This window comes from Harmonia axyridis, chromosome 3, assembly GCF_914767665.1.
Source record: "Harmonia axyridis chromosome 3, icHarAxyr1.1, whole genome shotgun sequence".
Classification (NCBI taxonomy): domain Eukaryota; kingdom Metazoa; phylum Arthropoda; class Insecta; order Coleoptera; family Coccinellidae; genus Harmonia; species Harmonia axyridis.
In genome coordinates, this window is record NC_059503.1 from 1,691,402 (window position 1) to 2,844,834 (window position 1,153,433).

At 37.8% G+C, this 1,153,433-nt stretch overlaps 30 protein-coding genes and 1 pseudogene across 48 annotated transcripts in view; 15 read left to right on the forward strand and 16 right to left on the reverse strand.

The window, feature by feature from the left end:
- Positions 1-4,118: 4,118 nt before the first annotated feature.
- LOC123676330 (homeobox protein B-H1-like) lies at positions 4,119-48,717 on the reverse strand. Its single transcript, XM_045612178.1, has 3 exons — positions 48,244-48,717; positions 26,660-26,879; positions 4,119-5,013 (listed from the first exon to the last, which is right to left on the reverse strand). Exons 1-3 carry the CDS (start codon positions 48,467-48,469, stop codon positions 4,572-4,574), a joined length of 888 nt encoding a protein of 295 aa, XP_045468134.1. The 5' UTR covers positions 48,470-48,717; the 3' UTR covers positions 4,119-4,571.
- Positions 48,718-76,028: 27,311 nt separating this feature from the next.
- LOC123676339 (GILT-like protein 1) lies at positions 76,029-77,183 on the reverse strand. Its single transcript, XM_045612190.1, has 4 exons — positions 77,047-77,183; positions 76,835-76,972; positions 76,504-76,680; positions 76,029-76,351 (listed from the first exon to the last, which is right to left on the reverse strand). The coding sequence occupies exons 1-4, from the start codon at positions 77,104-77,106 to the stop codon at positions 76,112-76,114; spliced, it is 615 nt and encodes a 204-aa protein (XP_045468146.1). The 5' UTR covers positions 77,107-77,183; the 3' UTR covers positions 76,029-76,111.
- A 39,157-nt stretch (positions 77,184-116,340) lies between these two features.
- LOC123676231 (solute carrier family 22 member 1-like) lies at positions 116,341-124,194 on the forward strand. Of its 2 annotated transcripts, none has more exons than XM_045612010.1 (8): positions 116,341-116,870; positions 121,704-121,929; positions 121,985-122,091; positions 122,378-122,532; positions 122,734-122,848; positions 122,984-123,483; positions 123,738-123,919; positions 123,973-124,194. In XM_045612010.1, exons 1-8 carry the CDS (start codon positions 116,716-116,718, stop codon positions 124,132-124,134), a joined length of 1,602 nt encoding a protein of 533 aa, XP_045467966.1. In that variant the 5' UTR covers positions 116,341-116,715; the 3' UTR covers positions 124,135-124,194. The 2 variants fall into 2 exon arrangements, with proteins under 2 accessions (XP_045467966.1, XP_045467965.1); XM_045612009.1 differs by lacking the exon at positions 116,341-116,870 and adding an exon at positions 120,171-120,671.
- Positions 124,195-124,933: 739 nt separating this feature from the next.
- On the forward strand, positions 124,934-127,342 carry LOC123676363. Its single transcript, XM_045612225.1, has 5 exons — positions 124,934-125,549; positions 126,517-126,616; positions 126,771-126,860; positions 126,915-127,070; positions 127,123-127,342. The coding sequence occupies exons 1-5, from the start codon at positions 125,035-125,037 to the stop codon at positions 127,180-127,182; spliced, it is 921 nt and encodes a 306-aa protein (XP_045468181.1). The 5' UTR covers positions 124,934-125,034; the 3' UTR covers positions 127,183-127,342.
- Positions 127,275-129,077, reverse strand: LOC123676362 (dihydroorotate dehydrogenase (quinone), mitochondrial). The gene is made up of 6 exons (XM_045612224.1): positions 128,825-129,077; positions 128,565-128,771; positions 128,312-128,511; positions 128,069-128,260; positions 127,586-127,935; positions 127,275-127,530 (listed from the first exon to the last, which is right to left on the reverse strand). Exons 1-6 carry the CDS (start codon positions 128,837-128,839, stop codon positions 127,340-127,342), a joined length of 1,155 nt encoding a protein of 384 aa, XP_045468180.1. The 5' UTR covers positions 128,840-129,077; the 3' UTR covers positions 127,275-127,339.
- A 304-nt stretch (positions 129,078-129,381) lies between these two features.
- LOC123676138 (periodic tryptophan protein 2 homolog) lies at positions 129,382-136,875 on the forward strand. The gene is made up of 14 exons (XM_045611862.1): positions 129,382-129,493; positions 129,548-129,660; positions 129,715-129,938; positions 129,996-130,348; positions 130,451-130,709; positions 130,771-130,938; positions 131,132-131,384; positions 131,535-131,709; positions 131,843-132,153; positions 132,236-132,383; positions 134,771-135,092; positions 135,149-135,223; positions 136,313-136,526; positions 136,614-136,875. Exons 1-14 carry the CDS (start codon positions 129,476-129,478, stop codon positions 136,747-136,749), a joined length of 2,769 nt encoding a protein of 922 aa, XP_045467818.1. The 5' UTR covers positions 129,382-129,475; the 3' UTR covers positions 136,750-136,875.
- Positions 136,876-138,558: 1,683 nt separating this feature from the next.
- On the forward strand, positions 138,559-184,053 carry LOC123676981 (spectrin alpha chain, non-erythrocytic 1). Of its 2 annotated transcripts, XM_045613349.1 has the most exons (32): positions 138,559-138,658; positions 163,183-163,358; positions 167,672-167,956; positions 168,010-168,396; positions 168,997-169,449; positions 169,533-170,063; positions 170,122-170,341; positions 170,395-170,619; positions 170,674-171,217; positions 171,275-171,524; positions 171,577-172,247; positions 172,302-172,539; positions 172,619-172,758; positions 172,871-173,064; positions 173,174-173,493; positions 173,547-173,984; positions 174,056-174,274; positions 174,329-174,625; positions 174,690-174,835; positions 175,445-175,501; positions 175,656-175,938; positions 176,026-176,329; positions 176,386-176,565; positions 176,628-179,413; positions 179,590-179,820; positions 179,974-180,369; positions 180,513-180,865; positions 180,925-181,396; positions 181,474-181,873; positions 183,029-183,417; positions 183,504-183,642; positions 183,705-184,053. In XM_045613349.1, exons 1-32 carry the CDS (start codon positions 138,574-138,576, stop codon positions 183,845-183,847), a joined length of 11,952 nt encoding a protein of 3,983 aa, XP_045469305.1. In that variant the 5' UTR covers positions 138,559-138,573; the 3' UTR covers positions 183,848-184,053. The 2 variants fall into 2 exon arrangements, with proteins under 2 accessions (XP_045469305.1, XP_045469306.1); XM_045613350.1 differs by lacking the exon at positions 175,445-175,501.
- Positions 138,664-141,141, reverse strand: LOC123676983 (dehydrogenase/reductase SDR family member 13-like). Its single transcript, XM_045613353.1, has 4 exons — positions 140,840-141,141; positions 140,121-140,444; positions 139,698-140,047; positions 138,664-138,942 (listed from the first exon to the last, which is right to left on the reverse strand). Exons 1-4 carry the CDS (start codon positions 140,979-140,981, stop codon positions 138,751-138,753), a joined length of 1,008 nt encoding a protein of 335 aa, XP_045469309.1. The 5' UTR covers positions 140,982-141,141; the 3' UTR covers positions 138,664-138,750.
- Positions 184,054-184,226: 173 nt separating the features above from the next.
- On the reverse strand, positions 184,227-185,222 carry LOC123676985 (tRNA N(3)-methylcytidine methyltransferase METTL6). Its single transcript, XM_045613355.1, has 2 exons — positions 184,514-185,222; positions 184,227-184,460 (listed from the first exon to the last, which is right to left on the reverse strand). Exons 1-2 carry the CDS (start codon positions 185,152-185,154, stop codon positions 184,301-184,303), a joined length of 801 nt encoding a protein of 266 aa, XP_045469311.1. The 5' UTR covers positions 185,155-185,222; the 3' UTR covers positions 184,227-184,300.
- Positions 185,223-187,102: 1,880 nt separating this feature from the next.
- LOC123676982 (semaphorin-2A) lies at positions 187,103-792,714 on the reverse strand. Of its 2 annotated transcripts, XM_045613352.1 has the most exons (14): positions 792,318-792,714; positions 608,575-608,705; positions 340,762-340,849; positions 291,642-291,693; positions 248,098-248,160; positions 221,572-221,679; positions 213,399-213,669; positions 196,970-197,200; positions 194,246-194,504; positions 193,964-194,118; positions 193,624-193,900; positions 191,379-191,570; positions 191,075-191,318; positions 187,103-189,539 (listed from the first exon to the last, which is right to left on the reverse strand). In XM_045613352.1, exons 2-14 carry the CDS (start codon positions 608,678-608,680, stop codon positions 189,468-189,470), a joined length of 2,118 nt encoding a protein of 705 aa, XP_045469308.1. In that variant the 5' UTR covers positions 608,681-608,705; positions 792,318-792,714; the 3' UTR covers positions 187,103-189,467. The 2 variants fall into 2 exon arrangements, with proteins under 2 accessions (XP_045469308.1, XP_045469307.1); XM_045613351.1 differs by lacking the exons at positions 608,575-608,705; positions 792,318-792,714 and adding an exon at positions 493,780-494,314.
- On the forward strand, positions 553,778-554,329 carry LOC123676987 (cytochrome c oxidase subunit NDUFA4-like). Its single transcript, XM_045613357.1, has 3 exons — positions 553,778-553,888; positions 553,951-554,088; positions 554,188-554,329. Exons 1-3 carry the CDS (start codon positions 553,850-553,852, stop codon positions 554,239-554,241), a joined length of 231 nt encoding a protein of 76 aa, XP_045469313.1. The 5' UTR covers positions 553,778-553,849; the 3' UTR covers positions 554,242-554,329.
- Positions 592,104-593,374, forward strand: LOC123676984 (metaxin-1-like). Its single transcript, XM_045613354.1, has one exon. It carries the CDS (start codon positions 592,198-592,200, stop codon positions 593,083-593,085), a length of 888 nt encoding a protein of 295 aa, XP_045469310.1. The 5' UTR covers positions 592,104-592,197; the 3' UTR covers positions 593,086-593,374.
- On the forward strand, positions 642,410-652,181 carry LOC123677075 (annotated as a pseudogene).
- On the forward strand, positions 765,879-766,903 carry LOC123676986. The gene has a single exon (XM_045613356.1). The coding sequence runs from the start codon at positions 766,006-766,008 to the stop codon at positions 766,762-766,764; it is 759 nt and encodes a 252-aa protein (XP_045469312.1). The 5' UTR covers positions 765,879-766,005; the 3' UTR covers positions 766,765-766,903.
- Positions 792,715-796,253: 3,539 nt separating the features above from the next.
- On the forward strand, positions 796,254-797,821 carry LOC123676989 (coatomer subunit epsilon). Its single transcript, XM_045613359.1, has 4 exons — positions 796,254-796,460; positions 796,514-796,966; positions 797,019-797,243; positions 797,603-797,821. The coding sequence occupies exons 1-4, from the start codon at positions 796,359-796,361 to the stop codon at positions 797,738-797,740; spliced, it is 918 nt and encodes a 305-aa protein (XP_045469315.1). The 5' UTR covers positions 796,254-796,358; the 3' UTR covers positions 797,741-797,821.
- Positions 797,755-801,336, reverse strand: LOC123676990. Its single transcript, XM_045613360.1, has 4 exons — positions 801,187-801,336; positions 799,230-799,551; positions 798,148-798,364; positions 797,755-797,973 (listed from the first exon to the last, which is right to left on the reverse strand). Coding segments are annotated over exons 1-4 (681 nt in total). The 5' UTR covers positions 801,188-801,336; the 3' UTR covers positions 797,755-797,832.
- Positions 799,696-801,135, reverse strand: LOC123676988 (tubulin delta chain-like). The gene has a single exon (XM_045613358.1). It carries the CDS (start codon positions 801,025-801,027, stop codon positions 799,798-799,800), a length of 1,230 nt encoding a protein of 409 aa, XP_045469314.1. The 5' UTR covers positions 801,028-801,135; the 3' UTR covers positions 799,696-799,797.
- A 565-nt stretch (positions 801,337-801,901) lies between the features above and the next one.
- On the reverse strand, positions 801,902-804,253 carry LOC123676991 (protein arginine N-methyltransferase 5). Its single transcript, XM_045613361.1, has one exon. It carries the CDS (start codon positions 804,051-804,053, stop codon positions 802,170-802,172), a length of 1,884 nt encoding a protein of 627 aa, XP_045469317.1. The 5' UTR covers positions 804,054-804,253; the 3' UTR covers positions 801,902-802,169.
- Positions 804,254-804,767: 514 nt separating this feature from the next.
- LOC123676992 (leucine-rich repeat-containing protein 38) lies at positions 804,768-808,040 on the reverse strand. The gene is made up of 2 exons (XM_045613362.1): positions 807,808-808,040; positions 804,768-806,237 (listed from the first exon to the last, which is right to left on the reverse strand). The coding sequence occupies exon 2, from the start codon at positions 806,234-806,236 to the stop codon at positions 805,088-805,090; it is 1,149 nt and encodes a 382-aa protein (XP_045469318.1). The 5' UTR covers position 806,237; positions 807,808-808,040; the 3' UTR covers positions 804,768-805,087.
- A 2,097-nt stretch (positions 808,041-810,137) lies between these two features.
- LOC123676993 (cubilin) lies at positions 810,138-879,921 on the forward strand. Of its 4 annotated transcripts, XM_045613366.1 has the most exons (16): positions 813,933-814,313; positions 843,610-843,705; positions 858,185-858,362; positions 865,182-865,208; positions 869,944-870,155; positions 871,013-871,220; positions 871,881-872,089; positions 872,388-872,616; positions 872,901-873,097; positions 873,180-873,408; positions 873,465-873,650; positions 874,006-874,223; positions 874,333-874,462; positions 874,581-874,762; positions 875,133-875,260; positions 875,653-875,790. In XM_045613366.1, the coding sequence occupies exons 2-15, from the start codon at positions 843,618-843,620 to the stop codon at positions 875,222-875,224; spliced, it is 2,385 nt and encodes a 794-aa protein (XP_045469322.1). In that variant the 5' UTR covers positions 813,933-814,313; positions 843,610-843,617; the 3' UTR covers positions 875,225-875,260; positions 875,653-875,790. The 4 variants fall into 4 exon arrangements, with proteins under 4 accessions (XP_045469320.1, XP_045469322.1, XP_045469319.1 ...); XM_045613364.1 differs by lacking the exons at positions 813,933-814,313; positions 875,133-875,260 and adding an exon at positions 810,138-810,265 and having other exon boundaries at positions 875,653-879,921; XM_045613363.1 differs by lacking the exon at positions 875,133-875,260 and having other exon boundaries at positions 813,935-814,313; positions 875,653-879,921.
- A 6,905-nt stretch (positions 879,922-886,826) lies between these two features.
- On the forward strand, positions 886,827-925,543 carry LOC123676994 (ankyrin repeat and death domain-containing protein 1A-like). 3 transcript variants are annotated; one of them, XM_045613367.1, is made up of 12 exons: positions 886,827-886,975; positions 910,826-911,155; positions 913,783-913,881; positions 915,223-915,321; positions 915,403-915,606; positions 915,681-915,878; positions 919,261-919,359; positions 919,884-919,982; positions 922,711-922,905; positions 922,958-923,210; positions 924,781-924,909; positions 924,971-925,543. In XM_045613367.1, the coding sequence occupies exons 2-12, from the start codon at positions 910,931-910,933 to the stop codon at positions 925,054-925,056; spliced, it is 1,686 nt and encodes a 561-aa protein (XP_045469323.1). In that variant the 5' UTR covers positions 886,827-886,975; positions 910,826-910,930; the 3' UTR covers positions 925,057-925,543. The 3 variants fall into 3 exon arrangements, with proteins under 3 accessions (XP_045469323.1, XP_045469325.1, XP_045469324.1); XM_045613368.1 differs by lacking the exon at positions 886,827-886,975 and adding an exon at positions 908,817-908,984; XM_045613369.1 differs by lacking the exon at positions 915,223-915,321.
- On the reverse strand, positions 897,522-904,042 carry LOC123676996 (regucalcin-like). Of its 3 annotated transcripts, none has more exons than XM_045613371.1 (6): positions 903,883-904,042; positions 901,148-901,329; positions 898,709-898,918; positions 898,235-898,447; positions 897,889-898,004; positions 897,522-897,831 (listed from the first exon to the last, which is right to left on the reverse strand). In XM_045613371.1, exons 1-6 carry the CDS (start codon positions 903,897-903,899, stop codon positions 897,601-897,603), a joined length of 969 nt encoding a protein of 322 aa, XP_045469327.1. In that variant the 5' UTR covers positions 903,900-904,042; the 3' UTR covers positions 897,522-897,600. The 3 variants fall into 3 exon arrangements, with proteins under 3 accessions (XP_045469327.1, XP_045469326.1, XP_045469328.1); XM_045613370.1 differs by lacking the exon at positions 903,883-904,042 and adding an exon at positions 901,756-901,987; XM_045613372.1 differs by lacking the exon at positions 903,883-904,042 and adding an exon at positions 901,499-901,659.
- Positions 925,544-925,587: 44 nt separating the features above from the next.
- Positions 925,588-935,147, reverse strand: LOC123676997 (neuroendocrine convertase 1-like). The gene is made up of 12 exons (XM_045613373.1): positions 934,817-935,147; positions 930,330-930,431; positions 929,996-930,184; positions 929,789-929,935; positions 928,650-928,815; positions 928,080-928,252; positions 927,817-928,029; positions 927,612-927,712; positions 927,316-927,531; positions 926,247-926,413; positions 926,054-926,187; positions 925,588-925,716 (listed from the first exon to the last, which is right to left on the reverse strand). The coding sequence occupies exons 1-12, from the start codon at positions 934,958-934,960 to the stop codon at positions 925,603-925,605; spliced, it is 1,866 nt and encodes a 621-aa protein (XP_045469329.1). The 5' UTR covers positions 934,961-935,147; the 3' UTR covers positions 925,588-925,602.
- A 392-nt stretch (positions 935,148-935,539) lies between these two features.
- Positions 935,540-937,381, reverse strand: LOC123677000 (mitochondrial mRNA pseudouridine synthase Trub2). The gene is made up of 5 exons (XM_045613377.1): positions 937,161-937,381; positions 936,791-936,982; positions 936,519-936,735; positions 936,329-936,465; positions 935,540-935,975 (listed from the first exon to the last, which is right to left on the reverse strand). Exons 1-5 carry the CDS (start codon positions 937,279-937,281, stop codon positions 935,716-935,718), a joined length of 927 nt encoding a protein of 308 aa, XP_045469333.1. The 5' UTR covers positions 937,282-937,381; the 3' UTR covers positions 935,540-935,715.
- On the forward strand, positions 936,978-983,737 carry LOC123677001 (sex-regulated protein janus-A-like). Of its 2 annotated transcripts, none has more exons than XM_045613378.1 (4): positions 936,978-937,130; positions 937,464-937,655; positions 981,968-982,113; positions 983,565-983,737. In XM_045613378.1, exons 2-4 carry the CDS (start codon positions 937,475-937,477, stop codon positions 983,655-983,657), a joined length of 420 nt encoding a protein of 139 aa, XP_045469334.1. In that variant the 5' UTR covers positions 936,978-937,130; positions 937,464-937,474; the 3' UTR covers positions 983,658-983,737. The 2 variants fall into 2 exon arrangements, with proteins under 2 accessions (XP_045469334.1, XP_045469335.1); XM_045613379.1 differs by lacking the exon at positions 983,565-983,737 and adding an exon at positions 983,227-983,393.
- Positions 937,878-1,027,018, reverse strand: LOC123676998 (beta-arrestin-2-like). 3 transcript variants are annotated; one of them, XM_045613376.1, is made up of 10 exons: positions 1,026,833-1,027,018; positions 1,007,976-1,008,103; positions 1,006,288-1,006,338; positions 987,263-987,427; positions 986,301-986,421; positions 970,264-970,411; positions 966,963-967,265; positions 963,386-963,591; positions 953,984-954,214; positions 937,878-940,165 (listed from the first exon to the last, which is right to left on the reverse strand). In XM_045613376.1, exons 2-10 carry the CDS (start codon positions 1,008,023-1,008,025, stop codon positions 939,695-939,697), a joined length of 1,746 nt encoding a protein of 581 aa, XP_045469332.1. In that variant the 5' UTR covers positions 1,008,026-1,008,103; positions 1,026,833-1,027,018; the 3' UTR covers positions 937,878-939,694. The 3 variants fall into 3 exon arrangements, with proteins under 3 accessions (XP_045469332.1, XP_045469330.1, XP_045469331.1); XM_045613374.1 differs by having other exon boundaries at positions 987,263-987,442; XM_045613375.1 differs by lacking the exon at positions 1,026,833-1,027,018 and adding an exon at positions 1,008,773-1,008,921 and having other exon boundaries at positions 987,263-987,442.
- A 2,820-nt stretch (positions 1,027,019-1,029,838) lies between these two features.
- LOC123677002 (protein vav) lies at positions 1,029,839-1,038,872 on the reverse strand. 4 transcript variants are annotated; one of them, XM_045613383.1, is made up of 15 exons: positions 1,038,481-1,038,872; positions 1,037,847-1,038,108; positions 1,036,912-1,037,087; positions 1,036,791-1,036,856; positions 1,034,577-1,034,679; positions 1,034,055-1,034,213; positions 1,033,800-1,034,000; positions 1,033,232-1,033,351; positions 1,032,689-1,032,970; positions 1,031,501-1,031,703; positions 1,031,263-1,031,438; positions 1,030,778-1,031,027; positions 1,030,346-1,030,495; positions 1,030,116-1,030,293; positions 1,029,839-1,030,035 (listed from the first exon to the last, which is right to left on the reverse strand). In XM_045613383.1, exons 2-15 carry the CDS (start codon positions 1,038,078-1,038,080, stop codon positions 1,029,979-1,029,981), a joined length of 2,355 nt encoding a protein of 784 aa, XP_045469339.1. In that variant the 5' UTR covers positions 1,038,081-1,038,108; positions 1,038,481-1,038,872; the 3' UTR covers positions 1,029,839-1,029,978. The 4 variants fall into 4 exon arrangements, with proteins under 4 accessions (XP_045469339.1, XP_045469340.1, XP_045469338.1 ...); XM_045613384.1 differs by having other exon boundaries at positions 1,030,778-1,031,006; positions 1,038,481-1,038,871; XM_045613382.1 differs by lacking the exon at positions 1,034,577-1,034,679 and adding an exon at positions 1,034,988-1,035,126 and having other exon boundaries at positions 1,030,778-1,031,006; positions 1,038,481-1,038,871.
- A 2,904-nt stretch (positions 1,038,873-1,041,776) lies between these two features.
- On the forward strand, positions 1,041,777-1,066,658 carry LOC123677003 (E3 ubiquitin-protein ligase UBR4). The gene is made up of 28 exons (XM_045613385.1): positions 1,041,777-1,042,245; positions 1,042,348-1,042,445; positions 1,042,606-1,042,845; positions 1,042,906-1,043,093; positions 1,043,146-1,043,327; positions 1,043,381-1,043,792; positions 1,044,443-1,044,655; positions 1,046,130-1,046,621; positions 1,046,946-1,047,233; positions 1,047,561-1,048,282; positions 1,048,468-1,048,751; positions 1,049,023-1,049,450; positions 1,049,513-1,056,075; positions 1,056,184-1,056,945; positions 1,057,010-1,057,229; positions 1,057,293-1,057,415; positions 1,057,511-1,058,236; positions 1,058,320-1,058,694; positions 1,060,530-1,060,947; positions 1,061,022-1,061,401; positions 1,061,533-1,061,712; positions 1,061,776-1,062,000; positions 1,062,134-1,062,904; positions 1,063,021-1,063,376; positions 1,064,635-1,064,841; positions 1,065,801-1,066,116; positions 1,066,213-1,066,372; positions 1,066,430-1,066,658. Exons 1-28 carry the CDS (start codon positions 1,042,124-1,042,126, stop codon positions 1,066,492-1,066,494), a joined length of 15,516 nt encoding a protein of 5,171 aa, XP_045469341.1. The 5' UTR covers positions 1,041,777-1,042,123; the 3' UTR covers positions 1,066,495-1,066,658.
- A 1,101-nt stretch (positions 1,066,659-1,067,759) lies between these two features.
- LOC123677005 (F-box/LRR-repeat protein 6) lies at positions 1,067,760-1,074,705 on the reverse strand. Its single transcript, XM_045613389.1, has 11 exons — positions 1,074,502-1,074,705; positions 1,073,636-1,074,008; positions 1,073,229-1,073,560; positions 1,072,848-1,073,095; positions 1,072,233-1,072,390; positions 1,072,005-1,072,174; positions 1,071,567-1,071,692; positions 1,071,338-1,071,505; positions 1,071,064-1,071,283; positions 1,069,623-1,069,782; positions 1,067,760-1,069,567 (listed from the first exon to the last, which is right to left on the reverse strand). Exons 2-11 carry the CDS (start codon positions 1,073,922-1,073,924, stop codon positions 1,069,315-1,069,317), a joined length of 2,124 nt encoding a protein of 707 aa, XP_045469345.1. The 5' UTR covers positions 1,073,925-1,074,008; positions 1,074,502-1,074,705; the 3' UTR covers positions 1,067,760-1,069,314.
- An 818-nt stretch (positions 1,074,706-1,075,523) lies between these two features.
- LOC123677004 lies at positions 1,075,524-1,138,869 on the forward strand. Of its 3 annotated transcripts, none has more exons than XM_045613386.1 (7): positions 1,075,524-1,075,678; positions 1,083,960-1,084,456; positions 1,104,159-1,104,335; positions 1,105,827-1,108,480; positions 1,132,115-1,132,901; positions 1,135,983-1,136,105; positions 1,136,439-1,138,869. In XM_045613386.1, the coding sequence occupies exons 2-7, from the start codon at positions 1,084,312-1,084,314 to the stop codon at positions 1,137,485-1,137,487; spliced, it is 4,935 nt and encodes a 1,644-aa protein (XP_045469342.1). In that variant the 5' UTR covers positions 1,075,524-1,075,678; positions 1,083,960-1,084,311; the 3' UTR covers positions 1,137,488-1,138,869. The 3 variants fall into 3 exon arrangements, with proteins under 3 accessions (XP_045469342.1, XP_045469343.1, XP_045469344.1); XM_045613387.1 differs by lacking the exon at positions 1,075,524-1,075,678 and adding an exon at positions 1,077,265-1,077,488; XM_045613388.1 differs by lacking the exons at positions 1,075,524-1,075,678; positions 1,083,960-1,084,456 and adding an exon at positions 1,090,875-1,091,071.
- Positions 1,138,870-1,151,938: 13,069 nt separating this feature from the next.
- The window catches only part of LOC123677009, a 2,132-nt gene continuing 637 nt past the window's right edge, over positions 1,151,939-1,153,433 (forward strand). The window contains exons 1-3 of the mRNA XM_045613399.1: positions 1,151,939-1,152,996; positions 1,153,054-1,153,155; positions 1,153,245-1,153,382. Of these exons, the coding sequence (XP_045469355.1) occupies positions 1,152,123-1,152,996; positions 1,153,054-1,153,155; positions 1,153,245-1,153,382 (1,114 nt within the window). The 5' untranslated portion in view covers positions 1,151,939-1,152,122. The remainder of the gene's footprint in view (positions 1,152,997-1,153,053; positions 1,153,156-1,153,244; positions 1,153,383-1,153,433) is intronic.

Genomic DNA, 1,153,433 nt, shown 5'->3' on the forward strand with positions numbered 1-1,153,433 from the left:
TGACTGTTTGGTGCGCTTTATGGGCTGGTGGAATCATTGGTCCGTACTTTTTCAAAAACGATGATGGCCAGAACGTAACAGTCAATGGTGATCGGTATAGAGCCATGATTACTAATTTTTTCATTCCTGAATTGAACAACCATGATGTCCAGGAGCTGTGGTTCCAACAAGACGGCGCAACATGTCACACAGCTCGTGCCACAATCGATTTATTGAAAGACACGTTTGGTGAGCGCCTAATTTCACGTTTTGGACCTGCGAATTGGCCTCCAAGATCTTTTGATTTAACACCGCTAGACTACTTTCTGTGGGGCTATGTGAAGTCATTGGTCTATGCGGATAAGCCACAAACCCTTGACCATTTGGAATACAACATGCGCCGTGTTATTGCCGATATAGGGCTACAAATGTTGGAAAAAGTCATCGAAAATTGGACGTCCAGATTGGACTACATCCGAGCCAGCCGTGGCGGTCATATGCCAGAAATCATAATTAAAATGTTATGCCACAAGATTATGTTGCGGATAAATAAAATTCACGTCAATCGAATAATCCATCGTTGTTTTATTGCAATTTAAAGTTCTATAGCTCTTAAAAAACACCTTTTATCTTGCCTCATCGAGAGATAACAGCCCAGGAAAAATGATCAATTTTTTTTCGCAAATATGTGCAAGTGTTTTTCATGAATAGTTATTGTAGATGTAACAGACTATTTCTCCCGAAATTCAACTAAATTTGATATGGCACGAAATCGTAGAGGAAAACAAATCAGATCAATTAATCAAGAATTAATTCAAACAAGAGACAGATATTGATTTACCATGAAAAAATTCCAAATGAACTTCATGAACCGACATCTAAATCACATTTTCTTCATTTCAACTGCAACGTCTGTTATGAACTGAAAGAAGGCTTCTGGTCAGTCATAGAAGTTAATAAGCCCGAAGCTCCACATGTGTTTGATTGATGACAAAGTGCGTGATGATTTGAACACAAATACTAATTAGTGTGAAAGTAATATAATACAGCCGGTTTACCGATTGTGCTCTTGCGTGTGAAAGATTTGCTGCCATGTACTTATCAGGTAGCCGGTTGAAAATTAACACTAATCAGATTTCGCATAGACGGGTTTTAGTCAGCTATAAATGCTGCCATATAATGGGTTTATATCTGATTACATCAAGAGGTGGCATGCTACGCACCATACGTTATAACTCAGGCTGAAAAATCGATTATTTTTTCATTGTGTGTTTGCATCTCAAGGACCTCAAATAAATAAACGAAACTCATCTCACAAGAGAACAATTCGAAAATTGAAATCTGGATACTTGCTCTGAGATTCAAAAGCTTCCCTTTTCATTAACATCACTGAAATGTTGAAAAAATCATTTTATAAGAGCCCTTTATAGTTATAGTATATCCAAAGTCACTTGAACTAGTCCATAAAAACGCTTGGCCATAGATGTCCTTTTGAAGTAGATACCGCGGTCCGCCAATTTCCTGGGTTTATTTGAGAATATTGTTAGGCAATAAATTCATTGGCCCCAAAGGAATTTCTGGAAACATGGACAACCCTTGTATAATCGAAATATTCAGCTTCCTCCATGTGACTTGGGATATACTATACATATACTTACAAATTTTCAAAAAGATCATGGTTTCAGTGAGACAGCCAATTCTGTAAAGGTAACTAATCAAGTTTTCTATTCAGTGACATTTTTCGAATTGTATACTTGAATATCCAAAGATCTAAACTGAAGTGAAATTATATCATCTCTGATCGATAGCTTTATGCAACCCTAATATAAAGGGTGTTTTTTTAGAGCTATAGAACTTAAAATTGCAATGAAACAACGATGGATTATTCGATTGACATGAATTTTATTTATCCGCAAGATAATCTTGTGGCATTACATTTTAAATATTATTTCTGGCATATGACAGCCACGGCTGGCTCGGATGTAGTCCAATCTGGACGTTCAATTTTCGATTACCTTTTCCAACATTTGTGGCCGTATATCGGCAATTACACGGCGAATGTTGTCTTCCAAATGGTCAAGGGTTTGTGGCTTATCCGCATAGACTAATGACTTTACATAGCCTCACAGAAAGTAGTCTAGTAGTGTTAAATCACAAGATCTTGGAGGCCAATTCACATGTCCAAAACGTGAAATTAGGCGGTCACCAAACGTGTCTTTCAATAAATCGATTGTGGCACGAGCTGTGTGACATGTTGCGCCGTCTTGTTGGAACCACAGCTCCTGGACATCATGGTTGTTCAATTCAGGAATGAAAAAGTTAGTAATCATGGCTCTATACCGATCACCATTGACTGTAACGTTATGGCCATCATCGTTTTTGAAGAAGTACGGACCAATGATTCCACCAGCCCATAAAGCGCACCAAACAGTCAGTTTTTCTGGATGTAACGGTGTTTCGACATACACTTGATGAGGATTAGCTTCACTCCAAATGCGGCAGTTTTGTTTGTTGACGTAGCCATTCAACCAGAAGTGCGCTTCATCGCTAAACAAAATAAAATGGACGTAGTGCGCGAAACGTATTCCGCACAGAACCATTATTTTCGAAATGAAATTGCACTATTTGAAAGCGTTGTTCAGGCGTGAGTATATTCCTGATGAATTGCCAAACCAAACTGAGAATATATCGTTTAACAGCTGTTAAATCGGTCGCCATCTCGAACAGTAATGCCAACTTAAAGTTATATACCTCGAAAAAAAAACACCCTATAGTATAGAAACTAAATTTTTTCTAAATCTTATTCAAGATCTTTTTCATATAAGCCTGTGTTATCGACATCCATTGAAATCGTTTATTTGACGTTCAGGTTCAGTAAGGAATCAACTTCACAGTCTTCTACCCACGACAAGATTTATAGTAATCATAAGAAAATCCAGTGGCACTTAACAAGAAAGCACAGATGGATTGAACACCAACGTGAAGTGTCGGTGGCTTCTAGGAGTCCATGAAAAGAAGAAAGAACGTCAACTTATCTCTCGATTAAAGCCAGTAGAGCTACGCATGAATGCCCAATAAGCAACTTAGAAGCCTGGTCAAGATTTCCTTCTTGTGTAATTATCACGAGAGGAGCTTTATACATCGATAATGAAGGCTTATTATTTACCGACCTTACAGATGACTCAGAGATATTTTACAGGATCGGACCGTCCAGGTAAACACAACTCCCAAAATATTGGGAGGAAAACTATACATCTATTGAAAATATTGTTTTGTAGTAGATATTTTATGTTTTTTTTTTCACCAAAATACATGGATATAGTTTTGATTTTACCAAATCTATCGAGAAGAGCTGTGACCTCATATTTGATTCATTATCCATGATGATACCTATGGAATATCCTAATCCATCTTAATTTCCATTTCTATTTTCCATTTTTATTTTGAAGTATAAAAAAAGATCTTTTTATTGACATGAGCTTCCAAAAAAAAATTTGTAAACTAAATGAACAAAATTTAGTGAAAATATTAGCTAAATAATATATTTATTATGTTAGTTTTGAAAGCCAATGACTAGAGCGTCAAAATTGAAATTATTCATGAAATTAGGAAGTTTAAAACTTGTGAAATAGCATATTCGCAAAGTGTATCGAAATTTTCAATACGACTATTATTGATATTGAAATAATACATGTATAAGAATACCAAATTTGAAGTGTTTGCGATCAACTACTTCCATAAAAAGTGTATCAGATTATGAGCTTTTTTCTCCAAAAAAAAAATTTCAAGATGAGTAGAACTAAATATTGAGTTCATGTATAATTCTACAAAATATTTCGTGGTTTTCAAAAATATACATAATTCATACTTACCTGAAAGTAAAGGCTTCAATATACATATTCTCAAATCCAGCCCTGTTCATTTCCAATAGTTTGACTCGTTTCGAAGATTAAATTATGAGAATTTAATAATCACTTACCTCGATTCGAAGAGATCTTATATGCCGCCATATCTTGTTATGTTCTTAGTGCCAATTAATAAAGCAAGAACTTTTGTATATCAATTTCCTTCTCCTCTTTCACAAGCTATATACGCTGTCGTAATGTGAATGGTTTAGTGGGTAGATTGAAAAGCATTAGTCAAGAATAAAAACTTAAATGTCCTTTATTTTATCAACTAATATTAACATGTATAAAGCTCACCGAGCCACGAGTAAGTATATTGCACAAAACAATGCATTGTCTTACCCTTTAAAAGAAACATTTACATCTCTCAAAGACATCCATAATATAATACTACAGATGATCTCAACAGTCACTTGATGTGTATATTACATAAAGCTGCTCTTTTCACTAAGTACCAAATCGTCCATCAGGATAACTATATCTATACGACACTTACAAGCGCAATAAATTAACAAATTTAGCTATAATACACGGTATATCACAATATGTACTAAGTATCCGGACTTAGACTACATAGTGGAAGCATCTTCAGCTGTTGCTGTTGTGACTCCAGTCAGCTTCTAAATCTGTACATTTTTATCTAGGAGGCTTCCACCATGCAGTCTTAAAGTACAACTTAAGGTCTTTTTACACGTGGATGGTGTCTTCGTCATCAGAGGGCGATCTCCTCCCGTTGGTACCTGGTGATCCAGGATCTAAAGGGGTGTCAGGACTCGGCGACCTCGGGGATGGTCCATCTGAAGTCGGGTTGCTATAGTAGCTGGATAGGGTGCTCAAGGAGCTACTGGCTGCTAAGGAACCAAGATGGGCGCTTGGTCCAGGCATTCCCAGCCCCATCGTGGGCGGGTAGAGTCGGTATGGCAATGGTTTTTGCAACGTTGCAGCCGCTGCAGCTGCAGCTTGTCTGTAGTAGAGGTCGGCAGCGCTTGGAGGGGCGGTTGGTCCAGCAGTTTGTGGAGGGTACCAGCATCCGTAGGCTGGAGCACCGTATAGCCTCTGGAAGGCTGCGTAGTTGCCAGCTTCAGCTAGGAGTTCAAGGCCTACTGCTGTCTGTCGTTTCCACTTTGTTCTGGAAAGAAAAAATATTTTAGGAAAAAGGTTTCATTGTAGATTTTTTCTGTTCACTGTTTATATTAAAGAATTAACTTAATATCGATTTATTCGATTGGTTCGATCATAAAATCATTTGAAAGAAAATATCAACATGCTTTCGAGGTTCTACACTGCGCAAAAAAATTAACGCACATTCTGAAAATCTCAATTTTAATGAAAGTTAACTCTACATTGGCTTTATAACTTATTTTTTATGTTCTCTCGGGAAGGTTTTGAACGAAACAAGACACATTAAATGGAAGGAAAATTCAGGATTTCACCGAATCTTATGTGAAAGAAGAGGAATAATAATAACTTTCAAAATACTGGAATGATGATAAGTGATTCAATACTTGGTATTTCCATCCCTTGCGTTAATTACAGCTCGGCAACGACGGTTCATACTCAAAATGAGTGATCTTAAAATGTTCTGATCTAATCCTTCCCAGATTTCTCTGAGTTGGATTCCTAAGTTATTAAGAGTAGCTGGATGATTTTCTGAACTTCTCAGCCTTCTATTGAGGTTGTCCCGAACCTGCTCAATCGGATTGAGATCTGGATCTGGTCTTCGGACATTCATACCTGTCTCCCTGAATCGCTGCAAAATTCTGGACACACTTGTATGAGAAACTCCAAACCTTTCCGCAATTCTTGTATATGTCCACCCTTCTTCTCGCAAAACTACCGCTTGGGCACATTCCTCTTGGGTCAAATTGCGTGTTTCGCGTTGCATAGCGATCGAGTGTAGAAAATAAAACGAAAGAAAAACTATTGATCACTAGAATTGATCGAGAACAACTGATTTCAGAATGGAGCCAATACATTGAAAATCTAAAAATCTCATCTTTTTTATTCCTGCTGGGAAAAAACATCTGTATTGAAGAAAAACGTTGAAAGTGGATAACATATGCATGCATAATTCTGATAAAAATAATTATCATTGAGAACACCTTCAGTTGTTGAATGAATTTGAGATTTCCATAATGTGCGTTAATTTTTTTGCGCAGTGTAAAAGGAGAAATGCTTACGTTTTAAAAGTTGATAGACAAAATAATGGAGAATAAATCATAGAAATAGAATATAAAAGCCGTTGATCATTTTCTATTGATAGTTGTGGCAACAAACGGAGCGAATATCCTTTATTCTTCTGACATTTAAACAGTTTCACTTTCTACCGGTCAATCAAAGAAAAAACTCGAATCACAAAAGAGATTTTCTACCATTATATCTGCCAATTATCAGATACCCATCCTTTGTGTTACAGAAACCAAAAGTGATATTAATGCGAGAGACACTCAAAACTTTCGCATGGTCCATAATGACGAAACAGGATCATTCAAAAGGTGATGATCTGAATTAATGGAGGAATCGATTCCGACTTGTGTGTGTGTGAGAAGAAAGTTATATAAATGTCAAGAGGTATAATTGGACACGTATCCCCGCATATCAAATGGATGAATATAGATGACAATGAGAACCTCCATGTCTAATAATTAATTGCAAACAACCGCAGGGTCAACCAACCGTCTCAATCGTTGAAAAAGGAAAATATCGAGATCCATTCAGCAGCATGCAGGGCAATCCGAGATGGAATTCAAGCATGAGTGAGTCGTGAAAATCATTAAAGTCGAGTTTTGATTTATGAGATCGTATTTGGAAGTATAATTTATTTCGAGTGGGTTGCGCAAAAGGGTGGGTTCGGGGTGCAACCGCTACAAAGTGGTTGTTAATTGTGGTAGCGTGCTGATACCCTCCAAGACTACTGTGCATGCGCATCGCCAAAATCGTTTGATGAGAATTGAGCTTTTGTTTTTGCTATTTCGTCTTTATTTTTTGAAGGAATGGCCTCAAACTATAAGGTTCGACTCGATGAAGACGAATCCGTTCTCAAATTCAATTCTCTCGTCCGTAAACACGATAACTTTCTAACAGAAAAACCGTTCTGCAAATTTAGCTGTTCAAAATTATGTTTTCAGATTTGTTTCAAAAGTGCTTATTCGATCGAGATAAAAATTTGCATTTGCATGAAGAATGACAGTTTTGATGCTCGTACGAAATTTAATGACGATCGCGTCATTAGAAACAGACAAAAATCAAGAAGAATTAGTAATTTTTTTAGAACCACAAAACTGACGAAGTTGAGATTCTGAAATATCAGTTTTAAGCTCTATGCGAAATTTCGATCCACTTTCATTTTGCAAGTGAATTTAAAACAACAATTTTACACTTTGTTCAAAATTTCATGTTAACCGCGTCAGGATCTAAGACACATGAGACATCTTATAGATTTGTCGCCTAACCTATTGCGGGTTTTTGTAACTGTAAGAGCAGCTCTGTGAAATTGTCTTTCAACAGAAAGGAGCTGAACATGCTGGCGTTGATTAAAATTATTGGGCATTTTGGCCAAGTTTGGAAAGATATTTCTGAAACTACCAAAATCTACCAATAGATTTTATAGAAATATGAGAAAACTACTAATAAAGTCACACTGGCGAATGCTTCATTTTCTCGGCTCTCGAGGAAACCCCTTATTTAGTCTAAGCGCACACAAGATTGCAGAAATATATACCGTGCGACGCGTACATATCAAGCTCAAGTAATATCAAGTAGCTTGATATGAAGTCAAGCAATAAATATTTAAACTCAAGTCAAATCAAGCTGAAGTATGTAATTTTTCACGAGCTTGATTTTCTAGTCAAGTAGTTGGTTAAAATGTCAAGCTACTTGGCTTGATGAATCATTAATTAAAACACATTTATAATATTCCTACTTCTGTGTCTCCTGAAGCCATTCAAATCTAACGTTCTAAAAAAGGGGTTTTCAGTTAGAGGTAGAGAATGTCAAATGTGTAAATAATTCTCGCTTATTATACACCTAGATATCTGAGCAATGGATCCTTTTTTCTGGCAACCGGCACCGTAGACTCTTCTAGGAAATCACCAATTATATGTAAATTATGACATCACGATAAATTCCGAATTTAATCAGGACATGTACCGACAATAAGACACGAGTCACAGGCTGTCATTAAAAACCATTTAAGACGTATCATTCGTGTCTAGTGTTCGGATGATCAACGAACCACTTATTAGCGTTCATTCGTATTTATACTATTCATAGTAGGACTTTCAATTCGAACCATTATTTTTTTCGACGTCCACACATTTACATAATTATATTCGTTTCGCTTTTATGGTCAATGCCAAAATCATTTTTGGCCGTAATTGCTGTTTATCCAGTTGTAGGAGTCTGAGATTCGGCAATGTGAAGGCTGGGATGCAGGCTTTTGTAACTCCAAAACCATTCGTCCCAATACCTCACGATTTAGAATCATCATTATATAGTTTTTCGAACAAAATCCGTTCATCCGGCAACTCTATCAGTGTGTTTTTATCCTTACACTCATCCCTGTGTTACGCCCATGTCTGCCGGCTTGTCGGAATTGATTTTCTAATCTTTTGTTTTTCGATCTCGATGACTAGCGAAATGGCAGATCAATTTGAGCTGTGGGAAAAGATCTAACGCTCTGTTTTTCCACCTATTCGCCCATAAAAGAACCAGCCAATAATCTCCGAGTTGAAAGTAAAAACCCGAATCATCTCATGTTGGAAAATAAATAGATTCTTGACGTCGTATGCTTCGGCAATCGAAGGCAACAAAAGCTTGATCTCATGCCTGCTTAAACGCTATTGGATACATTGGTTATGGTACTTCTTACCACGTCTCACAAAGTAAATAACTTACAGGAGTCTTTAGGACGGCGATTGTTTTTGTCTAAGGCGGCGTCCACTGTGTAAATATTTTCGATTAAAATACAAATATTACCGCTCGAGCGCCTTCGGTAAAAAATGAGACCATTACAGTCTTTCATGGCGGCTTTTTGGTCGATCCAAGAGGTCCATTCTGGACGATGAACAGTTTTTTCGGTATATTATTTTCAATGATGGAACTTTGAAATAATTTGTGGGCAATTCTTAACACCTATGGAAATTTACTTAATGATGGTTGATGTGGAAGAATTTCAAAATTAAGCTACGATTATTGAATTCAAGCCACAAAAAAGTTTCATGAATGTAGATTATCAGATGTTATAAATGGTTTTCCAATGGTAGGTTTCATTTTGAATAGCCCACTATCTGGGCAACCTTCACTTTTGAAACTGTTATGTTTTGACATTTGACGAATAAAAACTACGCTCACTATGAATGGAACGATACATGCTTTAGCAACAAATCGAAATCGTTAAAATCCACTACAAAAATACCAAAATTAAACCTCATATTGAAAGACCCTATAGATACGAAAAAATTACGAAGAATGAAAAAAATTTAAAATCATCAAAGACTCTTTTGGAAATTCCTCAAACTGCCAGTGATATAGGTACAGCAAAAAAATGTTGGTGGAAAAATGGGACCCAGTTCCAGAAAAAAAAATCATATAAAATCCTTGAAGCGTATTATTTTGGCTAAATTTCAGGTGATCCTGACAAATTCAGATGCTATGACGAAAAAAACTTCGGGAACTAAACAGCCAGTATAGCAAGATATTAAATTAAGGATGATGGTATTATACTCCGATTTCAACAGCGTTGGAACATCCAACACACAAAGGTGCAGCCTCCAAAAGAAATCGCCAAAGTTTCACCTGAACCATTTACACCATCTCCTCTCAATCCGGTATACCAACATAATGGCAGCAATAACAATTAACGATGCTTTTAACGTCATTAGCGCTAAATTGGATGATGTTTTTTTCAACGCATCGCTCGTCGATGTAATTTAGAGTTCATTAAGTTGAAAGATTCCAGTACAAAAGTGTGAAATATTTGTCTTGTTCAATTTGGTTGATGGGAGATGAGATATATAGAATGAAAATTTCACATTTGAAGTGTACAGGCTGTGTCAGGATACCTTTTGTGCGAAATCTCAGGTGGAATAATTCAGACAACTTCTGTTCTTCCAGTTTATATAATTTATTGTGATTTTTAAGGTCGAATCTGAACGGAGTATTTTTACGAGGACACTCTGTAGGATATTTAGCATCTGAATGGCAGCGCGTGGGTGCCCAATGATGCTGCAAGGAGGTAAAAGATGCCTATTACTACCACTTCTGATACAGACATACATACTGAATACATTAAAAACCGACTACAAGAATGTGTAGGAAAATACATAAAGATAACATTGTAGTGGATACGTCATTACACAACGAAGATGCATTAAAGAGAGGAATAGGTATATGTTCGAATGAATTTTTGATAGGTACTCCGCAAATTTCAATCACTTGAACATTTTCAAGAATTATCAATTGAAAACTTTATTTCCGTGCAATTTCTGTATTGTTTCATTCGATTATGAGGTACCGAGTATTCCAAAACGTGAATTAAAATATTTTCATCATGATTACAATCTGACAAATCCGATAGTCCGTGCACAGCCTTATCCGGCTGGTGGACGAACAGCTCTGTCAGTGATTTTAATTGGCGATGCAAATATTGGGTTTCTCTAGATGCCATGTCTTCAGTACGCGGAATGAAATGTATCTTCATTATAGTGCTCCAAATATAGCCATCCGTAAGATTGGTACTGAAGGAACATATAATTATTTTAATTCAGTTCAATTTCCTTGATTAGTGACTGGACGCACATGGATTGATCCTGTATAACTGGTAGATGGGAATGGAATTGACAAATCGCGGTATTAGCTATATAGACGAGATATGCCAAATCAATTTCATCAGAAATAAAATGGAATGATTTCAGAGAGTTTATTTTCGAAGCGAGCTACTTCATGACTTATTATCCCTGTTATTAACCTCTGAAAATTGAGGTTTTCAGAGGATAATCGAAAAAGGATAGTAAATACAACAAAATATGCTAGTTATTATGACATTTACTTATCACAATCGAACGGAACTAGAGCCATATATAAGCAATGCAAAATTAGAGTCCAAATTGGTAACTTGATGGCAAAAACTTCCAATTTGGTTTGTCGATCTAGACATTCCACAAATGATATGCAACCGTATTTTGCATAAAGACATATAGGTCTTAAGGCTTTTGAAGTTCAGTTAGCATATGAACCCAAGCCAGTCGATCACCAGCAACGTAATTGGGTCCTTGAAATGCATCAAAATGATCAGGATTTTCATCGAGAAATCATCTTCAGTGAAAAGGCCTATTTTTACCTAGGATGCTACATTAATAAGCAGAATTGTTGCATTTGGGGCTCGAAAAATACAAGAATGATTGTTGAGGAGCCTCTCCACCCTCAAAATGTCACTGTTTGGTGCGATTTTTGGACTGGTGGTGAGATTCTACCTTATTTATTTGAAAATGATGCTGGTGCAACTAGATCCTGAGATTGAACACCTTTAGACTTTTTTCTTTAGGGTCAGGAGAAAGAAAGATAAAGTGTCTAGAATCTACAATTCACAGGTTAGACATTCTTAATGGATCACAAAACGATCAGAAATGAATGTTTCGATGACCCAAATTGTATAACAAATTCCATTCTGCTAATTCAACGGCAGCGTCGTAATTTTTTATACCCACGAGTACCAATTTGTCGAAAGTGTGCGCTAGTTCCAGAACGTGTATGGACAAGAAACCGTTTTAGCAAGGCACTGGCCACTAAACATCGATTACACGTGAAACAGGAGGTAATTAGAATATAAAAAAAAATATCCGTTATAGGCGGACAGTCACAAAAGAAGCGATGTGGAACCCCATTGGAAGTGGTTTTAGGCATTCCAAAGTACATTAGTGACAGTAAAAACCTGCAAATGCTCTAATGCGGTTATAATACATGTGTATGTGGTAATATGACATGAAATTACACACATTAAAATATATTAGCGTATTGTCGTTATTCCTAAAGGGTCGTTCCCATTTATTACACTTCACTACGTCTCTTAGGCCCATTGTGAACCGCAGGTATGGCGTGTAGTAATTTGTCAACTACCCAGAGATTTATTATGTGAATTTGCGATCGACTTCAATGACTGAGAGAGGACAGAAGTGCTCTAGTTTTTGTTGCTGAGATACCCTCTTAATGGATTCTTGTTTTCTCCGATCATTTCAACTGGTTCTGCATCGTATCGTTTTTCATTTAGGCAAAGGTGAACGCTAATATATACAGGGTGGGAATGTCACCAGCAACGACAGGAATTAATTGAACTTGAACCATCAATGAAGCGAGTAACTTTGTAGTCGAATGCAATATTGGCATCCCTCTTCTCATTTGAAATACATATGAAATAAGTTGAGTGATTAATTGAAAATTTCCTCCTGGTAGTACAAAATAGGGTTTCACGGCTTGGCTTGATTTTCAAGCTCAGTATTTATTTATCAAGTACTTGAATCATATCAAGCTCCTTGATTTTTAGCAGTTTTATTGTGTTTTGTCTCATCACACTTTCATTTATTAAACTTATTTCATAAAAAAACCGAAAATATATATCATAACTGTAAGAGCAGCTCTAGAAAATTGTCTTTCAACAGGAGCTGAAGATGCTGGCGTTGATAAAAAATCCTTGGTCATTTTGGCCAAGTTTGGAATGTTATTTCTGAAACTACCAAAATCTACCAACAGATTTCATAGAAATGTGAGAAAACTACTAATAAAGTCACACTGGCGAAAGATTCAGTCTCTCGGCGCTCGAGGGATCTCCTTATTTGGTATAAGCGCGCACGAGATTGCAGATATGCGTGCATATCAAGTTCAAGTAATATTAAGTAGCTTGATATCAAGTCAAGCAATAAATAACTAATATCAAGTCAAGTCAAGCTTAGGTATGTTATTATTCACGAGCTCGACTTTCAAGTCAAGTAGTTGGTTAAAATGTCAAGCTATACCTGGCTTGATGAATTCCTAGTACAAAATATGACAGAAAATCAACAGAAAAAGGTTGCCAACGAAATTTCTCTTTTCCCTTTTTTTTTTATTTTTTATAAGTATATTGATGAAGTCCAAATTTCGTGGTTAGGTTAGATGGCAAAAGTAGTTGTATTTTCTTTATCCCTGAATTTCCTATCGCGATAGTATTTGTGTTATTTGGTTCTCAGAATCCATTTTCGAATAGCTTTTACGTTTTGTCAAAGTTTATCACAAATAGTCAAACTTATAATGCCGTTGAAACAACTGACGATGTTTAACGCCTCGTATGAAGTTCAGAGTCATTTTTCCCATCAATATAAGCTGTCTCCGTTTGCGGAACGAATTGACAGACCCCAAAAACAATCAATCTGTCCGATTTTCGGGTGATTTCTGGAATAACCACCAGGCCAGACTGTCTAGATGCTGACGCCACCATGAAATCATCGTAACTAATTCAAAAATCAAATAATGATGCAGCAAAACTACAGTCCGATTTTTCAACGTCCCAAACAGGGTTTTAATAACCTCAAATCAATACCGGCCGTGCAGAGAGGGATAGAGAGAGAGAGCTTAATATCCCCGAAAGTGCTGCTTCATCCTCCTAAAGTGTGTCGGAAGTTCCAAATTGGTTGTTTTTAAAAATCGCCCGAAATTAAAATCCGTCATTTGGCTAATTGATGCTTTTGCGGTGTGTTCAGACCACGTCGGCTTCGTGGAGGTAGAAAAAAGGAATTCGGACCTGGATCTCTCTCTATCTTATTAAAAGTCGATCACCCAGCCAGGACCTACCCTGTTTTCGGAAATATGTAGATTCTGAGGAAATGCTAGTCTGTGATTTGGGTCAGATTGAAGGTCGATTGAGATTTCGTTAATGATACGTTGGCATCTTCAGAGTTTTCTGGAAGGACGTTTTTTGTATGCTTCTAGGAAGTATCCGTGATATCTGTGATGTTTCGTGCAAAATTTGCATGTTTCCAGTTGGCGGAAATCGTCAGAATTTTATGGCGATATGATATACCGCCATTTCGAAGAGTTATACCATTTGAATTTCTGTTCTCTTAAAAATTGGAAAAAAAATATATGAAAAGAATCTTCATGCAAAAATTCCGGTGAAAATAGTAAGTTTTTCTGATCTGAATCACAGAATATTTCTTGAGAACGAACCCGCTGTTCTATTTTTTCAATGTGTAAATTCTCCTCAGCCAAGGATATTAAATCCTAGACGTGAAATTAAAGAAAAAAACATTCCGTTTAACAACTATGCGTTATAGTGTCGAGAGACATTTCAGGAATGCTGTATGTAGACACGCTATATAATATTCTAATATGCAAATTAATGAAGATAATGATATATTTCTTAAACGTGTATCTAGTGCAACCTGTTGTAATGACAGCTCTTGATACTATCGGTCAATGTAAATAGATCCTAGAACATTTATAGTTAACAATTACCATGAAATCACATGGTTCAGTATTGAGACAGGTATTTCTGATGTCGCCACTATAAAAGGTTTTGAAAATAATAATACCTCGGTAATATACTGGGTAAATGTTCGATTATTCCAAATTATAACTGAGGAAACCAAACGAAAAAAAATTGATAGACATCGGAGCAAATTGGAATAGTTATTTATAATACAAGTGCAGAAGCCATTGATATTCTTCTACGAGTGCAAAATTCAAAAACGAGCCACGAAGTGGCGAGTTTTTGAATGAACGAGTGGTAGAATGAGCCTTCTGTAAGAGTATTATACATTATTTTCTCTAATTAATTGGATTTTTATTGAAATCAATGAAATATTTCCATAAATATCATTTAGTGATTTTTGCATTGAAAGATGTTGGTTGGCAGAACTGATTTCTTTAAGGGAAATAATGAACGATGAATTGACAAATAAAGCCGTGGCGGAAAGTTCGGAGTACCAACATATAATAATAAAATATAACCATGAAAACTGTGCGTTTCTGATATATTCTCGCACGATTTTGTTCTACAAGATGTGGAAGAATGAACGGAATAACCACAGAATTAGAGAAATATATATAAAGTATCGAGAGTGGTACCAAACCATATTTTATCGATAGAAGACAATTTGTAGAGGGTTTCACAATAAGATTTTAATATTGAAAATCGAGTATATTTTAAGAAAATCATTTTAACGAGAAAGTATGGAAAATGATATCATCCAAATGGCCACTACTGCTACGGTTGTAGCACTATACCCTTTTTTTTGAAGTTGAAAAATGTTAGTTGGTAGATTTGTTTTCTGAATCACAAATTTGATAGTTAACAGATAGATCCGTGACAGGAGACTTCTGAGTACCAACATATAATAATGAAATATAACCATGAAATCTGTGTGAAATTGAAATATTACCGGTAAGGTTATTGGTTATTTTAGTTTGAAGGATTAGGAGAGTATTTCAGTACAAATATTTATAAAAACTTTTTTATTTATTTTTCAACATAGACAAACATTCAAAATTTGATTTTTTCTCATTAAATTTCGACAAATAAATAACGTAAAATTAAAATTCGCCACTCTTCGTACAACTGACAATATTGTAGTGGGCGTCGATTGGCACTTAACCGTAATGAGAATCCTCGCAAAGACCGATGCCCCAACACAATGGAGTCTCTTCAAACAACAGGCCGACTCGAAAGATCGACGCTAAGTATCCCCTTCAGAGCGTCCTTTCATCCCCCCATCGGCACTGCTAGATTAAACACAACCGCGTACCGCCCACCCTATTACTGCATGACTGTCACTTTACAGGAGAGAGCTAATCTACTTATAATAACTCGGTAAATGCGGTGTCTACCTAAACGCAAAGCAGGCCTCGATCTGTGACGCCACCACCAATTTTTTTTACGCTTTCCCCCCCTCGTCTATGTCCGTGACAGTTTGAGCGTTTTCTTCTGTGATCGGCGTGTGACGTTTGTCCGTTTATCGTATTTGTAGTCTTGAGCGATGGTTAAATGAGGGTTTAATTTGAGGTATTCTTGATGGAAGCTGCGTTTTGCTACATCGCTGATTTCTCTCGTTGTCGCTCTTGTGGAAAATGTGGGATACGGTCGGGGTATCCGGAAAAGTGGACCGCACACGCGGTATACGTCTTTTTCTTCTTCCTTTATTTCTGGTCTTTTAGATAATTGGAGAAATTTTACTTCGAGAATTATTTATTTGGGTGCAAAAAGTCTGCTGGTGCCATATCAGGGCAATTCGGTGGACGTTCAATCAGATTCGTTGAATTTCTGCCTAGGAGTTATTTTGCGTAATCGTGGCCAATAGAAAAGTACCCGGAATAGTTTCAATCGTCCCAAAGAAAAATTCTGGCTGTTGCAGGAAGTTGAAATTGACCAAAACAAATACGAATATTACAAAAGAGTAGATAATCCCAACAGCCCAATTGAAATTTTATTATTCTACATAAATAAGAAAATATTCCCAATATTTTCTTATTTATTGAATAACAATGGATGATAACCAAGTAATAATTATTCTACATAGTTGCCTTCGAGGGCGATACAGCGATTATAGCGATCTTCCAACTTTTCGATACCATTTTTGCAGTACGATTTGTCTTTCGCTTCGAAATAGGCCTCAGTTTCGGCGATTACTTCTTCATTTGCGCTAAATTTCTTTCCACCGAGCATTCTTTTGAGGTCTGCGTCTGAGAACAGAAAAAAGTCGCATTGTCACATATCGGCGCAAAAATTCAAGTTTATTGCACTTAAACAGCTTCAAACACTGCTCAGAATCATTAACACGTTGTTGCTTTTGATCGAACCAGACCATGAAACATAAATCCATGTTTAGTGCAGGCCATCTACAATTCACGGGATCTTTTCAGAATTACCAATTTCATACTGATTCGACAATTGACAATTTTAGTGTTTTGTTTTGTAGTTTAGATTCGTCTAAAAATATTTTTTTGTTAAATAAGCTCTTTTGGCATCTCAAATCTTTACATGGACTAAGAATGAGAAAGCCTAAATATAAATGCGGGCAAGTGCCTAAAAAAATTAACAGGCTGACGTGCAATAATTACACAATTAATACCTTTCACACAAAACTGATAATTGCAGTCCGCAAAAACATTTTTCTTCCCCCCTCCTCAAATCAAAAGAACAAAGTAAAGCCCTCAAGCTGAAGTGTCTGAAATCATTCAGTCACCTAATTGTTGATGAAAAGTGCTGATGAAGCATGCAGGCGCCGGTAAACAATTATAGCGGGGTAATGGCGTCTGTATACCTTCTACCTCACCCATCTTCCGAAAGGAGCAGACGCTAAATTGTCAATATAATATCTCGAGATCATTATAACTAGCTACGAAGAATATCAATCCCTATCTTGTACAATATTAAGCAGCTACCGTGGGGCTACCGCGATCAGATTAAAGACTTCGATATCCGACCAAACCAGAATTCTTTGGGCCTGAAAGGTCATCACATTTATTTCTCCTCATCTTGTATCATTACTTTCAGTTTCGATGAAAAGTTTGGTACACACTATGCGTCCAATTCTCAAGAATCCATCAGAGATTCAATATCTGCTACTCTGTAAGAAAATTAAAAATTACAGCGTTGTGTGCATCAAAATTTTTTTTATTGGAGTGAAAATAAATTATAATTTTAAGCCAACTTGGTTATGGTATCAGAATCGTAAAAAATGTTCGTTTTAGCATTACTTGAGATATTCTTTACCAATATAGTAAGGTTTGTTTCACTGGTTACTAGACCAAATACGTCTGTAAGTGATTTTACCGACGTCTTAATTACTTATAGTGGTCCCTATATTGATTCATTCAATTCTAAAAAATCTGAAAATAGAAAATGAGAAATTCTCCTTATAGATTCATTAAGAAAAGTTTCCTAGCCTTGTTATTTCACAATTAGCCACCGAAATCTTGTGATTTAGCACCTTAAGACTTTTTTCTTTGCCTATGCCAATGATCCACGATCGATTCAAAACCTGAAAGATGTGGAATTAGTGAAGTTATCGAGAATATCCAGCCGAAAATATGTGCATTGGTCGTTTTCCATGACCAATGGTCATTTATTTCGATTCACAGAGTCAAGTAATATCAGACAATCACAACTGAGCAAGTCTTATATAAACTAGCTATGTTTTTCTAGCCCTCATATGTAAGAATTTCAAGAAATATGCCATTTTATATTATTTCTTCAACAGATATTATATAAAAATCGCAAAACTCACAAGAGATAAACTGACGAAACGGAAATCTAAAGCAAATAAAATAACTAGATACAGTTATTCCAACTGGGCTAAAAAAACATAATGAAAATCCCTGCAAATTGGCTTTTTAAACGATCACTTCACACTAATTTTCTTGATGAAGTATATAATACGATATCGGGGGCACATGTTCTTCGTCAAATAGAAAAAATGACTATAATTTCCCACCGATTGTGTCGATGTGAAAATCCAAAACAGTCGCCTCCAGCTCCTCATTGTTCTATTCAAAGATTAGACACAAAACATTGATTATGTGATCTGAGTTGCGCTTCCTGTCTAGCGTTATTCAATCCCAAGCGGTGTATAATTTGAAAAAGTCAGATAATTATCAAAAGATTAGTTCATTAAAGTGGCCTATTCAGACGATAAGTGCATAATAATTCACACTTCATGTACAATTTGAAAGGTCTTGCACTGGTCGGTAGGTTTGTCGTAGATTTTTCGAAACGATAAGTGGCAAGTTTTATATATTTCCGGACTTGGCGATGCACACAAAGATAGGGGGTATATCATGGCCTGGAAATTTAACACTATACTTATTCAAATAAGGGCTGCACCAGCAATGCAGCTGCCCGGCGTTTGTTGCCGCCACTGTAATTCTAGGTTATGGAATTTTTCGTCAACGAATTATTACTTTTGAACGTGAAGTGGAGCATGGGAACACGGAAGGCATGCTATAGCTACCGAATTTTAGCACATAAAAATCATTACTACGATATAATGAATCAACTTTAGAAATATTACGGCCCTCCATCCAGATGCTGACCTTGATCAAATCAGAAAATCGCATTTTTTTTAAGTGCAATAGATATGAAACTAAATTTCTTTCAGCAAAATTCGTTTCCGATATTTTAAAGAAATTAAGTGGGCTGTATATTATATACCTTCCCCAAAATCCTGAATGAAACGATCGATGTTTTTCCATTCATAAATAAATTTCCTATGTTGAATTAAGATAAACTTTTTCGGCATTTCGACAGTTCTACCTGTTCCTCCTCTGGCCCGAGGCTGGGCTTTATTGGCAATTTCAGAAATTTATTGCCTATCGGTTATTTATAAGGTGATAATTTGATCTTATCTGTCGACAAAACTCCTGAGGGTCCTTGTTTGAAGACGATACTCGTGTTTATCATGAATGAAACCCACTACGAGCCTGTGGCTTTGAACAACTCTTTCTGATTGTCAATGGGTTCTTAGATCGGGATCAGTTTTTGGGATCACAAATTTTTTACTTATTGTAGAATTCTTGTTTCAAATGGAGAGAAACTCAAGTAGTGCACCAAAGAGAAAGTTTCTATAAAGTTCTATAGCTCTAAAAAAACACCCTTTATGAAGACTTCAAGTGAAGCAATAGGCATAACTTTTCTTGTAATACTTTTTTGGTTAGTTATCGTTTGTCTGTTCGTGAACATGAAGCTGCCAGCTTGTTTATCTAGCTAGCGTGGCTTGCATGCGCCTAATAGTCCCATGAACTGATTAACAATCAATTAGCCGAATTAAATTTATCAAAGTCCTCCCTCTAGTTCTTTTTCCAAATGCATCGCTAGCGTGTTTAGAACTACTAACCTGCTAGAGGGGTTAGTGTAGTGGCGCAATTGAAAGGCCACTTGGAAAACGTTTAAGACCGGCCTTATCTCAGATAAATAATGTATGTTAAACTACCCTTAAGTGCTGGCAAATTGTTCCAGAAACCTTCGACCTGTTTCCCGACACCATGCGAAATACTAATTTATTCAAATGTCACACACGTCAACCTGGTACCGGCAATTTCCGTTTTATTGCTCGGACGGCTGAAAAAAATCACTGTTTCCCTCGTTCCCGACAGTTTTATGACGAATAATATACAACCGGCTTTTATGTCTTAATTTTTGCTACGCCTTTCCGATTTTCGCGGTTGTAAAAGTGTTTTTCTGCGTTTTCGGAGCTTTTCCAACCGTGGAAATTGATTGCGAGAGGTTTGCATGAAGAGATCGTCATCTTCGAAAACTTATGTGCATGTTTCTAGTGTCTGAAAATGTTTTTTTCTTCAGACCATACGATATCTGTCGAGTACATATCTTCAGAGCTCCAATTTTCGAAATACTGAAAAATTTGAAACCCTTAAAATCTTCTTGTGAAAGGTGTTTTTTTTAGAGCTATAGAACTTTAAATTGCAATCAAACAACGATGGATTTTTCGATTGACATGAATTTTATTTATCCGCAAGATAATCTTGTGGCATTATATTTTAAATATGATTTCTGGCATATGACCGCCACGGCTGGCTCGGATGTAGTCCAATCTGGACGTCCAATTTTCGATGACTTTTTCCAACATTTGTGGCCGTATATCGGCAATAACACGGCGAATGTTGTCTTCCAAATGGTCAAGGGTTTGTGGCTTATCCGCATAGACCAATGACTTTACATAGCCCCACAGAAAGTAGTCTAGCGGTGTTAAATCAAAAATTAAAAAAAAGTAAAAAAAAAATTATATCAATAAAATAAATTTGACAAGGCGTCAATTGGGATGATACCAGCAAAATTCGCCACAAAGCAGGCGAACACCGAAATCATCAGTTGGAAAATACGCAACAGGAAGTGTTTGGCAAATAATCGCGTAACTAAAATCCTGTTTCCTGCAATATCAGGCCCTTCTGGTTTCGCATCGACTGAAAACTCTGGGCGCTAAACAATACAGTCGGTCTAATAGCAGTGTTATATTCGCACAATGATATATTATGCCGCATTATTCATTTATGTAATGTGGAATTAGTCACAGTCAGGTAAATAACTTAATTGTTCCTCTCTTCATATTCAACTGCTGTTATCGTTCCATCTATTCGACCTTTGTGCGTGTCTGTATGACATTTTACCAACCGAAATGAATCGCTGTTATGGTTGTTAAGCGTTTCCTTTGGATTATTGGCTCGTTTTCCTGGTAATTGTGGTGTGCATTCCCTGAATATTCGAGCAGAATGATTTGATACGTTAATCAGTGATGGTTAGTCCTCAAACCAGTCCTGTATGGCGAATACAACTCAATATAACCTCGATTGGATGGAAAAATATCACCCTATATAACGGATGTTTTTTTTCGAGGTATATAACTTTAAGTTGGCAGTACTGTCCAAAATGGCGACCGATTTAACAGCTGTCAAGTGATTTATTCTCAGTTTGGTTTGGCAATTCATCATGAATAGACTCACGCCTGAACAACGCCTGCAAATAGTGCAATTTTATTTCGAACATAATGGTTCTGTGCGGAATACGTAACGCGCACTACGTCCATTTTATTTTGTTTAGCGATGAAGCGATCTTCTGGTTGAATGGCTACGTCAACAAACAAAACTGACACTTTTGGAGTGAAGCTAATCCTCAAGTGTATGTCGAAACACCGTTACATCCAGAAAAACTGAGTGTTTGGTGCGCTTTATGAGCTGGTGGAATCATTGGTCCGTACTTCTTCAAAAACGATGATGGCCAGAGAGTTACAGTCAATGGTGATCGGTATAGAGCCATGATAACTAACTTTTTCATTCCTGAATTGAACAACCAAGATGTCCAGGAGCTGTGGTTCCTACAAGACGGCGCAACATGTCACACAGCTCATGCCACAATCGATTTATTGAAAGACACGTTTGGTGACCGACTAATTTCACGTTTTGAACCTATGAATTGGCCTCCAAGATCTTGTGATTCGACACCGCTAGACTACTTTCTGTGGGGCTATGTAAAGACATTGGTCTATGTGGATAGGCCACAAACCCCTCGACCATTTGGAAGACAAGATTCGCCGTGTTATTGCCGATATACGGCCACAAATGTTGGAAAAAGTCATCGAAAATTGGACGTCCAGATTGGACTACATCAGAGTCAGCCGTGGCGATCATATGCCAGAAATCATATTCAAAATGTAATGCCACAAGATTATCTTGCGGATAAATAAAATTCATGTCAATCGAATAATCCATCGTTGTTTTATTTCAATTTAAAGTTCTATAGCTCTAAAAAAACACCCTTTACTTCACATTGAATCTAATATAATTTCTGTTAAAACCCGAGGAGACAACAATCGAAATCGATGCTGAAATTGAGTTCTTCAGATCCTAGGAACTTGAATCATCAATAATCACATATATTATATCTGAGAATTCCAATGACTTCAAATGATCAAGGATTCATGGAATTATATTCCATCATTTTATTATTGAACGACAGTCCTATTAGATATGATAATGGATACTATAGATCCCATTAAATTGACCATTTGCATTCATTTCGTCATGTTATTGTGTATCTTAAGACCTCAGGTTTATATCTGACTCGTGAAAATTTAGATTTTCGGGGATTTCTGAATCCGAACAAGGTTTGAATAATTTATCTTCAAATTCTTGAGGAAATATTTGGAAAAAATTATTTTTTCAATAATCAGCATAAACAACTACATTTTGGCCTCTAAGAATGATCGAAACTTCAAAATTTATATTTCGATTCCTTCTTCAGACAATTGACATCGATTTCGATCCTTTAAATGTTAATTAAATTGTCGAAGCGAACTAATCATAATCGAATTCAACATTCCTTGTTAAACCGACAAATGTTCCGACCACCTGTCACATTCTGCATCCAGTAAATCATTCTGGAAAAGTTTCTTTACCGAATCAATTAATTGCTTTGAAAAGTGCCCATATTTTTCACTTGTTCTATTAGCATACGATATGTAAAATGGATTAATTAAATGTAATGAATGCTATTCGAGTTTTGAAACCATTATTCATGTGCACATAATATGAAACTGTGTGATAAATTTTAGAATAATTGAATGATTGCAGGATTCTTATGATGGCAATGACGTTCGATCTCATTTCAAATACTTCTTGCTTGTTCGGTTTTAATAAGTAGCAATGATTCTCGATAAATTGCTGTTTTACATGTTTATTTAAATGTTGGGTGTGTCGACAGCATTTGAAAGTGTAGCTGGGATAATAATGAATTACTTATAGCACAACTTTTTCATCAGAAAAACGGTCACGCCCTTTTTTTACCGATGAGACTGTATTTTTTCAAAATCCGCATTGAAAACAACGACATAATTGTTGTTTATTAGATTGGTATTTTTAGTTTTTTATGAATGACAAATTGTACGACATTTGTCTTGTTAGAAATCATGAATTCGTGTATTTTATAGTCATAATTCTAGTTACGTTTTTTCTTTAATTGACAAGCGTAAGCCTAAATGCTATTTCTCCGCCCCAATGCAATTCACTGATTAAAGTTCGATGTTTTAAATACAATAATCAGCAGTATAGGCTGGCCGATCAATTTTATCACTTCAAGTTTCCAATTTGAGCAATGAATTTTATCGATATCGATAATTATAAACGATCATGACCAAAACGGACTTGGGCTAACGATAATTGGACATGAATTAACAGCAGACGTAATGTTTGTAATGATTTCAATTCGTCAGTGACAATTTGGAATAATTTCATCATTATTTTGTCGATGTTCCAGCGAAATCGATGTATGAATAAAACTGCTTTCGCATATGGGTTGATCGATTTTCAACATTTTCAAGTTACTACAGATGTGACCTTCTAAATTTCGAATTTTTACGAATATGAAAAATGACAAGGAGCACTGACGTTCTTTCATCAAGTGTGCCTTTGGAAATCACGGAATATAGATATGTGCTTTCTAAAAACGCAATTGACGCATGGATGAAGAATCGCACAAATGCTCCTGACTAGGGATTCACGGCTTGGCTCGATTTTCAAACTACACTGCGCAAAAAAATTAACGCACATTCTGAAAATCTCAATTTTGATGAAAGTTAATTCGACATTGACTTTATAACTTATTTTTTATGTTCTCTCGGGAATGTTTTGAACGAAACAAGACACATAAAATGGAAGAAAAATTCAGGATTTCACCGAATCTTATGTGAAAGAAGAGAAATAAACAATTTTCAAAATACTGGAATGCTGATAAGTGATTTAATACTTGGTATTTTCACCCCTTGCGTTAATTACAGCTCGACAACGACGGTTCATACTCAAAATGAGTGATCTTAAAATGTTCTGATCTAATCCTTCCCAGATTTCTCCGAGTTGGATTCCTAAGTCATTAAGAGTAGCTGGATGATTTTCTGAACTTCTCAGCATTCTATTGAGGTTGTCCCACACCTGCTCAACCGGATTGAGATCTCGACTTCTTGCTGGCCATTCCATTCGAGAGACTTCAACCTCTTCAAGGTACTCCTGAACAATGCGCGCACGATGGGGTCTGGCATTATCGTCCATAAAAATGAAATTTTCACCAATGTATGGGGCAAATGGCACTACATGCTCTTCAAGAATGTTCCTTATATACCTATCAGCATTCATAACTCCATTATCAACGACCACTAGGTCTGTGCGAGCAGTCAAAGATATTCCACCCCATACTATAATCGATCCTCCCCCGAAATTCAGATATTCATTGCCAAGCAATAAATATCTGAAATTAAGTCAATACAAGCTCAAGTATGTAATTTTTCACGAGCTTGATTTTCAAGTCGAGTAGTTATTCAAAATATCAAGCTACTTGGCTTGATGAATCCCTATTATGGATCCCCCCCTTGATCAAGAAAATGCTTCGACTCCAGCTAAAGCTATGTTGCCGCGCTTTTTATAATCAAAGTCATAGATACTTCCTTGCGAGGTACGTGAAAATAAAATGTATCTAAATTGGAAATTCATCATGAAATGTTAGATTTCTATCACTCAAAAAAAGTCAAAAAAGAAGCAAGAGTTTTTAAATTGTCACCAACCATATCGATTAAAACCTCCCTTGGCGAATGCGTAAGGCCTCTCGCAGAAATTAGAATATGCATTTGTGGAAATTAAGCTAGGCAAACAGGCTGCAATTACCTCGCAAAACCAGCTGAAATATGTGCGCTGGCACAATAAATGACAGGAAAATGCTGCGAGTAGCTGGCATGCTTGGAAATGAGGTGTGTTGGTAATTACATAAGGTTGCGTGGCGTGAAACTTGAGATGGAATTAGCATACGAAAATGGATTGTATTGCCAAAGCAAATAGGGAAGTATGGGCTCTAAAGGTTCACTATAAATCATATGTAGCAGGGGCGGTCCGAGGGATCTTCGTAAAATCGCAAGGAGTAGCAAAATACACTACGCAAAAAAATTAACGCACATTATGGAAATCTCAAATTCATTCTACAACTGAAGGTGTTCTCAATGATAATTATTTTTATCAGAATTATGCATGCATAAGTTATCCACTTTCAACGTTTTTCTTCAATACAGATGTTTTTTCCCAGCAGGAATAAAAAAAAGATGAAATTATCAGATTTTGAATGTATTGGCTCCATTCTGAAATCAGTTGTTCTCGATCAATTCTAGTGATCAATAGTTTTTCTTTTGTTTGATTTTCTACACTGGATCGCTATGCAACGCGAAACACGCAATTTGACCCAAGAAGAATGTGCCCAAGCGGTAGTTTTGCGAGAAGAAGGGTGGACATACTCAAGAATTGCAGAAAGGTTTGGAGTTTCCCATACAAGTGTGTCCTGAATGTTGCAGCGATTCAGGGGGACAGGTATGAATGTCCGAAGACCAGGACAGGGTAGACCACGGGTAACAACTGCCATTCAAGAAAGTTACTTGAGAGTTTCTTCGTTGAGACAACGGTTTGCAACCGCTCGCCTCCTTCAAAATCAGCTTGAGCAAACTCATGGGGTGCAAATTAGCACTCAGACAATAAGAAATCGCCTCAGAGAATATGATTTAAGGCCTCGTGTCGCGGCAAGAGGCCCAGCTCTTACCCCAGTCCATCGAAGGGCGCGTTTGGATTTTGCGACAGAGCATATCCAGCTAGACTAGTTTGTTACACCTATCCTGGGACATCCAGTATAAAGCGAACCCTATAGCGAGTCATTTTCCAGTCTTCATAGGTTTTCTCGTAGTCCGCCACTGGCCGTATCCGGCATAAATCACAACTTGTGCATGCCAACTCCAGTTTGGACCGGGAATTACCGAACGGCCGAGATCGCTATCTCCACCCCTTCGTTTAGAGAAATTTGTTTGAAGTCGCTTAACATCGAGCCGCCATTTTAGCGAAGCCCGAAATCACGAAATTCTTCGTTCTGGCGTTAACCTATCGCCGGTCATGAAATATACAAGTTTTAATAAAGGAACAGTTTACTTTATCACGCTAAAACATGTTGCGACGATAAGAGAGACTTGCACGCAGACATGATGTATGCTCCCCGTAACACCCCATAATATTAGTTCAAATTAATTGGTCTGATAGTTATGCAAGCACGGCATATTTTCTCCAGAAGCTTTAGAGTTGCTACAAATCGTTTTTCCAACTATTACCCGCAAGATTTCACACTCCTTTTCGCTATTTAATAATAAATTGGGAAAATGATCGAACCAAAGATGCGCCCCTGTGGATCACCTATTCTAACCCACCAGATATTCGTTAAAGATGCTTACCTTCTGTTTTGGTACCACGTCTTGACCTGCGTATCTGTAAGGCTGAGTTTCGCTGCCAGTTCCATTCTGTCTTGAACGCTCAGGTATTTTTGTCTCTCGAAACTTTTTTCTAATGTCTGTAACTGTAGATCTGTGAACGCCGTCCGTGCTTTCCTCTGTTTTTTACTCAGGCTTCCGTTTGAGCTTTTTGATGAGTTGAGCGAGTCTTCTCCTAATTGTCCTGCAGAAAAATATATCGAGTTAGTAATGTATTCCAGATGTTTTTTTTTATTTGGTCTTCTCCAACAGAGTTTCTTGAGGATGTTGTCTAGGTAGGAGAGCATTCTATGGGTGAAATTGGGAATAATCTAAATGCGAGTATGTATTGATAAAGACGAGTTAGTTTCACTACTCATAACTCAAAAACGCAACTGGAATTTTTATTATGTTAACTTTTAGCAATAAGTACCTCAATATCAGCAGAGGAAATGTGAACTTTCAAAATTCTAGCTGAAACGTCCATGATAGAGATGTTTGTTCTACAGACTATGACCTAAGCTAAAAAGTAATGACAATTTGACGCGTTTTCAAGTGAAATACAAAATAAACTAGGACAATGTTGGATTCATACTACATAGAATAAAAACTATATCTTCCCGGATTGGTGGACCAAAAGCCATCCCCAATTCCATCCAGGAATACACACAAGACACTCGAACAGTGTGAACCCATCTTTCGTCCCCAATTACCCCCTCGAAAATCCCCCCCACCCCTGCAATCCCTCCTCTATCGATCGGCCGACCGAAGCTAAACGCTGATTTATAGCTGAATGGGGTAAAACAGTTGTAAAAGGCATTGTCTGGATCCCGGAATTGATCCTTCGGCCATTGTTTCAGGAGTCCCGACGGCGACTCCGGGCATTAAGGGGAAGGGAAGAAGCCCCGGAAGTAGCCGCCAATCGGGACGGGCCGTCGAGGGGTGGGGGTAAACCGACACCCCCACCAGACGGGAATCTGGAGCTAGGTGCCGACTAGACGCTGATGCTGTGCTGGAAACGCGAGAGGGGTTGGAAATTGTGCAGGAAAGATCAGGGAAATCTTCCTGGTTTTCGTTTTAGGGATTCGCCCAGCGTTTTTCGGTATAAAGCTATCATTATCCTATTTTATTTTACGTTTTTGGTTGTCCTTTCAAGAGGGTGTCAAAACGTCATGGATTCATTGATGATCTCCCTTAGAAATAACTTCATCCAGTTCATTTAAAACAATTAAAACTGCAGAACAAGTACATTGTGTAGCTAGTAGTAAAAGCGATAATTTTCCGGAGGACAGCTTGTAGGCAGGAAGTGTGATTACATCAATTGGAAAATTTCACCATCTTTGGCAAATTTTCTCAATTATTGTTTCCGTCGGTGATCTGAAACAATTTTGGTCCATGCAGAGGAAGATTTAACTTCTTTAAAGAGACATGGAGGATGCATCTCCTCAACGGTTGCCAAAGGATACATTGAGGAATCTTTCAGGTAATATAGGGTGTTTTTTTTCGATGTATATAACTTTAAGTTGGCATTTCTGTTCAAGATGGCGACCGATTTAACAGCTGTCAAATGATTTATTCTCAGTTTGGTTTGGCAATTCATCATGAATAGACTCACGCCTGAACAATGTTTGCAAATAGTGCAAAATGAGATTGCCTTTGTTCCCGATTTTCATAAGCGAATTTTGTTCAGCGATGAAGCGCACTTCTGGTTGTGTGGCTACGTCAACAAACAAAACTGACGCATTTGGAGTGAAGCTAATCCTCAAGTGTATGTCGAAACACCGTTACACCCAGAAAAACTGACTGTTTGGTGCGCTTTATGGGCTGGTGGAATCATTGGTCCGTACTTCTTCAAAAACGATGATGGCCAGAACGTTACAGTCAATGGTGATCGGTATAGAACCATGATTACAATTTTTTTCATTCCTGAATTGAACAACCATGATGTCCAGGAGCTGTGGTTCCAACAAGACGGCGCAACATGTCACACAGCTCATGCCATAATCGATTTATTGAAAGACACGTTTGGTGACCGCCTAATTTCACGTTTTGGACCTGTGAATTGGCCTCCAAGATCTTGTGATTTAACACCGCTAGACTACTTTCTGTGGGGCTATGTAAAGTCATTGGTCTATGCGTATAAGCCACAAACCCTTGACCATTTGGAAGACAACATTCGCCGTGTTATTGCCGATATACGGCACAAATGTTGGAAAAAGTCATCGATAATTGGACGTTGCAATTTAAATTTCTATAGCTCTAAAAAAACCCTTTATGTAATGGATAAATTTAGAGTGGCTAGCGAGAAAGAGAATGAAGATTCAGGTAGAGCCATACTATGTCAAACTGATGACCGCAAATTCTCATAACATCTGAAAATTCACTTATCGTGACGTCTAGTGTTTCACCATGTGGTGATCAGTTTCACTATTTCCGAAGTCTTAAGAGTTTTCTCATTTTTCAATGCTTTCCAGTCGAGAAATCCAGCATTTCGTTTCAAACCAAATGAGAAAAGGTCAAAGGTACGCCAACAAGTTCGAATCGCCAAAGATCTATGAACTCTTCTCTGTAATTAGATCAATTTCTTCCGATTGAATCCCTGTTATATCTACAACGAACAATTTCGAGTAGGTATCTCTCTCGAAAGAATGATCAATCATAATTGGCCAGCACCGTGGAAAAAGCCGCTTCCATAACAATGCAGAATGAAATCGAAAATTATTAGCTGATAGATGAACAGATCCATCCTTGTCATTGCTAACCGATTGTGATGGGGAAGTGAAATCTAATTAAACCGATTGAAAATGGGATAATCTGAAGAGGAAACCGTAGTACACTACGATCAACCGTTAGCCAATTAATAAAAGTAATACTTACAACAAATTGAAGTATTAAGAAATAAACAATAATGAGGGGAACTGTTATGGTTTATTATACGTGAACAATGTACAATGTATCGTTAGAAAAATGGCAGCGAAGTAATGAATGTGAGATTAACAAGTACGTAAATGAGCTGCTCTTATTCTAATTAACAGAAAAAGGAAGCAATAAGGTGGATAATTATTTATAACACCAACATCGATTAAGTCTTCACTGGCTCTTCTTTTCAATCGGTTGTGGTTTATTTCATCATTAAAAATGTTTTCAAAGTTCAATTCTCTCTGGTACAAATTTGAATGTTTGTCCTAAAAGTGTGACAAATTGTTTATTTCACAGTTGTCGAATGGGCTTTCATCTAAAATTATTTTTTATTGCATTGGGATTTAACAGAAAAGGCCTGAACCACCCAGGGATTACCTTTTGGAAGCTGATACACCGAAATACCTGTATAGCCCACTTAAATCGGCATTTATTAAAAGAAGAAATATTGCTTTGTTTCTCTTCAACAGGCCGCAAAAATACCGAAAAATTTCTGGTAATAAATCATTTGTGTGTACTTATTCAAATAGTGGGTAATAATTTTATTTACAACCATTTCACAGTTCTTTTGAAGACAATTTTGGCACGGTTAACCACAAAAGGGTTGCCGGTGTACTTGTTGACTCTTTCAGCAAGACAAATTATCCTACGATGACAATTCTTTACGGGTCAGGTGAATTATTGGTTTCAAACTTCCTCGAACACGTCTAAAGGTAGCTAGGTAGAATATTGAAGAGCCGCTGTGGATTTGGCAAGAAACTTTTCAAACCATACTTTCATTTTTATTCTTTGAAATAAAGGATTCACGGCTTGGCTTGATATTGAAGCTATTCGGCTTGAGCTTGACTTGAAATAAACCTAAGTTCAAGTCAAGTAGTAGTCTTTCAATGTCAGGTTATTGATAATGGACTAGTTTTCATTTTTTTGTTAAGGATTAATTCTGAAAATTTAAGTAAAATGAAACAAAAATGTGGAAGAATCATTGAAATATCTCTAGAAATGAAAAAGTTATGGGACTTTGAAGTTCCGCTCGGAAGAATAATTTCATAGTCTAGTGTGTGACGTCACGCCACTTACACGAGGCGACTGGTATTCGCAGAGTGCTTACGAATTCATTGTTGTACAATCACTTGAGCCGTTCGTGTCGTGTTTTGTTCGTTACACGATGGCTGAAATGAAAAAAAAATCCTACAAATATTGTATTGTGCCTATGTGTGCAAGCACGACAATTAAAAACCCCAATAAATTGTTTTTTCATGTACCAAATGACATGAATCAAAGGAAGAAGTGGTGCAAATTAATGAGGCGTGACTTAATTGGACCTAAAACTACTTCATATGTATGTGTGTGAAGATCATTTTGATGTAAGTACCTATCAGTACTAGCTGTCTATTTCTGATAATAAAAATACTAAGGTGTAAGTTGGTTTGAAATAAGTTATTGAATAAAAATAACTTTGTCCTCTCACGAAGCCTTCTTCCATTATGGTGACATAAAAACAAAACTCGAGTTAAAACTACACTGTACAACTACAAACGGCGCGAGAGCCTTGGCGCGGCTAAGTATTTAAAAGTAATTTATGGTGTAGCGATCACAGGCAAGTGACGTGACGTCACAGACGAGTTGGAGACCAAAGACCAATTAATCTATTTCTCAGTCATTTATTGATGGATTTTCAAAATTTTTTCACTGATTTATTAGTTTTGCTCCATATTTTAATTCTATCGTGTCAAATATAGTATTATCAACATCACTAAACTAGTCCATTCTATAATTGTTGAAATTCTTCACCGAACTAAAGATTCATTATCCTTAAAAATAAGACAATAATTGGAAACCGATAAAAGCTGAGATTATCGTCGGACAAACCCAACAAAAGAACACTATCCGATCCCTTTGAGGAAATGTTTAACATCCTGGAATAGGCTAGTCCGGGTACACTCCGGGACTTGACAAATTCCCATGGGAAGGGAACAGGTCGACCCCTCGACAGAAGGTCGTTCCAAACCCAACAAACTTAGCCACTTTACGAAACCCAATGCGTCTCACGTTTCCGTCGCTTGAAACATTTCGCCATCAGGACGACGTCAGTCCCGCAGGACTTTACACACAGATTTTTTTTTTCGTCGCCGAGGCAGGAACAACTATTAAGAGGGAGGAAAACCGTTCCTTTATACCTTTTCGAGTCCGCTAAATGTCTTTCTGGCAAAAAGGCTGATGGATAACATAGCAATTTCACATGTTTAGGTGGAACGCTCCCGGCGGGGACATCAAAGGAAGGACATTTATTGAGACGTTGCCGTATATACGGACGCTCGCTTGAGTTCTGATCACTTCCGTATATAGTATATACTCCGTATATTGTATATACGCACTGCTTAACGCTTCTATAAGAATTTTATCAGTGGAACTAATAGATCTACACCTAGAAGTGAAGGGTGTTTTTTTAGAGCTATAGAACTTTAAATTGCAATAAAACAACGATGGATTATTCGATTGACATGAATTTTATTTATCCGCAAGATAATCTTGTGGCATTACATTTTAAATATGATTTCTGGCATATGACCGCCCCGGCTGGATCGGATGTAGTCCAATCTGGACGTCCAATTTTCGATGACTTTTTCCAACATTTGTGGCCGTATATCGGCAATAACACGGCGAATGTTGTCTTCCAAATGGTCAAGGATTTGTGGCTTATCCGCAGAGACCAATGACTTTACATAGCCCCACAGAAAGTAGTCTAGCGGTGTTAAATCACAAGATCTTGAAGGCCAATTCACAGGTCCAAAACGTGAAATTAGGCGGTCACCAAACATGTCTTTCAATAAATCGATTGTGGCACGAGCTGTGTGACATGTTGCGCCGTCTTGTTGCAACCACAGCTCCTGGACATCATGGTTGTTCAATTCAGGAATGAAAAAGTTAGTAATCATGGCTCTATACCGATCACCATTGACTGTAACGTTCTGGCCATCATCGTTTTTGAAGAAGTACGGACCAATGATTCCACCAGCCCATAAAGCGCACCAAACAGTCAGTTTTCCTGGATGTAACGGTGTTTCGACATATACTTGAGGATTAGCTTCACTCCAAATGCGACAGTTTTGTTTGTTGACGTAGCCATTCAACCAGAAGTGCGCTTCATCGCTAAACAAAATAAAATGGACGTAGTGCGCGATACGTATTCCGCACAGAACCATTATTTTCGAAATAAAATTGCACTATTTGCAAGCGTTGTTCAGCCGTGAGTCTATTCATGATAAATTGCCAAACCAAACTGAGAATAAATCACTTGACAGCTGTTAAATCGGTCGCCATCTTGAACAGAAATGCCAACTTTAAGTTATTTACCTCGAAAAAACAACCGTTAGAAACCTGTAGGCAAAAGCCGACTAAAGTGATCAAAATCTGAAATAATATCTGAGAAGATTATGGCATCCGTACTTTGTGACATGCATGGTATATAACATAACTTTGGATCGATTGAATGCAGAAATTCAAAAAAAGTCTTCAAATGCAAAAAAAATGCCACAATCAATGAGTCAAATTGAACGAATTGAGTTTCCAACAGCTTGACCACCCATCTTATTCTCCAGATCTGACCCCCAGTGATTCTTGCAGACCCCAAAAAATACCCAAGGAAAAGAAATTTGGCTCCAATGAAGAAGTGATTACCAGGTTTGAAAGCAAATACGAATCTTTCCACAGAAAAAATACTGAAAAGGTAGAGCAGCATTGGAGTACATGTATCAATCTTGAAGGTGACTTTGTTGACGAATAAAGTGAAATTTGTGTTTTTACTGGCTGGGCCCGTAACTTATTGAGTGACGCGGTGATTTCGTTCAGAATTGTTGCCCATGGCAACTTGTTGGTTATCCCTGACAATATTCTCGGTTCTTCCGGACTGGCACCTCAATGAGCGATTTGTATGTAAATGGCCCCATCGTAAAACGCTATCTTTACGATTTGAAGAAGTTCTCAGTTATATATTAATCGGGTTATATATATATCACACACAGGAAGGACTGTGTTAGGAAGAGATTCGTCTCGTGTATAGATAATTTACATGCAAATGTCCAGCTGATAAGGGCTTATCTTTACAACGGGCGATTTGGAGGATTTGATTTTCTGAATTTTAATCGGGAATCAATAACAATAAAAATCGACAAGGTAACGCGTCACGCTTATCGATCGGAATCGATTGATGAATGAATCAGATGAGATTATTTTGAAGTTTTACACCTCAATTATAGCATGCCTCCAGAGTTTACGGCTTTTTTTTCATTCATGGTTATGCCACGCTTTTTATTGGTTTTCAATTTTATGGGTTTTCAATGAGGTGAAAATGAACTGTAAATAGCGCTGAACATGGGATTGAGAAAAATTCTTCCAATATTTGAACTGAAGAAATTTTTGACTCCAATTAAAATAATTAGTGGAAGTAGAAATCAAACGGTTTTTTCATGAATACCGAATACGCTACAAATTCTTCATAAAATTTTTTTTTCCCTATAAATACAAATGACGCTCAAAAATTCACTACTCCATCTACAACTTTTGTGTTCATGAACAATATTTTTCAACGATACTATTTCATAACTAATTTTTTCTAATTCTGTGGCAAATCCATTTATTCTTCCATACCTTGTATGAATTGGGACACCCTATACAACAAAATCGTGCAAGAATATCTCGGTTTCAAACAGATTTCATGGTTATATTTCATTATTATATAATGGTACTAGGAATTTTTCTCTCAAGGATATATCTATTATATGCCAAATTCGTGATACAGAAAACAGTTTTGCCAACCAACATTTTTCTATGCAAAAATCACTGAACGATATTCAGGACAATATTCAATTGATTTCAATGAAAATTGTGTAACATACTCATTCAGAACGCTGATTCTAACACTCGTTCATTCAAATTTTGAACTCGTAGAAAAGTATCAATGCCTTCTGCACTTTTATTAGAAATAACTATTCCCTGGTGATTTTTAAGCACAAATAAAGGGTGTTTTTTTCGAGGTATATAACTTTAAGTTGGTATTACTGTTCAAGATGACGACCGATTTAACAGGTGTCAAGTGATTTATTCTCAGTTTGGTTTGGCAATTCATCATGAATAGACTCACGCCTGAACAAAGCTTGCAAATAGTGCAATTTTATTTCGAAAATAATGGTTCTGTGCGGAATACGTATCGCGTACTACGTCCATTAGCGATGAAGCGCACTTCTGGTTGAATGGCTACGTCTCGGGCTACGTCAACAAATAAAACTGCCGCATTTGGAGTGAAGCTAATCCTCAAGTGTATGTCGAAACACCGTTACAACCATGATGTCCAGGAGCTGTGGTTCCATCAAGACGGTGCAACATGTCACACAGCTCGTGCCACAATCGATTCATTGAAAGACACGTTTGGACCTGTTAATTGGCCTCCAAGATCTTGTGATTTAACACCGCTAGACTACTTTCTGTGGGGCTATGTAAAGTCATTGGTCTATGCGGATAAGCCACAAACCCTTGACCATTTGAAAGACAACATTCGCCGTGTTATTGCCGATATACGGCCAGAAATGTTGGAAAAAGTCATCGAAAATTGGACGTCCAGATTGGACTACATCCGAGCCAGCCGTGGCGGTCATATGCCAGAAATCATATTCAAAATGTAATGCCACAAGATTATCTTGCGGATAAATGAAATTCATGTCAATCGAATAATCCATCGTTGTTTTGTTGCAATTTAAAGTTCTATAGCTCTAAAAAAAACACCCTTTATTACCATAATAATCCCCTAAATCAGCTCAATTGAGGAATGACGCTCTCAAGTCCCCAGATAAAAGAGCAGATAATAATTGAAAGACCCCGAGATAAAAAAAAATCAGTCCCGTAGGAGGCTTACAGCGACTTTTCCGGTGGTCCACAGACTGAACCCTTGTACCTTCAACTTGAGCGTACCCTCTTATCTAACCTATCCGTGTTTATCTCAAATCAATTTAAAATTAAATCCGTGTAAGAGATAGCAGCGCGTTATTTTATATGAATTTCGCCTATCTGAACGTTTCTTATCGCACTGTTTATTTCAATTAAGTATTTTGCGTTGTAGTCGTCGCCCACAGAGTTGTCGTAATTCTATTTTGTTATGTCGACAAATAAGTGTTACGACCAATCGGTATTTAGCATTCTTGTCGGTTTCGCAGATAAACTGAAATTTATTGCTGTTGGTGTTGATGTAGCTGATATTGAGGGTGTGGACCTCTCAGTTCTGTATCTACGGAGGAAGGATTGGCGTTTTATGAAGATTGTAACTCGAGGGAATAGGAATAGAAGGAGAAATTGCTTTTCGAGAGGGCAAACAAGGAAATCATATTTGAAATGTGTCGAATTGAACTTGTGATTGGTAAATTTTTGGTCCATTAATTTTAAAGAGGAACTTTCGAAATTGTACAAGAAAAACATTCAAATTGGAAAAAAAGATGTGTGAGTTGAAACTGAAATATTAAGTAGTTTCCTTCGAATATTTTCATTTGAGGCCATTTCCTGATCAAAATTCAAAAAATCAGACTTGAAAACGAAATGATTCTAAATATGGAATCCGATATTTTCCTAGTCGAATTTATAATAAGCAGAATATTTATTATTTTCTGTATCTACCTGCTGAAATCCAAGGTTTGGCAACTTTTGCTCTCCTAGTGTCATCGGTTGTTTCACGTCGTTTGGCGCGCTTGTAGTTTGTTTTCTGAATTTCTGATATATTTGGGTATTTATTTCAATATATTTTGAGTTAATACGAAACGTTGATTCACTATGGGACATAAGAAGTGCGTTCTTTGTGGAGAAACTCGCGAATTGAATGAAATATCGTAACACTGATATGTTTTCACTTCCGCGCGCTTCATGTCAAATTTGATAGTTCATGTTGGGGACAAAATTTGCTTACTGAGAATGACATATGCTCTCTCTGTCTATCTATTGCTTGTTGGATCTTTACCAAAAGGTATATACAAATATAAAAAAATATTTGAAATATTCGAATATAGAGTACACATTTTGTGATGAAGAAAGGTATTACAATAACTGCAGATCATTGATGTAAGTACAAGGTGTGGCCTCATGGTTTCAAAGTTGGCCCAGTGCCAAGCATTGGTAAGTTTTTTATATCTGACACCTGGTATTTGTTTGAATGTAACTTAACTCATAAGAAATAATTACTCAAACTGTTATAACTATTAAAATTCCAAATGGAAAAAAAAACAGACTTCTGAGGCGTCTTCAGAGCGAAAAAACTCAATAATCTCACTATTAAGCGATATTATGTTGTTTAAAACATTTAACGCGCTTTCAAACATTCATCTCATTGAACAATCAACTCGATTTTCACTCCAACTGTCGAAGAAGCCTGAGGATAATCCCCGTCTACGTCCGAAACGTTGCCTGAGGATTTAAACTCTCGAATAATCCGAAAATTGACCTCTATCAACACAGGGGGGGATATGGAAACGTATAGAGGCGATTAAAAAATTATTAATCTGTACATGAGTGTAACGTTTCAATTCGATCGCATTGAAAAAAAAAACCCTTCAACTTAATTCTCGCACCCAAATATTTTAATTGGAGGGCTGGTAGAGTGTTGTGTGTGAAATTGACTTTTAAAATCGGTAACACGGCAAACGGTCTAAGGAGATTAAAATCCGGATAGAATTCACAAGGAGAGCGAGGTAAGAGAGTCTAATCCGATCAGAGTTGACACTATTGTCAGTTGACAGTGTCACTACCGGTTTTTGTGTATGTGTATATGCGAGAGATCCATTTATCCGTCAAATGGATAGGGTATTTGAATATAGCAGCTTGCCTCTGGTGATGTGAGATGTCATCTGGGATTGCTTTTGGACCTTTCAACATGTGTGGATGTTTAGGAGGATTGAACACTTAACATTTAATTATGTATCTTCGATTAGCTTTGAGTACCTAATGCATTTTCTAGTAAGCTTCAGGTGTTCTGGAAGGAATGTGCTATAGGGACTTGAAGTTTTCAGCAAGGATTCAAATCTGAAATATCTTGATTAAGTTCGTAAATGTGTGAAATCTGGTTCCGGTGTCATACCAATTTGAAATTTTGTTTTCTCAATAATTGAATTCATAATATGCATAATAGTGAATTTTTGGTTCCTTACATAGAGTAATAAACTTAGATAGAGGGAGTATACGCAATTTTCACTTGTCCCCAACATGGTTAGATTACGTTGTCGGATTGTGATATATTTTCAAAACCACAATTTTACTATATCGTTATGAATCTATATTATATTAAATGAAATATATTTATTTGAGGATTCCTGATTAAATATGCAAATTTGAATATTTGGAATCCGATATTTTACCTAAATGTCGAATTCATAATTGGCAGAAAATTAATTATTTTCTGTATCTACCTGCTGAAATCCAAGGTTTGGCAACTTTTGCTCTCCCAGTGTCATCGGTTGTTTCACGTCGTTTGGTGCGCTTGAAGTTTGTTTTCTGAATTTCTGATATATTCAAGTATTAATTTCAATATATTTTTAGTTGAAATGAAACGTTGATTCACTATGGGACATAAGAAGCACATTCTTCATGGAGATACTCGCGAATTGAGTGAAATATCGTATCACTGATATGTTTTCATTTCCGCGCGCTTCATGTCAAATTTGGGGACAAAATTTGCTTACTGAAAATGACATATCCTCTCTCTATCTATGTGTATTACTCTGAGGTTCTCTAAGGACATTGTCCAAAAGGCAATAAAAGACTTTGTCTTGACATGATGTCTTGAATCATGTCATTTTATATTTTCATGGCATGACACAGACTGTGAAGTTTTGACTGAATTTAGGAATTTGAAAGAAAAAACAAGATGCGAAATTACATGATTACGAATTTGAAGAACTGGTCAAAGCTCCTGACTACACATATGTGCTTCTTTTTGTTGATGTTTGGGATTATGTGGAAGCCCACAAGTCTGGTGTAGATGGCGAAAATCCAATAGAAAACCAAACAATTTAGGACATTTAACAAGCCCCTTTGAAAAGCGAAAGACTCATTATCGACAAAACCAAATGGCCAAAATCGTCTTCGTCAACAAAGCACGACTTCGAAAAGTATAGAAGGAAAACGGAAGTTCGCCATAACCAAACACAATAGGCCGAATCAATATCGTTTTAACTGGCAAAGCTCAGCTCCTTTGTTGGCCATTGACGTTAATCCTTCATTTTCAATACAAATTCTATTAAAGTCAGGCTTTACAAAACATTCACACCCTTTCCCTAACTTTTCAGCGAGGTAGGCGTTGAAGTGGAGTCAATGCGGATCTCGCTTCATTTGTTACCCGGTTCAGACTTAATCAAAATTGATTAATTAACTTCATACAGGGGGTTAGAATTGCTCTTTAAGTGCCTGTAAATAGGGAATCAATTTTGATCGGAGGAGATGCTTATTAAGACCTGGGCATTGATTAGTTTTCTCAATAATTAAAAGTGGGTTGAAGTGAAAAATTGATTTTCATTCATTAGAAGATAAAGCTACGCTTCGACCTACAATTTATAGAGTTCTCAAAGAGAAGAAAGAGTCGAGAAATCAGCCCTAAATGTATGAAGTACAAGTAGCTTGACATTTCAACCAACTACTTGACTTGAAAATCAAGTCAAGCTCAAGCCAAGTAGCTCGAAAATCAAGCCAGGCCGCGAATCTCTAGTTTCATATAAATGTAAAAATTACGCTGATGAGTCACCTCCTGGCAAATTTCTCGAGATTAATTTCTATTAGAAAAACTATGTAAAGATGACAAGGCGATAAACTCATCGTGCACATTCTTCCTTCAGATACATCTCGAAACCGTCTGCTTCAAGCTCGCTGCTGAAATACTCTTGGCGTTTTTCTCTTAGAATATGTGTGTATAGGAGTTTAATTGCCTGGTAAAAGAGCAGCGTGCTAATTACATCCTGTTACCTTGTAGGTACTGGTTTTTATGGCTAGCCAGTATTTCATTACCTTCAAATAAATGCAGATTTAAAAGTCATTAGGCGCTGCAACTGTGCCGGTCAGATGACAACTCGCCTTATTATGTTAAGATGGGCCGGTTGATCGCATAAATTTGCCGGCGTTCCGGTTCTCCAGAATCGACACGGTTGGTTCACGAATTTCACTTGCGAAAAGAAGTACTTGAAATAATATTAGTGTAGTGTCATATAAATAAAAAAATTATGAAATGAGAAGAAACCTTGCAAAAAACGCTTTTATTTATTAAACTTATTGTATAAAAGGACCGAAAATATCAACTCATAATAAGAAATAAAGTTTCTCTTATTGAGGAACCTCCACGCTTTGTTTGATTTCATAAGTTTCTATCCAGGATCTAAGACACATGAGGCATCTTATAGATTTGTCGCCTAAACTATTGCGGGTTTTTGTAACTGTAAAAGAGCAGCTCTGGGAAATTGTCTTTCTACAGGAGCTGAAGGTGCTGGCGTTGATAAAAGATCCTTGGCCATTTTGGCCAAGTTTAGGAAGATATTTCTAAAAACTACCAAAATCCACCAATAGGTGGATACTACAAATACTACTAAAGTCACACTGGCGAATGCTTCAGTCTCTCGGCGTTCGAGGAATCCCCTTATTTAGTCTAAGCGCGCACGAGATTGCAGAAATATCTATATACCGTGCGACGCGTGTGCATATCAAGCTCTAGTAATATCAAGTAGCTTGATATCAAGTCAAGCAATATATATATATATATCTAAAATCAAGTCAAGTGAAGCTCAAGTATGTAATTTTTCACGAGCTTGATTTTCAATTCGCGTGGTTGGTTAAAATGTCAAGCTACTTGGCTTGATGAATCCCTAAACTAATAGACTCAGAAATCGCTGTCCTTGTCTCTTCTTCAGGTGATTGTTAGGTTTGAAAATCAATTTGAATTCTATACACCTTACAAAGCCTGTAGAGTAAAAAATCTTTATTCTTTCTGTACCGCATAATCGAAAATCATTTCAGTACTAATGCTGACGCAGCCATCTACATCTACGCACACCTACTTGGAAAATACCGAGAAGCATTTAAACTAGATTAGAGACGATTGGGAAAATGTTGGCACAATTGTATACAACGTCTTTGTATTTGCATACTTTGCACGCAAACAACTCATAAACTGAATGCCTCATTAGGGGGAGGGGTTGTTTTGAGGGGTTATGAGGATACTGATGTAGTGTGCTATCAAGTAGGCACTGCCCACACTTATTAAAAACGGTATAACTTTGACTGATAACTGCCGTTGAAAGATACATATAGGGTGGTGATCCACCTAAAAGAGTTAGCCGAATATTTATCTATGAATATGTCTTTTGGTTTATTATTCTCAATTATAAAACAAGGGGTTTCATTTTGAGATAAAAAAAACGAGTATATTTCAAGAGAAATCAATGGATATTTTTTTCATTTATTTTGAATCGATTGTGGATGATTGGCATAGACCTTATCTACCAGAAAAAAAGTCTACAGGTGTTAAATCATAAGATCTCGGTGGCCAGTTGTGATAACCCCTTCAAGAAACTTTTCTTAACGAATTGTGATTGTTCCGTTCTTAGTTGGAACTGGAATTGACATAGATCATTTGAATTATCACAGATGAAACCTGTTGACTGAAATTTTATAGTCCATTTCGACATCAACTATATTAGATAAAGAACTAGCTTGCGAAACCAGCTCATCTAAATATAATTGAGCAGCTCGATCTTCCCATTTGACGTCTTAATAACACTTTGCCACTTTTCAATTTCAATCATCATAATAAATGTTCAATTATTAACGAAGCACTTTCTTTCTTCTTCGCTGAATCGTAGAAATTTCTAAATTCATTATTATTTCCTCGTATTTATGTAATAATCGCGTGCAAACCTGATGTTCAGGAAGCTTACACTCTTACTCAGTATGTAAGAACATTTCTTTGATGTGATTGTGAGACTGATGAATTAAACATGAATTTTCTTACGGCCGTGCTCCAGATTATAAAACAGTTGGAATGGAGAAATGTCAATTTTATTCAGTGTTCATCTGGAGGAAGTCTCTAGTTACAATATTTTCACACAAAAATTTTTTTAGAACGCATTATAAATGCGGAATTTTAAAATAGCAATTAACGTAAATATTTGTAAATTCATGAATTGGTTGCTGTAAGTTGGCAGCATTATTATAAGGAAGATGTAACTTCGAATTTGAATAAACTGCCAGGAGCGTACACCTTTTTTCTTGGGGGGAATGGTAATCGCAAAAAAAATTTCTTCCAGTTTTTTATAAACTGCGCGAAGATGAGCAAAAAATCAAGCGTAGTATTTCTACTATTAAGTACTGCTAAGGATTCACGTCTTGGCTTGATTTTCAAGCTACTTGGCTTGAGCTAGACTTGATTTAAAGTCAAGCTACTTGATTTTCAGCAGTTTTATTGTGTAGTGCCATATTAATGAAAAAAGGATGAAATGAGAAGGAAGCTTGCCAAAAACACTTTTGTTTATCAAACTTTATGTATAGAAGAACCGAAAAAATCTACTTTTTTGAAATAGACACAAAAATTAAATCACTATAAATCATAACTAAATAAAAAAGAAATAAAGTTTCTTAATATTGAAAAACTCCTAGGCTTTATTTGATTTCATGATTACCATCCAGGATCTAAGACACATGAGGCATCTTATAGATTTTTCGTCTAACATATTGCGGGTTTTTGTAACTCTAAGAGCAGCTCTAGAAAATTGTCTTTCAACAGGAGCTGAAGATGCTGACATTGATAAAATATTTTTTGCCATTGTGGTCAAGTTTGGAAAGATATTTCTGAAACTATCAAAATCTACCAATATATTTCATAGGAATGTGAGAAAACTACTAATAAAGTCACACTGGCCAATACTTCAGTCTCTCGGCACTCGAGTAATCCCCTTATTTAGTCTAAGCGCACCCGAGATTGCAAAAATATATGCCGTGCGACGCGTGCATATCAAGCTCAAATAATATCAAGTAGCTTGATATCAAGTCAAGCAATAAATATCTAAAATCAAGTCAAGTCAAGCTCGAGTACGTAATTTTCCACGAGCTTGATTTTCAAGTCAGGTAGTTGGTTAAAATATCAAGCTACTTTGCTTGATGAATCCCTAGTTACTGCCTAAACTAGTTGGTAAAATGTTGAATATAAGAAGAGTGAAATTGTATTGAATTAAAAAAATTGTTTGACTTTTGAAAAATAGATTACTTAATATAGAAACTGTTCTCCAATACCACATATAAGAAACAATAGACCGACAATACCGCCTAATCAATCGTCGATTTAACAGCTAATGATCTCGAGTAGAAAGTTATCAAACACGACAAACAATAAAGGCCCGGCTACACGTAGATAAAAATCAATTTCCACTGGACACATACGCGTAAATATTGAATGAGGGAGCTGTAAACACGTTGTTTGTGTTAGATGAATTACCGAAACCGTACAACCCACAGAAAACAACGTCCGAGCCCTTATGTAAGGTTCCGTTAAAGGTAACATTCGCGTGTCATGATATACCATTATAACCGAATCAAATATTTACCCTCATAATGGTGGTCTTTTACTCGATGTTGATCGAAATCATCGCGAACAGCTTTAATCGAATGCTGAATAACTCATGAACTCATGATTTGTGGTTGTTTTCTACCTGATATTTTATGTGGGCCTTTGGGGAATAAAGCAATCAGAGAAATCATTTTGATTTTTTTTTAGATATTTTATCTAACTTAATTATACCTACATACAAACATTGGGCTGAGGATTATTTGATTTTTATCTTTATCATTATCTCATTTTTTTATTTAGGGATTCATCAAGCCAAGTAGCTTGACATTTCAACCAACTACTTGACTTGAAAATAAAGCTCGTGAAAAATTATATACTTGAGCTTGACTTGACTTGATTTTAGATATTTATTGCTTGATTTGATATCAAGCTACTTGATATTACTTGAGTTTGATATGCACGCGTCGTACGGCATATATTTCTGCAATCTCGTGTGCGCTTAGACTTAATAAGGGGATTCCTCGAGTGCCGAGAGACTGAAGCATTCGCCTGTGTGACTTTATTAGTAGTTTTCTCACATTTCTATGAAATCTATGAGTAGATTTTGGTAGTTTCAGAAATATCTTTCCAAACTTGGCCAAGGATTTCTTATGAACGCCAGCATCTTCAGCTCCTGTTGAAAAACAATTTTCCAGAGCTGTGTGTTAGGCGACAGATCTATAAGATGTCTCATGTTTCTTAGATCCTGGATGAAAAATAATGAAATCAAACAAAGCCTGTAGGTTTCTCAATATTAAGAAACTTAATTTTTTTATTATTTTTCATTTTGTTAGGATTTATAGGGATTTAATTATATTTCTATTTCCAAAAAGTTGATAGTTTTGGTTCTTTTATACAATAAATTGAATGAATAAAAGTGTTTTTTGCAAGATTTCTTCTCATTTCATTAATTAAAAACTACGAAATATAAAATAGCAGAATTAGAAAATGATACGATATGAAAATTCCGAGTGAAATGATTCTTTATTTCATCATCAAACTTTTCTTCATTATATTCTACAAAATGTTGATTACATAGATTTTCCTTATTATTTCAACGAAAATCGATGAAATTCCGCCAGTGATATCAACTATAATTATTATCATAGTATCGAATCTTTTTTTTACTGTTATTTATCTCATTGTTGTATTTTTTTTAGCTTTTTCATTATCAACATATGAACAATAACGTATTTATTCGTTCTTTTCATCCTTACAATTTCAAACGAAATTAAGTCTGCTCGTTAAAAACAATCGTTTTCTCGTGAAAACCCCCCTTTAGACCGAACCGTAAATTCAGCCATTTGGAATCTCCGAAAAAACCTAGATATTCTCTAATTACATGATAAATTACGGCGATAGCTGTTTTTTGTGGCCCACACGAGCTGCTCAGAATGGAACAAAAGTAATTGTTACAATTCCCTAGGCTCTAATAGCGTAATACCGTGTCCAGCGCAAATAATTTAAATTGTTCAACTTCCGTGTAAAAGAGCTTATTATTTTTTCGTTAATTACACACACACAGGTTCTCTCTCTATGCCTCGGCCAAATGAAATCTGGAAATGGCTACATCGACATGCTTTACGCTAATGACGTTAACGACCTGTCAAGAGCTTTTGTACCGCTACTCGCAAATTTTAAGTTTATTGAAACCTTGAGCGTGCCCTAACTGCCATTGTGTTTTTTTTTTCTATGCAGAATATTCGACATGTCCAATAAAAGTTTATTGTTCTACTTTCGTTATTGTTTCTTTTTATGTATCATGAAATATCTGAACTCGTTTCCCAATTTTGAATGCAGAATTTAGATCACGGGTCCTTAATATTTTTCAAATGGAAAAAAGCCTCTATGCATGAAAATTCTCTCATTAGAAGGGCACAGAGCTTAGAAGAGTTTTTTAGATAATATTTTCATTTTCTTTTTTGATGAAAAAGCTGAATTTTCGCATATATTAATTTTTTTAATTACCTACCTTATGTCACACAAAATTTTAGCAAGATCTAGCAAAAAATTTCTGAGATATCTATAATGTGAGTTATTCAAACTATGTAATTTTCCTGATGAATTATGGACTTTGGAATGCCTCTTGTTTCTTAGGAGCTCCAATTTCCATACCTAGCATATTTACAGTATCTAGCAGTTGCTAGATACTGTAAATATACTAGATACCTATGGAAATTTCAATCAGGTGCGTCTGGGAGGTTCAAGGGGGAATTTTAAAACAAATTGCTCATACCTCAAATCTTACAATTCTGGGGCGACGTTTCTATGCATAATGAGAAATTTTAAAATATTTTTTAATCGAAAAAGAGAGGAGAGGAGAACGTTTTTTCTTTTGAAAAATGCATTAATTTATCGAAATAACGCATCGAAAAATTTGATCTGAAAAAGAGAGGAGTATGTTTTTTTCATTGAATGGTTTGTCGAAAAAGCGCCTCGAAATTTTTTCATACTGAAGTAGCAAAATTCGTTGAAAACTTTAGCCATAAAATTCCCAGTTTGAGGCGCACCTGACTAAAATTATTCAAGTATGTTCATAGTAGTAGTGAAAACTCCTAAATTCTAAATAAAAGATATTTGAACTTTTTCAAAATATTCGATCCTAGAACTTATTCTGAGAAACCCTGTATACCTACTTAAAATAATTGAAATAATAGTCTGAAGATATCGGCGTAACTCACCTCAACAGCTCAAATTTTTTATGTATGTCACTATTTTTTTAATTTTGCTTTTACTGAACAATTTTAACTCTTATTTTTGTAGTGAATTTCACTAATTTCAAAGCAATGTTGAAGCGCGTATCGTTCTATTTTCAGTAATAGCATAGTTTTTACTTGTTAAATGTCAAAAGATGATTTCTTTCCAGTTAGCGGGCTACTCAAAATGAAACCTGTTATTATAAAACCTTATATTGAACTATTAAAACCTTATATTTAACTGCCTTTCAACAGACTCCTTTTGAACAAAATCAAGAGAATCAATATTCAATACCATCCAAACAGATCGATTACATAGCCAACATCCTCCATTCCAATAACACGAAATTGTCTATGGGTGATGAACCTGCCGGTATCGACGGTCATTCCATAGCTCTTCCTGATGCCGTAAAACGCCAATTTTCGAGCCAATAAAGACGGAGAGCTCATGAATAAAATGATTGGTGCGGTTATATTCAATCTGCGCGCCATTAAACCTAAGGATAATCCCTGCAGAACCCATAAACCATGAAATTTCCCATGCTCTTCAAAACATCGAATCGCTTTGGTAATTACAGAGGAGGGATCGATCTTCAATAGTACTAATGGGCGCAAACAAAGAAGAAAATTTGAATAACAGCGTTTGCAACTAATACGATATTCGTGATAACAGGCAGTTTTCCTCGACTCGGAGTGTATTAGGAAATTTACATACAGAGTTGGATTGTTCACCGTCATTTCTTGTAATAGAGCCCCTCAATTATCATCCGGTGCAGGTTAGAGCCATTGTGATGGGTTCCCACACGCTATGTCTTCAACCGTGATTTTTTTCCTGGTCAAACATAACGCTTTTTGGGTTCCAACGTTTTATTTACGAGATCGATTACCATTGCAGATGGTTCTGTTGTTGATGTAGAAGAGGCCAATTAATGATGTTCTTTTGGCGGAAATAATTGTTAATTTGGTCTTTATTGGGTCTACATAAGAAAGTAACGCCTGGGATTAAATTATACCATTTCCGTTTAGAACTGTTTGGGTGCAAAGAAGTGTGAGAGGAATATTTAGCTGAATTCAGATTTTATCTTTCGTTTTAGATGCGTTGAGATTTCTACTTATCGAGGTGTTGGTTTTTAATGGTTTTATTGGTATTGTTGCTTTGTTTTCTCTTCATATCCTCTCATCAGTTTCAATAGCTACTCATTTTTTTTTCGAAATCACAAATTTACACTTTCATATTTTCGTGATGGACCAATAGTGTTTTTAGAAAATCAATCTCAAATTTCTACTGGAAATATTCAGATTTCAGATAAATTTTGATGGATGAAACCAAACAATCAATTAAAAAAATAGATTATAATTCCCGGAAATATAAGATAAAATCATTGAAACGATAGGTATTCTGTAGGCAGACAGCCTTTACCAACAATTTAGTAATCTGATTGATCTTGAGGAGTGCTTTATACGTTTTGCAAAAAGGAGTGATTGGCATCTTCGAAAGATGTTGCTTGCTGCTAGCTTAAGCGTAAAATAGGTATGCTAATTTAATGGAGGTTATATTTTTTTCCAAATCAAACGATTTTGTAGGTTCTTTAGTAGAAATAGTAAAGAAAGTTCAAAGTTGTTTAAAAAAATAATAAAAAACAAAAGATATAGAAGTTTGATAGTCAATCTTATGCTTTGATTTTGGGAACTGTTATGAAGAGAAGCTACAGAAAATGTTCGAAGAGTAACAGCCAATGTGAAACGATACGAAACAATGTCAAATGAATTATTTTCGAATGATCTGAAGAATATGCAACAAGAAGTTATCACCATAACAATCAATGTACGGAAAACAGAATTTGGTGATGAAAGTATGTTATAATTATTTTCCTAAGCTGTGTTATTCAATACCTTGTGATTTATTTCTTTAGGGATGTGTTAAGTTACAAGTTTATGCTGATAATCCAACAACAACTGAGCAATTAAGAATCAGCCTTTAAGGTACTATTGATGAAATACAGTCAAATTTATATGAAGAATTGCGTTGATAATTTTGTCAACGCGTTGACAAGTCGTGGTGGTCATTTGAATTATATTATTTCCCACACATAGAGGCAAAATGCCACCTTTCAAATGAAAAAATATCTCATTGAATAAATCATATGTTTCTAACAGCATTTCAAACGCTGCATGGAGACCAAAAGGTTCAACCAGTTCATTTTGAATTCTTGCAAACTCTTCTTAAACTTTGCCCTGAAGACAAACAAGAACATCTGATAGAATAATTCGGTAAGAAGAAAAAATAAATTCTGAAGCATTTATCTCTTCCCAAAGGCTCAAAATAGACCATGCACCCTTACCGTTAGAGCAGATGCTGGAGGTGTCCGGATGTCCAGAACTATCTGTATCGCTGTCCCCATGGTTAGGATTGGAGTGCAGCGACAGATCCCTAGGTCCGGGACTCGGCGATCTACCCCTCAGTATAGCACCACCATCCGAAGAACCGTTCAGAATGTCTGTTATCATAAAACGTGACCTTGTCGTTGCCGTCTGCGACATAGCGCGCGTCTCGTCTTGTACGGTCATACCAGCCACCGAACCTGGCACCTTCTCGCTAACACCCAACACTTTGGACAAGAGACAAGACGGTCAGAGCTCTCAAGCGCACCAATAAGTCCCACAGGTCACAAACAGATCGTCCAATAACGCAGAGTTCAAGCGCGACAACGAATAACACAACGCATAGGTTGCCGGATGAACGCATACGCTGTAACGCTTGTCGCTGTGGCCTTCCTATCGAGCCCGCTAGACGTTAACTTGTAAACTAACCTAAAAGGCCCGTCGCACGTAGGAGCGCGGGCTGTAAATCAGCCATATTGACTGCCCCACCACCGCGGCTCTCCCCTCCAGGCCCTCGATGCCAATCGCCGGTGCGGAACGGTAATTGGTTGTCCAATGGTGTAAAGATTTCGGGCGAGGCGTTGTTCGGGTACTCAGTAACGCTTATTTTATGGGCTGGACTCCGAGCCAGATTTCGCCCGATATACTCTGTTAGAAAACAATTTCGTCCAGCGACTTCTCCTCATTGGTTATATAATGGGGTATCTTTCATCTGAATAATACCTGCTCTTACCGCCTTGTTTCCAACCTATTAGTTTTCTCATTAGTTTCCCTCGTAGCGAAATGAATTCCATATTTATTGAGTGCCGAGCTGCTCGGTGTAGCCTTATCTTTCATCTTTTCCGGCTGATTGTAGAATAGGTCGATTGTTTGGAAACGTTGCTTTTTCGGAGTCCTTTGTGGTGGTAGGAGGCGATTTGTTCTGATGGGCTTCAATGGGTCTGATGACCTCCTGTAAGACCCTTGCGATGGTATCGGGTATATTGTGTTTGTTCTGATTTTGGTGATTATCAGTTTGGTCTAATTAGGATTGAAACTACCTCATGGGCAATAAGATAGATGACCTTTGAAATTTTGTTGATTATTTCTGATAATTGATGTCTAGATTAAATCAGAATATTAGATATACCTATATGTCAGTGGTTGCTTGTCTTATGAGGCAGGTGAACCAGTGCCTCACCAAATGATTTGAAGGCGGCTTCTAAAAATAGATTTGAGGCATGCCTCTATCCGAAGTTGTCCCTTTGAGGATGCTAAAGAGAAACTGCAATTATTCTGCACTATTCGGGAAGCGAGAAATCGGGTTAGTTTTCGCTTTGTTGTGATTTGTTTAGTCTCTTGTAAGTTTTTCTCCGTGTTAGTGTGAACATTTTTCGATAAAATTTTTCAATTTGTTAATCGACTCAATTACAACCAGAAGGCTTAGTGATTTTGTAAGTAATTCTCTTTAAAAATCAGAAACATTTCTCCAGTCGTTTCTATGATAATTATAGGTAATTGAAGAAGTGAAGGGACCTTTTCCAGATCTGAGTACCTAAATGTCTTGTTACTATGGGTATGGTAGAAAAATCAAATCGAAAAGTACTACTGGCTTATACTGACAGTATAACTTTGAATAAATTGTTTTGGTTGCCGTGCATTTGCATTATTCAACTTTGACACAAATGATAAAATAGTTATAGAGGGTGGCTTTTTGAATTTAATGTATAATTTCATCTGATTTGCCATAGTTTTTACGAGTTTCTTGAAATCATGCATATGAAATATGTGTACCGACATGATATTTCACGACAACTCTTCATCAATTCTTGTAGTTATTATCAATTCCACATAATTTCAAATTAGAAGGTGGTCACACGAAAAAACCTAGTCGCACCAGTCGTACCTAATTCCAAAACCATAATTTATATTCAAATTTCCACATTTTTCGTTGCGTAAACCTTCAAAACTTCACCCGACCATGTAGGTGGTAATTATTGAAATTTATGTAACCCTAAACGACGTTCAGATAGCTCGAGGACGAATTCAAATTCACGAATTCGAAAAAATACCATTTCGATGGTAATTAGTCTCATTAACCGACTAAACTGAATACGATATTTCCGAATATGAATGGGCACATTAACAATAGAACAAACGGGTACCTACGGGTCGTTTTTAAGTAACAGAAAATTCGTCAAATTGATGCTTACGATATTCTAATTTTCGGTGAGCCTCAGGGATGCGTTATTGTCCCGAAAATTTTCGGTTCGCTACGAAAATTCATTTATTTGGGTGGAATTATCTCGGCGACCATCTGCAAAAAGTTTATAATAGGGATTTTTTTACTTTCGCGTTTTTCTAATGGAATAATTCCACGAAAACGAGCTATGGCTGAGTCACGGTTCGTAAACTCCACTAATTGAGGCATTTAATTCCGAACCTTTGTTATATAAACACAATATTGCCTAATTTTTATGAATATGATCCATTCTAGTCGGTCTGGATGCTTATCTAGTAGATAATTAAAACATGCTAAAGTGTCATACTTCTGTTGATTTAGAATTGTAATTAAAAAACGGGAAATATTTATACAACCGGCTCTTTCGAATCGGTTATGTATATTCAACACGTACTATAAAGCGTAATTGTTTATAGACGGAAGCTTATTATGAAACAGAAACAATGGCCGAGAGCTTGTTTTTCACTTTTAATAACTCTTTGCACTTGAGAGATCCACTTAGATAATTAATTGGCAGTAAAACAAAATGAATGGGTTGTTGATAAATTAATGTGAAAATATCCCGTGAAGACAATTGCTTGATTTTCTAGAAGTTTTTGGGCTCGTTATTCACAACAATTTTCTTTTATAATTGGTTTCATATATCGTTGAAACTTGTAATAACCTATTAGTTGCGTATGTCTTCGAGTCTTGATGCAATCTCAATTATAGTAGAATAAGTCTAGAAATTAGCTAGACAATGTCCAGTCAAACTACATCCAGGTTCTTTTAATGAAGAAATCCAGATCCCTATGATGTCAACCAACAATGGAAATTATGGATGAACAATAACAATGTAGTTCTTAGTTAAAAATTAGTCTTAGGCAAATTCACTTAAAATTTGTCTTGTCCAAATTACACAACATACAGTGACTTTTTGTGTATGTAATGGTCTATCAGCAGTTACATGAGGATTTTTCATTGCCCCATATGCGACAATTTCGCTTGTTTACATAGCCAACGAGTGAAAAATGTGCTTCGTCGCTGAAGAAAATTTGATGAGAAAAATTTTTATCCAAACGTTGCTGTTCAAGCACCCAATCAGCATATTTTCTACACATTTCATGGTCAACTGGCTTTATTTCTTGGTCACCTGGCTTTATTTCTTGGGTCAACTGAACCTTATAGGGGTGGAGATGCAAAAACCGCTACAGCGTGCCGTAAAAGAGGTCCAAATGTTGTGCGCGCCGTGTAATGGATAAACTTGGATCTACAGAAGCACATAAAAGATTCATATCAATAAACGGCTCACCTTTACTGAACATATGACTCTTCGGATGACAGTTATGTTGACATATGTCAACAACAGCAGGGCTGTTAAATCCGGAACGCGACATGGATAACCAAGTTCCTCAAAATGGATAATTCATAAAGAAAATCATTGACGTCAACTGAAAGAAGGAATCATCACAATATGACTCAGATTACAAAGGTTGGGTGCAAGGGAGATGTTCAAAACTAAAATTATAGAATAAACAGTGAACAAAATTTTCAGAGAACCTCCTGATAAAACAGCTATAAAACTGATTAAAAAATCCGATTCTTCTTTTTCCTGTACGATGATTCAGATGATATTTATCTCGAATCAATTCATTTCTCTTCCCTCGCATTGGTTATATTCTCGAAGAATGGGGACAGAGATTCAGCTGAGTACTATAAAAATTATGTTCCGATAAAAAGCTCGATATCCCTGTCATTATAGAACAGGAAATCCTCAATGGCTTATTTTCCCACTACGTGTAGCATTGTCATGAGTGTTTTCTTATCTCCGGATCAGCAATTTGGTGTCACCCCATATTTCGAATGGTAATTAAGTTGAAATACGAATTATGATGACCAGAATGGATAATACTCCTTGTTTCTCGAAAGAGGGGGGTGCTTTGGTATCAGATCAGATGGATCAATAGCAATCAGAATGATTTATTGTTGACCGTTATCAATTCAGTGATTTTGGAGAAGCCTTTTTTCAAATATATCATTTTTGATAGAAAAAAATTGCATGATTTGAATTATAAGAAGTAGGAGGTCTTTTTGATTTTTTTCAGAGTTCTCAAAAACATGATCTTTAATTCATTAATTGATTTAAACAGATGGTTTTGTTTTCTAACGGGTGTTTTTTTCGAGTTATATAACTTTAAGTGGGCATTACTGTTCAAGATGGCTACCGATTCAACAGCTGTCAAGTGATTTATTCCCAGTTTGGTTTGGCAATTTATCATGAATAGACTCACGCCTGAACAACGCTTGCAAATAGTGCAATTTCATTTCGAAAATAATGATTCTGTGCGGAATACGTATCGCGCACTACGTCCATTTTATTTTGTTTAGCGATGAAGCGCACTTCTGGTTGAATGGCTACGTCAACAAACAAAACTGCCGCATTTGGAGTGAAGCTAATCCTCAAGTGTATGTCGAAACACCGTTACATCCAGAAAAACTGACTGGTGCGCTTTATGGGCTGATGGAATCATTGGTCCGTACTTCTTCAAAAACGATGATGGCCAGAACGTTACAGTCAATGGTGATCGGTATAGAGCCATGATTACTAACTTTTTCATTCCTGAACTGAACAACCATGATGTCCAGGAGCTGTGGTTCCAACAAGACGGCGCAACATGTCACACAGTTCGTGCCACAATCGATTTATTGAAATACACGTTTGGTGACCGCCTAATTTCACGTTTTGGACCTGTGAATTGGCCTCCAAGATCTTGTGATTTAACACCGCTGGACTACTTCTGTTGGGCTATGTAAAGTCATTGGTCTATGCGGATAAGCCACAAACCCTTGACCATTTGGAAGACAACATTCGCCGTGTTATTGCCGATATACGGTCACAAATGTTGTAAAAAGTAATCGAAAATTGGACGTCCAGATTGGACTACATCCGAGCCAGCCGTGGCGGTCATATGCGAGAAATCATATTTAAAATGTAATGCCACAAGATTATCTTGCGGATAAATAAAATTCATGTCAATCGAATAATCCATCGTTGTTTTATTGCAATTCAAAGTTCTATAGCTCTAAAAAAAAACACCCTTTATAAAATGAACGCCACGATACCTTCCGCAATACAAGTGAGAAGCTATTCATACCAAAAATAAACATCGAATATATAAGTGCTCATTTTGGCCAACTACCAGGCGAAAGTCTAGATAGGGCAAGATTTATCAGACACTTCACCCTACAGTTTTGGGGGCCACTTCGTATATGTGTGTGTGTTCGGTTAACGTGGAGATCTAGATAAGGCCACTGCAGAGGAAACCGTGCTCTGTGAACCGGCTAGTCAGTGTTTAGTCTATCGTGCCGGGAAGAAGAAGATAAAATCTCAACGGGTAGAATTGAAACACAACTGTCGTGTAGAACCGCACCACAGGGTGATTTCCTTAATTGTTTCACAGGTTATCCAAATTGACTCTGACCAATTCTGGTTTTTTCAGGAATAAATGAAAGCGGGATATGTGTCGAAAGATTTTGTTGATTTTGAAGCAAGAGTTCAATTTTTTTATATAAACATGCTGGCTTTATGAATACCTCAACCTTATTATCGTCGTGAGTACTCTAAAGAAAACTGACAGATCTGATCGACATGTGTGGACACCTTTAAGAAATAATTTTTTCGTTTGAGGCCTTTTTTGGCTCGAAATTCTAAAATTCGTTTGAGATTGCTAAACTATATAATACTGGAATATGTAAAAAGTTTCTCACTTTGTCAGTTTATTCCTTTTCGTATTCTTCTTTCAAAAAGGAGGAGACATGTTGAGTTTCGATGACGTATTTTCTTTCTTCCCATACTCTCTCCAAAATAAAATCCCAACAGAAAATGATCAGTCACAATTCAAGACTTCTGCTCCAATATAATACAAATATCAATCAGCTCTCACTTCTGAAAATAATAAATAGTTATAATAATTTTTTCAAAACTCAATCATCAAAAATTCATGAAGATAAACTTGCTTTTCGCCGAAAAAAACTTAAATATTTACCTAGAAATGGGCCACAGTGAATTCTGTGCTTTTAGGATGCGCACAGATATGAAATTTGACAATTAATTAATTCTATTGCAATTTTTATACAGATTTAATCCAAATGATCAACAATTCGAGTTAAATTTTCTAATTTCATATAGTAGGTATAGAATAACCATGAAAGTAGGCAATAATATAAATCAACAAAATTTAAAATCTTATTCTACATTCCCAAGCTATTTTTACCTCAAAAATAAGAGAGAAAAGTAACCGAAAAATATAATAAGAACAAATTATGACACGAGTGATATGACAAGAATCAGTAATACTTACATTTTTGTTCGAAAATCCTCTTCAAATTACCATAATTACAAGCAATAACTCAGATATATTGTCATTCGAAACTGAAACACCATGAAGTGAAACGAAAATCAGCTCGGATATCAAACTTCTAGATCACTTCAAATTTCAACTAGCGAAAACAGCATCTGATCAGGAGATGCGCGAAAGGGTCGAAAATAAAATACCTCCAAGGCACTCTGATAAACAGGTGGCAAATTCGAATGTAATTTTCTTCAACGTGTATCTCATCTCGAATGATTCATCGTTCGGGAATTATTAACATACAAATGGATAATATTTGGAAAGAATAGTTATTTATAATACAAGTGCAGAAGGCATTGATATTCTTCCACGAGTTCAAAATTCAAAAACGAGCCACGAAGTGGCGAGTTTTGGAATGAACGAGTGGTAGAATGAGCCTTCTGTACGAGTATTATACATTATTTTCTCTAATTCATTGCATTTTCATTGAAATTAATGAAATATTTCCATAAATATATTTTAGTGATTTTTGCATTGAAAAATATTGGTTGGCAGAACTGATTTCTTCAAGGCAAATTGATGAATTGACAGATAAAGCCGTGGCGGAAAGTTCGGAGTACCAACATAGAATAATAAAATATAACCATGAAAACTGTGCGTTTCTGATATATTCTCGCACGATTTTGTTCTACAAGATGTGGAAGAATGAACGGAATAACCACAGAATTAGAGAAAAGGCACTTTTCACATGAGTTAGGAACAATATTTTTCCTAATAGCGTAAATGAAACACTTTCCCGGAGAGTTTTCTTGATACCGACTGACGTTATAAGAAATTATATTTTTGTGCGCTCAGCCGCATAGAGAAACGTTTGGATTTTATGATTGGCGCATAGAGACATGCCAAAATTTTATGATTTATGCGATTCTTTAATAATTGATTAAAAATATTAGGAAATAGTTATTTATAATACAAGTGCAGAAGGCATTGATATTCTTCCACGAGTTCAAAATTCAATTGAAAGAACGAGTGGTAGAATGATCCTTCTGTATACGAGTATTATACATTATTTTCTCTAATTCATTGCATTTTTATTGAAATTAATGAAATATTTCCATAAATATCATTTAGTGATTTTCGCATTGAAAAATATTGGTTGGCAGAACTGATTTCTTTAAGGCAAATTGATGAATTGACAGATAAAGCCCTGGCGGAAAGTTCGGGGTACCAACATATAACAATAAAATATAACCATGAAAACTGTGCGTTTCTGATATATTCTCGCACGATTTTGTTCTACAAGATGTGGAAGAATGAACGGAATAACCACAGAATTAGAGAAAATATTGTTCCTAACTCATGTGGAAAGTGCCTTTTCTTTCCAAATATTATCCATTTGTATGTTTATAGTTCCCGAACGATGAATCATCGAGATGAGACACATGTTGAAGTTATTGCTTGTAATTATGGAAATTTGAAGAGGATTTTCGAACAAAAATGTAAGTAAGTATTACTGATTCTTGTCATATCACTCGTGTCATTATTTGATCTTATTTTATTTTTCGGTTACTTTTCTCTCTTATTTTTGAGTTGAAAAAAGCTTGGGAATGTCGAATATGAATGTTCATTCTGTTGATTTATATTATTGCCTTCTTTCATGGTTATTTAACAGTACCTATACTATATGAAATTAGAAAATCTTACTCGAATAATTTATATTAAATCTGTATAATCTAAGTATATATAAAACCGCTTGCACATATACGTCAAACTTTAAACGTAAAATCACAGCCCAAACGGGACCATCTAGAGCAAAAATGACAAGAATAAGACCCCCCTCAAAATCGTCTGGAGATCCCGGGAAAAATCCCAAACCTTCGATTCTCCCCGCGGTTTTCGAGTATACGGGGTGTTTCGGATCATTTTGACATTTCAAGTCCCATATTTCTGTGGTATCTGTGGACAATTTGGCTGTCAGTGTCATGTTAATAATAAATATTCCATTTCGATATATGAAAGTTCTTGAAAAAGTTTGCAGTTTCCAAAATTGTTATTCAATATTTAAATAAATGCCGACAGATAAAATGCAAAGTTTTCGGCGAATCGAAAATTCGATAGATATTTGTCAAAATTTGGAAATGAACATTGATATCATCGAATGCATTTTCCTCAATTCAGGTTTGTTTTAAGTGTTTGTATCATTCAATTGGATATGAATGTTACTTTATTTCAGGAATTTTTCGTTTATTTTCCACAAACTATAAAACTACATTCTCTTTTGTGAGAATTTGAATCTATTGCGACAGAAGATGGAACTACAAAAGAGAACAGAAGCTTCATCTGATCATGTATTAAACAGATAGAAAAACTCCTTATAGATAATTCACAATTGGCTTTATTACTGGAAAAAGAGCCAAGTTAGTCAGATGACATTCAAAAATTTCCATGTGTTTTTGGAATATCTAAAATATACACTTTTACGACTGAAGAGTGCAAAAATATAAGTTACCTATCAGTTTTTGAAAAATTTGAGTGCAGTGCTGTTGAATTTATAATGAAGAAATCAAATCGTTGTGAAATCTTTCATACGAATAATTTCAACCATATATACCCTGTTATATTATCATAATATTATTTGTCGTTCAACTGAAACCTTGGAAATTAAGAGACTCTCAAACTTATAACCTGATTTCTCAAAAAGGTTCTACCTAGATATTAAATTTGCTTATGAGGTAACATAAGCCATGGGTATTCGAAAGGCAAGTCTATTCATTCTGTCTCTTTTCAGGTTGTTCATTTATAGCTATACTATATACATATATAAAATCAGTTCAAATTTTTCACTTGAATTACTAGTCAAAATGTTACAACAGAAATAAAATTTGAAGGATCATTCAGTATATGAAGAATTTTGACATGGCAGTTACTTTCGAAATTGGTATAAATTTTCCAGCAATTCAATGTAGGTATAAAATACTTTATACTTGCATCTTGAAATGAATTTTGCACTTTTTCAGTGTTCAATAATGAGATAATTATTAAATTGACTCAAGAGATTAACAGAGTATGCTTTATCAGGATTAGTTAATACTGCTAAAGACGTTAATAAACCTATTAATTTCTTATATGGTTCATCATTACAACTCTCTTTTGTTGAATCAAATTTCAATTAAGTTTTCAAAGGAGTTTTCATATGTTTACAATTAGACATGCTGAATTATTGCAATACATACTTGAAGAATATAAACAATTACTATACTACCTTTTTCATAATTTCTAGTGATATTCATCCCTAAACATTTTTAGCTTTCCCTGAATTCTTTATGATGAAATTATCACTTAAATACTCTATCAGATATATTCATTCAGAATTAACATTTGTTAAAACAAAAAAGTCAACCACGTACAATGCAACAACAGTTAGCAAGTTATTTTTTGATTTTATGTGAATACAATGCTCAATTGTTGATCTTTTTTAACTAATATCTGTCAAAATTTCATTTACTATATATATTTCCCTGTTCAATTTACTTCTGAGTGAAACCCAGAGCTACAAGCTTGCTCTATAACGTAACGAACCATCACGATTAAGCTTTAATTCAGCTGTCCTCCACTGAATCAGAATTATCTAGTGAAATTTCTATATCATCTCTTATCTATGATAACTACATCTCGACTGGTATTAATGAAATTGTTACCTGTATCCCTTTGATCATTCACCAGAACCCACAAAAATCATTTTTGTCCATATACCTTCAAGAAATATGGAACAGAAAAGTATGCAAAATTCATCGATACAATTTTCAGACTTTAAAAACGCCTTAGTTCTTCAGGAATGTCCAATTGGTCTTTCAATATTATAAATTATGGAAAATAACCTACTATTAACCAAATTTTTAGATTTCAAAAGGTGTCCTTCCTTGTATTTCTTAATAAATTATGAAATAGAAGAATAATTTGTTGCTCAACTGAAAAAAGTATTGATGAACCTCGGAAATGAGGGACTTCTAATAACCTGATTTCTCAAAGATGTTACTGATATGATTACGATTGCTTGTGAGGCAACATTAGCCATGGGTTTTTGAAAGGTAGATCTATTCATTCTTCCCCTTTTTAGTTTATTATAGCTATACTGAATATTCCTAAAACAAAATTTCACTGTAGGTCTTTTCATAGATCTTATCGAATGATTATGTAAATTCAATATTTGTCAAAACTGAAAATAAACATTGAATGCAGTTTCTTTTTCAGGTAGTATTTCTATTGACTGATAATAACTCTCACATTTTGATTATGCATTTTTCCCAAATTTTTCAAAGAAGAAAGGAATTGCCATTTCTAGAGAAATGAGAATTTCAGATTTCAAAATGTCTAATTACTACTTCAAATATATATACACCCTATATAATTGTTGATCAAATATTGTGTATTTCTTTACAAATTAGTTAATAATTTGAAGCTTTAATCTCAATTTTCAGACTTGAATTGGTCCAACATCTCTAGATACTTCTAATTGATATTCGACAAATAAATATCCTGTATAATTATTCATCCAAACGAAAATAATCCATCTTCTGAAAAGAAAAACAATGTTTACTATATAGAATTAATTTTAATAATGATTCAAAAGTGATGAAATTTTGCAGACTTACTTATTTTGGATCTTAGATCACGAATCCCCTTTCATAAATTCCTTAATCCAGCTAGTTTTTTTTTTATTTGGGAAATTGGCCTAATGAAGGTGAGGTTATCCACATTAATAGCTAGTTTTCTTGTATTTTATTAACTGATTCTCGTAAGAAATGATTAATTAATCATATTTCAAGCTTTCCCTGAAATAAAAATGCCTTTTTTTCGTCAAAATCGATGGTTTTATCCATTGTTTATATATGGCGGCGGCCATCATGTTTAATACGTAAAGTCTGTCAGATGCAGCGTTGCCAGGTCGACAAGCCTAAAATATCGTACCGCGTGTTTAAAATCATCGTATTTTATCGTACATATTATCGTATCCCACTGATTTTTATCGTACACATTCGAAATAAAGGAAATTTTTGCGAGAATATGACAATTTGTGGAAAAGGATGAAAAAACAAGCAATGTATAATGTATCGATTAAGTAATATATTTTTTATTTAGACAAAACGGTTAATGAATAATTAATTAATTATCAGACAAGATCAGAGAACCTGTATTTTCCTATTCACAGATTGTCGGTATTTTCACTTTATTCAGAATACACCTTATTCTAATGTCTCTTATGGTTAAATTTTACTTTATGAATAGGATAGATAGTAGAGATGCGTACAGATTCGAAAATAAAACAAGAAATTTTTTAAGGAAATCGTGAAAGAATGGATCGAATTTTACTTATAACATCGTGAAAATTGTTTCTGTTATTTTTGTGTTTTTTTTTTTTTTAAATTACTCATTTTCATACAAGTTCTTTTCCCAAATAACTTAGAATATTGCAAAAAACATGCAATCGTCGACAAAGATGTAAAGGAAACCGAATAAACAATACCCAAATACAAAATTCTTTGAATATGGGTGTTCGAGGTACTAGATACGTTTCGAAATTGAATCTGAAATACTAATGAAAAATAATAATAAAAAAAATGAAAAATTTTTCGGAAATAATTCAAGGATCCTATTATTTAATGATACCTATACATATACTTAGGGTTGAAGTTTGTAAGTACGATTTCAAGTAACAAATTTATTTTGATAATTATATTTGACTTCAATAGTCTTTCTGAATTAAAATTAATGAATTTATTTAACATGCATTGTCATGTATTTCTTTTTCATATTAATTCAATTAAATATCTCTAGTGTGCTTTTTTGCAGATACGCCCTTTTCAATTGAAATAGCAGTATATTTTTGATGGTCTTTGTTATGTGCTTTCAACAATTGAACATTTGCTCCCATATCCACATATTATAAAATAATATGAATCTAAATACTTGAATTGATTGGAAATACGAAGAAATATCTTCGTAAAAATTCTCTATGAAATAAGGGTCATCAAAAAAACGATTTTGTTGTGTGAAATGAATATATTCAAATCTGAAATATTCAGCCACTCAAATATGTCAATGAAATACCTGTTACAAACAATTTTTTTTCACTAAATAGAATACCAAATATGAGATAATGGTATATTTTCAACTGAAGTTTGAACACCATCTGTTTTTAATGAGGCACCTACCCTTCGGATATTCCATGATTCTTTGTATTTATTTTCAACCGACAGCCAGAAAAGAAATTTTATGATTTTATTATGTTTAAGTAGGTTCGTTCTTCTAGATCCACGTAGAACGTAGAACCCCAATGAACTATGAATTGATTCATCGGAACATTCTAAAGTCTAGACTTTCCCAACCGTTTCGGTTAGATTTTTTAAAACTACTAAAATCTACCAAATGATTTCTTCCTACTAAAAACTTCATGAAAATGCGAAAAATATACTAAAAAAGAAAATTTCTACTAAATCTGGCCATACTCAGTTTAATTATATTTTTAGTATCTATGGAAATTTCAACTCAAATGATAGGTACACTGAAATGATCGTACAAAACGCTATTATCGTACATGCGGTATCGTACATAGTACCGATCAGCAAATTATCGTACAAAACGATAATTATCGTACGAACGGCAACGCTGGTCAGATGCGAAATAATCTGCAACGTTGCCTGTATGCCAGATCTTCTTGATGGGATCGGTTTTTTACTTGGTGGAAATTCATATTAATAGATTGTTTGAGATTATGACGTATTATAAAACTGTATGGAAACTCATAATTTTCGCACAGCTATTCGAGCAGAAAATTCGGCAAGTTTATTTTCGAAATGAATAAATGGTAGTTCATATGGTGTTATTCTGGTTTTTTCGATATTGACATCGAATTCAGTATAGTCCTCCTGAACATATACAGGGACATTGATGATGACGAGGACGCTGTGATTACAAGGTTTTCAAGGGGTTCACAGACCAAATTAGATTTTGTGTTATACTTGCCAATTGTCTTCTTTTTTTTTCATATGAAACAATAGATTTACTATTTTTTTTTTAATTTCTACCTGAATGGCTAAAACCGTGATAAGTAAATAAATATATTATAATATAACAAATACATAAGCGTACACATTTTTTGAGGCTTTATTGTAAAACACTGGTTATACATTTATGATTCGAAATATTGCCCATCGCTGGTCACTATACTTTCTCACATCTTTCGGGCAGCGTACGAATTGAAAAAACTGGTCATCTTTTGAAGCGATCCACGAATCGATCCAAGTTTTTAATTCTTCATAAGATAGGAAGTGCTGGTCAGCCAGGCTGTGTGCTATTGATCGAAACAAGTGATAATCCGAGGAAGCAACGTCTGGAGAATACGTCAGGTGGGGTAGGAATTCCCATTTCAACTCTTTCAAGTATATCTTGACTTTCGCAACATGGAGTCGAGCATTGTCATGCAATAGAATCCATTCATCTACTCTCTCGTCGTATTGCGGCGGTTTGTCTCTCAATGCTCAACACAAACGCATTGATTGCGTTCGATAACGATCGCCTGTGATCGTTTCAGTCGGTTTTAACAACTCATAATACACTACACCGAGCTGGCCCCACCAAATACTGAGCATGACCTTAGAACCGAGAATATTCGGTTTAGCCGTCGACGTGGAAGCATGGCCGGGATATCCACATGATCTTATGTGCTTGGGACTATCGTAATGAACCCGTTTTTCGTCTCCAGTCCCAATCCGATGCAGAAATTCCTTCCGTCTTTGCCTCGAAAGCAGCTGTTCACAAACAAACAAACTCCGTTCAAACACCTCCCGGCTTCAACTCGTACGGCACCCACTTTTCTTGTTTCTGAATCATTCCTATGACTTTCAGGCGTTTTGAAATGGCTTGTAGGCTTAATGATCCTGTCAATTATTGTTGCGTTTGAAATGAGTCTTGATCAAGTATTGCCTCCAATTCTGCATCTTCAAAAACCTTCTCTCTTCCACCGCGATGCTGGTCTTCGACATCAAAATCACCATTCTTGAAGCGTTGAAACCACTCTCGGCACGTTCTTTCACTAATAGCGGCCTCACCATAGGTATTTGAGAGCATTCGATGAGCCTCAGCCGCAGATTTATTCATATTTCAGTAGAAAATTAAAACCTCCCTCAAATGACGAGAATTTGACTCGTAAGCTGACATGGATAATCGTGAATAACTTTATGATGCAGACACAAATCGACTAACATGTCGATGGCGTTATGTTCACAAATAACTAAACTTATTGTATGACATCTACGATATATTTATTTCGACTATCACTTACCGTTACAGCCAGCTATTGCCCAACGGCAGGAGCAAAGTTGTAGGCCTAAATCTAATATTTCGGAATATGACATTGTTCAGCTAAAATATTTTCGAAGTTCAGGCGCTTCCGGTTATATAAGAATTAAAAAATTTTTTTTTTCATTTTATGTCTCAGATATTATCGAGATTTCCATTCTCAATTACTCTTTGCTAAAATTATTGTGTTAGTCCTCATAGTTTTCAAAATATCAAGGAAAAACCGTAAAAAAGAGAGAATTTCCTTAGTCACAATTACCTGAATTATTTTTACTGTGAATATCCTATGCCTATGTCAATTCACTTTCTCAAACTAAAATGATGTTGGAACATCGTGCATATCTTGAATTTGAGAAATATCATCACAGGGTGCCAAAAATTGTAAACAAAATTTGATCATAACTTTCGATTTTCAAATCAGAACCCTATTTTTTTGTGATTTCGCTGGATTCTACGGTAAAAAATAAGGGTAGTGTCCAAACGTGATTATGCTCTCAAATTCAATAATTCAAGAGTTATTTGAGATTTTATGAATTTATGTTATACGTAGGGTCAATTTTATTCGATCTGTTTCCAGACAGACTAGCAATAATACTCTATGACCATAGAAATTTAAATATCTAATTACTTTACATGTGACAGGTATTTTCATTATCAAAGCTTCACTAATTTGATTTCACGAATTGTATTTCCGATATTCAAATGACAAAATTCTGGATATACTTTTCTCTAATTATGTGGCAAATCAGTTCTTTCCGGCACATTTTGTGGAACAAAATAGACTGGAACGGATTTATCTATTATTTGTCAAATTTGTGATACAGAAAACTGTTCTACCAACCAACATTTTTCAATGCAAAAATCACTAATAGATATTTATGGAAATTTCCGTCAATTTCAATAAAAAGGCAGTGAATTCGGGAACATAATGTTTAAAACTCGTACAGAAGGCTCATTCTACCACTCGGTCATTTTGAACTCTTGGAAGAATAACAATAAGTTCTGCACTTGTATTATAAATATCTTATTCCATATTCACGATGAATGCATTAGAATTATTGGTAGAACTCATCAAATTTTAAATCAGAAATTTCCTCATCTTCTTGAAAGGATGTTGCATACTTCATGAATATCCATTATACTGGATGGAGTACCTACCTAGAAGAAAAAAACCTCTACCTACCAAATGAAATAAAATCATGCAGGACTCCTGTGTGCCAATTCTATTGATATGAAAAAGCGGTAGAATACATTTTATGAATTCAGGAAAAAATCAGCGTGGTGATGAAAAGGGAGTAACAGAAAGTTTGAAACATCCTTCCGAATTATCTTCTCGTCAATTGGTGATAAATGTGGATATTTCTGATTGAATGCTCGACAAGTTCTCGAAACAATTCTGTTACATTCACCGTGGATATGGAATAGATCCAGAATTTCATTATTTGAATAACGGGGATTCATATCGTCAAATTATAATCTACTAGATTCAATAATGAGTACACCTGTCACTTTGAAATAATTGAATATTTGAAACGCACTCTAGAAACAGATTGAATGAAATTGACCCTACGTATAACATAAATTCATAAAATCTGGAATAACTCTTGAATTATTGAATTTGAGAGCATAATCATGTTTGAACACTACCCTTATTTTTACCGTAGAATTCAACGAAATCACAAAAAAATAGGGTTCTGTTTTGAAAATCGAAAGTTATGATCAAATTTTGTTCACAATTTTTAGCACAATATTTGAAACACCCTGTGATGATATTTTTCAAATTCAAGATATGCACGATATTCCAACATCATTCTAGTTTGTGAAAATGAATTGAGTACACGCATACGATATTCACAGTGAAAATAATTCACGTGATAGTGACTATGGAAATTCTCTCTTTTTTACGTTTTTTTCTTAATATTTTGAAAACTATGAGAACTAACGCAATAATTTTAGCAAAGAGTATTTGAGAATGGAAATCTTGATAATATCTGAAACATAAAATGAAAACAAATATTTTTTTCGAAGAATTTTTTTTTAATTCTTGTATAACCGGAAGTGCCAGAACTTCTAAAATATTTTAGCTGAATAGGGCATCATGAACAATGTCATATTCTGAATTTTCAGATTTCAAATCGGCCCCGTTCTCCAGAAACGTCTAATAGGCCTTCGAACTTGGAACACCCTGTATAAATATTCATATAAATATCTAAATATAAATATTTTTGAGAGGTTAAGCTCGATATCGGTGTAATCTGGGATTTGGTACCATAGAAAAACTCGAAACCCTTAACGGCGAACCCCCTCAAACTTAAGGCTAGGACCGCCCTTGATTTGTCGTCATGGAAAGTTATTTGCATCAAATATTTTCATGTGAGCAAGGGCGAAATGGTATGTTCTAGGAAAAAAGTCATATAGAATTCTACCCTAGAATCAGCATAGGATACCGAGTGAATCGTCTAAAATCAGCTAACGATACAAGGTTTCCGAAAAAAATCTTTTATTTTCTAGAGGGATACCCAGTGAAGGATCTACCGGCATAGTGACGGGGTCCAAGGGGCGGAGCCCCTTCGGCGAGCAGAGCGAGTAATTGCAATAGAATTCATCTCCGAATGTTGTCAGATTTCATATCTGTGCGCATCCTATTGAAAGCACAGAATTCATTGTGGCCCATTTCTTGGCAAATATTAAAGTTTTTTCGGCGAATAGCAAGTAGGTATTTCTTCATGAATTTTGATGATTGAGTTTCGAAAAAAAAAATTATAACTATTTATTATTTTCAGAAGTAAGAGCTGATGGATATTTGTATTATATTGGAGCAAAAGTCTTGAATTGTGACTGATCATTTTCTGTTGGGATTTTATTTTTGAGAGAGTATGGGAAGAAAGAAAATACGTCATCGAAACTCAACATGTCTCCTCCTTTTTGAAAAAAGAATACGGAAAGGAATAAAATGACAAAGTAAGAAACTTTTAACATATTCCAGTATTATATAGGTTAGCAATCTCAAACGAATTTTAGAATTTCCAGCCGAAAAAGGCCTCAAACGAAAAAATCATTTCTTAAAGGTGTCCACACCTGTCGATCAGAACTGTCAGTTTTTTTTTCAGAGTACTCACGACGATAATAAGGTTGAGGTATTCATAAGGCCAGCATGTTTATATCGAAAAATTGAACTCTTGCTTCAAAATCCACAAAATCTTTCGACATATATCTCGCTTTCATTCATGGCTTTTTTCGCACAAATTTGGAAAAGTACTTCTTTCCAAATGACAAGTTTTATGATTTTAGAGGAACCACAACCATAGAAAATGCAATAACTCGATTTTGACACAAAATGGCCCAAATATCTGCAAATATTTATGCGATTGGTTTAAAACTTTGCACATATAACTACAGTTATTCATCAAAGATTTATGCAAAATTTCATAACCGCAGTTGAATCACAACCATAGAAAATGCAATTAATTGTGTTGATGTATGAGTTATTGGATTTTATGAGCAAAATTCAAAATTTTTCGAATTTGTTGCCTCCAGGTCAAGGTCAAGCAAGGTCGTTGTCCCCCAAAAAGACGACAAACCCCCCCGTTGGAGAGACGGCCGAGAAAGACGGTTCTTAAACCGCATTTATTAACGCGCATTACGCGTCGTAATTACCGTTTAGATGCTAATTCAGCAAGCAACAGAATTCCCAAGATCATGAAGTAGCAAGTTGAGAATATCCCAAGACAATGGGTACTCAGGCACAGTTAAATACAGACATTTTACACTCTGGTGAGCAAGACATCTCCCGCTTGTTATGTTCAGCATTTGTATTGTAAATAATGAAACTCTTTGTTTGCGCGAAGACGTGCTCGTGAATTATGCTCTATTTTATAATATTTAGCTTAGTGTATTAAGTGCTCCGTAAATCAGGTTCAAAATGGCGACTCTTGCTACAGTTAATCCCAGAGGAATCTCTCTTTGATTCATGGGATATATAGAGGGTGGTCCCAAATATACTGCTCCGCTGATATTGTGAATTTGCGGGTTTATACAGGACGACTGTTTTGATTTTTCTAAGTGGGGTAAACCCACCCATGAGTCAACTCTAGTTACGCCACTGCTTATATCTCCTGAAATATTCATCACAGACCCCTCAAATAACGTTTTTCGAAGATCAAGTTATGATCTGAAACATAATGAGGTTTCAAGTCCATATCTTGAGTCTAGAAGAGGAGACAGCCTCGAGAAAATTATCGAAATATTTTCCAAAATTCCAGAGTATAACCAATAATTTCCGGAATAATGTACTAATGTTTAGTGAGTTATTTTTGTAGTAAATTTTCACAATTTTTACACATTCAATAGGTAGTAGATGAATCACCTGACCACAACATGGGTAACCAAGTATTTATTTCCTCTCACCAACTTCATCCACCTAAAGGGTGTTTTTTTAAAAGCTAAAGAACTTTAAATTACAATAAAACAACGATGGATTATTCGATTGATATGAATTTTATTTATCCGAGAGATAATCTTGTGGCATTACATTATAAATATGATTTCTGGCATATGACCGCCATGGCTGGCTCGGATATAGTCCAATCTGAACGTCCAATTTTCGATGACTTTTTCCAACATTTGTGGCCGCATATCTTCAATAACACGGCGAATGTTGTCTTCGAAATGGTCAAGGGTTTGTGGCTTATCCACATAGACCAATGACTTTACATAGCCCTACAGAAAGTAGTCTAGCGGTGTTAAATCACAAGATCTTGGAGGCCAATTCACAGGTCCAAAACGTGAAATTAGGCGGTCACCAAATATGTCTTTCAATAAATCGATTGTGGCACGAGCTGTGTGACATGTTGCGCCGTCTTGTTGGAACCACAGCTCCAGGACATCATGGTTGTTCAATTCAGGAATGAAAAAGTTGGTAATCATGGTTCTATACCGATCACCATTGACTGTAACGTACTGGTCATCATCGTTTTTGAAGAAGTACGGACCAATGATTCCACCAGCCCATAAAGCGCATCAAACTGTCAGTTTTTCTGGATGTAACGATGTTTCGACATACACTTGAGGACTAGCTTCACTCCAAATGCGGCAGTTTTGTTTGTTGACGTAGCCATTCAACCAGTAGAGCGCTACATCGCTAAATAAAATATGTAAAATGGAAGTAGTGCGCGATACGTATTCCGCACAGAACCATTATTTTCGAAATAAAATTGCACTATTTGCAAGCGTTGTTCAGGCGTGAGTCTATCCATGATGAATTGCCAAACCGAACTGAGAATAAATCACTTGACAGCTGTTAAATCGGTCACCATCTTGAACAGTAATGCCAACTTAAAGTTATATACCTAGAGAAAAAAAAACCAGTTACTAATATTTAGTGAGTAATTTTTTTGTAAATTTTCACAACTTTTACTCATTCAGTAGGTAGTAGATAAACTACCGGACCAAAATATGGATAACCCAGTATTTTTTTCCTCTTACCAACTTCATCCACCTATAAGCATAGGATGAGTGATAGCCTTCTTATGGCAAAGTTTCCTTTCCAAAACTTCTTGACAAGATTAATTTCCTCAAAGATGATTATTTAACAAGGATCATAGCTTCCGAAACAAGATAATAATTGAGTTCTAGTAAATGCGTGGAATCCACCAAAGAAAACTCTAAAGCAACTATGTATCTTCAAGAAATGTTATATTACGACCTGGAGATACACAAATAATAGCACAGTTTGGCTTGCAGGCTTGGAGCAATCCACAATAAGAGGACCATTAAAGCGAAAGCGATTAAGCAGCGACTAATTTTCGTGAGCTTTCAGGAGTTTTACGAAATTACACACTTGAACGACATACGTATAAGCTACTGTACATACACCCTGTCATTTTCGGGACTTGAGGACACCGTTCAATCCGTCCCGTACGCACCAATCAAAAACGAAAATATACTTATCGCATTAAACCTAATGTCATTATAATTGATACGTTCCACGGAGAACGAAAAATTTTAATTCACGAAGAACTGGCTTGGAGAATTAGGTAAAAACGGGGACTGGTGGGTAATTTACATTCTGCTCCTTAATGGAAAGCCACTAATTTCCTTCTGGTCTTACCTGGCTTTGAAAGAGTGGAAAAACTAAGTTATAATTACGTATCGCATGCTTGGTCCGTATTTTCAATTATGTAGTTTTTCGTATTTAAACAAAAGTTATATGGTTTTGCCATAGAGGCTTTGTGGGGATTCTTGGTAATGGATATAGAGAGACCTTGAGACGTTATGAGTTTTTTTATATGGAGATTTTTTCTATTCTGTGAACCCAAAAAGTATCAACTCTTCATTAACAAATGTCGAACCTTGAAAAATCCCATATAATGAAAAAATTATCAAATATTGGACTCCTTCAGAACCACATCATTTCAAATATAAATTCATGTGAATATTAATAAGTTTTGTCGAGATTTTTTATTGTTTCATTCTCCTTGAAATATATTCCGATAACCTGCCCCCAAGGAACTTTCAATTTTTGGTTTAGGTAGAATATTAGGTTGGGAAAAAGAAATATCGTATTGTCTGCTTTATTTTAATGCTCCATAAAAAGTATTACAATCATCAAATTCAGTCATATATGTCTCAGAAGCCCTTTTCCTATTGGCAGAAAACTCGAACAATTTTCAACTATTGGTAATCACTTGGTTGCATCAGGACTATAGGGTGGATTCTTTCCGAGATTCCAGAGTTTCTGGTATGTGGCTTGATATTATCCTGATGACGATTCCCTCCAGGATGTTATATAATCTGGAAGAAAATTTCATTATCTTTCAGAACATCTTATGATTAGGGATTCACGGCTTGACTTGATTTTCAAGCTACTCGGCTTGAGCTTGACTTGATCTCAAGTCAAGTAGTAGTTTTTCAATTTCAAGTCAAGTATTTATTTATCAAGTACTTGAAACATATCAAGCTACTCGATTTTTAGCAGTTTTATTGTGTAGTATCACAAAATAAAAAAATGATGAAATGAGAAGGAACCTTGTAAAAAACACTTTTATTTATTATACGTATTGTATAAGATCCGAAAATATCAAATTTTTCGAAATAGAAATATGAAATAAATAACTATGAATCATAACAAAATGAAAAATAATGAAAAATGAAGATTTTTAATATTAAGACACCTCCAGGCTTTGTTTCCATCCAGGCTCTAAGACACATGAGGCATCTTATAAAGGGTGTTTTTTTAGAGCTATAGAACTTAAAATTGCAATAAAGCAACGATGGATTATTCGATTGACATGAATATTATTCATCCCCAAGATAATCTTGTGGCAGGCTTTGTTTCCATCCAGGCTCTAAGACACATGAGGCATCTTATAAAGGGTTTTTTTCAGAGCTATAGAACTTTAAATTGCAATAAAACAACGATGGATTATTCGATTGACATGAATTTTATTCATCCGCAAGATAATCTTGTGGCATTACATTTTAAATATGATTTCTGGCATATGACCGCCACAGCTGGCTCGGATGTAGTCCAATCTGGACGTCCAATTTTCAATGACTTTTTCCAACATTTGTGGCCGTATATCGGCAATAACACGCCGAATGTTGTCTTCCAAATGGTCAAGGGTTTGTGGCTTATCCGCATAGACCAATGACTTAACATATGCCCACAGAAAGTAGTCTAGCGGTGTTAAATCACAAGATCATGGAGGCCAATTCACAGGTCCAAAACGTGAAATTAGGCGGTCACCAAACGTGTCTTTCAATAAATCGATTGTTGCACGAGCTGTGTGACATGTTGCGCCGTCTTGTTAGAGCCACAGCTCCTGGACATCATGGTTGTTCAATTCAGGAATGAAAAAATTAGTAATCATGGCTCTATACCGATCATCACTGACTGTAACGTTCTGGCCATCATCGTTTTTGAAGAAGTACGGACCAATGGTTCCACCAGCCCATAAAGCTCACCAAACAGTTAGTTTTTTTGGATGTAACAGTGTTTCGACATACACTTGAGGATAAGCTCCACTCCAAATGCAGCAGTTTTGTTTGTTGACCATTCAACCAGAAGTGCGCTTCATCGCTAATGGACGTAGTGCGCGATACGTACTGCGAATTCGCAGTAAAATTGCACTATTTGCAATAGTTGTTTAGGCGTGAATCTATTTATGATGAATTGCCAAACCAAACTGAGAATAAATCACTTAACAGCTGTTAAATCGGTCGCCATCTTGAACAGTAATACCAACTTAAATTTATATACCTCGAAAAAAAACACCCGTTACATATAAACCATTGAATTGTATTAAGTAAGAAACTTATTTCTAGTAAATTTACACCAACCTTCTCACATTATCCTCTAGGAATTTCCGCCAAACTGATCGCTTACTTCCTCAGAAAAACCAACAATTTCCCAAGCAATCATGAATTTTTTATCACCTCACCGTCGTCGCCCCATCTGCGACGACTATCGGGCGACGTCACAAATAGATTGATGATGTCCAGAAGCACCGAAACCGTTCCGGCGCTCGCATCGATGCAGCTCTTATCATAATGCGCGTTGACAGGAAGATACGATCGCCAATTTCGGGCAAATTAGGGCTCGGACGGAACCAATGAACCGTCACTGTTTCCCCGACGTGGAAACTCCCCTTTATGGGTTTTTTATTGCGATATTTCATAGCTCCGAAAACGAGACAGTTAACTTGATTGAAACGGGAAGTTCAAACAGAATTTTTCGGGTTTTGTGGCTTTGGGTAGCATGAGGGGGAAATAGGGATGTAGAGAATAGAGGGAGGCTCAACTATTTACAGGCGTTTTGTTGAAATAGTTTTGATTTTTTTGACTGAAAAGTCTGGATCTGTTTCTGATCATAGTTATGGTTCCTTCGGGGTAGATATATTTTCGAAAATTGATTGAAATATGAAATAATTCATAAATAAAATCAATAAAGACCATTTTGCATTTTTGCGTTTAAATCTGCCAAAAAATGACAACATAAGAATTTTATTTAATGCTTTGTCTAGAATTGAAGTTGAATATCGTAAGTACCTCAGAGAAATAAACATAGATAGAGAAAGCATATGTCATTTCCAGTGAGCAAATTTTGTCCACAACATGAAGTATCAAATTTGCGCGCGGTAATGAAAACATATCAGTGATACGATATTTCACTCAATTCGAGAGTTTCTCCACAAAGAAAGCACTTCTTATGTCCCATAGTGAATCAACGTTTCATATCATCAAAATATATTGAAATAAAGACCTAAATATTTCAGAAATTCAGAAAACAAACTTCAAGCGCGCCAAACGATGTGAAACAACCGATGACATTAGGAGAGCAAAAGTTGCCAAACCTTGGATTTCACCAGGTAGATACAGAAAATAATAAATATTCTGCATATTATAAATTCGACTGTTAGGAAAAATATCGGATTTCAAATATTCGAATTTGCATGTTTAATCGGGAGTCACTCAAATAAATATATTTTATTCTATATAATATACGTTCATAATGATATAGTGAAATTGTGGAATTTGAAAATATATCACAATCCGACAACGTAATCTAACCATGTTGGGGACATGTAAAAATTGCGTATACTCCCTCTATCTATGTTTATTACTCTATGGTAAGAACCATTCATCCTAGGATTTCAATATAGAAAAAATATCTCTATATTCTCTAATTTATCTTATTCTCTCTAATTTCAACTGAAATTCCATAAGTGTCACTTATGTAACTGGGTGGAACATTTCCCCTGAAGTCAATGTGGACCTTTAGAATATATTGTCCTTTTATAGTTCTTCTTTATTTATTATTATGGGGGACATAACATCAAAGCAAATGAAAAAAATTTGTTTCTAATAATAAATCAGTTCCAAATTCATAAAACCGTATGAATATATATAGATATATAATTTCAATTTCAATCTTTTGATAATTTCCAATATTGAATTTTTCTTTTATTCATTGTCAGGTATTATTTTGCTTTATTGCTACTGATTTCGGATGATTCAGCACCTACACCTTCCAAACTGCCACTTGTACCCTCTTCGCGATTCAAACAGAATAGAATTTTAGGAGAAAGTCAAACCTTATCTTTTAAAAGGGAATAACAGCAAGTGACTGCACAGTTCAAAAAGAAATGAGTAATATTTCTTCTTACAAATCATTTTTATGGGATGTTTTACATAATTCCTATGAAAAAAATCTACATTGAGTATTTCAAAATTTTCAATTTGCGAATGGAAAAAAAATTATAATTTTGGAAACTCTTTGTTCTTCGCAAAATATTGATGAATTGGTATCCCTACAAAGCACTGATGTATTCTGAAATATTCGTGAAAAAATCCCACAAAAAATCATTACGAATGAGGCAAAACTCGTATTATGTGAAAATGTTTAAAAAGACTCGTACAGTGAAACCTTTCGATGAAAGTTGGAACTATTGTAATATTCCTTACGTCTACTGATCATTCGATCTTCTGACAACACCGCACATAATTTTTGTCCCTACTCCTCAAAATTCTGACATTGTAGCGAAATGAGAGAGCAAGCAGCGCTCAAAAAGTGAATAACCGAAAAGGAATATAAAATCCGGCAGATATGTAAGATCGAAGTGGCGGATGGAAACCGTTGTTTACCCGGAAAGAAAAACCGACGCGTCGCTTTCCTGCACATAAAAGAGGGGCGAATGTAGCCGGCATTGTCTCAATCCGAACTTAATGGAGAGTATATTCAATCACTTGGGGCCTCCGCGGAAGCATGCAAGCAGGCTGGGAGAAGCAACTGAAACGTACCTAATGTAATGTAAAGTGTAGCGAATAAAAGAGAATAAAGGGCTCGTTTGATAAACGAGCCTGCAAAGAATTCATTTACAGCTAATTTTGACGGCGACGAGCCCCCATTGTCGGCTGGATTCTCTTTTAGTATGTGGAGTCGTTAGCTAAGTAACGCGGGAAATTAAGAGGGTTTCTTTCACTGCCGCCGGAAACAATACATATACGCATTTATCTTCCGGGCCTTCTACGTCGACACATTCGTCTTGCTCCCTACCCCGCCGGAGAAAATCGGGCACTGGAGAAATTTTTCCTCGTCCTGACTCCTCCTCTTTGGGGAGCGATAAGTCAGATTTTTCGGAAAGAGGAAACGTTAATATGTTGTTGGAGGGGATTTTCTGAAAGTTCACATTGATTTTGGGGAATCTTGCAATCACATAGGTGACACTTATGGTCTCAAAGTGACACTATTTGCTTTAGTAGAGTATAATGGTCATGGTAATCCCAAAGACTAATAATAGCGGATGTTTTTTTTAGAGCTATAGAACTTTAAATTGCAATAAAACAACAATGGATTACTCGATTGCCATCATGAATTTCATTTATCCGCAAGATAATCTTGTGGCATTACATCCTAAATATGATTTCTGGCATATGACCGCCACGGCTGGCTCGGATGTAGTCCAATCTGGACGTCCAATTTTCGATGACTTTTTCCAACATTTGTGGCCGTATATCGGCAATAACACGGCGAATGTTGTCTTCCAAATGGTCAAGGGTTTGTGGCTGATCCGCATAGACCAATGACTTTACATAGTCCCACAGAAAGCAGTCTAGCGGTTTCAAATCACAAGATCTTGGAGGCCAATTCACAGGTCCAAAACGTGAAAATAGGCGGTCACCAAACGTGTCTTTCAATAAATCGATCGTGGCACGAGCTGTGTGACATGTTGCGCCGTTTTGTTGGAACCACAGCTCCTAGACATCATAGTTGTTCAATTCAAGAATGAAACAGTTAGTAATCATGGCTCTATACCGATCACTATTGACTGTAACGTTCTGGCCATCATCGTTTTTGAAGAAATTCGGACCAATGATTCCACCAGCCCATAAAGCGCACCAAATAGTCAGTTTTTCTGGATGTAACGGTGTTTCGACATACACTTGAGGATTAGCTTCACTCCAAATGCGGCAGATTTGTTTGTTGACGTAGCCATTCAACCATAAGTGCGCTTCATCGCTAAACAAAATAAAATGGACGTAGTGCGCGATACTTATTCCGCACAGAACCATTATTTTCGAAATAAAATTGCACTATTTGCAAGCGTTTTTCAGGCGTGAGTCTATTCATGATGAATTGCCAAACCAAACTGAAAATAAATCAATTGACAGCTGTTAAATCGGTCGCCATCTTGAACAGTAATGCCAACTTAAAGTTATATACCTCTAAAAAAAACACCCTATATAACTTCACGATTTCCATCCTCAAGATCCTTAAATCGATTGAATAGCATTGGCATTGAAAAGAGTCTAAAGGTGTTAAATCACACGATATCGGTGGCCAATTGCGATCCCCCTCTTCCAGAAATAACACTACCCAGGAAACTTTTCTTGCAAAATTTTTGGTTGTTTGTAAGGCAGGTAGTACAGTTTGGTTGAAAATAAAAGTCGTCCACATCAATAACTTTCAACTCTGTCCATAAAAAATCATTAATCATATCAGATCGATGAAGAATCAACAAACCTGGATTGTCAACACTACGTGCTGCAACAGCAATATTCTCAGCTTCAAAAGTGACAGCTGCCCCTACAAAGTGCTATTAAAAATGAAACCTCTTTTGGAACAGCCTTTGGATATAAGGAACATTAATAACAATACGTTGGTTATGGCGAAGCATGTCTTAAACACTGGTTATAATTTTTTTTACACATTGGTAAAGGATGAAACAGAACAATTTCAGACGATGGTGGAGAGGAGCTACTATGTTGCCTTAGCTACACTGTGCATTGTCCATTTTCTCTTGCTCTATTCTATTCACACAGCGCTTTAAATTTTTCTATTCTGTATAAGTAACTAAAGATAAAAAATTTGACACGTTTATTTTTCTTCAATAAGAAGATATTTTATATAGTTAATCTTCAACATATGCTAGGTTTTTGACCGATTATCATGGAACAAGTAGTCTTAACGAAGTCATTCAGAGCCAAATCACATAACCGACCATCGAAGGTATCGTTGTACACTATAGTTGGAACTTGTTTCAAGCGAGGTGCCAATCGACGTGTTTTTTGTCCCATTTTGGCCATTAGCTCGTCTCCTCTGCCATTTTCGAAGCATTCCATTATTGCTGCCCAGTCGAAAGAGTTCCTATCGGCACACTAGAACAATTCCAAAAAATAAGTTAAATGAATAATAATAACTAGAGAAGACCCAAACGGAAGGCCAATAGTCTGCTCGTCTACCTTGTTTGAAGACGCTTGCCTACAGACAAGTGCAGGGTCTTCCATTTGTATTTGATTTGGACACTCACATCTTCAATTCCTCTCGTATGTCCTGGGTAACCCAAGGACAAAACACAAGTAATGAAATCTACATTTTTGTCCTGACTTCTGCCTTCCTCCAGAGCACAAACTTGGAATTTGTTGGATTTGCACTCATCTTTGCCATTTTTACATTGAATCTGCCATTTTCCATTTACACGAGTATGCTGCAAAAATTATTCAAATAAAAGTGGCTTACGTGGTTGCTAACCTTATGGAAAAGACCAGAAGAGATGCAATGGTTCAGAAATAAAAGGAGCTATAACAGCTCTGTAAGTATCCAAAAATGTGAGGTTTATATTTCCTCAAATATTTACTCACATTAGATCTACCATAAGGAATCCATTCTACCTGGATGTAATCCTTCAATACCTTGTAATAGGGATGGAATTTATTCCTTACGAAATTAATACTATGAGGACACATGGTCTCATAGTAAACAGCAACTTTAACTCGACTCTACAACAAACAAATCAAGACACTCTTCTAAAATGTAATGGAATAGATACTATTGACTCACATGCACAACTCACCAAAGAGGTATCAATTTTGATGATAATAATAAATGCGAGTAGATATTTTGCACTCTTCATTTCTTGTCCCAAACTTTTTCACAGATTCAATCAGTATGTCTTACAAACTACTGGAAAAGTATCATGAAACTTTTATCTTTGAACAATTTAAACCAAAGGAATCGCAGAAAGTGCTGATATAATATGAGTAGGTACATGATATCCACTTATGAGTTATCGTACTAATTGGACTTTTTTTCAATACAATAACCTCAGGAATGATACAGAACAAAAAAGAATGAAGCTAATAATATTCGTACGTTTAACTGAATTGTTCGAAGAAATGAATAAACCTCAAATTAGATTGAATTTGCATGGTCTTCGTCCAGAACATTCCCCTAAGAATTAGGGCTGATTAAAGTGGAAAAATTGTGGTTTACTGATTAAGATATTCTTAATAATCAAAGAAGGTGAAAAATTTCACAAGCAGGTATGATCATAAGTTTCAACATGAACTTCATGAAAAGAAATTTCATAACTACATAAATGTTAATGGTGGGGAATAAAACCAAAGGAAGGACCATTCTAGATATGAAAACAAAATCGAGTGCGGTTAACTACACAGCACGTGTCGACCTTGTGCTATGCTTCATTTACAATGCACTCCATCACAACCCCTATTGAATGGACAAATCACATTTTGGATTTATACGTATTTCAGTGTAATTTATGTATTCGCCGCAGTAACCGGATATGCTTATATTTCAGCGCTGGAAAACAAGATGAAGGTCCCAATCTATGAATAGCAAGCAGTTATCTTATTCAGGGTTTCGGTTGATTTGATTTTTTTTTGTATGGACAATATAGAACCAATACGCAAATACATATAGTCATGATATTCTATTATTCTGAAAAATACCGCAAATTCTAGGATTATTTGACCATCTTATAACATATTCGAAAATTCCCATTTTCAACTCAAGTGGAGCCAGAATTTCGAGTTGAAATAGATTATAGTGAGTATCATCTTATTTAGGTATTAAATTGAACTTTGATAGTTGAACTTGCAAAAATGATGATTATACATTCAATCCCATAATTTGACGATATGTAACAAAAGGGTGACCAACTAGCTCATTCAGAGGGAAGCAGAAGGAGCATGCTCAAAATTAGAGAAGTTGAAAATTCCAGGTAATTTGAATACCTGGCCACCTTTTTCACAAATTACTTACCACATACTAACGTGTGTTTTCTTTCGAGGTATATAACTTTGAGTTGGCATTACTGTTCAAGATGGCGACCGATTTAACAGCTGTTAAATGATTTATTCTCAGTTTGGTTTGGCAATTCATCATGAATAAACTCACGCCTGAACAACGCTTGCAAATACTGCAATTTTATTTCGAAAATATTTTCGTGCGGGTTACGTATCGCGCACTACGTCCATTTCATTTTGTTTAGCGATGAAGCGCACTTCTGGTTGAATGGCTACGTCAACAAACAAAACTGCCGCATTTGGAGTGAAGCTCTAGTGTATGTCGAAACACCGTTACATCCAGAAAAACTGACTGTTTGGTGTGCTTTATGGGCTGGTGGAATCATTGGTCCGTACTTCTTCAAAAACGATGATGGCCAGAACGTTACAGTCAATGGTGATCGATATAGAGCCATGATTACTAACTTTTTCATTCCTGAATTGAACAACCATGATGTCCAGGAGCTGTGGTTCCAACAAAACGGCGCAACATGTCACACAGCTCGTGCCACAATCGATTTATTGAAAGACACGTTTGATGACCGCCTAATTTCACGTTTTGACCTCCAAGATCTTGTGATTTAACACCGCTAGACTACTTTCTGTGGGGCTATGAAAAGTCATTGGTCTATGCGGATAAGCCACAAACCCTTGACCATTTGGACGACAACATTCGCCGTGTTATTGCCGATATACGGCCACAAATGTTGGAAAAAGTCATCGAAAATTGGACGTCCAGATTGGACTACATCCGAGCCAGCCGTGACGGTCATATGCCAGATCTTTTTTAAAATGTAATGCCACAAGATTATCTTGCGGATAAATAAAATTCATGTCAATCGAATAATCCATGGTTGTTTTATTGCAATTTAAAGTTCTATAGTTTTTAAAAAAACACCCTTTAGTTCCAGTATAACTACCTATACCTAGTTTTTCGACTTTTCGACCAATTTTACGCGCTTAGCAACAAATTTTCGAGAAAAATTTTTTTTTTTAATTTTGAACTTGCCATAATTTATATTTCGGAACACCAACGTTTCGCAAAGTATTATTTCCGATGACAAATAAGTTATGTTATCGAAAAATTCAAATTAACCTACAAACACTCGCATTCCAGTATTCCACCCCTTCTCATTCTTCCAAAACCACTTCCTCCGCCAAATCTCCAGAGTCTGCGATATCGACAGTCACGTGACCCGTCGATATTTCACGGAAAAATCGCAGCGGACGAGGTAATTTGTCAGAGCATGAATAATTCCAAGAGAGAGACTTGCTCGGCCACTAAAAGGTCTCTATCAGTGTTCAGCGATTGTAACCGAAACTTCTATCCTCATGTGGCCTGGGCTTTCGCATTCTCAGCTCGCTTTACCCTGTTTACAACCCCCCTGCCACCCCCCTGCGACCCCCTTACCCGATACGCCTGATGTGACCTCAGCAAACCCATCCCTTATATCTGCCTTAAATTTGCCCTAAAAGCTCTATCAATTTTTCAATATTGCTCCGAAAAGTTTCAAGCAGATAGGATACTCTCAGGACGGCATATTTTATGTAGATTCGCTTTCCATGTATGGTGGAATCTTCTTTCAGCTTGGACGGGGTGGTTTTAGGTCTATTTCAGTCTGTTCTAGAGGGAAGAAATGGAAGCTCAAGGATATTTTTTTTGGAAGCTAAGTTTGTTCTTCTAATATTCGAATATTACAATAATAAAACATAGGGGTAGATTTATTTTCCAGCAGCATGCCTCTCCGATTGCAGCTTCACTAAATATCATTACTATTAAAATTATTTTCTGCATGAATCACCTTTAGGGTATTGGCTGCCAAGAGAACAACATGCGTCATTGATTGTGTTGGCGAGTATGTAAAGGGCAATCTCATTTTGGGCCCATTCGACGAATCTACGCCTTATCTACTATTCTATTCATCAGGAATTGCCAAACCAAACTGAGAATGAATCACTTGGCAGCTGTCAAATCGGTCGCCATCTTGAACAGTAATGCCAACTTAAAATGATATACCTCGAAAAAAAACACCCTTCACTTGGTTTGAGCTTGACTTGTTTTGAAGTCAAGTCCAATTTTCGAAAATGTCGATTAAATCATAGACATTGTCGAGCCCGATCATCATGTTAGCACATTTGCATAAGTTGGTCTCAAGATGAAGCTCTATGTATGGGTATCACACGAGTTAACGCAAAAAAACTCATGGGCCGAATTTCCATCTGCGAATCACTGCTGAATGGCAACAAAATCGACCCATTTTTGAAACGGTTGGTGACTGGTGATGAAAAGTGGATCACTTACGACAACGTCAAGCGAAAACGGTCATAATTGAAAAGCGATGAGCCGGCGGAAACGGTGGCCAAGCTAGGATTGACGGCCAGGAAGGTTTTGCTCTGAGTTTGGTGGGATTGGCAGGGAATCATCTACTATGGGCTGCTTCCCTAAGGCACAATTGTTAACTCGGAACTGTAGGAACTGTACTGTCAACAATTGGACTGCCTGAAGGAAGCAATCTTCCAGAAGTGGTCAGTTTATTCGCGTTGAGGAATGGATAAATCTGGATCTTCTTCAACTTTTCAAGACATTAGTAACAGATCCAGTCTTTTCGAATTTTTTCACTGTGTTACCAATCGTAGGCTGAGATGGACGATTATATCGAACATAATCTGCTCATACTGCATGCACGAAACGTACCACAGAATTATTATTTTTGTAATAAGTTTTCATGATTTTCATACGTTCATCAATAGATTAAATATTCCATATTTTTGAATGGTTAACCTCCTACTGAACGTATTACGCTTTGAAGGACAGTTTTGTTTGATATCTAATTATTAATATTTGTGTGAATGAACGAATTGTTTGGTCGATTTGATTTTTTCATCTTGGGAGATTGAAATCAGGCTCACAACTACTGCGCTCGGGAATAATCAAGTGTAGTTGAAAATGCTATATCTTTGAACCTATATCATTAGTTCACCTCGCAGTTTTCTCAAAACACTGAGCCAACGGTTGCCTATGACAATAAAAAAAAAAAAATTGCAGACGACGTGTTTACCTCGCGTCTTCCCAAAATGATAAGTCGAGGAGACGTAAATGGGTATTTACCAAGAAGCTAGTCGGGTAGCCAGCTAATGTCATATCCCCGCAGCCAAAGACATTTCGGCCGAAATGCCCACTGACATTAATATTGCCCAATTTGAGGTTCGGGGGTGTATTAAAAGTGTAATTTGACACAATCACAAATGACATGGTCTGGGACCATCTCGCTAATATCATTTAATTTGAAGCATATGTTTAGCTGACCTCGATGGCTGAAGGTACACGGAGTAATAACTGCCAGTGGCGGTCCACGTTGTAAACCTAGAGAGAATTTATTTCAACGAAAAAAGTTCAAAGGTGTTGATTCACAAAATCTTGGTTTGTGATTGTGTGTTTATACCTTTTTTTCAATCGATATGATTACGTAGATCACGAAAATGCTTGAAGTTGGGCGATTGAAACATTATTTCAGAAATTATTGGTTATAAACTGAAATTTTGAAAAATATTTATATAATTTTCTCGAGGCTGCCTTTTCTTCTGGACTCAAGAAACGGACTGAAAACCTGTTTCAGATCATGACTCGATATGCGAAAAACTTTTTTATTTGAGGGGTCTGTAAGTAATATTTTAGATGATAAAACGATTCTAGTGAGGAAATTCAATTTTGACTGATTTTTCCAAAATTTCGAATTCAGTTTTCTCTCAAACTATGAGTTTTACGAAAAATCGGTGAATGATGTGGATATATCGACGATCTCTCATTATCCAAATTCTGTTCTCACCCAAAAATTTTTATGACGAAAATATTTACTCAAATACGCAATACCTAGACCCTAAAAAATCAAAAAAAGTAAAAGTTCTTTCATGGAGAGTTTACACCCTCTTTTCAATCGATATGATTACATAGATCACGAAAATGCTTGAAGTTGGGCGATTAAAACATTATTGCAGAAATTATTGCTTATAAACTGAAATTTTGAGACAAAATTAGATAATTTTTCTCAAGGCTGCCTTTTCTTCTGGACTCAAGATACGGGGACTGGAAACCTCGTCATGGTTTAGATCGAAGCTCGATATTAAAAAAACAATTTTATTTGAGGGTTCTCTAAAAAATATTTTAGGAGATATAACGAATCTTGTATAGAAATTCAATTTTTACGCTTTTTTTCCTAAACTCCGAGTTAAGTATTCTCTTAAACTGTGAGGACTACAGAGAATCGTCTACATCAATATTGCTCAATTTTAACAATTTCAATGTGTTGTTGAACTTGTATCGTTCCGTTTTCAGTAATGGCGTAGTTTGTACTTGTCAAACGTCAAATGATGATTACTGTTCTGATAACTATTCAAAATAAAATCCTCATACAAAAACCCTTTATATACCAACAATTATTTCATAAATGTTACAAAGCCTTATAATAATACTAGTATTATGTGGAAATCATCAATCGCTGTCAATTGCAATTATCTGAAAAATATTTTTGGGGAAGTCCCACTTCATACCAATTTTTTATCGACAAAATTATTGTCGTGAATCTTCGACCCTACTTCGACCTTATTTCGCCGTCACTGTCCTAAGAAACGAGTAATAACCACGTTCCTTTGTTCGGAATGATATTCTTGCATCAATCAGGGACATACTAAGTGACTATTAGTGACCCAACAAAATGATATAAAATTATTCCACTCAAAGAAACAAAACCGCAAAAAATGTCTCTGATACCATCTTAAATTATTACCTGAAACTGGCGCCCTTCTTAACCGATTATTCTCCAACTGTGGCTTTTACTTTGTCAGTTCCAACTTTTAATAATAGACGGTAGGAAATTACTCCCTTCTTATTTCTTTGTTTCAGCCTAGTGACGAAAAGTTTTAGCGACCGGCATGTGGTTCTCACGAGAAATTGCCTTCATTTGACTATAAAAAATAAGTATAGTATCCTGCAGTAGGTCGAGTGCGGGAGTTACAGAATGCTCTGTTAGGTAGGTGGTCTTTTTTCGACAATTTTAGAGTTGATGAACGAGCAAAGCAATTGTGGACTCTTTGGCCAGTTTTTCACATGTGAATGATGAATGGTTGGGGACTCTTCGAGGGTGACAGATAGATGACAGAGTTCCAGCTACGTAGACTAGCTCAAAAGGTGTTGCAATAGGAAGGCATGATTTTAATTGAACTCTCTTTCGTATTTGTCTTGATGACACATTGATTATGTTAAGATGGATCGGTTGAATGAAGAATGTTATCGTGCTATTATTAACAGTTTTTTCCTCTAGTTGTCATATCACCAGCACTTCGTTTGACAATCTTATCACCCAGTTCGGTGACAAGAATTGGACTGCACCCTCTTTCGATTTTATTCTTCTGGGCTAAGTTGAAGGGTTCATTCATTTTGATTTCACACATTCAGGTTGAACGAAGCTTTAAAAAACGTAATAATTGTTTTGTAATGATGTCTTTTCAACTCTATAATATACTCTTCATTTTCTTTCTCAACCCGCATTGATCCACTCCTGGACATAAGTCCCTCTCAAACATTTTCAAGCTTCCTTATCTTTTGCCACGATCACCCAATTTTTTGGAGCCAACTTCTTTATCGTCAACCCATTATTTCTGAGGACGCCCTACACTTGTTTTCGTTTGTCTGGTTTTCCATACGGTTGTTCTATAAGCCCATCTGTTTCGAGTCATTCCAGCCACATCATGACCATCCCAATTCTACCTCATCTCATCCACCTCCAAAATTATGTCTCTATAACCTTGGCCTGCTTCCCTATATTTTCGTTCTTAATTTTTTTACGTAAGGAGATACCCAACAAGCGGTTCTTTGAGTCGTTTTGAGTTTATATTTACGGAAGTTTCAGTCAAATTCATTGTTTCTAGAGCATAAGTTTGCACAGGTAGTATGCATGTCAGCATGTGTTATATACTTCTGTTCTTGCTTCTGTGTCCTTATCTACCATAATTCGCTCATGGCAACCTTAACCACCTTGATATTTTCACATGTTGGTTGTCCTTTCTGAGCTTTATGGTATGACCAAGATATAACTACATGGATGATATCAAAGAATAACAGACAACATAAATAACCACCTGGAGATGGTTGAATGCTTGATTGTGCTAACAAAGAGAAAGCCAACTTGCTAGCAGGATAAAACTTCTAAGAACTCTTCGAGAAATACACGTAGCTAAAGAATTTTATTCTGAGACACCCTATAAATGTTTCGAATGTTCCACCAATTCGAAACCATCACCATCAATTCCAAAGTACCTTTTAAGCCATAACAGTAAATAACAACTTCTAGGTGTTCATCGAAAAAAGCATCAGATCCACCACAACGTACGTCCTCAAATATGGACGATCACAAATTGAAATTCAACAAATACTTTTTTCCCAAGTTAAGTGCGGTATCTCTTCCAACCATCAGGAACCTATACCAAACCCCAACCCATTCTATCGATATTAAATCAAATTCAACATGGAAAAAACTACCATTTCAATTCGCTCTTCTTACACTAAAAATTATACCGGTGGTTTTTCACGTAAAACCTCAGCACATACCCACAGCCACTCGAATTCATTTCTCGAAAGAGAGATATCCACCTCTGCGGTCTGTACCGGGATGCACGAATAATAAAATCCATTCTTAAACAAACAATTTAAGGCACGGTAGACGATTCTTAACCGATATCTAATAGCTGGCCGTTTTTGCCGCGCGCATTGGACACGGTTGGGCCCGGCCACGTAACTCTGCGGCTTTCCGAACGTTCACGGAGGCCTTTAATTCCTCCATTATTATACGATTACCATTGTTTGTTTTTCCAGTGCAATTCTCGAAAAAGCCATTACGCCGGAGTAAATCCAATAACAACGAAGGGGCAATTGTGGCGCGACGTTCCTATAAAAACGCATGGATTTGAAATGAACAATGAGAACGGACTATACCATTCCGATATTTATTCGTTGCGATGGTCGTTATTGCCTAGATTTGTTTTTCTGTGACGGTGTATCGGGGTTTGGGATCTGTGCGCGCTGTTCTAGGGTGGGGGTAGGGATTCATTGATTTGCTTAGTTTTCAAGCTACTTGGCTTGAGCTAAGGGTGTTTTTTAGAGCTATAGAACTTTAAATTTCAATAAAACAACGATGGATTATTCGATTGACATGAATTTTATTTATCCGCAAGATAATCTTGTGGCATTACATTTTAAATATGATTTCTGGCATATGACCGCCACGGCTGGCTCGGATGTAGTCCAATCTGGACGTCCAATTTTCGATGACTTTTTCCAACATTTGTGGCCGTATATCGGCAATAACACTGCGAATGTTGTCTTCCAAATTGTCAAGGGTTTGTGGCTTATCCGCATAGACCAATGACTTTACATAGCCCCACAGAAAGTAGTCTAGCGGTGCTAAATCACAAGATCTTGGAGGCCAATTCACAGGTCCAAAACGTGAAATTAGGCGGTCACCAAACGTGTCTTTCAATAAATCGATTGTGGCACGAGCTGTGTGACATGTTGCGTCGTCTTGTTGGAACCACAGCTCCTGGACACCATGGTTGTTCAATTCAGGAATGAAAAAGTTAGTAATCATGGCTCTATACCGATCACCATTGACTGTAACGTTGTGGCCATCATCGTTTTTGAAGAAGTACGGACCAATGATTCCACCAGCCTATAAAGCGCACCAAACAGTCAGTTTTTCTGGATATAACGGTGTTTCGACATACACTTGAGGATTAGCTTCACTCCAAATGCGGCAGTTTTGTTTGTTGACGTAGGCATTCAACCAGAAGTGCGCTTCATCGCTAAAAAATAAAATGGACGTAGTGCGCGATACGTATTCCGCAGAGAACCATTATTTTCGAAATAAATTTGCACTATTTGCAAGCGTTGTTCAGGCGTGAGTCTATTCATGATGAATTACCAAACCAAACTGAGAATAAATCACTTGACAGCTGTTAAGCCATCTTGAACAGTAATGCCAACTTGAAGTTATATACCTCGAAAAAACACCCGTTAGTTGGTTGAAATGTCAAGCTACTTGGCTTGATGAATCCCTACTCACCCTGTATATTAAAAACGGTAAATTTCAAGCATTTGAAGCTTCGAACAAGCTTGGGTTCATTCATTCCATCCATGAAAAAACAAATGTTTGATCATTTACACTTTTTTGGTGCAACCTGTGTAGTTCCAAACAATTTCAGAATGAATGAAAATAAAGCGAAACATTTCAAGCATTGATTGAAAATTGAAAAAGCATAAATATTTAAGTAATGCATTTCATGGCACATTACCCTTTCCAAAACGTCCAGACAATATTTCCCTAATGTTCCTCAAATGGAAAATTAACACTTAACACCGAAGAATTGCATTCAGTTTCAGCGTTTTACTGCTAAAAGATTCTATTAGAATTTAAGTACCCAACACCCTCATTTCCTCTCTCTAAACAGATTTAAACTACCGGAAAATAGACGCCAAACCTTCTTACCAGTCCCAATATCACAAACCCAACGAGTAGGTGCGAATCAACTGCGCCATACAATTCAAAGTAACGATGCAAGGCAACACCAATTTACACCTGTAATTGTTTGAATAATAAAAATGTTAATACGAGCCAACTTCCATGTCGGTAAGTTTAAATAGCTCATTACAGACCTGCAGAGATGGCTGGGAGATCGTTCTAGTCGTTGCCGAGCTACGTGGATGTTGATAAATCGGCATCGAATTGATGTCTATATCGATCAAGAAAGGAAGAAACAACCACTGGCGCCTTTGATGCTGTTCGATTTGGTTTGATCGACCGATACCTCTTCGTACGTGGGTCTAGATGTCCGGTTTTTATCTTATGTCAAAGATAACAGAGGAAGATTAGGGGGGCATTTGTTGAAGATGACACTTGGATGGTCCGGTCGGTTTGGACACACGCAGGCAATTTTAAAATTTTGGCTGGGTGTAGACTTGGATTTTAACTGAGGTATTTCGAAAATTATTTGTGATATTCTACTGAAATTTAATGGCAACATGTAGGATATTATACAATTATTTATGCGGTAATTCAGCTTTAGATTACTTTATCAGCAAGTACATAATACAGGTGTTTTTTTCGAGGTATATAACTTTAAGTTGGCATTACTGTTCAAGATGGCGACCGATTTAACAGCTGTTAAATGATTTATTTTCAGTTTGGTTTGGCAATTCATCTTGAACAGACTCATGTCTGAACAACGCTTGCAAATAGTGCAATTTTATTTCTAAAATAATGGTTCTGTGCGGAATACATACCGCGCACTACGTCCATTAGCGATGAAGCGCATTTCTGGTTAAATGGCTACGTCAACAAACAAAACTGCCGCATTTGGAGTGAAGCTAATCCTCAAGTGTATGTCGAAACACCGGTACATCCAGAAAAACTGACTGTTTGGTGCGCTTTATGGGCTGGTGGAATCATTGGTCCGTGCTTCTTAAAAAACGATGATGGCCAGAACGTTACAGTCAATGCTGATCGGTATAGAGCCATGGTTACTAACTTTTTCATTCCTGAATTGAACAACCATGATGTCCAGGAGCTGTGGTTCCAACAAGACGGCGCAACATGTCACACAGCTCGTGCCACAATCGATTTATTGAAAGACACGTTTGGTGACTGCCTAATTTCACGTTTTGGACCGATGAATTGGCTTCCAAGATCTTGTTATTTAACACCTCTGGACTACTTCCTATGGGGCTATGTAAAGTCATATGCGGATAAGCCACAAACCCTTGACCATTTGGAAGACAACATTCGCCGTGTTATTGCCGATATACGGCCACAAATGTTGGAAAAAGTCATCGAAAAATGGACGTCCAGATTGGACTGCATCCGAGCCAGCCGTGGCGGTCATATTCCAGAAATCATATTTAAAATGTAATGCCATAAGATTATCTTGCGGATAAATAAAATTCATGTCAATCGAATAATCCATCGTTGTTTTATTGCAATTTAAAGTTCTATAGCTCTAAAAAAAACACCCTTTATTAGTAAAATTCAGTTTGTCTCATTTTGCAATTTTTTTGCATTATGCGTGGTTTCATATGAATATGATTTTATGGGTTATAATCAGCATTTAGTAGATCGTCGTTTTTAATTGACACAACAATTATACCATAACATTATACAATGAAATTCATGCACAGGTACTTAACTTCGTACAACAAACGAAGCAAACGTTTAAAAAGTAGTATTTCCGCTGAACTATGTTCGTTTATCTGAAATGTATTCAGTGAGCAGGTAATGTATGCACCAGTTAAAAATACAAAATTGCCGTAATAGGAACAATTTACAGCTAATCGTCGGGGGGATCTTAATCAAGAATTATTATTAAATTTAATGAGCTCGCTGCCTTTTCAATGTAATTTCCATTAATTCAGAATGCAAGGACTGCATGCTTTCGAGTCCCTCTTATTGTGCTAGTTGGTCTTTGTTTGTCGAACTGGTTTACGAACTTTTTATTGTTGTTGGTCAACGAGAAAGAACGGATTTGAAGGGAAGTCCACCTGGAAAAACTCGGAAAATTAAATTACATTTCAATCATCAAATTATAGCCGCAGACGTATTGTGGTAATTGGTTTTCTAGTATAATGTATAGGGTCTTCACAAATGGTTTATATTTGACGCTGGAAGATACGGTCATTGGACGTTCAAGGCTAAAATTCAAAGTATTCTTAATTAATAAACGGTCACCCTTTTTTGTGGTTTTGAAGGTAAACGTAAATAGAGCACACTGTAGTGTCACATAAATATTTTTTTTCGGGAGAAGAAACAATAGAAAAATGATTGAATGCAAAAACAGTTTTATATATTAAACTTATTGTATAAAAGAACCGAAAATTTTAACTTTTTTGAAAGAGAAACATGAATTAAATCACTATAAATCATAACAAAATGAAAATAATACAAAAATAAAGTTTCTCAATATTGAGAAACCTCCGGGCTTTGTTTGATTTCATATTTTTCCATCCAGGATCTAAGACACATGAGGCATCTTATAGATTTGTCGCCTAACCTATTGCGGGTTTTTATAACTGTAAGACCAGCTCTGTCTTTCAACAGGAGCTGAAGATGCTGTCGTTGATAAAAAACCCTTGGCCATTTTGGCTGAGTTTGGAAACATATTTCTGAAACTTACAAAATCTACCAATAGCATTCATAGAAATGTGAGAAAACCACTAATAAAGTCACACTGGCGAATGCTTCAGTGTCTCGGCGCTCGAGGAAGCCCCTTATTTAGTCTAAGCGCGCACGAGAATGCAGAAATATATGACGTGCAACGCGTGCATATCAAACTCAAGTAATATCAAGAAGCTTGATATCAAGTGAAGCAATAAATATCTAAAATCAAGTCAAGTCAAGTCAAGTATGTAATTTTTCACAAGCTTCATTTTCAAGGCAAGAAGTTGGTTAAAATGTCCATTTACTCCGCTTAATGAATCCCTAACATCAATATGCATCTCAGGAATGTTAACCAAGCGTTTCCCGGGTGGATTCTCCCAAGAAACCCGAATCCAAATCAAAAAATCACTCATAATGAATTCCCCGCGAACAGGTAGTCGAGTGGCGGAATCGAATACCATGTAATAAAACCCCTAAACTGCCAGTGATGAATTTAAATAGAAAATAATGTGTATAATGAAAACAGACGAAAAGTCCGTAGCCAAAAACCCTGCGGTCAGAAGGTCCCGGATCCTCCGTCATTAAAATCGAATAAGCCGAGTAGTTTACTACGCCTTTTTTCATTGATAAATAGGTCGAAAAAGTCGGTTTTCTGAATGAATTGTCGCTTAGCGGGCCCCAGATTTCGGGATTTTGGGAGACCGGTAATTTGCTGCGGCCGTGGGCGATGTCGTTGTCAAATAACAGGTAACACTCTTCGGTTTCCGGTCGGCCAGAAGAAGAAATCGATTTCGGGGCAGACAGATGCAAGCGTTGTCGCCGATAGTGGACTTGATGGTGCGTTTTAGGCCGAATTGATGTAATTATACATTTGCGAATTGCGGCGGCGGTTTCTTTTTCTGGGAATGAGCCCTAAAAGGTTGTAGGAGTTATTCCGAGAGTCATCTAGGATGATTGCTCTCTCTGAAACGGAGGATAAATGTAATCGCAATTAGGCTCAATCGACTTCGCAGAGTGCAGCTGCTTAAGCTTACGAATTATAGGCGGGAGACTTTTTGGGAGCGATTACGATGACAACACCTTTTCGATTCCAGTTTTAATTTGGGTGGATGAAATTGGAGATTCGGCTTGTGAAAAAACAAAACGCCAACAAAGAGGGGAACATGGAATACTTGGATCTGGTGATAAAAGGTGTAAGGTACAAGGTAGAATATCAGTTGACTAAAAAAACTGGTTAGGCCATTCATCAAAGCTACAAGTTGCCAATTGCAAATACCATGAGAAAATCTTTTTCATTAGAGTTTTAACTTGGGTCACTTCAAAATTGACTATTCGTTTTCTAAAATATAGGAAAGACTAATATCTGCCATTCGAGACAGAAAAATGGATGGAATACTCAATTCTTGTATTAAAAGTATAAGCTAATTTGGTTCATAACAAGGCAGAAGATCAGTGGCAACATTCTTTAACTCTTTGGGACACTTCAAAATTGAAGATTCACCTTGTAGGTTGTAGATTTAGGGTCGGCTTCATTGCACCATGACCTTATGGTCTATAAGGTCCCATCAGATCTGTTCTATTCATTTGTCGTCGTAGTCTACAGCTCGTCCTCCAGTTCCAGAGTTCTAATGAACTCCAGTATCTGGGATGGCTTCAAGGAGGTTCCTTCCACAGTGTTACAAGTTTCTTATCCAAAACTACTAGTAATGGTGAGACTCTTGATATGGTTTGGTCACTCATTTAAGAAAACCTTAGTTTAGTGCCATTTCAAAGGCTATAGTTGCTAATAGCAATATTTTGAATCACTATACAGAGTAGAAGATGCAATTGAACACCTTGTGAAAAACAAATGAACTACAAAACGCTAACAAGAAGAGAAAAATGCACTCGGTTGAGAGGCAGAAGATATGAGTTACTTATGGCCGGTATTATAAAGGATAACCGACAGTTCAACCATTGCCTCAACTACCAAGTTCCTTTCTAGAAATACGGAATTTAATAGTTGACGCAAGGCTCAACTATCGGTTATCCTTTTATAATACCGGCCCCAAGATTCTTAATAGAATTTCAAAATATAAAGTAGGAGTGTGAGGACCACATAACTCATAGCTGAATCACCTATTTAGATGGTTTAGCCACTTCTTTACGAAAATCATTCGTGCCGAAAATTCAGAAGCTGCAGTTGCCAACTTATTCGCCAGATGAGACATTGCAATAGTCAAATAAAGGCGTTATGAGACAAATTAAGGTGGTTCTACTCTTTCAGAACTTCTAACATTTTGAGGCATGAAAAATTTTTCAGGCTTAAAGCGATTAGGACTCTAGACATCCAGGTGTTGAGTGAGATCACCAACAATTCTCATCATCAACTAGCAGAGAAAATAGATCAGTTTTCTCCGAAATGTCAGTAGTAGATACAGCAGATGGTCATTCAAACGATCATCATCATTCTTGGTATTTCCATTGTCTGAAGCGCAGAATACCTCCACGTCTCCTCACCGTTATACACTCCCCAGCCAGAAAAAACCCTCGAAAAAGATTAGATCACTCAATTACTCCGCATCCACTCCGAAAAAAAAAACCTCTAATGGCGCCATTTAAACGTACATACTCCGCAATTACCGGACTAATAATCGAAGTAAACGAATCGCGGTTGGCGTGGTACAATTAAACGAATGAAAATGGCCGATGTCCAACGTAATGGGAACCCAATTTTCCGACAGCAATCTCAATAAGTATCAATCGAGAATTAATCATACAGTACAGTCGTGCAGTGGGATATCTGTACGATCTTCGAGATATAATAACTCGTCCTGAAATATGAATTAAACACAGCGTTCAGTTGTGCTTTTACTTATCTCATTCCAACTATAACTTTAATGTCCATTTCTCGCAGTCGGCCAGCGCGTTTGAGCCCTTGGGGCCGCATCAGCGTCGGCGTGGGTCAGCTTGGCCGGCTGGCCCAGCTGAAGCTAGCCTCTTATTTTGTCATTACAAGTATATAGCTGAAATTATACAGTCCATAGGTATTGTAGGATTGCCATTGGTCCCGGTTGATCGTTAGGTACCCTGTCCGGCCAATTATTGCATAAAACGTGGTTGGAGAGGGCTATTTATTGTCTTTAATGGCACATCGTGAAATACTATTTTGTTAGACGCGACTCCCATGGGAACTACGATTAGACTTAAATGACATTTTAATTTTCGTATTTATTGTGGTCGGTTCGATTTTCGATTCGCCCGTGCTAAGGCTGGTTCTGAGAGAAAGGATCAGATTTTTTATCGTTTTGATAGGTCACAACTCCTTATGAGGCATGATTATTATTTTTTATTTCTGCAACCAAGGATTGATAATCTTCAGATTTACCAACAGAGGTTTAGCTATATCTATAAATCATTCTCTGCTTTCCAAAAAGCTGAAAATTAGTAATTTGATATAAATTTCTGGGACACCAACTTTGAAAAGAACATCAAAATAATTTCAGTTCGGGGTTTCAACTTAATATGAAAATAACGCAAATCTCTTCAAAAATGCTAATAAGGGGTGTTTTTTTTAGAGCTATAGAACTTTAAATTGCAATAAAACAATGACGGATTATTCGATTGACATGAATTTTATTTATCCGCAAGATAATCTTGTGGCATTACATTTTAAATATGATTTCTGGCATATGACCGCCACGGCTGGCTCGGATGTAGTCCAATCTGGACGTCCAATTTTCGATGACTTTTTTCAACATTTGTGGCCGTATATCGGCAATAACACGGCGAATGTTGTCTTCCAAATGGTCAAGTGTTTGTGGTTTATCCGCGTAGACCAATGACTTTACATAGCCCCACAGAAAGTAGTCTAGCGGTGTTAAATCACAAGATCTTGGAGGACAATTCACAGGTCCAAAACGTGAAATTAGGCGGTCACCAAACGTGTCTTTCAATAAATAGATTGTGGCACGAGCTGTGTGACATGTTGCGCCGTCTTGTTGGAACCACAGCTCCTGGACATCATGGTTGTTCAATTCAGGAATGAAAAAGTTAGTAATCATGGCTCTATACCGATCACCATTGACTGCAACGTTCTGGCCATCATCGTTTTTGAAGAAGTACGGACCAATGATTCCACCAGCCCATAAAGCGCACCAAACAGTCAGTTTTTCTTTATGTAACGGTGTTTCGACATACACTTGAGGATTAGCTTCACTCCAAATGCTGCAGTTTTGTTTGTTGACGTAGCTATTCAACCAGAAGTGCGCTTCATTGCTAATGGACGTAGTGCGAGATACGTATTCCGCACAGAACCATTATTTTCGAAATAAAATTGCACTATTTGCAAGCGTTCTTCAGGCGTGAGTCTATTCATGATTAATTGCCAAACCAAACTGAAAATAAATCACTTGACAGCTGTTAAATCGGTCGCCATCTTGAACAGTAATGCCAACTTAAAGTTACATACCTCGAAAAAAAAAACAGCCTATATAACGTAAATCTCTTCAAAGGCTAATATAATTATGGGAGTCTTTTGGAATTATATTTGTTTTCATTTTCTTCATATCATCAAAATCGATTATACCATTGCAACAAAAGTCAAATTTCTGGCAGGACAGCATCTACAAGCTCCACTGAATCAAAACAACCTTCAAATTTTTTCTCGAGTTTTTTTTTGCTTAGGAGCTTTATGTCAGAACGACTTCAACCCTTTAAGAAGGTCTGAGGTACACCTTCGTGCACCTCAAAGTGCGCCAATTGCAAGTGTGGTTATCCGTACTGATCTGACCGGAAACGCTGCTGCCGGAAGCGGTGAGAAAAATGCCATTTTGTACGCTAGTTGATTCCGCTTTCGTGACGGCCAAAGCTGCCCAAACCATTATTGCAAGCAAAGTACACGCTACCTCACGTTAACCGCCTTTTTAAACTTCTAATCTCAACGTTGATTTATAGCTTAATGTTGTACGAAGAGCTGCTTCTTCTACTGATGATCCTGTTGTGATGCTGGGCATCACAATTTAGAGGAGATGGAACCACGATGATTTCTGATCAGGGATCAGTTGTTTTTTGTATTCATACTCAATTATAATAGATTGAAGAGCTTTTTTTGTGAATTTCAACACTTATTCCAAGACGGACAATGTCGATGGTTATTGTTATATATAAGGCAATAAACCTAAATTTTTTCGTGATAATGGTTGAAACATGGCTCCATCATTTCACTCCGGAGTCCAATCGACAGTCAGCTGAGTGGACTGCATACGATACGATGAACCGAATCCAAAGCGAGGAAATGCACAACAGTCAGCTGGCTAGGTTATGGCATCAGTATTCTGGGATGCGCAAGGTATAACATTCATTGATTACCTCCAAAAGGCTAAACCATCAAAAGCGATATTTATTTAGCGTTTTTGGATCGTTTAAAGGAAGAAATCGTTAAAAAACGGCCTCTTTTGAGGAAAAAGGAGGTGCTGTTTCATCAAGACAATGCACCTTGTCACAAATCAATGGAAACATTGGCAAAATTGCATGAATTGGGCTTCGACTTGCTTCTGCATCTACCGTATTCACCAGATCTGACCCCCAGCGTCTTTTTCCTGTTCTCAGGACTCAAAAGAATGCTCGCTGGAAAGAAATTTAGCGCCAATGAAGAAGTAATCGCCTAAACTGAGGCCTATTTTGAAGCGAAAGACAAATCGTACAAACAAAAATGGTTTAGAAAAGTTGGAAGATCGCTGTATCACCCTCGAAGGCAACTATGATGAATGATAAAATGGTATTTTGCCAAAAAAAATGTGTTTTACTAGGTAGACCAGGGACTTTTCAATTGGCCTGTTATGATTAGTCAAAGTTTGTCATAGAGCTTGTAGAACACCCTGAATAATTCACAAATGCCGATTTCAAAACCCAATAAATTTCGCAATACTTTGTTTCCGAGAACCATGTCTTTGATAAAAAAAATTGATGCTGAAAATAATTTCAATAAAAATAAAAACATTTTCCCGAGTTTCGGAAATTGTTGTGCCCTCCTCGTACAGCTGCAACCCAGGTAATTAAGCGTTAAAACCCATCCCACATTATTCACGAAAGCAAAGCAGCTAATTAAGATGCTGAGATAGCAATTACATTAGTTACCGCACATACTCAAGACTTTTCGTTAACAATAAAACTAATAGCCGCGATAAGCAAATTAAATCGCTATACGAGCAGCACCAAACACCGTTCTTCTTCAACACAATCCCATCCGATGGTTCCTTTCAGATAAGGTGTCCATACTCGTTAAGCCCATTGTGAACTGAAGACAGTGCACAATGGGATGATCACCCGGTATTATTGGCCAGAAACGTAGCATGACTAAATGAACGGAAGTTTTTCATTTCGAAAACCGCACTGGATCTTACAAACTACACACTTATTTGCTATTTCCTGTTGATAATGACCGTGTCCGGTAAGGTAGTTCTCAACCTTTAACACCGTGAATTCGATTAATGTAACGTACGAGAAATTTACAACAAGGTTGTGATCAATCTTCTACCTGTTGGTGGGTTTGTTTTTGTGTCTATTTCCAAGTTGTTTTTCGCTTCTTTTAGGCTGGACACGAAATTTGCCGGATTTGAGTACCCTCGTTTTTTTCTCTGATCCTGAACGAAGTGCAAACTCAAATCAGAACTTCTCAGGAGATGATAATGTAACAAAATTGAAAATAACGTGTTCATGTCCTTGTAATTTTTTCAAATTTGATAGAACCTTAAAATGATTTGGTTAATATGATGATTGATGAAACATGAATGTCCAGTAAGAATAGGGATTCACGGCTTGGCTTGATTTTCAAGCTACTTGGCTTGAGCTTGACTTGATTTCAAGTCTGGCTCAAGTCAAATAGTAGTTTGTCAATCTCAAGTCGAGTCAAGTTTTCATTTATCAAGTACTTGAATCATATCAAGCTACTTGATTTTTAGTAGTTTCATTGCGCAGTGTCATATCAATAAAAAAATTATGAAATGAGAAGGAACCTTGGAAAGAACACTTCTATTCATTGAATTTATTTTATAAAAGAACCTAAAATATCAACTTTTTTAGAATGGAAACATACATTAAATCAATATAAGTCATAACAAAATGAAAAATAATAAAAAAAAAAAAATTTCTTAATATTGAGAAACCTGCAGGCTTTGTTTGATTTCATAATTTTCTATCCAGGATCTAAGACATATGAGGCATCTTATAGATTTGTCGCCCAACCTATTGCGGGTTTTTGTAACTTTAAGAGCAGCTCTGGAAAATTGTCTTACAACAGGAGCTGAAGATGCTGGAGTTGATAAAAATACTTGGCCATTTTGGCCAAGTTTGGAAAGATATTTCTGAAACTACCAAAATCTACCAATAAATTTCATAGAAATGTGAGAAAACTACTAACAAAGTCATACTGGCGAATGCTTTAGTTCAGGATCTAAGATATAGAGGCATCTTAGAGATTTGTCGCCTAACCTATTGCTGGTTTTTGTAACTGTTAGAACAGCTCTTGAAAATGGTCTTTCTACAGGAGATGAAGATGTTGGCGTTTATAAAAATCCTTGGCCATTTTGGCCAAGTTTGGAAAGATATTTCTGAAACTCCCAAAATCTACCAATAGATTTCATAGAAATGTGAGAAAACTACTAACAAAGTCATACTGACGAATCCTTCAGTCTCTCGGCGCTCAAGGAATCCCCTTATTTAGTCTAAACACGCACGAGATTACAGAAATATATGCCGTGCGGCGAGTGCATATCAAGCTCAAATAATATCAAGTCAAGCAATAAATATCTAAAATCAAGTCAAGCCAAGCTCAAGTATGTAATTTTTCACGAGGTCGATTTTCAAGTCAAGTAGTTGGTTAAATTGTCCAGCTACTTGGCTTGAAGAATCCCTAAGTAAGAATGAGCTCTTTTCGATATTTTCTCATCTCTCATTGAATATTCATCCGCTATAGCTATCAATCGAAAACTTCCATCATTGTTATTTCAAATAATAGGCAGTAATACCATCATCACGATATTGGAGACTCAATTTTATACAAACTAAATGAGAAATTATATAACGACCTCATCATTTTACTTATTGAGAAATCCCCTCGTAGAGTTATGCCCGTTTATAATTATTGTAGTCTGCTATATTGTTCTCCGCCATTTAATTTAATAATGTTTTCTGCTCTGATAAATCTCAAATTTCAATAGTTCCATCTAACACTTTCACTCTTACATCCTATATGTCTTATATTCTTTTTAATTGATGCTCTATTGTTGATCTGAGACGATGCTTCTTTGATTTCCTGTTTCGTTAAGTAGCCAATTTTGAAATGCTTACCATCCAATTAATAATGATTACATGTATCGTTAAGACTTGAATGATTAAGATATTTCATTTATCAGTACATCATATCTCGCATTCTCATCAATATTCATATTAAAAATCAAATTGAATATTAATGAATGAAAATTTAAAAAAATTTTTGTAGTAATTCGAGATTGCTGATACAAACACTGCGTTTTCATCTCGATAGATGGCATTACATTCTACGCAACACTACTTCTATTATGCAGTCGTAATATATGTAATCATCAGAGTAAAGATTAATGGAAAAATATATAAATTTTTTTAGTATTATTGTCGAATAGAGAATTTTAAACCTCGAAGTCTAAAAATCCTTTCAGGATGACTTTCAATTTGGAAGCTCTGAATATTTGGTTTGGAATTCGGTACAAATATTCCATGATATGGATTGCTATCATCATTAATACATCGTCACATTCTCATGTACTTCGATTACTGGATTCATCATCACATAATCATGAGAGCAATAGAGATTACATAATGAAATTAAACATATATAACTCCGAGCAATTTACTCTAATGAAAGAATTTATGTTTCCCATTTTTTGCAATTTTGAAATACCCCGAGTTAATTATAATATGGCTCATTATATTAACTAATTATATTTTCATAATGTATAAATGCGTGCATGTTTGTGCTGAATTAAGTGGAAGTTCAGAGTTATTATGCTATTATTCTTCACCTCATCGTATATACATTCAGACTTATCAGCGTAAGAAAGAGTTGGTTTCACGCTACTAAATACCGCAAGGATCTTTGTTGATCGTAATCGACCCAATATTATGTTAATTTTAATGCGGAAAGGATTCCTGGCTATACGAGGGTCATACGAGAAGACTATTTGCTCTATTATTGTTATATTGGCAATTACTAACATTTTTTATTTTACCGTCCTCTGTCGAATGAATTCGAAGATTGAATAAAATACTCTTCTATTCAAGCAAAATATTGTACTATTCATTAATGTTATAGAGAAGACATTAAAGAATTGTATTTACATGGGTGTTTCATTTTGATATTAAAAAAAAAGGTGTTCATTTCATTGCGAAGAAAAAGGCATATACCTTCGTAATTCTCATATTCTAAAAGTTATAGCTATGTAACAAATAAAGGGTGTTTTTTTTCGAGGTATATAACTTTAAGTTGGCATTACTGTTCAATATGGCGACCGATTTAACAGCTGTCAAGTGATTTATTCTCAGTTTGATTTGGCAATTCATCATGAATAGACTCACGCCTGAACAACGCTTGCAAATAGTGCCATTTCATTTCGAAAATAATGGTTCTGTGCGGAATACGTATCGCGCACTGCGTCCATTTTATTTTGTTTAGCGATGAAGCGCACTTCTGGTTGAGTGACTACGTCAACAAACAAAACTGCCGCATTTGGAGGAAAGCTAATCCTCAAGTGTATATCGAAACACTGTTACATCCAGAAAAACTGACTGTTTGTTGCGCTTTATGGGCTGGTGGAATCATTGGTCCGTACTTCTTCAAAAACGATGATGGCCAGAACGTTACAGTCAATGGTGATCGGTATAGAGCTATGATTACTAACTTTTTCATTCCTGAATTGGACAACCATGATGTCCAGGAGCTATGGTTCCAACAAGACGGCGCAACATGTCACACAGCTCGTGCCACAATCAATTTATTAAAAGACACTTTTGGTGACCGCCTAATTTCACGTTTTGGACCTGTGAATTGGCCTCCAAGATCTTGTGATTTAACACCGCTAGACTACGTTCTGTGGGGCTATGTAAAGTCATTGGTCTATGCGGATAAGCCACAAACCCTTGACCATTTGGAAGACAACATTCGCCGTGTTATTGCCAATATACGGCCACAAATGTTGGAAAAAGTCATCGAAAATTGGACGTCCAGATTGGACTACATCCGAGCCAGCCGTGGCGGTCATATGCCAGAAATCATATTTGAAATGTAATGCCACAAGATTATCTTGCGGATAAATAAAATTCATGTCAATCGAAATATCCATCGTAGTTTTATTGCAATTTAAAGTTCTATAGCTCTAAAAAAAACACCCTTTATCACCAGTCTAGTTGATTACATTTCATCGTCTATAATATAGATCTCAGTAGTAAATAGTTCTAATTCCTGAGTTTCCAATAACATAGCAGGAAATTTATGGTCATTAAGAGACATTTTCAACTAATTCATTAATAACCCCAATTCAAAAACCAAAAAATATGAATGAATGCGTTCCCCGAGTTCTGAACAATTTTTCCACTGCAACTCCCCAGCCCACTAATGATAACTTCGGAATTGTTTTGAGAATAAAACCAACAACAATACCGCAAATTGCAGGTAATTACGGCCTCACATCTGAAACATTTCCAATTAGATTCGTAATTTTTAGAGGCAATCTCAATTATGACTTTCCGATTTCAATCAAGAAATTACGTGACCCATTATTGTATTAATGAATTCCTCCATGTATAAGGTTGCACTTCCATAATTGTACATTGATATTGTACAAACGAAGGTTACTTACACGAATTATCGTCTTTTAGTTAGTATCGATTACGCTATCATTTGTTGTTGTGAATCAACCGATCGTCCTGTAGTTGATATTCTGTTGATTTTGTGTATTTCGAACAAGATTCCATCTCTATGTCTAATTTATCTATTAAATTTTAGTGTGCTATGAAAAAAGTATCGATATGAGTGCAAAATTGCACTTTATTTTTCGATTTTTCTGGATTTTCGATAGACATGGCCATGTCGCTATTTTCTTGTGAAAAGGACTATTCTTTTCCTTTTTTTTAGAAGAAGCTTTACAACGATTTCTTGGTCTGCGGTTTGTTCATAAGGGAAATATCTGAAAAAGGCAGAAAAATTGAGGCAAATTCGGATGTCAATTCCTAGTAGTTTCTCCATCTTACGTATTTCAAGGATTATATTAGAGCAATACTGAACTGAGAACTAATTATATTCTAAAATGAAATAAATAATAGCTGTATTTAATTTGTTCGCACTTTTTTCTGATCTACATAGGAAATAAATAGCAAACAGGTATTATGTTTAACCGACCTTGAAAACCACTAATTTATATACACATGCGTATACATAAAAGCTAACAGGTTTTCAACACCCTGAAAAAAATCCTTGCGCTCTTAAATACATGATTTAAAGGAGAGAAACCAACGTTTATTATCAATAATTACTGTATTTCCCACCTAATCTGTCGATAAAAATTAATGATAGTCCGTACTATTCGGAATTATTCTAAATAGGCCGATCGAAAAAATTATCTTCGATTTAGAAGTCGATGAGAGGCACCGTTGCAACACCGCAAAATAGCCGAAAACCATTAGAGCATTCTTCCAACACACTCTAGACGTAATTAAATACGAACAGGCCATTTAATGCCATTATGTAAGAAAAATTGTGGGTTAACATAAGCTCGAGGAAAAGTAATAGTCGAAGGCATCAGACCGAGATCGAAGAGCATCTGAATTATTGCTAATAACGTTATTAATAGTGGAGAAAGTGTTCGATAGCAAAATCCATCTATGGACAATCGGATTCTAGAGGATAATTAGCTTCAGTTCCTGATTTGGGAGATGGATTAGAGATTCCCGGAAATTGAAAACGCATTTTAGTTCCTGCGATCGTCTTCGACGATAAGTCTTCTAGATTAACGAGGAAATGGATAGTTAAAGTAATGGACGTAACGGAAAAAAGGTTCAGTAAGCACTAAGATCATTAAAATGAGAATGTTGAGAAAAATTTCAAAGTTTATGGTCACATTCATGATGCAGAAGTTTTAGGATAGGTAGAGTGAAAGGTGTTGGGTTGGTTCGATAGTCTTATTCCTGTTACGAATAGGTATCCGAACATACAAAATTCTTCCTATATCTATTTTTGTATTTTCATAGTAATGTTGCGGTTTGTACCATTATCAAACATGAGTTGAACTCTGTATGGAACGTCCTTCTCTTTCTGTCTAGCCGATTTAAATTTAAATACAACTTCATTTTTGAAAGATACCTACTTCAATCAATACATGCGTCGGCAACTGCTGAGGATTTCTCTTTGAAGATTTTTTTTCCACTGATAATAATATTTCGAGGCAAAAATATGGAAATACCAAAAAAATTATTAATACAACTGTCACTATCGCTTAATACGTGACCAAATCAGTTAAAAATGGAGAAGCTACATGGGATACGTCATTTCAGATCCCTTGTCCAACGCCTAGTTCCATTTTGTTTGTTTTGTTTTGTTTTGATGTTGCCCTCGGCTTGGCCCACCTCATTTTACCAATTTTTCTGCCTCTTGAAAGTAATGTTATAGCATGTCAAGTTGAAACAAAAGTTCAAATTAAACGAGGTGACACTGAGTACACTTTTGAGGTCATCCTCAGAGCAATAAGCATAGGTAGAGGAAGTATACCTATGTCATTTTCAGTAAGCAAATTTTGTCCTCAACATGAACTATCAAATTTGACATGAAGCGCGCGGAAATGAAAGCATACCAGTGATACGATATTTCACCCAATTCGCGAGTTTCTCCACAAAGAACGCACTTCTTATGTCCCATAGTGAATCAACGTTTCTTATTAACTCAAAATATATTCAAATAAATACCTAAATATATCCGAAATTCAGACAACAAACTTCAACCGATGACACTAGGAGAGCAAAAGTTACCCAACCTTGGATTTCAGCAGGTAGATACAGACAATAATAGATATTCTGAATATTCTAAATTCGACAATTAGGAAAAATATCGGATTCCAAATATTCAGATTGGCATATTTAATCAGGAATCACTGAAATAAATATATTTCTCTATTTCAGTATCGTAATGAGTTCATTGCAGTTCTAAAAACAGTGCTGTAAAGAACTCATTACAGCATCGTTTTCAGTTATATTTTTCGTTTTGTGGTTGTCTCTACTGCCTTCTAATCCTATCAAATTTCAACAAACGTCAATAATTGTCAACATAATATATAATTTGGATATAGTGGAATGATTTGCAGCATTATTTGCAATTCCTCTTAATTTTGGTGGTGTTATATCGATTTCGTCAAACATAATTCATGGATTTAATGCGTAATTTTAAATTATTTAAAAATTCTAAACTTACGACTCAAATTCAAATTCCGTAATCTGTCAATTTTCGTAACAGACACACCAACTGCCAAGATACAAAACAAAAGTCACTAGGATGTTTAATTTGAATTTTTTATTGAATTTCAACAATATTTCACAAAGCTTGATTGAAATAGAGAAAATATCGTCTAATACTCGTTGCAGAAAGCAATTCCAACACTCTTGCGTTCGAAAACTCGCTCCTTCCTCGCTCGTTTTCGAATTTTGCATTCGTGTTGGAATAGGAGCCCATTCTGCAACTTGTTTTAGAATATACTATTCATTCAATATAATATACATTCATAACGACATAGTAAAATTGTGGATTTGAAAATAGATCAAAATCCGACAACGTAATCCAACCATGTTGGGGACATGTAAAAATTGCGTATACTCCCAATGTCTATGTTTATTACCCTATGAGGTCATCAAACACCGCAAGACCTCTTTAACTAATACAATGAGAAAGTCATTCTTAAAAAGTATATCTACCAGTTATCTTATTCTCTTACGAAACCCATTCAAATTCCTTCGGGAAAAACACCAAATCAACATCGTGAATCATCCCTAAACCCCCTTCCCCCGCAAATTTGTCACATTTAGCGCAAGATCTATTCCATACAGCCCTGCAGTGATGAAAAGCAGTTAATAATAGTGTGAAATATGATCGGAATCCATAAATAAATAAGTAGAGACGTAATGAATTGGGGAGAGCTGTTGTCGCAGTTGCCTGGGGAAAGTGATGGAGATCGGAACCTCTGGACCGGAAGCGTTAACTTTGCGTTATTAGCTCTGTATTAGCGCACCCCAAGAGACGTCGCTTTTCCTCCCCTACAACGTCCAAACTACCCCACGGAAAGTTGCCATCCGTTATGTCGTCAGGAATTTTATTCGCTTGTTTTTGCGGAGGTTGATCTCGTTTTTCGCCTGAGGTGGCTGTGGAAAATTATTTTGGGGTTATTTTCTCATAGAGTAAGTTAAATCGAAAAATCAAGTTTTTGCAGTTATTTTTTGTTAATCAGAAGTTTTATTTCGCTGACGTCACCGTGGGCGTACGAAAAAAAAAACATTTTTGGTTTGGCAGTCAATCCACAAAAATGAGCTTGTAGTCAATTTCAGAATTATAATGTTTTTTCTATTCCAAAAATAAAATTAGTGCTACGATTATATGTGTCGATTTTGTATTTCATTTTCAAAGTTTCAAAACAGGTTACCACAAAAAGTAACGGGTGTTTTTTTTCGAGGTATATAACTTTAAGTTGGCATAACTGTTCGAGATGGCGACCTATTTAACAGCTGTCAAGTGATTTATTCTCAGTTTGGTTTGTCAATTCATCATGAATAGACTCACGCCTGAACAACGCTTGCAAATAGTGCAATTTCATTTCGAAAATAATGGTTCTGTGCGGAATACATACCGCGAACTACGTCCGTTTTATTTTATTTAGCGATAAAGCGCACTTCTGATTGGATGGCTACGTCAACAAACAAAACTGCCGCGTTTGGAGTGAAGCTAATCCTCAAGTGTATGTCGAAACACCGTTACATCCAGAAAAACTGACTGTTTGGTGCGCTTTATGGGCTGGTGGAATCATTGGTCCGTACTTCTTCAAAAACGATGATGGCCAGAACGTTACAATCAATGGTGATCGGTATAGAGCCATGATTACTAACTTTTTCATTCCTGCATTGAACAACCATGATGTCCAGGAGCTGTGGTTCCAACAACATGTCACACAGCTCGTGCCACAATCGATTTATTGAAAGACACGTTTGGTGACCGCCTAATTTCACGTTTTGGACTTGTGAATTGGCCTCCAAGATCTTGTGATTTAACACCGCTAGACTACTTTCTGTGGGGCTATGTGAAGTCATTGGTCTATGCGGATAAGCCACAAACCCTTGACCATTTGGAAGACAACATTCGCCGTGTGATTGCCGATATACGGCCACAAATGTTGGAAAAATTAATCGAAAATTGGACGTCCAGATTGGACTACATCCGAGCCAGCCGTGGCGGTCATATGCCAGAAATCATATTTAAAATGTAATGCCACAAGATTATCTTGCGGATAAATAAAATTCATGTCAATCGAATAATCCATCGTTGTTTTATCGCAATTTAAAGTTCTATAGCTCTAAAAAAATCACCCTTTAGTTTTACAATCTTCCTAATTTGCGTTTTTATTTTCTCTATACAAGTTGAAGAAATGAGCGAAGAAAATGGTACACCACTGATATATTTAAAACGATAAATTGCTCGTATGAAAGTATACCTTCCTTTTCGCAACGAAATAAACATCCATCAATATTTTTTCAAATATACTCGTATTCTCTCATTTTCAATATGAAATCTCTCATTGTGAAACCCTTTATTTCGAGTACGATCCTGTCTTTCCGGTCCCTCTGCAGTTGTCGTGTTCCTCTATTCCCTCGAATAAATAAGTTGATCGATCGTCTCGAATTATCTATACATGCATTTTGTCGATTGTCTGTTCTTAAATGAAATCCCATTAAGTCCTTAATTTGTCTCCTGTTACCATCGGTCCTTTATCTTATCTCAAAGAGAGAGGAGAGCGGAATAGATTTCCCTCATTTGAATCTAGACACGACAAAACCTATACAATTAGGCTCTAAATGGCCATTTTACATCTAATGTTTAATCGATTACAAGCCTTTGGGGGTGGCAGGACCAGAAAATTCACTCTGATCATTTGTCTAGGAAGTGTGGGTAGATCTGTGGCTGTTTTAATTGATGGATGCTAGGTGATTTAGGTGACTTTGACTTATGGTGGCGAGAAGAGATGATGCTAGATATTAATTCATTCATCTGCCTGTTTGATATCAATGAGTTAGGAAGAAACTTGTTAGAATTCATACAGATGGTAGATTTGGAAGAGTATATCAAGTGTCAAGAACGGTAAGCATGTTTTAACTGTTGTTTGTTAAAGAACGTCGTTATACGCTCAAACTCAAACATAACAAAAATTAAAAACTAATTCTACAATAAACAGGGTGAGTCAATTATGCTCGATCGGTCGCTAACTCTTGTAAATTTTGGGCTAGGAGAAGGATTCAAATTTTCACGGAATCGGCAGCACTCAGCGCATAAGACTCTACACACTGGTCCGAAAGTAGTTAAACACGATACCACTCTGTTTTTTTTTCAAATGGGAATGCCCAATTTGTGAAGGGTGTTTTTTTTTAGAGCTATATAACTTTAAATTGCAATAAAACAACTATGGATTATTCGATTGACAGGAATTTTATTTATCCGCAAGATAATCTTGTGGCATTACATTTTAAATATGATTTCTGGCATATGACCGCCACGGCTGGCTCGGATGTAGTCCAATCTGGAAGTCCAATTTTCGATGACTTTTTCCAACATCTGCGGCCGTATATCGGCAATAACACGACGAATGTTGTCTTCCAAATGGTCAAGGGTATGTGGCTTATCCGCATAGACCAATGACTTTACATAGCCCCACAAAAAGTAGTCTAGCGGTGTTAAATCACAAGATCTTGAAGGCCAATTCACAGGTGAAATTAGGGGGTCACCAAACGTGTCTTTCAATAAATCGATTGTGGCACGAGCTGTGTGACATGTTGCGCCGTCTTGTTGGAACCACAGCTCCTGGACATCATGGTTGTTCAATTCAGGAATGAAAAAATTAGTAATCATGGCTCTATACCGATCACCATTGACTGTAACGTTCTGGCCTCATCGTTTTTGAAGAAGTACGGATTCCACCAGCCCATAAAGCGCACCAAACAGTCAGTTTTTCTGGATGTAACGGTGTTTCGACATACACTTGAGGATTAGCTTCACTCCAAATTCAGGCGTGAGTCTATTCATGATGAATTGCCAAACCAAACTGAAAATAAATCACTTGACAGCTGTTAAATCGGTCGCCATCTTGAACAGTAATGCCAACTTAAAGTTATATACCTCGAAAAAGACACCCTATATATCATACTCATAATCTCTATGAAAAACTGATTTCGAAATACCCCACTTATCATCATTTATCTATGCTATACCTACTTTTTGACGTAGACCACTTTTCTCGAAAAATTTCATGGTTATAATGGTTAAAACTGAAGATCCTATCTGGAAAACCGTTCTAGATATCTGTAAGATATATTTATTATTGAATTCTCGTAAAATTTTCAAGTCTCCTGCAAATTTACGGATCACTCTATAAGTGGTCCAAAAGACACTACAATTTTTAAAAAATGAGCATTACAAAATGTCAATTAGTCATTGTTTTTCAAATGGCATTGCTGAATTTCCAGGAATTCAAGAAAAAATATATCGTAAAGTTATCTTGAACAATTTTTCGAGATATTATCTTTAGTTTTAACCATTATAACCATAACATTTTATGAAAAAAGTGAGCTACGTCAAAGAGTAGCAAACATAAATGATATAACAAGTGGAGTCTTTCGAAATCATTCATGGAGATTATGAGTAAAATTTGCGTATTCCCATCTGGAAACAAAAACAGAGTATTATCGTGTTTCACCACTTTCGGATCAGCCTCTAGAGTCAAAAATAATTTAAGTTTATGCGCTGAGTTGCGATTCCGTCAAAATTTGAATAATTCTCTCAGTCCAAAATTTACTGATCGAGCCCTATTGACTCACCCAGTATAATTACAAAATATGAAGAGGAATTAATAAATAAAATAAAATCAAAAAAAATTATTAAACTTGATAGTTTTATATCGACCGGTCGATCTTCAAATTGGGATATAAATTGTGTGGCTCACTGTGTATACCATTCTTCAAACAGTAGAGGTGATTATCCGAACCATCCAATTTACCAGTTTATAATAATCTACAAAAACGCCATTAGCAATTCAATTCTATAATCGTTCTCCAACTACTCCGAACAAATGGGTTTCTTCTTCGCTTAACCACGAAGAAGTCCAGATTTATTTGCGGTCAATTCCGTTATTATCCGTTCAAAATTAGAGATTCGTCTATGGTCAAGACCACGGAACCAAGAAATCATGTTGATTTTGTATCGATGTTGTTTTTGTAACTTGTTTCTGGTTGAAGTTCGTGTAAAAAGTGTAGGATAAGGAGAAAGTAATGAACTATCCGTAATCTTATAAGAATTGGATGCTTTTTGTCACAAATGTTTTCGATTGATTTAGCTGATTCTTATAACTGTGAAATGGAAGTATTTTCTTTATTGAAAATTTGGTGTTGAATGAAGAATTGGTTTTTATGTTAGCAAGAATCTATATAGTTAGTGGAAAACGATATCTGCCCAAAAGCCACCATGGCTACGCAGAAGTAATGGGTGTTTTTTTTCGAGGTATATAACTTTAAGTTGGCATAATATATAACTGTTCAAGATGGGGACCGATTTAACAGCTGTCAAGTGATTTATTCTCAATTTGGTTTTGCAATTCATCATGAAAAGACTGACGCCTGAACAACGCTTGCAAATAGTGCAATGGGCCCAAAATGAGATTGCCGTTGTTCCCGATTTTCATAAGCGAATTTTGTTTAGCGAGGAAGCGCACTTCTGGTTGAATGGCTACGTCAACAAATGAAGCTGCCGCATTTGGAGTGAAGCTAATCCTCAAGTGTATGTCGAAACACCGTTACATCCAGAAAAACTGACTGTTTGGTGCGCTTTCTGGGCTGGTGGAATCATTGGTCCGTACTTCTTCAAAAACGATGATGGCCAGAACGTTACAGTCAATGGTGATCGGTATAGAGCCATGATTACTAACTTTTTCATTCCTGAATTGAACAACCATGATGTCCAGGAGCTGTGGTTCCAACAAGACGGCGCAACATGTCACACAGCTCGTGCCATAATCGATTTATTGAAAGACACGTTTGGTGACCGCCTAATTTCACATTTTGGACCTATGAATTGGCCTCCAAGATCTTGTGAATTAACACCGCTAGACTACTCTCTGTGGGGCTATGTGAAGTCATTGGTCTATGCGGATAAGCCACAAACCCTTGACCATTTGGAAGACAACATTCGCCGTGTGATTGCCGATATACGGCCACAAATGTTGGAAAAATTAATCGAAAATTGGACGTCCAGATTGGACTACATCCGAGCCAGCCGTGGCGGTCATATGCCAGAAATCATATTTAAAATGTAATGCCACAAGATTATCTTGCGGATAAATAAAATTCATGTCAATCGAATAATCCATCGTTGTTTTATTGCAATTTTAAAGTTCTATATCTCTAAAAAAAACACCGTTTACATTGTTAATTTGACTTTTTGACGCTTGCGACCAAAATTAATATTTTTACTAGGTATTTCAGTCTACGATTTAGATGAAAAAGTGGACATATGATTTGATTTGATTTGATATTGGTCTTTCATACACTCAGGGCCAATTTAAGTATCAACTGAGGTCGACAATTTTTTGATGCATGTGACAAAATATTGAAATTCTTCTGCGGCGTAAAAATTGATAGAACCATCAAGTTTTTCTCTCTCCAAAAGGGGTCCTCTTCAGAGGGTTTCCGCTTCCGATTGATCTGACTATCCTTCCACATATCGAATAAGCCCCGTTCACACGAGAGCCCGTCACGGTCGGTCGGCCGCAAGGGGGGGCCCTTTGGAGGCGCGCAGATATTGAAAAAATGCAATTTCGGGCCTTGGCCCTTTTTCCTGATATTCAAACTGGAAATTTAGTCGACAGTTGACACAAAGTGCGGGGAAATTGGTTCTCGGATTGTGGAAATGTTTTAGTATGTAAATTGGTGTCGCAAGGAGGCCCTGATCGGTCCCAGACCATGAATAACAATTGACGGCGCGTTCGCTCGCCTCCCCGCCATCGCGAGGGCGGTTTTTGCCCGCGCCATATCCGCCGATTCGTTAGGGTTCCATCCACGTTCCGGCTGCCACCTCGCAAATGGCAATCATCGCATCCAGTCCGGGTTGTCTCCGAGCGTGAAATCAAAATGATTTGATCTGCGACATCCCGAAATTATATCATTTGTTTTTGGTTATTGGTTTCAAGGATTGGTGAGTTGTTGAAGCAGTAGTCCTTATGGCAGGAGATCTCCTTTACGTACTTTTTTGAAATAATATCATGTCGTTTTTCAATTTTAAGTTGAATGTCATAAGTGACACTTATGTGTTGCATTTCGTTCTAGACAAAATGGATCCAATGGTTTCGGTTAACTCAGGAATTTGAGTCAGAAAATAGACCAGACCTCGGACTAAATTAAGTTGAGCTGTGATATCCATAGATTGTGTTTGAGTGTTCTTAACAGATCAATTGAAAAGTCCCCGGTCTACCATAGTAAAACACATTTTTTTGTCAAAATTCGATATTTCGATACCATTTTTATAGTACGATTTGTCTTTCGCTTCAAAATAGACCTCAGTTTCGGCGATTACTTCTTCATTGGCGCTAAATTTCTTTCCAGCGAGCATTCTTTTGAGGTCTGAGAACAGGAAAAAGTCGCTGGGGGCCAGATCTGGCGAATAAGGTAGATGTAGAAGCAATTCGAAGCCCAATTCATGCAATTTTGCCATTGTTTTCATTGATTTGTGACATTGTCTTGATGAAACAGCTCCTTTTTTTCCTCAAAAGGGGCCGTTTTTTAACGATTGCATTCTTTAAACGATCCAATAACGCTATATAATAATAGCCGTTGATGGTCTGGACCTTTTGGAGGTAATCAATGAATACTTTGCGCATCCCAGAATACTGATGTCATAACTATGCCAGCTGACAGTTGTGTTTTTCCTCGCTTTGGATTCGGTTCATTGTGTGCAGTCCACTCAGCTGACTGTCGATTGGACTCCGGAGTGAAATGATGGAGCCATGTTTCATCCATTGTCACATATCGACATATCGACACAGGTTTATTGCACTTAAACAGCTTCAAACACTGCTCGGAATCATCAACACGTTGTTGCTTTTGATCGATTGTGAGCTCGCGCGGCACCCATATTGCACACAGCTTTCTCATGTACAAATATTCGTGAATGATATGATGTACACGTTCAGATGATATCTTCACAATGTCTGCTATCTCGATCAACTTCACTTTAAGGTCATTCAAAATTATTTTGTGAACTTTTTTGATTTTTTCGTCCGTGACAGCCTCATTTGGGCGTCCACTGCGATCGCCGTCTTCGGTGCTCATTTCATCACATTTAAACTCAGCATACCAATCAATGATGGTTGATTTTCCTTATGCAGACCCTGGAAACTCTTCATCAAGCCAAGATTTTGCTTCAACTGTCTTTTTTCTCTTCTAAAAGCAATATTTTATCAGTACACGAAATTCTTATTCTGAATTCAGAGCAGCCGCGCTCAAAATTTAAATAACTACATAAGGTGATTGCTAACCTCCGATGTGGAGAGAAGAAGATTCTGAAATACATTCCTTTACTGAAATTTACCTTTGATTTTTCGAATTATAGAATTGGACAATATATAGTTTTAGTTATTTCCGTAATAAAGTTATCTAGTTGATTGGGGTGAAAAACATCAATATTGAAATATAGAGTAACCAAATTTTCTGGAAAGTCTCTAATTCAGAATTTTTCCATACTTAATCAGTAAAAATCATTCAACCCGATACTCTCCTGAAATAATAAGATATTTTATTTATAATTGCGGCACGTTTCTTGGCCCAACCCAGTGGGGTGTAGCTCCAAGTGGAGCATATTGCACCACTAATCCCTCAAACACTCGACTAAGCTCACAGTTGCAATCAAGGGCGCGTGCGATCATCTCGAGAGCTCACAGATCTGGATCGGTCTCCCATGCTTTGTGCGGGGGTCGAGAGGTCCAAGGGTGCCCAAGTGGCACTTAATTCCGCTTTTATTGCGGCCAACCGGCCACACTCCATTAGTTATTGTGTTCGGGCAAAAGTTAACCACTAAATTATGACGATACAGCACAATAGTGGTGCTCCAAAACGAATCGGGGAATGTTCTATTACAGTCTCCATTGTGTGTTGGCTGCGTCCGTTGCTCTAACTGACGAACAAATTGCTAGACAATGGATATACGTCGATAATGAATGCGTTCTGGGAACGGGAATTGCAGGCTGCTAACAACAGGATACTTCTTGGCTTGAAACAAGTCTAATATAGGGTTTCATTTTGATACTGAAAATAAAAGAGCATATTTCATGAAAAATCGATGGATTCATTCAATTGTGACATTAAAGAGAAAAAAAGAATATTGATGAAAGGGTCAATTCGCCACTATGGTTGTTTAGCTCCATATTCTTTTCTTGAAAACTTTCGTGGTCATTTAGCATATTTGCATGTACTTGATAACGTAAATAATTTCATCTTCAAGGTTTTGAATCAATTGTGAAAGTTGTTGCAAGCAACAGCAACATTTGTATACATGATAAAGCTGTGCGCAAAATGGGTGTCGCGCGAGCTACAATCGATCAAAATCAACAACGTGTTAATAATTCTGAGCAGTGTTTGAAGTTGTTTGAGTGCAATAAATCTGAATTTTTGCGTCGATATGTGACAATGGATGAAACATGGCTCCATCATTTCACTCCGGAGTCCAATCGACAGTCAGCTGAGTGAACTGCACACGATGAACCGAATCCAAAGCGGGGAAAAACACAACAGTCAGCTGACAAGGTAATGGCATCAGTATTCTGGGATGCACAAGGTATAATATTCATTGATTACTTCTAAAAGGGCCAGACCATCAACAGCGATTATTATATAGCGTAATTGGGTCGTTTAAAGGATGAAATCGTTAAAAAACGGCTCCATTTGAAGAAAAAGGGTGCTGTTTCATCAAGACAATGCGCCGTGTCACAAATCAATGAAAACAATGGCAAATTGCATGAATTGGGCTTCGAATTGCTTCTGCATCCACCGTATTTGCCAGATCTGGACCCCAGCGACTTTTTCCTGTTCTCAGACCTCAAAAAATGCTCGCTGGAAAGGTATTCAGAACCAATGAAGAAGTATTCGCATAAACTAAGGCCTATTTAAAAGCGAAAGACAAATCGTAACACAAAAGTGGTATCGAAAAGTTGGAAGATCGTTATAATCGCTGTATCGCACTCGAAGGCAACTAGGTATGTTGAATAATAAAATCGAATTTCAACATAATGGAGCCATTGATAGTATTGATACACCATTACAGTAGAGCAACTACACCAAAGGCAAAGTTGCCTGCTTTGCCACTTTTTGAACACTTGGAATCACTAGGATGATGTTTATTTTTATTTTTTTCAATTTTTATAAATAATATGTAATATAAAAATGTATGTAACTGGCTGGAAGACTGCGTTCGATAGCCATTTGATTTACATGATCAATAAATTTAGTTTCTCTCTCTCTCTCTCTCTTCTCTCTCTTTCTCTAAAATCGAATTTTGCCAAAAAAATTTGTTTCATTGTGGTAGAACGGGGACTTTCCAATTGGACTGTTATATTCTGAAATAAATTTTTCCTTTTCTGAATTTTCCTATTCTGAATAACAACTTCTATTTATGAATTACAATTTTGATCTTCTGAAATTCAATTTGCTTTTCTTCATTATTTAGGACATTTCAGGCTTTTTGAATTACAATTCCGGTAAGGGTTGTCATCAAATTTGATTTTACTATAAATAACTGTAACTATTTATGTGACTGACAAAGCGATCTTTCAAATATGATACATCAGAAACTTCTTCCTTCAATTCGCGCATTCATTTAAATGCAATAAGAGAGGGATGAATAGAAATAGTGCTAATGCCAAAAAAGTGAATAAGCCATTCTATCAAACCCCCGTAGTCTGTTTGCCCTTGGCCAAATACGGAACTATTTGTGATGTTAATAAACTGAATCCGATTTCGATTCGGACGTAATGTACTGTTAATATTAGCACAAAAGGGGGTTCTCCGACTCACTAGATTATCGGGCGACACAATAAAGCTCGACAAATGGCCACTAAAATAAAATCACGCTTCCTCGGTCTGCGAATGTGGAGGAGAAAGAGATTATTGAGACGAATTTAGTTGGTAATAAGGGTGGTTTTGATTCGATTTGAGTGGACGAACATTTGGACGAATTATTTCGTCATGATGATGATAATTTTATAATTACTGATATTACAATTATTCGAAACGTAATGGGTTTCGAACAGGCTCCTTCTTGGTTTCTTATATTCAAAAAAATTATATAAAACTTCTTAAATCTCTATAAAATTGTTTAAATTTTTGTTGGCTTTATGTGATGAATTCTCAGATGTAGATAGATTTCAAGAAGAGCTCAAATAGATGATACTAACGAGTTTATCATTTATTAGATCACAATGAAGAAATAGTTAATATTGATAGGTACGCCGTAGTAATAAAACACTACTTATATTATTAATTGATGAATCCTTCAAAATTGCAAATATCTCGGTGTTGAGATCTTCTAGGTAAGAACTGATTGCATAGGAAATTCTCCATGACAACAAATATTGTTGTAAATCAGACCATAAACTCTCTTAATAAAATTTCTTAACCGGATTTTTTGAGACCCAATGGTGCCATCTAGGAAGAGTAGCTCGAACCCGGTAATGGTAAAGAGGTACTCATCACAGGATTCTATACGTGTTAAGCCGCGGAAAAAATTAGTCTAGTGAAATGCGAGTAGATGGCTTGTAGCCAAATTCCCTACTGATTGGAATTTTTGATTTTTTCTGAAAAACTGGCAAAATTCGAGTGTCACCAAATCCTTATACAGCCTTGATCATAATTCATGCGTTATTTGAGATGTTTGCAGGTCGTAGATGCTGAGTTAGGCTTCGATTGATAGCAGAAAAGCTCTTCTATATATTTAGAGCACAATTTTTTTTTTTTTTGCCAAATTGGGAATATCTGACTTTTGAGCTATGTTAGGAGGAAACTGATTGCAGGTTACAATTCAGCATGGAGAATTATTCATGAGATCCGATTTTGAAGCTGATCCGACAACATTTCTGAACCAAAATTAATCCCACAAAATTCGAAATATCTCGAGTTTGGGATCTTCTAGCGAGGAACTGACTGCAAATGGGGATTCAGTATAGAATATTCTCAATGACATCTAATTTTGAAGTCGAACCGAAACCAAAACTGTTTTGGTTTTTCTAAAAAAATCGACCGATCGAATTTGAACTTTTTATGGTGAATTCAATGGGTTTCAATAATGTCGATTCCGAATTGGTCATCGATTGGAATCAGAAAAATTTGTCTACATGTCTAAAGCACTATTTTTCTACAATATTTTCTATATCTCAGCTGTAATGGGTGGTGGGAAGAAACCGATGGTAGATTAGTGCTCAGAATCTAAAATTCTGCATTTGTCAGATGTTGAAGGTCCTTCGGGGCCAATTTTTTTTTCAAAAAATCCCACAAAATGCTGGATATCTCAGTTCACGGTGCTTATAGGAATTAGCTGATTGCAAATCAGTATTATGCGACGAGATTTCCTCATGATATCACCCAGATCTGGCTAAAAAATTTCCTAGTAAAATTTTCCTAATCGGATATTTTTTTGAAACACAATAGTGTCATCTAGGAGGAGTAGCTCAAACCCGGCAATGGTGAGGAGGTACACATTACAGGATTCTATAAGTGTTAGGCCGCGGAAATTATTAGTTCAGTAAAATGCGGATAGATGGCTTGTAGTCAAATTCCCTACTGATTTTAATTTTTGATTTTTTCCGAGAAACTGGCAAAATTCGAAGGTCACCAGTTCTGTATGAAGACTAGATCATTATTCACTCGTTAATTGAGGTTAATAGATTGTATAGATGCCGAATTAGGGTTCGGTTTTTAGCAAAAGAGAATTAGTTCTTCATATAAGCACAATTTTTTTGCGAAATTGGGAATATCTCAGCTTTGAGGAGTTTTAGGAAGAAACCGATGATAGGTTGAAATATATGGAAAAACCTGAAATGCGATATGCGAAGTGAACCATACATATTTTGATTCTTGACAATTCAGGAAATAATTTGATGGATGCGTAAAAATGTGAAACAAATTAAACGTATCGTATTATTCAATTTGTAAACCTTGTAGAATAGAAGGCAATTAGAGCCAGTTTTGTAAATAAACCTACTAATGAAATGCCCTTCTTGAAATTTCAGTGGTTGCCGATGTAGCATAATTTCTAGCTACTTACCACACGAATATATCAAAAAACATTCATGATTCATTCATGAAATGGATTAAAATATCAAACTCTGAAGTCGAGCGTAAGAATTTACTTACCAGTGTGTTATCTAAAAAAACTACAAATATGTCATAAATTAATATATTCGACATTTATTTAGCCATATCTAATATATTCGACATTTATTTATGTTCTAGATAAGGAAACTAGAGAATAAAATCTTCATATGATAAAACTAATCGCCACTTCCAACAGTCTAGTCTGGTGACAAGCTGTACGGCAGAGCGGATCGCGTGTGTTCCCTTTATCGACGTCAAATTCTCAGAAAAGATTTTCTCGCTAGAAAAACCTGTAGATTAGTGAAGAATTACTTAAGTGGGACCAATTACAAAGCGTAATAGTAATCAGTAATAACAATGAGGTGCTAAAACGGTGTGTACTCTACATAATCAATAAAGATTTTCCTGGCTTGCGCGTTAGTTTGCACCTGAGAATTACATATATGAAAAATGAGCGAATTCAGATGACCATGTCATTAAAAAAAAGTATGAGCAAATCAACCTGACGTTTTCGTTAGTCCATTAAATCTGCGCTATCAGACGATTTTTTTGTCGACGAATATCTACAGGTGGTTGGCAATGAAAGAGACTGACAGTTTGAGTGACATTTTGGATGAGATTGGTGTATTTGGAAAATTGCAGATTTTGGCCTTCTCCTTGGTTTGCTTAAATGTTCTCTTCAACTCTGCAGCTCATGTAGCTTACGTTTTTACCACTTTGGAAACTGACTATAGGTAAGCTACAAGTGCAAACATCTTCTGATAAAATGCTTCGAAAAATTCTTGATATTCATCTTACTTTTCAAATTTAATAGCACGAAACACTGAAGTGAATTTTTGAAAATTTGATGATCAATTTTGGAATCTGTGACACTTATTCAAATAAATTTGATTTAATTTCCCTTCAGGACAACAGATATTGGAGCATTAATTAACTTTATATTTATAATAACCCTACAGAAAAAAATCCATAGCGGTTGAATCAGAACTGCTGAAATTTCTGGATCTTCGGAAAATGATCCCTCGTGATTTTAAGGACAGTTTAAGGAGCGAATGATGAAGGAGCATATATGCTCCTTCATCATAGTACCATACACTCATTACCATTTTATTCAAAACAAATCTAAGCTTTTCTGGCTTTCAATCAATTCAACAAAATGGCGAATGGAATTTATTCTTAGTATTCTACTAAAAAAAAATTGACCTATATTTTAATCTCAAGTAGAGATTATCAATTTTTTTATCTACACATTTCTATCCTCGACATTTCGTTTCGAACGCAAATGGAAATATTTTTAAAGAATTCTATAGACGAGACTTTCAACAAATTTCGTGTTAATCTCAAGGTTTGCTTTTGAGATAATGATATTGCACATGGAAAGGATAGAGATAGTGGTTCATTGGTCAGACACAATGACTATTTTCTCTTATCTTGTAGGAAACATTGTATTTTATCGTAGACCCAGGTGAACTAAAGCGAGATTAGAGAGGAATGTGAGATGAAATTAGATCAGAAGCAATTTAACAATAGAAATTTCCTGAAACAATTGAATAATCTTTTTGAAACACATAAAAATAAGTCTAAGTTGATGGAGTGATCAGAGGTGTACTTGAAATAGTGAAAAAAATTTGATACTTTTGAAGGTTCATTCTAACCAAGGATATATCAATTCGATATGATGTCTGTATTTTGGAATTTTGAGCCGGGGATGGTCTCAAATGGTTCAACTCACATTCTCGCAGTTAATACCGTAACTTTCGAACGGAGAATCTAGAAACTCTAAATTTTAAAGGTTTGGATACAATTTGGTAATGAAAAAGAATAATTTTAAGATTCATGCAAAATTTCATGTTGAACACGTCACCAGAACCATAGAGAACCCAAGTGAAATATTGAAAAAAATTTGATCATTTTAAATGAAGGATGATTTTGTCATTGTCACTTTTCATTTTCCTTTGTGATTGTTGACAATGATAGATTCAGAAAAGATTGGGCATCTGAAAAATTTTCAACCTTTTAGGTGGAAACGTTTCAAAATTATAATGAAAGGTTTTCCAATAAAAGGTTTTATTTTGAATAGCACGCTATCTGGTCAGCTGTCACTTTTTAAGCTGTCATCTTTTGACATTTGACAGGTCAACACTACGCCATTACTAAGAATGGAACGATATAATCTCCAACAATGCACTGAAATTGTTAAAATACACCACAAAAATGGTGAAAATTTTGCAAATCACAGTTCGAGAAACTAAAGTCCTTTAAGGTCGTCGTTGAGCAACTTCTTGGTCAGCAAAAGTAAAATTGGTGAACAATTTGGGCTATACGCTCTATTAGTGATGACGTCACACACCGCCATTTTAGTTCTCCTGTCAGTGTTCGGAATCCAAACAAACAAATTGTCATTCAAATTAGTATGTTGTCGTTGAAGAAATTGGCCTATTTTGATAAATAAGATTATTTAAGGAACGATTTTACTATTAATTGATAGACAGAAGGCACGAGATTAATGCCAGTAAGTTCGAACTTAAAGTTCAACTAATAAACACGGCTTTTTACAAAATCTGGGGAATGATACAGGATTCAAACTTACTGGTATTAATCTTGTTCCTTCTGTCTATCAATTAATACTGAAATCGTTCCTCAAATACTTTTATTTATGAAAATAAGCCAATTCATTCAACGACACCGTACTAATTTGAATGACAATTTATTTGTTTGGATTCCGAACAGGAGAATCAAAAATGGCACACTAATAGAGCGTATTGAAATAAGTTTAGTAATTTGAATAATCGAAAACGTGTGCGTCGCTGCCACCATGGGCTGGTGTTGTGATCAGATCTCACTTATTCGAAAAAATGAGGCTGGTGAAAATGTTACAGTGAATGGATTGCGCTACCGAGCAATGGATAATTATTTTTTATGGCAGGTATTGAAAAATGTTGATGAGAACGACGTTTACCTATTTTCAACAACGTTTCAGAGTTAAACACAATTGGCCACCGAGATCTTGTGATTTAATACCTTCAGACTTTTTTCTTTACGGTTACGAAAAAGCCTTTAGTCCGGGAGCCAGTAACAAATATACATGACCAAGTTCCTCTCAAACGGTAATTAGTAGAATGCATCAGGTAATAGTAATAAAAAGCCTCGTGAACGTCAGCTGCGACTCTGCTGGGGGGGAGAGCGGTGGCAGCCCCCCAAACACGAAGAAAAAAAAATAAATTCAGTCATTTCCTCCCAACTGAAAATTTGTCAAATTGTAGCTAACCCAATATCTAGACGAAAAAATACAATCAGCTGGTGCCTCAAACATGAAAAAAAAATTTTTTTCAATGACAGCTCTGACAGCGACTCTGATAATGAATCAGAGAGTGCCACACTCGCGAGAAAAGGACTTTCTCCACATGTTGCACAATAATATTTAGTTACTTCCACTTTCTGATTCAGTATCAGAGTCGCTGTCAGAGCTGTCATTGAAAATATAATTTTTTTTTCATGTTTGAGGCACCAGCTGACGTATAATCCACCATGCTATAGCCAGCTGATTGTATTTTTTCGTCTAGATATTGGGTTAGCTACAATTTGACAAATTTTCAGTTGGGAGGAAATTACTGAATGTATTTTTTTTTCTTCGCGTTTGGGGGTCTGCCGCCGCTCTCCCCCCAGCAAAGTCGCAGCTGACGTTCACGAGGCTTTTTATTACTATTATCTGATGCATCTCACCAAGTATCTATCGAGAGGAAATAATCAACCAAATTTGCACCTGGCTCCCGGACTACTTGGAGTAGAATCCACTATTAAAATCGCACTCCTAATTTGTGAACACCATGTAAAAATATTGACCCAACCGAAGTGATGTTTGCAACAAAATATCATTTACAAATGACCACCTTTCGAAATAAAAAAAATATTTGTTCAGAAATCGTTCAAACTAATCACCTAGTAATTTCAGAAAAACACTAAACGTTATCTAAAACTAATCTAGTGCAGAAAGACTCCAAACAATGAGTTCCCACTATCAGTATCGATCTGTTGTGCTCGCCAATTGACACCGTAGCTAACAATGGTCTTACGAAAACCGGGACTTTGTACCCAAGACCCATAGAAAGGTCAACAATTCCCAGTTGATCTGGTCGTACTTGCTATCGGCAAAATTGCAATTTCGGATAGGGTGCTCCCTCTTCTTTTCTTTCCATACTCTCGAGTCGGTATACCTTCCGGTGTCTAGCTTTTCCAAAAGATATAGTCGTTTCCTGACTTTGTCCGGCAGTCGTGTAACTTTCACATAGACCCAGTTAAGTTCGAAAATAAATTCACGCGGCGCGTCAAATCCATCAGATGGACAGAGAAAAAAATGAGAGGGACGAACTGTTGCAAAAAAAGATGGACTACGACGTCCTAGACAAGATCTTGGACGGTATAGGGAACTTGGGAAGTGAACAGGTGAAAGCTATCTTCTTGGTTGGCGTGTGCATGGTGCTGTACTCCGCAACACACGTGGCCTACGTTTTTACTGCCATGGATCTAGACGTCAGGTAACTTTTTTTTTGAGGTTAGGTGATTTGACACTTTTCGAGTCAAGCCGTTTAAAAATACATCCGCCAGTAGTGGATGTAAACAAATCTTTCGTCATTGAATTGTAGGAATGCGAATCTGTTGTTATCTGTATAATATAAATCTTGATAGGTCTGATAAAATGCAACGACGTTAATTATTCGATTTACCTTGATCCGAATGAAAGTAACTTTATTATAATCAATCCTTTTTTCAAGTATGTTGTATGGAATACCAGTGGCGGAGTAAGGTTTGGGAACGCTGAAAAATACGAAATATGAAAATTGAATTGCATAATGTTATGGATGTACTTTCACAAATTACTTTGTATTCTTCGTATCAAATATGTTTAGAGAATGGCAAAAATTCAAAAAACAGCATTCAAAATTTCGATAACTTTTGGAAAAAATAATAGTTATTTGACAAATTTTTCGCAATGGTTCCGCAGTTATAGAGGGTGTTTTTTTTAGAGCTATAGAACTTCTTGTTGGTACCACAGCTCCTGGACATCATGGTTGTTCAATTCAGGAATGAAAAAGTTAGTAATCATGGCTCTATACCGATCACCATTGACTGTAACGTTCTGGCCATCATCGTTTTTGAAGAAGTACGGACCAATGATTCCACCAGCCCATAAAGCGCACCAAACAGTCAGTTTTTTTGGATGTAACGGTGTTTCGACATACACTTGAGGATTAGCTTCACTCCAAATGCGGCAGTTTTGTTTGTTGACGTAGCCATTCAACCAGAAGTGCGCTTCATCGCTAATGGACGTAGTGCGCGATACGTATTCCGCACAGAACCATTATTTTCGAAATAAAATTGCACTATTTGCAAGCGTTATTCAGACGTGAGTCTATTCATGATGAATTGGCAAACCAAACTGAGAATAAATCACTTGACAGCTGTTAAATCGGTCGCCATTTGAACAGTAATGCCAACTTAAAGTTATATACTTCGAAAAAAAACACCCGTTACCTTATTCAATATAGAGTAACCACGTTAATTTCTAGATGTCTGGTACCACAATGCGAGGAGTCCAGTCCAGGGTACAACTCTTGGTGGGTATCGAACGCCATACCTTTCGACAGCGACGATAATCCAGAAAGATGTAGTATGTATCTGCCCCTGAACTCAAGCAGCGCGTCCAACTGCACTGCCAACGCTTTCGACAGAAACCACACCGTCAAATGCAGTTCCTACTTCTTCAAGAACGACGAACACTATCTAGGAAGAGAAGTAGGATAGTCATCAGCTAAACTTGAATGGCTCCTTTATTTCGACCCTTTTTCAGTTCAACCTGCTCTGTAGCGACAACAAATGGAAACTAACCCTCGTTGGAACTTTGAATACGATAGGAATGTTCTTCGGATTGCTGATAACTGGTGTTATATCAGACAAGTAAGTACGTCCTTATGAATTATGTGTTTGCAATCAATGCAAGAGAAAGAAAATAAATAGGAGGGGACTGTTGAAATTAATATATTTTATTTTTTGGGAGATATGAATCGAGTCCAATATTTGACTGGTAATATTAGGTTAGATTCTCACTTATAAACTCTACCCAGTCGATTTTTTATGTGGCCAGAATGAAAAGATCAATGTAGAACATAGAGCCCAATATTTCTGTTACTTATTTCAAAATTTTCTGTTACTTATCTCCCCGTATTTGATCATTTTAAACCAGATACGGCAGAAAATTTGTACTTTTGGTAGGAATATCGACGTGTGGAGTGGTTGGAGTGATTAAAGCCTTCTCGCCTACCTTTGAGTGGTTCTGCTTCTTCGAGTTCCTGGAAGCTGTCCTTGCAGCTGGTAGTTATGGATGTGGTTTCATCTTAGGTGAGAAAGAACTATGTACTACACTATGCAAATTTTTTGACAGTAGCTTTATTTACATATACAAAACCAAATGGTAGATGTATGCCAGTTGTTCATAGAAGATATAAAAACCTACCAAATAAAAAACAGATCGCAAATAACTACAGCAAAAAACTTATTTCTTTTCGTAGTACTCTCTCTTTCAAATGGTTGAGTTTGCAGGTGTTGAGCTGGTTACTCCAAAGTTGAGGGTACTAACAGGCTGTATATCCTGTTGCTGTTACGCTCTTGGTGAGGTCCTCATTGCAGCTGTGTCATGGGCAGTGATGGATTGGAGGTGAGCAAAAGATTTCCATACATCCTTTCATCCCAGTTTTCTTGAATCTTTGTTATGATAGCTCAGCTCTTGTGGGCTTTACTCAGCAAAAAAAACCAGTTACGACTCGTATAGATTTTATTACTTCATTTCCAGAATGATCTTGTACCTGGTATACGGTCCGTCCATCCTAGTGATCTTCATGTGGTGGTCAATTCCCGAATCCATAAGATGGTATCTGAGCAAAGGCCGCATCGAAGAACCTAAGAGAATCTTGAGGAGCTTCGCCGAGGCCAACGGCAAGCAGATTTCCGAAGAATCGTTGGACAAGCTCAAGCTCATCCTCAAAGAACAGCAGGAACTACACGAATCGGTAACTTTCGTGGACCTGCTCAAGTCCACGCCTCTATTTCTGAGGTTCCTGAATTGCAGCTTCTGTTGGATAACCTGCGCCTTCTTGTTTTACGGCATGACGTTGAACTCGGTGACGTTGTCGTCCAACAGCTACCTAGACTTCATCTACATCTCCCTGACTGAGATACCTGCCTACTGCTCTGCAGTTTTTATAGCTGATAGGATAGGGAGGAGGTACTCCATGGCTCTGTCCTATGGTCTGACTGCCGTTTCTTGCTTTGCCTTCATATTCGTCAGCAAAGGTGAGTACTTATGTAAGGGTTTTCCAATAAGATGTTTTATATTGAACAGCCCGCTATCTAGGCAGTTGTGACTTTTGAAGCTGTCAACTTTTGACATTTGACAAGTGAAAACTACGTCATCACAGAAAATGGAGCGATACATGCTTCAAACACGCATTGAAATTGTTAAAATGGACTCTCCACATAGATTTTATTGTAATTTCAGGTTATACATTGGTGGGATGGCTTTAAAATCTTGTTAATCCCCGTTTCAGATATTGTTTGGCTCAGAATCATCATCTATTGCATGGGTAAATTTGGAGCGACTTCAGCCTTTATACTCATATACGTCGTAGCCAGTGAAATATTTCCAACATCTCTAAGACATACGATGATGGGAGTTTGCTCCATGGTTGGCAGGTTTGGTTCTGTTGCCAGTCCGCAAATTCCTTTACTTGTAAGTCTATCAGGTAACTTTTATTTTTGTAACTAACGAATTTTTTTCGACAGGGTGACATATGGAAGCCCCTTCCTCTTCTGCTGTTCACATCTCTGGCAGCTGTGTCTGCTTTTACGTCACTTTTCTTCCCTGAAACCCTTAATATGAAGCTTCCTGATACGATAAAAGAAGCCGAGCGTATAGGTAAAAACTCAACGGATAACAATAAATGAGAAGTATTATTCGATACCGCCGATGAAATTGTAGATAAAATATATATTTTTTTATTTGTATTTGCTTGATTTCAAGAGGAGTTCCCTGTCCATGGGTATTATTTTATGATTCGTTCATTCTGGAAAAGTAAAAGACCGGTAGAAGCAAAATTTTCAATCGAAATAACATGTTACCTCTATAATCATCGAAAATAAACATTGAAAAGGAATAATAAACATAGTGAAAACTCGAGTAATCGATCTTTTTCGTCCCAAAAATTGTAAAGTAAATAGACCAAAACCATTCATTTTCTTAATGCAAATTGGGAATTTTCCTACGAAATTTTATCAGTATTGTTGTCGAACAATTTTCTGGTTTTCAGTGAAAATGAAGAAAACGGAAGAAAAACCGAAGGCTTTTGAACATTTATTATCAATTTATCGGATAATCGTTATCACCTATCCCAAACCATTCTTCGAAATCAATTATTTCATGTTGACAAGGTTTTATATATTTACAATAATGTTAGGTTTTTTTTCGTGTCTTGGATTAGCATTCCATTTCATTGAAATATCAGGAGCAGGTAAAATAAACTATCTATTTGTGTATCTGCCAATAAGAAATCTCTTAAAAAAACTTATGTAGAAGAAAATTGTTAATATATCCGAAAAAGTGTCTTCACAATGGCCATTTGAAATTTAAGAAAAGTCATTTTTAGCAGAGCAGTGAGGCAATGAAGACATTTGTTCAGCATCGCGAGTTCTGCAACAATTCGAGCACCAAAAGCCAATTTTACTTTGATGCGTCATATCTTAATATATCGAGATGTTATAATCTGAAAGACTCTGTGTATCCTCCGTTTTTTAGGGCCTCAATACAGAAACGAACAGATAAATGACATAAACGCTGCATTACAAGTAATGATAGCTGCAGGCTACTTCACAACACTATTCCTAGTTGCCGATAAAATGTTCAGTTTCTTCAGAGCACTACAGCACAACACACCAGTCGACATAGACCACGTGATCAAGAAGTTCGAAAGGTTGTCCCTATGGTACTACAGAACCACTCTGTTCATGTGTTTCGTTTACGGCTTGGACAACACCATCAAAGATTCCAATTGTGCCCTAAAAGACGTGGTAGAGGAAGGCTGGACCTTGGTTTGTGGTACCCAATTGCCTGAGCTGTTTCCAGTTCGGCTGGGTGGCTTCCTCAAGGTCTGTTTGAAGACAATCGACTGGTTTACGTTGATGTGGATGTTCCCTAGCGCGTTAGCCATTCCGGCCTTTGGTCTTGGAAGTATCGATATGATTGTTGGTAGGGTCAGACATCTGAAGAGGATGCTTGCTAGGGTCAAGTTTCAAGGAGAAACTAATGTGGAGTTGGCTAGGAGCCAATTGAGGAACTGCATTAAGTACTTCATTGAGATTAAAAGGTATAGCTTTTACCTCCTTATGTCGAGTAAAGAATTTTAAAAGGCTCTTCAAAAAATCTCCTAGTCCTTCGGTTTTAAAAAATCAGCAGTCTATAGTATAGAGTGTTTTTATTCGAGGTATATAACTTTAAGTTGGCATTACTGTTCAAGATGGCGACCGATTTAACAGCTGTCAAGTGATTTATTCTCAGTTTGGTTTGGCAATTCATCATAAATAGACTCACGCCTGAACAACGCTTGCAAATAGTGCAATTTTATTTCTAAAATAATGGTTCTGTGCGTAATACGTATCGCGCACTACGTCCATTTTATTTTGTTTAGCGATGAAGCGCACTTCTGTTTGAATGGCTACGTCAACAAACAAAACTGCCGCATTTGGAGTGAAGCTAATCCTCAAGTGTATGTCAAAACACCGTTACATCCAGAAAAACTGACTGTTTGGTGCGCTTTATGGGCTGGTGGAATCATTGGTCCGTACTTCTTCAAAAACGATGATTGCCAGAACGCTACAGTCAATGGTGATCGGCATAGAGCCATGATTACTAACTTTTTCATTCCTGAATTGAACAACCCTGATGTCCAGGAGCTGTGGTTCCAACAAGACGGCGCAACATGTTACACAGCTCGTGCCACAATTGATTTATTGAAAGACACGTTTGGTGATCGCCTATTTTCACGTTTTGTACCTGTGAATTGGCCTCCAAGATCTTGTGATTTAACACCGCTAGACTACTTTCTGTGGGGCTATGTAAGGTCATTGGTCTATGCGGATAAGCCACAAACCCTTGTCCATTTGGAAGACACCATTCGCCGTGTCATTGCCGATATACGGCCACAAATGTTGGAAAAAATCATCGAAAAAACACCCTTTACAATGAGAATTCTCTTTGTCTTTCAAGTTATTTAACACCCTTTAGATTACATGAAGGTAATTCCAAGTGATTTCAACAAAAAATTCCTTTTTTAGTCTTGTCAACAATATGAATAGCTCTGTCAGTTTATTGTTTCTACCACAATACACCGTGATGAGTACCATATTGGCCTTACTGGAGTATCAAATGATTGTTGTAAGTTTGATTAAACATAACAATATTTTTATGAAGGTTTGTGGGATTCCCCAGGGATATGTTCTGTGTTACACATTCTTCATCAAGATGTGAATGAGGTTTTTTTTTGGAGTATTCCTGAGGTATAGTGTTTTTGAATACAATTATTTTTCAGCAATTCAGTGCAGCAACAGTTATAAGGTTTGCAGGTTGGGTATTAATGGAAATCATGATATGCATTAAGGGACAAACTTTGTTGGATGAGGTGAACTGGTGAATTCAATACAAATAGTATAAATTTGCACAATTTGTATTTCAGAGTTTAGATTTGGCTCAGTGCGTCTATGATATGGAATGGTATGAGATGCCCAGGGAATTGAGGAGTATGTACAAGATTTTTCATATGTCAGTACAGAAACCATTACATTTCCAAGCTAAACCTTTTACCTCATTGGATACTAAATTCCTCATGAACGTAAATACATATAGCGCCTCACAAAGCAATTTTTGAGAAAATTATATTTTAGGTGTTGAAAAGCTCGTATTCTTTGATGATGTTTTTCCGCACATGGTCTGATGAAATATGAATTTTAAGCCCCAAAATGAAACAATGAATGATATATGACTAGATATAAGACAGCAATTATCAGACATTGGTATCACAACAGAAACACAAAAAAATAACAAATTCATGATAATCCCAGTTTGGTTTTTTTACACTTCAACATAAATAAAGTTTATGAATCAGCTTGATTTTCCAACAGCTTCCCCAATAGTTTTGAACCCATCCTCCGCTAATAACTTGTCGAGACTCTTCTTGATTTCAGTAACTAAAGTGGGACCTTCATAAACTAAAGCAGTGTAAACTTGTACAACAACTGCGCCAGCTTTTATTTTTTCATAGGCATCTTCACCTGTACATATACCACCCACACCTATAAAATCAAGCCGTTGAAAAGATAAAAACTACCAAATTATTTTGTTACAAACCGATTATTGGTATTCCATTAGTTAATTTGTACATATCGGCTATCATTTTTGTTGATAGCTCTTTAAGTGGTTTTCCACTCAATCCCCCAGTTTGCTGAGCTTCTTCCTTACAGTTTAAACTGTTCGGTCTAGAGATTGTCGTGTTCGATATAATTAGACCATCGACCTGACATTCTTTTTTATTAATGACATCAGCTACGTCTTTTCTTTCTTCAAAACTCAAATCGGGTGCCAGTTTCAAAAGCAAAGCCGGTCTGTTTGGAACACTTTTAGCGGCTTGGACTACAGGAACTAAGAGATCGTACAACTCCTTTTTACCTTGCATATTCCTCAATCCTGGAGTATTAGGACTGTAACAGTTTTTTGAATCCTCTAAAAGTTCCATGATTGATGATATTCATAAAAATGATTGAATGCAATTCTAACAAGCTACCATAGCTTGAAGGAAGTTATGAAATGTAGGAGTAAAAATTGATAACCAACCTGCTTATATTTATAACCAGATAATTCGCTACAGGACCAAACCTTATAATTCCCTTAACATAATCACCAATGGGGTCTGGTGAAGTTTTATTTTTACCTAAATTTATTCCTATTATTCCATTATAATTACTTTCTCTTAATTCATAGATTCTCTTGAGAACTATCTCATGACCATCGCTATTGAAACCATATCTGAAAATTTTCACATTTTTTATGTGTTTACTATATTACCCTAGGACAAACCTATTTATAACAGCTTCATCCTTTTTCAAACGAAATACTCTTGGTTTTTCATTTCCATCTTGTGGTAAAGGAGTCACTGAACCTATTTCCACAAATCCAAATCCCATATCATTAAGACCAAGGACAGCTTCTGCATTCTTGTCATAACCCGCAGCTATCCCAACAGGATTATTGAATAAACTTCCAAATGCTTGAACTTTCTAAGAATACAGTAATGACATTCTAGATTCTCATAAAAGAAAAATATACCTACCAATGAATCTGGATCATTATATTTGCTTCTTGGCAATAACCTATACTTATTTATAATAACAGAAAATTGGTGAGCTTGCTCTGGATCTAAGAGATGAACTATAGGCATAACGTAAGTTTTGTAAAATTTTGTATCTTCTTTGTAAATGCATATTGCAGAGAAAGCTCCAAAGCTAAGTCCACACAACTTGACCATTTGCTTAAGTTTCTGTAATAGCACAACTGATAATAAAAATACAACTGTGAATTATATCTAATTACGTTTGAGAAAGACATGTTGTAAAGATAGATATCGTTTCAGATAAGAAATTAAAGATATCTGAAAAGTGTCTTAAGAAAACATCAGTTTTATGATTTTTTATGAGTCATTAATTGATGATGAAGTTCTAATTGAAAAGCTACAATTGATAATGAAGAATTTCTTCTGAAGAAATTCTTATTTTTTTCATCAAACAGGTAATCAAAGATAAAATTGACACCAAAAATTGCACAATCTTTAATTAATATATTAGGTTATGTTTATCTACATAGAAGAAATGTGGTTAGAAACCATCGACTATAGTTTCACATTTCTTCTTCTTAACTAATTTATACTAAAAAGTAAAAATATTCTCATAGCTTATTTACATATTTTAATTTTATAAATATTTCAAATACTGTTTTTTTCCTCCTTAAACAATGTACTTATTGTTTTCCGATCAATGGCCGAAAACATAAATGCAAAACTCGCATCAAAGACGGTAAGTAAGAAAATTTAATACTCTTTTATGACAGTGAAAGTTATCCACTTCTATGATAGTCATTCAAATTTTTATTGAGGTTAAGATGCATCTTAATTGAGGTTAAAAGGATCTATTCTTTCACGTTTGTTGATATTTTTGAATTTATGTACCTATTTTGTGATAATTTAGAATGAGGTTCTCATACAAGGTACTATAAAAACAAAAAAATTAAATTCTTATGTTAATCTTCTATCATTTTCAGTTCAGCAACCTGCTGGGGAGAGCTTATACAAGAGGCAATCTCGTATTCACACCTGATGGAAACTCGCTGATTAGTCTGGTATCGAATAAAATCAAAATTTATGATGTGAGAAAGTGAGTGTCTAGTGCAAATTATTTTTCTTAAACTAATACTTGTTTCCTTTTCAGTTATAAAGTGGTCACTTTACCAATAGAGAGCAGATTCAATTATGTTTGTATGGATTTAAGTCCCAATGGTTGTACCTTGATAGCTATCAATGAAGAAGGTGAAGCTCATATGATAAGTTTAATCTCATTGACAGTTGTTCATAGCTATCGTTTCAAAGGAAAAGTTAGGTGTGTGAAGTTTAGTCCAGATGGAAAACATTTCGCTGTATGCAAAGAAAACAATGGTGAGTTTAGTTTATCTAACATTCACTATTATTATCTAAATACTTTTTTTTTTTCAGTTTTCGTGTTCAAAGCTCCTGGTCAGTTCTCAGGTCAATACAATCCATTCGTCATGGAGCGTGTTTTTCACACAGCTACTGATGAAACCACTTGTTTGAGTTGGTCGTCAGATTCTCGTTTATTGGCAGTTGGTGCCAAAGATATGACTGTGAGAGTTCATGCGATGGAAAAATACTCCAATTTCCAAATTACAGCTGTAAGAAATCATACAGATAGCATTGTTGGTTGTTTCTTTGAAAAGGACACTTATGACCTAACAACACTGAGTAAAAATGGTCAAATGTGCATTTGGGAATGCAATTTGAACCCTGAAGATTTGATACCACAAACAAAAACTTCAAAGACAAAAAAGGTAGGCTTTAAACTGACATATTTCTGTCCATTATGTGAAATAATCTACCACTAACTTCCATAGAAATTTTCAATTCGTTACATTTGTCATCACTTTTTTCAGAAAAAAGAAGAGGAAGAAGAAGACAGTATAGATGAAGTTAGAGCAATAGAAAGATCAGAATCCGATATTGCCAAAGCTCTCAGAAAACGTAATGAAGAAAGCAATGAATTAGATAACGATGACAAAGTTAAAACTTCAGATAAATTTTTTTATAAAAAATTAGACAGACATTATTTGGCCGATGAACCCAGAAAAAACGATAGAGAAGTGATATTATCGTCAGTAGATTATAATGTAAACATAAAAATCTTAATAGTAGGTAAGGAAACTTTTTCTTTTTCTATTTGTTCGATGGAGTTTTCAATATTGTTTAATTTCAGGTTTCTCGAATGGATCTTTTTACATGTACGAAATGCCTCATGTAAGTTTAATAAGTAATTTCAATGTATCCAATTCAAGAATATCTACTATGTCTTTCAATGGAACTGGTGACTGGATTGCTTTAGGGTGTTCCCTATTAGGAGAGCTTATCGTTTGGGAATGGCAGAGTGAGTTTTAACTATTAAGTTTGGTATATAGTATACAGTGTTTATTTCTTTTCAATTATTAATCATAACAAAACGTACAAATGACTAAAAACTAAAAAATAGTTTGGGAAATCTAAAAGAATTAAAAAAGTTTGAAAAGTTTTCCACTAAAAACTACCTCTAAAAAAAACTCTAACAATTTGTTCTTCTCAAGGTGAAAATTTCATACTGAAACAACAAAGTCACGGCACTAGCACATCGTGTGTCTCCTACTCATTGGATGGTAAGTGGATAGCCAGTGGTGGAGAAGATGGGCTGATGAAACTATGGGACGTTACTTCCGGATACTGTTACAAGGCCTTCAATGACCATTCGAGTGCTGTATCAGCTATAGCTTTTTGTGGGAATAAGAAATTCATCGTGACTGCATCTCTGGATGGTACTGTGCGAGCATATAATTTGGCAAGGTAAGTTTTAGTTTGTTTTCTAATAACAAAAGCAATATTATTCGTTTTTGTATTTTTTCCACTGGAAAGTTTAGGTCCAACTATCTGGGAAGTTTACAATTTGCTATGGTTTCACCTTTTTGTGATATTGTCATTGTTTTTTATTTTTAGCTATGTCAACTTCAGAACTTTTGCCGGCACCAGACCAGTACAATTTGCGTGTGTTGCTGTTGATTGTAGCGGAGAATTTGTAGCAGCTGGTGCTCAAGACGTTTTTGAAATACACTTATGGTCAGTTAAAACAGGCAAACTGGTGGAAATATTGAGTGGACATCAAGGACCAGTTGTAAGTATTTTTTTAAGGCTCATTCGAACAAATCAAACATCCAAAAAATTGATTTAGCCATTCTTATAAATTGTGTAACAACCCTAAATTGCTAGTTTATCCATTTTTCTTAATTTTCACATTTATTTTTCAGGGCAGTCTGGCCTTCTCCCCTCTCATAACCAGCACGACACTGGTCTCCACCTCTTGGGATAAAACGTTGAGGATTTGGGAAGCTATCGAGAAAGGTTCAGCTAATGAGAGCATTGAATTGACGTCAGATGGCATGTGCATCGTTTTCAATCCAAAAGGACACGAAGTAGCTGTGGCCACCTTGAACGGCCAGATACACTTCTTCGATGTGAAGACATCATCGCAGACGGGTACGATTGATGGCAGACTCGATCTTGGTAGTGGCAGGTCCGAGACTGACTTGATTACTGCGAAGAAATCGTTGGAAGCAAAGTAAGTTGCTATTATTATAATGATATGGCTATATTTTAGCGTTTTTTTGGTTGAAAATATTGATTTTGGTTTATTTTTCCAGGGCGTTCACAACCTTATGCTATTCTGCAGATGGAGAGTATATTTTGGCAGGTGGACAATCGAAAAACATCTGTATTTATCACATAAAGGAGAGGTTATTGGTGAAAAAGATCGAAATCACTCAGAATCGATCTCTTGATGCTGTAGATGTGAGTATTTTTAAAGTTGTCAATATACAGGGTGATTCACCGGGATGGCCTATTAGACGTTTATGGAAAACTAATCATAATTTCGAGCTGAAAATTTGCATATTGTGGTTTGAGACAATGATCTTTCTCCCTATAATATTTTCAGATCTCTACAACTTTCGGTTATACCGGAAACAGACTTCTACTTCCTCATTTCAAATGGCACACCCAGTATATTATTGCATCATTAGAAAGCTTTTTTGATGGCAATAGGCCATACCTTGGGAAAAATTCAACGGTTCATGAGTTATTGGGATTCTTATGAAAAAAAAGGTGGCGATTCATTTTTTTGAATATTTCAGCAGAAAAAGCTTTTTTCGAAAAATTTTTTTTCTTTTTCGATTCCGCAAATACGTAGTATTATAAGACTGTTTTCTGCTTGGACCAAAAATGTACAGGGTGTTTATAAGAGGATCATGAACTTGGACAACTCAAATTCATCAAAACTCAAGATTTTCAAATTAGAACCTATATTTTTTATAAAAGTTTAATGAGTCTTCTAGATGAAGGATATTTAATATAAATCAAATAATTTGACAACTTTGTGTCTAATCCTTCACAATAATATATCTGTATGATATATTCAGTTTATTTTTGTCTTGGAATATATTCCAATTCTAAAAATGACAAATTTAATAATCAACCAAAAGAAAAATTCAAAATGACTAAAACTGTACAAATGGAGTAAACGGTTAATAAATTGAACAACTAAATTAACATAAAGACAGACGTACGTTTCGGAATTTTTGTATTTAATAATACAATTTTTCCTCATCAGTGCCTTATAGTTCAACGGAATTATTAAAGTTTGTAAATTTAATAATTCCGTTGAACTATAAGGCACTGATGAGGAAAAATTGTATTATTAAATACAAAAATTCCGAAACGTACGTCTGTCTTTATGTTAATTTAGTTGTTCAATTTATTAACCGTTTACTCAATTTGTACAGTTTTAGTCATTTTGAATTTTTCTTTTGGTTGATTATTAAATTTGTCATTTTTAGAATTGGAATATATTCCAAGACAAAAATAAACTGAATATATCATACAGATATATTATTGTGAAGGATTAGACACAAAGTTGTCAAATTATTTGATCTATATTTTTTATTATTTCAGTCGATACTAAGTACAAAAATAGTTGTGATTACTCAAGTAAACCCTATACCTAAAATGAATACTTCAAGAGTTATCAGGGAAGAACTTCAAATGAGGAAAAACCGCTATTTATAACTGTGGAATAACTGTCTGTTACTTCCGTAAAACACAGAAAGAAATTAAATTCGATGTTTGGATAACTAAATTTTACATTTCATGAACTTTAATTAATTTTTCGTTGGGATTGTTGAGAAATCCATAAACCAATACAATTTTCAATTACGAATAATTCATTGCAATTCTTGACATGTCAAATTTAGTTATGAAAACATCGAATTTCAGTTTCTTTTTGTGTTTTTCGGAAATCGCAGACTAATCCACACAGTATAGCGGTTTTTCCTCATTTAAAGTTCTTCCTCGATAACTCTTAAAGTGTTCATTTTAGGTATAGGGTTTGCTTAAGTAACCCCCACTATTTTTGGACGTAGTATCGACTGAAATAATGAAAAATATAGGTTCTAATTTGAAAATCTTGAGTTTTGATGAATTTTAGTTGTCCAAGTTCATGATCCTCTTATAAACACCCTGTACATGTTTGGTCCTAACCGCAAACATAAAAATTATAATACGTATTTGCGGAATCGAAAAAAAAATTTTTTTGGAAAAAGCTCTTTCTGCGGTAATATTAAATAAAATGTGAGTCCCTATCGCCACCATTTTTTTCATAAGAATCCCAATAACTCATGAACCGTTGAATTTTTTCCAAGGAATGGCATATTGCCGAAATTGCCATCAAAAAAGCTATCTAATGATGCAATAATATACTGGGTGTGCCATTTGAAATAAGGCAGTAGTAGTCTGTTTCCGGTATAACCGGAAGTTGTAGAGATCTATAAATATTTTAGGAAGAAAGATCATTGCCTCAAACCACAATATGCAAATTTTCAGCTCAAAATTATGATTAGTTTTCCATAAACGTCTAATAGGCCATCCCGGTGAATCACCCTGTATAGAATTTTATATATTCAGATGAACAAAAAGTATTTACACTTTTTTGGTACTTGACTTGTAGATTTTTTGATTGCTTATTTTTGCTGATGTATTTAGTAACTTTTAATTTCTGAATATGAAAACATCGTTATCAAAACGTTCATAAAACTTTTGTAAATATTTCATGAATTAGAGTCAAATATTCTATCCATTGCTTGAACTCGAAAAACTTAATATTCAAATGCATATTTTTCCCATAGGATTTCATAAACCGTAGAAAAATGACCGAATTCGGCAATTTGGCCCTTGTGGAGGGAAGGGAAGAGAGGGTAGGTGGCCACGTGGCTATCAAGTTGCCCGGCGTAAGAAAAGGAGATTTGGCAGCCAGGGTGCACAAGCCGGAAGTGAGGGTTTACTCCCTTCAGTTCTCACCATCGAGTCAGCAATGGGCAGCAGCCACCACAGAAGGCATATTGATCTATTCGCTCAATATGGGCATGGTCTTCGACCCTTGGGACCTACAAATTGGCATTACACCGGCTGCTGTGAAAAAATCTCTCTCGGCGGAGGAGTACTCGCAGGGTATGTTCTTTTCTAGGCAAGTTATGATGTGTGTTGTTATTTGTTTCTTTTTTCAGCTTTAACGATGTCCATAAGGTTGAACGAGCCCAAATTGATCAATGAGGTGATTGAGAGTATCCCCGTTAAAGATGGTGAGTTTGTTTTACGTTTCGCATTGATAAACGGCTAAATAACAGGTGTTTTTTTTCGTGGTATATAACTTTAAGTTGGCATTACTGTTCAAGATGGCGACCGATTTATTCTCAGTTTGGTTTGGCAATTCATCAAGAATAGACTCACGCCTGATCAACGCTTGCAAATAGTGCAATTTTATTTCGAAAATAATGGTACTGTCCGGAATACGTATCGCGCACTACGTCCATTTTATTTTGTTTAGCGATGAAGCGCACTTCTGGTTGAATGGCCACGTCAACAAACAAAACTGCCGCATTTGGAGTGAAGCTAATCCTCAAGTGTATGTCGAAACACCGTTACATCCAGAAAAACTGACTGTTTGGTGCGCTTTATGGGCTGGTGGAATCATTGGTCCGTACTTCTTCAAAAAGATGATGGCCAGAACGTTACAGTCAATGGTGATCGGTATAGAGCCATGATTACTAACTTTTTCATTCCTGAATTGAACAACCATGATGTCCAGGAGCTGTGGTTCCAACAAGACGGCGCAACATGTCGCACAGCTCGTGCCACAATCGATTTATTGAAAGACACGTTTGGTGACCGCCTAATTTCACGTTTTGGACCTGTGAATTGGCCTCCAAGATCTTGTGATTTAACACCGCTAGACTACTTTCTGTGGAGCTATGTAAAGTCATTGGTCTATGCGGATAAGCCACAAACCCTTGACCATTTGGAAGACAACATTCGCCGTGTTATTGCCGATATACGGCCACAAATGTTGGAAAAAGTCATCGAAAATTGGACGTCCAGATTGGACTACATCCAAGCCAGCCGTGGCGGTCAAGTGCCAGAAATCATATTTAAAATGTAATGCCACAAGATTATCTTGCGGATAAATAAAATTCATGCCAATCGAATAATCCATCGTTGTTTTATTGCAATTTAAAGTTCTATAGCTCTAAAAAAACACCCATTACTTGAGCTTTGACCCGCTTTCTTTAGTTCTGTGGCAAATCTGTTGATTTTGCCATGCTTTGTAGAACAAAGTCGTGCGGAATATCTCAGTTTCACACAGGATTTAATGAATTAATGAATTTTTTCAGTTGATTTGACTGTTGGAAGTTTGAACCTACAATATGTAGAAAAGTTGGTGATTATATTAGCCGAACTTATGGAAAAGTCTAATCATTTGGAATTTTATTTGGTTTGGACTAAATCAGTCGTACGAAGGTTACCTGTACAAAAGGACAAAGCAATACCAGCACTAGTGGCACTTGAAAAAATTGTTCAGAGAAGATATAGAGAATTGTCTAAAATGTAAGTTTTTTACTTTATTTCAAGCATTATAATTTTACTAATATTATTTTCTGAAATTTTGCACATTTATAACTTCCAATTTTTCAGTAATGATTACAATGTACATACATCGAAGATAGCACTCAAGTTAATAGAATTAGCTGAGAAAAATTCTAAAGTTCGAGAAGTACCAGAGGATGCAAGCGACTCAGACTATGAAGATTTAATGGAGGTTGATTATTGAACATGTTCATTTGTTAGAGTTTCTTGTTGATTTTCATCTTTGTGTATATAGAATATAAAGTCAATTTTTGTAAAATATTTATAAGGACCTCTTGTGTCGAATATAAAATAAAAACCATACATTACATTTGAAATTTTTTTTAATCATTTGCCAAAAATAAAGTTCAATATGGCGGCGGTTGGCATAAAGGTAATATTGTTTTTAATATGATTTCGTCTACATATTTGAGTTGTATTTTGAATGTATGCTCAAACTAAAAAAATAGTCTATACATGCAAAATTTGTTGTGCCAACCGACGCCATTTAAAAGTCACGCCATCTGCCTCCTTAGTGAAGAAAACTGTAAGTTAAAGTTCTGCCATCTGTGGTATAAGAAGGAGAATACCTTACAGGTGTCTGTACCTGGTTTCCCCTTATTCTCATCTCTTTCTATCCGATGGGGATTCAGCGGTCCAGAAGGAGATAACAACAGGACAACAACATTCCAGATCAGCCGCGTCTTTTCGATTAGATTTTGCGGAAAACGAACCTTCCCGTCAGTTAACCGATGGACACCTGTTGAGTGCTTGATTGTCGAGTTGTTTTACCATGCTCTATTAATATTAAAAGTTGAACGTGCTGGTTTTGGTGATTTGTTGAAATTTTATAGAGGAATTATGTGAACTGAACTGCTGCCAATTAAACATTTACTGGAGAACTCGGGTTGTTAATTCGAAATTGAACTGTTGTTTTTTTGTCCGTTGTGAACTGACCTAGTCTTGGATTAGCAGAATAAAAAAAAATTTCTTTGGGTGAGTGAATGGAATCGGTATTATAGGTGAAAGGGCGGTGTTTTTATGTTTATGTTCTACGAGACTTTTAGTTTCGCAGTTCTTCACGCCTGTAAACAACCACGAAGTCATCTTCATATACTGACCTACTATGATCGAGAAATAAGATAAAATTCACAAGATCATCCAAAGATACCTCATAAACACAAGGAGGTTTTTAAATTCTAGAATAAACCTAGAACGATGATCTTGTCCATCCGGTGATAATGAGACATACGTCTTCATCTCTTTAATTAGGAAGTTGTGGTTAATTCATCTTAGCGGTTTGTTGATCCATTGATGATGTCACACGAGTTATTTGACAACCCAGACTTTTACGAGTTCAAATAAATCACCTTGTTAAAATTCAATGAGACATCCTTTCAAATGCAAATCTGATAATTCTTGTGTTGAATTTTTTAAATTTATTTGTGAAAGTTTACGTTGATCTGTGAGATCTACAAACTTTTGTCATATGGTCAAAATAATTTTTGTCTGGTGAGCGATAATTGTTTTTATTGATATGAAATTGCCACTTTTTCCCTGAATTTAAAAATTTGGCCGATATTTTCCTTTTAAGTAACTGAAAGTAGGGAATTAGTATTATTAAAAATTGTAAAGGCCTTATTTTGTATCCCGTTTGATAAGTTTTCGTTTTTGCTGTTTATTTTTAGGCCCTACATACGAACCTTATCGTCTTAGGTGTGAGGAAAATCCACTGGCATTCTAATTGTCGGGCATTTGTCCAATAATCCGATTACAGGAGTTTTTTTACCTACTAGAATCCTTACGATGTTAGAGTCGCTTTGTGTTTTCTTTCCTTAATCAGTGCCGTAATTGGAACGATGTTTATATTTGATAAATATCATTCCTTTTCTTATCAAGGTATCTTCCTGCTGCTGCAAACAATAATCGTGATATTTTATATTTTGCATGATCGTTAAAAGGTCTGAACAGTTGGTGCTATAAAATTATTGTGTTTTGAAAGAGGTTTTTTAAAGTGTTGTTTCGACCCATGTCCAAGTTCAAGGCTACTCACATGATGTACAGTATTGTCGAAAAAGATGACGGCACCTTTGATCTTATAGGATCAGATAACGGCAAGTTGACAATGTTACTTTACATTTAATCGAAACTTTCCTTAGTTACAAAAAGTTTTGTGTTACAATTTTCTCGGTATTTTCAAATGTCGTCATAATTTTTCTTCTTGACTTAGTTTGACGATTGCTTCAGTCTTTTTCCAAAGTTCGTAGCAGAATCTTGGATCGTCGAGTATGGAAGGCTTTACAAAAGGCCGACAACGGAAGTAATTCTGTCCTGTTACATTCTCGATATTTTTACTTGAAGCTAGATGGAAGAGTGTTTGGGCACCTCCGAAATTATCCTGAAATCATATTCATTAAATTAGCAGGAAATCCGATAGGAAGCAATATTTTTTAATTGTACACATTGTGAGAAAAACTTGTAAGTAACTAGGTCATTAGCGATAAGATGAATGGACTCGGAACAGATCCTTGCGGACTTCCCTAATTTCCAATAACCAATAATAACAAATGATTCGATCTAATAAATTAGTCAATTTGAGCTATCAGAAATAGAATATAGTCAAGTATCGAATTGGCCAATTAATTATTTACCGAGAAAAATACCCACGCTGTGGATTGAATAGTTTTTGGAATGTTCGTTTGGATCAGCTGACATCAATTTAATAACATTTGCCTTGTTTATTTTTTAATTGTAGCGGATTTTGGGTTCACACAATTATTTTGTCACCTATTTCGAATTGAATTGATCTGTACGATGAAGAATTATCACTCTAAAATTCTACTTTTTTTTCACCAACGAATACTGGTATTATTTCATCAATAATGAAGATATAGTTGTTCCAGAACCACATAATTAACCAGATTTGACCCCGTGTGACTGTTTCTATTTTTTTATTCTTTTCAAATCAATAAAATTCATGAAAGAATTCCGCCGTTAGAAACTCATTTCAAACATAAAGAAAACATTGCAAATTCTAACCTAACAAGTCAAACGTCAAGAAGGGTCAGCTGTTCAAACCAAATAAATTCACACTTCATTGAGATCAAAGCATTATCACCAGATGAATTGTTCGAGAACTAAGTTACTACCTACCTCTCCGATAAAATAGAGCATCAACCTGAAGATCCTAAGCATTCTCACTATCTTCATGTACCACACTTCGAAATCATGACCAGATAAAAAAAGTTCAGTGAATACTGCCCCAGGATCTGCCGAATTAACTCGTATGCCATATTTTCCAAGTTTATCAGCAAACTCCTGAGCCGAGAAAATGTTGCACAACTTGGAGTTGCAGTAAAGTTCCAAGCTCTTGCCCACGTCTTCCACATTGAATTCCAAAGGGTTCAGTTCTTCTGTCAGATTTTTCAACGTCAGATTTGACTGGAAAGCCTGGATGGAGCTCGCAAACAGCACTCTAGCTTTCTTCGTGGCTTTTAGAGAGTCTGAAAAACAGGAAAACATAAAATCGGGGGTCCACAAGGGTCCAAACTTGTCCCCTGGCGATTCTCCACTTACCGACTAAAAGGTGAGTCAAGAGAAAAGGACCGAAAAAATTGATCTGCATCACTTTGTTCAGGTTGTCCGTGGTAACCTTCGTTTTGCTGATCCCAATACCTGCATTGTTGATGAGTATATCCACTTTGCCTTCTTCGTGGTTAACCTCCTTGGCGAAGTCCCTTATGGAACTGAAGGAAGAGAGGTCTAGGTGTTTCCATGTCACGTTTGAGTTTCCCGTATCTTCTTTTATTTGTTTTGTGGATTCTTCGGAATTTTGAACGTCTGCTATAATAACTTTGCAACCTCTGGAAGCTAGCAGAGTTGAGACGGCGTAGCCTATTCCTGAAGAATTAGTAAGGTTAGGTTGGCAACAAAAGAAGTTGAAGAACACACAATAATATATAAATTTATTACAACAATTTTTAGGGTTAGGTTATGAGTTGATCAAAATTTTATAAAAATTCAACTATTGAAAAAAATGAGTGATGTACTGGACCTCTATGTCGTCTTTTAGTGATTTAGTGTACCAATAATGAGATGATGGACTTTCTTTCGTGGCATCTTATCTCAAGCCGCTGTTCCAAACTTGTTCAATGGGTGAAAGATCGGGAAATCTAGGGGGCCATTGCAACAAATCGACTTCTGACTATTTTGGTCGTGAATTATCTTGTTGTATTAATTTTTTTTACGTGAGTTAGCAGGTATATGTATTTTATTGCAATGATGTGAATTCTCACCTGAATTGCCTCCAGTTACAACTGCTGTTTTTCCTACAAGACAAGATACACTATCCGATCGGCCGTCACGAAATATAAGTTTAAAGAGCCACTGCACAAGAATTCTGATTAAATATATGGATTTGCATATTCGTCTGATCATTGTGATTGTTTTTGCATTTGGATGTCCCGCTTTTAAAACACTTCTACCTTCGACTGTTCATTCCTTGAAATGTTTGGAATATAATTATGCTTTTTGTTAACTAAGTAACTATTGAAGGATTTTGTGTGTATAGTTTTATGTTCGACATCGGACGCTGAACGATTGTTCAAATGAAAAAATTACTGTACCGGAAATGTTTATGACATATTTGTTTATGATTTATCGGGAGAAATCGTAGATTTTTGATGTGTACGAGGTGAGCTGGAAAATTTGTTCGGTAAAAGACATTTTAGAAAATACAAGTTCTATAAAAGTTAGAGATATTGGATCTCCAATTATAACCTACTTGGCACCTCGTAGCTCAGATTTTTTAAGAACGATGTATGTTCATACTTTAGTTCTTAATTCTACCTTCATTAGATGATATAATTCAACGTCTATTAGAGTATGTTGCAGAAAAAGACCTAAGTATATACCTATATTCTTTGATTCGTTATGGAATGAAGGCGAAGGAATTTTTCCGATGAACTTTCTATCTATATTCTTATTCAGTTCAATGTAATTTAGGGATTGCTACAAGAAAAAACATGACGTCCATTATTTTATGACGAATCAATTCATATGAAGGCTGAAGCGACATATTTTCCGTCTGAGTGTGATTTTATAAAACAAAAGCCTTTCAGAGTTTATCGCAAAAAAATGCCATATTATTTACATTCTATAATTCATCATAGAATATTTAGGTGAAAGCGTTTTTTTGCTACTAACTTTTTCGTTTCGATGTGCCTTGTTGAATTTATATTCATTGACGAATAGTAAATGCAAACCTAGTCAGTTGTGAGATAAAAAATGATTAATCAGATCGAAGTTATCAAGCTCGTAAAAAATAAAGATCAAAAGAGGCGAATGTTGGTGTAATAAAATACCCTTCCAAAGAGTGGAATTAAAAACTGCTATACAAGATCGAGATATCAAGAACACAGATAGGAAAGGTTATTTTATATGCTCTTAAACCGTGACAACCAAGTCAGCTTTAAATAATTTATACATATTAGATTACACAACAATGCGCAGAATGATGCCTTTAAATATGGCAAAGTGACACTGTGGTTATACATAAATACATAGTATTATAACTGCGGAGTATTTTTCTAGAGAATGCTGTGGTTATTGCAGAGTTGTATCATCGATGTGTCTGGATATTTTCATTTGATATTCCTGTTTTAATATTTTTGAATTCGTTAGGCGATAGAACATTTTGATTTTTTTTAAGGTTTATCTAGGTTTTTGACCATGGATTTTTTAGATTGCTATCGTACATATGGAACCCTGAAAATTTGCAAATTATTCAATTTCGACTCTTTTTTTTTAATGTGATAATAACAATGTTAATTACGTACACAGTTTTTTAATGCAGATTTATTATCGAAAATAACATAAAATTGATATCTCTCTCAATCTTTGAACTACCTAATTAAGGATTAATTAAAACGACTTAGTTATGATTTATTTCATTGTTGTTACTTACTTGTATGCAAACAGAGATATCGATTGTTATAAAGTGATCCTTCTCAGTTTTTTTTAGTAGGAATTTTGTTCCACAATGTGTGTTTTAGGTAATTTGAAACAGATCCTTTCATGATTTTGTGCCGAAATATAATGGCATGTATATAAAAAGGAAAATTGAACCATTCAAGCAGAAATTCAATATTTCAATTTTTTTTTTATTTCTTCGAGAAATTGTCCCAAAAAAGTGATAGATGACATATTTCATAGATGAACAAAATAATAACATCAGGATCAAAAAATGATAGAAAACCATTGAAGGGTTCTGTGGCCGACGAATTCGATAAATGTTATTCTATTTAGTTAAAAAACCTTGAAAATATCACGATAACAATATTTTCGTTCATTCTTCCATCTTTATATAGGGTGTTTTTTTTCGAGGTATAAAACTTTAAGTTGGCATTACTGTTCAAGATGGCGACCGATTTAACAGCTGTCAAGTGATTTATTCTCAGTTTGGTTTGGCAATTCATCATGTATAGACTCACGCCTGAACAACGCTTGCAAATAGTGTAATTTTATTTCGAAAATAATCGTTCTGTGCGGAATACGTATCGCGCACTACGTCCATTTTATTTTGTTTAGCGATGAAGCGCACTTCTGGTTGAATGGCTACGTCAACAAACAAAACTGCCGCATTTGGATTGAAGCTAATCCTCAAGTGTATGTCGAAACACCGTTACATCCAGAAAAACTGACTGTTTGGTGCGCTTTATGGGCTGATGGAATCATTGGTCCGTACTTCTTAAAAAACGATGATGGCCAGAATGTTACAGTCAATGGTGATCGGTATAGAGCCATGATTACTAACTTTTTCATTCCTGAATTGAACAACCATGATGTCCAGGAGCTGTGGTTCCAACAAGACGGCGCAACATGTCGCACAGCTCGTGCCACAATCGATTTATTGAAAGACACGTTTGGTGACCGCCTAATTTCACGTTTTGGACCTGTGAATTGGCCTCCAAGATCTTGTGATTTAACACAGCTAGATTACTTTCTGTGGGGCTATGTAAAGTCATTGGTCTATGCGGATAAGCCACAAACCATTGACCATTCGGAAGACAACATTCGCCGTGTTATTGCCGATATACGGCCACAAATGTTGGAAAAAGTCATCGAAAATTGGACGTCCAGATTGGACTACATCCGAGCTAGCCGTGGCGGTAATATGCCAGAAATCATATTCAAAATGTAATGCCACAAGATTATCTTGCGGATAAATAAAATTCATGTCAATCGAATAATCCATCGTTGTTTTATTGCAATTTAAAGTTCTATAGCTTTAAAAAAACACCCTTTATGATATAATTCAATGTCAATGTCTTTGCCAGGGAATTTTTCCACTTAGATTTAATTTAATTCATAGAATATACATTCTATGATTATCATAGAATTCTTCCATCATAGAATGTCACGGACAAAGCCTTTTTTGCGACCAACTTTTCCGTTTGGATGTGTCTTGTTGAATTCATTTGATTCAACGTATTTCTGGTCAAAAAAACAACATTGAAGCTGAACTAGGTCCTTAAGTTACTGAAAAGGGAATCATTAGTTTTCCATACTGCAACAATAATTAAAAATTGGAAGTAGGTAACTGATGATCAACAAGAAGGAACTGAAGGTGTCTTGAAACGAAATAAGATGAAAAGTCTGAACAACAAATATTAAACACAAAAGGTAGAGGAAGTGAAATACTTCTGTGGACCACTATACCTCTGTTGATTGCTCGCATACCGAGTCTTGCATACTTCTGCGTCACCTCCAATGTTCCTCCAGAGCCAAATAGGTGAATGATTGCATTCAATTTCCGGAAGAACAGACGTTCTCGGTCCTACCGTAATCCGATACCAAGCCACGAGGAAGCGTGCGGTAGAACAGGGAACAAGAAGAGAGGACGAGAGAAAAAAAAGGTTGGAAAGCAGCTCGCACAGCTGTGGGGCCCAGACCCGGCATCTACACAAGACCGAGAGACCCCGTTACCGGCGTTGATGGCGACCAGAAATGCCTCGGGTCCAGCCCATCGAAGGTCGGAATTCTTCCGATATGTTATCCGAGCACAGGGCAGGATCTAGGTGGGATGATTCTTGGTCTTCTGCGTTTCGCGAAAAGTAGAGATGGTTTGAGATCTACGTGTAATTTAATTCAAAAAAATACTCTTCCTGGCATTCATAAACGGGTTATCCACCCACACATTGACCCTGTTCAGAGCTGCTTAATCACGAATTCAATAAAAAAAAAATCAAACGTACAATAACAATGTCACTCGTAAGTCATATTCTGATTGACAGGAAAGTTCAATTTCTCTGCCTCACTGGCAGTCTTATTCTTCCTTTTTCCTCCGCCATGGAAAAATAAATTAGTTACCCAAAACAATATCAAAATATTCCTATTCAAACATCATTTTAATTAATTAAGTAAAGTTTGTCAGTTCGTTCATAAAAATTGGAGCCATGGAATCCGGGAGTCTGTTCGAATGCTGATGGTTCAATTCATATATTCTATATTCCTATTTGAAAGGTTTCAGTAAAAAGAAAAAGGTCAGTGGATTTATTTCAAGATTGTATTTTGCTCTTAAACTATAGACAGAACCCCAATGAAGATTTCTGTGGCCAGCAAATTCATTTAACCTATTCAGCACTAGGTTTTTCGTTACGAGTAAAAAAAATGAAAATATCACAATCTTATCATTCATTCTTCCATCTTTAGAGTAAGTCGCAAAAAAATGCCTGAGTGTTTATATTCTATAATTCGTTATAGAATGAAGGCTAAGGCATTTTTTTGCGACGAACTTTCCTTCCAGATATTTATTCAAGTCAATGTATTTTAGATTTCGCTACAAGAAATATATTTAACGTTCATATTTAAGACGAATCACAGGATATGGAGACTTAGGCGACATATTTCCAGGCTGTATGTGACTGGTATATTATAATAAAACGTCTTTCAGAGTTTGTCGCAAAAAAACGCCATAATATTTACATTCTATGATTGCTCACAGAATTCTATGATCAATCATAGAATAGATAAAGCCTAGGATAAAGCGTTTTTTTGCGACGAACTTTTGCGTTTTGATGTGTCTTGTTGAATTCATATGCAAAACTAGTCAGTTGTGAGATAATGTTTTGAAGATTGAAACGAAATTTTTTGGAAAAAATGCATGAATAAGAAGTTGAATAAACGCGTTAAAGCACCTGTTTGTTTTTCAGAAAGAAATATGTTTTTACTGGTTAGATTCGGGACGTATTTATTTAGTGCAGTGTTAATTTCTCAAATATTGATCTTTGTCTTTCTTGTTAGTCATATCATTCTCACAGAAGTGAAATGAAATATTCCCATGAATTTGAGAGCATTTTGGAAAAATTACACAAATTTTATTATTTAGTCTTTAAAAAAGTCTTGTGTTCATGGCCGATAGACCTCACAAACTTTGTGTGAAGTTGTCTAAAATTCACAATACCTCTTTGCATCTAAGATTCTCAATTTGAAAATGCCATGATATGCCAGAGATTTTTATCGATAACGCAAAACCAGAAATAAAGGAAAAAGTCGTCTAGATTTTTTTATAAGCATTTTCGCGCATAAGCGGTCCTTATTATGTAAGAACACGAAAGAAGGTCACGTTTGACGACTATTAAAAACCAAACCTATCCAACCAGTCAGGAATGAAGTCAGAACGTAAGAAGGAAGCCTCGGGCCAAATGCGACTGGGACGCCTCTGAAGACAGGGTGGGACCGGGCTCTATTTTAGGAATTGTTGGAATGCACCGAGACTCGACAATCATCGTCTAAGAATGTGGAGAATTGTATCAAAGACAAATATACTCAGACAGTTTTAAGAAGATTAATCCTGGCCTAATCACTAAAAATTATGATGTGATCGAAACAAGGTTCCTCTCGACAATCTGCAACAATTATAAAGTTCTCTTTCCTCGAACCCTTTCCATTTTTCACGATGTTTCGTTTGATATTAAATTGTTTTTCGTGGTTTTTTTTCGATGTTTTAATAGTTATGTATTTGCTACTCCAGAGGATACAAATCCTTAAAATCAGAGACCATTCGTTACTATATTTTCTCCAACTGCAATTCCATAAGTGTCATTTATGTGATTGAGTGAAAAATTTTCCAAATATGGAATATAGGACTTTTTTTCTTAAAATTATCCAAGGAATCTCTCATTTTCTTTGTACCCTCAATTTAGGAACATCCTGTATAAATCGCACAAAATGTAATAGCTTTATTCTGTATTTACAACTGCAATTCCATAAGTGTCACTTATGAGATCGAATAGAAAAGTTTCCAAAATCACTGTGGACTTTTAGAATACCCTCGAGAATATCTCCCCAAATTAAGGAACATCCTGTATATTATTTATCCTGTATATTATTTATAACGGGTGTTTTTTTCGAGGTATATAACTTTATATGTAAGTTAGCATTGCTGTTCAAGATGGCGACCGATTTAACAGCCTTCAAGTGATTTATTCTCAGTTTGGTTTGGCAATTCATCATGAATAGACTCACGTCTAAACAACGCTTGCAAATAGTGCAACTTTATTTCGAAAATAATGGTTCTGTGCGGAATACGTATCGCGCACTACGTCCATTTTATTTTGTTTAGCGATGAAGCGCACTTCTGGTTGAATGGCTACGTCAACAAACAAAACTGCCGCATTTGGAGTGAAGCTAATCCTTAAGTGTATGTCGAAACACCGTTACATCCAGAAAAACTGACTGTTTGGCTTTATGGGTTGGTGGAATCATTGGTCCGTACTTCTTCAAAAAAAAAATGGCCAGAACGTTACAGTCAATGGTGATCGATATAGAGCCATGATTACTAACTTTTTCATTCCTGAATTGAACAACCATGATGTCCAGGAGCTGTGGTTCCAACAAGACGGCGCAACATTTATTGAAAGACACGTTTGGTGACAGCCTAATTTCACGTTTTGGACCTGTGAATTGGCCTCCAAGATCGTGTGATTCAACACCGCTAGACTACTTTCTGTGGAGCTATGTAAAGTCATTGGTCGATGCGGATAAGCCACAAACCCTTGACCATTTGGAAGACAACATTCGCCGTGTTATTGCCTATATACGGCCACAAATGTTGGAAAAAGTCATCGAAAATTGGACCTCCAGATTGGACTACATCCGAGGCAGCCGTGGCGGTCATATGCCATAAATCATATTTAAAATGTAATGCCACAAGATTATCTTGCGGATAAATAAAATTCATGTCAATCGAATAATCCATCGTTGTTTTATTGCAATTTAAAGTTCTATAGCTCTAAGAAAACACCCTTCATAACGAGTGGCATTTCTACCATTTCAAATTTGTCATCTAAAACTTTCATATTTAAAAGTCCTGTATAATACCTATTCATTACAGGTCATCGCACCTGAGATACCATTTCCACCTGTCGACTGATAAATCACGTGGCTCGTTGTTGTTTCAACAATTCAGCGAGACGTCTGACATTTCGAATGGAAAAACTCGGCATATCGTACATTCTGGAAAACGACGTTATCCAACCCGAGCTATTGACCACTCGGTCGAACACATAAACTGGTCAAGAAAGCGACCATAGGTTATGGCACTTATGTAAAATGTCGAGATACGAAAGATTGCAACCTGCATCCAATTCCGCAAGTGTGAACACACTCGGGACATTTGGGTGTATGGGTCTAAAGGTTCCACACACTACCGGTCAAGCCTCACCTTATGAATTATTCTTACAAAGGGTTTTCCGCCATTGACGCGACACTTTATTTTCATTTTATATTTTTTCGACACAGTATCATTAGGCTCCTTTAGATCTACATTCTCAAATTGTTTGGAAATACACAGGGCTAACCAAAAAATGTAAATGACCAGCCATATGTTTTTTCTCAGGGAACATCTTGTTTCTATTGAATTTTCACATTGCATAGAATAAATGAATTAAAGTTTGTTGTTGCTCAAACTTGCCGTTTTTGAGATATTTCGATTTTTCCGAGGATTTTTCTAAAAACCTAATAACTTCGGAATGAATGAATTTATTTGGATAAAATTTTGAAAGTGAATACTAGAAGAACGAAGGTGAGTTCTGATTTATTGATAATCATTGAGAATTCTACTGAGTGTTCGAAATGAGACAATTAATAGATGACTCATTCAAACGTTAATATTGGGCTGATTCAAAAGGGACACCCTGTTTTTTATTCGGTGGCAATTTTTATGATGTCATTATGGTTTTCTTCGTCCATTATATTTATAATGATAACAGGCAAATCGATGCCGAAAACATATCAAAAAAAGGAAAAGGAAAAATATATGTTTGGTCACACTTTTTGGTGCACTCTGTGGATTCCCAAACAAAACTGATGGAACATAATGATACTGTTTCGCAAACAAAATTTCAATAGAGCGTTGCGTCAATTGTGGAGCATCCTGTATTTATGATAGAAGCTATGCTGATACCGAGAGAAACCTTTTGAAACGCTTCAGAAACTTATATTCGAACACCCTTCAAAATAAAAAAAAATCCAGTGAATTTCCCGCTATAAATATCGTTGTATGTTGTATATATTTATTTAGTAGGTTGGTGAACCTTACATGCATTGCAGACACGTATTCTGTGCTATATCACTTGTTAGGTTAGGATTTACGGCATTTTTTTCGTTGATTTAGTTTTGAAATGAAAAAAATTGTGTCAATGGAATAATTTGTATTGAATTTTATAAATGAAATTCTTGTTTTTGTGCATTGAACATTTTCATGGTTACCGTCATAAAAAGGTCTATTAACAAGTCTCAAGTGGTCAAAGTCAATTTTTTGAGCATGTAAACTGGTTTTCTTCTAAGCTTGAATGGACGATTAGTGAAACATTAAAAAAAATTATTACCTATAATGATCATGAATCATTATTGCAGCATTATTTAGAAAAACGAATTGAATTTAATACTCCCATTGAAAATTACCTTCATTTTGTTAAGCTTTGTTACTCATATTAACCTCAAACTGATCATTAATCAGAGTTCGCATTAAATCAAAAACCACTCGATTTGTCACATCCTCTTGATATTCACCCCTTTATCAATTTACGAGTGTCTTTAAAGCGCTTGCACATCGGAGGTGCCAATGTTTTCAAGGCTCACTTATAAATAATATCATTAATAAACTATTATTTATGACATAACAAACAACTGATACTCAAAATTTGGATAGTTTTGAGTAACAGAGCCTTTTTACTTCCCTCTACCGTCTTATCCATCGATATTGTTGTATGTACCAAAAAATGTCGATCCACAAATACATCCTTGGGGAAGTCCAACCTCCGGTAGCCTCGACGTCGAATATTTCGTCTTATAATTGGCCGGTAGTATGTGCTGCGGCTCTGGAACCGGTGAAACGAATCTTTGTTTGGCTGTTATCGACCACGAGAGAATGTATAACAAAACTGGATGCTGAATGGAGCACAAAGAGACGGTAACATTAATTGCTCCTGGCAAATTGAATGGCACCATTGATTCCATCGGCGCGTTTGTTATTCAGATGCATTTCTACACGGTTTCGTTATCGATGTGTGTATTATAAATATAAAGGCTGTGATTTCGGTTGTATTCCTATCGAGCCGAGAATGCACATAACATTTTGGTGTTTTACAGAGGCGCACCAGTAAATTCTGAACCGTATTCAAGACTTTTTGTTCATTATATTGGATAATTGCGATATTTTCATCAATTGTAAATTTTTGACGTTTTTGAGGAATAAAAGTTGTCCTAATTCAAGAATGAAGTCGAAGAACTCAATATCTTTAAAACCGATGACATTCTTGCGAAAACGGTATCGGAATGTTTTTCGACAAATCAGCTAAAAAAACTTTCAAAAAATATAGGGTGTCCCATTTAAAAAGCACTGACTCTCCTCTATGTCTCTATAAAACGGTACAGCATTTCTATAATCTGTTGTTATGAGTATTATTGCACTTAAACAGCTTCAAACACTGCTCAGAATCATTAACACGTTGTTGCTTTTGATCGATTGTGAGCTCGCGCGGCACCAATTTGTCACACAGCTTTCTCATGCACAAATATTCGCGAATGATTCAATGTACACGTTCAGATGATATCTTCACAATGTCTGCCATCTCGATCAACTTCACTTTACTTTCATTCAGAATAATTATGTGAACTTTTTTGATTTTTTCGTCGGTGACAGCCTCTTTTGGGCGTCCACTGCGTTCGCCGTCTTCGGTGCTCATTTCACCACGTTTAAACTTAGCATACTAATCAATGATGGTTGATTTTCCTGGTGCAGACCCCGGAAACTCTTCATTAATCCAAGATTTTGTTTCAACTGTGTTTTTTCCCTTCAAAAAGCAATATTTTATCAGCACACGAAATTCTTTTTTCCATCTTTTTTCAAATAACAAAAGTAGCTACACTCACAACGCAACATCTCACAAACTACTAACGGTCGGACTACTGTCAAATTTTGACACGTATCGTTTGAAGGTTGGTACTAACTGAAATTCATATGGATTTAATACTAGCACCGCCATCTGTGCATCAGACCGGGGGCTTTTCAATTGGCCTAATATATTATTTAAACCTTAAAAAAACGTTTTAGAACAGAAACCAAGATATAGCGAAATAATTGTAACAGTATTTTTTCAAAAACGCAATTAAGCAAGATATTCACTATGTCATTTCTGATATGTTATAATTTTGAAAAAAATATTGGGGTTCTGGAAGATTTTTTCTTAAGTTTTACTGTTCTTGAAATGCATTCAATGGGCAACGAATTTGGTACACCCCATACACGCACTGGCAGAATTGAAGTTGACCTCGAATTATTCGTTAGTGATTCGAACCCAATCACTCGAGAACAAAAATTCGAAAATTATAGAGATTTGGACAAAGTCCGCTGTTGCCTTAAAAAAACACAAAAATCCACCCTGTATACCGACCACGAACACAACAATTCGCCAAGTAAAAGTTATCATTCCTCTTCTAATCGCCAGATACCTATTCAATTTCCGAATCGGATCAATCCAAATATCCATTGTTCCAATTTATCTGGAAATATCTTGCCCAGATGACGAAAGCCGGCGGAAATCGCCAAAAGCGGTGACACAAAGTTTCGGCCAATTCTATAAACGGAACGTACACATCCGGGGAAGAAGAAGAAGAAGTCGGAGGGAACCCCAACGGTAGTTTATTATTAAAACGGCACACAGGATCTGAACTGGTTAGAAACAATAAACTGGGGTGGGACTGGAAAGGAATCTTGGGGAGCTCCTTTTTGTGGTAATTGGTAACTAGATGCACGCGTCGTCGTACGGTTGATGTTCGCAGGGGTTCTGTGGCGTGGTGGTAGTGATCAGATGGAGCTCTATTTGCATTTCGTCAAAAATGAGGCATGTAAGTAGATTTTTCGTTGATTAGAGGAGTTTTGCATATCTACGAGGAAGAGTGTTAGTGGGGTCGCACCTTTAGCGATTTTGTGTCTTTAGGTACTTTCGATTGGAAAATTGACGTGAAATCGAGAGCTTTTCGTTGCACATTTTAATTAGAAGAAATTTATCCTGATAATGTATATCTTAAAAAGAATTACGTATGCACAATATAGTGGTCGGCCATTCAGATACTGGCCCATAGAATACTGATTATAGGGTGGGTAAACATATTTTATTTTTTTGCGAGAAGCTATAAGTCTCGAATTTTGAATAATGATTTTCAACTGTAGTAACAGGCCAATTTAAAGTCTCCGGTCTACCATAGTAAAACACATTTTTTTTGGCAAAATTCGATTTTATTATTCAACATAGTTGCCTTCGAGGGTTAATCAGCGATTATAGCGATCTTCCAACTTTTCGATACCATTTTTTTTGTACGAATTGTCATTCGCTTCAAAATAGGACTCAGTTTCGACGATACTTCTTCATTGGCGCTGAATTTCTTTCCTGCAGCGAGCACTCTTTTGAGGTCTGAGAACAGGAAAAAGTCGCTGGAGACCAGATCTGGCGAATACGGTGGATGCAGAAGCAATTCGAAGCACAATTCATGCAATTTTGCCATTGTTTTCATTGATTTGTGACACGGCGCATTGTCTTGATGAAACAGCACCTTTTTTTCTTCAAATGGGGCCGTTTTTTAACGATTCCATCCTTTAAACGATCCAATAACGCTTTATAATAATCGCTATTGATGGTCTGACCCCTTTTGGAGGTAATCAAGGAATATTATACTTTGCGCATCCCAGAATACTGATATCATAACCTTGCCAGCTGACTGTTGTGTTTTTCCTCGCTTTGGATTCGGTTCATCGTATGCAGTCCACTCAGCTGACTGTCGATTGGACTCCGGAGTGAAATGATGGAGGCATATTTCATCCATTGTCACATATCGACGCAAAAATTCAGGTTTTTTGCACTTAAACAGCTTCAAACACTGCTAAGAATCATTAACACGTTGTTGCTTTCGATCGATTGTGATTTAATATTAACTCCGCCATCTGTGAATCAGACCGGGGACTTTTCAATTGGCCTTATTTTATGTTCACATAAATTTAGAAAATCAAATGGTTCCTGAGATATTTATTTTCCTGACAATTTTTGTCTGTAATTATACTTTTTTTCACGAAATTTTAATTGTTACTTTATATTTACACGCAAAATTTCAATTCAGTAGGGATCTGTTGTCACAGAACTACTGGGTTTTTCTTCTGTTATTCTGCTTGACCTTACATCTGAATTCGAAATTCAAATATGATTAAATCCGCACTTTTAAAATTGTGAATTTTTGCTTATCCGAACGAATTCAACCACGGCATTCAAAGTCCAATTCTAGAATGAAAATCGAATGATACACGATTCAATAACGCAATGAAACCTCTTCATTTCATAATTTCAACTTGAAATTCATGAGTGTCATCTATGTGAATGTTACCACCTGAAACTTAAAATTTCTGAGAATTGTTTAACGATCTCTCTTGATAAGGAGCCCAAATTTAATCTCTCGCAATCTTCCAAGAAAATCACTCCCGAAAAGGTCGTCATTTTCGCCGATCGAAAATACCCACGTGACTCATTCAGTAACTAGTGAGCTCGTTTCATCCGGTAATAAATTCCGTAGACGTCGCGAGAAAACAGTGACGGTGCGTGAAAAAATTCGGATCGCCTTCCGACCGCAACGTGTAATGCCTATATCTGCCGCAAGAACTCGCCATTGTCGCATTCCAAAATCACACACCGCACATAATAAAATATCGGAGCACCGATTCATTCCAATAACAGTACTTGTCCATTTAATCGGCCGATACGCCGCCCCTGGCCTCCATTCAAACTCACGTCTCTTCGGGCGCTATCGAGATAATCGCACCGGATGGACTTTGCCGATGGATTCTGTTTGAAAACCCACGCAAGATCCAGGGGAAATAAGTTAGGTGTGTCTAGTACGAAATTTTGCTTCAACCTGCACCGAAAACTATCGGCCCTACAGAATGAACTATAGGCCCTATAGACTAGACTATAGGCTGTAGGGACAATTGGTTATACAGATCAGACTATTTTCCATCCATATGAACCTTGAGATTATTGGACTCTTAAGTTTGGAATATTACCCTCACATACTAAACTATCGGCTCTACAGAATGTACTGTAGGCCGTACATATTGAACTATAGGCCCTATAGGCTGTAGCGATAATTGGTTATACAGATCAGACTATTTTCCATATAAACGTTGAAATTATTGGACTTTAAAGTCTGGAATATTACATACCGAACTATGGACCTTTTATCAAAAGTATCAATCTACCAGAGGACTATCGGCTGTATATTCTATATGATCGACCTACAGAAAATCAGCCGTATAGACAATTCTATAAGTAGAATTTTTGGAGATTATGGCACAATTAGCAATAGACAAATCTATCGACGCTATGGGCTAAGTTATCCGAAGTACATATTAGGCTTTCAAAAACCATTAGGCTGTATAAGATGGACTATAGGCTGCAGAAATTTTAGCTTCTACAAATTGGACTGTTATCAGCCTAACAGATTTGACTATCATTTTTAAAAACTGGATTATAGTCCGTACATATGGGACTATAAGCCTTACAGACTAATTATAGGCCTCACAGACTATCGGCCGTGGAGACTGAAATTTTATAAATATGCGCGATAGACCGTACTATTGAACTATAGGCCCTATAGACTAAATTATACTGGATGGGCTATTGTTTATAGAGATCGTATCAATTTCCATATATGGAATATCTTGGAATTATTGGCCTTTAAAGTCTGGAAAGTAAACCTCACATAATACTATCATAAGTATTAATTGTCCAGAGGACTATCGGTTGTATATTTTTTATTGTCGACTTATAGACTAGAATATTAGCCGTACAGACAATTGCTCTCCGACCTGCAGATTAGGGTTTCGAAAACCATCAGCAGTACTGACAGTATCGACTCTATACAATAATGAACTATAGGCTGTATAAGATGGACTATAGGCAGCAAACGTTTTTAGTTTTCACAGATTGGACTCTTTGTCGTGCAGGCTATCACCCTTACAGACTGGACTATCCTCTTCACATATTGGATTATACTCCATACAGATGGGACTATAGGCCCCACAAATAAGACTATTGGCTGTAGAGACTAAATTGTAGGTAGTTGGCTTTTTTGGCATTCAGAATGTTCGTGTAGATGTTTGCAAATTCCAGACAGCGCCCTCTGCACAAAATCCCGGATTAGGGAAAGGAGAGAACGGTTTAAATCGCAGATTGCCACGGCACGTTCAGTTCTTATTTCTATGGAACGTGCAAAACATGTCGCATTCCTCTAGAAGGCGTTGTACATGTAGTCACGACTTTGGTGTCGTTCATTCAATTAACGTTTTCGTGCTCTACGATCGGTTGGAACACTTGGCATGTTGGTAAACACTTATTGCTCAATGCTGGATGGGATATTTACGAGTACAGGCGAAAATATAGGAAAAAAAAATTTTTTTTAGTCTTACTTCAGAGTTTTCCGAAGATAGGAGAATCATTGTGATCACTTTTGAGTATAAGAAGAAAATTTAAGAAAAGAAGAGCCTAATCTTTTCAGTGCACAAAAAAAAAGAAAGCAAGCCTAAATTATACCAGGTTACTTTCAGGAAAACTATGTAACTAAAAAACAGAGACCTCTCTATGACTAAAGCTTGAATGCTAAAATTATCACGATTAAGGAAGTTTCGAACACAATGAACATTTTTCGAGAGAATTTCCATCAGTGGTTATGGTTATAGTTATTCCTCTCCAGTGGATATGATGAATACTGTTTTTTTCTCAGTGATATGAAGAAACTGCATCATATATTCATTGAAACCCGCTGTGAATTTCACACAGAGGTTTATTGTTTATGTTACTACTATTGCATCATCACCAATAAACTTGTTTAAAACATTCTAATACGTAATATTTTCCCATGTTGGGGTCAGAAAATATTACTGGATTAATACTTTCGAAGGCAGTATATCTTTTCAACTCCTTCCATGGAACATTTTCAGAACTGATGTACTCTAATGAATACTAAGGTTATGTGAGGTTATGTCTAACCAAACGGAAATCTAATCAATGCCGTTCGATCCATGTCTAATAACAATTTTCTTGTGTTAAACGGCTATTTAACGTAGTCAAATGAGCTCTTTAACGATTCCTTACTAGCGTGTAACATTTATGAATCTGAGAAAGTGAAAGTCATCTTTAAACAAGCTGCGTTATCACGTCAAACCGTTCAGAATATATAGGTAATTCCTTGAAAGGCATTTCAAATATGTCTTCATCTGTGCTGGCGAAAAATCGAAGGGAGTGTTGTTTGATTTATGTTAAGGTATCTGTGGAGTTCGTTTTACGTTCTAAAAGCAAATAGGTGGGTACTTTCTCTGATGGCTGTGTGGAGCCAACAATGACACATTGGGAATTCAATAAATTTAGTTTGCTTCGTATTGGTATTCACTGAAACAAATGTAGCAGGAACATCGCATTTCTAAAGGGTGCTTTTTTAGAACTTTAAATTGCAATAAAACAACGATGGATTATTCGATTGACATGAATTTTATTTATCCGCAAGATAATCTTGTGGCATTACATTTTAAATATGATTTCTGGCATATGACCGCCACGGCTGGCTCGGATGTAGTCCAATCTGGACGTCCAATTTTCGATGACTTTTTCCAACATTTGTGGCCGTATATCGGCAATAACACGGCGAATGTTGTCTTCCAAATGGTCAAGGGGTTGTGGCTTATCCGCATAGACCAATGACTTTTCATAGCCCCACAGAAAGTAGTCTAGCGGTGTTGAATCACAAGATCTTGGAGGCCAATTCACAGGTCCAAAACGTGAAATTAGGCGGTCACCAAACGTGTCTTTCAATAAATCGATTGTGGCACGAGCTGTGTGACATGTTGCGCCGTCTTGTTGGAACCACAGCTCCTGGACATCATGATTGTTCAATTCAAGAATGAAAAAGTTAGTAATCATGGCTCTATACCTATCACCATTGACTGTAACGTTCCGGCCATCATCATTTCTGAAGAAGTACGGACCAATGATTCCACCAGCCCATAAAGCGCACCAAACAGTCAGTTTTTCTGGATGTAACGGTGTTTCGACATACACTTGAGGATTAGCTTCACTCCAAATGCGGCAGTGTTGTTTGTTGACGTAGCCATTCAACCAGAAGTGCGCTTCATCGCTAATGGACGTAGTGCGCGATACGTATTCCGCACAGAACCATTATTTTCGAAATAAAATTGCACTATTTACAAGCGTTGCTCAGGCATGAGTCTATTCATGATGAATTGCCAAACCAAACTGAGAATAAATCACTTGACAGCTGTTGAATCGGTCGCCATCTCGAACAGTAATGCCAACTTAAAGTTATATACCTCGAAAAAAACACCCTATATATAAACTTTTGACTTCTTAGGATTAAGTATTAGGAAGAAATTAATGTATTCAAAGCAAGGGAAAAAATTATTGGATCATACATGAACGAACTTTTATGTCTCGATATTCAGTACACTATTTTGAAGAAAAGAAGTTTATTGAGAAGTTTTACTTCTAATTGTTCCCGAATATACGGTGGTAGCCGTGTGTTTTACTAAGCTTCTCAATTTAGAAGTCAATAATGTGGCGTCTATCTTCAACCTTCACCATTCACGTAGAAAACCTCAAGATGCAGAATCAGTTCACATGGATCTAGAGGAATGTTTGAATTGCAGGGCACAAGGTCAACGGGCTTATTAGCAGCCTTATATAGAGTGAAATCACATCTTACATAAGATGGCAATAATGCTCGTGAGAAATCTGCGATGTTTTTCTTAATGGGTATTCCAAGAAACTGATTATTGCCCGAACACAACTACTTTCATTTAGTCTACTTCCTTAAGAAACTCTTTTTATAGGACCGAGATTCATTTCCAACTTTCCGAACGCGTCTCTCTGCATTTCCACGAATGTTCTATGGTCGCATAAATAACCCAGTTTTGAAGTTTCTCAAATCTATGAACATTTAGATTGATCTGTGTTTCTTCGGTTGTTGCCAAAGAGTCATAGCGATTCTGTGACCGAAGGTTTTTGCATTTCCATGAATGTTGACCTAGTTTTCAATGATTATTTCTATGTTTGTTTGCATAGAATCTTAGATTTCTGTGAAGTTCCATACGAATATTTCTGTGCTCAATCATCGAGTAGCATTTAAGTACATTCCAAATTTTATTATGTGTTTATCCACGATCTAACGCCTTGTGATCATCCGAGACTAATGATTCATGGACCGAACAAGGACTGATGTGTTCCGAAATGACCTGGAAACCGCGCCGGCTGAGCACAGAAATGACGAAACCGAAAAATCACTTCTTGTCGAACAATGGCCGCCATTGTTGGCAGAAACACATTAATACGGAATTGTTCTGCAACATAGTTTCAGCAGGATCGTATGAAATTCGACCTGGCCGCGTTCAATACAACTGCGGGCTAATTATCACGCATGAGGAGGTGGACAATGATTATTGCCGGTCTGTGGAGCGGAAGACGAGGTTCTGTGAACCCTGTCTTCTTATTTCGTAGGTCGAAATGACGCAGAAGTAGGTGCGTCTTTGGGTAGGTCAAAGGGGACGCGTCAGCTGTCATGCTTAAGGTTATGTTTGTGATTTTTATCATTTTTTGCGATGTGGTTCTAGGAAAAATGAGAGGGGGGAGAAGTATTGGTGAATTACTAATTTTTTTGCTGAAAATTATCACAGATGATTAGCTTACACTCGCTGATGAGTAGGTCCACCGAAGGACATTTAAAAATATTCTCGTTTCCAGTAGGTCTCCTGTTATCTTATCATTACTGTTTACAATGAAAGAATAACACTCGACAAGCCCAAAACCGATAATTTCGTGGAAAAAAATCCTCGATTTTATGTACCACTTACTCATACACATGAGTATCGACGCTACTTGGGTGGATTGGTCATTTCCCTAAATAGATCTAATAATTTCCCGATGCACGTACAATCAGATCAGGCCAACCAATAATGTTGACTAATAGGTAATTTACCTTCGTGCATCTGTCATCAACGATCACTGAACAAACATTGATGCGATAAGAATTCACAAGTCATATGATAAAGTAACGTGTGATCATTGAATTCAGTTTTTGATTTATACGGTCGAAATTTCGTGTTTGTGATTTGTTTTTTTTTTGTTGCTCGAATTGTGATGAAACGTTCTGGAGATAGAGAAAGATACAGCTATGAATATGATGGTATGTAATTGAAGAAACTTTACGATCTCAAACATAGATAAAGAGCACATTGAAGATTTTACGAGAATGTTTATAAGCATTGAATCCAGCAAATGCTTGTCCTTCTAGAGTTTCGGCTTTCATTTTGGTGGTACAATCAATTTTGGAAAGATCATCACAATTTTGATTCTAATGGCTCCCATTTTTGAATAGGTTTATATCATGGTTATTCCTAGTTGAAATCTTAGAATGTCTATAAAACATCGTACCCTTTTCATAGTCTCTTTTATTCAATTTTCCAATTATTATCGTCGTAGATTATGATTTATAATAAGATCTCACAAATCTGATTCATCAAAACTCATACGCTAATAGATCCTAATCCATTCGCTTGCGTTACTGTTTCACATAAGATGAAATAAGAAAAACGTGAGCGCCGGAATAGACCCTTGCGGAACTCCCCCTGAGAAGAAAACATAAGTGGAATTCTCGCCTGCAATGGTTCAAATGTCAAATTGGAGACACTCTCTAGATTCGAATATCGATAAATGGGAGTATGCATTTCAATAAGTACCTATTTGCCATGACACTGGACACGTATGTAACAGTACCCAGTAATTTGTTGTAGGTGTATGCACGGTAAACACCCACAATGACAGCTTTGAGCGTTAAAAATGACTCATGTTCTCAAGAAACAATTACATGCATATGTACTCATCGCGCCTTTTGCCTTGCTAGCTAAACAATTCTTTAACCAAGCCGACCGTTTCATTTGCATTTTCTCTGTTCCCATTTTCAACGTTCGCAGTCAATTAAAACCAATAACAATGTGCAAATTATGTTTATAAATAATTCCAGCTCGTAAAATACCGTGCAGGCCGACTGGGTACTATACAGAATGTCCACAACTCGATTTTTATTGAAAACAACTGCAAGTTTTCGTGCTTGTTATTTTGATTTCATATTTGGATGTAAACATATTTGCTGAAGATCTTTATATAGGGCGTTCCCAAATTTGGGATTCAAAGGAAAATGAGAGATTCCTCTGATCATTTCAAAGAAAAAAGCCTTATAAACATGAGGTAAAGCTTTAATTTTTATGCCTCACATTATTTCAGCTTTTTCAACAAGTATTTGAAATAGAAACCAAAACTACCAAATTTGCCTTGCTACTTGCTATTAAGTTTATCAATTATACAATTCCTATTAAGATATTTTGTTCAACACAGCAAATTTGGTAGAAATATAAAATGGGAAAAAAAGTTTCTCATTGAAAAATCAATGTTGGGACTTGTTCACAAAAAACTGAACACCCTGTGTGGATGAAAATCTTTTTATTACAAAGTGTCCAAGCAATAAGGTAATAATTTGCTAGGTTAGTACTTGTCTCGAAGTAATTTACGTTTTTTCGCATCATATGAATTTATGAGCATATTTATCTATTTCTGCGTAGTGCATGAAGATTATGGGGTATAAACTAGAACCCTGTGGGAACTCGTTTTCATAGAATCTCATTACTTCTTTTACATTTCAATACTTAAAATCTCTATGTACATGTACACAGCCTTCTGAACAAAATAAAATTCTATGATTCCATCTTATCGAAAAAAAACAATCCTCAAGTATTTTGAAAAATGAAAGAAAGTATAATAGAATTGGATAACATTTAATTGTTCAGGTATCGAAATGCTAAACCCTTATCTTTACTGATAAAGCTACACGACAAAGTCCTTTTGTTTCACGAGATGAAAAACGAGAGAATAAAGCAATAAAATCGAAATTAAAATCAGTGACGCGAATCAGAATAAAGTAAGAGCCGATCTTTTAATTTTACGGACAATAAAAAACATTGATAAAATGGCAACCTAGAAGCTCGTTGAATGGGATAATAGCAGAAGCAGTTTCTGATGTGAGAAAGTTGCAACGGCATATCAAGCCAACTGAGGCTATTATTTTTCATCAATGTCTGTAATTTTCTGGAATCAGTTGCAAAATATGTGATGAAACCAATGTTCATGCAAAATTTCGCCCGCTCGTCAATAATGAAACTGATGGAAAAATTTGAGCTGTCGGGACAAGTTAGTGATATGAGGAATCGAAACCGTGTGCGTCGCAAGGAATATTCTCGGTTTTTTTTAATATCAAAACGAAACCGCTCATTTGACCCATTAGGTTTATTAAACCACAAGGACCTTGAAATTTCAATCCCAACGTTCGAAGATTTTCATCGTGAAATTCTAACGTACGCCACTGCCCATTCCGATGAAAATAACAATGATCAAAGTATTCATTTATTTCGCAATGTGCCAACAGTTTTATCGATATGATTGATGTGGTCCAGCAAACTGACATTGTTGTGGGTGTTTTGCAGAAGTCGAAGGAAAGTATATGGCGCGAGCATTCGAACTATCGTCGATAATACGCCTAAGACAATAGGACCTAAAATCCGGAACAAAACAATGTTGTAATAAATGATCCGCAAATAAAATTATAGCAATCGTACGGTCAGTGATCTCTTGTCCTCATTTGAACGAATTACACCTATCATTAATCGGTTATTTATTTCGTTTGACTCCATCTGTTGGAAGGTATAAAAGGACATATTTTATTGTCATCCTATATGGATGAGTTCTGAGAAGTGTGGAACTGAATTCGTTCCAGGTTTTTTTTTAAAGATGAGTTTTTGGAATGAATTATTTATTATTATTATTACTATTGATCTGTTCGGATTTCGTAGAATTTAATGAATGAATAAACACACTGTGAATATTACACAATTTTTATTATTATTCGATTACTGTCAATATTCAGTATTAGATTTTTTTGCGAGAAAAAAACGCTGAAAATATCATTCTTTTTATTCATTGTTCCATCTTTATTTGATATAATTGAATGTCTTATAGAATAAGTCGCAAAAAAATGCCTTAATGTTTATATTCTATGATTCGTTATAGAATTGATACCAAGACATTTTTTTTTTGCCACAATCTTTCCATCCAGATAATTATTATTTAATGCAATGTCTTTTAGAAATTGCTACTAAAAAAATACTCGACGTTCATTTTTTATCACGAATCAAAAAATATGAAGACTGAGACAGTATGAATTCCTTCTGAAGATAATATTTTGATACAACTTCTTTTAAAGTTTGTCGCGAAAAAATGCCATATTCTTTACATTATATGTTTCATCCTTGAATGTTGAGGACAAAGCGTTTTTTTGCGAAAAACTTTTTTTGTGATACGTCTTGTGGAATTCATATTCAATGACAAATCCTAAAATATAAATGCAAAGTAAAAAACTGTTTGTAAAATATCTAACGGTTGATCGACTCACTCTAAACATAAATGACATAAGAAATTATAAACGGTGTTGCCGTTGTTATAACCATTTCAAATTGTCCAGTCCTATTAAAAACCACAAAAAATGCTAGTTATTTCTAGGAGCAATTTATGGCGTCTAAAATATTATTAAATTTCAACTTCGTACAAATTGCTATTGTAAGAATATAATTCACATTCCAATGTAATTCTCGGAAAATCCAGGGCAGCATCAGTTTTCCAGTTTGGCATGAAATGACGAAATAATAGATATAGATTTTGAAAATATAGAGGTTCAAAGAAGCTTTTCAATAATAACCTGAAAATGCGAAAAAAATTCCACCATCACATTCTTATCAAGACATAAAAATCCATCAATGAAAAAACCGCCCACGCGTGCCGCCTCTGACCAGTCTCCTTGTACAATAACAAACGGAAACAAACAAAATAACTAGCTCACTTTCGATATCAGTAATAATCTTAATCCATCAGTGATCGCTTCAAACTAAATCTAATTTTTTTTCTCTCTCTCAATTTTACAGTCGGTCGAGTGCAGTATGGTTTTAGATTCCAGAACCGTAGTCCTGAAAGAACCAACATGACGCAACGGGATGAGGTGCAAAAATTCGAGCAGGGCCGTATCAAGTTCCTGCAGGAGGAACGGCTTCACATACAGAAGAAGACGTTCACGAAATGGATGAACTGTTTCCTGCAAAAGGTAAGATTAACTGCCATAACATTTTCCGCTCAAATGACATACTTTTTTCATACTATTTTTTTACCATCAACAAGACCAGCGTTTGTCGGGGTCAGCATTTGGATGAGTGCACGGTTTCTAGTGAAATGTGTAATAATGAAAATACAACGTCTCTTTGACAAATTGAACAAAAATTTCATAATATAGGGTTTTTTTTTCGAGGTATATAACTTTAAGTTGGCATTACTGTTCAAAATGGCGACCGATTTAACAGCTGTCAAGTGATTTATTCTCAGTTTGGATTGGCAATTCATCATGAATAGACTCACGCCTGAACATGCAATTTTATTTCGAAAATAATGGTTCTGTGCGGAATACGTATCGCGCACTACGTCCATTTTATTTTGTTTAGCGATGAAGCGCACTTCTGGTTGAATGGCTACGTCAACAAACAAAACTGCCGCATTTGGAGTGAAGCTGATCCTCGAGTGTATGTCGAAACACCGTTACATCCAGAAAAACTGACTGTTTGGTGCTCTTTATGGGCTGGTGGAATCATTGGTCCGTACTTCTTCAAGAACGATGATGGCCAGAAAGTTTCAGTCAATGGTGATAGGTATAGAGTCATGAATCATGATTTCTAATTTTTTCATTCCTGAATTGAACAACCATTATGTCTAGGAGCTGTGGTTTCATCAAGACGTCGCAACATGTCACCCAGCTCGTGCCACAATCGATTTATTGAAAGACACGTTTGGTGACCGCCTAATTTCACGTTTTGGACCTGTGAATTGGCCTCCAAGATCTTGTGATTCCGCTAGACTACTTTCTGTGGGGCTATGTAAAGTCATTGTTCTATGCGGATAAGCCACAAACCCTTGACCATTTGGAAGACAACATTTGCCGTGTTATTGCCGATATACGGCCACAAATGTTGGAAAAAGTCATCGAAAATTGGACGTCCAGATTGGACTACATCCGAGCCAGCCGTGGCGGTCATATGCCAGAAATCATATTTAAAATGATTATCTTGCGGATAAATGAAATTCATGTCAATCGAATAATCCATCGTTGTTTTATTGCAATTTAAAGTTCTATAACTCTAAAAAAACACCTTTTATAACCATGAAATATGTATGAAACTGAGATATTCCCGCACATGAAGTTAGACTCTATCGAGTCAAAAAAACAAAATTGAGAAGGGCCATATCTACGGAACCCATAGTCGGATTTTGCCCATTAATGGACGGACAGAATTGAATTTAAACACGACTTAATGAAACGATTTTTATTGTTGGAGATCAATTCTGACGAAATGATACCTACACCCTCTGTTCGGGGAACAAGCAGCACCCAAGAAAACAGTTTATTATTAAATGTATTTATCCATTTAACTGCAATGCTATGGTATAAATATGGCCACAAGATAATTGCCACTGTATCATCCAGATTCAAACCCTTGCGATTTCTCATCGAATGAATAGATTGTCTATTTTAGGCATCATCGTAATACCTAATCCGGATAAAACCTAATGAATCTTCGATATCAACATATTGACTTGGCTCGATAGTCTAACGATGAGCTATCTGAGTCCTCGATATCTTATCTTAATCCTTTTGTAGCCAGTCGAGAACATAATGCCTCGTCTCATATGATGAATTCCTTTCTTATCGTTGCAAATCGTTCATGTATCAATAAATTGTTGATACAACAAGTTGAACTCTGCTTTCGGTAGATGCTTCCAACAGTTAATGCATTGTTATAAAGTTAATTGACAGATAGATCATAAATTATGAACTGTTTTCTCTAACGTCAGTACAAATTGAGTATTCTCTACTTCGTTATCGATGTTTTTCAAACCATATACAGAATATTCATTTTCTGTGAGTTTCACAAATCATTCCTGTTCATAAAGGGTGTTTTTTTTTAGAGCTATAGAACTTTAAATTGCAATAAAACAACGATGGATTATTCGATTGTCATGAATTTTATTTATCCGCAAGATAATCTTGTGGCATTACATTTTAAATATGATTTCTGGCATATGACCGCCACGGCTGGCTCGGATGTAGTCCAATCTGGACGTCCAATTTTCGATGACTTTTTCCAACATTTGTGGCCGTATATCGGCAATAACACGGCGAATGTTGTCTTTCAAATGGTCAAGGGTTTGTGGCTTATCCGCATAGACCAATGACTTTACATAGCCCCACAGAAAGTAGTCTAGCGGTGTTAAATCACAAGATCTTGGAGGCTAATTCACAGGTCCAAAACGTGAAATTAGGCGGTCACCAAACGTGTCTTTCAATAAATCGATTGTGGCACGAGCTGTGTGACATGTTGCGTCGTCTTGTTGGAACCACAGCTCCTGGACGTCATGGTTGTTCAATTCAGGAATGAAAAGTTAGTACTCATGGCTCTAAATCGATCACCATTGACTGTAACGTTCTGGCCATCATCGTTTTCGAAGAAGTACGGACCAATGATTCCACCAGCCCATAAAGCGCACCAAACAGTCTGTTTTTCTGGATGTAACGGTGTTTCGACATACACTTGAGGATTAGCTTCACTCCAAATGCGGCAGTTTTGTTTGTTGACGTAGCCATTCAACCAGAAGTGCGCTTCATCGCTAAACAAAATAAAATGGTCGTAGTGCGCGATACGTATTCCGCACAGAACCATTATTTTCGAAATAAAATTGCACTATTTGCAAGCGTTGTTCAGGCGTGAGTCTATTCATGATGAATTGCCAAACCAAACTGAGAGTAAATCACTTGACAGCTGTCAAATCGGTCGCCATCTTGAACAGTAATGCCAACTTAAAGTTATATACCTCGAAAAAAAAACACCCGTTAGAATAGAATATGTATTCAGTTCTGAATATGACCTATACAAGTCGGTAATAGAATTTTTAATTATTCCAGCACTCAATTTTACAACGAAGATTTTAAATTTCAATTAGTTCTTTGACGATTCCTAATAGTTTGATACTAGTTCTAATTCCACAAACCTGTTTTGCGATCATCAAAACCCAACCATTCGAAGGTCGTTTCTGCCAATTCTAATCCACACAATAAGGTCAATTAAGGTAGACAGCGTACAAATTGATTTTCGTTTGTTTTACTTAATGGAAAGTAACAGTTTCCGATTTCTGTAATTGGATATTCCCCAGACGTATCTGAGTTATACTTACGTTGAATTTTTTCATACAAACAACACCTGTCTAGCGTGTAATATTACTGTAGGAAAAAGACATGGCAATCGTGGGAAAGAAGATGGAATAAAAGCAAGAAACAATTCTACTTTCCGTTCATGAATGGCTTCCCTATAGTATTAACGCTACTCCGAACGTACAGCGAGACTTTTTAGAATCATTAGATCTCTGATAACCGACACCATAAACGATTTTTTCAAGCGGAGAACGGTCTAGGAACTCGAATAGTTCATTGAGATGGTAATATGTAATTTTTAATAATTTACCAGCATTCCATCAGTTTTATAATATTGTTATATGCAATATTGAGTTCGCGCATGATCGAGGCAGCCAAAACAGATGAAATTCATCTGGGAAAACCTACTACGTATTCCCAATAACCATATCAATTTTCATCAATATTGGACTAGTAGAACACAAGATATCGAAATCCCAGTAATTTCACATTTGGGCCTGTCCAACCCCTATCCTTCTTCTGGAGAAGCTGAATTTTGTATGGGACCATCTTCGAACCAAACAGAATACCCATACCAAATTCCATTACAATCTGATAAGAATTGTAGTAGTTAAGACTGTTTAAAGGATTTGCGGACACACAGACAGACTTTGACTTGTCAATCTATACACGACAAATTTGTTCAGAAAGGTTTGCAATTTACTTTGCGAGCGAAAAAATTGAAATGGTGACCAAAGCTTTCTTTACCTTTGGTAGAATCGAAAGCAATTTCCAAACTCTTATCGAATTTTGATTATCATAGACTCATCTGGCTTATTATCTTCAAGTTTTTTATTTAGTCTCTATTTATATCGCGCCTGAAATTGATAAATTATTATAACTTGTAATACAGAGTGATTCAATTCAATTAATCTTCTTTGAACAAGACTTTCCTTCAGAAGCGAGCATCATAAATCAATAATGGAAGTGTGTCAGGAGCTTGCTTGTTCCTCAACCTATTCAGACCTGCTAATCAAGGGACATGCGAATTAGCTTGTTCTTCGCGCAATTATCTCTCCCAAACAGCTTTTATAGGTTGTAGACTGATAATTTATTGTTCATTGAGTGATTCCATCATATCCGCTTCTATTTATGAGGTTTACTTCATAAAAGACTTTTTTCAGGCCCGCATGGAGGTCAACGACCTCTTCGTAGATCTAGCGGACGGAAGAAAACTGTTGAAGCTTCTGGAAATCATATCGGGAGAAAAATTGGGAAAGCCCAACAATGGAAGGATGCGAGTACACAAAATCGAGAACGTCAACAAGAGTCTGGCGTTCTTGCACACAAAAGTTAGGTTAGAGAGCATAGGAGCCGAGGACATAGTTGACGGCAACCCTAGGTTGATCTTAGGGTTGGTCTGGACCATAATTCTCAGGTTCCAGATCCAGGAGATAGAGATAGATGTCGTGAGTAGACTTAATCTCAACTGTTAACTTTTTCTACCCTTATGGTTTTCCAGGACGAAGATAACGAGAGCTCCGAAAAGAAATCAGCCAAAGATGCCCTCCTGTTGTGGGCCCAAAGAAAAACACACGGTTACCCCGGTGTCAACATTAACGATTTTTCTTCTTCTTGGAGGAGCGGTCTCGGTTTTAACGCCCTCATACACAACCACAGGCCGGACCTGTTCGATTACAACGAGCTGGTACAAAACAAGAATATAGACAACTTAAATCATGCCTTCGACGTGGCCAACAATGAGCTTGGTATACCTAGGTTGCTGGACGCTGAAGACATAGACACGTCTAGACCAGATGAGAAGAGTATAATGACATATGTAGCATCGTACTACCACACATTTGCCAGGATGAAGAATGAAGAGAAGAGCGGAAGAAGAATTGCTAAGGTGAGTAAAGATTATTGAAACTTGGAGATTCATTTTGATAAAGGAGCGTCAATAAGAAACAATAGCTTGAGTATCATAAAAGAGTTGCATTTGGTTCCAAGGCTTTCTCTATGCATTGCTAAGACACTTCATTGATACTACCAGGTGTTCTAGAGACACCAAGTATAATTAGAAGAATTTGTCATTATCTCCCGAATGTTCCAAATACTTCTTATCCAGAAATTATCGTTGGAATTCTCTAGCTAATTGGAAAGAATGCATTTTCTTAGTAAGAGTCAGTTAGTGTCAAATATTAGTGAGAAAGGTTTCCTGGTATAACAAATATGAATTTTAATGGTTTGAGGACTTTTCTAGTACGAGTGTTCAACACTTTCTTGGATTTTGGAAGGAACAGTGAAAAATGCATCCAAAAACATGTCAACCTTCTTCAGAAAGTAAGAAATCTGGTTTTGTCTCATAACTTATTGAGACCTAAATATTCAGTTCGAGAAAAGATTTTCTGTCACAAACCAGTGATATTATTATATTATTACAAACAAATTTTTTCTCTCGACCATTCCTCTAAAGTAACAAAACCTAACCTAACCTCAAATTTCGCAGATCATAAACCAAATGGTAGACTCCGACAAGAACAAAGTAAGATACGAGAAGATGACGACCGACCTACTGGAATGGATACACGAGAAAATCACACAGCTGGAGAACAGGGAATTTCCGAACTCACTGGAAGGCATCCAGATCTTACTGTTGGCCTTCGGAAAGTACAGGACACAAGAAAAACCCCCAAAGTACAAGGAGCGTAGCGAGATCGAAGCTCTGTACTTCACTATCAACATGCAGCTGAAGGAACTGAGACAGCCCAGTTACATCCCACCAGACGGCAAACTGGTACAAGACATCGAGAGGACTTGGCAAACTTTAGAGACTTCCGAACACAAACGAGAGGTGGCGCTAAGGACAGAGCTACGGAGGCAGGAGAGGCTGGAACAACTCTGTTTCAAGTTCGAAAGGAAAGTCATACTCAGGGAGGGATACCTGAAGGAGATGATACAGGTTGGTTTCATTTACGATATTTCTTTTTGTCTCGTTGTTCACGTTCTCATAGTCGTAACTGGGTTAAATAATATAATTTTCAGGTGTTATCCGAGCCAAGATACGGCTCCAACTTGGGCCAAGTGGACGCCACGAACAAAAAGCACGAAGCTATAATAGCGGACATCATGTCCAGAGAAAGCAGGGTACACGATCTTGCCCAAATGTGCGACGAACTGATCAAGGAGAACTACAGAGATTCCGAAAAAGTCAAGGACAAACACCAGAAGATAAAAGAACAGTGGGACACATTGATGGCACTTCTGGACAAACATAAGAAGAACCTCAACAGGATGGGGCAGATCATGTCCTTGCTCAGAGAAATCGACACCACGATGGTGGGGATGCAGCAGCTGAAATCCGACTTGAGCACGCTCGATACGGGTGTCCACTTGATAGCGGTGGAGGAGCTTCAACAAAGACACGCCCTCCAAGAGCTTCAACTTACATCCTTCGGTGACAGTGTGAAAAAGCTGCAAAGGCTAGGCGATCAAGTACAAGTGGATAACGCAAAGGAAAAAGAATTAGTTAAGAATAAATTAGAGAGGCTGCAAGCAGCTTACAAAGAATTACAAGTGAGTTAACGTCTCCTCTCCTTCTTATAATAATTCATATTCTTGCTTTGATTTTTAGGAGGTTAGTGCTCACCGTAAAGCAATATTGGATGAGGCTAGGAACTTTTATCAGTTCCTACAAGATCAAGGGGATGCTGAGGCGTGGTTGATCGAGAAACAGCGAATCTGCCAAGCTGGTATAACAGCCAAAGACTTGAGAGGAGTCTTAGCCTTACAGCAGAAACATAAAGTATTGATAGATGAGATCAAAGCAAGAAAAACCAAAATCGATCAATTAGGTAAGCTATCTTTCCAACATCTTTTATAAATTTAGCTAACCTCAATTCTTCAGGTTCAACCGGAAAACAGCTCTTGGTACAAAACCATCCAAGGTCTCCAGAGATCCAACAGCACATGGACAAGATGAAACAAGAGTGGGCTGTACTGGAAGAATTGGTAGATAAACGTTCTAAACAGCTACAAGATGCTGTTGAAACCTACCAGTTCTACGCAGATGCCAATGAAGCTGACTCTTGGTTGAATGAAAAAACGTCTCTTGTTGCTTCCAGCGATTACGGTATGTAAAATTAACATTGCCAATTACAAGTTTTAAAAATGTTCATTTTTTTAGGATCCGATGAACCTAGTGCACAAGCACTACTGTCCAGACATAAGGACTTGGAAGGGGAGATCAACGCTTACAGTGGAGACGTTCAAAGTCTCAATACTCAAGCAGAAAGGTTAATCGCTTCTGGTATATCACATCTAGATCTGACATCAGAGAACCAACCAGAGGAACCAATCGAGGAAACTGTATACGAAACGAGGATGGTTCCTATGGAGGTGTACGAAGATGAACCTGTAGAGAGGATAGAGTACAAGACGGTGCTTGAGGAAAGAAAAGTACCTCAAGTACGCGCCTTGTATCCCTTCAACGACCATGGTCTCACCATGGTCAAAGGTGAGGTTATGTTCCTCCTGAACAAGAGCAATCCAGACTGGTGGTGTGTGAGAAAAGCGGACGGCACCGACGGTTTTGCCCCCGCCAATTATGTCGCCGAGATTGAGCCTAGGATCATTCAGATACCGCTGAAGAAAGCAGAGACTGTAAAAACCATACAGAGGGTCAAAAAGACCAAAATGGTGAATCAAAAAGTACCTGTCAAAGTATTTAAGTGAGTGTTTATACGCCCTTTTATGAGGAACAATACTAATTACTCGATTTTTTACAGGCAAAGGAAGCAGCCAAAAAGTAAAGTGGATGATAGTGTAAGTGTACCTAAGAGACAGAAAAAAATAAATGATACTTACGACGACCTGAAGAAGATGGCAGCTACAAGGCATGCTCTTTTGGAAGATTCTATGCGATTGTTCAAATTCTACAAAGAATGCGACGATTTTGAGAGGTGGATGAAGGATAAAGAGAAGTTCCTTGGCGAAGAACCAGACGGTAATGTGGAACAAGCCAAGAGGAAATATGAGGTAAGTCCAAATCATCTCCAACTTTTCGGTGGACTCACTTGAGATTTTACAGAAATTTGTGACCGACTTATCGGCCAGCAGCAACCGTATGGATGAATTGGGAGAAGCGGTTAAAGAATTCGAGAGCATGAACCATTCCCAGATCGACAAGGTCAAAGCTAGACATCGTCAGATACAGGGGGCATGGAAAAGACTCAACCAGCTGAAGACCCAGAAGGAGAGAAGTTTGGCTGGCGCCAGCAGCGTAGAACTGTTCCAGAAGCTGTGCGAGGAGGCTAAAGACTGGATGATGGAGAAGATGGAACAGCTCAAGATAGACATTTTGGGACACGACTTGAAGACTGTCCAAGCGTTGCAAAGGAAACATGATAACTTAGAGCGTGAGCTAAATCCTTTGGAGGAAAAAGTCAGCAAGGTCATCCTTTTGGCGAATTCCGTAAAAACTGCTTATCCAAACGAAAAAGGAAACGTTATGGAGAAGCAGAAGGAGATAGAGGATCTGTGGCAGAAAGTCAAAGACAAGGCATTGGAGCGAAGAGCTCGGTTGGAAGATGCAGTCGGTTTGCAGATCTTCGACAACAGCTGCAAGGATCTCTTGAATTGGGTGGCAGATGTCAAGAATGAAATCAACGCGGAGAACACTGTTAGAGACGTACAAACTGCTGAAAACTTACTGAAACACCATAAAGACTTGGAAAAGGAGATTTTGTCCAAAAATGATGAGTAAGTATCTCGATTGAAAACCTTATTAGGTTCAACAGGAGGATTTGGTTACAGATTCAAACAGTTGGCCGACTTGGGAAGGAAGCTCTGCAAGTCCAACAACAACAAAGAAGACATCCAGGGCAAAGTGCAGAGGCTCGAGGAAGAACAAGCTGCTTTGATGCGAGGTTGGAAAGAAAAGTTGCACTGGATCGAACAGTGTCTTCAATTGCAGAACTTCAACAAGGAGGCTGATAATATAGACGCTGCTACGTCTGCTCACTTCAATTTCCTGGAATATCCAGACCACGGGGTTGGTAATTCTATAATTTTAACAGCGTTGTTTTGATGTTTTTCATTTCCTTTTATTTTTTTTATTTGTTTCATTTTAGAGCTCTTTGGACGAGGTTGAAGCTTTGCAAAAGCAACATAGAGCTTTTACTAATACTTTATTCGCTCAAGACGATCGTATTAATGCTTTTAACAAAAGAGCAGACCTCTTGATCGCGGATCAACATTATGAGAGCGCAGCGTAAGTTTTATTTCTCACTTTAGTTTTTTTTCTTCGCCTTCGTTTAAATCTGGCCTGGTTTGGAAATATTACGTTGTGAGTTTGATGGTTTTAAAATTGCATTATTTCATAGGATCGACGAAAAAAGAAACAACGTTTTGGAACGAAGGGCAGCTGTCAAAGAGCTTAGCCAACAGAAATGGAAAAAATTGGAGGCTTGTAAGAATTACCGTGAGTTCTGCGCAGAAGTTGAAGACTTGAGGGCTTGGATGGCTGATAAGTCCAAAACTGCTTCAGATGAGAGCTACAGAGACCTCGCAAACCTAGGTATCTTCATCTATCCTTAATTACACATACATTGCTAACTTCTTTCGAGAAATTTATTTTGCTCTAAGTGTGCTTCTTGAAATATATCCTAATCTAAAAATTTTTCCAGAACGTAAACTGCAAAAACACGAGGCCTTCGAGAGAGAACTGAGAGCCAACGAAGGCCAACTCAGAACAGTTAACAATCTAGGACAAGCTCTGATATCCGAAAACAGCACCTGGAAAGACGAGGTTGCCAAAACTCTCAGCGAACTGAACAGCGAATGGCAAGACCTGGTAGGGTTGTCCTTGAAAAAAGGGCGGTGCTTAAGGCAGGCCGTCAACCAGCACGCCTACAACTCCTCGGTCGACGACGTGAAGACCAAACTGGACGAGATAGAGGATCATTTGAATAGTCAGAACTTGGGAAATGATTTAAGATCTTGCAAGGTACTTTTTTATCTTTTCTCATCTCGGTATCGACTAAAATTGAAATATTCTAGGATCTTTTGCGACGTCATGAGGATCTGGTCACCGAGTTGGGTCAATGTGCTAACAGGGTCGACGATCTTGTTAAACAGAGCGGTGAAATGAACGAGGATGGACACTTCGACTCTGCCGCTATCGGAAACAATGCTCTGGCGCTTCAGAAACGTCTGTATGATCTGGACCAACCTGCCAAGCAACGCAGGGCTAAGCTAGAGAAGTCCTTGCAGTACTACAAGTTTTGGTTCGACTTGGACACGCAGCTTCAGTGGATCAAAGACCATCTTCCCTTGGCTTCTTCGGATACCTTGGGGCAGAACTTGCATCAAGCACAGAACCTTCATAAGAAACACAAGAAGCTGGAAGCAGAGATTCAAGGTCACCAGCCTGACATCGACAAGACTTTGGACATTGGGAAGGAGCTGATCAAGCAAGAACATCCGGAGAAAGTTCAAGTGAGTTTTACACTACTGAACTTCCAAATCTACAAACCTGTACAAATTCTATATCATATTTATTTCAATAGATTGAAAAGCTGAGCAACGATCTCATTGATGCTTGGACTGATTTGAATAAAAAAGCTGCAGTTAGGGCTCAAAATCTCGAACAATCCCTGAAAGCCCAACAATTTTATTTTGAAGCCAGTGAAGTAGAATCCTGGTTAAATGAGAAATCAGATGTTTTGGCCAGTACTGATTATGGTAGAGATAGGGATTCAGCTACGAAGCTTTTGACCAAACACAAGGTATCAAATTGTGAATATTTTTTGTCTGAATGAGATTGCAGATAGTTTTTACAGGTTTTACAATTGGAACTTGACACTTACAAGAACATAATAGCAGAAATGGGACGAGGCGTTCAGGAACTAACCAAAGTAAATCATCCCGAATCCAAGACCATAACGGAGAGGCAGTCCAGTCTGGAACATCTTGTCAGATCTTTGCAGAGGAAAGCCGCTTTACGGCAACACCGCCTCATGGAATCGTTGTTCAGACATGAGTACTTCTTGGAATCTGAAGAATTAGAGGATTGGATCATGGAGAATCTGCAACAGGCATCCTCCGAAGATTATGGTCAGGATTATGAGCATTTGATTGTGAGTAGATTGTTTTAAAATCATCTATATCAGTTAACCTCACTTAACGACTATTCACTTATAGGTTTTGAGGAACAAATTCGACGATTTCAAGTTGCGCATTGAGTCTGGGGCTGAGAGATTCAGACAGTGCGAAGCTTTAGCTCAAAAACTAATAGCCAATCAGAGTTCCTACATTAATGACATCAACGCCAAACAAGAGCAGTTAGTGTGAGTATATTGAATAATTATTTTTCTGAGAGTCATTGGTTTGCACTTTTTGCATGGTTTCCGTTTAATTTCTTCTTTCCTGTTTTATTTGAACTAAGTTTGTGTCTAAATTATGGTGATTAAATAAAATAATTGTTTTGACTAACATAATTTTTGGTATTCAATTTGTTTTTCTGGAAGGATGATATGTTTATAGAATTATCACACAGGTAGTGTGTAGTCAAGAAAAACAATTACTTGAATTCAGGAACTTGTTCGAATTCGTAATTAAGCAATTTTTTATAATTTGTCTTGTGTGAAAATTACATAGTTGAAGTTTTGGAGATAACACACTTTATCAATGTACTTTATATACACAAAATTTCAATGGAATTTATTATATTAAAATTTAATTCCAAAAAAAACAAGCGTGCAAAAGCTAGGGATCTTCTTGAGTTTAATTGTTCTCAATACGTTGAAGGATTACTTGATGCTTCAAGGTGATCGATTTGAAATATAATTTCTTCATTCTTTCTCTGTCGGATGATAATAATAAATGACACTCTTTTCATTCATATCCACACTTTTTAGAATTTTGTGGTAATTTGCATGTGGTGTTGGTTTTTTTAGCACAGAAACACCCTCTGAAATGTATGACGAGGTGATGGAAAGGCATGATTTAGTGAGGTAATATTTTAATTTTTTATTGTGTTGTGTTGTATGTGTTTTAACCTCAATCTAAAAACATCTGGTTGTGAATATTCGTATATTCAAAAACTTCGAATACTACAACTTTACTGTTGTTTCTGGAGAATAACCTAACATAATCATGAAATTTCAGTGAATCATGGGAAAGGTTACACGATCAGATCAACAACCGTGAAGTACGCTTGCAGGCAGCTGGAGAAATACATCGTTTCCATAGAGACGTCGCAGATGCTCTCCAAAGGATCCAAGAGAAGAACGCTTCTCTTGGCACTGAGCTAGGAAGAGACCTTAACTCAGCCTTAGCCTTGTTGAGAAAGCACGAGAAATTCGAAAATGAGCTAGTTGCTCTTGAGGCTCAACTACAGCTGTTGGTTGAAGATGCTTCCAGACTACAGAAGGTGTATCCAAGCAACAAGGTAAGAATTGAATATTGTACCTCAGGGTTTGGGAGTTTTTTGCTTCCGAGAAGGAAGAAAAAGGTTTTTATCTTTATCTGTTTTCAGCCAAATATCCAGCAGAAACAAGAATTGGTGGTGGACGCTTGGAACAAGCTGAAACAAAAGGACGACGCCAGACATGATCAACTCCAGGCAAGCGTCGATCTGCAGAGATTCTTTAAGCAAGTCAGAGATCTGACCAACTGGGCAATCGGCCTCCGTCTTGCCATATCAGCCGAAGAGAACGCTAGAAGCATAGCACGGGCACAAGTCTTGAAAAGTGAACATGACGCCCTGAAGAGCGAGATAGAAGCAAGGGAAAAGAGTTTCCATGAAGTGGCCGAAAACTTGACAGCCATGGAGCAGACAGGTATGTGTTCTATTCAGTCTTCGAGAACAACTTACTGAAGTTTTTATTTGTTTTAGGACACTATGCGGCTGCAGAGGCTGTGGAAAAGTATAAAAATCTGGTGGAAGAAGGCCAGAAGTTACACAACGCTTGGCTTTTGAAGAAAATTTACCTAGATCAGTTGTACGATCTCCATCTCTTCTACAGAGAAACAAAACTCATCGAAGATGCAACCAACGCTCAAGAAGCTGCACTAGGTTAGTCCCCACTTAAAATAAACCGAATTAAATATAGGTTACTGTTTTATCTCTTCTTGCAGGTATTTTAGACCTTGGAGAGACAGTGGAAGAAGTCGCTAACCAGCTGAAGAAACACGAGGAGTTCGAGAAAGTGATCTACCACCAAGACGAAAAACTGGACATTCTGTATCAGTCAGGACACAAACTAGTGTCCCAGAACCACTTCGATTCCCCATCAATATCAGCGAAGTTGGATGAAATCAAAGAAAAACGACGAAGAGTCTACCAGCTTTGCTTGGAGAGAAAAATACTGTTAGATAATGCACTTCTTTATGCAGAATTCAACAGAGATATAACAGAGATCCAAATGTGGATAACTGAAAAACAGAAAAAATTGGAGACACAAATCAAAGCCAGCGATGTCCATAATCTGGAGGATAAGATTAAAATGTTGCAGAAACATCAGGCTTTACAGGCCGAGGTTACTGCTAATGAAATAAGAATAGTGGAAATCAAACAGAAGGGAGAGAAGTTGCTCAATTTAAAACATTCTGCCTCTAACGACATCAAAATGAAACTGAGAAATCTGCAAGAGTCTTGGAATGAACTGTTAAGAGAGGTGCAGTTCCGAGGTAAAGGTTTAGAAGAAGCCCAAGATATCCTGGAGTTCAACAACCAGTTGGATAAGATAGAGACCTGGATCAGAGATAAAGAAGTTATGGTTCAGGCTGGAGACACTGGAAGAGATTATGAACATTGCCAAGCTCTTCAACGTAAACTAGATGACGTTGACAGCGATATGAGGGTCGACGATTCGAAAGTCAAACTCATTTACTCCTTGGCCAATAAACTCGAGAGGCAAGGCCATAAGGGCGTCCAAGAAAGGAAAGACAACTTCATCAAAAAATGGCAAGATCTGCAAGGAGCTCTTGTGTCCTACAGAAACAAACTTGCAGGAGCTGCGGAGATTCATCTTTTCAACAGAGATGTCATGGATACTATTGATAGGATAGACGAGAAACGCAAGGCTCTGCAGAATGAAGAAGTTGGTCGTGATTTGGTATCTGTCCAAGCTCTGCAAAGGAAACAGGAAGCCTTAGAAACGGAGATCAAGGCCGTAGAGAAGAAGTTGGATGAACACGGTACCAATGCCATCTTGTTGAGTGACAAGTATCACGACGCTATCGAAGAAATACAGGAGAGAATGGATAACTTGCACCAGCACTGGACCGATCTGCTCGAAGCTAACAGCAAAAGGAAAGAAACCTTGCACAATTCTTACTCTTTGCAGAAGTTCTTATCTGAAGTTAAGGATTTGGAGGTTTGGGCCGGCGATATAATATACCGAATGGAGGCCAGACAAAAACCGGAAAATATAGCCGAAGCTGAGACCCAAATTGAGTTTCACAACGAGCTTAAAGCGGAAATCAACGGAAGGAACGAGGTCTTCAATAAACTGATCGATGTGGGAGAGAGATCCAAAGAGTCGGAAATTAGAGGAGAAACGGAAAAACTCAAAGAAACCCAGAAGAGGGTGTTCGAAGCCTGGAACCACCACAAGCGGGAGATCACCTACGATTACGACCTACAAGACTTCAAGGATCAAATCAATCAAATTAAGAATTGGTTGGCGAGCAAAGAGGCTTTCTTAAACAACGATGACGTTGGAGACACTCCAAGCGCTGTCGAAGCTTTGATCAGGAAACACCAGGACTTCACAAAGATGCTTGAGCAACAGTTGGTGAGAGTGGATGATCTGGAAGTTGTCTCCAAGAAATTAGCCGACCAAGAAAGGAACCAAAACAACCAGGAAGTATCGAAGAGGATGGACGCTATCCTAGATAGAAAAAATAAACTTTTACAAATGACGGAAGCCAGGAGACTTAAACTGGATGAATCCAGAGCCCTTCAGAAGTTCCTGAAGAACGTATGCAGCGTGGAGATCTGGTTGAATCAGAAGCTTCAGATAGCGGCAGATGAAAGTTATAGGGAACCACATAACTTACAAAGTAAAATACAGAAGCATTCTACGTTCGAGGCAGAGGTTATGGCAAGCGATGAAAGGGTTCAAAGTGTAATAGACGAAGGACAAGAGTTAATACATTCAGAACACTATGCCAAAGATGAGATAGCTGTAAGGTTGGAAGAAATCGAGGAAGATTGGAAGAGACTGTTGGAACTAACGCAGATCAAACGTGAAAAGCTGAACGAGGCCTATCAAGCACTCCTCTTCATCAGATCCATCGAAGAGTTTGAGGTTTGGCTGAGCGAAGTCGAGGCTCAAGTCACCTCTAACGATGTAGGAAATGACTTAGCTTCAGTCAACAATATACTAAAACGTCACCTAGCATTGGAAAATGATTACCAACAGCACATAGAAAACTGCGAGAGCATCAACGAGATGGCAGAACAGTTCTCAAAGAGCAATAACTTCATGAAGCGCGAGATTGAAGAGAGAGCGCAACACGCCATAACCAGGTTCCACCAGCTAAAGTCTCCCCTGCAGGCCAAGAAAGATCTGGCCGAATCCTGCCTGATGCTGCAGCAGTTCACCAGCGAGATAGACGAGGAGTTGCAGTGGTTGAGCGATAGAGAGCCGCTGGCAGCATCTTTGGACCTGGGTACCAGTTTGACCGCGGTTCAGAGCTTGCAGAAAAAGCATCAGACACTGGAGGTAGAGCTGAACTCAAGGGAGCACATCGTGAAAGGTTTGATGGACAGAGCGGCCAACATGACAAGATCAGGTCATGAGTTCTCCAGTGATATCAATGAGAAGGTAGAGGAATTGGAGAGTAGATTCGCGATGGTTAGGGATATGGCCAGTATAAGAAGGTTAAGGTTGCAGGATGCCCTTGAGTCCCAACTGGTGAGTTTATTTCTTTATTTGGTGGGCAAAAATTCATGACTTTTCTCTTGTTAGGTTAGGTTATGACTTTTCTCTTGTTAGGTTAGCAAAAAATTTCACCTTTGGCAATGGCAAAGTTGAGATACTTGGAGTAACGTGCGTTTAACAATTTCTATTTGTCTTTTTTTTTTTTCAAGTTTTATGAGGAGAGTTCAGAGGCCGAGGCCTGGATTCATGACAGGCTGCCAGCTCTGGCAACAAGTGAGGTAGGTAGGGATGAGATTTCCACTCAGATGCTGCAAAGGAAGTTGGATATAATAGCTGCCGAAGTAAAAGCTTACCAGGAAACCATTGACAAATTATCCCAGAGATGTAGTGATCTTGTGGAAAGAGAGCACTACGATGCAGACAACATTAAAAAAAGAGAGGTATGTAAAAATTTTAGATCTAAAACCATAATGGATTACCAAGTGCAACGTATTCTATTGCTGTTTTTGCTTAGCCTTAAGCTTCAGTAAACCTTTTACCACTTTTCGACAACGTAATAGAAATACTTATTAGAGTTTTCAACCTTTTTCTAGGAACAAATAACGAACGAGTTCAAGAAGTTGCGTCAGCTGGTGGCTCAGAGAGAGGTTTCCCTTTCTGAAGCCCTACAGTATTTCGGGTTCCTCCAGGAATGCACCGAACTCCAAGAATGGATTAAAGACCAGATGACCAAATCCGATTCCGAAGAGTATGGAGTTGACGTTGAACATGTGGAACTACTAATTCAAGCCTTCGACACTTTCCACGCCAGCATAATGAACAGCGAGGCTAGGCTCCAGTCTTGTTTAGTCAGCGGAAACGCTCTGATAGAGGCCAAATGCAGCTACAGTGCCAAGATCCAAGAGAAAATGACTGAGGTCCAGACCCAATGGGAGGATCTTTTGGAGCTGGTTAACGTTCGAAAGGAAGCTTTGGCTGGAGCAAAACAGGTGAGAATGAAGAAAATTAACTTCAAAACAACAGGTGAAATAATTTCAAGAACTTCAATTCCTTTTGTCTTTCAAGGGCGAGATTGTTTGAACTACTCTACAGAAAAATAATCATTAACCATTTTTCCTTTTTTCAACAATAGGTCCATATGTTTGATAGAACTGCAGAAGAAATAATATCTTGGATACACGAGAAAGAAGCTGACTTATCCTATGATACCTATGGTCAAGACTTGGAGAGTATTCAAGATTTGCTGAGAAAACATCAGGCTTTCGAAAGTGAGCTGAAAGTTATCAAGGACAAAGTAGAATTTATAGAGCAAGAGGCCAAGAAGCTTATCGAGGAATTCCCAGATACCAAAGAGCACATTGACGACAAGAGGGAAGATACGGTGAAAGCTTACGAGTACCTTGTTGTGTGTGCAGAGAGAAGGAAAGATAACTTACAGCAATCAGAACAATCCCAAGTTTACATAGACCAATACCAAGACCTACTGTGAGTAACAATAAATGCTCTCATTTCTAAATTATTCTCTAAACTGTTTGGGTTTTCAGGGCTTGGATCAATGAGATGCTGGCGAGGGTTACAGCTCCTGAACTTCCTCAAGAAGTGCTGGAGGCGGAGTTACTTGTGGAGAAACACAGCGAGTTGAAGGTGGAGATCGACGCCAAAGATAAGGAGATGAGAAAATTCTACGAGACCGGCGAAGACTACATAAAAGAAAACCATTTCATGGCTCAAGACATCGCCGACAAAATCGAAATCCTGAAACTTCGATTTTCCCTGCTTTTAGGGACTTGGGAGAAGCGAAAGGTCATCTATGATCAGAACCTGGACGCTCAGCTGTTCAAGAGGGAGGCGTCCGTTTTGGAGAATTGGCTAATTATGAGGGAGGACGCTCTCAAAGACGAGAAATTGGGAGATAACATCTTACAAGTGGAAGATCTCATCAGGAAGCATTGCGACTTTGAGGAGACGATCAAAGCTCAAGAGGAGAAATTCTCGGCTCTCAAGAGAAAGACTATGGTAGGTGACTCTATTATTCACTTGTTTTTCCCACTATTTTTCGAATACGTTTGAAAAAACCCGGTGTAATTTTTCAGATAGAAGAGGCGTTTGCGCAACAGCTCAGGCTAGAAGAGCTGGCCAGGAAGGCCGAAAAGGAACGTCTAGAACAGGAAAAACTGGACATGCGCAAACGACAAGAGATGCAGAGGATCGCTGAGTCGCGTAGAATAGACGAAGGACGCCCCACTCCGACAATCACCATGAACGGCGTCAAACAGAATGATATACCGCCCGCCGCAGAAGATAATAAGGCCCCGGGTACGTCCCTGAGGAAGACCAATTCCGTCGCCCACTTGTTCGACAGGGACCGAGTTAGGAAGATAGGCGACAGTTCGATAAAGAGAGCCGAAAGCATGAAGACCCCTCCAAACAAGCCTATAAAGAGGACCCCATCTTTTGCGACACGCAGAAGGGGTTCCTTCAGATCGAGACCAGGTAAGGAATCGATCTTTCGAATACACTGATTCCGGAAGTTGAATAGACTATTGTACACTGCGCAAAAAAATTAACGCACATTCTGAAAATCTCAATTTTAATGAAAGTTAACTCTACATTGACTTTATAACTTATTTTTTATGTTCTCTCGGGAAGGTTTTGAACGAAACAAGACACATTAAATGGAAGACAAATTCAGGATTTCACCGAATCTTATGTGAAAGAAGAAAAATAAACAATTTTCAAAATACTGGAATGCTGATAAGTGATTTAGTACTTGGTATTTCCACCCCTTGCGTTAATTACAGCTCAGCAACGACGGTTCATACTCAAAATGAGTGATCTTAAAATGTTCTGATCTAATCCTTCCCAGATTTCTCTGAGTTGGATTCCTAAGTCATTAAGAGTAGCTGGAAGATTTTATGAACTTCTCAGCCTTCTATTGAGGTTGTCCCAAACCTGCTCAATCGGATTGAAATCTGGACTTCTTGCTGGCCATTCCATTCGAGAGACTTCAACCTCTTCAAGGTACTCCTGAACGATGCGCGCACGATTGGGACTGGCATTATCGTCCATAAAAATGAAATTTGCACCAATGTATGGGGCAAATGGCACTACATGCTCTTCAAGAATGTTCCTTATATACCTATCAGCATTCATAGCTCCATTATCAACGACCACTAAGTCTGTGCGAGCAGTCAAAGATATTCCACCCCATACCATAATCGATCCTCCCCCAAAACCAGTAGTATTCAGGAAATTGCACTGAGCATATCTTTCATGTGGACGTCTGTATACAAGGGAACGTCGATCACAATGGTAGAGGCAGAATCTAGACTCATCTGTGAAGAGAACTCTTTCCCAATCATCCTCTTCCCAATGGATATGCTCTCTCGCAAAATCCAAACGCGCCCTTCGATGGGCTGGGGTAAGAGCTGGGCCTCTTGCCGCGACACGAGGCCTTAAATCATATTCTCTGAGGCGATTTCTTATTGTCTGAGTGCTAATTTGCACCCCATGAGTTCACCTTCAGTTATAGAATGAATTTGAGATTTCCATAATGTGCGTTAATTTTTTTGCAAAGTGTAGTTGCATGAGCGTCAAGTTAAGTAACATTAGCAAAATTCAAACATTACATTTTCATGATGTTTTCAGGAAACGATGCAGCTTTGCCGCCTGTCGAAGCAGAAAGTTTCTTGGATCGGAAGCAAATATTGTCGCCTAATGGTAAAAGGGCCACAAATCGTACCTGGAAAAATTCTTACACAGTACTGTGCGGCCAGCTGATGTGCTTTTTCAAAAATAAGGAAGATTTCGCTGCTAGTAAAGCTTGTTGTCCTCCAATCAACATTCACAATGCCAAATGTACAGTAGCTGATGATTATCAAAAGAGAAAAAACACGTTTAGGTTGCAAGTCAACGATGGGTCAGAATTGTTATTCTCTACAAACTCTGAAGGGGATATGTTGGATTGGATCAATAAAATTGTGTTCAGAGCAAGATTGCCGCCTAGTCAGCAATTGCTCAATTTCGATATTGTCAAGGTGAGTTGAGCAATATTGATTTGTTATTCAACTAATTTATTAATTTTTGAGGTTTTTCATCACTAATTTTTTTTTTAATCTTGCAGGATACTAACGACTATGAGATGAGTTCACAGTCAAGTCGAACGTCAAGTCCTGAAGTAACAGAGTCAATTGTTGAACTGAGAAACCCCAATATTCAGAATGGCAGCTCTTCATCGAATTCAAGCAATCGACATTCATTGGGTAGGTTCAATATTCTTTCATTCATGATCGATCAATAATTGAACAATAACTTCCAATTTCAGATGAATACAACATGCCAACAAGACAGGAATGGAACAATTCAGCTAACAGTCGGCCAAATACGTTATCAGGAGAGCCTCCGAAAGTATCCCACAGGATATGGGATCTGTTATTGAAGAAGAAGCGACATACGTCCCAAATGTGAATGCCAAGTCTTTACGATTTATCGTAAATTTGAACCTTTGAGTATTAAGTTGTTATGGTTATGAAATATTGTTTATAGTGTAGTTTTTTATTGTATATAATTGATGGTTATTATAAATTATAGTGAACCAAATTGAAGATTTCCAAATCATTTTTGTATTTGTAATTGATTCAATGACATTAAAGTTTATAATTTTTTTCCTTGTATCCTCATTTTTTTATTTTTATTTTCACCCCAAGTATTAATAATAATTTAATTTCCACAATTATTGCAAGCATACACATATATGACAATGAAAGGAAAACACGTCAAGTAATACATAGAAATCATCTATCAAAGTATTCTTTCGAATTGAGAGGCTGACTTCATTAATTCATGGTAGGTTTAAATTATTTTATTAATAAAAAAAATTGGTTGACATTATAGGTTTTTTATTCTAGAAGAAACCTAATATCATCTTGGTTTCATAACTTTCGATTGAATGAATATCCTCGGAACATCAATATTTTCCTTTATGTTTATTGTCCTACGATGAACATAACAGTTACTTATAATTTGGAATCCAACGTTTGTGAAAATATCCTCTATATATTCTGGGGCAAAATAGAAGCTCCTGTAAAATGATCCTTTTTAGTTCAAGGAAGCTTTCATGTTTTCGTTACATACCTTGTTCCATCTTGTCTCATGTAGAAATTGTTAGCTATTTTATGACCTGCCTTAAATCTAATTTGGGCCATGTCATAAAGTCCATAATCTCTGAATAAAAGCACACCTCCTGGTTTTAAAAGTTCAAAAATATTTCTAATTGTTGATATAAACTTATCTGGGTGTATAGCAGATAATACAAATATTAAAGTTACAATATCAATCTCATTTTTGCCAATCTCTTGGTGAACATCATCAGTAGTTATATCACATTGAAAAATTTTCATAGTATTTACATTATAGAGTTGATTTTTCTTCACAAACTCAACGGCTCTTGGTGATAGATCACAAGCATAAATATATGAAAACAAATTCTCTTCCACTAAAGGAAATATAAAATTTCCTACACCGCATCCTACCTCGAAAATCACTCGTTTCTCTTCATCGTCCTTTTCATTTAATAGTTCTTTGAATTCCCGAGTTGTCCAATGTCGATCTTTGAAAAATCTCTCTTCGTTCCTTTTGTAGAACAAATCCCAGTATTTTTTAGCATTCTTTTCTAAATCATTAGCTTTGTAATCAGGGACTAATCTGGAATTTTGTTGTTCCAATTTACTCTTTTCGTCGTCAGAGAGTGATTTTGGTATAAATGTGTAGTCCATTCTGTTATGATATTTTTAAGATAACAGTAAAAATAAATAAAACAAAACTAGGTTAGGAAAGAGTGACAGATTCGAATACTCTTCTTCGGTCGGTATCGTTCGCAATCGTGAAATTTAAATTTCGCGCCATAACACTGTTTTGATAGAACAATTGATTAATAATTAACAACTTATTATTTGGCAAAGGTAGTGTGGGTACTGTACTGTATCGAGCTGTAGATTCTGGGTTGTTTTAGCTGTTATCTAGCCTCGGATTTTCATTTCAGTATATTTGAAGTTTTTTTCGTTTTCTGAACACATTGAGAGAGGAATAGTTGAGGAAGAGGAAGTGTCATTCAATTAAAATGGCATTTCTGAAATTAATGAAATTTTAGGTTACAAACTTAAAACTATGAATTGACCCAAAGGACAATATTTGAAAATAAATAATGCCAGCATCATTGCTCAACACAATTAGAAGTTGGAAAAAAAGTGCTTTCAGTGATAAACAAATTATTTCACAATTCATAACCAGGGCCACTCATTCACATGATTTTGATAGTAGGTACTCAGAAAATTGAAAAAATAACGTTCTTGCAATTACCACCTTAACTGTAGGTAAACATTTTACATTTGAGCTATTGGATTTTCAGTTTGAAAGAAATAACAATTCAGAATGAAGTGATTCAAGTGAAAAGTGGAAATTTCGTATACACCATTCAAAGTTATCAAATTCTTCAATTGGAATTCAAAATTTTGGAATCTTGGATTATTTTATTAACTCTTCAATAGTCACAGTGAAATCCTAAAGTTGCGAAGTATCAGATGGATGCTAATATGAATTAAAAGTCCTGTCTATAAAAAGGAACAATTGAGAAATGGAAATTTTACTACTGTGAAATATTGATCTAAAATTTAATACCTAGGAATACTTACAGCATTGGTCACTTGAATACAAATGAGTCTTTAGTCTTACTAAAGAATCACTTTGCTACATACAATATAGGTATTGATCTTGTTCTACAAACTTGCCTCGCCAAACACTGTTCTTGGCTCAATAGCCATTCATTTAATTATAGGTAAAGATGGTTCTTGGATACTTCAATTAGAATTAATTTTTTCTGTTTGAAAAACATATTTGAAATTCCTTCGAAGCAACTGGAAGATTAATATTTCAAATCTGCTGCAACATAGGTTATCTCAAGTACAGGGGTTGACGTTAGGAGAAGGGTTATTGTTTTCCATTGTGCATCTGAGGGTATACATTTGCAATTTATTCCAAGCGACTGAAAGATTTTGATTTCAAATCTGATGAATGTACAAATATAACTCTTCCATTCATGTTGATAATTTTACTTTATATGTATATAAATATTCTCACATGAGTGGCACTTATGACATTTGACTTTTGAATGAAATAACGAATTTAGGATAACAATTTGAATACATGAAAGCAGAAAAAATTTCCAGTAATGTGTCTTCTGCCATTCATTATCTTTCTTTCTCTTCCTCAATGAATAGATAATTTCAGTATTAGAAGTTTGCTCTAGGTATAGGGGACCTTGTCATATCTTTCTGTATAGCCAAGTACAATTATGCTAACCTTAGAGAACTTCTCATCTTCAACAATGATCCGCGGTTGAGAGGTCACACTTTCAAATTGAAAAAGGAGAAGTTTGCCACAAGACAGAGACAATATTTTTTGTTCAACCGTATATTCGAGACATGGAATGGCTTACCTGGTGATGTAGTGAATTCTGACTCAGTGAATAGTTTTAAAAACAAAATAGACAGTTGCTTATTTGGTTAATTTGTTTCTATGCATATAATAATTGTTTTTTTTTTCTCTGCATGCATTCAGTCAGCTTATTGATTTCTTTGGTTTTTAGGCTTACATAGGACTTAGACCTCAGCCTTCATTTATATGTAATAATAATAATAATAATAAGAAATCAAATGAAAACTCATATTTTCTTCATAATCTTTATTGATAATATCCAAGAGAGCAATTAGCGACTTAACTATTACAATTTACAGGGATGATCTCACTATATCAACTAATCTTCACTGCAATATATTTACAATAAATCGTAAATAATCAGTAGTTTTGGGAACATACCATCGATACAGTTGATGATTATAAAAATTTGAAATCACTAGAATTGTCAACAATTTCTGATCTCTATAGAACTATGAGGCTAAGAAAAATAAAAACTAAAAGCTACAACTACATAGTTTATCTTAAGTCCAGGGGCTGACGTTAGGAGAAGGGTTATCGTTCACCATAGCACACCTGAGGGTTAAATACATCTATAAAAATTCAATAAAACTCCTATTGGTTTAATCGTTTACTTCAACAACGTCAACCTGTATCCTCCAAACGTCAGGGTCTGTTATAAAATTCAGTAATATGAAAAAATTACTTCATAGAAGTCATCATTTGGATTTCACCTCCGAATCCTCTACATTTTAAATTCGTAACAATAGCTTTGCCTAAATAATGAACGATAATGTGGAGCGTAAAACAATTAAGCTTCCGAAATTATTGCAGGATTTAGGATATGTACTCTGTTTCATACAAAAACCCAATTCTTAATCTAAAAATGTGAATAACTTAAAACTAAGACAGTCTGTAAATGCTGTGATTGCTTGTCAACAATCTGCAAACATGGAGAATACAATAAATGCGATATACAAAACTACTTACTCCAACAACATTCATAAAACAAAGCTTAACATTTTCAGTATGACGAGTTTTCTTCTGAAAGTATTCTGTTTATTGTTCATTCATGTAAAGATGTATTTTATTCAGTTATAAGTACTTAGGATTGATATAGTTAATTTTCACTAACTTTACATAGGTATTTACAGGGTTAATTGAATTAGAATAAATTAAACCATAGTCGAACAGCTCATGACAAAAATAATATGAAAATACTTTCCGTATTCCATTAAGGGGGCTATCACTCTAAGAGAAGCAAAAAATTTCAACAGATGTAATAGGAAAAATTAAAATAAATTCAAGTCAAAAGCACCCCAATGGAGAATCTTCTTCAACTAAATAAAAACATGTGAGAATAAAACGATAAATAAGAATTGTGCGTTAAGTGAACAACCATGTTCTATTGATGTGATAATTTTGAAGTAATTTTTCATTACTACGGTATTGCTATATTCATTTTATTGGAAAATTTTCCTTGTGCTTTCCTTTTTTTTTGAATTGATATAATTGCAGCTGCAAAGTGGACAGAAAACTTGTATCCATATTTTCAGCAGAGTGATTGTCTTCAACCATAATGAACAACTACAAACTATGTTTTGGAGAAAAAACGAGGAATCAGCTTAGATTTAAGAATTTTCGAAACGCTCTGACAGAAACCTATAGTTTAACAAAAGTTACAAAATGAATTAGGTACAATTCTTCCAATGTTAAACATATGTACATTTTTTTATTTATATTTATATATATTTTAGAAGGACCAACATCTCACAAGCAAAGAGTATTGCTTCAATACGCGATGAATCTACGAGTTTAAATATACAATTTCATGACTAAAACGCAGGAGATATACTAGATTACATCGAAATAGTTAAAAAAAATCAAAACTTATGCTTAGTCATAAAATCGGAATTTACAATTTGAAAATATAAATCGAAGAGATATACAGAAAAAGTTCACCCACTTGGTCCGAAATATGAGGCTGATTTTACACATCGAAACAAAAAAATCAATTTTCGTGAAAATTACAATACAATACACGCATATCACAGTCCTACAATGTTCAAAATTATTCAGTTTTTCCAATGCGATGTGGCATCGTTTTGTTTTTCTGTAAATAGTTGTTTTTCGAAATACATGTTTACTAGCTAAGACGAAGTAAGTTTTATATTACAGACATTTCGCATGTCGGTGGAGATTTTCGAGATTTCAAAAGGAAATTTAGAGTTGAGAAGCAGTCTGAATAAGGCCTTGTTGGGAGTTAGGTTGAGCTTTTTGAGCTTGACTTCTATTATTTCCGATCGATGATTCACCTGCTGAAATCTCGACGTTACCCCCACCGATTAATACGTTCACGTGAAAAAATATTTCATCATAAAAATCATTACTTTCTTGGAGAATGGATAAACGACACAAGCGCTAGATTTTCACCAGTTGAGCGTCATTAAAATACACTTTAAAATTCGTCCCAAGCCGCCAGATGGCGTTACATATCTGTTTTTGTCCACACGCAACATCACAGTGTCACACCACTAGTCTAGACGAAAAGAACGCGGGTCCAGTATAGGGGGATGCCTAGAAACGTCAAGGCTAGCGGCCCATGCTGTACGAGCTATCACACTAGTGGCCTGTAAATCTCATTTGGGTGGTTGTTTTGGTTGCTGTCGTTCTGCCTCGAGGCACATTGCTGAAAAAGAATAAATCTTTAAGATCCAAAAGTCCATACTTTACTGTGCGCTTGTTCCAGTGGAACATGCACCAAATAACTGTAATTTTAGAGTTCCACTCACTATTGGAGGAATTCTATGAATAACAGAATATTTTTCGGAGAAAGCATATTTTTATTACTAATTTTTTGATTATTTGCAGGGAGGACCCAAGAAATACCAAAATGCAAGAAGGACCAAAAATATGGAATTTCGTGGTGTGCCGAGGTCCTGGCAAGAATATGCAGCATTAACTTTCAAAATATGTTGAATAAATATCTTGATGGAAAGATCGTCGCAAGAAATGCATTGAAATTCATTATAATGGGTGTTTTTTTCGAGTTATATAACTTTAAGTTGGCATTACTGTTCAAGATGGCGACCGATTTAACAGCTGTCAAGTGATTTATTCTCAGTTTGGTTTGGCAATTCATCTTGAATAGACTCACGCCTGAACAACGCTTGCAAATAGTGCAATGTTATTTCCAAAATAATGGTTCTGTGCGGAATACGTATCGCGCACTACGTCCATTTTATTTTGTTTAGCGATTAAGTGCACTTCTGGTTGAATGGCTACGTCAACGAACAAAACTGCCACATTTGGAGTGAAGCTAATCCTCAAGTGTATGTCGAAACACCGTTACATCCAGAAAAACTGACTGTTTGGTGCGCTTTATGGGTTGATGGAATCATTGGTCCGTACTTCTTCAAAAACGATGATGGCCAGAACGTTAGAGTTAATGGTGATCGGTATAAAGCCATGATTACTAACTTTTTCATTCCTGAATTGAACAACCATGATGTCCAGGAGCTGTGGTTCCAACAAGACGGCACAACATGTCACACAGCTCGTGCCACAATCGATTTATTGAAAGACACGTTTGGTGACCGCCTAATTTCACGTTTTGGACCTGTGAATTGGCCTCCAAGATCTTGTGATTTAACACCGCTAGACTACTTTCTGTGGGGCTATGTGAAGTCATTGGTCTATGCGGATAAGCCACAAACCCTTGACCGTTTGGAAGACAACATTCGCCGTGTTATTGCTGATATACTGCCACAAATGTTGAAAAAAGTCATTGAAAATTGGACGTCCAGATTGGACTACATCCGAGCCACCCGTGGCGGTCATATGCCAGAAATCATATTTAAAATGTAATGCCACAAGATTATTTTGCGGATAAGTAAAATTCATGTCAATCGAATAATCCATCGTTGTTTTATTGCAATTTAAAGTTCTATAGCTCTAAAAAAAACACACTCTATAATGAACCATAGAATATAAACATTTAGGCATTTTTCTGCGACTTACTCTATAACTCTATACAAGAAGTTGAATTGTATCATATATTTTCAAAATGTGATCAATATCAGAAACTTTGAGCTTGTGTGAGTAAACCGGTTGTGTTATGTGTAGGTTTTGTTACTGTGTCCCGTCGCCACTTCAGATTTTAAATTGCACCACTCCTATATCGAAAATTTCAAGCATGCATTTATTATTTTAATTCATACTTACAGCTTGCTTCCTTTCCCAAGTCTTCATGGCCGACTTGTACTTTTCGAATTCATGACACCAATCCGAGTAGATCTTCTGGTAATCGTTGGTCTTCGCCGGTGGAGCGCACCTATGCGCATCCACTGTTACATTGTAGGAACACAACAACGAAGCGCCCATAGAACAATCGTAACGACCAGCGTCCGCCTCTGTGACCGCGATGATGACCAATCCCCTTTCTGACGTTTCTATGTATTTCTCTGGCCTGAAAAGTGAGGTTCTGTTAGTTTCCATCGAACAACTCGCGGTTCTTCTTCTTCCTTACCTGAACTGGATCTTGTAACGACCTTTGTCCTTGGAGTAATGATACCAAGTTATAGTTTGAGAAGACAAGACTGTCGGCATCTTCAGGAAACATCCCAGGTGAAGGCTCTGACCCCACGTGACGATCATCTTCTTCTTCACTACGCTGGTGTCGCAGACGTCAACCGTGCTATTGGAAACGTCCTGCAGGAGACTGGATGGAGAAATGAAGAAACTTATTTAATCATAAAGTTCTATAAGGAAAGTTCGAGGAATGTAGGCTTTCTCCGAATTGCCCCGAGTTATTGATATCGGTAAATTTCAATCTGCGACATGCATAAAATTGGAAAATTGTAAAAACAGTACGAGAGTGGAAAGCGACGCTGATATGAGTGAGCGTCAAAACCACTCATGAGAATCAATCTCGAAGATATTTATTCACAAATGCTTGTATATATGCCGAATTTCAATATACAGCGAATATTATTCCAACAAAACCGAAAGGAGGATGACAGGGGCGGGGATTCCACATAGGGGAGGGCACAAACTAGGATTCGGATGAAAATATATTGAGTTCCACTCCAATCGAAGTGCTCCATGGAAAACCAAAATAGACTACACCGAATTTACAAACAAGTATTATTAGTAAAATTCAATTTCGATTTGGAAGAGTTTTATTTGATTGAGAGCCTTCATTCGGAATCAAGAATTGATGGAAATTTTCACATAATTGAAAGTTAACTGCAAATGGAATGGATCCTCTAACAAACTGAAATTTCATTTGTTTTAATTGATGGAAGTTGAGTGATTACCCCATTCCATCCAAAAATAAGTAATGGTGGATGGTAATTGAACTATATCGACAATTTTTCAACATTTAACCAATATATCTCTACATGCTTAACAATTGAAATTAAATAATTTCCAAACTGGCGTTTGATTTCATTTGTTGGAGTAGATGGTAACTGTATGTTTCCATGCAAAACAAATTAAAAATTTCCAGTTATTTTTTTTTTTTTGAAAATTCAATATAATTGGCTGCTTTTAAGCTCCTCACTGAGTTTGATTTTATCCACTTATTTTGAATTAATGAAAATTGATTATTTTTCGCTTCCTCTTGAAAATGAAACCATTAAAAAAAGTAAAATTTGAATGATTTTCCAATATTTGAAGAATTCTTCACATACTTGACACCAATGGAATTCAACTTCAAATCGAAAACAGTCCAATTAATTTTATGTGATATAGCTTGATTAATAAGAATTTGAAATAAATGCCATATTCCAAATTTAAACTAAAACTAACTACTAAAATCATTAAGTTTCATTTATTTTTCAACTTTTTATGTGAAGCTTCACATAAATAACACTTACGACGGTATTTTTAACCAAGATTGACATTTTTGTTTTCTCATTTTTAAAATAAGGAGCTTTTTATTTCCGCCTGACTGTCGAAAGAAAAAAAAGTAATTTCCCATTTAGTGACTTCTTTTAAAAAAGTATTTCTCGAAATAATTCGTTGCCTGACGAGTCGACGCTGTCTTAGTTCGGGGTAAAGTTCCACCTCGCCCGGCCCATCTCCTGCCATCTATTTGCATACCGATATATGCCGAATAAACACTGTGGATGTCTCAGCACGGCTGAGAGCACCAGATTTCCGTTTGGTCTAAATAAACGTTTGTTGATTCCGAAGCGCCCACAGCTACGGAACCCCCGTGGCGCCCTCTCGATCGGCAAATAAAATTTGATGTATTCGGATTGAAAATCGGGATGTAGGGGATGAAGGGTTCTTCCGGCGAAAAACGAAAAGATAAAGCACACCGCGAAGAGTAATAATCAGCGTTTTTCATTTTTTTTCTTCCTCACACAGACATATTAACTCCATTTCTGAATGGAATTATTCATTTTGCAGGATTTTTACTGAAATAACACATAAGTGACACTTATGACAATTTTCTTTGAAATTGAGATATTGGTTTTTTCTAACTTGGATACGGTAAAACATATTGAAATCGATGTAAATTGATGGATTTTATCTTTGTATTTGAGGAATAGAAAGAATAGCTACAAAAATTCGGAATAATTCATTTGTTATGGCAATAAAGAATTATTATTATTATTATTATTATTTTAGAGTTTTTGTTGAAATCACACATAAATGACACTTATGGCATTTTTCTTTGATATTGAGTTATAAGGTTTTTTCTAACTCGGATATGGTAAAACGTAAAATGCTATTCTTTGAAAAATAACTGTAGTTATGCTTACCCAGGAGAGTAGGGTTTGCAGACATTCGAATCCTTGTCCCATCCGCAATAAGGATCGTGGACGCATCTCAAGCAATTATCGTATCTCCTGTTGCACATCACCAGATCGACCTGTTTTATCCTCATATCAGACGCTACGTAGATAGCTTTATGTTCCTTGCTGATCTCCATCACCTGTATGGCTTCACCAGGGGTAACATCGAAAACATCCAGAAGGATGGAGGAGGTATCACCATCTTCTTTCTGCCATTCCACAATCTTGTGGACACGTCCATCGTCTACAAAAAGGATAATATCAATTGAAGACACGAACATTTAGAAAGGGGAAAGTTTGCACTTACTTGTTCCTGCGTAGTAGACGGTGTAGTCCAAAACTGCACCTCCAATATCTACAGGTACCTTGTCAACTACCAACTTGGTGAAAATGATGTCTCTCTTGAAGAAGACGGGTTTTTCATGCTCGTGTTGAACGGCAGAGTCCATCAGTGGATGGGATCTGTAAAAATAATTACAATCAATGAGAAACGAGTCAACATCCCAACGAGCAACTCAAAAAATTAGAGTTGAGCAAAAAAAAATATATAAAATGACCTCATACGGTACCTTGGGGTAGCCCAACTCACCTTATGAAATTCAGTACTGAATCCGGCAAAGTTTCTGTATTGTTGACGCAAGTTCCAGGTCTTGGTTCTGGCACACGACCAGAGAGAACAGGTAACCAAGCCGAGGATGAAGAGGCTTGTTCTTTGAACTTTCCAGCAAAGGCTGCGTGGATGTCGCTCAACGTAAAAGAACATATGGCTGATCCCATCAGGCCGTTGGTTGAGGTTGTGAAGGTGCCATAGAACTTATTGTTGTCGCCAGGAACTCTGTAGATGCTCTCTGGAAAAAGAAAATAGGATTATGTTATGGTGAAGAGATGTTTGTCTGGAATCTTCTCATTTTGATTTTGGAAGTAGCTTCTGGAAGATGGCTGAAGCACTCCTAAATGATTGGAATGTCGAAGCATGATTTTTGAGCAAGTATGAATGTGTTATCATCTGGAATGCGGTTTCTCCAAAGAATTCAGAAAAGCTTCTAGTGAAATCCTTTTTAGGCTTCCATGATATCAAAACTATGTTTACGAAGTTGAAATTTCAATCAAGGAAATGGAAAGAAGTCACACGTCCCACGCAGTATTCAATCATCCCATTTTGCGTCAATGATTCTATTCGGCATCCCCTTCACTTTGATGTCATTTCCAAGCTAGCGCTTCTAGAAAGTTTGGATAGCCTAAATAGAAATTGGTCGCTGCTTCGGCCTGCTCCTATTTCTTGTGAAATTCCAGTAACATATTATGGTCATTGGATGGACATCTTGTTACCACTTTATCGAACTTATGCAAACTACTCTGACGTACACGATAAATTGCATGTATGACGCCAGTGGTTAAATTCAACTTGGCAAATTAGACGTATTGCGATGAAGTTCTGGAGAAGTTCGATGCTATACAGCTCTCACTGTAGGAGAGACTGTATTCTTTGAAAATACCAACTAATGTGTATTTATTTTTATTATTGGTTTGTCTATCTTGAACAGCTGACATACATTCAACATTTGCTTAGGTTGGTTAGGCATTGCAGAGTTTTTTTGTAGATTAAAGACTGAATTTTTATGTCTTTTACATTTCCCAGATGAAAATATCGAAGCAATATAAGATAATTATTTAGTACATAACTACGCTGCGCAAAAAAAATAACGCACATTCTGAAAATCTCAATTTTAATTAAAACAAACTCTACATTGACTTTATAACTTATTTTTTATGTTCTCTCGGGAAGGTTTTGAACGAAACAAGACACATTAAATGGAAGAAAAATTCAGGATTTCACCGAATCTTATGTGAAAGAAGAGAAATAAACAATTTTCAAAATACTGGAATGCTGATAAGTGATTTAATACTTGGTATTTCCATCCTTGCGTTAATTACAGCTCGGCAACCTAGGTTCATACTCAAAATGAGTGATATTAAAATGTTCTGATCTAATCCTTCCCAGATTTCTCTGAGTTGGATTCCTAAGTCATTAAGAGTAGCTGGATGATTTTCTGAACTTCTCAGCCTTCTATTGAGGTTGTCCCAAACCTGCTCAATCGGATTGAGATCTGGACTTCTTACTGGCCATTCCATTCGAGAGACTTCAACCTCTTCAAGGTACTCCTGAACGATGCGCGCACGTTAGGGTCTGGCATTATCGTCCATAAAAATGAAATTTTCACCAATGTATGGGGCAAATGGCACTACATGCTCTTCAAGAATGTTCCTTATATACCTATCAGCATTCATAGTTCCATTATCAACGACCACTAGGTCTGTGCGAGCAGTCAAAGATATTCCACCCCATACCATCATCGATCCTCCCCCGAAACCAGTAGTATTCAGGAAATTGCACTGAGCATATCTTTCATGTGGACGTCTGTATACAAGGGAACGTCGATCACAATGGTAGAGGCAGAATCTAGACTCATCTGTGAAGAGAACTCTTTCCAATCAGCCTCTTCCCAGTGAATATGCTCTCTCGCAAAATCCAAACGCGCCCTTCGATGGGCCAGGGTAAGAGCTGGGCCTCTTGCCGCGACACGAGGCCTTAAATCATATTCTCTGAGGCGATTTCTTATTGTCTGAGTGCTAATTTGCACCCTATGAGTTTGTTCAAGCTGATTTTGAAGGAGGCGAGCGGTTGCAAACCGTTGTCTCAACAAAGAAACTCTCAAGTAACGTTCTTAAATGGCAGTTGTTACCCGCGGTCTACCCTGTCCTGGTCTTCGGACATTCATACCTATCTCCCTGAATCGCTGCAACATTCTGGACACACTTGTATGGGAAACTCCAAACCTTTCAGCAATTCTTGAGTATGTCCACCCTTCTTCTCGCAAAATTACCGCTTGGGCACATTCCTCTTGGGTCAAATTCCGTGTTTCGCGTTGCATAGCGATCGAGTGTAAAAAAATCAAACGAAAGAAAAACTATTGATCACTAGAATTGATCGAGAACAACTGATTTCAGAATGGAGCCAATACATTCAAAATCTGATAATATCATCTTTTTTTATTCCTGATGGGAAAAAACATCTGTATTGAAGAAAAACGTTGAAAGTGGATAAGATATGCATGCATAATTCTGATAAAAATGATTATCATTGAGAACACCTTCAGTTATAGAATAAATTTGAGATTTCCATAATGTGCGTTAATTTTTTCGCGCAGTGTACTTTGAAAGTTGAAATAACATAAATAAATTTAAATTTACTGAATCAAGTAGATTTTGTATGAAAAAGCTGGATAGGTCGAATAATATGAGATCTACTTACGTATTTCGTTGAAGTAGAAGGGAAACTCTCCAGGGATGGAGCAGTTGAGCCTGGCTTTGAGGTAGGTCGCCCAATTCTGCGACAGGATGTTCTTACCACCGGTATCTCTCTTGCACACTCTGGCAACTCTGGAATAGACGCTTTTTCCACAGTTGATGTATTCTACAGCCGTTTCACGGAAAAAGAAGAGGACATAATCACCGATGTCAAAAGATCCAACGAAGTTCGGCTCTGGAAAAGAAACATTACATATGAAGATGAAAAGTACGGAAAAAGATAAACGGAACAAACTTTTATGGTCGGGAATTTACATAAATACGCTCCATGCTAGTTTTTCTGGTACTCGACCACGATAAAACATACGAGGAATCGTATAAACTAGGATTTTTAAGGGCGGTAATACCGGAATCTAATCGTCGAATAAAAGTGTGTTGATTTCCGGGAAAGAAACACACTAAACATGCGATAATATCCGGAAGACTTTCGAAGTTTTACACAGCCATGAAGGTTATTTGATGGAGACACTTAATATTGGATTGGAGTAATTGCATGGGATATTATCGATAAAAAATTTCAGAGACCTTGAGTGACCTTTTGTTCCAGAGTCTGCTGAAGGTACTGATATGGTTTTCTTAATCAAAAATTTATAGCCATCAAAAGTTTAAGTATAATTGAAATAACTCAAATATTTCAGTTGGTATCATAGATAATCATTTGGTTTCATATAGGGTGTTTTTTTTCAAGGTATATAATTTTAAGTAGGCATTACTGTTCGAGATGGCAACCGATTTAACAGCTGTCAAGTGATTTATTCTCAGTTTGGTTTGGCAGTTCATCACGAATAGACTCACGCCTGAACAACGCTTGCAAATAGTGCAATTTCATTTCGAAAATAATGGTTCTGTGCGGAATACTTATCGCGCACTACCTCTATTAGCGATGAAGCGCACTTCTGGTTGAATGGCTACGTCAACAAATAAAACTGCCGCATTTGGAGTGAAGCTAATCCTCAAGTGTATGTCGCAACACCGTTACATCCAGAAAAACTGACTGTTTGGTGCGCTTTATGGGCTGGTGGAATCATTGGTCCGTAATTCTTCAAAAACGATGATGGCCAGAACGTTACAGTCAATGGTGATCGGTATAGAGCCATGATTACTAACTTTTTTATTCCTGAATTGAACAACCATGATGTCCAGGAGCTGTGATTCCAACAAGACGGCGCAACATGTCACACAGCTCGTGCCACAATCGATTTATTGAAATACACGTTTTCGTTTCACGTTTGGTGACCGCCTAATTTCACGTTTTGGACCTGTGAATTGGCCTCCAAGATCTTGTGATTTAACACCGCTGGACTACTTCCTATGGTGCTATGTGAAGTCATTGGTCTATGCGGATAAGCCACAAACCCTTGACCATTTGGAAGACAACATTCGCCGTGTTATTGCCGATATACGGCTACAAATGTTGGAAAAAGTCATCGGAAATTGGACGTCCAGATTGGACTAAATCCGAGCCAGCCGTGGCGGTCATATGCCAAAAATGATATTTAAAATGTAATGCCACAAGATTATCTTGCGGATAAATAAAATTCATTTGAATCGAATAATCCATCGTTGTTTCATTGCAATTTAAAGTTCTATAGCTTCAAAAAAAAGCACCCTATATAAAGTGCAAAATTCTTGGGATAATTTGGCCTAGTTTGATACTTCTCATTTCCAGAAATGCATTATTTGGATACAACTTCCAAACGAATTTTCTCCGGGTGTTGGTTGGAAGGAGACCCGTACAAATGAGCTTTTTGTCAGGCCGGGGGCAAGAATTGGGAGGTAGTTACGGAGTCGAGCCCTAAGGAGGTCCCCGGGGCGAAATCCACCCCGCCCAGACGTGAGTAACAGGCGTCGGAGCGATGAAAACGGCGTTTCTCTGAAATTTGCACACTTATGTTTTAATTTTACGTGTCATTAAGCGTTTTGGTTTCTGAGAACGGCTCCGAACTTCGGTACGTCCAATTCGTGGCATGGAACTTAATTAACCCTCATAGGTTATGAATTGCCCCTGGAAGATCCTATCGGAGGCTGGCTGAAAGGTTTTCGTTGGATTTCGTCTTTGTTACAGGAAGAAGCTTGTTCAGCACACATCCTTCTTTAATTCGAATACTTATACTTTATCATATATCTTGTTTCGTTTTTTAGATAATTGGAATTTAATGATTTTGTGTAGTGAATTTTAGTAAATATGAATTTTTCAAAATTTTATCCCCTGAGTTTTCTTTCTTGTGCTATTATAAAGGTTTATAATTGTGAATAATTATAAGTTATATCTAATTTTTACGAAAAAAATCGACAAAACACATTGCTAAGTAATATTTCAACAAAAATCATAAGTGCTGGTGATAACAAGAATCCGAGTCGAAGAGGAGGATTTTTACATCTTCATGAATGCTTTTTGTTGAGAAAATATCAATTTGCTTTGTTTTTTTTTCGAATACCTCACAGGAAAAATAAAATGCTCGAATGATATTTGACAGACTATTTCATGAGACCATAATTACTTGTTTTCAAAGATATTGTAATCTTTCATGACAATAGCTGTCAATTTTTGCCGCGGGTAAATTCTCAGAGTAATAAACATAGTTAGAGGGAGCATAATAATATGTCATTTTCAGCAAGCAAATGTTGTCGCCAACATGGACTATTAAATTTGACATGAAGCGCGCGGAAATAAAAACATATCAGTGATACGATATTTCACTCTATTCGCGAGTTTCTCCATGAAGAACGCACTTCTTATGTCCCATTGTGAATCAACGTTTCATATTAACTCAAAATATATTGAAATAAACACCTTAATATATCAGAAATTCAGAAAACAAACTTCAAGCGCGCCAAACGACGTGAAACAACAGATAACACTAGGAGAGCAAAGTTGCCAAACCTTGGATTTCAGCAGGTAGATACAGAAAATAATAAATATTCTGCTTATCATAAATTTGACAATTAGGAGAAATATCAAATTCCAAATATTCAAATTTGCATATTTAATGAGGAATCACTCAAATAAATATATTTCATTCAATATAATATACATTCATAACGATATAGTAAAATTGTGGATTAGAAAATATATCAAAATCCGACAACGTAATCTAACCATGTTGGGGACATGTGAACATTGCGTATACTTCCTCTATCTATGTTTATTTTTCTATAAATAAACTCAAAAAAAAAAACTGCTGATAGGTGTTGTCATACAGTTTTCCCATCTAAATTTTCATTAGAATAATTTGAGCATCCGCCATTTTGCAACACATATTCCACCCCCAACTCTAAAATACAATTTTAATTGAAATTAAATATTATTTATAGCTTCCATAGAGTGTTTTATTTTAGGTATGAAATAATTTTCAAGAATGAGTTTACTCCTCTCTTAGATTGATGAAACATAAGCAAAAAAAACTACCTTTATTTCTAATTTTCTCTTCCATTAGTTGTTGTCATATCTACAACCCCTATTTGACTCGAAATTTGCAAATTACTCACATAATAGCACCATATTCTATTGAGAAAACTCTCAAAGTGATCTTGTTTGTTTTGCCAACAGGGGTACGAGATGCGCCAAATTTAATACCCCCCACCAGTTTTTTGCCGTCATCTCTTATGCCACGTACATACATCACGTTCGGCCCAATTAAGTCGTAAACTCTCGACGTGGAGGACGGGCTTAATTTCGCGCAACTAGACGGTTGCAGGTGTCGGCGATTTCTCCGCTTTCTCCTTTATCAGTCGGCCGGAATGATTCAATGATATTGCAACCGGGGGTTGCGTAGGTGCTTGAGAGTGATATACGGATTTTTCTAATATTGGGGGAGCCAGGGTACCTAGCTAATGCCCGTTCGGCGGACTGGAAGAAATTGAATCAATTCGTTGGAGGAGGGGAGAGAAAGCGGCATTTCAAGATATCGTGATTTTAGACGTTTCGGAAGGTGATTCAGGTTGGGAGTGCATTGCTCTTTAATCTTAATGATTATGGTGGAAATAAAGGAAATAATTTCGAGAGAAGCTGTGGTGCGAGTCGGAGAATCTGCCAGCTTGGTCATATGCCTATTTATAGTCTACAGAATTTAGTTCAGTTAAACTCCTACCAGACAACTGGGTAGGTCATAGACACATTTCCTATATCACAGAGAGGTTCTGAGGCAATGAAAGGAGTTTGTACTCCTTTATTGGCAAGTGTGATGGCCTATTCATTTCCTTCGATTCCTTGGTGACCGAAAACCCAGACTAAGCAGACCATGTTATTCTTGCCAATTTTATTAAGTTTTCTTAGGCACTCCAAAGTAGGCTTGGTTAATCGATCGTCTAGAGGTATGATTCGATTACCTTGCCTTTCGTCTTTTTCTCCGTGAGTTTGTTAGATTTGTAATAATTAAACTCTTTTGAATTATTTACATCTATTTACAAAGCCACAATTATACAGTACAAACTCAGTATTGAGAAGATCCTTATAACGTCCTGATTACAAGTTTCTCACTACGGTACTGAATTTCGTCTTTAACTCGAGTGTTAATTACTCGAAACGTCTTCGATTATCACATCTTCGTCGTACCTCAAGTTTTCGGTCGTCTCGTCTCTAACTTGTTCGCGACTCGTCTTTATCTAGTCCGCGAACCGTCTTTTCGTCTTACGTTTTAAGTTGACCGACCGAACTTGACTCGTCTTAGACTTGCCTTGAACTCTACCCGTCATCGACTTAACTTGAACTGTCTCTCCGCCCTGTCTCGAATATCGACCTCCCTTCTTTCGGCTTGACCACACCCTTAGGGAAAGTACCATCCCCTAGTCAAATAAGAGCTTTGCCGTACCGCCCACAAAGATCTTCGCGGATTCCTCGAAATCGAATATTCTCGAAGGACTAGAACCTGATACACAGATGTGACACATCTGGTACGACTGTATTGTCTTCGAACTTTCACAACCCCCCAGTAAATCTCTTCAAGATTTACAACTCTTGACATATCTTCGACACCTCGAAGAATAACACATCCTTTTTACATTATATGTACAATAACAATTCGTTCCCTGTAAATTCATTGAAAGTGTCATGCCCTCGATACTTGAAGAAACTAATAGGTCTCCAAGCATCCGGTTGACCATCTCAATTATTTACAGGGAACAATAACTGGATCCTACACCAATACCATCTTAGAATCGATGGTAAGTGAGCTCAATGCTTAGATTGCTGCGTGACTGTCAGAATGTATAGCTATACTAGTATAACATTCCTGATAGTGTCTTACTAGATTCCTTTCCACAAATCTTTCGATTGCAAGTATCTCTGCCTGAAAGATACCAGCACCAGTCACTATTTATGTACCGACACCAAGAGTTACACCCACTTGATCTGAAACTTTTTGGGGGTTTCGAGAATCTAAAGCAATAAGAATTAAGGAGAAAGAGCAACCTCAATGCTTTGGCATTGAGCCACTTGGCAAAATAGCTATTGGTTTGTCATACACACACACACATTTGTCTCATTATTGATGGAAGACTTCCATGTTAATAAACATCGATAAGAAATGATCCCTTTTAGGTGTATCACTGAGTAAGTTATATTCACCACAACTTCCTACAAATTTGTTATTTGTACGATAACTTGGCCACTTTCAGGTCGAGTACGTCTCTAACATCTGTAAGACGAATGCCACCACAATTCCATCTCGATGTTCCACCTTGATTGGCAAGAAACTTGCCTCATTACCGTCGCAAAATACCTGCACATACACTCGAAAACTTGCACAACATCGCATACGATCCTCAGATCCTCTCAAATTGAGCGCGTCTTCGTATCAATAACCTGGGGCTTCGTATTCCATATTAAGTCCCGGACCGGAACTCAAACAAATGGAAACTAGACGCTCAAAGGTGTTCTTATGGCGACGTCCGAAAGCCCGTACTAATTATCGTTTCGGGAGATACGTTATTAAGCCGGCCCCACACGTTCGTCTCGTGTTCCCTCCTTGACAACGCCGACACTATTCCGTTGGTAACACTGCTTTGACGAGAGAGAGTGGGTGGCTTCTAATGAGGTTTTTCTTTTGGTAGTTGGCGAAATTGGAGGGCAGAGGGACCGCGATTAGAGTGGACTACTTTCATTTGTTGTGTAGTGTCGTGTTTCACTGGATTAAAAGTGATGAGACTGTATAGAGAATATACGGATATTATATTTCACGAATATCTGTTAGCTCAAAATTTTTTGAGGTGAAAATATTAGTTTGAATCTGAGAATCGTATCTACACTTTTTCCGATAAGAAGTTTGACTTTGATATCAAAAAAAGGAGTATATTTTAACAGACATCAATGGGTGGTAATTTTATTGTAAAGGGGAAGGTTTTTCATTAATGATGGTAACGATATCAGCCAAATGGCTGCCAGTATCATATCTCTTCCATGACCAATTCGTACATTTGAGGCTCTATGTCCTCGACAACTTCACGAATTCCTTCTTTAAGGTCTTGTATTGATTGTGCAGCATTGATGTATACCTTAGTTTTCACGTGGCACCGAAGAATCTTACTTGTGTGTCACTGCTTGACTTCCGTTGACCACTTCGATGATCTTGGCATCATAGTGTCCAATGATTTGAGCTAACCTCACCAAGTAATGGATGTAGCAGCTAAGGCCGGAAAGATGACCTTCAAGACTCAGAGATCTTTTAGGAGTTACAGCCGGTGTGGTGATCATCTCTCAGGAGAGATAGATCAACTTCTCCTCGAGTCTGTACAGTGTTGGAATACAAGACCACGCTCGTTTGAGTCTACTGAATCTGCAAACCTTTGGGGATCGACGAGAAAGAAGCTCTGCATGGGATTTTTGGTGCAAATATGGATGACAAGCAGCGCCCAACTACGTGGTTGGTGCTTTCAAACTGGCAAAGGAGTATTTTAGGACTACACAGCGTCAAACGTTCCAACAGAGTTTTCACCGGATGGAATGGGATGCCACCAAGTGTTGTTGGTGCAAATTTGGTGAATTTCTTCCAAAACCGACTCGGATCATGTTCGAGGACAGAATGGTCCTAGCTTCTTTATTAAGTGACTGTGAATATGTGAGGGTTTCTTAACTATTTCTAGTAGTTTATGAATTCCATTTTATTTTGTAATTTTGAGTTTATTCGCCTCTTCTCTTATCGTAGTTCATAAGAACTCAACGGTCAAAGGTTCTTAGTTCTTAGTTTGTTGAGTTAACGCTAACCCATCAATTTTTCAACAGACCAATTCAAAAAAACTTTTCAAGCTAGTAACAGCATCCACTTTTTCATAAAAACGGACCTAACGTGCAACGCCCGAACACAATTCCCATTACGTGTAGAGTCATTAAACCCTTTGAAAAATTACACGTCATTTCGGCTCGTAATTTGGCGTTTTAAAGTCCCGAGCGTCGGTGGCGCCATCTGCTTAGGTAAGTCTCGGACTTTTCCCCTAAAAACCGAAACTTGCACCGTTATTCCGCCAATTTACATCTATATTAGCCCGCGAAGAGACCGAGAAGAACGGTTGTAATGTATACGTAACCTGGCCCCTCTACTTATAACTCCACATTGTATTACTTATTTGCAATTTGTTTGGGCGGCAGAGCGTCCCATAAAAATGCTAATAAGGGCGTCGAATTAAGCTGCGTCGGATAGAATTAAGCGGGTCGCCGTAAACGGCAACGTCAATTGAATTTTTTTTACGACGCAGATGCAAGACGGTTTAGCCAGGTTTTATAGAGGGCGTTTTCTTAGGGGGGTTCTTCTTGTTTGAGATCATTCTGTGGTTTGGATCGAACATTTGATTATAGTGAATAGTTTTAAAAGAGTGTGATTTGAGAAGCAAAGGTTTTTCTGCATTTTTTTCTGTTCCAATGTTTTTATATGAATCTTTGTATCGTTATTATGGCTATTTTTTGATTTAATGGAGGAAAATTCATATGGTTCATATAGTATACAATCGAAATTGTGCTTATGAGTATCTTGAAATTGAGAAATTATTAAAATGCACCATAAACGTTTTAAGAAATTATTTTTGCGACACTTTTCTTAAAACTGAACACAAAACTGCACCCAGAAGATAGTTTTAAAATATGCCTACCAACTTATTAAAAGTGAGTTGTAAGAATAGTAGGTAAGGAATTCATTCAATTATATTTTAAGGTATTTTTTGATGAACACCAAGCTATACATTCAGTTTTGTTCATTGTTGTGGTGGCAGGGCCGGATTAAACTCTTTTCCGCCCCTAGGCCAAAAACAATTTGCCGCCCCTATGAGTAAAGAGAATTTTAAAAATTCAAATTTTTTAAATACGTGATTTTCGCAGAAGTTGATAAAGACAATTTTTTATCTGGAAATAAAACAATCTAATGTTTCAGAGTTATATTTCATAGTAAAAAATTACAGCTTTCATAATCAAACTAATAATGGTTTTCTTCTTGCCTTCTTTTCCGCAAATTGTTGCAACACAGCTTCGAAGTCTAATTTTTTCAACAATTCAGCTTCAATGCACAAAACGGCCAGAGAATTCAAACGCTCTTGAGACATGCTAGATCGCAAATAGGATAAAATTCGCTTCAATGCTGATAACGACCTCTCTGCTGAACAGTTCGTTGCAAAAGTGCATAAAAACATTCTAATTGTAATATCGATGTAGGGAAACACTTGCACTAAGCTTTTATCACTTCTAATGAAGGTACTCATCTCGTGTAGAGTTTTTGGAGGTTGTTCTAACTGTGCTAAGTAGGATTTGAAGTGCAAACATTCATCGTGGAGTTTTTCATCTAAATCCTGAGGAAAACTAGAGATGAGATTAGTAACCGCTACTCCTAATTCTTCAGAACTAATCGATTGCAGTTTTAATAAAAAGGAGAATTTCGCAGCAAAACCCTTGTAGCAATTTTTACGTTGATTCAATTCTCTTGTTAGATAGTCAATTATAACAAGATAAACCCCTACTCTGAAGTTTTCCCTCCCACTCAAAGCAGTATGTCCCACTCGAGTTTCATCAGCAGGAACAGTTCTTGTTGTGGCTCTTCTTTCTTCACTTCGATATTTCTCAAATCCAGAATTGATCTTCGCTCTCTCCTCAAATCGATCGAATTGATCTCTTAATCCTAAGATATAATCAACCAATGACTCATAATACAAAACTACTTCATCTATACCAATGCCAACTTTCTGTATTGCTTCGCTCACTTTATCAAATCTTTCCAAAATTGGACTCCATACAGCGAACATTATTGCGGTTTCCAGAGATGTTAGCTTGATTTTCAATCCTTTTGCTTCACTCCCAGTCTTAGACCTGTCCCGCTCATCAATTTCACTCAAAGCTGCGACAACTTCTTTCCAATTTTGGTTCATGCTGTTGCAAGCTTCATATCTCGCCGACCAGTGAGTTGTAGATAATCGTTTCACTGAAGGGCCAGTCAGATGTTTCATTAGTATCCCCCAGCGAGCAGTCGAGATTGAGAAGAAAACGTAAATATCCTGAAGAAGTGAAAAAAAATCCCGAGATGCCTTACACGATCCAGCAGCGTGTTCTCCGACGAGGTTCAGCGAATGAGCCGCGCATGGGATCCAATATGCCAAAGGAGAGATTTCTTTTATTTTTGCTTGCAGTCCATTATATATTCCTGACATATTTGCCGCATTGTCATAGGATTGACCTCTACAATTCACAAAATTGAAATTATGCTCCTCCATCATCTTAATAACAGCGTTATAAAGGTCTTCAGCCTTGTGTCCCGGATTTGGTATAAATCCTGTGAGTAAAATTACCTAAGTTAGTACCAAATTATTCAATGAGCTCATAAAGATAACTATTATTCACCCTAGTAAATATCAGTAATTATGTGTGAGTAGAATACTATATTTTATCCACGACTTCCTGGGTAAAATTCGAATTAATCTGCATTTTCAAAAATTAGAGTAGTTTCCAAAGCGATGACAACATTTTCTGCGTTCGCACTGAAAATTGCAAGCTCAAAATGAAGTTCAAAATTTTCACGTGACATCGATTCCATCAGTAGCCTTTTTTTTACCGCGCTGATAGCTTGGTGGTTGATCTTACTGTCAGTCAGTCTATCACGATGCTGATAAGTTATTCACTGCTATAAGTCATATGTGCATATTATAGAATAGTCGTGGACAAGAACAATTACATTGCATAAATCAATTCACATTTTTATGTCAAAATTATTATAATATGTAATGAATTTGTTATTTCAAACGTTTCGATCATTAATCGCTCTTACTAATAAACTGGAATTGATAAAATAGCTACACTTAAAAACATTTTTTGAAAGTAACATCATTTCAGTATTGGTAAATGAGAAAACATTAAGAAAAAAATACAACTTTTCTCAATCTTACCTAAAAATCTTTTCACTGGTTTTCCGTCTTCTTTATTATAGCGAGTAATAAAAGCCAGTTGATCGGTATGCGTTATATCTGGTGTGGAGTCTACGCTTATTGAATAGTATTTGGCTTCTGTAACTTTCTGATCAATTGATTTTAGAACTTCTGTAGCCATAATTTGGATAATTTCTTCACAAATCGATGATGACAAGTAAGAGACGTTCCCTCTGCCTTGATTTCCGTGCTTTTCAATGTGATCAGCAAGAAAAGGGTCAAATTCAGCTAGAAATTCTAATAGCATCATAAAATTGCCATTATGTAGACTACCAAATACTTCTGTCGAACCCCTGAATGAAAGTCCTCTTGATGCCAATGCCTTGATCGCTGCAACAACTCTCTTTAAAACTTCTCTCCAGTACTGTACTTCCCGCTTGTATTCTTTAACATGAAGTGCATCTACCTGGCCAGCTGCTTTTTGCCTTTGGAGTAAAATTAGGACACAATTTTTGTGATTCTGTGAATTCTCGTGCTGTTCAATAGTAATAGGATTTTTCCAATCATTAAATCCGGTAGATGCAAATGGACCTTTTCCATTGAATAAACGGCATGGCAGACAGTAGAGACGTCCTGTGCTGGCAGAGTAAATCAAGAAATCGCGAGTGTGAGTCTCGGCATTTTTCAATCGGGTTTTAAACAATCCTTTCGAACAATATCGAACGCGATCATTGTAATTCCTTCTTGAAGCTTCAAAATCTAATAAATCAATATTTTGTTTAATTCCACGATTGATAAAATTCTGCCTCAACTCCTCTGTTATTTCATCCCACAGAGCTGGATCATCACTGAAGTTATCTGAACTGCCGCTAATTTCTGGAAAAGCTTTTTTCGGATTTTCACAAGATTCCACTTGTTCCGGAATCTCCATAATGCTTTCAGCTTTGTTTGATGTGTTGTTACCACTTGTTGAAGGTTGATCGAATTCTTGTTGAATTTCACTCAGCTCTGTCGAGTCCACTTTTTGTTTTTTATCACCTTTTTGTAAAAAGGTGTCAATCTTGGGAATCTTCTTCACCAGTTCCTCATTTTTTTCTGATCTTTCCTTTGCTCGTTTTCTATATTCACAACCACTTTCACGTTTTCTTGACATTGCGAAAAAAAGAATGAACAAGTAGATCTGAAGATAAGTTCCCACAAAATTTATTTATACTAAAAATTGCACTAGCAATGTTTAAAAATGACTGGCGACAACTCTATAGTGGTTAGTTCTCGATTCTGAGTGTATTGCATGGACGGAAAAATAGGACTGACGAGCTGCCAGTGCCGATTCCGAAATTCACGCAAAAAATTTAACTAGTTACTTGCATCCATTGAAAATAATACCTACTAGGGCAACTCATCAAACGTGCCGCATTCATATTTTAAATATTATGCCAGTCCTCTGATTTCCCTGACAGTAATCCGTGTTTTATTAGTAGCAATTACAATTTACGATAGGATAGGTTTTCCACGTTCTCTTTGATGCGCTTAACCGCCGACAGTGCCGACTGCTGTTCGGTTTTAGGGCGGCTCCTTCGATTTTCAGATTACCGAGGGGTGTGAAAAATGCAACAATATTTCTATCTTCCATTCAAAAGAATTATACATCGGTAATGAAAAAATGTGCGAAATTTTCGAGGATGGCTATTTCTACATTTTCGTAGAGGAGTTAAAGAATTTTTTTTTATTCACCGAAAAATTTGCCGCCCCTAAAATTGTGCCGCCCCTAGGCCATGGCCTATGTTGGCCTAGGCGGTAATAGGGCACTGTGTGGTGGATTGCGGATCTTTATCAAGTTCCCTTATTAGAGGACATATAACGGGTATTTTTTTCGAGGTATATAACTTTAAGTTGGCATTACTGTTCAAGATGGCGACCGATTTAACAGCTGTCAAGTGTTTTATTCTCAGTTTGGTTTGGCAATTCATGATGAATAGACTCACGCCTGAACAACGCTTGCAAATAGTGCAATTTTATTTCGAAAATAATGGTTCTGTGCGGAATACGTATCGCGCACTACGTCCATTTCATTTTGTTTATCGATGAAGCGCACTTTTGGTTGAATGGCTATGTCAACAAACGGAACTGCCGCATTTAGAGTGAAGCTAATCCTCAAGTGTATGTCGAAACACCGTTACATCCAGAAAAACTGACTGTTTGGTGCGCTTTATGGGCTGGTGGAATCATTGGTCCGTACTTCTTCAAAAACGATGATGGCCAGAACGTTACAGTCAATGGTGTACGGTATAGAGCCATGATTACTAACTTTTTCATTCCTGAATTGAACAATCATGATGTCCAGGAGCTGTGGTTCCAACAAGACGGCGCAACATGTCACACAGCTCGTGCCACAATCGATTTATTGAAAGACACGTTTGGTGACCGCCTAATTTCACGTTTTGGACCTGTGAATTGGTCTCCAAGATCTTGTGATTTAACACCGCTAGACTACTTTCTGTGGGGCTATGTAGAGTCATTGGTCTATGCGGATAAGCCACAAACCCTTGACCATTTGAAAGACAACATTCGCCGTGTTATTGCCGATATACGGCCACAAATGTTGGAAAAAGTAATCGAAAATTGGACGTCCAGATTGGACTACATCCGAGCCAGTCGTGGATGTCATATGCCAGAAATCATATTCAATATGTAATGCCACAAGATTATCTTGCGGATAAATTAAATTTATATCAATTGAATAATCCATCGTTGTTTTATTGCAATTTAAAGTTCTATAGCTCTAAAAAAACACCAGAACGGGATGTGATTAAAAGGTCCCCAAAGGTAGTTCGGCATTCGAAAGTAGGTGAAAATTGTAATTTTGATATGAAATCCTGGAATTTCGGTGTTTTAACGTCACATGAGTTAGAATTCAATATAGTCGTCCATAAAGCTAGTATTAGGCAGGGCATATATTTATCAGGATGGGTGACAGATCTAAACACAATCTATAGGTACATTCTAGTAAGATCCACACGATCTTATCACAGATCATACAAAGAAGCATGTTCTATGGTGCAACGACCGAAAAGCACGAAAACCACTCTAGCTGGGCGATCAAACAGACACCTGCAAAGCTCGGTAACAGCTCCAGCCATCTACCGCACGTTGTAGAAAATCCGCTAATCACACCAGCTCGTTGATGTTTATCGTCTGAATCCCGAAACACTCAGCGTTGAAAATTGAATTTCTAAATTTCGCTGCGTTCCATTTAGCCGGGAGCTGGATGGGGGTAGGTACAATGTACCACTTTGTGCGGGAAAACGCCCGCGTAAACGCCCGCCGCCCGCTAACACTTAATACGCGACTTAATTCATAATGCGCCATTAAAATATGGGGTTTCGCTTGTTCAAGACGTTTGGCGGCATTAAAAGTTGAGTTTTACGGGTACGATCGTAAAGATGTTTACGATAATGTTGCCTGCGCGCGAGAGAAAAGTCCTGACGTTTTTCGGAATTTAATTTAGGACCACCGGCGCGGGTTTCGACCCTCTTCCCTGCAGGGAGGCGCTGGATTTAAGGGATCAATTAGTTTCCTATGAATTATGAACGATGTCTATCCCTGATTGAAGTCGCTTTAGAGACTCTGGTGGGTCTCAGACGTTTTAACGCAAGGGGAAAGTTTTTATCTATTAATATGGTGGCACAACTGATGAGAGCATCTAACAACTTAAATTACATTGATCTTCTATAATTATTACATTTGAACATGTTCATTTTTAATTGAAATCTCAAACTCATCTTCAATGTTGATGCATGCTTATTTTGAATCCCGAAATCTCTCATATAAAATAATAATTTGACAGCAGAACAACTTTTGTAAACTAATAATTCCATGGCGTTCTATGATCGGTAGCCAACATAATGTCTGCCACCTATATTGGACATCGATTGTCTCATAAACTCTGAGAAAATATATTGAAGTTTACTGTTAGAGAATATTATGTTTTAGTGGCTGTTTGCTAGCCCCATAGATGGCGTTTAAGGCTGCACAATTTTCAGAAGAACGTTTCGCTTAGGATAACCAGGTTCCGTTAAGGTGCATATGGCAGGTATCACGAAGTGGCCATATTGATGATTTCATCAGTGTTTCCGGGATGAAACATCGCAATCCTCTATGAGAGCGAGAACTGTATTCGTCATCATTTTCAGAAGACGTAATTAACCTTGAGTTTATTATTTTTCTCTAATGAAATTTTCTGGTGTTTTGATAGGTATTCTGCTCTCCGGGACTGAAAAAAACTCTAATACACTGAAAATATCACTTGACAGCTGTTAATTCGGTCGCCATCTTGAACAGTAATGCCAACTTAAAGTTATATACCTCGAAAAAAAACACCCGTTATTTCAATTGAATTCCTATAATTCCGGTTTTCTCGAAGACTGAAAGTATCGATTTCGTTCTATTTGCACAAATATCATAATTGGTTTCAGTTTGCTGTAGCAATATGGGTCCTTCTTCGCAACCCTCCGATACAACCTAGTATATTTCTCTGTCCTCTCATCTAATATGTTGACTTAAACGAATTGCATCGATACGACAGTGTTTTCTGTGATTCCACCCCAGCGATCCCAAGAAATATTAAATTATACTTGGTGATCTCGTGCATTTGCGGAAACGCCAAACAGCCAATCATCAAATGGACGAGTTTCCGAGGAAGAACTCTGTAAATAACCTCCCCCCATAGACAAGGAGCCATACGTCACATCATAACCGCAGAATTTTCATTTATGGACCCTTCCGCCGGAACCGTATTCTATGCATCCGTTCGGTCATAGAATGTCCGGTTCATTGGCAGTTTATTTTTACGATGATGGCCTCCGGCTCACTTCATTACCCTCGGCGGACTGGAACGTAATGATTCCGACTGGACCGATATGAAATTCCGAAGGAAGCCCGTTAACTTATTCGCCATTGACGGCTTTTCCAAATGGACCGGAAAAATTCGAAGCAATCGGCGACGATGGAGCGATTCCTTCCACGCTCTGGCGCCCCGGGCGTTCACTGAACACTTGTCGGATGCCCGGAGTGAAAGGAAATCGGGAGAATGAATCGATAAATACTCGAACGATAGCCGCGTAAATTCTGTGGATGCGTCATCGGATTTGACGTCTGACAGATGTCATCTTGAAACCATAGAAACGATGATGAATGATATTATAACTCAAGTCTTCTAAAGAATCGACTTAATTCCATGATTTTTATAAGTATTTGAATAACTTTTTTATCGTGGTGCATACATTTATTTCTATCCAGCTTCTAACGAGGAAAGTTTTGAAAAAAAATCCAACATAAAGAACCGAATTTCTCAATCTGGTTTCAGTGTTCAAGTTGAATAATGATTTGTCAATGAACAAAGTTCACCTGGTTATTTTTTCCCAATAATCTGCATAAAGGTGACCGAGTTATCTCTGGCCAAATAATATATATTCTAAGAGATGGATGCTTATTCCATTGTGAGGATGAAGAAATGTCATTAACGATGTAAAGGGTGTTTTTTTTTTAGAGCTATAGAACTTTAAATTGCAATAAAACAACGATGGATTATTCGATTGACATGAATTTTATTTATTCGCAAGATAATCTTGTGGCATTACAAACATTCGCCGTGTTATTGCCGATATACGGCCACAAATGTTGGAAAAAGTCATCGAAAATTGGACGTCCAGATTGGAGTACATCCGAGCCAGCCGTGGCGGTCATATGCCGGAAATCATATTTAAAATGTAATGCCACAAGATTATCTTGCGGATAAATAAAATTCATGTCAATCGAATAATCCATCGTTGTTTCATTGCAATTTAAAGTTCTATAGCTCTAAAAAAAACACCCTTTATAACGAAGCAAATACCTAGAGTCTTCGACACTACACCGAATTCATCGAAATTCTTTACTCATTGAAATATAAAGACGATTCTGTCAAATCTGACATATGTCAGCTTTCATCTTGAAACCACAGAATAATAATTCTTCTATCTACAACGGTCTCCGATACTCACTGTCTAGCCATTTGGAGTCGTATTTGATTGTTCTCTTGAAGCTGAACTCCTTCCTGCCGGTGGTGAGGTTGTGAAGGTCAGTCCTGAAGATTACCGTGTCGGCCTTTGTGAATTCGGCGTTGGTTCCGGAGTAGAGTCCGGGGAGATCTCCGGGATTTCCGTGTTCTACCCAGACAGCGGTGGAGTTGTCGGCAGGGTCGTAGGGGCATTTCGCTATACCTAAACCTATGCCGGGGACGAAGAAGTTGCGTCCGATGTGCGTCAAGTTGGCCTGAAAAAAAAATTATGTACCTATTATATCCATTGTATTTGTACTACGGTTTTCAACTAATTCAGATATTCTTTGACATATAAATTACTCCACCATCTTGATTCAAGAAGTTGAACATAATACAGAGAACCAACAATTTTTCAACCAAATTCTGACCACTTGAAAAATTGCAACGTTGCCACTTGCATGTAAAAATACCTAAATTCCACTACAACCAAATTTGTTAGAAATTCGAATACAATCATTTTATTTATTTTCAACTCGCGTCATTTTTGAATATCGCGTAGCACCGCTCCCGAATTATTCCCGTCCTATTATCCAAATTGAAAACGGACCTTATTTATCCGGCCACGGGATACGGGCCCTCCGCCTTGAATACATATCTCTTATTCATGCTAAAGAAAAACCCCAACGATCTGCATGGCTCCGAGAGCTCAGAAAACGGCCCCCACGTTTCGAAGGGTCGCCGCCCCCCTCCTCTCGAATAAAACCGACGGCGGGCGTCGCGAATAGCCGCATATTTTGCGCGAATTTTTCCGCACGTGCTTTGCGTACAAAGCGTGTTATGTTGCCGGTCCAACAAAAAACGGTGTTTAGGGAAGTGACTACTTCCGATGGGGTTATGGGCCGAAGAGACTAATGGCCCGGATGATACAGAGAGGGCGTTTGTTGTTAAACGAATTTTTTAGATGATTAAAAATGGCAACCCTTTTTACGCGTTCTTGCGTCAATCAGAATCATTATATCTCCTAAAACATTGGTCCCAGACCCCTCGAACGTTTTTTAAAGATCGAGTCCTGATCTGAAACATAGTGAGATTTCAAGTGCGTAGCACACGTCCAGGAGAAGTGGCAGCTTCGGGAATATCAACAATTTTTCTTTTTGAAAATTTTAGATTATTCCCTACTTATATTTTACTAAAGGATGAACTGATCGCGCAATTGCAAGCAGTTTCGTGATCTACATAGTCGAATCAATCAATAAAATGATACAATACTTCCATGAAGGAACTTTTATTTTTTTTCAATTTTCTGAATTTTACGAAAATTTTTCAAGTGAGATCGAATTTCGGCTTATTAGAGATCGCCAATTCTGGCACCGCTCACCGATTCTTCGTAGAGCTCACGGTTTTGAGGAAATTTGAACTCGAAATTTGGGAAAAATTGAATTTGTCTCGAAAAATCGATATATATCCTGAATTATTCGTCACAGACCCCTCAAATGAAAACGTTTTCAAACATCAAGTTGCCATCTAAGACATACCGAGGTTTCAAGGGCGTAGCTTACGTTCAGGAGAAGTTGCAGCCTCGGGAATATTATCAATTTTTTTCTCGTAAATTTCAGTTTTTTACCTCTGAATTCTGAAATAATGTACTGATCACCCAACTGCAAGCATTTTCGTGATCTACATAGTCGAATCAACCAATAAAATGATACAATACTTCCATGAAGGAACTTTTATTTTTTTTTCAATTTTCTAAGGGTTAGGTATAGAAAGTTCCACGGAAATTTTTCGACAAAAAATGTTTAGGTGAGTTCGAAATTCGGCTAATTAATGATCCTCAATTTTAACATCGCTTACTGATCTCAAATTTTCATTGTAAAGCCTGAAAATCGAGGCATTAAGTTCTCATTCGCCCACACTGTATACATATATCAACAAAAAAAAGAGTGCTAAATGCAAGAACTTCTTTTATATCACAATGAAAAGGTGATAAAACCATTCATATGTGTCCTACACTTAAATATTTTAGAGCAGCACTTTGCAAACCTTAAGATGAGAAAGAAATACATTTTAATTTGAAGAAACAAAAAAGTCAAAATAATAAACCAACTAATTTTAATCATCCTTCAAGAAGAGAAGCAAACAAATCTTGACAACCCCAGCTGTAAATGAGAAACCCAGCGAAGAATTCACCTCGGAACAGAATCGAAGAAAAAAAACAACAGAATTCCTCGAACTCCCGTCTCTGAAAGAGACATCCACAGATAGGTCCCAAAGGTACACAAGGTTGAATTAAGCCGCATTAATTAATAGCTGCATTATTCAAGAGCAGAGGTTGGAAGTCAACCGCACACACGGATGTGGCTTGGTGCAAACGCTTCGCTTCCTTTCTCCGTTAACGATCGACGATTTCAATCGCGTGGTTTGAATTCTGCATGAACACACGTCAGATTCTTCTCAAACGGTTCTTTCGCACCGATAAACAGCCCTCTGTCTTCTTTCTCTGCTGTACACAAGAGATCCCGTTACCTTGCCGATGACAACGTATGAGAATCCGATTGGATTCCTGGTTAAATTGGAGAATGTGGCACATAATAAGACGTGTTCCAACGGGGTTGTACAAATATTAAACGTCGCTCAGCAAACAGCAACCGTAACTTCTATTGCTCCACTGGGTTTTCGAGCAGACTCGTTAAGGGCATCTTTTAGACTCTCTATCTCACGTTTACCTCGCGGATAGGTCCCAGATATGACACTTTGGGGTATTTAAGTTCACCTCGTTCCTTTGGAAATGATGAGCTATTACCTAAAAGAGCCCTGGGAAGATGAAGATGAGTGAATGCATCTAAAAGGTGGCAATAATTGAATTGCTTGCATATCCACCATTTGTGCTATCATTGCATTGGTTATTTCATGACAATTAATTTAAAATATTGATTTAGATTTTCCTAAGATTCAATTCAGAGAGGTTCTCTTTCCCACAGAATTTGCACTGGTCGTTTTCTGCTACACCCATTCTCATGAGGTGTTTACTGAGGCTACAAAGCCCTGTAAGGAATCCAGTGAGGAGGTGTTCTTGCTACAGATCCAGATATTTCTTGGATCTCAAATTTATTGGGATTGATTCAATCCAGGAAGATTCTGCCAGTGTTTCTCTTCTCCTGAAACTCTTATACCAATAATACCACAGAAGGGTTCCAGGTCTTCGAGGGATATTGTTCACCTTTTCTAGTGGTGGTGTTTTGGCTTCTTCGTTTCCTTTGATTCCTGAATGTTCGGGAAACCAGGCTAAAAAGAGCTTGTTATTCTGCCTACTTTGTTCAGTTTCCTAAGGCACTCCAATACCCTCTTAGAATCGATTAAATGTGAGCTCAGTGCTTTGATTGCAGTCTAACTATCAAAATGTATCGCCGCTATATTACATTTCTGACAGTTTCTTCAATGTGATATAGTGAAACATTCAAAATTGATTTTAATCTTCTCAAATTTGAATCGACGGTGTATAGATTTCGTGTTATTTGCACACCAGCATTGAAAATTCCCCTGAGCTCAAGCGACGCAGCACTTATTTCATTGTGGTAACTGACTAAAAATATGTATTCTTATTTATTTACACCTGGCATCGATATTTGATGACTCCTACTACTTTAATGAATTACCTATCACTATTGGTTTGCTACCTAAATAATCGTGCAATGTGTGATTCTCTTGGAAGAATTTTGAAATTTAGATCTATCTAATAGCGTTGTTCCTGATAGTCCAAATTAAGGAAAATTAACAAAATATGAGATAGTTATCAAAGGGACTTTTCAAGCCAGCCCTGAACGTCTCGACGCCAAGGAAAACATAACCTCCGTTCGCGGTATCGAGATAAGGACCATCCTAGGGGTATTGCGGGTCCTGGAACGCAGCCCGTACCCCAGCACAGCGCGAAGGAGGCTCTGCGTGGAAGCGATTAAAGATTCATACCCACATTACCGAGCCTGGGCCCAAGAAAACGGTGATATTGATTTCGCATTTATGCTGATGGGTGTATTCTGACTCCGGTGTTTACGAGCAACGGTGGAAAATTGTTTTTCTTGCTCGATCGCTGCGTTGCGAATCTCATACTGTAATATGCATGAATATGGGGGGAGGAAGACGTTGCGGTTTCCCCTATGACGAGCAAGAATATATTCGAATGGGGAGGTGAAATGAAGTGGTGGAAAGATATAACGTTTCATTTTATAAGTCCCGCTTCTATACCACATATTCAATTTGACTGACCATGGTTTTCACCGATTTGTGAAATGAATCGTTTGAATAATACTTAGTAAGACATTGATTTGATTGCAAATCATTTTTTCCCTTTGAAATGTCATTAGTTTTTGTCAAGTGACATACAGATTAGTGCTGAAGCTGGCAAGTTGTTCATGTTATTCTGTGAAATTCAATATTATCCTAACTATGGTTGAATACATGGATAATTATGAATGACCACTATTCATTGTTTCAAAATGTAACGGGTGTTTTTTTCGAGGTATATAACTTTAAGTTGGCATTACTGTTCAAGATGGCGACCGATTTAACAGCTGTCAAGTGTTTTATTCCCAGTTTGGTTTGGCAATTCATCATGAATAGACTCACGCCTGAACAACGCTTGCAAATAGTGCAATTTTATTTCGAAAATAATGGTTCTGCGCGGAATACTTATCGCGCACTACGTCCATTAGCGATAAAGCGCACTTCTGCCGCATTTGGAGTGAAGCTTATCCTCAAGTGTATGTCGAAACACCGTTATATCCAGAAAAACTGACTGTTTGGTGCGCTTTATGGGCTGGTGGAATCATTGATCCGTACTTCTTCAAAAACGATGATGGCCAGAACGTTACAGTCGATGATGATCGGTATAGAGCCATGATTACTAACTTTTTCATTCCCGAATTGAACAACCATGATGTCCAAGAGCTGTGGTTCCAACAAGACGGCGCAAGATGTCACACAGCTCATGCCACAATCGATTTATTGAAAGACACGTTTGGTGACCGCCTAATTTCACGTTTTGGACCTGTGAATTGGCCTCCAAGATCTTGTGATTTAACACCGCTAGACTATTTTATGTGGGGCTATGTGAAGTCATTGGTCTATACGGATAAGCCACAAACCCTTGACCATTTGGAAGACAACATTCGCCGTGTTATTGCGGATATACGGCCACAAATGTTGGAGTAAGTAATCGAAAATTGGACGTCCAGATTGGACTACATCCGAGCCAGCCGTGGCATTTATATGCCAGAAATCATATTTAAAATGTAATGCCGCAAGATTATCTTGCGAATGAATAAAATTCATGTCAATCGAATAATTCATCGTTGTTTCATTGCAATTTGAAGTTCTATAGCTCTAAAAAAACACCCTTTACATAATAAGGATCTATTTGTTACTGACAAATGAATCGCACACTTTTATGATTATATTTGCAGTCGGCAGCATCGCAATCATTTCGCAAGAAAATTAATCAAGAATAACTCGGTCAGAGTAACGAATTCCCTTCTGCCAGGATACGTTTTACGTCTTGGACACTTCCCAGAACTCCAAAGAACTATTACATACTCGGGCGACCTGGCATCCTACAGATATTCGGTATTAAGACTGGCACAGCCAAGAACTTCCGGTCGGATGCACCCTGGGAAAGTTACTTCCGGAGATGCAATCCCTTCGGCTGGCCATAAATTTCGTCAGACTCCGTTGATTAGGCAAACAGCTAGCCCCAGCAAGCGAGATAACTATCTCTCACAATTGAATGCGTTAATTTGTGTATGTGTATGTGTTCTGATTCAGACATGGAGTCAGCATGATACGTGCACAGATCCTTGGGCACGTGCAGATGAACGGTATAGTTCTAGGTCTGCATTATCGATTTGATGGATTCGATGAGTTTCCCTTTGAAATATACGAGCCGGAGGGTCTAACAGATGACAGAGTATGGGACAAAGCTCGATAACAGGGAATTGTCAACAACCAAGGGAATAAAAAGATAACGAGATAGAATTACAATACTATTTAGACTTATAAAAGTGAATATAATTGTTTCAACCAACAAATTCACACTGAAACTTACAGCACAAGAAGAAAGAGGAGAAGGAGACAGGTATGAATGTCCGAAGACCAGGACAGGATACACCACGGGTAACAACTGCCATTCAAGAACGTTACTTGAGAGTTTCTTCTTCGTTGAGACAACGGTTTGCAACCGCTCGCCTCCTTCAGAATCAGCTTGAGCAAACTCATGGGGTGCAAATTAGCACTCAGACAATAAGAAATCGCCTCAGAAAATATGATTTAAGGCCTCGTGTTGCGGCAAGAGGCTCAGCTCTTATCCCAGCCCATCGAAGGGCGCGTTTGTATTCTGCGAGAGAGCATATCCATTGGGAAGAGGTTGATTGGGAAGAATTCTCTTCACAGATGAGTCTAGCTCTACCAACGTGATCGACGTTCCCTTGTATACAGACATCCACATGAAAGATATGCTCAGTGCATTTTCCTGAATACTACTGGTTTCGGGAGAGGATCGATTATGGTATGGGGTGGAATATCTTTGACTGCTCGCACAGACCTAGTGGTCGTTGATAATGAAGCTATGAATGCTGAAAGGTATATAAGGAACATTCTTTTAAGAGCATGTAGTGCCATTTGCCCCATACATTGGTGAAAATTTCATTTTTATGGACGATAATGCCAGACCCCATCGTGCGCGCATCGTTCAGGAGTACCTTGAAGAGGTTGAAGTCTCTCGAATGGAATGGCCAGCAAGAAGTCCAGATCTCAATCCGATTGAGCAGGTTTGGGACAACCTCAATAGAAGGCTGAGAAGTTCAGAAAATCATCCAGCTACTCTTAATGACTTAGGAATCCAACTCAGAGAATCTGGGAAGGATTAGATCAGAACATTTTAAGATCATTCATTTTGAGTATGAACCGTCGTTGCCGAGCTGTAATTAACGCAAGGAGTGGAAATACCAAGTATTAAATCACTTATCAGCATTCCAGTATTTTGAAAATTGTTTTTTTCTCTTTTTTCACATAAGATTCGGTGAAATCCTGAATTTTTCTTCCATTTAATGTGTCTTGTTTCGTTCAAAACCTTCCCGAGAGAACATGAAAAATAAGTTATAAAGTCAATGTAGAGTTAACTTTCATTAAACTTGAGATTTTCAGAATGTGCGTTAATTTTTTTGCGCAGTGTAGAAGCCATATGACTCAGAAAGATAGAAAACAATTGATAAGAACTGCCGAAATCACAATGTTTAGCAGAATATTAGGATGCCCATTGAAAGATCGTAACGTTACTCGAAAATACGTGAGGAACATGGAGTACGCAACATCGTAAGACGGTGACAGGCTAAGACCAAAAGTAAAAGGAAGAAGATCAACATAAAGACGTCATTTTGCATACTTCATCATCTCAAATACTACGAATGAGATTTAGCCAATAAATGGGAGAAATTACCCATTTTCAGTGGTTCGAACACTGCCCGTCGTCGCTGCAGCGCCTTGTAAACCATCGAGGCTAATGTTTAGAGGTCAAGTACCTATAAATTCCCAACAAGGTGATAATTCACAGAAACCCGGCCCTCCACAATGTTATATTGGGCCCCATATCTCGTAGTACCGTCCCAAAACAAACATTCCTGTTATTGTTACCGTCCACAATCGAATCTAATTCCCTTCAATAGACCCGCGCTCCGCGTCCCAATGCCGGTAATGCAGGTCCCTTCGAACTATACGACAATGTCATAACTTGACATTATTACTTCGTCCTCCATTGTTTTCGCGCGCATTTGGCCCCCATTGATTTACGGCAATGTGCGTCTCGACCCTTGCCGTAATGATAATTCGATGACGCCACGCGTAATTAATGTACAGGTTGTTACCAGGTAGGATTAATTAATCACGATTAGCAGCTGATCTTGAAGTCTCTCTCTCTGCCCTGATTGGGGATCGGTACGATTGTGTTGGTGCACCTGAGCAGAGAGGCTGGGTTTGACAGTTGAATGCTGGTTAGATATTCAATTAATTTCGGAGTGATGTTTGATTCGCTGCTGTCACTTGTCATTGGAGACAGATGAACTTCAGGAATTGAGGCATTACAAATGTTGTTGTTTGAAGGGAGATAATATTAAGGGAAATTTACTTACATTTACTACCCAGTCTTTGGGATTGTGAGCATTGGTTCCACAAATATACAGCCTCTTTCCATCTCCCATCGATTGAATGACCCTGATGTGGTTTCGACAGTCAAAATGCTGTAAAGAAATATAAATAATTAGTACATTCAGTAATACATAAATATTGAAGATCATATGCCGAGAAAACTAGTGGATAATCAATAAAAATGAGTTTCTCTAAGTCTGTGGTTATTCCGTTCATTCTTCCACATCTTGTAGAACAAAATCGTGCGAGAATATATCATTCTAATTTTGTCAATAATTGAGGTGTGCGTTCAGAACTCAGAGTAATAAATATAGATAGAGGGAGCATATGTTAGGATTGACAACTTTTGCTCTCCTAGTATCATCGGTTGTTTCACGTCGTTTAGCGCGCTTGAAGTTTGTTTTCTGAATTTCTGATATATTTGGATATTTAAATCAATATATTTCGAGTTAATATGAGTTGACACACTATGGGACATAAAAAGTGCTTTCTTTGTGGAGAAACTCGCGAATTGAGTGAAATTTCGTATCACTGATATGTTTTTATTTCCGCGCGCTTCATGTCAAATTTGATAGTTCATGTTGGCGACAAAATTTGCTTACTGAAAATGACGTGCATCATATTGCTATCGTTCAAAAAATGGTTTGGGATGATGATTAAAATTTTAATAAGGAATTTTCCTAAATAATCAATTGTGTTATTGTTCGTACTCCTTTTTCCTTATTATAAATCGAACTTCACGACCTACCAAATTCCTCACTTGTTCCTTCGACATCCTGAACTCCGTCGATTATCTCCCGGAAAAACCGGAACGAAAACGGCCAGTTTTTCCGATTCTGGACAAATGGGGAACGTTACAAGCATCTAGATACCGGTTTCCGATTCCCGCGGGTCGCGGTAGGCTTCTTGCCCGGAAAATACCGGAAAAAGTTGCGTGTCCCGCAGGCACAAAAAGTCCGATCGTTGAATCGCGTCCGGTCGATCCCTAGGGATCGTGATTTCATAGGGATTGGAGGTATCCCGGACGATTGACTGTTGAGAAAGTTGGATGAGAAGCTGATACTCCGGGGAACGAGATCCGGAGTTTTACGGCTTGTCATCATGTGGCTACATTATCGGTCGATTTGTTGGATGATGAACCCCACGAGAGGAACTCTGGAAGATTCTGGAGTTTTTCTTCCACTTTCACCTCGATCCTACAAATGCGATAATAATAACAAGGAGTTGAAACGGAATTGTCTGTTATTTCTGGAAATATTCAATCTTTCATTTAATTATCACAAATCACTGGAAATTGTTTATTATGTTTTTATCTCCTGAATTCAAAGAAATCGTTGATGATTAATTCATTTGAAGAAGATCGAGTCAAATACTTTGTTGTTTTATTCGATGCTTCAGAAACCGCTGTGAACCTAATGTTGGTATAGACTCCCTTTATTTATGTTTAATACTCTTTGGTTCAACATCAGATAATAATACAGCCTTCGGATCAGCTATGTTGATGAAAAATTCTCTGGTTTCTGGATTTGTAAAAATTTCTGGAAAATGCCGTATTTTCTCTTTCTTTTCTTTTCTTTCTTCTTTTTTTAAATTTTCAATTTTTTCAGGAATTTTTCATATATTTAGGGAGTTTTTCCGCTATTGGAGACGGTAATAAATCCACCAAATCAAAGATCATATAAATCAGTCCAGCCTATTATGATTTATGAATGATGTAACTGTCGACTGCAGTTTATGAACTTCAAAGGCATGTGCATTGAAATTTACGTTCATCATCAACCTACCAATATGCCAAACGACAAAACACAACAATATTTACGAAGAGCATATTTAAAAAAATATATTTCACATCCGGTGCAGTATTTAACCCCATTGACAGCGTTTATGCGCCTCCTAATCCCAAATAACGCTCGAAGCAATATGACAAATGGTGTGCAGCTGAGGCCAGTCATCCTAAATCCTCGACTGGCGACCCAGATATGCCAAAGTCCTCAGCCACAATTAATTACCCGACTAATCATCGTGGACAGGCGATCTTTCCATTCTTGGAACGTCGGTCGGTCGACTACCGAGTCATGCGAGTCGATAATTACGGCTTAAAAATCAAACCCCCTCTCTCCCCGATTCGAAATCGCATCCATCAGGATCACGTGACAACCGGAATCGAATTAAAACCCGGTCGTTTTCGGCCGATTCCTTCGATACGTATTTCCTGACGACCCGTCGGGTATTATGTCTCGAAAAGTTGAGACATGACGTAATTGGCGGTTGCAGAAACATAGGCCGAATCACGCACCCCAACGATGATGGATTGCCCGACGTTCAACGTCGTTTTTCTGTCGACGATCGTAAGAAAATTGGTGCTCCCTCCAGACAAAATGATAACGACATCAGAATTCGAATTAAAAACAACAATATTCGAATTAACGCCTACCAAATTCTAATCAACGAAATCAAAACTCAAATAAACGAGAAAAGTTCCAATTAATAATCAAAAAACTCCAATTAACGACTTCAAAGTTGGAATAAACGAAATCAAACTCTGAGTAAACGACAACAAAATTCGAATGAACGACAACATAATTCGAATCAACGACAACATAATCCGAATCAACGACAACATAATCCGAATAAACGACAAAAATACTCCTATTAATGACTGCAAGTTTTCGAATTAACGACAACATAATTAGAATTAACGACAACAAAACTCCAATTAACGACTCCAAAGTTGGAATGTACTATCATAAATCAAACTCTGAGTAAACGACAACAAAATTCGAATGAACGACAACATAATTCGAATCAACGACAACATAATCCGAATAAACGGTTTTAGAATGAACGACAACATAAATAGAATCAACGACAACAAAACTCCAATTAACGACTTCTAAGTTGGAATGAACGAAATCAAACTCTGAGTAAACGACAACAAAATTCGAATGAACGACAACAAAACTCCTATTAACGACAGCAAGTTTTCAAATGAACGACAACATAATTCGTATTAACAACAAAACTCCAATCAATGACTGCAAAGGTTGAATTAACGAAATCAATATTTGAATCAACGACAACCAAATTGGAATGAACGACATCAAAATTCGAATGAACGAAATCAAAATGTGAATCAACGACCCAGATTTCAAATCTGATGGAGGAGAACGGTTGCACATTGGCGCCTTCAACCAGATTGTACTAACGACAGTGAAAATCGTAATGAAGCGATACTCAGCGATGGTACATTGCCACTTTTCCATTTCAATACGGAGCTGGATGCTGGAGCAGACGTTCAATTGTCGCCGATTTCAAGACTAACAGAAGATGTGGGAGTGAATCTCTTGCCCTGTGAAATTGATAGCTCTCGGTTATTTCTCCATTTCCATCTTTTAATTAACTGCGACGTGATTCCCGGTTCCAGAGCTCTCCCGCTCCCGAAATTATGGAACAGGACGTACCGGCTGATAATTGGCTTATCTGTCGCGCTTTTTCTTCCAGCTTGGACGTTTATTGATGTTGGAAATCATTTTTATTTGGCGGATAGGGGCTCACGTACGCCGCTGTACTCGTATAGTTCGACCAGATAAGTTCCCGTTGAACAAATTGCTTCATTTTCGGTTTTATCATTTCGAAAAATAAATCTCCGGTGTCCGGCGGAGGAATGATCGATTTTCCTCGAAATTTTCCGTGGGAAATTGTATTATTTGAATTGAAATGAGTTTTTGCGGGCGGTTTTTCTTGTTTCAGCTGAAAAAAGAAATTCCGAAACTTCGTGGAATCCTCTTCATCATCACGCAAAGAGATAATTCATTAGAGGTTCTTTGATTTCGCTACGTCAAGTGGAAAGAGAAATAATAATTCAGAATATTCTCTAGAATTGCTCCAATGTGAATTCTGCAACATCTTTCTCAGAAAATGGAGCAGATCCATCTTTGAAATGAGAAAAGGTTGAAGTTGAACTTTATGTTTTCATTTCATTCGGATTTAGAGGAAAACAAGCATGATAAACTTAAAAAAATTACAGCAGATAATCAATAAATCTTCGAAAATCAGATATAAGATTTTCATGGTCTTTGATCGATGGATTTGTCTCAATATCAAAAAGCAAAATAGCTGTCGAAATATTGAAAAAATAGAACGTAGAACACACTGTATAATTGACAAATGTAACAACACCAAAGAACAATGCTTTCAATAGTAACTTATATTAATGACTGTTCACATCTTGATTGCTCAGAATAGTAAAGATTATCCAGGATAAAGTTTTGTATTGTTCAACAATGGAGAACAAATGAGAGTTTTCAGGGGCTTCTTGCGTTAAAACTAGCCTGAAGAAAAAATTGTGCGTATTGAACTCCTTGTTTGGAATAACTTGGACTATATATCAAAAATTCAGCCAATAAAGATTGAGTTATCCTTTGTTCAAGAATGCGAATTGGAATTAAATTGGTGAAGATTCCAAGTCCTAATTTCCAGAGGAATAACATCTGGCACTAGTCTTCAATAAATGGAAAATTAAGGCTGAATTTCCCGTTTCCGACTTTTTGTCAGAGATTGAAAGAAAAACAGCAATCTCGATCTATTAAATAACCTTAAATCGACTTCTCGATGAATCCCCGGATGTAACACAGTTATGACCTATCCTAAACCAAATATTTTTCTTCCATCACGCCGCCACCAGTCTCCAGGCCTTCTGCGATCGTTCCGCCGGAGAAAAACCCAGTTTTCCCGACGTCCGGATGAAAACCAAACCATACCGGAGGTTAATTTCGCCAAGTAAGAGGCAGGAAGTGCAGTTCGGCTTGTTTTAACCGAACCCGACGATCAAACGTTAGCAGAATAAATTTCTGCCCAGTGCGCTGTTTTGTCGGTCGATGCGAAAGGGTCTGGCCAGTGTAAACTCTAGCCATAGTTGGAATTGGAAAATCGTCTGAAAGTCCGTGTTGACTGGAACTTCTTCATTTGTTCAGACGTGCCTTAATTCGATTGGAGTTAAGACCGGAAGTTGAGACGGGACAAACTAAACTGTTTTCACGGCTTTAGGGATTTTGGGAGCGGTAAAGCAATCCGACCAATTTGTTTTATTCCCTCAGAAATGCCATTTCGAATGGAACCTTATGTTACTTTGAGATATTTTCTCTTTCAGGGGGAGAAAATTATGTTAAAAATCAGAAGATTAGGAAATGTAGTTTCCATTACAATATTCCAACCTGATTCCATATATTTGGGAATTGTAATGGTTGCAACATGGCGAATGAACCGAATGAAGTAAGACTTTCTTGAGACTAAATGGCGAAGGCGCCGGGTAGCCTTCGCGATGCACATGTTTTTTCATGTATTATGTAGACGTAGATCTAGATGTAGAATTAGTTGTAGATGTAGAATTAGTTGTAGATGTAAAATTAGTTGTAGATGTAGAATTAGTTGTAGATGTAGAATTAGATGTAAAGGGTGTTTTTTTTAGAGCTATAGAACTTTAAATTGCAATAAAACAACGATGGACTATTCGATTGACATGAATTTTATTTATCCGCAAGATAATCTTGTGGCAGTACAGTTTTAATATGATTTCCGGCATATGACCGCCACAGCTGGCTCGGATGTAGTCCAATCTGGACGTCCAATTTTCGAAGACTTTTCCCAACATTTGTGGCCGTATATCGGCAATAACACGGCGAAGGTTGTCTTCCAAATGGTCAAAGGTTTGTGGCTTATCCGCATAGATCAATGACTTTAGATAGCCCCACAGAAAGTGGTCTAGCGGTGTTAAATCACAAGATCTTGGAGGCCAATTCACAGGTCCAAAACGTGAAATTAGGCGGTCACCAAACGTGTCTTTCAATAAATCGATTGTGGCACGAGCTGTGTGACATGTTGCGCCGTCTTGTTGGAACCACAGCTCCTGGCCATCATGGTTGTTCAATTCAGGAATGAAAAAGTTAGTTATCATGGCTCTATGCCGATCACCATTGACTGTAAGGTTCTGACCATCACCAGCCAATAAAGTGCACCAAACAGTCAGTTTTTCTGGATGTAACGGTGTTTCGACATACACTTGAGGATTAGGTTCACTCCAAATGCGGAAGCTTTGTTTGTTGACGTAGCCATTCAACCAGAAGTGCACTTCATCGCTAAACAAAATGAAATGGACGTAGTGCGCGACACGTATTCTGCACAGAACCATTATTTTCGAGATAAAATTGCACTATTTGCAAGCGTTGTTCAGGCGTGAGTCTATTCATGATGAATTGCCAAACCAAACTGAGAATAAATCACTTGACAGCTGTTAAATCAGTCGCCATCTTGAACAGTAATGCTAACTTGAAGTTATATACCTCGAAAAAAAACACCCGTTAGATGTGGATGTAAATATAGATGTAGATATAGATGTAGATATAGATGTAGATATAGATGTAGATGTAGATGTAGATATAGATGTAGATATAGATGTAGATATAGATGTAGATATAGATGTAGATATAGATATAGATGTAGATATAGATGTAGATATAGATGTAGATATAGATATAGATGTAGATGTAGATATAGATGTAGATGTGGATGTAAATATAGATGTAGATATAGATGTAGATATAGATGTAGATATAGATGTAGATATAGATGTAGATATAGATGTAGATATAGATGTAGATATAGATGTAGATATAGATATAGATGTAGATATAGATGTAGATATAGATGTAGATATAGATGTAGATATAGATATAGATGTAGATGTAGATATAGATGTAGATATAGATGTAGATATAGATGTAGATATAGATATAGATGTAGATATAGATGTAGATATAGATATAGATGTAGATCTAGATGTAGATGTAGAGATAGAGACATACATAGAGACAGAGATAGTGATGGAGATAGAGATAGAGTCTTCCATCAAGTCATAATACAGTAGAGCCCATAACAAACCAAAACTCTATTTGCCAGTTTGAAAAAATTCATTCAATAATATTTGACGGAACCGTACCGCATACGTGCCGGATCCGACACTTGCAGTGAAATAACACGAACAGGTCGCCTCCACGGTCAATATCCGAATAGGACAAGCGTGTTCGGGGCCTAATTCAGCGATGAAATTGAAAACAACTCCCGATTACGACGGCATGTTTCGAAATATGGGCTTTTAATTGTCCGATGATCACGTGACAAGCCGATCCGGTTATCGCGCTACGCGTTTTCCGAGTGGCCCGCTGCCGCATTACTGGCCTTTTTCTGGGTTAATTGCCAACGGGTGTCCGTTGCATATTGTATCACGGGTCGGCATGAAACACGATTTCAGGTGTATCAAAGTGAATAAATTTCCGAGCGGAGAGAAGAGAGGCGCATATTCGTCCGTTTAAATATTCGGATGGTTTGGGCTATCGTGTTTTAGTTGGAAATTGCGAAATGGTGGAGGCGCCGGTCATTTCGGGTCAATATGATTTGGTGTTGGATTCGAAATTGAATAGAGATTATAGGAGTATTATCGATTATCGTATATGTTTCTTTACTCACCAGAATTCACAATTCTTCCGGCTTTATTTTTAAGCATATAGGAAATCAACGTTTTTCATAATATATGCTTGAACAACATGCCAACGTAAAGTTATATACCTCGAAAAAAAACACCCGTTATAAGCCTTTTCGAAATTCTTTAGTCTGGCTCGTTTTCTGCAGATTGTTGTATGGGTTTCAATGTATAGCGTAAGAGAATGATCAGCGACTCGATTACTGCCTCATGCAGAGGAGAAGTGTAATGTTTTGAAAATAGAAAGGAATAATTCAAACAAAAATGTCTTTTTTTGTCTGTTGCTGGGCAATGAACTTTTGCCAGTCTAGACCCTCAAAATCTACAACTGGTTTTTCATACAGAGAAAGATGTCATCGAATTCATTAACCTCAGTAATGAAGATAGGCTGAAACACTCTTTCTTCAACCATTTATTAACTTCTAACTTCTTCATACACATCAAAGCTTTTTCTGAATTTCTCTAAAATGCTTCGACAACAGTTCGAGTATCGGATATCTGTTCTCGGGAAAATAATCTCTCGGAAAGACTCGCAATATCCCAGAGCTAAATCTGCAAGTCCGCGTAGGCCACTCTTGATCTGGCTAGGTCGCGTAATCATCCAGAAATCCCGATTACAATCCGAACATACCGCAAACTCCCCTCCTTCCACCCGGTAGGAATTCCAAATTGCCATAGATTAAACGATTATTGTGTGTCCTATCTTTGATCTACGACGGTTGGTTTCAATTATTCAGGGATTTCTGGATTTGCTGCAAAGATCGCTAATTGTTGCTGCGGTCCTGATACTCGACAGAGCCAAAGGAATTTCTGATTTCGATTGTCGACCCAGCTCGGGAACGTCTAGAGGTTGTCTTGGTTTTGGAAAACGTTTATTTGCACGACGATGGACAATTTGGAGGAATATGTTGAACCCTCAGAGTAATAAACATAGATGGAGGGAGCATATGTCATTTTCAGTAGGCAAATTTTGTCCCCAACATAAACTTTCAAATTTAACATGAAGCGCGCGGAAATGAAGATATATCAGTGAAACGATATTTCACTCAATTCGCACGTTTCTCCACAAAGAACGCTTTTCTTATGTTCCATAGTGAATCAACGTTTCATATCAACTCAAAATATATTGAGATGAATACCTAAATATATCAGAAAATAAACTTCAAGCGCACCAAACGACGTGAAACATCCGATCATACTAGGAGAGCAAAAGTTGCCAAACCTTGAATTTCAGCAGATAGCTACAGAAAATAATGAATATTCTGCTTATTATAAATTCGACAATTAGGAAAAATATGGGATTCCAAATATTCAAATTTGCATATTTAATCGGGAATCACTCAAATGAATATATTTCATTTAATATAATATACATTCATAACGATAAAGTAAAATTGTGGATTTGAAAATATATCACAATCCGACAACGTAATCTAACCATGTTGGGGACATGTGAAAATTGCGTATACTCTATCTATGTTTGTTGCTCTATGGTTGAACCCGTATTGTTTTTTCAATGCTAAAATCGTATTCTGAGAGAACATTAATTGCAACTTGAGGTCACTAAAAAGTGCAAGATTTAAATATTACAAGAATCTTCCAAATTTCGTCGAAATAAAGTACTTTACAAGAACTTTTTTCTAATAATTTTTGTACGATCTTTTTTATAAATATTTTTAAAATACTTCAATGCTTTGTAGAGATACCATGTCATCAATTCTTTTGCAAAAAACGAAAAGTTACCAAAATTATAATTCTTTTTATTCGCAAATTAACGATATTTAAATACTACAATGTATGTACATACATTAAGAAAATTTTGTGAAACCCTCATTGAATCGGTGATTTGTAAGAAGAAATATCTCAAATTTCGTTTCGAACTGAGTAGCCTCGTGGTGGTATTCCCTCTTAACTCTCAAGGCAATATATCCAATATCTGCTGCTGAGTACAAGCTTAAAGAGAATAAATATCGTACGAAACACTGAAGACTAATATTTTTTCACCCTCAAAGAGATCGTTACAATCTCGTAAAATGGAGGCACCAGAACTGGGGGGGAGTTTTCCATGAAACGAGCGTAAACGAGCTCAGCGGTACGTTGCGGCATTTTCTCGGCACTCTCAACATTAATTTGCTCTTTGCTGCGATTTCAATCTGGAGTGCAGCGCCTAATGCATTCCGGCACACATGATGGCGCTTCAGCCGCAACTGTGTGAGCACTCTGTTGCAAATCATGCAAATTTATTCGCACCAGTTCATTTCCAGAGTGGAAAGCCAGACCGGGCCATTCGGCGTGAATCGCTGGGAATCGCTGCTTGATTTGGCGTAAGACCGAAAGCACTCCCGTTTGGCGGAAGGAGGAGGATCGAGCGCTCCAAGATTGGCAATGGAGCAGGGACAGGGAGAGATCAATGCGGTTCATAGATTTTTCACGAGTCTGATTTTTCATATGGATCCATGGATTCTTACCGAATAGTATACCACGTCACTCAATAAGTGACAATCCTGGCGCAAAGGTGGCACCGACAGTGCCGTACCATTTTTTTTTTTGGATTGTCAAGCTTCAAAACATGCGTGTCAACATTTTGGAATATAAAGTTGAGTTTGGATAGAGATATTGAATGTTGAGTACAGGGTGGTCAAATTTCGATGTTTTAGCACTACAACTTTCAAATTGGAGGAGATATATAAAATCTGATACTCCATTCTCGTTCCCTTTTTCTGTCAGTTTTAGTCAGTTATGACACCTTCAGTTAGTCATTTATAAAAGACTAGGAAAGTGGTCATTTAAATATAGGATGTTTTTTCGAGGTATATAACTTTAAGTTGGCATTACTGTTCAAGATGGCGACCGATTTAACAGTCAATGGTGATCGGTATAGAGCCATGATTACTAACTTTTTCATTCCTGAGTTGAACAACCATGATGACCAGGAGCTGTGGTTCCAACAAGACGGCGCAACATGTCACACAGCTCGTGCCACAATCGATTTATTGAAAGACAGGTTTGGTGACCGCCTAATATCACGTTTTGGACCTGTGAATTGGCCTCCAAGATCTTGTGATTTAACACCGCTAGACTACTTTCTACGGGGCTATGTAAAGTCATTGGTCTATGCGGATGAGACACAAACCCTTGACCATTTGGAAGACAACATTCGCCGAGTTATTGCCGATATACGGCCACAAATGTTGGAAAAAGTCATCGAAAATTGGACGTCCAGATTGGACTACATCCGAGCCAGCCGTGACGATCATATGCCAGAAATCATATTTAAAATCTAATGCCACAAGATTATCTTGCGGATAAGTAAAATTCAGGTCAATCGAATAATCCATTGTGGTTTTATGGCAATTTAAAGTTTTATAGCTCCAAAAAAAACACTCTTTACATGACGAAGAAGAAAAGTTCCCACACCGAGCCTTGAAGAACATCGTTAGCATCGAGAAATGTTCTTGATAAATATGAATAGATCGAACATTCTTCCTGGGCTCAAGAGTCAAGAGTGCCATTTGAAATATGGCTCTCCTTAATCACTGAGCTGAACGATATAGATTTTTTGAACTCGGCCGGCTCATATCTACTGTAACCGAAGCCAGCATCCAACCGTTAAACCCAAAAGATACCTCTCCCAAAAAGACAAAAAAAAACACCAAAAACAGCTAGTTAAGATAGGAGACCGGAAATAAAACGAACCTAATCGTGAAACCCTCCAGTCTTATCTAGTAATACGCGACTGACAAAAATAGAGGAGCCACGTCATAAGGGAATTACATTAAAACCTCGCGTACGAGAACCTAGAGAGAAACTGGAAATATAAAAATCCAATCCTCCAGGCGAGAGATTAATTTTAAGAGAGCTCCTTCTTCGACCTTAGGGCAGGTCCTCACGTACCCGGTCGAGAGAGAAAGAGGGGTGTGAGGAGGCAGGGAGGGTGTTAAATCGTAAGTTTGTTTGTTCGATGGTCATTTCGTAATTTATATATTTGCAGGGGATTAGATTTACGACCGAAAGCGGTTACGGATGGCCAGGTGATGTGGGAGACCCCTTCGAGTTCTTGTGTGTTCTTGAGGGTGTTTTTGTGTCGGGGGATGCAGGAAGAGGAAGAGGAAGCTGCGTAGTCGGTCAAAAAACTGCTCTGAATTTGTTTATTTTCTCGAATGGGAAAACCTAGACACTTGAAATTGTTTTGATAGATTTTCTCGAATGCCAAAATGAATAAAATTGGGTAAAATACGACTAGGATTTCGAAATTTCATATGCTTATTGATTGAATTAAAAAAGACGAAGGTCATGGTACAAAATCATGGTCCCATGATCTTTGAAACACTTTTTATTCCATGAATCCAAGCCTTTGGCTACTATCATAGCATTTTCCTCAGGGGTCTGCGATTTCTCTATAACAAACTGCCAATAAGTTTCAGCAAAAATTGAATTGCTCACCAAGAAAGGTCATGGTAATTTCGAAGACCAATAATATAACAGCCAACATGGTTTTAGAGGACCAGTGTCCTCTCGAACAAAATCAGATACGAGGCGTGTATTTAAAGTAAGGTCTCCAAAGCCATTGTATCGCCGCAAGTAGTGCTAGATGAAATCCGGCAACACTGTTGTATACGATAGGTCCCCCTTCACCAATCGACACCTGGTGGAGCTCATTAGGACGCTCAGTCTTGACGAAGCAGCCATTTGCAATGGAAGTGCCAGTTGTCGCTCCCGCCAGGTGCGAGTAACGTTCAGTCATTAAATTGGCCGAAAAACTCCAAGATGTGTGCAGTAGAGACTCTATTCATTCAATTTTGGTGAATAACCTGCAATACCGAAAATTGTCAGCCAGGTGGGTCCCGAAAATGCACAAAGTCAAACGTGTCCAATGTGCCCAAGACTTTCTCGCCACTTTTGAAGAGGAAGGGGAAGCATTTCTTGATTCAATCGTCACAGGATATGAAACATGGGCTCATTATTACACACCGGAAATTTGCGAACTATGAAGAAGTTCATAAAGCGGTCATTCCGGCGGGATCGTGGTTCGAGGAGGAAGCTCATCGAAGTGAATGGCGTTTACGTAGAAAAATAGCTTAGATTTCAAGCTTTACAGCAATGTACAAAACTTAGTAAATAAATGTTATTTAATGTGAAAAAAATAAATACACGCCTCGTACTTGGAATGCTCGATAACTGACAGTATAGACCCATTCATCAAAATGAGATTGTGATTCGAGTATGGTAGGATCAGCAATTGAGCTTTTTTTTATGGGATGAAAGGTTTGACAGGAAAGTAGGGAACACTGAGGCGAATCCAAGGATTTGAAATTTGGTACTTTCGCAGATTCTTTGGACAGATAAAGTGTCGAATGAGAGGGTGCAGATAGAGAGCTAATAACATCCATTAAAAGGCGGAAAACTGCCTACTTCAGACACATATTGAAGGATGATCAGTTTCAATTGCCCCAGTTGATCATAAAGGACAAAATAGAATAAAAAAAACGACGACCAAGAAGGTGACATCACTCCTGGACGAAAAAGTTAACAGACTAAGCTGAGATGAATGGCCAAACGTAGGGCCACACCACCCAAAAGAGGGACGAAATTGACATGGTTGTGGCCAATGTTCACTAGAAGAGGCACTGAAAGGAAAAGAAGAAAAATACCCAACTATTCCACAAGAATAGATCACAGTAGATCGAAATTTAGTCTGTAAATGAAAAATAATCACAATAAGATGCTGCATGTCAGCTTTCCTTCGACTAAAGGCCTTTCTCATGTCCGTTTCACCCATCTGAAAGACTTTCTCCAGACTTCCAAGCACTTTCTCCCAATTAGCCGAAAATCCGACTTTGAACCCTTCCAAAAATCACCGACCTCTCGAATATCGAATGCCCAAACTCATAACGATCCTACTTAATAGAAATTTCCGCGATTTCCCTTTCCCTAATTGCTGGAATCCTTTCGCGACGTTCCCGAAAGCTACTTTCCATTTCTATTAAGGCCCGTCTCCACTGTCGTCATCCAGATATCCGATGTTATTGTGTCGGGCAGGAAGGAGAAGTCAAATAACGAAGAAGACTGGGACCATTAAGGTAATTAAAGCCGAAATCTGACTATTACCGAAGAGCGCACTCTACCGTTAACTTGTTTAACTATGTGCTCGCTAATGGGGCGCGAAAATTCTCAGGTTGGAGGAAGATGGCGGGGGCGCAAATTCGATGCGACATTGTTTCTGCGGGGGTGGTAATAAGTTGGGTTTAAAGCGGTCCGAAATTCTTTTAGGCGAGGTTTAAATTTCAGATAATGGCAGTCCACCCCTTAACGTCGAATTTATTCAGGCGATTGGATGGGAAATATTCAAAATAGGTCTGAATTGCCCTTTGAATATTTTATAATGAGTTTAGGTAATTTACGAGATAAAGGTAATAATGAAACTGTATAAAATGCAGATTTTTTCTTATGCCGAGGGTCAGAATAACCTAAGGCTGAACCTATAGTGCATACAATCCTTTAACGTCTGATTACGGCCAACTTCAGAAGGTGTAACAAACCACAAGGAACTGCCTACATTGGTTGTGGCTTTCCGATCACTCCCGATATCTTCCGACATCGAAAGGAGAAACAATAAAGATTCCATAGACGACAGTGTGGTTATTTTAAAATGGGTTTACTCTGACATTCTCGTTTGTATTGTTAGTTCGAGTGAACTATTAAAATATCAAACAGTATTGGTTTTGCTAGGACCAGTTTTTGAGACATAAAGGGTAATAACGGGTATTTTTTTCGAGGTATATAACTTTAAGTTGGCATTACTGTTCAAGATGGCGACCGATTTAACAGCTGTCAAGTGATTTATTTTCAGTTTGGTTTGGCAATTCATCATGAATGGACTCACGCCTGAACAATGCTTGCAAATAGTGCAATTTTATTTCGAAAATAATGGTTCTGTGCGGAATACGTATCGCGCACTACGTCCATTTTATTTTGTTTAGCGATGAAGCGCACTTCTGGTTGAATAACTACGTCAACAAACAAAAGTGCCCCATTTGTAGTGAAGCTAATGCTCAAGTGTATGTCGAAACACCGTAACATCCAGAAAAACTGACTGTTTGGTGCGCTCTATGGGCTGGTGGAATCATTGGTCCGTACTTCTTCAAAAACGATGATGGCCAGAACGTTACAGTCAATGGTGATCGGTAAAGAGCCATGATTACTAACTTTTTCATTCCTGAATTGAACAACCATGATGTTCAGGAGCTGTGGTTCCAACAAGACGGCGCAACATGTCACACAGCTCGTGCCACAATCGATTTATTGAACGACACGTATGGTGACCGTCTAATTTCACGTTTTGGACCTGTGAATTGGCCTCCAAGATCTTGTGATTTAACACCGCTAGACTACTTTCTGTGGGGCTATGTAAAGTCATTGGTCTATGCGGATAAGCCACAAACCCTTAATCATTTGGAAGACAACATTCGCCGTGTTATTGCCGATATACGGCCACAAATGTTGGAAAAAGTCATCGAAAATTGGACGTCTAGATTGCACTACATCCGAGCCAGCCGTGGCGGTCATACGCCAGAAATCAAATTCAAAATGTAATGCCACAAGATTATCTTGCGGATAAATAAAATTCATGTCAATCGAATAATCCATCGTTGTTTTATTGCAATTTAAAGTTCTATAGCTCTAAAAAAAACACCCTCTATATTGAGAGGGGCAACCGTTATTAAAAAGTTGTCAAAAAGTTTTATACAATGAAAATTTCATACTGAGTAACGGTAAGACACTTTTACTCAAGTTGGCTTCTACTTATTGTTATTTTGTCATTTTACATTGTACAGTGTGTCCCAAATCCGATGCTAACGTCAGTGCTCTCCTCTTTTTTTCTGTGATATGTTCAACCTGTTCACCTCGCATACATACATCGCCCGAAAAAATTAATTCGATAAAATCTGCGCAACTCTAGTCCTGTTGTTAATTGCCAACAAACGGTTATCGGTGAAAGGTGAAACACACCCGTATGAGCTTCACCAACCGACATATTCAATTTGAAATGGTAAAAACTCACGCTCGGCATGTTTCAGCATGACGATAACCGAATCAGGACCATGTCGACCGATGCGATAACCCTGTTATCGTCTACTGACGAAAACACGCCGGCACGGACGGACGAACAGACGCGCGTTTGGGTTTCACGCGTCCCTTCACGCGAAAAACGGCACGTGAAAATGCCGCTTTACGCTGGGTAACTGGGTAACTTTGTGCGTTATCCAGATTCGTTTAGGGACAGGAAAAATATCCGCAGGTCGGTGAAACTTTGGGAAATAGAATCTTTATTGTTTTAAAGGGTGTTTTTTTAGAGCTATAGAACTTCAAATTGCAATAAAACAACGATGGATTATTCGATTGACATGAATTTCATTTATCCGCAAGATAATCTTGTGGCATTACATTTTAAATATGATTTCTGGCATATGACCGCCACGGCTGGCTCGGATGTGGTCCAATCTGGACGTCCAATTTTCGATGACTTTTTCCTACATTTGTGGCCACATATCGGCAATAACACGGCGTATGTTGTATACCAAATGTTTGTGGCTTATCCGCATAGACCAATGACTTTACATAGCCCCACAGAAAGAAGTCTAGCGGTGTTAAATCACAAGATCTTGGAGGCCAATTCACAGGTCCAAAACGTGAAATTAGGTGGTCACCAAACGTGTCCTTCAATAAATCGATTGTGGCACGAGCTGTGTGACATGTTGCGCCGTCGTGTTGGAACCACAGCTCCTGGACATCATGGTTGTTCAATTCAGGAATGAAAAAGTTAGTAATCATGGCTCTATACCGATCACCATTGACTGTAACGTTCTGACCATCATCGTTTTTGAAGAAGTACGGCCAATGATTCCACCAGTCCATAAAGCGCACCAAACAGTCAGTTTTTCTGGATGTAACGGTGTTTCGACATACACTTGAGGATAAACTTCACTCCAAATGCGGCAGTTTTCTTTGTTGACGTAGCCATTCAACCAGAAGTGCGCTTCATCGCTATACAAAATAAAATGCACAGAACCATTATTTTCGAAATAAAATTGCACTATTTGCAAGCGTTGTTTAGGCGTGAGTCTATTCATGATGAATTGCCAAACCAAACTAATAATAAATCACTTGACAGCTGTTAAATCGGTAGCCAGCTTGAACAGTAATGCCAACTTAAAGTTATATACCTCGAAAAAAAACACCCGTTATCAAATAAAAATTTCGAATTGCATTCAAACTGAATGCCAACAGTAGCAAATAGTTCGATCATCTCCCCAAGTTCAGCACTCAAAAAACAAAGAGTCGTATACGACTTCAAAAAACCTCCATTATGCAGATTCGAACCCGCAACAAGCAACCTCAGTCGACCCGAAATAAAAAAAAAGCGTAAAATATCTGAGCGCACAGAAGAGGAATCAGACGACGTGGCGAAATAACCTAAAAGTTATTTCGGAAGTGACGAAAAACGGAGAGAATCTATTGAATCGAGTACAGGCGACGAGCTCAACAAAATAACCATGAATATTTAATGAAGCCGATAGTGAGAAAAGTTTCCCTTTGAGCGGCCATTTCGACCGGGGTCGTTAGGAGTGGGAGAGACTCGGTTCGAATGTAATTCCTCATTAAAAATTCCACTTGGCGAAAATTCTCAATCTACTAATTACTCGGAGATATCGTTAGGAGCCGATGTGGAGGGGGTTGGAGAAACGGTAATTGCCGACTGGGATTTTTCCTGCGAGAAAACTCCTCGACTGGTGAGATCGTTCGATTTGTGGAGATCGCGGAAAACTGGTAAAAGGATTTTCTTCGCGTTTTTCAGACTGAAATTTTTGGATGTTATGCTTCGGGCAGATTATTGAAGCTTATGCTTCAATAATCTGAAGGCAAAAAACCGTGAGCTCTACGAAGAATCGGTGAGCGGTGCCGAAACTGAAGATCTCTGATTAGTCGTATTTCGATCTCACCTGAAAAATTTTTTGTCGAAAAATTTTGGTAAAATTTTCCCTTGGAAAATAGAAAAAAATAAAAGTTGCTCCATGGGAATATTATATCATTTTATTGATTGATTCGACTATGTTGATCACAAAAATGCGTGTAGTTGGGCGATCAGTACATTATTTCAGAAAGTATACGTAAAAATTGATAACATACGAAAATGTTTCTTCTTCGAAGTGAGGTCTCAATTGAAATTAAAAACTCTCTTGAAATGCACAATACTCAAGAAATAGGGGGAAATTGTAGCTTTGAAATACCTCTGAGGATACCTTAGTATGAACAACTCTCCCATAACCTAACTTAACCTAACCTAACCTTTTTGAACTCCTTGCACCATTTTGAACCATCGAATATTGTTCGAGGGGTGGGGTAACCGGTACCAGGGACGCCAAAGCAGCTGAAATAAAAGAGGTAAGCCTCTCGAACAAAGAGTCATCTACGCCATAGCTCCATAAACAGCGGGGATCCCTCGAAAAGCACCGTAAAAAGTCCATTGTTAATTGGCAAATGGCGGAGAGTAGCTGAACAAGTGCATAAGCGCCGTTTGAGGAAACTGCGGAGCGGAGGTAAGTGGTTTCAGAATGCTCACCGACAATCCTACCGCGGGCCAATTCAGACGTACCAACGATACCTTACAATTTTCGAGATTTAATACTTCAATATTTCCGCGACGCCGACACTCTGAAATCTAGTCGGGTCTTTACGAGTCTGAGGCGCGGTGTTGCCTTGCTTCGTGTTCTCATGAGAGAACAACGGATTTTGCGTTTGAAAAATTTAAGATGTGTGTAAGTGTAAATTAACACCATAGAATAATGAACATAGATAGAGAGATTATACGTAATTTTCACATGGTTAGATTACGTTGTCGAATTGTGATCCATTTTCAAATCCACAATTTTACTCTATCGTAATGAATGTATATTATATTGAATGAAATATATTTATTTGAGTGATTCCCGATTAAATATGCAAATTTGAATATTTGGAATCCGATATTTTTCCTTATTGTCGGATTTATAATAAGCGAAATATTTATTATTTTCTGTATCTACCAGCTGAAATCCAAGGTTTGGCAACTTTAGCTCTCCTAGTGTCATCGGTTGTTTCCCGTCGTTTGGCGCGCTTGAAGTTTGTTTTCGGAATTTCTGATATATTTAGGTATTCATTTCAATATATTTTGAGTTGATATGAAACGTTGATTCACTATGGGACATAAGAAGTGCGCTCTTTGCATGCGCAACTCGCGAATTGAGTGAAATATCGTATCACTGATATGTTTTCATTTCCGCGCGCTTCATGTCAAATTTGATAGTTCATGTTGGGGACAAAATTTTCTCACTGAAAATGACATATGCTCCCTGTATCTATGTTTATTACTAGGTTATACCTTTCAGTCTTAGAAAGATTAACGCTTCAAAAGCCTTCAGGAAGTTTTGAATTTTTTTATCAAATCAGTGATCATTTGAGAAAAATTTAAGAAAAATTCATGAATGACATTATTCAGGTAATCGACTCACTATTCATCGTATTGTAGACTAATTCTATTGAATTTTTTCACAATACAAGAGTACCAGTATCAAGTACTGATCCGTAATTAGCACTACTTTCAAATTTATCTACAATACGACGAATAGTGACTAAAGAAAAACGTCCTCGAGATTTTCCCAAATTTCTCTCACTATTCACAATGGAATCTGGCTGTTAAGAGTTGGATAAATAACGTAGTTCAAGATAGAGAGACATGTTCAGGAGTGGACGAATACAATTTGAAAAGAAAGGAAAAGAAACATTCAAAAATGAGTACTAATTCTGATAAACGATTCAACTCTTTCTGAACTCTGTTGGAGCGTCTCTCTCTCCATGATTAAATGACAACCTACAGAACACAAATGACATAAGAAATGTCAAAAAATAATACACAGCGTATCATTACAATTGGATAACTCCTAACTATTCCATTCGAGTGAATATTGAAAAGTTCGAATCTTATGTCACTTTAATAGGTATCAGTCTGGCAACGCCGCTTCCCCAGGTATTTAAGGGCGCTCTCGCAACGAGCGCTTTGTCTCGCGTATTGATAAGCATAATTCCCGTGTTTTTACGACTTTGCGCCGCGACGGAACAAACTGCCGGCAGTTTTCCATCAACTTCGGGAATTGTTAAATTTCGGATTAAATGTTTATGACGTCGTACGGGCTACGTGACGTTTTATTGCGCGTCCCGCCCCGCTATCTCGGCCGTTCGGGCTGACAAGTCGCGACCATCTCGGCCCGGAATTGCAGCTCTTGACGAGATTCTGAATTTCATACAAGACGTCGAGGCGCACGTGACGCCTCGGGGGATTTCATTTGGTTTTTAACGAGAGGTCGGGGAGTTTGGAGAGGGAGGGGGTGCATGAGGCAGACGAGCTATGGAGGATCTATCCGGCTCGAAGGACCAGACAAGATTTCGACTATAAATTGCGTTGATGTGACGAAATAATAATAATATATTCATTTGACTTTAGAGTAAGTTTTATTTTGAATAGCCCGCTGTCAGTTTTGGAGCTGTCATATTTTGATATTTGACAAGTGAAACTTACGTCATTACTAGAAATGAAACGATATACTCTTCAACAAAGCAGTGAAACTGTTGAAATTAACTACAAAAATGGTAAAAATTCTGCAGTCACAGTTTGCAAAACTGATGTGCTGTTGGGATAAATTTGTGATGTGAAGAATCGAAGTTGGGAAATCCAGTTCAAGAAGAAAAATAAAATATCCGAATCCATCATCTTGAATCGCCACATTTCTCAAAGAAACTGTGTTACCTGACTCCCCTTAAAACAGGCATTTTTTTTGGTGAATATATGCAAATGTTAGATCTTTCAATGGAGAAAGTTATCCCCGGAAAGGGAAACTCATGTCAAATAATAGTCGAACACGGTGCTAATCAACCAGACTCTTGCCAATAGATCCTAAAAACCCATCCCGGTCAAAAAGCCACCATTCATCAACCCCAAACAAACGACGCGCCAAAACCCAAGGGTCAAAACCGAGGTGCTTTACCCGATTACCAAGATCTGCTCACAACCGCACCCCCCTTTCCTTCTACACAGACCCCCTCCACTCCCTCCGGTCCCCGCGATCAGTCATAGCCGCCGTCGACCAATCGAACCCCGATTTGCATATTCCCGCAACCCAAAATATTGTTATTTGCTAATTCCCATTTGGAGTGAAGAGTGCGAAGTCCAAATTGAAATTAATTTAACTCCTGCCGCGAGCTCATTTGGTAGTCAAATCAGACGTCATCCGTCGAGGGGCGGCTGGAACAATGGAATGGTTCGCAGGAAGGCTGGTTGTTCTCCTGCTTCCCTAATTCCCGGAAACTGCGAGTCGGATGACGCTACTTTCGGGAGTGCGTGGGCTTTGTTTGAGGACCGCTTCGTTAGGAGTGTTGAAGTTGGCCTTCTGGAGTTGATGTGGAAGATGTTGGGATGATTGGGAGAGGGTAGTTTGAAATTCGGGTATTATAAGGAATTCTGTTAATTGAAAGATTATGGAACTGAACTCTGGAGTATTTATCATAATACAAGATCGAACCTTATGACTTTGAAGCTACAGCAAATGTTCTTCTTACAGAAGATCTCGAAACTGTGGGCTTATTATTATTACTCACTGAATAATGGAGTCATTGCAGCTCTGTAAGCCTTCCGGGAACTGCGAACAATTTGATATTTTGTTCTTAATCCAACCTAATCATACAAACCCAGGGAGTCTGTCGATACGTTTAATGAAACCGACGACATCCTTAAAAGCCTTTGCTATTACATCATGAGTATCCAGAACTGACTTTCCTCTGTGAGTTGTTCTTAGACCAGTCAGCCCCTACTTCCTTTCTACAGAGTCTGCAGATCTCATCTGCTGACTTACCCATTCGGTACAGAAGGTATTTGCACCGACAGTGTCCTGTCTGCAGTCCCACCATTAACCGAAGCTCAGCTCGTGGTAGCTTCAGCAGCTTCCTGGTACAGGTCGATGAAAAAACCACAAATGTCTTTGCCTGAGCAAGACCTGGAGTGTTCCTCCAGAGGGTTTTTCTATTGTCCTACTCCCATTGTTGAACCCAACTGTAGCTAAGAGGTACTGTATTGGCCGATGACACTGCAATGTTTGTTCTACGAGGGTTTGAACCAAGATATTTTGAAACAGAAAGCCGATGCTGACATTAGAAGGTTCCAACTATAAACAAACTCAACCTAAATTAGAAAATTGTTTTTTTTAATATTGTGAATTTCAGCCCAAATTGCTGAATAAGTCAAAGAGTAAGGACAATAAGACTTGCATTTTTGAACATGCCATCCAGAGCTTCATAGATATTCCTGCTCCGCCACATAGAAAAAAAGACAACCACTGAATACCAGTGACATCCACCTGTCGACTTACAATACTTGCATCCCCCTCCCAAACTCCCACATCATACCGACACAGCCCCCTTCCTGATTGACCCACATTACGAACAGACCTCACGCCATAAATGTTGCCACTCTATTCAAAAGCGTATCGCAAATGTATTCGAAGGGCCATTGTAGTCGCATTCGGGATTGGATGGGTTTCGACGTCCACTTCTGCTAATTCAAACGTTGAAACACGGACGGACGGACACGCGATGCACCATGGTTCCATTTGGAAACGCATCCTAGGCTGCTAAGAGAGCAAACAGTGACGCTGTCTCGGAGATGGAGTTGATTCAGTGATCTATCATAGCTCTTCTTGCGTATGGTTTTGTTGAAAGACTTGTTTGTTTGTGTCGAAACCTAAAATTGTTATACGGGATTTCCAAAGACAGTATTAATTTTTACCCAGATACTAGAACTGCCATATTTAAGTCACTTACACCTTTGTGGATCAATACTTTCCTTCGATCGAATGAAAGTGACAAGAAAAGTAGACCTTAGGAATGGAATTCTTGTAATGTCTTCAATAAAAGTCTAATCGTTGATCCTTAAGAGAAAGTACCAGATTTCAATAGTCCTGGAGAAGTTATGTGTACTTTAAATCGACTAAGGACTGGTCATGGTCGTTGTAATGGTATGCTCTTGAAATGGCAGTATATTGAAAGCTCACTATGTGACTGTGGCGTAAAAGAAACCATTGACCACTTGGTGAATAGTTGTCCACTTTACAAATTCCATAGTGGTTTCTAAGCTACCTATTCAGTTTCAGATTCTTTTTCAGAATAGGTCGCTAAGTTTAAATCAATATACATAATGAAAACTAATATTTATTACTCCTTTTAGGTTCTTTTCTTTTTTGTTTTCAGATTCAATTATAAAGTAGTCAACGGTTGGTGAAGAGAGAGGATGGAGAAGATTTTGTTAGGTTGAAGAAGGTACCCTTTCTAATATAAATATGTCAGCTTATTATTTGAACAAATACACAAACCAATCACTACACCTATATGGAGAGACAGAATACTTGCTGAGGTTTTTTCTGTGCTCCTGTATTATACTTTGAAATGTATGATGCTCCGTTCACGTAATCTCTGCTTATATTGAGATTTATCCAAACTATGCTGCATTGTTTGAAGTTAACGATGTTTTGTATTTCTTATGAGTGCATCAAATTCACAAAAGACTTTTGAATGGAATGACAGCATCCAGTTCCTCACAGCAAGGACGCAGTAATGCTACTAGACCTAACCTAACAATTCAACTGTCATCCAACTGTCATAATCAGGCGTGCGAACCTCAAAAACGCGGTCTTGTCACTTGTTGTCCAGTGTAGTAGAACGGGAGGGGTTGGTAAAAGGCAGACGCGCCAACCCCCCCACTTTCGGTCATAATTTAAAATGCAATTTTTACGGGGCTACGTGACGCGACGTGCGGCGAAGTTTCCGCGCGTCGCCGTTTTAGCATGCGGGGCGCGCGCGTCCGCCGTTTTTGCGTCGAATAACAACTAAACAAGATGGCGATTCGCGAAATCGAAATTCGGAAGTGGCTGCGGGAATATCAATATTGGCGCGCTGTGGAGGTGAAGGCGTGTAATTGCGTTGGGGCTTGGGAATATTTTATGGTGAATCGGATTTTCTATAGGTTTTTGGAATTCGAATGAGGCGAAGAACGGGCTGAACGAACGTTCCGCACGGTAGCGAGGCAATTCCGGTTTAATCTTCATGAGATTCGTTAGCGTTATCTATAGTTTTACTTAGGCCGTTCGAAAGGAAGAAGAAGAAAATCGCTTGACCAGTTGGACACGCACCGATCCCGCTAATCGTTTTATGGGCTCTTAGGGGAATGTAGGAACGAAAAGTGTAAATAAACCATCATTCACCTTAGGGAAATTGAAACGAAGGCCATAAAAATTCATGTAAAGACTAGGAAATCATTAAATTCAGATAACGTAAACCTACAGAATTGTTGATGAGTCAGACTAAATTCGTTCTGTGTGTATCTAATAGTTTGGACTTTTTTGTATTAGTTTTTTATATTTGTGTTTATTGAACTTTGAAAGTGCATCAAAATAACCGATAATTTTGCATGACAGCGTGTTGTCATGAAAATGACCGAATGCAGTTTTTCAAAGAAAACACGCTGGAATGCGAAATTATCCGGTCATTTTGATGCACGAGTGTAATTCGGGAGAATATTTCCCGAATAAACTGTTACATAACTTGTCAAACTGATTTAAATTTAATTGCCATAGATTCGAACTGTGTAAGATGCATAGAAACTATGCATCTATGAACAGAACAATTATCGCAGTGCTGTTTCGCTTCCAACAATGCAATTATCGATGTAATTTTCGATAATTGTTCTCCATATACATTGAATTTTTGACAGGAGGGAAATATTCGAGGACATACAGCTGGAAATGCGCGAATTGGTCATGGAAAATTTTATCAAAAGGATAAGGTGCTGCAACCATAGCAGTGTCGCCCAATTGGTCATATGGCATACCTTCCCCTTTACAATGAAATAAGCATCCATTGATTTCTCTTAAAATATACTCGTTTTTTTTCAAGATCAAAATGAAATCTCTTATTAGTAAAGTTTTACAGTTTTAAATTTTTGGAATTTTCATTTTGATTTCGAAATGCATGACTTCTGGTTCAAATCCTGCCGCATGTTATTCATTGATTTGTTTTTCATTTATAATTATTTTGTTTTTTTGTCGCGTTTTAAAACGTTTTGCAGCGAAAAAAGGAATAATAAAGCATAGTGTGAAATTTGCAAATGTTTCTACACTATGATTAATTATATCAGTATGGCTTGTATCTCTTCTAATTTTCACGTTGCTGGAGGTGAATTTTCATATTTTCCTTTCATTTAATATCAAAATAAAAACTCTCATTGGAAACCCCTTTATAATCAAATTATCCATATGGATCGACTGAGAATTCGACTAGAAAACTTTCTGAAATTTCCTACCTTCAACTGTCACGTATCAACCTGTTATTTCCGGTCGGAACAATTCGATTGCGATTCCGTCCAGGTCGACAATAACCTCCGACACCCCTCATCTTCCGTTTACGCCTCGCACACGACACGTACACCGTGTCTCCGACAATTCCCGACCTTTGCGCTGAAGACGTCGTCTCCGTTCGACCGAAACGTCCCGCATACTGTATTATTCCATTACCGCGACCCTTAATCGCGTTACAAACCGCAGAGGACCACCTGGGGCCCGCCCGACGGAGACGATGTCGACCCGTTAATATTTTATGGGCGGCTAAGGTTAAATCCGGTCGCTGCGAGACAGTACACTGCACCGGAAAAAAGCTATGAGATAGTTTTGTTGTTTATTTTAGCCAATATTTCATTTTGGGAGTTTAAGTTTGAGTATTATTGACAAAATTTCGTTTTGAGTGTCAATTCTGACGTTTTTCACGATGTTTCAGAGAATTCCATGGAGAAATAAACATAGATAGAGGGGGTATACGCGATTTTTACATGTCCCCAACATGGTTAGATTACGTTGTCGGATTGTGATATATTTTCAAATCTACAATTTTACTATATCGTTATGAATGTATATTATATTAGATGAGATATATTTATTTGAGTGATTCCCGATTAAATATGCAAATTTTAATATTTGGAATGCGATATTTCACCTATTTGTCGAATTTATAATAAGCAGAATATTTATTATTTTCTGTATCTACCTGCTGAAATCCAAGGTTTGGCAGCTTTTGCTCTCCTAGTGTCATCGGTTGTTTCACGTTGTTTGGAGCGCTTGAAAATTGTTTTCCGCATTTTTGATATATTTAGATATTTATTTCAATACATTTTGAGTTGATGTGAAACGTTGATTCACTATGGGACATAAGAAGTGCGTTCTTTGTGGAGAAACTCGCGAATTGAGTGAAATATCGTATCACTGATATGTTTGCATTCCCGCGCACTTTATGTCAAATTTGATAGTTCATGTTGAGGACAAAATTTTCTTTTATTTAATGGATTCGGTCCTTACTTGGCGGAAATTCATTATAAATAAAATAAAACGAAGTAATTTCCACTATATTATATTAATATAGTGGAAATTACTTCGTTTTATTTTATTCAAAATTTTCTTACTGAAAATAACATATGCTCCCTCTATCTATGTTTATTACTCTAAGGAGAATTCACAATTACCTCATCAGTAAACGTAGATAAAAGCACTTTTACTCCTGCTCACAGACGGAGGTAAAAGTAACGTCTGAATTTACAGAAATCAATTAATTGAATTTTGGAACATTTACAACTATAATTATCAACCATTATTTGGATACAATTCATTAAGAATTTTATGTTTCTCTAGATTAATTCCCTTATTTATAAGGGCAGATCAAAAAAGCCGACAGAAAGTTATTTGAAAAACGGTTTGAATAAATTATTTTGGAAAAAGTTTTATTAAGTTCAGTAGGTATTTTGTGTTGAAGTTGATAGTTGCCTCATCAGTTGCTTATAAAAGTGACTTACCTCTGATTTTCCTTTGGACACACATTGCGCTACATTTGTAGGTTCCAAATTCAGTGCGTCCCTCTGAAAAAAAAAACAAAAAATTAATCAATCATCAAAGTAGAAATGAAGGAAAGAATAAGGGAAACACTCTTACATTCATGCGAAGGACTATATAGGTATATGTGGTCTCTAAGAGGGCAATTGACTCATGAATGACTAGCATTCGAAAGCTCTTGACTTCACCTCAGTGCTTTCCTTATTTTTTTTCGATATTGTGCTTAAATTTTTTATGGTTCTGACGCAGTTATTAACAAGAAGAAGTTCGAAGCTTAAACTTCGTGGTCTTCCAGTTTTCGAAATAGGCGCTATCGAGGTTACATGACATAAAGAAATTGAATAAGAGTACCTTCCTTCAATACAATTTCATTTATCACTCAGTTTGAAACAATTTTGTTCAAAACACGACAAAGCATTCTAATTTGGTATTATTTATCCTTTTTCTACAGGAAACCAACGCACATTCCACAAAGAAATATCTCTCTATCATGATTCGAATTTTGTATCAGAATATTTCAGCCGAAATTGGGGTGATCATCGCTACCTGACCCTGCCAGCGTCGACGAAATTCTTTTCGATATTCTATTTGAATTTTCTGTGGCTCAGATGAAGTAATCAGCTTGAAATTTTACATTCAGCTTGATATCATTACCCGCAATCTCAACTTCTTCAGTTTTGAGTTCACAGAAATAATGATTAATTTTTTTCGATACTTAGTATTCTTCCATTTTCTCCAATTCTGGTTCAGCGATTGACGTGAAATTTCTTATTCCTCATCCTAGTGCGAATGTTCATCTCGATCAAATTCAAAATTTGCAAAATTGGGTCAACGAGCGCCCAAAAAAAGAACGCATTCAAAAACTCCACTATCGACAAATATCGATAGACAAAACAAACTAAAATCGCCGATTTCGCCGTCGACGCATTCAAACATAAAATTTTCCGCGATTCCCGCGGAGCGAATTCGAAACCATGAATTTCCCGTGTATCGACGTCTGTCACATGCGTTTTTCATTACGCACGTAATCCCGTATGAATATTGATGCGCGTCCGGCATGTTGCGGAACAATATTACCGCCACAAACAGATCAGAATACCTCATCATCATGAATAATATCAAACCGAGTTCATCAGGCACGTTGACTAATATATGAAAACATTTTAATCGAATTCAATAACCGAGCGCCATCGTTAATTTTCCATTTTGATGGGACGGCCAACTAGGCCTGTCGCGGCTGTCTCGCAATCGACAAACCCACAACGATATCGGGATGGATTCAGTCCTATTATTCCCATTGAATAATCGACAACGCTCGAGAAAATTTGAATCCAACCATTCAATATTTTTCAAACACAAATGAATGCCTAACATACGGCGTCAGTTTCATCAATTGATTTTGTCTCCAACATGAACTATCAAATTTGACATGAAGCGCGCGGAAATGAAAACATATCAGTTATACGATATTTCACTCAATTCGCGAGTTTCTCCACAAAGATGCACTTCTTATGTCCCATAGTGAATCAACATTTCATATTAACTCAAAATATATTGAGATTAATACATAAATATATCAGAAATTCAAAAAACGAACACCAAGCGCGCCAAACGACGTTAAACAACCGATGACACTAGGAGAACAAAAGTTGCCAAACCTTGGATTTCAGCAGGTAGATACAGAAAATAATGAAAATTCTGCTTATTATAAATTCGACAATTAGGAAAAATATCGGATTCCAAATATTCAAATTTGCATATTTCATCGGGAATCACTCAAATAAATATATTTCATTCAATATAACATACATTCATAACGATATAGTAAAATTGTGGATTTGAAAATATATCACAATCCGACAACGTAATCTAACCATGTTGGGGACATGTAAAAATTGCGTATACTCCCTCTATCTATGTTTATTACTCTATGGTACCTACATATACCGGTGAACTGTCGGTCTAGAACTGTCGATTAGAATGACATTCAAGCTCATTATGATATTATAAAATTCCCTACAATTTTCATTTCGATTATTTTTGAGGCTCATTCGCTTTATCATATTGCCAATAAGGGGGCCTTATTGGTGACAATTTCTCCCTGAAATTGAAGCAGGGATTTCACTACCCGTCCCTGACAGCCTTTTCCCGATTCTGATCCCGATCTCCCTGTCACTGCCTCAGCATAGCATTGTGTATTCAAGACCCGATCTTTAGCGTCCGATATACTGCTCAGTTAGAGTTAGTTCCTATCAAAGTTACGAAATTTTGTTCAAATCTTTCTTGTATTTGCTCTTCATTTTCTTTAATGTTGCTGCCGGTTTAATTTTCTTATATACATAAAGCAAGCAGACGAACGATTGGTTTCTCGCATCTTTATTGAAATATACGGACTCGGAAGTGTTTTACAAAAGTATATATGGTTTGAACTTCTCTATTATTTCTGTATTCTTTTTTCCCTCAGCTCTGCAGATGTCTTCATATCAGTTTACACCTTCTGAAATTCCTGGGCCGACGAAGATTTTAACTTGAACTGTAGAAAATGCAAGAGATATATTGATCAAAAATTGGGAATGCACTGACACGGTATAGTGCAGAGAGGGCAAACGGGCATCCGTATATAAGCATATATATTGCGTATATTGCTAAGTAAACGTGGATGCCATAGAGTTATTCATTCAAAAATATGAAAATAGCATTATTTATATTGTTATTATTATTATTTATGAATGAACTGCCGCCTTTGTGGGGGAATCGCTGGATGTTTATATTATAGGGGTAATCGGTTATTTTTGATCCAGCATAGTATCAACGACAGATGCTTGGTATCGACCGCGCCCGGGCGTATTTCGTCTCTGCGGGCGCGTAGCGTCGGAATACAGGGGTTCCTTTGTTCCCTGACGTTGATTGCCCATTGATCTCGTCCCGACATTATTGCCCGATAAATTCTCCACGCGTTCCCCGGTTTATGCGTTATTGCGATATTTCAGGTGCGATCATTTCGCCAGATTTACGACCAATTAAAATTCAACTTCTACAATCGCAGTTGTCGTTTCTGCGTATAACCGGGGCCCCCCTTGATTCTCGCAGTCAGGGGGCAGAGAAAGCCTGATGGATCGATCACCGAAAAAATATTGTTCAGGATTTTTGATCCATTGTTACCACGAAAAATCAAATAGCTGATCAAATAGTTGTTCTAGCATATCTGTTGAAGTAATAGGCGAAAGAAACCCGCCTACAACCTTGGTAGGCATCTTCAGGGCTTCCTGAACGTCGCAGATTTCAACTGTACCCTTTCCCAAACTATTCCAAACCCCAGTCCTGGTCAAACCCGAGCTAATACACCTGCAATTTACACGTGTGCACCTCTCACCTCCCGTATCGGATTTATATCGTCCCATAAAACGCGAAGCCCTGCCAATAGATGGAACGAGTTGCCGTATACGACCCGTACGTATTACGCGACAGTAAATAACGTCATAACTCCGTAATAAAGGGGCCTTAGCCCGGGACCGGCGGTCATAACCGATGACGACAGTGCCGATGTGAAGATACTAAAACGATTTTGATGGGTTCCGGTCACGGACCGTGGTACACTATTTTTTCTTTCCGGTTTAATGCGGCGTTCCACGTTCTCGGCGATAAACAGCGAACAGACACGACGATTACGTGATTATCAATTGTGTTGATTGGCTGTAAATGCGTCGTAAGCTTTTGGGGGTGTGTCACGCGGGTGTTTTATGGGTTGTCGATTAATTTTCTTATGTTCGTCAGGTCGGAACTTGTAACGAGGATGCGGACGCTTATATGTCGTATTGGTGGGGTTAGAATGGTTCCATTCGGATTGTTTTTCTATGAAATATGTTGTTCTTGTGTTTTCTTGCAGGAGTTGAGGAAATATAAAAGATCATCTTGGATCGGGGACTCCATTAGAAATCGTCACCTGGGGGTTGCGAATTTATGGTCTGTTGTGACCCCATCAAAGTTGTTCTCGTTATTAGTCGCCGTAGTCTACAGCTCGCCCTTCAATTACAGAGTTCTAGGATGGCTTCTTGAAGGTTACTTCCTCACTTCTGCAATCTTATCCAGAGCATTTTTGTGATGGCGAGGCATTTTGTCACCTGGTGATCCGGAGTTCCTTCCTCCTCTCCGCAGAATCTGCACTCGTCGTTTTCCTTTGGAGAAATTATCATGAGGTTCTTCCTGAGGCAACAATTCCTTGTGAGGAATCCAGTGAGAAGGTGTAGCATATTCTTGCTAAGATCCAGATACTTCTTAGATCTCGCAGCATCAAAAGTTTCCAAGAAACTTTTTGGAATTATCCAAATCCAGGAAGATTCCGCCAGAGTGTTTCTCCTTCAGTTTTTTTCTTCTACTGAAACTCTCTGTTGTAGGTACATTTGCCAATACCATTGAAAAATTGTGGTCTAATGAAAGGTTTTTGTGTTCATTTTCTGGCGTGTTGGTCTCTTCTTTTTATTCAATTCAACCCAGACTCAACAGACCTTGTTATTCTTGCCTATTTTATTGAGTTTTCTTCAGAATTTCAATACCATGTGAGGGAACGAAAAACAAGGCACTGAGGAAGGCTAGTTGCTTGAATGACACAATATGGAAAAACAAATAGGTACGAATATGTAAAGCTGTCGTAAGACCTATAATGACATACCCAGCAGAAACTCGGCTAAATACAGCAACAACCAGAAAAGTCTTGGAGGTCAGATAAATAGAGATCTTAGGAAGGATCACTGGAAAAATTTCACTAGATAGAGAACGAAGTGACAACATAAGACGAACATATGCGAGCTCAATGCTTTGATTACAGCCTGACTATCAGAATGTTTCTTACTAGTTCTATTTCCATATATCTCTCAATTGCAAGTATATCAGCCTGAAAGATACTTGGACAACGGCCTAACGATAGTGAGCATCTGGTGCTAGCCTCGAATATTGCAGCGCCAGTCCTAGTCGTGGTTTTGATTCTAAAAGATAGAGGTGGTGGGACTGCTGACGGGGCACTGTCGGTATAAACATCATTTGTACCGTATGGAAAAGTCAGCAGATGAGATTTGCAGGCTCTGTGGATCGGAAGCAGAAGGCCAAAAGCGTTTTTCATCCCAAAGTGATCACATAACTTACTCCACCCTTGGGAGATTCTGAAGAAATATCGATAAAAACGATAGAAATACGTAACTATTGAATTGAGAACGTAAAACGCTAAGAAATAAAATATTTTACGCTTACTTTCAACTTGATGATTTCAGCGTTATAAAATCTAAATGTAGAACTGCGAAGAACATTCCCTATATTCTTTTCTCCGAATCCTTCTGAAACCATGCATAACAACCACCTTCTCCCATAAATTCATAGTTGGAACAACCGCGAATAGCGGAACAGAACAAAATAACCGTTACAGATAACGGCTCGTTCTTCTCCCTCATGTATTCCCATCGCTTTAACAAGTGCCAGAACGAGGCAAATTGACGTAGGACGTAACTCCGTCTGATGCAGACAAGGTCGATTATCTTCAGGAAGAACTACTACCCCTACTGGCGGCGCAATTTTACACTTCGCCCCGGCAAAACGGAAACCGCGAAATATGTACTTTCCAACTAATTTGCGGAATGTTCTACGGGCTGAATTCACGCCCTTTCCCCCAGGTGTATTACTCTTTTCTTAATAAGAGCGACTTTTTGCCCGGCATTCCCCAAGACGTACATCAAGGTCGGCGTGCATTATTTAAGCGGGGAGCTCGAAAGCCCGAAACGTTGCCGTAATGGGGAGACTGCGAGGCGTTGCCGTAATGGCAAGACCGCTCGCGCGAATTTGATACAAGTTTTACAATTACCGGGGCAAGTTTGGTAGTTAGCGTTACGCGGATAGGGGCAATATCTTTGCCGCAGATTTGCCTCGTTCGTTTGTGTTTCGCCCGGTAGGTACTGAGGTTTTTCCGACTGGGGAATGGGGAATTGTCGATGTTTTCGTGTGTGGTAACGCTGATTTATTGTTTGAAAAGCGGGAAATGAAATTCCTTGAGTGGATTATTTCGGTTTACATTTTATTTAGTTTCAGAGTAATAAATATAGGTAGAGGCAGCAGTGGGCAAATTTTGTCCCCAACATGAACTATCAAATTTGACATGAAGCGCGCGGGAATGAAAACATATCAGCGATACGATATTTCACTTAATTCTCGAGTTTCTCCACAAAGAACGCACTTCTTATGTCACATAGTGAATCAACGTTTCATATCAACTCAAAATATATTGAGATAAATAACTAAATATATCAGAAATTCAGAAACAAACTTCAAGCGCGCCAATAGACGTGAAACAACCGATGACACAACAAAAGTTGCCAAACCTTGGATTTCAGCATGTAGATACAGAAAAAGATAAATATTCTGCTTATTATAAATTCGACGATTAGGAAAAATATCGGATTCCAAATATTCATATTTGCATATTTAATCGGGAAACGCTAAAATAAATATATTTCATTCAATATTATATACAATAAGAAAAAGAAGTACGATTTCCAAGTGTGTAATATCATACGATAATAATTATCTATCTGGTTAATGTATCAACGAAAATGCCATCAACATAACCATTGTCAAACAGAAGAACAGAAACAATGGTTAGGTTGATGGTATTTTTGTTGATACATTAACCAGATAGATAATTAATATCGTATGATATTACACACTTGGAAATCGTACTTTTTTTCTTTTTGTATTTTCATTATTCATTACCAAGTGCAGGTGTTTGCCAATTATATATTATTTATAATATTATATACATTCATAACGATATAGTAAAATTGTGTATTTGAAAATATATCACAATCCGACGACGTAATCTAACCATATTGGGGACATGTAAAAATTGCGTATAATCCCTCTATTTCTGTTTATTATTCTATGATTGTATCAAACTTCTCTCTTTATATTTTATATTCTACACTTTTTTTATTGATTTCAATCGCTTCAATCAGTTGTTCTTGAACGACGCACTCTGTTTCAATTTTTCACATCACTAACTTGACGCAACAGATCAAATTTTTCCACCAGTTGCACTATTGCCGACCGATGACTTTAATTTTACCAACTGTGACTACAAAATGTATTTTTATAGTGAAATTCAACATTTTCAGTACGTTGTTGAAGCGTGTATCGTTTCATTTTCAGAAACGACGTAGTTTTTACTTGTTAAATGTCAAAAGATGACAACTTCAAAAGTGACAGTTGTCCTGATAGCGAATCATTTTGGAAAGCCCTCTAGTAGATCGACCATATTTATAATTCAAACCAGAAATAATCTACCCACGCTCTCCAATACATCGATAAGTGGAGTTCGAAAAAAGCTCATGTAGATACATGTTTGTACCGGCAGAATGTTTTCCCAACGTGTCGAAGTCTCATCGCCCGAAAGCACATCTTTTTGTTTGCTCTCATCGGGCTACGAAAGAGAGTACATAGGTACATACAACGTAGCTGCGCGTCGACATACAGATAAACGACGATCAAAGCCGTCGAATCCCGTTCGACGCCTGTACGCTTTAAAATTCATGCAAAAATGAATGAAATATGACTTTAATCCGATGGACCCGGATTGCACCGATTCCCGTTCTGTGAAAATCTGGAATTGAAATTTTCGGTTGTCGATTCCATGAATATTTCAGATCATTATGCACACACCTACGTTCGAAATGATCGTCGGTTGAAAAAGTCCGTTCGTCGAAAAAGGATTTGATTCGTGAATGGCCCTAGAAGTTGTTTGTACAACTCAAAGACCTTTTAAAACGATGCTTACTGACTTCAGCTAATTCTTAAGTGGTTTTGTTTTACTTCCGCTTTTGAGGATGCTTGATTATGTGAGTTGTCTTCTAATACGTTGTCTTAAGAGCCAAATTCTCGTCATTTGCGGGAGGTTTTAATTTTCTGCTTCAATATGAAACAAATCTGCGGCTGAGGCTCATCGAATGCTCTCAAATACCTATGGAGAGGCCGCTATTAGTGAAAGAACGTGCCGATAGTGGTTAAAACGCTTCAAGAGCGGTGTTTTTGACGTCGAAAATCAGCAAGGCGGTGGAAGAGAGAGGGTTTTCGAAGATGCAGAGTTGGAGGCATTACTCGATCAAGACTAGTGTCAGCGCAACAAAAATTCGCAAAATCATTGGGAGTGACGCAACAAGCCATTTCAAAACGCCTGAAAGTCATGGAAATGATTCAAAAAGAAGGAAATTAGGTGCCATACGAGTTGAAGCCGAGTGATGTAGAAAGGCGTTTGTTTGCTAGTTGCTGCTTGCAAGGCAAAGACGAAAGGGATTTCTGCATCGCATTGTGACTGAAGAGGAAAAATGGTTTCATTGCGATAATCACAAGCGCAGAAAATCAAGGGAATAGTCTGGCCATGCTTCCACGTCGACGACCAAACCGAATATGCAGGGTTCCAAGGTCATGCACAGTATTTGGTGGGACCAGCTCGGCGTAGTGTATTATGATTTGTTAAAATCGACTGGAATCACAAGCAATCACGTGATTCGTATGCTGCCCGAAAGATGGGGTAAAAAGTAGCCAGCGATGGACAATACTTTGAATCTTGAATGTAAAACCATTTTTTCACAATAAAACCTCGAATTTCGGAAGAGAACGGCGGACGAAAAGTTGTACGCCTATGTAAATTATATGAAAACTCCATGAAAATCGGTGATTCGTAAAAAGAAATATCTCTGATTTCGTTCTGAATAAAATAGTCACGTGGTGGTGCTCCCTTTTTAATTCCTTGAATAATCGGTGTGGGGAGTTAGTTATTATTTTTCCTCATTCGGTATTCTCAACCAAACCTTCAAACCATCCGCTGTTCCAACGGCTTGAGATATTCCCTAAAGGAACGAAGAGAACCTTTTTTTTTCAAAACGGCGCTCGCTATCGTTCCCGTCCCGATCTATCGAAGTCCCGAATTCCCGAATCCCTCCCGTCTAGATGAAAATACCCGAGACGTACCTCCCACCTATACCCTCGAATCCTTTGTGCGAGGCATTGCAGTACGAAACGAAGGTAATACCCGGACTCTTCTGCCTCTTACCGAAAATCGCGTAATACGATTTCACGGCAAATATTCCCCGCTTACCGAAATGTCTTAGCATCAAAAGAACGAACCCGCCGCGCCGTGTCTCTCTCCTTCGGCGGACTTCAAAGCGAGCCGCCGAACAGAAACGCATAGCTCGGATCCATCTATGTCAACAATAATTCGGGCTGAAATTGAAATTGCAGGTATTTTTGTTTGCGTTACTGTTGCTTATGAGGCCCTTTCATACCTTTACATTCCGGGGACGTTTATTTGTTCCGGAAATTCTGCGCTGTTTCCGTAGAATAAGCTCGGCGGTTATTACTTTCTCAGACTTGCATCTTCTGCCGGTTCAACTGCTTAACATGCGCGCCTTTCGCAAAAACTGCCGTTTTCCTTTGTCTGATTACTTTGTTTCAATTGTTCCCGGGAGATGAAGTTGACAGGGATTCTGAGTTGCAATTTGAACAGACCTGGAGGAGAATTTTGTTCTTGAAGTGGCTGTAATTCCTGGGATAACAGCGGCTTATTCCTTCATTCGGCGGAATAATAAAAGTTTGGATGTATAAAAGGAGAGATTATCTTTTTAGGAATGTATTGTTGTTGGTTGACATCAGTCCATTTGAAAATTTAAATATCAGATTTTCCAACAGAGAGTATGTGTGGAAAGTATTCGAACTGATAAATTCCGCAGTAATTCACATTAATTTGGTAGGAAAGGTCATGCTGTAGGAGATATTCCTGGAGTAAGATTTAAGGTAGTAAAAGTTGCCAATGTTTCCTTGTTGGCTTTATATAGAGAGAAGAAAGAAAGACCAAGGTCTTAAATTAAGTATTGTATTTTAATAAAATGCATGTATAAAAAAAAATCCAATAAAAATTATATAAAAAGGTTTAGATAACCGGATTTTTTGTCAATCTATTTCCTCATTTCCAATATCTTACTAATCAATGTTTACATTACTGTTTTCGGATCTAATTTTTTTTTTCAGAGTCCATTATTCTTTAGAGATGACGAAACGCCATCTCAGGAATCGATATTCTCTCTCATCTGAGCGACAACAACAATTTGTACAGCATGACAACTATTCAGGCCGGTCCTAAATTAGTCGAAGCAATAAAAGTTGTCTTAGCGCCCGGATTCCTGAGTAATTCGAGAAGTAGGGGGATTGAAGGTGCTCCGTCTCAAATTAAGGGACCTATATTGCGCACGGGTATATTTTTTTAATTAGACAGGCCCCGTTTGAGCCCCCTAAGGCACTTTGGCGAGAGTAACTGCCGGCCCTAAAACATATCTCTCCGGGACAAAATTTAAAACTTTGCCAACCCTTTACGAGCAATAAAGGAGCGAGCACCTCTGTAAACTCGGTCGCGTTTTAAATAGACCCCCCTTCTCCCCCCCCACCTCCTCTCATTTCCTCCCCACTCCATTACGACGCGGTGACGTCGGAAAAGGCATTAAAAGTTTATGGAAAAATTGCGTCGGCTTTTTTATGATCGTCTGTTTTTATCGGTAATCGATGCGAATTTGCCGACAAGTTGTGTCGTTATTCTTCGTTTCATTATTCTTTATCGCGAATTGATTTGGTATTTAATTTCGTTTTATGATCGGTTTTGTTTTGGATGATACTTTTTTGGGAAATTGCAGTCACAGTTCGCAAAACTTCTATTTTTTTTTTCAAATTATAACTTCGACAATTCATAAAGCGAATGAAATCACTGTAGGATCCAGTTATTGTTCCCTGTAAATAATTGAGATGGTCAACAGGATGCTTGGAGACCTATTAGTTTCTTCAAGTGTCGAGGGCATGACAGTTTCAATGAATTTACAGGAAACGAATTGTTATTGTACATATAATGTAAAAAAGAAGTGTTAATTCTTCGGGCTGTCGAAGATGTGCCATGTCGGTTGTAAAACTTGAGAGATTTACTGGGGTTAGGAAAGTTCGAGAACAAGACGGTTGTACCAAATGTGTCACATCTGTGTATCAGGTTCTAGTCCTTCGAGATTATTTGATTTCCAGGAATCCGCGAAGAGCTTTGTGGGCGGTACGTCAAAACTCTTATTGGACTAGGAGATGGTACTTTCCCTAAGGGTGTGGTCAAGCCGGAAGTAGGGAAGGATATTCAGAGTAGACGGGGTAAGTTGCGGTCGGTAGACAAAGAAGTTCGAGTCGAGAGTCAGTTCAATTAAGTCAAAGACGAGTAAAGTTCAAGTTCGGTCTAAGTCGAAGTAAGAGAGTTCTGTCGGTTGAAACTTAAGACGTAAGACGAAAAGACGGTTCGCGGACTAGATCAAGACGAGTCGCGAACAAGTTAGAGACGAGACGTCCGAAAACTTAAAGTACGACGAAGACGTAACGAGTTTAAGACGAAATTCAGTACCGTAGTGAGAAACTTGTAATTAAGACGTAATTAGGATCTTCTCAATACTGAGTTTGTACTGTATTAGTGTGGCTTTGTAAATAGATGTTTATAATTCAAAAGAGTTTAATTATTACTTAAACCGAACAAAGTCACGGAAAAGAAGTGGAGAGGCTAGGTAATCGAATCATACCTCTAGACGATCGATTAATCAAGCCTACATTACTATAGACAAATTCTAAATTGCAATTGGGTCTCAAAATGTCAGCTTGCCATCATTCGATAAAACCTCGTTCTCCATGTGGATTGAAGATAGGCCGAATTTTTTTTTCAGTCAGCGTAGCCTGAAAAATTCTTCCACTCAATTATCCTTCTAAATTAAAAAAATTAGCCTGTTAACTTCATTCGGCCTTCTTATCCAAATTCCTCAGCCAAAACTGAACTTCACAGAGAAAGAGCTCATCAACATTTCAGATTTTTTTCGCCGACAACACTTTGGGCAAATGAAAGGCCCCCACTCGAGCTTCGGCCCACTCGGCGGGCAACTCAAACAAGAATCACCGTCCTCGCCGCTGCGAGCAAACACTCCAACTTATATCAAAGCAAGCGCGCGCCATAATACCGAACCGGAAAAAAATTCAGTTTCATTACCGAAATGAATCGGCCGTTATTCGAGTGCCGAATTGGCCTCTTGATTCTGAATAATAAAATAAACAACCGAGACGAGAAAGGGGGGGGGGGGCAGTTGCTATCGTCCGCGCGGAGGGCCTTCGAGTGGAAGAAGAAGAACGGAGGGAGATGCGTCGAATTGTATACCGTGGTCCCCTTATTTATTTTCACGGGGTAACCTGCCCGGTGGAATTAACGAGTGTGAGGAGGGGTGGCCCCTTTTTAATTACTTGAGGCGATGGCTGGTGCAGATAGGGTGAGTCAGGGTGGGGGAGGAATTTGGGTTTTGATAACGCTGATCGTGTAAAAAAAATTAATTAATACCTACTTTGCTCGAATGAAAGAAGTACAAAAACTGTCTGAATGAAATTGTTACACGCGATGTTTTCTTATTTTATTCTAGCTGCCCGCCTTTGCTTCGCACGGTCTGTCAGACAACCCAAAATACATACTTTGAAGTATCAAACTATACTCTACAATTGATCGCTCGGTCGGTGGCCTTTTTTCTTTTCTGTATGATTTTTTTGAGAATATTTTGTTGTATAAACCTTCTCATGACCGTAATGAACACAACAAAAAAAGAATAATCCATTGGTGCAGCCGTTTGGACGTGATTCTGTTACATAACCAACTACTTGACTCGAAAATCAAGCTCATGAAAAATTTCATAGGTACTTGAGCTCGACTTGACTTGAATTCAGATATTTATAGCTTGACTTGATATCAAGTTACTTGATATGCACGCGTGGCACGGCTTATATTTCTGCAATCTCGTGCGCGCTCAGACTAAATAAGGTGATTCCTCGAGCGCCGAGAGACTGAAGCATTCGCCAGTGTGACTTTATTAGTAGTTTTCTCACATTTCTATGAAATCTATTGGTAGTTTCAGAAATATCTTTCCAAACTTGTCCAAGATAGCCAACGAATTTTTATCAACGCCAGCATCTTCAGCTCCTGTTGAAAGACGATTTTCTTACAGTTACAAAAACCCGTAATAGGTTAGGCAACAAATCTATAAGATGCCTCATGTGTCTAAGATCCTGGATGGAAAATTAAGAAATCAAACAAAGCCTGGAAGTTTCTCAATATTAAGAAACTTAATTTTTTTATTATTTTTGATTTCGTTATGATTTGTAGTGATTCAATTTGTTTCTATTTGAAAGAAGTTGATATTTTCGGTTCTTTTATACATTAAGTTTACTGAATAAAAGTGTTTTTTGCAAGGTTCCTTTTCATTTCATCATTTTTTATTGATGAGATACTACACAATAAAACTGCTAAAAATCAAGGAGCTTGATATAATTCAAGTACTTGATAAATAAATACTTGACAAGCCAAGTACCTTGAAAATCAAGCCAAGCCGTGGATTTCTAGTAATAAGTCAAAAGTGCATGTTAGCTTCCCACATCAACGTTTCACCTCCAGGAAAACCTGCGAATTTTCCGACCCATTTTCCCGAATTTCCTTCCGCCCAAATCTGCATATGTTAAACGCGGGCGATTTTGCCGATATCCACAGCCGCATTCTTCCGAAACGTTAGTTCGGTTAGAGAGACGGCGGAGGGCCGAATTTCCACGCGATTTTTCCCGGACGATTTGACCCGCCATAATTAACGATTAAACAGCCGTGGGGCAGTTTTGGACCGACGCTAATTTGCATAGCGCTCTCATCCGCACACATGTGTATGTATGAAACAATAACGCATGATTCCTGCGCTGCCCGGGGCAACTGCAACAAACGGCCGATTAATTAATCAAACGCAAAATTACCACTTGTAATGCCCAATCTGGCCGCGGGTCCGGAAAAAAGTATACGTTCGATCAGGGGGGCTTCTTTAGGGCGGAGATATTCTCCTCTTGTCTGCCATCGCTTTGATGGTTGAGATTGAATATTTTTAGCGGTTTCCTTTGATCTTCGGCCGTTTCGCCGACAACTCATGAAAATGACAGAGACGTAATTTTTTCGCATTTTAAAATCAGTTTCGGTAACAATAGAAAGGACTACAGATCAAAGAGCTAGTTATCCGCCTATTATTCCTTACAGTCAACCAAAAATGTGAAGGGTTTTGCAATAAAACGTTTCTTTTGAATATTATTAAAAGAGTAGGGTAAATGTAGGCAATGGGAATCAGTAGGCAATGGTAATCACCCCAAAATAACAAAAATCGAGCGCGAACCACCGATGCCAACATAACTAAACGATAGCTATACGCCATTCCTGTTCGCAGCCGGTAATTCACTCAGTTCGAGCGATGCGTAGGAGTGAGACGGGTGTGAGAAGGTTTCGTGTTATTTTCATCTAATTTTTCGAGTTGATAAATCCGAAGGTAAGTCACAAAATAATAAATATTTATTTCTGTACATGCAAAGTGTAACAGTCGTAGCATTTTAGTGTCCAATTCAACAGCTATATTGTTGTTATAACCTATATTATATTTGCCAGGGTTCTTTCCCCCGCTTTTTGCCTATGTAGGTAATCGGAATCGGGTGATCCCAATTACCTACATAGTGATCCCCATTGCCCACACTACTTAATCTCGGTAAAACAGTATGATTTTTTGTTTTTAGATGCCGAAAGTACGTCCTAGAACGACTAATAAAGCTAACTGGACTATGGAGGACCTGCAAAGGGCTATAAAGCTCATCGTCGAACAAAATTATTCTATAAGAAATGCCGCGAAGACCATGAATATTCCATTTGCCAGTCTTTACAAGAGGTACAAAAAAAAATTTGATAAGGCACCTCGTCTCGGCCGTCAAACTGTCTTCACTCCTGAAATGGAGAAAGAATTCGCGGACATAATCAAGAAAATGGCCAACATATTCTACGGCTGCACCCCAAATCAAATAAAAAGAGCAGCGTTTGAATACGCTGAAGCCCTAAATCTGAAACACGATTTTAATAAGAGTACAAGATTGGCTGGTCGAGTTTGGTTTGAGGGATTCATTGCCAGAAATAATATTTCTGTAAGGAAGCCCGAAGCTACTAGCATCAATAGAGTTACAGCCTTTAACAAGACTGAAGTTGGACGATTCTACAATCTGCTAGAGGAACTAATGGAGAAGTACAAATTTTTGGCTAAAAATATTTACAATTGTGATGAAACCGGCATCTCTACCGTCCAAGAGCCTGAAAGAGTATTAACTGCAACGGGACAAAAGCGAGTAGGGTCCATAACAAGTTGGGAGAGGGGTAAGAATATCACTATGCTCTGCGCTATGAGTGCTGGAGGTGGATATGTCCCGCCGATGTTCATTTTTCCCCGAAAGAGGATGACCCCGACTCTTGAAAAGAATGGACCAACAGGAGCAATATACAAATGTTCGGACAATGGATGGATAAATGAAGAACTTTTCCTTCAATGGCTCAAACATTTTACCCAGTACGCCAAACCTTCTGCAGAAGAGCCGATACTATTAATACTGGACAATCATGCTAGCCACAGTTCACTGGCCATCTTTGAGTATTGTAAGGAAAACTATGTCCATATGCTATCTCTTCCACCCCATACCTCTCATCGCATGCAGCCATTAGATGTGTCCTTTTTTGGTCCATTCAAAGCTGCATATAGAAGAGAATGCGATTTATTCATGAAGAGCCAACTTTTACAAAGAATAACACCCTATGATGTTGCTTCGTTGGTCAAAAAAGCGTTCTCTAATGTTGCCTCCATGAGTAAGGCCGAAGCAGGATTCAAAGCAACGGGCATATTTCCGATAAATTCCAATGTTTTTTCAGATGAAGACTTTATAGCAGCTGAAGTCCTACAGTCAGAGCCAATCGTTGTTCAAGATCTTGCTGACTCTATTTTAGGATCGCCTTCTGTTGGTGCTGTTGCCTCCGTATCATCCATAACAGCTACTATCGAGCTAGAACAAAATAGTCCTATTCCAAGTACATCCACATATTGTCCCACTACATCTGAACGAGTGACTACACGGTTGTCTCAATTTGATATACCATCAACATCTAAGGATCTGACAAGTGTTCAAAATTTCATTCAAATGCCTAAGAAAGTAACAGTTGCCAAGAAAAGACAAGGAAGACAAAAACAGCACGCAACGATTTTAACATCTACACCTATCAAAGACGCCCTAGTTGAAAAAGAAAATAAAAAGAAGGCCAAAGCTTTGAAAACTCAAGGAAAAGGAAAAGGAATAGGGAAGAAAAGCAAGCCACAGGAGATCCGTCGTGAGAAGGTAAAGAAGAAAATACTGCAGGACTCCAATGATACTTCGATGTCAGACGTGAATACGGATGAGTTATGCCAGGATGACGAAAACGATGATACAGAAGATGCAAGCAACTTGTGTCTTGTATGTGGTGAATTTGGACGAAACAATGAAACATGGTACCGATGCACTTCTTGTGGGCACTGGGCTCATGCCGATTGTACTGGATGGGACTCTGCGTACAATTATGTGTGTGATATGTGTTGATCACCATTGTCCACATGCTGATCACCATTGCCAACCGGTGTTGACAATTGTGATCAAACTGATATTTTTTTAAATTTTATATTGTACCAAAACTAATAAGCCAAAGTGATTAAAGTTGATCTCAGTTGATAGTATAGTAAGTAAAGTTTATAATAAGAACAGAGCAATAAATAGTTGATTCATATATTTGATTTTATTTTCATTTTCGCTTAAGTGATCCCCATTACCTACATTTACCCTATCTTTGGATACTCAATGGATGTTTATTGCTTTGTTACGTTGCTTATATCGACGTCTTGTTGAAAATAAAAGTCTTCCACATCAATATCTTTCAATTTTCTCCATACAAAATCCAGTTCGTTTAAGCTTAGTCTTAAAGGGTATTTAGCTGGTACAAACTTTAATATGTGAGTCCTTATATGTATATATATATATTTTCCAAGAAATAGTTCTTCAGATGTATCTCTCCCTTCTTTTCTCCCTCCCTCTTCCTCTTTCCCGCTCCTCGTCCAGTATTCAGTCAGGAGTTATTTAAATTTTTGTTATGATTTGTTTTATATATGTATATATAGAACTTGAAAAACTCGAACTGTTATATCATTAAGTTGTAGACTTTTCTGTAAAGGTTGGCAGGAAGATATCGCTTTGCGATATGCTCGCCTTTTGCACTTTTTTTAACAAACTATTGTACAACCTTTTATGCAATAAAGAGTTCTAATAATAATAAAAATCATTAATCATAGCTCGGTAGCACCGAAAACAGTTGAATTAGCCTCATTTTCGAATAAATAAGGTCCAGGTACACCACCAGTCCAAAAACAGCACCAAAAAGTGTACATGTTGAGGATGGAGAGGCTTTTCAACATTCATTCTAAGATTTTCGAGAACCAAAGGCGACAATTCTACTTATTAACTTTGCATCGAGGTGAAAATGGGCCTCATCAATGGAGATGCTCTTCAAGGACCCAATTTGGAAATCTCTTATATTCATCAACTATTGTAACATAGCCATAAAAAAACCAATCCTGTCTATTGCAACAAGACCCATGTTGATGATAAATTCTCTGGTTAATGGAATTATCAAAATATCCGAAAAACATCAAACTCCATCTATATTCTCCTTATTCTTCATTTCAAATTTATGTTCGTGGGTTTTTTGTCATTTTGTTTGCTTTTTTGGTATTCAGTACCAAAACAATTCCAACAAATCAAATATTATAAATATGTATATGCCCATCTGTTCTTGAGTTGTAAATACTTTAACCAACCAGTTTGATATCTAGTGCTGCTCTGGAGGCATATATTAAATTTTCAGACTCTCCTAATGAAGAAGGAGGAAAACATATCTTTTTGGAAAAACCACCTAAAACCTTAAATTGGTTTTTCGTCTTCCGTTAGCCTTGTTAAACGCAGTCGACAAGGTGTAGTTAGTCCCGGAAAATACCGTAATATCCTGGAAGGAAAATCTCTCTCCCAGATGCGATTTGAGATCCGCAGCATTATCAACTGGGATTTTTCTTGTTTGCTTTCAATTTGCGATGTCTCCGGGAATACTGGGAGCTTGTGAGGTTACGACGGTGCAATTTCACGTGGATAATTCGTTATTTCCGAGCTCAGATGCTTTCATTAACAGTGTAAATATTCGACTCGCACCCTGTAATCCACCTCCTCATCGGAACTCCCGTTACAAGGAGGGGAGAGGGGATTGTAGCGTGTCGTTCTCCTCTTCGTTCAGACGAAAATTTGTACAGTAATACGGTAGTACAGTATTTTTCGGGAATATCGTTTTGAAATCATCATTCAACCTTTCTACAAATAATATTATAAGTAGGTATTTACGACGATATTATTGATATAACTTCCGTTAAATAATTTTGAAATTTTCAATAGGAGATACGTCAGGTTTCTCAAAGACCGTTTTTAAACCTCAGTATAACCCTGTTTTAACGTGACTGAAGTAAACTGATATAATCAATAGATTCTTATGGGATATGCTGTCGATGTCTATAGGTAGTTATAAGTATATTATTATCATTATGCAAGACATCCCCGAAATAGATCATATATCTATTTATTACATCAAATATTTACATCCCCTAAATTCCCTCCAAACTCTCCCCATCCTCTTCTTCTTGAAATACAATGACTTGGGGGGTTTATGCAGATAAGAAGAACATCCCACCAATTCTCACAAGCCTCGAGCGGAAAAGAACAGAGTAAGAGTAGAGTTTATGTTTTCCCGAAGTCGCGCGACGCCTCCTGTTGTTTGTTCAATTTTCTTTTGCGGATGTTACAGTTCTCCGATGTCTCTGGGAGGTCGTGAATTTACCCGTTTTACGTTTGGCCACTGGAGGCCCAGGGAACAGTCGATGTATCTGCAACCTTGTGGGATTCGAGACTGCAACAAGGAAAAAGTTTATCTGAGCTCGAATTGAGGAAGGTATACACGCTCCTGGGCTTTATTTTATAGGGTTGGGTAGTGCTGCTTGATGGATGTTGATGGACTTGAGGTGTGCTCAGCAGGGACCTGGAAGAACTAGGGTTTATCTCCGGTCTTATGGTTACGATACGTTGTACTTGATGATTTAAAAATGATGAGAGACTATCTATTCGCATGAGATGGGAGATAAGCTAGGTCGGTTTTTTAGATTTATCCATAGAGTAATAAACATAGATTGAGGGGTAGGTATATGCAATTTTTACGTGTCCCCAACATGGTTAGATTACGTTGTCGGATTGTGATATATTATCAAATTCACAATTTTACTATATCGTTATGAATGTATATTATATTGAATGAAATATATTTATTTGAGTGATTCCCGTTGAATATGCAAATTTGAATATTTGGAATCCGATATTTTTCCTAATTGTCGAATTTATAATAAGCAGGATATTTATTATTTTCTGTATCTACCTGCTGAAATCCAAGGTTTGGCAACTTTTGCTCTCGTAGTCTCATCGATGGTTTCACGTCGTTTGGCGCGCTTGAAGTTTGTTTTCTGAATTTCTGATATATTTAGGTATTTATTTCAATATACTTTGAGTTAATATGAAACGTTGATTCACTATGGGACATAAGAAGTGCGTTCTTTGTGGAGAAACCCGCGAATTGAGTGAAATATCCTATCACTGATATGTTTTCATTTCCGCACGCCTCATGTCAAATTTGATAGTTCATGTTGGGGACAAAATTTGCTCACTGAAAATAACATAAGCTCCCTTTATCTATGTTTATTACTGAGGTGAAAGTTAAACAATATTGGTTAACATTAAAATATCTGACAAAATACAAGAAGTTACAACTAAGGCTATGCTCGTATGTCATGTTACTTTGCAGGTTAATTGATTACTTGTTTTTTGTTTTAGTTCATGAATACAAATTAGAATTCAATCTCCCAACTTCACGTCATTGCTTTTCTGATTGATAAATTCCTCATATTCGAGGATCCCACTTGATTTGCCAACCGTATAATCGAAAAATATCGTGTCGTCGGCAAAATCAAGCGTTCCCAAATGCAATCGACCGGTAACATGGCGTGGTTCGGAGCAAAAATACCGAAACCATTTTATCCCTGTAATTGATGGGCATAAACTCCAATTATTCGAAATGAAAATACATTATTTCTGCTCAATGTACACGGAAATTCGTTTGATATATACCTCATCAAGTGGAATATGCAATTATTCCATCGATTCGAGTAGCGTGTTCTCGACAGGTCCTCAAAAATGATATATAAATTCGATATGGTGGATATTTTAACAATCACACGGTCGGCCATGTTATCGGTGGAATTTTATGGGGGCTATCAGGATGTTACGTTAATTTGACATCTGTGGGTACGCTCAAGAGGAGTAGGCTCAACTGATGAGAAACTGTTTACCCTTTGCCGACAAAGACCTTTGGAATTCACTCCAACGAAGGTAGAAGAGCACTAGCATAATACATCAAGATAATACTTCACAGAAAGCAGGAATGAGTTACTATTCCAAAAAAATTTGACAAGCACTGGACCTGAAGACCATTTTGTCTCTTAATTCAACAATAAGAGACATTTAGGCAACTCGATAGCAAAAACTGCAAATTTTTAGAGGATTAACTAACCAAAAACTGTCTCTGTCCAACGCTGCTTATGTACTGGGTTATCCATGTCGTGCAATTTTCATATCATCGATTCTAAGATGGTATTGGAGTGCCAAAGAAAACAATGAAATAGACAAGAAAAATAAGGTCTGTTTGGATTTTGCGAGAGAGCATATCCATTGGGAAGAGGCTGATTGGGAAAGAGTTCTCTTCACAGATGAGACTAGATTCTGCCTCTACCATTGTGATCGACGTTCCCTTGTATACAGACGTCCACATGAAAGATATGCTCAGTGCAATTTCCTGAATACTACTGGTTTCGGGGGAGGATCGATTATGGTATGGGGTGGAATATCTTTGACTGCTCGCACAGACCTAGTGGTCGTTGCTATGGAGCTATGAATGCTGATAGGTATATAAGGAACATTCTTGAAGAGCATGTAGTGCCATTTGCCCCATATATTGGTGAAAATTTCATTTTTATGGACGATAATGCCAGACCCCATCATGCGCGCATCGTTCAGGCGTACCTTGAAGAGGTTGAAGTCTCTCGAATGGAATGGCCAGCAAGAAGTCCAGATCTCATTCCGATTGAGCAGTTTTGGGACAACGTCAATAGAAGGCTGAGAAGTTCAGAAAATCATCCAGCTACTCTTAATGATTTAGGAATCCAACTCAGAGAAATCTGGGAAGGATTAGATCAGAACATTTTAAGATCACTCATTTTGAGTATGAACTTCGTTGCCGAGCTGTGATTAACGCAAGGGGTAGAAATACCAAGCATTAAATCACTTATCAGCATTCCAGTATTTTGAAAATTGTTTATTTCTCTTCTTCCACATAAGATTCGGTGAAATCCTGAATTTTTCTTCCATTTAATGTGTCTTGTTTCGTTCAAAACCTTCCCGAGAGAACATAAAAAATAAGTTATAAAGTCAATGTACTTTCATTAAAATTGAGATTTTCAGAATGTGCGTTAATTTTTTTGCGCAGTGTTTATCACAATCCGACAACGTAATCTAACCATGTTGGGGACATGTAAAAATTGCGTATACTCCCTTTATCTATGTTTATTACTTTATGGAACTCACTGAAACTGATAATACTTTCACATAAACGTCACTTTTGACTTATCAGTGATAAGGTAGAGATTCTCGTATCCCATCAACAAAAGAAAACCCTAAGTAACGTAAGATCCCTCCACTCCAAACCCCCAAAACTCCGGGATGGAGGACAGATCGCCACGCGCTGAGATACATCAGCGGAATAGTTATTACCTCCTCTGCCCCCCTCCCCCGAAAGCAATCGGCCCAAACCTACGTAAATCTGACGTGTCTCGAACTAATTAAAGTAGTTAATTTCGTTTCCGGAACGAATGGCGACCATTATTCGTCTGGTTCCGGTAGCGTTGGGGCATTACTCCGGTCCCCGGAGGGAAACGGAAACGGCACACCTAGAGGGGGGGTCGAGAGGGGTCCAGGTGAAGGAGGGAATTGCCTCGGATGCGTCCCCGTTTCTCTCATTTCTGGTCGTCAATCCGACGTGGAGTTTGGGCTTAACGCGTTTATTTCAGACTGGGAATGGAGGTTGGTCGAGGAGGTTTGGATCAAACAGGACAACCTGGATTTGCATCTTCAATTTAACAACTATTCAATGGGTTTGGACCTCACTTGATTGCAATTCATTATAAAATGAAATAAAAAAATAGTATGTTCTAAAACAAGTTGCAGAATAGGCTCCTATTCCAACACGAATGCGAAATTCTAAAACGAGCGACGAAGGAGCGAGTTTTCAAACGCATGAGTGTTGGAATTGCCTTCTGCAACGAGTATTAGACGATATTTTCTCTATTTCAGTCAAGTTTTGTGAAATATTGTCGAAATTCAATGAAAAATTCAGATTATATATCCTAGCGTCTTTGTATTGTATCTTGGCAGTTGGTGTGACTGTTACGAAAATTGACAGATTACGGAATTTGAATATAAATCGTACGTTTCGAATTTTGAAATAACTTACAATTACGCATTAAATTCGTGAATTATGACTGACAAAATCGATTTAACACCACCAGAATTAAGAAAAATTGCGAAAAATGTTTTGCAAATCATTTCACTCTATCCAACTTATATTATATTGACAATTATTGACGTTTGTTGAAATTTGATAGGATTGGAAGTATAGACACCTACAGAACGAAAAATATAACTGAAAATGATGCTGTATTGAATTCATTACAGTACTGTTTTTCATACTGTAATGAACTCATTACGATACTGGAATAGAGAAATGATTCTTATTTTTCTGAGGATTACCAGAGAGTTGTTTGAATTTTTTTTCGAAACCGATTGCAGATGCGACAAAACTACAACACCCCAAAAAATGAAGTAATGGGCCAAAGTTTATTTTCACATTTTTCTAAACTACTATTGGCCCACCAAAAAAAAAGGTCTGGAGAAGAAATAACACCCTGTAGATTTGCATGCAGAATTTGCATATCACATGTTGAAAACCTTGAGTTGAAATATCTATGCCAAATTTGAGTTAAATATCATGTGAAGGGAAAAAAACTATGGGAAAAAACTTTTTTCTGAAAATAATTCGAGCAATCAGTCATTTTCGTTTCTACCTCCAATTTTGGAACAGACTGTATAGTTTCAGACCAGTCTGTTGTGATAAAAGGTTTTCTATGAGGAAATAATGACCTAAATGACGAATTCACAGTGTCTTTTTGTTGAAATGGCTCCCGAGAGCCCTGTGGCGACTTCCGGTCAAGAAACCAACGACCGCCAACAAAAAAAAAAACGATTCGAAAAGGCAACGATATATACCGCATCGACAAAAATTGGCAATAAAGCCTCGAATAACCCACTCGATACAGAATGCAAATTTAACGACCGTAGCAAATCGAAAAAAAAAAGATAACGATGTGTCAGCGGGGGTAGGGTTATTATTATTCAATCGTTACTCCCGCCCGCCGAATGTAAATATAAACTGTAACTATAGATTTTTATTTGCGCGACGCTGTATCAAGGCGCTTTATTGCGAAACCCGTGCTTCAGTTTGATAAAGTGCCGACTTGCTCTCTGTAAATTCAGGTTCGGAGGTTCTTTATGTATGAGAGAAGGAGGACGGAGAGAAATATGAGGATTTCAAATGAAAATATTGTTGCTAACGTTCTCGATCTATTCGTTTGCGGTTCTTTCGCAAGATTTGAAAAGTCATAATGACAACTATGAATATGTCAACGTTATTAGACAGTTTCCGTCGACCGCCACGTTTCGACGACTTTATTCAACCAATCGCAATTGTAGCAGTGGCGTAGCTCCGCCCAGCTACGGGTGGCTAGAATTGCGATTGGTTAGATTGAAGTCGACGAAACGTGGCGGTCTACGCAAACTGTCCTAAGAAAACGTACCTTTATCCTTTATGTAAGGAGAATCCACAAGGCTCAGATAGTATAGATTTGGAGTTTTCACGTCCTTGAAGGGTTAGGATCATCGAAATGTGGTCAATTTAGACTTCATCAAAATAAGTTCATTCAGTCGAATGAAGATCATTATTTCGAGTACAGAGAATATTATAAATTAACAGAAACACTAAGTTAAATGTATAGAAATTAAAAAACACATAAACACTAAAAACGATATATAATAAAATAGCAGTCACTGTCAGAACAAACTAGTGAATGAATAATAATTATTTAAAGATCCAGTTACTAACCTCTGATGAATAATTTGATCATGAGTTTAGGTACTTATTTACCAATCTGTAGCGAAGATTAATAAAGATTTGATTTACTGGTATAATCATCACAAAAAAGTAGGACTACAAGAAAACGCCTGCGGACCCATGTTTATAGAACATTTTTTTCCTAAAATAATAATAATAATAACGTTTATTCATTTGTAAAGAGAAAAAATACATTTTTATACCATCATAGATTGAATAAACTCAAACTATCGAAAAGTGTTGAACACTTGTTTCGAGATAAGTAAAATAAGACAAAAAAAAAAAGAAATACACAAATGAAAGGTAGGCAACATTAAGTAATTGTAAATAATCAAGCAATCTCCCATTCTCCTTAAATTTAGGAACACCCTGTATAAGCTATATATATTGTGTTTTTTATTGAAAATAATTAACCAAAATGCATTTCTAAAGTTGCAGTTATCCCTTGATAAATCTACAAATTCATAACAGGACGGTCACCCATTTTAACAAACATTTCCGGGTACTTTTTAGATGAATTTGTATCGAGACGGATCGAAAAACGTGAATTGATCATTAAAATCATAAATTTCTTGATTGAAAATAATGAATTGCTAAAATTCTCTTTCTCCCAAATGCCCGCCAGCTTTGATCGGGCTGAATATCCGGATGACCAAGCTCCCGACTACCGGATTCTTCAGTTTCAATTAATATCGAATGATTATTATTTGTTCGGCCGTTCTCAATTCGATGGAAACGCATTATTAATATCGAGATTTACATTCAATGAATATAATTTCCACAAATTATTTCATGCCTAATGGGCAATAATCCTATATGAAAGCTGAATTAATAGAAAATTGACGCAACAAGTCCAAGAAGAATCGGAATTCATTTGATTGCATTCTGATGGAAAACCTCGCATATTGGAATTTAGCGGTTTACGATGAAAAAAAAACGTTTATGGTAAATTTCGGAACGCTCTCTATGACCGCTTTCCTGTCGATCCTCTTCCAATTAAGGGCCTCGACGAAAATATTAATCCGGCCAGCTTACAGTTGATGATTTGCGATTGGCTGAATTGACTCGAAATTTATGGAGACGTTTATGATACATTTGATTTGATGGAATGAAGTTTGCAGGCATGAAATCCAATGTGTATTATGAACTTTTTAGTGCTTTATTCGTAACTACTCGTATTTGCAGTTTCGTTTTTTTGTAGAGTTGGCAATTTCATACATTTATTATTTCAACTCGTGGCGCTCTGAAGGTTTCCATAATAAACTCTGATTTATGGTTATTGCTTTATTGTTGGAAATTTTCTGAAAGATGTTTTTATATGTCGAATTCAGGCAGGTATAAGGTACCTACATATCGAGAGAATTCGAAATTCCAGAAATGAATAAAACATAAAACAACAATTGCTCTTTTTTTAGCTCATTCTTTATTCTCAGCTCTTGAAATCTGTTGAGGTTCTCTCTACGCTTTATAAACAAACTCCAAGCGTTTTCCTTCGGAATATATTTTCACGGTTGAGTGGTCAGAATTTGACTACAGATTTTGTATCACAGTTTAGACACGGATCGTTTCAGGTAATTTTCTTACGTTACATCTGAAGAGCTTATTCGTTCAATCAAGATTCAAGAAATGTATGTTTTGAATTTAATTTTGGAAAAAATTATGAGAATAATGGACGAATGACAAAAATGAAAATCACTATGGTGAACAACAAAAAATTATTGCCGATAAAAAATATTTTTGTCCCTACTGTATTCGAGTAAATCAAAGTTGAACAAAAACATAGGTAGCTCAATTGAAAAGTTGCAAAAATTATCAGTCAACTAGAGCCTTGTTTAAGTTGGAGTTCAAGCTAATTCAATTTCTAAATGGTAATAATTATTACTTGCTTACAAATAGGATAACAAAGAAGAAACATCTAATAAGCAACAAATTTAACTTGAATGAACAGAACCTCATACAACAAACAGAAAAGAGAAAACGTTGCAAAAAAAAAGCAAAAAACATTACATACACAAAAAAACTCCACACTTAGTTTTTTCGTCGGCTTTCATTCAGACGAAATCTATTGCTTAAAATTTTAAAATTAAATGCGCTCTGTACTGGAGGTAAGATTGTTCCAATATCTTCATCCTTCGAAAAGTCTAGGGTAGCAAAATTTGGTAAAGAGTTTCAACAAAGATATCATTCCTGCTAAATTTTGTCTTGATATTGTTATCAGTTAATGTGTAAAATGAATAAAATTGACGAATTTTTCTTTCTTTATTTTTGGCTAAAAAATCCACCCACAAAGTAAAGACATCTATTTATGAATCACACTGTATAATTTATTCAAAAAATGCTGATCTCTATTTAGTTCATTTCTAAATAACAATAATTATCGTCAGAATTAATCAGGGTGAGAAGCGTAGGCCCTGTTCCTTAGAACAAGCGCGCAAAAGCAATTTGAAGAGAATAGCTCGGATATAGCATATTCGAACTCGTCCATCAGTCGATCAAACATCCCAATCGACCCAGTTTATCCGGTAATCGAGAACCGGAGACCGAAAAAGGACGTTCCGGCGTGTCTCCTTTCATTCAATATAGCGTCGGATGGTCAATATTTACCGAAAAACAAAATCTGATGAGGACGCCACGTCTAAAAGCATTCGAGACGGTGAAAATACAGGATTACTTTCGGGTTCCTGGGCTGAAACACGGGCTGAACGTTAAATTTCCAACCCCCGGAAAGCTTTTATCGCCGACCTAACGTCATCAGGAATAAAAGGACGCTTTCAATATTCGTGTTAACAATCTAATGACTCGACACAGAGGGTCGTCCGCTGGAAGAATATTATCTCTAACGATAAAACTTCAAATCGTTCCAGGAAAAACATGCCGAATATTATCATTTCATTATTGGAAATATGAAATTCTAAACCCATTGAAATGGAGGTAATAACCCAGCTGAAGCTTCTCACAATGGTAGAGGCAGAATCTAGACTCATCTGTGAAGAGAACTCTTTCCCAATCAGCCTCTTTCCAATGGATTATGCTCTCTCGCAAAATTCTAGAGCGCCCTTCGATGGGCTGGGGTAAGAGCTGGGCCTCTTGCCGCGACACGAGGGCTTAAATCATATTCTCTGAGTTTGCTCAAGCTGATTTTGAAGGAGGCGAGCGTTTGCAAACCGTTGTCTCAACGAAGAAACTCTCAAGAAACGTTCTTGAATGGCAGTTGTTACCCGTGATCTACCCTGTCCTGGTCTTCGGACATTCATACCTGTCTCCCTGAATCGCTGCAACATTCTGGACAAACTTATATGGGAAACACCAAACCTTTCTGCAATTCTTGTGTATGTCCACCCTTATTCTCGCAAAACTACCGCTTGGGCACATTCCTCTTGGGTCAAATTGCGTGTTTCGCGTTGCATAGCGATCCAGTGTAGAAAATCAAACGAAAGAAAAACTATTGATCACTAGAATTGATCGAGAACAACTGATTTCAGAATGGAGCCAATACATTCAAAATCTGATAATCTCATCTTTATTTATTCCTGCTGGGAAAAAACATCTGTATTGAAGAAATACGTTGAAAGTGGATAACATATGCATGCATAATTCTGATAAAAATAATTATCATTGAGAACGCCTTCAGTTGTAGAATAAATTTGAGATTTCCATAATGTGCGTTAATTTTTTTGCGCAGTGTATTTTAAAACAACTATCGCAGAGGATGACATTGTTCTTGGAGGCTTCAAATGAGCATGTTTTTAGAATTATATTACTTCGAATTCTGGAAGAATCTCCCAAAGGCTGTAATTTCTGGAATCGTCACCGTAAAGAGATTGGTTCTTATTTTAGATACACTTTGGAATCAACACACTCGAATATCAATCCTGATAATGTAAGGACATAGAGTCGGCAATCTCGAATATACGAGAATTTTGGGGTGAGGGGACCTTCCACCCCATGTATTTTTAATCTTCGATATTTGCACGTGGGTGTAGATTGCTACGAGTTTTTTTTCTGTTCTGTGTATGTGAGGGAGGTGAATGACGGCTTGTATTGATCTGGGTGTAAATATACTCACATATAAATATTTTAGAAGGAATGGACGAGACTTTGCTAAACTATTGTTTTCACATTTTTGAAATCACTAAAACATCACATAGATGGAAAATTCAGGAAAGGAATTTGAAGGACTTAGATATTCGTGTGTATGACCTGCGATTTTTGAAGATGATAAAATTTGTATTAGAGAATCAGCAAATGGAATTTCTTGTGCCAAAGCACAAACTCTCTCAGCGTTCCTTCAAATGCTACTTTAGAGATTCAGATAATGCGATGATGAATTGAAGAAACCCATGAGGTATCAAAGAAGGTATTACGATGAAATTAATTTTCTTTCGGAAATTTCTGATGACTCTATTTTCTCCAAATCACCCCAATTTTCCATACAAATAGAAAACCTTAAGGAACCTTTCAACTGGCGAAAAATCCAAACGTCCCAGTCGAAATCACCTCTTAAATCCAGGCGTACCAATCGTCACGTTTCTGTCTCTCCTTCCTCGTCGACCTCATCAGGTTCGACTCCGGAGAAAAAGTCCCTAATCAGATGAATCGAGTTCCAGGGCAAAGTGAACGCCGTCACAGAGCAAACATCAACATTAATATACCCAAAGGTGGAAGGCAAAGACCCCATCCGAGCGTACTAACTACCAACGGCTTCATCCGATCCGAGATCAAAGAGGCGCCCCGGAAAATTGAATTTTCCGTCCCTGGATTTCGATTAAAGCAACTATTTTTGCTCGGTAACGTGGCCCGGAGCCGTTCCCGAAATCTTAACCCGGTTTTCTCCGGTATTCCGGAGCTGTGTCGCGTTCCACGGGATTGACGGAAGTGACGCTGCTGATTTGGGACCTATTTCCTGGAAATTATGGAAGAAGAAGAAATACCTTGTCTTTGTAAGGAATATCACCTAGGCGAAGCATCGAGAGGAGAGGATTTTGCAGGAGTTAAGAGATTTTTTGCTACTGAGCAGCGTGAAGAGAAGGAACGCATCAGAAGACGCTTGGGAACAGGGGAGCAGCTCACAGTAGATAATTCTCTGCCAATCCCACCAAACACACAGCAAAATCTCCTGGTCGTCAATCCTAGATTGGTCACCATTTCAGCCGTCTCACAACGTATCAACCACGACCGTTTTTGCTTGACGTTGTCGTAATGCCAAAAATCATATTTGGTATATGCCAAAAATCATATTTAAAATGTAATGCCACAAGATTATCTTGCGGATAAATGAAATTCATGTCAATCGAATAATCCATCGTTGTTTTATTGCAATTTAAAGTTCAATATCTCTAAAAAAACACCCTTTACATTGAACGTAGTAACAGATGCAAACTCATATCACACACGATTACATATGAAATGTATTGATAAATGATTAAATGCAGTGCTAACTAGAAGAAGTAAACCTTTAATTTTTTTGATAAACCTACTTCGAAACCCAAAGTTTTCAATTCTCCCCTAACCTGTTGTTTCAACATGCATTTCAAAGCAAAAAACGTATAGCGATCATTCCAGTCTGCCAACTCGACCTGGATGAAGACCTGCCCCATCCAGACTCTCCAACTGCATAATCTGCATAGTTAAGCGGTCGCGCTGCAGTCCGTAACAGAAGGAGGGTTTAATTTTCGGGGTCCTCAACGCTCTTTCGGCTTTTCAACCGTTCCAAAACGTCACAGACAGTCGGGGATAGCCGTTCGGATGGTAAATCGAGCCGGTCCGATTCCAAGAGGCCGGTTGGTGACAGGCAGATAATTGAATGCGGTAGAAGAGTTGCATACGCGGTGCAATCGGTGCGGCTGCGGTCGACGGGAAGGAGACGAGGAAGAGGCCCATGATATTGCGCATACGCGCATATTGATAGAATTTTTGAAGAGCATGGTTCATTTTGAATAATTCATAATAAAAAAGCTACAGTCCATTTCTAGTTGCTAATGCAAATGATTTGTTCGACTTATTTTTGTCTCAAATAGCAGAATAACAAGTACAAAAACATCGAATAAATTCACAAAAAAAAATGTATATAAAAGAGAATAAAGGATATGAACATTTTTCGGAAAATTCTGGAAAATTGTTTGAAATTCCAACAGAAAATGAAAAAATATCACATCAATACATTTTTCTTCAGTGTGAGATGCATCGGGCCGCGAGGCGTAATCACGGAAAATCCGGGAAACCCACGTGACGAAGTTTTTCCTTTGACTGCGCCTCCGTCGAGTTACTTCGGAAATTGGCAGGGGTGTAGAGAAGGAGGGAGCGATATCTGAATATCTGTCGACTGTCTGATATGGCTTTTCGCGTGTCAAAGGAAAATCCGATAAGATTGCTCTTGCCTTGTACGGATCAAAGTTATGAAGGATCCCTGTATGGAGGATCTTCTCGCATGGCTTTGTCGAAAAATGAGCACACATGTTTCAATTCGTTTTTCTGTTGTGTTGATTATATTCAGAAAATAGGAAATTTTTTAAAATAAACACTGTCACATTTTTCTCTGAAATGGAATTCGAAAACCTGCGTGTTTATTGAATTTTTTTTCATCACTATGTCAGCTTTTGTTTAGTTCCTTCAGAACACTATTGAAAATTCCCAGCTCTTACCCCAGCCCATCGAAGGACGCGTTTGGATTTTGCGAGAGAGCATATCCATTGGGAAGAGGCTGATTGGGAAAGAGTTTTCTTCACAGATGAGTCTAGATTCTGCCTCTACCATTGTGATCGACGTTCCCTTGTATACAGACGTCCACATGAAAGATATGCTCAGTGCAATTTCCTGAATACTACTGGTTTCGGGGAAGGATCGATTATGGTATGGGGTGGAATATCTTTGACTGCTCGCACAGACCTAGTAGTCGTTGATAATGGAGCTATGAAAGCTATGAATGCGGTATATAAGGAACATTCTTGAAGAGCATGTAGTGCCATTTGTCCCATACATTGGTGAAAATTTCATTTTTATGGACGATAATGCCAGCCCCAACGTGCGCGCATCGTTCAGGAGTACCTTGAAGAGGTTGAAGTCTCTCGAATGGAATTGCCAGCAAGAAGTCCAGATCTCAATCTGATTGAGCAGGTTTGGGACAACCTCAATAGAAGGCTGAGAAGTTCAGAAAATCATCCAGCTACTCTTAATGACTTAGGAATCCAACTCAGAGAAATCTGGGAAGGATTAGATCAGAACATTTTAAGATCACTCATTTTGAGTATGAACCGTCGTTGCAGAGCTGTAATTAACGCAAGGGGTGGAAATACCAAGTAAAAAATCACTTATCAGCATTCCAGTATTTTGAAAATTGTTTATTTCTCTTCTTTCACATAAGATTCGGTGAAATCCTGAATTTTTCTTCCATTTAATGTGTCTTGTTTCGTTCAAAACCTTCCCGAGAGAACATAAAAAATAAGTTATAAAGTCAATGTAGAGTTAACTTTCATTAAAATTGAGATTTTCAGAATGTGCGTTAATTTTTTTGCGCAGTGTACAAAGAAAACAATAGCGAAAAGATCGACTGAAAGGGGTATAACTATTTTTTCTTTCGTGACTATTTCGGCCATTGTACTGATACCGCAAGCTGAGTGGTAAAATAATAATATTTACAGCCAGTTTGTAATGTTCCTCTATCTGATTTGGAAATAAAATAATTTTAGAAATAATATTTTTTTTCAAATTCCTTCTCCTCTTTGATGTGTCCGCAAAGGAAGGGATTCTTGAACTCTTCAAAGAAAACCCGCCCCCACCCCTAAATGACGGCAACTAATATCGCAACATCGAAGACATCGGCCGCTGTTTAACCAGACAAGACAGACGTCGGATATTGCGTACAAAGTCACCCTCTAAGCCTCCCAGGACGAACTTTTTCCACTTTTTCCCCTCAATACCGAGTAAATACGACTCGTAGGAGGAATTTCTTTGCGCAATTAGTGTCTAAACATTGACATTCTGATGTCGGACACCGAGAGAGGAATATTGAGTGGGTTTGGAAGTTCTAATTTGCGATGGCGGAGAGGAAAGAGGGGTTGGTTTATTGGAGTTGTCGGTCTTCGCCTGGAGATGTTAGGCTGGGATGTCGCAGACTTCTGATTTGGATTTGTGAGGAGAAGAAAAACTGGAAGGAGTTGAAGAGATTGATTTTTATGTTGTGGTAACCTGAAGATGAACGGGGTTGGGCACGAAACGTCTACTAATGAAAGATTTTGATCTATAAACATAAAAATTTCTGATGGAAAATGATTAGTGGCATATTGCATTCCATCTTGCATATAAAAGTGGAGAGTCTAGATTAGAGTATATAAAAATATTAGACTTCGAAAATTTTGATCGAAATTGAGTCGAATTTTCAAGACAAATGTGTTTTTAGTATTTAGACCTCGTACTTATTCAGTGTAGTATATACTTCATTATCTAGGCGACGCGTTGCCTCATCAGAGTAATAAACATAGATAGAGGGAGCATATTTCATTTTCAGTAAGCAAATTTTGTCCCCAACATGAACTATCAAATTTCACATGAAGCGCGCGGAAATCAAAACATATCAGTATTACAGTATTTCACTCAATTCACGAGTTTCTCCACGAAGAACGCACTCCTTATGTCTTACAGTGAATCAACGTTTCATATCAACTCAAAATATATTGAAATAAATACCTAAATATATCAGAAATTCAGAAAACAAACTTCAAGCGCGCCAAACGACGTGATACGACCGATGACACTAGGAGAGCAAAAGTTACCAAACCTTGGATTTCAACAGGTAGATACAGAAAATGATAAATATTCTGCTTAATATGAATTCGGCAATTAGGAAAAATATCGGATTCCAATATTCGAATTAGCATATTTAATCGGGAATCACTAAAATAAATATATTTCATTTAATATAATATACATTCATAACGATATAGTAAAATTGTGGATTTGAAAATATATCACAATCCGACAACTTAATCTAACCATGTTGGGGACATGTAAAAATTGGGTATACTACCACTATCTATGTTTATTACTCTATGGTTCAAATAACCAAATATATTCAAAACGAAAATACCGAAGAATGTTGGAAAATTTCAACCAAATTCAAATGGCATTAAGGGACAGTGGACCTGCAGAATTCGTTCCCAAAATTTAGCACAAAATTTTCGAAATTAGGACCTATACCTGTTCTTCACCACACAGGTAATGCGTAAAATAGGTGCTTATAACCTCTGCTTAGGATATTCTCAACAAGCAACAACCCTATGAGAATAAAAATAAAATACCTACTTCTAGTTCTAAAATAAATTACGAACGGAAAATTTACCATACGATTTTCAAATTGTTGAGGTATTGCAGAATCTTTTAAACATTCGACAATTTTGGCAATTCCACATTTAATGATAAAATAGAAACAAAGCGATTTGACTTCCTCATAATTGAAATTATTCATTTTAATTAGAATTTGGAAGTAATTGATTTCCCTGAATGAACTTACTACCTACAATCATTGTTCTGAGTACTCACCGATAGGTTTATTTCTTGAATAGAAATATTTTTTCGTCATTATGAACGTCAATTCATTATTTTCTTGGAACTTCGTTATCTTTTATTTCCATCATCACTGCTAACAATTCACTGATGATATCATAAATCTATAACAGAGGTAATATATAATACCATCCACGCTATTCAATAGAATAAAACAAAATTTCAAATATACCTTGTATGAAAAATTGGCATGAAATACCTCGAAAATAACAATCTCGACCAAATATTGATTGATTCACGTGAATCTCGTATTTTAGCAAGTCAGTCTCATAGACTACTTCAATAATTCATTTCACCAACAATCATCGATTGGTAGGCGGGGCTTTGGAATTTCTTCAATCTATGATCAAGAGTAGGTAACTCGAATATTGGAAATCCATACAAACTCTGGTTGAATTTCTGTGCTTTCTCATAGAATGACACAACGATCAAATCGAAGTACGAAATACAGGTTTCTGTAAACAAATTGCTAAATCGCAATAGATTTCAATAAAATCTCTGAAATTTTCTGTGTCCATGCCCTTGAAAATATCAAAATCTGACTGGGAGCTTTTTAGTCCACAGATTCTCATATTGAATTTGATTCAACGGAAATTGGACAAAGTTCCTAGGTATCACAAGAATTTTACGAAATATTTCAACTAAAGTGTGTATCATTGGTGAATGTAGATATGGCTACCTGAAATAAAATCCAGATTTCATAAAAAAAAATGAAACAGGGAGATTTTCCTTCTGCCATGATGATATAATCTTTGTTGTAGTAAGAATTTGGAGGAAATTTTTTCTTTGAATGAACTTCTGTTCATTTCTTGTTCTGAGCACTCACTAATGGATTTTTTCTGGCAATAAATTAGAATAAAATTTTTTTTTTGATCGATAGTTTTTCCTTCATTTTTGATTTTTTTTCATCTGAATCTCAAAAAAAAAACAAAACGCCTTAACAATCCTGATAACCTCGCCAAAATTCCAAAATCGCAAACATCACTATTTCACCCGAAATTCGAACCGAATGGAAAAACCATCCCAGGCTCTTCTTAACGAGAAAATCTTCAAGTACCGTTCAGGATTACAGGGCACGTCTCGACGTCGATGATTAGACGTGAGGGGGGCGACCGTAGGAACGCTTTCATCCCTAGTTCGTATTCCGGAGCCGGCGAAGTTAGAAACTGATTTTCAAAACAAACCGATGTGTAACGATACAGAAGTTAGGCGGAATGAGGTCAGCGAAAAAATTCGATCCCTTGGGCCAAAGAAAGGGAAAGGAGAACCGGAATTTTGCACGTGTTGAATTGTGTCCGGAATCGACAATTCACGATATGACATGTCTTTGGAATAGTAGCGCTATTTTGGGAAATATCGCTATCTTAAGTTTGATACGACAAAGAAAAGCAGATTCTCGGAGTGCATAATTTTTTTTCCCATGCGAAATTCTAATTGAATTTAATCATAGAGTGCTTTATCTTAGGCAGACATATCAACATTCACCAATTATACATTTTAGGTGAAACATATCAACATTTTGGAAAATTCTTAAGATACCTACCTGGGATCTGTGTCCAATCTTCGTTGAATCAAATTCAAGATGGGAAGCTAAAAAAGCCCCCAGTCAGATTTTAATATGTTTCAAGGGCTTAGACACCAAAAATTCCAGACATCTTTTTCGAATCTATTGCAATCTAGCAATTTGTTTACAGAAAACTGTATTTCATACTTCGATTTGATCGTTGTGTCATTCTATGAGAAAGCACAGAAATTCAACCAGAGTTTGTATGGATTTCCAATATTCGAGTTACCTACTCTTGATCATAGATTGGAGTAATTCCAAAGCCCCGCCTACCAATCGATGATTGTTGGTGAAATGAATTATTGAAGTAGTCTATGAGACTGACTTGCAAAAATACGAGATTCACCTGAATCAATCAATATTTGGTCGAGATTGTTATTTCCGAGGTATTTCATGCGAATTTTTCATACAAGGTATATTTGAAATTTTGTTTTATTCTATTGAATGGCGTTGATGGTATTATATATGATCTCTATTCCAGATTTATGATATTATCAGTGAGTTGCTAGCAGTGATGATGGAAATAAAAGATAAGGAGGTCCAAGAAAATAATGAATTGAAAGGAATTGACGTTCATAATGACGAAAAGCTCTTTCTATTCAAGAAATAAACCTATCGGTGAGTACTCAGAAGAATAATTGTAGGTAGTAAAATCAATCAGGGAAATCAATTACTTCCAAATTCTAATTGAAATAAATAATTTCAATCATGAGGAAGTCAAATCTCTTTGTTTCTATTTAATCATTAAATGTGGAATTGCTAAAATTGTCGAATCGGAGGCATGTTTAAAGGCATCTGCAATAACTCAACAGTTTGAAAATGGTATGGTAAATTTTCCATTCGTAATTCTTTTTTTATTCTTATAGGGTTGTTGCTTGTTGATAAGATCCTAAGCAGAAGTAATACTCGCCTATTCTACGCATTCCGTTTGTAGTAGTGAAAAGGTACAGGTCCAAATTTCGAAAATTTTGTGCTAAATTTTAGGAACGAATTATGCAGGTCCACAATACAATACCATCAATTTTCTAACATTCTTCGGTATTTTCGTTATGAATATATTTGTTCATTTGAACCATAGAGCATTAAACATAAATAGAGGGAGTATACGCAATCTTTTACATGTTCCCAACATGGTTAGATTAAGTTGTCGGATTGTGATATATTTTCAAATCCACAATTTTACCATATCGTTATGAATGTATATTATATTGAATCAAATATATTTATTTGAGTGATTCCCAATTAGAAATGAAAATTTCATGTTGGGGACAAAATTTGCTCATTCAAAATGACATAATGTGCTCTCTCTATCTATGTTTATTACTCTGATATTTGAATATATGTTCATTTGAATTTAAAATAAACATGTATTTATCTATGGGGAAATTTTCAAGCGGCTTTGTTTCTCATTAAGAAATATTAGTCTTTCTAAACAGAAAATTTCGACGTTGCCACGTTTCTCGAAAATTGAGTAATATCAGAAATTTCAATGATTTTTTGGAGTTTTTTGTTCTAAATATGAATATCATAAGGGATATACCGACTTTCTGATCTATTTCAAATGACAATCCACTTGAAAGGTAGATCCTCTCATTGGTTCATGTTTTTGTGCATTTTTCCATTTTGTTGATATTATTTTCATGATGTTTACTTAAGTATTTTTTCTTTTACTGCAATTTGTTTCTTCACTTTGTATTTTAATCAAAAAGAGTTAGTGTAGGTATAAAATAAACATGATTTCAAGTCTTCCTCGATATAGATACAATCCTTAAGAAATTCAAATATCGCTTTTCATTCTCGACAATGTTACTCTTCGAAACAAAGTTTGTAGGTAATCTTTCGAGATTGGGTCACTATACGTTCGCTTGAAGAATCCGGCCGGTATCTCAAAAATCTGCAGTTATGGCGACCGAATTATAACTTGAGGTTACTGCACGTCGTCCACTGAAAGTTTGCGCTTTAATTGGAATTCCGGAGGCCTTTGTGTATCGACGAAGTGAAATATGGGCCTCGATACAGCGCAATTATTGGTATTTATTTACGGGAAGTCACCCTCTGGGTCCAGTCTGATATTTATGTCGTGCCCTATTCTCCCGATTGCGCTGATATCAATTGAACTTATTGGGAACGTTGCAATAACGGTGATTTGCGGCCGGCCGCAGGAGTTGCAGGAATGCTGCAACTCCTGCTGCCGCAGAAATCGATAGAGACGGATACGTCTTCTTCTTCCAAGCCTTCGATAAATTTCGGTGTCGCATCCGTATCTCCTCCTTTGGCTGTTTCGCCATCTCTTTTGTGGTCTTATCGCACGGAGGAGGACGGTGACAATTCTATGGACGCGACGGAGCTCTGTGGTGTTCACGTCCTCGGAGTTCTTATCGGTCGCGGCGTACTTAATCTGGCGTATGTGATTTATGTAACGGTTTCCGGTGACTGTACAGGGTGGTCGACGGATCCACTGGCAAACTTAACACTTCAAGAAGGAACACCACCACGTGGCATTCTCCTGAAATGTCAATATTAGCCTAGAGAAGGAGGTGTTGCTAGAACGGTTGAATGAGCAGTAAAAGTTAGGAATATTACAATAATTCCAACATTCGTCGGAAGAAAGTACTATACGAGTCTTTTCATAAATTCCCAAAAAATTTGAGTTTTGTCTCTTTTGTACTTAATGATTTTTTTCAAGAGTATTTCTAAAATATTTCATTCAGAAACAAGGAAATTGGGTGCCTTACGAATTGAAGCCGAGAGATGTTGAACGGCGTTTGTTTGCTTGTGAACAGCTGCTTACTAGGCAAAGGGATTTCTGCATCGCTTTGTGATATCATTGCTTTTTAGGCATACCATATCATCAATTCTTTTGCGAAAAACGAAAAGATACCAAAATTTTTTTTTTCATTCTCAAAATGAAAATATTGAAACACTACAATGTAGATTATTATTTGAAGAAATCATTTGAAAAAAAACCATAATAATCGGCGATTTCTAAGAAGGAAATTCTTTAATTTCGTTTTGAAATGAGCAGTCACTTGGTGGTGTTCTCTCTTAACAAAATACCTAATATTAGGGGGTTGGGTGGTATAGTATAGCCATCTCCTTTTGTTTCCCTCAATTCTGCACATTAAATTGTTATTCACGCAAGATTTCAAAGGGTTTTTCATAAGAAATAATAAAACGAATGCATTTTCCGAGAAGAGGCTACCTAACCTAGATGTCCATATTCTATGGCCACCTCCGAAGCGTCCACAGAAAACAGAGAGAGGGTGTGTTCCGTCAGGGTGTAAATTCCGATGGCTAGAACGTCGAGTTCCGGTTCTCGACCGTTATGGAGTGGAACATCTGGATCAGAATCCGAATATTATCCCGGTTCCGGGTTGTTAGGGCGGGCAATACCTCCGGAATAATGGCGGACGTCTTTGTTTGTTTGTTATGTTCGAAGGGGGGAACGTTCCGAACTATTTCCATTGTCAACCGAAAGTCCCGGGACTTTAAACCGATCCCCTTGTGCGATATTGTCCCGAATTTACGTGTTTCAATCAGCGATTCTGTGCACTTACCCGCTTCTGTGTTCCGCCGCCACTATCCGGCGCAAAGTTCGCGCCCAGACCGCTAGGGTCGAAAGTTACGGGTCTAATATTGTTAGTAGTTGGAGAGGGGGCGGTCCAGGAGATAATTCGCGGTCCAAATAATTTCCTCTGGGGGATGAAATTTTTGCGTTACCGCAGGGCGACGTTGCCGACTTCGCCCTAATGGAAATTTTGATTTTAGCCCGACGTTTGCGGTCATAAACAAAGAGGATGGCGACCGCCGAGTTTCAACTTCTAACTAACCGAAGTGACTGTTACTGTTTTAGTATTTATGTAGCATTTGAACATTCGGAACTTTGTTATAATGGGAGATATTTCATGCGGAGAAATGTCAGGATTGAGTTATACTTTCGTGCAGTCTCTTCTATGGTCTGTGCCATAGATTGTTTGGGGTTAAACTTTGACGTTTGCTTTTGTACTGACGGAAATTGAGGAAGTTGAACAGTTGACGAATTATTATAATCATAACCTTCATTTTTGCCACATTCAACAAAACCATAGAATACATTCTGAAGATATAGCAAAAAAGAAATTTGAAAGAAGGAACCAAACCTTGTTTATAACAGGTGTTTTTTTCGAGGAATATAACTTTAAATTGGCATTACTGTTCAAGATGGCTACCGATTCAACAGCTGTCAAGTGATTTATTCTCAGTTTGGTTGGGCAATTCATCATGAATAGACTCACGCCTGAACAACGCTTGCAAATAGTGCAATTTTATTTCGAAAATAATGATTCTGTGCGGAATACGTATCGCGCACTACGTCCATTTTATCGTCGACAAAATCGTCCATCAGAGCAGTTGAATGGCTACATCAACAAACAAAACTGCCGCATTTGGAGCGAAGCTAATCCTCAAGTGCATGTCGAAACACCGTTACATCCAGAAAAACTGACTGTTTGGTGCGCTTTATGGGATGGTGCAATCATTGGTATAGACTATAGAGCCATGATTACTAACTTTTTCATTCCTGAATTGGACAACCATGATGTCCAGGAGCTGTGGTTCCAACAAGACGGCGCAATATGTCACACAGCTCGTGCCACAATCGATTTATTGAAAGACACGTTTGTCGACCACCTAATTACACGTTTTGGATCTGTGAATTGGGCTCCAAGATCTTGGGATTTAACACCGCTAGACTACTTTCTGTGTGGCTATGTCATTGGTCTATGCGGATAAGCCACAAACCCCTGACCATTTGGAAGACAACATTCGCCGTGTTATTGCCGATATACGGCCACAAATGTTGGAAAAAGTCATCGGAAATTGAACGTCCAGATTGGACTACATCCGAGCCAGCCGTGGCGGTCATATGCCAGAAATCATACTTAAAATATAATGCCACAAGATTATCTTGCGGATAAATAAAATTCATGTCAATCGAATAATCCATCGTTGTTTTATTGCAATTTAAAGTTCTATAGCTCTAAAAAAACACCCTTTATCTGTAGTTTTCGAATTTTGAGCCAGGACAGATCACAAACGATAAGATTGGACTCATTGATGACGAATCAATAATCAAATTCAATTCTGTCGGTCTGTCCGATTGGGATCGAAACTAGAACCTTGAAAGTTTCAGGGCCTTTTGAAATTTTTCATTTTATTTTTGGACAATTAATAATTATTCGTGTTCTCTTGATATTTTGTAATTGAAGTATATTAAGGGATGAACATATTTCGGAGATCTTTTTTCTATCAATCCAGATTTGCCAACCATTATAATTTCATCTAGAGTACCGATTTTCCCACAGTTTTCCCTAAAAAAATTCATGAGAACTCGTGGTCACCCCAACCAATGATTCCCAAATCGAATTCGCATGTTTTAGGGGGTGACTTAACACCCCCTGTATTGAAACCCGAATCCTACGAAGTTGCATTACTGTTGAAAAATAGAAAAAGGCGTTTAATAGAAAATTGTTTGTAGGGCATCGATACTCTCTCCTCATACATTTTTGATGTGTAAGCAGCAGATGGAATAGGGGTTGCGGTTTATGAATCATTCAAGCAGGGTGAACACCGTTCTTTCCTCTGTTATTATCCGGATAGAACTTGAGATTATAAAGCGTTGTCGAAAAAAAATATTGGAAAAAAGTACTGACGTGTATTCGAAAACCTAAGCGCACTTGTTCATTCGTCTTTTGACGCTGGAAGCACTGACGTGGTCTCAAGAACCACAGCATGCTTGTCTGTTTTTCGTTTAAACTGATTATTACTATGAATAATTGAAGCTAGGCGTATGATAAAACAGATAGAAACGAGCGTGCCCAATGGTAAAGCTCGAAAAATTTTATATTTTATAACGTTAACTACCTACTATATCTTTGAATTTTGGGGATTATAGCTAAACAAGAGATATTGTATGAATTTTAGACTGGGATGAAATTTTTTAAGGATAGCCTCTTGAAAATATTTTATAGTATCAAACTCTATAATATCGTTTTATTGAAAAAAAAATTGAGCTGTTGCGACAAGTTAGTGATGTGAAGAATTGAAACCGTGTTCATCGATCAGTATTGATTGAGATTTTTCATTTTCAGTAGGATCATCATAATTAAGCATTATTCTTCAAAGAGTGTGAAATTCGCATTGTTTTCAAACAAAAATCGCCAACAATGTAGTATTTTCAACGCCAACTGAAACTTCTGCAATATTCTAACTCCTCCCTGAATTATTTCACTCAATTTACATAACCGAGCCAATCCACTCATATATTCAACGTTAATCTCGCGAAATCATAACCTAAAAAAAAAGATGGCCACCCCCGATTTCCGCATATCCGGATTCAAAACCCTTGATACGGCTAGACAATGGAAAAAAACACGAAAAACGTTGGCGTCATCAATATGTAGATCCTTAGGGGATCCCAGCAAGGGATTTTACGTAATCATATGTTATGGAAGTGGTGATAAATGGTCTTTCATGGATTGGCGCTTCAGCCAGCGGGTCACGAGCAAAAAATGATTATATTATTCAAGTGTTTTGAGCGGCGCTTCATACCGGGGGATTACAACCCTGGATTGCTGAGAGGATTCTGTAAGATATTGGGAGAATCGATGAATTCTTGATGGGCACAGAAGTGTTCTAAATCGTAATGCATTTTGATTTATCATTTTGTATAATAAGGCATTGAAACGTGGAATTCCATCGCTAGAAGTTATAAAAATCAAAATTTGATCAATTATAAAGGTTGTTCCACCACTGACGCAACGGTTAAGATCTGAAATTTTTGCTTTTTTTTTCGAAACAGTATCTTTAGGCTTCATTAGAGCTACATTCTCATATTGTTTAATTTTGCGAACTGTCATTGCAAAATTTTTACCATATGTTTTTAGTGAAATTCATCAATTTCAATTCTTTGCAGAAGCCTGTATCGTAACATTTTTAGTATTTGCGTTTCTACTTGTTCCAAAGTGACAGCTGGAAGACCCTAATTTTTGATAATAGCGTAGGTATTACTTATCTACTTTCAGAAGTGACAGAGATAAAAACGGACTATTCAAAATTGAACCTCTTTTTGAAAAACTTTCAGATGAGATGCAGCAAATTTGTATCAGAAATTGGCCAACAAACCTCAAAATATCATTCATCTGAGTTTTTTTATCGCTGAATTTGCCGCACTCGCCAAAGAGGCTTCGCTCCTTGGACCCCATTGGTATAGATCCGCCACTGGGTAAAGTCGAGTTTATACCATTTTATAATTAAAAAATCAAAATATTTTCAAACGAAATCATATTCAACTGACGAAAAATTTCGATTTCCCAAATTTAGACGCTACTCTAACTTCAGAAAGTTTAACTATCACGTGATACCTTGTTACACGTCTAAGCCACCTCAGCCATCTCCGAAACTTCATCAACCAACCCCTCTCATCCACCCCTAGCGCGTATTTTCCCATTATTAGTTCTTCTTTTACGACTCTCCGAAACTACCGCCGCCACATCTCTTTATATGACGTACCTTTACGCATAGACGTCATATCTCCCTGACGAGACCATATCGGCCACCATAATACATGATAAATACCTCGGTTTATGTCTCCTGCTACATGAAAAGCGAGCAGGAATATACCTCCCCTTTCGTGTCGTCGAATTACGGTCGCCCTCTTGATTATAAGTTATGGAAATGCCACTATTACTTTTTATTAATTCTTTCTCTGTTCTTCGCCAGAAACGGATGTTGTATCACGCGAAATTGCGCTGAAAAATGGATGGAAACGTTAGGATTTTACTGGCGGCGTTTTGCATATTTCCAGATATTTTCGGGAAAAAAAATTTCATATATTCGACATCGAGTGTACCGGTATAGACCTCTTTTAAAGACGCAGTCTTATAGCTCATTCTGTCTTTTTGGAAAATTTGATAGATTAGGCGAAACGCACGAATGTAAGTATGCAGTCAATCAACTTATCGATATCGATGGGAATAAAAGGAAATACTCACCTCACAGCTTGAAGCGTTGATGTTGCTGAGATTCAATCGGAAAACACGTCCCCTGAAAAAAAACAAAGTTTACAATACGAACTAAAACATATTTGTGTCGTTTTGAAACATTCAGCATCATTGGGCTACAAAGTATGATAGTTAAAATTCTACTCTTCATATCATCCTTGCTGTAGATTATCAACTAGGCATACCAAAATTATGAGTGACTCTGAAAATCTCATAATACCATTTTAAACATACCGTCTGATTAAATAATTTTAAAAGCAAAAAAAAAGCACACTATTAAAAGCAAAGTTCTAGCTCAAATTCAATTGGAGTTATGAATTCCTCTCTGCTGAATGATGATATTTTTTCTTAAATAAAGACGTAGAGGTAAGAACGCTTTGCCAGTAGTTTCTTGGTCATTTGAGAAGGAGTTTTCCATTGAAAAATCATTGGATAACGAGCAGCATTCAAGATAGGAGGAGATAATAAACCATTCTGAAAAATTCGATGTGTATTTAGCATGAAATAAGATAAAAATGATCTTAAATTCCCCAATAATTATTGCCCAATAGACCTTTAAGACTAAATCAAGAAACATTTCAACCGTTCGTGTCAGATATTCAAGGAGCACCTCGTCCTCCTCATCCCACATCCCTGCTGCATTCACCATCCCGCATCACGTGACCCCGGGTACTATCGGAAGAGCCAATCTCGGGCGAGCGGAACACCTACACGGATATTGCGTGATCGGGTCTTCGAGAGAGAAGAGCAGGCATAACATTAGCACGCGAAACGCGGGCGTCGTTAGCCTAATGCCCCTTCTAATGGCAATTGTCTGGAAGTGCAAACGGGCGCATATTCCTTAACGATGATAACTCCATTATCACGCTCTTCCCAGATAAGCCGACTTTCCACAGGTATGTGTGCAACGCAGCTGCAGGCTAGTTTGGATACAGTCAGGATAAGCTGCTGCTAATTCGAGGCTAATGAGGTCTGAACCGAACGATCGGATGCAGTTATATCGAAGATGGGAAGTTGGAGGAGACTTGGGAGAGCCAGGAAGGAAAGGGTCCCGAAGGACGGAAGGTGTCGGAGTTCGAGAGTAGTGAGGTTATTTGTCCGCTGGGTGGCGCTCCGCAGTAATTCATAGTGACTAGCGTCTGCCAGCATTCAATAAGGTGCCTGCTATTTCGTTTTGTTTGTCATCTTGGGTAGAGTTATGCGGTACTGATGATCTATGTCTAATAAGGGTGAAACCGGTATATCGCTACTTTCCCTTGATGACAAACATTCTCCTTGGGTTACTTTCTATTTAGATTCCTACGTAATAACGTGGAAATCTTCTGTTTGACAATGGTTATGTGGATGGCATATTTGCCGAAACATTTACCTGATAAGTAATATCTTTTGATATTTATATACACGTGGAAATCGTACTTTTTCCTTCATTCGAGATGCTGGTTTAACCACTGGGTTCCAATTTGGATATATCTCTCCATCGTTGTCAGCCTAACATATAGTTTTTACGCTAGATGAACAATTCATCATCATCATCATCAGCTTTTTTTGGTCATTCTTGGTTCTCCATGTCCTAATCTCTTAAGTTTTCAGCAGATTTGTCTTTTCCGTTTGAATATTTAAGGAAAATTTTGCGAAAGACATGCAACTTTTTTTCTGTAATGCGAGTGAATTTTTTTTTAGTTTAAGAGTTGGTTTCTAACATACTAAAATATCAAATCCGCATCTTGCTCCTCCATAAGATGACAGGGATGTATAGGGTGGTTTTTTTTCGAGGTATATAACTTTAAGTTGGCATTTCTGTTCAAGATGGCGACCGATTTAACAGCCGTCAAGTGATTTATTCTCAGTTTGGTTTGGCAATTCATCATGAATAGACTCACGCCTGAACAACGCTTGCAAATAGTGTAATTTTATTTAGAAAATAATGGTTCTGTGCGGAATACGTATCGCGCACTACGTCCATTTAATTTTGTTTTGCGATGAAGCGCACTTCTGGTTGAATGGCTACGTAAACAAACAAAACTGCCGCATTTGGAGTGAAGCTAATCCTCAAGTTTATGTCGAAACACCGCTACATCCAGAAAAACTGACTGTTTGATGCGCTTTATGGGCTGGTGGAATCATTGGTCCTTACTTCTTCAAAAACGATGATGGCCAGAACGTTAGAGTCAATGGTGATCGGTATAGAGCCATGATTACTAACTTTTTTTGAATTGAATAATCATGATGTCCAAGAGCTGTGGTTCCAACAAGACGGCGCAAAATGTCACACAGCTCGTGCCACAATCGATTTATTGAAAGACACGTTTGGGGACCGCCTAATTTCACGTTTTGGACCTGTCAATTGGCCTCCACGATCTTGTGATTTAACACCGCTAGACTACTTTCTGAGGGGCAATGTAAAGTCATTGGTCTATGCGGATAAGCCACAAACCCTTGACCATTTGGAAGATAACATTCGCCGTATTCCTGCCGATACACGGCCACAAATGTTGGAAAAAGTCATCGAAAATTGGACGAAAATTAGAAGCCAGCCGTGGCGGTCATATGCCAGAAATTATATTTGAAATGTAATTCCACAAGATTACCTTGCGGATAAATAAAATCCAATGCAATCGAATAATCCATCGTTGTTTTATTGCAATTTGAAGTTTTATAGCTTAAAAAAAAACACCCTTTATTATTGAATTCCACAACAAAATGTAAGTCTCAAAAACTTTTCCAAACTCTGGGTGATCCAATATAGCATGTAATGCTAACCCTTGGGCAAAGACTCATACGGTAAAATTCCCGATTTTTCCACTACATCCCACCTCCACTAGGCCTGGAAAAGGTCCGCTCTAAAAAAAAGGGTCATCGCACATTTACAAACCAAATCCGTTCGTCCGACACAGTTTTCCTTTTTCGCAGCTCCGATAGCTCTGAATAAAACATGAGACTACGGCAAGTGTTATCTCTTTCGTTAGCATTTTTCATGAATTAGTAGGTTATCCAGTGTGTATTCTTCTGGACGCAAGCGAGAGGAACTTTTTTCTGTCTTGTATCTCTTATTCGTTCGCCGTCTCTAACGATTTCTGTTGCGGAGAAACGTTCATTAGGAAGGGATATTGAAGATGGTTTGGTTTTATTTCCAATAAAGGCGTTTGAGATCTACGTGATTCTTCCAAAAGGAAAAAAAAATTTTGGTTTCATTCTCTTTACTTATTCCTCATAGTTTATTTGTCTGATGAAAGCATAAGACTATAAAATGCTCATGAAATCATTTAAGTGGCAGTTTTATAATCAGGATTATTAACTTCCTGAGAGTGGTTCTAAGGCCAGTCAACCCCAGGCATTAGCATGCCAACTCTTCAGGTGTTTTTAGTTTGTACCTCCATTCACAGAGCTTGTGAATCTCATCTGCTGACTTACTCATGTGGTACAAAAATGTTTGTACAAACTGTGGCCAGTCAGCAGTCCCACATTTACCCGAAGCTTAGCTCGTAGCTCCATCAAAATCTTTCTGGTATCGGTCGGTGAAAGCACCACTAATTTCTTTGCTTGAGCAAGACAAGGAGTGTTCCTTCAGAGGGTTAGCTATTGTCCAGCTCCCATTGATGGACCGCTGACTCATCTTGGTCTTGGCCTCAGAGCCAACAGGTCTTAACCTTGAAGATTTTTCTTCAATTTCATCAACTCTCTAATTTTCTTCATTACCTCATTGCCAAAGTAGTGTTACTTTATTGCCTCTGGCAGTTGCTTTATGCCAGTCCTATGTAAGCAGAGACTCCTGGATACTGTTTCAATCATCTGATATAAATAAAACTCTAGAAAGCTATTGAGTACAAAACCACGTAAGTTTCTGGTATAAAATGAAGCTAGAGAAAAACTCCTTGGTAAATTTATTGGACGGAAGCTGAAACCTACGCATTATTTCGGAATAATTTCAATAGAAAATAAAGAATAGAAGAGTGAAGATGTTTCTTATTGTCAATATCATGCAAGAGCCATCGACCATCAGTAAGAATTAAATTTATCTTGAAAATTAATATGAATTTCCTTTATTCTCAAATTGTATGAACATGTGGTGGTTAAGCTAGTGTTCCACAATCGCTTGAGACAAATTTCATGTGATCTATTTAATGATATTTAAATTAGATAGATTCTAGAGTTCCGGGTCTTAGTAGGTGTAGCAATCTTCAAGATAGAAACCTCAAATTAGACGTGAGAGCTAGTTTCAGGCATTCGACATTAAGGACCTCCCTTGTACCTTTTCCAGTCTGGAGAAATAATCGCCAAGGCTCCAGATAACAGAGTAAGATACCCAGTATCATTCCGCCGCCAAAATGCCCTCCCCGCGTCAACGTCTTCGCGTTAATTAAAGTCCAGGAGAGTAGTTCTGCTCAGAATTAACCTATTAATTCCCTTTCGTTAATTTAACGATCTCTTGATGGCTGAACATCTCGGGCTTAATGAGCCCGAAATCATTTATAAATGATCGGGGGGATCTACCTCTTCCACTAATTGGAACTTGATGCCGACTTGGTACTTGAGGTTTGGTTCTGGGGGATATTCGGTTTCGATGAAAAGCCCGAAATTACGGGGAGGTTGAACACCTGCCCTTAAATATTGATGGTTGTGCGGTGAGTTATCGGATTCGGTTCTGCACAGTATCACTTTGCAGTTTGCGAACTGATAGTGGGGCCCTATTGTTTCTAAGAACGGCGTAATTTATACGGTAACTCCTCTTGGAATGCTGGCGTTGTGTGTATCAGGTTTGGGTGGGTTTGGATATCAAAATACAGGGTGGTACAGTGAGGTGTTTAGCTTGGAAACATTCCTTGAGAAGCTGCAATTCGAGAAGCAGGAAAGGGTGAGATTATGTCGGTAGAGAAATACCGTTTTCAGTAGACATAATGCAGTGGTCAGGCGATAATTGCAGCTTGGTTGTGAATTGCTGAAAGTGGAAAAAGCGTCGAGGCTATCCAGAAGTGCTGATAAAGTATTGCTTTTCGAAGGAAAAAAACCAGTTGAAGCAAAATCTTGGCTTGATGAAGAGTTTCCGGGGTCTGCACCAGGAAAATCAACCATCATTGATTGGTATGCTAAGTTTAAACGTGGGGAAATAGCACCGAATAGTCACCGACGAAAAATTCAAAGAAGTTAAAAAAAAAATTTTGAATGACCGTAAAATGAAGTTGATCGAGTTAGTAGACATTGTGAAGATATCATCTGATTGTGTACATCATATATCATTCAGGAATATGTGTACATGAGAAAGCTGTGTGCAAAATGGGTGACGCGCGAGCTCACAATCGATCAAAAGCAACAACGTGTTATATTTATTTATTTATGAATGCACCAAAATAACTACACCATAAATATTTCCCGTCACTTATGCAACGATATGCTCGTTTTTATGTGGAAAGATGGATTTTTTTTAGATTTACGACAAATCGGTGAGTGGTGTGGAAATGAACGATTTCTCATTAGTTAAATTCCGGTCTCACCCAAAAATTTTCGAGTCCAACATTTTCGAATACGCAATACCTATACCTTAAAAAATCAAAAAAAGTAAAAGTTCTTTTATGGGGAGTTTATACCAGTTTTTCAATTGATATGATTACGTAGATCACTAAAATGCTTGAAGTTGGGCGATTAGTACATTATTTCAGAAATAATTGGTTACTAACTCAACTTTTAGAAAAAATTTCGATAATTTTCTCGAGGCTGTCTCTTCTTCTGGACTCAAGATACGGACTTGAAACCACATGATGTTTCAGATCATAACTCGATCTCCGAAAAACGTTTTTATTCGAGGGGTATGTAACAAATATTTTAGGAGATATAAAGATTCTTGTAAAGAAATGCAATTTCTACTGTTTCGAGTTTAGTGTTTTCTCAAATTTAAGGTCTACGGCAAATCGGTGAGCGGTGAAAGATTAAACCGAATACTTGATGCGGTTTCAACCGCATGCGGTCGATGCGTTTTCCAATCAATCGAACATCCTTAACAACCTTTCCTGATGCAAATCCTCCCCCAATCGCGTGAGTTCCTTCGATCAAGAACAATATCCTATACTCCAGCTTCTACCCCTGCTGCCGCCAGGTGCGGTTTCCATGAAACAACCGACAATTCGACAGATAAACTTTGGCGGTTCGGGGACGCCATCGACCCGACGGGATTGTCGAAGACGCAGGGCTTGGACCGCAACAGGGATTATCCCGGAAACCGATTTAATTAATAATGACGTTGCGCTCCCTGGATCTCGTAACGCGATACAAAGGGTCTGTCGGAGTATGAGAATCAGTCAAAGGGGATGAACAACGTATCGGTTCCCACGTATGGATATAAATCTGGCGCAGATCCTCTGTGAAGGTTGACGGAACGGTTTTGGTTGTTGTTTGGGAGACGGATCTGTCTTTTGGGCGTTGTTTTAAGCTGCGGCGTACGTAGAACTTCTTCCGGTGTTGAGATTGTCGAAGAAGTTACCGGATTTCTAGGGTAGTTTCACACCGGAGTGTTATTATAAAGATTTCTCGTCTTTCTATATGAGTGAAGGTACGTTATTATTAAGAATAGATCATTCAAAAATAAATTTGAAAGTTCATAGAAAAATTCAACATTAGTTCCTTATGTGTTCATTTACTTTTTTGAATATTCATTGATCTACAATATGTAATCAACTTTGCAACGATTTCGCACGCTTCAATTCACGTTACGCTACTGCAGTTTTCAAAGACGCGGTAATTTATCAATTCATCGTATGCGATTGTTCGGGATGCAGATGCGCGTATCTAGAGAAGGAAACAGGGAGAATTCTCTGAAAGATTTTCAATAATTATCGGGACTTCATGAAAGATATGTACTTTGTTTCAGATTTTGTATATTTCAATTTTTTTAAATTTGTAAAAACCTGGGTCGGAATTTTGTTGCCAAATAAGCCAAACCACCCCTAGAAATCAATCTAGAGTCTCATGGGCAATTGTAACGTTACAACTTCGTTCTCGAGTGAAGATTCCAATAAGTTATTTTGGTTCTAAGGAGGTCAAATAATTATTCATTTGACCTTTATAAATCAATATTTTGATTAGTCATCATCAACCAGGAGATAAAATTAATTAATCGAAAATTGTTACTTCAATTGTAAATTAATGATTTTCTTATCCATTTCACAGAAGAGGAATATCTATAACTATACCTGTTGGAATCGCTACCTATGTAAAATTTGCCAGAGATACTTTCTTTTCAGTTAGCCTAAAGTTTCTACTATGAGACACTGATAAGGATTGATTGTATAAAAACGATTCTGTATCTATGTTCAATAAAGTTGGCCAATTTATTAGCCATTCACTCAGTTTGTACAGTTTTGGATGATTAATTTTTCTTTTGATTGGCTTCAATATTTTCTCAGTTGGAATTGTATTTTTAGACGAAAAATTATATGTGTTAGTGAAGGTTTTGGCACAATGCTGTCTTCATTTCGATATTTATAAATGCACAGGAAAAGCATTCACTTTCAACTAAAGTTCAAAAATCCGGATTTCTGTTTCGTACGAATTCCGACGTCGGCACATAAAACACACGCCCCCATCTTCCCGTAGGAGATACCGCCGGCTAGGAACGCCAGTGAGTTACGGTCCGGGCGGCGATAAATAAACGAAGGGTTGTTTATGAATTTAAACGTGGCGGCGTTCCAGCTCGTGCGAAAACCGCCCCCACCCCCGTTTTTGTTTCCTGGCACGTGTGTCGACCGTTTCCAATCGTTATTTCCGCATGGACGGTCCCTTTGAGGATGTCCCGATTGCGGCGTATCGGCGATGCCTTGAAGGTGGCGACATCTATCGCAGGATAGAGGTCTGAAAGGGGAGCACACACCGGGTGATTCATGTGGACCGGTCGTTGAAGCGTGGAAAATGGGCAATCTTGCGATCTGTGGTCGGGTGGTGAGAGATAAGTTTTCCGCGGTATTATTTATCGTTTTTTTTTGTGTGTTTGTGTTAGATTTTATGAAGGGAAGGTAGCTGTAGAGATGTGATTTGATGGGAGATTAACCTGAAGGGTTACTGTAAGACACACAGCACAAATATACTTCGATACTAGTCTAAAACTGACCTTTTCTTTGTGAGAATTTCAACCCAGGAAGAGTCCGCCAGCGAGTTTTTTTTTTGGTTCTTTCCTTCTCCTGAAGCTCTTCCTTAAAGGTAAATTTACCAAACAGGCCAATTGAAAAGTCATTTTTAAAACACATTTTTTTGGCAAAATTCGATTTCATTATTTGACACAGTTGCCTTCGAGGGCGATACCATTTTTGTAGTACGATTTGCCATTCGCTACAAAATAGGCCTCAGTTTCGGCGATAACTTCTTCATTGACGCTAAATTTCTATCCAGCGAGCATTCTTTTGAGGTCTGAGAACAGGAAAAAGTCGCTGGGGACCAGATCTGGCGAATACGTAGGATGCAGAGGCAATTCGAAGCCCAATTCATGCAATTTTGCTATTTTTTTCATTGAGTCGTGACACGGCGCATTGTCTTGATGAAACAGCACCATTTTTTCTTAAAATAGGGCTTTTTTTTAACGATTTCATCATTCAAACGATCCAATAACGCTATATAATAATCGTTCTTGATTGTCTGGCCCTTTTGGAGGTAATCAATGAATTTTATACCTTGCGCATCCTAGAATACTAATGGCATAACCTTGCCAGCTCACTGTTGTATTTTTCCTCGCTTTGGATTCGGTTCATCGTGTGCAGTCCACTCAGCTGACTGTCGATTGGACTCCGGAGTGGAATGATGGAGCCATGTTTCATCTATTGTCACATATCGACGCAAAAATTCAGGTTTATTGCACTTAAACAGCTTCAAACGCTGCTCAGAATCATGAACTATTATTATTATATCATTATTAATTATGTGAGCAATTACTGCCATTACATTCTAACCGCCAATCTATTCCAGTTCAAACGAGATCACGTTTGTTTTCGATACACCCGAAAAAACATAATCTCCCGAATCCCGAAAAAGATTCGATTACCGCCGTTTTCCAATCAAAGAGCGGACTCTCCGCCCGAACACAGTAATCGAATCCTCGTCGAACAGACGTTCCCGGGACTTCCGGATCTCGAATGGCCATAGTAGTCGATAATCCAATTCCGTAAAGTCCCGGAATCGAATTACACATTCGCAGATCCCATCTCAGTCGACTCAAATACGTGGGAGGCTGCATCGACGTATCGAATTCGGCACAGGACCTAGGACTGCATCGGAAATCTTGTTACGACTCGATCGCATAGAGATTCTGGTCCTCTAGTCACGAAAAAATGTTATTACCGCCAGAGACTTCATGTTTCCGGTTAAGACATTGTACGTCTTTAAGGTGCGGTCGACTGTGACACATAAAAGATGGCCCTGGATAGATACGTGACTGCCAGCGAAGATAACCTAATTTCCCGTTAAATGCAAGTGGATTCGATAAGATCATTCCAGGAAGTGGAATGATCCTTGGGATTCGGAGGATCTGGTCCGAAAGTCAACTGAGGATTTGTCGGCAAAAGAAGTAAAGAATTATACATTTTGCAGGGGAAGGAATGGGCATCAAAATGAATGAAATAAACAAAATTTTTGGACTGTAGTCGCGAACCTCACCCATATGCGAAACTGGAATTGGATGGAGTTGAGATTGGAAAGGTCCACAAATTTACATACTTAGGAACTATCATATCGGACCAACTAGATCCAGACGCAGAATTGCAATGGTCAAAACAACCTTCCTAAAGACGAAATCATTTCTTTGCAACCACCATCTGGATTTAGAAATTAGACAAAGGATGATCAAGTGTTGTTTGGTCTGTACTGTTGTATGGAGTGGAGGCGTAGATGCTTAAGATATAAACAACCAATCGCATAGAGTCGCTGGAAATGTGGATACATAGGCGAATGTTGAAAATACTGTGGACAGCACATATTACAAACGAAGAAGTACTGAGGAGAGACAATAAAAACAGGGAACTATTCAGGACTATCAAACGTAGAAAGATTGCTTATTTGGGTCATATATTGAGAGGTGGTCGATATCGTATTCTACAACTCATTCTCAAGGGAAAAATAGAAGGACGACGAGGTGTAGGCCGAAAACAGATGTCTTGGCTGAGGAACATACGAGTCTGGACAGACATTCGAAATGCAGGTCAACTTTTCCATATGGCAGAAGATCGAGAAGCCTTTGCTATGATGATCGCCAACGTCGGATAACACCGATATGGCACATAAAGAAGAAGAAGTTCTTGTACATATTCCAAATCTTCATCTTCAGTTTAAATCAATAGTTTTGAATAACAGAATAGCAAAAGTAGGCATCTTTACTCTCTGTATGGTCATTGTACTCTCAAAATATGCAACCTCATTTATTTCCATCCAGAGCTGCAAGAAAACAATTCCTGGAAAATTAGGATGTTCATCTAGCAATCTTGACACATTCGCCTGATGAACAACCGCTTTCAACACGACCAGAACGTAAACATCAAAGAAGCCGCCGTCGGCGTATCAAAGTTAACAACGTCCTCAGTCACATCTTGGCGATATTTATGCACTCTACCGGCAGATCATTGGCTCTGGCTCTCTCAACGCGCGAAAAGAATAAGCCAGACGATTTATTCCTCCATATTTATCTGCAGTTACCGCCCGTACGTCTTGCAGAAAGCCGGATCCAATCCTTTACCCGTCGTTTGTATAATACGGGCCGTCTTGTCGGAAGAGTAACACGTTTTCTTCGACTTGCAGACGTCGAATGAACGCTCCCCGGTTATTAGAGACACCTGCAGGGATTTCCCGGAGATTTGTTTCGATTTCCGGCAGTTTTTGATGGGCGGGGGTTGAGAAGAATGGGAACGTACCTGTTCGTTGCATGTGGAGCGTTCCTGGCGTGAAATACGGGTCTTGTTTTTTTTTTGTTTTCTTTTTGTGCGAGATGGGGAGGAGGAGAAGGAGTTTCGAGGACTTTTATGGAGTAAAAGGCTGCGTATGAGGGTGAATTTATGGGGTTTTGTTGTTGGAGAGGGTTGGTGGAACATCTGAAAGAAGATGAATATCCAGGCTGGCAAATCTGAGATTCTGGTTCAAAATCTCTTTAGATGTGGGTATTGTTGTGTGAAGCCACCAATAGAATCTGAATAGCGATGATGATCATCCCCAAAAATAGGTTTAATTGAAAAAAAAAAAGAAATATATTTTAAGAAAAATCAATGGATGTTTATTTAATTATAGAAAGAAAATTATGCCATTAATGTCAGCCAAATGCAGAGCCACATATCTACTTGTCAAAAGTGAAAAGATGAGAGCTTCAAAATCAACAGCTGCCAAGATAACCGGCTATTCATTGAAATGTATCTGATGAGATCAGCCTTGTCAAATCAATAGATCAAGTACCTTTTTACTCCATGTTGAAAATCTGTTCCACCCAAATTTGGTGCACAAGGAGCTCCTTGTATTTTTCATTTTACTATTTGAAGACTATTCAGCAGTATTAGACTCTCTTCTCATGTGGAATCGATAAGATTTATGTACGACCTTCCCTAGCCCTGTATATATCGAATATATCAGCAAGTTTCCATAGATATGTAGTAAAATAACAAGACTTTGTTGGGCACAACATCAAGTCATTTATGGTCTCAATTTTATCTGAGCCAATTCACTTTTTCAAGGAGATGCTCAAAGTGTGGGCACCTCGAATAGAAGTGAGCTTCCTACATTTAATTCCTCTCAATAGTCTTTTTCGAGACCAGTATACTAAGTCAACCTAAAGGAATAATCTCAATTGAAAAAGCGAAAGATACGTTAACATCAAACGACTCCCAAACTCATCAAGAAGAGCTTGATTTCCAACCGATACGATATATACGCTGTATATACAGTGGTACACCCATGCGTACTCCGAACTCTTCCGCGTCCGCCTCCCGTATATCGACAGCTGAAGCCTGAAGGTCTGGCCCGCCGACAGCTCTTTTGCATGACGAACTCCCAAACCCCGATTGACGGACAGCTCGGTTTAATAATGCATCCGAAACCGACCGACGGGTCCATATCGAGCCCGTGTCACAGAGACGTAACAAATGTATACCGTGTTACGGCGCGTCGTACCGTGGCCCTGATTCCTCGTCAATCAGAGTCTAGAGCCGAGTCCCGCAAAAAGCAATCACGATTATGAATGGCTGTCATGAAAACTATTGTGTCTGTTGTACGGCATCGGCGTATCTCTCATCGTTGCTCTCGTTCTCAGACACGAGAATTGGTTTTCGACTCCGTATTTCATATTGTAGATTAGTTCTTTGATGTCGATGTAGGGGTGGGGGGTTTGCCTATTAATTTTATCGGCCCCGGTCGGTGAAGGGTGGAGATCAAACGTCTTTTCGATGCGATTGCCTTTCGATATCTGGTGGGAAGCGGGGTGGGAGGGGTATTAGGTTGGATGCTGGATTTAACGTGACCAAGTGTAGTAATATGAGAGCTTTATTGATATTTATAAGCACTTCAAATAGCAAATGAAATTTTTCTAAAAATAACAAAAATTTTTCGTTAATATTATTTTAGAATATTGAGGACTGAGTCCGCAAATTTCAACGATACACTAGGATGTTGACCTGCATGGTCCGATTCAGCCTTTTTGCACTTTCAAATAACTGAACCTGCTTTTCTCTCAAACTTTTGTGTATTCTATTATCAAGAATGATGTTAAAATATTTTAAATAATATTCGCATTCTCGAAAGTGATCTGAATGGATTGGATTTGGTATTTGGATTTTATTATTTCTTTTGGAATATATTGAGTGTGCAACTCTGCTTCCGCCGTTTGCGGTGGGTTTCATTTTCAGCTTTAATATGAAGAAATTTGCGACTGAGGCCCATCGAATACTCTCAAATACCTATGGTGAGGCCGTTAAGAGTGAAAGAACGTGCCTAGAGTGGTTTCAACGCTTCAAGAACGGTGATTTTGACGTCGAAGACCAGCATGGCGGTGGAAGAGAGAAGGTTATGGAAGATGCAGAATTGGAGGTATTACTTGATCAAGACTCCTGTCAAACGCAATAAGAATTGGCGGGATTATTAGGAGTGACGCAACAAGCCATTTCGAAACGCCTGAAAATCATAAAAATGATTCAGAAAAAAGGGAATTGGGTGCCGTACGAAAAATAAATTGTGTTAGCCCGGATTCTAGCGTTACAAAGCAAAAAGTGAATAAAGTTTTAGTCCTTCCCCAATTACCTGAGTCAGTCAGTTCCCAAAGAAACCGTAAGATTTAAAGCGTTTTTTACAAATTCCTCTACCAGCATCCGATCCCGAACATAAAAATCTGGACACTAATCCTCCGCCACTGGCCTCCAACACGTCCCACCCAGAATGCGGGTGAGCGTTCCAAATTATCCCTAATATAAAGATGCTATCCAGATAGCGTCGATCCTTACTTTGATTGATTGGACATGTTTACTGCTTCCACTAGATTGTCAAGAATATACGGCAGTCCGAATCGGGAATCTTGTTCCTTATCGTCTGGAAGACAGTGGGGCTCCTCGATATTTCCTCCAGGCAATTTCGCCAGGGTTGTCGCAAATATCAGGACGATTGTCCTGGCTTTTAGCGGGGCTATCTGTGGGGAGATCTGTGTGATTTGCGACCATTTTGGGAGGAGTTTCGGCAGTTCTGAGATGATATTTTTACGTTGTTTTTTTTTGTCAGTTTCTGTTTGCGCAATATGCACCATAAATCTGAAATATCTTCCCATTCGCATGGGCGAGCAGAAGCTCCTGACGTCTTTTATCCTCATTTTTTTTCTTCGCGCCGCCACTGGTCGGGGTGGCAATTCGTACGAACCCCAGTCGTGCAGATTGCCGTTTCCATTTTCCGGAGAGGCGCCGGAGAAGTTTCCTCGGTGAAAATACACACGCCCGACAGAGAGAGAAAAACGCTTAATAGGATTAGATTTTTATGGACAATGTCATCTGTTCCTTTGTGTTTACAACTCCAATTCCGTATGTGCGAAGTAAATATGTTACAGGTCGGTCCTTCTGTCGGAATTTATGTTTTTACGACGCCTTGCAGTTTGTTTTCGCAGTTCTAGGGGCGGAATTCACCCTAACCGGTCCGAAGCAATTCGTTGGTTTATTATTTTCAATGATAAACTTTCGAGTTTCTTGTTCTGGTGCTGGCAGAAGCAAGAATTGGCCTCTTGGAAGACTCCCAGCTTGAAAATCGAATGGAAATAACTCTTTAAATAATTTGGCTTTGAAAAACATTTGGCTTAAGCCAAAAAAGTGACTATACAATGGCTAAAAAAGCTCATAAATAATCTAATTAGGGATTGGGTAATAGGGCATAGAGGTATTGAAGGGAATATTTCCCTCCTGTCAAAAATTCTATGTATCTGGAGAACAATTATCGAAAATTACAGCGATAATTGCATTGTAGGAAGCGAAACTGCACTGCGATAATTGTTCTGTTCATAGATGCTTAGTTTCTATGCATCTAACACAGTTCGAATCTATGGCAATTCCATTCTAAATCAGTTTGACAGGTAATGTAACAGTTTATTCGGGAAATATTCCCCCGAATTACACTCGTGCATCAAAATTACCGGATAATTTCGCATTCCAGCGTGTTTTCTTTGAAAAACTGCATTCGGTCATTTTCATTTTTGGAGAAAGAGCCCTCCACCTTCGGTGTCGGGCTCTTTCTCCAAAAATGAAAATGAACTCATGCAGTTTTTATGACAACACGCTGTCATGCAAAATTATCGGTAATTTTGATGCACTTGTGCAATTACCTACGATAAGCCCATGAACAATAAATGACCTGAATCCTTTTGAGCTTGCAAAAACAAAACTAAAAACAAAAAGCTTAAAAAAAAGGCCAATACTCCTAGACCACCTGAACGACCACCTATAAGAAGGTATGAAAGCTGGTCTTCATCATCCCAACTCCGCCTGGAAAACCATTGATGGAAATACAGGACCTTAGTCCTAACGTAAGAAGAAGAAAAGAAGAAGAAGAAAACACCACAGGTTAGTTCACTAAAAGGAAATTGAAATGAGTTCCAGAAAAAGAAACTACAGGAAACCAAAAAGTGTAATATTGGACCAAAATATTTTTTCACATATTCCTAAACAACCAGAAGTTCTAGAGGAAAGGAGCTGACGATTTTGGGTTAATTTCGTTTAAATGAATTATAAGATTTTCATTTCCATTTAATCTCGACTAGGATGAACTGCCATCGGCTAGAATCAGATCGGCTCTATAATTCCTATGTATGTCACCCAATTTCCAACTTTCAGGGTTATCAACGATGCGTATTCAGCGACCAGCAAATGGAAAACTCGTTTCGACGTTCCGTAACGGCGATCAAAGGAAAATACACCTGGAAAATCAAAACGATCGAATATACGACGATTCCAAACCGATGGAAAGCTCTCGATAACCTTTCACAAAAAGGCCGAACGAATAACGTCGAGGGAAAACTCCATTTTCCATCACCGTCCGGCGGCTATATCCAACTCATCCGGTCGAAAACTGATGACCGTTTACGATTTGTTTTGTAGTTGCAAACGATACGCAAATGATGTAAATCGCGTCGCTTCGTTTTCAAAAGACGCGACCGACCGGAAGTAATGCTCGGAAAATGACGCTAGAGGGCGACACGTGTTAGTATGTTCTTCCAGCTGCACGCGTAAATGAAGCTTTTAGTTTGGGATGGGGAATCCTCAATGATGAATATCTCCATTGATTGTTTTTGCGATTTGTTGTATCTGCTCAAACATAAAAGGAGCAAGCCTAAGAATAGCATTGGTGTTCTTAGATAGCTATGTAGATAGTATCAAACAGAACTGTCATCCAAAGCGTCATATATTTAGTTGAGGGTTAGCCATTCGACAATAAAGATCGCTGATTTATTGCTGAACTCACTACAAGAAGTTTGATACTATAGTAAGTACGTTTCGTGTAATTCAAATCATCTAGAAAACCAAGACTGTCGATTAGATCGGACGTTCAATACACCATAGCGTGAGTAGTCTTGAGAAAACTGATGAATTCGACACTGATGGGCAGGTGAGTGAATCATAAACATAATTTGAATATCCATTATCAGTAGATGGCGACAACATCAACTACATAATTATTTAATCCAGTGTAGTACGTCCTGTCGAACACTATAAGCTCTTCTCCCTCATTGATTTCGGGACGTCAGGGTCATGTCTAGCAACTGGCCGATTAGCAAAATTCAATTTGTATATCCCTCGGTCGCCATTTTGTGAGATATAATGTTACCCACCTTTTACTTAGGTGTGAAAATTGGTGTAGCGTAACGAATCACCACAAAATCCCGTGTCAGGTGACTGAAACATGTAAAGCGTCGTCGGTTTGTAATTACCGATCGATTTGTTGGAGACCAGCTGGCGTTCTTACTATGGTGTAATGACCCAATGTTGTGTGTACTTAGTTGGGGCTAAGGAGATTGGATTTGATATTTTTCACTCCTTGATTTACAAGAAGACAGGATTGATGCATACTTTAAGATCGACAGGGGATAAAAATAGACCCTTGTGGAATTAAAATATATAACCTTGATATTTCGTGAATTCGATATGGTGATTTGATTTATTGGGTCCTGTTGCAGTGAACTATTCTTTTAAGTCTTACCAAGCTGCATCAAGTAGTCGTCAACTTACCTGAAACAAAAAAAATATAAATTAGATTTATAAGAAGTATTGAGTTTTGAATTCAAGCATATCATTTGGATATTTATATGTTTATAGAATACCCTTCAAAGCTAAAGGGCCTTTGGTCTGAGATATTTGCAATTGATGAATGCTTAATTGATATATTATCATCATCTATTTCATAAGCTGGCATGCTCTCTATAACAATTTGATACTATTATAACGGGTGTTTTTTTCGAGGTATATAACTTTAAGTTGGCATTACTGTTCAAGATGGCGACCGATTTAACAGCTGTCAAGTGATTGATTCTCAGTTTGGTTTGGCAATTCATCATGAATAGACTCGCGCCTGAACGAAGCTTGCAAATAGTGAAATTTTATTCGAAAATAATGGTTCTGTGCGGAATACGTATCGCGCACTACGTCCATTTTATTTTGTTTAGCGATGAAGCGCACTTCTGGTTGAATGACTACGTCAACAAACAAAACTGCCGCATTTGGAGGTAAGCTAATCCTCAAGTGTATGTCGAAACACCGTTATCATCTAGAAAAACTGACTGTTTGGTGCGCTTTATGTGCTGGTGGAATCATCAACGTTACAGTCAATGGTGATCGGTATAGAGCCATGATTACTAACTTTTTCATTCCTGAATTGAACAACCATGATGTCCAGGAGCTGTGGTTCCAACAAGACGGCGCAACATGTCACACAGCTCGTGCCACAATCGATTTATTGAAAGACACTTTTGGTGACCGTAATTTCATGTTTTGGAACTGTGAATTGGCCTCCAAGATCTTGTGATTTAACACCGCTAGACTACTTTCTGTGGGGCTATGTAAAGTCATTGGTCTATGCGGATAAGCCACAAACCCTTGACCATTTGGAAGACAACATTCGCCGTGTTATTGCCGATATACGGCCACAAATGTTGGAAAAAGTCATCGAAAATTGGACGTCCAGATTGGACTACATCCGAGCCAGCCGTGGCGGTCATATGTCAGAAATCATATTTAAAATGTAATGCCACAAGATTATCTTGCGAGTGAATAAAATTCATGTCAACCGAATAATCCATCGTTGTTTTATTGCAATTTGAAGTTCTATAGCTCTAAAAAAACACCCTTTACAACATAATTGTTGTCAGCTTTTTTTAATTGAACAAAGAGAGAGCATATAAACGCAACGTATGCAGGATAACTTTTTTTTTCTCCTATCAACTAACTGCAACTGAACGCTTTCAATCCGATCAAATCAACCCCATACCGGGTGGTGAAAAACACCACTTACGAGTGGGTGTTAAATTAACAGGACGATTCCGTTTTCCGACATTGTTTTTCCAGAATGTCTCGTCACCGGAGTGCCCTAATCTTCAGATTAGCCCCGCTCCTAATATAATTGTCTGCGTAAATAAAAGTGGCCACGCGGCGTGAAATATGAGTCTGGACTGGAATCGTCCCTACCCCGTGTTTTCCCGGTTTTTGGGCACCCCTTGGATCGTCCACGACGCTAATGTCCGACGTGCTCGAACTAACTCACTACTGATATGAAACTAATGATGCACTTTTTGGCTTCTCCGATAACTGATGATTGATGGCGGTCGGAGATAGAAACGTTGGGATGGGAGGCGGGGACCAGGGCCGGAACAGGGGAAATTTTTCTGGAAAAACTGCGAATTCCAATATGAGGTTTCATTTTGAATAGTCCTATATCTGGGCAGCTGTTACTGTTGAAGTAATCATCTTTGGACATTTGATAAGTTAAAACCATGCCATTACTCAAAATGGAAAGATACACGCTTCAGAGATTGTTAAATTCACTACAAAAATGGTGAAAATTTTGCAGTCAAAGTACGCAAAACTAAAACACTTTTTGGTCGTCGAGAAACACCTTCTCGGCCAGCAATAGTGAAACCGGCGAAAAAATTTCAGCTGTTGGGACAAGTTAGTGATGTGGAGAATTGAAACCGTGTGCGTCACTCGAAATCAACTGAGAATATTGCTTCTGTAGCCCGTAATCTTGGAACATTTGTTGGGAGATATTATGAAACCTGCGCATCCGCCATTTCGTGACAGTTATATTGAATTCCTTAGAAATTATTTACGAAAATAGATAGATATCGTTGAAAATGACACAGTGCGTGCTATCGTAACAAATTTTATTGAATTTATTTTTTCTTGAGATCGTAACAACGGGTGAAAGTACACGGACATAGAGAGCAAAAATCTAGAAGCGACACATCTTTTTTCTAATGCTTAAACTGTAGGAAAACGTATTGCATTTGTGAACGGAAAATATGTAGACACTAGACATCAAAGATCTCTGGTATTTAACACGAATTAACTATAAAATCTTTTTTCGACTGTTTCTCGCCTATTTTCAATTCACGAAATCAACTTCTACTTGCTCTGTCGAGCATACTAGCATCAACCGACGCATCTCATAGGGTACAATCTTAAAATACTCGAGAATCTTTACTTTGCGACGCGTTGCAGAAGGAAGAAAGAAGGACGTTTACAGAATCAATTTTATACTAGAATCCTCTAAGAAAAATCGGAAAATTTCTAAAGAATAGTTAAGAAACACATACTTAAAATGTGGAGTTAACACAGAAACTGATAGGGGAAACTTGATCCTAATCCCACCCTGGATAGAACATCGTTCTTCGAATAAACGGTCGAATGATGCTCCTCACAAGGTTTAATAATCCGTGCGTTCAACTGTGATTCCGTGGGGAGAAATATTTTTTTTTACTTCTCCACATCTCGATGTAACAGAGGCCGAAATCGAAATAGAGGGAATATGAACGTTTGTTTTGATTCTAATAAGAATTTTGAATCAAAATATGTCTAACGATACTGGTTGAATTATTTAGAGAAATAACTTGGTCCATTGATGGTTTTATCATCATTTTTTTAAATTTGATTATATATTTTTTTCATAAGTTTCTCGTTCTCAATTCCCTACAAATATATTCACTAGGAGGATGGAAAATAAAATAATTGTGCACACTAAGATTGAATTTGTTACTGTCTTAAAGTTATTTGTTCTAAAATTGAATAAATTGGCAATAGTTGGCGAAATTACAATTTATATTGAAATACTAGATTTACAGAATCGAAGAATCATCCTCTTCTAGCTCCATCATCCTTTGTACCCCTGAAATGGCTCATCTGCCTTAGTCCATTGCAACACCAACATATGTTGGGATAGATATCCCCCAGCTTACATAATTAAAGAGCAATCCACCCAGTCGATATCAGTGCCATCTCTTCGGCGACGTATCAATTAACCAAGCAGTCCTGCTGATCACGTCCGAAGGACCAGGCCCCCGAGGTATAAGCCGTCCGAACCGCTCTGTCGCTACTAGTTATAAACTCGGCTCTATGAGGCCCAGGGGCCCGGAGTTTGGGGCCTCCGGACACCCCACACCCGGTCCATAATTTACCTTCCCCCTTCCACTCACTAACTTCTCATTTATAGCAGTGCCATTTATTAGAAACATGATTTTCCATTAAAGTATTGAGGCATGTGATGACGTTCCCACGAGTATACCGGGGGATTTGGGAGGTCGCAGGTTCAGTCCCGGATTCGCGCGTTCCGTCCCTGGGAAAATTCTCACCTCGACGATCCGAGTTTGGCTCGGACGTCTCCATTAAAAGTTTTCGATCTTTGGATGGACGAGATTGGTAGTTCGTGTATTGTCATTAATTAAAATTTGTTAGGTTCGAGTTTGGCGCTTCTCCTGATGAACTTCCGGTTTCAAACTCGGGACAATGGATTCTGGAGAGAGGGGGTATTTTTGCCGGATGATTTTTGTGTTTGTAGGGAGTTTTATGCAATTAGGATCAAGAACTTCTGGAGAAACCCATGGTGGGGTCAGTTCTTTATTTAAGAATATTCCATTGGATTGTTTTAGTCTCTACTTGACGAAAATTCGCCTATTTGTATGTGTTCCTTACTACAATGCTCATGTCAGATATATAATTATGCTTTTAAGGTGAAAGACTTATTAGATTTTTAATTGAAATGTTTCCAAAAAATTCTGAACCCGCTTTTGATTAGAAATCTATCGAAACTCAAACGATATAGCTAAATTAAATATTTTGTTAGTGGGGTGATAGGACCTTACTTTTTCCAAAATGCGGCTGGTGCAACTCTCATGTTGTATAATATGGGGGTATCTTTATAACGGGTGATTTTTTTTCGAGGTATATAACTTTAAGTTGGCATTACTGTTCGAGATGGCGACCGATTCAACAGCTGTCAAGGGATTTAATCTCAGTTTGGTTTGGCAATTCATCATGAATATACTCACGCCTGAACAACGCTTGCAAATAGTGCAATTTTATTTCGAAAATAATGGTTCTGTGCGGAATACGTATCGCGCACTACGTCCATTTTATTTTGTTTAGCGATGAAGCGCAAAAAAAAACACCCTTTATTTATAATATTTCTTTACTAAAATGAGTTTGTCGAAGTTACAGGTGTAATATTGCACCATCATCAGAAAGTGATACAGTTATATCTATTCCTTTTGGAATATAAACTGTAATTTTCCTATACTAGTTTCAGGATCATAAAATCATACTTCAGAGGTGCACCCACACGATTTTTTTTTCAAGTGAATCCCAGAAGGGTAGTAAATTCCACTCGAAAATTTTCGGAAAACTTTTGTATATATATTTGAAACGTAACACCCTCTTTTTTTTCATAAATAACGGCTTGATGGTGACCATCCGAGGCTAATATGTCGCCAGAATGAGAATATGCTGGCCCCAGTGGACATCGTGTGTATTTACACCCCTCTCATATTTGAGGGATGAGACTGGATTAATTAATCTGGCGAAAAAACAATTGTCCACATTACCATTCTCGTAAATTTACATTTTTGTTGATTGATAAATACGAAAGCTTCCACGTCTGCAAAGCAAATATCTGTCGAGCTTAATTTGGTGTTCAGTGTTTTATTCAACGTAATTTTTCATGAATCTTCAATTTTAGTCAATTGTATTATTCATTATTTTCGAAACATTTCCGAATCACAAATTGAAATATATAATCTGGATATTTGGATAGAGTGCGAGATTCGATTCCACGACAAATCAAACACCGTTTTGAATCGAAAGCATTTTATGATGTGTATCTCATTGAATTCAATCTTTACAATGACAACTGGTACAATCAGCCTTAATACCCTTCCCTGAAACTTGATAGTTCTTCATTCAAAAATTGAAAATCGACATCTGTCGTTCACAGGGCAGACAGTAACTAACAAAGAACCGAAAAGCCACTTTAAACTAAACCTTGAATCGTATTCATCATCTATTCAAACGCATTTAATCTAATTTCGATCGGATTAGTGCCCCGAGGAAAAAAATAATGAGTATGATTCATAGATCTCCTCAAGGGTTTAATATCCTAATCATTTCTATTCATCTAGAAGGTCGCCCTGTCAAAACAGTGCACCCTTCTTAGTCCTTTTTATCCTTGCTTAACAAGGTCTGCGTGTATTGTGCCTTGGAACAGTGCCACGTGTTACCCTGTGAAATATGCTATCAAATTATGAAGATGTATGGTCTAGATAGGAATTGCATCGGGCTCAGTTGAATTCGAGTTAGAACGAGGATTCTAGATATTAAAACTTCATTTAATTAGGTTTTCTCTGTTTCATTATCGTAATGAGTTCATTACAGTAATAAAAACAGTGCTGTAATGAACTCATTATTTGGATATAGTGAAATATTTAAAAACCAAAGAGTAATAAACATAGATATAGGCAGTATATGCAATGTCTCCAACATGGTTATATTACGTTGTCGGATCGTGATATAACGGGTGTTTTTTTTCGAGGTATATAACTTCGAGTTGGTATTACTGTTCAAGATGGTGACCGATTTAACAGCTGTCAAGTGATTTATTCTCAGTTTGGTTTGGAAATTCATCATGAATAGACTCACGTCTGACCAACTCTTGCAAATCGTGCAATTTCATTTCGAAAATAATGGTTCTGTGCGGAATACGTATCGCGCACTACGTCCATTTTATCGTCGACAAAATCGTCCATCAGAGCTACGTCAACAAACAAAACTGCCGCATTTGGTGTGAAGTTAATCCTCAAGTGTATGTCGAAACACCGTTACATCCAGAGAAACTGACTGTTTGGTGCGCTTTATGGGCTGGTGGAATCATTGGTCCGTACTTCTTCGAAAATGTAATGGCCAGAACGTTACAGCCAATGGTGATCGGTATAGAGCCATGATTACTAACTTATTCATTCCTGAATTGAACAACCATGATGTCCAGGAGCTATGGTTCCAACAAGACGGCACAACATGTCACACAGCTCGTGGCACAATCGATTTATTGAAAGACACGTTTGGTGACCGCCTAATTTCACGTTTTGGATCTGTCAATTGGCCTTCAAGATCTTGTGATTTAACACTACTTTCTGAGGGGCTATGTAGAGTCATTGGTCTATGCGGATAAGCCACAAACCTTTGACCATTAGGGAGACAATATTCGCCGTGTTATTGCCGATATACGGCCACAAATGTTGGAAAAAGTCATCGAAAATTGGACGTCCAGATTGGACTACATCCGAGCCAGCCGTGGCGGTCATATGCCAGAAATCATATTTAAAATGTAATGCCACAAGATTATCTTGCGGATAAATAAAATTTATGTCAATCGAATAATTCATCTTTGTTTTATTGCAATTTAAAGTTCTATAGCTCTAAAAGAAACACCCTTTATAAACAAGAGTTCAGGAGTCCTCGAAGTTTTTGTCTCTAGCTCCTAAAGTTCTCGCTATGTTCTCACTCAGTACATTTTTTCTGGATGAGAAAACAATACGATATCATTACTTTTCGACCAATTTACGTAATGTACATAATATTCGTTGCAATCGCTATTACAGACTGAAATAATGTACTCGCTATCTACACGCTCGATTGAAAATCACCAATAATACGCGTAGAACTTGAATCTTATCAGTCGACATCTCCCCTCTCCCTTCCCTCCCTGCCCCCCCGTGCATTCCCATCGAAACAATCACCCCGAAAATGGATATTCAATTGTTTTTTACGTCATAAAAGCGCCATCAGCCGACTCGTTTCTTGATTCTTATCGTCGTCTGTGTTCGGTAGCGTGCAGTAAGGGGGACCGATGATGCAAGTACGGTCTGACGATGTGGAGCCGGAGTTTCGTGACTGGCCGGATTTCGGGCATTGTTTTCGGCTTTAGCCGCAGTCACGGAACGTTTTCACGATTCCCTTTGTCCGGGAAATTATCTTGTCCGAAGGGAAAATCGCAATTATTTCGTTTTTCCGACTCGCGACGCTGACACCGTGTGCGGTCGAAGAAGTCTATCGTGATATAGAGTTATGGACTGGAATTGTTTCGTTTTCTATGATCGACATGAAGACTTTTTATTTTTTAATCGAAAGGTCGAATTAATACATGAATTTGAATATGTTTTTTAATGATAAATAATCGAATCACGATAAAAGAATTATTTTTTCTCTCTTTCAGCATTGTTTTCAGTTATATTTTTTGTTTTGTAGTGTCTAGTCTGACTTCTAATCCTATCAAATTTCAACACGCATCAATTGTCAATATATTATAATTCGGATATAGTGAAATGATTTGCAACATAATTCGCAATTTTTCCTAATTCTGGTGGTGTTAAATCGATTTTGTCAGACATAATTCACAAATTTAATGAGTTATCATAAATTATTCAAATTCCGTAATCTGTCAATTTTCGTAACAGTCACAGCAACCCGCCTTCAATAAAGAATAGTATATTCTAAAACAAGCTCTCCTATTCGAATAGAAGAGCTTGTTTTAGAATATACTATTCTTTATTGAAGACCTTCTATAGGCTGAGAGCAAATGTTAAACTTCTGTTTGCAATTCGCCTCATTTTTTTTCACCTTAAACAACAAGATCATCACCCATCTTTTTCCCCCAAGTCATCGCTTCCGGGTTCATAGAATTTCGGTCACGTCCTACAGTTTCTCGATGCACGACGTCGTCCGGCAAGAATACGAGTCGGGTACAGGGTGTCCAATTACAATACGGCCGCTAAGGCAATTAGCGTCGTTACGGTCCTTCCTGGTTTCTAATTACTTACACGTACGACCCTGGACGGTCCTTGCATCATCCCCGACTTGCAGAAGTTTTTTTTTTCGCCAGTCGAGCGTTCGGTCTCTAAATACGTTAGCGGCTGGGGGAAAAATACCGGAAGAAACGAACCAACAAGGCCGAAGACGAGGGAAGAATAAGAATAAAGGTGGGCGGCACACGCCATTCTGTGATCCGAGGCGACACGAAGGGAGATCTTTGATCTCCTGGAGAATAAGTTGGTCGAGTTTGCAGAGAATGGCAAATAAAATGAACACTGATATTAATACGGAAAAATGATTATACAGATTATACACCCTGGTGACAAATGTATTGTATCTTTGCAGTTGCTGTGACTGTTACGAAAATTGACAGATTACGGAATTTGAATATGAATCGTACGTTTTGAATTTTGAAATAATTTATGATAACGCATTAAATTTGTGAATTATGTCTGACAAAATCGATTTAACACCACCAGAATTAGGAAAAATTGCGAATTATGTTGCAAATCATTTCACTATATCCAAATTATATTATATTGACAATTATTGAGGTTTGTTGAAATTTGATAGGATTGAAAGTCAGTATAGACAACCAAAAAACGAAAAATATAACTGAAAACGATGCGGTAATGAGTTTATCTACAGCACTGTTTTTAGGCTCTTGAGCGCTCGTAATTCTAAATTAATATCTATGGTTCTGATGACACAAAAAAGAGTGAAAGCTAAATAATTTGAATGATTTTTTCAAGATTTTTCAATTCTTATATGGAAAAAATGATAAAAAAAATCTTCATGGTCATGAGGTGAAGACAACCCTTTCTCCCTTCAGAAAAACTCCCATTCCTATGAAGTTGTCAAAGTTTCCCGATCCCGAGTTACTTCCGAATTCCCTTCCCGAAACATTCCCCCATCTGGCTCCGGTCCAATCTCCTTCAGTGACGTAATCACACTCTCCAAGCTGCGACCCACTTTCCTCCGGGGAAAAACCTCCATAACTCCTCCAGATGCTCCCCGCCGTAGCCGGCTAATTTTCGTATAATTAACCACGAAAAATTCTCCGGACAAATGCATATTTCATAGCCGCTCCCTCCGTCCCTTGTCCCCTGTAATTTAATTTGGAGTCGCTCTTTTCCCTTTTTTTCTCTGTGGCATTCCTAACCTCACGAATTAATAATCAGCCTGGCGGCAAAGGATGAGATGAGAGTGATTTATGGATGTCCGCGAGGTCGAGGAGATATCAGCGACATCTCTTAAGGAAGACAACAAGCTCGGAATGGATGATCATTCAAGTTCGAAAAGGAGGTTTGGAGATTCTGGACGCTGGCGTAGAATGTGTACTCAGTAGGCATCATGCAGTGGTCAGAAGAGCGTGTGGAGATGTTTTTCAAAAAGGAGGATAGCGCCGATATGTTGAATTGGGTTGAATCGTCAGTGAAAACCAGAGATCTAAAGTCGAAAAACAATATGAAAAAAGATAAGTTGAACATAGGCGATGGAATCTGCAGATCCTGAACTGAAAGTTAGAGGGGCAAACTTAGACCTTTCTATGTACTCCTACAAGAAATATAGCAAAAAAGAGAGTGTGAAACACAGAGATGCTAACAATAACGCTCTGTAGTATGGATTATTTATCTTCATGACAAGAAAACAAACGAAATCTTTGGAAAAGATACAAAAAACCCTTGAAGCTCAGAAGAAGGCTTTTATTAGATCTGAAGACTTTTTGGAGAGACTCAACATTCCATTGCTAACCATACAGCTCTTCAGAACATATACCATTATGATTTTTTGTTGTATAACCTGCTTAACAAATCCCAAGACAGTCTCTTCCATATTGGAAAATCAGACAGCATCCATTGGAGCCTGGTTTGCACAGAAGTAAGCTAATTGGGCTGGCCAGAACTGGATATTAGCCCAGTAGGTCTTCAGTTGTTTTCATGTCCAATTCGTCCAAGTTCGTAGAATCTATCTATCGATAAGCCAAATCGCTGCATAGATGATATCATGTTTGCGGTGTTGTGTACACTTTTGAGTAATGAAAAAATCTTGATTCTTGAAATCAGAGAGACAATTGCATCTCAGTGTGTATATACGATTCGATATTGAACTTTTTATTGGCTCTTTTAGTAAACATTGGTGGAATTTATGGGAAATTCGCCCCTCCTTTTGGCAGTGTGAACTATCCTTTGGACATTCATCTATGTCCAGTAACTTATATTCTTCATCCACATTTCAAATGCTTTGATCCGCTTCAGAGATACCATCTTGTTTATCCAGGTTTCCATTCTATATAAAAATCCAAAGATGCGTTACTTAAAAGTCTTTTCACTCGCTGCAATATTGAACAAGCAATAAGAACAGCATCGCTTGGTTTGTATATCCTTCTTCACTGAGGAGGTTTGGAAGGCTATAAGGCAGGAACCACTGATTAGCTCTATTTGGAGAGAGAGAAATACAGAAAATTCTCCAAGAGACAGCACATCAAGACATGTCAATTATTAACGAATATAACTTGACAATTTTCGCAAAAAATGTTGTAGGAAACCTGTCTCCAGAGATGACGAAGTCGCAGAACCGTCACACTCATCAAATTTGCCAGAGATCCAACGCAACCAACTACGTGTATGTGTGTCGACCGAACGTGCAACCTCCCAGAGATCTTCCAAGATGTCATAACCCGACGCAGCGTCCTATTTATGCCCCGCTTAACTCGATTAAGCATTATCTTGAGCGGGCGAAGGGGGCCTAAGACGGCTCCCGGAGCGAAAACCTATAATACGGGATAATTCAATTAATTTACGAGGAACATTTCCATTCCTAACTATCACGACATCGCCCCAAGCATTAAGCCTATCTGGTTTATCGCATTATAACCCTTTCCAGGGCCGGGTACGAACACGATGTCGCGCAGTGGAGATGAACGCGTGGACATTTTTCTGCCGGTTATGGAATTAATCAGGGAAACTCGCATCCCGCCCGCTTTTCATTGGGAAAATCACGGAACAAGAGGGGGAGGTAAGGGTGAGGCCCCGCGAACCGGCTAATTCGATTGGTTTCGTTTCACCTAGTAGCGAGAAGATGATTCAGGAGGAATAAAGATTTGCTCATGCTCTGGAGAAAATTGATTAGCAAGTTTATTGATTAATGATGACAATACCAGCTTATCAGAGCGAAAAAACTCAAGAGAACCTTGGAAAAACCAACCGTAGGTTTCATACAAGGCAATGAGTGTTTGAACACCACCATTCATATCAAGTTGAGAAGATACTTGCAGTAATGAGTGCTTATCCTGACCAGATGTCATTTGCCAGTTCAAAACGAAACTACATCACAACTCCGTAGGTTCCTAGATGGGCCTATGATCTTTGTTGTGGATATATTTTGATTTTGGATTAATTTAAAGTGAAATGAACGAACTAACAGAATGCACTTCTTGCCCAAACTTCTTTAGACCCTTGAGATCTATCATGACACCCTTGCTGTATATGTATGTGTTCTCAAGAATATGTTCTTGAGGTTGATGGACTTGGAATCACTTGCTGTTATCTGCTGTGGCGTAATGCTAAGAAAATTCTAGTTGAGTGTCTAGATAAGACAAAAAAAGGACTCTGCTATATTCAGCTGGAGAGAGTAGTATTAAAAGGAAGCTGATGCATTTGCAAACAAAATTTGCTGACCCTGAACCCTGCTGTCCAACAAAACAGCAGTTCAGAAGTGGAAATTCAGGACTAAAAGATGCCTTTAGAGGAAGAATATACTTGGATTTGAGCAAGCAAAGATAGTCCTGTAATTTTCTCCTTCCTGCACGAAGAATGCTTTCTATATATGGTCTTGTCGGCAGATGAATTTTGGAGTCTGTAAACTGGAAATAGCTGGACACATATCGTGCAACTACAGAAAACCAAGTCAGTCCAAGAAGTACACTTCTGAGTAATCGACAGATAAATTCTGAAGAAATAATAGCCAGGCTCCTCTGGACTTTGTCAGATGTTCCACAATGGTAGAAGATCTCAATAGGAATTATTGAGTAGGGTAGAGAACAAAAAAAAAAACGAAACCAATTGATTGCAACTCTCTAGCTTATGGACCATTCGACCCCTATATTCAATCCAGTCTAGAAATGCATAGACAGCACAAAATTGATTGACCTTTAGCAATAAGTATTGATGAAGAGTGAATTTTGAAACCATACATCATTTTCATCATTTTTTGCCTAGAAAACTATTTGAAATTTTCCCTGTTCGACGGAGGCTGAACCACAACCAATAAATAACCACAGACGTTCGGATTTCTCCAGGAAGGACCTTCTACCCCCTCCTCTGCGCCCGCTAACTGGCAAAACCGAAGACAAAACCGAAGCCTCCAATCGAGCGTGAAACATATTTTAATACACCCCGACTTCCTGCACCGACGACAGGCTCCGGGACCGGAAATGGCGTCGGTTTTCCATGGACACACCCGGGAAATTGAAAATCGAGACGAACGTGCACTGGGTTTTCCGCTTCCCCCGCCGGAATTCTTCACCGTGACTTATGACCATCGTAAAGTTGTCATGGTTCCTGATGAACATCTGAGAAATTGGCATCATGCGACGCTTCCGGGAGGATCCTTGTTTTTGCGCCAGATTGGGCACATATTCCTATATCAGGAAGCGGGAAAATCGTCTCGGTAGTATGGCCGAGGTTTCCGAGTCTGTTGGACCTCTGAGGTCATTATTCATCCATTGAGGACATATACAAATGGTCTGAGTTCAATTGAATAATTGTAGCATTTTCCGATGTAGACTTGTAAATCAACGAATAATGGTATCTTTTTAAACCATATGCACTATTACTTACTGTATATGTATAGTCCAAACAAAGTCCCTTGATCAAAATTTGAGACCATAAAGCATCTCAAATACCTATACTGAGGCCGCTATTAGTGAAAAAAACGTACCGAGATTGATTTCAACGCTTCAAGAACGGTGATTTTGACGTCGAAGACCAGCATGACGGTGGAAGAGAGAAGGTTTTCGAAGATGCAGAATTGGAGGCATTACTTGATCAAGGCTTGTATAAAGCGCAACAAGATTTGGCATGATCATTGGGAGTGACGCAACAAGCCATTTCAAAACGACTGAAAGTCATGGGAATGATTCAGAAACAAGGAAATTGGGTGCCGTACGAGTTGAAGCCGAGAGATGTTGAACGGCGTTTGTTTGCTCGTGGACAGCTGCTTGCGAGGCAAAGACGGAAGGGATTTCTGCATCGCATTGTGAGTGGAAACGAAGAATGGGTTTATTAAAATAATCCCAAGCGCAGAAACCATGTGGATATTCCAGCCATGCTTCCATATCGACGGCCAAACCGAATATTCACGGTTTCATAGTCATGCTGAATATTTATTGCGACCAGCTCGACGTAGTGTATTTTGAGCTGTTAAAATTGACAAAAACGATCACAGGCGATCCTTATCGAACGCAATTGATGCGTTTGAACCGAGCGTTGAAAGACAAATGGTAAAAAACAACGAGAGACATGAGAAAGTGATTTTACAGCATGACAATGCTCGACCCCATGTTGCAAAAGTGGTCAAGACATACTTGGAAACGTTGAAATGGGAAGTCCTACTGTACCCGCCGTATTCTCCTCACGTTGCCCCCTCGGATTATCACTTGTTTCGATTAATGACACACGGCCTGGCTTGTCAGCACTTCCGGTCTTATGAAGAAGTAAAATAATTGGATCGATTCGTGGATCGCTTGTGAAGATGATCAGTTTTTTCAACGCAGGTTTCGTACGCTGTTCGAAAGATGGGAGAAAGTAGTGGCCAGCGGTGGACAATACTTTGAATCATATATGATTCACTAGAGTTCTACGATAAAACCTCGAATTTCGGAAAAAAAATTGCGGAAATAAAGTTGTAAGCCTATGTGAAATATAGTGAATAACTCCAGATTTTATCTCTATTTTCATTCATTCTCACAAAAATACTTCCAATCTGAAAAACCCTCCCTAGTGAAAGGCGAAAAATAACCAAAAAAAAAACCAGAGACGGAAGTCCTGTTTTACGATCTCCCAGCATCTTACGTCTTATCTCCTCATCCTCCTCCGCACGCATGCCTAATTTATTTCATGTTTGACGCTTGAGATTTATAAGCGTCGGCGTCGTTTTTTCGTTCCCCTGTCCCCACACACACAAACTTGTTTAATACTGATGATTAAAGACCGAGAGATTCATGGTGTTCATCAAAGTTATGAAAGAATAAAGTCTCAATTATGCCCTACCGAAAAAGAAAGCGGGAGCGGCAATCATTCAACCTCCTAGACCGCAGTTCCCGTAATCGCTCATCCGAGAAGGACTTTTTCCATTTCCAACGTTCCTTCTGCCGGCAGCGCCAGGAAGCAGATACTTTGTTATTATTAGGAATAAATGACGATTTCTGGGGAAGAACCAGAGTTCGGTTTCTTGTCGGACGACGTTCACCGATGTCCCATTTCCGAAAAAATGATGTTGTTTACTTCCGGACGGCAACAGAAGGGTATTTATGGGAGTTTGTGTGTTTGTTGTTCGGATGTATCGACTTGTTCCGACTGGGAAATCTTTTTTCCAGTCTTGATTTATTCTCCGAGAAGCGTGGATCATACTGGGTGGTTGAGTTTTTCTTAGAATGACTCATTTCAAGATCTTCTGTGATCCGCTGACTCTTCATATTCTTTAGGGTGTTTTTTTTCGAGGTATATAACTTTGAGTTGGCATTACTGTTCAAGATGGCGACCGATTTAACAACGGTCAAGAGATTTATTCTCAGTTTGGTAGAATGGCTACGTCAACAAACAAAACTGCCGCATTTGGAGTAAAGCTAATTCTCAAGTGTATGTCGAAACACCGTTACATCCAGAAAAACTGACTGTTTGGTGCGCTTTATGGGCTGGTGGAATCATTGGTCCGTACTTCTTCAAAAACGATGATGGCCAGAACGTTACAGTCAATGGTGATCGGTATAGAGCCATGATTACTAACTTTTTCATTCCTGAATTGAACAACCATGATGTCCAGGAGCTGTGATTCCAACAAGACGGCGCAACATGTTACACAGCTCGTGCCCCAATCGATTTATTGAAAGACACGTTTGGTGACCGCCTAATTTCACGTTTTGGACCTGTGAATTGGCCTCCAAGATCTTGTGATTTAACACCGCTAGACTACTTTCTGTGGGGCTATGTAAAGTCATTGGTCTATGCGGATAAGCCACAAACCCTTGACCATTTGGAAGACAACATTCGCCGTGTTATTGCCGATATACGGCCACAAATGTTGGAAAAAGTCATCGAAAATTGGACGTCCAGATTGGACTACATCCGAGCCAGCCGTAGCGGTCATAGACCAGAAATCATATTTAAAATGTAATGCCACAAGATTATCTTGCGGATAAATAAAATTCATGTCAATCGAATAATCCATCGTAGTTTCATTGCAATTTAAAGTTCTATAGCTCTAAAAAAAAACACCCTTTAGTATCCGAACCTCCTAAACAGCATCCCTATAGGACCAAACTCACCGATTCCGAAACGAATTCAAATGTGAAAGTTTCAACCACACCTCGACGACCTCTTTAGAGTTTTGTTACCTATCCGAGTGTATCAGCCGCTATCCCAGCAGAAGGACCATCATTCTGGAAGATATCGCCTCTACGCGATTTTAACGAGCGATCCCTTCGAGCGTTGTATCGCGGAAAATGGCGGATTTTTACGTATCGGTCACGTGCTAGTCCCGTCGTCGGAAGGGTTGCCAACAAAACGGTGCGACAAAGGGTGGACAGGGGCGAACAGGCAGTTCTTCCGGCCGCAAAGCATCAATCAGGTGACGCTGGGCGTCGGATTTTATTGGGGTTAGGTACGGAGCGTTTACTGCGTAATTTTGTCGTGTCATCAGGCTGTATTAGGGTGGTTGAAAAGGGTTAAGAGAGGTGGACGAGAGTTTCGATCGATGTTAGTGTTGGGAAATTTGGTGAATGGCTGTTGGGGTTTTTTGGGGTTATTCGGGGTGATGCTTAATGGACAATTTTTTTTTGTATTACGAAGTTTTTTAAATAATTCATCAAATCGACCAAAATCTCCTAACTTTACTTCAATGTAATCACACAATTATCACAATCCGACAACTTAATCTACTCATGTTGGGGACATGTAAAAATTGCGTATACTCGCTCTATCTATGTTTATTACTATATGATCTCCGTTCTTTATTAGAATGAAAATATACTATTTATTAAAATGGCTTACATTTTTTGACTTCATTCAATAATCCAACAACCTGTATTTGAGAATAGTTATTTATAATACAAGTGCAGAAGGCATTGATATTCTTCCACGAGTTCAAAATTCAAAAACGAGCCACGAAGTGGCGAGTTTTGGAATGAACGAGTGGTAGAATGAACCTTCTGTACGAGTATTATACATTATTTTCTCTAATTCATTGCATTTTCATTGAAATTAATGAAATATTTCCATAAATATAATTTAGTGATTTTTGCATTGAAAAATGTTGGTTGGCAGAACTGATTTCTTTGAGGCAAATTGATGAATTGACAGATAAAGCCGTGGCGGAAAGTTCGGAGTACCAACATAGAATAATAAAATATAACCATGAAAACTGTGCGTTTCTGATATATTCTCGCACGATTTTGTTCTACAAGATGTGGAAGAATGAACGGAATAACCACAGAATTAGAGAAATATTTTGGTAAAATAGCGAATTTTTCGAACTAATTTTCAGCCAATTAGAATTCATCCATTACAAATTCCAATCAATACGGACCCAATCCCGAACACCCCACTTGACAGATGAGTGCACGATGGGCCGATCTCTTTTTGTTCTTTCTCCCCTTCGTCTGGGCTGAAGTCGTCCTCTGTTTGGACCAGAGGCGCGAAAAATTTACGATATGGCACGCATCTTTTGTTTTAATCGGGGTCCATTGTCCCTTCCCCCATGTGTTTTTACCACCAGCTCTCCTTATGAGGCATTCAAGGGCGCTTTTGTTCGACGCCTTTTGAAAATTCGACACCTCGATCGCAGGATAGGCGGTACGCTGCTGTTTTGTTTTCAGTTGTTCTTAATTTATGTCCCTTCGTTAGGGGTTTTTTCAAGGGTTTAGAGAATGGCGGTATTTGGGGGTTAATGAAGGGGAGAGAGAAATTATGGTTGATTGGAATGGAAGTCAAAACATTGAATCGTGTGACTTTTATAAGCGTAAGAATTCCTCAAAAACTAATTGAGGCATCACACTAGAACTGCCAGATTGAAGTTAATGTAATAAAAGTGACAAGGAAATTTTGCGTTCGGAATGGAGTTCTTGTTAAGTCTTCATCAAAACTTTAATCGTTGATCCTTCAGAGAAAGTTCCAGGTTTCAATCTTCCTAGGAAAATTTAGTGTCCTTTAAATCGACTTTAGGTCATGGTCCTTGCAACAGTATGCTGTTCAAATGGCATTCTATTGAGTCTACAACATGAGTGTGGTGTAGAAGAAACCATTGACCACTTGGTAGGAAAGTATACATTTCCTCTGCCAACACCGAGATTTATCTACACGTGCTTTATTGTTTGAAGATAAACATTTTTTGTATCGCTCTTTTTCAAAACAACTATATTTTCTAATAGACAATTTATTTTCATTTAAGCTTGAATTTCCTGATATTCAATGCATAATTGGAATATCAGAAGTGGGGGAAAAATAAACTATTCATGAAATTCGTCGTGTTTCATATTGAATTTTATCCACATAATTGTGAGAATAACCGAATGAATTTCTGTCAACCTGCTCTGATATGCCGGAGCCATAGTCGTTGAAAATCGCAATGAAGGGGTGCCAACGCCCGAAAAAGGGGATAATCAAATCATAAAAAGGTAATTCGGACGGTCGTTGGACTAATATATTCCGCATAAGTTGGTGCCAGGATTATGGCTACTGGGATAATAACCATTTTCGGGGATTATTCAATTTTTGTCGAGATCCAGACACATCAAACGGCTAAATTTATAATCTGTTTTCATCACGCGAGACCCTTTCAGAATTGGATCAGATGGCGATGACCACAACTAAAAATATCTATGGTTCCATATCTGCTATATCATGTTGTTTTGATCAGAATATTATAGTTTGATATTTTTTAGATTCGCTGCCAGAATGATCGAAAGAGGTTTCTTTAGTTTGGAAAATAGCAATAAGCACTACGGAGCAGAATCTCAATAATAGGAGCGCTAGAATAAGAATTGCCATTGGAGGATAAACCAAAACATTCTCAAGAAAAAACTTCCTCTGTCCAACGCTTCCACGATCTGAGTTTCCATTTATTGGTGACTGAATCCCTTTGGTCCAGGATATACAGACTCTGAAAAATGGACCTTGAAACAGCTGAACACAAGGTGTGCAAATGTCCACAACTGATCAGCATAAAAAGGAAACTTCTAGGCAGGCCAGGTAAAGGGCAAACTTTAACATCCTGTTTCTTTTAAACAAAGCTTTTGCGGGAACATATTCATAGTACATTTTCTTCTTAAAATGATCTGTTATTTTCTTTTATGCCTCCAATTTAGGAACATCCTGTATAACCAAACTCCCTTTCTGAATTCCACAGTTCAACAGTTGATAAAGTTCCAAAGTAGATGTTCATATATGAAATTGGGTACAATAACCCTGAAACAATAACAGAACCTTGCGGATTCTCCTTTTCCAAGAACTAACCTTCATGACTTAGGGGTCAAACTCAAGTGACAAAAAATCCCCTTTCGAAGAGCTAATCAAGTTCTCCAAAAATCCAGGAGGCACACACTGCACAATATCATCATCATCATCAAACGACGAAGGCATTGAATGAGATTTCCAAAGAGACACTTCCCAAAAATCCAACAAGATCTGTGCGGAAACTGCTCTTAGGCCCCCCTAGAGCGCAGTACTTTTATTATTCATATCTGGCGAAACCATACGACAATCCTAAGGCCATAATTCGCCCAGAGGCGTCGAAATCCACATTCACTTTTACGGATGCACATTCTTCACGATGAATTTTTGATTTTATTACGGCAATATCGAGTGGGGGAGAGACCTAAATCGTTCTTTAATAACCCCCAGTGTCTCGAAACAACCGTTGGACTTTCGCCCGGGCTTGCCTACGACCTCGCCACTTCATTCGTTAATATTAAAATTTTTTCTCATATAGAAAGGGTTTATTATATAATAATTTTTTTATAACGTCTCGGGGACCTCTCCGGTTTTACGAGAAACCATAAAGCGGGATATGTGCACTGCCAAACAAGATATTAACTCTTCTTTATGGGTGGTGGGGTATGTTGGATTTTTGGAACATTCCCAGATTCCAAGGTCGGGATGGGTCGTTCAAAATTCGCCTTTCGAAGGTGATAGTGTCTACTTCATCTACTTAAGATGTTGTACGACGTGTGTATCTTGCCAAAATTATTGAGTTGCGTGCGATGATTCTTTTCATACTGAAAATTTACACCACCTTCTTTTTTTCGGGAAAATTATCTCATTTCTGAAATCTTCCTGAGCTCACTCAAGTCGACTTAAAGGTACTAAAGAGAGCTATAGAACTTTAAATTGCAATAAAACAACGATGGATTATTCGATTGACATGAATTTTATTTATCCGCAAGATAATCTTGTGGCATTACATTTTAAATATGATTTCTGGCATATGACCGCCACGGCTGGCTCGGATGTAGTCCAATCTGGACGTCCAATTTTCGATGACTTTTTCCAACATTTGTGGCCGTATATTGGCAATAACACGGCGAATGTTGTCTTCCAAATGGTCTAGGATTTGCGGCTTATCCGTATAGACCAATGACTTTACATAGCCCTACAGAAAGTAATCTAGCGGTGTTAATTCACAAGATCTTGGAGGCCAATTCACAGGTCCAAAACGTGAAATTAGGCGGTCACCAAACGTGTCTTTCAATAAATCGATCGTGGTACGAGCCGTGTGACATGTTGCGCCGTCTTGTTGGAACCAAAGCTCCTGGACATCATGGTTGTTCAATTCAGGAATGAAAAAGTTGGTAATCATGGCTCTATACCGATCACCATTGACTGTAACGTTCTGGCCATCATCGTTTTTGAAGAAGTACGGACCAATGATTCCACCAGGCCATAAAGCGCACCAAACAGTCAGTTTTTCTGGATGTAACTGTGTTTCGACATATACTTGAGTATTAGCTTCACTCCAAATGCGGCAGAAGTGCGCTTCATCGCTAATGGACGTAGTGCGCGATACGTATTCCGCACAGCACCATAATTTTCGAAATGAAATTGCACTATTTGCAAGCGTTGTTCAGGCGTGAGTTTATTCATGATGAATTGCCAAACCAAACTGAGAATAAATCACTCGGCAGCTGTTAAATCTGTAGCCATTTTGAACAGTAATGCCAACTTAAAGTTATATACCTCGAAAAAAACACCCTATATATGCAGAACGAAGTTGCACTTGCGGCTAGCCGTAACTGAACCGCTGACCGCAAAGCGGCTAACCGCAAAGTGTGAAGTTACCTTTAATCCTTCGCGAATCAGTCTCAAATTGTCCACAACAAGCTTTTCACCATCAGAAGGTATTACATCAAGCCTCCGCACCTAGGATATCGTCTTGTTCTATCGTACAAGCTTGATACCATGAAATTCCCGCGTTCACCCCTTCTGTTCCTCCAAAACCAATTTCCTCCTCTCCGGTTCATTATTATCTGATGCGAGGCGAGCCCCCCACGCCATAAAATTCCGGGGGCTAGGGGTAAAAACCCATCTCCCCCGGCGAGTAAACGAAAACAAAACGTGTTAACCTTAAGCCTCCCAGGTAGTTACAAGAAGGTAAATATTTAATACGTCGGTATAATAAGGTATCAGGAGAGAGCGAACGGGGTGCTAGACACCGCCTAAGCCTCCCCTCCATCTGATAAAACACCGTTTGATATTCATACCCCGCATTGATTTTTACTGGGAAGGGGGCTTTATCAAGATTTATGTCAAGACGTAGGAAATGAGAAAATCTCGCGTAGAGGGGAGGCTGTCTCCGTTGTTTGTAATAAAATCAAGTTTTCCGATGCGATCTAGAGGAGACGGATCGTCTTAGACGCGATAGCATCTTGTCGCAAGAGGATGAGTCTGCAGGGTGGTGCTAACTATATCTCTCCTCTTTCAAAATACGATAAAAATTGGACATTCGATAGATATTTCATACGAGTAAATCTGGCAACGTCTTGAATTATTCGTCACAGTCCCCTTAGATAAGAACGTTTTTCAAACATCAAGTTCCGATCTAAAACATAGTGAGGTTTCAAGAGCGTAGCTTACGTCCAGGAGAAGTTGCAGCTTCGGAAATATTATCCATTTTTCTTCTCGAAAATTTCAGATTTTTATGAACTAATCGCCCTACTGCAAGCATTTTCGTGATCTTCATAGTCGAATCAATCAATAAAATGATACAATATTCCTATGAAGGAACTTTTATTTTTTTTCAATTTTCTGAGGGTTAGGTAAAAAGGATTACAAAAATTTTTCGACAAAAATTTTCAGGCAAAATTTGGCTAATCAGAGATCGTCAATTCTGGCACCGCTCACCGATTCTCCGTAGAGCTCACGGTTTTGAGGAAATTTGAACTCGAAATTTGGGAAAAAATTGAATTTGCCTCGAAAAATCGTTATATCACCTGAACTATTCGTCACAGACCCCTCAAATAAAAACGTTTTCAAACATCAAGTTGCCATCTAAGACATACTGAGGTTTCAAGGGCGTAGCTAACGTTCATAAGAAGTTGCAGCCTCGGGATTATTATCAATTTTCTTCTCGAAAATTTCAGATTTTTACCTCTAATTTCTGAAATAATGTACTGATCACCCAACTGCAAGCATTTTGATGATCTTCATAGTCAAATCAATCAATAAAATGATACAATATTCCCATGAAGGAACTTTCAATTTCTTTCAATTTTCTAAGGGTTAGATATGGAAAATTTCACGCCAATTTTTCGACAAAAAATTTTTCAGGTGAGATCGAAATTCGACTTATCAGAGATCTTCATTTCTGGCACAGCTCACCGATTCTTCGTAGAGCTCACGGTTTTGAGGAAATTTGAACTCGAAATTTAGAAAAAAATTGAGTTGCATCGAAAAATCGTTATATTCCCTGAATTATTCGTCACAGAAACGCTGAAATGAAAACGTTTTTCAAACATCAAGTTGCGAAGACATACTGAGGTTTCAAGGGCGTAACTTACGCCCCGGAGAAGTTGCAGCCTCGGGGATATTATCCACTTTTTTTCGAAAATTTCAGACTTTTACCTCTAATTTCTGAAATAATGTACTGATCACCCAACTGCAAGCATTTTCGTGAACTTCATAGTCAAATCAATCAATAAAATGATACAATATTCCCATGAAGGAACTTTTATTTTTTTTCAATTTTCAAAGGGCAGACAGATTTCAAATGCTCTGAAAAATTCTGAAGCACACAAATATCATTCGATAGATGCATTATTAATATATAAACATATTGAACAGAACTTCCTACAAAATACCGAAAAACTTCCCGATCAAAGTATATGAACTCATGACAACTCAAACGCAATTAGCTAAGCTAGATATGCACGAATCGAAAAGATTATTATAGGTACAACAACATTGTAAATAGAGAAGAATCGAACTTCATTTTATGAGTCGGGTAATCATCTCTTAATTTGTGTCTATGGAAAATCCTCCATCATCATTAAACATCGATTAAACAATGATTAGACCGGTCCCAATGGAAAACGGGATTCCATTTTGACGAATAGAGCTTTGGACAGACGAGAAAATCAATAACGTCACATGACGATTTTTCCCATAACCGGATCGGAAGGGCTCAACAGAAATTTTCAATTTTCCGAAGCAGTTATCCGAAATAGTTTGCGAGATATCGGAAAATCACATTAACGTTGGTTTTTGCAACCATCGATTTCGACCAATCATTGAATTCCATCGGATCCGATGCATAGAATGCGCCCGTGAAATAATTCATCAATATACTTTGGATATTCACCATGAATTTTTTATCAGTTTTAGATTTTGTCAGTCGGATGGGTTTTTGATGTAGGTACGATTCGGCAAAAAATATAGTGCGGTGATTTAATTTTTTTCACAGAGTGAAATATCGGATTTAAATATGATTGGATTTGTTAGTTTTTAGCGATCCTGTTGAAATTAAAAGGCTTTCTATTGGCTCGTAAATTATATGCATTGATTTGATTCGATTCCAGCGGAGATAATAAATATGAAAAGTGCTTGCACAATATAATTTTTCCATTTTTCGATCATAGAGCAAAAACGTGGCTGAATTTTGAGCGGATGTTTGTTGGTTTCCATTATTTCGCAAAAATATAATAACAGAAATATGGTAATTGGATATTATACAGGGTGTCCCGTCAAGACCACGTCAAACCGGGGAAGAATGTATGTAGATCAAAGGATAACCCACCTGCTATGACAAAATTTTCATTATAAAAGTCTTACTGTTTTCGAGATATTTTGTTTTTTGGAAAATAATGAATTTTTGCCCCTTTCAATAGTTTCCTCCTTACGGTTGCTACAATTTCACACCTTTTTGTTTAATTTTTTCAGTAAAATATTGCTGAGGAATGATTTCAACGTTTACATTAAAAACATACTCCGAACATTTTAAAGGGGGGCTATGAGAAATATTTTTATTGGAAATTTTGGTAGAGGATTATTTTGTTCATGAAGTTTAGCCCATTGTAGTGGAACCAAAATGTACCGAGCTACTGCTGCACATTACACCAATAAATTGTCTATTTTATAGTGATTTCAAAAAGGTATCACACAAGTCATTTGTTATTAAAAAAAAAATATGGCTGTTTTTATCCAAATGGGTACGTTTCTGACAAAATCAAGTTTGTCAAATCTGTTAAGAAATCTTCGATGTTGCATTACATGGCAACAATGGCAATTGTTTACGTGCGAAAATATTACTCGCATAATTATTCACCTAAACGAAATTCAATTGTGCCGTCAAATTTTGCGAAAACATCATGCAGATCCAGATAGTATATTTCCTTTTGGCTCAATAAGTCCCGGCCCTAACAAGTAAATAAAAACACAGTTTTTCTTGAATAGTCGACTCAATTCGTCAACATATTCACCTTCAATAGTACTCCAACGTTATGCTAACATTTCTTTTCTTCAGAAAGATTCTTCTCTTTTTGCGTCAGGCGATACTGTGAAAAAACTGATTGACATATCATCATTTCCTGCGGAAAATGGACTATTTTGAATTTCCTGCAAACACGACACCGTTTTTCAAACCTACTTCTTCTTTCTTACAGCCTCCATTCGAAAACTGCAACGTTGCCACGTATATCAAAAAATCCCGGACCCCACAATTTTTCATCCTGCGAATTTCCTGCTGAGCTAGGGGGGTCAGACGGCAGGGTCCTGCTGCATAATCGAAATTACCGAGATGGCAGGACGAATAGCGCGGTAGTGCAGGTGTATGCTCGGAATTCGCAAGTAATTAATTTCGGATCGGATATGTGCATCCAAGAGGGCGACCAGCGGCGGGGAGGGGGGGCCAGTTGCAGATAATGGATGCGCCCTGGGAGAAAATATAAATTCCGAGCGGGCAATAATAATGGAGTGGCCGGTTGGCTATGGGATCGAGCAGGCGACGGGATTCGGTTTTGGGATTGTGTGGCTTTAATAAATTCCGGATAGCGCTGACCACGTGGTATTGCCCGGGAATGATGATTATTATGCATAAAGGACGCGTCGCCGGAGCTGCCATGGAGGGGGTATGGAAGCGTCCGGTCAAATTGAAACAGCGCCGCAGGAGTTTTCTGCAGGAATATCAGAGAGTACATTCGGATATTCGTGGAATTCCTGAGTTATATACAATACATCAAAATTGATTCAGTAAATTATATTAATTTATTTTGATTAATATATTTTATTTCGACGCTAGTTTCCGGCTTTGTGTATACTTTGTCTGAACGATGAACAGATGGATTTATTATTCGTTCTTCTGTTTGCACCACAGAGTAATGAAGATTGATAGAGGGAGTGGTTTCGCATTCAAACGAGATTCAAAGTATGTGGATCATAATAGGTATATCCTTGAGGAGCACTTATTGTGACCCAGAGCACAAATAAGCTCCAAGAAAATGTCGAATCCCAAGAAAATCTCAAAATTCCTAATTCTTCGACAATTTCGATAGAGTTGGCAACGTCGCAATTTTCTCATGTGAACAACTATTCTTTCTCTATAAGATGGATCAAAGCAGATTGAAATATGGCTGCTAAAGCCTGAACCATAGAGTGATAAACATTGACAGAGAGAGTATACGCAATTTTTAACTGTACCCCAACATGGTTAGATTACGTTGTCAGATTGTGGTATATTTTCAAATCCACAATTTTACTGTATCATTATGAATGTATATTATATTGAATGAAATATATTTATTTCAGTGATTCCAGATTAAATATGCAAATTTGAATATTTGGAATCCGATATTTGTCCAAATTGTCGAATTTATAATAAGCAGAATATTTATTATTTTCTGTATCTACCTGCTGAAATCCAAGGTTTGGCAACTTTTGCTCTCCTAGTGTCATCTGTTGTTTCACGTCATTTGGCGCGCTTGAAGTTTGTTTTCTGAATTTCTGATATATTCAGGTATTCATTTCGATATCTTTTGAGTTGATATGAAACGTTGATTCACTATGGGACAAAAGAAGTGCGTTCTTTGTGGAGAAACTCGCGAATTAAGTGAAATATCGTATCACTGATATATTTCCATCTCCGCGCGCTTCATGTCAAATTTGACAGTTCATGTTGGGGACAAAATTTGCTTACCGAAAATGACATATGCTCTCTCTATCCATGTTTAATACTCTGAGGCTAGCATACATGCCAGTTTCTATGTTTATCAACACTACTATTTACTTAGATATGATAGCCTCAGGATCGATCTCAGTCCAACCGGAAACGAACAACAACCTGGCCAATCCCTCACACATATCCGGCCAAATCACGGTATACATAATCGTCAACATCCTCCCGTTCCTAATTAAAGATAAACGAAGATGATATCGATATGGCGGCTCTTGCTAATCTGGAACAGGCCGACCAGGATAATGACGTAACTGGATCTAATTTAATGCGGTCCGGCGGCATCGGAGCATGCCTTGGATTAACGCCAGATATCCTGATTACATTCGCATGTAGTAATGACCCTTCAAGGCAACGTCGGCTGCAGTGCAAACTGCGCCTAATTGAATATCGCGCGTCGTCCGGAATTTTACATCTGGCCCAGTTGGGTGATGGTCAAGCGGTGCGGTCGGTCGTTAAAGGCGCGTTCCCACGTGAGTCACTGGGGGGTCGGTGACGAATGGGCGTCGTAAACATGCATTAGGAGGCTGTGGTGTGTGTGTGTGGTTTGGATCCCATGGAGCGTTGAAGTTTAAGCACATTTCGGGGAAGGTTGCTAAGAGGAAATTCTAGAAGCAAAGCTACATTTCAACTATGTGACAATAGGGTCACGTGTCGCGTTGAGAATCGAGTAAACAGTACTACCAACAATATATCTGGATAGTGTAGATATCTAATGCGAGGAACATAGATGAAATTACATCAGCTAAATCAAGAAAGACTATGATGTAGTCATTTGGACCATCCTCTTTCCAACATCGCTTTGAAGAATGGGGAGAACATGTAGGCCTGTTCGAAATGATTCAGTCTAGATTGACCGAAGTAGCTTCAATATCAAGCCAAGCCGTGAACCTTCTCTAGAGCATTGTAATAATCGAGAAGATTATACAACCTAACACTCACATTTGACAACACCACTAGTGTTTCCTACCTTGTGATATTCTCTGCATCTCTTTTAATTTTTCAGGCATCTAATGACGATATCTATAAATTGAGCTTGCTGGTCAGGGTATAGTACCTCTATGTGCAAATGTGCCGCTCAGGAAAAGTTCTATTCAAAAATTGCAGTTCTGAGAGAAAAAACTACTAGAAGAGCAAAAGTATTGATTTTGCCAGCTGATACCTAACAAAAATGATTGAGGAAAAGGCAAAAAAAGATTGCATATTTGATCCATGCCAGATAGGCTTGAGCTCTTAGGAGACTAGTAGAATCTTCTTTCGTGATGCGTAGACTAAGTGTGCGTCAATCTTCAATGTCTGTATGAGCAAAATTGCTGAATTATATATGTGAAATCCCTTTGAAAATAATTTCGTTATTAGCCAGAATAATCTACTATATTTCTGGAAAAATATTTGATGAATTCCATTTCAAGAGCTGATTCCATATTTACCAATAAAAGGAAAAAGTGAATGGAGACCGCGAGCATATAAAAGTAGAGGAAGACCACCTACACGCTGGATGGACGACATCAAAAGAATGTCCAATACCTGGATTCAGACAGCACAAAACACAGGGAAATAAAATGGAATTGGAGGGATCTATGTCCAACAGTGGACGCAAAAAGTTGTATGATGAAAAACTCTTTGATGAAAATACTAAACCATAAGGTTTTTTTTCTCTGTAGCATCACCCCTTCGGCCACAAGAAAAAACTAGATGCACAGTGATGTGCTACGCCTACAGCACCTTCTAACAGGCTTTTTTTCTTTGGTCACTACCACCTCAGGCAGTAATCAGCCTTCCTTAAGACAACGATCCCACGCATCACAACAAATGCTTACATTCTCTCGAGGCTTTCCTACCCTTCGGAAAAGTGCGAATCGCAGTAGCAGGGCTAATGAAAAGCGACCCACCCTCGTTTTCCGCTCCTGCATCCCAACAACGTTTTCGACAGACCACAAAGGAAACCGGCCCGAGGGAAAACCTTCGCACTTGCGTTTTTCCTCACCGAGCCACTGCCCGGGCCTAATTCGGCCTTTTTGTGCGTCGCCGGCGAGCCGGAAACCCGTGGAAAAGTTTCGACGGCCAGCGTCGGTCCGGTGCACGTCGAAAGTGCAGTGGCGCGTCGATGAAAGGGGTCGGTGTTGCGTGTCCGCGCTCATTCGATATTTCTCAATCGGTGCCAGGCCGATGAAGCCTGAAATCGCAGTGGGGGAAATAATTGATTTTAATGGGGGTGTTATTGGAAAATTCGCGGGGAAATATTGTTGGGAGTCTGCAATTAGGCGACACGTACCGCAGAGAAGATTTTAGAGATGTTGTGATATTTTCTGCTGCCACTTTGTATGAGTTAACATTTCATTAAATGGAGGAGCACAATTTTAGGAGATGCAAAAATAAAAGTTGACGCTTGAATGCTCGACAAAGCAAAAAGAGTCGATTTCGCCTGTGAATGCCTCACTAAACTGACCCAGGACAATGTTAAAACTATTATAAGGCAGATGGGCATGTGTTGACATTAGTGAAAAGACCCTTTGCCAAGATGAGCGTTAATTCTAATAGTGTGCAACAGCTACTCCATTATTAAAAAAAAAACATTCACAATATACCAACCAGTCCGTTTTAAACTACAACAGCTAAAAAGACCAAGAAAAATCTGGGGAATAGAGACTGTACTACAAAATCAACAGCAAGAGAGGTCTAGGCAGTAGAAAATGTCATTGCTTAGGAAAGCCCAGACATCTGACGAATATGTTAGCTAAGAGAGGGCTAGGCAAAAGAAAAATATGTTTGCTTCCTTATCTAAAGTTCTGACATATTCTTGAATTAATTTGGTGTTTACCCGTTGAACCAATTCCAACTCCTTCCCAGTCATCTTACTTTTCTGCATTTGATGTAGCACGTTCTGGAGGAAACATTTCTATGCATTTTAATTATGTGATCGATGAATTTTAACGTTGTCTTTTGGTTTTCCTATCATGTTAAGAATCTCTGCGTTGAAGATCTTGCAAAGTCTATGAAATTCAAAGCATTCAAGTACTACACCAATGATTTTGTATTTTGTACTTAGGATTCAGAAGTACATTTGTATTTGAAGGTTTTGAGGTGGGTAAGAGATAAATCTTTCCAGAAATTATTTTCTACTGAGAACAGACAATTTAAGAATCTCTCTATTATAAATAGAATTATTCGTTATCATTACGCCCAAGTACAAGTTAGATCGTTCTTTAATATATTTTACATATTCTGATATTTTGCTTTTTAAAGAAAATTTCGAACAGAAGTTGTTAACAAGCCTAACGTATTGATATAAATTAAATATTTTCATGTTGTTGATTTGATTGATTCGTTTCTAAATTTTTACATACTAATTTTTGTATTCGCTGTTTTTCTTTTTTCATATCTTGTTTTGATTTCTTTCATTTTTATATTTTATACTCATTTTTTGCAATCTCAATTTATGTTGAAGGCACTTTTTTGTATTCTGTGTTATTTTCATAAATTTCGAACGCCGATCAATGCACAATCAATAAAGCATCCCCTGACTCTTCCAAATCCAAGATGACATAACCTACACGAAAGTTGATGAAGCCTCTTCGCTCAACCCTCCAACCCGCCAGAAAAAAAAATTAATGAACACCTGGCCGCACCCTCGGAAACCTCTTTCTGCACCGAGAGGCGCAATTTTAATATCGTTAACGTTGTCAAATCCCGTCCCGGACTTCAAAGGGTCGACATGCTATGTGCCCGGAATGCGGGGGAGACGTGTGGCAAATACGACGCCACCGTCGAGAGGTCCGGAGTCTATCGGCGAGTCCGATCACGCGTCGCCTGGGTAAGCAAGACAACACCGCTAATTGCGTTTGCCGGTCCGGAGGCCAAAGCTTTGCTTCTTTGTGACCCGACAGGTGCAACGGGCTCCTGGGGAACCGAAGGGGGGCCTTGTAAAATGACAAAGCTCTCTGATGGACGTTGAAATGAACTTCCAACCGGCGTCTTCTAGAAGTCAATTCGTATTTCTACTTATTCGCTTTAAAATCGTAACTTTATATCTTGGTGGTTCTTCATATCAACTGAGGTACCCCAAGGCACTCATCTGGGCCCTGAACAGTTTTAGAGTTGTCAAGGTGATCAAGGTGTTTTCTTGTTCAGTCTCCTGTTTAAAGATGTTTACGAATTGATAAATTTACTCGAAGAAATTCAAGAAGGAATATAAAGCTTTCTCTTGCTTTGGTAAGCTTCTTCTTTTTATTCTTTTTCAGCCGTTATTCATTCGCTTTTCGACATAGGCCTGCTTCAGATTTTTCCACTCTGTTCTATTATGTACCACTTAATTCCATTCATTGCCAACCTGATCTTTGATATCGTCTCTTCTCTGCGGTTTTCCCACATTACTGTTGTCTGGGTCACCAGTATGTCAGTTTAATCTTCCATTTGTTAGAGTCTTACGCACCACGTGTCCTACCTATTGTCATTTCAGATCTTCAACACGCTAGACATCATCTACAACTTTATTGTTCGTCGGATTTCCTTATTTTTCATTTTGTTTCTCAGAAATCGATTTGAGAAAACGAGTTTTTGACACCTTTAGATTGCCAGTGGCCACATATGGCCTTGAGACAATGGCACCAATGAAAAAACCAACGGACAGATTGAGGGTAATTCAAAAACAATGAAACGAGCTTTGGTAAACTCTTAAGCACAAATGATGAACTCAGCAACAAATGACAAAGGTTAAGTTGGGCGAGTCTGCCTTTGGTTTTCAAACTTAATGCAGAGTCTGCGCCAATATAAATCTAAGATGAATAGATGTTACCAAATGTAAAATAATAAATAGCCACTATATATCGTTAAGAACCAATTCTTTTATGTCATCTCCCAATCCCTTCTAGCATCAATGCATCAATAATTCACCTTCCCCAAAATCTAACCTCAACCTAATCGATACTCCCTCGAAATAAAGATAATCACCACTCCAGCCAGATCCGAAGACATCCCGGTTAGCCAGACGAGAGGGGCTTTCCCCATTCCCCGCCAAACTTTTCCCCATTATCTCTCATAGAGCAGGAATAACGGCCCGACGTCCCAAAGGACCCCGCCGATCCTCCCGGTTGAAAAACGCCGCGGTTCTCGCGTTAACCTCCGAACTAACTTTAATTAGAACAGACTCCCGGATTTTTTCCCGGACTCGGTCCTGAAGGACGCTTTAAATTTTCATCGGCGAACTTCTCGCCCGCAGGTTACGGGCCCTGGCCGATGCCGCAGCCTGCGCGCCCTCTAGGAATTATTGAGCGTATGAAAAATGCACCGGGTCTCTGCGGAAATTCGCGCTGAATGTTTGAACGGCACGCGGAAGTCCGAGGGGCAATTACAGGTTGTCTTTCGGCTGTTTGACAGTCCGGAGTTTGGGTTGTCGAAGATGGAAGTTGGCTAGGAATATAGAGACCGAGATGTTCGATTTCTGTCGCTGTTTTATTAATACTGTTAACTGATGTCGGACAGTTGTCGATGTGTAAGTGCATAGGAAGAGCCTGAGGAGATGTTCAATAAGGCAGAAGTGATAGGAAGGTAGATTTGCATTCGGAGATTCTGTTCGCTTCTTCTCATTTATTATAGTTGAGACCAGAATTCAGCGTACTTTGGTGCAAAGCATATTTGCTAAAAATCAAGGAATTGTCCCACCCCGTTATGGGGTTGAAGTTGCGGGAATGGAATAGTTATTTATAATACAAGTGCAGAAGGCATTGATATTCTTCCACGAGTTCAAAATTCAAAAACGAGCCACGAAGTGGCGAGTTTTGGAATGAACGAGTGGTAGAATGAGCCTTCTGTACGAGTATTATACATTATTTTCTCTAATTCATTGCATTTTCATTGAAATTAATGAAATATTTCCATAAATATATTTTAGTGATTTTTGCATTGAAAGATGTTAGTTGGCAGAACTGATTCATTTAAGGCAAATTGATGAATTGACAGATAAAGCCGTGGCAGAAAGTTCGGAGTACCAACATAGAATAATAAAATATAACCATGAAAACTGTGCGTTTCTGATATATTCTCGCACGATTTTGTTCTACAAGATGTGGAAGAATGAACGGAATAACCACAGAATTAGAGAAAAAAAATTTTTTGTCCACATGAGAAAATTGCGACGTTGCCAAGTCTATCGAAATTGTGGATAAATCAGGAATTTTGAGATTTTCTTGGAATTCAACTTTTTCTTGGAGCTTGTTAGTGCTCTGGGTCACAATAAGTACTCCTTGAGGATTTACTGATTACGATCTACATACTTCAAATGCGAAATCACTCAAAAGCGGAGTCATGAGAAATCCTTGAACAATTTAAACATTCCTAACCTAAAATTCTGATCAAAAACTTACATTGCTCCAACGTATAAGGAATCCCTCTTGACGTCCAAATGGAAGGTCCGGTAGTACAGCTGGCCACAGGCGAACTCTCTGACATGATCTGCAAAGAAAGACAATAGAGATTAATACCAGATAAATTCGTAACGAATTTGGCGTTCCCCAGTTGCATTTCCCGAGCTCCAGTTTCGAGCCAAGGGAAAAGGCAACGATCGCGTCTAATTGACGCAGTGCTGTTGTTGTTTCCTTATCTGCATAATAATACAGGTCAGACAGCTTGGAAAGTCATGCGATTCTTTGATCCATTTAGTTCAGCACAAATTAGACCGTGTGTATCATGTTATCTGTGGCGGCTAACACGTAGATTCGTGCATTGGGGGAAGTACACAAACAGAATTAGAATTGCTATGAGCGTAGTGACCAATTTTTTTTTATACAGCGTTTTTTCTTGGAAACAAGGACGTTATAATTTCGTCTAACTATTTGTTTTTTATGGTAAGGAAAATAACAGGAATGTACAGAATGGATCAATATGATCAAATAGAGTGTTTTGTTTTTCTTAAGGCTCAATCAGAGAAATGCAACATAGGCTTAGTTTATTTGATACCTGGGTATTTCGAAACAAGGGTAGTGGTTTAAGAAATCTTAGGTTGAAAAACTTTTTTTGTTATAGTTTTGTTGTAGATTATGCCAATTGCATTAGATTTAGATTAAATTCAGATTTATGGGGGGTTTCATTGCACCACGATCTATTCTGCCCCCATTACAGCTATTATTTCCATTAGTCGTTGTAGTCTACAGCTCGCCCTACAGATACAAAGTTCTAATGAACTCCAGTATCTTGGATGGCTTCAAGGAGGTTACTTGCTAGCTTCTACAAGTCTCTTATTCAAAGCATTTTCTGCGTTGGCTAACGATGGCGAGGCATTCCGTCACCGGGTGATCCAGAATTTCTTCCTCCTTCCCACAGAATCTGCACTCGTTTTTTTTTTGCTAGACTCATTCTCATGAAGAGCTTCCAGAAGCGACAATACTCTATTAGGAATCTAGTGAGGAGGTGTAGCATATTCTTGCTAAGATCTAGATACTTCTTACATCTTCCATTAATGTAATGATCCAACCCAGGAAGATTCCACCAGAGTTTTTCTCTTACAGTTTTTTCTTTCTCCTGAAACTCTTTCTTGTAGGTACATCCACCTATACCACAGAAGACTCTGGGCCAATGAAAGGAGTTTGTGCTCCTATTCTGGCAACTCTGTTAGATTTTTATATCCCCTTAATTCCTGAGTGACCAGGAATCCAGACTAAACAGATCTAGTTCTTCTTATCTATTTCATTGTCAGAATGTATCGCTATGTCACTTTTCTGATATTGCTCTACAAGGTTCATTTCCACACATCGTAAATCAGATTACTTGTCAAATTAATTTATTATTTCAGAAGTTCTAAAAAGTGAACTGAATTTCTTGAGTTCGATATTTCGGTAACTACAAGAGCTACACGAAAATGGCAAACAGAGTTGATGTCTACATTTTTTCATTCATTTGAGTTATGGATTGAGATGCAAAGGTCCCCTGAGAATTATGAAAAATTTCTCTAGTAGAATCACGTGAAACGCTCTATTAGTGATGACGTCACACACTGCCATTTTAGTTCTCCTGTCAGTGTTCGGAATCCAAACAAATAAATTGTCATTCAAATTAGTACGGTGTCGTTGAAGAAATTGGCTTATTTTGATAGATAAGATTACTTGAGGAACGATTTTACTATTAATTGATAGACAAAAGGCACGAGATTAATGCCAGTAAGTTCGAACTTGAAGTTCAACTAATAAACACGGCTTTTTACAAAATCTGGGGAATGATACAGGATTCAAACTTACTGGTATTAACCTCGTTCCTTCTGTCTATCAATCAATACTGAAATCGTTCCTCAAATACTCTTATTTATGAAAATAAGCCAATTCCTTCAACGACACCGTACTAATTTGAATGACAATTTATTTGTTTGGATTCCGAACACTGACAGGAGAACCAAAAATGGCGTCGTGTGACGTCACACTAATAGAGCGTATAGTAACCTAACTAGATTCAAATCACCGACATCTTAACCATAACTTGATCCAATTCCTCTCTGAACCTGATCCTGATTTCATTGAGAAAATACCCCACAAGAAGCCTCGAGCCACAAAAAACTCTAAGACCACGCAGGTCGTTCGGGTTAGATTAATCCTCTTAACAAATCGTGTCCAACGACATCCTGCACTTTTTCTCATCTCACCGATTTCCAGCTATTGTTCGACGGCATCGACAAGAAACCGTAATTGTGCCCTTCAGACTGTAACAAATTGTCATTATTGCACCAATTATTTATCGAGCTACGAGTTTTTGCATGTCTCATTATTGCCCCCCGGCCGTTTGTTTACATTTCTCATAATACGTCGTTATAGTTCCATTTTTAATCAATGCCGTCGTCGTAACGAGGACACGAACGCCGTTTTAGGACGTGGCTTTTTTTTTCTCTCACAACCGTCAATTTCACGATGCGATAAGGGCTTCTGGGCTAACAAGGGTCGATAGATTTTTGTTGGTCGTTAGCTGGGTTATTATGGGTTTTTAATGATTGGCTACGTGCTCTTAATGCCACTGTTTCTTTTGAAAAATTGAAGAAAGGTATAATTGAAATTCGGTTTGGTACTAAGCGGGGCGAAACCGTTGACTTATTAATGACAGCTGAAGGAAGTACAATGACTTGAGCGTGGGTTTCGAGGGTACAAGTATTGAAGAGGAAATGGGAGGATCTATGAGTGCAACATAGATCGACAACTATCTAGCATGGTTAAAAAATATATACAACTACATATAGATCATTTTGGTCTGGTTGGTTTGAAAGCACCTGAAAAAAATGTGCCTTCAAACCAAGACAACATAGATCGACAACTATCTAGCATGGTTAAAAAATATATACAACTACATATAGATCATTTTGGTCTGGTTGGTTTGAAAGCACCTGAAAAAAATGTGCCTTCAAACCAAGACATCTACTAGATCAAGAAACAACTTGTACAAGACTGTAATACACTTGCTAGAAAGAGTTATAAACACCTTTTAGTGGTTCGAAATACACTGCTCAAAAGAATTAAGGCACATTATGGAAATCTCAAATTTATTCTACAACTGAAGGTGTTCTCAATGATAATTATTTTTATCAGAGTTATGCATGCATATATTATCCACTTTCAACGTTTTTCTTCAATACAGATATTTTTCCCAGCAGGAATAAAAAAATATGAGATTCTCAGATTTTGAATGTATTGGCTCCATTCTGAAATCAGTTGTTCTCGATCAATTCTAGTGATTAATAGTTTTTCTTTCGTTTTATTTTCTACACTCGATCGCTATGCAACGCGAAATACGCAATTTGACCCAAGAAGAATGTGCCCAAGCGGTAGTTTTGCGAGAAGAAGGGTGGACAAACACAAGAATTGCAGAAAGGTTTGGAGTTTCTCATACAAGTGTGTCCAGAATGTTGCAGCGATTCAGGGACACAGGTATGAATGTCCGAAGACCAGGACAGGGTAGACCACTGCCATTCAAGAACGTTACTTGAGAGTTTCTTCGTTGAGACAACGGTTTGCAACCGCTCGCCTCCTTCAAAATCAGCTTGAGCAAACTCATGGGGTGCAAATTAGCACTAAGACAATTAGAAATCGCCTCAGAGAATATGATTTAAGGCCTCGTGTCGCGGCAAGAGGCCCAGCTCTTACCCCAGCCCATCGAAGGGCGCGTTTGGATTTTGCGAGAGAGCATATCCATTGGGAAGAGGCTGATTGGGAAAGAGTGCTCTGAGCATATCTTTCATGTGGACGACGGAAAACAAGGGAACGTCGATCACAATGGTAGAGGTAGAATCTAAACTCATCTGTGAAGAGAACTCTTTCGCAATCAGCCTCTTCCCAATGGATATGCTCTTTCGCAAAATCCAAACGCGATCGAGTGTAGAAAATCAAACGAAAGAAAAACTTTTGATCACTAGAATTGATCGAAAACAACTGATTTCAGAATGGAGCCAATACATTCAAAATCTGATAATCTCATCTTTTTTTATTCCTGCTGGGAAAAAACATCTGTATTAAAGAAAAACGTTGAAAGTGGATAACATATGCATCCATAATTCTGATAAGAATAGTTATCATTGAGAACACCTTCAGTTGTAGAATAAATTTGAGATTTCCATAATGTGCGTTAATTTTTTTGCGCAGTGTATATCAAAATGAAACCTCTTATTGGAAATAACTCGTTTTCGTCAAAAACGCAACAATAATCTTCTCAATCTCGAAAATTCAATCACCTTATCAACCCAAACCGAAAATTGATAACCAGCAAACAAACTAAGCCCTCAATCTTGTCGGCATATAGCAGAGAACAAAGAAAACCGCCTACACAACAACTGAGCAACGGTATAAGCGATCCCTCCAAAGTGTGCTCATCTACGTGTGTGTACCCATATTAAACACATTCGACACTCTTCACCGAGTATATTGACACGGAATTACGAGACAGATCAGACCCTCCAAACCAACCTGAGCCTCCCATACGGCTGATAATGCGTAGACACGTCTTTGAAGGTCTCCTGTAACATCATCGGGAAGCTCTCGAAACATTATTCCAAGAGTTTGTAACAAAGCCGCGAACCGTACGTCACTGCCGATGTATCGGCTGCAATCAAAGTTCCCACAGCAAAGGCTGGGAGAGGTTATGACAATGAAATTGCATTATCTTAATCTGTTTTCAATATCGAACAATTTCGAACTGTTCTGTGTCACTGATCCATTAGAGATAATTACAGGGGGAGCGAATTCGGCAGATTGGGGAAACTTGAGGGTGTGTTTTCTGTTCGAAACTCAGGAAAGTTCCCTAGGAAGACGAAGTTTATCTCAAGAGTAATAGGAATCTTTTTCTCTGTGGATTTGATAGTTATCATTAGTTTATATTACCCAATATCAAGTATTATGAGATATTGATTTATTATCGTGGATTGTGACAGAAAAACTTATTCAGCAATTATTTGCTCTTACTTAAATTAATTTTTTTACATTCATGCAAAAGGCAAAACTTTATTGAACTATATTTAGTGGAAAAAGAAGTTCTTTATTGCACTAGTGCAATAAAGTTTTTATTGCAATCATCTGTCATTCTACTTCAACGTGCTGTCATCATGACAAACAAATATTTCAGCCTGAAGGAAATAAATGTACAGTTACCAAGTACTAGTACGTTTACAGCAGTAACAAATCAAGAAGTGGATTTAAAAACTACTTCACTACGAAATATTCATATTGAAAATTGCACCAATTGTTCATTCACTTTCATTGCTTTTTGCATGAACGTAGAAAAAATGTGTATGCAACTCGTGCAAAAATTGTTTATTGCACTTGTTGCATAAATAACTATTTCCATTTCTAATAACGGGTGTTTTTTTTCAAGGTATATAACTTTGGTAAAATGCTATTCCTCCGTAACAAGCACACTCATGCAAGGATTAAAAAAAAAAAAATGATGCAACTGCTATATTTAAAAAGTGAAAATCTGTCTTTTTAACATGGTGACCAAAATTCACCGTGATGAAGGTCAAGACAGAGGACGTCGAAGAGTCAATCCCCATTCAATTAAAACGCTCTACGTCCAGCCCGACCTCAACTCCACACAACCCTTTTTTTTCGGTCTCGATGGCGAGTAACCACGCGACGCTTTATCAAGTTTTCGCATGTCATACACGTGACGATCATTATTCATCATGTAAAGTAACAACTATATCGCTTTTTGCCTCTTAACTGGCCTGGAATTAATGCGTCTTTTTACGCACTGTCGTCTCGTGAACGTACACGACATTATTCATGCATTTCCCAGACTGCTACGTATCTTCCAGGAAATAACGAGTTTGCGGGTGAGCGGTCTTGTGAATTGCAAATTCGTAACGGTGCAGGATGTGTGTATGTGTTCGTTGGAATTAAAAAATAACGACCACTTCTGAGACGGGTGAGAGGCTGCGGACCTAAGATATCCTCGAGGAGTGTCACAGGGTTGGCCGATGAGTAATTGTTCGACCTGGTTTCGCAGGATTGAGGTTTCTTGCGAGAGACAATCATTCATTTGAGTTTGTCCGGAGGTTAACCTCATTTCGAGTGTTGTGCATTGAATTCTTCAGCAATTTCACCAGATTATCTACAGGGTCCTGGAACAGTGGTGGTGTTTACCTTGTCTTTATTTTTAGAACAGAAAAAACAAACCTAAATATTGCAATTCTATGTTACGCCGATGACGCTATGCTAGTTGAGAAAAATGACGAAGATCTCCATAGATTGCTGTATCACCTTAATGGTTTATTCAAGTCTCTCAACATGGTCATTTGTGCATCCAAAACAAAAGGTTGACAACATCTACCAATCAAGAGCAAACTTGTTGTCGAAGATAAATCAATACAACAAGAAATGAACTTTGAATACCTGGGCATAGAGCTCTCTGGATATGGTGATGTTGATTCGGAAGTAGAATGTACTGAAGATGGCTGGTTGCTTGAATGACACAATATCCACATATTGAAACTAAGGCGCGAATATATATAAAATTGTCGTTAGACCTGTAATAACAAACACAGCAGTAACCTGGCCAGATACAGCAACAACCAAAATAGTCTTGGAGGTTGGAAAAATCAAGATCTTACTAAGAATCACTAGAAAAACTCTACTGGAGAGAGAACGAAGTGACAACAAAAGAGGAACATGTAAAGTGGATAACATCAACAATTGGGTACCAGATAGAAAGAAAGGGTCAAATGAGCACATAAATCGAATAGACCAAAAAACAATGGTACCTACATGGTAATCACCTATTGGGAAAAGATGTATAGAAAGGCCACAAGAAAGATGGAGCGATGATATCAGCGTCAATCAGAACTAGGGCAAGTTGTAAAGAATAAACAGGCACTTGTGCCTATAGTTGAGATAAAAGAAAAAGAACACTTGAAGTTAGTGCTCATGTCTTGTTGACGCTTTCAAGAATTCATTATCGACAATAACAAACTGAAAGCCGCACATAGAATCGAAAACCCTTTCCACCATAGACCCTCCTCCGGACCATAACTCTTCTTCTTCCTCTTCGGCCTCAGCAAATGGACCGGACACTCCAGCCATCTTGGCCGGCGGATGGAGAGAGCGTTCTCATTGTTTTTCCGAGTGGCCGATGCCAAAAAGGAAACTCCAGACTCCGCGGTCCATTCATCCGGAATTTATACGGCCGACTTAATATATCAGGAGTCGGGATTACTCCCTCTTTCTCCAGGAAATTTTATAGTTTTTATGCTCCGCCGACCTCGTCGCGGAGAAATATGCGAGATCCTCCTTTTCATCGGCGGTAATAAAATCGCGGAACGGGAACAACGGGATCTTAGCCATGGCCGGGAGTTGATTTGACGTCTTATTGCCCAACCGACTGAAAAATTTCGCGAGGAACGGTCCCCGGATGGATTGGTGCCAAGTTGGGAAAAACAAGAATTAAGTGCCGCTCGATCGAATCAAAGTTCAGAGGGAATAACTCTTTTATTATCGGGCCCAATCGGCGGAGCGAGATTGGCACAGGGTTCTGGATAGGAAGTAAAATTTACTCCGGTATGTGAATTATAGGGTGGAAGAGCAGATTGTTTTCGATTGGGGATTTAATTTTGGCTGTTATTTCGTTGGAATCGTCTTTCGTTCTTTCATTCGCGAATACAAAATATTAACTTTCTTCCATGTGGATTATTCTTCTTCAAAAAAATTTTATATCATTTCAGGAATTAGAAGTAAGAATCTGAAATTTTCGAGAAAAAAATTGATAATATTCCTGAGGCTGCAACTTCTCCTGAACGTAAGTTACGCCCTTGAAACCTCGGTATGTTATAGATGGCAACTTGATGTTTGAAAAAGTTTTTATTTGAGGGGTCTGTGACGAATAATTCAGGAGATATAACGATTTTTCGAGGCAAATTCAATTTTTTCCCAAAATCGAGTTCAAATTTCCTCAAAACCGTGAGCTCTACGAAGAATCGGTTGGCGGTGTCAGAATTGACGATCTGTAATCAGCCGAATTTCGAGCTCACCCAAAAAAATTTTTGTCGAGAAATTTTACAAAAATTTTCAATATGAAAAATTGGAAGCTCCTACATGGGAAGTTTATACCATTCTTCCAATTGATACGATGACGTACATCGCGAAAATGGCTGCAGATAACGTAGTCCATTATTTCAGGATATATAGGCTATAAACTGAAATTTTCAAAAAAATGTTGATAACATACTCGAGGCTGTCAATTCTCCTTGAGGCCAGATACGGACTTGAAACCTCAATATGTTTTAGATCAAAGCTCGATCTATAAGAGACGTATGTGGTTATGACCAATATTTCGGGAGATATAACGGTTTTTGTGTAGAAATTCAATTTTTACCGTTTTTTTCTAAATTTCGAGTTCTAAATTCTCACAAACTGTGAGTTCTACGAATAATTGATAAACTCACCCGAAAATTTTAGTTCGAAAAATTTCACTAAAATTTTCAATACCTATTGACGATTGATGCGATGACGGAGATTACGAAAAAGGCACAGCGATTACGAAAAACGATATTGTTAATGCACCTCACTTGACCTATTCTGCGCCTTTACTCGAAATGAGGCTGAGGCTCGAACGAATTCCATCCTTTCAAACATGGCTGCCAACACGTTCCGAAAACGGTTCACCTTATTCGAAAATCGGGTATAAGCCAATTCCGCCTAGTCTGAATTTCCAAGCGTATTTCTTTCGAAACTACCCTTTTACCATGTCAATCAAATCAACGTCCTCGGCAAGTCCAGCTACCTAATTGAAGCTAGCCGCGTCCAGCAGGCGTATCATGCACGTTTCGTGCGCCAAGGGTTCCGGATAAACCACCGACGACATGCAAAGCTGTCGGTCGTCCGTACTTGATATGTAGAAAAAACTTAACACACAAAGAACCGAGTTTTACACAACATAAACAGCAGTTTAGACTTGGCACGCTATCGGGGTAATGAGGCGTGTGCTTATGGCCAACAGACCCTTTCGACGTTTTTTCCAAGCCCTTCAGAAGGCGACACAGATACGCCTCTGAGTTGGAAAGGTTCGGCCTGAATATGAAAAAGTTGATTAGTTGTAGGTGAAGGGTTTATTAAAAAGTAGTTTCAACTGAGTTTTTCAGATTAAATGCCTCTGAGATTTCATTATATGATATATAAAACATAATTGTCGGTTCTGGTCGATAGATGGCACCTCACGTTACACACTACCGACAAGTTTCACTTTATCGACAATTTGGCATATCTGTACGAGCCTTTTGCTTCATAGATGCCAATTTCAAATGGTTCTATATATTTTTGCTTTTGTAGTTTTCTAGTGTAATAATTAATTAATAAAAGCTAATTGCTATGATTTTCTTGAAAGTATATGAATAAAATTAAACTCAAAAACTAACAATCTCAGGAATGATTATTGTTGCTGTGCTTATCTCCTAAAAATTATCATTGATCGTTAAAATATGCCTACCCCCTCTGATACTTATTCAAGATATTTTAGATATTTGATAAATTGATCCGCTAATTCGAAATCCAGCTGAAAGTGTTACAGAAAACAATCACTTTTTTCGTTTCAGATGCGTGAACCTCATTCGATCAATAATGACCAAATTTCGCCAACAAATCCTGCGGGAATTCTCTGAATCGATTCAGCAGGACGTTAAAAGCGGAAAACCGCTTGAATTCTAAGGAACCCCAGATGCAGACTCATTCGAAATTGTAAAAGCTTTGGTGCCGTACAATGTATAACAACGACTTTTATGAGAGCTCTTTGCATATCGACAAGATTGAGATGTTAACCTGAGCTTGGATTTCCATATCATAACTTTTTCTAATACTTCGATTTGGATCCTTCGATTTCATAGAAGTATCTGGGATACATCCATAGAAATACGAATTGAAGCTATGCTTTGAGAAATGAAATGTTCGAAGGTGTAAGATGAAATGCATTTCATAATAAAGGGTGTGTTTTTTAGAGCTGTAGAACTTTAAATTGCAATAAAACAACGATGGATTATTCGATTGACATGAATTTTATTTATCTGCAAGATAATCTTGTGGCATTACATTTTAAATATGATTTCTGGCATATGACCGCCACGGCTGGCTCGGATGTAGTCCAATCTGGACGTCTAATTTTCGATTTATTTTTCCAACATTTGTGGCCGTATATCGGCAATAACACGGCGAATGTTGTCTTCCTAATGGCCAAGGGTTTGTGGCTTATAAGCATAGACCAATGACTTTACATAGCCCCACAGAAAGTAGTCTAGCGGTGTTGAATCACAAGATCTTGGAGGCCAATTCACAGGTCCAAAACGTGAAATTAGTCGGTCACCAAACGTGTCTTTCAATAAATCGATTGTGGCACGAGCTGTGTGACATGTTGCGCCGTCTTGTTGGAACCACAGCTCCTGGACATCATGGTTGTTCAATTCAGGAATGAAAAAGTTAGTAATCATGGCTCTATACCGATCACCATTGACTGTAACTTTCTGGCCATCATCGTTTTTCGAGAAGTACGGGCCAATGATTTCACCAGCCCATAAAGCGCACCAAACAGTCAGTTTTTCTGGATGTAACGGTGTTTCGACATAAACTTGAGGATTACCTTCACTTAAAACGCGACAGTTTTGGTTTTTGACATAGCCATTCAATCAGAAGTGTGCTTCATCGCTAATGGACGTAGTGCGCGCATTCCGCACAGAACCATTACTTTCGAAATAAAATTGCGCTTTTTGCAAGCTTTGTTCAGGCATGAGTCTATTCATGATGAATTGCCAAACCAAACTGAGAATGAATCACTTGACAGCTGTTAAATCGGTCGCCATCTTGAACAGTAATGGCAACTTAAAGTTATATACCTCGAAAAAAAACACCCTATTTATTTTGAAATTCAAACTATTCTGTCGACAGTATCCCCAAAAATATATTGTTTTCATGGTATATTTGAAGCTTCTTGCGGAATTTCCTGAAAGAATACGCTCGCAAAAGCTGTTTACCGAACCAATCCAAGCAGAGATGAACATCCCGCCCCATTGAAACATCTCCGAGAAGACGAAACTCCGAATTGTTGTAGCGTATTTTTTCCGGATCCCGACTCAATCACTCGCCGAAGAAATAATCAGGACGGCCGATCGTACGGCAAAGAAAACAGGCGATTGAATCGAGAGGCCCGCGTTCGATCCCCCTAACACAATCCCGGCAGATCGATGGCCATCAGACGTCGTTTTTGCCGGGGCGATGAAGTGCCGAGGAACGGCGTGTTCTCGGCCGGTAGTCCGGACGGTTTTTCCAACGGGCACATAAAGATACAAATTGGATAAGCGCGCTCGCAAAAGCCGAAACGACCCGCCGGACCGTGGGATTCGAATCGGATGTTTTCTATGCCGCCGCGATCTGGAGACGATAGAGAGGATCGTTCTTACACTATGTTGCCGTTTATACATTTTCGACGGGAGATCTACCGATTTTGGCAGAATCTTCGTAACTAACGAATGTCGAGTCGAAGATGGTTTAAGCATAGGAGGAAAAACACAACAGTCAGCTGGCAAGGTTATGAAATCAGTATTCAGGGATGCGCAAGGTATAATATTCATTGATTACCTCCAAAAGGGTCAGACCATCAACAGCGATTATTATATAGCGTTATTGCATCGTTTTAAAGATGAAATCGTTGAAAAACGGCACCATTTGAAGTGAAAAAAGGTTGTTGTTGAATCATATTCTCTGAGGCGATTTCTTATTGTCTGAGTGCTAATTTGCACCCCATGAGTTTGCTCAAGCTGATTTTGAAGGAGGCGAGCGGTTGCAAACCGTTGTCTCAACGAAGAAACTCTCAAGTAACGTTCTTGAATGTCAGTTGTTACCCGTGGTCTACCCTGTCCTGGTCTTCGGACATTCATACCTGCCTCCCCGAATCGCTGCAACATTCTGGACACACTTGTATGGGAAACTCCAAACCTTTCTGCAATTCTTGTGTATGTCCACCCTTCTTCTCGCAAAACTACCGCTTGGGCACATTCCTCTTGGGTTAAATTGCGTGTTTCGGGTTGCATATCGATCGAGTGTAGAAAATATAACGAAAGAAAAACTATTGATCACTAGAATTGATCGAGAACAACTGATTTCAGAATGGAGCCAATACATTCAAAATCTGATAATCTCATCTTTTTTTATTCCTGCTGGGAAAAAACATCTGTATTGAAGAAAAACGTTGAAAGTGGATAACATATGCATGCATAATTCTGATAAAAATAATTAACATTGAGAACACCTTGAGTTGTAGAATAAATTTGAGATTTCCATAATGTGCGTTAATGTTTTTGTTTTTAGGCTGTACCTGATCTAACGCCTTTTCTTTAGAACTTCTCTTGCATGTTCCATTAATTATTTCCACTCAAGAACCAGTTCATTATTTCCAATTCAGTGAAAAAAAATATTGGTTGAAATTGATCCCTTTCCTACCATCATCGATATCAGTTTGGCAACATTGGCCGTCGGACCGGAAACAGGAAAAGTTCGTAGACGGCGTACGGTTCTTGGGGCGAGTTTCGGATAGTTCTGTTTTTCGGGTTTTCGAACTTTACAGTCGCTACTTCCTGTTTGGTATTCGCGTGGACAGTTCTGAATCGCGACCAGAGTTAGCTGAATGGGGATTTTTGCGATAGTTTTGCGTTTATTGGTTTGGAGTTTGAAAGGGGGGGCACTTTCGTCGGGATACGTTTCCTGTTTCAGATTTGCATCCGTTGGGAAGTTTTAGATGGTGGCTCGTTTTTGAAGGAGTGGTTTTTCGTTCGTTGGTTTTGGACAATTCTGCGTTCGAACTTTCGAGCAGTGATGGCATAATGATGAATCTCTATTAAGTCTGAAGCTTTTTTCAGAGAGGTTTATAAGTTTCTAGATTTTAATTAACCATCAACATGATAATAATTCAAAATAAAATCGTTTAAAATGTTTTCTATCCAGAATATCCTAGACTTCAGGAATGATCTCTTAAAAGATTGAATCTTGGAGAGACCTAGACATAGTTACCAATTCGATACAAAAACCTCTGTACCTAAGTGGTTTAGTAAAATACCTTCTTCCTTCTTCAATATTAGATTTTCAATGGTTTTACCTTTCACTCATGTCTTGACTAATAAGATACCTACCTACATCATACTTGACTGAGGCTGGACCTATATTGGATTTATATTCTCCCAATTCGATCTGTTATCGATGTTACAAAACATTATTTGTTTATTTCATTTTGATGAGGAAGCATTTGAGGACCTACGTTCATTTTTCTGGAAATAATGTCAAAAAGCACTTGTTGAAATTACCTGACGTTAGTCTAGAACATCCTGTAACGAAAATTCACCCCATATGTTATAACTTCAGACGTCGGTAGACATCGACATTAATCTGAAGCTATCAGCTCGAAGAACCGGAACTAATGTAATCAGCATCATCTGAACATTGTGGTTTGTTTCCTTTTGCGAAATCGAAATAGGATTTAATCGGATTGGATCCTACCAAATACTCATATTACAGTAGGAGAGCAGTGAGCAATAACGAGAATAGTGGTTCAGTGCAATGTACACAATGGTTAATCAATTCATCGCGTATATTTGTTTGATTCTCGATCTCAAAGCTTTGGTATTTGTATATTGCGTCAAGAGCTTTCCTCGACTGTATAAGTTGTCATTTACGGGCCTAATAAAGGGTGTTTTTTTTAGAGCTATAGAACTTTAAATTGCAATAAAACAAAAATGGATTATTCGATTGACATGAATTTTATTTATCCGCAAGATAATCTTGTGGCATTACATTTTGAATATGATTTCGGATGTAGTCCAATCTGGACGTCCAATTTTCGATGACTTTTTCAAACATTTGTGGCCATATATCGGCAATAACACGGCGAATGTTGTCTTCCAAATGGTCAAGGGTTTGTGGCTTATCCGCATAGACCAATGACTTTACATAGCCCCACAGAAAGTAGTCTAGCGGTGTTGAATCACAAGATCTTGGAGGCCATTTCACAGGTCCAAAACGTGAAATTAGGCGGTCACCAAACGTGTCTTTCAATAAATTGATTGTGGCACGAGCTGTGTGACATGTTGCGCCGTCTTGTTGGAACCACAGCTTCTGGACATCAAGATTGTTCAATTCAGGAATGAAAAAGTTAGTAATCATGGCTCTATATCGATCATCATTGACTGTAATGTTCTGGCCATCATCGTTTTTGAAGAAGTACGGACCAATGATTCCACCAGCCCATAAAGCGCACCAAACAGTCAGTTTTTCTGGATGTAATGGTGTTTCGTCATACACTTGAGGATTAGCTTCACTCCAAATGCGGCAGTTTTGTTTGTTGACGTAGTCATTCAACCAGAAGTGTGCTTCATCGCTAAACAAAATAAAATGGACGTAGTGCGCGATACGTATTCCGCACAGAACCATTATTTTCGAAATAAAATTGCACAATTTGCAAGCATTGTTCAGGCGTGAGTCTATTCATGATGAATTGCCAAACCAAACTGAGAATAAATCACTTCACAGCTGTTAAATCGGTCGCCATCTTGTAATGCCAACTTAAAGTTATATACCTCGAAAAAAAACACCCGTTATTTTAGTACCAGTTACAAGGTTAATCCGCCTTTGTCAAATTAAATATTATCCGTACATCCCACACTTCGTCATTAGCCTTAGGGCCCCTAATTCACAAACAACATAATACGGCTCATCTCTTCACGAGCGTTTCGGAATGACACACGAGTGACACTCACTCGCGGCGTCAGTAAAACTCGGCGCGTTATCTGCCTAAAACCGTAATCCGCCTCAGCGAAAGCGGCAATCCTAAGGCCGCTTTATCTCGGACAAGAGCCGAGATACTACCTCCTGTTGAACCTTTCGCAATTAATCTACACGTCGTAAACGGGCCTTAATCCGCGCGCCAAACGGAGAAATATAATGAAATAATCGTGTAATTAAAAGAGTCGATAAGTCTAGCCGCCGAATGCTACACCAAATTACATTACTGCCTTGTTTCGTGTCGATCGCGACACGCGAATGGGAGAGAATCGTATACGTGAAAAAGCCAACTCCGCGTCGGTATCTCCGCATATACGGGAGGAAGGTTGTTTCATGTTGCACGCCAGGTTTTACGCCCGTTCTCCGGCTCCCGATAGTATACGAAATGTCCTCAAATTGCGGGGTAGCGGCCGTCAATAACGCCCTAGATAATGCCGGTGGAATATTGACGGAATGGTTGTTTCTGATAACTTCATCCGTGCGTTGTTGTAAACATGTGGGATTGGTGTACTATAGAGGGCGTTGCAAGGAAGGGTGTAAACGGTGAACTCCGAAAAAATGCTTGTTTTATTACTTATTTTTTTTATTATTTAGCAACTTGGATTCTGCCGTTTTGCAATAACTGGCTGTAGCGGTAAATGGTAGTCGAAATAAAAAGATCGTAGATGTCATACCTCAAGCTTAGGTATTTGTAAACATAACGCCATCGAAATATTAGTCGATTTGTGTTTGTATCATAAAGTTGTTCTCGATTAAGCATGTTAGCGAACTATCCAAATTCTCGTCATTTGCGGGAGGTTTCAATTTAAAGAAATCTGAGACTGAGGTTCATTGAATGCTCTCAAATATCAATGGTGAGGTCGCTATTGATGAAAGAACGTGCCGAGACTGGCTTCAACGCTTCAAGAACGGCGATTTTTACGTCGAAGACCAGAATGGCGTTGGAAGATTGAAGGTTTTCGAAGATACAGAATTGGAGGCATAACTTGATCAAGACTCGTGTCAAACGCAACAAGAATTGGCAGGATAATTGGGGGTGACGCAACAAGGCATTTAAAAACGCCTGAAGTCATGAGAATCATTCAGAAACAAGGAAATTGGGTGCCATACGAATTGAAGCCGAGAGATGTTGAACGGCGTTTGTTTGTTTATGAACAGCTGCTTGCAAGGCAAAGACGGAAGGAATTTCTGCATCGCATTGTGACTGGAGATGAAAAATGGGTTCATTACGATAATCCCGAGCGCAGAAAATCATGAAAGTAGTGGCCAGCGATGGAAATCACAGCTTACTTATTGGATTTTCCTGAGGATTACTAGAGAACTCATATGGAAAGTCAGTCCTGGTTAATCACAAGGTGACAGCCGAGGTCCTGAGGATGTCGTTGGCTTCGTTAACAGTATCGGCGACCTCCTTGGGTTTGTAGGAATTGGTGGGGTAAAGAACGAAAGATCCATGTGGTCGTTCACGGAAGCCACTACTCAAATTCATAATAATAAAAAAAAATTGAAATTCTTCCACAACCCCTTCATTATTACAAAAATAGCGTATCGATAATCCAATGGTATCATGAAAGTCGTTACAGCCTGTCGATACTGATATTTCCAACATTCTTTACCCCACTTTTAAAATAAGCATAGACTTTCTAACCCAGTTCTTCAAATATATATTATTAAAAAAAAAACTCCAAGGGGGCCTTGACTTCCCAACCTATTTTCCCAGAGCACACCTCCAGATCCAAGTGGTGATATATTATCCCTGCAAAACAACGTTTAACCAAGTGGGCAGAAGTATCGTTCTCCAAACCACCATAAATCATTTTTCCGCAAATAGTCAGTTTCAAAAGAGAAAACTGTATGATTAACGTGCGGGGGGCGTCTCCCCACCCCCTCCATCTGTCATCGACGTTCCACGTAAGGCCTGAGTCACCCCCTCCCGCCCTGTCCGAAAAATTCCGTATAATTAGATAGCTGAGGTAGTAAAAGTTTGGGTCGAAGGAAAGAAAACAATAGTTCGAACACGGCACATCGCATGACTCCGCGATCCGCGCCCTCTATATTTAGAGAGCTGTTACCAAACTTGCTCGTATACTTTTCTATCATCAATATTTTAATAGACTCCCTTGTTTCTGACACCGTGCAGGACCGTAACCGGGGTTTCTTACATCCAGGACGATTTTCGAGATGGGGATCTTCAGGGTTCTTTTCGGGGACTCATTTCTTCTGGACGTAGGAAGATCCAACTATAACACTATTATTCCAATAAATTCGAGTTCGCAGTTTACGAAAATATCATCAGATGCGAGATCAATCTATTATTCTAGAAGTTGTGACACGTCAACTGAAATTTTCGAAAAAATTTTGATCATTTTCGCAAGGCCGTCATTTCTTGCGAGACCTATATGTACTTTAAATTTCAGTATGTTATAGATCAACTTCTAATTTTCAAAAAACGTTAGTATTTGATGGGTCTGTGACAGAATATGTACTTTAAATTTCAGTATGTTATAGATCAACTCCTTATCTTCAAAAAACGGGGTCTGTCATCTTTAGTTTCGAAGATATAACGTTTCTTGTGAAAATTCAATCTTCACCATATTTTCCAAATTTCAAATTCGATATTTCGAAAACTGAAAGGGCTTAAAGAAACTCTCATCGGCGTTAGATTGGATCTTCAATCAATGTAACGGGTGTTTTTTTTCGAGGTATATAACTTTAAGTTGGCATTACTGTTCAAGATGGCGACCGATTTAACAGCAAGTGATTTATTCTCAGTTTTGGTTTGGCAATTCATCATGAATAGACTCATGCCTGAACAACGCTTGCAAATAGTGCAATTTTATTTCGAAAATAATAGTTCTGTGCGAAATACGTATCGCGCACTACGTCCATTTTATTTTATTTAGCGATGAAGCTCACTTCTGGTTAAATGGCTAGGTCAACGAACAAAACGACCGCATTTGGAGTGAAGCTAATCCTCAAGTGTATGTCGAAACACCGTTACATCCAGAAAAACTGACTGTTTGGTGCGTTTTATGGGCTGGTGGAATCATTGGTCCGTACTTCTTTAAAAACGATGATGACCAGAACGTTACAGTCAATGGTGATCGGTATAGAGCCATAATTGCTAACTTTTTGATTTCTGAATTGAACAACCATGATGTCCAGGAGCTGTGTTTCCAACAAGACGGCGCAACATGTCACACAGCTCGTGCCACAATCGATTTATTGAAAGACACGTTTGGTGACCGCCTAATTCCACGTTTTGGACCTGTGAATTGGCCTCCAAGATCTTGTGATTTAACACCGCTAGACTACTTTCTGTGGGGCTATGTAAATTCATTGGTCTATGCGGATAAGCCACAAACCCTTGACCATTTGGAAGACAACATTCGCCGTGTAATTGCCGATATACGGCCACAAATGTTGAGAAAAGTCATGGAAAATTGGACGTCCAGATTGGACTACATCCGAGCCAGCCGTGGCGGTCATATGCCAGAAATCATATTTAAAATGTAATGCCAGAAGATTATCTTGCGGATAAATAAAATTCATGTCAATCGAATAATCCATCGTTGTTTTATTGCAATTTAAAATTCTATAGCTCTAAAAAAACACCCTTTATAAAGGTTTGAAGAAATCAAGATTGGAAACCTTCTCGACACCTGAAGAAACACAAAAAAACAACAAAAAACCAACTCGTATCCCTCGAGGCATCAGTCCTTTCGATCCGAGCAACCGAAGACGTGCAGAACAAGCTTCCGTTGTCACCCGAGTCGCGGCAACCACACATCGGATATCCGACTCGAAGGACCAAGTCGTATTTTCCGAGAGTGCCTGTAAATATTTTACCAGCTCCCGGCTAATAATAAATAACGCTCCTTCCCACTGCCCCCCCACCCCTGGCGTCAAGACAGAAAGAATTAGGGGAATTATATATGGCCCCGGTTTCTTCCCCCATCCCTTCAAGTATTGTTATGACTCCACGAGAACGAACTTAATCTTGTCTAATGCGTTTCGCACGCTACGTCGATCTGTCTTATTAAGTTCTCCGTCGAAGATCAAAACTTGCCATGATTTACGAGCTCGTATGTGATATCGTTGCCGTCATTAATCTGGGTTGTACCCACCTGATTTCTGGGGCACGCATAGTGTTAATCTCTTACGAAAGGGGTGGATCTGTTTCTTGGACGTGGGTTAAGGGTTGGGAAGGAAGTTTGTTTTTCCGTTTGGGTGTGAATTGAGTTTGGTGGGGGTAGGTTTTTCGATACGGTTCGATTTTTTGATTGGTTATTGGTCTTCTACTCGTATAATCAAGCATTGTTTTAACGCCATCTGTAAATAATAACCGCTATGACAAGAGTTCAACAACATAACTCTTTCATGAAATTTTCCATGATCAACTAGCACATAAGTGTTAAATCACAAGATCCTGGTGACCAATAGTGCAAACCGAAATTGATGAAGAAATTTTGCTCATTTTCATCAATCTGTCATTTCCAAGTAAAGTAATATGTGCATCTGATATCACAGTATGTAATAGATCAACTCTTGAACTATAAAAAATGTTTATCGAAAGGTGCGTGACCTAAGTTTCAACAATATAACGTTTCTTGTAACGGGTGTTTTTTTTCGAGGTATATGACTTTAAATTGGCATTACTGTTCAAGATGGCAACCGATTTAACAGCTGTCAAGTGATTTATTCTCAGTTTGGTTTGGCAATTCATCATTAATAGACTCACTTCTGAACAACGCTTGCAAAAAGTGCAATTTTATTTCGAAAATAATGGTTCTGGTCGAAATACGTATCGCGCACTACGTCCATTTTATTTTGTTTAGCGAGGAAGCGCACTTCTGGTTGAATGGCTACGTCAACAAACAAAACTGCCGCATTTGGGGTGAAGCTAATCCTCAAGTGTATGTCGAAACACTGTAACATCCAGAAAAACTGACTGTTTGGTGCGCTTTATGGGCTGGTGGAATCTGGTCCGTACTTCTTCAAAAACGATGATGACCAGAACGTTACAGTCAATGGTGATTGGTATAGAGCCATGATTACTAACCTTTTCATTCCTGGATTGAATAACCATGATGTCCAGGAGCTGTGGTTTCAACAATGTCACACAGCTCGTGCCACAATCTATTTATTGAAAGACACGTTTGGTGACCGCATAATTTCACATTTTGGACCTGTGAATTGGCCTCCAAGATCTTGTGATTTAACACCGCTAGACTACTTTCTGTCGGGCTATGTAAAGTCATTGGTCTATGCGGATAAGCCACAAACCCTTGACCATTTGGAAGACAACATTCGCCGTGTTATTGCCGATATACGGTCACAAATGTTGGAAAAAGTCATCAAAAATTGGACGTCCAGATGGGACTACATCCGAGCCAGCCGTGGCGGTTATATGCCAGAAATTATATTTAAAATGTAATGCCACAAGATTATCTTGAGGATAAATAAAATTAATGTCAATCGAATAATCTATCGTTGTTTTATTGCAATTGAAAGTTCTATAGTTTTAAAAAAACACCCTTTACAATCTCTTCCAATTTTGGAAGACAATATTTTGAAAGCGAATGAGTCATTTCTCCCAAAAATCCTAGAAATAATCATGAATCCCTAATTGGAATTTCACCGTTTGCCCTATGGCCACTCTATTCGAGTGGACGCCCAGCCACATGGTCACGCAAAAAGTCCCTTATAGCTACATAACTAAAACACCTACTTAGCCATTAAACCGTGAGGGTGTCTAAGTCCTCTGGAGCGCCACGATATTGTTATTAATAGAACGACCCTCCGAGGAGCTATTTGTTGAAGTAATGGCCTGGGATGAAAAAACTTCTTGATTTATGTATTTGGGCGGGTTGGGTTGAAAGAGTGTCGTTCAACACGACCGAGGCTCATTTCCTCTGGCCCGTAGAAGGATGGCAAACTGGAAAATTCAATATAGGAGGGAAAATCTTCTCTCAATGCACTTCAGTCAAATTCTTGAATTCAACAAATAAATTGAGGAAGAAGAAAGATGTTAATTTAAAGGGTGTTTTTTTAGAGCTATCGAACTTTAAATTGCAATAAAACAACGATGGATTATTGGATTGACATGAATTTTATTTATCAGCAAGATAATCCTGTGGTATTACATTTTAAATATGATTTCTGGCATATGACCGCCACGGCTGGCTCGGATGTAGTCCAATCTGGACGTCCAATTTTCGATTACTTTTTTCAACATTTGTGGCCGTATACCGGCAATAACACGGCGAATGTTGTCTTCCAAATGTTCAAGGGTTTGTGGCTTATCCGCATAGACCAATGGCTTTACATAGCCTCACAGAAAGTAGTCTAGCGGTGTTAAATCACAAGATTTTAGAGACCAATTCACAGGTCCAAAACGTGAAATTAGGCGGTCACCAAACGTTTCTTTCAATAAATCGATTGTGGCACGAGCTGTGTAACATGTTGCGCCGTCTTGTTGGAACCACAGCTCCTGGACATTATGTCCAGGCTCTATACCGATCACCATTGACTGTAACGTTTGGCCATCATCCTTTTTGAAGAAATACGGACCAATGATTCCACCAGCCCATAAAGCGCACCAACAGTCAGTTTTTCTGGATGTAACGGTGTATCGAAATACACTTGAGGACTAGCTTCACTCCAAATGCGGCAGTTTTGTTTGTTGACGTAGCCATTCAACCAGAAGTGCGCTTCATCTCTAAACAAAATAAAATGGATATAGTGCGCGATACGTATTCCGCACAGAACTATTATTTTTGTTTTCAAGCTTTGTTCAGGCGTGAGTCTATTCATGATGAATTGCCAAACCAAACTGAGAATGAATCACTTGACAGCTGTTAAATCGGTTGCCATCTTGAATAGTAATGCCAACTTAAAGTTATATACCTCGAAAAAAAAACACCCGTTACCTACTACCCAATAAGTTACCTTCTTACTCTCAGTATCAACTTTCCTAAATCCGATATTTCCATCATTTCGTCCAGAATGCCGAAAACCTAGAAGTGTAGTTACTCTGTCTGCTCAAAAGAGGGAGTTATGGTTGTCATGCCACATTTTACTTTGGCTCCGGTGGATTTAAAGGGGTCGCCACGTTGCAGCAGAGTGACCTCTCCACAATGGTGTGAGAGATCGCTGGATTGCTCAACTGAAGACTCCACCAGAGATCTCGGGACGGAACACAGCAATCTCCTGGTAGAGGGCGCACCTACGTAAATTTGGGTTGAGAAAGACTCACCAAAGTAGGAACAAATCGTATCCATACTTGGAGTGTCTAAAAGGATTTTAGTCTGCGTATCGTCAACGAAAAAGGTCCCGTTAAAATGAGAATCTACAAATCCCCAATTATTCAGGTGAGGCATCTGCTTTCATAATTGAATTTTCCATCACACTTTGTACACTATTGGGGACAAACTCGCATCATCGTTGACAATTCAAAATCCAAAACTAACGCAGTCACCACAGTCCAATTTGACCCATCCCAAACATTGAAGCAATAACGATTATGATTGAATAACAACGACCAAAACCGAACATCAGTACTAACGAAAATTGCCATCAAATTATGGATTTATGTTTAATTAGTAGCGTCATTCGGTTCATTACTGTTAGGCTATCAGCCGTTGGTTTTACATGAACTGACAATTTAAATAAAGGAAATTATTAGTTTGTTTTGAAAAGTGCAGCAATGTGAAAATTGGGGTTTTAGATTCGATACGGCAGTATATAGAGAAAATTGCATCACATATTTTGAGAGGAAACACCACTACGAGACAGTTCAGTTCTAAATGGAATCAGAGATATTTCTTCATATAAATCACCTTTCGTGGAAAGTGGGAACTATTGTATTATTCCTAATTTCTACTGATCATTCAACCGTTCTGACAACAACACACATATTTTTATCTCTTCTCCTCTGGGATAATATTGACAGATCACCAAAATGTCACGTGGTGGTGTTTCCTCTCAACCTAATAATTCTCAATTCGAACCGATAACTTCCTACAGAAGAACCTCCCTTCGATGACACACGCAATTCAGTTGGACTCGTGCGATATTTTCCATTTAGCCATATTACAACCCTGCCAACATATTATTCCGCCAGGGAAATCTTGAATTTTCCGCTGCGAAATCAAATTGAATCCAATTTTCAGTTAGGCCGAATTTCGTCAAGTCTCCAGCGACCGATAAATCCGAAATTTAATTCGTAACATCCCTCTGTCGTCCCATTGCGTGCTCACCCCTAACAGTGCATCTCCTCAGATTTGGAAAACATGTCTAGATGAGCGAAAATTAGGAAGGATGACCTTCCCTTCATCTAATATTAGGTGGGTTTTTGGAGGGCTACTTCTGAGGCGTTGTGCACTTTATCATTTCGATGGAAGAAAGGCCATTACACGCGTATTGGTCATAAATTATGATGATGTTTGGGGGTATCATGGATAGTTGGTTTGCCTTTGCGTGTACCACGTACTACCACCCCTTAAATTCACCTGATTTCATCAAGATAAAATGAACGGAAAATGTATATTATTTCATAAATATTCTTTATATTTGTTATGAGTGTGTTTTTGATTTATTTTATTGTCTGTAAAAAAATTTCTTTTAGATATCTTTATGTCACGTACAGGTTATAGAATCATTTATGTATCTCAACAGTTTTTTACGTTTGGATGGAAGTAAGAGCTTTAGTTTTTATGATTAAGATTGTGTTTTTCATTTCTACTATTGTTTGCTTGAAATCTCTTTTAAACATCTTCATTGTCACGTACAGATTATAGAATCATTTATGGTATCTCAATAATTTTCTACGTTTAGATTGGAAGTAAGAGCTTTATTTTTTATTCATGTTAAATTGTAATAACCTTTTCATTGTACTGTATTGTACATTGTTCTGGTGTTACCATGCTACTGATAACTTTCTTCGAAGGACACAATGTTGGTTCTAGCCAGAAATCATCTTGAAACTAAAAGTAAGCGAGACCAAACGACTGCTGATAAATAGCAGTCAGTCACATCCCCTCCACTCCCTAATTAAATGTACTATGGAGGGTTATTTATACTAGGACTCCAGATCAACAGGGCGCAACGCCATATCGAATGAACCAACAACATCCCTTCCACAACTGTGAATAATTTAGCGCCGCTTATGGGAGTTTGTCGAGCCAATAAAACAACAATCTATTTAATGGTGCAATTTGTTTAGAATCCCGTTCCATTTGAAATTTTATATTTTCTCATATTCCTCGTCCGCTCCGGGACACGTCTGAGCCCTGTGCGCGCTCAGTTGTTTGGAGTATTGACTGAATTCAATTTTTTTTATTGATTACTCAAAATTCACCAAGCTGCTTTATGAGAATATATGTCGTTGAAAATAACTTTCGTTATACATTTGCATTATCATTTCTTATTTTGGATTGGCTTTTAGAAACTTTATCTCTACAGAAAATCGATAATTAAAATTGATTAACTAAATTCTCAATTTACGCCTTCATTTCAATAAATTATGAAAGCCTAGTTTCAGTATGCATAGATAAATATGTACTTATATCAGTAAACCTCTCGATGTAGATTCCGGTACCGGAGCATAAAGATGTCCGGAAGAGGAGAACAGGGCGGAAACCGAAAACCGACATGATCCTTATGTCGAACATTGGCCAGAGGCGGTCGGTGAAACCCTGTTAACAAGATCGTGTACATGAAGACCCTCGTTCCATATACACAGTCTGCCTCCGGTCTTGACACGATTATAACCAATATTGAGATGTATCGCAGATAACCTAGATGCCAGTCCAGCTTCCAACCCTGTTTCCCCCGAAGTAGAGTTAGAAATGGAGTAATTTTCAGTGTTATTAGGACAATTGAAGAGAATTCAAGAGGTAAGATTTGGAAGAATTACTATTTTGCTTGGTGCGAATTTTCGTATCTACTACAGGAAAGAAAGAACCTAAGCTCAGGATCTGTATTATATTTAGAATCTGTCATATTCTCATATTTTGTCTGCTTCTTCTCTTACTGAAGGAAGCACCCGGTTTTATTTATGCATATACTGAATGATTCATTGAGAGGGTGACCAAACTCTGAATTGTAGATTCCAAGCCTCAAACTTGTTGGTTTCCGAGATACCTTGGGGAATATGGATTTTGATCTCCAAAAGAAAAGCCGCTTTATCATCAGCTATAAATATGGATCTGCTGGCTTTCCGTTCAAATCAGCAGATAATAAAAACACCTTCATATCCGGCTCGAAGGACCAAACTCTCCCAAGGTCCATCTGCCCCTTCTCCAAAAGAAACTTCCAGCCAGTTCCGCAAGCTGACGAATTCTGTGCTCCAAGTAGCGCCAAACTCAAACATCATAAACGAATTATTTCAGCCTCGGAGAAACAACGGATTTATATACTTTTGCCGTTGTTGCCGAGATGACAAACAAAGAGTTGCATTATTTTTGGCCGACTGCTCCGCTTTCTGAGCCCGCTACCCAAGTTTTCTTTGTGGAGACGTCGGCATATAATGCCGCGAACGAAGGAGGGGGCAATAAAAATTTGCCAGACAATAAGTTCGGAAATGTACATTCCAGAAACAATGCCGTCCCAAGAAAACTTGCCCAATCTGTCTGCAAAAACTTGGGAAGTTTGTTTGTTGACTTGGCTTGTGCGATGTTGGAACACAAAAGTGAGAAAGGGAACTTGGGAGATTTCGCTTCACGGTAGGTCGGATGAGCTGAAAGGCGAAATAAGGGAGGGGGGGAACGCACAGACCTGAAGGGTTTTCCTATATGCTTTCAAGATTGAGTAGATTTAAAAATATTAGAATTTTTTCATTTTCTTCATCATAATCGACTAATATGGGGCTATTATGGCACTTAGAATAATAAACATAGATAAAGGAAGCATATGTCATTTCCAGTAAGCAAATTTTGTCCCCAAATGGAACATCAAAATTGACATGAAGCGCGCGGAGATGAAATCATATCAGTGATACGATATTTCACTCAATTCGCAAGTTTCTCTTCAAAGAACACACTTCTTATGTCTCATAGTGCATCAACGTTTCATACTAACTCAAAATATATTGAAATAAATACCTAAATATATCAGAAATTCAGAAAACAAACTTCAAGCGCACCAGACGACGTAAAACAACCGATGACACTAGGAGAGCAAAAGTTGTCAAACCTTGGATTTCAGCAGGTAGATACAGAAAATAATAAATATTCTGTATACTATAAATTCGGCAATTATGAAAAATATCGAATTCCAAATATTCAAATTTGCATATTTAATTGAGAGTCACTCAAATAAATATATTTCATTCAATTTAATATACATTCATAACGATATAGTAAAATTGTGGATTTGAAAATATATCTCAATCCGACAACGTAATCTAACTATGTTGGGGACATGTGAAAATTGCGTATACTCACTCCATCTATGTTTTTTACTCAATGTCATAAATGATAGATGTGCGTAGTTTCAACCAATGAAAGTAATCAAATCGGCACCAGGATGGAACGTGGACTATTTTAGCCAATAGAAACAATCACATCGACACATTCTGATTCCAGAGACCGAAATGAAATATGTACCACCCTTTTTCAATCGAAATATGCTGGATTCCTTAAAGAGGCTTTGAATTTAGTATACCTGGTAAAAGCTATAAATATAAATATCGACAAACTCCTTTCAGCCCTTCCTGTTAACTCGACGCAACATGTGCCTTGAAAACGACATTTCCGAAATGGTTACAGGGTAATCTAAAATTCATAAGACATAAAGGAGAACATAATTTTTAAACTCGAAATAATTACATCGATTCCCCCTGATGGTCGTTACCGAACAAGTTGACGACAAACTTACATCCTTATTCAAATAATTACACAAATGATAGGTCGTCAAACAAAACTCATGCGACCCGGCTCCCTATACATCTAGATTCCGATATTACCGATAATATTCTAACCCAGTCGATAATGCCGTTTTGATGAGGTAAGTTAATGGACGAGTGAGGGAGGGCATTAATGTCTATCGCCAATAAGTTTGTGGAACGCACCGGCCTTCCCCGAAAAAAACTAATAACAATTATACGATACATCGGAGACTATAATGCGGCGATTTTATCGACATGTTTCAATTTCGTGAAAGCGCCAGGGGGCTGGGGAAAATTATGGGGCATTAACGAGGATGAACCAACGCCCAAGCGGAATTTCTAGCTGGATGTTCACCTCGACACACCGCTCTGAAATTACCTTTAGACTCGCTATAATCTGACATGAAAAAACTCGTATACATGTTATTTTTCACGAAATTTCGCATGAACTTTAAAATCTTTATAATAGATTACAATAACTCAATTAACTGGCTAAATAATATGTCATGAAAATAGAGACTTACGTCATTTCTTCGATCTCGAAGCAAATCAATTTGTTTTCAGAATTTTGTGTCCGAATTGTTATCAGATCATAAAAACTCAAAAGTTTTTTCCAAGTTCCAGAATCAGGGAGCGGAGAATTTATTGTCTTACCACCCCTTCTGAATGAGTTCCAACTAGCAAGTTGATTGTCTGAGGAAATAGTATGTGTCGGTTTGGTTACTTTCATTGCTCGAAATAGTACACGTGCTGCCGCGTGGCAATTTGGTCGCTCTTATTGATGAGAGTTGTGAAATTGGAAGAACTGAACCTTTGTTGTGCAGTTCGTCTAATGTTGAATGGAAATTCCCAGTTTTATTTAAGTGTTTTACTCGTCTTGGCATTCAATGGCGCAGCATTCACAACAAACAGAAAACCTCAACGACCCCTAACCTCACGAACGAATTTATACCCCTCTGTACCTCCGGCACTATCGTAAAACCTTCAATCGAATAGGAACTCCGCCGCCAGATGTCGCCGCGGCCGTAAATCTGACGTTAGAGTTCTCGTCTCGTAACCGGATGCCGGGGTTTGAACGATCCCTCAAAATTCCATAAATACCGTCGGTTCGGCGAATGGAATTGTCGCGTTCTGCGATTCGATGGACGGTTTGGTGGCTTTATTAGCAGGCAGCTCGTAAATATAAAACTGAAATCAGTCCTGCTTAATTAGATTTCACGGGCGGTCGGCGCAGACTGTACCCGATATTTTGGGGGTTGATTATAAACCGGCGATGCGGATACGGGTTGGGAATCGACACCTGAGCGGCGGATGAAACGTGGGAGGATTCGATTACTTCGGTATCCGGATCGTGATGCGAAGGTACCGGATTTAAATTTGAATTCATATGTAGATAGATTGGATTTATTTGGTACAAGGATACAACGAAGAAGAAGAGAAAAATAATCAGGATAATAGTCGGTATTGAAACATATGAATTTCAGAGTTCTTCAAAGTTTCTTTACCTTAAAAACTCTTTTTGGAGGTTTGTCTTCAAAAACGTTTGCTTCTGCCGTTTTTTCCAAAGTTTGAGGCTTCATTGCAAACAACTAGTTGGGTAGGAAGTTCTATTTCCAAGTATATCTTGAACACTTTCGCAACATGTGGTCGAGCATTGTCATGCTGTAAAATCCTCGGTTAAATCACTTCATCATGTGGCCGTTTGTCTGTGCATGCTCGGCTAAATGGAATAACTGCGTTCTATAAGGAGCGCCTGTGATTATTTCAGTCGGTTTTAACAACTTATCATACACTACGCCAAGCTAATTCCACCAAATACTAAACATGACCTTGGAACCGTGAATATTGGTTTGGCCGTCGACGCGGAAGCATGTCCGGGATATCCCCATGATTTTCTGCGCTTGGGATTATCGTAATGAACCCATTTTTCGTCTCCAGTTACAATGCGATGCAGAAATCCCTTTCGTCTTTGCCTTGCAAGCAGCTGTTCTTCGACGTTTGACGTCGAAATCATCGTTTTTAATCGTTGAAACCACTCTCGGTACGTTCTTTCACTAATAGCGGCCTCGCCATAAGTATTTGAGAGAATTCGATGAGCCTCAGCAGCAAATTTCTCAATATTGAAGCAGAAAATTAAAACCTCCCACAAATGACGAGAATTTGGCTCGTAAGCTGACATGTTTAATCGAGAATAACTGATGATAAAGCAGATACAAATCGACCAATATTTCGATAGCGTTATGTTCAGAAATACCTTATACAATAGTTTAAAAAGTTCGCATATCGAGTGTTCTAGAGAAGATGTAAGTTCTAAAATGTTACACCTGTTCTATCAAGTTCTTACATCAAACAACCAAACCACCTCACCTATCGATCACTTCCCTTCCCATCCTCACCTCATCACAGATTTATCCCTGTTAATGAGACCTATCCCTCCGGGAACAGAGTCACATCACCTCCTGCAGCATCCAACCGACACATACCCAATGAATCTTCCGCTACACCGCTCTAGTTTATGGATGTACCAAACGTAAATATTTTATACACAATAAATCGCGAACCGACGTAGTCAGATGGGGGTATCGTGCTGGCCGTCTCCCGGGGGAGCTCTGGAACCGGCTCCCTGAGGTGTCACTCCGACACTACGTACCTGGACGGTGGATCCCCCAGTTTGAAGGGGGTGCGATGACCTTCCCCGTCGAGTATTGATGGCGGGACTTGGGTTGTTGGATGCTGGAGAGCGGAGGGATAGCTATCGGAGAAGGTTTGTAGGATGCTTCTAGAAGGCTAAGCTTAGATGAAGGAATTTGCAATCTGTATTGAATTTAGAAACGGTACAAAGCGAAACATTGCTTTAAAGTGGCTCAAAATAAGGGAGAATTGTGACAGAAATGACGAAATTTATAACGACTGGAAACTGTCAGTTGTCAGTATGATGTGTCAAAACTCACAGCAGATGATAGATAAATTACGAAATCTCATCAAGTGCCAGGAACATTATGTTTTATTCCCAAGTGTCTAGTGGTCTTCTTTTCTTGAAATAGTGATAACAGAAGAGATCATGAAGAGGTTGATAAGTGGTGTTTTTTTTTCGAGGTATATAACTATAAGTTGGCATTACTGTTCAAGATGGCGACCGATTTAACAGCTGTCAAGTGATTTATTCTCAGTTTGGTTTGGCAATTCATCATGAATAGACTCACGCCTGAACAATGCTTGCAAATAGTGCAATTTTATTTCGAAAATAATGGTTCTGTGCGGAATACGTATCGCGCACTACATTTTATTTTGTTTAGCGATGAAGCGCACTTCTGGTTGAATGGCTACGTCAACTAACAAAACTGCCGCATTTGGAGTAAAGCTAATCCTCAAGTGTATGTCGAAACACCGTTACATCCAGAAAAACTGACTGTTTGGTGCGCTTTATGGGCTGGTGGAATCATTGGTCCGCACTTCTTCAAAAACTATGATGGCCAGAACGTTACAGTCAATGGTGATCGGTATAGAGCCATGATTACTAATTTTTTCATTCCTGAATTGAACAACCATGATGTGTAAGAGCTGTGGTTCCAACAAGACGGCGCAACATGTCACACAGCTCGTGCCACAATCGATTTATAGAAAGACACGTTTTGGACCTGTGAATTGGCCTCCAAGATTTTGTGATTTCTGTGGGGCTATGTAAAGCCATTGGTCTATGCGGATAAGCCACAAATCCTTGACCATTTGGAAGACAACGTTCGCCGTGTTATTGCCGATATACGGCCACAAATGTTGGAAAAAGTCATCGAAAATTGAACGTCCAGATTGGACTACATCTGAGCCAGCCGTGACGGTCATATGCCAGAAATCATTTTTAAAATGTAATGCCACAAGATTATCTTGCGGATAAATAGAATTCATGTCAATCGAATACTCCATCGTTGTTTCATTGCATTTTAAAGTTCTATAGCTCTAAAATAAACACCCTTCATTTCATTCAAGAGAATATAATTGAAATATTAACAATGGCGATGAAATATCGCAAAAGCAAAAATACAACATAAATTTAACGTAAACCAGATGAATCTTGGTCCCTCTTAAAAAACCCTGGCCGTTCATTGCCTACTCTTTTTTCTTGAAAGCTGCCGTCATCATTAATTGTCAAGGAAAAATTTGTTGGAAGTAAATGCAAATCTGTAGATCGGTAGACGCAGGTGATCTTCTAGAAAATTATATACTGTTTTGAAGATTGAATAGTAATTTGACTACTATCTAGAGGCAAAATAGGATTAACATACCAAGGAATCATTGAGAAGGTAGACCATTCGAAACTCTTCCATGGAGTGTTTACATCGAAACAAATGCCAAATAAAAATTGTTCACACCTAAAGCCATTCAAATATTTTGAGAGGGTTGCCACCATGATATCGTTAGTATTAGGAAACTTCTACTTTTGGCTGGACTGTTCCAACTCTTTCTTCATGAGGCTAAAAATATGATGAACCAGATTAGGAAAATGATTTTTTTTACAGAAACGTTTCAACATGCCCTCAAAGAAGCTGAGAAGCCCCCCAATTATCACGATCAACCCAGACCTCCAGCATTCCTCTGCTCGTAGACCTGGGGGCTGGAGCAGATTCGATTAGGGAGTCCCATAAATCCAGACGTTCCTGACGAGGGTTCCGTCTTGATTCGACGCTTGACGTCTAGGTAGCGGGAATTATTAATAAGCAGGGATCTGATTGGGGTAGATAGCCTGTCACGCACCCTGATGCCAGGTCGGACGTGGGCATAAACCGATATACGTCGACTTCCCCCGGGGGACGTTCCAGCCGGTGGGACGGGAATAATAAAAATACTTTACGTTTACAAAGGTTCGCTAGACTTTAAGAGAGGTGGTGAGTCACCATTGTGCGCTGAGTGACGTGGGAGACAAAAAACCCAGTTATAATGAATTTATTACAACTTTTTTTTTAGAGTCCATAAAATTTGGATCAGTTATTGAAGAAAACCCTTCGAAAAAGTTCAAAAATCAAACAAAATTAATAATGTGCTGAGTCTCTACAATGTCTCATACACTCAGAAACACTGGACATTATCTTTCATCCCAGGCTACTTGTAAAGGGAGTTTTCGTTAGAGATATTTTAAATTGCAATAAAACAACGATGGATTATTCGATCGACATGAATTTTATTTATCCGCAAGATAATCTTGTGGCATTATATTTTGAATATTATTTCTGGCATACGACCGCCACGGCTGGCTCGGATGTAGTCCAATCGGGACGTCCAATTTTCGATGACTTTTTCCAACATTTGTGGCCGTATATCGGCAATAACATGGCGAATGTTGTCTTCCAAATGGTCAAGGGTTTGTGGCTTATCCGCATAGACCAATGACTTTACATAGCCCCACAGAAAGTAGTCTAGCGGTGCTAAATCACAAGATCTTGGAGGCCAATTCACAGGTCCAAAACGTGAAATTAGGCGGTCACCAAACGTGTCTTTCAATAAATCGATTGTGGCACCAGCTGTGTGACATGTTGCGCCGTCTTGTTGGAACCCCAGCTCCTGGACATCATGGTTGTTCAATTCAGGAATGAAAAAGTTAGTAATCATGCCTGATCACCATTGACTGTAACGTTCTGGCCATTATCGTTTTTGAAGAAGTACGGACCAATGATTCCACCAGCCCATAAAGCGCACCAAACAGTCAGTTTTTCTGAATGTAACGGTGTTTCAACATACATTTGAGGATAAGCTTCACTCCAAATGCGGCAGTTTTGTTTGTTGACGTAGCAATTCAACCAGAAGTGTGCTTCATCGCCAAACAAAATAAAAGGGACGTAGTGCGCGATACGTATTCCGCACAGAATCATTATTTTCGAAATAAAATTGCACTATTTGCAAGCGTTGTTCAGACGTGAGTCTATTCATGATGAATTGCAAAACCAAACTGAGAATAAATCACTTGACAGCTGTTAAATCGGTCGCCATGTTGAACAGTAATGCCAACTTAAAGTTATATACCTCGAAAAAAAACACCCGTTACTACGGATTGGGGAAATTAGTATCAAAACTCATTATTAAGTTACTAACCTGAGAAATTAAACTGTTTTGTTAAACTACCAGTGGTCCACCAAAAAAAAAGTTCTTGTGAAAAGAATCGTGTACTGTTTCAGAAAAAAGATGTAGATTGGCATTCAAAATTAGCATATGATATGATGGAAACTTTAAATTAGAATATCTATGCCTAATTTAACTTGAATTTGTTGTGATAGGAACAAAGAGTTTGCGGATACATGACTTTACTTGTTAAAATGATCCGAGAAATCTATAATTTCCGTTTGTACTACCAATTTAGGAACACCCTGTATAAAATGAGTAGTTTGAATATTCGTCTTTGTAGCTTTCACACAAAGACCTGAAAAACTCTATGAACAACAGAATGTCTCTCCAATCTACCCGAGCTGAACCGGATTAATCCGGGTAGATTTAACGAAGGACAACCGAACGGAACCCCTAAATCCAGAATATTAATATTTCCTCCGGCGACGACACCTGCGAAAAATACTCCGCCTTCGGGGGAAATTACCGAATGACCCCCCTCCCGGACTGCATTTTGCAGCTGTTTAATATAAATCTTTGAAATTGGAAAGGAGTATCGTTCCTCCTCCCCTACACCCGGAACATTTAATTCCTGTCTCGGATTTACGACACCGGAGCGCGGGTAGCTCGTATATAAACTCCGGTTGAAATTGGATGTCTCCCGGATTTCGGCAGTTATCGAGATACCCGGAATTGGTCGACGGGAAGATGACGGTGTTTGCAATCGCAGATGGCCATGATCTTGGAGAAGGAGGAGATTAATACCATCTGTCGATCTAGGAGAATTCCAGAAGATTCCGGGAGGAAAAATATTTACAATTTGAATGGAATTATTGCCATTTTTTCTATACTTGTCTTTCAGGATTGAGTTCGTAATTGTTCAAAATTTCGGCAAAATCCAACAGTCCAAAAAAAGAATTTTTCTCTTGAAATTATCCAAGGAATCTCTGATTCTCCTTCGAACCTTCAACTTAGGAACATCCTGTATACATAACAAAATTGAGTGGAATCTGACATATGTGTAACCTCTACCTGTTAGCAGAGGACATTTTAGTTCTAGAAGACTCACGAAGAACTTGTGGCGATATTTAGTTTAATTTCTGTCCGGATATTAAAAAACTTGTAGACGCAAATCACGTGGTCTTTCTGTCACATCTGGTTCTTCACAACAGCGATGCATACCTGAAACAAAAAAACCAGATGAGTTTGTTGCAAGACGAACGCTGAAAATGAAAACAAAACATCAGTTGTTAAACAAGATTGATCCTCTCAATCTCAAATTTATGCGGAGGAATCCCTCTACAAGAGTCCCAGACTGTTGACGTCTCAAATGAATTTAGATTAAACTCGAGCAACAAGATTAAAGACGCAGAAGTCCCTGGCCAAATCTGTACCTTGCGCTCCCTCATGAATCACGTCAAGTGGCCCAGACACTAATAGACCTCCTTATGCCAGAAGCAAACGTTTCCCAAACCCGTCTTAACCCGCCCTTACCGACGTCGAATGTTGAAGTGACAGGTCCCGTTCCCGAGGAACTTGAGTTATGAGCGGGCAGGAACAACTTGGGGATAGTTGAGGAATTCCAGGCCATTGTCTCGACCACGCTAGTTAGGAAACATTGACAACTCCCCGGGCATCCTTGCTGCGGCACGTTGTATCCTGTCAAACGCTGTAGTTCAAGGGTCGTGACTAGCGTTATCAAGTCCTTGAGTGAGCCACCAAGTTCGGCATAGTTCATGAGCCATCCCCGTCGGAGCAAAACTTTTCTATTAAGTATCGTCAAGCCGCCTCACATATCTCCAATTTCATTATTTCGTGCCGTTGGTTTGGCAGACGTGTATTTGTTCGCTGGAAATAGCGATTACGTTTCACTCAACATTTTGTAGAAGGAATTTTCAGGAGAAATATTCTCCAGATGAAAAGTACTTCTTGCATAGGCGAGTATAATGACTACCTTCTTCAGAAAAAAAAACAAGCATATCCAGAAAAATTACCCTTTTCAGAAAAAGGTAGACTTATCCAGAAAAAATGACATTTCTCAGAAAAAGGAAGCTACACCAAAACAGATAAAATTTCTTATCCCTGGATGTCATGATTGCCAGGCATATTATAATACTGCTTCTCTGAATAAAGACGTTATTGATTTTATTTAGAAATTTAATTTTTCCAGCAAAAAAGGTATATACACTTATTATCTTATACAGAGTTTTCATTGGAAAACCCTAGATTAAAGTAACTTTTTCAGATGAAAATACTTTCATCAGAGAATAGTATTGTTTTCAGGAAAAAAGTATTGTTTTGAGAAAGTATTACTCTAAGAAAACAAAGGATTATTTTCAGAAAAAAAGTATTTTTAGAAGAGAAGAAATGTAATGAGAAAAGAACTATTGTTTCAAGGAAGGAAGTATTGTTTACAGAAAACAAATATTTCTACTTCTTGCATAGGCGAAAACTATAAATACCTTTTCCAGAAAAAACAAACATATCCAGAAAAATCACTCTTGTCAGAAAAAAGTCGGCTTATCCAGGAAATATTACCTTTTCCAAAAAAAGAATGCCACTCCAGAATTGAACACCTATTCCAGAAAAAATTACTATATTCAGGAAATTAATTTTTACAGCAAAGCAAAGTACATATTTATTATCTTTTACAGGGTTTTCATTGAAAAACCCTTGATTAAAGTAAGTTATTCAGAAAAACACAATACTTTCGTCAGAAAATAGTATTGTTTTCAGAAAAAAGTTTTTGGAGAAGTATTGTTTGAAAAAATAATTGTTTTGAAAAGTATTGTTTGAAAAAAGTATTGTTTTGAAAAGTATTGCTTGAAAAAAGTATTGTTCCAAGAGAAAAAAGTATTGTTCTGCGAAAAAAGTATTTTCATAAGGAAAAAAGTATTGTTTTCAGAAGAAAAAATTTCTCTAGGAAAAAGTACCTTCCTCAAATGAATAACCTTTTTCACCGCAGAAAATATGCGTTAGGAGCAAGAATATATTCGTCCAACATTAGCTCCCCATCAAATAGCATCATAATTCCCCAAAGATCCTCCCCATTATTCAAAGAAACCAGCCATAGGTTCCTTCCATTTCGAGGGCCGCTGATCCGTTAAGAATGGAAAAAATATTCTCCATTTGACGCCAGCTCGTCTCTTAAGCCCCCCCGGTGCATGCTCAGGGGGTGTTAAGGCAGGACACACACCTTATCATACCGCCTCTGGGGAAATAACAGGAGGATTTAAATTCCTATCTTTTGCCCTACCAGATATGTTAAGAGTGCAACGGAACGATTGGGGTTGGCCTGTTGTTATTTCAAAGTTCGATAGTTTTCGAATCCCGGCATCAGAGCTCGAACGCTGTATGGGGTAACTTTGCGGCAAAGTTGGAAGAATTGGGGGGTTGATAGGGAGGAATTGAGGAATCTGCTATTGATTGCGGGGTTGGGAATTTCAAAGCGAGTGTTGAATAAGTTGTCGTGTTTCGCGAAATCGTTGTTTGATGTTCGGAGTTGAATTGAGAGGAAAATTGAGGCACAGATTTAGCTGAAATCATTGCGAATATCTACAAATCTGTGGAAATATAAAACTGATGATCTGGCCCAATCAATGAATATTATACCTTGCGCATCCCAGAATAGTGATGCCATAACCTTGCCAGCTGACTGTTGTGTTTTTCCTCGCTTTGGATTCGGTTCATCGTGTGCAGTCCACTCAGTTAGATTGGACTCCGGAGTGAAATGATGGAGCCATGTTTCATCCATTGTCACAAATCGACGCTAAAATTAATCTTTATCGAACTCAAACAGCTTCAAACACTGCTCAGGCTCATTAACACGTTGTTGCTTTTGATCGATTGTGAGCTCGCGTGGCACCCATTTCGCACACAGCTTTCTCATGGGCAAATATTGGTGAATGATATGATATACACGTTCAGATGACATCTTCACAATGTCTGCTATCTCGATCAACTTCACTTTACGGTCATTCAAAATTATTTTGTGAACTTTTATGATTTTTTTCGTCGGTGACAGCTTCTTCTGGGCGTCCACTGCGTTCGCCGTCTTCGGTGATCATTTCACCACGTTTAAACTTAGCATACCAATCAATGATGGTTGAATCTCCTGGTACAGACCCCGGAAACTCTTTATCAAGCCAAGATTTTGCTTCAACTGTATTCTTCCCTTAAAAGAGCATTATTTTATTAGCACACAATATTTTTTTCCATCTTTTTCAAATAACAAAAGTAGCTATACTGACAACGCAATATCTCACAAACTAATGGTCAGACTGCTGTCAAATTTTGACACGTTTCGTTAGAAGATTGGAACAAACTTAAATTCATATGGACCAGTGGCTTTTCAATTGGCCTAAAATATACAGTTCTGGAGGGTCTTCAATTGGCGAATGAATGAACAAGCGCTTAAAAACTCCCGACTTTTTTCTCCCCATGTAGTTTTAACGCTTGGAAAGACCCTCACGTCGAGATATTCAAATGTTCGCAGGAAACATATCCGCGCCATTTTATTAGTACATTTCCATGTTGGCGTAGTTATATAACGGCGACAATATTTTCCATTTTACTTTCCCTTTCTGTGCGGTCCTTTACGAGCCAGGCGTTCCTGAGGGAGTCGCGAGATGGAGTTTACATATATATATTTATCGTCTAAGAAGGTTTGGGAATTCCTGTGTGTTTGATCCCGAGCCGTATCTCCTAATATTCCTTTTGCGCCAACACGACAACGCCATTTGGAATGTTCGGTAATTTCGGGGGATTTCCGGGTGCACTAGCAAGGGTAGCACGCAGGAGGGGTGCCGCTCGGAGACTGTATCCAGAGATGAGGGACCACATCTCGAGAGGCAAAATGATCCAGCAGATTTTATGTTCAAATTTCATCACTTGAGAAACTGTTTGTAAGCATTTTGAAGAATTTAGAGAATAAGAAAAGGAAGAAGAAATTCACAATGTACAATATGATTTTTTTTGTAACACAGGTATAAAACTGGAAAAAGGAGAGTTCGACGTGATGACCAATTGAGTTAGTAGAGTGTTCAAGAATGTTTCCAAGTGCTGTACCACAATAAAGTTCTCGTCTGTCATCCATCAGACGCGAAACTCCAAAAAACATCGGTCCGAAGTAAATCCAAATGTGTTTTTGTTTTCTGCATTGTATTCTGCGTGAAGATCAGTTCGATGTGAGAGACTTTCTGCTTATTTTTAGCTTGTTAATGTCATATTATAGCATATCTCTATTGCAGAAGAATGAGAAATAAAATTGCCCTATTCGAGATTAGATTCCATGCATTTTTGTTACATTTGCCAAACGATATGTAGGACTATGAACGATAAATAAAATCAACCCACTCTCAAAATATAATGGCACTTTGTTTGTGTTTGTTTTAACAACTGTAACGTCATTGACTCTGATTCACGATGAAAATCACATGACTAAAGTGACTCCTTCGATATATCGCCATAAGTTTCGAATAGTAAAAGATCTCGCAGTAGGTCAACGACCAATCAATAAGAAACTTGATTGGAAGGTGCCGAGACCCTTAAACAACCCCCGAACTAATAATGGTTTCCAATAAACTTCCGATCCACATGTCACAGTGCCAATCAACCATTATTACCCTCATATCTGATTATTATTTGTCGACATGAGAATTCAACCGCGTGCACTGGGTTCATAGCCCCCGAAAACCCGCCTCTGCGTGACGTCGAATTCTCTATTCCCAATTTCTAAAACAATAATTACTTGCGGTAATCTCTACTCTTTCCACCCCCCTCCACTGCCTGGAATATGACTCGGGGTCTTAATATCGGATCTACTCAAGGAATATTAACGTTATCAGTTGGAGAAATTAATTCCTTTTGGCGGAGCTTTTGCAGAGGGTGGGGGTTGTTTAGAGGACGCGGGGACGTCTCCGGGCGGGGGAGGAGGAGGGAACGTCAATCTTGGATGTCGGAACGTTGTTTGGCTATCCGGAAATGGGATTTCCAAATAATCATTACGCCGTTTGGAGATGGATCCAGAGATGTTCAATGCTGTTTCAATATTGGTTCGAAAAGCCTTGGGCAAGATGGCGAAGCTGCATCTAACTAGGGGTGAAGATGGAAGGTTTTCCATAGAGGGGAAATTTTGATTCAAGTGATATGCCTGCTCACTGATTAAATTTAATGAAAATTGAATGTAGCTGCGAGTTAGCTGGTTGAGCATTGATCTCACTTATCATCGATTCTAAAATGGTATTGCAGTGCCGAAGAAAACTCAACGAAATAGGAAGAATAACAAGCTCTTTTTAGCCTGGGTTCCAGGTCATTGGAGAATTGGAGGAAATGAAGATGCTAACACATTTTTTGGCACTGCGATATCTAAGATATATCTGGATCTTATAAAGAATACTACATCTTCTAAGTGGATTCCTTGCTGCCTCAGAAAGCACTCTATGAGAAGGGTCTAGCAGATAACGACGAATGGAGATTCTGTGTGAAAGAGGAAGAAACTCCGAATCACCTGATGACAGAATGTCTCACCATCACTAGCTAACGCAAAATCTGCTTTGAACAAGAAACTTGTAGAAGTGAGGAAGTAAGCTCCGTGAAGCTGTCATAGATATTGGAGTTCATTGGAACTTTGAAACTGGAATGTGAGCTGTAGATCACGTAATGGCAAAACTAGCTCTGATGGTCGGCACAATAGACCATAAGATCGTAGTGCAATGGCTGTATTATCTTTTGACGACCCTGGTAGGGCCTCTGCGATCCGTCGATCCATGGATGTGTCACTGCGCCATTTCTTCTCTTGTTGGCAGTCGGACTGGGAGACGTCTGACTCAGGTCGTTGTACCTTCGACTGGATCCCCTCTGTTCATTTTATTTCCAACAACCCTTGGTTCCGCCCAAGTTTCCCTCTGGCCTGTTTTATTTCAGGCCATGGTCCCTTCAAAGGTAATCTGTTCAGGCTGGGTCTGGTCGAAGAGGAACATTGTCCATGTGGTCGCCCACAGTTCAGCGACCACATCCTTAGAAACTGTCCCTTGTTTAGTGACCTCAGGGTCATTTACGGTCTATATATTCTCGAGTCGCCGGATCTCATAATGGCCGATTTCTTTGCATCTCGGAATAATTTTGGCCCTTTATCAGCATTCGCGGCTGACGCTATATGTCGTCTCAACTTCTGGCATTCGGCCTAATCTGCATTCTTCCCCGGACAGCAATAATGTGAATGCGCCTAAGCGTAGTGATGAGCACTGCTCACGAACTACATTTTGCACTGCTGAGAGTATAGAGAGAATATAGTATTATCTATAGTAACGAAAGTGGGAGAACAACACCTAATATAAAGTGTTTCTTAAATTCACTCTAAAGAACGACTTCCTTATCTGCTCATGAATGAATCCTAATTCCCTGATTATAAAAACGAAATTACAATAAACATCCCTGTATACCGAAAAAAAACTATTCCCGAACTCCTCGAAACGAACGTGAATTTGAATAAACCCCCACCCCTCTATCCTAAAAGCGCGAGATCTCCTGCAGGTATTCCGGGAATATGGAACCGGGTCCCTTTGACGTTTCACGTCAAAGCCTCCTCGATGTCTCCCATCGACGAAAAAAACGGCTGGGATCGTTGAAAATGCAACAGCGATTACGTCTCCTGCTGTTCGGAACCGCATAATCCTGTTTTCTAGCCCGTTTGATCCCGTCATTTTGCCAATTTCGTCCCGACAGGACTCCGGGTTCCGGGTATCAAAGGCGTTCTTTAATATTTCATGTCCCTTCGCGCGAAAAATGTAAGGATGCGCGCGTGCGCTCCGATGGAATAATTTTGACGGGATGTTTTCGCAATTTGCTTTGTGCGCTCGTCGTTTTTCGAGCTTTCCACCGGGCAAATTGAAAACGAAAGCCGATTTTTCCGGGCCGCTTCCCGAGTTTGCGGAATAAGTGGCGGGTACGCCTGAGTTGGTTTGGTTTATTAGGGATTTTTCGATGCTTGTCTTTCGTATAAATTCGAATGTAGATCTTGACGTGTGTGATTCCTTTAGTTTATGATGTATGTGGAGCTTTATCTTTAGAAAAGTAGATCAGGAGGTTTTAGGAGTATTCTACAGGAAAAAAAGGGTGTTTTTTTAGAGCTACAGAATTTTAAATTGTAATAAAACGACGATGGATTATTCGATTGACATGAATTTTATTTATCCGCAAGATAATCTTGTGACATTATATTTTGAATATGATTTCTGACATATGATGTAGTCTCGGATGTAGTCCGATCTGGACTTCCAATTTTCGATGACTTTTTCCAACATTTGTGGCCGTATATCGGCAATAACACGGCGAATGTTGTCTTCCAAATGGTCAAGGGTTTGTGGCTTATCCGCATAGACCAGTGATTCTACATAGCCCCACAGAAAGTAGTCTAGCGGTGTTAAATCACAAGATCTTGGAGGCCAATTCACTGGTCCAAAATGTGCAATTAGGCGGTCTCTCAATAAATCGATTGTGGCACGAACTGTGTGTCATGTTGCTCCGTCTTGTTGGAACCACAGCTCCTGAACATCATGGTTGTTCAATTCAGGAATGAAAAAGTTAATAATCATGGCTCTATATCGATCACCATCGACTGTAACGTTCTGGCCATCATCGTTTTTGAAGAAGTATGGACCAATGATACCACCAGCCCATAAAGCTCCAAACACCAAACAGTCAGTTTTTCTGGATGTAACGGTGTTTCGACATACACATGAGGATTAGCTTTACTCCGAATGCGGCAGTTTTGTTTGTTGACGTAGCCATTCAACCAGAAGTGCGCTTCATCGCAAAACAAAATAAAATGGACGTAGTGCGCGATACGTATTCCGCACAGAACCATTATTTTCGAAATAAAATTGCACTATTTGCAAGCGTTGTTCAGGCGTGAGTCTATTCATAATGAATTGACAAACCAAACTGAGAACAAATCACTTGACAGCTGTTAAATCGGTCGCCATCTTGAACAGTAATGCCAACTTAAAGTTATATACCTCGAAAAAAAACACCCGTTATATAGAAGAATGGATAAGAAAAAATTTCATATCTTGACCATAGTCAAATTGAACGAATTGCGCTTGACCACCAAATTGTTTGAAATGTAGGTGAAATTTAGGATCATAAAATGCATAGCAGGACAAAAGTGGCACGATAGGACGAAACATGGAATAATTGATAACATGAAAAGAACCTATGGATCTCAAATAAGATTTATGATGAATGATTAAAAAGCACCGAAAAAGACTGTCATCAACTGCAGAGAATAAAGTACACTTTTGGTACGCAACTGGAGTAGAAAAGGATAATTTCCTTGCTCACTTGAAAAGTTAGATCAAATTCCCACTTAAAAAAAACTACGCAATCTGTTTTCACAGATGATATCAAAGTCAAACAACCAAAATTTCCCTTCTTCATTTGGGGGAAAACTGTAGCGAGAAAAGACTCGACTATCGATCCTCTAGAGCGGTAACTGAATTCGAACCAACAATTTAGGGGTGATATTTGAACGACGCAGCGCTTCAGCTATTCGAGTTATATCATTATTTCATTCCATTGTACATCAGTATCCATTGTAAGTGTTCATTATTAATATTCAGTCTTCGTCGAATTGAAACGTTTCCATCCAGAGCAGAAATACTCTTATATTATAATTCGAAGACGTACAGCTGCATTCTCACTCCCTGGTGTCTCTTCCAGGGTAGGCCGGAAGGTGCAGGGGGTTGAGATATGCAATATTTCCGGGAATTCGAAATTAAATTTCTTGTCTTTCACGGTTGAGACGTCCCAGTAGGTCTTGAAGTGTTTAATTTCGACTCGGTTTGGTGGCTGCCGAGGCTGAGATTGCATCGTGCTCTCTACGAATGCTGGGATCTTATTAGGTCGTAGTTCTTCGAACGCACGTCGCCTTATTGAGACGCTTTGATTTTATCGTTGGCTGGGCCCGAACATGAGATTCCCGTCGAAAATATGGGTTCTCTGGGTATTAAAAAGATTTTCGTCTGCCTGTTTCAAGCCAGAGGGAGATATTGTTCGACCTAGAAGCTTTTCAGTTCAGGATATTAGACTCTGGAGAATTCAAGGTCACAAACAGATTGTGACACGTGCATTCAAAACCATTGCCTTAAACGAGGATCTCTACATCCCTGCGAAGTGACCCCTGTCTCCTACAAACCGAAAAACTGGCTGTCTATACTTTCGCTCAGGAGTATATCAAAAGAAACCTCAAAAGGGTGTATATTTACATCACTATGGACAGCTAGGTCATACTGAGGTCCCTGGAATCATATAGCCAGGTTTCTCTACTGACATGGGAGTGACGTAATACCATAAAGCAACTTGCCAAAGGCAATGAAGTACCTCTATTATGGGAACCGGGGTATTGGAGTATAGAAGTAAATGAAAAAGTCGATGAACTTGCAAAAAGGACATCAAGATTGATACCTGTTGGTCCTGAGCCCTTCTGTGGGCTTGGAAATTACCAATACAAGACAATTGAAGAGGGGCAATAGGAGAACCCTCTGGATTAATACTCCAATTGGCCAGGCAAAGAAATTTGTGGTGCATTCATCGACCTATACCAGAAAGCTCCTGAAGCTGAATGGTGGGACTGCTGACAGGATACTGTCGTTGGAAATACCTTTTGTACCGCATGGTTGAGTCACTAACTCAGATGGGAAAGACAGTTCTGGATAAATACCCTTATAGCATATGGGAAAACAAGGGATCATGACGGATGGTCGACAGGGCAAGTATGAGTTGATATCACCTGTCGACGCTTTATGGAAGTAGGTGAGGAATAGGCGAAGAGACCCCTGGAAGTTTCTCTTCGTGCATCGCATGAAGATTGACATTAAAGCGACATATCGTGAAAAGAGCTCCAAAGGCTTTGTCATCTGATCCACCTGGTATAGACCAACGATACAATCTTCTTTTGCCTGTTCTCCAGTCATTTCCAAGAGGAAGAGACTCGAATTTGTTCTGTCGTACATCTCTTCTTCTCAATTAGGGCAAGTCTATCTGATGACTCCCAGATGGGAAAATATTTCAATAGCTTGAGAATAATTTACCAAGCGCGAAGCATCTACTAAGTGTACGGTAACCTTCAAAGACGTGGAATGGGCATCCAAAAATTTTTTATCTCATCTTTAATTCGTGGTGATTGAGATAATGAAGAGAAAACAGGTCTACCAACGGTATATCTCCGAACAGCCACAAATCATAACAGGAAAAAAAATTCAGCTCAATTCCAACACGATGAAGAAGGAAAGCTGTTAACAATTTCGCAAATCCGACCTTGTCGGGGCGTACATTCTGTATGCGTGCCGTGATACAGATTTGGTCTCGGCCTTTTAACATTCCTGAAAGTTCCCTATTATCGCGAAATTCGTGTAACTTAATAACGGGTCAACGCGGCCCGTTCCATGTGTAGAATCGAGGAGAGAGGGAGAGTAGGAGGAGGGGGAGGAGGAAAAAGCGCCGCCGTTTGAAAACCGAACCGGTCATTACAGGAGCCACCCCCCCGGCGCCACCCTCCAACTTCTCCCTTTTAATAAGGTTGTAGATATAATGAGGGAATTCAGCGTGCGTGTTTCGCTTTATTCCTCGGCTTTTTTCTCACATGATTGTTTCGACATGGAAAAGCCGTAACCGAATCTCGCTGATACTGCTAAAGTATTGCGAAATTGGAGCCACAGCGGCTGTTAACATTTTTGCGGGTGGTGCAACTGGAGGAGAGAACGAATGTATTGAGGAAAACATGTTTTGTTATTTTTTTTTTTTTTTGATTAAATATTGCCGTAACTGTATTTTTGCTAGTTCCTGGCTTCTCAGCATCAAATAATAAAAAACACAAAACAAATAATATGTAAAACGATTATCAAACAACAAATAATCAAAATATTACCATTCATGCACAATATATAGGAAATAGGATCTTCATCAGCACCAGTTCTATGTGATTTGAATCATAATAGCTTCATATTTTGTTGAGAATAATGGTAAACTGATGAAGGTCCACAATGATATCTTCATCAAGGCCCATTACAAAATTATAACAATAATACTCCATTAAAGAATTTAAGATGAGCTGATCACTCTTTTGAATGTAGATTTTTACAGATACCCAACATGAAGAAAATGGCGAGAGCCATGCATTTCATGAAGCTAAATTGATATCGAAAACTTGCAATGCAAAATGAGAACTTCGATGACAAAAGCAAACAAGCACCATTCGAATAGCTGCATTACCGAGGAATGAAGAAAATGAGTCGTGGGGTCTACTGGACATCATGGAACATGTTCATGAGCAAAAAGAAAACGTACGAACATACTTCAGAAACAAAGCAAGTATGTCAGAGGTTTACCAAACATTGGGTGAAGCAGACGAATCCACACCTCTGCAACTGAACAGCAGCATGTTTCATACAACCACCAGACTTCCTAGAAAAACAGTAAAAAGGGCCTCTATATGGAAGACAACGTGATGAACCAGAATCATGTCGACATTGCAGCTTACGTTAAGTGAAATGTATCCGGAAAAATCTGTCGATTTACTCTATAACGAAGGTCAGACTATCTATAATACAAACTTGACTAGAGATCTTGTTTGGTTCATTTAACAAGAGCGTAAAATGGTCACACAAGGCAAGCGTGAACTTTTCAATTTAAGTTATATTCCAAGCAAGATATAATTCGATTTCGCGGTTAATCATACTTACCATTAAACAACTACACTATTGAACGCATAAACTTAATTTTCGACAATAAGTATGTCATCGTGAAAACAATACCTTTAGTTTTTGAAGATGACAATATCGCTGTGGCTTCGATATCATGAGAATTATCTCACTTTCCCGATAAGTGAGGGAGCGAACTTCTCACTCTGACCCTATAGGTGTATATGAAAATAAAATGGGACCCAGAACACTAACTTGTGGAACCCCAAAAATTTTTTTTTACATTTTCCATATTCAACTGTTTGATAAGTCAGTATATGCTGTACAATTGACCTGATTGGTACCGATTCCGAGTAGAACCGTGCCACCGACCCGTAGGAACCGGGTCAGGACCCGAATCAGTCGTAAATTCCGGATTTAATTCGCGCGCGCGCCCGGAAGGCGTACCAACATATTTAACTCGCGAAATCCATTAAAGAGTCCCAAGTTTCTGGTTATCTTCTCGGCGATCCCGTCGAGATTCTTCCGGACCATAAGACACCGATTCCCTTTCAGCCGCCCGCTCGCGCCCGGGCGTTCGCAAATTAGGCATGCCGCGGGCGCTAAAGTTCGCGTCTGTCGTGTCGCCGTCGCACATATAAATGAGGGGGGAGATGTGAAGAGGGGGTGGTGCGCCCGTTGGAGTAGACGTTGCTGCCTCTTTTTTTTTCGGGGGAAGTTGTAGTTTCGAAGAAGTCGACTAGTTTATGTATGGCCTCTCCTCATTGTTGCGAGGCAGGCCGGGATGGAGACGGATATGAATTGGATGTGTTTGCGTTCGACTCATTTTAGCCCACTCGATGGAGAACACCGGCATGTTTGCTCGGAAGTGGGTATCGACCTTTAGATACCGATAATTGATTTTTGTCGGAGTGGGTGGGCACCTTTAGATCCACATTTTGGGTACAAGCGATTCTTTTCTCTGAAATCTAATACCTAGTTGACCATTTTATGGTCAGAAGAACGCTTTGATAGAATTCAATTTTTGATTAATGTGTGCAATCGTAATCTAATCTATAGAATTTTTCACTTTCGTTCGAATTTATATTTATGTTACTTTTTCAGAGAATATCTGCAAATAACAGAATTTTTTCGAACAAATCAGTCTGTTCTCGGAAAGATGTGGTTTAAGGAACAGAGTTTATTAGAAAAAATGTGAATTTTTGGATAACTCATTTCAGCGATAAAAAATATACGAGCAATGAAATCTGAGTCCGATATGACATCTATATTCCACAAAACAAATTGAGCTGCTCACATCATCTGAGCAACTATGCTCAGCTTCCAATTCTTCATTTTCAATTAATTGCAGTGTTTGGGATGGTTTCTGAAAGGTTACATTCCCACTTCTATATAGCAACAAATGCTTTCGTATCTGACAGTTGATTGGGTGTCTTCTTAAAAATGTTGGGTGAAATTTCATTTTGTTGGCTTCTTTGGATTGTACTTCTTTCATTGCTTTCTTCCTGAGGTATTTTTTGCGAATTGGAGATTCTATCTCCATACTCAAAGACTTGGAGATCTACCACCCCTTCGTAACGTACAGATTCCAGGTCTCATCCGTAACCGGATCTCCTTCAGTCATCTCGTGACAGATACCCCTGAGATTCCAGTTTGTCCAGACCACATGGCGTGGCCTTTTAAAGAACTCCGATATTCCCGTCACGTATAGGGAGTTATCAAACTAAAAATATGAAACCCACCCGGAGTGCTACGGTGGCTCCCCCCATACCCGATATCTCTCCTCCATTACCGTTCCGAATCTTCCTAATGGACTCTAAATGGGGACGAATCATATAACACCGCTCTACCCCCTCTTTCCCTTTCCTTTTCGGGGGGAACCCGGGATCCTTCTCGATATTCAATTAAAAATAAACTATTAAGATCTCGGGTTACTGGATCCGGACGAGCATCTCGACGGAGGGCGTTGATAAAGGGACGCGTCGGATGACGCTTCAATCGGCTGAGGTGTAGGTAGGGGTTTTTTGCATAGCATTCGATGGGTCGAAGGTTGGTTTTGTGTGTTTAAGGGTGACTGATAGGAAAGCTAGGGGTTGAGTTCATTAATGGCAAGATATGTTTGATGGTTTTGGATATCAATAATTGGGAAAATATATTCGATTGAGTATGTCTATCAAAAAATTACGGATCCAAAGTTGTAGTAATTCATTGCTACAAATAAAAGAGAATAAAAGAACCGACAACCAGGAGAATGACAAGAACAATTGAAATGATTTTTGAGTAGTATTAAAGGTGTAACACTCAGATACCATGTGAGGAGTTCAGACATGAGGGAGGAACTAGAGGTAAAGGACATTGTAAGATGGGTAAGAGTACGCAGGATGTTCTGGAGAGACCATGTGGAGAGAATGCCAGCAAAAAGCCTGGCAGAAACGCAGAATCCAAGTGTACGAAGACCTTTGGGACGTCCTCCGAAGCGATGGAAAGAAATATGGAGCTAAATATCACAGGAGACAGAATAATAACATGAAGAATGAAGAAGAAGAACTCAATTCTGTGAAGAGCAGAAAGAAACTGTTAATCACCTGGTCACAACATGCAAAGCGAGGCAAAAAATGCTTGTAACGGGTGTTTTTTTTCGAGGTATATAAGTTGGCATTACTGTTCAAGATGGATACCGATTTAACAGCTGTCAAGTGACTTATTCTCAGTTGCGTTTGGCAATCCATCATGAATAGTCTCACGTCTAAACAACCCTTGCAAATATTGCAATTTTTCACCATCAACACCTTAGTTAGTGCTAAGCTACAAGATCTTTTACAGATCTTAAGCTTAATCCTTCCATAACCTACAAATCCTATCGATTTCGACCTTGTTTAGATTAACCTTGCCACCCCCGGAAGGGTCCCCCAGAAAGAAAAGAAGGGTTATCAGACATACCAATGTCGCACAATCTCGGCACAAAGAAGGGCGCTTTTTCCTGTCAGAGATATCCACTCGATTCTATCCCGTATCTCGTTTCGTTTCCTACGATGTTGGAGAGACGCTGGAAAAAGGTTTTCAATTAGAGTATGGGCGCAGAGATCGCAGACAAAAACCCAACACCGGCAAAAAACAATGGTTCCATCCGCAGAAATGAGAGAAAGTATAGATGTCGGTCGACGTAGATAAGCGAGTAGAGCGAATTCATTGTGACGCCTTTGTAATAGAGAGATTAGGTTAGGATTGAGAGCCCTGCACAGATCGGGAGTGGGGCGCGCTTTGGAGGCAGTCAGGGCTGGGTTGGAGGTTTTTCTTGGGTTATCTGATTGGAGCCTTGGGAAGAATGAAGATGCTTCCACAAAAAAAAATATCCAGAAATCCCCGATGCCAGTTATAACAAGAATTAAATTTTTGACAGGTTAGTTTTTCAGTCGGAGGGTTAAATCTTGTGATTGCTCTTTCGTGTATCATCTCCCCTGTAAGGAATGGTGTACCTTGGTACACTATTCAGGTCAATGTGGTTGAGTTTTTGAACGAATTTCAATTAAAAAGACTGCATCACTTTCTTTTCTAAATTAGTGCATGAAGTTTTCTGAGTCTCAATCTGACATAAGTCTTGTAGTTAAACGTTTCTGTGGTTTAGAATGTGCTTACTACTTTGTTCAAAAAGTTCTCTTATTTCTACATTTTGTCTTACATTCTATAACATTGGAGCTCATGAACAATCCAAAGCTCTTCTTGTTGATAAGTTTGTTTTTATTGTTGATTCTTCGATCACACCTGGGGGCTACAAAATGCTTTGCCAACAAGTTCCTGAAATATTGTTTTGGACTGTTTTATGTGAGCGACCCTCATATATAGGTACATAAGAGTTACTTAACCAGAGTAAATGATTTCTGGATTTTTCCTAGGAAAAGTACTTCCACATCTATCTTCCTCGAAAAATCATGGGCCAAAGAGAATTGCAGCGTGATATAAAAGACAAGATACAGCGTTTACTATCCAGATCGACTAAAGTGATGGTTCGAAGGATTAACGTCAAAAGAAGACAGTAACTTCCCCAATCCCGATCCCAATGTTTCCCAGCATGAAACCAAATATTGACGTTCCCCACTAGCAAAAATCCCTAGTTCCTCTCTGCACGACTCCGACGAAGGCCGCAGCTCCCCCTCCCGATTCTGCTGCGCTCGATCAAAGATAAGAAAATGAAACAAAGCTAATGAATCAATTTTCCTCGGGACCGGGGAGGATTTCGGGGAGGAAATATGACAAAAGGGCATCTCTTAACTCTGGAATTCTCATCAAGAACTAATGAAACTTCTGAAGTTCGTATTACTTCTAATTATCCGGAAAAATGTTTTCCGAACGAGGTCTCCGGGTTCAGGTATTACGCTATGGTGTTCCCGAAGGAACGGAGGTCGGCTGAGAAATTATTTATGCGAAAACAAGCGCTGCTCAGGATGACGGAAGCTGATGAGGATTCATCCAATCATCTTCGGCTACCGCATTCAGAAGGTTTTTCCGGTTTGACGTCAAGATTAATCTGGATAAGAGAAAAGCATTTTTTCCTGTTGGGTAAATGGAAAGTATAGCGCGGAAAAAAGTAATTAGGATGTAGATTTCTTTGGGTTACTTTTGCTTTCACTAGCTATGAGATTTGACAAGGATGCTAGTAAGGGAGTTTCAAAAAGAGGTCAACAGTTGAAGGTATATTGATGAATATTTTTTGTGATGCCTTAGAACGTAAAGACCAGAGCTCCACCTTGGTGAGTTTATCCTGTTAACAAATGAAAAGACGAAGCAATAAAGAAGGAACCAATTCGAGTAAATTTTCCGCCAACTACTACTAATTTCCAATTAAAAAGTTTGGGAAGTACTAAATGACAGTAATATCTGCCGAATAATGAAAGCTGTATGCATTATCGTGAATCAAAAACGTGAAATGTTTCGCAATAACTCCTTTAGGTTTTTATGATTTGATATTAACGTCACGCGAACGGGGTTTTGCCATTGGTTTTATGGTTTATTTGATCAAACCCTTGAAATAGCTTTAGGAAATAGGAATTCTAAACGTCTCTGAAGTTCAAATTTACTGCCAGACTAGCGCAGAAAGTTGATATCGTATGAATCATTTCAACTTTTTCCTTTTTTACAAAATAAAGGGTTTTTAAATAAGAAATTTGATTTCCTAGAACCAAAATTATGCGAGTGACCTTTCGACACTATTCCATAGATAATCCTTTTTGAATTCGTAGGTCAAATTCTGAATCGTATGAAAATTCAAAGAACGTTGAACATTCGAGCATGAACTTTCATCCAGATCCTCTCACAATTGAATCTGCAACAAAAAGCCTAAGCCTCCAATCGTTTTTTAAAATCGGTTAAATTTTTTTCACGAAATTCGTCGATTAACATCATCGCCAATTCATCGACAAAAAGGCGGATTGCAGCGATATACCGTCGAATATTCATTTTTATCACGTATTCAAATATGCACGGTTCAATGAATAGCCATCATTTCGTGATTGACCGTTGTTCAAATATTCATGCATGCCACGGTCTGCAGGTAATTATTTGCGGGGATATTGCAGCGTGTGCGCTTTTCAGTCCCGTCCGCAGTCCTGCCAGGCCATTACGGCCTGTTTACGGAACGATAACAGCCGATTTCACGACCGACAACCGTGACGATACTGAAAACGCGAATTTTCAGTAATGGTGTGGGTACCGACCTTTAGTTATAAGCTCTATGTTAATCTAGTCGTGGGTCCCTACCTTTAGGTTTCGACTCAAAAAAAAGAAAACCACTAAAGAGGTATTATTTATCTCGTCGTGCATCCCTACCTTTAGATTTAGACTTCCATAAATACCTCGAAAGAGGTATCGAATTATTCATGTACATGGGTTGCAAAGAAGGCTCTTCAAATTCACAACTGACGAAAGCAGAAAGGATGGAACGAATCCGCAGACTCCCAAATCAGCCCGCGTATGACGTGGAGGGGGTTTTTTGTTCCCTCCAACATGCACATTGTTATTATTTCGTTTCATCAAGATCTAATGCGTTGGCTTCGGAGAGCTTTCAGCCTAAGCCAAGGATTGGGTATTCACAAGGGTAACTTGTCTTCTTGTAAACGGCTTTCGCGTATTATTTTTCCACCCTGTTTCTCTATTTTCATTTTTCGTACGTAGATCAAGGTATCTGACCGACTTAGGGTTTTTCATCCCTCTTGCGTAGGAGTTATATGTATGTGGAGATATACCCCGTTATCGGATATTTCCATTTGAGACTGTTTCATCTCATATTTTTTTCGCGCGTTGATGCTTTTGGGGGTTCAGGGCTGTTTGAATGCTCTCATCTGACATTCAAAATCCAGAATACAACATCTCTTGGTTCAGAAAACAAAGTCTAATATTCATCTCTGTTTTCCCATTTGATATTTTGTCGAGATATATTTTGTTGTACCTTCATAGAGTAAAAACAATACCAGAAGGTACTCTTGAAGTTTTATTTACATTTATTGAAAATTTTTAATGTTGATTGTGTTCGAAATTTGGAACCAAAATAATAGTTCAATACTACTGGGACTAACCCACAATAACAAGGACTCAAACAAGTATTGAATTAAAACGAATAATAATAATCCGCATAATATAAAAAAATCAATGAAAGATATAATATCTGGATAGATTCCCTTCTGGAAAACACTAACGACTATTTGATATCCTGTTGTCACAACAAGTGTCCACCCATCTATTCCTGGATGATTTATACGCTTTCGTTCGCCCCTCTTTTTCCACGGTTGTATATTTCAATGAGTCCCTATTCGAGATTTGGGAATAATATAGAGATGCTGGTCACGAAGCTTCCCCAAAATACGTCTGGATGACGACGGAAATTGTTGCTTGTATTCGATCTTTCGGAAAGAAAGATTTGTCCCATCTGTTGATTCCGGTATTCCCTTCTCATGGGGAATTGAAATTGTGGGACAAAAAGCAATAAGACATTATGTCTGTGTCTAACCGAAATTGTCGTCATAATACTTAATATAAATGTATCTGCATTAGTGTAACAATCGTGGTACTTGTGCATACAACTTTCTTATTGATAGGGTTCTCAAAAAGATAGAAAAATAGAATATCTTTCCCCTACCCTAATTAGTATGCAGTTACAATGATACCATTGCGCAGGCATACAACTTAGAGAATAAGAAAAGGAAGGAGAAATTCACGGTGTACAATATGATTTTGTTCTTGTAACCCAGGTATAAAACTGGGAAAATGGAAGTTCAAGATTAGTTATTTCCAGAACTCCAAGAAACTGAAGGATTGCTGAAGCAAGAGACATAAGAGATCAGGTGAAAGAGTTGTATGACATTTGTTCGACAGTCTCACAGCTTGAGAATGAGATTTGGAGCACCCTCATAGCAGCAACAATGCTATTGCTAAATCTAATCTGCTTATGCCGAATCTTCGGCATCTGGTGTCGCGCCGAGAAGAGTCCTTTTCCTCATAACGCGATTAGTTCAAAGGCCCAAACAAACACCCCCAAAATCTCGAACAGCACCCCCCTCGACTCCGATGATGAAAGAAATAATCCGGGACTACGGGGGTAACGTGTTGATGGCGCCCATCTCGAGACGGCTTTGAGACCGAAGAAGTTTGCCGAAGACAAACGCCTTAATGAATTCATTATCCGACGAATCTATTTCATTAGGGACTCTTCTAATTATTCAATAAAACTTTTGTAATTGCTCTCACATTGAATTTGTTCAATTAATTCGCTCTGCGCCATTATCTTAGTGAAGACGACGGGCGGCATCTCTGGAGGAAATGGACTTTTCTCTCGAACAGTTTTGGCTTCGTCTGGATCCACTTGGTGACGCGATTCTGCAAGATTCGCTGCGGAAACGCCGGATGCAGACTTTACAGACCGAGCCTTCAACGATGATTATTTTTCATGAATTGTTTCAGAGGGTGAGGGGACGCTGTATTATCGTTACTTTACAATCCGTTTTGCTTCCGGGTTAAAAAGCGTTCCTTCCAAGAGAAACATGTTACAATATTTGAATAAGTTCTATTTTGACAAACTCAAAGTCGAGTTGACAGCGAACAGAACCACTGAATTTCCTAAAATTAAATTCCATTTATCGATATAAGTTTCTCCTTGGGTTGAAATAATTGAATCAATGGATAATATTATATTTATTTTCATTCTTTCATACCCCAAATTTTCACTCCTAAATCCTACACTATCTCTTGAACCTCCTATCAGCCTCACTACAAAATACCAACAGGAAAATCCCCGGGCCAATGCACTCCGAAGATTGAGACCTCCGTCTCGCCCCGCTGCAGCGGCTTCCATAAATCGGGACGCCATCGAAAAAGGATTAATCCACGGCAGACTTGACGCGAAACTCCCCCACATATATCACCGTCTAGTATTTCATCCGGCGACGTTTTCAGAGCCGAGGATAAATTCCGGAAGATCGCCTCCTGGTGGCTGGCTTATTCAGAAACGTGTACCTCCAACAGCTGGAGAAATATATATGAGAATATACGCCACCTGCTCGATCCGTGAAGGCGTTGACTCAATATATCTCCGGCGGGGGCGGTGGAGATGTTGTTGCAGAAAAACTGGGGAGACTTAGTTGGGATAAATCTTCGGTGATGTTCTGGACCTAATTTTTTTGGAAGAGAGGGTTCAAACGAAATTTTTACTACCAAGTACTTCACTCTGGATAGAAAAATGAAGTAGCGTTTTGCTAATTCGGCTCTGAAACTTACTAATGTCTTATTATTTTAAGTAACTTTACAAGACTTCAAACTCATTCTCAATTATAAGATGCTTCGTATATTTTTTATCTTTAGTTTCAACTCTAGAAGTTCCTTCCTCTTTTCTACTACTCATTCTTATTGTTTCTGGGTATATCCAAAAGCTTTATGTCGAACTAAATTAATTCTGAACCACTAAGTGAGACTTATAAATTTTTGATAAGCTCGAAGTGTTTATGAATACTTGCTTCAAGCTTTTTCAAAGATTCTATCATATTTTTCTAAGGGTAAAGGTTCTGTTTCTATCTTTCGATCTATTTTGGTATGTACCATGCTCTGTTGAATGAGTAACTATCTGAAAATGTTCAATATAAGTACAAGTTGCCAACATACTTCCGGAGTAGAAAGAAATACTCAGAGGTTAAAATCTTCCAATGATTAAATGCTGATACTTGCTTGATGAAATCTAGGTTCTGCTTCCCTAGAAGAAAACCCTCAGTTGAATTGCTTATTTTTCGAATATTAAGGCCGGAAAAAAGACAATTCCCTATCTTGCCCACATCGACAACAACCTCAAAGATCCGACGGAAAGATTCATTATTTTTTTCAGCTTCGAAGCCGTCGCTAATAACCTTCATCACCTGGACGAAAACACCCATCACAGAAACGCCCATGGGTAAAACGAAACAATGCCATCAAGATAGACGAGCATCAACTTTCGCAGACTGGCGTCAGATCACAGAGGTGGAAGTTTTAATTTCCGCCCGAGATAAATTGAAATGATAAGGAGGAGATTTGCGGCCGATATTCAACTGTTCCACCAGCCGAAAGCGATCCTAGTGGTCCACTAGATGGCGCTGGACCACCGAGATCGTTTAAAATTCGTTACAAGTTCTTGAAACATTGATTTTGGTGGATAGTCGATTGATTGAAAGTTTATGGGTCTTGCTGAACCAGAGTTGTCTCAGCTAGGCCTAACTTTGGGTCTCTTTTTCAGGATATGAGGGGGTATTTTGCGATTACCAATTCGTGGGTGCTGTGACAAAGCCTTCAAGAACCTTAAATGGCAACACAGAGGTCGAATGAGAGATAATTTTTAAGGTTTTCTTAATTGCATCCGTAAACATGTTAAAACATAGCTGTTTGTCGTTCGTTTCAGTATGATGGCCACATTTCAAGCTCGATATGTGTGTTGTAATAACTACTGAGTTGGTATCCAGTAGTTCTTCAACGCAGCCTGTACATATTTCAGCTAACAGGATCCTATAATCCTCAGTATTTAAATATTCATAATATCAATCATACCCTTATCATAAAGAGGATCAAACGAGCTTCTTGAACCCCAATAATCTCCAGCAGTGAAAATCAATCAAGATCCCTTCGATAAAAACCTTTCTTATCTCGATTCGAGCATCATTAAGAGTCGATATTTCGATATATCGGTGTATCACGCGTGTGTTCCCAGCATGACTGATGGTTCTACAGATAACCACGTGGCGATAGCAGCCTACTCTGTTACACTACTGCAATCCGTTCAACAGCGCCTCATACAACTCTTCTACCCTCTGTTCTACGGCTTGGACCATACCGTACAGCCATTATTCAAGGCTGTCATGCTGGGGATTATAATTATGACGAAGACGATTGATTCGTTCCTTGCCATTTGCGAAAATAAAAGAAAGGAATGCAGATAGGTAATTATCATCTGATGGCGGTAAAGCCAGGAACTAATTTACTTCGTCTTTATATTGCATGGAAATGATGGATGGACTGAGAGTTCATGGGAATTGTAGACAGTGGTGAAAGGTGGATCGGATGATTTGTTTTCTTTCGTTGCCATTGTGAAGCAAGTCTCTTTTTAGTTGGAAAGACTTTAGTTGATTAGATATCTCGAGATTCGATCACAAAATATCGCCAGTATGAAGAAAATGATCATAGCGGACTGTTCTCTATAAATGGAGGTGAAGTTTCAAATGAAATGTTGGTTTTTATGCTTACCGCTCAATTTGAAATGACATCTTCTGCCATCACCAACAGCTAGCCCCGGGCCTGACACCCCTCAACCCTTTACCGGAACAAATCGTCCCAAAACTTTCCATTTCCAATAGATCCGAACAGGGGACCATCAAAGGATTCCGCGCCGCCAACCAAACCACCCCCCTCCACCTCCTAAGGGGGCGTTCGGCCGCGAGGTGCCATAACACACGTAATCACTATCGGCCTCCAAGACAATCACGGTTTCTGGAGTTAATTAACTGCCATCTTGTCATGTTTATCGGGGGTGAGGAGGAGCGGGGAGGATGGGCCTTAGCATTAGATGTCGGCGGTTTATAGCTTGTCATTAGCATGCTCTGCGAGAGTCTCGTCTCGGTTGGTTGCCGTGTGCGCGACCCTTTATGCCTAGCACGGACGGAAGAGACCTCCCTTCTCGGGTATCTTGGGTTTCGTATGTGTTCGGGACGAGACTAAAATATCGTAGGAGATCTAAGTATATGCTCAGTTCAAGCAGATGAGCTTCTTACGGGAGGTAAACCTTAGGGATTGTGAGAAAATGGTGACGTCCTGCATCTCATGACCTTGTGTTTACAGTCTAATCGGACTAGGTTTATTCTTCTCATTTCCAAGGCTTATTTAATTCATTGCATGTAAATCAGTACTTGTTAGATAGCTTCAATGATGATTAATGAGCTATATTTGATAATCTATTATTGTAAACAAAGGTATATTGTGTAGTGTAACATTCAGAGCTAGAATGCAGTTGAAGTATTGTTCAACTGCATCCTAGCCTGAATGGAAACAATATTCTTTCAAATAAAACGTTTTCTGCAAGTTAAGAAATGATCTATAACATACTAAAATATCTCGTCTTATGAGCAGATGACAGCTTCATGAAAATGTAAAAATTTTTCTGAACAATTTCAGTTTACGCAAGATCTTATAAAGAAATGGACTGATCTTAGAGTTTATAGTATTTTCGTAATCCTTCAAATCAAATTAATGCATAGGAGTTTTTAACATTTGGCAGACTCGTACAGCCGCAAATGAGCGAATTGTTCATGGAAAATTTCATGAAAAAGATATGGTGCTGCCACCATATCTGTGGCGGCCATTTGGCTCATATTCTTTTTGCATCGTAAGTGGCATACCTTCCTCTTTACAATGAAAAAAAACATCTATTGATTTACCTTGAATTATACTAGTTTTTTTATATCCAAATAAAATGTCTTATTGGATAGCTGTTCAGGAGTAAGTCCAGATACCCACGTGGTTAAGGCGAAATGGGAGAAATATCAAGAGATGCAACACGTCTCGAAGGAGAATATTTTTTTTGGATTCTAAAAAAATTCTACAAAGTGAAATGCAAAAATTTCAGGTGGGCTGTAAATTTTTTTAGTTCTCGCATGATTCCAAATATTTATTATTTTTTATAATAAAAATTGAAATGCCGAAAAATACTTCAATTTATGTGGAAATAAGGAAAACAACAATTCTTCAAGTATCGAACAAGCGTTGGCATGACAACATTTTCCGATTTACCATACCAATCTCCCATCCAGTAGGCTGGTATCGGCCGTCGCATTTCCGTTAAGCCCCGTTCAAACTCCTCCTACCCCCTACCCTCGTCCGTTTATATGAAAATCACGACTCGAACACTCCAAACACCCTTGTAGCCTGAATATAAATAACGCAGTCGATGGTAGTAAAACACTGTCACTTATCTGACGGCGTATTTTCTGATCTGCGTCTCTCTCCCCCTCCTCCTACAATCCCCAAACCCCTCTTCCGACACTTCTGGCAGATCATTAACTGGGTAAGTGATTCTTCTTAGCGTCTTAGATAAGTCCTGGGTTGATGGAATTGAGTTTTGGCGTTGGGGTGCAAGCCGGGGGATAAGGGTGGGAATAGACGTCCAGATGGACCGTATAACGGTCGGAGAATGATCTGCTTAGGTATTCATGAGGGTTTTGGGTTGTTTGGCGGATCCGTTTAATCACCAGGGTGGCGCGTTAGTTTAGAGGCGTTTCTTCTTCAGGTGGCGTATTGGGCTTTTATGGGTTTTTGGGGTGGTTTCTTGGTTATTCATGTGGTCGAACTTTCTGTGGTTTCCAATATGCTTTTAACATTATGAAATTTTTGAACCTCGGAGTTGGGGTAGAAGAACTCTTTGTTAAGATAAGGAAAATTCATAATCAATATGATTGGAAAACGTGGTATGTTTTCTCAACAGTTGTGAAAAAATTTAGGGAGTGATTCATTGCTGAAAAAGAGGATGGCGTAACTCTTTTTGAACCCCCTCTGCCTAGTTACAACCCTCTGAAAATGGCGCTCGAAAAGTAATTTTTAATTTGTTAAGTTAATAATTTTTTTGTTACATTTATTTTATATTTGTACCACTTCTCATGAAAATATCACTTTGACATCCGCCTATAGGAAAAATAGGGTCGAAAATAAGTCCAGCCTCTACAACAATCTCGATTTTTTTCTCAGTAACCGCGAATTTTACAACTAGAGGGTGTTTTTTTTAGAGCTATAGAACTTTAACTTGCAATAAAACAACGATGGATTATTCGATTGACATGAATTTTATTTATCCGCAAGATAATCTTGTGGCATTACATTTTAAATATGATTTCTGGCCACCACGGCTGGCTCGGATGTAGTCCAATCTGGACGTCCAATTCTCGATGACGTTTTTGAAGAAGTACGGACCAATGATTCCACCAGCCCATAAAGCGCACCGAACAGTCAGTTTTTCTGGATGTACCGGTGTTTCGACATACACTTGAGGATTAGCTTCACTCCAAATGCGGCAGTTTTGTTTGTTGACGTAGCCATTCAACCAGAAGTGCGCTTCATCACTAAACAAAATAAAATGGACGTAGTGCACGATACGTATTCCGCACAGCATCATTATTTTCGAAACAAAATTGCACTATTTGCAAGCGTTGTTCAGGCGTCAGTCTATTTATGATGAATTGCCAAACCAAACTGAGAATAAATCACTTGACAGCTGTTAAATCGGTCGCCGTCTTGAACAGTAATGCCAACTTAAAGTTAAATACCTAGAAAAAAAACACCTGTTACAAGGGACCTCATTTTTTGAGAATGGTTCGGAAAAAAATCAATCTATCTGTTAAAAAAATCAACAATTCTTAAGGATTATTATTTTAGGAGATACAGCAGCTCAAATTAGAGCAAAATTCTCGAAAATTTGCCAAAATAGTTGATTTGGTCATAAACTACTGGTCGCAGGAAATAACTAATCACATATTCGTGATCTACCAGCTCGAATCTATCACCAAGCAAACTCTGATAAAGATCATATGAAATATGGTTTACCAATCCTGTTTTTCGAAGGGGTTGAGAAAATTACATATTTTTCGAATATACAAAGGTTTGTGTAGCTAATACAAAAAAAAATAAAATTCTCGATAGACAATAGTGGCACAAAACCAAAAACAATATACTGAGTAGTCCCGAATTTCTAGGAGCGAACGAAGCATAATGTCACAACTACTGGAAGATTTTTTTTTCCGTATTCGTCAATATGCTCATCAATCCAAACCAATCCTGTGTGTCAGCCTTTAGACGGAGGGAAGCTCTCAGCGCTAAAGGGAGAGATGCGATCTCGCGATCGGCTTGTATGCATAGCGAAATCCAGGCAATCCTGCCAGTCTACGAAATGTCACGACTTCGGCATTTCACGGCGTCTTCTACGTCTGAAAAACGACGCAGCCCGGTTCACTTATAGATCAGGAAATTGGTTAAATTTGGGGATTGTTTTAGCGGGGGATCCCGGGATAGAGCCGCAGTTTACGTGATTCTTCGAAGTGGAGGTAGGCACATGTAGTCCTTCCCAAGGATTTTTCTGGATAGTTTGGCTCAATACGGCGGTTTCGCGTGCTTGAATTTACAGAGTGAGTTTTGAGTATGGAACGCCTTAGCTCGTGAACAGATCGCACGTTTTTTCATAGATTTCAGTCTGTGAGGATCTTAGAGTAATAAATATAGATAGAGGACGTTTGCTCCTTCTATCTATGTGTATTACTTTTCCGGAATAATATTGAACCTCGTTATATGAAATGGATCACTTCCAATAACTTTTTTCTTTCGAATTTTTTAAGAAGTACGGAATATTTCTCCTGAAGTGCCCTACACCTAAATGCATTGAGTTATACCTACACTCGTACCTACATTTTCTTCATGTTCCATTCTTAAATATCATACTTCTTCAAAAACGATGATGGCCAGAACGTTACAGTCAATGGTGATCGGTATAGAGCCATGATTACTAACTTTTTCATCCTGGAATTGAACAACCATGATGTCCAGGAGCTGTGGTTCCAACAAGACGACGCTACATGTCACACAGCTCGTGCCACAATCGATTTATTGAAGGACACGTTTGGTGACCGCCTAATTTCACGTTTTGGACCTGTTAATTAGTACAAGATCTTGTGATTTAACACCGCTAGACTACTTTCTGTGGGGCTATGTAAAGTCATTGGTCTAGTCGGATAAGCCACAAACCCTTGACCATTTTTTGGAAGACAACATTCGCCGTGTTATTGCCGATATACGGCCACAAATGTTGGAAAAAGTCATCGAAAATTGGACGTCCAGATTGGACTACATCCGAGCCAGCTGTGGCGGTCATATGCCAGAAATCATATTTAAAATGTAATGCCACAAGATTATCTTGCGGAATAATAAAATTCATGTCAATCGAATAATCCATCGTTGTTTTATTGCAATTTAAAGTTCTATAGCTCTTAAAAAAACACCCTTCATAAAATAATATGGAATCCATAATCAATAATTGCTTGGTTATTTGGCACTTGGTCGTTCATACGTCATAAGTGACGTCACCGATAATATATTGGGTGAAATGGCGATTTAAAGGCCTAACCAATTTCAGAGGATGTTAAAACATTCATCAAACAGCCTCTTTCTTCCATCACTTCCAGTTTACTTCAGAGAAATTTCCCAACTACTCCGGACATCACTTGAACGAACTTCCGTTTGAGCTCAAAGGGTCAAACGTACATCCACACGATTTCCCGGATTTTCCGCCCAAAAAATATCAAACGAACGAAATCAGAACAGGAGAACACTTCTCTCCTACTTCCTTGGACCTCCCTTCCCATTCACTGATTCAATACCGGCAAGGGGAAGGAAAAAAAGGAAGGAGAACGCATAAAAATAAATAAAATTTGTCAGCTAAGATGATTCCGAGGGTTTAACGGCGATATCGCGTTGTGGAAACTAGCTGACCCGTGTCCCCTGCGCCCAAATTGAATTCCAAACTTCAAAACGGAAATTCTGTCCGGTGCCGAGAAGGGTGGGGGGGAGAGGCCTTACATTTTTGACTTCGTTATCCGGTCCGACGGACCAGAGACTTGGGGGAGGATAAGAGGACAATTTACGTCTTCCAGGAAGATCGGCTTGGACGCCTGAGGCAGGACAGGACCAGCACCGATTCCTCTCGTAAATGCGAACATAAACTTAATTTTTAAAAATGAAGGCAACCACGTCAGGAAGGAGAGACAAAATTAATGTGCGGTGTTGCCAGAATGATTGAATGATTTCACACCGCTAGACTACTTTCTGTGGGGCTATGTGAAGTCATTGGTCTATGCGGATAAGCCACAAACCCTTGATCATTTGGAAGACAACATTCGCCGTGTTATTGCCGATATACGGCCACAAATGTTGGAAAAGGTCATCGAAAATTGGACGTCCAGATTGGACTACATCCGAGCAGCCGTGGCGGTCATATGCCAGAAATCATATACAAAATGTAATGCCACAAGATTATCTTGGGGATAAAGAAAATTCATGTCAATCGAATATTCCATCGTTGTTTTATTGCAATTTAAAGTTCTATAGCTCTAAAAAAACACTCCTGACAACTATTCCAATACAAAATATCATTTGACAGATGTTCTTATCTGTCTGTTATCTTCTTTTTCTATTTCTTCTTTTTTTTTCGGTATGAATCTGTTCAGACTCTCATTTTGACTTCAGGAATAAGACCAAAGAAAGTCGAAAGAATAATCTCCTGAGTTTAAAACTGAGCCCATTGAATGAATTCCTCGAGTGCGGACCTGTTTCTCGGCGTATATTCAATTTCTCTCGCGCTCCCGACTTTCAAACACGTAAATTCCGAAGGAATGTCAGGGGGTAGGAGGAAAAGGATCCCTTTTCTTTTATTTCCCGCTCTTTACCGTTTCATTTTATTACCTTCAGTTCGAAGATTTCGATTAAAATGCATATGTAAGCCTTGTTATCGCCGGCGTAGAGGCAAAGAGGTCTTAAGGCCGGCTCTCTGAGGATATCTGTGCGAAAACTTCGAGCGTCGCGGCGTTGACGACGCCGTTCCATTCACTTTTGCCCCTTTCGAGTTGGTTTTATCTCGTGAAACGGATTGGACGGCGATCGATGAGGCCAGTTCGGTTTGATGTTGGGATAAAGGAATTGGGGGATTTTCGGCACGGTTTTATTTAGTTTCTGTTTATTGGGTTCCGTTACAAATCTTCGGATTCTCTCGAGAATTTTATTGATTATACTCTCAGAAATGATTTCCTCACTTTCTGGAGCTCAGCAAATTTATATGGCGATAGAATGAATAAACAACAACATACAGAAAAGTCTCCTTCACAATTGAAATCAAATGTAGTGACTCTGTCTGCCCAAGAGGTGGCGTTGTGGGCTTCGCGCATTTCTCTAGTGCGGCCCCGGTAGGTTTATAGGGGCTGCCGTGGTGCAGCAGAGTCACCCGTACAAAATAAAGTGGAAAGGTGTATTTGGCAAAGATTACTGGGTTGCCAGTAATCCTACCAGTGATCTAGGGATGAAACACCGCAGGGAGAGAAAGAGCCTTCAAATACCTTCAAATTTTACTCGAGAAATTGTCGGCAGACGTAGAATACAATAAATTTTTGAACTATAGAAATCCACGTAGCGTGGTGACTCTATATTTCAATTGCGACGTTTTCAAACCATTTATTCAATGTTGAAAGAAAAATTTCATTTTTTTTCCATATTGAGAAGTTTAGGAGCAGTAATTAAGCTAGCAGAATCCGATATTTATCTGAAAATTGGAAAACAGCAAATTTTTCAATAGGATAATAAATGAAACTGAAATTGAGCAAAAAAAATCTGAAGTGGTTTTGCTAGATTTACTGGGAGAATTATTTAGATTTGACAGCCAGTTAACAATCTTTTGAAACAATTTTAGGCGCAAAATTCGAATATTACCAGTATTTGCTGAAATAATCACAATACTCTCAATATCACTCTGCATTTCTGTTTACCGAGTACAAAATTGCTGTAATACAAAATTAAAGCAAAATACCGGTTGAAAGTCTCGTGGCCGCCTTTTTCCCAAATTCTCCCTCGTTCCCTATTCTCGTGACCACCTCCCTAGCTCACCCCTTTATGGGGCCGCACGTGCCCGGAAAAAAACCTCCTAAGGAGTCATCAAATTGGAGTTTGGGGCTTTCTTTAGTCGGCAACGTTCAGCGAAAACGGCCGTTGCGGTAATGGCCGAGCCCGCACAACGGTAAGAAGAAGAATAAGGGTGGCCAAAGTGGCGGCAATAACTCCGGTCGCGCGGGATTGATACCTGGCCCAATTTGCCCCCGGAACGTGCTCTCGGCACGCTCGGACGGACGATAAATTCAGCCCGGCTCGCGCTTCTTGCCTCACCTGGATCAATTGCAATTAGGAAGCTGGGAGAGTGGTCCAGAGTGCTCTGAGCGGTATATAATACCGTAATGAATTAGGATGGCTGCCGGTGGATTGATGAGAGCGGCGCTGGCTCCCTCTATGTGAAGTCGGCCACTTTTCATCTTCGTGATGGAAGGCGGCTTTTAGACGTTGCGACGGTTGCTGCGAAAGAGGAGGTTGTGTTTCCGGGTATAAGGACAATAGGACTGATGTTCTTTCTGACTCGATTCTCATGTGAACGACCTAGGCTATTGGGATTTGGCCATAAGGGTATAAGACTCCAGATAATAAAAATAAATTACTTCTTAACTAACGGGTGTTTTTTTTTCGAGGTATATAACTTTAAGTGGGCATTACTCTTCAAGATGGCAACCGATTTAACACCTGTCAAGTGATTTATTCTCAGTTTGGTTCGACAATTCATCATGAATAGACTCACGCCTGAAAAGCGCTTGCAAATAGTGCAATTTTATTTCGAAAATAATGGTTCTGTGCGGAATACGTATCCCGATTTTCATAACCGAATTTTGTTTAGCGATGAAGCGCACTTCTGGTTGAATGGCTACGTCAACAAACAAAACTGCCGCATCTGGAGTGAAGCAAATCCTCAAGTGTATGTCGAAACACCGTTACATCCAGAAACTGACTGTTTGGTGCGCTTTATGGGCTGGTGGAATCATTGGTCTGTACTTCTTCAAAAACGATGATGGCCAGAACGTTACAGTCAATGGTGATCGGTATAGAGCCATGATTACTAACTTTTCCATTCCTGAATTGAACAACCATGATGTCCAGGAGCTGTGGTTCCAACAAGAAGGCGCAACATGTCACACAGCTCGTGCCACGATCGATTTATTGAAAGACACGTTTGGTGACCGCCTAATTTCAGGTTTTGGACATGTGAATTGGCCTCCAAGATCTTGTGATTTAACACCGCTAGACTACTTTCTGTGGGGCTATGTGAAGTCATTGGTCTATGCGGATAAGCCGCAAACCCTTGACCATTTGGAAGACAACATTCGCCGTGTTATTGCCGATATACGGCCACAAATGTTGGAAAAAGTCATCGAAAATTGGAGGTCCAGATTGGACTACATCCGAGCCAGCCGTGGCGTTCATATGCCAGAAATCATATTTAAAATGTAATGCCACAAGATTATCTTGCGGATAAATAAAATTCATGTCAATTGAATAATCCATCGTTGTTTTATTGCAGTTTAAAGTTCTATAGCGCTAAAGAAACACCCTTTATTTGAGTTCTGAATGAACCGGATTGGTTCTTTGGAAGGCCTAATCCGCCAAATGATTTCGAAGCTGCATTAACAAATGGAACTTACTCACCATCGCCTAATCACATACTATGGAGTTTTTGAAATGGAAGCTTACCTGAAAAAAAAATCGAAATTAGTTGAATTCAAGTATTCTTAATAGAAAAAGTCGAATGCTGAACAATTTTTTCAGACCAATATTCATAAAATTATAAAATTTTATTCGATTTAAATTGTAATCCTAGTTCGGAGTATAATCCTATGATCGTTATCCCACATAATATCTGTCAAACTGATGTAAATCTTTAATCTGCGAATGATATCGATTATTATCAAATTCCCAGAACTCTGGAAGTTTAATAGAGAATATTCTAGAAATATTCATGAACTTAGTCAACTCGTCTTCTTGAGTTGAAATTGATATATCTTGAACAAAATGAGAAATTCTTCAAAAGAAACGTCGATTGATGTTTTCGAATACTGTTGGATTATCCCTATTGTTTTTTGATTCATAAAGTCAACAGGTACACCAGAAGCACCTAGAATTGCCCGAATCGTAATGCTACATCAAATTACCACATCCAATACTCAATTAACATTCAATCCTTCGAAAACAGCCATCGTTGTGCACTGATTACACCTCGGGATGAGTAGAGCTGATGTCATCTGCATGCCGCAGTACTTCATATCTTTCAATAACCCGTCTCTTGAATAGGGCACACGTTTGAGAGAGGAGGGCTGCGATAACTCCCCATGCTATATGTGTACGTTTTGTGTGTATGTGTCTGTGGATATAAAAGGGGTGATCCCCTGTACAATTTCCCAGTTATCGCATCAGATAGATAATTTCCTGCTTCTGATTTGGATGTTGGACGTCCTTTTAATTCGATTAACACACACACACGAGGATAGATTCGCGCTGTGTTTGGTTTGCAAGACTGATTTTATCGATTGGAGGTCGGTAGGTTTTTGATTGAACAATGTTTTTATGCTACTTGGAAAGAGACCTTAGATTTCAATGAATGAGGAAAGTCTTCACTGAAGAATATTCAACAGACTGTATCTTTTCACTTCAGCTGAATTTGGTGAACTGGTCAATTAAAAAGATTCAATTGATGAGAGCACCATCACTAGTTTAATTTGGATTTTCAATACACGTGTTCCCAACTAGTGACAATATAGTTATTCGTTTTACTAGGCAGCAAAGTAGTAGATTGACTGCCGCGAGATTCAGCTAAGGCAGTCAATCTACTTTGTTGCCGAGTTGAATATATGAATTTTTCTTCGATTGTTTATAATGATACATGTAGGATATTGTTATTGTAAATTATTACAATTACCACAATTTCTTTATTTTTCCTGCAGTGATGACTTACAACGAAATTTGATAAAAATCACAATTGTTGGAATGGTTGGTTGCTATGGAAATGTATATGTCCATGATAATTATAGATTGAAACCTTATGAAAAATCTGACAGGTTTTTGGGAAAATATCAGATATATTTACATTATGGGCAGTGATAGCGACTCAGAAGTACTTACTCCTCAAGAAATAAAGAAGGTGCTAAAAAATATTGATTGTCAGAAAATGAGAAATGTTTTATTCGCATTGAGAATAATCACTTAGCTGCCTAGGCAGGAAAAGTAACACTTTGCTGATTTATATGTGTGTGCAAAATCAATATTTGCTGTTAATTGGAAAAAAAAATATTTTTTTCAATTTTTAGGTCTTTTCTATGAAAAAAGTTTGATCGATACATAGGTATAGTATGAATGAGTTCTTGCGGTATAAAAATAACGAATTTTTCTTTCAAACTTACATCTACTACCACCAGATTGATAAAAACAAATACATTGGACACATCTTTCCCCCCTATCGGCAAACATCAAAACGATAACATCAAACGCGGAAACCGCCCCGATCGCCCAGCTACAACCCCCAGCAGCAGCAGGAGGAGATTGTATAAAAATAATCCGAATACCTCATTCCGTTTAACCAAATATTGGTCTGTTTGGGCCGAGATTAACCCTCGCCAGACGTCAGGAAAATCTCCCCTGCGAAGTAGCCCCCGTCCGAGGCCATAAAAAAGACGTAGGACCGCGCGGGGACGTCGGACCAAAAATCAATTATTCCGAAAGCAATTGCGGAGGCTGCATTTGGACCGGATTCGTTCTGGCAGGGAGGGGGTGAAGGTCAGAGGGTCGCGTCTGTTGTTTCGGCGATTAGAAACATCGGGCATTCGTCGAATTATCGGTAGTATGGACAGATGTAATCGAATCGCAGAGGTCGCACTGATCGCCGCAGATTCGAAGGATCGAAGGATGACCATTTGAGTTGAGGAAATGATCTCGCAGGTTTCAATACACTCTATTAGTGTGACGTCACACACCGCCATTTTTGGTTTTCCTGTCAGTGTTCGGAATCCAAACAAATAAATTGTCATTCCAATTAGTATGGTGTCGTTGAAGGCTTATTTCCATAAAGAGTATTTGAGGATCGATTTCAGTATTAATTGATAGACACAAGAAACGAGGTTAATACCAGTAAGTTTGAATCCTGTATCATTCCCCAGATTTTGTAAAAAGCCGTGTTTATTAGTTGAACTTCAAGTTCGAACTTAATGGCATTAATCTCGATCCTTCTGTCTATCAATTAATAGTTCCTTAAATAATCTTATTTATCAAAATAAGCCAATTGCTTCAACGACAACGCAATTAATGCGTTTGAGCCGAACTTTGAAAGACAAACGGCTAGCTATGGACAATGCTTTGGATCATAAATGTATTACCAGATTTTCACAATAAAGCCTCGACTTTCGGTAAAAAAACGGCAGAAGCAAAGTTGTAATGGTTTTGAAGTAGAAAAATTATGAAAATACCAGAGATTCAATCAATCAATTCTAGAGTAGACTCAATACGTTGATAGATACAAGAAACTCATACCTATGATTTTAACTCGCTTGATGATTCCAAATGGCTCTCAACTGCCAAAAATCCCAACTTGTCGAACAAGCAAATCAGACCCTCCGAAGTATTAAAAAAAATCATAATTACCATACCAAAATCTAAATCCGCACACACCGAACCGCTACAAAGGTCCACCCTTTCTCCCTAATTCCAAAGCACGAGAACCGAGAAGATAATCCACCCCCTAGAACGGCAGTCGATTCGTAAAATTGACCGGGACAAAGGAGAATTGAACGCGCGCGAGAAGCCGAAACAGCCGGCGATAACTTTAAATTGCGACAATTCCAAGATGCACAATGCCCCATTACGAAAGTTCCCGTATGTCGGGGATGGCAGTCAACAATCGAGAACGGCGAAACGGCCGAAGACTTTGAACCGTACGTCGTTGCATGACAAAGGAGTAATAATATTCGCGGAAAAGTTGGCGGGATAGGCGTTTACGGAGTTTCGCGGTCGGTAATAGTTTCCTACTCCGTCTGGAATGGATTATCGAACCTCTGAGCTTAGGGGAATGCCAAAGTAGTGGTGAATCGTACCGGAAGAGCTCCTAGTTTCAAGAGAGAAAGGCCTTCAAGCCGTTATGCCAGGGAAATATAACAGTTCCGAAAGTTCGGTACTAAGAAAAAAGTGGTATGACACTGGAGGTAGCGTCTGTGCGCCAGGCCTGGGCCTAATTGAGTTTCTTCAATTTCGATATCTCTAAATTTATACGTCAGATTTCATTAACATTTTTTTTGTTCAAGAATTAATCCATCAAGTTAGTTTACCAGAAATTTGACTGCCCTATCTACCAGGGAATAAGGAGCAGTTTTTTTCTGAAGTTTTTAGGTTATTCACTGGAGGGGTCGAAGAAAGACCTAGATGCAAAATGTACGAATTTTTGGTATTGTGTCAAATTCCTAACAAAGAAGAAAAGCACACAGGAAAGAGTGTGCAAAAAACCTCTCTTACCAATCCCCGCTTTCTTTTTCCCGTCCCCAAATTCGATATATTTCCAATAGAAACTTTGGGCGAAACGACGCGAGCAACTTTTCAGTTTCGAGAATTCCTCAGTCCCAAAGGTCATGGGTCGTAATCGAATCAAAATATAATCATAAAGTTTCCATATGCCGTTTCGTTGTTCCCGACGTCGCTCTGCGAAGAAAAAAACAATCTAACGCTCCTAACTCGATATAAAAGTTGTCGAAACTGGGAATTGTCGGTGCGCCCGCCAGACTGATTGGGTTAAGGGGAATTTACATATTTCGGAATTTCCTCGAGCCGAGCAGGCCATCGGAGAGGATTAGCGTGGGAGGAAGTTTCACGGGGAATTTTCGTGTTGTTAGGTTGTTCTTCTTCCTGCTCGGTGTCTGTGGTCGATGATGCGCAACGACTGATACATTATATCGAAGGGTCCAACGAAAACTTAACACCTCGATTTTCCGACTTGGTTAGAATTATGTTCTTTCTGAAAAATTTCCTCAACCCTTGCCATTTATATATTACATAACATTACATACTAACAATCGATTCTGGGATGAGTGGTTCCTCGTTGCGGAGATTCTTCAGTTTTCATGGTGGCTTAGTATTTGGAGCATCGGAATAGTTATTCGGAGGTTGCGGGTTCGAGTTCCGCTCGAGGCGGTACTTTTCCAGAATTGAAAAATTGCCTGAATGCCGTGAAATTAATTTTATATATTAACGACAGGCGTTAAAACCATTATTCACATAATTATTAATTTTTTTCAATCAACCAAAATGAAACCTGAAAAAGTCACAGTATTGGCGAAATAATTGTCATAAACATAAGACTATTCGTGGAAATCAGTAAAACAAATCAATAAATAAATCGATATTTACAGAGCGCAAAAAAATACGGAAACTCATACGTCCACACAAAATTCCTCACAAATGAACTATCAGCCTCAGCTATTATTTTGCTGCCTAGAAAAACAAATAACTATTCTTAGTCGACTGTGATTATAATCACATTGATATCCAATGGGAAGACACAATCAACCCAGCAGTTTCAGTCGTTAATTGGATTATGAAATCGGCAGGAATATTCACAAAAAATGCTACGTTGCCAAACCTAAATAAAAATCATGGAATCTCGATACGGCAACGTCGCAAGAAACCCATCAACTCCTATTCAATCCCATTCAATTCAATCAGGACTAAATATCCCGATGAACCGTCGCCATCTTTACGCCCCGGGCGTCCTCGACAACCAAAAAATAGCCACCCCATCCATCAATTGTTGCTCCGGGCCGGGACATCTGTCGCATTTCTCACCTCGTCTAGGCCGCGTCGCCACGGTGCGGTTTCCCGTCAACGATGTAGTGATTTGTAGCCGGGAGATTAGGATGTGCATACAATGGGGATCCTATCTTGCCGAACACGTCCGGATCCTCGCAGCTCAATCACCGCCTCGCCGACCAGAAGATTACGTCCGAAGGATATCGGATAGATGGACGTGGATTGCCCCATTGACGTTTACACGACCCCTGCGAAGATACAAGGGCTTAGCAGGACGAGCCGTTTTGTCCGGAGGATGGGGAGAGCACCTGGATACGGATAGATGGAGGAGAGGACGCGGCGTTGCCGGAGTGGCATTTGGGGATTTTCGGTTAGAACCGGCATCGTCGCAGAGTAATGGCAATTGAGGCTACTGTTGTGTTTTTTATAGAAATCTTATATCGAATATATTTATATTATGGATAGTAATAGCGACTTAGATTTACTTTCTCCTCCAGAAGGTGGCAAAAATATTGATTGTCAAAAAATGTCGAATGTTTTATTCGCATTGAGAATAATCACTTTGCGGCCTCGGTGGGACAATAGTTACTTTGCTGCCTAGGCAGGAAAAGTAATACTTTGCTGATTGATATGTGTCTGCAATATTATATTGTGCAATAAGTGAGGAAAGACCAACTTTTCTCGCGAGTGTAGAAGTTTGTGGCACGAGCCTGAAAGGCGAGTGCCGCAAACACATGAACGAGAAAAGGACTTTCTCTAATTCTGTGGTTATTCCGTTCATTCTTCCACATCTTGTAGAACAAAATCGTGCGAGAATATATCAGAAACGCACAGTTTTCATGGTTATATTTTATTATTCTATGTTGGCACTCCGAACTTTCCGCGACGGCTTTATCTGTCAATTCATCAATTTGCCTTAAAGGAATTAGTTCTGCCAACCAACATTTTTCAATGCAAAAATCACTAAATTATATTTATGGAAATATTTCATTAATTTCAATGAAAATGCAATGAATTAGAGAAAATAATGTATAATCCTCGTACAAAAGGCTCATTCTACCACTCGTTCATTCCAAAACTCGCCACTTCGTGGCTCGTTTTTGAATTTTGAACTCGTGGAAAATTACCAATGCCTTCTGCACTTGTATTATAAATAACTATTCTCCACATGTTGCAAACTATACTTAGCCTACAACTGCATAAATTTCATTCATTCAAGTAATGGACTTGATTCAAAACAAAATGGCCTTCGTTGACAGTATGTGCTAATTTATTGCAGTTCCATAGAAACGACTCAAAAGCCCAATTTCATTGGTCTACCAAGCGAGGTGTGGGCAAAGTGCCGTGAGAAATAATATTTCTCACAGTATGAGCAATACCTACATAGTTTTTAAATTGAGTAAGCTATGAAGAATACGCTACTTTTCATAGCAGTTCTGGAAAAATCAATATTCGCTGTCAATCGAAGAAACAACCATTGTTTTGTCGCTCACCTAAATTGTCCTTTTTCTGTACGGTTCGAACATTTCCCGCGCGATCATAGAAAATAATACGCTAAACCGCCGCAATACGTCGATAATCCGCTTCAAAACGGCTTTAACGAATCCACAGAGCCGCAATTATCGACGCCCGGGCGTGTAATTCGAAATTTAAATATTTCGGAAATTGGTCATCGGACGGGCGTTATATATATTAATTCACGCCCGAAAATATCGAAAAACCGGCTCGGCCTGCACGCAATCCGATTAAAAACCAATAAACGATGACGTAATCCCGTCTGAATTACGACCGGCCAGGGGCGGGCGGCAGGGATTGATTATTACAAAATATAAAATGTGTCGCACGACCGCTTCGTGCGGAAATGAGCGGTAAATATGGCGGAAAAAAGGCTCTATAAATGTAAATGTTGCGACCTGTTCAATTTCAGGGTCGGACGGTTCGGAGAGGATATGGGCGTTATGGAAAAATTGACGGACTAGGCGACAGCCGCCCATCCTTCTCTCGGATTGAAATCGTTCGACAATTTCCGTCTAGAATTTTGTGTTAACGTATGAGTTTTCGTATTTTTTTGCGCTCTGTAATTATCGATTTATTTATTGATTTTGTTTTACTGATTTAGAAATACGCCCATCTTTGCTTCTCCAATCCCTCTGACTAGAGCATTAGGTACTAAAGGACAAAAATTAGTCACATTATTTTTAGATTGAAAAAGAAAGCTATATAAGGAATAGGTGAGTGAAGCATTCATAATTACAAAATCCTGCGTACAAGAGTACGGTTGTTTCAGCTTTCCTCTCTTGGTAATCTTAAAGACACGCAGATGTAGATACATAGTGATGCTAACTTGGCTGACTTTCAGCCGCAGCAATTAATCTACTACTTTGCTGCCTAGTAAAACAAATAACTACTGTTCAGGATGGCCTGGAATGCATTTTGCTAGCGGAAAAATTGAAATCGAAGCAGTAAGTTGTCTCTGCCTTCAGTTGACTCGAATTTCTAATTAGAGCTCATGTGCTAGAGATTCAAAGCCGACAGAAATTTTAATACTTCCTCAGCTGCAGACTTCATAGGTATAAAAGTTGCAGAGTTCTGCATATTTCAAATCTTCACATTCTTCAGTTGATGTTGAGAAATCGTATCATAAAAACCAACACATTCGAAGCTTAATCTCAGAAACCGTTGGGTGTCCACTATATCGATCATCCCTTCCACTAAGCCTCACAACCCGAACCCCCTAAAGACACCCCCTGCCTTATTCACCCCCTCCCTTCCCCCGAGACGCCACCATTCGGCAAATCACTTCCAATATTTGTCCGTGTCGCGATTCAATTACGTCATTATAAATTCGGTCCCTGTGCGTCGATACGAAGCCGTCGCATCTGTCATAATAATTATGCCGCCAGATGCGTGGAGGGGGCCGCGGGGGGCTGACGTCGCGACGCTGGGGTGCGATCGTTTATACGCCGCGACGTCCTCTCCGACGATTTTCGGAGCGAGCGCGTGCCCGAGGGACGTTGATTTTGCGGGACGGAGTCTGCTGCTGGACCCCATCGATCATTCTTCGAGATGGGACTGTTGAATGTAACCCTTTTTGGTTTGTTGTTACCCCTATGTTTTGCGTGAGGGACCGGACAGATTTGTGGGGTAATTTTCAGTAGGAATTCTTTTTGGGTGATGTGCTGTTTGGTTATTAGTTCACTGGTGATGAAATTGTGGTCGAACTCGATTAGTTTTGTCTATTTAGGAATACAGTAGCTTTAGAAAAGAAAGACTGGCAGAAAATAATCATTTTCAGGGTAATGGGTAAAAAGGCGACTTTTGGAGACATCATCATAATTATCTCTTCTGCCTCCATTTTATTTTGTTTAGCGATGAAGCGCACTTCTGATTGAATGGCTACGTCAACAAACAAAACTGCCGCATTTGGAGTGAAGCTAACCCTCAAGTGTATGTCGAAACACCGTTACATCCAGAAAAACTGACTGTTTGGTGCGCTTTATGGGCTGGTGGAATCATTGGTCCGTACTCCTTCAAAAACGATGATGGCCAGAACGTTACATTCAATGGTGATCGGTATAGAGCCATGATTACCAACTTTTTCATTCCTGAATCGAACAACCATGATGTCTAGGAGCTGTGGTTCCAACAAGACGGCGCAACATGTCACACAGCTCGTTCCACAATCGATTTATTGAAAGACACGTTTGGTGACCGCCTAATTTCAGGTTTTGGACCTGTGAATTGGCCTCCAAGATCTTGTGATTTAAAACAGCTAGACTACTTTCTGTGGGGCTATGTAATGTCATTGGTCTATGCGGATAAGCGCCACAAACCCTTGACCATTTGGAAGACAACATTCGCCGTGTTATTGTCGATTTACGGTCACAAATGTTGGAAAAAGTCATCGAAAATTGGACGTCCAGATTGGACTACATCCGAGCCAGCCGTGGCGGTCATATGCCAGAAATCATATTTAAAATGTAATGCCACAAGATTATCTTGCGGATAAATAAAATTCATGTCAATCGAATAATCTATCGTTGTTTTATTGCAATTCAAAGGTCTATAGCTCTAAAAAAAACACCCTTTATGTTGATTATACTGAGGTACCTCCAATTCAAGAACACCCTGCAATGAGTTCAGAAGGAGTGACAGCCACGTCAGGACTAACCGCATAGTGTGTGGACACCCTTAATCACTCCCGATCGAAAAAAACGAACGAAAACCGGCAGATCGTCGATTGCTCCGAATGGCAGTCGAAAAATCGGATCAAACCGTCGCTCGCGGCATGGCCCATTGTCTCGCGGTCCGCTCGCGCGACTGATCCATTTTGGCGGGCGTTAAATCAGACGTAAAATGGGCGAATGTCGCCGTACCTCGGGCGGCATTGTTCCGTTTTGGTCGACGATTTTTCCGCGAATGGAAATCGCCCTTGTTTCGGTTAATGTCCGGGTCGTGAATGCGGCGTGCCCATTGTTCCGGCCACAATGGCGGCCTCGGAGGCCTTTTTTTCCAGGTTGGGCGCCACGATTAGCGCTGTGAGGGGGAAATTCGAAATCTGCATGAGTTGCGAGCACGAGAACGTGATGACAGAATAGGAAAAATTTCGAAAAAGGTATGTTTGAGCGAGCTTTATTAGAACTTTCATAAGTACCGGTATATGCCGCTTCAGACTGAAGAAATCTGTAATTTGCCTTCTGTTTTGATATATTTGGTCACAATGTCCGTTATTTTCGAAAATTGAGCCGGAAATGGTTTCCAACAAAATTCGAGAAGAATATCGACAAAAATTACCCAATAAGTATATATGTGACTGCAAAACCAATTGGGTTTGATTTCTTTTGTGTATGGAATAACTATGTACTAATTCTTGAGAAATTTCATGTTGAACGCCTAATCATGAACCACTGAACTTTCAGGAATAATAAAAATTATACCTTTCAGTTGCAACCTCAGAGCAATAAACATAGATAGAGGGAGCATATTATGTCATTTTCAGTGAACAAATTTTGTCCCCAACATGAACTATCAAATTAGTCATGAAGCGCGCGGAAATGGAAACATATCAGTGATACGATATTTCACTCAATTCGCGAGTTACTTCACGAAGAACGCACTTCTTATATCCCATAGTGAATCAACGTTTTATATGAACTCAAAATATATTGAAATAAATACCTAAATATATCAGAAATTCTGAACACAAACGTCAAGCGCGCCAAACGACCGATGACACTAGGAGAGCAAAAGAGTTCTAACCTTGGATTTCAGCAGGTAGATACAGAAAATCATGAATATTCTGCTTATTATAAATTCGACAATTAGAAAAAATATCGGATTCGAAATATTCAAATTTGCATATTTAATCGGGAATCGCTCAATGAAATATATTTCATTCAATATAATATACATTCATAATGATATAGTAAAATTGTGGATTTGAAAATATATCACAATCCGACAACGTAACCTAACCATGTTCAGGACATATAAAAATTGCGTATATTGCCTCTATCTATGTTTGTCATTTAATGATTGCAATGTTTCTTACTGTGGAAGAAATGATCATCAAAAAGTATTCAATTTTATGCCACTGTTAAAGTATTCCCAATTACTTTTACTATTCTTCTTCGTTTTGAGAAAATAATTAAATGAAATTGATAAAAATAATTAAGATAAACAATTTTGGTATGTGATAAGCGTTTGTAATGATCGAGAAGAACTGTGAGTGGAGGAGCATCAGCATCTGGGTGAACGACACTAACCTTGAACGAATAAACAACGTCCACATACTGAAATCAATCATTGCCAGCCCACCTGAAAACTTCCGATCCTTCCACAATTCTCAACAAAATCCAACCGTCCCCATATCCCAACAACGAACGCCTCGATCCTATCTCCGATAAATTCCAGAAACAGAAATGATTCCGTCCCCAAATTCCATTCTCTCGAATAACCAACGCATTCTTCGTTCCAAAGAATCCTCCAATACCTATACGACAGTCCGGACTACCATCAATTTCCGCGCTCTCAACATCGTTGTAGAAATCCGACACACCTGAATTCGACGTAGAGCTCGCGGAGATAGCGAGCGAGACGACCTACCAACAAATTTCCCGGAGTTGCGATGGACCTTTGCCTCAGCGAGACGTTGTAAATCAGTGCAGCAGTCGCTGTGTTACGCTGATAAGGAGAAAGGATGGATTTCTGGTCCTTACGTGCTTCGGGGAGGACAAATTCACTGAGAGTTGCTCCTGACGTGTTCAGGGAATGCAGATCAAGCTATTCGTTAGATAGATATTCCACCCAAAAGCTTTTTGTGGTATAGACAAACGTACCTACATGAAAAAGTTTCAGGAGAAGGAAAACACCGGAAGAGAAACACTTCTTGGGTTGGATCAATCGAAAAAGTGTTTTTGAAACTTGACACTACGAGATCCAAGAAGTATCTGGATCTTAGCAAGGATTTGCTGCGCTTCTTTACTCGATTCTTCACATAATCGCCTCAGAATTCGCTTCATGGGAATGGGTCTAGCAGAAAAGGACGATTGCTGATTCTGTGAGGAGGAGAAAGAAACTCCGGATCACCTGGTGACGAATGCCTCGCCATCACCAGCCAACGCAAAATATGCATTGAACAAGAAACTTGTAAAAGTGAGGAAGAACCCTTCTTCAAGCCATCCCAAAAAACTCTGAAACTGGAAGGCGAGCTGTAGAACACGTATGGGCTAGAATAGCTCTGATGGAGGGCACAATAGACAACTAGGTCGCAGTGCAACGTAACCTCGAAAGTAACACCCTTATATCTAATCTAATCTCCAAGAATTGGTAACTTAATGAAACACAAAGTAGGTATTTAGTTTTCCAAAATAAAAATGAAGACTTCTTTTGAGGGATCAACTTTCGAATTCTGAGCAGTTGGTTAGGAAAATGAGGTAGTTTTTCATTAAGATTCGATGTGTTTTGGACAGGACCTAACACTCGTAAGAAAGAAAGTGCGTAATTTCTTTCTGATATTCAACAAAGAGAAGTCGACTGAGGTCATTACCTTGAGCATACCTATTCTTCCCGAAGATGCAAACTAGACTGACACAATTTTTGCAAAGTTTGTAGAGTTCATCCAAGCGTACCTTGAATCATCTGCAAACTTATGACATCACAGCCCAGCATCTACATTCGCTCAGAAATATGCAAAACGATATCCATTCGACCAAAACAACGTAACGCGAATCAGTCATGCCTAGATATCCTTGTTTGATCGTTTGACCGCCCTACATCTCTAGACTGGCAGCTTCATGCATCCTCGCTTCAGCTAATACCCTATTTGTAAGCATCTCAACACACAGCTGATTATTGTTTACCATCCACGCTTCAGTAAATACCGCTCTCGTCTATAATTCGTGCGCATCGAACATGACGTATTGATTTTGGCTTCATTCCGCCAGATTGAACTTGAAGACTCTCCTACGTACTTTGTGGGATATCCAGCCACCTGCATGGTGGCGAAGTTTGGATATGAAATGATCTCGAGGTTTTCTTGTTTTCTCTTCGCATGTTGGTTTACTTTTGGCTCTTATTAATTGATATTGGAAATCAATTTATAGTAGCAAGCCCATTCTAAGGAAAAAGGTATATATTTTGGGAAATTTAAAAAGAAAATTATGTATAACTATTCAGTTAGATTAGTGATAGGGTCCTTGAACAAACTCTATAAATAGAGCTATTAGGCAAAGATGAAGAAAAGATTCTTGAAAATGCACCATTGAACAACATATTGATATTCAATAGGTACAAGCTATTTAAATTTACACTATTTTATTATGTCAATAACAATTGTTTCGCTACAGTAGTAGAGTCTATCTAATAGAATCATTGTTGTGATAGATTAAGAAAACCTCAGAGTAATATACATAGATAGACAGAGCATATGTCATTTTCAGTGAGCAAATTTTGTCTCCAACATGGTCGTTGCAACATCAGTAAGCTCTGCAAATGGCATTCTAATGAAAGCATTAGTCTTCTTGAATAATACGTTGCAATGTTTGATGTCCCGTTCAGATTTTCTTTGCTAATACTGATATTTATCTGTATATGCTTTATTATTTGAAGAAGACAAAAGCATAAATACTGTAAAAATATATTGCTTGATTCATTATCTCCATAATAATTCAAATTTAATCGAATTGAATCTCAATAGATTGTTGTAAAATGGTTACACAAAGATTGAATCGAAATGCAGTCAACTCAAGTGCGTTATTCAATGATTTTTCCCTATAAGTTGAGGGAATATTGAATTATAGGAAAAGAATCTGCATTCTTGCCGCATTTACAGGTTCCTTCCTTAACCGTCATCATTTATGTGAGCTCACTGTCAGTTTTCGACCACAGAACTTCATCATTATTCTTGCTTCCGTTGGTCTCAGCAATCGTCGATGATTTAGGCAGCTCTACTGCAGCCGGAAACGAAGGTTGACCCATTTTTCCTCTTCGGCAGTGCCCCTGGATATGTTAAATCGCGGTACTAACGGCCGATTCAGCGCAACTTATTCCGCCTACTCATTGCGGAGTCACCGGAAGCGAATAGATCCGGAGGTCCATTTCCATAAATCACCCTTTCGCCAAACGCCGTCGGCCCCAGAAGAGGGCAGAGCAGGTCGCATCCCGGCTGATTGATATGCCCAAGAACTCCGGGATTAGCATATTATTGAGGCGCAGAAATCAGACGGTGGAGGCGCGAGCGAGAAAAAATTCCAGAGGTTATTGAATAAGTCTCGAGAGTTGCCAGAGTTGCCCCGTTGATTAGAGCTTTCCCTCTTTGCCGAAGGTCGACGTGTTCGTGAATGGGAGAATGGTGGGAAATGAGTTTTCCGGGAGGAGGTGTTTCGTGAATGGGCACAATACCGTTTTTCAGAATTTTAGGGATAGACGGTTGGTTGTTTGAGTCTTTATTGCTCTTCGAAGAAAATTGTCGATTGTTTCCTTCAGATTTGGCGGCCAAAGTACCGAAAGTATTCACATTCTATAAGACTGTAACATTAGCTTCAGCCATTGGAGAAATTTCATCCAAAATTTGCCAAATTATTCTTAGAGACTATTTATAGACAATCACACTGTAGTCGCCTAAAGAGTCTTGGCTGTCTGTTCTTTTCATAGAGTAATAAACTTGGATACAGGGGGTATACGCAATTTGTACATGTCCCCAAAATATCATATCACTGATATATTTTCATCTCCGCGCGCTTCATGTCAATTTTCAGTTCAAAGTCTAAAATTGCTGTAATTTGGACGAATTTATTGACTATTCTTACACAAGTCCGACAAAATACAGTCTCATTAATTTAAGAACATTCCACTAACATGAGAACCAATGCCACAAATAGCAATTAAAGACATCTTCAAAAAATCATAATGATCACTGCAAAGCCTCGAGGTTCGAAGAAGCGATGAACCTACTTTTTACAGAGGAGTATGCTGTAAAAAAAAGATATTTCCATGAGTCTCGAGTGACCCTCAAACTACAAACTTTAATGCGTTTGAAATTAGACACTATTATGTACCTTCGAGGCGTTTCCTCTCACTTCTTAGGATGAAGATTGATTAGAATTAATTACACCCGGTAGTGGCACGGAATTCAGTCTCCTAGCGTCAAAGTTGGCGCTGGCAATCGCAATTACGGTTCTGTGTACGCTGGGTCATTAGCCCGATTTAATGGAAGAAATCAGATGGGTTATTTTGGGACGGATTGGGTGTGAAGTTCGGAGACAATGGGTATAGAGGGCTCCTTCAGCTGGAGGATGCATTAGGAATACCAGAGAACTTCGTCTGGAGATGAAGATAGATAGAGCTTCATTAGTTTGATTTATCTCGTCAACGGGGATTTGGAAGTGAGATCTAATCATACCGAGTGAAGGTGCTCAAGGAATATTGAGCGAAAAGTATCTGAAAGTTTTATTTAATTTGAATTAACCCGTCTTTTAAGTATTTTCCAATCCAATGTTAAAGTCTACTTAGTTTGTTGCAATAGTATTCAATTGTAGCAACTTGTGGCCTCACCAACAAAAGGCAGAAAACTCGACGATGTCAAAACAAAACCCTGGCTTTAGAATATGGTGATTAGCTTAAATTGAAAGAGGAAAAGTTCTTAGAGAAATTGGAGTAGGGATTCATGGCTAGGCTTGAGCTTCACTTGATTTCAACCCATTCTGTAGACGAGAATCTTGTATCAGTGAAGATGCAACCTCATGGAAACCATTTTTGATGCTGGAGTTCATTAGAAATCTGGAAATGGAAGGCGAGATGTGTAAGGTGCAGTGATGAGAGCAACAAAGCACCTTGAAATCACGATGCAATGTAGATAACTCTGGACTAATTCGTCTGGACTTCCTAAAGATTCGTGTTTTTTTAAACGTCCTACCCAAAAAAGTTGCCGTACAAATATCTAGAACTGACCAACTTAAGAATCAAAATTTTAACCAAGTCTGCTCTAAATCCCCTAAAAATGATGATTATTTAGACAATCAGTTCTTTCATTGAATCTAAACTAGGCAGAATCTTCTGATATGCAATATTCTCCAGCTCTAGTAAGACAAGCCGAAAACTCATATCAATCTCAAATAAATCATTGCTCCTTTTTGTAATTTGTGTATCAAAAAAATAATCAATAATACTTTTTATGCAACCAACGCTATTCATTTTATCCTGTGCCCATCAAGAAAATTGTGAATATCCTCATTCCTCATGACGTGTCCGAGAGTTCAGCGGTTCCCAACATCCTAAACTATTTGATGTTTGTTCGGGACCAGCCAACTTGACAGGAACATTACGCAGACAAGTTTCATCCTTCCCATAGTCAGTTTACCGTTTATACCTAAGTTTACACTTTGCGCCGTTAAATTTATAGGAAATTATCGTGGCCCAGCAAACAATGGAACAAGTTCATCCGGCGAGGTAAACAATTGAATAAGCGGCTCACAAAGCCGCATCGTCGAGCTATTCTTTCCGCTTTGGTCGATGCATAGAAAAAGCGCCGTTCTTCTTCTTCCTCCCTGCGGAATTAATATCTAACCTTTGTCGTTCGGTTGGACGGAAAATGGCGTTTTGTAAGCCGTTCATCGATCCGCCTTCAACCCTTTACAGGTCCCACATCGGATGTGCGGAACATAGAGTTTCCTTCGCGGTCGCCATCTGTCACGGTGTTGCGGTCTGTCGGACTGTGTGTCCGTGAGTTTCGGTGGACCACGAGATCGTAAATTTCAGCTAGACCGTGAAGGACGTCCTAATTCGCACCTTGTTTTGCAGGGAGAGGTGGGGGAGAAAGTTTTAGGGTTCGGAGTTCTGTTAAGGCGAGATCACATAGAATAAAAATGTTCGTTGGCAACTTACCTTGAGTTCTAGCAAAACTTGGTGAGTCCCAAAACCCAATTATTATCATTTGATTCTATGTTGATTGAAGCTAGGGTATTGCAGTGTGAAAGAAGATCAATGGGATATGAAAGAAAGCAGATTTCTATTAATGTATCAAATACACTGTGTCCATAAAGTATGGAACAAATTCATTTTTAGCTGAACACACCATTTTAAGAAATAATCCTGAAACACTGTCGATTTTTTATTTCAATTTACCGTATTTTAAAATGATAATCTGATATACAGGGTGAATTACTTTCTAGTAATGACATAACCGTCATTTTTCTTGAATGGAACACCCCCATTTTGTCTTAATTTTCCGATTACTCTAGCTGAGCTGATTCAAAATATGTATCACATGTTGATTCCAATTGGTACAGGGTGGATAAAAATACAATAGTTTTGTGTGTGCTCCTAAAATAACGCATAACATTCTCTATTAGTTAAATTAACAATATTATTAAAAATACTTATTGTCTAGCGGCAATTGGTTCGAATGTACCTCCCTGTAGTTTGTTACATTTTTAGATTAATAAAAATGAGCTGTTTCCAAACATGTTTGATACTTGTGGTTGAGCAGACAGAATATGAAAGAAATTATTTCTTATTTTCATACATTTTTGTTGATCTAAAAATGTAACAAACTACAGGGTGTAACATTCAAACTAATAGCCGCTAGACAATAAGTTTCTTTGATAATATTGTTAATTTAACTAATAAAAGTATTTTTTGCAAGTTTTCTTTTCATTTCATCATTTTTTCATTGAAGTGACACTACGCAATAAAACTGCTAAAATTCAAGTTGCTCAAGCCAAGTAGCTTGAAAATCAAGCCAAGCCGTGAATCCCTACTTGCAAACTAACGGGCTTGAATTTTGGTATAGTGTAAATAATGAGGAAATCATATTCATAAGGCTTTGTTGGTGAGTGAAATGGTAAAGGTCTTGTGATATTACAAGAGACTAGAAGAGTTCATAGAAATAAGTGACAGTTATAGCAAGAAACACCGTCGTTCTACCTTTCAACTTGATAAAGATTTGAAAACGTTTCACCCCCTAAAATTAAATGTTGGGGAATGCGTAAAACAACTGAGTTTATGTCACACAATGATAACTGAAAAGTTTCAAATGGAGCTCCGAGTTTTATCAAACCCAGTTCCGGCAGCAATTCTATTCATACCTCAACGTCGAATTCGACCAGCACAATTTGGGATGAAACGACAAAACGAATGGTCCTGAAGAAACTGGGTTAATTCAGACGGATGGTACCCTGCTTGATTTTTAGACATCTCGAGTCCCAACAACAGATGGAAATTAATAGGAGGAGGAGAGGAACAATCCACACGGATCGTATTCCAGCAAAGACAATGGCCACCATAAATTCATTTAGCCCTTCACGCTTCGTATGTCAACAGCCGCACGAACTTTCTTGGATACCGTAGTTGTTGTTCAAGTTCCCACAGTCATGTGGACTCGAAGTTCAATGGTACAAACAACCTGTCTCTTTCTCTCTCTCACGTTCGCTCTGTGGTTTCGAAGATGGAGTGGAATCGTATCTACAATTAAGTGTTCATTATTACGATGAAGAGATCATGAGGAGTTGTTGCATGACGTAAATGTTTCGTCAATTTGTGGCTAGATATTTAGACACTTTTTTTTTTGGCAAAATTCGATTTCATTATTCAACATAGTTGCCTTCGAGAGCGATACAGCGATTATAGCAATCTTCCAACTTTGCGATACCATTTTTGTAGTACGATTTGTCTTTCGCTTCAAAAACGGCCTCAGTTCCGGCGATTACTCCTTCATTGGCGCTCAATTTCTTTCCAGCGAGCATTCCTTTGAGGTCTGAGAACAGGAAAAAGCCGCTGAAGGGCCAGATCTGGCGAATACTGCAGAAGAAATTCGAAGCTCAATTCATGCAAGCTTGACATTGTTTTCATTGATTTGTGACAAGGCGCATTGTCTTGGTAAAACAGTACAATTTTTTTCTTCAAATGGGGCCCTTTTTTGGCGACTTTATACTTTAAACGATACAAATTTGCATTCCAGAATGCTGATGCCATAACCTTGCCAGTTGACTGTTGTGTTTTTCCTCGCTTTGGATTCGGTTCATCGTGTGCAGTCCACTCAGATGACTGTCGATTGGACTCCGGAGTAAAATAATGGAGCCATGTTTCATTTATTGTCACATATCGATGCGAAAATTCAGTTTTATACACTTAAACAGCTTCAAACACTGCTCAGAATCTTTGACACGTTGTTGCTTTTGATAGATTGTGAGCTCGCGCGGCACCCATTTTGCACACAGCTCTCTCATGTGCAAATATTCGTTAATGATATGATGACATCTTCACAATGTCTGCTATCTCGATCAACTTCACTTTACGGTCATTCAAAGTTACTTTGTGAACTATTTCGATTTTTTTCGTCGGTGACAGCCTCTTTTGGGCGTCCACTGAGTTCACCGTCTTCGGTGCTTATTTCACCAAGTTTAAATTTAGCATACCAATAAGTGATGGTTGATTTTCCAGATGCAGACCCCAAAAACTCTTCATCAAGACAAGATTTAGCTTGTCTGTATTATTTCCCTTCAAAAAGCAATATTTTATCAGCACTCGAAGTTCTTTTTTTCCATCTTTTTCCAAATTACAAAAGTAGCTACACTCACAACGCAATCTCACAAATGAATCGACGGACTGCTGTCAAGTAATGACAGATATCGTTTGAAGGTTGGTACTAACTAAAAATCATATGGATTTAATACTAGCACTGCCATTTGTCCACCAGAACGGGGACTTTTCAATTGGCCTATAAGCACCATAGTTCTCGTTGATTCTCTGTTTTTGTTTGCTGAAAGGTTTTTTCTTTCAATGCCTTGTAAATGGCTTTGGAGAAAATCTCTGTTTCAAAGAATAATCCTTCCAGAGCTTTTATCAGACTAAGAACAAGTTTCAGAAACAGTTGAAATTAATTCAACAATTACAAATCAAGAAGTGGCATAAAAAAAATAAAATCTCTCAAAATAAAATCATGCTTTTTTTGGCTATGGTACAATCTCTTCAATGATCTTACAGTTACCACTGTAGGCCTAAAGTTATCCACCCCACTCATCTTCAACCCTTAGATACGACTCCAATAACCACCACAGTTATGTTAAGCAGATGCCTCAAAATCGACCACCAATTCAGGCAATCTCCTATACATCCCCCACAGGTCCGACTAGCCTCCTTCGGATCAAGACATGCAAACAAAACTCACCTCAGCCTCTGCCAATTTACAAGGCAGCCCCTTGCAGACGGCAACCGTAACTGGCCGTTCCCGAACCCTCAAAAGCCATCAGGACAAATACCGGTCATCGACAATGGGGTGTTTTATACCCTCCTGAAAACGGAAGGATCGTAAAACTCGTGTAGGGTTCGACGAGCTGACCGTGCCTATCCCTGAACATGGGAAGGGGTAGGTTTAATTTCGACGGTTTTCTGGAAAACATGACCTAAACGGAGTTTGAGAGATTGGAGTTTGTGCTGGAGATTTAGGAGATATAAGAAGGGATGAGTCTGGAGACTTTAGGGTAATAATATTTAGTATAATTTCCTTCCTTATTGGAAGAGTCAACGTTGAAATACTGAACGTTAAACATTCACATAAAGGTATCATTTGTAAAACACACCTATTCAGAAGAGATCTGAGGAAATATTCTAGATAAGGAGATAAGAGAACTATTCTGGCGGAATCTCCCATGATCACAAAATTTATTGGCTCGATGAATCCCTAAGTTGGAGTAACAATATAAAAATTAATTGTATGTGGTAAATATATATTCTTTTGAGAAAGAGCAATAGAAACAAATTTCATGTGACTTTCATTAGATTGAAGTAATATAATAATCCATAATGGTTTTTTAGGCAGTTCATACCAAGATGTCATGACTGTTTACGAAGAAGAGGCGGAAGTATATGTGATAGCACTGGTAACCTATTTAAAAGTGTGGATCTAATAGTTTCACTGATTATTATCATAGAAACGCTTAGCTTTTAATCATTTTTATGGATATGACAACTATTAAAGCAAAAACAACAACAGCAGCAACAACGGCCAAGGGATGTGGTACGATCTGGCTACAAACTCTCAGACAAAATATAGAAGAAATAAGGGTTACACCATAGAGTATCACCAACTGAAATATTTCTGAAATATAAAGAACATTCCCAAATTGAAACGTAAAATATAAAGTTTATGTCGAAGAAATTCATAGCGCTATATTACCTAAAAATACAACTCCTTACTTTGTGTCTGGTGCAGTTCGAACGAATCCCTGAACGCGGCGCAAAAATTAAATAATTCTCCATCTCTCCCACTCTTCAGAAGTTCCCGAACGAAAGTGACCCATCACGGATTACTTGGAGCAGAGTGGATCGGACGCTCCGAAATACTCGAACGGTTTCTACGACCGCTTCCGGCCCATAAAGATCCGGAAGAACATACCCAAAGCGGCGTATCGGGAAATAAAATCGATCCTACCCCTCACCCTTCGTATTTCCAATTTAGTTTCTCCGTTTTCCAGTCATTTATTGGGCCGCTTTGCCCACCTACGGGCCTCCGGATCAGAGATGGAGTGAGACAGTCTCACTCACACAATAATTAGGTCTTAATGAACTGATCGAATATTTTCAATGTGAAGCAATTGTATTTGAGCATACAAGAGTTATACATACACAGTGTCCGTAAAGTACAGAACAAATTCATTTTTAGCTAAACAGACCATTTTAAGAAATAATCCTGAAACACGTCGATTTTTGATTTTAATTTACGTATTTTGAAATAATAATCTAATATACAGACTGAATTACTTTCGAGTAATGACGTCACCGTCATTTTTCTTGAATGGAACACCCCCATTTTGTCTCAATTTTCTGAATACTCAAGCTGAGCTGATTCCAAAAATGTATCACATGTTGATTCGAATTGGTACAGGGCGGACAAAAATACAATAGTTTTGTGTTGCTTATAAAGTAACGCGTAACATTCTTTCTCTATTTCAGTATCCTAATGAGTTCATTACAGTTCTAGGAACAGTGCTGTAATGGACTCATTACAGCATCGTTTTCAGTTATATTTTTCGTTTTGTGGTTGTCTCCACTACTTTTCAATCCTATCAAATCTCAACAAACGTCAATAATTGTCAATGTCAATGTATATAATAATGTATAATTCAGATATAGTCAAATGATTTGCAACATTATTCGCAATTTCTCTCAACTCTGGTGGTGTTAAATCGATTTCGTCAGACATAATTTATGAATTCAATGCGTAATTTTAAATTATTTAAAAATACGAAACGTACGATTCAAATTCAAATTCCGTAATCTTTCAATTTTCGTCACAGTCACACCAACTGCCAAGATACAATACAAAAGTCACTAGGATGTATAATTTGAATTTTTCATTGAATTTCGACAATATTCCACAAAGCTTGACTGAAATAGAGAAAATATCGTCTTATACTCGTTGCAGAAGGCAATTCCAACACTCTTGCGTTTGAAAATTCGCTCGTTTTCGAATTTCGCATTCGTGTTGGAATAGGAGCTCATTCTGCAACTTGTTTTAGAATAAACTATTATTCATTAAACTTATTGTATAAAAAAACCAAAAATATCAACTTTTTTGAAATATAAACATAAATTAAATCACTAAAAAAAAAATTATAAAAAAAATAAAGACTTTTAATATTGAGAAACCTCCAGGGTTTGTTTGACTTCATAATTTTCCATCCAGGATCTAAAACACATGAGGCATCTTTTAGATTTGTCGCCTAACCTTTTGCGCGTTTTTGTAACTGTAAGAGCAGCTCTGGAAAATTGTCTTTTAACAGGAGCTGAAGATGCTGGCTTCGATAAAAAATCCTTGGCCACTTTGGCCAAGCTTGGAAAGATATTTCTGAAACTACCAAAATCTACCGATAGATTTCATCTCGGATTTCATAGTAATGTGAGAAAACTACTAATAAAGTCACACTGGCGAATGCTTCAGTCTCTAGGCGCTCGAAGAATCCTCTCATTTAGTCTAGGCGCGCACGAGATTGCAGAAATATATGCCGTACAAGGGTGTTGCAATTTGGTGGAACATTAACAGATATTTAGATCCATTTCACGAGAAAACATTGGTTCCAAGACTGATCCCTGAAGAACACCGATCCTCTCACATCAATGCTAAAAATGACAATTAATTCAAGTCGAAGTCGTTGTTGAATGTCCACGTGATTATGCCGAAGGAAACGCTCGGCAATCCAGGTCCGTATTTTGCTGAAAAATTAAACGCGCCAAAGGGATGTAATTGCGTTGAAGAGACAGCTCGAATTGGTAATTACATTCGGGGTAGATATGAACCCGGGTCCCAGGTATAATATTCTCAATTAGACCGGGGTCCAGGTCTGCGAGGGTGTCGCCCACGGCCCGCGCTCGTCCGCCCGTGACGTTTGATTCGATTATTCGAATTAAGGACCTGAAAGTCGCAATTAACCTCTTTTGAGATGGCGTTTCCCTGTCGAATTTTTTTCGTCGCTTTGCCGAGAGACAAATGGATGCTAATGGGGGAATGAAGGGGGTTTGTTAGCGATATGGACGACGTTTAAAGAAGGGGGGTTGGACCATCTGCGCTCTGCTGTAACGCTTACAAAATTACTGACGATACGGGATGAATGGTGACAGCTTTAAGTTTGTAACAGTTCCAAAAATTAACTGAATTGTCGTTCTAATCACGTATTTATTCGACTTGAAATGGCTGATGCTACAGTTATATTGAAATAGGAGAGTTTCTGTATTACTGACTTGATTCATCAATATTACGGCGAAAAAAATGTGCGTCTCGAAAACAAGAAGTAACCCAATAGGAAGAATTGTCAAAGAACATTCAAACTGTGGAGAATTTCATTGAATGTTGTATACAAAAATATAGTTCTCAAAGACGTTATTTCAAATCCGCTCCTTCTGTCTATCAATTATTAATTGATAGACAGAAGGAGCGAGATCAATGCCAGTAAGTTCGAACTTAAAGTTCAACTAATAAACACGGCTTTTTACAAAACCTGAGGAATGATACAGGATTCAAACTTACTGGTATTAACCTCGTTCCTTCTGTCTATCAATTAATACTGAAATAGTTCCTCAAATTCAATTCTTCCTTAATCGTTCCTTAAATAATCTTATTCATCAAAATAAGCCAATTTCTTCAACGACAACGTACTAATTTGAATGACAATTTGTTTGTTTGGATTCCGAACACTGACAGGAGAACTAATATGGCGGTGTGTGACGTCATCACTAATAGAGCGTATTTCCCGAAGACGATTGAATGTTTAATGCCATAGAACTTACTCTTACTCGACGATCTTTATCTTACTTTTCCTTAGCCCCTTTTAGGATTGAAACTCACCTGAAACAAAACAGAATTCAATCAGTTTTTGATTTTAAAATACTAAAAACAGTATATTTGCAACACACTTGAGCAAAACGTTAGCTAGATACCTGACATTCAGTATGAAAATTGATTACTTCATCAATCATTAGTTACAAATCTTACTCCTAACAATCTAAATTCTAATGGAGGTGATAATATTCTCGCTTTCAAAGCTTCCATGAGTTCTCCACTGAATACGTATGCTGAAAATTTACTTTCATTGATTCTCAATCAATATTTCACGTAATAATGAAAATTTCATGTCATTAATATGATGTTTTTATAGTATCATATGAGTAAGGTACTTTTCACATTCCATCAAATATTTATATTATTTGTCTATAAAACCAACAAAACAAATGTAATATTCTCTGTTATACTGCTCTGAGTCTATCAACGAGCTGTAATTTACAACGAGTGAAATTACAGTATTTTTCCAATGTGGACTGGAATACATCGATTTCATATTTAATAGTCGATCAGATACGGAATATCCTCCAAAGTATTTTCCACAATTTTTTAACATCAGTTCGAAAATATACCTGCAAATTCCGTATTCAGTCGACTTTGTCATCATTTTATTATATTTGGCCTAGATTCGAAACCCAGGTAATACTTATCAATTTTCTCTTGCCTTTATAGAAATTGAAACAATAAGCTGTAATTTCCCCGAAAAAAATCACTTCCAATTCCTTCAAATCTACGCAAATTAGAGATGTCGCCACCAATGACAGGCTGTCGATCCCTGATCAATATTGCAACAATACCGAAAAAAAAGGGTCCTTCACGGAAAAGGTAGATGACGCCCCCTAGTGTTGAAATATTGAAACGGTTCTTTCCGGAAAAAAAAGTGGGAGGATCGGGAAAATTTAATTAAGGAATAATTGGACGAGAACGTCGTGTGGGAAAAATATAGCCGAATTAAATATTCAGAGGGGGGGAAATTTATACAGGGCAATTAGGGTTGACGTACGTTTCGATGTTTGCTTCCACGTACACAGGAGTAATGGACAATCTGATTTGGTCGACACCGAAAAAATGTTTGATTGTAACGCGGCGCCAAATGATGCATTCCATTTTTCCGTATAATTCTTCATAAATTCTATCTTTCTGGTGATTCATGGATACGTATGAGTTTCCATTTTGGTGGCGTTGATTTTTCTGTGATGAATTTGGATACGCAAATAAAAAACCGTTTGGCTATCATTTCGGTTTGAAAAAAACTTTAGAGCAGAGTACGAAGTTGAAAAACTGATCATCTTTTGAAGCGATCCACGAATCGATCAAATTATTTACTTCTTCATAACACCTTAAGTGCTGGTGTTTTTCAATGCTCGGCTCGAACGCATTATTTTAATTATTGTTTTAAATACTCATAATACACTACGCCAAGCCGGTCATACCAAACACTGAGCATTACCTTGAAACCGTGAATATTTGGTTTGGCCGTCGACGTGGAAGGATGGCCGGGATATCCCCATGATTTTCTGCGCTAGGGGTTATCGTAATGGATGAGCGTATACGGCAACATTCGCCGTGTTATTGCCGATATACGGCCACAAATGTTGGAAAAAGTCATCGAAAATTGGACGTCCATATTGGACTACATACGAGCCAGCCGTTGCGGTCATATGCCAGAAATCATAATTAAAATGTAATGTCACAAGATTATCTTGCGGATAAATAAAATTCATGTCGATCGAATAATCCATCGTTGTTTTATTGCAATTTAAAGTTATATAGCTCTAAAAAAAACACCCTTTATTTTTATTCAAAGTTCACAAGATCTCAAAAACACAACCATTATATGGTTTTAATTACTTTTGGTCTTTCAGCACTTGTTCTAGGTGGATTCCACGTCTAGTAAAGTCTCATAAGTGTCACCTATGTGGATTTAAAAACGAGAATAAACATAGTCTTGGCGAAGCGGTTGAAGAGTATGATCTGAAAAGAATATTTCCGGAACAAAGCTTCTAGCTAAGTATTTCTTCTGTTCTTGTGACTCTATTTTTAAAGATTAATAGAAAATTGTCAGAACGGATTGACATAATATAATCCACCATCTGCAATGATTGCCAACTATGTTTATTCGACTTGCGTCAAATGTAAAACAACAAAAATACGCGATCACGCGAAAACTTCGAATTCGTTGCCAGTTTGAAATACGAAAAAAAAGGGCAAGCCGAGAACATTTCCTCGCCTATCGAAAACAACGTTCAGACACCGCGAAAACAGCTGGTTCTCGCGATTACGCCCGGGCGACAAGCAGAACCGACGATAGCGGGCGTCGGCAAGTGTTAATTCCGATAAAAGTGTAAATTGCGCCGCAACGCCATAAACATCGGCAGACGCCGTGGGTGCGTGCCGAAAGGCCGTTACGGAACGCGGCCAGAAATATTATTGCGGCCGAAAATGGTTTATAAGCGACTCCGGCTTACGCGTGTGCCCCGCGAATGGCCCCGGACCACGCACCCAATCGCAGAGAAGAAGTAACATCGTCCCATGGCATGCCACCACACGCGCGTCTCGCGCGACGCGACAAACGCGAACGATCCGTCCGTCTGATGGTTATTTGTGGGTGGGGGGTGCGATTTGTTGCATGATAAGGGTAAATTGGCGATACGCGGATGTCAACACGGTGTGGTACGAAGCTTTGTTTGAGGGTGTCCCCGCTTATTGGCTCGTTCGTTCCGGGAATGGTTTTATTGATGGCATTTTGTGACTACAACGCAACCCCCTCAAGAATATAAAATAATAATAGGTAGATAATGGTTAAACGTCTGTGTATCAACATATTAAACTAATTTATTTTGTTTGTCGTGTTGTGTTAGGATTTGTTTTCCAACGTGACAACGTCGCATATCCCCCGTCACTGTTACTCCTACCACCTAAGAAATTTTAGGGGTTGCTCACGCACCCGGATATGTGACTGAACATACCTCTCGCAGTACTCGTTGAAAAGTTGTAAGTGTAACCAGCCTAACGTCCACGAATCGAAATTAAGGAATAAACTAGCTGTAAATTTTAACCTGTGTTTTATATCTACTCATCACGTAACGCGAATAGTTGTCTTGTTTCCGAAGAGAATTAATTGACAACAGAACCCTAAACACACGGCATTCAGACAATTATTCAATTCTGGAAGAAGAATTCACGATAATAAAGAGATACTACTGAAGAACAACTTCAACCATGACTACGATACTAGAAATAAACAACTTCATTATACAATACCATCGTATAACAGTATCACAGTTGAACGTTGATCATATATGGCTATAAAGATTTTCAACAAGCTGCCATTCAAAATGAAGGAATTAAACCGAAGAAAACTAAAAAGTGTGCTAAGGCATAAGGCATACTACACGATACCTGAATGATAATTTTTTAGATATATAAAATTTGTTGTCTTAAATTATTCATTTATTTGTTGTTTGTTTGACTGATATTTCCTTTTGATGCATTTTTTAATTTGTATATATTTTTTTATGTCTTAAACAAAATTGTACCTGACTCCCCATGAAATTTTCGGTGGGTTAAAAATTTGTTCATACTTGTAATTTCTATTTTATTGAAAATGAATAAATGAATATGAATAGAACCGTGGCGGTCTACAGAAACTGTCCGAAAAAACCGTACCTTAAAAAGAACAAAGTGCTCTAGCTTAGCTTAGAACTAAGCGATCAGATTTATTTTTTTTAAGTGAATTTTCACAATTTAGAAGTTGTTCTGGCAATTGACATTCTAAACAGTCAACCCATAGACAACTACCATCGAACTTCAGCTGAAAAAAAACCCTGTTTCTATCATTAACTTCAAGAATATCCCCCTCTATCCAGTAAACCCACAACATCCCCATCATCAACTTACCACAAAATTCTAGACAAATTATTACCAACCCCTCAACCACCTGAACATCTCCATCCCCACTCTAAAAATCCCATAATCACCTGCGGAAACCCGCCTTCAAGCCACGTGAAGAAACCCAAAACAATGCCACCAACCCCTCTAGGGAGTTCACCCCCTAAATTCACCCCAACTGCAGGTGAACAATGGAGAATTAGTCCGAGAACCGCTTTTAATTGTTGAGCCTTTCAGCGCGATCGAGATATCCTCATCTTCCAGAAATAAATAACCAGATGAAGCCTTTACCGCAATCAACTGCTCCTTTAATCTGTTGGGCGTTTATTAATAAGGAAAATTCCACTCGAGGCGCAGCGTGGAACAAGAATAATTAATGTCTGGAAGCGGCTCTATACATCGATTATAAATCATTGAATTAATACGGCCAACAAGAAAGCGCCTATACCCTGGCAGGCCTCCAAGACGCCGTCAGCAATACTAGGCGACTCTATTGTTCTTTCCAGGTGCAGAGGGGGGTGGCTGCGTCGCGGTGCGTTCAATTTTGATGAGGAGAAGGTGAATCGACGCCAGAATCGACGGTTTCGCGAAACAGGCTCTTGGCATAACTTCGCCTCGATGGACAACGTGAGTTGTTTACGTGATGTGCAGAAATGCCTTCAAGACTGAATCCTAAATTGTCAGGGTTGGTAGTGAGGTACCAACGGCAGTTAATGCTGTCCTCCAAGAAATTTTCACCAATCAGGGAAATACACTATTTCAAGCTTCTACGTAGGGATTCATCAAGACAAGTAGCTTGACATTTTAACCAACTACTTGACTTGAAAATCAAGCTCGTGAAAAATTACATACATACTTGAGCTTGACTTGACTTGATTTTAGATATTTATTACTTGACTTCACATCAAGCTGCTTGATGATACTTGAGCTTGATATGCACGCGTCGCACAACATATATTTCTGCAATCTCATGCGCGCTTAGACTAAATAAGGAGATTCTTCGAACGCCGAGAGACTGAAGCATTCGCCAATGTGACTATATTAATAGTTTTCTCACATTTCTATGAAATCTATTGATAGATTTTGGTAGTTTCCGAAATATCTTTCCAAATTTGGCCAAAATGGCCAAGGATTTTTTATCAATGCCAGCAACTTCAGCTCCTGTTGATAGACAATTTTCCAGAGATGCTTTTACACTTACAAAAACCCGCAATAGGTTAGGCGACAAATCTGTAAGATGCCTCATGTGTCTTAGATCCTGGATGGAAAATTATGAAATCAAACAAAGCCTGGTGGATTTTCATTCTTCATTTTTTTTATTATTTTTTATTTTGTTATGATTTACAATAATAATAATAATTCTTTATTGCCATTACAAAGTTTCACATCGGTTATTACATTTATAGTGATTCAATTTTTGTTTTCATTTCAAAAAAGTTGATATTTTCTTTTATACAATGAGTTCAAGGAATAGAAGTGTTTTTTTCGAGGTTCCTTCTCATTTCATCATTTTGTAATTGATGTGACACTAGAAAATAAAACTTGATGACTTGATTTCAAGTCAAGCTCTAGCCAAGTAGCTTGAAAATCAAATCAAGCCGTGAATCCCTACTTCTACTTCACAATATATATTAAAAGATTCCAAATAGTTCAATTAACACACCCTAAAAATAACTACTCTCCCAACAAATTTCGCAATCAACCTAACCGAATCAAGTCTGAACGGTGTTCCCCAGAGCCCTGATCTTGGACACACACAATACCCCAATCATACTCTAGATTCAAATCCAAATCATTCCCGGCAACATTTCACGCCGTGTTGCCATCCTAATTCGATTATCATCCGTATACTGCCCCTAATTTCCATCACAAAAACCCAATCTTCACGCCCTGCTGGAAAAATACCCTTCGCGAGGAGACACAAAGGGTCCGGAGGCCATTCGCTCGAAGATTTTTCCGCAAGGGTTGTGCCTACTCGCTCTGTCGACCATCCGTCCCCCTTACCTCCCTACATTCCCCGGCACAGAGATCGCGTTGTTGCCATTAACGGCTTAAATTATAAAAATACACCGGGACGTCTCTGGGGTGTTCGTTCGTTAGCCCTGTCTGGGGGTTGGGACATCCTCGGAAATGGATCAACGGTTGGAATCAATCGCTAGTGCCATTGTTTTGGTTCAAGAAAGGACTTGGGTGTTTTGTGTATAGAATACACGAGGCGTGCTAATTGGCAACGTCGAAGCGACGTGACAAGTGGTACGTGAAATTGAAAAGTGAATAAAATTCGAATCAGTCAGCTTTGAAACGACTCCGTATGGTGGTTCTGTTTGTCGGGAGGGTGGCTTTATACAGTCTATTCTGTCGCAGAAACATTGATTACAAGCCCAGAATCGAATTGAATGAACATTATGAGATCATATGTTTGTTGAACAGGGGAATTGTGAAGATAGCGTCATGATAAGAAGATGGAAAGACGAAAACATGAAAATGTGGGGTAAACAGAACAAAAAGATAGACCAAAGAATGAATGAAAAGTCAAAGAAAGTTTAAAGGTATCATCAAACTAGAAAACATGTCATAATATCTTTGAAGATGTGGTTTTAAGCAAACTGAAGAAACTGGAGTAGAATACAACGTTTCTCACGTAACTTAGATGTATAGCCTCGTATATAGCAAACCGAATTGAATGAACATTATGAGATCATATGTTTGTTGAACAGAGGAATTGTAAAGAAAGCCTCATGATGAGAAGATGGATAGAAGACAACATAAAAAATATGTAGTACAAAGACAATAAGATCGAAGACTAGACCAATAAATTGAAAGATAAAAGCTATAATCAAACTTGTGAGATGTGGTTTTCAACTGAACATAGTGGACTAAAATACAAAGTATTGTAGCTATATAGCAGCAACTATGTACACTCTGTAACAAACTGTTCCCCTGAACACGAAAAAAGAAAGTTCTCAAACGATCCTGGTTTGACTATAGACTCAGCAAGAGATCCCAAGTCGTGTAAGTCCATCCATTACCATCCTGCACTCAGGAAACACGATATCCAAACGAACACCTCTTCAAGGAGTCATTCACCCCCTTTTCGTAGAATTCATAACTACCCCACGAGCGTAAACGTAGCTTTTATACCTTCAATGATTATAATTGCCACTGATTATCTACGACGGGGGCTTAGGGAAACTATCCAACCCCTAAATAATTCATAAGACGGTAGGGATCCTGCGGGGGCAGCGTTTATCCTCACCCACTTCACGGATTTTAAAACCGTGAGCGTTAGGGGCGGCGCACACCACGATGGTACGGAGATATTTATCGAAGGTCCGGATGCAGCTTAACGGTCTCACCAGCCACCTACGATTGTACGATACGGTCGGTAAGGGTCCGACCGAATTGTTTTTATGTGGCCGAGTGGATCATTCGAGGAAAGATGTGGATTCTCACCTGGAGCGCTGAGGAAGTCGTAGACGAGATGGATGAACAGAGAAATGGTGTGGTTGTGGGCTCTTTGGGGTATAAGCGTGGAGGTGAAATTGCTGCTGGAGGGTTCGTTTATCGATTATGGGCAGTCTTTTGTGGGATTATAAGGGAACTGGCGACTATGCAGCTTCGACGCGGTTTCTCTGTTCTCTTTTCGGTTGCATCCATGTGAAGTGAAATGGAGTTAAACAAGGATTCATTGAATGGTATTTCAAGATTTCTGGAGATTGAATTGATATTCTAGATATCTCAACTTCCAACAGTTTAGATTCGAACTGGATCCATTCAGATTTAAAAAATGTCATAAGTGTCACTTATGTGTATTATTGTTAAATTACGATCTGAATATTCTCAGTTACGTTGTTAACTTCTTGATGACACAAAGGAACAAAGTGAAAAACATACATATAAAAAGGAAAATTTACCATCTTCTATTCGATTTTCTTGTCATCCAAGTTGAATATTTTATTCCATACAGGGTGGAGACTAAACTAAATCAACGTCTTTTCTCACCAATTTGGGGGAGCAATACCTTTTCCACCTCTACGTTATCTAGAAAACAAACCGTAGGTTTCCACACCAGGAAAACTCCAGGGGATGTTCCCGAATTATCATATTCCACCCCACGTTTACACGCACAAAACAAATCAAATAAATATGTCGGATGGGGGGGTTAGAAATTCTACTCTAGCATGGGGTCTCGCCTAGCTTACTACCCTCGGACTACCCCTGCGAAAGCCAATGATAGGTTTTTTGTCTGCAAGAAAAACTACCCATATTACTATTGAATCTGAAGTGGTTCGGAATATGTTTAGGAACCAGCGCCCTCTACACAAGTGGGCGGATGACATCTGCCGACCTAATCCCACAAATTGATTCGGAAACGAATAAATCATGTATTTATTGTATTTGTGGAACAGTGGCGGAAACGAGATTTCGGGGAGAGTGCAGCCAGTGACGTATAATAGTAATTTATATCGGTTTCGTATGGTGTCTCATGTTGTGGTTGAGGGATGGAAATATTGAAAAACGTAATAAAGTGTTTTTCCCCTCCAAAGGATCCATTTGGACGAATTACATGGTTGCTCAACATATTCAGTATTCATACCATTGATGTCAGTGTACTTGCAGTCCTCCCTCTGTTGGACATTGTTAATTTTCATAAACAAGGTGTTTCACAAATATCTGCCTCAAAGATTCTAGAACGTAAAGTAAATACATCGAAATGTGTAAAAGGTTGTGAAAATGTTTCAAATCTTCAGTACCTATTGAGATGTTCTCTAGGAATATAACAGAAAATTAAAAATGCCAGAGCAAATTTTTGTATTCCTATCATATATAAAATTTTAATATAACCAAAGAGTGATAAACATATATAGACGGAGTATACGCAATTCTTACATGTCTCCAACATGGTTAGATTACGTTGTCGGATTGTGATAAATTTCAAATTTTCAAATCCACAATTTTACTATATCGTTATAAATGTATATTATATTGAATGAAATATATTTATTTAAGTGATTCTCAATTAATTATGCGAATTTGAATAATATTTGAAACTCGATATTTTTCCTAATTGTCGAATTTATAGTATGCAGAATATTTATTTTTTTCTGTATGTACCTGCTGAAATTCAAGGTTTGGCAAATATTGTTCTCCTATGAATCATCCGTTGTTTCACGTCGTTTGGCGTGCTTGAAGTTTGTTTTCTGAATTTCTGATATATTTAGATATTCATTTTGATATATTTTGAGTTAATATGAAACGTTGATTCACTATGGAACATAAGAAGTACGTTCTTCTTGGAAAAACTCGCGAATATAGTGAATCATCGTATCACTGATATGTTTTCATTTCCGCGCGCTTCTTGTCAAATTTGATAGTTGATGTTGGGGACAAAATTCGCCTACTGAAAATGACATATGCTCCCTATATCTATGTTTATTACTCTAGAATATAACAATTTCAATTCTGTCGTTTCCATTGAATAGGAGCAATAGCGAAGGGCCCAAAAGATCGAGGTTGGAATCGAAGGAGACATTAGTCACGTGATTGTTAACAATGGTTCAACTCTGGCGGTGCGTGCCGATATTCTAATGAATATTTTGTTTATTTTCGGAAAGAATTATTATCCCATAAAACTTTGCTGTATTTGTAAGTTTTATGCTCTATATTATCTTGATAGTCATAAACTGAGTCGTGAAACCTACTCGGTGGGCCATAAAACGGGATCTTAATTAGACCGATGGCGAATTTCGAAATTGAAATTTCGTCGGAAACCGAGGATATCGGGACCTTTTTCTGTTTTATTGACGAATACGAAATTTATTCGTTTCCTTCATGAATTTTTTGCGGGGGTTAGGAGGCCAGCGGTTGAAGGTCCTAGATGAATAATCAAAATGGGGTGTGCCGAATTCGATAATAATTTCGAATCAAATCTTGCGCACGGAACACAAATTTTATGTTCACTGATAAGTCTTACTGGTGGGTGACCTAGTTATGATTTCACCAACATGCCTGGCATTCAGTCTTATATCGAAATTGAAATATTTTCTATGAAATATCGTTGTAACACCATTCCAAACTTAATTATGTGTCACAGACCCCTTCAAACATCAAGTTCCAATCTAAAACATACTGAGGTTTCAAGGGCGTAACTCAGGTCCTGAAGAAGTTGCAGCCTCGGGAATATTATCCATTTTTTCCCCGAAACTTTCAGATTTTTACCTATAACTCCTGAAATAATGTACTAATCGCCCAATTGCAAGCATTTTCGTGATCTACATAATCGAATAAATCAATAAAATGATACTATATGACCATAAAGGAATTTTTATTTTTTTTTTCAATTTTCTATGGAAAATTTTACGAAAATTTTTCGATAAAAAATTTTTCAGGTGTGATCGAAATTCGGCTAATCAGAGATCGTCAATTCTGGCACCACTCACCGATTCTTCGTAGAGCTCACGGTTTTGAGGAAATTTGAACTCTAAATTTGGGAAATAATTGAATTTCCCTTCAAATATTGTTATATCTCCTGAACTATTCGTCACATCACCTCAAATGAAAACGTTTATCACACATCAAGTTGCGGTCTAAGACATACTGAGGTTTCAAGGGCGTAGCTTACGTCCAGGAGAAGTTGCAGCGTCGGGAATATTATCATTTTTTTTACCTCGAAAATTTCAGATTTTTACCTCTAATTTCTAAAATAAAGTACTGATCACCCAACTGCAAGCATTTTCGTGATCTACATAGTCGAATCAACCGATAAAATGATACAATATTTCCATGAGGGAACTTTTATTTTTTTTAATTTTCTAAGGGTTAGGTATTTTGCGCGGACCTCACGGTTTTGAAGATATTTGAACTCGAAATTTGGGAGAAAATTGAATTTCCCTACAAAAATAGTTTTATCTCCTGAATTATCCGTCACAGACCCCTCAAATAAAACGTTTTTCAAACATCAAGTTGCGTTCTAAGACATACTGAGGTTTCAAGGGTGTAGCTTCGGTCCAGGAGAAGTTGCAGCCTCGTGAATAATATCAATTTTCAGATTTTCACCTATTACATTATTATAATAAATAATGCGTTATTGAAGAGTGTTTCTTTCCATTTTTAGTAATGGGGTAGTTTCACCCGTCAAATGTTAAAAGATGATAGCTTCAAAAGTGGCAGCTGCCCAGATTGCGGGATATTGAAAATATAACCTCTTATTGGAAAGCCCTTCAGTTTTATCCAGGAAAGTTATCAAAATCTTTATTTATTCTACAAGATAACAACTACGAAAAAAGCTATTCCTTTTCCAAACCAACACTTCAAATACATCTGTAATCAGCTCCTGAGTTCGATTTCAAACGACCCAAAAGCAATTCCCCAAAAAAACTCAAAAACAAACCGCCAAACGGACAAAAACCCTCGTACACTTCTCCCAACCAGCAATAATTTAGTCGATTGCTTCGAGAGACGCAAAAAAGCGAAGTTAGCATCAAAGCATCGCGTCGACAGCGTTCCAACAAAAACCCTTTTTTTCTTCCGACGGTATTCCGCCGAGAGAAAACAGAATATTTCTCCGACGACGTGCAAAAACGACGCCTCTCGGAACCTTGGGACGGACTGCGTAAAACAATTCCGACACCCTTAAAACCTGAGGAGCCGACTCGATATTTGTAATTACTCCGTGAGCGCAAAGGTTAGATGCCATTACGAAAAAGAGATGAGCTCGTTTCTTGTCGGATCTGACCCACTTTGCATTGGGCGTTCCGTTCGCAGGCTGGCTACGCTTTGGGAAAAGAACAATATATCTACTCCTAATAAACATTCTAAACAACTACTTGACTTGAAAATCAAGCTCGTGAAAAATTACATACTTGAGCTTGAGTGGACTTGATTTCAGATATTTATTACTTGATTTGACATCAAGCTACTTGATGATACTTGAGCTTGATATGCACGCGTCGCACAAAATATATGGCTAATAAGCTACTTGGCTTGATGAATCCCTAGTTCTATGGCTGATTACTCGCAGAAGGGGAGACAGCGTTCAATGAATTGAAAAAATACGACGAAATGCGTGTTGAAATGGAAGATAAGATAATTTTCTCTGGCCCGTCTCCTTCAATTTTCATCAGATACAGGGTGGTGTATCCACAGAGACTATAAACAATTTACAATCTTCATCTTCTCACCTCCCTCCTCGTCATCCCTTTCGGTTTACACTCATCCCTTATCAACCATGATCTTTTACGATACCATAATGGCTTGCGTGGTCACAAAAAAACAATTCCGAGTGGTCATAACACTACGTTATACCCGATTGTTCCACGCTTTGTGATACATAATGGGTAGGTTCAGTGTTGTCGGCGATAAAATTTGTCATAATCTTGGTGAAGGCGTAAAATTTGGTGATCATTAATATGACCAGATGATGATCGTGAAAGGGGAGTAACTGAACTTGGTGTCATGAAAAGTGCAGGGTCAATGAGGGGTGGGTATATTTGAGCAATCTGTTAGAAGGGGGGAATATGTAAGAAGGCATATCAAACCCATCAGACTCGATAAAAATTCCATTAAAGTAATGTTAGGAGACGAAGAAAAACAGCTTAATTAAACCACAAATTAATTTCAAACGTTATTTTTTCGTTCAACTCCGATTCACTCGTTACTTTCGGAACAAAAGTAAAAGATCCAAAATGAAATGAATTCTGCAGTAGTGGTATTGTTGTTCTGTATTCATCGAATAGTTCTGAGGCAAATAATGCAAGGGGTTGGAGATTTCAATCCCTTATAAGTGCAGTACAGGGTTGGAAAAATTTCATGAGTGCTTCAACAAGGTTATCATTTTTGCCAAATTTCGTCCAGATGATATTGTCAGATCACAGGAAAAAATATCAAAATTGTTTAAACTTGTTTTTTTGCTATTTTTGAATTTTTCTCTGAATATAACGGGTGTTTTTTTTCGAGGTATATAACTTTAAGTTGGCATTACTGTTCAAGATGGCAACCGATTTGACAGCTGTCAAGTGATTTATTCACAGTTTGGTTTGGCAATTCATCTTCAATAGACTCACGCCTGAACAACGCTTGCAAATAGTGCAATACTTGGCTTGATGAATCCCCAGTTGGCATCCATCATAATCCCCCCTAACGTTGGTTATGATCACCGACGATCCATCCGTCATCACCTAGCCTCAAACCGAAACCATCTTTCTATGAACCTCGCGATCAGGCTGGGAACACCGAGACATAAACATTCGAGAAGTTCCAGCGAAGACCATAAATACCTGAATGCGTCCAATTACGTAAAAGAGGCTCTAATGTCGACCACTTCAACAACACAGTACCAATCCGGACGCCGCTGTATCAATTCTACACGTTAGAGCCTGAAAAATGGACCTGCAACGGTCACTAGGTATGAATGGCTGACGTAAAATATTTCACACAGACGATGGCCGCTTGCAATTTGCGGGATTTTAATAAAGGTCGACACCGGTCACAGGATAGAGGAGGCAGAGGCGAAGCTTCGGACTTTACCCTGCTCGGAATTGATGTTGTGGTTGTTCTATTGGATGTGGTTGGGTCTACACGAAGGCTAAGCCTCTGAAATTATAACTCAGTTATGCAGTAGTGCGGGTAAGAAATTATCTGGCAGATGAACACTCTAGAATCGTACGGTTTTAGCTACGAACTATCCCAAACTCTTGGACATGAGACAGGAATATGTTGTGGTAGCTACGTTAGTGGCTACAAGAAGCATCGGAAGAGATTGAGGCAGGTATTGTCAGCACTACAGGAAGATATGCAGAAGATGGGGAAAGTTTTTAACTTTCAGTTCAGCTTATCGAAATATATTTCAGTAAGCGTTGAAGTTCTTTTGATGTATGAATACCAGACTTCGAAGGTCTTTGCCATCTGATCCATCTGACGCATATCAACAATACTCCCTTCTACGGACTTGAAACCTTACAATGTTTAAGATCGTAATTCAATCTTCAAAAAACGTTTTTGTTTGAATTTCTTCGAATTTCTTGTGTATCAGTTCTCAATTTCAATTTATGGTGCACTGTCTGTAAGTGAAATATCCGTGATAAATAAACCATAGATGAAGGTTGAAAGAAGCGAACACAGCATCGAATTTTGCTTACATTCCCTTTGTGCCTTGAAGTTCGGACCGTCTTTTTCCAGATTTATATTTTCGTCAGTACCCCGCAGAGAGACCATGGCTTTACGTGCAGCCACGGAGGAGATCTGACCGATAAAGCCGCGTTTACATGCTCGGCAAAGAGGAATTATGCATAATAAAATGGGGTTTCCGTGTATTTAAATGATCATAATATGTATATAAGAACGGCATGAACGGACCGTTTGCAAACCAACCGTTCTGTATCTAATTCAACCTGTGTCCAGATAATGTTTAATCTGGCAATTTGATAAATCGACGGCGTGAGGGCGTGTTACTCAAATATTTACACGGGTAAACTAGACCGACAGGGCGTTTGAAAAATGGTCCGAATGTCACTGATTAGATCCACAAGTTGGAACACAGAAATAATTTCAGATGATCGAACAAACACAATAATTTTTGTGGATAGTTCTATGTAGGGATTCACGGCTTGGCTTGATTTTCAAGCTATATAAGGCATCTTATAGATTTATCGCCTAACTTATTGCAGGGTTTTATAACTATAAGAGAAACTCTGGAAAATTGTCTTTCAACAGGAGTTGAAGCTGCTGTCGTTGATGAAAAAATCCTTGGCTATTTTGGCCAAGTTTCGAAAGACATTTCTGAAACTACTAAAATCTACCAATAGATTTCATAGAAATGGGAGAAAACTACTAATAAAGTCACACTAGCGAATGCTTCAGTCTCTCGGCACTCGAGGAATCCCCTTTTTTTGTCTAAACGCGCACGAGATTGCAGAAATATATACCATGCGACTTTATTAGTGGTTTCCTCATATTTTTATCGGTAGTTTCAGAAACATCTTTCCAAACTTGGCCAAAATGTCCAAGGATTTTTTATCAACGCCAGCATCTTCAGCTCCTGTTGAAAGACGATTTTCCAGAGCTGCTCTTACAGGTACAAAAATCCGCAACAGGTGAGGCGACAAATCTATACGATACCTCATGTGTCTTAGATATTGGATGAAAAATTATTAAATCCAACAAAGCCTGGAGGTTTCTCAATATTGTGGAGCGTTAGTTTTTCAATATTTTTTATTTTGTTATGATGTGACTTAATTCATGTTTCGATTTCAAAAAAGTTGATATTTTAGGTTCATTCATACAATAAGTTCAATAAATAAAAATATTTTTGCAAGGTTCCTTCTCATTTCATCATGTTTTTATTAATGTGACACTACACAATCAAACTGCTAAAAATCAAGTAGCTTGATATGATTCAAATACTTGATAAATAAATGCTTGACTTGAAGCTACTACTAGCTTGAAAATCACGCCAAGCCGTGAGTCCCTAATCTCAACTTAAAAAACAAAAACACTATTGATTTTCCTGCTCACTAGATGGCGCATAAGACTAGATTACTCTAAAACAGATGGCATTTTTCCCTTGGAAAGTCTTGACAAGACTGAACTAGTAATCAAGACTTACTCCCTCTACGATCTCTAGATCGCTTTTTTGTTACGTACACCAGAGATCCAGTTCAAAGTGTGCGCCCACCCCTAATTGAAAAACGAGTACACAAGCGAGGTTTTTCACAATTTCTGAACATTGTCTACCTCATGAACCCCCGGCATCCTTTCTTTACATCGCCGAATCAACGGAGTGAGGCGGACGGCCGAAAAAAAAACGTATCTCATCGTGGAAAATCCAGCGAGGCGTGAAATGGCCCGGGCGTTTTTCTAAACGGGCGCGGAAGTGGCGAACGCGCCCCATTCATTAGGGCCGGCCATTTTTGTAACGCGAAATTCTAATGAATAAGGGCGGGAGATACGTATTAACCCCCCTAAATCTTGGTTTACAGCCCGGTTTACCGATTTTCACTTACCCTTCGGGGAGATGTATGGCCGGCTGAGTAAAAGCTCGCTTAATGCTCCCTTGAAACTGCCCCCGGGCGAGAACGGCGGGGTCATTCTGGGAACTTTACAATCTCCGGGATCATTGACGATTAAATTATTCAAAATTTCATGAATAACGTCTGAGGGAGTGCAAGCGGCGGCGTCGTGACGGAAGAATTATTGAGCAAATCTTAGTCGGCTGCTAAGAACCGCTTTTCTGTTGATAATACTTCACCTTTATGAATCATAGTAATTTTCAGGGTACAGCGGGCTTAATTTGTTGCCAGATGGAATTGACTTGATTTCAAGTCAACCTCAGTTTAAAAATAATATGTATGTAGTAGTTAATTGCTACAACCAAATTATATGCTCAGTTTCTCACGAAGCAGGTTGAATGGGTAAGGAAATTTGGTGAAATAATTGCATGAATAAGAAGTAAGGAACAAAAAGAAAAGAACTGAAGTGAGAACAGGAAAAAATCACCGTCTCTCACTTCAGTTTTTTTCCCACGTCTGTTGTTTTCTCAAGTCTGTTTTGGTCTCATATCAGTTCTTTTCTCACGCCAGTTCTGGTCAGACGTCAGTTCATTTCTCACGTACCGACGTGAGAAATGAACTGACGATGTGCCAGATCAAAATGAAAATTTTGGTGAGAAAACAACTGACGTGAGAAATTAACTGACGTGAGATATAAACCGTTTATTTCTCACGTCAGTTCATTTCTCACGCCAGTTAATTTCTCACGTCAGTTGTTTTCTCACCAAAATTTTTATTTTGATCTGGCACATAAAAACCAGCAAAACTCACCGAATTTCCGATATTCCTTCTTCTCAGCTAAGAACCCTTTTTTCCTCAATCCCGCAAAACCGTACCGCTTTCCCTTCCTCTTCCTTGGACCGTAAATATTTTCCCGTCGCATCAACTTGTCCGCCAGTCTCGGAGAACAACCGCAATCATCATTAGCCGTCGAATTACCGATCTCCGGCTTCTGCACGAACAACCGTCGCCCGCGCGAATTAACGGGCGGATTAATCGAAGCACGCCCCCTCCCCCCAACGCCCGGTCGCGCCCGCTTAAAGGCAGACGCCCGTTCGAACCCAAAACGGCGTAGACAATATTCGTAATTAAATTGTCCCGTTCATTTTCCGGGATTTCCCGGTCTAATTATGCCCCTCGCGGCACGGTGCAGTTTGAGCAGGTTTTATACGGCCCTGCTCAATCGCTCGTTTTACCGCACTAGTGCGATAATTTCATCAGAATGTATTTATGGGGTCTTTTTTGTTCTAAGATTTATTTGACCTTTTTTTCTGGAGTCTTTGCTATATTTTATCGAATATGAAGATTGGTAATCTTATTTTACCGATAGGGGGCAATTGTTACCACCAAATAATGGTTTTAACGTATGTGTTAATATATAAAATAATTTTCACGGCGTTCAGATAATTTTTCAACTCTGGAAAAAATACCTCCTCGAGCGGGACTCGAACCCGTAACCTCCGAATAACTAGTCCGATGCCCCAATCACTAAGCCACCGAGGAAGCTAAAGATTCCCTACAATGAGGAACCACTACTCCTAATTGTTAATTGTCTGAGATCGGTACATCTTAACATTCGTTGTGCTCATAGTTTTTTCTATACAATGCCATCATTTTTCTGCGATTTTAGAAAAGTTGCTTCCATTGTCAAGCAGTTGAGTGCAAAGAGAGATACAAGGAACAACATTTTTTCTAGAAGCGCATGAAATAAATTGAAACTCAAATGTTTGATTAATTATTCATTTACACATGAATGATAGACGTTATTCTGCATATCGTTACCATAATTAACTCATTATTGGCGTAAATTAGTCGTTCGGTGCATAGATATATGACAGAATTTAATTTCTCTAATTCTGTGACAAATCCGTTCATTCTGTCATACCTTGTAGAACAAAATTGTGTGCGGATATCTCAATTTCAGACATATTTCATGGTTAATATTTCATCATTATGTTGGTTCTCGGAACTTACCTGTCGCGGATTTATCTATCAGCTGTCAAATTAGTGAAACAGAAAACAGTTCCGCCAACCAACATACTCCAATGCAAAAGGCACTAAACGATATATTTTAAGAACATCGAAATTTTCTGTGAAAAGGTATATTAGTTACCTCAACCTCCAGTAAAATAAAGTGTCGTTGGGTTAGAATTCGTTTCCTAAGATTTCTTACTCTCGGGAGAGTCATCGTTATTTCTCAAGAATTGAACATTTCCACTCACCTGCAACAAAAAAGAAAATATTAGAAAATAATTCTTCACATCAACTAATGAAAATTATATCATATAACATTCGTCTAGTTAGCTCAGAAAAGCATTATTTTTCCTATTCAAACGAAAATATCCAAGTCCCTCTGCACTTTATTGCTGCGAAACAATCATAAAAAGTAAACGTTCACATTTTTCATCGACACATCAACCAGGTATTGCAACACATTGGAAAGCGACAAAATAAGAACCCTTCATTCCTATCGACATAAAATATATGCATCTATTTTGCTCGTTGGAGAACATGAAACACGATTCACGTCAAGTTAAAGCACCCTGAGGGATTCCTCGCGGTTTTCAAAAGTACCATCCAATATCCAAGAACTTTAACAGTATGCAACATCATCGATATTAGGCTGACATATGCAATGTAGCTAGTCTAGAAGTGTTTCGACTGAAATTTGATCAACTCATACGTTGGTATCGAGGTTTGTATGGTGATTCTAGTAATCGTAAAACTAGAATACACGTTTTGTATTACCCTCACAATGTGAATACAAATGAATTTTTCCTCTGGAAAAGCTGGCTTCTTCTGTTTGTCAATTTCTTCTCATTTTGTTGGGTTTATTGGGTCTTTGTTTCGTTGAAATAGTATCGTTTGTTCATCTGATGTTTTTTTAATTAATTTTAATTTAATTAATTCCAATTAGTTGTGTTTTGTTTTTCTCATAATATGACGTTCCGTTCAATATTCTCTGTGTCATCAGCCTCAGTTCTTTCTAAAGTTCTAGTTGTTCTAGTGTTGGTATGTTTCCGAATAATGAGAATTGCAAGCACCAAATTCATCATATCCAAATTGTTACAAAACCAGAGCGATAACCCTCTCTCGTTAATGATATCGATGGAAACAGTCGTCACCGAGACTACATATACCGAAATTGTAACGATTCACGAACAAGAAAAAACAGACCTTTGGGTCTATAAATAAAACTGGAACGGTTGGCTTATTCTGGATAATACTTGCGGAATTTAAACTGACTTAATGGTTTTTTAATGAGGGACGGAGTGAATCGAAGAGTCAGGCCGTAATGAAAATATCCAAAAAGGTTCAGTGTAAACAATGGTCGCCAACGTAGCGTCATTAACCCAAATACTGACCAGGGTTTTATCGCTTGGGCTTGTTTCGTACGCACGTAGGCTGGAAATACGATCTTTGCTCGTGGTTTAGAGGTTATCAGAATCTGGGATTCTGTCAAGATGCAGTTAAAAATAATTTTAAAAAATTAATAAAAAATGTAAGATGAAATACAAGGTGAGCTTTGTGACCGCTCAAGTAAGGATAAAAGACATCTGTGTGATGTTGGAATATTATATTGGAAGTCACCCTCGTACTTTCAATTTCGAGGTACAGGGGGTTTGCGAAAATTTTCAGAAATTTCAAACGGCTCTAATTTATGAAGTGGACAACCGACTTTGATGATATTTGGTATGATTAATGATATTAGAGAGTCGAGTTTGTAACAGAATTCTTAATAGAATTCCAGGTCCGCGATCAGGACCTTCGTTTTTTCTGAAGGATATAGAAAGCAACACTCGTGTTACCGTTGAAAAATACCCGAATACCGATATCGAGAGAGCAGAAAAATGCTTCCAGATTGATCCATCAAATCGGATGACACAAATTTTCATGGTAATTTTTTCACCACATGAACGCAAGTCGGTCACTTTTTCGCTCATTTTCTAGTGAACATGGTTATTCCCATTTAGCCTGTGATTTTTCAATTTTGATCAGGATGGAATAAATAATGACAGAAAGAAGCATCTTTAGCAGCCGAAAAATTACTTTGTTCCGATAGAGAAACAATCAATAATAGATTCCTTACTATTCTGAACGAAAACTTCTACGGGTCTACCATGATTTTTTAAGGGAATATTTCCTGCAACTTCTAGGTTATATCCCCCAACGAGGAGTCATGTTCCAATATAATAACACACCATCACATATCTCATTCCAAGTCAGGAATAATTTGGATAAGTTGGACAAATGGCATGGTCACCTAGATCTCCTGACCTAACTCCTCTTGGCTGTTTTCTATCGAGTAATATTGTGTATGAGGAACCAATCAATAACAGAGAACAACTCATCTCACGAATAATATGACAAACTCCACTCCATCGACTTCTAAACACACAAATGTCCACACGTGTCGTTTCGATTAAATCGCCTCGACAAGAAAAAATATCATCAAAAAAATGGAGTCGGTAATGGAAATCCACAGTAACGAGTATGTTCTGTATCTCCATTTGCCGCAGAGCGAATATAACGAATCAATCATACCGCTAGATCTCTAATGGTTTAATTCAATATTCTGAAATGCGAGTTTCAATAAATAATGAAATCAGCCGCGACTTCCCAGAATAACTCGGCATTACTGAATGAAAAATCCATCATTCGGAAAAAAAAGAGTATAATGTAAACGTGTGCGATGGTTTGACGTTCGATCTCTATTAAGGCATATAAACCCTGTAGGATCTTCATTTAACTTGCAAAAATCGAACTGAAAAATGAATAGAACGAAAATTCCATCAATCAATTTGAAATTCCAGTTGTCTGGGTCGCATTTGCTGTCGCGGGAAAATGAATATGTTTCATATTACGTCGACTACGATTTCCCACCGGCCCGAGAGATAAAACCGTTTCGAAAATTTCGTTCGATGCGAATGCATCTTTGTAATGAAATGCAATTCAACACGCATATGACAACATTGCTTATTCCATGACGTTCAACCTTCCTTTAAAAATGAGGGAAGCACTGACGTGAAGTCAAGAGATTTTGAAAGTTCGTTCGTTCATGTGCCTGTTCCTTTTTTTGCGACTACCGTAATGTCCGCTTTTCTGATGGTATATAATGGAATGAAGCACTGAAACAGCGACGTTATTCTTCGAAAAATAATTAAATTTAAAGAGTTTATTTCAGTTTCTTTCCGAAAGAATATGATTTATTTGTTATGTTGTATTTCCTTTCATTAATTTTTATTTTTGTTTTTTTCTTCATTTTTATTTTGTTATGGGTTGAGTGGAGTAGCCTTGGCTAGACTTCGCCCCTAGAATTTGCCAAATAAAGACTATTATTTATCATTATTATCATTATTCTAGATAGCTAGTTTTTTTTGGAGGTAAAAACAAGCAGACTGAGATCTTTCTTAATTATTAAGTCAGTGCATGGCACTTTTACTCGTTGACTCCTTGTGATTATCGGTGCGGGTTTAGGGGGGCGTTCACGTTCATACGCCTTGGTTGCCGGTTTCAGGGTTGGTCACCGGCCAGTGATAATGCCAATTTTGGTCTTTTAATTTTTGAATATTCGTCTATGTCATAATTGAGGGCTTCTTCTAACGTGGGGTTAGGGTGATCTTCTATTTTCTGTAGAATTTTTGAATTCCGGAGTCGGATTTTAGTACTTATCCTGCTAATCTGGAGATCACTCCTTATGTTTTTATTCCTGATGAACCAGGGGGCATTGGTTATCTGTCTTAGGATCTTGCTCTGCATCACCTCTAGGGTATTGAGGTGGGTCTTTGCGGTTTGTCCCCAAACCGTGGAGCTGTATAACATCACTGGGAGAATTGTTGATTTATATAGCCTAAGTTTGTTGCTTAGGCTGAGTTTACTGGAGCGAGCTAGTAGGGGGTACATTTGACATTTCCTTGTGATCACTTTTTCCTTAACTTGGTTGATGTGGTCTTTCCAAGTTAGCTTCCTGTCAAATGTAACCCCTAAGTATTTAACTTGGTTTTTCCACGGAATGCTCTCGCCATTCACCTCGATTTCTTCGGTGGGAAGTGTTGCTTTCCTGCTGAAGACTATCGCTTGTGTCTTTTCAGCATTAACTTTAATCTTCCACTTGGCCATCCATTCAAGGATGGTGTCAGTGGCTCGTTGTAAATAGCGCACTCCGAGGTTGACATTCCTGGAATGTGCTAGTACTCCGGTGTCGTCCGCGAAGGTGAACACTTTGGTGTCGTTGGCGAGATCCGTGGGAATGTCTGCCGTGTAGATGTTATACAGTTTAGGAGAAACCACTCCTCCTTGGGGTACTCCAGCTGTGATGTGGGTTCGTAATGATAAGCAAGATCCTATCCTAACTTGAAATGTTCTGTGTTTGAGGTAGTTCCCAATTAATTTGACTATTGATTTGTTAATGCCCAACTGGTTCATCTTGAATGTTAGTCCTTCGTGCCACATTTTATCGAATGCCTTTGAGACATCGAAAAATGCGGCCGTGTTGTAGTGCTTCCTGTTGATGTTCAGGATTAAGTTTTCCGTTAACCTAAGAGCCTGAAGTTCAGTTGAGTGACCAGCCCTGAACCCGTATTGTTCTGGGGGGATAATGTTGTTCTCGTCCAGTTCTTCTTGGAGCCTTATGAGGATGACTTTTTCGACTAGTTTGCCTAGTGTGCACAATAGGCTTATTGGTCGATGGCTCTGGGGAAATAGAGGGTTATCACCTTTCTTCGGGATCATAATAACCGTAGCGTTTTTCCATGTTACTGGAAAGTATTTCTCTCTGAGAATGGCGTTTGTTATATTAACCATTTGAGCTAATATGTTGTCCGGTAGATGCTTGATGTGGTTATTATTGATCCCGTCCTCGCCAGGTGATGACTTCTTCTTTAACCATTTGATGATATCTTTGAGCTCCTCGATGGTGGTGGTTCGGATTGCTTCAGAGGTTTCCTCTCCCATTATCCTCCTGGCGCTACTTTCCACCATACCTTCGAAGGCAACGTCATCCTCAGGGGATTGATTCGGAGAAAACTGGAGTTCAAGTTTCTCCGCGAACACATCAGCTTTTTCTTGATCCGTGTAGACCAAACCTTGCGGACCGTGGATGGGGGGTGATCGATTGCCTCTGGTCTTCAGGGTCTTATTGAGGCGCCATAGGGGTTTGTAGTGGGCGTCGTGATCACTACATTCTTCGTTTATGTCTTCTAGAAGTGCTTGCCACTTTTGGTTCCTGTATTTCTGGATCTCTTCCTTGACTTTATTTCCGAGTCTGTTAGCTTCCCTCTTATCATTGGGGTCGAGGGTCCGTTGAGCTGTTCGTCGTGCACGGTTCTTCAGTCTTATCAGCGTCCTTATTTCAAGAGGTAGTTTATTGATTGTTGATGCAGATTGGGGTATAGTAGTTGTAGCTTTTTCTATGGCTTTTTTAATTTCAAGAGTGACCGCTTGAACTTCATCATCTATATCAGAACTGGAACTTAACATTGTGGGTGGTCTCGTGGAATTCATTAGTGTTCGGGTGAAGATTTCCCAGCTAAACTTGTTCGCAAGTCGAGGTTGGGGAATATCGTGCCATTCGTTCAGCTGAAGTATGATAGGGTTGTGATCTGAGGTGAGAACAGTTTCAGTGTGTACACTGTAGTTGTATCGGATGTTCTTAAGTATGAACACGTCCAATATGTCTGGAGTTCCGTGGCCGAAGAAGGTTGGCTGGTCGGGTCCAACTACAGTGTAGTTGTTCTTCAATGCGTTTGAAGAAAGCGTTCGTCCTCTCGGGGTGTTAAGCCGGCTGTTCCATGCTGTACTCTTGGCGTTCAGATCACCTCCTAGAATTACTTCGTTCGGAGTAGCAAGAATTTGGTCCAGGTCATCAGGCAGTAGGGCTTTACATGGGGAGTTGTACACTGCAACGACTGTTAAAGTCCTGTTGTCGGCCATGGTGATGTTAACGGCAGCATTCTCTAGGTTAACCGTGTTGAAGTTACTCGTCCGAACGTGCTCGATAGATTTGTTAACAAGCACGGCAACGCCACCGTTTCTGCCTGTTAGACGGTCACTTCTGTAGATGATGAAGTTCGGGATAACTAGGTGGTCCTGAGGTTTGAGGAAAGTTTCGCTGATAAGCACGACGTCGAATTTTTCTTCGGAAATGTAGTCTCCGAGTTCCAGATTTTTATTAAGCAAGGAGTTGGCATTCCAGGCTAGCACTTTTAGGCAATTTGGTCTCCTAATTTTGAAGACGACTCGCAATCTGGGTAAGAAGTAGTGTCACTTGTGACAGCATTTCTGTTAGTTGTGGCTCTTTTTGCTGTTTTGGCGTAGTTGGTTTGGGTGTGTTGACTTCATTCAACACGACAGAGCGATAGGAAACTCCTTCAGTGGTTTTTCTTGAATTGAAAAACCTTCTTTCTTCTGTTTTTTTCGGATGTTGGTTATTTCCGGGGTAAGCTTTGCAGCCACGGAAATTTGCCGGGTGACTTAATGCGCAGTTGGCACATTTAGCCGGAGTGGTCCTAGGTTTAGGGCATTCTATTGAGAAGTGGTCTTCTCCGCATTTCACGCATCTTTGTTGCAGCCTACAGGTGGACTGAGTGTGCCCGTAATTTTGGCACCTGTGACACTGTCTGTGGCCTTGTTTGGTTCTCTGAGTCTCGACTTTCACTCTGAAGTAACCCAGAAATTCTAGGTTGTAGATCTTTTTGCTGTCATCATTTTTAGGGAGCTTTACCAGCCAGAGAGGATAAGTAATCTTTTTCCCTTGTTCTTTCCGGTACATCTGTGTCACCTCGAGAACGTCAAATCCTTGTTCTGACAACTTGGATTTTATTGACTGTTCATTGTCGTGTGAGGGAACTCCGCGAATTACTACTCTAAGGATCTTGTCTTCATGGAGTGGGAATGTAAAGAACTGCTGATTGTGTTCTTCCAGTCCTTTTGTCAATTTCCTGTGGTCATCAGGGGTCGCGGTGTATATGTGGAGACCTTTGGAGTTCTCCTTGGCTGACGTTATTTTAACGTTCATCTGCTTTGCCATCTTGTCAATGGACGGGAACGATGCCGTGTTGATCACTTTTATTGGTGGAACACGTATTTTTTTGGGAGTTTCCTGAGAGATTGTCTCGGTTTTCTCTTTCAGGGGGGGGAAATCAATTTTCGAATTGCGCCTTTTCTTCCCGGTTGTTTGTGCGTCTTGATTCATAGATGGCGCTGTAGTGCCGCCATCTTTTTCGGAAGAACCTTGGGGGGCGTGGGCGTTGTCGTCCTCAGAGTCCATGATGACATCATCAGAATCGGCCAGGTTTTCGAATCTATTTTTTGTACTGATGGACACTTCCTCAGTAGTTTTTACCTGCATTTTCTTTCGTTTATTTTTCCTTGAAACGTCGTCCATTGGAATACCTAGCTTCTCTCCAAGCTTTATGAATAATATCATAAGTGTGTCGGAGTCTGTAGCAAAGTAATCCAGGATTGATTCGACCTCTTTTGCTGTCGGCTTCACCGGGCCACCGTTTGCTGGAGTACCCATGTTGAGTCTAGTCACGGCTGTACAAAATTCCGTCGACTTCCTAACAATATCCCTAATTTTAAAGCGTGATTCTAATGAGAACCCGCTCTTGCGAGCGTTTCACTCCTAGTCTACTCTTTTGTCTGGCGATCACACGTCTACTACACAGAACACTTAAAACATTAAAAATCACAACAGAAAACTTACCAGAGGACTTGGATAATTCTCTGGAAAACTCACTATTCTCACTAGACTCGTTGTAGTTACTTCACTCACTACTCTGACTCTCACTACTTCACCTACTCCTACTTGTACTCAAAACAAGCAGAAATTCAACGCAGAATTATCTCTGGGTCCACAGTTCACGGAAGCCTTACACTTACGTGCATAGAATGCTAAAACCCCACAATTATGCGCAGAATGCAAAAACAACCGGGCAGATTTACAGCCTACTCAGACCAAGATCCGATAGAGGCATAATGAAGATGTGCCAAGTCGAGTTCACGCATGCATTGAGATGTTTGAGGTTTTTTTTCGATGCGGTTGGTAGCGTGGAAGATGAGCGTGACGAGTCCTGAAGATTTATCTAAGACGAAGCGATCCAACAGCCGCGCATATCTGACGATCTACGCTGGAATCCCACACCGAATGATTTAATATACGACCGGATTCTGTGCGGCTTGCACGAAGCAGATCCGAGAAAGATGCATCGATGATGATAATGATAATTCACTCGTATTTCAGCTATTACAAGAATAGATATACGTTGAAAGTATAAATAATCATTTGCAGACATGCAAATTCATCTTGGGAACAATAACATTTATTTAGCGTTGATGAAGTGCATTTATAAGTTTTTTCCAACATATTAAGTATCTCTGCGCGTCCAAGACGTATCTTCTTGTTTTTCTGGTGCTATAGACCACCATCTTTCCTTGCGTAGCGTGATTGTAGCGCTAGCCAATAATATTAGGGGTCCCTATACAGACACCTGTGGAACGCCTATATCTATATCATGTTCTTCAGAAATTGACTCAGTTATTTTCACGTACAATATCCAAAGGAGTCAACATAAGTCCCCAGAACTGCAACTTTCTGAGTAGGAAGCTGAGTAGAATCTAAACAATAAAAAGCTCTGGACAGATTGAAGAAAAATGCAGCCCATTTCTGCACATTTTTCATTGGAACTTTGGAAATAGAGACAGCCTGTTTACTTTTATGGGTTCAATAAAAAACTCACAAGAAATTGGCATTAAGCAGTTTCAATTGTACACAAGAAGGAAATCCCATATTTCCTTGCGTAGCGTGCTAGTGGCGTTAGCAAATAATAATAAGGGTCCCTATACAGACCTCTGTGGAACGCCTATTTCTAAACTATGTTCTTCAGAAACTGACTCAGTTATCTTCATGAACAATCTTCAACCAACTTAGTCATCATAGGTCCCCAGAACTGCAACTTTCTGAGTAAGAAGCTCAGTAGAATCTAGACTGTCAAAAAGCTCTGGATAAATTGGAAAATAATGCTCCCAGTTTTCAAGATTCTTTATTACAACTTTGAAAAAAGAGATAAATAAAGAAAAAGAAGAAGGATTTGCAAGGCATCTAATAGTCAAAGTATCAAAGTTAGCTGGAAAAGGTGTTTTTTAGTGGTGAAAGCATAAATACTGAGAGCCCAAAAGAAGCGATTCCCGCTTTCGCACACCCTGTATACGGATCCAAATGTTGACTCAGCCAGCAGCTCCTCCTCCTGGGCCTCTCGAAGGCCAGATAGTTCTGTAAATACGTTGATAAATTGCAGTATCGCACTATCTGAGCAAACACAACTTTGTGCCTCAGCTGAACGCTAAACAATCGAGACCCCCGTGAGCAAATAAAGCTCAGAGCAAATTAATATAACGGCCGTAGGATGAAACAGCGGCGCCACCGATCGTTCCAAGAAGTTACACAACGCGAGGGGGGAAGAAGACTTAGGAGTTGATCAAGGTGCAAGAAGTTACAACTGCGTAGTCGGCAAATATCTCGTTTTGGCCGTGTTTGTTTTCAGTTCGATAAAAGTGAGTCAGGGAATGAAGTCATATCTGGAGAATTGTGTTTTATGGGAGATAAGCTTAATGTACACAATTGGAAGGATGACATAACAATGTTATGTCTCCTTCGAAGACAATCTTTACCAAAAGTACATCAAGATCCTTGAAATAACCGCACTCTCTTTCACGAAATTCGTATTTAGTTCTAAAACAGCTTCGTTTTCTTATCTTGAGAAACTACAGAGGATCCTAATATAATGTTGGAAACGTGGTATGTCAAGATATATCATCAATTTGTTAGAAAAAAACAACGTATTCTCCTCTTTCCTCCTTTCTCTGGTGTTAGCATCACACTTGTGGTTTCATTTTTCACTTTGTCTCTGATAGTATTTTATGCAGAGTAATAATTGTAATTATTAATCATTATTTGAAGGTTAAAAGCGCCGATGAAGTGGTTTGGTTTTCATTTTGGCTCAAGGTATTCACGGCTTGACTTGATATTCAAGCTACTTGACTCGATATTGTAGCTACTCGACTCTCAACATATCAAAACCTCTGCGCGTCCAAGATGTATCTTCTTGCTTTTCTGGTGTCATAGATCAGCATCTTTCATTGCGTAGCGTGATTGTGGCGCTAAAAAATAATAGTAGGGGTCTCTATACAGATTCCTGTGGAACGCCTATATCTATATCATGTTCTTCAGAAACCGACTCACTGATTTTCACGTACATTCTCCAAAAGAGTCAACATAGGCCCCCAGAAATGGAACTTTTTGAGTAGGAAGCTGAGTAGAATCTAAACTATCAAAAGCTCTGGACAGATTGAAGAAAAATTCAGCCAATTTCTGAAGATTTTTTATTGGAACTTTGGAACGTATGTAGTTAGTGTCACCATGGAAAGTTATCGAACAAACTGTGAAACTCATGAAGAAATAATAACCCTCCTCACAAAGCACTTAGACGTTGCCACGTTGATCGAAAAAGCAGAAAATTCAAGAAAGTTGTGAATCTAGTCCATCTTTGGATTACCGAAACATTTTTGTACAAACGGCTTCCGGGTTCATGGATCGATACTGTTGAATTTCTCACGGAAGCAGCCGTTGTTCTCGAACGTGACCCCTCCTCCCACACGAGCGTATGTAATCAGTGGGGTGGCTACCACTGGTCATATGCCCATTTGATCCGGCGTTATTAAACATATGTCTGGCCCCCCGGATCGCCCTACCTAATCCTGTGTAATTAAGTGCTTATGTATAATAGGAAGCGGGGAAAGTATCATATCCAGTGTAGTGCCGCACGCGGCACTCTTTGTACCTAACGTCCTGTAGAGGCCGTAGAAAATACCTTGTTAATTTCATATTGTGTGCTGTTGCTCTGATGTTCAGATTGTTGATAAGGGTGGTTTTGGAAACAACCGAACAAATATTGTTCCTTAGCTGAAAAGTGCTTCGCTTCTTCAACTGAATATGAAAGGAGACCATAATATATCGTTTATCTATAGTTTATGTCACACAGCTCGTGCCAGAATCGATTTATTGAAAGACACGTTTGGTGACCGCCTAATTTCACGTTTTGGACCTGTGAATTGGCCTCCAAGATCTTGTGATTTAACACCGCTAGACTACTTTCTGTGGGGCTATGTAAAGTCATTGGTCTATGCGGATAAGCCACAAACCCTTGACCATTTGGAAGACAACATTCGCCGTATTATTGCCGATATACGGTCACAAATGTTGGAAAAAGTCATCGAAAATTGGACGTCCAGATTGGACTACATCCGAGCCAACCGTGGCGGTCATATGCCAGAAATCATATTTAAAATGTAATGCCACAAGATTATCTTGCGGATAAATGAAATTCATGTCAATCGAATAATCCATCGTTGGTTTATTGCAATTTAAAGTTCTATAGCTCTAAAAAAAACACCCTTTATAATGTTTGATGCTTTTTCAGCATGGTAGCCGATAAATCTTTTGCTTTAGGCGCCAAAATTATTCGCGTCGGCCTTGGATATACCTACTGCAAGAAAAATTGAGTCAATTTGAATTTTCTTCGAAGGTTCATTCCATGAATCATTTGATAGGTCGATTAAAACTTGGACATAACTTTTGATTTAAAAATCTAACCTAACCTACACTCGAAACGATCTCAAAAGGCTGATTATGAATTTCAAACCAGTTATTCCAGCAAGTATCACAGGCCCTACAATTTCCAACGGACCCATTACCATCGAATTTGATTATTCATTGCAGCACCGTCGACGTCGGCATGCCCATGGAAGGCATCGCGACGCCTCGCCGCCCCCTTATCAAACCGCCATCGCTGCGTTATTATACGATTCGGAAAACGAGCTAGACAATATGCAATCAGCGCTTGGGAAATGTGATTGAATTTGTAAATGATGCATACGATTTTCAGTTATTCATGCGAGGAAAACTGCTCCGTCGACCGGTTATTGAGCGAATAAACGGCCGATTTCAGCGGGCAATTGCATCGCGACGAGGCCGACGTCGTTGTTCTGGATTGGCCCGTGAATAGTGCACAACAGTTTTTGGGTAATGTTGGCCCGAGAACTATTCGAAACAAATGCATAATATATTTTTTCCTACAACTGCTATGAAAAGTAGCGTATTCTTCATTGCTTATTCAATTTCAAAACTATGTATTGCTCATACTGTGGGGAATATTATTCCCCACGGCACTTTGCCCACACCTCACTTGGTAGACCAATGAAATTGGGCTTTTGAGTCGTTTCTATGGAAACGCAATAAATTAGCGCATACTGTCAACGAATGCCATTTTGATTTGAATCAAGTCCATTACTTGAATTATAAAATTTTGTGCAGTTGTATGAAAAGTATAGTGTGCAACATGTGGAGAAATTCCTTTTCTCGCTCGTCTGTTTGCGGCACTCGTCTTTCAGGCTCGTGCCACAAACTTCCACACTCGCGAGAAAAGTTCCCCACTTGTTGCACAATATACTATTTTAATATAACATGAAATACTGAACGCGTCTATCTAGTCGGAAATTTCGATCCATGAATTTTGAAAGTTGGAAACTAAGGAATCAAATTCTGAACTATACTTATTTACTTTGTACTTGTACTTGTGCATACTACTCTCTCATTCATAGGGTTCTCAGAAAGATACAATAGAGAATATCTTTCCTCTACCTTGATTAGTACGCAGGTACCATGATACCATACATACAACTTAGAGAATAAGAAAAGGAAGAAGAATACAATATGATTTTATGTTTGTAAATCAGGTATGACACTGGAAAAGGAGAGTCCAGAGAAGTTAGTTACAAGGGTATGACCAGTTGAGTTTGTAGTGTTCAAAGATGTTTCTCAGTGTTATACCACAATAAAGTTCTCGTGTGTCGTCCTTCAGTGTTTTAATAATCCCCTCGAAAACGAAATACCCTGAACTATTATTGAGGGATGAAGCTAAATTTGTGAATAAGTGAAAAAAATAGGGATGGAAACTAGTTTAGCAGAATACAGAAATGATATTCCTATGTTTGTTCTCTCGAAGCAAGCCAATAATTCCATGTGATAGAGGAACACGCAGGCTGAAATTTTCAGGAGCTTAAAAAAAAAGAAGATATCCCAAAACACCAAAAAGCTTGAAGTCTCTACGTCTCATTTTCCATCAACAGCCATCAATCGAATTACTCATCATCACCAGTTATTCAACCCATTCCAAATCCCTATCTAAAGCACACAAGGTTGCCCACACATTAAACAACGATTACACGCCAACAAAAAAAACAAGAGTCATCCTCCTTCAACCTCAACTCAAGCCCCAATGTGTACACTTCATCTCCTATCTATATGTTGCCCGATTTCAATACGTTGTTTAGTGTCTGCGATAACATTTATCGTCTTCGGTCTGCTCCCTCCGTTTGTTGTTTCTGATAACAATCCGGCTATGTTTGTGTATACGCTTCGGAAACCTACCGATTTTTCACGAGACAGAAACCCGCACCTCTGCAATTATTAACCGATAGTTTACGAGTTGTAGCAAGACGACCCGATGCTTATCTGCACTGTCATAAGCGAGGAGTGGAGTGACCCAAGGGGCGATTTACGGCCCCGGCCGATCCGATCAGTATCTCGATTCGCAATTAATCTGCTTGTTACTCGACGAGTCCTCTCGTACGCTTTGTCGCGGGTCTATTGAGTTGGATTATTGAGATTTGCAGATAGCGTTTGGTTGTTGATTGCCTGTTTTGTCTTTTGTTGCCGCGATGGAGAGGAGGTATGGAAGAGTTTCGATTTACCGCATGAAATCGCAGTTTGCGGCTGTAAAAAATGAGTTTTGTTTATAGGCATCATGAATTCCCATTTGTTTTTTAGATCTACATTTTTGAATTATTTGAAACGATAGCGTTGATGCCAAACAATGTTGTGAATGTATATGATATAACCATAGAGTGATAAACATGGATAGAGGGAGTATACGCAATTTTACATGTCCCCAACATGGTTAGATTACGTTGTCGGATTGTGATAAATTTTCAAATCCACAATTTTACTATATCGTTATGAATGTATATTATATTGAATGAAATATTTTTTTTGAGTGATTCCCGATTAAATATACAAATTTGAATATTTGGAATCCGATATTTTTCCTAATTGTTGAATTAATAATAAGCACAATATTTATTATTTTTTGTATATACCTGCTGAAATCCAAGGTTTGGCAGCATTTGCTCTCCTAGTGTCATCGGTTGTTTCACGTCATTTGGCGCGCTTGAAGTTTGTTTTCTGAATTTGTGATATATTTAGGTATTTATTTCCAGTTGAGTTGATATGAAACGTTGATTCACAATGGAACATAATTAGTGCGTTATTTGCTTAAAGAAGTACGGACCAATGATTCCACCAGCCCATAAAGCGCACAAAACAGTCATTTCTTCTGAATGTAACCATTCAACCAGAAGTGCGCTTCATCGCTAAACAAAATGAAAATCGGGAACAACGGCAATCTCATTTTGGGCCCATTCGACGAATCTACGCCTTACTTGATGATCGTTTGGCTTCAATTCTTGCACGAGTTGGATTTTGTAAGCACGCAAACCAAGATCCTTCCGCAAAATCTTCCATAAAGTGGATGGACACAGATCCAATTCCTGTGCTCCATGGAGGATAGACTCTTTCGGGTCTTCCTCAATGCTACGCTCTACAGCAGCAATAGCTTCTTCTGTACGCACTGTACGGCGTCTCTGGGAATGCGAGTTATCAGTAAGAGTAAAGGTGGTGCGAAAACGTTCCATGGTCAATCGAATTAACTGCTCTGATGGATGATTTTGTCGACGATAAAATGGACGTAGTGCGTAATACGTATTCCGCACAGAACCATCATTTTCGAAATGAAATTGCACTATTTGCAAGCGTTGTTCAGGCGCGAGTCTATTCATGATGAATTGCCAAACCAAACTGAGAATAAATCACTCGACAGTTGTTGAATCGGTCGTCATTTTGAACAGTAATGCCAACTGAAAGTTATATACCTCGAAAAAAAACACCGTTTACCATATAAATAAGTAGGTTTCTTCAAATTTTAGTGAATAAATTGACGAATCACTGTATAACACTTCCGCTTCACTCAAATGTCCTCTAAATCACTCCAGCAAAAAAACCTCACTCATCAGCAGATTTCCACAACAACAGTACGCATTACCCTCGACAACAAGACAGCAGTCAGCATCCCACAAACCGAGGGTCATTACGACGCCATAACGACCACCCTCCAACAAAAAAGTACCATAAAAACAAAGGCCGACACGACGAAACGGTAAACGCCAAAAAAACAGCGTAGCTTTTATTCATGAGACCCTCTACACGGGAAATAATACGAATATCGTCGCGAGCGTTACCGTCCTAGGCGTCCGCTGCACCGGGAAACGGCGTTAATAAAATGGCATCTCAGTTCAGAAACCACTTAGTTTATTAAAATTGTCCGTGAAATTAGTATGGCGATTCGGAGCCGGTTCATTAAAATTTCCTTTTAACGCGCTCCGAAATTGAGTGATAAATCTGTCTGCGCCGAGATGACTGCCTTAATTTGGGACGATTATGACGGTATATTACGGTGAAATATTTGTTTTTCGGGCTGAGGGGGGCATGATCGGGAGGGGGAAGGGAGAAGGGATGATGCATCGTGTTCATTTAGTCGAGTTTAAAAGCGAGATCCGTCAAATTTATGATAATTCGCGGAGGGGTGTCTTATTTGGCGTTTGGTTGTTCAATCGCTGCGAAAGGGATGTTTTTGCATTAGTTACTGCACAGGGTGGGCCAAATTGAACACTTTTGAATGGAAAGTCCTATTTCTTCACTAGATAGACAAAAACGTATGTCGGTTTGAGGGTCAGTTCTACGTCGTCGGTACTGGTGGGAGAGTTTGGAATAACTCTGCATGCCCGAGAGGTGGCGTTGCTGGCTTCACATCACTCTCTAGCGAGGAATCGGTGGATTCATAAAGAATCCCTGAATTTGTGCAGACTCACCTCTCCACGATGGTATGAGAGGCTGTGTTTTGGGCAGAGATCGCTGGATAGCCTTACTGATGAGTCCACCAGCGATCTGGGGACGAAACACCGCAATTCCTGCAGAGAAGGCGCACCTGCTTATTCTGTCTCGAGAAAGCCTCGCCAAAGGATAATCCTCCTTCAGTTATGTATGTTTAGCGGATGTTCTATCAAGACTGAAGATCTGGACTTGAGAACTTGCAAATAAATAGGTCGATTATGAAATGAGGCACTTAAAAACAACTTTCTCCACTCGAGTAGGTTTGACGAACTTTCAATCCAGACCAAACATATCGATCTGATACTACCGGAAGTAGAGCAGAGATCTGCAAATCCATAGTTCTGATCGAAAGTCGCCGGTTCGTGGAAAAGCCTCTCAAGGAAGACATTTCTCTCGAAGTGATTCTGGAAGTTGGACTCAATTACTATCATGAATTTGTGACAGATTAAAACATATTCTCCTGTTTGAGGATTAGTCTTTTGAGATTGCTCAACATTAATTTCACATAAATATGCGAAAAAGTTTAGATAATCCAAACCTTTTATCAAGTTATGAGAAGCGAACTGTATTGGCTGAACTGACGATGACGTCAATTTGAAGTTAACACGTGTGGAAATTGCATTTCCGTTCCTTTACAATTGCACGTTTTTCTTCTTTTATAATTCGAAAATACCGACTCGATAGAAATGGCACTCGAAACTCTCGTTATAGAATACATATTTAAAAAATTGATGAAATAAAAAATTTAAACCTCTAAATTCCAAAAATTACCAAGTCTCGAATCCTCTGATTTCCTTCTTCGGCAGAACCCGGCAACAGCGCCAACGTGTGTGCTGTTCCAGCAGCGCCCTCTGGGATCGGTTCGGTATGATTGATGGCCAACCTAGCTGGTAATCTTGACGAACAATGGGGACGATGGTTTTGTCATATTTGTTTCTTAATTGAGGGAATTAAGTACGTTCCCGTTACCGTTGATGAAGGTTTTGTCCCGAATTATTCGAAATGGCACAAACAGGGAGCTTATTAAGTTGGCTGGCGCGATACGTCATGGCTGGAGAGCTGAAGCCACTCGGTTGGGAAGGTTGGAATTGAGGTGGATTAGATTAGTTTGTTCGATTTAGTGTATCACGTAATTAGAATTCGTGTAGGAAGCAAGCGAATGCGGAATTGTGAATGTTTTTTTAATCTCAACATGATACAGGTAACGGAGAAAAAGAGGGGAACTGAAAAGTTGACAGATGACATGAGTTTTATGACATTCAGTTGATAGACAGTTTTGTTATAATGCTTTTATTGACCCAAAATTGAATTTCTATGAAATGGTTTTTGAGATTGAAATATTAGGCCAAATTTGACAATTTTATTACTGAACTATTCTCTTTTGTATTGAGAACATTTGAATTTGTCCCATTCGGCTATAATCGGCTTCAACAAAGTTCACAAATTTTAGAATTGTTTTATCAAATCAGTGATCAGTTATGAATGCTTAGAGAAATTGAGTCGATTGAATAATGTCGTACATGAATTCTTCTTTAATTTCTCTTAGTATTCACAAATGAGCACCGATTTTGATAAAACAATTTAACAATAAATTATTAAACGTTGTTGAAGCGTCTTTCTTTCAATCATTTAATAACATAACCTAATGAGCACGAATGACATAATAAATGTCAAAAAATAATAAACAGCGTTGCCAATACAACCATTTCAAACCCTCAACAATGGTAATCTTCCACTTCACCACATCCCCGCATAAAATATGCGTGTTAAACTCGAACCAGCAATCTTCCAACCCGTTCGGAGGTTGCAGCACAAATCCCCATTTTTCTCCGAACCCAAACCGGAAACGGAGGCCGGGAAACGGCTGTCGTGCCCCGAAATGAGCAACCCCCAACGGGCAGCCAAACGGACAAAAACAAATCGTCGATCAGGCAGGTCAGGGCACGTTGGGGGCGGTGATGAATAAACTACCGATGTGTTAATGCCGACCTAATGGAAGTCGGTTGAAATATATCGCGAATGAAGCTAACAAATCCCGTACAATCCACCGGCGGTCGAGAGAGAGTTCCGGGTCCCATTGTTCCGGAGGTACAGTCCCCTACAAAAGGTGTCGCGATAGAGGAGGGGGCAATTTGGTTTGTATCCGTCACTCGATTATGTTGACTGCAAAGTTTAATGGGTCACCAACAACATTTCATGGAGTTTTTGATACACAAATAATGATACTTTTATGAATTCGAAAAATAATCATCATTAAGAAGATCACACTATAGAGGGTGTTCCTAAATTGAATGTACAAAGGGAAATCAAAGATTCCTTGGATAATTTGAAGAAAAAAGAACCATAAACAATAGCCCGCAAAAGCTTTGTTTTCGGGATGCAGGGTGTTTCTGGATGTCCTACTTTTGTAACTATTTTAAAGAGTATTCTTCGCTACATATTGTGTAAAAGAAACAGAACTTATGATTGATTTATTCAACACAGCTCACTAACTGGATATCAATAATAATTTGGATTTTCCTGATGATTACTACAGAATTGTTTGAAATTTTCTTCTCAAAATCGGTAGCAGATACAACCAAACTACAAGAAACGTTTAGTACTGGAAAGAAGCAAGAACTGTTCCAGACAAAATATCACTCTGTAGATTTGTATTCAAAATTAGCATATCACATGATGAAAGCTTTAAATTGGAATAACTATGACAAATTTAAGTTGAATATCTTTTTGCAGGGAAGGTGCTATGAGAAAAAAACACTCTCGAAAACAAACCGTTTCCGGCTCGGTTTCCGGCCTAGGTTTATAGGACTTTTTGTCTTGAAATTATTCGAGCAATCTATTATTTTCGTTTGTCCCCCAATGTAGGAACACCCTGTATACCTTCCCCTCCCTATCTCCCTTATCCGCTTAAAACCCTCCTTTCATCCCAAAACAACTGAGCGAAAGCAGGTGTTAATTTGTTCGTTCCGAAGCGAATTCCAAACTCTCTTTCTCTCTCTATCCTCTCGGCCACCATCTCCTCAGCGTCGATGGACCTCCCGCGAGTACCCTGGGGCGACCGCACAATGAAGATATCTCCTCGACCACTCCTCGGCGGCAACGTGATATCCTTGTAATTTCGTCCGAGAACAAAAAAAAGAACACGATTCGTCCGAGACGTGGTTTCCATCTTTCCCGTGGTCTGTGAAGGCGTTAATTCTGGAGAAATATCTTCCTCCTTAATTGCTTGCGAATTTTATGGCTCATTCTGCAACGGATAGTTCGTTTCGTAGATTCAACGTTTTCCATTTTAGGTGGAGTACCCCAAGGTGACGTACTAGGGCTAACAATATCAATATCTGATGATATTACATTATGGTAATTATATTTCCAAAGTCTATAGATGAATAAAACAAAATTCGCAACACAGAAGTCTTTTCACAATTTTCTTGAACCAAGAAAACATGATAAATTTACAAATAAAAAAAATTTCAACCATGTTTCTTTATTATATTATACCAAAAATATTTTGAAAAGATATTGCCACCTCTCCTCTTGGGATTAAATATAATTCAAGAACATTCTTAAAACCAATCTGATGTTCAGTAGGTTACTTAAATATCGAAAGATGATGAGTCAAGAGTTAATAAGAAAACTTTTAGACAGTTGTTTCGGCAGTTGTATGCATGTATCCACAAGCAGTTATTCAAATTACAGAATGAGAATCTATAGCGAAACAATTATTAGTTATCTAATAAAATGTGAGAACAGAATGATCGTTATTCAATATAACTGAGTTTCCGTTCGAAGTGGGGTACCCCAAGGTGACGTTCTAAGGCCAACAAAATCCCTACCTGCCTCTATAACGCGACAATGAAAGAAAATGAGAAGTGTAATCCCCGACTAAACTCTGTCCCCGTCAATAAAATCCAATTCTTACCATCGAGCACGGATATGAAGAAAATCAATCTTCCAACAACGTAGGAAAAAACCTGGAGCGGCGGTCTGCGTCGAGAAGAGAATCGATGGAAAGTCGGGCCCGGGATGGCGAAAACTATTAATTGAAAAACTTTCTTTTAATGCAGTTTGTTTACCCAACAATCCTAAGTAACTGCGATTTCGGTATTACTTTCTGTCGAATGACTCGAAAGTTATATTTGAAATGTCGACTTTTTCGAGTATTTAGCCGTTCGAGGGAGGATCTTGCAGAGTGTCGGTCTGGACGATTAGATGCAGAATTAACTTCTGGCGCGGAGTTGCGATGCTGATGCTTGGAAATACGTTTCCTTGTCTTTGTCGTTTTGGACGTCTTTTCTAATAGCGGGGATTTCCACATTATTCCAATTCTAAAGTGAATATTTTAGTCTCCTTTGCAATTTTTTGGTTGTTCTCAGGGCACAAAATGCGAAGGCTTTTCCAATATGAGGTTTCATTTTCAATAGACCGCTATGTGGGCAGCTGTTACTTTTGAAGCTGCCATTTTTTTTAAACTTGATGAGTAAGAACTACGCCATTACTAGGAAGAATTTGAGCTGTTGGGACAAATTAGTGATGTGAAGAATCGAAACCGTGTGCGTCGCTCAAGAATAACTGAGAATATTGCTGCTGTTGCCCGTAGTGTTGACGAAAACCTAGATTTGTTGATCTTGGGAATTAGGCATTCAACAAAATATATCACACCGTTTTTTGCCTGAAGACTTAGGCATATTGGCTTAGTTCAGTTAATACAAGAACTCAAGCCGGTAGAGCATCTTCTCTGATTAGGTCTTTGAAAAGCATCAAATTTCAATCGAAAATTCATCTTCAGCGATAAGGCTTATTTTCAACTCGGAGGTTACGTTAATGGGCAATATTTGGGGCTCGGAAAATCCAAGTATGATTATTGAAAATCATCTCCATCCTAAACCGGTCACTGCTTGGTGAGATGTTTGAGCTGGTGGTTTGATTGGACATTATTTATTTGAAAATGAGTCTTATGCTCCTGTTAGGGTTAATGGATTGCGCTACCGCAGATATGATTAATGATTTTTCATGAAATTATTGAAAACATGGAAATTCTCTGAATGAAATATCTCACAGAATTCAAATGGTTATTATTCCAACTCGTTCAAAATTTTTTAAAATAAATAAAGAAAAATAAATTCGAAGTTAACTTATTTTAATTAGAACTATCACTTCATATAGTTATGAGCTGGTCTTTTAAATCACCCCTTATATTTGGAGAAGTATAGGTGCATGAATTGAAAGTTATCAAAAACTTTAAATTATAGCAAACAATATCCAAAGAATTAACCAAAATCGTGAAAAGATATGAGGATACTGAATTACATAATTCTTTTAGCAAAGTTCTTTCTTTTTGAGCAGTATTGTCAATTAGTTAACAAGCTACTAACTTCTAAAATATGAACGATAGATATCCCAAAAGTCTGCCTCAGCTTTTCAAACCATTCAAATAACTAAAGGTACATCACCAACAACCACCAAAATTACCCATCAAAAGACACCAACAAAAGTAACAAATATGTTCACCCTTGCGACAACAGAGGTAGCAGACCACCTGGCCGCCGTCCCTTAGACCCTAAACCCCTGAATTTCACAAAAGAATGAGACGCAGATATATCAGCATTTCGCCGAAGCGTGAAATCGACCGATGTCAGTTCGAAACGAGTTCGAGCCGTAATTAAGAACGACGAACACCGGTAAAAAGTTGATTTAGTGCAACGGTACGCCGGACGGAGAACTGCAGGTGCGTCGTAATGCAGAAACGCCCCGTGGGGGCATCTCATGCAAGTGAAATGCCATCGACGCTCTCTCAGATCCAGACTGATTTATGCGAGGATAATCCGAGATACGCTGATCAGGCGAAATGGAAAATGGAATGCTAAAATCGGATCTTTATCGTGCACGTTGCGTTTCCGACACGTTGCGTTTCCGACACGTAGCGTTGCCACAGCTGCCTAACGCCCTAACTGCGTGATTGCCATAAGACTTTGGGTGTAGTTCAGGGAGTGGTCTTCATTTCGGAAAAGTATGAAACTGATTAACACCCAGTTGCAGGAAAGTTCATTAATAATTACTGCCACATTAAAATTTTAATCCGCCATTAAATGGTAGCCCACGTACTGAGGGATTAAAATTTTATTATTGGCATTAAATTTCAATGAACTTTCATCATGCAACTGGATTCATCAAGACAAGATGCTTGACATTTTAACCAACTACTTGACTTGAAAATCAAGCTCATGAAAAATTACATACTCCAAATTAACCTGACTTGATTCTAGATCTTTATTGCTTGACTTGATATCAAACTACTTGATATTACTTGAGCTTGATATGAACGCGTCGCACGGCATATATTTCTGCAATCTCGTGCGCGCTTAGACTAAATAAGGGGATTCCTCGAGCTCCGAGAGACTGAAGCATTTGCCAGTGTGACTTTATTAGTAGTTTTCTCACATTTCTATTGAATATATTGGTAATTTTTGGTAGTTTCAGAAATATCACTCCAAACTTGGCCAAAATGGCCAAGGATTTTTTATCGACGCCATCATCTTCAGCTCCTGTTGAAAGACAATTTTCCAGAGCTGCTCTTACAGTTACAAAAACCCGCAATAGGTTAGGCCACGAATCTTTAAGACGCCTCATACGTCTTAGATCCTGGATGAAACATTATGAAATCAAACAAAGCCTGGATGTTCCTCAATATTAAAAAACTGTATTTTGTTATTATTTATCATTTTGTTATGATTTATACTGATTTAATTTATGTTTCTATTTAAAGGAATTTGATTTTTCCTTCCCATTTCATCATTTTTCTATTGATCTGACACTACACAATAAAACTGCCAAAAATCGAGTAGATTCTATTATTTTCTATGATTCTGATGATGCAAGCAACACAAAATTCAGCATAAAGATGAAGATTGTTATTTTAAGTCTACACGCAGAATCTCATCCCAATCAGATTTGCGGTCACGAAAATATTGGATATTGATTTTCCAATATTCTTCTTGAATTTTCTATTGGAATTGATATGAAATATCAATTCCAATTGTAATTTTACACCCAAATGCAAATCTGCACTCTCCAAATCAACAGCAAAACTTGCGATAAATTATCGTACTAAACTTATACCATCAAATCCTAATCAAACCTATAAATAGTCATAAATCCAGTGAACATTAGACACTGAGCTCATGCTGAAACTGACTGATAAATCCCTGAACAAACACACGGATTGAAAAGATTTAATACCCCCCCTCCACGTTTAGATAAGCGGAATATTGTCGGGATTATCGCGTCATTTAAGGATCTCCCAGCGTGTGGCGCCCCTTAGTTGGCACCCTCGCGGAAGGGTTGAGCTGTACGTTTGCTTATTCAACCCGCGATTCAAGAAGGGTTCACCGCAACTACAAAAGCCTGCGAAGTATGTGGATTATCAAATGGAGACACTCGATTACGTCTGATTAGGATCTCGCTTCTGTTAGCGTGGAGTTATTCCAGAAAAACTTGAGCCGTTTTACGTAAAATGTGAAATTTAGTCGTATACATCCAGCTAGTATTTTCAGCAAAGTTGAATATCTTAAGAGGAAACATCACCACGTAAATGTTCAGTTCACAACGAAATTTTTTTTTCTTACAAATCATCGATTTGTAACCTATCTTCTGCGAAAGTTGAAACTATTTTAAAATTCCTAACTACTAATCAGTCAATCGTTTTGGCAAGACCACACATTATTTTTGTGCCTCCACCTCTGGTGAAATATTGACAGATCACCATTGGAGGTGTTCTCTTTTGAAAAGTATGAACTAGATCCTGATTAAATTTGCAACGATTTTGGACGCTTCAATTCATTTTACGCTACTGGAATTCTCAAAGACGCGGTAAATTGTCCATTCGTCGTGTGCGATTGGTCGCCGATGAAGCGCCAACGGATGCGCGTATCTAGAGAAAAAAAAACAGAGAGAATTTTCTGACAGATTTTCAATAATTATCGAGACTTCAGGAAAGATAAGTACCTTGTTTTAGATTTCAGACATCACTAGTTTAATTTAATTTAGAATTTAATTTATCGGCAGTGGACTTAGTGGGCGTCTAGTACTATTTTCGGAAAATATTTCCTCTCAATAATGAGGTAACATTTAAGGGTATAAAATTGCTAGCTAAGTCGTTGCAGAATAAAGTTTTGGAATATTTCCCCTTCGATGCTATTCCCATATTCTCCGTTTTTTGGGGTTGATTTCACGACGAATCAGAAGCGATTCACCCCACGGACAAGATAATAAGACCGAAAAACTCCGTACGGAACATAAAACCAACACTCATTACACAAATTTTCTGTGCGAGAAACCCGACACCGAGCCCTACCCTTAATGACCGGTCTGTAAAACATAAAACCTTCCCAATAAAATTCCAACTCCCCCTTAATTACCCGAAAACGACGACGTATTTGAATACGCTCGGACAAGGGATTCAGGGAGGGGGAAGAACGAAGCGAAAACAAAACTACGCGAAAAAAAATTGACAAAAAAGTCAACACGAGAACTCTACACGGCGAACAATGGCGTATTTAAGTAGGTATACTCGAAGATAAAATGCGCAGTCATTGTAATTAATACTGCTTTTAAGCTGCACCTTTTTGTTTCAGATTTCATCTAGATCGCCGAGGCATAAGTAATAACAAGGGGAACAGGGCCGAAGTGAGGGGAGAGCTAATTCCAGGTTTCGCGGAAAATTGCCCCTTTCAATTTTGTGTTTTTCTTCTGAAAAGCCTCAATCATTGGTTTTTAGTCGCCTTGTTAACTCAATCATAATGATTTATTTTTTCTATTCCATTCGGGTTTCATCAATAATAATAAGTTGTCTTCTTCTGACGAAGATTTTGTTTATTTAGTCCTTTATTTCGACGAATATTCCACTTTTCATTAGATATTAAAATGATTTTCTTCTATAATTCAAAATATCTTATTTTAACTTTCTTTATATCCATCGATCCTTTGCTATTGTCTATTTTATTTTTGCTATGTGTCATTTATTTCTTTCTTTCTTAAATTTTAATATTCATGTTCCTCAATCTTAAATCAGAAAACCCTCAATATGTTTCAGGCATTGCATGTAATGATTTATTGAGACGCATATCAAATGCTTTCATACTTTCTCTCTCCAATGTCTGCACTATTTCAATTCTTGAATTATAAATGGATGTTAAATTGATTTGATGTATGATGTTCCAAAATAACGTTAAGCTATTGTAGGATGGCATAATGCAACAGAGTTGCGATAGTCAATTTTAACTTTACAATGAAGGGACCATTAAAAAAAATTGTATAATTTGATGAGGCAAAAAGATTGAGACGTATTTTTCTGGTAACGATTCTAATCAGCCTCTGTCCACAGCTCATTCCATCTATCACTGTGCTCTGACAGTTGTACAGCTTCAGGTTTGCAGTCAACACCAGTCATCAATCAAATCTCTGGAATATGAACCAAATCCGGATCTGCATCAACGGAACAATGACAGGGTGGTTTTGTGACGTCACGAAAATGAACCGTGGACTATCGATTGCAGCATTTCCGAAAACAACTGATAGTATCTGCGTTATTTGCCTTACGTTGGGCCATTCGGCGTAATTGAAGTGCATTGTTTACAAGATGGGAAATTATCCTGTTGGCCAATGGAAAATTTCGTTGACCAGGCAGATATGCGGAGCTCCAGAATGATTTTCAATACTCACCCCCTTGTTTACAGCAAAACATGTATATTGAGAGCATACAGTTGAAATGAAGAGAAAAACTCACCTGAAACAAAAAAAAATATATTAATGAAAAAATTTTCTTCTATTGCAACTGCAATAGTTTTATGTGTGACGGGACAATAAGAATTTTTCTGAAGTATTGAACAATATTATTTGTAGTATATTCAAGAATACTTGTTTGTGTTCTTCTGTCAATTGTAAAAATTATTATGCATAATAGTCTGGCTTTGATAGTTAAAATGTGCCAACCGTCTCTGATATTTATCTCAACAGTGAAATACGCCTCCTCGGCACCTGTTTTCCTTCAACCACAGCAGCAACCCGAATAGACATCCACAAGAAGTCTGACATCAATCATTCCATTAAAATCCAATCCAAAATCCTTCAAAGCCCAGCCTACTAGTGACGTAAACCAGACATAAAGACTGCAAGGTGTAAGGCAGCAGTTACTAAAATAGACTCTCTCTTAGTTCCATTGCCACGTTTAGGGTCGCTTTACACGAGGATGCTTTCAAAATTCCCGATTTATCACCCGAACAACGTGGCGAGTTGAGGGACATTATCTATGGGTTCATACTCCACTGGCCACGCAGCCAAATTTTACCACGGCTTTGATCTTTGTGAACCTGTGAAGGCGCAGAGATGAATCATGGAGTATACATATTTGGAAATGTACCGGGCACCTACATATAGGGTTGCCAGATGTATATGAGAAAAAAACCGGACAATTTTTATTTTTTATTAGTTCATATTACAAATTACAAAATATAAGAAAAAATTAAGAAAAGCTTACAGTCTACTTCTTCATATACTTAGCATTTGATGAGACTGCTTTCAACAAAGATTTATTGCTTGAGATGGCATCCTTAAATTCCGTGCAACTAGCATTTATATTGAAATAAACACACAATTCACTTTTTACAGTGTTGACGTCGAGACGATTTCTTTCGTCAGTCCATAGATTTCCCATAACGCTAAAGATTCGTTCCACAAAAGCGTTGGACACAGGAATACTGCAGACAAACTGCACAATTTTCAGTAAATTTGGTGCATCTGCTTTTTTGAAAAAATTGCACCACATATAAATGGAATTGCCTTCAAGTGAAGGAAAAACTCTTTGAAGGACAGTCAATTCTTCGTAAATATGTTCTGGAGGAGTTTGTTGTTTCCATGGCGAGATTGACCATAGTTCGAGTAGTTGGTCCAGCGTGGGTAACCTTCCGCACTCGATATCCAAATAACTAAAAATTTTATAATTCAGATTATCAAATTGGTACCACTTCTCTATATAATCTAGCGTTCTTTTGTAAACATTTGTTGCGTTTTTGATGAATTCTTCCACTTCGTGATCTGAAAGATAGCCTTTTCTCAATGCCATATGCACTTTCATTCCGAAATATTTGTCACTTATTTTCTTTGAAATTGTGTCTCGAAATTTAACCATTATATTATGGAGATTGAATGCTGCTGTGGAATGTTTCTCTAACATCAGAATAATTTCTTGAAAGGAAGCCATAAAGTTATGCGTAAAATACAAATATAGCTCATTATAAGTAGGATTAGCTTCTGTTGAAATGGCGTTTTCTTGGTCTGATAAAATGGCCCAAAGTGCTGCTGGACAATTATCAGAACCTTGTTCTAAGAAGTACCTTTTCAATGGCCCCCATGATGAGAGCATTCTATCAAGAGCTTTGAATAAACTGAGCCACCTTGTAGGAACGTGACGAATAACTTCTCTGTATTCGCTTTCGAAGTAATCAAAACACTGCTTCAACTCTTCTCGTTTTTTCGCGGAACAAGAGAACTCTGCAAATACTTTCATTACTATATTTTCGACATCAACAGGCATTACTTTCAATGCATTTTTTGCGCAGTTGTGAAATATATGGTCATTGCAATGAGCAGCAATTAAGTCGTTATTTTCCTCGGATTTCAATTTTTGAAAAACGGATTTATTGACTCCGAAATTTACAGAAGCGTTGTCCGCACCATAAGCAGTCACTCTGCTCCATGTAAGATGTGATTTTTCAATAACTTCACATAAATGTTTTTTGATAGATAATGAATCTTCGAAAGAATCTTCGTAAAAATCCAAGATTTTATGACAAATTCCGTTCTTTGGGGAAAAATATTGAATAGCTACTGGAAAGTACTTTCTATTTCCTCTATTTGAGGCATCAGTAGCGACGGAAAAGGGAACTTCATCTTTCAAATCTTCCTGCACCAGTTCCATTGAATATGGTAATAAAACTTGGTTGACCAAAGCCGTACATTTAGTGCGTCCTCCTGTCATTTGCTTCACGATATTTGAATCGTTAATTATTTGTCTTAACACTTTAAACGAACAATCTTGGGCAACATAAGAAATATGATGCTTGATACTGTGGTAAACCGTAGTTAATTCGGCAATAGCTACTTTCTCACTTTGCGCGCTTTCTTTAGGTACAAAGAAGGACTTCAATTGCTGAGACATAGCTACAGCACTTTCACAATCTTTGTGTTTCTTTGAAGAAGAGTGATGGGTTAATGCTTTTAAGCCATCGTAAGCCACAGTGAACTTAATTTTACAAACTTTGCAATAGACTTTTGTATTGTTTTCTTCACATTTTTTTAACCAGGAAAAACGAGATTCCCAGTCAATATTATAGTGGCAAACTCTTCTTACTTTCTTAGGAGGAGTTGCTCTGCTAGTAGATGGTACCTCATCTTCCATTTTGACACACAAACAGGAAAGCAACAAAATAATAAAGGTAATAATCCAGATTACAACGTGACTCCACACGAAACTAAACAGCGACGGAACAGAGCATGCGCGATTGAGAGATACGACTGATGCGAGACGGCGCGAAATACGGGAGTCCTAGGACTTTAGGAGTAGGGGAGGTGACATGCGCAATATCTATCTACGTAACTACAACAATACTGTTGGTTGTCACGCGGTTGCGCTAGATATTGCGCGGTCGCGCCAGATATTGCGCGAAATTTAAAAACCGGACAATCTTCTGTCCGGTTCACCCAGATTTTTTCGACCGGACAAACATGGAAAAAACCGGACTGTCCGGTCGAAAACCGGACATCTGGCAACCCTACCTACATATACGAAATAAATCAACTAGCAGCAAAGGGGAAACTTTGAACTGCAAGGATTGAATACATTTAAGGGTATCAGCGTTTAAACAAGTTTGAGTTATTCGAGCTTTGAGCATTCACTGGGTTTTCAAAGTGGGAGGCAGTTATCATAGTTTCAGAAAACAAATTTTCAGTTTGATATAGGAATTTCTAGAGATATCAAACTGGAAAGAATCATGGATATTGGAGGAACATCACACATTCAATTAAAATATATTATAGTTTAACATGAAGTTTTGATAACAGGATTATCACCTTCTCGTGTGACACAAAATTTATAACCTCTGCAGAAATGCTATATAGCCATGTCTACCTACACACTAAGCGCGTTAGAGAAGCCCCTGTTGAAAGCATCAAACCGTGCATGGAAAGAACTTGTAGCGTCGAATTGAAGCTGTCTACGTAACGTTATACCTTCGTTGCAGAGGTCGAGTCCAATAAATTTCGATCTAAGGTTACATGACGTGTTGCTTAAAAAGACGTTGATCTCTTGGAAAGCAGCTTTATTTATGAGGCGTTCACAAGAATTTTGTTATCACAGTACAAACAACAAAAGAGGCAGTAAATTGACTTCCTTATGAAAGCTTGTCAATTATCTAGCGCACGTCAAGAAGTGTTGAGTTGGATTCGAAAGTTTTTCTTTGAAAGCTCTGCTGTCATCTTCGTGAAAACGTGTATGTATGTGAACACTTTCTTGTTCCTTTTCTATTAGGTATTTGCAGACATAACGCCATCAAAATATTAGTCGATTTGTGTCGGCATCATAAACTTATTCTCGAATGAACATGTCAGCATACAAGCCAAATTCTCGTTATTTGCTTTAATATGAAGAAATCTGCGCTGGGGCTCATCGAATGCTCTCAAATACCTATGGTGAGGCTGATTTTAGTGAGAGAACGTGCCGAGAGTGGTTTCAACGCTTCAAGAACGGTGATTTTGATGTCGAAGACCATGGCAGTGGAAGAGAGGTTTGGGAAGATGCAGATCGAAAATTGGACGTCCAGATTGGACTACATCCGAGCCAGCCGTGGCGGTCATATGCCAAAAATCATATTTGAAATGTAATGCCACAAGATTATCTTGCGGATAAATAAAATTCATGTCAATCGAATAATCCATCGTTGTTTTATTGTAACACCCTTTATCTATGTATGTCATTTATTTAATAATTTATTTATTTATTTATTTATTTATTTATTTGTCATGTGTTAAAATCAGAATTGAACGAGCTCGTATGCTCCGACATTAAAATGTCTAATAAAGCTGGCAAGCCCAAGAAAGGATTGAACCTTGACCTTCCCCAAGGCCAGCCCGAACGCACAACCTCCTCCCTCCAAACACAGAGGGGGCTGCATATTAATCACCGTACCAAGGCGCGCTATATAAACAGGAAAAAAATGAACCCGGCGAAGCGTCAGATCGTTCCAAATTAGTTCGAAAACATCGTTTTATTCGTCGCCCATGTGATTAATGAATCCGACCGTCGAAGATTTTATATGGCGGAGTTGCCAGTCACCTTGCTTATTAGAATACGACCAAGGATGGTGGGGGGTTTTTGGAGGGGGGAGGGGCGTTATGTAGCGAAATGTGTAATTAACATTTTGATTAATGAGGGGACAATGTGCATGACATTTTGTAATTGTGCCCAGGGATCGGGTGTCATTTCCGGAAAGGGGTGGTTGAGGTGGTAAGAGGGGTTAGGTGTCGTCGCCTGGTGATGAAGACATCGATTTATCACTTTTTGAAGGTTCGATCGTGTCATCGTCGTTTTTGCGAGGATTGATGGAGATTGGTAATCAGCAAATTGTCTTCTGTATGGATTAATCTATTTTAAATATGGCGGTGAAACGTTTTGGAGGCTTTTTCAATCATTACACGATGTCATATGTCATTGTTGATGATAGGTGAAGCAATATATAGGAAAGCTTTCATGGAAGAATATAGTTCAGCACAGAATAACCCATTTGAAAAATGAAGGTGTAAAGCGGAAAATTTTAGCAGAAGTTGTATGGCACAAGGGAGTCTATTGGAAAATAGAAGGAACTACCAACCAACTTGACATCAAGGAAACAAGATGATGGTGTTCAAGAACACAATACCTGCTCTTGAAGTCCGCAATGAAGAAAAATTCTGTTAACTAACAGCCAAACCTTTTCATATTGAAAATCGAATTGAAAAATCTGCTACAGCCTAGAAATAGAACCTCTTGACCTTTTGGGCATTTTTAAATGATTATTATTATCACTATTGAATCGGGATCGTTGCGGCTTGATTAACCTTCCTATTGCGAATTGCGACCACATTGTTCTTTCGCTCTTAACCCTACCCATTCATACAAATCCAAGTAGGCCGATGATACAACATCCTCAGGAGACTTGACTGTTTTCTCAGGAGTTTCTAGGATTGAATTTTCCACATGAGTGGTTCTCAGGCAAGCCAACCCCGGACATTTGCACACCATGTGTTCAGCTGTTTCTACTTCCGTTCCACAGAGCCTGCAAATTTCATCTGCTCACTTTCCCGTGCGTTATAAAAGATATTTGCACCAACAGTGGCCTGGCTGCAGTCCCACTTCACCCGAAGCACAACTCGTGGCAGCTTTATAAGTTTTCAGGTATAGGTCAATGAAAACATCACAAATTTCTTTGCCTGAGAAATACCAGGAGTATTCATCTAGCTAGAGAGGTATTCTATTTCCAACTTCCATTCACGGATCTTTGCCTTATAATGGTTTTGTCCAAGCCACCAAAAAGTCTCAGGATCAACAAGTTTATCGGCTTTATTATTTCCTTCAATACCACAATACCTATTTGTAAATATTAAAAATAAAGATCTACCAGTAGGTGTAGCTTCTGCGATGATTCCTACAACATTGGTCCACTACATTAGGCAAATTAGAGTATTGTTCACTCCTGGACATGCCGTCCTATCCTGTGCCGTCTGAAACCACCTGTTCCCTGCTTGCTTCTTTCTATCATCAAGTGTCTATCTTTTGTGATCTATATGCGCCTCGCTTTGACATTCTTGGTCGCCAGTGACACAGTCTATTCGTCCCAACTGAAATACGCAAATTGTTCCAAGATTCCAAGAGTGATTACATCATTTCATCCACCTGCAGAATGGTAAGCAAAATAAAGAAAAATCAAGGAAGGCTCATCATAGCTCCATCGTCACGACGAATAACCAAAACCACTCAAACCACCTACAGAAACACAACACCTTCCAAAACCACCTAAAAACACTCTCCAAAATAATCGCCTTCCCTCTCCCGGCTTAAGCCGCGTTCGCACGTGAGGTGCGGTTGCCGCAACCGCGAAATCTCCCTACCGTCTCTAGAATCCAGCGGCGTCGGCGGGTCGCATCTGGTCTACGCGAGTTCTCCCGAAATTATCGCAGAGAGAAAGCGAGGCGGCGGAACGATAATGGCCGAAAGGTTGGTTAACCCTTAAGCTTTATTGCAGGAAGTGCCCGGGTATTAGGCAAGGGATTACGGCCCGTCGGTAGGGGTCAGAGGAAGGTCTGCGGCCTGGAGAGGCGGCGTTGACGACGACGGTATGGCCGGATCGGCCAAGATTAAGTCGGGTGTTTTATGAATGATAAATGTTGGACTTTAGGCATCTGCGATCCCGCTGGAAACGCTGCTGATGGAAGGCGTTGCTGCAGGTGCGGCATTCGCATCGTGAGATCAAGTTGGCGGTTTGGTTCGATTTCCATAATCGTCTTTTGAGGTTATCGGCGTCTTCCGATGAATGTGTGAAAGCCGCCTAAACAATCGTATAGGTATTGGCATAAAAATAGGCTTAATTTGAGCATCAGGCGTTTTTTACTCAGATGAGTTACGGGACTGAAATTTGCACAAATTATAGACCTAATCCTCAATTACATATGTGTCGAATTTTTGTTTCTTTCTATGTTTTCTGGAAGTCACAGTGAGGAATTGCGGTTTTTCCTCATTTAAGATTCTTCCTCGATAACTCTTGAAGTATTCATTTAAGGCATAGGCTTGCTGAAGTAACCCTCACCTATTTTGTTCGTAGAATTGATGGAAATAATAAAAAATTTAGGTTCTTATTTGAAAATCATGAGTTTTGATGAATTTGAATTGTCCAAGTTCTTGATCTTCTTAAGAACACCCTGTACATTTTTGGTCCAAACCGCAAGCAGTCCTGAAATACTCCGTTTTTGCAGAATCGAAAAAGAAATAACTGTTTTCCAAATGAGCTCTTTCTGCCAACATATTTAAGAAAATGTGAGTCCTCATCGCCACCATCTCGGCCACCATTTTTTCAATATAATCCCATTAACTCATGAACTGTTCAGTTTTTACTCAAGGTATGGCATATTGCCAAAATTGTCATCAAAAAAGCTATCCAATGATGCAATAATATACTGGGTGTGCCATTAGAAATAAGGAAGTATTTGTCTGTTTCCGGTATAACCGGAAGTTGTAGAGATCTGAAAATATTTTAAGGAGAAAGATCATTGTCTCAAACCCCAATATGCAAATTTTCAGTTTAAAATTATCATCAATTTTCCATAAACGTCTAATAGGCCATCCCGCTGAATCACCCTGTATTATATTCCCTTGATGAAATTTGCTAGACAGGCGTATATAGGTACCTTTAGCGATATTTTTCACATAAGTGGCACTTATGACAAGTCAACATTTCAAAACTCAAACATCAAAGTGGTTAAAAACGCACGGTAGTAGAAAAACTAAATTCCTTCGTACTCTGAGGCATCGTGAAGTTATCTCTAACTCATCCCACCCCACCAGAGTTCTTGGGAAGAAAGCGCATCGGGAATCTCCTGATCGTCAAAGCAAAATAATGCCGCCGACAAAAACCTCACCGTCCGCTTCGGCAGTTGAGTAATGGACTCCGTTCCGAGTTCCCAGAACAAAGTAACAAACACACATATACCTCTTCGATTGTTGCAGCGGCCGGCATTCCGATCTCGCTCGAACGAACTGGTCGTTTTTTCATTCGACCGGATTCTGTACCGAAGACGTCTCCGAAAAAGGAGATAAATTACAATTAAGGGATGCGCAGCACTCTGAGACCAAAGGATTCGCGCCTTATGTCTTACGGTCGACATGACGGGTCAAGAATGCGTCTTAAATGAGAGTGTTGATGAGCTTTGATGTCGATTTTAGGAGTAAGTGAAGACCGGACGCCAAAAGTGTTGTTGTTTGTAACGGGTGTTTTTTTTTTCGAGGTACATATAACTTTAAGCTGGCAGTACTGTTCAAGATGGCGACCAATTTAACAGCTGTCAAGTGATTTATTCTCAGTTTGGTTTGGCAATTCATCATGAACAGACTCACGCCTGAGCAACGCTTGAAAATAGTGTAATTTTATTTCGAAAATGATGGTACTGTGCGGAATACGTATCGCGCACAACGTCCATTTTATTTGGTTTAGCGATGAAGCGCACTTCTGATTGAATGGCTACGTCAACAAACAAAACTGCCGCTTTGGAGTGAAGCTAATCTTCAAGTGTATGTCGAAACACCGTTACATCCAGAAAAACTGACTGTTTGGTGGGCTTTATGGGTTGGTGGAATCATTGGTCCGTACTTCTTCAAAAACGATGATGGCCAAAACGTAACAGTCAATGGTGATCGGTATAGAGCCATGATTACTAACTTTTTCATTCCCGAATTGAACAACCATGATGTCCAGGAGTTGTGGTTCCAACAATATGGCGTAACATGTCGCACAGCTCGTGCCACAATCGATTTATTGAAAGACTCGTTTGGTGACTGACCGCCTAATTTCACGTTTTGAACCTGTGAATTGGCCTCCAAGATCTTGTGATTTAACACCGCTAGACTACTTTCTGTGAGGCTATGTACAGTCATTGGTCTATGCGGATAAGCCACAATCCCTTGACCATTTGGAAGATAACATTCGCCGTGTTATTGCCGATATACGGCCACAAATGTTGGAAAAGGTCATCGAAAATTGGACGTCCAGATTGGACTACATCCGAGCCAGCCGTGGCGGTCATATGCCAGAAATCATATTTAGAATGTAATGCCACAAGATTATCTTGCGGATAAATAAAATTCATGTCAATCGAATAATCCATCGTTGTTTTATTGCAATTTAAAGTTCTATAGCTCTAAAAAAACAAACTTTATGAAGACATTGAACTCAATCGAATAAGATTAGCGAATAATCCAAATATTGATTCAACCGGTCAGAAAACCAAATTCCCTTTGTAGATTCACTTTTTATCTTTTATCTTAGGCGAAGTCCTGACCTGGGTGCCTGTGTCAGCTCGGTCTAGCGCCCATTGACGAGGAAACTCAAAAGGTCGGACATGACGGAACAACAAAGACCCGGAAGATGCATAAATGCGATAGAAGTTCGATGTCGAACGATTATTATGATTCTCTTCGATTCGAATCGGGAATCTTCGATACTCGCGATATTCTCTCCTTATTCTACATCGCGTCGTTCATGGAATAAATCTACCGATGAAATGCCGAAATTCGTCTTGACAAAGGGATTGAACCCTTTTCAACTGTATTAGGAGTAAACCGTTCAGAAATGATTCTCATAAAAACTATTCTTCATAAAAGTTAATGAATACGATGTTCCACATAGGCAGAATTTTAGATGAGTCATCTTAGTAAATATAGGACATTAAGCTATTCAAACCCAGAAAAAAGTCGAGTAGACAGCATTCCTTTTCTAGTATATCGGCATATTTCTTGGAGATTAAAAAGTATTTATTTTACCATTAGGTAGGCATTTCATTATGATTCCTTTGAGAATATTTTCGTCCACTTGATCTTTCCAGAATATATTTTCACAAAAATGAGGACAACACGTGAACAATTTCGATGAGGAACGATAGTAAGGCGAACCAAATTATTTATTGAAAATTACAAAATCATAGCCCACTGTTTCTATAGGGTGTTTTTTTCGAGGTATATAACTTTATATGTTCGAGATGGCGACCGATTTAACAGCTGTCAAGTGATTTATTCTGAGTTTGGTTTGGAAATTCATCATGAATAGACTCACGCCTGAACAACGCTTGCAAATAGTGCAATTTTATTTCGAAAATAATGGTTCTGTGCGGGTTACGTATCCCGATTCTCATAAGGGAATTTTGTTTAGCGATGTAGCGCACTTCTGGTTGAATGGCTACGTCAAAAAATAAAACTGCCGCATTTGGAGTGAAGCTAATCCTCAAGTGTATGTCGAAACACCGTTACATCCAGAAAAACTGACTGTTTGCTGCGCTTTATGGGCTGGTGGAATCATTGGTCCGTACTTTTTCAAAAACGATGATGACCAGAACGTTATAGTAAATGGTGATCGGTATAGAGCCATGATTACTAACTTTTTCATTCTTGAATTGAACAACCATGATGTTCAGGAGCTGTAGCGCAATATGTTGTGCCACAGTCGATTTATTGAAAAACACGTTTGGTGACCGCCTAATCTCACGTTTTGGACCTGTGAATTGGCCTTCAAGATCTTGTGATTTAACACCGCTAGACTACTTTCTGTGGGGCTATGTAAAGTCATTGGTCTATGCGGATAAGCCACAAACCCTTGACCACTTGGAAGACAACATTCGCCTTGTTATTGCCGATATACGGCCACAAATGTTGGAAAAAGTCATCTAAAATTGGACGTCCAGATTGGACTACATCCGAGCCAGCCGTGGCGGTCATATGCCAGAAATCATATTTAAAATGTAATGCCACAAGAGTATCTTCCGGATAAATAAAATTCATGTCAATCAAATAATCCATCGTTGTTTCATTGCAATTTGAAGTTCTATAGCTCTAAAAAAACACCCTTTATGAATCAAGCGTGCAAAAATTGAAATTAAGCATCACATACATAATTTATGCCAATGTACCTAAAGAAAGGACGGACAAATAGCACAGAAAAGACATCGATCATAGTAATTTATCATGGACCCATTAAGGAGAGTTTATTTTAGTATTTGGACATCAATGACCTGGGAGTGTTTGCTCAGTCGTTATGTATTCTTGAAGGAAATTGATCAGGAAGAATTTCCATCTAAAATTCAACGAATTCGATCGCTGCTTGCATGAAAACCGCAAAGAACTTTCGAACAATTGTAATGATAATTTTTCATTCCCGTTTGTTTTATTGAACTAAAATATTGAATTGTTTGATATTGCATCACCCCAATATGATCCGTTTATAGAAAATGGGTAATTTCACAAAAATCGTTCAAAAGACGATTCTACAAGTTTTCGAAAGTCCACAAATTATTCACTGATATTTATAGAGAAATGGATATTTTTAAATCGCATACAGTGAAGTCGTTCGAATATCTAAACAAAGGAATGTCATCAACGAATATATTTCTGTTTTCTTTATTGATTTTATTATTTTCTTTTGCGGAGATCATTTCAAGGTAATACGATGCCATAAACTATGTTTACAGAGACATTTTAATAGAATGAATGATTATGTTCAAACGTAGCATATTTCATTGTAGAAAATGTCGAAATTCAAAGCTAAATTTAACATTTTTCTTTGGCAAAGAATGGACTGTATATGGCTATCCTTCTAAAAATTCCAATCTACGGCGATATCAAAAAATTGGACACTTATTATTCCAAAATAACATTTCAAGTAATTCCACCATTATTCCCTCGATTATTCCATTCTCCTCAATGGAAAAGTTTAAACATAACATTGTCCTAACTTTTCCCATCTTACCATGTACACAAAAGTCACGTGTCTCGCTCGTTTCATGTTAGCACTTTGCTACAACCCGAGCTGAATCTTTCATTTCATAAAAATTAAAGACAGTGGAAGAACTTCAAACAGTTTACTGAAGCTATCAAAACCGTTTAGCAGTCATCAGCTGCACGCTGTTTGAAGAAGATACTTCGATCGTTGGGTAAACAAAGCTCCAACCAAGATACGACTAGACGTCGACATTATTGATGATTTTCATGAGAATAATACTATCATTGAAGGCATTATTACGCCATTACATTAGATTGTCGCGTGACTTTGTGGAAATCCGAGCATCTTTGCGTTCATATCTGGCTTTTATGAATAATATCGACGTAATTATGGCTCGAACCTAGACTAGGTAGATTTTATTCACATACTCGTTCACATATGTCATTAGAAAGCTTCGATTCCTGCGGTACATTATACTATTACACTCTACAGACTGTACTTTTGAGGAAAACGCTTCACATATCAATGTTCATACATTTGGGATGTTGTTATGTTCTTCAGGAGTGACATTTCATAAGAATTAATTTGACGACACTGAAATTGGGTGCCAGAAAATATTTATTTGCGATATTTGGATCACTTTTTCGAAAAATTGTTTTAAATGACTTAAATTTGCAATGTCTATTTTTTAAAGAAAATGAATATGTTTAGAGATTAGATTAGATAATGAGATTATGAGTCGTCAGAGCCTCTTTGTGCATAATTAATAAAAATTTAGTTATACTGTCAAACAATCTATTGATAATAATAAACCGGTATATCGCTATCCTCCCTTGATGACATGCATTCTCCTTGGGTTACTTTCGATTATGATTCCTACGTAATGGCGTGGAGACTTTCTGTCTGACAATGGTTGTGTTGATGGCAGTTTCCTATTGCTGATACATTAACCAGATAAATAATTAATACCACATGATGATATTACTCGTTTGGAAATTGTACTAAATATTGTACTCAGTTTTATTTTCTATTGTAGCCTGATCAATGCCTTACTTCAAAGGTTGATTACGCTTCGTCCAATGAAGTTTTTCAATGTAGGTATGTCAGAAATTATAACGCTACTCAGAGAGTGGGTGTAAACATTATCCTACATGTTTCGTAAATAAGAATTTAATCTACTGAGTGTAGGTGGCGCACCATTAGTTTCAAAATAGAAATATATCCACTGATAGTGGGTAATTTGGCATGGTGACTTTCAATAATTCATGGATATCCGATGTCGATCTTCCTATTGTTTTATTCCAAAAATAAACGTACGCAAACGAGGCGATATAAAGAAATTATTTCCCCCGTTATTTTCTATCAGGCTGTCCGACATCGATCGAAACAGGGTCATGGTTAGCACTGTTATCCACGTGAGAAGTGAACATTTTCAATTGGCATAGAGAATTTTGAAAATAAAATAGCAATCAAAAAACTGAATTTTAAACAGCTAGGCAAAATGCGATTTTACCCAACGAGGCATCAGTGATGACACAAGAAAGAATAATTGTAATCAAGTGCCATATAGAAAAACTTTAGTTTTCATTTGTCGATTCAGCCAAATTTGTTTTCTAAATATTCGAATCGTAGCAATCTTACTAAAGTAAGACTTAATAAGGTAAGAGTTGTTTAAAATTCCACACATAATTGTCCAAACGTGGCTCACACTGCTCAAAAAAGGTACGAATTTGCCATGAGTGTCGCCAATCTTCGGTAGAGGAGGCACTAAAAGGAGAAGTTTCTCTATTGTTTAAGTTAGCTATCAACTAATGGTAAATGAACATGCTTATATTTAGTATGCCCATCTCCTTGCTCAATCTTCACCATCACCAGGATAATTACCTTTTTTTTCTTAGATAAAAACCATTGTGTTTTTTCCTTATGAATTACCTCAAAAGATCATCAGCCTTTAATTTAATATTAATAGCAGAAGAGCAATTGTAGGAAACGATGATCGTAAACGCTTCAACGTAAATCATTTTAACAAAATCATAAAATAAACTCTCTTAATCCTTCCTCGAACAAGACCATAACATATAAAATCTATGATACGTCCACAAAGTAATTCCCATCATTAGCATTACGACGCAAGTCGTTGCATGCAACAAGACTGCTGTCGCCACTGTCATGATACATCCCGATAGAGCACGTTATTAGTCATGATGGATAATTGTTTCTTTCAAAGGGGGGGAGACACTGTTTTAAATTTAAACGGGGCAGCAGCTGTCTTTCCAAGCAACGGGAATAGCACACCATGGTCTGGAATTGCGTTCGCCGCCTCGGGCAGTAAAACCAGAGTAGGCTTTGGACGGTATCCCTGGGTGGCTGCTGCTAAAAACTTTGACGTGAGCTGCAGAACGAAACATTCTTAACTGGGGAAGAAGTTTCAGTATAAGGAGGCAATAAAAACGGATAAAATCGGAAAGCTGATCCTTTTTCCTGCGATATCCGAGAACTTTTATGGTCCATCTCATCTCATCAATTAATCTCTTCCACAGGAGGGCTACACAAGGTTCACTCAGCCCCCCAGAATTCGGCAGGAGGCCATGATTTTACTTCGTTTCATGGTGAACTTCGAGAGAGCATCAAACACAGTAAAACCAAATGTCATAACTTTAAGAAATACTGATACTTATACGGTAGTGGCTATCTTTTCCATCCAATCAACATTTATGAGTATGAGATTATGATTAATGTAGATATGCACTAATTCGTCAAATAACGTCTATTGCGCTTCTAGTCCTCACTTGGCAACAGCGCCTAGTCTTCCTCTTTGCGAGTCAAATATCAGGAAGGTCTACAAAATCAATAATTAACGTGTTTCAATACGACTGTAAAGTTTTTCTTCTCAAACGTATAACTTCGAACAAGGTCGAGAACTCGTCTAGAATATAAATAACTCAATTCAACCGATTGAACTGGTCTACTAATGATCACATTATATCCATAACTCTTGTAATTGGCGTTACCTGCGTAATTAGGATAAACACCGAACGACCTACAATTATCCACTTTTCTCAGGGTCTCACCTGGGTGTACATTTCGGACCATCGAATCAGGTAATTTATGAGACATAAATATCTCAATCCTAGGTACAAAGAATTTCAGAAAAAGGCTTCGGCGCAAAAATGTTTTGAAGAATCGGTCAATTTTGAAGTAGGTACTGACTAGAGACAAAGCGTAATGATGATGATCCCAGGTAATTTTTTTTGCACTTGTTCAACGCGTATCATTTATCTGGAAAAGCTGATTTTTGAATAGGACCGTCTACGACCCAAATCCTTATCGAATATTATTAGAATCGAATAAGAATTGTAGAAATTGAGGTTGCTACAAGGATTTGCGGACATACAGACAGAAAAGAAATCAAAATTGTTCAGAATAGCATGAAAAGCATTATGCTAAGGGAAATTTTGAAATCGAGAACATTTGCACATCCTAAAAGTGATAACACAGGTTCCTCTGCCTTCGGTGAACTGATTAGGTTCTGTTAGCTCAACGGTAAAGTTAACATAACCCATAATATTTCTTAAAAAAAGGTAATTCAGAAATTCTGCAGTGGGTTCAAACGCGAGCCTAAAATTATACTGCATCATCAGCTTGTCCATGAAAAATCGATAAGATTGTTGGTTATGCCAGCTTAAGGTTAAGCGGGAGGTTCAGCTAGCAGAACCCGAGATTTCAATTGAAGAGCAAAACATTTTTCCGAAAGGTAATAAATTACCCTAAAATTATGGCAGAGAAAAAAAACCGAAAAGCTGTCCCTTTAGTAAAGAATCTTCAATTCTCGTGCAACTATCAACAAAACATCATAAAACACCGGCAACGATCTTTAGATGTCACAACTAGATGGAATCTCGAGAACGCCCTCTCGATTGTTGCTCGAACAAAAAGCCCGGCCGGCAGTGTCAGATGTAAACAGACGCTTATTTACGGGAAAATCCATCGAGCTGAGTCATCCACCACCTCCGGTACCGAAATAAGCAATAAACTCGATTCCTTCACCGTCCAACAATTCCTACGACACCTGTAACTGAACCGTCTGCTCCTTCGGACTAGAAGGGAAAGGCGATAGTGCATAAACAACGTCAAACTGTTGATACGGCAACGATACGACGTCGTTTTTCATGCTCGCCCTCCCCGATAGATTAGCCCGTCGACATATGTAAGCCATTTCTCGCAGGAAACATAAATAAAATATCCTACGACTCTGTGCTCGGCCGCCAGGGGCATGGTCCTCCACAGAGGATTGGATTCTTTCAGCGTTATCGACTCGGGTGTGCAGACTTATAAAGTTAGCAGAACCACTTGCACAAAAATCAATGAAATTTTATTGTCGAAGACTTTAGACTTCACAAAATAATAATTTCTTGGTTTTTGCAGAAATTTCGCTATTTCGGCAACAGCGCATGTAGGCAATGATCCTTTTTTTCAATCGAAAAGTTTTAATTTTGCTCTGCCAGAGGGACAAGTGTTGCTATGTCAACGATAAATTACTTTTCCGTCCGCCGAAGGGAAAAAGTGTCGCCTAGCAATGATCACTATAACTATCAACTATTAGACTTTATATCTGTCGAAATTAATTCAGCATGACAACCGTAACTAGGTACATTTTTTATTGATCAATCAATTATAACGATCGTTAGTATGAATCTTTTGGAAGTTGGATCTCTAGATTTTTATGAATTTCAAAACGTTTTAACAATGTTGTCGAATTTCTAAAATATCAGCAGAAAATAGGAAAGTCGTTGAAATGTATAAATAAATCATGGTTTTTGATTGTTTCATGTTAGATTCATAATTTATATAAAAAAATTAGAAGAGCTACAAATTTAGTTCTTTCACGACAAATTGTCGACAATTATTGGAAAAGGTTTCTACTAACTTTATAGGGTTCATAAAATATCCTACGACTCTGTGCTCGGGCGTCTGGGACTTGGTCCTCCGCAGAGGATTGGATTCTTTGGGCATTATTATCGACTCGTATGTGCAACTCGGTGCACGGTATCGAATTGCTATCAACATTGCACCACGCTGTCGGGTTGGTTCCGGCGTTTCAGACATTCTGTTCGGGTAAGTGGACACCGGTGTAATTTTGTGAAAGAAAATAGTGTTTGGGAGAACGGCGTAGACGGAAAAGGGTTGGGAGATCGCCGAGAAGTTAGTTTAGCTCGATTCTCACTTATATTCGGTGCAGCGAGTTGAAGGAATAGGGTAGAATATGCAGCAAATAGCTTTTCTCTATTTCAGTACCTTAATGAGTTCATTACAGTAGATACAAAAAACAGTGCTGTAATGAAGTCATTACAGTTATATTTTTTGTTTTGTGGTTGTCTCTACTGACTTCCAATCCTATCAAATTTCGACAAACGCCAATAATTGTCAATATAATATAATTCGTATAAAGTGAAATGATTTGCAACATTATTCGCAATTTCTCTTAATTCTGGTGGTGTTGAATCGATTTCGTCAGACATAATTAACGAATTTAATGCGTATTTGTGAATTATTTCCTAATTCGAAACGTACCATTCCTCGTACCATTCATATTCAAATTCCGTAATCTGTCCATTTTCGTAACAGTCACACCAACTGCCAAGATACAATACAAAAGTCATTAGTATATATAATCTGAATTTTTCATTGAATTTCGACAATATTCCACAAAACTTGACTGAAATAGAGAAAATATCGTTTAATACTCGTTGCAGAAGGCAATTCCAACATTCATGCGTTCGAAAACTCGCTCCTTCGTTCCTCGTTTCAGAATTTCACATTCGTGTTGGAATAGGAGTTCATTCTGCAACTTGTTTCAGAATATATTATTAGAGCTCTCGATCATTGAACAGATTCGTAACAAAATTTCGCTCAGAAGCTCTTTACTCCACACCAGTGCTTTCCTCAGAGAGACCCATACAAAAGCACAAGTTCACTCCAATGAATGACAAGAATTCGAATAAGGACTTAATAATATGCTAGAAGATTCTCCAAAGCTTTTTACAAAAATATCTACAAAAGTAGAAAAAAAAATTATAACTCGAAGATGATAAACCTGAAAAGTACTAGCGCCGCGTACAGAATACAAATCCGAACAAAAACGAGCAACTTTCTACCTCGAGAACGACTATGAGTACAAGAAGTATCCCCATCATAAAGCCATTAAAACCTGAGGCTACGTCCGTTGTATCTCGTGTCGTAGATTACGATCATAACGTTCAAATTTATTCGGCATCCCATCCTACGAAAACCCATCATTACGTGTCTTCTCTCTCGGCGGCCGACGATGAAGCCATTACCATCGGCGAGAGAAGGAAGAAAATATAATTAACAGTCTCGGAACACGGGTCAGGTAGAATTCAAATGAGCGGTTTCGACAACAGACGCACTAGACGAACAGTCCTAGCAAATTAAGAAATTAAACGAACGTAGTGGAGAATAATAACCTGTCCGATTCCAGTTTTCGCTCAATTTGTTAGGAGGACGCGTCGTAGACGTCTGTCTGAACGGTGGCAGTTGTTCAGTGCTGCCAACAACATCGCTGATCATTCTTGTTTCGATTAATCTCGCTGAAACGAATATTCATTAGGGGACTCGATTAGTCGTCTGCTGATGAATATGGATGAATCACATGGAGATAAATAACTTGTAATTGAGCAAAACCTTTTACGAGTTCTAGAAAAGCAGACGCACGAAGACAGTTGCTTGTTCCAAGTTTTTCAGCTGCCAATCGAAGCAATCTACTCTGAAAGGCTCAATTTCATCATGATTTATACTTCAGATACTAAATTCAAAAAACCTAGTGGTATATTCTGTCTGATGAATTCATCTTTTAATCTTCAGAACCCTACTGGGTGTTTCGTAATGACAAAAGTTTAAAATCTGAGTTGAATATTGCATTTCAAATGAATTCTAGAAATTGACACCGAAACGAAAGCATAATATCAACATGAAATATAAAAAATAATATAGCAGAAAAAGTGGACCTTTACAGGGAATTCGCAACATTTTATTGAATAAATTTCTTCAGATATGTTAGAATATTCCACTGAAGTAAACATTATGTCAGAACCTGCCTGTGCCAAATTTTTGAAATACAAAATGAAATCCGATTTTATATTCGGAAGCCTGTTCGGAGAAATCAGCTACTTCGGGAATATGTGTTCGAATAGTTGAAAGCTTTTTAAACCAATTTATTGTTATGCTAGAGAAATAGAATTACAATGTGCAGGTTTCTTTGTAAATCCGAGTGTATACCTCACCAGATTTTTATAGAAAAGAGGGACATTTTATATTTTCAATACAAATATTCTTCAAATAATTCAAAACACTATATCTTGTTGGTGACGAGTAAATCAATTCACACAGAAGATTGGTAACGTTCATTTTCCATTCAACGGGTTTTCTCTGTTCATTTAATGCTGAATCAGCCGATTAAGCGTATCTTGATCGCTTTCAGTGGCAAGACAGTAATGTTGATGTAGTTAATGCTTCATCTGAATACGTCATTTACATTCGCATCCTTGATTCGACGATATACAGCCATTCTTCATTTGTGTTTTAGTTATCATCTCATAGTTCTTTGATACTAGGTATAAAAGACTCAGTAAAACTAGTTTGAACTTTTTACTTTTTCAGGGTTAAAGATCACATGCAGTCACAACATAGGTGTTCCAATAATGACGGTAACATCATAGGTAGCAAAAATATTTTAGTTACTAATGTACTAATGTAACATTGAAAAGGAATGCTTTGAAGTTAAAGGTTTTCACTGCAATAAGTTACTAATAATTGGGTTTCATGAATTTCATCGTGCGTGTATATCAACAAACGTGAAAAATACGCATGATTTTCTATCGACTTTATTGGAAAACCTATCACTGGGGAAAGGTAAACAACAAGCGTTAGCACTAATGTATTCGTGATAACAAATCGAACTATCGGACTTCGTCCATCAATCTACAAGCATCCATTGTGTTATTCCTCTACGATTCCAAGAACTACCCAACGATACCACAAATTCCCACAAAGAATGCCATCCAAACGAACCTCTGTGATGTCGAACATGGTGATTTCCGGTACCTGAACAGCACGGCTGTTCCTGGTACATCGTCCAACTGTTCTCGAAATCAGCATTAACCCTGCCCCAGAACTCAGCCTGCACAAACACAGACACCACAAACAGAACTTTCAGAACATGTGCTCTCGACTCGGGCATTTTGGCTGCACGTGGTAACAAGCTCCTGGTAACGCGACAAATTCTATCAGGCACAAAGTTTGCACAAGGTTCACCGACAAATGTAAATATCCAATTAAGCCGGGTTCAGGTGAAAATTCGAAGGCAATTCCTCCGGCAAACAGCTTTCCGGCCGGCAATCACGGCCAACTGAACGAACGCAAAACGTAAAAAAATCACGATATTCCGTGGACGATCATAGATCAACAATCCCTCAAACTGCGGCTTCGTCGAAATCCAGCGTTGCTACGATTCATAAATGGCATTGTTTACGAAATATCACGAGATTCTCGAAAGCACGCGCCGTACCCTCAGCTCACGGAGGGTCAAAACGAACTGCCTGATTTCGAAGCGGAGTGCAAGAATAACTACACCGCGGGTCGACGGCGTGCGGCTTCGGGTGGGTTCGGCGGCGGTCGGGCAGGCACGACGAATCGCAGCTATCCGATGCGAGGGACCAGCGGATGACGGGATAGTGAAGATCTCGTTTTCGGTGATTTAGAAGGCAGGTAAACGAAACGTCGAAAGATAGACGTTTACGTTGAGTCACCCGTGAAAGGGTACGGTGTTTTGGAGTGACGATTCCTTGAATAACTGCCAGAAGTGGTGAATCGTTCGAATGACATGTGTTGGGGTTTTGGTTGATGAAGTGGAAATAGGTTTTTTTTTATTCTGTATCCGGACTGTAGCACTACGTTTATACTACATGTTCACATAGTTGTTTTGGGAGTTGTATGTGTAATTTTTTAATTTTTGCAGCTATTCAATACAATAATACGGAATATGCACACCGATTTACGGATATAGTTAAATTGAAATTCGAAAAAACCATTACTAACAAACTTTGCCTCAAGTCAAATCTTGCCTCAAGGAGAATTGACAACCTCGAGAATATTACTAAAATTTTCTTTGAAAATTTCAGTGTTCAGCATATAAATCCTGAAATAATGGACTAATCGGTTAACTGCAGCCTTTTTCGCGATCTACGTCATCGTATAAATTGGAAGAATGGTATAAACTTCCAATGTAGGAACTTTTAATTTTTCGTTTTTTTTTCAAGGATTAGGTATTGAAAATTTTCGGGTGAGTACGAAATTCGGCTCTTTGGGGATGGTTTATTCAAACATCGCTCACTCATTGACCGTAGAGCTGACAGATTATAAGGATTTTCAACTCGAAATTTGGAAAAAAAAAACCGTAAAAATTGAATTTCTACACAAAAACCGTAATATCTACTGAAAATCTAGAAAATCTAGAAAAACTGAAAAGAAAGAATACTGAACAAAAAAGTGACGATATAGTAAAAAATGAAGAAAAAACGTCTTAAAAAGTTATGAAAGCTTCCAATATTATGATAATAAAAACTTCTCTAACTTTCATATGAAATTCGGTAAAATTATGTATCAAAATAGAAAGAGGAATAAAATTTAATAATTTAATAAATATTAGTCATAACTCACTTAATTGAAAACGTTTTTTATTGATCGAGATGTGATCTAAAACATATTGAAGTTTCAAGTCCGTATCTTGTCTCAAGGAGAATTGACAGATTCGAGAATATTGCTAAAATTTTCTCACAAAATTTCAGTTTACAGCCTATAAATCCTGAAATAATGAACTGATCGGTTAACTGCAGCCTTTTTTGCGATCTACGTCATCGTATAAATTGGAAGAATGGTATAAACTTCCAATGTAGGAACTTTTAATTTTTCGTTTTTTTTCTAAGGGTTAGGTATTGAAAATTTTCGTGAAATTTTTCGGATAAAAAATTTTCGGATGAGTATGAAATTCGCCTCATTGGGGATGGTTTATTCTAACATTGATCACAGTTAATGAGAATTTTGAACTCGAAATTTGGGAAAAAACCGTAAAAATTGAATTTCTACACAAAAAACATAATAAGTCATTCTATTTATAGTTGGATGATGACCAGCACATCTAATTCTCTACAAGAATACAGCCTTGGTAGTTCCTCAAAGACCCACACTAACGGCAAGAATTCCACTAATGGTCCTCAGTAATGAATTCTCGGGCCAAATCCATCTGCAAGCGTCTTGACGCCTCTGCGAAACAGCCGCCACCACGACGTCTGAGTGATATTGACGCGAAACACTCAAGCAACTCCATTCATCTGGTCCAGAGTAATCGCACAAGTCAACGATAGGCCATTTGGCGGGACGCAAGCGGGGCTAAAGACAAACAAAGAGCGCGGAGGTCAGCGGCTGCGAAGCAGGAAATAAGGTCCTTTTTCGTTGAACGCGATAAGGGCCTAGGAAAGGCCGGAAAGGCGCCTTTGCTAATGCACCGTTCGAACGGACGGTGGCCGGAGACAAACAAAGGGTTTTTGGTGGAAAAAGTTGCGGTGGCGATTGAGAATATCAATTTCACGATCGGAGGTTTACGAGATTTTGGAGCTGTGGGAGATGTTGGAGTTTGGGGGAATGTTTGCATTTTTGGGGTGTTGTTCCAGGGATTATGGTGACGAAATTGTGGCAATTTTCGAATTGGTCAGCTGTCTATGAGTTTGAGAATCCGATCATATAATCTAAATTCGTGTAAAAACTTATTTTAGTTAATTCTGTTGCACTTCCTTTCATTCTGGCATACGTTTGCTGAACAAAATCGTACGGAATATCTCTGTTATTTATGCTAATATTCCATCCATTCCAATAAATTTTCAGTGAATTAGAAAAAATAATATATCATACTCGAATAGAAGGCTCATTCTAACAATCGTTCATTGAAAAACTCGCCCCTTCGTTCCTCGTTCTTGAATTTTGAACTGATGGGAGAATATCAATGTCTCTATATTATGAATAATATGTTTGAATAAGTATCAGCTCATGAAAATTCTATACAGAATAATTTTCACAGGAAATGCCTACTAATTTTATCAAAGTTATATAAATTAAGAAAAAATAAAGTTATTTGAAAATAAGTTTCTAAATTCTCTACGAAAAATTCTATGTTGTTATATCTCCTAACATATCGACCACAGCCCCCTGGAATGCAATCTTTTTAACAGATAGAGCTTTTATCTGAAACATATCGAAGTTTCAAGTTCGTATTTTGCCGCTAGGAAAGGTAGCCTCGAGAAAATTATGATTTTTTTTGTAAATTTCAGTTTATAATTTATAATTTCTGAAATAAAGATCAATCTCTGAACTGGAAACTTTTTCGTAATCTACGTTATCGACTCCATCGATATGATGGTATCACATTTTATGGAAATTTCAACTAGAAATTTTGAAAAAATCAGTAAAATTTTGATCTCTACAAGAATCGTTATAACTCCTCGAATATTGGTGAAAGACACCTGAAATATAAACGTTTCTTATAGACCAAGCTCTCACCTAAAACATATTGAGATTTCAAGTCTATACCTTGCCTCAAGAAGAGGTGGTAGCCTAGAGAAAATGATCAATTTTTTTTTTTTAATTTCAGCCTAAAGGACTAATCGCACAACTACGAGTATTTTTGTGATCTACGTTATCGAATCGTATACGAATCGAAATACGTTGGGAACTTTTAATTTTCCTCAAAAAAATTTTTTTCAAGGTTCCAGGTATGGAAAATTCGAGCATAATTGTTCGATATGAAAATTTTCGAGTGAGTTCGAAATTCGGCTAATTGGAGATCGTTCATTCTAGCACCACTAACACTTAAATATTCTTTCTGTGAAGTTGAAAACTTTTCAGTCAATTTTGAGTACAATAATTCGAATTCCATCACAGAAAACAAGAACGAAAAATTCCGATGAACTTAATGTTTTTCCGAACCATCCCAAATCTCGAATATCTCCAACAATCTCAACCAAAAAGCGGCGAATCCCAGAAAAGCCATCGAATCGCGTTCGCGTACACGTCCTCCAATTTCCCCTAATACGTCCTCGGAAAATCGCCCGATTTTCCGACCTCCGTCTGGCTGAATCGTCTATCCCAAAAATAACCGTAACACTCGCGTCTGGATCGAAATGAAGTCGGGCCCTCCAAAGGGCTTTTTAGGCGGGCGGCGAGAGCAAAGTGTGAAGGAACGCGTGGAAGAGCCTCCTTTGATGGAACTGTAAGTAATTTGGCGCCCGGGTTGGCTCGCGCCACGGGCCGGATCGAAACCGCCCGCTCAGGATTTCATTTCACGGCCGCCTACACCGCCCGGGCGGGGGAGGATTCCAGTCTGGCGGATTTGGGGGGCGAGCGATGGATTTCGGGAGCTTTGAAGAATTCCGACATCCATAAGTGTCATCTATGTGAACGGGATTTGGTGAAAACTGATTGTTGACAATATTGGTTTATTATATTGAACCCCGAGACCTGTGGAATCTCTAGAAGAATGTTCTCCCCAAATTTCAAAGGTTCTTGGATGTGTGGAATAGAAAAAAAAACACAAAACATATCTTTACTATCATACGAACATTTTGCATAAAATTTGGGACAATAATTCATTTTCATATAAATAGCAGGTTCTTCATGGAGTGCAGCTTTGGCCTTGGTTTTTTCTGCTGCTGAATACTGTTGTTCAATTTGGTTCAATAGTGCCCATGTTTATAAGTTTGATGCACAGCTTAACCATTTTATGAGAATTATCAGTGGAACTGAAAGATCTACAATTTTACATTGGTTACCAGTGCTATCACATATACTCTTTCCCCTTTTTTTATACAGGTTGCAGTCAAGAAATCTTGGGATAAATTTCATTCCTATTCGATGATAATTGTATCTTACCTCCCAGATACTTGAACTGCCAGATTAATGTCACCTAAACCTTTATAGATTAGTTCTTTCTTTCAATCTAATGAAAGTGACAAGGAAATTTGACTTTCGGAATAGAATTCTTATAATGTCTTCAATAAAAATCTAATCGTTGATCCTTCATATGAAGTTCCAGGTTTCAATCTTCCTAGGAAAATTTGAAGTAATTTAAATGGACTTAGGACTGGCCATTGTTGTTGCAGTGGAATGCTCTTCAAATGGCATTCTATCGAAAGCCACCATGTTAGTGTGGTGTAGAAGAAACTATTGACCACTTGGTGAATAGTTGTTCAATTTATAAATTTCATGGTGATTTTCAAGACAAAGTTTTTGCTGAGGTTTCTATCTGTGCTCTTGTATCATACGTTGATGGTATGATGCCCCAGCTTATACCGATATTAAATTTATCTACACATGCTTTGTTATTTGAAGTTGAACAATTCTTTGTATTGCTTTTTCTCGAGAGAAAATATATGAAGTTCGTTTTTGAAAATAGTTTGCTGTTAGTTCCCAGAAGAGCTCTAAGACAAAACCTCATGCAAACTAAATTGCACCACATTCGACAAATTATTATTTTGTGCCATAGAACACTTAGAATTCCTGCATCAATGTTGTCCCAAACAATGTCTCTCCAACTTCGAGTTACGACATACTCATCTAACAAGCCATTATTATTCAACGACTAAATCACAAAGGAAACTAAATCACGACGGCCAACCAAACTACGTACATAAAGGCAACAACAGAAGTGCCATGTGTCTCCTGGCCTCGAAAGTAGGCATCCAACAAGACAGTGTCGAAAAAGTTGGGATTTAATATCCCAAACTCCGGTCATAAATATTCAGCAGGCCAAAGGAACTCGACCGGCAAAATCTGCCCTAATTGAATCCAACTTTGAGACGCAAAGATGGCAGCTATTAAAATTACAAATAGGCCAAAGGGTGGCAGCTTTCTCTGCTCTATCAGATCGGGATGTAAACAGAAAGGCGGGATAACGTGGCAGTCTTGGCGGGATGCAGCATAACAATGCTCAAATGCTGAAGCATGACACTCTCTTCTGAGCCGGTTAGCTTATTGCTGGTTCGAAATGTTTTTTTCGAGGTATATAACTTTAAGTTGGCATTACTGTTCAAGATGGCGACCGACTTAACAGCTATCAAGTGATTTATTTTCAGTTTGGTTTGGCAATTCATCATGAATAGACTCACGCCTGAACAAAGCTTGCAAATAGTGCAATTTCATTTCGAAAATAATGGTTCTGTGCGGAATACGTATCGCGCACTACGTCCATTTTATTTTGTTTAGCGATGAAGCGCACTTCTGCCGCGTTTGGAGTGAAGCATATCCTCGAGTGTATGTCGAAACACCGTTACATCCAGAAAAACTGACTGTTTGGTGCGCTTTATGGGCTGGTGGAATTATTGGTCCGTACTTCTTCAAAAACGATCATGGCCAGAACGTTACAGTCAATAGTGATAGGTATAGAGCCATGATTACTAACTTTTTCATTCTTGAATTGAACAACCATGATGTCCAGGAGCTGTGGTTCCAACAAGACGGCGCAACATGTCACACAGCTCGTGCCACAATCGATTTATTGAAAGACACGTTTGGTGACCGCCTAATTTCACGTTTTGGACCTGTGAATTGGTTTCCAAGATCTTGTGATTTAACACCGCTAGACTACTTTCTGTGAGGCTATGTAAAGTCATTGGTCTATGCGGATAAGTCACAAACCCTTGACCATTTGGAAGTCAACATTCGCCGTGTAATTGCCGATATACGGCCACAAATCTTGGAAAAATTAATCGAAAATTGGACGTCCAGATTGGACTACATCCGAGACAGCCGTGGCGGTCATATGCCAGAAATCATATTTAAAATGTAATGTCACAAGATTATCTTGCGGATAAATAAAATTCCTGTCAATCGAATAATCCATCGTTGTTTTATTGCAATTTGAAGTTCTATAGCTCTAAAAAAAACACCCTTCACATTACTTGCTTTCTTTGAATTGCTATCAGAAATATTTTATGTTTGGCGAGACGTTCTCGAGTTACGAGGTGCACTCTCTTCCAGGTATTTGGTGTTTCATCCCGATATCGCTGGTCGACTCTTCAGTTAGGCTATATCCCGCGATCTCTGCCTAAGACACACCTAAGACCTCGTGGAGAGGTGACCCTGTAACGTTGCAACGACCCTTCAAATCCGCCGGGGCTGAAGTATTGTGGTCCTGAAATATATCAACGTGAATCCGGACACTCTGTATATCATATGTTAACCCAACGTCCCCATTACAATGAAACTTTCAATCCATTTTTCTCATAAATGACACTTATGCCGAAAGTATCTTATTAATCAGCAACAACCTCGAATTTTCCAAGCTCGGAAAATTTCTAGATAAAGTCGGTTTCCCCCAGCAATCAACGGGAAACATCCTGGATCTTCGTATCTCACGCCAGGATTCAATTAAAACCTTCTCCCCGGAGTCCTCGAACCGGCCAAAAAAAAAAAAAAAGAGAAATAATACCCGGTTTAAAAATGCGTTAGCACCGGTTAACTCGAGAACAATTTATGCTGGTGTATTCGCATCGGGATAAACGGCAGGCGACGGAATTACCATTATCGATCCGGTCCCCGGAGTGAGATTCCGGCCCGATGGAAAATTGAAATATAGTTCTACATATTTATAGAGCGGGCCTGGGGCCTTGGTGTGGGGAACCCTCGTCTAACAGACGTCTGGAGAGGATGTACCGGCTGTGTAGATGATTCGTATTTTAGTTTCGCCATACCGGTTTGTATTAGCTCCCACCCCTAGATCGTATTCAAATGAAGTTTTCTTGTTTGACGGTTGTAGCTGCTTCGATATGATGGAAAGCATGAAACGATTCTGGACTTTTCTTTATAAAGTAACTATAGGGTTTATACACTTTTTCTAAGCAGAAAATGTAGAGAGAGTAACACTCTGAATTAATATATGTAAAGTCTAATTGAAAAGTCTCCGGTCTACCATACTAAAACCCATTTTTTGGCGAAATTTGATGTTATTATTCAACATAGTTGCCTTCGAGGGCGATACAGCGATTATAGCGATCTTCCATCTTTTCGATGCCATTTTTGTAGTACCTACCATTTGTCTTTCACTTCAAAATAGGCCTTAGTTTCGGCGATTATTTCTTCATTGCCGCTAAATTTCTTTCCAGCGAGCATTCTTTTGAAGTCTGAGAACAGTAAAAGTCGCTGGGGGCCAGATCTGGCGAATACGGTGAATGCAGAAGCAATTCGAAGCCCAATTCATGCAATTTTGCCATTGTTTTCATTGATTTGTGATACGGCGCATTGTCTTGATGAAACTCCACCTTTTTTTCTTCGATTGGGGCCGTTTTAAACGATTTCATCCGTTAAACGATCCAATAACGCTATATAATAATCGCTGTTGATGGGCTGGCCCTTTTGGAGGTAATCAATGAATGTTATACCTTGCGCATCCCAGAATACTGATGCCATAACCTTGCCAGCTGACTGTTGTGTTTTTCCTCGTTTTGAATTCGGTTCATCGTGTGCATTCCACTCAGCTGACTGTCGATTGAACTTCGGAGTGAAATGATGGAGCCATGTTTCATCCATTGTCACATATCGACGAAAAAATTCAGGTTTGTTGCAAACACAGCCCAGAATCATTAACACGTTGTTGCTTTTGATCGTTTGTGAGTTCTCGCGGCACCCATTTTGCACACAGCTTTCTCATGTACAAATATTCGTGAATTATATGATTTAAACGTTCAGATGATATCTTCACAATGTCTGCTATCTCGATTAACTTCAGTTCATTACAAATTATTTTGTAATTTTTTTTTATTTTTCGTCGGTGACAGCCTCTTTTGGGCGTCCACTGCGTTCGCCGTCTTCGATGCTCATTTCACCAGGTTTAAACTTAGCATACCAATCAATGATGGTTGATTTTCCTGGTGCAGACCCCGGAAACTCTTCATCAAGCCAAGATTTTGCTTCAACTGTATTTTTCACTTCGAAAAGCAATATTTTATCAGCACACGAAATTTTTTTTCATCTTCTTTCAAATAACAAAAGTAGCTACATAACGCTATATCTCACGAACTAATGGTCGCACTGCTCTCAAATTTTGACAAGTATCGTTTGAAGGTTGGTACTAACTAAAAATCATATGGATTTAATACTAGCACAGCCATCTGTGCATCAGACCGGGGACTTTTCAATTGGCCTAATACAGGCCTTCACTGGATGTCATTATTGATTTAGTAATAAATCTGCTTGGATTTTTCCTTGAATTAAAATGTTTCTCATTTACACTATTTGCTTTTCTATGGTAAGTTTCTTTAGATTCAAATATTCGGTAGAAAGAGGAGAATGGCAGCTCCAAAAAGTCATAGGAACTCTTTGACCTACTTTGAACTACAATTTCTCACCCCTTCAAGCCATTGCAATCCCTTCAAATATTCATTCAGCTCGCCCATAAACAAAGTCCCGCGAAAAGCAGACTTTCCCCATTCCACAGAAAGTATCTCATTCCGAACTGAAAGTTTGTAGCCTTCGATCAACCCTCCAACAAATCCCCCCACCCCGTAAATACCCATCATAAAGACAATTCCGAAATCCGCGACCTCCATCTTCGCGATCCCCCCTTTTCCCCAAACTTTCCAGGCTACCACGCGAGCATTTCCCTTTACTGCCGGAAACTACCCGGAAAAGTCGTTCGTTCCGATCCCGGACTCACGCCGCCGCCGCATAAAATCAAGCAGGCCCCCGTAAAAAGCGACGATGATTGAAAGAGCCCGTTGCCCAATTTTTTTTCTCGTGCACCGGTCGGTCTGTCGGTCCGTTCGAGCAGCCCCATTTCGGGTCGTAAAATTAGGTAATCTGATTTCATTATGATTGCTCGCTTGATTTAGTAGCTATAAAGTTTATCGGGGGACGAGTACGAGTTACCTATCGGAGAGGCTAAAAAGCAGAGTGATTGAATTTCGCGAGCAGGTAATGGTGGCAGTAAAAATCGACGTGGGGTCACCTACAGGTTTGTTGGCTAGACGGACGGCTGACATGTTGAGGTCATCGAGGGTCGTGTGGTAGCTGTACAGCTGTACAGGGTTCGATGCTCGAGAACTATAAGATTTAGAGAAAAATCTTCAAGGACTTATTTTTCGATTAATATATATGTAGTGATACTGCATGCCCGAGAGGTGGCGTTGCAGGCTTCGCGTCATTCTCTAGTAAGGTATCGGTGGGTTCATAAAGAATCCCCGAATTTGTGCAGAGTTACCTCTTCATGATGGTGTGAGAGGGTGTGTCTTCGGCAGAGATCGCTTGATAGCTCAACTGATTAGTCCACTAGGGATCTCGGGACGGAACACCGTACTATATCAATCTCTTCTTTTCTATGTATTGTAGAGTGTCCACTCCCATCCTCTTTATTATCTCTGCTACTCTATCCCCCCTGGTCAAGCCACTGCATCTCCTCGAGTATTCCATTTCCGTAATATTTTTTCGAAATAATAAGATATCAGAAAACAGATCATATCTCGATTCGTTCTCGAGTTATAGTTATGTTACCGCCTTATTCACTGAAACTGATGTAGAAAAAAATTCACTATTTGGAGTGAATTTCATGCATCACTCTTGAGGGTAACTTTGTTGATGAATGAAGTCGAATTTTTGAAAAAAATTGTGTTTTTACTTGTTAGACCTGAACACAATTTCATCGATTTAAAAATTCGCAAAACACAGTTTCGATTAATTGAAAATGAAGCAGTGTAAACCAAATAAAGAACAAATGACACTCAAACTTTGCCTGAGTATAAAATACAACTGTAATAACATTGCGATATTAAAAATTTCAACTTTCAAATTCAAACCTTTTCAATCATTTCCTAGCGGACATCACTGTTGATAGAATATCAATAATAAATTCCTGATATTTTCTTGACAAACTATATCCAATTACTTCCGGGAAATAATAAGTCAGTCCTGATGCACATCAAATATTTCTGGGAACTTGTTTAGTTATCAACAAACTCGCGAATAATAAACTTTACTGATTAATTCCCAGAATAAACCCTATCATCACGTTGGTGAAAAACAGCAGACTATCAAAAAAAACTGCATCCAACCCCGTTTCCAGGTAACCCAACGTTCCTCCCATCCGAGCGACACCCACCCCTCGGCAATCTGTGCAGCAGCACACGTATATAGACCTAAGGTCCGTCGGAGATTTGTTGCCCAATAATCACCCCTAGCTCAACAATAATTAGCCGGCCTGACCTACATTCAGACAGAGTGCCAATCGCGTAAGCGCCGTCGGCCATCCGACTCTCTTAAGGGGCCACTACATTCATCGAACAGACATTAATCTAATCAGCCGGGTCTAATTCCGTGCCCCTTATCAATAATTCAATAACGCACGGACAGGGGTGGCACACGGGGACGCCACTGTAGCAGTAGACCCGCGAGGATTGATACTAAATTCTACTTGGGCTGTTCACGAAGGAACTAAATCGGTAGAGGGGAACTGAGACAGTCAAACTGGAAACTAGTTCGTAAGTTCTCTCGTACTAGTGTAGTAAACGATTGATAATAAATTCTACTTGGGCTATTCACGTAGGAACTAGTTTGGTAGAGGGGAACTGAGACAGTCAAACTGGGAACTAGTTCGTAAGTTCTCTCGTAATAGTGTAGTCAACAATTGATACTAAATTCTACTTGGGTGTTCACGAAGGAAATAGTTCGGTAGAAGGGAACTAAGAGAGTCCAACTGGGAACTTACGACATTTTCATGAATTTTTCACAATTTGAAGAACTATATGATCACTTCTTGAATATTGAAGTGGTAGAATGTAGAAATGACAATTGCTGCAATCAACTGATATCAAAACAGAATATTTGAATATTGTCTCGAAAATTGTGAAAATAATTCCACCAATCAGAACTAAGGTCGCAAAAATATTTCTGCTCAGTAGATAATATCGCAGAAATCATAATCTCAATTTTCAGATTCCACTCAGACCCAGTTCATCGAATTTGGAACAGACTGTATAATAATAATAATAATAATAATAATATTTATTGATCTCAAAAATTATTCACAACATCAAAATCAATGCAAACGAATAAAATAGAGACAAGTCATAAAAGAGCTTATTTTCTACAAAATGAAATAAACTCATCAACTGAATAAGGTTCACAATCCAAAATAAAATTGTAAATGCGCCTTCTAAACAAGGATATATCTTCAACAACCTGTAATTGCTTAGGAAGCAAATTAAATAAACGCATGGCCATATAAAGTGGTAATGTGAACTACTTCCAAATTTGGGAAACTGCGTCGAAAAACTGGCCTGATATTTAAAGGAACTACCGAGCTAGTTTGGGGAACTAACAAACTATTCATGTCTTCCAGTTCCCTTAGTTGGAGAACTGACGACCTTCATAAGAGAACCAGTTCGCTAAGTGGCAGAAAGTTGAATCTATAGCACCGCTCAACCCAACAGACAGATTATGCAGGGACGCCCCTGTACGCCGTCGGGTACGCAGTAGTCCGAATGCGCCAATCGACGGGAAATTGATCGAGCGGATGATTTACATATGTTATTGGGACTGCCGGCCCGGAGACATACAGCTGTGATTAATCCGTTCAAAGTGCGGACTGTGATGCTTGCCTAGTGCATTTTCTGATAAAGGGGAAGGTGAGGGTGTACGCCTGAAACCGCTAACGATCGAAGCTGGGGCTTGCAGGACAGCAAGTTGCAGCAGACGATCGAAACAAGGGAAGAAAATAGTATTCACAGCTAAAATTCATCTGGAATAAATACAGTTAGATAGAACTGTGATTATTTCCATCGGTTTCAACAACTTATAAAACACTACACCTAGCTGGTCCCACCAAATACTGAGCATGACCTTGGAACTGTGAATATTCGGTTTGGCCGTCGACGGGGAAGCATGGCCCAGATATACCTATGATTTTCGGCGCTTGGGATTATCGTAATGAACCCATTTTCCACTCGTATCACAATGCGATGCTCAATCCCTTCCATTTTTGCCTCGCAAGAAGTTGTTCAGCTAACAGCTAACAAACGCCGTTCAACATTTCAGGGCTTCAACTCGTATGGCACCCAATTTCCTAGTTTCTGAATCATTCCCATGACCTTCAGGAAATTTGAAATGGTTTGTTGCGTCTCTCCCAATGATCCTGCCAATCCTTGTTGCGTTTTACACGAGTCTTGATCAAGTAATCCCTCCAATTCTGCATCTTCAATAACCTTCTCTCTTCCACCGCTATGCTGGTCTTCGACGTTAAAATCACGTTATTTCACTAATAGCGGCCCTGCCATAGGTATTTGAGAGCATTTGATGAGCCTCAGCCGCGGATTTTTCCATATTAAAGCAAAATATTAAAACCTCCCGCAAATGAGGAGAATTTGGCTCGTAAGCTAACATGTTTAATCGAGAATCAACTTTATGATGCACACACAAATCGACTAATATTTCGATGGCGTTATGTTAACAAATACCTAAGCTTATTGTATGACGTCTTCGACTACCACCCACCATTACAGCCATCCATTGCAAAACTGTGGAAGTAAAGTTGTACTACTAATATTTGATGCAGCCAGGAAATATAAAACCCATCTAACACTATTTTTATTTGTCGAAGTATTTTCCGCTGAAACATTGTAACCGGAAACCGTGGCATGTCCCTTATCGGATCCGCCGTAATCGACTACCGGCGCCGATAAGGACCGGATCGATTCCAATTTTTCCGAATGCTCGAACCACTCCACAGAGTGTGCATTAAATGCATGCATAGATCATTAGTACTCGAATAATACCCGGTATTCGCGACCAATCCCACAACCGTGGTTCGTGATCTCCAAAGCCGGCTCCGTTTTTCTCCTCGGTGCGTGCAGACCATCGGCTCGCAATTACGACGATTCCGGGGTTCGAACCCGCGTTTTTCAGGAAGTCACGGAATCGTAATATTTATAATTATTGTACGTTTTCAATTCATGCGCCCGTGCGAAATGGAAATGCGATGTTTTGTGTGCCGTTGTCCCCGTCGAAGGGGGCGTTGTAATGGCCGATAATGACGGTGGAAATGAGGGAAATTCTCCGATTGTGTTCAACAGTTGATGTTGTTTTTTTTGTGGCCGCCGGTGGAAATTTGTCGGTTTCCGAGAATTTCGAGTTTTTCGTTGGGTTAGGTCGTATTTGGGTAGCGGGAGCGTAGAACTCACGTGATTTGTAACAATAGTAATAATAAAGAAAGCATTCAAAACTTCACAATAATATGCAGGGTGTTCTACAAGCTCAGTAACAAACTTTGACAGAGGATAACTGGACTGATTCTGAACATACGTGCTATAAACATGGTTCCGATTCCTTTATGTTTTCACAAACAATAATATAACGGGTGTTTTTTTTCGAGGTATAAAACTTAAGTTGGCATTACTGTTCAAGATGGCGACCGATTCAACAGAAGTCAAGTGATTTATTCTCAGTTTGGTTTGCCAATTCATCATGAATACACTCACACCTGAACAACGCTTGCAAATAGTGCAATTTCATTTCGAAAATAATGGTTCTGTGCGGAATACGTATCGCGCACTACGTCCATTTTATTTTGTTCAGCGATGAAGCGCACTTCTGGTTGAATGGCTAGATCAACAAACAAAACTGCCGCATTTGGAGTGAAGCTAATCCTCAAGTGTATGTCGAAACACCGTTACATGCAGAAAAACTGACTGTTTGGTGCGCTTTATGGGCTGGTGGATCATTGGTCCGTACTTCTTCAAAAACGATGATGGCCAGAACGTTACTGTCAATGGTGATCGGTATAGAGCCATGATTACTAACTTTTTCATTCCTGAATTGAACAACCATGATGTCCAGGAGCTGTGGTTCCAAAAAGACGGCGCAACATGTCACACAGCTCGTGCCACAATCGATTTATTGAAAGACACGTTTGGTGACCGCCTAATTTCACATTTTGGACCTGTGAATTGGCTTCCAAGATCTTGTGATTTAACACCGCTAGACTACTTCCTGTGGGGCACTGTCGGTGCGAATACCTTTTGTACCGCATATGTAAGTCAGTAAATGAGATCTGCTGACTCTGTGGAAAGCAGGTAGAAACAGCAGAACACATCAAATGCCCGGAGCTAACTGGCCTAACAACCACTCATATGAGAAAGTCAGTTCTGGATAGTCACGAAGTAATAGCCAAGGCTTTTAAGGATGTCATTTCGATGACCTCCCTGAGTTTGTATAAATAGGTACGGTTAAGAACAAAAGATCAACTTGGTCGCAGTTCCCGGCAGGCTAACAGAACCCTAACGATCATCATTCAGTGAAAAATAATAATAATGGGCTCAGAAGCATCTGCTCAGAGTTTATTATGCATCTCTTTCCTACCACATTGAATGCAAACTAGTGTTCACTAGTGTGAAATTATCGTTTCTTCATCTGAGACCTAAAAGGTGAGCAAAAGAGAACAAACTGGGGGTTAACTCTCCCTTTTCTCCAAGCGTGAACTCTCAACTTCCACCTACTTCCATCTCCCTTTCCTCTCAAGAACCACCGATATACAATACATCTCGGAGTTTCCGATACCACCTATCTAATCATCCCCCAATACCTCCCAGCCTCCCGGTCCTAGGGGACCTTCTCCCACAATAGATCCGGCCGCGTTTGACGCCCTGAACCCTGCTAGGAAAAGTAGGTAACGCAATTCACGGCCATTATCGTCTTCTCAGACGTCTCGACTCATTTCCCAAGAACATCTAAGAGGCGCGCCCTCTACAAAGCGATAATATTATCGAGTTAAATTTGCATTCGGTTGGTCTTTGTCGAAGAACTCGGCGTTCCCTTCGGTATGCGGGAAGCCGCCCGGGGCACGTTGCGCCTTGTTGCCGACACCGTACGCCGTCACCTGACACCCTCTAATTATGTATTTTGCAGCGCGTCACTAGACATGTTGTTTGCCTACCTTCGTAGAGGGGGAGAGGGTTGAGAATGTGGGTTCGCAAAAAACGACGCTGGAATTTTGGTGTATTTGGGCGCTTGGTGTGATTGAATCGAAGGAATTTAGTATATACCTAGGAGCACTGGCTACAACCGAGAGGACTAAAAGTGATAATTAAAAAAAAATTCCTCAAGTTCCTGATTTTTCGATAAACGTGACAACACCGCTTCTTTTTCGAGAAGGATTTCAAGTTTTTCATGATTTGACCTGAAATTGCCTGCAAAATTATGCATATATCATATGTTCTAAATATTCAGAAATATCGAATCCGATTTTCGGAAAATCTGTAAAAATCACTTATATCAATATCCAGTGACTTTGTATGACCTCAGAGGAGCACCCAGGTATCTTCTGCGTGTCAAATTGAATGCTTCAAAATTGGGCATTTGGTTCTCTACAAGAATTAAGAATAAAGTCATAAATAGATGAAAAAACGAGAAGAATATTGGAAAATAAATACCCAATATCAGTTTCTGTTCTAGTCTATTAAAAATGAAAATTTCAATATTCTTACAGAATTGTATTCAAATTGCTTCATCAGAACCATAGAAATTATCGAAAAACCAAAATGAGTAGAAACATTATAGCTCCTCTCTTTATAATGGGTGTTTTTTAGAGGTATATAACTTCAAGTTGGCATTACTGTTCAAGATGACGACCAATTTAACAGCTGTCAAGTGATTTATTCTCAGTTTGGTTTGGCAATTCATCTTGAATGGACTCAAGCCTGAACAATGCTTGCAAATAGTGCAATTTCATTTCGAAAATAATGGTTCTGTGCGGAATACGTATCGCGCACTACGACCATTTTATTTTGTTGAACGATGAAGCGCACTTCTGGTTGAATGGATACGTCAACAAACAAAACTGCCGCATTTGGAGTGGAACTAATCCTCAAGTGTATGTCGAAACACCGTTACATCCAGAAAAACTGACTGTTTGGTGCGCTTTATGGGCTGGTGGAATCCGTACTTCTTCAAAAACGATTATGGCCAGAACGTTACAGTCAATGGTGATCGGTATAGAGCCCTAATTACTAACTTCTTCATTCCTGAATTGAACAACCATGATTTCCAGGAGCTGTGGTTTCAACAAGACGGCGCAACATGTCACACAGCTCGTGCCACAATCGATTTATTGAAAGACACGTTTGGTGACCGCCTAATTTCACGTTTTGGACCTGTGAATTGGTCTCCAAGATCTTGTGATTCAACACCGCTAGACTTCTTTCTGTGGGGCTATGTAAAGTCATTGGTCTATGCGGATAAGCCACAAACCCTTGACCATTTGGAAGACAACATTCGCCGTGCTATTGCCGATATACGGCCACAAATATTGGAAAAAGTCATCGAAAATTGGACGTCCAGATTGGACTACATCCGAGCCAGCCGTGGCAGTCATATGCCAGAAATCATATTTAAAATGTAATGCCACAAGATTATCTGGCGGATAAATAAAATTCATGTCAATCGAATAATCCATCGTTGTTTTATTGCAATTTAAAGTTCTATAGATCTAAAAAAAACACCCTTCAAAAAAGAAACACAAGAAATTAAGCAGATTTGTGGGTTTGATCCAATCATTCCCAAAACTTTCAGTCCTGATTAGCACACCCCGAAAAAACCATCAAAAACTCCGATACGGTCAGTCCGACCAACAAGCCGTAACGCAAGTCCCTCGCATAATTCCCCCCCGGTATGCACCCCTTTACCGCCTAATTTTTGGATGTGCCGCAAACTTTTCCTCCACGCCGAAATCAATTTCGGGGCCCCCCTTTGCCGCGCTCTGCCCGTCTGGAGGGACAGCGCGCGAATTTACATATTTATTCACACTCTTGCGGCTTAAATGAAACAAACGAGGCCTCGGATGCCGCGCTGCGGTCCTCCCCGAAAAGCGGGCTCTTTTTCAATCAGATTAGGCTCGATTCAAATTAGCCTTTGAAGTCGTCAATTGCCATGCAAATTTCGCGAGTCTTTGTCCTGTCGACGACGCCGCTGTCGTCCTTTTTGGCGAACGACGACGCCATAAAAAATATGGAGTGGGGATCTGGGATGTAGTCGTGCAGATACTCAACAATTTTTGTCTTCTTGGTGCGAGGAAATTTGTAACACTTGGCGGTGAAGAATAATAACATTATAAAGGGTTTTCCTATATAAGGTTTCACATCTGTCACTTTTGAAGCTGTTATCTTTTGACATTTGACAAGTACAAACTATTCCATTACTAAAAAAATATAAAGATTAGGGATCCAACAACGCAGTCAAATTGTTAAAATTCACTACAAAAATGGTAAAATTCTGCTGTCACAGTTCCCAAAACTAAAGCATTGAAGTTCCAAAAATTGCCCTGGAAAGTTGAAAAATATAGGTAAAACTTTTTCAAGAAAAGTTGTATCTTCGAAAATAAAAGTCACATTGATTTCTCTCAAAGTATAGGTATATTACACGTTTTTTCATCTTTCAAACGGAACCTACTGTTGAAAAACCCTTCAGTATTGATCCTCTATACAGAAGGAACTCAAATTTGCGACAAAAAAGTTGTATTTAATTGATAGATCCAAATTAATCATTTCGATATTCAATTTGAATTGGAATATTGATATTCAGGTAATCCTAAAATTGGCTATAACGCAGCAGAAATGTAACTTTCGCTTCCATTCCCAAATTCACAACGTATCCAGCGAAATTGGATATTTTCAGATGGCCCTCTACGTCTTAATGGCTTCATTGAACGTAACATTTCCTTTTTGTGACCTGTTCGCGTCTGAGTGCTGAAATTTCTAATGCGGGGAATCTCAAAGGACATGAACGCTGCGGTGTTGAACTCATATTTAGGGACCGAGATCTCGAGAGGTTCGGAATTGAGGAATTGAATTATGCAACCGTATAAGAATCGTTGACAGGCAAGAGCATTTGTGAAAACGATGAGTTTCTGCTTAAATTTGCAGTCCTGCGTGAAATGTGAAATATTACTACCACTTCCGACACATTTTGAAATTTGATTTCATTATACAGGGTGTTTCTGAATTGGAGGTACGAACAAAAATTTTATGTCATTTCAATGAAGAAGTCCTAAAAACCTGCAAACGTTTTTTTTCGAAATATAAGATGTTAATGTTTGTTTTATTTAAAGCACTTTCCCACCACAAGATATTCAACTTCAAATTTGCATACATATTCCAAATTGAAGATTTCATCATGTGATATGCTAAATTTGATTGCAAATTTACAGGGTGATATTTTTTCTGGAACATTGGTCACTATTTTCGTCAAGAATTTTTTTTTGGTGGATCACTAGTAGTTTAGTAAAATGGAAAAAAAAAATTGATTCAGTACTACACTTTTTGGTTTCTTGTGGTATTGTCGTTCTGCTACCAATTTCGAGAAAAAAATTCAAACAATTCTCCAATAATCCTCTGGAAAATCCAAATCATTATAAAGATCCAGTCAGTGAGTTGTGAGGAATAAATTAGTTATGAGTTTTGGTACTTATTTACCCGATCTGTAGCGGAGATTAACAAATGATAAACTGGTATAATCACCACAAAAAAAAACACCCTGTATCTCTAAAACAAAGCGTTTGTATCTCTCATTTTCTACTGAATACCCAATTTCACAAAATCTCAGAAAAAAAAAGATTATTTCTCGAAGGTGCCTACTGACCTACTGGCAACCTGTCGATTTGAAGAAGATTTTCTGTTTTTTTTTTATTAAGGGGGAATCCTCATGGACGAACTACTAATGGAAGATTAAACAGTGTGTGACTCATTTGAAGAACAAGATCTACCCACTAAATCTAACCTTGTTTTTGATTCTGATCCAAGGTAGGTAAATTGGCGACAGATGAGGTTGCCTGTAATTTTCTGAACTTTCAGAAAGAATACACTGGCTGTACGGATCTTTTGGAGTTTGAGTAGTACAGTACACCACTCACTGACGGTCATCAAAAAATTCGATTTAGACTACAAGTATTGGACGCTTGAATCTGGTAGAAGAATCGTGGTAGTCGATTTTCTGACTAATCCCTTGGGGTATTTTTGAATGTAGTCAATGTTGCATAAGTTGTTGTTTTATCAGATGAATTTTCAAGTACAAAAGGCGAAAAACCAAACCATCAGTAGGTTAAAACTAACCCGCCTCAAGACCATCCAACAAAAAAGAAAAAAACGACGTGTATATACCTACCAGCGGAAGACTCTTGTATCAGACAAGGCTTATTACTTTTTTCTGCTCCGTTCCCGACACAGAATCGACTCCGTCGAGTAGAAAGAACGATGTACCGAATAATTACTTATATATCGGGGAATTTTTCAATTACTTTTTTCGTCTTTCTCCCACCGAATTTATGGCTCCACGTCTGCGGCAAATATTGCGGCTCTATTAAGTTTACGCCCTGGTGAACAGTAAAGACGCGAAGGTCGATTCGGTTTGGTATTTATTGCTAAATTGCGGGCTTTATTGAAAGAGCGTTTCTTGTGGCGGGTTTTCCTGGAATAAGCGCGAAGAACGTTCGCATTACGTCGGGAACAATTTTCGGGTTCGAGCGGGAACGATCCTGTAGGATGACGCGGGTGTAACAAGTTCGCAGTCGAAATTAATCGTATTTAGCGGGAAAACGAGCGCAAATTTTGTATTAGCGTTCACTTGAGGCTCTTCTGGCGAAATTAAATCCAGGACCTACAATTGAACGAATGTTGGGTAGGAGTTCGAATTTTCCATGCTTTTCTTGTAGTTGCGAAGAGCGAGTATGTGAAGCAAATGAGGATACATCGACAATGACACCCTTTATAATTGGCAAAATGTATTCGCGTCCCAACATTCATTTAAGCTTACAAACAATTTCTGCTTCATATGTATGATATAATAATATAATAAGTATTTGAAGTTTGTTTTCTGAATTTCTGATATATTTAGGTATTTATTTCAATATGTTTTGAGTTAATATGAAACGTTAATTCACTACGGGACATAAGAAGTGCGTTCTTTGTGGAGAAACTCGCAAATTGAGTGAAATATCGTATCACTTATATGTTTTCATTTCCGCGCGCTTCATGTCAAATTTGATAGTTCATGATGTGGACAAAATTTGCTTACTGAAAATGACATCTGCTCCTCTATCTACGTTTATTACTCTGAGCGATTGGATGACGATTTTTTCTATCGAATATTGAATTAATAATTTTAATAACTTTTAGTACTCTTGATTTTCTTGCGCAGTATAACTTTGAGACGATGCGATATGAATTAGCATTGTCATATGAAAAATCGGAACCAGTATTTTGTTAATCCGATAGAAAAATTACAATTGAACCGAAGCCTGCTACAAACGGACAGTCTACGGTTTCTGTGCACAAAGAGCACAGACTGCAATTGTCAACCCCAACAACATATCTACTACTCCAAATATCAGTCCGTGCGATGGCTAATGTGCCTTGACATTGATCGATTGAAAAGTGATTAGAAAATTAGGCGGAAAACATCACAAACGGAGCGACAGCTCCTGCTGCACGAACGAACGAAATGAAAAATTCTCGGCGAGTAAATTTCCTGTTCCATGCTTCACGTACTACACTGGATGAAAATAATTGGTCGAAAATGTTATCAATATGAATTTTGTTGTTCACAATGGTTTTGCATTACTCCTGGAATCAGCTGAAGATTTGTGATTTCAATAATTGAAAAAAAAATAGTTACCGATAGATTTGAAATTTGAAAATCCGTTACAAAATATTAAAACAATGTTCATGCGAGATTTTGTGAGTATCTTAAGAGAATGAGGAAAACTTTTTTGTATAATTGTGAATATTTCACTGAAATTCTGTGTGTATCTTGGAATATAGGTAGAAGGAACGGAGAGTGAATATTTGTGCTCGATCCCGAATACAAGACAGATGGAAGTTTAGTGTCGCCAATCACAATCGAGCTTGCCGATTGTGTGTGCTAGCTATAAGTGTGGAGAATCATGATTTGATTGTTGAATGCTTTATCAAGAATCCTTTTTTCATAACTCCACAATAACTACATCATTAAACTCGTAAAAACATTGACCCTTTTGAAGCACGAAAGAATTTTAATGAATAAATCACATTGTAAACTATTTTTGAGAATCAATTTATAATTTCGAAATTTATTTATTTATTTATTTTATTTCCACACCAACACCATGATACATAAAAAATGCAGAATGCAAAAAATTCGTTACTTAACCTAAGAAAAAAATAAATTCCTCAGGATTTCCAAGCAGTCAAAAAATATATCTACATCATTATCCATAAGAAACCCATTATATACAATCATCATTTTGTTTTTCAGGAGAACAACCTCCTGGTTTAACAAGTTAAAACTCTTTATTTTTCATCCTCAAATTCTATTTGGGAACTTTGAAATTAATAAAATCATTAAAATTACAGTTTTGATTGGTAATGATTTTGAATAGAAATATCACTGCTTATACCTTCTCCTTTTCTCTAATGTGTACATACCGAAACCTTGTAACATGGATATATATGATTTTCATAAAGGGATATACATGCTATTTCCTTCGATGTAAGTATCTCAGGAATCTTTTTTGAACTCTCTCAATTTTATTGATATTAGTGATTGTCATTAATCAAATTTCATCTGAAAGATCGATAGCATCTGAAAGTAGATCGATTTAAATGCATATTTTGAAGAACCAAGCAGAGAATTCAAAAGATTCAAAATCGTTGACGTTTTTTGTAACCTCATTCGTCCACCCCCATGCGTCTCGCCATAACCAAATTACGCCAAAACATTCTATATTCATGGGGCGAAGCAACTTTTCATTTTCCGTGCCCATTCCGATAATTACATTTTTCAAATTGATATTCCCACCCCCAGGCCAAAACTAAAAACATGCAGATGGCAGGCGGGTAGATCTTTCGTCTCCCTGCCCTCTTCGAGTTATAGGATTATTTCCTCCTTCCTAATTTACTTATATCAACTTTGTAATATTCCTCTTTGGAAGAGGGGTCACTTAGCCCTTCTTCCCCTATCGTACCTTGGGGCTCTTATTGAGGACCGGATGGAATTTCATGAATATCTTCTGGCCAAGATGAGTTGGCGAACTCTTCGAGTTCCTACCCTGGAAATTGTTGACATGACAACGCTGGTTTTTCATTGCCCGGGGATTGACCGAGGGAATGTTTGTCCTGAAGAGTTTCTCGGTGGCGATAGTGAAGTTGACAGCTGTATACCGGGTGTTTCAGAATAAGATAAACATATGTCCTAAAAATTCCAACTTTTGAGCCACTATAAAATTTGGTTATTTCTCTATATTTCTTTCAATTTCAGTGTTGAAATTCATTATCTACTGAAATAATTTAATTCAATTTAATGCTATCGATTTTTTTTGTCGGGAGTCCTTTATTTGATGAAAATATGTTTGGATTTTGAATTGCCAATTAATGATAAAGGATTAGAAGAACTTTTTTTGGGGAAGGCCAGTGGTGTGAATTTTTTTTTTCAATTAAGCTAGTTCATATCCTGATTATTATACAATAGCGTTATTGGATCCTTTAAAAGAAGAAATCTTTAGAAAACAGCCCCATTTGAAGAAAAAAAGGTGCTGTTTCATCAAGACAATGCGCCGTGTCACAAATCAATGAAAGCAATGACTACATTTCATGAATTGGCCTTCGAATTGCTTCTACATCCACCGTATTCGCCAGATCTGACCTCCAGCGACTTTTTCTCAGATCTCAAAAGAATGCTCGCTGGAAAGAAATTCAGCGCCAATGAAGAAGTAGTCGCCTATTTTGAAGCGAAAGACAAATCGTACTACAAAAATGATATCGAAAAGATCACTGTATCACCCTCGAAAGCGAACATTGCCAAAAAAATGTGTTTTACAAAGGTACACCGGGGATTTCAATTGGCCTATTACCTATAAGAGAGAGTTTCAGGAGAAGGAAAAACCGAAAGAGAAGCATTCTGGCAGAATCTTCCTGGGTGGGATAATTCCAAAAAGTTTCTTCGAAACTTTCATATAACTTTGATACTGCGAGAAGAAGTATATGTATTTCAGCAAAAATATGCTACACCTTCTCACTGATTTTGAATTCGGAATTGCATTTTCATGCTTTCTTGTATGTTTTTTCCATGTCATTAAAATATTCTAAAACAATTTGATACTGTGCAATCAGAGGGACGACAAAATTTATTTTGTTCCATGGCGTGCCAATTCTTGCTGCGCCACTGGTTAAGAACATTTATTAATTGACACTTTTCATCCTTAAATCACCTTTTGGATTCACAACCTTAAGCAAAAAAATCTCATTCGGAAACAACCGTTATAATGCATCAAATGAAGTAACCTAAAAAAATATTCTCTCCTTCGCTAACCAGCAGCCTCCTAGATCTTCAACTTTAGCGACCAAGGGCGCAATTGGATCCGGCCTGCCGTAACCGGAACAGCCACCCCGTCGCCATTAATCATTGTTCAGGAGTAAAACTTTAAGAACATTTCGCGAGTTTATTTGATTGTTTTCAATTCATCACGGTCGCGGACGAGGGGTGGGGGCGACAATAACCAGGAAAGGTCGTTTCCTCGGCCACTTCCCGCAGTTGAAAAATATCAAAAAGTGTAATTTATGATCCGGGGGGCGCAGACCCGGATTTTTAATCGCCGGGGACCCGGATTGACGTTAAGATCCGGATTCTTAATTATTTCTGTCCTTCTGTTCACCGCCCGAGGCTCCGGATTTTTCTATTTTTTTGATATATATCCGGGTTTTCTTGCGGCCAGATTTTCTGCGGAAAATTATTGCCAGTTAGGGGGAAAGTTTGAGTTGGGGGGAAAAGTTTCAATTTACGTTCGATGGACGAGCGTTCAGTTGATCCGACTTTCACTGCGTCGCAGTTTTTTCCACTTTCGTTTCTTTCTCCAACTTGAAGATTTTTCCAAATGAATCTTGTTTCTATTTGGCAATGTACACTATTTGCGTTACTATTAGGTTAACACCTGCTGGACCTGACACTTTCTGTGGGATAAGAAAAGACCAATATAAAGCTGCGGTCTAGCTATGGGAGTTGAACAGTAGGACAATCCACTGGACTAACACTCCTAGACTTGTTCAGGCAAAGAAATTCGTGAAGATTTCAGCTACCTACGCCAAAAAGCTCCTGAAGCTGTCACGAGCCGAGCTTCGGGTGATGGTGGGACTGCTGACGGGGCACTGTCGGTACAAACATCATTTGTACCGCATGGGAAAGTCAGCAGACGAGATTTGCAGGCTCTGTGGATCGGAAGCAGAAACAGCCGAACACTTGATATGCAAGTGTCTGGAGCTGGCTGGCCTAAGAACCATTCACATGGGTAAGCCGGTTCTGGATACCAGAGAGGTAAAGGCCGAGGCCCCTAAGGAGGTTGTCAATTTTATTAACGTCGTTGACGACCTCCCTGGGTTTCTATGAATGACTAGGGTAGTGAACAAAAGATCTGCATGGTCGCAGTTCCCGGAAGGCTTACCGAACCAAAACGACCCCAGTTCAAATAATAATAATACTATCTACTATATTGGGGTTATCTTGCACAGCGACCTTAGACCTATTGTGTCATCCATCAGTGCTGTTATCATCACTGCACCTTCTTCAGGTCGCCTTCTAATTTCAGAGTTTTAATGAATTCCACTGTCTGAGATGGCTTCAAGGAGGTTAAATCTTCACACCTACAAATTTTTTGTCCTGAGAGTTTTTTGTGTTGGCTTGCAATGATAGAGCATACTGTGATCAGGTAATCAGGATTTTTTGTATCCTCTTCACAGATTCTGCACTCGTAAGATTATGAGAATACGACAATCATATTAGATGCTTCCCGAGGCAAAAAAAACTTACCGGAAAGTAGGGAGCACCTCATTAGAATGAGTCTAGCAGAAAACGATCAGTGCAGATTCTGTGAGGAGGATGGTGAACTCCAGATCATCTGGTGACGGACTTCCTAGCCATCGATAGACAACTCAAAAAATGCTTTAGACCAATAAAAAGAGAGAAATTCACCTCCTTGAAGCCATCCTAGATACTGGAGTTCATTGGAACTCTGCAATGGAAGGGGAAAGCTGTGGAATTCAATGACAAATGGGGAGAACAGCTCTGATGAAAGCACAATAGACCATAAAGTCGTGGTGCAATATATCTTAGAATCTATAACGTTGAGATCTCGGATAATAATGAATAGAAATTATCGCTCCGCTGCTTTTCTGCACAATTATTTGAGGTAAAATAGGCTCAACGTTCTCGTAAACTCATCCAGCTAGAATTGGTTCTATCAAAACTACAACTACAACGTAAAACATAGAATAATGAAAGCACATATCCCCTTTTACTTGAGCAATAATATAAACCCTAAAATTTTCAAAGTGTAGCAGGATAATCACACAAATACTACTTGCGGCATAACTCCCATTAGTCTAACTCGTATTTCGAGTGCAGCTCCACCGGTTTCTTCCTCCATCCATCGTAGGCGGCCCCTTTGAGGTAGCTCCAGAGGCGCAATCGTCCAAATTAGATATTTCATAGAAATGCACGGAACCCTTTGAGACGATCATTCGATAAACGCTCGGAAATAAAGAGATCGCCGCCCTCTTGTACACAAAACGATGTATCTCCCTGTAATTAAGTTAACTTTGTGCCTTGTTAGAAGGGAACAAAGTTGTTGATTAATAGATCGGTTCAAGACTGCGTCGCGGCGCTCTGTGTTTGCATCAGCCGATTATAACTGTTCTAGTCGTTTTCAAGGCTCAAAGCGAACCTTTCGGGCTCTACCGGAAAACTCTCCCGGCTGGAATTACAGGATAATATTTGTGTAACGCTGTTGTTTCCATGAGTTTCACATTGTGATAATTTCTTCCTAGAGGTTGACGTTTTGCTAAAGATGGCTGTAGCGGTAGGTGGTTGTTGAAATAAATAGATCATAGATGCCGTACGATAGGCTTAGGTATTTGTAAACATAACGCCATCGAAGTACACTGCGCAAAAAAATTAACGCACATTATGGAAATCTCAGATTTATTCTACAACTGAAGGAGTTCTCAATGATAATTATGCATGCATATGTGATCTACTTTCAACGTTTCTCTTCAATACAGATGTTTTTTCCCAGCAGGAATAAAAAAAGATGGGATTATCAGATTTTGAATGTATTGGCTCCATTCTGAAATCAGTTGTTATCGATCAATTCTAGTGATCAATAGTTTTTCTTTCGTTTGATTCCTTCTTCTCGTAAAACTACCGCTTGGGCACATTCCTCTTGGGTCAAATTGCGTGTTTCGCGTTGCATAGAATACTCGATCGCTATGCAACGCGAAACACGCAATTTGACCCAAGAGGAATGTGCCCAAGCGGTAGTTTTACGAGAAGAAGGGTGGACATACACAAGAATTGCAGAAAGGTTTGGAGTTTCCCATACAAGTGTGTCCAGAATATTGCAGCGATTCAGGGAGACAGGTATGAATGTCCGAAGACCAGGACAGGGTAGACCACGGGTAACAACTGCCATTCAAGAACGTTACTTGAGAGTTTCTTCGTTGAGACAACGGTTTGCAACCGCTCGCCTCTTTCAAAATCAGCTTGAGCAAACTCATGGGGTGCAAATTAGCACTCAAACAATAAGAAATCGTCTCAGAGAATATGATTTAAGGCCTCGTGTCGCGGCAAGAGGCCCAGCTCCTACTCCAACCCATCGAAGGGGTTAAGGGGTTAGGACCAGCAAGGCGGTGGAAGAGAGGAGGTTCTCGAAGATGCAGAACTAGAGGTATTACTTGATCAAGACTCGTGTAAAACTTTACAAGAATTGGCAGGAACATTGGGAGTGACGCAAAAGCCATTTCAAAACGTGAAAGTCATGAAAAGTATTCAGAAACAAGGAAATTGGGTGCCACACGAGTTGAAGCCGAGTGTTTGTTGAAACGGTGTTTGTTTGCCTGTGAACAGCTACTTGCAAGGCAAAGACAGAAGGGATTTCTGCATCGCATTGTTACTGCAGTCACAAATTCTTTCAGAAATTGAGTAACAGTCTTTTGTGCTTGAATTATCATGTTGATAGGAAAAAAACACAACATTCCTGGTAAAAACGTGGAATCACATCAAAATCAACTTTCCCCATGCACCAACAATGCAAATACTGAAAAACCAACCCCATTTCCAAAGTAGACATTTTCTCCACCCCCCAAAAATGCACCGGTCAACGATGAATAGGTGGAAAATGAGGGGACGGACTGCAATCTCCGATGACAAACGTTTCGGAACGCATACGAATCGTCAGGGTCCGTCTGATTAGCCGTAGCAGGGCTGGCGATCCAGTCGTGGTCAAACAAGGGTCCCGGCAATTTTCCGGGATGAAAAAAAAGTGGAAATCTGGACGGCGTCCGCACGACCGCTCCCGGGCGTCCTCCAGATTTTTCCGACGCGGGCAATGGCGCGTGAAACGAACACAAGACCACACTCACGACTCCTGCGAGGGAGAGGGGGGATGAAATGCCACGTGAGAAGGAGACAGTGATGGAGGGCCGATCCGAGGAGAATTAGCTCTTCTGGTGCTTTCTGAGCGCTTGTTCTCTCCAGTTTACGCTCTGAAACTCTAATTGAAGTTTTGAAGTAACTACTAGAATACCCCATAGTTTCTTCATAAGTACATAGGCGTTTGACTTCACTTCCGCCGTTTTTTTCGAAATTCGAGGCTTTATTGTGAAATACTGGTTAAACATCTTTTGAAGCGATCCACAAATCGATTATCGTAATGAACTAATTTTTCGTCTCCAGTCACAATGCGATGTAGAAATCCCTTCCGTCTTTGCCTTGCAAGCAGCTGTTCACAAGCAAACAAACGCCGTTCAAAATATCTCGGCTTCAACACGTAGGGCACCCAATTTCCTTGTTTCTGAATCATTCTCATGACTTTCAGGCATTTTGATAAGGCTTATTGCGTCACTCCCAATGATTCTGCCAATTTCTGTTGCGTTTCACAATAGTCTTGATCAAGTAATGCCACCAATTTTGCATCTTCGAAAACCTTCTCTCTTCCACTGCCATGCTGGTCTTCGACGTCAAAATCACGTTCTTGAAGCGTTGAAACCACTCTCAACACGTTTTTTCACTAATAGCGGCCTCACCATAGGTATTTGAGAGCATTCGATGAGCTTCAGCTGCAGATTTCTTCATATTCACGCAAAAAATTAAAACTGACCGCAGATGACGAGAATTTGACTCACAAGCTGACATATTTAATCGAGAATAACTTGATGATGCAGACACAAATCGACTTATATTTCGATGGCGTTATGTTTGCAAATACCTAATCTTATTGTAGGTATGACACCTACGATATATTCATTTCGACTATCACTTACATCTATTGCAAAACGGCGGAAGCAAAGTTGTTCACTTATAGTTTATGGAAAATAAGAAGGTACTTCATTCGGAAAAAAAATTTAATTCTGTATGGTGGGACTGAATGGTGGACAATTATCCTGAAAATTCCACAATTGATTCATTCAATCAATCACGAATATCTCCTTTATCGATACGAGTTTCGTAGAAATTGCCTGATGAAAACATTAATTTCATTTCCATGAAAAAATAAATGGAGGAAACATTTCCAACACCTGTTTGAACAGAGAGAGAGCCCGAACAAAAAAAAAAATAAAGGAAAATCTATTAGAAAATTTCGGCCATTAACGCGTGAGGTGCGGGTCGCCGAACCGATCTCCCGGTTTTTCATTTGGCGCCATAAATTTCCCGTCGCCACTAATTGGAAAAATGATTTACGTCGTCCGAAAATGAAAGTGTAAGTCGGAAAATCGACGGTGAAAAGTTTCATAGGTATTGCGTTCACGTACGCGTACGTTTTCGGTATTTGGTTGGGACCGGTAGGGAAGGGGGGTTTCAACTGAAGATTTTCCCGATTTCCCGGCCGAAAAAGCCTCCACGGAACTTTTCCCGTCGGAAGTTCCGGTCTCGGGAAAGCTTTACTTGAGGAGGGGTCTGGAGAAAAGGCGTCTGGATGAGAACGACTCGGACGAAATGAATGTAGCTACATAATATACGGGGTGTTTCATAATAAGATGATGATCTTTGAGGGTGTGGATTTAAAAAGAAAAGTTTCTATGAATTATTGATTTAATTATTCACCCTGTTCACTTTTTTACTATAAATGTATATTCTAAACCACATAATTTTCAAGCTATAGGATGCTGAGGTATAAGGTAACGGGTGTTTTTTTTCGAGGTATATAACTTTAAGTTGGCAATACTATTCGATATGGCGACCAATTCAACAGCTGTCAAGTGATTTAATCTCAGTTTGGTTTGGCAATTCATTAAGAATAGACTCACGCCTGAACAACGCTTGCGAATAGTGCTATTTTATTTCGAAAATAATGGTTCTGTGCGGAATACGTATCGCGCACTACGTCCATTTTATTTTGTTTAGCGATGAAGCGCACTTCTGGTGGAATGGCTACGTCAACAAACAAAACTGCCGCATTTGGAGTGAAGCTTATCCTCAAGTGTATGTCGAAACACCGTTACATCCAGAAAAACTGACTGTTTGGTGCGCTTTATGGGCTTTTTAATTCCTTAATTGAACAACCACGATGTCCAGGAGCTGTGGTTCCAACAAGACGGCGCAACATGTCACACAGCTCGTGCCACAATCGATTTGTTGAAAGACACGTTTGGTGACCGCCTAATTTCACGTTTTGGACCTGTGAATTGGCCTCCAAGATCTTGTGATTTAACACCGCTAGACTACTTTCTGTGGGGCTATGTAAAGTCATTGGTCTATGCGGATAAGCCACAAACCCTTGACCATTTGGAAGACAACATTCGCCGTGTTATTGCCGATATACGGCCAAAAATGTTGGAAAAAGTCAGCGAAAATTGAACGTCCAGATCGGACTACATCCGAGCCAGCCGTGGCGGTCATATGCCAGAAATCATATTCAAAATGTAATGCCACAATATTATCTTGCGGATAAATGAAATGCATGTCAATGGAATAATCCATCGTTGTTTTATTGCAATTTAAAGTTCTATAGCTCTAAAAAAACACCCTTTACTTCCTCATCTCAAATGGCTCAGAACACAGAACGATATCCATCGCTTACCTATTTGAAATAATATAGGCTTATTACTTTGGTGCAGCGTCGTAAAGGTCCAAAATCAACGCTATCAACTTTGTTTTCGAGCATCTACCGAACGTTAAACTAAAATCCCCCCTTCCCGAACGTTCCTGGAGGTCAATTTCGACGTATAAGATGTCTAAATCTCTCCCCGAGCACACCATATGTTCCTGAAAACATCCCATAAATTTATGATTTATCATTATGACGCTGAGCATTTCCTGCAACTTCAGATTTATAACCGACGCCCTCGTAAATAAGCCTCGTAACGTCCAATAACAATAGATCTGAGTCTGGAGAGGGCTGATGTTTACTTCGAATCAATTTCCAAGTTTGCCAACTTGAGACTACATCAAACTTTACTCCTACGGTGATGTATGCTCCGGTCTGATCTAATGCAAGTCATACGATATGGCCGAGATGCGCTATTGAGAGAGGACAAAACGAGGAAACGAGATCGCAGCGGGCCATGTTTCACGATGATGTCCTCTTAAAAGGATCCTTTATTCAATTCACTCTTTTCCTTAAATTATACCTTTTTTAAATTCCACGTTGAATTTCAATTTCATATCATGAAATTTGTCGGAGAAAAATGATAAAAAATGAGATAACACTCAATCTAAAAAAAAATAACTTGAATAAAGAAGAACAAACACCACAAATATACTAACTAACAAAGAAACTGCAACGCCCAGAAGGAGCTGTCTAAATTTCAATTTTTTTTGGTAGAACATAGATAGTATAGTGAGAAGTATATAATAATGATTGAATTTAAAAAAAAAATCGTGAAGGTTTTTTCATGTGAACAATTTTTGTCACTCAAATATTGTATTCGTTTGCTGCAAGTTTTTTAAATTTTACAACAGCTGTTCGTGGAGATCCAAAGTCGATGTTTAGTTGTTGTTAAAATGCCTAGAGCACGTGCTAAGTGAATTTGAATGAAGTCGAATTATTGGTATATGGGAGGCGGGGTTGTCATTTCTAGAAATCGCTAATCGTACGAACAGAAATCCAACTACTGTTATGAGATATTGTCAAGTTCAAGATCGACGTTTAAAACGCATGGTTAGGACTGTTAGGGAGAACAAGGCCATCCTGTTATTGTCCGAACGGTTTACCGTTTACTCCTTGCTATACTATCTATGTCCACCAAAAAAAAATACTTCAAAATATTAGCAGAGCTTAGAACTTCTTCTTGAGAGAATCAGAGTAGGTACTCACCTAGAATGAAAAAAAAAGGGATTATAAATTGAAGTTTCCATCAGTATCTCATACTCATACTCATACTCGTTTATTTCCCTCAAAACTTTACAGGGTAGGTCAATAAAATGTAAGACAAAGTATACCTACAGATGTCCTGAACATTAGTACACACGTTAATAACATTTAAACACATATATCATAAATATATAATACATATACAAAATTGACTAGTGAATATAATGACTAGAATTGATGGTTCATGAATTCTTCTATGGAATAGAAGACATTTTCAATAAGTAAGTTTTTCACAAGCCTTTTAAAGGTCGCTCCACGAAGTGATGTCATGTGATCGGGAAGTTTATTGTACATCTTAACACCATTGAAGATGTACGTATTTTGTGTTCTATTAAGGCGGTGGCTGGGAATCACAATTTTGTTTCTGGATCGCGTAAGGTGGTCATGTACATTTGAGTGTTTCGGGAGTTTTCTTCCATGAACGTAGAGGAGACACTCGAGCATGTAGCAGCATGGGGCGGTAAGTACTTTGTATTTTTTGAACAGCGATCTGCAACTTGTCATTTGATTAACTCCAGCTATCAATCTTATCGTTTTCTTCTGTTTCAGAAAGACCCTGAGTGCATCCGACGACGCACCCCACAGGATAATACCATAGGTCATTCGTCCATGGAACTGAGCGTGATAGGTGAGGAGTGCTTCGTTTTCTGTGAGCATATTTTTTATTTGTCTTATTGCAAATAATGATGTGGAAAGCCTTTTACACAATTCAGTCACATGATCAGTCCAAGTCAAATTTCCACTGATGCACATCCCGAGCAAAGAAATACTCTCTTTATTATGGCTTTTGGTTGTTATTACTAGCCTTTGTGTTTTATCAGGATTCACCTTCAAGTTGTTTCCATTGAACCATTCAACAGCTTCCTGAACAGATTTTTCAGCTTTTTGCTGGAGTTTTCTATTATTTTGTGCTCTATTCAAAAAGGATGTATCATCAGCGAAAATGATCCTCTCATCCGCGGCAACGTTATATATCATATCGTCTATATATACTAAAAACAATATCGGACCCAATATAGACCCCTGGGGCACACCAGTAGCAATGCATCTCCTTGAAGATTTCTTTCCACTAATATCTACTATCTGATATCTATTTTGCAGATATGATCGAAAAAGTTCGAATGCTGGGCCTCTGATGCCGATATACTCCAGTTTAGATAGTAGTTTTTCATGGTTGACGCAATCGAAAGCCTTCGTCAAGTCCATACAAGTTAGTATTGCCTCCTCTGAATCGTCCAACGATTGCAAGACGAATTCAATTATCTCCACCAGAGCAGAGGTAGTAGACCTACTCCCCCTAAATCCATGCTGATGATCACTCAGTAGCGAATGATTCTCCAAGAATGAGACCAATCTAGATTTTATGAGGGACTCAAATATCTTTGACATTGCTGGCAACAGTGATATTGGTCTATAATTGTGGCACAGTTCTTGGTCTCCTTTTTTATAAACTGGTATAACCCTTGCCAACTTCATCTCATCTGGAAAATAACCCTCTTGAAAGCAGGAATTAATGAGTTCAGATAGAGGATCTGCTAGGTAGTCAATCACTTCCTTCAGTAAACTTACTGAGAAACCATATATATCCCTTGATGTTTTCTTCTTCATTTCAGACACGGCTCTTTTGACCTCCTCGGGTGTAGTCGGAGTTAGAAAAAATGATTTGGGATTTCTGATTATTTTCCTCTTCAAAAAGTCATCGCTCGTTTTTGGGACACTGTCTTGTCTACCCAATTTTTCTGATATTGTTGAAAAATATATACTGAAATCTTCCTCTGACAGTAATTTGGCGTTGTTTGTTCTTGTTTTGCCTTTTATTTTAGAATTTATGATTTTCCAGATTGCACGATTTTTATTGCTGGACTCATTCAAAATCTGTGTATTTTCAGTTTTTATTGTATTTTCAATTAGTTGTGTCAGTTGATGTTTCAATTTCATGTATAACTTTTTCGTGGTTTCATTCCTTTCAACTGAAAAAATTGTGTGCGCTGCATCTACTTTTTTCTTTTGTTCTATTATCTCCGGTCTTTCCCAATATTTCTTTGGGGGCACTCTTCTTATTTTTATTCTTTTTTCAGGGAAGCACTGGTTGAATGCATCAGTTACTACCTTATGAAAACCATTACACGATAACGGAGCCGACATATTTTTGATGAATTCCCAGTCTACGTTCTTCAATCGCTCTCGAAAATGGTAAGTGTTATTTTCATTCATAATTCGAATGAACTCATATTTTTCTTTTTCAAGGATTTCCGTCGTCTGTAATTCCAATCTTTGTGCCAGATGATCTGAAAGATGGTGATTCACCGTGATTGCTTGATATGTTGAAGACTTCATATTCGTGAAAAAATTGTCGATACAGCTGCTCGATCTCAGTGTTACACGTGATGCCTCCTTGAATACAATATGTAATCCAAATGATATGAGCAATTCTTGCAGTTTTAATTTCGCATTATTCATTTCATCGAAGTTAATATTGAAATCTCCTGCGATTATAACATTTTGATGGGGATTATTGAAGACAATATTCAAGGCTGTTTCTAAACGTTGCATGAACAAGTCATAATCCCCCTGAGGAGGCCTATAGATACACATATAATTTGTTTTTGTGGTTTTTTCTAGAACGCCACAAATTTCTATATTCTTTTCGATGGACAGTTCATTTATTTCTGTCATCGCTCTGCCAAGAAAGTCTTTTCTTGTAAGTATCAGACTTCCACCATGTATGAAGTCCTCGCGGCAAAAAGCACTCGCCACATTATAGTTCGGAATGTTCACAGCTTTGAGCTCATCAATGGTCATCCAGTGCTCGGTCACACAGGCCACTCTATAGTCTTCAGTATTCAATACGAAATCCATTGCGTCAAGTTTATTTCTGAGGCATTGTATGTTTAAGTTCAATATTGCATTGCAGTTTTGATCACTCTGGATCTCTACCCTCCCAGCTAGGTTCCTATAGTTTTTGACTACTCTGTTCTCGGAGAAAAAACTTGAAACGTTTCACAACCACACCCACAGGCCAGTTTTCCGGTTTATATAAATCTTCAATAAGGGATAAGTCAGCTCCAACCTTGAATGATGAACTTTTAGATCCGTCTCGTTTCGGTAGTTTTTCAATTATGAAATTTCTTCCAGTAAAACATTCTTTCAGGTGTTTAAGAATTTGCGACTCCGCCACATTTTCACTTACACGTCCTACATAGACCCAGGCACGTCGTGGAGCCCCCGAGAAGGAGGAAAGTTTGTCACCCGTTCCAGTCACCTCATTTTTTTTATCTTTTAAGCTTGCTTTACGTCCAGGTTTATTTTTCTGTAAGCTTTTGTTTTCTTTGTTTGAATTTTTTTCTTCCTTTGGTTTACTTCTTTTTGAGTAGATTTCTGTTAAATTTGAAGTTTTCTTCTCATCAGACTTATAATTGTTCTCATTAGATGTCGCCGTCTTTAGTTCAAAATTCTCCGTGGTGTTTGGCGCAACAGGGTCATCATTTTCTTTGTGATGAAGAGATCTGTTGTTAGACTCTTTACAGATTGGACTTACAGGTGGTGTTTTATGCCAGTTTTCATCTATTTTTTCCAATAGGGATGTATACTTTTTCAAAACTTTAATCTTATCCTGAAGTTCTTCTATTAATATTGTTTTTTCATTTATAATCCTGTTTAGATATATCACATCTTTATCATCATTCTCACCTTGTTGTGACGGTTCAAGTAAGTCAATGCAGTGTTCGGAATAATCCCCGTTGTTTAAGAGATTCTGTTTAGAAATAGATTGTTCAAAACAGTGTTCATTGATTTCTGATAGTCTTGTCTTTAGCTTCTGTATTTCCTGATCCTTTTCCTCGAGTTTTGTCTGTTTTGAGGTTATGTCATCACAACAAAAGATTTTTCCATCACTATTTACATAAATTCCACAAACTCTTAGCAAGCAACTCGGGTGATAAGTCTTCTGACATTTCGAACAAGTCACATAATTTTTAACTTCCTTTGTACATTTGTTGCACAATTTTTCTAAACACTCTGTTGTACGTGGCGCCATTTTATTTGACATACATGTCAACTTTCTTAATTCTATAATTTTCAAAATAGTGGTGTGTGTTAATTTTGTGACGGCTTCTCATAAAGCCCACATAGCAACAATAATAAAACACAGCACTCAGTGGCCTAGAGGCTAAGACTGTGTTCTCACTCACCGAGATGCAACAAGGTCCCGGGTTCGAGTCCCGGCGGCTCCCGAAAATAATAAATTCCCCAAGCGTCTGTGACACGGCACACACAATTATACCAAAGTCACACTGATGAGTCCGGTGTGTGTGCCAGGGACGAAACGCATAAGTAGGCATACGTGAAATCCTACAATTTTACAAATTTCGGATAACTTTATTTCCGAATTCTAGAAATTCATCATTGGATTCAGGAAAACCATATAATTCGAAAGACATAGAAAAACGCAGATACGAAAATAACCAAACTCATTACCAAATCAACCACACAACAGAACAAAATTCCGAAATAATTTCAACAACGTTCCAATGACAACAATTTATATTCATTTCCAAGTTCTATTCAGACACCGATGCCCGAAAATTTCAAACAGACAATTCCAGCTCGGTGCGGATTTAAAACAGAGCCTCAATCAGCTGAAAAGCACATCTAATCAGCATTTGGAATTAAAAAGTTACGCTGAATTGGGAACGGCTAGGCAACGACTATAATAATTTACGTATTTTTGCGCGATTTGTTTAGTTCCCGATGAAACGGTTTGCATGTAAAACAAACTCGTTTATTCGGAGCCTGACAGCCGAATATCTGGCACTGTTTCGAAAGCCTTTGACCAGTCAATCACATTTTATAGAAAATGACGTTTATTGCAGAGTGATTTTTGGACTAAAATAAAAATGGCGTTTTCGGTATCGTTTTTTGGCGGTGTGGATATGAAAGTAACAGATTGATAGGTTGATAATATGTTTGGAATATATCAAAAAACGCTGCGGGTTTTATACAATTTATTTTCTCTTTGTCATAGTTATAACGCAACCCAATGGAAAAATCTGAAAATGAATATGGATTTTCAAGCGTTCAGCGGAATATTCTACATCTAGCTGAAATTGGTTTTATTTATTTATTAGTTATAGTGTGTTTCGTGAAAATGATGAATGTCAAGTTGAAAGTTTTTGCCTGTTTGTTCAAATTTCGTGTTCAGATCATCTGCATCATGAAGTTATTCTTGATTAATCATGTCAGATTACGAACCAAATTCTCGTCATTGACGGGAGGGTTTAATTTTCTGTTTCATTATGATGAAATCTGCGGCTGAGGCTCATCGAATGCTTTCAGACACCTAAAGTGAGGCCGCTATTAGTGAAAAAACGTGCCGAGTGGTTGCAACGCTTCAAGAACGGTGAATTTGACGTCGAAGGCCAGCATGGCGGTGATAGAGAGAAGGTTTTCGAAGATGCAGATTTGGAGGTATAACTTGATTAAGACTCGTGTCAAACGCAACAAGAATTGGCAGGATCATTGGGAGTGACGCAACAAGGAATTTCAAAACGCCTGAAAGTCATGGAAATGATTCAGAAACAAGGAAATTGGCTGCCGTACGAGTTGAAAGCGAGATATGTTGAACGGCGTTTGTTTTCTTGTGAACACCTGCTTGCAAGGCAAAGACGAAAGGGATCGCATTTGACTGAAGACGAAAACTGGGTTCATTAGGATAATCCCAAGCGTAGATAATCATGGTGATATCCCAGCCATGCTTCCTCGTCGACGGCCAAACCGAATATTCATGGTTCCGATAACATGGTCAGTCCCACCAAATAGTGGAACCAGCTCAGCTTAGTATATTATGAGTTGCTAAAACCGACTGAAACAATCGAAGGTGATCGTTATCGAACGTAGGTAATGTAGCCAAGCATTGAAAGACAAATGGCCACAATACAATGAGAGATATCATAATAATGATTTTGCAGCATGACAATGCTTGAGCCCATGTTGATCATGTCAAGACCTACTTGGAAACGATGAAATGGGAAGCCCTTCCCCCTGTTATATTCTCTAGACGTTGCTCCCTCGGACAATGACTTGTTTCGATCAATGGCACACGTCCTCGCTGAGTACCACTTCCGGTCTTATGAAGAGGTAAAAAATTGAATCGATTCGTGGATCGCTTCAAAAGATGACCATTTTTTGAAATGTGAGATTCGTACGCTGCCCGAAAGATGGGAGAAACTTGTGGACAGCGATGGACAATACTTTGAATCATAAATATTAAACCAGTTTCTCACAATAAAAAGCCTCGAATTTCGGAAAAAACGGTGGAAGCAAAGTTGTAAGCCTATGTACACCGATAATTGATGAGATACATTACATCAGATAAATCTGGCAATAGGGCAACAAATTCTCGAGTTAAATTCCATCAAATCACCTCCCATAGTTCCCAATCAAACCAACTCCAATTCAATCAGACGAACCAATAAAAAATCCCATAATTCCTATAACGAGTATCTTCATCTGAAGCCGAGTAGAAACTCGTAAAAACCAAGTTTTCAAGCTCCGCCGCCTTTGCTCTCGCTCTTCCCGAAACCGATAGATGTTTGCTCAATCAACCACTTAGCACGGATCTGTAATTAAAAACAACCCCTCCACTCCCCCTCCCCCCGAGCCGTGTCGCTGATTGATTCGATCTTTTTAAAAATACATTTTCCCCAGACGCAGTCGATTTCTCAAACGGTCTAATATCGCTTGTCCAATAAAACCGAGTTGGCGTCTTGGCGAACAAATCGCTCGATCCAGATTTAATTTACAACGTTTGAGCGATTCCAGAGGAAACGGAGGGGCGGTAGAGGGGACGAGGTGGATAAGGAAGGGACGGAGGAAATATTGGCCGATGTGCGGGACCCCGGGTGATGCGATTATCGGTACATCGAACGGTCTGAGACAGAGACGTATGTCGTATGTTATTATCAGTGTGGGGTTGGTTCTTTTCCCCCCTAGGTTAAGGAGGATGAGAGTAAAGACTTTTGGTACATTAGTCTTGGGGAATTGGTTATTCGAATCACTGTACAGGCTGTACTGGACTTAGAGGTCGATAAATGTTTCTCGAGAGAGTAGCAATCATTCAAAAATGCAACGCTTGAGATGGATATTATTTTATTTTTGTCGTTACTAAAGCAACAAACTTGTGTCAAACTTTTAGCTGCAAGGGTATATTAAACAACTTCATCGTATAACAATATTTTCAATTTAAGGCAACATTTCGATTATGAGGTAAATTCAAAGACGTTTTTCTTGTGAACAGACCACTGGATCACAGAAATAGAATAGTATTTCTGCTAGTATAGAACTTTGAGTTTTCGAAATACTGCATGATGTGAAATATCCCCTTGCAGCCCCAGTTCGAGAAAAACCTGATAGAGATTTTGATAGTATATTCATAGAATCTTGTATTTTGAGCTGCTAAGTAACAAAAAGTATTTCAAATTTCATGATTTTACTGCGTTATTTTTATAAAAATGAATAAAATCCATTTTAAGGATAGTGGAATCTCTCACCAGATTAATTTAAAAAAACTTTCTCTGCAAATTTCAGACTGTATTTATAGTTTCTTCCTATCTGAGAATTATCCTAAAAATTGAGGTATTCCTAATGTGAGGTTAGATAGTATATAACGAATATATGTCAGTTGTAGGATCTGTCTATTATTTTAGAAATAACGATGACTAATATGAAAATTTTGAAGAAATTTTGTTCATTTTCACCTTTCATCTCTAAAGGAGTCAAGATACGAAGTTGAAATTTCAGTAAGTTGAAGATTGATTTCTACTCAACGAAAAATGTTTGTTTTTGAGGGGTCTGTGAACAATATCTTTGAAGATATAACTCATCTTGTAGAGGTCCAACTTTCACAAATTTTTTCTCAACTTTCCAGACCAAATTTCTAAAACAACCAGGGCTAAGTGGAAACGGCATTGAATTCTATGATTGGCCAAATTCCGATATTAGTATGAAAATCGAAGATCGAAAAATTTTCCGCAAATTTTCAATGCATTTACCTTGAATTTTTTTGTCGAAAAATTAAAAGTTCGAACATGGAACTATAATACCGATTAATTTATTGATTCGATATCATAGAATTCGATAATACTATCAGTTTTGAGATCATAGTGTTAATTCAGAAGTTATAGCGTGTGAACTGAAATTTTCCAAAAATTTTTTATAATTTTTTCGAGGCTGTCATCTCCACATGAAGGAAGGGATATCTTCCAAATTTGAGTATGTTGTAGATAGGTTCTTCAGTTACAAAAAATGCTTATTTGAGGGGTCTGTGACCAATATTTTTGGAGATATTACTTTTCTTGTAGAGGTCCAATTTTTGCCAATTTTTTCCAACTTTCAAAACTATAAGGGCTTTGTGGAAACAGTGAACAGCATTGAAATCTAAGTTTTTGGATTGACCAAATTCAGATATTCGCAGATATTAGAGTTATTGGAAAACTCTTCATAAGGACAGTAAAATTAATTGTAAAATGTGGGATTTTTTTTTTCGTTAACCTGAGATATCTTTCCATAAAGTGTACCAATCCACTTCGAAACTGTACCCATCGCAACTCTTCCCTTATCTTCCAGTAAATCTGGAACCGGCCAATAGGAACGCGCAGCCCGGCGAAATTAACGAATTTCAAGGGGTTGCAGCTTTCCGAAGATATTTAGTGCAACATAATTTAAATACAAACGTTCCTTTCAAGGCGATAAAAAGCGTTTATTGTACCGTTAAAACGAAAACGGGTCCGCTCTGCTCTGGAAGTGATGAATGCGTTACTTCTTTTCATTATCTCGGGACCGGGCTTTTTTTAATTGCATTTTCAGTTTTTCAATGAGCTCCTTATTGGGCGAGAATTGCCCTCTAGCCGGGAGTTTAACAAGTTGGAAAAGCTGCCCCGGTTTTTTTTCTTCTCTCTCCGGCAAACTATAATGGGCGATTTCGCGAGCGGAAAAATCGCCGGGATATGGAAAAGTTAGACGGGCGTGCTGAGTAGTCTTTGATGACTCGGTGTTGAGATTAGTTCTTTATTTTCTTAGGTTTTTTTCGGACTTGTTCCTTTTTCGGAGTTGATTGAGCACAAAATCGACCTTTTGTTACTTTGTCTTTTTGGAGAAACTCTTTCATGATTTAAACGCGAGGAGTTGCATTCCCCGGATTGAATGGTGCATTGAAAAAAAATGAGAAAAGCTCTGACAGGTTGTCAGGAGCTTTAAGGCACCGAAACGAATTAATTATAATATTTCGTGGCTACCAGACAATTTATTAAACCCAGAAAAAATACCTCCTCGAGCAGGATTCGAACCCGAAACCTCCGAATCATTAGTCCAGCGCTTTCAACAATTGAGCCACTGAGGAAATTGAAAGTTGCTCGATATGCGGTTGAAACTTTCAAATTTCTTCGGTGGCTCAGTTGGTGAAAGCGCTGGACTAATGATTCGAAGGTTGCGGGTTCGAGACCCGCTCGAGGAAGTACCTTTTCCGGAATTGAAAAATTGTCTGTTAGCCATCAAATATTATGCTTTTATATGAATTATTCGAAATATAACGGGTACACCATAATCAGAAACGGAACTTTACATACTCTCCAGGTAACAGGTTTTTTTTTTTTCGAGGTATATAACTTTAAGTTGACATTACTGTTCAAGATGGCGACCGATTTAACAGCTGTCAAGTGATTTATTCTCAGTTTGGTTTGGCAATTCATCATGAATAGACTCACGCCTGAACAACGCTTGCAAATAGTGCAATTTCATTCCGAAAGTAATGGTTCTGTACGGAATACGTATCGCGCACTACGTCAATTTTATTTTGTTTATGGATGAAGCGCACTTCTGGTTGAATGACTACGTCAACAAACAAAACTGCCGCATTCGGAGTGGAGCTAATCCTCAAGTGTATGTCGAAACACCGTTAAATTCAGAAAAACTGACTCTTTGGTGCGCTTTATGGGCTGGTGGAATCATTGGTCCGTACTTCTTCAAAAACGATGATGGCCAGAACGTTAAAGTCAATGGTGATCGGTATAGAGCCATGATTACTAACTTCTTCATTCCTGAATTAAACAACCATGATGTCCAGGAGCTGTGGTTCCAACAAGACGGCGCAACATGTCACACAGCTCTTGCCACAATCGATTTATTGAAAGACACGTTTGGTGACCGCCTAATTTCACGTTTTGGACCTGTGATTTGGCCTCCAAGATCTTGTGATTTAACACCGCTAGACTACTCTCTGTGGGGCTATGTAAAGTCATTGGTCTATGCGGATAAGCCACAAACCCTTGACCATTTGGAAGACAACATTCGCCGTGTTATTGCCGATATACGGCCACAAATGTTGGAAAAAGTCATCGTAAATTGGACGTCCAGATTGGACTACATCAGAGCCAGCCGTGGCGGTCATATGCCAGAAATCATATTAAAAATGTAATGTCACAAGATTATCATGCGGATAAATAAAATTCATATCAATCGAATAATCCATCGTTGTTTTATTGCAATTTAAAGTTCTATAGCTCTAAAAAAAACACCCTTTATATACTCTGATCTATCACATCTTCTGAGGTCTCTAAGGGTGCAATTCACGCAAGATCCTTATTTTATTAGTACAATTCACTGTAAATCAAGGCATGAAAGATCACTTCACGAACGAAAAAAAAAGACATTCAATCCAATAAATTTTTTTTTTTTTTTGATGCCGAGAGTGCAACTGTTGAGCAACGCTTATATTCATAAAATCGGAAGGCACTCCCAGTATGAAACTGGAGCATCCAAGCGGCATTACGAAGCTCGTAACTCAGTCCCGACGAACGACCCGAGAAAACTTCCCAAAGCTATGGCTTTTCATCTGCAAAAACATCATCAGCAGCAGTAATCCGGATGCATGCACCAGTGTAGAGCGGAGCCATGAGCATTATCGGAGCGGCATCAATTTTATAGGTTACTGCCGGCTAGAGAACGTCGTTAATGCAGTCGACCGAATTCGCGAAACTTTTATTTGTCGCTCGGCAGTTATTGCAACTTAATTGATATTTTTGCTGTTGCAATAACGGACAACGAGAATTTTTAGCGGCGATCGTCGCTTATCCCGGAATGGGTTTTGTAGTTTATTGTTTGGTAGTAATGCATTATTGTTCTACATGAACGGTCCAACGATGGATGTAGACTGTACTAAACTTTGTGAAATGTATCCCCGCTTTGTATGAGGAAAGCACTTGGCCTTTTTCTGGATGATATTCCTCATTCCGATTATATTTTTACTAAATCTGAGAGTAAGCATCCTATTCCATCCCATTCCATTTGTGATTTATTCTGCTGAGCTATCAGAAGCCTCGTACTCACTAGCAAGCTCACAGTTTTTCGGTGAAAACACAGATCTATGGATGAAGAAGAGATTAACACACTGAGAGAAAGTTGCTGCAACCACATAAAATACGTTTACTCATTCATTGAATGGCATAACTTGGAGCTAAGTTGAGGCTATCAATTCCTTGTCGTCGAATACCCCTTGTCTTGCTGCCAAAAACCCTAGTAATCTGTTTATGTATTCAAGAGTTCTTTAACAAAAACATTAAGATCTCGTTTCATCCCCTTAGATTTAAATTTGAATTCAAGGAGGATTAGATTGACCAGCGATCTTTTGGTCCTTTGTGCCCTCATAAGATCTGTTTTCGTCTACAGCACGCCCTCCAGTTCTGGGTGTTAACTAAAACTAGTCTCTTGTCCAAAGACTGTTTTGCATTGGCTAGTAATGATCATTCCATCACCAAGAGGTCCGGAATTTCTTCCTCCTCCCTGTAGAATCTACACTCGTCGTCCAGACTCATTCTCATGTGGTGGTTCCTGAGGCGGCAAAGCCCTGTAAGGAATCCAATGAGGAGTTGTAGAATTATGTTGCTAAATCCAGATAATTTTGGAATGATCCAACCCTAGAAGATTCCACTGCGTATCTCTTTTGGTTAATCATTCTCCTGAAACTCTTTCTTGTTGGTACATTAACCTATACCACAGAAAGGCACTGGCATTATGGTGGCCTTTTTCTGGACGATATTCTTATTTCCCATTAAATTCTTACTAAATCTGAGAGTGAGCATCGTATTCCATCCCATTCCATTTGTGATTTATTCTGCTGAGCTATCACAAGCCTCGTAATCACTAGCAAGCTGACAGTTTTTTGGTGAAAACAAAGGTCTATGAATGAGAACGAGATGAACAAACTGAGAGAAAGTTGCTGCAACCACATAAGCTATGTTTACTCATTCATTGAATTGTATAACTTGGAGCTGAGTTGAGGCTATCAATTCCTAGTGGTCGAGTACCCCCTGTCTTGCTGTCAAAAACCCTAGCAATCTGTGTATGTGTTCAAGAGTTCTTTAACAAAAACATTAATAGGCTCGTTTCATCCCCTAAGATTTGAATTTGAATTCAAGGAGGATTCAATTGACCAGTGATCTTATGGTCCTTTGTGTTCCATAAGATCTGTTTTCGCTATTAATCGTCGTAGTCTATAGCACGCCCTCCAGTTCCAGAGTTCTATTGAACTTCAGTATCTGGAATGGCTTCAAGGTGTTAACTTAGACAAGTCTCTTGTCCAAAGAATGTTTTGCATTGGCTAGTAATGGTCATTCCATCACCAATTGGTCCGGAATTTCTTCCTCCTCCCTGTAGAATCTACACTCGTCGTTTTCGTCCAGACTCAGCCTCATGTGGTGCTTCCTGAGGCGTCAAAGCCCTGTAGGGAATCCAATGAGGAATTGTAGAAATATGTTGCTAAATACAGATAATTTTGAAATGATCCAACCCTAGAAGATTCTACTAGCGTATTCTTTTAGTTTATCATTCTCCTGAAACTCTTTCCTGTTGGTACATTTACCAACCAATTACAGGTGTTTGTGCTACTTTTTTGACAAGTGTGTTGGCATCTTCATTTCTTTTGATTCTCAAGTGAGCAGAAACTCAGACTAAACAGTAATAAAATATCATGAATTCACATATTTTCATATTCCTCTATTCCAGTTATCTTGAAAGGCCGAAGATTGGAACCGCAAACTACGACTAGCTTGTTCCTCTTATCTGAACCCCGAATCACTCCGACTAACAAACACACAAACACAATATCCATCGCAGCATGAATGCACCTTGGTCACAAATTATGTCGCTGGCAATTACTATTCATCCGCAGATAATCTACTTGCAATTAATTAATTTTCCAATAAGTCCCGAACATCGAATCCAGGCTGCTCCGGACGATACATCATACCGGGGCGCAGTAATTAGTGTCTAATCGACGAACACGCCATCTAGTCGCTACTTCGAGAAACGAATTCGATAATTAGTGGTTGCATTCTGTGGAAAGTAAATCTTAGACTTGAGTAAATCTTGTGATTCATTTCCTTTTAACACCAGTTATCGACCAAACGATTATTTTAAGCACATTTATTCCATGCGATAAGACCAATATTCGGTAGAAATGTTCAATGTTTTTTATCCTGACTCTCCTGGATCAGACCCTCTCCTGGTCTTGACATATTTCTGGGATAGACTTGTTTGAATTTAAAAGCTTAAGTAGTAAATAGAGCTAGTTTTTAGATAAGATTGAAGATGGATTAGCTGGAAAGTAGTAATTCAGAACTGCTAACAGTTCGATCTTTCATTCTATACCCTACTAAACATCTTCCAAGGTGATCTTCTAAGATATTGGCAAATCTGACTGCATCCAGAATAGCTTTGGGTATCACTTTAGGAGAATTTAGAACTGGCTTTTTTAGAATTTGTTTCTCGACATTTTCAAAGTATGTTTTCAGTTTTCACAGAGTATACAAATTGTTGGCAGACCCTTACAGTACATAAGGTACTTATACAGATAGTGCCCCAGCAGCTACCCAAAAAATTTCAAACTTGGCTTGTGGAAGCGTTTTCATTCAGGTCAGAAAAAATTTCACATCTTCACTTTTTTGCAAGTTCTATTGTATTTCTCCAGAGGCATTTCTTATTCTTCAGTTCCTCTCACTGAACAGCAGCCTATGATGTTCTAATCGAAGACCACAGAAGGGTTCAGTTCACCGGCATGCTCAATAACTTCATACCTGTAAGCCATAGCATTCAAATCGGAGTCCACCTTCTTAGATCTAACCCGATCTTTTATGGCACATCCTAGATCTGAAAAGAGGTTGGATCATATGATTCCGAGTTCGTCAGTGTTATCCAGCTATCCTACTCTTACCTCACACTAAATCAGATAAAGCGTTTAATTTTTCATATTGAAACAAGTCTGCCATAACGTTTCAAATACATCACCCCTGTCAGAAGTCCCTGTAGTGAAGAATACTGCCGGTAAAGCACGAATAGATTTTCGAAAAGCAGTCAGTCTCCGCTTACACGAAGGCTCAATAGACAGTCTGAAGGACGTATATGGAAAATCCAGGGCTCGACTTGCAAATATAACCCGACAATAAACCCTTCCTGAAAGATTGAAATCGTTCCTTCCGCAACAAAGACGTACGTGCATCATCCCGGTGACATTACAAAAGGAAAAGAAGGCTGAGCCGTCAACCGTCGCGACGCCTTTCATACGGCCTAGAACCTAGAAAATAGTAATCATTTCCTCATAGTGCCTAGAGAGTGAGACGCCATCTCCGAGGTAAAAGCTGTTCCTTGTATATTTCATGAGACAATTTATCTGAAACTAAGTCGTAAAATATTCAAGGTGGTTTTATGCCCCGCTTGCCGCGACGCTGACGGTGATTTTTTGCCGCTCACCGGCAAACCCGGAGCGTATATTTGATTTCTAACAGGTTTCGTATAGCTGGGATAATTTTTATGGGCAGTCCGAAGTCGCTTCTCATCTCGGATTGAATTACTCCAGGTGACCCGTTGGAATTAGGTTGGAGATCACGGTTTTCCGAACTGCGCTTCGAAGAGTCTCCGGACAAAACCTGTGTCGGTGTTACATCTTGCTTGAGCGGTTTTATGTGTTTGAGGTTCTAACATAGATGAGAAAAATCGATCTCGTTCGGAATTTCTGCCAGTGTTAGACATGAAACACTTGACGTGATAGACATTGCTTGAAGTGGGACAGAATGCAGTGCCTGCTTCTAAAAAAACTCAGAAAGGCCTTTAGACTGACAGGTGGCTTACTGAAATAGATTGCAGCTAAAGGTTAATAAGCTAGAAGGTAGTTATAGAGAATTTCCACCAGCTCAATCTTTCGTTGAGGAAACTGCCTAAGCTTCCTATTTTAGATTCCACATATTTTTCTTTGTGAAAGTCCAATTCTTTTTCTCCAGAAGGATTTCTTACTCTTGAGCTCCTCTCACTGAACAGGAGACCTGTGGTGATCTCATCGAAGCCCCCAGAAAAGGCTTGCTCATCACTTCCAATAACTGTAAGCCCTAGCATTCAAATCAGAGTCCTCTCTGCCATATCATTTATGGTATAACAACTATACTAGATGAGAGAAAATCGATCTCGTTCGGAATTTCTGTTGGTCTTCAACATACAACACTCAATATAATAGACATGGCATAAAGTAGCACAGACTGCAGTACTTTCTTCCAAAAGACTAAAAGGCCTTAGTACAGAGCTCAAGTGAGTCCTATTAGGTCGAAAGAATAATGGCATCTTCAGTAGTCACCATGATGTAGTCAGAAAGCTTTGTTATGGAGACATCATTTGAAAAATATTGATGCGTTATGACTTTTTCATAGGGCTCAAATCTGTCCTGCGTGGAAATAATTATAGTGTCTTTATTTGGCAAATTCTACTGTCTTCCAATTATATTCCAGAATCTTCATCTTCTCCAAGATCTTCACCTGTAGTTTTACAAGATGATCCTAGAACTTCCATTGAGCTCCGAACATTGAGCGAAACTGAGATGCTTGTCCAATTCTAGCAGCTGTTTTCTTTGGAGTTTATATATGAACTAGGTATTAAGATGAACTAATGGGGGTGCTTTGTTTTGAACAAAAACCGAGACTCACCTGCTGGAACCATTCATTATCAAATCCCTTAAAAACTTTGACGAACAAGACTCTTCCTCTTAGAAATTCTTCCGAAACTCCCGCAGTCCAGAAAGTCCGTATCCTGCACCCCAAATTCCCTCAGCCCCTTTTAATTACACGGCCCCCGAACATACTGCAACATCAGACTGCATGCACGTCCTGATTACGCGGTCATAACGCTACTCATGGCTACATTTCTAATCTAGCCCTGCTCTCCACTAATTATGACGGAAAACTTCGAATTAATTAATTGCATAATGAAACCAGGACCATCTACCTCCTCCAATTATGGCGAGGCGTCGTTGCGCCACTCTGAGCGTCGGTTCTTTCGCGTGGTGCTTAACACCTGGAGAGGGCCGTCGAGTGAAGCGTCTCGACGCTTTTTCGGTGTTGTGTACTGTCACGAGTGTTGGCTTGGGTGGTTTGAGAGGGGAGATCCTAGGGCAAACTATGAGATCTAGGATGCTCTGTATCCAGTTCTTGGATACCCCAGGTCATTAGTTCGCTTTTTCCTCAGTTTATCAACTTCTATTATTCGTCTATTGTGGAAAAGCTGGGAAAGGATGAAACATTTGATCCAGGCAGTACATAGTACAGAAAAACCACAACATTATGGGAACTAAAAGAACTGAGAGGACTTCAAAGACGTTTCTAGTTCAGACATAGAGCTAACGATCGATGAACTGTCACTTATGGTGAATTTCATTACATACTTTCAGTTCAGATCTTCAGATTGAGAAGCGGTCTAAAAATTTCACTAATTACAAAGCAGAGAACTGTTTCAACAATTCCGATGTTCCATAATGGTTATATTTCCATCAAATGATATCCAGAACGTAAAAAGTAGAACTGTTGATCTCATCCTCCACTCACCTGTGATCTTATTCGATCCATACTAAAGGCTCGGCCTGACATAGAAGGAACAATCTAGGAAAAACTGACGTTGCAGATCGTCAGTTAACGAACTAACGGGTGTTTTTTTTTCGAGGTATATAACTTTAAGTTGGCATTACTGTTCAAGATGGAGACCGATTCAACAGCTGTCAAGTGATTTATTCTCAGTTTGGTTTGGCAATTCATCATGAATAGACTGACGCCTAAACAACGCTTGCAAATAGTGCAATTTCATTTCGAAAATAATGGTTCTGTGCGGAATACGTATCGCGCACTACGTCTATTTCATTTTGTTTAGCGATGAAGCGCACTTCTGATTGAATGGCTACGTCAACAAACAAAACTGCCGCATTTGGAGTTAAGCTAATCCTCAAGTGTATGTCGAAACACCGTTACATCCAGAAAAACTGACTGTTTGGTGCGATTTATGGGCTGGTGGAATCATTGGTCCGTACTTCTTCAAGAACGATGATCGCCAGAACGTTACAGTCAATGGTGATCGGTATAGAGTCATGATTCCTAACTTTTTCATTCCTGAATTGAACAACCATGATGTCCAGGAGCTGTGGTTCCAACAAGACGGCGCAACATGTCACACAGCTCGTGCCACAATCGATTTCTTGAAAGACACGTTTGGTGACCGCCTAATTCCACGTTTTGGACCTGTGAATTGGCCTCCAAGATCTTGTGATTTAACACCGCTAGACTATCTTCTGTGGGGCTATGTAAAGTCATTGGTCTATGCGGATAAGCCACAAACCCTTGACCATTTGGAAGACAGCATTCGCCGTGTTATTGCCGATATACGGCAACAAATGTTGGAAAAAGTCATTCAAAATGTAATGCCACAAGATTATCTTGTGGTTTAATAAAATTCAATGTCAATCGAATAATCCATCGTTATTTTATTGCAATTTAAAGTTCTACAGCTCTAAAAAAACACCCTTTACTTACTTATTTAGCTAATAATATACTTTTTGAGTCAATTTTGAAATCACAAAGTGAGTAACTGGTTTGTGCTAGAAATCACTTTTATTTTGATCGCTCCAGTTCGTGATTAACCTCGTCTATTTCCACCCTTCTGCGAGTGGATCTGTATCGCAGACTTCTTTAGGACGGACGCATAAACGTTGTTTTTGAAAGGAGCGAAGGGAGACCTTGGTTTGGTTCAAAAGCGCGAATTCAATGGACGAGTGACGTCTCTGCACGTACACTCGCGAAGTGCCTGTCAAAACAGCGGAAGAGGAGATAGGTGTTAAACGTCAGGGTCTTGAATGGCTCTTTCGGAGACGCTTGACGTGAGAAGCTTGTGAGGTGCACAATGCGGAGGGTAAACAGGAAGCGTATTCCCGTTTTTGGATGGTGGCACTCGTGATGAACTGGTCGCTTTTTTGTGAATGCTGATGGCGGTTTTGTTCGTCTTAATGAAATTATACACCTCTGTAATGCGCTGAATGAAAGCAGGAGACTTTGAGTCTGACACTTATGAGAACATTAGCAGTTTGTGTTTACGGTAAAAGCAAGTATAATGACCTTCCTTTATGACAAATTAAAAATAATAAATTTTCAAAAAGTGAAAAACATCCTAGGATATCGAAAACTGTTGTTGATAGTGACTTACGTTATTTTGAGACGTTATTGTTACTTATGTTCCATAGGTTGTTTTGTATATCTGTATGCGAAGGCTTTGCTTTTTCTTTGATTCCACGTTGTCGAAGTTTGCCACTAAATACTTATACCTTGCTATGGCTATTGATTGAATATTTCTGTCATTTCCCAAACGATAACAGGAATATATTAGTTCATCTGCTCATTTAATGTTAATTTGAGGGAAGTACTCAAAGGTTCAAAGTGACGCTAATTGCTATCATTCCAAACTAACGTTGTTACATAGAAACTCAATTTGCTTTGGTATTAGCCAATTCAGATTTGATGGATTGCCTAACCCAATAATAGAAAGTAAATGATAGTTACTCTATTTCCACTTCTGAATTATATGAATAACCTCTGTTGCGTTACATAGTAGCTTCTTCAGATTTTACATTTTGAATAGCTGTTATTCACGTATCAACAGACCACAATTATTCTTGTTTTATTGTATTGCCAAATAATTCTACCTCATAATGGAGAACCAGATTATTGAAGGTGACAAAAAAAAAGATGGAAAAAGTTTACACAAATAAATCAGTAGCATAAAAAAGAACAAATAAAGGGGAAGAAGAAGTAAAAATGAACGACATAGAAGAGAAAAATATGAGAGTGAAGGAAGAAGTTGAAAAAAACGAAAACGAACAAGACGAAAAATAAGAAGGGAAACAATTTCCAAGAGTTTCAATTGAAAGAGCCCTAAAGTTTAGTATTCCTAACAGTTTCATCATACATCAGCTGAATAACAGCGAAACATGTCAGAACCAGCACAGGTGCCTTCATATCAGCAAGAGAGATTTCATTCGGTTAACAATTTTCCCACCGCCAACTTTTCCGGACTGGTCCGGTGAAATCGCGCTCAAACACAACGGCGCTTTCGAGCGTGTGTACAACGTTGAAAATTCGTTATTAAGCTATCCGGCCCGGGGACGGAGAGATGTTATATCTGAATTAAACGAGTATGACAGTTAAATTTCCTTCGCATTTCCCATTTCCAGTCCCCGTAATGCATTTATCGCGAACAGTCCGGGCGCGAAACAGCCCGATAATGGCGGATGTGTGTATGTGTACACCCCCGACCACGTTTATGCACACTGCAGACGATTTTATTGATCTTCACTGTAGATTGTGTAAATAAATTCCAAAATACTAAAAAGTAGTAAAGGAAAAAAGTGTTCCTTTCAATCTCAAGAATCTACTGTTCAAATATATGTAAAGGGGTTTTTTTTCGAGGTATATATCTTTAAGTTGGCATTACTATTCAAGATGGCGACCGATTTAACAGCTGTCAAGTGATTTATTCTCAGTTTGGTTTGGCAATTCATCATGAATAGACTCAAGCCTAAACAACGCTTGCAAATAGTGCAATTTTATTTCGAAAATAATGGTTGTGTGCGGAATACGTATTTTATTTTGTTTAGCGATGAAGCGCACTTCTGGTTGAATGGCTACGTCAACAAACAAAACTGCCGCATTTGGAGTGAAGCTAGTTCTCGAGTGTATGTCGAAACACCGTTACATTCAGAAAAACTGACTCTTTGGTGCGCTTTATGGGCTGGTGGAATCATTGGTCCGTACTTCTTCAAAACCGTTGATGGCCAGAACTTTACAGTCAATGGTGATCGGTATAGAGCCATGATTACTAACTTTTTCATTCCTGAATTGAACAACCATAATGCCCAGGAGCTGTGGTTCCAACAAGACGGCGCAACATGTCACACAGCTCATGCCACAATCGATTTATTGAAAGACATGTTTGGTGACCGCCTAATTTCACGTTTTGGACCTGTGATTGGTCTCCAAGATCTTGTGATTTAACACCGCTAGACTACTTTCTTTGAGGCTATGTAAAGTCTTTGGTCTATGCGGATAAGCCACAAACCCTTGACCATTTGAAAGACAACATTCGCCGTGTTATTGCTGATATACGGCCACAAATGTTGGAAAAAGTCATCGAAAATTGGACGTTCAGATTGGACTACATCCGAGCCAGCCGTGGCGGTCATATGCCAGAAATCATATTTAAACTGTAATGCCACAAGATTATCTTGCGGATAAATAAAATTCATGTCAATCGAATAATCCATCGTTATTTTATTGAAATTTAAAGTTCTATAGCTCTAAAAAAAACATCCTTCACAAGTCAAAGACTCGCCCTGTATACCAAAACTTATAATTAATTTATTCATTACAACTTACTAACTGGATTTTGGTAATAATGAGGACTACTAGAGAATTGTTTGAAAATGTTCCCTCGAAATCAGTAGCAGATACGATAGAACTACAAAAAACCAAAAGGTGTAGTACTGGACCAAAGTTACTTCTTACATTTTTCTAAACTACCAGTGGTCCACTAAAAAAAAAGTTCTGGAGGATGGAAGTCGGCACTGTCCCAGAAAAAATATCACCCTGTAGATTTGCATTCTAAAGTAGCATATTAAATGATGAAATCTCTGAATTTCAATATCTACATATGCCGAGTTTAAGGTCAATATCTTGAGAAGAAAAGGTGATATGAGAAAAAGAATACACTTTAACTTCCTTCATCTCGAAAACACAGCGTTTCCGGGCCCATCTTTGTAGGAATTTTTTTCTTGAAATGATCCAAAGAATCTGTCTCTTTTGTTTGTTCCTTCAATTTGGGAACATACTGATTATTAGCATTCAATGAAGATCGTTTCTCAAATGCTATAGGGTTGTTTTTAAACGTGGCTTTCCGCTTTATCTATTCCGTCTGAAAAATAATCCGGACGCTGACGTTTCAGCGGCAGACTCTGGCTTTCCATTTTTCAGTTTTTCCAACGCGATAAGGGGTTAAGCCTGAATTAATATTCAACTTGAGAGTTACCGTCAATATGCCATAAATCGTGTCCATTTTTCATCTAAACGGACAGTTATTCTGTCGTCGAATGGAAGTGTCAAATCTGCTGGGTACACACGCTACGGACGCTCGTATCGATCTGGTAGAAAACTGGGGAAAACCTCATAAAAAGTTTTTTATTTTAAACATGGAGAAGCGTATTTTGACCACCTTCGATAAATTTAATTAGTGAAATGGGTGTAAGTTTGAATTTTTCTCCCTCACGGATGAGGATTTTTGGATTTTTTGGATACTTGTTATCTGCAGAACTTCACAGTGAATGTTCCACAAAAATTTCCACCTTTTTGAAGTTATTTTCCAAACAATTTTTTCGCATAGTTAGTTTAAACTCATAGATAAAGCATTTGTGGTCAAAATCTATTCGGTCAGTCGTAAACACGATGAATTTGAAGAAATAAGAAATAATATTTATCGTTTGATAGTCTGCCTACTAGGCAGCAAAGTAGTAGATTGACTGCCGCGGCTGATAGTTCATAGCCGAGCGAAGCGAGTCTAGGAATTCAGCTGAGGCAGTTTTATGGAAAAATATCGAATATATTTATACTATCGACAGTGATAGCGACTTAGATGTATTTACTCCTCCAGAAATAAGGAAGGTATCCAAATATGTTGAATGTTTTATTCCCCTTGAGAAAAATCATTTTGCTGCATAGGCTGCGAAGTAAGAACTTTCCTGCCTAGTTAGGAAAAGTAATGCTCTGCTGATTGATATGTGTCTACAAAATTTATATATCCTGTCAATAGGAGAAAAACAATATTTTTCTACAACTGCTATGAAAAGTAGCGTATTCTTTATATCTTACTAAATTTCAAACTATGTATTGCTCAGACTGTGGGAAATATTATTTCTCACGGCACTTTGCCCTCACCTCGCTTGGTAGACCAATGAAATTGGGCTTTTGCGTCGTTTCTGTGGAAACACAATCAATTAGCACATACTGTCAACGATTTAAATCAAGTCCATTACTTGAATTATTGAAATTTGTGCAGTTGTAGGAAAAGTATAGTGTGCAACATGTGGAGAAAGTGCTTTTCTTGCTCGTGTGTTTGCGGCACTCGTCTTTCAGGCTCGTGCCACAAACTTCCACACTCGCGAGAAAAGTTGGACTTTCCCCACTTGTTGCACAATATACTATTCTCAAAGAATAAGCAATACATAGTTTCGAAAATCAGTCAGCTATATGAAATGCAGCTTACTCTTCATAGCAGTTGAAGAATCTAATATTTTTTTATATTTTAATGGATTATCAGTTTGATACTCAATAAACAAAACATAATGAAAAAACCACATCTCGCATTAAAATCTTAAAACTCACAATGTGATTTGTCTCTTCAACTTAATCAGAGAAATTCGTCAAACTTTCACTTAACCAGAGATCAAAAACTTCTTACTCAATGTCAGTGTTTTTCTGATTTCTTGTTCCTACTGAAGAGTTATATCTACACGTCCTTCTTCCATAAGTATTCCTGAAAATATTCAAACAAGTTTTACACCTTTTTCATTTCTCTTTTTTCGGCAAACATCAAAACGGTTAAAGTTATCTGATGGAATCTGCTGCATTCGGAACAATAACTCCATCAATTCAGACACCAGAGATTAAAACAGACCAGTCTGGTTGAATGGAGACAGCGAAAGGCCAGCAAAAACCCATTTCGACTTCATATTATGCAGATTTATCGCGGGTAATCTCTCTGACAGTGTCATGACAGAGTGTCATACCACCTCTAGTGCCGAATGCGGTTTGCTGAAAAGTTTCAGAGCTTGCTGCTAAACCTGTCACCTGTCTGCGACAGCATCCGTTAATGGAGCTGCAGTCGCCGAGTTACGGGAACTTTTTCTCTTTCGATGTTGATACACTAGCGGAGTTGTTTGCTGGGATGATTTGGTTTTTTTTCCGCCGGTTGCGACTGGGTTTTGAATGTTCGGCCTTTCAAAAATTATTACTAGTTTATTTTTTGAAAAGTAATTGAATATAAAGGGTGTTTTTTTAGAGCCATAGAACTTTAAATTGCAATAAAACAACGATGGATTATTCGATAGACATGAATTTTATTTATCCGCAAGATAATCTTGTGGCAATACATTTTGAATATGATTTCTGGCATATGACCGCCACGGCTGGCTCGGATGTAGTCCAATTTGGACGTCCAATTTTCGATGACTTTTTCCAAAATTGCGTTCTTTGTGGAGAAACTCGCGAATTGACTGAAATATCGTATCATGATATTTCGTCATTTCAAAAAGAGAAGCGAGCTGATCACATCATTAGAACCATTGAGATTTCAAGAAGAATATTTGAAACTTCGCGTCTAACTATACATTTTCAAGCTGCGTGCAATAGCGCAGTCAAAATGACAAAAAAATTCAAGGAGATCATCGGAAAGAAATGAAAAACTCTGACATTGATTCAGAAGCTTTTGGGCGTTTCTGAAAACTCCAAAGAACTAATTGGCGCATGAGTGAACGAACGCTTAAAAAATCCTGATTTCACTCCAGTGCTTTCCTGATATTTTTGTTGATTCTTGTTTTCAGTATTGCAATCACTGCATAATTATCTGAAAAATCTGTGGTATGACCTATTTTTGAGAGGGGTTCCAGAACGCGGTCCAGAATAACGATATAATTTTGGGGTGATACATCTTCGGCCCGTACGAGGACGTTTATTTGTTTAATTAATTCCGAAACGTTAGGTTTCCTAGGATCCGAACCGGTGAACCGAAACTGGGCCAAGTGCGAGTTTGGGCCCAGATAATACAAAATATATTACTTCTCTCGCGAACGTACGGTCGCGGGCGAAGACAGGCAAACGGGGTAAATCGACCTGAAGGAAAGGCGTTCAACGTAGGAGGTGGTTTCTTGCGGTTTCGTAGAAAGCCGGTTGGCTGAGTTGAATTTAAGTTTCGCATTGTTGGGAGAAGTTATTTCTCGTTGATTTTGGGGTATATGGGGGTGCTTATACCTGAAACTTCGGAAAATGTTGAGATTAGTGTATGTTAAGTATGTTTGACCTGCATGTGAAGGTGTAGGTTTGTTTGCTGGATGGATTTGATCCGATGAAAGGGCTTGAGAATATATTCTTGTGAAATTTCAGCATATTTCAAATATCTGAACCACTTTAGCCCCCAAATCTCCAGCAATGTTGATTAATGAATTATTTCTACGTTTGTCTGCTATTCAAAATAACTTACCTTAATTACTAATATTATCCAGTGATACCTGCCTTTTACACCTATACCCTTTCGAAAGAAATTGTGCATATACCGATGACAAGATTATGTTTCTATGACGATACCTCGTACAGCTGCCCTACCGAACGCAGTATATAGATCTGAATAATCGTGATAAATTCAAATCGTCTACTTCCTACGTGCCAATTACAGGATGGCCCCGGTAAATAACCTTACGGGCAAGGGAATAAAACGAGAGCCGGAAAATAATCTGTTCACTTATATTTAGGTGGCGTACCGATGTCCCCTGTGAGTTTACGACTTTACGCGGGGGTGGCACGTTAAAAGGGTTCATCCGGCGATCAACCCCCCTGAGAAAATGTAGTACAAAAACGTGCCTGTTTTTAATGTTATGGAAAGCCAGGTCCGCTCCAAAATCTGGGATTTTAATTAAATGAACTCGATGGGGAAAGTGGATCTTCCTCGGGATGGTCTAGATCAGATACGGAGGAAAGAAATTTCTTGAGATTTGGGGCCATAGAGTAATAAACATAGATAGAGGGAGTATACGCAATTTTTACATGTCCCCAACATGGTTAGATTACGTTGTCGGATTGTGATATAATTTCAAATCCACAATTTTACTATATCGTTATGAATGGATATAATATTAGAATAATAGAATAGAATAGAATAGAGTTTATTCAAATATTACATTGATTGTTTAAACTCTGGGAAAAACTGTGAGTTATTTATAATAGCTGTTTACAGTTGTTTCAAATAAATTTCACTCTAACTAAAACAAATTTATAAAATACCAAAATAAAAATCTTGTTCTGTCCCAGCTTCCTCTCCTGGTCACGCCGTTTTATATATTTCGTCTTCATCGGGTTCATTGAATGAAATATATTTATTTGAGTGATTCCCGATTAAATTTGTAAATTTGAATATTTGGAATCCGATATTTTTCCTAATTGTCGAATTTATAATAAGCAGAATATTTATTACTTTCTGTATATACCTGCTGAAATCCAAGGTTTGGCAACTTTTGCTCCCCTAATGTCATTGGTTGTTTCACGTCGTTTGGCGCGCTTGAAGTTCGTTTTTTGAATTTTTGATATATTTAGGTATTTAGTTCACTACATTTTGAGATAATATGAAAAGTTGATTCACTATGGGAAAAATCACTAGTTACTAGTATCACAAAAAGACCCAAATTTCTTTCATATACTATATTTGAGAGATTTCCGAATCAAAATAATTCATCACCCCACCAATAAAAACGCACTGTGAAAGATGTTATTTCAGTAAAGTGATTTTAGAGTATTTCTCCTTCAGTCCAAAATTTTTTATTTCCAAGGATGCTTTTGATTCCTTTAAGAATTTTCATCTATTTTTTGTTAGTTCATCAGGAATAAACATCTTATATATTGTCGTTTTTCAGTGTTGGCTGTTTAGGATTTCTAGTTACTAGCTTAAGAATAATGGGCTTTTGTTTTTTTTCTATATTGTGTCTTCTAACCTTGTAACATGCCGATATATTCTCGTTTGATATCGTTATTAACATCAGATGAATTCAATTTTCTTCAGACTCTTGAAAATTGAGATACTAGAGACAAAAGGACAATCTCTTGAAGTGGTCTCTTTCATGATTACTTCCAAATACTTTCTTGATGAAATGTGAAACCCAATTCCTTACTTCCATTAGTTCTGAAAACGCATTGTCTTCGTTGGCAAGACCTGTACACAGAAAGCAATACCAGCCTTCTAGAACGACTGTCTCCAGATCTGTCGCCACCCAAAGCTTATCGCAGATCTAGCCCAACAAACGCCCTTCCTTATTAATGAACTTCCCGACTTAGATTTATTAAACCACCTTCGAAAAACAAAGAAAATTACATGTTCCATTTGAGCAGAGCTCGTCTAGTCGTCCAAAACAAAAGAACCCCGACGTTTTCGGTTTCTCTTCCCAGTCATTTTGTCTGTCGAAAAACTCCACGATTTTTTCACCCATCCGATGTCCTTGAAACCACCCCCACCCCTGAAACAATCCATTTTCCGATCGCTGTCCGATGTATCTGAGGGGTGTGGGGTAATGTTCGGTCATTTTTTCCGTGGCACCGTGAAAGGTCAGATATTCTATTAGGGCTGCTTGAAGGGTGGTCTTTTCAGGTTCCAAATGTCAGATTTGGGGCGGAAAAATGAATTGTTGGGGTTGCAGCTTTTGAACTGTGTTGACCTTCTTGTGTGTTTTTAAGTTTAGCAGGTCGGTGATGGGAAAGTTTTGATTAGATTGTGTAATGATGGTTTGCTGACCTTTTCTGTCCTATATTGTTATTTCTTGAGGCTGCTGATGAGTTTGGCTCTTATGTTTTTCCTCAAGAACTTATGAAACAATTTTCGTAAGTAATTGCACAAGTGCATCAAAATTACCGATAATTTTGCATGGCAGCGTGTTGTCATAAAAACTGAATGAGTTCAATTTCATATGACCGAATGCAGTTTTCAAAAGAAAACATGCTGGAATGCGAAATTATCCGGTCATTTTGATGCACGAGTGTAATTCGAGGGAATATTTCCCGAATAAACTGTTACATCACTTGTAAAACTGATGTAGAATGGAATTGCCATAGATTCGAACTCTGTAAGATGCGTAGAAACTATGCATCTGTGAACAGAACAATTATCGCAGTGCTGTTTCGCTTCCTACAATGCAATTATCGCTGTAATTTTCGATAATTGTTCTCCAGATACATAGAATTTTTGACAGGAGGGAAATATTCGCTGTAATTTTCGATAATTGTTCTCCACATACATAGAATTTTTGACAGGAGGGAAATATTCACAAAAATTTATCATTTCTACACTGTCAAAATATGAAAAAATTCGTAAAACCTACTCTCTATGAATTTAAGTTGAGTAATGATCCGAACAATCAATGAACACCTATTATTCTCACCATGGAAACCTTTGACACAATCGTTTAATTTAAAATTTTTTTGTGGTTGACTTGACATTCAGCAAAATAATCAATCGAGAGAAATGAGAAAATCCATATCGTTTTTAAGAAGAAACTACTCGGTAAGTACTGATTGGCGTTTTTAAGATTGATTTCGATAAAAAAAATTGAATTTTGATTCAAGCTCATCCCCCTCTTATTAATTGTGGGAGGGGGAGTAGCAGCAGCCACAGCTTTCGGTGTGAGGGTTGCTATGTATCATCCAGAGGTGTATTGGAGGAAAGAGAGTACCAGAAATTATGAGAAGAATCCCTACAAAAAGGTAACGGTGAAATTATGTTAACCTCTGCGTGATATCCATTATGAACTTACGTTATAGGTAAAAAAAAAGATAATAATAACTTGAACGTTTTGTTTTTAGCTCTGGTGGTACCTTGAGAAACCTATAGACGAACCTGCTGATGTATCTCTATAAATTTTCAACATTGAGTTCGAATACGACCTGTTCGTTGAAACATAAAATTTCTATTGTCAATTAGTTTTTCCATTAAAGTCAATTTTTTCAAATGAAATAGTTATTTCCTGAACCTATCGTTATATTGAATATATTTTAATTAATTTGCAAGAAACAAAACTACACATTGCTATCAATTGTTTCTCAAAGATAATTGCTAATATAAATATCTAATTTTATATTCAATTAAGTTAAGTTAACATCCTGAAGTTGATGCTAAACATCTTTTCGTACAAAACCTCTCAGTCATATAACGAATAACATATTTTATTATAGAGCCTGAAATAAACAACAGCCAAAGATAAAATTCTATCAGCAATAAAATATTTCTAATTTGGAATCATTCCAAAGTTACAGGACGTACGGCGATAAAATCAAGTTGACAACCATCAACTGGTTCAGCAAGATTCAACTCTTTCATACCTTATAACAACTTCAATCAGAACACGGATCAATTCTTTTTTTATCGGTTTACATTGTACAAACGCCCACTTTGTAGTGTGGGTAGTGGCTCTGAAGAATGGTAGAAATGTTGTTCTGCTCTGCGGCTAGATACACATATGCTTCTTCTATTTCGAATATCTTATCTACCAATAGCGATTCTACCAATAACTTGAAGTTGGTCAGAGCTGGTTCCAGGGGAAGTCTTGATAGAATTATTTAACACTTAAATTTGTTCCTAATTTCTAAGTCTCAAGAATCTTTTGATATATTTTGTAGGCTGAAGGAGACAGAATATGTTTTATGAAGAGATTGAGCCAATTTTAATGGACGATTTTGTTCAATAGCCTAATTACGTTTGGCGCTCAACTGGAAAAGGCTCTAGCCTTCCAGGTACATAGAAGGCAGAGGATACCTTCATACTTTCCGGATGACACTTTTTCGATTTCAATAAAATTAGGCATGACTGTTCAATTAGGGCTCTAGATGGTCCCATATAAAATTGACTTGAAATTTGAATTACTTAATTACAGGATTGTGATGACCTGATGAAACTGGAACTAAAGAAATGATCATCAAAGCCCGAAACTCGGAAAAATAGTTATAAAAAAAATTTAATCTAAATATCAAATATTAGTATAGCGTCCTTTCTCTGCCCCAAAAAACCGGTTCAATTTTTCCTACAAACATTCCGACGAGAGTTTGAATCAACAACCCGGCCAGTTAACGTTTAATCCAAGTATTTCTCACGTACAAAATAAATACCATAGACTAGAATTATTCACGGTATTTCCCGAGAAAGAATCATCGACCCAAGCCCGTCTCTGTATAATGAGATAATACATAATTAATAGCATCTCTAATTCAACAACCTTATTCAATTAATTCAATCTTCCCATCTCTTTGTTTATGAAAGGCCTGGCCTGCAAGAAGAGATAAATTAAACGATTCGTATCCACTTTAACCATTGATATTTCAGCTTTTAGACCGGGCTGTATCTGCTCGTAAAACTGTGCAATTTAGATAATATGAGATGAGTCGGAGGAGCCAGTCAGATGTGTATTTTAGGGATATTTTCGTTTCCTCTCCCTGATAGGTTCAACGAATTAATCTTTAGCTTCTTCCGTATTGTGAATCAGGAAGATTCATTCTGTTCTGAGATTATGTATAAGAAGTTTCCTTTATGCCGAACTTGCGTTGCAGTATTTCAATGGATAATTAGATCTTGAACTCGGTTCTTGGAGGTATAGTTTGAAGGTCTTTGTACTCGGTTGGATTCTATTATGGTTTTTGTCAGATAGGTTTGAGGAGAAGCGGTGGAAACTTCAGCTGCACGAAATATCTGAACATGCCGACTTTAGATCATTGAAGATTTCTTAGAATCCCGGGAAGAACAGTTAAGCCATCAAGTCTTTGATGTGAATTTGCGGTGTATAAAACTATTGTTAACGATTCAGAAGACTTGCACACGCTAACCTAAATACTCCTAAAATTGCATCAGTCAAAGTAAAGGGTGTTTTTTTCGAGGTATATAACTTTAAGTTGGCATTACTGATCAAGATGGCGACCGATTCAACAGCTGTCAAGTGATTTATTCTCAGTTTGGTTTGGCAATTCATAATGAATAGACTCACGCCTGAACAACGCTCGCAAATAGTGCAATTTTCTTTCGAAAATAATGGTTCTGTGCGGAATACGTATCGCGCACTACGTCCATTAGCGATGAAGCTACTGGTTGAATGGCTACGTCAACAAACAAAACTGCCGCATTTGGAGTGAAGCTGATCCTTAAGTGTATGTCGAAACACCGTTAGATCCAGAAAAACTGACTGTTTGGTGCGCTTTATGGGCTGGTGGAATCATTGGTCCGTACTTCTTCAAAAACGATGATGGCCAGAACGTTACAAACAATGGTGATCGGTATAGAGCCATGATTACTAACTTTTTTATTCCTGAATTGAACAACCATGATGTCCAGGAGCTGTGGTTCCAACAAGACGGCGCAACATGTCACACAGCTCGTGCCACAATCGATTTATTGAAAGACACGTTTGGTGACCGCCTAATTTCACGTTTTGGACCTGTGAATTGGCCTCCAAGATCTTGTGATTTAACACCGCTTGACTACTTTCTGTGGGGCTATGTAGAGTCATTGGTCTATGCGGATAAGCCACAAACCCTTGACCATTTGGAAGACAACATTCGCCGTGTTATTGCCGATATACGGCCACAAATGTTGGAAAAAGTCATCGAAAATTGGACGTCCAGATTGGACTACATCCGATCCAGCCGTGGTGGTCATATGCCAGAAAAAAAACACCCTTCACAAAGAAATTCACTCAAATTTTAGGTTACGAAAGAAACATCGTGTGCCAAAGAGCTGAAAATGTTACAGTATTCATGAGGATGAACCAAGTTAGAGCCCAAAGAGATTATATTTGAAATGAGAGAAAATAATAAGCGATTGTTTAAAATTTTCATGTTTCTCATTTGTATCCAGAAATTCGGTCCTCGTGGGACCAAATTTATTTCAAGGCGAAAAGCCGCAGAAGAAAATGAAGAAATCAAGCAAAGTGACAATGACAAACCTCCGTGTTTTCCCCTCAACAGTCAAACTAAATCAACCAAACCGCGTCCCGAAAAAAAAATCAAGAAAATATTCAATCAGCGACGCACGGCCGAACCTGCAAATGAAAATGATTTCTCCCGCGACGTCCGCCGTCGACTAAAATCAATCGTACCGACGCGCCGGAAAAGCGGGTCCAATTTCCCGCGAGGAAAAGACAATATCTGTCAAGGCGTCCCCGGACGCGCCTAACAATTTTTTTCATAGGAATTTAAATGCGAGATTTCAATTACGCGCGCCGTAATTTTCCTTCTAATTCGGCGCCCGGAAAATTATCATTTTCATTTTTCCATTCAACGCACGAACCAATGCGTGAAATTCTCATTGTCCGCCGCTGGCGTCCTTGAGAAAATTTGCGGTTGGCGGGGTGGGGAGAGTCGTCGTTCCGAGTTTTCCGCATGCAATCAGGCCCGGAAAAAGGGAATCTGGGATGGACCGGACGCCCACCGAAGAGGAAGATTCCCGGGGAAAAATGCTGCGAGTTTCGCACAATGGTTTTTTTTGTTTTCGCTTTATTTTTTAACGCCGTTCGTGATTATTTTGCGGGTTGTGTCGTATGGTTATGGAAACGTACTAAGGTTCATTTCAGATTAGTTTTTTGTCCGAAATATGAAAATTTGGAATTGTTGGAGAAAAATTTCCCTAAAACTGAAGAAATCCAAAAATCAAATGAAAAAGTTTTTCCATTTTCATATAATATATTCGGAAAACCTGTTAATATCGTTTTCCATTTTCTCTTATCGCAATTAGCTATGTTAGATATTATTTTTCTATAATTCTGTGGCTATTCCGTTCATTCTTCCACATCTTGTAGAACAAAATCATGCGAGAATATATCAGAAACGCACAGTTTTCATGGTTATATTTTATTATTATGTGTTGGTACTCCGAACTTTCCGCCACGGCTTTATCTGTCAATTCATTAATTTGCCTTGAAGAAATCAGTTCTGTCAACCAACATTTTTCAATGCAAAAATCACTAAACGATATTTATGGAAATATTTCATTAATTTCAATAAAAATGCAACAAATTAGAGAAAATAATGTGAAGGGTGTTTTTTTAGAGCTATAGAACTTTAAATTGCAATGAAACTACGATGGATTATTCGATTGACATGAATTTTATTTATCCGCAAGATAATCTTGTGGCATTACATTTTGAATATGATTTCTGGCATATGAGCGCCACGGCTGGCTCGGATGTAGTCCCATCTGGACGTCCAATTTTCAATGACTTTTTCCAACATTTGTGGCCGTATATCGGCAATAACACGGCGAATGTTGTCTTCCAAATGGTCAAGGGTTTGTGGCTTATCCGCATAGACCAATGACTTTACATAGCCCCACAGAAAGTAGTCTAGCGGTGTTGAATCACAAGATGTTGGAGGCCAATTCACAGGTCCAAAACGTGTAATTAGGCGGTCACCAAACGTGTCTTTCATTAAATCGATTCTGGCACGAGCTGTGTGACATGTTGCGCCGTCTTGTTGGAACCACAGCTCCTGGACATCATTGTTGTTCAATTCAGGAATGAAAAAGTTAGTAATCATTGCTCTATACCGATCACCATTGACTGTAACGTTCTGGCCATCATCGTTTTTGAAGGAGTACGGACCAATGATTCCACCAGCCCATAAAGCGCACCAAACAGTCAGTTTTTATGGATGTAACGGTGTTTCGACATAGACTTGAGGATTAGCTTCACTCCAAATGCGGCAGTTTTGTTTGTTGACGTAGCCATTCAACCAGAAGTGCGCCTCATCGCTAAACAAAATAAAATGGACGTAGTGCGCGATACGTATTCCGCACAGAACCATTATTTTCTAAATAAAATTGCACCATTTGCAAACGTTGTTCAGGCGTGAGTCTATTCATGATGAATTGCCAAACCAAACTGAGAATAAATCACTCGACAGCTGTCAAATCGGTCGCCATCTTGAACAGAAATGCCAACTTACACTTATATACCTCGAAAAAAACACCCGTTATATTCGTGAAGCATAGATATCGGTTAAGTATCGAATTGAATTTATATTTTATAGTTGTGTTAGTGTGAATGTGTAGTCAATCGATTCCTTATTAGTTTCCAGAAACTTAATTTGGCCCTCATGTTTCTCCAACCATAACGGAGCTTGAATGAAATACAAAAGGCTAAAAAATTTGCAGTTAGGACGTGTACGACAAATCAGACCAAAGTCTAAGCAAGAAAGTCTGAAAATCCCAAACCAGGAAAAGTTAAGTAGCAAAAACTCAAATACAAGCTTCGAACTGGAACCGATAGAAGGCGCTCCACTCGCTACGAGTAATTCCCACATCTCCGTCTAACTGACAGACCCTCAAAATAAAAAATTCCCTCGGTCCGATATCCACTCCTTGCGAGACTGAATCAAAGGCCGAGATCCGGAACATTTAACAGAACGAATCGTCTTATGATTTTCAGGCTCATTGTTCTCCTCCCTCTTCCACGTCTCGAGAACTGACAGCCAACGGCGGAACTAATGACTTTATTATGAAGTTTCAGGAAACAAAACGAAAAAAGCTGGCTACGGAATCGTTTCGTCACGACCGGCGAGTGCAAGATGAAGAATAAGTCCCGGTTCGTTCTCGGTCGGTAATTACAGGGCGCTGTAATGGAGTGCCCTGGACCGGATGCTGGGAGACGTGCCGCGTTGAACGTTATGACTCTGGCTGATTAGAAGGAATTATTCGGTCCAGAACCAGCGTTTGCAAGCGCTCTCGATCTAGAGTTTTTTTTGTTGATTCTGATAATGACAGTATTAACATCTTGATTGTCCCATTAATGACCTAGAGATATTCGCCATCTGAAGAACGTTTATCTTAATAGCCTATCCAGCACGAGCTCTACGTGGCTGAAATTCGATATATATTGGGTGACCCTCACCAAAAGGCAAAACCTCAACAAACACATCTTTGTGTAGTCTTTGCAATTCGAATTGTATTGTATAGGGTGTTTTTTTTCGAGGTATATAACTTTAAGTTGGCATTACTGTTCAAGATGGCGACCGATTTAACAGTTGTCAAGTGATTTATTCTCAGTTTGGTTTGGCAATTCATCATGAATAGACTCACGCCTGAACAACGTTTGCAAATAGTACAATTTTATTTCGAAAATAATGGTTCTGTGGGGAATACGTATCACGCACTACGTCCATTAGCGATGAAGCGCATTTCTGGTTGAATGGCTACGTCAACAAACAAAACTGCCGCATTTGGAGTGAAGCTAATCCTCAAGTGTATGTCGAAACACCGTTACATCCAGAAAAACTGACTGTTTGGTGCGCTTTATGGGCTGGTGGAATCATTGGTCCGTACTTCTTCAAAAACGATGATGGCCAGAACGTTACATTCAATGGTGATCGATATAGAGCCATGATTACTAACTTTTTCATTCCTGAATTGAACAACCATGATGTCCAGGAGCTGTGGTTTCAACAAGACGGCGCAACATGTCACACAGCTCGTGCCACAATCGATTTATTGAAAGACACGTTTGGTGACCGCCTAATTTCACGTTTTGGACCTGTGAATTGGCCTCCAAGATCTTGTGATTTAACACCGCTAGACTACTTTCTGTGGTGCTATGTAAAGTCATTGGTCTATGCGGATAAGCCACAAACCCTTGACCATTTGGAAGACAACATTCGCCGTGTTATTGCCGATATACGGCCACAAATGTTGAAAAAAGTCATCGAAAATTGGACTTCCAGATTGGACTACATCTCTGATCTCTTAATTTCAAAGAGTTTTCTTAACACACAAATCAACACCAAACATGAATTTCTAAGCAACAACAACTGGCTTAACCAGTAGAAACACATTTTCCTTGAAAATTCCATTTTATTAGCCGCCTTCAAGAGATATGTGTACTCTAACGCTTCTCTAACAATAACGAATGTGATGAAGTGATTTTTTTGTAGTGAACAAAAAAAAAAGAATTACAGTGGATTTTATTTCTCCCACCTGAGTCTTCCACTGTTCTAGCCAATCAGAGCAAACCCCTCATTAATGAAAATCACATGAACTCAATCTATATCAGTTCAATTATGGATTTTCATCAAGTATCCGCCATAGAGCCTGGTCGGATTGAATCCGACAAATCCCTTTTCTCGATGGTTCAACAATTACTAACGGCATTGCCTGTGTGCAGGGGTAAACTTGCCCCGGAGCGCGCTATCTGGGGATGAGAGGGAAAATTATGGGATTTCAATCGCAAGGGGTGATAATTCCACCCTCGTGTCATACCCGTGGATGGGATGTTCTAAGTGGCCTTTCTGATACATCGGATTTTTGTACGACAGATAGAGTTGTCACATGATAATTGCATTTGTAAAAGGCATGAGGGGGGGATAAAGTCAATCATCGGTATCTGCACTAATGCATCCTAAGAAGAAATCGATAGAAGGGTTCCGTAGGAAGATTTAGTAGTTTAAAGCATCCCTTTGTGTCTAAATCCTCATAAGAATTCTCAGAAGGATCTGAAGCATCTGAGAAAAACGATAAGATAGATTGAAAATTGTAAAGACGATTGTTGTTGGCATTGTTCAAATAAAATTTAGACACTTCAACGACAACTATCAGAACTATCGTAGCTCAGAGTGATAAATATAGATAGAGGGAGCATATGTCATTTTCAGTAAGCAAATTTTTTCCCAACATGAACTATCAAATTTGACATGAAGCGCGCGGAAATGAAAACATATCAGTGATACGATATTTCACTCAATTCGCGAGTTTCTCCACGAATAACGCACTTCTTATGTCCCATAGTGAATCAACATTTCATATCAACTCAAAATATATTGAAATAAATACCTAAATATATCAGAAATTCAGTAAACAAACTTCAATCGCGCCAAACGACGTGGAGAACCAATGACACTAGGAGCAAAAGTAGCCAAACCTTAGATTTCAGCAGGTAGATACAGAAAATAATAAATATTCTGCTTATTATAAATTCAACAATCAGAAAAAATATCGGATTCCAAATATTCAAATTAGCATATTCAATCGGGAATCACTCAAATAAATATATTTCATTCAATATAATATACATTCATAACGATATAGTAAAATTGTGGATTTGTAGATATATCACAATCTGACAACGTACTCTAAACATGTTGGGCACATGTAAAAATTGCGTATACTCCCTCTATCTATGTTTATTACTCTATGACTCCAACCACCGTTCCTCCAATTTCCATGTCGATGAAATCGCGACAACTAATTAGGACTCAATCCATTGTTATCGTGAAACAATAGCAAAGTACCGCGGGAGAAGAGGCCGCGAGCGACACAGCTGTCCTGGAACGGTTCCAGAAACCGCCCCCTCAGAACCGGAACCGATCCTGCCGAGAATAAGCCGTTCGTCGGTTCGGGAACACGGCCCTGATTTATATCCCGCATATATTTTCGCGATGCAGACCGCGAAGTGTGTGGCTATAATTGCTGCACTGCGGGACGGGCACGCCTTAGCCTGTCGTATGTGTCCTCGGGAAATTCGACTCGGTGGTTTCTCGCTTTCGTTGCGGAGCGTCCATAGAAAATTTGATATCTTATTCTATGGGCAACGGTTGGAACATAGAGTGTCTTCTAGAGGAGTCTTTCTGTCAAATCAGTAATAGAGATGGTGCAATAAAACCCCCTATATCAAGGCTGACAATGGATGATGTCAGTTTACGACTGGTCTTATGAAGAAGTGAAAAATTGTATTGGAGCATGGATCGCTTCAAAAGATGACCAGTTTTTTCAAGATGGGATAAAGTAGTGGCCAGCAATGGACAATACTTTGCTTCATAAATGAGAAACGTGCTGTCATCGAAAATAAGGTGTTCTAGATAGTGATGGGCCAGTCTATCACTACTGACCTCGATAACAGCACGTTTCACTTTAGTCAACTCTTGATCTAGATGTTTGCCAGGCCGATATTTTTGTTCAAGTCACTACAGAAAGGTAACTAGTCAATTATTACTTTTTTTTCTGATCGAACCAATATTGAGCTATATCGCCTTAGTTACCATGTGTCATAACACACTCATATTTCCCAAGGGAAATATGAAACGTCAGTTCATATTTCCCTAGGGAAATATGAAACTATTTCTTTATTTAGTAACAAAATGGAAACTGCAATTGTTGAAATTTCCACTAAAAGTATTTCCACCAGATACAAAGGAAGAAGAAATATCTTGTTCATAATTATTCGACGACGAGACTACAGTTTTCTTGAGAACATTCCTTGCAGCAGCAGTCTCGGACGATTCTCCCAAAACGGTCTTCAAAGATTGTGATGCTGCAGATGGCTCACCCTCCACACCTGCTATCATCTTCGCTACCTTATTTTTGTGCAGCATACTGTCCGCCAGATAGCCTTCTGCAACAGACGAACTTTTCCAACCACCATGTCTCTTGAGTGTTGTCATTGAGGCTCCCGCATCGGCAACCAATGTCGCGGATGTTCGTCTTCCACAATGACCTGTATAGGTTTTCGGATTATCTAAACCCAACCATTCAGCAACCTTACTCGGAATTTTTCCGAAGGTATTTTTGCCGACAGGCTGAAGAGTACACTTCTTATTCCTATAAGCTACGAAGAACCTAAGAACGCCTTGCGGGCGCAACGCTGAATACTCCCTCACCAAACGAGCAGCACCCAGATCTTCTTCATCAATTATAGTGAATATTCTGTTTATATCATTCTTAGTCTTTGAGACTTTGATTATGATTACCGAACCACGATCTTCGATATCTGAAGATAGCATATTCACCAACTCTCGTGTTCTGCAGGCGCCAAAGATTTCCATTATTAAAACAACCTTCAAAATTATGAATGTAAAAATCTTATCAACAGAGGAAATCAAAATGAAACTTTTACCTTATACATCAAAAAAACGTCATTAGGAGCTTCACTCAAGAATGTCTTGAGCTGCTCCCGGGACAACACTGATGATTTTTTAGGAACGTATCCTTTATTTTTGTTCTTAACAAATGCTTCGACTTCATCGAATAATTTGACATCAGTTTTTTCCTTCAAATGTAGCATTGATCTTAACATCGATAGTTTCGGCCATAACGTGTTTGGAGAATATTTCTGGGACTGGGGATCGAATGAATTAATCATACATCAAGAATAACAAGAATCAGAGCAACATACCAAATCTTGGAAATATGCTAACAAAATACTATCGCTCACACCGTCCACCAATTTTTTTCTTTTCCACTCCTGAAAGCATTCGTACTCTTTACTGTAGGCAGCTTGAGATTTGGCTGGAACCAAAGATTCACGGGCCTTTGCCGCTTGAGTTTCGACGTAGTTCGACATTTTTTCATTAATTTTATTTTTGACAAGACGTCAAAATGAAACCAGTCAACCAAGATTCTCAGAAACATGGCCCATAGCAACGTTAAAAATTTAATTATTACAAAAATATACAATCTAATAATAATTTTTCCTTATCAGATTGTTTCAATCAGAAAAAAACTATTGATTACACCACGGGAAATATGAATACATTTCCCTCGGTTGTCTATACATCCCTCGGGCTCCGCCCTCGGGATGTAACTTTGACAACCTCGGGAAATATACTATTCATATTTCCCTAGTTGTAATAATAGCTATATTGCGTAATGATCAAAGGAAGGAAAAACGATTTAAGGTTGAAGAACAAAATTCTCTTACCCATATGATTACATGAATACATACTAGTAATCGTATTCTTTTTAATTGTGATCTTACAAATACTGTGTAATCTCTTATACTTACATTTCAGTAAATTCCATAAAAGATTAAGTTTTTGTGGATCAGTAGCTTACGGATAGAATTGAGAAAGTCTTGAAGGCAGGACTGTCGATTAGATCGGACGGTTTCCTCTCATCACGTGTGTTTAACGCACGTTCGGACCATACTGAAAATCTCAACCTGACTAGCACCTTTTAATATCTAGAAATATTTGGGTGTCCAATGATTAGTTTTCGTTTCGGATTTTGAGGCAAATCTGAAGCGAAATTGGCTAAAATTGATTTTTACTCCCAGAATGCTCAAGGCAGAGGTGGATCACTGCAAATGTTACCACATAGAACTTAATCTTGACACACGAGAGTTTATAGACATATTCCGCTCTTTTACCTTAAAGACAACATAATTTTAAGGCTTCTTCAAGGGCGTAGGACAAAGCAGCATAGTCTCCCACCCAAGACACAGCCTACTAAGTCGAATTGACTCAACGCGATTAAAAAAAAGGTGGGTTAATCCAGAATTAAGAGACGAACAGCTGATACCGCTCCACAAATCAGAATTCCCCTCTCGGAAATTGCATTCTTGAGCCTCAAAGGTTCGCGTTTTAGCCGCAAAAAACGAAATACATCCCATCTCCATTGGACGTCTTCGTTCGCCAAGCCCCCTGCTGTATCTAACTGCTCTTTAAACACAGTAATAAACTTTAACACCACGCAGCGAAATGATTTATCAGCGCCATTGACGTCGTCCAAAAAGCACTACTACAAGCTTGCAAATGTCAGGCAATTAGAATTTCCTCTCTCGGAGTTGTTCTGAATGGGATCCCTCCCGTTTTTTTCCCCGACTCTTTGAAGTTTGCATGAACTTCTCCAAGATTCATGGATTATGCTCGGGCATTTTCAGTCGAGTATTTACATTGATTTATTCTGCACTTGTACGGAGTTTAACTGTTCGGTGAGACGCAATAAATAATGATTATGCTGATGGAAATAATAGACTTGAAGGCTGTTTGGTGGAGTCCTACTTCGTACGAAGATAATCTGCTTTGTATCTGGAGTGTATGCAGATATTTCAACGCTGTTTTATGAACATGGTTTCGTATGTTCTTCTGAAGATCGTTTAGATATATGTACACCGGAAACCTACATTTTACTAGTATAATACGCAGATGAACTTTGGAAGCTGATAAATTTCAATTTGGAGAATCTGTTATGTGAAATGAAAATCTAGCTCAAAGGAATAGTTACGAAAAAATTTGAATGCTCTCTAATATTTATAGGGACCTAAAAGAGGATATTCATAATACGCATACATTTCAGAATAGCAATCAATACTATATATTTAAAATGTAAGATTTCATTATTGGTTCAACCATTCTTTTCTAAACATCAGTTTGACGGCACTAAAAATTTTTTATACAGGCTGATCCCGATTAACGTTAGGAAATTTTGAGAGGTTAACCTGACTCTATTTTAAGCAAAAAAGTTTCCATGAACGTAGGTATATGATTGCGCCCTTACGAGAATACAGAGTCTTCTTCTTCAGGTGTCATCTCCTTAGAAGGTTGGCTATCAAAATGGTTACCTTCATATTCGACACTGCAGCTCCCAACAGAACTTGTACCATTCTCTTAAGTTGTTTAACCCGGAGATTCTTCTTCTTCCGATGTTTTTTCTTCCCTGTATCACTATCTGCAATAAGGTATATATCTCCCCTATCAGCGCATGACTCAGATACTGCAACATTCCAATCTTCACCTTTTTCAGTATTTCTTCCTCTTTACCCATTCTTTTGAGAACTTTTGTATTTGGTACTTTGTCTATCCACCTTATCTTGGGGATTCTTCAGGTTTTTGAATTCAAATAAAAATCATCAACTATGTCTTCAGAAAGATCTAGGTATGCTCCTTCCTTTGAAAAATTGAGAGGCATTGAAAATTTCAGTGATTGTTCACTAGCTATGAAGGTGTTAAGATATACATATGTATGTGATCAAATATCTAGGAATATTTGGTTATTGTATATTATTGATGAAACCTCATTTGGTTCTTGAATTTGACTGAGAATACAAGTAAGATATAATTATATATTCAATATAGCATTGCCTGCGTTGGTTAACTTACTGTAAAGACACACAATCATTCTTTTTTTTTATGCTCTGGTTCCCACGAAAGGAGATATCCTGTAATGTTCAGAGAACATCGTGAGAACCAAGGGAAAGAAGGTAGGAATTGGTGTTCTTTTTGAATTTATGAAGGTTATATGCCTCGGGGAACACCTCCCTAGGCAATGTGTTCCAGAGCCTTGCTGTTCGTTGGATGAACGAGTCTTCGAAAAGAGATGTTCTGCAGGTCTCCAACACGACCACAAAGGGGTGTGAAGACTTGAAGAACTTGACGGGTCAACCTCGAAGAGACTGCCAAAGGAGGAACGATTGTTGATATTTCAGAAGAGCATCGCCCATGAAAATATCTATAAAATAGAGACAGATCGCTAACTTTTCTACGGTGTTCCACTCTTTTAATGATAGTATAGTTTGAAACAACAGTGGTTATACTTCCTTCTTTGAATTATAATAATCTCACACCCTGAGCATAGTTTCGCAGGAATTTTGCAGGAAGAAAGTGGCGCTCTTTTCATAAATGGTAAGCCGGTGATACTGAAGCCTCAGCAACTCTATGTGATAATACCAAAAGATACAAGAGGGATGTAATTTTCGTGGAATGTAGAGTTCTCTTAACCGAAACAACCGTCATCTCCAACCATAACCCTGGTTGTATCCCTCATCTTCCTATCTCCAAAACGACTTCCAACCGACTCCAAGGCCCTTCGAGTCAATACAGCGCTAATGCATCTGCAAACCGAATTAAAATCAGCGTTTGGCGAGATTAATAACTGAAGACGTTACCATGTCACCGTTAAATCCCGGTTGAACTGCTATGTCGGCCCTGATTCGCCAACAATTTGGGCGCTAATGAAACGCAAGACACTGGCTGAGGCGCTCGTAATGCGCTTTTAGTGCACGCTCAGTCTCAGACTGGAGGAGATAATCGAGTCTGAGTCGAGATTTTGAGGTCGTGTTCAATACGCGACGGATTTGGAGGCGTTTTACAATCGGGTTTGATTGTGTTGCAAGCCTGATCCAGAGTGCTTATGCAGGAATGGAGGAAGATTCGAACGAAATGTGACGGATATGAGTCCTTATCTATTAGTGTTTGGCGTTGAGCAGTTATGTAGGTTTGATTGCTCTGAAACAGTATGGATCGCTGAATACCGTAAAAATTTCCTTCTGAAATCTCCCAAGAATGCCTGCTTTCTTGGAGCTATTTCAGGCAACAAAATACGCTCTTCCAGTTTCTGAGCCAAAGCTATCCAACGGACTTTTACTGACTGTTTCGGTCCGGCAAAGTTACTTTACGTTCTAGATCCTCAAAATTTATTCAATGATGATACTGTAGTGACTCTGTATGCCCGAGAGGTGGCGTAGCTGGCTTCACGACATTCTCTAGGGAGGCATCGGTGGGTTCATAAAAAATCCGCGAATTTGTGTTGTCACCTCTCCACGATGGTGTGAGAGGCTGTTGTCTTGGGCTGATATCGCTGGTTAGCCCAACTGATGAGTCCATCAGCGATCTCGGGACAAAAAACCGTGATCCCTAGAAAAAGAGAGAGCGCAACTACGTTATTTTGCTCAAATACAAATACAGTTTTCTCTTCTACAATTCCTCGAATATTTTATCAGTTATGTTCATTTTATTTTTAAAAGATTCCTCAATATATCCTTCGGCAAAAGTTGAGGATTTCCATGATCCATGTGATGCGCTGTTTCCACAAAGTAATAATCCTAGACCAAGGGAGCATACATAATTTTCAGTGAGCGAATTTTGTCCCCAACATGAACTATCAAATTTGACCTAAGGAAGAAAATGAAAACACATATCAGTGATACGATATTTCACTTAATTCGCGGGTTTATCTATAAAGAACACTTTTTTGCAATAAAACAACGAAGGATTATTCGATTGACATGAATTTTATTTATCCGCAAGATAATCTTATCCGCATAGACCAATGACTTCACATAGCCCCACAGAAAGTAGTCTAGCGGTGTTGAATCACAAGATCTTGTAGGCCAATTCACAGGTCCAAAACGTGAAATTAGGCGGTCACCAAACGTGTCTTTCAATAAATCGATTGTGACACGAGCTGTGTGACATGTTGCGCCGTCTTGTTGGAACCACAGCTCCTGGACATCATGGTTGTTCAATTCAGGAATGAAAAAAATTGTAATCATGGCTCTATACCGATCACCATTGACTGTAACGTTCTGGCCATCATCGTTTTTGAAGAAGTACGGACCAATGACTTCACCAGCCCATAAAGTGCAACAAACAGTCAGTTTTTCTGGATGTAACGGTGTTTCGACCTACATTTGAGGATTAGCTTCACTCCAAATGCGGCAGTTTTGTTTATTGACGTAGCCATTCAACCAGAAGTGCGCTTCATCGCTTAACAAAATAAAATGGACGTAGTGCGCGATACGTATTCCGCACAGAACCATTATTTTCAAATTGAAATTGCACTATTTGCAAGCGTTGTTCAGGCGTGAGTCTATTCATGATGAATTGCCAAACCAAACTGAGAATAAATCACTTGACAGCTGTTAAATCGGTCGCCATCTTGAACAGTAATGCCAACTTAAAGTTATATACCTCGAAAAATAACACCCGTTATAAGGCTTTGAGATATAATCCAAAAGCATTCAATGAATATTGCCCGTTAATCAATCAATCAATTGAGTTATTCAGAACCTGAAACTAACCTGCAAATTACGAGTCTTCAGCTAATTCCGTTCTGGAGTTTTCCTGCTGGTACACAATTGTTTTTATTTCAAACGTCGATGTTGACTACCAGATGCTCAGGATGAAAAAAATACTAGCGAAATGACAATAGACTTTCTTACTACGATCATACGCCGCCCCTGTTAATACCCCTCACAAAGTATCAACCTCCGAAGAATCGAACCTCATGAAATTCAAACGATCTTCCCCGCTCCGAGAATCGCAAGAAGACAATTAAAACCTCTCTCTCGGAACGCGAAAGAATCCGGTCGGCCGGGCGAACAATTGCACGTCTCGGGCCTAAAATCTTCCTTTGTTTTTGCCCCCCTTTGGCGTCTGGATTTCGGGGAGTTAATGCCCTCGCCGCTGCGACGGCACTAAACCGAGAACGGATCGTGATCTTCCATGTTATTTTATACTCGATTCTTCTAAGCCCTTCATATTTCGTCCGTATTGGCGGAAGGACTAAATATTTGATCTTCCCTTATTTATAACTGTTGGGCTCTCTGGTGTTTTTTTCGGTTTATATCGATGTTGCGTTGTTTTTCTTCGGGAAGATTTAACGGTTTCACTTCCGGGAGATAGGAAGTGTGCTAGATCTTCTGGTTTTATTGGCTTTCGGGAATGGGAGGACGCTTCGGGATAGGGGCAGTTGTGGCACTTAAGGAAGGGATAGGTTATTATTCGACTGGATTTCAGTTTGTGTGTGACGATTGTTTTCGAGAATGATTTTATCACCGTTCGTTATTTTTGAAAAAATCATGAGGCTATTATTATTAATTAAATTCATGAAAATAAACATTAGAATTCTTCGTTTTAACATGAGTGAACGCAAAAATCCTCATGGACTGAATTTCCATCTCTCAATCGCAATCGCAACAAAATCGACCCATTTCTGAATCGTTGGTGAGTCTGGTGACGAGGAGTGGATTACTTACGACAACGTCAAGCAAAAACGGTCGTGGTCAAAACGCGGTGAGCCGAAGAAGCGATGGTCAAGCTAGAATTGATGGCCAGGAAGGTTTTGCTGTGTGTTTGGAGGGATATCTACTATGAGCTGCCTGGAATAACTGTTAACTCGGAACTGTACTGTCAGCATTTGGATCGTTTGATCCATCAATCGCCAAACAATCGCTCAGAAGCGGCCAGCTGTGGCCAATAGTAAGGAAATTGAGTTCCATCAGGACAACTTCAATCACACTCTTCGGTAATGACTCGCCAGAGTTTGATCGGGAGGCTGTTAGGCTTCCATCTTATAGTCCGGACCAGAAACCAAGTGATTACCATCTGTCCATGTCCTGGCGAGCAATTTGGTTGGTGAAAAATTTGTTTCAACAGCCTCTTGTGAAGATCGACTGTCTCAATAATGATAATACCTTTAAAATGACTCATATTTGACCTAAATCATATAATTCTAACAATGGTAATTAAAGCCTTGTTTTCCAAGGAAAAAGTAATGGATTTCTTTTTTAATACACCTTATATGTTCAGCATTCATCAAATTCGAAAAATAATGGGCTACAAGGAAAATCCTCAGCGCTAGTGCATGCAGCATAATAGAAGAGTTTACATTGAATGAAAATACACATGCACATTCAAGTAGAAACAACTGTTTTCAATTTGGAGTTACAACAAGTTGAAAAGTAGATTCTCTACATCGTATTTCTGCACACGCCGGATATTTCCTCCAGCGAGGAAATACCTGGCAAATAGCCTAAAACCGCCCCAACTACCCCCCTACCCCCTCGGAACGCATCCATCGCCGTTCCACGTCTGAATTTGAAAAGCTAATGGATCGGAATAACAACAGTTCTCATGCAGATTCATCGGCGACGGAGCGTTACGCCAAAAGCCGTGCAGATATTCATCCAGGACCATCCATCTTCGACCCCCGAAGGGCGAAAAATGAATAATTCCCCGGCAAAACCGACCAGAGAGATCGAGAAAAAACTCCACCCCCTTCTCCCTCTCTTTCCCTAGCAGTTATTAGGGTTTCCAGATCTCCGAATCTTCTCTTCTGACGTCGTGTGACGTACTTGACGTGCTAAGTGGGTTCAACATGATGCCGAGCAGATTATCTCGATGGATTCGTACATATTTCTCTGGGGAGATTGTGAAGATACGGCAGGTTGATGTGGATGGATGTAAATCCTGGAGATGTTCTTTTAGGAAAGTGTCTGGTGGAAAAACTTGCAGATTGGAAGATTGTAGGAGGTTATTCGGGGAGTTGTTTTTCTCTAAGTCTGTGGGTAATTTGGTCATTCTGTCACATCTTGTAGAACAAAATCGTGCGAGAATATCTCAGATTCGCACAGATAGTTAGAATTCGATATTTTCGCTAATTGTCGAATTTATAGTAGGAAGTGAGTATGTATCTACCTGATGAAAGCTTTGGCACCATACGTTATTATTCAGATCCGGTCATCGGTTGTTTCAAGTGGTTCAAAAGTTTTCTGATAATTTTTGGTATTTCAATATTTTAACTAAAGAGTGTTTTTTTTCGAGGTATATAACTTTAACTTGGCATTACTGTTCAATATGGCGATCGATTTAACAGTTGTCAAATGATTTATTCTCAGTTTGGTTTGGCAATTCGTCACGAATAGACTCACGCCTGAAGAACGCTTGCAAATAGTGCAATTTCATTTCGAAAATAATGGTTCTGTGCGGAATACGTATCGCGCACTACATCCATTTTATTTTGTTTAGCGATGAAGCGCACTTCTGGTTGAATGGCTACATCAATAAACAAAACTGCCGCATTTGGAGTGAAGCTAATCCTCAAGTGTATGTCAAAACACCGTTACATCCAGAAAAACTGACTGTTTGGTACGCTTTATGGGCTGGTGGAATCATTCTTCAAAAACGATGATGGCCAGAACGTTAGAGTCAATGGTGATCGGTATAGAGATCGGTGTGAGAATATCTCAGTTTCACACAAATTTGGAAAAGCGCGCAGAATCTCTTGAATCGAAATCATGAACTGACCTGAACAAAACTAACAGGAATAGTTTCGAACCGCTATGCCTTTGCGTCCGAAAAAAAAATCTCTTCAAACCAGCGACTCCAGGGCCGAACCTATTTGCGGCAGACCGGATTTCGCCCAATTCCCTCCCGTTGAAATATTCATCGCAGGGTTCAGAGGGGACGGGTCCCCGAAAGTCCATCTCACCTTTTTAAAGCGAGCTTCGACAGCGTAAATGGCGGTGCTCTTAGTGTTCGACTCCACCGGCAGCGAATCGGACACCGACTGAATTTTTCAGAAGCTTTTAGATTTCACTTAACGGGCAATACCATTCTTTCATCTCGGTAATTGGATTAAGCAATTAATGTTGTTGGGTCGCCTGTACGATCCGCCATTTTGAAGAGGTGGACGCCGACGAGATGTTCTCCTCTTTTTTTTCGAACACGTCAGCACCTGAGTGGATGAATAGATTAGGGTGGAGTGGATTTCAGAAGCGTTCTAATTTTGTTATCGTCATTTGGAATTTTACGATAAAGTAATGTGCTGAGTACATGTCATAGTTACAGGAGAGAACAAGACTTTTTTTCTTTTAGGGATTTCAGAATCAAATAAGGGCGTTTCATCGCACCACGACCTTGAGGTCTATTGTGCCCCCATCAGAGCTCTGTTCTCGCCATTTATCTTCGTAGTCTACAGCTTGCTCTCCAGTTCAAGAGTTCGAATGAACTTCAGCATCTGGAAGGGCTTCAGAGTTATCCTCATTTCTACAAGTCTCTCTTGTACTAAAGGGTGTTTTTTTAGAGCTATAGAACTTTAAATTGCAATAAAACAACGATGAATTATTCGATTGACATTAATTTTATTTGTCTGCAAGATAATCTTGTGGCATTACATTTTAAATATGATTTCTGGCATATGACCGCCACGGCTGGCTTGGATGTAGTGCAATCTGGACGTCCAATTTTCGATTGCATTTTCCAACATTTGTGGCCGTATATCGGCAATAACACGGCGAATGTTGTCTTCCAGATGGTCAAGGGTTTGTGGCTCATCCGCATAGACCAATGACTTTACATAGCCCCACAGATAGTAGTCTAGCGGTGTTAAATCACAAGGTCTTGGAGGCCAATTCACAGGTCCAAAACGTGAAATTAGGGGGTCACCAAACGTGTCTTTCAATAAATCGATTGTGGCTCGAGCTGTGTGACATGTTGCGCCGTCTTGTTGGAACCACAGCTCCTGGACATCATGGTTGTTCAATTCAGGAATGGAAAAAATTGTAATCATGTCTCTATACCGATTACAATTGACTGTAACGTTCTGGCCATCATCGTTTTTGAAGAAGTACGGACCAATAATTCCACCGGCCCATAAAGCGCACCAAACAGTCAGTTTTTCTGGACGTAACGCTGTTTCGACATACACTTGAGGATTAGCTTCGCTCCAAATGCGTCACCCGTTATTTCCTGGGGCGAGAAGGTGCTTTTCAATGACTCAAAAGTGAAAGCTATGATTATATATTTTCACCATTTTTGTAGTGAATTTTAACAAATTCATGGCGTTGTTGTAGTATTTATCGTTCCATTTTTAGTAATGGCATAGTTGTCAAATGTCAAACGACGAAACCTTGAAAAATAAAAGCTGCCCAGATATAGAGATATCGAAAATGAAACCTTTTATTGGAAAACCCTCTATATCGTTTGTAGTTACAAAAAACTAATCGACTGAATTACTAGCTAGATATGTCAGAGCCATGAGGTATTGGAAAATATCCCGTTGACTCATTTGATCCAAGTTATCCAATAAACGAACGTAATTCAAACTTATGAACTCTAATTAGAGTGCCATCAAATTGAATGAGATCGCTCAATGATTATTAAGCTTGAAGTTGGCCGATTCACGTGATGTGCACTCAGTTTGGTACAAAACGGAATGCGACATGACATTTTCCGAATAATTCAGTTTGTTCAAAAATTCTTCAGTCCATTAAATATTAATTTGAGTACGTGGATTCATCATATACATAGCAATGCGATGAAATTTATCAATCACGTCGTGAATAAATGAAATATAGTTAATTTATTTTGAAACACGTGGAATCTACGAGAAAATATTAAATAAATGAATTCCAAAAATACCAGAAATTATACATTTTCATGATAACCATAGCGTTTTTTTCACGATTCCATTTTTCTCTCTGATTTGATCACAGATGGCTCTCTTGATTTGAATTTGGATTTTCCGTGTGAACGACCTTCAATCATTCACATGAAAATTTTATTGTATGTTGTCCAAATTTTCGTTGAAACAATGAAAATGTTTTGCGCATTAAGAAAGACGGCCTGGCGGTGATTTTTACTAGATTCCAAATGATCTTCTTTGAAATGATACATTCTTTTCTCTATTTCAGTATCGTAATGAGTTCATTACAGTTCTAAAAACAGTGCTGTATTGAACTCATTACAGCATTGTTTTCAGTTATATTTTTCGTTTTGTGATTATCTACACAGACGTCAGACTTCCAATTCTATCAAAATTCAACACACGTCAATTATTGTCAATATTATATGAGTAATTTGGTTTTGGTGAAATGATTTGCGATATTATTCGCTATTTCTCTTAATTCTGTTGGTGTTAAATCGATTTCGTCAGACATTATTCACGAACTCAATGCGTAATTAAAAATTATTTCAAAATTCGAAACGTACTATTCAAATTGAAATTCCGTAATCGGTCAATTTTCGTAAAAGTCACACCAACTGCCAAGATACAATACAAATGTCACTAGGATATATGATCTGAATTTTTCATTGAATTTCGACAATATTTCACTAAATTAGACTGAAATAGAGAAAATATCGTGTAATACTCGTTGCAGAAGGCAATATCGCATTCGTGTTGGAATAGGAGCCCATTCTGCAACTTGTTTAATAATATACTATTCAATTAATAAAAGGCATTTCGAAACCAAAATAATAGTGAGAAATTTTAGGATTTGCAATAAAAAAGAAGGGTCCCTATTTGAACTTTTAAAATTGACCCCTTCACTCTAAAGATGTTCTCTTTTCCGAGGGGGAATTTAATGGAAGATGTTCTTGCAAAAGTGAAAATATTTTTCCATAAGACGATCTCCTTTTCGAAATATCTGACTGATTCAACTTGAAAAGGTAACCCGGTATAGTAGGACAATTCAACATTTCTGTCTTCTCTTATTAAAACATTACAAGTGAAGTAGAAGGAGAAAATATTGAATGGTTTCCTTTACTGCATTCTGTTTATTGTACCTTCGAATGAAGAAATGTATGCTAACAGAGATTTTACATTAACAATCTGAATCCAAATAAGACAGCAAAGACGTCACGTCCATTGCTTGGCTCTAAGAGGAATGTAAGCGATTCTCGAGACTCCCAACCGCTCGGAGATCACTTCAGAACCACCTGTGTACGGTTATTTCTGCGGAAACACGGGGAAGAATGATAGAAAAGCATCAAAACCACCTCTTTGATCCCGTTCACGCCCCAATTCCCAAACGATTATATGTTTACTGTGCGGACATTTTATATACACTCGAGATTCTCGGATGAATGCGAAAGGTAGATGAAAGGAGAACTGGGGCAGGCAGAAGGAATCATCCTCTTTTACAATTCATGTTTGAAATTTCCATTCCCCGAGCACCCGAAGGTGTATATTGGGAGTAACAGGGCGAAAACCAGGCATCTCGTCTAGTTTCCTTTTCTTTTCGGAGAGAGGATATGTTTTGGGACGAGGAGAGCCAACAGAAAGGTTTTTTGATAAATTTGGTATGGATTGGATAGAAACTGAGGATTTCCAATATTACTTGACTAAATTCTTGTCCACAGAATTTTTAATCATGTTTTGCTCTGGAGTTCCAGAGTTCTTATGAACTACACCTATCTGGGATGGCTTCAGGGAGGCTACTTCATCACTTTCACAAGTCTCTTGTCCAAAGAATTTTTTGCGTTGGAGCGATGTTGATGCATTCTGTCACCAGGTGAGCCCGAGTTTCTTCCTTTTTACTGCAGAATCTGTACTCGACGTGTTTCACTAGGCAGCAAAGTAGTAAATTGACTGCCTTGGCTGAATTCCTAGCCGAGCGTAGCGAGACTATGTACTATCAGCCGCGTCTGTCAATCTATTGAAAAAAAATAACAATTCTCACAATATGAGCTTGTGGGTTGTGGTCCTTATACTGTGACAAATAAAATAAGGGGAAAACACTTATTCAATTTATTTCAACCCAGTAACCCACTAAGAATGTATGAAGAAGATGATATTAAGATCATATCGATTTTAAGGTCGCTGGCCACTTGGGTCGTTGCGGCTCGGTCGCAGGTACTTTTTCGCTGGTCTCGGGAACAGAGTTGTTGTCGGTGCAAGTGTTGCACATATGTTGTAGTTGTAGACTGGACTGAACTCAATTGAATTATTCGCCCATATATGCCGATTTTTATGGGCATTCAGGCCATTTTCTATTCGACCGTTAGCAAAGCCTTCCTACAGATCCCTTAGGGGTGTGGCTTTGATAATTCTCAGTTTGTACACCGAATTCTTCCGTTAATAGGATTTCCGTTCGAAATTCAACTATCGGACTATATTTTCGAGGGAATCGATAGATACCCTACAAGCTTGATACTAGGTTTTGAAATTCAGTGAGTTAAGAAGAATTCGCTACTTTTCATATCAGTTGTAGGCAATATTATGCGTTCTTATTATGATTTGATATTTTGTCGTTATCGAAAATTTCGTATTTTGGTTGAGTGGTATCAAATCTCCAATAAGGCTAATTTCACTCCCCATCAACTCCCATTTGATAAGATTCATCGGTTGAAATCAATTTCCGCAATTCAATACCTGTCCAAACGTTCAAAACTTGCAATTTTCATTTTCCATCAACCCCCTTCCCCCGTCGGGGACGAAACAACCCCCAACCCCCAACAAATCGAAGCGTTCCGCCTCCCAGCGGTGGTCATTATCCAGCATCGGACCGGGGCGCTAGAAAAACCGGGTCTTTATCGGAATACGGCAGGAAATTCAATTAAATACGCAAATTAAATGTCAGTCTCATTCATCGGACGCCTTGATGAAGTGTGTACTCCTCAGATGGCGATGTAGTCGGGTTTTTATTGGGCCCCCGCGACCCTTGCAACCTTCCGCCAGGCCCGGGCAGAAAGAGAGGAATGAAAAACGATTTTTTTTCCTGCTAATAAAACTCGATCCTTATGCAAATGTAATTGAACGATAAAAGGGAATAAATGGGATCCGATGAATGATTCAAGTCGGAGAAGGTAATGATATGCGCGAGCTGGATCGGATGATCCTTAAGGACGGGCCTGGATAGTTGAGCATCCTGGAAACCGTCATTTTTAGGTTTAACTCAAACTAACCACTTTGCAACCACAAAATAGTCGATGTGACTCATACACTAACCACAAATTTGTGGCCAAACACAATTTTGTGGGCCATGTATACACAATGTTGGATTTTTTCCCTATTGGTTCGTTTTCTTTAACAAGCCGACCATAACTTTGTGATTGATAGTAAAACACATTTTTTTGGCAAAATTCGTTTTTATTATTCAACATAATTGCCTTCCAGGGCGATACAGCGATTATAGCGATCTTCCAACTTTTAGATACCATTTTTGTAGTACGATTTGTCTTTCGCTTCAAAAAAGGCCTCAGTTTCGGCAATTACTTCTTCATTGGCGCTAAATTTCTTTCCAGCGGGCATTTTTTGTGGTTTGAGAACATGACAAAATCGCTGGGGGCTAGATCTGTCGAATACGGTGGATGCAGAAGCAATTCGAAAACCAATTCATGCAATTTTGCCATTGTTTTCATTGATTTGTGACATGGCGCATTTTCTTGATGAAATAGCATCTTTTTTTTCAAATGGGGCCGTTTTTTAACGATTTCATCCTTTAAACGACCCAATAACGATATATAATAATCGCTGTTGATGGTCTGGCCCTTTTGGAGGTTCTCAATGGATATTATACCTTGTGCATCCCAGAATACTGATGCCATAACCTTGCCAGCGGACTGTTGTGTTTTTCCTCGCTTTGGATTCGGTTCATCGTGTGCAGACCAATCAGCTGACTGTCGATTGGACTCCGGAGTGAAATGATGGAGCCATATTTCATCCATTGCCACATATCGACGCATATCCTCTAAATATCATGAAGAACTGGCAGTTTTAAAAACGAGTGTACTCTATCGAAACTGACAGAATCATCTCAAATTATGTTTTATTGAATTCAAATTCAAATGAGGTCGATCGGAAAATAATAGCACAAAGTATTGTCATGGTAAGAAATACTCCATTTTTCTCTCAAGCTGGCGACGATTAGATCTGATATTGAGCTATTAAAAAGCACAAAATCTCGCACTATTACTGTTACACCCTCTTAAAATTGTACAGTCATCACATTCTTCCATAGTTATGATGTTTTATCCGGTCTTCAACTTGTGATCGTAGTTCTGAAAATCCCTCTATTATAATTCAATTCATTCCTTCTAAAACTTAGAGTACCTCTCCTTCACCCCCACCTCGACCCCTACCCCCTCCATTTCTCGCGAAATAACCGAATTCCGCTGCTAATACACAATTCTCCGAATCCATTTCAATTCCCATTCAACTTTTATTATCCGCTCAGATCGCTGCGTGAAAACTTGAGAGAATGAGACCATATTTCAAATCTTCCGCATAATGAACTCAGTTTTCAGCCCCTTGAAACGCTTTCCTCGAACTCATCCAAGTCTCGGGGAGATTTCGGCAGCGTCAATTAACCGGGAAGTTTAGGAAAGGTTGCGGGGGTTGTAAATCTAGTTTCATCTCGTGAACAAACTGGCAACTTCAGGTGTAAGAGTTGTGTCAACTCTGGAAGCGTTTACAATATGTTGGGTCTTTTAATGTCAACTTGGAGTAGAATTCAACGATATAGTGTTTCTTCCATGACAGTTGGTTGTCTAAATTTAAGGTGCCTGCACACGTACAGTTTCACACCTGTCGATCCAGAACGGTCGATTTGATCTGACGATGAAAGTTTGATATTCGCTGCACACCATACCGATTTGAACTCGAAATTTGGGAAAAAATTGAATTTGCCTCGAAAAATCGTTATATCTCCTGAATTTTTCGTCACAGACCCCTCGAATAAATACTTTTTCAAACATCAAGTTGCCATCTAAAACATACTGGGGTTTCAAGGGCGTAGCTCACGTTCAGGAGAAGTTGCAGCCTCGGGAATATAATCAATTTTCTTCTCGAAAATTTCAGATTTTTACCTCTAATTTCTGAAATAATGTACTGATCGCCCAACTGCAGGCAAGTTAGAACTCACGCATGTTTAGAGAACGTTTTAGATCCAGATTGAAGGTCTTGACTCAATCACAGCGTGATAATTCTAGGAAAAACTTATGCTATGCAAATCGACAATTCTGATCGACAGGTCGCCGGTACGTGGGATGGTAAAAAATCCGAAACATAATGCGAAGATGTGAAGAAATTGATACCAACGTCCTTAGATACGCACCCCTCTGAAATTGGAACCCCTTCATCTCTTATGAATAATTGTCTTAGAATCGCCTCAAGTATTCTCTTCTACATGTTGTTCTCTCCTTCCAACGATAATCTCCAATTTAGAAAATCTATTTCATGAGTAAATCTACCGTGCTATATTGTTATCCATCTCCAAAAGCACAGTGCGATCTCACACCCATGATCGTGGATTGGATGCAATTCAATATTCATCATGCGCAACATCCAAGGAAACATCTGCATCTGTCTGAAGGAAGATATCCGTTAGCCTTCCCAGAGAGGCAGCAAACCGGAAACGAAGTACATATTTCCGCATCTCTGGGACGACGCGAACAAATCACAACAATATCAAATCACGAGGGGCCATAAAATCCGCCATATATCCTTCGGATTCGATGGTTTATTACCGCCATCATACTTTCACGCCAACGCCTACTTCGATTTGCGATCTTGAGACTCTGGATGCTGTCTCAGCGCCATAAAATGTTTAGGAGAGGTGGGAGTCGAATGAGAAATTTAAGGTAATGAGGATGACGGCTTTAGTGGGGAATAGGACTGCTCCATCTTCATTATTGAAATTATTCGAGGGTGCTTCTTTCACATAACTGACACTTGTGGCTTGGAATTAGCATCATATACTTCTAAAGATCAGTTGTCTTACCTCATGTATATCTTCCAGGAGAGTATTGTTCTTATATTTCTGTATGTTTCTACTCATCGTGGTTCATCTCTGTAGCCACTAAACTAAACACTCTTCATTTGCATTCTCAATGAACCTAATTTTATTTTCAGCTGATTATTTGTCACCAGCTAATTGTATCCTGAATGGTTTGTTCCACAAAGATTATTTCTGATCCCACCGAAAATTTCAACTCTCTCATATATGGGTCGGATGCACAAGAGTGTAATGGACTAGTTCTAATTTTTTTGTTAAGGATTAATTCTAAAAATTTAAGTAAAATGAAACAAAAATGTGGAAGAATCATTGGAATATGAACTGAAAGTTATGGGACTTTGAAGTTGCGCTTGGAAAAATAATTTCATAGTTTAGTGTGTGACGTCACGCCACTTACACGAGGTGACTGGTATTCGCAGAGTTCTTACGAATTCATTGGTGTACAATCACTTGTGCCGTTCGTGTCGTGTTTTGTTCGTTACACGATGGCTGAAATAAAAAATTTTCCTACAAGTATTGTATTGTGCCTATGTGTGCAAGCACGACAATTAAAAACCCCCAATAAATTGTTTTTTCATGTACCAAATTACATGAATCAAAGGAAGAAGTGGTGCAAATTAATGAGGCGTGACTTAATTGGACCTAAAGCTACTTCATATGGGTGTGAAGATCATTTTGATGTAAGTACCTATCAGTACTAGCTTTTCTGATAATTAAAATACTAAGGTGTAAGTTGGTTTGAAATAAGTTATTGAGTAAAAATAACTTTGTCCTTTCACGAAGCCTTCTTCCATTATGGTGACATAAAAACAAAACTCGAGTTAAAACTACACTGTACAAACTACAACTACAAGCCTTGGCGCGGCTAAGTATTCAAACCTAATTTATGGTGTAGCGATCACAGGCAAGTGGCGTGACGTCACAGACGAGTCGGAGACCAAAGACGTTCCGCGCTAAAATACATAAATTTAAATAATCTATTTCTCAGTCATTTATTGATGGATTTTCAAAATTTTTTCACTGATTTATCAGTTTTGCTCTATATTTTAATTCTATCGTGTCAAATATAGTATTATCAACATCACTAAACTAGTCCATTCTTGTAGAATCAATATCTTAAGTTCTACCGATCAGATTTCGATGAAATTGATTGAAATAAAATGTGAGTATTCAGTTTGGGACGAAGAGAGATTGTATTATAGCCATTTGCTAGCCAATAATGTATAATTTGCAGCGTACATCTTCACCCAAACCCTCTTAGAAACCAATTCCATCCCCACCCCCAAAACTGGCGGCAGACCAACCAACTCCAATCCTCACTTTCAATCAACAGACCTAATCATTGAATAAAACCCGTCTTCCACGTCCCTTCTAATCCTTCGAGGGCCACTCTGTGATAATATTTTGCCGGCGGTTTCGAGACGAAGAACCGAATCAAATGCAGATTTGTCCCAATCAACGCTCCACGTCGGCTGATCCTCCAACCACTCCACAAATAGAGCATCGTACGGAGGAGGGTGGGTGCAGCGACCGAGAGGTTAGGTATACACCGGATGCTCTGCTCTCGGGAGCAAATATTAATCATTGTGATTCTAATGAAATTCAAACTGGACAAAGGGAAATCGAGTAGATGTACATATATCTTTCGGTTATTGTTAATCCGGATTGGATGGGAATGGAGGGGAGGGTCCAGCTCGGGATGACTACGGTTATTCACGATCTTCGGACGTCGCTTGGTGAACTCCCGATGTTGTTCGATGCGCTTTTGTATCGTATTTCCACCCAAATAATGACTGTGATTTTTTCCTGTTTTTAGGAGGAGTGGAGTAGGTATGTTTAATGAATTTCAAGAATTTCAGTGCGTTTTTGAAGAGTGTATCGTTCAATGTTTTTAATCGCACAGTTTTTTACTTCTCCAAGATCAAAAGATGACAGCTTCAAAGGTAACAGCTGCCCAGATAACGGGATATTCAAAATGAAACCTCTTATTGGAAAACCCTTTAAATAACTGCTTCAGCAAGTTGGTTAGCTCAGGTTGTTAGGTCTTCATTCTAAGAGAACTTCTTCTTAATTTTTTTTATCAACCTTTCCTTATCCACTTCTGGATGTTAGCACCCTTCATGTTTCTCTATACTGTTATGTTCTGAAGCAGTTCCTAAGAGAACTATTATTCGAATATTCGAAATTATCATCGTTGAGACTAGGCGGTTGAAGTACTTGTTTGAAATATCATAGTGCATTAGTCACTATAAATTTTCTCCTGAAGAATTCATGAATGTTATTTGGGGGCCAGCAAGATTAATCAAACCAACCTCTAGTGGGAAATCAGTTATCAGTAAAACCAACATATATTCTCCCAATTCCCTGTTCTACCCACTGTGCCGATTCGAACGTTATCAACTAAATCAAATCATAAACGTCCCAACGTTACAGGAATGTCGAAGCATAGAATAACGTCACAAGCCTGTGCATAACCTCATCGATCTATCAGCGTTGCCATAACAAACGTAGCTAGCGAGAGCAAAACAAACACTGGATAAATAACACCCCATCAACTTATAATAACTTGTCAAATAAAGTTCACTATCCAATTATCTGCAAACAGGTTAGGCCGATTGAAAACGCCTATCAGTACATTGTCAGGATTTTAAGTGGTTTTGAGCTTGGTTTGTGCTTCGAGAGAGATGGTTTCCATTATTAATTTTTGAGAGTGGTAGAAAAATGTTATACGTCAAGTAAAAGCAACTAAGAACTGTCAGTGGTGGCTCCTCACTCATTTGTACACGTGGGCATCATTATGGTTTGGGATGAACTCCATTTTTTCTGCATCTCAAGAGAAATATCTTGTTGTTGATTGATATAGTATGTATGCTTTATACACTTACTGATTTACTATTGGTCACATAATCTTCGACATGGAGTTCTTCAATCACCAATCTTATTGTGACGGTATATGGTATTGGCATGGTCATTCATTTCAAAGTAGGGATCAAAGACAATGGAAGAATCTACGAGGAGTAGAGGAGGCATGGATTTGTTTTAATAATAACAAAATTTGAAAAAACAAACAATTTAGGAAGGATTTTTTTTTTAAAGCTAGAAGCCTCAAGGTGATATAATAGCAACGTTTTGTGGAATTGTCGAATCTTTTGGTTAATTTAACATCCAGTCGATGGAAAAGATGAGCATTGGAACTATCTCACATCTCCAAAATATCATTCTTATTGTCTGCAGCACCTCCAGAGATACTCTCAACGAAACCACCCCCACTTGGGGGAGCCCAGAACCGGCAGAAAAAGCCCGTCTATGCAGATCCTGCGAATTCTCGGAATATTCATGTCACGTGGGCGCTTCTGTGACCCTTCATCATCTTTTCCCCCTTTATACGCAAGTATCTGCGTGCAGGATACGTTTTACCGTTATTTTTCTGTCGTTTTAGAGTAATGTCCTGAACTTTGAACGTCTCTCTACATGATTTCATACTTACGTGTATCTCGAGAGGAAAGCAAAAAGGGAAGCATCCACTCCCTTCCAACTTGTTGGAATATATTTTGAATCTTTCGGACGGGTATGTGACTTCCTCTGGATATACAGGTTGGACCTGATATTCCGAGGCACCTGCTCTAGAACGCAGTCTGAATTTTGATTCGTATTCGAGAGCTAAAAGACACAGGCAGGATAGTGAAACTGAAGACATTACAGACATTTGACGAAGTGAAGGACCTCACCGTAAATCCGTGAGAGCTGAAATTTTCATGGAACCGTTCACCTCCCATATTGGATATCCATATAAAATTTCTTCAAAATCAGACCGGTAGAACGTAAGATATTGAACGGATTTTCTCGTTAGTGGTACGAACTGGAAGAGCTAAAATCCGTAGTAGACCACAAACGACTCAAACATGCCTTAAAATTAATTTCATTTGTTAAACGGATCATTCCATGTAATTCAGAAACACTCAGTAAACACTACAGCGCCTCCCGCATCTCGTCTCATTAAAAAGACCGACAGCGTATATCAAAGGTCCATCGGAACTGGAAACATTTCTCTCGCAGATCGCAGGATGGCCTTCAGTCCATTTCGGTCTATGCCGAACACGCCGCCACACCCCGAATTCAATTTCCTGACTCTTCTTTGTCTATTATTCCATCTCCTCCGTTACAGCACGAACTGCAGCATTCGATTCGACAGCTCTACGGCGCTAATTTGACCCGTTTCGGCTAAACTATTTTGCATATTCGATTATGAACGCTCAGCGGCGGTACCAGATTAGACTTCCGTCCCCTACGTTCAATGGCGATGTGTGCAATTCGAAAAGGCTTCCAGGAAATCAGTTACGGTGACGGTTCCCTATGGAAAATAGCGGTTGTTCCATGTTTATGAAGGCTGCGAAAGTTATGGGAGTTATATTCACCTAGAGTTGTCAACTCTACAGTCATTTTTCAGTTCAGGCTTTGCGAAAATCAGAGATGGATGTCACAAGAGGATATTAAGCAACAAAATTTTTTTTTGAAGATGTTAGGAAATTCAAGATGTTTAAAACACTGGTCTTTCTGTCAGAGTCGTTTTGAGATTTTGGCGAGATGTCCTCGAGTCAATTTAATGTGGGTTCGTCCCGAGATCGCTAGTGGACTCTTCAGTTAGGCAATCCAGCGATCTCGGCCTATGACCCCCTTTCACACAATCGTGGAGAGGTGACTCTGCTGGAACGCGGTAAGCCCGCCGGGGCAGTAGTATAGTATGACGCGACGCCCATAACGCAACCTTTCGGGCAGACAGAGTAACTACATGGTTAAATCAACAATAAACTGATAGAACTATAATTATTTCGACTTCTGACAAATGAAAATTTTAAAATGATGAATGGAATACATAGGGCTTTCATATCTAAAGATGTTGGAGTTTTTTCGAGAAAATATTCGTTTTCTCCTAATACTACAGACAGAGAATCGAAAGCATCAATGGTATCTTTAGTGAGATAGTCTTTTATAAATTCTGGATTTTCTTCCATAGGAAATATTGACTCGATAAGATTTTCAGCACTCTGTTTTCGTTGATTGGTGTAAAAATAGTTGAATGGAATACATAGGGCTTTCATATGCCACGGAATAATCAACTCTTCACTATTCCTCTTGTCTATCCACATAATGAATTACAAAAGTGGTTTTATTTTCTCGTTTACCATAGAGGAGATAGCCAACGTTCTACTACATTGGTTTCTAGTCAATCCAAAATCTACATTGTAGTTCTTCATACGCAGATGCTGTGCTATATCTTGATGACTTCTAATAGTTTCATTCCCATCAACTAAACTCGGAGTAGAAAACAATGCACACACTCTGTAAGAGCTAGAAAGTCTTATATCACAAGGCACTTTAGCCATTCTGGTGTAGAGTATTGATTGGATACATTCCGGATCGAGAGAAACCAGTCCATAATCACCTGGCACAACATTAAGTTTAAATTTTGCACTTGGACATTTTAGTTGTTTTGTGCCGAAATTACTGAACTCATATAGATATCAGGATTTATGACATCTTAGGTAGCTCGCACTAAGATGAATTGAAGAATGATACTGCCACTCGAGTGATCAAATATTGGATAGATCGGCGATTTTTTTATCAGATGATAGCTGCACTCATTCTGAATTTTTTTTTCATGAGCTTAGGCCCGATTCAATTTCGTTTAGAGTTAAATAATTTGAAAAAAGAATGTTCTTGTTGAACTCAGAACTCAGAACCATGTTTGAACTATAGAAGATTGATACAAAATATCAACCTTCCGAGACAATCAACAATAAGCATACTAGTGCCACTCCCTTCAGCAGAGTAGATATTCTTCATTAAGATGGAACCTCCTGTCGAAGCACCCAACCTCAATACTAACCCTCATCCCCGTTTTCTTGAGCGAGGAAAAATCTTAGGTCATAGGTCTTATTCAAATTTTATTTCTCCGAGTATCATTTGGGGTCGGTTCACCAGGCAAAAGAGTACGGGCGAGCTGTAATACATCAAATTTGAAGGATTTAGGGGTTCGCAATTCAAATTAGTTATTATTCTTTCTCGGAGAGTCGCTGGGAAAAGAAGCGAGGAGTATCGACTGTTGTTGAATTTCCGGATTTGCATTCCAGCTAAGGAGATAACGTAAATACGTAGCGACTTTGATGACGAGAAAATTAGGAGGATTGTTATTCGGTCTTTGCTTGCAGTTCCTCTCGGGTTTTATCATTAGAAAGAGGGCCGAGGCAGAAAGCCATTTTTATTCGTTTCCGGATGGAAGAATGTTGGCGGATGTAGAATGCAGTATTTAAAATTCAATTTTAGATGCGGTGACTTTCCGCAGTCGATTTTAACCTATAAGATTTTCAATTTTTGCGCGCTTGTTCTATATTTCCGTTCACATTTATCTAAAAAGCGAATTTCTGGGAGGAAATGGTCTTGTAGTGACTATACATGCCCTAGAGGTGGCGTTGCTGGCTTCGCATCACTCTCTAGCGAGGAATCCATGAATTTGTGCAGAGTCACCTCTCCCCGATAGTGTGAAAGGGGCTGTCTTGGGCAGAGATTGTTGGATAACCTAATTAATGAGTCCACCAGCGATCTAGAGACGAAACGCCCTATACCACCTTGTGAGAGGGTGCACCTACACAAACTTGGCTCGAGAAAGCCTCTGTTGAGTAACCACCCTTGAAATTTTTTTGTGGAATTATGAGAAGGATCGTTTTTATACCGATAATCCCCAAACTATTAAGGATCTGAAAACCAACATCCGTCAAGTTATGAGGTGAGGTATTTCCCGGAATGTGCCTACTTGTCATCGAACGTTACCTCTCAAGAATCGACACCTGTAAAATTTCATGTGGAGGACATTTAAATGATGTACCTATTCCACATAGAAGGTGTTTTTTTTAGAGCTAAAGAACTTTAAATTGCAATAAAACAACGATGGATTATTCGATTGACATGAATTTTATTTATCCGCAAGATAATCTTGTGGCATTACATTTTAAATATGATTTCTGGCATATGACCGCCACGGCTGGCTCGGATGTAGTCCAATCTGGACGTCCAATTTTCGACGACTTTTTCCAACATTTGTGGCAGTATATCGGCAATAACACGGTGAATGTTGTCTTCCAAATGGTCAAGGGTTTGTGGCTTATCCGCATAGACCAATGACTTCACATAGCCCCACAGAAAGTAGTCTAGCGGTGTTAAATCACAAGATCTTGGAGACCAATTCACAGGTCCAAAACGTGAAATTAGGCGGTCACCAAACGTGTCTTTCATTAAATCGATTGTGGCACGAGCTGTGTGACATGTTGCGCCGTCTTGTTGGAACGACAGCTCCTGGACATCATGGTTGCTCAATTCAGGCATGAAAAAGTTAGTAATCATGGCTCTATACCGATCACCATTGACTGTAACGTTCTGGCCATCATCGTTTTTGAAGAAGTACGGACCAATGATTCCACCAGCCTGTAAAGCGCACCAGTCAGTTTTTCTGGATGTAACGGTGTTTCGACATACACTTGAGGATCAGCTTCATTCCAACTGCGGCAGTTTTGTTTGTTGACGTAGCCATTCAACCAGAAGAGGGCTTCATCGCTAAACAAAATAAAATGGACGTAGTGCGCGATACTTATTCCGCACAGAACCATTATTTTCGAAATAAAATTGCACTATTTGCAAGCGTTGTTCAGGCGTGAGTCTATCCAAGATGAATTGCCAAACCAAACTGAGAATAAACCACCTGTCAGCTGTTGAATCGGTCGCCATCTCGAACAGTAATGCCAACTTAAAGTTATATACCTCGAAAAAACACACCCGTTATTTCCCGGAATGTGCCTGCTTGTCATCGAACATTACCTCACATGAATCGAGTCCTGTATGATTTCATGTGGAGGACATTTAAATGATGTACCTAATCCACACATACTGGTAAGATGCAAGCATTATATTAAAATAAAAATTTGATTGTTATTCCTCATAAGAGTGCGTTTTATTTAAGTTCACTTATGGAACCAGAAAATGAATAATCCTTTATAAGAAAAAAATATGCAAGTTCCTCATTTCCAGATTCGTTCATCCCCAACAAAACCGGAAGTCCTTCCGAACCACCCCTAGCTCCTTCTGATAAATCACCCCCACCCCATCTGTAATGTGGACACCGTGATTCATCAGCCTAATTGAATAACCAACTAGACTGCAAACATGTGTAACGAAACAGCGAACAGGCGAGCAGGCTTGTTAATCAAATTTCTCCAGATATTGCATCTTGAGGGTCAGAATTATGCAGTAAATCGCAACTAAGTTTAATATCGGGGCAAATGCACCCTAATTCCCCGACAACACGATGCTATTAGTAATATTGCTACCCCCTGAAGACATGCTCTGCCACACCTTGCGTCCTAAAATTACCATGCGGGGTTTCAAGATTTCATTTTGTACAGACGACATCGGGAAAATAATAATGTTATGGCTTTGCGAGGACAAAACACTTAATTAAATCTGTATCGAGGCACCCTGAGGGGTCGCCAGACTGGAATACTTGGGGTAAACGGTCGTTTGACTCACGTCAATAGAGTGGTGGAGTGGCGTTGGAGCCTCCTTGGATCTGGAAAGGGTTTGATACTCATAAGTAATTCGCGATATTGTTGAAGCTAATGGATTCACAAAGAAGGTTGAGTGTGGGGTTGTTGATTGCGCTGAAATAGAGCAATCAATAGGAGTTTTTGCACGATGCAGCTTTCTGAATTACTTGAAGTATCTTTTTCCAAATTGGTAACACTTATTTACCGGTTGCCATAAACCAAAAGCGTCGATAAAGCATTTTGCGGATTCCAAAATTACTTACTGTGGTCACATAATGATATATTCAATTGTATAGCAAGTAATAACAGACGGAAAAAAACCAGCTGGGCTTGTCAGCAGATGCAATTTGGTTCTGAAAATCTGATAGGAAACAGCTGACCACATACTATGTTAATATTCAGAAATAGCTAGTCTTAGAAGCCAGTTCTAATTCATAAAGATGTGATAGCTACTGCTGATATTGGCGTTGACATTGTTAAGCAGGGTGTACAGCCGAATATTAAACTGTCCACAGTTATGAAGGCTGTTTTTGGACAACCGTTCATACATACAATCTATTTTAGCTATAATATTTCCAAGTACTTGAGTATTACAATAATGGAGAGTAGGTATTTTCTCATCCGAAAGTTGTTTTCAACATGTCAAGAAAGAACTTATTTAGTTATTCCAAAAAAATTTTTGGGAACTTGCCATAAGAACCTAGCAGACATATGAAATAACATAAAGTCAGAAATTACATTCTAAATAAGAAAACTCGGGGCTTCTAACCCCCCCCGATTATAAATTCATTAGACGCAAAACGATCTCGCTAATTCAGCCTTATTGTCATACAAATCCTCCACCCTTCTCGCTGAAGAAGCTAAATAACAAAGAAAACTCTCTCAGATTGAGATAATAAACAATTCACCCTTCCGAAAACATCTGACGTACTCGAAAATAATGCAGTTAACCCTCTGAACTCGAACCCCTGGCGTTTGCCGTCCTGAGAAATAGACAAACTTAATTATAACGATTAATGTTGCCGGAGTCAACTCTTGTGATATGACTTTATGGACAAACATTCATATCTTGCCGTATTGTGTCACTCTTTGATAAAGAGTAATACCCCCTGTTAGAGGGAAAATGGGAATTTATCACGTCAAACGCGCGAAACAGGTACTACGCGCCCCCTCGCGACGGCAAGAATTCATTTCCATTAGGGTGTTTTGAACAGCATTTCGGCCTGTCTAATTTTGGCACAAATATTCCAACCAAAATTTCGGAGAGGAACTCTCCGAAAGTGAAATTGGTCCATTTTTTAATGCTGTTATGAATGCCGAAGTTGTCTCTAGATGAGGCGATCAGCTGTCCATCATACTGAGGATGTACCAATAAATCCGAAACCATTGTCTGCAGATTTATTGTTTGTTACATTTTCATCCCCTATCCGAATTATTGGCAAACACACTAAAGAGCTGTAATACGTTATAAAAATTTCATTTCAGTTTTCAAATGACCCATTTGGTTCCAAAGGGTTTTCCAAAGTAGGTCTTACAATCTTGATCCTACAAATTTGTGATTACGAGTCATTACTTTTCAGCACTCAAATTTTGAAAAATTTATATTCACAGAAATAAAATATCTACAAAATTTGTTATCATAAGTTCTTGTTATTATTTATTATCAGTAATTGCAGCAGTTATCACCTCGTTTAAGAATAACTCTACACTAGTTAATTTGCAATTACAAGTTGACTCCCTTCAAATATAAATTGATCTATCTTAACATCTTCTTGAAAAAAATTTAAAAGATTCATTAGGTAAAAATACTGAAGTATTTAATCTAAACGAATTAGTAGTATCATTCTGTCATCTAGCAGCTGTAGCTTCGACCATCAGAACCCATTTCAAATTAGTCTCATTTAGAATGTAAACGAGAAAACTTATATGTGCATTTCGGCTGAATTCTAATATTACCGCATGTTTTCCCAGTTGAAACATCATAGCAGTTCTCATTAGCAATATTTCGTGTAATTATCTTTCCTGGGAGCACTACCAGATTCCGACGCAATGGTAATGTACAAATAAATACCATTAAATATTCACCCTTTCAAAGGGTTCACGTGTTCTGGCGAATAATGAGAGGAAGCGCCATCAATCCGGCCTTCTCCTACCTGTTACTTAATGATCCACCCTCGTAAAAGTAATTATCAGCGAAACATGGTATTCCTCTCAATTATACCAAATCATAACGGGAAGAAAGATTCTATTGTTAATATCAATTTGAAATAGTTTCGAAAATAAAACTTTTTTCTAATCTCAAACGCCATTTCATTACGTTATTGATCTGGAACGCTCCCCCAGCGACTTGCGCTGTCATACCACTCCGGCCAACTTCACTTCGAATCCAGCCGTCATGTGAACTAACCTAAGATTTCCTGATATCAATCTGAATTCAGTAATTTCGGCACAAATCTACTAAAATGGCTAACGAAACTGCAAAATTTAAACTTAATGTTGTGCCAGGTGATTATGGACTGGTTTCTCTCGATCCGGAATGTATCCAATCAATACTCTACACGAGAATGGCTAAAGTGCCTTGTGATATAAGACTTTCTAGCTCTTACAGAGTGTGTGCATTGTTTTCTACTCCGAGTTTAGTTGATGGGAATGAAACTATTAGAAGTCATCAAGATATAGCACAGCATCTGCGTATGAAGAACTACAATGTAGATTTTGGATTGACTAGAAACCAATGTAGTAGAACGTTGGCTATCTCCTCTATGGTAAACGAGAAAATAAAACCGCTTTTGGAATTCATTATGTGGATAGACAAGAGGAATAGTGAAGAGTTGATTATTCCTTGGCATATGAAAGCCCTATGTATTCCATTCAACTATTTTTACACCAATCAACGAAAACAGAGTGCTGAAAACCTTATCGAATCAATATTTCCTATGGAAGAAAATCCAGAAGTTATAAAAGACTATCTCACTAAAGCTGCCATTGATGGTTTCAGTTCTCTGTCTGTAGTATTAGGAGGAAACGAATATTTTTTCGAAAAAACTCCAACATCTTTAGATATCCTAGTATATTCCTATTTAGCACCGTTCCTGAAACTACCATTCCTAGCTGTAGATATTGGAAATATGGTGAGAAATATGTGGCCTAGCTTGGAAAAATTTGTGAAAAGAATAGATGCGAAGTATATCCCCGATATCATAGACAATCCTAGAAATTTAGTTCAAATAGAAAGAAATATGGACAACGGTGATGATGTGTCGATATCGGCTATAATTATATTATCGGTTAGTGCAGTTAGTCTTGTGATGACATTTATTATTCAGAAAGGATTCTTCAGGTGGAGATGAACAGTGTTTTTTTTGTAGTAATTTTTTTACCTCATGGTTGTTTGTTAATTGATTTGTTTTTATTTGATAGTCATGAATTAGAGAGATATTTAAATCCTCGATAGTTTTTGATAAAAATCAATTGCGGCAACTGTTTTTTCAATAAACCTTCTTGTTTATTAAATGTCTTTAATTCCACCATAGGAAAATATCAAGGATTCTACACTATTCGAAATTCCCAGTTGTATTAAAATTTTTCAAATAATTATTGCTTTTTTGAATACTCAAATTAAGAAATCAAATTTTATTTCCTGTTTAGCAAAAACAGCTTCACATTGAATTTGATTTTGATCTACTATTGTACTTTTGAACTGGTGAATTTGATAGTCATTGTCAATAATGAATTACAGATAAATAATTTGATAAGCTAGAAATATTTATTTGAAGATTGACTCAATTTATATTATTTGTAACTAATTGGTAGAAATGAATGATTTATAAGTATAATGATATATTTTCAATGAAAAACCCTATTATGAAAGATAAAACAATTATCTACCATATAATAACTGAAATAGTGCAAGTTATTGGCATGAAACACTCGATCTTTGGGATGTTGAAAATAACTCAACTGGGTTACAGTCCTGTTATATATAGGTATATCCTTCTGAGAAAGAGCAATATAAATTGTTAATTTTAAACAATGAATCATACTCGGAATCATATGTGTCGATGATTCTCAGTATTAGCAGAAGAATTTTCTATTTGAATTTTTTTTTTTATTATCTTTTGATTTACAATAAAATACAGATTTTTCAAAGTGGGTATTCAAAATTCATAGGGATATTTATCAAAAATGCAATTTGACGCAATGTGCAATGTTGCGTCAGTGATATATGGAAGTGTAATAAGTATAAGTAATAAAAATAAGTAAGTATAAGTATAAAAAATCAAATATTAATGTACAGGGTGTCCTAAATCTGATGCGCACTGAGAGCATCTTGAGGACTATTAAAGGACTTCAATCTTCAAGGACCCCGTTCTCTTTTTTTTATAATGAGGATCAGATTGTAAATACCTTGCCTAATTCTTGAGTCACAGAAATTTCTATGATCTGTTATAAGTATTTTGTATCATATTTACTATAAAAATTACAGAAAAAAAACATTTAAGAATTTTTCGAATATCTCGAACAGAAATCAAGATTATAGTGAAATATTTTTTCTGAAACGCCCTGCAACTTTTTTATTTATATATTTAAGATCTGATTTCTGATATCTAAGTCTTCTCGAGATGCTCTCTGAGCATCGAATTTGGGACACTGTATATCGTTTTTAAAATCCTGATCTGTGAGAATGTTTCTAAATAGGACAGAATAGTTTTTTATAATGTCAAATACTTCATATACTATCTATATTTTCTCAGATTGGTCAGCAGATAATTCGAATGCCGCCAAGTTTAATTATTAGGGTTCTGGAGGGTGCTGTACATCCTCAACACCCTTGAGTTGCAACCCTTGACGACATGATACCAGCTACATTTGTACCTCTCGAACAGATATGGACTGACGACTGCTTAAGCTGATCATCAGAAAGTAATAACCATGAAGATAACCCTGAATTTATGGCTTCACTTCATTACGACGTAAATTAAAAGTACCCTTGCATCCAGTAGGCGGTCCTGGTTCGGATGTAATCCCTGTTCCCGGTGATTTGCGATTGGGATTTCTGGAGAGGTTTCATCCCTATTATTGCCACTTCAGGGCGGATATGAATAACACTTTCTATGGGGGTTTCTTTACCGTCGAAGTCGTGGTGTATTTATGATGTACCTAGCAGTTATGAGTTGGTTTATTACTGTTGGCAATTTCTCTTGGATGTTGATGGAACCATTAGGGAGAGAAGTTCTGTTTTCGTGTTTGGCAGAACTCTCCAAGAGCATAAATAATATCGTTTTTATACGTCTCTATAATGAACAGATTAACACTGAACTTGATTTTTATACAGTCTGTGGGGAAAATACTTGGAAATTATCATTTCGGCGGAGGACCTACACTATATTTGTTTTATATATATCTAATAAACTTGTGTGTGCTTTAGCATCATCTTGCTTGGATCGGAAGCACTCAAAGTACTACTCTGAATTCGTAGGAACTCGGGGCATATCTTAGGGACCAATTAATTCCTAGGTTCGACGAACATTGTACAAAAAATCGCCCTTTGCCAACTTTTCTACAAACAATTACTTGAATAACTGCTCATTTATTCTCACAGAATCAACTAACACAGATGAAACCATATGGAAAACAAGTTATTAATGAAAAACACAGAACTGAAAACCAGTTTTAAAGTAATACTTTCGACAAGTTTCTAATTAAATAATTGTAAATCGCTATAGACGCTTCACAGAGACTGAAATAAGGTATGAAATACATTCCAAGGAAATTTAGATTGAGGAAAATTAGTTTCAAAGTGAAAAAGACTGATGCGGAAATTCAGAACTATATGCAACTATTTCTCCATGACAACTTGGGTGTCAGGGACATGAGGGACATCTCTTAGGGACAAATCAATCCTCAGACTCGATGAACATTTCATGAAATCCCTTTTTGGATAATTTTACTACGACTTTTGAAGCTGCAAACATTCGTTCCTGCATAACAGGTATAAGTGGGAATTCAGACAGCAGGCAGCAGCTGCAAACTTGCTGGGATCCTTGAGGTATTCCTTGATTGTCTCAGCTTCCTTGAATTCAACATCCGTAGCAGCAGCAATGACAAGAAAGGGCTGTTTCAAAAAAGAGAAGACTGGGTTGAAAATTTAGAAATAGGTATTTCTCCTTGACACCTTGGGTGTATTGGAACTTGGGGACAAATTATTCCCTAAGCCTGATGATTCGACTAAATTCGCTCTTGGCGAACTTTTACACGGTTTTTCGAATACGCAAACTTATGATTCAATAACTGCATAACACTGAAGTGTAAATTCCTACTATTTCATTGAAGTCTTTTTTTAAACTTCTTGGAAAGGTCTTTTCCAAAGAGAACATGACTAATGTTGGAATTCTGAACTAGGTATTTCTCCTTGGGTGGAACCCAGGGACGTATCTTAGGGACAAACCAATCCCCAAGCCGGGCGATGAACATTCCACAAAATCCGCTCTTTTGGCGAACTTTTGTACGGTTTTCGAAGCCGCAAACTTCTAATTGAATAACTGCACATTCATTCCGGCATAATCACCGAACAGAGAGAGACTAGACTGGAAGGTATGAAACACATTTGCTTCGTCGGATTAATTACTAATTCAAAATAGAGCGCGGTTTCCGTTTTCCGGAACGAAAACAAAACAATTATGAATATTTATGTGTGGAAAGTTTTAAATGAGTTATGAAACTACGAGAGAGGGGTCCGGTGTCGCTCTAAAAACCATAAATCGCGATGGCCGAAGTGCAGGTCAGCATTAAAAAGCGCACACATACACACACACTCGCACACGATTTAGTCAGTCGGCGTATATATCACGGTTACCAAATTGGATTTCGGGCGTCCATAAATAAAGCCCGTTTTTCGAAACTTGCACGAAGAGAGAGAGAGGGATGGGGAGAGAGACACTCCGAGCGCTCTGGGACACAATAACAATACATTTCATTTTTGATAGAATTAATTCCTGTATACTGTCCGGCAAGGGGATGTTTCATATGACCATTGTTGGGGATAATATGGGACGAGAAAAAAACGCTGACATCGCCTTTTCACTTACGGCGCCGCCATTTCTGTCCTTTTCGATACGGCCGAATCGCTCTGGCAGGTTTTGGCTCGACAATACGGCCATGTATGGAGCAATGGCTGAAAATTTGTACCGTTGTGATTGTATTGTGATGGGTATTGGATTTCATGGAAATCCATTGTTACGACCAATAGCTCAGTAGAATTGAAGAGAAAATGAGGACTGTATTCGCGTGAATTCGATAATGATATTAAATAATATGTGCCGCCAAAAGTGATGACTCACCGTTTTAGGAAAACCCTGTATATGTCATCATTTCACTTACTACTAGAGACTGAACTTTCATCATTTTGGTATGACGACAAAAAGCAATTAGACATAATACCTGTGTCTAGCCGACTTTGTAGTCACGATACTCAATATAAATGTATCTGCATTAGTGTAACAATGGTCTTTCGTGGTACTTGTGCATACAACTTTCTCATTCTTAAGGTTCTCAGAAAGATACAATAAAGAATATCTTTCCCCTACCCTAATTAGTGTACAGGTACCATGATACCATTGCGCATTGCGCAGGCATACAACTTAGAGAATAAGAAAAGGAAGAAGAAATTCACGGTGTAGAATATGATTTCATGTAACCCTAGTAAAAATCTGGGAAAAAGAGAGTTCAGTGGAGTAAGTGACTAGGTGATGACGAGTTGAGTTAGTAGAGTGTTCAAGGGTGTTTCCAAGTGCTGTACCACAATAATGTTCGCATCTGTCGTCCATCAGTGTTTTAATAATCCCCTCCAACGTGATACCCCAGAATGGGAATTTACTAAATTTGTTTTATCGACTTGGCTAGGTTCTCCACTTCCAAAGATGTTATAGGATGAAAGAATTTGTTAACAATTCCCAAATGAGACAAAGTATAAATGTTGTGGTTGAATTATTCAAGAATATTATTATTAGAATTATTAAAATGCAAAAAAGGTGTTTTTTTTTCGAGGTATATAACTTTAAGTTGGTATTTCTGTTCGAGATGGCGATCGATTTAACTGCTGTCAAGTGATTTATTCTCAGTTTGGTTTGGCAATTCATCTTGAATAGACTCACGCCTGAACAACGCTAGCAAATAGTGCAATTTTATTTCGAAAATAATGGTTCTGTGCGGAATACGTATCGCGCGAATTTTGTTCAGCGATGAAGCGCACTTCTGGTTGAATGGCTACGTCAACAAACTAAACTGCCGCATTTGGAGTGAAGCTTATCCTCAAGTGTATGTCGAAACACCGTTACATATAGAAAAACTAACTGTTTGGTGCGGTTTATGGGCTGGTGGAATCATTGGTCCGTACTTCTTCAAAAACGATGATGGCCAGGACGTTACAGTCAATGGTGATCGGTATAGAGCCATGTTTACTAACTTTTTCATTCCTGAATTGAACAACAATGATGTCCAGGAGCTATGGTTCCAACAAGACGGCGCAACATGTCACACAGCTCGTTCCACAATCGATTTATTGAAAGATACGTTTGGTGACCGCCTAATTTCACGTTTTGGACCTGTGAATTGGCCTCCAAGATCTTGTGATTTAACACCGCTAGACTACTTTCTGTGGGGCAATGTGAAGTCATTGGTCTTTGCGGATAAGCCAGAAACCCTTGACAACATTCGCCGTGTTATTGCCGATATACGGCCACAAATGTTGGAAAAAGTCATCGAAAATTGGACGTCCAGATTGGACTACATCCGAGCCAGCCGTGGCGGTCATATGCCAGAAATCATATTCAAAATGTAATGCCACAAGATTATCTTGCGGATAAATAAAATTCATGTCAATCGAATAATCCATCGTTGTTTTATTGCAATTTAAAGTTCTATAGCTCTACAAAAAACACCCTTTACATCCTGTGGTGATTCTTCTACTTGGCACTCTTTAAATTTCCTCAATTTTTCTGTTATATCCTTTAATTTTGCCATATTATCTTGGCATCATATTCTTTCTATGTTTTCCTATATCCTTCTGAACACAGCAGTCCTTGCTTATCAAAGACATATTAAACAGTAGTTTTCTCTTTTGCTCTGAAGTCATTGCTTTGTTATAATTCCTTACGAATAACAAAGTAACTTCCGTGCTAGGAAATAAAGTAGGTACATTATGACGTCTCCTCCACCGCGTGGTGAGTCGTTCTCAAATCGTCAAACCCCCTCCAAATTAACCCCCGGATAATACGGCAGCAAATATCGCGAATCCACCCCGCACAGAAACCAACCCTTATCCTTCTCCCGACCCAAATCTTCCCAGTTAATTGGAGTCGATCTCTGGAGACCCAGAGTCTCAGCTGGCTTCATCCGATTCCCGTCTTTACTTTCGTTGCAAAATTGATAAGATCAAAACTATGGCGACGTCCTAGCCATCTCGCGACGCTGCCGGAGATAATAGATACAAGCAAGGCCCATTATAAACAAAGAAGCGGAATCATGTTCGCGCAATCTTATCCTGTAATTAGGAGATGGGAGAGTGTCTCCCGATGCCTCCTCTCCCGAATTAGCCCGGGAGGAGGCCGGTTGCGCGTCGTTTGTTTTAATAACGGCATAAAATTCTGTCGTTATGTCACCCACTTGCGAGACTCTAATGGATGTCGAAAGTTTTGCGAGTGGAATTTGGGCATTCATAATCGGCGTGGACGGTTTGAGGATCTTGTTATGTGGAAAGCAGGCTTCATCTCATGTTTAAAAGTGTATTTTGATGTTGAAGAACATCGTAGTTTGTTGACGAGAGCCTACTGAATCAGCTGCATTGCAATCTAACTAAAATTCCTAGGTTCACCAAGATTAGACAACATCTCACAACATAATTCAATGATCTTATTCTGTTAGTGGCTCTTCAAGAGAAAATTGGTGACAACCATGGCAAATCGGTCACTCTTCTGGGTGGTGTGAATCAACGTTTGGGCATTCATCCCTGTCCAGTCTCTGATAATCGTCATCCAGGAGTGTCGTCTCTTTCTTGGTCTTCATTTTGTAACGTTACAATTGCCCATGAGACTCTAAAGACTAATTTCTAGGGTTAGTTTGGCTTATTTGGAAACAAAACTCCTACCCAGGTTTTTACAAATTTAATAAAATTGAAATATACAAAGATCGATCCTTTTCACTCTAAATAAACAATGAAATAAAAACTTAACTTAAATCGGTTTTAATAAATTACTCTGCTATTAGGATGGAACCTCTTCTTCAAATTATTTTCAGCCTTCTGAACACCAGATCTTATCAGGAAGCTATAGTACTCCAATCCCCATTCAACGAAGTTGATGTGATAATGCCTGGTATTATGCAGCTATTCTTTCAGATTCAGGAACTAAAGTGGTTTAACATACGTACTATTCCAAATGCTGTATCTCAAGGAAGTACTTCTTGATATTTTTCAATCCCAAGAAAGGTTTCTGTTGTTTCAATTCCACGGGAGGTGCGAGAATCCCGACACAATTCTCGCCGATAAATTAGATTCCAAATCTCAAATAAAATTAATAATGACTGAAATCTAAATCTTAGGTACGTATCCTTGCTGAAGTCTCGACAACTATTGAAAATCTCCCAGAAGATTCTCTCTAGATCCGCGCATCCGCGCTCCGATCAATGGTACACGATCAACTGACAAATTACCGCGTCTTCGAAAATTCCAGTAGCGTAACATGGACCGAAGCGTGCAAAATCGTTGCAATTTTCTCTTTATTTTACCCTTAAAGAGGAGCAACTACCATTTATCGCCCTTCCACACGTGCCAAAGAAGGCCGTCTTTTGCCTTTTCATTGATTTTGATAACTCAATAATAATAAAAGCTGCAATTCTTGGAATGTTTGTCTGAAAACAAGTTGAAATAATATGGTTCTAAAACCACGACAGGGTCTGTCGCTGGAGTGTTTGAGGCTGGCACCAAATGCTCACTATTGTTAGGCCACTGTCCAAGTGACTTTCAGGCAGATATAAAGATGTGTGAGCTCACATATCATCAATTCTAGGATGGTATTGGAGTGCCGAAGGAAACTCAATGAAAAAGGCAAGAATAACAAGGTCCGTTTAGTCTGGATTCCCAGTCATTCAGGAATTGAAGGCAATGAAGAGCCCAACACACTTTTCAGAAAAGTAGCACAAACTACTTTCATTGGCTCAGAGCCTTCAATTAGTGATGGGTAAACCGACAAGAGTTTCAGGAGAAGGAAAAAAGCTCCTTGACAGTATCTTCCTGAGTTGGATCATTTCAAAAAGCTTCTATGAAACTTTGACACTGCGAGATCTAAGAAGTATCTCGATCCTAGCAAGAATAAAATTCCTCACTGGATTCCTCACAGGGCATTGCTGCCTCAGAAAATACCTCATGAGAATGAGTGTAACAGAAAACGAAGGGTTCGTATTCTGTAGAGAAAAAAAAAGGAAGTGCAGATCAGCTGGTGCCACGCCATTGCAAGTCAACGCAAAAGATGCTTTGGACTAGAGACTTGTAGAAGGGGGGAACAGACTTCCCAGAAAAGTAGCACAAACTCCTTCCATTGACCCAGAACCTTCAATTGGCGAAGGTCAACCTACAAGAGTTTCAGGAGAAGAAAAAACGCACTCTGACACAATCCTCCTGAGTTGAATCATTCCAAAAAGCTTCTTTGAAACTTTGAAAAAGTATCTGGATCCTAGCAAGAATATACTACACTTCCTCACTGGATTCCTTACAGGACATTGCTGCCTCAGGCAATATCTCATGAGAAGGAGTGTAGCAAAAAACGAAGGGTTCGTAGTCTGTAGAGAAGAGCAAGGCACTCCAGATCAGCTGGTGCCACGCAAAAGATGATCTGGACAAGAGACTTGTAGAAGGGGAGAACAAACTTTTTTGAAGCCATCCCAGATGCTGGAATTCATTAGAACTCTGGATCTAGGACGCGAGAAATAGACTACGACGACTAATGGCTAGAACATATCTCATGGGAGGCACAATATACCTTAGGGTCTACATGATCTTCAATAATAAACGTAACACAAAAGAAACCAAAATATCGAAACTCAACAAAAACCACGACCACCCTGCGTTAAAATTCCCCCAATCCCAAAGCAGCTTACGTCCCAGATCCTCAGCTCCTTTCACAAGCGTCCCAATTCCTTGTCCCAACGGGAAAGACCCGAACCCGAATTGAAAAAACAGAAAAACACTCTTCTGCTCCTCCACTATTCCATTCTACCGGACGACGTCAGACCTGTTGAAAGGGACGTAAGAAGACAGAAGGCAAATGGCCGGGTTGAAATGCAGAGGATTAAGTCGGATCAACGGGAATTAGCGGGACGCTTCCCACAACAGTTCCCACTTTTTCTTCAACGAGCAGCCTTCCATCCTGCCGGCCTTTCCAGAGTGGATTTGCGGAGGGTCGAGATGCAAAAATCGAGTTTATTTTTCAAAGGGAACGACGTTAATTATTATTCGAACGTATTATTGGCTCAAGACGGATTAATTCCACGAGATGATAAAATATCGTGAAGAGCTTGAGGCATTCTCATCACGTGGTCTTTTTTTTTAACTTTAGGGACATTATGAATTTTATAATTGGATCGATAGGACGCGTCTGGTGGAACGATGATAACAGTGAATGTTTTTTCGAGTTAAGAAAATCCTCTAGTGGAGCACAAAGATGTTCATTGAATTCCTTGTCAATTTCTGCCAAAATGGAAGCTACTTAAACCAAAATCAATACGCCTCTTGATTCATTGACACAATCAAGTAGACGAAAAATAAAAAGAATCAAAAGCTCAGAGCACCATTTTACAGAAATGCAAAAATAGTAAGGATATAATGAAAAGAATCAAGAATAGTTTACTGAGGTTCTAGAAAATGGAAGAAAAGAAAATACAAGATGAATGAGAAGAAAGGGAGATAGGACAAATGAAGAGAGGATAGCAGAAAAGAAAAGCAGACTACAGAGATTGGAAAAGATTAAAGAGAAGAGAAGAAATGAAATGAATAGAAACAAAAGAAAAGGGAGGAAAATAGAAAAAGTGAGGTGATATATAAAGAGCTAAGTGAGGAGAATGAACTAAAAAAGAAGAAGTGATGTTCCTGATAAGTCATAGAATTAACGAGATTGAAAAGTTTAGGAATCGCTACAGTCCACTTGAAGTTTTTTTCCACAAACATTTCCCTGATCCATCAAGATCCTCTTGCTTGATTGACACAATCAAGTAGACGAGAAATAAGGCCAATTGAAAGCTTAGAGAAAACGTTGAGATATCAAATCACAGAAATGCAAAAATAGTGAGGTACTAGAAAATGGAAGGACATAGAAAACAAGATAAGGATGAAGTAACGGAAATAAAACAAATGAAGAGATGACAGGAGAAAAGAGGAGCAGACTGAAGAAAGTGAAGGAGTTGAAAGGAAGAAAAGGATAGAAATAAATAGAAACGAAAAATAAGAGAGAAAAATAGAAAAAGAGAGGTGATATGTAAAGAACCCAGTAAGGAGAAAGAAGGAAAAAAGTAGAAGTGATGCAGAAGTCCGTTTCTGATAAGTCATAGAGTTAACGAGATTGAAAAGTTTAGGAACCGCTGCAGTCCACTTGAAGTTTTTTTCCACAAGCATTCCCTTCAAGTATTTCCCTGATCTCGATTTAGAGTCGAGTCATAAATCAGATGTCTTCGAATGTTCAACGCGAAGTTAATGCGACGGACCCTGTAGTCAAAACTGATATTACTGCTGCGAAACTAGAAGAGTCGTTAATAAAGGACGAAGTGCCCCCGTTTGAATAGAAAAACTTCGTAGGTGTTTAATTTCTCCTTTTTCCGTTCCTGATATTATCCGTCAGAGCGAAAAAGTCCACAGACCGTAGAATATGAGAAAACTTCAATTTCATTAATGCAGTTGCTGCAATTCGTACATTGGTCGACATGGAAAAAAAACCTTTCAGCTCTCAGGCAGTTTTGAAACTTTCATATATTTCTTCTATTCGATGGCCAAATGGAGTTCAGCGAACTGCGATGGAATGTGTAAGTTGGAAATGCGTACCCGTATATTTTTTTCCCTCTATCTTCATAAAATAGAGGAGTGCAGTAATGCGATTAGGTTTTTTACCGCTGTTTGAGAGTACAATATGTATGATGGTGATCTTAAGCCCCAGAAGTGAATAGCGGATCTGATAAGTTAATTACAGGTAGCCAAAGTGTGGGTTGTATTGATTTTATCGTCGATCTCGAGTTGAACTCACTTTGTATACGATTGCCGATATTACACTGGAAGGAAAACTACTAGCGTTATAAATATCGATATATTCACTTTTATCTTAAGTTTAAGCCGATGAATCTGAAATCTTCACGTTCACTGAGTACTAAGAGAAGATGGCTGAAATTCAAAAAGTTGCAAGAAAGCACCTTAGAGCCTACAATTGACTCCAGTGGCTTCCGCTGATATTTTGCTTTTACTGACTTGACGTGTAAGATTTCCAAAATGTAGAGAGCATGAAATTTTTAGGAATTAGAAACCAATGGACTTTCAAAATCACATTTTTCAATTTCCTTTTCAGTTGAATTCTATGACATTTCGATGATGAAATTCATAGATGCAAAATTAAATTAAATTCACAATTAAAAAACAACTACTTCTCATACAGATCACACGTAAACTACACCCCATGAGAATGGGTCTGGCAGAAAATGACGAGTGCAGATGATGTGGGGAGGAGGAAGAAACTAACGGAATCCCTGGCCATCACTAGCCATCGCAAAATCTGCTTTGTACAAAAAACGTGTATAAGTGAGGAATTAGCCTTCTTGTAGCCATCAAAGATACTGAAGTTCATTAGAACTCTGGAACTGTAATGCAAGGTGTGAATTATGAACATTAGGGAGCGAAAAACTTTGGTAGGGGGCACAATAGACCATTAGGTCGCAGTGAAACGGAATCTTCTTAATTAAATCTAAAGATACCTTAGGACTGTCATAATGATTCCAATAAAACTGGATATCGGGATATCGAAAGCCCTAAATGTAGTCATAACGTCTCCACAATAAAACTGCGATGTTCATCTGACCACTGCAAGGCGAATACTGAGAGTTGTTTTCTTAATTTGATAGGTCCTGCTTAACTGCACTACCCAGTCTGTGGTTCTTGAGATTTTTTAGTAGTAGAGCTGGCAATCTGCCTATGAATTTTTTTGCTTAGCGAATTCGAAATGCACCACAGTATTGACAGATATCGGAACGTAAAAATCATCGCTCAGTCAAATACGAACGCGCCTACTGTCAAAATAATTCTTCCCCCATTATTCTATAAAACCAAGTCCTGCACGTACTGCAGACCGTGGCGCGGCACTTCATGATAAAAAGCAATTACCGCACCGACTCTGCCTATCCGCATAAGCGACGGCAGCGCTGAGTGTAGTCAAATGATAAACGTCGCATTCAAGCGGCACAATGACCACAGAAACAATGCGGGAAGCAGATATTCACGAATGGACCGTGATATATAAAACATAGAGCGGGCCGTTTCGTTATCGGGCCGCCATTGTCCTTGATCTTTACGCGAATGTTCGGCCCGACTGCCCAATGAACCGCGTCCGGCCGAGCTTTATGGTATCGCGAGCTGCGATCTTGCTAGATCTACCGAACGGAGCGGTTTTAATAAGGCTAGGAGGTTGCACAGGTGTATTCGCTTGGGGTAGCACGTGCTATGGATGACATCTGTCAGTTTGACGTTTAGTGATTGTCAAATTTTCGAGGTTAAGGAACGGAGCATAGAATAGACAAACATAGATAAGCAGAACGCCCCCTACCGTTGTCGAATATTACTACCATCTGGTCTATAACTCTGGATTTTCCTGCTTTTGGAAATGTATGGAAGCTATATTCGGGATTTTTTTTGCCCAAGATGAACAATAGGGTACATAATAATTCATCCTAAACGTTCATAAAAGATCCCAAACACAATTAAAACACAACTACTTCTCATACAGAACAAACGTAAACTGAGGTAAACAAAGCAGTCTATGGTGCTTTGTTTACATAGTATATTCTTGCTAAGATCCGGGTACTTGGATCTTGCAGTGTCAAAGTTTCGAAAAAACTTTTTGGAATGATCCAAATCGGGAAGATTTCTCTTTCGGTTTTTTTCTCTCTTTCTCTCTTTATTGCAATTGCCTATGCCACAGAAAGGTTCCGGGCAGATGAAAGGAGTTTGTGCTACTTTTCTGGCAAGTGTGTTGGCGTCTTCATTCCCTCTAATTCCCGAGTGTCCAGGAATCCAGACTGAAAAGACCTTGTTATTCTTGCCTATTCCATTGAGTTTTCTTCAAATGGATCTTATAATCGATGATATGCGAGCTCAGTGCTTTGATTGCAGCCTGATTGTCTTATAGTTTCCAGTCCCCAAGTAATTGTGAATGAATCAGCTTTATGAAAAGGTGATAGTCATTGCAGTGCAAGCAATCTCTAACCTGACATAGGATTGCAATATTATGCAGAACTGAGAGGATTATCTTACAACTAGACCATCACATGCACTGTTTCAAGATGTTGCTTGCATCAAAATTCTTAGCGGCTGTCTTTTTGTAAGATTTTATTATCAATAATAATGATTCAGATGTTGAGCTTCCAGAAAATGATATAAACAATTCTGAAGACTTAGGAGAAAAGCTCAGAGGGTAGAAGTGCAACAATTAGATATTCCATTTAAGGTTTAAGGTGCTGTATTATTGTAAGAACTTATAACCAATACAAAATATTGATACAGATGTTGAGCTTCAAGAAAAGAGATCCCATTTGAGGTATTCACCTGAACTGGCTTAAGGCTTAAGATTTTGTTTCAAACAAGGAACCTCATCCAGCTGGCACAAGCTGAGCTTTGAGTTAATACGTGATTGTTGGCGGGACACTAGAGATATGAGTACCTTCTGTATCTACTTCATGGTCTAGTTGGTAGATGAAATTTGCAGACTCTGCAATTGAAAACAGACTGTCACATACTGGAGAGTACTTGGCCAGCACAAGAAGCATACTTTTGCACAAGCCGATATTGAATTATTATGAACGTTGTTAGATTTGGTGATATGTAGACGATCTCAAAAAATATAGAACGAGAAGAAAAAATAAAATTTCCGTTCTTAGAACAGTTCAGGGAAGTCCGAAACAGAATATTGGATTAGCGTTGTTTGTGGTGGGAATTTGCTTTGAGAAAGTAAACTTTCCAGAAAGCTATGTCTAAACTAAACATAACTAGAGAATTAGCAATGCAGCAAAACCACCAAACTGCCTTTTCCGATTTTTCGACACACCCCATTGCACTTATCGACTCTCCCATAACTCTACCTATGCACCCCACTAATCTCTCACCCCCCAAAGATGCACTTTCCAAAAACGGCAACAATATTTTAAACTACCACTAACATTTCTCAGCCAAATATTCGGCAGTAGAACATCGGCCTCCACATTATATATCTCCTTCGATCTCCCTGCCCCCCCAGCGTCCCCGCCAACCTCCTGGCGGACCCGCGCGCGACTCTGGCGTTGAATAAAAATGAGAGGGCGCGTGAATAAAGTATAAGGGAATAATTTTATCGGAAGCCGGGAGTCGGGGAACGCCGTATAAACGTTGGTGGAACGTTCCCGTAGTAAAATATTTTATGGGAATGCATAAAAAATGATACCTGGTCCAGTTTAATGATTTCTTCCATACGCAGGGCGTTATGCCACGTTGGATACAACCCCGGCTGCGACTCGGGCTCTCCTACATACGTATGTTTATGGGAATTTACGAGGACGCGGTCGTTGTAAAGAGATGGAAATAGTGTTCAGTTTCTGCGGTTTCATGAGTTCTCGAGGTTTCCATTCATAACTCAGCACGGAAAACGGGGTCTTGTCGCTGGTTATTTCTGTTGGTGTTTTGCTTATAGCAACGTTTGACTACGTTCGGTTGCAAGCGTCTGCTTCTAGCAGGTTTCAGAACTTTATTTTGGTGGAATTTGTAGTTTTTTGATGCCTCAGTAGATATTATCTCTCTGCTGACAAAAATTTCATTGCTATTGAATTAAAACTATCTCCTTCTTATCGGTAATCTATTGCATGTACATGCAGTCTATGGAGACATAAACCACCGAGGATTCACCTAAATGGCTACTCATTAGAAGTAGTAGGGGATATCTCCAAGGTGGTGGTACTCAGAAGACAAAAAAACATTTCTTCTCAAAATCCCTCTTTTTCTAAATATTATAAAGACGTGACGGTGGCGCAATTTTCTTGTGGGATGGAGTTTTGTTCTCCTTTAGTTAAAATGAAGCCGATGAAAATTTCGCCAGAGCATATGTTCAAAAAAATTGAAACCCAGAATTTCTGGAAACGTCTGATAAGTCTTAAACCATCTCTATGATTTAGTCAATATTGATCAAAATCGAATGACTGATTTGTGAGGCTTTGCAGGAGTACCTATCTTTGAGGTTTTACATCCAACTGAGACCTCCACTATGTCCACAACGAAAATACTGAAAAAAATTGGGTAAAGTCGAAAACGGTATGTCTGATTCCCAACAATTGCAAAAAGCTTCTGGGAAGAGTCAACACACATATTGACACCAAATTTAAGTTGAATAAGCATGTCTGAAGAACATTCATACAGACTGATGCAAATACAATTTTTTTTTACAGATACATCCTCTCGAATGGATTTGGTAAAAACAAATAGTAGTTCATGTAAATAAGTTAAGTATTTCTCCCTTCAAAATTATCAACCGATTCTACTCACCCATAAACTCATCGAAGAAAACTATTCTACTTACCTTCAGCTAATTTTTCGTAGACTTCTTCCTTCTCCGACCATGCCACAGACAGCAGCAACAGACACTCCAATAGGAATAACAGCATATTTGAAGTTCGTGAACTCATCGAAGTTTTAAGATCACTACACAGCCTGCAAAGAAAAAAAAAAGTTAGACATGATGCGTAGGGATTCACGGCTTGGATTGATTTTCAAGCTAGTTGGCTTGAGCTTGACTTGATTCCAAGTCAAGTAATAGTATTTCAATCTCAAGTCCAGTATTTTTTTATCAAATACTTGGATCATATCAAGCTACTTAATTTTTAGCGTTTATTTGGATTTATTTATAAAAGAACCGAAAATATCAACTTTTTTGAAATAGAAACATAAATTAAATCACTATAAATCATAACAAAATAAAGAATGATAGAAAAATAAAGTTTTTCAATATTGAGAAATCTCCAGGCTTTGTTTGATTTCATAATTTTCCATCCAGGATCTAAGACACATGAGGCATCTTATAGATTTGCAGCCTAACCTATTGCCGGTTTTTATAACTGAAAGAGCAGCTCTGGAAAATTGTCTTTCAGCGAGTGCTGAAGATGCTGACCTTGACAAAAAATCCTTGGCCATTTTGGCCAAGTTTGGAAAGATATTTCTGAAACAATCAAAATCTACCAATAGATTTAAAAGAAATGTGAGAAAACTACTAATAAAGTCACACTGGCGAATGCTTCAATCTCTCGCCGCTCGAGGAATCCTCTTATTTAGTCTAAGCGCGCACGAGATTGCAGAAATATATGCCGTACGACGCATGCATATCGAGTTCAAGTAATATCAAGTAGCTTGATATCAAATCAAGCAATAAATATCTAAAATCAAGTCAAGCTCAAGTATGTAATTTTTCAAGTCAAGTAGTTGATTAAAATGTCAGGCTACTTGACTTGATGAATCCCTAGTAATGCGTTCCAAGAGTTGTTAAATTTGTCCTAAAACAAGACATAGAAAACCAAACTAACATCTCAAATTTTGCAGCTTGAAGACTCACAAACGCGCCCAGATCATCTACCAATGAATCTCATTCCAAATGCAAACGCAGCCTCAAACGAATCGTGCAAAATCCCTCCTCAACGACAATAATTCTCCACGCCAACCCGACCGGAAAATGACACTCCCCGCAGAAAATTGAAAGTCAATAGGAACTTTTTAAATTTGAATTTATCAATCATTAGGCGCAAAAACTATATGCGGCGCCTCATCAATCATCTGCTCGCCGGGCGGATTCAAAGTATCCAAAGTGTGATTTGAGATTCTCATCTCCAGACAGAGGACTTCATCCCTCTCCGCAAGGACGATAATCGCGGTATAATGGGGTTGGGGTAGTAGGGAGGCAGCAACGCGAACAGGATTAGCCCTTTTCGTCGGTTCTCCGGAGCTGCTTAAAGGGCGCCACACGCTGGACAGCTTGTTGTACAATATGTCTCCTGTCCGGAGGGTCTTAGCTGAGGGGATAATGAAGCGACGATAAATGGAGGATTATGAGGTCCTTTCATAAGATGGGAATGATGGCAGGATTTGATGTGGAAAGTTCGGATCGTGAAAGAGATTGCCTACCACTTTTATCTTCACGTTTTATGTAGTCGGGGTTATGTTTTTCGGGCTTGCGTCTTTCCTTGGAGTCATTGTTCCAGCTTTTCTCTTGGAGGTCTTCGGTGATCAAATGGCTCCAGTTGGAATTTCGTGCGTAACTAATCACACCAAGAATCGAAAAAGTGGATTATTTTTTCTTATTATCTTGTCAACCTATAGAGGAGATATTTAGTTTTGATGTTTTCCAGAGTTAAGTTTCATCTTTAAATTGCCATAACGTTGAGTAGCCGAACTTTTCTATATTTGGCATCTAAATGTCCATAGCCCACAAAGTAGTGGAATTCTGGATATTGGTAGAAAATAATAGTTAAGCAGAGACATCATTCATTTCAACGTATGATACAAGAACACAAATAAAAATTCCAGTAAAAACGTAATCTACCCGTATAGGTGCAGTGACTGTTTGGTGTATTTGACAAGTATTCACCAAGTGGTATACGGTGTCTTCTACACCACACTCACATAGTGGGCTATCAATAGAATGCCATTTGAAGAGCATACTATTGCAATGATCATGACCAGTCCTAAGTCGATTTAAAATACACAAAATTTTACCATATCGAAACCTAGAACTTTCTCTGAAGGATCAAAGATTAGACTTTTGTTGAAGACATTACAAGAACTCCATTCCGAACGCCAAATTTCCTAGTCACTTACATTAGTTTGAAGGGAAGTATTAATCCATAAAGATTTGCGTTATTTCAATCTGGCAGTTCTAGTATCTAAGAGGTAAGATACAACTGGAAATAAGTTCGGATAGGAATGAAATTTTTCCCAAGATTTCTTGACTGAGACCTGTCTACGAATATGAGGCAGAAGTAACGGGTGTTTTTTTCGAGGTATATAACTTTAAGTTGGCATTACTGTTCAAGATGACGACCGATTTAACAGCTGTCAAGTGATTTATTCTCAGTTTGGTTTGGCAATTCATCATGAATAAAATCACGCCTGAACAGCGCTTGCAAATAGTGCAATTTCATTTCGAAAATAATGGTTCTGTGCGGAATACGTATCGCGCACTACGTCCATTTTATTTTGTTTAGCGATGAAGCGCACTTTTGGTTGAATGACTACGTCAACAAACAAAACTGCCGCATTTGGAGTGAAGCTAATCCTCAAGTGTATGTCGAAACACCGTTACATCCAGAAAAACTGACTGTTTGGTGCGCTTTATGGGCTGGTGGAATCATTGGTTCGTACTTCTTCAAAAACGATGATGGTCAGAGCATTATAGTCAATGGTGATCGGTATAGAGCCATGATTACTAACTTTTTCATTCCTGAATTGAACAACCATGATGTCCAGGAGCTGTGGTTCCAACAAGACGGCACAATATGTCACACAGATCCTGCCACAATCGATTGAAAGACACTTTTGGTGACCGCCTAATTTCACGTTTTGGACCTGTGAATTGGCCTCCAAGATCTTGTGATTTAACACCGCTAGACTACTTTCTGTGGAGCTATGTGAATTCATTGGTCTATGCGGATAGGCCACAAACCCTTGACCATTTGAAAGACATCATTCGCCCGATATACGGCCACAAATGTTAGAAAAAGTCATCGAAAATTGGACGTCCAGATTGGACTACACATCCAAGCCATACGTGGCGGTTATATGCCAGAAATCATATTTAAAATGTAATGCCACAAGATTATCTTGCGGATAAATAAAATTCATGTCAATCGAATAATCCATCGTTGTTTTATTGCAATTTAAAGTTCTATAGCTCTAAAAAAACACCCTTTATATGCGATAGCACTGGTAACCAATGTAAAGGTGTTGATCTAATAGCTGCACTTATAATTCTTATAGAAACGTTAAGTTGTGGATCAATTTCATGAACATGTTCACTATTGAACCAAACAGAACAACAGTATTCAGCAACACAAAAACCCAAGGCCAAAGCTGCTGTACGAAGAGTGCTGGCATCTGCACCCCATGAAGAACCAGTTACATTTTGAAGGATATTATAGAATTATATCAACAGAAAAACGCCAAGTAATTCCAAAATTCAACAGAGAACCCGATCAAACTCCCTATTCCCCAAATCACCCTGATATCGACGTACCCCAACAGATTTTCCGATGCACCCACCCCCTCGCGTCGCAGGTACATAGATCACCACTTCATAAAGCAAATAAAACACAAATCCACCCCTCTAAATACCACCATCCTCACAACCTTTACCCTCGTCCGACTCGAAAGTTTCGACAGTGTCATTTATATTCGTTTGGGCGACCCGCCAGGGGTTGGGGGTTGACGCGTTACCCTACACCCCCTCCCCTCCTCACGTTGGTGGCTTATTGACGCGGCCAAGGAGGCAGGCGTATCTAATAAATGGCCGCTGTCAAAGCGGCGATTAGCCGGATGGATGGCGATTGTTATTTTCATCATCAGTATTAATTTCTGATTCGAGGGTCGTAGATTAGAAGGCCATCAATAATGCCTCGAGATATACGGAATTAGTTCTTTTTGGTCTTAATCGGGCGTGGAGGGGGCTGTTAAGGATTCTAATTGGACGTAATGGGTTTTTTCGGTCGATTTGTGGGATTCTTAGGAGGCTGGTTAACGGCCGGGAGGTGCTATTTAATTGTTAATTGTGGAGTTGGTTTGGAGAAGGTGAGGTTTTGAGGGTGGCAGTCCGTATTTTTTTTACAAGAAAAAGAAATTCACCCAGATTGACTTTTATCTCTTTAGATATAACTATAGGTATTATATAGTGATCTCCAATAAGAGGTGTCATTTTGGATAGCATTCTGGACACAATTCATTTTTGAGGCTGTTATCTTTTGACATTTGACAAGTAAAGGGTGCTTTTTTAGAGCTATAGAACTTTAAATTGCAATAAAACAACGATGGATTATTCGATTGACATGAATTTTATTTATCCGCAAGATAATCTTGTGGCATTACAGTTTAAATATGATTTCTTGCCTATGACCGCCACGGCTGGTTCGGACGTAGTCCAATCTGGACGTCCAATTTTCGATGACTTTTTCCAGCATTTGTGGCCGTATATCGGCAATAACACGGCGAATGTTGTGTTCCAAATGGTCAAGGATTTGTGGCTTATCCGCATAGACCAATGACTTTACATAGCCCCACAGAAAGTAGTCTAGCGGTGTTAAATCACAAGATCTTGAAGGCCAATTCACAGGTCAAAAACTGAAATTAGTCGATCATCAAACGTGTCTTTCAATAAATCGATTGTGGCACGAGCTGTGTGACATGTTGCGACGTCTTGTTGGAATCGCAGCTCCTGGACATCATATTTGTTCAATTCAGGAATGAAAAAGTTAGTAATCATTGCTCTATATCGATCACCATTGACTGTAACGTTCTGGCCATCATCGTTTTTGAAGAAGTACGGACCAATGATTCCACCAGCCCATAAAGCGCACCAAACAGTCAGTTTTTCTGGATGTAACGGTGTTTCGACATACACTTGAGGATTAGTTTCACTCCAAATGCGGCAGTTTTGTTTGTTGACGTAGCCATTCAACCAGAAGTGCGCTTCATCGCTAAACAAAATAAAATGGACGTAGTGCGCGATACGTATTCCGCACAGAACCATTATTTTCGAAATAAAATTGCACTATTTGCGAGAGTTGTTCAAGCGTGAGTCTATTCAAGATGAATTGCCAAAATAAATCACTTGACAGCTGTTAAATCGGTCGCCATCTTGAACAGTAATGCCAACTTAAAGTTATATACTTCGAAAAAAAAACACCCTTTACATTCATAACGATATAGTAAAATTGTGGATTTGAAAATATATCACAACCCGACAACGTAATCCAACCATATTGGGGACATGTAAAAATTGTGTTACTTCCTCTTTCTATGTTTATTACTCTATGGAAACAACCTATGATGATGATGATATTTCTCATCTCAAATTCCATATTCTGAAATTTCAAATGTAGTATATTTCCTAGTATGTTAGAACCTTCAGAATTCTTCAATTACGACATCGCAATCAATTACATCTCGCCTAATTAACCCCTCCCTCTAAAGGGGCCATCGACGTCACGTTTGACGTGAGACCGGCTGCATCTGATGGAGCCTAACAAATCGCCTAGGAAGAAACTATAAGAAATTCCCGACGGCATCCTGGGGAAGACATGCACGGGGTGGCATGTTCGTTAGCTCATATAGCTCACTTGTGATTGTTGCTCTTGACAGGTCACGTTCCTCTCAACGTTATAAAGTTTAAATTAACATTTCGAACGAGAACAAGCGCCCGAAGCGATGTTGCTCAACCATTCAAATGCGCTATCTAAGCGAGATGTTTATGAAGGATCAACTGTGCGAAAAGAGGACTTTCGCATCTATGTTCCGGCTTTGTGATTCTGAATAGGCGATAATCCATAAGGCACCATTGGATATTCGAGGTGTTGTACAACATAACATATTTTTCAATGGGTACCAATATCAACAACCATCAGATATCATTCGTTTTTGCATTGAGACTGAGGTCTGTTATTTTCTCTGAGACAGAATTTGAGGTCAGGATGAATAATGTCAACAAAAACAATATCAATAGAAACAAATTTCAACAACGAGTTCCCAATATTTGAGCGCTCCATCACCGAACAGATCAATAATTCGTCCCAATGCCTGTAATTTTCATAATTTGAAACCAGGAATTATTTGAAACGAGCAATTCATTTATTAAATTCGATTATGTCTGACCGATGGCCGTAAACACACTCTCGAACAGAAAAATCCATAGTCCAGGGATTCCGCAAATATGAACAACAAATTTTCGGGTGAGATGGAAATTCGGCTAATCAGAGATCGTCAATTCTTGCACCGCTCACCGATTCTTCGTAGGGCTCACGATTTTGAGAAAATTTGAACTCGAAATTTGGAAAAAATTTGAATTTATCTATAAAAATCGTTATATCTCCTGAATTATTCGTCACAGACCCCCCAAATGCAAACGTTTTCCAAACATCAAGTTCCGATCTAAAACATACTGAGATTTCAAGGGCGTAGCTTACGTCCAAGAGATGTTGCAGCCTCGGGAATATTTGCTATTTTTTTTCAGGAAAATTTCAGATTTTTACCTATAATTTCTGAAATAATGTACTGATCACCCAACTGCAAGCAATTTCGTGATCTACATAGTCGAATCAATCAATAAAAGGATACAATATTCCCATGAAGGAACTTTTAATTTTTTTCAATTTTCTAAGGGTTAGGTATGGAAAATTTTACGAAAATTTGTCGACGAAAACTTTTTCAGGTGAGATCGAAATTAGGCTAACTGGAAATCGTCAATTCTGTCACCGCTCACCGATTCTTCGTAGAGCTCACGGTTTTGAGGAAATTTGAACTCGAAATTTAGGAAAAAATTGAATTTGCCTCGAAAAATCGTTATATCTCCTGAATTATTCCTCACAGACCCCTCAAATGAAAACGTTATCAAACAACAAGTTTCCATCTAAGACATACTGAGGTTTCAAGGGCGTAGCTTACGTCCAGGAGAAGTTGCAGCCTCGGAAATATTATCAATTTTCTTCTCTAAAATTTCAGATTTTTACATCCAATTTCTGAATGATCTACATGGTCGAGTCAATCAAAAAAGTGATACAATATTTCCATGAAGGAACTTTTAATTTTTTTCAATTTTCAGCTAAGATCCGAATTCGGCTTACCAGAGATTGTCAATTCTGGCACCACTCACCGATTCTTCGTAGAGCTCACGGTTTTGGGGAAATTTGAACTCGAAATTTGCGAAAAGATATAATTTCCCCCAAAAAATCGTTATATCTCCTAAATTATTCGTCACAGACCCCTCAAAAAAAAACATGTTTCAAACATCAAGTTCCGATCTAAAAGATACTGAGTTTTCAAGGGCGTAGCTCACGTCCAGGAAAAGTTGCAGCTTCGGGAATATTATTTATTTTTTTCTGGAAAATTTCAGATTTTTACCTATAATTTCTGAAGTGATGTACTGATCGCCCAAATGCAAGCATTATCGTGATCTACATAGTGGAATCAGTCAATAAAATGATACAATATTCCCATGAGGAAACTTTTAATTTTAATTTTACGAAAATTTTGCGAATACATATTTTTCAGGCGATCGAAAATTCTAAACTCTCCCTAACTTCCAAACCCAATCCCACTCCAATCCAATACGCCACACCGCATCACGAAGTGAAAAATCGTAATGATTCCCCCTTCCATCCCATACTCTTTCCAGCATCCCCATCGAAGCAAAAAGCACCGTAGCAATATCCCGCAGGAACAATACCGATGAGAATGCCTTCAAAATTCATATCCAACCGTCTCGGAGTGCCTCACACATCCGCAAAGTAGTCCCATTGATTCCTCTCTTTCGCATCTTTCGCGCCTCTCTCCTCGCCTCAGACAATAAAACAGCCGCGTTTTCAATATGCAAGGAACGAGAGAGCGAGAGCAACTTTCCACACCAAAATGGTTCACTTTCGGGATAGTATCTCTTTGTTTAGCCTCCTACGGCTCCGCTCTTTCATCCGAAACTACATCAATGGCAATTTACACACCTTTTTGTAATGGCGTCCCTATTCATTCCCGGTCTTAAACAGTTCCTGTAATCTCCGCGGACCTGGTTAGGTCGTTCCTCTTTGGCCGGGCCTACAAAAGGGCCTCCGTCATCTTGAGACCGTGCTCGGCTATTATACGTGCGCTCTCATCGAGGCATTTACATCCAGTCTGGTGTGAAGTAGACCTACATGTTGTTTTCTCTGCGAGCTTTCTCTTCCCAGTCTGTTTCGTAGAGGCTGGAGGCAATAACCCTTAATAGGAGTCCTAGGGACGTTCCACGGAATGCTGCTTTCAACGAGCTTAGGACGAGGTGTCGACTCGTGAATTTTTCCTTTTGAAGAAATGGTAATTACAGTTTTATGTTTGGAGTTTGCAGAGATGGTAGCTGAACACACGTTTTGTGCTGTGTACTTCGAAACATTTATGGAAGGATATAAGCTACTTGAAAGTCTAACTGAAAGGTTTTCGTATGGTGTAACTATCACACAAGGTGTTTCAAAAGGAAGTTTATATATAAATAGCGTTAAAAAAACTTCTACCCTCGTGTTCACTCATTCAATGTAACACTAAAATTCCTGATGACGGCTTGATAAGTATGCCCGGTGATGATTTCCATTTCATGGCTGACTGGGACAGGGAAGTTGTTTTATTAACGTGAGTTTTAGATATAGGAAATCACACAGGTAAAATTCCATATGCGCCAAATCCGAATTATAAGGAAAAATTCCACGAACTTGCAGTAAAGACACATTTCACGAGTGTGCTGCATTCTGCTGGAACCATGTTCTCTGGTTATAGCCAGGTAAGTTCAGCAGTTCATGCAACAAGAATTAATCTTATATCCTCATATGATGCTCTAAATTCACAGTCATTATTATTATTTGAACAGGGGTAGTTGTGTAAGCCTTACGGGAACTGCGACCATGTAGATCTCTTGTTCTCTACCCTACTCATTCATGGAAACCCAAGGAGGGCGTCAATGGCGTTGATAAAACTGACAACCTCCTTAGGGGCCTTGGCCGTTACCTCACGGGTATCTAGGACCGGTCCCATATGAATGGTTCTTAGGCCAGCCAGCTCTGGACACTTTCATACCATGTGTTCAGCTGTTTCTGCTTCTGATCTAGCCTAAAAATCTCTTCTGCTGACTTTCCCATACGGTACAAAATGATGTTTGTACCGACAGTGCCCTGTCAGCAGTCCCACCATCATCCGAAACTCAGTTCGTGACAGCTTCGAGCCTTCTGGCATAGATAGGTGAAATCTTCACGAATTTCTTGGCCTGAGTAAGTCCAGGAGTGTTTGTCCAGTGGGTTATCCTGATATTCAAGTCCCATTGCTGGACCGCTGCCTTACATTGGTCTTTTCCTAGCCCACAGCAAGGTTCAGGTCCAGCAGGTGTTAACCTTGATTCACTTTTTGCAAGTTCATTGGCTTTTTCGTTTCCTTCAACACCACAGTGCCCTGATACCCATAGTAGAGTCACTTTATTGCCTCTGGCCAATTGCTTTATAGTTTTATGGCACTCCCAGGTCAACAGAGACCCCTGGCTGTACGATTTCAGGGATCTCAGCGTGGTCTGGCTGACCGTGATGATGTAGACATGCGCCTCTTGAGGTTCTTTTCAAGACACTCCTGAGCGTATACGCAAACAGCCAGTATCTCGGTCTGTAAACTAGAGGGCTCACTTTCCAAAGCTTTAGGGATCCTCTGTTCAGGTCTATATATCCCAATGCCAATACCTCTCTTTGATTTTGATCCATTGGTGAACCATATGGATGACTTTCTGTTCAAAGGATGGTTGGCATAACATCCGATGGTTTTGCCAAGAGGTTTGAATTTAGTTGATTCAAATTCCTCAAATATCCAACCCAGTTTCCAGGTAGGAGCTTTCCATTGAGGGAAATTCGTATTGCTTCCAGTAAACTACTTGATTTAGTTTACTTGTTTTATGCACATGCCATCCAGAACCCATGTTGGCTATTGTATTATTGATCTTCGAGATAACCATGACCTTTTTCTTTCTTAAATTAATTAATATGCCGTTTTCTACATGATCATATTGCTACTTTTTCTACTATTAGATATTTAGAGCAACAATTCATCACATTATGACTGTCTATCCAACTGAATCCCGAACAGCGCGAAACCTACACATAATATCTCATCTGAATATTTCAACAAGCCGCCGCATGTTCTCCTACGGGAAAATTAAACCGGATTTGTAAAATCTTGCACGGATCGCTCGAAATCCCGATGTATATATTACACATCCTTCGGGATATCCGCCAACGTGCACCTTGTCCCTATTAGGCGTAATTTATAGTTCATTCAGGACCGGTTGGTATAACGAATAGCCTCCGAACAGAACGATCCAGTTGAGTGCAGAATCTGGTAGAGAGCCTCGTCTAGTTTCCGGAAAATCTGGCTTTACGTCGTGCTAGATTAGAGACGGATTGTTCTACGAGCTCGCGCGATAGAGCAATTCCAGGGACGTTTTTCGCTTTTAAATCTGGGTTTAAACGTTGGTGAGAAATTAAAATTTATTCATAGAATTGCTCTATGTTGTTTAACTTTCGACTACCTGTATTGCAATGCAGCCAATTAATATTTCGGTCTTTACTTAATGAAAGTTCATTTTGAAATTGAAAAAAAATACAATACGTTACATATTTTACTCCTATGACAATTATTTGGGCAAAGCATGTCTACTGGATACTGACATTCAGCAATTTTCACCTGAAGAAATCTTGGTATGGCAAAAAATTGTCGTAGAAATAAAAACAGCAGTAATAAAATATTGATTATTCAATCAATTTATTTATTTAATTTAACATTTCTCCTTCTTCACTTGTTTGTTTATTTACTTCAAGAATCAAGTACAGCATCCAATATAATGACCGAGAATGACGAAGCTCATTCTGGTGATTCTAGACTTAGCAACGACTGCGCATCTTCGCGAAGTACATTCAAATTTGAACGTTACAATATTATCTTTCGAGGTTTTTACCAACCGAAATTTTCATATTTCAGTTAACAGCCAATATTATCCTCTTTCAATTGTTTTTTGGCTCCCACAGCAGTTCAATCAATACAGTGTGATTTTTCTCAGATTGTCCTCATATATGATTGAAAGGCCAGTGTATTTTAATAATTCATAAGTCTACAATGAGTGCCAGTTTGCTCGCACTTTCTACAAAAGGTCCAAACTAAACAATCCAAAACTGGCAAATTGAAGAACATAAAGTCACTCCAGTATTTGAATCCAATCATCAAAGTCTCATTCACGATGTCATGGAAAACTGCATCCTTCCTCATCCAAGCTGCAGCTCTACCCCTTCCCTAGCAACCCATTTCCCTTGGCGAGGAATAAGAAGTCGCATCCGGCGTCGAAATTGAAATTACCCCAGCCATCACGGAATCTCAGTCACATTTTCCTCCTAATGGGTTACTGATACAATCTTATTAAAACACAGCTCGAGTATCTGGCGCACTTAGCGCCCCAGTCTGCTGGCACGAATGCTCCGGGTGGAGGCCATATTTGCACTTCACGAGGTCCTCTACAAAAGTAATGAACCCGTCTTATTTCCTAATCGTGACGTTCCAGTCTAGCCCAGATTTTCCAGTGTGGATGGAAGGAGGACGAAAATTCTCACTAGTCACTAACTATTTGAAATACTACCGACGGGTTTAATAAATGTGTTTGATTGCACCATAGAGTACTAGACATATATAGAGGGAGTATACGCAATTTTGACATGCCCCCAACATGGTTAGATTACGTCGTCGGATTGTGATATATTTTCAAATTCACAATTTTACTATATCGTTATAAATGTATATTATATTGAATGAAATATATTTATTTTGCTGATTCCCGATTGAATACGCAAATTCAAATATTTGGAATCCGATATTTTACCTAATTGTCGATTTTAAAATAAGCAGAATATTTATTATTTTCTTTATCTACCTGCTGAAATCCGAGGTTTTGCAACTTTTGCTCTCATAGTGTCATCTATTGTTTCTCGTAGTTTAGCGCTCTTGAAGCTTATTTTCTGAATTTCTGACATATTTAGGTATTCATCTCAATATATTTTGAGTTGATTTAAAACGTTGATTCGCTATAGGACATTCTTTGTGGAGTCTCTCGTGAATTGAGTGAAATATCATATCACTGATATGTTTTCATTTCCGCGCGCTTCATGTAAAATTTGATAGGTCAGTTGAGGACAAAATTTGCTCACTGAAAATGACATATGCTCCCTCTATCTATGTTTATTACTCTGAGGAAGTAATCAAAAATCCACAAGTTTTGGGCTAAAAAACCGACAGCCAATCAAAAATGGAAACACTCTTTCTCTCCGTCTTCAAGAAAGATACCACGCTCCGCTACGGTGTTGTGGGGTTTACAAGGCAGGGACCACTACCAAAATAAAATACAGTAAATATATTTTTTGAGAACAATCGCTCAAAATACTCAAACATCTAGCACATCTTCTGACTAATACCGAAATTTTTCACTTAGCAACAGCAGCGACTTGGGCTTTTCCTTAGGACGACGATGGCCGGGGATTCAATCCCTCCATGTTGCCGGATCGAAATGAATCCTCTCCGATTCAGACGGTTTTGTAATAAAGCGTATCAAAGCAAATCAAAGCCGGAGCGCACTTCAAATGAATAATTAAACACTGAAGTATGGCACGCTTGTACATAAACGATATTGAAATTACTGCATGCGGGGGGGAAAACCAGTCGATGTTGAAAAAGGATTCGCCGATGTATTTCCGCACACAGGAGAGGATTATCCTTATGAGGAATTCAATACCGACTGTAATAAATTGAACTCTACCCCCGTCTAGCTGGTTAATTCGACACGGTTTGGTCCAAGTGGGAATTGGACATCACAACGATGTGAATTTCACGCGAATGTTTGCTGTTTTTTCGTTAGCTCGTTTTCTCTCAATCCGATTTGATCCATTCATTCATTCCAGCTTCTGAGGCCTGTACAATTACAACATTGTTTGTTATTTGCTTCATCACGTGAAATATCCTCATCTAATCATCAAAAACAGAGAACCAGATTTTCCGCAGTGAAAATCATTGTATTTGTCATTTTAATATTGTAGTGACTCTGCATGCCCGATAGGTGGCGTTGCTGGCTTTGCGTCACTCTCTAGTAAGGCATCAGTGGGTTCATAATGAATCCCCGAATAGTAGCAGAGTTACCTCTTCACGATGGTGTGAGAGGGTGTGTCTTGGGCAGAGATGGCTGCATAGCCCAACTAATGAGTCCACCAGCGATCTCGGGACACTATCCATAATCCTTTGAGAGAGGGCGCAGGTATGACATTTGGCTCGAGAAAGACTGGCCAGAATATTTTAAATTTCTTGGTTCATTAGAGCAGCAAATATTTGAAGATACTAATCTGAATGTTTGATGTCTTGAGTTCTGAGTTCTTGAAGAACTGAGGAAACTGACAGAATACTGTCCTGTGAGGTATTATCTGAAAAACATGGGAAAAGCGTCTAAGGACATATGCCACTTCAAGAAGCCACTGAGACAGCCGAACACTTGCTATGCGAATGAGAAGCTGTTCACTGGAAGAGGCTACAACACCTTGGTTCATGGTTTCAAAGCCAGAACGAGTGATAGAGGTAGCCCCCTTAAGGTGACAAATTTCAGAGGTAATTATTGTTTCAGAAACGAATTTTTTGCATTAAAACATACCTTTCACAAAAACTCTTGCTTAACAATTATCTTGTGTTTGGAATTTTCACATAATAACTGAGAAAACGGTAACATATGCTCATCATCGCATTCTCAGGCTCTACTACCCGAGAATTTGATAAACCCAGCCCTGACCATGGGGCAATAATGGCAAGCATTGCTTCTGGCAAGCAATATTGCAGCGGAAAATGCTAACGAATAGAATTTTCCTGTTCCCCTCTTCAATGTTGATTCATTCAATTCAACATGGAGAAATTAAAATGACTATTGGTTATACTCGTGGATATTACGAACCGACGATGTGTTGAAAACCTCTTTTTTTCCAGTATCTATACTGCGTTCGGTGGTGAAATCTCATTCGGAACAGGAATTCGTTCGTATATTGGATATCGTGGTTCTCATTCGAACGAACTGAAAAGGATACTGCAGATTTTTTGAATCAGTTTGTCATTTCCATATCACATCTGATCGATATTTATAAACACTAAGCATACACTTAATTAATTCATCCTTCAAGGATAAATGTAGAATTATAACTAGTTTCTGCTGCTTCTTTAAGATTTTGAGTAGTTATGTGATGAGGAAATTTCCTTAGAAGCGGAATTTTCAATTTAAAATACAGAGACCCAAATTTTCCCCTCGATTACTATTTATTCAATATCATTTCGATATTCTAATGATTACTATTTAATGTGAACCAAATTCAGATCCCTTTCCAGTTGAAGTGCTCCAATGAACTCCAGTATCTGGGATGGCATCAAAGTGTTTATATCCTCCCTAAAAAATCTCGTACGATGTATTTTTTTGTGTTGGCTCTTTTCGACCAAGTGATCAGGAGTTTCTTTCCCCTCTTCACCAAATCTGCATTCGTCAATGTTCCGAAAACTTCTTTTCTCATAGGTACATCTCCAGACGGAAGTAAAAAGGTTTAGCATGCTCGTATTGAGCTTTAAATACTTCTCTCCAAGAAAATTTTTCGGGTAATCTAATCGTGGAAGTTTTTGTCAAACATTTTTCCCCTTCCTTAGTTTTTTAAACTTTCCAATATCACCAAGAGTGACTTTATGAGTACGTACTATCTTTATAGGGTTTCGAACTTCCAGATTGTTTATTTTGTATATTTTACTACCCACTTATTGTTGTTCATATCATTCATCTAGGCCAGCCTTCACCTTTCTGAATATATCACAAAAATAGACTACGATATATGAGGTAGGTATGTGAAGAAATCAATGAACAAAACCCACTCATTTGTTTCATGTAGAATTACAAGAATTCGAATACCTTCAAAAGGATCCAATAAATCTAAGAAAATCTTCTACAACTCTAATTCAAAAATAACGAAACAGAAGAACTAAACCTTCCTAAAAAGAATACAGACGACCATCAGCATTGTCTGTATCCCAAACGGATGGGAAATAATTACATTCAGACTGAATGGGAAAACCTCTAGATTCGAACGGTCGACGAAAAAAAAACGCAATAGAATTCCACCCAGCTATTCATCAGAGGCAAAGCAACAGTAACTAATTTGTTCCACTCCAGAGACGAAACAATATAGGGCTTTGCTTGCGATATTGATAACGAGGAATGCAAAATAGCTGCTTCTGAAGTGGCAGAATCATTTCATTAAAATTTCATTCTCAAAGTTATCTCTTCGAATATTGTTCGCTGTCTGCGCTGTTTTTATCGACTGGGATTTCAATAGAAATTACTGTCTTAACGCTTGTTTCTCACGAAGTTCTGACTGTTTTAGTCGTTGTTGTCAGATTGAAGAAACAACAGTAGTTCATTGTCATCTGGATGCACTAGGATTCTACTCTCAGATATAAACGTACGCAACTTGCAGCGATAAACAACTACACTAGTGATGTTTATGATGCAATGAATAATTTGAGATATGTCTTAGACAGAATTTGATGAGCACGAATTATGACAGAAGTTATGGGATGAAAGACAGGAGGATAATTAAAGGAGATAACTCAGTCTACGAAAGATACATTCACCACAGGATGAGAAGACAATTGATTTTACATATGGAGGGTTTTCCAATAAGAGTTTTCAGTTCTTTTTTTAGATCTGAAACTCCTGAGATAAGTTTCCTTCGCTGTAGCAAAAGATTGGGGGGAGAATCGAATTATTCTCATATTATCACATTGACCTGACACGTCGACTGAAATAACATCGACAGTTCTGCAAAACTGTATGAAATTGAGACGCAGACCGTCAAGAACAGATGCCACAAGGTGAAGGCATGGTATATTAAAAAAGAATATTAGAAATTGTGAATCGACTCGAGAAATCAATTGAGGGTGGAAATAGATATATATATAAAGCAAGCTAAATATTTATTTCTGTGTATTAGACTTTGATTTGAACAAGACATTTACACATCAATATAAATATAATATAAAGAATGATGAATATTATTGAGAATATTACAGATCAGAGAATTTAGCGTAAGAAGTTTTCCACAATGTATTCACTGAGATTCTGGCTAGAGAGAGCATTCTATAAGATGGGACATCGCTTTCTGAAGATAATGTGCTATGCAGTTGACGCCGTCTGGTAGCAGAGTACGAAGACGACCTAAACGTAGGAGTAGGAGTTCAAAATGGGAGCAGAAGAATTGAACATGAGTATCAGCTGTGATAAATCTAAGAACATGGCCATCACTAAAGGGCTATCCGATGTAAGAAGACAACTAATAGAACAGGTGTCAAGATTCAACTATCTGGTAGTAACAGTATCCAGTGATCGATGGGTTGTAGAAGAGGTTAAGATGCATCAAAGTAGTAATACAAAAAGATCATGTGCGGAGTGCGGACACAAAGGAGAAACTGAAGAATCACTATGTGTTCAAATGGATCAGAGCACGTAGGAGATTCTGGAGAGACCATGTAGAATGAATATCACCAGAAAGACTGGCCAAATGGGCGGAAACGAAGATCTCAAAGAAACGTAGACTATTGGGACGCACACCAAGAAGATAGAAAGAAAGCTAGATCTTGATATCACAAGAATAATAACAATGACAGGAAGAAGGCAGAAAAAAACAGTACACGGTCCTATTGAAAAGAAGAAAAAGAAGAAATCGTTCTTTGAGTTGTCGAAAATATCTGATTCATTACATTCATATTCTCCACTGAAACAAATAGTCGACAAATAAGCGAAACTAATTGAGTTTTTCAGCTTTTGTCGAGGCGTCTTCGAGCCAATTTTGTGTAGGTGTGCCCTATCCCAGGGGAATATAGTGTTTCGTCCCGAGATCGCTAGTGGTCTCTTCTCTGTGTCCAAGACACACCCTTTCATACTATCGTGGAGAGGTGACTCTGCTGCAACGCTACGACCCATATAAATCCAACGGGGCCAAAGTAAGAGTGGCGTGAAACCCATAACGCCATCTCTGGAACAGAAAGTCACTACAAGCTCAAAGAAACACTAATTAATGCATTCTTGAGGAAAGTTATGTTCTGAAATTACTCTAGTTATCGGAAGAGGTTAACTTATTCCGGTTTCTCCAGTATATTCGATGTTTCTATTCAACAGAGCCGATGGATTCTCCAAAGCAAATTCAAACCCACGATAAAAGACGTTGCATTATCTCTTCTTTCTCCGAATAAGTCGTTACTAAGCCGAACGGCAAATTCTGGACCATTTCCCGGGGATGAAAAACGGGAAGCGGACACTTGTTAGGTAGCGAAAAAAGGTCTGAAAACATCGACGAGAGGACATCTGTCCGGTTCACATCGGACCTGGAAAACCGATGAGACCGCGCCGAATCGAAAGAACAGGGTAATTCGCTTATAAGAAAAATAGGATTTATGGTCTGGATGGGGCCCGTGGAACGTTCGGTTGTTTTCGTTTGAAGAAGTAGAACGGTGTACGGGACAAATGGAAAGGTACGGGATCCTCGGAGAGTTTTCCAACTCTTTCTGCAGGTTGGTTTTGGCTAATGGATGTCCTTGTTTTGTGACTGAAGAGTCTAAATAAAGACGAAGTAGGTATCTATGTGATTTTCATCAGTTTTCTGGGGCTTGATTGGGTGAATCTTGCGTAAAATGATTCTGTGGAAGAGGTTATTGAAAACAACATAAAATTCATTACCCCCAATTGTCTAAAGTATGCTTCTTTAAAGCAGAGTGTAACCAAAAAGACTTGCAGATCTTTATTGATGTATATTCATAAATGTTGAAATTTAGTCGCAATTAAATCCCTAGCCACAAGAGTATAAAATAATTTATTAAGTACTAAGAATGGTTTGATGTTTTATAATAGTTGCAGAAATCGATACGTCTTAACGTTCTTGATGGTTATAGCGTTTTCATATGATCCCAGTTTTCCTGAAATATTGGAATTGAAGTTCATATCATAATTATATCTTTGCTTCTTCAGTTTCAGTGATTACACTTACGCACAAGCTATAACTATTGTAGTGACTCTGCATGTCCGAGAGATGGCGTTGCTGGCTTCACGTCTCTCTCTAGTGTAGCATCAATGGGTTCATAAAGAATCCCGAATTTGTGCAGAAACACCTCTCCACGAGAGTGTGTCTTGAACAGAGATCACTGCAGAGCCCATTGATGAGTCCACCAGCGATCTCGGGAAGAAATATAGTAATCCCTTGAGATATTGTAATTGATAAAATGACAACGCTGTATATTAGTTTTAGACAATTCTTATGTCATTTGTGTTCAGTGTTGTTATTCCATTCAACGTAAGCCCTCCACCTTCGGTGTCAGGCTCTTTCTCCAAAAAATGAAAATGAACTCATGCAGTTTTTATGACAACACGCTGTCATGCAAAATTATCGGTAAATTTGATGCACTTGTGCAATTACTTACGAAAATATGAAAATAATGGTTTTCATCATTAGAAATATGTAGACTAAGCGGAAAATTTTCAACGTAGGAACACCGAACAAACACATAAAAATCCACAACTCCTATATTTGAAAGAATGGAGTCTCATTCCTTTTTGCCCGATGTTATATATGCTATAATTTTGCCCTTATTGCAATTCAACCCTTAATTTCCACAGAACTCTGGCAATCCCTCATTCCTTTAATTTCCTCTAGTAATCCCGCATGTTTTAAACCATACGATCCTCACTCGATCCCTCTGATCTCCGCGAAAAAAGACAAAAACCTCTAATTTCATATAATCACCGTCCAATTGTCTGAAGAACAAAAGTTGGCGCCAACGTTGAAGACCGAATCTGATATAACTTAATTACAGTTGCAGTGTGATCCTATCTGCTTCCGTTTTTCATTCTCCTCCATTCATGCAGTTTTTTTCGGGAAAGCCGTATATGTATGTTCTGCGAGAGTTATAATTATGCTGCGAACTGGAAAAAGTGGGAAATTAATTCAGAACGAGAGCGAAGTTAATTTTTTGCCTCTCGGTTTGGAGTTCAATCTTAATTACTGCAGGGATTCGGGAACATTTGCTTTGTTAGCTTATTAGGCATGAGATTGTAGTTATTCCATCATAACAAAAATAATAGATCATTTTGGAAGAAGTTCGCGGAGTTGTTCATTTAGAGTGGTTAATTTTTTCAAATAATTCCATTAACTTTGTCTGAGTAACAAAAATAGAATGGGATCAGTTGAAAATAATATCCGAATATCTGTAATTTTTGGGGGCAGTGCTTTTCCCAATAAACTGGACAAAAAATTGAAAGAATCTACTATTGAGAAATAAGAACTGACGAACCTGAAGAACCTGACGTTGCTGAAAAATTAAATGGATATTTGTGAAATTCTTGAAAACGTTATAATAAAATACAATTGTGGAGTAATCCTCAAGATATCAACACATAATTTATGTGTTATGAAGAATTATATTTTCGACACAAAGTCCTTTATTTTTTTAAGAAAACTAAAAAACATGTGAAAATAACATCTTGGGAGATTCGAGACAAGGATATTCTGCATTCAAATTTGACTGGTTGTGGCGATATGCTGAAATATGTGCTACCTCTTTTTGGCATTAATTCAACACTCAACAAAAACTGTATTTGTTTTTTATTTTATTTTTTTACATCTTCGCATTTCTTCGAACCTCACTACATATAACCAGAAAAAAAGATATGCACAATGAGTTTCAGTAAAATCTAGACCATGAAATATCGAAATTTGCTTATTATTGAATGGGATGGGATCAATTTCTTTGCTGGAAAAAGTCGTATGTAGCTTTATTGAAAACATTTTCAACGCGTTCGCAATTGTTCCACACCACAATAAAAATTGAAAATAATGCTTTTTCACCACACAAACACTGGAGAAAATTTTAACATCACTGCGACATCTACACGCAGAGACCTTAAGCAATCCACTAGAATACCGAAAGTTCCAGAAATCTTCCTTACCAACGTACATCCCCGCACTCGCATTGATTTTCATCTCCACCCCGATTGAAGCTTTCGCTATCGCCCGCTAGATGTCTCCTCGATCGGGTGTCGCAAAGCCACCCCTTGGCGAGGCCGATGCCCCTAGCGGGATTCGCAATCCCTTTTCGTTATTCTCTTCAATTTTAATTTCCCAAACTCGTTTGTAAATCGTTTCGCATGTGTTTTTCACGCCGACACGGACACACGTATTCGAATATACGGCAGTTCGTTATGTGTAGGTATTTCCGATATATTTCACTATGGAAACAGAACGTTTCAAGCTCGATTTATTCGGATTTAGTGGCGATTGTCTGACTGACTTCACCCTAATCTGTACACACGTTGTTTTTTTTTGTTTTTTTTTATATCCAGGAAAATTATATTTTTGCCGTTTTGGATATTTTTTATTTAGATAGTAGCCACCCTTGGAAGCGTATGAACTCAGTGGTGAAAATATTTTCATATTGCTAGTTATCGATAGAATCTACAATTCCAATTGAAAAATATATGTTTGCTAACCATACGCTGATTAAAAACAATATTTTAGTAACTATGAAGGTTGATGGAGGATTCTTCAAATTATATTGAAAAATTAGGAAAAAGCCATGGCTTGGTATAGGAAGCTTTTAAGAGCTCGGTGATTCATGCGCCTATCGAAGATATTTGATATTGTTCTTTGAATTTCTGTGATTCTTGTAGTGTTTAAAAGAAATTTGATTTCTAGAAATTGTGAAGGGTGTTTTTCTTAGAGCTATAGAACTTTAAATTAAAATAAAACAGCGATGGATTATTCGATTGACTTGAATTTTATTTATTCGCAAGATAATCTTGTGGCATTACATTTTAAATATGATTTCTGGCATATGACCGCCACGGCTGGCTCGGATGTAGTCCAATCTAGACGTCCAATTTTCTATGACATTTTCCAACATTTGTGGCCGTATATCGGCAATAACACGGCGAATGTTGTCTTCCAAATGGTCAAGGGTTTGTGACTTATCCGCATAGACCAATGACTTTACATAGTCCCACAGAAAGTAGTCTAGCGGTGTTAAATCACAAGATGTTGGAGGCCAATTCACAGGTCCAAAACGTGAAATTAAGCGGTCACCAAACGTGTCTTTCAATAAATCGATTGTGGCATGAGCTGTGTGACATGTTGCGCCGTCTGGTTGGAACCTCAGCTCCTGGACATCATGGTTGTTCAATTCAGGAATGAAAAAGTTAGTAATCATGGCTCTATACCGATCACCATTGACTGTAACGTTCTGGCCATCATCGTTTTTGAAGAAGTACGGACCAATGATTCCATCAGCCCATAAAGCGCACCAAACAGTCAGTTTTTCTGGATGTACCGGTGTTTTGACATACACTTGAGGATTAGCTTCACTCCAAATGCGGCAGTTCTGTTTGTTGACGTAGCCATTCAACCAGAAGTGCGCTTCATCGCTTAACAAAAGAAAATGGACGATGTGCGCGATACGTATTCCGCACAGAACCATTATTTTCTAAATAAAATTGCACTATTTGCAAGCGTTGTTCAGGCGTGAGTCTATTCATGATGAATTGCCAAACCAAACTGAGAATGAATCTCTTGACAGCTGTTAAATCGATTTATTGTCACCTAGCCACGGCACCCCAAAAACGACTCATCGATACTACTGACACCAATATGTCAAATCCTTACCCTCCTCTCAGTCCATCGTATCCCCGGCATTCAAGACGCGTTCGGAAAACGTCCAAGAAATCCCTCGTTTGTAATAACGCCCCAAACAATGATAATCCCAACCTGCATCCCCTGATCCACCCTCATTTCACTCACCCGGTTCGAGGGATTCCTGGCCGGGACAAGAGGCCATTTTACCGAATGGTTTGTAGTGGTTAGTAGCCGGAAGGGCGATCGTCCTGGACCAACAAGCACGGCTTATACATTGATCCTGTCAGATCCATGCCTCCGACAGTGATTTTCCTCAGTTTCCGTACATTTTCCTTGGTTTTCCACGATCCCCCGGCCTGCGAACTGGATCCTGGAGTGGAGAATCCTCGACGGCAAGAAATAGTGTCAATCAGTTTATCCCCTGGACCAGAAAAATCGATTGATTTTTTTTTCGATGGGATTTTGTGGAGTAAATGCTGGGAGAGGTCCATAAGATGTCATTACCAACATTAAAACGAGGAATGTTAAACTGAAAAGCAACTTTATACTTTCTACAATAGAGTGATCCGTTGTCAACTGTTGACATTTTTAATTCAAAACTCATTTAAAGAATGCTCATAGGAATAAACATAGATAGAGGGAGCGTATATCATTTTCAGTAAGCAGATTTTGTCCCCACGATGAACTATCAAGTTTGACATGAAGTGCGCGGAAATGAAAACATATCAGTGATACGATATTCCACTCAATTCGCGAGTTTCCCCACAAATAACGCACTTCTTATGTCCCAAAGTGAACCAACGTTTCATATTAACTCAAAATATATTGGAATAAATACCTTAATATATCAGAAATTCAGAAAACATACTTCAAGCCCGCCAAACAACGTGAAACAACCGAGGAAACAACCGATGACACAAGGAGTGCAAAAGTCGTCAAACCTTGGATATCAGCAGCTAGAGAAAATAATACATATTCTGCTTATTACAAATTCAACAATTAGGAAAAATATTGGTTTCCAAATTTCCAAATTTGTATATTTAATCGGAAATTACTCAAATGAATATATTTCATTCAATATAGTATACACTCATAATGATATAGTAAAATTGAGGATTTGAAAATATATCACAATCCGACAACGTAATCTTACCATGTTGGGGACATGTAAAAATTGCGAATACTTCCTCTATCTATGTTTATTACTCGATGAAAGAATGATGAATGAATCGTTTTGAACTGAATCAATCCTTATCAGCATATGAAACTATAGATAAGCAAACTCATTCACTTATATCGATCAGTCAATAAAAAGATATTGAAAACATAACCTGAAAAAATAACATTGAAAGCTCAAAATAGCGTTTTCTACAAGAAAACATGACTCCTCATTACGATGTACATTGTGCTACAAAGTTGTATGTAGGTATACATTTCATAAATGGCATAATCTATCCCACAATCATAAGCAGTGTAGTCGTGGCATGTTATAAAGACATTACGAGTGTCAATATCGATGTCAAGATAATATTTCATGAATATGGAATCTCATAAACTATTCAGTTTGATAATAACGCAGTAAAAGAACGGTTGAATTATAAAATCGATGCAATACGATTAACTGTATTTTTTTAGAAATACCATATATCACACTTCGAACAGTAAGATTTATTCTGTTCGAACAATCACGGTTACTTGCTCACATGTTTTAGGAACAGTGGTTGTTTCATGTGAATTATTCAATTATAGGAAATTAGCCATGGCGGCTATTTGGCTGATTCCGTTCTCTGTTGCTTCTTTTTCTTCCTCTTTCCAAAGAAATAAATATCCATTGATTTCTCTCAAAATAATAGTTATTTGTTTTACTAAGCAGCAAAGAAGTAAACTCACTGTCGCGGCTGATATTTCAAAGCCGATGGTAGCGAGGCTAGAAATTCAGCAAAGGCAAAGCAAAGTTAATCTACTTTGCTGCTGAGTTAAACATATAATTTTTTCTTGATTGTTTATAATGATAGCTGTAGGATATTGTACCTCCAAAATAATCACAATTCCCACAATATTTTCATTTTTCCTGTAGTGATAAATTGGTTTTCATGAGCAAAAATTATAAAAATAATTATAAATAAATAATATCTGTATAAAGATAAAAACAAATATTCAACCAAAGTGAATTATACTCAGAACTGTATCATAATGAAAAAATCCATAAATTTCATCCCAATTCTCGAATATCCACCCATTCGGATGAATTTGCGTACCCACGACACAAAAAAGATGCAAAACCAATTACATCCGGTAATAGGGCAACTTTTAATGCACCCCTGGGAAACGATGATCACCGCTATACCTGCTGAATGGAAATGGGCAAACACCACGATGTGTTTGCCCTAAAGACTCGCGCCGCCTAGCCCGAAGAACCTTCATTTTATCCCGAAAATGAATGTCAAACCAAACATGGATATCATTAATTGCATAAAGTTGCCCGGAAAGGGAGTAGCTGAATGATGTTTGTAAAGAGGGGTGTTATGAGCGCACTCTACTCGTTTATTTAATAGAATGCGGTTTTGGAGATCTATTCAAAGGGGATGTAAAACAGGTGTTAAGTACATATTAAAAATGATCACGGTTGAGCACAGGGTGGGAATTCGTTATATTCATTGATTACTATTTTTATCTACTCCTATTGAATTATATATCCATTATTCTACTGCTTTTGAACAATTAATAGTATCTATTAACAAACATCGTGAGTTATAATAACTCACTACTATAACTCACTATAATAAATCGGAAAATATGGATCTGTGCTTCTCTGTTTCTATTCGATTGGCCGAAAGGGAACATTCCATTATTGTTATTGAGGGGAGGAATGTCCGAGGGAATGTCACTTTAATAATTTTGACGTTTTCAAATTAATTTGATATCTAATTACTCTGAATGTTTTGCTGAAAACGATTAATTCAGATAGTGAAGATGAAATATTATATAGGTATACATTTTCAAAAGACAAACAGCTAATGTTACCATACAGAATTACTTGCCCGAAAAAAATATAAGGGAGTTTGTAGCAGTAAGGTCATTAAGTCGTCATTTACAGGGAATGTTTTTTGGTATATTTTAATGCATTTTTATAGGCAACTATTGAGGTTTTTCAATATAGTTCTATGTCTGTACTCTATACTGGATTCGAGCTAGCCGAAGCTAGTTCGATTGTGATTGGTGACACTATGTTTCCATCTCTCTTGTATCATAGTCGGGATCGAGCACATATGTGTATTTCCCATTCCTTCTGTCTATATTCTATGTGTGAATTTTTTCTTAGTATTTATTGATATAGTCGTAGATAAAGTATAGTTTTCAACTTGCGGTAATGGTCATAACTCACTTGATGAATTACAGCACTCGCCTGCGGCTCGTGCTGCAAACTTCATCTGCGTGAGTTATGACCTACATTACCGCTCGTTGAATAATATACTATTAATAATAAAGGACATTCCAATGAGAGGTTTCATATTTATATTGAAAAAAAAAATTTTTTCTCCGATTGGCAGCAAATATTAATTTTGCAGACACATATCAATCAGCAAAGTATGACTTTTCCATCCTATGCAGCAAATTAACTACTTTCCTGCTTATGCAGCAAAGTGATTAATCTCAATGCGAATTAAACATTCGACATATTCTGAAAATCAATATTTCTTTGCCACCTCATTTTGGAGGAGTAAGTACTTCTAAGTCGCTATCACCGTCAATAATATGAATATATCCGATATTTTAAAAAAACGTCAGATATTTCATAAGTTGTCAAACAAAATCATCGTGGACATTTCCATAGCAACCAATCATTCCAACAATGGCGATTTCTATCAAATTTGTGGCTATATGTCCTTGATGGTAACTTCACGAATCCTATCTTTGGTCTTGAATCGATTGTCGAGTAAAGATTTTTGGTCATATCAGATTATTTTTAAGATCTCAATTCGGAAAATTCCAGAAGTTATATATAACTGAGCACACTCGATAGAATACCTGTATCACGCTCATGCTTTCTGAGACGAGGTATATGTCTTAAGGCAAAAATGATTCTACCGGTGTCATTTACACGACTATATATGTCTAGTTATAATGAAACACCCTCTAGGTAGTAAGATAAAATAAAAGATCTAAGTAAACCAAGCATTGATAATTTCTTGCTAACTCAGGGAATTCAAAAGCAGGCTACACAAATCCCAGACCTTCAATATCAAGACAAAAACCTCAATTCGCAAAAGCGTCACTCTCCACTAAACCCCCCAAAAGAAATATCTTCAGATCCTCCTGGAAACCAGCAATCAGTTGGAACGGCGAAAAATCAATCCCTCCACCGGACAATAATCCATTTTCTTGGCACATGCTGCAGTTTGAGTTAAGCTCACTTGACGCAACACTAGGTGTTTTCTGTAAAAACTATACTTTCGGAATTATTCAACTGGACTCAATTATGTAGCCACCTTATATTGATTGTAAGGCAGAGTGAAAGGTTTAAGGAAACCAAGCATCGATAAATTCGTGCTAATTCAGGGAATTCAAAAGCAGGCTACATAAATTCCAGACCTTCAATATCAAGACAAAAACCCCAATTCGCCCCAAAAGAAAAATCTTCAGATCCTCCTGGAAACCACCAATCAGTTGGAACGGCGAAGAATCAATCCCTCCATCGGACAATAATCCATTTTCTTGGCACATGCTGCGGTTCCGCGAGAACCCATTCATCGAGGGCTTAAGCACCCGGAGGGCGACATGATGAAACCGGAATCCCGCAGATTTCAGCTTCCGCCTCCTCGGTCTGGCCGTATCCATCACCCGGACAAACGTGAGAAGAGTATTTAACTGGCAAACACTCATTGATTTCCCTAATCAGCCCGTCTGGACTGGAACGCATTAACCGCTTCTAATCCGGTTTGGGCATTTCAACAGTTTCCAGCAGCGTCGCTCTCGCATTGATAAACTTCACCGGAAAGACCTTCTGTCCGTTGCCTTTGGTGGCCTGCTATTATCCTGGGGTTTCCAAGCCGACCTCTTGGCTTGGGAGGTCATCAATCTGGCGATGTGAAGTGATGGAAGGATTGATTCCGGGGTTCTTTGAGGTTGTTTGAAGATTCATCTGATAATTGGTGAAGTTGGCTTGAGATGGATCCTTGGGGAAATGTTGTCCCAGACATTGAACATCATAGGTTCTACCTCCAAATAATTAATTATATTTTCAGCATCTTATAGTCACCGGAAAGACCTTCTGTCCGCTACCTTTGGTGGCCTGTTATTATTCTGGGGTTTCCAAGCCGACATATTGGCTTGGGAGGTCATCAGTCTAGCGATGTGAAGTGATGGAAGGCTGGGATTCTTAAGAGTTGTTGGTGATTTGAAGATTCGTCTGATAATTGGTAAAATTGAGTTAGGTTGGATTCGACAGACTTGAGTTGGATCCTTGGAGAAATGTTGTCTTCGATATTGAACATTGAAGGTTCTTCCTCCCAAATAATTAAAGGTATATTTTCAGTATCCTATAGTCTTAGTTTTTCAAAATATAATAATAATAATAATAATAATAATAAAATGGTTTATTCTGTAAGCTACAGGGTATAAACATATAATCACAGAGGCGTGAGCCTGTACGTCGATGGATTACCTCTTTCAGATGTATTCAGTAAGGCTCAATTTTTATAATCCCTTCTCTTATATTCTTCGGAATTCGAACTGTTGAATCGATATTAACATTATAAAACTCGTGTTTCAGCCTCTATTACCTTCATGATTTTCCATTTCAAAATTTTCCGGTGAGTATGAAATTTGGCTAATGAGGAATCGTCAAATTTCTTACTGCTCACCGATTTGTCGTAGACCTCAGAGTTTGACAAGAAACTAAAATCGAAATTTCGGAAAAATCACTAAAAATTGAGTTTCCCTCCAAAAATCGTTATTTCTCCTGAATTATATTATTCGTCACAGACCCCTCAAATAAAGACGTTTTTCGAACATCAAATTGCGATCTAAGCCATACTGAGGTTTGAAGGGCGTAGCTTCAGTCTATAAGAAGTTGCAGCCTCGGGAATATTATCAATTTATTTTTCGAATATTTCATATTTTTACAAATAATTTCTGCAATAATATACTGATCGCCCAACTGCAAGCATTTTCGTGATCACAATATTGCATAAGCATTTTCGTGATATCCGTAATCATATCAAATGAAAGAATGGTATAAACTCTCGATGAAAGAAGTTTTTCGTCTGGGTTTAGGTATTCCAAATTCGAGTGAAAATTTTGGAAATAAAAATTTTCAAATCTCCCACTGCTCACCGATTTGTCGTAGTTTGAGGAAAAACTAAACTCGAAATTTCGGAAAACTCAGCAAAAATTGCGTTTCTCTAGAAGAATTGATATAACACCTAAAATATTTGTTACAGACTCCTCAAATGAAGTCATGTTGCTCCATCAGTTCTGGGCTAAATTATCCCCTCACCGTGTTTTTTATTGTACTTTGGTTTAACTGTTTATTGGTCAGTTTAATAAGTTTAAATAGTTATGTTATTGTTATTTTTATTGGGTATATATTATCATTGTTGTAGTTTTATCGTCTTATATTCATGTATTCATAGGTATGTCACGTACAGGTATGACCTTTAGTGACTTCTTTCTTGGTTTATTTATTGTCTTTACAGATACATTATATTATGAAAGATTTTTGTAGTTTATAATGAATAAACTTATTATTATTATTATTATTATTATTATATTATCTACGAGAAGCTGTTGGGTCTATATCCGAAAAGTCTCAAAAATTTTCTGAAAAATCGGAAAATCGCCATAGCTGAGTAACCATCCTCGTTTGACCCCTAGTTGAAGGGACATTATTTGTTGAAAATGGACTCTAGTATGACCCCTTCAAAGGATCAAGTTGAAGTTTATATAGAATAACGATCTTCAGCTTCCTGCCAAATGTTGTAGTGATAGTTTCATCAGAATAATCGAAAATTCCAGCAGATTATCAAGAAATATGTGGAAAATACTGACAGCTGGACATCTGGAGCTTTTGAGCTTCAACAAAACCCTTGAAGACCACATAACTGTTGTGCAATTGGGACATGGATGAACAAGAGTTCGAAAGCTCCGTACTTTAGGTCAGTGCTTTCCTCATACTATTTCAATCATATTCATAAACGCAGAAAGAACGTTGATGATTGTTATAATTACGGATCAGATCCCACCCAAACCCTTTCTAATCAACAACACACCCCCTACAAAACAACCTACGCCAATTCGTTTTCCATTCCCCAACGATCTCATTCCCCCTCAAAATCAATTTCTTCCAGCTCGTTCCTCTCTAATTGTATCCTTTCTTCACCTGGTTTTTGCGAAAGAGCGTAACGCCGATGGCATCAGCGACCAATTTTTCCCGATTCCCGGAATCGATACCGCCATAAAGGTCCTCATCAACTCGGCTCCTTCGAGAAGGCACTGTCTAAACGCCATCTCCCGGTACAGCTTCATGATGGCACAGCCTCCTGTTAGAGGTTATTACATCTTCGAGATTGCATATTATTGTGCCGCGCTGGATTTGATTAGCGCGGAGAATAAGTCGAAAATTGAATATGGAGATTGGAAGCAGGGTTCGTCTTAGGACTTGCACGGAATTGGGTGTTTATGATACTCGTTATTCCGGAGAATAGATAACTGGATAACGCTAGTTCAATCGGCTGATGAAAAGGGTATGTTTACGTTCTACTTGGCTCTATCTTCTATTGTAACTTGAGGCGTGGTTGGGAAAGTTATGGGAGCGATGTTGATACGATTATTTCTTAATTTACTACTCTGCTTCCGTTTGAATGGGAGCAGGAGTTTGAGAGATTCGAAACAGGATTTTCTCGTTTTGATCTTCGACGAAACCAGATGGCAATCGAACGATTTAGAGATGATGATGAAAAGTTGTCGGTATATTGTTTATTATTGGTTAAAGTGTGTCTTATTGTGCTCTCAGTGGAAGCTTTTATCATTATGATTTTTCCGAAAGCAGTTTTCGAACGGAAATCTTGGAGATATTCCTTATATTATTAAATAATTATTGTAACAGATTTTGAAAAGAGCAAAACTTTTCCAATCTAAGGCGACGAAAACTGATTAGACATGATGTCTGTGTCTAGCTGAAATTATCGCCACGAAACTTGATCTAAATGTACCTGCATTAGTGTAACAATCGTCTTTCGTGGTACTTGTGCATACAACTTTCTCATTCATAAGGTTCTCAGAAAGATACAATAGAGAATATCTTTACCCTACCCTAATTAGTGTGCAGGTATTAGTATGCGCAGGCATACAATTTAGAGAATAAGAAAAGGAAGAAGAAAGTCACGGTGTATAATATAATTTTATGTTTGTAACCCAAGTAACGGGTGTTTTTTTGAGGTATATAACTTTAAGTTGGCATTACTGTTCAAGATGGCGACAAATTTAACTGCTGTCAAAAGATTTATTCTCAGTTTGGTTTGGCAATTCATCACTAAGAGACTCACACCTGAACATCGCTTGAAAATAGTGCAATTTTATTTCGAAAATAATGGTTCTGTGCGGAATACGTATCGCGCACTACGTCCATTTCATTTTGTTTAGCGATGAAGCGCACTTCTGGTTGAATGACTACGTCAACAAACAAAACTGCCGTATTTGGAGTTAAGCTAATCTTCAAGTGTATGTCGAAACACCGTAACATCCAGAAAAACTGACTGTTTGGTGCGCTTTATGGGCTGGTGGAATCATTGGTCCGTACTTCTTCCAAAACGATGATGGCCAGAACGTCACAGTCAATGGTGATCGGTATAGAGCCATGATTATTAACTTTTTCATTCCTGAATTGAAGAATCATGATGTCCAGGAGCTGTGGTTCCAACAAGACGGCGCAACATGTCACACAGCTCGTGCCACAATCGATTTATTTGGTTACCGCCTAATTTCACGTTTTGGACCTGTAAATTGGCCTCCAAGATCTTGTGAGTTAACACCGCTACTCTACTTTCTGTGGGGCTATGTAAAGTCATTGGTCTATGTGGATAAGCCACAAACCCTTGACCATTTGGAAGACAACATATACGGCCACAAATGTTGGAAAAAGTCATCGAAAATTGGACGTCCAGATTGGACTACATCCGAGCCAGCCGTGGCGGTTATATGTCAGAAATCATATTTGAAATGAAATGCCACAAGATTATCTTGCGGATAAATAAAATTCATATCAATCGAATAATCCATCGTTGTTTGATTGCAATTTAAAGTTCAATAGCTCTAAAAAAAACACCCTTTATAAAACTGGAAAACGAAGAGTTCAGTGGAGTAAGTTACGAGGTGATGACCAGTTGAGTTAGTAGATGTTCAAGAGCTGTACCACAATAAAGTTCTCGTCTGTCGCTCCTCAGTGTTTTAATAATCTCCACAAAAACACGATACCCTAAAAATCAGATCTTGCAATTCTCTAAACAACATTCGAAAGTCATCCACGTACAACCATCACTTCCAAACCCCAATTTCCCCTTCGTCCCCCACCCCTGAATCCCAAGTCACCTGTTTCCGACAACCCATCACCTAAAACGAAATACATAACCCAACAACTCGTCCTCTTCAGGTTAAACTCGTCGATTTCAACGTCCGCACGCTCTGCGCCAAAATGGGTTACGACAAGCCGGCTTTTATAGATTCGGCCGCAATCCATCCCGTCGTTTGATGTCCTGGGGACCGGCGGGGATGCGTGGCGTCCAAACGACGGACAGAAATGTCCTTAGCCGTGACATAATGTCAGCCAGCGTCCCTAGCAATTCTCGTGTCCGTGCGGTCTGAATAACGGCCCTTGTCTTGATGCCCAAATGGCTTACGCCGATCCAGATGCGTGTCGTGTGGGAGTAATGAGGTCGTCCACGTTCGGACTGCCTAGGTCAATATTCGATGTTTTGGTTCGTTATTTCAGGACGCTGGATCCTCTCAAATGGAATTTAGGGTGAAGAATTGGCTCTTCATATGTTAACTTTTCGTTTAAGGTGTTTGGAAAAGTGAGGATAAGAAAAGCTTGATGTCTGGACCTTACTTCATTCTCTCAGTCAATATAGGTTATTATGAATCTGATGACTTGGTGTCAGAGGTGTGACACTATGTTTCTATGAAACCAATTGATAGGTAAATTTGATACATGGGCGTACAATTTTGCTTTCGCCTTCTTTTTGCCAAATTCGAGGCTTTATTGTAAAAAATTGGTTATACATTTATGATTCAAAGTATTATCCATCGCTTGCCACTACTTTTTTCGTTCTTTCAGACAGCGTACGAATCCCCCATTGAAAAAACTGGTCATCTTTTGAAGCGATCCATCAATCGATCCAATTTTAACTGCTTCATAAGACCGGAAGTGCTGGTCAGCCAGACCATGTGCTATTGATCGATACAAGAGATAGTCCGAGAAAGCAACGTCTGGAGAATACAGCGTGTGGGGAAGGATTTCTTATACCAACGTTTCCAAGTATATCTTGACCAATTTCGCAACATGGGGTAGAGCATTGTCGTGCTGTAAAATTACTTTATCATGTCTCTCGTTGTATTGCGACCGTTTGTCTTTCAATGCTCGGCTCAAACGCTTTAATAGCGTTCGATAACGCTCACCTGTGATTATTTTAGTGGGTTTTAACAACTCACTCAATTACGCTAAGCTGGTCCCACCAAATACCTAGCATTACCTTGGAACCATGAATATTCGGTTTGGTCATCGACGGGATATCTTTTTTACGCTTGAAAATTATCGTAATGAACCCATTTTTCGTCTCCAGTCAACTTGCGATGCAGAAATTCCTTTCATTTTTGCCTTGCAAGCAGCTGTTAAAAAGCAAACAAACGCTGTTCAACATCTCTCGGCTTCAACTCGTACGGCACCCAATTTCCTTGTTTCTGAATCATTTCCATGACTTTCACTTATGAAATGGCTTGTTGCGTCACTCCCAATGATCCTGCCAAAGTTTTGTTGCTTTTGACACAAATCTTGATCAAGTAATGCCTCCAATTCTGCATCTTCTAAAACTTTCTCTCTTCTTCCGAGATGAATTGTCAAGCTAGACTGAAGATCTAGAGATATCCAAAGAGCAAGTCCAAGCTGTTGATAGATCCTGTACATACTGATCATTCTAATTTTTAAAATTGAGACGTATGCAGTGACATGTAAGAACCTGTATCAAACCACCATACATCACTCTGATGTCCATCCGGCCTCGTTTTCTATCTACCGGAAGTCGTCCCTGACCCTAGCCAACGCCCCCTGCACTGTCCTCCCCGCTCCCATCCTATAACGCACAAATTCACTGCAGCACAAACAAACGGCCATTGTGATTTAGAGCGCCAATATTATACGAGTATGTGATGTGGCATGTGTCGGGCTTGTAGCGGCATTATCCAAATGTTGATGAATGGCTAATGATACTTGCCCGCACGCGGCACTCGAATAATCATCGACAATATCGAAGGACCATAGAGGGACATAATGGTTCGCAAATGATGTGGTTCGATAGTTCATTCGATCACTGGTGCTTGCCGTTGTACTTCGTCTCGTGGCTTCCATTAGTGTGGTGCGTTCGGTTTTCGGTCTGTGCCCTTTGTGTAATTGGGCGAGATGTCGGTTTCTGTAAATGGGAGGTTGGGGATCGGTTGTTGGAATGGAGAAAAATTGATGTTGGAGGTGTGTTAATCAAATAACGTGTTCCCAGTAGAGATCCAGCCTTGTTTCTGGATCCTTCAAATCGGTAGCTGACAGTCACCGTCAACCAGCGTCAAGTTGTGTTAATATGTTCGCTTATAGGGAAACCTGAGCTGTAGATTTTTGTGCGTAATATGAAGAAATCTGTGGCTGAGGCTCATCGAATGATCTCGAATATGTTTTTTGTGAAAGAACGTGCCGTGAGTGGTTTCAACGCTTCAGGAACGGTGATTTTGACGTCGAAGACCAACATGGCGTTGGAAGAGAGAAGGTTTTCGAAGATGCAGAATTCGAGGCATTAATTGATCAAGAACATTGTCAAACGCAACAAGAATTGGCAGGATCATCGGGAGTAACGCAACAAGTCATTTCGAAACTCCTGAAAGTCATGGGAATGGTTCAGAAACAAGTAAATTGGGTACCGTTCAAGTTGAAGTTGAGATATGTTGAACGGCGTTTGTTTGCTCGTGAATAGTTGCTTGCAAGGCAAAGACGGTCGGGATTTCTGAAACGCATTGTGATAGAAAACGAAGAATGGGTTCATTACGATAATCGCAAGCGCATAAAATCATAGGGATATCCCGGTCATGGTTCCACGTCGACGGCTAAATCGAATATTCACGGTTCCAAGGTCATGCTCAGTATTTAGTGAGACCAGCTCGGCGTAGTGTATTATGAGGTGTTAAAACCGACTGATACAATTCCAGAATGCAATTAATGCATTCGAGCCGAGCATTGAAAGACAAACGGCCGCAATACAACGAGAGACATGACAAAGTGATTTCACAGCATGACAATGGTCGACCCCATGTTGCGAAAGTGGTCGAGACATACTTGGAAACGTTGAAATGGGAAGTCCTACTCCACACGCCGTATTCTCCAGACGTAGCTCCCTCGGAATATCACTTGTTTCGATAAATGACACACGGCTTGGCTGACCAGCACTTCCGGTCTTATGAAGAAGTAAAAAATTTGATCGATTCGTGGATCGCTTCAAAAGTTTTTTCAACGCGAGATTCGTACGCTGCCCGAAAAATGGGAGAAAGTAGTGGCCAGCGATGGACAATACTTTGAATCACAAATACATAACCAGTTTTTCACAATAAAGCCTCGAATTTCGGAAAAAAAAACCGCGGAAGCAAAGTTGTACCAACTCAGAATTTCGATGCCTAGATCGACCACACTAACATGTACCTCCCTTCCCTCCAAGCAATCTTGGAAAAGACATCATCCTATCTTTATTCCACTAATGATATTTCATGTTCATTCCTCATGCTCCCCAAATCAAGAGGTACTAAAACCAAAACTTTATACCATTCATTCTTCTCTAATATATTGTGTAAATACATCAAATTAACATTGTTAAACTCTTCCTCCATGAACTAGTGAACCCAACCCACTTAAAAGACACAAATATCCCCCTTTAACAATCCCCTTAACTTTATCCCTTTCACCCAGTGACAGACATCTAACAAAGCGTCCTTTTCCCCAGGTCCAACCAAACAAAACATAATGATTCCTCCAGCTACACACGAAAATTGACTCCTTTAACACTCCCAAAAAGGAAACCTTCGTCCCGCCAAACGAATTGCGTAATTGTTGCAGAAACAATGGCTTGCGGTCAGCGAGGCTCTCTGAGATCACGAGCCGTGATATTAAATCCTCTAAGCCTACCCCTCCCCGCTGCTCCTCCGCCCCGTTGAAGTCTTGGGGGACACTGTGGATATATACGGTTAACTTCCTGTTCGCCAGTAGGCAATTTCATTGTTCTATCTTGTCCTGCCAGGACCCAGCTTAATTAATCCCAATCATGGCCCTCTCCGCTATGATGTGGCGTTGGGAATCTCCAGGGCCCAGCCCGGATCCCCTCCGTTTTGCCCCGCGAGGCGCTGGGACGTTGGGATGTTTTATTCAGTTTCGCGCTTCTATTATTCAGAGGTTCGGCAAGATGCTGCAGACGGAATTATGAAAATCTCGTGCTGGAGGAGCAAAGAGAAAGATCAGGATGGTGCTGGTGAGGTTGTTTCGAATTTTGGGTTCTTCAATACTAAGTTGTACGATGGTTTTATCGGGGTTCCTCAAGGCTCGCTGTTCGGGCTTCTAATTTTCATTTTCTGCATTATTGTCATATGTACCTACGTCTTGATAATGATTATAATAAAGAGTTATTATTATCAATTCTTATTAGTATCACATTTGGTTTATGTTGTGAGACTTGTGAGATTTGTTGTTTCTTTTTAGATGTACTTTTTCACAATCTAATTCAGAAATTGTTGGTCTCCATCTTTTATAACTATCTTCTAGGGTCTAGGACATCAATATCTGCACTTATTTATGTCACCATATTCCCTCAATATTCATTGATTATTTTTTTTATGTGTTAGTTTAATTGTATTGACTAGCTATGCATGATTTCAATGAAGATCCAACTCAGCTAAAGTCAAACATTTTGGAGTTATTGAACTTTTTTCTACGAAACTATTGACAAACCATTTTCATAAATATCTTGCTTCAATTGAAATATCTTTAGCTTGTATCTGTTGCACAATAGTCAAATCTAAAATTTTCTCAATTTATCCATTGTGGCAATCAACAAAGTGAGTAATTCAATTCGAAAGAATAATATACCCATATAATCAAGACACACTCCACTTTATTGAAGTTTTATATATCGTGTAAAAGCACTAAGTGTCTAGGAAACATTTCAAAGTCAATTTGTTTTACCTCCATAGAAGAATAGTGTGAAGACTAAGGATTTTCTAGTTAGATTTTCAGATGTTTAATGGTAATATCTTATAGTTTTTATTGAATGCTTGTTTTATTATATTACAAAACGGAAAAAAGGTCAGGACTGTACGTCAATGAATTGAAGTCAGCACTAAATGACTATTATGAACGATAATATTATTTTTATCAGAGCTGAATGATGATGAATATAAAAATCAATTTCATACCCACTCTTCCCTGATAAACCTATTTAGTTCCGAGTTCTGAATATAACAGAATAGAGAATTGTAACCGAGTCACCAATTTATTCATGACCATCCACTGAAAACTTTTTTCCTCGGAAAACCATCAACTATTAACAGAACTTTGTTATTCAGAATTTTTATGTATTGGAGGACATTCTGCACTCTATTGAAGAGCGTGCCATGGCAAATTTCCACCGTTTCGTGTCATACATAATTCAGGACTGCATATATAGGTGAATTTTATTCAATAACAAATAACTGATTTACATTCAGGTCTACCACCCACGAAGAAAGGAATTTTCGAAATGGGGTTATTCCGCAGAAACGATTGAAACCGAAGTTTTCGAAGTGGAATGAAAGCTTTTAAAACTTGTTCTGTCGGGTTTGAACACGAACTTTCCAAGTTCAAGGAAGAAAGAAATTGTTGCCGCGTTCCACGGAACTCTTTCCATTGTTGTATGGGTTGTAATTATGTTCAGGTAACACGGAAAAAAGGGGGAAAATTAGGAGAATTCAGGAAAATGATGTTTTTAGATCTAGATCTGATGGTCGTGGATCTTTGGATGATGTTAGTTGTGAGATAAAATTGGCATAAAATGGTGTAATATTCGAAAACCATTTTATGTTTGCTGTCAAAGGATCTCAGTTTTCTAAAAAGTTACTGTCGATAAGATTCTGATTGACAAACAATCAAAAGAAGTTTAACGTCTAGCCTCTAGCCTAACCTAACGTGAAATAAAATATGGATAAAAAAATGTTTTATCGACTTACATCAATAATATATCAGAAAAGACCACTAAATATTGTACAGTATAGTTCCAATTCCACAAAAACTATCATACCTTGGTACTGCAATCGTAACAGTTGCACCAGCCTGATTTTCTAAATGTAAGGTCTGATTACACCACCAGCCCAAAAACCTCAGCAAATAGTGACGGTTTGAGGGTGGAAAGGTTTTTCATCGATCATTTTTGTATTTTCCGATGCCTTAACTCGACAATTCTGCTTATTGTAGCCTCCGTGGTGAAAATGGGCCTCATCATTGAAGATAATTTCGCCATGAAAAAGCGAAAACATTTTGATGCATTTCAAGGATCCAATCAGCGAAGAAACGGTGTTGCTGGTGATCGATCGGCTTGAGTTCCTGTGTTGGATGAATTTTAAAAGTCTAAAGACCTGGATCTTCATGCCAAATTCTCAGTTATTCTAGAGCGACGCACAAGTTTTTGATTCTTCACATTACTAACTTGTCCCAACAGCTCAAATTTTTCCACCAGTTCGACTATTGCCAGCCGAGAAGGTGCTTCACGATGACCCAACAGAGCTTGGTTTTGCGAACTATGGTGCCAGTAAAGTTTAACAATTTCAGTGCGTTGTTGAAGCGTGTTCGTTATGGCGAAGTTTCAACTTGTCAAATGTCAAAAAATGACAGCTCCAAAAGCGACTGCTAATATCGGACTATTCAAGATTAAACCTTTCGATGAAGAACCCCTAATCAGTTACAGTTAATAATTAAGATTACAATGAAAACAAGAAAATCAACAACATACTATACCTATATTAGATTAAACTCTAATTATTAAACTGAGAAAGGCTTCACAACATTCACTGAAATCTTTCGAGATATATAAGCCATCGATTCTCAAAAGTAACTGCCACGCCATCTACGGCCTAACAAATCACTATCTCATATAGGCAATCCACTAATGCTTCCACCGATTCGAAAGCCTCAAGCTAACAGAAATGATACTCTCAGAGAAATTGTCTTCCGAAAAACCCATCAACCTCTCATTCCCAATATAATCTTCCTTCCTCAAATCCATCCCGTCCACTATAAAAAGTCATCATCTTCCGCCATACCTCGGGGCCTTCGGTTATACACACTTATTTGCCGTCGATGCCGAAGATCAATTGTGTTTGTTCATCAAGATTTTCCGGAATGAGAGGCCACTTAATAACATAAATCCAATACCCGAGAGGAAGGGTCTGAAGCAGGCCTCTCTACTGGCCGCTGGTTTTATTGCCGATCCGACTCGCAGGACCAGCAGGAGAGATCGATATCGGGGAGTTACTCGACATGAAAGGAAAGTGAGGAAAATCGGTCCTTCGGTGGTCCACGTTTTCAATATATATAGATATATATTCTTTTGAGAAAGAGCAATACAAATTATTAATTTCAAACAATGAAGCATATGTGTCGATGAATCTCAGTATTAGCAGAGGAAATGTAACGGGGCATCATACATTTCAACGTATGATACAAGAGAACAGATAAAAACCTCAGCAAAAACTCTGTCTCCCCGTATCGGTGTAGTGACTGGTTTGTGTAAACGTTTACAGAATAAGCTGACATAATTTATATTGAAGGACTTCCTCATCAACCAAAACAAAATTTTCTTCATCCTCTCTTTTCGGTTGACGACTCTATAATTTCCAATTGGATCCTAAAACAAGAAAAAGAAGCAGAAAGGAGTACAAATCTTAGTTTTCATTATATCGATTTGAAGTTAGCGACCCATTCTAAAAAAGAATCTGAAACTGAATGGATAGCTTGGAAACCACCATGCAATTTATAAATCGGACAATTATTCACCAAGTGGTCAATGGTTTCTTCTACACCACACTCACATAGTGGGCTATCAATAGAGTGCCATTTGAAGAGGGTACTATTACAACGACCATGACCAGTCCTAAGTCGATTTAAAATACACCAAATTTTCCTAGGAAGATTGAAACCTAGAACTTTTTCTGAAGGATCAACGATAAGACTTTTGTTGAAGACGTTAGAAGAAGTCCATCCCGAACGCCAAATTTCCTTGTCGCTTTCATTGAATTGAAAAAAGGTATTAGTCCATAAAGGTTTGCGTGATTTCAATCTAGCAGTTCTAGAATCTGGGAAATAGGATACAATTGGAAATGAGTTCGGGTAGAAATGAAACTTATCCCAAGATTTCTTGACTGCAACCTGTCTACGAATATGAGGCGGAACTATATGTGATAGCACCGGTAACCAATCTAAAGGTGTAGATCTAATAGTCCCACTAATAATAATAATTCTCATAGAAACGTTAAGCTGTGCATCAATTTTACGAACATGAGCACTATTGAGCCAAACAGAACAACAGTATTCAGCAGCAGAAAAAACCAAGGCCAAGGCTGCTGTACGAAGAGTGCTGGCATCAGCACCCCATGAAGATCCTGCTAATTTTTGGAGGATATTATTCCTCGACTTCAATTTCAAATGAAAATTTTCTGAGTGAACCTTGAAATTCAAAGAAGAATCAAGTTTAACTCCAAGATATTTGGAAGCAAAATTATGATTCAAGACGGAATTATTGAAAGTTACTTTCAATTTTCTTTATTTTTGTTGATTATTCCAATGGAAACAGGATACCTCTGTTTTTTTGGATTAGGGCATAAGCGCCACTCAAGAAAATAATTTTCCATAATTTTGAAATCTTCATTGAAAGTATTTCCAATAATTCCAAAATCAGAATGACGAAACAAAAGAGCAATATCATCGGCATAAGTAGATATATTATATACTGATTTTTCGAAGGCTTTTGATCTGCTTGACCATGGAATATTGTTTAGGAACTTGTCTCAATTTGGCCTTTCCTCGGCTCTCATTGGTCTTTTCAAGTCTTACTTGTCCAATAGGCAGCAATATGTCGAGTTCAAGGGAGTCAGGTCTACAGTATTCTCCAGTACTTCTGGAGTCCCTCAAGGAAGTAACCTTGGGCCACTCTTTTTCATAATATTTATTAATGATTTGGCAGAGGTAGTTGATATGCTGATGATTTCAAAATATACCTGGAGGTAAGCAATGTATCGGACTGCTTGCGACTCGCCTCTAATTTGCAACGCGTTGAAGAGTGGTGTAGAAGAAACAGGTTACCTTTGAACGCTGAGAAGTGTAATGTTATGTCATTCACGCAAAAAAAAAATACTATTCGTTTTGATTACACAATAGCTTCCAAAGTTCTCCAGCGTCCATTGGTGTTAACTGATTTAGGAGTGAATTTTGATTCCAGACTTTCGTTTGTGCCACACATTGATGCTACCTTGTCTGCTGAGAATGGGATGTACGGGCTCATAGCGCGAATCTCTCGCGATTTCTCTGATACAGTCACATTAAAGACCCTTTTTTATACATATGTCAGATCAAAATTAGAATACGCGTCTATAATATGGTCTCCTTGCTACCAGGTCCATATTGAGAGAGTTGAGTGCAGCGGCGTTGTCTAAAACTTTTTTCATATAGAGCAGATGGTGTCTACCCGCCTATCGGTTTTCCACAGAACCTGCTTTTGAGCAGACACTGCATGAATAGTTTGAAATGTCGACGAGAATGTCATTCAGTTGTATTTACTCACAAAGTAATGAACGGTGTCATTAAAGATCCTTGTATTCTCGAAAAACTAAATTTTGCTATTCCAAGACCAGCCTCTAGAGTTAGAAATACATTTTATATGCCGACACCTCGAACGAATACATTGAAGTATTCAACTCTTTATAACTTGTGTGATGCCTGTAATACTATAAGTTCTCACTTGGATATTTTTAATTGTTCCATTTCAAATATCAGATCACATTATTTTGACTGACTGAGCATTTTTGTTATCATTTTTTTTTCTCAGAATATGTAATATTAGTGTATACTTTATTTTTCATATGTTCCTTGTTCTGCAGTTCGGTTTAAACCTGTAGAACATTGTATATATTAAATAAATAAATAAATAAATCCAATACTCGAGAGGAAGGGTCTGAAGTAGGCCTCTGTACTGGCCGCTGGTTTTATTGGCGATCCGGCTCGCAAGACCAGCAGGAGAGATCGATATCGGGGAGTTACTCGACATGAAAGGAAAGTGAGGAAAATCGGTCCGGCGGTGGTCCACGTTTTTAATGAAAGTTTCATTTGCGGCCTTATTGTTCGTCCATTCCTCTTTCTGATTTACGACGGGGTGGGGGTGCGCTATTAGGTCGCTATCACGAAAAAAGCATTGCATAAATCTTTGCGGGATTCTGGGTGGGCGACTTTGCGGCCAAGAGACTCTGCTCCTGGCTCAAGATTATTTATGTGGAAGCAAAATGGTGAGGAGGTTATTAGGGGTTTCATTAATAACGACGGGGGCTCTTGAGGTGGGGGTGGTTACGTCTTGTTTCTGGGAGGTTCGGCTTCGGAACGTGATACGAGTTTGAATTCTTTGAGCGACTAGAATCTTTCGATTGTATGTATACCTTTCATGTCATAGCTTTTCTCTTAGTTTTCAATGATTCGTATATCCATATGGTGTAAAGCCTGGTGTAAAATTGCAGTGCATTCCCTATGCTATACATTGACGTAAAGATTTGGAGAATATACCTAATTCGCCTAAGGTTGAACGACATTATTATTATTATTATTTGAACTGGGGCCGTTTTGGTTCGGTAAGCCTTCCGGGAACTGCGACCATGCAGATCTTTTGTTCTCTACCCTACTCATTCATAGAAACCCAAGGAGGTCGTTACTAAAACTGACAACCTCCTTAGGGGCCTTGGCCGTTACCTCTCTGGTATCCAGGACAGGCTTACCCATGTGAATGGTTCTTAAACCAGCCAGTTCCGGACACTTGCATAACATGTGTTTGGCTGTTTCTGCTTCTGATCCACAGAGCCTGCAAATCTCGTCTGTTGACTTTCCCATACGGTACAAATGATGTTTGTACCGACAGTGCCTCGTCGGCAGTCCCACCATCACTCGAAGCTCGGCTCGTGACAGCTTCAAGAGCTTTTTGGCGTGTGTAGGTGAAATCTTCACAAATTTCTTTGCCTAAACAAGTCTAGGAGTGTTAGTCCCGTGGATTATCCTGTTGTTCAACTCGCATAGCTGGACCGCAGCTTTATATTGGTCTTTTCCTAGCCCACAGAAAGGTTCAGGTCCAGCAGGTGTTAACCTTGATGCACTTTTTGCAAGTTCATCAGCTATTTCATTTCCTTCAACCCTACAGTGCCCTGGTACCCATAGTAGAGTCACCTTATTTCCTCTGGCCAGTTGCTTTATGGTATTACGGCACTCCCAAGTCAGCAGAGACCCCAGGCAACACGATTCCAGGGATCTCAGCGTGGTTTGGCTGTTCGTGGTGATGTAGATATGCGCCCCCTTGAGGTTCATTTTGAGACACTCCTGAGCGCATACATAAACAGCCATTATCTCGATCTGTAGAATCGCCGGCTCATTTCTCAGGGCTTTAGAGATCCTCAGTTTAGGTCCATATATCCACCCTTACTGGAAAACCTACCGATGGTACAACGGGAATGTGCAGAAGATGAAGATTCTATGAAAAGACGTTGATGGTGTCATGCTCATTTGGTCGCTTCTAAAGAACAAATCTCTTCAGGTCTAAGCCAACGCTGCTTGGTGTTTGGTACCTTGCATAAGAAACGCCCAAGATTCTGGAGAGATGGTGAGAAGTTTTGTGGGAGGGTTAGAGATAATAGTGCAGCTTTTGAGCTCGGACGATGTCAGAGTTCTTGGATGTGTTTGTGCAACTATAGCCGAGGTGGCTAAGGACATTGAGAATCTAGCTGTCATATCAGACCATGGAGTGGTGCCAAGACTTGTAGATTTGATAACCACAGACGATGTGTTTTTCCGAGAGCACTTGGGGATCTAATTGCAAGATGTTTGAGAGGTTAGGTGCCATAACGCCCTTAGTAGGTTACATGGCGGACAACAACGAGAAAGTTAATAGAACTGCAGCTATAGCCCTGTATCATATGTCGGAAAATCCTTTCAATTGTATTACAATGCATGAGAGTGGAGTTGTAATTTTTTTTATTGAGGAGTGTAATATCAGAAGATCATGTCTTACAAGAAGCTGCAGCTGGTTGTTTGGCTAAAATAAGAAAGTTGGCTCTGGAAGCAGAAACTACGCAGATGCGTAGTTTCTAATAAGATTATTAGAAAGGAGGAATCTTCAAGTGAAGAAGATTATGACTGAATTTTGTTAATTTTCAATATGTTTGCTATTATCTTCAATTTACGAGACTTATTGCAAGGTTGAACGACATAGTTCAATCGCGATGCTTTTTGTCCAGTTCCATATCCACCGCTCCTCCACCAATGGCCGTAAACACCAGCAACATACGTTCTGAACTGCGGTTCAGACTTCTCGTTTAATTTTCGCCGCCGCGTCTGAAACAACCGATAAACGACGCAGGTATACACATTGCCAGAATTTAATACGGAAGTTTGGTAATTAGACACCGTGGCGTTGGGCTCGGTGGCCGGGAAACGCCTCGCAAAATATACGTTTGCTGTCTCGTTTCCGCCACAGGTACAATTCAAGCGTTAATTTCAGCTAGGTAATGTTCCCGCCGTCTGACAATGGATGGATTATGAACCTTCCCGGATAGTTTCGACGCTTCAGACGCTACAGGAAGAGGGAAGGCGTGAGGTGCAGCTTGCCAAGTTGGTATTACTGGCGATACAATGCGTCTCCAACTTCCCCTGCTGAATGTTTCGTGTAGAACTTATTCGGGATGTATTAATGAACTGAGTTGATACGGTTTTCTGGAAGTAGTGGTATGATTTTCATGAAACTTTGACTTCTCAGTAACTTCCAGATCTGCTAATATACAAGGTGGTCCAACGAAAACTTAACACCTCGATTTTCTGACTTTAAAATGAATATGTGGAAAATCGATCACAGATTACCAGATCTCTTATTCGAGAAATAACACTGGCATGAAACTATTCTAGCAAAATTGCGATTGTTCAATACGCTCTATTAGTATGACGTCACACACCTCCATTTTTGGTTCTCCTGTCAGTGTTCGGAATCCAAACAAATAAATTGTCATTCAAATTAGTACGGTGTCGTTGAAGGAATTGGCTTATTTTCATAAATAAGAGTATTTGAGCAACGATTTCAGTATTAATTGATAGACAGTAGGAACGAGGTTAAAACCAGTAAGTTTTAATCCTGTATCATTCCCCAGATTTTGTAAAAAGCCGTGTTTATTAGTTGAACTTCGAGTTCGAACTTACTGGCATTAATCTAGTTCCTTCTGTCTATCAATTAATAGTAAAATCGTTCCTTAAATAATCTCATTTATCAAAATAAGCCAATTTCTTCAACGACAACGTACAAATTTGAATGATAATTTGTTTGTTTGGATTCCGAACACTGACAGGAGAACCAAAAATAGCGGTGTATGACGCCATCACTATTAAAGCGTATTGCTTGTGTGGCACATAGCGCCATTTTCTAGGAAAAAACGTCATTCACATCATAACCTATTTCCCAATATCGACAAACCTGGGTTGGCATTAATACTACGAGCTTCAGAAGAAATATTTTCAGTTATTCTTCAAAAGTGCTTTAGTTTTGCGAACTGTGACAGTAGAATTTGCATCAGTTTGGGAGTGATTTTCAACAACTTCAATGGGATTTTGTAGCGTGTATCGTTCCATTTTTAGCAATGGCGCAGTTTTTACTCTTCAAATATCAAAAGATAATAGCTTTAAAAGTGACAACTGCTCAGATGTTGACCTATTCAAAAAGAAACCTCTTATTGGAAATCATTGTACAGTCGGGAAGATAGGATATTCAACGTTATACGGATAATACTTCGTGGTCCCGTAGAACAGTGTCACAATCGAAATATCTGCGTGATACGATATCGAATAAACGAGTATTTTCCTTCAATGGCAAAGTGGGGATGCTCACAGTTGAGATCTGCGCTAGCGTTACAGCTTGAATATTAATCGCTTTCCATCCGTGGGATGGGTTATGACAACTTTATTTCATTTTATGTGAGGAATTTAGTTTCGGTGAGTAATGACCTCTATGGAAATAAGTACTCATATGTTTTTTTCGGCATAACTGTTATGAAAATAAAATCAATTTTACCAATTCGCTCAAAATCAGAATTTCATTCAATCTGAGAATGAAGAATTCGTTGTTTTTGTCGTTGCATAGATGAATAATCAGGCACAGTTACTGTTAGCAATTACAATTAATGAATAAATTTTTAATTATGTTATTTTATCGGATCAAAAAGTCTACATTAATAGAGATCAAAATCGCCCACCAGACTTTTCAATCAATCAATCAAAGCGCGCCCTAAAAATCGACCTAAAAATCCGGCGCGCTGTTGCCAAATACGTCAAAAATTTCCCGCTTCTACCGAAAACCCCTCCGATACCCGATCTCTGGAATGAATAACAAGGGGATCATTCATAAACCTTTTTTCCGCGTCGGAAATCCGCCAGCCATAAATCTGAAAATTTCATCAAGACCCCGGGGGCCCTCTCCACGTCATTTTTTCGCCGGAATATAATCATCGTCGTCGTCGTGAGCGATGTGCACGCATCCGAAAGACCGAACCGGCATAATGGCCAGACCGTACGGGATCTTCTCCACACCTATACGAAAGGGGGGGGGGGGGGGGGGGGTAATTTCGAGCCGTATGTTAAGGCCGGATTACACCCGAAAGGTGGGCCGGGGCGAGGAAAAAAGCTCGGGAAAACCGTTGTCCCGACTGTCTCTCGTCTATTTACATTGCAGATACGATTCTGCCGGCCTTAAAGTCGCTTCTTTGCGCGTGAATCATGTAAACGAGGCGGGATGTTTTTTCGGCTTTGGTCTTTACATATTGATGAGATGTTTGCGAGTTCTGGAGGCGGTGTTGCCGGGTTTTTGGTCGGTAAGGGACGGATTGGGAATATTTTATATCGAATTTTGATATGAAGATGGCGTCGATCATGAAGATGATAAAATTTTACGAGATAATAATTTTGGAAGAGGATGTGATCCACTTACTTTCGTATTTTGCTCACAGATGGTATCCCCTATGCCATACTATTTTTTTTCTGGTTAGTACCAAGCTTCAAAGGATGCGTGCCAAAATTGAGTTTGAATCGAGATATTGAGGGTCAAGTGATGCTCCATTTGTTGTTATTTGAAAATTACATGGAAACAAGTTTCGTGTATTGACAGAACACTGTTTTTTCCAGGAAAAAATACTGTGCAAGCATTGTATTGATAAGAGTTATTCAGATTCTGCCGGTTGAAATGAAGTGTGGCGACCAAATGCAATTAGACATAATGTCTGTGTCTAGCCGAAATTGTCATCTTAATACTTAATATAAATGTACCTGGATTAGTGCAACAATGGTTTTTCGTGGTACTTGTGTATACAACTTCCTTTTTCATAGGTTTCTCAGAAAGATACAATAGGAAATATCTTTCCCCTAATCTAATTGATATAATTGCGCAGGCATACAACTTAGAGAATAAGAAAAGGAAGAAGAAATTCACGGTGTACAATATGATTTTATGTTTGCAACCCAAGTATAAAACTGGAAGAAAAGAGTTCAGTGGAGTAAGTTACGAGGTGGTGACCAGATGAGTTAGTAGAGTGTTCAAGGATGTTTCCAAGCGCTGAACCACAATAAAGTTCTCGTTTGTCGTCCATCTGTGTTTTAATGATCCCCACGAAAACTCCCAATATTCTTCATGATTTCTTTTGGTAGTAATGATATGATCAGTTGGAAATTTTACATGAAGCCTGATATTCTTTTGTCATATAAACATCCAAAATCTCAACTCAGTTGGTTTGGTGATTAAGAAAATATTTGATCATTTTCTTTTTAAATTCTCCTTGAATTTTTTGGAGTTCTTATGATTATGCGATCAACATGAAATTTAGAACGAGGCTTCAAATTGTCATCCTACATCCAAAAACGAATATTCATTTACATCAAATCTGAAATTTATAAATAAACAGTATGTCAATATTTGGAACGACAATATTTACCAAACCTCTAGTCGAATTTTGCTCATTGATGAACTCAACCGTGCCAATGAAACACACATTATAAACTAAAACCCCCAGTTTCAATCAACCATATCATTGTACAACACAATCAATAATCCCATAAAACTTTCCCAAAAACAATCACACCAACCGAACAAATATTTTCCCCCATTTTCATATCGACATAAATCCGATCCTCGAATCGACATCTTCCGAATAATTGATTCAGATTTATCTCGTCGTCGGTTGCGTGAAAGCTGCCGATAAAACAATCGCATAGGCGTACTCGAATTTTGTAATATCACGAGCCGACGCCTGTGCATCTGTCAATCCGTCATGTAGGACACAAAAAAAGCTCATATTGCCCCAGAAACAAGGGAATATTTATGGAATACTGGCAGAGGCAGGGAGGAAGGCAGGACGGAATATAAAAGCTGAGGCTGAAGGTCTCGGGATGATTGATAGGAGGAGAAGAATTAGACATCGGGCTGCGCCAAACGAGTATGTGACTAAGATAGACTGGTTGCTGAAAGATTTCGAATAAGGGACGAATGAAAAAGTTTTAATAAAGGGTGTTTTTTTTAGAGCAATAGAACTTTAATTTGCAATAAAACAACGATGGATTATTCGATTGACATGAATTTTATTCATCCGCAAGATAATCTTATGGCATTACATTTCAAATATGATTTCTGGCATATGACCGCCACGGCTTGCTCGGATGTAGTCCAATCTGGACGTCCCATTTTCGATGACTTTTTCCAACATTTGTGGCCGTATATCGGCAATAACACGGCGAATGTTGTCTTCTTAATGGACAAGGGTTTGTGGTTTATCCGCATAGACCAATGACTTTACATAGCCCCACAGAAAGTATTCTAGCGGTGTTAAATCACAAGATCTTGGAGGCCAATTCACAAGTCCAAAACGTGAAATTAGGCGGTCACCAAACGTGTATTTCAATAAATCGATTGTGGCACGAGCTGTGTGACATGTTGCGCCGTCTTGTTGGAACCACAGCTCCTGGACATCATGGTTGTTCAATTCAGGAATGAAAATAATTGTAATCATGGCTCTATACCGATCACCATTGACTGTAACGTTCTGGCCATCATCGTTTTTGAAGAAATACGGACCAATGATTCCACCAGCCCATAAAGCGCACCAAACATTCAGTTTTTCTGGATGTAACGGTGTTTCGACATACACTTGAGGATTGGCTTCACTCCAAATGCGGCAGTTTTGTTTGTTGACGTAGCCATTCAACCAGAAGAGCGCTTCATCGCTAAACAAAATAAAATGGACGTAGTGCGCGATACAGAACCATTATTTTCGAAATAAAATTGCACTATTTGCAAGCGTTGTTCAGGCGTGAGTCTATTCGAGATGAATTGCCTAATAAAACTGAGAATAAATCACTTGACAGCTGTTGAATCTTTCGCCATCTTGAACAGTAATGCCAACTTAAAGTTATATACCTCGAAAAAAAAATACACTATACTTCACAGGTGGCACCTCTTGCTACTCAATACCCATAACGATGCACTGACACAATTTCGGGTGCTTCACATGAAACTGACAGATATTTCTGTAGGTATTGAATTTCTGGAAGACGCGGAGTCATTGTGTTATAAGTGTAGAGTGAATACATAATTTTGAAGGTTGTGCAATTCTCGCAAAGAATGTGGTGAAAAATTCCTTTCTTTATAACGTTCATTTCGGTGGGGATATTTCGAAGAGAGTGTTAAGTGTAGCGCAGTAAGTGGTCGAGTTTCTAAACTAGTTTTAATGGATGAAATGTTCAAACATAGGGTTTTCCAATAAGAGGTGCCATCTCTATATAAAAGAAACGGGTAAATTTTAAGAGGAATCAGTAGATGTTTATTTCATTGCAACGAGAAAGGTATGACATTAACGATGGCAGCCAAATGGCCGCCAAGAGTACAGTTAGAGCACTATATCCTTTTAATGAAATTTTCCACAACCAATTCCCAAGTTTGCGGCTGTTTGTCATTGATGACCTAACGAATTGTCTTTTTTAGGTGTTGAATGAATTGTGGGACATTGGCATAGACCAAATGTGATCACTCTTTCGAAAAATAACACGACCAAGAATATTTTCTTGTAAAATTGCGATTTATTAGTTATTTATGTAACACGTAGTGCCGTCTTGTTGAAAATAATTGTCGTCCACATCAATATCTCCCAGTTCCGGTCATAAACAATAATTAATCATACAACGGTAACTAAACACATCCACCATTATAGTTTCACCAGCCTCATTTTCGAATGAATAAGGTCCTCTCATCCTCAGACCAAAAACTGCACCAAACAGTGGCAAGTTGAGGATGGAGCTATTTTTCAGTAATCATTCTTGGATTTTTCGATCTTCAAATGCGACAATTCTGTTCATTAATATGAAAATGAGCCTTATCACTGATGACAAGATGACGCAAGAATATTTCTCGATGATAACTGTTTAGATATGAACAATCAATAAATTTGAATTCAATCAGAAATAAGATCATGTGGTGCTATACATCAATCACTACGATTTTTAACATCCAAAGTTCACCAAAGAAAAATTTGTTAAGATATCTTCGAAATCACCCGGAAGCTCTTTCGCTCTGAGGATGATTTGAACAGAATTCTAATAGATCTTTCATCTCATCTTTTGAAACCATTCCTTAAACCTCTGATAGTCGTAAATCTTAAGGATCAAAAAATAAAAATAAATTTCCACTAATTCAATTCAGTCTCTTTGTGAGGAATTCCAGATTATAAAGAGGAAAAATCCACGAGTTCTTTCCTCATCGTTTCATTTTCGAATGGAAAAGGAACTCCATTCGAAATGAACTTCTTCCCAGGAGAAAAACACGAAATCTCCCTCGATACACGTCTCTACCTTATTTTCTAACGATTCAAGATGCCTGTTAAAATATGATACTCACCATACCATCTGGCAAATCCGTAGGGGTGTAGAAACTTCACGTACCTGTAACGACATATGGGATTTCAGTCAGTATGCCATTCACATATGGTTTCACATAAAAATACAACAGTGGAAAGACGAGTGAGTGTAGAGAGAAGCTGGAAGAATTGGAGTCAGGACTCATTTTCATTACGTTCACGTATCTCTCATCATTTGTTCGGGTTCAACAACAGAGCAGCTCGAACGTTTTGGTTGGAAGTATTCCCGGAGGGATTAAATCTGAATTTTATCTGTTTTTTGTATTATATTTATTCTTGGGATATATTCGCATTGATTTTGATAAAACAGTTTCACAATTTTCAAACTCTGTTCAGACGTATATTGTTTTAAGATTAAATGACATAACCTAATGAACAAGAATGACACAAGAAATGTCAAAAGAATACAGTGTTGCCATTAGGGATTCACGGCTTGTCTTGATTCTCAAGCTACTTGGCTTGAGCTTGACTTGATTTCAAGTCAAGCTCAAGTCAAGTAGAAGTTTTTCAATCTCAAGTCAAATCAAATATATATTTATCAAGTATTTGAATCATATCAAGCTACTTGATTTTTAGCAGTTCTATTGTGTAGTGTCACATCGATAAAAAAATGACGAAATGGGGAAGAACCTTGCAAGAAACACTTTTATTTATTGAACCTATTGTGTAAAAGAACCGAAAATATCAACTTTTTTGAAATAGAAACATGAATTAAATCATTATAAATCATTACAAAAAAAAAATAATAAAAGAATGAAGTTTCTTAATACTGAGCAACCATCAGGCTTTTTTTGATTTCATAATTTTCCATCCAGGATCTAAGACACATGACGAAAAATGAAAATCTTATAGACTTGTCGCCTGACCTATTGCTGGTTTTTGTAACTGTAAGAGCAGCTTTGGAAAATTGTCTTTCAACAGGAGCTGAAGATGCTGGCGTTGATAAAAAATCCTTGGCCATTTTGGCCAAGTTTGGAAAGATACGAGTATATCTACTACTAAAATTCACCAAAAGATTTCATAGAAATGTGAAAAAACTACTCATTAAGTCACAGTGGCGAATTCTTCAGTCTTCTGGCGCTCGAGGAATCCCCCTATTTAGTCTAAGCGCACACGAGATTGCAGAAATAAAGGGTGTTTTTTTTAGAGCTATAGAATTTCAAATTGCAATAAAACAACGATGGACATGAATTTTATTTATCGGCATGATAGTCTTGTGGCATTACATTTTAAATATGATTTCTGGCATATGACCGCCACGGCTAGTTCCGATGTAGTCCAATCTGGAAGTCTAATCTTCGATGACTTTTTCCAACATTTGTGGCCGTATATCGTATAGCGGCGAATGTTGTCTTCCAAATGGTCAAGGGTTTTGGCCAATTCACAGGTCCAAATCGTGAAATCAGGCGGTCACCAAACGTGTCTTTCAATAAATCGATTGTGGCACGAGCTGTGTGACATGTTGCGCCGTCTTGTTGGAACCACAGCTCCTGGACATCATGGTTGTTCAATTCAGGAATGAAAAAGTTAGTAATCATGGCTCTATACCGATCACCATTGACTGTAACGTTCTGGCCATCATCGTTTTTGAAGAAGTACGGACCAATGATTCCACCAGCCCATAAAGCGCACCAAACAGTCAGTTTTTCTGGATGTAACGGTGTTTCGACATACACTTGAGGATTAGCTTCACTCCAAATGCGGCAGTTTTGTTTGTTGACGTAGCCATTCAACCAGAAGTGCGCTACATCGCTAATGGACGTAGTGCGCGATACGTATTCCGCACAGAACCATTATTTTCGAAATAAAATTGCACTACTTGCAAGCGTTGTTCAGGCGTGAATCTATCCATGATGAATTGCCAAACCAAACTGAGAATAAATCACTTGACAGCTGTTAAATCGGTCGCCATCTTGAACAGTAATGTCAACTTAAAGTTATATACCTCGAAAAAAAACACCCTATATACGCCGTACGACGGGTGCATATCAAGCTCAAGTAATAGAAGGTAGCTTGATATCAAGTCAAGCAATAAATTTCTTTAAGTCAAGGCAAGCTCAAGTATGTAATTTTTCACGAGGTTGATGTTCAAGTTAAGTAGTTGGTCAAAATGTCAAGCTACTTTTTGGCTCGACGAATCTCTATAGTTGCCATTATCATTTGGAATTGAATAATTTCTTATGGAAAGCTCTAAATTCTCAGAAAGTTAACTGGCTATTCACAAGCGTAGAAAAACCCCTTTTCCACTCTTTACATGCAGGAAATGTTTGTTCTATCTCTCTAGATAGGTACACAATATACCATCATCTGTGTGTTCTATTCAATAATTATGATCGCTCTCCATCCACAGAGTAGGTTAAGTCCTCATTTGATGGCGTCTTTGGCATAACACTGATCCCCTAAAATCCTCTCATAAAGGACGTCAATTTCAGTACTGTGTAGACTGCGTAGAGAGGATAGGCCACACCTGTATAACACCAGTAATAACACCACTTCTGACATCAGCGTTCCATTCGTAAAGTGTCAATGAGTCTGCCAGACACGTTAATCCGCAATAATGAACATGAGGGTGATAGAGCCAGGTTGCCTCCTTCATAAATTAATACCGCAAGCTGCACCTTTACGATCTCGGCCTGCCATCTGACGTCTACGACACCAAACAAAGGCGTCGAGTGCATCTCTTTGTTACCGCGCGTCGGGACGTAGGCGTCAAAAACCCTTAATGAGGAGATCGGTTGCCAGATCTCGGGTTTTTGGCGTGAACGTCAAGTTTCTTTAATTTTTCAGCGTGCCTGAATTCTCAACAAAAAAAATTCCAGATGGAGCAATTTATGGATTCGAAATAGCAGTATGTTATAAAATGATTCTGTATTGAATCATAATTATACTCCCAACCCTTGGAATTATCCTTGATTCTCTTTCGAACTTCAAGGTTCACTTGGAATATTTACATATAAAATCCAAAAATTAGCTGATTCTTCATGGGGTGCTGATTCCTGTACTTTTCCAAGGCAGCTATGGCTCTGTTTATTTTTGCTGCTGAATACTGTTCATAAAATTGAGGCACAGCTTAACGTCTCATTGAAAATTATCAGATCTACATCTATACATTGTTTAGCTGTCCGACTCATATTCGTAGAAAACTTGCAGCCAAGAAATCTTGGGATAAATTTCATTTCTATCCGAACTTATTTCCAATTGTATCTAACATCTTATGTACTAGAACTACCAGATTAAAGTCACGCAAACCTTTATGGATTAATACTTTCCTTCAATCTAATGGAAGTAACAAGAAAATTTTGTGTTTGGAATGGAGTTCTTGTAATGTCTTCAACAAAAGTCTAATCATTGATCCTTCAGAGAAAGTTCCAGGTTTCAATCTTCCCAGGAAAATTTTGTGTACTTCAAAACGACTTAGGACTGGTCATGGTCGTTGCAATAGTATTGTCTTCAAATGGCATTCTATTGAAAGGACGCTATTTGAGTGTGGATTAGAAGAAGCCATTGACAACATGGTGAATAGTTGGTCAATTTATAAATCCCATGGTGGTTTCCAAGCTATCAATTCAGTTTCAGATTCTTTTTCAGAATGAATGTTAACTTTAAATCCATATAATGGAAACTATAACATTTATTTTATTCCTCTTCTTCCTTACCTTCAAATTTAATTATAATATATACGTCATCAACTTCTGGTGGAAAAGAAGGATGAAAAATATTTTGTTTGGAAGAAGATGAAGCCCTTCAATATAAATGTGTCAGCTTATTGAAATATATGATGTCTTGTGCTCAATTCCTCAGCTAATACCTTCTGAGATCTATCTACACATGCTTCATTGTTTGAATTAAATAATTTTTTACATGGCTGTATCTCAGAAGAATTATTATTGATATATTGCAGCAGGCGATTAGACTGCAAAATAAAATGATCAGGGCTAAAGAATCCGAAGTTTTTCAACTCAATTGAGCGATAGGAATATTCCCTATCAAAACATTAAATCAAACTTCTCCCCAGGCTTCTCCTCTTTCCTCCTTCTTGTCTTTCTCAAAGACCTGACAGCCCTATAGACTGGAAGGACTCGAAGAGATGGGTAAGCCGAAGAAAAGACTTTTCGCGCAATAATCCCGCAACTTTTCGCGCTATAAACCCTAAACCTGTTCGAGGCTGACTTCATTCATCATGCCAAAATGACAAATATCTGTTTCGCTCCATTACGCTCTGTATCACTCTGTCTCCCGGATGAATGAACGGAATTGCGGCTCCTCCAAAGAGAAGAGACGTGAAAGATGCGCCAGATGAGGTGAGAAATGAAGGTCATTTGTTGGGAGTCGCCCTGCTTCTTTATAAACTGCGCCAAAGAAACTCTTAAGGCTCAGATGTTGGTGTCAAGTGTCGGACTAGAAATTCTAAGGAAGGTCCCTGACAAATTATACACCCTGTATACTATATCAAAGAGTAGACACTTACTGAGAATGACGGAGATATGAATATCCTTGTGAATATACCGGATGTTCCGAAAAAAAGATCTTGTGAAAGGTGTTTTTTTAGAGCTATAGAACTTCAAATTGCAATAAAACAACGATGGATTATTCGATTGACATGAATTTAATTTATCCGCAAGATAATCTTGTGGCATTACATTTTAAAAATGATTTCTGGCATATGACCGCCACGGCTGGCTCTGATGTAGTCCAACTTTCAAGGTTGATATTTCGAAAACTACAAAAACAGGGTAAACGAGCACAAGTCCTAATTCACATCCCTATATAGTGTTATTTCTATCGATTGTCCTTCCCACCATTCATTTCCAATGGGGTCTTAAGGAATCCGAAGGGATGAATAATAAAAATCCATTTTTACGAACACAATCCCACAACTACCCACCTCCCAATTTACCGTAAGTTTCCTGAAAAGACCCATCGCTTAGAAGCCGCTTACAAATTGACATATTATGCAGAATGATGAATCAAAACTGCGATTCACCCTCTGTGTCCGACGGCCGTACAATAACCACCCCCATGAATAACTAACGCCACTCGACTGGGCCCACAATAACGCCCCCAGATAACTGGCGTAAAGTGAATGGAAGTAGGAAAAATAGTAAAAACGCTTCCAGACGACGGAAACCGTGAAGAAGAGGCCATTGTGCCTCGTGAGCGCAGGGGCGGGGGTTCGCGCCCCCCGCCGATGTAACTTTATAGTCCACCATTGTGCCGCACGGAATGTCTCCCTCGTAAATTCGATATAAGCGGACAATTTCTTGCGGGTCCCAGGTGGCTGATGCGAGATATTTAATTTCCAGGCGGGAGAGACTCCTTTGGATGCTGAATGATCATTAGCGGAACGGCTGGCAGCTACAGACTGCTGCTGCATTCAGGGATGTTCGGGCTTTATCGATACCTATCGGGAATTATGGCCTTGGCGTTGGCTTGATTGGAATCGAGTTGTACGTTTGGACAAGGCATGTCTTTGTCTTGTGGAAAACAATATTGTTGCTGGATTGATGAAGCTTTCATGCAGTTATTCCAAAAGAGAAGCAGACTATTACAGCAACCAATTTTTTCGAATCTTCAGCAATAGCTTTCCTGCTTTGACCCACTTTGTCTATTTTTGGAGTTATATTGGACTTCCTTCAACGTTATTACTGTTTATCTTAGATGAGGTCAACTAGCTCTTGCAGTTCATCTTTGATATGATTTGGACTTCGATGTCGCCACGTTCACAATGGTGAAATCTTCCTGGGTTGGATCATTCCGAAAATATGCTACACCTTCCCACTGGATTCCTTAAAGGACATTGCCGCCTCAGAAAACACCATCTTCTTCTTCTTCCTCTTGTTAAATACTTTCTGCCTGTTTTTTTCCAACCTAGTCGTTGATTTCATTGGATATTGACATCCAAGACTCTTTGTGGCCTCTTGGTGTCCGGGATGTCATCTCTCGCGATTCTCGCCACTCTATTATAGGACATTCTTCCACGTGCTCGTTCCATGCTCATTTTCGCATTCGTCCCCATCTCACGATGTCACTAACTCCCCGTTATTTGCGTATCTTTGAATTACATATACGATCTCTTAGCGTGTATCCCTATATTGTTCTAAGCATTTTCATTCACGCAGTTCTTAAGATAGATTTCGTTTTACTGTTATCAGCCCTCGTCTCCATTGTGTATGTTATGATTGGTCTAATACAGGATTTGTAGACTCTCACCTTTGCTCTGCCATGCTCATATGCTTGTTGTTCCATATAACACCCTCTAAGCATCCAGAGATTATATTCGCCTTGTTCACCTAGCTTCTCGTTTCTCTTGTTCTGTCCTGGCTTGGGAATATCTCCACTCCTAGGTAATTATACACCATAACCTGCTCTATGGATTTGTAGTCCACCACTAGCTTGCATCTTGAAGGCTCCTTTGCTATAACTAATGATTTTATCTTCTCTATGGATACTCTCATGGTCAACTGCTTACTTATTATATGAGAAAACACCTCTGAGAATGAGTTTAGTTGTACAGATTCTGCAGAAAGGAGAAGGAAACCTCGGATCACCAAATTGGTCAATTCAGATAGCGTTATCTGGCACGATCAGCAATATTCTGAGGTTATTGGACTTCAGTGACAAGGTGCAGAATATAGGTTGACTTTTGTCCAACAGACATGATGTTATTTGCTGATAGTAGAAGAGGATGGGATTATTATTTGACCACAAGGTTAGGTTAGGTTAGGTTTGCTGATAGTAGAAGAGGATGTGATTATTATTTGACCACAAGGTTAGGTTAAATTAGGTTGGGTTAGGTTAGGTTTACTGATAGTAGAAGAGAATGGGATTATTATTTGACAACAAGGTTTGTTCTGCATTTGAAAAGAAGTTGAACCAAATTTTTTTCATTCAATTCTCCACATCAGTTGTGTCATCAAAAGTAGTTATATGTGTGTTTTCTGTAGCGAAGAGGAATTAGTGATCTTTGATCTTAAATATGGCCGAAAAAAGTTAATACAGAACATGCCATCGCCATTGACAGATCCTCAGCAACATCTGACCTTGTAGCTGTTTTAACCACCCAGAATTATCTGTCCACAACCCTTTAGCGTGAGTAGGGCACTTTCCTGTCGCAGTCACTTAGTCGACAAGAGAAATAGTGTGCAAATAAACAGATGATGTCGTCGATTTGGAAGGACGTAATGGCAGGTTAAGAGCTTCGAATTAATGTACCGTTGTGTCCGGATTACTCGCGGCATTAGGCCTGGAATTCTAATGCAAGGATTTCGAATCGATATCGTTCTGAACGATTGGCAGCACGTACATACACTGGTGGTGCGGGGGTGGCGAGGTAGTTATGCACGGTTTACCGGAGGATTTGGTGTACAATTCCGACATCAAGGGTGCATAGACGTAATCTAACATTAATTTGGACGCAGTTTAGTCTGTGTACTTAGTGGTTTAGGGTTGGCTCCCTACCATGTCCAGATTCTGATGGAAAGATAATGACACACTGAGGGAATGGAATGTGATTGATTGATTTATTTCCAGGGCCAATTAAAACTTTTTATTTTAACTCATTTCTTATACATTTTTTTGTTAATTCAAGAAAGATTGTCTATACAAAGATTAAGAATTCATTATTCGGTTCATCTGAGTTCGAAGAAACTCTTCATTTGTGTTTGAGGTCATTCCGACAAACTATATTAAATGAATGACAATCTCTTTGTTATTTTAGATGTTGGTCCAGATGATTTCATTGGTGTACAACTTTGATTCCGCCATTTTTAGATTTTAAGATGGCTTAAGCGGTAAATGGTAGTTAAAATAAATAAATAGTAGATGTCATACAATAAACTTAGGTATTTGTAAACATACGCCATCGAAATATTAGTCGATTTGTGTCTGCATCATAAAGTTATTCTCGATCAAACTTGTCAGCCTACGAGCCAAATTCTCGTCATTTGCGGGAGCTTTTCATTTTCTGCTTCAATATGAAGAAATCTGCGGCTAAGCTTCATTGAATACTCTCAAATACATATGGTGAGGCCGCTATTAGTCAAAAAACGTCCCGAGAGTGATTTCAACGCTTCAAGAACGGTGATTTTGATGTCGAAGATCTGCATGGTGGTGGAAGAGAGATGGTTTTCGAAGATGCAGAATTGGAGGCATCACTCGATCAAGACTCGTGTCAAACGCAACAAGAATTGGTGGGATTATTGGAAGTGACGCAACAAGCCATTTCAAAACGCTTGGAAGTCATGGGAATGATTCAGAAACAAGGAAATTGGGTGGCGTATGAGTTGAAGCCGAGATATGTTAAACGGCGTTTGTTTCCTTGTGGACAGTTGCGTGCAAGGCAAAGACAGAAGGGATTTCTGCATCACATTGTGACTGGAATCGAAAAATGGGTTCGTTACGATAATCCCAAACGCAGAAAACCATGGGATATCCAGGCCATACTTCCAAATCGACGGCCAAACCGTATATTCGCGGTTCCAAGGTCATGCTCAGTATTTGCTGGGACCAGCTCGACGTAGTCTATTATGAGTTGTTAAAACCGACTGAAGCAATCACAGGCGATCGTTATCGAACGCAATTAATGCGTTTGAGCCGAGCATTGAAAGACAAACGGCCGCAATACAAAGACAGGCATGATGAAGTGATTTCACATCATGGCAATGCTCGACCCCATGTTGACGAATTTTCCAGGAAAAAAAGATTTTCCTTTCTTAATATGCAGAACAGGAGTAAACGATCACAGGATAACGTCAACTGTTTGACTTATTTTCCTGTGAAAGTTAAAGGTTTCACACACGTTAACGTTACCACATCCGATTCTCACCGTAACTTCTACAAGAATATCAACCCCATTGCATTCCAAAGCAAAGAATAACAACTTCACTTGCTCCAGGCCTCCCACCAATCCATGAAACGTACGTCCCCCATTCAAATAAAGAACGTAAAACGTTAACGAGCTCCAGTATCAGTTAGATCAGAATGAAAACTTCGTAATTGCTATCAGATTTCATACTAACAGACCTCCGGATAATGAGAAGTCGGACTAGAACCGACATTTTTCCCCGGGAAAACTAGAGCAAAGAGAACGGGGGAAATCATCGAAACCAATTAGAGATTTCTATCCGGCGATTGTGAACCCGGAGGAACCGTTCATTAAAGTTATAAATTTCCCAATTCAAATTCCCACGCAGGTTATGGATTATCTGTCGCGGGGCGGGTCGAGTAAGAAATAGATCCAATTTCTTGCTCGATCATCATTTATTCAGGACGGAGCTTAATCTACCTCCAACCCTCCACGTGCTGGAGTTTTCCTCAATTACCCTAGTTGAAAGGGACCGGTCCTGGAGGACTTTCCGAATGCAGGCAGGAAGCAGGCGAGTTTTTGGGTATTGAAATTTCCTTTTATGTTCCGTACGTAGACCGACTTGGGATAAATATGCGAGAGGGAGGCGTACATATATATATATATATATATAGGCTTTGCGAGGAGGGATACTCTGTTCGATCCAGGGAGAATTTAACAATTTCTTTATATTCCGTTTGTAGGCCGGATTAAGGATCTTATACGTTCGGGACGTATGTGAAGATCGTTTTTTTTCCATGCGATAAATTTTTTCTTATGGGTTGGAGGGATATTCAAGGACTGAAGGAATATTCATGGAATATTTGAGTTTCTTTTCTGTTTTTCAAATATTTCACCTGATATCATTCGAAATGTATTCTACTATAATCTCCTGGACAATGACTCAGTTTGTGAGACTATTCTAACACGTTTTACAATAAAAACGATATACTTCAAAATAGTTATGACGACAACACTGTGTATTATCAAAAGAGCACCAGTACGACAAAAAAATTAATGCCCACTAGAGAATATTGATTTGGTAGCAGAAGAGGCAAGAGTAAAAATTTATCAGTTCTATATCGTTCTTAACAATTGAATCTTTCTCAAACAACAATATGAAGACATTTATGAAGATTTAGGTTGACATCCTTACACAATTCAACTGGTTCAACAACTGAAGCCATAAAACTACCATCAACATCGTTCATCACCTAAATTTGCTCTTGAACAACTTGAAAATGATGAGTAATTTCATCCAGAAATGAAGCTCATTTTTCGTTCGATAGGTAGGTACACATTATTCGCCATACGTAGTGTTATGCAACTATATATCCTTCAATAATTGATGAACTAGATATTTCTGGTTGCTTTAGAATTGAATATACTAGAACCACTTCATTATTGGATATGTAAACATTATTTACTTGCATCGACATATTCATTAATTCATTAATAAAACCTCAAATACATTAAACTCAACAATTAATAACAAAATAATCTCTGTTCTAGGATTAGTGATAGCAATTGATGAACTGAATAAGTTTACCGTTATCTTTGGATATAAAAATTGGGATTCTCTGAATATTTGCCTTTTGTTGTTGCCCTTCACTTGTTCTGAAGTATTCCACGCTACTCTCATCTAGTTTGGATCGAGGTGAAAGTTTACAACGTAAGAGATGCTTCACATTCAACGTAACCACAGGCTCTCCGAATCTCTATCCGTTTCAGGGGCTCATCCACAATATTCCTTGGATTGAAAAGGAATTTCCTCTTGATCACTTCATTCGGGAAATTCCCACTTTTACTACTCCTTTTTCTCTGATGTAGACATCTAGTTGATGAAGGGAATATTTGGTGAAATATTGAATCATGTCAGCCATGCTATGGTGAACAATACGTTCATGGAATCGGTGATTCAAGTTTCTGTATCGTCTATAAATTAAATTCATTTCTTCGAGACATTCATATCTTTTTCGAATGAGACTCAGCGATATTAGGATTTTAAGATGCATCAAAGGAGTAACACTCACAGATCATGTGAGAACTACGGACATTAGGGAGGAACTGGAGACGCAAGATGTTGTCAGATGGACCAGAGCACGCAGGTGGTTGTGGAGAGGCCATGCAGACAGGATGTCAACAGAAAGACTGGGAGGAAACGCAGATCCCAATAAACGTAGACCATTGGAACACCCACCAAAGAGATGAGAAGAAAGCTGGAGCTCGATATCACAAGATATATAACAATGACAAAAAAAAGGCAGAAAAAAACAGGAAACAGTGCTATGGGAAAATGAAAGAAGAAGAAGGGACTCAGTGGTATGTTTATCCCAGCCTCACTCAACATAAAATTTCAAAACTTCAGCTATAACAAAAAAAGATAAACAAACTTCGAATTACACCTCCAAATATGACAAACCCATTTCCAAATCGGACAAAACCAATTCTCGAACATTAAAACCGAACGTTATCCCTCATAAAAATGGTCGACAAAGCACCGATTGAAACCGGAAACCGCATCGCACTTCCGTTTGAAGTTGTCGCAATACTTTTCCGCTATTACGGAAGGCGTAAACTTCGGACGTTTCGAGTGAAAGTTAGCCGAAGCTAGGCCGTATCGATGTCAGAACTTACAGCTCATAAAATTTCATGAAGAACTCCCTGAGAAGATGCGAAAAGTTTACTAATACATTGCGTTAATATTATGACGAAACTTCTCGCTGTGTTGCCATTAGATTCTCATCATGAGGTGTTTCTGGGGAAAGTACGGATCGTTACAATAAGTTTTTGGGATGAGATATGGCTTGGGTTGGTCGTTCAATTTGCCAAAGGGAAGTCTGTGCCGGTTCTTTATTTGGGAATGGTGTCATTTCGGTGATGTTGTTGACGTTGAATGAATTTTCAGAATATGAAGGCAAACCTCGAGCTGTTCGCAAGGGTATGTACAACATCTAGAATAATTGTATTAGATAGGATTCTTCCGAAACTATGCTATCATGGAAGCTGCATCTTATGGGTTTTCAGGATGTGATGCTTTAATGGTTAGAGCTCTATCCCAGAAGTTGATGATAGTAGTAGTTGGTATTAGAGGATAGTGTAGAGATGATGAACGACACTAAATCCTGCCTTGGGGCATTTGGTGATGTTCTCCAGTATATGGATGATATTCTTATCTTCATAAAGACTGGAAGTATTTTTCATCTGCCTCTTAGGCGATATGTATTATGGATTTTCAGGATGTGATGCTTGAATGGTTAGAGCTCTATCACAGAAGTTGATGTTAGTAGTAAGTTAGTAGTAGTTGGTGTTAGAGGATAGTGTAGAGATGATGAACGTTACTAAATCCTGCCTTCGGGCATTTGGTGATGTTCTCCAGTATATGGATGATATTCTTATCTTCATAAAGACTGGAAGTATTTGTCATCTGCCTCTTAGGCGATATGTATTATGGATTTTCAGGATGTGATGCTTGAATGGTTAGAGCTCTATCACAGAAGTTGATGTTAGTAGTAAGTTAGTAGTAGTTGGTGTTAGAGGATAGTGTAGAGATGATGAACGATACTAAATCCTGCCTTGGGGCATTTGGTAATATTCTCCAGTATATGGATGATACTCTTATCTTCATAAAGACTGAAAGTATTTGTCAGCTGCCTCTTAGACGATATGAGATTTTGGTCATACTGATGGAGTGTTGAACTGGTTCAATTAATGTTTGTGCTTTGCTCCGTTAATAATTTTGTTTGGTAGTGACTACTACTTTCTTGTTCGTAAATTCAGAAGAAGGAAACTAAAACACAGGAAAAATAAACTGAACCATGTTCCATGAGAAGGAAGATTTTTCCACTTACAATTCATTCTGTCATTTTTATCAACCCCTCAGCAAAGTCAATACATACTATCTTCTCCATTTGAAATAGAACAAAACCTCGAAAGCTAATTGACCAAAGCATCAGAAATCCTTCACATTTCCGCAACATCCGAGACTCCAATTTCAAACCGTTTATTTATTCAATCTCCCGGATCTCCACCTAAACCGAACGATCATTACAGAGATGGCTAAATAATGTAGCTGAGGCCTTGAACAAGCAACAGCCGAACGGTCGGATCTTTCTTCGCAGCTGGCTTAATTCCCTCAAGTAACAATGCTCTGACAGAGGATAATTTGTTTCCATCAGCCATCCTCTCTTCTACATGTCCCAGTTACAGCCTGCCCGCTTATTAGCATGGGCTGGAATCCCTGTTTCTTTGCCTCCGAGAACGTAAATTAGACCGACGTCCCAAACTGCGTCGCGACATGCAAGAAAAATCGATTTATGACGATTAGAACGGGGCAGGCCTCGGAGAGAAACAATTAGGGTTGGGTTTCGTCCTGGAGGAAGATACGCAAATGAGTGTCGGGTGCCTTGGAGGACTTTTATTTCCATTTAGGGGCGGTTTACGTAGAAGGCTTTGCTTCGTTTCTCGATGAATGGATCAGGACGGAAGTTTATTTAACTGCTAGGGACGCGAGAGTGTCTGGAAAATGCTTTCGGTGATTTCGATCGGAGGCGCTGGTGGGGAAAGCACAGATTACTTGTTTATTGAAGAGGGATCGGGCAATGTGGCGAAGTTAAATCGGATTTTTTTGGGGTGAGCTAAATGCTCTGAAGATTGGGGATCAACTACAGTGAGACATTCAATTCAGCACATTATGTATGGGACGAGCTAGGTGGTAAACAGTGGCTTGGCTGGCAGACTCATCATTAGTTGGGAAAATTTTCAAAATTTCAAGTTTTGCATATAACGGGTGTTTTTTTTCGAGGTATATAACTTTAAGTTGGCATTACTGTTCAAGATGGTGACCGATTTAACAGCTGTTGAGAGATTTACTCTCAATTTGGTTTGGCAATTCATCATGAATAGACTCACGCCTGAACAACGCTTGCAAATAGTGCAATTTCATTTCGAAAATAATGGTTCTGTGCATAATATGTATCGCGCACTACGTCCATTTCATTTTGTTTAGCGATGAAGCGCACTTCTGGTTGAATGACTACTTCAACAAACAAAACTGCCATATTTAGAGTGAACCTAATCCTCAAGTATATGTCGAAACACCGTTACATCCAGAAAAACTGACTGTTTGGTGCACTTTATGGGCTAGTGGAATCATTGGTCCGTACTTCTTCAAAAACGATGATGGCCAGAACGTTACAGTCAATGGTGATCGGTATAGAACCATGATTACTAACTTTTTCATTCTTGAATTGAACAACCATGAGGTTCAGGAGCTGTGGTTCCAACAAGACGGCGCAACATGTCACACAGCTCGTGCCACAATCGATTTATTGAAAGACACGTTTGGTGACTGCCTAATTTCACGTTTTGGACCTGTAAATTGGCCTCCAAGATCTTGTGATTTAACACCTCTTGACTACTTTCTGTGGGGCTATGCGGATAAGCCACAAACCCTTGACCATTTGGAAGACAACATTCGCCGTGTTATTGCCGATATACGAACACAAATGTTGGAAAAAGTCATCGAAAATTGGACGTCTAAATTGGACTACATCCGATCAAAGAGTTAGTAAGGTCAAATACAGCCCCAAAAGTTGCTGTTTCAATATTTCGCTCGTGGCAACAGAATAAGTTTCTTTATGGAGGATCAGGAAAAGTCTACTGGCATTTTTGCTTGACCAAGGTCTATTCTTCTGGATAGATATCTTATCTCATTGTTGAACTGTTGCCTTATGAAATATACTACATTAGAGTAGCGTTCAAATGCTGAAGGTTTCCAATACAATCTTGAGAATATTGTAAAAACCCCCATATCTTTCGACTCGCAAATTTCCTTCGAAAAAATGAAAAAATTCCTATTGCACATCCGCAAACCGAACCCGAATCTACGACCTACATAAAAACTCCGGTATTCAAAGTAGAACGCTCTTTCTCTCGGCCGCGAGATATAATTTTTTTATGACCGGCATTACGGCATCAAAATTACGGCGTATACACGTGCTGGCAGGTCTGAAAATAGTCCTGCCCCAGCCCCTTTGTAGCCTTTATAGCTTTCCGCATTCATTTGCCTGGTATGGATACGGATCGCCGTTTTGAAGTTTTTCCAAATGAACAACTTCCTCGGTGATTAGGGAAATCCTGATACAAGAATGGAAGCGTGCTGCGGATATGGATTTTCGCTACTTTAGTCGCTCATCGTATCTGATTAGTCATTCCGTTAGGTTAAAACTCTGCAAATTTTACACGGATATTCATCAGGTTTTTGCATCAAGCTAAACAGCTAATTCAAAACGTAAAATAACAATGGGAAAATGAGTATGCCTCACTGAGGGAAGTCATTGTCAAATTAATTCGAAACAAAACAAAAAGATTCAAAGAGAGGCAATAAAAATTACAATGATTTGTTTGGACACTGTACAATCTACATATAACCCAAATAATATGAATTGTAGAGTCAACTTTGCTGAATAATTCTCTTTACCAAAGTTCTAATTGTATTTTCATTTATAAAGGGTGTTCTTTTTAGAGCTATAAACTCAAATTGCAATAAAACAACGATGGATTATTCGATTGACATGACTTTTATTTATCCGCAAGATAATCTTGTGGCATTACATTTTGAATTTGATTTCTGGAATATGACCGCCACGGCTGGCTCGGATGTAGTCCAATCTTGACGTCCAATTTTCGATGACTTTTTCCAACATTTGTGGCCGTATATCGGCAATAACACGGCGAATGTTGTCTTCCAAATGGTCAAGGGTTTGTGGCTTATCCGCATAGACCAATGATTTTACATAGCCTCACAGAAAGTAATCTAGCGGTGTTAAATCACAAGATCTTGGAGGCCAATTCACAGGTCCAAAACGTGAAATTAGGCGCGATACGTATTCCGCACAGAACCATTATTTTCGAAATAAAATTGCACTATTTGCAAGCATTGTTCAAGCGTGAGTCTATTCATGATGAATTGCCAAACCAAACTGAGAATAAATCGATTAACAGCTGTTAAATCGGTCGCTATCTTGAACAGTAATGCCAACTTAAAGTTATATACCTCGAAAAAAAAAACACCTGTTACATATAACCCAAATAATATGAATTGTTGAGTCAACTATGCTGAACAATTCTCTTTACCAAAGTTCTAATTGTATTTTCATTTATAAAACTTACACCTGTATGATAATAGATCCTCCAGAAAGACAATCCACTCTCAAAGGTTGATAATAAGATGGGCCTGTCTAATTTCTTAGAAAACATGTTCAATGTCTTCACTAGAAGCCTTGAAAGAGTGAAGCATATCTGTTATTTCCTACTTCAAGATATTGGTGTGCTGTTATTATGTTACAATATTTTATAACGCTGTTGATGCCCTTATAACTATTGCAACGGTAGCTTTTATCCCGTTTGTATCCAAAGATTTATTAGGTCTTAAAGCGAGCAAAATAACACGTCGAAACGGCCACAAAGGTATCTAACGATATCAATAACAAACAACAGGCACTACTCCAGTCTAAGCCCACCCGATCGCAAATAGAATACCAAAGGTGACCCCCTGGATTTTTCCAGGATCGCCTCAGACAATAATTTCACCCTCAGACCAATTCATTCCAATTCGGATCGAGCTACAGCTTGGACAAGGCCAACTGCTAGAAATCCAGTTGTTTGCCGACCCGACGTGTAGGTTCGTTTTGAATTTACGACACCTGAACGCGCCCTGGCCTGGGAAATAGAATTGACCAGTGGCGTGCCTGGGCCTTGGGAATTAGGGAAGTTGCTCCGACTTTTTTTCGATCCGCTCCAAGTCTATAAAGACCCTTTTTAATGGCTTTTTTGTCTTTCTTCGGGTAATTTTAGTCAATCTAGTGTTTTCGATCCTTTTTCAACCCAGATATTTGGCTTTCATATTAGCTAGTATATGAGATGCGCAACTACTATGCCTTTTGATTAATTTATTTGAGTTATTCATTACAAAAAAACCATTCTTATCCCGTAAGTTTCAATCACTAGCAAATAGAGAACAAGGTCATCGAAATGACATATAGTTAAGGAGTCTTTCGCCATGAGACATCATTTCAATTTAATTCATAATCATGTTCAACATGGGATATAGTTTCTAAAGGGTTTCTAAAAGCTATGGAACTTTGGCTCGGATGTAGTCCAATCTGGACGTCCAATTTTCGATTACTTTTTCCAACATTTGTGGCCGTATATCGGCAATAACACGGCGAATGTTGTCTTCCAAATGGTCAAGGGTTTGTGGCTTATCCGCATAGACCAATGACTTTACATAGCCCCACAGAAAGTAGTCTAGCGATGTTAAATCACAAGATCTTGGAGGCCAATTCACAGGTCCAAAACGTGAAATTAGGCGGTCACCAAACCAAATCGATTGTGGCACGAGCTGTGTGACATGTTGCGCCGTCTTGTTGGAACCACAGTTCCTGGACATCATGGTTGTTCAATTCAGGAATGAACAAGTTAGTAATCATGGCTCTATACCGATCACCATTGACTGTAACGTTCTGGCCATCATCGTTTTTGAAGAAGTACGGACCAATGATCCCACCAGCCCATAAAGAGCACTAAACAGTCAGTTTTTCTTAATGTAACAGTGTTTCGACAAACACTTGAGGATTAGCTTCACTCCAAATGCCGCAGTTTTGTTTGTTGACGTAGCCATTCGAGAAGTGCGCTTCATCGCTAAACAAAATGAAATGGACGTAGTGCGCGATACGTATTCCGCACAGAACCATTATTTTCGAAATAAAATTGCACTATTTGCAAGCATTGTTTAGGCGTGAGTCTATTCATGATGAATTGCCAAACCAAACTGAGAATAAATCACTTGACAGCTGTTAAATCAGTCGCCATCTTAAACAGTAATGCCAACTTGAAGTTATATATCTCGAAAAAAAACACCTGTTATATATGGGGTGACTAAAAGGAAATTTTGTCAACCTTTTACTCAAAAGCCTGCAAGATGGGTTCAGAGGTAAATACATGGCAGAGAGATGGTTCTGTGACTTGGAGGCTTCTTGAATGAAGTGAACAAGTCCTGGTTGCCCTACACCGGGTACTACTATAGGAGAGTTTATTTAAAAAAGGTCTTCGGAAGCTCCACGCAAATAGCTGTTGAAGAGAAAGAGAGAGAGGGAAAAATCATAAAGGCTCTCCAGTGGGACATCAGGGTCATCGACAAGATGCACAGTTCTTTACTGATTGGAGTAGAGAATACTCATATTACGTTCGTTTCAATTAAATTATTTTTTCTTCGAATTCGATAGGTAAGCTTTTCTGTGCCAAATACGCCACTGATATCGACGTTTGTTTTCCCGGGGATAAATCCACGTCGGAGACAAAGCCGCGCTTCTCACAACCCGGTTCGAGCGATATATCTAAGGCCGCGATCTTGGCAACTCCGTTTGATACACTGCATCCCCCATATTTCAAAGTCCCTTAACGCACAATGAATACTAATCTGGCGTTCCGCCTTACCGCGGATTTTCCAGACGGGATACCTACGATCCGAGCTGAAATCGGCTGGATTGATGGATGAGGTGGGGGTTCCCCGGTTTTCCCGACGATTTGGGGGCTGATACGTCTTCATGGTTGGTGGAGGTGAGGTAGGTCTTTCAGGTGGTGAGGGAGAGGCGGCTTTCGATTAGTTTGTTTTCCAACTATAGTAGGTGATTAGGTTACGTACTTCGCCGATTCTTCGTAGAGCTCGCGGTTTAAAGGAAATTTGAACTCGAAATTTGGGAAAAAATTGGATTTGCCTCGAAAAATCGTTATATCTCCTGAATTATTCTTCACAGACCCCTCAAAAGAATACGTTTTCCAAACTTCAAGTTGCGATCTGAGACATACTGAGATTTCAAGGGCGTAACTCACGTCCAAAAAATTATGCAGCATCGGGCATATTATCATTTTTTTTCTAGAAAATTTCAGATTTTCACCTTTGATTTCTGAAATAATGTAAAGGGTGGGCAAATAAGCGAGGTAAGCAGCTATATCTCAGGATCCACTCATCGTAGAGACTTGCGGTAAAAATTTTTACCACTAAAGTGTACAAGAAAACACACTGGCAATTGTTTTGGAGTTCATCCCTCTATCGCTAGGGGGCGTAATAGCGATTGTCTAGTAGAAAAATGAATTTTACTCGATAATGTTTCATATGAAGTTGAAGAAAAAATATCATCACTGTAATCCTTGTAAAATTCTCTATTTTCTTGAATTGTCACTTTCGATTTTACGACATCAAATAAGGGTAGGTGAAAGGGATAAATCTGACTGATTGAAGTGCCTGTAACTTCAGTTTGGCTCAACATTTTTGAGCAAATTAGATCTCTTCTGAAAGATAATATCTTGTTTATTGAGGACTAAATATACTCATTATAAATTTGTTTTTGCTGCTTTCGATAGGGGGCGCTTAGTCATAAGTTCATTGTTTTGTTCATTTTACTTCGAAATTTCAGATGTGGTGATAGGATTTTCTCAATAGAAACAGAAATTCCATCAAATTTGCATGAAAAAACCTTCAGGTCGCAAAGCGATAATTTCAGGCGTTCTGAAGTTACGGCCGAAAAAAGATATTCTTCAACTGATGCACCGATCACCCAACTGCAAGCATTTTCGTGATCTACATAGTCGAGTCAACCAGTTAAGTTATACAATACTTCCATGAAGGAATTTTCAATTTTCTGAGGTTAGGCATTGAAAATTTTACGAAAATTTTTCGACAAAGAATTTTTCAGGTGAGATCGAAATTCTGCTAATCAGAGATCGTCAATTTTGGCACTGCTCATCGATTCTTCGTAGAGCTCACGTCTCCCTCGTACTAAACTACCCCTAGCAATAATCCTTACCTCCCCATATCGTAAAATCGGAATGAGATGCGTGCCGAAAGATAAAAAGCCGCATCGGCCGGAATCCCGCATATTTGTATCGATTCCGGTCGGCCTGCTGACTACGACACTCCTGGGAAATTACCGGTCCGGCCGTCCGGCGGCCTCCGGAAAAGATTTACCGCCACGCCATCTCCGATAGCGTCGCGGTCATATTAATGGAAACGTCTTAATAGATCGGGGACGTGGTCGTTCGATTTCCGGAGCGCGTTTCCCGCCCGCCAATCAATTCGGTGTATCGGTTTTTCCACGATGAAATGTGGGTGGTGGCCGATAAGATTTTTCACACGGGATTTGTGCGGTCTTTTGTACGGTAGCCTTTAGTGTGATGTATGGCGGCCTTTGGCCGATTCCGGTAAAGGGATTGGCTAGCTGTTCGGATTTCACAGGTGGCTTTGACCGTTGTTACTTCATAACTCGTATCTTTTTACTTCATACTTCTTTTCGCAATCCACCATATTGTAATGAATTCGCAAACCCTACGCCACTGCCTCTTTCTAGAAGGTACCGGACGCACCGAGAGCTCAATAGAAAGATCAAGTCTATTCTAGACAATTATGCCCGCAGTGTATTACCAATGGGAGCCGCAAAGGAGAGCAGTGTCGATGTAGACGGCAGTCAGTGATGTACACTCAGTAGAAATAAGGCGTGGAAATAAATTAATGTAGTAGTTGAAATAAATCATCTGTAAATAGTTGTGTATCTGAAATAAATTAGTGTTAGCAAAAAGTTCCGATTTAATTAACCTAGAAACTTTACAATATATTAACTTCATCTTAAGATGAAAGAGATATATATTCTTTGTACGCAACACGAAATAATCGATCATTTTATCTTCCGCATTTTCATGGCACTCTTCATTAAAGATCTCAATTATATCCCATTCAGTATCCGGTGGAAATACAAACCTGATTAAGCCCCAATGAGAAAGATCATGGCTTCCATAGTAAAAACCAAGGAAAATGAAGTTAGTCGATATCTTATGAAACCCTCATATTTTCCTGAATTCATATTCATATTCTAAACAGATTCCTTCGAAACTTCTCGATTCCTCCAGCCAGGATAAACCGGAATCCAATTCGAGCTCCGCTGAAACTCAGTTGCCCAGTTGATGCACCCTGATGGGACACCTTTCCGGTTCTGCCTTTTTCCCATCTATTATTTTTCCGCATATCGGAATTCCTACGGGATTAAATTCCCTTCGGCGAACACTCATCCCATATCCAAACAACAAACGGAGTCTGAATCAATAAGCCGATTCTCCGCTGATGCTCTATATTTTCCCGGAGTCCCGACTCCGGTAACATCCTGCCTAGCGCGCGGTGCTCCGAAACCGGAGTCTGCATATTCCGGTTTCTGTTGCTCCCATTCGATTGTTTCAAATTATCGAGGTTAGGATTTCAGAATATTTTACTGATATGAAAATATAACTGAACGGATTTTTTTTAGAGCTATTGAACTTCAAATTGCAATAAAACAACGATGATTATTCGATTGACATTAATTTTATTTATCTGCAAGATAATCTTGTGGCATTACATTTTAAATATGACATATGACCGCCACGGCTAGCTCGGATATAGTCCAACCTGGACGTCCAACTTTCGATGACTTTTTCCAACATTTGTGGCCGTATATCGGCAATAACACGGCGAATATTGTCTTCCTAATGGTCAAGGGTTTGTGGTTTATCCGCATAGACCAATGAATTTACATAGCCCCACAGAAAGTAGTCTAGCGGTGTTAAATCACAAGATCTTGGAGGCCAATTCACAGGTCCAAAACGTGAAATTAGGCGGTCACCAAACGTGTCTTTCAATAAATCGATTGTGGCACGAGCTGCGTGACATGTTGCGCCGTTTTGTTGGAACCACAGCTCCTGGACATCATGGTTGTTCAATTCAGGAATGAAAAAGTTAGAAATCATGGGTCTATACCGATCACCATTGACTGTAACGTTCTGGCCATCATCTTTTTTGAAGAAGTACGGACCAATGATTCCACCAGCCCATAAAGCGCACCAAACAGTCAGTTTTTTTGGATGTAACGGTGTTTCGACATACACTTGAGGATTAGCTTCACTCCAAATGCGGCAGTTTTGTTTGTTGACGTAGCCATTCAACCAGAAGTGCTCTTCATCGCTTAACAAAATAAAATGGACGTAGTGCGCGATACGTATTCCGCACAGAACCATTATTTTCGAAATGAAATTGCACTATTTGCAAGCGTTGTCCAGGCGTGATTCTATTCATGATGAATTGCCAAACCAAACTGAGAATAAATCACTTAACAGCTGTTAAATCGGTTGCCATCTCGAACAGTAATTCCAACTCAAAGATATATACCTCGAAAAAAAAACACCCTATACTTCGCAAAACATTCAGAAGGTTTGGTATATGTTTGAGTTTTGTATAAACTTCATTGCTATCTCACCTCCTCATTGATTTCCTCAACATTTTCTAAATCATGAGAAATAATGCCATAAATCAAATCAACGAAATAAATCACGAATTTAGGCAAATTATCACCGTTGAAACAATACAGCATTACTTATTACTTTCATTCCGTAAAGGATTATCACCTCTTACTATGAGTTCCAGTTCAAATCCAATAGAATTGGAGATGAACATTTGGATCACACCCTGCAGAGATTATCTCTATCCTTCTCCGCTGGAATACATCCGCATCAGGTTCCCTTATCTGCATTTTAGATTTTCGGGAGTGGAATCTACATCCGGCAGCCACCCTCTATGCAATCATTAACATAATCCCTAATTCGTCAAGATAACACAGGGGAGACAATCTGCTAATTGTGAGGTATGAGAAAAAATCTGGAGTGGAGCCCTCTTGATTCAGAAGAGTATACAGATTATTTGTCCAACGAAAAGAGCAAAAAAAAAGAGATTTTTGAGATAGACTCTGATCTCGAATGCCGCTGTTCATGAATTTAAGCAATGCAACCTACATATTTTCTATGATGCACTCAAAGGACTAGGCAGCTGGTTATGAGTCAGAAAATAGCAAAGTAACAACAGTAAAGTACGCAGATGACACCAACCTACTTATTATAGAAGATTTATATTCCCATTTGGAGCCCTTATTTCGAAGTATAAAGAAGAATAAACTGATGAATGATACAAAAGTTACAATCTTTTTTTGAATAGAGGAAAACCAAGGTTTCACTTCTCACTTCAAGTAGAGCAGGAGGGAAAAAGCAGAAAAGTTGTTCCGCTTTGAATCAGAAATTGACAAGTCCGAGCGATTTTCCACATTTTCATTTTGAAGCCGGAAAATCGATGTGAAATTTTCGTTGGACCACAATTAATATGTATTATTACAATATCACAATCATGATATTGTGTCTTCAAATATTTCTTTTTGAAGAGGATATACCAAATATCATCTACACGTTAACAAATCGATAAAACCTGGTGACCCATTTACTTCCCAACTACACCGCCAAGTGGGATAAAACCTTGACAACATCACTTCGCTCACACACCACCCCTTAAAACACAAACACCCCAAATATCCGTTTTCCGCAATGCAGAACGCAACTCGTGGATTTCCCTCGACTTCCTCCTCACCCGGGGGAACAATACAGCCCCTTAATTCCCAGAAAATGATCCATTTATTACGGGAAGCCCCCGATAATTCCTCCTCAGGATATTCAACATAATTTTCAATGACGCCTTGATATATGCGGGCGCAATATCAAGACGGCCCTCGGGGATGAAAAAGTAGGCGTGAAATGGAATGAAGTTTTGCCACGCAGTCTCTGCCGCGAATGCAGTGGCGTGCGTACCATGGAAGCACAGCCTCCATGAGAAATTAAAAAAGCGCAGCAAGTATAATCAGAATAATCTGGATATTCACTTGATCTACACTTCTTCTGTGCCTTCCTACGCGCCAGATAATTTGATCTGGTGTGAATGCATTGCTGATTACTGTGGAGGGGTTGTACCTTGACATTAAAGTCTATATTGCCATCATCAGAGCTATTCCCATCATTGACTTCTTCCAGCTCCACAGTTAAAATGTAGGTGCAGAATGTATAGATTCATCCTTGAAAGATTCGATGCTGGTTCATTTTCTGCAATATACTCAATCTAAGATTCAAATGGTGTACAACTTCGCTTCCGTAGATGTCATACAATAAGCTGAGGTATTCGTAAACATAACGCCATCGAAATATTAGTCGATTTGTGTCTGCATCATGAAGTTATTCTCGATTAAATATGTCAGCTTACGAGCCAAATTCTCGTCATTTGCGGGAGGTTTTAATTTTCTGCTTTAATATGAAGAAATCTGCTGCTGAGCTTATCGAATGCTATCAAATACCTATGATGAGGCCGCTATCAGTGAAAGAACGTGCCGAGAGTGGTTTCAACGCTCCAAGAACTGTGATTTTGACGTCAAAGACCAGCATGGCGGTGGACGCGAGAAGGTTTTCGAAGATGCAGAATTGGAAGCATTACTTCATCAAGATTTCTGTCAAACGCAACCTGAATTGGCAGGATCATTGGAAGTGACACAATAAGTCATTCAAAAGCGCCTGAAAGTCATGAAAATGATTCAGAAACAGAAAGAAAGTGATGATAAGTCATCATCTGCTCTAAAAACTGGAAAGACGTTGTGTGGATCGAAAAAAGGTGTGTCAGCTTTCCTATTTCTTTTGGTCTAGAGACGCCACTGCCCGAATTTATGCAAATTGGTGTTCGGCTAGATTGCACGGTCTGTTGCCACGACTGTATAAATCTTTATCTGAGCCCTCTAAGTCTTTTCTCCGCCATTAGACCTGGCGCGGAATTAACAGCGTATATCTTGAGATATATGCGTGTGTGGCATCGTAAATAATAAGGTGGGCGACTTGGAGATCCTTGCTGAGGAGGAGTTGCGTGTGGGGATTAGGAAACCCTTGGAATGTCTCTGCGGAACACTATGCAGTGAATCATTGTGAATGGTCCTAATTGGGTGGAATGGGGTAAGATCGCTTGGGGTTTGACTTTCATTCATTCATTATAATTAGTTCTGGTATAGGTAGGTTGTGACCTGGTGATTTATTGTGGTGTGTTTTTTTTTAGATGAGTTACGTGTTCGTCCGAATACTTCTCAATCATCTATGGTCTTGTAACACCAACACCATGATATTAATAATTTTGTTCTGGATGTAATATCGACGTTATACCTTATACATATTTGGAATTACATCTTCGAAATTGAAATTCAACTCACAGGGATATTCTGGTAAAAAACTTGCTACAAATATCAAATAAGACCCGTTTTAAAAACATAAAATAAGTTAAGAGAGTAGAATAAAAAAGCATTCAATCATATGGAGTCGAAAGCTTCTCCTTCAATACAAACTAGAGGTTAAAACTAGAGTTTTAGACTTGAAATTTCTTAATTTTGATGAATTGTGAAAATCTGTTTCTATAATTCCAATACCACGAGAGATGCGGGAGTGCCGACACAATTCTGAATCTCAAATTAAACTAGTAAAGGCTGAAATCTAAAACAAGGTACGTATCTTTCTCGATAATTATTGAAAATCCTTCAGAAAATTATCTCTGTTTCTTTCTCTAGATACACGCAGCCGTTGGCTCTTCATCGGCGACCAACCACACACGACGAATTGACAAACCACCGCGTCTTTTGAAATTACAGTAGCGAATTTAAGCGTGCAAACTTGTTGCAAAATATAATATAAAAAACTGGCTCAACACTTCAAATTCCTATCATTCATAACCGTAAATGATTCACAATGCAATCAGATCCCTTCCAAAGACTGAATCTCATTATAGAACTTCATCAATAAGGATTGTCTCTCACCCCAAATACACGATCTCCTATTACAAACCCCCACAAGAAAAAAAACCTGTTCTGCTCACTGATAACAGCCAACGACGAACCTCAAACAAAGCAGATATCGATCCTTTCACCCAGACTGTTTTGTCAGAAAATGAGCTTTTTTTCATCCAACTAGCCGGATATTCCACTCTGCCTTCGAACTCGAGGAATCCTAGCAGCAGTTCTAATTGCCTATGCATAGAGGAAGTCAAATACTCCAACAGCTATGCAGACGCGACGGAAAATCTGAAGGACGCTCTCAGCAACGCCGGAGAGGCCTAAGTAACACGAGACATCTCATTGCTTATTGTCGAGGTGATAAGCTACTGTACTCAATAAGGACGAGAACTTTTCAAAGGCCCTTTCTTGCGTCGTTTAATACATATGGCAGGTTGCTTTAGAGGTGTTTCTGTGGTGAGAGTTCATTCCTCTTTGTGGGAAGGATAGACAGGTCTCATACAGATTTTTCATCGAGTATGGAAATTTAGAATGGAAACACATTGGAATCAATGTCATTAAACTGGAATTTGGAGCCGGTAGAATCGCATTTTTCAGTCTACAGAATACCAAATTATTGATACTATTTTATATTATATTGTTGAGACAAAATAGTCCAGTTTGGAATTATTATGGGAGGCAACAATGAATAGTGTGTTAAGAGTTATAAAAATTAACTACTATAAATATATTCTTTCAAAAGGCATGACTCTAGTTGGTTCAATTATCATGAGTTTGATCTCAGAATTCCACAAAATAAAAAGTTACAAATTTCCAGTCAAACAAACACTTGTGTTATTTGGGACAAGTATTTTACCTTACAATTTGTATAAATACATTCTGGGGAAATTAATTGATATTCTGGCATCAGAGTCAGCCTGAGCAAATTTCATCAGTGATAAAAATTGAGATATACAAAAATTGAGGTTCTTAATGTTACTTCCCTAGTTGGTTTGTGGTGCAAACTGATGATATTATTCCTGTCCTGATATTCTTATCAGGACAGATGATGTAGTGCGATGGGCTGTGTCAAATAGGTCAACATCATGTGGTTCTTTTAATTTGCTTCATTCATCGGTCTCCTTGATGAAAGAGAAACCAGCGAATGAAGTCGTCATGTAAAATCCCACAGAGTTTTCTCTTAGGCCTCTCTGAGACCTTTCAGAATTTTAGAAATTGTAGTAGTTAGTAGAACCGTTTGAGTTTTGTGTAGGTTTTGTTATCATGTTCCATCGCCACTCCAGGCCTAGCAGTGTTGATTTCTTCATCCAACAGCTTATGGTTCTTTTCCCGAACCGGGTCTTGAACTCCTGGCCTTTGGTGGTTCTACCCACAAGGCCAAACAAAATAGAACATAGACTTCTTGAAATCAATATCCAACGTCAATGTTTACTACCTTATGGACATGGTATGATCGAGCCTAGTTGAAATCCAGTTTCAGCCGCATAATAACACGGTATGTGCGTTTTGCGTATAGATTAAGCGTACGATACCATAACTCACCCTTCAAATCGGCATTAATACCCCTTAAACACCATATGAAACCATAGAACGACACTCGGAACGCATATTTCCGCGATTAAAACGAATTATCGGAACCGATACTGTTGCGTCCGGATAATCGTCGGCGTAACCCTTCTCTCCGGTCTAAAGCCCCGCTCACCCGTCCGCGTGGTGCACAAACAGCCGGCGAAGTCGACGCGCTGTTTTTGGCGGTCCCTTTGAGCATTACGGAAACAAATCCGACGGTAATCAGTGGTTTGCGGGAGCGTGGGGTCTCCCATTTACATATCCCGGAATCGAACGAATTGCCTCCGTAATTCCGATTCATTTCTGTTGGTCCGGGCGGCTCCGGGTACCTTTGCACTTCATTCTGCGCTATTACCCTTAGAGATCTGGATTATTGTGATTGGAGAGTGGAAATTTGAACGGTTGGCTGGACTGCAGGAGTATCTGGATCAGATTGTGAATTCCAAATGGTTGTATGGAATCTGGAATCCAGGAGGAGCAGAATGCAGTCCCTGGTTAAAGGATAAATTGAAATGGAAAAAGCATAAAGATATTTCACGTACAGGCTCACGCCTCTGTGATTATATGTTTATAGCCTGTAGCTTACAGAATAAACCATATTATTATTATATAAAAAAGGTGTTTTCCAGGATATAACGAGTGTTCTTTTTCGAGGTATATAACTTTAAATTGGCATTACTGTTCAAGATGGCAACCGATTTAACAGCTGTCGAGTGATTTACTCTCAGTTTGGTTTGGCAATTCATCATGAATATACTCACGCCTGAACAACGCTTGCAAATAGTGAAATTTCATTTCGAAAATAATGGTTCTGTGCGGAATACGTATCGCACACTACGTCCATTTTATTTCGTTTAGCGATGAAGCGCACTTCTGGTTGAATGGCTACGTCAACAAACAAAACTGCTGCATTTGGAGTGAAGCTAATTCTCAAGTGTATGTCGAAACAACGTCACATCCAGAAAAACTGACTGTTTGGTGCGCTTTATGGGCTGGTGGAATCATTGGTCCGTACTTCTTCAAAAACGATGATGGCCAGAACGTTACAGTCAATGGTGATCGGTATAGAGCCATGATTACTAACTTTTTCATTCCTGAATTGATCAACCATGATGTCCAGGAGCTGTGGTTTCAACAAGACGGCGCAACATGACACACAGCTCGTGCCACAATCGATTTATTGAAAGACACGTTTGGTGACCGCCTAATTTCACGTTTTGGACCTGTGAATTGGCCTTCAAGATCTTGTGATTTAACACCGTTAGACTACTTTCTGTGAGGCTATGTAAAGTCATTGGTCTATGCGGATAAGCCACAAACCCTTGACCATTTGGAAGACAACATTCGCCGTGTTATTGGCCATAAATGTTGGAAAAAGTCATCGAAAATTGGACGTCCAGATTGGACTACATCCGATCCAGCCGTGGCGATCATATGCCAGAAATCATAATTCATGTCAATCGAATAATCCATCGTTGTTTTATTGCAAGTTAAAGTTCTATAGCTCTAAAAAAACACCCTTTACAAGTGTCAACACGTCAAGTCGTGAATACGCCCTTGCCTATCAATATCGTCCAGCTCAAAGAAAAAAGCCAAGACCAAAAATCTAAAAAGGCTCCCTGCGGCTGCCTAACCGGAACACAGAGTCCATTACACCGCAATCGTTCTTCTTCGTGCTCGTTACGGTCTCGACGCCCCAGAACTCATCGTAAGTCGACGTATGTGACCGCACAGGGTTCGGCACTGGCTGCCAACAAAGCACTATGAGAAATCGTACGAGATTACAGAGTTCGCCGCCAAATTTCGGCATCAGTATTCATTGGAGGTCTTACTCCTCGCAAAATATATGGCGTGGCCGCATTATCGACTAAGTACGCCCGTGTTCGAGGTAGACTTGAAATATGGGACCTCGCTCTGACCTCCCCTCCTCGAGATTACTGCCTCGGCCACCACCGCGGCAGGAGGATCTGATGAAAATCGATGACGTCAGTGAAATGGAGCGTTAATATTCGACGGATGTGATTTATAGGAACGTCATAAGTCGGGTGAAATGGAATCTGGCACCTTGCCTCGGGCTCTAACGTACCTGCGGAGAATTCTGGAGGCGAGAATTTCATTTCGGATAAAATATTTTTAAGGACTAAGTGAGTATTTTCCATTGGACACCTCAAATTTTCGAATGCAATAGAATCCATGTTGAAAAACAAAGAAATGCTTTTTTTCATGTTTTGAGTGAAAAGATCGAAAGTCGAGTACGTTCTGCCAAACATTGTATTTGAAGTATTCAAGATGTACCAGAAATATAACCAGAATAATTCATACGTGTCTATTTTTTTTACATAGTCAAATATATAAACAATTGTTTATATATTTAAGCGTTCGATCAACTTTTTGATATCCTCATAAAACCATATTTATACATTTAAAAAACAACTTTAAACATTGATATAATACTTCGAGCAAATGAACGTTATATTCCGCGACATTTTTATCGATAATAACCGGTTGGTTGCACAACCATTTCACAACGTTAGATTAACGTACCAGTGCCCATTGGGAATATAAGAAGCTGTGATATGTGTGGCCTATTGAATTTGGAAAGTGTAGGTTTGAAGTTCAAAATGCAATATATCAGTTGAAAAACAGTGGTATGACCTTTATTCACAGAGATCACTTAAAAAAATAAATTTCATCATCTACGTTGTCCATCCTATTTATATTTGCTAAAAGAAACAGATTAGTACAAATGGAGCAACCACTACGTTGGAAATAGTATGATATATCCGATTGACCAAGGATAAACCAAGAAAAGAGACAAGATAAGAAGTTAAAACGCCTTATATTCTTCACATTATTATAATCAATGAAAATCTGCACAAATTGTACATCCGATTGACCAAGGTTAAACCAAGAAAAGAGACAAAATAAGAAGTTAAAACGCCTTATATTTTTCAAATTCTTATAATCAATCATGTTGAGAGTGGCCGAAATAACTTAAGGAACATCGTTCCAGGAGTGAGTTCCTCTGCTCACTTTTTTTTATTGGCAGTCGGTCCAACTCAACTAGACTCAACTCACACATCAAGGCATATACATACTCTAGAGCGACAAGACCAAAACGACGATATAATATACACAACAACCCCCTCGTTGTCGCTTCTCGGTTCAACCCGATCCGGAGACACTGCCACCCCTAAAAATAACCGAAAATTCAGTTTGCCGTCTCCCCTAACGTCTGGGGGCTCGTGTTTCTCGCGAGATCTTTCACGTGGGGCACGGCATCAATTGCTTTTCCATCAGTCACGCCTGCGGGGGTAGCGGGAGGTCTCGCCCCCCCTCGAAATGGCTTTTCGGTTTTAATAAATTGCATGGAGTGCCGCTCCGGACTTAAAAATCGGAGGAGCAGAGACATTGTTCGCTCCAGTTTTCTGGCTGGAGGAACCGGCTTCCGCCTAGCTGTTCCCGTTTTGTTTTTTTCGGTGAAATTTATGGGAGGGGGTTGGTTTGGGGAGTCAGCAGGAAAATTCGGTAGGAGCTGGGTAGGTAAGAATCGGTTTGTAATTTTCAGTGTGAGGAATGTATCGATTTCTACTAAAGGAAGGGTTTTTTGGGAATAATGACTTCAGGCGGAGGAAGGAAATTGGAATTGGAGAAACCTGTATCGACTATCATTGTTCTTTTTTATTCAATTGAAATTTCCAGGAACTGGACTTCTGTCTTAAAGGGCGATGAGTCGGATTCCCAAGTCATTAAGAGAAGCTGGATGATTTTCTGAACTTCTCAGCCTTCTATTGAGGTTGTCCCAAACCTGCTCAATCGGATTGAGATCTGGACTTCTTGCTGGCCATTCCATTCGAGAGACTTCAACCTCTTCTAAGTACTCCTGAACGATGCGCGCACGATGGAGTCTGGCATTATCGTCCATAAAAATGAAATTTTCACCAATGTATGCGGCAAATGGCACTACATGCTCTTCAAGAATGTTCCTTATATACCTATCAGCATTTATAGCTTCATTATCAACGACCACTAGGTCTGTGCAAGCAGTAAAAGATATTCCACCCCATATACCATAATCGATCATCCCCCGAAACCAGTAGTATTCAGGAAATTGCACTGAGCATATCTTTCATGTGCACTTCTGTATACAAGGGAACGTCGATCACAATGGTAGAGGCAGAATCTAGACTCATTTGTGAAGAGATCTCTTTCCCAATCAGTCTCTTCCCAATGGATATGCTCTCTCGCAAAATCCAAACGCGCCCTTCGATGGGCTGGGGTAAAAGCTGGGCCTCTTGCCGCGACACGTGGCCTTAAATCATATTCTCTGAGGCGATTTCTTATTGTCAGAGTGCTAATTTGCACCCCATGAGTTTGCTCAAGCTGATTTTGAAGGAGGCGAGCGGTTGCAAACCGTTGTTTCAACGAAGAAACTCTCAAGTAACGTTCTTGAATGGCAGTTGTTACCCGTGGTCTACCCTGTCCTGGTGTTCGGACATTCATACCTGTCTCCCTGAATCGCTGCAACATTCTGGACACACTTGTATGGAAAACTCTAAACCTTTCTGCAATTCTTGTGTATGTCCACCCTTCTTCTCGCAAAACTACCGCTTGGGCACGTTCCTCTTGGGTCAAATTGCGTGTTTCGCGTTGCATAGCGATCGAATGTTGAAAATCAAATGAAAGAAAAACTATTGATCAATAGAATTGATCGAGAACAACTGATTTCAGAATGGAGCGAATACATTCAAAACCTGATAATCTCATCTTTTTTTATTCCTGCTGGGAAAAAACATCTGTATTGAAGAATAACGTTGAAAGTGGATAACATATGCATGCATAATTCTGATAAAAATAATTATCATTGAGAACACCTTCAGTTGTAGAATAAATTTGAGATTTCCATAATGTGCGTTAATTTTTTTGCGCAGTGTAGATGCTTACTATTTGATTTGAAATATGATCGTTGTCCTACTGGTCAACCGACCCCTGTAGGTATACCCAAAGAGAAGTTTTTCCAATAGAAGTTGTTCCAACCGTCGGGCTCGAACAACTTCCAGCCAGAAGGACCTTTTCGATAATTACGTGTAGAGGCAAGCCGAGCACAACGGAAAACCGTTTCACCGGAATAACACAGCGGGTTCCGTACACCTCCCGATCATCCCCAACGCAATTTATACGTGCACCAATTGAGTTGACAGCGGAACTGTCACAACTCGCTGCTGTACCGTTCGACTGTTTCAACTAGTTCGTGAACAAACTTCGGATAGGGATTAATGCAAAGAGGCGTGCGAGCGCATTCAACGCCAAACTAACAAGAGAACTCTTTCGTGAAATATGAATTTCGTTGTCATGTTGCGCTATCTCGCGTAATTACTGCTCGTTGCTGCTCGTGAGCTAGTTTGTGCTCGGGGTCCTGGGACTTTGTCGGATGTTGATAGTCGGTATGGGGTTGTTGGTGATCCCGCATATGGCGTTGTTGGAAAGTTTCCGATGCGGGAGCGGAATTTGATTACGACGGTGAATTGCTAATTTGCCGGCTTTTTTTCAGTTTCCGGGAATTTGAGGATTTTGACTGAAATGGCATCATTGTGAATTGCTAATTTGCCGGCTTTTATTTAGTTTCCGGGAATTTGAGGATTTTCGGTTGAAATGGCATCATTGTTGGAATGGTCGATGTGATTCGAGAATGATTCAGGTTTTTCCTGCATAGCAATTAAGACTATTTCAACCATGAATCATTCGATTTGTCTTTCGTCATTTTGTAGAGTTATTTGTGTGATGAATACTGATACAGGGTGAGTCAATAGTGCTCGATCGGTCGATAACTCTTGGAAATTTTGGGCTAGGAGAATGATTCAAATTTTAACGGAATCGACAGTAGTCAGCTCAAATTATTTTTTACTCCACAGGCTGATCCGAAAGTAGTGAAAACGAACTCCCTGTTTTTCAAATGAAAATACCTAATTATTATTTCATACTCATAATCTCCATTACTCCATTGAATTCTGATTTTGAAATACCTCTATTGTCATCATTTATCTGTGGTACTTTTTGACATAGTCCACTGTTTCTGATAAATTCCATTGATATGAAGTTTTAAACTGAAGATCATAGCTTGAAAACTGTTCCAGACAACAGTACGATTTTTTTCATTGAATTTCCGAAAACTCTGCAAATTAACGGATGATTCGAAAGACATTGAAATGAAGAAGAATGACCTACAAAATAATGTAAAAAGTCCATTTATTCAAATGGCAGGTCTTTCTTTCGCTTCTCGGATATCCTATAGTGAGTAGTCTTCTTAGACATGTTGTGCTCCAAATTAATATTTTCCAAACTGTTTTGTTTTCCATGTTTTGTACGGAGACAGTACAATTAACATGCATACAGTTCCGAAGGTATAAAATTACTCAACTTTACTCAACACCTACTAATAATATCAATTAAAAATAAGCCAAATCAAAAAATCATCAAAATATTTGGAGAAATTTAATTAGACAAAATGAAATTGAGACCATGTGGACAAACTAAAACATGGTCTGAATATTCTTAAGGAATTCCATATTTTCAGCTGAAAAAGTCTCATCAATATTAATTTAACACTCAATATGATCTGCTCAAATGTCTCCAAATCTTTTCAGTAATTTCAATATGATTTAAATGAGGTGGAGTTCGATTTGAAAAGACTTTACACTCATCTGAGCAGATCATATGAGCGTTGAATATTGATGGGACTTTTTCAGCTGAAAATATGCCGTCATTTCCAACTCCTTAAGTGAATTCAGATTATAATTTATTGATGATCTCCATTTTATTTTGTGAAAATGAATGTTTCCAAACATTTTGATGAATAATTTAATTCAGTTGATCTTTTAATAATATTATCATAAGGTATCAAGTATAGTTTAAAACTGTATTCCTAACTGAACAAAACGATTCGAGATTCTCTTTCAAAATTAGAGAACTGTTTCATGGAACTAGAACTACTGTGAACTGTTAGTGGAACTGTCGAAAACATAGTTCCAAAAGAGGCGGAACCATCCTGTCCGAAACCGTTCCACGAAAAACAAAAACTGGCAGACTGATTGAAAATCCAGTTCTGCCAACGTCAGTCGCAGAATTGGCCGCTCGCCTGGGGACCCGACTCGACCAGAACGAGCCGTATTCTGCGGCGTCTTCTCCAGATTCAATCTCCAACGGCAACAGTCATCGACGGCCAAGGCTTCCTCCCAGCCAGCCGCCTGTTTTCGGCATGGTAATTCGAACTTATTACCGAGTTGGATTCAATTAAAAGTTTTTCCCAGGAGCCTCAAAACGTAACGGAGTGTTCGGCCAATATTTGTGTTCTCTATTATGTTCCAAATTGATTAATTCTAATTTAAGTTTCTCGCCCTGTGCGGAGGCGGACGCTGCAAATGGAATTTTTGGACGAACGATTGTTTTTCCAGCTCTCAGCGGCTTGCAAAATTCGGCTGGTGATGCAGCGAATTTGGCAGTTCTCTGTGGTTTGGACGAATCCCTCACCTGATTCGATGAACTAGTCGATTTTGACCTATTTCCCAGAAATCCGCTCAAGAAAAACTTTCTCTTTTTTATTTCATTGCGTTATTGAAGCGTCTATCAGTTCCATTTTCAGTAAAGGCGTAGTTTTTGCTTGACAAATATCAAATAAATGAGAGCTTCAGTTACAGTTCCCCAGACAGAGGGCCATTCAAAAAGAAAAACTTTTATTGAAAAACTGATTTGCCACAGAATTATAGAAAATCAATTTTTGCGTCCATGTTTGAGTGAATAACTTGCATTTATCGAATTTTGAACTGAAAATGGTATCACAGTTGGGTAAAACTTTATGTTCAAATTGAAATCAGTTTCTTCTGTAAGAGAACATCCAAACAATGGTGCCTAGTATTTTGTTCTGAATATCTGATCCAAACTTCATAACTCAAAATGATTGAAAAAGTTCCGAATAATACATCATTGGAAACGAATGGATTTGGTGCTTTCACGTCCTTGAGTAAACAAACATGTTGAAGTTCAAATTACAGGGTAGGTCCATTGAAATCAGATTTAATCCAGATTGGTTGCCTGACTTCAATGGTCCAAACCCTATAATTTAAACTTCAACTTCAACATTATTGGAAACGTTATGAATAAAATCCGATTCCAATACAAATGACTTTTCGTTGAGAGATATCGCTTACAAGGTGCGGAAGAAAATCATGCTAGACTGACTTTTCCTTCGAAATAAGACCAAAAATTTTTTTCTGAGAAAAGAATTTCTTTTTCAACACTGAAAATAGTAAGTTAAATAATATCGTGAAGGAAATTCGAGTTATTAACAGGAAACAATAGCCACCAGACAGCGTTTTCTCTGCAGCCACCAAAAATAAAAATTGGTGTATTGGGTGATTGTCTGTACCTTTGTGATAACTAAATTATCCTGCAAAAGAACATTCGTTCTTATATTTAGCAACTAATTACTGAATTTCTGCTCGATGGAATTTCATCAATTATTACCAAAACAAATTAATGCTCTTGAATGATATTCAAACTTTGAACCTTTCCTGAAATATTCAAGACTCCAGCATATCACATTCAAGAATTATTGTGTACACGGCTGCTGCATAGAATTGATTTCCTCATTGAATATTTGAGTGAGCTCAAATCCAATCATTCATGATGACTCTTGGCTAAAAATTCGAGAAAGACAGACATTTGTAACAAACGTTCAAAGAAAGACTTTCAATTTGAAAGAAATGACCTTGAATCGATAATATTCCCGACGAACATCCCGCAACAGCTTGCATAAAGTGTTTGATTATAGGTTTCCAAAGCCTCCCATCAGAAGTCAACAATTGATCCTATCTATCTCCCCAGAGATCCCACATAAGTCAAGACTTCGCAAAGTTATGAGCCAGGCCTGCCGCAGAACAGATTCCACGACCTTGAAACTCTAATGCCTCCCCATTATCTACACCACTCCCTCCTTGGAGACGTCGAAAACAGGAGTGGAGCAAGCACTCTCAGGACTGAACCATCAAGTCCGGTTTTTATATTTCGATAAATGGGATTTATTCGTGAACATGGTGTTGAACAAGGGAGAGTGGGGGGCCACCCCTTTAGATCTCTAAGAGCAAAGTTTGTTGTTCCGTAAGTCGGTCACAGAGTAACCCCTATGTCGGTTAGGGGAATTAGGTCCTTTCAACATCGCAATCAGTGGGATTTTGAAAGGAACCGCCGATGTTGTCGAGTGTCCCTGTGGGGGCGTATTTGGTTTTCGGGTGTTAGTGAGCGTTGTCTTGTCGGGTCCGTTGATTGGAATTGTTTTCGAGAGGATAGTTTATTGTTTCTCTTACATACTCAACTCTTCTACGGTAATTTTTGTAGTAAGTAATTGATCCAATTTGAAGGAAGCTGAAAAACTTTTTTTTAGCACTTCACGGATTGAATTGGTACTTTTAATCTCTAGGAATTAAAAGTGATTGACATCTAGTCACTTAGGGTAACAATATATATATTTCGAAGAATGTGCTGAATAGCCGCAGAATCAGAGAAATAACTATTCTATACTGTAATCTCGCATCAGTTATCGTCATGGTATCGCCCGCACATCGAATATAGTTTACTCTACCCCGCCACCTATATTCGACGCAGCCAACCCGATCAAACGCATAACTATGCATTCTCCGAAAAATATCGCACCCGACAAAATCCGATAAACAAACAGGATTGCAGGCGTGGTGTACGTACAACGCCACTCGGCGTAATAATTCCTGCGTGCAAACTAATAAAAATGCAAATGCACCAAAACTTACACGTTTACACGCCACAATTCGTATGAAAACCTGGGCCGGCTTTCCGCATCACTGCCTAAGTTGATAAAAGTATAAATGTAGACCAGCAACGAGGACTTATACATCGCACGGAACACATAGCGGAAAACATTTATGGAAGCGGCCATAAATCATTTTCTATGACTGGCAGAAATCGCTCCACTGATTAGTGCGGAGTAACGATTGGAATCTGTGGTGGAGAGGGGGGGCTGCGTTCCGAACATCGAAACCGGGGTCAGAGGAGATCGGAACCGGGATAATCTGTGCAATTGGTTTGTTAACGTCCGAAATGGATATCGGATAGATTGAATCTTGCTTTGTGTTGCTCTGTGTGAATGAAGACAACGAATATCCAAGAGCGAATAATATTTGGAGTTTTTGTGACTCAACTTAATGGTATCTGGTGTCTTCTTTTTTTGAGCTTAAGTACATAGGCGTCCTGATCAGCCAGACCGTGTGCCATTGATAGAAACAAGTGATAGTTCGAGGGAGCACTTTCAAAACATGCTGTCATGCTGTAAAATCTCTTTATCATGTCTCTCGTTGTTCTGCGGCCTGTTGCATTAATTGCATTCGATAACAATCGCCTGTGATTGTTTCAATCGGTTTTAACAACTCATAATATGCTACGCCGAGCTGGTTCCACCAAATACTGAGCATGATCTTGGAACCGTGAATTTTTGGTTTGGCCGTCGAGGTGAAAGCATAGCCGGGATATCCCCATGACTTTCTGCGCTTGGAATTATCGTAATGAACCCATTTTTTGTCTCCAGTCAAAATGTGATGCAGAAATACCTTCCGTCTTTGCCTTGCAAGTAGCTGTTCACAAACAAACAAACGCCGTTCAACAAATCTCGGCTTCAACTCTTACGAGAACCAATTTCCTTTTTTCTGAATCATTCCCATGACTTCTAAGCGTTTTGATATGGTTTGTTGTCACTCCCAATGATTCTGCTAATTCTTGTCGCGCTGACAAGAGTCTCCATCAAGTAATGCCTTCAATTTTCGATGACTTTTTCCAACATTCGTGGCCGTATATCGGCAATAATACGGCGAATGTAGTCTTCCAAATGGTCAAGGGTTTGTGGCTTATCCGCATAGACCAATGACTTTACATAGCCCCACAGAAAGTAGTCTAGCGGTGTTAAATCACAAGATCTTGGAGGCCAATTCACAGGTCCAAAACGTGAAATTAGGCGGTCACCAAACGTGTCTTTCAATGAATCGATTGTGGCACGAGCTGTGTGACATGTTGCGCCGTCTTGTTGGAACCACAGCTCCTGGACATCATGGTTGGTCTATTCAGGAATGAAAAAACTAGTAATCATGCCTCTATACCGATCACCATTGACTGTAACGTTCTGGCCATCATCGTTTTTGAAGAAGTACGGACCAATGATTCCACCAGCCCATAAAGCGCAACAAACAGTTAGTTTTTCTGGATGTAACGGTGTTTAGACATACACTTGAGGATTAGCTTCACTCCAAATGCGGCAGTTTTGTTTGTTGACTTAGCCATTCAACCAGTAGTGCGATTCATCGCTAAACAAAATAAAATGGACGTAGTGCGCGATACGTATTCCGCATAGAACCATTATTTTCGAAATAAAATTGCACTATTTGCAAGCGTTGTTCAGGCGTGAGTCTATTCATGATGAATTGCCAAACCAAACTGAGAATAAATCACTTGACAGCTGTTAAATCGGTCGCCATCTTGAACAGTAAGACCAACTTAAAGTTATATACCTCGAAAAAAAACACCCTATATAACTGAAAATGTGTTAATTTCAGCACAGGTTTTAGTACTGTAATGAACTCATTACGATACTGATATAGAAAAACCTATTATTATAATGACAAGAGAGTTATCCTTCATCGCCTAACCTCGGCCAGTCCTAGAAAGGTCCTCCCGCCCATCCTTCGCCAACCCCGGAAGACCCAGGGGTCGTTCTGTTTGGATTTAATCGCGAAACGACACCCCCGTCCACTACTGCGACCTCACACACAGAGGGCGCCACGCGCTAATCCAATTAGGCGCAATAATAAAACGAATTTGACGGTAACGTTTTCCGGCCTAATTGGACTTAGTTTATTCTGTCCGACCTTTCTTGCCGCCCGTATCGCCCGGGCGCAAATTGAATCCGAGGGACCGGTCACGTGATTATGTGTGCGGAGGCTTATCCGACGGGCGGAATTGAAATATTTTAGCCGCGCGAATTTAATTTGCGCCACGTACGCGGGACGCATGGAAGATGGAGTGGCCGGGGAACCGCCGCCACCGGTGGGCGGCAAAAAAGAGGAAAGGTCCATTTGCATGTTTTCGCAATTCGGACGGCATTATGCGATTCGGTAAGGGTTGTTTGGGAGGGGGAGAGGGGGATGCTGAGTGGATTCCGAGCTTTGGATTCCGACTGTACTCGCTTTTCGGATATGTACCGGGTTTTTCACCATAATTTGATCCCCCCTTTAACTTTGTTACTAAAAGAGGTACAAAAAAATGTTTTCCACAAAAGTTTCACGAAATTGACTAGTGTTTTTTAAAATGTTTTCACAAAACGAAATATATACATAGTGGGCAACATATTGATAGCAACTTCATTATTTCAAATGGAACACCCTGTATATTTTTCTATATTTGACTAGCTCTTTTTTCCTTGATTTCGAATATATAACATATGTTTGGCCTATCTTTCTTATTCTGAGTACCACACAGTTTTAAATTTTAAGAATCACCTCGCAAGCTAAGTAATCTGTTTTCAATTGGAAGGCTGCGATAATTCAGAATGCCCTTATTTGAGTTATCTCAACGATATATAACATACGTTTGTCATTGAATAAAACTATTCATCGAATATGCACTACACAGAAGCAGAAAAATTTGAAATATTTTTCGCTTTATGAGGAGAATAATAAAAATAAGAAAGCTACAAGGAGAGAATATATAGAGTTGCATCCAAATGATTCAATTCCAATTTATAGTGAAGAACGTATGTCATATCGTTGCCAACGAGATAACTCAAAAAAGGGAATTTTGAGTTATCGCAGCCTTCCACTTGAAAACTGATTGCCAGGTGGTACATGAAATTTGAAACTGTTTGGTACTCACAACAAGAGAGGTAGGCCAAACATGTTATATATTCGAAATCAGGGGAAAAAGAGCTAGTCAAATATAGAAAAATATACAGGGTGTTCTATTTGTAAAAATGAAGTTGCCATCAATATGTTGCCCACTATATATATATATATATTTCGTTTTGTGAAATCATTTTAAAAAACACAAGTCGATTTCGTGAAACTTTTGTAAGAAACATTTTTTTGTACCTCTTTTATTAACAAAATTAAAGGGGGGATCAAATTATATTGAAAAACCCGGTACATATCTCTTATATTTAGTTCTGAAGGAAATTTTGAGATAGAATGGTCGATTTAAGTATGTGGTCGATGTGTTGCAAAATGGTGAATGCCCAGTGGCGCATTCGCCATTTTGCAATAACTTACCAATGTTTCCCTTAGTCAAAATGGATTTCGATGAGAAATTATTTCCAATATCAACTTCGAAACACCCACGTGTACAGAGCAACTAGTTGAAGACGTTAACTCCCCGGCCAGCTTTCTAAATGGCGGAATAATAATTGAAGCTCAACAAGTCCCCGATATGAAACTAGCGACATACACACAAGACGTCCCTTAAACAACGGCGTACCGGCAAGAAGCTCCTAAGGCGCCCCTAAATTGGCCTTGTTAATTTCCATTTCAGCCAGCCAGCGCCATTTCGACAAATGCCAACATTCAAACTTCTATATCGCTTCTTGAGTGCCGGTTTAATAAGTTGGCAATGTCGCCAGGCTCAACGCCATGGGAAACACGTTCGGTTCGGAATTGGCCGAATGGCCGCCGCCGCTATTCTCTTGTTTTTTCCGGAGCGTATTTCGGAATGGGACCATTTACGGAATGGGTCGAGGCATTTTAGAGTTGCTGCGGTGGAACTGTAATTTTTTAGCGTTTTTTTTTGTAGTTGGAGAACTTGTGAAATCCTTTTTTTTTCATTCACCAGATTGTTTCTTTTAACAAGCCAATTGAAAAGTTGCCTGACTACCATAGTTAAACACATTTTTTTTGGAAAATTCGATTTTATTATTGAACATAGTTGCCTTCGAGGGCGATACAGCGATTATAGCGATCTTCCAACATTTCGATATCATTTTTGTAGTACGATTTGTCTTTCGCTTTAAAATAGGCCTCAGTTTCGGCGATTACTTCTTAAGTGGCGCTTAATTTTTTTCCAGCGAGCATTCTTTTGAGGCCTGAGAACAGAAGAAAGTCACCGGGGGCCAAATCTGGCGAATACAGTGGATGCAGCAGCAATTCGAAGCCGAATTCATGCAATTTTTCCATTGTTTTCATTGATTTGTGACACGGCGCATTGGTTTGATGAAACAGCACCTTTTTTCTTCAAATGGGGCCGTTTTTTGACGATTTTATCATTTAAACGATCAAATAACGCTATATAATAATCGCTGTTGATGGTCTGGCCCTTTTGGAGGTAATCAATGAATATTATACCTTGCGCATACTAGAATACAGAAGCAATAACCTTGCCAGCTGCAATTTTTTCCTTCAAAAAGCAATATTTTATCAGCACACGAAATTCTTTTTTTTTCCATCTTTTTCAAATAACAAAAGTAGCTACACTCACAACACAATATCTCACAAACTAATAGTCGGACTGCTGTTAAATTTTGACACGTATCGTTTGAAGGTTGATACTAACTAAAAAATCATATGAATTCAATAGTAGCACCGCCATCTGTGCCTGGATGTACAGATGGCGGGACTTTTCAGTTGACCTAATACTCACGCTTTCAATCTAGAAATGTCTTATTTGTACTTTGTATAATTGCATCTATGCATTTTCTTGTCATGTTATATTTCAATGAAAGAACAGTTTCATTGGTTCACATACAGATAAATGGAAAAAACGAAAATTCAACATTTTTCTCGTAAAATTAAAATTTTCCTAAAATTGATTACAATAGTTTCTTTCTATGTTCGGTTGACTCGAAATCAAGTTCTAACCACTTTTCAAAATACGCGTCCGGGGCCTCTTCGGCGTCCAATGTAGCCTAGAATTTCAGGAGACGCTGTCAGTGAAACAGAGTGGCACACGCCAATTTTCCGGCCTTATTTTCGAGGTGTTTTCCGGAATTGAAATTGGCTGGAACGCCAAACGTGGAAAAGCGAAATATGTATTATATCTTTAGAACTTCCAATAGTGTTCCACGCTTGAATGAAAATTTGCATTCTCGCCCTTCGGATTGAATTGAATAGTTCGATGATTTCCATTCTACGTGATCTAGACAGCTATGCATGCTATGGATGTTTTATGGTTTGAACGGCTTTTATAAAGAATCCAGTAACCCACATTTATATCAATAAAAGTCAATGAATTAGAGAAAATAATGTATAATAAAGGGTGTTTTTTTCAGAGCTATAGAACTACTAATTGCAGTAAAACAACGATGGATTATTCGACTGACATGAGTTTTATTTATCCGCAAGATAATCTTGTGGCATTACATTTTAAATATGATTTCTGGCATATGCCGCCACGGCTGGCTCGGATGTAGTCCAATCTGGACGTCCAATTTTCGATTACTTTTTCCAACATTTGTGGCCGTATATCGGCAATAACACAGCGAATGATGTGTTCCAAATGGTCAAGGGTTTGTGGCTTATCCGCATAGACCAATGACTACATAGCCCCACAGAAAGTAGTCTAGCGGTGTTAAATCACAAGATCTTGGAGACCAATTCACAGGTCCAAAACGTGAAATTAGGCGGTCACCAAACGTGTCTTTCAATAAATCGATTGTGGCACGAGCTGTGTGACATGTTGCGCCATCTTGTTGGAACCACAGCTCCTGGACATCATGGTTGTTCAATTCAGGAATGAAAAAGTTAGTAATCATGGCTCTATACCGATCACCATCGAATGTGACGTTCTGGCCATGATCGTTTTTGAAGAAGTACGGACCAATGATTCCACCAGCCCATAAAGTGCACCAAACAGTCAGTTTTTCTTTTTAACTTAAAGTTATATACCTCGAAAAAAAACACCCTATACTTGTAGAGAAGTCCCATTCTAATACTCGGTTAAAACCAAAATAAAAGTTAATTCGATGGTGTTTATCACGAATGTGCAATCAGATATTCTTTAAAACATTAATTTTTCCACTTATGGCGGTTTGAAAATTAGAAAATTTGGAGCATCGCCGAAAAAATCACATTTTCCATATTTTTCATAGTAGAAAATTGAATGTTATACTATTGCATTCATAAAAAATCAATCTGTCTGTAAAAAATTAAATATTGTCCATGATCAATATTTCAGGACAAAATTGATTCACAAAATCAGCAAATCCTCAATTATGTTGGGCAGTGTGGATCTCGGATCCCCCAACAATTTTCATTTTAATATATTGGATAAGTAATTCCGGGACCGGAGAAACGTGGAAGCGGTCCATCCCATCGGGAAGAGCATAATCGTCCAATCTGAAAACAATTTTCCAGATATCGGAATGTGTATAAATGTTTGTTCTGGCGATCAGCCCGTTCCCGAAGCGGTTTTCCCGGTTTACTTTTTCTGTTTGTTTATTGCCCGGGGGTTTTTCAATTTTTCATCGATTTTCCACTCGAACCACCCCCCCTACCCTTCGTACATCGATGCTCATCCATATTCCTATCACAGAATTGCTCCGCTGTTTTGATTCGTCCTTTTTGGTCAGTTTTTGCTGAGGTTTTCAATCTCTTTATCGGTTTAAAAAGTGACTTTAGGCCATTTAGCAGGTCCAGTGGCTTTATGAATTTTTGTAACATCGTTTCAGCTTTTGAAATATTTTTAATTGACTTATCTCAGAGTAATGAACATAGAAAGAGGGAGCATATGTCATTTTCATTAAGCTAATTTTGTCTCTAACATGAACTATCAAATTTGACATGAAGCGCGCGGAAATGAAATCATATCACTCATACGATATTTCACTCAATTCGCGAGTTTCTCCACAAAAAAACGCACTTTTTATGTCCCATAGTGAATCAACATTTCATATTAACTCAAAATATATTGAAATAAATACCTAAATATATCAGAAATTCAGAAAACAAGCTTCAAGCGCCAAACGACGTGAAACAACCGATGACACTAGGAGAGCAAAAGTTGCCAAACCTCGGATTTCAGCAGGTAGATACAGAAAATAATAAATATTCTGCTTATTATAAATTCGAAAATTAGGAAAAATATCAGTCCAGATTGGACTACATCCGAGCCAGAAATTATATTTAAAATGTAATGCCACAAGATTATCTTGCGGATAAATAAAATTCATGTTAATCGAATAATCATTGTTTTATTGCAATTTGAAGTTCTATAGCTCTAAAAAAACACCCTTTACATTCATAACGATATAGTAAAATTGTGGATTTGTGAATATATCACAATCCGACAACGTAATCTAACCATGTTGGGGACATGTTTATCACTTTATGGGTCAAAGCCTTAAACTAATTTTGAATTTGATCATAGCTTCATTGAAGTTGAAGTGCACACATACATTAGAAAATATTCACATCTTGTTCTATTCTGAATTTTTCTTCCATTTAATGTATCTTCTTTCGTTCAAAACCTTCCCGAGAGCACATAAAAAATAAGTTATAAAGTCAATGTAGAGTTGACTTCCATTAAAATTGAGATTTTCAGAATGTACGTTAATTTTTTTGCGCAGTGTATTTTGAGGGATCGTTCCCCGAACGAATTGTTATTAGCGTCAATAATGTTAGTATTTTTCGAATATTGAGCAGGGAGAGGTCACAAACGATGAATCTCTACTAACTGATGAATTTGTTATCAAAAAAGTGATACAAAAATTTTAGAACACACTACAAGTTTTTTGGCATGTATCTCAACAGCAATTTCCCAAAAGGAGGGTTTTATCTACTTTGGTGCTCTCATGATACAAAGTAATCATACTTTTCCTTGGAATCCTATAAGCTAAAGAGTCGCATACACTCCAAAAACATATCCCTCCTCCAGGGACCCCCTTAAATAAAAAAAGCTCGGGAAACTCACATGAGAACGGCATGAAAAGTCGACTGTATTTTCCAAACAGCGACTTCCAACCGTTGAGGGAAATCAAGAGACTACTCCGAATAAGAATATCGTCCAATCAGACGAAAATAAATCAACATATTCGAACGCCGGCTGATGCTCCCAGGTAAAGTTCGTATACGTCGAGCCGGGGGTGGGACCACCCCCTGGGAGATTCTTAGGAGCGACAATCGATACCGGGCCTACTGCCGTCTCCACGTCTTCTCTACGACCCGCTGAAGGCATCAGGCATTGTGAACGCGAATATAATCCAGAAATCATTAATTAATGGGAAAGTTCACACTGGGAGCGGCTGTGCCGAACGCAGATGGCGGCATAATTTTCGGTGGTATCCGGCTCGAAGGACCAACCCGGAGATGCTGGAGTTTGCTGGGATTTGGAATCGGAGTTTTATCGGCCACATGTTGGCGACATTTGAATTCGACAGTAGGCGAGAGATATCAATTAGAAAGTCAAGATTTTGATTTGGATTCGGCGTTGGAAATCCGTTTTTCTCACAGAATAATATAATAGGTAATAGGTGAGATGAAAAGAGTTTTTTGAGGCTTTTTCTCTTATGTCATAGGCCTGTATTATGATTCTCTTACTAAATATGAAGGGTTCTTTCACTGTTTAGAAATAGAAAATAAAATGAGGGTTCATCTAGATAATTTGAAAAAAGCACTGAAATGGCGTAAGAAGCTTTTAGGTCTCGTTCCATTATGTGCCTATTATGCTCTTGGAAGGTTCTGTTGGTAAAGGGTTCTCCAATAGAAGATTTCATTGCAAATAGCCTGCTATTTTAGAGCTGCCCAAAGGCAGCTCTCAACATTAGACATTTGATCTGAGCTCATTAAAAAATGAACGATACACACTTTTACAACTCATAAAAATTGTTAAATCCACTACAAAAATTCTGAAAATTTTGCTGTCACAATTTGGAAACCTATAGCACTTTTGGGTTGTTGTTAAACATATTCTCGACTGGCAAATGAAAATTTGGTGAAGAAATTTGGGCTGTTGGGACAAGTTAGTGTGTGCGTCACTCAAGAACAATATTGTTGCTATAACTTGCAGTGTTGACGAAAACCCATTTTTGTCGATTACTAATCGATATTGGGAATTCCAACTCCATTGAATTCGTAATTTTGACATCAACACAAAATTTTGAAACATCCACTTCAAAGAATCCCTATTTGGAGCATTATTTTCAGGGATCGAAAGTTCAAAAGTGAATGGTTTCCCCTTGAAATTCTAAATTTTCTATAATTCCGGAGCTTCCTAATTCACAGCCTCAGTTATAAGACACAAAGGATCGTCGGAACGCTGTAAGAATCAAAGATGCCTGTTTCCAGGGAAACATCTTGATTATCCCGTCCGAGTCTGGGAGGTCCCTCCAAGTGGGCGTAGGAGATGGGGGGGCCACACATCACCCTTAATTGCGTTTCGACCACGGAAAATTCCCACTCTATCCTCCTTCTGGAAACAATTATTTTCGCTGGAACTTAAGTTTTATTTCCGCCCCATCTAAATTGATCCCATTGTTTCACCTCTTCTCCCTTAACTCCCTGCAACAAAAGGAGTCCGTTCCGCCACGTAAAAATGTCAGCGGCTCGGTCGTTTACTTGTTTTATTGCAAAAATAAATTTTCGTTTAACGTGCACGTAACCGCAGTCGAAGAGGGGGGTTCGGAGAGAGGGGGTTTAGGGTAGGTGGAGGATCAGAGGTGGCGAAGTGTCATTTGGAGGATTTAATTCCGGGAGTTATTTCGCGAAACTGGAGGAATTCGAGATAAGAATGAGTTATGTCGAAGAATTGTGAACAGTCCGATTTGGGTTACTTGAAACATCGGTGAGCTGAATTTAAAACAGTTTTAGAGTTAATCGGTATGAAAGAAGAGGAATAAACAATTTTCAAAATACTGGAATGCTGATAAGTGATTCAATACTTGGTATTTCCACCCCTTGCGTTAATTACAGCTCGGCAACGACGGTTCATACTCAAAATGAGTGATCTTCAAATGTTCTGATCTAATCCTTCCCAGATTTCTCTGAGTTGGATTCCTAAGTCATTCAGAGTAGCTGGATGATTTTCTGAACTTCTCAGCCTTCTATTGAGGTTGTCCCAAACCTGCTCAATCGGATCGAGATCTTGACTTCTTGCTGGCCATTCCATTCGAGAGACTTCAACCTCTTCAAGGTACTCCTGAACGATGCGCGCACGATGGGGTCTGGCTTCCATAAAAATGAAATTTTCACCAATGTATGAGGCAAATGGCACCACATGCTCTTCAAGAATGTTCCTTATATACCTATCTGCATTCATAGCTCCATTATCAACGACCACTAGGTCTGTGCGAGCAGTCAAAGATATTCCACCCCATACCATAATCGATCCTCCCCCGAAACCAGTAGTATTCAGGAAATTGCACTGAGCATATCTTTCATGTGGACGTCTGTATACAAGGGAACGTCGATCACAATGGTAGAGGCAGAATCTAGACTCATCTGTGAAGAGAACTCTTTCCCAAACAGCCTCTTCCCAATGGATATGCTCTCTCGCAAAATCTAAACGCGCCCTTCGATGGGCTGGGGTAAGAGCTGGGCCTCTTGACGCGACACGAGGCCTTAAATCATATTCTCTGAGGCGATTTCTTATTGTCTGAGTGCTAATTTGCACCCCATGAGTTTGCTCAAGCTGATTTTGAAGGAGGCGAGCGGTTGCAAACCGTTGTCTCAACGAAGAAACTCTCAAGTAACGTTCTTGAATGGCAGTTGTTACATGTGGTCTACCCTGTCCTGGTCTTCGAACATTCATACCTGTCTCCGTGAATTGCTGCAACATTCTGGACACACTTGTATGGGAAACTCCAAACCTTTCTGCAATTCTTGTGTATGTCCACCCTTCTTCTCGCAAAACTACCGCTTGGGCACATTCCTTTTGGTTTAAATTGCGTGTTTCGCATTGCATACCGATCGAGTGTAGGAAATCAAACGAAAGAAATACTATTGATCACTAGAATTGATCGAGAACAACTGATTTCAGAATGGAGCCAATACATTCAAAATCTGATAATCTCATCTCTTTTTATTCCTGCTGGGAAAAAACATTTGTATTGAAGAAAAACGTTGAAAGTGGATAACATATGTATGCATAATTCTGATAAAAATAATTATCATTGAGAACACCTTCAGTTGTCGAATAAATTTGAGATTTCCATAATGTGCGTTAATTTTTTTGCGCAGTGTATATTGTTTCAATACTTTTGTCCAGCGTGCTAATTGAATTGCCCCCCTCGAACCAAATAAACGACACAGAATAGCACAAAGGGAAGACTAAGTCCTTTTATTCCATTACTCCAATAGTTCTATAGATGTTCCCGATTGTCCCGAAAACGCTCAGGAAGTCGAAGATTAAAACGAAAAAAAATTGTGTGAACGTCGACGCTCAGCTGTGGTTCTTACCTCTCTCCTCTAATTGGATGTTTCCCCGGCTCTGTTGAGTTTTTTTTTTAATCGAGAACAAAAAATATCTTCAATCCTTCTAGCTGCTAGGAGAGAGCACCTGTGTTTCAATTTATTGCTTTTATTTCGTTCGGCTACTAATGAGTTTTATCCTTGGAGAGAGGAACTGAATGGGACAGTTGGTTGTCTAAGGACATTTCCGGGACTGCTGAAAGAGATTAAAAACGTTTCAAGGTATGAATCTAGTATGCGTTAAATGAATTTTAAAATCCATACACTTTTGAGGTTGGAGTGAATACTGAGGAAAATGAAGAAAAATTGTATCCTTTGAATCCTTTATGCTGTCAAAATACTACGCTTCAGGCTGTCTTCTTTACAAGGAAATTTAAAGCTGCACATTCTTTCAATTGAAACATTCTTTCTGAAGGCATATTGAAAGAGTTCTGAGAGGAGCATTTTTAAGAGGATTATTGATTGCGATAAATTTGGGATTCTTTTTGAAATGAAAAGAATAACGTCTATATTGTTACTTATTTTGATGGTGTACAGCGTCGTCTCTAGGAGAAAAATAGAAAGGGTTTTCCAATAAAAGGTTTTATTTTGAATATCCTGTTATCTCGGCAACTGTCGTTTTTGAAGCTGTCATCTTTTGTTAACATTTGATAACTAAAAACTACGCAAAGTTATCAAGGACATACCTACAACCGCAAATTTGCGAATTGGTCATGAGAAATTTCATAAATGCAACCAGACCATGACGGCCATCTGGCTGATTTTTTTCCATCGTTAAGGTCATACCTTCCACTTCCACCTTCGGTGTCGGGCTCTTTCTCCAAAAATGAAAATGAACTCATGCAGTTCTTATGACAACACGCTGTCATGCAAAATTATCGGTAATTTTGATGCACTTGTGCAATTACTTACGATAATTGCATAACAGCTTCATCAAACTGAATTTGAGCCTTACTTCAACTTCAAAACCATAATATCGAGAATGTCATAGATTATTTAATTCATTTTTCAATGAAGTAGATAATTTGGAATAACATATGATCACGCCTCTGTCATTAGTGTTTATACCTGTAGTTTACAGAATAAACTATATCATTATTATTATATATTTACTCTAAATTTTTCCATTTCATAATTTTGGAAACTATCAAAATGTGACATTCAGTTAGCTTTATTCATAATTCAATATCGATTCTTCTAAATTATTATCTACTTGTAGAAAATTTTCAGTGGAAATAAATAACCACAAATGGAACATTTTTTGTTCTTTTAGCTTATAAAAATTCCACAATTATCAAAACAATGAATGATGAAACCAAAATGATTAAATTCTTAAATCTCATTCCAGTCTCATAAATACTGGGTGAAATTTCAGTGATGTAACGATTTGCAGCAATTCCGGGATACCAAAAACCCTCATCTTAATAAATAACCTGAAGGCTGAATTTCCATCAACATTCCTTCTAGGGTAGCGAGTATCAACACGAAGGGGGAAAAATAAATAAAATACCTGGATACATCCACCGTTGGGAGCTGAATACTAATAACAGCAAAATTCCTGAGCTGAGGTCCCTACTTGGATAAATATTTCATGGAATTCAATTAGGCAATAACACAACGACATAAAGTACATAAATATCAGCATTTTTCCTCGGCTTGCCAATTTTGCTTCATTACTCGCAATCCGGGGATTTGCATTATTCGATTAAGATTTTTCAGCTCTTCCGAATGACAGATTGTCAATCAAGAGGAAATATATCGCGTTCAGAATTTATCCTGGAAAATACAGGAGTGTTGCTTTTCACCGGATTTTACATACAGTTGATACAGTCCCAGAAATAGATCATTTCTTGCAAAACTGTGCTCTATTCTCTGAACTCTGAGTATCATTTGATTTTCAGCTTCTTTACAGAGTTACATTTTTTGAGTTTACTTCAAAAGTGTCCAACAAAAAAGCTCTGAACGCTTCAATAATTGACGACTATCATGTGATAAGATGAATTGGTTTAGGCTTTCTTAAGATGACGTTAGTTTGAAGTAACTATGAGTTTCATTCGGATTATCGTTCGTTTGACTTTAGTTTTTTGCTGCGAAGTTCAACATCATCTACTAGATTTTTTCAATAAGAGGCTTGAGTTTGAATAGCTTGTTATCTGGGCAGCTGTCACTGTTGAAACAGTTATCTTTTGATTTTCGATAAGCTAAAACTACGCCATTATTAAAAATGGAAAGATACACCACAACAATGCATTGGAATTGTTTAAATTCACTACAATAACGATGAAAATTTAGCAGGCAGAGTTCAAACAACTTAATATTTTTTATAAGAGGGTCCTTGAAAACGTAGTGTATTTGAAACAACAAACGCTATAAATAAGAGTTATCTCCACAAAAAATACCATCAAATGAAAATGAAAAAATACATGAATACATGACAAAATTTCGATGTTTCAAGAAATATTCGTGCGAATTCAAATTCAACATTTTATATGCTCAATAAACAGTGATGAATAATTAAAGAAAATTTAGAAAGTCCATCAAATAGCCAATTTATCATTGCAATTTTCAAGGTAAAAATTCCCGGTACTATTTTATATTTTATCACTATTTTCGAATGAATGAGAACTGTCTCCTTTTTGAAAAATGAGTTGCCGTCAATGAAAAAATGAGGAAACCTTCTACTCCAATAAAAAGCACAAAATGAAACAAGAATTTGCAGAAGCTCCGAAAAAAAATCTTCTAGACATTAGTGTTGGAATAATACCTACAAGTTTGCAGAAACTATCGTTCCGAACTAAAGCCCAAACTTCACCTGATATAAAGTTGACTCAACCCACATTTGAATAATTCGAAAGTTCCACTAAAACCTGAAGGCTTTCAAACTTCTCAACTCACGAACCCTGTTTTTTGCGAGAAATTCTCTCTCAAATTCCCCAACAATATTGAAGCAACACCCTTTGTACGTCACTTCGAAGTATTCCTAAACTCAAATTCACAGATTTGATTATCACGAAAATGCAGACGTTCCTTAAGACGGAGCATAATTTCTCGAAAATCCTTTTCTCTCAAACGGCCTCGTCAACCGGTCCATTCTAACAGGGTTTCTATGGCGACGAGGGGGATGTTGGTCGAAAATTTGTGATTGGAGAAATTTTTTTAATTAATAAGATGCGATATTGGCCCTTCGAATAAATTATGAGGGGGACTTGAATCAGATTCTGTTTAGGTAAGAGGATTCGGTAATTGGTTTCGTTTCTGGGTTTGGAGTTTTCGAGCAAAAGGTGATTATATTTTTAATTATTGGCTTTCGATACTGCTCTATATTTCTGAATGGGTGGAAAAAAGAAATTAGAGGACCGGATTGGTGAAAAAATTGGAGAACACATCAAAATTCACGTTTTTTAAAACATGTCCCATTTTAAGTGTTTTCCGATAAGTTTTTTTTATATAAAAAAATGAATATATTTTGAGAAAAATCAATGCTTACTTCTTCAATTGTGAAGTGGAAGGTATGACCTTAACGATGGAAAAAAATCAGCAGTTTTTCAAAGAAAACACGCTGGAATGCGAAATTATCCGGTCATTTTGATGCACGAGTGTAATTCGGGGGAATAGTTCCCAAATAAACTGTTACATTACTTGTCAAACTGATTTAGAATGGAATTGCCAAAGATTCGAACAGTGTAAAATGCATAGAAACTATGCATCTATGAACAGAACAATTATCGCAGTACTGTTTCGCTTCTTACAATGTAATTATCGCTGTAATTTTCGATAATTATTCTCCATATACATAGAATTTTTGACAGGAGGGAAATATTCAGTTGAATAGAGAGAATTTTATGGAAATACTATCCTTTGAGTCAGGATAATAAACAGACTTATGAAAAACTATTTTATTGCCTAGACAAGTTTATTCTGTCAACCTAAGATAGCTAAACTTCAATAAAATCGTTAGATTGCTAACTCCAAAACGAGTTGGAAACAAAAAAAACAGCAAGAAAAGTTTCGAGATGTCGAAATCCGATCTTCTCTTCTTCAACTCTATGGATAAATCAATAAGAAATCCCCCTCTTTGTAGGCATTAAACGTTTTCTGAATGGGTTTCCCTGAGTTTGTCATCTATCAAAAACTTGATAGGCTTGGTGTTGATTTCGATAAATTAGAAACTGTCAATGCTGAAGAAGATGTCACTTCTGAAAAGAATTTAAATGGGAATCCAAAACTTTTAGGCCGAGTAGTCCTAGTAGACGAAGTTGTTTCATTTGGCCAAATATAAGGATGTATGAAAACCTCAATTCAATTTGAGTCAAATCTTGAGGTTTTATTTCTCCAATTAGGGACTTATTTGAAGAAGTTTTCAGAATTACTTTTCAGTGGAAGTAAGAAGATTTATAAGCATATGGAAGCTCCTGACAAAATGAAATCAAGACAAAGTGTAGAACTAACAAATTGTGTTTATGACAAAGCTGTCAATTCAGATCTATTTATCTTCTTTGCTGAATAAGTTTTATTGATTTTTCCCATGTATTCATTCAGTGATATTCTGTCATTGATTATAGTCAGTTCTTCATTATTTTCTACTTTCGATATTCCATTATTCAATTATTAATTTGTCTTAATGATAGAAATATTCATACCATAGAAAAACACAATGTTCTACAATTCATTGACTATTTCTTGAATATCTTCATATTATTTACCATTATTATTTTGGATAAAAAGTTCCAAATATCCCCAATAAAAAAAAATGTCTATAAATCGAGTAATAATAAATAATGATCATCGCTAAAGACTGTAATCCTTCATGAATTGACGAATACATCAAAATCGCAGAAATGACTGACCGAAATATCAATACAAATCTCCTGTTGAACAAAATAGTAATTAAAATAGGCAATTTACATAAAGCGCTCAATGTGTGAACTCTAGCTATGGAACTGGCATGTCCTCATTTCTATTGCGGATGCTAATTCGAAGTTGATTGAATATCCTAATTGGGACGATTCACTATTGGGTTACAGCATAAAATCTATAGGTCCATCATCAACAAAATGGCATAATATTCTATTTAGGGGAATTTCATCCATTCATTTAGCAGAGTCGAAATTAGGGTCATGATGAAATATTAAATTGATTGTACCCGATCTACATTTGATAGCCATATTTTGTACTGTATTGAATACTTCCACCCAGGGCGAAAGAGGGGTCTTTGCTACCACCATAGAAAAATAGTTGTACTCTGAAGATGGTGATTACTTTCAGGTTCGAAACATAGGCCATAAAGTTTATCGATGAAGACATTATCTGTCCTTTGAGAGTTGGAACTATAAAAAAGAATGATCCCTAGTGTTATCCCCCATTATTAATCCAACCATAGAAAATATGGTAGAGAGTAATCGTCCATAGAACTTCCACAGTGGCTGCGTTCCGAAAGTTTCGATTTAAGGGGTCACAGAATCGTAACTCTTATTGATATTCCGCGTGTTTCTGCCAGATAAGATAAAAATAACCGCTGAGTATAAATCACTTAGTTGATTGGTCGTTCCTGCCGGATTCCAATAAAATCGAGGATTAAGATTCGTTCGTCCGGTCGTTAACAACGGCCGTTTTTATCGGAAATCAAAGAAAATCCTCCGGAGTAATCACGTCGTCAGGACTGGGGTGAAAAACCTGTGAAATAATTCGATTGAAAAATGCGTCCTAACGATTTTATTGAACCATAACTCGTCAGCGCCAGCGGCGACTAACGAACGGGGGCCGAAGGGTGGGGACGGTGACGTATTTTTCGTCCCGGATGTCCCTGCTGGGCGTCCATTGCCGTGAGCGGAATAAATGTCGGGAAAAGAGGGCATATATTTCATTTCTTATCGTGGACAAATGCGGGCGGACTTTCTGTCAGTTTTCAATTTCGATGTCTACGTTCCTAGGTCGACTTAGAGAGTTGATTCATCCGTTTCAGCCATGTGACTTCTGCGACGTCATTTGGTGATGATTTGGCAACACCGCACATGGTTCTTTATAGATTAAAACATTTTAAACCAGATTGTCATTGTCATCATCAAGACAAATGAATAATAGAATAATGAGATAATGAGAATAGAAAATAATGAAGAAATTACTATATTTAAGTGAGGAATATCAGTGCAAGAATATACGAGAAATATCGAGGAAACTTATTCAGCAAACAAGAGGTATGTGTAGAACTTAATTGAATGCTTTCTCACAAATTGTCAGTTTTTCATTCAAATCTTATATGGTCAAGGGTTTTCACCCTCATAATCTCCCCTCCTTGGCTGAAAGGTCATTCTGAATACTTCTCTAAATAAGTTCTCAATTGAAAAAAAAACTAATCGTTTAAGAGTTAACCCAAATTGAATTAACTTACTTGACTTGAAAATCAAGCTAGTGAAAAATTACATACTTGAGCTTGGCTTGACTTGATTTTAGAATGTTGTCTTCCAAAGGAAAGGATGGTCAGAATTGCACCACTAGGTCGCAGAAGTTTAGGACGCCCTCGAAAGCGATGGAGCGACAATTTGTCGGTGTAGGCAGAGATTCGACGGAAAGAAACAGGCGAATCGCCTAAAAAAGAAGAATGAAGAAGAAGAAGAAGTCTTCCAAATGGTCAAGGGCTTGTGGCTTATCCGCATAGACCAATAACTTTACATAGCCCCACATGAAGTAGTCTAGCGGTGTTAAATCACAAGATCTTGAAGGCCAATTCACAGGTCCAAAACGTGAGATTAGGCGATCACCAAACGTGTCTTTCAATAAATCGATTGTGGCACGAGCTGTGTGACATGTTGTGCCGTCTTGTTGGAACCACAGCTCCTGGACATCATGGTTGTTCAATTCAGGAATGCAAAAGTTAGTTATCATGGCTCTATACCGATCAACATTGACTGTAACGTTCTGGCCATCATCGTTTTTGAAGAAGTACGGACCAATGATTCCACCAGCCCATAAAGCGCACCAAACAGTCAGTTTTTCTGGATGTAACGGTGTTTCGACATACACTTGAGGATTAGCTTCACTCCAAATGCGGCAGTTTTGTTTGTTGACGTAGCCATTCAACCAGAAGTGCGCTTCATCGCTGAACAAAATAAAATGGACTAGCTCTGGTGTCCTGAAATATGAATTTCCTCAATTCATATTGCAGGAGACCAGAGCTTGTGATTTCACATCCGAGGTATTAAAATGACTAAGTACTGTTAAAATCATGTCATTGCTAGGATGTGAATGAAATGACAAACAGTACCAATGATCCTACTTTTGCCTTCTTTCTTCGACCAACTTCACCTTTCCAAAAAGTGCCGATCAAAGAAATCCCGAATCCTTCATCTTAAGCCCATTGATAACATCATACTTCATCCCCATGTTCAGCCAACCCTACACACCTCATTCACAATTAACACAAGAGGTGTCTCGCACCTTGAATGCAATATTTAGATTGCGACAAAGTAACCCTCGCAAGTCTTTGGGGTGGTTTGGGCGCGTCGTTGGAGAGCGTCCTCCCACGCGATAAGACCTCCTCTGCCTCCAGCCCTGGGGGCAACTTCAAAGCGCGCGAACGACGAGGACTAGACACGTGTTAGTCGAGAATTCGGAAGTGCCTACTTTATATCTGATTCTACGCGTTTCGAAATTTAATTTTACGCGAGCGGCACACTACACGTCTCTCGTAGTTCGGCGCATAGTTTCGTGGCGGCGGGATGTGGAGGAGAGCGTAGGAGGGGTGGGGGGTGGGTTTGTCAGAGAAGAATTTCTGAGGCGTATTTTCGCCGGTAACTGGGACTGTTGAAATTGAGTTTCGTGATTGGAAATTTGTAGTTTCAATATGTAGGATGTGGGAGAAAGAGGTGGTAGATAAAAGTTGGGAATTTGTTTGCAAGTTTGGTGTCGGTGTGTGTTTTCTTGTTGCTTGCAGGTGAAAGAACGGGATGAGTGATAGTTCCTTTGGAACAGCGGTTCTCAAAATTTTCATGGAGAATATTGAAGGAAATTTCTGTTCTTTCTAACTTTATTTAGGTTTTTCCATTGAATATTATATTCAAGAAGAAGCTTCATAGTGTCAAATCAGGATACTAAAGGGTGTTTTTTTTCGAGGTATATAACTTTCAGTTGGCATTACTGTTCAAGATGGCGACCGATTTAACAGGTGTCAAGTGATTTATTCTTAGTTTGGTTTGGCAATTCATCATGACTAGACTCACGCCTGAACAACGCTTGCAAATAGTGCAATTTTATTTATTTGGTTCTGTGCGGAATACGTATCGCGCACTACGTCCATTTTATTTTGTTCAGCGATGAAGCGCACTTCTGGTTGGATTGGACGTCCAGATTGGACTACATCCGAGCCAGTCGTGGCGGTCATATGCCAGAAATCATATTTGAAATGTAAAGTCACAAAATTATCTTGCGGATAAATAAAATTCATGTCAATCGAATAATCCATCGTTGTTTTATTGCAATTTAAAGTACTATAGCCCTAAAAAAGACACCCTTTACAACCACTTATGACATAAAACGCTGAAGCAAGAGGTGAAACATCAGTAACAAAGAGAGTCATAAGAACAACCGAGATGAAGACCTTGAAAACAATAGCAGGATATATGCTGAACGATAGACAAAGCAAAAAACCATAAAAAAAAGTGTCGAACAGATGAGATTGTAAAATGTATAAAAGGAATCGGGAGAGAATGGCAAGATGAGTCCACACAGGATGGCTAAGTTTGCAAGAGATAACATAACTCATGGAAGAAGACTCTCAGGAAGCACGCCAAAACGATGGCAAGAACGTAGGCAATCTACACCCCAAAAACACATAAGTATACCAAAACAGGCAATGTGCATCCTAAGAGAAGACGAAGGAGAAATGTTGAACGAATGAAAACGATGAAAACCCTAGTTGAATTGAACGAATTGAGCTTCCAACTGCTTCACCCAACTCATTCTACTGGTATAACCCTCAAACCGCCATCACACTGGCAAATCTTCAGTCTTGGTGATTTTATTACTCAATCGCAATAGCTAGAAAGTTGCCAAATGGTGAAACCATGCCCCTATAGTCTGTTGAATATAGAGTATTGGATTTCTTTAGTTGCCGCAACTGAAGACTAAGAACTAATATGTTCTATTTTTGTGATTAAAAAGTTGCTTGACAAATGTTCCAATATGCGGAAGGTCTTAGGGATTACTGGCTTTTCATAGAACACCCGAAGATGGTTTAGAAAAATTGATTTGGTTATAATAAAGAAGCGATTATCGAGGTTGAAGTCTATTCCGAAAGCAAAGAATAAAATGGCATAGATGAGTTGGAATACATATTCTTATCGTGAAGGTGACTATGTTTTTTTTTAAGAAGAATGTGTTTTTCTGGTTAGGCCCAGGCCTAACTTTCAAAACTGGCCTAACCAGGCCAGTTTTTAAAGCTGTCACCAGAACATTACATACAAAAACTTCGAAACCATCCCTGTACTACTCATCTCATCATTTCTCCAGTAAATGCCAGATGAAGAATGAATCAATTTATTCTTTTCCGTTCAAAGTCATAATCTTACGCCCGGCAACAAAGAAACACTCATATGAAATCACTTACGAGCCAAACTTCCGAAACAATGTGCTTATGAGTAAACCATGGGGGAAAAGTTCATTTGGCAGCGAAGGAACGCACATAAATTTCCCACGCACGTAGAATATTTTTCCGACGGACGTACACAGGTCCGCATCTGTGGACGTTTTTGCTTGTCGGGTAAAAATTAGGTCTGTGTGGAATTCCTGACTCTTGGGGGAAGAGCAGTAAATTACTACAGCCCCTTCTGGGGGTGCGATGGTATGTGTCGGTGGGGCGATTGTGGATTTTTTCGACAACTTGATTTGTAGAAGAAGATGGAGGGTTGTTCTTTATTGTCGGGCAAATTAAGAAATGATTAACTTCATCAAGAGGTCGATTTACTTTAAATGTTTTTCCTTCACTATCTTCATATACGTCATACGTGATTAAGAAATACGTTCCTATCGAATAGCTATTATTAATGCTAGCTGATGGAAATGAGTGATCCCGCCACAAAAAGGACTTTATAGAAGTATTCATTCAAATACTCAGCAAGAATGCTGGCAAGTCAGTGTCTTGGGATGTGAATCAATGTATTGAAAGAAATGTGTTGCATAGAGTTAAACAAAAAGTGACAAAGTTTTTTCCTCTTCCCTTTCACAGGCAGTTCTTCGACAATTTTCTTGTCCAGTGCAGGTCTTGCGTTGGCTAGTGATGGTGAGTCATTCCTTCACCAGGTGATCCGGAGTTTCTTCCTCCTCCCACAGAATCTGCACTCGTCATATTCTGCTAGACCCATTCTCATGAGGTTTTTTTAAGGCGACAATGTCCTGTGAGGAATCCAGTGGAGAGATGTAGCATATTTTTGCTGTGATCCAGATAATTCTTGGATCTCGCAGTGTCAAAGTTTCGAAGAAACTTTTTGGAATGATTCAAGCCAAGAAGATTTGGCAAGAGTGTTTTTCTCTCGATGTTTTCCTTCTCCTGCAACTCTTTCTTAAGAGTACATTTGCCTATGCCACAGAAAGTTTTCAGGACAATGAAAGTAGTTTGTGCTCCTTTTCTGGCAAGTGTGTTGGCCTCTTCATTCCCTCTAATACCAAAGTGTCCAGGAACCTAGCCTTAGAAGACCTTGTCATTCTTGCCTATTTCATTGAGTGATCTGTTCTGTAATACACGATGTAGTTTTTTTGTGGATTCTAAGTATAGACTTTATTTCAGTACTTTTTGAACCAGAATTTTCAAACCTACCCTCTATTTTCATGTCCAAAACTTGAAACCTGTGTGAAATTTTCCTTGCTCACTAAACCGAAAACATAAACACATGAAAAAGTCTTCGTTAGCAATAGCTTCAAGTGGAATCCCAGAAATTCCCGCTACCTCCAGAGACATCGGTGTGACAATTCCAGAAGTCCCGAAAAGGGATGTTTGTCGACGTCAAAACATCCCTAATTCAGTTTCTACGGAGGGCACCTCCACTACAAAAGACCCGACTTGCGCACTGTGCGTCGGGATCCTGGAAATAATCAATTACAGCGCTTGATAATTAAGCGGTATTTCCTCATTAGTACAAATGGGGTCGTAGCATGTACAAAAATTAATGTTCTTCCATGCCTATAAAGATAAACAGGGTTCTCTAGACTTGGAGTATCGCTACGAATCATAACCTCGCCACCGTGTTATTTGCTCGCCTGTAATTTTTTTTCGTGTTGAGCGAGATTTGTAGCGGACTTTCGGCGGACTTCGAGTTGGTCAGTGGTCCCCAAACTGTGGATAGTTAACGAAAAACTATACGGTGGATTTGAATTATTGAGTTTAGAACAGATGTAAGACATGCAGAAAAAAAAAATTTGAATTTGAATTGCTTATGTCATTCATTATTTCTTTCAATTACCTGCAGAAACTCTTCAGATTCGGTTTGAATTTTAACTAGTTGGATAGCTGGTATCACCACAGAATACTATTGGTTTTTTTCTGGTACGATACGTCCCTTTTCTGAATGAGCAAATATAAAGCATACCTAAGCCTTCTTAAAATATCAGTTCTCACATGATAAAGGGTGTTTTTTTTAGAGCTATAGAACTTTACATTGCAATAGAACAAAGATGGATTATTCGATCGACATGAATTTCATTTATCCGTAAGATAATCTTGTGGTATTACATTTCAAAAATTATTTCTGGCATATGACCGCCACGGTTGGCTCGAATGTTGTCCAATCTGGACGTCCAATTTTCGATGACTTTTACCAACATTTGTGGCCGTATATCGGCAATAACACGGCGAATGTTGTCTTCCAAATGAACAAGGGTTTGTGGCTTATCCGCATAGACCAATGACTTTACATAGCCCCACAGGAAGTAGTCTAGCGGTGTTGAATCACAAGATCTTGGAGGCCAATCCACAGGTCCAAAACGTTAAATTAGGCGGTCACCAAACGTGTCTTTCAATAAATCGATTCTGGCACGAGCTGTGTGACATGTTGCGCCGTCTTGTTGAAACCACAGCTCCTGGACATCATGGTTGTTCAATTCAGGAATGAAAAAATTAGTAGTCATGCCTCTATACCGATCACCATTGACTGTAACGTTCTAGCCATCATCGTTTTCGAAGAATTGCGGACCAATGATTTCACCAGCCCATAAAGCGCACCAAACAGTCAGTTTTTCTGGATGTAACGGTGTTTCGACATACACTTGAGGATTAGCTTCACTCCAAATGCGGCAGTTTTGTTTGTTGACGTAGCCATTCAACCAGAAGTGCGCTTCATCGCTAAACAAATTAAAATGGACGAAGTGCGCGATACGTATTCCGCACAGAACCATTATTTTCGAAATAAAATTGCACTATTTGCAAGCGTTGTTCAGGCGTGAGTCTATTCATGATGAATTGCCAAACTAAACTGAGAATAAATCACTTGACAGCTGTTAAATTGGTCGCCATCTTGAACAGTAATGCTAACCTGAAGTTATATACCTCGAAAAATAACACCCTATACAAATTTATTATAGAAATTTGTTCACTATGAAGTGAATCACCCTGTATTTGATTTAATTCGAATATCCAAGGATATTCTATTGAATAAAACTATCAACAATCGACCCCATAACTCGAATTCATGTTCAATATTCCAAACACCACTCTTCGAACGAAATAGGACCGGCAGGCATGCAAAAGTTTCGGGACCGCTGCTCTCTAATATCGTGCTTCCTAACCTTTAATTATTCCCAGCTATTCTAACAGCAGTTGCAGTCGATATTGAACTGGAAGGGTTGTTAGGAAATTTAACAAGTGTTCACATAACCATTCCGTATAGCATTTTAAGTACCTATACATTCACACTGGCAAATAAATCTACTTAAGCGAGGAAACTCGGAAATTTGTGGTCGCGATTTCTACACACGGTGTTTCCGTCGGATTTACATCTTTTTGAATGATGTTAACGATCGGAATTTCCGCAGAAATATGTTCGAACATATTGGGGATCAGTTTCACGTCAATGCGATATATCTGAGGTCCACATTGTGTGAAGATGATACCAGAAATGTTATCATCCAAAAAGCCCGCCTAAAAGGATTGTTAATATTTTTTTTCGCTAGATTGGCAGCGGAGCTGGAGCATCCAATTTGATATATCGAAAAGAGAATGACAGTTATTTTATTTCCGCCATAGAGTAATAAATAGATAGAGAAAGTATACGCAATTTCAACAAGTCCCCAACATGGTTAGATTACGTTGTTGGATTATGATATATTTTCAAAGCCACAATATTACTATACCGTTATGAATTTATATTATATTGATTGAAATATATTCGATTGAGTGATTCCCGATTAAATATGCAAATTTGTGTATTTGGAATCCGATAGTTTTCCTAATTGTCGAACTGATAGTATACAGAATATTTATTATTTTCTGTATCCACCTGCTGAAATCCAAGGTTTGGCAACTTTTGCTGTCCTAGTGTCATCGGTTGTTTCACGTCGTTTGAAGTTTGTTTTCTGAATTTCTGATATATTTAGGTATTTATTCCAATATGTTTTGAGTTGATATGAAACGTTGATTCACTATGGAACATAGGAAGTGCATTCTTTGTGGAGAAACTCGCGAATTGAGTGAAATATAATATCAGTGATATCTTTTCATTTCCGCGTGCTTCATGTCAAAATTGATAGTTCATTTTAGGGACAAAATTTGCTTATTACTCTGCGATTCCCACTTTTTACATTTGAAAATGACAATTCTTTCACTACACAGTAGCTTCTTCAGATTTCTTATTTTTATTAACGTAGCGAAACGTTTGTAATTTTGAAAATTAAAATTATTTTCGATTTGAGAAATGAATATCCAACAAGTAGAGATCTAGTCAATCATAGATTCAACATACAGGCTGTTCCACCATAGATGCGACGTTCAACTACGGTTGTGCGCTGCAAATTTAGAATTTTTAAGGAGATATCATTAGGCTCTGTCACAGCTACAATCTCAAATTGCTTGAAAATACACAGTGTTGCATTTTCCCTATATTTGAACCAATAAAATGATGTTATAATAATCTTACCAATATAAACTGCTCTCTGCTATTCCACACAGCACCGCACTGTATAAGAAAGTAAAGGAACAGGGTAAAGGATTGAAATGGAAAAAAATGGGACTTATACAATGCAAACTGACCTTCTAATGAACTGTAATCCTAATATATTTAAAATGTCCGTGAATATAATCAAAACCGTTTTGATTAACACCGAAAACTTTATACTAACAACCTTTAACTATTCTTTCCGACCGCCGATGAACCGATACATCTTAATTAATCAATCTGACAATACATACGTCTCGATTTCCCAGAATCCGCGACGTTGCCAAAACTTAACATTATAATAATCAAAAAGGGCTAAAACATACCCCCCGCCCTGAAAACTCAATTTCAGACACTTTGAAATCAAATACCTTTCATAAATGAACTTGTCAAAATCATTCCCTCTTAAAAAAAAATTCACCAAAAAAAGAAACAAAAAATTAACCTACCAAAATATATATATACAGAAGTCAACTCTTCTGACTACTGGGTCGGTAAAGGACATACCTTTACTACAGGTCGTGTATAGGTACCTTTACTCGTTTTCAGCGTTATACAACGAACTATACCATCTTTTCCGGGATGGACCGCTGTGACTAACGCCAATGGCCAATGCAGTGATGGCGAATTTTCACACTTTAATATGACAACCGTGCCAACTTCAATATTTGAGCATTTGTTCCGAAGAGTGCTGAACTCTTCAGAAGTTAGTATCTGAGTACCTATTACCTTATAGATCAGATTCTTAGCCGATTTGACGTTGCTCTCCCACAAGCCGCCCATGTGAAGTGCCCCGGCCGTATTAAATTTCCACTCAATACCATTCAAAGCTAATTCATTTTGAAAAGAAGTTATAAACTGATCCGAATTAATAAATTCATTGATTTCGCGAAGAACTTTTTTAGCACCCACAAAGTTAGTGCCCCTATCTGAATACAGAACATTACAAGTACCCCTTCGAGATAGAAACCGTTTGAAGGCTTGCAAAAAATGATCCGTAGATAATGAACTGACGAGTTCCAAATGAACTGCTTTAACGCTCATACATATAAACAAACAAACATATCCCTTATATACTTGAGTTTTCCTATTCTTACCGAGTGATATTTCGAACGGTCCAAAGTAATCTACCCCCGTTTGAGAAAACACTTTAGTTGGACTCACTCTTGAAGCAGGCAAATTCGCCATCAGAGGATAATTATTTCTGGGCTTTAACCTAAAACAATGATTACAGGCATGTATCTGCTGTCGTATAACATTACGACCACCTACTATCCAATATTTTTGTCTCAACAACGCTTCCAAAAGAAATGAACCAGTATGGAGATTTATTTTATGATAGTATTGAATTAATTTTACTGTAAAAGGATCTTTGCCTGGAAGTAGAATGGGGTGTTGGCTAGTAAACTTAAGCGAAGAATTTTCTAATCGTCCCCCCACCCTGAGAACTCCATCTTGGATGAAAGGAGTCAATTTGCGCAATTTTCCATAGATCTCTTTTTCTGAATTCAATAACCTTATTTCCGATCCGATTGCTTTATTCTGAACAATTTTTATCAATACGATCTCCGCTTTTTTCGAATCATCTGCTATAATAAATTTTCTCTTGGGAGGCTTCCCCAAAAATCTAAGTAACCAAACCGTAATCCGCAAAATAGAAATCCAAGACGAAACTCTAGAAAACATTGTATAAAACGATTCATTCACTACATTCCGAAAGGACACATAACACCCAGTTTTTGTCTCCGCTCCAAATGTTACCGAATTTACAAGTTGTTGATCATTAGAAATTAACTTCAATAGATCGAGAGAGTTAGAAGACCACTTAACTAACTCGAATTTTCCTTCTGCGAATAATGACACTGATTGTGAATACAAATTAAATGCTTCCTCTTCGGAAGGAATGCTGCAAACCAAATCATCTATGTAAACATCTGTCGAAACTATTTTCGTTGCTAAAGGATAACTACATCCATTTTCTTTTATCAATTGCTTTATAGTACGAAGAGCTAAATATGGACTTGATTTTACCCCAAATGCTAAACGATTGAACTCAAATACCCGAACCGGATCATCAGTACTGAAACGCCACAGCAATCTTTGAAACCTCCATTGATAGTCAACTAATTTTGTTTTATGATACATTCGTCGAATATCCGCAGTGATCGCTATTCGAAACAACCTAAAATTCAGCAATAAAGAAAATAAATCGGTTTGTAGTTTTGGACCACCATGTAAAATGTCATTCAACGAAACATCATTATCGGATGTAGTACTAGCATCTAAAACCACACGAATTGGCGTACTCGAACTACCTTGTTTAACAATAGCATGATGAGGAATGTAATACGCAGGTTCCGAATCTTTTAAATATTCATCCTCAACCAAATGCATATAACCTAACTGAATTGCTTCTTTCATTATCTCATTATAACTCAAACGAAACTCCGGAAATTTCGCCAACCTTCTTTCTAATGAATAGAGCCGAATCAATGCCGTTGTCTTAGAATTACCCAAAGTATTCGGAGAATTCTCAAAAGGAAGCGCTACCGTGAAACGTCCCTCATAATCTCTACTGAAAGTTGTAGAAAACAAATTTTCGCATATTTCTTCTGCTGGGTCCGGCACAATATTCTTTGGAACTTGTTCCATCTCCCAAAATTTATTAACCAAGTCATTTAACCGACACTCCTCCCCTAAACTGAAGAATACACCGAACTCCCCCTTTGACTCTAACTTACGAACCTTTCCCATAATCATATGACCAAATACCGTTTGTACCGCCACTGGAGATCCCGATGCTGATGGTACCGAATTACCCACAATAATCGAGAAAAGATCCGCCCCCATAATGCCGTCAACTTCAGCCGGTTCGTCAAATTTTTCATCTGCCAATTGTATATTTCCAAAATTCTTTAAAACACCGCGATCAATTTTGGCTATTGGAAGTTTATCCGTAATTTTATCTACCAAAAATGCCTCAATAGAATATTTCTTAGTAAAATCATACCTAGACGAAACAATAATACTTGTAAAACCTTTAATTGAATTTGAACTGAATCCAACCCCATGAATTGACGTTGAACATTGTGAAAATTTCAATCCTAATTTCTTACAACACCTATAAGTAAGTAAGTTAACTTGACTGCCACTATCTACTAAAAACCTAGCTGTTTTCAAACCACCCGAACCGTTTAAAACATTTACCACAACCGTCGACAATAAAACCGTAGAAGTATCCCGATCACCCAAAGCAGTAGCACAAAAATTGTTGGTTGAAATCAACGTATTTGTATTCGAATCCGATTTCGAATTTGGATATTTTTCCAGTTCACCCTGTATACGTCCCAAATGTAGTAGGAAGTGGTGTTTTCTGGAACACTCTGAACATAATTTGTCTGAAGGACAGTCTCTTACCCCGTGATTTGGCGATAAGCAATTATAGCACCAGTTGTTATCCCGTACTGTAGCATATCGTTTAGATGGCGACAGTTGTTTAAATTTATCACATTTACTCAACGAATGATTTTTCCGATTACAAAAAATACATATATTCGACCGATCCATTCCTACGCAAGAAATATTTTGATGTACAAAAAGGATTTCGAATTACGAGTTTTATAGCTATCACCTCTACTAATGATTGATTGCTGATTTAGAGCCAAAATTTTCGATTGTTCCTTCACAAACTTAATCACATTTTCATAGGTAGGTATTCCATTACCCCTAATAGTCATTTCAAACGATCTCACCGTATCAGAATCAAGCTTAGAAAGGGCCTGATGCATTAAAATGAAGTCCGACATATCATCTAATTTAAGCTTCTTCAAAGCCTGAACCGCACAATCAAATTTTTCCAAAAATATATTGAGACCCTTAGATGACTCACCCTGTATCGATTTGAACTCTAAAATTTGGCGTAGATAATTAGTTGCAAGAGCGCGCTTATCCTGATATTTTTCCACAAGCGAATTCCAGATGATTTCATAATTTTCTCCAGTAGGAGCTAATGAAGAACAAATAGTCAACGCAGATCCTTTCAAACGACCTACCAAATAATTCACTTTATCAGTATCCGTAAGTAACTTATTTTCATGTATCAAACTATTGAATATAGAATAAAAGGTTTCCCATTCTCTAATATTTCCCGAAAATTCCGGCAATTCAATCTTTGGTAGTGTAGGAAGATTACGTATCAAACTTCCCTGAGGTTCAACATTAACCGAAGAAACATCTTTCTGAATTTGTTCTCGTTCCAATTTAGCCGCTGAAAATTGAATATGACAACACATTTCATCAATGGTTCTAAATATATTGAAGTCTGGTTCGAACTCATCATTAATTTCAAAACTGAGCTCTGTTATATCGTCTATTATTTTCAGTAGGTCATTCTTTGTTGAATTGATTGAACTGACCATTGTTAAAAATTTAGTTTTAGCTACTTCACTTGTTAATGATTTTGACAAATCCAATAAATTCTGCAGTATCGAAAATAAAGATTCTTTCTTAGCAATAAGCATCTTAATTTTCCGTTCAGTTGACGTTCCACCCATTGTGTTGAAAGTCAAGTGCGCAGAATACTCGAAAACTAACCCCGCGAGTCTAAACTGTGAATTGAATACTTTTGTGTACGCTTGGCAACAAGGCTCACTCTGGGACTCGAATCGTATTTGATAACCGCTGAAAAAATACAAAAAACTACCGCACGTTTTTACTTCGCTCAATACCGTATGAACGAACAAAATAAACTGAATTAATATTTCCGAATACAATTAGGAATGAAATGAAAATGAGTTCCGAAACTCTGTATACCGATTGAAACTAAAATAAATGTAACCGAAACTTGAATTAAAGTTCAAAAAACCCGTGCTCGAAGAACCAAAAAATGTTGCATTTTCCCTATATTTGAACCAATAAAATGATGTTATAATAATCTTACCAATATAAACTGCTCTCTGCTATTCCACACAGCACCGCACTGTATAAGAAAGTAAAGGAACAGGGTAAAGGATTGAAATGGAAAAAAATGGGACTTATACAATGCAAACTGACCTTCTAATGAACTGTAATCCTAATATATTTAAAATGTCCGTGAATATAATCAAAACCGTTTTGATTAACACCGAAAACTTTATACTAACAACCTTTAACTATTCTTTCCGACCGCCGATGAACCGATACATCTTAATTAATCAATCTGACAATACATACGTCTCGATTTCCCAGAATCCGCGACGTTGCCAAAACTTAACATTATAATAATCAAAAAGGGCTAAAACACACAGTGTGTACCAAAACAGTGTAAAACGTATCGAACTGTTTTTTATTTCAAAATCTCATTCAACTAACTCATTTCATTTCGAAATCATCAGGTTTTCATTAAGAATTATTAATGAAAATTCGAAATATATCAACGAAAAGTTGAAGCATGAACCTTAGAATAAACTTGAGTTCATTCATCACATTCAATTTGAGAATTCAGTGAAAAACAAGGTGTTTCATAAGGAATGAATGTTTGGTCATAGACACTTTTTTGGTATATCTTGTGTTTTTCCAAACAATTTGAGAAATTAGCTCGAATTGGGTCTAATTATACTTTCTCGAAAAAAAATTGAAAATTCCAGCGCTTAAGGGTGTTCAATACCTTGTTCATACCACTGCTATTTCAGTGCTAATTTCAGTGCATTCCAATTCCAAAGTACAGGTCGGATTCATTTCATTTTTTGAGTGAACAATGACGTGATATAGTGAACTTGAAGATCCCGTCTCGATTTCCAAAAAAAAATCGATAGTATTCCGCAAATCGAACTTTGAAATTGAACACTTTCTTTAAATGACTTTTCAGCTTCAGAGAGACTTCTCATTTCAAGTAACTCATCCACAAATGTTCAGTGATATTATGTGTTTTGAATTGGTGCAAAAATTTTTTTAAAATTGCTTGATTTGCTCTAATTGTAGATGTTTTTCATATAGAATTATGCTTTTTGGAACGCCTCCCAAAGGTTTACGCCTTTTTGCAACATGAACGCCAATAGAATCTTGGACTGTATTTTATGGCTCGAGATGAATGACACTTTTATGATTTACGAGGGTAGGGTTTCTCTGATTGGCTAAAATTGTGTACATTACTAGTTTATGACAATATTGCACTGAAGAATAGGGAAAGGTAGAAAACTTGTTATGAAATCATTGTTAGAATTAGAAACGATACTGTTCCTAAAATATATATGCTAGCTGATTTTATTCGTAATGATGTCTGGAGAAGTACATTTTGAGCGCTTAGTATCATAAAGAAAATTTCAAAAGTCATAAAGAAATTAAGATGAAAAGAAGGTATCTGGATTTTTGCCGAAATATGGAAAATTATTAATATTTCAGAAATCTGACGAAAAATTCTCAAAAAAAAAAATTTCTTTTGAAAAACTCCCTATTCCCGAAACTCTATCTACAATATTCACCATTTAAATTTAAGCCTGAAAATAGGCAATTCTTGATTAAGAAAATTTTCTCGTACTTCCTTCATTAATATTAACTTGAAAAAATTTATAGTAAAAATTTTTCGCTTCGTGAAGCCATTCTTGTATACATACCTCCTTGAAAATTTCATGTCATAAAAGTTTAAGAAATTGCAATATTTTTTTTAAATAATCTTTCTCGTTAACTCAACTCTCTTGATTTATTGCCCTAGAGAAAGAGAACAATATACATCTCTTTCAACTCGAAGAGTTGAACGTTAAATCGTTATTCCAAATTTGAATTTAAAGCAAAGAATTGTGAAAAATATTGAGAATTTTTCTACCTGAAGTAAAAGAAATATTACCAATTCAAAAGATGATTGAATCGAATATTACTTATCTTCACCTATAGCCAATAAGAGTATTGCTGATTCCTATAAGCAATTATTTATATGTATATTATATTTCCTTGAGATATTAACGAGTCCAACTCATTGTTACATTAAATCCTGTTCTGTCCCCACAATGTCAGAAAGAAGTATGGTCTAAAATTTCTCAATTTTCCTGATTCACATGGTAGAAGTTCATCCAAATATATGCCATATTTTATTCCATCATTGAATTAGGCAAATCGAAATGATAAATATAAAAAAGTATGTAAATTTCATTCTATTCAGTTCATAAAACGTATAAAAAAATATCATGTCTCCAAAGGCGCATAAAATGAGAACTCAAAAGCTTCTCGAATTTTTCATTCTAGAAATCTCAATATGCACTATTTATGATTTTCTCTGTGAAATCATACACTCAGAGATAATCATATATTTTTTTCTATTATCCATATTCGATATACGTCCATGACAGTGGTTCATTGTCATTTCTGTATTCACAATATTTACAGTAATTATCTTATTTAATAATATATAACTAAACAAATATAACAAATTTTTCTTCTTTTGAAGAAGTTTTCCAAAGAATTTTGCTTACTCATAATAAGATTGTGATATATAAGGTTGTTACATATAATGGATATTCCTTCTGGGGGGTATATATCCCCCTTATCCCCCCCCCTAGGATACGCCACTGTATCTTAACTGAACTGAGTTTCTAAAGTTTACAGAAACACAAATTTACTCTTTGCTGGGCTTCATCGAGAGTTGAGATTTTATTAGGGGCAATAAATACCAAACAGGCGGTTCTTCAACTTGAATGGGTGTGCCAGGTACAAATCTACCAAAAATTTTCGGGTAGCTCCATCTAGCGGAATTGCAGTTTCAGCGCAAAGTAGTCTACAACCTTAACCGTCATAAAGTATCACGTCGGTGATAGAACATCCGGTATATTTTTCATAGAACTCTAACTAGGTGAAATACCTAATTTTTTTTCACTCCAAAATTGCCCTTTCTTTCAGAGCTAACCCGCCAAATATTGAAAAGATTTAATCCCAAATCAATCAATCGGAACCAAATCAAACATTCGCGTTTTAACGCCAGCGGTCCCCACAATCCAGCAACTCATAAAATCGCTCATTCAAAAAAAATTTGTCCCTTCTCTCCTCCATAAAACCCGAACGGTCCATGAAATGGAATCAATTAAACAGGAGGCGATATACCAGAGCTATTCCTTCCTTCCCCTACCCCTCTAAAACGCTGGCGAACGGGCCATAAAAACTGATTTTAGAATCTCGTTGCGCTGTAAAACCGCGAAAGAGTAAACTTTTTTTTCTCGATAGGTACCGTTAAATAAATCACCCTATAGATTTTCACTGAAAGAATTGGTTCTTTTCGATTTTTTTCTATCGGGACTGTTTGCTTGGTAGCTACAAGCATAAGTGCCCACGCCATAAAAAATTGTAAAAAAATATAAGATTTTCAAAATCAGTTTTGTGATTTGGCTTAGGAAAATCCTGAAAAAATTTGTCACAATTCACAATTCTAAGGACGAATTAATCGTCATGGACGTAATATAGGATTCTATTAGCATATTATGACTAATTCAGTGACGGCTCGTCAGGGTCGGCAGGGTCGGCCGGGCCGACCCAAAAATTATCGGGAAATAGAAAATAATTCTAGATATTCAATTCATTCAAACTCAATCGGAGTTATCGATTTCGATATCCAAATTCCCTCGATAATGAATATTTCCACTCAGAACAGGAAAATATAACTTATACCGGCCAATATTTTCTTTCGGACCCACCTAATATTCGATTTCCAAAGCATCCAGCGTTGTTATTCCCTTTCATAAATTGTAACAAACCACAATCGTAAATGGTTACTTTTCGTAACATCACCCCAAACAAGTTATTCCAGAATTGTACGTAACACCGTAACATTAGGTCTGAAATGTAACAGTGTAACACAAATGTTACAATTATACAATTGCAACTCCTGGAATGTCACTGAATGAAAGCATCTCATCACGTTAGGTCGGCCAAGAGCCGATGGTGGAACCAGCGCTACCGAGAGCGCTACGTAAAGGAAAAGATACTACGACATACGCCCAGAATACGACCACTCAGTAGAACGGCACAACAACTCGATGTTAGGTCGCTTCCCAATACACTGGGTCGGCTGGCCGGTTATCGTATTGCAGAGCGTCAAGCAGCAACTTTTCAGTTTATTTCAGATATTTGATAATTAAATGAATGGTTAATTATGAGACATTATGTCTTAATCAGAAAAGAACTTATTTATGCCGTTCGATAGTAGCTATTGATTTTCAGATCATGAAAATATAATTAATATATTCAAATGAATGGTTAATTATGGGATATTACGTCTTAATCAGAAAAGAACTTATTTATGCCGTTCGATAGTAGTTAGGTATTGATTTTCTGATCATCGTGTGTTTTTTTCGAATCTTTCAGGATTTTCGTCGTTTTTCACTAAATCAAGTAAACGCACTAATATTCTAGACGAAATTTGCAAAAAAAGATTACCCTCTAGCTCGGAAACTCGTTGGAATTTCAAATCTCGCGCTGTAAAAACAATATTCGATAAGAGAGAAGAATTAATTGAAGTTTTTGATCATATCAGCGACAATTTAGATGAATGGGATGATATTACAATACGTGAAGCTACCAGTCTGAAGAAAATGTTGAATCATTTCGAATTTTTGTTCATTCTCCACTCTTTTAATTTGATTTTTACATACACAGATCCCGTTTTTTCTATAATCCAGCATAAGTTATCAGATATAACTTATTGCAACGCCATAATCACTTCTTTATTATCGACTCTGAAAAAATTTCGCACAGAAGATGAGTATTTCATCCGCTTATATTCAGAAGTAGAAAAACTCCCAGAAGTAATGCCACCGAGTGCTAGACGTCGAAAACGTAAAATAGATTCCGAAATTCAGCTCACGGATAATTCCTCAATGAAACGGCGTTTTTGTGAAATTCTGGATGTAATTATAACTTAAATTGAAATAAGGTTTGAAGACATTTCATCACTTCATTTTTTGGAACTAGTGAATTTTAATAAATTTGATATATACGTTCGTATCAGGTGTGTGAATAAGTCTTTCCCGTTTTTTTTCAAATTTTGAGCCTTTATTGTGAAAAAATGGTTACAAATGAATTATTGAAAGTATTGGCCATCGCTAGCTACAACTTTTCCCCATCTTTCTGGCAACATACGAATCCCGTTGCGAAAAAATTCGACCGGTTTGGCCTCTATCCAGTCATCCACCCATTTTTTGGCTTCCTCGTAGGAATGGAAGTGCTGGTCAGCCAGGCCATGCGTCATCGATCTGAAGAGATGGTAATCAGACGGAGCAATGTCTGGACTATACGGCGGGTGGGGTAGGACTTCCCATTTGAGCGTTTCTAAGTATGTTTTCACCGGCTGTGCGACATGTGGGCGAGCATTGTCATGTTGCAAAATAACTTTGTCGTGCCTGTCGGAGTATTGTGGCCGTTTTTCTCGCAGTGCGCGGCTCAAACGCATCAATTGTCGTCGATAGACCTCGCCTGTGATCCTTTCGTTCGGTTTCAGAAGCTCATAGTAAACCACACCTAGCTGGTCCCACCATATACAGAGCATGAGCTTGGCGCCATGAATATTTGGCTTGGCCGTCGATGATGATGCATGGCCGGCTAGTCCCCATGATTTTCTTCGCTTCGGATTATCGTAACGGATCCACTTTTCATCGCCAGTCACGATACGATGCAGAAAACCCTTTCTTTTATGTCGCTGAAGCAGCTGTTCGCAAGTGAAAAAACGCCGTTCGACGTCTCTCAGCTTCAGTTCGTACGGCACCCAATTTCCTTGCTTTTGGATCATTCCCATGGCTTTCAAACGCTTGGAAATGGTTGTTCGGTCAACTCCCAATGCTTCAGCAAGTTCTTCTTGCGTTTGACACGAATCTTCATCAAGCAAAGTCGCCAATTCTTGATCTTCAAAGATTTGCGGCCGCCCGGAACGCTCCTTGTCTTCCACGTCAAAATCGCCACTTTTGAAGCGTCGAAACCATCCGCGAACACTTGAATCATCGACACAACCTTCTCCATAAGCTTCCTGAAGCAACCGATGCGCCTCGGCAGCAGATTTCTTCAAATTGAACCAATAAAGTGAAACTTCCCGCAAATGACGTCGACTCGGCTCAAATTTCGACATTTTCACGATTTCAAAAATTTATGATGCGAAAAAATTTCAACTAATGTGTTAGTGTGGAATTGTTGACAGATGAATAAGCTTTGATTATGACATATGTAACCATTAAATACTCGCACAGTATTGGTGGCGCCATCTCTTACAAAAAACGGGAAAGACTTATTCTCACACCTTATAATTTTCCGAAAATACCTTTCAAATCTTTGATCGATAATTACAAAAACTTTTTCGATAAGGATAAACTCAAACGTGAGTTACAAATTTTGTACTCGGACAATGCTATCTTCGGCAATTCAAATACGCTGAATGGTATTACGGAATTCATTTTCTCAAATAATATTGTTTCCGATGTTCCTGAATTATATAAGTTATTTTGTATGATTTTGTCCCTGCCACCAACATCCGCGTCAGTAGAAAGAAGTTTTTCAGCGCTCAAAAGAATAAAATCTTTCAGTAGGAACACGATGTCTCAAGACCGTTTAAATAACCTGGCACTGATATCAATCGAAAGAGGTTTAGTTGAAGAACTAGCCAGAGGAAACATTTTTTTCGAGAAAATAATTGATGACTTCGCGACTAAGAAAGATCGTCGAATTGATTTGATCTATAAAAATGAATAAAGGGTACGCAAGCTCATACATTTTTGACCAGAATACATGCTGTCATTTCCACAATATTTTTGTGGTCTTTATAAGATTTTTTATATTTTTATTTTATACTTTTATTTATATGTATTCATGAGAGGTTTTCTCTATGTTTATTCAAATATATATGTTATGTTGATAATTGAATATTTTATTATTTCTGTTTTTTCAAGAGTTTCTTTTATTTCAGTTTTCATTGATTTGAGAACTACATTTTTATATTGGGTTATAATAGGGCTATTCTAGGCGAGGTTTCCCATTAAAAACAAAAAACCAACGCGTCGTCAAATAGTACCTCTTGGGTGACGTGGAAATCTATTTGTTTATATATATTTATTTATTCCCTGTTGCATAGTGTTTATTTATTTTTTTTTCTTTTTTCTTATATTTCACACTTATTAGTGGGTTTCGTAGAGTTATCCGGACGCCAAGGCATCAAGGATAACCCTCTTTTTGGTCAATGGGGGTATACGACCTTCCGTAAGATATTCACGGTTCCCAAAATCATTTTATATATATATATATTATATTTATTTATTATATTAATTTATATTATATTATATTATATATATATATATATATATCTTCTTCCATTGACAACAGAAATTATTCTTGGCCTTCCGGCCCGAATAATCACAATTGAACTACCACGCTAGTGTGAATCAAAAAAAAAAAAGAAAAGATATATATATATATGTGTGGCCGACCCACATCTCGAGGGCACGAGCCGTCACTGATGACTATTATTCACAAGAGTGAAAAATAGATCACAAAAAGGGTGTTTTTTTAGAGCTATAGAACTTTAAATTGCAATAAAACAATGATGGATTATTCGATTGACATGAATTTTATTCATCCGCAAGATAATCTTGTGGCATTACATTTTAAATATGATTTCTGGCATATGACCGCCACAGCTGGCTCGGATGTAGTCCAATCTGTACGTCCAATTTTCGATGACTTTTTCCGACATTTGTGGCCGTATATCGGCAATAACACGGCGAATGTTGTCTTCCAAATGGTCAAGGGTTTGTGGCTTATCCGCATAGACCAGTTTCTCATTCTCATTTCTCAGAATTAGTTATTTATTGAGTATGTTGAACGTTATAAAACGATACAAGATCTTGGTGGCAAATTCACATAGCCGAAACGAATAATTACACGTCCTTGGAATTGTTCTTGCAATGTTGACCATAATCTGCCGTAATTCACGAAACGTACTACAGAATCATTTTTTGCTATTGTAAGTATAAGTTTAATTTTCACACATTCAACAGTAGATAAACGATCCATATTGTTAAAAGGCTAACCTTAAATTATACATATGACACTTCAGATGACAGTTCTGTTTGACATTATGCCTTTGAAACGAGCTGAAAAATCCTAACCTAACATGATTAACAGTATAACGTTGGTACTCAGTTTTGTAGCACTTGGAGTTGGCGGTCTTTATGTTTACAATTCTAGATAATTCTTGATTTATTATTCTCCTTGTATTTGAAGGAATTAATTTTCAATGATTCACAGAGACAAGACAAAAATCAACATCGAGAGCATTGATAATTATTCTCCTTGATTTCTATGTCATCCCAATATTTTCATGTCAAAGAAAACGTCAACCAATAATGTGAAATTTCCGTTGGAGTAATGCAGTTTTTATTGTTTTTCGTCCAGATCTAAAAAAAAACAGCTGATATGACCAGAAAAAGAAAATCCCGATCGGATTGTAATAACGAAATCCCTATTAAGAAACTCCGTTCGAGCTGTTACTTCGATGATCTACCTCAAGAAATCATAGTGCACATATTCTCCTTCCTCTCAGGCATCGAAATAACCAGAAACATCTCCCTTGTGTGTAAAAAATGGCACCAAATCTCGTCAACTCCTACATTGTGGAAGTACATTCGTGCAGATCAGCAAGTACCCACCAAAATCCTCCTAAAATGGGTGAACAACTCCCCTCTACTTCAAGAATTGCATTTATCACATAGGAACGACATTGACGAAATTGTACGTGCTGTTGGAAAAAGTTCTAGGAACCTCCAATTCATCAAAATCGTAGATTGTTGGGGATCGAAGAGAAGTACATGCATTAAGAGCAAGCATCTTTGCGATCTGTTGAAAAAATGTAACAGATTGGACACTTTTCACTTCAGTGGCGTCAAAATTCTCTCCTGCAAATTCTTTCAGTTGCTGTCTACTAGAAAATGCGATGGCACCAGCAGAAAATCATGCAGTTACTATGGTCCAGTCAACAGCAAACAGATGAAGGTTCTCCTGGAATCTCTGAGAAAAACTGAAGTTTATGGTGGTGCTTCTGTCTCAACAGCTGCCGAAAAAGTCATCATCGACTTGGACAATTATGGCATGGATAATTTTGAGAGACTTTGGAGGGATATTCTCAACTATGGAGGAGGAATGAATGAAGTGAATGATACTGATTTATAGTTGAAATACGCTCTTATCGTCTACTGGTGCATTTTGTGAACTTGTTCTTGATTTTAGGAGGAAAAGATGTGTTTGGAGAATGTGTATGTAACTTGAAGATTAATATAAAGAAAAATGTTAAAATTATTGGTGTTTTTTTTCTTGTGAAATTCAAATAATAATACAAGCATTTTCCCAGTTGCTGATCGACACTCCTAAATTATAGGCATTTGTTCCCCTGGACCAAGCGCGCGTAAAGTTGCAAAATGGCGAATGCAACCGTGTAATTGTCAACACTTACAACGCTCAAAATTCAATAACACCTCCTGTAGATGTCGCTCTGCTTCGGTTCGCAGACCGTCCCATGTTCCCAGATTTCAATTCTGTCCGAATCGCCGATATTTCACCCCCGTTTTCAACCCCAACATCCGAAACTTCTCGCCACGTCGAAAAATAGCCGATACCGGTCTCGCTTCGTAACGGCAGCAACCTACCATGAGAATCTCACAACGATAAACTACGCGAAATTGGCTTTATATCGATTGCCTAATGGCTCGTTGGCATGAACCGAAGGCCGTTATTTCAATCTGGAAAATACCTACGACGATCCACGTTCAATATTTTATAAAGTACATACTGGTTCGGTATTGTGTTTTCATTGCTAAGTTACCGATTGCGAGATAGTTTATGGAGAGACGTCCATGAAGATATAAATATTTTTTTTATCGGCTGAAATCAAGGGGATATTCAGATAGTTTACGGCCCCGTTTTTCTTAAAAAGAAAATAAGAAAAATCGTCTCGAAACTCTTCCAAAATGTGGAACTTTTATTCTAAAGGGTGTTTTTTTCAGAGCTGTAGAACTCTAAATTGCAATAAAACAACGATGGATCATTCGATTGACATGAATTTTATTTATCAGCAAGATAATCTTGTGGCATTACATTTTAAATATGATTTCTGGTATATGACCGCCACGGCTGGCTCGGATGTAGTCCAATCTGGACGTCCAATTTTCGATGACTTTTTCCAACATTTGTGGCCGTATATCAACAATAACACGGCAAATGTTGTCTTCCAAATGGTCAAGGGTTTGTGACTTTACATAGTCCCACAGAAAGTAGTCTAGCGGTGTTAAATCACAAGATCATGGAGGCCCATTCACAGGTCCAAAACGTGAAATTAGGCGGTCAACAAACGTTTCTTTCAATAAATCGATTGTGGCACGAGCTGTGTGACATCTTGCGCCGTCTTGTTGGAACCACAGCTCCTGGACATCATGGTTGTTCAATTCAGGAATGAAAAAGTTAGTAATCATAGCTCTATACCGATCACCATTGACTGTCACGTTCTGGCCATCATCGTTTTTGAAGAAGTACGGACCAATGATTCCACCAGCCCATAAAACGCACCAAACAGTCATTTTTGCTGGATGTAACGGTGTTTCGACATACACTTGAGGATTAGCTTCACTCCAAATGCGGCAGTTTTGTTTGTTGAGGTAGCCATTCAACCAGAAGTGCGCTTCATCGCTAAAATGGACGTAGTGCGCGATACGTATTCCGCACAGAACCATTATTTTCGAAATAAAATTGCACTATTTGCAAGCGTTGTTCAGTCGTGAGTCTATTCATGATGAATTGCCAAACCAAACTGAGAAAAATCACTTGACAGCTGTTGAATTGGTTGCCGTCTTGAACAGTAATGCCAACTTAAAGTTTTATACCTCGAAAAAAAACACCCTATACTTACAACAGCAAAAAATGAGTACGTTTCGTGAATTACGGGTAGATTATGGTCAACATTGCAAGAACAATTCCAAGGACGTGTAATTTTTCGTTTCGGCTATGTGAATTGGCCACCAAGATCTTGTATCGTTTTATAACGTTCAACATACTGAATAAATAACTAATTCTGAGAAATGAACGATCGTAATCACCTCTTGAATTGTGAATGCCTCTTCGGCAAAGCCAAGGTACAAGAATGGACGTTGATGGAGCACCTCGTCCCCCAGAAACATCTCAAAGAAAACTATCTGGAACCTCGACCTCCCTGCCTCTTTCAGCAATGCGAACGAGTTCTCTATCGTCTCGCCTTTTTCCAGAGAGAATCATCCATTTCCCATCTCTACACACGTCCAGACTCCAGCCCAGATCCAGATCAGATTTATTCGACTGACACCTTTCACCAATATCTCTGACCTTTCTCGCAGCCTAATCTGGCTACATTCTACATCCGACACGGGCGATTTCCCAGGAACTTTCCCTGTCGGATGGAATTTCCCGGCCCGGAAAAATCTCCGTTGGAGGCGAAGATTGCCTATACGCAAGAGACGCGGTGGCGGCGTCTCAAAGTGAAAATATAATTACGGGGGAATTCTGAAAGACGTCAGATGATTTGTTTTCGAAGGTTTCCTTTGAACATTTTCTTTTTGTCAGGGGCGTGCGGTTGGTGGGGGAGAATTTTTCGGGGGGGAGGGGATTGTTCTTGATTCAATTAAGGAGTGGAATTAATTGGTTGATGACCTAGTGGGGGAAGTGGGGAGAACAAGGTTTCGTTGTATCCAAAAAATCCTCTATTATACTGCAATAATTTGCTGCTTTCGCGAAACTTTTTTTATTTCCTCAACCTAAATATTCACCTGTCCAATATTCCCATTTGTCAAGAATATTCCATCCGAGAAGTTTGATTAATGCAGCCTAGGTTTTTTCAAATACTTATCCAACCGATCGATGGTTTTCGCAATAATTTCATTAGAAGAATTGGTTGTTTAACCTAGTAGCACTTAAAAGCACCTGACTTCACGCCAGTGCTTTCTAATTTCTTCAATTCTATTTTTCTACATTCATGCAAAAAGCAAAACTTTATTGAACTATATTTAGTGGAAAAAGAAGTTCTTTATTGCACTAGTGCAATAAAGTTTTTATTGCACTCATTTGTCATTCTACTTCAACGTGCTGATGGAAATCGTCGACACTAGCGGAGGGATACGTAGAGGAATCACATGCAAACAAACTCAGTGTAAAACAAATATTTCAGCCTGAAGGAAATAACGATGTACAGTTACCAAGTACTTGTGAGTTTACAGCAGTAACAAATCAAGAAGTGGATTTAAAAAGTACTTCACTACGAAATATTCATATTGAAAATTGCACCAATTGTTCATTCACTTTCAACATTGAGGGTAAAAATAAAGTTTGAGTTAAATTGTTCGTAACGCATTAGTTCCTGTTTCAATGCAAATCGATATTAATAATAAAGTATTCAAGTTGCACTTTTCATTTTCCTACACCTAGTGCCGCACCTCAATAAATCATTTCTTACTTTTTGCATGAACATAGAAAAAATGTTGTATGCAACTCGTGCAAAAATTGTTTATTGCACTTGTTGCATAAATAACTATTATACTCGGAACAGTGAAATATTTTGTTTTGCAAATGGAAATATTTTCAATCAATCAAACTTATTTTTTCTACAATAATCCTCCTCTACAATACTACCGAGAAATATTGATTAGAAATCAACTGAATAAAATACACAAATCCTTGAAACTTTTTCGATTGTTATCCGCTGAGTGTAATCTCAGAGTAACATAGATAGAGGGAGCATATGTCATTTTCAGTAAGCAAATTTCGTTCCCAACATGAACTAACAAATTTGTCATGAACCGCGCGAAAATGAAAACGTATCAGTGATACGATATTTCATTCAATTCACGAGTTTCTCCACCAAGAACGCACTTGTTATGTCTCATAGTGAATCAACGTTTCATAATAACTCAAAATATATTGAAATAAATAACTGAATATAATAGAAATTCAGAAAACAAACTTCAAGCGCGCCAAACGACGTGAAACATCCGATGAAACTAGGAGGGCAAAAGTTGCCAAACCTTGGATTCCGGCAGGTTGATACAGTAAATAATGAATATTCTGCTCATCATAATTCAATAATTAGGAAAAATATCGAATTCCAAATATTCAAATGTGCATATTCAATCGGGAATCACTCAAATAAATATATTTCATTCAATAGAATATACAACATAACGATATAGTAAAATTGTGGATTTGAAAATGTATCAAAATCCGACAACGTAATCTAACCTTGTTGGGGACATGTAAAATTGCGTATACTCTCTCTATTTATCTTTATTAGTCTATGGTTCTCCGCCTTTACATTAAAATTGAAGTTCTATCATAGAGTGGGATTATGCACCCAGAGACCTTCCTACCGATAAAAATCGTCCAATAGGAACAAAGCAGACCCTTCCAATGAACCACAAAATAGAAGGAACATCCTCGAAAACCTCAACGCCATAAAATCGTCCTGTTAGTCAACCCCGTCAAAACTCACGATCTAAACCATAGAAAATCCCCGATCTCTGAAGCGGAATTTCATCGTTCCCGGGGGAACACAGAGTTCTGAAGTGGCACTATGATTGATGGATAGTCTATAATTCTCTGCAATATGGACTGTCAGAAGTGGAGAGGTTGCAGGAGGTCTGGATATGGGAAAATCGGTGCTTATGCATCGAGTAGAATGTTTATGTCACGACCAGACATTCTGTCCGATCGATCCTGACGATATTCATGATACATCGTGTTTGACGGAAGGTGTAATGGGTCGAAAAACTCAGGTTTGTACTGGCGTAAAGTCCGATCGTTCATTCATGCGCCAATTATACCCTTGGGTATAACTAAATATATCAGTCAATCGGATCGATTAATCCAAAAGTTGATTCAAAGAAAATTCAGTTATGTGGTCTCCAAGGGTACAATTGGCGCATAAAAGAAAAAGTGAAAGCTCCTGATTTTCGTGCTTTATTCTTGAGAGAATTTGTGAAAAACCGTAATATTGTAAATTCAACTGTTTTCCAGCTAGAAAAATGGAAAATTGTGTGAAAATGAAAAGCCCTCATAACTTCTATAATACTGGTGCTATAAACATGAAACAAAAAAAAATCTCTATGCACTTCATTCATTAATGAAGTGCATAGAGATTTTTTTTTGGTGTAATCCATTGTTTTTATTGGTTTATTAAGTAATGCTCGACCAGAATATCCAAATTTCATTTTAGTTTTAGTTTTCGAGATATCGACAGTTTTATGAAAATCTTCAAAATCTGCACCTTAATCATTCTGCTGAGTGCCACATCTATAAATTTCGAAATTCTGGTCGGGCATGACCTAAGCCATCAGCATGCACCAGGTTGACGTAGGTTTACGGGACACCCTGTATAAGATGATAAAAAAATTTTCTTTAAAATATAAAATTTTCAAAAGTTTCAGTTTCACACGGCAAGTCAATCTACCTGTCTACCTATGACGCCTATCTATGATAATATGTGAACTTCAGATGATTAAATTATTCGTTGGCCACCAAGGTCTTCGGATTTAACACCGTTGGATTTTTTCAACATTCCAAAATTTTCAAATTTTGGATTTGTTTGAATGGGGCCAAAAGTAAAATCTAACACTGTTAAATCTGGAGACCTTAGTGGCCACCGAATATTATAATTATCTGAAGTTCACAGATTATTATAGATATGCACGATACTAGAAATTGTTGATCTATTCATTGAAGCAGAATCTCAACATGAGTTTGAATTGATTGTAAGGTTTGAAGTTCAAAAATTGAAATCGCTCTATTTACAAAACCCCTATACAGATAATGCCTATTAACGAACTCAACAACGGCATTCGAGATCCGAACATACCTTGATAATCACTGAAAGTTTCTAAGTGTTTCCGTTTAAGAGTTATTGTGTTTACAAACGACCAGCTAGAGTCTATACGTACGGACAAAATCGATTTAGAGGCCAAAATCACCATCACTGAATCTTAAATTATCGTATGAGACCATTCCCGGTTTAAAATTCGAACATTACATACCTATTTTATGATAGAGCAATCTTTTCGGGGAACAAGCGTTGAAACCTCCCGAATAGAATACCCACTCCAATGTCATCGGAATCATCGACCGGAAAAATATTCTCTATTCTTTGGAAAAAATAAAATAAGGATTTCACGAGTTACATGAAAATATTCAGTAATACGTACATTTGTTTTTGAAAACCATCTTCAACATATTTCAATTACATTTATCACATTTCTTCAACTTAGCTCAATCACATTTGTCACTCGAAACAAAATGACCACAGTACGAAATTCGAGCATAGATATCTGAATCACAAAATTTCAAGTGACGTAAACACCCGATGAAAAACGAAATAAATTCTACCAAATGAAACCTTTTATGGATGAAAGGTGTTTCACATACCTAAGTTTCCTCAATGTATCTCATTTTAGATGATCCAAGTAATAATCTTCTTCTGGATTGAGCATTTTGTCCTCTATTACTGATTATATTCGGATTTTTTTATTAACTTATTATTTCCACCAGGTAAACTCTAGGTTTGACGAAAAATTTGCTGTAAATAGAAGTAAATATAGTGTAAACCAAAGGGTTTTACTTGATTCGAATCATGGTCAACAAGAATTCCATAGATATATTAGAATACTCTAAAGATTTCAACAAATTCGAAGGAAGTGATTGAAGAGATTTTGTGAGCTTGAAAAAGCCTTACCTTTTGAGTGTTTCGAAGACATCTCGGGCTGGTTGAATACCTACTTATTCCTTCATCAACTACACAGGATCACACTCACATATAAGTATTATAATTTATTATGTTTGTAGGAAAAAAATATAAAAAACATCGTCACTCGACAAAAGATTCAGACGCAGTTACATATTTCATCATTTGGCGCATTCATATGCGTCTAATCTGTTTGGCTTTTGTTCCAGACTTATCAAGTCCAACAGATGTTTTGTCGCTAAGGGGGTTGCTATTTTGTTAAAGATGAGTCGAACGCTTACTCAGACTATAATATAGGAAATAAATCAAATGAACTCTACACAGACTGACATATTCAAAATCTGTGGATCGTTGAAATAGTGCAAACCACTGAAGGGTTTATGAATCAATTGAAAAATATCGTACTCAAACAAATAATTGGACGATGAAAAATAATATAAGGCAATTATAGATAACAAAATACTTTTTAATGACCTTATATCAGAAGATTTCATACTTTGTTCATATTTTTATTCATGTAGGTACCTAATTCTGGAGTACCTTGTAAAAGTATTTCGAGGGAAAAGGGAAATGATTCAATTCATCTGATCTGCTAACTGATCACTATTGGGATGAAAATTTTTTTTGATATATGATTTCTAATTTTCCGTCCCTAATATGGATATCAGACCGTCTGTCAACAACTGTCTGTTGTTCAGTGATACACAAGTTACTAACAGCCGTAACTTATACAATTCTTATCCAATCTTGATGAAATTCAGTATGGGTACCCAATTTTGGCTGTTGACATTAAATTTGACTTTCACTCCACAAAAGATAATCGTTGAGCATGCGCTCTAGGATTTTCATATCTCTTATTTTTCCGGTCGATGATTCCGATGAGATTGGAGTGGGTATTCGATTCGGGAAGTAAGTTCTTTTTTTTAACGCTCGTTCCCCGAACAGATCGCTCTATCATAAAATAGGTATGTAATTTTCGAATATTAAACCGAGAATGGTCTCAAACGATAATTTTAGATTCAGTGATGATGAATTCGTCCTCTAAATCGATTCTGTCCGTCCGTCTAGCTGGTCGTTTGTAAACACAAAAACTCTTGAACGGAAAGACCTAGAAACTTTCAGTGAATATCTAGGTATGTTCGGATCTCGATTGCCGTGGTTGAGTTCGTTAATAGGCATTATCTGAATAGGGGTTCCGTAAATGAAGCGATTCCAAATTTTGAACTTCAAACTTTCAAACTTATGTTGAGATTCTTCTTCAATGAATAGAACAACAATTTCCAGTATCGCGCATATCTATAATTATCTGCGAACTTCAGATAATTATAATATGCGGTGGCCACCAAGGTCTCCAGATTTAACAGTGTTAGATTTTTCTTTTGGCCACATTCAAACAACACTAAAATTTGAACATTTTGGAGTGTTGAAAAAAATCTAACGGTGTTGAATCCGGATACCTTGATGGCCACCGAATATTTTAATCATCTGAAGTTCACAGATTATCATAGATAGGCATCATAGATAGACAGATAGGCATAGTAGATTGACTTGCCGTGTGAAACTGAAATTTTTAGTGATTCTTATATTTTAATGAAAATTGTTATATCATTTTATACGGGGTGTCCCGTAAACCTACGTCAACCCGGCGCATGCTGATGGCTTAGGTCGTGCCCGACCAGAGTTACGAAATTTATTGCTATGGCACTCAGCAAGATGATTAAGGTGTAGATTTTGAAGATTTTCATAAAACTGTCGATATCTCGAAAACTAAGACACTTCTACTAAAATGAAATTGGGATGATCTGGTCGAGCATTACTCAATAACCCAATAAAAACAATGGCTTACACCAATGGATTCAAATGAAGTGCATAGAAAATTTTTTTCTTTCATGTTTATAGCACCAGTACTATAGAAGTTATGAGAGCTTTTCCTTTCACAAAATTTTCCAATTTTCTAGCTGGAAAACAGTTGAATTTATGAGATTACGAAAATATTACGAGCACGAAAATATCAGGGGCTTTCACTGTTTCATCCATGTGACAATTGCGCACTTGGGGGCAACATATATATATATGGAATTCTACGGTTTTCAACAGTACAGTAGGCGCATGAATGAATGAGGGCCCAAATGCTACTGACTTCACGTAATTGATCTCTTTATTTTATATTAGTTTCATAATTTGATAATTAATTATTTTCAACTAAGGAGTTAAATCGAAATAAATTAACAACTTCTGTTAGTATGAACCAGACATCCTTTACTCCCAGCTCTACAAATTTCGAATCCACTCAAAGACTTCGTATGGATACCGTGAAAAGAATCCAGAAAACCTTAATACCGTCCACACACATCCAATTTAAAGCCAACCCCAATCCTTCTAGCTCCTCCTAATACCTTTGAAAGCGCAGTTAAGAAAGAAGAGTAAAAAAAAGTCCTTCATTCTAACGCACACAAGAGCTTCACACACACATAGAGAGAATCTCTAACGTGAATCTGCAGTCACCATAGGTGAAACCAGGCTTGCTGTACAAAACGTCTGCTGCAGCAAGCATTCAGGCAGGCCAGAATTGCTTATCTCGTCTTGGGATTAGCTTTCCACGAACGGGCTTCTTAGAAGCTAGTATAGATCGGATATAATGAAACTTGTGTGTAGTTGGAAGCTAGGATGGGCAGGACAGGACTGGCAAGATTCACTCGATTCTACAACAGGGGCGTAGCGCTCAGGGGGATAAATTGTTGAATATAACAGCAGTACAAAATTATACACAAACTCTTGATCATCCAATAAAATTGGAAACAGGTTATCGAGATCATTTTGTTATCACAAAAGGGATCAAGATAACTGTCTCTCTGAGACATCATTCGAAATATATGTGATTCAAGCTCTCAAACTATGATTCATCAAAGATTTTTTTGAAACTTGTACAATATTTAAAATCAATTTGGCGGAAGTATGCCGCCTGAGAGAGCTCATATAACACATACTCTGCGACAACTTAAATGAAATCCTCCCTTACATATTTATTTTTTACATTCTCTAAACCCAAATTGAATGTTCCCTTTATTTCACTAGTAAGTCATTGTTGGATATTCTACCCATCATGTTCCAAAGGATTTTAATCGGTGATAAATCTAGAGACCAACGTAGCCATGGCAACAAAAACTCCTGTAAGCTCAAAGTAGTCCAACTTTAGATAATCTTGCTATATGTGGTTGAACATTATTAAGTCACGACATTTCTTTCTTACCCCTTTCCAACCATAATACATGGCTAGATGTGAAGAGTGTTTTTTTAGAGCTATAGAACTTTAAATTGCAATAAAACAACGAATGACATGAATTTTATTTATTCGCAGATAATCTTGTGGCATTACATTTTAAATATGATTTCTGGCATATGACCGCCACGACTGGCTCGGATGTAGTCCAATCTGGACGTCCAATCTTCGATGACTTTTTCCAACATTTGTAGCCGTATATCGGCAATAACAATACCAATAACAAATTATCAAGGGTTTGTGGCTTATCCGCATAGACCAAATCACAAGATATTGGAGGCCAATTCACAGGTCCAAAAAGTGAAATTAGGCGGTCACCAAAAGTGTCTTTCAATAAATCGATTGTGGCACGAACTGTGTGACATGTTGCGCCGTCTTGCTGGAATCACAGCTCCTGGACATCATGTTCGTTCAATTCAGTAATGAAAAAGTTAGTAATCATGGCTCTATACCGATCACCATTGACTATAACGTTCTGGCCATTATCGTTTTTGAAGAATTACGGACCAATGATTCCACCAGCCCATAAAGCGCACCAAACAGTCATTTTTTCTGGATGTAACGGTGTAGAAGTGCGCTTCATCGCTAATGGACATAGCGCTTCATAGCTAAACAAAATAAAATGGACGTAGTGCGCGATACGTATTCCGCGCAGAACCACTATTTTCGAAATAAAATTGCACTATTTGCAAGCATTGTTCAGGCGTGAGTCTATTCATGATGAATTGCCAAACCAAAATGAGAACAAATCACTTGACAACTGTTAAATGGGCCACCATCTTCAACAGAAATGCCAACTTAAAGTTATATACCTCGAAAAGAAACACCCGTTATAATAGCAATCTCAAGAGCTTAATGCAAAATTTCATGCTGATCACATCACCAGAATCATAGAAAATTCAAACCAAATATCTAAAAAAAAAAATCCATGAAATTCTTTCTGGGTACGTCCCTGCCCCCGCCAACTACTCGTACATCAAAACTTATCGAATTAGAGTTTCGAGCTTCACGAAACATATACGTAACGTACGTTCTCTCATCTTCTATTTACTTTCCGAACAATGTATTACTTCGTTCAAACCACGTAAGTCAGATGGGGTATTATCCTAAATGGGTATGTGCTCAAACTTCAGCACGAACGAAAAAGGATGATGAATTCAGGTTCGTCCGGACTTCAAACAGGATGTCGCCTCATAAATAAAAGGGATATCCGACGTAGCAGGACTGCTGTTCGTCTTCGTATTAATTTCAGGCTCGAATAAGAATTATCTGACAGATGCAATTGTGTAATTGGGGATGAAAATGAAGAAGAAGAAAGAAGAAGGGAAAACTGGATATTCTTTGTCGGTTAGTTTCAGTAGGTTCTTTTGGTGAGGCTCAATTTCGATCCGTCTGCCCAGCCGTCCTTGAACTCAATAACTCACGAAAGGAAAGACCCAGAAATATAAAATTTTCAGGGTAAGGATCTTCAATGCCACAGTTAGGTTAAAAAACAATGGATATTTATTTTATTATGAAGAGGGTGTAACGATAGAAAATATTATCGTAAATAATTGCACAAGTGCATCAATATTACCAATAAATTTGCATGACAGCGTGTTGTCATAAAAACTGCAGTTTCTCAAAGAAACCACGCTGGAATGCGAAATTATCCGGTCATTTTGATGCACGAGTGTAATTCGGGGGAATATTTCCCGAATAAACTGTTACATCACTTGTCAAACTGATGTAGAATGGAATTGCCATAGATTCGAACTGTGTAAGATGCATAGAAACTATGCATCTATGAACAGAACAATTATCGCAGTGCTGTTTCGCTTCCTACCATGCAATTATCGTAAGTAATTGCACAAGTGCATCAAAATTACCGATAATTTTGCATGACAGCGTGTTGTCATAAAAACTGCATGAGTTCATTTTCATTTTTGAAGAAATTTTTTTCTCCAAAAATGAAAATGACCGAATGCAGTTTTTCAAAGAAAACACGCTGGAATGCGAAATTATCCGGTCATTTTGATGCACGAGTGTAATTCGGGGGAATATTTCCCGAATAAACTGTTACATTAGAAACTACATTAGAACTACGAAGTCAACAACAAAATGTGAAAACTAGAAAATATATAGATTATGATGCATTAAAAACGGACTTGGAGAAAATTGACTGGTACAGTTCAGAGAACACTCTAGATGTTGATAAGTTTGCGACGGAACTGTTCACAAAAATTTATAAATATATTAACAAAAACACTGTAACAGTAAGAATAAATACTAAGAAAACTGGTAAGAAGGGGTGGATTACGGCCGGACTTCTCAAATCTATAAACCGAAAGAATGAATTATATCTAAGGACCACAAAATACCCAAATAATCAAGAACTCAAACTGGAGTATATCGCTTATAGAAACCAGTTACACAGACTTATAAGAACAGCGAAAAAGAGACATTTACAAGATTACATGCACAAAACTAAATCATCTACGAAAGCACTGTGGAACTTTGTGAGTGATATATGCAACCAGTCAAAGTCTGAAACGGATATATCGCACATAGAGGTGGGAGGTCGTCAAGTAACAGAAAGGGAGGACGTTGCTGAGGCATTCAATGAGTATTTTAGTGGAATTGGAAAAGAATATGCAGATAAAATAAGGGAACCTAAGGAATTTGAGGAGCATGAGAATTTTCTGGAGGAAACCATTTTTCTTTATCCCACAGACTCAACCGAAGTGAAAAAAGTGATAAGCGACCTTAAAGAGGGAAAAGCTCCGGGTATTGATGGGATAAGATCTACTACTCTTAAACAAATTAAGGACCAAGTATCAGAACCCATCGCATATTTGATCAATCTCTGCTTCGAACAAGGGTCATTTCCAAAAATATTCAAAACAGCTATAATAAAACCCCTTCATAAAGCTGGAAGTCGAACCAATATTCAAAACTATAGACCCATCTCTCTCATTTCAAACTTTGGTAAAATTATTGAAAAAATCATTAAAACACGGATGACGCAGTTTCTAGAAAAACATGAAATTATCGCAGAAAGTCAACATGGGTTCAGAAAAGGCAAATCAACAAGGGATGCCATATTCGAGTTGACAGATGGGATCTATAAGTTGTTGGATCAAAGGAGGGCCGCATTATGCATATTTATTGACCTGGCAAAGGCATTTGATACTGTCTCTCATGAAAAGCTGCTCAGAAAATTGTACGTGTGTGGGTTTCGAGGTAAATCATGCGACCTGTTTGAGAGTTATTTAAAAAACAGGAAGCAAATAGTAGAAATAGAAGGGTATCAAAGCAAATCTAGGTCTGTGACATTTGGAGTACCCCAGGGCACCGTTCTCGGACCTGTCCTCTTCTTGGTGTACATGAACAGCCTTTTGTTGATGCGACAGAATGGAAAAATCATCAGTTTTGCGGATGATACTGCGATCCTCTACACGAACGGCACTTGGAAGGGGCTAAAGCGGATGGTAGAGGTGGAGTTTAAAAAAATTAAAAACTGGTTCAAATACAATAAACTGACACTTAACATAGAGAAAACAAAGTACATTACGTTCGTGTCTTACAGATCTGGCGCTCCCAATTTTGGATGTCTGCGAGTTGATGAGGAAACTTGTATACCGGAAGCAACGGAGATCAAATACTTGGGTATTACCATTGATCAAAATCTGAGATGGGATAAACATATCAACAACGTTGTTAAGAAACTAAGAGGCCTATTGTATAAATTCAGATATCTAAAAAAATATCTAGACATTCCCCACTTACGACAACTATACTTTTCGCTGGTGCAGTCTCAGTTAACATATGGTATAATAGGATGGGGAGGCGCGTATGACACCCACATGAATAAAGTCGAAACTCTGCAGAAGTGGATTTTGAAAATTATGTATGGTAAACCACTGATCTTCCCAAGCAATGAGATCTATCAATTATCAGGAATGCTGGAACCTTATCAATTATTCACAATGGAAATTCTTACAAACATTTTCAGCGGAAAGCTTCCTGTTAATTTGAGGAACCATCCCTATTCAACAAGAGAAAAGACGTCACAGTTTGAGAGTTCCATAGCCTCTAAAAGAGTTGGCCAGCGAAGTGGTGCATACTTGGCTCCACGGATATATGCAACATTACCAGAGAACATCAGAAAAATAAAGAATTTTAGTACTTTCAAGAAGCAGACAAAGCAGTGGATATTCGAGACAGGCAGAGAAGTCAATTTCAGAATAATAAATAGCTCATAGACGAGATAGTGAAAAATGATGGAAATGGAAGAGACATAACACCGGATGTGACAGACATTACTCCCGACAGTGACACTTTACTCCCGATCAAGACGTTTAACCTGGCAATGAAGATTATTTAAGAAATTTAGAATGAATTTTGTTTTAGGTTGTAGGATTAGTACTAAGTTGAATCATCACGAACAGACATAATATGTCTCTGTGATTATTGTTCATTCAAAACCTAAGGTCGAATAAATTATTTTATTTTTATTTTTTATTATTACTTGTCAAACTGATTTAGAATGGAATTGCCATAGATTCGAACTGTGTAAGATGCATAGAAACTATGCATCTATGAACAGAACAATTATCGCAGGGCAGTTTCGCTTCCTACAATGCAATTATCGTAAGTAATTGCACAAGTGCATCAAAATTACCGATAATTTTGCATGACAGCGTGTTATCATAAAAACTGCATGAGTTCATTTTCATTTTTGGAGAAAGAGCCCGACACCGAAGGTGGAGGGCTCTTTCTCCAAAAATGAAAATGACCGAATGCAGTTTTTCAAGGAAAACACGCTGGAATGCGAAATTATCCTGTCATTTTGATGCACGAGTGTAATTCGGGGGAATATTTCCCGAATAAACTGTTACATCACTTGTCAAACTGATGTAGAATGGAATTGCCATAGATTCGAACTGTGTAAGATGCATAGAAACTATGCATCTATGAACAGAACAATTATCGCAGTGCAGTTTCGCTTCCTACAATTCAATTATCGCTGTAATTTTCGATAATTGTTCTCCAGATACATAGAATTTTTGACAGGAGGGAAATATTCGCTGTAATTTTCGATAATTGTTCTCCATATACATAGAATTTTTGACAGGAGGGAAATATTCGCTGTAATTTTCGAAAATTGTTCTCCATATACATAGAATTTTTGACAGGAGGGAAATATTCGCTGTGATTTTCGATAATTGCATTCCATTTTCATAGAATTTTTGACAGGAGGGAAATATTCAGCCAAATGGCCGTCAAGGCTTTGCCAGCAGCACCATATTCTTTTCATGAAATTTTTCATGACCAAGGAGCACATATGCCGCTGTAAGTCCTTGATAACTTCACGAATTCCATCTTTAAGTTCTCGAATCGATTGTCGAGGATTGTCATAAACTTTAACTTTCACGTGGCTCCCAATAAAAAAATCTGAGGGTGGTAAATCACCAGATCTTCGTAGCCAATTGTGGTCATCTCTTACAGAAATATCACGATCAGGAAACTTTTGTTGCAAAATATCGTTTGTAAAGTTACTATGAGAAATGCTATTTATGAGGATAATATTTTCTTGAGTCATTAAAAGAAATTAAGAAAATGCTACTAATTTCAACTGTGATTTTCTTGAGTTCCAACCCCTCATATATCTCCCTCAAATACGACGAAAAGAAACAGTAAAAAAAACCAAAACTGAAGGCACATTATTCCTCGACTCCATTCTAATTCTCATTTTTTCCTAATTAGGTTAATTTTGCGTTATAACTTAAGTTCTCCCAGCGAGAGACGCCGTCAACTCCAAGAATAAATTACCTATAAGCTGTTAATTTATGCCAGAAAGTTGCCAAGACCCGTAAGAACAGTAACGGGTTTTCAGTTTATTCTGGCAAACTCCTGAAAACATCGCTAATTTTTTTAATGAACGCTTTCGCTTTCTCCCTAATGTCCCTGCGGGTTTGCGATGAAATTCTCGATGTTTTGGCGCGTTATTTTCGAGGCCATTTGTATTTTGGATGCTTTATCCAGGGCCAGACGAGAATCTGACGTACGCAATTTTGCGGTGTCATTTTTGCTCTCGCTTTTTTGACAGATCTTTCGCAGCAAGATTATTTTCTTATAATTGAACGAAACTCTTAGCTTTGGCTAATTTGAAGGTTTTTCATATAACGGGTGTTTTTTTTCGAAGTATAAACTTTAAGTTGGCATTACTGTTCGAGATGGCGACCGATTTAACAGCTGTTAAGTGATTTATTCTCAGTTTGATTTGGCAATTCATTATGTATAGACTCACGCCTGAACAAGGCTTGCAAATAGTGCAATTTCATTTCGAAAATAATGGTTCTGTGCGGAATACGTATCGTGCACTACGTCCATTTCATTTTGTTTAGCGATGAAGCGCACTTCTGGTTGAATAGCTGCGTCAGCAAACAGAACTGCCACATTTGGAGTGAAGCTAATCCTCAAGTGTATGTCGAAACACCGTTACATCCAGAAAAACTGACTGTTTGGTGCGCTTTATGGGCTGGTGGAATTATTGGTCCGTACTTTTTCAAATACGATGATGGCCAGAACGTTACAGTCAATTGTGATCGGTATAGAGCCATGATTACTAACTTTTTCATTCCTGAATTGAACAACCATGATGTCCAGGAGCTGTGGTTCCAACAAGACGGCGCAAAATGTCACACAGCTCGTGCCACAATCGATTCATTGAAAGACACGTTTGATGATTGCCTAATTTCACGTTTTGGACCTGTGAATTGGCCTCCAAGATCTTGTGATTTAACACCGCTAGACATTGGTCTATGCGGATAAACCACAAACCCCTGACCATTTGGAAGACGAAATTCGCCCTGTTATTGCCGATATACGGCCACAAATGTTGGAAAAAGTCATCGAAAATTGGACGTCCAGATTGGACTACATCCGAGCCAGCCGTGGCGGTCATATGCCAGATATCATATTTAAAATGTAATGCCACAAGATTATCTTGCGGATAAATAAAATTCATGTCAATCGAATAATCCATCGTTGTTTTATTGCAATTTAAAGTTCTATAGCTCTAAAAAACACCCTTTATTTTCTTCCATTTGAATACACTTAAAGAAAGGACATTCATCTGGGATTGGTTCTGCTCTCTTCACGATGACATCATGAATATCATCTTATGGGTGATGCAATGCAACAACCCACAGTCCGGCGGAACCGGTTGGTCGGAAGTTAATCTTATTTCATTTCATTCGATAGCTTCTGAATTTCCATCCATTAAGGACCAAATTTCATCAAAAATTGTTACAATATTCATAATCTGAATTCAGAAAATTCCAGAAGAGGTTAAATTTCTTTACCCTCCAACAATTCCAGAGTCAACGTTCTGAATACCCATCATCATCCATAAAAAGCTGAGTGATTTCGACCCTAATTCCAACCTGAAATATGAGAATGTTAATTAGGACCTTCCCTCCAGTCGAAAATTCCTTCCCAGCGAATAAAACACCCTCGGACCCGTAGAACGCGAAGAGGGCACTGCAGTTAAAATATTCAGCAGCAAGGATTAGAATCATCCACGGGGCAAAAAATCACCGAAATCGTTGGCCTTTTCGGGATCCTCTCCAATTTGAATATTTAACCCTAAACAACCCTGCCCTCGAATAAATCCACTCACCTGACTCCGGGCCGGACCCGAAGGGCTGCAACAATTCCGGATTCGTACCGGAATACGGAAAATCTCTTATTAAAATGCGCCATCGATAACGACGCCCATTATTCTCCTGATGAACCGACAGCGTCAAGGCCGCCGTCGCTTATTTGAATAAGGTCCGTGATAAGTTGATCGATTAAAAATTTAAATTTCATATCGTGCGGGCCGGAAAGGATTCTGCTCACGTCCTTTTTCGGCATGCTAGATAAGAGGTGGCGTGATGGATTTTGCTTCGGTCTTGTGTTCTACTCGTTCTACATGATAACGCGATTAATACGTTACAGACGTTCTTTCTCTTCCAGACGTAGAACTATAACCTGAAGGGATTTTTGGCCTTTTACGGTTCTAAAGGGTGTTTTTTTTAGAGCTATAGAACTTTAAATTGCAATAAAACATTATTCGATTGACATGAATTTTATTTATCCGCAAGATAATCTTGTGACATTACATTATAAATATGATTTCTGGCATATGACCGCCACGGCTGGCTCGGATGTAGTCCAATCTGGACGTCCAATTTTCGATGACTTTTTCCAACATTTGTGGCAGTATATCGGCAATAACACGGTGAATGTTGTCTTCCAAGTGGTCAAGAGTTTGTGGCTTATCCGCTTAGACCAATGACTTTACATAGCCCCACAGAAAGTAGTCTAGCGGTGTTAAATCACAAGATCTTGGAGGCCAATTCACAGGTCCAAAAAGTGAAATTAGGCGGTCCCCAAACGTGTCTTTCAATAAATCAATTGTGGCACGAGCTGTCTGGCATGTTGCGCCGTCTTGTTGAAACCACAGCTCCTGGACATCATGGTTGTTCAATTCAGGAATGAAAAAGTTAGTAATCATGGCTCTATACCGATCACCATTGACTGTAACGTTCTCGCAATCATCGTTTTTGAAGAAGTACGGACCAATGATCCACCAGCCCATAAACCGCACCAAACGGTCAGTTTTTCTGGATTTAACGGTTTTTCGACATACACTCGACGATTAGCTTCACTCCAAATGCGGCAGTTCTGTTTGTTGACGTAGCCATTCAACCAGAAGTGCGCTTCATCGCTGAACAAAATAAAATGGACGTAGTGCGCAATACGTATTCCGCACAGAACTATTATTTTCGAAATAAAATTGCACTATTTGCAAGCGTTGTTCAGGCGTGAGTCCATTCATGATGAATTGCCAAACCAAACTGAGAATAAATCACTTGACAGCTGTTAAATCGGACGCCATCTTGAACAGAAATGCCAACTTAAAGTTATATACCTCGAAAAAAACACCCGTTAGCAAAGATATAATCGCACAGCATTTTATTTGGATTGGAAGATATCACAATGAAATTGCAGGACTATTGAACTTCAAGAAGTATGGGATATTGTAAGAGATTTATTTATACAGTAGGGGCCACATTCCATACTACCCTAGACTTTCGGAGAAAGGGATGTATGATTTTTTGGAAGTTTGGATTCTAGATCTATCCATGAATTCATATAGAATATTTTCATCGTGTAGCATTGGTATAGACCTTATTTTTCTCGTGCCCCTAAACAAAAGAGTCTAAAAGTGTTAAATCACCTCTTCGAGACCTAACAGGGCCAAATATCAATTGTTTCGTTGCTTGTGTGGCATATAACCCCATATTGATTATTATTGTTGGAAATAAGCATCGTATACATTAATATCTTGCAATCATCAACACTAAGGGCTACAACATTAATATTCTCTGTTGTCCTTGAGCGACGCAAACGACTTCGATGCTTCACGTCACCAACTTATTATCCCAGTAGCTCAAATTATTCCACCAGTTTCATTATTTCCGGCTGAGAAAGTGCTTCACGACTGTCCAAAAGTGCTTTAGTTTTGTGAATTATGACTGCAAAACATCCATCATTTTGTAGTGAATCTTGATAGTTTCAGTGCGTTGTTGGAGAGTGTATCGTTCTATTCTGACAGCTTCAAATGTGACAGCTGTCAAGATAGGGGCTATCAAAATGAAACTTATTATTGGAAAACACACCACCAAATCGTCAAATTCGATCTAGATTGAATTTTGTTCAAATTTCATGTTGATCGCGTTACCAGAATCAGGTTTCTTGTTGGGATGAAAAAGACAGACATCAATATGAAATGATTCTGTTAGGGTAGAAAAGCTTCCAAAAAGAAAAAAAATCAATAATGTCCGAAACAATTCAAGGTGCTGAAAAATACAGTGTTATGTTTAGTGCAAAATCCACATTTGGAACGAATCATCTATATAACATATTTTTTCTATTAGGAACACGAAACATACTGACTCTAAAATAATCGCAGTTTTGATTTTTACTTAAATCTCTTGGTGGTTAAAAAATAAGTTTTACTCTTTTGTTTTTGAATAACGGATTTTAAAATTCACCTCACCGGAAATAATTTCCACGAATTGTAAACGCGAGTTAAGAATATACTAAAATTCTACTAAAATCTTCGCAAAATTTCTTAATGAATAGATACAAAACAACGCGATACAAAGGAAGAAGAAATAATGACTAGCACACTCATCCGTTCTCCATTATTTAAGAAGAGACCTCCTCATAGATATCTTTCCGCGATAAACTCTATTCACTTAAAGTAGTGCCATAAAACCAGCCATTGTATCCCAGCCTTCTCCGTTACAATCCGGCAGGACGAATTTCTAATTCGGGTCTGAGCTTGAAGGATCCTTCCTGGCGCAGCATAAAACTAGAAATTTGAATCTTTCGCATGAAAGATGCGACGTTTTTCATTTTTATGCGACATGATAAGGAGTAGTTACCATTGTAACTACACGCTATAAATTATGGCAACGTTGCAGCGAACACACGATGTGCATTAAAATCCGCTTGTTGCAAATCTGGTACGACGTTGGATTAAATTCCTTTATTCGTCCTATTTTCCGTGAGAACGCTTGCAAGGGGACTGCATTCGAAGCCTTTGTGTTTTGCCGGAACGGACACAATGATAGGAATTTACCTCTGATGGTGGTGACGAGCTCATAATTCCGGAATTTTAAACGATGTTTAGCACACGGAAATTGTCATGTGAAAATGAAATATTGGATGGTATGAGGTGTTTTATACTTGTTATCTGGAATCACATTACCTTATTTGTGTTAATGTCTGTAATTGAATTTCCCGGGTATATTTGAATATATTTCAGGAATATTTGCAAAATGTAGAAAGCGTCAATTCATTCATTAGTGTATGGAATAGTATATTCTAAAACAAGTTGCAGAATGGGCTTCAATTCCAACACGAATGCGAAATTCGAAAACGAGCGACGAAGGAGTTTAATTGAGAATAACTCAAATAAATATATTTCATTCAACATAATATACATTCATAATGATATAGTAAAATTGTAGATTTGAAAATATATTACAATCCGAAAACGTAATCTAACCATGTTGGGGACATGTATAAATTGCGTATACTCTCTCCATCTATGTTTATTACTCTATGGTTTTCTCTGTGGCAAAAATTTTTAGGAAAATGAAAGCATTTACTGAGTTCCTTGAAATCATTGATTTGGTTAGTTGATGATTCAGTTATCCAGATAAATTGACCGACAACGTAATAAATCTCATTTACATCAACATGTAGTTCTGTGGTCTCCAAGGGTAAATTTGTTCAAATTCCAAATTTTATCATGGGAGTCCATTGGAATGAAATCTGTGGCATTCTCAAATTATTCTGAATGATATAAAGATTGCAATAAATATTGGAAAATTTTATTGGTGAAAAATATTTCATTGTTCACATGAAAACCTCTACTGTTGAATGGTCACACACAGCCGGATAAAAGCACATTGTTCATTCGGATATAATTATTAATTTACCGCATGCGAATGGTTGATTAATTCCAGTTCAAATTGGTTTGTTTTGTTCGTTATCGATTGTCATGCATATTATAATCCTTGCATTCTGTTTTGCGGCAACAATCGCCGAAAAGGTTTGAGAGACTATTGTACTTTTTAATTCGTTTTTTTTTTGTGTTCATTGATCTCTTTTTATGGCAGGGTATTCGGCTGTTTTTTCAGGAGTTGTGTATAACGTTGTTCTATGATATGCTGCTCCATCATATAAAAATATGAATGCAGGAAACATTCAACTCTTTTACATAAATCATCTGATCTAAGGTCTTAAAATTCGTGAACTGATTTATCTGATAAGTTTCATTTTGATATTAAAAAAGGAGGTATCATTTTGAGAGCAATCAATGGATCTTTATTTCATTATGAAGAGGCAGATATGCCATTCACAATAGAAAAAAACAATGACACTTGACAGTTATATGAAATTAGCGATTTAAGCAATTGCAATTATCAGGAATAATAATTAAAATTTTAAAAAGAAAAGACCAGATTTCAACACATAAATAGAAAGACCATTCTGAATAATGAAATAAATGAAACATTTTCGTTGATCATATTGCTGACATCAAATTAATGTAGATGTGATGTAGGTTATTTCATCAACATCAATCAGTGCTTCTGATTTCAACAACAATTATTCCCAATTATATCCAAGACCGAATTTGAAATCGTAGTGGAGAACATAACCTAAATCCAAATGTCGCAGTCCCAAGGCATAGAAACAGAAATGTATTATTCACGGTACCAAATTAACGTAAAATCAACCAAACCAACACAACCTCATCATCATTCTCTCCTCCCATTTCAACTTTCTGATCGAGCAAACACTAAAGACAAATAGGGGGAAGGGAGAAAGATCTGAGCACTCTGTCGGATAGGAAACGAACAGTTCAATAGTAGAGGAGGGGGGTAACTTTTCCCCTGTTATCATTCCTCAAATCATTTGGGCTGAAAATCGTCTGGATCAGCCATTTTATTGATGGGAGTGGGGAATTGTTTCGAAATTTGTACGAATGTTTATTTGAGGCAGAGGATTTTTATGTTTTGCGTTGGTTCTTTTTTGAGCTATAGAACTTCAAATTGCAATAAAACAACGATGGATTATTCGATTGACATGAATTTTATGTATCCGCAGGATAATCTTGTGGCATTACACTATAAATATGTTTTTTGGCATATGAGCGCCACGGTTGGCTCGGATGTCGTCCAATCTGGACGTCCAATTTTCGATGACTTTTTCCAACATTTGTGGCCGTATATCGGCAATAACACGGCGACTGTTGACTTCCAAATGGTCAAGGGTTTGTGGCTTATCTGCATAGACCAATGACTTTACATAGCCCCACAGAAAGTAGTCTAGCGGTGTTAAATCACAAGATCTTGGAGGCCAATTCACAGGTCCAAAACGTGAAATTAGGAGGTCACCAACCGTATCTTTCAATAAATCGATTGTGGCACGAGCTGTGTGACATGTTGCGCGGTCTTGTTGGAACCACAGCTCCTGGACATCATGGTTGTTCAATTCAGGAATGAAACAGTTAGTAATCATGGCTCTATACCTATCACCATTGACTGTAACTTTCTGGCCATCATCGTTTTTGAAGAAGTACGGACCAATGATTCCACCAGCCCATAAAGCGCACCAAACAGTCACTTTTTCTGGATGTAACGGTGTTTCGACATACACTTGAGGATTTGCTTCACTTCAAATGCGACAGTTTTGTTTATTGACGTAGCCATTCAACCAGAAGTGCGCTTCATCGCTAAACAAAATAAAATGGACGTAGTGCGCGATACGTTTTTCGCACAGAACCATTATTTTCGAAATAAAATTGCACTATTTGCAAGCGTTGTTCAGGCGTGAATCTATTCACCAAACCAAATTGAAAATAAATCACTTGACAGCTGTTAAATCGGTCGTCATCTTAAATAGCAATGCCATCTTAAAGTTATATACCTCGAAAAAAAACACCCGTTACAGGTCTTTATATAACGTGATGAAAATCCAGTAAGAATCAATTCAAACGTCTGCAATCCCAAAACTAAACCACCAAACAATATAAACAACCCTCTCTCACCTGCCAACAAAACGATCATCACCAGGCATCAGGTGAACGTCCGAACCCTGCAGACGCCTTCCCTTTCCCGAAGGAGAACGTCAGAGAGATGCGTCCGGGGCGCCCCTCGCCTCATTTCACGCCCTCTGCCGGTCGGGCGTGAACACGAACTCATTCGGAATTTTTCCGTGGACGTGATAATTAATGGTGGGTTTTCCGGAACTGGCGAAGACGGCGAGAATCTGCCGGGGGTACGTCAATGCCGTTTTTATGCCCCGCTACTCTTCGGAATGGCCCTTCGGAGTCGGATATCTCTTCCGGTGGCAAGGGGGTGGAGGACCCGGGGGACCGGTGAAGGATTCCGGTGTCCTGGAGGAGCGGGGGAGAGGTCGAAACTAGGCGATAAAGACGTGCACTTGTCATCTCGTGAAGATCGACATGATCTCGATATGTCCGCTCCTGGAAATCAGATTAGAGGGAATGTCTTGGGGGACGGTTGCAGAGCCTACTAGTTCTTTTGGAGGTTTATTGACGACGTTGTTTGAGCAGTTTTTGTCCTTGTGGTTAAAGTTATTCTTGCAGTTTTGAACAAAGTGTTTTCCAATAAGATAATGATTCATTTCGAATAGCTCGCTATTTATTTATTTATCCACCAAAGAAAATATATAAATAAATTATTATATCCTCAGAGTAATAACCATAGATAGAGGGAGCATATGTCATTTTCAGTAAGCAAATCTTGTCCCTAACATGAACTATCAAATTTGACAAGAAGCGCGCGGAAATGAAAACTTATCAGTGATACGATATTTCACTCAATTCGCGAGTTTCTCCTCAAAGAATGCACTTCATATACCATAGTGAATCAACGTTTCGGATAAAACCAAAATGTATTGAAATAAATAACGAAATATACCAGAAATTCATAAAACAAACTTCAAGCGCGCCAAACGACGTGAAACTACCAATGACACTAGAAGAGCTAAAGTTGCCAAACCTTGGATTTCAGCAGGTAGATACAGAAAATAATAAATATTCAGCTTATAATAAATTCGACAATTAGGAAAAATATCGGATTCCAAATATTCAAATTTGCATATTTCATCGGGATTCACTCTAATAAATATATTTCATTCAATATAATATACATTCATAACGATATAGTAAAATTGTGGATTTGAAAATATATCACAATCCGACAACGTAATCTATAACCATGTTGGGGACCTGAAAAATTGCGTATACTCCCTATATCTCTGTTTATTACTTCGATTATTTCAAGACGTTTCGTGTAATTAACAATAAGACGAGATAAGAAGAAATTCATAACGATATAGTAAAATTGTGGATTTGAAAAAATATCACAATCCGACAACGTAATCTATAACCATGTTATATATGAATTAACAATAAGACGACATAGGAAGAAATTCGGTACCGTGTTGAGACATTGTAATTAGGATGGTAAAATCATCTCGATACTTTGTTTGTACTGTAAATTTGTGACATTGTAAATAGATGTGTATAATTAAAAGCAAAGTCACGGAGAAGAAGACGAAAGGTCAGGTTATCAAATCATACCTCTAGGCGATCGATTAACCAAGCCTTCATATATAATTAGCGCATTCAATATCGAGCGTTCAAATCTCTAAACTTGACGTCGCTGCTTTTTTAATTTTGTTTCCTGGTCTGTCTAAAAATCCAAAGCATCTTCCCGCTGACTGACGTACCCTTTACATCCTTATCTCCGAAAAGAAAAGAATAATTTTTTCGCTTTTCAAATCCACTGCGATCTTTTCTTCCCGTCCTCACAGAACATAATGCCCATCAACCGACTGACAGACACGGTCCGTCTTTCCTTCTTAATTGAAAAACGATCAAATTCAACTTCTTTCTTTCATCTCCGGTGCCCCCATCAGCGAATTGCTGTTTGTTCAAAGCAGACTCCGGGCCCCTTGGACAGCATTATATTCTTGTGATGTTGACGAAGACCAGAAATGTAATTATTTTGGAGAGCTTCTCACGGATTTAATGAAGTACACGGTTGCACAAGTCTGAAACTTGGAAAGATTGAATCTTGCGAAGCCCAGTTCCAGAATTAGTCGTCAAAAAACAGCCACTAGGGCGGGGATTATTTACCGGAGCTTTGGGCTGTGTTCGGAAAGTATGGAAGCTTTAATTAATAGAATTCTGAGAGCTGACATGCGACATAAGCGAGTCTAGCGTTGATTCAATCGATAGGGTGGAGTTTGTTTAGGAGTTATCCGAGATTTTCTGACTAAAATTGCAGTGACAATTTGCTTGCTCCGTCTGCATCTTGATGAATGACATTATTGCAGACGATAAATAGGGAGTTTTGTCAAATTGGCTCGGATAAGCTCCAATAGTTATTGAGATCTCCAGGAATTTGATCTATACATTTTTTTCTATTTGAATATACTGAGAAAAGTGTTTATTTGATATAATCGAAAATGCATTATAGTTAATAAATCATTCATTGGATACATGGACAAACAGATATTAGTTTCATGGAAATAAATAATTTATTTGAAATCCCACCAATAATCATAATTTATTATTACACTTCACTTATTTACGCATAACTTATATTAATAGTGCTGGAGAAATATCCATTTGAAGGAAATAAATATAGTTGAGGTTAATATATTGAGTAATAGTTAATAAACCTTATTTATATGTAATATGGATCCATGCTGAATAAAAAAAATATTATAATTCAGTAATGGTTAACGTATTTCTTAGATAATTATTTTGGTTGTTTCTATTATCCGATTGTTAGGGTCTGAAAAGAACCGTTTGCCAAATTAGGTAATTTTTTAGATTTCGTATTGAGAGTATCCGGGTTTGAACTCTAGTCATCTTGATCGTATCTGTTCCCTCTAACCACTGTTCTGCAAACATCACTAATAACTAAGCAGGTAAAAACGATCTAAACCCAAAATTCAGTACAGATGTGCTAAACGGCGCGTCGTTTGGCGCGCTTGAAGTTTGTTTTCTGAATTTCTAATATATTTAGGTATTTATCTCAATATATTTCGAGTTGATATGAAACGTTGATTCATGGGACATAAGAAGCGCGTTCTCCGTGGAGAAACTCGCGAATTGAATGAAATATCGTATCATTGATACGTTTCCATTTCCGCGCGCTTCATGTCAAATTTGATGGTTCATATTGGGGATAAAATTTGCTAACTATGTTCATTACTCTGAGGAGAAAACTAATGAACATAATAGAAGTCGACAACACGTCATATTTTGAAGTGATACCACAACTTCCGAAATATTCACAAATTCACAATGAATATTGACCGATCTGTCGATCAAAACGTACAAGAGAACACGAAAATTAAATTTTCACCCTAATTACAACCAGCACATAAATAAATAATTATTCGAAACACTTCACAATAACTCCTACTCGTACATTCTAATTCAAATTAACTTTCAGCATACCCAATTCGATCGAGGGCTCGATATTTGCATACAACATGCAGAAGAATGTCGACAGGAGTGTTATCCAGTTAATGCATTTCTACGAATGCGATTGGATGCACTTAATTATAAATTGAATTAAATCAATCGGTAGGAAAGCGACAGGAAGTGAATGGTTGTTACAATTACTGCTCGAAACTGTAGGTACCTACATACTAATTTTCGTTACTGAATTATAGGAGTGCTTGCAAAAACTTTGAAGCACTGAAATACATTGCTAATTTGTATTAATTAACAACATGTTCAATCTGATTAAGAGGCCATTTATGTTATTTCTATGGGGTATGCTTGGCCTAGATTATGATGGAAAGTCTACATATGAACATTACGAGTTTCGTAAATATTATGGAGAAATCTGAATACACAGATGATAAGATTCCTTAAAAGAGTGCATTCTTTTCGAATATCAGAACTTTGGACAGTAACTAGGGATTCACGGCTTGGCTTGATTTTCAAGCTACTTGGATTTAGCTTGACTTGATTTCAAGTCAAAGTCAAGTAGTAGTTTTTCAAACTCAAGTCAAGTATTCATTTTTCAAGTACTTGAATCATATCAAGCTACTCGATTTTCAACAGTTTTATTGTGTAGTGTCACATCAATAAAAAACATGATGAAAAGAGAAGGAACCTTGCAAAAACACTTTTATTTATTAAACTTATTGTATGAAAGAACCGAAAATATCAACTTTTTTGAAATAGAAACATAAATTGAATCTTTATGAATCATAACAAAATAAAAAATAATGAAAAAAATCAAATTTCTGAATAATGACAAACCTCCAGGCTTTGCTTGATTTCATAATTTTCCATCCAGGATCTAAGACACATGAGGCATCTTATATATTTGTCGCCTGACCTATTGCGGGTTTTTATAACTGTAAAAGTAGCTCTGGAAAATTGTCTTTCAACGGGAGCTGAAGATGTTGGAGTTGATAAGAATCCTTGGCCATTTTGGCCAAGTTTGGAAAGATATTTCTGAAACTACCAAAATCTACCAATAGATTTCATAGAAATGTGAGAAAACTACTAATAAAGTTGCACTGGCGATTGCTTCAGTCTCTCGGCGTTCGAGGAATCCCCTTATTCAGTCTAAGCGCGCACGAGATTGCAAAAATATAAGCCGTGCGACGCGTGCATATCAAGCTCAAGTAATATCAAGTAGCTTGATATCAAGTCAAGCAATAAATATCTGAAATCAAGTAAAGTCAAGCTCAAGTATGTAATTTTTCACGAGCTTGATTTTCAAGTCAAGTAGTTGGTTGAAATGTCAAGCTACTTGGTTCGATGAATCCCTAAAAGTAACTCGAGCCTTATCATTTGAGACCATTCTTGGCTCAAAATCCACACTGACATTGTGACGAAATGACAGAGCAATCAATTGGGATAACAACCTCTCAAAAATAAACGTAGACCCTCATTCGACAACCGAACTCCAAGAACAATTTTCTCTAAGGCATCCCACGTGATCATTCCAGGGAGCCAATAAAACAAAAATAACGTTACGAGCGCCATTCCCTCTCCGAATCGAGACCAGAGCACCCTCACAAAAGATGCCCTCACAAAACGCCTAGAAAGTTTCCTTTTCCAGAGCGTGCTCTGAGGCATCGAACGAGATATTCCAGGAATATCTCCCTTCTACCCCTATTCCAAGCCGAACCGGAAAGGTGAGACCGTAACGGAAACCGCCAGCGCCAAATTTATGACACTATTTATCTGAGCGTAAACCGTAATGATCCAGAATTCCTTCATATAGTTTCTGAAAGGGAAACATTTCTTCTGATGTCTTCGGAAATGACCGACCATAAAGGGATAATTGTCAGCAAGGAATTAACCATTTTCCTGGTAACGACCTTTGAATGCTGCTGGCGTTGGAGAAGATTCCTGTTTTACACTTGCCGACACGCCTCGGTAATGGCAGGAGCAGTCGTGGATTGCTTGTTGATTGAATTAGAGTCTTTCCAGAAAGTATCTGGAGATTTGTTAGGGGTTTATGTGTCTTCATATAATGCTTAAGGTTTTTTACGACCCGGCTTTCAATATAATTTGTTCTCATCAAAAGCTACTTTCTGATAATCAATGTGGAGCTACGAAAATATACAACTAGATAGCATCTCAGAATAGTAGCACGAACTACTTTCTTTGGTCCAGACCTTTTCTGTGGTAAAGGTAAATGTACCTACAAGAAAGAGTTTCAGGAGAAGAAATAAACCTAAAAATGAATACTTTGTCAGAATCATTCCAAAAAGTTCATTGGAAACTTTGGTACTGTGAGATCTCAGAAATATCTGGATCTCAGCAAGAATTGCTACACCTCCTCCCTTCCTCACAGAACATTGTTGCCTCAGCAAACACTTCATGCGAATGAGTTTACCAGAAAACGAAGAGTATAGATTCTGCTGGGAGGAGAAAGAACCTCCGGATCACCTGATGACAAAATGCCTCGCCATCGCTAGCCTACGCCAAAAATGTTTTAGACAAGAGACTTTTAGACTTGAGGAAATAACCTCCTTGAAGCCATCCCAGATACTGGATTTCATTGGAACTGTAGAATTGGAAGGCGAGCTGTAAACGACGAATACTAAAGACGAGAACAGGGGCACAATAGAACATAAGATCGCGGTGCTGTTAGAACCACCTTAAATCTTATAGCTTATTCGACTGTCTGCACCAGTGCGAATTAATTCAAATTTTGTCGAGCTAATGACATAAGTAGCTCGAATTAATTCGCACTGATGCAGACAGTCAAATACGCTATAAATCAACACGAAAAAAGAGAAATATATCGTTCTTAGCGACCAGAAATATAAAAGGGTAGCAATATTATATGTATATTAAAACTAATAATCTCTCACTTATTATGTTTCGCCATCTTGGAACTCCCTCCAATCTTTACACAGAACAATAAAGGCGCACTATCACTTTTCAATTTTTTGAACCTATTCCATACTAGACTTCACACATTTTTCTCCAATGTCATACCGACAGAGCCTAAAAAAAGTCATTCAAACGTCAACCAATAATGTGAAATTTCCGTTGAAGCAATTCAGTCGTAGTTTTTAGTGTTTTTGTTCCGATATTGATAAAAACAACAGATATGACCAGGAAAAGAAGATCCCAAACGGATTGCAACGGCGAAATCCCGATCAAGAAACTCCGTTCGACCTGTTACTTCGATGATCTACCTCAAGAAATCATAGTGCACATATTCTCCTTTCTACCCGGTATCGAAATAACAAAAAACATCTCACTCGTGTGTAAAAAATGGAACCAAATCTCTTCAACGCCGTCCTTGTGGAAGCACATTCGTGCAGATCAGCAAGTACCTACCAATATCCTCCTCAAGTGGGTTCAAAACTCCCCTCTACTTCGAGAATTGCATTTGTCACATAGAAACGATACTGACGAGATTGTACGTGCTGTTGGAAAAAGTTCTAGGAACCTCCAGTTCATCAAAATCGTAGATTGTTGGGGTTCTCAGAAGAGCATGTGTATCAAAAGCAAACATCTATGTGACCTGTTGAAAAAATGTAAAAGATTGGACACTTTTCACTTCAGTGGCGTCAAGATTCTCTCCTGCAAATTCTTCCAGTTGCTGTCTACCAGAAAATGTTGTGGCCGTAATAAAAGATCATGCAGCTACTATGGACCAGTCAACAGCAAACAGATGAAGGCTCTCCTCGAGTCCCTCAGCAAAACTGATGTCTATGGTGGCGCTTCAGTCGCGGCAGCAAAGAAGAAGATCTTCATTGACCTGGACAACCAGAGCATGGAGAATTTCGAGAGTCTTTGGAGGGATATCGTCAGCGATGGGGGAGAAGTAAATGAAATTAATGAAACCGATGCCAATTTGTAGAGGGGATTTAGATGTCGGAGAATCTTGTGGACTTATATTCTTATTTTAAGAAGGATATGATTTGGATGACGTGTACATATGTTGCAATTGTGTAATATAACCTGAGTTCTCCGATTGGAACTCAGGAAATTATGTGAAATTTTCAGTTTGATTTATTCATTTCAGTGAGTTGATTCGAATCATGACCAAGTATTTTATTTTTAGTTGAATTCTTGCAGTGCTGTGGTCTTAATAAATAGCAGCAGAGTTTTTGGATTTAAGACTATCATTTCCAGAGGAAATAAGGTGACTCTACTATGGGTACCAGGGCACTGTGGGGTTGAAGGAAATGAAAGAGCTGATGAACTTGCAAAAAGTGCATCAAGGTTAACACCTGCTGGACCTGAGCCTTTCTGTGGGATAGGAAAAGACCAATATAAAGCTGCGGTCCAGCTATGGGAGTTGAACAGCAGGACAATCCACTGGACTAACACTCCTAGGCTTGATCAGGCAAAGAAATTCGTGAAGATTTCAACTACCTACGCCAAAAAGCTCCTGAAGCTGTCGCGAGCCGAGCTTCCGGTGATGGTGGGACTGCTGACGGGGCACTGTCGGTACAAACATCATTTGTACCGTATGGAAAAGTCAGCAGACGAGATTTGCAGGCTCTGCGGATCGGAAGCAGAAACAGCCGAACACTTGATATGCAAGTGTCCGGAGCTGGCTGGCCTAAGAACCATTCACATGGGTAAGCCGGTTCGGATACTAGAGAGGTAACGGCCAAGGCCCCTAAGTAGGTTGTCAATTTTATTAACGTCGTTGACGATCTTCCTGGGTTTCTATGAATGAGTAGGGTAGTGAACAAAAGATCTGTATGGTCGCAGTTCCCGGAAGGCTTACCGAACCAAAACGACCCCAGTTCAAATAATAATAATAATCATTTCCTGGTGATAATCACCCAATATTTCAATGAGAATATTGAATAACTCCATCAAAATATGATTACCCGTAATTTGGACATCTTCATACCCTCAGTTTATTCTAGTCAACCGGAGGTTAAAGTACCGGCTTATAAGTCCTATGGAATGCGGATATGCAAAAAATAAAAAGAAAATAGTTGATATTTTGTCACAATGAGGTCAAATCACACGAATCGAATAAAGAAAAGCCAGAGTCAGCTTTTCAAGTTGGTTTCGTTCCAGTTTCTTCCCTTTCAGCGACGTAAAATGCAAAAATAGATTTGGAAAAGCGCCAAATCGACTGCGTCGTTCATCAATCAAATTAGACGAATCACTTCGGAATGAAGGAAACGCTCAAACGGCGTATGAAACCGAGGCGTCCCGATCTTCCCGGTAGGATATACATCATTCTTACCCTCCGCGAATAGACTCGACAACAAAAGGACATTAGCACTTCGCCACGTCCAACTTTTTCACGAAGATGAAGCGGAGGCTATGATCATTAAAGGAGCACGGGAAAGAATTCAGTTAGTTGATGCTCTCACGCGTGCTTTGGAACTTGCATAAACTGCTGGAGTTTCTACGGATATCGATCAGATTTTTGTGTCGATGTAACAGGCCAATTGAACAGACGCCGGTAGTAAAACACATTTTTTTTGTCAAAATTCGATTTTATTATTCAACATAGTTGCCTTTGGGCGCGATAATGCGATTATAACGATCTTCCAACTTTTCGATACCCTTTTTGTAGTACGAACTGTCTTTCGCTTCAGAAAAGTCCTCAGTTTCGGCGATTACTTCTTCATTGGCGCTAAATTTCTTTCCAGCGAGCATTCTTTTGAGGTCTGAGAACTGGAAAAAATCGCTGGGGGCTAGATACTGCGATTATAGCGATCTTCCAACTTTTCGATACCATTTTTGTAGTACGATTTGTTTTTCGCCTCAAAATAGGCCTCAGTTTCGGCGATAACTTCTTCATTTGAGCTAAATTTCTTTCCAGCGAGCATTCTTTTGAGGTCTGAGAACAGGAAAAAATCGCTGGGGGTCAGACCTGGCGAATACGGTGGATGCAGAAGCAATTCGAAACCCAATTCATGCAATTTTGCCGTTATTTTCATTTATTTGTGACACGATATTGTAAACGATCCAATAACGCTATATAATAATCGCTGTTTATGGTCTGCCCCTTTTGGAGGTAATCAAGGAATATTATACCTTGCGCATCCCAGAATACTGATGCCATTACCTTGACTGACTGAATTTTATTGAAATTAATGAAATATTTCGATAAATATAGTGATTTTACATTGAATAATGTTTGTTGGCTGAACAGTATCACAAATTTGACAGAGAATAGATAGATCCGTGGCAAGAGAATTTCGAGTACCAATATACAGGGTTAGAACTATTTAGAGGGCCATTACAGGTATCGAAAACCGTTAGAAAGTTATCTCCAAAAGCAGATGAGTTATACAGAAAAAAAGAAAACTTCGATTTTCAGTTTTTTCGAGATATCTCGTGAACCATTGGAGATATTTTGGATCTGTTAACAACAACACACCAATCCTTAAAAAACGCAACTTTTTTTTAATCCGCTTTATATCTCTAACGGTTTTCGATACCCCTCTAGTGCCTCTCTAAAAAGTTCTAACCCAAAAAAATTCCTAAACTACATAATGATTCTATGGACTTCTCTATCACATTCGAAACGATTTCGCCCAATCATCTCGTGCACATTTACCGGAAGAATAGTCCTTCATTTCAACGGGATATAACTCTCCATCACAAAAGGTCCTTATTAATCCTGGAGATTTGGCGAAGTACGAAATTCATATCGCACAACGGAAGAAAGGACTGTAGGAGGCTCGCAGGTTTTATTGGAATATTTGGGGGAGGCCCGTTCTACTAATTGCTCGGAGGAATCCGTGAATGCGTGACTGAAATCCGTAAAAACGGCGAGACCTCTCTCGGCCCGGTTATTTCGAGAACGCCCAACTTTGTTTCAACGCGTCGAAGACGGGAAAATTGTGATTAGATTTTCCGTTGATTTCGGGAAAAATCGTGCACGTCATCTGAGAATTAAGTCTGCTCTCGCGATATGAATAGTGGGCTAGCCTGATGAATCTAGGATTTGCATGACGCAGCTTCTTTGTGATGACTTGGAGGTTTGGGGTTGAAAATTCAGGAGTGAAGAGCAAGAATCGATACTTTTACAGTGGTTCCGATGGATTAGGAGGGACCTAGGACTCAGTTATGACTCGCAAATTATTTATTCGCCTACATATTAATATTTTCAAACATATTAAGAACAAAGAATATAGGACACTAAATGCTATGTTAACAAACAACTTTAAAGACACGTATAAAATTTTATATTGATGCTCCTCGAGGACGCCACTGCATCGTAAGGAAAGTTAACACCTGGGTCAACCTTGATTGGAAGAAGAGGAATCCGTCAACATGAACGTCAGTTTTGTTTTGTTTATGTTTTGTTTGTCATTTTATATTATTTGACTTTTCACAGTATGCCTTTTCAACCAGTGTATTTTTAATTATTTATTTATTTATATTTTTAATTCACCTTGTGACTTATACTTATTTTATCAATGTTTTACCATATGACTAAGGAACCTTAAAATCGTAAGTTTCAGTGAGCAATTAACCAAACTGTAGAATTATGTTGTCCACCTTTTTTCACATTTTCTTCAAGTTTTTCGCTCAACTTCATATATTGTACCTAAGAGTATAATCTTCTTCAGAATTTTTGGTTTGATAATGGCGAATATGCCGAAACATGTAACCGGATGATTTAATATACAAGGTTCCAACAACAGAAGTGTTTTTTAGACTTTTTCCTTCAATTTTAAATTAATATATATTCTCTTGAGAAAGAGCATTATGAAAAATTGTTAACTTGTTACAATAAAGAATGTGTAGATAAATTTCAGTATTATTAGAGGACATTTCAACGTATGATACAAGAGCACAGTCATTGATTGGTATGCTAAGTTTTAACGTGGTGAAATGAGCATCGAAGACGGCGAACGCAGTGGACGCCAAAAAGAGGCTGTCACCGACGAAAAAATCAAAAAAGTCTACAAAATATTTTTGAATGATCGTAAAGTGAAGTTGATCGAGATATCAGACATTGTAAAGATATCATCTGAAAGTGTACATCATATCATTCACGAATATTTGTACATGGAAAGCTGTTTGCAAAATGGGTACCGCGCGAGCTCAAAATCGATCAAAAGCAACAACGTGTTAATGATTCTAAGCAGTATTTGAAGCTGTATAAGTGCAATAAACCTGAAGTTTTGCGTCGATATGTGACAATGGATGAAACATGGCTCCATCATTCCACTTAGGAATCCAATCGACTGACTGAAATACTGTATAATACTGGTACAGAAGGCTCACTTTACCATTCCTCCATTCAAAAACTTGCCACTTCGTGGCTTATTTTTGAATTTTGAACTCGTGGAAAAATCTCAAGATTTCATAAGATTAAAAATTGCGAAAATCATAACTTATATGCGCATTGAAAACCAGATTCAATTCAAGTGAAATTTATCGAACAAATTCGATAACTGCAATAAGTCCGGGGCCAACTACGATAAAACACTCACGTCACAAAACCTAAACCAGAATTGTTATTTGCAACTGTTATCCCCCATAAAACCGAAACTATTTGGAACAGCTCCAAGAAAAAGACCTCTATCACACCTTGTCCCAAGTACTCCGAGCAATTGCCACCGTAACAGCCCTCTCCAAGAAAAATACAGAAGCGTAAGCACCAGCCAAGATAATTGCGCGCCGTGAGAACGTGAAAAATATCGAAAAAGGTCCCGATAAAAAGCGCCAAGCTGGAGGGTGCCCATTTTAAAATCCAATAGCAGTCCAAACAAGCAATTCTTTGAGGGCGAGAAAGTGTGCTCCTCGGTTGTTATTTATACTTTGGAGAGATACGGAAAGGGCGGTTCTGCCGAAACGGAAGAAGGAAATCAAAGCGACTTTCCATATAGGCGAGCAACAAAGGCGACATCGATTTTCGCCTATTTCCAGCCTGGGAAAAAGTATATCGTATTAGTGCATAGGCGCAATTCCAGGGCCCTTCTCGCCTTCCGAGTTGGGAATGACCTAAATCGAATTGATGGAAGTCGATTCGAAATCGAGAAACAACATATTTCGCTGCTCGAACAGCGGTCCTCAAACGGAACCTGCCGTCGGAGCAGTGGTCCTCAAACTTATAAAGGGTGTTTTTTTAGAGCTATAGAACTTTAAATTGCAATGAAACAACGATGGATTATTCGATTGACATTAATTTTATTGATCCGCAAGATAATCTTGTGGCATTACATTTTAAATATGATTTCTGGCATATGACCGCCACGGCTGGCTCGGATGTAGTCCAATCTGGACGTCCAATTTTCGATGACTTTTTCCAACATTTGTGGCCGTATATCGGCAATAACACGGCGAATGTTGTCTTCCAAATGGTCAAGGGTTTGTGGCTTATCCGCATAGACCAATGACTTCACATAGCCCCACAGAAAGTAGTCTAGCGGTGTTAAATAACAAGATCTTGGAGGACAATTCATAGGTCCAAAACGTGAAATTAGGCGGTCACCAAACGTGTCTTTCAATAAATCGATTTTGGCACGAGCTGTGTGACATGTTGCGCCGTCTTGTTGGAACCACAGCTCCTGGTCAACATGGTTGTTCAATTCAGGAATGAAAAAGTTAGTAATCATGGCTCTATCTATACCGATCACCATTGACTGTAACGTTCTGGCCATCATCGTTTTTGAAGAAGTACGGACCAATGATTCCACCAGCCCATAAAGCGCACCAAACATGTGTTGAATTGCATTTATTTACCCAACAATTGAATTTTACTTTTTCATGATTAACTATTAAACTCATTTAATGTTTGATGAATCAAATCTATTTAAGAATTGATTTCATATAACGATTACAAAAAAAAATTTGGAATTTGATTTGGTTAACTGTATTCAAGACAAGCCAGGTGACGTGGAATGAAATTAAATATGTGAGTTCATTGTCTGGCTGCTCTGCCAGGTATTCGAACATTGGATACAACAACTCCCGGATAAAAGAATAAATGGGAGGAAACATCCTTTCAGCCATATTCCTCCCTGAAGAGACGACCTATGCGACATTTTTATACGTCAGGCCTATTTCATAAGATGTCAACCTTTATCAAATTTCCGCTCATATTTCAACGTGAGCAGAGTGGAGTATACATCTTCCTCAAACGCTCACTACGTTTCGAATATTACTTTTATCTTCAGGGTTTGTTTGCAGCATATCTGATGTGTTTTTCTATAATGGAAAAGCAACAAGAAATGCGTCAACTTGATATTCATGAGATTATATATAAAAGGAGATTCTTGTTCACTAATCGAATTAATTTTTTAAAATCTAGGTGTTTCATAAGCTTCCGCCTTTTTTTCGAAATTCCGAAATTGTCCGTCGCTGGTCACTACTTTCTCCCATCTTCCGGGCAGCGTACGAATCTCGCGTTGAAAAAACTGGTCATCATTTGGAGTGATCGAGTGCATTCGATAACGATCGCCTGTGATTGTTTCCGTCGGTTTTAAACACTCATAATACATTACGCTGAGCTGGTCTCACCAAATACTGAGCATGACCTTGAAACCGTGAATATTCGGTTTGGCCGTCGACGTGGAAGCATGGCCGGGATATCCCCATGATTTTCTGCGCTTTGGATTATCCTGCAAGCAGCTGTTCATAAGCAAACAAACGCCGTTCAACATATTTCGGCTTCAACTCATACAGCACCAAATATCCGTGTTTCTGAATCATTACCATGACTCAGAAATTTTGAAACGGCTTGTTGCGTCACTCCCAATAATTCTATCAATTCTTGCTGCATTTGACACGAGTCTTGATGAATTAATGCTTCCAATTTTACATCTTCTAAGACCTTCACGCTTCCACCGCCATGTTTTTGAAGCGTTGAAACAACTCTCGGCACGTTAGTTCACTAATACCGGCTTCACCATAGGCATTTGAGAGAAAAAATTCACTCCAAATGCGGCAGTTTTATTTGTTGATGTAGCCATTCAACCAGAAGTGCAGTTCATCGCTAAACAAAATAAAATGGACGTAGTGCGCGATACATATTCCGCACAGAACCATTATTTTCGAAATGAAATTGCACTATTTGCAAGCTTTGTTCAGGCGTGAGTCTATTCATGATAAATTGCCAAACCAAACTGAGAATAAATCACTTGATAGCTGTTAGATCGGTTGCCATCTTGAATAGTAATGCCAACTTAAAGTTATATACCTCGAAAAAAAACACCCGTTATAAGCTCAGAGCTTCTGAGAGATCCCTCAAGGCCATTGAATCGAGATAAATGAACATTGAACTTGAAAATTCTCGTTCAAATTCCATACCTCTGCCTAAAAATAACTTGCATAAAAAAAACTAATACCGAAAAAAATTGAGAGTCTGCTTCTTTCAGACCCATTTTCAATTCAATACGATATTTTTCCATTAAAACGCAACAGCCAACTATACCAAAATTCCCCTATTCAAATTTCCGAGCAAACTCCCCAGAAAAATATTACGTAGCGAACAGAAATACTTTATCATCCGGCTTTTCCATGAAAATAAACGAAAAATTCTTGGTTTCCTCCGCGAAACTTAGTTCCGAAAAATATTTAACAAGCGGAGTTCTCTCTCGAGTTTCGCGTTCTATTTTCACCATCTTGTGGTCCTAAACACAATAAAGCTGTTCGAAAAGTTGTATAGAATCGAGTGGAAACCCTCTGGCGGATTTACCCGAGAAATAAATTCCTTTTCGAAATTTACGATTTCTTTTCTCGAGGCATAATCGTTAAGTATGTATCGTGGGGGGGCCATCACAAGCACTCAATTTGGATATATCGAGCATTTGCCTGGATGGGATGTCTACAGGGGATATACCAAAGATTAACAGCTTATATTCCGTTTTCTTTTGGTGACATACTGTCTTTCCTTTCTATCTGTTGTTCTTTTCCTTTTCCTTTGAAGAAGATACAAGCAACATTTCTGAATTTAAAATTCCATTTCTATTTTGCTTTAGTTTTTTCGATTAACATGATATTTCAAACAAACGGGGCATCATCGCTCAATATAATACTAAGAAGAAGGGACGATTCCTCAATCAATTCTAGGATCACAAAATCAGTAATAGCATAATTATAACGATGCTCATGAGCTTCTGTTTATATTTTAATTTTGAGTCTCGGTATCATTTCATCACAGCTTCAATATTGTCTCCCATTATCCTTGAATTTTGCTTGGATAATCTGAGAGCTTTAATTTCAAATTTCTGCACAACATTCACATTCCTATTTAATGGACCTAATAAAATCCTAAATAAGACGTCAGTTGCGCATTCGCCAATTTGCAACGTATTTTTTCCAAGTGAGTGTGTGTATGTAACTTTATTTTTTGCTTCGTCATATATCGATGGTAGAAAATTAGCTTCATTACCACTTCTAAAATTCAAGAATTTTGTCCTCCGCATTACGTTCCAGAACATTCTGAAGTAGATTTGGTGATTTCACGTCCTTGAATAAACATAAAGTGTAACACACAGGACAAGGATGACAGTCACACACAGGATAAGGATCATTGAAATCTGTAGACTCTTTTGGAACTATGCCAACGGTTTTCAATATATTTGGACTTCATCAAATAAAAAAAAAAGATAAAATATTCAAAAATAAATGATCACTAAGTCGAAGTTTGAAATATTTCCTCACTAAGTTCATTTGGTCGAATAGATATGTTTTTTTGGATACATAGAATATTGAAAATTAATACTAACACTCCGTTAAATTAATTAATTCATTCAAAAAAAAGATGAAATTAAAAAGACTATGATGAAATGGTAACCACTGTCAGCAGAACAAACTGTTGAGTGATTGATATTTTGATTTGAATACAGATGTCATATGTTAACATACATACACATACATACGTTCAATTCCCGATATCCATTTAAATTAGAAAATACTCGGCTCAAATCTTGTTTGTCGTTTATGTTATTAACAGGCTCATTGAGGTATATGAAAATAAATTCTTTTCTTTCTATTGCTTTCACAACCTCTTCATACTTGACACTTGACATACTTTTGGAGTAAGTTTACTATTCATTTTTGAAAACGGACTGCTTTATTCGAGTGTTCCATTACTTCAACACATTTTTTCAATCCCATGGTATTCAAGTTGACGGCGATGACGATGATATTAATTTCAATATGGCTACTACCACGTTCCTAAAAATATGGTCTTCATAAGGAAATCCTTTATTCCGATACAGTGGATTTTTACTAAGAATAGTTATTTATAATACAAGTGCAGAAGGCATTGATATTCTTCCACGAGTTCAAAATTCAAAAACGAGCCACGAAGTGGCGAATTTTTGAATGAACGAGTGGTAGAATGAGCCTTCTGTACGAGTATTATACATTATTTTCTCTAATTCATTGCATTTTTATTGAAATTAATGAAATATATTCATAAATATCATTTAGTGATTTTTGCATTGAAAAATGTTGGTTGGCAGAACTGATTTCTTTAAGGCAAATTGATGAATTGACAGATAAAGCCGTGGCGGAAAGTACCAACATATAATAATGAAATATAACCATGAAAACTGTGCGTTTCTGATATATTCTCGCACGATTTTTTTCTACAAGATGTGGAAGAATGAACGGAATAACCACAGAATTAGAGAAAATTAATTACGAAGCTTACACACATTCTTAAACTTTAATCAAGAGAAACACACCCTCAAACAAGGAATTTCATACCGTACGTTTTAATCCGAATCCACTACACGTCGAATATAATAAACGGACTCACCTCCATGTCTTCTAGTGAAATAAGGACGCTGAAGACGGAACCCGTCTAAATTGAGGCAGATCACCGGCATTATTCGAATTTCTCACCTTTCCATCGCACTCGATCGTAATGAGCAGACCGAAGAGAGAGAGATAGATGGCCTGGAATTGAATCAGATTATCATAAGTACAAAATGCCCCCGATATCTTCAATATCCGACGGAGCGGCGTCTGAATCCGAGGAATTTGGGCCTATCTCCGACGCCCGACGTAGGTATTTCTACCCCGGGCGTCTCCCGTCTTTCCACCTCCGGGCAAGGGGTGAGATAAGCTGTCATCAATTCGCGCTCAGCCGACTGCCGATTATGATATATTCCCTCTGATGGATGCTCATTATCCTTTCATCCGACGCTCGTGACCCGAATTGCTGCGATTGTAGAGGGGTGGTCGTCTTCCGGTGGCGGTTGAATTGAAAGAAATTGGAGGAGGGATGATAGGCCTGAGATGCCGGGCGAGTTTGGGAGTTTTTGATTCTGAAGGGTAGTTTTTAGATACCCAGCGTTTTCAGGTAGTGAAATAGTTTAGCTACGCCGCTGGCTTCAATCGATAATACATCGGGCCAATCAATAATTAACGGGAAAAAACTTTGCAGGGTTATATGATTAATCTTCATAGAAATATTGACGTGTGTGATACGCTTTAGTGTTCGTTAATATTATAAAAAACATTCTTAGAGGTTGAACGTCGTTTAGTCGCAGGTAAACTTATAGGTATTACAAAGAGGAACTTAACAGCACTGAAGAGTCTTTTATGGTGGTTTCTCTATATTTTATACTATTTATGAAAACATACTCTAGATTTTGCTTACATACATCAATTGCAAAATTTACTTGTTTTTTCAACTAGTCACCATAAAAAAGCTTAAGCTCCTTTTCTTTCCCTTCGAATTCACTCCTTAATTGGCAGTAATCTCTGGTTAATTGGGTGGCGTACACGATATTGATATTGTTCATCCAGACGAGTGTATATTGAGCTTTTGGAGAAACCAATAATGAAAAATATATGTGAATTTATGCATAATCGAATGACACTTAACAAATCGCCAATATAACCACTTATACAGATCAAATGGCTTTTGGGGTCATGTCTTTTAATTGGAGATATTTTCATGATAATCAACTCTCAAAATATTAGCGAAAACAAAAAAAAGGCAAAAGTGCCTCGCTTTTGGTTTTTTTTCCTTTGATACTGCATAATTGCACTCAACACAGTTGAGGGTTGCTATGTCATTTCAGGATAATAAGATGGTGGAAACATTTTGTCTTCAAATCGGGGTATGAATATTCTATATAGTTTTCTACCAATGTGATTTAGTAATGGTTGTTCTCATGAATTCTGACAGTCAGGCTGCAGATATCATCGACCCTAGGATGTTATTGGACTGTCGAAGAAAACTCAATGAAATAGACAAGAATAACAAGATCCGTTTAGCCTGAGTTCCGGGTCAATCATTTGACGATCAATTCGTAGAGCTCCCGGTTTTGGGGGAATTTGAACTCGAAATTTGGGAAAAAATTGAATTTGCCTCTAAAAATCGTTATATCTCCTGAATTATTCGTCACAGATCCCTCAAATAAAAACGTTTTCAAACTTAAAGTTTCGCTCTAAAACATAGTGGAGTTTCAAGTGCGTAGCCCATGGCCAGAAGAAGTGGCAGCTTCGGGAAAATTATCAATTTTTTCTTTGAAAGTTTCATATTTTTGCCTATAATTTTTGAAATAATGTACTGATCGCACAACTGCAAGCATTTTCGTAATCTACATAGTCGAATCAATAATAAAATGACACAATATTCCCATGAAAGAACTTTTATTTTTAAAAAAATTTTTAAGGGTCAGGTCAGGAAAATTTTACGAAAATTTTTGGACAAAAAATTTTTCAGGTGAGATCGAAATTCGGCTAATCAGAGATCGTAAATTATGGCATCGCTCACCGATTCTTCGCAGAGCTCCCGGTTTTGGGGGAATTTGAACTCGAAATTTGGGAAAAAATTGAAATTGCCTCTAAAAATCGTTATATCTCCTGAATTATTCGTCACAGATCCCTCAAATAAAAACGTTTTCAAACTTCAAGTTCCGCTCTGAAACATAGTGGAGATTCAAGTGCGTAGCCCATGGCCAGAAGAAGTGGCAGCTTCGGGAAAATTATCAATTTTTTCTTTGAAAGTTTCATATTTTTGCCTATAATTTATGAAATAATGTACTGACCGCACAACTGCAAGCATTTTCGTAATCTACATAGTCGAATCAATCAATAAAATGACACAATATTCCCATGAAAGAACTTTTATTTTTCAAATAATTTTTAAGGGTCAGGTATAGAAAATTTTACGAAAATTTTTGGACAAAAAATTTTTCAGGTGAGATCGAAATTCGGCTAATCAGAGATCGTAAATTATGGCATCGCTCACCGATTCTTCGTAGAGCTCTCGGTTTTGGGGGAATTTGAACTCGAAATTTGGGAAAAAATTGAATTTGCCTCTAAAAATCGTTATATCTCCTGAATTATTCGTCACAGATCCCTCAAATGAAAACGTTTTCAAACTTCAAGTTCCGCTCTAAAACATAGTGGAGTTTCAAGTGCGTAGCCCATGGCCAGAAGAAGTGGCAGCTTCGGGAAAATTATCAATTTTTTCTTTGAAAGTTTCATATTTTTGCCTATAATTTATGAAATAATGTACTGACTGCACAACTGCAAGCATTTTCGTAATCTACATAGTCGAATCAATCAATAAAATGACACAATATTCCCATGAAAGAACTTTTATTTTTCAAAAAATTTTTAAGGGTCAGGTATAGAAAATTTTACGAAAATTTTTGGACAAAAAATTTTTCAGGTGAGATCGAAATTCGGCTAATCAGAGATCGTAAATTATGGCATCGCTCACCGATTCTTCGTAGAGCTCCCGGTTTTGGGGGAATTTGAACTCGAAATTTGGGAAAAAATTGAATTTGCCTCTAAAAATCGTTATATCTCCTGAATTATTTGTCACAGATCCCTCAAATGAAAACGTTCTCAAACTTCAAGTTCCGCTCTTAAACATAGTGGAGTTTCAAGTGCGTAGCCCATGGCCACAAGAAGTGGCAGCTTCGGGAAAATTATCAATTTTTTCTTTGAAAGTTTCATATTTTTGCCTATAATTTATGAAATAATGTACTGACCGCACAACTGCAAGCATTTTCGTAATCTACATAGTCGAATCAATCAATAAAATGACACAATATTCCCATGAAAGAACTTTTATTTTTCAAAAAATGTTTAAGGGTCAGGTATAGAAAATTTTACGAAAATTTTTGGACAAAAAATTTTTCAGGTGAGATCGAAATTCGGCTAATCAGAGATCGTAAATTATGGCATCGCTCACCGATTCTTCGTAGAGCTCCCGATTTTGGGGGAATTTGAACTCGAAATTTGGGAAAAAATTGAATTTGCCTCTAAAAATCGTTATATCTCCTGAATTATTCGTCACAGATCCCTCAAATAAAAACGTTTTCAAACTTCAAGTTCCGCTCTGAAACATAGTGGAGATTCAAGTGCGTAGCCCATGGCCAGAAGAAGTGGCAGCTTCGGGAAAATTATCAATTTTTTCTTTGAAAGTTTCATATTTTTGCCTATAATTTATGAAATAATGTACTGACCGCACAACTGCAAGCATTTTCGTAATCTACATAGTTGAATCAATCAATAAAATGACACAATATTCCCATGAAAGAACTTTTATTTTTCAAAAAATTTTTAAGGGTCAGGTATAGAAAATTTTACGAAAATTTTTGGACAAAAAATTTTTCAGGTGAGATCGAAATTCGGCTAATCAGAGATCGTAAATTATGGCATCGCTCACCGATTCTTCGTAGAGCTCCCGGTTTTGGGGGAATTTGAACTCGAAATTTGGGAAAAAATTGAATTTGCCTCTAAAAATCGTTATATCTCACGAACAATCAATCACGAATTCAAGGAAATGAAGAGGCCAACACACTTACCAGAAAAGTAACTCCTTTTGTTAGCCCGAAACCTTTCTGTGGTATAGGTAAATGTACCTAAAAGAAAGAGTTTCAGGAGAAAAAGCTGGAAGAGAAACACTCTGGCAGTCTCTTCCTGCATTGGATCATTCCAAAAGTTCTTTTGAAACTTTGATATTGCCAGATCTTAGAAGTATTTGGATATTAGCAATAATATGTTACAATATCCTCACTGATTTCCTTACAGGGCATTGATGCCTCAGGAAGCCACTTATGAGAATGAGTCTAGCAGAAAACGACGATTACAGATTCTGCGAGGAGAAGAAAGAAACCCACTATCGCTAGCCAACGCAAAAAATGTTTTAGACAAGAGACTTGCAGAAGTGAGGAAGTAACCTCCCTGATGCTTTCCCAGATATTGAACTTCATTAGAACCCTGGAATTGGAGGACGAGCTGTAGACTATGACTACTAACGACCAGAACAGCTCTGATAGGGTGCACATTAGACCATAAGGTCTCAGTGTAATGACACCCTTCTTAAATCTAAATCTTATGTAATCTACGGATGTTCTCCATCTTTTGAACCTTGGCCAGCGTACTCCAGCAACACCCAGTACATCAATTAACATTCCAGCAACGTCCTAAAACCGCGCGTCTCTCCCAACTCGGACGAAATTGCGACACAACTTTCCCAACGTAGAATTCAGGACGGCATCTCCCAAGTTCTGATTCAACCGAATCCCCTTTGTTAGTCGCCTGGTTTTCTTCAGCCGGCAATTGGTAAGCCGTAGACATCCGACGCGAAAACCGCCGCCGGTTACGCGTCGGAACTGTAATATTACACGATCGGGAGGAGGAAGTTTGGGGGGTTTTGGAGGGAGGTGAAAGTATTGAGTCAATAGTACCGACTTTCATCCCGTCAGTTCGGGCTGGGAGGGAAGTGAAGACCTGTTAGCTATTTCGGTCACGACGGGGGCAAAAAACGGGGTTTGGGAGGGGGAGAAACGTCCCCCCCTCCCAATCCGGTGATCCGGGGGTATTAGCCGGTCGATTGGAGGAAGGGAAGTCATTAAAAAACCGTGTCTAGACTACGGTCTCGAATCGTCTCGGTTCGAAATTCGGTAATTGAATAGGAGGAATCGGATACCGGACTGATTCGACAGTGGCGGTACGTAGCTTTTTGGTTGGGAGGCCAAACTTTCAAATACGAAACGGAAACTCTTACATTAAACCCTCTTGGAAACCAGTGTCAACTATTATATCGATTTGAAACATTTTTATGATAATAATAACATTCGTTCATCATGTGAAACACTTAAAAATGTATAAACAGGACAGGCAACATTGAAAATGAACACTTTATTTCAGAAAGAAAAGAAATAGATATATAAAAGCTTATACATAAATAGTTTTCTATATTACAGTAACATTTTGTCAATATAAACGCCTTGACGAAAATAAATTCCTGCCAAAATTTTATATTGGCTGGTAGTTCATTAAATAACAGGAAACATGTATAAACTGGAGATTTTTTAAATCTGTTGAAGTTATTCCTCGATAAAGACAAAAACCCACAATTTTCTCATTATAATCGTAGAAACTAGGACGCCTTTTTGTTAAGAAGAAAACATTTATAAATGAAGACACAATGGGCAGCCGATATCATTCGTTTTAGTGCAATGAACACTCCCACCTTCTAGTTATAAGACAAATGAGGTAAACAATAGACATTCAATATGACATTTAGTTCGAGTATGTTAGCCTGACACTACAAGTTGAACTTATTCATCAGTGATTCACACATATCTCAAACACTTTACCTTCAAATTAAATAAAATCATCTACAAAAATTACCAACCGTTTTATGCTTCTGTAAATCATCAACAAATAAAATGAAAATCAATAGTCCCAGAACAGAACCCTGTGGGTAACCGAGTCCAATTAAATTGTCAGAAAAAGCATACATGATACACCTCAAGAATGTACCTCGAAAGCCAAGATTGATAGTGCATGTGAGCAATCCTATCCACATGGTGAAAATATTTTAATTGAGATTTTAAATAGAATTTTCTGAAAACTATCGCAGAGGAAAATTATATCTGATAATGTATGTTGTAATGTATTGTATGCAATTACGTTGTAGAGGATTTCGCCGGAAGAGAACGCTTGTGCCAACAAATCTGCAAATGCCATTTATCAATTTTATGCTTTCAGACATAATTCCAAAAGTTCTACTTTATAACCTCATAAATATTGCAATGCTTCAGTTCAGGAAATCCAGTTTTATTGAACCTTTGATTTTGGACTTTTATTAATCCTGCTTCTTTTATGTGATTTCCGTGATATTCATTCCAAAAAAAACCTTATTTAATGAGTATCGACTATCAGATTTAATTTCGATTTTGTAGTTCATTTGAACAATTTCGATGCTTTGTTGAAGCGTGCAACATTCCATTTTAATTAATGATGCAATTTTCACTTGTAAAATGTCGAAATATGACAGCAGTCCTGATAGCGGGCTATTCAAAATAAAACTTCTTATTGGAAACCAGAAATACGAATTTCACTGGCAACCAAAGCCTCTTTGATTAGGTTTTTGTTCCGTCCGATTACCTAACTATTGATTATTTGGGGCAATATCTTTTTTTCCCAGACTTGAAGAGACAGACGGCAAGAAATGCCTTGCTCATTTGGGCTTTTTCTATGTACGGGTTTCAATTTGTGAGGAACGATGGCGCATTGGTATTCGAGAGAAAGATTGCAAGGGAAATGTTTGCCGGAGAAATGAAAAATGGCACTACAGACGGAAAAACACCGGGAATGCGGAAGAATGGATGCAGCGAATGAGAAACGCTTCATTTACCTTCAAATGAATGGATTTATGAATGGTTTTTGGTACGGACTAAGGTTGGAATAGAGTATTTTTCATTGGATGCGCAAAAGCCAAAAATGCATATTAAACAAAAGATCATTATGTGGTTAGGAAGTAAAAAAAAATAATTCGCAGAAGATTTACGAGTTATTCATATTTAGTCATATTTATATCAATTTATAACTGATTGTGGAAAACCCAAAACATAGAATGGGTTGACCACAATATGGTTATTTTATAAAGAGTAGAAAACTCTGTAAAACAAGAGTTTTCTAATAAGAAGTTTCATTTTGAATGGCCCCCTGTTTGGGCAGCTGTCACTTTTGACATTTGGCAAGTAAAAACTGCGCCATTACTGGAAATAGCGATAGGCGCTTCAACAACGCCTTAAAATTATTAAAATTCACTACAAAAATGGTGAAAATTTTACAGTTAGAGTTCGCAAAATTGAAGCACTTTCGGGTCGTCGTAAAGCACCTTCTCCCCCAGCCATAAGGATAAAACTGGTGCAAAAATTTGAATTGTAGAGGCAAGCTAGTGATGGAAAGGATCGAAACCGTGTGCGTCGATCAAGAACAACTGAGTTATTGCTCTAGTGTTGATGAAAACTCAGGTTTGTTGATTTTTCGTCGATATATTTTACATAAAGACATAGGTTTTACAGCTGATAAAGTTCGGTTAACACAAAAACTCATCAAGCCGGTCACACCAGCAACGTTGGTTGGGTCTTTGAAATGTATCAAAATGATTTCCATCGGTTTATCACCTTCAGGGATGAGGCTTATTTTCACCACGGAAGTTACGTTAATAAACAAAATTTTCGCATTTGAGGCTCGGAAAATCCAAGAATGGTTGTTGAAAAGTTTCTTCAACTTCAACGTATCACTGTCTGTTGCCATTTTTGGGCTGGAAGTGTGATTGGACCTACTTATTCGAACATGAGACTGGTGTAACTGTTACGGTGAATGGATTATGGCACTGCCAATGCTCCTCAATACGCTCTACTAGTGATGACGTCACACACCGTCATTTTAGTTCTCCTGTCAGTGTTCGGAATCCAAACAAACAAATTGTCATTCAAATTAGTACAGTGTCGTTGAAGGAATTGGCTTATTTTGATAAATAAGATTATTTATAGAACGATTTTACTATTAATTGATAGACAGAAGGCACGAGATTAATGCAAGTAAGTTCGAGCTTGAAGTTCAACTGATAACCACGGCTTTTTACAAAATCTGGGGAATGATACAGGATTCAAACTTACTGGTATTAACCTTGTTCCTTCTGTCTATCAATTAATACTGAAATAACTCTTATTTATGAAAATAAGCCAATTCTCTCAACGACACCGTACTAATTTGAATGACAATTTATTTGTTTGGATTCCGAACACTGAGAGGAGAACCAAAAATGGCGGTGTGTGACGTCACACTAATAGAGGGTATTGATTCAAGACCTCAAAGATGTAATTCGTGAAGGTATCGAGGAAAAATGTCATGAAAAGGATATAGTGCTGCAACCGTAATGTACTGGCCATTTGACTGATAATGTTTTCCATATTTTATGGCATATATCTATTGTTATCTTATTTATTGCTTCTTATTACTGAAACCAATCGAATTGAAAATTTAGTATGTTTCATAGAATGTATTGATCGCGTAAAATTGAACGAGATTTGAATATAAGAGTATTTTATCTTAAATGTAACATAATTTAGTATAATTGATGATTGCTGAATTTCTTATCTTCATTCGTGGTCACTATCTTTGATAGCAAAATTAAAGAAACCGCATATTCGTGCAGAAAATCCGATTCACCTTTCGTCGAGTCCGTCCCTGGACCCAATTTGCTCACATTCATACCGTATTCGATCAATTTGTTCGTTGCGAAACAATGTTTCACGAATTGAGGCTGGATTGCGGCCGAGTTGTTTCAGAAACGAATTTTCACATCGAAAATGTTTTAATATTTGCCCTCTCCACATATATGTTCGTTCGTTTTCTTTATGTCCATGTTGGCGAAACGCGTTATTTAACTTCTCGTTCGTTGTTATTGGTCTCTTCGTGTTTTTTGATTGCGGATTCTGTTGTTTTGGATTTCAATTAGGCCCGCTTCCAGGCGGAAGATACGCAGTATCATGACTTTTTGTTTTTTATGATTCGTATACCATTTGAGGTTTTGTTTGGTTTGGGTTTGTTTAAGGATGTGTTTGGCTGAATTTGGAATGGTAACAACAGAGGGGGCTGTGAGTTATTGATTTCTTCTGTTTCATTTATGGATAATATCTTTCCACCGAAATTTGATCGAACGTTGCAACCTGAAAATACTGAAATCCCAAATACAACAGAATCACTCTCTTCGTCGAGAGTATCAAATGTTGTTTCAAAAGCTATATTATTTGATAATAATGGGTGTTTTTTTTCGAGGTATATAACTTTAAGTTGGCATTACTGTTCAACAGCTGTCAAGTGATTTATTCTCAGTTCGGTTTGGCAATTCATCATGAATAGACTCAAGCCTGAACAACACTTGCAAATAGTGCAAAATGAGATTGCCGTTGTCCCCGATTTTCATAAGCGAATTTTGTTTAGCGATGAAGCGCACTTCTGGTTGAATGGCTACGTCAACAAACAAAACTGCCGCATTTGGAGTGAAGCTAATCCTCAAGTGTATGTCGAAACACCGTTACATCCAGAAAAATTGACTGTTTGGTGCGCTTTATGGGCTGGTGGAATCATTGGTCCGTACTTCTACAAAAACGATGATGGCCAGAACGTTACAGTCAATGGTGATCGGTATAGAGCCAAGATTACTAACTTTTTCATTCCTGAATTGAACAACCATGATGTCCAGGAGCTGTGGTTCCAACAAGACGGCGCAACATGTCACACAGCGAGTGCCACAATCGATTTATTGAAAGACACGTTTGGTGACCGCCTAATTTCACGTTTTGGACCTGTGAATTGGCTTCCAAGATCTTGTGATTTAACACCGCTAGACTACTTTCTGTGGGGCTCTGTAGAGTCATTGGTCTATGCGGATAAGCCACAAACCCTTGACCATTTGGAAGACAACATTCGCCGTGTTATTGCCGATATACGGCCACAAATGTTGGAAAAAGTCATCGAAAATTGGACGTCCAGATTGGACTACATCCGAGCCAGCCGTGGCGGTCATATGCCAGAAATCATATTTAAAATGTAATGCCACAAGATTATCTTGCGGATACATAAAATTCATGTCAATCGAATAATCCATTGTTGTTTTATTGCAATTCAAAGTTCTATAGCTCTAAAAAAAACACCCTTCATAATCAATAAAAAGAATAGTACATCTAGATAAAGAGCTGAATATATCATAAGAAATATTATTGTGAAAAATAAAAAATTTCGATATATTTTTTAATATGGAATGTCTTTTATCAGGTTTGACTGATTCGAATGTTGCGAATTAATAATATGAAGACTTGTACAACGTCTCATAGTTTTCCCACCCTCTCAAGATTGTGGATATTCAGCTCACAACTGATATATTCCCAATCCCCAATCGAATTGGTCCAGTGACATTTTCGCGATATCTGACATCGAGAAATTCGAGCAGAGATCCTTCCCAATTTGACAGGAAACGATCCCAAAGGGTGTTTAACGGCAACAAATTCGGTCGGAAGCCAGGGATGGCGCTCCTAAAAGCCAGCCTTTCACCCCAGAAGTAGAAGATGAAGAGAGCGGTGTCATCTCGTCTCTTCGTGAACACGAAACAAGATGGATTTCTATTGTTGACAGAATAAATGGATCTCGTCCTGGAAAATTGGAAGTTTTTCCAGGTCACGCTGATCGCGGACCGGCCAATTTTTCCGTCCAGGAGACTCTGGATAGGTATTCTGTCCCAGAGGGGAACTGCTATTGATTATTCACCGAAATTCCTTTTTTTTCTTACTCTCAAAATGGAGAATGAGGTTTTTTTGTGTTTTTTAGGTCACTCTTTCAATTTATCAAAACTATCTGCACGATCGAATCGAAACACTAAATTTCGATAGTATAGTATCTACCAATATACCTAAGTAAAGTTATACTAAGAGACATATAAAAAGAGCACCCAGTAATATAATAATGCATTATTACTCATCTTCATAACTTATATAGGGTATTTTTTTCGAGGTATATAACTTTAAGTTGGCATAACTGTTCAAGATGGCTACCGATTTAACAGCTGTTAAGTGATTTATTCTCAGTTTGGTTTGGCAATTCATCATGAATAGACACTTACGCCTGAACAACGCTTTCAAATAATGCAATTTCATTTCGAAAATATTGGTTCTGTGCGGAATACGTATCGCGCACTTCGTCCATTTTATTTTGTTTAGCTATGAAGCGCACTTCTGGTTTAATGACTATGTCAACAAACAAAACTGCCACATTTGGAGTGAAGCTAATCCTCAAGTGTATGTCGAAACACCGTTACATCCAGAAAAACTGACTGTTCGGTGCGCTTTATGGGCTGGTGGAATCATTGGTCCGTACTTCTTCAAAAACGATGATGGCCAGAACGTTACAGTCAATGGTGATCGGTAGAGAGCCATGATTACTAATTTTTTCACTCCTGAATTGAACAACCATGATGTCCAGAAGCTGTGGTTCCAACAAGACGGCGCAACATGTCACACAGCCCGTGCCACAATCGATTTATTGAAAGACACGTTTGGTGACCGCTTAATTTAACGTTTTGGACCTGTGAATTGGCCTCCACTAGACTACTTTCTGTGGGGCTATGTAAAGTCATTGGTCTATGCGGATAAGACACAAACCCTTGACCATTTGGAAGACAACATTCGCCGTGTTATTGCCAATATACGGCCACAAATGTTGGAAAAAGTCATCGAAAATTGGACCGTCCAGATTGGACTACATCCAGCCATCCAGATCTCCTGATCTTTAACATGTGGAACACATCTGGCATATTAAGGAAAGAAGATACCTCGATTTACTCGAAATACGATATCACAGGAAGAAATGGATGAACTCATCAGAAGTATGGTGATCAGGCACTAAGTCCCAGCTCTACCATAGTAAAACACATTTTTTGGTATAATTCGATTTTATTTTTCAACATAGTTGCCTTCGAAGACGATACAGCGATTATAGCAATCTTCCAACTTTTCGATACCGTTTTTGTAGTACGATTTGTCTTTGGCTTCAAAATAGGCCTCAGTTTCGGCGATTAATTCTTCATTGGCGCTAAATTTCTTTCCAGTGAGCATTCTTTCGAAGTCTGAGAACAGGAAAAAGTCGCTGGGGCCAGATCTTGCGAATACGATGGATGCAGAAGCAATTCGAAGCCAGATTCATGCAATTTTGCCATTATTTTCATTGATGAATTTGGTTCCGAGATTGTATTTTATGAAACTTCTTTGCCTTGATCCAAACGTATATTATCCCATTATGGGAGCATTATCTGATCCTCAATCTCAAAAGTTCGAACCAAATGCGTAATCCGAACATACAACGATGTAAAATTCATGGCTGATCGATCACAATACGTTGATCTCAGCTGACACAGAGCCATCTATCATTACGAGCCGTATAGAGAACACATTTTACATACGGATCGTCTATATTTTGGCTCCTCCGTTACGGTTATTGCTTCTGGGCCAGTCATTATTGGCAAATAAAACGCCATAAATTTGAAACGTAGCAATAAATGCTATCCGTGAATTATTTTACGCACGCTGACAAACTGGAAGCGTTTGTACAGCATCGGAAACTGCTGTTGGGAATGAAAATATCGGCAGTGATTGATATTTACTTCGTGACAGTGATGGAAATGAGGTTTTGTAGCTTCGACGGGGCTGTGAGGTCACAGCGAGAACGAGCTATTGATGCGTTGGTGAAGTGCAGTTTTCAAACTTGTTATGATCCATAATTCGGTGACTGTTAGGCGAATTTTTGTGTTCTGTGTATGTTAGAGTGACTGGAGCCATCTGAGAACAGATTAAATCAGTGCTAGAGGTGCTTTTTGGTACACTTGCTTCATCAAACATATTTTGATGTGAAAAGTTTCCCACTGAAGATCAGATTTGCTTTTTCAGGGCTCTTCCGGTTCACCATTCAAATCATTCAATATATTTATGATGTTTCCGATTGATTTGGTTTTTGGATACTCTAAAAACATCTAAGAAGTTCAGGATAAAAGTTTAAGATATTTGTTCGATCTAAAAATATTCATTCAGCACTATTCTAAAATATATGAACCTTAAATATGACGTTACAATTTGGCGGAGGCGCCGGGTTCGTATATTTCTTTCTTGATTTCGAGCCATAAACGGTTCCTAATTGGCTCGAATTTCCTTATGAACCAAATGATTAAGAACACAAAATTTCAATGGTTCAAAATATCGATTTTCCTAAGAAATTGGTAAAATATAAAGAGACTATATGTCTAGTTGTGGAATTATATTTAATGGGTGTTTTTTTTCGAGGTATATAACTTTAAATTGGCATTACTGTTCAAGATAGCGACCGATTCAACAGCTGTCAAGTGATTTATTCTCAGTTTGGTTTGGCAATTCATCATGAATTGACTCACGCCTGAACAACGCTTGCAAATAGTGCAATTTCATTTCGAAAATAATGGTTCTGTGCGGGATACGTATCGCGCATTACGTCCATTATTAGCGATGAAGCGCACTTCTGGTTGAATGGCTACGTCAACAAACAAAACTATCGCATTTGGAGTGAAGCTAATCCTCAAGTGTATGTCGAAACACCGTTACATCCAGAAAAAACTGACTGTTTGGTGCGCTTTATAGGCTGGTGGAATCATTGGTCCGTACTTCTTCAAAAACGATGATGGCCAGAACGTTACAGTCAATGGTGATCGGTATAGAGCCATGATTACCTACTTTTCCATTTCTGAATTGAACAACCATGATGTCCAGGAGCTGTGGTTCCAACAAGACGGCGCAACATGTCACACAGCTCGTGCCACAATCGATTTATTGAAAGACACGTTTGGTGACCGCCTAATTTCACGTTTCGGACCTGTGAATTGGCCTCTAAGATGTTGTGATTTAACACCGTTAGACTACTTTCTGTGGGGCTATGTAAAGTCATTGCTCTATGCGGATAAGCCACAAACCTTTGACCATTTGGAAGACAACATTCGCCGTGTTATTGCCGATATACGGCCACAAATGTTGGAAAAAGTCATCGAAAATTGGACGTCCAGATTGGACTACATCCGAGCCAGCAGTGGCGGTCATATGCCAGAAATCATATTTAAAATATAATGCCACAAGATTATCTTGCGGATAAATAAAATTCATGTCAATCGAATAATCCATCGTTGTTTTATTGCAATTTAAAGTTCTATAGCTCTTAAAAAAACACCCTTTATTAATTTCTTTCATTCAGAAGTTCAATATTTCAAAATAATTATTTCTACAATATTTCATTGTTTTATAGAGTGTGACCTACATATGACAACACAAACGAGTATTTGAGTGAGTATGAATACTTGATGTAGGTTTTACTGTTCATATTTATGTCAATTGCTATCTGTTTAATACAGTTTTGAGAACAAAGTCATCTTAGTGGTTGCATTTTCAGATATAAAACGCAAAAGAAAGGTCCATACTAAATTCCAGTAACGAAATTTCACCAACATTCAATTTCATCAAAACATCATAAAGTAGTTGAAATACTGCAGGAAGGACCTGCAGCTGGGGTTGTTCAGATCGAATCAACCGGTCAAATTACTCATCCTTGTCCTCTAAATCCAAGTTTATCCTAAAACGAAAACGTTGCCCAAACTTTCCAGCGTAGGACCTATCCGTTTATTAAATTGAAGCTCCGTTTTGCAGAAGTTGTTAATCAGTTTACTGACATATGTGTGGATGTAAACTTTCTAAAGGCAATTCAACTAATCAGTAGATCGTTTTGGATTCCTCAGAAAGGGTTTCAATTATATCCTTCTTGATCGGTATTCACAACAGGGCTTATTTGCATTCTATTCATCCGCCAAAATACGAAATGAATAGAATTCAAAGCGTAATGATATGGACAATTGAACGTGAATTATTTGCCCAATTTGCATATATTAATTTTGGGTTTCAGTCAGCTAATTCTAATAAACAATGATATTTCACGATTTTATAATTCAATTAAATTCGTTGTTTGAAATTAATTAGACAATACGTTATCAAAAAACCAAAGTTCTATGGAACCCAACAATGGCATTCGAATTGACAGAAACAAATCAAATGAGTTTATTGTTATTGAACGAATAAAAAGACCGAAAGCCTAACACAACTAACTATAAATCTTCTGTTCTATGGACCATTCACATAAAACATGATATACCCGGTAATAATAATGGCTCACTACTCTATATGCAAAATTTTTAATATTTATGCGAATTGAAGGTACGAAAACATAGAAAATGGTAATTTCGGGTGGAATTGAAAGATGTTTTTCAAAGGAAAAGTAGAGATTGATAGGTGTTGATGATACAGAGATCAATGGTAATGAATAAGGTACTCATTATTAGAGTGCTATATATTTTTCTTCTATGAAAATTTTCATAAACTGTTCTGGTTCCTATCTTTTCTTGTATTTTCCTTTTTTTGCGTTTCTTTTTTGTTCCTCTTAATTATTAGGCCTGAAGTAGATCAGTCTTATCTTATTCTTCTTCTTCTTCTGGAAATCTTCACAGTTACCATTTTTGAGCTATTTGATACAAAGCTATGTTGAATCTACTATTCCTTATTTTTTCGATTAAATATGTAGTACCAAAGTTAGAATATAACCGCAGCTATAGGTTACTTTCATTTCCAAACTCACCTTCGATTTATTGGTCCTGTTGTTGGAAACCCCAAAAAAACCTCTCAAACTGCACTGAAACTCCGTTTTTTTAAAGAATAATCAAGCACCTCACTCTGCCAAAAGATTTAGTCCACTCAAACCTTCCTTTCAACACAGACAACAGTTCTCGAAATGTTCCTAACCTTGCACCAACAATATAGGAGCGAAAAAGGACAATAAGCGAAAATGTATCCAACTAACCTAAATTAAACTACCTACAAGAATTACCTAACTATTTCTACCCCAATCAACAGCAAAAATCAGACAGTAAAAGTCCGAGTACCAGCCCGATACTCAAAAATTTCCACCGGAATTTCCCGCGATTTCCATCGAAGAAAATGCACACGCACGATTTCCCCGGCGGAAAACCAAACCACGAGATCAAAACGCGGCTCGAGATACCACCGATCCCTTTCGAATGTGGAAACGAACTGGCCGCACAGAGGGCGCTCCAGGCGGGCCCCACGCGATCCTCGGAAAATGCACGGTACGCGCAGCGGCGTTTTCCGTTCGGAAAAAGGGGCTTTTCTTGAGTTATGTACGGTGCGTGAGTTTCAGATCCCGGCTTCCTTGGCGTGCTGCCAAAGGAAACGGGGACGTATGGTTTAAGGGTTTTGGAGAGTGTCCATCGGTGGGAAGAAGAAGAGTTAGATGTCGTTCTTTATGGTTTCGTCGATAATAAGAACCCGTATCTGTTTTGGTTGGGTTGGCATCCGTGAATATATGTCATTATTGTCAGTTTCAATCAGAGGTTGAGCATTGATTCCAACATTAAAGAGAGAAAGGTCGAGACTCTTGTCATAATTAAGAAGATCATACAGAAGTTGGAATTTCAACCAATGATTGAATAGTATTAATTAGTTCAATATATAGGACCAATCAAAGCTATGTTGTGCCTCCAGTCAGCTGGCGTAAACATCATGCGTCTCACTCGTATGTTGAAGTCGATTACTTTCTCTTTCTGTCTTTTTATTGCTATTAGATCATTAGTTTTAATTAATTTCAATTTTCTTTTAATCTGTTCATTCCTTTTGTATTATATCAGCACCAAATCATCGATGAAAAACAATCTGCATTCGAATTTGTCTATTTTGGATTAAATCCAGATATATCTCTAATGAAATCGATCTTTTTATTGAATTTTTTTTTGTCGAAAAATCGATGGTATTTTTTTCTTGACATGAAATGGTAAAATATACATAGCGCACATATTTTATCGATAAACTTCATAAACTCTCATAGATATATCGACGTTTCTGAATTTTAGTTGATTCGCATGAGTAGTTTATCAATTACCCTGAAAACAAAATTTTATAGGGTTATAATAACTATACAGAGTGAGTTTCAAGTATGGGACTCAAGCATCTCGAAAACGATCGGATCGCAAGATTCTTATAAATTTTGGTGTGGAAGAATCTTGTGATATGGCCGACACTAGGGAGAGGGCCTAAAATTCTGCTGGCCCCCCTAAAATTTGACTTACTGTGGCTACAATAATTACAAGATTAGCAGAACTATAATTTCGATTTACTTTGGCCCCCCTCAAAAAATATCTGGTCCCCCTTTGGCCACCCCTATTTTTGAAAGCTGGCGTCGCCACTGTTTACATTCTCGAATTTTTTCGGTTTTCTGGCATAATAATAATCTTTGTGTTTTCAAATGTATCACCCTGTATATTTAACCCTTTGAAGTCCTCAAGAAATACTAAATATTTTTGATGTAACGTTCTATATATATATTCTATCGGGTGTCCCAAGGTGAGTGGCCTATTAGATTATTATGGAAACTATTGATGGTAAAGATTTCAAATTTTGTGGATAGATATTTGGCCAGTTAAGGTACATTTGTAAAATAATTTCACATTTCCAGTGTTGCCGGATGTACGACAATTTGGCAACAACTTTGTTATTTTGAATGGGATATCCGGTATTTCTATTTTTTTATGATACTCCATAAAATATTAAATCTATTCACTCTTACTTTTCCATCCCTATCTTCAACGGTTTTTGAGTTATTAATTATTTTTCGAAATTTTAGATCAAATTGGCGTATTACGAAAATGACTCTAGTTCGCTCAATATTTGAGATTCAAGTCAGAAATTTTGCAAGTCGTTAGATATTGATCTGATCTGTGTCACTTCTTTTGAATTATGGTTGTCAATAATACAGGACGGACCAAAAAAAATCATCATTTGCCAAGTTACAAAATAGTAAAAAAGTCTGTGTAAGTGAATAGAAAAATTGTAGAATGTGTTGTACTGATTCCAAAAATTGAAAAATATACTAGGTGTCTAATTTGAAAAAATAGACTTTTTTACAATTTTGTAACTTGGCAAATGATGATTTTTTTTGGTCCGTCCTGTATTATTGACAACCATAATTCAAAAGCAGTGACACAGATCAGATCAATATCTAACGACTTGCAAAATTTCTGACTTGAATCTCAAATATTGAGCGAACTAGAGTCATTTTCGTAATACGCCAATTTGATCTAAAATTTCGAAAAATAATTAATAACTCAAAAACCGTTGAAGATAGGGATGGAAAAGTAAGAGTGAATAGATTTAATATTTTATGGAGTATCATAAAAAAATAGAAATACCGGATGTCCCATTCAAAATAACAAAGTTGTTGCCAAATTGTCGTACATCCGGCAACACTGGAAATGTGAAATTATTTTACAAATGTACCTTAACTGGCCAAATATCTATCCACAAAATTTGAAATCTTTACCATCAATAGTTTCCATAATAATCTAATAGGCCACTCACCTTGGGACACCCGATATACCTAAATGCTATAATTTCGGAAACATTACATGAAAAATAACTACTGAATATTTAATTTTCTTATCTTAAAGAAACAACAATATACATGCAGGATTATTCATTCGAAATAAAGAAGTTCATTATTATTTCAAAAAAAGGAAAGATCTGAACACAATGTAAATATCACCATAATATCGGCCATGTCACAAGATCCTCGCACACTAAAATCTATAAAAATCGTGCGATCCGCTTACAAGATAAATGAGGCGTTTCAAACTTAAAACCTCACTCTCTCTGTGATCTAAAACACAGAACAAAAATTGTTTTTTCTGTGTTTCAGTTTCCATAATTGACACCATAGATTTTCATGATTTGTACGTTCCACTCGAGTCGGAATCGAAACTTGTTAATTTTTTCTCGACACTAGTGAGAGAGGAAATGAATAGGAAAAGGAAGGGAGGATGACGCAGATGCATCGCCTCGGACCGCGTTAGTTATTCACAAGCCCGATCATCATCTGCGCCTTTCCTTGTTTGTCCACCCGTTTTGATATTCAGGAACGCATCGTCGGTCTACGGTTTAGGGCTGACCTGATTATGAAATTTTCCTCGATTTTGCATCTAGCGTGTTGCAAATGTAATCTGATGAATGCGCCTGCAGCCTTCGACTTTCATGTCACGTTCTTTCAGATCCTGACGGAGGTTTTCGATGCATTATTCAAGCTGGCCAGATGAGAATTTGTTTTTCGCCTAGAAATATGAAATATGGCTGGAATAAACTGACTGCAGACGTTACAAGAATATAGGTCAGGGATTCAGTTTGTTTTTCTTTGTAAGCAGCATATATCATGAAGACACTACATGATCTGAAGCAGAACTTGTAGAATACAAATACAATCAATTGATATTCAAGAATGATTTTTGATTTGTTGATTAGCAATGTTTTTTTTATTCATCCTGAACGTCTAACAATGAGTAATACGTAGTTACGTCCGATTATTTATTCGAGCTTGTATCATACTTTTCTTTTAAGATAATAAAATAAATACAAATTTTAATAATTCCTATTTTAAACAAAAACAAGAAAGAAAGAAAAGAAATAGTTCAAATGTACTATAGGTCCAAATAGAAGTGTAATGTCAAAATTTGACAACACCCACAGAAATGAAAAGTAACTGACGTGTTACTATTCAAACGTAAACATTTCTGAAGATATTACAAACCTCATACAACATTTGGATCATTCAAGAAAAATGTCCCGTCAACAAGAAGTGGACGAATTATTCGATGTCAAGAACTATTTTTATATCGGAAACTTCCAACAATGTATTAACGAAGCTCAAAAACTTCATAAGGTTGAAAGTTGCTATAAAATTTCCTTCTCGAAACTCACATCTTTGTCTTGTAGCCTTCTTCACCTGAAATAGCTATAATGAGAGATGTCTTCACCTACAGATCTTACCTAGCACAAAAAAAATACCTCGTAGTATTGGATGAAATCAAACCTAACTCCCCCGAAGAGATAAAACCTCTGAAATTGCTGGCAGAGTACTTTTCTGATGAGCACAATCGTGAAAATGTTATTGTTCAGTTGGATTCTCAACTAGTAGGAAGTGCAAATGTCCCATGCGATACTTTTATACTGGTTGCAGCTACCATTTACTTGAATGAGAATAATTTGGATTCAGCCTATAAGGTTTTGCACAACTCTGAGTGCCTAGAAGCCTATGCCTTCATTATTCAAATACTTTTGAGAATGGACAGGTTAGATTTGGCTAAAAAGAAACTCAAAGAGATGCAAGATAAAGATGATGATGCCACTTTGACTCAACTAGCTCAAGCTTGGATCAATACCGCTCATGTAAGTTACTATTTTTTTGCAAATTTGTAGAATATTGAATTTTTTTGTATAGGGGGGTGACAAACTTCAAGATGCCTATTACATTTATCAAGAACTTGTTGATAAATATGGATCTACACCGCAACTTCTCAATGGTCAGGCTGTTACATTCCTTGGTCGTGCACAGTATGAAGAAGCAGAAACCGTTCTTCAAGAAGCACTAGATAAAGATTCTAATTATTGTGATACTCTCATTAACATGATTGTACTCCATCGAAATACTGGAAAGGGCCCAGAGGTAATTCTCTATAATATAATCCATTTGATAACGTTTTTTATAAGTTCTTGGCTTTTATTTTTGACTCAAAAACCTGAATATTTAGTTCATGCCAGAAAGATTCAAATCAGGTATCGACAAAATTAAATGTATAGATTGCAAAAAAATTATCTTACAACTTATTACTTATCAGGTTTTAAGGTGTGGGCATGCTTTATCGGAAAAGTTATCAATACTTTCCAAATTTTCTCCAAAAAAAGTTTTTCATACCAAGATATTGATATAATTTGCTTAATAATGTCTATTATGAACTAATTATCTTCTTTGTTCAATAGAATTGTTATTACTGCAGTTTAACTTTTTTATTTTATTTTTTACAGGTATCAAACAGATATCTTTCACAGTTAAAAACACTGAACCCAAATCATCCTTACATTCAAGATTTGAACCAGAAAGAAGCGGATTTCAAAAGGATTTGTCAAAAGTATAGTCCTTCTGTAGTTAAAGTCCCTGCTTGAATAAAACGATAAAGAAAGGAAAATAAAATTTATATATACATTGTTCATAACAAAATTAATAAACAGTTTAAATTAAGTTAATTTCAACAATTTCATTCTAGTTCCATATCCTCAATTTCATGAAATTCAGTCTGTATTTCACTGGATGTAGATAAAACACCTGATGGACCTGCTCCATCATTCTTTAATGTCAACAGTGCTTCAGGCACTCTCAGCGGGTTGATTAATGACATCTGGAACAGGGAAAAATAATTAATGAAAGAAGTTTCGATTCATTGTTTTCACTAGTGAGCCTCAAACAGTACAACTCATAAAAATTAAAAGTGTTCTCAGATCAAATAAAAATTCAGGATGCTCTTCACTAGGAAATATACAATAAAAAAACACATCAATTTATCTATACTTACATTTGTCTTCTTGCTATATGATTTAACAGAATTGGCTCTAGCAATATGGTCCAAATCCTCTAAACTCTTAACGAAATCAATCATCTTTGTGTTGTCACTACTATTAATTTTGTTAGCCAATGCAGTCAAACATTCGTGGAGGAAATCAGATGTATACGGGTCCAATTTCTTTATACTCTCTCCTTTCATCAGTTCTGATATGATGAAGTAGCACTCTCTGAAACAAAAACTCAATGCAACAATTTTTCCCATTTAATGTATTTTCAAATCCTCAATATTTAATAGATACTTCAATTCATATAAATATTTGTTGAGAAAATATTAAACAAAAAAGTAAAATAATAATTAATGGAATTTTCATAAAAAAATGAGGTCGCAAAAATTCAATTTTTCACAATTTTAGTCAAGTGACGTCGTTTGGAAGTAAAAACAATCAAGTGCATTAAACAAAAGTATTTGACTCCATTATTGATTCAACAGTTTTTTTTAATGATAATTATTTTTATGGTACTAATACACTAATTGTTATTTAATAGTATTTTATTAGAAAATTTACTTGGATGCTTCGAATTGTATCAATGGCAATCTGAATTTAATGTACCTGAAGGATGTGCCTTTCTATAGAGACAATGGATCAATTCAAACTCTCAAAATAACTTGCATATTTCATTGGATGAAAATATGCAATGCAATATGCAATAATAATGGTAAGTTAACTATATATGTCATTTTTCATAATAATAATAATGTTCATTTACGAATTACCGATTATGGTAACAGATTACAGTAAAATGGTAGTAGCGTAGTTAGTGAAACTTGTAAACAAACATGTAGAGTAAACCCATTAGAACCTATGGTCATACATGGGTCATCTTCACATCATCATTTACAACTACCTATAGTTATAATTATGTGATAATAGATGTTAATCATTTGAGTTTTATAGTTTTTTTTGCATATCCAAAACATTTTTTTTGTCAAATCAATGTATATCGTTTTTGAAAGTCAAATCTACAGATGTGTCAATGAGTAATACAATTTTTTTTTGAATACTATGAAATAGTGTTTTCTCAAAACCTTACCTCATATTCACTGAAGTTCCAGTAGCATGATTCTCAAATAATGATATGTACTTGAATATCCTCGAATACAAATTATCGATGCTTTGAGAACTCTGAGATGTTTTCACTAATTTTATCCACTTGTCTAAAGCTGACTCTTCAGCCTCGCCAGTTTCTGATTTCTGAGCGTTGGTCTGGGCCAATGCTTTGTATTCTCTAATTTTGTGTCTTATTTCTAATACAGATTTTGCAGGAAGGTACTTCTGTATCTCTTCCAAATTAGTGGGTCCATAATTCTCTAGGGCCACTAGAAGGTCTCTTTTCTCTCCCCTTGTCCAAGACACTGAAAGTAAGATGACATAAATTATTTTTCATTAAATTATAAAACTTCAGGATTATTCAAAACAAAGATAACAGTTTCTTAATATTAACAAAAATTACAGACTTCTAATAAAATTAGGCATTTTTTAATTTTATCACCACTATACAAGTTAGATTCGATTTATATTTTATTTTCCAATCATTATTACACATTTCTATCTCAGATCAAGGGAAATACTGCCGAATTATGAAAATATTGGACGAATAATCACAAATGTTTATATCCAGCTAATACGTTCTCAATCAATTGAAAAGCTTCACGAAACTCCGGATCTCCCACATTGAACTTTTGATAATGGTGTAAATATGCTTTTTTGGTGAACAGCATCCATGCATCTTCAATAATCGAATTTAAATAATGGCAAATACTATTCCCATTTGTAGCTATTGTTATATTCCTGTTATTTCCACAAATTTTCCTCATTTCATGATAGGAAAACCAATTATTAGTTGGCATCCAATTAACATAACAAGAAGGATCTCTCAAAGCCTTGAAGTCGTTGGGGTCAGGTTCATCCTCACCTCTGGTGATTACAAGAGAAGTGATGTTTTTTTCCTGAATTCTAACTGATGAATTACTCCTCAATTTCTTTCCGTAGTTAGTTTGTCGTGTTGTGGAATTTAATAGAGCCCTCCAACATTGATTGCTTTCAAATTTTGGGTGTTTGGAATTGTAATAGGAGGATTTTATTTGAAGGTATTTGAAAAGAGGATGTGATGTACAATGACTGAGAAAAATAGCATTATTTTCGTTTCCTATTGGTTGAAATATTGAAGCTAGCTGGAATGCTATAAGCTTGTTCAAGTCAGAGAAATTAAGGCTATCATACACTCTTTCTACACAAAGTTCATGTATCTGTTCATTCTCAAAAAGTATCTCAACATCAGATAGCTCATGTAACTTTGTTAGAGAGAGTATTGTATTATAGTTTTGAGTGACGATTTCACCATTTAGGTAAGGTAGCACTATAGCATTCACTATCAGCTTATTTGGATATTCATCCCTTAATTCTTCTATAACTCTGCTACCAACTCCAGAACCAGTTCCTCCTGATGAACTCAGGATATTCAAAAAGGATAACATATAATCGCATTTTTCAACCTCTAAACGCACCTTGTCGATCATCAAATCTTTAATTATGTGACTGTGAACATTGTAACCAAATGCCCAATTATTTGCACCACCACCAAAGGAACCAGCTATAATATTCTTGAAAGCATAAGGAGTTTCCTTTCTATCATTTATTACTTTTGTTTCTGTATCAATTAGGATTGATCGAGCTTCATAATTATTATTTGGTAGGACATTGAACCATTTAGTCAACGACTTGTTAAAATAAGAGGTTTCGTCATTTTTAATATCTTCGAAAATAGTAGAATACAGAGATTCACCGACTTGATTACCACATTGACCATATTGAAGAGTTAAAAAACTCATAAAAATTAAAATTTTACTAGACTGACAACCTTTATTCCGTTTTTATTTAGAATTTCGAACACAAACAAGTTTCAGTACTCAAAATATTCACAGATTAAAATCTGAAATTAGATAAGAGAACTATGAAAGGGATATAATAGATCACAAAAAAGTACTTACTTTAGCTTCTGAATTTTACTAATAACTTTAACTTTCTGTTTCGCCCCTTCTTATTATAATTAAGGAATCCAAGTAAACAATTTTGACATTCTGAAGTAAGGTTAGGCTCGACTTAGAACATCAAATATTCTTTAGCCTAATATGTTCAACAGAAACATAGAAAATGAGAAAATTGATAAATCATTAACTCTTTTGATGTTTTATTTAATGGATCTGGTCCTTAGTTGATGGGAATTTATCATTAAATTAATTTAAACAACTTAGAGCTCATAGATGGTAACCATTACGCGTCATCTATGAATTCTATAGTGTACTAATTGTTGTTAGGTCTAGTCATAGAGAAATATTTGTCTATGGGTCTAGTCATTCACAGATGGCGTCAAAAAAATGGAGAATTCTACTTATTCAACTCAACAAGCTACCTACAGATAACACTACCGTTAGAAAAAAAAATTAATATTTTTTACTACTTCTAATCATTAAGATTTCATTTAAGAGAAAGGTAGTATCATTGTTAATCACTGGAATAGCTCATACTCAACTAATAAGTTAGTTGCAAGAAGAAAAAGTTGACAGTAGAAATTTAACATATATCCATAGAGATCTGGGCAGTGATTTCAATCTTTTGAGCAATATTTAAGAATTTTTAACTTAAAAATTTTAAATTTTTTACAATAACTTATAAATTATATCGATAAAGTAAAATAAAACAAGCCTCATGAGATCCATTTAATGAGTTTAAAACGGAATCGATTCCAATAATTTCATATCAGAACATACAGAAATACAAAAACTAAAACAAGATTTGTGTTAAAATTTCAAATATTGATAATTGACTAAATTTGAATTAATCTTCAAAATTAAAATTCTCAAAAACATGAGTTAACAATAAAAATTATACACCAAGGCAGCATTTTGTTATATAAAATAACTACAAATTCTTTGAGACAATTATCACAATAGCAATGTTAGTAACATTGAGTTCAGCAAATCTTAGTGATGAAGTTGGACCTCCCATTGGGATTCACTATATTACTTTTTCTTGGAGATTCCACACACCATTCATACCAAACTTTATCCTTTGATTCTGATCTCCAGAAAGCAATTTCAATAGTTTCTCCCCCTTTGACAAACATGGGTTCTGGAAGGGGGAAATGAATTGGGAACCAACTTGCCATATTTGGAGTATGGTTCATTGGGTTAGTGCTAAGTATTACATCGGAATGCAAGACTGTATCGAAGTAACCTATAAATCCTGTTAGCAAACAATTCAATTTTGCACGGAATTTCAATCTTTTAAACCTTTTATTAATAATTGGTTTTTTCCAGTTTGGATGGACAAAAGTGAAAAGTGGTTTTGGTTCATCGATTTGATAAAAATTAACCATATGTACAACATATGGTGTCTCAAAACACGATAATATAGTTTTATCAGCTGGTCTATTTGAATGTATCTCATTGTATATTTTTGTACTTTGAATTGGGGCTATGTATGAAGTGTAAGAAACAGGTATCGATATACCATCCTCCTTTAAGAACCTTTGAGCCCCATCAAGACATTCAGGAGATAATTCATTATCACCAAAGGATCCTAGAAGCTCTGAAATAATGATATCTGCCTTTTCTGGAGGATTATAAACTCTCATATCTTCATTAACGAGAACCACATTGGTGTTCCAGTCATTTTCTAAACGATCCAATAGAGTATTACAAGCAAATGGATTTTTCTCAACTGCATAAATCTTTATTGGTCTATGAATAATATGAGAAACATTCAAACTTGCCTGGACTAGGGGTCCTCTACCTGGGCCAACTACCATCAGCACAGGAGTCTCGATCTCCTCAGGTACATTTTGAAGAGCTTTCTGAATAGCATTTTGATAGGTTGTATATTTAATTTGATCTTTCTCAAATACTTCATAGATATTTGAGTCTAGATGATCAGATAGAGGTTGTAGTGGATTTTGAAGATAGTCCTCCATTCCCCGATAAACTGAATCATTTTCTCCAGGATTATATAATTTTCTTCCCAGAAATGAAAGATATTTATTGAATACAGAAACATCACCTTTTTCATCTGATTTGATGATGTATTGCACATCGATTGCCATAAATCTTTGTATAACATCTTGAACAATTTTTGGTAGTACAGGCTTGAGGTGAGTATTAGTTACAAATAAATTTGTATTGATTATAAGTGCTTTTACAGGTTCTCCTAACCACCTGTCTATTATATCAGTTGAAGGAATGTGCTTCACATCAGGCAGTTCCAAAACTAAACCTATACGTTTCTCATAACGACAAAGGGTTCTGAAATCATTCCACCAATCCCAAGAATCTTCTTTTTCATTTTCTTCGCATATCTTGCTATAATTAGAAGGATGCACCATTGGAATAGTAAGCCATATTGAAAGTGTATACCATGACAAAATTTTCTCATAGAGTATCCTTGCTAAATTTATATTCCTTCTCTGTTTTAAATATATTTGTATAGCTGGAACACCTAGATGGTAAGCAAATCCTAATTCTTGTTCCAAAAGTGCTTCATTGTGAAGACGAATATGGTCTATATCGCTGTCTACGTTTATTGTCCTAGTTAATTCAGCTACTACTAGTCTACCCCATTCATTGCCTTTTAAAACTCTATCACTTCTTCCTAGTTGTCCTCTGAATTGTTTTTTGATCAAGTCTCGGGAATAACTAGGGTGGGTTATTTGTGTTACCACAAAATGATAACCAATATCCAAAGCGTATTGAATAGCATCTTTTATATGGATAGGGCAATTCACCTTCAACCCAGTAGACATAGGCTTGCGGTGATCCTGCTGCTTTACAAAAGTATCCCCAGATTCATCAACGTCTGCCATAATTAAAGAACACAATCGTGCTTTTAATGTTCAATTGTTTTTCAAGCGAATATAATGAAGTTCAGATAGATCAATTAAATATTTAACGCATATTGAATAGCCGGTTAAATTTAAAACATTCAAAATAAGCAAACAGCGACACCACAAATAAGCGGACTAATAGTAAGGTTATAAATTCATAACCACCTTTTCACCTGTTACTAGATGTGGACCACAGATAGAAGTATTATCACAGAGAAATTAGTTTACCTATGATGTAGACAACTCAACATACAAATTTATCGATTATGTATTGTCGAGAACGATTTGGCAACCTATTATATTATAAATAATTCAAAAATAATTATATTTTGGATATATAGAATACAAAAACTAGTCTGTGCACCGTCCAGAGCTTCCTCTGAAACTACAACTCTAGCATAGTTTTGCTTCCTGTTTCAGAGTCAATTGATAAATTGTAAAGTCTTAAAGTAGAAATCATTTCCACACACCAATAATAATTTTTAGAAAAGGACGTATGAAATTGAATGAAAGTATTGTTTCTATAAAAGTAAATTTAATTCTATTAATCAATCCATAGTCTAAATATTTCAATTCAGATTTAAATCCCACCGGTAGAATTTTTTTAATTTGATTATTTTCGTACCATTTTTTTCAAACGAGTTGAGAGATTGATATTAGCATTTTATTTGTACAAGTGAATAGAAATTATAGTATTTTATAGCAATTTTATTAAATCTGGCGTCATTTATTTACATTTGTGATATACAGATATAATTAAAAAGAATATGAGTTATATTGACATGATAATATAGCTAATAATAATATAAATTAATAAAATAGTCAGGGGAAGTTGCAATGAATTCAGCAATCTGAATTTAGTAGAATATCTTAAAATAATAACGGGGAATGTTAATTCGAAGTATGGAATCAACTTTGAGGATATACATAATGGCACAAGAAGTAATTGAGTGAATTTTATATTTAATTGATGATGAAATTCTGTACAGGATTAAATAATGATGAGTAAGTTCTTAGACATCTTGAGACTCGATGTGAGTATAATGGACTTTTCTAGTGATAGAATCGAAAATAGGCGACAGCTTATTTTTCATAGACTCTTTTCGAATATAAGCAAAAGCTGCGACTAAACTTAGGAACACAATAGTTAATACCACCAAGAGAATAGTGAGAGCTTTAGAAAACCTTGCATGTTTTCCCTCAGCGTAGTTAGTTAAGTTCGTTATAAATCTCCTACCATATCTAGGAGTCTGACACTGAAGAGTGCGTACATTTCTGATATGAACCTTGGTCTTCATCAACCACCCATAAAAAATTTTCACAGCTGCATCGCACCTGAAAGGATTCCCATCAAGATCCAGCGTAAGACCATCCTCATGTCGCTGATTCGCCCTGTCGAAGGCGTCCAAGTCTTTCTGGGTGAATTTGGTGATATTATTCTGCTCCAAGTCGATGTAGCGCAGTCTTTTCATACAGTTTATGTTGAAATTCAAATTTGGAATGTCGTTGCTACCCAAATAGACATCGTGCAAATTAGGCAGGTCGCAAAACACAGACTCGTCTTTGAAATTCTTTATTTCGTTTTGCTCCAGGTGGAGCTTGTACAGCTTCGTCAGATTGCTGTTGACGAAGATGTCGTGAAGATCTTCAGCTAAGCCAGCGCCGGTGTTGTCGGCGAAGGCGTTGGTCAAATGCAGCTCCTCCAAGTTGTAGAAGTTGGAGAAGACTCTAGGGTGGTGGAAATTCTCGTCGTCGTTCTCAGAGATAGTTATGTTGTTGTGGTTTAAGATCAGTCTCTTTACGTTCATCACACGGTGGAAAGCCTTACCCCTGACATCTCTGATGCCGTTGTTCGTCATGTCTATAACCTCCAAGTTGTTCAAGACGACGTCTTCGCCGAAGACGTTGCTGTCAAGTATTGGCACGTGGTTTCCGGTGAAAACCAGCCATTGTGTCTCCTCCGGAAGCTCCTCCAGCATGGAGGTGTCATGGAATCCGGTGTTGGTGCAGTTTACGACGAAGAAGGTTCTCTGCTCTCTGTAGACCCTGCCGCAGTTGCAGTCTTTGAGGAGGGGGGAATGGCATCCGTTGACGTTTGCGTTGGTCGTTGCTAGATATGTATGGATGATTAGGGCTATCAGGAGGACTTTCACATGGTTCATCCTGAAAAAAATGAATAAGATACTACATAAATACAAATATTTCACTTTAGTGCATTTTGGTGTCTATTTGGATGATATATTACTAATTTCATAAAGTTTGGCATGTTATGTAGTTCAAGAACTATATCTAGAATTTTTAATTTGAAGAACATTTTGGAAATCAAATAATTTAAAGAACAACCCAATCATATCAGGTCCAGTGTTTCAAGACAATTGCTAGGTCAAAGGCGTCGGAACTAATGTTATCATCTGAATTAGGTACTTACTAACGTATACCTGATACTTTCCATATAAGAAAAAAGCTGTCTTCAATCTGTGAACTTTGCTTTTTAATAGGTACTTAATATGATAAATAGGTATTACTTTGATGCAACAAAACAATAAAAAATGCAAGTTGACGGTAATTACTTTGAACAATGGATTAAGATGATAAATGTGTGTTTTTTCATTAGTCTCAAGATTATTTGTCCTGATCTGTAAAAGTGCGTTCATGAAACAACAAAACTGGCATTATAAAATTCAAAACACTATCTCCTTCAATTTTATTCAGTCATCATCAGTGATGACTTAACAATATTCGAATATGTTTTAGGTTCGTTAGCTGTGTGTTGCATTTTAATATGTTTTCAATGAAGGAAATAAATGTTCATTAACCGTCTCAAGGTTGGGAAAATATTTTGTGAATCCGGTTCTCAATTATGAGGATTATTTTATGATTACTGGTTAATCTTCAGTAAACAGGTATATACGTATTATGTGACAAATAATTACTTTAAATGTCTTCAACTTGAATGATGCTATAATGATAACCAATCTTATTGTCAGAGGTGAAAGATGCTGTTAATGATCCAATTTCGTTAAAAAATTGGTTGAAAGAGCATTAAAGAAGAGAAATATTTCAATAAAAGAAGATGTGAAAATATTAAAGAAACGAGAATAAAAATTATCTTGGCGTAATGAATTTTTGAAATATTTCATTTTGATTTTAGAACGGAATTTGAGGTTGAAACTAACTGCATGATATTTTTTTAATGAGTTGCGATAGGCAGAATTAATAAAACTTATAAAATTTGTAGTTTGTTTTCAATTTTACCCTCATATACTGCTGAATTAAATATTCTAAAGGGTTTATTATAGAAGATATTAACTGGACGTGACATTTATCATATGAATAACTGCATTATAAACTTAGAAGTTCATTACACTCAAGACATCTCACTTACATGTGCACTTGCATAATATACCCCAATTATCATTACACAGCACCTCTGTTTGGATGACCTTTCTATAAAAAATGTTTTCACTACCCAAATTCGGTCATAACACCAAACCGTGTACATGTTACGACAGATTTGGAAAATAAAGGTGGGAACTTATAATTATAATGGAAAATTTTATTGTAATGAAGACAAAAATATTCACGGAAATAAGAAAAACCCATAGGAACACCATTGATGTACAATGAAAAAACCCACAACATAGTGATGTCACAGTTGTTTACACTGAACTCAGGTTAATTAACATCATGATATCATAAAATCATCTTAAGTCGTGTTTAGTTGAAAAGTTACCTTTCTGTCTTAAGTACTTTCACCGTCCAAATAAAACTTAGATCACACTGCACAGATCCACAACATCAGTAAGGAATCACTGGGACTTTTCTCCGGGTAAGAGAAAAAGCTTAAATCGAGTCACCCAGGATGGACGGTGTCCATAAGAACGTAACTGGTCTTTCTGGGCAAGTTTGTTTGGCGGAGTGGTGGGGAAGAAGAGTCGACTTAAGTCACAGGTAGGTGCAGTTTTGCGTACTAGACAGAAATTGTACCGATCGAAGTAGGGAGCATTGTCTAGCATGGGTTTAAGCGGATAGTGATGGTTGGATGATTAAAACGGTATTGTCATCGTCAAGTGATGTATTATTCCGGTCTGAATGCAGTCTGGAATGAAATTTGAATTATGATTTCCGGGTATTCAGATATTGATGGATACCAAATTATTTTCGAGCGGTGTTCTTCGGTCACTGTGTATGCAATTTTCGAATTTTAAGCCGAGTTTGGTCTCAAACGATAAGGTTCGACTCATTGATGAATTCGTGCTCAAAAGTTGACGATGCATCAATTTCAATTGAATATGAAAACAAAAAAAGGACCAAAAAGGGGTAATAAATTTTATAGCGTTCATTATATGCAAGATTAAATGATGACAATCGAAATTATCAAATTAATTGAAGGATGAGAAAGATCATATCGAAATTTATAGGCCAAAAAGTATTAGTAAAGGGTGTTTTTTTCGAGCTATAGAACTTTAAATTGCAATAAAACAACGATAGATTATTCGATTGACATCAATTTCATTTATCCGCAAGATAATCTTGTGGCATTAGATTTTAAATATGATTTCTGGCATATGACCGCCACGGCTGGCTCGGATCTGGACGTCCAATTTTCGATGACTCTTTCCAACATTTGTGGCCGTATATCGGCAATAACACGGCGAATGTTGTCTTCCAAATGGTCAAGGGTTTGTGGTTTATCCGCATAGACCAATGACTTTACATAGCCCTGCAGAAAGTAGTCTAGCGGTGTTAAATCACAAGATCTTGGAGGACAATTCACAGGTTCAAAATGTGAAATTAGGCGGTCACCAAACGTGTCTTTCAATAAATCGATTGTGGCACGAGCTGTGTGACATGTTGCGCCGTCTTGTTGGAACCACAGCTTCTGGACATCATGGTTGTACAATTCAGGAATGAAAAAATTAGTAATCTTGGCTTTATACCGATCACCATTGACTGTAACGTTCTGGCCATCATCTTTTTTGAAGAAGTACGGACCAATGATTCCACCAGCCCATAAAGCGCACCAAACAGTCAGTTTTTCTGGATGTAACGGTGTTTCGACATACACTTGAGGATTAGCTTCACTCCAAATGCGGCAGTTTTGTTTGTTGACGTAGCCATTCAAACAGAAGTGCGCTTCATCGCAAAATAAAATAAAATGGACGTAGTGCGCGATACGTATTCCGCACAGAACCATTATTTTCGAAATAAATTGCACTATTTGCAAGCATTGTTCAGGCGTGAGTCTATTCATGATGAATTGCCAAACCAAACTGAGAATGAATCACTCAACAGCTGTTAAATCGGTCGCTATCTTGAACAGTAATGCTTATTTAAAGTTGTATACCTCGAAAAAAAACACCCGTTATTTGAATGTAGAATGACAATTCAAAATTAATGTTGATCGTTTAATCAGAATTATACAATATTACAGAAATATATATGAAAACAATTAGCTACTATGTAGTTTTCAGATAAGATAATTCAAAAAAGCGTACAAGAACTCTCGATTTTACATCAGTTCTTTTCTCATTTTTCATTTCATCAATTCGTCGACGAACCTTTTCTTTTTTGTAGTTCGAAATATTCCAGATGTTTACGTTAATTTTTTTTCGTAAGATTCCCGCAGAAAAATGGATCAATAGTATAAATGATGTTGGTACTCAAGTAAACGATTGCTGTCGACGAATACTTCGTATTCAACGAATTCATCCCCATTATTTTGGAGAGAAAAGTTTCAGGAATCACAATAGAAAATCTGTTAGTTATAACTTTCAATTCCTTTAATGGATTGAAGTTTATAACGAATGATAAATAGGAAGGACTTTCACCGAAGAACAGTATGAGTTTATCCTTGTTCCGTTCCTTCAAGATAGAAACCTTTGCGGAATAACCTTAGATTATCTGAATATTCAATCGTGTCATCAACTCACATAAATACGATGCCAATTGAATAAAATATACCAATTATTCAATGTAGTTCTTGTGGACATTATTTCGCAAGGTCGAGACATCCATGAATATAATAGGATACTTCCAGACAGGAAAATTTTTTAATATTCCCAGACGACCTTACGGATTATCACCGTAGCACGTGATTGGTTCTAGACAGGTCTAGTTGAAATATTTAGGTACATCGAAGTGTTCGTACACGCAGGCTTTACGACCAATCACAACGCAGAATTTTGAAGGTAGGAACATAATCATATCATTAATTAAGAGTTTCGTGATTGGGTACCTACTGCGGTTTACATCATTTTGGAAATCGGTAGGTGGATAATATAAATAAAAAACTTTCGAGAGCTCATTTGAATTCGTAATTTTTTTCACGAGAATTCGCATGAATTACAAAAACGTTAAAATTTAAAATAGAATACAATTAATCTAAAATTAAAAATATAGAATCATAAATTTCAGTTATAATATCACAAGATCATAGACAATATTCGATTATACACCGATTCAAGCAGGGGCCCCGCAAGGGACATCAACGCCCGCGTGCGGAACATATTTTGGCGCCCCTTAAAGGGGGGAGGTGGAGAAAAGCACTGCTGGATAATCGGAATTTTTTTTTTAAGTTTTATTGAGAATCTAGTGTAGAATGGTTGAAAATCTATCACCATTCACCAACCTTCATTGCCTCAAGAACTTTATGGTGTTAGTTGTGACATAATACATTCCAAATGTCATTCAAAATTCAAGCTGTATTCTTCTATAAATTATTCATAAAGGCATAAACATTTAATTAGGATCAATCCAGAAATTGAATGGATGTTTTTCTAGATTTGGCTGCTGCAATTTCTTTTATATTATCAATCAATCAATTTTATCGAGTATCTCTTGCTCTATATCTAAGATTGCCAATCCAGAAAATCTTTCTCATGACATGGTAGCCTTCAAATAGTTTTTAATTATTTTCAATTTAGTGAATGATCTCTCACCAGAAGCATAGTATAAGGATATTATACTATGCCAGAAGCAACAGACATAGGTAGAGTGAGAAGGATTCTTGAGGCAATACTAAGATTCGATAGAGAAGAAGTTATTATTTTCAAAAATATATTGTAGAATTTCAAGAGGATTTTCGCTTCAGATAATGAAAAAATTCTTAGGGCTTTTATCTCGTTGAATAAATCATTTTCTTTCACGCCAGCCTCTTTTTTTCCTGATCAGTTAGCTTTTGTTGAAGAGCATGACAGCATTTTAATAGATATTTGTCATTTAATTTAAGAATATCACAAATAAAACAAGAATCGTTATCGTAATCAGATATCATATCAAACCTACTTATTAAGGAACTTAGTGTTTGATCAATTATTTTCAAGAAGAAATTTATTTTAAAAGCGATTTTTGGATCTTGAGGTGCCTCATCCGTCTGTTTATAATCGAACAAATTTGGTTTATACTTTCGTATCATAGTATATCATGGAGAAAAACCTTGATCTTTCTCAAGAGCAGCCGCTAGTTTTCCAGCTTCCGCAAGTTTTTCCTCGAGAACATTATCATCCCTATAATTTTTGAAATGATCAACTAAATTCTTCAAATAGTTTTGGCACACTTTAATGTCAATCGCTACACTTTGCATCATTTTGCTAACAATATTAATCTGGAATGAAACATCATAAGAAATTATTATACTTCAAATAAATTTAAAAGAATGAATATTTAATGAAAGAGAACTTGCTTTATGCCTAGTTTCTATGTTAAATGTATCATTTTCTGCTATTTCTAAAAGGCTATCACATATTTGAATAAAATGAAACTTTAGCATCCATTCTACTTGACCATCTAGTATCACTCAGGGGTTTTATATGTAACTGAGGATCATGCTTTTTTATAACATTCCAATCTTTTTGTGGATGAAGAGAAATATATATAAAGTTCTTGTGCAATATCAAAAGAGTCCAGTGTTTCATTTGAAACCTTAGCAGCATCATTTTTAGTTGAATTTAAGCTGTGTGCAGCACATGGCGCAATAAATGCCCTAGGATTAGCATCGAGTATGCGTTTTTATAAACCAATATCTGGCTATTTCGTACCTATTGCGACGTTCGGAAACTTGTATAAATTGCAAGAAAGAAGTATTATTTCTTTTGTTTTATTACGGTTTATTTGTTTTCGTTATCATGTAAAATGGTTGTACCGTTGAAATAAATAAATAAATAAAATTTGAAAGAATCTTTTTCGAAAATCTTTGGTCCATCGGTTCTACATGCGGTCTATAAGGGGTTTTGGCGCCCTTTTAGAGTGGCGCCCGCGTGCGGTGCACGCGTTGCACGCGCGGTTGCGGGGGCCCTGGATTCAAGAGACATAGTTCGCGAAACATCTCGAGAGCGCAACTCGAGTGGTGTTTCGCTAACTACGTCGAGTGAAGAGGTTCGTATAATCGAAATATATTGTATAAGCTCGAGTGTTATTCGTTACGATTATTTAACGAATAATTTCAATAACTTTAACCAAAGCACTGCATTTAAGCACTTTTAATTCAATGACACTCGACTGAGTTTGATTTTCATTTTTTGGGAATATCCACGAATGTTACTATGAAAATGATCCTAATGTGGCAGGAGGCGAAACAACAAAACGATTATACCACGTCAAGAGTATATCCACTTATCAATATGACGTTACTATGTAAATTTACGTATTCTATTGGTTCATCAGAACATGAGTTATATAAGCAATACAAGATCATTTATCTTGAAAAAATTTTATTGAGGAAACGAAAAAGCATATAAAAATAATATATGATATTCGATTTTTCCCCTTTTCAATAAAGGAACCAAATCATGGATTGAGTGTCTGCATCAAATTTGTCCACTTCCGATGAATTTGACAATTTTTTTGGCCCAAAATCGAGAATTCTATATTTCTTCTATTTTCTTGAATTTTGGCATTTATTCGAATCTTCTTGCATTATTGATTGAAAAATTTAACGAATGACTCCTCCTTTCGTAAGAAATTGAGTAAATCAAAGGGTTATCAGATCATTTTAAAAAAAAGTCTAATAAACTAGATATAGGGTGTGGAGTTTAATTTTTTCAAGATTTTTTCTCATAGCATGCGCCTGGCTTTCATAAGATATTCAACTTGAATTTGACACATATAAGTATTCTACTTCAAAGTTTTTATCGTGTGATATGCTAATTTGAATGCAAATCTACAGGGTGATATTTTTTCTGGAACAGTATCCGCACTTCTTTCCTGCAGAGCATTTTTTAGTGAACCACTGCTAGTTTTGAAAAGTGTAAATAGAAACTTTATTTCGGTACTACACTTTTTGGTTTTTTTAGTTTTGTCGTATCTGTTACCGATTTCGAGAAAAAAATTTTAATCAATTCTCAGAAAAATCCAAATTATAGAGAACCAGTCACTAAGCTATGATAAATGAATAAATTATAAGTTTTGGTACTCATTCACCTAATCTGTAGCGAATATTAATGAAGATTCGATAAACTATGTATCTCGAAAACAAAACGTTTGCGGGTCTATGTTTATAGGACTATTTTTCCTTAAAATCATTCAAGGAATCTCTTTTCACTCTCCTTTTTACCCCTAATTCACGAACATCCTTAATTTTCGTCTTGAAATTCGAAAATTACGGAAATTTTCCGAAATAATGGCTCGCTCTCCTCCTAGAAAAAATATTCCGAAATACAAAATCACCCCCAATCAATCCTTCAAAAAAAAAAACCTCAATTCGCATCGCCGACGAGATCGTAAGGTCTTAAGGTAAACACGGGTCCTCGAACGCACCCCTGGGGTATCCCAGACCGCATAACAACCGCCCCTCCTTCCGGAAATCTCCGAAAAAGAAAAAGACCGATTCCTTAATCCGAGGACGCGCTTGCCCGACGTCAGAAGGGGACGCAGGCGCGGCGCCCCGAATGCGACGCGACCGCTCCCATTCCGTCGTTGTCGCGACTTGGGGGCGGTTGCATGTCGGTTCCGAAAAGGCGCCCGACCCTTGACGATGTCACGAGACTGGGCGGGGCGCCTCCTCTGGTGCTCCTGACGAAGACGTCCACCGCAAGTGAGAGACGCGTCGTCGACGGCGCGATGTTGTGATGTGTGCTCACCGAGACCCCTTTGTGACTACCGAGGAGATCCACGAACGCCACTGTGTCGAGTCTCGTTGTTCTAAGTGCCACCCCGAACGCTACTGCTGCCGCCTCTGCCCCAGGACGACATGGCCGACGTTGAGGACCTCTTGAATACGTCGAACTGCTGTCTGCAAGGGTTCGTACTCACACCCCTTCTCGTCTACAAAATAACCCTATTTGTTCTTGACCTATATCCATAAATTTCCCTTTGGACCCTTCTGGCATTCCCAACATCCTAAACCCTGTCTCCCAAACCTCTAAAACCTCCAAAATCATCTCCAAAAACCGTCAAAACATCTTAAATATCAACATTAGTCAACACTAAGGGGCGGGTCTTTCACAAACACAAACATTCTTCAATCTCTGTCATATTCATAGAAATTCCCTATCTCTTAGTCTCCAATCCTCTTAAACTCCAAAACCATCCTCAAAACCCACCAATTCATAAATAATACTAAAATTACCGAACGTAAGGGGCGGGTCTCCCCAACCAACACAAACAATCATCAACCTTCCTTACTTTTAAAATTCATCCCAACCCTAATATGCATCCCTCTAAACCTCCAAAAACCCCTTCAAAATCCCCCAAAACATAAATAATACGTGAGTTATCCAACTCCAAGGGGCGGGTCTCTTCAAACACCCTCAAACACCCAATTCCCCAAAAAACCTCAAAAATACCATATCCCCCAACACCCAACCCTTAATACCTCCAAAACCTCAAAAACCAAAACACGTCCACCTAAAAAAATTCCCAAAAACACGCCTCTTTGACACATCTGATACCAACACAATGAGACAAAATAAACAAAGGTGTAAAAGTTGAAATTTGACCCAGCCAGTGTCCCATAGGATGGTTGTCGATGGTCGGGACGTATTTTGGTGTGTTTTTCTTGGGAATTTAATGTATTTTTGAGCGATTTTGTGGCTTTTCTGTGTTGTGGGCGTAACGCGTTCGTGGTGCGCATGGATTGTAGCACGATGATATTTTACTTGGTTGAATCTTTTCGGTTCGTTAGATTAATCTTTTTTCGATATCGGAGGAAAAATTGAATCGAGCGCAAAAAAATCAGGGGGATGTGGAAAAAGGGATCTCGAGGTCATCATACTGCACGTCTTTCTGTCAAAAGTGGGAATATATTTGTAGGTTGTCGTCGATTGTACACGAGAAGATGTATAGGGGTGTTTACATCTCAGATCAAAACAAGGCTATCAGTTTCTTTTAATAGTCCTCTCATCTTACTTTCTATATTGTTATTAGGAATTGGATTTATGTTTATATTATTTCTCAAGGAGAACTTGCAATTATATTAATTGAATTTGAATGATATCAGAAAATTCTATTGATCTCCCTAAGCGAATAATATTGTCCCTAAAAAATTAAGAAAAGTAATTTCCTTCTAACGAAAACCTAAATTTTATTTATAGAAATAATGAAGATATTTTTGAACAGTAAAATGAGCATTGGAATTATAAAAACCTGAATTTCTTTCCAATTTAAAATGTATATCATTCTATTGTCATTTTACGAGTGTATTAAATTGTAATTATAACCGAATATTCGAAATCTATAAAATGGGTGCACCCATTTTATATTCCATCTCAACCATTATTAGAAATGCTTCTGGTATATTGAAAATTCGAATGTACGTTTCAATTGTTATTATTTATACGACTTCATTTCAATTTTTTATTTATTTAATGAAAGATAGGAAACTTTTTGATATTGAGATATGGCCAAGAACAGGTTAATGCAATGATTCATGGTTTTCTGACTCTTGAAATATTAAAATATCAATATCTTATCCAATTTTATGTTTTTATTCGTGTCAAATCATATTTTCGAACATTTTGAATAGCGAATTTAGTATTGAGCAAACTTTTTCGTGTAAATCTTTATATGTTATTGTACGATCGAAAAAGTTTAGAATTTTATCAAGAAAACATCTGAAATTAAGAAAAAAATGGAAAAACTCATGCAAAAGAAGTGAATTTGATGGAATGATAATATCCAGATCATTTTGGGTGTTTTTATTCAAACTTTTTTTCGAAAAAAATTAAATTCCTTGGGCCGTAGAAGTTCTCTGCTATTTTGGCGAGGAATTCGGCTGACAAAGTTGCTTGTCGTAGTTAGTAGAGCGGAGGGTGCGTCAACACATGTCTATTGATCCGCACTTGGATCGCTAGATGCAGACTGGAATCGTTTTCATTCAGAAGCTCGGCGAATCTACCATACCATGCTGAAATACCGTGCGGAGATCAGAACAGATAAAGAGGAAGCTCCTGCGAGAAATATTTTAACGAGGCTAAACCGAATCTTGAATCCTTTTCTCTAAACAATCTTTGAATTTGTTCCGTTTTATTTATTTCTCCAGAAGATTACATATAGATGTAATTGTTTTCGAGATAATTCAAAATAACTATGAAATTCCCCGAAACAAAGAGACAAAAGTTTAAATAAATATAAAATGCATTTCACCACTCTTGGAACATTTTTCTGGTTGCCGAATCTTCTCCAGGTCTATTAATCTCATTGAGGTTTGAAAAAAGCATTGGGTTTAGAGAACGAAGCTTCAAAAGTGGGTATATTGAATAGGAGAACTATTTGTTGTCATCTCTTTTTTGTATTTGCTAAAATATTTCAAAATTTGGCATTGCTATAACTTGATATAATAAACCATTTTTGAATCTGTGGAATCTATAAATGAAATTCATTCATTTAAATGTTGTGACGGTTTTCAATTCAAAATCTATTCCAAATATTTGAGTGGAACTTGAGGATACAGCAAGAAAAAAGAATATCTACTGGATGAAGAATATTTTTCGGATATTAAGAAGCACCTAGACAGCGATTAAGGAGCTTCAAAATTAAAGAAAGTCCTGAAAAAGTTGTCATATGTATGCCTGTGTATTACGCTTTCTTGTGAACACCTTACAGGTCATAATTTTAAAGATGTCGAGTTCAAATTTTGCACGAATATATGGTTCAATGTCCCCAGAATCCATACAAAATTGATGGAAATCGGATTAATAGTTTCTGAGTTTACCTCAATTTTCCAATTTTTTTCAGCATTTTGTGAACAAACTTCAGGTTGTAACAACTGAGAAATTGATGGGTAACGTTAAAGGGTTATTCTACTGCTCCAAGTTGTCAGATTCCATAGAACATTATGCCCGTATTTTTGAAATTTGCCAAGTTTGAACAGGAAATGGTGTCTCAAAATAACAAGCTGAACTCACTGATGAAGAATTCAATATATTTTTATTATTTCCTGTGTGGTTTTTTCTGTATGAAATTCCATAGAAAGAAGCAATTAAAATGTCATATAGAAGTTGCAGCTTTCTAGGTTTTAGCTGAAGTCCCGTAAAATCCAACACGTGAATTGAAATTTTCAATTATTCTCTTCGACCGATTCTGATGGTTCATTATAGGAAATAATGAAATAAGAATATCTACAGAACTCTATAATGACTTCATCAAGCTGTCTATTAACATTCCATCCGTCAATTAAAACCAGAAAAGTAGATGAAACAAAAACAAGAATACAAATAGGAGTCATTCCAATTCCTAAACGAATCCGAATGTTCAAACTCAATTCATTCTTTCGAGGACACAATACCAATACCGTTTATAATTCGACATCTCAGTCTGATTTTCTGCAAGCCCCTTGAAATTTAATTTCTCAAGTTGTTCCTTATCGGATACCCAAAGATTGATTTCCATTTCCTCTTATTTCCAGGTGATATCAGAGGTTCCCGTTTATATTTTCCCCTCCACCTTGTTTTCGATTCTGACGATATGGTGAGTCGATTTGGATGTTGTCTTACGAACTTCAAGTTTGTTTTTGTTATCGTTAGTTCTTTTTTGAGATATTCAGTTTGAGGAAATATTTTTAAAACATGATACCTTGTTGGTAGCTGATATTTTACTCAAAATATTCGTTTTGCTAGGCTGAACAGTTTGAAACAGATTGTTATTTACGCCTTATTTACGTAAATCATTTCCTAACTCAACAAACAATTTGGTGGCCTAATAATTCATTACTTTACATAATTTGACGAGTCAATGATTCATATGGACGTTGAGAAGAAAGACAATTTTTTGTCAAACCAGCATCGGAAACACCTCTTTGACCTCCAGACACAACATACAATTGAAGATTCGCTTGGATTGTATGAAGTTTTGTGAAATATACACATAGAAAACTCTCTATTTGAAGTGTTATTGTTAATTTTGTTCTCATCACCAAACTAGCACCTTGGTGATTTGCCTATTCTTCTTCTTCGAGTGCTTATCTACTTATCTACTACAGTTGTGGGTGACTATATTTCCCTCTTTGTCTTCATTTGTCTTTCAAAACAGCTGAGTGGAGCTCAAGCCACAATGTTGGAAAGCCAGAAGATTCTTTTTCTGACAGGTTCTCTCTTATGGTCTATTTTTTCCTCAAGGATATGTTATAGCAGTATCTACATAACATGCTAGTATCTGCATACCATACCACAAGTCTTGCTTCTTCTTGATTTCAACTGTATTGGAGTTCTTTAGTTTTATTCATTTGTCTGAGTGCTCCTACGTTTTTTACCTTATCCGTGAAGGAGAGTCTTAAGAATATCTAGTGTAGTTAGAGTTCAAAGGGTTTGAGACGGTTGGTTGTTTCGTTTTTCAGTATCCAGATTCCACCTCATACAGAAGGATAGAGAAGAGGTATCTTGAAAACATAGATTTGAACACATTCCTAGCTTCACAATGTGACATTTGATTTCCTGCACGTTCTTCATAGCTAGAATGATTGATGTTTCCATTACCTTGAGATATACACTCATTGCAGGTTGGAGCTGAATTGGTCTGTCTAAAGGAAACCCATTGATTGCAGATTGACTTTCAAGAAGTTTTTTATTCTATTTGTTGAAAATAAAATGCAATCAATGAAAATAAAGGGGTGTTTTTTTTAGAGCTATAGAACTTTAAATTGCAATAAAACAACGATGGATTATTTGAATGACATGAATTTTATTTATCCGCAAGATAATCTTCTGGCATTACATTTTAAATACGACCGCCATGGCTGGCTCGGATGTAGTCCAATCTAGACGTCCAATTTTCAATGACTTTTTTCAACATTTGTGGCCGTATATCGGCAATAACACGGCGAATGTTGTCTTCCAAATGGTCAAGGGTTTGTGGCTTATCCGCATAGACCAATGACTTTACATAGCCGCACAGAAAGTAGTCTAGCGGTGTTAAATCACAAGATCTTGGAGGCCAATTTACAGGTCCAAAACGTAAAATTAGGCGGTCACCGTTTCTTTCAATAAATCGATTGTGGCACGAGCTGTGTGACATGTTGCGCCGTCTTGATGTAACCACAGCTCCTGGACATCATGGTTGTTCAATTCAGGAATGAAAAAAATAGTAATCATGGCTCTATACCGATCACCATTGACTGTAACGTTCTGGCCATCATCGTTTTTGAAGAAGTACGGACCAATGATTACACCAGCCCATAAAGCGCACCAAACAGTCAGTTTTTCTGGGTGTAACGGTGTTTGGATATACACTTGAGGATTAGCTGCACTCCAAATGCGGCAGTTTTGTTTGTTGAAAAATGAAAATGAAGTGGACCTAGTGTGCGAGACGTATTCCGCACAGAACGTGCGTTATTCAGACCTGAGTCTATTCAAGATGAATTGCCAAACCAAACTGAGAATAAATCACTTGAAAGCTGTTAAATCGGTCGCCATCTTAAACAGTAATGCCAATTTTAAGTTATATACCTCGAAAAAAAAACACCCGTTATATGAGAACTTGCTGTACTTATGAAAGCTCAATGATACAGAGTTCAATAGAAGAGATGAGTAGACACTTCCAGTGTCAATTCTACCAACCTTCAATCGATGAAGCTCTACCAAAGCACCAAAATTCCAACTGCTCTGATCCAGCCAAAACCTATTACCTACAACAAGCAACGTTTCAATCTTTGAACTGTAAGTCTCGAGATCATTCCCCGCCGCAATTGTAGCGTCGGCATCAGTCTCCCTATCGGCGCCTATTGATCCTTTTAAGTAGCCGGATAACGCTGTGTATACACCGTGTATACCCCCTCATCAACCTCCCTCTCCCCCCACCACTACCGCAAAGCCTTTCACGGTGCAATAACAGGCAGCCAACCCGGCCTGCTGCACGCCAAGATTCGGGAATCAGGTCGGCCAATTTAAATTTAAATTCAAGGATGAAAAGACCATCCAGTCTGAATTTCAAGTATATACAATCGGGAGCCCAAAATCGCGGCAATAGAGTCTTGTGGGCGTCCTCCCTGGTTTATTATGCAAGCTGCCGGCTGAAAGGGATCTCCGTGTTCCTCTACGCCACTGATGAGATTATTAGGTGGGATGAGGGACGCTTGGAAAGAGGTCGATTAAGACCAGAAGGACAGCTGAGATGGTGATTTGGGGTGGGTGCTGGACAAAGGATGTAAATAACATTGATCGCCTCAGTCAGTTTATTACATTGACTTTAGGGCAAGCAGTTTATTTCGAAGAAATTCAAAAAGAAAGTATGCAAACATTCTAAACAGCGCAAAAAAATTAACGCACATTCTGAAAAATCTCAATTTTAATGAAAGTTAACTCTACATTGACTTTATAACTTATTTTTTATGTTCTCTCGGGAAGTTTTTGAACGAAACAAGACACATTAAATGGAAGAAAAATTCAGGATTTCACCGAATCTTATGTGAAAGAAGAGAAATAAACAATTTTCAAAATACTGGAATGCTGATAAGTGATTTAATACTTGGTATTTCCATCCCTTGCGTTAATAACAGCTCGGCAACGACGGTTCACACTCAAAATGAGTGATCTTAAAATGTTCTGATCTAATCCTTCCCAGATTTCTCTGAGTTGGATTCCTAAGTCATTAAGAGTAGCTGGATGATTTTCTGAACTTCTCAGCCTTCTATTGAGGTTGTCCTAAACCTGCTCAATCGGATTGAGATCTGGACTTCAACCTCTTCAAGGTACTCCTGAACGATGCGCGCACGATGGGGTCTGGCATTATCGTCCATAAAAATGAAATTTTCACCAATGTATGGGGCAAATGGCTCTACATGCTCTTCGAGAATATTCCTTATATACCTATCAGCATAGCATTCATAGCACCATTACCAACGACCACTAGGTCTGTGCGAGCAGTCAAAGATATTCCACCCCATACCATAATCGATCCTCCCCCGAAACCAGTAGTATTCAGGAAATTGCACTGAGCATATCTTTCATGTGGACGTCTGTATACAAGGGAACGTCGATCTCAATGGTAGAGGCAGAATCTAGACTCATCTGTGAAGAGAACTCTTTCCCAATCAGCCTCTTCCCAATGGATATGCTCTCTCACAAAATCCAAACGCGCCCTTCGATGGGCTGGGGTAAGAGCTGGGCTTGGTGCTAATTTGCACCCCATGAGTTTGCTCAAGCTGATTTTGAAGGAGGCGAGCGGTTGCAAAACGTTGTCTCAACGAAGAAACTCTCAAGTAACGTTCTTGAATGGCAGTTGTTTTCCGTGGTCTACGCTGCCCTGGTCTTCGGACATTCATACCTGTCTCCCTGAATCGCTGCAACATTCTGCACACACTTGTATGGGAAACTCCAAACCTTTCTGCAGATCTTGTGTATGTCAACCCTTCTCCTCGCAAAACTACCGCTTGGGTACATTCTTCTTGGGTCAAATTGCGTGTTTCGCGTTGCATAGCGATCGAGTGTAGAAAATCAAACAAAAGAAAAACTATTGATCACTAAATTGATCGAGAACAACTGATTTCAGAATGGAGCCAATACATTCAAAATCTGATAATCTCATCTCTTTTTATTCCTGCTGGGAAAAAACATCTGTATTGAAGAAAAACGTTGAAAGTGGATAACATATGCATGCATAATTCTGATAAAAATAATTATCATTGAGAACACCTTCAGTTGTAGAATAAATTTGAGATTTCCATAATGTGCGTTAATTTTTTTGCGCAGTGTAGAATCTTCTCGAATTTTTCACTTTCGTGCGTTTCCCTCCCATAAGCTCAGGTTGTTGGGCGTCTGATGACCCGATACAGTCTCTCACGCCCGCCGCCCGACTTTGTCGCCCCATCGCGTCTCGATGGAAGCGCCGACGCCCGCGATAACACGGCCACGCCCATTAGGAAGACGCGCCAAAGATTTAGATGCCGTTGGGGAGTTAAGAGGCGATAGATTTATCGGTTGGTGACTTGGAAAAATTGGAAAAAATCTAATCTATTCCGAGAAACGGGTGGGCGACGCCATTAACGGACTCAGAGGAGGAGGGGGAGGGGGAGACACCTCTTTTGAGGTTCGAAAAATATACGAGATATTTTTCTTTATCGAATTCGATAATGCGAGGAAAAAATGTGCGAGAAGCGATGTTTGGGAGAAAATCAGGCTCAAAAAGGTTCTTAGGGGGTTCGGGAATTTCATTTCGGAGAGAAATTTTAACAGTTCGTTAACTGTTGAAATTTCTCCAAGAAAAATGTCGTCAACTATCTTGTCATGTCAGAAATTCGGCATTTGGAAATATGAACAACCAGTAGTCATCTTGTATTCAATGTAATTTTCAGTCCCACAACCTTGCAAAAATTACCTATTCTGATGTCTACTCACAGTCAATATCACGAGACTTAGGCGATAAATTCTCATGGTTCTATAGGGTGTTTTTTTTTCGAGGTATATAACTTTAAGTTGGCATTACTGTTCGAGATGGCGTCCGATTTAACAGCTGTCAAATGATTTATTCTCAGTTTGGTTTGGCATCATGAATAGACTCACGCCTGAACAGCGTTTGCAAATAGTGCAATTTTATTTCGAAAATAATGGTTCTGTGCGGAATACGTATCGCGCACTACGTCCGTTTTATTTTGCTTAGCGATGAAGCGCACTTCTGGTTGAATAGCTACTTCAACAAACAGAACTGCCGCATTTGGAGTGAAGCCAATCCTCAAGTGTATGTAGAACCACCGTTACATCCAGAAAAACTGACTGTTTGGTGCGCTTTATGGGCTGGTGGAATCATTGGTCCGTACTTCTTCAGAAACGATGATGGCTAGAACATTACAGTCAATGGTGATCGGTATAGAGCCATGATTACTAACTTTTTCATTCCTGAATTGAACAACCATGATGTCCAGGAGCTGTGGTTCCAACAAGACGGCGCAACATGTCACACAGCTCGTGTCACAATCGATTTATTGAAAGACACGTTTGGTGACCGCCTAATTTCACGTTTTGGACCTGTGAATTGGCCTCCAAGATCTTGTGATTTAACACCGCTAGACTACTTTCTGTGGGGCTATGTAAAGTCATTGGTCTATGCGGATAAGCCACAAACCCTTGACCATTTGGAAGACAACATCCGCCGTGTTATTGCCACAAATGTTGGAAAAAGTCATCGAAAATTGGACGTCCAGATTGGACTACATCCGAGCCAGCCGTGGCGGTCATATGCAAGAAGTCATATTTAAAATATAATGCCACAAGATTATCTTACGAATGAATAAAATTCATGTCAATCGAATAATCCATCGTTGTTTTATTGCAATTTAAAGTTCTATAGCTCTAAAAAAACACCCTTTACTTCAAACCAAATGGTGAAGGCTCTCGAGCATAAATATATATTCGAAGATTCAATGTTAGAAAGTTATATCATAACACTTTTATTTCTGAATACACTACTGCCATTTACATCTTTGTCACTTTGAATCAATTAGTCTCATATTTTGAGAAACCAACACCGATATAAATATGATATGAAACCTAAGAACGTCACATATCCTTCCTTGTCCCAATTCCTGAAAGGTCTCGACCGTTAAATAATACCATGTTCTTCCACAGAAAGAGTAAGATAAAAATCCTCTAAAAATCCAAAGCAATTTGTTTCATAATTCCTTCCGCCATTTGGCAAAGGATTCATCCTTCAGGACTACGTGCTCTGACTATGCCAGCAAAAATGAGCTCGAGAATAATACCATGAGATTGACTAGTGGAATAACAAGGAGATCCGCAGTAGGTTCTGACCTCAAAAATCGTGGATATTGGGATACCATAAAATTCTTCTAGGAGTAATGTTTAATGTCTCCAGGGAGATTATCCCGCCACAGGAATTATACCAATATAAGGCGAGCTACTTGATATTTAGCAGTTTTATTGTGTAGTGTCACATCAATAAAAATATGATGAAATGAGAAGCAACCTTGCAAAAATACTTTTATTTATTGAACTTATTGTATAAAAGATTACCAACTTTCTTGAAATAAAAACATAAATCAAATCACTATCATAACAAAATGAAAAATAATTAAAACATAAAGTTTCTTAATATTGAGAAACCTCCAGGCTTTGTTTGATTTCATAATTTTTCAACCAGGATCTAAGGCACACGAGGCATCTTATAGATTTGTCGCCTAACCTATTGCGGGTTTATGTAACTGTAAGAGCAGCTCTGGAAAATTGTACGCCGGTAAGGTTAGCTCCCGGCCGGCCAGCTCCACGGGCACCATTCATTCCACCACGGTCAAACACACTTTTGTCATTTTCGATATTTGAATTGAATTTCTAGATGCGTGAATGTAATAAATTGAGGTTTATCTTATAGAGAAATGAAAGATCTAGCGAGAAGTAATTTTTCGTTTACATAAGCTACATATAGGGATCAATTTCAGGATGGAATTGAAGAATTTCATGCCGGCCGAAGAGATTTTCATAATTTTTATATTTTCCGAATGAGCGGCCAAAAATGAAATTTAGTCCATGGTATGAAGGATTGAAAAAGCCATAAATATTGAAATTTTCGTTCGCATTGGTTAACCCTATGGCCCCAGCTCTACGACCTGAATAGTCTGATATCGTGCCTGCCGGATAGTCTTTCGTGTTTTTTATGTTCTTCGAATATGCGGCCAAAGATAAAATTTAGTCCATGGTATGAAGGATTGTAAAAGCCATAAATATTGAAATTTTCGTTCACATTGGGTACCCCTAAGGCCCCAGCTCCACGACCTGAATAGTATGATATCGCGCCGCCGGATAGTTTTTCGTGTTTTTCATGTTTTTCGAATGAGCGGCCAAAGATGAAATTTAGTCCATGTTATGAAGGATTGAAAAAGCCATAAGTATAAAAATTTTCATTCTCATTGGTCACCCCTAAGGCCGTAGCTCCACGAAATGAATTGTATGATATCATGCCAGCCGGATAGTTTTACGTGTTTTTCATGTTTTTCGAATAAGCGGCCAAAGATGAAATTTAGTCCATGGTATGAAGGATTGAAAAAGCCATAAGTATTGAAATTTTTATTCTTATTGGTTAACCCTATGGCCCAGCTCCACGACCTGAATAGTCTGATATCGTGCCAGCCGGATAGTTTTTCGTGTTTTTCATGTTTTTCGAATGAGCGGCCAAAGATGACATTTAGTCCAGGTTATGAAGGATTGAAAAAGCCATACGTATTGAAATTTTCATTTTCATTGGTTACCCCTAAGGCCGCAGCTCCACGACGTGAATTGTATGGTATCATGCCGGCCGGATAGTTTTTCGTGTTTTTCATATTTTTCGAATGAGCGGCCAAAGATGGAATTTGGTCCATGTTATGGAGTATTGAGAAAGCCATGAATATTGAAATGTTCATTCACTTTGGTTAACACCAAGGGCCCAGCTCCACGACCTGAATAGTATGTTATCATGCCAGCCGGATAGTTTTTCATGTTTTTCGAATAAGCGGCCAAAAATGAAATATAGTCCATGTTATGAAGGATTGAAAAAGCCATAAGTATTGAAATTTTCATTCACATTGGTTACCGCTAAGGCCCCAGCTCCACGACATGAATTGAATGATATCATGCCAGCCGGATAGTTTTTCGTGTTTTTCATGTTTTTCGAATGAGCGGCCAAAGATGAAATTTGGTCCATGTTATGAAGGATTGAAAAAGCCATAAGTATTGAAATTTTCATTCACATTGGTTACCCCTAAGGCCGCAGCTCCACGACATGAATTGTATGGTATCATGCCGGCCGGATAGTTTTTCGTGTTTTTCATGTTTTTCGAATGAGCGGCCAAAGATGACATTTAGTCCAGGTTATGAAGGATTGAAAAAGCCATAAGTATTGAAATTTTCATTTTCATTGGTTACCCCTAAGGCCGCAGCTCCACGACATGAATTGTATGGTATCATGCCGGCCGGATAGTTTTTCGTGTTTTTCATATTTTTCGAATGAGCGGCCAAAGATGAAATTTGGTCCATGTTATGAAGGATTGAGAAAGCCATGAATATTGAAATGTTCATTCACTTTGGTTAACACCAAGGGCCCAGCTCCACGACCTGAATAGTATGTTATCATGCCAGCCGGATAGTTTTTCATGTTTTTCGAATAAGCGGCCAAAAATGAAATATAGTCCATGTTATGAAGGATTGAAAAAGCCATAAGTATTGAAATTTTCATTCACATTGGTTACCGCTAAGGCCCCAGCTCCACGACATGAATTGAATGATATCATGCCAGCCGGATAGTTTTTCGTGTTTTTCATGTTTTTCGAATGAGCGGCCAAAGATGAAATTTGGTCCATGTTATGAAGGATTGAAAAAGCCATAAGTATTGAAATTTTCATTCACATTGGTTACCCCTAAGGCCGCAGCTTCACGACATGAATTGTATGGTATCATGCCGGCCGGATAGTTTTTCGTGTTTTTCATGTTTTTCGAATGAGCGGCCAAAGATGACATTTAGTCCAGGTTATGAAGGATTGAAAAAGCCATAAGTATTGAAATTTTCATTTTCATTGGTTACCCCTAAGGCCGCAGCTCCACGACATGAATTGTATGGTATCATGCCGGCCGGATAGTTTTTCGTGTTTTTCATGTTTTTCGAATTAGCGGCCAAAGATGAAATTTAGTCCATGTTATGAAGGATTGAAAAAACCATAAATATTGTTATTTTGGTTCACAGTGGGTACCTCTAAAGGCCCAGCTCCACGACTTGAATTGTATGATGTTATGCCGGCCGGATAGTTTTTCGTGGTTTTTATGCTCTTCGAATAAGCGGCCAAAGATGAGATTTAGCCCATAATATGAAGGATTGAAAAAGCCATAAATAGTGAAATTTTCGTTCACATTGGTTACCTCTAAAAGCCCAGCTCCACGACTTGAATTGTATGATATCATGCCGGCTAGAAAGTTTTTCGTGTTTTTCATGTTTTTCGAATGATCGGCCAAAGATGAAATTTGGTCCATGTTATGAAAAATTGAGAAAGCCATGAATATTGAAATTTTCATTCACTTTGGTTAACCCCAAGGGCCCAGCTCTACGACCTGAATAGTATGATATCGTGCCGGCCGGATAGTTTTTCATGTTTTTCGAACAAGCGGCCAAAGATGAAATTTAGTCCATGTTTTGAAGGATTGAAAAAGCCATAAATATTGAAATTTTTGTTCACATTGGTTACCCCTAAGGCCCCAGCTCCACGACCTGAATAGTCTGATATCGTGCCGGCCGGATAGTTTTTCGGGATTTTCATGTTTTTCGAATGAGCGGCCAAAGTTGAAAGAGATCGGTGACCGAAAGTAAAATTTTTCTTACAAAAAAAAAACAATGCTGATGCCGAATATTCATACGGATTATACGATAAGATTCGGCAAGTATGTCTAATTATCCATTTGTGGCACTGAAATATCCAGCCCTCAAAGAGTCCGACGAATATTCATTTATTCTCCTTCATCTGGATGTAATAAACAAAAACAAACGATTCAGAGCAATCCGAGAGGTCGTCGGTGAAACCAGAACGTCCTAATAGAAGCATTTTTGCAACAAAATACAGATAACGTATTCACTTGGTCCGTTTTCTGGCTGATCGAGCGATATTTCGAAAACTACAATAGCTATAGGCTTCCCGTCTTTTCAGTTTAATTTGTGCTGAAAGGTTTTTGCTTATAACGTATTTAGGAAGTTGTCATTGATTGTAATATTTGGGAAATTAGTAATTTGAAATTATTGCATGATATATATTTTATGTGCACCAAGTTCCGTAACATTTTTTCAGGGTTTCGATATTCATGGGGGGATAATTACCCTCATTACCCTCCCCTCTCTTAAATCCGCCTTGACATTTTGTGAAGTATGAAAAGCAACCAAAACACTTACTATACAATTCAAAAAACGAAGAAACATTTGAAATAAGTTTTTTCTTATAAAAAACATCGAGTTTTTAAAACAAAAAATTCATCTACTTCTGATATGTGGAGTTTGTACAGACATTTAATTTTTTGAAGGATCATTAAATAATGTAAAAGTCGTGGAGCTGGGCCTTTAGAGGTACCCAATGTGAACGAAAATTTCAATATTTATGGCTTTCTCAATCCTTCATACCATGGACTAAATTTCATCTTTGGCCGCTCATTCGAAAAACATGAAAAACACGAAAAACTATCCGGCCGGCATGATATCATACAATTCAAGTCGTGGAGCTGGTCCTTTAGAGGTACCCACTGTGAACCAAAAAAACAATATTTATGGCTTTTTCAATCCTTCATACCATGGACTGAATTTTATCTTTGGCCGCATATTCGAAGAAAATAAAAAACACGAAAAACTATCCGGCCGGCACGATATCATACTATTCAGGTCTTGGAGCTGGGCCGTTTGGGGTAACCAAAGTGAATGAAAATTTCAATATTTATGGCTTTTTCAATCCTTCATATCATGGACTAAATTTCATCTTTGGCCGCTCATTCGAAAAACATGAAAAACACGATAAACTATCCCACCGGCATGATAGCATACAATTCAAGTCGTGGAGCTGGGCCTTTAGAGATAACCAATGTGAACGAAAATTTCAATATTTATGGCTTTTTCAATCCTACATAACATGGACTAAATTTCATCTTTGGCCGCTCATTCGAAAAACATGAAAAACACGATAAACTATCCCACCGGCATGATAGTATACAATTCAAGTCGTGGAGCTGGGCCTTTAGAGATAACCAATGTGAACGAAAATTTCAATATTTATGGCTTTTTCAATCCTTCATAACATGGACTAAATTTCATCTTTGGCCGCTTATTCGAAGAACATGAAAAACACGAAAAACTATCCGGCCGGCATGATATCATACAATTCAAGTCGTGGAGCTGGGCATTTAGAGGTACCCAGTGTGAACGAAAAAAACAATATTTATGGCTTTTTCAATCCTTCATAACATGGACTAAATTTCATTTTTGGCCGCTTATTCGAAAAACATGAAAAACTATCCGACCGGCATGATATCATACAATTCAAGTCGTGGAGCTGGGCTTTTAGAGGTACCCAATGTGAACCAAAGAAACAATATATATGGCTTTTTCAATCCTTCATACCTTGGACCAAATTTCATCTTTGGCCGCTTATTCGAAGAACATAAAAAACACGAAAAATATCCGGCCGGCACGATATCTTTCAATTCATGTCGTGGAGCTGGGCCCTTAGAGGTAACCGAAGTGAATAAAAATTTCAGTATTTATGGCTTTTTAAATCCTTCATAACATGGACTAAATTTTATTTTTGGCCGCTTATTCGAAGAACATGAAAAACACGAAAAACTATCCGGCCGGCACGATATCAGACTATTCAGGTCGTGGAGCTGGGGCAATAGGGTTAAGCAATGTGAACGAAAATTTCAATAGTTATTGCTTTTTCAATCCTTCATAACATGGACTAAATTTTATCTTTGGCCGCATATTCGAAGAACATAAAAAACACGAAAAATATCCGGCCGGCACAATATCTTTCAATTCATGTCGTGGAGCTGGGGCCTTAGGGGTAACCAATGTGAATGAAAATTTCAATACTTATGGCTTATTCAATTCTCCATAACATGGACTGAATTTCATCTTTGGCCGCTCCTCCGAAAAATATGAAAAACATGAAAAACCATCCGGCCGGCATGATATCTTACAATTCATGTCGTGGAGCTGGGGCCTTAGGGGTAACCAATGTGAACCAAAAAAACAATATTTATGGCTTTTTCAATCCTCCATACCATGGACTAAATTTTATCTTTGGCCGCATATTCGAAAAACATAAAAACACGAAAAACTATCCGGCCGGCACGATATCATAGTATTCAGGTCGTGGGGCTGCGCCCTTAGGGGTGACCAAAGAGAATGAAAATTTCAATATTTATGGCCTTTTCCATCCTTCATAACATGGACTGAATCTCATCTTTGGCCGCTTATTCGAAGAACATGAAAAACACGAAAAACTATCCGGCCGGCACGATATCATACTATTCAGGTCGTGGAGCTGGGCCCTTAGGGGTAACCGAAGTGAATAAAAATTTCAGTATTTATGGCTTTTTAAATCCTTCATAACATGGACTAAATTTTATTTTTGGCCGCTTATTCGAAGAACATGAAAAACACGAAAAACTATCCGGCCGGCACGATATCAGACTATTCAGGTCGTGGAGCTGGGGCAATAGGGTTAAGCAATGTGAACGAAAATTTCAATAGTTATTGCTTTTTCAATCTTTCATAACATGGACTAAATTTCATCTTTGGCCGCTTATTCGAAAAACATGAGAAACTATCTGGCCGGCATGATATCTCACAATTCATGTCGTGGAGCTGGGGCCTTAGAGGTAACCAATGTGAACCAGAAAACCATTATTCATGGCTTTTTCAATCCTTCATACCATGGACTAAATTTTATCTCTGGCCGCATATTCGAAATCATGAAAAACACGAAAAACTATCCGGCTGGCATGATATCATACAATTCATGTCGTCGAGCTGGGGCCTTAGGGGTAACCAATGTGAATGAAAATTTCAATACTTATGGCTTTTTCAATCCTCCATAACATGGACTGAATTTCATCTTTGGTCGCTCTTTCGTAAAATATGAAAAACATGAAAAACTATCCTGCAGGCATGATATCTTACAATTCATGTCGTGGAGCTGGGACCTTAAGGGTAACCAATGTGAACCAAAAAAACCATATTTATGGCTTTTTCAATCCTCCATACCATGGACTAAATTTTATCTTTGGCCGCATATTCGAAAAACATAAAAACACGAAAAACTATCCGGCCGATACGATATCATAGTAATCAGGTCGTGGGGCTGGGCCCTTAGGGGTGACCAAAGTGAATGAAAATTTCAATATTTATGGCTTTTTCAATCCTTCATAACATGGACTGAATCTCATCTTTGGCCGCTTATTCGAACAACATAAAAAACACGAAAAACTATCCGGCCGGCACGATATCATACTATTCAGGTCTTGGAGCTGGGCCCTTAGGGGTAACCAAAGTGAATGAAAATTTCAATATTTATGGCATTTTCAATCCTTCATAACATGGACTAAATCTCATCTTTGGCCGCTTATTCGAAGAACATGAAAAACACGAAAAACTATCCGGCCGGCATGATATCATACAATTCAAGTCGTGGAGCTGGGCCTTTAGAGGTACCCAATGTGCACGAAAAAAACAATAATTATGGCTTTCTCAATCCTTCATACCATGGACTAAATTTTATTTTTGGCCGCTTATTCGAAGAACATGAAGAACACGAAAAACTATCCGGCCTGCATGATATCATACAATTCAAGTCGTGGAGCTGGGCCTTTAGAGGTACCCAATGTGAACGAAAAAAACAATAATTATGGCTTTCTCAATCCTTCATACCATGGACTAAATTTCATCTTTGGCCGCTCATTCGAAAAACATGAAAAACACGAAAAACTATCCGGCCGGCATGATATCATACAATTCAAGTCGTGGAGCTGGTCCTTTAGAGGTACCCACTGTGAACCAAAAAAACAATATTTATGGCTTTTTCAATCCTTCATACCATGGACTGAATTTTATCTTTGGCCGCATATTCGAAGAAAATAAAAAACACGAAAAACTATCCGGCCGGCACGATATCATACTATTCAGGTCTTGGAGCTGGGCCGTTTGGGGTAACCAAAGTGAATGAAAATTTCAATATTTATGGCTTTTTCAATCCTTCATAACATGGACTAAATTTCATCTTTGGCCGCTCATTCGAAAAACATGAAAAACACGATAAACTATCCCACCGGCATGATAGCATACAATTCAAGTCGTGGAGCTGGGCCTTTAGAGATAACCAATGTGAACGAAAATTTCAATATTTATGGCTTTTTCAATCCTACATAACATGGACTTAATTTCATCTTTGGCCGCTTATTCGAAGAACATGAAAAACACGAAAAACTATTCGGCCGGCATGATATCATACAATTCAAGTCGTGGAGCTGGGCATTTAGAGGTACCCAGTGTGAACGAAAAAAACAATATTTATGGCTTTTTCAATCCTTCATAACATGGACTAAATTTCATTTTTGGCCGCCTTTTCGAAAAACATGAAAAACTATCCGACCGGCATGATATCATACAATTCAAGTCGTGGAGCTGGGCTTTTAGAGGTGCCCAATGTGAACCAAAAAAACAATATATATGGCTTTTTCAATCCTTCATACCATGGACCAAATTTCATCTTTGGCCGCTTATTCGAAGAACATAAAAAACACGAAAAATATCCGGCCGGCACGATATCTTACAATTCATGTCGTGGAGCTGGGGCCTTAGGGGTAACCAATTTGAATGAAAATTTCAATACTTATGGCTTTTTCAATTCTCCATAACATGGACTGAATTTCATCTTTGGCCGCTCTTCCGAAAAATTTGAAAAACATGAAAAACTATCCGGCCGGCATGATATCTTACAATTCATGTCGTGGAGCTGGGGCCTTAGGGGTAACCAATGTGAACCAAAAAAACAATATTTATGGCTTTTTCAATCCTCCATACCATGGACTGAATTTTATCTTTGGCCGCATATTCGAAAAACATGAAAACACGAAAAACTATCCGGCCGGCACGATATCATAGTATTGAGGTCGTGGGGCTGGGCCCTTAGGGGTGACCAAAGTGAATGAAAATTTCAATATTTATGGCTTTTTCCATCCTTCATAACATGGACTGAATCTCATTTTTGGCCGCTTATTCGAAGAACATGAAAAACACGAAAAACTATCCGGCCGGCACGATATCATACTATTCAGGTCGTGGAGCTGGGCCCTTAGGGGTAACCGAAGTGAATAAAAATTTCAGTATTTATGGCTTTTTAAATCCTTCATAACATGGACTAAATTTTATTTTTGGCCGCTTATTCGAAGAACATGAAAAACACGAAAAACTATCCGGCCGGCACGATATCAGACTATTCAGATCGTGGAGCTGGGGAAATAGGGTTAAGCAAATGTGAACGAAAATTTCAATAGTTATTGCTTTTTCAATCCTTCATAACATGGACTAAATTTCATCTTTGGCCGCTTAATCGAAAAACATGAAAAACACGAAAAACTACCCGGCCGGCATGATATCATACAATTCAAGTCGTGGAGCTGGGCCTTTAGAGGTACCCAATGTGAACGAAAATTTCAATATTTATGGCTTTTTCAATCCTTCATAACATGGACTAAATTTCATTTTTGGCCGCTCATTCGAAAAACATGAAAAACATGAAAAACTATCTGGCCGGCATGATGTCTCACAATTCATGTCGTGGAGCTGGGGCCTTAGGGGTAACCAATGTGAACCAGAAAACCATTATTTATGGCTTTTTCAATCCTTCATACCATGGACTAAATTTTATCTTTGGCCGCATATTCGAAATCATGAAAAACACGAAAAACTATCCGGCTGGCATGATATCATACAATTCATGTCGTCGAGCTGGGGCCTTAGGGGTAACCAATGTGAATGAAAATTTCAATACTTATGGCTTTTTCAATCCTCCATAACATGGACTTAATTTCATCTTTGGCCGCTCATTCGAAAAACATGAAAAACACGAAAAACTACCCGGCCGGCATGATATCATACAATTCAAGTCGTGGAGCTGGGCCTTTAGAGGTACCCAATGTGAACGAAAATTTCAATATTTATGGCTTTTTCAATCCTTCATAACATGGACTAAATTTCATTTTTGGCCGCTCATTCGAAAAACATGAAAAACACGAAAAACTATCCGGTCGGCATGACATCATACAATTCAAGTCGTGGAGCTGGGCCTTTAGAGGTACCCACTATGAACCAAAAAAACAATATTTATGGCTTTTTCAATCCTTCATACCATGGACTAAATTTTATCTTTGGCCGCATATTCGAAGAAAATAAAAAACACGAAAAACTATCCGGCCGGCACGATATCAGACTATTCAGGTCGTGGAGCTGGGGCCATAGGGTTAACCAATGTGAACGAAAATTTAAATATTTATGGCTTTTTCAATCCTTCATACCTTGGACTAAATTTCATCTTTGGCCGCTCATTCGGAAAATATAAAAATCACGAAAATCTCTTCGGCCGGCATGAAATTCTTCAATTCCATCCTGAAATTGATCCCTAGATGTAGCTTATGTAAACGAAAAATTACTACTCGCTAGATCTTTCATTTTTCTATAAGATTATCCTAAATTTATTACATTCACGCATCTAGAAATTCAATTCAAATATCGAAAATGACGAAAGTGTGTTTGACCGTGGGGGAATGAATGGTGCCCGTGGAGCTGGCCGGCCGGGAGCTAACCTTACCGGCGTGAAAATTGTCTTTCAACTGGAGCTGAAGATACTGGCGTTGATAAAAAATCCTTGGTCATTTTGGCAAGTTTGGAAAGATATTTCTGAAACTACCAAAATCTACCAATAGATTTCATAGAAATGAGAGAAAACTACTAATTAAGTCACACTGGTGAATGCTTCAGTCTCTCGGCGCTCGGGGAATCCCCTTATTTAGTCTAAGCGCGCACAAGATTGCAGAAATATATGACGTGCAACGCTTGGATATCAAGCTCAAGTAAAATCAAGTAGCTCGATATCAAGTCAATGAATATCTAAAATCAAATCAAGTCAAGCTCAAGTATGTAATTTTTCAAAAGCTTGATTTTCAGGTCAAATTTCAAGCTACTTGGCTTGATGAACCCTTAAATATAGTCACCTTCAAGAGTAATTCCTTTACTCGAACGCTCCTCTGAATTTTCTGTAGAATGATTTATCTTTGATTTTTAAATAGGCTTCAAACATGGCAATCTCTTCATCCTTAGGCCCAAATTTCTTTCCTTGGAGCATTCTTTTGAGGTCTTAAGGAAGCCAGTAATCACTGAGGGCTAGATCAAGCATTCAACTGCTATTCTTTCAGTTTGACTATTGATTTAATTCTACTATTGTTTTGCTGGGAGTGAACAAATACCAAGATGCAAGAAAAGGAGGTATCGGGTTGAAATTTATCTCAATTTCTTCAATTTCCAGAGTTTTTCTACCTCCTAGTAGGAGGTCTAGATGAAAATGACGACAGAGTCAAATTCAAAGATTGATCCATAATCTAGAAAGCATAAATCACAGCTCCAACATTGAAATCCTCAATTTCCAATTTGTTCACCCTCCAATTCAACCTGCACTATTCTGAGCTTGATGAATCCCTAAATATAGTCACCTTCAAGAGTAATACATTCACACGAACGCTGCTCTGAATTTTCTGTAGCATGATTTATCTTTGATTTTTAAATAGGCTTCGAACATTCAATCTCTTCATCCTTAGTCCCAAATTCCTTTCCCATGAGCATTCTTTTGAGATCTGCAGGAAGCCAGAAATCATTGAGGGCCAGATCAAGCATTCGACTGCTATTCATTCAGTTTGACCATTGATTTGATTCTACTATTATTCTGCTGGGAGTGAACAAATACTAAGATGCAAGAAGGATGAAATTTTCGAGGGGTATCGGGTTGAAACTTATCTCAATTTCTTCATTTTTCAGAGTTTCTTTACCTCCTAGTAGGAGGTATAGACAAAAATGACGACAGAGTCAAATTCACATAATCTAGAAATCATAAATCACAGCTCCAACATTGAAATCCTCAATTTCCAATTCGTTCACCCTCCAATTCAATCTGCACCGTTCTAAAACACCCCCTACCGTCACACCCACCCCTGCTGGAACCCAAATGGAAGTTTGAGACCCTTCGGACAAGTTTCCCGAATGCAATTTAGTCGCCGTTCCATCATTCATCTCGTCCAGTCCGGCCTTTAAAAAAGCGTGGCGTGTTGTTCTTTCCGCCCGGCGATGGGATTCCAATCAGGAGATGGCATCCAGAAGTAATTAATTTCGAAGTCAACATCCTTCGAGTCCTTCGACACATCAGCAGCGCGACAGGCGGGGGCTGGGGAAGGCTGGAAGGTCCTTTTGTGAGATGCGGAATTGATGGCGTGGGAGAGACAGTTCGGCCTTAATGAAAAGTTGGAATGCCACGCGCCGGCCGCGGGGCATCGGACTACCGAAATTAAAAGCTGGACTGGAAGGGAATCGATTGTCCTGATCGCTATTTGAATAGTTCGCTAGTTCACGTTGACGATTTACGGACAATTGGTTTTTGAGCACCTCGTTCCTGCTATTTCGTTACAAGTTGGTCTCAAAGTTCCATGCTTGCGCTCTAAAGCACATCGATGATGGCAAAAACTCCGAGGGTCTTGGTTATAACAAGATGACTGTGGATTTCATGAACTGTCTCATGGAAGAAGAAGGCGACACCTAATCTCTAACTGAAAGCTGCTCTAATGGTGGATTTATGCACCGTACCTAAGGACTAAGGATAAAGAACTATGAACTAAGAACTAAACCTAAGAATTCAGTGGCGTTTATGCACTCTCTTGTTAGTTCTTAGTTAAGGCATGCGCACGTACTCGAACTACTTTCTATTTGTTCTATACTTTGATGTTTGACATTGATATTTATTGTAAAAAATTAAATTCAATTTTTTCAAATACACCTAATACTTTTCATCAATAAACACGAATAGAGAACATAAAATGATAGAAACTGGTACTCGTTAATATTGAAATTCTATGCGACGCACGCGCACTTCTATCGGGTGTCCCAAGGTGAGTGGCCTATTAGATTATTATGGAAACTATTGATGGTAAAGATTTCAAATTTTGTGGATAGATATTTGGCCAGTTAAGGTACATTTTAAAATAATTTCACATTTCCAGTGTTGCCAGATGTACGACAATTTGGCAACAACTTTGTTATTTTGAATGGGACATCCGGTATTTCTATTTTTTTTATGATACTCCATAAAATATTAAATCTATTCACTCTTACTTTTCCATCCCTATCTTCAATCGTTTTTGAGTTATTAATTATTTTTCGAAATTTTAGATCAAATTGCCGTATTACGAAAATGACTCTAGTTCGCTCAATATTTGAGATTTGAGTCAGAAATTTTGCAAGTCGTTAGATATTGACCTGATCTGTGTCACTGCTTTTGAATTATGGTTGTCAATATTACAGGACGGACCAAAAAAAATCATCATTTGCCAAGTTACAAAATTGTAAAAAAGTCTATTTTTTCAAATTAGACACCTAGTATATTTTTCAATTTTTGGAATCAGTACAACACACTCTACAATTTTCCTATTCACGTCCCTATACCTATCTCAACTGGATTCCGAGTTATATGCGTTTATTAGATTTCACATTGATTCAATAAGCATTAATTTCTTTTGTATTGTTATTTTCTCGATGTCGTTCATAGATCGATATAATTCAATCCATAAATGTCAAAATAAACAATTATTGCCTAACAGGTGTTTTGTTCCGAGATTTTTCTATAAATAATGGCTCAAGAAAGATATACGCCATATAACTCGGAATCCAGTTGAGATATGTATAGGGACGTGAATAGGAAAATTGTAGAGTGTGTTGTACTGATTCCAAAAATTGAAAAATATACTAGGTGTCTAATTTGAAAAAATAGACTTTTTTACAATTTTGTAACTTGGCAAATGATGATTTTTTTTGGTCCGTCCTGTATTATTGACAACCATAATTCAAAAGCAGTGACACAGATCAGATCAATATCTAACGACTTGCAAAATTTCTGACTTAAATCTCAAATATTGAGCGAACTAGAGTCATTTTCGTAATACGGCAATTTGATCTAAAATTTCGAAAAATAATTAATAACTCAAAAACCGTTAAAGATAGGGATGGAAAAGTAAGAGTGAATAGATTTAATATTTTATGAAGTATCATAAAAAAAATAGAAATACCGGATGTCCCATTCAAAATAACAAAGTTGTTGCCAAATTGTCGTACATCCGGCAACACTGGAAATGTGAAATTATTTTAAAAATGTACCTTACATGGCCAAATATCTATCCACAAAATTTGAAATCTTTACTATCTATAGTTTCCATAATAATCTAATAGGCCACTCACCTTGGGACACCCGATATATTATACCTGAGCCCTTTGTTCTTAGTTAGCCTGCTAGTGTTAGTTCTAAGTTCTTAGGAAACGTGCATAAACGCCCTCATTGATTTGTTAGCGTTCAATTCTTAGTTCTAAGTTCTTAGGTTTAGTCTTAGTTCTTAGGTACGGTGCATAAATCCACCATAAAAGAAGTGATACCACAAATATGATACCAGCAATAGAGTATTGCCAAGGGGACGCCAAAGCTGAAGCCAAAATTGATATCAGTACCAACCATCGTTCTCAACAATAAATATAAGACATATCCAAGGAAGTAAACCAATGGTTTGCAACAACGTTGCATTCCTTGAACTCAACAGTTTGCTTTAATCAGCTATTCAAAAATCCCAAGCAAATTGAAATCGTCAACCGTTTGATCGCTACTTCTTGGAACTTTGGGCTTGGAATTTTGGGACTCAAACAATATATTAGGTGTACAACTTTGCTTCCGCCGTTTTGCATTAGATGGCTGTAGAGGTATGTGGTAGTCGAAATAAATAGATCGTAAATGTCATACCATAAGCTTAGGTATCTGTAAACATAACGCCATCGAAATATTAGTTGGTTTGTGTCTGCATCATTGATTCTCGATTAAACATGTCAGCATAGCTACAAATCTGCGGCTGAGGCTCGTCGAATGCTCTCAAATATTTATGGTGAGGCCGCTATTAGTGAAAGAACGTGCCGAGAGTGGTTTCAACCCTTCAAGAACAGTGATTTTGATGTCGAAGATCAGCATGAGGCGGAAGAGAGAAGGTTTTCGAAGATGCAGAATTGGAGGCATTACTTGATCAACACTCGTGTCAAACGGTACAAGAATTGGTAGGATCATTGGGAGTGACGAATTGTGCCTGGAGACGAAAAATGGGTTCATTGCGATAATTCCAAACGATAAAAATCATGGGGATATCCCGGCCATGCTTCCACGTCGACGGCCAAACCGAACATTCACGGTTTCAATGTAATGCTCAGTATTGCTCGGCGTAGTGTATTATGAGTTGTTAAAACCGACTGAAACAATCACAGGTGATCGTTATCGAACGCAATAAAAGCGTTTGAGCCGAGCTTTGGAAGACAAACGTCCGCAATACAACGAGAAACATGATAAAGGGATTTCCCAGCATGACAGTGCTCGACCCCATGTTGCGAAAGTGGTCAAGACATACTTGGAAACGTTGAAATGGGAATTCCTACCCCACCCGCCGTATTCTCCAGACGTTGCTTCCTCGGACTATCACTTGTTTGAATTAATGGCCCACGGCCTGGTTGACCGATCTTATTAAGAAGTGAAAAATTGGATCGATTAGTGGATTAGTACACTGCCCGAAAGATAGGAAAAAGTATTAGCCAGCGATGGACAATACTTTGAATCATAAACATATAAACAGTTTTTCACAATAAATCCTCGAATTTCAGAAAAACGGCGGATGCAAAGTTGTACGCCTATGTATGTCATCAGAAGCATAGAAAATTCAAGAATCATAATAAAAGAGGAATGTTTGTTTTGTCTAATGTAACGTAATAGACAACGACTAATAAACGCGTTCTTGAGTATCAAAATATCCATAAAAATGTGAAATAATATAAGAATATGTCACCTTTTGACTGAAATATTAACATTTATAGTGAAATCGCCCGTAATAAACGATTAAAACCAGTTTTCCAAAAATCGTGGCATACCGGAGAAGGCGTGGGAACGACAGTTCGCCCTGAATGAAAAGCGGGGAATACCACGCCGACGGCGGGGCATCGAACGTCAGTTAGGCAGAAATTAAAAGCCCTACTGGTTGGGAAATCGATAGTCTGGGAGTCATGATCGCAATTTGAATAATTCCATGAGTGGAATTCGATAGATCGGGGATTGGTTAGATATTCGGTAATTAATCGGATATGTCGGTCTAGTGACCTGATGTTCGATCGACTGTTGTTGATGCACTGATAGTGGGAAAATCATGTGACCAAACAGATTGGAACGGTTTCTCTTATTTTCATCGATACCATTTTTTGTCGGTTGTTAATTTTTTTTTTTTTTCAAATCATATTCGGGGAGGATCTCCGATTTAGCAATGTACAGGGTGTTTCACGTGAGCGGGTCACCGGATTTTGTAGCTTATCCTTTGAGCAATATTTGAAAGTGACTCATCACAATTATAGTATTTTTCACGAGCTATCCAAATATGTTGTCTGAAAAACTATCGAACTTAGGCCTAGAAAGTTATTGAAAAAAACTGTTTTTCAAAAAAAAATTTGTGGCAATTTGTCTGGTTTTCAGAATAAGGTCTAGAGACTATTTCTCACCAATTGTTTCTCCATTTGAACTTCCTGTTTTCAAGAAAATAGAAGATATTTTCCTGCAAAATATATTTCATGATATTTTCCCATATTTTCTGAATGCTTAATCGATTCTGGATCCGAATATGTAAATAAAGTGGTAGTTTTATATTTTATTTCAAACAATTTCATTCAAAATCAGCTTGAGGAAATTCAGATTTCATTGTCGGAAGATATATCCATGTGTATGTGGTTCGATAAATATTTTTTTTATTAAGGATCTTAATTGACAAATTTTGGAGTTTTCATTCTCGATGATAATAAAAGCTAAAATATAAAGCTTCCATTATAATCTCTCTCTCCTTCTTCTTCTTCTTTAATCACGATAGTGGCTGCCATTATAATCGAGAATGAAAACTTGAAATTTGACAATCAAATATTCATAGAACCATAAACAACATGGATATATTTTCCAAAAATGGAATCTGAATTTCCTCAGGTTGATTTTGAATGGAATAGCTTGAAATAAATATAAAACTACCACTTTATTCACATATTCAGATTCGATTGAACATTCAGAAAATATGAAAAAATACTGTGAACTATATTTTGAAGAAAAAAAATTGGGTTTTCTTGAAAACTGGAAATTCAAATGAAGAAACAATTGGCGAGAAATTGTCTTTAAACCTTCTCATTTTGAAAACCAATAAAATTGGGAAAAAAAATGTTTGTAGTATGTTTTTTTTTTATTTTTCCTCAATAACTTTCCATGCCTTAGTTCGATAATTTTTTAAATAACATATTTGGATAGCCCGTAAAAAACACTATCACATTGATGGGTCACTTTCCAATTTTGCCAGTGATTCGCTTACGTGAAACACCCAGTATGTGATAAAATCACAATTATGCAGTCTTATTGATTCAAACAAAAAACAAACAACTAACCTACAAAACATAATTAACCTAAAAGTATCGCAAAATAATAAACAGTGTTATTATTATAACAATTCTAAATTGTATCATTCCTATTGGAAAACGCTTAACTATTAATTCAAGTAATAAAATATTGACCAAACCCCATTATCTTAGCTACATAGAATCGAATGTAATTCGCGCAATTTATATCATTTCATTTCCTGCATAGTTGCAAACCCAAATCCAGGGTTTTAATTCGACACAAGCAAACTATCAAAGTGGGTTGAGTGCTTATGGATTTGGAGGATATTAGGTATGGCTCCAGATATTGACTCAATGGAAGCCCAGACACTTCAAAACGGCATTCAATTATCTCGACAGAATGGGACTTGTGCACTCATTGTTTTGGATATAGCGTACCGAGTTGCGAAATAAGTTATCCAGAATTGAATAAGGAGTCTTACGAGGTGGATGAGACTCTCACTGATCCCGGGATAGATGTCGCGTTACTCTGAACAACTCGCGGGAGTTCAAGAAGATTCGAGCCGGATTGGATCTATTAAGCTACGAAATGAATATACATAGTTCATTATTATCGTCAATGGAACTTTATTATAGAAATATTTTGCTTTCTGCTGTAGTAGAATAGTTATTTATAATACAAGTGCAGAAGGCATTGATATTCATTCTGGATGAATGAGCCTTCTGTACGAGTATTATACATTATTTTCTCTATTTCTGTATCGTAATGAGTTCATTACAGTTCTAAAAAACAGTGCTGTAATGAACTCATTACAGCATCGTTTTCAGATATATTTTTCATTTTGTGGTTGTCTATGCTGACTTCCAATCCTATCAAATTTCAACAAACGTCAATAATTGTAAATATAATATAATTTGGGGATATAGAGAAATCATTTGCTACATATTCGCAAATTCTCATAATTCTGGTAGTGTTCAATCGATTTCGTCAGACATAATTCACGAATTTAATGTGTAATTGTAAATTATGTCTAAATTCGAAACATACGATTCATATTCAAATTCCGTAATCTGTCAATTTTCGTAACAGTCACACCAACTGCCAAGATACAATACAAAAGTCACTAGGATATATAATCTGAATTTTTCATTGAATTTCGACAATATTTCGCAAAACTTGACCAAAATAGTCAAAATATCGTCTAATACTCGTTGCAGAAGGCAATTCCAACACTCATGCGTTCCAAAACTCGCTCCTTCGTCGCTCGTTTTCGAATTTCGCATTCGTGTTGGAATAGGAGCCCATTCTGCAACTTGTTTTAGAATATACTATTCTCTAATTCATTGCATTTTCGTTGAAATTAATGAAATATTTCCATAAATATAATTTAGTGATTTTTGCATTGAAAAATGTTGGTTGGCAGAACTAATTTCTTTAAGGCAAATTGATGAATTGACAGATAAAGCCGTGGCGGAAAGTTCGGAGTACCAATATAGAATAATAAAATATAACCATGAAAACTGTGCGTTTCTGATATATTCTCGCACGATTTTGTTATACAAGATGTGGAAGAATGAACGGAATAACCACAGAATTAGAGAAAACAAATTTGAACACAATCTTTCCGAAATTTCTACACATATGTTTAAGAAAAATTTCCTTATTTATTTGAAAAATAACGAACAGCATCTAAAAATACCTAATGAATACAGATGAAGATGACTCGAGACTTTCAAATACGATTGCGCATCTTCAGGCAGTTCATTGAAATTTGAACTTTACAGGATACTAAAAAGAATAACCACTAAATAAGATATTATTCAATAATATTTGAATGGTTTTTGAAATGAACTAAAAATAAGCTATAATAGGAATCAATGCTGATTTCAACATTTTTTTTTGCAGGACACAGTATGGCCCCAGTACACCGGCACATCTCAGGGAGAAGTCTTATTCTGTCATTCCTCTGTCTACAAGCCATATGTCTTCAAGTCACTAGCGGTAAGTGTTGGGACATATAGGTACTTTATCAACTATAATGAAATTAACACAAAGTTTACTTCTTTCTCCTTAGAATAAGGAGGAGAAAATTAAAAATAGTGCTAAAGATGTGCCCTCTATCGTGTTCAAATATGGCAAAATAAATCATTTGAAGCAATGTAAAGGGTGTTTTTTCAGAGCTATAGAACTTTAAATTGCAATAAAACAACGATGGATTATTCGATTGACATGAATTTTATTTATCCGCAAGATAATCTTGTGGCATTACATTTTAGAAATGATTTCTGGCATATGACTGCCACGGCTAGCTTGGATGTAGTCCAATCTGGACGTCCAATTTTCGATGACTTTTTCCAACATTTGTGGCCGTATATCGACAATAACACGGCGAATGTTGTCTTCCAATGCTTATCCGCATAGACCAATGACTGTACATAGCCCCTCAGAAAGTAGTCTAGCGGTGTTAAATCACAAGATCTTGGAGGCCAATTCACAGGTCCAAAACGTGAAATTAGGCGGTCACCGAACGTGTCTTTCAATAAATCGATTGTGGCACGATCTGTGTGACATGTTGCGCCGTCTTGTTCGAACCACAGCTCTTGGACATCATGTTTGTTCAATTCAGGAATGAAAAAGTTAGTAATCATGGCTCTATACCGATCACCATTGACTGTAACGTTCTGGCCATCATCGTTTTTGAAGAAGTACGGACCAATGATTCCACCAGCCTATAAAGCGCACCAAACAGTCAGTTTTTCTGGATGTAACGGTGTTTCGACATGGATTTGAGGATTAGCTTCACTCCAAATGCAGCAGTTTTGTTTGTTGACGTAACCATTCAACCAGAAGTGCGCTTCATCGCTTAACAAAATAAAATGGACGTAGTGCGCGATACGTATTCCGCACAGAACCATTATTTTCGAAATAAAATTGCACTATTTGCAAGCGTTGTTCAGGCTTGAGTCTATTAATGATGAATTGCCAAACCAAACTGAGAATAAATCACTTGACAGCTGTTAAATCGGTCGCCATCTTGAACAGTAATGTCAAGTTAAAGTTATATATCTCGAAAAAAAACACCCGTTACAATCTGGAAAAATATTTCATAGAATATTGACAGTATCCAAAAGTTACTATACATTAACTATACTTCCGAAAGTGCAGATCGAATCCTAATAATTGAGCAATTAAGCATTACGTGATGCATACGAATATCTATTCCCCAAGTTAGGAAGTGAGAACACGAATCATCAGGCAATCAGTTAATTGATAAACAGCTTTCAGCAACCGATAACCAATGGATCATTAGCTGGTGTTCACAATCCGATAGAAACGTCCCTCACGTGTACCATACTTCCGATATAACCTCCGAGATATTAGGTGTAGCATACTCTCGGTGTCATATCACACCGCTGTAACTGGTTTCACCATTAACTTTGACGCTAGCAACATCGCTATCTCGTACATAAATCAGAGTCAATGTTCCAAACTATCTGAAAGCGAGAAGGATGAAAGATGGAGGTAATCGATGCAGGTTCAGACGTGTTGTTGAAAACTTGACGGAAAAATGATATTCGGTTGGAGTTTATCGACGTAAATTCTACAGTTCAATCCACAAATTGAGGACAACTTTTTTTTGCACGTTGTACAGGAACTGGGAGAAGTGGGTCATGGGAAATATAGTTTATTTTCGAGTTATGCGTACAAATCTGCTTCTGCCGTGTTTTTCCGAAATTCGAGGCTTTATTTTAAAAAACTGATTGTACATTTATGATTCAATGTATTGTAACGGGTGTTTTTTTTCGAGGTATATAACTTTAAGTTGGTATTACTGTTCAAGATGGCGACCGATTTAACAGCTGTCAAGTGATTTATTCTCAGTTTGGTTTGGCAATTCATAATGAATAGACTCACGTCTGAACAACGCTTGCAAATAGTGCAATCTTATTTCGAAAATAATGGTTCTGTGCGGAATACGTATCGCGCACTACGTCCGTTTTATTTTGTTTAGCGATAAAGCGCACTTCTGGTTGAATGGCTACGTCAACAAACAAAACTGCCGCATTTGGAGTGAAGCTAATCCTCAAGTGTATGTCAAAACACCGTTACATCCAAAAAAACTGACTGTTTGGTGCGTTTTATAGGCTGGTGGAATCATTGGTCCGTACTTCTTCAAAAACGATGATGGCCAGAACATTTCAGTCAATAGTGATCGGTATAGAGCCATGATTACTAACTTTTCCATTCCTGAATTGAACAACCATGATGTCCAGGAGCTGTGGTTTCAACAAAGACGGCGCAACATGTAACACAGCTCGTGCCACAATCGATTTATTGAAAGACACGTTTGGTGACCGCCTAATTTCACGTTTTGGACCTGAGAATTGGCCTCCAAGATCTTGTGATTCAACACCGCTAGACTACTTTCTGTGGGGCTATATAAAGTCATTGGTCTATGCGGATAAGCCACAAACCCTTGACCATTTGGAAGGCAATATTCGCCGTGTTATTGCCGATATACGGCCACAAATGTTGAAAAAAGTCATCGAAAATTGGACGTCCAGATTGGACTACATCCGAGCCAGCCGTGGCGGTCATATGCCAGAAATCATATTTAAAATGTAATGCCACAAGATTATCTCGCGGATAAATAAAATTCATGTCAATCGAATAATCCATCGTTGTTTTATTGCAATTTAAAGTTCTAGAGCTCTAAAAAAACCACCCTTTACATATAATCAGAATCTTCATCTGTTCTTCGTCTCTATCGAGATCTGTTTGCTCTCCATGCCCGTTAACGGATACTGCAACGATAAAACCTCAAGATACTGTTGAAAAATTATCATCACGCGAAGTTTTCAATAACCCCGTTAATCACCACGTTGATATCGTCCCTCAAGTCTTTTTCGCCCGAGCTACTACCCTCCTCCTCCTCAAAAACCGCGCCATAAATATCCCTCACGCCAGGACCGTCAAAAACCACGGAGATCGAGAGATAGGGGGCTCCTCTTTCTGCATGTCGCGGCGAAGAATCCATAAAAGTCATCTCCGTAAAAAATAGGAAGAGCTCCCACTAAAATGTTATCGTTCTTGTCTTGGAAATTGCCTCGCGAAGAATGAGAGAGATATATCAAAGGAAAATGGGATTTTCTTTCATTAAGTTAATTAAAATTATATGATCGTTAGTGGTTTCGGGTTCCGTAACTGCCTTATACCGCTTTCGCGTAGATCGTCTCCTCCAATTTATTTCTTCGAGTTGTTTGAATTTCATTCCGGTGGAAGTGAACCAATTTGATTATGGAGAAGGGCTGGTGATGATGTCGATTCTGTGTTACTCTATTATACACTCTGGTTAATTTCTATGGCATGATGCAGGATAAGTGTCTAGAGCTGGGAACATTTTATCAACTTTGGTTTTAATAGGACAGGAATAATCAAAAGATCGTGAAAACATGACATGATGCAATTTTGGGCCCGATCGAACTGCCGCTATCACTGAACGCAAACAATTATTTGGAATTTTTAACCAACCAGCTGCCCATTTTATTGGAAGATGTGCCACTGGCGCTGCGACGTAGTCTGTGGTTTCAACATGATGGATACCCAGGACATTACGGACTCGAAGTTACCGCACATTTGAATAGAACTGATTTCCACCGGTGGATTGGAAGAGAAGGTGAAATTTTGTGGCCTCCTCGTTCACCTGACATAAATCCTATGGACTTTTATTATTGGGGCTGCCTAAAAGACAAAGTATACGCAACACCCATATGTGATGAAGCCGAATTAAGAGAACGCATCCGCAATTCGGCTTCATCACGTATGGGTGTTGCGTATACTTTGTCTTTTAGGCAGCCCCAATAATTAAAGTCCATAGGATTTAGGTCTTCACGTACCCATCTTTGGTACAGGAAGACTCGTCACTCCAAATGATCTTATTAAAAACATCTGGATGTGCATGATATTTTCGCAAAATTTGCCAACAAAATTAAATTTCGTTGAGGTGAATAATTATGCAAGTAATATTTTCGCACGTGAACAATTGCCATTGTTTACTAAGTAATGCAACATCGAAGATTTCTTAACAGAATTGACAAACTTGATTTTGTCAGAAACGTACCCATTTGGATAAAAACAGTCATATCTTTTTTCTTTGAATAACAAATGACTTGTGTGATACCTTTTTGAAATCACTATAAAATAGACAATTCATTGGTGTTATGTGCAGCAGTAGCTCGGTACATTTTTTTCCACTACGATGGGCTAAACTTCATGAACAAAATAATCCACTACCCAAATTTCCAATAAAAATATTTCTCATAGTCCCCCTTTAAAATGTTCGGAGGATGTTTTCAATGTAAACGTTGGAATCATTCTTCAGAAATATTTTACTGAAAAAATTAACCAAAAAGGTGTGAAATTGTACCAACCGTAAGGACAAAACTATTTAAAGGGGCAAAAAGTCATTATTTTCCAAAAAAAAAAAATATTTCGAAAACGGTAAGACTTTTATAATGGGAATTTTGTCATATCAGGTGGGTTATCCTTCGATCTATATTCTCCCTCGGTTTGACGTGGTCTTTACGGGACACCCTGTATATAACTTGACTCTTTAAGTCTTCTTATATTCTTGTTATATTCATGTATCGATCGATATAAATGTTTTTTTACTGCTATGATTATACAATTCCATAATTATAATTATTTCATTGAAATAATTGGATTTGTGTGGGTATTCACTTGATAATCACATTTCAAACTATCAAAAGATTTAAGAAATACTAAGAAGAGTCATCATTAGAAATTTGCGTTGAACTATCAAAAACGACAGTACAGGTTGAAAGGAAAATAACATATTCATCTGAACTGAATTTTTAACATCATATTAGAATGAACAAATGCATAAACAATCACAGAGCCAGATTGAAAAAAGACAACAGAAATGCACAACTTAGGTAACTAAGCAAAAGGCGCATTCGCCATTCTGCATTCCAAATATCGAGGTGCCGCGATATCAAAAATAACTTTTCAATCTAAGAGTTAAACTAGAATTCGCGTTCCTGAGATCAAGTACTATACATTACAGTCGAAAATAAGTATTCTTGGGCGTTTTTCAGAGGAAACACTAATTCCCTAAAACTCCGATCGTTCAACAGTCGAATATCAATACAGCTTGAATGGAAAATGAACTTTTTGTGATATCAATTTTAAAAAATCACAAGGACATAGCGACGAGAATGAAAGATTGTTGAAACCTTAAGGATGTTATCCATTACAAAGCGAAAGATCTCTGTACAAGTTACGTAACAAAGATACCAGCGCCTTCGCCATTTTGCAGCGATACTCTTCAAGTTACCTTGGCATCGAAAATGACAATTCAATCAAACAAATTCGAGGGAAACTCGCGTTCCCAAGATCCATTACAATAAATAACAGTATTCCTGTCCGATCTGCGGAGGAAACACTAATTTCGCAACACTCCGAACGTTCAACAGGTGCATATATCGATTTTCAACATCATATGCGACAGGTAAATCTGCAGAGCTCATCTCAGATTCTACAGCACGTCAGATTCATCAACAAGATAGATTATGTGTCCGTTAAATCGCCGACCAAGGACGCACAAATGGGGACTCGGTTGCGGGTTAATTGAAAAGCGAATTGGCCATTTGAATTCGTTCACTTTTTTGATTGAGTACCCCGAACATCGATTTTGTCGCTGTCTCGGTTAGGTTCTCGTTTGGGTTCGAGTAGCGGTTTATCTTTCGTTCTTCTTTATTCAAACACGTCGATAACGTACGAGTTAATCGAAAAAGAATTGGATAAAATTTTGTATTTATATTCTTGAGGATAATTGTTATTATCCAGAAATAAATCTCTTTCTTATTTCACGTTGAATTTAAAAAAGATCAGTTGTTGTTTTCTGATATTGATGCTCCTTTAATTCGATTTATCAGTTGTATTTTTGATTAGACTCAGAGATCTAATCAACTCCAGTATTTGGGATAGCTTCAAAGAGGTTACTTCCTCACTTCTGCAAGTCTCTTGTTCAAAGCTTTTTTTGCGTTGGCTAGCGATGGCGAGGCATTTTGTCACTATAGGTGATCCCAAGATTTTTCTTCCTCCCATCAAAATCAGCACCTGTCGTTTTCTGCTACACTCATTTTCGAATTTGTTATAAAGTGAGTTGAAATAATTTAAATTTATAAATGAATTAATTAATTAATTGATTTGAATATAGTTTGAGATGAAAAATAAGCAAGCTGTTATTCAGGCTAGCAACAGAAAGCGAGACAGAAAGTTCATTTCTGTGATTACCCATTTTGTGGTTGACAAGGCCAAAAAAATTGGTAATCACAGAAATGAACTTTCTGTTGCTAGCCTGAATAACAGCAATAACGAGCCACGAAGTGGCTCGTTTTTGAATATTGAACTAGTTGAGGAATATTAATGCCTTCTGCACTTGTATCATAAATAATTATTCCAATTCCATCGATAATTATAGAATTTTATTCAACTTATAAAGGGTGCTTTTTAAGAGCTATAGAACTTTAAATTGCAATAAAACAACGATGGATTATTCGATTGACATGAATTTTATTTATCCGCAAGATAATCTTGTGGCATTATAGTTCAAATATGATTTCTGGCATATAACCACCACGGCTGGCTTGGATGTAGTCCAATCTGGACGTCCAATTTTCAATGACTTTTTCCAACATTTGTGGCCGTATATCGGCAATAACGCGGCGAATGTTGTCTTCCAAATGGTCAAGGGTTTGTGGCTTATCCGCATAGACCAATGACTTTACATAGCCCCACAGAAAGTAGTCTAGCGGTGTTAAATCACAAGATCTTGGAGGCCAATTCACAGGTCCAAAACGTGAAATTAGGCGGTCACCAAACGTGTCTTTCAATAAATCGATTAAGGCACGAGCTGTGTGACATGTTGCGCCGTCTTGTTGGAACCACAGCTCCTGGACATTATGGTTGTTCAATTCAGGAATGAAAAAGTTAGTAATCGTGGCTCTATACCGATCACTATTGACTGTAACGTTCTGGCCATCATCGTTTTTGAAGAAGTATGGACCAATGATTCCATCAGTCCATAAAGCGCACCAAATAGTCAGTTTTTCTGGATGTAACGGTGTTTCGACATACACTTGAGGATTAGCTTCACTCCAAATGCGGCAGTTTTGTTTGTTGACGTAGCCATTCAACCAGAAGTGCGCTTCATCGCTAAACAAAATAAAATGGACGTAGTGCGCGAGACGTATTCCGCACAGAACCATTATTTTCGAAGTAATATTGCACTATTTGCAAGCGTTGTTTAGGCGTGACTCTATTCATTCCTGATGAATTGCTAAACCAAACTGAGAATAAATCACTCGACAACTGTTAAATCGGCCGCCATCTTGAACAGTATTGCCAACAAAAAGTTATAGATATACCTCAAAAAAAAAACACCCGTTATAATACTCGTACAAAAGGCTCTTTTTATGAATGATTAATAATATTGAACTAGTTGAGGAATATTGATGCCTTCTGCACTTGTATCATAAATAATTATTTCAATTCCATGGATAATTATACAATTTCATTCAACTAATATTTACTTTCGCGGTTGAATTTCGGTCACTTTCTGAAGGAAAGTATAAATATTTTCATCTCATGAGTTCACAGATTCAAAAGTAGATATCAAGTTTTTTGAACACGTATTCGTGTAATTGTTTTGGTTTCTTCAGGGAATAGGTGGAAAAAATCGCAAGAACTAAATCTATAGTTATTCATAATCATGATTCAACCAACTCCCAATGACAAGTTCCACCACAACAAAACCATCAAACAAATTCCAATCCAAAAACCACCCTTAAACGCCCAGAAAAATCCCAAATATTCCTTTGATAGCATCCAAAAAACCCTCACTATAAAATCCCCCATGTTTTCCCCCCCTTGAGCCGTATCGGATCGCAGCATCGCGTAGATATCGAACCGTCTTCGTTGAAACAACGAGAGAGCCTTCGAGAACCACTCCTCTCTCCCCCAAAAAAAAAACCGAAAGCCGCGGCCAGAATAAACGGCCTCCTCACAGTTGCTCAGTTCCAAAGTCCTTCCACTACTCCAAAAGCGCTCTCGAGACTCGAACATTTCGTCCAAAGTATCCTTCCGAGCGCTCCCACCCGCTACGGGCCAGATCCCCAATCAATATTTCAAACTCGAGCACCGTGGCGCCCCCATCTGTGCCTACACGATGGCACAGTTCTTCTACGACCGTTCAAAATGGTGGCGGTTGCTATCTGCTGCATCCTAGTGCTGCTCGCCGTATTCATAGTGATCATTATAGTGGCCGGAAGGAGCATCGACGAGGCCAGGACCAAGCAATAAAGTCTTCCGCAGGAATTGACCCACGCACCAGGATGGCGTTATCCATCGTCCAGGAGGCAGTGCTCTGTGATCAGTTAGCCTGGAGACATATCAGCTTCCGTTACTATCATCAGTATTATCAACGGTACAAACAACAACATATATTTTTTTACTTCCCTACGTTCTCCAACGGAAAGAAGTGCTTTCCTCCAGACGACCATCAGCTGGCCTAAAACACGCCGTGATTAAACTAATCTTGTATGCCTTCAAAGGACCGAAAATCGAACTGCAGGGTGATTGGAAGGATCAATAGACAGATGATAATGAGTGGTATTACAGAAACTCCATATCAACTTTTATCTTTTGTAAAAAAATCGAACTGATTAAATGTAGACAATAATTAATCTATGTAGATCGATAGCTCTAATCTAAACGTATGATACAGTTTCCTAGATTCGTCGGTAGCTTTCAATTTCACCTCATTCATGGTCGAATTTGAGTCAAACTAATCTTTGACCCCGTTATCGTTAAAAGTATTACACGAAAGTGATAATTGTCTTTCACGTGAAAATGGAAATGGTTTTATCGTTTTTTAACTGTGTCTATTTTCGTCACTGAACGGAGCCTTAAATACTAATATATCAGACCTGAAAGGGAGCTTATCTATTATAATTACACCCAACAAAAAGTATCAAGACTTCATTTCCGAAAATGAAAATTCAATGTATGATTTATATACCTACATATTTCTCTGAGGAACAGCTGACATGAATTGAATGACTTTTATTGGATTATAATTTAGAGGATCTTTAGTGTTTGAAGATAATTATTGTTAACTGTACTCTTTCATCCATTTCACCGAGGACTAAACAAAAGGTCACAAAGTTATTTAGTTTCATAATAACTTTCAAAACTTTTTTATTAGAACAGAAAGTAGATAAATTTCCGATCTAACGGATCAAACATCATAAAATACTAGCAGTTCTATTTATAACGTAGTTTTGAGAACAATATCAATACTTTTTGTTGGGGGTAATCCATTGTTTTTCCATAGTATCGAACTGATTTTATCTTCCACTAACTAAGGCATAACTCATCTTGAGATGAGATCGTTGTGCTCAAACAACTAAAAAAAAATGAAGTCGTCATTAGTATAAGATGAGATGTTAGACGTTAGAATTCAAGACTGTTGAATGTTATCGCTGTATGTAAAGTGTGTTATCATAACCATTTAGTGGCTTATATGGGTAGTTTTCTACAGTTTAGACCATATGTGGATTAATCATAGTGCCGATTGTTGTTTTTGATGTTTTTAGAGGAAATGTAATTTGTGAATTTTATATTTGTAATGTTATATATACAGAAAAGGAATAAAGATATTTTACAGCACATACCAACCACTGTTTGAGCCTACTCAACATTGTAACTCTACTATCCAATCCATACCATGTAGTTTACAGTTTTATTACTGCTAAGCAGTCTCTCCATAAAATAGTAACTAATATCCCATAAGTCTCCGAATAATATTATTAAATCTGAAAAAAAAATGTCATTGGTATAAACACCAAACAGAATCGTAAATAAACTTGTAAAAATTTTATTGACCTATGCTTCTGTGAAGGTTATAAAAACGTAAAAACCCTCAAAATTCCTGTTTATTACTGTAGATCAGATCTGATACCTTCATGACTGTTTAAGGTTTTTATATACATGGAATATAGAGCGAAATTTCATGGGTAATATTTCATTTTTTTATAAGATTTTATCAGTGAAAGTAATGTGCACTATGGGATTGGTAATATGATTACAAAGGCAATAAAGTTTTCTGGGGGAATATACCTTTTTAGGTAAGTTTTCTACTATTTAATTGTAAAAAGTTCAGATATTTTGCTGGATAGAGCATTGAATGAAAATCATCAAAACAAGAACGTTTCATTCAATCTTTCACTACTCTATGGTGCTTTTAACTCAATAAATTGCAGTTCATAAGGAGAATTATGATATGCTTGAAATACATGAATTCAAATTATTGTTATGAATGATCGAATTTCAAGAAAATCTATGTTTTCGAAGGAATATAACCAACCCGACCAAATTCAAGATGGAAAAAGTTAAGAGAAATAACTAGAGTATATTTTTCTTAATTTGCTTTATCTCAATTTAGCACTATACTTAAAATGAGAAAATTTACCCATAATGGAAGAACTCATATTCTTTCTTCTCACTATCATTTCCTTTTGATGTTCTACCCATAATGAGAAAAGAAGCTTGACATTTTGCACGGAGCTTGAAATTGATATTTCATAGCAACACTCCAAATCTCAACTCTGTCGGTTCTGTGAACTGATTTAATGACTTGATTTGATGACAGACAGTTAAAAAAATAGTATATTCTAAAACAAGTTGCAGAATGGGCTCTTATTCCAACAAGAATGCGAAATTCGAAAACGAGCGACGAAGGAGCGAGTTTTCGAACGCATGAGTGTTGGAATTGCCTTTTGCAACGAGTATTAGACGATATTTTCTCTATTTCAGTCAAACTTTGTGAAATATTGTCGAAATTCAATGAAAAATTAAGATTATATATCCTAGTGACTTTTGTATTGTATCTTGGCAGTTGGTGTGACTGTTGCGAAAATTGACAGATTACGGAATTTGAATATGAATCGTACGTTTCGAATTCTGAAATAATTGGTAATTACGCATTAAATTCGTGAATTATGTCTGACGAAATCGATTTAACACCACCAGAATCAAGAGAAATTGCGAACAATGTTGCAAATCCTTTCACTATATCCAAATTATATCATTTTGACAATTATTGACGTTTGTCGAAATTTGCTAGGATTAGAAGGCAGTATAGACAATCACAAAACGAAAAATATAACTGAAAACGATGCTGTAATGAGTTCATTACAACACTGTTTTTAGAACTGTAATGAACTCATTACGATACTGAAATAGTAATTTACGTAACAAGTTCGGAAAATAGGGTTTTTTTGGACGAATAGACAAAATTCCAGGACGAGCGTAAGCGAGTCCTGGAAGTCTGTGAGTCCAAAAAAACCATTTTCGGGCGTGTTGCGTACAATATTTTCTCGGCAACCATGTAAAATAACACTATCGCTGCTGCTTTCCATATTTTATTGCGATTGCGATAAAAAAAACATGCAAATTTTTGACAACTAATTTCATATGAACTGTCAGCCGTTATCTCGGTTGCTATGGATTCTATGATGCTTTTCCGGCCTAGTCCGGGAAGTACGTACTTTCCGGACTAGGCCGGGAAATGCTACTTTTTCAGAAAAAAAGCGTCCGGGAAGTGAGCACTTTCCGGACGGTTGCCGAAAAAGTACTTTCCAATGGAACATCATGACTTCTTATGCATCTATGCTACAAACGACAAGATCTCTGTGGTTGGCACTGATGAAAATACGATTTCGACGTATCGAACAAGGCATAGAATTCTGTCACATCCACAGATTAGTTGTCAGAACGTCCGTTCGCCCTTCTAATGGCCTCGACCGAAAATCTGACCCGTTACTTTGGTGCTTCGAGCTCTGTGGCTTCTTATCTGTTTTCATAGCCACTGGGCACAGATCTTATTCAACCTTCCCACCGTAATAGCACATGTGACGCTTTTGGTCACAGCCAACCCTGATTTATTTATGCCTACGCCGGTTCCACAGAAAAGGAGAGAGCAGTATTAGTGCCAATGCGGGTTGGGGATTTACGAATGTGCACTTTGGCCTCCTGTTCCCGCTAATACCGAAATCTCCAGGGTGTCCCGCCGGGATAGCCAACATACAGATGTACACTTGGAGTGGATGTGGGGAGGGGGTAAAAAGCTGAGGAATCAAACCGAAAGGGGAGAAACATGAAAGGGATGAGCCATTTCCAACAGAATTCAATTCGATATTGGCCGCTCTCTATGCTCCAATATGGACAGGAAGGATGAGTCATGTCAAACACGCCTGGATCCGGCAATGACAGCTATCTATGATCACAAAGTGACAAGGATGTCACACGTAGTGGATGATACATAGAGTGCATAGAATTGGAGATTATTTACAAAATTCCATAAGTTGTTAGTAGAGTCTAATCATTTACTACTTATGAGACTACATTGATGGGAACTTTTAACATTAGAACAATTTCAAAAGTCGACTCTCTTTCACGTTTTCTATCGACTTGAAATGTTTCAACTAATTTGTTATACATAAAGGGTGTTTTTTTAGAGCTATAGAACTTTAAATTGCAATAACACAACGATGGATTCTTCAATTGACATGAATTTTATTTATCCGCAAGATAATCTTGTGGCATTACATTTTAAATATGATTTCTGGCATATGACCGCTACGGCTGGCTCGGATGTAGTCCAATAAGGACGTCCAATTTTCGAAGACTTTTTCCAACATTTGTGGCCGTATATCGGCAATAACACGGCGAATGTTGTCTTCCAAATGGTCAAGGGTTTGTGGCTTATCCACATAGACTAATGATTTTACATAGCCCCACAGAAAGTAGTCTAGCGGTGTTAAATCACAAGATCTTGGAGACCGATTCAAAGGTCCAAAACGTGAAATTAGGCGGTCACAAAACGTGTCTTTCAATAAATCGATTGTGGCACGAGCTGTATGACATGTTGCGCCGTCTTGTTGGAACCACAGCTCCTGGACATCATAGTTGTTCAATTCAGGAATGAAAAAGTTAGTAATCATGGCTCTATACCGATCACCATTGACTGTAACGTTCTGGCTATCATCGTTTTTGAAGAAGTACGGACAAATGATTCCACCAGCCCATAAAGCGCAGCAAACAGTCAATTTTTCTGGATGTAACGGTGTTTCGACATACACTTGAGGATTAGCTTCACTCCAAATGCGGCAGTTTTGTTTATTGACGTAGCCATTCAACCATTATTTTCGAAATAAAATTGCACTATTTGCAAGCGTTGTTCAGGCGTGAGTCTATTCATGATGAATTGCCAAACCAAACTGAGAATAAATCACTTGACAGCTGTTAAATCGGTCGCCATCTTGAACATTAATGCCAACTCAAAGTTATATACCTCGAAAAAAAACACCCGTTAGTTTCTACCATTATGAAGATCGTTTAAAACCTAGTCGAGATGAACAGAAAAATGAGTTCTGATGTGAAGGAAACCTCGTATGGGTTCATTTCCTAATCAAAATTATAATAAAGGGGATTCAGAGGTTTGATGAGAGGTATCTTACAAATACAAACACTGGGAAACTTCGTTTAGACTTGTTTTTGAGTCCAAGCGTTTGGATTGGACTTCTTCCTCTCTTTCAACTTGATTACCTAAGTCCCCCTTATATCGAAGGCAAGATCTCCCTTCTGGAGAAAAACTACTTAGAAGGTTTTTAACGCTTGGCTAGAGGGTTCGAAGAGAACAAAGTTGTTCACATCAAACTAGAATTAGTTGGAATTAGATTGGGAAAAGTTTGATTGGATAGCTAATTATGAAATGATAAAATCAATACTGTGGTACTGTCTGATTTGGAATAGCAAGACTCAAAGTTTTTATTAGCAACTGATGAAAGCCAGCTTATCAGTTACAAAGAGCTTATTTTACAACATCAATGAATAGTGTCAGTTAGTCACTTAGCAACAACTTTTTCTGGTAATCATGAATCATCAGCAGATGTTTCAGCGAGCTCTTTCACCTTTAATGCGGTGAAATTGCATAATGAGATGCTGATTGCATGTGGAGGTTCTTCTTTGAACTCATTGAGAAAAGAATTGAAGAATATTTTAAATCAGTAACAATTGAATTTTTTTACAAAAATCGTCATATCTCCTAAAATATTTGTCACTGACCTCCCGAATGAAAACTTTTTTGAAGAGGGACACAAAGTTCCCATGAGAAGAAGCAGCCATTGAAGAAGTTAAAATTGAAATAACATTTTCTTAACTGATATTGACTTTTATTTTCAGGATTCAGAATGAGTTTTCGAAGGATTACCCCTTCACTTTATACATTAACAATTCCATTTTTCAACTGTTTCGTTCAATTTTGATTTATTATTTATCAATGAACCAGTCTTTTTCTTTTCGTATAATGTTATCTCAATTTTTTTTGTTTCAGAGTGTGACCAAACGTTCGTCAGTCGGTTGGGGGGCCCAACGAACGGTACCTTTCACGCCCCTGATTTTTTGAACCCCAGGGGTCATTCTCGTCAGTGCGTTTATACATTTCATGCAGGACCTGGTCAGAGGGTGCAGATCCGCTTCACCTCCTTTCAACTGAGGGGAACACCCCCGGAGTGAGTATCACTTTATTTTTTCACATGAAAACTGAAACAATTCAAGAGAAATTCGGATTTTTATCGAGTTTCAATGATTTTTCCATAAAAAATCTACTGAGGACCAAAAACAGATTTCGAAATTTTTTTTCTCAATATAATTTTAAAATTCTGAGCTTTGTCTAGTCGATAAGCATCTTCAGTTTCAGAGGTTTCTTGATCGTAGATTGTAACTTGTGCCTCGATGCGGTTTTTATCCTTTTCCAACTGGAATCAGAAGGAGCAGAGCTATGGATTCAACCTCTTCATTTCTGACAGGTTTGGTATTCGTACTCGTGAAATCTGAAGCTGGTAACCAGGCACTATCAACTTTTGGTGTTTCTTCCTTTCTATTGATATGTTTGTTATATTTCTATTTTTTCTATTGCTTCCATATTCATTCGCGCTAGTAAGATGTTTATTCTGGTCACAGTCAACATCGAGATAATAGAAATCCAGCGTCATAAAGGGTGTTTTTTTAGAGCTATAGAACTTTAAATTGGAATAAAACAACGATGGATTATTCGATTGACATGAATTTCATTTATCCACAAGATAATCTTGTGGCATTACATTCTAAATATGATTTCTGGCATATGACCGCCACGGCTGGCTCGGATGTAGTCCAATCTGGACGTCCAATTTTCGATGACTTTTTCCACCATTTGTGGCCATATATCGGCAATAACACGGCGAATGTTGTCTTCCAAATGGTCAAGGGTTTGTGGCTTATCCGCATAGACCAATGACTTTACATAGCCCCACAGAAAGTAGTCTAGCGGTGTTAAATCACAAGATCTTGGAGGCCAATTCATAGGTCCAAAACGTGAAATTAGGCGGTCACCAAACGTGTCTTTCAATAAATCGATTGTGGCACGAGCTGTGTGACATGTTGCGCCGTCTTGTTGGAACCACAGCTCCTGGATTTTGTAAGCACGCAAACCAAGATCCTTCCGCAAAATGTTCCATAAAGTGGATGGACACAGATCCAATTCCTGTGCTCGATGGCGGATAGACTCATTCGGGTCTCCCTCAATGCTACGCTCTACAGCAGCAATAGCTTCTTCTGTACGGCGACACTGGGAATGCGAGTTATCAATACGAGTAAACGTGGTGCGAAAACGTTCCATGGCTAATCGAATTAACTGCTCTGATGGACGGTTTTGTCGACGATAAAATGGACGTAGTGCGCGATACGTATTCCGCACAGAACCATTATTTTCGCAATAAAATTGCACTATTTGCAAGCGTTGTTCAGGCGTGAGTCTATTCATGATGAATTGCCGAACCAAACTGAAAATAAATCACTTGACAGCTGTTAAAACGGTCGCCATCTTGAACAGTAATGCCAACTTAAAGTTATATACCTCGAAAAAAAACACCCTTTATTACAATCTCTGACCTAGAAACCTCTGAAGATGCTCACCTTGGTAGTGAGCGAAACGTGCGAAACCGACTAGACTACGGTTGAATATTTTTTTCTTGATTATGATTGGACTATGGCTCACTAGATAGATCTACTAACCAAAAAGAACCAAGCTGACAGTTCTATGGATAGTGATAGGATAGGATCAGTAGAGCCGATGATCCGTCTAACCGCTAGATTCATAAAGCTGTCGGGTCTATAAAGCCAGTAGATCAATATATACCTACTAAGTGGCCGAAGAAGAACACTCACTCGTTACGAATTTATTGCAACAATTTTTTTTATACATATTCCTTAAAATTTCAGAGAAACCACATTGTTGGAAAAATTTAAATGTCTTATGCACTCCGAAACATGTCTGGACATATTCCTAATATCTTATACGAAGCTACTTGTATCTCGTAGCGAAGAGCCTCTTGAATCTGCTGAGTAAGGGATAGATGTAGGCCTAACCTATTATTAACCTCACATTCATTTCATTGATTTGGTTTTTCGGAAATTTCAAACAATTTTAAACCTAACCTAGAGATTATAAGTATATAAGAAATTGTTGTGGTAAATGAATGAGTATTCTTTTTTTCAAGTGACTGATCTATTTTGCTTCAGTGTTTTCTACGAAGAATAAAAATATATTGCCTTATTCCAACACGATATAAAGATGTTATAATAACGAATGATGATTCATTTGTATTCATTTCCTTAACTTTGTAATTTCGGAATTGGGTGCAGTTTGGTGACTGCGATATATTGATCCTGAGGGATCGGATGATACCACTCTAAACCCTCAGAAAAAAGGAGTTTCCACTCCCGTACATCCCAGAGATGATTCCACCTGGAACGGAGTGGTTTTCCGAGTATCTGCGGGGACATTCTAATGCACATACACGTGTAGGAAAATCCTGCATATTTGCCAAGATAGCAGGCAGCATGGCCTACTTTGTGTCATCGTCGCATTGGCGTATAATGTATAGACGCATGTGAATATTAAATTTTGTGACATATTTTCGTGGCGAAAGAGAACGGAGTAGTTTGAGCGTTCTTGAATATCGTAAATTATATTTTAAATGACAGGAATTTCACATAGATTGTATTGATTCAAAATAGGTTTGTACATGGTGTTATAGTATATCCAAAGTCACTTGGAGGAAGCCTGAATATTTCAATTATACAATGGTTGTCCAAGTTTTCAGAAATTCCTTTGGAATTTATGAAAATATGGCTATCAATACTCTCAAATAAACCCCGGTATTTAGCAGATCGTCTTGGAAACAAGAATGTCCCGATTAGATTGATCTTATTGGCTGAATATTTCCCCTCGTATTCCCCTTTCCACTTTGAGAGCGTTTTTGGTTACACTCATTGGCTGCATCTATCACTTCTTAATTACTTTCTAATAATTCGCATACACCATTGTGGTCCATAGGGGTATTATTGAAATGCATTTTTACGTAGTTTTAGTTCGTTGTGTGACTGATGCTTTTAATGATTTCGACTATGATGTTCGGCACAATTCTATGGCTCTTATAAAAAAAGATGAATATTTCGCAATCAAATCTATTCTTCCGTTTACTTTCAAAGTCAGAATTCATATATGACGGGTTCTGAAGAAAATGATTTCGCATCCTAAAAATCTTCATTCCACTGAAGGAAGAATTGAATATGAGATTAACCAACAAAGTTTTCATTACATTTTCTGATTTTAGCAATGTTATTACAGGTTTAAGAAATCATGTAGAATAGGCATATGATGTTGAGGCTCTTAGTACCTCAAATTAGCAGCTACGTAGCCAGATCGAAAAATCAATCGAATATTTTATATAAAATAGAAATATTTCACCATTTCATGCCATCAGTCAGGACAGTTTTAATAATAGGTTACATATATCTTTGAATATTTATTCTGATTCTGAATACGACAAATTTAAGAGTTATCGAGGAAAAACTTGAACTGAGGAAATACTACAAATTATAATTTCTAACTGAGTGGAGTAGTCTATGACTTCCGGAAAACATAGAAACTAAAATCGAAATTTGGATAACTAAATTTGACATTTCATGAAATGTCATTAATTATTCGTAATTGAAAATTTTATTGGTTTATGGGATTTCAACCATCTTAGAGAATAATTTATTACAATTTATGAAATTTCGACTTTTTAGTTTCTTTTTATGTTTTCTGGAAGTCATAGACTACTCTTTTCAATGAGAAATTGCAGTTTTCCTTAGTTCAAGTTTTTCCTCGATAACTCTTTGAGTATAGGATTTGCTTGAGACCCCTCTCTCTTTATACCTAAGTATAATTTACTGAATGAATAAAAAATATAGGTTTTTTCCAAAAAAACTTTTTGAGTGACTTGATGTCACTCAAGGACTTCAAGGTCATGTACCTATTTTACCCTAGTTTGTCTTATCTTCAGACAGAACATTTCCGAATTAATCTCAAACATCGTGCTCTTATAATTCTATGCAACGATCAGTTCATCATCGTTGATAACGTTCCTTGATAGTATATTACAGGTCGAGATTAAAGAATAATCAAATTATAACACCGTAGATTGACATAGTATCATTTTTGATGTAACAGCGAAAGCTACCCACGTCACAAATTTTCTGAAAGAATCGACATCTGAGTCCCATACACACGCAAAAATATTATTTTCAACTCAAGGGTTTGAAAAGTGTGCGCCAATGGTTTATGACTGTTTTGCAATTATCTCTGGCCAAGCGTTTTTATAGACTAGTTCAAGTGACTTTGGATAAACTATACCAAATGAGTGCAGAAATTTTTAGGGGGTAATCTTACTCGAAAATCAACCATAAATACACACCTTTTTCATAACTATATCAATATTCATGCATCGCATATTTTCAGAAAATGATAAGTCCCTTACTTTTAGGTATGTTAAAACATAAAATAATCGGTATCGAAATGAGTATCAAAAGCTTCCCCGTCTTTGCGCAACGTTTATTTGAAGAAAATTGTTAACTCGTTTGGTATTTTTAATTGCATGCAAATATTGGCTTCATTAAATTCAAAAAAACCCACATTACTCCCGTGTCTTGTCAGGTAATTGAAGAGAATAATGATGTTGATTCTATAGGTAGGATTTCCTCTGCAGTATTTCCATTAGAATGTTGGCTTAGGGTCAGATAAAATTGTGATGATATATCGTTGCAGAAGTTTAATTCATTTCTAGGGTCGATTTACACAAAATTATGATTATAATAATATATTCATGCACTTATAATATTAGTTACATACGACAAAAATGAAAATGAAAAAGGTCAACGAAAAAAGAATTAATTTTACTTTCTTATGACAAATTAAAATCAATTAGGTGTATTTCCAATATTTCCCTTTGTATTTACTGATAACCGCCAACGTTCTGGAAATGTCCACTATGGAAATTGTTGGAAAACATATCTTGCACAATCTATTTGTCCACACAGCATCACCAAACAGTACCACATTCCAGATCAACGAGGACCCTAATGGCTTTATATGAAGTGGTCAATAGGGCTATATAGGCTGCCAAATGAATTGTGATTTATACAGCTTAAGTGTAGTTGTCGATGTTTTAGTCGATATAACGCATTTGTATTTGTGGTTGTTGATATGAAAATCGCAATGCAGTTCATAGAGTTCTATTTATGCAAAGTGAACATCCGTCACGTCTAGAATGGACTATTTGATTTTATGAACAGCTTCGTCCTTCTCTCTCAATTTGAGGGCATTTCAGTTTAAATGGACTCGCAGATATTGCGTGTAAACGGATTTTTTTTTTTAGCTAAACAGATCCAAACTGAGAGAGATATGCGAAGAATACAGAATCAAACGTTCAGGATCTGGTGCCTACTTCCAAAATTTGTTTTAACTCGAAAAGATTCTATTTTCTCATATTTCAATTTTTTTTTTATTATAACCTTACCAATAAAATGATTTTTAACCTGGTTATCAACTAGAACTATGTCTAACGTTTGATTCTGCTTCGATATTGTAAAGCACCCTAGGTCGCTACACAGAGCTGAAGACAAATTAACTAAAAGTTAGACACTGATAAGGCAACACCGCCTCCACACTAATATTGAACAGTACAGTGCATCCCATTTTGGGTGAGACAGCCAGGTTTCTCGCTTGTTAAGATAGAGCCTTGTGGTTTTCACGTTCCTACTTTTTCGTGAAAGTCTAGTTGGTCTAATCAGATTTTGCATAACTGTTTCCGTTCAAGAGATACAGGGCGATTTTGGAAATTGATACTTTTCGGACCCCTCCTTTATCTCCGAAGTTATTAAAAATAATGCTGAGGTAAAAAATACGTCTGAATCAGAATTCTGCGTAGAATCCAGTGGTGTACTCAATATTTTTTTTCGGGGTATGGTTTTGAAGATTCAGCACAAACCTATATTTTTTTCAATGGAACACCATGTATATCATTACTTCGTTGAATTCGTTATTTTTTTCCCTTCAAAATGATGTATGATACTATGTAGGTAGGATGTTCAGAAATGTTAAAAAAACACTAAAACATCAAATAAAGATGATTTTTTGTTGATGGACAATGGATTTCGCATATAAAAGAAGAATCAATAAAATAACAATAATTCATAGCGATGACAGCTAGATCAGATTGGTTTTTTCCCTCCAATGCCTACTTGATAAAACAATGCTCCCAAATGCATAGTAGCCATAATAACAACAAGGATGTTTGTATCATCAATGACCTACTACTTTTGAAAATCGAAAGTAATAATCCTCTTATCGAAACATAGAAAATTCATGGCCCATTTACAAAAAATCATCATTATTCGATGTTTTAGTGTTTTTTTAACATTTCTGAACGTTTTACCCACATAGTATCCTACATCATTTTGAAGGGAAAAAAATAACGAATTCAACGAAGTATTGATATACAGGGTGTTCCATTGAAAAAAATATAGGTTTGTGTTGAGTCTTCAAAACCATACCCCGAAAAAAATATTGAGTGCGCAGAATTCTGATTCAGACGTAGTTTTCAGCTCAGCATTATTTCTAATAACTTCGGAGATAAAGGAGGGGTTCGAAGAGTATCAATTACCAAAATCACCCTTTATCTCTTGAACGGAAACAGTTATGCAAAATCTGATTAGACCAACTTGAGTTTCAATAAAAGTAGGACAGGAACGTGAAAATCGCAAGGCTCTATCTTAAATAACAAGCGAGAAACCTGGCTGTCTCACCCAAAATGGGATGACTGTACAGGTGTTGCCATATCATTTTTCGAAGAAATTTGTTTTGAGATTTAATCAAAATCTGTGTATTGATCTATTAATGAAGTTATGGCGTAGCACGTGTTATGACTGATTGTTAATTATTGTTGCTGCTCCTGCTGCCACAGTGGAGCTGCTGTCGGGGATCTTCCTTCGTGAGTAAATTCTCCTTGGTTCTTTCTGTTAACCTCTCACATTCCTCACGAATTGCTTTTGCTCTGGATGCTCTTTATTTCTGAACCTTTGACAGATAACACGAATACGAGCAAGAATTTCTCAATCATTTTATATGAAATTTAATGAATTCAAAACATCCTAAATAGAGGCATTCGCCAATTCTAATTGAATATTATGAAAATGTTGATACAGTAACACATCCACTTCTCATAGAGATATTCAATTTTTAAGCATCGTTACTCCATAGTTCATAGCATATTGTCAAAATAGATTAAAAAAAAAGACTCAACATATATTACACTGCTACCAGTCACAATCTGACTTCATTTAAGTTGAATATGACATATTCAACTGAAATGCGATTCAGCTTTTTCACATCTATTCAAAATTAAAAGAAAATCTGACATACTTGTGACACAAACATTGTATTAAAATACACTGCGCAAAAAAATTAACGCACATTCTGAAAATCTCAATTTTAATGAAAGTTAACTCTACATTGACTTTATAACTTATTTTTATGTTCTCTCGGAAAGGTTTTGAGCGAAACAAGACACATTAAATGGAAGAAAAATTCAGGATTTCACCGAATCTTATGTGAAAGAAGAGAAATAATTAATTTTCAAAATACTGGAATGTTGATAAGTGATTTAATACTTGGTATTTCCCCCCCCCTTGCGTTAATTACAGCTCGGCAACGACGGTCATGGGCGCCCGCAGAAATTTTTCTCAGGGGGGGCAAAAGATGAAAATTATTGAAAATTGATAAGGCGTCCATGATTGTCGTAAGCGATATTAGTATTCCGTTTCTTTCTTTTTCTGTATTTATATTCATAAGTGGGGGGAGGACTGTGCAAAATAAAAATTATGAAGTTTTCCACTTCAACATTTTTTTTAAACATCAACAACATTGGGTGATGTGAAATAATACGGTAACTCTCTTCAAAAAGAGTCACATTCAATGGAAGAATTTACAAAAAAATAAATATAAAAATATGGAGAACGAAATGAAATAATTATTATAATTGCTGATAAAGAAAAAACAACGAGTAATAACGAAATGAAAAATATATACATACATATATGCTCGATAAAACTATGTTCATAAGAATAATAAAAGAATAATAATAAATCTTGAAATATACAGTGAATGACGCAAACAATGGAGTTTAAAACAAAATAGCACAGAATTGCTCCAGAATGTGAAAATAACAAACAAGTATTTTATCAAAATTAACAAATCATAAATTGCAAAAAACAATATTAATTCTGAAGACAAAATACTTAATCGTTATACAACAGAGTAGGTATATTTTATTCTGATCTAAAATTTAATTCTGCGCTGAAACTACGCTCTATAGCACGAGTAGTACATGGAAATGTAAGGAGAAGAATAAGGCATTCTTTGATAGCAGGAGAAAATTTACATTGTCTGATGAGATCTTCAATTTTTATGTTTTCATCCATTTGTGATTTAGATAAATACTCATTCCAAATGTTCAATTCACTTTCTAAATTTTCAATGTTATACATATTGCCGACCTTAGATGCGAAAGATTCAATATCTAGTAATTTTGAATTCTTTGGCAATTGAAGAAAGAAAAAAGAATCTCGTTTCAAGGGCTGAAATCAAATGATCTAAATATGGGATGAATATAGATTTTTCGAAGTAATCTTCAGCTGAATCTGCTTCATAATTAGATCTGTATATTTGTCTACCGCAAATTCGTGGTTTTCCGATCTGTATATTGAGATTCAGAGCAATAGTTGATGCTTTGGAAAAAATTTCTGTGAAGCATGCATCATCTGAGCGATGTTTTCCACATATTTCTATAATTAAATTTATATGACGGTGAAAATCTACAAAATTAATAGAAACACCTTGTAGTGTATTTGCTATTGGTTCCAATATATTTTAATATTTACTTGCTACCGTCAAACAAATCACAAAAGAGAAAGAGTTTATTGCAGCCCATAACTGAGCAGCTCTTTTTGTTGATGAAGAATTCATTGAGATTTCTCCAGATTTTATAGCAAAAAGAGTTTTGAATATAGTATTGAAGTTTTCAGTGAAAACTTGCAAAGATTTATATTTAGCTGACCAACGAGTTTCACAAAACAAAGGAATATTTGGAATCAGATTTCTTCTCAAGGTACTCTCTCGAAAAAAGACTATAATGTCATTAACGGTTCCAATGCTCTTTCGAATCTCAGTTATTTTACTGATGTCATTTATTACTAAATTCAACCTAGTGGAGGCACAACGGAAATAAATTGCTATCTTGTACTTGTCTCTTATGATATTTTGAACACTGAGAATTTCACCAGCCATCATAACCTTGCGCTACAAGTTTGTCCAAATTCAAACCAGCTGCGTGGAATGAATGGATCTCTAAATCTTTATCTCCAACGTCTACTCTGAATTTCAAAAGATCACTAAAATTTCCAGAGTTCTTGTTGCTTTCTCGTATAGGCATATCTTCAGTTCCGCAAAAAACTTTTGTTTTTATAATCTGTAAATTTTTTTTTCGATTTTCTCCAATACTTTTTTTCTAACATTCATCTATTAAAGACAAAAGGAGAGTATATATAAGATTTTTTTTTTAATTGACACGCGTGGATTGCGTTCGGTTCCACGATTTTTCTTCACTCAAGAAGTGCTCAACGCGTCTAAAAAAGTTTTCAATTGAAAAAAATACCTCTGCGGATTATGGATATGTGTATAGTATATTATGTCTTTATAGTAATTCCATTGAAAACTGGAAAATTGTTGTGAATCCATTACCTTCCTTTTTTCCTTGCCCTTTGGATTGAGAAAGTAATATTGAGGGTGTTGTGCTGAAAAATGAGGTTATCAAAATCTCAGGGGGGGCCATGGCCCCCCCTGGCCCCCCCCTGCGGGCGCCCATGACGACGGTTCATACTCAAAATGAGTGATCTTAAAATGTTCTGATCTAATCCTTCCCAGATTTCTCTGAGTAGGATTCCTAAGTCATTAAGAGTAGCTGGATGATTTTCTGAACTTCTCAGCCTTCTATTGAGGTTGTCCCAAACCTGCTCAATCGGATTGAGATCTGGACTTCTTGCTGGCCATTCCATTCAAGAGACTTCAACCTCTTCAAGGTACTCCTGAACGATGCGCGCACGTGGGGTCTGGCATTATCGTCCATAAAAATGAAATTTTCACCAATGTATGGGGCAAATGGCACTACATACCTATCAGCATTCATAGCTCCATTATCAACGACCACTATGTCTATGCGAGCAGTCAAAGATATTCCACCCCATACCATAATCGATCCTCCACCGAAACCAGTAGTATTCAGGAAATTGCACTGAGCATATCTTTCATGTGGACGTCTGTATACAAGGGAACGTCGATCACAATGGTGGAGGCAGAATCTAGATCATCTGTGAAGAGAATTCTTTCCCAATCAGCCTCTTCCCAATGGATATGCTCTCTCGCAAAATCCAAACGCGCCCTTCGATGGGCTGGGGTAAGAGCTGGGCCTCTTGCCGCGACACGAGACCTTAAATCATATTCACTGAGGCGATTTCTTATTGTCTGAGTGCTAATTTGCCCCCATGAGTTTGCTCAAGCTGATTTTGAAGAAGGCGAGCGGTTGCAAACCGTTGTCTCAACGAAGAAACTCTCAAGTAACGTTCTTGAATGGCAGTTGTTACCCGTGATCTACCCTGTCCTGGTCTTCGGACATTCATACTGTCTCCCTGAATCGCTGCAACATTCTGGACACACTTGTATGGGAAACTCCAAACCTTTCTGCAATTCTTGTGTATATCCACCCTTCTTCTCGCAAAACGCTTAGGCACATTCCTCTTTGGTCAAATTGCGTGTTTCGCGTTGCATAGCAATCGAGTGTAAAAAATCAAACGAAAGGAAAACTATTGATCACTAGAATTGATCGAGAACAACTGATTTCAGAATGGAGCCAATACATTCAAAATCTGATAATCTCATCTTTTTTTATTCCTGCTGGGAAAAAACATCTGTATTGAAGAAAAACATTGAAAGTGGATAACATATGCATGCATAATTCTGATAAAAATAAATTAAACTGAATTATCATTCAGTTGTAGAATAAATTTGAGATTTCCATAATGTGCGTTAATTTTTTTGCGCAGTGTATTTCAACAACATGAAAAAAAGAAATGAATGAAGACTAACTTTCCCTCACTTCTAAGACTCCGCCAATGAATAAGATATTCATTGGATGCACTTTGCTTCTCATTTGGATAACATCCAAATTACTAACACTTCATCCCCCTATGTTTGAAACATCTTGAATGTTGCATGATAAACCTGTGATTTCTTTGTAAATTTCTGTTTCTTGTTTTGTGCACTTAAAGTACACAAAACCAGTCTAAACCATTGAGGACTTGGTAGGTATTCTGCATGGAATCAATGACTGTATAATTGGTCATAAATTGCTGTTAAAAATATATGTTTGAAGATCAAACGAGTTTTGGAATTAGATATTGTATATCTAATTCCAGACTTAAAATATATGTTAAAATTATGACATGATAAGACATTGTTTTCTTGCTTTGGTTGTATTGGGTACATGCATGGCTCTAATATTGGACCACTTCTTTTAATTTCTTCAAGTTTCCTTTCCATTATTTAACCAATTACTACTCATTGCTTTCCAACTGCTCTTTCTACATCTCTGATTTAAAATATCTCTGCCGCAGCTGTGTCCACGAATATATGGATGTATATTCAGAAGTGGTACAGCCGGATGCTGCGGAACTGATCAATTCTCCTTTTGGAGGAAGGTACTGTGGGCCCATACCACCTAGACTGAGAGTGTCACTATACAGGACCATGGCATTGGCTTTTTACACAGACAAGAACGTTTCAACGCCAGAATTGTTCTCAGGCAGATACAGCTTCATCAACGACAGTGAGTATCCATATTCACAAATCATAAAATCATGGTTTCGAAACATTCAAAAGATCTATCATTGAAAATACTAAAGAAAACCTCAAATTTGGTTGAAATAAGTAAATATAAACATCAATATTTTCGAAATTTATCTGGTGACTTTGGAAGAGCAATTGAAACTTGTTTGAACACAATACAACGAACTTAAGAAGCCATCAATTTACTATAAGAGGTATGCAGGACGACCTTTCTACAAGAATTCCTGCTGGACAGAATTTTCAACTCTTGGAATCTTCTAAGAGTATACTTGTGATATTATGCCTCCCAGGTGTCCAATCGAAATCATTTCCCAATTCCCTTTATCTTTTTGTGTACATTATTTACAATAATACGTTTTGATATTTTGAAAATCCAAATGCCATGAACAGAGATAAAATGCTATTTGTTAAATAGATATAGAATGATGCGGTCATTTGAACAATTACCTTTCCAAAATCGCTTTGAGGAAATGGGACTACAGTTCAAAATGATTCGCTCTTGATTATCTGAATTCTGAGTTAATATTTTGTAGCAAACAAGAGTATTGATTTTCCTCTTCTTTTCTTTCTATTCGGTCTTTGATTGTTTGTGGATGACAAAAGGAGGAAACATCTCACATATCAATATTACATCCTGAGATAGCATTTTTTCAGTAATGTCTATTTTTTTCTCATGAAATCATTGTTTTTGGGTTTTGTAGGACCTAGCTTCAACCCTTTGTAGTATTACATGGTTAAATAAATACAAAACAGCAAAAATAAGGTTGTACTGCTTTTTGTCCAATGCAGTATAGAGTGTATTATGTAACAAGAGTTGAAAAAATGTTCTTTTTCCAGCCGAGTACGAGGTCGGCAGTCCAGTGGCGGGTAGCCCTTGCAGTTTCCTGGTGAAGGGCGCTGTGAGGCCGACGGGGGTGATCGTATCCCCCACCTACCCTGGTGCCTACCCCAAGGCATTAAACTGCCACTTTCAGTTCTTGGGAGTGCCCGGCGAGAGAATACGCATCGAGTTCAGGGACTTTGACCTCTTCTTCGGAGGACCGCAGTAAGTTTCACACTCTCCAGGTTCATTATCGGTCAGCAAAAATACCCTCGGCGGGGTTAAACTGTTATCTGAGCTCTGTATTTGAACGGTTATGGTTGAGGGAGCTTTCAAGGGGGTAGTTTCAAGGTTGAGAGGTATTATCATCGAAACGTCGGCTGGAATAACCTACCGTACTAATTCGTTTGTTCGCTCAGATCAACCCATATACAGGATGTCCCTTGATTATACTCGAGTATAAATTCCCTGACGAATATTTCATTACATACAATAATCTCCGGACTTTTCCTCAGAGAACAATGTGGCTCATTAGCCAGTCAAGAAACCTGTAGACAATTATAGTGATTCATTCCTTATTATAGTAATATGATACTAGGTGGCGCTCAGTGTACTACATATCTAACATTGTACAGCGTACACCACCGCTAATTCCCACATGGACTCCAGAAAAAAAATACTTGTTGTTTTTTCAAAGCGATGTTTCTAAAATTACCCGTTCAATTGATAGCTTCAGTGGAAAATATATGTACAAATACAGCGCCTCTCCTGGAAAGCAGCTCAAGCTAGTGTTTCAGTATTTTACCGGATGTAAATCTCGGATACTCAACAATTTGGAATATTTCGATATCTAGATTTCAAAGAGGTGATTTGCTTCTGTTTCAGCTGCCCTTTTGATTACGTGAAAGTCTACGATGGTCCCGACAACAATTCCGCAGTTATAGGAACGTATTGCGGTCAACAACGTAATCTGGTCGTTTATTCCTCAGAATCAGCGCTTCTAGTAGCCTTCGTAACCCTCTCCCGCACTGCCAACACCCAGAATAGAGGCTTCAAAGGCATCTTCGAGTTCTCGAATTCCTTCACGAAACTAGGTGAGTATCAGACCTGATCCCTTCCAAATCCAACTCTACTCAACCACATCTAGTCTGATAGAACTCGAAGAAGAGAGTTCATGTGACTACCAGATCCTTCACCCTCCATCTGAGACCTTATCCAACTCTTCTCACCCACACCTAACCTAAACTCCATCGCATCTAGTTTGATAGAAGCTTGTTCTTCCTTGAGGTTTAAGTTTTCCATGTCAGTAATCAAAAATCACCTTCGTCAGCAAGTTTAACCTTCTTCAAATTGATTGTAAGCAACCCTCACTGATGACGATGTCTATTTCAGATTTTATAAGCAAAAACGACGGAGAACACATAAGAGGCACTGAATGCGACCAGAAGATCCTCAGCAAAAAAGAATCCAGTGGATTCGTCTTCAGCCCTAACTACCCTTTCCCTTACATGCCAAAACTGGTCTGTCGTTATTTCATATACGGTATGCAGGACGCACAGCATCTCGAGAGAGTCCGTCTGGAGTTTGTGCTCTTCGACATCCCCAAGGGTCCCAAAGGAGAGTAAGTACACCGATGTAGTTGCATTAGATTTTAGCTGTGCTTCTCAACATGGTTTTTTTTAATATCACACCCAGAAACTGGCTCCAGTTTGCTAGTTATTCTATCTCTTTTCTTTCCCAATGAATCTCATTGAATCATTTAGATTTTTACTATAAAATATCGCCATGTATCGTAATTTTCGATATCTAGCTTTCGATGTCTACCCACTCTTTATTTAACACTTAAATTAAGCATTCATATTGGATCTTTAGTTAGAGGTCTTCATCTATGTCAATTCATTTTAGCTGTACAGACGGTTACCTGAAGATCTACCTAAAGGGACAAGAGACTACAGATTCCTACGACAAATTCGATCATGAAATGTGTGGCGAAGAGAGTTTGCCAGCTGTTGTCGTTTCAGAAGGACCAAGATTGGTGATGGTCTTCAGTAGCGGGGAGCTGATGGGGCGTGGTTTTAAAGCCAACTACACCTTTGAAACAGGTAATGAATCCTAAACATATTGTCTAGTCTCTGCAATTCTCAACTTTTCTGTTTTTGCGATTACTTAATTTTTTTTTTGCAGAGTATCGTGTTCCTGGGACTGCAGCCCCTGATGGTACCTGCTCGTTCACGTATCGGAGCTCGAGTAAAAAGAGTGGGGATTTCAACTCGCCCCGCTACCCCTCCAACTACCCGAGTGACATGAACTGTTCATATTTGTTCTTGACGAACAACAACGAGCAAGTTACACTCATTTTCGACAATTTTAAGATACACGCTGATTCAGCAAACGCTTCTGTTGGCTCCTATGGGTAAGTAGGACACCTTCATTGTCCCACTAAGGTGCTAACTTCCTGTTGTATTCCAGAGTTGTTTTATGTCAAGAAGACTGGTTAGAAATATATAACGTATATCGTGACAGTACGGAAAAAATGGTAGGAAGGTACTGCAGCACTTCGGCTCCAGGTCCTATCGAATCAAATAGAGGTGCTATAGGGTTGAAGATTGTTCTTCACACAGACTCTGAGGGTGTATATAGTGGTTTTAAGGCGAGGTGAGTAGGTAGCTACAAAAGGACAAGAAGATGATGGCATGCTCTCAATGAAATACTGCAAATCTCATGGTTCATTTGTGGCCTCTTTAACTTCGGATGGCACAAATTTCAGTTCATCTTAACCTTGTCCAACTGGTGATCTGACACTCTTTATCATGAACTTCTAAGCTTAGCCAAGCATTTCCTTTCTCTGGGAGGACCTAGCCTAAAGTATTGCCTTGAAAATTTCCATTTCATCTATTCTAAATTGATCTAATCTAATCAATTACTACTAATCTAAATTTCAGTGACAAAAATATAATTTCCATCATTCAGTTATTCCAAGGATGAATTTGAACTCTTGTTCACTTTCCAGATACAGTTTTGAGTCAGCGAAGTCTATATTTGGGGACTGTGGGGGTAACGTCAGTAGCCTTGAGTCTGGTGTCATATCCACTCCCAAATTTCCAGCCAACTACGATGTCCCAGCGAGAGGGCAATCGTCAGTTAGCTGTAATTGGTATGTCAGCGTGCGTCCCAAATATAAAATACTGCTCAATTTTGAGAGGTTTGCGATCGAGGGGGATCCTGCACGTGAGTATAATTATATTCAGAGTGTTCGATAAAAAAGAACTATGATCTTGTATAATATTTCCTTCCTGATGTAAGGTCTAAGAAATGAGTATCTATTTCTATATTTCAGTCCGAGGTTGTCCAGCCGCTGTATTAAGACTTTGGACTGACTTATCATCATATCCCAAAGAACTCTGTGGAGAAAAAGGTGCTATGGATAAATGGGAATATCTTTCAACGTCGAACACCATGAGGTTCAGGTGAGTTCAAGAAATATTAAAGCTATTGAATGCTTCAAAGGCCAAACTATGGTAATTGACTATAATATGATACAAGATGAACATCTAGGACCAGATTATAACCAATGAACTTTTCCAGTTTTGTGGCAGCTGATAAGGCAGTTGGAGCTCAAGGTTTTCGAGCTGTATGGACAGAGGTCCAGGAGGGGCCTAGCTGTGACGAGTTCCAGTGTGAAACTAGCGGTTTCTGTATTCCTAATAAGCTCAAGTGCAATTCGGTGAACAACTGTGGTGCTGAGGATAACTCAGACGAAGCTGATTGTAAGTTTCTTGTGAAGTATCCATCGGGAACCTGATTTCTGAATTTTTTTGGGAATGAGACTCGGATCAAATGTGGTGGCAGGGGTTATATTTTCATGCAACAGAACTCCATCTATTGTCGGATGTTGACACTTATATGGAATTCTGAGCTTGAGTAGTTTCGATCAGATCTAGAATGTAAGATGAAAAAGTTAAATACTTCATGACGGTATGAACGAAGGCATAGACATGAAGAGTAATTCTTGTTGATTTTACCATAACTGAATCTTTTTGTTGAGCTGTCTTCATTCAAATCGAAATCTCCCTCATCCCCTAAGCTATTCAACCCTTCATCGTCCCCACTTCTTACGACAACTTTCTCTTAATGCAGGTGAATCGCATTTGGCGAACTGTTGCCAGCCCCTGTCACCACTAGGGTTGATTTTACTCCTGCTTCTGCAGACGGTGGCTTGGCTGTCTTGATGGCAGAAACCAACGGCATGCTTCTCTCACTATAACGTGAGTCTTTTTCTGTAATTACCACATTTCATCCTCTAGCGCATTCATTTCTTCTTTTCGAACAGGGTTTTTGACAATTCGGAGAGTGGCATGTGGTTGAGAGGTATGAAAAGTAATCAGACTAGAAAGTTGATAGATCTGTAACGTACGGACCATATGAATTTCTTGACAAAATTTTAGTTAGGTTAGAGATAGGGGTATCCCTCAAGGATCACGTTATGTGCTGTCAATGTTTCAGAAAAATATAGAAATACAACAACGCTTGGAAATAATCATTCTACTTATAGGTGGGTGAGGCAGGGTTCGTTTCTTGGGCTAATAATTTTCGTCAGCCATGTACGGCAGCAGACAGTTTGTCTTTCGATGATTCCTAACGACTTTTCTTCTTCCAGGTGTCAAGGACACTCCTAAGGAGGATCACACACTGCTCCTGATGGGTGCGATAGCCGCCATATTGATAGTGCTAGTGACTCTGTGTGTTATATGCCACCGGAAACGTAGACGGCGTAGAAGGGGGGTTCACAGACCGCTCCAGCTCCCCGTCCCGGCTGGTTCCTCGCGTAGGCCCCCTCCGCGCATGTGCGAAGAACTTGGCGAGCGTTTCGCCACCGTGGACAGTGTTTGATGCCGATTTTGCGTCGCATAGATGGCGCTAGAGTTCTTGGTGGGACTGTCGGCGGTACTGACACGCGCTACAGGGTCTAAAAACGTGATTACGGGTTTCATGGGATTGGGGATTTTGATGGTTAGGGAAGAATGTTGATGGGAGGATCTTAGAGCTTCTAGAAAAATTTTGATAGATTTTAAGCGGAGTTTTTTGTGTTGATTTTCGACTACTCTTTTGAGTTTTCAGTCTTTCCACCACTAGAAGAACCTTCTACCTCAATTACTAGTCTTTTTATTCTTGAAAATCAACATCTTTCTTCTTCTTATGTACCCATTTGAGTCTTTTCACCAATTCCTTCTCGGTTTCTAGTAGCTCTTAGATGATACAGATCGAACGCCTGATCCTTCTTGTCTGGTTTTGTGGAGCCCAAGCAGATGTTGACAATGCAAGAAATTTTTATATGGGGTAGACTAGGACGCTTATAGCAATTAAATTTTATGCACCAAATGATAACACCATAGAAAACGATTCTATTATAGCTTTGGATTTTGGTGAATATAATGGAAGAATCCGCCATGAATCGAATGTTCCCAACATTTCATGAAGGCATCAATCGATTTCATGTCTTTTGTTTCATATTGCAGAAGTTTTCAGTCCTCACCAAAACACAAGAGTTGCATTGAGAACATTTTTGTTTCATAATTGTTACTGTTTTTCTAAGGTTTGCATTAATTTCCATCATTTATGTTTCTGAGATACTAGGATGTTTCTCCATATCTATAAGGTATTCGTTTTACAATATGTTCTCTCTTTTACATCCATTCAACAAATCACTTCTCGATCTAAGGAGTTGATCGGTAACTGCTGACTTTTTTGTTGAATCTTTCAAGATGAACAGATGTTGTAAAATTTGTGTCGATATGATTGTTTGCATAGAATTACACCTACAATCGATGTGAAAACCTAAACCTCAACTGATTTTGTACTAGATATAATAATTGAAAATCTTGAAAACATCATTAATGCTAACATTCAATAGAAATTTTCTAAAAAAAAATTTATTAGAAGGGAGTTCAGTATCGTGCCTTATATTCTTTGAAAATATACCATCGTAGGGGTGTAATTATAAATATTTCTGTTTTCGTAAACTTTTCACATAATGAAAACGACAAAGATTACTCAATTATCCAATCACTCAATCAAATCTTTCGCATTTAATTACTATCTCCCTGTATTCTTAGTTGATTTAACTTGTCCATCCCTTTGAGGTTAGGCATATGACATCTTTTTGCCAAGTTTGACATGTGACCTTTCTCTGTCTTGTTTGACATATGACATCTGATTCTTCATTATTGATTGTTTTGAGCACAAAAAAATCGAATTATTCTGTTCATGAGTGGATTCATTTGTTGGTCGGACAATCACAAGAAGTATTGTCGACAGCCTAGCGCCATCGGTAATAAACATTTATCAAAACCATCGGTAAAGTCGAAAACTGCAGAATGCCGATACATTCATTATCCCTACAATAATAGCATTATGAAAAAATAATCTCGTGGTTAAAAGAAATTATAAAATATTATTAAATGTTAGTGCGAAGTATACGCAAGACGTAGTTGTTGTTCGTGTATGACCTAACTATGAAGAAGAAGAAGAAAAAGGAGAAGAGTTAGACGAATCACCACCTAGAGACTTCAATGAAAAACGAACGTGAAAAACCTATTTTGTACGTCGATAGAAAAACTTTGATCAATCACAATTTCGAATATTTATATATACATTTGCAATAATAGATAGTTTTGCACTATACTTACAAAGTTACCGAACTATCGATGTTCAAATTGTTATACCAGGAGCTCTAGATTTTATTTTTACAACGAATAATCATCTTCCTGATGCATACCTCGATAGAAGGCCCTCTGGCGGATGGAGGAGGAGCTTGAAACAGTCGCCGAGAGCGACATCTACTGCCGTGTAGTACCTACATCCGTAGGTTATGTTGTTATTATTAAACAGTTGGACAGATTTAAATGAGTGTGATTAGTTTGATAACGAACAAATGTGCATTTAGTCTTTATTGATATTATAATTATAATAATCATGACGCCGACGGATGTAAAAACTTTATTTTCGAAAAATTGTAACGGTCGCTTTCGTAAAAGAAACCAGAAGTCCTTACTTTGTTGAAGCTTGTACTTCTCGTTTCCAAATGACTTGTTACATATAAACGGGTGTCTTTTTACTGCATTCATTGAACATTTAATTATTTCGTGGGGTTTTAATACATTTTTCATCTTCGAAAGATGAATTTTAGTTTGTTAGAAAACATTCACGAGGAAAATCATTGGAAAATCGCAACACCATCTCATCCATTTTTATAAGAGATGACCCATTTGCCTTCTCACAAATAATGTAACAAGATACTATAGTAAAATATTTCATATCTTTCAATATAAAATGATTTTCTTCGTAAAATACAAGATAGACAAATATACTTCGAATACTTGTCATCACTGGAAAAAATTATTTCTGTTATAATCCTTCTATAGTTCTCCTCATGATAGATACAATTGTAAACGGATCTTTGAAATCGATACAGTGATGACAGATTTTCATAGCTCAAAACGGCAACAATAAAAACTAGATAATCTGATCTCTCTTGTGAATTAGTTTGTATTTTTATGGCGATAATTTTTTCGATACATATTCTACGCATATATATTTCGAATGATTTGTTCTATGTTGGTAGTGAATATGTTTGTAAAGTAAATAATTCTAATAGTGTTATTTGAATGTTGTTTATTATTGGGCTTCCTAAAAACTGTCTTCTATATTCTGAAAATCTTAGTGTAAGCTGCTACACCAAATGCTCATATACATACTTCTTTTCGAAAATTTCGAAATATCGACTTAAAAGTTCTGAAGTTGAATTTTTTTCAATTTTTCATAATATGTGTAAAAGATAAGATTATAAGTTCTCACAAATCGGTATAGTGTTTATTTTGTATTTCATTTCATCGATATTATAATTAGGTATATTCTTATGTATTTGTTCAACTGTTATATTTTTGACGAATTTCTGAAATCAGATTTTGTTGCAGTAGCTCTTGCACACCATGAAAGTAGAATTTGCAGCAAGAATTGTTGATTAGGAAGAAATTTATTTTTAAAGTATCACTTTTTTTGCGGGAGACTTTCAAATAATGCTCGTGAAACATGAATGTTGTTCATATTTACGAAATATGATACTTATTACAGACAGTCACCCAATAATTATGTAATAATTTCACAGTATCATTGCAACATTCGAAAAAAAAAACTAAAGAGGATTTCGAAAATCTTTCTCCATCGTTTTTTGTGTTTTCAAGGTTTTTAATATCTCCAGAATGTTGTAACGGTACTCAAAACTTGCCACGCTTTCGAAAAATCTGCTCACTAAATGCAAGGGCGTAAGCAAAATTGTTATATAACTTGATACGAGCTCAAAGCTCTTTAGAAACCACCAAAATCGATGCATATAAGAATAATTACACGAAACCCCCTTCTTGGGAATAATTATTTTTTGACAATCCCTGGCAAAAATCCCGAAAATAATATCCGTAAAACTTTTTCATATGAAACAAATTTTTTCACCAGGCCTCATCTTACTCAATCATTGGTATTGGTGGAGATTTTCAAGAGTGAGTAAGAAATTTCTTATAGGAGATTTTTTATACAAGCGTTCTCCAGAAACTCAATAAAAGAAAGTAATCATTTTCAAAAAAGAACAATCGCATTACCAATATCGAGAGAACTTTCGTTACAAAATTTGATCATGAAGTTTCTGGACACTTGTGTATTTTTCACATAACTCCATGGTGCCATAGAAAATTCTTACTCCGTAATATTGAAAAAAAAAATGGGTAATTCAAATTTCACTTCCATCAGTATGTTAATTGTTAACTTAAAAGCTGTTAAGTAATGTTAAGAACAAATATGGTCGCGAATTGTAATATATTGTATCAAAATGCTCATGCGACTTAGGATCGAGTAAATAAAAGTGTATTCCACTGTATCTTATTCTTTTATTTTGATGAAGCATAAGAATTTCACCCATGACGTCATTCATTTTCACGGAGTGAAATAAAATAATCCTTTGATCTTAAATGATCCCACAAAAAAGTCTGAGAGGGGCAAGTCTGGGGAACGCCCTATCTTCCAGGAAATGTGTCGTCAACATATTGACAGACATTTATTCCAGAGTGCTTATAGCTCAAAATACACTGCGCAAAAAAATGAACGCACATTCTGAAAATCTCAATTTTAATGAAAGTTAACTCTACATTGACTTTATAACTTATTTTTTATGTTCTGTCGGGAAGGTTTTGAACGAAACAAGACACATTAAATGGAAGAAAAAATTCAGGATTTCACCGAATCTTATGTGAAAGAAGAGAAATAAACAATTTTCAAAATACTGGAATGCTGATAATAATAATAATAATACTTGGTATTTCCACCCCTTGCGTTAATAACAGCTCGGCAACGACGGTTCATACTCAAAATGAGTGATCTTAAAATGTTCTGATCTAATCCTTCTCAGATTTCTCTGAGTTGGATTCCTAAGTCATTAAGAGTAGCTGGATGATTTTCTGAACTTCTCAGCCTTCTATTGAGGTTGTCCCAAACCTGCTCAATCGGATTGAGATCTGGACTTCTTGCCGGCCATTCCATTCGAGAGACTTCAACCTCTTCAAGGTACTCCTGAACGATGCGCGCACGATGGGGTCTGGCATTATCGTACATAAAAATGAAATTTTCACCAATGTATGGGGCCAATGGCATTACATGCTCTTCAAGAATGTTCCTTATATACCTATCAGCATTCATAGCTCCATTCTCAACGACCACTAGGTCTGTGCGAGCAGTCAAAGATATTCCACCCCATACCATAATAATCGATCCTCCCCCGAAACCAGTAGTATTCAGGACTGCACTGAGCATATCTTTCATGTGGACGTCTGTATACAAGGGAACATCGATCACAATGGTAGAGGCAGAATCTAGACTCATCTGTGGAAAGAACTCTTTCCTAATCAGCCTCTTCCCAATGGATATGCTCTCTCGCAAAATCCAAACGCGCCCTTCGATAGGCTGGGGTAAGAGCTGGGCCTCTTGCCGCGACACGAGGCCTTAAATCATATTCTCTGAGGCGATTTCTTATTGTCTGAGTGCTAATTTGCACCCCATGGGTTTGCTCAAGCTGATTTTGAAGGAGGCGAACGGTTACAAACCGTTGTCCCAACGAAGAAACTCTCAACAACTGATTTCAGAATGGAGCCAAAACATTAAAAATCTGATAATCTCATCTTTTTTTATTCCTGCTGGGAAAAAACATCTATATTGAAGAAAAACGTTGAAAGTGGATAACATATGCATGCATAATTCTGATAAGATAATTATCATTGAGAACACCTTCAGTTGTAGAATAAATTTGAGATTTCCATAATGTGCGTTAATTTTTTTGCGCAGTGTATTAAAAATCATCAAAATGTCTGTTGGCCTGTATATTCAGTCTTGCCACTAGTGTCATTCATGCGATCTATATCTAGGATACACTTTTCGAACCTGGCAAACGCGTTGATCTTCTGAATGATGATAATTGCGATATTGCAGCCTCTAAAATAATACGATTCATGTAGTTTTTATCACCACTGTACCAGACATCTCTAGCGGATTATGTGTCAGAAGTAGCGTATTTAAGAACGGCTACAACTTTGCAGCATAGGTTCGTTGTCAAACTAAATGAAAATATTGCCGAACGAAAATATCCGATTCGAATGATCTCACGTGAAGATCACACCTACCTACGTCAGGTCCGTATTGACAAATAGTAAGACGCGAGGATAAGAAACCGACAATCATGTCAGTTTCGGAATTTTATTCGAATTTTGAGACATGATGGTTTTGCTGATGAAGAATTCGAGGTGGAAATGAAAATGTCCATCCAGCCAGTTTACATGAAAATGGTACAGGGTTAAAATGTTCAGTGTGCAAATATCCTAGATCTTTCAAATGGTTTCAATTGTGATTGAACTGAAATTTATAATAATAGTAATAAATGTTTATCTGGCCATCGACCTGAGTCCTTGGTATTTATTCAAATAAACGCGCAGGCACTTGTTTTCTAAGGATTTCTGATGATTCTCTGTTAACCATAACAATATACGTTCACCACATATTACTGAATGCGGTTCTGTGCATAATCTGAAATCCCTCCCACATCTCAACGTAATACGATGGGAAATTGATGAGAAAAATATGTTTAGATCCCGGCAAATATACCGAAGAATATTTTCGAGGTATTTTTCTTCACGTAAATTGACAAAGATTGAAATTGAGTTTCAGCACTGTCGTAGGAGAAATACAATGCCAAGAAATTTCGAATGAAATCACAGATGATTTGGGATTCATCTGTGGGTCTATCGAATAGAGCTACAAACCCTAATATGGATATGAAACTTATCACTAAAAACTGAAAATAAAGGGTGTTTTTTTTAGAGCTATAGAACTTTAAATTGCAATGAAACAACGATGGATTATTCCATTGACATGAATTTTATTTATCCGCGGGATAATCTTGTGGCATTACATTTTAAATATGATTTCTGGCATATGACCGCCACGGCTGGCTCGGATGTAGTCCAATCTGGACGTCCAATTTTCGATGAAATTTTCCAACATTTGTGGCCGTATATCGGCAATAACACGGCGAATGTTGTCTTCCAAATGGTCAAGGGTTTGTGGCTCATCCGCATATACCAATGACTTTACATAGCCCCACGGAAAGTAGTCTAACGGTGTTAAATCACAAGATCTTGGAGGCCAATTCACAGGTCCAAAACGTGAAATTAGGCGGTCACCAAACGTGTCTTTCAATAAATCGATTGTGGCACGAGCTGTGTGACATGTTGCGCCGTCTTGTTGGAACCACAGCTCCTGGACCTCATGGTTGTTCAATTCAGGAATGAAAAAGTTAATAATCATGGCTCTATACCGATCACCATCGACTGTAACGTTCTGGCCATCATCGCTTTTGAAGAAGTACGGACCAATGATTCCACCAGCCAATAAAGCGCACCAAACAGTCAGTTTTTCTGGATGTAACGGTGTTTCGACATACACTTGAGGATTAGCTTCACTCCAAATGCGGCAGTTTTGTTTGTTGACGTAGCCATTCAACCAGAAGTGCACTTCATCGCTAAACAAAATGAAATGGACGTAGTGCGCGATACGTATTCCGCACAGAACCATTATTTTCGAAATAAAATTGCACTATTTGCAAGCGTTGTTCAGTCGTGAGTCTATTTATGATGAATTGCCAAACCAAACTGAGAATAAATCACTTGACAGCTGTTAAAGCGGTCGCCATCTTGAAAAGTAATGCCAACTTAAAGTTATATACCTCGAAAAAAACACCCTATATATTGAATTGGCCAGTGAGATCTAGTGATTTAACACTTTTAGATGTTTTTTTCCGTACTACGGAAAAGAAAAGAATTCTGACCATGTTATTTCTCATATTGGTCATAGAAAATTTCATGGAATTCATTCATTGGAATGGTACTTCAACTGTAGCCATGGTGGTCGTTTGGCAGATAACGTTAATAAGCATAAATTGATTTCTCATAAAATTAACTCGTGTTTATATATAAAAATTATTAGAAAACCCATTGCATATGCGCCAAAGACCGACCCAAGAAAGTATATGTAGCCCATAAATTCAGCTCGTCAAGTAGGTATATCTGATTGCTACAATCGTATCATAGCACAAAAGAGAGAAGGAAAATACTCCTACCTTGATTAATTTCCATATTCCCCATGCGTTTCGCTACGAGAATATACAATAACGTTGGCTGTCTTCAAAATTGGATTTCCGGGATTTATATTGCTGTATTTTTTTCCACGGAGTTCATAAAGGTTGAACATTAATCAGTTGTCATTATGAATTCACTTGAGACGGAGTAGCTGAGCTCGAATATCTTATTTGACTGGAAAACAGCAGTCGGCAGTGAATGCCTCAATGCACAGAAGAATTAAGGAAAAGTGCTCTTCTTTAATTTACGCCTTGATTGCTTTGCTTTGATATAAAATTTTCAGGTAGTGGGAAGATTTGGATTCATATTATTTTGTTTCATCTTTTCGCTTGAATTGTCTGTGATATTCGAGTATTCGCCCTTTGGAATTTATCATTTTTTTTCTCTTTACCAGCTTGAAACCAACGAAGCTAACCGCTGTTGAAACACCAATTATTTTTTGCTAGTTCATGATCGCTCTATAATTTCGACATACTATCTCTAATTTTCGAATAAATATATAAAACAGTAATAGCAATATTCTTACAACATTATGTATGAATCAATAGTGGAATGAGAAAAATACAGAATTCAAGCACTGCTGTAGTGAAACGACTGGTTCCACAAGCTATATCTAAAACATAGAAATATCGTAATTCGTAAAAAAAAAATATGAAGGTTCTATATCATGTACATACAGAATCTACAAAATTTCTATGTATCAGAGATTTTCCACAAAATGAAAAAGTTTATGTCTCTAGTTGGAATTTTTAGCACCGATTAAGAACATAGATGATCGTCAAAAACTTTCTGAAGTGCTTAGATATAGATTATCAATGTTAAGTTGACATTATATCGATACAATGTAATAAGATGTCCAAGTATTCCAGCTTGTCACACTCTAGGAAAAAATGTTTCCAGTATTCTCTTAAATATGTTCAGTCAAGCTTTAAAAAAAAAGGTGAAAAAAATTCATCCGTTCCTAATCCGCAGCTACGTTCAGACACAAGTAGGCAACTCGCTTTGATCTTTCAAGTTTCCAACAAAAATCGATAGTTAAATTTCAATGGCTCGAAATCGATGCATATCTATTATGTATCTCTCAAACCAGTCTATTGTCTTCGTTTATCAACTCAAGACCTTCCGAACTGCTTCAGGTGCATTTTCCTTCCGGAGTGCATACTTATGAGAGTCTGGTTAATCAATCCAAAGTAAACAACAACAACATTTCTCGACGTAGAATTTCCTGCACCCTCTCATAGATTCAGATCAACGGTATGAAGTCAGAGGGTGGGGCAATTACAATTTTCCACGCTACTCTTTGTTTTTCTGCATTCTCCAAGCATAACAAACAGCGACATACAGACAGCAAAAGAGGAAAATACAGGTTGAGAGATTGATCAATCTACAGGAATTAATCTCAGTAGTAATCTCATGATAACTTAATAAATTCTTTTCACATTTATAGTAATTTTATTGAACATAATTCCCGATTTCAACTCTTGACAATCATAAATTAGCTAACAAGCCAATAATGTACTAAAGCAACAGATTCCAACACATGCGTCAGTCTTCATTTTCATGATTGCTTAAAATTGTCTGATATTCGATGAATTTTCAATTTAATATGCCTCTCTTCAATCTTCGTAAATGTTCGAAATAGGTGCTTCATATGACATTCCACATTGATACTCTACAAAGAACAAAGGATATATTCAAGCTGTAATAGCTGACATATAACCTACCTATAATGCTACCTCTAGTAATATTTACTCTCTCCATATAATGGGAAAGTGGAACTTGTTGGAGTAATAGTAATACTTAGATCAGAAGATAAGTTCAGTTGACTGAAGAGTTTGAAAGGAGATTTGGAGTTTACAATAGAGTTTCCTTCAGATTATAGTTGGGGTTATCTTAATGTCTCGTATTGTATGGACTAGAAGGAATCCTAGGTCAGTTCTAGTTGGAGGAATTATACTTCAATGGACTAGTTTAGTGATGTTGATAATACTATATTTGACACGATAGAATTAAAATATAGAGCAAAACTGATAAATCAGTTAAAAAAATTTCGAAAATCCATCAATAAATGACTGATAAATAGATTATTTAAATTTACGTATTTTAGCGCGGAACGTCTTTGGTCTGTGACGTCACGGCACTTGCCTGTGATCGCTTCACCATAAATTACGTTTGAATACTTAGCCGAGCCAAGGCTCTCGCGCCGTTTGTAGTTGTACAGTGTAGTTTTAACTCGAGTTTTGTTTTTATGTCACCATAATGGAAGAAGGCTTCGTGAAAGGACAAAGTGACAATTTGCCTAAAATAGATATATTCGCAGTGATGGAGTTTTTTTCTTCAAATCCATCTTATGTCAGTGCTGAAATAAAAGGAGTTAAACTTTTCAAGTGAGTATCTACTTTTGAGTTTGGTTCAACTTATAACGATGATTTATTTAAAAAACGTTTCATAATCAGTTTGTAGTTGAGTCCTGGTTGTTGAAGTCTATCAATGGCAAAACATATTTATGTGAGGAGTAAAAAGTAAAAAGAGAAAAGAGTAATTTATATGTATGTATATAGTAAGTTATTTCAGCCATCGTGTAACGAACAAAACACGACACGAACGGCAGAAGTGATTGTACACCAATGAATTCGTAAGCACTCTGCGAATACCAGTCGTCTAGTGTGTGACGTCACGCCACTTACACGTACTATGAAATTATTCTTCCAAGCGCAACTTCAAAGTCCCATAACTTTTTCATTTCTAGAGATATTTTAATGATTCTTCCACATTTTTGTTTCATTTTACTTGAATTTTTAGAATTAATCCTTAACAAAAAAATGAAAACTAGTCCATTGGTGAAAGTTCACACTGTTTCCCTGATCTTACAATGTTCTATACCAGACACTGTATGTCATCAATGATGAAAAACAATAATTTAAAATTTCTCAACCTAGTATTTCCTCCACCCTCCCTTAGATTCAGATCAACGGTATGAAGTCAGAGGGTGGGGCAATTACCATTTTCCTCGCTACCCTTTGTTTTTCTGCATTCTCCAAGCATAACAAACAGCGATATACAGACAGCAAAAGAGGAAAATACAGGTTGAGACGCAAGCGTCGTTGCGCTAGGTTGCGAAGTGCGAAACGCGCTCGCAACATCAGAACGACACTGATGTAGCGTCGCGACGTAGGCATTGCTCCAGTCCGTCGACGCGCTTTCGTGATATATATATTTTGTTATGGTGCTCTTGTACACTCCAACCAACAGGTGAGAGAGGACACGTATTTACATTAACTTTTTATCGATCTGTTTTACTTTCGCTCAATGCGTTTACTGCGTTTCTCAATGTTCTTTAGTTTGAGCGGATTGCTTAATGAGGAAATTGAAAAAAATTGTGTGGCGCCAAAAATTTTTTTTGGGAAAGGTGCGTAGGTAAAACTAGACACGTTGTTTTTCGTTTTAAAAATATCGAAAATATGAAGTCGTAACCTTGGAGTGACGGCAAAACAAATTCAATTGGCGTATAAATAATTTTTCATGTCATCTCTTCACCTACGGGGGAAATAAATTATTCACTTGGAGATACTAAAAGTCCGAGAGGTTACATTATAGGCTTGAATGTCATATTGTGATGAAATGAATCAATTCGAATACTTTCTACCTAAAAACTTATGAATTTGACTGATACCTACATTATGAAACGTAGGTTAAAATTCGATTTTATTCAAAATTGAATGAAATATCAAAAAGAAATGAATTTTTCTATTTCAAAAAATACCAAAAACTCTTGTCAACAAAGCACGAAAAACCTAGCAAAAACAGCCAATTTTTGTAAATGAAAATTTCCATTATTTCAAATTGAACACCCTGTATATTATTCATTTATAAGATACACAAACGAAGGCTCTACAAATATAATTAAATCACTATATCATATGGAGAAATCAAAAGGTTTTTTTTCGAATCAGCTGCTTTTTTAAATGCTTATTTTAGAAAAAATAAACAACTTGTACTGTATAGTGTACATTATCGGAAAAATAATCTTCTGTTCATTCCAATCAGTCGTCTCGAATGGAATTCGCATTTGAAAGTGTCCAGAAAAAATTGAACGTCCTGTGTGACTGATAATATTTATTACAAAGGGTTAGTTTCAAGTTTCCTTTAGAGATGAAATTATCTATTAATTAAAGATCAGAATATTTAATTGATTCAGTCCTTACTTGGTGGAAAATCATATTGATTTGGTAAAAAATAATTGTGAACACTTACTACTTTCCACAGTTTTTAATGAAGCCGCTTAGGCGAAACAATTGTCGTAAATTATTAAAAACTGTGGAAAGTAGTAAGTGTTTACAATTATTTTTTACCAAAAGATCAGAATGAATATTGTACCGTTTTAATCACATATAGCAATAAAATGATTCTGAATAGTCATTGACAAGTTGTTTACATACACATAGTCACCTAAAATTTTTCTCATCTTCACTTACAAATAATTTATAGGTTGATTCAAGATTAGACAAATGTTACGAACATTGTGTCAGCCAGTGTAGTGTAATCTTTAACCTACAAGGTAGATAAATTATTCACTAATCGTTATGAAAATTGGGAACGATTATCTTTCTCAGTCTAGATAATGAACAAGCATTTGGGAACTTAATTTGAATTATTCCGCTGTAGAAAAGATTAGGGGAAACATGATTCGTGAATAATATTGGCTTTCGAAATTACGAAAGAATTATTACTTCTTCGAATACATATTGGAGTCAGTCACATACAATACTTTTCGAATAATATAAAAAAAATCGTAGTATCAAAAATTTTGTTTTGAATTCCGCAATCTTCGATTTGGGTTATATTTTTTCCACTAAGAACATTACTTAACTAATTACATTTCGATGATTGACCCAGAAAAAAATAATCTTGAAATTTTCATAATCAAAGCAACATATCAATATTTTACTTCCGCTGATTATCAAACAAAAATAAACGAATTATGTTATCTTATGAATAACCAGATATAATTATTGGAGAACATTATTTTGGGAAGATAGAGAGTTCCAGTTCAAAACAGGCATCTTTTACAATATCATTTTTATAATCATTCCTAACTTCAACCACTTATGAGATTATTTCGAGAATTCTAGTATCCGTCGTGTTTATGTTATATTTATTATCAATTTAATTTCCAACAATTGAAGTCATAAATGCGAAATTATTCCTCATAGGGATATTAAACCATTTTATACATTATTATTCTGTTTTAATTTCCCTGCACTGATGTCACGGACTATAATGAACTTAATTGTTGAGAGCTCATATACCGAAGCAATATTTGAGTAAGTCAATTCGAAGAACAATAAAAATGTTATTCTATAAAATAAAATTTATTAAATCTAACGATTCTTATCATATGAAAAACTAATCGATGAAAACCCCTGTTTCAAATCAAAGCAAATGTAAAAAATCCAATGTATAACGGGCTCAAGCGTAAATCCATATTTTCCAAAATAATATTGAACATTCTACCTCTGAAATTGTACACTATTACGCCCTTCACAATTTCCATGACAACAATGATTTCCGATATGAGCAAGTAAATAGTGGATAGTTTCTGCACTAATTACCAAAAATTACGAAATCAAATAGGCAAATATTCAATGATCGTACATGAAATAAAGATGATTTAATTAATTCACTAATTACTGTTGTAAATATAGACGTTTGAATTAATGGAATTGATGAATGAACCTTGTGCAGTATCGAAGAATTCCATGATTAATAATCTATGGTTACATATACGAGGTTTTATAGCAACTGCATCCAAAATTGAATACCTCTTAAGAATAGATTCTCAGTGAAATAAGTAAAACAGAATCAATAATAAATAAATAATTCCAGATTTTCAACAATTGGAAATCATAAATTAGCTAACAAGCTAATAATGTGCAAAAACAACATACCTAATCCATCACATGTGTCAGTCTTCATTTTCATTGCTTAAAATTGTCTGATATTCTATGAATTTTCAATTTAATATGCCTATCTCCAGTCTTCGTAAATGTTTGAAATGGGTGCTTCATATGACATTCCACATTGATACTCTACAATGAACAAAGGATATATTCGAGCTGTAATAGCTGACATATAACCTACCTATAATGCTACCTCTAGTAATACTTATTTACTCTCTCCATATAATGGGAAAGTGGAACTTGTTGAAGTAATAGTAATAATTAGATCAGAAGATAAGTTCAGTTTACTGGAAAGTTTGAATGGAGATTTAGAGTTTACAATAGAGTTTCCTTCAGATTATAGTTGGGGTTATCTTAACGTCTCGTATTCTATGGACTAAAAGGAAACCTAGGTCAGTTCTAGTTGGAGGAATTATACTTCAATTGGAGAAAGTTCACACTGTTCCCTGATCTTACAATGTTCTATACCAGACACTGTATGTAATCAACTGATAAAAACTATCATCTTACCAACTTTTTCTTTTCCAACCCAGAAGGAGACACAATTTGTACATATTCTGTCACTTCCGGAAAATACAGAAAGAAATTAAAATTCGATGTTTGGATAACTAAATTTCACATTTCATGAATTATAATTAATTTTTCGTTGAGATTGTTGAGAAATCCATAAACCGATACAATTTTCAATTACGAATAATTCTTTACAATTCTTGAAATGTCAAATTCATTACTGGAAACATCGAATTTAAGTTTCTTTCTGTGTTTTCCGGAGGTCACAGACTACTCCACAAAGTGAGCTTCTCGATAACTCTTAAAGAATTCATATTAGGTATAGGGTTTGCTTGAGTAACCCCCACTATTTTTGTACATAGAATCGACTGAAATAATAAAAAATATAGGTTCCAATTTGAAAATCTTGAGTTTTGATGAATTCGAGTTGTACGAGTACATTTTTGTACATTTTTGGTGCAAACAGTCTTATAATACTACGTATTTGCAGAATCGGAAAAAGCTTTTTCTGCCGAAATATTGAAAAAATATGAGGCCTCATCGCCTCATTTTTTTCATAAGAATCCCATTATCTCATGAACCGTTGAGTTTTTACCCAAGGTATGGGATATTGTCGAAATTATCATCATAAAATCTATCTAATGGTGCAATAATATACTGGGTGTGCCATTCGAAATGAGGATGTAGTAGTTCTTTTCCGGTATAACTGAAAGTTGTAGAAGTCTGAAAATATTTTAGGGAGAAAGATAGGCAAATTTTCAGCTCAAAATTATAATTAGTTTTTCATAAACCTTGTTTACTTAACGGGTACATTGTACCATTGAAGTGCAGAAATAAAGAAAAAACTTCCTCAAATATAAAAGAAAAATAAATTATTTCATCAAGACAATGGAAATTTGTCTATGAGGGAACTTTGCTCGAATTTCTCGGCACTCGAGATAGTAGTGTTTTGTGGAGTATATAATAAAATGCATGACTCCCGAACAGCCTGTATAACAACCCTGGAAGCTTATATCCGATTTCCCTCAAGTACCATGTCCATCAGAAATAAAATTTTGATTAACAAATACAGTGGTTGCACATCACGAAATCTGCACTCCAGTAATTGGAACAGACGAGTCCATATCAATCACAATGGTACCAATTAAACACCTTGGACCTATTCAATCAACCCCATCAATTAGGAGGGTGGTGAACTCAATTAATTCAGACTGACAGACGATACTAATTTCACGGTAGCTTCGAGTTCTTGCAAAAATGTACGCTGATTGAGAGGCAAAGATCTGGATAGATACAGATCGAGCCGATTCGTATTTCTGTCTAATTGGCATTAGCAAAACTGATGAGTAGGTTTGTATCAACGGGGGTGTTTGTGATATCGGAGTTTGCTTCAAGTTTTTTAATTACCTAGACGATAATTACACAGTGAAATATGAGTCTAAATTAACTTGAGTCGAGTTCACTGTGTGGGTTCATTTTCACGGTTTTTTTTTTTCTATATGAACTATAATTTACGAATTGGAACATTTTTTGAACTAAAGAACTTGAGGTGAACGATCATTCAGAACTGTCGATTTGCAGAATGTGAGTTCTTCAGCAAAAAAACGGACCTTATAATGAAATTCATTGATATATGTATAGGGTGTTTTTTTTCGAGGTATATAACTTTAAGTTGGCATCACTGGTCAAGATGGCAACCAATTTTACAGCTGTCAAGTGATTTATTCTCAGTTTGGTTTGGCAATTCATCGTGAATAGACTCACGCCTGAACAACGCTTGCAAATGGTGCAATTCTATTTCGAAAATAATGGTTCTGTACGGAATACGTATCGCGCACTACGTCGATGAAGCGCACTTCTGGTTAAATGGCTACGTCAACAAATAAAACTGCCGCATTTGGAGTGAGGCTTATCCTCAAGTGTATGTCGAAACACCGTTACAACCAGAAAAACCGACTGTTTGGTGCGCTTTATGGGCTGGTGAAATCACTGGTCCGTACTTCTTCAAAAACGATGATGGCCAGAACGTTACAGTCAATGGTGATCTGTATAGAGCCATGATTACTAACTTTTTCATTCCTGAATTGAACAACCATGATGTCCAGGAGCTGTGGTTTCAACAAGGCGGCGCAACATGTCACACAGCTCGTGCCACAATCGATTTATTGAAAGACACGTTTGGTGACCGCCTAATTTCACGTTTTGGACCTGTGAATTGGCCTCCAAGATCTTGTGATTTAACACCGCTAGACTACTTTCTGTGGGGCTATGTAAAGTCATTGGTCTATGCAGATAAGCCACAAACCCTTGACCATTTGGAATACAACATTCGCCGTGTTATTGCCGATATACGACCACAAGTGTTGGAAAAAGTCATCGAAAATTGGACGTCCAGATTGGACTACATCCGAGCCAGCCGTGGCGGTCATATGCCAGAAATCATATTCAAAATGTAATGACACAAGATTATCTTGCGGATAAATAAAATTCATGTCAATCGAATAATCCATCGTTGTTTTATTGCAAGCCCAATTCATGCAATTTTACCATTGTTTTCATTGATTTGTGACACAGCGCATTGTCTTGATGAAACAGCACCTTTTTTTCTTCAAATGGAGCCGTTTTGTAAATTTTTCATCCTTCAAACGATCAAATAACGTTATATAATAATCGCTGTTGATGATCTGGCCCTTTTGGAGGTAATTCTACCTTGCGCATCCCAGAATACTGTGCCATAACCTTGCCAGCTGACTGTTGTGTTTAGCCTCGCTTTGGATTCGATTCATCATGTGCAGTCCATTCAGCTGACTGTCGATTGAACTCCGGAGTGAAATGATGGAGCCATGTTTCATCCATTTTCAATCAAATTGACAGTTCTGAGTAGACAGGTCGCCGGTACTTTAAGTGGTTAGTGTAAAATAGGATTTAAAAGAAATATAAGTGAAAATTATAAAAATTAACATTCTCAGAACGTGGTTGAAAAAGTTATACATATTTTATATCATAGAAATAAAAATGATTTTCATGTCTTCTCGAGAATAGAGGATCATATTGCCTCAAATTATTCCATTATTTTCGTTTCGAACAAAAAAAAATTGAATCGAATAAAATGCTAATTATCTTGAAGTATCGTACGACTGCACGCTCATAAAATTGTCAATACCGATCCCTGATGTCAAATCGCGGTGGACAGAATGATAATTGAAAAAACATAAGTTCAGGAAAAAACTATAGGGTTCAAAGGGTGAAGGGACACAAAATCAATAGATAATATATTTATAATTCATGTTCATTGATAAAAGCATTATCCCTTCAAACGGAATTCGAAGCGCTATAGGAATAATATAGTTTGTAGTGAACAGGTTATGTTGCAATCGAAATGACACAAATGTTTGAGTAATTCTAGGACCGCTAGATAATGACGCCTATATTCACGATGGAATATATTGGTGAATAATAAAAGGAACATAGATGTGAATTTCGATAGTTGAAGACGAATCGATACCTCGGGAATTGTCGCCACTTTTTTTATGAGTAATAAAATAACCTGTTACTGATCCAAGTTAACTTCGATGAAGAAATATTGAAAAATCGAATTACCATTTTATACAGAACCATGAATTATTCTAGCAATCATATTGAGTATCAAAAAGACAATTTTACCTATCGAAGACAATTGTTTTTATGTGGATCATGGGGAGGACTACAATTATTGTCTTGTGAGGTTTATAGCGTTTTCGGCAAGATCCTATCTATGTTTTCTTTGATTTTAATAACAATTATTTACACCTTATTAGAGCAGTCAAAAATGATATTTATAAAGGGTGTTTTTTTAGAGCTATAGAACTTTAAATTGCAATAAAACAACGATGTTCGATTGACATGAATTTCATTTATCCGCAAGATAATCTTGTGGCATTACATTTCAAATATGATTTCTGGCATATGACCACCACGGCTGGCTCGGATGTAGTCCAATCTGGACGTCCAATTTTCGATGACCTTTTTCCAACATTTGTGGCCGTATATCGGCAATAACACGGCGAATGTTGTCTTCCAAATGACCAAGGGTTTGTGGCTTATCTGCATAGACCAATGACTTTACATAGCCCCACAGAAAGTAGTCTAGCTGTGTTAAATCACAAGATCTTGGAGGCCAATTCACAGGTCCAAAACGTGAAATTAGGCGGTCACCAAACGTGTCTTTGAATAAATCGATTGAGGCACGAGTTGTGTGACATGTTGCGCCGTCTTGTTGAAACCACAGCTCCTGGACATCATGGTTGTTCAATTCAGGGATGAAAAAGTTAGTAATCATGGCTCTACACCGATCACCATTGACTGTAACGTTCTGGCCATCATCGTTTTTGAAGAAGTACGGACCAATGATCCCACCAGCCCATAAAGCGCACCAAACAGTCAGTTTTTCTGGATGTAACGGTGTTTCGACAAACACTAGAGGATTAGCTTCACTCCAAATGCGGTAGTTTTGTTTGTTGACGTAGCCATTCAACCAGAAGTGCGCTTCATCGCTAAACAAAATAAAATGGACGTAGTGTGCGAGACGTATTCCGCACAGAAGCATTATTTTCGAAATGAAATTGCACTATTTGCAAGCGTTGTTCACGCGTGAGTCTATTCATTATGAATTGCCAAACCAAACTGAGAATAAATCACTTAACAGCTGTTAAATCGGTAGCCATCTTGAACAGTAATGCCAACTTAAGTTATATACCTCCCAAAAAAATACCCTTTATTATTTTTTTCACAAGAGTGCGCTCTTAACCCTTTTTACGCAAAGAATCACTTTTCCAGACTTTGCACGAAAAAAAACACTATTATTTCTTTTTCGGGCGCATATTAGAGGGGAAGGAATACTAGGGTCTCTTTCTGCACGCAAATATTGAAGAATAAATTAAAATAATTTAATTCTGTCAAGCCTCCGTGCACCGAACGCCCAATTAACGTCAATGATGAGATAACTATGGTAACAGCATGCAGAATTTGAGAATTACGTCTGTTATTCATGATATGTATATGAATAGTTCATGAATATTTGAGCTTAAATTCATTACATGCGCTGGTACAACACATGTTTATTTAAATTTACAATAACAACGTGATATTTTCATTGATAAGATCATAAAAAAAGTGTTGCTAACTCTTGTGGAAAGTGACTTTCCCACACTAAACTGCTTGACAGAACTCCGCTTCGCGTTAAAGTTCGCAAACCTAAAACAATTTTGGATACTCGTGAAACGATTCTTCGGCCCATAAATTAGTCTCAGAATATACTCGTTTTTTCTTATATCAAAATGAAACCTAAAAGTGACATGTTTAATGGATTAAATTAGTGTATTGAATATCAATACCATTCTCTGAAACAATAATAATAAATTTCCGTTGCTAGCTGTTTACTCTCCATTCTTTTTAAATGTACTTTCAGAACAGCTGTATATCCGACAACATAACAATACATCTCGAAGTGCGGATGCTGCTTGAGTATGGAGCCAAGCTGTTGAAATAATCTTGATATGATAGGACGAGTGTTATGATCTAACACGAGCCCAAAACAATAGGCGAAGTAGAAAACAACAAAGAATCGGTGCCAAAAATAATACGTATCAGTTTTGCATCGCGTTAACAATTTATAAACTAGAAAACAAAATGGGTCAATGTATTCAGCACCTACGTCAGAGCGTTCCTTGGAACTTCCAACAAAAAAAAAATTATTTCGAACCTGTGTAGACGGACTGAACGAAAATAATTCGATAATAAAAATAAATTTATCACCTCAGAAATAATAAATCTTTCCTTCTTGCTCAATAATAAGTTCGTTATTTGGTTAAACACATGGGCAGACTTTTATGTTTTATTTATTTTCGCTTTTGGTGTGTTCGCGATGATAATGAGATGTTTTGAAACGGAAAATTGGCTGGGAATTCACCTATTTTCAATGCCGGCTCTTAGGAACATTGAGGAGGGAAAATCAGAGAGCTCGCGCAAACTAAATAATATAAAATCATATGAAAAATAGATGCATCTTCAAAATTTCTTTCCTTTCAAAGTATGTCATTATAAATAACCACCCAATTATAGAAGAAGAACCCCTAGCATTCAAATTTGTCTATTTATTCTATTCGACTTTTTTTGTATGACATCGATAACCGTTATAACGGGTGTTTTTTTTCGAGGTATATAACTTTAAGTTGGCATTACTGTTCAAGATGGCGACCGATTTAACAGCTGTTAAGTGATTTATTCTCAGTTTGGTTTGGCAATTTATCACGAATAGACTCATGCCTGAACAACGCTTGCAAATAGTGCAATTTCATTTCGAAAATAATGGTTCTGTGCGGAATAAGTATCGCGCACTTTTGTTTAGCGATGAAGCGCACTTCTGGTTGAATGGCTACGTAAACAAACAAAACTGCTGCATTTGGAGTGAAGCGAATGCTCAAGTGTATGTCGAAACACCATTACATCCAGAAAAACTGACTGTTTGGTGCGCTTTATGGGCTGGTGGAATCATTGGTCCGTCCTTCTTCAAAAACGATGATAGCCAGAACGGTACAGTCAATGGTGAGCGGTATAGAGCCATGATTACTAACTTTTTCATTCCTGAATTGAACAACCATGATGTCCAGGAGCTGTGGTTCCAACAAGACGGCGCAACATGTCACACAGCTCGTGCCACAATCGATTTATTGAAAGACACGTTTGGTGACCGCCTAATTTAACGTTTTGGACTTGTGAATTGGCCTCCAAGATCTTGTGATTTAACACCGCTATACTACTTTCTGTGGGGCTATGTAAAGTCATTGGTCTATGCGGATAAGCCACAAACCCTTGACCATTTGGAAGACAACATTCGCCGTGTTATTGCCGATATACGGTCACAAATGTTGGAAAAAGTCATCGAAAATAGGACGTCCAGATTGGACTACATCCGAGCCAGCCGTGGCGGTCATATGCCAGAAATCATATTTAAAATGTAATGCCACAAGATTATCTCGCGGATAAATAAAATTCATGTCAATAAGAATAACCCATCGTTGTTTTATTGCAATTTAAATTTCTATAGCTCTAGAAACACCCTACATATACTCACTCTGTGAGAACTGATGGATAGATTCATCATGTCAAAATTCTACGAAATTCTTTTTTCTAATTTTTCAGTCAAAATCCTCATGAACATTTTTTTTGATATTGGATATTGAAGTATTAGAATTCTTTTGATTATTGAAAAGAAATTTCCTGTAATTTAACGATTTTTGAAAATTAATTCATACTCAAATTCAGGGCGTAGATAAAATAAACTCTTCAAGGTGTATAAATTAATATATTTGGCTAAAGAACACGTCCGGTAAAACACATGAATAGATTCTCAATATCACTCCAACTACACTAGAAAGCACAATGGTTGGCTATACGACCCTTAACACCAATATCTGTGACGGCAAAAACGCATCCAGCCTGAGGTTCCTTCTGAGATTCCTCCTTGTTGAGTTTCAAATTCGAGGTGGTCACGAAGAGGATCTGTTGATGGGGACCACCAAAACAAAGGGCAGTGCAGTAGGTTGCTGGTAATTTCATGTAATTGATGAGGTCTCCCGTTTTTCCATTAACGTTGATGATCTGTAAGGTAAAAATGAGAAAATTTTCGTTCTAAGTTGTTCCAGATAAAATATTTACCCCGTGACCTCCAAACAAAGCAACCCATAGATTATCCCTCTCGTCTATGGTCATACCGTCTGGGATTCCTTTCAATTTTGGATGTTTTTCAAGGTCGAAAAGAACTTTGTGGTCTCCTGTAACGAAAAAAATGTTGTCAAAAATTTTAGACTTGAAGAATAGCAATAGAGGAAGCCCAAACTCCGTTTGAGTATAGACATTTATACCAACTTGGCAAACGTGCTTTTCCAGATAACTTCTACCAGACATGGTATAGATGGCGCTAAATGGTTACTATAATTCAGGGCTTCCAGTCTATCATAGAATCAGTGTTTAAAAAATAGTTCTTGTCCTGACCTATCCTTACCTAGTGTACCCTCTTCTTCGTCAAAATCATAAACAACAATCTTTCTCGTCATACTGTCAATGAAAAAGAACCTCTTGTTGTCCCTGGACCACGCTAATCCATTACTTATGCTAACGTTGTCTATATGTTTCATAACATTTTGTCCGAGATCGATTCTATAGAGGTAACCACCATTTGAAGTTACTGAGAGATCTTCCTCCCTGGTTAAAGTTCCTAAAACCATTCTAATTGCAGGTTGCATGAATAATATTTTTAGTATCAAGAACGGTAAGCTTATTTCAAGAATCGAAGAGTTTTTGATTTGTAGTTCTTAACGTTCATGATACTTATAGCTCTTTTACACGATAACATAATTTTTTTTATGCATAAAAAATGAGTGAATACCTGTTATAGTGTAACATATTGAATCAAGTTAATCTCGATAGTTGGATCGAGAAAGAAATTTTATTGTTTGATGTAATTGTTTAGACTAACCTGTCCAAAGTCTCCCTTTGCTGTCTACTTTACCATCATTGAACTGATTCTTAGGCTGTTCTTCGTCAACAAAGTGAATCTCGCTGAGGGTACCTTTGTTATTTTTTGTAACATGCCAATGAAGGTTGTAGACGTATCTATCGGCTGTAACTATGAATTCGTTATCCTTGTTTTTAACCGGAATAATAACACCAATCGTGTTTCTGTCCTCTGAAAAAAAAAATAACGTCAGTGCAAAGCTGCACTCAAAAATGAAGATGAATATTCCTAAATAATAATAATAGCAGGGCTTGCATTAAAAGGCTCAATAATTTGGAGAAAGATAGTGAAAAAGAGTGTACTTAGTTTTTATTATATTATTTATTCATCAAAATTTCACGCAAAAACATCGATTGCAAACCCAAGTTGATTTTCATCCGCTCTAAGTGAATATATGAAAAAAATCGTTTTACATTATTCCTGGCTCCAATACAGCCCAAAATATGATTTTTAGCTCTCATAGCCACCTGTTTCCATCAGCCTGATGAGCTATTGACATTTCGCCATGCCAATCAGGAGTGGCTGCTATCAAATTAGTCCCTTGACGTGTTCGTTCAAACATGCCGGTGCAATTCTATTGTTTTTTTGCTAGTCCTGATATATATGTGAGTTCTCTGTTTTGTCTATGGTCCTCCGAGAGGGCCATCGGCCTCGGATTTTACACGTTCTATTAAGTATCGGGTTTTTATTTTTGTCATGTTATGTTGCAAGAAATTCATGGTCAGGTTTAATTAGACCAAGACTCGGAGGAGAGGTACATCTCCTAGAGACTATAAAGCTTCTTCTTTCATTAATTTGCACAAGAGAATGTTTGGAATTTTCAGAAAATGAACGATATCTAACAGGATTTTTATATGATACTTCATCGAAAGCTTTTTAGTTAATAGGTAGCTGTTTAGGTAATAGAGCAGTAGAGCCGATCATAGAAAATTGTATGACCTCAATGGGCCCACGAGGTTTGTGGAAATTGAAGGGTATTTTTTTCAGAGCTTTAAATTGCAATAAAACAACGATGGATTATTCGATTGAGATGAATCTCATTTATCCGCAAGATAAATAGGGTTTCAGGCTTATCCGCATAGACCAATGACTTTACATAGCCCCACAGAAAATAGTCTAGCGGTGTTGAATCACAAGATCTTGGAGGCCAATTCACAGGTCCAAAACGTGAAATTAGGCGGTCACTAAACGTGTCTTTCAATAAATCGATTGTGGCACGAGCTGTGTGACATGTTGCGCCGTATTGTTGGAACCACAGCTCCTGGACATCTTGGATGTTCAATTCAGGAATGAAAAAGTTAGTAATCATGGCTCTATACCGATCACCATTGACTGTAACGTTTTGGCCATCATCGTTTTTGAAGAAGTACGGACCAATGATTCCATCAGCCCATAAAGCGCACCAAACAGTCAGTTTTGCTGGATGTAACGGTGTTTCGACATACACTTGAGGATTAGCTTCACTCCAAATGCGGCAGTTTTGTTTGTTAACGTAGTCATTCAACCAGAAGTGCGCTTCATCGCTAAACAAAATAAAATGGACGTAGTGCGCGATACGTATTCCGCACAGAACCATTATTTTCGAAATAAAATTGCACTATTTGCAAGCGTTGTTCAGGCGTGAGTCTATTCATGATGAATTGCCAAACCAGACTGAGAATAAATCTCTTGACAGCTGTTAAATCGGTCGCCATCTTGAACAGTAATGCCAACTTAAAGTTATATACCTCGAAAAAAAACACCCGTTACAATGTATTCGGAGCAAAGAAACATGTCCTAGAGACTAGAGCTTCTTTTCTCATTAATTTGCAGAGAAGCGTTTGGAATTTCTTTTTTTTTCTCATGGAAAATCTTAGTATTAGAAAATGAAATCTAATTAAAATTAGTTGTATTCAGAAAAAAAAAATAGAAACAAACATAAATGTACGAAAGAAATGAAACTATCATAGTTCCAAATATTGCCAAGCTCATCTGTCGTATCCTGAGGAATAGCTTCTAGTTATTTGCTTCCTCCGTCCCTGTGTTGATCCTGTGAAAACCCAGGTGATGTTTATAGCTGTCCTTAAATTCAATTTGTCCTCTCTTCCCATCCATTACAACTATCAAATTGTCGTTGTCTTAATGCTTACACCGAGCGTCAGAATTATTTACTGTTGACATTTACGGCAAAACGACCTCAAGTCATTCAATTTTATGACATTTGAAATAATGTATTCTTCTTTTGTTGTTTTACGGGCGACAATTGAGCTAGCAACCCTTTTCGTTCAAGGCACTTTTTATAACTCGCAAGACTCAACTCTTTGTTACAATAAAAACAGATCATTTGAAGCTTGGTTCTAAAGCGAAAATTTTTTTATGGCACTGACTTGAAATCTATTTAAAATTTAGTTTTCAACTTACCTAATTTATAATGGGTGAATTTGTCTTCTTTAACTGCAGGATTGAAACGATAAGCAGTGGCGTGGAAAGTATCAACGTAGTAAAGAACCATATTTTTCGAATCCCAATGAGGTCCTTCTCCATGTTGAACTGGAGGTGTTATGGCTTCAAATTTATAGGGTACATGTAAGCAACTACATTCACTGTAAATAAAGAATTCGGTCAAACTGCATTCCGAGAATATCTCCAAATTAATTTATGAGTAGCAGAAGTTCATATGCGTGTGGAATATTTGGTGTAGGATAGCGATCGATTTTTCTAAAGAATTTCATGGAAGAACTTTTCGAAAAAAAGTGTAGGATGAATGTATACCTTATTATTCAATGAATTTTTAATTTGTAGATTGAATAACTGTAAGTGTAAGAGTGTAACGATGTAAAATCCAATCCTGCTCAAACCTCAAGATCACGCGATCTAAAAAAAAACAAGAAATCACATTGAATACGGATATTTGCATTTTCGTGATTCAACATTCCCGTGTTTGTTTCTGAAATGAGCGTATACGGTCATCGTAATTCGTTATTAAAGTAAAATCGATACGAAAACAATAGTAACGCAATCGGACAAACCTTTCCTCCAACCTCCCACATTTCTCAGATACATTATCTTTCAAATCGTCAATAATCTTTCTCTTTCTACTCATGATGATCGATTGTTAGCGATGCACTTTCGAGATAACAATGGCACTAAAATAACAGCGGCAGGTGTTTATTTTGTTATGCGTCTAAAATTTAATCTTGAAGTAAACTGGCACACACACTATACGACTTCACTTTCAACGCTCTACTCGCCTCGAAATACACTCAAATACGAATAAGATTTCACCTAATTTGAGAGTGATGATTTCATCAAACGTGCGGTAGTACAAGGTTATACGAAAAGTAAACTACTTCCTCTAATAGATCGATAGGATGTGGCCGTGAATTTAACAAATTTAATATTCTCATTCGAAACGTTAGAGAGGCTCTCAATTGTTTTATGTGTCGGCGAGATATCAAAATGGTCATTATATGAAATTTACGAGAATGCAGATGTTGAGCCGTCGATTATGCTACAATAATTCTAATAATATTCAGAATATTATAAAAAAATTGCTTATTTTCGAATATTTCCGTCCTGTTAAAAATTCTATGTAAATGGAATGCAATTATCGAAAATTACAGCGATAATTGCATTGTAGGAATAGAAATAGCACTGCGATAATTGTTCTGTTCATAGATGCATAGTTTCTATGCATCTTACACAGTTCGAATCTATGGCATCTATGGAATATATGTCACTTTGACAAGTTAACAGTTTATTCGGGAAATATTCCCCCGAATTACACTCGTGCATCAAAATGACCGGATAATTTCGCATTCCAGCGTGTTTTCTTTGAAAAACTGCATTCGATCATTTTCATTTTTGGAGAAAATGAAAAATGAACTCATGCAGTTTTTATGACAACACGCTGTCATGCAAAATTATCGGTAATTTTTATGAACTTGTGCAATTACTTACGAAAACTGTTCTAGTATGTATTACTGTATAACTCTACGGTATTATATAGTTCATTTATGTTATGTTCTGAATGAACTCTATTATAGTATTGTCTTCCACTCAATAAAGTTGGACTTCTTCTTAATTGCAGGAAACATTATCTATCATGTACTGAATGAAACAAACGAAAAAAAACACTGAAAAATTCGAGAAAACCACTGGAGGCGTCAGGAATCTTTGACCGATGTCTGTATTTTTCAAATGTTTTGCCGGAAATGGCCTCAAATGATCTATTTATAAGGTGACATCAACACAATGATGCACCACCACACAGAGTGAGACAAGTAGCTACTAGATTAAATAAAAATTTCCCGAATAAATGGATAGGTCAAGGGGGACTAATGTCATGGCCACGTCGTTCGCTAGATCTCAATCCGTTAGATTATTATGTATAGGGACATATGAAGCGGCTTGTTCATCATGTTGAAATCACATCTCGTCAACAATTATTGAATAGTATTCAAGATACAGCAAACTGAGCAAGAAACGACCCAAATCTGATCGGCCAAAAAAGAGAATCTTCAATTCATGGATGTAAACATTTCGACCAATGCATATTGTTTATTGTTGAGGAAGGTAACTGCAATGTTTGACTTTTAAACATATTTCTGACTTAAATAAGAATTTGATAAAAAAATGTCTTCTAAACGAAAAAGAATCGGACCTTAATTTTCAAAATTGATGCAGCTATCATCTATCAAAGTTTATCATAGAGCTTGTAGAACACCCAGTATCACAACTGTTCTATGATCTTTTCCATTTTATTCCCATCTCAGTTTCTCAAGATAACGAACACGAAGACATGTTCACAATTTTCCCTAATCTAACCCCCAATTTGAAGGGTATTCAGGCTGATCATAAAATCCGCTGCGTTTATTCAGAAACCTTTTATGAACATAGATCCAGCGCTGCGCAACTTAAATCGACTGGAGATAACGATATCATATCCCATTTATGGCCATACGTGTCACAGAAAAGAGACATAAAACCTAACGATTTTATCATTGCGTCAATCAAGTCGGGTTTATAACCTAATATTTTGACACTTCGAATGTCACTCGTCGAATTAACAGCGACATTTATCAAAGCAAAGACACAGCGCACAATTCACGATATGAAAGGGCGAAAATCGAATAGAAGAATGAAAAAGGACTCACATTTTGGTATCACTCATTGTCGAGAGACTACAGAGTCGGAAACAAAATCGATCGGTTTGTCAGACGTGAGGTTTTGACAGCCGCACTGGAATCCCCGTGGTTTATATTCGAATTGGCGGGACTGTTTATAACAGGAATAATTTTTGGTCTACACCTGTGAGATCAAAGTGTGATTAGTGTTATCATCTGCCGATAATCTGAGCTGCAAAACAAACAAGTTGGATGTGATTTTAATACCTTTTTTTCGAGGGAAGAGGATTCGAGAGGAGTATACTCGATGTATACTTCATTTTTATGGCATTGTAAACCGTGGACAATGTTCCTTATCGGATAATTGTATTGGGGAGATTACAACATCAGATCAAATATGATAATTGAATTGAACTGTTTTAAATCTTCGAGTGGATAAATATCACGTGATGAAAAAATGTTGATGGATAAACCTAAGCCATTTTATTTACAGCAGGATGAAGCAGAAAAGAGCTAAATGGATTATGATGTTTGGTGATAAAATCTGGAAAAATGTCTCAACATTAAAAACATATTTTCTCATATGATCCACCCTTTCATTCGAATACACAAAACTGCATAGATTGAAGTCAAAGTACCACCAGAAGTAACTATAGACACAGAAAATAATAAATATTCTGTTTATTATAAATTCGACAATTAGGAAAAATATCGGATTCCAAATATTCAAACTTGCATATTTAATCGGGAATCACTCAAATAAATATATTTCATTCAATATAATATACAGGGTGGCCATTTGAAAACGAAACAGACGAGATTACAGACGAAATGAAGTTTTTCGATAGAAATGCTCGGACAGGTCGATTTCTGTTTCGAGGGGGACAACTTAAGATGTAGGTTACGGACGCATAGCGCTTCAACCCTTGCTGCTACAACCCCCACCCCCAATTTTTGAATAGGGAAGATGGGGTGAGTGATACCTCAATTTAAAGGTATTTTTATACTGATTTCAGCAGAGTAATTGTTTTTTCATTTTATGCATTAGTTCTCGAAATATTCATGCGTTAGTTAGTTAAGAAGGAAGCCACAGTCATGGTTGTTTTGAAGCTCAAAATGTCGATTTTTCACAAAACACTACAAGTGCCATGAAAACACCACTTCATTTTCAAATACTTAGTTAAGAATATTTCGAGAACTAATGCATAAAATGAAAAAATAATTACTGTGCTGAAATCAGTATGAAAATACCTTTCAAATGAGGTATCATTCACCCCATCTTCCCTATTCAAAATTTGGGGGTGAGGGTTGTTGTAGCAAGGGTTGAAGCGCTATGCGTCCGTAACCTACATCTTAAGTTGTCCCCCTCGAAACAGAAATCGACCTGTCCGAGCATTTCTATCGAAAAACTTTATTTCGTCTGTTATCTCGTCTGTTTCGTTTTCAAATGGCCACCCTGTATATTCATAACGATATAGTAAAATTGTGGATTTGAAAATATATCACAATCCGATAACGTAATCTAACCATGTTGGGGACATGAGAAATTGCCTATACTCCCTCTATCTATGTTGATTACTCTATGGTTTAAACAGATGACCACGTAAATATCGTCACCCCTGATAGAGGCCGATTTTTAACCATTTCATGATTTAATTTTTGTTTTTATTGCTATCTTTATCATTATATCCAATGAGAAGAAGCGAGAAGCCAGAAATCAGGTGAATGAAATTTCAGTAAATCCTGACGTAACAGACCAGAATCAATATTTCACAACATATCCGAACACTTCTACAAAATTCAGGAGCTCTATTTCCCTCACAATGTAATTTCAAGTCCTTGTTTTCGCATAAACAATAATTTCAACCGTAACCCAACACGGAATGTGTTCATATATGAGACTGGAAAGCCATACGCACTCAATTCATTTACAGCTTGTCTCTTTCCTAACATGTAAATGTCATGGTTGTACGTTCCAGGCAAATATTTACTCGATTCTGTTTATGTGTTAGACTCAGGTCCTTTGAGATGTCTGCATGAGACATGCAATGGATGTTATTACCTATATTTCAGTAAGTTTGTATTTGGGACTCGGGAGAAGTAACATTCACGATATTGAATGCTACAGAAAGTGCATAGATGCAGTGTATAGATGATCAGTTGAGATCTCAGAGTAAAAAACATAGATAGAGGGAGCATATGTCATTTTCAGTAAGCATATTTTATGCCCAACAAACTATGAAATTTGACATGAAGCGCGCGGAAATGAAAACGTATCAGTGATACGATATTTCTCTTAACTGGGGAGTTTCTCCACAAAGAACACACTTCTTATGTCCCATAGTGAATCAACGTCTCATATGAAATCAAAATATATTGAAATATGTTAGAATATTACTTCATCCGAACAAATTACGAGAGAGAGAGAACCAACCCTACACTTGAAGTTTTACTTCATGTCGTACGGTGGCGCTGCGAGTCTGCGCGTGGCGAGGCCATCGAGGGCCATCGAGAGAGAAAACAAGAATAGATCTTCGATGATCTAGAGCAAACGTCAGGGACATAACCTTAGTGTTTAAGTCCTTCCGTTATCCCTCCTGCCCGGCCTTCTAAACTGTGCTTGTTTTAGAGATAGAGTTAGACTTACTAGAGTGTCTTGAGAATAAACGATCAAAATCATCATCTGTGTATTAGTGAATACTCTGTATTTATATAACTCAAATATTCCAATAAAATAAATACCTGAACTCAGAAACTCAGAAAACAAACTTCAAGCTCGCCAAACGACGTGAAACAACCGATGACACTAGGAGAGCAAAAGTTGCCAAACCTTGGATTTCAGTCGTTCAGACAGAAGAGTTCCATCTCAACCTGCAAATTCTTCACCTTCTTCTTGAACAAGCACATAGTTGAGCATGTTTTTACATCTGAAAGTTTGTTGAAAAATCTTATACCTGCACACCTGACTTCAAAAGAATGCTCCATGGAAATAACTTTGCCGTGACACAGAAGTGATTGCTTCAAAGGTTCATTCTTTTGAAAAGAACACAGGATCAGGTTCGATAGTATTTGTTCAAGAAAATTCAACAACGTGGGTATATCCTCGAGAATGAATACTGTAGATGAAATTTTCCCATTTTCTCATTTCGTCGAACCCACTTCCTCGAATAAATTTTCATTCTCATCAATTCTTCATGTGCTTCAACTTGCCTGGAACATTAACCGAAATCTAGGTCAAATGATCCAGATAACCGAAAATCCGTTCTTCTATTACACATTCAACACGAAAATCGATGAATATTCAGATGATGCCTACTCTTTCTTGCTGTTGATGAATTTTCTCGGAACAAAATGGGAAAAAGCATCATTTCTTTCAATCAGGCGGAATAAATGAATAATTGGGAACTTTTCCAGAGGGTGGACCTGATGGAAAATCGCCGTTTTCGCTCGGAAAATGCCGGAAAAATCTTATGGTCGACTGCTACGTCTCATCGTATTTAATGATGATTCCTAAAATTTCGGTCGAGTCTTATTTTCTGTAGTCCGCTCATTAAGTATTAAAATCCTCTTCGGAAAATAATGTCAGATTTTATGGAGCGGAAATTCTAGCGAAGAAAGCAGGAAAAGAAATGTCCGATATGTTTTGACAATGCAGGAGATGAATAAAGGTTGTTGAAAATGGTCGGTAAATTTCCTTCTAGATGCTCCTGAAGGAAGATAATGGATTTTGTAATGAGGTGTAGTCTCATCCCCCAAATCTTTTATTTTCACTCAGGGAATCGATAAAGTTGATGCAATTTTTCCAAGAAAATATCAGATGAAATTCAGTTGTTGAAAGCATAGAATTTACTTCAACTGAATTCAAAAAAAGGTCAGTATTAGAACTACAAATAGATTTAGGTAGTATAAACATAAACATTCAACATTGATAGTTTTATCTTCATGGAGATTAAGAAGAATGGAATAATAATTCTTTGAAAATATAAGCCTAACGATGGAAAATTTTTCAAAATAGGATTTCAGTTCGGAATCACTTCTTCATTACAGTTAAAGCATTCTTTTGAGGTCTGTAGAAGGCCAGTAATCACTGTTGGCCATATCTGAAGAATAAGCTGAGTGGTCGAGTAGTTGGAAGCACAATCAGTTCATATTCGTTTCGGTATGATTTCTTCGATTTCTCAAAAATTTGTACAATAATCCATAATGTCAGTTTTGGTGTATTTAAGAGAATACCTGCTGAAATTCAAGGTTTGGCAACTTTTGCTCTCCTAGTGTCAACAGTTGTTTCACGTCGTTTAACGCACTTGAAAATTGCTTTCTGAATTTCTGATATATTTAGGTATTTATGTCAATATATTTTGAGTTAATATAAAACTTTGATTCACTGTGGGGCACAAGAAGTGCGTTCTTTGTGGATAAAGTCGCGAATTGAGTGAAATTACATATCAATGATATGTTTCAATTTCCGCGCGCTTCATGTCAAATTTGATAGTTCATGTTGGGGACAAAATTTACTTACTGAAAATGACATATGCTGCCTCTATCTTTGTTTATTACTCTGAGGAAGAATGTAACGTTGAAAGGGAAGCAAATTCGAAAACATTTTCTAGGAACAACATATACCGTAATTTAAATTCAGTAATCACGTCCTAAATTGATGACCTCTTGAAACTATGACATATCTCCCCCAAATACCTTGTATGAATGTTCATAGAATAATATTCAAATCAGAAATGACTCATAAATAAAGTGAAAAACAACCCAATTATTCTTGTTATAATTCAGACCGTTCCACATACCTACTGTACATTCTATTCTACAAAACAACAACTATTCTCCAAAACAGAAAGCAAGCAATCGTGATAGCCATTTCCTCTATTTCCAATCGTATATATTGGACAATTTTCCTGCACCGCATAAAAGGAAAATGAGAATTGATTGTGTATGAGGAAACTCGAAAATAGCGAGTCCCAGTTCGATGCTTCATTCGTAAAGGAATTGATGGAACTGGCAAAAAAATGATTAGTTTGGTGCGTGAGAGTGATTCTGAGAGGGAGCCTTAGATCTTCAGGGATCGCCTGGAGCTGTAAAAAGTTGTGAAAGCAGGTTCGAGTTGATCCCGAAAGAAAAAGGTAGTAGAAGTTCATTTCCTTGATGAACGAGGGTATTAACTCAATTTTTTATGATAAGCGTCAGAAGTTCAATTTAAGTACTTTTGAGTGCTCGTTCACCGAACAAATCTCAGCATTTTGTCAGAATGTCTGTATTTTTCGGATTTTGATCGCTATTTCATTTCGCTATATTGAAGGTATTTTTTAATTCAGAGCCGAAAATTGTTTCAAACGAAAAGGCTTATTTTACTGATGACGAATTAGTGGTCGAATCCGATTCTATTCGTTCGTCCGGCCGTGAACACAATAACTCTCAAACGGAAAATTAATTTTATATGTTGACGGATCATATTCCCTCTTTAAGATCTTCAGTAGATTATGAAGCATTGCCATAAACCTTATCTCTCACGTGAACCCAAAGAAAAATGTCTATAGGTTTTAAATCACAAAATCTCGGTGGTTGATTGTGAACACCTCTTCAAGAAATAACACGTCCAGAAAACGATTATTGCAAAATTGCGAAAATGTTTGAGATGAATTCGAAAATGTTCTGTCTGAAGATGAGACAAACTAGGGTAGAATAGGTGCAAGACCTTGAGATTCTTGAGTGACATCAAGTCACTCAAAAAGTTTTTTGGAAAAAATTTTCAATTACGAATATTAACTCAATTACGAATTAATGACATTTCTTGAAATGTCAAATTTAGTTATCCAAATTTCGATTTTAGTTTCTATGTTTTCCGGAAGTCATAGACTACTCCACTCAGAAATTGTAGTATTTCCTCAGTTCAAGTTTTTCCTCGATAACTCCTAAATTTTTCGTATTTAGAATCAGAATAAATATTCAAAGATATATGTAACCTATTATTAAAACTGTCCTGACTGATGGCAGGATATGGTGAAATATTTCTATTTTCTATAAAATACTTGATTGATTTTTCGATCTGGCTACGTAGCAGCTAATTTGACGTACTAAGAGCCTCAACATCATATGCCTATTCTACATGATTTCTCAAACCAGTAATAAATGGAGGAATAGATTCGATTGCGAAATATTCATATTTTATACAATTGTGCCGAACATCATAGTCGAAATCATTAAAAGCATCAGTCACACAACGAACTAAAACTACGTAAAAATGCATTTCAATAATACCCCTATGGACCACACTGGTCTATGCGAATTATTAGAAAGTAATTAAGAAGTGATAGATGCAGCCAATGAGTGTAACCAAAAACGCTCTCAAAGTGGAAAGGGGAATACGAGGGGGAATATTCAGCCAATAAGATCAATCTAATCGGGACATTCTTGTTTCCAAGGCGATTTGCTAAATACCGGGGTTTATTTGAGAGTATTGATAGCAATATTTTCATAAATTCCAAAGGAATTTCTGAAAACTTGGACAACCCTTGTATAATTGAAATATTCAGTCTTCCTCCAAGTGACTTTGGATATACTATACCTATTTTAACCTTGAATATAATCTGAAATATTGGAGTGGCATGCATTTAGATTTATTAGAGTTATTAGATTTATTTAGAGTTATTAGTTCGATATTTTTGTTTATTTACCTTCAATCGCCCTTGTTTCTTGTTATTATTATTCTCAAATATAATACAGATTGAATTGTGTAGGAACTCGAAAGGAAATCATTTATTCTTCGTGAATATAACTTCCTGTTTCAAAAGGAAATAGGAAGTAGGTTGGTTAGGTCATCTCATATTCGAAGCAATTCCATACTAATGGAAATCAAATCATATCCGTCGAATACTGAAATAACTTTTATATATCTCGTTGCAACTTCCACATTTTTTCTACCTTATTATCATTAAAAATCTCTTCACATTTTCAATTTTTCTAGATCTGGCACTCTTGATCTTCGATGAAGCGAATCGAGGACAACAGATGAGATGTGACTTTATCGGATTCCGTTCTGAACCAAAGTGATCGAATTTAATGTAGAAAAATGCTCAAAAAACCAAGAATGGCTTGCTTCGGAGCAGCGGAAAGTTTTGACCAGTCCACCACGAGACCGTTCTGTCCATCGCCAACATCCACACCCGAAGAGTTAGAAAGACGAGCCATCATCCAAAGGAACGACCTGCTGCTACACGAGGCTGTCATAAAAAACGACACCAAAGGGGTCCAGAGGATCTTGAGAGAGCCTGTGGATGTGAACAGTAGAAATAACGTGAGTTTAAGGAGAGCAAAACGAGGATTGTATCTCGGAAGTTGTATGGCCTCCGAAAGGCCCAGATCTCAATCCACTTGTTTATTTCACGATTCCACGAGAATTCCGGTTATCATACACATTATACAGTAACGACAGAGTACTTTATTGAATAGGCTATTCAACAATATACAAAATATACACCTATCTAGAGTTCTACTCACCAAGAGGGATATAGCCTTCCTAGCTCATCACATGTCCATTTACAATTATTGTCAAGTACGTACTTTGCTCCATTTCCGATTGTTACCCATTTTGAATAATAACCGTCATTTCTTTGAACATAAATGCTGTTGCCTTGTATGAAATAATATTTGCCAAATGTAATATCTTCAAACAACGTACCAGTCATTGGGTATATGTTTTTGTTGGATTGTCTTTTGAACCCACCTTAAATATATTTTTTCAAGTCTGATGCGAAATGATTCAAAGAAAACCTAGATTCGAAATTCTCCAAACTTACTCATGAATGATGGAGTAAACTGTTCACAGAATACTAAGGAAATACATAAAAAACCTACAACTACAAAGCATTTCATTTCAGTTAATCAGTATACTCGATAAAAATGCGATTCGACTGTTGCTTCAATTATTTTATTCAAGACTTTATCAATTGAGAAGGTTCATCTTGAAAACAAAAGAAACTTACGAAATCGGAAGATAACTAGTACAAAGAAGTTCGGAAAAATCAGAGTAAATGAATTTTATTTGAACAATGAGAAAATACGTAGTCGATTCATCATTGCTTTCAAGTCAGAAACTTTGAGCTCTCGTTCATTAATGTACCAATTGCATTTTTGAAGACACATATAAACCACATTTGTCTGCATAAAGTCTTTCACTGAATTCACCTCAGTACTTTCCTCAAATAAATATGGAATCTGTTAAATTATTTTTTTTTCTTCATAAAAAGTCGAGTTGATCAAGTATGTTTATCTTCCATAGAGAATAAGTTGATGGTTGAACTATTCCAAATTCAATTTCGTAGCAGCTTGTAAGGTATTCTATGTAAAAAAAACAGTGCAGTATAGTCCATAACAAATATTTTCATAAGAGTAATTAGACGATGTTTGAACTTCATTCGCTCCATGTTTTCCTAACATATCCCTCATTTACCGATGAAATATGCCTGTGTAATTTACGCTTGGATATCGAAAAAATGGTCGGTAAGAGGAAAAAACATCGAATACGGTGCATTTGGACTAAATTTGGGTGTAATCAATCAAGGTTTTATTGACAGACAGCGCATTTCCGACTTGTGGGATTGAATTGGAGATTTTTGATAGCTTTGTCAATTCGTTACGATGGAAGTTGTAGGTATTCTGTGGTGCCGGACATCCGTAAACACGATAAATATCAAACGAAACATGAACAAAGTAACGGGTGTTTTTTTTCGAGGTGTATAACTTTAAGTTGGCATTACTGTTCAAGATGGCGACCGATTTAACAGCTGTCGAAAGATTCATTTTCAGTTTGGTTCGGCAATTCATCATGAATAGACTCACGCCTGAACAACGCTTGCAAATAGTGCAATTTTATTTCGAAAATAATGGTTCTGTGCGGAATACGTATCGCGCACTACGTCCATTTTATTTTGTTTAGCGATGAAGCGCACTTCTCGTTGAATGGCTACGTCAACAAACAAAACTGCCGCATTTGGAGTGAAGCTAATCCTCAAGTGTATGTCGAAACACCGTAACATCCAGAAAAACTGACTGTTTGGTGCGCTTTATGGGCTGGTGGAATCATTGATCCGTACTTCTTCAAAAACGATGATGGCCAGAACGTTACAGTCAATGGTGATCGGTATAGAGCCATGATTACTAACTTTTTCATTCCTGAATTGAGCAACCATGATGTCCAGGAGCTGTGGTTCCAACAAGACGGCGCAACATGTCACACAGCTCGTGCCACAATCGATTTATTGAAAGACCGCCTAATTTCACGTTTTGTACCTGTGAATTGGCCTCCAAGATCTTGTGATTTAACATCGCTAGACTACTTTCTGTGGGGCTATGTAAAGTCATTGGTTTATTCGGATAAGCCACAAACCCTTGACCAATTGGAAGACAACATTCGCCGTGTTATTGCCGATATACGGCCACAAATGTTGGAAAAAGTCATCGAAAATTGGACGTCCAGATTGGACTACATCCGAGCCAGCCGTGGCGATCATATGGCAGAAATCATATTCGAAATGTAATGCCATAAGATTATCTTGCGGATAAATAAAATTCATGTCAATCGAATAACCCATCGTTGTTTTATTGCAATTTAAAGTTCTATAGCTCTAAAAAAAACACCCTTTAGAAGGTTGAAATTTTCAACGTAGAATCAGAACTCGAATGCCCTTGTGATAGGCTAGTTAATGAACTAAACCCGTGAAAAGGTTCCGTAGATATGACACTTTGAAATTTTGTTCTACTGATAATTACAAAACTACAAACTCGATCGCAATGAAATTCAGCATTCAGTGTAGATTTCAAGTTCATTGAAAAGTTTCATGTTAATCGCCTAACCAAAATCAGAGAAAATTCAGGAAGAAATTTGAATCTTCAATGCTACTGATAAAATAATTTTTTTTTTAGTATGGTAGAGCCCCCATCCACTGGGCCTCTTCTAGGGGAAACCTGGACATCATGGAGATGTTAATGTCCTGTAACTGTGATATAGAAGCTAGAGATAAGGTTTGTACTTCAATTTATTCCCATCACGTTCTCGTCTTTTACTACCCTTTTTTTTATTCCCGTGAAATCGATAGCTGACTCTATTTCTCGTGAAACCCAAATCGGGATCATCCCTCGCTAGACCCGTGACGGACTCAAAAGGCCAAATGGGGAAAAGTTTAATTGGTTTTAGACCGGTCCTGTTTCTGACGGCCAATCGCAAGTCCACTTTACTTCATCTTCGCTTCGGCCAGCCTATTTCAAACAGCGTGGATTAGTTACTGATGAAATGTCCTGATATAACTCGTTCTCGAAGCTTGACAGCTCATTGAAGTTGTTCACCAGTTCTGCGATGGACTAACAAAAACGAGACTTTGAATTTTAGAAGTAGGCCTGATTCCAATTATTCGTATAATTATTTGATACTGATTATATTCATCGAGACCTTATGATCAGCTGTGCCCTTTCATCAGAGTTGTTACGCCATTAGTCTTCTTAGTCTACAGCTCGCCCTCCAATTCCACTGTTCCAATGAACTCCAGTATCTGGAGAAGCTTCAAGGAGGTGCTTCTTCGCTTCTAGAAGTCTCTTGTCCAAAGCAATTTTTGGGTTGGCTAACGATGGCGAGGCATTCCATCACCAGGTTATCCGGAATTTCTTCTTCATTCCTGCAGAATCAGCACTCGTTATCTGCTAGACTCATCATCATGAGGTTCTTCCTAAGGCGGCAATGCCCTGTAAAGAATCCAGTCAGGATCATCAAGCATATCCTAGCTAAGAACTTCTTAGATCTCAAAGAAACTTTTTGGGGTGCTCCAACACAGGAAGATTCTGCCAGAGTGTTTCTTTTTCGGTTATTTTCTTCTACTGAATCTTTTTCTTGTAGATACATTCACCTTTACCACAGAAAGTGTTTGGGCCAATGAAGGAGTTTGTGCCTCGCCAGTGTATTCTTTCGATTCCTTTCTTCTCTCAAAACTCTTTTTTATTGATGCATTTTTATATACCACACAGGTCCCAGGCATGTAGAATGCATTTTTATAACCTCTCTGACAGATGCATTGTCCTCTACGATTCTTTTGATTCCTGAATGACCCGAATCCCAGATCAAAATAGCGCTATAATTCTTGACTAATTGATTAAAGTTCATACATAAGATCAGATAAACAAGATTTGTCCTATGTATCCCATTGAAATGGAATTGCTCCGAGGGAAATTACCTTTGCAATTGCATGAATTAATAATTTGTTTTCCAATCAGTTTTCATTCAGAGTTTAATTGAAGCTTGAAGAGTGTATTCGTTATATTTTTTATATCTGACCTAACAAAGTTTTTGCTGAATGAAGAGTTTTCCTTTCACAGTATGGAATGAGACCTCTGCTAATGGCTGCTTGGCATGGACACAGAGATGCTGCTCAATTACTCATTAACACCGGGGCATGTACTAACGCCATTAATAAGGTACAATTCCAAAAACTTAACCAAATAATGTTACAACAACTAACAAATAACATTATTCCATCCACATTCCTAAAATTCCAGAAAGGCTACACTATCATGATGTGCGCTGCCAGAAACAACAGGGTGGAAGTCATAGACTTCCTCCTCGACAGCTTGGAAGACCTGAAGATAGACGCTGTAGACAACGAAGGACAAACAGCCCTCTTCCACGCTGCACTTGGAGGTCACGCTGCGGTTGTGCAAAGGCTAATCGATAGGGGCGCTACGGTTGATACCAAAAACAAGGTAGAGTTCGGGTAGACCGCAAGGTTCTGTTCTTGGTATGTTATAATTTACATATATGTTTTTTTTGAGACTAGGACTCACAGACGGCTCTTCACGTAGCGTGTGAGAGGGGACACGATGAGGTGACTCAGCTTCTTCTGGCGAATGAGGCTGATATGGAGGCTAAAGATGTGAGTGATAATACTCCGCTACACACAGCTGCGCAGCACCAACAAACGTCGATTGTACAAGTACTTTTGGATGCTGGTGCTGATCCGGATAGTGAAAATGAGGTAAGAAATTATAATTTTACACTAACAACAAAACAAGAATAACGTTTTTTCCACTTTTAATGAAGTGATTTGTGTTTTTTTTTCGAGCTTTGTTTTTTCAATAGTAGATGTAACTTTCTTCTTGATCGAAATGTCATTGCAAGCTAATTACAATGAAAATGAGTCTCGTGTTTGTATAACTAGTTTTCTTAAAGTAGGTAAATGTTTCCTGAAGCTAGAACTCGTATCCAAGAAAGTTCCAGCCGGTGAAAATTGTTTTAGCCGTGTATATTCAAGGATTTTGTTTATCCAATAAGAGCCGTAACAGAAATACGTCTCCCCAGAATCAACAAAAACGACCTTATTCTCGCTTCCAGCATTCAATCTATTTCGTAGCTGCCATTTCCAAATGCATACAACGGCAGATACAAAGTATATTCTTGAGAATAAATGACTAGCATAGAATTTCTTTTAGTAGATCATTTCCACGATTCCAACATGTCGATTTCAACAAAAGTCAGCCGGTGTATGTTACCCTGATGGAAAATTACGCTTCTCCTCTGTGAAGATTGATATTCCCTTTGTGGAATTGATATCTTTTTACCCCATTTGACAGCAGGCTCTTCGGGACTCGCCTTTGGTATTTGACGCATCGGAATTGGTTAAAGTAATGGGGAAATTTTATGGAGGAATTTTATGGATTTTTCGCAACTTACGGTTTTTCAGATGAGTGATGAGGTTCGTAGGGGGAGAAGGTTTGTTCTTCTTCATTTCTCTTGTTGTGTGGATATTTTCTCTACGCCAACAATTATGATAATGAAAAAGTTCGTTGTGTTTGATATTTTTCATTAATTTGGTCAGAATATTTTTATACCATAATTTTCTTCAAATTTACAGGATTACTTCTTCACTAACAGTACCCACTTCTTTCCCTCAAAACTTTTTTTTTCAATTGACCACTGTTCGTTTAAAAAGATGTGGAAAGAAACTTTGGTATAGTGCTGTTGTAGTCACAAAAAGGAAGTCTACAAAAAGCATCCTGTATCTCTAAAACAAAGCATTTGCGGGCTCATGTTTATAGGACTTCTTTTCTTAAAATTATCCCAGCAGAAATCCCTCATTTTCCTTCGTACTTCCAATTCAGGAACATCCTATATATGGTTATCAATCAATCAATGTTTTTGAATATACCTCAACAAGACTGATCATATCTCATGTTGGAAAGTATTCCTATTGTGATAGATTGTTATTTGGGCTGTTTCAATCATCTGTGCGGTTGGTTGTTTCCGACGTTTCGGCAAGCATTCGCCTGCGGTCTTCAGGGTGGTGGGCCTGAGAAGGACCGATTGGTTGGTTCTGAGAAGAACCGTTTGCCAAACTTGGTCTGTCTGGACTTTTTCCTATTTTTTATTCCTATTGTTTGTTTTTGTTGATTTTTCCTATTTTGTTGTTTTTTCCTATTTTTTATTTCTATTGTTTCTTTCTGAAACACAAAAATAGTTTAAATATTTCCAGTTCGAATTCTATCGTTGTATGATATACATTTTTCATGTTACGACTAACATATTTTTATATAATTCTGAAACCATAAATTGCTGTTGCATGCTCTAATAATTCATAATTGATATTCTTCTTGATCAAGAGGTATCGTTTTGAAAACAGGAAATACCTTGGTTTTTTTCTCCTATCGAGAGAAGATTATTACTTTTCAACATTTCATCAGTTTCGTTCATTTTATTTTCGCATAGTTGCATCAAATTTCTTTTCAATCGTCTATAAAAAGGATTTAGTACGTCTTCAGATGAGAAATAATTTGAAGTTGACGAAATATTTATAAAGGCTCAAGAAAAGTTTTCCGGGAAAGAATCCTCCAAAGGACTTTTTTATATTAATCCCAACCAAATCAAAGACGTAAAAAAGAACAAATATCAATGATTCATGGAAAGGAGAGACACATCTAAAGAACATCTATCTTCCGTGAAATATCTAGGGTGCCGAGCCAGATAGTGTTTCCTAAAAAAAAGCTTCTTCCGCCACCGAAAGATGTAATGCCGTTAGGAGTTGATGTTTCTCCTAGAATTCAATCGAATTTGCTCCCCGAAAGTCACAAAGTAAATTTCCGCCTTTTGTTAGCAGCTTAATTTAGTTACCACTCAGAATTTCGGAGAGTTCGTATTTCAATTAACCCAGCTATGTTGCAGCCGTCAAATTAAATAATTAAACTTTAGGTAGTTCGAGTTCTTAATAAGGATGGGCATAAGAAATCGGTCGTTTTACTTCCAATACGTTTTCCAAGAGAGTGGAAAGGTTTGGATTTCTGGAATAATTACAGTAATGAGAGCTTTGAAATAATAGGTTAGAGCTTAATTGAGGACCGAGTTTATTTTTCGTTATTAATTCTGAATTTGATATTCAGAGCTCTGAATTTGTCAGGATGATGACTTATGTTCAATTCAGTTTCACCTCGTCATTATATATTGTCATTTTTATTCTTTCAACGCTTCTAGAACAGTTGTTCGAGAAAATTCCAAGTTTTCAAGGCATATCACTTTTATAAGTTAACTGTAACGAAAATTCTTGAACACAATTACATTACAACTTTACAATACAAATTTTAACAAACATGCATAAGTTCCTCACTTCACTTGAGTGCCCTATCAAAACCTAGTTCGCTAAATCAATTCATCGGATCCAGAATCACGTAGATCAAGGCAACACAACGAATTTTGTTGACCTTCCGTCATAAAATCCAAGAAAAATATTGTTTTGCACATTTTTCTGTGGGGATTTTTCTTCTTTTCTACCCAGGCAACGACATAAAAGATGAATGAATATTATGTCACAGATGTTGCATGAATCTGCCTCAGAAAAATATCGAGAAGCATAATATTTCCTCAGGAAAAGCTGGAGAAAATATTATGAAAGCGAATATTCAGTAAAAGCTCAATCCTGATGTATCCGAGCATGTATTTTTCTCTCTCGATGTATCCTACTCTCAATTCTTGCAGAAATAATCCTTTAACAAGCGACCTCTTAGTGGAGCTTAGAGCAGTCTCTAGAAAAAATGTTTTTCGAGAAAATCCAGTTGAAATCAGTGCGGAAGCCGTAATAGAATATCGAAAAGAGAGAATCTTTTCATTCTAATTTTTTTATTCTTAAGCTTTCTCGTCGAAATTGAACCAGTTTGGTCCAAATTGTCTAAGATATTCGTATTCTTCAAAAGACTCAAAAAATTCTCCTCTTTCAATTAATTTTAATCAAAAAATATACCAATCATTACGGCCACAATCCTTAAAAAATAGTTCAACTACTTCCAATAGTCCTCAAATACAAATTTAATACGAAGGAGGAACAGCTCTTTCGCTTATCAATATTCAATAATTCATGTTTTTTTTTTCTTCAGAAAGGATCAACTGCCCTACATATATCATCGAGTTTAGGAAGCAGAGGGATTCTGGAATTACTTATACAGCATTGCGCTAACATCAATAAACAAAATAAGGTAAGTGTAAAGACCATGAATATGATAACAGATCTTCATTTTTTCATGGCAATAACGGCATTCTTCTAAAACGTGTAGAAAATTCAGAATTCGAGGTCTAAACGAAAAAGCTCAATAATCTGAGTACTTGCCCTGATATATTAAAATTACATAAACGTTCTGAGGGGGTTATATGGAGTGAACAAACCCACCACATGTGATCAAAATCGAACTGCTGATTTTCAAGTTATGTGTATCGCAAGTTCAGACCAATTTTCATGAATCACCCAGTATCTCCGAAACTAACAGTCTTAGGATACACAACGAGCTACTTTTCTGAAAGGCCTGGATGAACTGCATTCACCACTAGCCTATGGCCAACCACTCATGTTACACCCTGTATTTTCATTACTTTGACAAAGAACTTCTCACCAGTGTTGCACCTTGCTTCATTACAACCTCTAAAATTTTCACCGTCACGCCTGGACCCTCATCTGCTGAAGGAAAATATGTAGGTGGTTATTGAAATGAATTTTTATTTTCAGGCCGGAAACACCCCCCTCCACTTGGCCTGTTTGGCGAACGAGATCGACATCGTGGAGACCCTCATCTCCAAAGGGGCGGACCTTAACAGCCTGAACGCGGTGAGTGGTTTTCTTCGAGTACCAAGATAATTCTGTGAAATTGTAGGAATATTAGCGCCTCTTGCGAAGCACCTCGGGCTTCAATTAAAATAGCAACTGCAAAGCATCACGAGGAAGGTTGTTGGAAGTGTCAGCTTTTAGCGGAAATTGTTGACTCTTTCCACAAGAGCTAACTTTAGCTCGATCGAGACTAGGGATTCATCAAGCCAAATAGCTTGACATTTTAACCAACTACTTGACTTGAAAATCGAGCTCGTGAAAAATTACATACTTGAGCTTGACTTGACTTTATTTCAGATATATATTGCTTGATTTGATGTCAAGCTACCTGATATTACTTGAGCTTGATATGCACGCTTCGCACGGCATATATTTCTGCAATCTCGTGCGCGCTTAGAATTAATAAGGGCATTCCTCGAGCGCCGAGAGACTGAAGCATTCGCCAGTATGACTTAATTATTAGTTTTCTCACATTTCTATCAAATCTTCCGGTAGATTTAGGTAGTTTCAGAAATATCTTTCCAAACTTGGCCAAAATGACCAAGGATTTTTTATCAACGCTAGCATCTCCGGCTTCTGTTGAAAGACAAGAACTGCTCTTACAATTACAAAAACCCGCAATAGGTTAGGCGACAAATCTATATCTTAGATCCTGGATGGAATATTATGAAATCAAACAAAGCCTGGAGGTTTCTCAATATTGAGAAACTTTATTTTTTATTATAGTGATTTAATTTATGTTTCTATTTCAAAGAAGTTGATATTTTGGGTTTTTTATACAATAAGTTTAATAAATAAAAGTGTTTTCTGCAAGATTCCTCCTCATTTTATCATTTTTTCATTGATTTGACACTACACAATAAAACTGCCAAAAATCAGTTAGCTCGATATGATTCAAGCACTTGATAAATAAATACTTGACTTGACTTGAGATTGAAAAACTACTACTTGACAGAAATCAAGTCAGGCTTTTTAAATCTCACAGAAGGGTTCATATCCATCTGATGTTGCTCTTGGTGCTTTTTTTTCTAGTTGATGGATTTCCTTTTCACCTTCTAGATTTGATGATATTATGGTACTCTTAAGTCATCAGCAAGAAGCGTGGGCTCTGTTCTTACCTTTCAGAAATATTCGCATTCAAAAATATCATTGTAGGTAATTTCCACACCCTATAGCAATAGGAATTTTTTTATGCGTTTCAAATATTTCGAGACGTTATTCTGCGAAACTATTCTACCACGGCTGTTTTAATCATTCCATCAACTAAAATGAATCCAGCCCAATTTCAAGCTAATATAATTTTCCTAGAAATATAATATGATATCCTACCTTCAAAACGTTTGAAACCCCTAGTTTAACCACGAATAACATCATATCCCTTTGATGTGTAAAACAAATTAAGCCCTTCATTACGTACACGTGCAAAAAACACACGAACTGCAATATGAAAATTTGCATACAACATTTCGAATACAATGTTGGTTGTGTGTGAGGAGTTGACTGGAGTTTGAAATTGCATTCCTTTTCAGAAAGTTTATTCATTGCTTCCAGCGTGAATACGTTGATGTGGCTCATCGCAGGGTTTATCCTTCTTTTTGTTGATCCTCGAGGTTGGATTCATTTCAATCCGACGAGGCAGTTTGAAATGATTTGTTTTCCATGGAAAATCATATCACAAACAAATGCGTACAACTTTGCTTCCACTGTTTTTTTCCGAAATTCGAGGATTCATTGTAAAAAACTGGTTATACATTTATGATTCAAAGTATTTTCTATCGCTAGTCACTACTTACTCCCATCTTTCGGTCAGTGTACGAATCACGCGATCGCCTGTGATTGTTTCAGTCGGTTTTAACAATTTATAATACACTACGCCGAGCTGCTCCTACCAAATACTGAGCATGACCTTGGAACTACTTGGAATCATGATCGGAATACATCAATGATTTTTTTAGCTTGGGATTATCGCAATGAACCCATTTTTAGTATTCAAACACAATGCGATGCAGAAATCTCCTCCGTCTTCGCTTTGCAAGCAGCTGTTCACAAGGAAACAGACGCCGTTCAAAATCTCTCGGCTTCAACTCGTACGGCAACCAATTTCCTTGTTTCTGAATAATGCCCATGACTTTCGGGAGTTTTGAAATGGCTTGTTGCGTCACTCCCAATGATCCTGCCAATTCTTGTTTCGTTTGACACGAGTCCTGATCAAGTAATGCCTCCAATTCTGCATCTTCGAAAAATTTCTTTCTTTCACCGCCATTTTGGTCTTCGACGTCGAATTCGCCGTTCTTGAAGCGTTAAAACCTCTTTCGGCACTTTCTTCCACTAACAGCGGCCTTACCACAGATATTTAAGAGCATTCGATGAGTCTTAGCAGCAGATTTCGTCATATTAATGCATATTGCATAAAATTGAAACCTCTCAAAAATGACGAGAATTTGGCTCGTAAGCTGACATGTTATCGACTAATATTTCGATGGCGTTATGTTTACAAATACCTAAGCTTATCGTATGACATCTACGATCTATTTATTTCAATTACCACTTACTGCAACAGCCATCTATTGCAAAACGGCAGGAGCAAAGTTGTACACCTAATATTATACCTATCCAGAATATTTTATTCCCTCACACCTGATATTTTTGAGTAGAAATCTCCGCTCGAGCGCTCGTTCATTACTTATCCAATTGTACCATCGATAAGAATGATTCCTTTTCTCCACAGAGGTTACAGTCGCCAATACACATAGCAGCAGAGATGGGCCACACAGATATATGCAAATCTCTACTGGCTGCTGGTGCAGACATCGAACAACGGGAACAAGGTGGAAGAACTCCCCTGTATATAGCTGCCCGTGGTAGTTTCACAGCCATAGTAGACATGATCATCAAGACTGCCCGTTTAGATTACCCACCACAGGTAAGAACTATCTCATTACATCACCAATCATTGTTATCATTGAAAATTTCAGGATGACCAAAATAATGGTGGGAGTGTCAAAGAACGTCAAGGAAGAAGTAGGATAAGAAGAGCCAGTAATAGGAGGAAATGGTCTATAAGGGCTTCCAGAGAAGAGACTTTGAGGATGAGGGAGTCGGAAAGGTTGAAGGAGATATTGTACAAGCTGTCTTACAAGCAGTTGGGTCCAGGAGAGTGGAAGAAGCTAGCGCAGCACTGGGCATTCACTGATGATCAGATCAAGGCCATCGAGCATCAGTATAACGGTATGTTAACTGAAGGGTGTTTTTTTTTCGAGGTATATAACTTAAAGTTAGCATTACTGTTCAAGATGGCGACCGATTTAACAGCTGTCAAGTGATTTATTCTCAGTTTGGTTTGGCAATTGATCATGAATAGACTCACGCCTGAACAACGCTTGCAAATAATGCAATTTTATTTCGAAAATAATGGTTCTGTGCGGAATACGTATCGCGCTCTACGTCCATTTTATTTTGTTTAGCGATGAAGCGCACTTCTGGTTGAATGGCTACGTCAACAAACAAAACTGCCGCATTTGGAATGAAGCTTATCCTCAAGTGTATGTCGAAACACCGTTACATCCAGAAAAACTGACTGTTTGGTGCGCTTTATGGGCTGGTGGAATCATTGGTCCGTACTTCTTCAAAAACGATGATGGCCAGAACGTTACAGTCAATGATGATCGGTATAGAGCAATGATTACTAATTTTTTCATTCCTGAATTGAACAACCATGATGTCCAGGAGCTGTGGTTCCAACAAGACGGCGCAACATGTCACACAGCTCGTGCCACAATCGATTTATTGAAAGACTCGTTTGGTGACCGCCTAATTTCACGTTTCGGACCTGTGAATTGGCCTCCAAGATCTTGTGATTTAACACCGCTAGACTTCTTTCTGTGAGGCTATGTGAAGTCATTGGTCTATGCGGATAAGCCACAAACCCTTGACCATTTGGAAGACAACATTCGCCGTGTTATTGCCGATATGCGGCCACAAATGTTGGAAAAAGTCATCGAAAATTGGACTACATCCGAGCCAGCCGTGGCGGTCATATGTCAGCAATTATATTTAAAATATAATGCCACAAGATTATCGAATAATCCATCGTTGTTTTATTGCAATTTAAAGTTCTATAGCTCTGAAAGAACACCTTTCACAAAGAGTTAAATGAGAAATGTGGTGATTTAGTGATCGAGAAGATCTATGCCGAATTTCATAAAGTTAGCGTTATCAAAACTACAGAAAATTCAAGCGAAATATCGAGAAAAAAAGTTGCGTAAAGATATATTCCTTTTTCCAGGCTTAGCTATCAGTTTATTCCAGCATATTATCATTAGGTGATAAAAGAGCGATTGAAATGCTGCCTATCCAGATAAAGCAGCCACTACTTTATTTCCAATTCCTTTTGGAGCGTTACTCAAAGCTCTTCTCCGGGGCAAATACAATAAGGCGCCTACAGAATTTTCCAGTTTGCATAAGAAAATTAGGAAAACCCACGGAAAACCGAAAGCCTACGTTCAGTATTCCTTTGTTTTATCCTTCCTTCGTCGTATACTTGAATTAGGGAGTAAATGGTCTTGGTTATAAACTTTCTTCGTGTATTAAGTTGACGGTGAATGGAAGCAGTTGTTCCAAGAAAATAGGATAATCCCAAAAACTGAGGGTAACTTCAGTCGTAGTTTTAGACATCGATTTTGTGATGAAAGTCTCCTATAGTTGTGTGGAAAATGCCAAAAATTCGATTCTTGCTAATTTCATTATAATTTTTGATGATTTCTCTTTCTCCATAATTTATTTATTCTCTGATGTATAGGTCCTTCAAGCTACAAAGAACACGGGTTTCGGATGTTGTTGATTTGGGCGCATGGTTTAGGACCAGAAGTCAATCCCATAAAAGAAATTTATGAATCCCTGACTGCAATTGGTAGAAGACCCCTGGCTGGTAAGACGATATAACAATCGTTTCGAATAAAATACAACTAAAGAGACAATTTAAATTTCAGATTCATTGAGAAGAAAGATCGACCAAGAGATCGAAGCAAGAAGAAAAGGCAGCAAAAAGAGATGCTCTAGCTGTACTATCAGTTAAACGTCTACTTCATAAGGTTCTACTACTCTATCACATTATTTCGCGAAAATTCTAACCCTTCGAAGGATAAATATAAAAGAAAATATTTTCAGCGAGTTACATATCCCCCTTTAGTGATTTGAACCCACCTGAAACCAAAAGTGGTCCAATTAGGTCAATTAGAGACTAGATATCCGATGTCATCTCAATTTCGGAATAAGATAATGTGAAATATATATTTCCATGCCTTCAACTTCTCCTAACCCAAATATAAGTGATGTATTTCATATTAAGTGAAAGATTTCAAAAATTTTTATATTCAGAAATTTTGAATTTATATAATATATGACTGTATCACAAATTCCTCAAATGTACACGCACCTTTTCGATATTTTACGTCTATTGCATATTTATTTTTCATAAGTATTTTATTATGATGTTATAACTAACGAATTTGATTGTACATATCCTGTATATGTTTAAAGTGAATAAATTTCTCAAAAAACAACAATATCTTTATTCACATTCAATGGCACAGTACAATGATTTTAATTATACTTATTCTATTTACAACATAGCTTTATTATTCGAAACTATTTTCTCATATGCAGGCCTATTTTTAGTTCCATGTAAAATGAGTTCAGTGTATCCTAGAGTTCCTCTATTGTTGGTAGGTCCAACCTGAAAAAAATTTAATATAATAGAGTGACTTTTTATTAAAATTGAGTTCATTCATGGATCAGATTTTCATACTTGTACTGAAAACTGAGAATCATATTACAAGATCCAGTTGGTATTTCTGGGCGGTTTCTTTATAGATTCTGTTATACATACCCTATATATGTATCAAGTCATAAGAAGAAAGTAAAAGAATTGGCTTTAAAGATCATACGAAACAAAAATCTAATTTCTACTTAATAAAAAAAATTCCTCTGGCAATAGAAACTATTGGAGCAAATTTTGAATCCATCTAAAACATATCTAGATATCATTCCGAATCCTCCCCATCTCCCATTACCTCATCTTTTATAGTAAGTGTCCAAACACCCTGAGAACGCTCTCCCCAAGTAACAACTGACATGAAACTCCAATTCTGGAATCCGTCTGGACTGCCATCCAACATCCTACGGGACAGAAGTTGCACGTAAGTTTCTACAACATAAAATGAATATTTAAGAAACCTCAAACCACTTCCAGGACTCTTCTTCTACCTGAGGGTGAGGTTAGGTAGATTTCTAAGGATCCCCGTCGTGAATACTTTATATTCGTCCTAATTTCAACGTGCTCTAAATGATTCACCTCGTTGCCTGTCCATTTACAGCCCGAAGTGAAAATTGGTACGGACAGAGGTTGGCCAGCACGGAGTTGCATCGATTTTCTGCCAAAATCAAACAATAAATGTGAAATTTCATTAATAATTAGAACAATTAAACCCCTAACTCTTTGTTTTAAATATACACTTTCAATTATTGAGGAGGCAATTTTGTTGTACTTAAATAGGTTAATATACTAACTGACAAAGAAACTGAAACACCCAGAAGGAGTGTAGTAGGGAGTAAATGATTGAAATTTGGAGAAAAAACCGAAGGGTTTACAATGTTTTTAATAAATTTGTTAATAATGTGTTTGTCCACCACGATTCTCTGCATTGATGCAATAAGATGGTCTATTTTTTCTTGAGGGATACTATCCCAAGCTACCTGTACTTTATGTCTAGGAGTCGCCAAAGTTAGTGGGGGCTGGGGTAAATTTCCAAGCCATCTACCCATGATGCCCCAAACATGCTTAATGGTCGAAAGATCAGGGAATCTGGGCGGCCATGGCAAAATATTCGCATGGGACGCTTCGAAAAAGTTTAAACTAACTCTGGCAACATGAGGTCGGGCATTATCTTGCTGAAATATTGGATTCTTGGGCCCCTTAAGATAAGGGAGAACATATGGCTCCACTATTTCTTGCGGTAACGCAGCGTTGTCATGTTACCTCGAATAGAGACTCAAACTGACCTACTCGCATGTGCAATAGCACCCCATACCATAACGCCTACTGTCCGGTGTACATGACGCTCAACATCAAACTGAGGTTCACGTCTTTCTCCCCGACGTCATCTAACCCTTCTTTGGCCATCATGTGAACCCAAGGAGTATCGAAATTCATCAGAAAGGATGACCTGATGCCATTCCACATTACAATGTTGCCAACACAACACTTTAGAACGAATTCTCCATAAACTAATGAAAATTCAACTTCATTTATAATTTTCGTTTGTAAATTATTCACCTGATTGCTTCAACCTTACAAATCCTCTTCTCAGGCACAGCAACCCAGTAAGATGCCATCTGGACCATCTTGTAGGCATCGATCAGCCCAAATCCAAACCTAGTGTTGAACCATAGTCCAATTCCATTCTTCTGCCAACCTGGATTCCGTAACAATGGAGATTTCGCAGAACTGAACACTATCAGATACTGTATATCTCTCCAAGTCAACCGAGGACTGTGGAATCACAATAAAAAAATCAGTTGTCAGAGTTGAAGAAATTTTTTGATTTCAATCGAAAAAAAAGATATGCTTACTTGGCTTCCAGTGCCAAGGCTATTATTCCAGCTGCAAGTGGTGCAGATGCTGAAGTACCTGTATGTTTCATGGTGCAGTTGTTGTATAAGTCGGTAGTTACCTGAAGAAACATCATAGGTAACTAAGTTATAGATCTTTGAAGCAAAAAGAACCAATATAAATAAATAATAATGAAAACTTGTTAAGTTTCTCCCTCTCACTTACTATCATCTGATCACTACGAGCTCCTGAAGAATACGTCACAGCTAACGTTGAAGCGCAAGCCTCACCATACCAAGGAAATATCCCTCTTTCATTAACACTCCCAATTGACACTGTGTATATGCTGTTGACATACCCATCACAGTTGCAGTTATCACCTCTGCCACCCCCATTTCCAGAAGCCCAAACGAAAATACTGCCTTTGCCACCACGACCCTGAAAAAAATCAGAATGAAATTGTCCAAGACACTAGATCTGATTGGTACCAATTTGGTGCCGCGTTCCAAAGCCTCCTTCGCTAATTCTCCAGGACCGTCGACTGTTCTACCATCGTCTGTGGGCCCCCAGGAGGCGCTGTAGATGTCTATGACTCCGAGACCAAAGCTGAGAGCTGTACCTTCCAGGCGATCGGTAATGAAACCATCAAGCACCTTGATACCTTCAAAGTTATATTGAATAGATACAGAACTTTCATATTTTCACAATCTGGAGATGAATAATTTTGTCAGAATATACTCATTTAAAATTCACGTCATATTTCAATATACACACATCGTAAAAAGTCTTGGCTCCTTTGGGTTTCTCAAGAAATAAACAATTGGAGTCATGACTGGTGAGTTTGCTGGCCAGTTCATTCTCTGGATATTGTTCTCTCGAAGTATGTTATGAACCCATCGTGTGCGGTGTGGTGGGGCGTTATCATCCTGATAAATGAAATTATCCTGGTTGGTACAACAAGTTGAGAGGGAGGCCAAGACTTTTGACGATATGTGTATTTAGAACACTAGAACACCCTGTACACACCAATTCTGAGATTCAATTTTTGAACTAAATACCTCCAATTTTCGCGTTGAAAGCAACTCCAACTCCACACTTTTCATTATTGGCTACCATAGCTATCTCACCAGCGCATCTAGTTCCATGGCTGTTGGTTCTAGCCATATCGTAGCGTGGCATAGGGTCGTTGTCCTCTTCGTTGCAATCATAACTAATCTCAGGCTCCTTGAAATTGAAATGAGTTAATAGGGATTGTATAGGGTGTTTTTTTCGAGATATATAACTTTAAGTTGGCATTACTGTTCAAGATGACGACCGATTTAACAGCTGTCAAGTGATTTATTCTCAGTTTGGTTTGGCAATTCTTCATGAATAGACTCACGTCTGAACAACGCTTGCAAATAGTGCAATTTTATTTCGAAAATAACGGTTCTGTGCGGAATACGTATCGCGCACTACGTCCATTTTATTTTCTTTAGCGATGAAGCGCACTTCTGATTGAATGGCTACGTCAACAAACAAAACTGCCGCATTTGGAGTGAAACTAATCCTCAAGTGTATGTCGAAACACCGTTACTTCTAGAAAAACTGACTGTTTGGTGCGCTTTATGGGCTGGTGGAATCATTGGTCCGTACTTCTTCAAAAACGATGATGGCCAGAACGTTACAGTCAATGGTGATCGGTAAAGAGCCATGATTACTAACTTTTTCATTCCGGAATTGAACAAACATGATGTCCAGGAGCTGTGGTTCCAACAAGACTGCGCAACATGTCACACAGCTCGTGCCACAATCGATTTATTGAAAGACACGTTTGGTGACCGCCTATTTCACGTTTTGGACCTGTGAATTGGCCTCCAAGATCTTGTGATTTAACACCGCTAGACTAAAGTCATTGGTCTATGCGGATAAGCCACAAACCCTTGACCATTTGGAAGACAACATTCGCCGTGTTATTGCCGATATACGGTCACAAATGTTGGAAAGAGTCATCGAAAATTGGACGTCCAGATTGGACTACAGCCGAGCCAGCCGTGGCGGTCATATGCCAGAAATCATATTCAAAATGTAATGGCACAAGATTATCTTGCGGATAAATAAAATTCATGTCAATCGAATAATCCATCGTTGTTTTATTGCAATTTAAAGTTCTATAGCTCTAAAAAAACACCCTTTACCACCTCCACTCCCTACTCACATAGTTGGCTCTCAAATCTTCATGTGTGTATTCCAAACCATCATCGATAACGCTGATTCTTACGTTTCTTCCTGTGATACCTGCACTGTAGACCTTCAGAACGTTCAGATCTAAATCCGGTAGTTCTTCCAACGACCTCGTGTTCTTCTGGGAAAAAGTGTCTAGATTGAGAGGTTCCGTTTGAGAGAGAGAATTGAAATTATTTACCAAGTACCATTCGTGGTTCCATAGCTCGTCGTTAAAGAGTCTTATATCTTCAGGGTTTCCTTGAAATTCGTTTGTAGTGGAAATGCCGTCATCTTGGATTCGTTTCACCCTCTCGTGAGGAGTATCTGAGATATCCACGAAATCTCGTTTTTGTCTTTGTTTTATATTTTGTTCTTCGTACCAAAGAACCTGCAGAGTGTTTCGAATCATTAACAGTTTTTCCTTTGAATTGTCAAATTGAAATGAAATAAAAAAAAATCTAAGAATGAAGTGTAATGTAGTTAAACCTAGGCGAAAGATGAAAAACGTTATCAAGTCAAGGAAATGAACATACATCTACATCCTCTGAAATGTGAGAACTAGAGCTTCTTTTTCCAGGGGAAGATATTTTAGTCGAATTTTGGTGTAGTATATAAATGTTTTCGAATCCTTTCACCTGAAAATACGAACAATATAAATCAATCAAGAATTGAGATGAATATAAAAATATATCTTGACATATGTGCCAAGTTTTATCCCAGTCGAATAAGAATTTTCAGAGATAGCCCATTTTTGATGTCAAAATGATATTGTTAATTTTTTTTGGTGTGATTTGGAATCGACTATGTTGAAATCCCTTGAATAACACAAAAATATATTCAAATTAGATTGGTCGATTATTCCCAAAAAAACAAGACAATACCAAAAATTCAATTTAGTAGAGAATTTGCCTGGAGCTATCTATACACAATTTGTTCAACTTATTTTTGCAGTTGCAAACCACGAGTAGAATCCTGTAACATATAAGTCTATACCAAAGCTTCGTTTGAGCTACTCCTCCTAGATGTCACTATATATCGAATTCTAAAAAAAATCAGGTGGACGCGCTATATTTAAACGCATCTTTCCAAAAGACGTATGAAACAAATATTTGGTAATTCTTCACGAGAAGAGTGTCTGATCAAATCAGCTTCAAAATTTGATATAGAAGAATCGTCAATTCGGAACACATATCTACCATAAGATTATTTCTGATGAAACTATTTTATTATTTATTTTGTGGGAAGAATTTGGTTAAAACAAATTTTCAAATTTGAAAATTGAAGGCATGCCATGAATGTTTTTGGCTATTGGATACCATAGTGGGTAGTCTTCATTATTGTTAGGACATATTGTGCCTAAAATGAATGGTATACTTCCAGTGGAGCATTTTGAAAACTATTCATTTTTGGCATGGCTCAACAAAAAAAGAAGTCTACTCATTAGGATATCGGAGGTATCCGAGATACAAAAAATCGAGGGCATGCCATTTGAATAAATGGACTTATAGACATTTTTTTAAAGGTCACTTTTTAAAATTGAAGTCTTTCGAATCACCTGTAGAGTGATCCGTGCATTTTGACTTGAAAATTTTTCAGGAATTCAATACAAAATCTAACAATTAACTCGAACAGTTCTCAAAATATGATCTCATAATCATAATATCCATAAAATTTTTCGACAAAAGTGGAGTATTTCGAAATCAGAATTTCATGGAGATTATGACTATTATATAAAAATTGGGCACTCTCATTTGAAAAAACAGGGTAATATCGTGTTTCACCACTTTTCGGACCAGCCTTTATAGGGTCAAAAATAATATAAACTTATGCTGATTACTGTTGATTCTGTTAAAATTTGATACACTCTCCTAGCGCAAAATTGCCAATCGTTATCAACCGAATGAGCACTATTGACTCACTATGTACAGAACTTTCGACGATCGTTAATGTATGCGCATATTGCACCATTGGAGACCACATATACCTATAAATAGTTCTGCAGTTCTAACGGAGCAATTGGCACGTGAGCGCTCAAAAACTTGAAGGACTAATTTTTTTTTTTCTTAAAAACTGCGATCATCGAAAACAACTAACCGAAACAAATGAACATCTGTTTCAGAAGCTCGTGCTTTACTGAACCAACACCGGCACCTTCTGGCTTCTGGCAGCCGGAACCCGCATATGTTACAACACCGTCCCCTTTTTATGACCAGGTGCGGGCCATACGATCTCTCGTCTAGCCATCTCCCCCAGGTCGATCGAAAGCGCTGCGTCCTTCTCGCACCCTTTGATCCCGCATCTGCCTCCGCTTTTCTGGCACGTGCCTTACCGATTTCAATTGTTTACGTGGGGGGTTCCCCAAAGTACGCGATCTATTTTTAGGGGTTGCTCTCGCTTTCCCATCACATATCCACTCTCTTTTCTGTTTTCCTGATACAAAGCGTCGAATTTCGCGCGACTATGGGCCGAACCGCCGAAAACGACGCGGGCGTCGCTGGCCGCGACGCCGCTAAAAGCGGGGGTGGGGAGCGACGCCGTGACGTCACGGGGCGACGTCGACGTCTGATAGTAGGTGGGGTGGCGTATCAGGAGCATTTGATGTTGAATTAGTAGTCATTTGTTCGCGTTAATTGAACAGAGAAGGCTGACCTCGATTTGGGAACGTTGAGGAGGTAATTAATTAAAACTGTGATTGGGATCGATTGATTTTTTTATAGCTTTTTGAAGGAGGCGAAGACGTGTTGGTTAAATTTATTTGATTTGCGAATTTTAAATTTTACAGCGAAAGATTAGGTTCGCATGGAAAAAAAATTTTCAATTTTATCACGAAATACCTATCGGTTGAAAAGGCAAAACAGTTTTTATCAGTTAAAAAATTAAGAAAGCACTAATTTTTTTAGTCAGGAGTTTTTGAGCGCTCGCCAATTATGCTCTATTGCGCACTTTGCGCTAGCGCTTAAAAGCTCCTGACTTCACATCATTGCTTTCCTTATTTTTTCTAAATTCTAACTTAATTTTATGTGGTTCTAACTCCGCTAGTTACTCAAAATTTGAATTTTTAATGGTTGCGTGATTTGATCAAATTAAAATTTGGCGCTAACTTAAATAATCTCATGATAATTATAATTATCATGAGATTATTTAAGTTAGCTCGAAAAAAAAACACCCTTTATATAGCCATATAGATATTATAATATCTATATGGCTATATAAAGGGTGTTTTTTTTTCGAGGTATATAACATTATATTGGCATTACTGTTCAAGATGGCGACCGATTTAACAGCTGTCAAGTGATTTATTTTCAGTTTGGTCAATCATGAATAGACTCATGCCTGAACAACGCTTGCAAATAGTGCAATTTTATTAATGGTTCTGTGCGGAATACGTATCGCGCACTATGTCCATATTATTTTGTTTAGCGATGAAGCGCACTTCTGGTTGAATGGCTACGTCAACAAACAAACTGCCGCATTTGGAGTGAAGCTAATCCTCAAGTGTATGTCGCAACACCGTTACATCCAGAAAAACTCACTGTTTGGTGCGCTTTATGGGCTGGTGGAATCATTGGTCCGTACTTCTTCAAAAACGATGATGGCCAGAACGTTACAGTCAATGGTGATCGGTATAGAGCCATGATTACTAACTTTTTCATTCCTGAATTGAATAACCATGATGTCCAGGAGCTGTGGTTAAAACAAGACGGCGCAACATGTCACACAGCACATGCCACAATCTATTTATTGAAAGACACGTTTGGTGACCGCCACAAACCCTTGACCATTTGGAAAACAACATTCGCCGTGTTATTGCCGATATACGGCCACAAATGTTGGAAAAAGTCATCGAAAATTGGACGTCCAGATTGGACTACTTCCGAGCCAGCCGTGGCGGTCATATGCCAGAATTCATATTCAAAATGTAATGCCACAAGATTATCTTGCGGATAAATAAAATTCATGTCAATCGAATAATCCATCGTTGTTTTATTGCAATTTAAAGTTCTATAGCTCTAAAAAAAACACCCTTTAGATATGAGAGTATAGACTTTCAGAATCTCAAATCCGTCATTTTCATGTTGAGGGAATATCATCATGAAATGACACATGTATAACCAATCATTTCGTAATACAGTGTCTATAATTTTGCAAATTTTGTGTTGGGAATGGTCTCAAACGGTAAGGTTCGTCTCGCTGATATCGAATCCGTCCTCAAATTCGATCTGAGAGCAATACCGACGTGAACAGGAGCTTTTGAACACTCTTCATTCATTTGCACACTTAAAGATCACATATGCACTATATTAAGTTGTGTGGTTTCCAGGTGTGTGATTGGCGCATGAATGAAGGAGCGCTCAAAAACTCCTGACGTTACATCAGTGCTTTTCTCATATTTTTGTTATCATGTAATATATTGTTTCCAAATTTCATTTGATGAATCAATTCAAACTATAATTCAATTTTTTGTTGGTCATTTTTGGGCGAGGTCAATTCTATTGAATTTCAACTTTATTAACTATTAATTCAGAGACTTCAATACATCTCCAGGCATATTTCAAGTGTAAATGGGCATATGGAAAAGTGCACAATGAAGATGTAAACTTCAGGCGATTTGCGATAATGAATAGAATTCCATACAGATTGAAGTATTGCGAGGATTCTGATAAAACCAGAAACTTTCCTGATATCTCAATTATTCATTATGAACAACACTTCACACAAGTCAAGTATTGTGATGACTTCAATTTATATATTATCATAAGTTTCACTTATATGAGGACTTTTGGGAAATCTGGGGAAATCCTCAAAATTGAATAATTAACCTTTTCTTGAATAGTAGTAATTGAGTTTAAAACAAATTGAATTAGATAAAACCTAAAGCACTCCAGTCCGAAAATAATTTCATTTTCCGATTCAGATGTAGATATTCCATAAGTGGCACTTATGAGAACATTTCAACACCTTGAAATTCGATTGTGTAAGTCAGTAAGAAAAGAATGAAATGTGATAGGATATAACTCACAGGTCCTTTATAATCATAACCATTCCTCAGAGCAACCACCTTCGCCCACTCTCCGCCTCCAATCACCCTAACAACAACCTCAACACCACCACTATCTTCAGCACAAATCAAGACAAACCAGTACACCAAACCGATGACCCGCATTGTTACTAATGAAAGTCTAATTGTTAGATTCGGTACTTTTAAATGAAAACGAATCCAATTCCAATGGAAATTCAGAACGAATGAAACAACAGTTCGATTTTCATTCGAAAATAAACACGAAGTGTTTACCAATTTTTTTTTCAGGTCGCCTGGAGGAACAAATAAAAACAATCGAGTTGGATAGCTGGCCAGGATCAGAGGGATTTGATGAGATTATCCTGGATCGCATAAATTACCTCCTGCGGATCTTATGGAGGAAATGAGGACAGCAAGAATATATTGAGGATATGGATGAGAAAATTAGTCTAAGGAATTCTCTTCCATATGTCTTGAACTTTTCGAATTATAACACTAGATTATTCAGTTGAAAATTGAAGTAAAACACGGTCGCAAATTTTGTTGTTGAAACTGGTATACCATAGGGTTATATTCCTGGACCACTTATTTAGAAGAATTCAGTGATTTATGTAAGAGGATCGGAATTCTGCAGGTGAAGTGACGGCTTAAAAAAAGCTATAAGTTTAATATAAATGAATTTCTTGTATGAGAGATTAGTAGGTAATGAAAATAAGAAGAAAATTCTCTAAATATCTGACTTTATTTTATACATATCTATTTGAAACATTTCTAAAATGTTTTAGACACATTGATTCAAATCCTTAAATCTCTGAGAGATGTGTATTTATTGTCTTCATCCCCACAATTTTGAGACTTATCATAATTGATCACAGTAAAGAGGTAAAAAAAGGACTCTTCTAGCCCCGAATTTGCTGAAGTGCTGCTTCCTTTTGTTTAACAAGGAATGAATTCTTTTTCAACAGCTGCTTACAGTGTTCGACATTTGACACTATTCCTTGAAGTGTCCAATGTTTCCTCAAGAGGGCATCGTCTACCGTAAAACAACCGTGTCGTAAACACCGAATTCCTGTACAATGAGCACTTGAGTGGAGCTTCATCCCAATTTCGTGGATCAAGTGACATAAATATGATTCATATTCATTCATGCAATGGATTTCTGTAAAAAAAATCATTAAGACATTTGGCTATATGTAATGAAAATGAGTGGAATTGATATACAGATATAATGTTAGATGGAGCAGCTAGTCTGAAGCTAAAGTTGAAAATCGATTTAATACAAAAACGTTTAATTCGAATTTTTCTGATTTAGTGAAATATAATGGCATATATCAAAAGAGAAAATACTGAACCTACTATTTGTTAGTTTTATATGTCATTTAATTTCCTTAAAATCATCCGAAAAAAGAGAAATATGATTGTGTTGATAGTATCACATAATGCTATATTTTCATTGCGACTTCATTATTATCTATAATGGACCGTTTATCTAATTGATATAAAAAAACAAACCTAGGGTGAAATTAGGTGGTTCAAATTCAACACATTTGATCCCATAGATCATTGGTATTTTAGAATCAGCAGGTCTTATTGGTCCTTTTGCTGCCAGTTCATAGGCAAGTTGAGATTGCATGTTGACGCCGCATAACCTTGAAATGTAAAATTATGAACCTCCACTTATAATTTATATTTATTCACTTACTCAAACATTTTTCTTTGATGAGCTGCTTGCATGGCGGATAACAAGGATTCCATATGCACATACTTAACATGTTTCCAAGTTGTTCGCTCTACTACCCTTCCATCTTTCCAAGCTGTATCGGTTGCTTGCCCTAAGCAACCAGTTATTCGATATGCTCTAGTCGGCTTATTTTCTCTAATATATTTTGAGATATTTGTTCCACCTCTCAAACCAAAGACTGAAAATTTCAGTCATCAAAGAATTTTTAATCATTTCATCATTATATCACTTACGGAGGACTCCACTAGTTCTTCTACCCAAGTAATTCGACCAAGAACAAACAAAATCATCTTGATGATACCTTGGACCAATAACTTTGACATCATCTGCCAAGTTAGTACCTACTCTAACTGTAAGTTCCCCTGTTGTCTCTCCTTCAATTTCTACTCGTTCTATTGGGGGCCTACATTCCATTTGATTGAGCTCTAAAAATATTAGGATTTAAAATTCGCGCCCTCAAATGTCAACAATTTCTACTGTTGACAATGCTTCAAATATTTGGCACATAACCAATCAGTTCCACAATTTCAGAAAAAGTCTTAGTGGTGTGCAGAAGTTGTCGAACAATATTTGGTAAGTAGCAATTTTAAGTATGAATATTACCTGAACATATTTTATAAATAATTGTTTGTCTTATTTGTCTGACTCCTACATCTGCCGGTTTATATATACAAGCAATTCCTTTGAGGCTATTCCAAATAACTCTAGCATCTGTTACCAACATGTTATTTGCTTTAAAAAAATAATTTTATTTGTATTGAATTCAAATCAATTTCATATTTATGTTTTCATCGAGAAATTAAGGTTATGGTTATGTCAGTGACAATACGTCTTGTTTTCGAGAAATTTGGCCTTTGTAATTGTTTGACGTCGATCAGATCCATTAATCATTTTTTATTTATCTAGGTGTTCGTTAGATGCTGTTAGTGCGTTCTGTCGTCAGAAAAATGAGTTTTGCATTTCCTCAAGTTCCTTTGGTTGATATCGATGGAAATGGTGTTTTCAAATACATCCTGATCAAGTTGAAGGTTCCTGATGCAGGTGGAAATGTTGAGGAAAAATTGATTGTAAGGGGTTATGGAGATTGTGCATATCATGGTAAGTTTGTTATGAAATGGAACGCATGCATTTAACAATTCGACCTTGAAATTATTGATTTGTAGGTTGACAGTTGGTCATTTTTGTTGATCTAACCTACAATTCTTACATTTCCCTTCTAAATTTCTATTTATTATTTTTATTGATATATTTTCACTATTATGTAATTGCCTGAAGGGATATTTGATGCAGAAAGGACAGGGGAAGTAAAAGAAACCATCATTCTAATTATTCCATCATGCCAACATTTATTTTGTTACAGGAATAGATGTACAAAGAGTTTCCAATTAGATTTAGACTAACTTCAATTCAACATAGATTTCGTTTTCTAGATTGATATAATTTCGCACTGTTAGTTGAAGTCGATCGGAATTAGTACAGAATATTTACAATTGTAACAGGTATATTTATTCATATAACTTATTTAGTCAGTGCATTTTTTGAAATGGATTTGTTTCATCTTACACGATCAAATTCGTGTTATTTTGATTTTTCTCATTACCTCTGAAGTGTAACCATCAGTCAACCTGCTTTCGTTTAATATACAATCTTGGGTTAAATATCTCTTCGTTTATATAACATTAGGCACATTTTTTGGGATTTGCATATTTGAATAAATACTAAGTTAGTCCAATTCAATAGTTAGGGGGTTATCTTTTGTTACACATTGAAAAAGCTTTTATAATAATATCATCATCGAGAACTGTCCTTCTCACTAACTACTGTCATGATTTGGTATTTTAAATCTGAGGCAGCACTTGCCGTTTTTTTGAATTTCAGACTGCAAGCATACAAGTTTTTTCCAAACTATGCAACCATTGTCCAATCTGATGTCAACCACTTGTTGCTTTAGAAAATAATTAGTATTGTGTTTTTTTGAGTAGAGTTTTCTTTTGGTTACAAACTCTTTACAATACGTTTCATCATTTCACCTGTGAAATACAGAGTTTTAAATATTAAATGGAATGAATTGAGAAATATAATAAATAGGAACTGTACAAATAACTCTGTAAAACAATTCACATCACCAACATAAGTAATTCAAATTGTAAAGCAAATATTCTCAAATGTTGAACACATACATGGGATACCCTCAACACAACATCTCTAGGATTGTATAATCGATAAAATAACCTTGTTCGAATACGGTTTCATTTTAGGTTGAGCTATTTTATCATTATTGGCATTTTTCAACTATCTCGAGAATGTATAGAATTTCTAAACGTGCATATAATCAACAATGATGGTGCGAGGCTTCACCTTAGAACCAAATAAAAGTTTGCTCTTATTTCTTAGATGCCGTTCTGCATGAAAATTTGCTAAAGTGTCGGTCCCTATTTCAGAAGATATAAATATCTAAATTTACATCTAAACTGTATGAAAGTTGAAAATTTGATATGCCCATCTATCTGGTCGGTTGGCATTTATGATATAGTCTTAGTAACACTATCAATATCTGGTTGGGAAATACTCTATCAAAATTAATGAATTAGTGGATTTACTGAGAGTGATTCTGACATGATATAAATTCTTATATTTCAAACATCCAAATAAAATCCTAATTACGTATTTTAGGTTGGGAAAAGTTTGATATATCCATTGAAGATGTTTAAATTTCGAATAGGAATTGTTATCACAGCTCAATTTGGGACCAACACTGTCCAATTCCTGACAAAAACTGCATCTAAAGAAAAACATCCGAATCTATTCTTTACCCCTGTGGTTTCAGTCCTAACAAATTCACTTAGGACTACTAAACAACGCACTGAACGTTAAGATGTCCTCCTCTTCCTAAGACAACACCACGCACGTTGTATGCTGAACCTCCTACCCTTATCGTCCGTTTCATCGTCTGTTACTGTATCTTCGCCACGTTTAACCTCCACAGTCGCCCCATCCAGTCTGTTGGCCGGTAAGATCTCATCGAACCGAGCCGAATTTTCCTTCTGCGCTTTTCCTTCAGCTCTAGACGCGGCGCAATCGTTTTGAGGCCTCTTCTCCTCCGTGCCACCGTGATTTATCTCGACCACCACCTGATCTCACGTCCCGTCCTTCTCTTGCTTCACCACCCGCGGTATAGATGGCGCACGCAGTTCGAGCTCCACGTCCTGGGGACCGTTGACCCTGCAGAGGTTCTCGGTGTGGTCCAGGTCGGAGCAGGTGTGCATCAGGGTGAAGGGCAGCTTGAGGTTCACCTGGCCGCCCATGACGCTCACCACCAGCTTGACCTTGACGTAGTAGGATACGTAGATGGCGAAGACGTTGCGATCTTCGGGACCGTCTCCGGTGCAGGTGACAGTGGAGGAGAGGCTGGTGCCGCTCTTGGTGTAGGAGTCCTCCAGAGCTATCCAGTTCTTGGTGGAGCTCTTCACCGGTAGCAGGGTGAAGGATTTGTCGAACACGCCACCAGGTTGGATGGGTAGGTCGTCTTTGGAGTTGACCATGGCGACGACGTTCTTGAACTTGCCGTTGGAGAACATGCAGACGTCCACGTGTTGAACCACGAAGACCTGGGGAGGAAGAGGTGGTTGTTAGTATTTGTTTATAGTAAAGGGTGTTTTTTTAGAGGGATAGAACTTTAAATTGCAATAAATCATCGATGGATTATTCGATTGACATGAATTTTATTTATCCGCAAGATAATCTTGTGGCATTATATTTTAAATATGATTTCTGGCACATGACCGTCACGGCTGGCTCGGATGTAGTCCAATCTGGACGTCCAATTTTCGATGAATTTTTCCAACATTTGTGGCCGTATATCGGCAATAACACGGCGAATGTTGTCTTCCAAATGGTCAAGGGTTTGTGGCTCATCCGCATAGACCAATGACTTTACATAGCCCCACAGAAAGTAGTCTTTCAATAAATCGATTGTGGCACGAGCTGTGTGACATGTTGCGCCGTCTTGTTGGAACTACAGCTCCTGGACATCATGGTTGTTCAATTTAGGAATGAAAAAGTTAGTAATCATGGCTCTATACCGATCACCATTGACTGTAACGTTCTGGCCATCATCGTTTTTGAAGAAGTACGGACCAATGATTCCACCAGCCCATAAAGCGCACCAACCAGTCAGTTTTTCTTGATGTAACGGCGTTTCGACATACACTTGAGGATTGGCTTCACTCCAAATGCGGCAGTTTTGTTTGTTGACGTATCCATTCAACCAGAAGTGTTGGGAACGAGGGCAATCTCATTTTATACTATTTGCAAGCGTTGTTCAGGCGTGAGTCTATTCATGATGAATTGCCCTCGGAATTGCCAAACCAAACTGAGAATAAATTACTTGACAGCTGTTAAATCGGTATCCATCTTGAACAGTAATGCCAACTTAAAGTTATATACCTCGAAAAAAATACCCTTTATTTTGTCCTAGATTCCATAGTTTTTGAAATTTAAAACTTAAAATTTGAAAAAATCGTTAAAAATTGGGCCCCTTCGAATATAGGGTTTTGTTTACGGTATTTATTGAATGATATTTCACTTTCATGAAGACCAACTCTTATTCTACAAAATACATAGTGGAACAATCTTCAAGTGCTGATTCTCCATGAAAAAATAATTACTATTCTTCTCTACTATTAATTTTCTAATCTGATTTCGTTTTCTGCTTGTTGCCAATCTTGTGTTATTGATTTTCACTCGAAATTCAACGCTACGGACAAAAACGAATAAGAACAATTCACCAAGAATTCGACGCCCTTCTCTGGTTCCAAGCTCATAATGTCACGGAATGTCAGGGGTGCCCAAAACAATAAAATTCGATGATCGTCTCAACAGGCTTCCTTGCAACCCTCCATCATCCGAATTTGCCAAAAGGGACGCGTTTTCCGGGAAAAATCCGACGGATCGAAGCGGCATAGCGTGGAAAAACCGTGGGACATCGACCAAGCGTAAGTTTCACGGATTTTCCGGTCCGTTTACAGAGGGAAATTTCGCGCACCATCTACTACGCCGTCTGTGGCGGCGGGCTCGCAACTTTGGATGCGACGGAGCCAACTTTGGAGAAGTACTTTGACTAGGAATGGCGCTAATTGCTTCGGAGGTTGTACATTAACGGAATTGGCTCAAGGGCCGGACCATAAGTTAGGCCCTGACTACGTTTATTATGGACATCGTCTGACTTTCTAGGAAAATATTACTTTGAAGTTCTTTGTGAATGAGTTTGATCTTTCTTACAAAAATCAGGCTTTATTTCAAGGAAATCTACATCGTCATTTTTTTATCTAGAATGTGTACAACTTTGCCCCCTCTGTTTTGCAATAGATGGTTGTAGCGGTAAGTGGTAGTCGAAATAAATAGATCGTAGATGTCATACAGTAAGCTTAAGTATTTGTAAAAATAACGCATTCGAAAGATTAGTCGATTTGTGTAAGCATCATAAAGTTATTATCGTAAGTAATTCCACAAGTGCATCAAAATTACCGATAATTTTGGATGACAGCGTTTTGTCATGAAAACTGCATGAGTTGAAAATGACCGAATGCAGTTTTTCAAAGAAAACACGCTGGAATGCGAAATTATCCGGTCATTTTGATGCACGAGTGTAATTCGAGGGAATATTTCCCGAATAAACTGTTACATCACTTGTCAAACTGATGTAGAATGGAATTGCCATAGATTCGACTGTGTAAGATGCATAGAAACTATGCATCTATGAACAGAACAATTATCGCAATGCTGTTTCGCTTCCTACAATGCAATTATCGCTGTAATTTTCGATAATTGTTCTCCATATGATTAGAATTTTTGACAGGAGGGAAATATTCGTGTATACGGCCGGACGAACAGAATCGAATTTGAGAACGGATTCGTCATCAGTGGATCGACTCTCATCATCTGAGATCAAAATTGAAAAATTATAGACGTTGTGACGAAATTATAGAGCAATCGGTTCAAAAAACAAGCGCTCAAAGAGAAACGACGAAAACGCCAAGCCGGAAGATGAGGTTTTTTCCAATCGTCTTCCTCATCAAATTCAACCCTCCTCACCCCTATTTTCACGGACGATTTGCTCGGATAAACGCCATTAGGAATCCAATCATCGAGTACCGCAGATGTCCTCCTCTCCTCGACAAGAAAAAGTTTCCGGGAAAGTCATTTTCCGATGTGGGGAAAATCGGGAAATGCCCGTCGGTTTTTGTCGCCCGATCGATGCGAAAAAAACCGAATGGGCTGTGATAGGTGCTTTCGCTTTCATCAAGTCCTCTCTCCGAGGACAAGATTCATCGGACACTTGTGGATTCGGTTATACAGACGCATCTACCCTTCGATGTCGACTATTGATGCAGATAAATGAGGAGGGTATTCTAGGTCTCCGGGACTATCTGTGTGGTATAACTTCCGGAGCAAATATTAACTTAGTCTTTGCGGGAATGTTTATCTTTGCTATTTTCCCAAGTGTTCATTTCCACCACATCCCAGTGCCGTTAATTGATGGCCTTGAAGTGGTGCTTCATCGCCATGGATAGCTTTCTCTAAATAGTGGAAAATCTGGTATTTACCGAAATTATTACCGTCAGATGTACTTAAAGAATCATTCTGAAGGTTTGTGTGTAAGATTCAACTTTAAAGTTATGGAAAATTTCCCGGGCATAGTGGCAAGTAAGGTTGTTGTTCAATTGACGCTCTCACTGCGTGGATATTCTCAAATGTTCATAGTCCTCTTAAGTCGATCAGCTAAATTTTTAGTAACAGCAGATTCTATTGTTCTAAAAATTCTGATTCACAAATTATTATAGAATCAGCATCATCGAAATTGAATCCAAACAGGATCAGATAAACCCTCTGCGCAACCTAAATGCTCTTCCTTCCTCATTACTAAACCTTGACCACTGCTTGATGTCTACTGAGACGGTATTGCTGTCCCATCCTCATGACACCTTCTCCACTCCTACCAAGCTGGGTTCCTTCAGTGCTTTTTATGATTGTATCAAGCTACATCTTGAATTCATACTTCAGTTGCTAGAAAAAAAACGGACTGTCCAAGTTATTGATTCTCAGCACAAAACCCAAATAACACATCATTATCTATCAGTTCTGCTAACTACAGCCTCAAGGCTATCTATTCAACTATATGTAGAGCACTTACAAGTACAGTACATTACTATGATGTACCTCACCTCAAAGCTGCACTATCAACATTGGCTTCATAACGATTGGAAATCACACAACCCATCTCAGTTCCAATCGAGCATCAATCGTGATTCGAATCGCGGAATAAGAACTCAATTTCCTCTGACGATTCCTGTTTATCGATCACAGACGATATAAATATATATAGAGGATGATATATGGCAGGCATCCATTGCCCGACCGGCACTAAAACCATGTCATCAAACCGGTATCAGCGATGGGCTTTTATGATTCCACCTAATTAGCAAGGTTCAATTAAAGACTATCGATTGGAACTGCGAAACCGGGATGTTAATAGTAGAGGCTCTTGGGGGTTTGGAAGGCTATCTAGAAACACTGAGCTTTGTGCTTCAATACGATTATATAATCGGATTGGCGCCAGGTACCCAATGAATTCGTGTTCCGTGGTAGGTTTGGAGGGTTGGATAAATTGTAAAGGGTTTTCCAATAGGAAGCTTCATTTTGAATAGCCCGCTATCTGGGCAGCTGCCACTTTTGAACCTAAGATGCATAGAATACCTGGTGTGTTTACTGATTCGATTTTGTTTCAAACTTTTTGAGAGACCCACCTGTTGCTTTGGTGTTCTGCTTCACCAGAGTTCTGTAAGGGGGCGCTCTTCAAAAATTTTCGAATTCCCTGCCAGGTGCCGTTTAAAAAGGAAATACTGATTTTAGACACTGCAAACATTCTCAATAAATTACAATTCAATTCATATCGAATTTTTACTCAAATGAATGGTATATAATGACAGATCATAGAATATAAAATATTATTGTTCTATACTCAAAGTTCACGACAAGAGCGTAGAAATGGGGAGATACTGGAGGTAATTACAAGGTGTTCCTAAATAGGAGATACAAATGAAAAAGACAGATTTCCGAGTCATTTTAAGAAAAAGAGTCCTATAATATGAGTCCTCAAACATTTTGTTTTGAGATACATATGTTAAAGTTTAAGATTTTTTCTCGTATAACCTTTCCTTCACAAGATATTCAATTTGAATTGGCCATAGATATTCCAGCTCAAAGTTTTCACCATGCGATATTTTGGTGAATGGCTGTTAGTTTAGAAAAATGTAGAAAAAAACTCTGGTCCAGTACTACACTTTTTGGTTCAAATTTCGTTCCCAAACTTCTTTTTTTAACATTACAGATATGAGTAAAAGTTGTCGTCAAAAATTTTTTTTTCGATTAACGTGAACCGTCGACGTCGAATCATGTCCGGGATATCCCCATGATTTTCTGCGCTTGGGATTATAGTAATGAACCCATATCTCGTCTCCAGTCACAATGCAATAAAGAAATTCCATCCATATTTGCCTTGCTAGCAGCTGTTGACAAGCAAAAAACGCCGTTAAACATCTCTATACTTCAACTCGTACGGCACCCAATTTCGTTGTTTCTGAATCATTCTCATGACTTTCAGGTGTTTTGAAATGGCTTGTTGCGTCACTTCCAACGATCCTGCCACTCTCAATTCTCTCACCAAACCTCTGGAAAACCGTGGAACAAACAAAAATGCGACCAACGAATCCCGCAATAATCGCTTTATTCTCTTTCTATTGACTCTCCATCCTATAAATTCAAATTTTCAATTTCTATTCGATGTACCGAAAATGGCTGTATGAAGCCTCGAGGACACGTGTCTCCATTCAATACGCCGTGCTTACAATCCTGCAGCGTCCCGATGCCTGAATGGAAGCGACGCTTGGGCATCTCCGGCATTTCAATCTGGCACAGGGATGTATCGGAATTCGAGTTGCTTGCGTGCCTTTCTTGGCCTTATTTTGTCGGCAAGGCCGCCTTGCAAATCAGGGTGTCGAGTTTGGGGTTGTTTTCGCGATGATACTCGAGAATGTTTCATTCAAAGAAGATAGGGGGGGGGTGCGATTGAAAATCGATCGGGACGGGGGTAATATGAATAATTTAGTATTGACGAAAGGGTTGATTTACAGCCAATATTGAAAAAATGAGAAATCTGTGCAGTCGGGAGCTCTTGAGCGCATCTTCAATCATGCGGCAATTGCACCCTTGAAGACGATAGAAATGTCTATAGAAGTATGTGGTTTCCAAAGCGCATTAATGAACGAGCACTCAAAAGCTCCAGACATCGTTTTTTCTCTCGAAATTCAGCTTGTATTATCAATGATTTTCACAACCCCATTAATGAAATGATTATGCAAGGTATTCCTAAATTAATAATAATAATATCTGATAATAAATTGGAGGTACAAACGAAAAGATTCCTCGGATCGTTTAAAGGAAAAAAAATATTCTACATGAGCTTGTTTTCGAGATGAGTACAGGGTGTTAGAGTTTGATTTTCTACTCAAGTTTTTTCTCATAGCACTTCCCTTTCACAAAATACTTAACTTAAATTTGGTATTTCAAATGCAAATCTGCAGGATTACTTTTTTTAGAACGATTTCGATTAAATATTTCAAACAATTCTTCAGTAGTAGCTGTGATGAATAAATTAATTATAAGTTTTGATACTTAGTTACCCTATCTGTAGCGAAGATCAACAAAGATTCGATTAACTGGTATAATCATTACAAACAAAAAGTAGGACTACAAGAATCACCCTGTATCTCGAACACAAAGAGTTTACAGGCCCATGTTTATGAGACTTTTGTTCCAAAAATTATCCGAGGAATCTCTCATTCTCTTTTGTATCTCCAATTTAGGAAAATCCTGTATGTACATGCAAAATCTGAACCCTATTGTATTTGTAATGATGTACTTCGAACTCCGTAACTTCTAACAACCTACAAGCTTAGCGAAAAAGATTGAAGAAGTTTGTTTAGTCATATTCTGAACGATATAAAGTCTCCATAGAAATGACAATCTCAAAGCGTAAGCCAGGTTTCAACTGTTTCAAGTTGAATTCAAGAATAAGTCAGCTCAGTTTGAGTTTTGGAATGGTTGTCGACCTTTTATATGACATATTCTTCTTACTCCTTTGACAAAATATAAAGATATCTAAAAATTTCCATTCGATCAATTTTCAATTGAAAGATTTTAACAATAAGTCCGAAATTGAAATGAAATTTGATTGAACACAAAAGAATCAATAGTTTGAACTGAGAAGAGCCAAGTAACTTTAGTCAAGAATCAAAATCTGGAGGAATCCTAATTCCAACCAATTTTTAACTCAGCGCTTTGGATTTTAAGTCTAAATAAGTAGTTTACTTCACAGTGCTTCAACCGACTTTACACACTTCAATTGTAGCCTTGATGCGATCAGTATGTGTAAAGTTTGCCAGCCCTTGAGCCGATCCATGTCGAATCCCATCATTCTACAAATGTCTCAAGGCAATTCCGGAAATCGGACTTAATGAATAACCGGTTCTATCCGTACCCGGATATCCGATAACGGGTAGCTTCTGGAGGCAATTTCAACTCCAGACAAGAGAACCCATTTCCCTATAAAGCGATCATACTTAAATCCGCATCAGCTTGGAAAACTCGTTACCCTTTATAATCGGCATTCATTAACCATCTGGACCTCCCTGGATATTATTCCATAATATAGTAATCTTTATGCTGACGAATTCCTAGAATTAATCCAAGACCTACGCAGTTTGTTCGGAAGGTATCTTTTTTTTTTTGTTTCAGTTGAATGCGCGCGTTGCCCTCTACCGACAATTGTTGATGACACTGTGAAGGTTTGGTAACCAGGTGTATATAACCGATCGGAAAAATGTTTATTTTACGCTGGGCTATATTAATTTATAGGAGTTGTTTGATGAAGTGGATTGGATGAATTGTTGACCGAAAAATTCGGAGGAAAACAATGACACTGAGTTTGTTCAACGAAATCGACCTTTGTTGAACATTGTTTGGATAACAATTTGTTTGGACAACTCCGAGCGGTCAACCATCCAGACGCTCAACCCGGTCAAAGCTGCTCATGTAAACTGAGTTTTTCTTCTCGCATGAATTTTTTTTTTATCTACTCATTTTTTCTTGCTTGTACATGCAAAATTTCAATGATATTTGGACTACCAATTCCTCGTTTCGACCTTCACGAAATTTCTCAAAAATCTCCGATCTGGCCAAATGGAATGGAAATCTTCTGTTTGACAATGGTTGTGTTGATGGCATTTTAACCAGATAGTTAATTAATATCATATGATATTACACACCTGGGAATCGTACTTCTTTTTCTTTTTTGAATTTTCATCATTCATTACCAAGTGAAGGTGTTAGCCAATTATATATTATTAAACTTCACATAGTGAGAAATTTTTCCTCATTTAATGTTCTTCCGTGATAACTCTTAAAGTATTAATTTTAGGTATAGGGTTCGCTTAAGTAACCCCCACTACTTTTGTACCTAGAATCGACTGAAATAATAAAAAATATAGGTTCTAATTCGAAAATCTTGAGTTTTGCTGAATTTGAGTTGTCCAAGTTCATGATCTTCTTACCCTATACATTTTTGGATCTTCTTGATCCTTTGGACCATAGAATATCTTTGATTTGTATGAAATGTTTGAGGTAATGTGCAGGGAGAGTTGAATCAATCAGTATGAATATACAAACAAAACTTGTAGTGTCGAATTTATGGCAAGAAAACGCAAAAAAGTCTTAAAATGATCGAGTTCATCATGGATAAATTTGAATGCAGAATAACAGAATAACAATAACGTCTATTCTGTTACAGTTATTTTAACAGACTAGAAATTCCTCTATTCTATTATATATCTATGAAGATGTTATTGGAGTTATTATGCAAGTAACAACAGAATTTCTCTTGTCATATTTTTCATTCCTCTAATCGTTCTTAACTTATAAATTTCAAAAAAATTAAACGATCCTTTTAAATTTGAAGCATACCCCACTTCTTATATTCCCCAGACTAATTTCTCCTCTTAAAAATAGGGGGAAGGTGTGGAAATCCATAGAAAACGATGGCGGGCTATTTTATTCGGTGGAAAACGTTGATCGGACCATCGGAGGCGGCGTACGGTCCCGGCCGGAATACAAACTACGCTTAATTTCATCCTCTTAAACGTCAATTACTCGGTTGCGTGGCAGGAAACTATCCTCCGGTAATCCTCCGGGACCCAGTAACCGGACTCGTTTAGACGTTGGATCGGAAAATGGACACTCCAGACCGTTGGGAGTTTTCTGTTTTGGGAGGCTGGATGAAAAGTTGTAGCGAGATGGAAATTTCAGCCTTTTCGTGGATCGAAGCTTCATTTGAATAGAATTTTGCTAATCTGTAATGTGAAACATTTCTACAGGGCGTTGATCATTTTTCTTATTCATCGATTTATTCTTGTACAAGGTGTTTCACGTAAGCGAGTCACTGGATTTTGTGGCTTATCCTTTGAGCAATATTGATTAGTGACTCACCACAATGATAGTATTTTTCACGGACTATCCAAATATGTTTTCGAAAAAACTATCAATCTCAGGCATGGAAAGTTATTGCGGAAAAACCGTTTTTTCAAACAAAAAAATTTGACAAATTTGACTGGTTTTCAAAATGAGAAGGTCAAGAGACTATTTCTTACCAATTGTTTTTTCATATGAACTTCCGGTTCTCGAAAAAACAGAAGAATTTTTCTTGTGAAATATATTTCATAATTTTTTCCCATATTTTCTGAATGCTCAATCGATTCTCAATCTCATAATCTCAATGTTCATAAAATCGATGCTAAGCTTAACGTTCCTATAATAATTATCAGTGGAACTATTAGATCTACACCTTTACACCAGTGCTATCACATATAGTTCCGCCTCATATTCGTAGACAGGTCTCAGTCAAGAAATCTTGGGAAAAATTTCATTTCTACCCGAACTTATTTCCAATTATATCTCCAAGATACTAGAACTGCCAGATTAAACTCAAGCAAACCTTTATGGATTAACACCTTCTTTCAGTCTAATGAAAGTGACAAGGAAATTTGGTGTTCGGAATGGAGTTCTTGAAATGTCTTCAACAAAAGTCTAATCGTTGATTCTTCAGAGAAAGTTCTAGGTTTTAATCTTCCTAGGAAAATTTGATGTATTTTAGATCGACATAGGACTGGTCATAATTGTTGCAATAGTATACTCTTCAAATGTCATTCTATTGATAGCCCACTATGTGAGTGTGGTGTAGAAGAAACTGTTGACCACTTGGTGAATAGTTGTTCAATTTATAAATTTTATGGTACTTTCCTAGCTATCCATTCAGATTCTTTCTCAGAATGGATCGCTTTGAATCAATATAATGAAACTTCTTTCCGAAGTATAGAATTAAACAATGTTCGGTTCGCGTCTTCCAAAATACACAGATTTGCACCAAAATTAGGAAAGTATCGATTTCTAACTCTCTTAGTCTAAACCCTCGGAGATATTCCAATCTAACAAACGGAATCACGGCCTCTTCCCATCTAATGAATTACCGGACGAGTTATTATACGATCCATCATCGGTATAGGACTAATTAAATCTGGTCCATAACTAACCCGCACGCCCTTCTGACATCTGATCTATTGAATACTCCCAACTAATCTCCAACTCCCAGCCTAGACCAAGTGAACACCAACATCCGTTTGGACGACCTTTCTCGCAAATTATTATACACCTGCGAATCGTCCCACCAAGTTTCCGAGGCCACGGAACCCTCCCACGCATCGACAAAGAGTTGGAACCCCGTCCTACTCGGTCCCGGAGGGGAGAGGGAAACTCCCAACCACCCCCCTCCAGGGGTCGTCGAACAGAATCCGCGGAAAGTTGAAGAAACCGTCTGTCGTTTGAAGATGCCGCCTTTGGCGGTATCGATTTCGCGAATCGGATAGATAATGAGAATTTTGTGGACCGATTCGATGGGATATTTCGGTATGACGAAACGTTGGAAGGTGTGTACTCATGTACCGGCGAACTGTCGATCAAAACTGTCGATTAGAACTGTCGATTCGCAGATCATCAGTTGTCTTAGGGCTTCTCGATCTGCGTCAATCGTCAGGTCGAGATATTCAGTCTGAATCACATGAATGAAGAAAGATCGTTCGATCTAATCGACAGTCTCGCCTCTCAAGACGGTCCGAATAAAATATGTTTGATATGAGCGATTTAATAACAAAAAAACGACTCTATATCTGAATTCACTGAATTTGCCGTGGAGAGAATACAAATAGAAAAAATGCTGAAAGATGAAATTCTAACCATTCGTTACGGAAAAAAAATATGCCTGAAGTGGTTATCAGATACAGTAACAAAGCCTGCACAGTACACAACCGATTCTTCTAACTCCTACAAGCCCTAAGCTTCTGATAAGTCTCCCAGAGGTCTAGGAGAGTCGGGATAGAAAACAAACATATGGGAATGTCAATCTAAAGGGTGTTTTTTTAGAGCTATAGAACTTTAAATTGCAATGAAACAACAATGGATTATTCGATTGACATTCCATTTCATAGGAATCATAATCGAAAGTAAACCAGGAGAATGTACGTCATCAAGGGAAAGTAGCGATATACCCTATGTGAAGTTGTCTGTGACTTCCGGAAAACACAGAAAGACACCTAAATTCGATGTTTGAATAACTAAATTTTACATTTCATGAATTATAATTAATTTTTCGTTGGGATTGTTGAGAAACCAATACAATTTTCAATTACGAATAATTAATTACAATTCTAGAAATGTCAAATTTAATTATGAAAACATCGAATTTTAGTTTCTTTCTGTGTTTTCCGGAAGTCACAGACTACTCCACAGTTATAAATTGCGGTTTTTCCTCATTTATAGTTCTTTCTCGATAACTCTTAAAGTATTCATTTTAGGTATAGGATTTGCTTAATCTAATCTTCTAATTTGAAAATCTTGAGTTTTGATGAATTTGAGTTGTCCCAGTTCATGATCCTCTTATGAACACCCTGTACATTTTGGTCCAAATCGCACAAACAGTCTAACTATGTATTTGCAGAATAGAAAAAGAAAAAAAAAATCGAAAAAAGCTTTATCTACGGAAAAATTAAAAAAAATTGTGAGACCTTGTCAACACCATTTTTTTTTGAAGAATCTCATCAACTCATAAACCGTTGCGTTTATACCCAAGGTATGGCATATTGCTGAAATTGTTACCACAAAAGATATCTAATGATGCAATAATATACTGGGTGTGCCATTTGAAATAAGGAAGTAGTAGTCTGTTTCCGGTATAACTGGAAGTTGTAGAGAACTGAAAATATTTTAGGGAGAAAGATCATTGTCTCAAACCCCAATATGCAAATTTTCAGCTCAAAATTATCATTAGTTTTCCATAAACGTCTAATAGGCCATTCCGGTGAATCACCCTGTATAACGCTTGGGTTCGGGTATAGAATCTAAACATAAAAAAAAATTATCCCCTGAAAAAAAATCATTCAAAAACCTAATTTTTTCACGCTTCCTTCATCCCAAAGGGCCGCCGACCTTTTCGTCGGCCCCTCTTCCATTTTGTGGCCTCAAAGAGCGGCGACCGGCCGAAACCCTCTCCTAATCCGTTAAAACTCCGCGCCTACGACCGGAAAGCGTATAACGCGATTATTCCCAAGTTTATGAGAGGTGATCCTTCTTCCCCTCTAATTAAGTTCTTCGGGACCGTAACACCAGACCGAGCCAAGCGTGGATCTTCGACGTTTTGGGTGTCTATTAATTAAACGACACGTTCGCAACAATAAGATCGCGTTCCGTTAACGAGTACGATTGTGTGACGACTACGAGTGGGATGAGTTTGGATTACTCCGTAGGAGCTTTTGGATGTGGAGAACCGCGTGAACAGCGAGGATTAGGATTCGAGACGTTCAGTCATTTGATATGGCTGATTAGGAGTTCTGGCGGGTATTTGTGAACTTGTAATGATGGAATTCCAGCTAGCATATTTTTTTTTTAATAATCGGAAACTCAAACCCACCATTTTGTCAGAAATACGGTATGTAAGCTGGTGCGGCAAAGCCGACTGACGAGTTTTGAAAAGCTATAACAAAGAAATGGGAAAAGTTGAAGAGAAACGGTTTTAATTATTCGAATGAGTAGGAAGTACAGTTTTTGTACTCAAAATTTGAAAACGTTATCGCTGAAATAATGACTGTCAGCAGCGATACACTGATGTTGTCGGTTTTCGGAATATAACAAGCGGTGTGACCATAATTCCTTTGGTTATTCGCTGCTTGAGTTGTGGCAGTATCTGTGGACGGTGGACCCGCAGATGCCCAAATCTGATGAGCAAGCTGACAACCCACATCCCCTCTTAGTGAGACCAGTCGACAAGTCTTCCGAGCTTTCGGCCCTCTTGGTGGCACTACAAACAAACGTTATCCCTTTTCTTTGTTTTTGATCAATACCCCTCCTCCTATATGGACTCGGATGTCGCGAAAGTAGCTATAGCTGTCTACGTGGTGACGTTGTTGGATGCCCTAAAACCCATAAGGTCTGCCAACCGTCACCCCAGGTGAGCAGATGGCTTCTATTGTTGACTCCGTTTGTTTCCTACCAAGTGTTGCTCATCCCAAAACTTTTTCACTGTACTGAAGAGGGTCGAAAGAACGAAACACTTGTCTTCAGTTAGCGCTTCTTCTAGAGAGAAGTGTCCTTATCCTTTTCCATTATGTAAAATGTTTCTGAATCTTTTTTTTTAGTAGAACACACAAATGATTGGGATATATGCAGAGTTACACTTAACAAATTCATAAAATGCCACAAAAGCTAAATCCGACCAATGAGGACAATTTGGACTCTCGCGTGGAAGGGTGACAAAAGCCTTCACTGAGTGATAACGTCCTAGGAGTTCAAACTCAATTTCAGGAGAAGGAAAAAACCAAAACAGAGAAAGTCTGGCGGAATCTTCCTGGTTTGCAAGATCTAAGAGGTATCTGGATCTTAGCAAGAATATGCTGCATTTCTTAATCTATATAAGTCTAGTAAAAAACGAGTGCAGAAAATAAGGTGGGAGAAGGAGGAAACTCAAGATCACCTGGTGAGTGGTGACTGAATGCTTCGCCAGAGTTTTGCCATTGCTTTGGACAATAGACTCTCCGTAGACGAATTAATAGAAACTTGGTGATCACAACACCAATCCAGTGCTACTCTTGAACAAATATAATCAAATTTTTCATCAGTATTTACTACAAGAATCAAGAACAGCTTCCAATATACTTTTTTAGGTAAGGGAAAAGACCCAGAAAGTTCAGATGGGGTTTAACCAAACCTACCTTTATTCTCCTAACCGTCTTGCTGCTTCCGTTCCTGACGTGGACGTTGACGCAGATCTCCTCGCCATGAGAGTAGATCCCCTTGTTGAGGGATGCTGTAAGATGGACCCGTCCTTCGCTCAGAAGGAAAGGCTTCTCGACTGCCGCGCGGGGAGCGGGGACTCCCGCCAAATAGGCCGCCAGACTTGGTCGTTTGCTGCCGCAGATTGAACGGTAGTGGAGCAAAGGATTCTGAAAAAAAAATTGAGGACTCAGAAAATTCTTTCGAGAGAATTGCAATTCTGCACAACGAAGTCTAATGAAGAGACTTAGATTTAATTGATTGGAAAGCCTTAATGCAGACGTCATAAAGAAATGGAAATAACGTTAACTAACTTATCTTTATTCTAACTAAGGCTCCAACTAAAATTTTGTCAAGAAAAAAATTGATTATTTTTGGCGGGGCTGTCATTTCTAGGTTCTGAAAGATACGGCCTTTACATTTTTATACTAAAGATGATCTATCAATCAAGCTAAAGCTACTTGAGCTTGAGCCAAGTAGCTTGAATATCAAGCCTAGCTGTGAATCCCTAATCAATCTATAAAAAAGTTCTTACTTTAAGAATTCGTGACCTATAATTTCGAAAATATAACGTTTATTTTACAGCACCAATTTTTGTGAGACCAGCCTATTATTTCGAAAATTATAGCCTCTAAACTGAAATCAATGAAAAAGTGTAAATGTAAATCATATATTTGCGAGGAAGTGAGGAAAGATTTCTATTTTCTTCTATTTTCCATCAAAAAAACATAACCTATTTCACAACAAAGTCGCGTGATCATAGGACATTTTTCACGTCGGACTCAAGTTAAGTCATCAATCGTAATTAACATCTAAAGTCGGAGCCCCACGTCAAGATTCCCCCTTCCGATTAAACGTGACATCGAGCGGTAGACTTGATGGAAACTCAGCCGGAACAATCTTTCACAGTCTAGACTACGTAGCGGGGTTTACGACGATGGAAAATTGTCTTTTTTTTCCCGCGCCCGTCTTTATATCCATAGTCACGACTATCAAAGCGGCCCCGAATGTAATAGTAACGGAATTGCTCCTCGAGATTGTTGTTGCATGATTAAAGCCCCGCAGTTAAGCATAAAGGAGACGGAAGGTCGCCATTTTGGGATGCGACGTGCTCCCGGCGATCCCAATTTTTTATCCCGCTCTAACAAAGACAAACGGAGGTAGATCTGTGCTTTTTAATCTGGTAATGGGCGAGCTTTGTTTACGTCAATGATTTTCGGTGATCACAGAAGTTCTCCGAACAGAGAATAATAGCTGCATTGAATCCAGAGTGTTGCAAAAGTTCTGTTAGAAGTTACATTCTTCAGAAAACGGCAAAAATATCGAGTTGAAGTTAGTTAATGATGTTGAGTTTTGCTTTCGTTTTCTCAAGAACAATAGGTATCGGAGAAAATTCCTGATATTCCGGTAATAATAGATCGGTTGAAACCATAAACTGATAAACATAGATAGAGAGAGTAGAGTATAAGCAATTTTTACATGTCTCTAACATGGTTAGATCACGTTGTCGGATTGTGATATAGCGGATGTTTTTTTCGAGGTATATAACTTAAAGTGGGCAATACTGTTCAAGATGGCGACCGATTTAACAGCTGTCAAATGATTTATTCTCCGTTTGGTTTGGCAATTCATCATGAATAGACTCACGCCTGAACAACGCTTGCAAATAGTGCAATTTTATTTCGAAAATAATGGTTCTGTGCGGAATACGAATCGCGCACTACGTCCATTTTATTTTGTTTAGCGATGAAGCGCACTTCTGGATGAATGACGGCCTCAGCAAACAAAACTGCCGGATTTGGAGTGAAGCTACTCCTCAAGTGTATGTCGAAACACCGTTACTTCCAGAAAAACTGACTGTTTGGTGCGCTTTATGGGCTCGTGGAATCATTGGTCCGTACTTCTTCAAAAACGATGATGGCCAGAACGTTACAGTCAATGGTGATCGGTATACAACCATGATTACTAACTTTTTCATTCCTGAATTGAACAATCATGATGTCCAGGAGCTGTGGTTCCAACAAGACGGCGCAAAATGTCACACAGCTCGTGCCACAATCGATTTATTGAAAGATACGTTTGGTGACCGCCTAATTTCACGTTTTGGACCTGTGAATTGGCCTCCAAGCTATTGTGATTTAACACCGCTAGACTACTTTCTGTGGGGCTATGTATAGTCATTGGTCTGTGCGTATAAGCCACAAACCCTTGACCATTTGGAAGACAATATTCGCCGTGTTATTGCCGATATACGGCCACAAATGTTGGAAAAAGTCATCGAAAATTGGACGTCCAGATTGGACTACATCCGATCCAGCCGTGGTGGCCATATGCCAGAAATCATATTTGAAATGTAATGCCACAAGATTATCTTGCGGATAAATAAAATTCATGTCAATCGAATAATCCATCGTTGTTTTATTGCAGTTTTAAGTTCTATAGCTCTAAAAAACACCCTTTATAACGATTCGTCGAGGCAAATTCAATTTTTTCCCTTACCGCTCCTCCTTTCAATTTTCTGCTGAATAGATCGCTCTATCATTGTATCGCGATTAATTTTGAACCGAGAATGATCTCAAATGACACGGTTCGACTCACTGTTGACGAAAAAGCTCATGATGCCAGTCCCTTCCTAGAATTTTCATAGGAACCCTCTCAAATTCCATGAAACCACCTAATTGAAGCGATTCAAAATACTCAGACTCTAATTGCTCACGTACCGAGAATTTCGCGTATACCGGCTCTCGAGTTCCAAGAATAAAGTTTCACGGAATCGTAAAAGGTCTTATTAGATCTCATCCGCAGTGGGCATATATCACGGGATTGACCCAGGGGTGCCCTAGATGCTGGGTTCTATTGTCGGGAGGCACACGTCTTGGAATAACAACGTTGGAGAGATTTAGAGCCCCACGTGGGGAATTATTTGCGCATCTCAATATGTTCCATTGAAATTCCGGGGTTTCCCTGGCGATCCCGGTTTATCCGGTAATCTTCGGTGTAGGACCGGATCAAAGCCGTACGTGATGATTTTAAATGGTCTAAAAAGGATAGAGTATTTTGGGTTAGGAAGTGTGACGTGTGAACCTCAACACTTCACCTTTGATGCTGGATTCGGTGATGACAGGAACTCATCAGGGCATACAGGGTGATCCTAAATGAGGTACAAACGCAAAAGTCAGACACCTCGGATCATTTTAAGGAAAAAAAAAGGTCAATAAACTTGTGCCCGAAAACGCTTTATTTCCAGGATACAGTGTGCTGAAGTTTGTATCTCGAAAATAAAGCGTTTCAACCTCAGAGGAATGAACATAGATAGAGGAAACATATGTCATTTTCATTAAGCAAATTTTGTCCCCAACCTGAACTATCAAATTTTACATGAAGTGCGCGAAAATGAAAACATATCAGTGATATGATATTTCATTCAATTCACGAGTTTCTCCACAAAGAATGCACTTCTAATGTCCCATAGTGAATCAACGTTTCATGTCAACTCAAAATAAAGGGTGTTTTTTTAGAGCTATAGAACTTTAAATTGCAATAAAACAACGATGGATTATTCGATTGACATGAATTTTATTTATCCGCAAGATAATCTTGAGGCATTACATTTTAAATATGAGTTCTGGCATATGACCGCCACGACTAGCTCGGATGTAATCCAATCTGGACGTCCAATTTTCGATGACTTTTTCCAACATTTGTGGCCGTATATCGGCAATAACACGGCGAATGTTGTCTTTCAAATGGTCAAGGGTTTGTGGCTTATCCGCATAGACCAATGACTTTACATAGCCCCACAGAAAGTAGTCTAGCGGTGTTAAATCACAAGATCTTGGAGGCCAATTCACAGATCCAAAACGTGAAATTAGGCGGTCACCAAACGTGTCTTTCAATAAATCGATTGTTGCACGAGCTGTGTGACATGTTGCGCCGTCTGGTTGGAACCACAGCTCCTGGACATCATAGTTGTTCAATTTAGGAATGAAAAAGTTAGTAATCATGGCTCTATACCGATCACCGTTGACTGTAACGTTCTGGCCATCATCGTTTTTGAAGAAGTACCAATGATTCCACCAACCCATTAAGCGCACCAAACAGTCAGTTTTTCTGGATGTAACGATGTTTCGACATACACTTGAGGATTAGCTTCACTCCAAATGCGGCAGTTTTGTTTGTTGACGTAGCCATTCAACCAGAAGTGCGCTTCATCGCTAATGGACGTAGTGCGCGATACGTATTCCGCACAGAACCATTATATTCGAAATAAAATTGCACTATTTGCAAGCTTTGTTCAGGCGTGAGTCTATTGATGATGAATTGCCAAACCAAACTGAGAATAAATCACTTGACAGCTGTTAAATCGGTCGCCATCTTGAACAGTAATGCCAACTTAAAGTTATATACCTCGAAAAAAAACATCCGTTATCTCCTGAATTATTCGTCACAGACCCCTCAAATAAAAACGTTTTTTTTCAAACGTACAATAACAACGTCTTTTCTCGACTGACAGAATCATCGAAAAGTTCTACTTCTCCTCCGCCGGAGGGAAAAATACTTTTCCCTCCGGCGGAGGGAAAAGTGGTTGCTAAGGAAATGATTAATTGGTTACTAAGGACGAGAATGAATAATTCTAATTCAAACGTCATTTTTATTGACCAAATTTATATTGTACAATTGATTAATGTTGCATTATGAAAATTGAAACCATATAGTAATGGACGGTTAGAATTATGTTCAAAAGTTGATGGCTCAATGTGGTCAAATTTGTGGAAGAGAAAACCTATTCGATATATTGTTGTATAGGTACTCAACCGATAACATAATATTGATTTTCGAAATCGAATTATTTGAAATGACAACCTTCATTAAAATCTTTGTCAAGGAAATATATTCCAAAAAAATCTGAGGTTTTAGAATTTGAAGACATTGAAAAGTTTTTGAATTCCTCAATGTCAAGATATGTATATCATCCTTAATATTATCACATCTTATCTGAATTTTGGCAGGACATGATCATAATTTTGGGACAAAATTGCAGGTAATATTAATTATCAGATATTCTGGTGCATTCAGAATAATCGATAACAATAAATAATTATCTACCTCTCACCTGCTAAATAAAGGAGAAAAAATAATATCCTTGAAATGACATGGAGGATGGAAGAGCTCTTCTGATGCTGAAAGTTATGTAGAACTGCAGCACAGAAAAAATTGGATGTTGCTATAATTTTGTCTAGCTATATTCCTGCATCGAGTAGTCATATTTTGAACGTTCCCATTATAATATATAATATAATAAACGTAACCACTTCATAACTGGATTATCTTTCAATCCAGAGATGTATTATGCATTCTAATGTAATCAAAGTTTTCAATGATTATACTTTCAAAAATATGGACTGAGAGTTCATTCAATCTTCAAATTATTATAGAATGAATAGAATATATCAAAACAAATTTCATTTATTTTCATAAAATCACATATTAGCACAATTGCAGGAATTCTTCTTCAGTAATCAAAAATATAAGTGCATTTATATTGTTGATGAGAATTATAATTCTCTCAACCATTTATTCTGAACACTAATGATATATCTGCTAAAATTGTTTGGTTAGTTATATTACAATATATTTCATCAATGCTTTTCGATAACTTATCCGTAAAGAAAACATTGTAAACAATATTCTTCATCAAAAATATTTCTAGTTATTTCAATCCTTTTGGATATCCAATGCAGTTATTAAATATATAAATACTTATGTGTGGATTGTACATAATAGTCTTTTCGAATCTTTTCACCCTGGAGAGTTCAACAATTCTGCAAAATAAATGTAAATAGTAGTCATACGAGATGTAATAATTTTGCTTGATTCTATCTTCAATTTTAAGAAATAACTTCTTCTATACTATTAGATAAGTTCGAGATAACACAGGATCTACTTGATATATTTCTATTTAGGCAAGTTCCAGGAATTTCGATATTACTATAGTGTAGAGTAGATATTGTATTTGTTATTGTTCACGACTTGACTTCTGAGCAGAAATGAAAATAAACGACGAAGTGACAGATAAATCCGTGACGGCTGACGGAGAGTTCGGAGTACCAACATATGATAATAAAATATAACCATGAAAGCTGTGCAAATCTGATATATTCTCGTACGATTTTGTTCAGAATTTGATTGTATGAATTACAAAACGTTTGAAAAAAAAATAGCATATTTCATTCGGAGTTGAAGTGACTTTTCATGGCTCGCTTAAATTGCCCGCCTCACTCCGTTCGGCGGGCAAACATAAGCTCGCCATGAAAAGTGACACTTCTCCTCCTTGTGAAATAATATACTATTTCAAACATCAAGTTTCGATCTGAAACATCTGAAACTGAGGTTTCAAGACCGTAGCTTACGTCCAGGAAAAGTTGCAGCCTCGGGAATATTATCAATTTTTTCCTTGAAAATTTCATATTTTTAAATATCGAATATAATCGAGATTTTTGACTGATTCAACTTGAAAATATCACCCGGTACAACACGTTTCTTTTTGTTCGTGGGATTGTAGCTATCCTCCTATCTCGTTATAAAAGAAGAGAATAACGAACCATAGAGTAGCGTATATATTTACGACCCCCCTTTCGGGCGGGCATTTTCCACGTGAAAACGAGGCACAGAGACCGGATCGATGAACGCTCACGGACAGATGGGCCAAGACCGCAAAACCAACACGGGGCTTTATTTCGATAATTAATGAGGATTTAACGGGGCGCCGTATTTGAGCCAAACACGAACACAGAGAGAGAGAATGTCTCGCATCCAATTTGGGAAGTTGTAATATACCCCCTCGCTCGTTGTATTCCTACACCGACAGGTGGATGTTTGTAAATAACGAGGGAGGTCAGGAACTACCCTCTCGTAAATTCTTCACGCGAAAAATTATGTCGGCGTATTATTCTTTGGAAGGGGGTGGGCACAGGACTACCCCTAAGGGGGTTGATTTATTATTTATGTGAGCAAGTCTTGATTCATCAGGTTTTGATTGGTTATTTCTCATACTGAAGCTTTTTATTCGTAAATTTGAAATCTAAAGGCTTCTCCCCAGTGGCGATGCTAGAGGGGGAACGGGGGTGCCCCCTCCCTCTACTACTACATACATACTAAGGCTAAAATCATCACAAGCTCCGCAGAACTATAATTTTCGCGTATTATTGATGGACTTTGGACCCCCCAAAAAATTCCGGCTCCCCCTCAGCCCCCTGTTTTTGAAAGCTGGCGTCGCCACTGCTTCTCCCCTGAGCGATTTCCCATACAGATATTGACCAGACCCATAACTGCTGACTATCTAACTTCGTTTCTTCGATTCATAATTTTCGAATTTTTTTAAACCCTGATGTTCCCTAACTAACGGGTGTTTTTTTTCGAGGTATATAACTTCAAGTTGGCATTACTGTTCAAGATGGCGACCGATTCAACAGCTGTCAAGTGATTTATTCTCAGTTTGGTTTGGCAATTCATCATGAATAGACTCACGCCTGAACAACGCTTGCAAATAGTGCAATTTTATTTCGAAAATAATGGTTCTGTGCGGAATACGTATCGCGCACTACGTCCATTTTATTTTGTTTAGCGATGAAACGCACTTCTGGTTGAATGGCTACGTCAACAAACAAAGCTACCGCATTTGGAGTGAAGCTAATCCTCAAGTGTATGTCGAAACACCGTTACATCCAGAATTACTTACTGTTCGGTGCGCTATATGGGCTGGTGGAATCATTGGTCCGTACTTCTTCAAAAACGATGATGGCCAGAACGTTACAGTCAATGGTCATCGGTAAAGAGCCATGAGTACTAACTTTTTCATTCCTAAATTGAACAACCATGATGTCCAGGAGCTGTGGTTCCAACAAGACGGCGCAACATGTCACACAGCTAGTGCCACAATCGATTAATTGAAAGACACGTTTGGTGACCGCCTAATTTCACGTTTTGGACCTGTGAATTTGCCTCCAAGATCTTGTGATTTAACACCGCTAGACTACTTTCTGTGGGGCTATGTAAAGTCATTGGTCTATGCGGATAAACCACAAACCCTTGACCATTTGGAAGACAACATTCGCCGTATTATTGCCGATATAAGGCCACAAATGTTGGAAAAAGTCATCGAAAATTGGACGTCCAGATTGGACTACATCCGAGCCAGCCGTGGAGGTCATATGCCAGAAATCATATTCAAAATATAATGCCACAAGATTATCTTGCGGATAAATAAAATTCATGTCAATCGAATGATCCATTGTTGTTTTATTGCAATTCAAAGTTCTATAGCTCTAAAAAAAACACCCTCTATATGAAGTTCCTATTCAATTAGATTTGTCCGTACATATTTTAGTAATATCAAATTCAGCCCCAATAAATACAACAGTGCTTCAATACAGTATGTTCCTTCAAATCATTCTTACAATTGATATAAACTTCTCAACAATTCAAATTCAAATTCGAATCTGTATCTATGTATTTATAAAACGAAGCCTACACATAATCCAACCATCTATCTCGATGCAAAAGGACAGTAGGCAATAAAACCCATACACCTAACAATCCTTGCCCGACTCGACAGTCATATTCGAAGGTAATTGATTTTGTTTGATCCTGAAAAATCGCAGTCGACCCTGTCGTAAATTGAAAATCCCCCACGGTAGAAAAAACCGATCGAGTGAACGTAGTTTCAATCGAACCTCGGATAGCGGCCGCAAAAAAATATTATTGCCGGGAAAAAGCGCAACGGCAAGAATTTGAAAACCGCCTGTTCAAATATTTACGATAGGATTTGAACGGGCAATTGATGCAGCGAATAGAAAAATACCTTTTAATTTTCCACCGGTTTTCCGATGCAGTTTCGTTCGTACCGTTCGCTTAAATACACCACGCCATCAATGTGTCGGTTTCCATCGAATGAATGGACGATAAATTCGCTCTGAACATAACAATGAACGAAATGCTAGCGCTGTAAAAATTGTAGCACATTGTCGTATCCGACGAACTGGCTTTTCATTGCCTAAAATTGGAAAATTCGATTTCCCGTTTATTTTTTACAGTCCCTCCGAACGCCCACTCTGACTGTCCCCTAAAGCGCCCATATGATTGTCCCCCAAAGCGCCCACATGATTGTTCCTTCAAAACGCCCACATGATTGTCCCCCAAAGCGCCCACATAATTGTCCCTCAAAACGCCCACATGATTGTCCCCAAAAGCGCCCATATTATTATCCCCCAAAGCGCCCATATTGAATGCCTCCCTTCAAAATATCCACACTATATTCCCCAAAACGCCCTCTCTTGACTCACCTCGTGCTCTTCCACCATTTGGGTCAGGTCACAGTCGCCCTGTTGGAGGTTTTGCGTGGGTGAAACGTCCTTTTCTCTATCGTCGGGCGGTTTTTCCGAACATTCTGGGTCCAGAAGATCCTGTTGCCGCCCGCCGTTCGTCAGGTGTTTGAAGGTCACATTATGTCTGGGATGATCCGGAGAGTGTTCCCTCTTGGTGCGTTGTTCTGGAAGGAGAAACAGTTTTAGCCGAGGTTTAAAGTTAGGTTGATGATTGATTTAAGTGATTTTAGTGATTGGTCAACTTGTTGCTATTATTTTACCTACCTGGCATTATCAGCAACAAGTTAAACTAAGGGATTCTGAAGTCACTTTACTCATTAAAGTAGGTTTGGATGACTTGAGCTATTGTTAAGATAAGAGTAGGTTGACCAGAATGACTTGAGTAAGAATTTAGAATTGGTGGGTTGATAGAATAATGTCTAGATGAGATTCAGGATATCCAGGATGATTGCAAAATGTTTCAATTCATTTCTTCTACGAAACACTTCCTTCCAAGAGTTTATTTGTTGATGCTACGAATTCAAACACATGAGCTCATCGTGAAGTTTCTAAGTTTCACCCCTAATTGCCGAACTTTTGAAAACATTATCTCTCTCTGTGAGTGAATGGAGTTTGAGTCAAGTTACAGAAAGTTTTCGACGCTTTCATGCGAGAAAACGAAAACCTCAAACAGATCTCCGGTATATTTTATGGAAATGCTTGGGGCCAAAAGCGTACCTTCTTTTGAATATCGAAATATGTGGATTTTTCCTGGAGATATTGTTGAATGATTGTCACATCTGGATATTCGATTTAAATTGAAACGCTTTTATCTTGTTTGCATTTTCATAACTGAGTAATTCTTGGCAAAAGAGAAATGAAGAGATTAGGAAGTCTTTCACTCTCACAAAGTTCATCAAGTATTCTCTTTAATGTAGCAATTTGTCTTGCACTAGATAGCGTTAAAGTTTTACACTTCAAACGACGAGAAGAAATTTTCAAACATCTGTGCAAACTACTCATTGGTTTAACCCCTCATATACTTAACCTCCCCTGGATGAAGTTCTTACTGGTTTATCGAAAAAAATGAAAAAAAATATAGTAGCTCTAGGTGTTTTTGTTTGAGAACGTCTCAATTAGCCACTTTTCCTGCTTCGAGGTGAGTTTATGCCCAGAACGCAGAAAGCATTCATAACCTAATTCATTTTGTTGCTCTTATTTTTCAACCTACATTATTTCAATTACGCCTCATCCAATTCGAAACGCTGTTACCAACCCTCGCAAACTATTTTCGCCTCCTAGGGACCCCAATGAACACAGTGCAGCCCGGCTACGCTCACGCCCTCACAATTTCAGCTTCGTCGATTTCAAACAGGCCGTCCCGTATGCAAGTTAATTGAGCGCTTTTAACTGCATCCCGGTTCCCTTTCAGCGTGTATAAATTGATTTCTTTCGTGGAGCGCGAGGCTGGCTCATTCACCTACGGTTTCATTTGGTCACACAGTGTTTGTTTTGGCAAGCGGAACGCACGGAACATTGCTTTGTTGGACGCTGTTTGTGTTTTCTCGCAGAAAGATTGTAGGTGCCACTGCCGCAAGGCGATTGGAGGGATTTGATTGTGTTCCGCATGGGAAGATAGGTGCTATAAAATATCCAGAAAAGTAGCAATGCCATTTGGAAGGTTTTGCGCGCTCATTCAGACATTATTTAATGTTTTTACTAGTGTAATTGAAATAGATTTCAAAAAGGAAAATTGCACCTAGAGGTGCAATTTTCCTTTCTACCTAGTGCAACTTTCCTTTCTACCTGGTGTAACTTTCCTTTCTATCTGGTGCAACTTTCCTTTCTATCTGGTGCAACTTTCCTTTCTATCTAGTGCAACTTTCCTTTCTACCTGGTGTAACTTTCCTTTCTACCTGGTGCAATTTTCCTTTCTATCTGGTGCAACTTTCCTATCTACCTGGTGCAATTTTCCTTTCTATCTGGCGCAACTTTCCTTTCTACCTGGTTCAACATTCCCATGCCACTCCGTTCCTCGAGCTCATTTATGTCAGTTTTTAATATTTCCGTTTGATTTCATAAACGTATGAAATGTAGTTGTAGCAGTGGCGGCGCAAGGGGGAGGCAGAGGGCCCAGGTTTTCCCTAAAATTCTACTGGTCTCCCTAAAATTTGACATACTAAGGCTAAAAAAAAAGATTAGGAGAACTTTTATTTGGATCAACTTTGGCCCCCCAAAAAAATTCGGCCACCACTGTTTTCGAAAGCTGGCGTCGCCACCGAGTTTCATTGCACCATGACCTTATTTTTCTTTTGTGCCCTTCATCAAAGCTGTTCTGGCCGTTATCTAGTCATCGTAACCTGCAGCTCGCCCTCCAGTTTCAGAGTTCTGATCAACTCCAGTAGCTCGGAAAATTTTCTAGGTGAGATCGAAATTTGGCTCATCAGAGATCGTCAATTCTGGCACCGCTCACCGATATTGCGTGGACATCAGAGTTTTGAGGAAACTTTGAACTCGAAATTTGGGAAAAAACAGAAAAAATTGAATTTTCATACAAAAATCGTTATATCTCCTAAATTATTCGTCACAGACCCCTCAAATAAAAGAGATTTCAAACATCGAGTTCTGATCTAAAACATGGTGAGGTTTCAAGGGCCTAGCTCAAGTCCGGGAGTACTTGCAGTCTCGGGAATATTATCCATTTTACTCCCATCAAGTTCTATACTGTTCACCTTCCGTACGAACGTATTAAACAAATAGACTGACAAAGGACAATATATATCACCCAATATATCAACCTTCTTGCCAATCGAACAAAGCCTCCCCCAATTCTAGTATCCGTCCCTGTTACGATACCGATAAAGCTTACTGATCGAACGGAACCCCGCCGATGTCGGTACAAACGAAAATACATCATGAATATAAATCCATTTTCCACCTGACGTGAAAAGCTCCAATCGTGGATTTTTCATGAGCACGGTCGTAGGATGGCAGCACCACGCTTCCCACTGGTTTTTTTCCCGCTTCTCGCAAGTTTTTCGCGAATTATTTACGAGGGGGTTGCTACAAAGTTTTGTTGGGAGGCGGAGGGTGGTTCGACCAACTACACCCCTCGTATCTGATAAATCTCTTTTAGCTCAGGTGATTTCAGGCTGTTGTGGAGAAAGGTGTTGGAAGAATTATCTGCATGGGAGAAGTTCTTGAATATTCATTAAAGATTCAAGGGATGTTGAAACTTCTATACTATTTGGGAGATCTCATCAAAATTCCAGGTCTCATCTGATTAAATTGCAGTGATCACGTAATGGAAACTTTTTGTTGTTGATACTTTGGGTTTGTTCAAGAATACGTACACATCAACATAATGATCTTGACACCACCACCAGGGCTTGCAGTTCAAGGAATGAATTTAATACTGGAATCTTTGGTAAACGCTACTCACAAAGTACACAATACGCAAAAACCAAAACTGATGTAACTCCTCGAAGGAGCAACAAGTGAACAACTGAAAAACTAATGAATGATTCGGCTGAAATTTCATCATGAATCTACTTACCTGGATCTTGGTTCATCTGCTCCTTCTGCATCAACCTATCGTCTTCTTGGGCAACCTCTTTCTCTTCCTGGTCTTCCTCCTCCTCGCTTGGAGAAACACGTGGAGATTCTCGTGACGCGAACTTAACCTCCAAACCTCCCCCAAGCAGAGCCTTTCGATGCTCCTTCGCTCTGTCTCTGTTGGTCTTCTGCAACCCTCCTGGCACGTATTGGTATGGCGAGGGTGGCGCAAAGGCTCTCTGCACCACCCTTATACCCATGCGGACAGTGGCTCGTTTGTGGAACTTCTCATCCTCCTTTTCAGCTGAAAAAAGGAAGCTTATATTATGGATATGGTCATTTCAAATCAACAAGGAAAATTTCATCTCCGTAGGTTTGAGGTCAAGGAAATATTGGGTAATTTTCTATGAATCAGATTGGTGATGCATTTCCCTTGGGCTTAAAGATGTAATATTGCTCTGAGTTTGTGTAGAAGAGAGGGACTTCCTCTAAATTTTTCACTGCCCTAAAGTAACAATCTACACAACCAGAAATTATAAGCGAAATACTCTGTCAAATGTTCTAGATAAACAATGAAGCGTCCCCTCTTAGATCTTTGCCAAAGCACCATCATCCTGTTGGGAACTTCAATGATTTGTATGGCTTCACAAAGCACCTAAAATTAGGTTGATAATGAGACAAGAAGCCATCTCATGCTTCCAGGAACTGGATGGAAAGTTGTAGCCCACCTTACACCTCAGTCAACTGAAGGAAGGGGATGAGTACAATAGATCCAACGCAGATACATTCACCCCTTACATATTAATAATAAAGGAAACACTGTCGGTGCTTCCACGTAAATTGCCTCAATGGGTTGCCCAGCCTCCCAACTTACTCGCGACAAGGAACAATGCCAAATCTCTCCGTCAATTTCGCATCATCTTTCCCAATATTTCCAACAAAGGGGACCTGGTAAATTGAAAGAGGAGCCGTGGAGGGACGGAAGGGTTTCTATAATGCATTATCTGATGCTGCGGCTCGGTCCCGTATTGATGAATGGCTTTCGTGTCGTTGATCAATCAATTACATCGCGCTAGACAGTTCGGACAAGTCGGCAGGAGAGCTTTCCTTGTCCCGATCTGATAGGAGAGCGCCAACCGTGGGGATTTTGGGCGTTATCGAAGATCGCACATCAACAGGGGTAGTTTTTATGGTTTCGTCGGATGTCCTGGGTGATAGGGATTTGGAGACATGCTGCGCGAATGTTTCCGTTAAGGTGAAAAGAAGATTTTCGGGTTTTTTCACCTACGTTGTGGCCTACACTCTTGGGCTTTCTGTGGGTTAGATTTGAGTGTAGGGGACGGTGGAACTTGGCTTTTTATACGCTTGGTCCTACGTGATAAATGCTAAATATCGTAATCATCAATGATACATTTTTTCAAGAAGGAACACCACCAATTTCCCTAGAGCAGGAGGGACAAAAATTGTGCACACTATGGAGATTATTATAACTTACGTTACGGCTCTGTGAGTCTGCCGGGAACTGAGATCAAATTGATCTTCTGTTCTTAACCCTTAATAGCCTTGGCTATTACTTCGTGAGTATCTAGAACTGACTTTTCCATGTGAGTGGTTCTTAGGCCAGTTAGCTCCGAGCATTTTCACATTATGTGTTCGGCTGTTTCTTCCCCTTTTTCTTAGAGTCTGACAGTGTCCTGTCAACAGTCCCACCATTACCCGAAGCTCAGCACATGTTGGCTTCAGGACCAATCTGGTATAGGTCGGTGAAAGAACCACAAATATCTTTGCCTGAGCAAGACCCGGAGTATTCCTCCAAAGGGTTTTCCTATTGCCCCTCTTCCATTGTTGGACCGCTGTCTTGTACCTTGTGCTTTTCCAAGCAGACAGAAGGCTCAGGACCAACTGGTGTCAACCTTGATGATATGTTTGCAAGTTACATCGGCTTTTTGATTTCCTTCAATAACACAATGCACATTGACGTAAGTGGACGACTGAATGTGACACGAAGAGAGCATTTAAATATATTAACAAAAAACTCTGTTTATTATGCTTGAACAGCTCCAAACAGCGTTCAGAATCGACGATGGGTTATCGATTTTGATCAGCGGTGAGCAAAGGTTAACCTTGTTGTATTCCAAGATTCTTTTACACCAGTAACTTCAGATGATTACTTACTGTAACCATTGATTCGTTCCTTCAATTTCAATCCTATAATACAGAATGCTTTCGGTAGCGTGTTGCCATAACAATGCGCGGAGTTCTGGCAAGAATTCTATTAGGACATAAACCACCTAGTAATTTCCACAATTCTAGGGTTTACGACATCTCCAATTCGATCTCAGCTAAACTTAGGTACGTCAATGATGGAATTAGGTTTCATTTGATAAACATGAAACTGCGTCGAGAATGTAATAAGAATGTTACGTTCGAATCTATTGTGCCACCTCTGATATTACGAAATTCTTCCACATTCTAGAATGTTAAATTAATTTTCCAAGTTATGATATACATTTACGGTTATTCAAATATGAAAAATTGAACACAGAGCATTGGAGTCAATCCTATTTATTAATGTTGTGATTATCAGAATGTTGACCTGCTCCTCATTCACAAATTGCTTAATAAGTCTCAACTCTTCATACAACATTCACCAACCCTGAGGTTAAACCTCTCAGACCCATTTTTTCACCTCCAGTTAAAAATTTAACTGATACCGTGAACTTAGCTGCCTACTCTCAGACTTGGTGTAGACACTCACTTGGTGGTAGTCACTTACATTTTGAGCTGGAGGTGACAAAAAACATCAAATATTTCCCACCCTTATTCTCCAGCATTCAAGGCAAGCTGTAAAAAAGTGATCACGTGTCTGATACGTAGCTATCGACTGTTGCCGTCCCATTCCTGATTTCCAGGTCGCCCTGGAGCGCAAAGGCTACGTGATACGAATGACGTCGCGGTTATAGGGGTTGTATTTATGAGAGGGCATTCCGTGAATCCGGTGATGCAAGATTCTCATTTCGAGTCCGGTAATTCGCTGAAAATCAGGATATATGAGAGGCTGGGCTCGGTCCCGGAGGAGATGAGAGAGGGGATGAAGCGAGGGACAATTTTAAGGATTTCGAATGGGTGAATAAGGGAAAGGCATTTATAATTTTTCGGTACGTAGGGTGTCCCTTCTCAAACCACCCTCTCCGCATATTTGATATACTAAGATGATGGGTTGAATTTCTTGAAATCACGAATTTTTATAAGAGAAAGGGAAAACCTTGTTTATTATTTTCTTCCCGAGAAACTAGACTCACCCATGTAAGCTCTGACATCATAACTGGTACCTATTGCCGCTCCATTGTATTCCTTGGCAGGTACAAGCTGAACACTCGGTGGTGCTAAGTGGGTTATTTCCATGCTAAATGGGTAAGCATTAGGTCCTAGGCGTTTCAGTAACGCATCCTGTAAAAAAATTGGGATCAAATGAAAATACTAGTTCTTAGAAATATCAGGCAATATAATTTTTTTTGCAACAAATGGTCGTTGACAACGTTTTGGTTACCTTTTGCTAACTCAAAAGTTATTTCTTCACAAACTACTTTTAATTTTCAACTTTGCAGCCCAGAAATCACAGGACATAGGAATTCACGGCTTGGCTTGATATTCAAGCTTGAGCTTCACTTGAAATCAACTCAAGTTCAAGTCAAGTATTTATTGAGTACTTGACTTAACATTGAAAAACTACTACTTGACTTGAACTTGAGTTGATTTCAAGACAAGCCCAAGCTACTTGGCTTGAGCTTGAGCCAAGTAGTTTATATATCTGGCAAATCGTGAATCTCTAACTGGGCAGAAAACAACACTGTCAAATCTATCGAACAAGACCAACCCCAACTTTTTAGAACTGCCAGTTATCCTGTGGTTTTTTGAAATGTGGAAGTGAGCTGTGGCACCAGCTGGTCTAATATTGTTGGTGTTCTAGTTACAAAAAATTTGCTGAAAGATGGTAGATTCCCTTAAAAAAAAAAGGAGATTATATTTATCCTTATTTATTACCTCCACGAGGAACCTTAAAACAACCTTCTCTTTTGTCAAACGGAATTTATAATCTTTCTTTCCATATTTTTTCGATACCCTCAAAGACATGAAACCTCATATCGATCAGCCGACTCTCGTATCGCTTCAGTCAGGCAAACTCCTACCTTAATCGGAAAATAGACTGCTGTGTCACCTGGTGCCGATGAAGACCACCTAATTGCCTCTTTCAGCGTTGAGCAAACCGACTCCGAAGCGCCTTGTCTTGTGTACACAGTCTGGTTTGCTTCGAAAACTTGTGAGCCAAAACAAATACAGCACCCGCATATGATTGCCTTTTCAAGACAAACATGGTCAGGAAGGAAAACGAAATCATCCCTCTGTTCTCCTTCTCTCCCCTTTCGTATTCCCCAAAATTGATATGTTTCTGAAACTTGTTTGCGGTATGTGTTGAGATTTTTATGGGTCATATAGCCGAAGGAAGATTGTTTTATTTTTGTTTCAACTCTGTTTGCTTGCGGGAATCTCAAACCGCCTACAAGAATGTGATAAAATTGATTTTTCGTGAATGGCGGAATGTCACAAGGTTCTGTTCGAATGTTCACAAAGTTTGGTTCATCCTTTTCACACGAGAAGAAATTTTATAATTTTTTTCTTTGAGTGTTATTTCGATCGATGGAAATAAACAGCAGCTCATCTATTTCTTTGAATCATTATAAATTATAAAGAAAATCTTCCTGAAATCTGAAAACTTCCACCCCTTGTTCTGCTAGTGTCGGAGAATAACAGGCGTATTATATTGTATTGTATCCGATGCTGTGTGGTTCTCATTATTAAAGCATTAGCTCCAATTTCGCTAGGCTCAACAATGATGCATTGCAAAACAGGATCCTGAATGCGAAAGCATGCCTGGAACAGACCTCAATTTCATCGAGTTAGTTTCCAAATTTAGCCGATATAATTCAGTATTCGATTATTCGATGTCAAATGGGTTTTCACTTTTCAAACGAACAGATTGGATTGACTGTATCTCAAGACAGACCCTCTGCGACTGATCATGACAAGGAAATATCCTTCGGGTGTCTTGAGCAGATGATGGGGGAGGAACAAAAGGAAAATTGTCTTTTAAATTATGTTATTAGGTTGTGTAGGTAAAAGCAGAGGTTTGCTTCTGATTGGACGATGATTTGAGGAGCATGGGGAGCTGGAGAAACAACGAATGAGATTGATTCATCTACATTTATTTGATTGGCGTAAGGAGTTCTTCAAGGTTTCAATTTAAAATAAATTACCTAATATACTAACTGACAAAGAAACTGCAACACCCGGAAGGAGCTGTTCAAATTTAAATTCACTTTGGTTAAACATAGCAAGGAGTGAATAATTGAAATTTGGAGAAAAAAAGAAGGGTCTACAATTTTTTTTGATAAATTTGTTTAATTATCTATATACTCCCCAACACGTCTCGGCAATGATGCAATGAGATGGTCTATTTCTTTTTGAGGGATACTATCCCAAGCTACCTGTACTTCATGTCTCAAAGCCGCCAAAGTCCGTGGGGGCTGGGATAAATTTCCAAGCCTTCTACCCATGATGTCCCAAACATGCCCTATGGGCGAAAGATCGGGGGAACTGGGCTACCTTGGCAAAAGATCCACATGAGTCGCTTCGAAAAAGTTCAAACTAACTCTGGCAACATGAGGTCGGGCATTATCTTGCTGAAATATTGGATTCTCGAGCCGGTTAAGGTAAGGGAGAACATATGGCTCCACTATTTCTTGAAGGTAACGCAGCGCTGTCATGTTACCTCGAATAAAGACTAAAGGTGACCTACTTGCATGTGCAGTAGCACCCCATACCATAACTCCTACTGTCCGGTGTACATGACGCTCAACATCAAACTGAGGTTCACGTCTTTCTTCTCGACGTCGTCTAACCTTTCTTTGGCCATCATGTGCACCCAAGGAGAATCGAGATTCATGAACAAAGATGATCTGATGCCATTCCACATTCTAATGTTGACGTTCTCTGCACCACTGTAATCGTTGCCAGCGATGTTCAACCGTCAGAGGTAACACAAAATAGGGTCGATAATGCTGCAGCCCAAAAGACCTTATCCGGCTGTAAACCGCTCGGACAGTTACAGGATGGCCTTGTTTTCCTAACCACTCATCAGCCAAAGATCGAGTTGTCGCAAATCGGTCTCTAATGGCCATTAGTCTTAGACGTCGATCTTGAACTTCATTTGTGCCCCTTCGACGTCCGGTGCCTAATCTTCTTCGATTTTGGGCATTATCAAACCACGCTGGACAACATCTCATAACAGTAGTTGGATTTCTGTTCGTACGTTTAGTGATTTCTCGAAATGACAACCCCGCCTCCTGTAGACCAATAATTCGACCTCTTTCAAATTAACTTACCGCTAACCGAAATGCTCTATGGATGTAATTTCTTAACACCAGCCACGTACAACATTTAAGAAGAGAGTTTTCACTATGAACGTGACTTCATACAATGATTTTTTTTTTATGTTCTGGTTCCCACGAAAGGAGATATCCTGTGATGTTCAGAGAACATCGTGAGAACCAAGAGAAAGAAGGTAGGAATTGGTGTTCTTTTTGAATTTATGACGATTATATGCCTCGGGGAACACCTCCCTAAGCAATGTGTTCCAGAGCCTTGCTGTTCGTTGGATGAACGAGTCTTTGAAAAGAGATGTTCTGCAGGTCTCCAACGCGACCACAAAGGGGTGTGAAGACTGAACTTGACGGGTTAACCTCGAAGAGACTGCCAAAGGAGGAATGATCTTTGATAGTTCAGAAGATCATTGCTAAAAGAAATAAACAGAAATACAGAGAAAGATAGGGAATGTCGCCTAGAGGTGTCATAACACTTTTTCTGCCTCTCCAGTCATATCGCAAGCTACGTTGAAAACAAAGAGAAGACAAAATACAAAAAGGCGACAAACAAACAAACAACAGACATTGTTACGTCGAGAAACAATTTCGCCCCGATGGAATAATTCATAGCCACTTCGCGACGTCCCCAACAAGCGATAAAACCAAGTTCTCGTTTTTCACGGTTAACAACCGTCAACCGTTGGAAGACGTAACAATCCCGGAACAAGCGAACCAATCGCTTCCGGGATCGCCCGGAGCGGTCCCAATTCTTGCGACGTCGTTATGCCAGGCGAGTCGGAACGAGCGGTTTCCGGTCTACCCCTCATTTTCCGCGGAAAAACGCCGATTCGTAAACAAACGCAACGAGTACACCGGACCACTGAGAGAGTAGTTTTCTTTCCGGGTCCCTCCACGCTATGGGATTTTGGTAGGACGAGGTCGTAAAGTCCGGGAAATTATCGATATGGGGTTTTCCGGGATACTTTACGACACTGGCCCAGTTCCCAGTATGAGGAGTATTTTTTGTGTCTTATTGGTACTAGGTTGGCCACGAAATATCTCTTTTTTTGCTTTATCATTCTTTGTATGTGTTAATTCCAGATCAATCTCAATGTCGTATGGCTATTCACTTTTTTCTTCCTCTTGTTCTGGTTGAATGACTTCCATCAATATTTACTAGCTGACAAAGAAACTGCAACAGCCAGAAGAAGCTTCTTTTGTACTGCAACATTATCGACCCCATCTTGTGTTAACTCTGACGGTTGAGCATCGCCGGCAACGATTACAGTGGTGCAGAAAACGTCAACATTGGAATGTGGAATGGCATCAGGTCGTCTTTGATGATGAATCTCGATTCTCCTTGGGTGCACATGATGGCCGAAGAAGAGTTAGGCGACGTCGGGGAGAAAGACGTGAACCTCAGTTTGATGTTGAGCGTCATGTACACCGGACAGTGGGCGTTATGATATGGGGTACTATTGCACATGCAAGTAGGTCTTTATTAGAAGTAAATAGACCATCTTATTGCATCAATGCCGAGACGTGTTGGAGAGTGTATAGTGGTCAAAGACATTAACAAATTTATAAAATTGTGAACCCTTGGTTTTTTTCTTCAAATTTCATTAATTTACTCTACTACTACATATGTTTTACCAGTTATATTTGTAAAGAATATTTTAACCAAATAACGTAGTTATGAACACTATAATATATTAGATGTGAGTATTATTTCCTCTTTTCGAACGATGCCGCTGTTCCAGTGGCCCGAAAAATGTGCCGGCAGACCGTTGCATGGCTCGAGAAAGTGGAGCTCAAAATAGCTGGCTGCAAATTGATTATTCATGCTGCGTCGCTTTCGCCTTGTGCCTAGAACCTGCTGTTCCAGGTAGCGCCCAGGACGCCAACCTGAACGGAGCCTTAATGTCGACCCTCACCGATCAACTATACAACCAAGTACCCTGTTTTTTTTTTCAAAGGCCCATGCGTGTTTCGAATTCGAATTCGTGACCTTCGTTTGTCATTCGGGCTTTCAATTTATAAACAACACTTTCTATTGTTCGTCTGGAGATGTTCGAGAAAAAGAAAGTCAGCCTCGAAAGCGGCGTCGATGTTTGCGGAAAAATGTAATCTTTCGAAAAAAATGTTGTTAGTTCCTTATGTTGAAGTTTGATTTGAAAGACAGCATTTGGAGGCCAGGACCATCCTGCCCCATCCTATTTTCTTATCCCAATACTTTCCCTGTCAAGCCAAGGCGAAATGAATATCAATATAAAGAGTGTTTTTCTTTTCGAGGTATATAACTTTAAGTTGGCATTACTGTTCAAGATGACGACCGATTTAAGAGCTGTCAAGTGATTTATTCTCAGTTTGGTTTGGCAATTCATCAAATTCAGCCAAACGATCATCAAGTAAGGCGTAGGTTCGTCGAATGGGCCCAAAATGAGATTGCCGTTGTTCCCGATTTTCATTAGCGAATTTTGTTTAGCGATGAAGCGCACTTCTGGTTGAATGACTACGTCAACAAACAAAACTGCCGCATTTGAAGTGAAGCTTATCCTCAAGTGTATGTCGAAACACCGTTACATCCAGAAAAACTGACTGTTTGGTGCGCTTTATGGGCTGGTGGTATCATTGGTCCGTACTTCTTCAAAAACGATGATGGCCAGAACGTTACAGTCAATGGTGATCGGTATAGAGCCATGATTACGAACTTTTTCATTCCTGAATTGACAAGACAAGACAATTCCAACAAGACGGCGCAACATGTCACACAGCTCGTACCACAATCGATTTATTGAAAGACACGTTCGGTGACCGCCTAATTTCACGTTTTGGACCCGTGAATTGGCCTCCAAGATCTTGTGATTTAACACCGCTAGACTACTTTCTGTGGGGCTATGTAAACTCATTGGTCTATGCGGATAAGCCACAAACCCTTGACCTTTTGGAAGACAACATTCGCCGTGTTATTGCCGATATAAGGCCACAAATGTTGGAAAAAGTCATCGAAAATTGGACGTCCAGATTGGACTACATCCGAGCCAGCCGTGGCGGTCATATGCCAGAAATCATATTTAAAATGTAATGCCACAAGATTATCTTGCGGATAAATAAAATTCATGTCAATCGAATAATCCATCGTTGTTTTATTGCAATTTAAAGTTCTATAGCTTAAAAAAAAACACCCTTTATCAATATCAATAACCTGAATATTCGAGAAAAGTGCTGATGATTTTAAAAATTTTTTCAAGTCAAATACAATAAGATTCGAAGTCAGAAATAACATTCCTCCATTCAAAACTTCGAACAATAACGATGACTCAAGGGTTATTCATCGAACAAAACGAAAAAACCGAGCGCCACGTAGCGCATTCATCATTGAAAACTTCCAGCGTCGATCGGGGTCATTGTTAACTCGAGGGACGTTGTCGCGGATATTTTAGTCCCGTTCAGTAGTGTCAAAGGGCTACGTGGGACTCCTCCGTTTTCCGGAAAAGCCGGAAGGTTAATTTCCCCGATGACAATTAACGCCTCCGTGCTCGATTTTTCCACGAGGCGTGGAAAAACAGTGTCCTCGTAACTGCTGAACGTGTTCGGTGCGCTTTTCCGTTAGGACCGTGAAATATTGGAAGAAGAGAGGTCGTAGAGAATGCCGTGCATATTTTTACTCATAAAAAAATTATATGAAAGCAGAGGCAGCTAAAGGTGGGACTAGACGTTGGTACTCGTCTTTCGGATAAAGGGGGAAAAGAAGGCAAGAAGGAAAGTGAATTTTAAAAGCGAAAATAGTATAGTATATTGTGGGGAAAGTCTCACCTTTTCTCACGAGTGAGAAAAGGACTTTCTCCACACTATACTTCTCCTACAACTGCTATGAAAAGTAACGTTTTCTTCATAGCTTACTCAATTCCAAGACTATGTATTGCTCATACTGTGAGAAATATTATTCACCACGGCACATTGCCCACACCTCGCTGGGTAGACCAATGAAATTGGGCTCTGGAGAAGACGTTCTGTAAGGAAACGCAATAAATGAACAGATATTGTCAACGAAGGCCATTTTGAATTGAATTATTCGAATTTGTGCAGTTGTAAGAAAAGTATAGTGTGTAACATGTGGAGAAAGTCCTTTTCTCACTAGTGAGAAAAGTTGAACTTTCCCCACTTGATGCACAATATACTATTTCCTACAACTGCACAATTTTAAATGTACCTGATTCAATTCAAAATGACCTTCGTTGAGAGTAACTATGCCTTTCTTGCGTTTCCATAGAAACGAATTTTCAAAAGCCCAATTTCATTGGTCTACCAAGCGAGGTGTAGGCAAGGTGCCGTGTGGATAATATTTCTCACAGTATGAGCAATACATAGTTTCGAAATTGAGTAAGCTATGAAGAATACGCTACTTTCCACAACAGTTATAGGAAAAGTATAGTGTGCAACATGTGGAGAGTTAGAATATTGTGCAACAAATGGGAAAAGTCCAACTTTTCTCACGAGTGTGGAAGTTTGTGGCATGAGCCTGAATGGCGAGTGCCGCAGACACACGAGTGAGAAAAAGGACTTTCTTGCCTTGAATTGTTCTCTACTTTCAGGTTTCTTTTTATAGCAGTTATAGGAATCAAACATTTTTATATTATCCACATGAAATCATCAAATTTGAAATAAATATCGCGTTGAAAATGAAATCAATAAACCGTTAGTGTGAAATTTTCAGTTCAATTCACACTGTATTTCCTACTATGAAAGGAAAGAATGACTGAATCAACAAGGCACTTCCTTCAGATATTGAAGATGATTTATGATGTTGCCCGCAATGTTTGTACTGAGAAGTTGATCGATGGTGTATCTTCTGAATGGATTCTAGACAAATTGAGACAGCACGTCGATAAATATGATACTGCACTGAGAAATATTAATGATCCAGTGTTTTCAGAAAACTTCGATGTGTATATACTGTGCGTTGTCCATGTCGTGATGTGAATTCCACAGCTCTGTTTCAATGACATATGTCAAACAGAACTGTCATCCGACGCGTCATGTGTTTAGTTGAAGGTTAGCCATTCGACACTATGGATCATTTATTTACTCCTGAACGTGAGAAAATTTCGAAAACAAACAAAAATAATGATTCCGTAATAATTACGTTTTGTGCTTTATGGGCGACAGAATCGTCCATCTGAGCTTACAATTCTGATGTCTTAAAATTCAAAAAGCACGCTAGACCGAAAATATTGCTACTGTAACTGAAATTGTTGAAGAAGATCCAAATTTATCCGTTCTTCGGCGCGCACAACATTTGGGCCTCCCTTACGGCACTCTAAGGCGTATTTCTCATCTTCATCTTTATAAGGTTCAGTTGACACAAGAACTAAAGTCAACTGACCATAGAATACCTAAAACATAATATGTTCTAGGTATTCTATGTCGATTGGGTGCTTGAACAACAATGTTAGGATGACGATAATTTATTATGAAGGACGTACCATTGTATTATTCATTGGGTGATGAAATAAATATTTGGGAACAACATATTCAGAGATACCCCTGAAGCATCATTGTGGTTCGGATGCTGTGTGTACCTAGCTTTAGGCCGGAGCCGTCTGAAGCTCTCGCATTATGCCTACCATTATGGAAATCGATAAGGAAGGGCAGGCTTGCATCTCGGGGGCATCACATTATCTGCGGTAATTTTGTGGACGTTCGAGTGTTGAAATTATCGATTCCATCAGGGGAAAGTCGAGGTTGCAAGCACAGACGTGAGGTCTTGTTGAGGTGCACTTCCTTTGAACGTTATAGAAACTGAAGTGATTTTAACGAATGGAGGTTTTAGTTCCTTTCAACAGAGACGTATTGTGAGTTCATAAATTGAGTTTGGAGTCGGGGAAATCGAGTTATGTCCCATTCAGGAACGGGGAGCTTTTTTTCTGGATAAGTCCAAGATTCCAGAACCCGACAGACATCATTTATTGTCTGGCAAAATGTATCTTACTGAGTCATATTTATGAAAGGTTTTCCAATACACCAGAACTCACCAGCAAGGTCGTATTTGCGCTGATTGGGTCAAAATGATCCGGATTTTCATCTCCATTGATGAGGTTCATTTTCACCTCGGAGGCTACGTTAATGAGCAGAATTATCGCATTTGTGGCTCGAAAAATCCAATAGCGATTGTTGAAAAGCCTCTCCATCCTCAACGTGTCCCTGTTTGGTGTGGTTTTTCAGCTGATGACTATACTTATTAGAAAATGAGGCTGGTGCAACTGTTACGATGAAAGGATTGCACTACTGAGCTATGATTAATTAATTTTTATGGCCGGAATTGGAAGATATTGATGTGGACGGCGTTTATTTGCAACAAAACTCCGCTTCGTGCCACACAAACAACGAAACAATCGAAACAATTTGGAAGAAAAGTTTACTGGCCGTGTTATTTCTCGAAGAGTTCACAATTGGCCACCGAGATCTTGTGATTTAACACCTTTGGGTCTATGCTAATGCTCTTTAATCGATTTTAGATCAATTACTACCTTTGATTATTTGAAAATTTCTGCCAAGTCTTTATGAAAACCTTCAAAGCCTTGGTGTTGGAGGTTTTGTCGCAAATTATAAAGGGTGTTTTTTTAGAGCTATAGAACTTTAAATTGCAATGAAACAACGATGGATCATTCGATTGACATGAATATTATTTGGCCGCAAGATAATCTTGTGGCATTACATTTTAAATAACATCTTGAACAGTAATGCCAACTTAAAGTTATATACCTCGAAAAAAAACCGTTAGATTTATGATAACTATTTCAAGTTTGTTGCAAAATTTCATTTGGATCGCCATAAATTTTGGTGTCATCTGGGAGGAAATCCAGTGTGAAGGACCATTTAAATTTCGGTAATTGGTATCCGTTTCCTGTTGATTAGGCACTCTGGAAGGATAGGGTATGTGAACGCATCGCAGATAATTGCAATAGGTAGGAATAAATGGAATTTGACGGCGCAAAAGCAGAAACGGGAAAGGTGATTAGATGTGACGCTTGCCGCTAATTCCCCTTTGGTTTGTTGTTCATTCCCTCCGTCAAAGGGGGTTGAAAAATTACATACCAACTGAGTTTAGTCTGAACGCCAAAGGCGACAGAATTCTCGGAACTTATGATTAGGGAATTTTGTCCATCTACTATGGTAGACCGGGGACTTTGCAATTGGCGTGATATAAGATTTGACAGCCTAGACCGGAAAAACAACTTTTTCGGACCGAGAACAGTCAGATTATAATATTTTATGTTCTAAATTTGCTACGAGAAACTTTTCCACCTATGATATACTTCAGATCTCAGTTTGTACCTACTGAATCAATATGAATTGGTGTTTTTAATTACGAAGAGAACGAATCCAGTGGAAAGGGTCGAGAATTTCCAGATTCTCGTTATTGCATCGAATTAGTTTCGCTCGTCACGCCTGCTTGTTATGAATATTTAGCGTGCCGTTGTATCCAGTTCAGCCATCCAAAAATAAATTTATGTTATTAGGGGCGTTTTGGGCGCAAAAACCGGGCTTAATCGAACCGTTTTGATGGTCGAAAACAGCTTTGATATCCGTGGGTGGATTTTCCGGTAATGTATGCGGTTAATTCTGCTTGTTGCCTGGATTATTTCAGTGAATGTGTTTTAAACCCCCCCTCCTTTCGCTCTCGATAACGAGAGTGCTTTTCAACGAAAAATATAAAGCATTGAAACTAATCCTTTATGCAGGCTGCAGGAAAAAGAGGAACACAGCCATATTCATTATGAAACGCTGAATTTAGAATTTTATTTTGAATGAGTGTTATTGAATTAATTGGTGACCAATGGTAAAAATGTATTAATAATTTGAAAACAAGAAGGGTAAATGCTACATGAGAAAAAAAGAAAAATTGAAACGTCCAACAATTCTATTGATATCCATCGAAATTATTTTGTATGTTCGTTCCTATTTACACAATTGTTGTAGCTCACTCCACACAATTCAATTATCATTCGATCAACTCAATTCAATCGCCTCAGTAAACTCAATACACTTGAAGACGTACCTATTTTCACGAAATTAGAAACTCCGTCATACATTCTCGCCACCACATCTTCAGTGTTTTTATTTCGCCACGTTTTTACAGATCCATCTGCAATGCGCCCCCAGCCATACACAATAGATTGTTTACAGAAGTCCCATAACCGAATATAAACACCAACATACGTAGCAACCTTGATGAATTATGTGTATCGACATTCTACTTATTTACCCCGTCGATTGTTTATTCGGGTGAAGCATTTTCCAGAACTGAATGAAATGTTTTCATTTTCACGGAAATTTCCACATCGACACAATCGATTCGAACATACGTCCAATATATTGCTGGTTAGGCTCGAGGGAAATTTTAACTTCAATTTCCAGCTCAGTTTGAATCGTTCGTATCCTTAGAGACGTGGAGGGGTGCCTCAAGGTCCGGTTAATGGCTCGATGATTTTCCCTTTTCCCATTTCATTACGATATGTCTAATACCTTGTGTAAAGTTAGTAAATTCGAGTGTTTAACAGTTTCTTTTTGTTTGTTTCAGCTGATATTGATGATAAAGTGGAGGCTCATCTCAAGGGCTTGAAATCCAGCAAAGTGATTGGAAATTATGAAGCTGAGGTGTTGGGAGGTGGCAGAATAGAACACAATCCTGATACGAAGTTCATCAAGGTCTATGGTTATTCACAAGTAAGTTTTTCTTAAATTCTCAAAAAAATCAGAAGCATCCTTCATTCCTTTAAAATGATAATTTTTAATTAATTAATTGTTTTCATTCAACTCGTCTCAACGAATCAATTCACTGTGATTAATAATTAGTGACTTCTTTGATCAATAAGTTATCAAGTTTTGGGCACATATTTTCTCGTCAGGAAATTCCGTTTATCAGAAATAACAACAATCTAAATCTTCATCTACTTACTCCCACATTGAATTGATAATAAACAAACTTTTAGTAAGTCTATTTGAAAGTAATAATATGATATTTTAACTGTACACATCGAGCTAAAATCATGGAGACGAGAACTATTTGCATATACATTCAAACCTTGAGAGCATATATTGATATTCTTCACAATATGGAATTTTTTATTCGATTCCTAAAGAGTCTATTTATCGTGAAGCTTTTCCAATCGAAAACATCTAAACTCGAATTTTTCATCCAACTTTCCTTTTGCAATCTCGAGTCTTCAAACTTGTTTATTTTCCAACTTTCCGTTCATACGGTTGAAAGTTTTTTTCCCGAGGGCAAAAGTTCCAAATCAACTGATCATATCGAATAAGTATGTATTGGAAATATCCCTTCTCAGAGGGATATTTCTCTACTTTGAACTGATATTGAAGCTTCAGTCGGAGTGAAAACTTTATGGTTTTCTATAATAGATTGCGAATGAACCACAATTTTTTTCACATCGACAAGAGCTAAATTAAAAACAGTAATAATCTCGTCTCAAATGAAAAACTACCAAGGGAAAATGTCATTTACATATGAAAACCAAATTCGGTTGTTTCAATCGAAGAGAAACTTTTTCTGATTGGAAAAGTTAGATTAATAATCCAGACTACTATTCGAAATAAAAAAAAGTGTAAACAGAGTGTTAACGGGGAAATACGAATAAACTTTGGTCACGTTTACAGATGAAATTTATAATGACTTTCCTAAAAAAGCTTAAACTTTTTCCAAACTCGACTGGCCAAATTGGAATACAGTTTCGATTATTTCGATGGAAGCAGGTGTACATCTGGGAAAACTTTTATTTCTCTGTAGAATTCTGATTTATCAAAACGCCTATATTCTTACAGGGCTTTGGAAAAGCTAATCATGAAGACACAGTGAAAATTTTGAAAACTAAGTATCCTGATTACAACATCACGGCATCTCCTAATGGAGGATAATGAAATATATGAAAAACTATAGCTATTTTGATGTATTATTACTGTATGTCTGAATAAAAATTTGACTATTCTGATTCTGGGAAAATTTCTGTAGAATTCCGATTATTCATATTTCGAAGAAAGAAGATTTCGATAGGAATACAATTATGTGGGTGAATGCCTAATATTAAAAAATTTAATATTTTTTTTCTAATTTCTCTGAATTCTGTTTGCTAAAGTTCATGCTATCGTCTTTATTTTTGCAGGGTTTTGGAAAAGCTAATCATGAAGATACAGTAGAAATTCTGAAAACTAAGTATCCAGAGTACAACATCACATGGTCTAATGGAGGATACTGAAATATAATAAGAATGTTTTGGTTAACCATAGCTATTACAATGTATTATTAATGTATGTCTCAATAAAATTTTCAACCAAATTTCTATTTTTCTATTTAAACTTCTGATTTCAATATACACTGCGCGGCCTCTTGCCGCGACACGAGGCCTTAAATCATATTCTCTGAGGCGATTTCTTATTGTCTGAGTGCTAATTTGCACCCATGAGTTTGCTCAAGCTGATTTTGAAGGAGGCGAGCGGTTGCAAACCGTTGTCTCAACGAAGAAACTCTCAAGTAACGTTCTTGAATGGCAGTTGTTACCCGTGGTCTACCCTGTCCTGGTCTTCGGACATTCATACCTGTCTCCCTGAATCGCTGCAACATTCTGGATACACTTGTATGGGAAACTCCAAACCTTTCTGCAATTCTTGTGTATGTCCACCCTTCTTCTCGCAAAACTACCGCTTGGGCACATTCCTCTTGGGTCAAATTGCGTGTTTCGCGTTGCATAGCGATCGAGTGTAGAAAATCAAACGAAAGAAAAACTATTGATCACTAGAATTGATCGAGAACAACTGATTTCAGAATGGAGCCAATACATTCAAAATCTGATAATCTCATCTTTTTTATTCCTGCTGGGAAAAAACATCTGTATTGAAGAAAAACGTTGAAAGTGGATAACATATGCATGCATAATTCTGATAAAAATAATTATCATTGAGAACACCTTTAGTTGTAGAATGAATTTGAGATTTCCATAATGTGCGTTGATTTTTTTGCGCAGTGTATTATTGTACAACTGAAATTTGACTTAAAATAAGTCTACCGGAGGAGAAAAATTCGGCAAAGTGTATAAACGAAGGTAATTTCGAATTACTGCGCGATTCATATCTCTCAAGTTCCCTAAATTCTCATCATGGCCCCTGGTCCAATTTCAGTTCGTATTCGAATCTCTTTTCAATATTTACGTTTCACCTTAGTAGGCAGATATTGCTTTCTCAGTAGATACCATCTCGTGCCTTGCTCATTTAAATCATTAGGGAATTTCATTGGGGAGCCTGAGCAAATTTGAGCCTAGAATTGAACATTATTGACTCTCAAATTTCTCATTTCATTAGGTTTAGTAGGGAATGGATCGCTGAAATGTGATCCTTGTCAAGTTGTACCTATCCGTAGATTCTGCAATTTCTACAGAATGAAATTGAGAAAGCTCTGTGAATGAAAATGTTTTGTACATTGAATGAATTTCAATAGTTGTCAAAGAATATGATAATTTTCTGAATGACGAGAATTAAAGGAGATGTGTCTACTAGGGATTCATGGATTGGCTTTATTTTCAAGCTACTTGACTTGATTTCGAGTCAAGTAGTAGTTTTTCAATCTCAAGTCAAGTATTAGATCAAATATCAAGTTTTTTGAAATAGAAACATTAATTGAACCACTATAAATCATATCAAAATAAAAAATAATGAAAAAATAAAGTTTCTTAATATTGAGAACCTCCATGCTTTGTTTGATTTCATAATTTTCCATCCAGGATCTAAGACACATAAGGCGTCTTATAGATTTGTCGCCTAACCTATTGCGGGTTTTTGTAACTGTAAGAGCAGCTCTGGAAAATTATCTTTCAACAGGAGCTGAAGATGCTGGCGTTGATAAAAAATCCTTGGCGATTTTGGCCGAGTTCAGGAAGATATTTCTGAAACTGCTAAAATCTACCAATAGAAATGTGAGAAAACCACTACTAGTCACACTAGCGAGTGCTTCAGATTCTTGGCGCTCGAGGAATCCCCTTATTTAGTCTAAGCGCACACGATATTGCAGAAATATATACCGTGCGACGCGTGCATATCAAGCTCAAGTAATATCAAGTCAAGCAATAAATATCTAAAATCCAGTCCAGCTCAAGTATGTAATTTTTCACGAGCTGATTTTCAAGTTATTTGTTAAAATGTCAAGCTACTTGGCTTGATGAATCCCTAACTATATTACAATACATTCGATTCCACAAAAATTTGAAATCCAAAAAAAGAAAACTTCAATATATGAATTAACAGAAACATTGAATATAAACGTATAATAAGCACAAACATCAAAACAATTGTTGTGCTAATGTCTAGTTTATTCCTGAAAGTAGGTTTTAATGAAACTGATGTAGCGGAAATCTTATTTTAATATAAACATCACTTCTTGAGTTTTCAATAATGAGATGGAAATTTATTCATTCAAATCGAGAAAAAACTGCTATAGTGCTGAAAACTCTGTAAGCTACACTTACGTCAACAACAATGGGAGACAATATTGAAGTTTTCTCCTCCTAAAAATTGTCTTCCAACGGTAAATATGCAAACTGATGTTATTCCTTTCCATTAGAGCAACCATGAAGCTGACTTTTCATATACCCAACTCATTATCTGACAAAAAATGTCAGTAGATTGTGATAATAACCGAAACGAAACATTTCTATCTCATGGGGTGAACTGACGCAAGCTTAAAGGCTTAATTGGAGTTTTATAATCCGTAGTTAATGAACAATTCAAACAACCCCATTCGTTTTAATTTTATTTCACAAACAATGAAACGCATTCACCACCCTAAAAATCCAAACATCACACCTTAACTATTCAAACAAGAGGAAATCCCTAATTTTCCCCATCATTACCTGCAGGGGTGTGTTGCCCTCCGGTTGAGAATTGGGAAGAGGCGGGTAGAGCTGGGCCACGCACATAATGGCCTCGTTGCAAAATTTCAACCCCATAACCTCCTCGTCCTCCCTGCCATAGCTAGAAGAAAATTGCTGTTAAATTTATGTTTTTCACGGCTCGAAAGTATGATGGACATACGAGTACGCGCGAAAATGTCTTATAAAATAAAATGGGGGGTTGGAATACGCTTGTTTTCATGGCCACATTATGCGTCGGCCTATTTTTCTACAATGTTCACTCCCCTGGGATTCGAAACCCAGCTGTTTGATAACTCCATAACACCGCGTGAATGTTTTATGATCTAACTGCCAAACTTTTAATTTGGTCTTTGTTAATCGTGGCCTTTGATTTTATAGCTGTAGGAAGCGCAGTTCGTGAAAATAGTTGAAATATTTGGTACAATACCATATGATATAGAAAGTTCCAGATTAATCACTATTTCATACTCAATTTGTACTTTTTTTTTTTGGTACAATCTACTCAAGATAAAGAGATTACAAATGAATACATACAGGGCACTTTCTACAAAAAAGGAATTAAAAAGTTAGTTCAAGAACAAATGTGTATTAACTCCTTAGAACAGAAGTTCACTAATGAGAGTTTACAAAGGTCAGATTCAAATCTCGTTCTAGCTGTTGGTAGAAGAAATTTGTAGGTATATCATACTTTCAAAATCGTACAAAGAACAGTGAAACACTGACTGTGCAAATGTCCAGTACCAGCTAATCTGAGAACCACAGTTCTGAACAACTTGGATCTAAACCCTCACAAAGATTAACCAAAATGGTAAACAATCTCTTTGGTGGATTGTTAAGCACAAGATCAAGCTAGTCGCAGTTTGGAAAGATTTATTTTCAGCCAATCATATCATACTATTCGAAATCTAACAAAAAGCACAATGAAAAACTTTTCAACTTACCGAAATGTGAGTGTGATCTGTCCATAGATCTTGCGGTTTTCCACGAATTCAGGATCGACCAAAATAACTCCCTGAAGACGGTCAATCTTGCCATTTGACACAACGAGGTCCCTTGAGCTCAAGTAGAGCGTGATTCTGGCGTTCAGTGAGGATTTCTTGAACACCCTGCAATAATTGAAGCTGTTTTGAGGTCTTGGCAGTAACTACATCAAGCATTCAAATAGGTATTCAAACATTTTTGATCTTTTGGATTCAGTTGGAAACATTTTAAAATTCATGAGGGTCAATTTATTTCACCTTGAATAATGATAAATGTTTATTTTTAGAAATAATATACTGTTAGAATATTACTTCATCCGAACAGATTACGAGAGAGACAACCAACCCTACACTTGATAGTGTTATTGCATGTCGTGCGGTGGCGCTACGAGTCTGCGCGTGGCGAGGCCATCGAAGGCCATCGAGAGAGAAAACAAGAATGAACCTTCGATGGTCGAGAGCGAATGTCAGGCATAAGACTTCAGAGTGACAGTCTCTTCTAACCTGACTTCTGTCAGCTTCTTCCGTTTCTGCTTTGTGAATTGTACTTGCTTTTGAGATAGACTTAGAGTGTCTAGATAATAAACGATTAATATCATCATATGTGTATTAGTGAATACTCTGTATTTATATAACCCAAATATAAAATCCAATAGGTTATAGGCTCAGTGCACGCTTTAAACTGCGCGACAATGTAAACACTTATTCTGAAAATATGTTGTGTAAACAACGAGAAAAACATTGAGGTAAGTTGAATTTCAACTTAATTATGAGGCTAGAGATATTTTAGTGAGTTCGGTGAATGGAAATGATTTATTTCATATTCATTCCTGAAATAGAGAATTCCTGTTATACAGTATATACTATATTTGGTTAATGTGTTTACTTATCTATTAGACAAGGGATCAACTTTGATTCTTAACGGTTATTGACAGTTGATGTTTAGAGAAACGAGATATTTTGCTATACACATGTTTTATAGATTTAGATGATTAAGATTCAGTTTAGAGAAACGAGATATTTTGCTATACACATGTTTTATAGATTTAGATGATTAAGATTCAGTTTAGAGAAACGAGATATTTTAATATACACATGTTTTATAGATTTAGATGATAGATATTCAGATTAGAGAAATGAGATATTTTACTATACACATGTTTTATAGATTCAGATGATATTCAGATTAGAGAAATGAGATATTTTAATATACACATGTTTTATAGATTTAGATTATGCAGATGTAGATTCTGCATACTCATTGTATCAAATTGATTTAGATGTTTGTAAATTCAGAGATTTCACATTCATCATTTGAGAAAGTTATATTATATGAATTTAGAGTATTTTTCAGAGTCATAATTTGAGAGATGTACATACATCATTCGAGAGGTTTACATGAGGAAATTTTATAGTGTTTATTGAAACCTTTCAGAGCCTGAGATTATGTAAACTTTAGGAATTGTGCTAACATACTTTCTGTTTTAGATTGGATAATTTTATAGAATTTACATACCACACCTAGAGAATTGGATCATGTAGATTTGAAGATTCTACATACATTGCTTGGAGCATGTAAAATTAGATGTTTCACATTCCATAAACATAATCCAGAGATGGAGATATTTTGAGACTATATATATTGATGAAAAATTTGGGGAATTATTTATTTCACTAAACTACAAAAACTGCAGTATGGTAAGATTAGTGATAACTATTATTTCAGGGCTTCTTTCATACAATGCTTGCTGTGCTGTGTTGTTTGTTTGTAAGCTAGGGATATTATAGGATTCAAGTATTCATCCCGTATTTGTAAAATGGCCATACCTAACTCAACAGGTTTTCATTGCAGTGCGTGATACCGCTTTTGTAGTAAGGTTTACAAATATGAGGTGGTGATATTTGAAAACTTGATAATTCCGTTTCGAATTGTATCAGATTGCTGTGCGTCTGAGGCAATTCAGAAGCACGAAACAAAATTTTATATCTTATACCTGGTAGTCGATGTACTAAGAGAGCATATAATGCACAAAAATCTTAGAATACATAATATAAATATTTTGTTTCATAAATCCTGAAATAGATGGCAGCCAAAGGAAATCAAGGAAAACCATTGGTGGATTATCATAGCGATTCCACCATTTCCGTAAGTGCAGAAGATATAGGTTTCATGCATTACGAGGAAAGAGAGAATTGTCAAAACCAATGTAAGTTTTTCATGCAATTAATAATTGCCCATTTCCTTGATTTTAGCTGACTAGAGCAGTATCAACGAGTGATACGTAAGAGACTAGGGAGATGCTAGAGAAATGTTAGAGTCATTACACAAAACCCCTTTTGAGATATTAGAGATTTGAGAGAGGAGGAATTGTCGACAATAGAGAGAGTAGAGTTATGAGAATATAAGAGTATTAGAAAACCCAGGTATATAAAAATTATTTATTCATGTTACAGAGGTAACTAAAGTTATGAGAATAATTTTTATTAAACTCTAGAGAGAGTAGAGTTATGAGAATTTAAGAGTTTGAGAAAACCCAGCTGTATTTAATATAAATTAATTCATTTCACAGAGGTGATTAGAATTGAGAGAATAATTTTTGGGGTTAAATTCTAGAATACGAGAAAACCCAGGTATATAAAAATTATTCATGTTACAGAGGTAATGAGAATATTTTTGAGATTAAATCTTAGAGATTTAAGAGTTTGAGAAAACCCAGCTGTATTTAATAAAAATTAATTCATTTCACAGAGGTGATTAGAATTGAGAGAATAATTTTTGGGGTTAAATTCTAGAATACGAGAAAACCCAGGTATATAAAAATTATTCATGTTACAGAGGTAATGAGAATATTTTTGAGATTAAATCTTAGAGATTTAAGAGTTTGAGAAAACCCAGCTGTATTTAATAAAAATTAATTCATTTCACAGAGGTGATTAGAATTGAGAGAATAATTTTTGGGGTTAAAATTCTAGAGTACTAGAAAACCCAGGTATTTAAAATTAATCTATGTTGCAGAGCAGAATTCAAATTTTAAGATCTGGATGGACAGTCTATGATCAGAGCTTTTTGACAAACGATTTGTTGGACGTCATAGAGCCAAGTACGAGTAACCAAACTTTTTCAGAGGCTAACAAATCCAAGAGAAGTAATTGAGTATGAGATATTATCATAAACATAATTGAGGAGAATTACTTAAAAGAAAACTTTCAATATCCTAAGACCCTGTTGAAGTAAGTAGAGGTTTGAGGTTCTCCAGGAAGTGCAAGTCAAATGCGACACACACACTTCAGGTAAGAGCTCACTCGTACTCCACTAAAATGGAGAAACACGAATCGGTCGATGATTTCTGTGAAAGATTCGACTCGATAGTATGAGAGTATGAAGCTTTCGAGGTGTGATTAAGCTAACTGCTCAAAAAGATAAGATCTGCACTTTATCAGGCTGTATTACCAGTCATATCCGAGTTACGAGATGCAGATCTGACCAGGAGACAGACCCCAAACCAAGAAGGTAATTTAGACGAGATCAGAGAAATTTAGAGGATCGAGTAGAGGTAGGATGAACAAGCCACGTCTCAACACTAAGAGACGGAGTCATGTAAACCAGAGGAGAATGAGAGAGAGTAAGAGATTCAACAAAGAGGGTCGCTCCAAGGCAAGAAGGGTTGGAAGTATAAAGCATAGAGAAACTAAAACAGGTAAACTTGATCCAATCATTAACTTCTTAGCAGATTCTGTAGCAACAGACCATATCGTAAATGATTGTCTGACTTGAGAAACTTTGAGAGATGTCAAAATATGAGTATAGAGAGCGAATAAAACGAGATAGCAGTCATTGTAATCGATAGTAAGGGTGAGTTAATCTTATATTCAGATTCTAGAAATGAGAATACTAAGAAATTGCAAAACGTATTTGCAGAGAAAGAGATTTCTGAGAATTTACTTCCCTTACGTAAACTCGCAGACTCTGGGTTCAATATTTACTTAGATGTCCAAGTCCTAAGTGTTTACAATAAGATTAATAATGAATTTGTTTTAGAGAACAGGTCCTAAGAGTTTATAATGAGGTTAATAATGAAATTGTTTTAGAGGACAATTCCAAATCCTAAGTGTTTACAATAAGATATGAGATTGTTTTAGAGAGTCGAGCAACGATAAGCGAAGAAGATGAGATGAGCTTGCAATCGCAGACACATTCCAATAACGAGTTATTAGGTTCGGAGGGAGAACCAGAATCTGCGATTGGGAGGGAGAAGTAATATAATCTCATCGTTTCAACTAAAGAGAAAGTTCACAAGTTTCAACTGACAAAACAGATGAAACACAATTTGAGCAACAAGAAAAATTGGGATTGCAGTCATATCAGTAGAGAGGTAATTTAGATCGATAACTTGGAATCACTCCAAAACTTAGAACGTGAAGTATGTATCATATCGACAATGGAAAAATTACATTTTAAAGAGACAGAATGAGAGCTGAGAAACAACAAGTTGACACACACTGACACGATGGAACTTATTAAACCACCATCTCATCCAGGTCAGTAAAGATTCATTAATGTCTACATAGAAGACTATTGGAGACTTGCTAAAGCATATTCATTAAAACAGAGATTGAGTTGGCTGAAGCATTAAAGAAATTCTTAATATCAACAAGAAACTTGTTGGAGAAAAATGAGAAGGTATAGTATATCAGGTCAGATCAAGGTACAGATTTACCGAAAGGAAATTCCCAGAAGTACTGAGTAGAGAAAATATAGAGAACGAGAGAGCGGAGAGGTTTAACTTGACGATCCAAAAGAAGGTTTGTACATACATGTTTGATTCCAGACTACCTAAGAGTATGTGGGAGATTGGTGTTGATGCATCCATAGATGTGTACAACAGAACACACAAGTCTATCAGATATCAAACACCATTGACAAAGTTTGCACCAAATGCAAAATGCCACTTTGATCAAATTGAGAGATGTGGATGTATTGGATGTATTTGTAAGTATTATTATGTATTGCGATGTTCGCATACATTAAGATTCCAAAACCCAGCTTGAAATTTGGAGAATCCTGAAAGCTGTCCCAGTGAGTTATACCGTGGATACTTGATGTTGCATTCAAGCTCGAAAAAGTCCTTTGAATCTCAACATGTGAGATTTAACAAGAAACTTGCCTACAAAGACGTTTATAGAAATAAACAACTTGATGACAATAAAGAAAAATTACAGACCCAGGAAAATATAATCGACTGGGATTGGATGAAAAACTCGAAAGAGCCAAAATAAGGGAACTGCCGATCAAAAGGCCAATACCCTGCTACACTTAAAGAAAATCGTAAAGGACGTAAGCTATGCAAGGTTTCTTAATTACTCAGAGAATAATATTTTAGAAATTGGGCTGAACGACCTCGGTCGATTGCCTTTGGATAATTCATTATCAATAAAGATCAGCTATTAATATTATTATTTTAGGTAAATATGAGAAAACCGATAGAGAAGAAGATATGAGGTTTTGTCTTATTTCTTCATTAAATCGAGAACCGATTAAATTCAAGGAAGCTATAAATTCTAGAGAAGGCCACTTATGGAAGAAAGCTATAAAAGAAGAAATTGATTCCATGATACAAAATAAGGTTTGGATATTGGTAGATAAAGAGTATCTTCAAATATCTGTAAAACAGGCAAACATTATAGACTCGAAATGGTATTCGAGAGAAAATTAGAGGCAAATGGTCTTATACGATACAAAGTAAGATTAGTCATACGAGGCTTTAAGGTCAAATATATCTATGACATTAGACTTCCTGTAATTAGAGCTACATTTGCAATAATAAATAAGTATGATTTACATGCTTGTCAATCAGAAGTAAAAACCTGCCTTTTTAAATGGCACTATAGAGGAATCTATATGAAGATCCTTGATGGAGTAGACATTGACAATGAGATCAAACGATCTTATGTATATAAACTCCAGACAGCCCTATATGGACTGAAGATAAGTCCAAAGAGATGTAATAAGAGATTCACTGAAGAGATCCAGAAACTTGGTTCAGAGAATGATATACATGGACTTGTTTATATACATGGAGGAGAAATGATATAAATATAAAGAGAAACCGAGAAGAGAGGTATATAAAACAAATCAATCAAATTATACCATGAATATATTAGATAGATTAAATATGAATGACTGCAATGCTCAAAATACTCCTATGGTAACCAGACAGATTGAAAATAGGATTAAGAGAAATCAATCGGAGAATCTACAAGATGACTCAGATAAACTATAGAGATGAAAAGAGTTCCTTATAGAGATGAAAAGAGTTCCTTATAGAGAAGCTATTGGTAGCTTAATGTATCCATCAAATGGTAGACACTACGTTTGCTGTTAACTATTTAACGAGAAAACAAATGAAGCCGACCGAAGCTGATTGGAAAGGTGTAAAGAGAATCGTCAGGTATTTGAAAGGTACTGTGTATTTAAGTCTTAAATTCACCGCTCAAACTTAATACTTAGAGGCATTTACCGATGCAACATTTAGAGACCATACCGACTTGTCATCAACTGAAAGGTATGTTATTAAATTGTTTGAAGATGTAATAGCTTGGAGAAGCCATAATCAAACCTATGTCACATTGTCCACTTGTAGAGCCGAATACCTAACCATGAATAATGCCTATCAAGAATTAATAATTCTTGACAAGGTACTTAGATTTGTGATAGGAAAACTGATGTTTCCTACAACAATCTGGTGTGATAAAAATTCCGCTGGAGACTGCACCAAGAAAGATGGTAGTCCCAAACTAAAAGTATTTGATGATCATTTAGAGGTAATAAATGACGACCTACTACATAGAGAGAAATCTGGACTTAGAAGACATATGGCTGAAACACATGGTGATTTCATAAAACAATGTGTTGAAGTAAAGAGAATCACAGTGAGATGGATTCCAACCAAGGAGAATGTGGCTGACATAATGACAAAACCTTTAACCATCAGACGGTCATAAGAGATTAACTCAAAAACTAATGATTTAATACTAACTCATTGAATTTTTGTTTTCAGAGTATTTCTAGGGACTAGAGTATAAACTAATTGAGTTCTGTTTATAGATTAGACTTAGAGTGGAGAATGTTGATTGCAGTTCGATGAAGGGAGGGAGTGTTAGAATATTACTTCATCCGAACAGATTACGAGAGAGACAACCAACCCTACACTTGATAGTGTTATTGCATGTCGTGCGGTGGCGCTACGAGTCTGCGCGTGGCGAGGCCATCGAAGGCCATCGAGAGAGAAAACAAGAATGAACCTTCGATGGTCGAGAGCGAATGTCAGGCATAAGACTTCAGAGTGACAGTCTCTTCTAACCTGACTTCTGTCAGCTTCTTCCGTTTCTGCTTTGTGAATTGTACTTGCTTTTGAGATAGACTTAGAGTGTCTAGATAATAAACGATTAATATCATCATATGTGTATTAGTGAATACTCTGTATTTATATAACCCAAATATAAAATCCAATATATACCATCATTCATATTGATTACGATCAGCAGAGAATATCAATGCGAAGGAGGATTTCTCATTGTTATATTGAATATTTTAGAGCTCATTTTTTTCGGGAGTATATTTGCCGATTTCCACCAGAAGAAAAATAAAAGATTCGGGAAAATCACTGCGCTTTTGATCACTTGTTATTCTAACGTCTGTTGTACACTTATAGACCTTGTTATCGACCCATTTTCAAGTGGTTGGTAACTGGTTATGAAAAGTGGATCATTAACGACAACGTCAAGCAAAAACGGTCGTGGTCAAAACGCAGTGAGTCGGCGGAAACGGTGGTCAAGCTAGGATTTACGGTCAGGAAGGTTTCGCTGTGGGTTTGGTGGGATTGGCGAGGAAATATCTACTACTATGAGCTGCCAATCTATGGCACAACTGTAAACTAAGAACTGTCAACAACTGGACTGTCTGAAGGAAGCAATCGCTCAAAAGCGACCAGCTTTGGCCAATAGAAGAGGAATTCTGTACTATCAGGACAACGCTAGGCCACACACATTAATAGTGACTACCCAGAAGCTCCTGGAACACTTGATGAGGAGGATCTTATGCATCCACCTTATAGTCCGGATCTGGCACCAAGTAATTACCATCTCTTCCTGTCCATGGCGAACAAATTTGCTGGTGAAAAAGTCGCTTCAACAGAGGGTTGTGAAAATCGACTGTCTCAATTTTTTGCCAATAGCGAGGAGGGCTTTAATGAGAGAGGTATAATGATATTATCTTCAAAATAGCAACAAAACGGCGTATATTTGACCTAAGTCGGATTAATCTAAATATTGTAATTGATGCCTTGTTTACCATGCAAAAATAATGGATTTCTTCTTTTTCCATTGTTTCATCTACATGAGGATTCTGTTTTTTTTTTCGATATTTCTATGCAAATTATGTTGAATCCAGCGGCCTGTATTTTGCAAAGACCGGAAAACTAATTTATCGTCAATTATACACAGGCTGTCAGACCCCTCCGGGAGCTCCTGGTCTCTTGTTGACACAGAACGCGATTTCAATATCAAACGGTCCTGGCGTTAGGCAGTCGGTGATTGAATGCCTTCTGAATATGCATTTTCCTATTGAAAATCGTTCTCTGTCACGCTTCTCGAATTGAATGTCACATCTTCGACGCGTGAATTTTCATTCTTGCTGATCGGCTGTCATCCGGTCGGTGACGTTTGTGAAAGAAGGATTATTTTGTAGGGAAAAAAGGGGAAAATCCTGAAACGCGCTCTGATTTTTCGACAGAATACAAATGGGATGAATATGGAGAATATCATTTCCCTCGTCGCTTTTCACCCTATGCGAACGTAAACAAGCGTAGAAGGGTGCCATATTTCCCGAAGGATGTAGTTCGGCGGTTTTATTCGTATTCGAATATGGCGTCCATTGTGGTATAATACGCCATTCAGAGCGAGTTCAGAGTGTTTCAGAATAACCTCGGAAAATTTCAATGCAATATATAATTCGAGAATGCACCACTCTCATTTCCTACAAAATACTACTTCAGTGAATTACGATAATATAAATTCATTTTGAACACGTTTGCTTATACCTCCCTTCCCTCAAAGCGATGTTGGAAAGGGAATTGTACAAATGACTCATTATTCATCTAATGGGATTTCATACACGTTGCTCACATTGAATATCTACCCTATCAAGACAAATCGTTGCCAAAATTTTTTATAAAGTAATAATTTCAAGTTTCCTGGAATATTTCATGTAGATCGCTTTTCCAGATCCATAGAAAATTCAAGCGGAAAAAGTTATTATTTGATTTATTTTTATTAATTTTTGTGGTAAACTGTGAAATTTTCAGAAGGTTTAAAATTAATTATTCTCGAATGTTCAGAACAGAGAGCTCTTACAGCTCTATATAAATTCCAGATCCCCTCTCACATGATTTGGAATAATTTTCATTTCAATTTGGTTAATTGTTTCAGAAAATAAGAGGTTATTATGAGCGGTCTGGTATTCTCTAATTGTTTAAATGCATTAGATAGTCTGCTTTATGAAGAGGAAATATGAATAGCATTCCTTTGTTACTTGAAAATCAATAATATTCAAGTTGGAAGAAAGAACACTAAACAAAGGGCTCAGTTTGCACAATCAACTTCCATGAACTCTTGGTTATTTTTTTCGGTAAGTATTGTTTTCAGAATAATGCATTTTGTGAATCATTTTCATCGAATAATATAACATTCATCAACATGAATTGATAATCAAATTAAATTATTAATGAAAGAAAAGAAATAAGCCACTTGACTTTAAATCAATTTCGATCAACATAAATTGATAAAGATCATTATCCAGAATTACATTCCCAAAATATCATTGTCAGTGTCCTAGTTCTGTTTCTTTCAGGTGAAATGCAGAAGGCATTGATATTCTTCCACGTATTCAAAATTTAAAAATGAACCACGAAGTGGCAATTTTTTGAATGAACGAGTGTTAGAATGAGCTTTCTGTACGAGCATTATATAGGGTCTTTTTTTTTCGAGGTATATAACTTTAAGTTGGCATTACTGTTCAAGATGGCTACCGATTTAACAGCTGTCAAGTGATTTATTCGCAGTTTGGTTTAGCAATTCATCATGAATAGACTCACGCCTGAACAACGCTTGCAAATAGTGCAATTTTATTTCGAAACTAATGGTTCTGTGCGGAATACGTATCGCGCACTACGTCCATTTCATTTTGTTTAGCGATGAAGCGCACTTCTTGTTGAATGGCTATGTCAACAAACAAAACTGCCGCATTTGGAGTGAAGCTAATCCTCAAGTGTATGTCGAAATACCGTTACATTCAGAAAAACTGACTGTTTGGTGCGCTTTATGGGCTGGTGGAATCATTGGTCCGTACTTCTTCAAAACGATGATAGCCAGAACGTTACAGTCAATGGTGATCGGTATAGAGCCATGATTACTAACTTTTTCATTCCTGAATTGAACAACCATGATATCCAGGAGCTGTGGTTCCAACAAGACGGCGCAACATGTCACACAGCTCGTGCCACAATCGATTTATTGAAAGACACGTTTGGTGACCGCCTAATTTCACGTTTTGGACCTGTGAATTGGCCTCCAAGATCTTGTGATTTAACACCGCTAGACTACTTTCTGTGGGGCTATGTAAAGTCAATGGTCTATGCGGATAAGCCACAAACCCTTGACCATTTGGAAGACAACATTCGCCGTGTTATTGCCGATATACGGCCACAAATGTTGGAAAAAGTAATCGAAAATTGGACGTCCAGATTGGACTACATCCGAGCCAGCCGTAGCGGTCATATGCCAGAAATCATATTTGAAATGTAATGCCACAAGATTATCTTGCGGATAAATAAAATTCATGCCAATCGAATAATTCATCGTTGTTTCATTGCAATTTAAAGTTCTATAGCTCTAAAAAAACACCCTTTATCTTGGTAGACACGCTAATGCCACTTCCAGCATTTCAAACGTATCAACCATCACGTTTCAAAAACAAGTCGGTATAACAGAACCCTGTACATCGATTCCTCAACGTCACCCTTGACCCAAATGATCGCAGCTCGAATCTGAAAACGCCGAGGAAAATCTCGAATCGCCATCTAGAATGGAACATCGTCAAATCCCCACAATCCGCCAAGGTCGAATACCGAATTCGGCACGCAACCCCATGAATACCCAATTCTATGGTCCCCGCATTAATTACCACAAAATTTAACATTTAGAACCCTCCGACCGATTCGCACCTGTGACGTCAGCTGTGTTGCCAGATGAATCACATTTACTTAATAAGCGGAAAGTTAATAAATCTTATTGGCATAGACTACTCGATACCATAAATCCTCCAAAAATCGTTATATCTCCTGAATTATTCGTCACAGACCCCTCAAATGAAAACGTTTTCAAACATCAAGTTGCGATCTATGACATACTGAGGTTTCAAGGGCATAGCTTACGTCCAGAAAAAGTTGCAGCCTCGAGAATATTATCAATTTTCTTCTCGAAAATTTCATATTTTTACCTCTAATTTCTGAAATAATGTACTGATCACCCAATTGCAAGCATTTTCGTGATCTTCATAGTCGAATTAATCAATACAATGACAAAATATTCCCATGAATGGACTAGTTTTCATTAGGATTAATTCTAAAAATTTAAGTAAAATGAAACAAACACGTGGAAGAATCATTGAAATATCTCTAGAAATGAAAAAGTTATGGCACTTTGAAGTTGCGCTTGAAATAATAATTTCATAGTCTAGTGTGTGACGTCATGCCACTTACACGAGGCGACTGGTATTCGAAGAGTGCTTACGAATTCATTGGTGTACAATCACTTGTGCCGTTCGTGTCGTGTTTTGTTCGTTACACGATGGCTGAAATAAAAAAAATCCTACAAATATTGTATTGTGCATATGTGTGCAAGCACGACAATTAAAAATCCCAATAAATTGTTTTTTCATGTATCAAATGACATAAATCAAAGGAAGAAGTGCTGCAAATTAATGAGGCGTGACTTAATTGGACTCAAAACTACTTCATATGTGTGTGAAGATCATTTTGATGTAAGTATCTATCAGTACTAGCTGTCTATTTCTGATAATAAAAATACTAAGGTGTAAGTTGGTTTGAAATAAGTTATTGAGTTAAAATAATTTTATCCTTTCACGAAGCCTTCTTCCATTATGGTGACATAAAAACAAAACTCGAGTTAAAACTACACTGTAAAACTACAAACGGCGCGAGAGCCTTGGCGCGGCTAAATATTTGAACGTAATTTATGGTCTAGCGATCACAGGCAAGTGGCGTGACGTCACAGACGAGTCAGAGACCAAAGACTTTCCGCGCTAAAATTCTTAAATTTAAATAACCTATTTCTCAGTCATTTATTGATGGATTTTCAAAATTTTTTCACTGATTTATCAGTTTTGCTCTTTATTTTAATTCTATCGTGTCAAATATAATATTATCAACATCACTAAACTAGTCCATTGAAGGCGAAGCATGAGCCGAAATACCGTAGACCTCAGCTAGAAAACCCTGAAAGTTTGGACCACTTGGCTCTCTTCTGAGCTATAAATCGTTGATTACCCCAATGCAAAAGAAGTAATCAGAAGACGTGAAGCTGCATCCTGACACTACAACATAAAAACGGTAGATTTCCTGCTGGAAAAGGTGAAACGGCAACACCGTGAGCAACCTACCCTTCGAAATCCCAAGTTGGATTACGTCTAATTGACTGATTCTCACCCTCATCCCCCTCTCTCTGTGCTTCCGATTAATTCGTCTGATAAAGAGGAATGGTCGATCTTGTGTCTGTCTGTCTGTGTTATGAGTAATAAGCTGCCGTGTTCGATCCGCGACATCCTTGCATCAGTGGCCGCGAGGGATTATCTGACGAGGATGTCTCTTGTGATCATGATGTCACGATGATGGGTTGTCGTGTCAGATGGGCGGGTGAACATGGGAGACAAGGTGACGCCAAAGCTTAATCGAGACAATGTTGACTTCTGCGGGATTAGATGACGTTGAACATGATTGGACATCGTTTGAGGGGTGGTCACCTTTAGACACAAAACGTAGCTTTTTGAATGGAATTGAATAGCGCTTCTGTCTTGCTTCTACTAACACGTAGGTAACAGGCCAAGTGAAAAGTCCCTGGTCTACCATAGTAAAACACATTTTTTTGGCAAAATTCGATTTTATTATCCAACATAGTTGCCTTCGAGAGCGATACAGCGATTATAGTGATCTTCCAACTCTTCGATACCATTTTTGTATTTTTGTATTTTTGTAGTACAATTTCAAAATAGACCTAGGTTTCGGCTGTTACTTCTTCATTGGCGCTAAATTTCTTTCCAGCGAGCATTTTTTCAAGGTCTGAGAACAGGAAAAAGTCGCTGGAGGCCAGATCTGGCGAATATAATGGATGCAGAAGCAATTCGAAGCCCAATTCATGCAGTTTTGCCATTATTTTCATTGATTTGTGACACGGCGCATTGTCTTAATGAAACAGCACCTTTTTTTCTTCAAATGGGGCCGTTTTTTAACGATTTCATCCTTTAAACGATCCAATAACGCTATATCATAATCGCTATGGATGGTCTGATGAGGTAATCAATGAATATTACACCTTGCGCATCCCACAATACTGATGCAATAACCTTGCCAGCTGACTGTTGTGTTTTTCTACGCTTTGGATTCGGTTCATCGTGTGCAGTCCACTCAGCTGACTGTCGATTGGACTTCGAAGTGAAATGATGAAGCCATGTTTCATCCATTGTCAAATATGACGCAAAGATTCAAGTTTATTGCACTTAAACAGCTTCAAACACTGCTCAGAATCATTAACACGTTGTTGCTTCTGATCGATTGTGAGGTCGCGCGGCACCCATTTTGCACGCAGCTTTCTCATGTACAAATATTCGTGAATGATATGATATACACGTTCAGATGATATCTTCACAATGTTTGCTATCTCGATCAACTTCACTTTACGTTAATTCAAAATTATTTGATTCACTTTTTTCATTGTTTCGTGGGCGTCCACTGCGTTCGCCGTCTTCGGTGCTCATTTCACCACGTTTGAACTTAGCATACCAATCAATGTTGGTTGATTTTCCTGGTGCAGACCCCGGAAGCTCTTCATCAAGCCAAAATTTTGCTTCAACTGTATTTTTTTCCTTCAAAAAGCAATAATTTATCAGCAATATCTCACAAATTAATGGTTGGACTGCTGTCAAATTTCGACACTTATCGTTTGAAGGTTGGTACTGACTTAAAATCATATGGGGGCTTTTCAATCTGCCTAATATGTTGTCACCGACGTTGTCACTCCGTGCAACATTTCTGAAAATTTAATACGAATAGTTTCCGCAGGTAATTCTCAAATATCATCACGAACGAAAGCCCCATTAATCGAGTTGAGCATTTGGCGTAATAACCCAAATTGAGGAGAATTCCCGATTGGTCCAGATGCGACTCGGAAGCTGCGATGAGGAAAGGAATATCTGTCCTTTACGGCCATCTGTCCGATATCAAGGCTTTCCACGATAACGCGGAGAGCTTTCGAGGACTGAGTATTAAGTTGGCTTGGAAAACTTCAACCGCGATGAGATTTGCGGATGAAATATCGAGGCGGGGGGGATTTATATGCCTCGTCTTGGGAAAATTCTAGCAGGTCGTTTGGTTGGTTGTTCTTGATTTTCTGTTGACGAAATTGTGTTTTGAGGGGGGCGAGAGGGGGGAGAGATGCTCTCGACAATCCGATTCGAAGGGAAAACCTGGAAAAGGTGGTTATAGCTTGCTGGTTCCCCTTGAACTCTTGAACTGCGTATTCGCAGAAAGCCATTTATGAAGGATCGTATTTTTACACGCTTCTTCCTGAGGGAACACATTTTACCCAAATGATCTTTCGAATTTCGAGTTGAGAAGGATTTCAAATGATTGGGTTTGAAACACTCTTGAAGAAATCAAGGTAAGAATCAACGACGAGCAGGAGTTCTAGAAACTCAAAATTTCAGCCTTGGTTCAAGGTCAGAATGTCCTGGTTGAGTTCGTTAATAGACGGAATCCGTTGAATAGTTCCAGAGTTATATGCATATGAAATTTAGTTTTAGAATCGTACATTTGAGAGATTCAAATTTTTTTTTGTAAAATTTAAAGATAAGATTCTACTGAAAGCTTTCAAACTCAATGCAAAATTTCATGTTCAGAATCATAAAAAATTCAAATGAAATATCAAAAAAAAAAAAATCGGAAAGCACTAACATAAAGTCAGGAGGTTTTGAGTGATCGTTCATTCATGCACCAATTACAGCTGTGTGACCTCCAAGGATGCACTTCAAGATTAACGAGCAGCATTCAAGTTTCGAACCTACCCTGAAAATTTCAAGTTTCTAGGTCTTTCCGTTCGAGAGTTATCGTGTATACGGACGGACAGAATTGAATTTGAGTCGTTTGAGACTATTTCCATCTCGAAATTTGAAAATTACACGTCACTGTGAAGAAATAATTTATTCGTAGAAGGAGAACTCAAAAGGAAAAAAAGAGCCATGACGATGTTACAACCATTATAAAGTGCTTGTAAGTGTAGGTTGTTTAATAAAGTTGTCTCCGAAAATATATTTCAAGCCCATCGAAGACTTAAATCGACTTTAAAAAAACAATTTTTATGTTTCCTTTCAATTAATCAATTGAAAAATTGAAATATTTCCTTGAAAATCAATAAAAACGCCCTTATGAATTGATTCAAATGATTAAGCCTTGAATAACAAAACAAATTATATTTCAGAAAACAAAAAAAAAATAATCACAATGACATTCACAATTGGAAATAATACGAGACAAGAGATAAGAATTCTACACGTGTTGGCTCAAAATAAATTTCCTGTTTTCCATTTCCAATTCAATCAAGCAAGAGATTGATTGGTATTGCATAATTTAGTGTTTGCGATGTAAATTCTTTGGGGTGAAGGAAGAAAGGAAGAACGCCAAAATCAATGAACATGTATCTGCTTGGTTTATTTAAAATGAACTTAAAGGAGAAAACATCAAGGACGTTTTCGAAGAATTGATATATTTTCCATTATTTGAGTCTTTCCAATGATGGACTTTAATAGTATATTCTAAAACAAGTTGCAGAATGGACTCCTATTCCAACACGTATGCGAAATTCGAACGCATGAGTGCTGGAATTGCCTTCTACAGCGAGTATTAGACAATATTTTCTCTATTTCAGTCAAGTTTTGTGAAAGTTGGTCGAAATTCAAAGAAAAATTCAGGTTATACATCCTAGTGACATTTTTATTGTATCTTGGCAGTTGGTGTGACTGTTACGAGAATCGACAGATTACGGAATATGAATTTGAATGGTACGTTTGGAATTTTGAAATAATTTATAATTACCCATTAAATTCGTGAATTATGTCTGACGAAATCGATTTGACACCACTAGAATTAAGAGAAATTGCAATAATATTGCAAATCATTTCACTATATCCAAATTATATTATATCTATTGACAATTATTGACGTTTGTTGAAATTTGATAGGATTGGAAGTCAGTATAGACAACCACAAAACGAAAAATATAACTGAAAACGATACTGTAATGAGTTCATTACAGCACTGTTTTTAGAACTGTAATGAACTCATTACAGAGAAAAACATTTTTGGAGATAACTCTATAGAACAACCTACACATACAGGGTCTTCATAAATGGTTGAAACATCGTAATGGCAAACATGCTAAAATATGAAATTGTTAAAACTTGTGAGTCACAAATTCCTCCACTGATTAGAATACACCTTCTACTAGATTTTCTTGTCTTAATCTTGAAGCCTGTACTGGATATTGTTTGTATAAAATCCTTTCATTTTTTTCGAACGAAATTCTAACAGATCTAAAATTCCTTAAGAAACCCAGTAAAAGAAAAGTTTGCATGATGAACCGGAAACGATGTAATTAGTTAGAAACAAAGGTCTAAGGCAAGCTCACTTTGAATTCTTCCTAATTATAATAATTAATTCAGGATATATTAATTCTTTACGAGAACAATCAACAAAAATCGAAAAATACCGCAATGAATCCACATCGAACAAAGAACTTAGGAGCAAAGAAATCCTTTCAAACGGAATTACTGAGCTTACGACGTTCATTTTCTTCCAGAATCAAAATCTGCTCATTTCCAGGCAATAACGGAATGGAAAATTAAAAGCATCCATCATCGTTTCCGCTAAATTTCGTACAAAAGCCCATTTGGCGCAACCGAGAAAAACCCCAGCGGGGATAATTGTACCATGTCTGTGTTTATTCACAATGATCGTCTAATTGAAAACTCGCCTGCCCTTTCTACTACGTCAGAAACACGTTTCCTTGGTAACGGTCGGGACAGGTACCCATATTCCTGCGTCTCAAACAAATTCGAATCGGGGAAAACAAAACCAACCGGATTAAATCACGAAACCCGGTGCGGACATGGGGTTTCTCGATACAGGGGGTGGAATTGTTACCGGGAATTCTGGTAATGAAAAGATCGGATTTAGGTGTAGTATTGTGCGATTGTCTTTGATATGTTTAAAGAGTGTTCCGAAATGATGTTCCAAAATGTCTACATTTGCATTCATAACGTGGAATACATAGAAGACATAGATCTATACAAACTGACAAAGAAACTGCAACACCCAGAAGGAGCTCTTCAAATTTGAAATTTTTTTGGTGAAACATACACTGCGCAAAAGAATTAACGCACATTATGGAAATCTCAAATTTGTTCTACAACTGAAGGTGTTCCCAATGATAATTATTTTTATCAGAATTATGCATGTATATGTTATCCACTTTCCATGCGTAGCGATCAAGTGTAGAAAATCAAACGAAAGAAAAACTATTGATCATTAGAATTGATCGAGAACAACTGATTTCAGAATGAAGCCAATACATTCAAAATCTGATAATCTCATCTTTTTTTTATTCCTGCTGGGAAGAAACATCTGTATTGAAGAAAAACGTTAAAAGTGGATAACATATGCATGCATAATTCTGATAAAAATAATTAGCATTGAGAACACCTTCAGTTGTAGAATCAATTTGAGATTTCCATAATGTGCGTTAATTCTTTTGCGCAGTGTAGATAGTATAGCAAGGTGTAAATGATTGAAATTTGGAGAAAAAACGAAGGGTTTTCAATTTTTTCTCATTAAATTTGTTAATAATGTGTTTGTCCACCGCGATTATCTATATACTCTCCAACACGTCTCGGCATTGATGCAATAAGATGGTCTATCTCTTTTTGAGGGATAATATCCCAAGCTATCTGTACTTCACCTGTCTCGAAGGCACCAAAGTCGTTGAGGCTGGGGTAAATTTCCAAGCCTTCTACCCACGATGCCCCAAACATGCCCTATGGATAAAATATCGGGGGATCTGGGCGGCCATGGCAAAAGATTCATATGGGTCGCTTCCAAAAAGTTTAAACTAACTCTGGCAACATGAGGTCGGGCATTATCTTGCAGAAATATTGGATTTTCGAGCAGGTTTAGGTAAGGGAGAACATATGGCTCCACCCTTTCTTGAGGGTAATGCAAAAAAAAATGATTATGACTAACAAAACCTAAAAGAACCTTCTCCAAATGAACATTGGATAATCGAATCAATATCTTTCACATTCCCCGATATAAAGGTCAAAAAGACCCGCCAAATATCCAATTTTTTCCTTCAAGTCTGAAGGACACATCAAAGATACCCCAAAATCGTTACAGATCCACTCCATCTCCATTAATATCTTAAAATATTATATTTCGTCCTGAGGGAGAGGCCTCTCTGGCATCCGAAAAGGGGTGAACTGAAAGATACCCTCCTACTGTCCCTAAAAGCCCATAGCCGACACCCTTAGGGAGTTAAAATATCTCTACGTCAAAGTCTTCTCGGAAAGAATTCAATCAAAGACTCACCTTTGTGAACTGAGGGAATCGCCGTTGTTTTCGCTTGGTTTCACATTGGCCCTGAAAATGAAAGAGATTTCAACAATGTTTCAGATTCCTCGAGCTGACGGAGAGAAAAGTAAATTCCAATGGTATATTTTTCACTGATTAATCTGTCTTTTCCGTCCATTGAGCGTATATCGTGAAATTAATCTATAACTAAAGGGTGTTTTTTTTAGAGCTATAGAACTTTAAATTGCAATAAAACAACGATGGATTATTCGATTGACATGAATTTTATTTATCCGCAAGATAATCTTGTGGCATTACATTTTGAACATGATTTCTAGCATATGACCTCCACGGCTGGCTCGGATGTAGTCCAATCTGGACGTCCAATTTTCGATTACTTTTTCCAACATTTGTGGCCGTATATCGGCAATAACACGGCGAATGTTGTCTTCCAAATGGTCAAGGGTTTGTGGCTTATCCGCATAGACCAATGACTTTACATAGTCCCACAGAAAGTAGTCTAGCGGTGTTAAATCGCGAGATCTTGGAGGCCAATTCACAGGTCCAAAACGTGAAATTAGGCGGTCACGAAACGTGTCTTTCAATAAATCGATTGTGGCACGAGCTGTGTGACATGCTGCGCCGTCTTGTTGGAACTACAGCTCCTGGACATCATGGTTGTTCAATTCAGGAATGAAAAAAAGTTAGTAATCATGGCTCTATACCGACACCATTGACTGTAACGTTCTGGCCATCATCGTTTTTGAAGAAGTACATACCAATGATTCCACCAGCCCATAGAGCGCACCAAACAGTTTTTCTGGATGTAACGGTGTTTCGACATACACTTGAGAATTAGCTTCACTCCAAATGCGGCAGTTTTGTTTGTTGACGTAGCCATTCAACCAGAAGTGCGCTTCATCGATAAACAAAATTCGCTTATGAAAATCGGGAACAACGGCAATCTCATTTTGGGCTCATTCGACGAATCTACGCCTCACGTGAGTTTATTCATGATGAATTGCCAAACCAAACTGAGAACAAATCACTTGACAGCTGTTAAATCGGTCGCCATCTTGAACAGTAATGCCAACTTAAAGTTATAAACCTCGAAAAAAAACACCCGTCATAAGTTTTTCCGGAAAGCCTAAAAAATGATCAATTTCAATTAGTAAGAAATCACGAACTGGAAATAACTCAAAGTAAAAGTAAAAATTCCGTAGCCAGAACCGCCATTTCCTCGACGGAAAATTGCTTTTCTCGAAATGCCATCCAATTTTCAGACTTCATTATCAGAGTCGAGACCTATAAAACTAATTTTCATTTTCAATTCGGGACTGTATAAGTTCGTTCCTGATTAAAGATATGAAATGAAGATGCCGACAAAGCAGATACTAAAATGGAAATCTGAAAAAAGGTATGCTAATTGATGAATTCTGCGAAGACGTTACGACGAAGATTTGCTTTGAAAAAAATTTCTAATGAGATATCATATTACCTACTTAGCACAGAACCTAAATGAAATGTCTAATATTGGTATCAGATATTTCAAATTTATGGGTGCAAATACCTACTTCAATAAAATTACCTTTTTGATACAGAAAAATGCTATACATTAAGTTACAAAAGCTATGCTTTTCAGGGATACACAACGAAAAACGCAGCACGCGTATCTTATGTAATTTATCTAAACGTCGGATACTTACGCATCACCCTGTGTTTCTGGAGGTTGACTAGGTCCCGAATCTTCAGTCATTCTGCTTGAAACAATTAACCTGCACTATTATACAAACTAACACGATTCAGATCACCAAATAATTCACACTTCCTTCATCTGTAACAAAGAGAAGACAATTCAAAATTCTATGATCCTGCAAACAAATGGATCACAAATTGAAAATTTTCCAAAGCTGACGATTTCGAAAACGATTCAACATATTTATTCATTTATACTCAAGTCAGTACCTAAATTTATTCATCACATAGCATACAAATCCAGTTGTAGACAAGAAAATAAAATGTCCAAAATAAACTTAACAATCATTTGTACAACTCATAGAAATCAAAACATTCTTGCAAATTGTAAGGTTCAAATTCCATAATATAACAACAAAATTTTTATTATTATTATGTATGTATTAGATATTACGGTTTATCAGATGAAAAGCACGACAATTCTTCAACTCTATAAAATTTCTCTAACATGAAATTTTGAAATATTCACTGAATTTGTGCCTCTTATATTATGAAGGCATCAAAATTTCATGTTAGAAAAATTTTATAGTTTTTTTCATGATTTTCATCTGATAAACCGTTAAATATGAAGGATATCGAATATTCATATCTGTACCAACCGTTTTATTTCCTCATATCTGTCCAAAGTGAATTATTTCCATCATTCCTTCACGAATTACATGAAATGTAATTTACAATAAAATTTGGCTAATTTCCATGAAAATCTCAACAAAAAGCGTGAATATCATCATTAAAGGGCGGTACCTACCGTTCCGGTCCATTTTTTTATATAGGTATTTCGTTGAAAATTCCTCAAATATCCAAAAAAAACACCTGTAGAGGCTTCTGGCAACAAAGTATTCGCCGACTGACACAAAACGATTCCGTTTGAAAATATCATCAAATATACCTGGAAACGGATCTGAATTGGATCTGAATCTTCGTTTCTTGTATTTTTCCTGTCGATTTGTACAAAATTTTAAAAAATTTCATTCGAATATCACCTGACATACACGGCGTAGGTACCTACTGAAAGCCATCGATGGTTGATATCGGGAAACACAGATTTAAGGAAAACGTTAGAATGTTTAGGAAATTACATATTTTTGTGTGATTTTTTCTAGAAAACGTTAATTGATTATAAAATAACACATAAAATACCTGTAATCATTCTTGTTATCTGTATCTGCAATGTCCGAATTATGGAAAGAAACCACGGCATGAATAAAGTTTGACCTTGTACGCCCTCTGTCCAAGTATTTTCTATTTGCAGCTTTTAAAATTCGAAAAATAATCATATGGGAGCATATTTCGTATGGATATTTTAGTGAAATATCGAATTCCTGTCATTGAATCGATATCATTAACCGAATTTATCATTCCTTCTTGTTCGATCGACGATTCGGCATATTCTAGAAACGTCAATTGCCGTTTCTACGCGACGGATATAGGACTTTTTTCTCATTGGTCGTTCACGACGTTCACGTCAGCTTGAATCTGGAAATTGGTATAGAAATTTCACCAAATTTATTCGCGTTAGTTGGTTCGAAATTTTCGCTTTCTTTCGGTAGTTTCGGTTTTTTTCGTTTATCTCTCCGAGCCGAGAACACTCGACAACAAAATACCTCCAAAGTTGACATTTTTCCGGTGGTAGGAGCCTCTATTATTTCAATATAGTATACTTGACAGCGGTGAGTTGTTCACATATTGTACGAATATATTCCCATTTTATTGTGTTTGTTTATTTCCAAATCTTCTTTCAAGACTAAAGTAAGGATATACTTCTCATTATCGGTATCCAAAATCCAAATATCTGTGGTTAAAATTATGTTCTAGTTCTAAGAGACGGTTGGAATATAATTCATAAATATGTCGTCGAATAAGAAGGAAGTGTCGAGCGAGTCTCTCCGACTAATAATCCCTGAATGTGCTTGCTGTAAGCGAACAATTGTGAAAAATACTACAAAATGTAATAGTTGTCACAAATCCTACCATCCTGGTTGTGCAAATAAAATCAAAAAGTGCTGTGATTACGATTTTTCGTCTTCCACGGATTATAACGCTGGTAATTCGTCTCCTATGTCTGACATTACTGATAAAAGTAATATAACTAGTGAGTCTACCCATCAACAACTCCTGATGAAAATAATCTACGAGTTAGAAGCGAAAAACTCATTACTGGTGGAGAATAACTCTCTTTTGAGATTTAAAATTTCAACACTCGAGGATGTAATTCTGAAGAAAAATGCCGAGATTGATAAACTCAAGAAAGAAACAGATAATAAAATCATAAACAAACATGTAGGTGAATCCTCTTCTTGTCGACCATCTGGCAATGAGTCAGTCTCTGATAGTGTAACCGATGTTCCTGGTAGTTCCGGTACTACTCGAGTTCCCCATTTATATGTTGCGGATGCTGAGGTTTCCACTCATGCGGGGTCAATTTTGAAACATTCAAAACAGAATGTTTTGAATAAAACAGGTATGAAGGTGGGTAAAAAATCCGAAGATAAAACAAGATCACAAACTGATAACACTCAGGTGACTCAGCCAACTGTCTTGAATCGAAATGAAGATTGGAATGTAGTTTCTCATAAGAGATCGTTTCGAAAACGTAAACAAACACTTGTAGTTGGCAACTGTTCAGAAAATCTGTCCGTTGAGGGGATTGGAAGATTCAGCATTTTTCATGTAACGAATCTCAAACCAGAAACAACGGAAAAAAATTTACAAGAATTTCTAGTACAGAAGTTTTCCTTTGTACAGTGTGAGAAGCTCACCTCAAGATATCCTAAGAGTTATTCATCGTTCAAGGTGTTGATTCCGAGCTCTGAATATGAAAAGGCTCTGAATGGATCAAATTGGCCTAACAATGCCAATATTCATCGTTTTTTTCATCCCAAAAGGACGAACCGTCCAACGGACTAAATACATCTGAAGATAGTTTGAGACTTCTTCAGTTAAATGTCCAGTGTATATCCAATAAATTAGAGAGCCTGGAATTGCTCCTGGCTGATAGTGGTCCTGATATCGTGAGTATTGCTGAACACTGGTGCAGTACCGGTGGTATCAAATCGATGAATATACCTGGCTATAATTTGGCTGAATATTATTGCCGCCCTTATCGAGCACATGGAGGAACGATGATCTATTCAAAAGCTGGTATTAAGGTGAAAAATTTGTGCGTGTCTAATTTTTCCGATGAGATGCATTGTGAAATGTGCGGAATTTCTGTGATGGCAAACGGCACTGGGTTAGGCATTATAAGTGTTTATCGCCCGTGTTCCGGTAAATTTGAAGTTTTTCTTGATAGATTAACGGATGCTCTAAACTATATTTCTAATTTGGTTGACATTATCTTTGTGTGTGGTGACCTGAACATCGACTTTCTGAAATCTGAATGTGTTAACCGTAAGCTCTTTATGGATTTGATTTGTTGTTTTGATTTAAAAATTTCGTCACAAGATCCTACGAGAGTATTTACTGACATCACTGGTCGTACATCTGTTTCAAAAGTCGACTATATTTTAACAAACGCAGATTTATCTGACTCTAATGTGAAAGTTTTTGAACCTCTTATAAGTGACCACCGTGCTATCTTGGTTGAATTTAATAACATATTTCATATGAATACACAGGGTGGTTCAAAATTGGTTAGAAACTTGAGTCAACAAAATATTGACAATTTTGTTTTTCAAATGTCAATTTACGATTTTCATGATATTTATGAAATTGTTGATGTAGATCAATGTTTTCAAACATTTGTTGATGCGATTCGGAGTACATTTGAATCTTGCTGTCCTTTAGTGAAATTGGCAACGGGCAATCATAAAATAAATATATGGATCACTCCTGAGATAGTCATAGCGAAGCGCAATCTAATGAATCTGCACTGGTTGCACTCAAATTTAAAGAGTCAGAGCACTTATTCTTTGTACAAAAAAACTAAAAACGATTATATTTCGCTAATCAGAAATACTAGGTTGAAATTCCATAATGACCTTATTGGCAGATCAGACAATAAAAATAAAACAGTATGGTCCATTGTAAATAACTTAACTGGCAGGAGGAGAAAACCAAATGAAAGTATTGAACTGCTCGTTGATGGTGTTTTGCATAATGATCCCAACGAATTATCAAAAATTTTTGTCAATTATTTTTCAACGGTAACCGAAACCACTCTTCATTTATACTATGGGGGATCTTTGTCTTCCTCATGTACTTCTGCAGTAATGCTGAATACAACATTTTTCTTTTATCCAGTGATTGAGTGTGAAGTTGCTGATGTAATAAAGTTACTAAAAAACAATAAGTGTGCAGGAGCTGATTCTATATCTGCCAGAATTCTGAAGTTGATAAGCTCAGATATTTGTGGACATTTTACTCACTGTATTAATCTCTCTGTAAGTTCTGGCATTTTTCCTACTATTCTGAAAAGGGCCTTAGTTGTTCCAATCTTCAAAAAAAATGATATAAATAGTATCATGAATTATAGACCTATTTCTATTGTTAGTATATTTTCTAAAGTGTTTGAGAGAATTGTGTTCAACAGAATGATCAAATATCTTGACAAATTCAATGTACTCGATAATGCCCAACATGGTTTTAGATCGGGTCACTCAACGGAAACAGCTGCAGTTTCCTTTATTAATTATGTGTATGAATGTCTTGACAATGGCTTGTATGTAGCAGGTTTATTTTTTGACCTCTCGCGAGCATTCGATAGTCTTTCATTTCAATTTATAGTTGACAAGTGTTACAATTTGGGTTTTCGAGGTGTATTTTTGGATTGGGTCCGCAGCTATCTCGAGGGTAGATCCATATCTGTAAAAGTTGAAGGCTGTCTATCAGACGAGCACGATCTTAATCTAGGAGTGCCACAAGGATCCGTCCTTGGGCCTCTTTTATTTTTGCTCTTCATCAATGATCTCCCTGTAAATTTAAGAGTAATTTTCTTGGATTTGCTAACGTGTAGACGCTTTTCGTCTTCGATAGGAGGGACTCAACAAAAGTTGAGTCTCTTCGCTGATGATGCTTCGGTAGTAGTTTCGGCCCCAACATTCGAGGAACTTCAGGCTCTCTGTGAGCTTCTACTACAGAGCTTTGTGAAATGGTGTCATAAGAATAATTTAATGATCAATATCGATAAAACCGAATGTATCCATTTCACAATTATCCATAGTGATCGTGAACTGGTGATTCGTCATTTGGATAGTGCTATTCTTTCTAAGAGTGGTACTAAATTTCTTGGCATTCACCTCGATAATAATTTAAAATGGGGTATGCACATTGATTCTGTATGCAAAAAACTGAACAGTTCTTATTTTGCCATAAATAGGGTGAAAACCCTACTTCCTTTAGAATCGATAATAAATATATATTATAGCATGGTCTATAGCCACCTGTCGTATAATATTCTACTGTGGGGAAACTCTTCGGATGTTGGAAGGGCTTTCATAATACAAAAACGTATTTTACGTTTGATATTCAGCATACCTCCACGTTCGTCGTGTAGACCCATATTTATAGAAAACAATATTATGACCTTATCGTCAATTTTCATTTTGAAATGTCTACTATATGTGAAGGAGAATGAGGGAAAATTCATACAATTGTCTAGTTTTCATAACTACGGAACCAGAAGTGAGAGAACATTGTATGTTCCCAAGCACAGAACAACAAAGTTAGAAAAATCTCCTATTTATCAATGTGTTAAACTATACAACCATTTGCCTCACAATATTAGATCTCTTGTTTTTAGTAAGTTCAAGAAAATTGTAAAAAAGTTATTAGTGAATAAATGTTATTATACTGTAAATGATTACCTCAATGATGTAATAGTGATTAGTTGAATAATTTTTCTTTTTATCTGTATGACTTATCCTATACATTTATTTGTCTCAGAGGATTAATAAATTATTATTATTATTATTATTATTATATTGAATTTTTCTCGTTGTAAAGAAAACACTTTAGAATTTAGATGTTCATTAATTCTTTTTTGAAGAGATTATTCGGGATTAAAAGTATTGTATCTCTTCAAACTTTCTAAACCTGATTAAGGAATATTTTAATTTAACTCATCGAGTTTTCCGACAAAAAAAAACTTTTTCGGTCTTATTTTATGGGTTGCTACGAATCTGTAAGTTCGACATCCCCCAATTTAAACTCGTTAAATTACATCGGATCGATTCATCCCCTCCAGAATTAGAAACTGCCTAATTTCAGATACCTAATTTCTATCCCGGCTCCTCCAATATAATTTTCCAATGTCAAACTGCAATTAAAAGATATCAGCCTGGAAATTGAATCAGGATTTCTCTGGACTTTTGTGAATGAAACCGTCCTACAGGATATCCGATGAGGGAGAGCCTGGAGTGTTTGCTCCAGATATTTCTCGGGTTCTCAATTGGTTTACCGTGGTAACGCTAATGAGAATCCTGATTGAGCTTGTGCTCACATCCGATTCGGACTGTCTTCAAGTCAATAAAGGATATGTGAGTGTTAACTTGGCTGTTTCAGATAAAAGGTCAAGAATTGCATGAATATTTTTAATGTGAAAGAAGTACCGGGATTTGGAATTACCTACTCCATAAAATTCATTGTGATTGAAATAAGTTTTATACCTACTTTTATGTTTTTACTACCAAGAATTAGATATTAACAATATAGAAATTACATTGTGAAACCTCGCAGTTTCATTATTTCAAGATCATCTACAAGGTTCTAATGGGTGTTTTTTTAGAGCTATAGAACTTTAAATTGCAATAAAACAACGATGGATTATTCGATTAACATGAATTTTATTTATCCGCAAGATAATCTTGTGGCATTACATTTTAAATATGATTCTGGCATATGACCGCCACGGCTGGCTCGGATGTAGTCCAATCTCGACGTCCAATTGTCGATTACTTTTCCCAATATTTGTGGCCGTTAATCGGCAATAACACGGCGAATGTTGTCTTCCAAATGGTCAAGGGTTTGTGGCTTATCCGCATAGAACAATGACTTGACATAGCCCCACAGAAAGTTGTCTAGCGGTGTTAAATCACTAGATCTTGGAGGCCAATTCACAGGTCCAAAACGTGAAATTAGGCGGTCACCAAACGTGTCTTTGAATAAATCGATTATGGCACGAGCTGTGTGACATGTTGCGCCGTCTTGTTGGAACCACAGCATGGTTGTTCAATTCAGGAATGAAAAAGTTAGTAATCATGGCTCTATACCGATCACCATTGACTGTAACGTTCTAGCCATCATCATTTTTGAAGAAGTACGGACCAATGATTCCACCAGCCCATAAAGCGCACCAAACAGTCAGTTTTTCTGGATGTGACGGTGTTTCGACATACACTTGAGGATTAGCTTCACTCCAAATGCGGCAGTTTTGTTTGTTGACGTAGACATTCAACCAGAAGTGCGCTTCATCGCTAATGGACATAGTGCGCGATACGTATTCCGCACAGAACCATTATTTTCGAAATGAAATTGAACTATTTGCAAGCGTTGTTCAGGCGCGAGTCTATTTATGATGAATTGCCAAACTAAACTGAGAATAAATCACTTGACAGCTGTTAAATCGGTCGCCATCTTGAACAGTAATGTCAACTTAAAGTTATATACCTCGAAAAAAAACACCCGTTATGAATGTCTGGGAATTCAGGTTTCATTGAATATTTTGGAATAACACAGTGCTATTTATTTATTCAAATTTCGCAACTATTTCTGTTCACTAACTCATAAATTTCAATGAATTTCAGATAGTTGAATAGAAGAAAATCGAAACAAAAAAAAAGAAAATCGAGAGCATTTGAGTTCTCGTTCATTCATTGGCCAATTACTCACTTGGAAATCACACATAGGTTGATATAGATATAAATGTGGTCTCCAAGGATGCAATTGGTTAAGAATCAACAACGACCAACAAAAGTTCTTCTTAATTATAACAATATAATATAACAATATTGAATTCATCAGCCCTCATGAAGTTTAGTCCTAGAGCAAAAATCGATTGAGTAGAAAAAAAATAATCTGATTAATTTTCCCATTCGCCATTTGAGCGTGACCTTTTCCGACTCATCTTGGGGATTTTCTCGAAGTGAAAGCAATTAGAAGTTTGTATTCCACCCCCCCAGGAGTGTCACCTGTTTGTTCTCGCGAAGTACGTAGAAAGTTAAGCATCCCGAAGAAGCTGCTCTTCGAAACTTTTTCAATTTTGCACTTGTCTCATTCAACTTCACAGATACTTATGATTTCGACGTTTTATTTCGAGTGTGGTTGACCTAGGATTATTCACCTTTAACCTCGTTGTGGGTTTCCAATAAGATTCCAATTTTTTGCAACAACAAAAACGATTATACACTGCTCAAAAAAATTAACGCACATTATGGAAATCTCAAATTTATTCTACAACTGAAGGTGCTCTCAATGATAATTATTTTTATCAGAATTATGCATGCATATGTTATCCACTTTCAACGTTTTTCTTCAATACAGATGTTTTTTTCCAGCAGGAATAAAAAAAGATGAGATTATCAGATTTTGAATGTATTGGCTCCATTCTGAAATCAGTTGTTCTCGATCAATTCTAGTGATCAATAGTTTTTCTTTTGTTTGATTTTCTACACTCGATCGCTATGCAACGCGAAACACGCAATTTGACCCAAGAGGAATGTGCCCATGCGAAGGTTTTGCGAGAAGAAGGGTGGACATACACAAGAATTGCAGAAAGGTTTGGAGTTTCCCATACAAGTGTGTCCAGAATTTTGCAGCGATTCAGGGAGACAGGTATGAATGTCCGAAGACCAGGACAGGGTAGACGACGGGTAACAGCTGCCACTCAAGAACGTTACTTGAGAGTTTCTTCGTTGAGACAACGGTTTGCAACCGCTCGCCTCCTTCGAAATCAGCTTGAGCCATGGCCCCCCCTGAGATCTTGTATGCCTCATTTTTCAGCACAACACGCTCAATATTACTTTCTCAATTCAAAGGCCATGGAAAAAAGAAAATTAATGGATTCACAACAATTTTCCGGTTTTCAATGACAATCATGGACGCCTTATCGTTTTTCAATAATTTTGATTTTGCCCCCCCTGAGAAAAATTTCTGCGGGCGTCCATGCTTGAGTTTTTGTGTTAACTGATTTTTAAAAGCCTAAAGATGCAAAATACGGTATAATGACGTTTGTGGAGAAAAATCGGATGATTTGAAAACATTCAAAATCAGTTGTGAAATTTCCAGAACCAATTTTTTTTGTTGACCTGTGTAACGGCTTTGTAAAAGAAAACAATCTTCTCATTTCCCGCTGAAATACGAGCTGCTGGCAATAAACCTGAAAGCATCAATTTCCCCAAAATACACCACGGAAACAAAGCAGGAGAAATTAAGAAACCAGGTCAAGGTTAGAAAGGCAATAAAATTTTATGAAACCTCTACAGCAATCAGGACAAGATGAAACATTATGTTGGAGAGATCTTGTAGACATCGAACGATGATGCCTCCCTTGAAGAAGTTGTCGCTTGCTATCAGTCACGTATACGCTAGGAACACGGAAGTTGAGACAACAAGTAGGACGAAATGTCCTCTGGTTGTTTGCATTCAAGAGAGTTACATGCAAACTTTCCGACAAAGTATATTCAAATTATTCTGATAAAATTCCGTTGGGTGCTGTTAGAGATGCTGAACTTTCGGTGATGGGTATGATGTAGCAAATTCAGGAGATATTGCGCTGCTGTTCAAATTCGTAAACAGAATTATACGAAATTTCTTGTACCGGAAAAATAAATTCATCAAATTTTTCGATTCCGGTAATTAAAAAACCTTGAGCCACCTCACAAAATTTAAACCATGATAGATTATTCTTTCATGACAGACATGATTTTACATTATAAAATTTGTTCGATTCCTGAATACCCAACAATTCAATTTTAATCCATAGTAATGTAAAATTTATATGGTTAATATCTGAAAGTGACGACTTCACTTTAGGTTCCCATTCAAATACCTAACATAACCCTTTTATAGCCACTTTTTAAGGGTTCAACGTTCAACCATCCGGTAACCCTTAACCTACAAATGAAGAACTTTTCCATCCGTAAAAACTTACATAACCTAAAATAATAAACGGAATGGATATTCCCCAAATACCTACAGTGTCGTGCATTTCCAATTTAATCCTGGGGGGACTGCTACCTTTCCTATTGCATAAGCGACATCTCATTACATAATGGAAACATAATAATAATAAAAATGGAAATCAGCCTCACATTTCCGCTCACAACATCGCTGAATATTAATTTTTTTTATTAAGGTTTTGCGAGCGATGGTTTCGCGTGTAGGTCAGATCCGATTTAGATATTTGGATTGTAATCCGTTCCGTTTTTGAATTCACCAAGGCTGCAGATTGCTCGATAACACTCAGGTATGCAGAAGGAACGTGTGTCATTCAAAAACGCGCGTTAATGTTGACGACAATATTGAAGGTTTTGCAACTCAGGAAAATAGGACAATGTGAATCAGAGTTGTCGTTCAAGGAGCTGCGCAAAAATCACGATTGGAATACTTGGGGAAGATTGACTACCACATCGTTTGATAAATTCAACTTATTTTCTTTAGTACCAAGCTTCAACAGATGTTTGTCAAAATTTCAAAACATAGAGTTGAGTTTGGAACGAGATATTGAAGATTAAGTGACGCTGTATTTGTTGTTGTTTGAAGAATATCGTGTTCTTTTGCACGTGTTATGAAAACTAGTGCTTTTCCCATAGAGTAATAAACATAGATAGAGGAAGTATACGCAATTTTTGCATATCCCCAACATGGTTAGATTACGTTGTCGGATTGTGATTTATTTTCAAATCCACAATTACGAATCATTATGAATGTTGTTTTTTTCGAGGTATATAACTTTAAGTTGGCATTACTGTTCAATATCGCGACCGATTTAACAGCTGCCTAGTGACTCATTCTCAATTTGGTTTGGCAATTCATCATGAATAGATTCACGCCTGAACAACGCTAGCAAATAGTGCAATTTTATTTCGAAAATAATGGTTCTGTGCGTTATACGTATCGCACACTACGTCCATTTTATTTTGTTCAGCGATGAAGCGCACTTCTGATTGAATGGCTACGTCAACAAACAAAACTGCCGCATTTGGAGTGAAGCTAATCCTCAAGTGTACGTCGAAACACCGTTACATCCAGAAAAACTGACTGTTTGGTGCGCCTTATGAGCTGGTGGAATCATTGGTCCGTACTTCTTCAAAAACGATGATGACCAGAACGTTACAGTCAATGGCGATTGGTATAGAGCCATGATTACTAACTTTTTCATTCCTGAATTGAACAACCATGATGCCCAGGAGCTGTGGTTCCAACAAGACGTCGCAACATGTCACACAGCTCGTGCCACAATGGATTTATTGAAAGACACGTTTGGTGACCGCCTAATTTCCCGTTTTGGACCTGTGAATTGGCCTCCAAGATCTTGTGATTTAACACCGCTAGACTACTTTCTGTGGGGCTATGTAAAGTCATTGGTCTATGCGGATAAGCCACAAACCCTTGACCATTTGGAAGACAACATTCGCCGTGTTATTGCCGATATACGGCCACAAATGTTGGAAAAAGTCATCAAGAATTGGACGTCCAGATTGGACTACATCCGAGCCAGCCGTGGCGGTCATATGCCAGAAATCATATTTAAATTGTAATGCAACAAGATTACCTTGCGGATAAATAAAATTCATGTCAATCGAATAATCCATCGTTGTTTTATTGCAATTTAAAGTTCTATAGCTCTAAACAAAACACCCTTTATTAGCAAGAAAAAAAAAATTATTCCATGAACAATTCCACGTACAAAATCTCCCCTTCAATTCTGAAAAGAGGCTCAAGTCTGCAGCTGACATCCTATGGAATTCACCTCATCATGTTAATGATTTGTTAACGTTGAAGGCCTGTCTTCAGATTCAGACGATACGTACGGTGTGAGCATTCGTGGAAAAGGTTACTCTGTGGAATCCCTTCGGTATCGATTAACCGAATGCTGAATTGTATTCAGCTACACTTCAACACAACCCGATGAATTTGAGATTCGTGTTCAGTGTGCTTCAGGCAGACATTCGTATTCGGGATCCGATTTGAAATGTATCATTGTTCAACCTTGAGGAATTACAGCTAATGCTATAATATTGACATGGAGAGGGTAGCATTTGATGCGTGTTAAATGAGTTATTATGAGATAGGGGAAGATGAAGGGGTTGAAGTTTGCTTTGACATCAAGAACAGATTTTAATGGTTTTGGAACGAAGTTTCTTGACGGGGTTTGCGGTATGAGTGAATCGGAAAAAATCGTCACGTAAGAAAAAAACGTTATGCACAAGTTTTGTTTAATTTAATTAATTCAAGAAGAAAAATTTCAGTTAATCGACTGACCATTCGTCGTATTTTAATTTTAAAGTGAATTTCCTCTACACATTCAAGAGTACTGAGGTGGTGTATTTGGTACCACTTTTAGATTTGTGTACAATACTCTTAGCCCATATTTCTGCCAGTTCGATATTCTTATTTATTTACATTCGCTCCTCGTTACAGCGTTATTCTGAAAGAACCCTAAAAGAACTTACTGCTCGCTCTAACAAAAGAAAGAGACAGAAAAGAAGAAAATATTTCTTCGGCACATTCCTACTCGGGTATAGAATAGAATACTCTATATTCATCCGTGATCTCGTAGTGACTATAAACTTCTTCAAACTTCATTATCTCCAAACTTCAATGCTTGAACCAATTTATAAGCAGCCTTCCACGATATAAAACGATGAAAAGGAGTTTTCTCATATACAAAAATACATCATTCCACTTTCTCAATCCGTCCCATATTGCGAACACAGAAGAGCTGAGTCTATGCATCTGAAGTTTTATTACTCTTTCTTTCAGGTTTTACACAGGACCTCGCCACAGGATTAAGAGCAATACATTTTTATATAGTGGTTTGATGCTAGACCACGCTGTGTTCTATATCGAAACCGTGTTGAGTGGTTTTCTATATTCCAATCCTAGGCATTAACGGTATGTTGGGTCATAGAGTAAAATGGAGGATTTCAAACTCCAGCTGTTCAGTTTCTTGAACAAGGTTGTTGTTTTTTTTTCAATACGTGTAAAGGATGAAGTTAAACTTCTCTATTAATAGTTCCTTGAATGTTTTCCGATACCCATGCAGCTCTAAGCTTAATTCGAACACTGTTTCGAGCTTCACTTAGTTGTTCCGTAATAGGTTGCTAGAAGGCAAATCCAGGATCCAATTTAATTAAGAACTTAGATGTTTCTGTACAAAGCAATATAAAGTTGTTTATATGTATGAACTGGAAATAATATGAGTATCAAGACAGTGTAGAATTATTTCTATGGTTACTTGTCAAAATATTAAATATATTTGTAGATCATGATCTATGCTCTCGACATATTCAGTTTTAAAGTGGAATTCAGTATTCTGAGTATTATTCACAATGTTTCGGCTTTATATCTCATTTTCTGCATATCAACAATACCCAGCGATGTCCGCAACTCCTAAAGGAATGAGAAGAGGAGATGAAATGAGATATTTCCATCTCCCTAACTTTGTGCCTGACTTAATTATACCTTCTTCCTGGCGCGAAGTCAGCTCTTCTTCAGTTAATATAATATCTGATTTAGGTCAGATTTTCAAGAGTTCTCCAGTTGGTCCCTATCTTCCACTTCAAATCTCGAGATTTGCATTTTTTCGTGGAGTTTTTCGCATGATAAAATGCGACTCGTCAAGAAATATTTCGTGTTTGACAGATTCATTCAGGATCGCAGCGCTGTTGCGGAATTTTGTGGAACGAGGAAAAATGGTGTAGAAGTATCTTAGTTCGTGGAAAAGTATGGATGAAATCGGTATTTCTCGAGTTGTTTGGGTTTAGCTGATTAACGAACTTGACTGGCTCTTTGAGATCTCATATATACCCTGAAAATTTGAGGCATCTTGGTCTTTTCCTTCGAAAATTATTTGTGTGCATGTAATTATACGCAGAAGTCAAATATACCTTCAATTAGCTTTAGAAAATTTTCGCTAGAGGGCTTCACTTTGTACTCAATCATGCACATGTTCAATATATCGTGCAATATTGCTGGCCTTCAATCTATATCGGAGCACAAATGCCTTAATTCCGTTGAGAGAGTCCAATCAACTGGACATGTACATAGTTGCAGGTGCCTATTTCCGAATTTCGATATAGTAGAAATTATTCCAATTAACAATATCAAACATATGTGGCAACTTCGATTATGGACACTTCGATTGAATTCTAACAGAAACGGAAATGAATTACTCAAACATATTGGGGTAGAATTGGGTTAGGACGGTTGTTCCATTAACTACGATTGCATTTGATATTGGCAGGCTTAGATGTGATTTCCAGTAACAAATAGCATCTACAAATTAATTGTGGTGTTATTCAGAAACATATTTTCATTTGGGTTTATCGTCTCTGGATATTATAATGTTGAGCCTACCTCGAAGAGTTTTCTTTGAAAAGTTTCGTCAATATTCGAAACAATTTTCCTTTTTTGTGAAGAACGATCTTCGTTAAATAATATAGACTTTAATTAAATTCTGATAGGAATCCTGAAAGGATTTCAAATATTTTTGAGGACTTTGTTGCAAAATGGCGAAAGAGCTTATTAATAAAGGGTGTTTTTTTTAGAGCTATAGAACTTCAAATTGCAATAAAACAACGGTGGATTATTCGATTGACATGAATTTTATTTATCCGCAAGATAAGCTTGTGGCATTACATTTTAAATATGATTTTTAGCATATGACCGCCGCGGCTGGCTCGGATGTAGTCCAATCTGGACGTCCAATTTTCGATGACTTCTTCCAACATTTGTAAAATTTATTTGAAGTGTTCATTTTGTTTTTAAAGTCAAATAAACTTTATTATTATTATTATTAAATGGTCGAGGATTTGTGGCTTATCTGCATAGACCAATTACTTCACATAGCCCCACAGAAAGTAGTCTAGCGGTGTTAAATCACAAGATCCTGGAGGCCAATTAACAGGTCCAAACGTGTCTTTCAATAAATCGATTGTGGTACGAGCTGTGTGATATGTTGCGCCGTCTTGTTGGAATCACAACTCCTGGACATCATGGTTGTTCAATTCAGGAATGAAAAAGTTAGTAATCATGGCTCTTTACCGATCTCCATTGACTGTAACGTTCTGGCCATCATCGTTTTTGAAGAAGTACGGACGGAATGATTCCACCAGCCCATAAAGCGCACCAAACAGTAGTTTTTCTGGATGTAACGGTGTTTCGACATACACTTGAGGATTAGCTTCACTTCAAATGCGGCAGTTTTGTTTGTTGACGTAGCCATTCAACTAGAAGTGCGCTTCATCGCTAAACAAAATAAAATGGACGTAGTGCGCGATACGTATTCCGCACAGAACCATTATTTTCGAAATAAAATTGCACTATTTGCGAGCATTTTTCAGGCGTGAGTCTATTCATGATGAATTGCCAAACCAAACTGAGAATAAATCACTTGACAGCTGTTAAATCGGTCGCCATCTTGAACAGAAATGCCATTTTAAAGTTATATACCTCTAAAAAAAACAGCCGTTACAATGAACAATATTCCATACAGGTCTCAAAAAACGAATGCTATAACCAGGAATTTAGTGATGAATGCATGTTTTATCTACAAATATCGATACAAAAAAACTGTTTATTTCTCATAAACAGCTCCAAACAGCCAGCTTTAGGAATCGACAATGCGTTGTTGCAGAATGTGGTTTTTAGATTATTAATTTTATAATCCAAAAACCACACGTACTCCATTTTCTAAATTAAAACATTCAACACCTCATCTGGATAACCAATCTAATGTGGTATATAAAATACCTTGCCTAGGATGCTCAAAAAGCAAAACAAGTCCTAAAAATGCGAATTAAACAACACAAATGCGATTAGGATGGGAGATTCCTGGATAAGGAAGATCCAACCGCCCTTGCAGCACATCATTTTAACGAAGGATCATACTTTCAACTTTGACAACACAAACAAAGGGGATTACGAAGCAAATGGAAAAAAAAGGAACATCAGCGAAATTATTTTCATAAAACTGAATGAGACCGTGAATTACAGGACCGAACTAAGTCAAGCATTCGGGAATTTATTCGAAAAATATCAGGAAGTCTGCCTTCCATTAATATGTTAACACATGACAAATTCTGTATAAAAATTAAAATATGTATCTATTATACATACAACAGTTTGTTCTGACGATGATTGCAATTTTATAATATAACGGGTGTTTTTTTTCGAGCTATATAACTTTAAGTTGGCATTACTGTTCAAGATGGCGATCGATTCAACAGCTGTTAAGTGATTTATTCTCAGTTTGGTTTGGCAATTCATCATGAATAGACTCATCGAAAGTCATCGAAAATTGGACGTCCAGATTGGACTACATCCGAGCCAGCCGTGGCGGTCATATGCCAGAAATCATATTCAAAATGTAATGCCACAAGATTATCTTACTGATAAAGAAAATTCATGTCAATCGAATAACCCATCGTTGTTTTATTGCAATTTAAAGTTCTATAGCTCTAAAAAAACACCCTTTAGAAATCGAAGAATAGAGTTCACTGCTCTCTTCGGAAATTCATCTGATTGAACTTCACTCTCGGTTCCATCTCCGCAGAATCCCAACTCGACCCAAGGAAATTAAAACACCTTTTCAGATTCACGAACTTTACAGGGACATCCCCTAATTTTATCATCTCCGAAATCAATACGCAATGATCGCAAAGGGCCTACTTGCGGTTCCAAAGAGGATATCCTGATTCGCAGCAGGACCAAAAAGGAACCCTCCGCAAATTCTGTCAAACACGCACATTTGCTATGTAGGTCAACGTGAAGGGTCAAAGAGAAGGAATATTTGGGCATCTCGTCCATCACTTGCCCCGTTTGCTTTTGTTGGTTTTGTGGTCTTAATGAGGATTTTACACGTTAGCGTTTGGGCTAATGAAGAGAGAAAGTTGATAGTTTGGACCCGCCGTTAGGGTCGGTGCTTTGAGGATAAGACTGGAGTGGTTTGTTAGTTTTTTGGGTTGGGATCTGAACGACCTCAACTTGTGCCTATAAGTTTGCATTACTTTATGTCAGAGTTACCCTTTCTGAATAGAGTTGAAAGGATTTGGTGATTTCAAGTCCTTGAGTGAACTTTTTGAAGTTCAAATTACAGGGTCAGGATCATTGAAATCAGACTACTAATTGGACTAAGCAAATGTTTCATCTATATCTATATTTAGATTTATCAAGGCTGCATAGAGAACAAATAGTATAGATAGAAGTTGAAGTAATAAATATGTAGATACCTATAAATAAAAAATAACAAAGTCGAAATTTAAAATATTTGCTTATCAATTTCCAGTTACGGTACACTTTCCTAAAAGCGTGTTTTCTTTGAAAAACTGCATTCGGTCATTTTCATTTTTGGAGAAAGAGCCCGACACCGAAGGTGCAGTCATGCAGTTTTTATGACAACACGCTGTCATGCAAAATTATCGGTATTTTGATGCACTTGTGCAATTACTTACGAAAATATGCCTCTAGGGATGAATTATTCAATATCATATTGACAACGTGTAGGAGTACGAAAAAATTCAGAATAACGAAGCTTCCGATCTACTTAATTCTACCAAACCAAGTATGTAATTTTCATACGAGTAATGAATTTAAATCATGCCACTTAACAGAGTTCCATGAGCACTTAATATTCTAAGACCCACGAGGAATGTCATATTTAATTCATACCATGAGAATTGAAAGTGTCCCTTGTCATCTTCATCGGGCAAAAGGTGATTAAAAATTTAATTTCCGCTCTTAACTGTGAGGAATTATTTCGTGAATAATTTGAACTGTGCATAATCAATGTCCCAACTGTCTTAACTCAATGAACGGGTCTATGAAAATTTCAGAAGTGCAGATAGATGTTGAATAAATTATGCTAATTTTCCACAAAGATCAGTTAGATAGGTATATCAAATATCGAACAAAATTATTCAATAGGAATGGATAATGGATGGATAAGAAATTTTCTATGCAATATTATATTCCAAATTCATTGTATAATTCTTTGTTTTCAAGAAAAATGCATTTTATTCCAATTTCAGCATCGTTTTTGGACTCTGATATTATCAAAATCAATTACCTAATAGAGAGAGTGCACAAGCAAAATATTTCGGAGATTTTTATATTAGACATTTTAAAACATCAATTTCCTATGTTATAAAAATGTTGTTAAACTTTTTTCGAATAATTTCAATAATAAACCAAAAATGTTTCACTCAGAGATCAATTTCCAAAACAATTGAACTAATATTCAATATTCTCCTAAAAATAGAGTGTTTGTACAAAGAAAGTTAAGTTTTTCCATCAATTTTTCCATAGTAGATTGACCTTATAGATATTCAGTTTAAAATTAACTAAAACTTCATAATTAAGAATCTTTCGAAATATAGATGTTATCGCTGAGAGTTGTTTCTAGAATATAAAACAAATTTAATTTGGCTGCAAAAATTATTGTTTGCAACAAGTGCAAATGACATATTTGTTGCACCTTGCAGAAGCAATTACAACTTTTTGCTATTGTTACACATTAAATTGTGAGTTTTTTATGATCATTTTTATTCAAATAAAAATTCGCAAGTTATATTTTCGCCACTCAAATATTTTACTATACAAATGTCTCAATCGTTTTCGAAATTCTCCCAATTTCCTTTCAAAATCATACCTTCTCGAAAGTCATTTAAAGTTCTAAAAAGCCTAAGAAAACACCAAAACCAACATTCTAAAATTCAACTCACGAAACGAGAAAATTTCGAAGTGATTCAGCCGGGAAAACCAACCGGTGAGTTTTCCGAACGCGCTCACAGCGTAGAGAGGACTGACAAGCTCTTCGCGCACGCTGCAAGGACTAACTGACACACTCAACGCTCCGTATTTTCCAAAACGCCACCAACCTGTTTGCAACTGAGAGGAAACCATGAAGGACCGGAAGTTATGCATTCCTGAAGGATTGACACGTCTAAGGTTGCATGAAAGGAGTCCGCAAAAAAATTAACCTGTTCTAAATATTCTGTTTTATCGTCTGTCAATTAATTGTTTATGGTTCTGTTAATTATTTTTTTTCGTTTCAAAACTAAAGGGTGTTTTTTTTAGAGCTATAGAACTTTAAATTGCAATAAAACAACGATGGATTATTCGATTGACATGAATTTTATTTATCCGCAAGAAAATCTTGTGGCCTTACATTTTAAATATGATTTCTGGCATATGACCGCCACGGCTGGACGTCCAATTTTCGATAAATTTTTCCAACATAGTGGCCGTATATCGGCAATAACACGGCGAATGTTGTCTTCCAAATGGTCAAGGGTTTGTGGCTTATCCGCAGAGACCAATGACTTTACATAGCCCCACAGAAAGTAGTCTAGCGGTGTTAAATCACAAGATCTTGGAGGCCAATTCACAGGTCCAAAACGTGAAATTAGGCGGTCACCAAACGTGTCTTTCAATAAATCGATTGTGGCACGGGCTGTGTGACATGTTGCGCCGTCTTGTTGGAACCACAGCTCCTGGACATCATGGTTGTTCAATTCAGGAATGAAAAAGTTGGTAATCATGGCTCTATACCGATCACCATTGACTGTAACGTTCTGGCCATCATCGTTTTTGAAGAAGTACGGACCAATGATTCCACCAGCCCATAAAGCTCACCAAACAGTCAGTTTTTCTGGATGTAACGGTGTTTCGACATACACTTGAGGATTAGCTTCACTTCAAATGCGGCGGTTTTGTTTGTTGACGTAGCCATTCAACCAGAAGTGCGCTTCATCGCTAAACAAAATAAAATGGACGTAGTGCGCGATACGTATTCCGCACAGAACCATTATTTTCGAAATAAAATTGCACTATTTGCAAGCGTTGTTCAGGCGTGAGTCTATTCATAATGAATTGCCAAACTAAACTGAGAATAAATCACTTAACAGCTGTTAAATCGGTCGCCATCTTGAACAGTAATGCCAACTTAAAGTTATATACCTCGAAAAAAAACACCCTATACAATTCGAATTATCTGACAATTTTTGTGCAATTTGTGCTAGTGCAATTTTTCGTTTTCTTAGGTGAAATCTTCTATAGAAAATTGCACTTGGAAAAATTGCATTGTAGGTGAAAAAATTGACTAGACAATTGTTCCAAGTGGAACAAAAAATACTCATAATTGCAACTACATAGTTCAATTGAAATCTAGGTGCAATTTTCCTTTCTACCTGGTGCAACTTTCTTTTTTACCTGGTGTAACTTTCCTTTCTACCTGGTGCAGGAATAATTTTTGAAATAGTGTACTAATCGCCCAACTGCAAGCATTTTCTTGATATACATAGTCGAATCAATTAATAAATAAGGTACAATATTCCCATGAAGGAACTTTAATTTTTTTCAATTTCCTAAGGGGTAGGTATGGAAATTTTTACGAAATTTTTGGACAAAAAATTTTTACTCGTCGATGAAGTAAGAAGATTCCGTCCACAGAAATCGATAATTCAATAAAAAAATCGCACTTGAAAGAATATTTTTCTTGCAAAAAGTTAAGTAGAGACTCGAGGCAATCCCTCATAATCAAATCAAATTTCATTTTCAGAAAGATACACGTGCAGATAATTCGAGAAGTATATTGGAGATGAGGTAAGACCGAGTTCTTTGAACTTCATCAAATAGAGAGCTATGCTGAGTGAGCAATTTGCGTAATGCAGATAATGGATTAACCAAGGTATTGGTTGATAATATCCAATGATATTCGGCGACTGAAAAAAGTTTTTTGTGCAAGTAGAACAGTAGAAGTTCAGCTTATATTCTATTATATATTTTTTGATATGTTTCTTTTCAGTTGAAATCAAATTTTATATTGAATTCTAACATTTCTAACTCATGCGACTTTCAAATGACAAACTACCCCAATATCATAATTATAATTTTTACTATCTTTTGAATCAAACTTATCACAAGGAGCTTTTTGTACTAGAAGATCGATTGAATGCATTTCAGGAGTAAATTACATAATTGATGGATGAATCAATAACAATTAATTTATAATTGATTGATAAATTAATAACTGCCTTCATTGAGCTGGCAATTGGTCATGAAACGGAGTCCCTTCAGCCTATAGATGAATTATTTACATAGATGACACTTATGGAAATAATTTTTTTTGTAAAAAAAGAATAGGTAATTATATACTCATTATATACACAAAATTTGAAATATTACGACATCCGTTTCCATGCCAAATTTCATTCAAATCGTAGAAAATGAAGATGTGTGTGACATAATTTGTTAGAAGGAACATTTGGCCACAACGAAAAAAAACAAATCTGCAATCTGTTTGTTTTTAGGTCTCTATTTGGAGTATTGTGTAAAAATTTTCAAGAGGGTACCATTGGAGAATATTCTCACTGAAGAACTTTAATCATGATAGTCTAGAGAAAATAAATTTACATTTTTAACTAGGTGTATTCACTCAGACCTAATACAAAAGTGACGGCATATCAATTATTTCAGTTTTTCTTCAAAATTCCAAAATTCAATTTTGTCTTTAAGAGTTATAGGATAATGATAACAGCTTTTAACTTCAAAATTTTTTACTTTGAAGGATAAAAACTGAAAAAAAACCAAAATAAATAATCAGAAAATAATAAAATATATTAATTCGACATAAATGCTGAGAAAAACAACACAATTACAGTAATTATATATTTTAGGATAACAGTTTCAATAAAAATATGAAAATTTCAATATCTAGACTATATAAAATTCATGAAATAACTAAATCTCTATTTACATTGAGTTTTATTGCAGGATCTGATTAGTTTTGTGAAATTAATCATATCTTACTTCTCCTTCTTCTCTCACACAATTACTCGGAAAATATCCAACCTATAAAAAATACAGTATCAATATTTGCTCAAGGTACATTTAGGTTAGATAAGGTTATGTTGTCAATTGAGTTGACTTACATTATTCAGATCTGTTCTGCCTTTCCACCAGCCTTCTCTATAACCTTCTTTACCTATAACTATAACCTTCAATCCCTCTCTCAATGGTATTTGTGGATAATCTTGTGGTTGGAAATTTCTTATAGCGATGGCAAGAAGTTGTTTGTATGGCCATATCAATTTAGTATCGTCACTCAACCTAAAAACACAACTCAAACATTGTTCCTCATACTAGCCAAACAAAATGTTACCTTTCAAAGTTCTCCTTCAAACTGAAAATTTGATAATTGACGATTAGTTCTTCGATGCTATTGAAAAATTTGGACCAAGAGAGATAATATTTTTTTTCACCGGTATCAGTCCCGCTACAAATTTTCATGTGTTTGACAGAATCATCAGTCCTAAAAAATAATTCAATTAAATCGGATACTATATTTTAGGAATAAAATTGATCAACTAAAAAGTTAACATTGAAAATTTCAAATATTTTTTTCTTAGTAGTCAAAGATGCCTACTCAAGTACCGGCAACCTAAGAACATTATCGTAGGTAGCGCATTTAATAATTCCACCATTAAGTCAAACTGACAGGTCGCTGGTACAAGAGTGGACATCTTATAGCCTTTCGAAAGCAGCAGTCTATAAAATACCACTAGGTCTGTGTTAATTTCTGTGGAGGACATACTTAAGAGAAAGGGCATATTTGTCAGCTATTGCACTTTTAGGCCTTATTCTAACGAGGTAAGTTCCATTTTCCCTTTTTTCCAAGACTCTTTGAGCGGTTTCCCGATCCATCTCTCCAACAAACCATAATTTACTTCTTAAGTGTGCGTCTTCATCGTTTATAATACTGTTCTGTGGTGAGGAAGAAGATGAGGACATAGAACAAAACGAACCTGACCCTCCACATTTGCCTAGGAACATAGAAAAACAAGCTTATCGTTACACAAGTAGTACAGGGTCCATAGAATTTATTGCAACATCGTAGTGGCCTTTGAAATATTCACTTATCGCAGGATTGAAAACAGAAACATCACAAAATCTGAATAATACACAATTTATGATTACAATTTCAAAGGTCACTACAATGTTACAATAAGACAGGCTGAATGTTGGTTACAACAGGAATGCCAACTGCGCACACATGAAAACCTCTTTTTTGTGTCTCACCTGAGGCTGCTAGGCACATCTTATGAACTGCAATTTTACACACTAAGCATCTGTAACCCTGGAAAATCAGACCTTTGAGATACTTAGAACAATGGTTACATTGTTCCGGTTTCTGAAAAGTCTGCAGTTCGAAAGAGTGGGTCGTCCTTTTCAAAACTGATGGACGTATATTATCTCTGCAATAAACCAACATATGAATTGTTTAATCGAACTGACAATCCACAAATGTTCGGCTTACAATGCATCGTTGATGGCTTTGATCATCTGATCTTTAAGCTCGATGGACCGAACGAAAAAGGTGTAAGCAGTGTTGGTGTCGTTCTTAACGAGATGAAAATTGTATGACCATCTGGCTTCCCTGTTTAGGAGAGCCCTGTTATGAGCTTCGTCCACATGGAAATCCGCTATGTTAATCAAATCTCGAAATGCGAATTGCTGACCCTGAAAGTATTCAATTAAAGGGTGTTTTTTTTAGAGCTATAGAACATTAAATTGCAATAAAACAACGATGGATTATTCGATTGACATGAATTTCATTTATCCGCTAGGTAATCTTTTGGCATTACATTTTAAATATGATTTCTGGTATATGACCGCCACGGCTGGCTCGGATGTAGTCCAATCTGGACGTCCAATTTTCGATGACTTTTTTCAACATTTGTGGCCGTAAATCGGCAATAACACGGCGAATGTTGTCTTCCAAATGGTCAAGGGTTTGTGGCTTATCCGCATAGACCAATGACTTTACATAGCCCCGCAGAAAGTAGTCTAGAGGTGTTGAATCACAAGATTTTGGAGGCCAATTCACAGGTCCAAAACGTGAAATTAGGGGGTCACCAAACGTGTCTTTCAATAAATCGATTGTGGCACGAGCTGTGTGACATGTTGCGCCGTCTTGTTGGAACCACAGCTCCTGGACATCATGGTTGTTCAATTCAGGAATGAAAAAGTTAGTAATCTTGGCTCTATACCGATTACCATTGACTGTAATGTTCTGGCCATCATCGTTTTTGAAGAAGTACGGACGAATGATTCCACCAGCCCATAAAGCGCACCAAACAGTCAGTTTTTCTGGATGTAACGGTGTTTTAACATACACTTGAGGATTAGCTTCACTCCAAATGCGGCAGTTTTGTTTGTTGACGTAGCCATTCAACCAGAAGTGCTGTTCATCGCTAATGGACGTAGCGCGCGATACGTATTCCGTACAGAACCATTAATTTCAAAATAAAATTGCACTATTTGCAAGTGTTGTTCAGGCGTGAGTCTATTCATGATCAATTGCCAAACCAAACTGAGAATAAATCACTTGACAGCTGTTAAATCGGTCGCCATCTTGAAGAATAATGCCAACTTAAAGTTATATACCTCGAAAAAAAACACCCTATATAATCTAAAACCTCTCGAATTTCAAACTATCCCCTACCTTCTGCTGCTTGCAGATCAATATGCATTTGTCGAAAATAAAAACATATCTGTTCTTCGTTTTCTGGTCATCGTGCGCCTTGAACTTTATCTCGCCGTCCTTGATAAGTCTGCCGTAATCCGACAGATTTATGTCATTACCGGCTGACCATTCGATTATATTCTCCTGCAGATTGGCGATGACATCGAGATGATCCTTGTCCCTAGCAGCTTCATTGATATAACCGGCCACGTCTATCATTGCTTCTCTTGCTCTTCTGAGATCGTTGTGCTCTTCGTGGTTCTACAAAAGGAGTAAATTATCAGTTCTCTATGAACTAAATAGCAAAACTAAAGTTTTTCAAAAAAGTTCTCTAACATCCTAATATAGAATATCGTTTAAAAAAACAATAACAAAAACAATTTTGAAATAGTTATTTAGAATAAACTTTGTATTATTATTATCATTATAATACAAGTGCAGAAGGCATTGATATTCTTCCACGAGTTCAAAATTCTCTCTCTACATTACATAGTAATATATTCAATAATTAAATTCACTTACAACATCGGTATTCTCAATGAGTTTTTCTAGCAGAAGGTGATATTTTAAGATTCGCTGCATAGGAACTGAAAGGACATCTCTCAATTTAAATTTTCCATTATTCGCCATTTTTTCATAGGACTAAAACAAATATAACAATAAAAGATAAATAAAATATAAAAATATAAAAAATCGGTGGTCTGCTCATACATACAACATTTTGTTCTTCGAGTCAAAAACCCAAATATTATTTTTTTGTTTATATTTGACAATTTTTTGGAAATTGATTAATTAATTAATTTATTTGTAGTACAAATGTGACACAATCAATAGAAAAAGATCTCTAATACCACATTTAGAGAAGGCCACGCAACCTAAGAGCAAGTGGCTTGGTACTCTTGACCGGGTTTGCTATCTATAAATCTTAAACATTAATAGGTTTAATTTTTGAAATATTGAATAAAACGATTAGTTTGTTGTATGTGAAGTTTCGAATAATTTGCCATAATTCGATTAAAAAACATTTTAAGAAATTCAAGCACCAAAATTCGAGTTGTGCTTACTGATAATTATCAAAAGTATCATCTACCTCAATTAAGTTATTCATTTCGGCATCGGTATCACAAATTTCCTGTAGTGTATTTATTGCTTTGGTTAAATTCGCACAATAGCTACCATATACAAGAAATTTTTCTCTCCATTGCATGAATATAGAGCTCAACCTCACGCTAGGGTCATAACGGACTCTTGACAGCTCCTTATTGAAGTCCGTGTGGACTTTCAATAAATCCTGAAATGTCTAAAATGAACAAGACGAAAGAGAAAAAATATAAGGCAAACATACAGGTATCTTGTGAAATATGGTTTCATGATCCTGTGGCCTCATACTACCAGCGAGATTTATGACGAAATTAGTATTTAGTTTATTCAGAACTTCCACATAGTTATTTTCTGTATCCATTAGTTCTTTTATCACGAAATCTCTCTTTTCCATAGTAGGAGGCTGCAAAATAGTTGATAAAACTGAAGTTTTCTTCACCACTAAACATCTTGACTAAACTGAAGTCAATCTTCTACTACGAAAAATTCATGCCGAAATAAATAAGAAACATCTTTTCAAGTGACAGGAAATGTTAAAGTTTGCATGCTCTTTGATTAGATATTGCACTTTTGAAACCATTCACGACGAATAACACTACATAAAGTAGGATTGAAGTCGATTCAATTTTTTTTTTGTCAATTCCTATCGATTCAATCCGCTTTTTTGACATTGTTCACAACAAATAATTTTCAAAAAGAAATTGTCTAAAAAAGTATTGAATTTTTCAGAGGCTGCTTTTTCATGGGTTTTTTTTAATTCACCTACCTCATGGCGATTACAAACACCAACCAAACACAAATCTTGATAGATTTCCTCATTTGCTGGTTCATGTTGTTGCTCTACAGCTCTACCATATATCATTGGTTGTCTTAACATAAAAAAGCCATGCAAAATTAAAAATGAAATTCCAACAGTGAGTCTCTATACACAAGAACAGGACAATATCGAGAAACAAATAAAACATAAAACCAGTACTGAAGAAGATCGGCAACTATCAAAACTAATATAAGACATATCCATTTCTAAGACAAGTGTGTTAAGTGAGTTTAGACTATTGTAACATTCATTCTAATATTTCATTTCCTTAAAATTCTTTTTATTCACATTTCTTGTCATAATTGCCAATCTTTTCCGAGAATAATCAATGCAACACACAATGCAAAGGCTGCATCTCACCTCCTCGGTGAGAGTTGAAGAAAAGGTTACATAACAAAGATTATCATAAGCATCTTCTTCCCTATCGTCAGGTCGAGGAGATTTAATCGTGAAATTCAACCAACTTAAGTTACTATATAGAGGATTAGATGTCGCTTCGCTGTTGAGCAAAATAATACAGATTTAATCAATTACGAAAAAGCAACAGTTGCACTATTTACAAAACTATTAAATGAAAACAGAGCTGTCAAACAGACTTTTAAAAATGTATCTAGTTATTTTTTACAGAAAAATGAAAGTAACTGAGTTACAGTAACTCAAGCAATTCGAAGTAACTAATCGTTATTTATAATACAAGTGCAGAAGGCATTGATATTATTCCGTGAGTTCAAAATTTTGAATAAACGAATGTTATAATGAGCCTTCTATACGAGTATTATACATTATTTTCTCTAATTCATTGGATTTTTATTGAAATTAATGTAAAATTTCCATATATATCATTTAGTGATTTTTTGGAAAATGTTGGTTGGCAGAACTGTTTTCTATGTCACAAATTTGACAGATAATAGATAAATTCATGAAAGGAGATGTTCCTGCACGATTTTGTTCTACAAGGTATAGCAGAATGAAAAAATTTGAGAATTAATTAGAGAAAACATTTTTTTCTAACAGCTCTGTATGTAAAGCTTTGCTCAAAAAAATACTATCAAATATGAAACTTTGCTTCCGGCCTTCTCTTTTCATAATTCAAAAATTCATTCTATTTGTAAAAAAATATTGTTGGACGATAATAATACTTGAATGGGAACAATTCTTCGTATTTCTGAGTCAGTCCTATAATTCAAACTCGGAGTAATCCAGTGTCAAGTCACAACCTACGACAATTGAACCATCTGGCCATGGACTACGTTGTACAAATTTATTATGATATCTATAATAAATTTCTTTGAACGACCACTTAAGGTAACAACAATCTAATGCAAAAAGACAGAAGCATAGTTGTACAAAGCTCTCACAAACACAGTTTCGATAATACATTTAGGGTCCTACAACAGTGTGCGGTGATCAATATCTCTTGTTGGGGAAGAAATAGATATCTAACTTTTTATAGAGTTATCCCATTGCTTGAGCACTATGTAAATAAAATAATTTCATTTACGCAGGGTGTTCAATTTTTTCTAGACGGGTCCCAACTTTGTTTTTTCAATATTTTCTTTTTCACTTTTTCGGTTTCTATATGAAAAATGAAATAAATACCAATAGGACTCACCATAACTTTGTAATATCAAATATTCTGAGTGACTAATATTGAAAAAAAAAATCAGTCCTGCTAAATTTCTCAAAAACCTTCAATATTTTCGAAGTGAGGGTTGTATGGAGTAACTTTTATTTTTCATGTAAAAACCAAAAGAGTGGGAAAAAAAGTTTTTAATAGAATGTTTTCCTGAACACACCTGTGCGACCGAAAATACTTTTATCACTTAGGGTTCCAGCAATAAGGTAATTCATTGAAAGTTTAGATTATTTCCATATCTTTCCCAACTAGAAATATGAAGCACTGTTATTGGACCTTGTATATTGATATCGGATGGGTTACACAAGATTTATGATACTGAGAAAATGGTAATTCACATTTTTTATCATTGCCCACAGGATCTCGGAAACATTGATAACTTCCTGAGTAAGAGTAAGCATTAATTTCGTCAAAAACGGCAGAAAAAACCTTCTCTCTAAAAATACACTCTGCGTGCTATAGGCCAAAACTTAGGCTTAATAATCAAAATAAAAATATAATTATTTATAAGTAGCCTGTACACTTACACAGTCTTCAAACTTTGATAAATCACTTCTTCTTCTTTTGATTTGACTTTTTGAGCAGCGAAACCACTAAAAAAAGAGACATTTTGTAATTTGAATAACCACACTAGCCAATGGAACTTACGGAATACCGCTACGAAGAGCCTTAGGACATGTAGACAATTTTGATAGCGTGCATAATACTTTATGGAAATTGGTAAGATCGAATAACATCAATGGTTCAAAGAGTTCAGATTCTTTCAAACTAAATGAACTTAAACAGGTCCTCAAAAATACATTGATGTTCCTCAGACATAAAAACTAAAAAAATTAATAATGAGTAAAAACACTATTGAAAAATGAAATGTAAATCAGTATTTTACACTAACAAAATCAAAGCATTTGCTCAAATATTAAAGAATCATTGTTATTTTTTATCACTTTTCTTGCAATTTACAGTTCAAGTTCATTCAACTTCAACAAGAAATTTGATGCAAAACAATCACAGTAAAACTGTGAAAAAAGGGGGTCATCTTCAATAAAACACTAGGTGTTCACTGGAAAGAATCAAGCTCTGCATCTTCCCACTAAAGAGTTCAGCATGGTTGATTTTTATTAATTGCTGTTTCTTTCAATAATTATTTCATGGTCTTCTGCACTTTGTCAAACTAACAACCTATCAAGCATAATTATTCAGCAGTGTTATGATTTATTTAAAAAGTAATAAATCCTTCAAAATTAAAATTACTGCTTTTTGATGTTTAGTGTGTGGTGAATATTTTTTAATCAATAGAGACGAAAGGTTGGAACAAACCTTTGAGATTCATGCTAATAAACAAGATGCATATCGCACCTATCGTGGAATAACAACTAAACTTATTGCAGTTTATACCACACATATACCACTAAAGATAATATCATTTAGAAATATTGGGTTGAGAAAACAAAAAATTAAGTCAAGTAAAATTGGTTACATCAAAATTTTCAAAAATCCACTCCATTATCAACAATTGAATCTAGTCTAGGGCTAGATTCTTTCGGATATTGTTAACACTAATAATAATTTAGCTCTATACCAACCTGTGCTAAAGTGGGCTTAAGATTAATATCTTTCATGTCTATTGAACTGTGATCCATCTTATAAAGTAGTTTGCACAATAACACTCCATCTCTAAGAATATTTGCTAAGTCAGCTATGCATGCCTCTGGCCAGTTGGCACGATGGTCCGACCTAAGCATTTCCCATCGAGTGAGCCATGCTGCACATTCTTGCCAAAGCTCATCGTTGCCTTCCTCAGGGAAAGCTGACGCCATCCTTGCAATTAAAGGATTCCGCTACTTACTAAAATAAAGGTGCACATATATTCAGATGTGGTGAATAAGTTTCAAAATTACAATGAAAAAAAAAAGGTGCAACATAAAGGAATTATAATTCAAGACTTAAAAGTGAATGAAATTTTAGAGAATAGCAACTCATCAAGAAATTGAAGATGAATCTGATGATTTCCATTGTCAGTTTACACCATTTGGTGCATATCAGGGACTGTTGAAACTAGATAAGTCCTGATTAAATGTTCAATCATCACCAATAATTACATTTATCTTCATGTAATCCCCCATATTTTGGAAATAATCTAAGTAATCTGATGATTTATTATTATGATTTGTATATCTTGTAATAATCAATGACTACATGTATATCAGAGTAACTTACATAGGTATTAACTTTGAATTGCTCTGAAATTGTTGGAGAACTATGCATGCAAATCTTAAACAACCCTTCTTATTACATGAAAAACACAATTTACACTTAAAAATGACATGAAACGAGTACTAGACGAAACAATATATGTATATTCAGAGGTAGGTACTAATGATCCATGTTATAAAACTGATGATCCTCTAATAAATGTATGTTCTTTTGCTTTGGAACAAACAGATTCGTGCTTTAATCAAAAGAAATCTACTTTTATTCTGAGACTAAGTCTTTCAATAAGTAACACTGGCGAATGCTTTTGATCTCCGGTTCAATTTTTTTTACTTGTTTCTTTAATTCGTTTTTTTATTCATCCCTGTCACATAATTTTCCCCACCTGAAACCCGTTACAAACGTCAAAATTGAATTCCAAATCTGTAGTCGTTGGAGAAAAAAGCGTTTATGGACACATCCTTTTTTATTTAACCAATAACACCCACATTAAATATCTCATCTATGTAATTGTTTTTTGGTACCTCAATATTTTTCAGTACGCAAAAATATTGTATAAAATATTTGAAAAATAACTATTCGCAAATGATGAAAAAGATCAAGCGATTACCTCGCCATCTATACAGAGCAGATTGAATTAACAATTAGTTCTGATATTCTCTGATAGATGACACTCCTTAGTTTATAGAGTTCTGTAATAGAATGTGCCGATAATTCAGGGAACTATTTAGTTGAAATTTATAGGGTTCTGTAATAGAAGGAATCGTTAATTCTGAAATCATATAAGCTTTCAATTTCTTATTGTAGGTGACGCTCTAGTCCTAGTTCGCATGAAAAGATGAATTGATGATTTTCCAAAAAATCCCTATTTTTAATTTTCAATTGAGTAATCCTGAAATATTGAAATTTATCTTGTTTTTTTTTTGATGAAGCTTGAAATATTGTTTTTTACTTCTTTTTTTTTTATCCCAATACTCCTACATCTATGTGGGATCTCTGAGAATGAACGAATTGTGCAGAGACTCTGGAATTAGGATAACCACTTGTGTTCTGTTGGTTGAACCACAAAATTTATTTGAAAATGAAGTAAAAGATGAAAATTCAAAGGGTTTCAAAAATAACTCGATACTGAAGTATAAATGAGAAGAATAAAATAACTATAAAAACTGAAAAAATAAGAAAGCAATTTGTATATATACATATATCCAACATTCATAAATTTTAGTTTAATTAATGTCACAGATAACAGAGTAGAATTAATTAATTAGAATAATGCTTACCCTTTTTAAAGTATTCTATAGTACTTTATCAATAATATTGAATGTTAATACATATTGTACTGGTGATGGAACTCGCAAAGACTTTTATGACATTCTATCTTTTATTTTATTGAAAAGTTATAATTTTTATACATCAAAACCTTGACAATTGTTGTAACTATCAACAAACTAAAAGGTTTATTACATGATCAATTCAATTAATTGAAATACATTGTTACAAATGCCAAGAAAAAGGTTCAATTGATTGAAACTGAGAATTATAATAATTTATTCACTTATAGAATGACACAAAATGAATATAAATCAAACATTTTAGGTGTACCCGAAGTAAATAATAGTTTGATCACTAAAGACAAGCCTTAAAAGCGATAATTAACTTAAATATATATATTATTTATAATGTATCATGTACTAAATGTGACTAAAATAAAATAGATTCATATATGTGTGGGTTACTGTACAAAAAAATCTTTCCCAACTTGATATTTAAGTCAACTTCTCCCACTTTGCTAGTTTAAAACATTTAAAATATATTTGAACTAATTTGCTTGCCTGTCACATTATACAATTCAATATATATGAGTAATATTAAAATGGTATTCGTACAAATGAAATAATCCAATAATGGGTAATTCCCTTTACCACATATTATAATCGGAGTCATCATTATCAAACGTCAGGAAAAAGCATAAAAGAGTGCCATAAACTACTACATTTCCAGTTAAAGTTAAGTAACAAGCGCCCCATTGTATAGCTGGAACTCTGGCTAAAACAATCGGTAGAGCAAATGAGCTAACTACAATTCCCATAGTTAGGAATATCGCATTTTCCATACAGGAGTTACTGGATCCAGATCCATCGGAATACCTTTTTGCTATCATTGTGGGTATAGGCGAAATTAGGTAAAATAGAACAACCAGAAATGGCCACCAGCTCGCAAATGTATTAAGGGCACAAGCTAGAATGATGAGTGTCATACCCATAGATCCAGCAAATGCAAGACATACTAAGGTTTTAATTCCTGCCATTATTGTTTGTTTGTCACTTTATAAGGATAATCTCTTTTATTTAGAAATTTCTTCCTTCACATACTCTGACCAAAGGATTAGTCAACAACGTAACGTATATTTAATAACGCTCGGAAATTGTTTCAAAATAATAAGATCTTAACAACTCTCATTAATCTCAAAGATTAATGAATGACATTTATCTCACAACATAAAAATGATTTGTAAATAAAAAATTCTATGGTCCTACTAGTGTTGCCAAACATGCACATCGATAGCAAAACAAAGCGGTTTTTTGCAATTTTATTTTTTTTAAACAGCCTGAAACTGAAGCAATTTTTCTCAATGGAAAATACAATATCATAAAAAACTCAAAAGTATTAATTTTGTTAATTCATTTTCAATATGAATTTGGATTTGAACACTTAATTCAGAAAGTCGAAGATGAATGGAAAATCTAAACGCCATCTGAACCTATTAAATTGGTACTCTATATAGGTAGTGTGGGTACTGTATCTAGCTGTAGGTTTTGGGTTGTTTTAGCTGTTAATTAGCCTGGGATTTTTATTTTAGTATACTTGAAAGTTGTTATCGTTTTCTGATCAGATTGACAGGGGAATAGTTGAGAAGGTGTCATTCAATTAAAATAACACTTTTTGAATGAGAGTATAGAATAAAATATTCTATCTTCTAAGTAAAATGCCATTGAATGCTGTTGAATGTTTCAGGAATCCTTTTTTTCATAACTGCACAATAGTTAAATCGTTAAACTGAAAAAAAACATTGACCTTTTTGATGCACGAAAGAATTTTCATAAATAAATCACATAGTAAACTAGTTATTTTTGAGCATGATAATTTCGAAATAAATCAACTTATGTTACGCTACTGCTATAATATCCCGTCAAACAAGGAGTGACGAATGTTGGAATCAAAACGAATGCATCAGTTACAAGGCGATTACCGTTCCTCTAATGTTCTAAGGGAAAAACTGAATCCAACCATATAGACAAAGGCTAATTTGCCATTGGTCAGCCGTAAACTTATGTGATATTTTTTCCGGATCTAGCTCAAATGTCAATTCTGTCTGTGCATCAAGTCAAGTGAATTAAATTCTGTGTAATAGTTAGTACTGGGACTTGGACAAATCTGAATTTTCATACGATACGATATAAATAGTAATTGTTACGAGAATATTGATCGACGTAGTGTATATTAATTAATAAAATTAGGCAAGTTGACTTCAGAAAGTTGTAGCATTGTCGAAATATCCAATTGCACCATATACACCCAATGTGACTGGAGATAAGCATGAAAAAAACTAAACTTGACTTGTCATTTCGAATCCGATCTATTATTACAAATGGCAGATGCAATGGCCGATTGCAGTGGCGGAATAGACTGGCCGACAATTTTGAAACCCTTTCTAAATTCAAATTATTCGTCCTCAGAACTGACGGAATTATGCGTTGGAATAACTAAAGGGTATGTATCATTTTTCTGAAGAATTAGGTTGACAGTTTGGGCGAAATAATGCGCAATATTTCTGTCACGAAAAAAGAACCGAATATTTTTGTTTTCTTTCAGTGAATCAGAACTTTTGAGACCAAAGGAAACCAATAAAAATTTAGTGAGCCATTTCGCTGTACTAGCGGCAGATTTTATTTCGAAAAGGAGCAAAAATCGTGAGTTTTCGATTTCAAAGTTTTCAATTCCTCTTATTTATGAAAAATTGACAATATTGTTTTTCGAAGTTAACAAAAAAATTATTAGTAGTCATGTGAACATATGCCCAACATATATGTTGTGTAGGTATTTTAGGGACTAAAGTGTAATTTCTTTCAGTAACTGCAAGCCAACTTGAAACTGTAAATGCAGCCTGTAGTGTTTTGCTCAAATACTTTTTAAGTGCCCTTCAAACAGTGTGTATAGATGCTAATACAAATAATAATCTGATAGAAAAATATTTAAATGCCATCCAGATATTGTGTGTAGGCACAGGGCTCTTATCAACTTCTGAAGTTACAGTCCTCACAAACACAATGAAAGGGGAAAATTTACCCCAACATAACCCAACCCAGCCAGGTTAGTATAGAAATATTTGCTGATGATTCAAATTATCTAAGTTTGCTTTATTTTTTTAAGGTAACGAAAAAGAGAATAGTAATAAATCCGAAAATGCAAAGACTAGATCAGACCTTTCAAATAGTATATTAGAACAATTGACACTTCCTCTACGTGATGGACATACTGTAACACTCAACGTGGCTTCTACTAGCCTTCCAAACCCCACAGATGAGAGTACAAGTAATGACCCTATTTCAGAAATAAGTGTAAGTGGGTTTTTCCTTTCCATTTACATTATACTAAAAATTCCAATTTCAGAAATTGTTTTTAAAGTCCAATACAGAAAGTTTACAAACTTTGAGAGCCGGTGATACCTTAGTTGACCTTTGTTTAAATTTACCATCTTTCAAGAGGGCTAGAGCAAAAGTCGAAGAAGCTCTAGCTGGCAAACCATTCAGTTTACCTGCGAATCATAGTGAAGCAACAACTTTAAGAAATGGGTAAGTGTAAGTGATGTGATTTTCAAGTTGTGTTTCTTATCTGTCAATTCTAGGTTATCATCGATGGTATCTGAAATGAACCTGGCGATGGCGGCGATCAATTTGCCAGTTTTAGAACCTCTCACGCCCACAAAATTAGACAAATTGAGCCACTTGAGTATGGCCGCTTTATACTGCGCTATAAGCCAGGCAACGGCATGTGCTTTTTTGAGCTCAAGCACATCAGTTTCGCCGAAAGCCACATCTCAGGCACAGTCCTGTATAAAGGAGGAAGACCTAGACTCTAATGCAGTGTCGCTTGTTGAACAAGCTCTCAACATGTATTCCTATATAGGTACCTCAATTAAAAATTCGACTAGAGCTGGCGGACATATTTATCAAAATCACCTTTTATCTGGGGCTTGGGTACTGACTTCTGGTCTCCAAGCCCATCTGAGTGCCAGCACGGGGTCGGGTACAGAAAAGGTAAGTGAGAAAACACTAAACTTCCATACAAGAGGCTTTTTGACAGCGTTAACAATATGGTCCTTCTTCTTACATTCTCAGAAATTAGACATGATAAGGTCAATTTGAAGTAAACATGTGGGAAAATAATCTCAAAATAAATAGTATATTTTATTGTATAAAATGTCGAAATTCATAGCAAAAGGTAACACAAATTACCTCTTGCTATGAATTTCGACATTTTATACAATAGAATATACTATTTATTTTGAGATTATATTCCCTGTAGAAAGGTAGAAAACAACATTGAATTCTAACCTCAAACAGAGTGTTATTATAAGAAAGTAATTAATCAACATGATCTTCACAATGAAATAATAAAATATAATAAGAAGATTATTATTTATATCAAAAATGATCTTCACAAAAGAAAACTGTTGTATCAATAATGAAAACAAACACTTTCATATATGGGAATCGATTGTCTATACTTCCAGCGTAAATTTTAATTTTTGTCGGCCTTTGAGTCCTCCTTTTTTGATTCACTTTTTGTGTGCTCAAATGAATATTACTGAAGATTTTGAGAGGATTTGAAAAATCTGTCAAACAGCCTATTCTTTCTCCATTGGGTTTTAGGGTGAGCTTTGAGAATTCACTTTGATTTTCTTCAGGTTACACATGTGAGAGATCGCGAAGAAAAAAGTAGAAGTCCATGCAAATCTAGGGAGACAAACTCTGCCAGATCAGGTCTAATGAAGTTCCAACAATCATTTGGAGTTCTATCTGTGGCACTAGCGACCAGAACTCTATTATTACTGTCGGATCTTTTTGAGGACTTGCACTTGGAAGCTTGCAGTTTGTCCCCAAACACTGTTCAGACCCAGGTAACTATATAAATTTCTGAAGAATTTTACTTCACAAGTGCTCATTCATACTATACTTTTGATAATTCTGGTGCAATTTTATCCACTAAATCTTTACATTCGTTCAAAGATGTCGTCATCATAAAATGAAAAGTTACTAACCCAACTACACTGCGCAAAAGAATTAGCGCACATTATGGAAATCTCAAATTTATTCTACAACTGAAGGTGTTCTCGATGATAATTATTTTTATCAGAATTATGCATGCATATGTTATCCACTTTCAACGTTTTTCTTCAATATAGATGTTTTTTCCCAGCAGGAATAAAAAAAGATGAGATTATCAGATTTTGAATGTATTGGCTCCATTCTGAAATCAGTTGTTCTCGATCAATTCTAGTGATCAATAGTTTTTCTTTCGTTTGATTTTCTACACTCGATCGCTATGCAACGCGAAACACGCAATTTGACCCAAGAGGAATGTGCCCAAGCGGTAGTTTTGCGAGAAGAAGGGTGGACATACACAAGAATTGCAGAAAGGTTTGGAGTTTCCCATACAAGTGTGTCCAGAATGTTGCAGCGATTCAGGGAGACAGGTATGAATGTCCGAAGACCATGACAGGGTAGACCACGGGTAACAACTGCCATTCAAGAACGTTACTTGAGAGTTTCTTCGTTGAAACAACGGTTTGCAACCGCTCGCCTCCTTCAAAATCAGCTTGAGCAAACTCATAGGGTGCAAATTAGCACTCAGACAATAAGAAATCGCCTCAGAGAATATGATTTAAGGCCTCGTGTCGCGGCAAGAGGCCCAGCTCTTACCCCAGCCCATCGAAGGGTGCGTTTGGATTTTGCGAGAGAGCATATCCATTGGGAAGAGGCTGATTGGGAAAGAGTGCGCTGAGCATATCTTTCATGTGGACGTCTGTATACAAGGGAAGGTCGATCACAATGGTAGAGGCAGAATCTAGACTCATCTGTGAAGAGAACTCTTTCCCAATCAGCCTCTTCCCAATGGATATGCTCTCTCGCAAAATCCAAACGCACCCTTCGATGGGCTGGGGTAAGAGCTGGGCCTCTTGCCGCGACACGAGGCCTTAAATCATATTCTCTTGGGCACATTCCTCTTGGGTCAAATTGCGTGTTTCTCGTTGCATAGCGATCGAGTGTAGAAAATCAAACGAAAGAAAAACTATTGATCACTAGAATTGATCGAGAACAACTGATTTCAGAATGGAGCCAATACATCTCTGATAATCTCATATTTTTTTATTCCTGCTGGAAAAAACATCTGTATTGAAGAAAAACGTTGAAAGTGGATAGCATATGCATGCATAATTGTGATAAAAATAATTATCATTGAGAACACCTTCAGTTGTAGAATAAATTTTAGATTTCCATAATGTGCGTTAATTCTTTTGCGCAGTGTAGTATTTACCAGTTAGTAACTTTTTGTTTTCGAAGACTAATCGGACCTCTTAACCGAATCTCCAGGTCGATCCAGCCCCCCTCGCCGCCATGGGCCAATTCAGCGCCATCCAACGCGTGGCCAGGATCCTGAACGCGGCCCCCCTGAACCAGCTCCTCTTCTACCTGGCGATAGTCAGCTACCGCAAGGCATGCACCCTGAAACGCATGCACCCGCCAGAAGGAGACACCTTCAGCCAATCCGACTCGACCACCTACTACGAGGACATGATACTCTGTTCGGACGAGAGCACCACCGACGACGACGACGATAGCGAGCCCATACTGGGGCACTGGTTCGAGGAGACCCTGGCCCCCAGTGAGAACGCGGAGTCGAAGACGCCGTCGACGTCGGACAACGCCGAGACAAAGTCCGCCCAAACAGACAGGCATCATTCGATCGTTCCGGAGAAGGGTGAGGCCAACAGTTACATCTCGCTGGCCACCAACATCTTCACCTTCCTGAATAAACACCTGTTGTGTTCGAAGAGTCCCTTCGTTATGAGGTCTGTGAAACAGGTGAGTGGATTCAGGATCTGTCTTGTAGGTAGCATCTAGGAGGTGGGATAGATATTCTGGCAGTTTCTGTCTAATTTTGTAGGCTTTTGCAGAAGTTTCGAACGATAGTAGTTTAGATGTAGTATTAGAATTTCATTTTTAGATTATTTTAGTTTGATCTCAGCTACCGTCCTGTTAAATAAAACTCAGTATTGATTAGTTAGATTTTTTCTAGTTTGATTATGAAAACCGGAATCAAAGTAATAAACAGCTGCAATCGTTTAGCTAGGAACGAAGATTTAATTTTCAAAGAGGGGGTTCCTAACCGAAGAATGCGATTTTCAGGGTCTCACTGAACAGCAAATGATCATTCTGGCCGCTATTATCAGAGATCTGGACAGGGAGACCTCAAGAACGGAGGTGGGTACCATCTCCGTCTATTTCGGCACTCAGCTGGGACAACTCTACTGCGAATTTTCCGGCGCCCTGACCAGGTTCACCCACAATCTGATCACCCACTCGAATTTCACATCTTTACAAACCTGCCTGCTGAATCATCTGGGCGTGTCGCCTTGGAACACGGAGGCGTGGCCTCTTCAAGTGTATCCGAGAACTTTGGCTGTATTGGCGCAGGTGAGTAAACATAGGGAATATTACATAAGTACTTTTACTGAAACATGTTCATTAGTCACTTCTTACTATTATCTAGTCATTTCTTACTATAATAGTATTTTTAATATACAATTGTCTCTCGATAATTTGAAGTAACTATCGAGTCCCTTGAAGAACACTCGCTAAATCGAAATATTACTATGCTATTAAGTAATTTGAAGGAAATCAAATCTCTAAACCAAAAAAAAAAACACTAGATAATTCGAAGACCTTAGCTCGTCTCTTGAACTTTGAATCATTCAGAGTCCATCGTATTTCACTGTTTGATTCTTCAACATTGGACCTTAGGTACTTCTGCTGCGCCCCCAGAACGAGAAAGAAGCCTCAGTTATAAACATCTGGCACAGGTTCGTGAACACCCTGATAGAAAACGTGCTGAACACCTCACCGAACGTCTCGGACGCTGACAATGAAGACCTGAACGTGGAACACGCCCAAGTCCTGCTCTATCTCTTCCACTCCCTGAACCTGATGCAGAAAAAGTCCGTGGTCCTGCTTCTCGCCGGCGGCGTGCTCAGATGCTCCGAGGTCACGAGGGGACCCCTGAAGGACACCCAACTCCTCCATCTGTCCAGGTTGCTGCTGCTGTTCGACTACATCATGAAACATCTGTACGACGCCCCGTCCTCGCTTCTTGAACAGATACAGTGGAACTTGTTCTACTCCACCAACCTGAACACGGATAAGGACAAAGAGAACAACATGACCAGGATGTACACTTCATGGCAGGACATCGAGGACAATCTGAGGAAATCGAGCAACGTGGACGACGGGGCCATGAGGCCTAGATTTTACGTGCTGACCAGCTTCGAGAACAACAACCAAGACTCGCCCAAACTGGACGGTCTGGCCTGCAACTTCATACTGGGCACGCCTGACAAACTCAGGTATCCCCTGCTGTTGGATGCCCTGATCGAGATACTTAATGTCACTCATGTCGCTACCGGACCTACGAAGATGTCAACTTTGGGGTTATGTGCTACTCAGTACTGCTTTACCATCTGTTGGAGGTATGTACTTCTATTTTGTCTAAATTTTTCTGAAATGGCGCCGATACTTAATGGCTTATATCGAAATGATATATATCGAAACTTCCATTCATGCGTTTTGAAATAATTACATTAGTTCGAATTGGAACAACTCTGAAAAGCTTCATGTTTGTGCTATTCTCGATTTTTCATATAATTTCGTTAAGGTTGCTCCACCTGCTACCACCATCTACGAATTACATGGAGAGACTGAGTTCCGGAGAGAACTTGCCACCAGGGCCTATATTACTGCATTCTATGATTTGGGGACCACGTACCAGTCACAAAAACTTCAATAGGTGGCTTAAGGACGGTCTTGTTAAGCAAGGGATGTACACACAACACGCTGACAAACTACTGAAAGCTGTCACTGACCTCGTGAATAGTTTGAAGTACGACACGGCAGTGGCAAAGACCTGCATAACTACACTTATACCAGATGTCAAAAAAGGTGAGTTATTTTTAATTTATTATTGATTTTCAATAGATGCTTATTTCAATTGTCGAAATCCCAGAATGTAATATCAAAATTATGATTTGGACTTTCTTTCAAATGCAGAACATCCAAATAATAGAAGGTCATAAAATATTGTCCAACCGTTCTTCACCTGTAACCTAACTTAATCGAAGCCATTGTTTTATCTTATAAAAATAGATATTCAAAATAAATATCTATTGAATTTATCATTCATTTCTCATAGTTATTTTCCCTTTTATTTCAGGTGTCTTGAAGAAGGAATCCTTCCCACCAATCTTCAATCTCATGCTTCTCGACCTCTCCCTAGCCAAGCTACAGGTCAGGGTTGACGAAGCTGGCAACAATGCCGATACCCCTTCGCCTAACAAATCCGCCTCAGTGGCGGAGGAGACGTGCAGCGTTCAAGACCTCCTTCCGCACGTTATAAAACTGACACAGGCCATCCTTCACTACAGCAGATGGTCCGTCTTGAACACGGTCGTCGAACTGTCCGAAACCAACGCGAAATGCTCGCTGCAGGACTTGGAGTGCCTGCAAGATGTCCTAGCTGTGTCGTCCACTAAGAATCCGCTTGTAAACGGACTGGCTGTTGAGTTGAACACTTTGCTGCCTCAAACTGTTTCCACGGTGCTACAGCAATGGAGCGGGTTGGCTCTAGAAGATTTTTCACCTGTAAGTGCTTTTCGAACGTTTCTTCTAAGCCTTTCGCTTAAATAACTGTTTCTTTATTTCAGAGCATTTTCCAGAACGACATAATCCCATCGGAAAACTTTCTTCTCAAGATCGTGGACATCCACATATCCTCACTGTCGAAGCAACCGTTCAACATCAATCTTTCTTTGAAACGTCTACTTCAGTGCTGCATCAATTTCATCTGTGACCACGCCACCACTGTTGAGAACACCGACACCAAAAGCAAGGCCGTCGAGACTCTAATCGCGGTGACATTGAATGCTAAGACAGAGTTTCTATACGAAAGAGCCTCCAAAACCCTCGATAAGATGATCGGAGACACCGATACTGACGAACACCAGAAGAGAGTTTACAGACATGTTTTGAACCACACCTACAAGCTTATAGTCGATTACACATCTGCACCATCAGGCGACAATTCGGTTATAGACGAGAAGATCTTGCACAACTGCCTGAAATTCTACGAGAAGATCATCGAGAAGTCCTCAGGTCGTCAGGCTCTGGAGAGCTTCTTCACCGGCGATAAAGAACTAGTCAAGGTACTGCTCAGCGTATCTAACGCCAAAATGTCGCAGCTATACAGCACTAGGGTCCTGCACTTCTTCAACAAGCTGTTCCAAGCGGCCGAGAAGAGTTCAACAGATCCCAGTCTGAACTATCTGTGCAGCAGCATGAGCAAACTTGCCGAAGTCGAGGGTGACAAGCTACAGGAATGGTTGAAACAGGTTATAGTGGGATCTAGTATGACGCAAGCACCTGTGGTCGAGGTGAAAACACCACCTCCGAAAGAGGAGGCGTCTCAAACTAAAGTCACGAAATGGACCGCCTCGCCACCTAGACAATCGCTCACTTCGTCTCCGGTGTCGTCGAGCGAAACCACAAAGTTCATGGTACAAGAGAACAGTCAACTGCTGCAGGCGCTTACGTCGTTCCTGGTCAAAAAAGGTAGCAACATAACCGAAGAAGCCGCATTGACGATATTAAAGGCGCTACTCCCGCTCGGCTCGCATATCTTGTCCCCTGTTTTGGAAGGCGTCGGTTTTGTCGACCTGATGGTCGTCATGACAATGCTGGCGGACGGCGGTACCGGAAAGGGTCACGCCCACCTATTCCCCGCCACGACTGAGTGGGTGTACTTATGCAACGCCCACTTCAGAAAGAAGGAGGTCCTGGATAAGATAGGAGGCGACGGAACTGAATCTACGAAGCCGAATTACATGCTGGACGCCGCCTGTTGCATCATGGATTACGTGAGCGAGGTTGTGTCGAAGGTTACGCAACAAGTTAGTTCGGCATCGAGAGCCCTCAGTCCCCCCTGGGAGAGCGAGGCCGTCAACGATTTAGACGTGGAACTTCAAGAGGAAGGTAACGAGGAGGAGGATAGCGGCGACGATTCGGACGAAGACTCTCTTTGCAACAAACTGTGTACTTTCACTATTACTCAAAAAGAATTCATGAACCAACACTGGTACCATTGTCACACCTGTCGGATGTTAGACGGCGTTGGAGTCTGTTCCGTGTGCGCGAAGGTTTGCCACAAGGGCCACGATTTGAGCTACGCCAAATACGGAAATTTCTTCTGCGACTGCGGCGCGAAGGACGACGGCTCCTGTCAGGCACTGGTGAAACGCGTGCCGCAAGCCCTGGACTCGAGCCAGGAGACTAGAACTTCGTCGAACAACGACAAGTATTCAAGTGACATGTTGCCAAGCTCTCTACGCAGAAGAACGTCTTCGCCTGTATCCTTAGACAGGCTGTCGCTAAAGAGAAAGACGCAGAACAATATACAACACCTTGAAGCATCCAAGGCGTGGATCATCAACTACTTGGGCAACGTCCACGCCGCTTCGAACTTGATCGACTTCATCCAGACCCTTGTCCCCGCCATCGACACGATGTGCAATGTCAATTCGCCCGTCGGTTGTCATTCGAGGGCATTGGAGGCCCTGCGACGTCTGCACAGCGAGAACAAAGAATACGTGAACAGCGAACAGCTTATGGTGCCCACGTTAGGTTCACAAGAAGGCGCGTTCGAGAACGTACGGATGAACTATTCCGGGGAACAGGGACAGACCATAAGACAGTTGCTCTCGGCCCATATAGTAAGAAGGGTGGCGATGTGTTGCATGACGTCTACCCACGGTAGGAGACAACACCTTGCAGTTTCTCACGAGAAGGGTAAAATCACGCTGCTCCAGCTATCGGCACTATTGAAACAGGCCGACTCGTCCTCCAGGAAGTTAACACTCACCAGATTGTCGTCGGCTCCGATACCCTTCACCGTCTTGTCTCTATCTAGCAATCTCTGTAACGAGGATTACCTAGCCGTGTGCGGCTTGAAAGACTGTCACGTGTTGACGTTCTCTTCCAGCGGATCGGTGTCCGACCATCTTGTGCTACACCCACAGCTCGAAACCGGCAATTTTATCATTAAAGCCCTATGGTTGCCAGGTTCCCAGACGAAACTGGCATTGGTGACCGCCGATTTTGTAAAGATTTATGATTTAGCCGCCGATTCGCTCAGTCCCCAGTACTATTTCTTGGTACCCAGCGGGAAGATAAGAGATTGCACGTTTATGTACGACGAAGGTACTTACCACATACTCCTGATGTCTTCCTTAGGCCACATCTATAACGAGGTTCTGAACGAAGAGAGTTCGGCCAGGCATGGATCGTTCTACGTTACTAACAACCTAGAAGTTTACCATCTCGACGTCGCCGATGCCAACGGTCATATAGCCGGAGGCGGAGTCAGCATCTATTACTCCCACACACTAGGATTGCTCTTCTACAGTTACGTACAAGGCAAGAGTTTCATATCTCCGATTACGCCGAAGTCTAACAGTCTGACCACCGCCTTCCCCATAAACATATCGGCCAACATTACGGCCAGCAAGGGAAACGGCGCCAAGATAGTCGTCCAACCGCTCTGCCAATGGACCGAGATCCCCAACCACCCGGGTCTTATATGTTGCGCGATGCAAGTGAGCAACAACCCGGTCATACTGATGTTGAAACCGGACTCGATAATGATTCAAGAGATAAGAGTGGTGCCGTCCAAATCGAAGATAATGGACATGGTAGCGATCAGGCACAATTCCGTATGTGAGCTGCGCACCACCCTGATCTTGCTGTGCGAGGACGGTAGCTTGAAAATGTACATGGCGAACATGGATCAGACAGGTTTCTGGATGTCCTCAACGATCCAACCCACCTCGTCCAACGGCTCACAGGTCAAGCAACGGAAGAAGAAAGCCGTCAAATCGGGAAAGATAATCGGCTCGGTCACGTTTCCGGTCGATTTCTTCGAGCACTGTCAGCCTATGAACGACGTGGAGATTGGCGGTAATGATTTGCTGCAGGTTTATAATGCTGCCCAACTGAAACACCGGCTCAACACCATGAATCTCTACGTGGCCTGCAACAAACCTCTCGGGTTTTCGGTCGAAGTGACCAACAACGACAACAACATGGTGATGACCGGTCTCAGGGTGCTGGTAGGCACTCAAGACATACAAAGAGCTCCGTCATTCGTCGAAGTATTCGGCAGGATTATAAGCACTCAGGTGACTAGAAGCAGGTGGTTTGACATCCCGTTCTCCAGAGAGGAGAGCCTGCTAGCCGACAAGAAGTTGGTAATCATGTTCGGTCCGTCCCAGGACCCGGAGAACGTCACTATGGTCGACAGCATAAAGATATTCGGAAAGAGCAAAGACTTGTTTGGATGGCCGGAAGAGAATGAGGACGTAACGTCGGCCGGTAATCCAAACTCGACTCAAACCTCGACCAACACGGTGACCAACGTAGAAGCCTCTGCGGCCAACAACGACATGCTACCATTAACAAAATTGGAGATGTTGTCAGTGGGAATCCTGGAAGCTCTAGACGGGTCCTTCTCACTGTACGTCACGAACGATAAGTTAGCGGCTCACAAACTTGCCGCTTTGAAAGTAGCTACCCAACTGCTGACTTTACCTACGCCACCTTCCGTGCAGACGTTCTCCAAAGCGTTGTTATCTTCGCTACACACAACAAAGCAACAATACCACAACTACAAAGATCAAGCGTTGTTACAGCACGTCCTAAGCAGTCTGATAGAGATGACCGATCATTTCGCGACCGATCCGTCTAACATAGATGCGGAGAGCTATTACAGACTTGTGCTCATCGTGAAAGGAATTGCCGTGGTGAGACCTCAGAATTTGGTAAAATTCGCAGACTCGCATACCTCTATACAGGACGTAGTTCTTGACGATCCCTTAGATTTGAAGATGCCGCCAGTTAAAGATCCCAAAAAGCAACACCTTCTACTTTTGCTGATGGACGTGTTGTGGACTCTGCATGCTATTAAACCAACCAACACTAATCTAGCACCGGTCGTAGTGCCCGGCTTGAAACATACGGAGCAGATAGTTTACGCTATCGTCGAAATAGTGCACGCCTTCAACAGCTGTGACACCTACAGCAACATAACCATAGCAGTCTACCTGCAGCTTCTGCTTTGCAAGGATCCAGTGATCGCATTCAGCGCCAAGCAGGCCCTCGGTAAGGTTCTCAAGCCTAAGTTGAAGAAGAGGAGAGTATTCATCCCCAGCCCTCCAACCTGTTTGAGTCCGTTACCGGACAAGGAAGAGGCCAAAACGTCTCAGGCGCCGATGCAATCGAGTCAGGAAGAACAGCAGTCGATGCAATACGAGATAGACGCCGTTGAGGCCATCCAGATGCTGCAACAACAACCGCAAGCCGAAGATCACAATCTAAATCCACTAGAAGCGCTTTTAGGCGGTGCCGCCGGCATCATAAACATTCCTAGGGACGCGGACGACGAGGCCATGGTGGAACTGGCCATAGCCCTAAGCCTCCAAGATCACGAGATGGTGGGCGAGCAAGGCTTACAGGTCTTGTCGGCCGACCAGTTGGCTCAGAACGCTCAGAATCAAGCGGAGGCGGGCCATTTCAGCGATACCACTGCCTCGGCCGCAGGTTCTGATGATGAAGGGAGCACCGCAGCCACCGACGGTTCTACGCTGAGGACGTCTCCAGCCGAACAGGGTGGAAGTGCGGGGTCGGAGAGCGGAGGTAGTGGTGTGGAAAGCATCACCGGAGAGCATAACGTGTCGGGCAGGAGTTCCGCTTATGGCGACAATATGCAAGAAATGACCGTTGTCTCGCGTTCGGACACCAGCTCAACGCCCAACGTCCTGAATCTGACCATAGTCGAACAAGATAACTCCCCCGTCGATATGGACTTGGAAATCGACTCTGAGAACAGCGGGAGACTGCACATCCTCCGGTTACAATTGTTAGAACGACTGACCGAATACCTATCCAAGCTGAGAAACGTGGAAGGTGCGAGAGCCGTGCCTTTCTTACAGGTAGTACTCCAGCTCACCCTCGAACTTGACGGACATCTGGAGAGGGACAGGGCATGTTTGAACAACTTGCTCAGCACGATCCTGAACGAGCTACAGCTGAACACGCCGGACGTGTCGTGTTATATCCGTAGAGATAAACAGAAGGAGGTGCAATTGATCCTGATGAGGCTGCTGAGCGTGTTGATGTCTAGATGCAAGACTTCTTCTTCGAACTCGTCAAAACCGTCGAATCCTGACAACACCGTTTTCATATCCAAAACCACGGCTACGGTACTGCACAAGGCGGAAATAATCGCTTTCTGCAATAAACTGCTCCAGTCTCTATTGGAGTATTGGAAGAACGCGGAGAAGGAAGAAGCCGCGCCCAGTGTTACCGGAAACCTCCTGAAAGAACACATGCCACACCCAGCCCCAGACATGACTCCGTTCTTCCTTAAACAATTCGTGAAAGAACACGCATCCGACGTCTTTGCAACGTATCCCCATCTAGTGACGGAGATGGCGCTGAGGTTGCCATATCAGGTACACAAGCATTCCGAAGTGGCCGAACCCATCGCCCAAGCTTTCGACAACAGTTGGTATCGTCATCTGTGCGAGTATATGATGACCTTCCAAGCGCCCTTCGTCAGGAGACAAATAAGAAAGCTGCTGCTGTTTATTTGCGGCAGCAAAGAAAAGTACAGGCAGCTGAGAGACCTGCACGCCCTGGAGACTCACATCAAGGGGGTGAAACAGTGCTGCGCCAAGGGGGGCTATCAGCCAGAAACTGAAGTGCAGCATTCCCTATCCCTGCCTTACGATTCCCTGGTGGAACTGATGGAACATCTGAAGGCCTGTCTGGACATAGCCGTCAGCAGGACTGGCAACTGGCAGAAGTTCTGCCTACACAATGGAGACATCCTGGCATATCTGCTGCAGGTCAGCTTCCTATTGGACGAAGGCGTTGCGCCGACTGTTCTACACCTTTTGCAGTGCGCCATAGTGATGAGCGCCGGTAATATGAAGAAGGCCGAGCAGGGCAAGACTTCGCAGAGAAAAGAGAGAGAGAAATCGGACGATTCCGCTGCCGAGGCTCTTTTCGAAGAGTCCAATTGTCTCGCCCTCGTAGAGCAAGTGATCAAGCTCGTTTCCAGAGAGACTTTTGCCAGATTCATCAAGACGTTTATGCTGGAAACCAACGTTACCCAAGTGAGGTGGCAAGCACATGGTCTTGTATTGGCAGTTTATAAGTGAGTATGGTTTTGCTACATTCGTTGGCCAATTTTCGTACTATTCAGAATAATTTGTAAAGGTTGTTATTTGTTTATTTCGAAATTTATGACATATTACTTCCGCAGGAACTCGAACAAGCAACACCAAGAGTCGCAACTCTCTCTACTCTGGCAACTCTGGCCCCTGCTGCCCTCCTACGGCCGCAAAGCCGTCCAATTCGTCGACCTCCTCGGATATTTCTCCCTGAAGTTCATTCAGAGCAATACCAACTCTAGTCAGACCGAGGAGTACATCAAGAACGTAGTCTCGGTCCTACAGGCCCAGAACAAGATACTGGCCCATCATCCCAACGCCAACCTCTACGCTCACATGAGCCAGTTCGTCGAGCTCGAAGGCTACTATCTCGAGTCCAATCCCTGTCTGGTATGCAACAACCCCGAGGTTCCCTTTTCCGCCATTAAGTTGAGCTCCATAAAGGTAGACTCGAAGTTCACCACGACCACGCAGATCGTCAAGTTGACCGGCAGTCATATCGTCAGCAGGATAACTGTCCGGATTGGCGAGTTGAAACGTACCAAGATGGTGCGTACCGTGAACATCTACTACAACAACAGGAACGTGCACGCCGTTGTGGAGTTGAAAAATAAGCCAGCTTTGTGGCATAAGGCCAAGCGGGTCACGTTGCAGTCCGGACAGACCGAGGTCAAGGTGGAGTTTCCGCTACCCATTGTGGCGTGTAACGTGATGGTGGAATACGCTGATTTCTACGAGAATATTCAGGCGAGCAGCGAGACACTTCAGTGTCCTAGGTGCAGCGCAGCCGTTGCTGCCAACCCTGGGGTGTGCGCTACCTGTGGAGAGAACGTATTCCAATGTCATAAGTGTCGGTAAGTGGGCGTATTTTCAACAACGTGAATTTAGTTATATGCTATATAAATTTCCCGATTTCAGAGCAATAAATTACGACGAGAAAGATCCCTTCCTGTGTCACTCATGCGGCTTCTGCAAATATGCTAAGTTCGATTTTACATTGTTTGCCAAGCCTTGCTGTGCCATCGAACCCATAGAGAATGATGAAGATAGAAAGAAGACAGTGTCCAACATCAACACCTTATTGGAGAAGGCCGACAGGGTGTACAAGCAGCTTATAGCTAACAAACCAACCCTAGAGGTAGGCTTTGACGCACATCTAAGTTGTAAGTGGGAATTTTTCAAACCGATCTTCATTTTTCAGAATCTGATCATGAGAGTTTCGGACCACAGAAGCGATAGAAGATCCGAAGAGACCAACACTGCAGCCAGCGCACCAGCCAATCAGGCCGCATCGGCTGCTCCTGTGGTTCCTTCGCAACTCAAGGTAAAAATGTTTTGATTTTGGTTTCTTCGTTTCATTAATTACATTTTGGTGCCTGCTGAATTGAAATAACTGAAATACTCCATTGATTCCTCTAGGTCAACAGAACCATTCAAGCTCTGGCACAGCAGTACTGCAACGAGTGTAAAACTGCCTTCGAAGAACTCAGCAAGATCATCCAAAAGGTCCTGGTTTCCAGAAAGGAGATCGTGGCCTACGACCGCAAGCACAGGGACGTGGATCTTCAAAAATCCACGCCTCTCTTAAAAGATACAGAGGATCAGGACGATTCGGAACTGGTTCCTGCGGATCTCTGCATCCGGACCAAGTGTTATGGCTGCTGTTCTGCAACAATCGAACATTGTCTCACATTGTTAAGGGCGTTGGCAACCAACCCGAAAACCAGGAAGAACCTGTGCTCCAAACAGCTGATAGAGGAGCTGGTGTGCAACAATCTGAGAAGGGGAAGCGCTCAAATACAGGAGGAGGTCAGACAGCTGCTCTGCGTGTTGACGACAGACGACGAGGAGGCCACCAAGCAGTTGTGTAGCTTGATAATCCAGAAGTTCAATTTGTTCCTCGGTAGCGACGTTAACAGTCTGGAGTTCAGCACCAGCATAAAGCACGAGATCGATCTTTTGGGCGCTATGGTCCAAAGGGACGATAACAGCTGGGAGTTGAAGCTGAAGTGTATGATGAGGCTGTTTTTGGACGCTTGTGATAATCCTCAAGATCCGTCTATTATGGAGTCTATAATATTGCCATGTTTGAAGATTTTATACAATCTGATGAAACCACCGGAAGCCAATTCGAAAAAGTCTAAGGTAAGAAGATATTAAAACTCTCTGTGTACTATATTAAGAGCTGAAATAACCAAATATTTCATAACTAAATAATTCTTCTCTAGGATAAGACCAACGCAGTCGCCTCAAGACAGAGCTGCCTCACCGACATAACCGTGATGGTGGACAAGTGGCTGAAGGACGACCCCAAGCACAGTTTCGCGGCTTGGAAGACCAGGCTACCGAAGGAGGCGGGTACGTCTTCCGGACCGCCCGCGAACGCGTCCAAGGAAGACGTCAGAACCTATTATATCTCCGAAAGATACGTGAAGAAGTGGAAGGCGAAAGTAAAGGTGAAGAAACACGGCAGCTTCAACCTGAACCCGAACGAGAGCCGTTGGTTGGAGACGATCATGTTCAACCCGATATCCAGGCTGGCCAGACACGTGACCTGCAGCATCATCGAGCTGATGTGCAACAACGACGAACGCAGGAAAGAAGTAAGTGAGAGTTTGTTGTTACGGTGTTGCCATTTCGGTTGGTTAAGGTTTAGTGGAAAGCTGTGGTATGGTTTAATGTATTTCCACCAGTTGGAGACACTTTTCTTTGAAAGTGTTTCTTATTTTTGTTTACTTTATTGTTGAACTACACTGCGCAAAAAAATTTACACATTCTGAAAATCTCAATTGTAATGAAAGTTAACACTACATTGACTTTATAACTTATTTTTTATGTTCTCTCGGGAAGGTTTTGAACGAAACAAGACACAGTAAATGGAAGAAAAATTCAGGATTTCACCGAATCTTATGTGAAAGAAGAGAAATAAACAATTTTCAAAATACTGGAATGCTGATAAGTGATTTAATACTTGGTATTTCCACCCCTCGCGTTAATTACAGCTCGGCAACGACGGTTCATACTCAAAATGAGTGATCTTAAAATGTTCTGATCTAATACTTCCCAGATTTCTCTGAGTTGGATTCCTAAGTCATTAAGAGTAGCTGGATGATTTTCTGAACTTCTCAGCCTTCTGTTGAGGTTGTCCCAAACCTGCTCAATCAGATTGAGATCTGGACTTCTTGCTGGCCATTCCATTTGAGAGACTTCAACCTCTTCAAGGTACTCCTGAACGATGCGCGCACGATAGGGTCTGGCATTATCGTTCATAAAAATGAAATGTTCACCAATGTATGGGGCAAATGACACTACATGCTCTTCAAGAATGTTCCTTATATACCTATCAGCATTCATAGCTCCATTATCAACGACCACTAGGTCTGTGCGAGCAGTCAAAGATATTCCACCCCATACCATAATCGATCCTCCCCCGAAACCAGTAGTATTCAGGAAATTGCACTGAGCATAACTTTCATGCGGACGTCTGTATACAAGGGGACGTCGATCACAATGGTAGAGGCAGAATCTAGACTCATCTGTGAAGGGAACTCTTTCCCAATCAGCCTCTTCCCAATGGATATTCTCTCGCAAAATCCAAACGCGCCCTTCGATGGGCTGGGGTAAGAGCTGGGCCTCTTGCCGCGACACGAGGCCTTAAATCATATTCTCTGAGGCGATTTCTTATTGTCTGAGTGCTAATTTGCACACTTGTATGGGAAACGCCAAACCTTTCTGCAATTCTTGTGTATGTCCACCCTTCTTCTCGCAAAACTACCGCTTGGGCACAGTCCTCTTGGGTCAAATTGCGTGTTTCGCGTTGCATAGCGATCGAGTGTAGAAAATCAAACGAAGGAAAACTATTAATCACTAGAATTGATCGAGAACAACTGATTTCAGAATGAAGCCAATACATTCAAAATCTGATAATCTCATCTTTTTTTATTCCTGCTGGGAAAAAACATTTGTATTGAAGAAAAACGTTGAAAGTGGATAACATATGCATGCATAATTCTGATAAAAATAATTATCATTGAGAACACCTTCAGTTGTAGAATTAATTTGAGATTTCCATAATGTGCGTTAATTTTTTTGCGCAGGCTAGTGGACATACATCATGAATCACGGCAAATTGGAGTAAAACACAAGCAACTATGTACTTTTTGAGTAGCCACAGAGGAAAAAGCTTGAGCTCTGGAACGCCAGGTGTCGCATCAGTATACTTAGTACTCGATTCGGCTGCTAGTTTTCACTTAAATATCCATTGCTTCTAATAAAGTTTTGTGGTACTAATGAGCTCTAAGAAGAGCGAAACCGGTATATTGTTGCTATTCACCGGTACTCAATTCTTAACTTGAATTTCTGCCAGTCCTACATTGGTTTCTCTTCAAAATGTTCATCGAACTTTTTTCTCTTTGTAAATTCAAATTTTTCCCTTCAGATCCTGATCCTGTTGACGTGCTGGCTTCCGGATCTGTGCGTCGCCGGTGAGAGCGCGGCCGAATTCCTGACTCTCTACCAGGGTCTCATAGCGCAGCCACCCTGGAAACAGTACCTCACCATACAGGGCGTGCTGACCGTGCTGGCCCAGCTGATAACGGTCGAGATCAAGAAGCTGCACAGGCTGGAGGAGACGACCCTCACCTCCGACCTGACGCAAGGCTACGCCCTGAACCAGCTCACCGAACTGCTGGCCTCGTTCTTGGACGATCCGGCCATCAGGAGGCAGAACAAGAGGATATTGGTGGCGGACGTGTTGGACGGGTATCTGTCGCTAAGACGGCTTGTGGTACAGAGGACGAGACTGATTGACGATACGCAGGAGAAGCTTTTGGAGTTGTTGGAGGAGATGACGTCAGGTTAGTATTTATTTCTGATTCTTAAGCAGCAAAATCTACTGGTATCAGATACTTATCTTCAACTTTCTCCACAGGAACTCAGAAAGAAACCAAGGCCTTCATGGCGGTTTGCATCAAGACCGTGGAGAAGTGCAGCTTGCAGGACATACTAACCCCCGTTTTCATATTCGAACGTCTATGCTCCACGATCTACCCCGAGGAGAACGATGTCAGCGAGTTCTTCCTTACCCTGGAAAAGGATCCGCAACAGGAGGACTTCTTGCAAGGTCGCATGCTCGGTAACCCGTACTCCAGCATGGAGCCTGGCCTTGGTCCCCTTATGAGAGACGTCAAGAACAAGATCTGCCAAGATTGCGAGCTCGTCGCCCTATTGGAGGACGACAACGGTATGGAACTCTTGGTCAACAACAAGATTATGAGTCTGGATCTGGCAGTGAAAGATGTCTACAAGAAGGTAAATTGCTCTCTGTAAATTTATTATCTTTATTATGTCAGTTGTCAATAGAATCTAACCTCAAAACTTCAAATTAGTTGTCATACCTTAGTGTGTTATATCTTGAGGTCTATCGAAAATTCTCTTTGCAGATCTGGCTAGCGGAAGGAGGAGATCATGATGCAATGCGAGTAGTTTATCGAATGAGGGGTTTATTGGGAGACGCGACGGAAGAGTTCATCGAGAGCTTGGACAACAAGACTGAAACGGCAGTGAACAACGAGGAAGTTTACAAGATGGCCAACGTGTTGGCGAAATGTGATGGAATAAAGGTGAGTCCAAAAAACATCTTAAACGGTTGAGAAAAGTTCAATTCACCTTGTTGCTCGTTACAGGTGATGGTAAAGAGATTGGGTGCCATACAGAAGATCTGGAGGGCTAGGACTTTGGTTCAGGTCCTCTTGAAACTGTTCCGGCTCAGCGTCAAGGTCACCAAATGCCAAGAGGTTCTCATACAACCCGAACTGGGGGCCATGGAAGTATTCCTGAGAACCCTGAAGTTATGCTTGGAATGCGAAACGGATGCTGCCCAAGGTCAAATAACTGAACAACTTCTAGAGGTTAGTAACAGAAAAATGCGTTTTCAACAACACTTAGTTTTTTGTTAACAGATTTGTAAAATGAGTATACACTTCGTGATCTTGGAATCTCCATAGAACCAAATTTGTCCGATCTAACAACAAACACTTTCAGATCATGGAGACGATCCTATCCAAGGCCACTGGCGAGCCGCCTGAGACCTTCGTCAAGTTCTCGCAGACCTTCGGCGGTCCCGAATACATAGAATCCCTTATATCCTTCACCGGACACCCCTGCGTCAAGAGCAACCAGGCCGTGCTGGCTCACCTCACCAAAGTACTAGCCGCGTTGGTGTACGCCAACGACGAGAAGATGGAGATACTCCTCAACCACTTCAAGCCGATACTGGACTTCAACAAGTACGATTACGAGCACACGCCCGAAGACCAGCAAAAACTGGAGATGTTCTGCACCCTGACCAATAGCATAGAGAGGAACCCGACCGGCAACACCCTCAAGGACTACATAGTCAAGTTGGGCGTGGTCAGAGACGCCCTCGAATACATCACGATGCACGCCCCCTGCGTCAAACCCACCCTATTGAGAACGGACAGCGACGAGCTGAAGGAGTTCATATCGAAGCCGGCCCTCAAGTACATCCTGAGGTTTTTGACGGGGATAGCGCACAGCCATGAGAATTCGCAGTTGGCTATAGCTTCCGCGGACACTATACCCATCATCCACAGGTTGGAACAGGTGTCGTCCGACGAACACGTTGGTTCCCTGGCGGAGAACCTCCTGGAGGCCCTATGCACCAACCCGACAGTGGCCAAGAGGATCGAGGAAGTCAGGGAGTTCACCAGGTCGGAGAAGAAGAGGCTGGCCATGGCGATGAGAGAGAAACAATTGGGACAGTTGGGGATGAAGACCAATGACAAAGGACAGGTAAGATTCACCGCTAGAGGTTCTAACCTAGTTACAACAAAGGACTGCGTTCCAATTGTTATTCAGCTTCATAAACATGTTGATATTGAATGTTGTTATATTCTTTCCTATTCCAGGTGACGGCGAAGAGCGCCATCTTGCAGCAGATCGAGATGGAGCTGGGCGAAGAGTCCGGACTGGTATGCTGCATCTGTCGCGAGGGGTACAAGTACCAACCGAGCAAGGTGCTCGGCATCTACACGTTCACCAAACGTTGCAACGTCGAGGAGTTCGAGAACAAGCCTCGAAAGACGATGGGCTACTCGACCGTCACCCATTTCAACATTGTCCACATAGACTGTCACATGAACGCCGTCAGGCTGGCAAGGGCCAGGGACGAGTGGGAGTCTGCCGCACTGCAGAACGCAAACACAAAATGCAACGGGCTGCTGCCGCTCTGGGGGCCTCACGTCGCAGAATCCGCCTTCGCTAGGTGAGTAGTTCATCTGTCAACATTGACAGGTGGGTTGGTGACTTTTTTTACCGACATGTAGATCCTTGAGGTTACTGCAACTTGATATTGATTGTCAAAGTTTGATAACCTTAAAAAAATTATCCATCCTGACATCTATTCTGTCTGTATTATAAAGGGTGTTTTTTTTAGAGCTGTAGAATTTTAAATTGCAATAAAACAACGATGGATTATTCGATTGACATGAATTATTTATCTGCAAAGATAATCTTGTGGCATTACATTTTAAATTTGATTTTTGGCATATGACCGCCACGGCTGGCTCGGATGTAGTCCAATCTGGACGTCCAATTTTCGATGACTTTTTCCAACATTTGTGGCCGTTTATCGGCAATAACACGGCGAATGTTGTCTTCCAAATGGTCAAGGGTTTGTGGCTTATCCGCATAGACCAATGATATTACATAGCCCCACAGAAAGTAGTCTAGCGGTGTTAAATCACAAGATCTCGGAGGCCAATTCACAGGTCCAAAAACGTGAAATTAGGCGGTCACCAAACGTGTCTTTCAATAAATCGATTGTGGCACGAGCTGTGTGACATGTCGCGCCGTCTTGTTGGAACCACAGCTCCTGGACATCATGGTTGTTCAATTCAAGAATGAAAAAGTTAATAATCATGGCTCTATACCGATCACCATTGACTGTAACGTTCTGGCCATCACCGTTTTTGAAGAAGTACGGACCAATGATTCCACCAGCCCATAAAGCGAACAAACAGTCAGTTTTTCTGGATGTAACGGTGTTTCGACATACACTTGAGGATTAGCTTCACTCCAAATGCGGCAGTTTAGTTGGTTGACGTAGCCATTCAACCAGAAGTGCACTTCATCGCTAAACAAAATAAAATGGACGTAGTGCGCGATAAGTATTCCGCACAGAACCATTATTTTCGAAATAAAATTGCACTATTTGCAGGCGTTGTTCAGGCGTGACTCTATTCATGATGAATTGCCAAACCAAACTGAGAATAAATCACTTGACAGCTGTTAAATCGGTCGCCATCTTGAACAGTAATGCCAACTTAAAGTTATATACCTCGAAAAAAAAACCCCGTTATTACGTCCCCTGATAGGTTATGTTTGTAATAAATTCTCTGCTTTCTGAAATTCAGTTCTTTATAGTTTCCTTATTTATCAAATTTTTGTTGAGATATCTTGGCTTTTATCCTGTCAGTTGGAAATTGACTTTGACTTATGTTGATTCTATTTTTTTTTTACAGTTGCTTAGCACGACACAATACTTACCTGCAAGAAAGCACTACCCATCGGGACATCGGTCACGTTTCTACAATACACGACCTCAAGCTTCTGCTGTTGAGATTCGCTCAAGAAAAGTCGTTCCACGAAGATACCGGAGGTGGTGGACCTCAGAGTAACATGTACATGATCCCATACCTCATCCATGTCGCACTATATGTTATCAACACGTAAGTATTTCAAATTATCGAGTGAAACAGGCTGTTTTATTCATTTCACTAATTCCGTGGCAAACCCATTCATTGTACCACACCTTGGGGAACAAAATCGTGCGGGAATATCTCAGTTTCATATTTCATGGTTATATTTCATTATTATATGTTGGTACTCAACTCTCCTGTCACGGATTTATCTATTATCTGTCAAATTTGTCATATAGAAGACAGTTCTGCCAACCAAAATTTTTCAATGCAATAATAGTTATTTATAATACAAAAGCAGAAGGCATTGATATTCTTCCACGAGTTCAAAATTCAAAAACGAGCCACGAAGTGGCGAGTTTTGGAATGAACGAGTGGTAGAATGAGCCTTCTGTACGAGTATTATACATTATTTTCTCTAATTCATTGCATTTTCATTGAAATTAATGAAATATTTCCATAAATATCATTTAGTGATTTTTGCATTGAAAAATGTTGGTTGGCAGAACTGATTTCTTTAAGGCAAATTGATGAATTGACAGATAAAGCCGTGGCGGAAAGTTCGGAGTGCCAACATATAATAATAAAATATAACCATGAAAACTGTGCGTTTCTGATATATTCTCGCACGATTTTGTTCTACAAGATGTGGAAGAATGAACGGAATAACCACAGAATTAGAGAAACGGTATTTATGGAAATTTTACATTAATTTCAATAAAAATTCAATGAATTGGAAAAAATAAGTCTCATTCTGACACTCATTCATTCAAAAACTCTTTGAGGCTCTTTTTATAGAAGACATTTCTACCAACCAATATTTTTCAATGCAATAAACAGTATTTATGGAAATTTCACATTAATTTCAATAAAAATTCAATGAATTGGAAAAAATAAGTCTCATTCTAACACTCATTCATTCAAAAACTCACCAGGAAAAACGCCTCCTCCACTTTTTATTATAAACTAATATTTAACTTATTTTTCAGAACTAGAGTGGCAAAAAGAGAAGAAGGCTCTTTGACTACTTATCTGGATACCTCGAGTTCTGAGAAAATGGTGGAGTCTGCGTTTGAAACAGAGGGTCCCCTTTATTGGGCGACGATGTCCATCCTCTTGCACTCTCACAACCAACGTAAGGACAAAAGGTTGGCACACCTAAGGAGGTTAATTATACTGGCTCAGGCCAGAGGTACCGGATCTTCTAAATCGTTGTCCGATAAGAAGGAGAAAGATTATGCATTCTATAAACCCTACCTGGTGTTTTACGGACTGATTGATGGAATTTATAAGTATTTGTTCAAGGTAGGTGTAAGTTCGAAGAAAAAGTATTGAGTGTTGTTTGTTATGTTGGTGTTTGCAGTGTTTTTGGAAGTTTCTGAACTGAATCCTTTTTTTCAGAATGTGCCGCCAGCCTCCGATGAGAATTGGCCAAATGTGTTAGCAGATTTTATTCGCCACAATGATGAGTTCTTGATAAAGGAGTCTGAAAAATTATTGGCCGTGTACACTGAGGAATTACTTCCTTGTACTTCTTTTGCTGAATTCTGTGATGTAACAGGTAAATACATCTTTGAAATTGTCTGGATAATTCGTTAAAATTGTTCCGTTTTTTCAGGTTTGCTGGATGTCGTTACTACTCCCGAAACCTACATAAGTGATCTTCTGAATGGAATGTCGTAATTATTAATAAAGAGTTTTAATCCAAAAAGGCTGTATTTATTATGATTGCTTGCAACTTAGAGTATCAGTTTTATTTATCTGTATGTAATATTTGCTTGTTTGTTATTTAATTACTTTTAGAGTACTAAATTATTGTACTTTAAATATATTGATTGAAATGGGAATTGTTTTATTATTTATTCACTTTTGAAAAATCCTTAAACTTGAAAAATAGAAACATCTTGACTGACAGGTATGAAGAAGTGACTTGAAAGACACCTCTTTTCTCACACACGTAATCCAAATGGATCAAATGAGAAAAAACTAAGACAACCAAACACCAGCATTGGTGCGTTTGCTTCTTTCATATTGGCAAGATTTTGAAACAACTCTAGAAGACATTCTGTGTTTCAGAATGCTATCAAATACATTTTTTATTCGCAAATTCCCACAAAATATATAACATCTCCAACTTCTTTGAGGAAACATCTTATGGCGGTTAGGTGTTCAGGATTGAAGATTTTTCGTAAAATCAAATTTTGAAGTTGATCTAATCAGAAAATCTCGAATAAAGTATTAACAAATTTGTTGTAAGTTCTTTGGCGGATGCGCTATATTTAAGCGCATCCACCATTTTCTAAAATTCTATAACACGGCGACATCTAGGAACAGTAGCTCCAACCAAGCCTTTGGCGGACGCATACGTTACAGGATTCTACTCGTGATTGACTGCGTCAAAAAGTAGCTCAGTGAATTGTGTATAGATGACTCACAAGCAAATTCTCTACAAAATTGAATTTTTGGAATATTAAGAAAAATTTACATAATTGAGGTGCCATAAACATATTCAAAGTGATAATTCATTTCCTCTAGACCATGAAGATTAAGGTTCTTCGTTAAAAATAGTCTTCAATCAAATTCCTTTGAAAATTCTTCCACTAACTCGAAATTGAGACCTTTTAGAAGCAAACTGATCGCAGATTTGTTCGGTTTGGTCAAATGCTGCTTCTACAAAATTTTCAGGTAAAACAATTTTTTTTCTCTTGAATATCCAAGGTTATAGTCTCAGAGGTCTTTCCTCTGAGGTTATAGTCTTGGGTTTTCGAAAATATTTTTGCGTTTTATGAGAGTTTTCAACAGTGTAGATTCCGAATTAGTCATCGGTTCTGAACAAAAAAAAAATAACATCTATAAACCCATTAAAAATATTATATGTAATACTTGCAAGATCCAAATGAGGTGAGTACTTATATTTTCAGATTTCTTCAAAAATAAAACACAGAAAATTCAACCTATCAATATATTTATAAATATTATACATTAGTACAGATATTGAGTGCCAAGATGCAATTGAAGGAAAAACAATATGTTAGAAGATATGAGTCGACTGAATAAACACAAATTACAATAAGATCTACCACAATTACATAGGCTCAAAATTCTAAAAACGTTCCTTTCAAATTATAAAAATAAATTATGTTTTCAAGTTGCCCACCTTATTCTTCTTAGAAGCGAATAAAAAGAGTAAATACACTGTTCAACAGAAAATGGGGAATAGTTCAGGTTCTTAGCACTGGTTCATTTTTCATTACAGTCGAGCTGTCGTCAAGGTATTTCTTAATCTCCTACCTTTATTCAACTCAAGAAAATAGAATCGCTTAGAACAAACATGAATCAAAAATAAAATTAAGACAATTCGAGAATGAATAATAAGCATAAAAACCACTCTAAAGGATCGGCAACAAAAGTGTTCTCCATAAATCAATTACGATAAAACGAAATTAAAAAACCAATAACCTGAAATTCTGTAACCTTATTTTTCATACCCTATTGCAATTTTTTTCCTGTTGCCAACCAAGAGCGAAAAATAAGCACTTAGAATAAACAAAAAATAATGAAACAACTTATCAGATATAAGACCCACAAGTGCCACTATCCCTCATAATATATACAAATTTCCTTAAAACAATAAGCTTTCAATAAAATTTCTTTATACTTGGTGTTTGTTAAATATTTCTTTCACTAAGACAGGTACTGTACAATATTTTGCATGTTTCAAGATCAAATTGATGATTGAATATTATTTGTCAACAATTCTAACATATTACGCTGAAGGCTTCCACGGTCAAACAGTTCAACAGAGTTGGAGATCGTGAGATTCTCAAAAACTTCGAAACGAACGAATTCAGGTCGAAAGATTGAACAAATTTTATTCTAAAATGTAAAAAAAATTCAAAGGATCGTCAATACATAATTTTTTTTCCTCGTAATGTGAAAATAATGTAAATTTGATAAAAAGATCCTTGTTACTAAAAATTTTCAAGATAAATTTCACTTGAGTTTGAATCATGCATTATAAATCACTTAATATTATTTTTATGGGTCGCTACAAGTTTTCACAGCCAATATTCTGAAGAATTAGAATCTGTCAAGGAAAATGTCGAAATATTTACAATTTTAAAGTGTATCTATTCGAATCTGATTAATAGACAATTTTATTTTAAAATAGTCAACTTTCAGGACCTCCACAAGTTGCACACTAATCATTCAGTCCATTTTGATTATAATTGACAAAACATTGGGGTTAGAAATGGCATATATTTGACAGATGACATGTGTCAAATTGACTCTGTTAACTTGATAATGATTCCCTTGAGAAAACTTCCAATTCTTCAGCCTAAACGCCATAACTGTCTATTTTTATAAAGGTATTCCTCGAATATAACTCGTTATACATGTAAATACCTTTAGAAAAATTTTTCCACAAGACCTCACTTCAAACCGACCCATAACTAACATTCCTCGTTCTGATCCTTAAATCTTCTCCCTTGATCTCAACAATCAATCTGGCGGTGTAGATGAGGGTTTATAAGAAGGTGATCTCTCCTCTTCTTCCCCATCTCCATCATCAGTCTTTGGCTTGTCTTGTAAGCTTTGTTTCAGTTCCTCAACAGCATTGCCTGTGTATAAACGTTTTATACCTCTCGGTAGGGCTCGGCACGATTGCAGATTGATGGAATGGAGTTTAGGACAGCCAGAAAGGACCGCCTTGACCGGCTCTAAACTCACAGAAGAGCCACAGAGATTCAAAACGCTGAAATTTGTAAGTGTTGTAGTACAAGCAAAAAAATTGATACAAATGAACTAACCTCATTCTTGACTTGGAGCCCTCTTCAGCCAAAGCTTTAACGGCTGCGTCTAAGGATTCTGTTGCTGTGGACCAGGCTAGATCGACTTCTAACAGGCTGTGAGCCCATTTCTGTACGATGAGTTCAAGGCCGGAGTTCTGGGATCTTGTGATCTGACAACCTGTGTAGAAGTAATGAGTTAATAATAAGAAAAAAAGCACTGCTGCAAGTTCGTTCACATGTAATTTTCTCAGGAAATTCCGCATGAACCTTCAAATCTTTTTAACCCATAAATGTATCTTCAAAATGAATTGTTACTCATAAACAAGTTCAGAAGGCGTTGTTATTCTTCCATATTCGAAAACGAAAACGTATTATACATTTTTTTCTCTAACTCAAACATTTTTAAAGAAATTAATGAAATACACTGCGCAAAAAAATTAACGCACATTCTGAAAATCTCAATTTTAATGAAAGTTAACTCTACATTGACTTTATAACTTATTTTTTATGTTCACTCGGATAGGTTTTGAACGAAACAAGACACATTAAATGCAAGAAAAATTCAGGATTTCACCGAATCTTATGTGAAAGAAGAGAAATAAACAATTTTCAAGATACTGGAATGCTGATAAGTGATTTAATACTTGGTATTTCCACCCCTTGCGTTAATTACAGCTCGGCAACGACGGTTCATACTCAAAATGAGTGATCTTAAAATGTTCTGATCTAATCCTTCCCAGATTTCTCTGAGTTGGATTCCTAAGTCATTAAGAGTAGCTGGATGATTTTCCGAACTTCTCAGCCTTCTATTGAGGTTGTCCGAAACCTGCTCAATCGGATTGAGATCTGGACTTCTTGCTGGCCATTCCATTCGAGAGACTTCAACCTCTTCAAGGTACTCCTGAACGATGCGCGCACGATGGGGTCTGGCATTATCGTCCATAAAAATGAAATTTTCACCAATGTATGGGGCAAATGGCACTACATGCTCTTCAAGAATGTTCCTTATATACCTATCAGCATTCATAGCTCCATTATCAACGACCACTAGGTCTGTGCGAGCAGTCAAAGATATTCCACCTCATACTGCAATCGATCCTCCCCCGAAACAGTATTGAAGAAAAACGTTGAAAGTGGATAACATATGCATGCATAATTCTGATAAAAATAATTATCATTGAGAACACCTTCAGTTGTAGAATAAATTTGAGATTTCCATAATGTGCGTTAATTTTTTGCGCAGTTTATTTCCATAAATATCCATTAGTGATTTCTGCACAGAAAAATGTTGGTTGGCAGAACTGTTTTTCTGTATAACAAATTTGACAGATAATAGATAAATCTGTGACAGGAGAATTCCAAGTACCATTATATAAAAATGAAATATAACTAAAAAACATGTGTGAATCCGAGATTCAAAACAAACGGATTTGCCACAGAATTAGAGAAAATCAATTACCACTCAGAAAAAGATGCTCTAAATCCCATGCTGGTATCCTAACGATTCCAGAATCTGTAAGCTTCGTACATCCCCTGATGTCGAGTAAACGAAGCTTGGTACTGCATTTCAATATTCTGTTGATTGCATCGTCATCCGCACACCTCGAAGTAGTAGTCTTATCATCTTCGACCCCAGCCAATGAAAGTTCCTCCAGATCTGGAAATCCCGGAGATTGAACCTGTAAGAAAAGACAAAGTAGAAAAAAATCCAATACGATTTTTTAATAAAGTACCTGATCGGTTATAGAAGCGGGAGCCAACCAAATCTGACTATTGGTTATTCTCAGTATTCTGAGTTTCGGACAACCTATCTGCAGCTTCTCTATGTGCAAGAGGGCCGTGTTGTGAGCGTATGTCTTTATGTTGGATATGTCCAACAATCGAAGATTGCTACAATATGTCTGCGAATAAAAGAAGAAGGAGGTTAGGTATCGATATAACGGAAGCTCTTCAGGTACTTACAGCAATAGATGCGACGATTTGGGTAAAACTGGCCATTTTATTGTGTGCTAAGACCAAATGCGTTAGTCTGGTATTCATGGCTTGACCCAAGGCAACGAACAACTGAGCGTTGAGGGCTGATGTTGACTGTAAATCAGAGATTTATTAATTTGAGTGAGATGTTGTTCGACATTTGACAATGAAATATTTCGAGTGGACTCAGTATTATACAGATTATAAACTCATATTATACTCCAAAGTTCTAGGAATAGCATTTCCTGTTGTTGAAAAGTTGTTTCTTCTAAAAACAGCATTAAACACTTAGATTCTGAGAACAAGAGTCTTTTAACCTTAAAAACGATATTTGACAGTTGACTTAAGAGGTTAGGTTAATATACTCTAGATATTGTTGTCCAAAGACATCGAGCATTTGAGATAACACAAGAAAATTCTACTCACATTAATACAAGAAAGGTCCAACCTTTCCAACTTTTTACATTCAGTGATTATGTACTTCAAGTTTTCAGCGCTGACTCCTTGCCAACCGCTCATGTTTAAACCTCTAAGGTCCAAGCAGCCTTCGCACAACGCTTCTAAGGCAGACTGAATGTTCCTTATTTTCCATTCGCCTTTAAAGAATTATAATCAATTTCAAGTTCACACAGAGAAAGTTACAACTAGCCATACCCAGAGTCAAATCTTGGCAATACGTGAGTCGACTGTCAATTAGCCAGTGCAGCCTCAGTTCTGTTCTGGCCTTTTCTCTGACAAAATTGAGATCTACTTTGATCCACAGATTGGGATCAAGTGCAACCTTTTTCCAAAGTTTACAAACTCGAGTTAACCTGAAAAAACATCATTCAATTTAAATATATTACAAAATAACTGCAAAAAATTCAAAACGAAGAGACTATAAAGGAGATGAGATGTGTTCCTGAGATTTCGTTAACTTCAGAAACCAGACAAACATGGCTTACCCGGGGTCTTGTAAAATTATATGACAGTAGACATTAGCATCTATAATTTTTACAGGTTATGGGACTTTGACAATCAATGACAAGTTTACAAATATAGGTTAATGTCAGTTTGACAGATATATTGGTTGCCGATCAGAAAACAGGATGACACATTTGGACTACAAAAGGTTTTTCTGCATTTGAAAAAAAAATGTGAGAATTGAATTGGTCATGATTATTACATATTTTTTAAATTAATTGTCCTATGGAAATGAAAGCCAAACTTCTAGCACGAAGTCTGCTGGGTCCAATAATGGTGATCTAAATTGTGGTTAAATTTTTTTACCTGAGCAATATCGGAAGGGCTCCATCTTGCCCAGAGCAATATTGAAAAATTCTAAATAAGACAGACTCTGGTAATTTGCTTCCCCAACCACTGTCTTCTATTTCGTCACTTTGACTGCTCGAAACAAAATCATCATTGTTGGCAGATGATCGAGATTTCTTTTTGGTACATTCGTAGTCACTTGCATCAGTATCTGATTTTACCTTATGCCTTTTTCGTCTGCCACTCTTCTTCTTGCTCGGAGTCATCTAAAATAATAGGAAAATGTTGCAAATTATACATCAGTCATCGTTTTCACATCAAATTGTACTTAAAAGTATAATATAAGAGGATTTCAATAAATGGCGCAATAGTTTTTAAAGGAATTAAACCTTTTCTTACTTGCTCTTGCTCCGTAATGCTGCTCTTCTTAATCCTTATTTTGATGGTGTTCTTGTCACCGCTTATTTGACTATGATACATCGGAACAAGAGCTTTCCTCGGCCTACCTCTACCAGGTGTCGAGGTTTTCTTTTTGTTTTTTGACACCTTGTGATTAGTCTTTTCTGGTAAATCATCGTCCAGATCATCCATTACACCATTTGTGTAATTTTTAACAGTCGTATTCCTCAACCTCAAGGAACTTCTAATCTCGGTGTCAGACACCGATTGTTCTGATTCTAAAGAGTCTGCTGTCTTAGTATCAGAAATATTTGTGGCAGGTGATTTTCCATCTGAAGAAAATTTTATTATTTAGCTTTACTGCTTTAAAAATTTTCGAATCTAAAAGATATAATATAGAATCCTACCGTCTTGAGAATCCTGAGATTCCAGACTGGAGTCCATGTTTGCAGCACTAGACGAAGGAGATAATACACCTTGCAGCAAACCGCCACCACATATTTCACTTGAAGCACAAACTGAAGAAACCACATCGTCGCACATATTATTGTTTGGTAAATAGTCACAGTTTAATTTTACTCCGCCATTAACATCCATCGAATCTTGAGACCTGGTAGAATCATCTTGAGGATACATTGAGCTACCCTCGTTAGAAGTGGCACTGTTTTCTGAAGTTATCAAGTCCAATTCTGACATGGTTAAAGCAACTTGATTTCAGCATCCACTGGGAGGGTACATGTTGATTATGTTGGTAGAAACATTTTAAGCAATGAATTAGACCTGTGGAAAAATGAATATCATCAAAATGACTTACTAAAGTGAAACATTCTTAGAAGTATAAATAGAAAGTATGGAATTTTTTAATAAGATAAGCAATTCATTTGTTATTCCATTCAATTAAACTGAAAAGAACTCGTGAAACTTTGGAAAATAAAATCGTTTGTAGTATGTGATTGCATACGAATGGAAAATGTCAATTTTTCCAAGAAATTTAATAGAGTCCAAAGGAAAAAATTTGAATTTCGCGGTAAAAACCATATGTAGAACAATCGTAAACAATCACAATTGACAGGACGATTCAATAAAATTACTCGATTTTCCCGAAAACCCTCACTTCCATACCTTTTTGATTGAAAATTTGAGATAAAATACCAATCTAGAACGACGAATATCCGAATTTTCCTCTATTTATTAGACTTTAACAGAAAATCGTTATCGGTTAGTTCTGTTAGGACCTGTATTTCCATAGAAATGGAAGTCTATCTAGTCTTACCTTGATCGAATCCGATGGGGAATACATCTTTACGAAACATTCACATCATTTTAACTTTAAAACGAAACTATTTCACCAATTTCTTTTCATTTGCCATTCATGTGTTGTTGACCTTGTTATTCCAGTATCAGGCAAGATGCTGTTCTTTTTTATTTTTGTGGATGGACGCAGATGGCGCTGAAGTCCGCGTCGATAATACAGAATACAAATGACCCCCCTCAAAAAGAATGATGGAATATTTACTATTTTAAACGAACAATAGAATCTGATAAGAATTATTGGGGTAACAAAGGCAACCCTCAATCAATATTCAATTTCAGACTCACTGGAGTTAATAAGTCGCATTAGTTGATAATTCTGATAAAGTTTTCAGATAAGGAAAGTAGAGGACGCGGTCATCTTGCATTTTTGAACAATTTGACTATTATGAATTGAGTGTAATGGAGAAGGAGGAATTGGTTTCACGCTCAGAAATGCACTTCAAGCGTTGGAATGGAGTATATATAAACAAATTTGACGACTTGACGCTTTTGTAACATGTAATTTATTAAATGCCACACTTCAATCAATAAGGTGTATCGTTAGTTGCCTGATATAGTTACTTTTTCTGAAATTTCTACATTACCACTAAATTCTCTATAATCTCCACGATCGCACAAAAAATATTGCAGTTTATTACTTCATACTCCATGATAAAGCTTGGCACTTATTAAAATATATTCATGAAGTTAAAATATTAATTTTAGCTGGAAATATAAAATTTAAGGCACCATTCTATTCTTGAATTGTATTCTTATCCAACCTAAACCCAAGCTATCAGCCCATTCCAATTTCCGCCAGAAATACATGTTTGAAGGTCCCATCTTTTAGTCTAGTTGGAACGACGATCCTGATAACCAGATACTTCCTCTCTATCAGAGCAACCTGTGGCCCGGTTGTTACAGTCCATCTCACTCTTTTTACCTTCCACTTGTCACAATCTTTGTACCGATCGTTGGTGTTGTGTTTTGTTTTCTTCATTGTTGTCTGTCACTATCCTGTTGCCATAGAGAATCGACAATAAAATGCAGCTGGTTTTGATCTTGACGAATTAAAACGTCGCTTTGAGAAATCGGTTTGAAAATCCTATCAATGATTGTGTTTGAACGAAATTTCTGCATTTTGAGCGATAGTGGAAGTGAGTAGTATTATCATTAACAGTTATTTTTGAATTTTGCGGTTTTGAAAATATAAATATTTATCAGTGAATTACGGTACTGAGTTTTCTGTGCGACCTGCGAAACTTGGATTGGCTGAGATTGTAGAACATAGATATAGGTATCTTATCTTCTAAATGCTAATAATTTAATTATCATTTTAATTGTATTCATGAAATTTGGGGTTTTCAATTGGACAGAGTGTAATTATTGTACGTGAAAATTTACTACCTTTGTTTTTGATGCTTCAAGGAACATCAGTTCTATAAAATCAAGGTGATGACTATATTCTTATTGTTTATTTTTTAAACTTTTCTAGATGCAATTGTTTCCGAATAACTGAGGACATGAAAAGATTCTATTCAAAAAATGTATCCCAGCTTTGATAGTTCTAGAATCTAGAGAGAGATGAATTTTTGTGATTTTATTCATATAAAAAACCCTTCTATCACTGGCTCAACCAGAGGGTAGGCTTTCGGGTTGTAGCCCCAAAATTATAGACTATTTTCATTTAATTATACAGGCTGTTCTTGAACTGACAGATTCCTCGGATCATTTTAGGAAAAAAGTCCTATAAACATAGGTCCGTTAAAGCTTTGTTTTCGAGATACAGGGTATTAAAGTTTGATTTTCTTCAAATTTTTTTCTCGTAGTACCTTCCCTTCACTATATATTCAACTAAAATTTGGCATGGATATTTCCATTCAAAGTGTTCATCATATGCTAATTTTGAATAATAATCTACAGGGTGATATTTTTTTCTAGAACAGAGCCCGCTTCTTTCCTCTAGAATTTTTAGTGGACCGCTGGTAGTTTAGAAAAATGTAAACAAAAATTTGGCCGAGTTCTACACTTTTTAGATACTTGTAGTTTTGTAGTATTTGCTTGTGATTTCGAGAAAACAATTCTCTAGTAATCCTCAGAAAAATCATAATTATTATAAAGATCCAGTAGCGAAAATTAATAAGGATTCAATAAACAATAATCATCACAAAAAAGTAGGGCTACAAGAAACATCCTGTATCTCATGTTTATAGGACTTTTTTTCTTATCATTATCCAAGAAATCTATCATTTTCCTTTTCATTTAGGAACACCCTATATAATTTTAAGACAAATTCTCCAAAGTTGAAAGGGAATTGCAAAATTGAATCAAACGATTGCTGTCATATAATATTCTATCCACAGACTAGTCTTAGTTTTTGTGGTTATTCGATCTGTCGTATAACTATTTCATCATTATGAATTGTTCAGTTAAATCCCCCCAAACAAAATTCTGGCTACGCCACTGTCTGTTTGAAACACCACGCTCTGATATTTATTTTGTGATTTTTCCATCGGATTTTCTAGATTTTTTTTCAGAAGTAATCGAATACCACAGGAAAATTATTTTGCAAGTTTAACAGACCGCAAAAATTGATAGCAACTATTTTCATTATTACATTTAATTTTTCCTGTCTCAGCTGATAACGACAAAGGAAATGGGAAATTCTGTGTAGAATTACACTTGTTATTTGCTTTTTCACGTGCCTTCGAATCGGAGAATGCCTAGTTAATAATTAATTCTATCATCTATTGAATTTCCAAATTATCGTGCTCCCACATTTCAGTGCTTCGAATAGGTAATCAATTCAATTGTTTCCTTATCGTTTCTGGAGTGTTCTGTGACGAAATAGCTTTTCCTTCAATTTTTAACGATAAGGAAAATGGAATACTTTTCCATCGAATAATTTTATAACAACAATGGATTTGATTCGTTACTGATATGATCGAACCTGGTGCAATTGGAAAAGTGAGTATTTTCCTAATATCCTACAATTCAACGAATCCATTTGAATTGTTTTCAATGTAGGTACCTATCTAATATCGGCTTGATTTTTCAATACAAAGTTTGAATTTTGGAGTGCGTAAAATTCGATAATCGAATGAAAAATTTTCTTGCAGATATTTTCTCGATGCCATTTATTTGATCGGTTGGTATAAAAATAAAGCATTGATCCATCCATAAATATAAGAGGTAGAAAATCAAGGAATAAAATTTGAAGATTTCTTAGCAACTACGAATTCAAAGGAAATGAGATTTTGCAGTTAGATGTAAAATAAAAATCCCAAACCTTATTCAAAATATCAGCTGTGTTCCCATTTAAAATAACATAACTTTGGTTCATAGCTTCGTAATTAAAAATCTTGCTGAAAATACGAGCACGCCACTGGATTCTACTTAAAAAAGTCATCAGTATCAGTATTATTGGAGATATAATCTCTTCTGGTTTAAATGTTGTAGTGATCAAACATCGAAATTTGCCCACCTTGTAAAGGGTGTTTTTTTTAGAGCTATAGAACTTTAAATTGCAATAAAACAACGATGGATTATTCGATTGACATGAATTTTATTTATCCGCAAGATAATCTTGTGGCATTACATTTTAAATATGATTTCTGGCATATGACCGCCACGGCTGGCTCGGATGTAGTCCAATCTGAACGTTCAATTTTCGATGACATTTTCCAAGATTTGTGGCAGTATATCGGCAATAACACGGCGAATGTTGTCTTCCAAATGGTCAAGGGGTTGTGGCTCATCCGCATAGACCAATGATTTTACATACAGAAAGTAGTCTAGCGGTATTAAATCACAAGATCTTGGAGTCCAATTCACAGGTCCAAAACGTGAAATTAGGCGGTCACCAAACGTGTCTTTCAATAAATCGATTGTGGCACGAGCTGTGTGACATGTTGCGCCGTCTTGTTGGAACCACAGCTCCTGGACATCATGGTTGTTCAATTCAAGAATGAAAAAATTGGTAATCATGGCTCTATACCGATCACCATCGACTATAACGTTCTGGCCATCATCGTTTTTGAAGAAGTACGGACCAATGATTCCACCAGGCCATAAAGCGCACCAAACAGTCAGTTTTTCTGGATGTAACGGTGTTTCGACATACACTTGAGGATTAGCTTCACTCCAAATGCAGCAGTTTTGTTTGTTGAAGTAGCCATTCAACCAGAAGTGCGCTTCATCGCTAATGGACGTAGTGCGCGATACGTATTCCGCACATAACCATTTTTTTAGAAATAAAATTGCACTATTTGCAAGCGTTGTTCAGGCGTGAGTCGATTCATGATGAATTGCCAAACCAAACTGAGAATAAATCACTTGACAGCTGTTAAAACGGTTGCCATCTTGAAAAGTATTGCCAACTCAAAGTTATATACCTCGAAAAAAAACACCCTATACAAAGTTGGTTCCTTGAATATTAGTTTTTAATCATTGCTAAATATTTGTGGCGAATATTCTATAGATTCAATTTCGCATTGCCAAATAAAATTATCGCCTATCTATGAATAATATTGATTAAATAAGTTAGATATCTGCGAAATCGGGCGCATTTCAATTCTCCTCGGTATTATAACAATAAAAATTGGAATTTCTAATTGAGATTAATCACCCCTGCTCGTTAATCTCAAGAATTAGAATAGACGTAATAATTGCTATTCAAGCCTGCCACTTTCAACTACTTTTACTTAATCGATAAAATATACCATAATCACCGATTGTTGATGAAATAAGCTCATTAAAATATGGAAGCAACGCGTTTGTTGATAATGGATTAATTTTCGAGAAATTTTTCTCTATGAACCAACAGTTAGAATCCTTCGAGAAATCATACAAGTCTTATTATTTTTGAATGATTGGATCACCAAGGATTCAATTCTATATTTATATTCCATTTATTTTGAATACTAAATGAAACAATTTTTTTTGACTCATTGTTATTATTTTTTCGGCGACAGCTTTCAAGACTTTCATACTCCATTTAGCGATAAATTAAACAATATCGATCTTTCTTATTGTTCCTGTTTTAGCTTCAAAGTCAACAAGCTATTGTTAGAGAATTAACATATTTGCCACTTATCTGTGTAAATATAGTGTTAAGTCGACAATCGCAACCCAAACAAGAGTTTTGTCTGCGAATAGCAAAGATAATTGTTTGAAACAATTTCCGTATTATCCGAAATTAGAAATATTCATTTGCTATTGTTTTCGATACATAACTCTTCACTCAATAAGTCTCAGACCCAACCAGTAAAAACACATTTTTTCTCCACTCCAAAATTCCCCTAACTTTTGAATACTAGAAAATATAGGGTGTTTTTTTCGAGGTATATAACTTTAAGTTGGCATTACTGTTCAAGATGGCGACCGATTTAACAGCTGTCAAGTGATTTATTCTCAGTTTGGTTTGGCAATTCACGCCTGAACAACGCTTGAAAATATTGCAATTTCATTTCGAAAATAATGGTTCTGTGCGGAATACGTATCGCGCACTACGTCCATTAGCGATGAAGCGCACTTCTGGTTGAATGGCTACGTCAACAAACAAAACTACCGCATTTGGAGTGAAGCTAAGACTCAAGTGTATGTCGAAACACCATTACATCCAGAAAAACTGACTGTTTGGTGCGCTTTATGGGCTGGTGGAATCATTGGTCCGTACTTCTTCAAAAACGATGATGGCCAGAACGTTACAGTCAATGGTGATCGGTATAGAGCCGTGATTACTAACTTTTTCATTCCTGAATTGAACAACCATGATGTCCAGGAGCTGTGGTTCCAACAAGACGGCGCAACATGTCACACAGCTCGTGCCACAATCGATTTATTGAAAGACACATTTGGTGACCGCCTAATTTCACGTTTTGGACCTGTGAATTGGCCTCCAAGATCTTGTGATTTAACAACGCTAGACTACTTTTTGTGGGGCTATGTAAAGTCATTGGTCTATGCGGATAAGCCACAAACCCTTGACCATTTGGAAGACAACATTCGCCGTGTTATTGCCGATATACGGCCACAAATGTTGGAAAAAGTCATCGAAAATTGGACGTCTAGATTGGACTATATCCGAGCCAGCCGTGGCGGTCATATGCCAGGAATCATATTTAAAATGTAATGCCACAAGATTATCTTGCGGTAAATAAAATTCATGTCAATCGAATAATCCGTCGTTGTTTTATTGCAATTTAAAGTTCTATAGCTCTAAAAAAAACACCCTTTCTATACTGAAAACGATCACAATATCAATTTTGACAATTTTTTTAACTTATTCTTTCGAAATTTTATTATTTATCCTCCTGTTTTTTTTTTAAATGAATAAGTTTCTTTACTGCGTTGGTGCAATTCATATGAAGTTGTCAAACCGTTGCAACTTTCAGTTAGAATTTCTATAACGATTATGGAAATCTGACTAAGCCGAGCACTTGCATTTTTAATAGAATTTTATCGACCACAGAACAGAATGGTTCCGTGTTTTTTGTTCGACAAATCTGGGCTTGGTATTTATTCATTACGTTACTTGATTCTGTTGCGAAAGAAATGATTATGTATAGAAATCAGTGTTGTTAGAGAAAGGATAGGTAATGTTCAAGTTTGATAATGGAGACTATTGTCAAATTGAATTTAGATAAATTGATAGCCAGTTTACAAAACCAATATTGCGGTGAGTGTCAAGATTAAGTAAATAATAATAATAATAATATCCATAGAAACTCATTTTTTTCTCTTTTCTGGAGCCACAATCTTTAGGTGTTTTCTTTAGAAAATAATTTGATTTTGATAATTGTGGAGAGTTTTCCAATAAGAGGTTTCATTTGGATAAAAAAAAACAGTTTATTTTAAGAGAAATCAATGAATGTTTATTTCATTGTGAACAGAAAGATATGTATGCCTTTGACGATGAAAAACAATATCAGCCAAATGGTTGCAATGGCTACGGCTGCAGCACCATATCCTTGTCATGAAATTCGCACATTTGAGACAGTATGTCCTCGATAACTTCACGAATTCCATCATTAACGTCTTGAATCGAAGTATAATAGTGTTAAATCACAAGAATTTTAACAATTTCAATGCGTTGTTGAAGCATTTAACGTTTCATTTTTATTATATTGATGGCCTCTTTAAATGACAAATATCACAGCCTCAAAAATTACAGATAGCGGGCTATTCAAAATGAAACTTAAATTCCTTTACATCGAAGAGAAAATAAAAATCTTTCTCTTCAGTTTGGAGCCTTCCAACTTCATAAATAATCATCATAAAAACAACAATACAAACTCTATCAATCTAAAAACCAGGTCATATTTGTATTCCGTCCATTTTCAGAAACAAATTGCATAGAAAATTGGATCAGACATAAATAACAACGTTTATTGCTGTCGATTAATACAGATTCATTTTTCAATGGGCATTTGGCTAATTGTTTGATTCGGATAAACGAATATAACAATAATTTCTATGACCCACTTGGGTCAGATAATGTTTTCAATGGATTAGTCGGACAAGAAGAATTGCTTTAGGCATCATTAACTTTCCTATGGTAGCCGTATTCGTAATGTATGTGTGCCAATTATAAGTAGCAAATGACTTTTAATTCTAATATGTTCAACGCCACTCAACTAGCTTCTGTTGAAGATGTGAGGAAGTTGATAGGTATTTGAGATATTTCATTTTGAATTTCCCTCTATCTGGTCACTTTTGAAGCTGTCGTTTTTTGATATAACTAAAAATGGAACTATACACGCTTCAACAATGAATTGAAATTGTTATATAGGGTGTTTTTTTCGAGGTATATAACTTTAAGTTGGCATTACTGTTCAAGATGGCGACCGATTCAACAGTAGTCAAGTGATTTATTCTCAGTTTGGTTTGGTAATTCATCATGAATAGACTCACGCCTGAACAACGCTTGCAAATAGTGCAATTTTATTTCGAAAATAATGTTTCTGTGCGGAATACGTATCGCGCACTACGTCCATTTTATTTTGTTTAACGATGAAGCGCACTTCTGGTTGAATGGCTACGTCAACAAACAAAACTGCCGCATTTCGAATGAAGCTAATTCTCAAGTGTATGTCGAAACACCGTTACATCCAGAAAAACTGACTGTTTGGTGCACTTTATGGGCTGGTGGAATCATTGGTCCGTACTTCTTCAAAAACGATGATGGCCAGAACGTTACAGTCAATGGTGATCGGTATAGAGCCATGATTACTAACTTTTTCATTCCTGAATTGAACAACCATGATGTCCAGGAGCTGTGGTTCCAACAAGACGGCGCAACATGCCACAATCGATTTATTGAAAGACACGTTTGGTGACCGCCTAATTTCACGTTTTGGCCTCCAAGATCTTGTGATTTAACACAGCTAGACTACTTTCTGTGGGGCTATGTAAAGTCATTGGTCTATGCGGATAAGCCACAAACCCTTGACCATTTGGAAGACAACATTCGCCGTGTTATTGCCGATATACGGCCACAAATGTTGGAAAAAGTAATCGAAAATTGGACGTCCAGATTGGACTACATCCGAGTGAGCCATGGCGGTCATATGCCAGAAATCATATTTAAAATGTAGTGCCACAAGATTATCTTGCGGAAAAATAAAATTCATGTCAATCGAATAAGCCGTTGTTTTATTTCAATTCAAAGTTCTATAGCTCTAAAAAAACACCCTTTAATTGAGGATGACATCTTATGATTGTAAATTCATGAGTGTACGATCAACGTCTTAGCCCTTCAAGAATATCAAATAACAAAACCTGTCTTGTGAACCTTATGCAATTTTATTTATAAATAATTAAACAATTTCTGTTTGGTGACCACTTATACCCATCACTTTGCTGTGGGCCACCCTGTGCGTAAATTCCACGAAGGATGGTATCACCAGAACCATGGAATTTCATTTCCAATGAATAAGTTGTCAAAAGCATGTGTTTGAGGCCAGGGGTGGATCCAGGATTTCTTCCAGGAGGGGTTGGGGCGCAAAATAGGTAGCACATGCACATGAAAATGAAAAAAAGGTCTTTTTTCCATTTTCAACATGCATCATTCAACCAGCCCCTGCGCAAGCCACCCCATATGTGCCGCCCCTGTTTGAGGATTTTTAAAGTTCCATTGCCAACTTTTGCCACAATGTCAATGTTGTTCAGATTGCAACTAAAAAAACCTTCTATCTTCGATTGTCATAACAATAGAACCGATCGATATCAAGCCGCCTCTAATTATGGTACTTTATGCGCCTTATCACCTAGCGAAAAATTCAGACGACCTTGATCATCGCCAATCTATCGAATTCCTACTCCTCTAAACCGTTATCCGTCCATTTCGAGCCGATGAGTGCTGCGACGTACACCCATCGCTTGACGACTCCAGTTGACATTTACCGTCACGCCATTTGACGTCCTTTTCGTTTGCAGGAACCACAGAACCATTGACCCGGATAGCAGCACCATCAAGAGAGAGAATCGATATTCTTCCACAAGTATTACTTTCCACCTAGAAGTCACCGATGCGTCCTGCAGCCATTGTAACGTTATAACGCCATCCAAGTGTGGAGAGACTGGTGAAACGAACTCCGACGATCTCTTGTGAGACAGGCGAAGACGTTAAACCCAAGCCGGAGTCAGTTTTCGATCGCGACACGGTCTGAACGCACCTACCTGCTGCTGTGATCACAATTCAGTGCCTCGCGTCGCGCCGAACAGGTAGTTGGTGAACTCTGTGCTCGACGTTTACTAGTTTTTACCGTTCTATGACCGTGTGAATGACATGGAGGATGTCGCTATCGGCGATTGGCCAACGGATTGGCCCGGCCAGACCCTGGATCTGAACGGGAGCAACTCCTGGCTGCCTGCCTATGGCTTCCAGACGCCTTCAGCCCTGCTGGAAAGGGATGACTTCATCGGCAGCCCAGGTAGGTCGATCTATTTGTTGATGATGATGCTGGCAGATATGGAATGTGGCTTGATTCGGGTCGGGTCCGGAAACGACGAAGGATTTGTTTGTTTTTCGAAATTGGGGTTCTTCAAGGTTCAATTCTTGTCCCCATTCACTTCTTTTTTGTGCGTATACGCGATCTCGCAGATGTGTAGTGCTTACTAATACCAAAAATTGTGTTTATTTAAGAAAACGTTACCTAAAGTACTTGAAATAAAGGATTTTCCAGTGATACGTGGTGGAAAATCTATCATATCTCAGAAAATTTTTCATCATATCAATTGCCGTTCAAGTGTTGTGTTTTCGATTAAAACAAAGTCATTTTAGTTGAACAGGAATTGGTATCGTTTGAGGAATCGTGTACTTTTTTGTTTTATCATGGTTTTCCTCATGTTTAGTTCGTGAATCATATATTCACATAAATTTTGTTTTTTGTACGTGCTCTATGAATATGACTGTTTCTTGTCTTCTTTGTAGGTTGCCATTCAAAAGACGATATTTGTTTGTTGTCAAAATTTGGCTCTCAAAAATCGGTGAAAATTGAACCTTAAAAAAAAACGTTATATCTCGGAAACTATAGGTCACGGACCCCTCGAATAGAAATGTTTTTTGTAGATTAGGAGTTAATCTATAACATACTAAAATTTAAAATCTGTATCTGGACTCAGCTGAAGATGCCAGCCTGCCAAAAACATAAAATTTTTTTTGAAAATTCTAGTTTGTACGCTATAACTTCTAAATTAAGAGTCTGATCTGACAACTGAAAGTGTTTTTGTACTCTACGACATCGAATTGACTGATAAAATGGTATTATAGTTTCATACCGATAATTTTAATTTTTCATAAAAAAAATGGAAAATGTGCTAAAAAATTTTCTGTCTTCGATTCTCGCAAAATTTGGAATTGGGTTAATTCGAGGCAGTAACTCATAGCGCCGTTCACTTTTCCATCAAAGCCTTTGTAGTTTTCGAAATTTCGTCACTCAAAGTTGTAAGAAAAAAGGTAAAAATTGGACGTCTACAAGAAATATTATATCTCTGAAATTATAGGTTACAGAACCCTAAAATAAAAACGGTTTTTGTAGATCAAGAGTCGATCTATAACATACTAAAATTTCAAGTCTGTATCTTTCTTCACCGAGAGATGACAAGCTCGTGAAAATTATCAAAATTTTTTCGAAAATTTCGCACAACACCTTATAACTTCTAAAATAATGAACTGATCACACAGCCGACAACATCTTGTACTGTAAGATTTTATGACTTTTGCTATTTCCTCTATTAGAATCTCCAAATCTTCTTCAGCAAATAGAAGAATCATAAGAGAATAATTTATGTCTAGAATTCATAGAACATCTCCCTTACATTCAGGAAGTAGTTTCAAACCACGATTTTTTCCATACAATAATCTGGTTTCCCAGGCCACCAACGAAAACAATCACGTAAAAACGTGATTCTCCGACGGATGTGTAGCAATATTGAAATCGGTGAAAGGTGAAGCCTCGAAGACTTTTTGTTCGTTACAACCTGACCTTTATAAAGAAGTGTACGCAAGATCGCTGACTTTCGATAACAATGATAGAAAACTTGAAATTGCTCCGTACTAAAATCAACAACCGAGATAAAACACCTACACTTAGCTCTCTACGTCAATGGATACCGTTGTCAAGGACTCTGAAAAGCCATCTCACGTAAATACAGGTGTCCCGAATTGGATGCTCACTGAGAGCGTCTCGAGAAGGATGGGAGTTGAAAAAAGGGACTCAATTTTTTTTTGCAACCATGAGATATCGGAAACCAGATCATAGACATCTCGATTCTGTTTCGATTTAAAGGAGGGCCTTTCTGAAAATTTCTGTTTTAAATATTTCCTCGTCTCAGTTTGTGCTAGAGATATTTCAAAAATTCTTAAACCCTCTCTTCAGTTTTTACTAAATACATATGTTTTTTTCATTGGCCAATTTACAGTACCTTCTCGATAGATTAGTTTATGTTTTGATCGTACAAAAATCTTGTAATATTATTATCAGTCAACGATAAACGTACAAATTATTTCAACTTATCATTTACATTTCAGACGCCAACGAACCGACATTGTTGTATAAAAAATTGATGAAAGTTTTATTCTCGGTTTTATTGCGCGTATAAAGGATTCGACGAATTTTCATATCTTCATTTTTCCATTGCCAGTAACATGCAGAGAAAGTACCAATCGACAAAGTCGTAGGTAGTAAACTGAAGACTTGATAGGCGATTTCTAGCAATTTTACACATAACTATAAATTATTAAATTCCCCGGGGTACAATCCATAAATAATTCATTCTAACACCGAGCATCTTTCACCGCTGAAGAATATCGATCTACCGACTAAATAAATCGATTAATCGGCAGCATCTCATCCGAGGCGAAGGACCATAACAGTCCCGGATGCCCCAGATACATGGTGTCCCAAATTCGATGCTAGCTCTTGAACTATTTATAAGAGTTAGAGAAACGATTTTTATGAAATGATAAGTATCAAGAAAGCAGTTCATAGATATCTTGATGATGGGGCTGGTGGAATCATTGGTCCGTACTTCTTCGAAAACGATGATGGCCAGAACGTTACAGTCAATCGTGATCGGTATAGAGCCATGATTACTAACTTTTTCATTCCTGAATTGAACAACCATGATGTCCAGGAGCTGTGGTTCCAACAAGACGGCGCAACATGTCACACAGCTCGTGCCACAATCGATTTATTGAAAGACACGTTTGGTGATCGCCTAATTTCACGTTTTGAACCTGTGAATTGGCCTCCAAGATCTTGTGATTTAACACCGCTAGACTACTTTCTGTGGGGCTATTTAAAGTCATTGGTCTATGCGGATAAGCCACAAACCCTTGACCATTTGAAAGACAACATTCGCCGTGTTATTGCCGATATACGGCCACAAATGTTGGAAAAAGTCATCGAAAATTGGACGTCCAGATTGGACTACATCCGAGCCAGCCGTGGCGGTCATACGCCAGAAATCATATTTAAAATGTAATGCCACAAGATTATCTTGCGGATAAATAAAATTCATGTCAATCGAATAATCCATCGTTGTTTTATTGCAATTTAAAGTTCTATAGCTCTAAAAAAACACCCTCTATTATTTATTGTGTTATCACTTGTAGATAACTTTCAAAATAATACACTCACGCATAATCCAATCATCGAAACTTTTTTGAGACGGATTTTATGTAGGTACTTTTGCTTGCTTTTTTTCTCTACTTGAAAGAAATTCATTGGGATTTTGATTAATAATGTGAAATAACTTCATTTCCGCAAAATTTTATCATACCCAAACAAGTTTTTCGTCTGGTACAATATGACATCTTCAGGTGGATATGGTTTTCCTAACTTCCTGACATAATTTATGTCAATGAGACATTTTTATTGTTTAGTCTAGGTCTCTGGGAGACAGGAAATTCTTGTCAATGTTTCACATTCTTTCTTGATGGGAAACTACCACAATTGCTAACCCTACATTTTAGAGAAAACAGAACTGGCATCATTCGTCGCGATGACAGTTCAATGGGCAAATATTTATGCAATAACCAGAAGAGATCTCTAGATAAGGTGCCTCAGTTCCTGCTTTGAACCGAAGACACGTCGTTTAGTGAAGTGAAAGTCGCACCTACTTCCGTCTAGACAAAAAAGATGCAATGTTTTCGACGTTTCAACTTCCCAACCATTCAACTACAAGACCTATAATCACGGTTGCCAATTCAATTATCTCCAGAAACCCCTCAAGGGTCGCATCTCCTGACGTCAGACATTTTATCTGGCAAAAGTTACTGGAAACCGCGATCTCTACAAATCTCTGCTATGGATTGTGAATAATGCATCAGCGAGCCCTTTGGATGTCATTCTGGTTTCGACGTCTGCGATAACCTTAACAATCGAAGAATAATCTATGATTCTATGCCACAGAAACGAACCCAGAACATCGATTCGATTTCATCGCTTGCCTCGTTTTCTTTCTACATCATTTTAAAAGTATCTGCGAGAGAATACTAGACGTCCTTGGTGTCGACTACTGCAGATGCAATCGTAGATAATGGCAGCTTGGGCAATATCGCTTGGAGAAACCACGAACAGACATTAACAATGCAAATCATTGTCAATAAACCCGCATATGACTGAATTCCAATGCATTCCTTAAATGTCATTTATTCTCTATGATCGCAGTTTATGACCTGATCTTTTGGAAGCATTGAAACGATTATTAAATATCATTTTCGATGATTGATTACTCTGCGGATTGCATTAAGTATGATTAGCAGGAGGAAAAAAAAAACATGTAATTGTTTAATAAGTACACGTATGATACCTGTAGCTCAAGCGTGAACTGAATGACAATGAGGGTGTGAACAAAAGGTAGGAAAACACTAAGTGAGTTGTCATATAACGATAACAAACATTCGAATGAGTCATAATCGTATATTCGAATTCCATTTTTGATTTTACATCTACATAGAAAACTTAGGTACATTTTCTGTGACTCCCGCCCTCCGTTTTTCCGTGGTCTTGTATTCTATGATAGTTTTAACTGTGGACGTCTTTTTATTATACTAGCTAACCTCAATCTTGAGTTGTCTTCTGGTGAAGGAACCAGATTCCAAACGAATGTTACGATTGTCTGACAATCGATTATCTAAAAACCGGTATCTGTCCAAACCAGTTGAGTCTATAAGGATTGTGAAATAACCTCTTATGAATCAACACCTACAATTAAACAAACTTATTATTGAAACTAATAAGATGAATATGCAATTTGTCTGTTTTTCCATTGTACTCGTTATTTTGCAAGACCTGGGAAACTTCCCAGAGAGGCTATTATCATTTATTTATGTTTTTCTTTTAATGTTGTTGCAATTTACTCGACAAAACATGCTTTATATTGTTTGCACCCAAGATTGATGTACACAATAACCTTTATTCTGTTCTTATAATGCAAAATTCGATGAAAAATGTATATTAATATAAAAATAATAATTTTGCTACATCAGCTCGGTGAGTACCAATTTATAATGTGCCTAAATAATTTTGTTGATAAATGTGTCTAAATTTTTGTGATTGAGACGTCGGTAAAATTATTTACCGACGCCTCTCAATCAGTAAAGAAGATCTACCGTCTTTCTAGAAGGTTATAGTGTTGAGCAAAAACAATAAATTTGGATAAAATTGGCAGCGATCTTGGATTATACACAATGTAAACAGCAAAAATTTCGTAAATTTTTTATCTTGATTTATTTTTCAAAATGAAAGAAGTGGTGGTTCGTAAAAACAGATTCAGATAACGTGAAACAGTATAAAATACCAGTTTACGCCCTATTATTGTGTTGCCTCACGTCAAACGCAGATAATTACGTACTTGGTGCTTGTATTACGATAATAATAATTTATTGGCACTTTACTCGATATCGTACTTGATATCGAACTGTCCAACAATGTGGAACATAGCCATTTTTCACGGTTCACGACTAGATCAAGAGTCATAACGATCTTAACGATCCATTGTGCATCTTCATTTGTGTCAATATCGTATAACGATATTTTATCGTTTCCCTCTAGCGAAAGAAATGCCAAAAGTATTTTCTAGAATCCATTTTTATCGCTCAGTTCCACTTCTGAGTCTATTTGTCTTAACCAAACAAATCGATTATTCAATTTTGACCGACATCCTGTCCTATCCTCGGTTTGTTAACTATGGGTCACGCAGAGGATTTGTTTTATTATTTCCAATAATGAACGTTTGGAAACTTCACTTTGACCTTTGAAAATCGTGGATTTACTCAAGATGATCCATGTATGAAGATTGATTATCTTCATATCAAATTCAATGCAACACTTATAGGATTTCCAATAAAAAGTTTCATTCTGATATAAAAATATTTATATTTTTGAAGCGTCTATTGTTCCACTTTTAGTAATGGCGTAATTTTCACTTTTAAATGTCTATGTGCTATTCAAAATGAAATCTTTCATTGGAACACCCTCTAGTATGGAGTATGTTGCTGCAGTATCAACTAAGATACAAAAAATTTGCTGTTTTTTAATCTCGTTATTTTCCTGCATGTCTAATAACTTCCGTGATTTCTCTTAATCTGTCTCAATTCCTTATTTAGACGGAACACCAATAATTTATCCCCAATTTATTCTTCATTTTAGACAACATAAGAACATGTTATCAGAGTTCTCACAATTATCAATTTTTTTACCATACCAAATTGAAGCAGGTGATCTCTTTATGATACCTGTTGACCTTGACTTTCCCTTGTTGGTACCTCCAGTTAATCTTTCAGAAATCGAATCAGTCTTATGTGTTCAGTTTTTGAAGTAAATAGATGATTTATCTTGGAAATTGATAGGAGTGGTGTTGAAGAGAGTAAATATTGAATACAATTTGTCAGTGAGACAACAGGATATTTGTCTGTCTCTTAGTTGGATAGACCAATGAGGCACAATTGGTTATGATAAATTGGAATAGTGAATTGCAGATGAAGTGGTTCTTCGATCGAAAAAAGTGTAAAAAAAATTCTGTGTTGCAGTTCTATGTTAGTAAGTGGAGTTTGTGTTATTAGTGAAGTAAGGAAAACAAACTGATTTATTTGTATAGTTTTTTTTCTATACATCAATTATAATGAATATTGACAACTGACGAAAGTAGATAGATTCGTGAAGTTAGCAGCTTTTGCGTATTCATGTAGTTTTTCACTAAACCTCGCCTTGAACCTTCAAACCACTGTAATTAAATGCAATTAAAACATAAAACTACGTCATACTTTCAACACTAAATAATTTGTCACTTTTATAGAAACATTTTCTAGGGGAATTGAAAACGCCATATGAAAATGATATTCATGCTTGGGATCTTCTTGCTATGAACTCGATTACTTCATAATCATACTTGTATCTTATCATTTTTTTGATTTTCTCTGTAAAAAACCAAAATCATCTGAAACAAAATAGTTCGTTCTTCGAATGAAATTGTGTGGATTAGGAAAACTTTATCAATGAACTCTATATAGACACAACATTAAAATTCAGTGTACAATTTAATGTATCTACATATTCTAGGTGATTCACTGTACAGGATGTTCTGAATAAAAGCGTACTTTTCCTTCTTTTTTGTTCACTCTGTATATAAAGGGTGTTTTTTTTTAGAGCTATAGAACTTCAAATTGCAATAAAATAACGATGGATTATTCGATTGACATGAATTTTATTTATACGCAAGATAATCTTTTGGTATTACATTTTAAATATGATTTCTCGCATATGACCGCCACGGCTGGCTCGGATGTAGTCCAATCTGGACGTCCAATTTTCGATGACTTTTTCCAACATTTGTGGCCGTATATCGGCAATAACACGGCGAATGTTGTCTTCCAAATGGTCAAGGGTTTGTGGCTTATCCGCATAGACCAATGACATTACATAGCCCCACAGAAAGTAGTCTAGCGGTGTTATATCACAAGATCTTGAAAGCTAATTCACAGGTCCAAAACGTGAAATTAGGCGGTCACCAAACGTGTCTTTCAATAAATCGATTGTGGCACGAGCTGTGTGACATGTTGCGCCGTCTTGTTGGAACCACAGCTCCTGGACATCATGGTTGTTCAATTCAGGAATGGAAAAGTTAGTAATCATGGCTCTATAGCGATCACCATTGACTGTAACGTTCTGGCCATCATCGTTTTTGAAGAAGTACGGACCAATGATTCCACCAGCCCATAAAGCGCACCAAACAGTCAGTTTTTCTGGATGTAACGGTGTTTCGACATACACTTAAGGATTAGCTTCTCTCCAAATGCGGCAGTTTTGTTTGTTGACGTGGCCATTCAACCAGAAGTGCGCTTCATCGTTAAACAAAATAAAATGGACGTAGTGCGCGATACGTATTCCGCACAGAACCATTATTTTCGAAATAAAATTGCACTATTTGCAAGCGTTGTTCAGGAATGAGTCTATTCATGATGAATTGTCAAACCAAACTGAGAATAAATCACTTGACAGCTGTTAAATCGGTCGCCATCTTGAACAGTAATGCCAACTTAAAGTTATATACCTCGAAAAAAAAACACCCGTTAGAAACGACATTTAAATTCAGTGCGCAATTTAATGTATCTACACATTCTAGGTGATTCACTGTAAAGGGTGTTCTGAATAAAACCGTACTTTTCTCTTTTTTTTGTTCACTCTGTATATCACAAAGAACAAAGTAACTGAGGACGGCATTTGAACAGTTATGGTCCCGAGGCTTCAATCTATACCATTCCAACAAAAAATTGCGAAAATAGGCCAAAGGGTTCAAGAGAAAACAAACAACAAACTTCGTTGAGATTTCGTCAGTTACCCTAATTTAGCCAGTGTGTATATTTTCCTCTATTATTTCCACTTTCTAGCAAGCGACATCGTAAACAATAGATCGGCAAGATACGCATCTGAAAATGTTACAAAACCCGGTGAAACTCTGTTTCCACACCGGCAACTTCGCAGACGAAAATCCACGTTGATGTGTACGTGTTTGGAAAGTCTGGCTTTTCGTCTATTCACGGTGGAAAACAAAAGAACCGAAAACGCGCTATTTTGCGTTTCGTTGTGAAGTGTTACAGCAGGATGATCTCATACTTTCACCGCGTTTGGCTCATGTACCAGATGTTGCGAAATGGCGGTCGCAAATTTATAGGTGGATAGAGCAAGTCAGGTTATCTTGATTCTTGATTGAGATCATCGTCTGTCAAAGAAGATGTCGTTATCTGAAGGTAGCGTTAACCATATGTTCGTGTTGATAACGCTGTATTGAATAGGTGTAGATCTAGCGACTTGATCGGTAATCTTCGATATGCTGAGATGCTCTGAATGGATTTAGTCCTTACTTGATAATAACATAATAAATAATCTCCACGAATATTTTAATTGTTCGGTGAGTGGAAAAAATAAAATAACTTCTGTTCCAAATATTTTATTCTAATAACAACAATTATGTTTGAAGTAATGATAAGAGTAGTTTTTCCCCCACGATTTCGTGCCAACAACCCAAATTATTGTTAATATTAAAATAACGGGTGTTTTTTTCGAGGTATATAACTTAAAGTTGTCATTACTGTTCGAGATGGCAACCGTTTTAACAGCTGTCAAGTGATTTATTCTCAGTTTGGTTTGGCAATTCATCATGAATAGACTCACGCCTGAACAACGCTTGCAAATAGTGCAATTTTATTTCGAAAAAAATGGTTCTGTGCGGAATACGGATCGCGCACTACGTCCATTTCATTTTGTTTAGCGATGAAGCGCACTTCTGGATGAATGGCTACGTTAACAAACAAAACTGCCGCATTTGGAGTGAAGCTAATTCTCAGGTGTATGTCGAAACACCGTTACATCCAGAAAAACTGACTGTTTGGTGCGCTTTATGAGCTGGTGGAATCATTGGTCCGTACTTCTTCAAAACCGATGATGACCAGAACGTTACAGTCAATGGTGATCGGTATAGAGCCATGATTACTAACTTTTTCATTCCTGAATTGAACAACCATGATGTCCAGGAGCTGTGGTTCCAACAAGACGGCGCAACATGTCACACAGCACGTGCCACAATCGATTTATTGAAAGACATGTTTGGTGACTGCCTAATTTCACGTTTTGGATCTGTGAATTGGCCTCCAAGATCTTGTGATTTAACACCGCTAGACTACTTTCTGTGGGGCTATTTAAAGTCATTGGTCTATGCGGATAAGCCACAAACCCTTGCCCATTTGGAAGATAACATTCGTCGTGTTATTGCCGATATACGGCCACAAATGTTGGAAAAAGTCATCGAAAATTGGACGTCCAGATTGGACTACATCCGAGCCAGCCGTGGCGGTCATATGCCAGAAATCATATTTAAAATGTAATGCCACAAGATTATCTTGCGGATAAATAAAATTCATGTCAATCGAATAATCCATCGTTGTTTTATTGCAATTTAAAGTTCTATAGCTCTAAAAAAAACACCCTTTACAACCTCGGGTTCAAATCTGGCGCTACGAGATATTTTACGATAAAAGAGAAAATAATAAACCATATAGTGTTTTCACGTAACAAACTCGTCGACGCCTCCAAACGATAGTTTTCACACTTGATCGCTCTATATTGCTAAACCATCATTAATATTCGTTAAAGATACGTGAACTGTGTGTGTTTCAGAGTGCACGAAAACAGCGTTTACCTGTGCGGAATTCGAATTAGACGTTGAGGCCGTGCCCAAAACGCATACCTTCGAGTACTCTGTCTACCCGTTCACCATTGTCAGACAAGAAGCGGTCCGATACGAGGTCTTACAAGTGGAACGCGGAACCGATGCAGCGTTTTTTTCGACGTGCTTTCTCTAATCGATATAGTAGAGAGGTTGGGTGTAAGGCCCCCTTTTTAGTCCCCCCACGGTATATTTAGATCCGCGCTTCCATAACCTTTCGGCATCTTGCCTCACCGCAGATTCTACAATCTGTTTCTGAATTATCGAAAAAATCACTGCGTTATTTTCTTCCAACTTGTTAACCGTTATTTTCCAACAATTGGAGTTATTTAACGATGAAATTAATAAATCACGGTTAACAAGTTGGAAGAAAATAACGGATAACGGTGAACTAGTGCTAACCTAAGCAATGGCTCTTCGTGAACATTTTCGAAGATTCTGAAGCCCTAAACATAAGATGTTCTTAAATTGGAGGTACAAACGAAAATGACAGATTTTTCGGATCATTTCAAGAAAAAAAGGCCGCAAAAGCTTTGTTTTAGAGATACAGAGTGTTAAAGTTTGTTTTTTTTCAAGTTGTTTCTCATAGCACCTTTCCTTCACAAAATATTCAACTTAAATTTGGCTTAAGTATTCCAATTTTAAGTTTTCATCATGTGGTATGCCAATTTTCAATGAAAATCTACGGGGTGATATTTTTTCTGAAACAGTGCCCGCTTCTTTCCTCTAGAATTTTTTTTTGGTGGGCAACTGGTAGTTTAGAAAAATGTCCAGTACTACACTGATTGGTTTCTTATGGTACTTATTTACCCAATCTGTAGTGAAGATTAATTAAGATTCAATAAATTGTTATAATAAAATCACAAAAAAGTAGGACTACAAAAATACCCTGTATCTCGAAAACAAAACGATTGCGGGCTCATGTTTATGAAACTTGAAATCACTCAAGAATTCCCTTTTTTTGCCTTTATACCGCCAATTTAGGAGCACCCTGTATTGCTTAGCAGGAATATCGAAACTTCATACATCAATGGTTTTGCAAAAGGAATGACACAATTTTTAGCTGACTCTTCTTCATACATAAAGTGTCATCATCTGTTGAAAATGGTATCTAAATCCAACAGTTGGACGGGCAATTATTGATATCTGGAAAATATTACAGCAGTTAGTTTAATACTGCAGATAGTAATTTTCAGAAATCATTTGGTCAGCTATACTGTACCTGCTGCTCACACATTTATCGAATTATCGATATCAACTTGGTAAAGTTCCAATTATGCGCAAAATGTTCAACTGCACCTATATGCTGAGTTTAGAGCGAAATTTGCTGAGACCAAATTGTTTCAAGAATCCAATGTACCTACCACAAATGACCTAAATATAGCTAACATGATTTGTCCAATGATCCATTGAAATTAATGGTTGGAAACACCAGATGATCGCCCTTTATCTCCTCAATATTATGTTACATTTACATATTTGCATGAATAAAACATATTGGCAAGGTGTTTCTATCAAAAATAGTAGATTTGTCCCTCCATGTTTTCCCTAACTTTAATGTACCTAATAACACATAATAATTTTTATAATTAGGTAATAATATGCAGTTGTAAATCTATTATCAGCCAGCAATTCTTGCGTACAAGCAGTTTCACCCCAAGCTAATAGAATAATTATACCCCTAGGATCATAATTCTAGTTCCAATCGACGCGGAGGTTGATGTGGAATTTAATCACGATCAAAATGTGTTTCCATCATAAAGCGATAAGATTTATCGATCTCATCTTATATTGGCTCCGTCGAAGGGCAATTTATTAACGCTCTAAAGTCTAAGTCAATAAAATCCCGAATAAAACTGATTCAAATTGAAATTAACTGAAGCTACGTCCTGGGGTCAACGAAATATTTGGATCCCAAATTAATGATGAGTCTGGAAGTCTATAAATCGAGTTTAAACATTTGGTCCTTCACGTCGGATATCCACAAGTTGATGTGTTGTCGAGCAACCTCAAACCCGTTAAATATACCGATAATTCTGTAGGAAATTACGTTGTTTCTACCATTTTTCCTCTTTACAAGGTTCGCTGGATGTGGTCAGCTAATTTTCAATTCATGAACGGAATTTATGGATGTGCAGGAAATATGGATGAAAGATAAAGTCTACCGACTGGCTAATTTGCTGGCATGAATTGTTTAATGTAGCTTGAAACATAACTGTACGACTTTTTAGTATAGAGAGAAACTGTGTACATCGAAGTTTCGGGAGCTGCATAATTCAGAGGTTTCCTCGAAAAAAATTGGAGCTGAGGATGGAATTTTGTACAAAAATAGGTTGCTAACAGGCCAGAAAAGTCCCCGGTCTACCATAGTAAAACACTTTTTTTTTAGGCAAAATTCTATTTTATTATTCAACATAGTTGTCTTCGAGGGCGATATAGCGATTATAGCGATCTTCCAACTTGTCGATACCATTTTGTAGTACGATTTGTCTTTCGCTTCAAAATGGGCCTCAGTTTCGGCGATTACCTTCATTGACGCTAAATTTCTTTCTAGCGAGCATTCTTTTGAAGTCCTGAGAACAGGAAAAAGTCGCTGGGGGCCAGATCTGGCGAATACGGTGGAATTCGAAGCACAATTCATGAAATTTTGTCATTGTTTTTATTGATTTGTGACACGGAGCATTGTCTTGATGAAACAGCATCATTTTGTTCTTCAAATGGGGCCGTTTTTTAACGATTTCATCCTTTAAACGATCCAATAACGCTATATAATAATCGCTGTTGATGGTCTGGCTCTTTTGGAGGTAATCAATGAATATTATACCTTGCGCATCCCAGAATACTGATGCCATAACCTTGCCAGCTGACTGTTGTGTTTTCCTCGCTTTGAATTCGGTTCATCGAGTGCAGTCCACGCAGCTGACTGTCTATTGGACTTCGAAATGATGGAGCTATGTTTCAACCATTGTCACATATCAACGCATAAATTCAGGTTTATTGCACTTAAACAGCTTCAAACACTGCTCAGAATCATTAACACGTTGTTGTTTTTGATCGATTGTGAGCTCGCGCGGCACTCATTTTGCATACAGCTTTCTCATGTACAAATATTCGTGAATGATATGATGTAAACGTTCTGATGATATCTTCACAATGTCTGCTGTTTCGATCAACTTCTTTTTACAGTCATTCAAAATTATTTTGTGAACTTTTTTGATTTCTTCGTCGGTGTCAGCCTCTTTTGGGCGTCCTCTGCGTTTACCGTCTTCGGTGCTCATTTCACCACGTTTAAACTTATCATATCAATCAATGATGATTGATTTTCCGGGTGTAGACCCCGGAAAATCTTCATCGAGCCAAGATTTTGTTTCAACTGTATTTTTCCCTTCAAAAAGCAATATTTTATCAGCACACGAAATTCTTTTTTTTCAAATAACAAACTTTTGTTAAAACACAAACAATAGTTTGTGAGATATTGCGTTATGAGTGTAGCTACTTAGCTACACTCATAACGCAATATCTCACAAACTATTGGTCGGACTGCTGTCAAATTTTGACCGGGGACTATTCAATTACCCTTATATACCCCATTGATCCTCCATGAAAATCAAAGTTTAAAAAAATTAAAAAAAAAATTGATATTGTGCAGATCATAGAAAATATTCATTTATCGATGAAAATCTCTGGCTCTGAGCATTCACGTCAATATAACCGGAATTACATCAGAGTCAATTCCGCAGAAATTGCAATGAATCAACAAATTACAACACGTTCCATCTCAAACGGTTCAAATGTATTCAATTTCATGTAAATGATGTTTATTTTCAAGGGCAATACCATCATCATTCTCTAATTAGGAAGTGTGTCAGGAATAAAGGTACAGGTGCTTCGTTCCAATGGCCCAAAACCTAGTTATCTTCGACTTACGTACTTGGAAATCTTCTCACGTTTCGATCTGATACATACAATGCGGTATGATTCGATAACTTTGCTATTGTTATCGCCACGCTGAAAAAAAAATGTAATTTCCCACGCGAAACAGTGTTTCGTGTAGGTACAAATTTTCTCCATTATTATTGTTGGTGGGGATTTCGTTTCATTATTTAAATATTTACAATACGAAACTTTCTTCAAATATGGAGGCGAAGTAGAATATTATCTGTTATTATAAGTATTCTAATTTCCATTATTTTATTATGTAAATAACAATACGTTACACAGTAACAGTAGCTGATTTTTCACTTTTTGAGTAAGTTATTCGAAATGGTATTGATATCATTACTATCAATTTTTCACTTTCTCTTATCTCTCGAAATATCTCAACAATAACAATTGTTTCGCTACACAGTAGCAGATTTTAAATAACAGTTATTCAAAATAGTATTAATAACAATAACAATTGTTTAAATACACAGTAGCAGTAGCAGATTTTTTACATTTTGAATAGCAGTTATTCAAAATAGCATTAATATTCAAATACAAGTTTTCAGTTTTCCTTATCTCGCGGAATACATCATCCCAATAATGACAGAGTTTTAAACTCAGAAATAATTGAGAGTAATTGACAAAAGATTGAGTGAAGCGAGAGAACAATCGATCTATTTTGACAGTTACAACAATGAACGTCTTGAAAAAGTCAAGTATTGACTCAAAAACTCAGACGTGGACAATAAACTCTAGACAGGTTGTGTTTCATAACTCGACAAAACTAACAATAAGAGTGTTTTTGCAATAATTAATAAGGAATGCATACGGCGTACAAAAGACGCACTTACAATTTAACCTCATTCCAGTCAGTGATCAAAACCCGTTAGTTTTTACTGCCGAGTTCAACATGAAGAAGCTGAGGAATTCTGAACTCGATGACAGATATGCACTTTTAGTGAGTGCAAAACTCACCTTAATATCATTTATGAGACACTATTAGGAAGAATAATTATTGTTAATTTTAGAAGCCATAGATAAGTGCGTAACATGAAAATGGTATTTTAATTTCGACACAAATGGAATGTTGGACTGAAAAGGGTCTCAAACGATTAACAGGCTATTTGAAAAGTCCCCGTTCTACAATAGTGAGACACATTTTTCGGCAAAATTCGATTTTATTATTCAATATAACGGGTGTTTTTTTCGAGGTATATAACTTTAAGTTGACATTACTGTTCAAGATGGTGACCGATTTAACATCTGCAAGTGATTTATTCTCAGTTTGGTTTGGCAATTCATCATGAATAGACTCACGCCTGAACAACGTTTGCAAATAGTGCAATTTTATTTCGAAAACAATGGTTCTGTGCGGAATACATATCGCGCACTACGTCCATTTTATTTTGTTTAGCGATGAAGCGCACTTCTGGTTGAATGGCTACGTCAACAAACAAAACTGCCGCATTTCAGTGTGAAGCTAATCCTCAAGTGTATGTCGAAACACCGTTACATCCAGAAAAACTGACTGTTTGGTGCACTTTATGGGCTGGTGGAATCATTGGTCCGTACTTCTTCAAAAACGATGATGGCCAGAACGTTACAGTCAATGGTGATCGCTATAGAGCCATGATCACTAACTTTATCATTCCTGAATTGAACAACCATGATGTCCAGGAGCTGTGGTTCCAACAAGACGGCGCAACATGTCACACAGCTTTTCACAATCGATTTATTGAAAGACACGTTTGGTGGTCGCCTAATTCCACGTTTTGGACCTGTGAATTAGCCTCCAAGATCTTGTGATTTAACAGCGCTACTTTCCGTGGGGCTATGTGAAGTCATTGGTCTATGCGGATAAGCCACAAACCCTTGACCATTTGGAAGACAACATTCGCCGTGCTATTGCCGATATACGGCCACAAATGTTGGAGAAATTTATCGAAATTTGGACGTCCAGATTGGACTACATCCGAGCCAGCCGTGACGGTCATTTGCCAGAAATCATATTTAAAATGTAATGCCACAAGATTATCTTGCGGATAAATAAAATTCACGTCAATCGAATAATCCATCGTTGTTTTATTGCAATTTAAAGTTCTATAGCTCTAAAAAAAACACCCTTTAGTTGCCTTCGAGGGTGCTACAGCGATTATAGCGATCTTCCAACTTTTCGATTCCATTTTTGTAGTACGATTTGTCTTTCGGTTCAAAATAGGCCTCAGTTTCGGCGATTACTTCTTCATTGGCGCTGAATTTCTTTCCAGCGAGCATTCCATTGAGGTCTGAGAACAGGAAAAAGTCACTGGGGGCCAGATCTGGCGAATACGGTGGATGCTGAAGCAATTTGAAGCCCAATTCATGCAATTTTGCCATTGATTTGTTACACGGCACATTGTCTTGATGAAACAGCACCTTTTTTCTTTAAAAAGGGCCGTTTTTTAACGATTTCATCCTTCAAACGATCCAATAACGCTATATATTAATCGCTGTTGATGGTCTGGCCCGTGTAAACGTGAACGTTTTTTTTTGGTGAGAATTAGATTTCGAACTAAAGGGTGTTTTTTTAGAGCTATAGAACTTTAAATTGCAATAAAACAACGATGGATTATTCGATTACATTGAATTTTATTTATCCGTAAGATAATCTTGTGGCATTACATTTTAAATATGATTCCTGGCATATGACCAGGATATGACTGGCTCGGATGTAGTCCAATCTGGACGGCCAATTTTCGATGACGTTTTCCAACATTTGTGGCCGTATATCGGCAATAACACGGCGAATGTTGTCTTCCAAATGGTCAAGGGTTTGTCGCTTATCCGCATAGACCAATGACTTTACATAGCCCCACAGAAAGTAGTCTAGCGGTTTTAAATCACAAGATTTTGGAGGCCAATTCACAGGTCCAAAACGTGAAATTAGGCGCTCACCAAACGTGTCTTTCAATAATTCGATTGTGGCACGAGCTGTGTGACATGTTGCGCCGTCTTGTTGGAACCACAGCTCCTGGACATCATGGTTGTTCAATTCAGGAATGAGAAAGTTAGTAATCATGGCTCTATACCGATCACCATTGACTGTAACGTTCTGGCCATCATCGTTTTTGAAGAAGTACGGACCAATGATTCCACCAGCCCATAAAGCGCACCAAACAGTTAGTTTTTCTGGATGTAACGGTGTTTGGACATACACTTGAGGATTAGCTTCACTCCAAATGCGGCAGTTTTGTTTGTTGACGTAGCCATTCAACCAGAAGTGCGCTTCATCGCTAAACAAAATAAAGTGGACGTAGTGCGCGATATGTATTTCGGACAGAACCATTATTTTCTAAATAAAATTGCACTATTTGCAAGCGTTGTTCAGGCGTGAGTCTATTCATGATGAATTGCCAAACCAAACTGAGAATAAATCACTCAACAGCTGTTGAATCGGTCGTCATCTTGAACAGTAATGCCAACTTAAAGTTATATACCTCGAAAAAAAAACACCCGTTATTTTGGTTTCGTAATTCAAATAGTCCACCAGAGGATTTAATTGGTTCTAACGTTGTCACGAGCAGAAGGACCAAAATTTCAATTTCCCTCATTCAACACATCGAAACGTGACTTCACTGACTATATCAGAATTAACCAACTAATGCCTCTTATTGTACAAGAAGGGTCTTTAGTCACCTTCCTTTTCCGCCTGAAGGTGCTCTACATCCGCTCTGCGATAGTCCCCAACTTCCGCCGTCAACCCGTTGGTGATATATTCAAGCTGAAAGTGAATTGCACGAGTAACTTCGAAAACAATGACTCTTTCATTCAGCGTACGGGGTTATTATGTAAGCAATCACAATCGTATCACTTTTGCGGGTTCTTCTCCGGTTTCACTACTTCGGGATTAATGCCATTGTATTATTAAAAGATTGAGTTCATTGGTGCCGACACGTTGCGGCTGGAGCTGATAAATTGATTTCTGTCGATGCTGAAAAGGGGTATTATACTTCACGAACTGCAATGAGACGTTAACAGTCACGACAGAGGAGGGAAACATCGGCAACATTGTCAGCCAAAACGCAAAAGTTGCGAAATTTCGGTCATCTGATCAAAACCTAGAAATTTACGAATTCATGTCCATAATTATCTTATTTTTAAACAATAAAAGTATATTGTGTATCTAGCAGTGAAACAACAGCAACAAACGTAGAAGTTCGGGGATATGCTTTTATTACGATATACAAATATCTACAATTTTTTCTGGAATCGCTTTCAACCTTATCATGAATTAAGGGTCTTTTAAATAAATACCTAACAATTTTCGATTACAACTCATTGCCTATGAAATCATTCCCTTGACATTCGTTGACAATTCGTTTATAGTTGTGACCTCAGAGAAATAAACATAGATAGAGGGAGCATATGTCATTTTCAGTAAGCAAATTTTGTCCCCATCATGAACTATCAAATTTGACATGAAGCGCGCGGAAATTAAAACATATCAGTGATACGATATTTCACTCAATTCGCGAGTTTCTCCACAAAGAACGCACTTTTTATGTCCCATAGTGAATCAACGTTTCATATCAACTCAAAATACATTGAAATCAATACCTAAATATACTAAAAATCAGAAAACAAACTTCAAGCGCGCTAAACGACGTGAAACAACCGATATTCGATATTCGATAGGAGAGCAAAAGTTGCCAAACCTTGGATTTCAGCAGGTAGATACAGAAAATAATAAATATTCTGCATACTATAAATTCGACAATTAGGAAGAATATCGGATTCCAAATATTCAAATTTGCACATTAAATCGGGAATCACTCAAATAAATATATTGTATTGAATATAATATACATTCATAACGATATAGTAAAATTGTGGATATGAAAATATATCACAATCCAACAAAGTAATCTAACCATGTAGGGGACATGTAAAAATTGCGTATACTCCCTCTATTTATGTTTATTACTCTATGGTTGTGACAAAAGTCAAATAGTTATTACTTATTTCAGTTTTTAATCTCCTTATTTTTCAAACATATTTGAAATGTTGATAATGATGCTCAGATGTACGGGATTCCACCAAAGTTGATTAATTCTGGTGAAAATGTCATCTTGAAATTTTTGTCAAATATGTAAATCCAAGGAAAAATATAAATAAGCTTACAAACTTTTTATGGGCTATTGACCAGAAAATAAAGACGACCTACCCATCTGAATTTTGGAACAATTTTCTAAAAGAAACGGAATATTACGAAAACCATAAAAATAATAAATGCATTGCACTGTTTCCATTGAATAAACGCGCAAAAAGATAATTTCGTAATTCTTGTCCAATGTTGACACTTATCTCTTTCACGCTCTAGATGTTCCATCAGATTTGCATAAGAACTAGCACTCTGCACAATATACAGAAAATTGAAATGATTTCGCTTATTTGAGCGGATAGAGAATAATTTTTTTATTCATAATTTCCTTTTTGTTCCAGATGCGGAGTACTTCTTTCAAGGAAGCTGTGGTTCCCACTACATGTATCTCGAGACCATCCAAGAAGAAACGTCAGATGATCTCCAATCTGACAGCGATGTCTCAGAAGCTAGAACCTCACCGGTAGGTTGGTTGGCGACAGATTCTGAAGCTGGTTCAGTAATATGCGTCGATAAAGGTAAGAAAAATCCCAAGTTAACGTTAAGCGAAGATTTTGGTGGAGGAATTATCGAGGGAAATTGTGACGTACACGCCACTGGGATAAGTTATGTTGTTGCGTCGAGACTGTCAACGGCAGACGGTAAAACGCGGTCGTGTATTTAAGGTTGCCTAGCGAATTTTCACAAGAGGAATATTGTGCGTTACCAACAATATAGATAATGATTGTTTTGAAGTATTTATGGTTTATGTATCATTATTGATGAGTGTCTAGAAAATTAAATCAACTTTGCAACTAAAATTTTGTTTTGGTTTGTTATTTCCATCACTAAAATTTTGGAATTTTTTGACGAAAAAAAAAGAGCTTGCTGTGAAATTTATTAGTTTTCAATCGAATAAAAAAAACAACTATTCATTCTTCGGCGCCGAAACCATTTCTCGAAAACTATTAGTGTTCTTCATATGAAATTAGGTACAAAAAATAGTTGCATTTATCTTTCTATTTCGAGATCCTAATCAAGGAATTTTAAAGGCAAAAAATAAAAACGAAAATCAAATGAAGAAATACAATTCTTCATATTGATATTGAGAACATGTACCTACCTTATGTTACGATGAGGTAGAATTCAATATTTCCTCCTAACTATTATAGTTTTCGAATTATGAATGCTTGAAACTTCGGTTCAAAACCTGCTGCTAGATATTCATTAATATTTTAATATTGATATTTATCATCCTTGATAGATCTTGCATTGAAAGAGGAAATAAAATTGTAAAATTCGAAGTTCCAGTGAAAAAATGTTTTGTAATATCTACATCCTTCACCCTTTTCGTAAAACGTAAGCGCTAGATTTTCGAAATTCGAGAGCAGAAATCGATATTATTTATCATCCTGCTACCTTGAGAATTTTCAAGAATATGAAAAAAGGAAATAATTGAAAAACTTATAGGTAATTGACAGACAGATAATTACAATTGGAATGATTTTCACCTTATGCTTTTGTAAACAATTTACAACGCTTTTTATTCTCAAATAATTCTCATGATTAGATGGTCAATACGACTTCACGTAAAAAGGAATTCCATGTTGTATGTTCCTATAATTTATGAGGAATTAAAAATGCAATTTGTTTATTCAGTTTTTGCATTTTACGCCCTACAAATTTTCAAGGCATATTTTTTCAATACCTTTCATAACAAGGAGACAAAATTGAACAAATGGAAAAAATATGATATTACGACGTTAAATTAATAGGTACACAATAAATACAAGGAGCATTGAAATTTCATTTATAAACAATAAAAAAATGTAGAAATCATTATAATAAATGTACCTACTCATTATTTACTTAGTGTGATTGATTACGAATAAATAAATAAAAAAATAGTATAGAAAAAAATATGAAAACTATAATTATAAATATTTTAAATCGATTTTGCAAACCCCTTAACCATCAACGAACTACTCCGCTAAAAAAACAACAATTTCAAAATTGACATATCCTTCCAGATTCTGCCGACTGTGAGTCCGACCGTGAGGCCGCCTGTCCTGCCAAACGCCGCAAACAGGACAACAACTACCTCACGATCAACCTGGACGACGATTGCCAGTCCATCAGCCGCTCTAGCAGTCTTCTCCAATTCGAGACCCTCGAGAAACAATGCCAAGAGACCTGCAACAGCTCTCCCAGCGTCTATTCCCAGTTTAGCTTCGACTCGCTAGACGTCCAGCCTCGATCTAACCTCAGTCCCGACAGCTTGGACCGAGTCCAGAGCGACTGCGAACAAGAGTGCGACTACTACAAGGCCCTCAAGATCGACGTGCCCAGAAAGAAGGAAAACAAGTCTTTCTACAATGCCACCCAGCGTTTTGGAGGCTCAGACAGCAGCGACAGCGACGGCACCTTGGGAGGCTCGAGATCCTACGACAACCTACGCAACTGGAGGAGCTTCGACAGCCTGCCCACCCTGACCGTATCTCCGCCAAAGACCAAAGACGAGGTCTCCGTGGAGAACCTCAGCGAGGACAGCGGTTACAGCGACAAGTCGCCGACCGACATGAAGACGTCGTTCGGCAAGACGCAGCACGTCGACTTCGACGCCTACGACGGCGAAGGCTTCCAAAGCTTCTCCGGAAACTTCGGCACCAGCTACCAGGACCTCAGCGTCTTCGACAAGTACGACGTCCTGGAGAGCCACACCAGCCCGCTGATCGAACGTTTTATGCGACGTCGCGGCGTCCGAGAGGCGACTGTGACGAAAAACGTAAAATTAGAAAAGTCGCCGGAATGCGGACTGGCGTCTAATTTTAACGCGGCGTCCGCGAGTGAACCCAACCTGCCGGCCTCAGTCGAGAGTTCGCAGTCCGTGGAGAAGCTACACCAGAAGGAGGCCTTCTTGGACGGTAGAACGTGCGCCTGCAGCAGTGTCCCCAAAGACTTGAACCTGGCCAGATGGCGATTCGATGACCGCGTCGAGACGTCCGTGGCAGCCAAGAACTTCGACATAGCCGACTTGAACGTCGAAACCAGTGAAAGTGTTAAAAATTCCAGTTGCAACAGCAGCAACTTGTCGGAACTGTTGAGTTTGGATCCAGCGGAGATGTCGTCGTTTAGAAGGGAGGGCAGCTACGCCGAGGCCATGGCCAACAGGGTGGATTTGAGCGACGACGAGAACAGCTTGATCGTCAAGAAACCCATACTGAAACGACCCAGAAACACCATGGAGGAGTTTGAGAGGAAGGTGCTCAAGGCCATATCGGAGCAGAGCGTTCAAAGCGTCGGTAAGAGTGTTTCTGACCTAGTGAGCGAACCCAAGGTGTTTCCTTCGAGTCCTGTTGCCAATTCTATCGGTAGACAGAACCGATGTTTCACCAGCACGCCAAACGTGTCGGCTTTGACGCGTCAAACTTTGAGCAATTTCGAGCAGGACGAGCGTAGGCGTTCCTGCTACGACGTCAGGAGGAAGAACTCCTTGATCAACGGAAGTACCAGCACCAGCGGCGTTTCCGATTTCGACGATAAGACCATAACGTCGGCTAAATCTTTAGGGGAGACTTCTTCGAAGGGTGTTCATTTTAACCCGCTGGTCGACGAGGTGAATTGGAACGACGATTCCGAATCCTCTGGGACAGCAGAACGGGAGTCCAGTTACAGTTTACGCAGCAGCCCGGAGCGCGAGTTGACACCTGTTGAACGCAAGAACTCCAGGTCTCCGGAACCCGGAAGGATGTCGTACAGCCAGCCGGATCTGCATCTCCGGGACGAGAAGCTCGACTTCATACAATCGCTGAGATGTTTCCAAGGCGATTTGGCGAAAAGTCAGCCGGAAATAAGCCACCATAAGTTGAAGCGTCGCGGCAGTCAGCTGATGAAGAAAGACAACGATGGCTGTCTGATAAAGGCGTACATAGACGGGGATGGTATACAGTACAAACACACCCATCTGGACCTGGACAATGTTTACGGTAACAAGCCTCCCACTACCGGCACGGCGTCGAGTCACGTGCACGGCACCAGCAACAACACCGAAAGCGTGCGTTCGAAGTCAGTTGTCGTCGGCATGGCGGAGAAAGCGGGAGACCGGAAAGGCGGCAAGTTCGGCGGGTTCTTTTCTCGACTGGCGAGTTTCAGGTTTAGCGCGCGCAAAGATGCGAAGAAGAAGACGAACGGCGACGCCGCCGCCAAAGACGTCCTGACGTTCGCGCCGCAAATGCGCCAGGCCACTAAAGAAGACTACATCTACATCCCTCTAAAAGGACCCACGTCAGGCGAAGCGAAAAGCGGGAAAAACGGAAGGGTAAGCGGGAAACCTCCGGTGCCGCGCGCGCCCCCTAGGGTGGTAGGCGCAAGCGTCAAGAGGGCGGCCGCCGCCACCGTCGGGACGCAGGGTGGCGGTGGCGTTGAATCGCACGAGAGGCGGCGGAGGAAGACTATTGATTCAGGGTCTCGGCCCATGGAGCCCATGGGGCTTATTGAAACCGACCTGGACACTCAGGTGACGGTCGTAACGGACGGTGCGGATGTGAAAACGCGTAGTTTGTTGAACCTGGGGGCGGCGGTCCAGCCGAGGTTGCAGCTCTCGGTGGCGGCGCCCAAGGAGGCGCACAGACCGCACAAGTCGATGGAGTTCCTGTTGGACAAGGAGAACATCAAAGTTGTCGAGGTGAGTCTAACAAAAAAAACCACTATTTAATTTCAGTTTCTCTATTTCAGTATCGTAATGAGTTCATTTCCGTACTGAAAACAGTGCTGTAATGAACTCATCACAGCATTGTTTTCAGTTATATTTTTTGTTTTGTAGTTGTCAACACAGACAATCCTATCAAATTTCAACACACGTTAATTGTCGATATAATATAATTTGGATGCAGTTAAATGATTTGCAATATTATTCGCAATTTCCCTTAATTCTGGTGGTGTCAAATCGATTTCTTCAGACATAATTCACGAATTTAAAGCGTAAATATAAATTATTTCACAATTCGAAACGTACGATTCTAATTCATATTCCGTAATCTGTCAATTTTCGTACAAGTCACACCAACTGCCAAGATTTAATACAAAAGTCACTAGGATGTATAATCTGACTTTTTCATTGAATTTCGATAATATTTCAAAAAATTTGTCTGAAATAGAGAAATTATCGTCTAATACTCGTTGTAGAAGGCAATTCCAACACTCATGCGTTCGAAAACTCGCTAATTTTCGAATTTCGCATTCGTGTTGGAATAGGAGCCAACTTGTTTTAGAAAAAATGTTACAAATCGAAATCCTCGTTTGAATCTTCGATCGATACCGAGTCTCACCTAGTTCACGTTTATACGACGTCGTCAGATCAGGCCGAAAAAAAAAACGATAAACAAAAGTGCCGATTGTTTATTTCGTCAGAGTGGGTGTGTGAAAACGTTTACGAGGACTGATATCGATGTGTTACGATGATCGCAAGAGATCGGTTTGTTTATTTTGGTTAAGGAGGTTAATAGATTTAAGAACACGGCCAGTGTCGATAAAGAACGCTGTTCGAATTGTTTGAAATAGGTTCAAAAGATTTTTCAATTCGATAAACCACGTCTGTTTTCAATTTTCTTGTTTTCTAGGTATATTCGATTTACGTATGACGTTCCAAATGTCATGATTTATTACCCCACGAAAATTGTTATTGTTCTTTGCAAATTTACAAACGGAAATTGACTGGGAAACAAATTAAATGTACCAACTTCAAATTACACCTTCAAACGTGAGAAAATGATGTAATTTAATGCATCATTCAGATTAAAATACTGCTTTTGCGATATCTAGTGAATCGAAATGAAAGATAACAAATGCTATTTTAATTTTACTGAAATATTTCTTCTTTGCAATTTTTTATTTAAAATTCCAGTCACTCCAAAATGAGGTAATTTAATAGCTTATCGTTTTCTGCATAATTACGAAAAATAATTGACAGAAATATAATTTAAGTGTAGTGATAAGTTTAGAGGTCATCAACAATCACAAAACCATTTTCAAATGACACTCATAGACGTTAAAAACTTGTACAATCTGCATAAATGAAATGACTTCAGTTTGGATCTGGCAGAGAATTTCAAAATGCCTTTTCAGTATTTTTTTCGGTCATCTCTACATTCCATTCTATTTTTAGGCTAGTTTTTACGGTGTTACGATCATAAATCCAACACACAGTTGAAAATATGATCATTTTACATATTTCAAATGTGAAACCTATCGTTTCATGAGAATTATCGCGAACAAATTTTGGCTCTTAAACAATTCTAGTGTAATGATAAGTTTAGAGGTCGTCAACTATCTGCATTGTAATTTCAGAATGACTTTTTTGAACGTGAGAAACTAAAGTTGCTACTTATAGTTACATAAAATTGGTCAAGGTATTCTATTAATTCTTATGTTTTATTCATTTGCATTCAAAACATTCTTCATATTCTTGGTAACATATTTTATGCGAAATGAACAAATTAAAAGAGAATCAAGTGTATAATTGCATTAAGATGTAATTACTAAATTCGAATTGAATGAGTCTGATGAGAAGTCATCTTCCCACACTTAATCGTTTTTGCCTATTACTTAAGTAAAGAATTTAAGGTTATGCGCCTATGTCTCTTACTGGAGCCTAAAGGCAATTTTCTACCTTCGACTTCAAAAGAATTCCGAGAAGTTAGAAATTTGATGATTTGGGCGGGTATTTGCCTTTCCTACAAATGGTCCCGCTAAAATATTTTCGGACAACCAAATATTTCTATCCTGTCTCGAAGGTGACAATTTTCTACCTGTTGTGGCGATAGTACAAATGTAAAAAAAAATATTTAAAATTTTTTTGGATTATAAATATACATGGAGATGATCTTAATCCTAATCTCCAGAAATATCAGGGGAAAAAAATTGGTAGTTTTCTCTCATTTTGGGATAATGAAAGAATTTTTTTCGGATTTGAGAGAGATCCTTATTTCCACATAAATGGGAGTAATATTCACAATTTTATAACTATAGTCAGTTTCTGAAGCCTTTTGAGATTTACCCTATATATATTGCTGTTTGCGGAGTTGATTGTTCCATATATAAAGCAGACAAAACATAATCGTTTTCATCCTTATCATTTTTATTTCGTGGATATCCTTCATACATTACCAAGGCATATTGTGAAAGGTCTTATTCATACTCCAACAAAAGCTTATTTCCATGATAATTTTGGCATTCAAAGAATACAATCATTCTTTCGAATATTCGGTGTTCAGGCCTGATTAAGTTCATTGAAAGAATCGATACATAATCATTGCATACAAATTCGTTCAAGAGAATTAATGAATAACTCTTATTCATCTGAATTCCAAGAAATTATATAAGTAATTTTTTTTGATACTACAATCAAATGTGTCATTTTTGATAACAGTGTGATAAGTAGGCTATTTTTGATTAGGATGCAAAAAAATTATTTGCTCGTCATGCAAAAAAAGGAAAGATCCACGTTGTTTATGTTAATATACAAGGAAATATACAATTCCTATCAAATTTACATTTCCAACATATTTATCAAACATATTACAATTCTAGTTAATGCATATTAACATTTTATAAATTAATATTTTATATTAATTGTACAGCAGCTGTTATTCTGCATGTTCATTCAAAACATGATGATTTTTTTAATATTGAATCAAAAACTATAACTATTGTTCTTTGACATATACGTTTTTCTTGATATCACCACTGAAATATCGTGAAATTGTATTCGAGCACCTTGAAAATAAAATTTTTCTTGTAAGGAATGTTGCATTGCGATTGATTAAAATAAATTTCTATTATGTCACTGAGAATCTCGAAATAATAAATATTTGACCTTTGATTCGAAACGCTCATAAAAAAATTAACGATATAAAAAACTGAATATAATGCTTTTTAACAATTTTATGGAAAATAATGAAAAAATTATATTATTGTTGTACTTATAAATAAGTAACTATAATTTTTTTGTGTTGTCATAATTTTCTATACAGTCTAATTTTCAGAGTATTAAGGGGCGCAATGAAGGCTCAAAATCAGATTAATTGAAATACCAGCATGACTCCAAGCGATCATAAATACCAACCCCTACAACAACGACCTTGAACTATTGCAGACTGACCTAGTTATTGAATAGCCTGATTAAAACTACCCTTATGGTAGGGTTACGCGTACTATTCACTTGGAGACTGATCGATAGCAATGCGGACGTTTAATTTATACAAATTTAATCCAGTTGAATTTATTACCCTTCAGTTGTAGGAGGTGCATTGAAGTATGTTCTTTTCATGGTGGTGGAGTGTTCTACTCACGTTTGAAGTGAATATGTGGCATTTTTGGAGGGTTGTCATCCTAGCCATCGTGGTAGATATATGTTTTGATTATCTTACAGTTTAATTTGAATTTTCGGCTTTGAGAGGGGTTTATACCACGTGTTTTTCTCGTGATCTGCCAAAGTTAAACTGCTCCTGTCTCTTCAGCGTTTTTGAGTTCGCACCACTTTTTAGGTTGAGTAAAGCAATCTCAAACGTTCCTCTGATTTACCGTCTTTTCTACCACATGCAAGAATTCAAAATACGTTTTTACGTCTTTATTATTAATTTTCGAAAAAACGCATTTTCAGTCTTCGACAAGACTTTTTGTATAATATTTTTATGTGACAATTCATGAAAAAATTAATGTTTGTTGGGAAAGTTATTTCAAGCATATATTTATTTTTCAAAAAAATATTATCGAATTCTTTTTTTTTTCTATTCCAAAAAAATTCATAAAAAATGACTTTCCGCAATGACGAACTCTTTAAAATTAACAATAGTGAAAACCTCATATAAATCAATGGTCTTCAGCGTATAATAAAGCGTTTTCTCTTAATGAATAATATCAAAAGTGTCATGATATGATGAAATGAAGTTGAAAATATTTTAATGTTAGTTTTTTTTTAATGAGTAGTGTATAGCGTATTTTCTGTTTAACCTCTAATATTCATGGTATGTTATGGGTGTTGTTTAAGCTAATTTACTCCTGAATTTTCATTAACGATAATTACTGGTAACATGCTGTTTTGCGTTCGAAATTCATTCGAACTGGAAACTTAATACATACCAAAGCTATTTTTAGGAAATTAATTAGAATTTTCCGGCTTCCTATAGAGTTTGGAAGGTTTATTGGTTCATTATTCCCAATAATGAGCTTTCGAGAAAAAACTCGAACCTTGTAAACTTTCAGAGTTTCCATTTCAATTTCCCTACTTTTAAATCCTTGATTTTTAGCTCTTAGAATTTATGGATCACATCATCAAGCTAAGAAGGAGATTTTCATTTGAGTTTATGCAATTTTTCATATTTAGGGAAAATATTTTACTGCGAAGTTTTTGAAGACTGAAGAAATAAGGAATTTTTTTGAAATTGCATTCGGAATTTGGAACATATTATTTTTATTATGTGCAGTATAATGTGTGTACGATTTTTTTCACGTGAATTATACAAGATACGATTGAATAATCAAGGTTAATAGTATCAGAAAAAATTCGACAAAAACCCAGGCTTAACTTTTATGAGTTTTGGTCCATTTTTTCCAAATAACCTTTAGAAGTACGCCTTTGTATATTGTGTATTTTCGAATATTAGATTAGAATATCGGCTCATTATTGTTTTTACCGCATGATCGAATGACAAAACAATGAAACATGATAGTGGTAGTTGTTTCGAACATGTGGATACGTTAACTATTAGTGATGACGTATATTAAGTTCAATATATGGATTGGTGTTTCATTCAATACCAAACTCTGTGGGAGTTTCGATAAGTTTACATGTTCGAAGAATATTACAGAGTGAGCTTCTTTCATTTCAGAATTAGAATATAATTCATCAAATTTCGAATGAAATTTATTTAGGTAATTTCAATAGATTTATCTAACTGAGAAAATTCAGCTCAGCTTGTGTTATGTAGTATCATTCAAAAATATACATTAACAAAAACAATCATGGGTGCCTCTAACAATTAGAAACTGTTACTCCCTATAGTATATTTAAAAGATGCAAAATCAATATTCGATGAAAAGACTTCTAAGGGAAGTTGAACTGACTGAATCAAAGATTAAAAAAAAACGATTATGAAAGATATTATTTCAGTAAACAAGTCGAACAACATCTTTAGATTCATTTATTCTAGAGTATTTTCCCTATATTTTAGCGTAGATTACTCCATTGGAAGTCAACAAATTTTTATTTCGAACGATGACATTTCTGATGATCTCACAACATATAGCATAGACTTGTTGATTTAACTATAGTTAAATCAACAATTCTTTGCTATATGTTGTGAGATCATCAGAAAAAACACACCAAATGAATTTTTGAACATCTGATATTTGATCTGTCTGATGGTTACCAGCAACAATTGGTTTTTGTTTTTTTGGAAGGTTCGAATTATGTTTTCCAACTCTGTAACATGCAAATATACATATTCTTATTTGATATTTCGATTTCAACTTCAGATAGCAATAATTGAACAACGTGTTTATTTAAACCTTCTTCAGGCTCTCACGGGATTCCATGTATACAAATGTTTTTTATTCTTCTCCTGTATGTTTTCTTAATTTGTCAATATTTATCAGTTTTTTTGTTGTTTCCCGGCTCTTCCAACGTGTAAGTCAGTGTTTTCACCTTATCTTCCATATGTTTTACTTTTTCTTCGATCTTATCTGTTAAAGAATGTGTGATTCATGTTTCTCTAATTTTTAGGGAAATTCGAAAATTTATTACCTGTGAAATGAATTTTGATTTGATTTTTATTCTTATTGACCCATAAACAAGATAACTATCGAACGGAAAAACTTGAAATTTCAATGGTTGAGTCTGTTAGTAGCCAAAATCTGAATCTAAATTTTGTTTGCCTGTTAATTTCAAAACTATGAATTTGATTGAGATGAAATTCAATCTCCTCCAAACAAAAATGAACTTTCCTCTGCGTTTTCCAAAAAAACTCATTCTTACGCAACTATTTGTACTATTTAGGTATATTGACCAACCTGTAGTAGTAACAATAGCTGAATAGACTTCATCTATGTTTATAAATCACTCAGAAAGCATTCCCAGAAGTTAAATAAAGCAGGAACTAACACCCTGGAAGCTTTCAAACGTATCTACTCTCTCAAAGAACCCTCCACAATTCTCGTTGAAAACGTACAACCCTTTGTTCCGATAGAAGATGCCGAAAGATAATGTACAAGGTAGAAACACAGTCGCATATGTGACACAGTGTGCTCGCTCAGCGGGCCAAAATGACACAAAGGGGGACTCCTGTATAGCGGTAGGGCATTTCCGGGTTTCCGTTAGAACAGGAAACGACTGACGTGCCTTCACATTGTGTGCCTTATGATCCAAGGAAGTTTCATACTATTTATACCGACTACTGGCGAATCGATTCGACCGGCTAAAAATAATCGGTATGCAAGCTGTTGCTGGATGGCAGCTTATGAAGATTAATGTGCCACATAGGTGTTTGAAGGGGAAAAAATGGGAGAAAAAGTGGAAAGAAGTGTTCATCAGGCATATTCACGCTTGGAAGCTGCCCTGAAAATGATGAATCGTTGAGTTTCAACTTGAAAGAGTTGCATGTGTATGATACAGCGGTCGCCCATTCAGATACTGACCTCGACCAACGCTGCTTGTCTTATGTGATTACATGCAAAACTATCACATTTATAGCAATTGAAATAATCAGATGTCATCATTCTTTGAATAAATTTCGCACAAATGAGTGAAAAAAGGCCTGTTTTTATCGCGGTTAAATTTAAGTTGTCTTCATTTTGTTGTATATCTATTATTCTCTCAATTTTTAATGAATGTTCATGAAAAATATAATAATAATTTCTTGATCGAATTTCGATAGATATTTTGAAAGGAAGATGAAATACCATAGAATTTTGAAGGTATACTTTCAAACTTTTGTTAGATGACTTTTTGAATGCATGATTGTTGAAATGGTTTAGATCTCAGATCTCAGAGTAATAAACATAGATAGAGGGAGCATGATTCTGAACATTTAATATTAAACCTGAGAAAGAATTCAATAAATTGAATTTAATTTGTCTTCATTTTGTCATATATCTGTTATTCTCTCAATTTTTGATAAATGTTTATGAAACATATAATAATAATTTCTTGATCTTTTGAATGACCTGAATTTCGATAGATATTTTGAAAGGAAGATGAAAATACCATAGAATTTCGAAGGTATACTTTCAGACTCTTGTTAGATGACTTTTTGAATAAATGGTTGGAGTGGCTTAGATCTTAGATCTCAGAGTAATAAACATAGATAGAGGGAGCATGATACTGAACATTTAATATTAAACCTGAGAAAGAATTCAATAAATTAAATTTAATTTGTCTTCATTTTGTCATATATCTGTTATTCTCTCAATTTTTGATAAATGTTCATGAAAAATATAATAATAATTTCTTGATCTTTTGAATGACCTGAATTTCGATAGATATTTTGACAGGAAGATGAAATACCATAGAATTTCGAAGGTATACTTTCAAACTTTTGTTAGATGACTTTTTGAATGAATGATTGTTGGAATGGCTTAGATTTCAGAGTAATAATCATAGATAGAGGGAGCATGACTCTGAACATTTAATATTAAACTTGAGAAAGAATTCAATAAATTGAATGAAATTTGTCTTCATTTTGTCATATATCTGTTATTCTCTCTCTCTTATTTTCTTGATCGTTTGAATGACCTGAATTTCTTAGATATTTTGACAGGAAGCTGAAAATACCATAGAATTTCGAAGGTATACTTTCAAACTTTTGTAAGATGACTTTTTGAATGAATAATTGTTGAAATGGTTTGGATCTCAGAGTAATAAACATAGACAGAGGGAGCATACTACCGAACATTCAATATTAAATCTGAAAAAGAATTCAACCACATTTCAAGTTACAACCAACTGAGAATGTCGACGAATCATATAAAAACTCAACAACTATCGTCATATTCTACAAGAACCTGAATATTCCACAAGTACGCCTACATCTTCATCGAGTTCAGCAGGATTCAAAGGTGTGCCATAAGGACAATTAGGCACGATTATAAAATATACCCACGTTCTAGAAGTAGATGCATTCGTGACAGTACCCTTATGTCTCAACTGTTCAATATCGGGCAATAGCTCCTTCTTTATGTGGATTTTATGGTAAATTTCACGGTACTTCCAGTGCTGAGACCAGCGGGAGGACTTTATGAACTCGATATCAACATCATGCGAGATAAGGTCGGTATAAAGGTTCACTGTATGTAAAACAGGCGGAAATGCCTCGTATCAGCCATTTCCAACAGCCGTTCCACTGGAATTTTTGCAATATATGCATAGCTGAAACTGTAATTAGCGTTTTTATAGCCAGTGGAAAAGGTTATGCCGGTCGGAAAATTTCTGCTTCTCATTTTGTGCATTCAAACTTTCGTTTTCATTATCTTTTGACGTCCATTGGAACGGAAAATTAGATCTTTCCGCATTAACCATCACGATGTGCATTAGTCCGTGCTATACTTTTACTAGTGTACATTGTGTGTTCGTTTTTGGATCATTATTTCTATTAATAAACCTTAGGAAATGAGGGGAACAAATTAATATTACCCTCGGAAATGTTTACAATTTCCATTTTGGATATACCTATAACTATATTTGGAATTTTCCAATTTATACTTGCAACATCCAACAGGGTTGTATTATCTGTTTGTATCTAAGCCATAGAGTAATAAACATAGATAGAGGGAGTAAACACAATTTTTACATGTCCCCAACATGGTTAGATTACGTTGTCGGATTGTGATATATTTTCAAATTCACAATTTTATACATTCCTTATGAATGTATATTATATTGAACTAAACATTTATTTGAGTGATTCCTGATTAAATATGCAAATTTGGATATTTGGAATCCGATATTTTTCCTAATTCTTGAATTTTCAGAATATTTATTATTTTTTGTATATTTTATATTTTTGAGTTTATATGAAACGTTAATTCACTATGGGACATAAGAAATGCGTTTTTTGGAGAAACTCGCGAATTGAGTTAAAATCGTATCACTGATATGTTTTCATTTCCGCGCGCTTCATGTCAATTTTGATAGTTCATGTTGGGGACAAAATTTGCTTACTAAAAATGACATATGCTCCCTCCATCTATGTTTATAACTCTGAGGTTGACGCTTTTCATTTAAACGTCGAGTAAGACATTTCTGAAAAATTTTCAAAAACCGTCACATAACTAGATGGTACCTATGAATTTTTTTTCTTGGTTGAGAAAAAAATTATTCATGGATGCCAATAAAAGAGTGTCTATGGTTATCAATTAGACATGATCAATTTTAGAAATACAAAACCATATTTCAATAACAGGACAACTCCAGTTGAAAGAATTCAAATCGATCCTTAATGACCACTGAAATTTTCATAATTCACTGAAAAATTAAACAGTTTCAAGACCCACGTGGGGTACTATGAAGTGAAATCGATAAACAATGATAAAAAAGTTAATTTTTTTCGTTCAAACCTCGAGTCACATTTTTTGAAATCGTCACATAAGTGGCAATATTGGATTCTTATGGATAAGAGAGTTATTTATGGACACAAATGGGAAATTGCCTATTGCTTCAAGTATTAAATATTTATTTTTTAATCGACCAATCCCTTACACCTTTCGACATCCCAAGTTTTTCGAACTGGATAACTTGAGTTTGCCCTTCTAGAAGTGATACATTCCAGAAACAAACTGCAGTCAAAGCGATGGATACCACATGATACATCTGCATTGAATCTTCGCACCCAACATCTTGATATTTCTTACGGGGACTTATCTTCAACTACGAGTTTATTTCTCCAATGTTCAGATGAATGGAAAAAAATGCAAATTCTACAGGAAGCTACATTATTTCCACGTCTTATGTTTTCTTTGCATTTAGAAATATTACAACTTGAAAAAACAACGAAGAAGGCATAGATTTTACGCGACATCCACATTGAGATTCTTGTCTAAAAATTTTAATCGAAAGCTACATATGTAAGACAGTGACCACCCTTCCAGATTCTCCGAATTTATCATTCAAGAAAGAAAAATTGTCAGTGACGTCTGAAATGACACTAGGAGAGCAAAAGTTGCCAAACCTTGGATTTCAGTAGGTAGATACAGAAAATAATGAATATTCTGCTTATTATAAATTCGGCAATTAAGAACAATATCGGATTCCAAATAGTCAAATTCCCATATTTAATCGGGAATCACTCAAATAAATATATTTTATTCAATATAATATACATTCATAATGATATAGTAAAATTGTGTATTTGAAAATATATCACAAGCCGACAACGTAATCTAACCATGTTGGGGACATGTAAAAATTGCGTATACTCACTCTATCGATGTTTAATAGTCTATGGCTTCAACTAATTTATTATTTGTTTATCTATAATAGTTGATTACACCTCATGAGGGTCTTGAAACACTTTCATTTTTCAGTAAACTTTGAAAATTTCAGAGGTGGTTGAAAAATATTTAAATTCTTTCAACTGAAGTGAACATAGTTTTTCTACTTGAGTTAAAAATTGACTAGTAACTGAAATATGGCTTCTGTATTCGTGGAATTGACCATTTCTAATTGATTACAAAAGGAAGTTTCCTAAATGTTCTTACTTTTCCACCAAGAATGAAAATCCATAAGTGCCACTTATGTGTCGATTCTTTTAAAAACTCTCAGAATTGTCGAAATCCAGTTTTGGATGGGTAGCTAACCCACATAATCGATTACGCCCCATGAGGGCCTAAAAACACTCTCACTGAACCGAAATCCGTCATTAGCGTTACATTCTAACCCCCATTGCTAACACAGAATTTGTAAGGTCGACGAACCTCCTTCACGCTCTAGTAAATAACACCCGTTGGAATTCCATTTAATCGAGTCTGCTCTGGAAATTGTCCAGAGGGTCCTCAATTTCCATCTCCGAGCATCTTCGGAGGCGCAGTTCGCCAATCGAATCAAGTTAATGCGGATGCGCTCCGAATTGAAGGAGCGTTTTCGAATCGGTAATATTTTTACGCATAACTTTATTCCCACATCATTTATAAATGGCTCACGGTTCGGATTTCTATACGCCAACGTTCTAATGCAATCGGATATAAACGCAAGAGAACGCCTACTGCTTGGCTACTTGAAGCTGCGAATGTCAGGAAAAGGAGTATTGGTCAATATCTTGCGGGTGTTAAGGTGGCTCATACGTCTTCGTAGAGGTTGGAGGCGTTGTTTGCCAAGTGATGTGGTAGATGGAATTTTGCCAAAGGGTGTTTTTTCAGAGCTATAGAACTTTAAATTGCAATAAAACAACGATGGATTATTCGATTGACATGAATTTTATTTATCCGCAAGATAATCTTTCATCATGGTTGTTCAATTCAGGAATGAAAAAGTTAGTAATCATGGCTCTATACCGATCACCATTGACTGTAACTTTCTGGCCATCATCGTTTTTGAAGAAGTACGGAGCAATGATTCCACCAGCCCATAAAGCGCACCAAACAGTCAGTTTTTCTGGATGTAACGGTGTTTCGACATACACTTGAGGATTAGCTTCACTCCAAATGCGGCAGTTTTGTTTGTTGACGTAGCCATTCAACCAGAAGTGCGCTTCATCGCTAAACAAAATAAAATGGACGTAGTGCGCGATACGTATTCCGCACAGAACCATTATTTTCGGAATAAAATTGCACTATTTGCAAGCGTTGTTCAGGCGTGAGTCTATTCATGATGAATTGTCAAACCAAACTGAGAATAAATCACTTGCCAACAAAGTTATATACCTCGAAATAAAACACCCGTTATAATAATTGGTGTACACGATGCTTAAGTCATGGGAATGATTCAGAAACAAGGAAATTGGGTGACGTACGAGTAGAAGCTGAGAGATGTTGAACGGCGTCTGCTTGCTTGTGATTAGCTGCTTGCAAGGCAAAGACGGAAGAGATTTCTGCGTCGCATTGTGACTGGAGACAAAAAATGGGTTCATTACGATAAACCCAAGCGTAGAAAATCATGGGGATATCCCGGCCACGCTTCCACGTCGACGGCCAAACCGAATATTTATGGTTCCAAGGTCATGCTCAGTTTTTGGTGGGACCAGCTCGGCGTAGTGCATTATGAGTTGTTGAAACCGACTGAAACAATCACAGGCGATCGTTAACGAATGCATTTAATGCGTTTGAGCCGATCATTGAAAGATTAACGGCCGCAATAGAATGAGAGACATGACAAACAGATTTCACAGCAAGACAATGCTCGACCCTATGTTGCGGAAGTGGTCCAGATATACTTGGAAACGCTGAAATGGGAGGTTCTACCCCAGTCGTCGTATTCCCCAGGCGTTGCTTCCTCGGACTATCACTTTTTTCAATCAATGGCACACGGCCTGGCTTTCCAGCACTTCCGGTTTAATGGAGAAGTAAAAATTGGATCGATTCGTGGATCGCTTCAAAAGATGACCAGTTTTTTCAACACAGGATTCGTATGCTGCCGAAAAATCGGAAAAAGTAGTGGCCAGCGATGGACTATACTTTGAATGATAAATGTATAACCAGTTTCTTACAATAAAGCCTCGAATTTCGGAAAAAAACGACAGAAGCAAAGTTGTACGCCTATGTATATATGATGAAAAATGCCCTTTTCTACGCAGATCCTCAACGATAAAATACTTTAATATCTGGATGATTACCAAGTCTCAATATGCATTTTGTTGACCCTGAATCCTCATCTCGTCCGCCTTTGTTGGGGTATAACTCACAGCAATAAAACATGTAACCTCTTAGACTGGCAGGATATCTTCAATTGTACGATTGAAACTTGATTATATTGTGCGATTACATCTAATAACATGTAGTTAATGTCCTGCCCCATGATCTATTGAGAGGTCCCTGTCAGACAAGCCCTAGCTATTCGATCCACAGCACATATACATGCCCATTATGCTTCGTTGTGTGTTTGTTGGGAGTCAACTTGAATATAAAGTCGGATTGGAATCCTACAATATTGGGTTGTGCTGTAACCTTGTAAATGAATCAATTCTGACCCAGATTCAGTGTTATTGAACTTGAATCCTGGTTATGAAATAGCTGATCTTGACACCTAGAGAGAAGAAATTTTCATTGAAAAAGATCTAGGACACTAAACAAAAAAGTTCTGGGAATAATACATTTCCTAGTTATTCAATTTAACTTAATATTTAGTGAAGGATTTTCAAGAGGAATATGAATTTGGAACGTTTACAACATGGCAACACTGTAATACTTTTTGACAATTTTTAAGCCATTTATGTCCAGAACGTTTTGCCGTTTAATCTTGGAAATATACACGCTTCAACAACGTTTAGATATTGTTGAATTGTTTTATCAAAATAAATACTCATTTGTGAATACTGAGAGAAATTTGAGAATAATTCAGTTTATCAACTCGATATTTGTCGTCTTGTGAACAAATTTAGAAGTGATGATAATTACGGCTCATTACATACTTGATGTCTTGTATCGTGTAAAGAAAATTAACCTTCAAATTTGTCTACAATACGACGATTAGTGATTTCAATGCAACATTTTATGATTTCTAAATGTTGTTGAAACGTGTATATTTCCATGATTGAATAGAATAACCGACTGAACACAAATGACCTAAGAAATGTCAAAAATAGAACACAGTGTTGCTATCCACAAATATTTTTTTCTCAACCAAGAATGGAAATCCATAAGTGCCACCTCTGTGACGGTTTTTACAGATATGAAAATGTTTCAGAAAAGTCTGACTCGAGGTTTGAATGAAAAGCATCAACTGTAACATCAAAACGGTGATGACAATGAAGATATTTTCTCTATGATTATGTGTAAAACCTTCGAGCAGTGTAGCTACGTTGTTTCTTGTGTGAGCGATGAATCGAATAATCAATTTTGCCAGTACAATTCACGACAACAAATTGCCGTCAGGCCGATATGTAATCATACTCACATTCCCAGGACTTGTTTATGAATAATTCCGTAAGGATCGATAAATCTATTCATGTATTCATTCAGCCACTCCGATGAAAGACATGAACTTATCTAGCGTTTATCTTACAAGACAGCATAAAGCGCCTTTTCATACAAGTAATTTTTTCCAAGATCCTACGTAAAGTTAGCAGTGTAAACAACTGTATAATGGCGAGGTTGTTTGTGGCCTACATTGTGCAGGGTCATTACTTCTTTCACATATATTACGTCGGTTGAAGTTACTTTTTGCTTCACGAGAAAAAAAAATTAAGATGGTCACCTGTTGCAAATTTTACCTAAAAAATTTATATTTTTATACTCAATTCGATTTCCTCTTTTTATTTTTCATTGTTATGTTCTTTCATTCGAATCGAATATAAAATCATTGAATAAAACTTAATGCACTTGTTAGAAAAATGACAATAAAATAAATTCCAATCATTCATTTTGAAACTAAGAACCAAAATCGATATCTGCTTATTTTATCGAGCATAAAGTTGCCTGTTTTGAACTCTCATCTACCCACCTTTGAGATATTTTTAAGCTCCGCCTCATCTGCACAATGCAATTGGATTGACAGATCGATTATGTCATACAGTGGTCATCCAAAAGCTTCTCCTCTTATGCAAATGGGTGACGGTAAATGAGCAGCACGTAAATTATTATCATACTTGAATGACTCATAGGGCTTTTATTTATGAGTAATGATTATTTTAATTCGCACAATTAAAGATGTTGCGCTTGAAGATCAGTCTTTAATTTGAATATGCAAGAAACTCCCTAGAGAAAACTACTTTTGGAATACAATGAGAAAGGGTTTTATAAGTTATTCATAATACCAACTATAACCGCTCGTAACAATCTACTTGATCTTCTTGGTACATAACTATTACTACTGATACTATTATATTTGTAAAATTATAGGAAATAATGAACCAGCATAAATTGATTGATTTCAAAAGAATGAAATTCAGTCTTCTGGAATGTTTGTGAATGTTATTTGTATTTTGCTCTCATTTGGTGTTTTGTTTGCATTTAAGTTCCTTTGCAAAATTATTAATTTTATTTTTGGTTTTTAGTATTACGTTTAAACAAAGGAGAATCCAAAGGGGACAGGGGTAGGAGAGGTAAGAGTTGTGTGTGAGTTCCTCGCTTTCTGTTTTCTAATACAAAATCAGTATTCTGCTTCACGCACTCTTGCCTATTAAGAAAAACTTCAACATTGGCTTTCGAGTTTTGCTGTTTTTGAAATTATTGTTAAGGTTGACGCAATGGCAGGATGCTATGAAGATTCATATAATTTCATTTGTTGTTGTTTGAACATGAATCCTTCCCCTGTCTTCAAGTAAATGTCCTGTGGACTTTCTATTAATAACCTCAAAAATTATGTTCCTTTCACTATTTTTCCTACTGTTATGTCTTTCACATTAAAATCTTCTCTTTGAAGTCAGAGTTTTTCCTTCACGTTTAGTTTTAGATTTGAACTGACTTCACAATGTATTTCGGACTTTAGTCATTATATCATCATCTAACGGAAATCAAAGTCTCTGCCAATTCAGTCTACATGACATAGCTATGTTGGACTGAAGTAGGAATGTTTTGATGTAATCAAGAGACTGAATCTGTGAATATAGTCTTCTTGGTATTGGCTGGCCTTCTTTTATTGGTTTATTATAGTGTTTATAGCTAGAAAACAGGAAAATATTGAATAATATTGCAATATTGACTGTAGGAGTACAGTTAGCTTGGATGACATTTCTATTTGTTCTATTCTATTTATATTTATCATGTTATGAGTAGGGATGTCAGAGGAAGATGTCGTCTTGATCAATCTCCTGACGTTCAGCCACCATATGTAATCCACAGTTTGTTACGATTTCTCTGAATGGGTCCAGAAATAGATTGGCACAAAATCAGAATAGAAAATCTTTGGCGCAAAGTTGAAGTCCTTGATGCAGTATCGTGTTTAGAGATATTAATCATTTCGGACATCTGGATCAAATTTGAGGTGTGATACAGTGAATACTTAGTCTCGAATTACAAGGAAAACTGGTTTATTATGTCAGTTAGTCGCTTTTTGTGTCGAACTCAAATTTTTGGGATTGCTAGATTATGGCAAGCCTCTAAAAGGAGTTGCTTCAGCTTCATGAGAGGATTTATTTTGAAGGTTCAATTTGATATTTTTAGGACCATGTGAACATCTTCAGCTTGAAAGTTAGAAAGCTCCTTTGAAAACAATTCAATCAACAGAGCTGTCACTAAATCAATCAAATCAACAATGATTTCAATGGAAAATCCTAAAAATCTTAAAACGATCTTTCAGAGTGAGTCTGTTCGTTACGGTTCCTTAACGTGAAGTAAAAATAAAACTTTTCATGTTGCACGTCATCCTACACATATGTATACAGTCTAGACGGGATATCGAAATGTTGTTTTGGTCGGAAATATCTTTGTTTCGACAAAGTAAGGCCACACATTTGGCACATCGTTTACTGGCTTGTGCGTAACGAATTGGCAAATTCGATTTTGCATACTGGGTGTCTCTAGAAAAGTTTCTTAAAATATCAATAATTGTAAACATCTTTATTTGTATCTACATGGTTTTTCCCCTACACCTTCCCTGAATATCTATAAATAACCTTTCATACAATAGCATGTTTAGAAAGGAACAATTGGTGGTAATCACCGCACTAAGTAAACTCAATGCGAGTCAACAATTGCTCACACATGGCTTGAAAGAAACCAGAATGTCGTTAGGATGGAAGTATCTCGTGTATCTTTCAATATGCTACTTCATATTATACTCAATTTTCTGAAGTATTTCCGATAGGTTTACTTGTATCAGCTGATTAGCCTGATGAGTGAACTGACGATTAAGACAATTATGAGGGCAAGTGTTAAGTGTCTGGATAAGCAATGGATGCATTTAATCTTCGAGGATATCATTGGAGTTATGAAACTGGCTGACATAATTCTTGTATCGTAGTTATTCAATCCTTAACTCATTGCTATACTATCTATGTTTTACAAAAAAAAAAAAAAAATTAAATTTAAACAGCTCCTTCTGTGTTTTGCAGTTTCTTTGTCAGTTTGTATATTTCCCGCTCTGATGATGAAAAGTTCAATAAAAAGTTGAAATGAGACAAACTTCCCATTCTTACAATACTCTATGAACAAACCATAGAAAACGATAAACGTCACATTGACAGATGACGTTTTAAGGTTATCGTGGTTGTTCAGATCGTTGCGATTCTCGTGCAGTTCATTTCCCCTCTGTCCTTCTGCGGCCTTTTCCGGAAAACTGTGGTGTCAACGCCTCATCAGTGTATCGCGTGCACTCACCGATCCATTCCACGTCGATGACGCAATCACAGAGATGAAAACCATTCAGCCGCCGGGGCGAGATCAAAGACCTCCGCATTTCCAGGCAAATGCTTTGGGGGTGAGCCACTTCCATTACATCCTAACCAATTGCATTTTCTGATATCTTGAGTTGAAACTCGAGTTAGGAGGCAATTTCGATGTTACGAGAGAAAATTGGAGGCGACGACGCCACGTGATAATGTGCCTACTTTGTTATTCAGATGGAATTAAGGACGAAACATGCTCGGCACACAGAGACAGAGAACAGAAATTCCTTCGATGAGGGATGGATGGAATTTTTGAGCTCTCGTTCTGCGAGTCGATTGCTCTAGCAATGTTCATTTGGATGTAGAATGATAATTTAAGCCTTAATGTTAGTTTCCATCATATTGATTTAAAGTTTGCGACTCATTTTAAAAAAGAATCTGAAACTGAATGGATAGCTTGGAAACCACCATGAAATTTATGAATTGAACAATTATTCACCAAGTGGTCGATTGTATGGTATGGTTTTGAAGATTCAACACAAACCTATAATTTTTTAATGGAACACCATGTATATCATTACTTCGTTGAATTCGTTATTTTTTTCACTTCAAAATGATGTATGATACTATGTAGGTAGGATGTTCAGAAATGTTAAAGAAACACTAAAGCATCAAATAATGATGATTTTTTGTTAATGGGCAATGGATTTCCCATATAAAAGAAGAATCAATAATAATAACAATAACTCATAGCGATGACAGCTAGATCAGATTGGTTTTTTTCCCTCCAATGCCTATTTGATAAAACAATGCTCCCAAATGCATAGTAGCCATAATAACAACAAGGATGTTTGTATCATCAATGACCTACTACTTTTGAAAATCGAAACATAGAAAATTCATGGCCCATTTACAAAAAATCATCATTATTTGATGTTTTAGTGTTTTTTTCAACATTTCTGAACATCCTGCCTACATAGTATCATACATCATTTCGAAGGGAAAAAAATAACGAATTCAACGAAGTAATGATATACATGGTGTTCCATTAAAAAAAATATAGGTTTGTGTTGAATCTTCGAAACCATACCCCGAAAAAAAATATTGAGCACGCCACTGGATTCTACGCAGAATTCTGATTCGGACGTAGTTGTTACCTCAGCATTATTTCTAATAACTTCGGAGATAAAGGAGGGGTCCGAAAAGTATGAATTTCCAAAATCACCCTGTATCTCTTGAACGGAAACAGTTATGCAAAATCTGATGAGACCAACTTGAGTTTCACGAAAAAGTAGGACACTAACGTGAAAACCGCAAGGCTCTATATTGAATAACAAGCGAGTAACCTGGCTGTCTCACCCAAAATGGGATGCACTGTACTACAATAATGAAAAAATAAACAAACAAAATTTAGGCAATAACTAGAGTCACGTAAACTGAGGAACTTTTGGGCACTCACTCGTTGATTAATGTGCCAATTGGGCCCTTGTAGACCGCATAACTGCCGCAGGAAGGATCGAATGCCAAAAGCTCCTGGTTTCAGGTCAGTGCTCCTCTAATTATTTAGCATCGATCATCAAAGTGACAACATGAATTTCTCCAAATGGAAGCATCAGAAACACTTCATTGTTTTTCGAGTATGGTAGTCAAAATTCGGTGAAAGAATACTCCGGACAGTTGTCGAATAAGCACCCATACACAAAATCCGTGAGCCCTAAAACCGAAACTTGCAGCACTCCCTTATCGATAAGAATTTCCTCCACCATCAGGTATTGCTGTACGTCTACGTCTCTGCCTCATCTATCTAGTGCTCTCTGTCCTCGTATCGTTCTCAGTATCGTGTATGTGTTCCAAACTGAGGAAGTCCCGATATCAACCCTTTGGCCTATACCTATAATCGCAAATCAACCGCAACATACCCAATCTACCCATTGACGACAAAGAGAGCTAATCGAAGCGAGTCTTATCAAACTTGAACTTTCACAGCGTCGACTTTTTCCTCGGCTATACGTAGTCTAACTATTTGCGGATTTCAAGCAGAACGTTACGGGCAGAAAGGAGACTCATAAATCATACTTGTTTAGATAGTGGCTAATGAAATATTTGTTTTGGAAGATACGTGGCGCGATATGTGATTAGGCCTTAATGTTTTATCGGATCATTCGGTGATACTTGAAGTGATCGCATACATGTGGATATTACCTGGATATTTTGTGTTTGGGAAAAGGTCAGGATAGGGTTGAAGTAGGGAGTCTGCAGGATGGTAACGTTGAGAAACGTAAGTCCTTTCAGTTATGATTGTTTTTAGATCTATCTTCTGATGTATGGTCATCTTAAAGAATTGATCAAATTTTTCCTTTATGACATTAATTTTTAAAAATTTTTTATATTTGTATTGAAATATGATAGTTTTGCTTTTGACAGTTGACAACTATGTTAAACTATAAACTTGTGTAACAATAAAGGATTAATAGTCGAAAAATATACAAGTATACGAAAGTTGAGGTTGATGTAAAATTTCACACATATTTGTTTTTTGTGAAGCTACATTTGTTGTTGTTAGAAATATTGGTGAAACGAGTTTCGTGGATTGGTAAAACACTGTTGTTTTGATGGAAAAAATAATGTGTAAGCGAAGCAATGGCTAGATGTCTTTCAGACTCTGCTTCATCGACAACAATGGTTGAAAGATGCTGCAAGAATATAATTTTGGCTCTAATGAATACGTGATTTTTACAGAAAAGATATTGAAAAATTAGAGTAGCGTTGGAGTACATGTATCACTCTTGAAGATGATTATGATGAGGAATTATGTCGAATTTTCTCTGGCTGGGCCCATAATTTATTGAGAAAAATATATAGATCATTCAAATATCTGAATTTCTCGGTAGATTTCAAATTATAAGTCATTCTGAATACTTTTCTCATATTATATCTCATTTTATTATGCCATACAGAAATGGTTTTGATGGAATTCCCAATATATTTTAAACTACACACTTCCTAAGATAGGATCATCATTGTCCACTTCCTCATCCAAAAGCGCATCTCCAAAAAACCCATAAAAATTTGTTATTGCTTCTAAGGAACATCAATTCCGATATTCTTGTCTCTCCAAACCGCCCACTTGATTATGCCGTTGATTAGTCTCAATTTACCGGTTAAAATTGAAAAATAATTAACGCTAATTGGTAGATTACCGTCAAGTTATTCCCTCTAATCGCTGGAACAACTCCTAGCTAATTAAGTAGAGTACCTGGATCATTAAATAATTAAACGTGAAAGAAGCGCCTCTCTCAAAAACAAGTCTCGAACATCAGTAGTGTCTCAAATCGTACAGAAAATGGAGTGTGATCTGGAGATGCCCGGATTCCTCTTCGTGGATTCCTACAGGCATAGATGGGTTCGTCTCAGCATGATTTGGGAAGAAATGGTAACTTGAACGCGTGAAATTTGCTAAAAAAAGAAATACTGGTATTTGTGACGCCCTTCGATTAACACTCTATTGTTTCCATTCCATTGTGTTCTACCCCAAATTTTCAGACAATGGAAATCCGATTCCATTTGAAATTCGACTATGCATCAAGTATATATTTGCGGGTATTTTTAGCCTTGACGAAGGTTGTTAATTATGGAATAATTGTATCACGTGATCTACAATGTAAGAGACCGTGACGAGATATGTGACACACATGGTTATGCGTGTACCTGATACTATGACAGATAATACAGGATGTTCTCGAAAAGGAAAGGACTGTTTGAAAAGTTTACTTTGCGTTTACGAGGTTGGTTTGATTGATTATTCGAGTATTGTAAGTACCCTGATAAGATCAAGAGTATAGCTAAGAGAAATTTAAATACAGTTTGTAATCCTGCATCAGGTTATAATGACCAAACTGCGTTAATTTTTTTGAAGTTTCTTAGGACATATCTGTTCGGTAGGTTATCAAATTTAATCTTGAAAAGATACAACGTTCAACAACGTTTTTGAAATTGAAATATAATAATAAATAATTTAAATTTGTTTAAAGCCTGTATTTTTCCATGATTCAATATCAAAATCCTTTATTATTAATAATGGGTTTTACAAAATCAAACTGTTCGATAAATGTAAATAACGGGTGTTTTTTTTCGAGGTATATAACTTTAAGTTGGCATTACTGTTCGAGATGGCGACCGATTTAACAGCTGTCAATTGATTTATTCTCAGGTTGGTTTGGCAATTCATCTTGAATAGACTCACGCCTGAACAACGCTTGCAAATAGTGCAATTTTATTTCGAAAAAAAAGGTTCTGTGCGGAATACGTATCGCACACTACGTCCATTTTATTTTGTTTAGCGATGAAGCGCACTTCTGGTTGAATGGCTACGTCAACGAACAAAACTGCCGCATTTGGAGTGAAGCTCATCCAAGTGTATGTCGAAACACCGTTACATCCAGAAAAACCGACTGTTTGGTGCGCTTTATAGGCTGGTGGAATCATTGGTCCGTACTTATTCAAAAACGATGATGGCCAGAACGTTACAGTCAATGGTGGTTGGTATAGAGCCATGATTACTAACTTTTTCATTCCTGAATTGAACAACCATGATGTCCAGGAGCTATGGTTCCAACAAGACGGCGCAACATGTCACACAGCTCGTGCCACAATCGTTTTATTGAAAGACACGTTTGGTGACAGCCTAATTTCACGTTTCGGACCTGTGAATTGGCCTCCAAGATCTTGTGATTTAACACCGCTAGACTACTTTCTGTGGGGCTATGTAAAGTCATTGGTCTATGCGGATAAGCCACAAACCCTTGACCATTTGGAAGACAATATTCGCCGTGTTATTGCTGATATACGGCCACAAATGTTGGAAAAAGTCATCTAGAATTGGACGTCCAGATTGGACTACATCCAAGCCAGCCGTGGCGGTCATATGCCAGAAATCATATTTAAAATGTAATGCCACAAGATTATCTTGCGGATAAATAAAATTTATGTCAATCGAATAATCCATCGTTGTTTTATTGCAATTCAAAGTTCTATAGCTCTAAAAAAACACCCTTTATTATTATATTTTCTCTCGTTCTCAACAAAAAAATTCGTACTCTCGACAAATTTCACATCATTTCATAGAAAATTAAAATTTTCATCGATTTTCCACTGAATAATATAAATAATATAATAATATAAACTTATAGATCAAGAATAAAACAACAATTCCCTTCAATCCAATATATTTTCGTTGAGAGTCCAAAACAAATTTATATCCTTCCTTATCTAAAGCATCAGGTACACTATTCACGAAACTCCCATATTTCATAATTCATAATAGCAGGCCAATTCAGCTCAAAGGTCAATTTTAAACGCGATTAGCTGATCGAATTGAAATCAGGCAATTCTGCCATAAAATTTAGATTGAATTAAGCAGTTATGATTAGATTGATAGAGCTTATGTAAGAACATGGTTTAATTTGTAGTCCTCGTTTATTATGTGATTGTTAGTCAAAAAAATACTGCACAAAGGTTAGTGGATTTACTGATTAGGATGGGGATTAAGATTTGCAATCGATTTGTAGGTGTGCCAATATGCAGTAGTCGATAAAATAACTAATCCAATAGTTTTAAAGTTTAAAAACCACGAAATTCAATTGAAAAAAATACTTATTCCAAGTACTTATTGGAATTTTGTTATCGTTTTCTCGCTATCTTTATGTTTCTTCTGGTATAAAAGAACATTTGATTCGAAGAAAAGAATGTTTTTGACATATCAGAAATATTTCCTCGCTTTACCTAACTTTTAAACCTAAATTGTGGATTCATTCAAGAGTAAAAATATTAATCTATCTTTCGTCCTCTTGCAGCCACCAGAAAATGAACTTCAGAAAGGAGAACGGGTAATGTCAGAACACCAGCTCAGGGTTCAGCGTTCCCTACAAAAACTCACCATTCCCGATTGGTACAAACAATCCCAGATACCGCAGGAAGGATTCCTCCTCAAGAAACACCAAAACCGTGAAACTAGATGGACCGGTACCGGAAGTCGCACCACCTCCCTCAGTAGCCTAGGATCAGTCAACCAATCGCCAATCATCCTCAGCCCCACCCCACAGAGCCAGCCCTTTGTCCGGTGGTCGACATCCAAGCTGAACTCGACAGCGTCTTCACCATGTGCCTCAACAAGAAGTAGTTTCAACACGAGACAGGCCAACGGATCTCTGTCACCCTCGTCGGTTAGGAGTAGTTTTAGTTATAGGCAACCTTACCTGGGCTGGAGGTCGCAGGAGAGGCTCACCAAACCCAGAACGCCGGCCGAGAGACTTGCCAACACCCTGCTTCCGCAGAACAACCATCACCAACAGCTCAACCCTGACATCCAGTCCTCCATCAAAGAAGTCACGTCAGCCATTGTCCACTACGTCAGCGGATTGAAGCCAGAGGAGAACCGACCTTCCAGCTATGACAGTCAAGACACGGCTAGCCAAAGAAGCTCCTCTGTCAGTCCTAGAGGTAGCCAGAAGTTGTGTTGGTTGGAAAGTTCTTTCGTAGGGACTAAACCCTTGGATTCTCCCCAGACTCCTGTAACACTTTCAGAGAGCTCGAATCCTGGTCATCATTCGAGTCTAAGATTGGAGCTCCATAATCACAATGGTAAGTCTGTTCATGCTTAGACGATAGGTGCATTTATTAAGTCTTGTGTATAGTGTAAAATATGTTTAGTGTAAGACTTTGACTGGTCGGAAATAGTCAAGAATTTGTGAAGTACAAACTGAAATAGTTATTAATGTGCCCTCTTATTTTCAACGAATATTTTTCGTTATACCTTTGGCCGAAATTATGTGCATCAAAAGAAATAAGCCTAAAATTAACAAATCTCAAGTTTGATCAGTAGCGGAGTCACTGTACTGCACAAATTGGTTGATTGTTTCTCTCATATTCATAGAATTAAAGCATGTCGCAATATTATGACAAAAGAAGAAGGGCAATACATTAACAATTAAGATTAGAGACGTTTGAAACATGCTTATCGAGACGTTGTCTTTGCTCTCTCCATTTGTAAAACATGGTGCTTGTTAAATTTGTTTAACTAGAAAGCTTATTTCGATACCTCTAAGACTGCATACTTTTCAAAATTAAGAATCACCCCACTGCTTACAGTTTTTGGTAAATTGTGGAGGTTCTGATGTGTTAGGGATGCTGGGGGCGCTACATAAAATCATGCTTCGAACCATTCATCAGGTCATAAAGCTTTAAATTTGTTATCTCCAGAAGACTGCTAGCTCTCTCAAAAAAATTTCAAGAATTTCTCTCATTTGCAACAAAAATTCATCATATGAATATGCTTGATCTTGAAATTGCACTTTTCTTCTCTAGGCTAGGAATGTATTTGATAAATCCATGGATGTGGAAATTAAAAAAAAAAATCGCTGAGGATGGATTTAAGCATGATTGATGAAGTGCCTCAAGTGAATTTTTGTAGTAATTATTTTACTAGTATAAAATTGCTGTGACAGTCAGAGAGGTCAGTTTTGTTGAATTTTCGTTCGAGATTTATAATTTTTTTTCTACAGATGTATTGTTTTCTGTTTGGAATTTCTTATGTAGCAGTTCTACAGTAGTTGTACAGAAAAATGTATGGTGATATATTATGTTGAATGTTCAGTGTAGAGATATTTTGTACTTGTTCATTGTGCAATTTACTCGAATGATTTATTTTAATTATATACGTTGTTACTTGTAGGCTTTTATTTATTTTGATGCACCTTTTCACGATTTTTATTGTTTCTGCTTCTCGTATGCGTATAAATATGTTCATATTCAATACTGCATGTATCATACACAATAAATCGTTTTATTTTCTATCGATTTTTCATTTTGTTCAGTTCCACCTTTACATTCCACGAAGAATATCAAATACATTCCTTTCATGAAAGTATTGCATGCAATTTGTCGATTAACAAGGCAAGATACTCCAGCTGTTCAAGTGAGGTACTTGCCTTAATTATTCCATTACGTATGTAAACTTGAACTTAAAGTAGCTGTTGTTGCATGCCTTCTGGTAGAATAATTTTATTCCATCTCCAAGAGAGAAAAACATTAAAGTTTCAGTGTCTTGAAACTTTAATGAATTATCTCCTATTATGTCAAAATTAATCTACAAATGCATTAGTACTATCATCTCTCTTTTTTCTAAATAAAATAAAACGAAGTAATTTCCACTATGTTATTAAATTGTTAGCAACAATTGTTTAACAATTACCAGAAATAATAACTATCATAGTTTCAGTATTTTTAGAAAACCTACACATACTGATACTACCATCCATGCTACTTCTAACCACCCGTTAAACCAAAAAATGGCTGCATACAATTGTATGATCCATAGATTAATCAATATACCTATGAATCATGCTAATTTTTGTAAAGAATTAAATTTAATTAAACAAATAGCTGTGAATAACTGTTACAGTCCACATGTTATTGATCAAATTTTGAGGAATAAACAAAGAAAGCAAGCTTTGAGTCTAACATACCCTAAGGTAAATTATGGTATTGATACTAAATTTTTTTCGTTAACTTATGTTAATAATATTTCTGAAAAGATTGCTAAATACTTGAAAACAAAATTCAATTACACAATATCCTTCAAAACAAGTAACAACTTAGAGATGTTCATTAAAAACAATAAAGACAAAACAGATAAAGAAAGTAAATCCGGTGTCTACAAGTTAACCTGTAATGATTGTCCTAAGGTTTATATTGGACAAACAGGAAGATCTTTCAATAAAAGGATAAAGGAACACCAAAAGAGTTATACATCTGATAGTTCGTTTTCAACCTACGCGAATCACTTAAAAGAATGGGACCATACCTTCAATAACAACTTTAAAATTCTTCATTTAGAAAACAAGAGCTTAAGACTAACACTCTTAGAATCCCTAGAAATAAACAGGTATAATACCCAAAATATTCTGTTGAACGAACAAACGGATGTAAACTCATCCCCTTTATTGAATTTCTTCCGATAGTTTGGAAATCCCAGGCTGTAAATGGTCCAATATAACTTTGTAATTTATACCCTTTCGAATATTTTTGTGCCAATTTTGTTCCTATATAAGATTCCGAAAACCTTTGTACTCTTATCAGTTCAGAAATGTAGCCTGATGAAGCCACAGTGTGGCGAAACAATTGTTGCTAACAATTAAATAACATAGTGGAAATTACTTCGTTTTATTTTATTTATAATGAATTTCCGCCAAGTAAGGACCGAATCCATTAAATATCTCTTTTTTCTGTTTTCAAAATTCATTTTTCTGTTTAGCAGATTAAAAATTCCTTCATTTGGAGATTTTAAATCAACAAACTATATTTTCAAGTAACTAAAGTAATAATTATACAGAATTTCATGTCAGTAAGTAAACCCCTGTTTTCAATAAGGAAACTTTGAATTGAAAAAAGTTTCCGAGCTAGTTCTAAATTATTCAAATTTGAATAATTAGGAATATCAAATCAACTTCCAAGAAGTCGTTCATAAGATGTATGAGGAAGAATATAATACCATTAAGGGTAAAAGCCAGTAACATAGAAAGAAAATTCGGGATAAACTTTTTGAAAAATTCGAAAGGTATGTATCAGAATTAGATTGGAATATTTATATAGAAATGCTTTTTGTGTGCTTCTGCTTAACGTAGCAAAGAATTTCAGTCATGAGTAACATTTTTTTCATGTCAGATATATCTTTGAGAGCTACGAACGCAACCAAACCATCTCCTGGTTCAACAACGCTGGAGGACGTTTTAGATTCCCTTCTAGGATTGCCATCGTCAACAAGGGCGCCAAGTCCTAGTCTCCAAGGTAGGAGACATGTGTAAGTTTCATTCCAGGTCTTTTCCAAATTTCCACTTTTCATTACTAACCAATGCATATTCCCCAATATCCGATAGCCTTTTTCCATGATGAATTTCCTAACCTGCACTTGAATGTCGTTGAAAATCTCTAGTTATAACGAGGGAGTCGCGTATGGTGGATGCGCTGAACAAAATATCGCTAGAAGACGAAGCGCATCCACCATTTGTCGATTTGGTTATATCGCATCCACCATTTTATAACACAATACTGCGTGGAAGCATGCTTGGTCATATCACAAACGCGCATAAGACGGTTGGAACTTAATTTTTTATTTTGTAGAGACGGTGTCAGCTAATACAAGTCCTAACCACAAGAAATCGGATCAGTTGGATCAGTTCCGACGGCGATCGGAAGGAAGTGAACCAACTTCATACGCCAATACAAGAAGGGTCAGCCTCAACTGTTCTCCAGTTCTGAAATGTCGGTTTTCCAGATGCGGCAAAATCGCCTTGGCCGCTAGTTTGGAAGGAACTGCCTTCAAGAACTGCCACAACTGTTCGTACACTTACTGTTCCAGGCAGTGTCGTCGCGCTCATTGGGAGAAACATCGAAAAACCTGTCTGTTCTCGAGAATCGGCACGCTTTGCAGGCAAGTCATCGCTAGTATCAGAGAACAGAAGGATACTCTGTTGCATTTATCGGAAATGGCTAGGAGAGGTCATATATCTCATGGTGCTGGAGCTGTTAAATGCTTCTTTCACAACCCTGAAAGCGCTGAACAGTTTCTGACTACAGGCCTTCAGTATTTGGGCGAATTGACGTACATTCCATGGCACGATCTCTTGCCTAATGAGATGGGGCCTCAGATGTATGCTGAACTGGTCAAAATGTGCAAGAACTACAACCCCGACACTAAGTTAGTTCTCTACATTTCCATATGTGTGATCTCAGAGACGCCAATGACAGGTGCTGTCAAATGGGAGAGACAACTTGTGTCTCGCTGCGCTAAAATGAGGCTCTCTAAGGATATTCAGATTACGGAGAAGGTTCCGGACCACCCAGAAACTCTGATCCTAACCTGTCCTCCTCTGAAAGGCAACGAAATTAGAATTCGAGAAATGAAAGAAATCTGTATCAGCAATTTGGTCACGCACTTACGTCAGAGAGGTGTATCGTTGAGAAGGCAGCATCAGGATATCTACAAACAGCTCCAATCTTGGATGGAGGAAAACTGCACAAAATTTACTCCTGTGACTGTTTATCCCAAAGATGTGAATACGGGTAGAAGCTTCATGTGCATCATCATGTTGGAAGCAGACGAAGAGAGTGTGAGGCAGATTGAACTGGCCGGTGTAAAAGTCAAAACAGTCGATGTATTGAAAGAATAGTTTGACTCTTGAATAATACTCGGCTTGTATTCTCATTTGGGGCTCCATAATCAAATACCTGATTGTGCCAAGAATTTGAGAAGAAAAAATTGACTAGGTATATCAATATCATTCGAATATCATTTTTCTAAGATATCAAGCACTTGTTAATTGATCAAGAACATTCCTTTAAAACTAGATTACCCTCAGGTGAATTTCAATGCACAGAAAAGTTTTAAAATTACACTCACATTGAATTTGTGAATTTGTACAACAATTTTATTGAAATATGTTTTTTGTACACCTATTTCAGCGTTTTTAAATTAAGTAAACTCAATCAACTAGATTGATATGTTGAAATGGGTGTGAAACATATTCACTGTTGATACATTTTATTAACAATATAAGAAACAAATAATCAAATCATAACTTAAATTTCTATTCATTCCAACATTTGGAGAGCGTCAGGAAATCTATATTTTTCAACTGAAGTTATTTATTTTTACATGATTCGGCTATTTTTGTCGAAAGGGGTCTATTATTTGCAGCATTATTATCTGTGTAACTATTTTGGGAAGAGAAATATTGAATTATTATTATGAGACTGTGATTTGAAACATTAAATCTTGGACGAGAGAAGGAATTTTCACATATATTTTTTTTAATTGTTAATTTATGATTTCTTGTGTAAAAGGTGTATGTTCTGAAAATGTATTTATTTGATAATGGCCAAACCACCCTCTCTTATAAACAGAAGAAAAAAATCATACAAATACCATTGTTGTATTGTTAACTATTCGAATTATGAGGAATAATGTATTTTGTTATTATAATTTCGATAACATTCCTGAGTTTCACACAATTAACATTAGAACCGAGTCAAGTTGAAGTGTGAGTAATTCCTAGATTGAATGCAAACTATATATCAAAAGATTTTACAAGTAAATTATATTCATCAGCTTACTGTACTCATTGTAAAAGCGAAATTCAAATTTTAAGATGTATCGCCATATTCTCGAGATTATCGACATATGAATTCTCTTTCTAGTCTCCAAGTTCCTTATTCTTTTCATATATTGACCCATCCTGTGATTTGTATAGCTTGTTGTAACTATAAATTTTAAATATGGATAGATGTTATCGATAAATAATACTGCATCTATAAGAAGTTTGGCTTAAATAAGAAGAGAATTTTATTCATTGCTCATGATAGAGTACTGACTGATGAAATTATTAGAATAATATAAAAGATTTTATGTTAATGAGGAATCTGTTACATTTAGCTGTACTTAGTTGAAGATGAGATATTTTATGATTAGTTTAGTTTTTTTAGATACTTAACACTTGGGTTGATCGAAATGCGTGAAGAGTTTATGAAGCAATAAATGCATCAAATAATTTAATTCCTGTGTCATACCTATTCCTGAAAAATAGTTATTTAATGAAAAAATCATATATATTTCATTTGGACATATAGATTCTCCAGAATCGAAAGGAATATGGAACACTACAAATCCATTAATTATTGAATTTTCAAGAAAAAACTCTGGTGATGCGTTTTTATGTTTATTGAAGCCAGCAAATGCATAGCTGAAAATAAACACTACAATTTTGAAATAGTACACAATATTTATTTTTTTTTCAAAATAAAACTCTTGTCTTCAATCAGTGAATTATTACCAGGGGCCTATTGCACCAAACTACTTTTCACTTTGGATTATACCAGATTTTTAAAGTGAAAAATTATGCTTTTGCAAAACAATAAGCTTTGAACAATTCTAGGATCTGATACATTCAAACTTTACAACTATTTCATGACTTCACACAATCATTTCAATTCTTAATGTTTTTCGTAAACGTAATATACCTATTTGAAAAGTTAAAATTTGTGAAGTAGTTTGATGCAACATCCGCTGATCAGAATTTGCTACTAAAGAGATAAATTTACTCATTTAGAATTATAAAAATCCAAAAAAAAGATTGAAGGACGCAAGTTTCTCATAATTTTGTAATTTCTGGTGAGTCCATGTTGATCTAATCTACAATAATTACTAGAAATACAATTTTCCAGATTAACAGAAAATTATAGATTTAACATCAATTTAAATTTTCATAGAACTTCTATCAATATGAATGATTTAGTGCCTTCCAATACCTTGGTGTCTTCTTATGATTTTAAAGACCCTTTGTATGTTAAAATGATTCAGTGGTGAAGAACAACTAGGTACCTTCCTATTTTGAAATGAGAATCATTGTAGACTAAGAAATCGTTAAATTTCCTGATATATGCCAACTGTGACCTATCATATTATTGGCTCAATTCTTAGAACAGTCGAAAAAAAAAGCAAAGACAAGTTTTGCTTTAGGCTTTTATGCTTTCTATAAGTTTTCTATTTTTTATTCCACTCTGTTACCATCTTTATGCTGTTTTTTAACTTTTCTTAGATAATTAGCATTCACTTCAGGCTTCATACAGAAATTGATTTCACGGTGTCAAATTAATCACCTAATTGATTTTCAATAATAATGTAGGTATAGTTGATTCATAATCAAGAGAAGTAACTTGAAGTAAACTAAATTATGCCAAAGGCTAGGAAGAGACAACATAGTGTAACTTCTTATGCGATAATGTTTCTTGATAAATATAGATTATTGTATACGCAAAGAATTCTCATGTTGTGTACTTATAATGAGGGTAAAACCTAACTGAGATGCTCAATTATGTCTCTGAAAACTTTCAAAATCAGACCTTGACTGAATCAATAATGCTATGTGGTATTCAAAAAAGCCAACTCCAAATTCTACTTTTAGTTCCAAGTTTAGTTACAAAACTATTCCTAAGATTCGATTGAAAAGAATAGATATTTGCTTTAGTAGGCAGCAAAGTAGCAGATTGACTGCCGTGGCAGATAGTTCATAGGAATTCAGCCAAGGCAGTCAATCTATTTTGCTGTCGAGTTGAACATATACTTTATTCTTCGTTTGTTTATAATGATGTAGGATATAATTGTATTTGTCAATTACTAAAATTCCCACAATCTTCTTAGTTTTCCCGTAGTGATAAATTGAAACGACATTTGATAGAAATCGCAATTGTCGGGTTGCCATGGATATGTATATGTCCATAATAATTATAGTTTGAAAACTTATGATATTTCTGATAGTTTTGAGGAAAAATAACGGATATATTTATAAAGGGTGTTTTTTTAAAGCTATAGAACTTTAAATTGCAATAAAACAACAATGGATTATTCGATTGACATGAATTTTATTATCCGCAAGATAATCTTGTGGCATTACATTTTAAATATGATTTCTGGCATATGACCACCACGACTGGCTCGAATGTAGTCCAATCTGGACGTCCAATTTTCGATGACTTTTTCCAACATTTGTGGCCGTAAATCGGCAATAACTCGGCGAATGTTGTCTTCCAAATGGTCAAGGGTTTGTGGCTTATCCGCATAGACCAATGACTTTACATAGCCCCACAGAAAGTAGTCTAGCGGTGTTAAATCACAAGATCTTGGAGGCCAATTCACAGGCCCATAACGTGAAATTAGGCGGTCAGCAAACGTGTCTTTCAATAAATCGATTGTGGCACGAGCTGTGTGACATGTTGCGCCGTCTTGTTGGAACCACAGCTCCTGGACATCATGGTTGTTCAATTTAGAAATGAAAAAGTAAGTAATCATGGCTCTATACCGATCACCATTGACTGTAACGTTCTGGCCATCATCGTTTTTGTAGAAGTACGGACCAATGATTCCACCAGCCCATAAAGCGCACCAAACAGTCACTTTTTCTGGATGTAACGGTGTTTCGACTTACACTTGAGGATTAGCTCCACTCTAAATGTGGCAGTTTTGTTTGTTGACGTAGCCACTCAACCAGAAGTGGGCTTCATCGCTAAACAAAATAAAATGGACGTAGTGCGCGATATGTATTCCGCACAGAACCATTATTGTCGAAATAAAATTGCACTATTTGCAAGCGTTGTTCAGGCGTGAGTCTATTCATGATGAATTGCCAAACCAAACTGAGAATAAATCACTTGACAGCTGTTGAATCGGTCGCCATCTTGAACAGTAATGCCAACTTAAAGTTATATATCTCGAAAAAAACACCCGTTATTATGAGCAGTGATAGCAACTTAGAAATACTTACTCCTTCAGAAATAAGGAAGGTGGCAAAAAATATTGATTGTCAGAAAATGACGAATGTTTTCTTCCCATTGAGAATAACCATTTTGCTGCTAAGGCAGGAAAGTTCTTACTTTGCTGCCTAGGCAGGAAAAGTAGGTTATACTTTGCTGATTGATGTGTGCCTGTGTTAATATTTGCTGTCAATCGAAGAAAAAGATATATTTATTTGAAATCTTAACTACATCTTACCCTTTCCTGAACGTTTGAAAAGCGAATCATTCAACACTTACAACCGGATCCGATTCCAATACCTCGAAACGATCATCCGAGGAGATGTAACCATTTACGAAAATAACAGCTTTCTCGTTCTGCCGATAAAGGGAAGTTCCAGTGACACGAATCCAATTTCTCAGATGGAACTGTTCATGGTCGCTATAAAGAAACTATTTCCATATAAGAGGAGCGCTCGAAAATTGGAAAATAGCGAGTGCAGATCCCCGCGCTCAACACCCTTGGGAATGGAAAACTTCATGCATATTTCTGTAGGTTTTCGCCGGTGTCCTTTTGTCCCCAACGTTCCCTTGCCTTGAAAGAATTCGAAGACAAATGGCCCCTTCGTCTTGCAAGGACGAAGACGGATATTTTCATAAATTTCTTGTTATCGCGAAAAATGACGCTCACGGCGATATAGGGAGGGGAATTTGGGGATGAACACATGTTATACCTTGGTTCGGTATCTCTCAATTCAGGTTGTTTCATGAAAAAACGTTACGATAACAGCCCAATTGAATAGTCCCCGGTCTACCATAGTAAAACACATTTTTTTGGCAACATTCGATTTTATTATTCAACATAGTTGCCTTTGAGGGCGATTCAGCGATTATACCGATGTTCCAACTTTTCGTTACCATTTTTGTAGTACGATTTGTCTTTCGCTTCAAAATAGGCCTAAGTTTCGGTGATTACTTCATCATTGGCGCTAAATTTCTTTCCAGCGAGCATTCTTTTGAGGTCTGAGAAAAGGAAAAAGTCGCTGGGGGCCAGATCTGGCGAATACGGTGGATGCAGAAGCAATTCGAAGCCCAATTCATGCAATTTTGCCATTGTTTTCTTTGATTTGTGACATGGCACATTGTCTTGATGAAACAGCTCCTTTTTTCTTTAAATGGGGCCGTTTTTTTAACGATTTCATCCTTTAAACGATCCAATAACGCTATTTAATAATCGTTGTTGATGGTCTGGCCCTTTTTGAGGTAATCAATGGATATAATACCTTGCCCATCCCAGAATACTGATGCCATAACCTTGCCAGGTGACTGTTGTGTTTTCCTCGCTTCGGATTCGGTTCATCGTGTGCAGTACACTCAGCTTAGTGTCGATTGGACTCCAGAATGAAATGATGCGCCCTGTTTCAGCCATTGTCACAAATCAACGCAAAAATTCAGGTTTATTACACTTAAACTGCTTCAAACACTGCCCAGAATCATTAACACGTTGTTGCTTCTGATCGATTGTGAGCTCGCGCGGCACCCATTTTGCACACAGCTTTCTCATGTACAAATATTCGTGAATGATATGATGTACACGTTCAGATTATATCTTCACAATGTCTGCTATCTCGATCAACTTCACTTTACGGTCATTCAAAATTATTTTTTGAACTTTTTTGATTTTTTCGTCGGTGACAGCCTCTTTTGGGCGTCCACTGCGTACGCCGTCTTCGGTGCTCATTTCACCATATTTAAACTTAGCATACCAATCAATGATGGTTGATTTTCCTGGTGCAGACCCCGGAAACTCTTCATCAAGCTAAGATTTTGCTTCAACTGTATTTTTTCCCTTCAAAAACCTATATTTTATCAGCACACGAATTTATTTTTTGATACAGTCCAAAATAAGCGTTCAAGGTATTTTTGCACTCAAAATTTTTAAATAATGTAGGTACATTATGCGGCATTATGCCGAAATTATAGACACACTGAAATATCTACTAGCGCAGGAAGTTTTGTATGAAACACAAAAATTCAAATAAATAGAATTCTATGAATCGTATTCATTGTCCCAATACTTTTCATCCAGAATAATAAAATCCAATATCGAAGAGAGAAAAGCCGAGAAAAATTCAATCAGTGTCCGCACCATTGTTTTCATTCACCAATCGCACAAATAACAGCATCCAGCAAATTCCAATTGCATTTCCTCTACTCTCTCTATCTCGCTTCATCATCTACGCGAATGGGAATCTTCACAATCGATGATATCAGAGCAGACAGGCAGCCTTGAAAATGTTTCAATTTCGCAGGAAGGATTTTAAGCAAATTGAAAGTTCCTTTCCTGCTCGGAAATTTCAAAGGAAGTCCGGAATCAAAGCAACTGCGATGATGCCATTCTTAAATTATAAATGAGAGAGCACTAGCGAGCTTGCGTTTTCGCGTATGGAAGGTAAATTGAATGCAAATGAGTCGAAATGGCAATTTCTGGATACAAATGATAAGCGCAGTTGGCGAAGGAGATCGTAATTAGGCTTATGGACGGAGATTTCGAATAGCACGTGGCTCTAGCCTTTTCCAGGTTGAACCCTGCTTTTTTTCAGAAGCTAATTATGTCATCTTATGGTGGGTTTATGCACCATTCCTAAGAACTAAGACTAAACCTAAGAACTGAGAATTGAACGCTAACAAATCAATGAGGGCGTTTATGCACTTTACTTAAGAACTAAGTTGACCAACTTTTAACTAACAACTAAGGGCTTAGGTAAAATATAGAAGTGCGCGTGCGTGCATAGAATTTCAATATTACCCAGTACCAGTGTCTATACATAGCCCCACAGAAATTAGTCTAGCGGTGTTAAATCACAAGATCTTGGAGGCCAATTCACAGGTCCAAAACGTGAAATTAGGCGGTCACCAAACGTGTCTTTCAATAAATCGATTGTTGCACGAGCTGTGTGACATGTTGCGCCGTCTTGTTGAAACCACAGCTCCTGGACATCATGGTTGTTCAATTCAGGAATGAAAAAGTTAGTAATCATGGCTCTATACCGATCACCATTGACTGTAACGTTCAGGCCATCATCGTTTCTGAAGAAGTACGAACCAATGATTCCACCAGCCCATAAAGCGCACCAAACAGTCAGTTTTTCTGGATGTAACAGTGTTTCGACATACACTTGAGGATTAGCTCCACTCCAAATGCGGCAGTTTTGTTTCTTGACGTAGCCATTCAACCAGAAGTGCGCTTCATCGCTAAACAAAATAAAATGGACGTAGTGCGCGATACGTATTCCGCACAGAACCATTATTTTCGAAATAAAATTGCACTATTTGCAAGCGTTATTCAGGCGTGAGTCTATTCATGATGAATTGCCAAACCAAACTGAGAATAAATCACTCGACAGCTGTTAAATCGGTCGCCATCTTGAATAGTAATGCCAACTTAAAGTTATATACCTCGAAAAAAAACACCCGTTAGAAAGTAGTTCGAGCACGTGCGCATTCCTTAACTAAGAACTAACAAGAGAGTGCATGAACGTCACTGAATTCTTAGGTTTAGTTCTTAGTTCTTCGGAATGGTGCATAAACCCACCATAACACGTGAGGATTGATTCAATCCAACCTCTATTGAAATAGTATTCTGCCCTGTATATATTCCCCAAAAATCAAAACCAATCCTTCATACCCAAACACCAGACGGAACAGCCATTCCAACCCGGAAACACAACAGCATAAGCTGCAGAATCCATTCGACAATGTTCCCAGTGGCGCAGAAACAAACAACCAAAAGTATAAAACATGTACTGGTATCGACTTGAAAGCGTATAGGTGTAGATCAACCTGACCACCCCTTGGGGATGCTTTGGCGCCGCGTGAGATATAGGGCGACAGACCAACCCCCGTGCCACCGGAAGTCCGGCCTGCATCCCCCGGGTTGTTTCCTGTCTGAGGCTGGCCGCATGGCGGGACCGCGCCGTATATATTTAAAGTTATTTGTTTCCCCGAGTGCCAATGCCGGCTTGGAGAGGTCCTTTGTCGCCATTAGGGAACGTTGGGGCGTGCTAGCCAGTCGATGCGAGGAACACAAATCGTGGTTTACTCGAAAGAATTGCATTCGCCAGACGGCGACATGACTTTTTGTCGTTCTGGTGGTTGCGCCCTCTGGCGTTCACTAATGAAGGCTAGGTTTTGAAAGGTTATGGATGATCAGTGGAACTATTAAATCTATACTTTTACATAGATTACCAGTGCTATCACATATACTTCCGGCTCATATTCGTAGATAGGTCTCAGTCAGATCTTGGGAAAAATTTCATTTCTACCCGAACTTCATTTCCAATTGTATCTTACCTCCCAGATACTAGAACTGCCAGATTAAAGTCACGCAAATCTTCATGGATTAATACCTTCCTTCAATATAATGAAAGTGACGAGGAAATTTGGCGTTCGGAATGGAGTTCTTGTAATGTCTCAACAAAAGTCTAGTCGTTGATCCTTCGGAGAAAATTCTAGGTTTCAATCTTCCTAAGAAAGCTTGGTGTATTTTGAATTGACTTAGGACTGGTTATGGTCGTTGTAATAGTATGCTCTTCAAATGGCATTTTATTGAAAGCCCACTATGTGAGTGTGGTGTAGAAGAATCCATTGACCACTTGGTGAATACTTGTCCAATTTAAAAGTTTCATGGTGGTTACCAAGCTATCCATTCAGTTTCAGGTTCTTTTTCTGAAAGGGTCGCTAACTTCAAATCAATATAATGGAAACTAAAATGCATGACCCCTTTCTGGTTATTTTTTATTTTTTGGTATTCATATTTCAATATAAATTCGTCAACTGTTGGTGAAGAAAAAAGATGGAGAAGATTTTTGATTGGATGAAGAGGAAGCCCTTCAATATAAATATGTCAGCTTAATCTGTAACAAATAGAAGACAGAAAATTTCGAATTGGGACATGAAATGGCATAGAGTGATCTTCAGTAATGAATCGCCTCTATTTAGGAATCAGTAGTGGTCTGTTGTGCGGCATGTGCACCACATTGCAGGGGTTATGAAAGCAGGTCATAATTGGTATTCATCTGAGGCAATATGAATACCAAACGATATATTGATGAAGTGGTAGATTCCCATATCCTTACATTTCTTCAAGATCTCAATGAGCCGAATTTCTAACAACCCAACATACTATGGAGCACTTCGATAAAGTAAGCATCGATATCTTGCTGTGGAGTGTGGACACCAATATATCGAACATGTATGGAACATGATGAGTAGAAGACTGAATGTCAATCATCCACAAACATTAGAAGCTCTCCGGCAAAATAACATATTGCCTGGTATGCAATACCTCTTTACCCTTTATATTCTATAGAAAGTGATACAAGTAATCTTAAGCATTACAACATAGTTGTCCAGTCGTGATCAGTTTTGGGGAATATCTTTTTCTGTTAACATAAAAATACCATTCTCATTTAACTATTGGGGGTCTATGTCATAAATAACAACCCCCAAAAACCTCTGATACGAAAAACCACCCCTAATTCTCTCGAAAAAATCGAGGTCCTCCATAATTCGGCAAGATTCATCGGGAAATTCTCCAATTTCATCGAGAAAAATCTCGAGACCTACCCGCAATTTCCTTGATTTGGACCTTATAGGGGGTAGGGGGGAACGGTGAGCTGGCGGTCAGATGATCGTAGCGGGCTTTGACGTACGGCCACTCGGAAAATTGGAAGAACTTGGCAGCATCCCACACGATTAGCTCGGACAGGATCATCAGTCAACCAGTACGGACGGTGGAGGAGTGAACAGACTCTTGCGTTTCAGCAGTGGCCAGTGGCAGCCAGACCATTTTCATCTATAATTCTATAGGGTTTATGCAAAAATTAAACTTTCGTTTATTTTCATTTTCGTAAAATGCATGAAAGCTGTTTTTAAATGATTTAGGCTTTACCAATCTGAGCAGCTGTCACTTTTGAAGCTGTCATATTTTGACATTTGACAAGTTAGAACTTCGCCATTACTAAAAATGGCACGATACACGCTTCAACAACGCACTGAAATTGTTGAAATTCACAACAAAAATGGTAAAAATTTTGCAGTCATACTTAGAGAAACTGAAGGGCTTTTATGTTGTTGTCAATCCATTTCTAAGCCGGCTATAGTGAAACTGGTGGAAATATTTGAGCAATTTGGTGAATGATGTAAAGAAAAGAAATTGTGTGCGTCGCTCAATATTACTGCTGTAGTTTGTAATTTTGACGGAAATCCAGGTTTTGTCGATTCCTCGTCGATCTTGGGAATTAGGGATTCTATAGGGTGTTTTTTTTTCGAGTTATATAACTTTAAGTTGGCATTACTGTTCAAGATGGTGACCGATTTAACAGCTGTCAATTGACTTATAGTCAGTTTGGTTTAGCAATTCATCATGAATAAACTCACGCCTAAACAACGCTTGCAAATAGTGCAATCTCATTTCGAAAATAATGGTTCTTTGCGGAATTCGTATCGCGCACTACGTACATTTTATTTCGTTTAGCGATGAAGCGCACTTCTGGTTGAATGGCTACGTCAACAAACAAAACTGTCGCATTTGAAATGAAGCTAATCCTCAAGTGTAAGTCGAAACACCGTTACATCCAGAAAAACTGACTGTTTGGTGCGTTTTATGGGCTGGTGGAATCATTGGTCCGTTCTTCTTCAAAAACGACGATGGCCAGAACGTTACATACAATGGTGATCGGTGTAGAGCCATGATTACTAACTTTTTCATTCCTGAATTGAACAACCATGATGTCCAGGAGCTGTGGTTCCAACAAGACGGTGCAACATGTCACACAGCTCGTGCCACAATCGATTTATTGAAAGACACGTTTGGTGACCGCCTAATTTCACGTTTTGGACCTGTAAATTGGCCTCCAAGATCTTGTGATTTAACACCGCTAGACTACTTTGTGTGGGGCTATGTAAAGTCATTGATCTATGCGGATAAGCCACAAACCCTTGACCATTTGGAAGACAACATTCGCCGTGTTATTGCCGATATACGACCACAAATGTTGGAAAAAATCATCGAAAATTGGACGTCCAGATTGGACTACATCCGAGCCAGCCGTGGCGGTCATATACCAGAAATCATATTTAAAATATAATGCCACAAGATTATCTTGCGGATAAATAAAATTCATGTCAATCGAATAATCCATCGTTGTTTTTAAAGTTCTATAGCTCTAAAAAAACACCCTTTACAAACGACAATTGGAATATATTGATGTGGATAACGTTCATTTTTTCTTGAAATATACTTGTTCCTTCCTTGTTCTCCAGATTTGGCCCCCGGTGATTAAGAACATTTTACAGACCTCAAAAGAATGTTTCAGGAAAAATTTTTTGCAAAGACGAACCTTTCCAGAAATCAAAGTATTGAAAAGTTACATGTTTCACTCTTTAAAGTGGCTTTGATGAAAAATAAAGTCGAATTTTCAAAAAAAAATGTGTTTTTACTGGCTAGTTCAAGGATTTATTGAGTGAAGGGTTATCTCATAACAGCTTTTGTTGCACGCCACTGGTAACGTAGCGACTGTTTAGAACGGGGTGGTAAATATCGAACGACGTCACAATAGGGCATTTGTCAACTTCTCGCGTGAATCTTCCATTTTCCAAGAAATTATGTCCAGACCATATATCATTCCTCTTTAGCCTGATATACTCTAATAGAATAAGTCATATTTTATTCGCCTTCTGGATAATAAATGGTAACTTTCTCCAGACATATTAAATCCTTGGGATCCACGGGACAATTTTAATATTTTTCCATATATTTTTCTCGTTTCTTCTTTCTCTATCTGAGATTGATATAGTACTCGATGCACATTGTATAATATCGCATTCTATATGTTTAGGACCTTATGTGATTTAAATGAACCGATATTTCATTTTGGTTTATGTTAAAGGTATTCAGGTTGGAACTTTACAAAACTAAATCTTCAACTCTGTATAATAAAAAAAAAATTTGAGCAAACATAATGAAGATAACTACTGTCCATAAATATATAATTTTACTGATAAAAAATATTGGATAATCTTAACTATTAACTCAAAACTATTAGATTAGAATCGCGTTTGTCAATAATATTTTCGATGGAAACAATCAAATGACACACTACGGGTTTTTTCCAGAGAAGAAAGAAATATGTAATGCACGAACTGCTGATTTGGCTTCTTTTGGTGAGAATAAATATGATCTGTTCACTTTTACGTTGCAACTTGTGTGGGTGAATATAATTCTGTTCTGTTTAGCTCTCAAACAAGGTTATTTTCCAGTTCTTATAAAATATTTGAATTTGCAATGTGTTTTCTCAATAGTGAGTTCGTTACTTGGGCTTAGTTGGAATGTGAGTAAAAGGCTGATTCATCGACAATTAGCGCAATTTTGGTACTAGGGTAACCTGGGAAATCATTAATGAAAATTTTGAAAAGTATGAGGTCAAACACTGAGCCTTGTGGGACACCGGCATCAATGTTTTTTAGAGTGTGTTACGGACTTTAACCAAGAATGTGACTTATTAAGTTGATCCCAGACAATTTTTTTATTAGTTTGGTGATTGGTCTTTACCTTGACGATACTACCACTGGACCAACCGACCAACAGCAATTCCCAGTCTCTTGCAAATTGCAAACTCTCGGATTCCTTCGACAAAAGTGACATTTCGATTCAGATCGACCTGGAGCATCACCAGAAGCCAAAGCGACGAATTTCAATTCAAAATATCCTAAATAATGAAAAAGCCAGTGCACAGCATGTAGGTCTTTGATACCGCTGTCGTTGCCCCTCCATCCCAAGCGATTCAGCATGGGGGAGAATGATACTTCAGCGGCCCCCTGACGAGGGGGCCCATGAAAATGTGTTTTTCATACCTATTCAATTTCGCTGTTTCATCAATGATTCACGATGTTATATAGCTCGGAGGTGCACAGGTATCCCAGAGGAAGGCACTTTCGAAGCGTTGCCAGTGCGTTGCCCTCATTCTTCACGAGGCTTTTCATCGATTTGGCGGGCAGTTGAGGTGTTTTATCCCATAAATAAGTTAACGTTCTTTTCCTGGACTTTTTCTCACTCGAACGTCAACAATTTCAGTTGGTGAATCTCGTTCTGCCGTAGTTTGGGGATTTTTCTTTGAACGGTCTATCTGAAAACTACAACAAAGATCATTTAAAATTGATTTTGAAAAACCCTTTAAATAACGGGTGTTTTTTTTCGAGGTATATAACTTTAAGTTGGCATTACTGTTCAAGATGGCGACCGATTTAACAGCTGTCAAGTGATTTATTCTCAGTTTAGTTTGGCAATTCATCATGAATAGACTCACGCCTAAACAACGCTTGCAAATAGTGCAATTTCATTTCGAAAATAATGGTTCTGTGCGAAATACGTATCGCGCGCTACATCCATTTCATTTTGTTTAGCGATGAAGCGCACTTCTGGTTGAATGGCTACGTCAACAAACAAAACTGCCGCATTTGTAGTGGAGCTAATCCTCAAGTGTATGTCGAAACACCGTTACATCCAGAAAAACTGACTGTTTGGTGCGCTTTATGGGCTGGTGGAATCATTGGTCCGTACTTCTTCAAAAACGATGATGGCCAGAACTTTACAGTCAATGGTGACCGGTATAGAGCCATGATTACTAACTTTTTCATTCCTGAATTGAACAACCATGATGTCCAGGAGCTGTAGTTCCAACAAGCCGGCGCAACATGTCACACAGCTCGTGCCACAATCGATTTATTGAAAGACACGTTTGGTGACCGCCTAATTTCACGTTTTGGACCTGTGAATTGGCCTCCAAGATCTTGTGATTCAACACCGCTAGACTACTTTCTGTGGGGCTATGTAAAGTCATTGGTCTATGCGGATAAGCCACAAACCCTTGACCATTTGGAAGACAACATTCGCCGTGTTATTGCCGATATACGGCCACAAATGTTGGAAAAAGTCATCGAAAATTGGACGTCCAGATTGGACTACATCCGAGCCAGCCGTGGCGGTCATATGCCAGAAATCATATTTAAAATGTAATGCCACAATATTATCTTGCGGATAAATAAAATTCATGTCAATCGAATAATCCATCGTTGTTTTATTGCAATTTAAAGTTCTTTAGCTCTAAAAAAAACACCCTTTACAAATAATTTCTGTGTGACCTTAAAAGTAAAACTGCAACTCAACATGGTAATCATCAAATTAACATATTCATCTATTCAGTCTCAAGCTGATAAGAATTATAATCACATTAAACATGCAGTATCTGCATCAATTGAAATTTATGACCTAATTATTTCTCCAAGTAAAATTTTAATGATTCCAATAGGTAATCCACTCGGTCCCCTACCTACAGTAATCACTAATTCCAGAGTGACCTTACCTACCAGAAGTTCTTCAGCAGAACTGTAATGGGTTGAACAAAAATCAGTTAATAGAAGAAAACCCCGTTATTTATACTGACAAGAAGATTAGCTAATATGGAACAAGAGGATGCCAGTGAAACGCCCAAATCTATTCTCAAATCCATGAAAATCCTGCCAGTGATGTTTCTCTACGTAATTTCCTCCATGATGTCCACTCTAACTACAGAAAACCTCAATCTAGAAAAAGCATGCTTGGTCAATATAGGTTTCAATGAAAGCATATGCCAAGCCATGGTGGTTAGGAACAGTTCGGCATACACTGCAGATCAAGAGATTAAGGTGCACAAATTGGTGACCAGCTTGCTTGTCTACAAGACTGCCATACAAGGCCTAATACCGTTCTCGCTGATGCTGTTCTTAGGTTCTTGGAGTGATACTTACAAGAGGAGGAGACCTTTCATAATAATACCGATATGTGGAGACATCGTTAGTTCCTTAGGATTCATCATCTGCACTTTTTTCTTTCTTGAACTTCCAGTGGAGGTAGCTATCTTTTTTGAAGCTGTACCAGTAGCAGTAGCTGGTTATTGGTTTTGTTTTTTCGTCGGAGTATACAGCTACGTCACAGAGACAAGTTCTGAAGAAACAAGAACCATGAGAATAGGTTTGGCGACAGTATCGATTCATGTATCTATCACTTCCGGAATCGCATTAAGTGGAATCTTTTATAGAACTTTAGGTTTCTACGGTGTCTATAGTTTGTCTGTTATTATGTATGTGATTGCTTTAGTGTATGTTCACTTCGTTATTCAAGATCAGAGTTTAATATCTGAAGAACTTCCCAGAAAGAAACTTCTGAAGGACATTTTCGATCATCGACACGTTTCTAGGACACTGTCCCTCTGTTTGAAAAAGAAGGAACATAATAGAAGACTTAAGTTAATACTGGTAATGGTTTTGGTTGTTTTGAACGTTGGTTGCTACAGAGGTTGGAAACATTTTCTTATATTTATTTTCAAAACAATTTTCAATACAATTGTTTCAGGTGAACTTACAGTTATGTACATGTTTACAAGAAGGAAATTTACATGGAACGAAATAGATTTCAGTATATATAATACTTATCATTTCACAACTCATATGTTAGGTAAATGAATTAATCGATTACTTGAAAAACTCAATAACAAAATGTGCATGTCATTCTCTAATATTTAACAAAAAATATTCTTTACACAGGAGCATTATTTTGCTTGATGGTTTTCATAAAATGGATGAAAATCGATGATACCACTTTGGGTATGTTAGCCATGATGAGTAAAGTTGTTGGAAGTTTTTCTAGTGCATTTGCTCCCACACCTTTATTTTTCTATTTGGGTGAGTTTTAACATAGTTCAAACATTATTGGCCCATTGAAGACTGTTTGGC

Bases quoted from the DNA above. Each gene is read 5' to 3' on its own strand.
- LOC123676362 (XM_045612224.1), bottom strand. The intron at 128,512-128,564 runs GTAGGTATATTT...CTGTATTCTTAG, and splicing joins ATAATGATCCAGATTCATTG to AAAGTTCAAGCATTTGGAAG. The intron at 127,531-127,585 runs GTTTGTAACAAA...TTGATTTTATAG, and splicing joins TAATGGAATACCAATAATCG to GTGTGGGTGGTATATGTACA.
- LOC123677001 (XM_045613378.1), top strand. From the start codon at position 937,475: ATGCTGTTAGTGCGTTCTGTCGTCAGAAAAATGAGTTTTGCATTTCCT. The intron at 937,656-981,967 runs GTAAGTTTGTTA...TGTTTGTTTCAG, and splicing joins TGGAGATTGTGCATATCATG to CTGATATTGATGATAAAGTG. The intron at 982,114-983,564 runs GTAAGTTTTTCT...TTATTTTTGCAG, and splicing joins AGGTCTATGGTTATTCACAA to GGTTTTGGAAAAGCTAATCA.
- LOC123676992 (XM_045613362.1), bottom strand. From the start codon at position 806,236: ATGAACCATGTGAAAGTCCTCCTGATAGCCCTAATCATCCATACATAT.
- LOC123676330 (XM_045612178.1), bottom strand. From the start codon at position 48,469: ATGACCGTACAAGACGAGACGCGCGCTATGTCGCAGACGGCAACGACA. The intron at 26,880-48,243 runs GTAAGGGTGCAT...ATTTTTCTGCAG, and splicing joins CTCCAGCATCTGCTCTAACG to GACAATTAGGAGAAGACTCG. The intron at 5,014-26,659 runs GTAAGCATCTTT...TTTTCTTTCCAG, and splicing joins ACGTGGTACCAAAACAGAAG to AACAAAGTGGAAACGACAGA.
- LOC123676981 (XM_045613349.1), top strand. From the start codon at position 138,574: ATGTCCAAGTTCAAGGCTACTCACATGATGTACAGTATTGTCGAAAAA. The intron at 163,359-167,671 runs GTAAGATTAACT...GACTTTTTTCAG, and splicing joins TGAACTGTTTCCTGCAAAAG to GCCCGCATGGAGGTCAACGA. The intron at 173,494-173,546 runs GTACTTTTTTAT...GAAATATTCTAG, and splicing joins ATGATTTAAGATCTTGCAAG to GATCTTTTGCGACGTCATGA.
- LOC123676982 (XM_045613351.1), bottom strand. From the start codon at position 493,948: ATGCCCGAGTCGAGAGCACATGTTCTGAAAGTTCTGTTTGTGGTGTCT. The intron at 291,694-340,761 runs GTAAGTTTTTGA...GTTTTTTTTCAG, and splicing joins TCCTTATACGTTGGAGCAAT to GGGACGTGTTTTCCGATTGA. The intron at 197,201-213,398 runs GTGAGTATCGGA...TTTCTTTTCCAG, and splicing joins CGACTCCAAATGGCTAGACA to AGCCGAACTTCGTTGGATCT.
- LOC123676990 (XM_045613360.1), bottom strand. The intron at 798,365-799,229 runs GTAAGGTTTTGA...TTTTTGTTTCAG, and splicing joins GGAACTTCAGTGAATATGAG to AGAGTGCTACTTCATCATAT. The intron at 797,974-798,147 runs GTAAGTATAGAT...TCCCTGTTCCAG, and splicing joins CATATAGCAAGAAGACAAAT to ATGTCATTAATCAACCCGCT.
- LOC123676231 (XM_045612009.1), top strand. From the start codon at position 120,475: ATGGACAGAGAAAAAAATGAGAGGGACGAACTGTTGCAAAAAAAGATG. The intron at 122,533-122,733 runs GTGAGAAAGAAC...TTGAGTTTGCAG, and splicing joins TGGATGTGGTTTCATCTTAG to GTGTTGAGCTGGTTACTCCA. The intron at 123,920-123,972 runs GTAAGTCTATCA...TTTTTTCGACAG, and splicing joins GTCCGCAAATTCCTTTACTT to GGTGACATATGGAAGCCCCT.
- LOC123676994 (XM_045613367.1), top strand. From the start codon at position 910,931: ATGCTCAAAAAACCAAGAATGGCTTGCTTCGGAGCAGCGGAAAGTTTT. The intron at 915,322-915,402 runs GTACAATTCCAA...CTAAAATTCCAG, and splicing joins GTACTAACGCCATTAATAAG to AAAGGCTACACTATCATGAT. The intron at 923,211-924,780 runs GTATGTTAACTG...TCTGATGTATAG, and splicing joins CATCGAGCATCAGTATAACG to GTCCTTCAAGCTACAAAGAA.
- LOC123676363 (XM_045612225.1), top strand. From the start codon at position 125,035: ATGATAGCTGCAGGCTACTTCACAACACTATTCCTAGTTGCCGATAAA. The intron at 126,861-126,914 runs GTGAACTGGTGA...TTTGTATTTCAG, and splicing joins GACAAACTTTGTTGGATGAG to AGTTTAGATTTGGCTCAGTG. The intron at 127,071-127,122 runs GTAAATACATAT...ATTATATTTTAG, and splicing joins ATACTAAATTCCTCATGAAC to GTGTTGAAAAGCTCGTATTC.
- LOC123676991 (XM_045613361.1), bottom strand. From the start codon at position 804,053: ATGGCAGACGTTGATGAATCTGGGGATACTTTTGTAAAGCAGCAGGAT.
- LOC123677004 (XM_045613386.1), top strand. From the start codon at position 1,084,312: ATGGAGGATGTCGCTATCGGCGATTGGCCAACGGATTGGCCCGGCCAG. The intron at 1,084,457-1,104,158 runs GTAGGTCGATCT...TTTTTGTTCCAG, and splicing joins TGACTTCATCGGCAGCCCAG to ATGCGGAGTACTTCTTTCAA. The intron at 1,136,106-1,136,438 runs GTAGGAGACATG...TTTATTTTGTAG, and splicing joins GCCAAGTCCTAGTCTCCAAG to AGACGGTGTCAGCTAATACA.
- LOC123677002 (XM_045613381.1), bottom strand. From the start codon at position 1,038,080: ATGGCGTCAGCTTTCCCTGAGGAAGGCAACGATGAGCTTTGGCAAGAA. The intron at 1,037,088-1,037,846 runs GTTGGTATAGAG...TAATTTTTTTAG, and splicing joins TTAAGCCCACTTTAGCACAG to TTTTTATGTCTGAGGAACAT. The intron at 1,036,857-1,036,911 runs GTAAGTTCCATT...CTCTTTTTTTAG, and splicing joins GCTCTTCGTAGCGGTATTCC to TGGTTTCGCTGCTCAAAAAG.
- LOC123676984 (XM_045613354.1), top strand. From the start codon at position 592,198: ATGGCTAACGAAACTGCAAAATTTAAACTTAATGTTGTGCCAGGTGAT.
- LOC123676986 (XM_045613356.1), top strand. From the start codon at position 766,006: ATGACCAGGAAAAGAAGATCCCAAACGGATTGCAACGGCGAAATCCCG.
- LOC123676987 (XM_045613357.1), top strand. From the start codon at position 553,850: ATGAGAAAATCCATATCGTTTTTAAGAAGAAACTACTCG. The intron at 553,889-553,950 runs GTAAGTACTGAT...TTTTGATTCAAG, and splicing joins TTTTAAGAAGAAACTACTCG to CTCATCCCCCTCTTATTAAT. The intron at 554,089-554,187 runs GTAACGGTGAAA...TTTTGTTTTTAG, and splicing joins AGAAGAATCCCTACAAAAAG to CTCTGGTGGTACCTTGAGAA.
- LOC123676985 (XM_045613355.1), bottom strand. From the start codon at position 185,154: ATGGACTACACATTTATACCAAAATCACTCTCTGACGACGAAAAGAGT. The intron at 184,461-184,513 runs GTATGTAACGAA...ATCATTTTACAG, and splicing joins ATGAGACAAGATGGAACAAG to GAGCTTCTATTTTGCCCCAG.
- LOC123676989 (XM_045613359.1), top strand. From the start codon at position 796,359: ATGTCCCGTCAACAAGAAGTGGACGAATTATTCGATGTCAAGAACTAT. The intron at 796,967-797,018 runs GTAAGTTACTAT...TTTTTTGTATAG, and splicing joins CTTGGATCAATACCGCTCAT to GGGGGTGACAAACTTCAAGA. The intron at 797,244-797,602 runs GTAATTCTCTAT...TATTTTTTACAG, and splicing joins ATACTGGAAAGGGCCCAGAG to GTATCAAACAGATATCTTTC.
- LOC123677000 (XM_045613377.1), bottom strand. From the start codon at position 937,281: ATGTTGGTAACAGATGCTAGAGTTATTTGGAATAGCCTCAAAGGAATT. The intron at 936,466-936,518 runs GTAAGTGAATAA...TTACATTTCAAG, and splicing joins CATCAAAGAAAAATGTTTGA to GTTATGCGGCGTCAACATGC. The intron at 935,976-936,328 runs GTTTGTTTTTTT...TTTTTTTTACAG, and splicing joins ACCACCTAATTTCACCCTAG to AAATCCATTGCATGAATGAA.
- LOC123676988 (XM_045613358.1), bottom strand. From the start codon at position 801,027: ATGAGTTTTTTAACTCTTCAATATGGTCAATGTGGTAATCAAGTCGGT.
- LOC123676983 (XM_045613353.1), bottom strand. From the start codon at position 140,981: ATGATCAGACGAATATGCAAATCCATATATTTAATCAGAATTCTTGTG. The intron at 140,048-140,120 runs GTAAGTGGAGAA...CCTGTTTTTCAG, and splicing joins CTTGACTCACCTTTTAGTCG to ACTCTCTAAAAGCCACGAAG. The intron at 138,943-139,697 runs GTAGGTAGTAAC...ATATGATTTCAG, and splicing joins TGCTCTATTTTATCGGAGAG to GATAATTTCGGAGGTGCCCA.
- LOC123676339 (XM_045612190.1), bottom strand. From the start codon at position 77,106: ATGAAGAGTGCAAAATATCTACTCGCATTTATTATTATCATCAAAATT. The intron at 76,973-77,046 runs GTGAGTTGTGCA...TGTTTGTTGTAG, and splicing joins TCAAAATTGATACCTCTTTG to AGTCGAGTTAAAGTTGCTGT. The intron at 76,681-76,834 runs GTGAGTAAATAT...TAATTTTTGCAG, and splicing joins TTCCTTATGGTAGATCTAAT to CATACTCGTGTAAATGGAAA.
- LOC123676993 (XM_045613364.1), top strand. From the start codon at position 843,618: ATGGCCCCAGTACACCGGCACATCTCAGGGAGAAGTCTTATTCTGTCA. The intron at 873,409-873,464 runs GTAAGTAGGACA...GTTGTATTCCAG, and splicing joins GCTTCTGTTGGCTCCTATGG to AGTTGTTTTATGTCAAGAAG. The intron at 874,463-874,580 runs GTGAGTTCAAGA...GAACTTTTCCAG, and splicing joins TCGAACACCATGAGGTTCAG to TTTTGTGGCAGCTGATAAGG.
- LOC123677003 (XM_045613385.1), top strand. From the start codon at position 1,042,124: ATGGCAGATGCAATGGCCGATTGCAGTGGCGGAATAGACTGGCCGACA. The intron at 1,043,328-1,043,380 runs GTAAGTGTAAGT...TGTCAATTCTAG, and splicing joins GCAACAACTTTAAGAAATGG to GTTATCATCGATGGTATCTG. The intron at 1,058,237-1,058,319 runs GTAAGAAGATAT...ATTCTTCTCTAG, and splicing joins CCAATTCGAAAAAGTCTAAG to GATAAGACCAACGCAGTCGC.
- LOC123676138 (XM_045611862.1), top strand. The intron at 131,385-131,534 runs GTAAGTTTTAGT...TTTTATTTTTAG, and splicing joins CGAGCATATAATTTGGCAAG to CTATGTCAACTTCAGAACTT. The intron at 131,710-131,842 runs GTAAGTATTTTT...TTTATTTTTCAG, and splicing joins GTGGACATCAAGGACCAGTT to GGCAGTCTGGCCTTCTCCCC.
- LOC123676997 (XM_045613373.1), bottom strand. From the start codon at position 934,960: ATGCGGGTCATCGGTTTGGTGTACTGGTTTGTCTTGATTTGTGCTGAA. The intron at 930,432-934,816 runs GTGAGTTATATC...TCGTATTTTCAG, and splicing joins GTTATGATTATAAAGGACCT to GTGAAAGGATTCGAAAACAT. The intron at 925,717-926,053 runs GTAATGGGAGAT...AATTTTTTTCAG, and splicing joins CACTTACTATAAAAGATGAG to GTTGGACCTACCAACAATAG.
- LOC123677005 (XM_045613389.1), bottom strand. From the start codon at position 1,073,924: ATGTCAGAATTGGACTTGATAACTTCAGAAAACAGTGCCACTTCTAAC. The intron at 1,072,391-1,072,847 runs GTAAAAAAATTT...ATGTTTTTTCAG, and splicing joins GCCCTTCCGATATTGCTCAG to GTTAACTCGAGTTTGTAAAC. The intron at 1,071,284-1,071,337 runs GTACTTTATTAA...CTTTTCTTACAG, and splicing joins CCGCTTCTATAACCGATCAG to GTTCAATCTCCGGGATTTCC.
- LOC123676996 (XM_045613370.1), bottom strand. From the start codon at position 901,829: ATGAGTAGAAAGAGAAAGATTATTGACGATTTGAAAGATAATGTATCT. The intron at 898,919-901,147 runs GTAAGTTGAAAA...TTTTTTTTTCAG, and splicing joins ATTCACCCATTATAAATTAG to AGGACAGAAACACGATTGGT. The intron at 898,448-898,708 runs GTTAGTCTAAAC...GAATGGTTTTAG, and splicing joins CAAAGGGAGACTTTGGACAG to GAACTTTAACCAGGGAGGAA.
- LOC123676998 (XM_045613374.1), bottom strand. From the start codon at position 1,008,025: ATGACTGAAGATTCGGGACCTAGTCAACCTCCAGAAACACAGGGTGAT. The intron at 1,006,339-1,007,975 runs GTAAGTATCCGA...TTTCATTTTCAG, and splicing joins CCAGAAACACAGGGTGATGC to GGCCAATGTGAAACCAAGCG. The intron at 963,592-966,962 runs GTAAGTAGATTC...TTCTCCTTCCAG, and splicing joins GCAGATGAACCAAGATCCAG to AACAACGCACCAAGAGGGAA.